At 39.2% G+C, this 1,097,681-nt stretch overlaps 15 protein-coding genes, 1 long non-coding RNA gene and 1 pseudogene across 58 annotated transcripts; 11 read left to right on the top strand and 6 right to left on the bottom strand.

Annotated features, from left to right (window-relative positions):
- Positions 1–37,575: 37,575 nt before the first annotated feature.
- Positions 37,576–40,815, bottom strand: LOC106039649 (uncharacterized). The gene is made up of 3 exons (XR_001209433.3): positions 40,175–40,815; positions 39,105–39,203; positions 37,576–38,518 (listed from the first exon to the last, which is right to left on the bottom strand). It is a non-coding gene; the product is annotated as an uncharacterized lncRNA (long non-coding RNA).
- Positions 40,816–110,416: 69,601 nt separating this feature from the next.
- On the top strand, positions 110,417–288,354 carry CALCR (calcitonin receptor). Of its 5 annotated transcripts, XM_048077525.2 has the most exons (15): positions 110,417–111,322; positions 170,715–171,110; positions 172,136–172,562; positions 211,305–211,392; positions 221,227–221,380; positions 224,180–224,290; positions 233,024–233,136; positions 237,124–237,215; positions 245,774–245,900; positions 260,667–260,820; positions 266,124–266,184; positions 266,287–266,353; positions 268,533–268,751; positions 276,787–276,828; positions 285,106–288,354. In XM_048077525.2, exons 4-15 carry the CDS (start codon positions 211,345–211,347, stop codon positions 285,325–285,327), a joined length of 1,410 nt encoding a protein of 469 aa, XP_047933482.1. In that variant the 5' UTR covers positions 110,417–111,322; positions 170,715–171,110; positions 172,136–172,562; positions 211,305–211,344; the 3' UTR covers positions 285,328–288,354. The 5 variants fall into 5 exon arrangements, with proteins under 5 accessions (XP_047933482.1, XP_047933483.1, XP_066847829.1 ...); XM_048077526.2 differs by lacking the exons at positions 170,715–171,110; positions 172,136–172,562 and adding an exon at positions 200,601–200,731; XM_066991728.1 differs by lacking the exons at positions 170,715–171,110; positions 172,136–172,562 and having other exon boundaries at positions 211,308–211,392.
- Positions 288,355–329,039: 40,685 nt separating this feature from the next.
- Positions 329,040–407,923, bottom strand: VPS50 (VPS50 subunit of EARP/GARPII complex). 2 transcript variants are annotated; one of them, XM_013187007.3, is made up of 28 exons: positions 407,769–407,923; positions 405,660–405,728; positions 397,560–397,682; positions 396,875–396,946; positions 393,535–393,588; positions 391,205–391,275; positions 390,105–390,222; positions 389,985–390,020; positions 387,305–387,387; positions 382,617–382,659; positions 379,666–379,764; positions 377,202–377,342; positions 376,215–376,350; positions 371,333–371,430; positions 370,087–370,181; positions 369,301–369,399; positions 365,806–365,896; positions 364,493–364,669; positions 357,051–357,169; positions 355,686–355,792; positions 349,682–349,803; positions 346,195–346,275; positions 339,592–339,740; positions 338,360–338,456; positions 338,051–338,209; positions 335,516–335,637; positions 332,321–332,510; positions 329,040–329,788 (listed from the first exon to the last, which is right to left on the bottom strand). In XM_013187007.3, exons 1-28 carry the CDS (start codon positions 407,799–407,801, stop codon positions 329,669–329,671), a joined length of 2,904 nt encoding a protein of 967 aa, XP_013042461.2. In that variant the 5' UTR covers positions 407,802–407,923; the 3' UTR covers positions 329,040–329,668. The 2 variants fall into 2 exon arrangements, with proteins under 2 accessions (XP_013042461.2, XP_013042463.3); XM_013187009.3 differs by lacking the exons at positions 405,660–405,728; positions 407,769–407,923 and adding an exon at positions 398,728–398,787.
- A 2,777-nt stretch (positions 407,924–410,700) lies between these two features.
- HEPACAM2 (HEPACAM family member 2) lies at positions 410,701–435,921 on the top strand. The gene is given in 11 exon segments (XM_013187011.3): positions 410,701–411,270; positions 411,272–411,308; positions 416,586–416,936; positions 417,827–418,111; positions 423,838–424,134; positions 428,844–428,969; positions 429,057–429,081; positions 429,206–429,243; positions 429,890–429,963; positions 431,835–431,953; positions 435,273–435,921. Coding segments are annotated over 11 exon segments (1,404 nt in total). The 5' UTR covers positions 410,701–411,228; the 3' UTR covers positions 435,283–435,921.
- Positions 435,922–444,434: 8,513 nt separating this feature from the next.
- SAMD9L (sterile alpha motif domain containing 9 like) lies at positions 444,435–453,836 on the top strand. 2 transcript variants are annotated; one of them, XM_013187038.3, is made up of 3 exons: positions 444,436–445,104; positions 445,298–445,403; positions 447,351–453,836. In XM_013187038.3, the coding sequence occupies exon 3, from the start codon at positions 447,352–447,354 to the stop codon at positions 452,116–452,118; it is 4,767 nt and encodes a 1,588-aa protein (XP_013042492.3). In that variant the 5' UTR covers positions 444,436–445,104; positions 445,298–445,403; position 447,351; the 3' UTR covers positions 452,119–453,836. The 2 variants fall into 2 exon arrangements, with proteins under 2 accessions (XP_066847827.1, XP_013042492.3); XM_066991726.1 differs by lacking the exon at positions 445,298–445,403 and having other exon boundaries at positions 444,435–445,104.
- Positions 453,837–535,930: 82,094 nt separating this feature from the next.
- Positions 535,931–678,107, top strand: CDK6 (cyclin dependent kinase 6). 3 transcript variants are annotated; one of them, XM_066991718.1, is made up of 8 exons: positions 535,933–536,463; positions 538,353–538,846; positions 565,710–565,845; positions 591,488–591,655; positions 633,434–633,543; positions 657,641–657,691; positions 661,624–661,759; positions 664,269–678,107. In XM_066991718.1, exons 2-8 carry the CDS (start codon positions 538,614–538,616, stop codon positions 664,413–664,415), a joined length of 981 nt encoding a protein of 326 aa, XP_066847819.1. In that variant the 5' UTR covers positions 535,933–536,463; positions 538,353–538,613; the 3' UTR covers positions 664,416–678,107. The 3 variants fall into 3 exon arrangements, with proteins under 3 accessions (XP_066847822.1, XP_066847819.1, XP_066847821.1); XM_066991720.1 differs by lacking the exon at positions 535,933–536,463 and adding an exon at positions 536,522–536,592; XM_066991721.1 differs by lacking the exon at positions 591,488–591,655 and having other exon boundaries at positions 535,931–536,463.
- Positions 678,108–683,372: 5,265 nt separating this feature from the next.
- Positions 683,373–699,215, top strand: FAM133B (family with sequence similarity 133 member B). Of its 2 annotated transcripts, none has more exons than XM_066991722.1 (11): positions 683,373–683,530; positions 687,008–687,105; positions 687,808–687,886; positions 690,775–690,849; positions 691,017–691,049; positions 691,463–691,531; positions 692,993–693,088; positions 693,716–693,763; positions 695,532–695,627; positions 696,382–696,429; positions 697,346–699,215. In XM_066991722.1, exons 1-11 carry the CDS (start codon positions 683,507–683,509, stop codon positions 697,430–697,432), a joined length of 753 nt encoding a protein of 250 aa, XP_066847823.1. In that variant the 5' UTR covers positions 683,373–683,506; the 3' UTR covers positions 697,433–699,215. The 2 variants fall into 2 exon arrangements, with proteins under 2 accessions (XP_066847823.1, XP_066847824.1); XM_066991723.1 differs by having other exon boundaries at positions 696,382–696,433.
- Positions 699,216–699,587: 372 nt separating this feature from the next.
- Positions 699,588–707,619, top strand: CLXN (calaxin). 5 transcript variants are annotated; one of them, XM_048077521.2, is made up of 7 exons: positions 699,588–700,563; positions 700,769–700,924; positions 702,402–702,506; positions 704,007–704,158; positions 705,346–705,392; positions 706,034–706,138; positions 707,483–707,619. In XM_048077521.2, exons 1-6 carry the CDS (start codon positions 700,431–700,433, stop codon positions 706,134–706,136), a joined length of 696 nt encoding a protein of 231 aa, XP_047933478.1. In that variant the 5' UTR covers positions 699,588–700,430; the 3' UTR covers positions 706,137–706,138; positions 707,483–707,619. The 5 variants fall into 5 exon arrangements, with proteins under 5 accessions (XP_047933478.1, XP_047933479.1, XP_013042401.2 ...); XM_048077522.2 differs by lacking the exon at positions 705,346–705,392 and having other exon boundaries at positions 699,588–700,488; XM_013186947.3 differs by lacking the exon at positions 705,346–705,392.
- Positions 707,618–710,959, bottom strand: RBM48 (RNA binding motif protein 48). Its single transcript, XM_066991717.1, has 5 exons — positions 710,650–710,959; positions 709,984–710,174; positions 709,723–709,868; positions 708,445–708,971; positions 707,618–707,976 (listed from the first exon to the last, which is right to left on the bottom strand). Exons 1-5 carry the CDS (start codon positions 710,824–710,826, stop codon positions 707,890–707,892), a joined length of 1,128 nt encoding a protein of 375 aa, XP_066847818.1. The 5' UTR covers positions 710,827–710,959; the 3' UTR covers positions 707,618–707,889.
- A 100-nt stretch (positions 710,960–711,059) lies between these two features.
- Positions 711,060–736,227, top strand: PEX1 (peroxisomal biogenesis factor 1). 3 transcript variants are annotated; one of them, XM_048077529.2, is made up of 24 exons: positions 711,060–711,267; positions 712,355–712,498; positions 714,333–714,416; positions 714,656–714,770; positions 714,860–715,632; positions 716,913–717,032; positions 718,489–718,612; positions 718,885–718,994; positions 720,011–720,111; positions 721,619–721,751; positions 722,460–722,556; positions 723,733–723,903; positions 724,395–724,549; positions 725,566–725,755; positions 725,907–726,076; positions 726,904–727,038; positions 727,555–727,619; positions 728,361–728,503; positions 728,582–728,685; positions 729,710–729,886; positions 731,594–731,824; positions 733,243–733,443; positions 733,735–733,865; positions 734,831–736,227. In XM_048077529.2, the coding sequence occupies exons 1-24, from the start codon at positions 711,139–711,141 to the stop codon at positions 734,913–734,915; spliced, it is 3,888 nt and encodes a 1,295-aa protein (XP_047933486.2). In that variant the 5' UTR covers positions 711,060–711,138; the 3' UTR covers positions 734,916–736,227. The 3 variants fall into 3 exon arrangements, with proteins under 3 accessions (XP_047933486.2, XP_047933487.2, XP_066847817.1); XM_048077530.2 differs by having other exon boundaries at positions 711,061–711,267; positions 725,910–726,076; XM_066991716.1 differs by lacking the exon at positions 711,060–711,267 and adding an exon at positions 711,487–711,758.
- A 3,830-nt stretch (positions 736,228–740,057) lies between these two features.
- LOC106039638 (1-aminocyclopropane-1-carboxylate synthase-like protein 1) lies at positions 740,058–757,910 on the top strand (annotated as a pseudogene).
- A 2,032-nt stretch (positions 757,911–759,942) lies between these two features.
- LOC106039698 (protein lifeguard 1-like) lies at positions 759,943–769,357 on the top strand. Its single transcript, XM_048077474.2, has 11 exons — positions 759,943–760,190; positions 760,483–760,706; positions 761,067–761,357; positions 762,905–762,971; positions 763,966–764,019; positions 765,087–765,165; positions 766,066–766,103; positions 766,187–766,274; positions 767,204–767,290; positions 767,879–767,926; positions 769,021–769,357. Exons 2-11 carry the CDS (start codon positions 760,520–760,522, stop codon positions 769,201–769,203), a joined length of 1,122 nt encoding a protein of 373 aa, XP_047933431.2. The 5' UTR covers positions 759,943–760,190; positions 760,483–760,519; the 3' UTR covers positions 769,204–769,357.
- Positions 769,358–771,973: 2,616 nt separating this feature from the next.
- On the bottom strand, positions 771,974–776,178 carry GATAD1 (GATA zinc finger domain containing 1). The gene is made up of 5 exons (XM_066991715.1): positions 775,826–776,178; positions 775,614–775,739; positions 775,176–775,235; positions 773,121–773,304; positions 771,974–772,401 (listed from the first exon to the last, which is right to left on the bottom strand). The coding sequence occupies exons 1-5, from the start codon at positions 776,054–776,056 to the stop codon at positions 772,211–772,213; spliced, it is 792 nt and encodes a 263-aa protein (XP_066847816.1). The 5' UTR covers positions 776,057–776,178; the 3' UTR covers positions 771,974–772,210.
- A 6,014-nt stretch (positions 776,179–782,192) lies between these two features.
- On the bottom strand, positions 782,193–878,400 carry ANKIB1 (ankyrin repeat and IBR domain containing 1). Of its 5 annotated transcripts, XM_048077508.2 has the most exons (21): positions 878,054–878,400; positions 877,571–877,767; positions 847,793–848,058; positions 829,378–829,678; positions 821,153–821,335; positions 813,770–813,887; positions 810,564–810,772; positions 808,210–808,298; positions 806,631–806,775; positions 804,696–804,862; positions 800,569–800,657; positions 799,450–799,580; positions 794,531–794,665; positions 793,872–793,958; positions 793,712–793,778; positions 793,171–793,316; positions 791,358–791,536; positions 790,055–790,106; positions 786,874–786,985; positions 785,726–785,859; positions 782,193–785,393 (listed from the first exon to the last, which is right to left on the bottom strand). In XM_048077508.2, the coding sequence occupies exons 3-21, from the start codon at positions 847,978–847,980 to the stop codon at positions 784,641–784,643; spliced, it is 3,285 nt and encodes a 1,094-aa protein (XP_047933465.1). In that variant the 5' UTR covers positions 847,981–848,058; positions 877,571–877,767; positions 878,054–878,400; the 3' UTR covers positions 782,193–784,640. The 5 variants fall into 5 exon arrangements, with proteins under 5 accessions (XP_047933465.1, XP_047933464.1, XP_047933467.1 ...); XM_048077507.2 differs by lacking the exon at positions 877,571–877,767; XM_048077510.2 differs by lacking the exon at positions 877,571–877,767 and having other exon boundaries at positions 785,816–785,859.
- Positions 878,401–878,497: 97 nt separating this feature from the next.
- Positions 878,498–900,509, top strand: KRIT1 (KRIT1 ankyrin repeat containing). Of its 4 annotated transcripts, none has more exons than XM_048077519.2 (18): positions 878,498–878,628; positions 880,125–880,196; positions 881,132–881,261; positions 881,720–881,879; positions 883,211–883,303; positions 884,184–884,313; positions 886,286–886,529; positions 886,828–886,943; positions 887,329–887,472; positions 888,519–888,675; positions 888,947–889,054; positions 890,729–890,885; positions 893,031–893,182; positions 893,834–894,000; positions 895,626–895,713; positions 897,429–897,635; positions 897,970–898,086; positions 898,759–900,509. In XM_048077519.2, exons 3-18 carry the CDS (start codon positions 881,160–881,162, stop codon positions 898,825–898,827), a joined length of 2,211 nt encoding a protein of 736 aa, XP_047933476.1. In that variant the 5' UTR covers positions 878,498–878,628; positions 880,125–880,196; positions 881,132–881,159; the 3' UTR covers positions 898,828–900,509. The 4 variants fall into 4 exon arrangements, with proteins under 4 accessions (XP_047933476.1, XP_013042427.1, XP_066847814.1 ...); XM_013186973.3 differs by lacking the exon at positions 878,498–878,628 and adding an exon at positions 878,682–878,940; XM_066991713.1 differs by lacking the exon at positions 878,498–878,628 and adding an exon at positions 878,971–879,093.
- A 559-nt stretch (positions 900,510–901,068) lies between these two features.
- On the top strand, positions 901,069–923,704 carry CYP51A1 (cytochrome P450 family 51 subfamily A member 1). Of its 10 annotated transcripts, XM_066991711.1 has the most exons (15): positions 902,513–902,667; positions 903,773–905,768; positions 907,160–907,358; positions 908,786–908,947; positions 910,910–911,030; positions 911,269–911,374; positions 913,924–914,022; positions 914,909–915,085; positions 917,534–917,660; positions 918,626–918,800; positions 918,942–919,061; positions 919,506–919,701; positions 920,261–920,356; positions 921,777–921,945; positions 922,616–923,704. In XM_066991711.1, the coding sequence occupies exons 2-15, from the start codon at positions 903,972–903,974 to the stop codon at positions 922,792–922,794; spliced, it is 3,723 nt and encodes a 1,240-aa protein (XP_066847812.1). In that variant the 5' UTR covers positions 902,513–902,667; positions 903,773–903,971; the 3' UTR covers positions 922,795–923,704. The 10 variants fall into 10 exon arrangements, with proteins under 10 accessions (XP_066847810.1, XP_047933473.2, XP_047933471.2 ...); XM_066991710.1 differs by lacking the exons at positions 902,513–902,667; positions 903,773–905,768; positions 907,160–907,358; ... (1 more) ...; positions 910,910–911,030; positions 911,269–911,374 and adding an exon at positions 913,433–913,701; XM_048077516.2 differs by lacking the exons at positions 913,924–914,022; positions 914,909–915,085; positions 917,534–917,660; ... (4 more) ...; positions 921,777–921,945; positions 922,616–923,704 and adding an exon at positions 901,928–902,132 and having other exon boundaries at positions 902,509–902,667; positions 911,269–911,665.
- A 427-nt stretch (positions 923,705–924,131) lies between these two features.
- AKAP9 (A-kinase anchoring protein 9) lies at positions 924,132–1,033,916 on the bottom strand. Of its 12 annotated transcripts, none has more exons than XM_066991700.1 (52): positions 1,033,898–1,033,916; positions 1,033,292–1,033,344; positions 1,010,501–1,010,755; positions 1,003,963–1,004,007; positions 996,924–996,977; positions 996,346–996,516; positions 993,704–993,859; positions 992,714–992,911; positions 989,519–991,951; positions 987,818–988,031; positions 986,905–986,984; positions 985,131–985,269; positions 984,622–984,719; positions 981,842–981,953; positions 981,163–981,361; positions 978,956–979,052; positions 978,200–978,292; positions 976,091–976,459; positions 974,851–975,075; positions 973,572–973,712; positions 972,910–973,013; positions 971,904–972,109; positions 964,833–965,044; positions 959,274–959,436; positions 956,303–956,515; positions 955,047–955,085; positions 953,615–953,847; positions 951,701–951,820; positions 948,578–948,754; positions 948,346–948,450; positions 947,758–947,910; positions 947,312–947,491; positions 943,829–944,917; positions 942,656–942,802; positions 941,768–942,268; positions 941,270–941,333; positions 940,380–940,498; positions 939,463–939,654; positions 938,365–938,556; positions 937,567–937,723; positions 936,596–936,815; positions 935,393–935,543; positions 933,813–934,481; positions 932,035–932,246; positions 931,025–931,133; positions 929,912–930,097; positions 929,171–929,371; positions 928,557–928,789; positions 927,442–927,527; positions 926,640–926,760; positions 925,348–925,487; positions 924,132–924,676 (listed from the first exon to the last, which is right to left on the bottom strand). In XM_066991700.1, the coding sequence occupies exons 2-52, from the start codon at positions 1,033,337–1,033,339 to the stop codon at positions 924,633–924,635; spliced, it is 11,865 nt and encodes a 3,954-aa protein (XP_066847801.1). In that variant the 5' UTR covers positions 1,033,340–1,033,344; positions 1,033,898–1,033,916; the 3' UTR covers positions 924,132–924,632. The 12 variants fall into 12 exon arrangements, with proteins under 12 accessions (XP_066847801.1, XP_066847803.1, XP_047933457.2 ...); XM_066991702.1 differs by lacking the exon at positions 1,033,898–1,033,916 and adding an exon at positions 1,033,714–1,033,730; XM_048077500.2 differs by lacking the exon at positions 1,033,898–1,033,916 and having other exon boundaries at positions 1,033,292–1,033,696.
- Between the last annotated feature and the right edge of the window lie 63,765 nt (positions 1,033,917–1,097,681).

The raw sequence follows: 1,097,681 nt of genomic DNA, 5'->3' as shown, positions 1-1,097,681 counted from the left end.
TGCCACATTGCTGCTTTGCTTAATGTTCTTAGGTTACTCTGATATCCCGCCAGACTTCTGAGGCTTTGACTAACCTAAATAATTCTCTATTATCTACGGCCTTTTATGTGACTCATGACTTACTTCCTTCTTCAGCTTGCTGATGAAACAACACTAGCCCAAGGTTGGGTCAACTGTTAGTATTTTGCCATGTTGAAAATTAATGCAGCCCACACCATCCTGCAAATTAACTTTTATTATAGTAGCCAGTGTCCAGCAGCTACAGTGTGTCACAACACAAATTTCTACTGCAGAGGAGGGAAGCAGTGATTATAATCAGTTGGGTTCGTCTTGTCTTGCATAGGCAAACTTCCACTGAAACTCATGACTAGTGATTTACATCATACTTGCCGCTCAGCAGCAGCTGCTGAAATAAGCAGATTTGACTAAATGCCATTGCAAATAAGGTCACTGATCTTTAACTTTCCATTGCAACCCAGGATTCCAGTTCTTCTCTTACTGATATTTTGCAAAGAACTATATCAGAAACTATAAAAATGAAAATTTGCACTGATTCTTTATCTTTACCCTTTTGCAACACTCAGGGCATTGCTTTGCATAGCATTCCAGGAGGAGGAGAGTGCCTTCCTCTTTGTATTTCACTGGAATTTCAAGTATCAAGAAGAGAAAAGAAAATAATCCATGTGGAAACATAATTCTTTTAATGATAGGTTAAATAACGGCAAGGAAGATTTCACCAAGTCTCATTTTGACAGTGACTAGCCCTAATAAATGACTTTCTCGCAATTACATGCTTCAGGAGCAAAATGACAATGAGTTTGGGTGGTACTCCCGGAGTCGCATTTCTGAGTGCCAGGAATGTCTCCATTTCTCTACTGGTCCTCATCAGCTTAGGAGGTGGAGGAAAGCATGTAATGTTTTAATGAACGATCATTCATTAGACATAATGGACCACATTAAAACAAACAAACAAAAACCCACAAAAAACAGTGAATTTGTGTCTCAATCACAGGTGATAAATTTAGTCCCTAAACCTAAAAGTCAGCTATATGCTGAGGGCAACTCTTCGTCATCTTGTACAACATAAATTTACTCCAGCTATGGTTGTGAACACCTGGAAGAACTGCAATGTGGATGTGCCAGAATTAATAAGCATTTACACTGGTATTATTGAAAGCAAAATCTACCTCATTATCTATCTAGAAAGTTTTATATTATTATGCATAACTATCACTGTTGATAATTAGCAAAGAGATACTTGCTTCTGTTGAAGCAAGCCTAAATTTTCAGTGTATGGTGGTCCTGTAAAGTAATGTCTATCATCTGATAAATTACTTAATTGTTGAGGAGAAGGAGTATTAATCATAATACATGAAGACTAATGAACAGCAATGATGTTCAAAAATCGATGTAAACAAGAAGTACAAAAGCATGTTGTCTGGGGTATTAGGCAACTGATGTGATCGTGAGCCGTGATTTCCACACTGATGCCAGAGAAGTGAGCATCCTCAGTTAAGTCTGAACTATATTTGAAGGAGGGAGGGGTGGTTCAGACAGGTTAAAGACCAGTTTTGAAATATAAAACATTGTGTCTATTGTGTGGGAACAAAATACATCCCTTCTAATGAAGATTCCCTTTGTACCGACAGGACTGGACGTAATTTCAGGTGACTGGATGCTCTTCCAGGCACAGCTGATTTGCTTTTGTATGCAGGGTTTCAAAGACAGTTTGAACTCAAAGCACATCAGATCATCTCACTTGGTGGGGCCCAGCTTCAGCCTGGTGAGCAATATTAAGCCTTATTTTTGCTCATGCTAGATCCTCAACAAAGGCTTTATTATATTAACTACAGGTTAAATTCTCTTACATATCAGCCAGCTGAATTACAACTTTTTTGCTCAGTGAACTTTCTTGGAGGTGAGTTAATACTTGCTTAGCAAACGTGCAGGATCTTTTCTAAGAGGGCAATGCAAGATTAAACTTTTTGAAGGTTATTATGAAATGCAGTACTAGAATTCACAGTAACTAATAAATGCATATGAACAATATTCTCTATGGAATATTTTTCTCTGTGGGTGGGAAGCCAGAAAAAATGGATAAATTATACTAATAAAAGCTACTTAAAGAGTCAAGAGAGTAAAGTGTGAAAAATATACCTCATTATCAAACAAGGATCAGGCATTCCATCATCAATGTAGTTTTCAACAAAGAGAAATCTTGATTTTTATTGATGTTAAAAAAGAATATTCTATAAAAATGCCTCCAGGAGAAAGGAGTAAGTCTAGCAAGGCTTTTTTTTTCTTTCTTTTTCTTTTTTTTTTTTTTTTTCTTTTTCTTTCTTTTTCTTTCTTTTTTTTTTCTTTTTTCTTTTTTTTTCTTTTTCTTTTTCTTTTTCTTTTTCTTTTTCTTTTTCTTTTTCTTTTTCTTTTTCTTTTTCTTTTTCTTTTTCTTTTTCTTTTTCTTTTTCTTTTTCTTTTTCTTTTTCTTTTTCTTTTTCTTTTTCTTTTTCTTTTTCTTTTTCTTTTTCTTTTTCTTTTTCTTTTTTTCTTTTTCTTTTTTTTTCTTTTTCTTTTTCTTTTTCTTTTTCTTTTTCTTTTTCTTTTTCTTTTTCTTTTTCTTTTTCTTTTTCTTTTTCTTTTTCTTTTTCTTTTTCTTTTTCTTTTTCTTTTTCTTTTTCTTTTTCTTTTTCTTTTTCTTTTTCTTTTTCTTTTTCTTTTTCTTTTTCTTTTTCTTTTTCTTTTTCTTTTTCTTTTTCTTTTTCTTTTTCTTCTTCTTCCTTTTTCTTTCTTTTTTTTTTTTTTTTTTTTCCCCGCAAGGCCAGCAAAACTTTTTTTCCTTGTTTTTGCTCTCTAAAAGTGGGAGGGAAGTTAGATGAGAAAAACAGTGATGACAAATGGTATTTACTGCTCTCCCAGGGACACGGGCTGCCACGCTGGAGTACAAGGAGTCAGTACAGCTCCCGCTGTGCCAGCCAGAGGGACTCTCCCATGATTTCAACAAAACCTGGAGCGAGTCCAAACACTCCAACAACTGCCTTCAAACACAGGAAAGTGTCTTGCACAGAGCAGTGTTCTTCTGCAGCAGCACGTGTATCTGCCTTAACTGTGCTGACAATTCCTATCCCTGGGTGCAAGCCGATGAACAAAAATCTCAGTGAAACTATTCCCTACTTTTATTTTATTGCCCACACAACCACTGCGTGTGCTCTGGTGAAACAATAGGTTCCTCTCAGCTGGGAAATAACCCACTAATTCATTTCTTTACACTGATATGTCTCCAGATAGGATCAGTACCAAAAATACTATGAAGCCTACTATAGAAAAACATTGGAAAATATCTGCCTTAGTATTAAAGGCATTTACTTGATGAGGTTTTATCAGGGATTGTTCTTTGCAACTTTAAAAAGAACTGTAGCTTTTACATCATTTTCAAGACACTCTTCTATTAAAATATAAAGTAATATTGAGATAAACTGATATGTATATATTAAAGGAGGAATTTTTAAATCTCCTTAGTTTAGTTTAAAGTCATTAGATAGCTTGGATGTTTTTCTTTCTGATATGTTAAATGTTATTGGACACCTCATCTAAGTGTCTTTTACTGCCAATTGAAATGGGTTCCTTAGCTGATCTCCTAACAGCATTTCTGCATCCTTTTACTGTGAATTAATCTAAGCTGTGATACAAGAAGACTGTACAGTATGAACCTTAATATATTCTGATATTCACAGAACTATTTGAAGCTGCAAACAGTCAAAAAAAGGTAAATGCATTGGTGAAGTAGAACTCTTTTTTTTTTTTTCAATTTTGTATTTTCTTTTTTAAACTGAGACTGAAAAAAGATTACAGACTGCACTCTGTAGTTATGCTGGTGGAAAGCTTCTCTTGATCTCCAGACATACAACAAAAGAGATCTATCCAAACCTGCTGAAATGGAGCTGGCAGACAATCATCAAACTTACTGCCTCAGTTTTGAACAGACACCTGTAGTTAATACTCCTATCTCCAGCAGACAGAATTACACCTTTGAATGTGATAGCAAGCGCTTAATGGCATTTAGGATTGAAGTTCTCTCTTTCAAGAAGCTCTTTTTGTTCTATTTTCCTCACTAAAGCATGTTGAAGGCTTTCTCATTTCACCTGCTGCCACTGCAGAGGTTGTCTCTGGACCCTGGGGCAGCAAAACACCCTGGGAGAGTGTGTCACTGAAACCTTTGGCCCTGTGAAGAAACTTCCATGAAATAGCTCAGAGGGTTCCAAAAATAGGAAAGGTGTGTTTTCAACACTTGCGAAAGGTAAATCAGTGGAAAATAAAAGTCACATCTGCAGGATGAAGAGGACACAAGAGGTATTTTTTCAAGCTGTGCGGTGATGCTTGTCCCTTTGCTAGGAAATCCTTGGCTGGAAGGAGGAGGGAGAGCCTGGGCTGACTCACCTGGCTTGCCCCTGCTTTGCCCACTGCCACAGTCTCTGCCCACACGGTGCTTGTGCAGCAGCCCTGAAACTCAATGCCTGGCTTCTTGCTCAGCGTGTGTTAGCCAGGGGTGGACCAGATGACATGTGAAGATACATTCCTCTCAGCCCACATTTTCCTAAGAGTATGAGTATATCTTCAGTGAAGAGCAACCCAGTCCTGGAAATGCAAATCAATTTTCTGAGGACACCACCGGAAAACAAAGGACCCGTGTGAGTCCACACTTCTGGGTACTCGGGGTGCTTTCCTTAACCATTTTTTGGGGAAATCCCTATTACTAGCATGAGGCACAGCCCTCAGGCTTGGTTTTGATGTCAGAGTCAGTGCTGTCTGCAGCTATGGGCAGCTCAAAGCTGGGCAGGGTGGCACAGGGGCACGCAGGTTGCGGAGCAGGAGAAGCAGGGCATGGGGAGGGAGGCAGTGCTGGTGCATCCGCTCCTGGCGGGGATGGGGACGTGGCTGTGGGGTGAGGGAGACTCCAAGCAACAAGATGGATTTACATCCTTTGAGCACTGCAATGAGAAACATGTTGGCCACGCGGCAATGTTACAGCACTACCGTACGCCAGCTAATGTACAAACAGCAAAAAGAAACAAGAAAGAGCTATCTGGGCTCTCAGGTGGAAGCACACACTATTAACAGACCTTTGAAATGCATCACTGTAGTCAGCAGCAGCTTGAAGGTAATATTTTTCAGAATATTTTTTCAGCAGACATCCAAATACATAAAATAAGGAATATATATTTTTTTTCCAGCTGATGAAATAAGTCTTAGCAGCACTGGAGCGAATGCCTCATAAAGCACACCAAAGCACGACTTCTATATTTTTGCAGCTGCTGAATGACTGTGGCAGCTTTTTCTCCATTATATTACATTCACACTAAGCAGATGTGAAGAGAAATTGCAATATGCAATTAAATACATACCATACCTAGCAATGGGATGCGTTATTACTAGAATCCATTCACTGCTGTAAGACCTATTCATATTTTCTTTCAGATACATGGATAGTCACACTCCTAAACGTGATTAGGACTCAGTCTTTCTCTGTGTTTTGTCTGCTAAGTTTCCATTTAGCAGTCATTCAATTTTCAGGAAAAAATGGTTATTTTCCTAATCAACAGGTATGGAAACTCTGCCTTGCCTCAGAGAGACCCTATGGGATATGCTTAGTCTCTACAACGTCCCCTTTACTAATAATAAAGATTTTGCAGGCTATAGTTTGGTCTCTGTCATTTCCTTGGTTTTAGTGACAAAGGAGAACCAAAAGAAGGTTTCTGCTGAAGGAACTGTATGTCCTGTATCTATCTGCACAGATTGTCTGCCACACTGAAGGTGGAACCAGAAGGGATTAGGAAACAAAGACCACATTTACAAAGGTGTTTGATTAGTGGTACCTAGCTACGTAACTCCTATTGATATAGTGGGAATTTCCCAGACACTTTTAAAAAAATGCCTAGGGCACCTTATCTCTGCCCCTAGACATTTATCTCTTTCTCTATTTCTTAAGGTAAATATCTTCAAAAATCTGGCTCCACCTTTCATTTTCAAAGTGACAGAAGACCAGGTTGTTCATTGTTCATGCCAATTGTCCTGCTAAGAACTGCATGCTTTGGTATTGCCCAACATCTAAATGCTTTCCCTACTTGTGTGCCAGCTGCCAGGACCCCATGATGTTGTGCTCGGTGGGTTAGGTGACCAAGAGAAGGACATGAACTGTTTGGCCCATTATGTGAGGAGCTGTCTAAAACTAGAAAGCTGAAAACCAGGAAAATAAGTGAAAATGACCATGCACACATAAGTGCCCGACTTGGTGCGGCTGCCAGTTGGCCAGAGTGGTCTCCTGCTCTACGCAGAGTCCAGGTCCAGGTCCCAGTCTCTGCTGGCTTCTGCTGTTGAGTCAGTGAGTTTGGGTCAGTACTAACAGGAGTTGCTCAAAACTCAGCTAATTTGAATAAGGGCAAAAATATGGCAGAATTTCCATAAATGCTGTACTATGAGAAGATATCAAGATGTGAACCACCTGTGGTTTCAGTTTTGCAAAACAAACCTGTCTGGCATTTTGCGCAATCAAACCACACCCTATTCCATTCAGCTCTGATTTATTAACTAGAAAGCTCTCATATCATTCCCCTTTCCATGGTTGCTGGTACTATCTACAATTCCAGATAACATGAAAGAAAACTTGCTGTGCCAAAGATGGCAATGGTTACCACGTTCATTTTCTAACACGGTTATCATTTTCACATTTCCACTTTCCATGTTTTCCAGTTCAGAGATGAATCATAAGTAGGAGAAAAAAAAAAAAAAAAGCCCTCATAAGCCCTCATATTAAATTAGTGTCAGAACATTAAGAAAAAACGTCCACCGCACCCTGTGATTAATTCATTAATCCGTCTTTCAAAACAAGTAATCTAATTAGCTTGCAAACAAGAACATGACGCACACGTGGATCTTCAAATAGTGTTGACATATTGAATTGTTCAGATTCCTAAGATACACAGCCTTTCACTTGCTGCTTCCAGTTCCAGTAAAACCCAGACCAGAATGCTTCTGCTCTCGAAGGTTCCTGGTTGCACAGAATGGAATGTGCTCACGGTCCAAGGCCAGGACTCAGAGAATAGGTCTCTTCCTTTGGAGAAAAAAGAAATTGCAAGCGCTTCTTACAGGCAGCCCTAAACGCAGCTGGCTAGGTAATATGCAGGTTTTAAAAGACCTGAGAGCTATCTTTTGGCCTCTTCGTAAGCACTAAAAGTCAATCAAAAGTTCAAAAGTTCATGCATATGCATATACTTGTATATGTGAAAGAGAAGAACTGAGGAAGCAGACTGACCAGTGAAGAGTGCAAAGAGAGGTCTGTCAGCTCAGTTAGGAGAGCTAGGCCATGGGAAGAGGCCACAAAGCAGTGTAAAGTAAGGGTGGTGGTTTTCGGTGGCCAGAGGCTGAATTTCATGTACACCTGTCATCCAATTGGAAAGCAATCCAGTAAAAGTGGACTACTGAAAACCCAACAGAAACATTTCTATTCTATTCATAATGATACAATTAGCTTTAAATATTTCAGGAAGATCAACCAGGATAAACAGGCTGGTTTTAATTTTTTATTTTAATATATATATATTTTTTTTCCTTTTTCTTCTATTTATGTCAGATTCTGTGCTGCCATGTCACATAATCACAAAAATGGGAATGAGATGAATATATAGCAACTGTCAAAGTCTCAGTCCTTTCAGCTAATGAAGATGTTGCACCAAATTCATCCTTGACATCATCCAAAAAGGAAGACTTTATTTTCTGGTAATGACTTCCTGATTTTTTGCTAACATTTTTTGGGACAAATTGCGATATTACTGTAAATTATTTCTCAATTCTCTTTCAAAGTTCAACCCAAAAGAGAATTAGATGCTAGCTATGCTGTTCATTACTGTCTTTACTTTGGAAATCTCTGGGCAATCCAGTCAGTTTCTGATAATTCAATTAATGGACTGCTGAAAAAAGGAGGAAGACATAAATGTTACGATGAATACAAGGAAGATGAAAGATCTATCGTATTCACCTGAGTCTGAAAACATGTCTACTATTTGGTTAGTGGCTGGGATGGGTGGAGATTGGCATGGGAAAATGCGTATAAACCTTATGTGTTGTGCAATGATTCTTGCACTGGTTTCCTTCACACGACCTGAATCAAAAAGCCCTTACGGGGTGGCCTGGTAGCAGGTCATGGGAAAGGCCAGAGATTTAGGTTCCTATGGATCCAGTCATGCATAAAAACAGCAGGGAGGTTCACGAGCATATTGACAGTTGACAATGACCAATGCAAGAGTAAACCACGAACTGATGGAAATCTTTCTACAGAAGACACCCTGTAAGGAAGTTCCTGAACTTCCAAGAACACAGTCTAGAAGCAATTAGAGCACTCAACAAATGTGAAATGTAGACCTTGTAAGCAACGCTCTTTGTCAAAAAAACGAAATTCCTGTCCTCTGGGTAACCCTGAAGTACCAAATATTTTCTTCTGTTGTTAGGCTGGGGAAAACAAAACAAAACAAAACAAAAGCAAAAACAACAAAAAATATTTTTTTAATGAAAGACTAGTTTTGTAAGATTGAATTACATTTCAAGTGCATCATTTTTACCAAGAGAAGTATCAGAGTAATCAAGTCTAACCAAAATATATTGAATGTAAGGAAGAAAAATGCTTTGTTCTTTTCTCTGCTGATGCTGTTGACAGAAACATGTTCTCATGAAACAGTCTGTCTCAATCAGACTGATATTTCTCAACAGAAAGGCTTTTCCTTTTGTAATTCTGTGACCAAGTCTACTCAGAGATTTCATGTATACCTGCTTCATATATAATTCTCATATCAGTGAGAAATATTGGAAGCCTGGCAGATGAAAAATCAGTATGGTCATTTGACTGAGGAGACGATGAAAAAATACAGACAAAAGCAGATGTTACCTCATTTGAAGATCTACAAAACCTATGAGTCCATTCAGAGTGCTTATATCACTACCATTAGTGCAGTAATTAGTGATGTTTAATCTACAGATGGGTTCCTGTTATCAGGGGATTAGGGGCTGAGGTTCAGTGGATAATGGAGCAGTGCAGACAAAAAAATAAAAAAAGTGTTACAGCCACATAAATTCCTGGAGAACCAGCTCAGGCGTCTCTGCGTCGTGCCCCCATACTTCCAGCCTGGAGGCAGCAGTTACTAGCTCAATCTCAGCCCTGCATGAACGCATGGAGGCTGCTTCTGTCCTGGACAGACTTTGAGAACAGATGTAAAGCTGGGTTTGCTTGACACTGCACATGAACTTAGAAGTTCTATTGACAAGAAAACTGGAGACATCTCTGCACCAAGCATATGGCTAGGCCTGAAGGCACAGTCTCCCAGGGGATGGGTTGTTGACTCTAATTGTGCTCCCTGACGAACAAGGGAGCTTCTTTCATGACCTTTTTGCAGGAAAGAGGACGCATCTTCCGAAGCCCAGTTGGACATGTAGCTCTCATGAAGTTAAGAAAAGTTACTTTCAAGTTACATCTTTGAGGACATAAGTGATTTGCCTGAAACAGCACAAAAAGACTGTTGTAACAGACAAACTTCACTTTGGGTGATTCAAATCCTGTGAAATCAACCTCTCCAGGCTCTGTCTGAAAGCTACAATGACCAAATCCCAGATACAGCAGTGGTTGGGAGAGGGTTCTTTCTAACGCGCTGACCACCATGTGACCTCATTCTGGAAGGGCTGAATTCCTGTTGATGTCATCTTCATGCCTCCAGGTGCATGAAACCATCTTACCCAGAGATCGTACTTCCTGATGGTATCAGGGACATGTGGGGATTGAGATAATACCATGGCTTAAGTTGGGGGCCTCAAAACCCAACTAGGAATGGGTTCCTCTCTTGCAAACAGAGGAAAGACCTACTACTACTTCATATATATATATATATGACATCTTCTGTCCACTGTGGTAGTTCCCTTTTAGCTTTGGTTAAGCAGCATCAGTTATATCTGCCTTCTCACTGGCAAATTCAGCTAGCCAAAGCTTTTGATTCTAAGCCCTCAGAGGATCTAGTAATATATATAAAGCTTTGTCTGCTTCTTCCACACAGTCCATGTCACTGTACCTCTACCTCAGATGTTTCCAACCAAGGGACTACTGAAAACAAAATAAAACAAACAAATGAACAGACCCCCCTATTTTTTTAGAGAGCCATATCATCCTCCAATAACTTATCAGTCGGATGGACAGATGCACCAAACGCCTCAAGTTACACACAGACAAGTTCCAGAATAGTTTCTTACAAACAAACAGACAAAACAACAACAACAAACCAATGCTTTTACTCTTTCAGTTACTCAGTAAAAATGAAGAATCACATCAGTTATAATTGGTAACTGCACAAGCCAGTTACCAACTTTGGTTTCTTAGCTGCTTAAGGGCACAACTCACGGTCTTGCTTATTGTTTTGAGCACACTCTTTCCATACTCTGAGCAAACAGAGCAAATGGCAGCCAATTTTATTTTATAAAAAAACAAAACAAACAAACAAACAAATTTATTTTATACTTAGTTTCTTTGCATGCATTTTCTGCTCTGTGTTGAATATTTGGATTCTTTTCCTTTGAACACAGGCTTAGAATCTGGCATAAAGGAAAGAGCAGGTATTGCAGCATTATATGACATAGGCAGTTACAGGTGGAAGTCTCCTCAGATATCTTTGACTCATTTCCAAACCTCAAAAATGTTTCAAAAAATAAAATCCTGCCACATTTTACAAGCTGCAGATGTAGCCACATTATTTTGCTGAAGTTGCTCAGCAGTATTTATTGCATGAGGTTATCTTCTTTATTTAGACTGACAATGTATGTGATATTTTGCAAAAGACTCGGTCCCTGAAGTTTTGTCATCTAAAAGATGGATGTATAAAACAAATTATGCAGAGAAATGTACACATATAATGAGCTCACTTAGATTCCTCTTTCTAATTATATAAAATGGGCCCAGAAAACAAAATGTAGGCAATAGGCTATTCTTGTAAAGTCATAATCTTAGGATCAGGCATTTATTTTTTTAAATTAAGGACTATTAATATGCTGAAGTGTGAAAGAAGCTATTGTCACCCATTTAGTTTCCAACATAAACTACTGGCTAGTTAGAGGCATTTGCAAGAAATATAGACTGTTCCTTCAATTCCTAAGTCCCATTTTCACCCAAAAGTTAAAATAGAAAGAGTGTTTGCAGTTTGCTTTTATTATAACCTCTGGTTTTATAGCCCACTATTATGTGATGTTCCATAAACCTAACCCAGAAGCATTCCACCATGTTCTTCTTATCCAAATACCTAACCCTCCAACCTTTTTCCAGCTAATAATCCTAGTGAAGTTTTTGGGGAATTTCAGTTGAGTAAAGATTAACTTCATACTATAGGATTTGGCTTTAAAACCTTCTTAGCTAACTTTGACTTTTCCATTTTCATCAGCAGTTTTAATTTCAGACATGCCCTACCACAACCAAGTATGACATCTTCCAGAAAAGCACACCAGTTTTGCTCCATTTGTTTCCTTCCCCTAAGTTCTTGCTTTACACTGTTGTACCCCCATGTAACTCAGCCCGTACTTTATTGCCTTTTACTGTTGATAAGCACTACTTAACAACTTTTCCCACATGTTCTTGGTAAAAAAAATGAAAACCAGCTAAGAACATCAATTAAACCAGAAAATGTTCTTAAAAAGTAGCAATCAGTAAAATACTAAAGTAATTCTTTTGGTATTGAGACAAGTTTTTTTGTTGGTTTTTTTTTTGTGTTTTTTTTTTTTTTTTCCAAGGTCAGAGTCCTTTAAACTGTCCTGAGGACTGTCCATTTTCTCTTTTTCTTTTCATTTTTATGGCTCAAAAACATTCAATGCATGGTCTTTGAAATACAACTTTTCCTTATGTAAAGTCATTCTCTTTCATTAATGTTTTTGAGAAACTATTTTTTATGGCTCAGAGGTGAAATAAATTCACTTTCAGAGAGATTTCAGTCAGATTTCCCAGGTCCTGCTGTCACAATGCTGTGAAGCCCAGCTCTTGTCGCGTTTTTTTCTTCCACTGGGGTTTGGCAGCAGAGTGTACTGAGGAAGTGCACTCCTTATGTGTTATTAGAAACCAGGTTTGAATAAGGCTGGACTGCATTTGGACAGGCTGGTCATATAATGCTGTGGGACAACCACACAATTTCAATTTCCGCTATGGAACAGAACTTATCCTGTCCCTGATATATTTCCTCTTATTATTTCATTCCAGCTCCAATGCCACACAGAGCTGACATATCCCACAACGAAATGAGGTACCGCTTCACCAGTTACTGGAAAACAGAACAGGAAATTATACTCAATGAGCTTGATAGGGAAGTTTATAAAAATGTAAAATTGGACCCAATTTGAAAAATTGTGAAAAAAGCAGATTTATCTCATTGCTCACTGCAATCAGAGATGATTTGAGGTAAAGGTTGAACTACTCCTGCAAAGCACAAGTTTTCTCATCTTCCAGTAACACCAATTTTTAGCTCCAGCCTGTACATTATAGCACCTCAGGAGTATTCAGCCCTCCAGTTCCCCGTGACATACACACAGCTTCATGCATTGCGCCTTCCTGTCGCTGTGACTGGGCTTGGAAACCTTCCAGTGCTGTGTTGGGCTGCGGTCTTCTCTTTTCCAGATGAGGAACTCTGTGAGACACGTTGCTCCTCAACAGCCCCGGTGAGCACTGGCCATGGCTGTTGCTGTTTCCCTCCCCACCCTGGCTCTGCTTTACCATCTCCAAAATCTGAGCAGAAGACACCTTCCTTACATGCCCTACAAGTGCTCACTGTTGCTTTCTTCTGTATTGGGGAGAGGATTCTCAGTCAGATGGATCATCAACTGTCAAGTTATTAAAACTGTGCTGATTATGCCAGCTCCAGAAAAAAAGAATCAATATAGCATATATGTGTGTGTGTTTCTGCTTCCTTGCATGCAGGCATATGTGCCATGCTACTGAAGCCCACATCTGGTGGACTCCTCAGATGGAGCAGCTTGAAAGAGGATTTAAAAACACAAAATTCAAGTTATACCACAGCAGAAATATTTTCTCTACTCTCCTTCCAGCCTGTTAAAAATACCAAGGAGTTTATATTCAGAGCTCTCAGAGACTTTGGGGCTATCTTTAAAAAGCAAATGAGATCACTCTTTTCATGTGAGGGATATTTAGCTCGTATATAGGTACTCTGGATAAATTACTATTTCATTAATTAATTAATTTCATTAATTAATATTTCTGTGATAATTTAGCATAAGCCTTGATTATGACCCACTAATGTTATACAGTTGCTGACTAATTGTGCCTACCTAACAATTACCAAGGTAGACCACTGTTAGACTGCGATGAGTGCACCCAACAAAGCTTAGCTGCTTATAGATTACAGCTAAGTGTTCATGACATCTCACATTGACTGCTGATGTTATTGCTGTGGAAAGACCCATACCTGCTATGAATTGGCACTTGCCAGCTGGACGAGTCAGCTGAAAACCTGTACAATGTCCTGGGTGAATTAGCAATACTGATCTACCTTTTAGCAAATTTTCTAAGTTTGTTGACACCTTTCATATAAGGGTTGTTTTCCAGCTAATGAGGAAATTAGTGACTTGTTGGCTTAGTAATGCAAGGAACTGTTCAACAAGGCAATGAACCCTTTTAAACCATTTTGATCTCCTTTGGATTGGATGGCTTAAATATTTGGAACAGCACCTGAGCTTCCATCTGAGCCTTTTCCCAGATATAAACAACATCTGCTTTTACTTCATGAATTGACAGTTTTCTGAGATGCAGATTTTCTGCATCTAATATCTCAAGAAATACCACAAGGATAGACAGGTAACAGGACTTCTCCTTGCTTGCCCTCAGCTTCAACTTCTTCCATGTTTGTTTCAGATGAATTACAAGGAAAGGGAGGAAAACACTTCAGCAAGCTAGGCTAGAATTACTCTTTTATCTAATGCCAACTGTTAGCAGCCCACTGGAAGAGATTCTGCCGGTGGTATGCTTGCACATTGAAAAGCCTCTGCCAAGCTGCAGAATCACTAACAGTAAGAATGAGAGGATGGGGAGGCTATCAGGTTAGAAAAGGACAGAGAGTGACTGGGAAGATGCAAGAGAAATGGCACTCTCATGGTTGATGCCATTTCACCCAGAGTCATGTGGGCATGGCATTTACTTAGAGGTGTTGGCTGCACTTCTGCAAGTTACTTCAAACTCCTTTTTATCTGTAGCATTTAGCCCCAGATCTCATTGTTGTACTGAACAAATAAATATTGAAAAGGATGTTCTTCCTGAACTGGTAGAAAACATAATTTCAAGATGCAAAAAGCCCGCATAAAGCCTTAAGGTTAACATTTAAGAAATATTTTTGGCTGAAAGGCCCTGTGGCAGTATCCCATGGGAGGCTTCCCTTTATAAGCCATCCTCAGATTTCTGTTCCCTGGGCAGAAGGATTTGGGAACATTTAGAAGATGATTTAGATCATTTGTAGAGAAATGACACCAAAAGCATTGCCAACACTGACCGGGTGAGTAACGGAGCACTCTGTGGTGCCTCTGGTGGGCTCTGCATGCCCCATCCTCGTGACTGGGTGGCAGCTCATCTGGGTGGCAGTAGAAACTTTAACATGTACAGAAAAGCTTCAGCTATGTTGAAAATCCTCATTATTAGTTACTAGGTGATTCACCAAACAAAAGGAGAAATAAATTCAGACTGAGATCCACTGAGGATAACAGTCTCATCGCAGACCAAATGTAGGAAGCCATAACCTCAGATGACACTCTTAAATGTCCTAAATTGCATGCTGAAAAGGTTAGCTGCCAGCAAATTGGAGGCAGGAAAGCTAATAATTCAGGTAGCCAACAGTGTGCTGCAAGTGGGCCCAAGGGACTCTAGTGAGTCTCATCAGAATGCTAACTAATCATTTCAGCTAGGAATCTCCACTCTGAACCCTTCCTTGGAGCGAAGTCTGTACTAAATAATATTACTCCTACCGCTTCATCCCTTAGCTCAATAGTTACAGCCCTTACCCAGACGTGAAGACCCATTGTCAGCGCCTTCCTCTGGTAAAAAATTATAAATCCACACATCCCTCATAAATACTCCAGTTTCACCATACAGATTAGTTTTAGTTGTTTTTTTCCCAGTCTCTACTGTTGAAAGTATTGTGTAATTCAGTATTACAAAATTACCCAGGGAGGTGGTGGTGTTACTGTCCCTGGGGTTGTTTAAGGAAAGGTTGGACATGGTACTTAGGGACATGGTTTAGTGGGTGATATTGGTGGTAGCTGTTCAGTTGGACCAGGTGATCTTGGGGGTCTTTTCCAATCTTAATGTTTCTACGATTCTATTCGTTGGAAGTGAAAGACATCAGTAACATAATTATATTCCAATGGAATACACAAAAAAGAGAGACCTGGATGACAGAAACCAGGAGAATTTCATATGAGAAACCTAAGTATTTTCCATCTCTCCATCTACCTCTCCAGAACAAAACGGCTTTACAGCTCCCACAACTAGAGAAAAATAAGTGTGTATCTACAGAAATTTAAATATCTGAAGTCGGCTGGAAATCTGAGGACCTAAATTTTGAATGCACACAGCTGAAGAGCAGCTACTGATAAATAGACAAAGTTTCATGTATGTGTGCTTTAATCTTGCCCTTATTAACAAATTTCCAGGCTGGTTCTCCATGCTACTACTCCCCTGAAGTCAGTGCTGTTACACTGATATATTCTGCTGGTGGGATTTGTCACACTGCTTGCATGTTTTGAATGGGCTTCTGCAGTGAATGCCTTTGGCATCAGCTTCTTTTTCAAATTTTCAGTCTTTATTCTACATTGCTAATCAAGTCAAATAAGCCTTAAAAGTGCTTTTGAAGCAAAGAGCAGTTACAGACCATGGACTAGATCATACAGATGCACCGTTCCCTGTGCCAGACAAATTACTTCACCCTAAATATTTCACATGTATTTCTAAGTAACTACATGTTCCCTCCAGAGAGTATCTGACTGATTGTAGTTCTCAAATGCCATAAATCTATTAGGTGAAATAATTGCAGCTGCTAAGCAATGCTGCTTTATCCGTTCCAACAAAACATTGCACAATACAGACAAATAGCCAGGGAAGTTGTACAGCTAATCAGTTCTTGGGGGTAAGAACACCTATGCTAGCTAGAGGACTCCTTATCAGACTTTAAAGATCTATTTTTACAGCAATATTTCCATATCAGTTGCTAGACCAATTCCCTGTCCCATGGAAAGTAAAGCATCATCCTGCAGCGTGATTCAAATTCCTTATGCTGTCACACCGACGCCCCCTCCAGCTGTGCGTCTGCCTGCTTTGGGAGGTGGCAAACGTTTAAATAAATTGGTTTAGAAGACAGTTAAGTTGGTTCAGCCCAGATTCTTGTATGGAGACACTTAGTTACTTATTTTAACTGTAGAACACAACGTCTTTGTTAAATTTTTTTTTTTTTTGGGGGGGGGTGCAAATAGAAATAATTTCATTGCATGTAAAATGCTGCTTTGTCAGTGGTTTCTTAGATTATACTTAAGTCACAGCTGTATTCCCTGGACAAATAATATTTGAGTTAGACAGAGAAATTACCTAAGAAACAAATTCTGGTGAAAAAAATACTGCCATGACGAATTCATTCCTGAGTACCTCCGTAAAAATAGCACACACAATGTCCTGGTTACAGTTTTTACTCAAATGACTTTTTAAATAAAGCTTAGTAAAGAAATTGGTATGTTTATTGCTACAGAAATAAGGTTATGAATGAAATCTTGTTCTTATGGAAATCAGTGGATGGATGTAATCTATCAGTCTGGGTCTTGTGTTTCACAGTATTTTGTGCTTCTAGAAAAGTTGACCACCTTATCTGCCCAAGTAGAAGAAATATCTTCTTCTAGACAAAACTAATTTTCACACCAAAATGATTAAAAGAACACAACATGAATTAAATCCCTGGGAATGATTGATCTAAATTAAAATACTGATTGGTTCCTACAGTTACTTTCAAAAACAGAATATTGTGCCGTAATGGCCACACTCCCTCAGAATATCATAAATGTACATGAAGTTGCTGTGACTTTGATGGACAACAGGGGGTACAGTTCTAATCTCAGAAGCTGAGGAGGGCTAGAAGCTGAAACATCTTGGTAATCACAGCCATAGTGACTTTTTTATATCTCCAGCTCCTGCTGTTTTGCTCCATACCTTAAGCACCACAAGATGCCGGAAGCAGGGTATGCACAACTCAGAATAACGCTCTTCCATTGCTGCGTAAGGTAGGGCAGGATTGTTACAAGAGGAAGGGACACAAGGGAACACAAGGGAAATAGTCTTCCTCTCCCTTTTCTTCTTCTTTTATATCCATTTCAGCTATTCTGCTTGTAGTACAGCTGGGAAACCTGTCAAAGATTGAGCAGATATAACTGGAAGAGGAAATGGCTTACTAACTCTAGATATGTGTCTGCCAACTGGACAGGCTTAAACAAGTTATCAGAGTTCACATGTGGATGCAAGTGTTTAGTGAAATTTGTTCCTTCAAGAAAACTTGCACTCAGCCACTAATGGACTTAGCCATGCAGAAAACCTTTCTCAACTTTTCTTTTTCACAGGAAAAAGAAAAGTGAAGTAGAGCATCCTTATTTATACAAGCAAGATAAACCAAACCAAAACAAAAACAGGATGAAAAAAGCTAAGAAAGATGCTGTTTCTACTGAAATTTTTCTCTATCTTAAAATGGACAGGAACTGCTCTCCTTTGCTGGACAAGAAAGCAAGCAGTTCTGGCTCTGTGTCTCAAGGAAATAAGTGGCACTCCATACCAAACCAGACTAAGCTATTTAAATATTTGGCACTGCACCTCACCTGGGACCCCTGATATTGTATGCAAAATATAATTGGAATTAATTTCCCACCCTTATTGCTGTGGAGATAGGAAACTGCAGCCTCGAACAGCAACTGTACAAATGCAAACAGAAGTGTTTGGATTTCAGGCTGGGATTCAAGGTGCCAGATATTTTGTCTAATGAGCTCATGCCCAGTGCCACAAGAAGACTTTGCCTCTCTGGTGTGGGACCTCTGTAACGGCTTTGTCTTTTGTTTTGAGTATGTGATAAGCAGGAACTCTCCACAAACAGACAAAACAGTGAGTATTGTTACCCCAGCAATTATATCTATGCACATTGCAAGTGGTTTAATGTGTGACTTAGCTTCTGTGGTTTTTTTTTTTTTTGTTTGTTTAGTTTTGCCTTTTGCTTGCACTGTGCCTCCCATGGTAGTGCCCTGCTCTCCCAGGCACACCAGAGTTTTGATAAACAAAAATGTTCACAGTAATATCAGATATTGAATTGATTCTCACTTGGTAGCAAATGGTACTGCATTCTTAGATTGTCCTTTTTTACACTTAGTAGACATGGGATGAATTTTCTACTTCACGTTTATAGGTCGTGAAAAAATTCTTCCAGCAAACTGAGTTAAATGTGAAAGATGTTCAGTGAGCTGTTTTATGATGTCCTAACAGTGCAAGGACTGAACTAAGAGGGAAACAGTGATATGAAATTGAATAACTTTGCAAAGAAAAAGAAAGAAATCATTAATCTCATTAGGGTGGACACAAGAAGTTTGTTTCCTTCTGCTTTAAAAAACTGAATAAACTTCATGGCTGCTGTTGAAAGAGTAGGGAATTACAACATTTTGCAGACCGGATGATAATACAGCAATACAGAGCATGGGAAGGAGAGTACAGAGAGGAGCTTTGGTAAGAGGCCAGCTGTTTCGCAGAACCATATTTATCAGCCAGATCACCTGGAGAGCATCCACAACAACCAGAAGAGCAACATGGCTTGCTAATGTCAGCAAGAATTATTATTTGTGGAGCACACCAGGAGCCAGTGACTGGGGGAGTTACAAGGGAGAATTACGTGCTTAGATGTGTGGAGAAGCTCATGGAGATAAGAGAAATGCCAGCTCTGCTTAGGAGTCCAAGACAGAAGAAAACAGCTGGAAAAAGAAGAAGGAGAGGCAGTGGGAGCTGCTGCTGCAAGGCTGACCCAGAGGATACTGACATTGTTCACAGAAAGGTTAAGAGTGAATATGACCATATTTTGACGCATTTGCTCAAAGGCAATCTCAGAACATTTTTATTTTTCTGTTTAAGTCTGGAAACACTGGAGTGTTTTCTGATATGCCAAATCTTAACTTTATTGCATAGTTTAAACTTTAATCACATGCTAATTTCAATGTCATATTTACTTCAAATAGTTAATATTGAGTTATACAAGAGGTTTGAAAATTTACGAAGATGAAGCTTGTCTTCCAGAAATGACATTTTATCTTTCAGAAGGACATTTCAGTCTCCAGTATCTTCAGATACCTTAAAAAGACTTGAACTGACACAAGTAACATAAAATCTAAACTGGAAATTTAATGCGAGGATTAGCTAGTTGATTCTCTATTACCACAGTCAGACTACTGAGACTGTGAATTATGTTAAATAGATTATTTTCCTCATTAAATAAGATTGAATGAGGCAGCAGTGAACCTTCAGGTGAGCTCTGAAAATAAGTGAGAGGGAAAGGAGAGCTGGAGAGTTCAGGCTGTCATTACACCTGCACCCAACAGGAAAGCCTTGGCAGCAGTTTCTCCTCTAGGCAGCCCTTAACCTTCCAGACCCATATTCTGCTTTCATCACCCCAGAGCAGGGAAAACTATACCCCTGCTTTAATGTCATAAAATTGAGGAGAATTTCACCAAGCAATCCAAGACAGAAGTGAAGGAAGTCAATTCTCAGCTTTCTCTTTGAGAGAATAAATAAATAAATAAATAAATAAACAAGACAAACAAACAAACAAAAATCTCTAAACCTTTAAGCTCACAGGATATAATCAGTCCTCATTGCTGTTTTATCTTTTTGGGACATTGACACAGTGCCCACACCCTACTGTATGCAAGGAGGCTAGTCTCTCTGTGTGCAGAGGAAGCGGTGTTGACCTACTGGAGGCACTACCAACAAACCGCTGAATAGATTTGCTGGTTGGGTTGGGTACTGTGCCTCTCATGCCTTAGGGAGCAGAAGATGCTGTGTTACGGACCATGTAAAAGTGGACCCGTGGTCCTGCTCCTGAACACATTTACCAGAGTTTCTTGGAGAGTAGGATCTGGATATTGCATTTCCCATGCTCTTTCCTTGGATCAGCAAGTGGAGGGTTGTGAGCAAGCATCGGTGGTGCAGGCAAACAGGCACTACGAGGCAAGAACCACAAGCTGTGCAACTTCAGATGTTGATCCCATTATAGGAAAGGGGTTGTATTCCGGAACACAGACTTTGCAGACTTACAGGAAGCCTGGGGAAAATACCACAAGTGAAATAACAGCAGATGCAAGGAAGATCTGGATGGACACACTTCCAAGTTCCTGAGTAAGAAAAAATAGGGCATTTTGAAAGCACCTGATATCTAGAAAGTTCTGAATTCTGGCCCTTTTGGAAATCAAGCCTTATTATTGTGCAGCACATTCTCAAAATCAAGCAAAACGGTTGTTTAACCTCAGCTGGTTTGGATGCTGCAGCAGAACTGAGCAAAAGTAGAGTTTATTAAGCAACTTCACTTTTTCTCCATAGTTGTAGGGGTAACATATTACCTGTCCATCTTTATAAATGTCTCATCAAGCTAAGATGGGGCTTATCAGTGATAATTTCAATTTGTTCTTGAAATGACAAACTAGAGATTAAAAATTCCTTTCCATTGCATAAATGCTGTTGTTAACAACCTTCTGCTGGGAAATGGTAGGTCAATGTTAGGTCGAGAAGCCTTACTAGTTTCAAAATGAAACAATAAAATAAGTAGTAGGACACAGTTGCCTGAACAGCTGGGATCTGCTCTCCAGGACATGGGTTACATCCTAACCTTGAGTTTTGACCCTCGGATGTAATGACGATATCACTGCCCCTCTCATGGTAACATTTTAGGTTTTCAAATAAGGTCTCAGAGTTAGAAGAATCTCATTTTTAAAATCAGTTGTGAGTCAATGTGGGGAATCACCTTCAAGAGAGAAAAATCCACTGACAGGGAAAAGTGCTGCTGCCACAAACCACGACTGCCCTGGGAGCCTCAAGTGCTGAGCTGGCTCCTCTGCAGGGGAGAGCTGGCAACAAGGGAAAGACAATTGTGACCTTGTTACAATGATTCATTATTTTTCTGTGTCTGACCCCTTCAGGGGCATCTCCTGTGATCCTTCCCACCTAAGACCTTCTGAAGTATCACATCAAGCAATTTACAGGGCCGATGCCAACACAGCTTTTCTGTTTGGTGGCTGGTCCAAGCATTACAGTATAGGTCCATTTTTTAAAGCATAGATATTTCAATAAGACCAAAAAAAATCTGGACCAAACCAGTAACATACCCTGGTACCGACCAGCAGTACCAGTGGGAGATGCTGCCAGGTGGGTGGACCAGGCATGGGCAGAGGCAGTGTGCATCTGTGCACCATGGGCAGTCAGCTTCACGTAGTGGAGAGCTTCTGAAGAGTGGCTGGATTCATGTGGCAGGGGGCAATCATGACTCTGAGAGTGGCAGGAAACAGGCCATCATCACACAGGGGTGTTTTAGTCTTTCTTCCCTGTGCCTGTGATGTTTACTTACCTAAGCTTAGCAGTTATCATTCAGCACCCGAGAATGCATAAATAAAACATAGCCTGCTCTTCATCCCCACCTTAAATCTTAATTTTCCATTCTGTGCACAGTATTATCCGTGCCCAACAGGTTTGCAGGGCTTTCTCTGCTTAGCAGATGACTGACAGCACATAGTTTTCTCTTTCTACGTATACTTGTCATGCCATTTCAGCTGTAGAAAAGTCACTTTCCACTGCAAACACAGAGGAATATGCTGTTAATTTGAAAGATTGTCCTAGATAGTTTTTCAACTGTACAATGGTAGGATAAAATGTTTTCAAGGATCCAATCAAACCTTTGCAGAAAACTAGCTCCAAATGTTATCCAAAAGAAGATCAAACATTTTATTTTAATTATAGCAGGAGCAGAAAGGAAATGAGAAATTCAGACCTGCTCCACTGGGCACACAGTGTTCATGTGAGCCAGTTTTTATTATGTTCGTGATTTCAGCAGAAGATGGGGGAAGGTCTATAAATGAATTTTGAGTTTGCTATCAAATGAAAGTAATTTTACTGGGCCAAGACCTTTACTGTACTATTTAAAAAATCAGGGTCAAGAACTCTGGGAAAGATCTGCTTCATTCAACCACAGCAATGCACTTAAACTGTGCCCACACACCAAGCGTAGCTGCTCCATGTCCCTGCAACGCCAACTGTCCTGGCCAGAGGCTGCCTGGGGTGCCCCACCTGTTCAGTACAGTTCGAGCTTCATGAAATCTGGGGATGGAGGAGAAAAGACGATCAATGTCAAGATGCAGCAAGGCTGTGTACCTGGACTCGGTGGATGAGAAATTGTTTCATAACCCATGGTTTGCATTTAGCATAAACCTGCAGCGTTAGTCATGTCCTGGCCAGTGCTGGGAATGGCATGAAGCCACCAAGTCTTGTTTTCTGATGTTGAATGCAAAGCTAAAAGTCTCCAAAGAGACTGTTTTTCAGTTTGTTTGTTTTGCTACAAGGACAGTGTGAGGACTGGCTTCGGTTTCTCCATCCTTCAGGAAAGCCTCAGTGGCATTAAGGTTCATAGGAGAAAGGAGTTCCCACCCTCACTGGAGTTTGCTTCTTGGCACGTGCTCTTACATTATCAGATGCACAAAAATACAGGAAACATTTACTCACCACACCAAGGCAACTGCCTGTGCTCCCTCCTGGAGACTGAACACTGGCAGTTTAAGTTAGACCCTACTGCTGAGAATTTCTCATGGATGAGGAAGAAGCAGATCAGAATGAGAAGTGGTTTATGATGAATCTGACCTGCCCTTCAGCTGGGAAAAGATCACATTCCCTTGCTCTTCTTTCTAGTCACAGTTCTTAGAAACAAGTCATTCTGGTTTGCCTTTTTTTTTTTTTTTTTTTTTTTTTTTGCATTTGTGTCGGTCTCACTGTTCATTGCTAACACTAAGTGGGTGTTAGAAATGCAGCGTCACCACCTACTCACTGATGCTGAACAGCTCTGGGGCAAAGCCTGGGAATGCTACTGTTCTTGAACCATGATCCTTAGCCACTGTGCCAGATTCACAAATGGGGATAAAGCAGTTTAATCCAGCGTGCATTTGCATCTCACACTGTAACCGGGTTAAAAGAAAAGAATCCAAAAATATTATAGCCACTCAGACTGTTACACACACAAACTGCCCTGGCACCTCTGTAAAGACCTCTAGAAATAATACATACAAAAGCAGGTATTCCACATTAAAAATGGGCTCTCAGGATGAGTGCAGCATGAAGACCCTGTTGGCTCTGCCTGCAGTGCTCTGAGAGCCTGAGAATTACTACGCGCACCGTGCACAAGGAAATGCACTTTAGAAGCCTGTTGCCTCAAAACGTACAGCACAGGCACGATGTGGTGCTGGGTACTACGAGGAGGGAGCTTGACTAGGTTATCTTGCAGACTTTTCACCTGAACATCTTTACTTGTTGAAGGATGGAAAGATTTTAAATTTTTCTTCCCATTGGGGTTCACTGCTTGGCCAATGTCCAGCCCTGTGGGCAAGAGTCCAGTTCAGATTGTATTTGCATCTAAGCAAGGCTGGCCTATGACTGAAATACAGATATATTCTTGCACTGACATGTCGAGATATTATCTGAATACGTAAGTGTTTCCTGGGAACATTATGGCACTCGACTGTGGCAACACGTTCTCCAACAGCCAGTCTTCAACCTGCATTTCAGAGGAGTTGCTTTACTCATATTTTATCCTGGAGGTATTATGAGATGTTACAGTTATATTAGGTCAGCCAAGTTCTCTCCTCTGCCTTTCCGTCTTTGCAAACAATTACATTAAAAACCAATTGTGCCAAACCTCCATTGAAAGATATATTTAGTGTTGGAATAAGTTCTGCAGCAATGGACATGTATTATTTCTTAAGAAATGGCAAAATGCTGTATTTCATTCTTTTTCACAGCACATAAGAGTACGGCTCTGTGTAACTCTGTTTAATTTGTGAATTGCTGAAGAATTAGTGTTCCCCTCCCGTTCATGAAGAACAGTAATCACACGGAAAGGGTAAGAGCAAACAATAAGGAAACAGAATTTGTGTTTGCCGACTTGCCATCTTGAACCTGGGCGACTTGCAGTCCCGGCCTTCAGGCCCTGGATGCGATCTGCGTGCACCCTGCCCACTGCAGGCATCGTGCAGGCTCAGTGTGTGGCAGTTCTTGAAGAATGAGATGACAAACGAGCCCAAGTGGATCGTACAAAGCTCAGAACGTTTCAAACAGACAGCTGCCAGTCTCTGCACTGTCTGCTGTTTGTCACTGGTGTCCTCTGCCACCTGGTTAAGACATCAAAAGTGATGGCTCTGCAAAGCTTGCAGATTTTTCTCTCTGTGTATGCACGTTGTATTCTTCTTTCCCTGAACTTTAAGTGAAAAGAGCAAAACCACAGATTCACTCCCCTTTTAAACAGTCAATATGAAAAATATTGTTAGGCACTCTGTCCAAACACACGTAGTCTTCTATTTTTAAGTTAAAGGTTAAGTTTCAGTTTGGAGAAAGGTTTCAGAAATCTGGGATTTGTAACATTTATTTTGAATCTTTTGAATAATACATTCACTGTATTAGCAATGGTCTTATTTCTACAGGGTAACATTTTCAGAGGTAGCTGCCTCAAGTCAGGCTATGCTATTATAGGCTCATAAAGTAAAAGTGTTTTTGGTTTCAGAGATATCAACACATTGCAGCCCCCTCTCTAGAAGCAAGAGCTCTGTGATTGAGCCTGCATTTATTTGGGTACCTATATCTAGATTTAGGAATGAATTTTTAACAGCCAAGTGTGAACATTTGTAAATGTAAAAAAATGCTGCTGGCAAGAGGAGGAGAAAATCCAAGTTTCATAGAAGTCATCAGAAAAATGTAATTGACAGACTGACCTTATTATTTCATGGAAAAACGTGTAGTAAGGGACTGATTCTGCCTAAATCTCATAGTGATGCAGATAGTGTGACAGGAATGCCCTATCTGCAGGATAAAGCCAAGGGTCAGTGGAGGACACAGTATTTCTTCCCTGATGATTTCTCCCCGTGTGTCACCTGTCTGAGGGGGACTGTGAAGCAGAGGTAGAGGCAGGGCAGAACAGCTTTTTTTCTCTGTCCTAATTTGTCTTTGTCAGTCACTGAGGGGGCAGCATGCTGCATCTTTCCTGAGAATTACAGAGACACTGCTCTGGATGTGCATATTGTATCAAATTCCTGCTAACCATATGCCCTGTCCTACTGACCACATCCTCTCCTGGTTCTCAGCTTCAGCACAGGGACTGCTGCTACTTCCCATCTATTCCATCTAGGAGATTCATTCCTAACTTGTTATTTATCTTGTAATATCCTCCAGGAAAGTCTGAGTGACCCCAGAAGTAATACCATTGCTCTACCGCTTAGCAAGGCTCCCCCTGACACGGCTGCATCCCCCCCTGTTTCTTCAAGCCAGCTTCTTTGGGCATTAGGATGGGGATCACTGCACCATGCATGGCTCCAAAACGACGGATACTTGCCTTCCTCAGACTAAGAGCAAAACAAAGCCCGAGACGGGATGTGGCTCCTCCCTGGCGATGGTAAGTTAAGGACAGTGTTGGCACAAGAAAAAGAAAGAATAAATAAATTGCAGACAGTTTAGGATAGAGATTCAGAAATAGTGTTGATCTTGAGGGCCAGGGAGGCTTTGGAACAGCTGCCCAGAAGGAAAAGGGGGGTAAAACGTCCATATGAGTTTTAAGACAGACTTCAGCCCTTTTATAAAATATATTTTAAGATATGGGAGTTTTTTTGTTTGTTTTGTTTTGTTTTTTTTTGAGTGGGCAAAAACTCGGTCTCTTCCAGTCAGCTGTGCCATGCTTGGAGATCTCCCTTCCATCTCAGTCCCCCCATTCACATGGCCTTCTTCCAGCTGCAGGTTTGCCTGGTGCTCCGGCACAGCCTGTGTTCGCATGCACAAATGTCACATTCTTCAGACAGCCAAGGCTGTCACAGACCTGGTAACCACACATATGTGCCTTGCTGCTGCTCACCTTTTGCTCAGCTTTGGCATCCCTTGGAGGAGTTCCACTGTTAAATTAGATGTAAATCCACAGGCAAGGCTTAACTATCATTTTGTGCCCGCGCCTCAGTTACTTCTTGTATCTGGGTCAGGGTAAACCCATTACCCTGCATGCTCTGTACATGGTAGGAATATTTGCCTAACAGAAACTGTAATTCTTTTAACGTTTTTTTTTTTTTTTTTTTTTTTTTTTTTTTTTTTTAGGCGATGTATTGATTTACCTAACCTTGGGGTCACTCTCATTTCTAGCAGTGTGGGTGAACCCATCAGCATCACATATAGAAATGTTTCAGGACCAAAAAAGGGACTGACAGGTGGTGACTCCATCATGCCAAATGAAGGGGGCTTCTCCTAAGCTCAAGGCTTGCACAGTGCGGGGCTGTCCTGCTTTCCTGAGGTAGGATGTGCAGGCGTTGTTTCTCTGACCCATGCATGCTCACCTCTATCCAGACCATTCCCAGTGGGTGCTTTACAACTCTCAGCTTTGCAAGCTCAAATCTAAGAGAGATTTGCTAAGAAACATCAACTCCCATTTAAAGCTGAGCAGCCACCGGCAGGGACGACCCATTGAAGCCGGTCTTGCCAACCAGGCCTGCACGGGACTCACGGCAAAGTTCACCGCTGGGAGGTGTGAAACCAAGGAAACTTCACTGTCTTCCTTGGGGACTTGCCAATTGCACTCCATTTTACAAATGACACTACTTAGATATATTTAACATTTGAAAGTTTGACCTAATATCTAAAATGTGTCTTCACTGCTTTGGTTTAAACTGATTTTTTTTTCCTTGCTCTACCCCCACAGGCAACCTAGAAAACCACCCAAAACTCTCTTCATATTACTCAATTATGGGCTCACTTAGATGTCTCTTTTCTATACTAAGTTAATCTAATTTTCCTTTTTTTTTTTTCCTTTTTTCCTTTTTTTTCCTTTTTTATTTTTTTTGGTTTATATTTTCTAAACTTCAAATAATTTATACTGTTCTTGGAATGAAATTTCCTCTGGAATCTTTCTGGGTAACAAAACTTAGTTGCCTAAGCTGTAATTCTCCAGACCACAGTTTCTTCCACTACTGAAAAGCTTATTTCCCTTAATGACATTTGTCCATTTGTCTTTCTCCAGTCATCTGGGACCTCACTATTTATGTAACTTCTTCTTCTTCTTCTTCTTCTTCTTTTTTTTGGTTAAAAATAATAATTATTCAAGCAGATACAGTTTGACCATTTCCATAAAGGAATGTTCACCTAAACAGTCTTTAAGCTACTCTTTCGCTCTCCTGGTGTGGCCTTGCTTCCTAAATATTCATCATCTCTTTAAACATCAATCACTATTAATATTTCTGTGAAAGCTACACCAAAGAGGTCCTTAAAGTTTATTCCTCTTCCTAGTGATTCTTTTCTCTCCCTTCCTTTCATAAGAGAGATATAGGTGCAAATTTAGCTTGTTACTTACAATCTTAGGCATTTAGCCAACATTATTTTCAGCAAATTTTGCTCCATTCTATTTTAGATTAATTTTACCCCTCTCTACTTGCATCAATCAACTGTAGATACCCATAGCTACCAGTTCTGCTTTCACTTTTTATTTCTCTTTGACTTTCTGGTTTTCCAGTATATGCCTTGTGCAGCCTGAGTAGCTACTATGGCATGATCCTAATTTTACCCCAAGGGAGGGCAGAATGGTGCTGCTTCTTTGATACTGCTTCATCTCTGCTGAACTGTTTTTCCAAAAGGGATGCTTCTCCTGGGCACCTCTCCTCCCAGCTTCTGCAGGCTGTTGAATTTGTCCTTTTAAATTAATTTGTCGTGTTAGCAGTCATTCCTCCATTCAGATTCATTCCTCTGTCTTAGAATCACAAGCAATACCAGAGGAAGATCATTTTCTCTCTGGCTGCTTTTTGTCCATTTTCAAAATAGTCTCGATCTGTCAAACTGAAAACCAAGCCAGCCATGGACACTTTTAGAGCCTTCAAGCTCTAAGACAGAGATTGTCCCCCAGGCAATCTAGGGGATCATTGCATTGTCTGTGTTGTGCCATATTGCTTTTACAACAAGCATCAGGAAGAGGGAGCTTGCCAAGAAAGCAACAACAGTTTCTCGTTTTTTTTGCAGCTGTAAGTGTGACAAAGGCAACGCATAGCTGCCTATGCAGAAAAAGTACACAAAATGTGAGTCTAGCTCTTGGAAGGGCTACAAAATGCAGGACATTTGTGCAGATGAAGGGAGGGGATGGCACAAAGATTTCAGCAGCAGCTGCTGACTCGGGAGCAGCATCCCTCTTGCAGCATGGACCTCCCTGACACATGACAAAGCCAGGCAGTTTTCCTATGGCAGCACACATGTAAATGAAAGGTGCTCAGCCTGGTTACCCTTTCTTTTCTCCCTCTTGCCCCTTTTCTATTCCTCGACACTCAAAGTAAGGAGTTGCTTGTTTCTCTATTGCCTTTAAGCATGCAGGGTGCACACAGCCCGGCTGTGGGACAGGAAATCTCCATCAGATGCATTTTTTTGCTCTGTTGTGCACATATCTGTTACTGAAAGAACCATCCTTCATTTGGCATGATGGAGTCACCACCTGTCAGCAATTGCGAGGACATAAGAAAAAAATATATTCAGAAAGTGTCACAAACAGCAATAAGATAAATTTGGAATATTTGAAATATTTTGTAACTTTCTTCTTTCCCAGATAGTCTTATCTTTCTACTCTTCCTCCTCCACTTCCACCACAATATCCTACTTCTTGGACAGGTGTTCCCTGTCCCCAGGTGGTAAGGCAGCCACTGCCAACATGACATGAACCCTCTCCTGTTCAAGTTCTTACACAGCTGTAAGCGTGTGGCATCTCAATACAGCCACGAACACTGAAACACAGTGCTGATGCCCCACAGGTTATATTTAGAGCATTTCCTAATTTACTACATTTCCTAGAATCTGTATGAAGGGAAAAAGTGTAGAAATTTTATATATATATAATATATAATATATATATATATTCTGTTTTCAATTGTAAAAACTGTCTCAGAAAACTAATGTTCTTGCAGCGTCCCCGTGCAGGACTATACCAGCAGGCCCTTATCACCTGCTGTCGAGACGCCAGCAAATCTCCTCTGACTGAACTATTTCAAAGGCTGCTTCTCTGACTTTGGCAGCAGTGTCAGCTACAGCTGATCAAGGAACGTAACAAAAACCACGGTCGTGCTGAGCCAACCCTGCTGTGTGCAGAGTGCCTGAGGTCAGTGCATGGTACAAGGCAGGGCTCCACCAAGTACCTCAGGTGGGTTTTCCTTCTGATGAGGGTTGCCTGGTGCAAGGCCAACAGCATGGGAAAGACCTTTCCCACCCACCCCAGGTCTGAAGCCTTCAAAACCCCTGCTCTTATCTCTATTGTTTCTACTGGCAATCGATATCAGATAATTTTATAATAATGCAGTCCTAGAAACCTGTGACTTTGCTCTTTTATACCATTTCCAGGGAGAGACCTGGTAGATGGAGACCCGCCATGCCTCGCCAAGACAAGGTGGTGCCCACACATTCCCTCTCTGCCTTTATTTTTGCAGTTCTCCCTGCTATTGCCACCGTGCTTCTCAATGTGAATGCAGCTCAGGTATTTTTGTTTGGTCCAATAAATAATTTGTATAACCACGCATGTGTGTATGCGCACAATGAACTTACTGGAGTGGTTGCTGCTGGTGTTTGTTCAGCTAAATATTATTTATGCTTTGGCATAAGAAAGCATTTTATGCCCATTATAGTCTTCAGCTCCAACCTTATTAGAATAAGCATCCTGACATTTAGAAAAAGAATAAGCATGCCTATGAATACAATATCATCATAGACATCAGAGGAAGTTGAAAATATTTAAAAGGAAGATGAGCAGCTGCTTTAAACTGGAAAGGTGGGAATTAGTTCTTTTTTATATGATTTTTAGACAATAATTTCTGACATTGTGTCTTCATTGTTTCTGCACTAGACTATCAATCTTAACACTCAATGATTAGATCCCAGCTGGGTCTTGAGCATTGCTTGTAATTCTTACGTGTAGAATAGTTCCACAACTTGAATGATTTTGCTTCTGTAAACTTCTTTAGGTGTATCTCACTCTCAATGTCTGTTTCTCCCTAGTAAGTCTAATCAAAAGCAGCAGCACAGACACATTACCCTGAAGAGCTGGAGTCAGAACTGTTTCAAGCTCTTTCAGGAGACACCCTAAAAGAAAGCCCAGAGTCTCTCTGACTCAGTACTCATCAATACTTCAGCCCTGTGAGCACTGGGTAGTAAATATCTTGCATTTACAGGAGTTTCTTCTGAGCTGCAGCATGCCGGGGGCAACTTTCCCACTGTGTCTGCAGGGAACATGACATTGGTGGCATCCCACAGCATAGCACGGGGAGCTCTCATGCCTGGGCTTCCTGCTCTGCTACAAACACAGCCATACGTAGCAATAACCCAACCTAATTCCTTTTTGTTACCAAGATCTCCCTCACAATAAAGGTAGAATGAAAGTGTAAAGGTTGGAGGACAAGAGGACATTGCAACAAGATCAAGGATGCCATAGAAAGTGGCTCCTTTATGGGAGGTGAGAAAGCTTAGCACCATTTTCACACCACAGAGATAACTATTTGAATGCTGGAATGCAAGTTTCAACCATGATAAAGTGAAACGTTTAAAAAAGAGGAAGTTTTAAAAAGTTTTTTTTTTTTTTGAATAAGAAAACAATAAAACCATACCCAACAAAGCATACCTTTTCCAGCGTATATGGTGTAGGAAGAGCCATGCCACCAAAGCGAACTCTCTTTCCTAGCCACCACAGCTGCATAAGCTCTTATTTATTTCAAAAAGACAAGATGAAGGGCTTAATCTTTTCCAGATGGATACAAATTGGCCTCAATAGCAAAACGTCAAAACTCTGTCAAGTTTCAAAAGCAAAACAGTGAATTTTAAAATCAAGTGTCCATTTGCACCTTACTGAGCCTTGAAGAGATCTTGGATCTTTAAGGTCATCTTCTTACTTAGGTGCTTACTACAGGCTTCTGCCTCCCAAGGGGCATCTGCATGGCGATGCTTTCAGAAGGACCATGTGGGCACAGATCTACACAGATCACTGAACTCTCCCACCAAGCCACACCATGCTCAGTGAGTCTATTTCCTTCCAACTTTCGATATTCCCATCACAAGAGCCTTGGTGTTTCCAGTGTCAATGTTTGCATAGTCCCTCCTGCATTTTACGCTTTTCCTATTCAGCAGCGCCACACACGTGCAATTTTTTTTCCTTTTCACATCCTCTACTAAATATCTGTGCTCTCATCTGTTTTACAAATGCAAATTTCTGGCACTGATATTAGTTTACATCTGAATGTATATTTTCCTTTGAATGTATAACATACATTGAATGTTGGGGAAAATAAGCAACTAATCTTTTATTTTTATCTGTCTACCTAAATTTTTGCAGAACACAGAACGCAGATAGCAGATATCCATGCATTTGGCAGGACAAACGACTCCTATTCTTTAAGAATGGGAGAGAGGGGAAAACATGCTATTTCCTCCATTTCATGAACTATGTGCTGGTAACACACTGTCTGCCACTTCCTCCCCACAACTCTGCAACTGCAGGGTCTGAAGCATTGACTCAGGATACCTCATGCCCTGCAGGTTATGGCTGAGCTTTTTGTCCTAGGAGACTGACTCAGTCATATGTGGGGGGGGAAATTAAAAAAAGCCAACCCAGAAATCAGCTACGATTCCTTCACGTCAAAAAATGAAAAGCCTGAAGCATTACTGTACATGATGTAGACTGAGATGAGACACTGAGCCTTCAGCACAGGTCCTTCATTCATTTATGTGACAACCTGTGACAGCAGAAAGTTGGTATCAGGAGTAAATCTGTTTCAGACCACACAAAAAGCAGACTTTAGGCCTGGTGTCAAAACAGCATTTTTACTTGACATGGAGCAGAGTCTAGGCTCCACATTCAGGATTTATTTTGATCTTTTCACATACAGCAGGTGATTGAAGTAACTTGTATGATTTATCAGATCGATGACTTCTGCAAGCTAGATTGATTTATAAGACATTACCTTAAAAATACATTATTATCTCTACAGATTATTCACTTTCTAAGCTGGTTGGAGTGGACCATAAAACAAGTGCAATTATTAATTCCCAGTGTCACACATATAAGAAAGGGATTTTTTTTTGGTCTATTTTTTTTCCTTTGAAATAACAGGAAAAAAAAAGAAAAAAAAAACCTGTACAAACCTCATCCACGTAAGGTTTTATAACAAATCTGGCACTTTACCCAATTACACTGCAATTTTTCCCCAGTCTTCAGAGCTCATCAACATGTTCATACCAAATATAAGAAGTTAAACCTGCCACCAGATGTGTGACCTATGCCTCAGTCTTCTCTTTCCCTACTATTATTTTCTACTACCCATAGCCTCACAAAACCTATGCGCTTCCACAGAGCTTTTAACTACCAGCCTGAGGCAAGCTGGAAGAAGCAGAGGAAGGAAGGCAGTAGACCAGGAAGGCAACAAGCCCATTTCCCATTGACCAAACGAGCAGAGTCTCATATATTTTCCACCTTATCTGAAGCCTCTTTGAGGTGGGGGAGACTGAGATGTGAAAGTTTTTTATTTATCTGGCCATACGTGTGGGTCCCTATAAGCCTGCCCTGTGTCCCATTAAATGCCTGGTGTTTACCAGAGCGTCCATCCATCTGCCCTAGGCACCATGACCTTAGCTGAGTTGTGGCCTGTGAGTTCCTTTAAATACCCATTCCTCCTCCAGCAGAAACATTGGACTTCTCCCTGAAAGCAATTCAAAGTTTTTCTTTCTAGCTGTATTAACTTGTATACATTATAGTGAATATACATATTCACGCTTTTATTTTTGAAATCCTGTGATTTCTTTCCCTTCCATTATTAAACCTTGTTTTTATGTCAGCCACATATAAACAGTCAATGTATATACACTATATCATCTGGTAAAATGAGCAAATTGCCTTTTTAAAAAGAAGATGATCCCCAGAATAAAATAACTAAAAACAGGGTTTATTGTTCAGGAAGAACAAAAAGGAGCTCTGTGAAACTCTGGGGCAGACAAAGAGTTTCTCTGCAGTTTCAAATCACACAATGTATGTATATATGTGTATGTGTTCACATACGTATGATTTATCCTGCCTTCCTAGAAAGATGAAATGACATAGTAAATCCATTTGGTGCATGAAAGATTACACTTTGTATTAGCATGTAGTGTAACCTCACAGCCAATTATCACCGTTAAAAGAAAGCAATTCTAAGAAAATCTACATAAAACACCGTTTTTCTTGGACAGAAAGCAACTATTCCTCACTAGCAGCTCTGGAAATCTTCCCAGAAAAAAAAAAAAAAAAAAAAAAAAAAAGTCACTTTATTCCCTCATCCTGAGCAAGACTTGCTTAAAATTAATGCAAAATTTCTTTCCTGGTCTCCTCCACGTCAGAAACATTTGACTGTGGGCTATACATCCTCTGTAGCTTAGCATTTCATTCATTATACAGGCAGCTCAAGGTTCTTACATTCCTGAAAGGAAGAACTAATTGTTCTCTGCTGATCCACACACAAAGCCCAGATCTTCCTCTTCGTCTTTTGTAACCAGTAGCAAAGCTAATTTAATTCAGAAGTTTTTGGCCCTGGGTGCTCCCATTGCTTCCCTGGGTGTTTCACTGCTGCCACCACGCTCCCCTGCCCCTTCACCCTCACCACTACTGCTGCTGGAGGGAGGTGTGCTGGCAGTCAACTCAGGCACTCAAGCTACGTTTTTAAAAATAAAACTCAATAGATATTTTAACCAATATCAGCCCTTGTTTCCCAGAAAGGCCACCGGTAAAAGCAACATTACAAGGGTCTTATCCTGCAATGAGGAGCTGATGTGGAGAGAAGGTAGCTGAGAGGCTGAAAGCCTGAGTGCTGGATGGTCCCTGGCAGTAGCTGGAAAGACATGTCAGGGAATGAAGACAGACGACAACTACATTTTAAAAAGTAGGCCCCCGGAGTAATGCTCAATGAACTGGATTTGTTAAGTGCTATCATTGTTTTTTGCTGTGCTTCATCTCTAATGGACTGTAGGAGCTATTCTTGACACCTGCCTTGTTAAAAGAACATACCTGTTAAACAGGAACATACCAAAATGCAGCATTCCTAAAATAATAGCATGATGTCATTTGTATCCCAGGGGCTACAAACTGTGGCTGAATTTCCCTTGTGATCTCTCCAGTTAAAGATTTCAAACTTACTTGCAATGCTAAGATTTCTGGTAAAACAGAATATTCTTCCTCCCATCCCCCAGGTACAGGGATGATCAACAGCTGTATAACAAGTTTCAGAGCTTTATAAGTGTTTCACTATGTGACCTGACTTTACTCGGGAGTCTGCTCAGCTGAATCTGCTGAGGATGCATTGGGAGATATCTGGGATTTGATTCAGGAGGCACAACAAAAAGCACTTGCTGAACAGCCTGACTCACTGGAGGGAGGTGAAAGAGACTATGAAGGGATGTAGGTAAATTAGACCTCACGTATTATCATAAATGCTCAGCACATAAAATGGACTTGATGGGAGAAATATTCCAAGTACAGCTTTACGTGAGTCATTATATTTTATCAGGTGACTGATCAGCACATCCCCGAGGCTTTTCTGTGCCTTCAGTACGTCCTGCCTGTGATTAGACATAGTGTCATTCAGATAGAGAATAATTGGGTTCTTATTCTCTTCCCACATACATCAGTGCACGCCAGGAGGCAACGGAGTTACAGGGGAGGAAGAGTATTAGCTCTAATTCCCAGGCTTTCATATGAGTAGACCGCTACTGAACCTTTTCAACAAAGTAGATTATTTTCAAGTTGTATCTGCAGGATTATTTCCTAAGCTGCCCTCCTATCTCTCGAAGAAATAGCACTACCCAGCATAGAGTCAAACAGGAAAAGGTACGCTTAAGCAGCCACCTGATGCTCTCTGAATAGATCACTGTCTGGGTAGATATAGAAAATCCATTGGTTTTTTGAAAGTGCAGTCAATATGCTTCTGCACTGAAGGTGGATCTCTAGGAGCTACTGATGGGCAAAGTCAAAGTGGAGGCGATTAGAGAGTGTGCTTACGAGCAGGAGTCAGAGGCTAATAACTTCCCTCATGCTGCGAAGGACTTTGTGCTGCAGGGATAGGATGAGCTCTGCCTGAAGACCCCATTTCACTTCAATGCTCCTATTCCTCATATTCCTCTTCATGTCTGTTGGGTGTGTCAAGTCACACAGCTGCCACCAGGTCGTAAGCTGTCTCCTCCTTTGCTCTGAATCAAACCCACCACATTTTAGGAGCTACACCCTCAGCAGAAGGGAGGGAGCAAAAGGAAGAGCTCTGAAAGGAAAATCAGTTAGAGAAGTGCTTGCAGTGATTCATGAGGGAAGAGAAGGTTGCAAGGCACACGGAGATGCCAGGAGGATGCGGATGTCTGGAGGAGGTCAGGCACTGTGGACTCACCCCAGGCACGGTGGGGATACTCAGTCCATGCAAATGGGCTCCAGAGCACTGTGTGCTGCACTGAGCACACAGCTCTCCTGGGCAACCCAATGCTCAGCAGGCAAATGTATTTCACCTAACTTCAAGGAAGCACCCTCAGTGTCCCAAGACCTCAGGGTTACAGGGTTTGCTGCCATGGGTCCCGGTCTGATGCTGCTCTGCCTGAGGGCAGTGAGTTCACATCTGGAGCATCTGGGTTTTGTGGGGAGGTGGGGAAGTGACTCGCCAGGTTTCAGCACTGCTTGCAAAGTTCAGCACTGCTCCAGGACCAGACCTGGCTTGCTTGTGCAGGACCCCCTGGCTGAGACACAGAAGTGCTTCTGGATAGAGAGGGACCTACACCCCATCCCCACTTCTGCCCAAAGGGGATATTAACCCTATTTTTCTGAGGAATCAGGAAACAAAAAAAAAAAAAAAAAAGAGAATTAGAAAGCCTTTTTTTTTTTTTTTTGGCCTGGGATTTCCTGACTCATCCACAGCTGGGGTATGTCAAAACACAGATTCTTTGAAGAAAAAGAGATTTCTGCAACCGATTCAACAGGAATTTTCCATCAGCAGCTCTGTCCTGGCAGAGCACAGCACTGACGGCCCTTTTCAGACACATTCTTGATATCAAGGGTCTCCTAGACTTTTGGGAACTTTGGGTTTATCCTCCAAGATACAGGTACAGTTCTCAGCTGGTCTCATCATTCCGATGCCAGTGTCAAAGTGGTAGCTGCTGAGCAATGCCTTTTTTCTCTCAGCTCATGCAATGCAGATACGTTGGTGTGGAATACAAGTCCACGAAAAAGGCTAACCAGTGCTGCTTTGGAGTCACGGATCTGATAAAAACGTTCTCTTCATGCCAAAGGAAGTCTGCCTGAACACAAAGCACATTCATTCTCAGCTTTAATAACTTATACGTGTTGTGATATTAGCCTAGCTTTGTTATAAAAAACACTGAAACACTAAAGCAGAGTATCGAAGATTGGAAGATTAGAAAAAAAAAATCTATTCTAGTTTTCTGAAAAATGTCTAGGGGTCTATTTTTTAAATGACCTTATGGATTTTTCTCTCAGCCTTTGTTACATTGCATTAATGTTTTGAGTATTTCTAGAGTTACAAAATGCAGGAAAAATCCCTCATTCTCTTATAAAAGCAGACATTTTCTCAACTATTACCAGTAACTAGGTGTCAATAGAAACACTGATGCTGCAGGTCTCTTGATTACAGCAGAAAAGCAAATTGAATTTTGTGTTCTTACAGACTCATGAAGAATATATATATGCACATACATATGCATATATTTATATATATGCAAATAACAGATGTTTCAAATAGAAAATGCTTTGAAATCTATGGCCACAGGTGTTGCTACTATCCATAATGAACAGAAATTTAAGGAGAGGAAAAGAAGATTCACACAGCTGTTCCAGAAGCTTAATGAAGGGCAGTGCTGTGATGGAATCTCCTCAAAGGGCACAATGCTGAAAGGTGTAGAGTGCAGGAAAGGAAAGGAGTTAAATGCACAGAGACTGTTTAAAGCCTTCTGTTTTAATAATCATGAAAAAAGAGCATAATCAGAGAAAACATTATTGTAATAATCTTTGCTGAATGAGTAAATGCAACCTAGTAAAGCACTGGTGCTTTAAAAAACGGTCAGAAAAGTTTGCTCTATTACGTGAATCAAAACCAGCCAAAAGTCCCCAGTCTTTTCTCTAATAAAACTTTGTAACTTGGTGTTTGACAAAACATTCTCGAAGGGTTAAAAGCCTGAACCTCATGGGTTCTGTCCGCATGAGATTTGTCTAGACAAACCAACCACTTCCTTTCCTGGAGGATGTTCATGCTCCAACAGGAAAAGCCACAAGGCCTTGGTCATCTCCTTCTGTGTAAAATCCCACAGCGGGAGGTGGGCTGGGGGTGGGGAGAGCCCCTGCATTGTCTCCCGCCAGCAGTACTGGTGCTGGAGCTTGCTCCTTCTCTATGTACAGCAGATCATCTGACCAAGCTCACCAATACTGCATTCAGTCCACTGTGATCCTTTCAAGACAATGTCAAAAAATACAGGAATTACATTAAACCAACATTTTCCATAGCATTTCCAGGGAAATCCACCCTCTTCACTTCTCAGTTGCTCCTTTCCTTACCTACTATGCATCATCTCTTCCTTTAAGTGAAGAGATAGGGCTGGAACTGTGAGTCTTCTGCACCCTTTTGCTCTCTCTTCTTCCATGCCCTGTCAAGAGTAAGGCTTTCTTTGGTGTATAAGAATTTAATATCCATAGTTTTGAGTGTTTCTACTATCCCCGATCAGCTATATTGCTTTATTGTCAATGGGGACCAGAACATGAACCTGCAGTAGCAGGTTAAGTTATAAGACATATAAGATACATCACATTGCAAGTGTGGAGTGTGACTTTTGCCCTGGAAAACGACACCATTAAATAGTGTTGTGGTTGTTACAAGTGTTTTTACTTCTTCTCATAAAAACACCTTTTCCTCACTGGGACACAGTAAAGTCCTGTGTCACAGTCAGTGCCTCTGTAGAGGCTCTCTGCACTGCAGGCAGTAAGGTGAACCCTCTCCACCACTGCAGCACTTCTTCTGAGGTTGCAGAGTCTCCATTTGCTTCCCCTTATCTGGGTAAGCAGGAGTCACAGAGTTAGCTGAAAACCACTGGGATGCACAGATGCAACTGAGGTTGTAACTGAGCTCGGTTGTTCCAGGAAACAGGATGCTGTATGGAGAAAAGACAGAATGTCAGAGCCTCAGGTAATCTGCTAAAAACAAAACAAAACAACAAAACAAAACCAAATGAAAACAAAAACAAACAAAAAAATGGGAAACAAAAGAGAGCAGATTCATCAACATGACCCCAATAGGACAGATCTGTCATCAGATGAGATTTCTACTTAACATATTCTTCTCATCCAAGAAATACATGGTCTCCTCCCTCGACTAATTCAAAGCCACTATGGCCTTAGCAGATGGAAGGTATCAGCACTTGTGCTTGGTGTTTCCCCAACAATTTCAGAGCAAAGGGTCTGTTCCCTGTTGCCTTTCTCTGCCACAATGATTCTCAGTAGACTGCTGAAGTATTAATATTTATGAAAAATTAAATCCATGGGGAAAATCAAGGATTAGAAGTCCAACAGTGACCAATTCAGCATCCTGGTGCTGCTTTATGTACACAACAGTACAAAATTCTATTATCACTTAATTGATAAACAATTTAATACACCAGGAAAAGTGCTGGGTAACAAATCCAGATAAATAATCTTCACTACCATGAATAAGTGAGGGGATGAAGTTATCTGGCTCACCAGATGAGTGGCTTCACTCTTTGTTTTTTTTGATCAACGCTTGTGCATGTTCCACCTCCGACTTGCTAGCTACTCCATACTTCAGTTTTGCAAACAGACCTAAGAGCCAAAGGGAGAGAGTTCAAAGATAGTCTAGTCATTGCATGAACACACACAGCTTTGAGCATGGCTCAGACCTCAGGACAATGCCTCTTATGAGTCTCTCCTTCCAAAATACTAGTTGATCTTGTTGCTGATTGCTGCAGCTTTCAGAAATGTAGGTGTGCATGCAAGGACACCTTTGTGAGCATGGCAAGTCCTGCTCGTCACCAAGCAGCAGAGGGAAACTTTTTACAGCAGTTCTGAGTTCTCCTAATGGTTATAAAAGCGTTTCTTATTGGTGCTGTACTGGTTACCTTCAGAGAACAGCTCTCATGAGCCTGCCCCTTATCTGAACAGCATAATTAACACCAGTTTGGGGGATGATTGAAGCTTTTGGAGTCAGTGAAGAAAGGGAGTTCTATCAGCTTTTGGGTATTTTCTCCAGTGTCCATGAGCTGACCAAACATGACCACTTAGAGTCACAAGTGGGACGAAAGCCTCTTATGGACTCTGGACAAACTCGCATTTCAGACTCATGAACGGGATCGAACAGGTCTGATTTGTTGCCTTTTCTTCTGTAGCTGCTTATAATCAGGACTACTCACAGAGAGAATAAATGTTATGATTATATATTCTTCTATTAATTAAAAATGAGAAACAGCAGTGAGTCATCTTCAGTCACAGGGAATAAAAAATAAATCAATAGTTATTAAAACCCAAACCACTGTTTGTCACACTAACGCCTTTTACATTTATCTCCTGCATTCCCTCTAAAGCACTTTTCTGGTTTCCTTGAGGACTTCCTCACAGCTCACAGCTGAGGAGGATTTCACGCTTCCAGGATTATAACCTCATTGAAAGCAGAGGAAGCAGCAAGAACCAATGAGCCCCTAGGCAGGAAAGATGACATTTTCATGAAAGAGGTCAAAGAAATAAAGGAGCTTCTGAGCTGGGAGATGTAAATGTTCAGCGGCACAGGGGAGCACCACCTCTAGGCTGGCCATCAGATGAGCCAGGCTCACACTCAGCATGTGGGTGCTGCCAGCTCCAAGCAGGAGTCACCCTCCATAGGTGAGAGCCAGAGGTTGCTGAACTCAGAGGTGTGTTGGGAGAGGCAGCACAGGCCCCTGCTGTCCTTTGGCTGGGCACTGGGTCACCACTCCATGCCCCGCCTGTGCTCCTGGTGACAACACATGGCCAACATCAAACAGAAGTTACCACAGAATCATAGAATCATAGAATATCCCGAGTTGGAAGGGACCCACAAGGATCATTGAGTCCAACTCCTGGCACCACACGGGTCTACCAAAAAATTCAGACCATGTGACTAAGTGCACAGTCCAAATGCTTCTTAAACTCCAACAGGTTTAGTGCAATGACTACTTCCCTGGGGAGCCTGTTCCAGTGTGCGACCCACCCTTCAGTGAAGAACCTCTTCTTGGTGTCTAGCCTAAACCTCCCCTGCCTCAGCTTGACACCATTCCCCCGGGTCCTATCACTGGTGACTGAAGAGAATAGATCGGCGCCTGCCCCTCCACTCCCCCTCGTGAGGAAGCTGTAGACTGCAATGAGGTCTCCCCTCAGCCTCCTCTTTTCCAGGCTCAAGAGGCCCAGTGACCTCAGCCGCTCCTCATAGGTATTCCCCTCTAGGCCCTTCACCATCTTTGTAGCCCTTCTCCGGACACTCTCCCTCAGTTTCATGTTCTTTTTGTACTATGGTGCCCAGAACTGTACACAGTACTTGAGGTGAGGCCGCACCAATGCAGAGTAGAGCGGGCAGCTGTGTGCAGATTTCACCTAGTGCTGGGCAATCAAGCCTTTGAGGCAGCCAGATTTTGGGCTGTGCTTACTATGGATGTCCCATCTTCCAGTAACGTGGAAGTCTACAATTTGGTGGGAGCACAGGGTGAAACCTGGCCTGCTCTCTGGCCTTGCCCCAGGGAGGGCTCAGGTGCCTCCATGTCTGGCCGCAGCTCAGGGAGAACGAAAGGAAGGGTCATCTCCTGCCTTGTTCAACACAGGAGTGAGAAACCATTCAAGCAAAACAGAATATATAAGATTCACAGTTATAGAAATGGGCATAATATTTTTAAACCACTAGCAGTTGTTGTTGAAAGGTATTAGCAAAGACAGGGACTAAGTCTAATCTGAACTGGAACTGGAAATTTCAGGAAGCTGTTGTGTTTTAGGTTGCATTGAAACAATTTTGAAAATTCTGTGAATGCTGTACATTTCATGCTGTATCTCTGAACAGGTGAATATATGATGGGGTGGAGAAGCTAGGAAAAAATTGTGTGTGGATTATTTGGTAATTATTGACATGAGAATTCTGTTCTCCTCAGAAAGGAGCTAGCCCTCTGCAGAGACAAGATAGGAGCATATACTGAATACTAAATTGTTCCTGTAGGTCAATTTTATTGCTCCTAAGCATTCCCAGTAATATAAAGGATAATAACAAAACTGAAATCTAGCAACAAAATTTCCCTCAAATCCTCTCAGTTTTCCACTTGAGTTTTTAATGCTTCTTTAATGCCTAAAATTGCCTGGAAGAGTAGACAGTATAAGTATTTTCTGGTGGCTATATGACTGTTTTTTCACATTAGTACAAAGTAGTTTAAAAGAAAACTGCCTGTTTTCCTACCTGGCACATTCTGTTGTTTGTTGTTGTTTTAAGGGCATGCTGCATTCTTTGTGTGCTGTGCTCCATCCACAGCAATAAAAATTCTTATGGTGAGTTTTGACCTCAGTGATATTCCTATAAATTGATTGCTCTCCTGAGCATCTTAACACCTCCAGAGTCTTAACACCCCCAGCAAAACCTGGGGAGTAGTCAGCCCTAAGCAGCAAGAAATAATAAACACATCTAGTTCTCATTGATTTCCACTGGTCACAGTGATTATATTTTCCCTCTAAACTGGCAGTCTCCATAATTTGATTTTGTTTCAATTACATGAACTAGAAGCTCCATATTATATGAGTGGAATTCACATTGGCTGTAACTAGGTGTTAGCCATGATCACTTTGAGGTATTGTGGTTATGCTTTTCCAAGTGTCTCCCTAGAGTAACATCAACTACCATTTGATATCATTTTGCACACCACTATTTGGATGGGCTAGATTGTCGGTCTTTAAAGCACAGTGGGCCCAGAAGCTTGTTTTTTAACAATATGGCAATAAGTCTACTGGGGACATCATCAGCACATGGTGAGACTAGAAAAGAAAATGTTGGTTTGTTACTGGAATTAATAATAGTAATAATAACTATACTGATAATAATGTAAGATTGTATAAGCTGTTTTTCCCTATCAGTCTCAAAATACTTTTACAAATGCAGGTGAGATGTTTCTGCTCCAGTGCAAGGTAAGAGTTCATAACTAGCAACTGAATATCTGCTTTTCCCTGCTTAGTCAGAATGACACCATCTCCCTCTCTCATTGTATTTGTTGCTTTTCTTTCTTTCTGTCTAAAGAAGGTAGCTGCACACTTCATGGTCTGAAAGTTCAAGCTCATAATGTGTTGGACTTAACTGGTAAAGCACAATCCAGTCCCACAAGATAGTCAGCATTAAAAAATAAATATGTGGTAGGGATGCTATATAAAATTTGCAGCTGCTTAAACCACAAAGTCATGGGTAAAAATATCTTGCAGCAGAGCTGAGCTGTATTAGCAGTTTTCCTATTATAATGCTGAGACTGCCCTAGAGCTAAGAGATGCTAGGTGCGCATATTATAAGCAAGGGCGAAATCTGTACTGGAGACATTTGGCCTACCTCATCTACTTAAGATTTAATGGCTGGTTTGTGTATCACACTCTGGTCTTCTGAGGTCACTACTCAGCATTCTTGCTGACACTACCAAGGAGAGAGACTCATGCAAAGCTACTGGAAATAACACTCTTTTCTTTTTTCTCCCTGAGACACTAAGTTCAAGGGTACTTGCAAAATTCCTGATACACTAATTTAAAAGGGGCATATATATCCGATGTTTCTGTTGGGTCAAGGCATTAGTCACCTGAAACATGGGCTGTAAGTCTTGGGACAGACAGACCCTCCTCATTGCCCTGGTATTAGCAATGGGAGCTGGTCACTTCAGTGAGATACAGCATGGGTTAGGTGCCAGTCCTGCAGAGTCAGAACCACAATTGACTATAAGTGTCACATTTCTGTCCATTTCTTTCAGAGGAGTCACAGACATCAGGGAGTCTTGGTATCCGGAAAATCCTTTAATATCTGGAAAAATAGTTGTAAGAACATTCATTATTATTGGTGTTATAGCAGCACCTAGAGACCCATCCCGGGACTGGGAATCCTCTGCCCTGGCAAAAGGCAAAGGGGATGAGCGAGGGTCCCCGTGGTGAAGTAGTTGCAGTCGTAATGGAAACGACAGGTAAAGACTGGAAGGGCAAGGAGGAGAGCAGCAAGACAGAGAATTTGCACCCCCTGGGAGGTAGCCTGGGCTACACCCAGATTTAATGTCACCTAAACACAAGGGGACCTGTGACCTCCTTGTGGGCTGTGTTTGTTGACATGCGTTTTTTTAACCCTGAGGTTTCATAATACAGGGTTATGTTGGGCTTAACTTGTCAGGCAAGGCATTTTTAGAATTTGCTCCTCCTCAGAATTATTGTTAGTAGAGGGGAAAAATCCAACATTACTACAAATCCTTTAATTTCTATTCCCCAAAACAACAAACTTGCAGTTCATTGAAATAATTTGGTCATTGGAAAAGCCACAGATGAGGCTTTATGGAAAGTAAGCATTAAGATATCAGTGTTTATTGAAATCAGCTGGACTTTCTGAGTGTTGGTAGAGCAAGCTGGAACCTTGCCATTCTGGATTTTATCCAAGCTACTGTAAGAATAAATCACTCTTTCTGCCTGTTTGCCTGGAAGGGACAAACATTCATCAGAATGTTTCAGTTTTGCTTAATTCAGGAGATAGACAGAAAACCCAAATAATACTAATTTTCTGATACTGGGGTATTTTGATTCATGATAAAGACACAGACTGTGTTTGTTTTATTTCCAATGTTGGGATACTAAATACTCATGTATGGAAAACTAAACAAGAAATTAGATGCTTAATTACAGACACCCATGAAAATATTGGCTTTGTTTCAATACTGATCTTATACTCAGTTCTTGAAAATTAAACTCTGTATCCTACCACTAACAATACGGCTTTGTGTGGATCTATAGATCAGAGATAAAAAGTATCTGGCTTAGAGTTTATCAACTTTCATTAGAAAGAATATTTTCCAGTTTTCATGAGTGTGGCTTTATTCAAGTTAGGAATGTAATGGGTCTTAGTGGAAAGTGAGTAAATCCTATATATGGCTGACTGCTTTTTCAGGAATCAGCATTTCTAGAGGAAATACTTACGTTGGGGGGGGGGGAGGGGCACTTTTAAAATTAGTACTACCAGGAATTATTATTTATTTTCCAAAGTATTACAAAATAATAAGAAAAATGCAGTGTCTTCTTTGATCCTGTGGGGTAACGGACATCCTCTGGTCTAGGGGGTTGGGGGAGTGGGGCACAAGACTCAGCTTCTCTGGTACAGTCCATTAAAAAAGCTATATTGGCACAAATTATCAAACTCTAATTTCCACATTTAGATGATTTAACTAGATGAGAAAAAGAAGAATACCTTGTAATTTTTCATTTCCTAAACACACACTTTCCAATCCTCGACTTGAAAGGTCACCCTCCAAATGCATTGGAATAAGAAAACTGTATAGCCTAACCACCCTAAACAGTTTCCCAAACAAACTGTGTTCCCAGGGTGTCCCATTTGCTAAACGTAATGCTCAAGTCACCGAGGAAAATCTGCTGCGAGGAAACTGGCTCAACTGACCCACAGCTGGTTTGTAGAGTGTATTCCTCTTTGTAAGCACTTTCCTCTGAGCGACATGAGCTGCTTCTGTTTGAAGAATAAGAAGGGCCTTCCGGAGGGTAGTAAGTGCTGTTTCAAAGTGTTTTGGGTGTTTGTTTTTTTTTTTTTTTTCCAGGAATTGCTCCCTGTCGTGGACACACTCTGCTGGCTGGAAGAGCCCCGCGGCCACCACCAGGTGTCCCCACAGAAGAAGGCTGAAGGCCCCCGGCCCGTTCCCTCACCACCCATCAGTCTGCTGGCCTTGCCCCTTCCTGAGATGAAGGCAGGTTTCGGGGACGTTTTGGGTATTTCAAGGCTCCTGGAGCCTTTATTTTTTTATTTCATTTACTTATTCTTGTGTTTTCACAGCTGCTGAGAAGAGCTCTCACAGCCAGCGTGCAGCCTCCCTCCCCATGGCATCCTACGGTCAGGAGACAAAATGGGGCAGGTGAGGAGGACACGTGCCTGTCTTTCTGTGGGTCTGGTTGGAGATGTGGAGGAATCAGCAGAGCCACTCAACTCCTGAAAGAGGACCAAGTGCTCTTAGGCACAGAGATCACCGCCCTCCCTCTGCTATGGCCCGCTGAAATGCGCTTCCTTGGGAGGGATCCGCTGAAGGTCCACTCCGGGCAACTGTGCAGGATACTTGCTTAGATCATCACTCTGTTAGTGTTAAGCAACACTTCTAATAAAGTCAGCACGGAAACTTACATTAACTTCATGACAGCTAAGCTCTAGGTTCAGTTTCCTAAGTGGGCATTGCTCTTTCAGTCAAAGGGAGGTACCTTAGTACATTGAGGTACCTCATACTCCTTATAACCAAATCCAACTTTATATGTGGTACCAACTGATGAAGTTGTGATTAAATTTGCTTTCATAGATTTAATAAATGTCAGGTTGTCTTATTATTTGTTTTAAATTTGCTTGTCCTTCCTCTTTTAGCTTAGTAGTTTGCCTATTTACATTTTGCTGAGTTGTGAATGTTTAGCATCTTTACACCTATTTATGTTAGAATGAATTAGTTCTTCAGTTAGTGAATAGCACAAAGAATTGTGCAAAAGCACATGCTGGTCTATGTTTGAAATAATCCTTAGATAACTGGTTATCAATTCCTATTCCTTATTCTTTGTATTGTAGCAGATTTTCCCTAAATTAGCCAGGTCAGACGTGTGGAAGGACAATGAAGGAACAAATTCCTGCAAACTGGCTGTTGTGGACATAGTTGAACCCTTCTGCAATAAAAACTGAAATTGAAAAAATGGAGGCTCTACATATCCACATTATCTTCTGTCCCAAATAACCTGGGGCATGGGAACATCTGGGGGCTTTAATTTACATAAACCAGGAATAAACCAGGAACCTTTTAAAGTTTTTGTCACAGGTGTGAATGACCAAGAGGCCTAAGAAACAGATGTCTGAAACTTAGGAGTCTGCCACTATTTTGTAATGGAGAAGTAACTGCAAAGTGAGAAACAGGACCTTTCTTGCTGGTGATCCTGCTGTCAGCAGGAACTGGGTTTGCAGCTGTCTCTGCACTCCTGTCTGTAGTTCAAAGGGCAATGCCAGGAAAAGACTTTTCTCATTCTGATGAAGCTCACTGCTAATAAAGTAAAAGGTGGCTTCTCTGAAGAACTGAAGGTAAAATGTTTTCGATTGCCAGTATTTCCCTGGGTGAGTGATATCCTCAGGATGGGAAGGAAGGTGCATGGGATCCAGATGCACAGAATGAGATCATTCAGGACAGAAATAACAGCACAGCAATGCCGTTTGCCAAGTGCAAAGATGTGCTTGTGAAGATTGCATCCTTTGATCATGGGAACATTCAAAAGCATATATGAGTACCTTGAAATAGGTTGGTATCAATCAGGTTGCATAATACCATAATACAGTGTTTTATTCAGGACATAGAAGTGACATTAGGATAGTGGAAAAAAAAGGAGAGCTAGCTGCAAGTGAGCTCACTCTATTGTAGGAATATGATTTGCTACAACAAAGAACTTTGCAAAATGAATTAAAGCACATGAGGCACAGACACAATACACAGTCTTTGTGAGATGCAGACTATGGACAGGAATACTGGGCACTAGTTAAAAGTGCTTGGAGTCTTCAAAAGATTGTGTGATGTTTATGAGAAAATTGGTACCAGGTGGGACACCTGTGGAGAGATCGTAAAGAAAGCATTAGAATAGGTTGTAGGAAAAAAATCCAAAAATAAAGGAAAAAGAATGGTTTGACAGATAGCAGGAAAAACATCTGTGATCAATACATAGCAAGACTGTATAGCCTTCAGAATCAGAATTGAACTCTGGATGAGAAATACTCTAAAGCCAAAGGGAAAGTTGTGAGGCCAGCCGCTTAAGAAGAAAGGCAATGCTTTCCTAGCTTGGGGAAAAGATGAAACAGGATAGCAAGATTAGTAAAATAACCACATCTTATAAGGATCTCGATGCATGGGGAGAGGATATTAACCAAATCTATGTGTGATAAAGAACAAATAAGGAAACCTTTTCATTATAAAAAACTCAATTACAGGAGAGCAAGGAGGAAAACTTTTATGTGCCCACTACAGGGAGATGGCTAAAGTGAATAAACAGATGTTTTCCAGACACAGTAGCTATTTGTGGTAGAATTAAATTTTGAAGTGATTCAAGAAGCAATCAGGAGCTCAGGAACAACAAAACACCAGGTGCTGATAATGTTGCCACTGAATTATCAGAAACAGAAAGAATATGCCAATTCCTTTTCATGATTTAGAGGTTTAGAAAAAGAATTCCAAGAGAGTGGAAGCAGGCAATCGGCTTGCTGTTTTGAAAACAGGGAAGAAATCAGAGAGGAAGAACATCCCCATCTTTCCACTCATCTGCCTGCAGTATCCTATTGCTGATTTTTTTTCATTATCACATTCATTTTACTGAGGAGTATCAATATGTGTTTTGGAAAAACATATGTTCCCTGAATCATCTGTTTTCATTTTGTCATCTACTGGAAAATAAAAAATGTGAAGATGATTAGAATGCCTGTATGATTTTCTTAGATTTTTAAGATGGTTTCTGGGCTGAAATGAAAGTATATGGAAAACATGGTGCAATTACTAGAATGATAGAAATGTGTATTTGGAGTGCAACATACAGTGTAGAATATATGGAATTTTATCCGTCTCATTTTGGAAATTTAGATGGGGCAATACAGTAATGCTGCTGCTGTTTTATGTGTTTCCTGAAGGTTTCTGGTAGTACAGTTACCAAACAACTCCTCAACTACCCAGCTTTTGCAAACATAGGTGCTGCAAAGGGAAAGTGAAGACTTAAAGAATATGATGAGAAAATTGGGACCAGAGTACCCAATAAAATAATAAAACCAAATGCACCATGGCATTTGGTTCAAACAAACAGGACAGGGGAAATATGCCTTTAACAAAAAAGAAAGCAAAAGTCTGTGGGAGATGGCAAGAATCCCTAGAGGCTTTAATTCTATGATTTCATGGTATAAGGTTTTTTTTGTTTTTTGTTTTGTTTCGTTTTGGTTTTAATTTAAATCATGGTGTATCTTTATATCTCCATATAAATCTTGCAGTTCACTGGACATACTCATAGATCCTGTGTATATATTAAAAGACTGTTACTTCAGAGATAATTTCATTTAACCCTATTAAAATGCTGCAAGCTGTCTATTTGTATGAAATTGCACTAGATTTCTAGCCATGTGTTGTGCCAAGAATAAACAACTTTCTGAACTATTAATCCTTGGGTTTGCAATGATTAAATGTGTAGTTTTCCTTATCCAGTGTTCAAGTAGCAGTAGAAAGTTTCTGTTATTTAAAACTCATCCATCGACCAGGCTTACAGTTAAATTTAAGGATATTATTTTTTTCATTTCTACTCAGATTCCTCCTGATAATCCAGAGTCCAAGTTTAATGTTGCTGTACAAGGTTGGTACTGGTTTAACTGAATAATCTAGTCAAGTTGGTATTATGAGGAGTACAAATACATTTATTTTTCCAGGCTACAGGACTAATCCCACAAACTGCATTGAAGATTATTATCCTGCCTTTTTTTTGTATGATTACAGTACATGCAGCATAAACCTATTAGCAAATGCAGTGTGTTGGAGCACTGAGCTCCCACCTGCACCTATAAAAAGGATTATCATTTGGATGTACTTAATATCCTCAGCCTGGCTGAGAGGTGAGAGCAGCTTTCCTTTAGAAGAAACAAGGGAAGAAAACAAGAGACACGGAGGAGACTCTTTGATGAGCAACTGCTTAGAAAAAACAGCCAGAAGGATGGAATATTATGAGCACCTTCTTTTACCCCAAAAATACAACTTAATTTCTCAAAAAGGCTGTGAAATTGGATGTTGTATGCTATATGTCTTTCTCCTTCCCAGCAAAGCAGATGCTTTATTCTCACCATATGCACCCAAGCAGATGGAAATAAAAAGACCAGAAGGGGCTTTTGAAATTATAAATCATTGAAATAATTATAACTATAAATAGTAAGAATTAAAATTGTAAATAATATTTCTGTAATGTGCTGGGAGGGAGAGTTGCATCTCCAGGAGGAATAAGTCCTGGCCAAGTGGGGCAAGGTGGGGTCCCGGGGATTGTGGCCGAAAGCCAAGCACTGGCGATCACCTCGCTGAGGATTTTTCCTTCCCAGTGGTAGTGAAGAGCAGCCGGTTGTATGGGTCTGAGACGTGTCTGAAGCAGGATGCTGCTCATACTCCTCTCTTGTGCGCTAATCGCAGTGATTACCATGGGGAGGGGTCCAGGGGGAAAGGAAAGGTTTTCTTTCCCGAGCTCACAACCCTCCCAGCACAGGCTGACAAGGTGAGGAATGGGAATGGGAAGGGAAAATAGCTACTGGTGAAAGTTACCCAGCAGAATTTAAATGCCATAGAAGGTCTGGATGCTGGAATGAATTTACATTATCAGCCTGGGGAGAAAGAGTTCCCATGCAGGGAGCAGACCTGGGGCAGCATCTCTGCCGGGGCTGGTGCAGGTACGAATTGCACTGAAAGGACAGTCTGGGCAAAGCACATAACCTGCTCTTGCTGTGTCAGAGAGGGAGTGTTAACCCCCAGTGTTTTCCCTGGTGTCTGTGTAGGACCTTTCTCTCCATCAAAGAGCTCTTTGTCAGCATATTTTGCTTGTGCTATGTTTGCGGTATTTTTAAATAATAACTTGAAAAACATTTTATTTATTTTATTTTAATCCTTTCCAGAATGCTATATCAGGAGCAGTGAGGGGTTTGCAGACTCCCTTCACCATCACATTTCTCTTTTCTCCAATGGTACAATTACAAAATACAGAAAACACCGTCAAGTGTCCCATAATGCTTTACAGCAGGTGGGAAGCCAGAGAAGGTAACTCTCTCCAGTTAGAAAGGCCAGTTCCTGCAGGCTTTTTCCACAAAGGCAATTCCAGGCTGAGATCAGAGATGCATCGTGTTTAAACTGAGGATGCTGGAACACGCAGTAGGAGCTTAGATTTTTGGGGTAGGGGTCTGGGGAGCACTTGGCTGGTGTTTGGTGGAGGAGGATCCCAGACTTGCACTGAAGGCTGGAAGGGTTCATCTGGCCCATCCTTTTCCCTGAATCAGTTTTGCACAGGTACTTTTCAGACTGACTTTTCAGGGGCCGCATTTCTGCCCTGCCTGAATGCTTGTGGTTAGGTGTTGTATTTCTGACTCATTTCCTATATTGAACAACAGAAAAACAAAAACTCCCTTGGCCACGTAACTGGGGACCTGCTGCTCCCCACACCCCTCAGTGGTGAGGGAGGGAGAGAAGAGTTTCCTAGGAGGTGATGATCTTTAAGGTCCCTTCATTTCATGATTCTAGGATTGTGTGAGGTGTGGGTGGGAGAGCAGAGCTACCAAAGGGTGGTGGTAGAGTGGGAGGGGGAAAGGCAAGGGCCTTGGCCTGCAGCATCTCTGTGCCTTGCTGCACATGTAATTCTGCTCCTGCTTTCTGCATGAAGGGCTTCAAGTCTCCTGGATTTCCTGATAGCAAAAAAGACAGAAATTAACAGTGTATATTTAGACAGTGAGAGAAAGCAGACCAGAATCGAAGGGATACATTTTCTATACATGGAAAACTTTAGGACGGAAAGCTGTAGTCATTCTACCCAGCAATGAAATAGCTTCTTCTGAAAAGAAAAGTGACAACATAATCCAGTTGTCAAAAGGTTAAGGGAAAATGTAAAGGGCAGTACCGAGAAAAGTGATCCAGCTCTTTAGTGGTAGCACGGTGGCTGGGAATACCACTGCATTTAACAGAATCAGAAGAGCTTTTCATTGCAGTATTACTGCCTTATTTGTAAGGCAAGCTCTATTGCTCCTATTTACGTTGATTTTAGTTTTGCTTCTAGTTATCTTGAAAAGCAAAAGTACTGATTTTCGTATATAAAACAGAATTCTAATAGAAGAAAAAAAAAAGTGTCTTTTTGTTTTCCCAGTGGAAAATTCATTTTTCAGCAAAAAAAAAAAAAAAAAAAAAAATCTAGAAAGTTAGATTCAAGTCATATTTTTGGCTGAAAACTGAAACATCTAGGATTTACTAGGGAATAAAGAAATCAAAGTTGCCTGCAGAACATGAGCAGTAGTTTTGAAAACACTATTTCTCTAAATACTTGGTTTCCCATCAAAATCAATTTTTAGAGAAGGCCTTTGATCCCCTGAAGTACATAACAGGCTGTCTTGTTTGGCCAAGTGCCGGGTCCTGCATCTGGGGCGTAAAAACCCCAAGCAGCGCTACAGGCTGGGAGATGAGTGGCTGGAAAGCTGCCTGGCGGAGAAGGATCTGGGAGTACTGGTTGATAGTCGGCTGAATATGAGCCAGCAGTGTGCTAAGGTGGCCAAGAAGGCCAACAGCATCCTGGCCTGCATAAGAAGCAGTGTGGCCAGCAGGTCTAGGGAAGTGATTGTGCCCCTGTACTCGGCTCTGGTGAGGCCGCACCTCGAGTACTGTGTTCAGTTTTGGGCCCCTCGCTACAAGAAGGACATCGAAGTGCTTGAGAGAGTCCAGAGAAGGGCAACGAAGCTGGTGAGGGGTCTGGAGAACAAGTCTTATGAGGAACGGCTGAGGGAGCTGGGATTGTTCAGCCTGGAGAAGAGGAGGCTCAGGGGCGACCTTATCGCTCTCTATAGGTACCTTAAAGGAGGCTGTAGCGAGGTGGGGATTGGTCTATTCTCCCACGTGCCTGGTGACAGGATGAGGGGGAATGGGCTAAAGTTGTGCCAGGGGAGGTTTAGGTTGGATGTTAGGAAGAACTTCTTTACCGAAAGGGTTGTTAGACATTGGAATGGGCTGCCCAGGGAGGTGGTTGAGTCGCCATCCCTGGAGGTCTTTAAAAGACATTTAGATGTAGCCCTTAGTGATATGGTTTAGTGGAGGACTTGTTACTGTTAGGGTAGAGGTTGGACTAGATGATCTTGGAGGTCTCTTCCAACCTAGACAATTCTGTGATTCTGTGATTCTCTCTGATGCCCCTGTCAAGTCTTGTAGTGCCCCTGTTGCTTCTCCTGCTTGAGAGACGTTTCCCAATGCTGAGGCTGTCTCATCTCCCTCCAAATGTTTTCAAATGCCCCATGTAGCTGCAGACCAACACTGAAGCTGTGGAGAACAGCTCTACCTTCAGACTATTTACTAACAGGGAATGGGAGTTGGGAAGAATGTTCTGGAGGTTGTCTTCTCAAGACAACTGTGGGTTCACAAGATAAATTACACCTCGCACTTCATCCTCTGCATAAAGATTACAGATGGTTGAGCATTGCACAGGAGATTTCAATCTGTTCACCAGTGGTGGCTTATGGCTTGATGGGCATGTTGGAGAATTGTTTCAGAAATGTGGGGCTGTGCCTTGGCAGAACAGTAAAAGTTTTGGTAAAGAATCAATGGTTTTCTAAAACTGACCTGTGAGACCATCTTTATTAAGAAACGACACACACACAAAAAAAAATCAAGTTGTTTTTAAGGTTCCAAAAGGCAGTGTACGTGGAAAGTACAGAGTATAGACCGAAGTGCACTGAAAGTAGGGCAAAACTTAGAAAAAAAAAATATTAACAGATGGTTAACAGAATATGGACGATCTTCTATAATTTCTTTTTCCCTTGACCTTTCTCACACTAATGCACGATCCAATTTTGCATTTCTTGCATCGACTTATTGAAGAGGATGAGTCCTGAAAGGTCTTGTTATTGATGCTCAAATGCCAGAGGTCAGCAATTTATTTAAAAATTCCTTCTGCAACATCAAAAACAAACCTTTTGGGTCTTAGATATAACAAGGGGATGAGATGGAAAATGCCCAAGTGAAACCACAGTCAAATGAACCTGAATTTTAGCCAGCATTTTGGGAGTGTATTCTTGGGGTTGTGTTGGAAACTCAGTTGTCAGCTCACTTCAGAGAAAACCAGAAACAAATTAATTGTTAAAGTTGGCAGGCTATGCTGACTAGAATAACCAGAGACTTCTCAAAACCCCCTCTTTTTTCATCTTACTGTTATGCCATGTACCTTAATTAAAAAAAAAAAAGTGAGAGAGATGAGCTGTTACTTCATTCTTACAGTTTACCTTTTCTCTTTCCCTACCAGACTTAGTCACTGCAACTGCAAACTCTTTGTGAAATGAATATAACTGCAATTTGACTGCAATTACATATAACATATGTATATATATATAACATACATATTGCATAATAACTGCAATTGCAACTGCAATTTGAATGAAGGTCAGCAGTGGAATAGGACCAGGAAGATACATCCCTGGGGACATCCAGAAGTTGACTCAAAACAGCCCTAACAACCTGCCCTAGATGTCCCTGATTGGGGGGGCAGTGGGTTTTGGAAGTCCCTTCCAGACTCAGTTATTCTGTGATTTTTTCTCTCAGAGCAATTGATGCTTAATTAAATCACAGGTTGTATGTGCCAGATGGCTTCTCTACCTACTGTAAAGTTTGAAATTAAAGAAAAAAATAGGTGTGATCAACAAAATTGTCAATTCTGTTGGTAGTGCAGATTAGCGCTGCTGAACAGATACACTGAATTTTGAGATTCAGACCTGCAGTTCCCAAAACAAATGATACCCATGCAGGTCAAAAATTTGAAAATGTTGCTGATGGAAAAGCAGAGCCCAAGTCTCTACTGAAGAGCCCCAGAGGTCCCCCAATGGACTCTCTGCTCTTGTGGTTCCCTCTTGAGCTTCCCTTTGCCAACACCCATGCCCTATGCAGGCTGTGGTATCTGCCCACCTACCTCCTGCTGCGGGACCTGGGCCTGAAAGATTTACTTTGTGCACTGTAACAGCACTACCGAACTCTAAAAATATGTTCATTTTGAAGAAAATGTATTTTTTTATTTCATAAAAAGCACTGAATTAGCTTCTCCTACCAGAGTTATTCCTAACAGCTACTCAAGCTTTGCATAACATTACAGTAATTTTAAAATAGATGCATCTGCCTGCCAGCAACAGAGTGAATTTTCATGCTGAGAGCCTGAGAAATGGACATGAATTAGTGTGACTGCCTTCAGAGAAGTGACGTGCTGCTTTGCCATCCCTGTTCATCCATTTGTGGTAATGGATGAAAAAAGTAGTCTTCAAGGTAATAATAACAAAAAATAATAATAATAATAATAAAAATCACTCAAAACTAAAAGTTTGATTTACTGGTTTGGTACCTGTTTCTGAATAAGAGAGAATCTATAAGAAGACTCTTGGTTTCCATTAATTTATGCAAGCTTGTGAAGTCTTCCAGATATTGATCTCTCTGATGTTGTACGTATAGAAAGACAGGACAAGTTTCTACTCCTGGGCAGTTTGCATTTTTAAGCTTTGCCTAATGAGGAACAAATAACATACATTACCAGTGAAGTGACAGCAACTTTTTTATTCAAAAATCTGTATATACAGTCTACATCGAGTCTCTACTGTTGCAAAACAATGATTAAAAACCTTTTCTGCATTTCACCTGTCCTTGTTCCCCCACTGCCTTCACACCCACCCCAACACAGGCAGCACAACCCTGATACATTTTCTTGACAGACCAGGAGGGTTTTCCCTGTGTCTGTGGTTTGAGGGCAGCAAGCAGCTGCATATTGACTATCGCTGCCTTGAAAGTTGTGTTTGAAGAATTTAGGGGCTCTGAAGGAAGACTTAAAAAATTCCATCCATCCAGTCCGTATGAAAAATTCATACCTGTGTTTCAAAAATACAGGACCTCTATTGCTTATAGTTGAGCTCCTCAAGCCTGTTGGGCAGTTCTTTCACACTAAGTATGTTGCTGTATACTTTCTACCACTGTCTTCAACTGTTTCTGAAACTTGTGCAGTTCTTGCCAGACTACTGGCCCTATAGGATGTGCTGGTAATTTGTCTTGCCGCAGGTGTGATATGACAGTGAAGTTAAGACAGAGGGTGGAGGAACATACATCAAGCAATTACTGGGAGTAGATGTATTCTCCTCTTGGTTGCATGTGCCAGAAATCTGTTCCAAATTAGATTTTTGTGGAATCCTAGGACAAATGAGACAGATGCAGATGAAAGTGGATTCTTCTGTATTATCTTGGGTACACTTAAGCCTAATTGGCAACTATCAAATTTACTGTCATGGAACATATACAACACATCTTTAAGATTTTGTTTTACATTTACAAATGTTCTTATCCTGTTAATGATTTTTTTTCCTAAATAAACTTGTATTTCATTTGAGGAAAACCCATACCCATGTAACAGAAATCTGGCAGTCAGAAACACCGTATGAGGAAGTAATATGACACAATCCCACTCCCTGTGTAAGGAGCCATTAACCTCTCATTGTAAGCTGTAATTTCTGCTAAGAATCCAGTGTATACTTAAACATAGTTTCTTATAAGAAACTATCACTTTAGTTGACCTCATTGATGAAGATTTTTTTGCAATACCATCAGAGGATCAGAGGTTATGACTGATCATCAGCTTAAGTACTCTCATTTATTAAATGACAGTAGAAAAGACCCAAGAACTGCTCCAGCTGAAGTACAGAATTCCCTTGCTAGAAATAAAGCTTCAGTGAAATTGCATGTGTTAAACATCATTGCCTTTATCTTACAGAAAAGTAGGCTGTGATTTTACCTTCGGGGACCTCAGACATTATGCAAAAAGTATGCAAACTGTAGCATGTCAGGATAGGGAGGGGAAAAGAACGAGGCAGCTTGGTGGCTCCAGGTGACCATTGCTTAGTGCTGCCAAAGCACATGGACATTTTCTTTCCTTTTGGAGGGAATGCTGGGGGCCTCTTGGTGCCCACCTGCATGCAGCTCTGGGGCTGTGTAGCGTGACTAAACCATGTCACGTGTTTGTGTGACAGCTGCATCTACACCTTTCAAGAAACTGTAGTTGTGCACCGATTTACATCCACAAGCATACAGGTTCACTTCCCCTCTTTTGAAGGCTCGGTATGCCCTAGAAGTGACAGCTCTAGGAGTACCATCACCGCTCTGGTGGGGAGTGCTTTATAAAAGACTCACAGGTGCAGCGCTGTTTCTACAAGCACCAGAACCAACTTAATGTATGAGCTGAGCCACCTCTGCTGGGATCCTCGCTCAGAGCATCCAGGGAAACCCAGGATATCTGAATCAGCAAGTAAGTACTGAAGAAATTAGGAGCGGTTGTAGACTGCAGGGTGACTGTACATAGCTCTTTACTGCAGCCTGCAAAACCTTCAGGAACATTTAGAAGCCTGGAGAACAGCATGCAGTGAATATAATAGGAAAAATGAAAACTATCAATGGTATTTTACTTGTCCATTAGTAAATGTTACTTACATAAAGTGAACAGCATTTTATAAGATTTGTAGGTTCATTTATAGCATCTTAGTTGTTACATGATTATCAGTACTAGAAGATTTCTGAATCTAGATTTTCCAGTGGAGTCAAAGGGAATTGATTGAAAGCAGAAAGTGTGAAGCAAGCTGAAAATTATGTATTGGCTCCACTTAACACCATGCTATACATCTGTGATAATTAGTGACAAGTTCTGTGCCCAACCACATGGAAAATGAGAATATATAAAGCATTAATCATAGCGTGGTGGTTTTGGTTTTCTGGACAGTTTAAACTCAGGTAGGCAATAGATTTTCAAATTTTACAGAGTGATTCAAATTAGATTTTTAAAATATATTTTTAATAAATGTGTATTTAATTAATCTTCATAAGTGAATCCCTTGTGAAAAGAGGTTAAAGTAGATCTGAGGGTAACAGTATTTCTGCTTCTCACACAGAAGGAAAAGCAATATGTGATATAAATTAACACCATAGCATTAACAGTCATAAATAGAAGAATATAAGAACTTCTCCATCAACATCACACAAAAGATCATCATACTCAACTTTCAGGTCTCCACCAGTGAGCAGCAGTGGAAGTTTACAGACATTTTGTAGAGAGGTAAGTCCAACCAGCCGCTCAGAAGTTTCTAAACTAGAAGCTGAATGTGATCTACTGGGTTTAGTAAGTGTCAAAGGAGTTATATATTTTAATACTCTTGGCCACTGAAATATCCTGGAAAAATGAGCCCCATAATTTGATTGTACATTTTATAGGAAAGTAATTCCTCCTGTTGGTTTTAAGTCTGCTGTTAATTTCACCGGGTACCTAACTCTCATAATGCAAGACAAAATGGATGGGCATTTCTTAATAACCTTCACTTTACTATTCATGATCTTATAGTTCATTATTGTAACTTTCATTGCATTCTCTTTTACAAACTGAAGAAATGCAATCTATTTTATCTTTTACTGCAAAACTAAAAGGAAAAGAAAGAGACAAAATGAGTACTCCAGGAAGCCTCTAAATTTATCTTTGGTTAAAACACTGTAGAAGAGGATGTGAACAGGAGCAAGAAACTCAGCAACCCAAAGCAACAAATAATTCTAAATTTTTAACAGTAGCAGTTTTAATTGCAAACAAGTCTTATGAAAACCGGCAGAAAAGGAGAAGCAGTTTCAGCATATATGCAAACTTCCTATGGCTGTCTTTCCTTTGACTTTGAGGAGCTTGCCAAAATTTATTCACAATCATCTTGCTATCTAGGTCATGATCTCTTAATCAACATTAAGGAGTAGAGATAAATGTCAAACAGGTCCCCTGCACACTCAGCACTCAGATGACAACTGAGAGGGGTTGCAAAATGCTTTCTTATGAACATAATAGATATTAAAACAGAAAGTAATTGCCTGAACCAACCAACTAACCCAGCACTAAACTTTGGGTCAGTAATAATGACATGACTTTAAAATGCCATGATGGCAGAAAAGGAAAATAAATAAAAGAATACTCTGAGACGTTCATTTCGATTTTATCCAAGGTCTTTTTCTAGGGGAAGAAGAGGCTTTGGAGCTCGGTGACTGTTGATTTCTAGACAGCAACAATCTGAAAGAAAGAATCATTTATTTAGAAGGCAGTAAGCTGTCATATAGGGATAATTTTGCTTTCGTGGGTACTGCAGGGTACCATAGGATTGCACCCACATAGACACTTAGGCTATGGATTGCACTAGGAGACTATTAAAACCTGTTTGTTTAAACAGGAAGACGAAACATTCTTTCATGTTTCAATAAAAAGAACATTATTTCATCATTCTTCAATGTTTATATTAATCCTAGAAAGCTGAATTCTTCTTTCCTTTTTCTAATTGGGTTATTTTAAATAGATGTATTTAATTTTTGGTTGGATTGAAAACTTATTTTGAAGACAAGTCCTCTCCTTTGCAGATGGAGAGGACTTCTTATTTTTCCTCCTTCTGAAAGTTCTGTTCAAATATAAAGACAATGATGAAGCTACAGACTTTGCTCTTAAAAGTTCTGCTCTGTCACTACCTGTTTGATGCATGAACATCATAAAACTCTTTGATGTAGCCTTGATGAGCTCCAAATGTTGTTGGGCTCATGCAAGCAAAATGGATATAACTTCAAAGCAGAAATTCTTCCAGCTCTGTTTGTCTATAAAAGATGAGGATCACTTAAAAAGAAAGAAAACAGAAGAATTTTACTCGGAAAAAAATATGGGGTTTGAAGATATATTTTGTTATGTTTACTTGTGTGCAGGTTCTACAATGATCTATTTGTAAGGAACAAAACTCTTCTATTCCAGCGGTGTTTGGTTGCAAAGGTATTTCTGTGTGAGTTTTATGTACATTTTTAAACTCAAATATATTTTTTTATCTCTCCATGGAAGTCCCCAGTTGGGAACATGCTTCTGTCTTTGCAGGAAGAGAAATATCTAGTGGTTTGAACATGAAAGTGCAAATCAGGATCTGCAGTTATATCGTCTGCTACTGTTTTGCTCTTGACCTATTTTGAAAACGAGTTCACACTCTTAAATACACATATCAAGAAAATGTGTGGCTGGACTTTCCACCTGCATTAATACCTGACAAGGGTAGTGACATCTACAGACAGTGGACAACTTCAGATAACATAGTTATCAAAACATATCACTAAAAATGAAGCAGTTGTGATTTTAGATTGTTTCTACAGCTGAAGCACTCCAATCAGTCATATGCCTTCTGAAGTCCTGAAAGATCAAAGATTCTGACATTACCTTTAATATGGGGAAAAAAAAATAATCACATTTTGTTTGACAAATTACTTCTATACGTTTGAAGGAAATCTGTTTGACAAAATTCAAGACAGAACAGTTTTTTAAATGAAAAACTAATCTGAAACAATCTTCTCTATGCAATGAGATGTTTAATAATGGACATACTTCAGTTAAAACAATCTATTCAATGGGAAGAGACTGTCGACACTATGGGAAAATGTCCTCTCAATCTACCACTACTTGGCTTAGCAGTAGCTATAAACCATTATTCACTATAATGAAATCAACAACTGATTATGCCATGAATCAAGCTTATCACTTTGCTTTCTCTACCTGCTAGCTGAAATACAACGCCTAGAGAAATTGTACATGCACTAAACTGACGTATCTCAGGATAGTTTTGTTTAGTGAGTGAATAGCTGGGTGGGTGCTTTAGGGATGGTCCCAATCAAGTGGGAAGGAGAAACAAAGTAGATGGAATTTTTTCAGTGGAATGTTTTTCCTACAGCTTACATTAATCTAGTGAAAATCAAACAGACATATTTCCAGCAACATGTTTTCAACACAAATTTATACAAAAAGAAAAGATGAGGAAGCACGGAACATTTTGAAATGGTGTGCTCCAGTCTCTCTCAATTATTTAATTCTGCATTATCCTTTTCAAACTGTTATTTGACCCAATAAGGGGGAAATACTGAGTATCTTTTACATTAACCTTTCATAATTTGGTACAACAGTACTTGTAAATATCTTGATTAATTCGACATCATGTTTGTTCTCCAAGACTTCTTTTAGAGGATGAAATAAAGTTTCCCTTGAAAGAAAAAAGTGTATCTTAACTGAAGTTTCATTAGAACGAGGCTCAGTTTTTCTGGCAGCTGGGGGGGGGGGATACAAAACATTAATGTATCACTAACATCATCAATGTAGCATCTTTGAGTGACCATTAAACAGTTCAGTTATGAGGAATTTTCAACATTGTGCCAGGCCAATGTCTTCCCACTTGCATGCAGTAGTCAGCGCTGCTACTCCTCTCTGCATGGTGGGTTAGAGGCTCCCAGAGAAAATACTTGCATGATTTTGTGCTCCGTAGACATGGTGTTCCTGTCTTGTCTTACTACATGAAACAAACAACCTAGGTAAAAAGGGTAAAATATGAACTGTTCTTATAAACTCATGATATTCAGGACAAAGTAAGTCAATGCAGAGCTTGACCTTTCTGATAACACAGCCAATAACTACCATTTTCAGAGGCACAAAGCTGAACTGCCATGTAACACACATAGAGATGAAAAGGAAAATGAGGGCTGTGGGAAACCTTGTCAACAGATGAATGCCTAAGAGGAATCTCCTCACAGCAAGGCAGCACACACCTCCCTCCTTGTCTACAGCCTTCATGTCAACAGCAGCATGCCAAATCGATTACCCTCGCTAAAAGGGCATGCAATAGTATTCAATTCTGCAAGAACTTACTCTAAATTGTAATGATCCACACATTTCAATTTCTAGAAAGCATTGTTGGCATCCTCCTCCATGCTGAACAAATAATTATGTAAAGAGGGACCTCCCACTGTCTCTCTCAAACTAAGAAAACTCAATAGTTTTATCTGAGGTCTACAGAGAGGTTTTAATGTGGTTTTATCTGGGGGCATAGGCCCACTCTCAGATAATGGAAATGAATGTGGAAAATGAAAAAGTAAGTGTGCCTAAGCCTCTAGAAAGTGAGCTATGCTGTTTTCTGTAACTGGTATGAGCTGGAGATGAATGCTTTCTTTCATAAATGTGACAGCAAATCCAAGACGCTAGAAGTTGATTTGCAATTCACCTTCCATGGCTGTTGCTGTGATTCAGACGTGTAATACTTGGTTCACTCTCAGAGCTGTATTGTGTGCTCCAGAGCTGGCTGATTTTGCAAGTTTTCTGCCTGTCTGTGGATGCCTGTAAAGTTACTTTCAGCCTGCAGCTGCTAAGGAGCAGAGCTCTGCTTGGGGCCATAAAAAGTAAGAGAAATCTTTCCTTTCAGCAAGAGAAGGAAATTGCTTGAACAGGTGCTAGTAGGCTACAACCTGCAGGAAAAACTGAGCCTGTTTCTGTCATATTTTTTTGTGTTTAGGGTCCTCTTAAAACATCCACAAATTTTTCAGAGCTCATTTATGGTTCTTTTGTGCAGCTGACATTCTGAGCCCTGCTGGCGAGTTTTCTCTGCTGATCTACGAAGAGTCGCAAGACCACCGATAGATTTCCTCGTTTGAAAGTGTCATTGTACACATTGTTAACAGTTGTTTTATACCTGGTGAAGAAAGCCAGGGGCTGATAAATGATTATTCTGTTACCTACTGTCTATGTTTGAATGCACTGTTGGAAGCAGATGTTGCAATAGCCTTAGCAAAAAAATGATCTTACTCAGCACTGAAGACTTTTCCAGATTACTTAGTCAAAATTCGTGAATGTCTTTTCACTCAACATCATGCCAGAGAACTGTTGCAGCTCCCCAGATCCCACCAGCATTGGTAGAGACCAGTGTTCACTGTGGTAATTTTTACAGCTTAGTGGATGACCTAAGCTGACTAAAGTCTTTCAGCCACATAGATTTCTGATTGCTGTTCCCACATTTGCACAGAGTTTCTCCGTGTCTTTGTGGGCTGGATAGATATGAGCTTAGGTCTGTCACTGCTATCCTAGGAGAATGGGGCACTTTAGTACTTCCTGTCTGCAGAGCCTTGTCTCCTGAGTTTAGCATCAGCAGGCAGTGCCCAGAGGCTATTATTTCTTGTGTTGTTACAGTGCCTAAAAATTCAAGTCAAGAATCAGGCTTGATTGCAATGGGAGTTGTACAAGCACAGCTGGAGAGTCTTGCTGTGGAGGATTTATGGACCCTTGTGGCAGTAATCCTGATTGTAATCATTTACAGACTAACACTAGCAGAGCCTGTGGCAATTTAGCCTGTGGAACATACAGGCATGGTGTGGAGCAACTTAAGAAAATGGCATAAAGGGATATTCACATGAAGCACTTAATCCATGTGCTAAGGTTGAAGAGACTAATCTCACTTTATAGCCACTGGATAGTGGAGAGGATCCAGGAGTCAATTCAGAGCACTTAAATTAGGTTCCTGCACTGAATCACAACCTGAAAAAGCTCCTTCCCTGGCTCTCAGTAAAGAAAGAGTACTTCCAAGCTGGACAAAAACATTAGGCACCAAGCTTGGGCAGATTAAACACCTCCAGAAACAGTTTCATTAACAGTAGATCCTAATAATGTCTGATCCAAAGCACATCAACACTAAATAATTCTGATTAAATGTGCACTTTTATCAAAACTGCAATGTGCTGTCAAGTAAGATGTAACAAAAAGATTTAAAAAAAGTTGAAGCTTTAATGTTTCTTTTGTATTTTTTTTACATTAACAGTATATTAAATGCTGATTTTAACTTGATACGTACTGTTATAGGCATACAATCTATTTCACATTTGAACGTCTAAGTCAAATTAATTGAAACTCTTTGAAATTAACAAAATAAAATGCTTCTGTGTTCCTACAGCATTTAAAAATATTTGTATTTACCCATATAGATGTTAATTACCTATAAAAGATAACCTCTATATAATATATATAGATTTATATAATAAATCATATTTCTTATTTTAGCTTTTATCATATCATTCTTTACCATACTGGAAGTTTTGCAATGCTGGCCTGTTCATCACAAGTTGGAATTAATAGAAGGTTGACAAGAATGAAAGGTTACAGCAGATCAGACTTAAGGTCTGTACAGCTCAATATCCTCTCTCGTATTGTGTCCCAGAGCAGGTGACTGAACGAGAATACAGACGTAGGCAAGCACATGACTGTGCTAAGCGCAGTTTGGGGGCTGAGGTCTTACAAGCCCAGTGGAATTTCCTGGATTTTTTGAACACATTTCTATTCTACAGAAATTTCTGCAGAGCAGACTTCCAATTCTAAATCATAATTTAAGAGAAGATTGTAATCAGCAATCACATCAACCCCTTTAACAGGTCATCCTTTAGTAGCTAGACTTTGGACACAAGAAAATGTTTGTGCATTTAAACGTTTGTCTTATGGGCAGTGTGTGAGGACATTTTGCTGTGTGTATCAGTCTTCTAGAATTGATTTTGTCTCATGTGACCTGCAGAAAAGTACAATGACAACAACAACAAAGAAAAAAAGAAAAGCCTGTTGTTTGATTTCTCTGTTAAAGAGAGACAGGCTTGAGAGGTTGGCCTGTGAGAACCTCATGAAGTTCAACAAGGCCAAGTGCAAGATCCTGCACCTGGGCCAGGTCAATCCCAAGCACAAATACAGGCTGGGTGGAGAATGGATTGAGAGTAGCCCTGAGAAGAAGGACCTGGGGGTGTTGGTGTATGAGAAACTCCACATGAGCCAGCAGTGTGCGCTTGCAGTCCCAAAAGCCAGCCATATCCTGGGCTGCATCAAAAGCAGCGTGGACAGCAGGGCAAAGGATGGGATTCTCCCCTTCTGCTCTGCTCCCTGAGATCCCACCTGGAGTGCTGCGTTCAGCTCTGGAGATCCAGCACAAGAAGGGCATGAATCTATTAGGACAAGTCCAGAGGAGAGCTATGAAGATGATCATAGCATTGGACCAACCCTCCTGTGGACACGCTGAGAGAGCTGGGGTTGTTCAGCCTGGAGAAGAGAAGGCTCCAGGGAGACCTTACAGCAGCCTTCCAGTACCTAAAGAGGGCTTACAGGAAAGCTGGGGAGGGACTCTTTGTCAGGGGGTGTGGTGATAGAACAAGGAGTAATGGTTTTCAAGTAAAAGAGGGGAGATTTAGATTAGATATTTGGAGAAAATTCTTGACTCAGAGGGTGGTGAGGCACTGGCACAGGCTGCCCAGAGAAGCTGTGGATGCCCCATCCCTGGAGGTGTTCAAGGCCAGGCTGGATGGGGCTTTGGGCAACCTGGTCTGGTGGGAGGTGTCCCTGCCCATGGCAGGGGGTTGGAACTAAATGGTGGTTAAAGGTCCCTTCCAATCCAAGCCATTCTATGATTCTGAAGTCCGCAGAGGGAAATCCAAGTCTTGGCAGTTTCATAGCATTCAGACAGTTCCTAAACATGATAGGGGGTTGTAAACTTTTTCACTAATTGCAGACAAAAAAGTCCTTTGTATGCCTTGGGTTTATAATACTACATTGTATCAGTGAAAGACAGAAGACCAGCAAGTTTTGGAGGTATTGTGGAGTCTAGACACTTAGTATTATAGAAAATAGAATAGGGGCTTTCTAGGGTTGAAAAAATGTGAAGCAGCTAACTCTAGTTTTAGGCACAGAACATAACGCATGTTACAGTGTGCACAGGCCATCTTTCAGCAAAATAATTTTTTATCTCAGATGGTTATTAAACCTTTGGGTTGCTATTATGAATCTCACACAGTCTGAATATACTTTGAAAATATTTTCAAATGTTTCTCTACAAGTCCCCAAAGTTGATGGCAACTCCAAAGGCTTGCTCATATCTTTGAAACTACCATGAGCAGTACTGAACTATCTGAACCAGCTGCTGGATAAAGCAGGTGGAATGAGATAAATGTCTCATCTGTAGAAATACAGTGTGGTTTTTCATACTTCTTAGGGATGTTGTCTCATATTGGCAAGGCTTCACATAAGTGCTGCATCATTATTTGCTTTTGTACCTATTCTGTGTGGGTCATCTACCAGGATTTTGTATTTCCATATTATTAATCAATAAATCTGGAATGCTATGTATAAGCAGCAGATTTCTGCTGATCAGAAGAGCTTCTCTTGATAAAGATGCTCAGTTTTTTTGGATAATCTATCCGGCAACAATAACTGTGTTGCTGTTGGCTGTAGCTGGAGTCAGGCAGGGAATAGACCTGGGGCTGAAGTGTTTGTGTGAGAGTCAATTCTGGTTTTCTTTGGCTCCCCAGAAGCCACAGACTGCTCTGTGTGAGCATCAAGACTGCTGAACCTGTGTGAAGTTTTAGCCAGACTAGCTTTGTCTCCTTTCATAAATCTGCAATGTACTGTGTTATTATTATTACTAATGGTAATGTGTGCTGCATCTGACACATTTATTACTGTTATTACTAACAATGGACACGATGAAAATACTAATGCAAAAGGAGAAATAAAGCAACAAGTTAAACGACTGTGAAACTGTTCATTGTGTCTTCAATACTCCATTAATCCCAAAGAAGTTCTAAAACTCGCTGCTGCATATTGGCTATGAACCAATATGACAGATGGTGAATAAAAATAAGAGTGTTTTAAAAGAACACTGACAGCAATATATTTCACCTCTACATTTTAGGCCTGCATCTCTGCTCCTAGCCATGGTAGCAGAGTGTAAATATATATCTCTGTGAATAACTGCAATCGAAGGAGGTCCAAACAGCACTGAAAATAAAAGTGGACATTGATTAGAAACAAACTCATTTCGGAATTTATTTTCCAAAGTGGTACGGAGCTTATTTTGCATGATAAGACTAATATGAAATTTAATTGTTACTGAAAATTTTAATGGAAATAAAGAACTGTCTTTGGGATACTGATTGTGATGTGATCCCCAAAGTGACCTCTTACAGGAGATGTACTGCCAATGAATGTTATAATGTTTATATGAAGGAAGAAACAGGCATTAAAGGCTAGTTCTTCTAACTACCCTGTGCCCCCTCTTCACTTCGGAACACATTCTGCAGTTCTTGTGTTACTGATGCTGCTACTGCCAAGTCCACTGTTGACATAAGAGTACTTTGGATTACTTTTGTCCTCTTCCAGTAATTTTTAACTTTTTCTAATTTTGTGGCATTATGAAATACTCTGCAGTTGATGTGCAAATCCTTTAAGAATTTTCACATTATTAGGCCTACTGATAATGTGTTTATTTTAGAAATAATAAAATTTTAAAAAGATCATTTTTCTAACTTCTACCAAAAATGTTCAGGAATCCAAGGAGAAAGGAGTTAAATATTTTTTAGTTAAAAAATGAACAAATTTCAAAATTTTGAAGTTCTGTTTAGATACTTTTTTGGAAAAGTATTCTGATTTCTCTTTCTAAATGATTTTTTTTTTTTTTTCACATTGCTAGGCTGCACAAAGAAATTGCCCCATGTCATGCTGTCAGGATTAGATGACAAAAACATATTTATGGAAGAAATTTCCTCTCTCTGATGAAACAGCTACTGACTGGTTTGCATCTAGCTTGCTCTTTTCAATTTTGCTATTTGACTCGGTGATACCGAGATCTCCACTTTTAAGTACTGAACTCCTCTAAGCATGTCCCTTATCTATTTCTCGAAGCATCTGTTGCTTTTCAAAGATACACTTATCTAATATGCCATTTAGGATGCTTATTTATCTGTCTCTACAGAGGGATCTGGATAGGCTGGACCAATGGGTTGAGGCCAACTTTATAAGGTTCAACAGGGCTTGATGATGGGTCCTGCACTTGGGCCACAACAACCCCATGAAACACTCCAGGCTGGGCAAAGAGAGGGGGCTGCCTGTTGGGGGTGGTCTGGGGGTTTTAGTCGATAGTTGCCTGGGTGTGGGCCAGCAGTGTGCTCAGGTGGCCAGGAAGGCCAACGGCATCCTGGCTGGAATCAGAAATAGTGTGGCCAACTGCACTAGGGAAGTGATTGTCCCTCTGTACTCGGCACTTGTGAGGCCACACCTCGAGTCCTGTGCTCAGCTTTGGGTCCCTCACCACAGGAGGGACATGGAGGTGCTGGAGTCTGTCCAGAGACGGGCTACAAAGCTGGTGAAGGGACTAGAAAACAAGACTTATGAGGAGTGGCTGAGGCGACTGGGGCTGTCTAGCCTAGAGAAAAGGAGACTCAGGGGGAGAACTTATTGCACTGTACAATCACCTTAAAGGAGGCTATAGAGAGTTGGGGACTGGGCTCTTCTCCCAACCTCCAAGTGATAAGATCAGGGGAAACGGTCTCAAGTTGCACCAGGGGAGGTTTAGGTTGGATATTAGGAGAAGTTTGTTTATTGAAAGGTTTGTGAGGCATTGGAATAAGCTGCCCAGGGAAGTGGTAGAGTCACCATCCCTGGAGGTCTTCAGGAAATGTCTAGGTTTAGAACTTAGTAGCATAGTATAATGGTGGGCTATACTAGGACTATAGTCCACTATAATGGTGGACTGTACTAGGTTAAAGGTTGGACTAGATGATCTTAAAGGCCTTTTCCCACCTGAACAATTCTATGATTCTATGATCTCTGAGTTAGATAGGGAATATTGGTGTGGTAACTTATGACAAAGATAAACCTTTTGCTAGGAAGATAATGGGCCTGGAGGAGGATGCATAACTCCATCACACCTTTCACTTTACAACCATATGGCCAGAAAATGAATAACCAGAAATAGCTTTTCAGATGGCTTACACATGCAGCTTAAAGCAGAAAGGTATGGAGATACCCAGAAAACAAGGCTTTACCTCTTGAAGGATAAACAACAGACATAGGACAAACACCAGGTTGCAACGAGCCCCAGCTGGCCACCCTGGCCATGGGGACAACCCTACAAGCTCAGTGTAAGGTCAGGCCAGTGTTGCTCTCAGGTGTGCTCTCTGTGCTCTGCAGATGGGGGACAGCACAGAGCCTGGTCTGAGATGTCAGTCCTCAGCGGTTTAAGAACACAGACATCATCTGGAGATCTACAGAAGGTGAAATCAAGATCTCTGGTCTTTTTTATTTTCTCTTTAATAGCTGAATAGATTAACAACTGGACAAAATCCTGGTGTCGGGTTTGATTGGCTGAGTGTAGTTAAGGGCACATAGCCCACACTGTCCTGCCAATCTCAGTTTTAGACACACTATGTCCACTGCTCGTTGTACTGCTGTATTATTATTATTATTATTATTATTATTATTATTATTATTATTATTATTATTATTATTATTATTATATGTTTAGGTTTATTATGTACCAGATACTTTATTGCTAATGACTTATTTTATGCTTTGTTTTTCTTCCTTTTTTTTTTTCTTTTCTTTTTTTTTCCCCTATACAACTTCCTTAGCAGTGCTCATTAAAGACTAACCCAGTAGCTGTACAGCAGTACTGATGAATCTTCCAGGGAAGCATCCAAAATTAAGGTTCGTTATTCCAGGTTGCTTTACAAGACAATAATTATTTTTTAAAATCCTATTACAAGTTAAGCACCAAAATGATAATTAAAAACAAATTAAATATCTCTACATGTTCAAAAGCTGTAAGAACTTTATATTGTGACTGAACTGTCAACAGTAACCTTTTATTAGCAGCTCTGTGCACTGTAAAACTGCCACTCACATTGGAAACAGAACAGATGCCGTACATCTTGAGCATATGGGAAACAGAGTGTCACAGATTGTAACAGCAGAAAATCTCAATATGCTTTCATTAAATGCCTTTCTAGTCATAAATTGATTGTAAACAAAACATTGACCTTCGGGATACAATTTATAGCCTATTAAATATACCAAAGGTAGTTTGTCCATGATACAAGGACCCACATCATAGTGGTAAAGACTTTTAAAATAAACACAGCATAAAGCAGCTGTTCTACTAACAGAATCCACAGATGTTCCCGGTCCAGAACAGTGGATCCAAACATGATATCTGGTCCAAAATTTAACATCAGCACTGTACTTATTTACAGTGGGCAACATGAGAAAAGCTGAGTGAAATTTCTGCATCCTGTGAAACCTCTGCAGATTTTGCAAATCTGCCCACTCTGTAATTGTTTGACCTTTTCAATGCATCCATCTAACTACCTGGATCAACAGCCTTGGGAAAGCAAGATGCCATAGGGAAGCAACCTACTACAGCTGAAGTCTTCTACTTCTCTGCATCTATTTACATCAGAAACGATCTTGGTACACATCACCACCTGGAAGACACATGGCAGCAGCCCACCCACCCTCTCTTCTCCAACCCCTCCTTCAGATCTGCAGTTATTCATAATTCAAGCTACATCGGCATGGGTTCTCGCTGCAGCACACACAACTCTTTGAGAAGATGCTCCAGTGTAACTGCTTGGGCTCTGGGCAAGAGAGGTCACAACACAGTGAGGGAGTAGGACACCAGGACCCCACCAGGGACCTGGAGAACAAGGAGCAAGCAACTCCATCCATATTGCAAGGATGATGAGAATTTGGTGTGCTTTTTTTTTTTTTTTTTTTTTTTTCCTCCACTCAAGAGCCCTTAGCAAAAGGAAGCTCTTAACTCATGTAAAAACAGATATAAAGTGAACACAGTCACATAGACAACATGGGCAGCTGGGGATTAAGAAACAAGCACAAAATGAGAGGCATGTAAATATCGGCGTACCGATACACCTGCATGTCTCTAATTTGTCAAACACCACTCACTCGTACTACAGCATCATGACATCCTTTCCACAAGCCGATAAATATTAGAGGGGTAGCACGCCACAGGTGAGTTAAATCCTTTCTGGATTGTGTAATTCAGGTAAAAATAGAACTCAGTTATCAAGTAAATCTGATCTTACAAAACTGGGCTTTTGTTTATTACAGAGTTAAGACAAAAATCCAGGCTTTTGGCCAGACAAAATTATCCAAGCTTTAATAATGCAGCTAAAATGATCCTAGGTCTGTACCTTTATTATCTGGGTTTTGCAAAAAGCCTACAGAGCTTTGCAAAGTTTTTGTGAGGATAAACCTAATATGCAGAGTCAACCATTCTGCCTCAGAGGAAGAGAAATTTTGCTTTTACATTCCTGATGCCTTTAACAAAACAGAGCACATCTTTTTCTCCCTTCTGCTTTCAGCTATATCTGTAATTCTTTCTTCTCTTCTTATGGTGGTTGGCAATAAAAGACTCTCTTTTTCCCCTCTGTGCTGACTGAAGTGGCATGGTGCCTTCCTTCTTTGCCCTCACCACTGCTTGAGCACTGCTGTGTATTAGTGGAGTGTAAGACAAGCCATTAGGTATTAACTGAACTTCACAGAGTGTATCAGTAGCAATATTATGGAGTAGAAGTATGGAAAGAATGAAGATGAATCATACAGTCTCTGACCTGCACGTAGTCCAAAGCAGAACTATCACGAAATGAAGCAGGCAACTTCAGTAAAACTTTAATCCTCTTCACTAGCTTCAGCTTTCTGGAGACACATGCTGCTCATTCATGTGGCTGTTACCCAAATGTCTGTTCTGTTGATTAACCAGTGATCTGGACCTCCAGCATAGTCGACATAATGTTTTAAACCTATCTTTGTAAAGAATGCTCATTAAACAAAATGGTCGTGCAATCGTTCTCCATCTAAAACAGACCGATTCTCTAGAGCCTTATTTGGTACCCTTTTTTGTTCTGAAAATAATTAGGTCCTCAGAGTGAAGTGCCACGCAACTTTGGTATGGACAGCAGGATGACTCTTTTTCTGGTCTGTTTTGTGACCTTTACAGCAGAATGTGCGTTCATAACAGAATGTAAGGAAACAACAGATTAGATCACAACTTCTCACGAGGCAGCTTAAGCCTTTTCCCTGCACCGTTGCATCCAGCTCCCACTAGATCATTCAGAATCAAACATTTGATTAAAAGGATGTATCCAACACGAATCTATTAAACTGTGTCAGTAAACAAAAATTCAGAATCTGGAGCCTGAGGAAGAAACTTTCCTTCTCTGTGCCCCAGCCTGCTTAAGTCAATAATTTGCGTTGATTTCAACGGACTTAAGTGGTCAAGTAATTTTCCTGCCAGGAAAATCACCTCTCGGCCCTGAAGAACTGAGCTTCTCTCCTTTAACTTCTCCGAACTGCTGTCCTGGACCACAGCTGCAATCTTATCTCTTTGGACAGGGAGGGCCAGGAGCTTCTTTACATGTGAAACAGATGTTTCACATCTTACAGATGGAATTTGACCCCTATTCTCACAACAGGATAATTCGTCTCCTCTGTGTGTGTGTTGGCAGGGTGGATAGGGACAGATGCTATTATTCCCAACATAAGAAGGGAGAATTTAGGCACAGAGAGATTAAAGATAAATATTTATCAATTTGAATATCCTGTTTGAAGCACTGCATTCTGAATTTGCATTGAGCTTTGTTCTATTTAGAAATATATATGTTCAAATTAAAAATTGCAGAGTCTCCATCTGCAGCTGTGATGTCTCTGTGCTCTTATAAGTCATAGCTCCCAAGTCAGACAGCTGGAGAATTAGTAACGTAGAGACTGCCTGAGAAAACTTTGGTCTACTGATTTATTCAGGGCCACACAAGACCTCAGTGGAAAAGTTAGAAATAGGCTCTAGTTCTTTGGGGCAAAATCCATTGACATACAGGGACATATTTTCCTTTAATAGTACCTCGATCCTCTGCTCAATATCCATTTTCTTGGACAAATTAAGCAAGATTCATTTGAACAGACCTTGCTTCACTCCCAAAACAGCTCTACACCAGGCAGGAGACCTGAAGTTCAAAACCACAATGACCATGTATGATGCAATTTCCAAAATTTTTGTTTTCTTCATCTTTCTATGCTTTTAAAAATATGTTTTCTCTCTCTCTCTCTCTAAATGTCAATAGCTGTTAAAGATAAAGGAGTTGCAGGACATGGGCCATCTTTTGCTTGTTTGTCAGAGAAAAATGTAGAAAATTCCCAAATTTACTTATATTGATGAATATTGGTCTCAGCAGGAGCTTTCTGATTCACTGCTGCTTGAGCTAATGAATCCTCAGAAACACATTGTCATCCTCCCTGAGGACCAGCCCTACAGAAAGAGATATTCTGCAAACAAGTTACATACATAAGTGCCAACAGGAAAAAAAATATGAATTTGGGAAACTCTGGGTTTTCTCCATGGAAAGGCAAACTAACTGTCACTAGAGAGCCATATCTCTTCCCTCTGCTGACCCTTTCCTAGGTCTGTCTCTTGCCCCTCTTTATTAGGCAGTTTTTCTGCATTAGGTGAGCTTTGGGTGCTGAGATTGACAGATCGACAAGAGTTGAAAGGCTCTTCTTATTTCTGCATCTGAATGAAGTACAACTGGTGGTGTGCTCCAGCAGGGAAAGTCTTTCTAAGCTTTATTTACTTATTCATTTTTTTTTCTTCAGGGAAATTTCTGTAGGAAACCTAGTATGTACCTAGTCTGTATGAAACATGAGCAGTGATAACAAAAGTTATATCCCAGGGTCTTCTTTTCCATGCTTCGATTCTTTGCTCTAAAACTAGCAAAGCAAACAGAAAACAACCCCAAAACACAATCTCAACCTTTTTTAGGTAACTGAGATAGTATACTTTCCACCAATGGACATATTTAAAAACAGCTAGAGTACCTTCCCAGAAATTATATTAAAATATTAAATCTGTGGTTGACGCTCAAAAACAGAATTTCAGTTAAAGTACTAAAATTCTAGGGAAGTTATATAACTGAAAATGAGGCCTAGTAGTGAGAAACATTCCGTAGATTTATAATAAAGCTGGATCTGGAATAAAAACTCTATTCAACTCTTTTTTTTTTTTCATAAACAAAGCTAATATGGGTTATGAAAATGATTTGTAAATTCATGTTATATTTCCTTTTTTTTCTCTTGAAGTGACATTTTGACAATAAATTTACCTAACTTTGAAATGTTAAAAAATGAAGCAAAAATGTTTAGGAGAAAGTTTACCTTTCCTTTTTTCGGAGTGAAAGATGAGAAGTTTATTTGCAGGCTGGATCTTCAGGAATTGTTCTTCTCCTGCTTACCAAATCAGAAAAAAATCACCCACATGATTCTACATAAGTGTCACGCCTGCTCACTCCCTCAATTCTCCTCTTTTATTTAAAATAAAATGGAACCAAGTAGATCCACTCTTTGGCCCAGATGCAATAAACATTTAAACTTGTATAGATACTCTTTTATTCAAAAGTACCTACACGGTTTTATCAGATGACTAAGTCTTCTTGGTGTTTGAACCTGAATGCTGATGAGACAGATTAAGTGCAACAAAACATTGTCTCAAAACGGTGGCCTCCTATTGTTATTTTTCATCAGACAGAAACACTTCATCAGACAGAGAAATGAACACTTAGTCAGAGTCCAGGATAGCTGATGAACCTGTGACAGTCTAGTATTGCAGTGATTTCATTTCTATTAAATCAAAAAGAAAAAGGCTGAGTCCGTGATGTTATTTGATAGATGTTTCTGCAATGAAGGCACAGCTGTTCTTGGAAAGGTTTCTGTCTCTCTGGAGCCTGACTTATAGGAGTGGCTTCATGTCATTTAATTCTACTAGAGAGGGAAAACAACAAAATAGAAATGCACTTTTATTAATAGATGAGCTTTGTACCTTTAGAAGGTCTTTGTGCTTTATCTGTTGACACAGGGTAGAGATCAAATATTTGGCAGCTATGTATTCCATTTGGTCAATGGGGCCAAGTAATCAAAACAGTACCACCAAAACAGAATCCATCGAAATCTTACCTTTCAGCCAAAATTCCAAGTTCCTTAGAAGCACACCACATGAGTGGTTTATTTTCCTCATTGTTTACAACAGCTGCATCAGGGGTTAGTAATATGTGGAGACGTGTAAGGTATAAAGAAGAAGGTACAAAATCATGAATGAGAAGAGGCAATTGACCTGTTGGGTCAATGGATTCATTAGACCAAGAGTCCTTGGAAAAGCTTCTTCTCCAAAGTGCTGGCTTCAGCTGCTGTGTGCTGCTTCGGGGAATTCTGGCAGCCTATTTCATTTTTATCAATTAGCAATTAATTAGCAGTTTCTTACAGAAAACATCTGATAAACAAACATAAAATAAGCTCATGCAAAATCCCCTGAAGATGGCCTCCTCTTCAAAATGCACTTGAAAAGAAAAGCTAGTGTAAGATCTTAAAAACAAAACAAAACAAACAAAACAAAATGAAACAACAACAAAAAAAAAAACATGAAGCCAAAGAAAACACTCCATGGTTTCAAATGATTTATATGGAGTGGAAGGCTGATGGACTTTCCACCTTTGTCAGTTATTGACCTATACCTGACAAATATAAGAACCTCAGAAAAAGCAAAGGCAATGCTGGAACGGACCACAGTTACTCCTTGGACAAATAGGAGCAAAAATCCTTTTGAACCTCAGGGACAGTGCCAGTGCTAAATGTAAAGCAGAGGAGAATTGGGTGTTTTAAGGGAAGCCTAATGGACTCTTTGCTATAAACTGTTTTAATGACTACCTGAAAGGTAGTCTACTGATTTCCTCTTCCCTGTGTACTCATACATGTGACTTGTAACCTTGTAAAGTCTTCTCATCCTGTCAGACACACATGAGCAACAAGAAACACAAAGCTTACACAAGAAATGTAAAGCTATTTTATCTCTTCAAAGCAAAATAGCCTATCCACTACCTCAGCTACATGGTCCTTCATTTCTGGTGCAACGATAACGTTACAGGATGTCAAATTTGTCTGAATGGCAAAGTGTAAATGTTGGGACCAAGTATGGTATTTTACCATATTTCATAGATAGGTAAGTGGAGCTACAAGGGGAGCTATAGGAACTGTGACCAGTCCTCACCTTTCTATTTTCTGAAGAGACACGTGGAAGTTCTCATTCTTTCTATTGGAAGCTCCCTTACTGCTGATAGGAGATAGAAGGACCTCATTCACTCATGGATTCATCACAGTTACCCAGCTGGAGCAAGAGCTGGGAGACCAGCCCCAAATGTATATTTAGAAGTGGAGGGTTGGACTGACACACCAGTGGCTTCTAGGTCAGATTTTAGAATGTCTCTGAGGGAATCCTTTCCTTCTTTTAGGTGTGTACATCCTTCTGTCTGCTGTCTGCATAGAGCAGCCATTGCCCACTTGGCTGCAGAGTAGGTTAAACAAGGCCTTGTCAACACTGATGCATGTCCGTGGCCTCGTAGAGGTTCAGCATATTCTTGGTGGTGTGATTTTATTGGTTTCTGCAGGCTCAGCAGCCTCTGGAGCCTAGCAGTTTGGGGACATTTTCACACACCGCTTTCTCAACATGCTCTTTTCAACTCTCTGGCCTGCTGTTTCTGGGGGCTCTTCCTTCATTCGGACTTACAGCCACACACAGAAAACGAGACCTTCAGGACATCCCTTTCTAGGTGCGTGGGCTTGCTGGAGATGTCTGTAGCCATTCACGAAGTTTGCCTCCCTATTAACACAGATGTACAATACCTGCAGGACTCAGCACTGCTGTTTGAGGAGCAATAAGCTGCAATTTCACCAGCGTGGTGTGCTGTGGGTGAGGTGAGCGAATACCAGTGAAGCACTAGGCTGCTACTGGAGACAGAGGGAGCTCCCAGCAAAGACAGAGGCAGACCACCAAGGACAGGGGAGAGCAGGATCCTGCTGGCCCTAGAACTCGATCTCTCTTACCCAGTGTCTATACTGATGATGCTGAAGTGCTCCTCTTCCTTAAAGCTCAGTGTCCCAGCTTAAGCAGCAGTGCTGGCTTGTGGCTGGAAGAGCAGGCCAAAGCCACAACTGTCAGAAATCTCATGCAGCCAAACCACCAGGCTTTATATCCTAAATTACAGCTCAGCTGCTGCTTTGAAGGATCCTTTTGGACTGCCATTTATGCCCGTGAATTTTATCAGCTTAGACTAATGTTGTTGAACTCATCATTTCTGCCTTTTAGAAGGAATGACTGTTAAAAGGCAGCGCAGCTGTGAGTACTCTGGAGGATCTAGCCATGCCAATACTGACAGAGGAGCTTCAAGCAGTAGCTTTCAAGTCCCCCTGCCACAGAAGAGGGAGGAAGGACACGCTTTACCCAGGTGGATGATCAGGCTGTACATGCAAAAGTCATTATCTGCATACCAGGTGTCTGGGGAGATTAGTAATTCACTCGAGTGTGTCTCTGGCGGCTGAAGAGCACATCTGAATCCCCTGCTATGCCTCATGACTGCACAGTCAGGGATGCAATCAGGAATTTTAAGCTAAAGCCTCTGGATGGTAGTGGCAGACACTTGTTAGTCTCAACTTACTATATGTGATGCTGAAACCTTAAGACATACAAGCCTTACATTTAGATTCCATACCACTGCCTGTAATAGAATATTAAGGGAATTTAAGGCACCTAAAATCTAAATTGTCATCACAAACACACACCCCTTGGTTAAGAAAGGAACTCCCTGGACACCTCCCTGACTAAAGGAATGCGAACTCCCTGACTTTCACACGTGAAAATGGAGATCCCTCATCTCAAACAGTTTATCTTATACAAGAACCCATCTCATATATTTCCTTTTCAATGTAAGCCTCCTGATTCTCTTCCTAATCATTAATCTCCAGTGCCAGGTTCCCTCTTGTGTGTTTTCACATTGGCCCAATGAACCTTACACCTTCTGCACTGCCGGTGCAATCCACTGGGAAGGGAAAGAGTGCCCTGCATGGACAGCCTGCTGATCCATCTGCAGGGTAAAAAGCTGTCTCTGAACTACCTCAGATAATTAAATCAAATGCCCATCGTCCATACAGTGGTTGTCTATTGCAAAGCAGAAGCAGCAGTGTTGTGAGACACATCCTCAATATGTATGGGTGGCTCTTTCATAGGGGGCTGGACGCTTTGCTTCCACCCTAAGACATCAGTGTTTCCCTGTGTATTTTATAGGGAGCCACACTGCTTCTTCCAGGACTCTGTATTTTATCTAAATCCTCCAGTGTATCTGTCCTATGCTTGTTGATGTTTGCCTAAAAACACAATCACAGCCCTGAAGTATGCTGATTGAAATGGTGGATAAATATCATTACTTTAAAGGTCATCCTGTTAGGAAAATTGCACTACATGAACAAAAGATGCCTGAAGACAAAGTGATCTTCAGTCAATTTTCAGGAACGAGAAGGACAAGTTAGCTGGGCTTTTTGATGACAGCAGTTGCACCTTGCTCTCCAATCTGTTTGACATCAATCCAGAGTACAGCGATCTCCCACGCTAGCTGAGGAACAGCATTTCTCCTCAGTGCCAATGTCTGTGTCAAAATACATAAATCTTTTCAAGATTCAAGCTTTAATTTCACAACTGCTTCATCAGAAAGAATATACAGTCAATCAACCTACCTCATATGGGAATCCCATGCAGCAGCTACATTGATTGTGATCTCTCTTGGCTTTGGGAAACTGTTCCATGTGATGAGGTGACACTGTAAAGATAACAAAAACAAGCTCCCTCTCTCCCTCTGGTTGCTCTCATCTCCTTGTCTGAGTGAATGCTTCTAGCACACCTGGAGCCTTTCAACTCAAGTGTCAGGTTAGCTTGATAGTTAGATGATGTCCTTAAAGCATTGTTAGTTCACTGTTCTAACCACTAGAAATTCGCTCTTAGGGAAGAAGCCCATCTGTTAAATAGACCAGGAATCAGATGTTTTCCTTCAAAGCACCACTCTTAGCATTGGAAACAGTGATCGTGTTGCTATCACCACTTGGGTTGCAGAGCTGAATTACATGCACTTGTGTCACAGCTCTTCTCTCCTCTCTGGACCCCATCCTGCCCCAAGTTCTTTATAAACTGTTGCTAACATCCCTGCTGAGTGTAGACATAGCATGATGGCATCTGAGGACTAGAAATGACCAAACTTTCTCATCTATTTTATTAACAAAAGTGTTATTGGATGGATATAAATGACTTTAATATTAATGAATGGATGAATATTATACTCTGATTTTATTTTATTTTTTAACTAGACCTAATAAAAAAGAAAAGTTTCAAGATTTTTTTAGCAAGAAGGAAAAAAAAAAAGAATCTATCAGGATTTTTCTTCTTCAAAACATGTCCAAATATGCCTAGAAAGATTAACATTAAAAAGAGTGACTTTATTTTTTTTCCTTTCAAGAAGATTCTCAAATCTGTGCTCAGAAATCTGAGTGTTTTCACAGATCCTGTTGCAGACTAAGCTGCTATGAAAAAGTTATGTTATACAATAGACTATACATATATCTATACATATATATATCTATATATCTATACATATGTATAACATGTATATAGCAGTTTACTTGTCTTGTCCTCACTTAAATAGGAGCAATAAAAGCAATAGGGGTAATAAAAGTGTCCCAAAGGTTCTAAGCTTCACCGTATTTCAAGCTGGATTTATAAATTAATGACATTTTATAAAGAATTCTGAACAGTGCTTATTTATTATTAACTTTTTGCCATCTAATAACTGCATGTGGATCTCAGTTTCAATTTTCTTTCTGTATAGGAATTTTTTCTTTCTGTATAGGAAAATCCATTTTTTTCCATCCTTTTACTATTACATTAGGGAAAATATTATTTTAAAATACAATATGCTCTCTTGGCTCCAACCATGAAAGGAACAAGAAGAATGCATATAAAACACACTGCTCTCTAAGAAGTCCAGATTCGTGTCTCCTTTTATTGAGGACTTATTTTAGATTTGCTATGGTTTTCAGAAAGGCAAAGCACCAGCATGTTCAACAAAAGCAGTTCCACAGAACTTTATTCTCATCCCATGATTTCTGACTGATGTGAGTACACACACCTACTACTCAGAGCTCTGTAGAAGGTCTTTGTATTGCTGTATTTTTTAGCCTGTTATATTATATCAGCCTGCAGGCAGTTGAAGTAATTAAAGAATGAAGCTGGTTTTGGAACTGTTCTGTTGGTGTCTAGAGACTGTTGGCAGCTTGGCAAAGATGGTGTTGCACCTTTATCATGGACTAAACAGCCATAACCAAAAAAGCCACACTTTTACTAGAGTAACAAGGAAAGAAAACGTAAATGGGGTTGTGAAGGTTAAAACAGCAAGAAACGGGTTTTCATTTATTGAAAAGAATGGATGAGGATGTGGATAAAGGGAACTTTGAGTGTAGTGATCACACAGTTTCACTCAAAGAAGCTCCAAACTCGGTATCACAAGAAATAAGAATCTAAGGAGACCCATAAATGAACACACAGCCCTTGTCTGTCAGAAACTGGGTACATATGGACCCATATCCAAACATATGTATGGATAACCTATCTGGGAAACCAGTGTCACTTAGATCTTTTCTTTTGAGGCCCTTTCCCACAGCCTTGTTTGTCTTTCTTTTCAGTCCTATTTATCCTCCATCATACCCACTCTCAGGTTTCTGTTCCCATTTTCTGATCAAGTCTATTTTTCTCTCTGTTCCCTTTCCTACTTAAGAGTCTTTCTTAAATGGAAAGTGCGTGGCTGTCTAAAATTTTTCTTCAAATCAGGTTACCTGTCTGCAAAATGAAACAGCAAATCTGTTGAGGTATAATTATATCTACTTTTGCTGAGTTAAAATGAATAAATGTGTTCCAATATGGTTAAAATGGTTGACAATGGGATATAAATCTCAAGAACAGAAAGTAAGAGTTTTAAATATCTGAAGAATGACAGAAGAGAGAAGTGGGCTCTGCCAACAGGTTGCAACGTAGGGCGAAGGATTTACATACAATTTATTCTCAAAAAACAGAAGGGGAAAGCTGACATAAGTAAAAGGCATTTGTTTGGTGCCCTCTAGAGATTTAAGAGACAATATTTGGTGATGATGATGATTTGGAAAAACTCTTCTAAACACAGTGTCATACTTGGTAAATAATGCTCCATTTTTATCCTGTGAAGGGACTATATGTGAAGGAACCTTCTGCCAGAACTTGACTGTTTTTGTAGACAATGCTACACAGAAGGTAAAATGGAGTTTCCAATCTCCAAATGACTTTTCTGTGAATGACAGCATTACTCCTCAAATGAAGTGGGACTACTCAGCACCTCTCAGGCTTGAGCTTAGAGAGCAGGGCTGAGGAGCTTTATCAGTTTTGCAAATTTAATCTTCTGTAATCCTTATGGGCTAAACCCTACAGAGGGTGTTCAGTGTGCTCCTGAGCAGAGATCAGGAAGACACAGATAACTGCATCTGATGGAGACTATGGCATTGTCAAAGCCTGTCAGCTAAAGCTGAGCAAGGAGGGTGACTTCTGTCTAACAAGAGAAAGCAGATTATCCCTCAGAAAGTATGATAATAATGATATCAGGAAAACACCATAGACTTGATTTGAAAAAAATCACATGTTGGTTAATGAAACTATCCATTTATTGCTGTCATGGTCTAGCCTAGCTGTAGCTTCACAAATGGGAGAACCACAAGATAACTCAGATCTAATGTTAATGGATTATTGCAGAAGTACTTACTGGCTTTGTATTTACAATACATATTGTTCACTTGAAATAATCTATGTTAAAAGCACAGAAGTGTAGCTAGTTTGCATGTTAGCTTGTTTGTGCAGAATATAGGCATGAATGTTTGCAAACTGATCCTATATCCTCTCCATGCTAGGAAATGGATTTTATATATTTACATATATGCTGCTGAAAAACAGTACTTGTTACAGCTAAGGAAGGAATCTTTCTGTCAGTGTCAGCATTAATGGCCAGCTATAACAGACTGTTGCCAGCAAGCTTCAGTGTTTTTTAAGTCCCAAACTTAGTGTCCAAAGCGTGTAGTGATTTGAATCAGCTCTTGTAGTGAACGCTACAGGAAATTTACTGGAGTCTTTAAACTGCAGTACTTGTCAAAGTATTCTCTTTAATTGTCTGCCAATTTTACAGCTAGTAACTCATGTAATGACCTGATAAAGAAAAAAGAAAAGGCATCCATTTTATTTGCATACATTTAAATGAAGAAGGAATTTTTCATGCACTGGTCCACAACTTCCTCTAAGAAGGAAAAAAAAATGTCTTGCTTCCACCTTACCCAGTATTTTCCTAGAACCTGGCTATAACTCGGTCATTGATTCTTAGGACCCTAATCAGAGATAATAAGAGATTATTGTTGCTTATTTGATAATAGGAGTAATTTTTATGGTAAATCTGTAAAGTCTCTTTTGCTGCCAAACCTAATAAAAGCTCAAAAAGAAAAATATTTCTTTTAGCTGTAGGCAACCAGCCATAAACATTTGAGATGAAGACGAAACGTGTCCAGATTAAAAATGCTTTATGCACTTCCAGTGAGCTCAGTCCCAATTTGATCATTGCTAATCAAATCTTTACTCAGGAATATAACTTAATGCCTTATAAGTGGGTACAGCAAAAGGTCAACCAATTAATACTAGACTGAGTTTCACTTCTTAGTCTAAAGTCATAAAGCATATAGGTGTTCAGTCACTATCGGGACATTGAATAAGAAGCTCCTGACTGTAAATGAAACAAGCAATGAACAGTAGGAAAATGGGCAAGGAAAAATGTGGTATTTGAAGATTAAGGATCTCCAAAAAACAATGAGACTGATAGTAATATTCTGTTACAGTGATAAGAAGTGGGTTTTTTAATCATCTGAACTCAAAATACAATTATATGTTCCTAGATATCTACTAATGCCTTTATACATTACAGCAATCAATAGGTATGATTATATAGTATCATGCATTAAAACATTTGGGTTGGAAAACCCAAACTGAATTCCCTGCCATCAGACCCAACAGGCAGAAGAACATGAGTGACACTTGGAAAAGAGCTTACAGCTCAAAAGAAAGTGTAAAGTTTTCAGAGGCTGAAGCTGACACCAAAAGTCTTAAAAGTTTGCCCTTGCTGATAACACTCTGTTCAGATGATAGTCATTCTCAGGAATTTCTTTAACTTAGGTAGAGATGAAATGGAATATAAAGCATGAAGTGGGATCTGCTAAACTGCTAGCGCTAAATTTAGTCCTTGCAATAAAGTTTTTGGTAGTATGTCTGGAAACTGTAGGTAGAGGCAGGAGGCTTTATCAAAATGGACCAATTCCCTTACTCCATTTGGCGAGGTTAACCTAACAAAAAACTATTGTATAATCTCATTAACTGTAAGCAAAATGGCTGACTCATTATGCTCATCCAGAGGAAGAAGCTTCTGATCAGCTATTTGCAACTTGGAAGTAGAAGCAGGGCAGACTTGCTTATCGGTAATCTCTTTTTTATTGAACTTCCATATTCGCTGTAATGCATGTGCACATCTCCATAACTCATTGAAAGCAAGGCTCAGACCTCACAACTTAACATTAACAACAGTGTAATCAGCAAGCGACGCAGAGCACACGACAGCGTGACAAACTGGAACACAACAAATGACATTCAGCATTTGAATATTTCTCACATATGTCTTGAGGATTGCCTTGGGCACAAACTGTAACTTTGCCAGATATACACCAATTACAATGGGAGCCTGCAGTTCACTTGTATTTTTTCCTCTGCTGTAAAAGTAGGAGACTGGAACACTTGCTGAGATATCAAAATCCTCAACTTGTAACAGAAGACCACGCATGCTCTACTCCCTCATTAAATGAAAGACTAAATACCTTAAAACACTCCTTCAAGCTGAGTCTGCCACAAAACATGCAAAGTAGAAGCAAGGCTGCATTGTGCTAAAATTAGAGCTACAGCAGAGAGCACCAACATAAATCACAGTTCTGCATTGCACGTACACCTGATGTGTTTCAAAGGTATATAACAATTACTCCCTTTCTTGATTGGGATACAGAGTTACTGTAGAATAGAAGCTTGAGAGATGAGGAAGTAAAGACCATTCAGAAATATGATGTTCAAAGACCGTATATTTCCAGATTTTGTCAGTATTTTCATTAACTTCTTGTCTGACTCTCCATGAATATCTAGATTATTTCTTTGAACAGAGACAACTGTCTGCCATAACAAATTCAGTCAACACAGGAAAGGATAACCCTCCACTCCCCCATTTTTTCTTATGTTCAGTGCCTTTCCTTCACACTCAGATAGTTACCATCAGGATACTGTTGAGGTAATTACAGGTATAAAACACATTATCTTGCCTTTACATAAGCAAAGAAATTTCACATTTAAACAACTTTCACATTTTAACAACTCCTTTCCCTGTGGCAATTTGAATTAATTTATTCCCTCATTAGTCAGAACTAGAGACTGCATTCCTGTGTATCCATTTCCTCCTACAGGACTTGTTTGCAAGTTCACATTGCCAAGGGATGCACTTCTGACTCTGACGGAGCCACAGCCAGCCTTGAAGCCTGGAGGAGCTGCACAGCAAATCCTTCTGTAAGGTGTCTTTTCTCAATAATTTCAGTGACTTTCCATTTATTTTCCATGTTGCTCAATTTCTTTATCTCTGGAAATCATAATAGCCCTGGCAATAATCCTGGTACTGACCCATAGCAGTACTGATACTATATATTCTGCTATCTTTTTTTTTTTTTTTTTTTTTCAAGTAGACTTTTTAAAATCAATAGCTGTTTGTGGAAGATGCTGGATTGCTAACATCAGAGAATATCTTTGATTTCTCCACTTAACACATATCGTATAATAAATAAATAAATACAATTTTCATATAGCCCGAGGTATCTAAATAGCAGTTAGGTACTCAAACACCCAAGTTGCTTTGCAATTACAGGATATACATGCATATAATAAATCTATACAATTGTGCATCTGCATGGCACATGCATGCCATGCAATTGCATGCCTGTCCCTTTTGAAAGCTGTCTGCAATTTCAGAAGAAAATGCTCTTTTGCTGTGGAATTCAGGCAATGATTTGGAATGCTTTTGAAAGTCTAGAGGAAAATGTGAACAAAATCTATCCCACATGGTCCCTAAGTAAAAAAGGACTCTTGCAGATACTAAAGAAATATACCTGAAACTGTTAAAAGTAGGTACAAATGCATCCAGAATCAATGGTGCTGAATCTAATTGAATAACAGAGAGCCTTAGCTGGTGTCTTACTATACTGTATATTCTGCTTCTTGCTCTATTTCCTCATTGTCACAATCTCTTTTAAAATGGCAGCATGAATGAACCAGCTGCTGTGTTATATCAGACCCTTCTTTGTAGCATTTTTAATAGTGTATATAAGGTCTCTCACTGAAATTGGCACTGCTGCTCTAAGACCTACTTGAAGTTTTGCAGAGTATCTTGATTATACAAGTATAGACTAAGCACACGTATTTCTGTGTGTCTAATCTCCATGTGCCTAATCACATCCTATACTCCTGGCATTCTTGATTGGTAATCAACTTCATTAAAGTAAAATTCAAGAAATTATAGGAAGCCCAGTTGTTGGATCAAGAAGAAGAGATGCAAAAACACTGAATACCTGATGAGTGGAAGAACCTGTGGGACAAGTAAGATACACAAAGGAGTAATTCACCCTCAATAGAAAATGTGAGGAGTGAAGTAATCTCATTGAAGCCAGAAATGAGATCAAGGAACTAGAAGGAATATATTTGTAAGACATCAAAGCAGGAGTTAAAATATCCATGGTTCATTATTAAGATTGGAGCCTAAAGTCCTTTGAAAGGTAAAGCAAAAATACTGGTTAAAATGTCTAATTTCTGCAGAACCTCCGGAGGCAGAATCCATACATTACTGTACAATATATGGTCCTTAACACAGCTGGTCTGTAACTGGTCAGTCTCAATTCTGAGCAGCAATAATCACATGAAATAATAACAATGATATACAGAAAATCAATCAAAGGGTGGGTTGTGGTGTGCTAAAGAGAGGCCAAGAAAAAATTAGTCTGTCTTTTCAAAGACTGCCAACACTGTGACAGGCAATGCATCAATGTTTGATTAGGAGCAATGTGATTCTAGATGATCTATGGTGAAAAACACCAATTTTGAAAGTATTACACAGCTTTACCATAAAAAATGCATTTTATGTTAACAGCTAAAGAAAAAGAAACAGTAAATGAAATTACTCAGTACCCCATGGAGATGCAAGTAGCAAATTCATCCATACTAAAGGCACACCAGGATACCTTAGGTATCTCTAGGGCTTTTAAAATGGGCAAGCAGTGCTCCTGCAGCATTACTGGCTCAGCAGGCAGACAGCACCAATAAAGCCTACAGCCCCCAGCCCAGCCCGCAGCCCCTCAGTGTACAACAAGCTGGGGGAGACTTGGAGCTTCCACAGTTCAGAGAGGCTCGTGCTTCTTGGGTATTGCAGTCCTTCCATGGAAACGCAATCAAAACCTGAGCAAACAGTAATGTGGCATCCTGGTCTAGCAGTACTGTGGTCTGCTGGTTTCTGTGGAATTTGCCTGTGGTCACCAAGCAGAAGCTGTGGGGAGATCAAGCCACATGGCATCTTAAAGAAGACAGTTTAAAAAGAATGCATAGCGGAGTGGCGTTCTTCCATGTATATCTGTCAGTGAGTCACAGCCTTTTATTTTCACCTCATCTTATTGATTTCTCCAAAGATAGAGCAGAGCAACTTGATGAGAAAATTTCTTCACTATATCTTTTATATTAAAACAGAGCAAGCACCCCTGATATATAAAATGAATTGGAAATGAATAAATCAATATGTGAGGAACAACCAGGTAATAAATAATTGGTTCTCAGTTAATGCGTATATAAACTCATGAATCAACAAAACACAATAATAAAATCCACTGACCCCTGAAATTAATTACTTCCTTCCTCTGCAATAAACGTTCAGGTATTTGCATACCATTAAACAAGTAGCTTAGAAAACTGCAACAGGAACAGGCAGGAAGAAAAACATGGTGTAGATACAGCTGTATCTGAGGAGAAGACGAGTCAGTCAGACAGTATTGTTATCCAACACCGTAATAGCTATTTGAAGATATGATAGCAACAAAAGCTGTTAGGTAAAAAGAAGCAAATCATTGTTTGCAGCAGTTCAAGGCTGGTGTCCTTTCCAATTTATATAATCTGAGATTAGTTCCTTTATGTTTAATGTTACTGTTTGCATTAGGGAGCAAGATTTGTCCCTTTATTGATTCAAGTATGTCAAGTGAATAAGCAGAGGGCAGAAGCTCTGAAAAGTTGCGTTGTTCGTTCTGATTTAAACAGGAGCATGAGAAATCAATCTTTTTTTCCTTTGCAGTTGATGAGGCTGTTCAGATTTACAGTTGTTTGATGATCTGATCCTGAAAGCCAAAAGGAAATAGTTGAATACTGAGAAGCAGAAGAAAGTAAGTAAATTTTGTGATGCCTTGCAGTATAGTTTCAGCCATTTCAACCTAAAAAATGTTGATAAAATATGACCTGATCTGCAGAAACAGAATCTATATGTATTCCTTTGGTCAATGCCGTCAAATCTGCACCTAGCTAATAGAATCAGCTGGCAGAAGGATGCTTACACAAGAGAGACATGAGAGATGTGGCACACAGTGAGTAAATATAGCAAATGGAAGCTAAAAGATGTTTGATTGTTAAAATTAATGTAACGTAAGAAATAAGGCTTTTCAAAGGCATACCTTTTTGTCAGTTCACCATCTTTTTTTCCCACATCAAACACAATAACATGAGCAGTATGATGCCATCACGGCATTAGATCTCACAACAAAGTGGGATTTAGAACATGGTGGTTCAGTCAGCTTTCAGAAAAGAAGCATAGATAACTAAAATGTACTGAAGCTCAATCTTACATGAAGTCAAATATTTTGTGCCTCTTCTAAATAGTCAGAAAGTTTTTGTTTGTTTGTTTTTTGTTTTTGAAGGATGACAGCAATATTCAAGTACAATTGAAATGTGAGATTTTACAACTGTCTAGGTAGTGTTGTCAGAAATACCAGAGTTAATTAAATTTAAAAAGGGAATCATAGAAAGTTGATAGTGACATTATTCTGGTGTTCCTTCTCAAAGTGGTCAGCTGCTTCCTGGCCTGTACTGAGTGGAAATCTGCACAAGGGGTTGCAGACTAGTCTGCATACTTGGAAAGGCACATTATAATTGAATCACATTGAATATGTGAAAACTGCTGTGTCTTATTAGTATGGAGCATAAATTAGATTCTCGGCATCTATGACTAGAGAGAAAATGTGAATGAGGGAAGTAGTCTATAACGGTCTGTTTCTCATACTATTTTGTTTACGAAATGCCTCTCTTAAAAAAGGATGAGGGATAAACAAAGCATTACTAATTGTCCAGTCATTTTAAAATTTATAAACATGTAGTGAAAATGACTTTCAGAAAAAAATAGTTTTGAAGCAGTTTTGAAATTGATAATTGTTATTTAAATGCTTGAATAAACCACCCTTGTAAGGCAACATTTGTTAGACTGTATTTTGTAGTAGATCAGATAATACAGGTGGAAAAAGGAGGAATGTTTTCCTATGTTCAAAGAGAACCACGTGCCTCCTTCAAGTCTGAAACAGAAACAACACATTTCAAGCAAAGTACAGATTGTTCTGAGTACAAGAAATGATGTTAATGACAGTAGACAGTTTGAGAGACAAGGATAACTAACATTTGTGAAGTAGATAAGGTTTACGGAAAAAAAATAAGCATGGCAGACCTAATTTGTAGCTTCTACATAGTAAGCTGTGTGGGACCACAGGATGTAATAGCATATATAATATCCATACAGAGCTGAGCTCATAAGATGTACATTGCCCAGATAAAATCACCTCTGCATAATTCTATTAGTACGTTATATATAATATAATTCTATTAGTACATGTTCCATAAAAGTATATGACAATAGTTATCATAACCTAAGCGTTACCATTAAACAAGATTATATGATCTCACTTATCTGAAGTCTGTGAAAACAGCCTTAACTTGGAGAAAAAGAAAAAGGGATTCCCATCTAATATTTTAATTTTAAAATACGATTATGCTTATTAATATATACATTTATTAATATATATTTAGTAATAATAAAATAAGCCCAACAAGATAGAACCCTCCTTTGCTATCTACCTGACTGACTGACTTTGCTATCTACCTGACCGAATGACATCAACAGTTTCCATATCTTTAACCCATATCCAACATTTCACTTTCAAAGTAATTATTAGTTGCTAGGGCAAGGACAGAGGCTGAGATCTGGATAGCATTAGTTGTTATTTATACATTGCTGATCTAGCAAAGCACTTTATTCCTGACTGAACATTTAAGACACATGATAAATCCCAAAACTGGTTGAGGGCCAAAGTCTTAAGCACCTTTTGGGATCAAGGTTCAGATGTACAAGACATTTTACTGACACAGCAAAGATGGGTCCTGGCCTCTCGAGGCACTCTGTAATAGAGGAAATGAAGAGAGAGCACCAGCTGTAGGCAAAATTTCCAAAGCAAAAGAAAATACAGTGACATTTACAGATTTGTATAGTTTTTTTTTTCTTAATATTTTCCTGATTATGTTATTTTTTCTATTACCCTGAGATAGCAGTGTGTCCTGAACTGAAAAATAAGTGATAAATGGGGTTTGATGACAGCATTTTGAAGGACAGAATGGAAACCATAATGGCAGAGGGCTCATTAGAGGACAATAGCATGGAGAAAATCTCAGAAGTACTTGTGGAAAAAGGATGTGAAAGCGTGTGAAATGAAATGATAAGGAATGAACAGAAGGTGACTGAGAGCACCTAGATAGAGCTCTGAATACAAAGCTATGCAGTCTGAATATTTCCCTCAGTACACAAGGGTCGAGAAGTCAGGCTCTGTGCCTTGTACTGCTGGCAGCAGGGAGTAATGGGATTTCTGTCCTGCATACCGCCACCAGATGTGTATTTTACTGCTTAGCTTCCTACAAATTCCTGTCCTGCACTAAAGAGAATTCTTTGCGCTGGGAGAAGGAGACTTGCTGCCAGAGCAGTTACATCCCTACTGATACATCTAGGTGTTTTAACAAAAAGCCAGGTCCTGTAAAAGCAACTGTGTTGCGCAATTCCACAGATGCTTGCAAGATTGGGCAACAGCTCAAGTGTTGCTGCTTCCTTGCTGAAGCTGAAATCAATCAAAATCTCTTAGTTAAGCCTTTGAGCCTGCTGTTCAGGCTGGAGATGCTAAGAGTTGAATCAACGCATTAAGCCAAAAATGAGAGAACACATACAATAAAGTGAGGAACACTGAACAACTGCTCAGTGTCTTAAACCAGCTTTGGAAAAAAAAAAAAAAAAAAAAGACCATAAACCAAAATAAGCCTGATGTCAAAGGGGCTCTGCAGTTCAGCAGAATTTATGCAAAGAGCACTGACTACCCACGTCTCGGTTCATTGGAGTGGGCCCCATTTATTGGCATGCAAGAGCTTGTCAGAGGGCTCTGGAGTGCAACTGATTTCATAGGAAGGTAGGCCTAAAGGAGGTCAGATCACAGCTTTGATGTACGTGTTTCACTTCATAAGTTGTAACAGAATCTGTACTAATTGGCTAGGATGCTTGTTTGGAACAAACTTTTAAAATCAGGAGAGAGGTGTCCTATCTGTGATGTTTTGACTTGGACAATCACTGTCAACTGCATTTGTTTGGAAAAATGCCTATAAACTTACACGTAGTTCAATCTGACAAGTCTGACTTGTGCAACCCTCATGAGAAACGAGATCCAGTCACTCTGAATTAACTTGAGCAATACCCAAAATAATCAATGTAATCCCGTGCTCTATCCTCAGTTTTGTTGTGTTCAGGGCTGAATTTTAAAACCTGCAGAAACATTCGGTTTACACAATGCCTTCTGTATGCTGTGCTCTGCCTCTCCATGCAGGTGCAAGCATTCCCCACAGCAGACCTACAGTGGGATGTTGCTGCAAAGGGGAACCAGCTCTCAGGAAAGCTTCTGCAGCCAGACAGAGCCACATTCACAGAAATACACCAAACAGTTCTTAGGAGATATGAGGGAATGCGTGTAACATAGTGGTGTTCTCATTAAGCCCCCTGGAGTGAGGTAGGTTACGATGAAATTGTTTGAAAGCCTCTGAGGTAAACACCGACTGGTTTTCTGGTCGCTTCATGTCCTGCCTAGAAACTACGGGGAGAGGATTTTGTCCGTAAACCAATACCTGTTTATTTAGTTGCTCTCCAATCTGTGGAACAACACCCTGAAAAGGATACATTTCGCTGCTTGTAGGATGCACCTGTGTTTCTGACACTTCAAAAAGAGTAAGTTTTGTTTGCCTTTAGTCTTGGTATATGTTTAAAAGTTAGGCTAAATTTGTGCCTGTTCATGAAAACAATTCCAAGAAATGTAAAATCTAAATATGTAAGAGCCTTAGAAAAAAAGAAAAAAAAAAAAAAAAAAAGAAGGCTTTAAACAGTAGGCAAAGGTAAGATATGGATTTAGACTTACCAACTCCTCATATTACCAATGCTGACAGTAATGTGCAGATTACCCCACATAGACCATACTTCTGTGAAGAGTGAGTTTATCCTCAAAATTTTTCATGGCACAAGGATGTTACAGTGGATCAAGCCATGAACTGGAATAATATATAAAATGCTGGAAGTGTTAGAGCTGCATTTGTTAGAACAACATCAACAACAAAACAAAACAAACAAACAAACAAAAAAAAACAACATCAACAAAACCCGTTTGATTTCTGTTGGGAACTGACCAGCTGATTTTGCCATTCTTTATGCATGCATTACTTATTTATTTATTTATTTAAATTTAAGCATGCTGTTGGGGCCCTGAAAATATGAGGCTAGATCCTGTCCAAATCTAGTGTAGTTCCAGTGAGAAAAGACAAATAACAGTCTGTCAGCCACAGTCACCAACAGTGGAAATGTGACTTGGAAGAGAAGAAGAGGAGCCATACTTTTATCTGATGAATGTAGGCCCTGATGTTTAAAAAAAGATGCACACTTCATTCATTAATACCAACTCGTAAATTCTGCAGTGTTATTTTCTGTTCATCTGCATTTCTGTATTGTTAAAAAAAGGCATTTCAATACAAATACTGCATATTAGACTCTGGAGAGCGTCAAGCTGATAGTGTGTGCCTGCTACTGAGGCTGGAGGAAAAAATTACAGGTTTCAAACAAAAATTTATAAATAAAAGATTACTTCTAACAGAGAAAGAGGTTGATCAACCTTAGTTTTAAAATAAATAGAAAAATGAAGTGAACAAGAAGGTGGGCAATACATTCAAAATTAGCCAAAAGTCAGAAAGAATTTATGAAAGATGGGTTAGTACTCCTGGAAGCATAACAAAATTAGACACCACAATACCATTTGATGCAGTGGCAAAAACGGAGAACAAAAATGAGCACACAGTTGTACTATTTAAGATTCAGAGTCTATGTGCTTCTTCCTTTTTTTTTTTTCTCCCAGAAGTGTGTACTTTCTGGGTTTATCCTAAATGTCCAGATCTAACAATTTTCATGCGATACAACAATGGATCTGTGGTAATTAAGTTCCTAGAATATCTGGTATTCTGTAATATTTAATACATATTCTTACTTCTTGTACAAAAGTAGAGAACTATGACCATGAAATCATTTCATATTTTCTACAGACATACCATTATTAACATTAATATTGGAAAACTTTAATACAGGGGCTGCCAAAGGTGTTTGAAAGACATACCCATTTTATAGCAAGAAATGGGCTGCTAACCACTGCTTTAGATTGTATGATTTGAAATGCTTAACTATTTCCATTTCTTTCAACTCAGCTACAAGAAATATAGTGTATTCAGGCTCACGCTCTGTCTGCCAGGCTTTATCACAGCATTGCAATGTAAAGGTTCCAAATACTTCAAGAAGCTGATTTAATCCAGTCAAAACATACAGTTGCTTTGATTTTTTTTTTTTTTTTTTCAATCTCTTTGGGAAGCACTACAATAGATCTTTTGGGGAGATGGAAGAGTCTCCATCATCAGAAATGTTTAAAAACATTTTAGACTAGACAAATACCATGGAACCATAGACTTGTGGAATAATTTAATTTGGAAGGGACATCATCTAGCTCAAGTCCTTCTTCACAGGAGGGGTAACTTCCACTTTAGACCTGATTGTTCAGGGTCTGTACTGGTTGAGTTCTGAAGATTTCCAAGGTCAAAGAACTTGCAGCCTCTCTGAACGATCTGTTCCAGGGCTTAACCACTTTCACTGTGAAAAATTCTTCCTTACAACCAGTGAGAATTTCTCTTTTTTTACAGCTTGTGACTGTTGCCTCTTGCCCTCCTGCTGTGTCAGTCTGAGAAAAGTCTGTGTTTGTCTGCTCAGTAATTCACTTTTAGGTTAGTTAGAATTAGTTGAAGACAGATATTAGGTCCATCTATATCCTTTTTTCTTTTCTCTTTTTTTTTCCATTTTCTTTTTTCTTTTTTTTTTTTTTTTTTTTTTTTTTTTTTTTTTTTTTGAGGAGTTGTAAAGCCAGCTCCCTCAGCTTGCCCTTGCAAATCATGTTCTCCAGCCCCTGGACCATGTCAGCAGTCCTCTGCTGGACTCCCCACTTTGTCAGTTCCTCCTTTGTGACACCCCCCCAGCCCACCAACAGGAGGCCAGTCTGGGCATGGCATGGCAGTCCCAAAGTGGCCTCCAAAGTGCCGCCTAGCACTTAGCCCTTCCTTTGGCATGCTGGTTATGTTTTTGCCCATGCAGCTCAGGACGTGCTTTCATTGCTGCAAGGAGTTACACTTGCTGTCCACCAAGCTGCTCAGGCCTGGCTGCTGTCTGTCCAGGTTGCACACAGATGCATTATTCTGCCTAGCATGAGATATTTTTGTATGTATATTCATTACGTATATCTATATATTTAAACACTGATTTTGACTTAATTTTTTTTTTTTTGGGTGGTGGTGGTGGTGCTTTTTTATTGCTTTGTTCAGTTTCCATTCTCACTTTACTCTTACGTGCAACAGAAAAGCAGATAAACTCTCCTGCTTTGTACACAGAAATGGGTAAGGCTTTTACATCCTCGAGTGAATAAATTCTTTTCATCCGTTTTTACCCTTGACTTGAGTGCTGCTTTGCTTTACAGGAGAATAAGTTAAACTATAGCCTATTTACTACATACATGAATCTAAGCCTCTTTAACTGTATTTCGAACTTTATCAATGTTTCCTTTAAAGCCGTTTTTTCCTATAACAGACCCCCTTCTTACCATTCACTTCTTACAAGTTCTCAGACCTTTGGAAGACCTCAGAACGTTTTGTGTTCAGTAATCAACGGTAAGCAACAAAATGACTTGCTCTCACGCAAGGCATAGCTGAGTCACAGCAAGTTTTTATCAGTGGCAGCTCTCTCTCTCTGTTGAAGGTCTTTAAAGTCATCAGCTTTTCTAAGCTGTGCTGGCAGATAGGGCTATTTTTTCCTTTGTTTAACATACAGTGCACAATAATCTGGGAGATGTTTTAAAAAAGATAGCTATGGGATGAGAATACCAGTCCGAGTCTTCTGAGTGTTTTTCTATGCCTCATTTCTAGCCAGTGGAGAAGTTTTGGAGAGGTCACCAACATCAGATACGGATACCCCAGGTACCAGTTCTGAAGACAGCATATCACTGCTGTGGTACAAGTTTTCAATTTAGTCTCTCAAGAGTAAGATAGGATTGGAGAGAACTCTTGAAGTAACCAGGACAATAAAAGACAAAGTCTTGAAGATATTTCCAAAGATCCTACAGGACTGAGGCCATTGCGGAAGTATCCAAACATCTCACATGATCCCTCCTCTAAGTTGGTGGGGAGCTTGGTAAGCTGAGTTTAACAAGGGAAAGAGAGGGAGCAGAGAAAGAAAGGGTTAAGAAACTTAATGCATCTCTTCCCATCTCCACTGGAACAGTCAAAATGAGTTCATTTCACACTTGAGAGGCAGAACTGTAACCGGAGAATGTTAAACACTTTTTACTGAGAGCCTCTTCAGATAGGCAAGCACCTGCGATAATTCACAGAGTTAAATGCCTTCTGTTCCTATTGCTGCATCCGTGGGGCTGTCACAGCCCCACAATAATTTTTTCCTTGACTGGTGGGTCAGAGTGATAGGCACTCCCCTTGGTACTGTGTCTCTAATCCTACAACTGACAATAAGCTTTCGCCTCTGAACAGTTACATTGTGGGGCATAAATGTTGTCCTAGTGTGGGGCAGTTTCCAGTCCTAGTCTGTATGAAAGAGTGACCAGGTAACTAACCAGCTCGGATGCCAGCTCAAAACCGTGTCCGTTTATTTTTTACAGCAGATCCCTCCACAAGAAAACTGAAAGGAATCTGAAGGAGTCCCCCTGCTCATCTTGCTGCCTAATCCATGACTGGCTGACAAACAGACACAGCCCATGATGAGCATTCTCACTCCTCCCCCCCAGATCATCCGGACCAAGGATCTGCTGGAAGTCATTTTGCCTCCTTTGTGGCCTGTATGCTTTGTTTTACTTTGCTTTGAAAACAGGACTGGAGAAGGAGGGAGATGATGATTATTTTGCTCTGAGATAGAGTTGGGGCCCAGCAAGGGCTCACACCCAGACCTAGGAGCTCAGTGTGTCCTGCAGTGCAGACCATTTTAGCCTGTATAACCAATTCTTCAGACCTTCCAGTGAGACAGATGTGACACCAACATGGGCAATCTATTCCTCTGCTTCACCTGCTTACCATCAGAAATCATTTCCATCCCTAAATCTTGGTTACTTAAATTTAAAATCATGATATCTTCTTTCCTGCAACAAGTAAGCAAGCGATCATAATCTGCTTTCCTTTTTACTGTTTTCCTAGGTCTTCTCTCAGTGTTTTTTAGGCTAAACAAATTTCCCTCGTGGCTCTTTGCTGGTCTGTTTGGATCTGACTGCTGTTTGATAGTTGCATAGAGTTCTTCAAAAAGAAGCAGCTGTCTCATTAAAGCTACAGCCATGGTCCTCCTTGCTTTCTGTTTAGTTTGAAAGCTAAATGACCATGGAAAGAAGATAATTCTTCACTACAGTTAGCTTCCTAAAGAGGACTAAGCTGGCTCTTCTCATTGTTTGCAGAAAGGTTTGACTCATTTTTTTCTCTTAATGAAACTTGCTTTGAGTTAAAACAGAAAATATTGCAAATTTAGTGGTCTCCTTTTGGTCAACACCCAAACCAAAATCCTTTCACCTAAGCTATAAAATCATTTGACTTATTGTCATTATAATGAAAAATCACAATATACCTCTGAATATTTTAATGGGAATTTTTAAAAAATCCAGGTATTTCCTAACATAACTGATTCTCAAACACATTTCAAATTTCATTCTTTAAAACTTGAATTCTCTAAACTTTCTAGAATATTATATTATTTTAAAGATTTATCATATCTCTGCTAATGACTTGGGAATTAATTTTCTTCTAAACACATCACACCTTATGGAAACAAACAAACAAAAAAAAAAAAACTATTGCCCCTAAATTTCTGGTCATTTTCCATTGAATCAGAAAATATATTTAGCAACAACATTTTCCCATTCTCCTGCATAATTATTCCTTAGCCAACCTCTCCTCAGGCCTGAGGTCCATCAGATACCAGTCAGCATAGAACAGCATTGCTGTACATTTGAGGTACTGTATGTTCCTGTTTTCCTCCAATTTTCACAAAAAGCTTTTGCTGTTAAGGTTGATTCTGTAGCTAACTGCCCTTTAAATTAATACTTCCACATTTTTTGTACTGCCCGGAGGCCTCTGGGGTCAGCTTGGTGTAAATAAGGGTGGCTATTTTCAGCTTTTATAGAGGGCGTTTCAGATCGTGGAGCGATTCCCCTCCCTTCCTGGGGGTAAGGTGCTGAGGGATGCTGGCTGCTGCCAGGCTGCTGGCCGCTGGCCAGGACCCGCTGCCTCTCCTCGGGGCACGACTGACAGCATCCCGCTGGTGCCGGAGGAAGCAATCCAAACCGGGCAGCTCCACAGCACCTGCAGGAAGCACCTGATTGCCTCTATCTCATGTCTGAGAGGCAGCAGCTCCCGCTGAGCTCCTGCTGGCAATCCTGAATGCAGCCGCTTTCTCCCCTCTGAGTGGCAAAATGGGTCTAAATGCAAATGGAGAAAGGTGTAGCATGTCACCCCCTTCTGCTTCAGTCTGCCTTGGATCAGGGTAACAGGAAAGTGTCAAACTGCACTGATTCAGCGAGTGAGTCTGCCTTCTCACTATACTGATGCAAAGTAGACAAAACTCCTGTGAAGTCACGACACCTCTACAGAACAATAGCATGAAGCAAGCTGACTAACCCCAGTAAAAAACCTCAATCCCATCCACAGAGCCTGGCACCCACCAGCACTGAGGAAGAGAGAAGCTTGGCAGAGATGTTTTTTCAGCTGGTACTTTCTGAGATGCCACAAGGAGCAGAGCAAGACCATTACACAAATGTTTGTTGGCATTTCTTTTTTTTTTCTTTTTCTTTTTTTTTTTTTTTTTTTTCTTCAGACAAGCATCATAAAAAAGACAGTTCAAATCCACTCAGTTTTTGTATGGTTTGCTTGTAAGTATGCTTATGGAGTACCTCAGTTAAATGTTTATTCCTAATCCCCAGATGTATCCATTGTGACACAAACTGGTTGCAGTGCCCAGTATTTTCTCCCAAAGTAGCTCCTGTAACAGCAAAATTTCCACTAAGAGCTGTATTAAGGTAAACTGACAGGTTCTGATGTTAGATGGAGACAAGAAAGAATTCTGTTTGTGAACCATAAAACAGAAATGCTACAGAGCTAATTTTGAGGTCTTGGGCATCAGGGGAGGAGAAGGAAGGGAGAGAGCACATGCTGAAGACAGAGGTACCAAGTGCTACATTTGGATTTTCAAATGCAAGAAGAGTTGGGAGACCTCTAGAGGCAAATACCTGCCAGGCTGATTGAAGCATCTCGGGTTCTCCTCAATTTATGCTCTCCCTCGTGGTTTCCAAGCTAACTTTGCCCACAGCAGGACACAGAGTAGTTGGGTAGTTGGGTCAGGAATCACAAGTCACCTTGGTGTCAGAAAATAAATAAATAAATAAATTGGGCCATGAACAAATACGATTTTCTCTCTTAATTCCTAACTTTCTCAAGAGCTTCTCCTACCTTGAAGGCAGAGTGTTTCTGATCTCAAGCAGCTCCAGAGGATGCTAAGGGGAGAAAACTGCATAAAGACAATTACAAACAGAAGATTTAAAGTACAATGACAAAGATTTTCTGGGGACATCATATATAAAAATGAAAGGTGATGTACTTTCAGTCTATGAATGCCAAATTAGAAAAAAATAAATTAAAAAAAAAAATTTAAACCTTACCAAAATCTGCAAAATATATGCAGTAAATAGAATCAGTAAAAGGCTTTTAGGTTCCTGGACTGCTCCAGGATCCCCTATTGCATGTCCAGACTAGGAACCTCAGAGTGGTGAGCTAAAGCAGGCAAGAAGATAAACAAGGAGCTGCTGTATTCTGCCTCTTCAGTATGAAGCTGCCTTTAACTGTCTGGTGAGGAAACAGAGAAGACAAGGATGATTTTTAAATCACTGCCTGTCAGGAATCTTTTTAAGCGTTACAGGGAAATGCACCCATGTAGTCAGCTTCCACAGTCCCAGGCCTTCTGCTGAAAGGAGAGGTGCCACCTTTACTTCCAAGAGCATGAAAATTTTTGGAGGAAGAAGCAGCTCCATGAAGTCAGGTTTCTAGATTAGCTCTGTACATCTTCCTGACTTTAAAATGTATATTTGGCATCACTTTTATTCTCCACTCAAAAATCATTAAATCAGGAAGCAACCTAATTCCTAGAGCACCAGGCAGTGGATGAGAAAATACACATTGTCGTCAGCGCTGTAAGGAGTAAGTGGTGCTTTTAAATATAGCAGTTATTTCTCTAATTTCCAAGCAATAATGAATACAGTAAACAGAACCTAGAAAGAACTGGATTTTTCAAGCAATTTGGTTTTTAAAGCATTTGATGCATTCAACATTCAGCTACAGCCTGCTGTAATTGCAGACGGCACTGCAGTTAATGCTCAGACTTTCTTCTATTCAGATCTCAGATGTTTCATGAAAACATGGAACAGACCATTAGTAGCCAATATGTACAATGCTGTTTAAGTAGATTGCTAAGCATTATCTAGAAATTCCCTGAGAGCAGCAAGGAGAATATATCATTCTCCAGAGGCAGCAAAGACATCTTTAGTAGCACCTTTAAGTGCTGCAGAAATTTGGTGGTGTGGAGTGAAATAAATTGGTCTTATAAACAGAAAATAGATGTTCTCCCAAAGCTGACAATAAATGAGGTAAAGCTCTTTTTAGGGAAAGGAAAAAAAGGAGATAAATAGTTGCAAGAAGTGAATTTATTTGTAAAAAGCACATCCTGCAGTCAACAGTTCAAGTTGTGTGGAGAATTATAGACATTTCTAAACTCTGAAATACATGAACATATGCAATAATGTTATAATATTTGACTCCGTTTTGCATTATTAATACTTGACATCTTATGTCCTGTTTAATCTGCCTCACCCAGAACATTAATATTTGCGCTACTTGAAGAGAAAAATTTTCCTACTTGTTCTGCTCAAGTCTTGTGACCTAGAAAACGTGGCGAGTCTCAGATATAGGTGAAAGCCATCCTCTTTTTTTTTTTTTTTTTTTTTTAATCAAGACACTAAATCAGAAACAACATTATCTGGAGCTGTGTAAGAAAATAACTAAGCAACATGGGAGGCAGACTCTCATCTCAATTTCAGCATCATTCTGGCCTTCAGTATTAGAAGATAAAGGGTGAGGAAGTGGTACAAAAAGGGACAGCAGAGAAAGGTTACATGTATGTTCAGTTTGGTTAGCACGTAGGCAGTGAAAAAAGGTAGAATGAACTTGCTTGAGATTATATCTTTAATGAATTTATTGTTAACTTTTTGAAATTCTCACTGTAGCAGGAGAAGGGAGATTCCTTCCAACCCTCCATGGAAGTTTACAATTTATTTGAATTTGATTCTTTTTTTTTCAGAAGGACAAGTATCTCTCTGACATCTGTGCAGAGTGCTTACTAACTTTCAACTCCTGTCTCCAAATCTGAAAGACAGCAAAGAGTGAAACAGTCACAAGAGCTGAACACTACCAAGACAAAATAATCTTCCCAGCTTCAAAGTTTCAACTAAAACTCTGCCACAAATCCCCACAAAACTCAACCTAAGGCACAGCTGAATAGTTATTCATCTAGCAAGGAAAGTTTTAAAACAAATAATTAAGGAATAGCAAAGGAGTTGGGATCTGAAAACATGGCCTGAATACAGAGTGAGCTCTATGTATAAAAACTTTTTAAATGGCATCTAAAACTTTTTAGATGCCATTAATATAAAAAACAAAACTGCACTCTTACTTGTGAGAGAACTACTCCAATAAGCAACTGGACAAACTGGCTTTTAAAAATCGATCAGGTAGCTTTGCCTGCAGGAAGAACATGCTAAAAATGAGGGGAATATTGTTCAGAATTTAACCCTGCTGCTCAGGAAGGAATTCAGAAGTATAACATCTGCCATCAAAGCAGAGAAAGGGAGGAAGAAAGTGAGACTGAACAGAAGGGAAAAATGCTAGAAAGAAGCAAAGAATAACAATATATAGCTAGAGAATTTCCTACCATTAAAATAAAATAAAATAAAATAAAATAAAATAAAATAAAATAAAATAATAAAATAAAATAAAATAAAATAAAATAAAATAAAATAAAATAAAATAAAATAAAATAAAATAAAATAAAATAAAATAAAATAAAATAAAATAAAATAAAATAAAATAAAATAAAATAAAATAAAATAAAATAAAGGAAAAAGAAAAAAGAAAGGAAGAAAGAAACTGCACAAAACCAAAAAAAAAGCCAACACCAAATAGTTTCTTAATTCTGAAGCAGTTCTGACTTACACAGCTTTTATACCAGCGTAGCTGGTGGTAATTTGCACACAAGCACTCAACATGTATGAAGTGCCCTGTCACTGAAGCCAACACCTACAAGAAGGTGTTGAAAGGAGGCTAAGGCAAAAAATTACCATGCAGTCACTCCTCCAAGCTGGTGTCTTAGTGACAGTTTTAGCGCATGCAGAGAATGCCTTTATGCCAGGTGAATTACAGGTCTTTGGAAACGGAGAGAACAATCTTGCTTTTTACATGGTCTAAATGAGTCTCAGAGGAAATCATTGCGTCTACAGTAAGAAGTGAATATTTGGCACAACAGCTACTTCAGATGAACTTCCCTGCATGACAAGCCCAAACAGCTGAGTTCCCGGCATCATCACACATCATCAAATCTCCTAGAAATAATGAGAAAGAGTGTTTTGATTCCATCTCAAAGTTAGGAAGCAACAAAATGTTGACTGATGAATTGGTTTTGTTTCCATGTTTTGAAGTCAGTATTAGACTGGGCACGGGCTTCAGGAGAACTGGGAGAGTAGACTCTCTGTATGACCTTAAATTGAGTTCTGGTGGTAAGTTACAAGGTCTGTCACTGACGCGAACTGTGGTCCTACTATTTTAAGACAAAAAGAAGTATCATTTGATTCAACAAAATGAATTTTCATCCTGCATTACTTCTATATCAAGTCTCGAAAATGCTCATTCATTTTGAAAGATACACTTCTAAAGCAATATTGTCATGGAAATAATATAATGGAAATGTTTGAATAATGTCAAAGGTGTCTGGCTGAGGCACTGGGAACAGTATTTGTATTGTTGGTCCAGACCCCCTCCCCCCTGACAGCTAAACCTGAAATACTTGATATGTTCCAAAAACTCAGAAAGAAAACAAGTCCTAGTGGATTTTCTACTAGGGAACAATAACTACAAAATGACTAAATTCCATCAACCTGGAGTTTGGGAGAACGTGAAGGGAATACGATTTCTCTTCTCCCCAGTCTTCCTTCTCAACATATTATTTTGTCCATTTCTGCATCTACCCTTTGTATTCTTCACAAACTGTGAATTTGGCAACTTCAGTGTTGGTTTGCTAGGACTCTTCTTTCAATAACGCTATACCTAATAAAGCACACGTACACAATTAGTTTGAAGCATTACCAACAAGCTGGTAAGATATGGCCAGTTTTGAATCAAAATCTTCAACCAATTTCATTTGCCACCTCATTGCTAGAGATAGAAAAATCAGTACTCAAAAGTATAGCAAATTTCTGCTCTGCAGTTCTGTATTTCTCAGTTCTTTCCTCTATACAGAAGTGAAGGGACTGCAGAAGTTATGCTCTTGTCCTGTTCTCTGTAAGGCACCCAAATGTACTTTTAGGCATCTAAATAAGTGTTGTGTTTTTCAGAGGTTATCTAGCACTGATCCACAAAGATTTCACTGTCATCTTCCACTAAGTCATCCCAGCTGGACATTTTTCATTTTGCTCCATTAGACTGATAGCTATATCCTGCTGGGGCACTTTCACCCTCTTTACAATGGCTGGTGAATCAAAAGATAATCTCCTGCCCTGAATGTTGTGAACACAGTAAAAAAAAACAAAATCCTTCCCAACAGAACATGGATGTGGTCGCACTATACAAACTTCCAATATTTGTGTCTTATATCATTTGAACTAAACACATTCTTGTGGTATGAAAATTCATCTTGATACAATGGCATTCCTCTGGGCACAAAGATCTCTAACAGTTTCATAATAACTACTGAAAAACAAAAGGTAAATTGAATAAATTGTGTAGCCCTCTCTCCTGTAGTTGTCTCTCCTAACCATTTCCTCATTCTAAATCTCACCCTCCAAGGAGATCAAAACCTGAGGCAAAAACAGCTAAAAGGGCAGAGTCCAGCACCTTACAGGAAAAAGCTTCCTTTAATCAGTGAGCAGCTGAAAGTATATCTCAGGAATGACTTAGGGGTAGTACTGTACAGTAGAAAGAACTTAAAACAGAAAGTTCAGCCCACTGAAAGTCATGCACATACTGTTACTAAATGATATACAAGGTACTGCTGATGTGTGATTAAAGTTATTTTGGGAAGAGGGGAATTATATTCTGTCTGACTTTCCTTGGAAAGGATTAGAAGCACCTTTGCATTCATTTGCTAGATCTTTAACAAGAATTGGGTCATCTGAAACACATTTCATACCACACACCATCTGATACTCTTGCAGAACTCTGTAAATAGCAACACTGTTGGAAAGAATGAAGATCACAGATGCTTCAGTTTTCATTATAGTTTAATAAATATGGAAATAATATTAGTGTTAAACACTTTATTTGGCTATTAAAAGTTCCTGTTCATCAGTTTCCAATTCAGCTTCTGAAGGCCAGATCCTGTAGAGACATGCAGTTAGCCCAATTCCATGCCTCAACAAGATTCATTAATGGTCACCCAATGCTGAAAGCTGGAGGAGTAAATTACTGGGAAAATAATCTCTGAGCTTTTGGTCAGATACAAGCAAATCAAATTAAGTGAGGTTACATTCAGATAGATGATGTTAACCTGCACAAAGGATCAGGGTTTGTATTGGATTGATACACTTTCAAACAGGTCCTATCTCATCCCCTCATCCCAAATGCTGTCCTTGGAATTCACCCTCTTTAGAAAGAGCGTATGAAAACTGTAACTGTTGAATTTGTACTCTATCCTCAAACTAGGACCAGAAATTTTAGGCACCTCTCTCACACATTTTCTCATGTGATTTGCAGCCTTCCTTGAATATGCTGCCATCACTGATCACATTTATTTTGTGTTCACAGTTCAGCTGGTAAGATTTAACTGAACGACAAATAGCAAATTATGGATCGATAATATTGCTCCAAAGAACAAAGATGCAGTGGTCTACATGTGTGTGCCTGAGTGGTGCAGAGAGAGGTGAGAGCCCCTGGTACACTCGCTATCTGAATTTGAATGATTTTCACACTCCTTTATAAAACTGCAAGTTAAGTGATGGAAATCAAGCTACGATGAATTTGAAAAAATGAACCTTGCTAGACCCCTATGAGGTGAAGCACAACTCAGAACATAACAGTACTGAAAACGAGGCCATATTTTTATTTTTAGTACATGGCTGCAAAAAAGTAACAGTTTAAAACAGATTTCAGTTTTTAAAGTGTATTAAAAACACATCCCACAGGAAGTTATGGCAGAAGATTTATTTTCCAATTGCAATTTATTGGCTGAGACATCTGTAATTTATGTAAAAAATTCATTTTTTTCACTTACTGGTCTCTGAGAAAAAAAAAAAAAAAGAATCATTTTGCCAATTTCTTCTAGAGCCAAGGTCCAGAACTCAAACAGAGAAGATATTGTGGGCCAAGATTGAAATGCATTGGCAAACCTCTGAATGAAAACTTCCAATACTCTTGCTTAGTATACAGCAATAGCTAAAATGATTGTTTTGGACCTACAAGGGTGACAACTCCTGCATCTCCTCCCTTTCCAACTTCCTGCATCTCCGCCCTCTCCAACACTTTTTTTTTCTTTTTGGAATAACAATGTGTTCAAAATCATGATATAAAGGATTATCCTAGACATGACTAACTGCAAGGACTTTAGGATGATAAGAGGAACTAAGGAGAGAACAGTAGTTTAAAGCCATAGAATATATCGAGAATGGGAATAGAAAAAGTGCCAAAGAAAATAAGTTTTCCTTTAGGAGACCTTGTTGCATTTTAATGTCTAGAGCCAGACACCTCTGTATGTACATCTGTACATCTCTCCGCCTAACTGGCTGAAGAAGCACCAACCTTAAAGTGCTTTTTCAGAATTACGATGCTGATGTAGGAGCTCTGTATATGACTTCACTTATGGATCAGGAGAAAGGGAGATGCAATTAATGCAGACCTCAGAGGCACAGCTAGGACTGCCATACAAAGTGAATCATTAGGTTCAGATGAAGGTGAGAAAGAATTTTACAGTCAGCCATTTTCCTCAAAACTTGGGTTCTGTAATTTGTGGCTCAATCTGAGCATCTGGCCCTCAGTGGCTATGTGTAGTTTCTGTGAACAGTTTGTCTGGTGAGGTTTAAATGGACAACTGTTACTGGAAAGCCAGTGCCAAAGATGGTGCATCAATAACATAGCTGGAATAAGTGTGTACTTGGTCTTGTGTCTATGTATGAAGAGAGGTGAGAAGAGAATAGCACTGAAGATGAGAAGGTGAAAGTGTAAGTTATGTGAACCAACATGATAAGCAGACACCTTGTTTCTAGTGCTTTCCTATTACTTCCTTTTTTCAGGCTAGCATTAGTCCACAACACGTGCAATCCCTTATTTGCCTGGTCATCAGAACCTAAATTTAAGTCAGTTGAGATGCAAATACTCTCATTTACTGCCTTTATGTGCTTTGTATTTACAGATCTGCTTAGAGTTAGGCTCCACATTCCTTACAGCAAGGTTAAATATAAATGTAATTACTGGTCTTCTCATGCTAATCAAACTCTCGAGATTAACATTGGTTATAATTCTGATATTGGATAAAAGGCAGAAATTTAATCCTTATTTCACAGTTTACTTGCAGATGGAAGAATCAAGAAAAAGCAAAGTCTATGAGGCAATACAGAGGTAACTGCTCTTAACCATCTGAACATTTGGCTCTTCAGCTCAGCTGCACTGTCTCTCATTATTGTATAAATATGTTTTTGGAATAGAAATAAAGAGCAGAAGCATGGAAATTATTTGGATTTCCATTGTAAAATGAAGTGCAAACCAAATCTAGAACCAATGCTTTGGAAATGGCTGCATCTGGTCAGTCTGTTGATTAGAGCTAAGTTCACAAACTGAGTAGCCCAGAAGATGTAAACTGTCCACCTGTGTATGGTGCAGTCAGCTCCAATGTAATTTACACTTATGTTCAAACAGCCCTGAATTGTAAAGCTATCTGTAAGTGATGTAACTTTGTTCCTACTTCTCATATTAAAATGCACAGCCAGAGAAACAAGTTACCAATTTGAAATGAATTATACCAATTTCATCTTTATTTAAAAGTTCCGGAAACAAACAAACAAACAAACAAAAAACTAAAAAAACTGAGTATTTCAGTGATACGATCAATAGCATCTGTAAGGGACGGAAACATAAAATAGTTAAAACTGCTGTCTGAAGTTAAGAAAAAATCCAGATTTCTTTTGTAACGTGTCTTTGACATTGAATAATAAACCATAAAGGTAGGTGAAACATCTTCCTGTACTATACAATATTAGGAGAAACCACGTGTAAGGCACCTGCCTTCACATCGCTCAAGTATATACATGCAAATATAGCCCTAAAACTCTGGTGGATATTTTTATTGATCAAAGACAGTAGCATTTCCCGCTAAGGACTATGGTTAATGCCTCCATCTTGCAGCTGTCTCTGTACATGAGTAACTCTATGTCAGCCACTCCTCCCACTGCTGCAAGAGAACTTTCTTGGAGCACACGAGGAGATGCAGTTGTCTGGAGGGGCAGGACTTCACTTTAGACATGTCAAACTGAGTGACAAACTAATGACGATAATGCGAATGATTAAGACTACACTTACTGTCAAGAGCTTGGGTTTAGTCAGGTATGTGCCCATTACAGTTATATTTTCCAGGTGATGTGATTTTTTAAAATACCATGCTGGTCAGACTTAACAGACATAATAAAAATTTCTGTCTATTAATAACAGCAGGCAGCAAAATAAAGATTTGAGGTAAAATTCACCTGTATTCATAGTACCAATATGAGCTTAAGCACTGCTTTACTTTTACTTAAAACGTAAGTAAATAAAGCCTAAATGATACTTATCCCTACAAAGATATGTTTTTTTTTTCTGTATAAAAGTACATAGATGAGTCTTGAGTATTAATAGATAGATCCTGACATTCTCTGCAATTCCAAATAATGAGGTTTCTCATATTAAAAACACATTAGTGAATCAACTAATGTAAAGGTTATGTTGATGGGACCTTGCAAATATGCTTGATTTATGAAATATGCCTGCCAGTGCTTTGCAGAAATATGGCAGGGCTCTTGAAATAGTTTCCAGAGAAGGCTTGTATAATCTTTAATGATTTATATACTTACTGTACATACACTAGGGAAGACATTTCTAGCAGCTGTTGGTGCAGTTTATTCTCCTGAAAAGCTCTTCTTTTTGATGCCTGGCTGAGATTCTCCCCAGGTTCATGTACACCTAGTCACTGGCTTAGGGAAGCCCAGAGCAGCAGCTTCTGAGCAAAGCTGGAGAACACCTGCTGAGTCCGAGGGAATCGGATGCTAAGGCTTTGGAAACCTTCCCATTGCCCATCATCCTGTTTGCTTTCCCTTTCCTTCCCCTGTACAGAGCAAGCAAAGCACACTGTGTTGCGGCCACCAACATTTATAATTACTAAGTACTCTGCTAATGAAAGCACATACAGCTGTCTCTTAAATTAAAAGTCTCCTCTATATAGAAAACTGAATACAGTATAATCGTAACTGAAATTTCTACATTAGGAAGTCTACTCATTTTTTTCCTTGTTGAAATGTGAATACAACTAATGTTCCTGCATTTTTCATTCCCCTCTTCTTTTTTTTTTAATCCTGTTTCCTAATTATTGATTGAAGAAATTATATAATAATAATAATAATAATATCTTTCTCTGTTAGAGGCACATGGCTCTTTTTTTCCTTATTCCAAAATATTTTGGAGATCCTCTAAGAATGTCCTGAGATCTGAACTGAATAATCAATACTTGGATAAATTAAGTAACAAATATTAAAACTAGAAATTTAAGCAAGGTGAGTGCAATTACCCATGTTCTATTGTATGTTAAGAAACTAATTGAAATAAACTTATTGTGATAGAAGAAAATTTGAGATGTTTGATGTTGAATAAACATGTACGTCTTGCTTTTCAGATTTTTAAAAAGAAAGCTAACAAAGTTAGACTTAATCCACTAATTTTAAAAAGGGCTGTCTTCAAACAAACAAACAAACCAATAACACTTCCTGGATGACTTGAGGGCTTCTGGGATTAGCAATAAAACTCACAGAAAATTCCCATCACTGAGCTGTTTGTGACCCAGATAAGGTGTCCTCCTGACACTTCACCAAGTCGTTTCCCAATCACACCATTTCTTCTCTCAGAATATTTCTAAAAATCATTTTTTGTGTCCATACCATTGTAGGAATTGTCCACATGTGTTCTTGTTCATTTCACACATCTCTTCTGGTCTTTTTAACATGAATTAACTCTATCACATATCCAATAAATAAATAAATAAATAAATAAAGCCATTCCTGCATTCCTGAAGTCTTCTTTCTCCATAATTATTAACTTATTTGGGAGAATTAGAGCTTCACATTGGAGGAGGTTTCAAAGAGACTAGAAATAAGTGTCTATACTGTAGTATAATCAGAATTAATGCTTACACAAGGACGGTGGTTCTTACGTTTCATGAGAATACACCTGGGTCAAAATGACAGTGTCAGGCACTATAAGTATTTTGTCCTGTGGGAAGTTGCTTCACCTACTACAGAATTTCAAATGCAGATTAGTGATGATTAGTATTGTCTATATTTGCTGAGAGAAGGAAAATAGGGGGAAATGTATTTTAAAGATGTCTTGCATTATGTGGCAGTACATTTCATGCCATGCTCACCCCGTAGAACTCAGACTCAAAGTGGTGCAGTGCATCCGAGCCTGATTCCTGAATAACTTGCACCTTGTGCCTCAGCTGGAACATCTCTGTTCTGCTCCTCTGGTTTTACACACCCACATTCACCAACTGTACATACATATCTTCCTATAACAACTTGCCTAACTTACATTTGCCTTTTATGGCATGGCACCCCTAATAATGTTCCCCTAATAACCCTAGTCTAAGTCATTCCTATGCCTTCCGGCCACTTGAGCATTTCTATACTTCTCTTGGTATCACCTTTCATGTTTGGAGCAGACCTCTTCAACTGGCAGTAGCTCCAGAAAGCTGTTTATTTGTCGTTCTTCAAATCCCTAATTCTGAATTGACCTCTTTTTTTTTTTTTTTTTTCCCTGAAAATTAGAAAGTATCTGGTCGGGGTTGCACAGCCTGAATGGCAGCTATACTGACTCCATGAATTTCATGCTCACAGAGCTGACATTTATAGGCAGGCACGGTTAGGAAGCCTGCACTGCTGCTGATAGTGCTGTAACTATTCTCAGAGTTTTCAATCAAGTCATTTCTAGGAGTGCAGAGTCGTAATTACACGATCATATGCAGAAGACTTAATATTCTCAAGAAGGCTTAACGGGCTGATCTAACTTGTGCTGAAGCTAATGGCAAATTCCTATTCTCTTCTTTCCAAACTAGATTAGGCCAAATTTACTAACGCTTTTGTTTAAATGTAGTCTTTCACTCTTTCCATTTTGTCATCCAAATTAAGTGTGTAGTGCTTACTGAAATGCATTGTTTATTATCTACTTATCAAAGGGTACAGCATGCCTACATGGTCATCTAGAGACAGCTCAGTGCTCACTTTTCCTATGCTTCAAACAAACCAGGTGTGAAGACACTGTGCTCCAGGCAGTCCCTATGGGGTGTGCCATGCCACTTAGGAAAGATACACAAACCGTGAGGAGAAAATGTTCATCTCCAAATAGTTTGCAATGCAGGCAGCCACAAAAGCTTGTGGGAATGTCTCTGTACAACTTGTGAAAAGCTTATAAATCCAGCTGGGAACTTGAATTTTCATTTCAAATTCAGCACCTGAGAAACAAAATTAGGACGGTGTATATTTCACAAGTGGCATCCTTACTTGTAGTACAATTAACTGTAGACAAAATATATTAAAAAAAAAAAGGTGCTGCAAACAGATGTAACAATATTCACCTTCTCTGAGCTGAAATACAGAAATGCACAACTTCCCAGACTACATGGAAAAATATATATATTTTTGATAACAGAATGAAATTACCGAAGTCTTAGAACCAAGTTTTGACTTTCATAACTGTTCCTGTATGAAGAAACTCCATCACCTCACAACATCAAACAGTAGCTCAGCCACCTCTTTTATACCTAAGCCAGTGTTGTAATGACTCCTGAGCACAAACAGAAATAAAAACATCAAGGCACCATTAATAGTAATTTTCCAGTGGTTATTTATGGGCCTGATCAGCACTGCACATGCATGCCAAATAGTAACTATTCATGCCTGCAGTCCCATGGGCACAATGGAATTGCTTAGAGCAGAACAAGAAGTGTTGCTTCTGTGTGCAAGGTAATGGTTAACAAAATGGGAGTTTGTCTAAAAAAAACCCCAACCCTAAAACAAAACAAAAAAAACCCAACACCTTAGAGAAGCTATTTCCAGATTATGGGATGACAGATTTATACTTCAGCAGATGAACACTGCTCAGTAAGAAAACAGAGCAACATAAAATCTGTTTTGAAATAAGTATAAAAACAGTCGCTGAGAATGTGACTTTTCCAATCATAGAACAAACGCTATTAGCCAGACAACACATAAAAAACTGAAACAGAGGGACTATGGCAGAAACCGCTGGAAAAGAGCCCATCACCTGCCTTCATGTTCAGCTGCTTTCCGTATCTTTTAAAGCAATCTGCACCTAATTGGTGACCCACCCTCTCAGCCTCCTCTAAAAACTTGGGAAAAGAAAATATTCCAAGCTATCATATATACATATATAAAAGCTACTTTTCCTCATTGAATTTGTTGTTAGTGAAAGGAAGAAGGATTCTCCTCCTCTGGCTGCTGGTTTTGCTTCTCAGCTCTTCTTCCACCTCCTGCACTGGAACCGTCCCGCCTGAGCTCCCCTAAGGGCACCTGGGGTGTGAGAGGGACGTGGCCGCTGCTGGCGAACAGTGGTGCTGTTTGGGGGATCTAGACCTGATGGAGCTAATGAAAATCTCCCCTAGCTTCATTGTCCCTGCCAGAGAAAGCTGTGAACAGTGAAGTAATCATGGCATTATGAGAGCTCATAAAAGCAGCTCTCACTGACTCTCCTTGCTGTCTTCACAAGGGAAAGGGTGAACCCCCCAGTGAAAGTTTAAACCTGAAAGGGATGACGATTTAGATCAGTATTCCTTGAGCATCCCATCTTTTATTAGTTTTCCCTGTCCCTCACCCGGGAACATACCCCGAGGAGGACAGATTTCCTTGATGGCAGCATCCAGAGCTACCCTTTAAAAGAACTTCTGAGAGCACTTCAATCGGAGCTAACTTTCCATGCAGCAGAAAGCTAGGCGACGACTTCAGGGCCGGTATCAAAGTCCCTTTCCTTCGGGAAAGCCTTCCAGCCGGGCGGTGGCACCTTCTCAGCCGGTTCGGTTTGCCTCCTGACTCCACCTGCCGGGAGGACGCCCTGCTACCTGCTGCCGGGGCTCGGCGGTGACCCCACAGCCACCCTCGCCCCCCATCACCGTGACTCCGGGATGTTTGAGCACCGGGGAGCTCGGGGCAGGTACAGCGGGGGACTCCTGCCCTGCCCTGCCCTCACACGATGCTCTCTCGCCAAGCGGGCTGGGGTGGGTTTGGTGGTTTTATATTTTTGGCTCGCTTTCCTCCGGAGCAGCGTGGGGAGGCTGCGGGCGGCCGGGCAAGGGTCTTTTCCCCGACCTCTCCTTTGGTTTAAAAGGCTTACATAACTTTTGGAGCCGAAACGAGCATTTAGATGACTTTGCCGGCCGGTGAACGCCGCGTCCCCCCGGCTCAGGGGACGAGAGGCAGACACCCCCCCCGCCTCAGACCCCAGCCCTCAGCCTGAGGGGCGCGGGGCTCCCTCAGGGCGGGCACACAACGCTTGGGGGTAGGGGAGAAGCCGCAGGGCTCCGGGCCGCCCCCACCTCCCCCCCGGGGCCCGGCCGCCATCTCACGCCCCCCTCCGCCTCTGCCCCGGCCTCGCCTCAGCGCCCCCGCCGGGGGGAGGTGGCGCGGGGGAGGCGCTGCCGCCGCCGCCACCGGGCGCTCTCCGGCCGCCCCGCTCCGCTCCGCCGCCGAGCCCCGGGGAAGGGGTGGGAGCGGTGCGAGGGGGTGTGGGCACGGCGCGGGCGAGAGGAGGCAGATGCTTGCCGAGGGACGGCCCCTCCGGAGGGGCTCGGCCCTGGGCAGCGCCTCCCGGGCGGCGGCTGGAGCGCTGCGGGGTGTCGGGGAGCCGGACGGCGCCATGCGCCCCTCCGAGGAGTGAGGGACCGAGGTGACCGGAGAAGGGACCGAGGTGACCGGAGGAGAAGGACCGAGGTGACGGGAGCGCTGCCACCGTAAGTCCCGGCAACTTCGCCGCGGGGAAGACCGGCAGCGGGGCGGGAGAGGGGATGGGGAGCCGAGCCCGGGCGGCGTGCGGCTGGGAGAAGGGAAAAATAAAAGGAAGAAAATAATAATTAAAAAAAAAAAAAAAAAGACGGGGTGTTGGAGGAGGTCGGAGCGGTGGTTGCCGGCAGGGAGCGGCGCTGCTGGGGCTCGGGGCAGCGGAGCGGCCCCGGGGGTCGGGGTCTGCCCCCGGTCTGCCGCCGGGGCTGCCGCTGTCACCGGGCGCTAGCGGTGTGCCAGCGGCGTTCGTCGGGCTGAGGGCTGCCGCTGGTGGCGGTGGATTGATGGATGAGGCTATTAGTTCGTGTCCAAGGACAATATAAACGCCGGCCAGGTTTGTCTGTAAATTGCTTGTATTGATTTCATTCTTGCGGGCTTTTTGACGAGGTGAAGGTGGTCGACGATTTGTAAAGGAAAGCGAAAAACTTCTGGTTTATTCTAGTTGCGGAATGTTATTTGTAGCTGAAATGATGAACGGAAGAAAAAATCATTCATAAAAAGAGCAAATAGATGTGTACCCTCAGATCTCTTAAAGGCAGCGTTGTCAGTATCTATCAGATGCCTCCCTGCCACGCTTCTGTGTACATTGGCTGCCACTGAACTTAGGGGTAATACAGTATTCCTCGCAGGACGGTGTGCTTCCCCGCTGGAACAGAGTTACGTAGTCTGACTAAAGGACTTTAGAATGAATTGAGGAAGTCATCGCATTAATACCCGTGTTGTCATTCCGTAGGCACTGAATCAAGTAAAGCTCTTCCTCCTGCTTCTCTCCCCCTGGGTGCCGGTAGGATGGTGTTCGGGTGCAGAACCCTCCTGTCTGGCCGCCCCAGGGCTGCCCAGGGTGACATCCTTTGTTACCAGCAACCCAAACTGCAGGTGGTGTCAGGCCAAAGGGGGATTCAAAGTCGCTGCTCAGAATCCTAAGCATAACTGTGAACTAGGCAAATTAATGCTAGTATTTCCTTTGAAAAAAATCAGACATTTGACAGACTTTACAAGTCGGTAACCTTTGCTAAGTTACCTCTGTGGTGCTTACTGTAGTTGTCATACAGTGGCAGACATAAAATTATTCTGGAAGTGCTAAAACGTTGTGTTTCAGTACCTACCTGAAAGTGTTAAAGTGTGCTAAGTTTGTAAATCTTGAGTAAACTGTGGCCCTGTTAAGACCAATGGCAAAATCCCAGTTAAAAAGAGTGGGTTTCACCATAGGTCTTGATTTTCATTTATAGTGAGCACCAGCCAACTTGGTTAGAAATTCAAGTGGCAGTGTTTAAATTTGGATGGTGATAGTACTTCTAGCTCTCTGTAGCAGTGCTTTAAAATCCTGAGTGATAGCCACACCAGGTCTTAATAATTTTTAAAATAATATATATATAATAAAATATATATAAAATATAATAAACTGTTCTGTGTTTTCAAGAGGAACAGTCAGTTCACACTTGTCTTATAGTCAGATTTTCATGAACAGTTTCATCAGAAAGGATCATAAGCAAGTTAGATTGCAGTTTGCATATATACCGCATTTCAGCAGAGGTATTCATGCAGTATATGTTGCTTATGGCAAAGACATTCACAAATAAACTGCTGAATAATTGACTTACTACAGAAACATCAAACAATAAAGTTATATGTTAGGGTTTTGTTCTCTACAGCTCACAAGCTTGAAGGGGAGATGAAGAAACAGAAGCATCTTTTCTAAAAACCTTGTTGAAATATTACTGCATAATCCTGTAAGAAGCTAAACGGGCACTTGCGTATATGCAAGTCCTGTCATATAACACTGGCACGACCAAAATAACTGCCAATAATTTCCATTAATCTTGTATAAGCAAAAATGGAAGAAGAAAAAGCATACAATAGCTTAGAGTTCCTGAAAAGTCTATACAGAAGAAGGGCTGTTCTGTAGTTATTTTAAAAATGATGCATACAGATACAGTTTTTGGAAAAAATGAGTAACTAATTGAGCTACGCTTGCCTGGAAGTTGTTATAGCAAGTACCATGAGTTTCAGTTCTGCAAATGCCCACCAGTTCTATATGTAAGTAAGCTGGTAAGCTCATTTTTGTCTTATTTCTGATAATTGGTGTTCAGGTCCTAGCTATTGCCACTGAAGTCAATGTTGAAGCTTGTGTTAATGCTAGCATAGGTCACACATGGGCCTTCTGGGGTGATCCTGTTATGTGCCGAGTACTTTCAATTCCCATTGCTTGTGTCAGAGTGGCATCTAGGCAGGTCGCTGCCCAGAACTACAAGCACAGAGTAAAATTCACTCCCTTGAAAAATTTGCACGGTAAACAGTAGAGACTGAGGCATCTTGCCGAAGGCCATGCAGTAGGCCAGCGGATGACCTATGTCTGAGCATGAGTGCTTGGTACTTAACAAGGGTACACTGAGCTCTTTTTAACAGGATTGAGCGTTAATTGATCCTTACATAAAGGTACCCAAAAGTGGATGACCAGTGCCTTAAGGTCCTATGTTATTTCCCTCTGATCTTGTTTACTTCAGTATTAACCTCAATGTTTACTAGCAATAGCCTGCCAAAGAACAGCACATAATTACATATTGTTTGTTCTGTGCTGTTTTTTGGTCATATACACCCACTTTCCATTTGACTTTACTTTTAGTCACTTCCCGACTTAGGAGGGAGTGGGTCTGGCTGCTGGTAGCCTCTGTATGCAAGCACCATCCCAGGCGTGACTCGTGCCCCAACAGCCCAGTCTCGAGAGGCAAAGCACTGGTGGCAAAGCACTGGGTGGCTGATGTGGCTGTGTCATTGCGCTGCTTCAGGTGGGATCTCGGCATGGTGCCATGCTGTAGATGTGGAGTTTTGTATGGGAAACGCTTGCTGCAATACAGGTGCTGTAAGGAGTAGTTCTGGTGCAGAGAAAGCCTCGATGTAAATTTCCATAAGGGGTAGTTCTCATTCTTCTGAAGTAGGTGAAGCAGCTGTGAAAGACCACATGGCTAAATAGCACTGTTAATTAAAAAAAAAAAATGCTTGAAGGTCAATAGCACGTGTTTTGTGCTGAAGCTTTTTGTTAATGTTTTTTAACAGTTATGGCTACAGGAATGCCTTTTGATGGTGGGATTTGGCAGGTGGAAAGAATGGAGAGCCTGTGTACAAGACAATGTTTGCAACTGTCCTTCGTGTTGGATAAAATTTGAGCTGGATTTACCTATGAGCTGGAAAGACACGCTGGATTGCTCACATGTAGCACTAGCTGATACAATATGCCGATAGCAGTGAGATTGGCCATATCTCAGTTCATCAGCAGCACTGGGCTTGGTGTTCATCCAGCAGTTACACCTAGGAAATCCATGCCTTATGCCAAAGGCTGTATTTATGGTCGTGTTTCAGCTGGACACCTTTCCAATTACAGCAATATCCATGGATGAGGGACAAGTCTTACTTCAGTTGATCTGCTGAGCAAACTGATGCCATGCTGCTGCCTCACCAGTGAGCCCATGAGCCATTCAGTTGGCTCCCTGCATTGGAGGTGATTCTTGGTCAAGGATATGGGTCCCCAGGGTGGGGAGGACTTGGGGTTACTGATTCCCCTCTGGTAGAGAGCTCCATTGGTCTGCCTGTGCTGACTTGTATGGGTATACACAGAGACTTACCATTAAATCAAGGAAGAACAAGAAGTTTTGGTATTCAGCCACAAGGCAAAAGTGGAGTGATTTGACATAGGTGATAGGAAATAGCGCTGTAGATATAAAACAGCTGAGAGCAATGCAGCCTTGGATTTTTTTTGTGGTTCCCCAAATGTCTTCTGGCTTAGCATCATGTTCTAGAGAGGCAAACTAACAATGGCTTTTAGCAAATTGCAGACTGAAGTGATGTAGTCCTGAAAGGCAGTTTCCTGAGAGGTGGATCAGCTTAAGCTGTGCACCACAGACCTGAGGAATCTACAGGGAGGAGCTCTCTTGGGTCAAGGAAATGGAGTGATGGTGCAGTACTGGTGTTCTTACCTCTACTTGCAGTACAAAAACAAACAACAACAACAAAAAAAACCCCTGAAAAATAAAATTCATGCAAATGCGTCTTATCCACTGTACCTTGAAATGATTGTAGTGCACCTGTTTTATCACAGTAGTCCTGTGTCATTCAGTAAAGGTAGTAGTGAATGGCATCTACTTTAGAATAAGCTTTTGGACCTTGGCTTTTCCATCATTTATTTCAGTTATGCTGGATAAAAGACTCGGCACAGATGTGGCAGAATTGACTGCTTATACTACGCTTCTGGTAGTCTTTTGAGAAATATACCTGTATTTCAGTTTCACGTGTCACAGTTTCGTGTAACACTGTTTAGCAAATAATTTTCTGCTTGGTCATATTCAACAACTTATAAAGGAACTGTGTCACTCTGTCCAAGGCTTTTGATGAATGTTACTTACTGTTACTAAAAGTTAGATGAATAATACATTTGATAAATTTTGCAGCATTTTTGAATCCATTGTTTAACTATATTTTATTTATAGTAGCTCTAGCAGCATGTACTTTAAAGGGGTATAAAGATACGACGTATGCTTGTTGGTGGCTTTGACACGCTAACTTTAGTTTGTGATGTCTTTATTAGCTTGGACAAAAGCACAGGTTAGAAAATTGCTGATATTTAAAAATGTGTGTTTGAAATGCCTTTTTCTTCCTGGATTGCTACTAAGTGCTGAACTACCCCTCTGCAATTGGAAAAGCAGATTTTTATTCTGTTGTTTTGTCCTAGAAATTGGACACTTCTGTAGGCAATGCCAAGTGAGTTCACAGACATATTTGGAGGTTGCTCGAGACAAGATGAATTGTGTCTTGTCTTCAGAGGTGTCGTCTCACAACTAAGTTGACAATAAAAAAGCCTTCTCTTTTAAATAATCTGAAGTGCTTCTGAAAGTGCAGCGTTGCTATTAGAAAGGTGTCAGTGCTCCCCGGTTAAGATTGTGCTGAGATCTACTTGTAAAAGAAAAAGAAACTGAACTTCTATTCTACTTTTTTTATTAGTGACTGGATTGAGACTCCCCATTTGGCACAGTATTCTTCAAAGGTCAACTGAATTTTCAGTACGTGTGTTTTTATGGAGAAATATTTACTTAGTTTTCAGTGCTCACATAACAAAAATTGCTGTAATCTGTGGCGCTGCTTAAGGCTTGATGGAAGAATGAGAAAGGTAATCAAAGACTGAATAAATTCGTAGGGTGAATTAGCCACCTCTGTTTCTCCCAGGCATGCTCCAGAGTGAGACAGCTCCTGTGACTGTAGCATTTCAGCTCTGGTGTGTGCAGATGGGTGACTCCATTTCTGGTAGTTTTGATTTCTCTCCAGCCGGTATCGGTAACGGGTGTTAACTGCTTAGACAAATCGCCCATAACTCTGCAGTTGTATTCTGTTGCTATTGTTTGTATCAGGATCCTCCCTGCAGGATGTGTGTACCGCAGCAGTTTCACGTAGCAAAGTGAGCTGTCTTGATTTAAGTGATCTGTGAAGAAGAAATGTGACCCCCAAAAGTGATGTTTCCATTTAACTTTACCTCTCTTATGAAGCAGTAGTAAATAGGTGATGTTCTACATAAGCTATATGCTTTTGTGCAGAGCTATCACCGTGTGACTTGTACCAGCTTGCTTTCTTGATCTTTTTCTTCATTCATGTGTCTGTTGGCTTCCTTATGTGTGGCTGAGTAAGTGCTTCTTCCCTGGGCTCTTCTCATACATTGTTCTCCCTTTTCATCATTGAAACATGATGGGGTAATTTGCTGTATATCAGCTAGCAAGCAGATGGTAGGCATCTTTGGACGACTGAATGCAGTTCCTCACAGAGGAGGAACAAATGATGTCCCTAAAGTTACAGCTCTTTATGTGTTAAGGGCTGTCATCTCTCATCCATTGGAGCATGGTGAACAAAGGATGCTCGATGCTCTTCAGGTTGTCATGACAGTCCTTCTTCAAACTATATACAAGGCCCGAAACACCCTGCGAGCGTGCATATTTCTGACTCTTAAACAAGATGTATGCAATCTCGTCCAACCATAAATATTCAAGGGCAGGGGAGAGGATGCTTTGACCTTCACAGCTTTGCCCAATTGCTTAGAGAAACTTTTTCTTTACTTTGGTAGTGAGAAAGGTATCCATGACGGCTGACTTTCGTCATGCACCTAAAACCTGGATCTCTGCAGGTAATAACACCTGGTGACACTACCCAGTCCAGCTCCTAATGAAATCCTCATTTTCTTTTGTCTTCAAGTCTGGACTCTCCAAACAATATGAAGGTATGAGTGAACGAGAAAGTTCTCTGCTGTTATCCTCAGCTGTGCTGCAGGCGTTTAAACACTGAACACTGGATGGTATGGGATGCAGAAAGAAGCAAGTGAAGTAGATTAGACAGAAAAAAAAATAGAGAGGTGAAATAGTGAAAAATATAATTAGATAACAGAAAATGTAGAGCAGGAAGTGTTCTGCAGAAAAGGGAAAACATTCAAGAAAGTGATGCTTTGAATGGTATATGCACCTGTGCATTTAGTGGTAGAGATGACTTTCTGGAAAGTTACATTACAAAGTATCTACTAAACTAATAGGAAGCATTGTCTTCTGTTTACTTACATAGTAGCAGGGGAAATTAAATTTGTTTTCCAGTGCTTAATTTTACGTATGCAATGTATTGATAATGACAGATCATTGATGCTGGTTTAGTTGCTTATACAAGCATCAGAGTAAATTATTGAATCTTAAGATTTTATATGGCAACTCTTCCAGGAATTGTATTTCTGGCAAAGGAAAATGGGAAACAGGATTAGTGTGAGGCTGACTCAAAGGGTAGTTTAGTCTCACCAGTTGAGAGTATCTCCAGTTAGTCCTGTGCTTTGCATCGGGCTGTTTAAGAACATTTGTTGAGAGTAACCCATAGACAACTGATCACGCGCTCCTGGCTGTGCTGAGTTGTGATGCTTGCAGTCTAGGAAATCCTTTAAGCCCTGGTCTTGAGAAAGGCTCAATGATGGGGAACAAATGGGTGCAAGCAGATTTCCTTTGGTGTTCTGAGGGCCACTTCCTTTACTACAGGCTGCTCAATGGCTTGACTCATTTGAGCCCTTGAGTTGTTCGTGTTACAATACAATATTTTCCTCTGTTTGAATGATGCCAAGTACATTTTGGGTTGAAGCAGCATCAAGTAATAAATAATAATCATTGTTACCATATGTTCACACAGATAATGCAGCCCCCGTGTTTTCTACTCTGCAGTTTATTTGTTGTTTCTATCATCTGATGGTATTTGATGGTATGTGCTTCCTAAAGACTGGAGTAATCTCGGCACTGAAAAGAAAACATGTATATTTGGGTTTATAAGTATTTAAATTCTTGCTAACTTTTTTGGCAGTCAGATCTGCAGTGTTTTGTTTGCAATGTGTTCACCCAGTGAAATGCCTAATGTAATCAGAAGTCGTCACTGAAAAACCTGTAGGTTGTCACTGCATAACTGTCTTTCACCTTGCTGTGCCTCACATAACTGTATTCTCTTTCACCTAGCATCCGTGATAACTCACTATGAGATCTATATCCAAACTAAAAACCCAAGATGTGCCCGCTTGTCATTTCTGTAGCTGTTTGAGTTATCTGCACAGCGATAGAACTGACACAAATCTTTGCATTTTAGACCAGTGCTGTGGCCTATCCAAGCAGGCAGCTCAGCACCACACGGCCACTTGCTCGCTCTCCCCAGGTGTGATGGGGGTGGGAATCAGGAAGGTAAAAGTGTGAGAACTGATGGGTTGAGATACTGACAATTTTTACCAGGTAAAGTGGAAGCCGTGTGCCCAAGCAAAGCAAAGCAAGGAATCTGTTCACTCCTCCCCACCAGCAGACAGGTGTCAGCCACGCAAGGAGAGTCCTTGGCTCTGGTTGAGCACTGCCAGCAACAACTACGCATCCGTGTGTTAGCAGCATCATTGTCATCCTACGTCCCAAACACAGCATCATACAAGCCTGTATGCAGAAAATTAACTCTGTTCCAGCCAAAACCATGACAACTTGTCCATGGTGAAATATAAAGCATTATTTCCCCTTTATGAAGAAAAGAAGTAGGGTGTAATGGCCTGCGCAGTGTGAGAAATTAGTATGATTAAGCCAGCAGGAGGTATGTATGTACTATGCACAGAAAGGATCCTGTAGAACCCCAGCTGTTAACTAAAGGTAACTTCATACTGTCGCAGAATATTGGGACTGTGTTTTATTAGTATGAACGCCTGTCATTTCTCTACTTAAATAACTGTCAACATGTGGTCATTATCTTATTTATTATAAGGCAGGTCATCAAATATGTTACAGCCATGCCACATGCTACATCAGAGAATACCATTGATAAGAGACTTCCTAAAGTGATGAATTGTGGTATCGCTCTCATATGTAATTCCACATTGAGAAATCAGATGGGTGTAATCATTAAAGGCAGTTAGTTATGCCAATTACTGTAGTGTGGCATTTTATGAAATATATTCAAAACTTTTTTTTTGTTAAAAATGATCTTTTCTTTTTCAATGAAAAAGGAAACTAATGAATTTTATGAAATGCAAATTTTTGCTTCTCACTGTAAAATATTTTTGTGGATGATGGGAATTTCAATGATCTCTCTATAGGTATTTATAGCAAAATACTTTTTTAAATCGAAGGAAACAAATGCACCACAATGTAATAAGCAACTTGCACTTTGGGATGGGCATAGTTTAGATGGACAAAGATGAAACAGCTTGAAAGAGATGCTGGGAGAGAAAACAGTCCTATTTGCAGGGTGTACTTACAAAAAAAGAAAAGTCAGCTGTCTTCGGAGATACCTCTGACCTAGTGTGCACTCCTTGCACTGTGTGACTATAGAAAGGCAGACTCTGGGCAGCACTGCATTTCCTATAGAAGCACAGTCCACCTGGGCAGTCCATATGCACGTGGTCATGCATATCTATGTATGTACATATACACATATGCATATATAATTATCCATATGCAGTGTATAAAATAATTTGTACAGATTCACACTTTTTGTCAGAAGCCTCTGGTTTCATCTACTTAGTGTTTTGTTGAGCTTTCATCTTTTGGGCTAAGAAATTTCACCAATCTGTTGGATTTATGTGGAGAATTTTAGCCAGATAATTATCATAATCTCTGAAAACCTCATCTAGCACAGGACTTGTTGTTTTGCTTTTGTCTACAACTTCTGGGTGCTCCATTTCTCTGAGAAGTTCTTGTGCTGCCATGTGGTGGGAAATGGACTTGCCAGTAGAAGGTTTCTGAGTCAGGATTGATCCTTGTGCCATTTGTCTAAGAACACCCACGCTTGTGCAGCCCAGATCTTCACAGAGCTTTGGTATGCAGTCAGATTTCTGAGGCAGTGTTAAGGCAGTCTACGCTGCCTAATTGAGGGCAGAAAGAACGAGATCAGCGCACAAAAGATGAGCAGAAAGTGGAATGTAGGGAAGTTTGAGGAGTGTGGGGAAAATGGGAATGATTTCAGAGGTGGTAGAAGGATGCTGAAATAGGGATTGGGTGTTAGTACTGAGAGCCAGAGTGGTTTGGGACAGGAAACATTTGAGAAGGACAAGCTTCTTTGACAAGAAGTTAGATGGTGAGGGACAAACTGATACGTGAAAAACACTGACATTCCCAGGAGGTGGCATTTAGGGGCCAGTAAGGATAGGTTCTGGCAGAACACCAGGACAATAGGAAGAAGATGTATTGGAAGAGACAGAATTCCCTCTCCGCCTCCCTTTCTTGCTTCTCTCTTCCCCTCCCCACTAAATATACTAGAGTCACGAAGCCAGGAAAGTGAAATAATTTAGAATGGGACAAACTGAAGGCCAGGGAAAGAAAGAGTCCTTCCATATAGTCTGCCACATGGAGTGGCAGAAACCTTGTAAGGAACAAGGTCTGCTTGGAAATGGTACTAAAAGAATGGAGAATGGAATTAATTGAGAGGAGCAGCTAATGTCTGGGAGAAGACAGGAGTAGAAGAAAAGAAAGTTCATAATGGAACAGATCAAGGTGAGGGAGGCAATACTCGTCACAACGCCCTGGTTGTGCACAACCTTACTGAGTCTTACCAGCCTTATGCTATCAGGAGATATCCGTGAAGATTTCTGGTGATGTTTTATTTTCCTTCTGGACTTTGACATGTACAGGATGTCAACCTGCCACTGCTGCAATTCAACCCTGCTGATATAGATCTTTGCGGTGGGCTTTAGAGTTTTTAGTGCCTTTCATGAAACATTTTCACCATGCATAATTAAAACACTGATGTACTGGTCTTAAGACGATTATATTTATTCCGTATATGTTTCTTATGCCCAGCTTTAGAGGGTTGGGTGCAGACATGGGAGCTATCTGAAAACCTAGCTAATTCGAGCAGTCCTAGTTTATCACATTGAGCGTGTGATCAAAACTCACTGGCTAAGTCCTGCTGTCTTTCTGGGAATAATTTAAACCAAATTCATGAACTGAATCTGGAGAAAAATTTATGTTCCTTTTACAAAGAAAGACAAGAAGTGTACATCTTCTGAATGTCCAGAATGCTTCTTTTAATGCATGGGCTTAGTTGGTGGAACTTTTTTTTTTTCTGAACTTCAGTCAAAGGAGGAGAAAAGTCCTTTGTTTCCCATATTCTTTTGTACAGACAGCTGAGAACATTTATAAGTGTCTATAAGGGCAAACTTACTGAAGCAAATGGAAGAAGTGTGGATGGACAGTTGGAATAATTTGAAATATCCTGTTTCAGAGAGAGGAGATCTGCATTCAGAGAAGAAATTGTAGGAAAGTTGAGGATCTACTGAGTCCTTTGATGTAAGCGAATCAGCCAGCTGGAACAGATTGTTAAAAAGACTGTTTCTGCAGAGGAAAATGAGATGCTGGAAACTTCTAATAGGATGAGGCAAAAAAAGAAAATGTGTGTGTTAATGGAGGACACTCAAATGTCCTATATTATCACTAGAATGGCTAGAGCATAGGAGATCCAGAGCAGGTGAGAGGGCACCTCAGTAATGGTGATTGTTGACCTCCCACATTTTATCATCTACATGCAATCACTCGTATGCAGTCTCAGAGAAACATCAAACACATTTGAAGAGAAACATACTATAGGGGCACAAACCGAGTAGATTGCCAGCAAACATGGGAGTGTTGTGCAAGGAAAAATGAAAAAAAGGGTTTTTGAGAAGATGTATGCAAAGAAAACTGAGGAGAGCAAAGCCTTCAATGCATGCAGCTGAAAAATATCTTCGGGGAAAGCAGTCATCGGCAATGCTCCTGTTTTTCTTGTTTGTTTGTTTGTTTTTTGTTTTTGTTTTTTAAAAAAAAAAAAGGAGGAAAGGAGGCTAATAATGGTGAGACATGCAACCTTTTAAATAAAATCAAAAGAAATAGTCATACAAATTACCATCAATAGTGCGGTACAGTTTTGGGGACTGACAACAGAAAAAAGTTGAACCCATGATACAAAACAAAACTATCAGGATACAAGAATATTCTATGTAGATAAAAGTATATGAATAAGGACCTAGGTATCTCCCAAGTAGATGCTCCTGCAGAATTAATTTTTTGATATGAAGCTTAGCTATTAGTTAAATCTGATTTAAAAACAAACAAACAAACAAAAACAAATAAACAAAAGCCCATCCAAAACATTAAGGGAAGTGAACTGGAAAAAATGTTCCCTGGCAGGCCTGCCTAATACTAAGTATCCATGTGGTTGAAGGCAGAGGAGGTCAACTGCTTGCTGCAGAATCTACCTACAAGGCAGCACCAGAAGTGCGTGCTGCAACCTGATAACTGTTATCTCTACTTTGAGCCTCTTGGTAATAAAGACATTAATTAGAAAAATAAGGAAGACATGGGAAAGGGTGTACTTGATGATGACAATAGAGAAGAAAAATGATAGGGTATTCCATGTATGCATACTTATTAAAGATCTTTAAGGCAGTGAATCAGGAACAAATCAACACAAGAACAATCACGCAACGATACAGGAACAAAACAACCCACTCATGCTAGATGACATCACTTCCAAGCCTTCTCTAACAAGCATATTCATTATGCTAGATGCACGATTTGGTAGTGGAAGGTCAGATAGGACAAGGAGGGCAGCTAATTAATGCCTTCCAACACACCATCCAGAAGGCAGCATTTCAAAAATGCCTGCTGACATATCATCTGCACAAGATACATCGAAGAAGAGAGGCCTCGAAATAGCAGAATATCTTACTCTTTTACCAGAGCAAATGGCACTAAAACTGATGGTGTTAATCACATGATGCTGGGGACATTTCTAAATCACAGTCAGATCCAAATCATTAGTGAGCAGATGGATGAGAATAGTTAAGCACTGGAACAGATTGCCCAGAGAGGCTGTGGAATTTCCATCCTTCAGAGTTTTGAAACTAGCCTGGATATGTCCCTGAATAAGCGGGTCTAACTTTCAAGTTAGGCCTGCTTTGAATAGGGGGGTTACTTGGTTATCTTCAGAGGTCCATTCCAGCCTAATTTTTTCTACAGCTCAGGGAATTACTTTGGTCTGCAAAGGAGGCATCCAAACATATCCAAAAAAAGGGGAAAGGGGAAAGGGCTGAAAGCACTTAGTCACCCCAAAAGAACTGGAACTGGCAGGTTTGCAGGGCTATCTGCTAAATAGAAACGATGGGATCTCTGTACGAACTTGAAGGGGGAACCCAATGAAGAAGGATTCCAATGGAAAAGGAAGTGTGAGGACAAGTAATTAAAAATAACAGTAACTGTCCCCAAGAAGGCTAAATTAAGGTTCCCCATACAGTTTCTAACTTCAGTTACCTATATAATCTGAAGAATCTTTAGTTGTCTGACTTTATTACAAGCATGTAGTTTGATTAGTGTAATTCCAAGAGACTCTGTATGAAATAAGGGTATTGGTAATTTACAAAGACAGGAAAATACTTTTTTTTTTGTTGTTTAAAAGATCTATTAACATCATTGAACACAGAGTTTTTGTTAAAACTTTCATCTATTCAAAGGGGGAAAGTAAAAACCATGTAGAAATGTGAAAGCCTTAGGCTTCATTTAAGCAAATAATAATTTTGGAGAGGCAAAGCTGATTTACATAAGATACTACTGAGAGCAAATTTTAAAGTGGTCTTTATAATGCTGAACAGCTAAAGCTTGTCAATCTTAAAGAAGGTGGCAGTATGACAGCCAGTCTATAAGCTTTCACATTTAATGCTAGTCCATGAAGAACTCTCATTTTCTCTGTAGAACATTAGCATTAGCCTGATACTTGAGGTACACCTCAGTTGTTCATCATCAGTGCCCTTTTAAGGCATTTTTTTAAAGAGTCGATTGCACAGACTGCAGCAGAAATGAAGTAGCGCTAGGGCATGAGTTAGCTTCCAGCCATCCTGTCAGTGTGCCAGGTGTGCCACCAGCTAGTCTTGCTGTGTCTGGAAATAATACAAGATGTGACCTATTATTTGAGTAGTTAGGATGTGGGATACTGTAAAATCAAAAAGATGTTTGTTTACCACACTTAAGACACCTCTAGCGTTACTTAGAGTTTGTCATATTTGCTGTAATGTATGCAGAACAAAGAGAGGAGGATCATGCAGGTGAAACCCTGTTTGGTACAGTGACTTCCTCAAATCCTGCTCAGTCCCAGACAATGGCTTGTTTTCATGCAGTTACATGAAAACCCTCAGTTAATGTTTGCACAGGGGATAGTAAAACTAGAAAGAGAAGGATAGTATTTTAGAAAGAGAGGGAAAATATTTCAGGAAAACCTCCACACATTCATTTGAGAGACAAATCTCATGGGAAACTGCCTTTCCTATTTCTCCTCCTTGCTTAACTTGCATACTTATTCCTGAGCAGGAGTCTCTTCAGTTTTGATGTTTCAACAAGGCATCATCTGAAGTCCCTTGGAAGGGTCAAAGCATGAGGACAAGAAGGGGGTGAATGTGGTGGTAAGTGTTCTTAAAAGATGATAGTTCAGCTGCATCTTACCATTTTATTAAAGTGGCACTTTCCAAACAATTTTGCACTATATCCTCATGCTAAGTGAGCATAACTCTTCAAGCAAACATAACAAGAAGCACTGGCACACAGGTAGGAGGAATGCAGTACTTCTAGAAGTATTGTACAAGCTAACTTGTGCCAAGAGTCTCTTTCCCGCACTACTGGAGGTAGGTCAAATTTGAGTTTTCTGCAGCTAGGAGATACTCTTTAAATCATGGCCTGCACGCATGCTGCACATTCTCCTCTCAGAAAGAAGTTTCATGTCTCATCCATTTACACATCTTGTTTTGCCACCCTGCTTAGAGCCAATCTACTTGGCTAGTAATTGAAAAGTATATGTTTTGCATTTTTCTTCCCATAATTTCTGCCACCCTTGGGCAGAACTTTTTCAGTGACTGGGAAACAATGACTGTATAATGGGCATTTCCATAAATTAGTCATACATTCATACATTTAAATCAATGATTATATCGACTGGAGTCAGACCATCTGTCCTTTTCTGCCTGGAAGTAGAATGGTAAAATACAATAAAAATGCATGACACAAAATTAATCTCAGTGTCTAATGAGGAGACTGGGCTGATCTGAGGTGCTGCCAGCACTGAAGCTGTGTGTGGTGACCTCAAAAGCTGTAATCAAGGGGAGCCTGATGCCAGCAACCCTTTCTGCATTTTTTTGGCTAGGCAGACATGTGAGATGGGCATGTGCCTCTGCCACCTAAGCTGCTCCAAGCCCACCAGCTCTGAACCAGGTTGCTTTGGTGCTGGTTGGGTCAGAAGCCATGTTCCCAGGCCAGAACAGCACTGAACCCAAAAGACTGCATCCTGCCTCTCCTTTTGCTATCGCAGGCTGGGTGCCATGCTCGGACACACGTGTTTACCTGCTCTCGAGTTCAGCACAAATGTGACTGCTCGTCCCTTTGCTGTGTTGCTGTGCTCCTCTGCTACCACTGTTGTGCTGGAGTAGTGGAAATGGCATGGTAAAAATAACAGAGTTCCCATGGAGTGGACACTTAGAACAATATCAATAGGCTCATCCCAATGTGGGTGAGAGGAAGAAACTGTATAGTGATGCATATATGCTGTTACTGCATCATTTTTTGCACCAATTAATTTTTCCAGTTACAAAAAAGAAGTATCACTATGCCTACTATGGATATCCTAGTTCTAAACTACATAAACCAAGTCTGTCACACACTGTACATCATGCTGCTATTATATTAAGGCCTGAATTCTTACATGAAAACAGTTGATTCATGTAAAGTCCTCTTTGTACTTACATATAATCATGGAGACTTTATAAACTTATGGCAGTTTTGGTATTTTGCACTTACACAGTTGCAAGGGGCATTAGGTAGAGCCCGAGTAGTTCCCTATGTACCTAACAGTTTCCTACTAAAGAACAGGGACGGAGCAATGCCAGGCCCAGGCTGGGCGACGAGTGGCTGGGGAGCAGCTCAGCAGAAAGGGACCTGGGGGTGCCGGTGACAGCAGGCGCAGCGTGAGCCAGCAGTGTGCCCTGGCAGCAAGGAGGGCAAAGCCCATTTTTGGTTTCCCGTGATGGCAGGGTGCAGAAGGGTTCAGAGCAGTGCCAGGGGAGGGCCAGGCTGGACGTGAGGAGAAATGTCAGTGCCATGAGGGTGGTCACGCACCGGGATGGGCTTCCTGGAGAGGCGGGTGGTGCCCTGTGCCTGTCAGTGCTCAAGGGACAGTTGGACAATGCCCTCGGTGACACGCTTCAGCTTGTGGTCAGCCCTGAAGGCTGACTCGATGGTCTCTGTGGGGCCCTTCCAACTGTGCTGTGCTGTGCTGTGCTGTGCTATTCTATTCTATTCTATTCTAATATTTGAAATAAAAAGCAAAACCAGCAATAGAAGAACAATGTAGTGGCAGAACCGCTAAGTAAGAGGGCTGAAATAATCTCACCAAAAGAAAACAAAGCAAAGCAAAACAAAACCCACGGGAAATTTAAACTCAAAGCCGAAACCATTTTAACTTTCCTTTTTGATCACAAAATATGAAGGACAGCCTAAAGCACAGTATGTTTTTTCCCTAAAGCATGATATTAATTCCATCATGTTTGCTTGTGCATCTCTGCATGTCTGCACATGTATTGCATCTTTTAATTATTTTCAGTGGGAAGCCTGGACAGTGCCTGTTAGCCCAAAGCAGAGAGGAGAATGGAAAAAAACTGGTGAGCAGATTGTTAAGAAACAACCTTGTCAGTAAGAGTACAGGCACCAGAAGGGGAAGAGTTAAGGGAAGAATATGAAGGATAAATGCTCATGAAACATGGCTATTGCTGCTCCTACTTCTACAAGAGGGGAGAAAGAAAAAAAAAAAAAAAGTAGACTGTCAGAAAAAGAAACCCAAGAAACCCAAAGCCCAGGCTTTGGGGAAACCCTGAGATTAAGGAGGACAGAGAGCTTTTATTTATTTATTTGTTTATTTTCAGTTTTAGAGAGCTTTTCTACAAAGCAGGCTTTCTCAGTATCCTCAGACCTACTGATTTACCTTTCCAGTCTTTTACTGGAGGTGGATGCGATGTCCAGTAGGTGGCATCCTTTTAACACAGTGCTAATCTCTCATAATAATTTTCATCTTAAAAGCATTTTTCTGTAGAACTTAAATTGATTATCACAGAATGAGCACATGCAGAAGTTATGTTGGTATGATGACTATAAGTCAAAACTCTCTGATTTGGAACCCTAAACTGAAAAAAATCTGTGTTTGGGGATCTGAATGAGAGAGAGAGAGGGAGAGAGAGTATTTTCCCCCATTGGTTCAGAGCAATTTTCTGAGGGAGTTTATAACAAGCTGCAGCTTCACAGCACCTACTGGAACCACTTCTGTGGTTTATAATTTGAGGACTCTGGTCTAACTTAAGGACTAATTTTTGGAATGTGGTGATTAGGACATCATGTTTAAATTTGAGCAATAGATGATAGAGATTGTGACATCTTACTGTTTGCATTTAATTTACCTCTGTTACATCTTGTTCATTTTTGAAATCTGTTCATTTTTTTCTTCCTAAGAAATAATCTTGACAATGCTAGCTGGGGAAGTGGATGATGTTACAGAACCACCTCTGCATATGTGTGTCTGCATATATTTCTACACAGAAATGATGTCGATGGATAGTTTGAATGGGCACGTGCTTCAATCTGCTAGCACTTGGCACTGACATCAGTGTCAGGTACCAGCTGTCCATTCAATTAGCCAGTACCCCGACTGAAACCACACAGATAATTCACAGACTGACTGCAAGTGGAAAACAAATTTGCTCAAAGTGTTTGGGAATGTGTAGTGAATCAGAATACTGAGTAGCCAGGGGTGTCTCTGCTCTGCTTGAGAAAGCATTTATGGACATCTGTTCTTCAAGTCAAACAGTCTTCTGGTTTGCCTCCAGGTTCACCTTCCCTAGAAAAGCAAAGTGTGAGAACCCTGCTCCAGTTCAATGTGACTGGAAACAATCCTCAAAAAATCACAGCCAGTTTCTAATAATACAGGGTCTGAAATAAATAACTTTGATAGCTGAGTGGGCATCACTAGGTCTAACTCCCTCTTTGCACAGAACAGGATTGACAGATCTGTATCCAACAGAGCATAGACTGTGGTTTTTGAAGCATTTTGACTGCTCTGAAGTTTGGGATTTGCCACAGGGATAAAGATAGTCTTGTGCTTATCTGCAGCAGGTCAAACCACACCCTAAATGCTAATAGGGTGACGAGTCAGTTATCCAGTTAATTTGCATCAGATTACCAGGTCAGTCAGAGGAGTTAAGTTTTAAAATGCGAGGCTGAGGTACTGGGCTGTTTTCATTCCTTCTGTTATTTCAGTGAAAAATTGTTCTGAATGTATAAATCGTCCCAAATTGTGTCAAGTTTGTTGTTTTAAAGGGCATACAACTCTTTTAATACTCTTTACATGTGCTTACTCAATACTGTGTTTCTTACATATAAATCCTCTAAAGAATCCATCTCCATAATTTCTTCCACCCTTGTCTATTCAGCCTGAGATGATTTGTCTTTACAGAGGCAAAACTCCCAAAAAGGCAAAAGTAAAAAATGATGATGGATTATTGCTGGTGAATATACAGAGCGAAAGAATATTTCCAGGGCTAGGAAAATCTCTTTTACAGCTAGAGTATGGGGAAAGGTTTTCAGATGGGAGTGCTGAAAAGCAGTACCACATTAAGTGAATGTGTCTGAGGATTGCAAGGATGATATTCTAACCAGGTGTGAGCTACAAAGTCATCCTCATTCCTGAGTCTGCAAACAGACCATCTCAGGTTATCTGCTACCAACCATAACTTTCCCTAGTTGCACCAGACTGAAACTCATGATAGCTTCATACCTGCCCTTCTGAGGCATGAGTGGCATGTGAGTAGCAATGTATGAACCATGCTGATTTATAAAACTTGTGCTACTGTTTGGAAAAAAATCTCAGAGGAGCTTTATGACTAGGGTCAGAGGAAAGAACCCAATAAACGAAGTCGGACTTGGATGCACTGATGAAGGCTCCTAAAATAAGCAAGATGCTGGAGGAAAGTGAAAGGGCAAAATTCCTTCTCCGCGCCAGCCTACAGCAGGGGTGGGGTTTCAGCATCTGAGATGCACGTTGGGGGTGCAGAGGGCAGCCAGGGCAGTGCTCCCATAGCTGTCGCAGCACGTGCTGTCACCGCAGTCAGAGGTGTCTGTCTCGGCACTTGCTGACTGATGCTTGGGGTTGCTTTAATGACTCATCTTCTCTGTTGATATTAAAGCAGTAGGTGTCTGGTAACAAGGGCTGCCTGCAGTCATAACCCAAGTTCTGCTGCAATCGTTTAACAAGTCGGCGGTCTGGTTGGCGTGTCTGTCACAGGTCGGAGTGTGAGCACGGCGCAGGAACCTCCATAGTTCCCCAGGGACGTCTCCAGTCTTCCTACGGTGGAGTTTGCTCTGGGGTGTAGCTGAGAGAGGTGCAGAACAAAGCACTGCCAAGCAAGTACCGAAGGAGGTCCATGTAGGGAAACTTCTTTTCTTTCCAATACAAGGTACCCTTTATTGCTGTGCTAATAAGGGGTGCGTAGGGCCGACACCCCATATACTGAGGCAAACTGAAGTCTGTTTTGAAGAAGGGAACAGTTTTTGAAGCACCTCAGTGCATTATTATCTCAAATTCTATAGGAAACCTTTATTCGTGTGCATTATTACAGTCTGCTTAAATGAGATTGTTACTGCTTTTCAGAGCTTTTCAAAGACCAAACCAAAATGGCGTTTCTCTCCCAGAAGATTTACCATCTGAGCCAGGAGAAAGATGTAGTCAACGTTGATCGAAACAGAGCTAGTTAGCATGATAGGCAGTAGTTAATAGCAACTTATTCAGTAATCCCACAAGTTTATTTGGAGTACTTCTTTCCTGCCAGATGTTTCAGAAAATGTGACAAAGTTTAATTATATAGTTACAGAGTTAATTAAGAAATTATAGCAGGCACTGAGTGAAATTAGGAACTGTAATCAGGAGGGAAAAGGTTTTTATAGAGCATCTTTGAAAACAGAACTGCGAGCAAAGCCAAGAGACAAGAGAGGAGGGGAGACAGTGGGATGACCTAAGTACGTTTTTGATACAAAGTAGGCCAGTCTGAATGGAGAAGACATGGCAGAAAAATAATACTAGATACTAGCCATCATGAGTGCTAAAGAAATCCTAATATTAAAAGAGAAAATATGGAAGAAATCCAGAAGATAGATTGGAGCTAGTACATGGAAAGTTTTGAAGTGAGAATAGTAGTTTTGAAAAGGATCCAAAAATGAATTATGAGTCAGTGAAGTTAAGGAAGGATAGGGTAGAAAGGGTATTGGGCTTTAAGATGTGTCACAGCAAAAAAAAAATCTCTCCAGACTGCTGAGCTGTGGAGAGTGAGCCTTGAGAGGGGTTGCAATAAATAGCTGTGCTGGATAAACTAATAGAAAATGAGGGAACTGTGCAGTCAGTAGTGACTTTATGGCTGTAATCCAGTGTTTATTTTCTCCCTTTTTTTTCTTTCTGTCCTTTCTGGTCTACTATAATACTTTAAAAACACATCTGTATTTAGTGACACCCTAAGTAGATTTGTGATCATTGGATTGTTGAACTGGCGTTTGGTTACACAGTAGATTACTGGTCTTGTTTCTAATTTTCTGTTTCTGTAAATGCCCCCCAAATTTGCCTCATGCTTTATATCCTTTAAAATACTTTTTTTTTTTAAAGAATGGATACTTCAAGAGTGTAGTGGTATCACTTCACAATCAACATTTGATCCTATATTTTGCTTTTGAACCTTATGACTTGAAGCACCTTTCAATTGCTTTTTCTTGTTACAGAAAATGGTGTGGTCTTGACTCACAAATATAGCAGCTATTGATGGCACAGCTGCAAAGCAACACATGGTTTAGAGATATTTACTTGAGCTAGCGCTTTTTTTTTTTTTTGGTAATATGAAGCACTCTGGGCATTTAATAATTAATACTGGCTAGACTAAATTAGGTATGTGATGATCTTTGTTTTAGACGTGGTCTATCTGGTTCTTGCTTACAGATCTGACTTGATACTTGGTCACTCCTTGAGTATCTAATGGTCTTCCAGCTGAACTCAGCACTAAGACCAACACAGAGTAGATGAGGCAAGTCTTTAATAACTCCTTTGCTCCAGAGTGTGTAATTCTGAATAGAAATGATTGATCTCATTATTGATTTATTGATAAGGAATTGCACAAGGTGTGGGTTAACTAAAGAACTGAATAGTTCAGAATGCAGCCTTCCATACTTTATACCATGTTTATCTATTAGCCACATTTTCTGCAACTATCCTTGACTACCAGGTTGGCAACAAACATGAAAACCCATTTAAAACTATTTCACCCCGAACAAGCAGAGGTAATGAGCTCATTTCTATGGAAATCTCTCCAATATTATTATTGTTGCCTGCCTACCAACTCATTTATGAAAATATTTGTACAAATTTAATAGCTTCTCATTTATGAAGATTAAAAAAATAACAGCATAAAACCACATAGGAGGTAATTGATTCACAAATAAAGTTGTCATTCTGCATGATAATTGATCCAACCTCAATTGAGAAGAAAAATTGGTGAAATCAGTTTTAGTGGGTGTAATGTGTAAGAAGGAGTTATCAACTATAAGACCAACAGCTACGTCTTATGTAGTGCAGTACTTCATCAGTGAGAATCTGTTAATCTTCCTGAATGTGATCCCACTCACTTTTGACAGAATGCATAAGTGATAATCTAATGCAAAGTACCTTTGCCTTGAATAGGACAATCTGCCTGAAACAAACAAACAAAACCTCCAAAAAAAAAAAGCAAAACCAACTCTAAATATATTCCTATTTGAATTTATACTCCTATTTTTTCTTTGGTTCTAATGGTAAAGATATGCAGTGGAAAATTGGTTTGGAAAACAAGACAGAGTGAAGCTCTAGACACTAAGAAAGTGTCATGAAACACACAGATGAAGGGGCTTGTGTATACACTATTTTTGTTTTCCTTTGGGCAATGTAGTGCCAAGTATTTCTTCAGCCTTTCCTCTTATAAGCAGAATTGCCTCTGCCATTAATGAAAGCTATGTCTCTGCTCAAGTCTGAAAAGGTAAAATGCTGAGCTGATTTGTCACGTGATGTGTCAGACAATGATTTTGTCGGTGTTTGTAGGTTTATTGGGTTCAAAGTAGTTGAAATCACTCTGGAAAATCAGCAAAGAATACAAAAGTGTATTATTTGGTTCATTAGATACTAGTTTTTATCCAGAATCAATACTGAACCAGTAGTGCAGGGACTGTTGATGGGTAAACACAGAGAGCAGTTAAAAATGAGATTCTGATCATTTGTTGATGGTAATTAGGACAATACTTATCTTTACTTAGGAGATTGGTAAATCTCCTGTTCAGGAATAATTCCCAGCATTGGAACTTGAAAAAGGTTTCAGTCCTCCAGTGCCATTCTCTGATACAGTCAACAGAAGGCAGGAAATTTTTGAAACTTTATCAGAAAAGATTTTATGAAAGAGTATAGAATCCATCTCCTGTAATTACATTGCACCTTTGTATGTTCTTTGTCCATGCAGTTTCAATAAATTGTGAATTGCAGTCTTCTTTCTCTGTTGCCCTAGATCCTGCCCTAGAACATGAAACATTTCATGTATTTGAATGCTTCTAACTGAAGCATGTGCAAAAAATATTGGCAACAGTGGTTTGTAAATTATAGTGTGACATCGTTGTGAAGTGTTAGAAGACCACACTTTATCTCAAAAACACTGGATAGAAATTAACATGATTTTGTTAATAAAAGGTGTAATTTATGACGTACATTATAACCCTTTGAAATTAAAAGTTCAATACCAACTTATACAAACAGCTGGGAAAGAAATTCCTCTATGTAGCAGCCGTAGTGCTTGCTCTATTTTGTCATGTGTGTTCATAATACAGAGCTAGTTTCAATACAACAGAATTAGAATATCAATTGCCTGTTTTTATCAGAGCACATTAAAGTGTTTAGCCAAAGTGAAATTGATTGCATTGAATTGCAAATTTCGGTTGAAAATAAACTCAGGATCACTAGAGAGAAGTTAATGTGCTCTTTAACTTTACTGTGCAATAATATGAGCTTGAAATATGACTGCATATTCTGCTAAAATGGGTTTAGATAGTTAGCTCTGTGTATTCAGGTTCGTATTGTCTTTAAGTTGCCACTTGAAACTTCTCTGGGTTCTGTTGTCACAGGTTTAGGCCATGCATGTTGTCGGAGGGCAGAAGCAGATCGTTCAGTTGTGTTGAGCCACTATCCCTGGAGGTCTTCCGAAAACATGTAGATGTAGAGCTTAGTGACATGGTTTAAAGGTGGACTTGGCAGCACTATGTTAACGTTTGGACAAGACAATCTTAGGGGTCTTTTCCAACCTAAATGATTCTATCATCATTTAGTTCATGCATACAAAATTCACCAATTAACTTTACTGCTCGTATAAAAATAAGCAAGTATAAGGAGGCAGCACGTTTTATTTTAATCTAGTGTACTGTTCAGAAATCTTCAAGACACCGTGCCCTTACAAGTTGCTGGCTCCTGCTCAGCTGTACAGAATACTTTGCACTCTCAAGGTGCCCCAGCCAGCTGAGGGAATGGAGTATGCTTATATGACGGAAAGACAAATCCCACTGAAGGTATATTTTGGGCCTAAAGTAGATTTTTCTCCAGGGTATGGAAAGGGAGTGTTGGCTGCCACTTGACTGACCTGTCTTAGAAGGAAAATGAATCATTTCAAGATGGTAATCAACCAGAATGACTTCTCTATTGTGTTCATTTGTAGCAGCCAGCAAGTAGTTTTACACTTAGACTATTAATAAAAATGAGCTGTGGAAAAACATGGAGGGTTAATGTCAATATTTTTAAGGTTTGGAACTGAAGAACTTGCCACTTCCAAACCATTAATAATGTGAAAAGTTCTCTGTAAAATAGAAGTACAGAAGAAACAGAAGTGATCCGTCCTTCCCTGTTGTTCGATGATGCTTTGGCTTTTTGTACGTCTCAACTTGGCATCAGGAGTCATCTAAAAATACATCTCTTGAACAGTTTAGCTAGCTTGAATCTTTAGGAGTTATTAGCATGTTGTATACTGCTGTAGGACATTATAAAAATAATTGTGTGGACTTTTAACTGTTTTTGTGTTTGTTAATTAAGTTGGCGTTTATAGGCCATTGTGTAAGACTATAAAAGGTGATGTGTGAAAGTGGCATTTTTTTTTTCAAAAACAAAAGAAAGCCATACCAGTGTCACAGAATCAAAGGATCATAGAATATCCTGTGTTGGGAGGGACCCACACGGATCAACAAGTCCAACTTCTGGCTCCACACAGGACAACCAAAAACCCAAACCAAATATTTGAGAGCGCTGTCCAAATGCTTCCTGTACTTCGACAGCCTTGGTGCCATGACCACTGTCCTGGGGAGCCTGTCCCAGTGCCCAACCACCCTCTGGGTGCAGAAACTTTTCCTAACACCCAGCCTGACCCTCCCCTGTCCCAGCTCCATGCCATTCCCTCGGGTCCTGTCGCTGTCCCCAGAGAGCAGAGCTCAGCGCCTGCCCCTCCGCTCCCCTTGTGAGGAAGTGGTAGGCTGCCATGGGACCATGAGTCCCACCCATGCAAAAGAAACCACCTGGGGAAAATGCATGAAAATGCAAAATTTGAGTGTTTTTACAGGAAAAATTAAAAGTATTTTTTTTCAAGATGGCTTACAGATATTTTTTTCAAAAAAATAAGGCGGTCCTTTGTTTGACGTAGGTTGACAAATGCTGACAAAAAACCCACAACACCAGCAAAGAATAAATGAATCTTCATCTTTTCTCAGGATAAGTGGAAAGCAGCCTGGAGGTTGGAGACTTAAAAAGTTATCATTAAGACGACTGAAAACTGAAAATACTAGATGTGGTTTTTATTTTACCTAGCACAAAGGTAAGGTGGAGCTTTATACAAATAGTAGCCAGAGGTCAATAACATTACACATACAGATTAGGCATAACAACAGAAAGGAGTGACAAAAGTGTGTCCTAAATGAATATGTATACATCAACATATTTACAATTTACATGAAATCTTACAATCAAATATTTGATAAGGCTGGAAAATTACGGCTTTTCTCCTTTGATGTCTTATGAGTTGTTCAACAGCTATATCAATTTGTGTGCGTATATGTATATATATACACATACATGTATGCATATGCGTATATATCCACTTATTATTGATCCGAATACATAACTTACAAAAACAGCATGATTTCTAATGATGTGTAAATTCAGGATTTGATGAGCCAAAGTTTGTATTATTTGCAGGCAAACTGCACCGTGGAGTGGTCTTGCTATCCCACAGCAGCTTTATATTTCAAAAGTAGTTGTCAGTATACAGTTTTAGATACTGTAAAACATTGTGCTTCTGTGGTTACTTGACCAATACAGTCAGCTTGCTTCAACTCAAAATATAGTACATACAACTTTAATACTGTTTTCTTCTATTTTTCCAGTTCAGTTAAAATGGAAAGAGCTATATTATTCATTGCTCATTCTGAGAAAAGCACAGTATTCAAAATTATTACCAGCATATTAAATTAGTTAACAGCCAGTTAAACAAAACCTAATTAATATATCTGACTTGCTGGAAAAGTTACTCTACAGACAAGATGAAAGCATTCCTTACAACAAGAAAGTCAATGGCAACCAAGTTGGCTGATTAAGTGATGACGATGGTACTTATACCTGTATTCAATTGATTTCAGGTTATTTGAATTCACGCTATTAAGCCCTAATATCATCCTTGGTTTCTTAAATCAGAGAGCCACATCCCTACTGTGGTTCCAGACTCAACACTCAGGTCTGTTCATCTTCAGAGTCCTGTTTTACACACAAGCCCTGCTTCATGGCCGTAATATGAGGTGACTCTTAACTACTGTTGATGAGGCAGTCAGATGCAAAATCCTAGCAAAAGTAAAAGCTCAGTTTAGTTTTCAATAATTTAAGGCAAAACACTTTTAAGAAAATCTATTTTAGAATGGAGGATCTGTGAATCAGAAAAAAATAGGAAACAGGTTGCAAATAAAGTGATGAATTTTAGACAGGGAATTTTTTAAAAGTGTTTTCAGTATGAATGTAAAGCATGGAGCTTTTTTGTTTAGTTTTCAGGTTTTCTCTGATGGGTGGCCATGGAACTCCTGTGACACTCAAAAAGTAGATAAAATTAGTTTTAATTCTTACATCCAGACAGCCTTATTGATGCATTTACTGCTGCTTTATGGCAGTTACAAAGAAGTATAAGGTATCCTGTATAAGTTTTAAAAACAGGTATGCAAGTCTCTGATTCTGTGCGTTTTCACTTTAATATTGTGAACAGTCTTCTTATTCTCTCTAGAACCTAATTAAGTGTGATTCCTGTTACATTTTTGTATTTTCTGCATCTCATTGCATCTATACTTATGATGTGGTCCATACCACCTGCGAATGGCCTGCACTACCTTCCACTGCTTCTGTAACAGGATGGCTCCCCATCTGATGTGGGATCTCTTTCTTGCTGACAGCTGTGTGTGAGGAAGCTGTTACAACTGAAATTACATGGCATGTGGAGCCTGGTTGGAGCTGTGGAGGTGGCAAAAGTTCCTGGAAAGCGCATTTGGCTGAAGAAAGTTATTTAAGGTTGCACCAATACTTTCCTAACCAGTGTCCACATGGAGTACAGTGTGGTGTTCTTGTGGAACAAGCTGTTCTTGTTTCCAGCTGCTAAGTCACATTGAAGTCGGCTAAAAATACTTTACTTTCCTGGTATTAGTTCTTTCCATGAGAGCAACTGATGTGGGGTGAAACAGGATTCTGAGAAGGCGCAGAACCGATTTTTGAGACTGCAACTGGGGCAGGAATGTGGCTCCCTGGTTTCAGAAACGAAGGAAGGTGAGGTCTGTGAAGTCCTGAATAGGAAGGAATTTCATATTTCAGATCACACATGGAAAGGAAAGATCTGTGCAGATTCTCTTTTTGTTCAGATTTGTTCTGGGAAAAACAATCCTTGGGAATTAATTGCGTGAAATCAAAAGCGCCTATGTAGTTTACATGCTGAAAGAAAGGCCTTGTTCAACCCTGAGCAGTTGCTGTTTTGGCTGGACTGCAGTCCAGGAGGAATGGTTCCCCTGCTCTGCTTCAGTTTTGAGTTATGTCAAGACATCTACTGCTTTACCACCATTTTACTGCACGTAGCTCTTGGTCGTTCGGTCCCTGCAGCACTAACAGCCAGTCCGGTTCACAATCAGAAGGGAAGTTGTGGTGTATTTCTGGTGTCTGTTTTGGGTGTTTGGTTGTAATTGAGTCTTAATTAATGACAAACTGTTCACATCAAAACTTCAATTAGAAACAACATGAGCATTACTATATCGCTTTGCAGTTGTGTTCAAATGATGCACAGCTGTACAAAAGTACCTTCTGAATTTCATTTTAGTAAAACTTGTAGGAATCATAATTAGCCTCTTGAAGTCAGCCTTTCTGAAGTACTCTGTTGGTATAATTTTGGAGCTTCCTGATTACGTGCATGGGGCTAAATTTTCTTATCTGCCAGAGGAAACCATTCTGTCTCTCGTGGTAAAGGTGTCCTCAGACCGATGTGGCTGTGAAGCCTTGAACTGTAGTGTTCCTTTGCTGGCCAAGAGACTAAGCCAGGATAGGTTTCACTGTTCCCTGTTCAGGTCTTGCATCACATTGTCTTGCCTAGGAACACTGGTGCAGCTCTAACAGAACTGACATTCTTTTGACTTAGAAAATCCTGTTTGCTATTCAGAACTGAAGAGATGTATGCAAACAGGGTGCCTTCCGTAAAAGCGTGTGACCAAAGTGTCCATAAATTGGAGTGTCTGTGTGTGTAACACTTTCCACGCTGTCAGGTCTGCCTATATGCTCTGCTCATGCATATCTCTGTATGAATTGTTCCTCTTCATTTGACAGACTCCTAATCTCCCCATGTGGGTTATATTTTCTTGACTCCAGTCTCTATTCTATTCTCTTTTCCTTTTATTCTCTTATTTGTTAGCCCCATTGTAAAGCATTATATCACATCAGTACTGCATTATACTCTTGTGGTATAAAACATGGCTAAACCCACAATATTTTTTGGTTCCAGCCATCTAATTACACAGCAGCTTCACATGGACCTCTTAGGATAAGTTTTAATCAAAATAACAAAAATATCCTTAGGACTTCTGCAGAACACTTCAGCAGCAGGGACATAACTTTAATGATAATTCTTCCCCACCCCACCCCACCCCCCCAAAAAAAAAAAACTTAGTTAATAATGTTTTTATTGTGACCATTAAGATATCTAGATTTCGATTGATTTTTTTTCTGGAAATGTTACTACAAAGTTACTTCATTAATCACATTTCTGTATCCCACATGGCATCATCAGCCTTAAAAAATATAATTTTGTTATTAATGCAATCTGGGAAATGGAAACTTGACCATATTCCAGTTTAGGATCAGTAAAATTACAATGAAAAAAAAAAATGTTATCCATAACTTTCTTTTTATTGTGTGTCAAAACTCAGTCTTGTAACAATTTATTAAGTTCTTAACAGATAAATATTATGTGGCAGAACAATTAAGAGAAAAATAGATTAGGATTTCAGATTAGGACTATATAAATTTGCTTAATGCTGGCATATTATATTGGCTACCAGTGTAATGGCTATATAGAAAATCTGACTTTTTTTTTTTCTCGACGTTGGTAATATACAGAGAAATGATGGTGTAGGCTAAACAGTTCTGCATACAACTGTCATCATATATATACATATGTCATATATACAGCAATCATTATATTAAGAATTGTAGTTAAACTTGCTGTTAGACTGAATTCTTTGTTTTCAGTTTGATAATAAGAAATATTTTTTCCTCTCTACAAACTGTGTAGATTAAATTTCTTTTGATTATAGTAGAGATTTTTCTGTAGTAGCATGTATGTTCAGGTTGGACCGGGTCATATAATACAGACTAATTTATTTGAAATGGCACAAATATTAAAAAATAAAAATAAAAAATGTGGCAATAGTCTCCTAAAATCTCATTGCAAGGAGGAAGTGATCGAAAGAAAAATTCATAAGGAGAAGATAAAAAGCAGGAAGTCAAAATTAATAGATGTAGAATGTCTAATACAGGTAGCCTAACTTTGAGAACAGTCTCTAGGGAATAGGTTATAAAATCTTTGACATTTTGTAGAGTATAGTATTAATGGAATAAAAAGAGACCCTTGGGCTCATACGTTTCTAATGAGTGTTCCTAGTGTAAAGTTTCTGTCACTCATCATAGTCATGCTTTTTACTGTGTAATTATAGATGTTGCTCTGATAAGAATACAAAAGGAGTCTGCAGGCTTTGTATATGGTGGTACCAGGGAAATGAGCATACCTGAATTACACAAAATGCCACTTGCTGAATTTATCATGGCGAGAGGTTTTTCTTCCTACTTTTTTATATAAGGATCATGGGCAGCATAGACAGGAAGGCTCCTGTTTGGGTTCACATTTGTGTGCTTGTAAAGCTATACAGAAGAAAAATGACTTTTCTAACTTATGTCATGGGGTCCAATAAAAGCCTAAAAGTTGTTGTTAATGACTAGCTAAATGTGCAGGGCTGGATAATTTGTCTAGGACCCCTGTGTGCTTACATGGACATAAGTGAATATATTGGATGCCATAATATCTGATTGGGATTAAGAATGATGCAATTTGTGTTGTCTTCTTGACCTGCTTTATCACTTTACACAAGTCATTTAATTATATTAAGCCTGTCAGTTATTTCTTGAACTGAAATGAGAGTCAAGAGATTGTGGAAAGTTCTGAGAGCAAAACTTGATCTCATTTGTCCATTCTGCTGCCTTCTTGTTTGTCCATCTAATGATCTGTGCCTTATAGGGGAAAATTTTGCAGGAGCTTCTGTACTAATTATAGGTGACATAATTTAATATTGGTATTGATTTTGTCATAAGAGAAAAATCACTTGTGCTGAAGGTAGACATCATTGAGTTTTCAAGTGTCATAGGTGTAACAGAAAACAGGATTTTAAACACTGTACAACATTATAATAGAATAATTTTTGAGAAGTCAATTTCCTTTTGTGGTTTCATCAGACATAAGAGAAATGAGGTCAGAAAGTTGCCGGACAGTTGAAATTATTATGGTGGAAAATGTTGTTAATTTTGAATATAAACAGAAGTTTATAGGGAACAAAAAGTTCTGAATGAGAAATGTCAGCAGTAGGCAAATGAAAAACATTTTGATATTCCAAAATAAATTTTTTCAATGGTTTGGTGAATGGAATCAGCTCATAGAGGAAAATGCAGGCATGGGGAAGCTGAGCTCAGCTGACATGAGACTACAGCACCTTAGGCAGCTGTAGAAAATTGTGAAAGGAATCAGACAAGAAATGTGTCATTTAACAACAGAAATATATACTTCTTTTTTTCCCCTGTGCACCCCACCCAGAAGTATTTAGATTTCCCTAAAGGAATCATGCTATCTCCCAATGAAAAATCAAAACACTTGGTGAAATAATGATTTTCCCTTGGAAAATTTGAAGATGCGTTCATGACCCTTTATCAATTTGAAGAGCACCTAGTATTTTTTTGGGTAATTGCCCCCACAGGGCTGAAAAAACTTGAAAGACTGGAATTAAGGTGCCTACACAGTATGCCATAGTTAAAACATGGCTTTGATTTGACTCATCATCATTAGTAAACCACCCAGGTTATGTATCCCACACTCCAGTTACTTCCTGATATGATAAAAAATTGCATGCTTGGTTAGTACTTATACAGTTCTGACAATTAAGTAACTCAGAGCTTTTAAGACTTGTTAAATGTGGATACATCTCAGATGATGCTCCTGGGCACTGCAGCAGCGTCGCACATCAAAGCAGGAGCACAGCCTCTGGCTCGCTTCTGGCCAACATAGACCTCTCCCAGGGATCACAGGGTGCAGGTTGGGAACTAGCGAGGGGCAAGGACATTCACAGTAGGCAATTGGGAAGTGGGCAACGTGTTTTTAAAGAGAATTCAATTTAATAGTATTCATGCTGGATGTTGCTCACCTTAGTACCAGGGAGCTGTTTTGAGCATTTTTAAATTGCAGGTATAAACATCGTCACGGTGTTTTGAATGTGCTACATTTTGCTTTGTGTGCATTCACAAGTTTCATTAATAATTTTCTCTTTCTGTAGGCTGTACTTTTGAAGAGAACAACTTTAGCATTGTTCTACAGCGTGCGTGTGTAAATCCATCTTTTTAAGTGCATCTCACAAATATTAATCAGAACTCAAAGCCTTAAAAGCACCCCATGAAATGTAGCATTCTACACTTCTAAATCAAGGACTACTCTGGCAGGAGTTTTATCGTAACCTATGAAAGGCAGAATGAATGGGCAGGTTATTTCAAGATGGAATAAATCTGACCCTGGAATCCTGCAAAGAAAATGTGTTGCCTTTAGTGGAAGTGTATTTCACCACTCAGGCAAAAATAGTGAGAAGGATCCATTTCTCTGCGCCATATCCATATGGATGTCTGCCTTCAGGAAAAATGAGATGATGGGGAGACAGAAAGGGTAAAAGGTGGAGAGATTGTGCAAGAAGTCTGCCTGCCACTGTGACTTCTCTTCTTGCTTCTTTTCCCTTGTATTCTCAGTAGGAATGATCTCTGCATGCCAGAGACCCGGGAACTGATGCTTTTTTTGCTGCATCAAAAATGCATCTCTGCAAGCATTTATGTTGAATGACCTTCCATTCAGGTGCAGTGGATAGCCTGACCCAGCAGTGGTTTTTCAGGGCTCCCAGGAGCTGAGGGGCTGAGAAAGCCACGTGCCTAAGGGCTCCCTGTCTTTCTCTTCTACTGCCAAGTTCAACTGGACATAGCCTGGGGCCTGAAAGCCCTGGGTGTACCTGTGAGAATCAGGGATATGGGATAACTGCTGTGAAATCGCGCACTGGGGTGTAGCTGCTAGCAGACTAAGCTCTGGGGGGTGGGGGAAGGTCCAGCTGGCCCAGGGGGCAACCTGAGCAGCTCCTGCAGCTGCTGAGGACAAGGAGGAGGATGAGCCAGTGTGAAATGAGTGTTGATTTCAGCCAGCAGCTGCTGGGTGCAACCAGATCGCTTCCTGTAGGAAGCGCCATGTGCTGGGGGTGTCAAAAGGGAATACACTCCGAGTTCCCAGTTCATAGGAAATTAAAAAGAAAAAAATATTTTTTTTTTCTGATTCAGACTAAAACTAAATAACCCCCCTGAACTTTTTCACAAGTCAGAAATCCTGCTGTACAGCCAGCTTCACTCCACAGATTGGAGCCTCCTGGGAGAACATGTATTACTCATTTTTGAACTGATATCCAATTTTGCAGGCCAAAGAAAGGTTGAAAATGGAAATCTGATTTTAGACAACTTATCCATTGTAATGCTGACCTTCTAAATCAGCTGATAATTTCTGCATTAGATCAGCTCTTTCATCTTCGCATCAGGTATTAAAACTCAGCTTGGAAAGAAATGCAGAAATGCTGATCAGAATTTGTCCTGATGCTCTTCAGAAAACCAAATTAACATTTGGATTAGGGAGCTTGATACCTATTCCCTGAATGTTCAGAATACTAAAACACACCTCATACTGTGGATGTTAAATGTCAGTTCTAAGAATAATATCTAAATCACACGAAACCTAAGCAAAGGAAACATCCAGATGATGGAGAGCTGCTTTCATCTTGTGACAGAAAGCTCAATGTTTTTTAGGCAGAAACTGTAGATGTGGAACAAGCTTCTTCAATCTGTATGGCATCTGAGTAGGACTGTCTTCAGAGCTTCTCAAATGCCTTTCTGGCAGGTGTGTTTGCAGAGCTCCCTCTGCGCCAGCTAAGAGAGGAGATTAATTTTTACACCACTTACTACTCAGGATTCATTTTCAAACTTAAACTGCAACATTTATATTCTTGGTTTTAGCCATCCCTGGTTCAATGCCTGAAGTATTGGCCAAGAAAACAACTATTCCCGTCAATAGGAGCTTGTCTGGTATTCATCTGTGTGCCATAGATGCTTATGACAGGGTTTCTTTGACCAGAGGATTTGTGTCACCATCTGCTGAATTTCTAATGTAGTTTACAGGGAGTGTGAATTTTCACAGTCCCCTGTAGTAGATGGGGGACTGGAGTATTCACCAAGTTCCTGAGGTCTCAGGTCAGTCCTCTTTTCTCAGCTGGGAGAGTATCGTCACGCCTGCAAGACAAGCAGCTCTAGGCAAGCGGCGTTTGCCACAACTTAATGTTAGCACAGAGTAACCAGCCAGCAAAATCCTGGCACTGTCAGGAACAGCATGGTAGAGGAAGTTAAGCTTACCACAAGGTACCAAACTCACCACTGGAAGTTCTCATTCGTTCATTCAGAAGTGTTGGGAGTTCTTGGCATCTATGGAGGAGGTGAACTCTGGTGTCCTCAGCGCTGTGGTTGACCCTCTGCCTATGCTCCCTGGTGATGTGGTTGGAGGCTGGGGACCTCTGGTTGCTGTAAGCACTTGGGTTGGCCTTGCAGAACTTCCTTGTTGTTTTCCTAGACCCCTGACTACTTGCTGACCAGCAGCCCTTTGTGCAAGTGCCTCTGGCTTCAGACAGAAGATGATACTGGTAATTTAACATGGAAAACTGTTAAAATGTGTCTTGAAGCTGTTATTTTAGGTGGCTTTTGCTCCTTGATAATCTTTTTTATTTGGGGGTAGTCTCTCATCAGCATAAAAAGAAATGTTTTCCTTCCAGAGGTAAAGAGACAGAGAAGAAATTTTTTTGTGCATGCATTACTGGCTGCAAGGTGGCAGTCAGGAACATCCAGATAATAAACAATAAAGGGTTCTTGCATATCTTCAGAGAGTGGGTGAAGTTATGGTGCTCCAAAAAATTTCTTGCAGAGAAAATTTGCAGATATTCCATCTTTTCATAAAATCCTTGAGATACTGTTATGAAATGTCAGTGCAAACCCTGTTACTCCCCCTGCAGAAAAAATCCTGTAAAAACTGTAATCTCTTAAAGCTTTGAAACTGAAACCAAAGTTGTGTGCAGTCTTTAGGGGTCATTCTTAGTCTGCTGAACCTCAGCTCTCACAGGACTCAGGCTTCATGGATGATTCAACACCCGCTGATGTCAACCGAGAAAAGTCCATTCAAATCCTTACATAGCAGCCTAATGACATCAGAAGATGACAGGTGCTATAATTCTTGTGCAGACAACAGCTGGTTCAAAATGGAAATGTACTAATATCTGATAAACTGCCTTTTAAAGTTGTTTTCATATCGGAGAGTTAAAACTGCAGCCACTTTCGTTAAGGGGCTTTTTTGTCGAAAATACTTGGAAGATTACTTTAAAAAACAATGTGGAATTATCGCAGCGAAATGGTTCTAAAACATTTTAATTTCTCAGAGACTTGCTTCTTGATAAATAACTCTATAAAGAAGATACTGAAAAGCCAGCACCTTGATTAAGAAATCAGATAAAAGCTGCAATTTAAGTCATCGTAAACACAGAACTGAATATTATTTAATGATATTATTGGAAAAAGTAGTATTTATCCATTTTCTCTATAAAATACAAATAGCTCATTTAATAATGGGAAGCAAGCAATTAAGAAAAAAAAAAAAAAAAAACAAAGCACTAGATTGGTGTGACTTTGGATCCCTTCCTATCCTTTCAAAGACAGTCAGCTTCCTAACCTTGATTGTGAGAGCTCATCCAGAAGTCACAAGAAAAAGACTAAGAGGAACAGGTATTCAGCAGCAGTATCTTTTGTCTTTATGGAGATAACTGAATTGCCTCCATATAGGGTATTCACAGTTTTTTTTGCGGAGAAGAGTTTAGGAGTATGCTGCCCACTTCCAACTCAAGTTTTCTGCCTTTATTTTGCTGGTCAAATATTTTATTAATGGAAAGACATAAAACTCTTGGGATAACTTCATGTACACATTACTCAGAAATTCTGCTGTGATTCTTAGGAAAATATATTTTTAGGATTATAGTTCTGAAGTGTTTATAATTGTAGTCCTAAGAGCTGCTCAAAAGCCAGAGCTAGTTATACCTTCTAAGTATTAAGAACAGATCCTTCAGTGCTTATTGAAGAAAATTGCTCAGTGGTTTCAATGGGAATTTAGCCTCATCAGTAAGCACTACAAAGTCAGGCCCCTAGAGAGTGCCACTTCATAAATCAATTACAATTAATTCATCAAAGAAAAAAAAAAAAAACACACCGCTAATTCTGATTCAGTTTAGAACATCCAATCTCATTTCAAATCATTGGTTACCTAATCATGAAGGAAATTAAAATATTGTTAGAATTAATCATGTGTGACTCAGCAGTCCGTAAGACCCTCAGCTAGCAGATCAAGTTAAAACTTTCCATTGATGCAATATGCCAAACAAATATGACGGGGGATTTTGCTAGATCAGATCATCTGTTGTGCACAAGCTGTTGTGAGGTAAGTCTAATGTGACATTATCGATAAGACATGAGGAGAAAGCATTTCTGATAAAGAATGTAGTTACCCGAGGAAAACAAATGCTGTTTAAGATTAAAATCCAGCATTTCCACTTGGGACCTGTGTTGACAGCAGAAGTGATGACAGCAGTTATCTGTCATACCAATGCCATTATAAAAGTGATGGAGAAGCTGTCTCTGCTTTGCAAATGAACTGTGCTTATTTTTTAAAAGAAGTACTAGGTGATTTTTAACACAGGAGCTGTATTATCCAGTATTGGTCATATTGCTTTGGGACTGGTCATAATGCTTTAGGACTATAAAGCAGTGGTTGGTGCAGCCTTGCTCAGATAGGAACCTGTTGGGCTGCTTGTCCTTAAAAAGCTTTGTTCACTTTCCAGAGTAACTAGACAAAAGCAGTAGTTTGAGTTTCTATCTGTAAACAGGAGAAGAAATCAAACATATTGAAACTTGTATCTGCTGGGTTGTTTTTTTTACAATAGTTTCCTATGAACTGTCAGAAAGTCAGTATCAGCCTGTTTATAAAAACACATCACAGCTGTGTAAATAAAATACCTTCCTCTGGTAATTGTATAGGCATTGGGACGAAATAGAGCACTGCTGAATTCTGATTGTACTATAGCAGACTCTGTTTGCTGGGGAGTGCATCTGCAGCCTAACTAATGCTAAGCTGTAAGTTTGACTGTAAACAAACAAATAAAATAACTAGTGTGCTGTGGAGCTGAACAAGGTTAGAAATGGTAACTTCTGCATTTCTCATCTAGTCCTATTTTAAGTGTGGAGCCATTCTACTGCACACAGAGTTTCTTGTGTCTAATGAATGACATTTCTTTTGAATGAATTCATCAGGTAATATTTCAATTATATCTTGATGTTCATGTCTCACTGAAGAGAATGGGATTTGTTCTCTCCTTTTCTGCTGCTGCTGTATCTATTAGTTTTCTGAAAAAGAAGCAAGAATGTGACATCATGCCTAAAACTTAAGTTTACTGCACAGTAGTTGGAATACTCAAAAGTAATAAGAAAGAAATGTGCCTAGAATTTGTATTTACTAAAAATGCTGCACTTGTTAGTTACTATGTTTTCTTGTACTGCTAGTGGGATGACAGCATTGTGGTTGTAGTTCCATTGAATACACATAATTGATTTCATAGGACAAACAAGATAATACAAGTCTTCCTATGAATGTATGCTTTCTTAATTAATTACAATTGGTTCTGACTAGCTGGCTTTATTTTCTTTGCTGTCAGTAACAACAGAACCTCAGAAAGTGTCCATGCAATAGAGGTGCAGTGGGTGTCTGTATGTCCTTTTCCATGTCAGAAGTCTCTGATTTGTTGTTTTGTTTTAGCATATAGCAAACAGTAATGAAAAATATTCCAGGAACAGTCCCATTCTTCAGTATTTCTGACTATGCTTAGCAAATGAGATGAGACCCTCACACAGATTTTTTTGAAAGTATGCTCAATGCATACTCTGCATAATATCTGTATTATTAGTTGTTCCTTACATTTTACCAAGGAGGTCAAAATTCAGTTGTTCATGGCAATGAATTACTTTGTTTGCTATCAGAAATAGCTTAACTCTGATGAACCTGATGCAACCCTGGCCAAAGGACACATCAACAGCTGCTGTCTGTACGTGCAAGTAGCAGGAACATGAGACAGACATTTTCAGTAGAGCTTTTCATCCCAAAATTCTGTTCCCGGAAAATAGACTGTACATTTATGGCACTATTATATTCAGAGATAACCTTCCCAGGAATCTCATGCATAAAACTTTTTTCAACTGAGAAATTTTTACAAGTATATTATGCAGGAGGTACACTACCTACAATCAAAGCTATCGTCTGCTCTTTCCCTCCTGGGGTAAGAATGGACCCACAAACCGCTGGATCTTTATCATACTCCTGGACAGCGTTAGTTGGACTCCAGTGGACTTTTTTTCGTTCTGCAAAAGCAGCCTGTGCTACTTGACGTAGCTCAGAACAAATTGGAGAGGGAATGAGAAACTGGACTGAAAGGTCTCTCTTCTCTCCCAGTCTTCTTTTGGAAATAGTAGAGGACCTCCTGCTGTCTACTCAACTGGAAAGTAAAATGCATTACTGAATGTCTGGATCTCTGTATCACAGGGGAACAGGATACACTCCTTCTCCTATTTGCTTTGTTTGGCAACTGAGAAGCCAAGTAGACAGGTTTTGTTCTATTTCTTGGGAGTTGTTGTTTTGTCAGTTTCTGTGGAACAAGAAGGAGCAGGATCTGCCTTCTCCCACTGCTGAAAACAGGAACTTCAATTCCTTTGTGCTTCTCTTTTAATTTTCTAAATGTATGTTTATGACATTGTAATTTTCATTGTAACTTTCCTTCTTTCTTATGATGCTCTAAGGAAAAAAAAGTTTTGAAATTATAAAACTCTACAGTTTTAAAGGATGTAACTGACTGAATGGCGCATACATCTCTAATCAAAGACTTGTGCCAATAAACAAGGATTTGGCAGTCCAGCTTTCAGCCATACCTGGGAAATGCAAGTCCACTGAAGTCTCTTTCTGCCAGCTGTGCTGGCTTTAATTAGCAGAATTTTATCACTGTCCAGAGCTATGGGCTTAATCCCACAATCAGTGAAGTCAACAAGAGTTTTCTCATTGCTTTTGGTGTTGGTTGGTCCCATTATTCCTGCAGAAATACTGGCTGGTCCAGATCCCTTGTAGGAGTAATCTGAAAGCTACTAAGTCAGAGAAAAGATTCCTGATGACAGCAGTGGGCTTCAAATAAGGTTTGAGCACTTCCAAATACTTATGCCAGGAAACTGCTTACAAAGTATAGAAACTCATTTAACAATGGTTAAAATATTGTTTGACTGAACACCCATGTTTTAGTGAACTTCCATTCTTTATGAGTTGAAAGGATATATTCTAATACTACAGCAAACACAGACTGCAAGCTAGCTATTTAGTTTAAAATGATACTTAAAGCTTTTCTATATAAAGTTTTTTTTAATATATTTTCTATATTGTTTTTTTTTCTATATTATTCGTGAACCTGTAAAGTCACTGAAACAAGTAATTTGTCCTTGATGAAGTAAGTGAAAAGTAGTGACTCCCTACCCCCCCACAAAAAAAAAGTATGTTTGGAAAAATAGATTGATTCCCTGCCACAACGTGCTTTTAGAAAGATTTATCATGAAACTTAAATTCCTCTAATACTTGTGTTGCACTCCAGCGAATGCTGTGGGGCTTCTTGTATGAGCAAATATTATTTCTGTGAGTAATGGCTGCAAAGACTGAGCCATCTGGCATTGCCTGACTTCCCTTTGCTTCTTACTGCTTCAGTTCCCTTATTGTGGTAGCTAAATGAGATATTATAATTAGAGACCCACCAACACTGTATTCATTATTAGAGGTCAAGTTCTGGTTGCACTTTTCTGACAAGTCTCCCAGTACTGTCTGTGGGAATGTTATTTATGCCAGGATTAGGGCCTGTATTTGACTGTTAATTTCATGGCACTGTTTTGCACAGCCTGATAATAGGAAAGCTCATAAAATGAAGATGCACACAGCTCTATGACTAAATTCTGAAATGCATGTGAAAATTGTTTTTCTTTTTATAATTACAGCTGGCATTTCAATGCTCTCTGCCAACCGTCAGTTTCCTTCATCCACATACTCATTTCCACATACACATTTCTTCCTGATACTGGCATGCAAATTGATTTGATCACTTCCCAGCAGGTCTGTAAAAAAGAAGATCTTTCATAATATATAGCTGGTCCTGATGGGACTGCTGAAATGAGACGACTGATGTATGTCCATGTAACTCTGTTGACTTTCATTCTGGCTGATGTTTGCAGAAGATACAGGTGTAGATCTGTGTTTTCCTTCCGTATAAACAAACAGGTAAGTATAGTGTGCTTTTAATGCCTTCTGAAGAAAAGCAGTTACAGCTGTTTTTCCTACCAGCTACACTTTGCAGCTGTAGGAATTATTCATTACTCCAAAAAGCCCCCATTTTTACCATTGCTTCTGACACATAACGAACCTATCCCTCCGTTTCCTGCATCTGCTGCAGTGAGAAACCTGCCAGTTCTCGTACTGATATCTTTGTCTTAGCAAGTAATTTGACACAACAGGAGCAAATGAGCAGATCAAAGCAGCAGTCGGTGCTTATGTTTGTCACATTTTCATGTTTTGGGATTCTTCATGTTTATGCATGTTTGGGGATTTTACTGTGGCCTAGAGTTATTCTAGTCCCCTGACCAAACTTGTTAGCATACAGGGTTCAAAGTTTTTCGCAGACCTTTGCTTGATTGATTGCAGGCACATCTCTGTGGTTTTGCACTCTCTCTTTTCATCTGTCTTGTACAGGCAGGTGATTGACAATGGGAGATGAATAATCCAGACACCACTTTTGCCCACAGAGACTTCACATGTTGAAACACACCTTTTTTATGTTCCTGCCCATTCCCTTTCCAAATAGCACCATGACGTCTTATGATGACCCCTTCCCTATTCCTGTTTGGAGCAAAATTTAAAGGCAGTACTGGGTTGGGGTGTTAGGGGAGATGACGGACGTAAACCTGCTGATGTAGCAGCTATACCTTGAGTGAACTGACTCCTAGCCTACTGAATCTTCTTTGGTGTGACACGCCAATGAGACTTGGTCTCTGAGACTTCTTTGCTTTTCACTGATTGGAGGTGTTGGGCCTTAGAGGGGTTTAAGATCTTACGGAGAGCATCCTCCATGAGACACTTGACAACAAGCAGTGGCTTCCAGACTTTGGAGGGCTCTGTGAAGGCCCTCATTGTGAGCTGAGATCGCGGCTTTGCTATCATCACACCCAAATTCTGGAGCCTGTATCTTTTTACAAGAGAGCTCTTTGGAGCCTGGCAGTGTCCTGCTCCCACCTGCCAGTGGCTTACCAGTTTGGGGAGGGCAGCTCTGCTGTGGGAAAAGTGATGACTGGAATCACAGTGACCATTTTCCAAACTTTATTCTGCCAAACAGTGCAAGAGGGACACAGAGTTATATTATGGCGTGCTACCTGCACATTTGAGCAGACAATGGGACAGAGCCAGGCACTTGTACAGGCTGGGACTACATGGGGAGCTTCTGATGTCAGATATCCCAGAACACAGAACTCTAAATGGGACACAGCACTGATGATGTTTCTTACCAGGAGACCTATTCAAGCTTCCCAGAACAGAGACACTCTTGCCATGCTGTCCCCAAAGAGTTGTTGTTGCCCATGCTCCCCAGGAACAATTTTCATCCCTTTGAATGCTCGTATATCCTCTCCCTGCATCAGTCAGGATGCAGCCTTCTGAGACTGCCAGTGCTTAGCCTGCTGCTGGAGACACGTTAAGTCTTCTCATGGCAAAGGATAGCTTGCAGCTTGCTGGATCTTCTGGAATTTTGCACCTCACCACTGCAAAAGAGATGAAGACCAACAGAAAAAGATGAATAAAGATGTGATTTTGTCATCAAAGGGGTCAGAAAGTGTGGATGAACAGCATCAGTAAGGTTGTAGGTATAGACCACCATCTATATTGACAGTAAGTGTAGTTGTAGGGAATTTAAATAAGGATTTCAAGCTAGGACTGTAGAAGTTGGAGGAAGAAGTAGAACCAGAGATTCAAAGAGTCAGAGTCTGACAGCTGATGACAAATATGACAGCAGATATACAGCACGTGGTTCATTTTGTAGCACCTGAATGACCCCAGAGTGTGGCAGAAACACTTGTTGGTGTAAGAACGTATTAATGGCACAGGTTCAGCATGTGTGGTAGGAGTTTGTGACAGGAGTTTGTGAGAGCCCACTGTTTGGATTGGGGGCATTAGATCCTCCTCAGGGACAGGTGTGCATTTCTTTTACACTTAGAGCACAATTTCTGGTTTAGTTTTCTTCTAAAGGAGAAACCCAAGCAGCTCTGACCACCAAACTGACATGCACTAAGTGTATATTCAGTGGATTTGTTTCAAAACTGTTTTACTGCTCTAAGTTGAGATACTAATGCAGATGTGGCCAGTGAGACCCTAAAGTGCCTTTTTTTTTTTTGAGTTCCCCTTCACAGCCTTCAGTGTATTATCCTTTTCCTAACTACTTTTATAGTCCTCCCCGCTGTTCTTGTACTCTCTTCTTTGTGCACACTAGCTCTTCCACCCCCTTGTCATGCATCTTCTGTTTGTTCCTTTTCCTTATCTTTGTCTTCTAGAGCAACAAAGCCATTCTGGAAGTTTTATTATTTTTCATGCCTTTCTCAATGCTTATCTCTTCATCCCCATGATAACGTTCAGCCATAGTCTTTAGGTACTTGTCTTTGCAGAGCCATTTTCCTCTCTTCATCCTGCCCTCAGACCATGCCTGAATTCCATTGTGATTTCCAGCTGCTTCTGTAGTGCTCAGGCACCTTTTTTTTTTTCCTGTGGGTTCTCTCAGGGAACACTTCATACATAAATAGCTCCTCTCAAGTACCCACTTGATGGTAAAGTACATCCTGCAGCTTCTGCATTCAGTCATCTGCAATTATTTGGTCTCATCTACTGCTACCTTAGCTGACATTTATCTTTTCTCCACTGCCTGTATTTCATAAAGAAAAGAACAAATGTGAAACACATCTCTTTACTGCCCTCTCTTCACGGGGTTCCTTTGTTCAACGTGTGCTTGCTGGTTTAAACGTTTTGCGTAGGGCATCCCAGTTCCTTCATTTAGACCTGACAATTAACTGCTTGCTTGCTGTGTTCAAACAGCACGATTGTTTTAATCCTTTACCTGTAAGGCCTTGATTCTGCCTGCAGCACACAACCCACAGAGCACCCTGCAGACTATATCCAGAGTATGTACCCTGCAGTCTGCAGCTGAAAAAAACATTAGGGCGATTCTTTTTTCACCACAAACAAGTACAGTGCAGACACTCCCATTGACACTTTGCATCTGATATTTTTATTGGTTACTGAATACTTGTGTACTTGTCATATTGGTTGAATGAACTGCCTCATGGCTGTTGTGGAGAAGCCCTTCTGTATTGCTGGACCTGCTGGACCTCTCATAGGCAAGTAATATAAGTAACAGCACAGTTAAGAAAGTGATAACCTTGGACAGTTCTGTTCCTGTGGCCAATAGTAGGTGTTCTTACTCTGGAACATTATTGGCCACTCTGGAATTCAGTAAAAAAAAAAAAAAAAAAAAAAAAAAGCTTAAACTATTTTTATTGCCTAAACGTTATGATGTCTGTTAGCTTTTAATTGGTAAAAGAGTTGCCTGTTTATGCCCTAGATGTAAATTGTACTACATGTGCTAATATTAGTGCATTTTACTACCTTTAAGGATCTGTGAAAATTCCTAAGAACACTTTCTTATGCTCTTTCTAACCACCCTTTAAGTATTTAAGTTTGATAAATTGGATTAGTGTTTTAAAATTCATGTTTGGTGGTATGGGAATATATCTCATTTTCTTTAGGCAAGTGAGAAAATTAAGTCTTCTCTTTGGAGACTTCATTAGTTATAACATGGGTGTGATGATATTCACCCTTTAATAATGCATATAATTTATTTTAACTTGACTGTGATGGCTGAGCTATCCAAACTGATGATTTATAATGCATCTACTTAATTAGCACTTCCAGTCATCTTTGTGAAAATGAACAATTCAGATGAGTCTTGAAAAAAATAAGGTGGTTCTAATTCAAACTTTGTGACCCAAAGGAAACCAGAAGAATGCTGTACTATTTCAGTAAAGCCCACACAATTATATGGTAGAACTTTACCTTTAATGCAATCAGGAGTCATACACCCACAGAATCAAAGGTTAGTTGAGGCTGGAGACCTCAGGAGATCTCTAGTCTAATATTGCTCCTAGTACAGAGCCATGTGGTAGTCCACTTGCTATAGGCATGCATGCAGTACATAACCCATTAGCTGCTAAACTCTGAGCCAGACCATCCAAACATCTAACTGTCCTCTCACCCAGTCCATAAAGTCGTAACCTGGGTACTAGAGACTGTGTGGAAAACCTTGATAATGAAATGATGCTCAAAATTTGGGCTAGGTTCCGTCAGTGCACAAAGAATGTGCAGGCAGGCACCACTTCCTGGTTGGGATCTGCAGCTGAGATGCTTTATTTATACATAGATGTCTGTTCGTTCTTTCCCCCCTTTTTTCTTCCTAACTAAAAATTGCTCACCCTATAAATTTTGAGAATTCCTCTATTTGTGTAATTAATTCACTGTAAATGGTCCAGCCTTCATGAATCTGATATTAGTATGTGCGGGAACACTAGAACTGAGTCTTGGATTTTAGTTTGTGCACATTTTCTGGTTTACTGTTTTGAGCAATAATATAAGCTGTAGGAATTGTCTAGGATTATGGAAGTGGTTCACCATCTCTTCTGAGTAGGTGACCTCACTACATATGCCTCACAGCAGCATACTCCCATGGGGAGAATACAGAATAACCCAGCCTACAGTCTACAAACTCAGAAAGTATGTGCTTAGGTTTCAAAGTCCACAGGATAAAAGGAGGAAATTAATTATGTTTTTCCTATTTCTTTTCCCCATTGAGCCACATAGCTATTCGTGAAGTGCCTACCACAAATGACTTTGGGCTGTATTAAGTATTCCCTATGATCTGTACCAAGAAAATCTCAAAGAGTGTTAGTTGATAAGGGTCAAATTCATACTAGGATACCTTCCATCAGACATGAGAAAAAATGATTGCAAGAGAAAGAATGCTTGTACCCGTACCCTGGCCCTATTTCCATTGCAAATACAGATATAAGCACAGTGGACTCTGACAGAGGATTTGATAATTTTTGAATGTTGATTGAGCTTTGACCTAAGACAGACACCAAGTAGTTCAGACATGTCAAGAATTATATAGTCAAGGGCAGGCACAGGCCAACAGTTCTAGGTATTGTGGGAACTGGTGAAGCATTTAAGAGTATGAAGTTTAGGTGCTTCTAGAAAGTACCTTTTTGGGGGGGGGGGGGGGGGATGTCTGTTATGAGGAAAACAAAAACAAAATACCTTCATTAGAACTGGATACTGAGTATCTAAATCTTTTTCTGACTCTTGCCTTATTGTCTGGTTCCTTTTTCCCCGATGTAAGTAGCAATGGAGAAAGAGTGTATGCTTGTAAACAACACCAGAGTCAGAATCAGAGAAAATTTTCCAGTTCTAGGTGAGGACACCGGTGCCTGACATCAGCTCATTGTTTTCTTTCCCTAGCTCTTTCAGTGTTTTTTCCTGTTAGTGCATCTCTATGAACTTGAGCATGGAAATGCATTTACAGGTCTCAGCAAATGACAGATGTATTTCTAAATTTCCAGTCTTCACTCATAGCACAGAAGATGACAAGATCCTATGTGTACAACAGCCCTGACTGGGAAAGAGATGAGTAGATAAGGATTCAGACCAACTCCCACAAAACAGAAGCCTCTGCCAGGCAGGACTCTGGAAACCATGAAATCCAACAAACGTTCACCTATCTTTGAAAATGCATCACGTTGTTATTATTATTATTATTATTATTATTTCATATTTAGTTTTACAACAGTGTGTCTTTCCATCAGTGTTGTAGGTTACGGACACACATAACTCAAGGGTCAAAGGATATGAATAGTGGCTAAAATTTGAAGATTGATTAAAGATGTAAAGTGCTGAGTCTCAAGCTAACACAAAACTTGTTTAGTGATAGTTTTGTGTGATTGCAAAGCTGAACATTTTGTCATTATGAAATTCCATAGAACATTGTTAGTAAAAATAATATACACAGAATGTTAGGACAGCAGGTTGGTTTTGTGTATTTCATCCTTTCAAAATGTTGTTGGATGAAATAATTGCTAGTAAATTTGTCACAGCTTCTGTTTTTAAGGACACAACTGGTAATTTAAGGTTGCTACAATTAATGACTTTTAAGCTTAGGACTGTAGCTGTGTGATACTGTTTAAAACTTTGCAGCTGCTGTGCAGCATCATAATTGTTTTCTTCCACCTGCCTGCCCCATACCTTTTAAAAAATCCACAGTTAAATATCTTGTGCCAGGAAGAATGATATTTTTCTTTCTTTATATTAATAGTAGAATGAAAAACATTGTATTGACTCCCTTTATATTCTTGCAGTGTAGACATTCCTTAATGCCTGATCACTGGGATTTTTTTTTAACGTGAAATAAAATCTGCTTTTATATACTAGCCAGTTGCAAACTCTGAATTATTCGCTTGGTTTATTTTAGCCTAGATATTTGTGTATAACCTGTGGACCTTTAAAGCATCAATACAATTGTTTAGCTTAATAGCTACTTGCTATCTCTGAAGACAGAAAATTATTTGCCATTTATTTTAGAATTGTGTAAGGTGTGATGGTCCAGTTCTTGTCAGCCATTTGAGCCCTTTTCTTGTTCACTCTTTCTTAGGGCTGAAGGTGTTTCACCATGAGGTTGGGATTCAAATTCTTTCAACTGTTAGGAACTGGCACAAAATCACTGAGTATTGTGAGACACTTGTGTCACTGGGAATTTTAAAGTTCGTATTTCAGATACTTTTAAGATGTAGTCCTATCTGCAAAGTAGATACTAAAAAAGTAGAATTAAACCTGTGACATGTATACACTTCATGATCCTAAGTACAATGGAGTTAGTTAATTGCATTCAAGTTAATAATTTTGAGAGATGGAAACTTGATATTTTGGTAGACTTTTAATGTCATTTATAAGCTGCTACTGCTGCTAAGGGACACTCTCACATTCTGTTGTATTCATCCATCGTTTATCAAGGGACAGCAAAGATAAACAAAATATGGTGTCATGGCTGTGCATTCAGCCATCACAAAGCTGCTCTGCTACAGTTGTCATCACAATATGGGATAGAAAGAAAAGCTACACTACCACCTCTTGTAGGCTAAACGCCTGTTGCTGATGGGGACTTGCACAGCATGCAGTCTTCTCCCACAACATGTGATATAGAGCTGACAGTGATGCTAATCAGGAAAGCCAGAGCCCCATCAATCCTCTGGGCCAGCTGTCCACAAAGACCTGTGCTTTCATGGATGTTCCATCCATAGTAGTATGAATCCTCTTGCTCTTTACCTTTTTCTTAGAACACTTTTAGAACTGAAACTTTAATTTATGGGTTTGTTTCTACACAGGGGTGGCCAGTGTTATCCTAATACATCATAGTAAGATATCTATTTCACTGCCAGACCCTTTGTAAAGCAGAGTGAATACTTCAGTAATTTTGTGAGGTGTTTTCTAATGGTAGTTGCATATTCTCTTCCTAGTGTTTTTGTCTCATATCAGATTTTGGGATCTGGTTTTCATTAAGCAAGAAGTCTCTCACAAGTTTTAAGATAAATATATGTTGGTGTCTCATCACCCTGTGTACTGAGCCAGTCATTTATCACATAAAGGCACCTTTTGTATAATCACAGAATAATACCAGAAGTGCTTACCAAAGTACTGAAAACATGTAGTGAAACTGAATGTAAAACTACAATGAAAACAGACGTGAACAGAATCAGATGAAATGCTCAGGGAATGCAGAGGACAAGTTCCCTGGCTGAACTGAACATACTGATGGGAGAGGGCTGTTGTCCACTTAGCTTCACTCCCATTATCAAGGTATAGTTCTGCACCTGGTTATAATACTGCAATGACCTTGTGCTAAGTGACCTTAGCAAAGCAACACAAATTACTATTTGTTATTTAAGAATATGATTCAACTGATGTTGTAAACATAAGGCCAAAAGCAAATGACTTTAAGTGCTCAGCCACAATGGTGATAGTATTGAAATGGATTATATGAACTGTTCCTCTGACATGAGAGTGCCAGACAATGGCAAAGATAAACAGAACCAACAGACAGATTAGCATTCATTGGCATTATGATTGTGGCTTTGGCAGCATTTCTGCTTGTTAGGTTTTACCTGAAATACAGAATGATATGGCAAATGTGGAAGCTGAACTGTCATTTAGCTTAGTGTATCTACAACATAGCATGTAATCTTTCCCGTAACTTTAAAAAGGGTAGGTTGTGTTCCTGTCTTTCCTGTCATTCAAATCTATTACCCAGCAGAAGGTAGTGTAATACCTAAATCAGGTGAAATAGCCACCATTTGAAGAAAAGCCTAAATGTTTGAAAAGTCTTCTGTTTGCAGAGGAGAAAGCATTGGGTAGATGTTCATGGTTTACAAAATCATGAAGGCAGTTAATAAGATGAATGCCAGACTCCTGGTCACCAAGTAGTCAGGGCAGAAGACTGTCTTGGTTAAACAGGGAACTCCTCCTGGAACTAGGGCAGGAAAAGAAATATATGATCTCTAGAAGCAAGGTCAGGCTTCACAGGGAGATTAAAAAGCTGCAGTTCATATTTGTTGGGAGAAATCAAGAAAAGGCAAAGCTCGACTTGAGTTGACATTGGTCAGCGTGGTGTCAGACAAGAAAAAGGCTTTTTTTAAGTACGTCAACAGCAAGAGGAAGTCTAAGGAGAACATTGGTGAAGATGGTCACCTAAAAAGAGGGGATGAGGAAAAGGTGGAGAAATTTAATGCCTTTCTTGGCTCGTTTTTTAATATTAATTATAGATCTTGGGCTGCCTGCTTCTTTGAGTTGGAGGACCTTGACTAGGGGAGCAGTGACTTTCCATTTGTGGTCATCAGAATTATAAGGGACCCTAGCTCAACGTTCATAAGTCCATAGGGCCTGACAGGATTCACCCCAGAGTACTGAATGAATTAGCAGACATTAAGCTGGACCTTATAAAGAATTTACCAAAGATCCCGGGAGTCTGGGGAGGTCCCTGCTGACTGGGAACTAGCCAACATTACACCCATCTTCAAGCAGGGCTCTAGAGAAGACCCAGGAAACTACGGACCTGTTAGTTTAACCTCAGTACCTGGAAGAGTTATGGAGGTTATCCTGGGGGATATTGAAAGGCATTTAATGAACAAAGTTCTTATCAGATATAGTCAACATGGGTTCATGAAGGGAAAGCCCTGTCTTAGTAATCTGATCTCCTTCTGTGACATAGTGGATGAGGGGAAAATGGCAGATGTAATATTTCTGAATCCTTGTAAGGCCTTTGGTACTATCTTTCACAGTATCCTTCTGGGCAGATTGTCCAACTGTGATGTGAAGAGGTACATACTACATAGGGTGATGAACTACATGGGCTCGATGGTGGAGCTCAAAGGGTTGTAAGGAATGGGGCTACATCTGGTTTACGGCTGGTCACTAGAGGTGTTCTACAGGCTCAGTTGTAGGGCCAGTCCTGTTCCACATTTCTATCAGTGACCTTGATGCAGGAGTGGAGTGCATCCTTAGCAAGTTTGTTGATGATGCTAAACTGGGAGGTGCTGTTGACTCCCTGGAGGGACAAGAGGCCTTGCAGAGGGATCTAGAGAGACTGGAGCACGGGGCAGTCATCAGTGGCATGGAATTCAACAAGGGTAAATGCCGGGTGCTGCAGCTGGGACAGAGCAATGCCAGGCCCAGGCTGGGCAACGAGTGGCTGGGGAGCAGCTCAGCAGAAAGGGACCTGGGGGTGCCAGTGACAGCAAGCACAGCGCGAGCCAGCAGCGTGCCCTGGCAGCCAGGAGGGCAAACCCCATTTTGGGGTGCCCTGAGCACAGCACAGCCAGCCGGCCAGAAGAGGTGATCCTCCCTCCTGCTGCACTGAGCGTGGTGCGGCCCCACCTCGACTGCTGTGTGTGGGTATGGGCTCCACCACAGAAAAGGATGTTCAGGGCCCTGACAGCGCCCAGAGCGGGGCACCAAGTCTGTAAGAGGGCTGGAAGGGCTGTGCTGTGAGGAGAGGCTGGGGACACCTGGGCTGTCTGGTGTGGAGAAGAGGAGGCTGAGAGGCGGCTTCATGGCTCTGGGCAGCCTCCTGAGGAGGGGAGCTGCAGAAGAAGGAGCCGGCCTCTGCTCCTTGGGGAGTGATGGTAGCCCATGCCCATCAGTGTTCAAGACGTATTTGGACAATGCCCTTGATAACATGCTTCAACTTTTGGTCAGCCCTGAAGTGGTGGGACAGTTGGACTAGATGGTCTTTGTGCATCCTTTCCAACTGAACTATTCTAATGCTAGTTCTAAGTCCCACAAGACTGGAAATAATGAGCAGTAGTTTAAAAGAGATGAAAGCAATCAGTGAACTTGTGGAAATTCACAATTGCCATAGGAGTTTGTGAAGAGCAGACAACGTTGGGAGGTTCAAAAATAGATCAGATGTGGACAGCAGGTTGATAGACAGTATGGGGAAAGGAGAGACAGGGAGGAGGAGATCTACTGTAAAGTTCCTTTCGCAAAACAACTGTGGATACTGGGAGGGAGGGAGAGAGGGAAAAAGAAATGAGGAACAGACTGCAGAGGTGAGCTAGATGGATCATCAGTGTGACCCCATAGGCCATTTCTTGTGGTCTAATGTCTACTTCCAGCCTGAATTCACTTCTAGGCTTTTGCCTAGGATGTGAAGATTCTTCCTTCATGGTATCTGTGAGCGATGACCTTTCCTGTGCAGCCACAAAGCAATACCTCTGCTGTAGTCTGCCACCAACTGACTTCTTGGATCCGAAGCCATTTGTGTCTTCTGTCAGATGCAAATGAACCCCTCTTACTTTTGCTGCAGAATAGCACATGATTTTCCATAAAGGCACCAGGGTACCCATTTGAGTACTTTCTAAATATACACCTGGAGTGCTCTTCCTGATGTGCGTCCACATTGCTGCTGTGGAATGCTAAGCAGATTGTCCCTCAGCCTATCATTGCTGGATAACAGAAAACTAATCTCATTTCGTTATTTTAAAATTCTGCTGAGTCTTTCCTTTCCTAAATCTACACATCTTATTCTTTCACTGCATCTCATGAGAGAACATTTTAAAACTCAGTTTTTATGTTGCTGTCCTCTGAACATTCATCTCCATCTTTCTTAAAAAAAAATCTGTGCTCAAAAGGAGGCATAGTACTCTGTGAAAAACCTCACACACTGGTGAGGAGGGAGTTTATAATGAAAAAAATGAGATGATAATAGGCTCTGGAGAGACTCCTGCAACAGTGATATGTCTTTCTGCGTTGACAGGAAACCCTTTGTACCAGCTCCTTGAATCTTATTTTTTGTGTATGTCTGCATCCATCTTACAGTGCTATCATCTAGACCATGTTTCTCAGCTTGGCCTATGAGAATGTTGTGGGGGACTGTTAGAAAAGTGATATTCAAATCATTTTATTTGACACCAGCTGCTGTCTTTACTGCTAGATAGCCAGTTAGGAAATTAGACTGGCTTGATATGATTTCTTCTTGACATACTTGCACTGACTGCTTCTTATCAGTGTATTTATTTTTTAGGTAGTTATAAATTGTTTTTATAGTGTCGTACTCCAGTATCATTGTGGATATTGAAGTTAGGCTGACTTGTATAATCTCTCCAATGTCATATTATTTCCTCTTTTTATGAACAGGTCTTCTATCCACTTCAGGGACATCAGCCCTGCTCCTGTATACCTTTAGGAGTTCAGCCTCCTCAGGCTCACAGTTTCTTTTCCTTCACTTCTGGGGCTTTTCTAGCCTGCCCTGTCTTAACAGTCTCACTATAGTCTCATTTCTCAGGCATTATCAGTTAGTCAGCCTCTCCTACTTCTAAATAATCCCAGTGTATTTGAACAATGCACTTAGTCACTGGTAGGGTGTTGGGAGAAAACCTTCATACTGCCCCTCCTCCTTGGGAGTGGTCCCTGGTGAATACCCACTTTGCTGATCTATGAAACCTCCTCTCCCGTGATTTTTATTGAGGTTGGCAGAGATTAGGGTGCTGAGACCTTCTTCCTTGTACTCCATGGTCCCTCTCTGTTGAACTGTTTCTCTTGTGACGTACTTGTTTGGCTGCACAGATCAGATGTTCCTTTGTATGTTTTTACTTTGCTGAACACAAGGGGTTAGTGGTTTATGACTAAGTCTCCTGGATATTACAATAATAAAAATAATGGTTAATAACAGAGTAGGAATCAAGGAATCAGTCTACAAGTTTAAAACAATATATGATTGTAACTTCCTTAGTATATTAGCTCTCATAGCTTCATAGTAAAAGAAAGAGCAAAATACCAACTGTGAATTCAAAACAGAAGTTGTTTTTTTAGTTATTTCAATGTGGGCTATAAGTATGCTGCTGACCATAATACATCTATCTTTATTTAAAAAATATATACTCTTGAGTTCTTTCAGAATTCTCATAGATCCCAGTAATACTTGGCTGATCTGGATAAATTCAACTGTCCTTCTAGCATATGACTTTAGCTCTGCAAACCAGTTAAATCAGTTATGAAGTGACATTTCAAAGCTTTTATAGAATTTAAAATAAAATCAACTCCTGAAAGTATTAAAATATTTCACTTAAATATGCTACTGCATTAATTTTCCTGGGAAAATATGTTTTCTTAGAGTTGGTCCCTCTCATAGCATTTCTTTTTAATCTCATTCCCTATCTGCACTTTTACTTTCAAGAATTATTGTGATAATATTTAAAGTAAACACTCCTTCTGAAATCTATCACTGTAGACATTTTTTTATATGTTTTTATGGAACTTCTCCCTGCTAGAAACACAAACTTTTCCATCCTTTGCTAAATTTTATAGATGGCATAAAAATACTGTGCTACACCATTCTAAGTAAAATAGTTTTTCTCCCTTTTTTTTAAAAAAGCACAAATCCACCTTCCCAGAAAAAGAGAAAGTTAATGATAGTTCCGTATCTTCTGAAGTGCTGCAAACATCAGAATACCATGTTGATAAGACATGCTTCCAACATAGCTGTATCTCCTCTAACAGTCAGCCAGCTATAGAATAATGTTTCAATTAAGTTGTTTACAATTGCAGATTACTCTAAATTAATTTATTCTGAGTTAAAAGCACAGCAAACCTATGATGGTAGCCTAACAATTTCTATTCTGCTGTGATAGTGTTTTCTCTTTCTTCAGCATCACTTGTGCTGTTTTTTAAACCTCATCTTCTGTTGAAAAAATAAACCTGTTGAAATTCCTCTTTTGTAATTCCCTAATAAGTTCTTTTAGAGATTAAATAGCCTATAATGAAACTACTTTGGTTTGGTTTAAGAAAAGATTGTTATTCTGTAATGCAATGAAACAGTTGGATAAAATGTCTTTGTAGGACTGTTTTAAACATTTTTGATGAAGTGTTTCTATGTTAGGAAAATTTTATTGCATTAATATCAAAATATTTCATGGAAATACATATTTTTGATAGACTTATTTGGGAATTGCCAAGCGTGCCCAAGGAGTCAGTCACTCTCATTCTGTAAATTTGTGCAGGTATGTGGACAATGGCTAATTTGGATTGGCCAATCCACCACAAGTTCCTGGATTTTCCTTTGTGAAATATAACCTCTCTCTGTATGGAAATTGTGAAGAATATTATTTGTGTAATTAAAAAATACTCGGCTGAAAATATCCTTGAACATTTGAATTTACTACCCATCCCACAGATTTACATTTCAAAATCCAATATATTCCTGAGGTTTTTTGTTTGCTCATTTTGTTTTTTATCTGAAAAATACGTGTTTTTTTTTTTTTCTTTTTCCCTGTGAGTAGAAAAACACAGATTAGAGTTTTAAAATTGCTATGTGTAGGACAACTACAAATAGCATGCAAATTTATTTCAGAATGAAAGTGTCATTGTTGACAACAAATTTAAATGCACTGTCATGGCAGTACTAGGAAGGCTTCTTTCAATTTCCCCAACAAATTAAAGAGAGAGAGAAAAAAATATCCGTGACTCCATAGTGGAGGGAATTTCTCAAAATTACTTGAGGCAGTTCTTTACTGGTTTTAGGGCAGTGCTTTAATCCAGAGTTCCATTTTCAATCCAATATGTGATTTACATACGTTAACTAACATTAGTCAGCTGCCCACGTTTGTTGTCCGAAGACTGAGTCACTCCAAATCAGAAGTCACTTTTGAGAAGCCCTGATTTAAGTTTTAATTCTTTGCAAAGAAAGACTTGGGGGTTTTCACTACTGCTTCCCCAGGGGTGCCTACCAGAAGGTGGCACTTCCAATTCCTGGTCAGCAGTCCAAGGAAGGCACTAAGAACGGCTGAAGTGAGTCACTCACCCCTGTGACTACCAGCAACAGCCGTGATGATTAATAGTTTAGGGTATGTTTGCATCACTGTTGTGCCATACCTAGTCTCTTGGTTCGTCTGGCTGGCTACAGGTTTCCTGGTGAAATGCTAGTCTAGTCTGAGTCTTCGTTTATGTTGTCTTTCCAACAGAGGTGTTAAAATACAGGACTTCAGAAAATTGCATGGTGTGTGCTGAAGTGCGCACCCCACTCCTGAAAGATGGGGCTTTTGGTAAAAGTGAAGACTGGAAATGTGGAAAGCATTTATTTTGTATCAGGTTGGCTGTATAGACCAGCTTTTTCCATAGCAGCACACTGAAATATGCTTCCCTACCTATTTATGCGCCATTTCCCCTGAACCCGTCCTTACCACAAACCCCTCCCTGCCAATGCATCCCGTCCAGGCAGTGATAAACCAGCTTGCCACTGCCAGACAGTTGTAAGGGAAGCTAGTCATGCCTGAGTCTCCCTTCATGAACTTTTCAGTCTTTCTTCTGAAACAGACTGCCAGCAATGAGGAAACTGTTAGGGAATGAGAACAACATCTCCAAGCAAGCTGAAAAAGGGCACCAGGCACAGGGTTCAGAAGTAGATCTTCCTCCAGGCTTTTTGTATTTATTCCTTGTTACAAAGGGATGGGATCTGGGTTCCAGTTTGCAGGACATTTCAACCAGACAGTAATACCTAGTATCTTTCCCTTAGCCATGAAATAGAGGCCAGACATTTTTACATTTATTTCTTTTATCACTGTACTAAAAATAGTGATGTGTGCAGCCATACTTCTTTTTTCTGCGTGTGTGGGAGGGGAGGGTGGGCAGAGGTAGGGGAGACTTCTTAAGCACCTTTAAGCAAATAGTGAAGAAAAAATACCATTTAAAAAAAAAAAGGTCAATATCCTACACTTACCCATTTTTTTCAGCCAAGACTATACAACTGAGTGAACTCAGTTTTGCAATAGTTTCACTGAACTAAAAATCATACTCTTGGTGAATTAGTGATTTGTCTGATGAATTTTATACAATTTTGATAAACTTATTTTCAGATACAATTGACTTTCTTTTCTCCATTTATGTCCTTTGGTTAAAAAAACTCAGTATTCATCTCAAGGCAAGTTGATGACTGTGCTTTCTGCTCATTATTAAAGAAGAATTTCTTAATCAGTGCTTAGTTTCAGAAAGGTAAAAGGTTCATGGTATTTTCTTTCAGCGGTTTCTTTGACCGTTCCATTCAGCAGCATTCTTCTGTTTTCACAAACATCCCACTGTTGAGCACCATTCTGGGCTCTGCTTACCAGGCTAAAATGGAAAGCTTGAAATTCTCTATTTTGTTCTATGTTCTGCTATTGAAAACAGAAAGAAAAAATGTTCTGGAAGTGTTTTGGATTGCCTGGAAAACAATGGCAAGGTGTCAGTGTCTTCAGTATTCTCTCAGAATAATCCTAAAATGGTGATTTTCTTTCTAGGAAGCAGTAAAATGTACAGGAATTATGCAACTTTTAAAAGAAGGTATCACAAAATACATAAAAAGCAAGCATGTGGGGGGAGTTTGCTGTCCTCATGACCTGTATGAGCAATCACAGGCTGCCCATTGCCGGAGCTGTCACACAGCTATGCCGCTGAACTGATGCAAGCACCACACGTGTGCTGCCGCTTGCCCAGTCCCATGTGGACATTCCTCCATTCCCACCACAGGGCTCTGGGTGAGCTCCTGGCCCCCATGGAGGTGCAAGTCCTGCAAGCATAGCATGTCCATGAGGAAGTCATTTGGCTGAATGGAGCTAGGAATGGGCACTGGGGTGCTCATCTGTCCTCCTCCTGGATCAAAGTGATGAAAATTGACACTTTTTCCTTAAGAATTTAGTCCCCCCTCAGATGTGCATGGTGACAATAAGTAGAAGATATCAAATCCATTTCCTTCACTTTTGTCCCTTCTCCCAAGTGGTCTCTCACTAGTGTCATATAGGATCAATATTAACTTCAGATGAAGTCAGTTTAAGTTTTTTAATAGACTTCATAGCTCTCCTTGCAGTTCGAATGCTCTCAGCTTTGACAAAATCATGCAAATCTGTGCAACTGCTTTGTCAACAACCTGCCTGAAATGTTTTAGCCATTTCTAAATTTATCATTTTTACAGCCCTGTGGGCACCGAGTATATCAAACTTTTAAGAAAACTGGTATCAGGAATGTAGTTAAAAGGAAGATTTCATCAGCTTTAGCACTGATAAATAGAAATACTCCTTTCTAGGCTTACCCAAGCTAAAGTGAACCTGAAATTGTGTTTATTGCTTTTCTAAAATATATTCATTTGGCTGTAAATATATATCTGCAAATTCAAGTCCCTCAGTCAGGCCTCTGTGCACCACTTTGCCTGGTGGTAGAAAAAGTAATAATAATAAAAAAAATGTCCTGTAGTACATGTCATTCACTGAACACTGTTCTTAGTTCACTGTCCGTCTCAGTAACCAACTCTCCATCAAATCTTGAGTAAGCATCTCGGGTGTGTAAATAGTCTGTAGAAGACCAAAACACTGGCTTTAGCAGGCTGATGAAAGGAATAGACCTGAGAAAAAAGTTGTCTGTTTTCCTGGAAAGAGGAGTACTGGATACTACTATTGAAATGAAATGCAGTACAAACTGAAACCCAGATCTTACCTCCACACAGTATGGGGATATGAAGAACTTGGACTGAGATCTACCCTTGAATCCTGTTCTTAAAGCTTTTTTATTTTTTATTTTATCACAATTTGGAAATGCAAATCTTTATTTAGAGACTTAACACATGGAAGAGAAAAGCGAAATGCCCATCAGATGCCATGAAGCAAATTAGACCCTAAATGCAATTGGTTGGTTTTATTTTCAGCAGAAACCTAAGCTTTGAGCACCAAATTCTGACCTTTTATTAATGCTCAGATCACAGTATCGCAGTATCACAGATTTCTAGGTTGGAAGAGACCTCAAGATCATCGAGTCCAACCTTCGACCTAACGCTAAGTACTCCACTAAACCATATCGCTAAGCTCTACATCTAAACATCTTTTAAAGACCTCCAGGGATGGTGACTCCACCACCTCCCTGGGCAGCCCGTTCCAATGCTTAATAACCCTTTTGGTAAAGAAGTACTTCCTAACATCCAACCTAAAACTCCCCTGTCGCAACTTTTGCCCATTCCCCCTCGTCCTGTCACCAGGCACGTAGGAGAACAGACCAACCCCCACCTCGCTACAGCCTCCTTTAAGGTAACTGTAGAGAGCGATAAGGTCGCCCCTGAGCCTCCTCTTCTCCAGGCTGAACAAGCCCAGCTCCCTCAGCCGCTCCTCGTAAGACTTGTTCTCCAGACCCCTCACCAGCTTGGTCGCCCTTCTCTGGACTCGCTCGAGCACGTCCATGTCCTTCCTGTAGCGAGGGGCCCAAAACTGAACACAGTACTCAAGGTGCGGCCTCACCAGAGCCGAGTACAGGGGCACAATCACTTCCCTAGACCTGCTGGCCACACTGCTTCTTATACAGGCCAGGATGCTGTTGGCCTTCTTGGCCACCTGGGCACACTGCTGGCTCATATTCAGCCGACTATCAACCAATACTCCCAGGTCCTTCTCGGCCAGGCAGCTTTCCAGCCACTCATCTCCCAGCCTGTAGCTCTGCTTGGGGTTGTTGCAGCCCAGGTGCAGGACCCGGCACTTGGCCTTGTTGAACTTCATACAGTTGACCTCAGCCCATCGCTCCAGCCTATCCAGATCCTCCTGCAGAGCCTTCCTGCCCTCGAGCAGATCGACACACGCACTTAGCTTGGTGTCATCTGCAAACTTACTGAGGGTGCACTGGACGCCCTCATCCAGATCATCGATAAAGATATTAAAGAGGACCGGCCCCAGTACCGAGCCCTGGGGGACTCCACTAGTGACCGGCCTCCAACTGGATTTGACTCCATTCACCACAACTCTCTGGGCCCGGCCATCCAGCCAATTTCTAACCCAGCGAAGCGTAGATGCTAGGTTTTGGACATTATTTATTTATTTATTTATTTATTTATTTATTTTAAATTTGGGCTTGTTTAGCTATTTTCCACAAATGCTTTCAGACACATTGTAAACTGTTCCTAATGACTAGGGGGAGGCATGCTGAGAAGAACTGTGCTTTGCCCGAGCACGTCTGAATTCCCAAAGCTTCACTGAGCATCTTCACAGGCTAACTGTTGCTTTGGTGCACAGAGTATTTCTATCTAGCAAATAAAGCTTCCCAGTGACATGAAATTGTGGGAGCAAAATGGTTGCCAGAATTCGTCTAGAGAAGCGATTAAGAATCGGTATAAAAATGGTATTTTGAAACTGTGCTTGCTGCTACTTCTCAGTCCTAGTTGATCTTGAGTTGATCTAACACAGGGAAATCGTGTCTTAAATTGCAGAGCTCTGACAGAGATCCAGGACTGTATGAGAGTGTGGTAACTTGATTTATTATTAGCATCCTGAGTTGCCAGTAGTTTAAAAGTTGGCTCAGGTTAAACAAATATGAATAATATGCACGTCTCCTAGTTAAGACAGGCAGGTGTATTTAACTATGAGACTTACCATGCATGCAGAAAGCAATGATGGTGAGGAGAGATAACTGAACAGAGCCTGAGTGCTGCTGTATGTGAATGTTAAATATTTCCATTTCTAAATTAAGCCATCTGTCATTTCCTCTACTTATCTATTAATTGGTGCTTACAAGCCCTCATGCTACATGTTCAAAGGAAGATCTCCAGAATAAATATGATGACAGAAGAACACGAAGTACACAGTAAACAATGCTGAGCTCAAAAATATAGAGTAATAGCCCAATTCATGGTCAATATAGTCCTATTAAATTTGGCTCCCATTGGTTTCAATTTAGGAAAGCATTAAAATGCAGTCCTATATCTGTGTCCCTTACATAATTTCTGGCTTTCTTAATTGCAGTGAGGCTTCTGTGCATGTTTACATTTAAATATGCATTTAGATTTTCTTATGAATAATGTTCTCCTGAATGGGGCTGCTAGTCAGAACATACAGAAACTGGCTTCATGGTACCAGAGTCCAAAATCCTGCTCTGTCCTTTACAACTTATACTGACTTAAAAAAGACTTAATCCTAAAGCAAGGGATGTCTGCATGTGGGTTTTCGTCTCTAACCAGTGATCTGTGAATCTTCAGGATGAAGAGAAGAGTTGAACTCTTTTTGTCTGTGAGGGTGGTTTGGCTGCTGGAACACGAATGAAATGACTTTCCGGATCTGCTTTTACATTAATCAGTGTTGTCAACAAGGGTTTATGTCTGTACTCATGGCCGTTGTCACACTGTGAAGACAAATCCATTTCCCTGGACTCATTTTTGTCTGTGGCACAGGCAGTTTGATCAGTGATGATGGGTAGATGCTAGCCTCAGAAGAAATATTCTCACTGAGTGTGAAACACAGGGTCTGCTGCCAGTGACTTCCCTGGATACTGGAAAATGACCACACATACAAAAAGCCTGGCTTTTTACTGCCTTCATGTTTTCTTGTTCTGATAATTAAAGGTGGGTGGATTGATGATGTGTGATTTCTCTACTCTACTCAGAAGGGAGATGAGTGGGGCTGTACCTATGCTAGTGATTTTCTTTGAAAAGTCAGGCATTTTTGAGGCTAATCCTCCCCCCTCACTGCCCCATAGTCCTGCCTGGTTTCGTTCTCAGTTGTAGTTTTGGTGTGCATGCACAAAGCATCCTACATAAGGATGTACACCTGCAATGTCCCCAAGGTCATACCTAATATCCATGTTTTCACTAAATGCTTATTAAGCATCAGCAGCTGCCAAGACATAACGACACACTTTTTGTCCTCCATAACAGGATAAAGCCATGTATGCCTTCCTGTTAGCCCTTGACATCAAGCTATCAATCCTTTGAGACTACTGCTTCAGCCTCCTCCACCTATCCTTTTGGTTGGAAATATCCCTTCTATGCTGAGCCACATACTGATCCCTTTATTCCTTTTACTGCCTTTTAAAATTGTCCCCCTTTTTCTATTCCCCTTTCCTGCACTGGTGACACATATGGTCCCTACAGTGTCTCAGAAAACTAATAAAATGTGACCTGGGTCCTCAGGGAAATGGTACTTCTGAGAAATCTGTGCAGTGAGAGAGCCAGAAGTTTCTCTAGAAGCTGTATAACTCTGTGGTAATTTCAGGAGGCTGCTCCTCATGAGCAATGGGAGATAAAAGAGGACTGGTGAGCAGTGCCACGTTACAGCCAAGGAAATTAAGGCTGCATTCCTGAAGATGGAACTTTGCACTGTCCCTTTGGGCTGAAACAGCAGACATGCCCCTTATGGAGAGATCAAAGATACTTTTGGACGGGAGCATTGCACAAAGCCTCCTGCTGGTCTGCACTCCTACAGCCTGGGTGCCAGAACCACCATGCAAGACAGCAAGGAGGAGAGCATGCCCTCCGGTGCCACCCCAGGATACCATCTCTTCCCAGCTCTTGCCCAGTATCTGCAGAGTACGTTTAGGGATGTTTGGCTCGCACCCACCACAGCCACTGGCAACAATGTGATGAACCAGGACTCCAGATCCCAAACTAGGTAAGTGAATTACTGTTTTATGCACGTCTGGGTTTAAAGAATAGGCAGTGCACAAGGCTTCAAATGGAGTTAGGGGTGGGCTGGGCTCAGAGCTGTGGCAAAGAAAGCTGTTTATAACCTGCATAACAGGGCTGCTGTGCTTTGTCACAGCATAGAAATACACACTTAGAACCATAAAATTCCTCTAGAAATGTAAGCTGTGAGAGAAGTCTGAGCTTGCAGTGCTGAGCAGATGGAGGGGTACAAGTATTACCCAGCTGTGGTAACATTCTTTTCTCTCTCCACAAACACATACTGTTGGAAAGTCCCAGGGTCACCTGCCTTCGGTCTGTGGCTGAGTGCAGGCAGAAATGGTGCAGCCCTGCTTCTTCACCCATTCCCAGTCGCCAGAGATTGCCTGGCACTGAATTGTTGCGGCAGTGGTGCTGGGGGTTTCGTGGGAGGACACTGCTCATCTGCCCACATGAGAGAGGAAAATGAAGGCAAACTTTTGTGTGGACAGGAATTGGCTGTGTGGCAGCCACAGAGGGCCACTGCAGTGTTGTGCACAGTATGTATAGCACATGAGCACATCAGGCTTCATCCTCTGTCCGCAGCTCGTGGAACATAAGGAGGCTCTTGGCTCACCTTCCATGCAGAGCAGGCTAAAAATCAAGGTGGGGAAGGGATGTCCTTATAGGACTGTCTTACGACTCTCACTGATTAGCACCGACTCTCCACCGTGCTGTTCACCACCACTGTAATGCCTGAGACCTCTCATTCCCCCTCCCCTGCTGCAGAGGACAGCAGGTCACGAGATACAGCGTCCTGGGGCACAGCAGGCTACCAGTTACCCACTCCTGTTGTGGGGGCTAAGGGAGAAAGGGTCACCCTAATCAGAGCCCAAATCCATTTGCCCCTCACATGAGCTGTTCAGGGCAGAAACAACTGACACCACCCTGCCCAAAATGGGTCCTTGAAAACCTGGGGGCTGTGCTGCAAAGGTCACTCAAGGATGGACAGACTTGTTTTTCTCTCCTTTTCAGGTTCCTCAGATGAAGAGGAGGGTTGTAGGAGCTGCACTTTTCCTTACCTCAGCACATTGTCTCCATGCTGCTGCAGGTAGTCAAGAGGGCATGCACCAGGAGGCCATGCTGGAGTCTCACAGCTGAGGATGCACTACAGAGGGAAGAGAGAAAAGTGGGAGAACATGGAAACTGTGCATGAAAGGTACCCAAACACAGCTGGTGGCAATCCTCAGTCTACTTCAATCCAGACTGGCAGAGCCTCAGGAGCAGCTGGATCTTCAGAGGCAGCAGCAATGGCAGCTTCCTGTGGACGCCTCTTTGGCCTTGTTGTTGGGACAGCGGCTGAAAAGTTATCACAGGAGCTTGTCCCAGTGCTGAGGGGAACCTCAGCAAGATTTGGTGGTGACTTTGTGAGCCCATGCCAAGCCTTTACATAAACTTACAGGTCAGTGTGGTGGGAAAGCAGAAGCCAGACAGTGGCTTTGGGGCTTCTGTTTTTTGCTGCAGACCTTCAGTTGTTGTGCCTTCTTCTTTAATTAAGCCATAATGGTCAGATTGTTTTAATGTTAGCATCCATTACGTCCTGTTGTTGGTACTGTTTGGCTACATTACTTCCAAGTCCCTTTTCCCCTGGACTTCTTCTTTAGTTCTCTTCTCCTTCTGATTTTTAAATCTCTAACACTCACTTCTTCCAGTTCTTAGGTAAGGGCATGTTCCCTTCCCCTTCCATCTGTCTCCTCCTCTTTGATAAAGTTTTTGTGTTCATTTGAACTGTTTTGCAGTACCTTCTCAGTTTAGGTACAGCATTCTTCCTGTTCAGATAAACCTTCACCTAAAGCCATGTGCTAAGATTTCTTTTCTGTTGCCAGACTGACACCACAATTCAGCTGAGGTTGTGGTAGGCAGACCCTCTTACTACCTATCGAAAGCAACAAGTCTATATGCAGTGTCCAAACAGAGGTCTGGTTCTTGTTCCCAAACTGCAATCAAAACAACCCAAAAGTAGAGGCCCATCCAGCACCCATCCTTAAAAAATTGTCCTCAGCCCTCTCCATAATCTCACAAATACTTTGTACCTCTCCACGTTGCTTTTGCAGCAGCTATCAAGAAGGTTAAATTCCTCCTTGAAGGCCTGTGACCATAAAGCTTCTTCCAGCTACTTATGGAAAGTCCATCCACTTCATCTCCTTGATCAGGCAGTCTGTAGCAGATGCCTACCTCTTCTTCTTGGCCTCCTGTGTGATGATGATACATAAGTTGACAGTTCTCACAGTGAACATCTACAGGTGGAGAGGGACATCCTAGCTGCCAAAAGTCACAAGCTTTCATCTCCAGTCATGCTAGAAGTCTCCATTCTCAGCCTCTGGCCATACCTTCTCCTGTGTAATGTGGCGTTGCATCTCTGGTCCTTGCAGAACCTGTTAATCTGTGCATCCTCGCTGGTGCTAGTCAGTCTGCTCACTGTCCTCACGTCCTTCCTCTAGCAGCTCAGCAACTCAAGCAGAGCACGCCTCCATCTGCTGAGGCCACCAGCCCACCGGCTGGTGGGTTCTCCCTGTAGGTTGGTGTGTGTGTGTGTGCGCGCACCTGCTTTGAGTATTGGCGTCCTGATCTAGGACTCTGACTTGCCAGAGGTGTCACTTCTGCCACTTGCGTCTCTTTAAATGGTGCGCACTTCATAGCTTCCTGTTACACTATGTCAGTAATGCGTGCATAACTGATGGAAAAAAGGTGTTCTGGGGCATGATATATCTTATTATTCTTTGGATTTGTTTATAGTAAATACCTCTTTCATTCCTAGAATTATTGCTGTCATATTTAGTACTAAAATTACATACTAAATGATAGAGTGATGTATTTTTACAACATTCAAAAATAACAGGGTACCAGACTTACAAGATATTGATCTAAGTATTCTGTGCTGAAATATACTCCAGTGATTCTATTCTTAAAATGTGCACTGGGTCTGATTGTGATGGTCCCAGGGGAAGGACGGAGTTTTCATGAGTGTGTGGTGAGAGCGAGTCTCGTAGATGAGGAGTTGGTTGGACCTATAAAGACATATTTCCCTGCTGTGCTAGAGATTACAAGTACAAACTGAGACAAATCATTGTAAAATAGCATTGACTTCAGTGGGCTAAGTTATTAGGGTTTGTTCTGGAAAAAGGATTTAGGCATTTTAAGAATGAGCAGCCAGATTTGTTGCTCTCATTTCACCTAGTTGTACCTATTCAGAGGGCTCTTAGCACTCCCTTTTCACCTGAAACCTCATCTTAACCTGCTGAGACACATTCTTTTCCTTTTGCAGGGGTGCTTAGGTGCAGGGAGAAAGGCCCTAAGAAGCAGGATGTTTACAACACAGAAACCTGTGGGCTGAACGACAAGGCACAGATCAATAGCTGTTGAAAACTTAGCTTACAGACATACTTTGCTAATATTATACCTCTCCACAGGTTCCCACAAAGTTCACAAAAGTGTCAAAAGGAGGGTAGTATCCTGAGCAGATCTAATTTTAGTCCTTTCACCTCATTCCCCTGTCTGCTCCAGTGCTCTTCTAGGAGTAGGCTAAGGGAAATTATCCTGGACTTTATTTGGAAACGAACCTCATAGAAGAGGATTGCAGGTCTGGCACAAGGAAATGTTTGTAATGCTGTTGGTGATTACATTTTATGAGATGGCTTTCTAAAGCAGGTGACTCACACCTTACATTGGCTCTGGTTCTGGGGCAAGACGTGAATTCTAATTTATGAAGTAACCTGAATTCGTGAAGTTGAGAACGCTTTGTCTGGCAGGGCGACACACCTGCACAGGGATGAACTCTTCCTGTGTTGGATGCAGGGGAGGTATATATGACTAAATTTATTTTGGGAGCATTTCTCACTGTGAAATCCTTTGTGAGGTCTATGGTTTCTTTTTCAAAGACCTGCCCTTTTCTGTGTACACGTTGATTACAAATTAGGGGAAGTTCAGCAAAATACTGTAAACAACTTTGTCACTTTTGTAGTTTGAAGCAACTCAATGCACAACACGACAGCTAAAAGTTGTGACTATGCATTTGATTTAATTCAATGTAGCCTCTGCATCCTTCAGGCCTCCTGAGGCAGCACAGTAAATATAAAGGCATTGTGGATAACACTGTTTCAAGCAAGTATGAAATGAGTCCACTGTGTGTAATACTAAACAACTTGAACAACCAGAACTGAATGTCACAGTTAAATAAGTTGTGTAGTTGCAAGCATGTGATGAGCTATGAGCTCTGTTTGTTTTATTGTACTCTTTTCCTGTATTTTTTCCACTTGTGTCTTCCTATGTGGTCTGTGTTCTGTGTGTGAATCAGCACTCTCTAAAACAGAGTTTTGTACCAGTTTGTGTCACAGATATCATGTTGGGGCTATGGTCCAGATTTTGAGACCTGTGTCATTACATTAATGGAAATTAATAGCCCACTAGCTACTAGATACCCTGATCCTGCTCACATCGCTTTCCTCCCTGAAGCAGAAGCAGTCATGAGCTAAATGTCTTTATCATTTGGACAGATAGCAAATTGGAAAATTAATAGAATGAAAAGCTATTTCCAGAAACAAACCGGTTCATTTAATTTATGCTCCAGGATTGTTTTTCAGATCTATGAGTACACTGAGCTGGTGAAATCAGAAAGTGATACTGAAATGTGGAGCCTTTTTGGGGGGATAAGGCAGACTTTTTGTTTCATTTTGCTTTATTTTCAAATATTCAGAAGTTCTCTAAGGATTATTGGCTCATATTCTTGCTGTGTATTCATCTGAGTGTAAAATAAGACCACTGGGGAAGCAAAGTAAGCCTTAGAGGTAGCATAGCTAAATGTTTGAACACATCCTTCCTTTCACTGATCTACCTTATCCCACTACCCAGCTCTTCCCCAGGGAGGAACCATGCCCCAGAGAACCCCCTGGGCAAGGCTGAGTGGGGCAGGCAGTCCTGCTGTTAATGGGCTTAAAGAGCAAGAGCACAGCAAAGAGCTGTTTGACTGGAGACAAGTTCAAACTAAATGATCTGCCCACATTATCAATTACAAATATTTCACTGGCTGGCTTTGTCCCTCAGGGCTGTACATGTAGGAACTAAACAACTCCTCGATTTTTCGAAGATGGATGTAGATGAGGACTTGACATCATGCACAAGTCCAGAATTTAGAGAATTTGGTGATTAGTAGCCAACAGTACATGGAGCACCCAAGTGTGTGTGATCATGCACAACAATATAACATCAGGTTTTCTGGAAATGCTTAGGTTGTTCCCTTCTTTTCAACTTTTCATGGGAATACTAGTGCTCATCAGCCTCATCATCGACAACAACAATGGATTAATAATTCTGCACCAAAAGAAGACAAAAATATTACATTGGTATTCATAAGGGTAATCTTGACATCAATTTGCAATATCTTTTACTTTTTGGGACCCCTTATTTCTTGTTTTCCATTTTTATAATTTGCTTATGGATTTGATTGTTGAAACTGGAACCAAAACACTCTCAGCAGATTAGTTTAGAATTAGCATATTTGAATAGCTTCATACAATGAAGATTCATTTACTAATTTTTGAATTAATTTTATTGAGTGCTTCCAGCCAATTGGAGAGGGTCCCTTATCACTAAGGATTTAGTCAGATACTATATTGCAAATGCCATATTTAAATAGCAAAGTAGGATTGGTAATAATATCAGGTAAACTTCTACAGTATTTCATTATGTTTACAAACCCACATATAGTGAAAAAAAAATTCTAGAAGGTCAGTAATCAGTATGATAGTGCAGCAATCTGTTGTATATCTGTTCTTACAAAAATGTATTTGGTTAAATTATAATTTGAGTCGATTTATGGTTTCAAGTTCTCAGCTGGCATAGATTAGTGAGAGGGTAGGGGAATTTGCACCAACAGAAAGTTTTTCTGATGACATACAGACAATGAAAATACTACCGTCTTGAAAATACTGTGGAAGGAGAAATGCAAACATAATTCTTTTAACTTAAGTTCATGAGTAGCTATTAAAAATGGCCACGTGATACTGACAAAGACTTAAACTAAACAATGTTATTAGCCATAGTTCAAAAGTAGTTGATATATGCGTTTATTAAGTGTAGTTAATCAAAAAGAAAGACCACTTGCCACGTCTTTTGGTCAAATTAAAGCCAACCAGTTCTTTCACAAAGTTAAAAAAAGAAAATCCAAGTTGTGATTGCTGCACCTGCTGCAGGAGGACTATTCTATTTCAGTGTTCCTGTAATCACTTCTCTTGTCTCTTTCAGGGAAATATGAATTAGTTTTGCTAAATTGATTTTTGTCTGGGAACTACGTGACGAATTGTTCAGATGAATCAGAAATCATAGTTCAAATGCTGTAACATTAGTAAGAATGAAATTAATTTCTGAATATAGTCCTTGTTTAACCACTCAGATAAACTTTTATAAATATGTGTAGGATCTGTGCTGTGCTTTAGGAATAATATGCAGAATATTTTTTCTACTATGCAGAACATTAGACTTTTGAAAATATTCCAGTTCTTTCATAACCAAGAAAAAGTCACCTTTTTGAAAACTTTCTGTAAAAAGGGAACATAGTCTGCATATTGTGTTTGAAAAGTCATCCAAAAAAGCCCTGTGTGCTGCTTCTGGCTTGTTCTGAATTGATATAATTATACTCTGCAGCTTTCTATTTTTCCCTCTTCTTAGCAGCTCAATGCTTTTTTTTTTTTTTTTTCCAGTTAAAATGGGCAGGTTAAATTTATAAGCAAGGCAAAAAGAAAAAAAGAAACACAACAACAACAACAAAACTAACTTTTGCAATCTTGACGGCTTCTCATGTTCATAATATTAAACAGATAGAGAAGTGCTTTCAGATTTGAGGCCTTAAAATGCTCTTGGCTAAATTCTCTTCAGGCTTTACAGATTTCTCTGAACTCCTGCTGAGATTTGCTTCAGTACTGAGTAAAGACATTAGGATTTGCTCCTTGTCATGCAGTCTTCTTTGTCAGAATATAAAATGGCATTAAGAAAAACTACAGGCAAGTAATCAGAATATGAAAAGCTAGAATAGGTCTTCATTATAGCATTTGTTCTCTTAAAAGGAGAAGCTGAGCATATTCCCACAGAACTGATATGAATGGAAGTGCTACCTTCCACGCTCACGGTTCTGGCACAGGTTAAGTCTATGGTTTTGAGGACTGAGAATAGAGATAGTGAGAATGAATCAAACTCATGGTGGCATTACTAACAAGAAATTCATTTTGCACTATTTTTATGTTTCTTGGGACTTGGTATTGTTCAGTCAAACCATAAATAAAATGAACTGACTTTTGTGTCTGATTTTTCAGTTTTTTCTAGTTATAGAACCAAGACCTGAGGCCACTTGTTCTTGGTCTCTGCTAATGTGAGTTCAAGGCAGCCTGGTCTTGCAGTTTCCCTAGCAGAAACGGCAGGATTCACACCACTGTTCAGCCCCATTGGCAAGTGCACTTAAAGTACAAGTTTTCTATTGCAGTCTGTTCAAGCAGCCACTGCTGCTATTTAATATAACAACATATGTTCCCTTGTTTACTTGAAATAAATATACCCAGAGCTTGACTGAACTGGTGGCTCCTAGGAGAACACTTGACTGATTCATGAAATGCAATGGCTGACTCCAGAATGGATGTTGCTTTTCTCTGGAGTAGAGCTGTCACTTAGCAGTGTTTGCCTTTCACTCGTTGCAACTTCTTGACATAAAGTACATTTCTGAAAGGCAGAGGTTGGCTTTGAAGAGAAAAATAAAGACTCAGAAATAGGAAAGAAGGTTAGGAAGGGTTTACTAATTCTTGGTATGGTGCTTCAGCTTAATACACGCTTATTAGCAAGCAGGAAAAGAATTGCTGTATCATATTTGGCTCCTGTAATTCTCCTGAGATGGAGCCAATTACAGATGAAACTGTGTTGCTGAGTTTATATGCTATAGAATTCTAATCTAATGTTTCACCTAATTAAATTCTAGAAGGATAAAAGAAAAGCACTGCTCCCTGGAGATAAGGGAGGGTGCATATTTCTAATATTCATGTATACTATGCACCACTGACTTCAAGACAAAGATTGAAGTAACTGGGTAGAAGTTCTGATAAAGCTGTCTCCTACCTGGATAATCAAGAAGCTTTTCCTATGCCTGTGATCAAACAATTGTCTCATCTTTCTTGCCATACCTCACCATAGTCGCTGTAAAAGGCAAAGGATGTGAACCCTGGTCCCAAGCTCAGTGAAGGGCAAGCACAAGTTCTGAGTGAAGGAGTTAGATAATTCTTTGAGGTTAAGTCAACAACCTGTATAGAACAAATATTCTACAGATAACACAAATTCCAACTAGCAAGAAAGGCATTAACTGGAAACCAGGTTTGGGGCAGTCTTTCTTGAGACATCTCTTGAGAGATTTACAGCTAGGATCTTCTAAAGCACGTAATGTCCTCCTGTCTCATGTATGGCTTCCCATGCATCTGGGGGGAGAACTGGGAATGCAGAACCAGGCTTCACTGAAGAATACTGAGGTGAGTTATGTGTCTAAGGAAAATTCCAAGTATTGGAGCCCGGGTCTCTGGTAACAGAGGACCTGGAATCGGTCTTGGAACACGTCTTTGCTAGTAGAGGCTCACATCAGCTCTGTCTTGCAAAATCCTGCTCTTCCAAGCCTTGCATGGCTTGCAGGTGACAGGTGACTCTCCCCGGGATTATGAGTAATATCCAGGTAAAGATGGCATCCTTGCAACCTGAACTTCTGCCACTCTTCAAGCATATTCGGCAGTGAAGACAAATATCAGTTACAAATGTAGAAACCCAGAATGAGAGGATTCCTATGCATTTGTGGTAGTTTGTGGCACACTGCTTATCTGTACATTTATGTATCAATAGAGTTGTGACTCAGATTTCATAGGTACATAAGTATAGATATATACATAAGTATAATACATAATTATGTATACATAATTATGTATACATAAGTATACATAAGTATAGATATGAGCAGTGTGTCACAAAATAATACAAATATGTAGGAAACAACACATAGATACTACAGGTTTATTCCAGTATTATTTTACCACAAGTTAGCAGCACAGTCTTTACCTCTGCTCTTGATTTGATCTGACAGAGTGAAAAGAGCTGTTCACAAACCATTCGAATATTCACAGATGTCTCACAAGTGTACTTGAAAGAACGTGCTATACTCAACACCATGCACTTGCACCTGTCAACCATGAGATGAAAGCAAAACTGAAAGCTGCCAATATCTTTATGTACAACTATTTGCCCAGTCACTGTGATATGTTGTTCTGCTTTCTCATGTCTTCTTCATCTGCAGCAAATAGAGCTTGAAAATGTTATTTTCATATAAACAAAGCATCCAGAAAAGGCTGCCTACTCATGCAGGCTGGCTGCAGCATGAGCTGCTTGTCCGCAGCATATTATAGAGCACAGAAAGGGACCATCTCAAGTAAAAATAGCACTAGTAAATGGTGATTTATGTCTTAAAATATTTTTCTTAAGGTTTTGTTTTCAAAATTTCATGAGATTTAAACAGACAGAAAAAGCTTGCTGTTTTTTTATGTTTCACCAAGAGAAATCTCAGTTGACTGACTGAAGTGAAGTTTAAAACCAACTGGAGGCAAAACTAATGTATTCGTTCAGATGTTTTCAGGCCATCTGTTTAAGTTCAGTGTTAAAGTTATCCTTTTCACTGGATCTATTCTAAGACAGGACCATTTGTTCAAGAAAGGAACAGCAACAACAAGAAACATAAGAAAGGAGATTTTTTTCTTTTCTTTTTGTTTCTTTTCTTTTTTTTAAAGAATGCTGACAGTCAAACTCTACTTTTCAGTCCTTCCAATCCAGACACTACCATGTTTCTAATATTCCAGTTCAATATTCTAGAAACAGAATCACTTCTGAAGCCCATAAGTAGACCTCTCTATAATAAACAGTGCCTTCAGAAATTGCTAGCAAACTTTTACAAACTCTACCTGCCCAGATAACAGATACCAAGAGAAGGGCTTGAATGTATGAGAGTCAAATGAGAATGAACTCATTTCATTTACATTTAGTAATGAACTGAAATGTGAACTGTGCCTAGACAGGTAGGACTAAATTTTCTCACAGGGATTACAGTACACACCTTAGGCATACGTCAGTGTAGCAGCTTCTGCATGCTCTGGAAAAGCTAGTACTATAATTTCAACCATAAGAAAGACTGATGAAACCCCAAGTGGCCCTGAAGAGCCTTGTAAATGGAAATTTGCAAGCTCTTTTCTGTACCAGTACAATATCCAACTCTATTTATCCCAGAGGAATGAAAAGATGCCTTTGAAGTTATCTTTGATCCTGTCTTCACCTCTTTGCACATTTTGACCTCTGAAAAATGTAATGCCATCATTGCCACTGCGCCCTAGTTTTCAGTGTTGCAAATCCCACTGTGGCCACTAATGCATTGTAGCTGAAAATAGATTCATGAAACACAAGGGTGAATACGTCAAAAATCATGTAACGTATAATCGCAGTACAATGACTTCATCACCATTAAGTATCAAAGCATAAATAAGAATGTTGCCAAGTCATGCATATCTTTGTATTTGTTTAAATTATTTGTAATATCATGGAATAATACAGCTTGAGAATTAATACTGAGAAATCTGGGCTGCTTATTAGAGCTTCCTTCCGGCAACACTCATAAAAATGTAATTATTATAGAAATAGTTTCCAATAGGAACATAATAGAACAGGTGAAATGAATGAATACAAACTGTGTTCAAATAGCTCAAAAGGGTATTGAAAATCCTTGATAGAAATCCGGCTTCTATCGTGCACAATCTTTTTTTTAAAATGAAATGGGCTGTTTTACTGTAACCAACAAACAAATTACTGATGGACCCTTTGACAATAGAGGTTGGTGGTGCAGTGCAATCATTTCTTCATGTGTGATCTACAGGTAGCTTATTTGAGGGATTTCATCTTATAAAACTGCATTACAGTAAATTGCTGTAATCTATGTGTTGTCTCCTAAATAACTGCATATATGGGAATGTAAATATATTTCTAGTCTGAATCAGACATAACTGATAATGGGTCATTCTGTTATTTCTAAAGTTGCTTGGGTATTTTTATCAAAATGTTTTTTTCTGCCTCGTTATTTTGGTGGCCAATGCCAATTTGTTGAAATAAAAAAACCTTCAGGAACATAAATATTTCTACAGCTTTCTTATGTGGAAAAGTCTATCAGGTTCAGAACGGACCATTTACAAGCAAACGGAAAAGACTTCATGTCTTTGCTTAGACTAGGATGTGTGAGATTGTAAGGGTGTACTCTGAGTCAGATACAACAAGATGTAGGAAATATATCACCTACATCTGATGCATATATGCTAAATACATAGGTTTTAGCTAATCCTCTTTGCTGAAACTCTCACTATTTGTATGAACAATAAATTATTAATTGAACCAATTGAGAGAGACTGATTTTCATGAATATAGGATGTAAAGTTGTGGCATTTCAGCATAGCAAAGCCCAATGGGAGACCTCAAGTGAGGGGAACGTGGCTTTATTTTCACATAAAATTATGTTTAACTCAGTCACATTCTAATACCACATATTCACAAGCAATACTATGTGTGTGCCCAACTTGTCTGTTCAGCATGCAGACACCACATGGTAGGCAGGTGGTCTGTCCAGGATTTCTTGCAATTGCTTGAAGGACAAGGGGTGGCAGCTGTTGAATCCTCCTCACTTCACCAGGGTGCTTCTTAGTGTAGAAACCCTTTCCAATAATAGGTCTGCCTGTTTGTACCCTTTAGGAGTGAACAGCAATTTTGACTTTTCATCACTGACTTGTCCCACCTCTGTAAATGATCCAGGTTTGTACACCAACATTCGTCACCTTATATGGGTTATCTTATGGCTCCCACTCTGTTCACTGTCATCTCCGAGTTTTTGCTTTACTCTGCATGTAGGCTGCCTTTGTGTTAGGATGTTCCTTCAGACTGTTCTTTGTTGCCTTGGTGCTGGTTGTCCTGAGAAGATGCATGTAGATGTGCATCTTGGTGACCTGCTAGTGTATGCGCCATCAGCACAATCCATTCCCATAGCCTTTTTTCTGTCAGTTGTTCTTTCCACTGCTTCCAATCCCAGATATTCCCATTCTCCATCAACTGATCTTAACATTTCTGTGATAATTCTCATAGAATCATAGAATTGTAAAATGGTTGGGTTGGAAGGGACCTTAAAGATCACCCAGTTCCAACCCCCTACCATGGACAGGGACACCTCCCACCAGACCAGGTTGCTTAAAGCCCCATCCAACGTGGCCTTGAGCACCTCCAGGGATGGGGCATCCACAGCTTCTCTGGGCGGCCTGTGCCAGTGCCTCACCACCCTCACAGTAAAGAATTTCTTCCCTGTACCAAGCAAGGGCAGTACTTGCATAGATGTTCCTGATGTTTCTGAGAAGATGCTCTTTTGCAGTTTCATCAGAGCTATGGGCTAGTGTTCATGTGATCAGTGTTGAAATTTGTAGATGATGTAGAAATAGACATATAAAGGTAACAATTTGTATCACCTAAAATAAACATTGAAAATAGAATGTGAATGAATCATGTTCTACAAGTACCTGTTTGTCTCAACTGATTGTGAATTGATCGATGGATGCATAGCTTAGATACAGCCATCTCCCTGTGAGGTTGTAGTGCTTCTAATATTCACCTTAAAAAAAAAGTAAAAAAATAAAAAATTTAATACCAAGCACCAAGTTTTAAGATTTTACAAACATCTTTCAGAGAAGACAATTTCATATTCCTGGGTCCATCTCTTCATTTCAGGCACCCTTTGAGAGTGCCTTCAGAGACAATGGAATAGGACATGCCAGGGGAAGGGGGATAAAATATGCTTTTATAAATAAGATATTCCTAAAAGATCAGGCCCAAACTTATTAGCATAATCATTTGAGCATATTCACTTTGTTCTCTAAATTTTAAATTGCTCAGAAATGTTACATACTGTAAAATAACAGCTACAGGAGGAGAAGTAGCATTTCTTTTTTGTATGATGCTCTACTTTCCCTCAGAGAGAAAGAGACATTTTCCCACCTGCAGTTTTGGTAAAGCATAAAGCAATACAGTACAGCTTTATCTATTTATTACTACTGTAATTTGTATCACTAATGATGTCAGTCTGGTTCTGGGAAGAAGTTTTGTTGAAGCTGATTGTGCTTCTTCTAATATCTGATTACTCTGGATAGGTCTGCAGTACCACCACAAAAGAAATGCTGGCCAGATCCCACTACCTTTGCTCATGCTGAGATGATCTTTATGCCTTGAATGTTGACATTGAAATTGATGTGTCTGCTTGGGAAGTAAAAGGCTATTTAACATGAATCATTGTGTCACAGTTCAGACTGCAGATAAGTTCTATTATGTTGATTAATCATCTTCATTAAGCATTAGATTAAGCCTGCACACTTATCTCTGGATAAAGACACTGTCATAGATGTCTCACAATAGAGAGGAGAAGCTTTGGGATGCAATGGTGATTTGGATTATCTGTTCCTGCCAGCCTCTTTTTTTTTTGTTCTTGAGAAGAAATTTCTTGCAACCCTGCATGCAAGTTTTTTTTTTTTCCTCTTCTTGGTCAGGACAGTGCTGCTGGTCCACTTAGCTGAAGCCAAGTCTCCAACTTCCACATTCATCTCCTAAAGAAGGAAGGGTTTTGTTTTTATCTTTTCTGCTTGTGTCTAAGAAGGATGTACCAGCATTACAAGCGTTACTAAAGTCAAAGATGTAGGACTTCAGAGGTAACATTAAAAATTTAAGCAAGAGAATCTGTATTTAAAAGAGGAAGGGATATCAAATCTTAGAAACATTAGGCCGTCACATTTCTGCCAAAATCAATTACTGTCACAGAGGTTTTCCTACCATTGAGATAACGGTGCCTGCTGTGATTGCCAACTTTTGACACTAATTTGCATGTCATTGGTATTATACATTTCTAGGCTATTCTGTTTGCCAAGATTTTCCTTGTTTTGAAACCAATGCACTGACTTCCTGTGCCAAGTATATCTGTCTCCTGTGTGACATAGTAAAAAGCAATAACATAAAGTCACACATATGTTACAATTAGGTGAATTCCAAGGGATTTTGAATTAAAAGGATTTAGGATAAGATACATACTGTGGCTAGGTTATAGTAACCAAGATGGTCGTCTAGCACACTTTATCACAGTATCACAGTATCACAGATTTCTAGGTTGGAAGAGACCTCAAGATCATCGAGTCCAACCTTCGACCTAACACTAAGTACTCCACTAAACCATATCGCTAAGCTCTACATCTAAACGTCTTTTAAAGACCTCCAGGGATGGTGACTCCACCACCTCCCTGGGCAGCCCGTTCCAATGCTTAATAACCCTTTCGGTAAAGAAGTACTTCCTAATATCCAACCTAAAACTCCCCTGTCGCAACTTTTGCCCATTCCCCCTCGTCCTGTCACCAGGCACGTAGGAGAACAGACCAACCCCCACCTCTTTACAGCCTCCTTTAAGGTAACTGTACAGAGCGATAAGGTCGCCCCTGAGCCTCCTCTTCTCCAGGCTGAACAAGCCCAGCTCCCTCAGCCGCTCCTCGTAAGACTTGTTCTCCAGACCCCTCACCAGCTTGGTTGCCCTTCTCTGGACTCGCTCGAGCACGTCCATGTCCTTCCTGTAGCGAGGGGCCCAAAACTGAACACAGTACTCAAGGTGTGGCCTCACCAGAGCCGAGTACAGGGGCACAATCACTTCCCTAGACCTGCTGGCCACACTGCTTCTTATACAGGCCAGGATGCTGTTGGCCTTCTTGGCCACCTGGGCACACTGCTGGCTCATATTCAGCCGACTATCAACCAATACTCCCAGGTCCTTCTCGGCCAGGCAGCTTTCCAGCCACTCATCTCCCAGCCTGTAGCTCTGCTTGGGGTTGTTGCGCCCCAGGTGCAGGACCCGGCACTTGGCCTTGTTGAACTTCATACAGTTGACCTCAGCCAACTCAGCCAAGACCTTTATATTTTATTCTGGGAAAAATACATATATATTTAAGCCACTTCCTTCTCTTGGCTGGGAAAATCCTCCAGTGTATAGTGAATGGATTAAAACATGCTCAACTTTTCAGTGGGAATGAAGAAATTAGGCTGTGGAACAGCAGTCCCCATGTACAGGGCCTTTCACACTTAAACTCCAAGGAAGGTATTTGAGAACTGTTCATCATGCTTTCACTAATCTGGACACGCATATTCTTAGATATAGCTAGGGTTTAATTAAGGGATCAAGCACTCCAGATTGTGTGCTTTAGCCTAGCTGTTTTTCTCTTCAGATTAAAAAGTGTATCTATACATGCAGTGATAGTACTGGCGTGGATGGGATTAACTCCCAATTATCTGAGATAACGGATGAGTGTCTGTCCCATTACATTTCAGATTGTTCACACCTATGTCTCCAAGGCAAAGGTTCTGTGTGGGACTGCAAGACTGGTACTTTTTTTAAAGCTTGTAGCATTGATTTCTTTTTTATTTTTTTTACAGGCTTTGGCATTCAACTGTGATCACTTCTGAACAGTGCAATTTGGTTGGACAGATATACTGGCAGGAAATTGAATAAAGCATGTCAGTGCATTTCATAAACCCACTGAAGCAAGATTTCTCTACTGGCGGTTCACTTTAGCCTGGATATACAGGAAAAAAATAGTTATCCAATTTATAACTGTATAACTACATTTATAAACAAACTGATCTTGAGACCTCAAACAGATGAATTAGAAAGAAATGTTAATGAAAAAGAGAGCAAATTTATTTAACAATCTAATAAGAAATGAATGCCTTGAGGGACTCTTTTCAGCTCTCTTTGATCTGTTGCCAGAAGGAAATCCTCTCTGTCTTGCTTCGGGTCACCTGCAGGTGGGAGGCTCTCCATCCTGCTGAAGCATGGTGGTGCCGTGCCAAATGGTGGGCAACCCAGGGTGGCCTCACTGTTGGCATTCACCTCCATGGCATGGGTTGTGCGCCTTCACCCCCCTTATGCATCTCTTTCCTGGGACTGCTTGGTATGGGATAGAGGACTGATCAGCTGCCTCCATATAGGCACGAACCTATACATACATAGATATGCATTCTTTAGATGATGGTCCTAGTCTTCTCTACTACACGGTTCAGGAAGAAACCAGGGCAGGAGGTAAATTTTCTAGACGATGAGAAGAGCTGGATCATCTTGTCACTGAGTCTCCTCATGATACACATCTCTTTCCCTCTGTATATAAAGCAAAATAGTTGATCTGGACTGTTATTTCTTTTGCCAGCAGTAGGACTGACTGCATCTTAGAAATTAAGTCCTTCTCATATATTCCACCCATTGGAGACAAAACAGTTTTTAGTCAAGATTCGTAATTCAGAATTTGTTGCTCTAGCTCAGCTCTATGTTTCCTTTAGTCTGGTGGCTTTTCTGAAACTTTTACTAGCAGTAGGTGTTTCAGTGCAAGCAGTGGTTGCTGTTCTGCAGGAAAACAGTTAAATGTGATTGAGAGATGTATAGAAGGAACTTGTACTGTTTTTATTCATGTCATGTCCAAAAGAGCAAGAGTCTTGCTGACATCTGTGCCTCACCCTGCAAGGGCAAGTTGTACTACAACTTCTGCATGCAGAATGGAGAATGGATCCCTTCCTTTCAAATTAGCCCCAAATCAGTCTCTTTCCAAAGTCTTTTCATGTGCCTTTTCCAGCTTCACCAAACAAAAATAAGGTTTTGCACAGTGTGAGAAATTACATCAGTCAAATGTGACCATGAGATTTGCCAGTCAGCTAACTAAAACCCACCTGAATCATCTGAGTAGCACATTTCTTTTAAAGGGTGCAAGTGGGGAGACTATCTGGAAACAAAGTAAGGAGTAGTTATGTCACTTGCACTTTTTATGTCATTCTTAGTAAAAATAAATAAAATATCCGAAGTAAAAAGAAAGATACTGATTCCAGATAGGTATGCCAAGTGTCACTGTACTTGAAAAGAAAAACAAAAACCATGAACAGGAAGAAGATTTAATTAGCTTCTTTAAGAGTATCCCTGTTACTTGCAAACAATTTTGTGTAGATACACCTCAACACATCTGTTAATTCAACAACGTTACAGACAAAATGCTAGCTAAAAGCATAGATAGGTATGTGTGTACAATTGTGAACATTATGTAGTTTGCAGATAGGCGTATAATCTCTTTTGACTGTACTTTTATAAGTCAGTTGAAAAATTGACCCAAAAAGTAAAAAGTACTCTGTACAAAATTAGAATAATAAATAGAGAATGCAATATTTGACTTCTTTCTTGGGAACCAAGGCTTCTCTGATGGTGTTGCCTGGCTGTACGTGTATGGACCTGTCTCTCTGCTGTTGATAACTTTTGAATCTATTTGTCCATTTATCTAAAACTGGATGTATCTCAAGGGTCAATAGATTTCCTCACAAGTTTCAGAGAAAACTGCCACATAAGTTCTTTGTTAGAATACAGGCTATCTGCATGGAACACAATAAATGTCTCTGCATAAAAAAAATCTGTGTACGCAGATTGTGATCAATCTTAGGACATGAATAAGAACCAAAACTTCATTAATTCTGGGACTTCAAGAAAATATTGTGTGCAGTTTGCTTATTTTTGGTATAATTTTGAGGGGTAGAATAAGGATTGTTTTTCTGTGAATTTTAAACAGCTTTAGTTAATTTGGCTAAATTAACAAACTAAAAATTTGCATATCAGCTGCTCTAAAAAAATAATAATTACATTTGATATTAAAAAAACAGTTTTTATTCCACTTTGTGCAAACAAAGTGAGCCTGTCTCTCAGTTGGCTTATACTTACTCGAACATTTAACTTTTTTTCTCTCAGCTGTCTCCCTGGTATATTTGTTAGCTAAATAAATGACTTCTAAAGATTATGCTGGAATATTTTTTTCCAGGGATGCATAAAAATCAGATTTTACAATAATTTCTTATATTGCATAAAACATAGCAATGCTATGTGTAGCAGATGTTAAGTTTAGTTAAATAAAAGCAGATTGTTTAATGACAATTTCGACATACTTTGGTCTTAGTTTTACATTTCTTGTTAAAACTCACAACTCTGTGTATCATGTCCTCTATTTTTCCCATTCTGAAGAGGTGTCTGTAAATGATAAAAAAAAGATCAGAACAATACCACCTTTCCCACCGTCCTTCCTTCCTCAGTCAAAGGCTCTAGTTAGCACCATGCCCCAATATCACTCTTGTCCTGAAGTAGCTTATTGCTTTCCTTGGACAAGGAGAAGAATTGTGCAAACCTCAAGGCTGTTGGAATATGAGGGTGACGCGTATTTTACATCCTCAATGCCAACTGTGCAAATTGCTTTCTTCTTTCCTCGTGGCTTTGAGTAATGAAGGAGATACTCATGTTTTTGTAAGAAAAATGAGTTAACACCTCTCTACATAACACAGAAAGCTGTGGTTCAGGTCTTCTGACTATACTGGGGAGGAGGGCATAGGGAGAGGAATTTTCAAAGTTTTATCTTGCTTCAGTTCCCTATACACTAAAAAGGGACTTTCCATTTCCCTGAACCATTTTCCTTCGTTCATAAAATAAATGGGAACCAAATATTGGACTGGTAATTCTGCTGTGGTACCGTTCAAAGACATTTGCTGTCCTTGAAGAGGCATACAGTTATCTAACATAGTTCTTTTCTGAGTGCCAAAAACAGCAAACCCAACTAGACTTTGGGCCCTTCTGTTGCCGTAGATGGAGAGCCATTGTGCCGCCAGCTTTCATAACTTCAAAGAACATGGTATACAAGTCCCGTAGGTGTTCTGCAAGAATGCATTTTTGATAATAATTACACAATCTGTCCAATGTGTTGGCATGCATCCCAAAGCAAATGTTTACTGCTGGAAGCCCATAAATAGAGTTAAAATGATGCTAATTCCCATGTTCTAATACCTCAAATGATTATAGTGACCAGAATCTTGGGGCAGCCTGCTGTACATAAGCAAGACATATTTCTGACCATCTCTGTCAGGTTGTTCTTGAAAGTGAAGTTGTTGTTAGGAATACTTCCAATAGTACAATAAACCTTTTGTTTTAGTTCCAAGGAAAGCAGGGATTTAACATGACTTTATTAAAAAACAAGTGTCAAGGCAGGAATGACAGTCTGCACATATGAATATAGAAAGCAGTCATGTAAATTCAGAAGAATGTAACTACCAGTATTGATAGAGTGTTTAACATTACTATCACAGTACTACCTCATCCCCATTTTAGACTTTGTTTTCAGTCTCTGAGCTCACTGGGGAGTTTTTCCATTATTTTTTACTGACTTATCTTGAAGTCAGGTGCAACATCCTGTCCAAGTCATAGATAGTAAACTGGAAAAAATCCTTTATTTGCACCCAGGCAAAAAGAAACAGCTTATCATCAGTGGTGGGATTAGAAATCATAACTGTTCTTTTTGATACTACACTGTAATAATCTACAAGCTTTCTCGTCCTATCTCTTCAGAATAAGAAAGATTATTTCCATGGCTGACATCAAACTTTGGCAAGCTGCCAATATAAAATTTTGGTTTCTGAAAGCCATTTTCTAGAAGAAAACTAGGATTCACGCAGACTCATCTGTCTGTATGAGAATCTTGTATCCCCAGAAATAGCTTATCCCCTGCTATTAGCAAACTGCAGGAACTAATCTCTGTTTTGGCTTTGCAGCCTCTGTTGGGCTTTGTTGGAGCTTTAGCTCATACAATGTGTGGAAAGAATTTGGAGGGGGAAAACAAAGTTCTTGCAGACCAACTTTTTGTAGAAAGTCAGTATGAAGATCTTGTTAAAATTTGTAAGACCTCAGTTAAACAGGATAGTTAGATTTCTCCCAAGCCCTCGTTATTAACTGTGGTTCAAGCAAGGCATAGTTGTGTGGGCAGTGTTGTGTGCCCCAGCTTAGAAATGCAATTATCAGGGAAAACATTTTCGGAAGAGTAAAAGTTTTTGTCTCTTTGTCAGCTTTGCTCACTGCGGGAGACCGGCCTTTCTTTGCAGCATTCTTCTTTTCCTCTGTCTGCTCCAAACTGCTTTTCGTTGAAATCAATACCAAATGTTGACTTTGTTTGAATGGCACCATTGGCCTAAAGTAAGGCCGAAGTTAAATCAGCAAAAAATCTTCTTACAACTTTAAAATTGATAGCAATTAAAAAGTTGTTTAATTTCATTTACATTTTTGGGCCAAAATTTTATTACTGTTTAATCAGCAGTATGTAATATAATTAAGGACTGAGACCTGGAATTAAGTCCTGAAACAGCATTCAGAAATGAATCTACTTCAAAATATTTTTCACTTAAAGATCAGTTCAATTAAGTGCACATATTCATCAATATGGAAATAAATAGAACATAATCTTATCCCAGAAAATTGGCCATATTTCAGATATTTTGCATGTCTTTCAATCTTTGTTCCACCTTCACAAATTCAGAAGTTCAGCAGACGGAGGTGGTGTTCAACCATTATGAATGCTGCTGGACAATGCTCATTCCCAAACTGAGATCAGCTTAAAGAATTTAATATTAAAAATGAAGTTGCCAAATAATTTCATCCTAAAATGTTATTTCTATAATTTAAATGCCATATGAGATATTTATTATAAATGTCTGCTTGAACCACTGCTACCTATAAAGGCAGAAAAACTCCTAGTAAGGCCCCAATGTACATTATGCTGCCAGTATCACTTATCTTGCAATGGTTAATACCTCCTGTTCAAACAGAAAGATGCAAACTTGCTGCCTGAAAAAAACACAGTCCTGCTCTTCCAGAAATGAGTCCTACCAGTTAAGCAGTTTTTCCAAAGAGCTGTCACTGCAACTACTGTAAAAGGGACTCAGTACAAAGATAAAAGGGACTCTTTATAAAGATAAAACACTCAGGAGTTCTGCTAAGATGGAGCTCTGTATTTCTGAGTATCCAGCATCAAGAGCAGCTCCAAAATAGCACCATCATGTGTGAGGGACTGGTAGTCATCATCTTTCCTTTGAAAATAAAAACTGAAAGAGCAACTTAATGGCAGTTAAAATCTCAGCACTGAGTATACATCACAGATTGTTAACAAATCCAAACGGAAGTTTCCTAGAAGAAAATCAAGACCCCTTAACATGCAAAAGGACTTTTTAAATCACTTTTGTCTATCTGCCAGTAACTCCTTAACTACCCCAGAGTAAATTTGATGGCTTTCCAATCAATATTTATGGAAAAAATAAAAATAAAAAAGATGCATCTTGTAAAAAGATACAATAAGCAGACCCATTAAGTAACCATATTCACAATGAAAATGAAAAGACTGATTTATATATATCTTAGGATAGGTAAGGTTAATAGAGACAAGAAAATAGAGCACAGATAATACCAACCTGTTTGTAATTCACTGTGTTAGATAGTCTAATATACGTTACTAAGATTCCAAAATACAATGATAGGAAAATAACACATTTGACATTGTTTACCTGGAAATGCTGCTGAATTCAGGTCTTATTACCGCAGGCCCTGCAGGAGTGCAGCAATTAGAGCATTCAGCTGACCCGTACAGCAGCATGCAGAAGTGACAAACATGCCATGAGATGACAGTGGTTCATGTGCAATCTGAGCATCAGTCTCTTACCGGTTTTAATGTCGTCCGTTTCAGAGAAATTACCTTAAATCGAGAAAGGAACACATAAAGTGCAAATAAGCCCAGTAATATTTAACTGAATAATTCAGTAAGTATTTGGTTTGAGTTGATCAACATAATCGTTTAAACAAGTCTGTTTATGAAACATCTTTCTCACATTGTTTCTGCTCAAGTGTATAATGCAGGACTGTTTGATCACGTGTAGCCTGATATTATATTCAATGCTACCTGTGTGCTAAAAGAATAAAAATAATGAATAGGCCTTGGTTTGCAGGAAGTCTGAGACCTGTGCTTACTGAAATCAAAGGGAAATATATTCCTCCAGTTTCAAAGGGAAGGAATTCAGCTACTTCTATCTGAAAAATAAGAAGGTTCAGATGTGTATTAGTTAAAAATTACTGAATAATGCACATGCTTCAATACAGGAACGAGAAAAAAATTAAAGCTGATCTTTAATAGTCTCTAAATTTTATTTCACATTTTTGTGTTTAGCATTTACTTACATTTGTAAGAATTTGGTATTTTCATGATGGGCATATATCTGAAAAATTGCACACAGTGATTTTTATCAACTCCTAGGGCCAAATGCCTAGGAATTGCAATGCCTGGAAGTTCAGAGTATAATAAGCTCAGCTGAACCAAGTGTTTGTCTTGTTCTATATTTCACAGAAAACGAAAATTTTTTTAAAAAAAAAGTATCATTACTCTGTTTCAAAAGAGATTGAAAACATCCTAATCTTCCAAGCTGAATCTTTGCTTTCATACAAGCTTTCCTTTATGTCTTTTGTTTTAATCAACAGAACTTGATCACATAAAAAGAAATTTTCTACTCTTTTAACTAGGAGGTATTATTCAAAATTTACTTGGTATATATGGTATTTATAACTTAAATGGTAGCTTAAATAAATAGCTTAAATAAGATGGAAATATAAAAATAATTAATTTTGTTATTAATCCAGGTTAGAGACTAATACTCCTCTGAGAAATCAGGGACAGAAAATGCAATTGCATAGGATTCATATTCAGAGCTTTGACACATGCTGTTTTAATGTACATGGGGTATCAGTAAGAGCTCTTTTGAAAAAACAGGACCACTAATTGCACCACTTTGCTTTCTACATCAAGACAAAACACAGATGATTTATTTCATATGCAATGGAGCACCTTCAATTAAACATCCTGATGGAAGTTCTACCGTCCTGGTATAGAGGCAGTTGGTCACTGTCCACCCAGCTCTGATCCCTTAGTGAGGAAAGAGTTTCAGTAGGGAAGTCTTCCCAACAATAGTAGTAAACATCACGCAACTTACCCACAGTCAGGCGGTATTCTTTAACCTCGAGGAGACTTCAGATGTCATCAGAAATCACAGCACCTTCGTGTGATGAAGCCTGCCTCACTGTTCAGGGTGTAGGTGGCTTTCAGCTGCCCTTCTGCTTCTGCTGTCCCTGCAAGGCTTATGGCTGCCTAGGCAGAAAGGGATACCACTTACAGTGTGGTGCTTGGTGGACTAGGAATCAGTCACTTCACTAACATACAATACAACAGCCACATGTGTAATGCTTACATCTCCTGAAATACGACCATAGCAAATAGGTGGGATGTACGTTAATGCTGTACATTCCTCTTAAAGACAGGAACATTGTCGGTAACAGGATACCAACCTGTTGGCCATTAGCCTAAGGAGTTAGTTCGGTGTTCGTTACTAGAAGCCCTGGTAGTGTCTGGGACCTATTGTGAGAGCTCCAAGCATCTGTCTTTCTATTGTCATCTTCCATGATTTATGCACCTGAATTTCCCTATGGAAGTCTGGTGTGATGTTATTTTGGTTTCAGCCCAATCTTCCTGATTATGCAAAAGCAGCTTTTGCTATGGATTCTCATTTATACATGGAAATCCTCTCCTGACTTTTGCATTTTGTCAGCCAGAATCCACTGCATGTGAGCGTACAGTACAAAGGTGACAGATGCATGGCTCAATGTCTCCCCATCAAATGTTTGTAGAGGGAAAAAAAACAAAACAAACAAAAAAAAAACCAATGTAATTCCATTGGCTAGTGTTTCATGATGTACATTGCAACAAACAGTCAGACACACTTAGCTTAATGGTGCACCTATATCTCATGGTCAAAGTTCAGAATTTTCCATCTAGATCCTTGCAGTGGCTCATTCCAAAAGGACAGCGTCTGTAGATCTCCCTTTCTTTCTTTATGCTCTGAAGATGAGGGCATGGGAGAACAGAAATGTGGTACAAGACAAATAGTGGAGAAGCTGGTCTGTCTGTGCTCTGTGACTACTACAGGTGTGTGTCTATGCTGTGCCAGAAATTACTATACACAGAGTGGGATACAGATTGCAATGCTGTCAGGGCTGGAGGCAATCATTTGCCAGGACTACATGGCTGGAGACCTATGAAGTATCTTTAACAACTGCTGTTACAGACAAACATATGGGTCAATAGCAATAAATAAAAAAACAATGACATCTTTTACTTCAACTTGTGTGTATTTTGATTTGTTGTTAGCTTACAGACCTTGTTCTAAATGGAGTGACATATGCTATTTATCTCATTCTATTAAAAGTCCAATTAGGACATGCTCTCCAGTTTTCCAGAGCACTCAAATTTCACCCATTACTGCTACCAAAGGAATCATGAAAGAGTGTTGTTGCATTTAATAGAGCTTTTTACATTTAAATAAGCTTCCAAATTTATGGCAGAAAAGGGAGCAGACATGGTTCAGTGATCTCTGTAGCAATATTGCCAGAAGACAGGTTAAAAGCTTGGTCCACTACAGTAGTTGTTTGTATCATATTTACATCATATTTATATGTGCAATTATATATTTCATTGATAATTCTTTGATGGTTGCATGTTCTGTACATACCCATTGATTTGAAAGCACGGTAAAACCCTGTAGTTACTAGTGAAAAACAATGAGTATTTGTGCTAATTGATGTTAGACTATAGGCATTGCCTGAAGTCTTGTAGGCAGTTGCCCACAGTTTTTGACCTCTGTTGAATTGCATTCTAAGCACAGAACATGTGTGTACATTCTCTCTTGTGGTATTGCAGAAAAGTTTTGTGGACATTTTCAGTTGTATTTCTGCCCTGTTCTGTAGTTGAGGAGAAAAAGTAGCTTGAAGAGAAAGTACGTTTGCTCAGGTGAAATCCAGTCATGCAAGGGGACAGCAAACAACACCTGAGTAGAGCACTAGCAAGAGCAATGTGCATTTTCTCTGCCTGTAATAAAACTATATTGGTAAAGAGCAATCCCAAATACCTCCAGTGGAGCTTTTCTAGTACTCGGTAAGACTTTTTTTTTTTTCTTTCAGTGACATGACTTAAATAAAAAGGCTCTGACAAATCTTTTCACTGCATTGGCCTTCTCTCGCAATTGTACTACATTGTTTTCCCTGAATGGAAGCTAATAGTCTAACCTAAATATTTTGTGGGCACATGAATTTATAATTGTCATTGGCTGGGTCTGAAAGTAGGTCATGGTGAACAATCTGCTCTATTCCTTGTATTTTTTACCAGATATCAACCCCCTAAAATCTGTATTATTATAATAAACCATATTAATGGCAGAAATATATTATCTTAATGTGTCTTACGCTGACTTTAAAGACAAAAGTGATGTCTGTGGTTCATTTCCTGTATAGGCTTTTTCCCATGTATTTTTGACTTTTTTCTTGCAGAATTCAGGTCATAAATTCTTTCATGAAAATAAAGTCTTGTTTGTGCTGCTCATTATCAAAAAGCAAGTTCATGAGACAGTCACAGGTATTACCACTTTTGAGCCAACATCTGTTTTCTGTTGCACAGTCTAACACTAATGAACTAAATAGAGCAGGATTACCGATCTTTTCATTAGTTAGACTGACATTGGTAGTACTATACCAAAAGATAGTTTTACTGAATGTAGACTAGATTATTCAAGAAAGACATGCTATGAAACCATGTTACGTTACTGGCAGAAGCAAAATGAGCAGATTATTTGATTTTGGACCATTGTTTCAACTCAAATGTCAAATAAGGAGCCTACTCTAGTAAAATTACTCAATATAGACAAATGGTTGGGCACCAGTTCTACTTAAAATTTCAAGAAGCAACCCTCATTTGTCACATCATAGGAACAGCAGGATTGTTCAGATACTCTGCCATTAGTATCGGCATTTTTGTTTTCAAAAAAAATGTGGGATTCCTCACTGACTGCAACTCAATCTGGATTATTGACTCCATTCATTAAGAGCAGAAGTAAAGTCAAATGATTTAAGCATGATGTGATTCCTGGAGTAGAAATCTATAACCAGAGCTCAATAAGCCTAGCCTAATTTTGTAGCAAAAGGCTGAGGAATTTGCAGACACACAATACAGCCATTTATATATGCTGTTAAACTTCTGAGATAAATTTCAGACAGGTGTTTTACTAAATAGATATGGAAAGCAATTAGCACAATATTCACTGACAACAAATTAAATCATTATAATGTTGCACAAGATTTTCCAGCCTCATATGTTATGGACCTCTGTGCTGTTAGTATGGGCTTGCAGTATGAATATATTTAAAAGAGGTGTGAATAGCATCTTCTGGAAAGGATCCAGCTGGAAAAGAAAATAAAGGGTAGGGAGAAAGTGCTAAATTTAAGGAAGGGTACTAAGACTACAAGGGCTGAAAGAAGAGGTTTTAGGACATAAAACCATGAAAAAACAAGTTCTACTGCTTGCTTCTTTGCTGTGAGCTGTGCTCTTAAATATGAATAGTTGAGATGTTTTTTCACAGCTGAAATATCAGCTTCTCGTGTAACTCATTCTACAAAGAGATTGCTTTTGTAGACCCTTTCATTCCTTGCTTCCCAAACAAGACCACCCATTCCCTGTCAGATCCAGGCAGCAGAGCTATTCAAACACAGAACTTCTTGAGTGCTAACTCTACTCCTGAGTTCATTCGTCATTTTAGTGACATCTTTGCCTTGTAGCTCTGTGAAACACCTGCTCAAATGGGATCAACATATGAGGCTACAAAAGTGGTATTATTCTGCTCATGCTGAAATCAATTGAGTTAAGCAAAAAACAATTAAACTGTGTGAAAAACTTTTCTCTCAGTAAAGGAATAAAGGAAGAAAACATCCAGATGCTGTTTGCAGTCCACAAATAGTAATATGTGGATTTTACATTGCTTTATTGCTTGTGCATATGTAATGTTTGAGCAATCAAACGCAGGACTAGATCTTACTCCAAGACACCAAAGAGAGTTGGGCCTCTCACTACCTTGGTGACTTGGATGACCCATCAAAAATAACCCTTTAGGTACTTTTCAAACTGGTGCTGTCTGAAAAACATACTGCATAGGAAGGTGAAGTGCCTCATCAGGATGAATGCATGGCAAGCTTTAGGCAAAAGCTACAAGCTGCTTATAAGCAAATAAATCCTGAACTCTGCATCACCAGCAGGCCAAATCAACACTGGAAGGAGGGCAAAAAGCCCCAAGACACAAACTCTGCAGAGCCCATAAAAGCTAAGCTGTCTTAAATTCCCTGTATCTTGAGTTTTTATACAGCCCTTCAGAAGTATACACACACACGTGGATTCAACGAGACAGTCGGGGTGTCAAGCAAGGTCAGCCCTAGCTGCTGTTGAATAGACTGTGCTGACTTCTTTCCAAAGCCATCAGAAATCTTTTCTGGATCTTAGTGCTCATCCAAATAAGCTTCCCTTTTGTCCTCTGTCTGCTATATAAAGTACTTTCCATACGAAGGCACTTTATCTGGCAATGTAATTTATGGAAGAGACCATCTATTATTTTTCCACATGAAGCTTTTGATCATGGATGGATATTTGAAGTTATTAACAGCACTGAGAGGCTAAAGTTTCAGGTCTTTTTACTCGTTGCCAGTGAAATAAATGCTAACATTGGCAACCCATGGTTTAACAGGAAAAATCTTGCTGAGAATTACAGACTACTTCCAGGTTTTTATTTTGAAAAGCTTTACAAATTGGCTGCTATATTGGAGTCATTTCTTTTCCTATTTGTCTCTATCATTTGTAGTCCAGATTATCTTTTATCTCAGCAGCTGGATTTGATAGGAATATTTGGGGCAACCCTATTCCTAGCTGTCCAAAAGTGTCCAAGTGCTCTATAGGCTAAACTGAAGAACAGCCCCATGGCACCTGCATGTGTCGAGGCTGTGCTCAGAAAAGCAAAATTGCCTCTGTATTTTCAGCTGACTCAAAACTTGGAAGCTAATCCTCATTAGTGACTTCAGCTGACATTTTGGATTTGCTTCTGAATTCCTTGCCTAATGGAGCCAGAAATTCAGTTTAACAGCCCCAGCAAAATAAATCCCTGCTAAACACAGGCATTAGCCAGTGTGTATCAAGATTTTACCAAAAGCAAACCTTGGCACAGGATAGCATTCAGAGTTAGTTTTGGCAGCCTTAAAAAATACATTAGGTTGGAAGTGATCATAAATGGGCCTTGTCTGATTTGCTTGAGAATTGCAATGGCCCCGCAGGCTTCCAGTCCTAACAGTGGAGCAGATACAAGCCAGACGAGATGCTGATTTACCCACCACCATGTGTCTCATTGGCTGTGGCTCACTAGACGCTTCAGAGCAGGCCTTGCTCCCCACCCATGCCCTAAGACAAAATTAGGCTATGCATTTTCTGTCTGACTAGAATCTCATGTACAGAACCGATGCATGAAAGGAAAGGAAAATCAGAAAATGAATTTGAAATAACCACAGTAAGTGGGACAGTGACAGTGCCAAGAGGCCAATGAAATGATCTGTATTACATGTAACAGGTTCTGAGGAGCCACTTTTGCCAATATTGACAATAACAAGTCATTTCCAAGTTCTGCCATGCCATTTTCCTTTTGAAACTGAGTGGGTTAGCTTCCCATAGCTGTCCCAGAGCTCCATTTAACAAGTATAACGGAAGAAGGAAAACCCTGGGCTCACAGAAAAGCAGTCCTGCTGGTTTGCATCTATGTTGCAGGTTTTGTTGAAGGTAGTGAAAACCTTTACATTCAGGAGGATCCAGCACTGAGACAGCCCCCGACATAGTGAGCAGCAAGAGCAAAATGTCTATCTGCAGTCTGAGAGGCTGCCCAAATTCTCATTGTAACTCTGAGTTCCTGTTGTCTTCAGATTGCAGGATAGAAAGAGTTCTTAAGTACAGTTTAAAGTAAGCAAAGCTTCACTAAATCCTCAAGAACTCATTTGTGGTAGCTCATCCTAGTAGAAAGGCGCAGTCAAACATCTACAAATCCAATGCCTGTAGTCTGCCCATCACAGGGTCCAGCATTGTCCCTATCTGTCCGGCTGTGAACGGGCTTATTTCTCTGTTGTACTGCGTTCCTCCTACTTCATGATGGTTTTTTTTTGTTGTTGTTGTTTTTTGGTGTTTTTTTTAGGAACATTACATCCACCTGTATTTTCTGGCACCTGGTGTGCCAGAAAATAAAGTAACTTCCAAAGACCTGAATACCTGGGGACCAGTAAAGCTTCTGTGAGAGGTGGTTGGCCATTGATAGTCCAGTGTGTGCAGATCTGTGCAAGGTCTTTGCTGAGACTCTGAACTCCACAGGTGGAGTTTATGAATATTTAAGAGCAGAAGAAGTTCAAGGTTTTTTTAAGAGGTTGCCAGAGCTGCTGTATCTATGCCTTGGTTACAGGTCTGGAAGGACGTTTGGGACAGAGAATCAAGTCTTTTTATAAAATTTTCCAGGAATATGTGAGTGATTTACGCAAATAATGGCTTCTCTCACTGTTCAGGTAATTCCCATTCCGTCATCTCTTTTCCGTGCTAATTTACAGAAGAAAAGATGAGCTGTAAAGAAAACACTAATCTCCTCCCTGCAAGTCGATGAAAAGACCCGTTCCTCCCCTTATTCTAACCCGAGCAGGTGTGTACACTATGAGACTTGCCTGCATATTTATCATGGAAATAAAGACTTTTTGTGTGTGTTAGTCTGGAATTCATCATAGGATTTTAATTTAAATGGCTAATAACTACCTCTTGGTAAAATAGCAGTTCATAGTAATTTATCATGTGTAAATTGCTCTGTTAAACTTTTGTAATGAATGCATAATGCCATAGTGAAAAATATGCAGGTTTTTTCAAAATCGAAACTAGGAATTTAGACTGCTAATATTCAATCTAAAGCTTTACAGTAACACTGCTGCGATTCCTGGCAAGGACAACATCGTAGTCAAGCAGTACTGCTGTGTTATTTAATTATTCCACAGCAATTGATGGAGATAATTTTGTTTTTACTGACTTGTAAAAGTCATGACCATGTTTTCTTATATGTGCATCATTACATCATCATATCTTCATCTGTCATTACATTGTTTGTAAAAATAGTGTAAAATGTAATGACAGCTTTGGGTCACATCTATTTATTGTAGTTTAGGTATGGTAACAGAAATATCAGTGCTGCAGTAGACTCAATAGTTTAAGAGTATAGGTAAGGTAAGATTTGCCACCAGAGGTAATATCTCACCAAGCAGACCAATTGGTGTATCTGTAAAAGTTGGCCAACGCCTCAAACATGCAAAGCTTTCTTCAGAGACTGTCACAAGATGACTTGCGTGCCCCGAAGTTTCTTTGTCTCAGTTAGGTCTTTTAAAACATCTTGTTAGAAACAGCCCTTCCAGATCAGTGGTAACATATTCTGACTTCAAATCACATTCAGGATTTCTAATCATTATTAGCAGAGTTGCTATAAAATTAGAACCAGACTTGAGAAAAAAGTGTTAGTGTTTCAACACAGGCTCATTTTTGTCAGGATAGAAATGAAACCTACATCCAACTGTTACAGGCTATGCCAAAATGGGAACAAAATGCTCTAAATGTGTGTCATGTGCATTTGATTTATAACAATCCACTCACATGATTTTTCACACTTCATATGATTTATATAAAAACAGTGACATAATAAGAAAGTATAATATTTTACTTGCTATTTTGCCCACCCCATAAAATATTCACTTACTTCAAATAATCTATAGGAATGTATGGTTATGAAAAAAAGGACCAGTGGGAGTTTGCCTGGGGAAGGATTGAATGGAAAACTGAAAAAGAATTGGCCACAAGTAAATATTAAATAGATGTTTTTCTTTCCAGTATATGCTGAAGCTGAAAGAAAACTTTTAACAAATTTTCAATGGATGGAATAATAATTAAAAAAAAATGTATCAATCCAAAAAAGTATTGATCCTAGAAGGAAGAATGTCACATGTTTAGTTGTACTCATCCACATAAATGAAGATTCTGTTAATGTGACGCAGAAAGAATCTGGGAACTGGAAAAAGTTCAACCCTTATTGTGCAGTTTTTCTTGCTTCTCTTAAATTTTTCACATGTACTTTCGAAATGCATCTAGGACTGCCTTTTCAAGATATTGTTATTCCACTGAACGTGTTAAAATATTTCCAAACGCATTGACTGGCATGGACTGTGCTGTACATACAGACTAGGTCTCATGTACAGTACAGTCATGATGCAGGTCTGGGAGAATCATAGGACAACCAAGCAGGTGTTTTTTCCTTAACTCACTCACAGAGTTTTGACTTAACCTGTTGTAATATACTTCAGTATATTTAACAATGCTCGTTTAGCTCTACCCCTCACAATTCTCTTTGAATTTTCTCTTTATACTAATATTATTAATGTTAGCCTCAAATGCTGTTTTGCAGATGATAAGTACTCTGAAAACTAAGAGAATGATATATATGGATTCATCCCAACGATCTGAGTTAATTTTTCAGGATATGCAAAAGATTATAATCTGACATAAATGTATGCAACTCCACTGAAGTCACTGCTCTGCTGCATGGTAATATTTGTCCCAAGCTTCTGGAGGTGTGCAAGCTGCAGTGTCACCAAGATTACATTATAGCATACCTGCTGTTTCTGCAAACACTGCTGTAGATATCTCCAAAAAAACTGCAAGCACTTTAGAAAACACCTCTTCTTACTGTGCTTAAAAGACTAAGATTGTTCTATGCTACTGTGTGCGACGATAAACCACAGCTTCACAGCATAGCGAAATGGCAAGGAAATATTGTGCTTTAAGGAATGTTTAGTGGTGAACTTGACATTTGTGCAGTATGGTTGCTTTCATCCATTGTGTGGCAGACCACTAGCCAAAGCTGCTTCATTTAATCCCATTATTTAAGCACTCATAAAGTAGCAGAAATGCTACTCTATAGACCTTGCTCATATGCTTTGTTTCACATCTTTTTCTCCTTCTTTGTTCTGTAGCTAGAAATTATTTGATTTTAACATGACAACATTTACTGGCACATAGTAGGGTTTCTTTAAAAATTTGATGATGTTGTTTGTTTGTTTAAAAAGTTTATTTAAAATGTTTTTATCTTATTATCCACTACTGAAAAAAGAGCTACTAAAATAAGTCATACTTGAGATATTTAAGGATTTTATTTAACATTAGCAACACAAATCTGATTGTAAAAAACAAACAAAGAAAAAGGCCTCAGCATCTGCTATGAACAAAGTTGCTGAGAATCTGAATTAATTCTTGCATGAACCGTCATGGCTTTGTTACAGTGAGATTATTTTAAGAGTGTATACTCTGAGTACAGACTAAAGAGGATGGGCTCATTTTCCAGAGACAGTGTGATCCACTGCCTGTACTCCATTATGGCTTGTGTACAAGTGTAATTGCACATGTTGCACACCGCAAAAGTACCAGATTCGTTTTTCTTTTAATTTCTATTTCACAAAAGCTTAAACTGACCTTTAGCAGGGCATCTGTTCTCCTCTTCCTCTCCCTCTCTTGCCAACAACATCTTTCTGCACCCTTCCTTTTACCAGTGCTTGTATCACTGGAGCCTGTGGGAAGTCCAGAGTGCTGCAGAGGCAGAAAACATCACTCACGCCAGGGCACTCCAGAGTTCAACTTCCGCTGGAGTAGCTGTGTGGGACATGTGTTCACAACACCAGCACGAGGAAGAACTAGGGACATGTGGCTGAGGCACAGTAACCCCCAAAGCAATAGGTTATGATATTTATTGCAGCTGTAAATGCCTATCATTTATATTTAAAGATCAATTCTACAATATCCTATTCTATTCTATTCTGTTCTGTTCTGTTCTGTTCTGTTCTGTTCTATTCTATTCTAATTCCATTCCATTCCATTCCATTCCATTCTATTCTTTTTTTTTTTTTTCTGTTTTAAAAAACAAGGAAACAAGGATGACTTTTACTTGGGATAGCTATAGCTTCATGTCCAGCCAAAACCGGAGATCCGTTACTATGATTACAAAATAGGATTTTATACATTGTTCCTACACCCATTCCTATGTAAAACAGAATGATTTTACCAACTTCAGAGAACTGAAAGTACAACAAGGGACAGGGAGTCCTGTGGAGGCTAACCTCCAGAAGTCCTTCAAATACTCCTGTTAATGGAGGGCTAAAATATGTCCTGGGCTAAAATATGTCATGTTTTACACCTTCCCAGAGTACATTTGAAAGAAACGACAGAATCCAGTCTTTGTAAGTACTGCAAACCTTGTGTACCAAGAAATCCGCCAAAGTACTTTACTAGTCCCTTTGTGAAATTTTCATTCCTTCCACTTTCTTTTAAGCCTCATAAAAGCTCTTGACCAACAGCCAGGAGGGGGATGAGGGATAGCTTCCTAAGTACTAAAAAAGTAGTAGTTTTCTTGGCTACTATTATGTGATACAAATCCTGTCCCTTTGCATCAGCCATTAGAGGATACAAAAGCACAGTATTTAATTCTCATTCAAAGCACATTTCTTGTATTTTTTGTTCTTTCAAAATACAGTTGTCTGTCATCTAGTCTAATAAGAGCCATCTTCCTCATTTTCTGTAGTGTGTATGATCACCTTGACCACCCAGATATGTAGTGTGTGGGCTTTTCAAAACTTGTGATTACCCCAAAAGTAAGTACAGCCAAGTTTGCAGCTACTTTCTCTTTCTTCCTCTGTTTGTTCAATTTATTGTCAAGGATTGGTTAAAGAGAAGCCTAGGGTAAAACAGACCCTTCCTGTTCACTGTGTTTCAATAGGAAAATGAAGCCTCAAACATTGCACCTCCCATGTAATCCAAATGAATCGATGAAGTAGATTTATTTGGTCACTTGATCTGTGCAGCTCTGAAATTGCCTATTTACCATAGCTAATAGTTTCCACTTGTTAACATAGCACTTGTTAACATAACACATAACACCCACTCAGCTCTACACGTGAAATTCACCCTCCCCAACAGGCAAGATAATGGAAATTAATGGCCTGAGTAACAACTGGATAATCATCAAACCAATCATCATTTGGCTCCCTGATAATGAAATTATCTTCAAGACTACCAAAGGAATGGGATAAGATCTAGCAAGTGACCTAGATGTCTGCAGTTTTCATGTAGCAATACCTTTAGGTGCCCAACACCAAAAATCGAGAATATGGAACCTATATTTCTAAGGTTTTCATATGAAAACTTCAGGAGGATTAGACAAAAATACTGATCAAAGAGCTGTGTAAAGGTAGCCAATACACCTTCAGCCTTGCCTCAGCTTCATAGATGCTTGACTAAACATTGTAAGGCGCCTCATTTCTCCACCTGGGACAGATGGTCACCAGCTTTCTGGCATGTTAGGAAGAACTGAGAGAAGCTTACCATTTCCTTCAGAAATATGGCCTGTCAGAAGATCATGGTGGCAGTTAAACCACTGGTAGATCATTGCAGGCTAATGGTTAGAGAATGTGCTTGGAAAAATAGGAGGGATTTTCTCTCTTTCTCACAGCTGGGATCACACTCATGGTATTTACTCTGCCTGAAGGGCCTGTAACTACTGTGCTGCAGTACTGGTCTGCACAGGACCTGGGATTATAGAAGTGTGATTGCACGGCTGACTCGTGGCCCAAAGCAATAGCCTAAATTAGGAAACTGTTGGTAAAATATCCAGTTGGAAATAAGAGGAGAATTTTAATACTTTTTACCCTAGACTGTGTGTTTGGCAAAACAAAAGCAAACTGGAAACTATGGTAAGGCACAGGGAAAATAAGCACGTGATTGTTGACAGCCAACATGACTTCACTAAGGGCAAATCCTGCCTGACAAATTTGGTGACCTTCTACAACAGGGTTACAGCATTAGAGCATAAGGGAAGAGCAACTGACATCAGCTACCTGGACTTGTGCAAAGCATTTGACAGTCCCACGTCATGCTTGTCTCTAAATTGAAAAGACATAGATTTGATGGATGAACCACTTAGTGGCTGTATGGTTGCATTCAAAGAGTTGCAGCCAATGGATCAATGTCCAGACAGAGACTAGTGGATGAGTGGTGCCCCTCAGAAGTCAGTATTATTTGCCATCTTTATCGGTGACATGGACAGTGGGATCAAGTGCACCCTCAGCAAGTTTGCTGATGACACCAGGCTGCGTGGTGCAGTTGACATGCTGGAGGGAAGGGATGCCATCCAGAGGGAGCTGGGCAGGCTGAGAGGTGGGCCTGTGCAAACCTCATCAAGTTGAAGAAGACTAAATGCAAGGTCCTGCACCTGAATTGTGACGATCCCAAACATGAATACAGGCTGGGCAATGAGTGGATCCAGAGCAACCCTGTGGAGAAGGAGTTGGGGGTATTGGTGGACAAAAAAAAATGAATATGAGCTGGAAGTGTGCACTTGCAGCCCAGAAAGCAAACCGTATCCTGGGCTGCATCAAAAGAAGTGTGGCCAGCAGGTAAAGGGAGTTGATCCCCCCCTCTACTTCACTCTCACTAGAACCCACCTGGAGTGCTGCATCCAGCTCTGGGGCCCCCAGCACAGGAAATACATGGGCTTGTTGGAGTGAGTCCAGAGGAGGGCCACAAAACTGATGAGAGTGCTGGAGCACCTCTCCTGTGAAGACAGGCTGATATACCTGGGGTTGTTCATCCAGGAGAAGAGAAGGCTCTGGGGAGACTTACAGCAGCCTTCCAGTACATTAAAAGGGTCTACAGAAAAGCTGGGGAGGGACATTTTACAAAGGCATGTCGTGACAGGACAAAGAGTAATGGTTTTAAACTACAAAAGGGTAGATTTAGCTTAGGTATAGAGAAGAAATTCTTCACTCAGAGGGTGGTGAGGCACTGGCACAGGCTGCCCAGAGAAGCTGTGGATGCCCCATCCCTGGAAGTGTTCAAGGCCAGGCTGGATGGGGCTTTGGGCAACCTGGTCCAGCGGGAGGTGTCCCTGCCCATGAAACTAGAATTTGGAACTAGATGAATTTAACGATCCATTCCAAGCCAATTCTATAATTCTATGAAATGGACCTGCAACCTCCTCCTAGGATCCAAATTCCCTAAATGTTCATCAACAGGGGCTGCTATCTTGCCCGTGTCTTCTTGAGTAGCTTCTCCCTTTTTTTTCCTGCTCCAGCATTGATGCAGGCAGAGCAGGCTGATGTCCTCCTGCGCTGGGTGGCAAGATTCTCCCCAAGAGGATCTACAAGCCTCTGTGCTAGTTTTGAAATCCTGGAGACCTTGGGGTTAGAGGTGGCTACACAGCTATTCGCCTTGAGAAAACTTCTCAGCAATGGTACGGAAGCCATCAAAAAACATGCAGGCCAAGAAAGGAAGTAGAAAGTGAATTTTCAGAGTCTTGAGGGGTAAGACAATCACAGAAAAAGTAATATTTTCACGTCATTCTTCTGTACTTTGTCACAAATCCTCCAAGTCCTGTTTTGTGCTATTAAAATCTTTTCTTCTTCCAAAGGTATTGTGAAATATGGCTTTGCAGAATTATCAGAGCAGAATAATTAAATGAGTTTTTTCCAGTTCATCCTTCAAAAAGCCTTTCTTTCTAACTATTTCTTCAGACCTCAGCAAATAAGTGTTGATCTGCTGCCCTCTCTTGAATCTTTCCTCTTACACCACTTTCTGACTAAATTTGACCCTCCTTATTGGCCATCTCAGGCCACTTGTGCAAATGACTGAGGTGGTAGTGTTGTAACCCTTTTGGGTAAACAGATTATAATTGTAATTAAAGCCCTTTTCAGTTTAATATTACAACTGAGAAACCAGGACAAAGCCAAAAAAGGTGCCATTACCAAATGGGATATTGTGCTGGTCCTTAGATGAGCTTCAGGACTAATCCCAAGGTGTCCATGTCCACTATAATAGCTGAAGCAGGAGGAATATCTTAGCACATAATGAGCTATGCTACATTAACAAAGAAATAGAGAACAATATTCTAGTTTAAAAAATAGACTGGGATTTCATACATTATTATAAGCAACAAAGGATGAAGAATTAATATAATCATGGAAATGTACTGGGCTTTAACAGTGTCCCTATGATTAATCACTACATATGGATGTTCTGAACCTTAAATGTATGAAGCACATTATATTATCTTAACTTCAAGCAAGGATATTGCTTGACTTGAGGAAAAAAGATAAACTGTAGAGAAACATGAACTGAGACAGCACCTAAAACCTGCTTGAAAACTTCAGCAAATGAAACAAAATTTGGGGTATTTGATCCACATAATAACCATTCTCATGTTAGCTCCAGTGATCCCAATAGCTATCAGTATATTCTCTAAAAATCAAGATGTTTATTGCAATAAGCATCGTCTCAGGGAATCCTCAGGAATACCTTGAAACATCTGCAGTGAAGAATCATCTAAAATACCTATGCATAAAACAGCTTAAAATTTTAGAATTTGTTTTTCCTCCCTCTCTATTGGTAAATAACAAAGAAACAAGCAAACACATGTTCTCTTTAAAGTGTAGTTTAAAAATAATTTCCTGACCTACTTCATTGCATGGTCCTATCAAGTGGCTGTGGGGGTAGCACAAGTCAGGTGGCAATAAGCAGCCAGAAGACAAAGGAAAGACATACCAAAGCCAGAATGTGGTAGAGTCATGACATGAATATGTGCTAAGAACCAGGCTCGTTTCTGATTTCTCCCTCTGTGTTCATGGTAGCACAGTTCCAGTGCAGCTATGCCCTGCTTAAGGCTGCTCTGGGCTTCCCAGCCTCCTTCAGCTGCAAGGAGGCTGCCCATAGCAGCAACAGGAATAGATGTAAATGAGCCATACTTTTTGCACAAGAGTCTCAAACTCAAGGCACTTAAGTGTGCCGCTTTGCACACCCGAGTTTACCTGTCTTGTCACCCCTGAGCCTGGATCTCTGGCAATGGGGCAGAGCTGTGGTGAAGGTGGTCCACCCTTCTGTCCAGAGTCTGACAGGGTCCATCTCGTGGGGCTCCCCTTTCTGTGAATCTTTCTGCCTCCATGCTGTTTCTGCCCTGCCTATATATCACCACTTTTTCCCCGTACCTGCCTTTTCATTTCAATGTGCTCATTATCCTTCATCCAATATTGATGCTAACCCAAGCGTGTGTAGTGCTATGGCCCATTCGTATGGTTGAGTAGAGAAAAGCTACTTCTCAGTCAGGAGCTTTATACTATCATTGTTAAAATCTAGCCTGTTGAAATTGTTGTCACTGGAAAAGACTCCTATGAAAAAGGGAAAAAAAAGAGGTACTGGATTTTAAGTAGCATGTCAGCCATTCTTGTGGTTAGAGCTGGCTCGAAGAAGAAAGACTAGAAATACCAAGACTATATAAGATTTTGTGTGGGAAATAATTCTTACTCATTTACTTGCATGTAGTATCATGTGGCACAGTCATCACGGTTGACAAAGGGGAAAAATAATGTGTTAAATATTTTACAGATTTTTTTTTTTTATAATTAGGAGGTATGGGAGCAAGAAGTATTTTAAATAGCTTCTTCAGTACGTAGCTACAAATGTTCACAGAATCTCACTAGGCTAAAATTTACATGTAGCTACAGCTGTAATCCAACATAGTGCTGCAAGCACTTCCAGCATTAAGAGCAGGAAAAGTAGATGTATCACAGGTTAACTTCAATTGATATTGATTTGGCTTATGCTTTCTAGATCACAACATTGTGTTCATCTCTGTGCCATTTATAGCAAGTGGTGTATGTTTTAAAAATGTCAACTGGTTGTAGGGCAAAGTCCTCCCTTTACCTACTGTTTAGTACATCCCTGTAGGCGCAGCAGAAGTAACAAGGCTAGCAAGAAGAATAGAAGCACCTGCAAGACTGGCTTTACACCACATTACAGAATGCTTTATACTACAGTGCGTAATTGTATGGATACACATATTTATGCATATGTGTCTGCTCATTGGGCAGCTGACCAAGGCCCACTGTTTATACGCCCATGATTTTTTTTGGCAGTTTTTAACCAATATACACTGCAGGAAACAGTATACAGAAGATGGCGTTTTCCAGGCGTTTTCCTCAGATCTAGCTGTCCAATTTTTGCTTCAGTTGAGTTGTCTGTCATTGCAGCTCAAATACGAATATATGGCTGACAGCATAATTATGTATTATTTCTGTGTCATTTGCCTGTCCCATTACCTCTGGCACACCAGAATGTTTCTGGCAAGGCTCAGACAGTAACAAGACCACTTCTTATCAGAGGCAAATCCTCTGAACCCTCTTTTCCATCATTTTGTGTTCATGTAATCTCAGTGACACATGACTGCAACACTCCCATTTGTAGGAGATCACATCCAGATGTATTAGAATGTAGTGGAAGTGACACACCTTTATTACATTTTGAGATTGCGTATTTCTTCTTTAGATGAGGACAGTTGTCTCATATTTTAATTCCCTCTGGAAATGGGTGACATTCCAGACCATTTCAAGATGAAAAAAGCTGTTACAGTTCTGTGGCAGAAACAAATGTTATACAAGTGATTGTGTTGCTCACTACATGTAAAGTAGACTAAGCATCCAAGTTGGTTTGCCTTTTTCCCATTAAATTTCTAGGGTTTGGATATGTAGGGTACTCTCTACATTGTTTGCTCAGGTGGAAAACACCTCACTCTTAATTTTTGAGATGCTTCAAGAGTAAGGGTGTGGTAGACAGATCCCTTTCTTACTGTGACAGAAAGTGACCTAAAGACATGTTTCTCACCTGTGGTCCACACACTTCGAGCAGTCTTTACAACATTAATAGGCACAGTGTCTTCACAAAAGCCGTGTTTCTCATTCTAATGCAGAAGTTCTGTTTTTATAAAACTGCAAAAGATGTGTTAGTGCAAAGAGTTCCGCTCACTTTAACTCACACAACTGCCATGCGGTATGATGATGTAAGGTGACCCATGGATAGTTTTCCTAGAAAGGAGAGATGGGTGTTGTTATATTAAAGAAAAAGAATAACAGAAAGTTGCTGATCAAGTTCCCTCCAAGCCTGTGGAGTCTTGGCCATGCTCTATTTCTCCAGTACTTTTTGTGGCTGAAGCAGTCATTTTTGATGTTGGAGGGTTACTCTGCCATGTGTCTGCCCACAGTTCAGCTGAGCTAGCTGCACTGGGTAGCGTGAAAACCCACTATTTACCTATAGGAATTTATTATAACAAATAAAGTCTAATGCTGGTTTTGTTTTTGCTCTTTAATTCCCAGAAGGGTCAGCTACAACGTGTCTCTCCAGGAAGACTCCACAATGAAAAAAACAACCCACAGTTGCTTCTTACTGATTATCCTTCTTATTGTAAGTACGAGAAAAATGAACTGCTTATGACACCTGCCAAATTTAAACTTGTGGTGATGTTCAGAAAACTAAGGAGTACTGGATTATATTTGTTATAGAGTACAGAAGGAATGAGTTCCTTTGCTGATAAATTTTGAAGTAAGGTTTATAAAGTTTCTAAACAAGATACCTCATAAAAGCTTGAAATTGAATCTACTGTTCCTTGGTGAAACAGAACTGCAAGTCTGAGAAGGTAATGCATGTGATTTTTCATTTTCTTATTTGTAAGAACTGTAGTACAGACCACAGCATATCATTGACTTGGAAACATAAGTGTTTGAAAACTTCCTTAACATTGTTGTGTGAGACTTTTACTGACTTAAGTAATTGTGGATTTTCACTGTTTATGGTTACTCTGCAAAAAAAGCAATGAAAGCAATAGAAATGGCAAATTACAATGTAAAGTTTAGTTATTTGGTTCAAACACTACTTTCAACTGTTTAATCTCAATATTTCTGTTACTCCAATATCTGCCATGTGACCAGGTAATTATCATTCTAAATATGTAGCAAATTAATTTCTACTTGACTAAATACGTCTCGTGTAAGTTGAATGGTTTCTCTGACCTCTGCTTATGAAACCTCAAATGGTTCACAGTTATGATAAAATCAAAGACATTGCAGGTAGTCAGAAATGAGGACACTACTCAGATCCTCGGCTGCAGTGCAGTCAGTATATGTCTGAATGATGTTACTGGGAATAAGCATCTCTCTGCCTCAGTGTTGTCTGAGTCACTTGCATGCCTGATGCCACCTTTTTCCCCAGTTGTTTCTTTGTTCCTGAAGAAAGGTTCATGTCTTATTCTTCTTGATTGTGTTTTGTTGGCTAGCTCCTCATGCCCCTCTGCTTCTCATCTTCTCTTCCAGCAGCTGAATGTAGAAGTCTCCCCATCAGCTCACACCCTTTCTGGGTATAAATTGTAGAAATGGGGCTATAAGACAGAGTGGGGAACAGCAGACTGCTCTCCCTGATTTGTTTGTTGGATTGTGTCCCTCCTTCTCTTTCAGACTAGCACAACTTGCCCACAGTGCTGTTCACCACTTGCATTTATGTGAACAAAAAGTAGGTTAGGGAAACAGAGAACAGTAAGAGAACAATGGAATAAAACAGTGAAATGAGATCATGGAGAAAACAGAACAGCAAAGAACACCTCACGTTGGTAAAATACTGAATTCATAGTTCAGGATTAGGACCTTCAACCAAAGAAGAACTAGAGAGCAGGAGGAAGAACAGAGGAGAGTTAACATATTTCTGTTAACTTGGTCTCAAAAGTAACTAACACAGAATTAGTTAATGATCTGAAGAATCATCCTTGTGATTGGCAAAAATCTTCTCCCTTGATGCATATCAGAGTATTCTGGTTTTTGTGGCATTTTGTGGCTGTTACATATAGCCCTGCAAGGGACGCACGTAGCAATGCTCTGGCTGGGACATCATGCATGTTCGGAGATCTCTCTAAGCCAAAGAGCCCAACAGACATCAGCTTCCTTCTGTATTTGAATAATCCTGGCTGGTCTACATAGCATAACAGGAGCCTTGGCAAAGAACTGCAATTCTTCCCATAACAAAGTGAAGCCAACTGAAGGAACAATTCCAGGTTATTTTTCTTCCTCAGACAAATGACAGGACTGTAAATATCCTGATAACTAGAATTGTCAACAGATCTTATTGAGTGAGGTGTTCTGACCTACAGCACGGATTTATAGGTCAGCCCTGAAGGACTGGGCTGATCCTTCCCCTGTTATCTACAATTTTTTAAATCTCTTACCCATGGTATCATGCATGTAGTATTGGTTCTGTGCTCCTTAACGCAATGTTCCGGGGCTAGGACTTCTTTAAGAAACTCTGCGGTGAGATCTGCATCCCCTTCCTTTTAGACATCTTTGCACCAGAGGTCCTGTCTGGATAACTTAAGCACAAATTTCTTTACATTTTCACTGTTCCAATCTCAATATTCCATCCTTTTCCATTGCAGTGGCCATACTGTGATCTAGTTAAACACCTCTTAGATCAATTTATCTTCTGGTAAGGGATAAGCTACAGTCATAGAAGGAGACCATGAGCAAACTCTGTTTTCTTGATAGCACTTGCCAGAACACTGCTGTTAAATCAAATACGAAAAATATTTGGCAGCAGCCATCCTTCCAAAAAATTTCTTCACCTGTAGCTCGTAGAAGGCATTCATTTTTTACATTTTATTTGTGGCCTGTAATAAGAAAAAGGTGTCTCTTTTTCTCTTCCAAAAAGACCGCTCCTGCTCTTTTGGATCTTCTAATCACTTTTTGGTTCCCAGAGCCACAAGCCCATGGGAGTTCCATGTCAGCCACTGTCTGAGGTTGAGGAAGATGGAGTAATCAGAGTGATTTGTGATATGGGTTATTGCCTCTTCCTCTACCCACCCCACAAACCATTCTCCAGATTCTCTTTTTTGGTGGCACTGATAGTTTACTGTCGTCCTATTGTCTGTGTCCTGCACTCCCAGTGCACTGATGAATGCAAATTCTTCCAAAGCAACACAGCCTAATGTGGTCCTAGCTTTCCCTCAGGGCTGCAAGCCCTCTGATTATGCTGTTTGTAAGTGCCAGTCCTGTATCTCTTCTTGCATGTTTTGTCCTAGACCCTAGTTACAAGGTGTCCATAGGGTCCCTTCCCCACAGTCTCCAGCGTTTAGACCAGTCCTCAAGTGGTTTTGGTACCTTATGATAGAAACCATCTCTCTTACCTATGTAATTTTTACATAGAATGGATAGCATTTTATCCTTCTATGAAGAGGTCAATAATAATTGTCCTTTGCCAAACAAAAACTATTTAAAGCACTAGCTGCTCCAAAACTCACCTGTTAAAAATGAAGATTTTTTTAATTGTCTCTCTGACGGCTCCCCTTGCTTTTGGATGTACAGTGATGGCAATGCTTCCACCATCACCAGATATTGCTCTGTAATTCAAAGTGAATTCCACTAGAAATGTTAACTGTTCTTCTCAAGGAGTATTTCTTAGTTCACTTTATCCCTGGTAGTATTTTTTCAGTAATTATTGAGAGCCACAGAATGTGACTGAGATACGTTTCATTAAGCCCCTGGGTGCTGGAGGAATTAGTGCATCTCCTAGGTGCACATTTCTCTCCACAAGAAAGACAGAACATCAGCACGGTGTGTCCAGAGGCATCAAACTGCAGAGAATGAGAGGGACGAGGAAACAAGCCTGGGTCTTTTTCCTATGTGACTGATCTATTTTGCAGGACATTGGGAAAAGGGAATTGTATTTTCTACCTCATTTTGTCAAGTAAGAATTCTCATCTAGTGAGAATTCCATCTCTACAGATGGTAGTTTAGTCTTGCCCTGTAAATGAGGATGGATGCAGTAATTTTTCTCACATATTGCAATTTTGTTGTCCTGAGCCAACCACAAAGTGCTCAGTAAGGACAAAATGAATGCTGTAGCTTAAGACCACACCATTATTCAATTAGATCAATTTGACCAAGATTGTATTTTAAAATAAAATCATTTTGAGTAAAAAACAAATTGTACAGCTTCATTAAGTCCAAACCTGTCAAATTGCTACCAAGCCTCGGTCACTAAACTATACACGGTCTAGTGCATTGTGTCAGATCCTGAAAGGCTTGCAAATAATTTCAATTCATAAAACATGGAACATTAATTACATGAAAGCCTAAATGTAATTTTAGGTAACTGCAAAAACTGGCTTATTTTGGAGCACGGCTTTAGTAGGTTGGAGTCTCCAGAAGCCAATTAGTAAAACATTTGCCACCGTGATGAGGGCATAGCTCATGGCGCACGCGTCTGATCCCTCACAGCTACCAGTCAGATATATTCACCAGTGAGGTGGCGTGTCCATGTCCTTCCCTGAGCTCCTGCTGCTGTCCAGCTTTCACCAGAGGTCTCTAAAAGCCGTGTCTGTGCAGATAATGTACGGATAAGACTCCTCCTGCTTAAACACTCTTCCAGCATCTGGTCCAGAGCAGGTCCCACCCTTCAGAGGGCAGAAGAGGTGCTGAAGAAGTGCATATTTTCCTATGTAGCTATGGGTTGCTTCAAGCTGTAAGAAAGTGGACTTGCAAATTCCAGAGCTCTTCTCATGCAAGGAAGATTTGGGAAAGTACTTTGCTGATGATATAAAGTTGATGAGAATTATTTTGAGAATTTCAGACACAGGCTGCCCACAGTTTTCCAGGAGAGAGAGGAGTGCCCTGCTCTGTTCTGTTCACCTGAGGTTCTGGGGTGAGCAGGACCTTTTTGTCTCTCTCTTTGCTTTTTAATAAAATAAGAATGTAGCTGATTGCCCTAAAGAGGTCTCTTGAAAGAACACAATTAGAGTTGAAGACAAAATCTGTGAAGCATTCTGCAGCCTGCCTTTAAGCCCACAGTTTGCATCAGGCTTTCCTGAGAGTAAAGCTTCCTCGTGTGAGCAGTACTGACTGCTGCAATGGAAAAGAACTGTCAGAGAGTCGTGAGCTGCTTTTCATTAAAAGTGCCTTGTCCTCATCTACTGCAGATGATAATCTCTTGCTTTACACGGCTGCCAAAATCGGCAATATAAATTGTATGGGATCTAACTGTGAGATGTTTCCATCTTGCTTCAACAGCAACTGAGGAGGGAAAAAATGTAAAATTCAGAGGTTAAGCAAAACATGTCATGTTGAGGTACTTCCCCAAAGAAATTGTCTGCTGTTTCTAGGCACATTTATAATGAATAAGAAATCATTGCTATGTTTACTCAGTACCTTCTGCTAATGACCTTCCTAAGGCATCACAGTGGTTTTCTTCTCTGTCCTGACACTCGTAGCTGTGAATAGTGTTTCAAACACAATCGAGGTACAATGGGGGCTCTGCAACTAGGCTGAGTCATGCTGAGCACTCACTCAAAGATGTGATATATTGAAGGATAGGGGTTTAGTGACCCACAAAGTGGTGACTAAACATAGCAGTTTTAAGAGAAATGTGCCAAGTGTGTTTTTGAGCTATCAAAATCGATAACAAACAGTTGTAGCATCCAGAATCTGAAATATATTTTGACTGAGCTCAACAGTAAATGTTGCAAAATTGCTGCATTTAAAGGAAGGGGGGGGAGGAGTAAAAAGGAAGGAAAACTACAAATACCTTCTTTTCCATCGTGTCATGTACAGTCAACAGTTCAAGCTCCTTGATGGTGGAAGAAAAATATTTGTGGATCGTATCCAATATTGTATGGCAAAAAAGTTAATTTTATGCTTGCTTTATCTGGATTCTCTCTTGCAGAAATGGACACAGTCTTGCATATGTTAATAGCAGGTGTCTGTCTTACAGCAACCGGGGCACTATTTACTATTTTCTGCATAGTTTAATAATGAATCCAAATTGCTTTTTTTCTACCAATTCTACGTATAAAGTGACCTTCAGCATTGCTATCAGCCTGTTATTTCTCTTTGTCATGATAATTCACTTCCTTATAACAGTCATTTGTCAGGTGGTGGCTTGGTGGTCGTATGTATGACGTCATTTACTTGGACTTCTAGGAGTGACATCATATGTACGGCTGCTAAACTGCTGCATGGGACATCACTTAAACAGTTTTCATCTGAAGAAATCACACCAATCATTTTCAGGCTCTGAACACCACATCCTGATTATTAAGTTGTGAATTATTTATTTCTCTTTAATAAAGAATATTTGTAAATGAGTGAGGAATTCTTTTATTGTATCAACACCATTTACACTTCCATCTGAAGTAACCAGTGGATGGATGGGAAAGGTTTTTAACTTGCAGTAATGAATGCTGAGTATTCAAGATTTATCTATACTGTAAGTACTAAGCAGGTGGAAATGATTTAGTCTTGGATTTTAATGGCAAAAATACATATTTTAAAACTTAAGTCCCAATGTAAGTATATATAATCAAAAAAAAATGTAATATGAGGTGTGATATATACACCTAGTCTCATGGGACATTCCCAGTCTTTCCCATTAGCATACTGCACACGAAGTTTTCCCCATATGTAGCCATGCCCAGGCTTCTTCTACCTCCAATAAGAGAATATTGACCCAGATATTTCTTTCTGCCCCATTTGCCCTTTTCTCACCCCTAAGGTAAGGAGTGCCAGAATAATAAAACAAATCAGGACTGTACTAACATCTTTGTCTGACTGAGCCCCAAGAAGGAGTACCTGGCTGGATCATCACCCCACTGAGCTGAGTGGGAAGACTGCCCCTGGCTTCAGGGAGGTCAGGTGCTAGGCCCCAAGCACCGGAGTGGTGGTGGACACGCGATTCTCTTGCACATGGTAGAAAACACTAATATTGCAAACAGAGGTATGATTGCTCACCCTCCAGCAAGCCAGCAGAATTATTTTTTGTTAGTCAGCTGAAACGGTCATCTTGTTTTAAGGTAGAATTAAATACTGTTCAAACTTCCACAGCCAGCTTTTCAATTCCAGGCAAACAGAAATGAGTAATAACAATCAAAGAGTATATTTGGAGGGCATATCACAGATGAACAATACCAGTAACACATCTATGTATAACCCTGTAATTTGATTTCACCCACAAGCTATACAATTACATCAAAGTTGTCTGGAAATGTGTGTGCAACTAACTTTGAAAATCTGATTCTTTGTGTTTGATAATAAGTAAAAAATGAGATAATAGACAGCTGTAATCTAACAGTAATATTTCATTCTTTATCTAAGTTGCTTTAGATTTACTGTAGGCCATTAAGTGATTCCCCTTGATGAAGTAATTTCCATTGAAATTTAGTGGCATATTCTCATCTATCTTTTTAATCTGAGTGAATTCCTGGCCCAAATGTGAGCAATAGGAATTTTGCTGGCAATTTAATCTGGGCCATGATTGCTTTGCTCAGAGGTAGTAGGATGGTTACGTGGTTGAGCACTTCAGATAATTTTGGCACACTCCAAAAGGTTCATCCTATCCACCACCACAGGAACTCTCTGCCTCCAAATATTAAAGTATTCTCATTAATCTATACCCAGTAAGAGCCGATTTCTTCAGGAATTGAATTAGTCCCTCACATACAGCAAGTTATGAAACTGACTTTGAAGAGTAAGGTGTCTTCATTCTGTATTGTATCGCACCCTACAGAATTATCACCCCTCATTACAAACTGTGTCATCTTCACCAGTTAAAAGATACAAATAGAACATTCCTTTTCTGATGACATTTTACTTTTGATTTAAATTTATGTTTCTGTACTGTGCAATCTTCTGGGAAAAGTCTGTCCTTTTAAAAATGGTGGGTAAAAGATGATCCAAAACAAGTTAAAGGGAGGGAAAGATGTTCCAAAGCACTTTGAAAGTACTTGCAATTTCTATCTGTAGCTGAAGTTTGCCAATTATTTCATAGCTATGTTGTGCTTTATTCTGTACAGATAAAACAAGAGAAGCTGCAATGGTATTTATGACCAGCAACCCCAGTCTTTCTGGTCACTTAATCAGTGTGAATTGATCTCGTTTGGTCCAACAGATCTGAAGAACAGATCATCTCCTTCCTAGAAGGAAACAAAAATCAAATAAAAATAATGCTTCAGGGGAAAGAAAATTGGCAATGTTTTCCAAGCATAATCATATGGTTATGCTTTCAAAAAAGAGGTGCCTTCCCAGACTGGCCCCCAATAGCAGAGGAATCATCAAGAACAGAGACAGTGACATGAAAGTCCCCCTAGTTATCTTTGACTATAGCATTATTCCTTTCTTAAATACAAACTGTTTGTAACTAAGGTATTATTCAAAATAAGAATGAAAAAAAAAAATAAGCGTGGGCTATCTATGAATCACTTCAGGGAAGCACCGAAGCCTGTGGCTATACATGGACACAAAGGCAGACCCAAGGAAGAATGTCATTTTTTCTTTCCTGCACTACTTGCTGGATTTGGGACATTGCTTGGTTGTTTTTTAAACAATCCACATGGACACCTACTAACCCCTTTAATCTTCCCATAAATGAGGGATCCCAGATATGTTTGGCTTTGCTTCTGTGTTTTCTGTTCTGGCTTTCTAGATTCTTAATATTTTCACTTGTATGGCCAGATGAAATACTTCACTGTTTAAATTTATCTATACATGCACATATACACACACAAGTACACATTAAATTGTTATAAAATTGTCTCTACCAGGAAATACCTTCTTTCTTCCACCCCATCCCACCCACTCCTCCACTCCCCCACCCCCCCTTTTATTTCAAGCTCCTATTTAAGAACAATGAGATAAGCTACCATCAGTGTCTTCCAGCCTTCACATAGTAGCTGTATACAGGTCAAAATTAAAATAACATTATCAAAAGAGATTGGGTTAAATTATGAAAAAATAATTGGTGAGATAAAAGAGCATAAAACGATTAAACTGAGATGGTTTGGCACAGAAATACCTGTATAACATAATGACTTTTTTTTTTTCACCTAAGTCAAACATACTGTGTTTTGCTATGTATTTTACAGAGGTGTTTTAGCTGTGCTAATGGAAAAGAAATCAATGAAATCAATGTATTAATGAGATACAGTTGCTTTGGATGTGCAATAAAAGAAGGGAAGCAACAATTTAAAAAGTAGGGTGATATTTGAACTTTAAAAACCTGTCATGTCTTTTTGTTTGAACTGTAAATGCCTACTTAAAGATTTCTGTAACAGCATTTGGTGTTAATATGAATCTCACAGACTCAAATATATATAATCAGTATAATCTGAAGCATGCCCCTAAAAGACCTCAACACATCCGTTCATATGAAGAAAATATCATTAAAAATATTTAGTTACATTATTTACATGACTTGTCTAGGGAAATCCAGGCTTTAAATAAGAAAGATTCACATGAACTTCAAGCCTGTGTGCTTACAGGAGTCCTAAGCTTTGAGGCAGGCTGTAAATGACTCTGTATCTGTTTGCAATGGCTTAAGTATAGCTTTGCAGTAAAAAAGTAAAGGGTCATACAAGAAAAGTGCCACAGAAGCATTGATTTTGCTTGGGAAAGCAGAGGAACTAATCCTTTCCAATCACCTTCATGCAGAGAAGTGTCCTTATACAGGATTAAGGCAGAAGAGCATTAACTGGAGCTCCACGCTCTCATTTCCAGCCTGGCTCACAGACCTGGGCTGTGCAACAGAGGGACAGATAGAGAAAAGATAACTGACCTCTCTACCTGAGATCTTTGCCTTAGAGGTCCTTCTCTATGCCCTCCAGGCAGCTCAGAGTGGAAACACCCAGAAGAGGCCACTTGATCAAAGAGGACTGTCATTCAGGCTCTCAAATTTAGGAACACTTTGATTAGGTGCTTAATTAAGAACCGAGCTCAGGCTGTGAGGGTTAAACTCTGCTTTGACCTTAACAGCTGAAGGAGCTCAAAGCAAATGACAGAAAATATGGAAAAAAAAAAAAAAAAAAAAACAGCTAGTTTCTAGACTGTGGCACTGAGGTATTTTTGTCTGAGTAGTCTAGAGAGAAATCAGCACCATTGAGAGGAAATACATGGGTGTAACTTTGGGCAGATTCATACAAAGATTTTTTGCAGATCACTAAACTAAATGAAAAGATTTTAAAGACTTTATCAAGAATTTAGTGGTCCTCCCTTTTGCCAGGAAAAAGGGCTTGGTTAAAATCCTGAGTTTACAGTGAGGTGAACTTAGTAAAAATTCAACATTTACTTTGCAAGCACTAGAAGGTCTAACATAATACTAAACACATGTGTAAATAGGTCTTTGAAGAATGCATAATAGATATTTCTGATTTTTTTTTTTTTTGTATCCTACTGGTTTATTCACTGGTACTAACTGTTTTTCCTTTCTGTACAGAGAATGGTTCCAAGTCTTACTGCTACTGTAAATTATACTGATCCTACATTAGAGCCTGTAGTAACTGAAAATTCAGTCATACGACAGAAGATAATAGATTCACAGTTCAAATGCTATGAGAGGATGAACAGAGCACCTCCATATAGGAAAAAAGGTAAAAAAGATTTAAAATTTCTGTTTGTATATTGCCATGTTTGCTTTTATCAATATAAAGAAGCCTTTTGTTATGTATATTAACCCATAGTTTTCCTTGGGGTTCAGTTGCCATCCAGCACGCAGCAGTCAAGTCCACACTAACTTTCCATCCTCTTAGATGCTAAGAAAGAAGAAAGATTAGAATGACCCCAGGGAATGAACAGCTTTTCCTTCCTCCCATGCAGACGATACCTCCATCAACTAGGGGAAGTGCATTTCTGTCTTAGGGCTTTGCTGCTTGAATTTCTGTGTTCCTGCTCAGGGAGTACCACTCTCCAGAATGGTCTGTGTGGTACCTTCCAGCACACTTACGTGAAGACCTGGCTGTGAACTTCTATGTGTTTTTCTCTGGGGCAGAGTTGTCCCAGGAGGTCAGCAATAGCAGACCAGCACCTATCTGAGACAGCCCAGCAGCTCCTGCACTCCTTTGACTGGCAGCTGGATTTAAGTGATGCCACTGGGGACTGCTGTGATCATAGGAACATGCACTTAATTCATATATAACTCAGAGTGAAGACAATAGGTGAATAGGGAACGATGCCAACACTACTGAAGTTGTGCTTTCATTGTAGACTTGCCTCTGTGAGTCATGACTGAATTACAGGGCTCTCAGCAGTCCTCCAACATCTATATCTCATAAAGGGTTGGAGGTGAGTAAGGGTCTAAATCTCTTGGCTGTAAATTTGAAAGGGAGCACGCTATGAAATGGGTAATTCCCTTAATGCAAGGGGCAACTGTAGGGGTGTCTCCTGAGAAGAAAAGCCCAACATATGAGTTGAAAGCATACACTGGGTATGCATTTTCGTCACAAGCAGTTGTGGAGTCTCATACTGAGATGTCCAGGAAAGCCCAGGATCTGGCACAACTTTACAGAGCCAGCCCAGACATGGCTAACTTTTCTCTGTCACGTCTGCAGTCCCCGATGTAGCCAATCTGTAGACCTTCACAAATGTAGTTTAAATGCTTCATAATCCTGGGGCTCAAAGTTGATGGCAATGAACTGCCAGGAGCTGCATGGTATCCCATCCCCAGGAGCCCAGGAGATGGTGTAATACAGGTAAGCTGCAGCAGCATTGCTGTGGCCTTGTGTCAGCAGAGCCAACGTCACAGATTTTGTGCACACATTTATCTTGTCCATTTCAAGGTAGAATTGATTACCTTAAACAACAATGAAGTAATGAAATGTGCAGCTCAAGCACACAGAATTGCCTAACCATCCCTCTGGGACAGCACAACATTCCCACGCTCCCTGTCCATCCAAAAATGCAATAGTTTCAGCCAGTGATTCAACAACATGATGTTCAACTCTACCTTTTCTGGTTTATGACTTAGACCATTTAATTTTCTGCAGGAGTTCAAAAGCACATATACGTTATGTATTTTTAATCCATATATTTGTGTGTGCCTATTTATGGATGGATGGATGCATATATATATATATATATATTGTTTCTGACCTTGAAAGAGAGATTCCACACTGTATAGATCAATGTCAGTGATTTTTTGTCTTTATAAGGCAAGCCAAAGGATTGAAAATTAAAGCTTGAAATCCCTACCAACCCCCTCCTGCACTGTCTTTCAGAAACAAGCTCAAGTTGCAAACATTTTCTACTCTTCTTTTTCTTTGATGTTATGAGTCCTAAAAGTCTTTCAAGTTTATCTCAAAGACAGAGAAGAACATGGGAGTGCCTGAAAGATAACAAATTGTTGATACAACAGCTTATTAATGAGGTGAACAAGTAGTGTTTAGCACATCTAACTTGACAATGGCAAAATATCTGTGCATAAAATCTTAGCTAATGTAGAAGTTCTCATAAAAATATGCTTTTTGCCATGCATCTAATCTGGAAAGAATTAATTTGGAATGATTTATGTTTTCCATTTTTAATCCACAGCTATTTTGACTTAAAACAGTAGTTACCAGTGCAAATTTCAAAAATCCAGACATCTTTTTACAGCTTTGTAAATCTCCTGTGAATATTATGTTTTCTAAGAAAGTCTAAATAAGAAGGACTGTCTGAGGATAATTCCAAGTGCAGCTAGAATTCGTTGACCGTATTTTACTAAATGTAAATGGCTATTGGGTACCTTCCATATGGATGTTTCAAAAACAACCTACATGGTCATAGCAGCAATTCTGAAATTCCCTTGGGACCAGTGCAAAAAAAGGCAAGATGTGTCTTCTCACTGTATTTCCATACCTTTTCTGCAACACAAACTGATTTTAAATGGAAAATAACCAAGATTTTTTTTAACGCATTACTTGAATAAACCCACAACAAGTGAGGAAGTCATATTACTGCAAGCAGTCTCATAGTGCAATTTCTGTGGACCACGTAACATTTACATAATGGGAATCAAGAGTGAGTAGTATTCTGCCTCCCTAGTTTGGCAGGAAATACTTTTTTTTTCTCATCCACTTTGCCTTTTCTGGGTCAATCCTTGTAGGGGATACAGCCCCAACAACGCTACTTTTACAGAGGGGAATTTACAGGTACCTGTCTGTTGCAAATGTTGAGAATCGAGAACAGGAACGTGTAGGATCAGATCCTACACTCAAAGTTCAGTTCAAACAGCTTTAGCAAAAAACAAGTACACTTTAGCACCTGAATGCCATTCAAAGCATAGCAATAGCAAGGGTTTTTACTGCAAAAGCCCTTTATTGTCTCCAGATGGCAATATTCCTTGGGAGGCTAGAACAGAATGGGATAAGGAACAAATCCGTTGAATTGACTACTGAATTCCTTTAAATGTCCAGGTCTGTTCTGCAACCGAACCTGGGATGGCTGGCTGTGCTGGGACGACACACCTGCTGGCAGAGTCACTGCTCAGAACTGTCCAGATTACTTTCCAGACTTTGATCCAACTGGTACAGTATTTCTTTTTATCATCTTATCTTTCAGAGGAACATTCATGCCATTGAGTGGAAGCATGTTTCCATAGGCATTTTTGCATCATTGTGAAATTTCAGAGAGTTTGACTGAGATGAAAATACATTACTTCTTTGGATTGCCTAATTTATATAGTTTTATTTTACAATATTTTGTATGCACTTCTATGTACGTAATTTTGACTGCTGTACATATGGAACCCATTGTATTAAATATGGAAGTATTAACTATAGCCCTGTCCCCCAGGGCTCAGTACTGGGGCCAGTCCTCTTCAATATCTTTATCGATGATCTGGATGAGGGGATCGAGTGCACCCTCAGTAAGTTTGCAGACGACACCAAGTTAGGTGCGTGTGTCGATCTGCTCGAGGGCAGGAAGGCTCTGCAGGAGGATCTGGATAGGCTGGACCGATGGGCTGAGGTCAACTGTATGAAGTTCAACAAGGCCAAGTGCCAGGTCCTGCATCTGGGGCGTAACAACCCCAAGCAGTGCTACAGGCTGGGAGATGAGTGGTTGGAAAGCTGCCTGGCAGAGAAGGATCTGGGAGCATTGGTTGATAGTCGGCTGAATATGAGCCAGCATTGTGCTCAGGTGGCCAAGAAGGCCAACAGCACCCTGGCTTGTATAAAAAGCAGTGTGGCCAGCAGGTCTAGGGAAGTGATTGTCCCCCTGTACTTGGCCCTGGTGAGGCCGCACCTTGAGTACTGTGTTCAGTTTTGGGCCCCTCGCTACAGGAAGGACGTTGAGGTGCTCGAGAGAGTCCAGAGAAGGGCGACGAGGCTAGTGAGGGGTCTGGAGAACAAGTCTTACGAGGAACGGCTGAGGGAGCTGGGATTGTTCAGCCTGGAGAAGGGGAGGCTCAGGGGCTACCTTATCGCTCTGTACAGTTACCTTAAAGGAGGCTGTAGCGAGGTAGGGGTTGGTCTATTCTCCCACGTGCCTAGTGACAGGACAAGGGGGAATGGGCTAAAGTTGTGCCAGGGGAGGTTTAGGTTGGATATTAGGAAGAACTTCTTTACTGAAAGGGTTGTTAGGCATTGGAATAGGCTGCCCAGGGAAGTGGTTGAGTCACCATCCCTGGAGGTCTTTAAGAGACGTTTAGATGTTGAGCTTAGTGATATGGTTTAGTGGAGGACTTGTTAGTGTTAGGTAAGAGGTTGAACTGGGTGATCTTGGAGGTCTCTTCTGTGATTCTGTGATTCTGTGAACTACTTATTTATGATTTCAAAACATTTTTAACACCTCATTCTGACTTTTTCTAATGAAGAGAAAATGCTGAAAGAAAGTACTCATAGGCATGAAACATCTATCAGAATCTTCTGTTTTTATTGCAAAATATCATTTTATGGAAGAAGATAAGCAGAAGTGATGTTCTTTCAGTCTCAAAGTTTCAGTTGTTCATTGAATTCTTCATACAAATACTAGCAGCCGTGTAGACTACGAAAAGAAGTAAATTAAGAATCTTTAAAAAGAAAAATGAAAGGATAAAAGACAAATATTGCTGAACAGATATGAGGAAATATTAGACAGAAGTAAAACTCCAGGGAGGGTATTGCTTGAGGAAAAACACAGTTGTGTGTTCCATTCTCAGGATATATTGCTTATGGGCAGTGGTTGATGCCACGATGTCCTCAATCATCTGGAAACACAGCACACCAACTGCAGTTAAAAAATATGAAACTAAATATTTTGAACAAGGTTGAAACAAAATTTATGTGCTGAATTGGAAAGTAAAGAACATACTATTGCATAGCTGTAAGTTACCAAGTACCATTAGCTAAAACTATTTTTGTTGAGATTACCTATTTAGAAACAGAGGCGTTTCCAGGTAGGATCAGTATGTATCTCACTAAATCCTATTTGCAATAACAAACAGATTTATCGATATTCCTGTTTTTTTCTAAATCAAGCTATCCACAGTTAGAGAATTCACCCTGGAAGTGGGAAACTTCCAGTATCAGCCCCAGATTGAGAGGATTCAAACCTGCATCCTAACTTGGATGAAGGAACCTCCCCCTTTCCAGTGGACAACTGCTTCAACCATTAGGTTATTTGTACCAAAGATACCAGAAGAGCACTGTAAAAGAACTGACCAAACTTGGTTCAGTTCTCAAAAAGAAGTGCCTGCATTCAGAGAGTTCAAGGCTCTGGATCCTGAGGTTACACATGCTTTTTCCTATGTTCATGGCAGGGGTGCCTCTTGGATGGGGTCAGTACTTTCTGTTTCAGCCCCCATTTTGTTCATGATACCGTCCCCAGGTGGCTACTAGCTTTGATGAATAGAACAACTTACAAATTTTCTGCTTTCCCTGCTTCCATGTTTTTCTTAGGGAAAAAAAAAAAGGCAATACCAACAGCACTGGTTTATGTATACTCCATACATTCCTGCAAAAGCAGGTGGTGGACAGCTCTGTAATCACAGAAGTCTCCTCACCACTCCCAGGTCCTCATCCCACAATGAGAGGGGGTGATTATGGAGCCACTCTCCAGCTGGTGCCCAAGCCACTTATTCCCGGCTTTTCTGGTTGCCCACTTGTCTCCAGCGACTTGTTCCGAACTAATCACTCCATTCCAACAGCACTCTTCAAAGTAACACTTAAGCCATCCATGGAGAAGCACCTCTCTCGATCATTAATGCTTATTTATGTTGAAATCTGTGACTTGTTGGGCTGATTGAAAATGGCTCCTTAGTGTACAAATGTGTGCTGCAGTCTTGCCTGTGACAATAGGTACATACTGTGTTTTTTCCTTCCGCTGTGCTTTAAAGTTTGCAGATTTTTTTTATTTTTAAGTGTTCCTGTTATCTGTATGAAGCCACAGGGGATAGAAAGCCTTGTCCAGCAATTTCCTCCTGTTCTCACTGCTGTCCTGCGTAGGAGCAATACCTGTGGTCTCCCACGCTCAGCGTTTCCCCCACACACACTTTCCTCTGATCCTTTGTGGCACCTCTGTCTGTCTCTTGGCTGGTGTTTCTGTGTCTCAGACACAGCTCCTGGTTCAGCCAGAGCTGCTTTCCTGGAATATCTTTTCAGTACCCCAGGAAACAGCTGCAGCATAAAACCAGCACGGAGCCTGCCTTTGCCATACAGGTGGCTGATTGTCACACCAGGGCTTAATAATGCAAGAGGGAGACGAGAAACTGTAGGGGTGAGGAGAAATCTTTCAGCTGCTAATGGAAGTGGCTGCCACTTGGAAGTGGCCAAAAGTGCAGGTTCAACTGTCCTGAGAAAAGTCTACCAAGTTTGTGTCACAAGTCATTATTTCGTTCAGTAACCTCTGCATGTTAAACATAATGCAGCCAGATTTTCTGCTGAGAAGCAGAAAATTCATCCTAAGGAACAAAGATTTTACAAGTTGAAAACCTCAGTGCCTGTCAGGCTTCCTTCTCATTAAGGCCCTACAATGTCAAACCACCTCAGCATATATTTTAGGTGTGCAAGGAAACTCATGGACTTCTGAAACAAGTACTTTACACCATGCTGCTTTGGGCTGCACTGAGACCTGCAGAACTGCTGCCTATCAGCTCCCTGATGTCTACTTCTCTTTGTGTCCAGGTATAGCTTCAAGTCCTGGAACAAAATATCACTCAGCTTTCTTTTTGTGCTTTGAATCTTAAGCCATTCATACTGGAAAAGTCAAACCTTATCTGGCAACACAGGGTCACATCTTCCTCCCATCTGCACCTGTGGGTGCTGCATAACATCTCGCTGTATGCGAACCCTCAACATTCAGTATCCAAGCCAAGAGTGTGTGTTAAAGTCTGTTAGAAAATAAATCAGATGAAATCATTTTCTGGAGAAAATGACTCAGAAGCACAATGAAAGGTGGAAAGAAAGAACCAACATGCTCAGTGCTCAGTTAGTTTTCTCTGACTTCACAACTAATTCAACCAAATGTAACTCTACTTATTTCATTGAATTTAAATCCGTTCATACTAGGCAGAAATCGGTGTGTTGAGGTAAGAAAGACCACCATGGTAACCTAGTCTTCTCCATTAGCTGGGGCTTCCTACATTTCTTTTCCCACCCAAAGAAGCTCTATCTTGTTAAAGTGAGTACCTTAAAGCTAACAAACAAAAATCTCTCTCTACATGCTGTGACAACTGTGTCCTTTTCGATAAACAACTTGCCTCTTGCAGCAACCTCTTTCTTACAACGAGCATTGTGTGCAATGTGGAAATGCATAAAAACAAATCAATTTTTTGGGAAAGCATACTGAGATCTACTGGTTTAACTCCAGTGACAGCAGGAAATTCATTGTCTCATCCGCTCCTGACTGAGGCTCTGAGAAGGGCTGAGCTTTGTACTCCCATATTCAGGCAACGTGCACAGTTTCCTTTGAATGGTATTTATATTCATGTTTTATTCAAGTGAATCTCTTGTGTAATCCATTTGAAATGGTTCCAGGTCATGCTGAAATTGATAGGAATTGAATTTGATCGAAATATATAGTATGTAATTCATGCTGGTAATACTCTTGCTAATAAAATAGAAGGGAAATAAGTTGCGGATGTAAATGGCCTTCCATCATAGCAGGTGGACTGGGGCCACTGCGAGGGGCAGGCCATTGTGCCGAGTACAGCCTGTGGGGCTTGTGGCAGGGCACTGACATGTTGTCACCGTCCTGTATTTGGTCAGGATGAATTTGGCACAGCCACATACAGCAGTGCAGCTGAATGTACAAGTTGTGTTGTGACAGCCTTACCCTATGACCACAGGGGACTGGACTTATGGGCACAGGCACATCGTGCTCACAGCGGGCAAAATGCACAAAGCATTCGGCTGAGTAGGCCGCCACGCCGACGGAAGAAGTCATTGCAGATGAGAAACCATGGCCATAAACCACAAAGCAGAGAGAGACAGAGACCTTCTGGGTCTCAGCAGCTGCTGCAGCTCCAAGCAGGCAGGGAGGCCACTGCTACGGGCATCCCGTAATTCAAGCAGCTTCCCAACCCATCTCCCCTCCTTAGTGCCCAATCCATCATTTGCCCCTTACCACCCGGCAGCATGCCTCAGTGTTGCGATGTCCCTGTGAGCAAGGAGCAGCAGCAGGAGTCCCCAGGAGCTGCCTGAGCACCCTGAGAGGCATAGGGAGGGGATAGCCCTTCTCTTGCTGCCACTAAATCTCATTTTGTCGACTCCGCCTAAAAAGCCAGCTCTAGATTTCTGCTGGCTCTGCTTTTTTTGTCTTGAATTAATATAGACAAGGATAGATAAAACAAATCTGAATTTTATGGCTGCTTCTTTTGCTTCCTACCCGTCCATGTATTTCTGTCATGCTCCATAGAAATCTCAACAGCTACATTTTAAACATCATTTCTTATCCCCCCAGTGCACAACTTGACTTTATTCTACTGACTCTAATTCTGCAGAATAAGGCATTTTGATGATAGTAAGAATTCTTTACTTACTAGGATGCTGGAACTGAACTTTTTTAAGGTCTCTGTTGTATTATATCAGATGATGTTTTCATTTCTGAAAAAAAATCTTCTAAAATATTTCACTGAGGAAGTAAATCAGATGTGTTATAGAAGTATCAGCTATTCTCCCATCTGCAAAACTAAGTACTGTACAGGTCAATCGAAACAATGGCAAATAATCCAGTGTCTGGTATGTGCTGAGCATGCACTGCAACAGAGGAAAACTTCTTTTTACTTCCAGCGTATAACTCAGCAATAAAAAAAATGGTGTTCACTCTTTTAACATCTGCTAGCCATAGGCTTTGGCTAATTGTAAAAAAAAAACAGACAAACAAACAAGCAAAATGATTGTGAGTGCTCATGTTTGTTCCAAAGTTATTGGTTAAGATATTTGTTACATATAATTGACCTATTTGTTTTTATGAAAATAAGATTCATAAAAGCACCATTGGTAGCACAAGCAATGACATATACAAGACAATTACTAGGGGTTAATATTTTTAGACACCTCACTACTCCAATGAAACTTCTATTGTGGATAAGGTTTCTCTCATACAGTTTTCCCAGACAACTCCTGAAGCGTCTGTCTTTCTCAGCTAACTACAGCAAGCCTGTATAACTTTATAACTAAAGTTAGGTGAAATGAATCCAACACAATGCCACCATTCTTCCACTCTGAATAATGTGATACCCTGGTGGTATGCTATCCAGGCTGACAGGGTACAGACAGAGCCCAAAAAATTATTTAAAAAGTATTTCAATAATTTTAAAGCACATACTTCCATTTTGCCTTACTAGTATTATCTTACCCATCCTTACGCTCTTGGCTGTTTCTTCAGAGCTTTTTACAGATGGTTCTGGTCAGCATAAAAAACATGTGCCCAAGTTCCTAATCACAAACCTGCCACCACAGAAGAACTTGCAATAGAACAGTGGTTGAGTTACATACTCACTGCTTCATTTCTCTATACTATAAAACCATAGAAATGTTCTACCAGTGTGAGTCACTGGATTGGACAGTACAGAGGCTTACAGTGCACAAGGTCAAGCATCTATTTTATCATAAGAGAAACACATATGAAGCTTCTTCAAAAGCCAGTCTGTTGACAGCCCATCGCACTTCAGGGACACCACAGTTGATGGACACCCAGGTACCTAAATGGATCCCCTTTATTTGTGATCTACCAAGAAGAGAGAACAGTAAAATGAAAAATTGTCCCTTGTATCATAAACTTTAGCCCACACCATTTTTCCAATCTAACTAGCATCTCATAATTAAATATTTCAAAAAGACACGTACCATATTTAGTGGGTATGTCACAATTGCATATTCTGACAACAGGACCCCATGATCTAGGATTCTGATCCCCCAGACCCTTTTTCTGACATTACAGCAAGAAATCAGTGGGCCATAGCAACTTCCAGACTAAGATTAGTTGTGTTTGTCTGGCTTCAAGGAAAGGCATGAGGCAACAGATTTGCCTCTGGCTTACAAAGGTCACATTATACTTAGGCAGAGTGCCTACCTAGGCATTAAAGTACAGAGATGATAGATGGTATTACCATTATGATTTATAGCATATTAACAAAAGCCACGTACTCTGCACAGTGTATGGGATAGTAGGCATGATGTTTGTACACTGTGTTCCATGGTAGAGTAATGATTAATCTTTTATCTATGACTGAAAACTTTTTCCAGCTTTAGATAATATCTGGCAAAGAGCACAATGGGAACATTGCTGCACAGGCAGTCTGAGATTATCTCCAAGCTGCAGTGATGGAAGGCTGAGATAGCATGTACTGTTCCTCTTTGTATTGTTGATGCACATATTGATTTTCAGCAGTTCCCCCAAAACAATGATTTGAAACTCACAGTAATTTCAAAAGTATGCTGTGTTCTGGAGGATTGTCTTCTTTTTGCAACGGTACTATGCAAAGTGTATTTCTAGTCAGAGGAAGATAGCTTGTTCTGTACGATCCTTACCTTACCAATATGATCAAATGCTCTTCTTAGCGTGTAAAGAGGGAATATGAATCTTCCAAATTACTAGAACCATTATTATCAAAACTGATTAAGAAAAATAAATGCAGATGTTCAACACAAACAGTGAAAATGTGTAAGTTCAAATGGTAGTAGGCTCTTTAAAAGTAAATTGACTGGAAATGCTGATAACCTATATATAGGGCCAATATCTATAAAACTACGGTAGACAAAGGGTTGTCAAGAGAGAATTTTTAGAATGTCAAAAAGTCAGACTTGAAACACTGTCCTTTTCATAAATAAACAGTTGTGTCACTATCTACGAGAGCATCAAATAATTTATGATCTTATCCATTTCCCACTTTTGTTACTCAAACAAGTTTTCCACTGACTCCCCTGTGGCCAGCGGTTGAGGGAAGGCCAGAGGAATTAGTCCAAGACTTGACAGGTGATTAGAAGTGACTGTTTGTGGCTCCACGTCCAGGATTTCCCAGACAGAAATGCAAATGTGGACAGGAGGATGCCTGCACGGCATACATCTGTGGTTCCAGACATCCCTCCAAGCTATCCTGATGGTGCTGCGATCACAAAAAAAGGACGCGTGCAAAGAAGCATGAAGCTGTTGCACGTTGGCGAGGATGTCAGAGCCACCTGTGGTGCAGAGACACACGTAGAGGAGCTAAATGCACATCAGATTATTTAAACAGAGAGCCTGTTTCTCTCTCTGCAGCCTCAAAGGGAAATAAGCAGTGTTCCTGCTCACCATTGGCATGGAGCTTGGGCAGCACACTTCCACCAGTCTGTGCAAACGCACCGCTGGTGTCGGGGCTATCACCATCTCCAGCACCTGGGCTCCAGTTCATGCACTGCTTGCTACTCTTTTACTAGACATTGTCTTTAACTAGTTATTCAATTATTCCCCTTAATATGTGAAACACTGCTGCAGGACTCAGTCTGTTAGTGTCTGTGTAGGGATACCAGCATCTTGTTGAGAGTGTCAGGTTTGAGCAGCTTTCAATAGCCTCTTTAAATGAATTATTAACACAGAAATAATTGCATCTGAATGAAAGTTGGATATATATACTCTAGTGCATTCATTCAAGACAACAGGAGACAGATAAATGACAAATTTTGTGTCAGATAAATCTCTGAGAGACAAAAATGAAACAGAAAAATGTATATTAATTACACAACTTGAAAACCCTTTGGATTTCGTTACGCAGGCATTTTATTTCTAAACATTAATTCTTTTTAATGTTTTTTTTAAATGTGTAACATGCTAAAATAATTCTAATTGTGCTTTATTATCAGAAAGAGCTTCAAAATATTGTGATGAAACTGGAAACTGGTTCCGCCATCCTGAGAGCAACCGCACTTGGTCCAACTACACCCTGTGCAACTCTTTCACCTCTGAAAAACTGAAGGTATTCTACAGTTAAAAACACAGTGATTGTCTGGGAATGGCTTTAGGCTGGGCTAGCAGCAAGGCACATATGAATAGGTCAGGATTGTCTTAATCGTTTACCTTTATTTGTTGCCCAAGAATTGAATAGCAATGTCCTCCTGATTTTAACCTATTAAAATTATCTGATGAATTCTCAAGCCTAAATATAGGTTTGCTACAGGCTGGATAATTTAATAGCAATTCATGTGATCTGTTTTGCTGTATTTTTCAAATGCATTTTTTCATTCCTGTGATTTTTTCTCCTGATTGTCCAACAGCTGTAAAATGATCCTTTAAAATTTCAGTTTTACTTTCTGTAAAAAGTATCTTCCAAGCTGTAGATATCATCTCTGCAGGGCTGGAAATCCTAAGATATGTTAAGATTATTTTTCATAACAAAAGAACATTGCTCTATATTCACTCCCTTTGAAAAGAAATATTTATGACGGTACCATCATGCCAGAAAATCCTACAAGTCTGAATACATTTTACTTTAATAGTTTGATTGAAGTCAATGTGACTATTTACACTAATAAACTAAGCATTTGCATCAATATTTCCAAAATTGAGTTGCTAAGCTGAAAAAGGAGAACAAAGTCTAAAAGCACCAAAAGAAACAAGGAGAGAGAAATCTGAGAAAGCTTTAAAAAAAGAAGTTAGAGAAGCTCATGAAAATAAACATATTTCTCAAATGTGAGTGGAGCTCCAGGAAAATCTGATTACAGATTTGTGACAGAATAATTTGTGACTATTTGGAATTGTGGAAGGAAAAGAGTCAGAAAGTGATTTGATTTGGGGTTTGTCTTGGAGAATCTTTTTTTACGCAGCCAAAAATCAGTATGTGGTTATATTTAGTAATGATCCAGCATAAAGGGCCTTGGAAAAGTCTACTGGACTAGGCAGGAGGTGAATTCTAAAAGTTTTTACAGCATGAGGAATCATCTTGGTAAAATGGGGCTCACCTATGTGTCAGACAGAGTATTAGTAAAAATCTCAGCTCACAGAAGCATTAAATGGAAGCACCATAAAAATATAATTTTTCCAGATGTTGGCCCATGTAAGGAGGCAAAAAATGTAGTTCTGTTGCCTATTATCCATGCCTTCCAGAAGAAGAATTTTGAATACCATTCAAGCGAAATGCAGATAGAGCACAAAGGAAAATTATATGTACCTTGAGATTCTTCTGAAACAAAAAAAAATAATAATAATGGAAAATACAGAAAGAATCTATCTTTACGGAAATGCCAAGTTGGATTATGACCTTTAGTCCAAGTCTTCAAAAACCAGGAGTATGCTTCATTTCTAGAGTATTTTCATGCACTTATAGATAGTTTAATTAACTGAGTATGAGGTATCTCTATCAGAGATTCTCTTTCCTCAAGACAAGAATTCTAGAGAGACAGGGGGAATATCAATTACGTGTTTCAGTTTCAAGTATTCTAAGCCCAGGATGAAAAAAACATGTATAAACTAAAAATTTGGTGAATCAATATAAGTCCTATATATGAGAAAGAACATCAAAGGTTGCCATTTCAAGGAGTGTACAGGTTAATAAAATAGTCGCTTGTTTGAAATTAACTGAAAATACCAACATGCTATACTTCTGAGATGGATTACAGAGGCAGAAATAAAACAAAACATTTATGAACAGTTCTGTAAATTGAATTCAGGCTTTAAAATTATATCAATCTAATATCATATTTCAACCACTTAGTATGCAGTGGAAGAAATGTCACATGCACTCTCCCACTACTCTGTATTCAGAAATCTGTCTCATCTCAGCTCTCCGATCTGCCTTCTCTGGGGTTTTGTGGACACTAGCAATGTTGTGGTTAGTCATTGTGGAGGGAAAGTAGGAGACCTAGAGCTTTTTCAGTTAATGTGCATGGATACCCATAAATCTTGGTGAGTGATACTTTGTTGTAAATAAGAACTAGGCCACAATATCACTTAGGTTAATGAAAGCAGGAGCTGATTCCAAAGTTGGGCAATGACGGAAGAATAAGCTAGATAAGAAGATGTGCACTTGTGCTAAGTAGAATAGCTTTGTTTTCTGAATTTTATTCGTATCTGTTTTCAACTGCAACTTTAAGCTGCCTTGGAAATTAAAAAAAAAAAAAAAAGCCATCAGCAAAACTCAGGACTACAGAAATCAATTAGAAGCTTGCCAGATATTAACTGAGTATGCCTGAAATAAGAGTTGTATGAAACATTCCTTATCCCTTTGTTCTTCTCCCTTTGCCAAAAACACACAAAAGATGCAAAGAGGGAGTAATAAAGAAACAATGTGCAAAATGCTGCACTGGTAATTGCAAACTGTTCGTGGAGGAGGGTGATCTTAAAAAATTCATCTAATCGTTGAAAAAGGAAAATCACTCTTGCATAACAAAAGAAAAATGAATGAAATAGAAGATAAATCCAAGAGAGGAACCTTCTATCTGGTCTTTTTTTCAGGACAGGCTGATAGTATATTAGTGCTTTCAGAAAGAAAAGGGACTGGTGGATCTTGGCATGCCATTAGCCTCCTGCAGTATTCTGACAGCTGGATGATGCTTAAGAGCTTGGCTGAGACCAAAGTATGACATTTAAATACCACAGCATTCTGCAGCCAAGGCGATGTCCTGTGATTTTGCTTCACTGTTGGCATACAAAATATGCATAGGCCTATCTTAGATTTCAGTGATATTAGTCAAAGTGAAAGCCTGATTACCTGTTTTTGTTTGTTTGTTTGTTTTGTTTTGTGTGTTGTTTTTTTTCCAGCAATGCAAGACTATTGAGTTGCCCAATGGTGAGGTTCACATTAGTGTCAAAACCAGAATTGTCACTGGATGTCTTGTTCTAATGTGGTTGGAGCTGCTGAACTGTTTTCAGCTCATCTACTGCTTTCATGACTTCACAGACCTTAGTCATAAGCTCCAGGAGTCACTGGAATTGTACTCTCCAATAGGGAGAATCTGACATTTGCACCCATTTGTCATAACACAGCTACTCTACCTCCTCAGTTACTTTAGTTGAGTTTTTTGCATGTTTTCCAGCTGTGACGTGTCCTTCTTAAAGTGAGGAGGCCAGAATCACACGTTTGAGATGTGGGATATGTTTTAAGTAGAGACAAAATGACATTCTATCCTCAGTGCCTTTCCTGATCATAGCTGACATTTTGTTTACTCTTTGGCTGTCACTACAGATTGAGTCAATGATTCAGAGAACTGGCTGGATGACTTCAAGATCTTGTTCCTGACTTTGGTTGCCAGTTCTGAGTTTAGCATTGTTTAAGCAGGGTTTAGATTGCTTATCCCTACTTTTATCTATGTTGAAGTTCACATAGTATCTTCTTGTCCCCTTGCTTAGTTATCTGAGGCCCTTCTGGGATCCATTACTATTATCTAGAAGAGCTAAGTATCGTTTGGGAACTTAGAGATTTCTCTGCATCCTCTCATCCCCAGGTCATCAATGAATCCATTGAACAAAAAGCCAGCCCCGATATCAGTCCTGAGGTCACCTAACTGACTCATCTCCATCCGAAAGTGACCATTAAACTTTTACTCCCTGCTGTTTAAGCAGCTTTCAGATGATAAAACCTTTCTTCCAATCCTGTGGCAACCTGTATTTTCCTTAATATTTTTTGGTGTGGAAACTTGTCATGGGCGTTTGAAAACCCAAGTGTATTATGTCTGCTGTGCTCCCCTAGAGCTCAGGAAAGTTAGTGACGCATAACGTGAGCAAGGATCTTGCCAGTGACTTCAGTGCAGCAGAAACACATCAACTTATGTAAGAAACACTTATCTCGTCTTTAGACCTTGAGTCATACTATTTAATGTATTGCTGCTATTAAAAGAATATTGCAAAAGAACTTTTTAAAGAAAAGAAGTACAAAATAGGATGTTGATTCTGTAGTTTCCTCCTCAATGAGAAAAAAATGAGTGCCTGCAAGTTGCTCATGTTTTACTTTTCTTTTTTTAAATTGCAGATGGCGTTCATACTTTATTATATGGCGATCGTTGGCCATGCTTTGTCTATAACATCCCTGTTGATTTCCCTGGCAATTTTCTTCTATTTCAAGTAAGTGTTTCTTACAAACACTCTCTCTTCTTTTCTTGAGGGATCTCATGTGGTAACCAAAGAAAAGCTTGGAAGGGGACATGGCCAGCTCTTCTGAGTGCCTTTTTATATAATCCTGACTATAAATAAATAAATAATTAAATGAACTCAGCGCAGTATTCTCTCACCACTGTGACATCTCCCAGTGATATGTAGCCAAAATCGTGATGTTAGATTTATCAAGAATTGTGTAGAAGTGCAACCCATAGGGAAATGGCATAACTGTGGATGTGGTAAGGCCCTTCATTTACCATTTGCCTATTGTTCCTTGGAGGGCATGTCCAGCCCAGCCCCTGGAAGTTGCAGTGACTGCACAGAGCAGTAGCTTGAAGCCCCCAGCTCCCAAAGGACAGGAATACCCTCATCTGTTGCTGAAGGACTGATCTGCTGATTTGGGCAGGTGCTTACAAAGACTTATTACTATGGATGAATCTGGCACTAGTATGTAGCCTCTCATTGTCATTCAAAGGAAAGATAGTAATTTGCTAAATCAGAATTTTAAAGAAAACTAAAATGATATTTGCTGAAAGTATTGCAACTACTGTGTGGGAACTCAAGCATTTCAGTCTTGTCATTTAGTGAACCTGTCCGCACACTATTTATTATAGCAGTGAAGGAGTAGAGGGAGCTCAGATTTGCCCTCAGACATGTAGTCACAGCTTCAGTCACTATCATTTATGAGGGGCAATCTGTTTTCAGCTCAGGGAGATGGTAAGCACACTGGAAGACACCAAAGGCACCACATTTGTAGCAGATGAAGGTCTCCAATTGTTTCTTTATTTTCAAATCACGTGAAACGTTGAAGTATCTAGACATAGCTAAACCACACTCTAGCTAAAGAGGATTTCTCAATGCCAGTCACTGTAAACGTGTATGTTAGATGGCACTGGGAGACTACTGTGGGGAGAATACTGGAGAATAAACACTGGACATGGCCATGAACTACTGTGCATTCAGAGCTATGGTGACGTGCATAAGGTATATTCTTCCCTAGCTTTTAAGCAAACTTTTTAAGATATGTCATTACCTTACTGTAACGTTACTGTGAACTCCAGACTTCCAAAAAATGGGATTGTGATGTCCATTCACAAATACTTTGGTGCAATAGAATGACATATCCAATAAAATGGCCCAGGTGGGATTGTATTATCTTACTGATTTCAGCCACGGTGCATCTGTTATTTGCAGTAAGAGTGAGATCATTACTTCATGACCAGACATAGGGAAGCACCCACCAGGTGCAGAATATATCTGGCGATAACTACAATGTAGTCTAAAAGGCCAGGTAAAGTTTTCCAAGTTGATAGCATACTGCACATTGGGAAACAAGGCAAGAGTAATGTAAGAAACAAATACAACTGCTTCTGAATAAATAAACAGACTTGTAAACTGCTGGAATTTTATTGCCAAAAAGATCATATCATTCAAGAACATAGAAAAATCCCAAACTCTCTGAAGAATGCAGTATTCCTTGAGCAGTTAGGAATACAAGGTAAAAGGACCACTTTTTTTTTTTTTTTTTAAATCCACGATCTTCTTTATAGGGATTAAAGAAGAATAGTTGCACAATAATGGCAGCCTATGGTAATTAAAGTCCATCACTGTTGTCATTATAAGAGTGTATTGTTAAGAGATTGCAATTTAGGCTGCAAGAAATTATTTAAAGTTAAGCTTGTTGATTATGCTGGCCTGTGTGACAGTAGCATTAAGCTTTTTTTACACGAGTGTCAACAGAGTTGAGACCTTGATGAGCATTCAAAATACAGTTTTTATTTATTTGTCATCATTCTTATAGAAAGATAAATGATATTGATTTGTTACCCATCAATCTATTTCAAAAGCTCAGAGACATATTTGTGATTCAAAAGTGTAGAATACTTCTAAAGATACTTTATTATCTTCCCAGCAGACATATAAAGAGCATGAGTTTTGTATACAGGCCATAATTTATTATTTGTTTTTATTTGGTTGATGTTTCTAGAAAAAATAAAAAAAAAAAGTCTCAAATCTGTCAACTTGGAACTCAAATATAATAAATACACCAAATACATTTTTTTCAGATCTTAGTGATGAAAATAGTAACTGTGAATTATGAGCAGGTTCTAAATTAACACCTTCCCACTCATGCCAAATCATGAATCTGTATATGCCTCGTTTTCAAAAAGAGAATACATTCTCCATAGAATCTTTATTTTCCAAAGCAGTTTTTCACATACTGAAATTTCCAAGTCTGTAAAGGGAAGAATTGGCATTTTTTTTTCTATTCCTTTATCTTGTAGCCTTAACCCTTACAAAATGTATTTTGGTAATCATTCAACTTCCTAACACCAGTAAAGCCAAGTAATCATTATGAAGTACATGTAGTACATATTCTTTTATGACCGTTTAGTTAAAAACATTTCCTATCACTCTTGTAGTGCAGAGTTTTTATATGTCTAGATGTGCAGACTTTTTATATGTCTAGATCAACTGGCATATGTTAAATGTCTTGGAATTGGTAGATCTAATGTGTTGCTGCATAAGTGAAATACAACATGACAAACTTTACATGCTGGATTGTGAGATATCATCAATTTCATTAGCTGAACTTCTGAGATGTGCTTTTGGCCACAAATACATATATGAAGATTTGTAGAATCATTATCACAGACCAAACACAAAATTCCAGCTTACATGTGCATAGTAATAGCAGAAATTTGGGGATAAAAAGTCCCCTTGCAGAACCCCTATATCTAGAGCACAAGGGATGGTTGTCTGGCTTTAAAAATCTGCAATGAAAGGCGCTCCACAAGATACCTGTTACAGTGCTTAAATTGTAATTTAATTGTAATTGCTTTCAATTGTAGCAAGATAGTTCCTGTATTATTTAACCTAAATCTTACATGAGGGACCTTAGCCTATTTCTGGTCCCAACTTTGATCTATATTTACCATGGCTGTCTTTTGAAATCTTCATTGCATTTGTATTATGATAGATCCAGGTGCAAATCTGGGAAATGTATCTCTAAACAGGCCAATAGTTAAAGCTTAATGGTGCCAAATACATCTGGATCTTTTGCATCTTTTTGCAGAGGACTTATTTCCTCTTTGAGATAGTAAAGAAATGGTACATACACATGAAAACGCAAAGAGGGAATAAGTGAAACAGAAAACAATGGCTTGAGACAGAAGAGAAAAAAAATTAATGAGAGAGGGTACAAAACCAACTAATACTGAAGGAGGATATTTTCAGAAGAGAGGTTGAGATGCCCTATTATTCAGTGAAAAGCCACAAATCAGGGGTCAAGGGGACCTGGATATTCTGAACAAATTCAATCAAACTCCAGGTAATTTTACTGGCTGGGTCACTGCAGAAGTGTGGTAGGATTGTTTTTTTATATCTTGGTTGGAGTCATAGATACATGGGTATGTTCAGGTTATGTGCTTTCTAATAGTCGTTGTCTTAGTAGTGTAATGCAAAGCCTCTACCTGGTTACTTCATCTGCTGCTGGTCCCTGAAAAGGTACACCATAGACGAGGGTGTCCATACATGCTGGAAAAGGGTATGCTTAGTAAATTGAGAGGCCTGTTAAAAATAGGAAAAAGCAATGGCTTGACTCTGCATAGGCTATAAGAAGAGTCTGTAAGACTACAAGCTCAAAGAGGTGAATCAAAAATACAGGTTATGAATTCTGCTGATTTCCAGAGGAGTACTTTGATGAGTGTCTGTGATAATGTGTGTTAATGGGATATAGAGATAGCTAGACACTGCCTAATGAATGGATGTATTCCCTTCCCATCTAAGATACGGAGCACAAACCACAGCCACAGTAATGCTTTGAGAAAACTGGGGATATAAATAAATAAATAAATAATAAAATTTAATCTGATTGAAAATCTTCTACCCAGGTTCTAGAGTTGTTTGGGGTAGTAAGGACAGGATCTGGTTTAAACGGCTGCCCAAAATGGTCCAGAAAGGTGATTCCATTCTTCTGAGACCTTGCAGTGAGCAAAGCAAGGTGAGGCTGACTCACTCCGAGCTCTGAGTCATGGACTCAATCCTGACCATTCCCAAGCCATGCTCAAAGACTCATCTTGCAACAGCCTTCCTGACAGCAGCACACCTCCTCTCTTCTCCTCCTCCTCCTACTTATCCTTTGCTTTTAATGACTAATCCATGACACAAAGATTACAGGAAGAAGTAGAAAAGGGAATTAAAACAAAGCACTGCAAAATGGGAGGACAAAGAGGAAACCAAACTAAGATCATAAGAAAGTTAGAGTAAAGCTGCACAGGAGTAGGCTTCTTGTTACCTTCACCTATTTTCTCTCATCTGGATATGGCAGTGATAGATTATTTGACCTTCAGTAGAAGGCAAGCTGCCAATCAGATGGTTGATCGAATAGCAAGAGATGGTTTCAGAGCTTTACAGTAGCCTTTGACTGTAGAAGCAGCAATGAATAGCTTGCAGAGGTTGCTGTTTCAAAATGTGAGAGAAAATTCTTCCCACATAGAAGTCTTTCCTGGCAGAAATTTATTTTTGTTTCAGTTTGGGGTATCTAGAGTTTTAATGATCTGGCACCACAGATGTTGCAGTAATTTTGGAAGGGAATACTGAATCAGTAGTGATGAGCATTGCTAAGCAATACTCAGTTATAACAGGGGACAGAGTATTCATGAAGTGGATTGCCTAACAGTCACATGCACCATAACAGTGTTGCAATATTTTTATAGTTGCAGACTGACACCCCATTATCTTATAAGATAAAATGCAAAAGCAAAAAGGGACTCTTGCTCCAAATAACTTCCAATTGAATTATTAAAACAAATGCATTTTTGTAAAGATAGTTTGGGAGTACAGTAAGTTTAGATTTGCCAGAACAATAGATGATGTGTTGTAAATGTACTTGCAGTTTTAATTGTTGGTGTGGCTTTTAAAGGAAGTTGAAGAAAAATAATGTATGGAAGAATAATTTGTAGTAGTTTGCTGGGAGTCTTCCCCAGGGAGAACATAGTAGAAAGCATGAAAATAATTGTTTGAAAACTAAACGTGTCTAGGAGATGGAAAATAACTGGCTGGGGGTGAAAATCAGTGTTCTCAATATTCATGAATGAGAACTGATGACAGATTCAAAGAGCAGATCTGTAAAGAAAATAATGTCAAAAGCCCTTGGTGGTTGATATCATAAATGCAATAGAGAAGTGGAGACAGGAACTCAAAATAAGAGTGTCTGTGTGTAGGTAGGAAAAATTGGACAAAAGTGAAACACAGGAGGAACATGAAAAACTGAAGGAGACACCAAAAATCTGAGCTAAGAGAGATCAGAGAAGTAGAACATTACAGATGATTGTCAAAACCAGCAGCGAGGATGAGCTTGGTTTTACTAGGAAGGTAGTATTACAAATATTACAAACTTAGCTGAGAATAGTTTCATGGGCAAGGCAAGATGGGTAAATGGGAAAGACTGGAACTGAAAAAGATGATTTACAGACAGGAATTGCTGTTTTTTGTTTGTTTGTTTGTTTGTTTTCAATGAGATAAGAGATGAATAGGAGAAAGGAGTTGGAATTATAGAGGGTAGTTACCCTCTACAACTGGTAAGACAAATTGGACCACAGGTGCAGCTGAAAATTAGAAAAGGCAAGCTTTCCTTTGTAAGGGGAGAAGCTGAGAAAGAGATGTTAAAGAGAAGATTGATGTTTTGAAGGGCACTGGATGAGATGGGCTTACAGAAGTATGGGAAGTATAGAAAATGAGAGTGGATGTAGGGTATTCCATATTTGCAACTGATTTCCAGTTTCCAGGGGGAGGGGGAAGTGCAGTCCTGTGCAGAGATAGAAAGGTAAAGGAAAAAGAGGGACTGAGAAGTAAAACTAAGTGAACAGATCATTTGGGCAGAAGATAAGAGATTAAAGAAGAATTTACCTGGGGGATGGCGAAGATGAGGGAAAAGAGAACGGTTTTGTAGGCAGAATTCAGGCTCACTGCAGACATTCCATGAGAAAATTGCATAAGCAGAGCAGAGGCAGAAGTATTGGGGCATGGTGGCATTGGGAGTTGGCAGGATGGACTTTGAAGGGAGGAAAAAGACAAGATCAAAATAAAGCAGGGAGAAAATCAGCAACCAAATATCTCAGGAAGATGAGACTGAGAGCAGCCGATGGACCGGGAAGGGCAAATGTGTGACAAGCATGATTCAGGAGGCAACGAGCCAGCTGGAGAGGGAAAACCCTGCAGCAGGCAGGACAGAGCAAAGGGAGTTCTCTTCTCAGTGCAGACCAAGTCAGGAGGGTTCTGTTGCCATTTCGATGGAGAACATTAAGAGTCAAATAAAAAAGTGAGGTTAGGGAAATATAAGCTTAATGACCCAGATGGATCATTAACATGAAAGCTGGAATCAAGGAAGAAAAGTGGGGGAGACTGTGAGGAAAGGATGAGGACAACTCAGGAGTAAAACTAGGAGAGGAAAGCAGGCAGGGAAAGGAGCTTGGACAACCGACGAAGACAACGTGCATGGAAGGACAGTCCAATTTCATAGAAGAGTAAGACTGGGAAAAGCCGAAAGAAGTAGTGAGGAATGACAAGAATGGGAGTGAAAGCCCATGTACATGGCAGAAATTACCACAAAAGACTGTCCCTCCACACCAGTGGCCACATAGAGAGGCATCTGGACAGACAAGGGCTGTCTTTGTGGCTAGGAGCTGAAGCTGCTCTAAATGATAGGGAAATATTATTTTACTGGGGACTGGTTGGGGGTTACCAGGAGTGCGAGAGAAAGAGAGAGGGTAAAGCGTACAAGGTAGTGTCTCAAGACAAGTGGCACCAGTAGTTTCAATAAAGGTGATGGAGAATGGGAAGAAAGGAAGAACCAGGACTAGACAAATACTACCAGAGCCAAGGAGCCGAAAAAGAATATTAGGCTAGATTTGTGGTAGGGACGAATACATGTGGAACAAGCACAATAACACACCGTAGGAAAGGTCAGTCCAAAGAACAGTGTTTTGCCCAACATCCTGTCCTACAGTTGGTCAAACTAAAGGAGCGCCTAGCCCCATATCTTGTGTGCAACAGTTCACAGTAGATGATGCTGAAAGAATACAAAATCAGGGCAAATGTAAAGAGATACTCTTCCTCTTAGTCCCAGGAGCCTCCATCTCCTGGACATTCTGAACCAAAGAGGTTCTTGGTGAATAAGGAAAATGACAACACTGATGAGCATTGCAGGATGATGATGACCATAACCAGGAAGAGAATCTCAGGCTAAAGGAAGAATTCCATCCCGTGACTCAGAAAAAAAGTGCAAAGAGAAGTAAGGATAAATGGCAGGTGACTGAGGAGGAGAAAAATAAAATAAAATAAAATAAAATAAAATAAAATAAAATAAAATAAAATTAAATTAAATTAAATTAAATTAAATTAAATTAAATTAAATTAAAAGAAAGAAAGAAAGAAAGAAAGAAACAGGCAAATAAGCAGAAAAAAAAGTTCAGTTGGTTAGATTAGCTCTCTGATTTTAGAAAAAGTGCATTCTGCATTAGCCTCCACAAACAGAGCAGCTGAAAGTCACAGCCAGCGTACAGCTCCAGACCGTAAAAGACTGACTTCTAGCGCCGAGGGTGAGGCTTGCCTCACTAAGAAGCGATATTTGCTCTTCTTAGCTGTTCTTTTACCTACAGGTTTTGCCTGCTTAGTCTCAGCGATCACTGAAGGCAGACATCACAGCATTATCTAACAACTCCACAGTTGCCTTTCTGCAATCACCTCCTGCCAGACCTGGGCTGAGCTCCCGGGTGTGGAGTGCTGCAGAGGCGTTGTTCTCTACTCAGGGGTAGCCAAGGAGCTGGCGTGAGGATTTGGGTAGGAATTAGAAAGGCAAGAGGGTTCAAATCTGAAAGTGCAGTCACGATTTGGTTGCACAAGAATTCTGTGAACTTGTGAAATTCTGCTACCCGCAATAGCAGGGATCCCTCCACCCCCGATTGCTGCTCCCTCTGAGCTGGAAAACAACCTCTTCTGGCTTTGGATCTCAGCTGCCATCGGAAACATGCAGGATACTATCCCAAATCCCCCTGAAATTTAAGGGGATTCAAGCACAATGTTCCCATCCTGCCTCGCCACTAATTCCTAAAGTAGCAAATAATTTTCATCTGAATATTTGGGAAATCAAGTCTCCAGGGAACAGTTACTTATCGAGCAGTATTCCTGATGTTCACTGCTTGCATCACGTGCATCTAATAATTCTCAGGGTTCTGCTTCAGCACTTAATATCTTGATTACCATGAAATAAAGAAAGTCATCAGGGGCTGAGAAAGTAGCTGGATGACTCTTTACACCATGGTCTAAAAAGCATGTGGTACTAAACAGGTGTAAAAACAAAAACAAAAGAAATTTGTCAGAGGTTATGGCTGCAATGCAAGGCATGTATTTTCCAATTACGACTTGCCAAAAGGCATTCCTGAGAAACTGTTGCCAGAAAGAGCTTGTTAAAGTGACTTCAGAGGAAAAATACTAATTTACATTGTGTGCTACATATTTTTCAGGAGCCTCAGCTGTCAAAGGATAACGCTGCATAAGAATTTGTTTTTTTCTTACGTGCTGAACTCCGTGTTTACAATTGCCCACCTCATCGCTGTTGTGCCTAACCCAGGCCTTGTAAAGAGGGATCCAGTAAGTACTGCATGACTCCTTCTTTTCCTCTTAACCCCCAAATAAAATTGCTATGGCCACAAAACCAAGCATACCCATTCACCAGTTAATGATAGCCATCTGGTGAAACAGGCACAGAGGGCACAGATTCTGAGAATCTCACTCGACCTTTCTCAGATCTTTCACCCAGCAATAAAAATCTTTAAATTTGGTACAAGAGGAAAAAGCCTCAGACTTGCTCCAGCCTGCCTGTTCATGCAATTTTGTGTCAGATCCCCACTGCTCTCATCAGCAGCTACCTGACATTTCCCAGCAAAGCCCCCCCAAGGATAGATGCTTGGGCTGGCCAACTGGCCTTTCTCACAGGCACACATGGCAGGGTTGGAGAGGGATATGGCTTTCTTCAACCCCCCCTCAAAATCTGTTCACGACATTTTTTCTTAAATCAGAGCGGTAGCTCGGTTCCTTCCTCTTAGGTAGCAGTACGAACAGAGCCAACCCTCAGCTGATAAATATTCATGGCAGATCTCAGTCACCCAGCTCTGATCTTGCTCTCTAACAGAGCCACTGCTTTGTGCTCACAGCCCTGGCTGATGAGAAATTAATGCGAGCCTGGGAATCTCTCAAGTTATGTCACAACACTGATCAGCTCGTCTTCTAATAAGATCGTTCAATTATGGCTCAACCATTTATCTGCTTCTAATTTTGTGAAAGCAATTAAAGATTGGCACCTGATATTATCTGATCGCGTGCGTGTCTCAGACGTGTGCTACCAGTTAAGTAAGCTAATTAAAGCAGGAAATATATAGACTAAAGAAAAGATCACCAGTTCCAGGGACCATATGGAGATTAAAAAAATAGAACAGCAAAAGAATAATTAAAATATCACACATTTTGTTTCCCCTTACTGCATAGCATCATCTGTGCATGTCCTCTGCAAGAGATGAAGTGAAAATACAGTTGATATTTGAAGATACAATGCTGGCACATAGTATCGGGCACCTAAATTGAAGATCTTTACCTCAGGGTTAAGAATGATACTTTCTGACAGCAGAAGTAAATAATCTGAAGTGGTTTCAATTAAAAGCTGAGGTCACAGCAAGGACTCCTGTCCTCTAAGATTTCATTAAAAATCTGTATCCAGTGCCTTGGGGCTAGATCCTTCTTTGGAGTGAATGCTGGTCCCCAGTTAAGTCAATGACAGAAAGCTCTCAGAGGCTTTGTTAAAGCCACGTAGGCACAGGACAGATGATGGGGCGCTGAGCGTCACCCGATGAAAACCCCCACCTCCATTGCTATGGCAGTGGGCACTATAGGATTACAGAAGTGATTACATTCGGAGCCAGAGCTGCCCCAGAGCAGTGCAGAGGTTGATGCGTGCAGTCACCTTTCAGGTCACGGGCCAGACTACAGAGAGGGCCCAGGCTGCTCAATGCACTCCAGATCCCAAAGAAATCAACAGATGGAAATCAGTCAAGTGAGTGCCTTTCACTGATGTTGGGTTAGCAAGCCTGGCCTTGGCTGTTCAGCTAGGCACATACTTAATTGCTTTGATGAACAAAGGCTTTATTTTGCACTTTCTTCTTCCAAACACAATTTGTATGTGTTTGGCTCAGCAGAGAATTGCTGTCTAGAGGTGAGATACAAAACTGGGGGAAAGAGGACCTGGAGTCTACTCTTTTCATTCTGATACGGGATGAGAGTACACTCACTGCTTGGTCTTACCTCGCTTGCTAATGTGTTCAAACCAACGTGCTCAAACTAGACCAATGTGTCTACCAGCATGACTAGAAAGTGTATTCTGTTATTTTAGTGGACTTGTAAACACATGGTTGGGAAAAGAAAATGAACTGCCATGGTGAAAACACATCTAGTCTCAATATGAGTATTTGAAGACTTAAATTTATGTTGAAAAAAAAAAAAAAAAGATTCCACCAGATAGATTCCCATAGCATTTTTATTTTAAAGCTGATTAACAGAGCAAATGAAGGCTTTATAGTTTGTATTTTTCCATGCCTGCTACATCCTCTGCTTTATTAAGTCCATTTTAAGACAATTACTTGTGACTTTCTGGAGTTTGCTGCATTTATCCACTTTCCTCCTGTGTGTCTTCTGAGCTTGACAGGCCTGTGTGTGTGTGGCTCCTACTTCAAATATACACAGAAATACTGAAGTCTGTAGAAGGAATTTCGAAGAGTCACAGATACCATTTATTTATGGCCATATACAAAGATGAAGTTGATAGTACTTACTCAGCAAAATAATAAATGTGATTCCACCCCAGTATCTCCTGCTTCTTTTTCCTGCCTAAAGTTTCACAATGGATTTTAAATATGCAATGTCATGGGAAAAAATTTACAATGAATACATACTTACAAGGATATCAACAAATCCATACCCTTTGCAAAGAAGAAAGAAGGTTCTGTTAAATAACCAAGAGAAAAGACAGGAAAAGAGGAAATTCATCTGCAACACCATTGTCCCTGGATCTAGATACAAAAGACATGACACAATCCAAAGAATCATTTACATGAGGAGAGCTCATATTGCATCCTTACATACTTTTTGCTGCAAAGATTGTTATGATTGTTCTACTCATGTAAAATGGTAAGTCAAACCACTTTCTCAATACATCTTAATTTTATTTTTTTCCTCATTTTTCCTGCTTTCTGGTTATGTAATTCTCTCTCTCTCAGATTTTTCTGGATCTGAAATTATGGAAGAGAATGAAGATGTGAGCCCAGATGGCTGTACAAGAAGCAAAGAAAAAGGTTCAGGGGCACTTGAACAAAAAGAAACAGGAACACGTACATGAACACTTGTATAAATATATTGAAAAGCATTGTGTGAGCTAATTTTTTGCATCTTGTATCTGAAGTAGCAACTGCATTAATTATAATGTTACTGGAACAGATTTTATAGGAAGGTGTATCTTCTTTTTTGGGAATGACATACTGAAGAAGGGTGATCTGTGAACAACACATTATGTTCTCTATTAAAAAGTCTGGAAATATAAATAAAAATCTTGCTGCCTAATCTTTTAATTTCAGCCTTGTATATCAGATCTGTACTTGTCATTTTTCTTATTCCACAGACTGGTAATTTTAATACTGAATACTGATGGAGATAAAGGAAGATACAGCTAAAGACTGGAGGGATAGCTCTGCTAATGAGAAACTGAATGATTGATCAGCTCCATGGGCACCAATATGTTTGTAGATGGGACTATGACCACAAGTCAGTATTTAGAAATGCTTAAGGAAGAGCTCTAAGAGATCTTATTGCATTTTTATCCCTCTGTTGTTCTAATGGAAAGAATACCCGTTCTTTCTCGAGGCAGTTCTGTAGCTGCTTCATCTTTTGTGTAGGAGTTTCCCCCTTGCTTCTGGAATTGTGAGGCGTGAAAGTTTCAAATTCAATTGGTTTTACAGAGTCAATATCAAGGAGCAGTGCTCCCCTGGGAGCTCCTGGGAGCCCTGTGTGGGATCAGTTCTTGCGGAGATGGAAAATGCCCCGGACATGGAGTATGAAACACTGATGCCTGTTCTTGCCTCCTTGTATACTGTAAAGATCCTGAGCTGGTTTACCACTCTACCTGATGAAGCAGTGTGTTCTTCCTCCCTCTAACAGGACCAGCAGCATGCAGTCCCTTCCCTTTCCCAAGCATTTCCCATTAGCATTTCTGTCTATAAAGCAAGGCCACGGTAGTAATAATTTTTAAAGAATTAGTATTCCCATGGACACTAAAGCACTGTCAATAATCTCACCAGTGACTAATTAAACTGAAAATTATGACTGCCCAATCATATTAGGCTTTCCTTCCTATCAGGGTAAAACGGTGGAAATAAAAAGCTGAGTTGTGTGGAAAGATGGAGTGTACAAAATGTAGTTACTGTGATTTGTGGGGTTTCAACACTGTTGACTTTCCCTATTCTCAAAGGAATAAGCAGGGAATGAGAGCCAAGAAGACAAAGGAGATTCACAGCATTTCAGGAACAGTGTTAATTTTAGGTCTTTGTACCACATAAGTGTTATCTTCCTCAGTATTACTGACACATTTTGTATCTTGTTTTCAATTCTTTCTGATGTAGACTGGCAGAGCCTTGGGGCTTTTAAAATGTGTGTTTCTTAAATGGGAAGTCCATGGCTGATACCAAGGAAGATAAACGGAAAAATGCTGGTCTGTGTGACTTGTGTTTGCCTCAGTAGTCCCAGCAGTGCCCAAGGGAGACATCAGGGTAGAGCTCCACAAAGGAGAAGGGCACTTTGATCCTCTGAGTTATTTCACGTGCTGTGCTTGGGGTAAAGCTTCAGGAGGCTCCATTCTTGTTAAATTAAATTGATTCTTCATTGCAGTAACTCTTTCCAGAGCTTTCCTGTCACTCTCAAAGCATCTCCAGAGGATTTCATCTTAGTACATCTTTTTCTTCATCCTATTGGTAGGTAGATTGCTTACAGGGACCTCTGCAGCCAGCGTAGCCCCAAAGAGGTTACTGAAAGCTCTTCTAGAGTATTGTATACATGCAAAAGGGAACAAAGACCAAACTGGTAGCAGGGAATTAATGACCAGCACCTAGCGGTCACGTCTCCTGAGTCTTCCAGTGTATCTTCTACAAAGGGTCAATGTTCTTGTGAAAACTGTGGTTGTCTTCCCTAGGAGCCTTTCATGAAGGCTATATGTGAAGATATATGTGAATTTGTACAAATTAGTACAGATTTTGTGCATTTGCAAATTATATTTGTGTATTAACTTCACTAGTACAAACTGGCTCAGCAAGGTTGGCCTGGGGAGAATAAAATGTATTACTTGCTTTTGTGTAAGTCAAAGAGGGGCACAGTTGGTCTCCAGTTATGCCAGTTGCAAGCTCTGTTGAACTCGAAGGGTTTCCACCAATTGTGTGTCTCACCAACCTGTATTCAGTGATGAAATTCTGGTACCTTTTGTTCTGCTCCCAAGTGAGCACAAGTGCCTATGTGGGCAAGTGAGCCAAATGCTTTAATCCATCGATTACAAGCAAAGGACTAAGGCTGTGCTTAGGACTCTACAGGTGCCCCAAAATAATAATTTTTGACATTTCAAATAAATAACCAAATCCTATCCCTTTTCCTTTCCCTGGGCTGGTACGTGAACACCAGCATTCAAGCTGAGACTGGTGCATTCAGAATTCAGGTATCCCACCCCTCCCAATTTCCCCAGTGACAGCTGCCTGTCTCGTAATTAGCATTTGCCAGGAAAGTAGAGAAAAGCAGGTATTTGACTGGCACAAGGTCTTTCCTGACACAGTAAATGCTATACCGTAGATAAGAGAGTCACAAACTGTCTTTTGAAACAGGAACCAGTGTAGTCCCTAACATCTTTATATATATATATACGCATATATATATATATACACACACACATTTATTTATTTATTTATTTATTTATTTATTTATTTAAGAAAAAAAAAGGATGTCACAGGTAATGACATGGGAAATCAGTAGAAAGAGAGGGAGATCAGGAGCTAAGAACCATTTCCAAATTGTAGCACAAAGCACTATGTCACATTTCTGAGGTTCATCAGTGCAGTGGCTGAGCCCGTGAGAGGTGCAGACAGGCACAGTCCCTGATGTGCATGTGTCTAGATAAGAGGGGCATCATTCACTATCACTGTCCCTCAGGAGGCAACCATCCTGCTACCGTTGCATTTCTCTAGCATCATCAGAATTGCATTTCTCAGGGTATAATTCACTTCTTTTCTCAGAATTGCATTTCTCAGGGTATAATTCACAGCATTCACTGTCTCTCCCTCACCAATCCTGCCCAGCCCTGCTAAGACACAGAGGTGAGGAAAATGGAGCAGTACTGTGCAGGATGTGCAGGGACAGGATCTCCTGCTCTCCAGCTCCTGCTGGAGATCTGCTGCTGCTCTCCTGTGCCTGTGAACAAAGGCAGGTTTCCTCCAGGGGAGAGTGACCCTCCTCAGAGGCAGAGAATGGTTGTGGCTTTGGTTCGGGAATGTATATTCACCTTCAAGAGGATGAGTATTAATGGCATAACACTGCGGTAATTCAAATGTAAATCCGAATTTCTTCTTCCATCCTCAGAAAGATCAAGTCTTCTCCCTTCCATGAAGTTCAATTAGATTAATGCAGAATAAGGAGCGTTGTGAATTCAGAAGCAGCCAATATTCAAAGAACTCCGACAAATTTTCAGGCTGGAATAATATCTGCATTCATTTTAAGACAGAGCTGTCAGGGTCTAAATGGCATGAAACAGAGCAGTAATTCCCATCATTTTTTCCCAAGGTCTTTATATTCTTGTTTATATGCTCAAAACTCCCAGAGTAATGGAGGAAACAAAGTACCGTGTAATCCTGGTGGTGTCAGATTCACTGATGGGATGTGCCATGCCATGCCCAGAATATGAAGTACGGATGATTAAAGGACATTCACAGCATTCAGAAATGACACTTCTGTGAAGAACACTTGTGGTTTGTATGGAACAACTATATCTGGACTGAAAAGAAGTCAGCCAGCCACCATCTCTGAGAAGGATCTGAGCTTTCTCAACAAAGTTATCATGATTGCTTTCTCAATGGGAAAGCACCATCAAATTAACAGCTGGCATCAGGAAGGGAAAAAAAAGAAAAGGTTTAAGAGATTAGGAATAAGTATTTATTTTGGGACAGATTTCCTCATCTTGCTTTCCTCAATAATTATTCTGTCTACACTGCAGTTGCTTTCCCTTCTTTTAAAGCAGTATCTTTTAGTAGGCTCAGGTATAAAAACTGTTACAGCATCATGAAGGAAGGGATGATAACTTTCATGTAGCCCAGCCCCAAGTTGTTTCTTGTCAAAATAACCCAGACTCCATCAGGCCCATTGGGTGGTATTTCTGCAGTGTTTTCCTTATATATGACCACTCATTTAGAAGGCTGAGTGATATTTCCTCAAGAAATGTGATTCCGGAAGGCCTCTTGTACTGCAAAATCCATCACAGTCCTGAAGCTGAAGGTATCAGATGCTGGGGCTTGTTCCCAGGTCTTTGGGCTGCATCTTTTCTGCTTAGGTAAGGAAGACCCACACACTCAGCATGGATCAAGACCAAACTGCAGATTTAAATGTCCCCGTGAAAAGTCTGATTTAACCTGTCGGTCTGCCAAGTCTTTACACATCTGCACTGTCTGTGGACCCTGGAGGTGCTTCCACTGTGGCAGTGAGAAGTGAGCACACCCAGAAAAACCATTGCCAATATCAGAAAAGTCTCTGCATCCCCAGTCTTGCTGTGTCACACCTTTTGTTAAATTTCCTGCTGTTGTTTCCCAGGAAATCCTTCCTAACGTGCTGCATGTTTAGCAGCTCCATTAAGCTCACAAGGCTAGTCTAGTATGCAGAAGAGGAAGCTACCTCTCCAGTTTGCTGTCCTCAGCTGACCCAGCAGTTCTCCTGTCTGGCCACAGTGGCCATGAGCAGCCACCAAGGTTTTCACATGAGCTTGTCATAGCAAAGCACTTTCTGGCTGTATGTGCAGGATGAGTGGATCTTCTATAGATTTGTGCTCAAATTCATGACGTTCACTCAGAACAGCTGTGCAAGAAAGGTGTGCGTATTTTACCCTGCGAAGTGAACAGCAGTAGTCTCTGGAAGGCTGTTGGTACTTTATGGTGTGGAGTTGTGCTTGACTGATTTCCAACACCAACCCCTGGCAGCAGGTCACCCCAGAAAATACACTGGAGCAGAGTCTGAATGTATCCAGAGAGTTAAACATCCATAAGTGTTTAAGCTCAGGTGTGGCTTACTTACACTCGGACACCTATAGTGAAGACGTGTACAGCTGAGCTACTCACCCCATGCTCCTTTTAGCCAAACGTAGACATAAGCACACTCAAGGCACAATCTATCTCGCTTATTTTGGATATCTCATTTAGGATGAGCTAATTTTTGCTTTAATCTCCATCAGCCGTACTGAGTCAGTATCTTTTGACTACAGGAGAGACCACCTAGGTATCTGTACTTCATCTCACAGATCCTAGTTGTAGCATTAGAAAATCCCTGGAGCATTTAATGGGATCATGGAGTGGTTATAGCCATGTCATCAAGCTTATATATGCATCTAGTCCCCAGGAAATGCAGGCCTACATCTTACACCTCAAACCTAAGCATAAGTATAATTATATAGGTTGCTAGAGGTACTCCATGCGACATTAAACTGGACTGGCTCAGGGCATGACAACAGCATGTCCAGAGCAGACAGAGCTTGGGTACGGCTGTAAAACTAGCTCAAGGCACTGCATGAGCATTTTTGGGTAGTAGCTTCTTCCATGTCCCAGCCCCCTTTGTCCAGTGACTTGTGCTCAGGGGTGACAGTGGAGGAGAGGTGCCTGAAATAATGCAAGCTCTTACCCCTTTCATTGAGGATGACCTCCCATCGCTGTGAGAAGATGGCAGTGGATCTTGTGAGTGCTTTGACTCCTTTCCAGTCCAAATGAACAGTAGGTCAAGTGTTTACTATTTTTTAGGTTACCCTGACTGCCTCTGTCAGTCCAGTTTCTTTTTGAGATTCCTTCCTGAAAAGCTGCCTGCCTCTGACAACCCCCGTGCCCGCTCAGAGACCAAGCTAATAAAACCAGCTGAGCACGAGGAGGCTGCCCTTTGCTCCACCTCGCACCCTGCTTGCTGCGGTACCAGTGTCCCTCGCACACCAGCAGTACTGGGTGCACCACATGGACCCCACGGGAGCTCAGCCCTGTCCTGAAGGATTCAAAGCTACAGCCCCAGGAGAGTAATCGCTATGGCAGGGTGCATGGATGAGGCTGGATTAATCACTGTCCAAGATGCCTAATTCTGGGCTGGCTGCTTCTCTGGAGTGTAGGCATGACAGGGATGCTGTTAAAAATACCTCTCATTGCTTAATTCCATATTTTGTTTTCTTGTAACACAAAACCTAGGATCCCTCTGAGCAATTGTGTACATTTTGTTCTGTAAATGGTTTAAAAGTATATTAAAACATTAATCTTAGCCTGAGCCCCTGTGTGCCAGGTTTCTGACTGGAACACAATTTAACAGATGACTCATAGTAGATAAATTGTATAATGGTATGACGTTCTGATAGTCGGTGATTTACAGCTACAATACTTAGCACTGTCTTGCTTTGGAAAGTCCTTTTATTGCTTATTTGTGTAACATATGGATACTGGGAATTAAAGAACATTTTCATAGAATAGTGTTCTAATAACCACAAAAATAATATGTAAGGCAGGTCAATAACCAAACTTCACATTACTCCTTCAACATGCTAAGTTAAGAATGTCTGAGAATGCATTTTATTGCCTTCAGACTGAATTGGAATAAATCATGTCTGGCCTCTGTGGCAAGCAGCATGAACTCTCCTTGAGAAGAGCTGCTGTGCACTGGGGTGTTTTGCAGAAGTGAAGAGGAACCTCACTAACTGATTTTCAGAGAGGGTGAATATGCTTATTTCCCTTTAAACAAAGAAATGCACGACTTTAGTGATGGCCCATGTAGCTGGCTTGGTTGAAAATTAATAACCTTATTTGGCCTATTCTTACCAATTTATTTCTTTCAAATGTCAGCCTGCGGCATTTCAATAGATGGAGAACAACTGAGAAGAGAGGCTTCATTATGCACACTATCAGGCTATCTTGCCCTTATTTTTCATAGGCCAGGCTCTGCAGAGCTGGCAAGGACTGGTGTGAAACACAGACCTCCCAACATGCCAGCCTCGGTCCCCTCACCCATTGCAGAAACATGGACATACAGGAATCTGTATGAGTTTCCTTTCTTATGCTAAATCTTAGCGGTTTTATTCTAACTGAATTACTAGGAAGACCTGCTCAAAACCAATTAGCAGTTAATTTTATGTTACATTTTGTTATTATTGTTGAAAGCAGTATTCTGTCCTTTATGTGGTCTGAGTGTTTTGGTTTGATTTGCCCTAATGGGTAGCGATGGTGATTAATGCTGATGCTTTCTGTCCATAAACCGTCAACCAATAACAAGGGAGAGTCCTAACATAGAAATGACATTTACCTGCATGTGTGTTGTGGTGAGGGGCTGTTAACTTAGCCAAGGAGAGTGTCATGCCAATTACACTGCAGTGCCATTGCAGGGTCCTGCACAGGCAGATGGAACTTTGGGATTCCCCTGACAGGTCTGCAATATTAACAGAATTTATAATACACTAATAAAACCTGAAAAACATCACAGGCATCAGTTCTATCTCCTTCTTGTAAAAGGAGAATGTTTTGGTTTTGGTTTTGGTTTTGGTTTTGGTTTTGGTTTTGGTTTTGGTTTTCATAGAATCATAGAATATCCTGAGTTGGAAGAGACCCTTAAGGATCATCAAGTCCAACTCTTGATACCGCACAGGTCTACCCAAAAGTTCAGACCATGTGACTAAGTGCACAGTCCAATCTCTTCTTAAATTCAGACAGGCTCGGTGCAGTGACTACTTCCCTGGGGAGCCTGTTCCAGTGTGCAACCACCCTCTCTGTGAAGAACCCCCTCCTGATGTCGAGCCTAAATTTCCCCTGCCTCAGCTTAACCCCGTTCCCGCGGGTCCTGTCACTGGTGTTAATAACTGGTGTTTTGGTTTCTTTCTTCCCCATGAAATTGTTCCAGCATCTTTTTGAAGCTCTTTCATTAGCTCATTCTGCAGCTGAGGTGTTCATAAGAGGTACAGAAATCTTAGCAATATTTGCAAGACAGGAAAATATGCCTGACCATATTCTTATTGGCCCCCTTTCCCACTGAGCAGTTAGCCAGAATTTATCATAGAACCACAGAATCACAGAATAGTTTGGGTTGGAAGGGACCTTAAAGAACACCCAGTTCCACCCCCCTGCCATGGGCAGGAACACCTCCCACCAGACCATGTTGCCCAAAGCCCCATCCAGCCTGGTCTTGAGCACTGCCAGGGATGGGGCATCCACTCTGGGCAACCTGTGCCAGTGCCTCACCACGCTCTGAGTCAAGAATTTCTTCCTATTACCTAATCTAAAACCTACCCTCTTTTAGTTTAAAGCTGTTATTCCTTGTCCTATCACCACACTCCCTGACAAAGTCCCTCCCCAGCTTTCCTGTAGGGGCCCTTTAGCTACTGGCAGGCCGCTGTAAGGTCTACTTGGAGCCTTCTCTTCTCCAGGCCGAACAACCCCCCCCTAAGCCAGTCTTCACAGGAGAGGTGCTCCAGCCCTCTTATCAGTTTTATGGCCCTCCTCTTGACTAATAACTTCCATGTTAACTTCTAAGACTTCCATGCCCTTCTCGTGCTAGGGGCTCCAGAGATGAACGCAGTGCTCCAGGTGGGGTCTCATGAGAGTAGAGGGGGAGAATCCCCTCCCTTGCCCTGCTGGCCACGCTGCTTTTGATGCAGCCCATGATATGGTTGGCTTTCAGGGCTGCAAGAGCACGTTGCCGGCTCAAGTCAAGCTTCTCATCAACCAACACCCCCAGCCTCTATTTGTGCTTGGGACTGCCAGCCCAGATGGCCAATTCAGACCTATTTAGGGCCACTGTAGGTTGTTTTCGTGAGGACAGAAAATAAATACTAAAGGAGATCTTGGGTGCTGTCCTGCAGATCTGTGAAGAACTTTCTTGAACATTTGTGTTCATCAGTGCCATGAGAACAAACAGCAGTAGGCCACTTCCCTGCTCATAGAGCCTGTCTCTTGCCAGGCAGCATTCTGCCAAAAATAATATCTCATTCTTGCCTGTCCTCTCAGAAACACAAAGGAGCTGCTTTCTGAGCCAGTTACCTGGTTTGGGGGATTTCCTGATAACTGTATCCCACTTTCCTTTGCTGCACAGCCACCATCTTGTGCAGCATAACTGACCACCACCTTGTGCAGCATAATGCTGTCTGTCTCCACTCTCTTTACAGGAGGAGCATTTATCTGTTCCTTTGCTGAGGGTGCAGGCACACCAGCCAAAGCAACAAATTTACAGAGCTGCAGGAGAAAGGACCAGCTATTTCCTTTCAGCCTGCCCTGCTCGTGAATTAAACACCAGTAGCTTAAGTCATTTGCACACCCACACACCAAGAGATGATGACATCTTACTCTCCATCATGAGTGCTAGTAGTAGCAGTAGTAGTAGAAGTAGTAGTATTGGTGTTGTGATAATTCTTTGAGTCCTGGATCTGACTGCTGCACATTGTATGAGACATAAGTGCAGAGCCTCTGCCTCAAAGAACTTACCAACAAAACATGTTTGATTTCAACAGAAGACAAAACACCTAGACCTTTTTTTATTAAAAAAAAAAAAAAAAAAAGTTATTGAGCATGGAGGTGATGGAAGATTTGCTCCTGTATCATCTTGCAGTTTCATTTTACTCGTTTCTGTAAGAATAAACAATTCATAAAACCTACTAGTTCTGCAATTTTCCTGGCTAAGGCTAATGTATGCTGAGATGTGCAATTACATTTGTCATGTTTTGTTCACACCATGTATGAATCCAGTTCTCATCAGTAACAGGTTCTTTTCATCTACATGCTCTGATCTAAGAATAACACTCTCTTTTCATTGTAGGAAAATATTTCTACTGCTGAACTTAGCCACAGCTGAGGCCTGCTGTGTTTCTTAGCTCATCCAAAGTGAAGATTAATTTTCACTGTAGTTTGATTAATAGAAATTTAACATAATTCATCTCAGTGCATTGCTGTGCTTAAACTATTTGTGTTAACTTTTTCAGATTCATTCTAAAATTAATGTGATGTGGATCCAAGTACTAATCATGCACATCCTTCATGTCTTGCCAACGGTAGTCTCTAACTTACTGCATAGCAAGTGATTACATTACTAAAAGAGTCATGAGCTGTCTGCATAGCCATTACTCTAAAAAATAGATACTTCATTTTATTTTTAAAGCCACAAGTGATAGTTCATGTGGAGGGCACAGGAAAGAAAGAAGTGCTCAGAGCAGCTCCTCCAAGGAGAAGCCCACAGGGGACCACGGGACCAGCCCTGGACGAACCTGAGACACGGCCGATCTTACCGGACCTGTCTGGGGAACAGCTGTCATTGCTCAGAAAGTTCACTAATTTTTTGCAGACTGATAGAGCTGGCTTATGTCAGGGAGAGGGCCACCTGAGCATGGCCAGGCTTTGGGAAGCTCCTGCCAGGCGGGGCAGTCCTTGCAAGGATTGGTGATCAATGTGGGAAATGGAGGGAGGCCAGAGGCCAGCTGAGGGGCTGCATCATGCCCGTGCAAGGGAGCCAGGCAAGAAACATTGACCCAGACGTGAAAAACAGTCCAAGCATGATTAAAGAACCGTAATGGACACATTTGCCATCAGAAAAGAGCAAATCCTTCTTCATCCTTTTTTTTTTAATTTTATTTTAACCTTCTTAGACCACTGTACAACCTTTTTTTCAGCATACTCTGTAGGAACTGTTCTGACACAGTGTGGGGAAAAAAAAAAAAAAAAACACAACTGCTTTGCCCTGTGTGATGAGCAGAAAAAAAATGAAATGGCAAAAACAAAACAAAACAAAACAAAAACAGTCCTTCAAGTTACTCCTGTCTGAGTCCTTTAACCTATCCTATCAATATTTCTGTATTTTCACGAGCACCAAACTGAACTGTAAAATTGAAACAGAACTACAGAACTAAAGGCCTATGTTCTGGCAATTGGTTCGGGAATGTTTTTCAGCAATAGAAGATGGTGCATCGTATGGCTCTCAAACACACTTCTCTGGTCCAGAGGGGCACCCTGAGTCCCTCAGACAAATACAGAGTGTACAGTCCTCTCCTTGCTGAATGGACGAAATGTCACTTCAGAGAGACAAGTCAGTCCTAAAAACTTTGCTTCCAGTCCAGGTAATTAGCTTGGGAAAATCTGCAGAAGTGAAGGGGAAGGAATATTTTCCTGTGGCCACAGATGACAACTGGCACTTTGCCATCACTGCAGTGACCTCAGATTTCTGCGTAGCTGCTGCTGGTCCCTGAGGAGCTCTCTGCAGGCACAGCATCACCCTCCTGCTCCTCCTGGGCTGCCTGGTTTCTGGGGACATGGTGGAAGTGGATGGACATCAGATCCTTTCGGAAGAGGAATGGTGTTGTCCCACACCAGCTGGCGAATGGACACGGCATGTTTCTCTCCACCAGCAACTCAAAGCCACAATCTCTCACTGTATGTCTGCAAGCTTATCTGAACCAAAAGTGGGAACCACTTGCCAGCTTCACCAACTCCATTTACCTCCATGTATATTTTCATGATGTGGACAAAATAAAGCTATATTATCACAAAGAGGCCAGGCCAGTATCCTGTGTACCCTACCAAAAATACCTCTGCTGCTCGCGGCACTTATCCTTCCCAAACGAGTGAGTTCAGAGCTGGGTGTCACTTAAAGAGTGAGCGATTGGGAGAGCTGAACAAGCCTTAGAAAAGTTTGATTAAAAGCAAAAGAAGTAATACAAACTGGAGCTCCAAGTTACTGTTTTTTCTTGTCCTTCTAGATCAAGTTGCCTGTTTCACTTCTTGAAATCATCAGACAGCTTTTGAAAGTTTTGTTGTTTTTTTTTTTTTGCATAGTAGTTTTTGGAGTGCTGTTACATTTTTTACAATTCTGTGAAGGTTGTTTGTTCCATTCATCTCATTTACAAAAGTTTAAAATCCCTGTCACTGAGATGTTGAACAAACCCAACAAGAGCTGGGCATTTTTGTTTCCCTTTGTTTTCTTATGTTAGCAATCTTAATTTTCAAATGTTAGCATTAACATTTATTGTTGCCTGCTTAGATGCAAAATGCTGGTCAAGTGTGTCACATTTTCTCATTCGTCTCACAGGTAAGCTGCAAAGTGCTGCAATTCTTTCACCAGTACATGCTGGGCTGCAACTACTTCTGGATGCTCTGCGAAGGGATTTACCTTCACACGTTAATTGTGGTGGCAGTGTTTGCTGAGGAGCAGCGTTTGCACTGGTATTACCTCTTGGGCTGGGGTATGTATGGCGTGATTTATAGCAAGCTAGTGAATTCTTTCAGATGTTTGAATTCTTCTAGCACTTACACACCTGAATTGTTCTATTTACACTAGTAGATCATAGCCTAGGGTTGAGTTCTTGGGTCCTAAATTTGAGTGCATTTATTTGGATCAGCCTAGAGACTCATGAAAATCAGCAGGAGTCTTTATCCATTATTTGCTGCATCTTGGGATTTTCTGAAAGAAATGCTGAAGTTTTGTTAAGCAAAGCTTTGGGAGAGAAATAGATTTTTATCGAAGCACATCTTTTGTCTGAACAAAACTTGTCTAGTTTTGTCACTTTACATGCAAAAATATTAAACTGCAACATTACCTATAAAAGTATTCTGGAAAAAGAGGAAAATCAATATCTGCGTCTCCCAAAGTGAAAAACAACAAGGTACATACAAAGAGGAACCAGAGCTTCTCTGGAACTGAATCCAATATTGGATATGCTTTGACAGATGATATTTTACCCACACAGGAGTAGATAATGTCTCTACTTTTATTTTGTCTTACAGCAGTGATCTCTAAAGCATTTCAGAGAACCGTACAGTCATCATTGAAGCAAATCTCAGTGATATTCTATGAGAGAGGTTACAAACCCACGCACTATGCAAACTATATGTAGTCGTGTGCATTCCACTCAAGAAACCATGACTAAGTCTGGTTCAACATCTCCAAGTATGCAGATCTCTTCTCCTTTCACTGAGGGAGTCCTTGCCTTTCAATTAGTAGCAACAACAGGTATCTACCCTTTGGACTGCCTGGCCCAGTAAAAAGCCATGTAAATACAACCAGTATATTAGAGTGGAGTGCAATCTCTTTTACAGTTAAGTCACTATTGTAAATCCAGTCCACACCAGTGCTGACAGAAAATCATTACTAATAGGTTTTTCCCAGTTTGGGAATTGTGAATTTCTGGCCTCATTCCGATTTCTGGTTAGCCAGGCCTCAGATCTCAAACCCCACTGGTGTGGCCAAGCAGCAGTGATGGATCTTTTTTCATTGTCCCACAGCACTTAGGGATGGTCACTGGCACTTATCTCTTGCAATTCCAGACTGAAGCATGTAGAACTTACTCTGTATTTTCCATCCTCTTTGCAAATGTTTTGCCTGTTCAACATTATTTCATTTCCAGCAAGAAAATAAAAAACAGCCCTTCTGCTTAGACAGAGGAAAATTAGGAATTAATTAGATGGGAGAAAAATGACCTGGTTCTGAATGTTCTGAAGAACTTTAAAACCCTGACATCAGCTGCTAGTTGGGCATCCAATACCAGGTCTTATATAGATGGTAACAGCAAAATAGAAAGTTGTTCCCCCTTTATTTGGATTTTTCATTTAAAAGACTGGTAACGTATTTTCCTCTTATAGCACAAGACAGTACTCCCTGGATACCTGCATTAAATACCTAGAAAATTAAGCACAATTTTCTAGTTTATGTGGAGTATAGTGCCAGAGAACAGTATCCAAGCATGTAAGAATTTATTTTATTTTTTTTTTTGAGAATGGCATCTTTTCTGAGAAGAGAGGGAGCTGTCATGGTCTTGGAATGAAAATTCTATGGAACATCACCAGCTGTTAAAAACCTTCCTGAAGAACCATAAATTGAGTTAAGGTTTCTGGACTTTTTCTGTCAATCCAAATAACTGAGCCCTTGTGGAGCAAGCAACTGTGCTATCGGAAAGTTTTCACAGTTCAGAATATTTGAATATACAAAGTCTGGTAGTGCTCTAGTTTTGAAATGGAAGCCCTACCTGAAGAGTAATTTCAAACACTTCCTTCCAGATAAAACTTTTGCTGTTTTCATGTCTTGTAGCATAAGCCTTCTGGAAGTACTGTCGTTCTGTATTGAATTATGCAGGAGAAAAATGGGCATTAACATATTTTTTTTAAAGTAACATTCACTTTAGGCAGTGCAATTTAATGCAACTGGGACAGATGGCCTGCCGTTAAAGTTTATGAGCTAGCGGAAATATTGTTGAGAGCATCATGGTGGGTAACTCAGTGAAGATAACTGGTAAGATGCTTATCACTATCTGCAGCACTGCCCTAAAAGTAAATAGGGTGGTCGCTGTGGGAATAGCATGATGATATCTTGAGAGAGAAAAGGTTAATAGAAAAGGACACAACTCTGTCTATGAAGTCTGCAGCCTTATTAATGAAACTAAATTGATACTGCCACACAAAAGTAATCATTAGCACCTTGTTTCTAAAGTAGAAGTCATTATTAGCAATATGATCTAATTAGGGCTATCTGGCCACCCCTTAAATTTGCATAAATCAGTGTAATTCCACTGTTTCCAGAAGCAGTGCTCACATTAGGTCTAACTTTAAGCATCTAGCTATGTTAATCAATGGATAGAGATACATTTCTCCAAAGGGCAATGCAGAGCAAACAGAGCAGGTTGTGCTCTGAATTATAATTCAAAAGATCAAGGTAAATGTACAACATGAGATGAATATACTCATTATTCATTGTTATAACTAATCCCTATGCGAGAAGATCTGTATTATTTTATTTGGAAAAATCACTAATGACATTTGTAAAATGGCTTTATAAAAAAAAAAAATCTGAGCAAATATAAAACACTTCCACAAAAGGTTGCAGATGATTGAATGGAATCTGACATGGACAGATGTATTTCAAGAATTATGCCTTCAGGTGACATCCTCTCTGGCAACTGCTGCTGCTGGGAATGTCCTTTTCATTTGTTATTGTTTCAGCAGGTCAGGAAATCACCCTTATGCAGTGCAAGAAAACAGCATCAGATGGGTGCATCCAGCTACAGTGTACTCTGGGTGCTTCAGGCAGCTTCATCCACATAAAAGTGAAGAGGGAATCATGTATTTGGACAGAGCTGAAGCAGATTGTCAGTTCAACTGGAAATACAATTAAGCATAATTGCCAGATTTTATTTATTTATTTATTCTATATAGAGGACTTGGCATGACCTCAAGGGACATGTCATAACTTTTCTTGTGGTGGCTGGGGTGGAACCTTTTCTACATTGCTCACTGTTCATGATATAGGTGGGACCCCTGGAGAGATACGGTACATGTTGGGCCACCAAGGCCCAACAGGCCTTCTTGGCGCTCCCCTTCTTACTGCTCATTGCTTTCTGACCCTTGAAAAGGGAAAAATGACATCTAGCTGTATGAGCTAGCCTGCAGCTGGAAATTTGAGCCATAGATGGTCAAGAGATTCTTACCCTGCAACTGATTAATGAAAACTTTCCGTCGCGTTCCTCAGATTTGCATGTGAATTTGTTGAGCCAAATATTCAGGGCTAATGCGTTTAACAGAAGAAGGAGGTCCCATGGCATCATGTCGTGCACTCTACTTACAATACTCCAGGCCAGAGCTTTCAGATGAAGGCTATTTGCTATTACAGATTGGTCCCTTAAAAATGCATTTCAGTCTATGTTGTCCATCAACAAAACTGGCTCAGACTTGATTCATTTCCAAAGCAAAAGGATTTTCTTAAACTGTCAATCCCATAAGGTCACCCTGAGTTTGGAAAATCCTTTCTTTTTGTTCTGAGCTTTTTGTTTTTCTACCATGCATCATCACTCTAAAAATTCATTCTGCAGCCAGCAGCCCAGTAATCATTTTCTAACAATATATAAAAGAGAAGGCAATCCGCTTTGTTCTCCCACAGCTGCATTGTCCTCTCAAGTACAACTGCAGTAAGAACTTATTTTGGAAGTAGAGCAACAAGTTGTTGCTTAGAGATACCTGGATACCACAGAGTGTCCTATTTATATACTTTTTTGACCTCAGTCTCTTTCCAGCATTGTCTGGCCTGTGCTCTGCAGTAAGAATACTCGAGAATTTGGCTAAGGATTCTCTGCCTCATCTAAAAGTGTTTATGAAATCACTAACACCTGAAGAAACAAGGAGCCATGTTCCTCCGTCTGTGACTAATCACTGTATCAGCAGGACATTTTCACATGTTTTTCTTATAACTACAGAATATCCACTGGTCGGAACAAACATGCATGGTTTATAGGGAGCAGGCAGCAGTAACACCAAAGGTGTCCACAAAGCCCTCTGCAAAGGACAGACAAGGCAGTAGGTGACTCCAGCTGTCTGCATATGTAGGATTATACAAGGTGGGGTCAGTATTTTAGCATGGGTTCCCCTATTACAGATTTCTAGCCTATTGGAGAGGGAGACTGCATACAAGCAAGCTGAAGGAAGATCGACAGGAGTGGACCACATTGCCACTCTTAAAATGTCGGGGTGGAAACAAGCATTTTACGGCATGAAGCTGTGACAGGGGAGGGTCAGGCTGGGTGTTAGGAAAAGGTTCTTCACTGAGAGGGTGGTCGGGCACTGGGACAGGCTGCCCAGGGCAGTGGTCACAGCACCAAGCCTGCCACAGTTCAAGAAGCATTAGGACAATGCTCTCAGATGTATGGTTTGTTTTTTTAGGTGGTCCTGTGTGGAGCCAGGAGTTGGACTTTATTACCCTTGTGGGTCCCTTCTAACTCAGGATGTTGTGATTCTACGGTTCTATGATTCCGTGATTCTATGATTTGAGGTGTCCAGTATAGCACGGCGTGTTCCCAAGCCTTTGGCCTCGTGCAAATTTGCCCTCCTCAGCTCCCTGTCAACACAGTGACTTCCCCTGAGGCATCAGCTGGGCTTCACAGATAAAGCGGGAGATGTGGAGTTACAGTATCCCCAGCTCCCCTCCTCGCCGATATAAACCTGCATGGGATGTGCTTGATGGCACAGGGGATGGGAATCTGCAGAAGCTATCCCAAATCCCCACTGCTGTGAATGTCCTGGCTCCACACATTTTCTCTTGCTGTGGGCCTCCAAAAAGCAGCCCCTCTCTCTGTTGTTTACTGCTCCATAATCTGGCATGCAAGTTAATGTGCCTCTGTCTTTCTCAATCCCGATTTACATGGTTATAACAAGTATCCCTGGTTTCCTGAGGGAATGCCGTACTGAGAACCAAATGATCTCTGCCTCCATCTCACACTGCTTGCTCACACTCCCTCCTGCACAAGCCACAGTAGCACAGGGGAGCCTGGCAGGAGCTTTGTGGAGCCCCAGGAGAGCCTATGGCCCATGGACTTGGTTTCTTCTGTTGGCCTGCCTGGAGCATCACACCATGCTAGAGTTCTGAGTGTAATAGGATTACGGTTCTTTGTGAAAGCTGGGATTTCACATATATGTGTTTTATGGACAAGAGATGTTGGTAGTGTGAGTGACACCTGAAATTCAAATCAAAAACACCAAGTCTGACCTATACCTTTAATCATTTCAGGGTTCCCTTTAGTGCCAGCATCTATTCATGCAGTTGCAAGAGCCAAATACTTCAATGACAAGTGAGTAGCATGTCTGATTTTGAAGGAATTTACCATTATTTTATTGTGTAACACATTTTATTTGAGTAAATAATAAACTCTAATGGTGTATTTCCCTTCCAGCTGCTGGATGAGTGTTGACACTTACTTGCTTTATATTGTTCATGGACCTGTAATGGCAGCTTTATTGGTAAGAATATTATTTGAAATCGACAGTTTAGTAATTATTTTAGAAATGCTGCTAATGTGTAGAGAATATAAATTTCTGAACTTTAAGTATTTTGGTCAAAATGTCAAAGTAGTTAGTGATTTCCTCTATTCAGGACAGGTTCTTAATACTTTTCATAAATGGGACCTGTAAAAAGACCTCCCAGAAAATAATCAGATTTTAAAGCAAACTGAACCATTAATTGCTTTTGAAAATCCGCGTGGTCACTCGACTCCATTGTAACATTTTTGTGACAAATGTACTGCATTTAAGTGACATCAGTGAAACATCAATGCCTTTGCTGGGCTGAGTGGAGTGCAAGCTGGTTATTCAGTGCTAGTTTTACTGGTTTCTGCACAGGTATGGTCCAGTGGTAGGGCCAGGAAAGGGACTGGAGTGGGCTGTCAGGAGCAACACAGGATGAGATTCAAGATGCAGCTCAGCAACGTGTACACATATAGCATGTTCTGTGCCAGTGGTGATGGTTGGCATTGTAACACTGACCTTTCTGAAAGGTTTTATTCAACCCAAGTCCCAAACTCATCTCAGTGTGTCACCCAGGTTGTTGGACCAGGTGATCTTGGAGGTCTTTTCCAACCTTAATGATTCTGTGATTCTGTGGTCACCAAGCTACAAGTATGCATCTTAGCTACAAAGAAGAGAGGAGAGGCTGCTTTTATGGAAGAAGAACAATCTTTAACTGCTTTAAAAATAAGTCATTATAATTTCTGGCTTGTTCTTATGCCATTTCCAGTTTTATTTTTCTTGTAAATATGTCAGTGTTCACAGAATGTCCTGCTTGATTGGGCACAAGAATCTCATAGTGACAGCCTGACTCAGAAGAGCTGAGGAATTTCACCTTTGCAGAGTCTTCTTTCCACCTTTCGCAGTTACTTCAAGAAATTCTAAAACTGAAGGTTAAGCAGAGTGAGTGAAGTCAGAGGAAGATGGAGAATAAGGTTTAGATTTAATGCTGAATGGGACCTCAGAAGTCATTCATTATTCCCTTTTTCCAGTAGAGTACAAATGTAAAATAGTTGAAAGGTCTCTCAGTAGCTAAGAAGTTATGAAATGCTTTACTGAAACTTACTGATTCATGGTTTATTGTTCTGAAAGATCCAAGTGAGATTTCTCATTTATTTATGGATTTGGGGCTATTAAAATATCTATGTTAGTTATGCAATAAGAGGATACTTATTTAAAAAATAATAATTTGGAGAAAACTCTCTTAATGTTCAGAAGGACAGGTGCCTGATAACATTGTAACAGATCGGGAAAAAGTGAACTGGTTACACTGGAGCAAAAGCCTGTGATACCTGTGGTATTTACTGGGCTCATGACTGGCCCGTGTCTGCCACCTCTCTTCCATCACAAGCTCTCAGCACATCCCACAAGGAGCTGTGAAGCCAGGGCCAAGAGCAGATGCACATGTGCTAAGCACCCACAGCTGGAATAACTCAGGAAATCAAATATTGAGCTACTCAGAATAGATGACCAAAATGGTCACAGGCAAAACTTTCTCAGTTATTTGGCATTTTTTCTGTGATCCAGCTCATTTTAAGTTTTACCTGTGGGCCTTGTACTGTGGGAACCCTACAGTCCCATGGAGGCAAGGATAAACCTAGATTTTTCTCAAGAACCAACTTGCCTGAAGTAGTGGCCCACGTAAGCCAGACCATGTTCCTCAGAGAGTGTGCATGACCCTGCAGGCTCCGTATGTCCAGGGATGCCCTGGGGATTTTGTCTCTCCTGGCTGTAGACATCTTCAGTGCAGACCAAAGCAAGATACCTTGGGGACCTCCCCAGTAAGAGAGAAGTGGTTACTCTGGGAACAATTCATCCACCCTACTGAACCTTGTGACATAGATATGAGGTGTTTTTTTTCTTAGAAATCCTGAATTTTACCACATCAACATTAAAACACCCTGCCTGTCCTAAACATCCATTCAGGCAGGTCTCCAGTAAAGCTTGTAGAGCAGCTTAACATCTGTTTTCTGAAGATATTCAGGTACTTTCCAAGGCCTGACTTCCAAGAGGTTGCCCATTATGAGCAATGATGAAGCTAGAAAGTTGCATTTTAAAGTCATTTATTTGTCCTGCATTTTCAGTTTGAATGCCTGTTTAATTGAATGCTTTCACCTATAACGGTTTTGCTTTACAGGTCAATTTTTTCTTTTTGCTTAACATTGTCCGAGTTTTGGTGACAAAGCTAAGAGACACCCACCGTGCTGAGTCCAACATGTATATGAAAGCTGTCAGAGCCACATTAATCCTGGTGCCCTTACTAGGAATTCAATTCGTTATTATTCCCTGGAGACCAGAAAACCGCCTTGCTGGAGAAATATATGACTACATCATGCATATATTAATGCATTACCAGGTATGTTATATAATAGCAACTTCAGCTGTGGTGAGGTGCTTGCTGTTAAGCTAATTTAGCCAAAGCTGCTGATGCCAGTTGTTTTGCACTGAAACTGAGAGTGACTGTGGTTTTGCATTTCTTTTCTAACCACTTTCACATTGCTGGATTATCTGCCTCAACACAAGTAGCATCACTGTATAAAGAAGAACCAGGAGATAGAGGAAACAATGAACAATGAAACAAAAATGATCAAATGGCACTATTTCTGAACAAAGTAGGGAGAACTGAGATCACAGAGGGCTTTTATGTTCAAAGCACTGTTTCTGCTGAAGTGTTGAAATTGACTGAAACTGGTGTTGTGAGATTAATATTAAAATTAGCTGTGTATGCAAACCATTGTACAGAGAGAATGCCAATACACAGAAGAAAAGATGGAGACAATGAAGCTTCATTCAGGAGTTAAAATTACATTATTAAATAGTTTAAATTAAAATGCAACACTGACTTTTTGAATTCATAAATGCTTTGAAAATATATCATCATTCAATAGGGCTGGCTTGTTTTTGTTTTTATTAAAAAAAAAAAACTACAACAACAAAACAAAAAAAAAACTAAATTACTTCAAATGCTTGGTTATCTGGTTACTCTCTGTAACATCCAGTCCTATATTGACCAGGAAAGACAGATTTGTAATACATTTGTGAGTAGTGGACAACATGGGTGATCACACTTACCCACTTCGTTTCCTTTCATGCACAAGCTAAATGCAGAAGTTATTTTACAGTTGTAGTAAGTAAACAACTCTAAAAATTCAGTGGTGTTTTTTCCTTAAAAGAGGTGATAAAAGATGCTACCAAAATCTATGCATCCTGTCATCTGAGACTATTTTCTGCATATCACCTGTATCCCTTCAAAATTGTGAGTGTGCATGATGCTGCATGTATAGAATAGTTGAAGCGATAGGTCTGTCTGTTTTTGCAGCATATGCCATCTTATTTTACAGTTCTGATTAACAGCAATAAGAAAATCTCTTTCTTGTTTTGTTACCTGTACTTTGCATTGTCACTTCAAGGACCTCAACAGCTACAACAGAATACCTCCAAAAAAGTTTTCTGGTGACAAGTTGCTAATACTTTTAGTACATTAAGATAAGACAGAGTGCAACAATAATTTCACTCTTAAAATATCTTCCAACTCCTGCAAGATTGCCAGAGAACTACAAAATAAATGTTAATTAATGATCCTAATGATGATCATTTTGCAATACAAAGTCACCAAACTTGGGTTAAAAGGCAACCAGCAACAAAAGCAAAATATCATGAAAAGCCAGGGCAACGATGCAGAGCCTTGGCTGGGGCATGCTGGTGCAGACGTAGTGCCTGACCCTGCAGAAGAGCTCTTGAAGCTCTATAGGATAATATCAGTGTGCATCCAGAAGCAGGTAAAATTTGGCATTTCAGGAGACTTATGAAGTTGGGCTGCCAACTGCAGCTAATGGTGGTGCTCCCTTCTCTACCTAGAGTGGATTTTTAATTGTATTCTGAAATAAACCTCCTTAATCCTTTCCCAGGCATTTCTTGCATGCATATTTAGGATAGCCACCTATATAATCTCTCCTCCGGTGCTCATTTTCTTCTAGGACTGATTATGTAATTAGCAGGCGTTGTATTAGCTTGTGTAATGGTTATATTTCCCTGCTAGCTATTGCACTCTCATAAACTACTGCCTGTCTCTCCATAAACTAGCAGCAGCCATTATTGTCTGCATCCAGTGGTATGTCAGTCATACACAAGCGGGCATCATGTCTGCATTTTTATTTTATTTTATTTTATGGAAAATATAATACATTCTCCATCTTTGCACTGGCTAAAGGATGATATTTTATGCTTTTTCTAGAACAGAGAGACAGATTTTCAACAGTGCATCACTGCCTTAAGTGACCACAATAGATTGGCATATAAGCTACATCTTCATGCACATAGAAATGGTGCAAGCTAGCACTGCAGTCTGTTTTACAATTCAGATAATTGAAGATGATGAATGAGTGAGAATTTACTCACATGAGAAACTATGTAATAGTATTTCTTTCAGCAAACATGTTTCCTAGGTGAAAAACAATACATTGAGGTGTTACATGCTAGGTTTCCTCTGCTAAAGTCGTTTTTGAATAACAGGAGCCTGTCTGGTTTTGAATTGTCCTGCCATTTTTGCAGGATTATCATTAATGCCATTTTCAGCCAAAGTGTTTTTTTTTCAAATAAGGCTATATGAGCAATTCACAGATGCTATATATCTAACCTACCTTGCTCAGTGTGTATTTTTCACTACACAGACCAGAATCCTCTTAGTAGATCTGTAGAGTAGATGCATAACAAGTGATAAAAATCAAAACCTGGCTGTTGTGCTGCAAATATAAATGTGTGTACTTTTACAGCACATCCAGCCAGCCCCTCATGGATGCTGTAAAAGTAACAATTATTAACTCCCCTCACCATCACCGATACTGGCTCTTTGGCCTCCAGGCTGTGCTGAAATGAAGATCACACCAGACAAAAGAAAGATATTTCAGCCATTAAGTGGAATAAATTATGCACAGAGAGGCAAGCTGTAGGTGCACACAGCAGCTAATTAAACACGGCTCCTAACGTAGGCACCACAAAGCAAACATTTGCACTCCAGAACAGCAAGTTGCAGACTTTCCCTAGAGGACCTGATTTTCAAAAGCCTGTTAGATGATGCAGAAAGCATATGAAAGATGCAATCTTCCTTGGGGTATAAAACCCCAAGGTTTTTTATGGTATGGGATGCGCTGGCTTCTTGCACACCTCTGATGTGAGAACACATTCATTGCTCAAAAGCCAGAAAAGTCCCATCATGCTGCCCAGCAAAGATGAAATGGTGCACCTGGGCAAGCAGGTGCCTCTTGTGAAGGGATGAAGCAGCAGCCCTGTTCCCTGTGTGTAACTGCTCACAGGTGTCTCCCCCAGCCTCAGGAACCACCGAGCAGGCCCACCAGGTTTGAGAGGCCCAGGTACAAAGAGATGGAGTGCTCAGCTTCTGCAAGTAGGCCTGCTACCATAACAGAGGCCTCACAAGAAAGAAGGAGCAGTGGGAAGATGATATATCAGTTAGTCCCATGTATGGCCCCCTCAGCCAAATGCTCTCAAACGAGGCCAGTATTTGACACATTCATGCCTATGGGCTCATTCCACCAACCATCCCCTCTTACTGAAGCCTCTCTCCAGCATCTTTTAGTTGGGTTTGTAGAGACTAACATGGCACTGTCGCTAGGCCACAGAAGACCTAGACATGGAGGTCTGCTTGATGTGATACTGAAACAGCCCACAAATCTACAGTGCTTAATCATAGAATCACGGAACTGCTCGGGTTGGGAGGGACCTTAAAGACCACCCAGTTCCAACCCCCCTGCCATGGGCAGGGACACCTCCCACCAGACCAGGTGGCTCAAAGCCCCATCCAGCCTGGCCTTGAACACGTCTAGGGATGAGATAAGGTTACTTATGTTCTCCATACCTTGCTGACTATGGCCATAAACATGCAATTCTGTCTCTAATGAGAAATGACAATGCTATTCGGTATAATGGCCTTGTTATTGGCAAACAAAAGATTTTTTTCTATTACACAGAGCATAATCAAAGTTTTCTTTCTCCTCAGGTGTTGCTCAGCAGCTTCCAAGCAGCACCCTCAGGACAGCACCTCCTGTCCTGCTAGGCCAGGAGGTCCAGTTCATGAGGGCCTCCTTTGTATCACAGTTATTTTGCATTTTTCAGGCATGGGTTTGAGACACATCTATACCCAAGTTGTAAATTTAATTCCAGCTGATAATCTTGATAACACCTTTATGAAGGACAAAAGTAACCCATTTAAAAGTAACCTCTAAAAAATACTAAGATATTTCAATCCATTTGAGAAGGAATTCATTTCATCTGTTTCTCCATATAAGGGGAAATAAATATCCTCTATAGTGCCAAACCAGACAGAAACATTCTCTCCTGTGCAAAGTTAAGGTAATAGGACTGCTTTTGAGAACATAAGTGTTTCTTTTATTTGTCTTTCTTCTTCTCTTTTTTTTTTCCTTTGTATTATTAGTAATTTCAAAATTTTCTAAAATTTTGAGCCAATAAAACTTTGGGACTTTTTTTTTTTTTGAAAGCTGAATGCTATTTTTTGTTGTTGTTGTTGTTAACCTAACATAAATGAACAATTCCTAAGGTAATCATTTACCTCAGAGGTGCTGTATGGATGTACTATGAATGAAAATGATGAAGAACACAGCATTGTTTTTCTCAAAGCTCTTTTCCGAAATGGGAGAGAGAGAGAATGGGAAACACTTCACTGAAGCACCTTGGCCATGTTTTGTTTTGTTGACTGTTGTTTTTTTTTATTTTTATTTTTACTTTTATTTTCTGTCCATTCAGATCCAGAAGTGGATGGACATGGACCAAAGCCCACAAAGAGAAACAGAAACTGATTTTTTATACAATAGCTATCTGTACCTTTACCTCTACCCTTATCTTCTACTATTGATAATAAATATATTATCTCACAAAAGCCTATAGGGTGTGTAATTAGAGCAGAGATTAAAGTCATGGAAACTCAGGAAAAACAAAAGTAAGCATACTTATATATGCTTTATTTTTTTTTTGGAGACATAAGCTAGAAGAAACACAAATGAGGTATCAGTAACCCACAGAAATTTGCAGTATCCACATAATGATTTTTTGTTTGTTTTTAACCTCAGCAAATGTAGGACAGTGAAATACAAGTCAAATACCTGTCAAGCAGAGAATGTCCTTGGACCAATACTGGGACTTAAACACGGGGAAAAACTCACTGAAAAACTCACATGAAGATCTGAGAGCTGCTGATTCTGAGCAGTCCCTTGGGTATGACTCGCTAGAAAGACATGTTCATTTGATCTTCACATGGTTCCAGAAATAAAATAGTTTCAGAAACAGTCTTTAAAGGCCTCAATCTCAAAATAAATGTAGTCCTTATCCCTGCTTTCAGTCCTACAACCATTGGTACCCTCCTGTCAGCGGGCAGTATGTCACAGGTCAGTTTATCAACCCCACACAGTGTCAGAGAGATGTAATTGACCTAGAGATCTTGTTCTTAGAAAGGATTGCACCCTGAGCAAAAAACAGCAGTGGATAGAGAGAATACAGAAGACATATGTCAAAGAAATAGAAGAATTAACCTGTGGGCCCTGCATGGCATGATCAACCTTCATCCAGTCTCTTACAGATTATAATATATCCCCTGTAAAATTATCAGCATCCCAAGCCTTCCTAGCTCTGAAGAGACAAAGCTGATATCTGCTACTGATGTCTCTGTAGCTTTGCAAGTGAAGATATACATAGTACTCTGAACTATGAGAAAAATATATGTAGAAATCAGAAGAAATAGAAATAGAAATAGAAATAGAAATAGAAATAGAAATAGAAATAGAAATAGAAATAGAAATAGAAATAGAAATAGAAATAGAAATAGAAATAGAAATAGAAATAGAAATAGAAATAGAAATAGAAATAGAAATAGAAATAGAAATAGAAATAGAAATAGAAATAGAAATAGAAATAGAAATAGAAATAAATAGAAATAGAAATAGATAGATAGAAATAATTGTTCATGTAACAGCATTTTTGGACTCTAGTGGAAAGCATGTTGGATGTTAGAATAAAGGCACGATAGAAATGAGTGGGCTTGAAGAATCTTAGTGCCAGAGCTTCATGTTGTAGCTGTGATATATGTATTTCATAAAACACAGTGAGGTGGCAACTCTTAGTGAGGCTAAGCATCCTACTGTCTTGAGATATTGCTTAAAATTCTGGAAAGGCACAGGACCATTTTAGTATTTACTCTAATTAAAAGCAACAAGCAGTTTACTTGCACTTTTAATCTTCCAGATCTTTGCTGCATGTTTTCTTTCGTTCTCATGTTAATAATTTTCACCAGTTGTGTGAACATCGCTTCTGTGTTTGCACAGAAGGCTGACTGATCCCATAGTTTGCTATCTGTAAATGGGCAGATGCCATATAGGTTATCCATTATTCTCCTTCAGAATCATTAGACTCCCATCTGCCATGAAACCTCATCCAACTTCAAGAAAGGTTATCTTACCAGCCCTGCATAGTGATCAGTCCATTTCTGTTCCTCACAATATTTATTTGGGTTTGGGGTTTTGATGGAGAATTCTTTGAATAAAGGGGCAACAATTTTGTTGAAGAACAGAAGTAGAAAATTTACTTCGCTTCTTTCTCTCATTCTGATGCCTTTCATATCTGCTGTGTGGATATGGGATATCCATCAAGCTTCTCTAATCCTAGAGGACATCAAAATCCATCTCATTCCCCATTGTGGCTGGTTGCTGTTCATATAGACACATTCTAGCAGAATGGTGGAACCCCTGATGTGACCATATAGCATGTAGTTGAACAGCAGATGTTTTGCAAGACAGTGCAAATTAATGTAGCACACACAGTGCAGGAGCATAATCACTACAGGAAAGTGCAAGGTTTGCTCCCCTTGCATAAATTTTGGATGTCGGCATCTGTGGTCTGCCAAAATTCTGCTTTAGAGGCATAAGGTTTGGCTGACTTTGTGGTGTTTCTCAAACCAGAGGTTAGGGAAAAACTATTAGGCTTTACACACTGTGTTCTGGTATTTGAGTTTTCTGAATATACCATTTTTCCAAAACATGAAGAGACTCTCTCTTTTTATCACTCCAACTATCCTTCCTCCTTCTCTGTCTTTACAGCCATTTGAAGTCATGCCAAATTACATGTTACGTACTAAAGAAAATTTATTAGAGTAAAATAATTGCAGAAATTCAGGTGATCAGCACCTCTTTGAACCAGCCTCTGTGTGTTCCTGATATATAAGCATTTTGTTACAACATTTATTTTACCCTAAGTTTGCGGTCCATAATATTCACTTGAGAGTCCAAGACATTTTACAAAGTGTTAGCTACAATTTAACTGATAATCAGTTAAATGAGGATTTATAAAAAAGGTCCAGCTGTAAAGCTCTTAAAAGCAGCCCCTGGGAAAACAAGCTATTGTACTGGATAGTTTTTTCCCTCAATTTCATGAACTGCTGTAAGTTTAGTTTATAATAACTGCTTTAAATAATCTAATATGAAAGCATTTGGCTCCCAGTTTTGCTATGTATTGCTATTTTAATAACAGCTAGTGCTGCTTAGAAAACTAAGTGTAATTGCGTGACTTTGAATGGCAGGCCCTATGCACAATAATTTTCTCTCTTACCTATTTTATACTTCTTCACCTCATGTTCTTGGCTTAGCCTTGTTTAATCTTATAGAGGTAATGAAATACCTGAATGACCGTGGCAATAATTAAATTAATTTAAAGCAGTTTAGGTCCAAGCTAGGATCTGCAACCTCTCTTTTGCTTTTTTTTTCCCCTCCCCCTTACTTTCTAATTCACCCAGTTTTGTGTTGTTTGTTTTATTGCTACTATTTTTTCCCCTTTTTTCTGACCACTAATACCTCTTTTCACATCCTCTCCATCCATACCGATGCTGCAAATATAAAAGTCCACTTATCCTAACATACACTTCAATTTAAAGCCTTCCTGGCACAGCTGGGTTTCCCTTGTCTTTTAACTGGGTAACTGCACTCTCACAAACAAGTGTCAGCATGTAGGAGAACTCCTCTGCCTTCTCTTCAGCAAAGCCAGTATCAGGGGATTACTCCATTGTAAGCAAGACGTCTATCTTACATATTACTTAGTTTTCCTTCTGCAGACCTCTCGTACAAAAATAACTTTATAGCTGGAATAGATCATCTAGCAATGTCAGTAATATGGAAGAAAATGGTAAAATGTGTTGATAAGAAAAGACAAAAATCAATGTAATAACATAACTAAGAGCTAGGAGCAGGTTAGGCGAAATGTCCACAATGCAGAAGAAGTAGACTAAAGATTTTTTCTTTCATCCCTCAAGTCCAAACTTCCAAACAAAGCAGAAGCATATATATGTAAGTTCTGATCTCTAAATTTTTTTCTTTTAGGGCTTACTTGTGGCGACTATATTCTGCTTCTTCAATGGTGAGGTAAGTAAAGTATGGAGAGTGTATTTCCCACAGAAATTTCACACATATTTCACACAGATATATGTGAAATTGAACAAAACTTGAAAAATAGTCACTTTGATGTTTATTGGTACCAAAATGAAGCATGTAGAGGTACAAATTTTGAAAGCATAGAAAGTCATTTTTCAGTCTGTATATACACGCAGCACTGCATTTTTCAAAGCTCTGTGTGGAGTGTGACCTGAATGTCTCTGAGTCAGGAGAGTTACCATTACAAACCCAATGGCACCAAATGCAGCACAGATAAGGAACTCTTCCCCTACCATCTGCAATATCACACAAGGTAGAGGTCAATGTGAAGGATTAAAACACTGCACTTCCCCTCCTATTCTATATTTAATGTTACAAAGGTACTGTCTCCGGTAGCACTGCAGAGCAGAGGAGCCTGCAGGGCTGCCAACTCCCTTTCCTCCTCTGAGGATTAGCACTGACCTTTTTAAGGTCAATGTTTCTCAAGTTGTGATTAAGAAATAAAAAGGCATAAGTCAAAGCTGTCTCCCCTTCTCCTCCAGCTGAATCAATGTTTTATATACTTACAAGTGGTTTTAGGTCCACTTCACTATGTTGTGTTTTTTGTTGTTGTTGTCATCATTTTTGTTGTTTTGTGTAAAAATAGTTGTTTAAAACATGTCAATAGCCATTTACCCACTGTAGGAGAAGATCAGATTCGAGACCAGCTAAGAAACATGAAGGTGCACAAGTCCAAGGGACATGATGAGATATATCCACAGGTACTGAGAGAAGTGGCAAATGTAGTTGCTAAGCCACCGTCCATCATAGCTGAGAAGTCGTAGCAGTCTGTTGAAGTTCCCACTGACTGGAAGAGGAGAAATATAATCCCCATTTTTGTAAAGAGAAAGAGGAAGACCCTGGCCAGTCAGGCCAGTCAGTCTCACCTCTGTGCCCAGCAAGACTGTGGAGCAGATCCTCCTGGAAACTATGCTAAGGCACATGGAAGATAAGGAGGTGATTGGTGACAGCCAACATGGCTTCACTCAGGGCAGATCGTGCCTGACAAATCTGGTGGCCTTCTACGATGGGCTTACAGCACTGGTGGGTAGGGGAAGAGCAATTGACGTCATATGCCCGGGCTTGTGCATTTGACACTGTTCCATGTGACATCCTTGTCTCTATAGTGGAGAGATGTGAATTTGATGGATGAACCACTCGGTGAGTAAGGAATTGGCTGGATGGTCGCACTCAAAGTGTTGTGGTCAATGGCTCGATGTCCAGGTGGAGATCAATGATGAGTGGTGTTCCTCAGGGGTCAGTATTGGTACCAGCACTGTTTAACATCTTTGTTGGTGACATGGACAGTGGGATCGAGTGCACCCTCAGCAAGTTTGCTGACTGACACCAAGCTGTGTGGTGCAGTCAGCATGCTGGAGGGAAGGGATGCCATCCAGAGGGACCTGGACAGGCCTGAGAGGTGGGCCTGTGAGAACCTCATGAAGTTGAAGAAGACCAAGTGCAAGGTCCTGCACCTGTGCTGGGACAATCCCAAGCACAAATACAGGCTGGGTGGAGAATGGATTGAGAGCAGCCCTGAGGAGAAGGACCTGGGGGTCTTGGTTGTTGAGAAGCTCAACATGAGCCAGCAATACGCGCTTGCAGCCCAGAAAGCCAACTGTATCCTGGGCTGCATTAAAAGAAATGTGGCCAGCAGGACAAAGGAGGTGATTCTCCCCCTCTGCTCTTGTGAGACCCCACCTGGAGCACTCTGGGGCCCCCAGCACAAAAAGACATGGAAGTATCAGAACAAGTCCAGAGGAGGGCCACAAAGCTGATCAGAGGGCTGAAGCACCTCTCCTGTGAAGACAGGGTGAGGGAGCTGGGGTTGTTCAGCCTGGAGAAGAGAAGGCTCCAGGGAGACTTTACAGCGGCCTTCCAGTACCTATAAGGGGGCCTACAGGAAAGCTGGGGAGGGACTCTGTGTCAGGGAGTGTAGGGATACCCTTTTTGAACTAAAAGAGGGTAGATCTAGATTAGATATAGGGAAGAAATTCTTCACTCTGCATGTGGTGAGGCAGTGGCACAGGTTGCCCAGAGAAGCTGTGGATGCTCCATCCCTGGAGGTGTTCAAGGCCAGGTCAGATGAGACTTTGAGCAACCTGATGTAGTGGGATGTGTACCTGTCCGTGACAATTAGATGGCCTTTAAAGTCCTTTCCAGTCAAAAGCACTCTATGATTCTATGGTTTAAATTCCTACAGTAAGCCATTTCCAAAACATATTGAACAGAAAAATGCTCTTTCACTACACCAGGAGCATTTAGCTATAGTGAAATAAGCTCCGACATTAGCTTAGAAAAGCTTTAAAGTCCTTTGAAAAGTAAATTTTGAATCCAAAGCAGATGAATTAGACACAGAGCAAGATCTGTGATGCTAACACTCAGTATGTTACCCTAAAGAGATACTTATGCTTCTGTTTATCCCTGTATGTTATTAGCAAGTAGCAAATTTCCAGCAATGATGTGACCGTGGTGATGTTTTGATAGTGACTTGAAGCAAGTTATCTTATTGATAAGGTGCTACCAGCTGGTTTGCTAACTTTTGGGATGGCAGTGAGTATTAAATTCTGCCATCTCTTGTTGACATCACTGCACATTGCTTCTGGCTGGCTTGCTGCATAAATATACAGAGAAATGAAACAGTAGAAACGATGAGCAGCGTCCTGCTGAAATTCTGTAGCATGGCTTCTCAGGCGACATGAAAAAGTATTAACAAAACATGAGTAGTTAAAGACATCAAAACGTAAAATGAATTGGTAGCTTTAAAGATCGTGTTACAAAAAGTTGCACTTTCATTTCAGAGATGGGTCCAATTAAGCAGAGTTGGAGATGTGCAACTCTTTTTCCATACCAAATATCTGTCCCCAGAATCTGCAGGCTGCCACCACCTTTCTCCTCCTTCCTCACTGTCATCACTTTCTGTCAAAGTCCAGTCTCTGTGCCCTGAAAATACAGAACGACTTTTGGTTCCCTCTGGTAGGGAGGAACTGGCATGAAGAAGCAAGGGAACAGCCAGGCAATTTTTGAAACATCGTCTCCCTGTAGGAATAGCTGCAGAGCTATGTACAGGCGGTGTTCCAGTATGTCCTCACTTGCCTCCAAACAATGTGTTACCCCCCCATCCTGGTCTTCGGCATTACTTTCTTTCTCCTTCATTCCCCCCAGGGTCACCTGCAACTTTTTCAGATCAGATTTTGCAAAACATACTTGCTTTATATTTTATAGCTTTAGGGTAAAAGGTCAATTACTCTGTAATTCTCCAACTCTAATGAAAACATATGCATTTGTGCCTAGATTAAAGGCTGTAGCAGTGCTAAAATGAAGAAAAGCAACAAGAAAAATGAACAGAAAACATAACATATCTTAAAGACTGTTTGTTTCTTAGATATTTTTAATCACATATCTAATTACAAAGTACTGTTGGCAAAGCCACAATGATAGAAAAACATATCCACCTTTACAACTTCAGTAATACAATCTTCAAGTTACCCAATAATTAACATAACTGGAGCATCTGCTTGCCAACATCATGGTAGACATGCATGTCAATTAATTCAAAATATGATTTCAGGGTACAAAGGAGTTTACCTGTCATATGAACTAACCTATAGAACATTAGGCAGAAAACTAAATGCTACATTCCAGGAATGAAGCAGTGTAAAATAAATGCATGGGTCTCCCCATTTATTAAGTAGTGGATTACATTTAATTTAGAATTCATAATATATTTATTTGGATTAAGTAAATACACCGTATTCATACATGATATTCAGTTATCCAACCTCAGAGACACTCTGCACTCTATGGACTTCTGCTTTGATTGAGCTGTTGTTAGGAAGCTGCAATAACAGCCAGTGGTCCTTACACAGACTGATGATGCACAGTCTGAATACAAATCCCAAATAACAGCAATAGGCACCAAACCCCTAGTCACCTCCAAAAGCCGTTTTTGACACATATGGTGGTCCATACACTCACACACATACACACACAGACAACAAAACTCTTCCTTGTGAAAGGCTGGACATCCACTTTTGATTGTCAGTGAGGCATCACTGAGGGGACACATCTGGAAAGGACAGAGCCCAAAATGAGAAGAAAAAAGAAATATCTGCAGACTGCATGGAGGATTAATGACTCCTCGATGGAGTGGCTGATCAGAAACGTTCATCAGGGTCAGGCAGTAAGAATGAACAGCCCTGGGGGTTCAGGTTTCCCAGACATACTGAGTGTGTTTTTTGTTGGTGCCTGAGTTCTTTTCACCGCTACTCCAATTTTCAAAGTTGTTGTATCTGCTGCAGACATGCAGGCTGTCTAACATGGCCATCAACAGAGATTTTGGGAAACCCTGACATTATTTTCTTATAGGAAATGTTATTCACCATTCAGGGGAAGCTTTTTTAGAATTTCCCATTAAGGTGGGCAGAGAGCCAACACTGACGCCTCTCTCATGTAGCTTCAGACAGTTTGGTGCTACTTGCATCACCACATTATCAATAAATATCAAGCAATCACATACTAGAGTAGCTGTGTTGGGCTGTGCCAGAAAGAGAATGAAAAGATTATGACCCCTTTCTTCCAAGTCCATTTATTCCTGCAGACAGATGAGCTGCAGATATAGAGAGCACTGGAACAGGCTGTGGAGTCTCCTTCCCTGGAGATATTCAAAAGCCATCTGGACACAATCCAGGGTAATGTGCTGTAGGGGACCGTGCTTGAACAGGGGGCTGGACCAGATGATCTCTGGAGATCCCTAACAACCTCAGCCATTCTGTGATGCTGTGATTAAATACAATACCACAGGAGACTGGATACTCAGGGATTTGCCTTTTTTTTAGTGGAATATTTAACTTCAAGGCTGAAATATACAAAATTTTCCAGGACAAACAGTGCTAAACTCAGTACCACCTGACAGTGTTTTATGTTGCATTTGTTGCATGCTACATCACCAGCTCCAATTTATTACCATAAGCCTATATATAGAAGGAAATGTAAAAATACTAAGAAGTTGTACCAATGCCTGCATGCATGTGGAAGAACACATAAACGATGGACTTCCCCAGGACTTAATAAATTATAGATTTCTCATATAAATTAATAATTATAATTATATATATGTATAATATATAATATATAATATATAATATATAATATATAATATATAATATATAATATATAATATATAATATATAATATATAATATATAATATATAATTATAATAAATTATAGATATTCTCATGCATTTTCATATAAAATCTCAGTGTCCAGCAGCACGGTAGTTTCTCTGTCCAATAACAACAGTGTTGTGCAGATGATACAGGGTCTCTTCAACAGTCTGCTCACCAGACCATATTTCCAGGCCTGAGACTACTTCTAGACTGCACGGCTGGCCAACAAAATGGAAAGTCTGTTTGGAAAAAAAACAGCCATGTGCCAAAGAGGCATGAATGGATAATAGCGAACAGGAAAACCTTTAAAGTACTGAAGAGCAGAGAAAAAGAAAATCAGACTCCTCATTTCTCTAGGGTTCTCTTCCCTTCATCTGCAATCACAGAGGAAAGCATGGCAGGAGCCTCTGTGGTTAACACATTATGGCTGTGCATGTGATTTTCAGTAATACTGCTTACACATTTTAAATCCATGCATGAACAGTTTTAGTTGGCGCTGAACTCTGATCATCTGAGATCCTTGGAACTGGGGCTGAAATCTAGATTAACACGTTGTTTTACTCAAGTGCAGCAGCTCTTACAGCCTGCTAGCCATTTTCAGCCAGACTCTGGTATGGGCCAGAACTGCAGTGGAGAATAAAAACACAGCTGCTTTGACCTGGTGCTCTCGCTGCTCCATGGAGCCTTTTTAATGCGAGCAGTTTGAGAGCTCAGCACGAGCTCATCACCCCACAGTGTCTCTTCTCCCCACGAAAAAGCAATCAAAGCCTTTTCCATTGACCCTGGGGTCTGTGCAGGGTGCAGGGGAAGGGGAACTGGGGGAAGGAAGTACAGGAGGGCTGTTAAGTGCATGGTGTTGCCACCTGCAACCAGCTCCTTTATGATACTAGGAAAATTCACTGACTTAATCTTTATGAAGATTTCTTCTGCCAGTCCCTCCCCATAGCTTCTAGGCTGACCAGTCCACAATATTTGTATGGAGCACTGCAATGTTAAAAAGACAATTTTGAAGAGTCTAAAATCTGTACAGGCTTTACCTCCTGTACTTCCTTATCATATGCTACAACTGCATTACTCTTTCATCCTGTTAATTCTTTCTCACTAATAAACTTTGGCATGGGTGTGATATGAAACATCCGTGCATGCATCCATTTTCTTAAATCTCGATATTAGCGTAATAATCATAGAATCATAAAGGTTGGAAAAGCCCTCCAAGATCATCTGGTCCAACCATCCCCCTACTACCAGCGTCGCCCACAAAGCCATGTCCCTAAGCACCACGTCCAGCCTTTCCTTGAACACCCTCAGGGACAGTGACTCCACCACCTCCCTGGGTAACCTATTTCAATGCCTAAATAAGCTCTCTTCACAGCCCTGGTAATTAAAGTTCCTTTGCAACTATATGCCTTTTCTGTGCTTGATATCTAATTAATCTGCATTGACCATTTGTTTTCTTTATGTGTTAGGAGAAGGTAAGCAGAAATATATTTCTTTAGATGATGAGAACTCCTAACTACTTTGCCTTGAGCTAAATGATAGCAAAAAAAGATCTAGTATTGGAAAATTGTCTTTGATATAATTTTCTGTTATTTTTAAAGGACTAGTCCACCAATGATTGTTTACTAATGAAAGTAATATTCCGAAGTCAATGCAACTACTTACATGCGTAAGGATTTATAACATCAATCCCCATGCCTTGGTTTGTGCCTTGGCTTAAAAACAAAAAGCCGAAGCAATTGAAATATCCATTCTTGGCATACTGCATAGTCACTCAGTAAGCATCTCAGATTCACAGCAATTCCTTATGAAGCCTTGTCCTTATGTGACATGAAGCAGCTTTCTGGCAGGCAGCTGTGGGTGGGGAGTAGATAGCATTTTACTATATACATATTAATGGAGTGATTAGGATTGTGAAGACGTAGGAAATATTAAAGTTGTTCAGACTCATCTACATGAATCAAAGGTGCTGTTCTGCACAGAGCCTAGGGAGGGACCTCTCACAACTCCCCGAGCAGGAATGACACACAGTGCCCACCACAGCAGGCGCACGGAGCTCTGGGACACTGCTGAGCCTCAGCACATCACCTGCATCCTCCTGCCTCCAGAGGGGTGGTAACTTACAGCACATTGTTACGGCAAACTGCTCCTGTTCTCACATTTGGCTGGCTGGAATAGCTGAACTGAATGAACAGAGCCAGGGTTTGCCCACTCTCTGCTCATGTCTCAGCACTTCCTTTGGGAAGGAGCTAGCCAGTGCCAGCACACCCGAATGTGCAACCGGAGAAGGGCTTCTTATTCCCTGGCAGAACTCAACAGTTTAAGTCATATCCTAGTGCAGTGTATAACATGACTCTGAACGTAAATGTTGAATCAAATGTTTTTCTCCTAGAAGATGAATGTCTAAAAGCTGAAATTCTCTGCTATGCAGAGGGCTATGACCAGTGCTATTTTTTTGCCAGTGCAGAACTTGTTCTTAAATTACCAAAACAAAAATCTCAGTTTATCTGTACTAATCTGCCAGCCGTTTCTCTAAAAAATTAGCCCTGGCAAGCTCTTGAAGTGTACTTATATTTTGCCATTCGTGGCCAGTTTTACTCCAGGTTAAGTTTCTTCAAGCAAGATGATCATTTGGCATTTGCCATTCCAAGGGCACAGATCCAGGTGCAGCATCAGATGGGTTGTAATATTCATCCCTTCCCCTTCTTCCCTCTTCTACCACAGCATCCTACTGTGTTCCCATGCAGCAGTCTGCACATTGACCTCATGGGAAGAGCTAGCACCTACCCTCTCATCACAATCAGTGACCATTGCAGAAACTGTAAAATTGCTGCCATAGGGTATGCAGGAAGGGACCTAAGGCCAGGACCTGAGCAACTGCTTCTGCTCCTGGAGCTGTGAAGAGAGGGAAGGAGAGAGGCAGACAACCTGATAGAATTAGACCTGGTGTTGTTTCCTATTTTTTTTTCTTTTTTTTCCCTATTTCCTGCAGCAAATTTTAAAATTGCTACAATTTTAGGAGTCTAGGTCATGCCTCACCCTAACTACACATATCTTTAACAGGTACAAGGAGCTTTGAAAAGGCAATGGACGCAGTACAAAACCCAGTGGGGCCAAAGGCGCCGAGAGCACTGTTCCACCCGATCTACCTCCTACACTGCAACGTCAATCACAGAGGTCCCCGTGTACCTGTACCATCATGACTCCAACAATGAACAGCTAAATGGAAGATACATAGATGACTCTGAACTTGTTGCATTGAAATCTGGCGAGACGTCTGCCTAGCTCAGCAGCAGCCACTGCAAACACACCATTTCACGTCCTGCTTGTGAACAAAGAGAGGGAAAGGGTGGAAGTGCAGAAGCCCAAGCCACTGTGGGAGAACGCAAGACCAGGTGAATGGACACGTCATATCCAAACCACATCAGCCTTTGACAGCGATGGCCTAGAGAGAGTCTGACGCAGAGGTGGGAATGGCATTTATTCCTATTGAGCATGGACCTGCCCGCCAGGCTACATAATTCCCACTCCTCCTGACACTGGCCATATGAAGTGACAATCTGGCAGAAGCAATGGTGCCAGGGAGCCCACAGCAAATAGGAAAGAAAGAACCAGCATGTGGCAATGGGAAACTTTCAGCACTTTTTGCTTTCAGTACTTTTCTTTAACACGAGATTTTAAATATCAATTTTCACATGATGTGACTGGCTTGGAGTCCTTTACTTTTCCCCTTTTAAGGAACTTGGTGACTTCCTAAAAGAGTTTGCACGTTGCAAGAAAAATCAAAGAGATGAACAGAAAAAAAGTAATTACAAAGTATTCAAATCTTGATGATCTCCAATGGATACCCCAAAATATTTCCGTCCCATTAAGCAGGTGCATAAAACAACTGAAGGTAAAACAGTAGTTGTATAACGAGATCTCAGACAACCTCAGAGGAACCAACCAGGTGTTTAGGCTGTCTCACACTCCTCCTGAAGGCATCTGAAAATAATTGCTGTTTAACTATACTGGTAGTTCAAGAGTATTTATTTATAGGAAAAAATTGTCACCCTATTACTCTACCCAGAAACTCATCATTAAGGCACAATTCTTTCATTTTGAATAAACTGTGAAACTTGTTTGGAAATAATGATTTTCTTTAATAGCCACTCTGAGATGAATGCTAAATGAATGCTTGCTTCTCTGATAAAATTATGATCATGGCAGTAAGGGGCACCAGGTAAGAAATGAGAAACTAACGTCATAGCACAGGAAACATCTATTTTTAGAATGTTTGCTGTTCTGAGTCCCTTACTGTTGAAGGTGACAATTTCATGTGTTAGTCTGTCACCGGGAAAACAAGATGAACATACAGTTTTGTGAGTAATAAGCACCTTTTATCACACATTCAAAGCATCATTAGAGTCTCTATGTGATTACTGAGGCAGAAATCAGGTCAGGTAGAAGCTGATTTGCAGTTGGAAGTTACAGCACTGTCACTGCAAAAGTTCTGTAAACCACAAAAGAAATAAAATAGGTGAATTTCCCACGTAAAGCTAAACAAAAATAATCAGCAAGCAGCAAAAACAGTGCCAAGAAAGTTTTGCAAGTATATGACTGCTTTGACATTTTGTGCATAAAATGTTTATAATGTCATTCCTTCTTGTATCTTTGAAAAACTGTCCTGCAGATCACTCTCTCCCCCCCACCTTTGCCTTCTGTTTAGATGTGCATGGGGTATTTCAAATGCTAACAACTTCAAGGTACTAATCAGAGTCTTTGGCTTCAGTGAAGTTGTAAAGTTATCAGTCCTCCTTTGTTTTCCTTGCTAATACACTTGCATATGATGCTTCAAACCCAGCCTACTCAGGAAGACATGGTCAGAGGAGGAGGCAGCTAAGAGTGCCAGTGGTGGTACTTGCTCAAATGTCTAAATGCCATCCCTGACATGGGAGCTGTAAAAATGCAGCCCGAAGTGGCAGATGAATAGGAAAAGTTGGGATGCCGTCTCTTAAACTGCAGCTGTATTCATGTGGGACTTCTTTCGCAGGTGTAAAATTTCTTTCTTTCCTTCACTTGCTTCCTGTGATTGCATCCATAATGATTTTTTCTCCTTAGTATTGCATAAGGTATTTAAAATATTATGGGTTAGAATAGTTTTTAATCCAGATCTTGTCAGATAGTAAAGGAGAAAAGAAAAAAACTGCAATAAAGTGCTTGAACTGAATGTCAATTAATTTGTAATTTTAGAGGTCACAGAGGCCCTAAACCTGCAGGTCATGCTGTGCCAAGGAAGGGCTGCAGGACAGTCTGCATGCCACAGAGTAAAGTGCATTCTAGAGAGTCCCATGGGAAGAGGTCATAGGTAAATCCTGACATAAACCTTCATAATCGAATTAAGATTCTATTGAGATTAGCAGGTAAATCCCTGCTGATTTAGATGAGTGGTGAACAACTCTATTTAGCGTTTAGGTGTGACTTACACAATGCAGTTTGGCGTAGATGTCAAAAAACAGAGAGAAATTCATTCCTAGTGATTTGGAACCATTTTAAAATATTATTCAGCTAGGCTGTTTTCCCTTCACTGACACACCTAGACTATGACAAGAAGCTTTACTATTGATTGAAAATTTTAAGTGGAGATATGCTGAACATGTCTACCTACATGAGATGCTGGAACAGTCCCTACCGGGAATGAGTTGGTGAGGGGTATTTGCAATCCCAGTGCTACGAGACAGGACCAATGCCTTGCAGGAGAGGCTTGTGCTCCATTTGTGCCACAGGCACGCACGCAGCCATTGCACACCACCAAAGCTTCCTCCCCGCAGTGAGGAGCTGCTGATGTTGCCACCACAGAATAGGAGAGGAGCAGGGGAACAAGAAGTAACTGCCCACCAACACTGCAATTCATTGCATCGTTTATCTAGTGGAACATCTACAAGAAAATACAAACCCGTGTGTTCATTCATTTTTTCTTCACAGTTCAAGGAATGCAAAGGCAGTTATTTTTTATAACAGTATTCCACATATTGATATTTCTGCGTTTACCAATGAACAATGAGAAGTGGAGGATTAAAAAGGCAAGGTGGCTCTACTATGAATGCTGTATTTCTAAATAGTTCTGAGGCGCACTGTGCTTCCCAGGAGAGCTCCAGAAAGTATTCTTTGTTTCTAAAGACACAGATGAGCTGATTGTAAAAGAAGCGTGCATACCACAGAGAGTTTAATGATGATCATGTACGCATAAGTACAAGTTGTTTTACAGCCTGTTATGTTTATGTGGATGTACAAAATTGAAATGCTTTACCATTATACTGATTGTTTTCTTTATTGTCTTTTTTTTTTTTTTTTTCTTGTTCTGTTCAGTACAATGCTCTGAAATGCCAAATTTGGGATCTTGGTTTTGGAATCTCGTTTTTAGCTTCAGGTGTAGGAAATGCTGCACAGATATGTCAGTCTTTGTGGCAGCTTTGGCTTCAGTGGAGTGGTAAAGACTCGTAGACACTGAAAATTTGGCGTAACATGCATACTGAGTTTAGTGTTGGCATCACCCTAGAGTTTGCAGGAAAGGCTTTGTTTTAAAGCTACTTAACAATTTCTAATTCAACATCTTTTTTTCCAATGGGAAGTGCTACCTTTCTTCATCTCAGAATGGCTTGAAATGTTGTCATTGTGCATATAAGGTGAATCTCACTTCTGTGCTTTATAAATAGCACCGTATACTAGTGACAGTAATATTGGGAATACTGGTATGACCCTAATAATTACAATGTCTTGGCAGTAAGGAGCTCTGTCTTTAATACATTTCACAGGAACAGCATAAATACATAGTTAATGTATCAGTGTATCAAAAAGAAGGAAAAGGATCCGATGCTTGGATCAGTGGATTCAAGGCGTATTTTCAGACGAAACCAGTCTTAAATTAAGAAACACTGCAGTATCTATTTCCTCTCAAACACCATATCCAGTGCATGAAAACTCAGTTTAGTGAACAATTGCTTTGGCAAAAAGCTTTGTGCAGTTGCTATGTTTGAACAACTGAATTTATGAGAGATGCTGGATGTTATCCTTTATTAGGTACAGAAACAGCACAAAGGAAAGACTTATTGTGGCATGGGATGCTGAAGGAAAGCCTTTTTTTATTATTTGATTTACTTAATAAATAAGTTTTAGTTGAAATAAAAGAGAAATAAAAGAAATAAAACAAAGGTAGAAAAGACAACTTTGTCTATATTAAAATTCTTAGCAACAATTCTACCTTAATTAAAAGTCTGCTGGTATTTCCATTACAAAGTGCTCATGTGTTTATAACACAACAACATAGCATTGTTTTGGGATGAAACCAACCACACAAATGGGGTGAATTTCTACCCTCTTTTTATGAATCCTGCTCCATCCTTTGCCAACCTTAATAAACAAAATCCGAGATATTTTTCAAGATGCAAATTCTAAACACTAACAATGTGGAGGGATCTGCATTCCAGGGCTTTGAATTTTAAAAGTCAGATGCATCTTCTTAAAGCTACATATGCATAGCTATTTGATTACTGCTCAAAAATATAAGCATATGTGACCTAAAACTCATTTGCATTGAAGCAGTAGTTGATCCCACGCCAAAGAGACTCCACGCAGGGTGTGAGCATACCCACTGTGCCCTCTGGCAGCAAGGAGATGTGCATGGAAGGCCTGAGCCTGAGCCCAGCCACATGCTCCTTGGACCCAGTCTTAACCAAATGAAAAAGAAAAAAAAAAAAAAAAAAAAAAAAAAGGAGATTTTGCAACTCACAGTAATGGCAAACTGGGAATTTTGTGTTCCCAGGGCAGCTGGGTTTCTGCCATTTTGTGTGTTCCAGGAGCACCCACTTCAGAGGGACTGAGGAATGGCCTTCAGAAGGACTTGGCAGAGGGAAGGCATGAATCCTCCACAGCAAATGTTGTTGGGCAGCAGTGAGGGAATGTCAGACCTCCAGCTCAAAGCACAGGCCTGGGAGGAAGCGCATGATTAGCTCCTTAGTCAACGAGTGAAATCTAAGTGCCTGGCCCACTCTGTGACTTAGGAAGGTGCCAGAGTTATGCTGCTTTGACAACTCCCATTCTTTGGCATCTGTGGCAATTATGGCACCTATAAGGTTTAATTTTAAATTATTGTTTTCGTGAGCTGTGTATCTTTCTGTGCAGCACAGTATTTTGCAGATACTTCCAGATGATTCACAAATCTATATTTAAGCACCCCTTTATTGAACACTCAGAGAATCACTGAGAAAAAAAAAAAAAGTATTTCTCAGAGTTTCCAACATAGATCACTATGTTCCTCTTAGCTCCGTTCCTCTCTGGACAGATGTTTTATCTGGTAAAATTACGTGGTGAGAAGGTTGTCATTACTGAGCATGTTACACTGCTGCAGAAAAAGAAAGCATCACAGCAAGATGACTAACTATGGTGTTGTATATGACTGTCGTGAAGCACAGATAGTGTTAGAGATGATTTAGGCCTTGATCATCCTGCCTTGGCAGAGGGATGACCTGCCAATATCCTGTCAAGATGTATTTTCCATGATTTCATAACAGCAGAGGTGGGCACTGTGCTCTTGTTGGGGCAGGAAGGTGCTTAACTCTCCGTATATGCTGAGATTTTCTTCACAGTCCAGTTTTAGGATCTTTAAAAGGATATTGAGTCTAAAGAGTATCAAATCTCTACACTGAGTTTAAGAATCTAATTCCTTTCCTGTCATTGCAAGTAAATGCAACTTTGAGAAGTGACTGCTGGAGGTTACTTCATGTGATGTGTGATGGGCAGCAGCGTGATTAGATGCAACCTCTCCTTTACCAAGTGCTGGTGATCTTAGTTTGCATAAATGTGTTCCCTCATCTGCATTTCTCACCACCACCACAAGAAGTGTTAACTCTCCAATCTGTGCATCCTACAAATTTTCAGGAGGAACGTTTTTCCTGTAATGTTTGCACGTTACGTTGACTTGCTGTTGATCCAGACTGACAGACTGGAAAGTGTGCATTTTGATCCAAACCAAGTTATAGCTTTCAGGTGCTTGTCCCACATTGCTTTTTTGTTTGTTTAATTGAAACAAAACAAACAAAAAAAACCAACTGAAATTATAGAAATGGGAAGTGCAGATTTGAAACTAAATTAGGGGCAAAATTCTGAACACATAGATCAAGTATCTTTAGAAGTACAATAAAATCAGCTTTCTCTTTTTAACAGAATGTAGTCGTGTAACCTGAAAAAGCAATATATAAAAGCTCTTGAGATGTTGAACATTAGATAAAAGGCACAAAAAAGCAAACAAATGGAAATTATAGGCAGCATACATACATATATATTAATATATATTAATTATATATATGAATATATGAATATATGATGTATATGAATATATGAATGTATATAAGAACCTCTGTCCACGTAGAGTATGACCCCCTAGTGGCCCCACAATGCACAAACCATACATGATGAATGGGAGACACTGTGGGGCCCGTAAGGTACATCGCCACCTTTAACTACCTTCATGCTTTCCAGGGACCCTGTACTGAGCACAGGCAACTGGGGTCACCCATCTGCCCGCTCCAGCACCAGACTGGTTGTTGATGGGGATGACTGGGCCAAGAGATGCTGGCCACACTTGTTAAAACAACACTGAGCTCATGACGGGCTGGTCAGGAGACAAGCAGAAATTATCTCTTTCCCAGTTGTATGTCTGCTGTCCAACAGGTAACCTCATTAGTGTCACCAGCATAAGACCCACTGTTGTGGAGAAGACTAACCTAAGATCAGGCACTTACCTGACACAGAAGACCTCTTATTTCACAGTACCCTGTGTAACACAGAAGAAATTCTCACTGACTTCAGCAGTGTAGCTCAGGACAGGCTTTCATCCTTTCTGATTTTAGAGGTTAAATATCTAGCAGACATTGAAAACACAGAGAAATACATTATCACCTTCGTATTTAACATGAAAGATCTTAATCATCACTGTTGTGCTACATACAGACTTCTTAATGTAACAAGACACTATTTTTATATTTCTGTGGTTTTTGGTAGTGAAATACCTGATCTCTATTTATGCCATGTTTATATCCTACATAAGAATTCACAAGTTACAAGACTATTAATATATATTTTCCAGTGTTGTATTTATAGATAGAGACAAGCAGTTGTTTTACATTGAAGGCTTAGCAAATAACAGCTTCTGGAAGACCAAAATAAAAAGAACAAAAAAAGGCCTTCCCCTGTCCATGCTGACCCCGTGGAAAACCCTATGAGGTGACAAACCCTTCTAGCCTACTGTCTGCCCTTAGCTCCTAGAGGTTTCTTTAGTCCTGAACAGACCAGGGCAGCATATCTCAACGCAGATGGAGGCATGGGGCTGATCACCAGGATGTAGCACTGATGGGAGCTCCTGATACGTGGCTGGTGCGGAGGAAGATGTACAGCCACGATCCCACTGCAAGGGGATGAACTTCTCCCAGGGTGTGTGTAATTTTAATATGTAAGCCCTTTATGAATACCACCATGATTAACGTCCCTTCTGAGAAGGACCTGAGCAAGTTCTGTGCAGTTGGTACAATCTGTGAAATATGACCTGTGAAGAAAGTGGCCATATCTCGGGATTTAGTGATTGCATTGTCAGCGTAGACTTCCACAGGGAAAAAATGTTGTTTAGAATAGCTATAGATTATCTGCCTGTGATGAATTTTGCTTTATGGTCAGAAACCATATTCTGCTTCTTTCAGATTGTATGGGCAGATTTATCAAGTTCAGGCCCACAATAAATGAAGAGGAAATAGCTGAAGAAAAGATTTTGCTTGTTCAGTTACAAGCTTTTTACAAATTACAATTTTTGCTTGTTGTACTACAAGCTTTTTTATTAATATTTTATTTTACAAGCTCTTTCATTGTCTTTGGGGATGTATAGCAAGTATTTAACTCCCAAGGACTTAGCCACCATGCTCACAGTTGGCTCTCCAGCAAGGAGGGAGGTGCCCCTCTGGCAGACTGTAGCTTTGAACGGGCAGCAATTCAAAGCATGCACAAGAATTATAGTATGAGTATGTCCTACACACACACACACAGAAGTAGAAATGATCCAAACTGTGGCCTTCACTTTCAAAGGGAAGGAGTGCAAGGATTTTTCATTTTATTCCTCTGCTGTACATTTTTTTCCCTGTTGAAAGATCCCTGGGAAATCAGAGTTAGTAAGGATGTGGAAGGATAGCAGTCCCCCCAGGTGTGCCATCACGTACACAGCCACTACCACACACACGATGAACTGTTTGTCGTGACTTGTCAGGTCTGGGAAAATGCCAGAAAAGAATCAGAGAATTCCCCGTTAGCTACAGGAGTTATATGGTAACAATTGCTCTTTCTATAAGGATATTGTAAACCAAGGTCTCTGTTCTTCATCCATAAAGTCCATTGGTATTATATTACACAAGTACTAAAATTCTTGAGTGCAGAAAGGTGCATCAGTTACTAACAATGTACTTCAGCAGAAGAAATGAAGGCACTCAGGACAAGGGAACATTGTACATACACTTTATTCTTAGCACACACAATCTTTGTAAATCAGTAATAGACCTTCAGGAATCAAAACATAAAATAAAATCTGGATATATTTTAAATGATTCCCTGTGTATATGAAAAACTTTCTGGATTTATTTTTTTTGTTTTGTTTTTCATCTAGATAAAATATCACTGTGTGACAGGGAAGTTTTCTGTAATCAAGATTTATTGGATTATGCTTGAAATGCATGGTTCACAAAACTGAAGAGGCTTGAAAATGTAGTAAGACCTTCTGTGTTGGCAAATCTGAGGAATGATCTAAAAGCCACAAATTCATTACTTACGTCTGATATGAATGAAAACAGCTCTAATTGAATTATTCTTTTGTTTTTATAAACACCAGGAATTTCATGTCTACCTTAGCATTTACTGCATAATGTGTTTTATGTCATAAAAATACACTGATGATTTTCTACACCATGACATGTGTATTTCTGATTATAAACCAAATGTTCTGCTGCGTCATGCACTGTACATAAGCTGAACCTGGCTGTAAATACTTCTCCATATGTCGAAAACCTTCTTACCAAGAAATACTGACTGAAGATGTGAATGAAATCTCAAACTTACTGAGATCAACAGCAACAGCTTATTTTGTTCTGTGGAAACCAGGATTTCACTCTTTCCAGCTCATGTTTGATAAAAATGATAACTGATTGATAAATGATAATGGCTACAGACAGACCAGAGAGGAGATGCTTGATGCTGCCTCCCACTTCACAGGCATGGGGGCTGCTGGCATCTTTTCATGCCATTTCCCTGAAGGACTGGGGAGCTTGCTCAGAAAGCAGCATTGGAGGAAACATCACAGAAGTTCAGCCTTGCTCGAACAACATCTCCTATCACAGCAGATACATGAGAACAGAGCCCTGGAGGGGTTTTGGGTGCCCTACAATGCCTGCTCTGCTCTAGCCCCAGGATCAGGTGGGGTCTGTCCTGAGCTGGGCATCAGTCCGCTGCCATCTCTCTCTTCATTTATTTCAAGTGTTGCATGACAGTGTTTTACTTGCAATTTCTTCGTTGTAGAACTGAGCATTCGCGATATTTTGGCTTTGTGAGAGGCTTATATTTTTTCAATAAAAGAAAAGTCAGACTCATTTTAAAACCCATGGAATCTCTTCTTCTCTTAAGGCTCCAGCAAGGGCAAGGTAATCAGATATAAATAAACAAATAAATAAGCTAGTAGCACAAAAGCATTAAAGGTCACAGAAGAATCTATTAAAAATCAAGCAAAAATCTGTGGTTAAGACACTGGACTCCACGGACTCAGCAGACCAACATTTGGCCCACGTCCCTGCCACAGTCTTACTGTGTGGCCCTGAGAAAATTATTGTAAACAAATGCTAGCCTCACTGAATCCACTGAAACTACCACTGAAAGATTTAGGTTCCTACGCTCAAAATTTAGACTTCACCCTAAGCATGTTTTCATTGGTAAAAACTCCAACCTGTCAAATCATTTCTTTGTAGAAACATCTAAAGCCGCCTCTAAGTTACACTGGAAAAATATATTTTTCAAATCTTCCAGAGTCAACAAATGTGCCAAGTATGTGATGGGTGGCTTAGGCCAAAGTTCCCACAAAAGCCAGTGGGAAAAAACTGTCCCTTTGTCCCCAATACCTTATATGTTCACAGTGCCTTATATAATACCTACTCATTATCCAGAGTGGCTGACTGGACCTTCTGCTATCTGATGGGAATTTTATACCAAGATCTACTTCCTTGCAATTGTCATTATCAGCCATGAGCTAATGCAATTCAAGGCTAACTGCCTCTTCGGGGCACCAAGGCAGCACTGAAAATCACTGTGGGTACTATCAGTGACAGAGTCACCAAGAATGTTAAAATCTCCTTAGTGTCCCAATAACTCAATGAACACACCTCTATTGGCAGAACAAAATAGACATAGGCAACATATCCCTACATAATGTGTGAATGTCAGCAGTCCTCAGAAAGGCAAAACTCAAAAGCCCTTTCCCAGATTGGTTCTCTAACATTTAAAGATACCAGTTCTGCAGAATTAATTTTGGCAAAGGTGTTTGTCAGCCCTCCAAAAATGATCTGCTTGTGAAGCAATCCAGCTGAGCTGCATAAGTCAGCTAGCGTAGGAAGACATTGGAAGAGAAAAATATGTCCTGGCCCAGAATAATTTCTGTTATTAAGAAATGTTTCACATTAAATGAACTATCACCCATAAGCAATATATACAAATAACATCAGGCAACTACACACGCATGTGACATAGTGGTGGTCAAATGTATCCTAAGATTATTTTCATCTAGTCAGGTGGCACCTCCTGAATATAGCTGCATTTGATATTCTGCTCAGGGAATTATGAAGCTGCTTGGGGGAGGCTGGAGCATTGCTACCCATCAGGTTCCGTGGGCTGGCAAATGTGCCTCAAAGATAAATGCTTTTTTTGGCATCAAATACATATTGCACTTATTTAATGAAGTCTTCTGCATCTAAACATATTTTTTTTCATATCCTCTGGAAAAATGACAAGATAACAGGCTTCAATTAAGAGTTACACATTATCAGTCTTGGAACTGGAAAGTCTTTTGTCATCTGGGGAACAGAGGGGCTCTAGAGGTTGCCGTATATCTTGGAGAGTTATGTTATGGGCAGGTTAGGCAAGCAAAATCTGAACTGATAGAAATGGACCTAACTGTTGTCTTTAGTAATACTGTGATAATAAATAATTACTCGCTACTAATATCCCATTTTCAATGGGGGAACTCCCTTCCAAGCCTCAAACATCTACTCAACTTTTGGAGTGTTGTTTTGTGTTTCTCCCAGTAGCAAAGCGTTCATAATTTTGCCCAACTCCACCAATATTTTTCATAATGCTCCTGGTAGCTCTGATTGTAAATACAGGATAATTGCTTGTGTGGACACAATTTGTAAACAACAGGCAAAGATGATTGCTCCATTTTCAAATTGAAATGCACTCTGCTCCACACAGAATTATTATTTTTTTATTGTTTTCAGGTATCTTTCTGAGATTCTTCTATCCCGTGAGACATTAGTGACTTTCAAAAAGGGCACTTGAGCATAAATGAATTTTGTAAAGCTATAGACCACCAAAAATTTTTACACATTTGGATTTGAAGGTAATATGTGAGGAATGGTTTGTGTTCAGTCTGTTTGGCAGAGACATGTAAAATTTGCATGAAATCTTTTGCATCATGCAACAACAGAGAAAGCCTAGCTCTTCCAAGGTGTTTTGGTACCATGAATTTCCAAATTTCAATTGAGGACTGGGTGTAGCTTAGAAAATAGTCCCACTGACCCTATTAGGTCAAATGTCAGTACTCTTATCCCTCCTGAAGACTACTGTATTTTCCTAATGACATGTGACACACCAAGAAAGAGGCTGTCAACATTATTGTAAAGCAATTATCTCCAAAGCAAGACCATGCTCCTCAATGGTGCAGAAACAAAGCACTGAATATTTTTTTCAGGCTAATTTTAAAGTAACCCACCAAATAACCTACTATAGCAAGATGGATTCATAACAAATCCACAGACTCTTTTGTGACTACAGCTTTTTCCTCCTTCCCCCAAATAGCTGCTTCACTTCTCTTCAAAGCCCAAACTCTTTCCTGTCATGAAAGTCTTCAAAAATTCCCACTGCTTCAAGCTGGAGATCCCCCATCCTTTTGCCTTTCTCAGGCTGATTTAACCAGGGACGTTCTACTTGACATTAAAAGTGCTGTTTTTCCTTCACTGGCAAGACATATGGCAGTAAAAGTCCTAGCTAATCTCCGTCATCTTTCTTTGGGTTTGCAGGCCATCTACACCATTGGTGCGTTAGCTGGTAGTTATCCAGAATAGGCAAGGACCTGCACATTTTTCCTGTACATTTCTATTTTCTCAAAACCAAGCTGTGTTGGATGTAGCACCTTGGAAAACATAACTGAAATCAACGGAGGTTTGCTATTTTTATTGTACTTCAAAAAGCACAACTCACTTGATTCCTTGGGAAATGTATTTGTCTTAGTAAATAGTAAAGCCAAGTTTCAGTGTGGTCAAATTAAAAGCAGCTGAAATATTAAACCCTGATTTCCAGGATGGAAACTACAATAAGCGAAATACTTTGTTATGATTGGTACTAAGAAACAACTGGGATTACAAAGAAGCCTAACCAAAAGTCAAAGCATGTTATTGAGGGCATTTTCCAAATGTCTCTTGAACACTGACAGGCATGGTGCATCAACCACCTTGCTAGGAAAGCTATGACTGGGACAATCATAGTCTCTATTATGATTATTTTTTTATTTAAATATTTCCATTGTCAAGAGATCCTACACAATGACTAGGAGTGCTGTTACCTGGGTGCAATAAGGCAAAAACAACAGGAGATCCTGCCCCCTGAAGATCTCACAGAGATTTAATTTTCAGGCAAAGTGAACTGGAGACAACTTAGGCCTCTGTGTAGCCAAGTACGATCTGAATGAACAGAAGGTTTGGGTTTGGGTTGACTAAAATTATAGTTTGATGTAATGAAGCTTTTTTCCATTAAAAATAAGTGTCTAGCCACTGCTAGTTGGGGTGTTTTTTCTTTTTGTTTGTTAGTTTAGTTTCATTTGGACTGTTCTTAATTGGCTCCCACCTTAATTTCAAGAGGCTCTCAGCCTCTGCAGCCTTGCTTGCAGCCACTCTCCACCCCACCCTGCAGCTTGGTGTTTTTCTGCCTGATGTGCTTTGTTTCATGAAAGTGCCAGCAGAGGTTAACACTTCATTAACAAATTTCACTTCTTCTTTAAAGAAACATTTTTATTTTCTAAGAGCTGTCACTTCCTAATTAATTCCTCTGACTTCTTTTTTTCAGTGCCTCAGCCAGGGAAGTATAATGTTTAATAAATTAAAACACACCATATTTTCATCTTAGAGCTACAGGTGTATTGACTATTTCTTTCTGATATATATTAATCTATGTCACCCCCCTCTTAGGCCAGACTGCTTATCTACGAAGAACAGCAATTGCTACCAACCTGACTAATGATAATTTATAAACATACTTCAAGAGTTTCCTCTCTTCGCTCTCACAGCTCAATAGCCATTTCCATGTGATCTGGTTGAATTGTAGCATCTTGATTCTTTTCTCTATAAATAAAAAATAGCTACAAATAGGCCCAAAAGTGTGTTTGGTGTTTTTTTTTGTTTGTTTGTTTTGTTTTTTTTTTCTTTCCTCTGTCTCAGCTACCTGACAGACTAGGTTGGGCACAACCCAGTGAACATTTATACCAGTGCAGTCAGGAAATGGTGAACTGCAGCGTATGAAGGGAGAGGAAAAGGAAAAGAACTGCCTTTGGCTCTTTTTCCAGAAAAAATGCAGTATGGATCCACTTCTTCAGTTGACTTTCCTTCATCCTGAAGGACGAACTTGTGAATATCCCTCCTCAGTTAATGTGTTGGAAGAGAAATATGCACTTCACACTTCTTTTGCTTGGCAGCAAGAGAAGGACTAATTATCACCCGTGGAAGTGAGATGGACTGGCAGAAGTTGAGAGTAGGGAAAAGTTCAGGGTGAACTGAAACCTCTCCTTCTGTTGAGGTCCTCTCTTGGTGCTTAATAGTCTAATCCTCAACCTCAGCTTTTGAAGATATTTAACAATCTAAGCATATGTGTTGCACTGTAAAGGGGGGATTTCACAGGTTCTCAGCATTACAATGCCATATAGCAAAGAGAATACGTGATATATAACCGCCTGGAAGCTACGGATAGAAATACAGCATCAGGGACTTGGAAACATGTTTTTTCTCCACAAAAATAAAGTGTGAACTTCCTGTCATTTCTCAAAGCCTCTTCTCTATTTATTGCTTCCCTCCCCTCCCCCAGTTGAAGACCCCAAGAAACCACTCATTCTTCATTTTCCATTAACACGAATTCTGGGAACTGTCTAGGTTCATTCATAACGTCTTCCACCATTCACTGCAAAAGGTGATCTCCAGAATTTCATTATGATATGGAAACTTCATCAGTTGTACTAATGACAGATCTTTTGTTTAGGTCTTTAGATCTATGGTTCAAAAGAATTACAACTGCCAGTCTGAAAAATAGGACTCATAAATGAAAAAAACATAACTATATAGCTTCTATAACACTGAGGCACAGGAGGGACTTTTACATCACTTGCAGCTGGTGATTGAAATAATCAGGATTTATCAGGACTGAGAGGTTGAGACTCTATCTGATAGATCGACCCTCTTAGTTATCTATTTCATTAATTAGCTATATAATGTTTGCTACTGTTTCCATTTTCAGAAGCTTCAATATTAAATTCTAGGTGGGTCTAAAACCCTCTCTGACGTTAACTGAAATGTGTTGCCCTGTAACAGGTGTCTTATAAATTCACCGAAGAGTCAGACAGATAAGACCAAAATTAGGTCAGCCCCCAAGCACTGAAATCAAGGATATTGCTGGAAGACCTCTAATAATTATTATTATTTCCATGTTGCATACCCCTCCTTCTGCCAGATGTTACTGCCCCCATAGCCAGTACAGCAATATATGTGTATATATATATATATATTGATTAATTAATTGATTGATCGATTGATTTTGTCAGCATTAAATCAAACCAATATCAATTTCAGGCCACAGACTAAGCTGCAAGCAATTCTACTGTTTCTGATGGGTGACAACATCCTTCAGCCCCCCAGACAATTATCATTGTTTTAAATGATACTGAGAATAAATGAGTATTTGATGAATATTCTGTCAAATGAGGTACAAGGAAACTGAAGCTACGTACACTAGTATGTTTCATTGAGTCATTTCACCATATGTACGAATAACATAGAACAAAATAAGCAAATTTAGAAGCAAAAATCACCCTACTTTGCTATATGATTACATTTTAAAATGGTAACAGAAGATGATATGTTGACATATTGTCAATCAATTTACCAAACTCAAAAACTCTTAATCCAACACAAAAAAGCTAATAAAAATATTTGGGGTATGTGTTCCAAAGCTCTCCAAAGTCATTGCAATGGGAAAAACTCTAATAATTCCATGAAAAAAAAAATACTGTCACCTACTTTTATTCAGAAATATTGCAATGGAAGCCAATAAATATTATTTTATGTCTGGTTCTAAGTCATACCATATCCACCATGAAAATGTGCTTAACATGAAAATAAACAACAAATGAAAATGTTTGTATGATTGCCTTGAGTGAATACAGAAAAATTATTTGTGTAGGTTATATAAAGAACAGGACTTTTTTTGCCCTTTTTTTTTTTTTTTTTTTCTTCCCCAGAAGTTATTAGTGACTTTGGATTACTGCAATTAGGATGCCCAGATCTGGATCTACTAGTTATGTTTTTCCTTGGTCAAATCCTGCAGAAAGTCTGGGTGGAGTATGTCTGCTCTGAGGGCTGTCTCAAGGAAGCCACCAGGACTGCCTGTCTCTTTTTAATAATTTTGGCCAAGTATCTTGCAAATGGAGTGGAAACAGCCCTCACCAGATTCCAGGAAGAATTTGGAGGAGGATACACAAAGAGGGAGCTAGGGTAAGTTAAATAAGAGAATGGCAGAGTGCTCACCGGCCGCACTACCCCGGGAGAGGAACCATGGCTGGAACTGTTCAAGCACCAGAATCTGCATCAGAAACCCGGGAACTCCTAAACCAGGCAAAACAGGGCTGAGCCTCATTCCTACAAGCCCCGCTGCCCATGCAGCCCACGAAACCAGCTGTCAACGGTGGCAGCAGCTGAATCCTTGCTTTGCCACATCTGGGGCATGGGTTTCTGCGCTGTTCCTGAGCAGGCTGGAAGAGGCAAGAGCACTGTGGTCTGGTTGCTGAACCCTGGAGGGCTTTGCCACCTTATGCAACACTTTTGGCCGCCCTCAGGGAAAAGCACCAGTAATACAACTGAGCTCGTGGGAGAAAAATCCATATTGCAGCTCTTGCAAGGAAATAAAAACACACATAAAAATTAACGTCTTTTATTTCATGGGCATAGCCTCAAAGCGGCAAGTCAGCAGAGCAGGAAGCAGACGTGTTCTAAAACAATCTGGGATAAATTGCTCATAGCAAAGAAATCCACTTCAAACACATGAACAGGAGCTTGCTTCCAAGCCTTCTTCCCTTTGCTCATACCTACCTGGGCCTTTGGAGATGAATTTCCTAATGAACCAACCAAGGACGTGGTAAGTGAATATTCTGCATGCTGGAGATGGTTAGATTAGGGTCCAAGCTCTACATCTGCACTGCAGTCTGCTGAGTACAGTTAGGAAAAAGAAAAAGAAGAAGAAAAAGAGAGAGAGAGAGAGAGAGAGAGAAAGAGAGAGAAAGAAAAAAAAAAGGCTTGGACAGCAGCACTGCTCTTGAGGTGAAAGTCATGTCTCACAGGAGCTCAAAGGTTCAGTAAAACAGAGCAGAGCAAGTAGATTCCTTTCTTCAAGGGGAAGATTCCCCTCTTTAGGGGGAATCTCAGACTTAGCTTGAACACATTAGAGCAGGGAGCAGCACTAGCTGGATGATGGCCAGGCTGGTTTGCACAGCCTCACACAATGTAAGGCAGACAGCCAGCAGGAAGTCATCCTGAGGGGGCAAAAGTGGGAACCTCTAAAAATCAGTGGGACAGATGAGAAGGGAAGGGAAAATCAAGGCAGGAGATCTTTGCTCAGATCCAGAGCCATGCCTCCTGCAGCAGAGCCACACCATGACACACAGGTCCATGAAGTAACCTGCAGTGGCCTTCAGCTCACTGCAGCCCTTGGCCGTTTGGCAGCTGCTGGTGGCTCAGCTGAGCCCTGTGGGGACAACAGTGAGCCTGGCAGCATCTGCCTGGCCCTGATACACAGCATGGGCTGCCAGGCCTCCTGCTCCAGAGCTGTGCTGGGAGAAACAGAAGAAACAGCTTAGCCCACTTCCCCGTGGGCTGTGAAGCCATCCAAAGCTTCCTGCTGGGCAGTTGGGGGGGGGGGGGGGGGGGGGTGTTTAGAAGGTGGGCAAGTGTGCTTAAAGCTAAATCTTGAAGAATTAGGTTATAAAAGCAATGAGTTCTCTGGATCAACTAAGCAGTGCTTAATACGTAAAATCTCATTCTGCTGCTGCAGCCTTTTTATTAAAAAAAATATGTAACATCTGTCATCTTACAGCAGATGTGAGAAGTCTGTGAGGTACAAGATCCGACGGGATCCTAGTGGTGTTTGCTGAAATCTCCAGGGATCTCTTGGGTCCACCCAGGACAAATACCTCCTCAGAAGCTTTGCAGCATTCTTGGAGCCAGTGACACAGAGTACATTTGATATAAAAGTGTGAGTAGAAAACCAGATGAATGAGGTGATCAAACTGTCAGCGCAGTTTTTTCTGTTTCAGACACGACAAGAACACCCACATTTGGATGCTGCTGCAGAGGATAAACTACCCTGTCTTCAGCAGAACAGGTTTACATCTGCTTTTATAATCATCTGATTTTCTTTTTATCAAAGGGAAGCAGCACCACTGCACCAGTATGTTTTTGTTGCGTTTTTTTTTTTTTTTTTTTGAGGTTATTTTAACATTACTTCAAGAGATCAATTATTCTTAAGAAACCCTTGACTATTTTATCCCTACCTCTAAGAAAGATGAACAGGTAATCCTTTGTGATGGATTTATGAAAATAGATGACTAGGCAAAGAGAAACATACACTGTTGAAGGTTTCATTTGGCCAGGCACTGAGAGGGCTTAAGAATGATGCTTTGCCATGTCCCTGCCCCTCTTTCCCAATACGAGTGACTGTAACTGCAACAGCCAGCACCACAGGGCTCACCACCAGAGAGACCCCACTTCCAGGGCTGTCCCCTGCTCATGCCAACACTTTCACGCCTTTGTTTTTTTTTTTCCAAGGAATCTTCAGGCAGCTTTGCAGGTTCATGAAGAGCATGGGGCAATTCTGCAGAATTTGTAACATTAGCAGTAGAATCAGAACATACAGCAGATGGTATTGCAACGGAGTTGACTGCAGGCAGTTTCTCACAGTTTCACTCAGTCTGGGTTTGAGGACACAGAATTTTTGTTTTGCTAATTAATTTACATTTGTATTTATTCAGAGGACTCCCATAAAGTTCCTTTTTTCTTCATCTTCATATTCAATGGCCCATTTCTTTCCTATTCTTTTATAGCTTACAGCATAGGATAACGTATCTTGCAGTGCCTATGCGAGGAGCACACCACACCAGGATAAAAACCTGAATAACCATTCTGTAACCAACAGGATAAACGAAAACCAAAGGGCGTTTTAAGGACAGTTAAAGTTTTCTTAAAACTTTGCAAATTTGATACACTCCACAAAAGTTACCAAGGCTAGGGAAAGTTTACTGTCTTTGGATCATTTATAGATAAACTCGATGACAAGGTGGAGGAAAACGGCTTCAGCTTTCTGACTCTGCAGTCAGCCACGTGGGCAGAACCTTAGGACTGAAATAACTCTGCAGATGCTTTTGGATCTAATATGTCCTTAGGCAACAATCAGCTCTCCATTTTTCCACTGTCTTCAAAGAATGTATTGACAGGCAATTTTAATTAATGGGGTGAGGGAAAAAGCTGTCGATTTCGCCTCTGAGAAATTTTCCCAAATGCCTATGTTACTCAGTCAGTGCAGGATATTATTGCAGACTGTGGTACAAAGGCCTGGCATATTTGCCAGCTGTGACTAGGACGAATGGCTTTAGCAACCAACAGCACCCTGGGCACTTTCCAGCTTCCCTGTAATGGCAGATCCCTTGGTGCAGTGAGACTCTTGCTGTAAGGCAAAAGGTCACAGATATGATCTTTAAATAACATGTAAGGAATTATAGCAGAAGACAACGAACAACTGACATAAATTGGGTATATTGTGTAACACTCAGTTTGCATGCTACAGATCTTACAGGTTGTTACCTGCATTCAACACCTAATTGCATACAAGTTCACAAATAATGTTAATGGACATTCTCATTATACTTTGCAATGATGAGGTGTAGGATTTCACCTCAGGGGAGCCACTCCAAGCAGTTGTGTTTCTGTCCTCCAAATCAGCTTAAGTCCCTCTGCTTCAGGGCTTTGTTAAACAGTGGAGGGTTGGCATCTCTGGAGGGCTGCTCAGAAACCACGCAAGGCTCTAAAGAGAAAGCCAATATACAATCCAGTGTTCAGAGACGTAGAGGTAATCTAGGATGTCCCAGTGCAGTGATATCCCTCTGTGTACCATATGCAGTGAATTCAGAACTGGGACCTTGCTGCTAAAGGAGATCTGAGGCTGAGATGTGAAACAGCATAAGGGAAGAAACAAATCTGTTTGCTGGCTGTTTTTATTTTATTTACCTAAAGAAAAAGTAACTAATGAAAAAGACTCCAACAATATGAATTTTTCCTTTCAGTACCCACCCCACTCAGTTCTTCATTCAGTATGCCTGAAGTCCCAGGTTTGAAATCTGATCTGGATATAAAAAAGAAGGTATTCATTTAAAAGGTATTAAAATAAAATAGTTTTGTTCAGGTAAACATTCTAGTGGTCACTAGATTTAAAATGGGCAGACGAAAAACCTCGGGGATTGTCCAAAGATTCTTCTGGGAAATCTTGAGAGACTCTTCTAGAAATACGTCTTACTTTGACAGACTCTTCTAGAAATACATCTTACTTAGAGCTTTTGATAGTGATCATAATGTTGTGAAGTACCGTTTTTTCATCATCATGTTGTCACAAGCTATTCCATGAAATGAGAGACAACTTTACTTTATCTACCTGACGTTTGCAGAGCAGAAATTCTGTATAGCAATAAGGAAAAATAAAACATGCAACAATCTTCCAGAACTGCTTACTCTAGCATGTATTTTTTTCTTATAAAAATAGGATGAAAGGTTGAAATTGATGTAAAAGACAATATTTACTAATTTCATTTTCTCACCATATTTTGAAATGCTTGGAAGGAATAAGGCATTTAAAAATATAGGGGGAAAGAAATTTCATGTGGCTTTAGTTTGTTGGAAGAAATTTTTCACACTCCCCTCCACCTCTGAGCCAATTAATGCATTTTCTATTTTTCATTAGTTCTGCCTTCCTCTCTTCAGTTCCATCAGTTAAACTGGGAACACCACAAAGATGAGAATTATTTGCTTGTAACTTCTTCCTCCTGAATGCAGCCGTTTGACAGGACACCCACTCTAGGCTGGACGTCTCTAACACAGCAAGCTCATTCGTGTGTTTGCACGTAAGAAGCTGTCTACATTATTCCCTACCTGTCAGTGCTGATACAAGATGCCCTACCCACACAACAGCCTTGGCTATAAAATTAAGTTTTGTGTCCTTTTTCACAGTGAGCCCCATGCTCCTCTCAGCAGCAGTCACATGACTGTGTATTTTATCAGTATTTTAATGCACAGTCAAATAAGAATGCTGGCTTGTAAATTCCCCGAAGCCAGACCCTGCTTTCACCAATATGCAATTCAGGCAAGTCTTTCATGGCAGCAAAAGTGCCAGTCAGGGCTCATAAATCATCCCACTCGCTCTGTACCCCACAGCTCCTAGGCGAGCACAACACTCACTTTTTTGTAGCTCTTACCACAGCTGTCAAAGCAGTGCAAACAGCAAATAGACAGCAACAAGTCATTGCCTAATTTTGTCCTTGTCATTTTACAGTATATACATTCTGATGGCCACCAACTCTTTAAAATTCATTTTCCTAAACATGTTTTCACAAATGTTGAAGACAGCCTGCTGATTTACTGTCATTGCTCATTTTTTACTCATTCTTTCCTCTCAGAAACCAAGCAAAGTGTGGCAATGCAGAGGAGGCAGTGTCTAGTCTGATGGATTTCTTTATATATATATTTACATCTCAAATGCATCAGTGAAACTTGGAAGAAAAAAAAAAATGTTCAAAGTGATCATCCTTTATGCAGAACAAGAATCCATCAGCCCTTGCTGCAGTGAATAAAACCGCTCCACTCAGAGGATCTTATTGATTTACATCACCTTGAAGATATGTGAGAGGCAGAGGTGAGATTTATCTTCACCTCACTTCAACTCCTTGTTCACTTTGTTTTGTATCTAGTCTAAGATAATCACCTAAATTTCATTCACAGTTAGTGATGAGAGAAAGTGAAAAGATGTTTCTAGAGGTTACTTATGGCCTCTGACTTCACATGGCTAAAGCTAGAGGATATCAACTTTGCTTTTACAACGTATTGTTATGTTAACAATTGGAGGAAAGGGGTTGGGAAGGAGAAGAAAGGCAGGACTCATTAAGGTGGCTTAAACCACTTCATGAAGGCTGTCCCTGAGTTACACCACGTTGACTAATGTATCTGAAGTAAAAATCTCTGCTTCCTTGGTTCACTGCAGTGAATTGGAAAAGGAACCCTATTCGGTGGCCTTACCAATCACAGGTTTTGAATCTGAAATACACCTGGACATACTCTGTCAGCACTGTAAATCATCAGCCTGATGATTCCTATGAACCTACAATGGAGACTTGTTGACTTAGTTCACTCTTTGTGCGCAGTGCTCTTGCTACAGACCTAATTTCTGTCTGTAGATCTCACATTTGAGCACCTCATACAAGCATTTTTGCAAGTAGACACTCCTAAAATTTAAATTCCACAGTTCCTTACGCTTTCCTTTCAGAGGCAAGTCTTCTTTCCAGCTGAATCTTAAGTTGTTGGCTCAGTATATTAAATTAAATGTAGTTTGCTACCTTCCATAAAGGTGAGGTTAGGTAGAGAGGTGATCTGGCAAGGCTGTTCTTTTATCATTGTGCATGCAATATCTAACACTAATGCCTCACCTCTGCATCATCAGCAGAATTATGCCCCATGTTCCCTTTACCGTGGGGGCAGAGAATAGGACAAAGCTTATGTGCTTTGTGTCAAGCAGCGCAGTAGAAGTCTGAGGTTGAGCTGTATTGTAAAATGGAAATTGCATGAAGAAAAAAAAAGACAAATGACTTAACGGCATTAACCAGATGTCTCATGAGCAGAATTTGTGTTACTTCAGAGGCCCAATGTGTCTGAAATGTCTGAGTGGGGCTGGTGGAGGGGACACAGGATCAACAGAGTATCCATGCCTTTCTGGAGGGGCAACAGTTGGCAAGGGTGTACCAGGGCATCTAACTTACCATTAAATATGTCTTCTGCAATGAGCAATAGACCTGCTCTCGTTTTCTAGACATCAGTTTGGGGCTTTAGGCAAACAGGAAGTTTTACAGGATATACAGCGCTTTCTGTGAAATTGTTTTGGCAGTGAGGTCTTTTAATCCATCAGTATCTGTAAATTATTGTCATCTTTGACAATTGCAGTTTTCACATGCCAACATTATAATACAGTTTTAGGATGTTGTGATTTTAACTGAACTAAATGCATATGATACCAAACATAGCAGCCTATAGATGTGCCATATGCTCAGTTAAAATGTAACATATGCTCACTATCACTTTTCAAATTCCTCTCTTTTTCTTCCATGTTGTTAAGATTTTTTTTTATATTTTATTTTTTAGTTTTAAATGATATATTACTATAGTATTGTAGGGTAATCTTTTAAATCACTTAACTAAAGTTGCTGGATGGGGCAAATGATTTCCAGAGCATACGATGGAACCATTATATTCTTCTTGTTCAGCAACAGCTGTAAAAAGGGGAGCCAACACCTGAAGCTTCATTTCATGAAGGTTTAAACACAGGCTCAGGAAGCTGATTGAACAGATTGCTTTAGGGACCTGTGTCTTCGGTTTACGTGGCAAGGTTTTGGTAGTGGGGAGTTGCAGGGGTGGCTTCTGTGAGAAGAGTCCAGAAGCTTCCCCATGTTAGATAAGGGCTGGTTTCAGCAGGCACCAAAGGGACCCACTGCTGGCCAGAGCTGAGCCAGGGAGTGATGTTATTTGTGCCTCTGGGAGAGCAGATTTAAAAAAGGGGAGGAAAAAAAAAAAAAGTAAAAGAGGGTAGATGGAGGGGAAGGTGTTACAATTTCTACTAAATAAATAAATAAATTCTAACAAGCAATATGTTAAAAGGAAATGAGAAGAGCTAGAAACGATTTTGCTGAGCAAACAATAGCAAATATGAACACTGAAGGAATGATGCATGTCTGCTGGATACAGGATGGAGGAATCAGCAGGGACATTTCATGGAATATTGCTGAGAAGACAAATTATTTTCTAGCACAGAGATATTCCCACTGGGTCTACTCCTCTTCTGTATATTCCTCAGAGAGATCAGTACAGCACCAAGAATTCTTAAGGAGCCAAAGTATTAAAGAGCTAGAATTAAAATGCCCACATTAGCCACTGAAGTTAGGAATCACCAGCGTTAAAAGAAGGCACAAAGTGCTTACAAAGTCATTCAGAGTGCCAATAACACCAGCAGAAGGAGGCATACAGGAAAATAACGTTGGGTATCAGGCAGCAGCAGGCACAGTCCTGACGGAGAAATCACAGGCACTTTAGCCCTTCATAGGACTAGAGGGAATGGCCTCAAGGTGCTCCAGGGGAGGTTTAGTTTGTAAATGAGGAGACATTTCTTCTCAGCAAGAGCAGTCAGGCACTGGGACGGGTTGCCCAGGGAGGTGGTGGAGTCACCGTCCCTGGGGGTCTTCAAGGAAAGTTTGGACGTGGTGCTTAGGGACATGGTTTAGTGGGTGACATTGGTAGTAGGGGGATGGTTGGACCAGATATCTGGGAGGTCTTTTCCAACCTTAATGATTCTATGATTCTATGTGGTGCTCTCCTTTTGGGATCTAGTCTGAACGTAGACCTGACCTAAGCAGGATGGCTGTCCTGAAGCTGGGCCTAGCTTTGCCTTTTGCAAGAAGAACCCTAAAGACCTGAGCTTTCTCACTGGAATTGAGAGAACGAGAATTAAGTCCCTCTTCTCAGAAAGACAGGCTAGAAATGCTTGTGTTGGAAAGGGGATCACTAAAAAGACACCTGATAAAAATATTTAAAATGTTGAGCAGCAGAATAAGTTAATCAGGCCTTCCATTCTTGTCTGAAGATTAGGAGCCAAGAAATCAAAAGGCAGCATGTTCAAACCTGTATAAGAGCATACTTTCTCACACTTATTTAATGAAAATGTTGGGACTTCTTGCTATAATGAGGGAAAAAAAAAAAAGTAAAGAAAGAGTTGTGGATTTATAGATATAATAGATTATCAGGGTTTTGGTAGCTATTGTTAAGTCACTTTCAAAGAAATATTAAATCCATTAACATTATCTCACATTCTCACATTCACATAGGGAAACCTATCTTCCCGCAGAGCTACTGGAACTCATTCTTCTCAGAAATAGAGTCTGTGTCAACTGTACCATAGAAGTATGTATGAATACCTTTATTCTGCATCAAGAAAACAATGCCTATATTTCATTTTTACTTCAGGTGGTGTGGCATTTTTTCTTGAGTTTTTTCTTTTAACAGCTCCCGGGCATGGAAAACAACTACAAAGTTTCTGTGGAAGTGTTCCAGAAAAAAACAGACACATCTTAGGTCAGCTCACCAAGAAATTTCATTTGTTTTCTCTGTTCTTCTCAGCTCCACGTTGAGAAAGATCAATGCCCACCAGTGCTCTCAAGGAGGTTTTGACACTGGTGTGACTCAAAATTTGACTGCATTGTCAAGATGCTTCATCTTCCATTACTCACTGGTTAATATTTCATAATCATGGCACTAGACAGGCTTCAAAGATACAGAAATCTTTATGCAGCGTTCATCCCAAGGAAAGCTTCAGCCCCAGTAGAACAAGCTCTGTTTCTAATTTTGTTAATCAGTCGCTAACATCTTCAGGACAGGGCCAAAATCATTTATGCCAACAAAGAATGGCCCCACAATGGCTGTCTTAGTGTTTGGAGCAGGATTTCTTCTGTGCTTCAATATTGCTAACATTTGCAAAAAATCGTGTTGAAACAGAGCAGACAAAATCTGTGGATCCATAAAAGTTTGAGTTTATAGTGAATACACAAATTAAGTTTGATGTTAGTTGTGACTATTATCACTCATGCAATTTCTTCACTCCAGTTTTTCATTAACATTTATAGCAACTATGAATGTTATGACTCATAAAAATTGTCAATTATTTTTATTACAGTATTTAAAATGTAATAGTCGATACACTGACAGAAGCATTTCTATTTACAACAGTATCTGCAAAATTGTGGGCAATGTAGTGTTATAGTTAAATACATCTTGTTTTTTCTTTAAATGACAATACATTAGAATTTCTTCAGGCATAATGAAATATGAAATAAGTAAGAACTATACCAACATTATTAGTATGAGTAGTAAAAACAAACATTGATTATAAAACATTCAAATATTCTTTGATCTTCACTTTAAGTATCTAAGTTCAAAGTACAGAACCTAAAAACCTGATGATACATCATGACTACGTGCTGTATTTTTGGCAGTAAATGACTTTAAGAGCTAAATTTCCTCCAGTATTTATGTGCACAGTAACCCAGTAGCTAGAACACCAAACTTTCTGCATGCCTTGGACTAGCTCTGGATATGTTATTCCAATTGAAATGACACAATTTTTGTGTCTAACTCTGAAATAGGACCTCTGCCACTAGCTGTTGTGTCACTGACATCAACCATTTCAGATGCTGATTTTAGCAGGTACAGAAGCAAACCAAGAACACCAGATTTGAAGCCCATCAAAGCCAAAGGAAAAACTTCTGTTGATTTATTCATGCTTTGGACCTGGTCCTTATTCATGTACCTTCAGCCATTCCAGAACATGGATTATGGGCTAACTGTCTGACTGTTTTAAGCAAGTTGGCTTTACTTTTGTGCTGAGTCTGCAATTCATACTGAAGAAGTAGATGGATTTTGCTATAGATAGTTCAGAATGATGTCATTTAGCTTTGGCTTTATGTTAAATGTATTTAATGTCTCTTTGTTTGGTCTGTAATCTGACTGCTGTTATTTGAGCAAAACTGAGTGAAAACATTCAACCTGATATTAGAGACACCTATAAATCAGCATTCCAAAATCTCCTTGGAAATAAGGACTTACAATGCATCACAAAGCAAAGCAAACTCCAGTTAGATAGACAACAGTAGGTCCTTTATTGAAATTACATCTCCTGATTTTCCTTCTCTTTTATGCATTTTTTCTACCCACGTGCAGAGCTATCTTTAAAAAGGCCATCAGACACCTTTTTTGCTTTCCTGTCCTCCTCTGTCAGCAGTGGGACACATCTCCATTCCACACAGGATGCATTTACATTTATGTTCCCCTTGGGATGGTGTTGCCCTGCACTTCCCAAATCAACAAGAGCCACAGCTCTACAAAACCAAGCTAATCCCTTTGTAACCTCCTAAAAAATGAACAACAACACCACCAACAACAAAGGTTCTGCTCCTTTTTTTGCTCACCTTCTACTGGAAATAAAGTCTGTGGATATTTGTTCAATTCACAGCTAAGGAAGATCAGGCAAAGGGGACAGAAAGAACCACAGTAAAATGACTGCAAATGCAAAGAAAGTGAGGAAACTTCTGGCAAATACAGGGTTTCAGAGTAAAGTGACAAATTGACTGCTAATATAATAACTGATGCAGAATAATAATAATTAAAAAAAAATCACAGAAATTACAATCCAAGTTGCCATACACCAGCAGTGCTTGTTTACAGACTGGGACAGGCAGGTGTTTCATTTGCTGGGCTAATCTCACACATAATTGCACCCTGAGACACCAGGGTCTCATTTTACTTGTTGCCTGAAAAAAATAGATGAGGAAAGTTTTAAGACTGCATCAGCTTCAGATGTGAAATGAAAAGCTTTTAACTGTGTCTGTGACTGGCAAGCTGTAAATGACAATGACCAGCATAAAGCAAAGGGGAAAGATGTATTTGTTATGCAGTATGAGATGAGAAATTGCCCTGTTTTGCAGAAATTAGCTCTCTGACTTCTAGCTAAATCGAAGAAGGTTACATTTCTACATCTGGGAAGTGACCTTAGAAAAATTGTTATCAAAATGCAGTGTGTGGGTCCATTTCCCATCATAAGCAATTTAATGAAAGCTACTATTAGAGGACAGTGGAAAGACTGTCAGAGTCAGAGGGCCTGACTCTGATGTTACTTGCTTTCATTTTGGCTTTATAAGGATCTCCACCTGATTTTTATCCACAATGACTTCGATCAGTCTTTGCCACCTGTCTACTACTTCTTCCTACTATATTAGGAACTCTCTTGCCATTTTTATCCATATAAAACAGTAACAGCCTACCTCCCTTAGTATTAGGCTTGCACATTTGTCTGTAAAATTGCTCTTCTCTAGCACAGCCCATTTTCATTGAAACATAGATCTTTGCACAGGTCCAGACTCCCAAGGGAACGGAAGGATGCACAAAATAAATCTGCCGTTTGTCACCACTGAAGTTCTTCAGACCATCTCTTATATGTTTCCTAACCCCATAGGCCCTTGTTGGCATCTTATGTAGATCACGGGCATTATCTTGCAGTTGATAAGCTTCAGCTTGCGGGGTTGTGTGTGTGTGTCTCACAGTACCTAACCCTTATTTCCACATCACTTGGCCTTTCTTCTCTGTTTTTTTCAGGACGTCTAATGGCCTCAGAGCAAGGCATCAGTAGCAGCACATGCACATTTGAATCCTTGGTTTGAAGAACGTTGAATGGGGACATGCTCTCACCTGCCCAAGGAGCTTCTGTCTCTTCTGCAGGGATGATCTCTGATAAATAACTCTATGCTTCCCTATACAATGCATATTTATATCCAAATACTCTAATACGTGCAACATTGCACTTGTTCATTATGAATGGAAAAACTGGGATTCAGTATGTCACTCCAGGAGAGGCCGACAAGAATAAGAAGGAGAAGGCAGAACAAGGTGTTCCCAGAGTTTAACTTCTTTTATGGGACATTTCACTCCTGACTGTTCTAGACCTGTGGGGCTTTGAGGGTTCCTGTAAGCACTATGGGACATTGCATGGATAAAACCCATAATACACAACCAGGGAAGCTGCTCTGCCCAGCAGTGCCTGAGATCTGGACCACTGCCTCTGCTTTTGCTCAGTTTTACCTCCTGACTCATGATACTTCACTGGTTTATCTGTGCTAAATGCAGTAGTGTCTTATATTGCCAACATATTTTGCAGTGAAGGGTTTTGAAGATCAATCATTAGATAGCATTTTCTCACTTCAACTACACCCTGATTCAGCAAAGTACCTAAATAAACATCTGAAGTTAATTGCTTGAACAGTTCCATTTCTTTCAGCACAAAGTCAAAAGATTTGAAGCATACACTTCAGCTCTTTGTGGTTAAGTGCAAATGAGTTTCACAAGTGCTCCTTCTCTGCTGGTGGACATTGGAGTTACTTCTTTTCACACTGAAGATTTTTTTATATGTAAAATGGTAATGGAGGGAAAATATAAACCTGTAGTGATATCTTATAATGAGAGAATTAGCATAATATTAAATATTCATTATTTTTTTACAAATGTATATGTTGGGAGCACTTTCACATACAGTGTCAAAAAATAGTTTGGAAATACTTTATACTTTTGGATGTTTGTCTTACAAGGGACCATATTTTTATTTGAGAAATAAGCAGATATATGAAGCTATAATAGACCTTAATAAAAGGAAGGTTTCTGGGGGATTTATATCCCCGCAAATCTGCTGCTTTGTTTTTTTCTGTTGGATGACTTTGCCATGCCTGGGCTCCCAGGGTTGGTGTCTCTCTGGGACTCCATGGGAGATTCCAATCTGAAATCCAGCAAGAGCTGCATCGCTAGCAGAAACATAAAACTTATTATGGACCATCTGCTCCCAACTTCTTTACTCTTGGTGAACATACATGAAACACCCAAACAACATGTCAGGGAAAGGGAAGCAAAAGATAAGCATCCCTTTAGGCGTAGAAAATGAATCAAACTGCTTTACAGCAGCAATTTAGATTGCAAAGAGGGAAATAAGAAACAATTACAAGACTGTGGTATTCACAAGAGCTTGATCTGGGGCTGTTGCTGTTTTAATAATTCATATTACTCCCATTAGTGAAGCAGTGAGTAGAACCTGGCTCTAGAGTCAAAGACAAAGACTTTAAGATTTAAGGATTTAAGATTTGATGTGGATCTCTCTGTTTACTCAGTGCATTTTGGACCAAACATTCAGCAAATGATTGTCTACAACACAGGAGACAGAAATTTTAATTATATTGCATACTTAAGGGATTAAACTTGTTGTTCCAACCTAGGGCTGGAACTAGATGATCTTTTAGGTCGCTTCCAACCCAAACTATTCTATTATTCTATGAAATAGTTAATATTCATCTTACACACATAAAAGCTCATTTGTGAAAGATTTGTCCATAAAAAAGACGGCCCATACCATACCTTTGCTGTGAAATCAGCAAAATATGTAAAAACTGAGATACTTGATACTCCTTCTTCACCCAGTCCTAATCAGTTCTACATTCAAAGCCAGTTCTTTATTAAAACTCGATGTTGGTGTGAAAAGAATAGCCTAAATACTAAAGAATTGCTATTTCACTCAGAACACACTGCAGATAGTGAACATAAGTAGAGGACATCATTCATCTATCTACCTGTTGATAAAGGTTAGCAAAAACAACACCATTTTTATGGTAATTTTGAAGGTAAAAGGAAAATCACAAGTTTCTTCAATTCATTTGCCTGGAACTCATTGCATTTCTCCGCTACAAGGGGCTTCTTGCCATGGCAGACAAATGAGCATGGAGATGTTTGCACAGAGACTCCAGTGCATGTAGTGCTCATCTAGCTGGCTGCTAATCATACTTCAATGTGACACGTACGATTAAAAAAGCTGTAAAAACTGGTCAGCCTATTTATTGTGGTCTGCCTCAAGGTCAGTGAACCTGAGGTCTCTGTGAACGCTGCAAGGAGCTGCATAACCCCTCCATCAGTGCACACGCTGAAACTGTTGGCCTGGCACTCAGGCAAGCATTGCAAGGCTGAGTGTAGCACCATATGCTCAATATGAGGAAGGGGGCTTTCTTTTATGACATTGTTAACTGTAGCATCAAGGATTTCCAGTATTAATTTGAATTAAATGTAGGAACTATGACTACACAGTATAGTAACTAGACTAATAATTTGTATTAATAATCCCCTCTAAAAACTTTTCGTTAATCCAAAACCAATGCTTGTTTACACATATAAGGTGTGTTTTCCTTTTCACCCACGAAAAGATTTTGAGTGCAAGACTATTGTCCTCCTGAGTGCTCCCCTCCTGGCCACCCAGCTGCCTGCCTGGCAGATCTTCCTTCCAGATCAGTTCTGTCGTATCCTTTATGAATAGTTACTCTGTCATTAGCTTGAATCAATTTTGTCTTGTCTCGGGCTCTCAGATGCCAATGCGTTGCAGAGAATGATTCATTGCCTTGCGTAGCAAATGCCTCATGAAAAGCCAAAGGTGTTTGTTGCCAGTCACAGGGCAAGTGGAGCCTTTGACATGCTGGAATAAAAGGCAGAGTTAAGAATTAGTCATTACACACATAGGACTGGAGTGCAATAGAAGTGCTTGGAAATTTCAGATTTTTTCCTGGTGAAGAAAGCTATGGAGAGCAAGGGAGAAAGAGGAGAGGAGCAGGAGCATGCAAGCAGATTCCAGAAAAGGGCATAAAACAAAGCAAAATAGAAAAGGAAGCTCTAGAACAGCTTGAAGAATTGTTTTGGATAACACATTTTGAGTAGACAGCTGTAAAACTGACTCATGCTTGTGTTATATATTCTCCTACAGTCTTTATGGATATGACAAGCATAAGTCTGTCAATAGTTACTAAGCAACTGAAAACTAAATAATATGAATTAATATTTATAAAAATGCAGAAGGTCTACCATAAAAGTTAGGTTTTTGAATTATAAACAGGAAGTACAGAAAAATGCATAGAAGTTTGTGGTGGTTTTTTGTTTTTTTTTTTTTCAAAAGTACAGAAGTTATTTTAAAAAAACCAAAAATTGACAGACTAATTTTACTCAGAACTGTTTGAACAGATTTTTAACAAAGATTACATGCTATGGCTCCTGCTGTAAGTATGGAATTATACAAGCTGCAATTCCATGAAATATCACGAGTAGAAATCCTTCCTCTCCCAGACGGAAGGACATTACAGGATCTAAGAAAGATGTGTTTCTGAGAAACGGCATTACAAGCTTCTAAATCAAATGTCAGATCCATTTTGGACGTTGTTTGGCATTAATATAAATCCATTTGGGAACAACTCCACACTCTTGGCTATCCAGAAGTTTCACTGGTTGTTTCAGAAAATGCATGTGCATGGATGACAGGTCTGAGCCAGACGTTTTTCATGCTCATGTCAGAGTAACTGAAGCTTAACATGTTACTTTGATTTATGCAGGATTGCAGGTGATCCTGTGCGGACACATGTATGTGTTAGAAAGCTTGTGCGTGCTAAGACCAACACCTGCAAGAAGCACCTCCAACTCCTGCTTGCAATAGTCCCTTTAGAAGCAGAAACAAGAGTGGCAACTTGCTAGATTGTTAGCACAGTACCTAACCTCTGCTTAAATCCTACCTCCCGCTGTGCTTTGGCAGTACAGAAAACCTCAGCGCATTGCAGAGGCACGCTCCAGCCCGGTGCCTGCTTGCATCTTGTGGTCTGCACTGGGATCCCGAAGCAGGGGGCTTAGGAGCCAGGAACCACGGTGAAGCAGGTATTGCAGTTCACTGAGTGGCAATATTCCTGGCACTAACACAGAAATCACCAGGACCTGGATGGGTTGGGGTGTTGCAGAGACTAACCCTGTGTGTGATGGGGTGTGCCGAACCTAAGGGTACACAGAGGTATGGCAAGGGCAAGGCCCTGCTGCAGCATAGCCAGCCCAGCCCCGCTCTAATCTGATGGTGTACAGGGGTCTTTGCTATCTCAAATACAACGTCCCTAAAGCAGAAGGAGCTCCCCCTCCAGGACACATCACTGTGGTATGTAGGAGCTATGATCAATGCCATCATCATTACTACAGAGTGTAAAGCACATATTATCACTGCAACTGTTGAAAAGGCCTGAAACACTGAGCAGAAATACTGTCTTTGGCTATGATCAACCATTTACATTGCATTTAGACTACATCTACATTAATTATCTTATTAAATAAATGATTGCAGGTGTCGACATGGAGCATATCAGATTCACATGAGTCCCTTTCGTCATGTAAAAGGAACTGGAGGGGACTCCAGCCACAGGAGACCTATTTTCTTTTCAAATATTTGTGTCTTTTCATTTCTGTTCCTCCACGCGATAATAATGAATTTTCCCCTTTCAAAAGACACCAAGATTTGGCCTACGGAGGCCTACATTAGGCCTACGTAGGCCTATTTGGCCTACGTTTGACCTTCCTCAGGGACTGCACAGTGTGAAGTTCCTCGTAGTGCAACTCATGTACACAACTGAACATCTCAGCTGGGTAAGTGTAGATGGGGACTAAAAGTAAAGGTGTAGAAATGTCTTCAGCAGCTCAAAGCATAGGGGTAATCTGAGCCCTGATATTGGTGCATTAAGGAAAGATTTTTTTGAAGGCCAAGGATTCAAGCAACTTTTTTATCATCCCCACAGTCCATCACACAAGTTGAAGGAAAGAAAAAAATCAAAGAAAAAATAAAGGGACTTGAGAGTGTATTCAAAATTAATGACCTGAAGTTAATTGTCCAGTACTTTACTGACTCAATTTTCGAATGGATTAGGGATCGAGAAACAATGTCCTTCAGACAGAGTTCACATATAGCACTGACCCTGAGTACGGGCAGGTCTCTATAGAGTGAAAGCTGCATTTGACTTTCTATGGAGGAAAAGATTTTTCTTTCTTTCTTTCTTTCTTTCTTTCTTTCTTTCTTTCTTTCTTTCTTTCTTTCTTTCTTTCTTTCTTTCTCTTTCTTTCTTTCTTTCTTTCTTTCTTTCTTTCTTTTTCTTTCTTTCTTTCTAGTAGTTTTCATCTTAAGGACTTGTTTCAGAGTCTCTTGTGTGTAATTGGAATTTAGTTGCTAGATTTATTATTTCAAGGCTTATTTTGAGGGAAGTCTGGAATCCAACATCTTGCTCAGTTTTTTTTCCTCCAAATCCTTCCTTTCAAAGCCTTTTTTTTTTTTTTTTCCCCTCACTGAAGGTTGGTTGAAGCTGGGCTCTGTCACCTTCCCACTCAGCCTTTGGTTTGTCAAAGTGGTTTGTCAAAACCACTCTGTCAGTGGTTTTGAAAAGCAGCTCTGGACCTTCACCTCTTCAGTCCTCTTTACCTCAGTCATGACTGTCTACTTTATACTTCGGGATTTATTTCTTCATACCTTCAAAGTTAACTTTGAGAAACTGTGAAAGTTTCAGTCATGTTCCTTTCTGGCCCAAAACAACACAGTGACAACATTGACGCTTTATCACAGCAGCAGTGTTATTACTTTTTAGTCCTTCATTGTATTACCCTATTCCCTGTTAACTGATGTTATCTTCACATTTCCTTCTCATCTCATTTGCCATAGATATTTTTAAACTTTCCATAGATTGCCAAAAATACCAGTATTTAAAAAAACTCTTCCACATAGTATTTCACAGTCATTGCCATCATTTAGTCTGGCATCCTGCATCATACAGGCCCCACCACTGCATCCATACAAGACTCTGCTGAGTTCTTCAACAGTTGGTTAAAGTTGCAAGAAGACTCTTTAAGGAAACCTGATAACTTTGTTTGTAAGATTTCAGGAAAGAGACCAGACCCTCACCACCTCCTCTGGTCTCCTCTCCATCTGTTGGCCATCCTGACCCTTACAATGGGAGTTTGTCTTCCAAGATGGCTGACTGGCTCCAGCTCCTAGCCAGTACTGTGCACTTCTGTATTAGATTAAACGCCCCACTATTCAGAACATCCCATTTTCCAGACCTGTTAGACCTTACCAAGGTTCCCTCTAACCTACTTCAGTTAAAGTCACAAGATCAAACCATGAGAGGATATTTGCAATGGCCTGATTGCTGCTGTTCGCAAGGGCAGTGACACCTGCCTGATCCTATCTCTTCTTCTGTACACACAAAACCATTTGGGACCTTGATTTTTCATGGGGAAACATAGGTGATGGTGCTGTAATGAACCTTGAGGCATAGAGCTGGTATGCATTTGCAGAGACTGGTGGTTGTATAGGTGTACAATCAGATTGCTGTGTCAGTTGCTGGGGGAGGGTGGCTGAGTCGAAGGAGAGAGTTATCTGACACAATGCATCAAAAAATGAACCTATCTTCTGTCCGTGAGTTATTGTAGGAAACAAAATAAAGGTGATTTGTCAAAGTAGTTTTTTTTCTTTTTCAGGTTATCTTGCTCTTAGAGACTGCAATTGGGGTAATGAAATCCAAAGTCCTCTTACAGAGCAAATTCAGCCTTTTCCACTTTGTGGTATTGATATACTTCCTCTCCATTAAACCTAATTATTTGGACAACTATAATTTTCTCGAAAAGAGGCATTATAAACAACAGACAATACACATAGACCCATTCTGCAAATGATTTTCAACTGATCACCAGATGAGTGGGTATATATGTACAGTGGAGAATGATAGCTTATATAAACGTAATGTTTTCTCTACCTTCCAGAAGAAACTACTCAAAGTATTCTTCATTTCCATTTATATAGATTTGAACAAGAAATAATGATTTGAGATGAATACCCCAAACCAGGAATTAGGCTGATTTACCAGAGTGAAAGAGAGGAATCAGCATTATTGTTCCCTCTCGTTTTACACATGAGCAAAAAGCCACTTTTCCCAAAGGGGCCTCCTGCTCTCCTTATATTGTGTCCTGGAGCCCATCAGTGCCTTCCATCAGCCTTGCTCCAAGGCTGTCATGAATATTTTTGCAGCCACAGCCCAAGCTCCAGCAAGTGCTAAAGAACAAGTCCCTGATGCCTCCTGGTAGCATTTCATTTGTGCCAAGTTTAGATGAACCATAATGGATTAATTTGCTCCTTTGATTACACTTGCATCCCCTCATCTATCACTAACAAGGAGACGCTCACATTTCAGAGCCTCATTTAAACTCCACTAATGCAAAAAACAAGCAGCAGAGACCGGCTGGTGGTCTTGTTTGGAGGGATGTCCCCCAGGACACTGTGGCAAAGAGTATGTGACCAAGAGCAAGGGGTAGGATGGCTGGCAGTACCCTCAGGATGCTCCCTGGCTTCAACAGCACAAGGAAGGAAGTAAAACAAACCAGGAGATGCCTTCCTCTTGGCAGGCAGTTCTCCTCTAAAATCCTAAAATACTGCAAGGCATTTCCATTTGATTTTCGAGCAGTTGGCACAATGCAGAGGGTCACAATGATACCCATGGAGGCAAGACTCATCAGCCCAGCAGCCCCTGGTCTGCATCCTGCTCCCCGCTCCAGGGGCTGATGCTTTCATCCTTACCGGCTCCAGTGCTGGAGCTGACAATTTTGACAGAAGGACATCACCCCAAGCGACAGCAGCTCGGGTGGTTGTCTCTTCAGACTCATTCAGTAAATGAGGAGTAAACGGGGCAACTCCACATACCCGAACCAGGCTCCTGAGTTGCCCTGGAAAGGGGGATGGGAGGGAGGAGTGAAGCCTTGCTCACTGCCTGCTGTGATTATGTACATGCCAAAGGAGATTAGCCAAGCACTGTCTGGCTTCTGTCTGTGTTACTTTTAGATTTAAGCCCTACTGAGACAACTTAAACCTCTTATTCCATATTTTTCACCAAGAGCCCTGCAAGGTGATGTTGTGGTCCATGGCAGGAGTACCCAAATGTTGTTGCAATACACACAAATCAGAAGCAATGCCAATGGATAAGATTCTCCTCATGAGCTGGCATTGATAGTTAAGTTGTTTTTTCTGCTTACACAGTGTGCTGTAGAATACAAAAGAGAAAAAATGACAAAAAAAAAAAAAATTAACCTGCCAGCTGTATGTAAAAGCTGCTAATGCATTAAAATCTATTCTGCTCCTTCTACTCCCCACTGTAAAAGTAAAGCAATTTGAACATACTAATAAAATATTTAGAGAAGCCCACTGTCTTCTGCAATTTTTACAATTTGCTTTTCCTAAGAAATCAAAGTTTGTAAGCATAACAAGTATGAACACAAGTCCGCTTTCAGGAAACCATGTGAGCGTACAACGTAGAGGACTCATCCTGAAACTCCTTCACTGACCTCATGGAATAGTGAGAGCAGATCGTGAATGAGATGAGATGAGCAGACTTATCACGAAGTTCCAGATAAGCCTAAGGAAGATTGCACTTGTACTTTTCAAGTTGTGATCCAGGCTCATATTGACCTCCAGAAAAATTCACTTCATCGAATTCAAGAATTTTTCTAATTCCTGCAGAGAGTAGGCTTTGTAAATTTCTGCATGCATGTCACTTAGTCTGATTCCCAGCTTTGCTGACCATTCATTAGAGGCTGAAAAATGGGGTTTAATTATTCATACAATTCACTCCTTTAAAATGCAGAAATCAGAAATTTAATACAGAAATTAGGCTAAACCTAAAGACATGAAATAAGAGCACGCAAGTTCATGGCAACTAATTGCCCAGAATGCTAAACAGAACCTGCCAGCCTGGAGTCTCAACACCCACCCAGGCAGCTAAAGCCAATCAAATAATTCAATGCCTAGAAAAAAAGAAATCACCCTTAGCTGGAGATATTATCCAATAATTTCCCACTGACATTTCCTGATTTTTTTCCAATACACTTGGCACTGCTTCCAATAAGATTAGACTGGATTATCACTGGATTGAGCTATAGGACAGTTCCTGCACACTTACCTAGGAGATCAACATCATTAGCTATTGTAGATTTTAAAAAGTATGGGTAGGCATTGGGCAGAAATCTTCCCTGATCGCTATTTTATTAGGAACGGTCTCAGATTTGTGTTTTAAAACAAAATGAAACAATACTATTTGCGAAGAAAACAAAATGCCAAAAAATGTTGTTTTCCTGTAAGTAAAAAAGGGCTTAATTCTCATCTGTATTGTCTTTGTCCCTCCTTGTCTAGTTCCTTTCTGTGTTGATTCTGGCTCTGTGCTTTATGAAAATAACTTGTGCTTCAAGGAAAAGAAAACCAAGGTGGTCCCAGGAGTTTCCCGTACTTCTTCCACAAGGTAAGAAGAGGCTCTGCTGGCAGGAGAGCAAATGTTTTGTTCACAAATTCAATGGATAACTATGACTGAGATGTCCCACATGGAGCCTGGTGCCTCCGAGGGAGCCATGGCCACTCTGCTGGTGAAACTGCTCTGGGAAGGGCTGCTGTGGGCTCCCCTGCATGGACTTTCCCTGGGATGACCTGCTCTGGAGAGGGTCCCTGCATGAATCTGTGTGTTTGGATGTGTAGGGAGGAAAACACAGACTCCAGGTTTTCACAAATGGGAACAGAGAAGTCCTCTTATTTGGAGGAGAGGAGAAGGGCTTGAACCCTATTTTTTTAATTTATTTTTTTAACCTAGAAATCATGTTGAACGTCACAATAAAGATGAGATCTTCTTTGTTAGTGTCTTGCTTCCTAACAGCTTGTGCCACTTTGAAGTGTCTCTCTCCCAATTAACCACCTCTCAGCCTGCACAGATACAGTATTTCTAGGGTACTTACCTCTTAGTGTTTTACTACTGTCACAATTCACATGGAGGGCATGAGCTTTTATTGATATTGTATAGAGTGGCAGCCATCAGGATGCATGTGTATGTATTTTTAATATTTTTTCTTTCATTAAAAAAAAAATTAATCTCACTTTAATTTTATCCACAGTCTAACAGTCTTGCTGTCTAATCTCCCCTGGCTGCCTGGTTGTTACCTCTGGCAGGAGCAGATTACTGTAATGCATAACTATGTCTTAGGAGAGCCCTGTCTGTAGCTCCATCAATGTTTTCCAGTTCATAGCAGGGTCACTCACTACCCAGAAGCCAAGTCAGAAGAAGGAACGTGCAGGAGCTATAAGGAAAACAGTACCTAAAAAGCCCGAGGCAGAGGGAAGGCACTTTTCTTCTCTGCGAAGACGTAATGGTTCAGCTTCCCTGGGGTTAAGTCACTGATCCCCGTTGGAGCGAACAGCTCTCACACACATAACCACGGCCTTATAGCACTTCATTAAAAGTGGTAGATAACAGCATTTGTTTCACAGCTAGAGGAATAAAGTACAGGAGGACAAAACAAACTTCCCTACGCCAGGCATCAAGATGGAGCAGAATGTGAATCAGAGCCCAGGTGGCTCCGTGACCTGGCCGTTGGAGCATGCAGCATCCCTAAACGTTACCAGTGTGCAACCCAGCAGGAGCTCTTTCTGCTGGGCCAGGGCTGCTCTGAACAGCAAAAGTTCCCTTAATGCAAACGGGCAAAAACACCCAGAGCCCTGCGTCCTGCTGCAGAGATTTTGAGCGATAGAAAGCGGCAGTGAATACCTCACTAAACCCAAGCAGGTCTCTCATTTCCAGGACGAAGGCTCTGCAAACTCTCTGAAGCGAGCACCCTGTCAAACAGCACAAACACACCAGCAGAACTCCAGATTGTGGAGCAAGGGGGGAAGAAAGGGCTAACGGCATCATAGCTATGAGGCATTACTATTCATGGCACCAATTTTGTCTAGTTGAAATGTAGTGCATTATACAACACCCCTGAACGCTCAGCTGGTCAGATCATTTGGCTGCTTAAATATTCTATCAGCTCCCGAGGAGACAGATGTTGGCAGTTCAGGGCCAGGAAGCTGCTCCTGGTCAAACTCATTTACATCAACGACATTCTCCTACACTGCAAGAAATAAATGCTCATGAAAAGTCACAGGTGCTTAGTTAGCACTGTGCTAACCACTGCACCAGGCAATTGCGGTTCCTGCGTTTATCGAGGTTTCACGTTTCAAGGGAACAGCGAGCTGTCCTGGAGCAAGCCCTGCGTTCATCACTCTGATGTGGTAGCCCTTCAGCCTGATATCGCCCATCCTCTGACCCACGAGTTTCATGCATTTGGGGCCGGTATGGCCCTGGGTAGCTAGGACAGCAAATGCAGCTATCCATCGGCTCCGCTTTAGGGCAGGCTCCATCATGCTCCGCCAGCAGTGCCTGGCCTGACGCTTATGGTATTTTTGGCAGGGTTGGAGCAAATCTTCAGCAGGCTCCCCCACCACGCTTCATAAGGCAGCACACAGCAGGAGCAGACAAACCCAGCAGCAGTGGGAGCAGCACAGTAACCCCAGGTATACTCGGTGCTCGTAACTCAGCCCCTGGGTATGACCCCGTCCCCGTGGACACCAGTTACACACACAGGAAGACACCTCTGCAGGGGCTTCAGTGACAGATATTAACGTAAGTGATAGCAGAGTAACCAATGGTTAGTTGCTTACTGCTGAATTTGGCCATTTTTGTCCCCAAATTCGTTGCTGAATTGCATTGCACACCAAGCTGCATGTGTGTACGTATTTGCACTATAATACACACCTGGGTTTCAAAGGGAACGTCTTTGTGGTGCAGAGTCTACATGAAATCCCTGCATCTGTCTGAAAGCAGCTGCAGGACAATCCCAATGATTTCTTTCCTGTACAAGTATTCATTTTATTTTAAGGCTGAGGTGATGTTTTTATTCTTTACTGAAATACAAGGAATGTATTTACTTTTTAGTTCTGAATAGTCACACTTCCAAATAAAGTCTATGGGAGATAAAATGCAGGAGGTACGTACAACTCCGAACCTTTGATTTACTTATAAAAAGCTGCCGAAATAGCTGCAGTCATTTTGCATATCCACTCATCTGTTAATTTTGTGCCTAGTTCAGAGGCATTTCACTGCACCTTTTCCCCTAGATCTTTAGCTTGCTCATACATTTTGCTTTCCAAAGATCAATACACGTTGTTTGACAGCTTTAAATCCAGCAATATTGAAATCTATGCAAATTAACCTAGACATAGACGCAGATCTGTACACCCCTGCTCTGAAAGTTGTTTTTCCTTTCACATATGTACCCAGACCGAAAGTTTCAGACCAATCAGGCAGAGCTGAGGGCTAATGGAGGTACGACATTTAACAGCACAACCGAACAGATTCAAATTCAGTTCACATCCAACTGGTTAAGCTTTAGCTTAAGCATCTGATTTTTTGGACAGGACAGAATATGCCAGAATAGCAATGGATGCACCACACTTACCTCCTTACGAGATTCTCAAATATGCACTTTATCATATAGCATATGATTGATTTAATGCCTATTAAAAACAAATGAAAAACCACACAGATCTGTCAGGCCTTTAGTGCAGTTTAAAGGTGCTGCCTCACATCATGCTCTGGGATCTCATGGAAGAGCAGGAGGAGATCCTTAAAAACTGACTCCCTGCTGTGATGAAAAACAGCTCTGGCTCTGCAAAAACAAGGCCTCCAGAAATCTCCTTAAATAGCCAGCAAGCATGGAAACTTTGCAGTTTGCAAACTATGTTATTTCCTTACTTGCACCATAACCGTGGTGTCTGGTGCAATGTTTAGTTTTTACGCGATGCTGTTTCAAGCAGTGGTTATAAATAAAATAGATACTATCACCCACACACAATAAATCCGCATTTTTTGTCCATCTATGTTTGCACCATTTATAATATAGCAGGTGCCTGCTCACATTCAGTCTTTCAAGGATTTTTGTAGGAGACAGCACTATTTATCAATCCTTTTTTTTTTTTTTTAACTGCCTTTATTTAAATTTCATGTTACCAAAGCACAGCTTGGGATACAGAAATTTCATAAACATTAACCACGAGCGAGTTCTCAAGCAGAAAGACCCCAATATAGCACTTTCATAGGAAAGTCTGTAATTGCGTGTGCTCCGCGGCAGCAGGACGACCCACGTCCAGAGCTTTGCATTAAATAAATCCACCTTTGGTACCATGAGAGATGCCTTGGCCATTCACATCTGTGAAAGCTGAAGGGGGAGGCCAACCTTTCACGGACAGCCTTGAGATAGCCACAGATCACTCTTCCCTTTTTCTCCCCTAAAGGGGAATGGAACACAGAAGGAAGAGTGTTTACAAGCTATAATCTACACCTCACATTTAGACGTCACTAAGCAAGGCAAGACTCTACACGTGGGAAGACTCTCACACAGGGAAAAGTGAGCCCAGAATAGTCAATCACCTGGAAATGTAGCTATTTGTCTAAAAGGTGGAGGGTTCAAGCCCCTGCTCACATCAGACACTGGACCTTACACGTGGCAGCGGGGTGCTCTTCACCCTATTCCATCAGCTGAAGCACTGCTGGTCCAAGCTGGTCTTTCCCGTCAATGCCATTCTGCTTTGAGTAATTAAACCTAATCTGTAGCACGGCATCTTGCACCAGGTCACACCAACCATCCAGTTTCCCCCTATTTTTGTCCCAGTTGCTGTTTCTTCTGAGACTATCGTAACTGTTAGTTGCAACAGAGAAGCCAACTGTAGGCAAGCCAGCGTAAGCGGATCAGGGCAGACACAGGCTTTGCCTAACCAAAGGCTTGAAAATTAGTCATCTGTGCTGCAGCTGAACTTGGAGGATATCAGAGCACTCAGTGAGGGACAGGATTTAAATTCTTCATTAGGCTAAAGGACTGACAGATGAATCATCCACCCCTGCAGTGCTGGTCATCCTCCTCGGGGATGACTGAAAGAAATCATCTTCTATTATTAAAGTATTCCAAACCCCTCTTCCAAAACACAAAGAACGTTTTAGACCATACTCTCCATTATAAAAAGCAGTAAAAACAGAGGCTTTTTATTCCATAGGAGAATGAAGAGTTAGAGAGATGCTCAAAAACAAATGGTTTGTGAGGAATTGTCATACCAGAGGGCAGAAGCTACTAAACAGTAAATTAATAATTCTACATTCAGCCAAAACTTGATTTATCACTCACTCAGGACTAAGCAACCTGTACACCATTAAGCTACATATAGCTTCTTCCTTAGAATCAATAATACGCAGTAAGTGGAGGCTTCCAAGGCATATACAAAAGATCAATATTGTTTCACAGGTTTAATACTACACCTTACACATTTTATTATTTGGGAGCTTAAAAATGAGCCAATCTACAGCTACCCTACACACACACACAAAGTTCCTTTCTATGATTCATGCAATTGCTCACCTCCTTCCTTGACCCTACACTCCTTTCAGTGCTTGCACTCCTACCTTTCGGTAAGCAATCAAATTACAGCAACCTAAAGAGTTCAGAACAAATTAACCATGTGCTCAGTTCACCAGAGCTATGGTAAAGTTATTTAAATTCCTTTTTTCAGCCACGAGAAGGAAATTGAAGCAGATTTTACACTAATTGTCTCTGACACATTTCTGTTTCTTCCAAGAGCTCTTGTTCAGGATCTGACTTCAGGGCAGATACAGTGACGCAAAAGTCTCCACTTTTAAAATGAACTACACTTTTTTTTTTTTTTTGAATGACCTTTTTAATGCAGGTAGAAGTGATTCAGCTTGAACACATACATTGACACTCTGCTAAACAAGTTTTCGACAGAACTCAGACTGACAGCATGGTGTGTACAGAACGGAGCTAAATCTTGTTTTAAATCTTATCTCCTTTAAAATACAGGTGAAAAAGGGAGTTGAATGCTACATGATCAAAATTTCAAATAGCAATTCTACTGTTCTGCTAAAACTGTATACAGGCTTTCCAGGAACTTGCACAACAATGCTCAGACCACTTCTGAAAATGAAATTAAACTACAGAAAAGGACAATTATCACAGTTCCACGAAACAGTTTTCTGTCACTAGGTACTGCTGTCTTTCAGTAAGTGCCGATTCTTATATTTGAATTAACAAGTAAAATGGCAAGTATGAAGCCCAAATTGAGAAGTTACCATGTCATATACATTAGTGGATTGCATCCTTTGTACATTATTTTACCTGTTAGCTCATTACTAGCATATTTCTTTTTAAAAGGCCTGAGAGGATTACAAACAAAATTATCATGTGATTAAAAAAAAAGTCTAAAACGTATACTGAAAAACAAAAAGATGGAACAGAATTTGAGTGCATTAGGAAAGTCTTAATGAATATCAAGGTCTTTATTTTAGTTAGTTCAAACTATTTCAGGAGTCCTTCTGGTTCTGCCACGACAGTATCTGAGCAGTCTCCAGGTATCTTGTGTACAAGCAATATTGCAAGAAAGTAAAAATATACTCAAAAATGCAGGTCCCTCTGCTGAAAGGAAAACTGAAAACCTCAGTAGTCGGTGATGCTTTAACAAGTTGACTTTTAGGACAAATACCCAGCCAAACAATTTTGATGTGCTCAGGATCACTCCAGCTCAGGTCTACAGCAGAACATAGTAAGATAATCCACCCAAAACAAGCCCGACGTTACTATTCCTACTCCCTGGCATTATTGTTTTGGGAACAGGAAAGACTGGCAGGGGCACAAAAGGGAAGTGACATGAGAGGAACAACACTAATTTCTATTCTAAGTGACATTTTGTGTTGTTGAATTAGGCAAATAAAGTCTCACAAATAACTCATATTAGTGTACAGTATTTATTACCTTCCATTAATCTGAAACCAATCATTTTGATATGGCTAAATTAATTCTGAAATAAACATTTTTAAATACATAAGTTGATGAGAGACTTCAACATGAGAGCGTTTAATTGATCTGTACTCTTAACCCACATGCAAGGTATGTCATTCAAAGATATCATACATTTCCTTTCATTTTACACTGGTCCATAATAAAGCACAAATTCTCAGGAGGGAAGCAGTGAGGGAAAAAAGCATATTTTCAAGTAGCCCTTTTATTAAAAAAGGAGCATCAACTATATATTAAGCCAATGTGTTTCTCTCTGATTTTGATTTTACTTACAGTATACAGTTTTGCAAAATATACAGCTTACCAATGATACACAAAGAGAAGCCCTTTCTTAGGGGCAAGTAACAAAAAAAAAAAAACAAAAAACAGAAAAGGATTCTACAGGTTAAAAAAGTCATATTTTAGAACATTATGCCAATTCAGAGAGTCTCCATTGCTGGTAAGAAAGGTCATGCACAATGTTTTTTTTAAGAGAATGTTGTCATTAGTCCATGAGAGATTTGTCTGCATGCTTCACATGAACAGAAAAAGGTACAAGTCGCAAGGGAAGTAACTCTCTCCAGTTATCTTTTAGGCCTGTCTATGTCATCAATAGCAGCCAGCAGCTTCTGTCTTGCCTTCTTGTTGATGTGGGATCCCAGACAAACATTCACCAGATTTGTCAAGTGCTTAGTGGAATATTCCTGGCAAATAAAAGCAGATTATGTTATGGCAAACAGAATAAAAACAGCGGATAAAGATAGAAAACTAAAAACCAGACGTACACACTGTGGACTTTTCAGCTGATAGTAGCAGTTGGTACACAAGGGAGACTTAAAGCAGTAGTTAAGTCGGGTTTGGAGAGTTTTCATAGCTGAGACAGAGAAGTACGAAATTGTATTTTGCTACATGGCAGATTACAACGGAAAATGCCTACAATTTTAGTAGTGTTGGACTAAGTTCACAGAAAGTAATACTTAAGTATTAAAATCATTTTTAATATATCTTCCATTCTTTGGGAGGTGTGGTCAGAAATAAAAATATGCAAATGATAAATTTTTAAACACAAAACCATTTTTTTAACAAGCTGTGACAAAACTTGATGATTTTTTATTTTGATGTCTCATTTCTGATAAGCTTCTAAATACTTCTCTCCAAAGGGTATTCAAACACCATTAATTTCAGTACATGATAAAGGAGGAAAAAATTGCAAAAATGTTAAGAGAAAAATTCTTAACACCTGTCAAAACACCACATTTGCCAATACTACCTTTACCCTTAAACACCATCCAAACTGTAGCTTCCACCAGTGTGTTTAAACAAGAGCTTTTCCATATGGATCACCAAATGACAGCTCATAGTCTCTCTCATAGCTTCAGGTTTAACAAGAAAAATGATATTACCAAAGTATTTATTTCATCCATTTGTAGCTAGATTTAAAGTAATTGCAAAATACTCTAAATTATCTCTAAATGCTCCATTTTAAAAGACTTTCCACTTTAACGGTGGACCAGCTCCAACAGCATGCAACTATTACCTACTATTAGTCCTGTTATGGTTAGGTTCTGCTACCATGAAAGAATGCTAAATGCTTTCAGAACACAAATGAAGACTTCTCTCAGACAGCAATGTTGATCCTGATTCAGTTTTATTAGTTGAAGGAAGAAAAAGCAATGATTTTTCTCCACTGTGCCTTAAAATTTAGTTGAAGCAATCCACTCCTAAAGGCCTAATTTCAAATTGTATTCTTAATGATCCATTTGTGCACTTTGGCATATTCAAAACAGAATACAAAAATTTTCAACTTCACTGAAGGTTAGAGGTTCATCACGGGAAATTTGGCTCAACTACTTCAGATCATTTTTGTAGCCCCATTTTTAGCAGCATTTAGCGTACTTATGCTCGTCCCATGCATACATGTTTAAATGCTTCCTGGTATATGAACTACAGCAAGAAACCAGAAGGCCCAGTTGGCAAGCGTCTTTACTGTAATACTGTAGGGTGGAGTTACGGAAAGATTTTTGATTATCTTATGAAAATTTGCTATTTCAAATCATGTTGTACTAGCTTTAGCTATGAGGCACTGATGGCTTCCAACTAAAATACAGTACACTTTTGCAGAGCTCAAACCAAAAATGGATTATGCATATGCACTGATGATTTCGCCTTGTTGATTCACTTGAATAAAAGAACAACTTTTATAGGGACGGTGTCTGAAGAACACATTGATAAATGACTTCAGTTAACTCTTAAGCTTGTAAATGGCAACTACCTACAGCAGAAGTATCTTCACAAGTGAAAATAAGCACTGAAAATACCAGATAGGGACATACTGAAGAAATCTTACATTCCCACTTTAAAAAAATAATAAAAATTTGTAATTTGGGGGATTGGACTAGATGATCTTTCAAGGTCCCTTCCAATCCCTAGCATTCTGTGATTCTGTAAGATTCATTGAGCTACCAAGTCTCTCCACCATCCAATGCAGCCTTGGTCTTTAATGAACCACTGTTAATAGATTGCCCAGATGCTCCACAGAGCACTGACTGGCCGTGATTTGCCAGATCTAAAATCCATTTTCAGCCTGTAAATTCCCTGACAATGAAGACTACCAAATAGCTTTCCTTAAGAGCTGCATACACCAATGCAGGTGTTTCCTCTTCCTTGTTGCTGTTCTAACCTCACAGTTGATTTAGATAAAAGTTTGGGTCATTGCTTAGGCTATGAAACAGAGTTCACAGTGTATATAGGCTTCAGGTGCCTGGGACCCAGCTGCTTCTTTTGCTGTAGCAGACCAGAGTTGCTACCTAAGGAGTGGAAAAAACTTTTCTTTGGATTCGATTCATCTCAGAACCCCGGGTAGATTACTGCTCATACATATAAATCATAGCACATCTTTCCAGGATGAACTCTTATCAACTAAAGAAATATGGCATTGACCTAGTAAAGGTAAATAGTAGTAATAGCAAATAAATTTGTATTTTCCTTTTGGTCAAAAGTATGACAATTATTATTAATGAACAGCTTGCAAAGTCTCTGTTCGTACTCCTTGCAAATATATATTAACTTCATATGATGATAAACATATACATACACACATCCATATTGCATCCCATACAATTTCATTATAACACATTAATATACACATGCATATGAGCATATTCATTTTTAACACACAGAAGAATTGGTCATTTAGAGTTGTTAGAGTTGTAAAAGAATACAAATTTTACTCTTACCCTGTGCTCTTTTATCCAGCGCTCCATGTCATTTTCTGTTAAGTAGTATGCTTTAATGTAGGTCTCCACAAATTCTTTATCTGGAATGGGCCTAATGTCTGTTAACTTTTCTAGTTTCATTAAGAACTGTTGAAAGTCCAGTTGCATCAAGGCACGTCCTTCATTGCTGCATTTCTTTACATTAGCATAACTGAAAAGAAGAACACAGTGGAAAGTAACAATTAGAAGGAAATAGAAATGAATCTTACTTCTCAAAGCTGTTTAACGTAGCCGTTCAAACCTTGAGGAGGAACATAATTAAGGTTTTAAGTTAAAAACAGACAAGAATGCCTCTCAGGATTTTTGATGCAGTTTTTATTTGCATTAGTATAATATGTTTTAGTTCCCCTCATAGAACAGAAACCCACAATATGCAGTAATACTAAAACAAACAAAAACAAAAACAAACAAAAAACACACACAAAAGCCACTAAAAATCCTACATTGAACAGAATAAAAGTGGGATAAAGGAAATGAAATCAGTATTGATCAGCATACTAGACAGTGGCTCTAGTCAAGTGATCATGATCATTGAAATCTGAAATGAAAGGTACCATGGCAGTTTTAGGAATGATCAACAGGAGCCTCCTGAACTAACTCTGGAAGCATCAGAGACAGGTACAAACCTGTCCAAAACCACATACAACAACCAAATGATAAAAGGTGGCAGCACTGGTTAATCTCTGTGAGAAGTTAATGGTTTGATGAGAACAAATTGACAGAAAACTAGTGATAGGTTTGAGCTCAAAGAAGAAGAAACAGTAGATGAGCTTAGGGCAGGGAAATACTAGGAGGGATTCCTGGGGGGTGATAGGCAACAAACTAAGGAAACAATCTTTTTAAACAGAAGAGAAACTGCATTTGTCAAGATCAAAGAAAATGACACCAATATCCTAAACACTGCCAACTTCAATTGTGCACAGGAAATAAAAGAAAAAAGCCTTCATTTAGGGCACGATGTCTTGATAGACTTAATCCAGCTTCCCCATAGGCTGCTGCCAGAAGTGACAATCCTGTCCCAGTGTTTTCACTCTTCCCTTGCAACAAATTTAAAGCAAGACGAGTATTCAATTAGGATCAACTTCATAAACCGATGATTATACAGTTCTAAAATTATTAGTTCTGATGCGCAGGAGGCAGCAGAAAGATCCAGGTGGAAACTGAATATACAGAAAGATCAAGTTAAGAATAAGAAGAAATTGCATCCTTACAGTTAGTACACAGAAAAAATGTGCAAAGGATACAAAGTAACAGACAATCTAATGGAGAAAAGTAGAAGGTAGAAGAATGACGAGTTGATATGTGAGCATTCTAAGAGAGGCTAAGAATAGGTTTCAAAGCTTTTAACCATGTTGATCCTAGATATGACAGCTAAAAATCCATTAGAATGTTGACCACACAAATTTTAGATATGCAAGTTATTCACAGTGAGGTGAATGCTGATTTTGCATTTGCAGAATGCAGAAGTGGCAAAAAGCAGAAACAGAGACAAAAAGAGAAGGGGACAAAGGCACTAGTCTTCTGAAACTCCACATAAGGTTGGAACGATGATTCCCAACAGGACATACCACAGAAGCACTTCAAGAAGCCAGATGGGAAACAGGAGAGAACGCAAAATCAGGAGAAAGGGCAGGGCAAAATGTCGAGAAGGCTATGCTGAAGATAAATCTTCACTCAGTGAAGAGCTTGATGAAAGCCAGTTGGCTGGCTGACTAGAGGAGAAACACCTTCCATTCCTTCATGCAATTTAGAGACAAAAGATGTTATGAAGGTATTCAGAAAGTCAATTGTTCAGAATCCCTTTCCCAGTTTCCAAAAGAAAGTAGAACATGTGTGAGGAAAAAAAAAGAAATGGGCAAAAATGAGAAATTACAGGCAGATAATTGGGAGACAGTAACGAGAGGTCTTTACACTCTAAGAAAGGGCATAGGGAATACTGATCATATCAGCAAGGTATTCCCAGTCCACTCTTACCAATCTGGGTGAAGGTAAAGCCACATGTTTCATGGTACACCACAAATGTGAACTAAAACTGCAGGCTGGAAAAAGACATATGAGTGATGAACCTCACAGCTAAGAATTACATAGTTTGTGACCACTGAATTCACAAAATATGAGTAAAATTGTGAAGTAAGGGAAAGAAACAAAGCCAAAACAGGCACAAGGACTGAGGCAGAATAGGTTGGTAGGAAATGGTGACGTTAGCCAGTTGAAAGGAAAGAAGGAGTAAGGGAGAAGACAGCTGTTTTTGTCTCATTTACTTTGATTTGAGGCATGATGTTAAAGTGGAAACTGAATGATCAAAAAGGAAGGATAGTTGTTTAGGACACGTCTTACGACGAAACTGCGAAGCTACAGGGAGGTCATAGCTGGATTTAGTCTCCCTGAAGATGAAATTGATCTCTCAGAGACTGCAAGAGGAGGAAAGGAAATAGGCGTGAATTTAAATGTGATGGCTTGACAGAAGCAGTGGAAGCTGGTGATTCATAATAGACAGCTAACACTTGGAGAACAAGGATGTTGTTGGGGCCCTAAATTAGAGAAAACAGCAGAAGAGTGGGATGGAAAGAAATGAAACAGGCAGTAGGAAGTGTAAAGTAGGAAGGTAAAGATATCCAAGAAAGATACATGTAAACAGAAGCTGGAAGAGTGAAAGACAGCACATATTTAACAATGCAGAAGATGACAACACAGACAGGTAGCAAGTGGACAAAACCACAAAAATAAATGCAGCAGATGAAAAGACTGCAATACTCAGGCTACAATATTGCTCCTGAGAAGACTGGGACACTGATGGTGAGGTAGGAATGAGCAAAGCATAGCAGTTCCTGGCTAAGGTGTTTGAGTCCACATTTACCAAGCCAACTAGGATACCTCTCTGTTTCTGATGAAACTGAAAGGCTCCTGCTCCACGGCTATCCTAAGGCAGGTATCCTAAGGTTGTAAGCAAGGGCTGACAGCTTTCTTCCTTGCAACTGGCTTTCTTCCCAGCAGCGATAAACAGCATCACCATAGAGATGCTGCAATCACGCTTTAGCCCCTTAAACTCAACTGCTTACCAGTGCATTGCAAAAATTAGAACCCTTAAAACCATGATATAAGCATTATAATAACAGACATATTTACCCAAGACCAAGACTTCTACAAACTACTTACCCTTCCACAAGAGTTCTATTAGCTAAGCGAATGCAGTGCTCCCAAAGGATATTTGAGACCGGCAGTGGAATACGAACTCTCTTAGATACTTCATTCAGCCTTCTGTTAAATTCTTCAAATTCCTGATGAAATATGAAAGGTCATTACTCCATCAGCATGAAAGAGACCATGCGTACATGCTTAGCAAAAAAAAAAAAAAAAAAAAGATATGCACATTAAAAAAAAAAACACTAAAAAATACGAGCAAAGCAAAGAAGCTTAATAGGCACAGACTATAGAGACAAGCCTGTGCAGAGAAGAAAGCATACCACATTCTAGTATACCATTCATAACATGACCTCAGTAATTTTATTTAAAAAATAAAAAACACTACTCTGGTTCTACAGAGGTGTAAGTAGTTCTCAGTGAAACTGAGACATCCAAAAATTAGCCAAGTATCTAATCCTTCAAATGCCATTCCATTGCCTCACTCTCTAAACTCATCTTTAACTTTCTGAAAGCCAATATACAGCCCCTGAAGAAAATCCAATGATAAGCTCTTTATCCCTCTAAATACCTGCCACATCAGCATTCAGAGAGAAGCTCAAAAATATAGTAACCATTTTTCATTCCTCAAACTTCTGCATTAGAAAGTTCTCAGGTGCTTTAGAAAGAACCAAGAGCACCCACTGAAAACAAACCATATCCAACAGTTTAGCTGGATACTGCATTTCTAGATAACAATTCAGACTGAAGGAAGGCACCTATTTCCACCTGAAACATCAATGGACTGGATGGACTTGAGCTGTTACTATGAGTGACAAACTAGTCATAACTGCAATTAATTACTGCTACAATGATTTTTGTGACTTACATAAAGTGAAATAGAAGTTGGCTGCAAGGAACTAATGCCTCTAACTTTTTAAAAAAATCAAATGACTTTAACATAAAGCAGATCTTGATAATGAACTAACTGCTCTGTATAACGAGCAAAACCAGTTTGTACTGCAGCCTATTAAGGCCATACTTGTTCAACAAAATGCTTTCGTTCCACAGCTGGAATCTCGCTTTTATCCTTTTCCCATCAAGAATTCAGCAAATGAACAAGAAAATAGCCACTCAGTTGGGAGTTTCAATGACTATTTTAAGTTAGTATCTGACCAAATAATTGGTGTTGAACACAAATTTTCTGAGAAATGTTGCAAGAGGAAGCAGGGTACCACCAATATCATGCCTTAACAGGCACAGAGATGACTCTTGTGAAGATGAACAGGCCTATCACTCAATGAAATGAAATGAGTCAATGAATAGCAATGAAATTCTTGAACAATGCTCTTTTCCCAATTTATCCACTTCCATACATACTATATGACTGAGTAAGGAATTCTGCATATGCGCACACATGGCTAAAAGCAGTTGGCTATTATGTTAAACGTTTTGTTTACATCTGACACTCCTGGAGTCACGCAACAAATCACTAATTGCTAAGTAGTAATCTAAAAGCCTCTGTAAAAACTATTATTAGCTATATAACATAGAGGCCAGAAATTCAAAAAGGTTTTAAATTGCATTAGCTCTGATTGCCCTGAAGCAAATTCATCAGCAGTTGCACACTCACAGAAGGGAAAGTTCTACTGTAGTGACCAAATACTGTAAGTACAAACTGATTTCAAAAAGCCACAGCAGCAAAAAGAAGGGTAGTCACAGAGATTAAGAGAAATTCACTGCAGTCTCCCTTCTTTTCTTTTTTTTTTGAAGCAGAGAATAGCTGTAAAGTACAAAAGTGTAATCAAATCTGTTATTCAATACAGATGCTTTCTCTGTGATACATACCTCATAGATCTTTAGATTAATTTTTTTTAGTTTCCCTGTGAGATTTACTATAATTCCAGAACTTCCTTCTAAAGACCTTTATAAATATAGTTTAGGCATAAATAAAAATCTAACAAAGGACTGTCACAAGAATTCGTTCCATATGCCATAAGATATGGCAATTGTATAACCACTTCTACTGAATGCAATTGAGAAGTTGGCTGAATAACTTCTCATTTAGCTTCCTTTTAAAATGCTAACTTCTAAAGACATCAACTTCAATTAGATAGCATGCTATTATTAGTAGTGCTGGTTTGTCTGATAGCACCTGTGATACTGCTCAAAGACAACTGAAATCATTATGCAGAACCACAAACAGCCTTTGTTAAAACAAAGAAACACATCACTTCCTCAGGCCACTGTATTTTCCTATTTTTCTCAATGTTACTTCCATCTAATGGACATTTACCTTCTGTTCAGGACTTAGACATGAAACTCATTAACCTTTTGTGGTCACTTTCATCCACAACATAGTCAAAAAATCAGCACTGTGAAAACAAACATTAATGTATTCTGCTAGTAGCAAGAATAATAAAAATTCTGGACAGACCTCCATATAACAACTTACTATTTGTCAGGATGCTGTATAGCTCTAGTCATGCTGCTTTAATAGCTTTAGTGAACTATTACAGCAGTTTAATGTTTAAATAAGCTCTAGCACACTGTTTCTCAGAAAGTATTCACCTTTAAAAGAGCATCTACATATACATTGTGTTGTGACATGATTTCCTTCACATCCCATTTTACATTCGTCATGAGAAGCAGCATCTGTTCATAATCAATGGCTTTAGCAGCAACAATCCAATAAACTGGTTTGCGTAGTTCACTGGCAGTTGACACTGTCTGAAATCGAATAAAAAGAAAATTCAATTCAGTAAATTTCTGGCTAATAAGAGCAATTTATAACTATGGTGTACAAATATGGGTACCACACAGTACAAGTTCCAAACCTTCTGTTTTAAAAAAATCACCTGTGAATTACACAATTCTGACCTGAGAATAGAACTGCTGAAGAAAAGGCTTCTTAGCAGCTGGCATCACCGCATCAAGGTGAGGTTGAAGAAACTCAAACTGCTCAGCCAGAAATACCCTTTGAAAACAAAGGAAATTCACCATGAACTAAATGCAACATTTGGAATGCCTCTATACTTCTTTTCTACCACAGTTAAGATATTTGGCAATGATATGTAACCTTGGAAAATGTAATCCTGATAAGAACTGTACCATTTTTACGCTAACATGTCAATGTGTATTCTCAGTTCTGACAATTTTTAAATGTGATTGTGAACAAGAAAATGCTTCAATAAAAACACTAAGGCTTGAATAGCAACAATTCAGATTTCTATTTTACTCAGGATGTACTGCTAAAGTCTGATCCAAAGCCTAGTAAAATCAGTGGACAAGTGTCCCAGGAATTTCATATGGCAGGACAGGCTACATTAAAAAAATCCATTTCAGAATTTCAAAATAACATTCCAAGTTACGTACTTACTAGTGAACTTTTAAAAGACAGAAAACGAGATCAAATTCTTCAGCATGGGTAGGATTATTTTTTTATATATATATAGTAATGTAACAAAGTACATTTCTAACTAAGCATAAATGAACATTTAAAAAAAAATACAAACAACCTAATTTGGAAAAACATTTTAAAAACTAATTACTAATCTTTAACAGTGTCCTCTTCTGTGTGGGGAAAAAAAAATAAATCCTATCTGATTCTTACTACTATTCTGACCAAATAAAGAACATTTTGTAAGAGTTTTGCATTCCTCGCTCATTTAATCTCCTTTTCACAGGTAAACTTCCACCTGTTGCCAAGAATATCAGAAACAAAGCCAAGCCAATATGAACTATGCAGTTCTGAGTCTTATATTAAGTACTCAAATACTGATAGCTATGGTTTAAATGACGCACATATATTAAATACTCCCATTAGTCTCTTTAAAATTATTATTTTTTCCTGTAAGATTTGGCTTTGTAATATCACAAATTACTGGACCAGCTGCAGTAAAATTTCATTGCTTGTGCTTGCAGGTGGTAAATCAAATGATCAGGTGCTGGTACCTTTAATTAAAAAATTACCTCTGTTGCTCATTATTAAAATCACATTCAGAAGTAGGAATTTTTGACCTCTGAAGAAGGTTTTGGCATGTAATCACAATCTCTTAAATGATCCTTAGCTTCCTGTGACCACAAAACACAGTGTACAGTAAATAACCTACAAGGATTCCGTGGCTACCACTCTTTCTGCCAAACCATACAGCGAGTTGCCAGATGTCAGAACTACTAGATGACTGAGATGTGGGCTTGGCACCTTCTCCTTTCTCTCTTCAGCAGCTGTGAGAGTTCCTGTGGGATCACCAGAGACCTCCTAAAATAAAGAATTAAACAACTGAAAAAAACACAATTGACTGTAAAACAGCAAGAATGGCGGCAAGTGAGTAGTTTCAGATGGCTTCTTATCTGATAAAGGAACGTTTCTAATTTTATGATATAACTTAAATCAAGCCTGAATCCAAGGTGACAACCATGTTTTCTATTTCAACAGTATGGTGTTCAAACAAGTGAAAAATCACATCATGCAGATCAATATCTGTCTCAGAAAAGGAAAAAAAAAAATAGAACAAACTAATGCCCATACAGGCTTTAGCCCAACTGCCTATAGAGGGATTAAGTTCTCACCCCTGGATATAGTTTCTTCAATATGACAGCAAACAAAGAGACAAATCAAAGGAATATTATTCATGTGTGGGCTTAACCACTCCTGTGATCTGTGGCTAACTTAGGTAAAATACATATTATGTTTCTTTAAACAACGCTAAGTTACCATTCCAGCACAAGTTATATCCTGCAGACCACTCATTTGTAAAGAGCATGGAAGTATTCACAGCACCAGAAAAAACACCTCTAGATTTGACAAGTATAAATATCAGTTACAGCTAGAAAAGGAATCACAGAAGGAACAAATTTCCGGAGCTACCACAGCGGTCTAACCAGGTGTATAAATGTACACCACCTGATACTTACCTATTTGCCAATATCAGATCAGGACATGAAAACCAAAAAGTAGTTATGGCTTTACATTTATTAGTCATACTATGCTTACTGCTTACACACACTCTATAAAATATGGAAAGTGCTACAAAAGAAAAATGATACAAAACACAAATCAGGTGATGAAGATTGGCATGATGCAGCACTGATTTCTTAACTAAGAGCCTTCCATGTCCCTAGGATAAACATTCTGTGGCCAACAGGTGGTACGACAAAGCAGCCTGGTTCTATGATTCTAAGACATTACCTAACTCATTCCAAGCATCAGGATTGAGACAAGGAAAAATATACACTATAGAACTTGAAAAGCCAAGAGAGAAGGTACTGCATACAACAGATGAACACGTTAAAAGGGAGAAAGCAAAGTGTAGGTTATTCTGGCAGAAAAACCTGACAGGCCCATTGTGGTTATATTGCACCAATTAAAGGCGGAGCAGGAAAAAGTAATTATGTCAAGTTGAGTAAGGAGTTTGTGAGAAATTAAGTGATTCAGAATGAGCAGAAAAATCAGAACTTAAAATTCCTATAGACAAAGCAGCTCTAAAATGTATTTACAGACTGGATGAAAGCCAAGTCAAAAATTACATTAAGAACATAAGACAACTAGGAAGATGTTGTCGTCCAAGCTGCTAAAAACGGTTTGAGGTGCAGAGGACCAATGTCATTACTAGTTTGCAATGAAATACCTATGAGTATTCTGTTCATCTACCCCAAGTATCTCCCTTTTGGAAGCCACAGTATCAGTTAAGGCAGCTATTTGCATACAGAGGATATTCACAAATACTATCTATCTAATGGCAGTACCACGACTAAGAAATATTTTGTGAAGATAAAGAAGTTGCTAAGAGACAGATAAAATATGGCATCAGTTTCCCTTCCAAAACACCAATAATTATAGATCATGAACTGATCGATGCCACGTACCGACTTGGGTGCTTACTGGTCTCAGTGGATTAATTAACATGATCAGTATGCATCATGACTATTGCAAAAACACATTTCTGGTAGAAATGACAAGTGCAAGGACAGAATGTGTGCAGATCTTTCTACACATCCTGCTTGGGGAACTGACAGTGAGGAGAGACAAGCTGCACAGAAACAGACACTTGTTTCAATGTATTTGGCCTAAAGAAAGCAGCAGCTTACCATTATATATTGCTCTTCTTTTTCCCTTTTCATACATCCTGCTGGTATGAATGAAACAACCTATAGACTGCTATTTCTGGAGAATCCAAATTATCATCTCTGCTGTTGCACAGCAGTAATCTGTACTGAAGCTGTCTTATACTTGTTACAGAAAGGGCTGAATATGGAGTTGAGATGTACATATGAAGTTCAATACAACGTACCCAAACAAATTTTTGAAAGCCATTTTGTTTGTTTCATTACCTCTCAGAAAATGAAACTGCACCCTAATTCGGTTTAACACAAACACTTAAAGAACTTGCATTTTTTTTATTCGAGTTTGCCAGCAAGTATTTCCTGGAAGCTACTTGGTTTTGCTTTGACACACCAAATTTGTTACTCCGTCAGTGAGATCCCAGCACTCTTATACATTACTTACTATAACAAAACAAATACAGTTCTGCTCAAAAGGCCCCTTTTGTTTGTTTTTCACTAAACCTATTTCATTTGTTTGGCATAAGAAGTTTCACACCATAATTAAAGCACTGTCAATATTAGCAGTGCAGAGATTAACGTAAGCCATAGCTGGACAAAAACTCATCACTGGTGTATTTACAATGCTTTGAATCAGCTAGTACATTTAAAGCAGCAGCACCCAAAGAACATACTTGCTCAATCCTGCAAAGAGCTAAGCAAACAACTCCAAGATTGTTAGACTGAAGCATCATATATGACTCCTTCCATCATAGTCGTTTTGACTACCTTATACAAAACATTCAAGATTAAAAACATATTCATGTATCATAAGTAAAAGGGGCAGGGACAGATTCACTTCCAAATGAAATGCAGAGTTCTGAGTGGAGAAGGAGGAGTTTTGTTTGTTTGTTATTGTTTGTAAAATGTGGGATTACTGTAATATTAGTTCTATCAGTGCAGGACCAGCATATGGACATTGAACGTTCTGGATCACGGCTGAGGTGTCAGATCATTGCCCTGTGGTAAAGTGAGCATAGCTGAACACGTGTTTGTATTTCATCTTTTTCCTGTTCACAGTCTAAAACAGGAATTTAAACTGCAGGTGGACTTGCTGCAGTTTATAAAGTACAGTATAAAGTGGTTTCGCTGTGAGGTATTGCACTGTGAAACAGAGGAAGAGTGATTCAGCTATAGTTGAGTACTTACAGGGGACAGGACCCCCCAGCAGAAGCAAGGGGTATGTGATGCATAAGAAGGGACACAGGGAAGAGGAGAAGAAATGCTTTAAATTGCTGCAGTCTTTTTGCTCAGAGATCATGAGTCAGAAATCCATCTCACTGTTTCTCGGTGGACCAAATGAAAACTGGGATAGTACTTCCTTCACAAGTAGGGTGACTATACTCTAACTACAGTATATATTAAAAGAATACAGATTTCTTGCACTGTAATAATAGGTAAGTAAAAACTTAGAACAGAGCAGCTCCATAAAAAGCTGTAGGGAATGCCTCCAATCAACCTCCATACTCTTCATACTGAAGATCTGGACCAAGGCAATCCCAAGCACAAACACAGGCTGGGCAGAGAATGGATTGAGAGCAGCTGTGAGGAGAAGGACCTGGGGGTGATGTTTGATGAGAAGCTCAGCATGAATTTGCAATGTATGCTGACAGCCCAGAAAGCCAACTGTATCCTGTGCTGCATCAAAAGCAACGTGGCCAGCAGGGAGAGGGAGGGGATTCTCCCCCTCTGCTCTGCTCTTGTGAGACCCCACCTGGAGTGCTGCATTCAGCTGTGAGGCACCCAGCACAGGAAGGACATTGACCTGTTAGGAAGAGTCCAGAGAAGGGCCATGAGGATTATCAGAGAGCTGGAGCACCTCTCCTATGAAGACAGGCTGAGGGAGTTGGGGTTGTTCAGCCTGGAGAAGAGAAGGCTCCAGGGAGACCTTAAAGCAGCTTTCCAGTACCTAAAGGGGGCCTACAGGAAAGCTGGGGAGGGACTCTGTATCAGGGGGTGGAGTGATAGGACAAGGGTTGATGACTTTAAACTCAAGGAGGGGAGTTTTAGATTAGAAAGAAGATAGAAGGAAGAAATTCTCCACAATGAGGGTGGTGAGGCGCTGGCACAGGCTGCCCAGAGAAGCTGTGGATGCCCCATCCCTGGAGGTGTTCAAGGCCAGGCTGGATGGGGCTTTGGGCAACCTGGTCTGGTGGGAGGTGTTCCTGCCCATGGCAGGGGGTTGGAGCTGGGTGATCTTTAAGGTCCCTTCCAACCCAAACCATTTTAGGATTTTATGATTCTATGAAGATTCTACAAAGATACAAAAGAGAAGGCAGCTTGCCTTTACCTTGCCAGAAGCGGAACCTCGCTTCCACTTTGCTTTCCACTTTCCTTCACAAAGCAGGAGTAAAATCCAGCTGAACAATAATAAAAGCAGTATCCTATGAAGGTATCTGATATAAACTAGATAGCATTAATTCAGTCCCAAAAAGGATACTGAAACCTATCACAACCATTTTATTTAAAAGAAATGGCCTGTAAACCCTCCAACTTTTCCTCCTTCTCTTGTCAATAAACATAAATAGACCTTCATTCACTTGCTATCTCTACCAAAAAAAAAAAAAGGATGAAGTCCAAGCTAGGAATGATCCAGTCTAAATTAATAAAGAGTCTTGACGTAGACAATAGAACTCAACCTTCACAAACACTAAGAGATGTGAGGAAATATCTTGATCTACATGAAGTTCTGACAAAGCCTTAGTAACAGAATCAGAATAAACACTTGTTGGGACCATCCTTATGAAAATAAAATATTGAAAGACACTGCCATTGGGAACCAAAATGTAGCAGAAATGATAGTCCTTAATAAAGTTATCATGAATAGGAAACAATGCCAAAAAAAAAAAATCCTAACAGGCCATGAGACTGAATCCCACAACACAAACATGCAAAATATTTTCAGAAAGCAATTTACAACAAGCTAAGAAAAGAGACAGGAATTCTGAGAGGAGCACAGACCAATCCATGCAGTCATGAGAAATAGCCATTTTATGACAGTAAAGTTTAGTCTTTTTAAATTATTATTTTTTTAAATTTAATTTTAAAGTTAGTAAAGTTTAGTCTTCATGTTCACAAATTCTTAATGATGATAACAATAAAAATACCCTGAAAACTTTCCTTCCTCACAAATCAAAAGGTAAAAAATTCCTACTGACAGCATAAAACCAGCATGTGTTCATGAGATATTAATAAGCTTCATTGAATGTCTTGAAGTTAGCAGTTACCTAAGATTTCTTCCTCCTTTCAAATCTTACCTAGAACACAGCTATTTATTCCAACTGACACTACTGTTACCTGTAGCAGCACTGTTAAGTGACTGAGGAAGAAAAAGAAATCCGGTTATTTTTCCCAATTTACTCCTAGAAATATATATATATATATATATATTTTATATTGACTGGAAAAAAGAATCAAAACAATGCAAAGCACTGCAGGAATAATGACTACAGAGTAAGTTTAAAAAAATTAATTCCAGAACTTTCTATTTTTCCATAACCTTTAATGGATTCATCTGCAAGATCTTCCTAGATTTTTCTTTTCTGAATACATTGCTTCTGAGATGAATATCATGATGAGTTTAGCTTTTTTTCTGTATTATAGAGGCCTAGGGTTAATAGTTCTCATGCTCCCTCTACTGACTTTGTAAGAAATGGCCCCAAAACCCTTTAAAATGTTTCTCAGAAAGAATGGTTTAGGATTCAACCGTTCTGAATGCTTCAAGGAATTGAAAGGGCACCTTAGTATGATTCTGTGGAATACCAAATCCCTGTAAAAGCCGTAGTAGAGCATTTGTCTCTCACTTTTGCCTTCGAAAATAAATTCTTCCTCCAGCATCCATGGAATTAATTACCGTACAACATATTTATGATACTCTTTAGAAATTTCTACATAGTGTTTCAAGTGTTTTATATTTAGGTCAAAAAAAAGAGTAGACAATTCCAATTCTGTGTAGTTTCTTCACAATATTTCTCCATAAACGCTGCTCCTCAGTTGAATCTACCAAACCTACCTGTTTACCCTTTGTAATGGGATGTGAGGGAACAACAATCTACTACCAGGGTGACGCAAGGATCATATTCACTCTTCAATTTCTGCAAATAACACGAAGTGACTGACAGGGTCTAGTTTGTAAAATATGGCAGGGAAAATTCCCTGATATTCAGAAGTGATTTAACAAAGGGCTTAACATACTAATTCTATTATTTTATAAGGTGAATGAGTTTCTTGATGGCTTAGTGTTTTACTATTCTTTCACTTAAGAAAAATGAGTTGTCTCTTGTACTTTAAAAAAAAAATAGTAAGGATAATATTGGAATGCCCCTCTCCTTTTATTACATAAGCCGTAACGCATTATAAGATTTAAATGTATCATTTTGTTGTTACATCTAGTAGAAGCTATTAAACTGATTTTGTTGCATGTTACGAACAAGGGATTTCACACAGTAATGATACTTACATCATGATATACCAACAAACAGTCTTTGTCATTACAGACATTGATTATGAGACAAGAGAAAAAAGAAAATCAGTAAGCCATGGTGAAATACAATTCCTGAATTTCTGACACAACCCTCTATCTCACTAAGCATTAACAAAATCCAGGTACTTACCAGATCAATGAGGCTCTCCTGGATTCTATTCAGCGTCGTGCGTAATCTGCTGCTACTGAGGCCCAATCCTGTTGATTCAAACTGGAAGAAATATTTAAGTTTGGAAAGGAACAATCCTTAGTTTAAGCTTTACAGGGTTACAGCAAAACTTCAGTACGTAAACACTGGATACAATTTACACATAAAAGTTTTAGTACATAACTGCAACTATAACTGTACAAAATGAGAAGAAGATCAACAGAGGTCACTGCACTCAACACTGCACTGCTATAAAGGATGACCTGAGTATATTTCGTGAAGATGACAACTTACCATTCAAATCAATCAGTACATATCCTTTACTGCTGAACACTTCAAGTGAGTACAGGACACTAGACTGCCTCCTCTGGGATACCAGCCCGAAATGGCACACAACCATGCCTAAACTGAGACTTGCATGCACACCGCACCCAAGCCAAATGGCCTTGACTTCTCTCTCAAACTGTAAATTTCTTCTAAACCCTTACTGAATATCTAACTTGCAAGTGTAGAGCTATACCACTGATCTTTATAAAACAGTCGTTATTACCTAGTGTTTTTAAAGATCCACCTGACAAATGTGCCATCTTCATGTTCACGGCTCAGTAGCATTATGGGGCAGGTGTTCAGCTGGGATAATTCAACACACTAATTCCCTGGTAAATGCAATGAATTATACCAGCTGAGGGGCTGATCTGATGTGTAATTAGTGTAGCTATTTATCTTCTACTTGCAATTACAAGGAAACAAGAACAAACTAACAAACCAAAGGCAGTGGAAATGGGATAACTACGCAACACACATCTAAGTCAAGAATCTGGAAGTATTTCAGTACAGTTCTGGTATGTGATTCACACCATAAAAAGCAATCTACTGAACAACATTTAGAGCAATGAAGTCTACTGTATTAGACTTCCTTTCAATGCACTAAATCAGGGAAAGAAGTGTTTGAGTCCTCTTCCTTCCATCTTTTAAATACAAAAAGGAATAATTTAGGTCCCCATCTACTACATTTAACCTTTCTGACTTAGATGTCCATCTGTCCTAATTTTCCCATATATTCAGTGAAAATTATATACATATACATATATATATATATATTTTTAAAGTGTACCTGCAAGTTTCAGCCATTAAATTTCATTTTAAGGGAGTTGTTTCTGCACCATCATAATGCAGACTACACAGTCTGCCATTATTCCTTTCTCTCCACCTTTCCATTACTAACTTTCAACAGCTATCAATAACTTTCAAGTACTTACTTTATAATAAAATTTATTTCTAAAAATGGTAATTTCACGTTACTGTGAAACATATAGGAGTAATAATAAGGAATGCAAAAACAAATCTTAAATTTCCGTAAAAAAGCTGTACATCTGTACGTATAAGAACAGAAGGAAAAAATAATAAATAAATAAGAGGGAAAAAAGAGATTATTGTTCAGCATCTCCTCCTGAAGGCCAGAACTTCATGACTTTAAGCAGAATATGTCACTCATCAGTATAACTCTTCTCTTTTGCTATTTCTATATGCAAAGTGGTAGATATTCAAATGCCACAAATGACCTAGTAAATTTAGCATTAGAGAATTTATCGAATAATTTCACTCATCACCAATTCAATGTGACTCTTTATCTTTACCAAAAAAAAAAAGTTTAAGCATTTTCTACAAAAATTGCCATTGGATTTACAAATTATTATAATGTGTTGTCAAAAAAAATTAGTACCTTAAATTTATTCTGCTAAGGAAAACTATTCTGTGGCATGTTCATCAATATTGTACACTCTCATGACTAGATATTAAATATATGTAATTTATTTTAATTTCAAATTAGGTTGTTCCATAATTTGGGATAAGTAGGAAAGACAGCCTTAATGTGGACTCCAGGAATTAAAAAGGTTTTGAAATAGTAATTTTGGTTACAATGGTGTGCAACTTTTAGCAGTGAAGAAAGCCAAATACTGACTACATAGGCTAATCATTCTAGAGTCCTCGAAAGAGCAGTGACCTAGCATCATGACCGGACATAGAAGTCAACATATGTATTTTAAATCCCTGATTTTCACTGAACTGGCAACTAACTACGTACAATTGATCATTCCTGTACTAACTCACATATATAACATAAGAACAGTATTTCAACCACTTAAGGAGGTTGTAATACTAGCATACTTTCAAGAAACCCATTTGATGCATGTTTAATAAATAACATTTCGAACAGAAACACTGACAATGGTCTAAATCACATACCATCGAGCATCTCTACTTTTTAAGGGTTTATAACACAATGGGAAGCGAGAACATTTAAGCAGCATTACAAGAGGGTTTATCTCATTCACAGACCCTTTGTAAGCATTATGTTCCCCACACAAAATCATCTGTCAAAACAAAAATTAGGCACGCTACGAAAACATCACAATTTTACCACCCATCTGCTATAATGTTTACCTGCCTAGCACTGTGCTGTTCTCTGATAGAAGTAGAAAGTAAGGAACTTGGTATGGGCTTTAAAAACACAAAACAAACAGAAGGTGCAAATATATATGTATAAAACACTGAATACCAGAGCAGCTGATTAAGCCAATGGAAATCAATTAGCTTAACAAAAACAAAACAAAACACACAAAACACACCCATCTTCTAAACACAAATTGCAAATGTATTTGTTCTGCCAAAGAGAACAGCTCAAAAACATTTAGAACCATATGTTGAGAGTCTGAAAATCCAATGCAATTTGCCAAAAGATGATGATGAATTTGGAACCCTATTATTGCTTGTGAAGTAATTTAGGGGCCAAGAGAGGAGAAAATTGTTTTTACATGCAGCTTTTCATAAATGCTTTAAGACCATCCTGTTGAAAGTTGATCTGTGTTATGTAAAGACATTGCCAAAAAGCATTTATTTTAACTACAAGATCACTCAAAAAAAAAACCTAAAATGTTTTTGTTATTGCAATTAGCTTGACAGAGTAGTAATAGATCTGAAAAATTGTATTTCAAACCTCTTAAACCTGAGCTGCTACTTAACCTTCATGGACCCCTTCTCCTCTTCCTTGAGCTATTATCTAAGCTAGAGAAATACATATAGGAAAATCAAATCGCCTTATCCTTTCTAGGCTCCAAGCCACCACGTGCTACTGCAGCCTGCTCCTTTGCTCCCCACTTTCTGCCACTACTTCCAGGTACTTCACATCATCTTTACTCTCTATTCAAAATACTGCTGGAAAAAAGAGCACAGAATGTATTCAAAACACAATTGGCTTTATGTCCTAGCGATAATGATGCTCCCTATACTTACTCCCCTTGTTGCTGATCTAATCAGCCTTTTCTAACTCCTGCATTCAGATCCATTCTGATAACGCTAATTCTCTGGGAAACCATATATTTGGTACCATCTCAAGTAAAGAGATCTCCTCTATATTCTCATTCTATGTACATACCAATACTGTGAAACAAATTAGGTTTCTACCTACCGTGTCATTTCGGCCAAAAAACGTATAAACTGCATACAGATAGTAGTCGAAGAGCTGGGACATGAAGTGGATCACATCAAACGCAATTGGTTTGAGAATATTCATCATCTGCATATATTTACCTTGAAAATTAAATACAGAAGATCAGTTTCCTCAGCACGAGTGCTACAAAGATAGTGGTGAGATTGACAAACTCAAACAAAAATTTACAAAGTTTATTATTTAGCTTTGAATATTGATTAAGAGCAACTTAGCAATATTTTAGAGATTAGCAAATTTAAAAATAAAGCTACATATTATGGTTAAGACACCATAAGCGACTCAAGACTTCTCCAAATGTGGATGTTAAACCATATCAAAATGGTAAGTAATGGTAAGTAATCTGTAGTGATATACAGAGCCACTGGAGATTTTATGCATTAGTGTGTGTTTATGTATGCACATATGGATATTTTTCAAGCATTAGAAATCTACAGTATAAAAATGATACGCCCATCCAACAACTCTAGGAATAATGTGCTTCACATCAACAACACATCATTTCCTGCTTGCCTTTCTTTCCTTTGTGAAAAGTAAAGGAAACGTAACACTATGAAGAACTGCTTAAAGATATTGTTTCCAAAAAAATGAGAGATTTCGACTGCAGGCATTACAAGAAAGTGCTGAATGACTGCTCTACCACCACCAAAGATAAAGAAAATATAAGCTCCAGATTGTGATGTTCCTAAGAGGGTAACCCCACAAAACCGAAAAGAAAACCAACACACACAGAAAAAAACCACCTCTCTAACTTTGGACTCTGTGATTCAGAAGAGCCTAGACAACTTCTGTACCAAGGTGGAATCAGATCGGGTCAGAAAAAGACAGTTGGGGTAGGAAACCCAAATCACTTTAAGATGTTTGTTAAATCATTTGAAATGTTTCTAAAGGGATAGACTGACATAACATGAGGATTACAGGCAAAAAGAAATCCAAAGGAATGGAAAGTTTTTAAGACTAGTCCAACCAGGACCTGAAGAAAATTAATCCACTATTTGTTTACTTGTTTTCACTGGATTAATTTTCCACTTTAGCATGTGTTACTGAATGTCCTAAAATAGGGACACCCAGGAAAAGGAATAATTCCTTCTCTTCCTTCCTGCTCTCTTTTGTTGTGCATTTGACTTTTGAAAATAGTAATAATTAAAAAAAAAAATTAAAATATCAGGTCCTTCATCTATACATTAGGTGAATCAAACAGATCACAGGACTTGGACTCAGAAAAGGATTTTTCCCTAAAGGTTTAATTCACAGGGCCTATGGGTATTTTGTTTTCTAGCATAGGGCACGTCTCTTTTCACTCGTAAAAAAAGTGTACTTAATGAAAACCCCTGATTTTGCAGAGACCCTGGACTTCCAGCTAGCTAGCTCAGAAACGACATACTACTTGCCTAATTAACATTTTAAAAGCATAGAGTATATTTATAGTAAGCTTTGGGTTATTATAGTAACAGACAGCAACTTTTGAACCAAAAAGTAAATGCAGTTCACCCAGCATGTAGGATATAGCACATCATTTAACAAAATTTCATATTCCAGACATGTTTTGACGTGACAGGTTGGAAAAAAAAAACTGCATGAAGGTGCCAGAATCATTTCTTTTTCCTGTAGTCTGCAACACCGTTTAATCAAAGTTAACACTGTGCCCAGCAAAGTAACTTACTAATTCGTATAGAAAATATGTTTTTACACAGAGAAACCAAATCAGCTGTTAGTATCAGAGGGAGTAACATGAATTTTTTAAGCAATTACTTGTGATCATTAAAGATCACATTCATTTGATAAATACACGACACAGCTATGGTGGATAAATACATGACACAGCAGTATGGTAAGAATCGAGCAAAAAAACGATATTGCTACTTCCCACGTTTCTATCTAGCTTAAAATCCCTGCTTGAACATCTGCGTCCCAGTTTGCTAACACACACAAGAATATATTTTGTTATTTTTGGAGATCTGACAAGGGTTGCAATATTTAATATTTTGCAGGTTACCCCACTTGTTAATTCTGCGCTTAATTATCAATGTTTTGACCTACGGTATTATGACCAAACTGAAAAGCAGACCTAAAAAGTTCCACTTGTCTTCCAACACGGAAAAACAAATGTAGCTAATTCCAGCACAGTTCTGTGTGGAAATTTATGGATGTTTGGAAAGGATGACACCCTATCAAAGCAGCTGCCACCTTCATGTGTGTTATCGGAATATTCCGTATTGCCACGGACTGATTTTTTCCACTTCGTGCTAAACACATTTTTCAAACTTGCCTGCAACCTATACACAATATAAGGGTGATGTGTCACATTCTGGACAGTTAGATTTCCAAATATCTGTACAACTGGCATAAATGTTCAAGGTAGTCTCTCGGGCAGTGTCGTATGCTTTTCCAAAGGGCTATACACTGCCCAAGCACTGTCCCTATAAAACTCTTCTGTGGCCAAGAACATTTCTCTATTACTATGTCACTCAGCATCTTGACACAACAAGTGTGCCAAGAACATTTCCTCCCAGTTTCTCTCTCTCAGAGGATGCCAAATTTTAACATCTATACGTTGTTACCTAGTTGCACTAAAGTTCACAGTTTGGGTGAAAAGGATGTACGAGAACATTTACAAACAACACTAATATCCCAAACGTGTGCCATGAATTTCCAGAAATACCACTTAAGAGTTTCAACAAGTCAAAGTAGCTACACTTTCTAAAAAAAATTCATAAAGGCCAAAACTGATGAACATTTGCCAGTTCTTTTTGTTGTTGTTTTGTTTTTAAGTATTTCCAGCACTTCTTTTGTCCTTAAAGAAAGCAACTAGACAGTACTTTCTATCAGACTAATCTATTTAAATATTATCACTACAACCAAAAAGGTAAATAAAATGTACTCATAAAATATTCCTGTTGATGCACAGACCCTAGGTCAAAATATTCCATAAAAATTTAACACACATTCATTCTTCCTTTATGTTTTAAGTCAACATGCAAGAGTTTGATAGGAAAAAAATAACTCAAAGTTAATCTAATGGTTCCTTTATGCTGGAAGCAAACAGAGAAATAACTACCTGGTTATGGAAAACCAAATAAATTGAACCATTCACTTGAAATTCAAATTAAAGAGTTAGAAAAGTTCCCACTTCAGTTATACATAGTAACTCATTTATGCTCTTTAAATATACTAAGACACACTTTGTTTTATTCATCTAGCCTCCATATACAGCACTCATGAATAGTTCAAAAATGATTACGAGTACTGTCATACTCTCTCAGCAAGTACTACTACTTGCATATCAGCTATTCCTAAAAAGTGATGCAACAAGTTCTTCTACTTGTTTGGGAAATTTAAAATCCCCTCTTAATCTCAACCCAGACTTTGTGTCGTAAACCTGGTTTCCTTTATGATTTATCTTTAACTAACATGGGGAAGCTGATCTAGATCTATTAAAAGTGATACTGATGCAATATACGGGAGGCAGGAGTGTCAGTGACAACATGTAGCACAGAAAAAAGCTGCTTAAGTACTTGCATCGCCACCAAAACAAATTTCTCTGAAATTACAACCTTGTTTTCAAGGACTGAAACAGTAAGAGAGTACAGGCTTTCTGACATATAGGGTCCTCTGTACTTCATTAGAACCCTGCTTTTTTTAAGGAATCAGATGACGGGTATTTAATTGCATATATCACTTTGTCAAGCAATCTAAAAATAAGACCCTTACCCCACATTGGTTGCTTATGTCTCCTGTACAGAAGTCACAGAATATCCCGAGTTGGAAGGGACCCACATGGATCATCGAGTCCAACTCCTGGCTAAGTCAAGCAGTCCCAGAAGACACCTGCCTGCATGTCATGTCATAGTGTAGCAAAGATACCCAGGGCAAGTACCATCTTCTGGAGCTACCAACTGTACTCCATTGATAATGAAGGGATCCTAGACACTCATCTCAGTTACGCTCCTTGGAACTGAACAGTGATTATGTACCATGGCATTTTCCTAGCCAAAATCCTGAGACAGCGTGAGACAAACCGAAACCCTCCACAGCATTAGCAGAAACCATTGTTAAAAGATGGGCACGTTCCATGGCATCCCTGCATGCTGGGGACAATCTCGGGGAATGAACCAAACCTGGATCTCTTACAACTTCACATCATGATGCCTGGCTAAATCAGGTGAGCAACAACACGCTTACCTTTTTGTTTTACAGGGATGATTCAAGAGACAAAAAGAGAAGAAATGCTAATAAAACTGATAGTCTGGCTAAATGGTGGTATCTTGTTTCTTGTTCCTGTAACCATTAACCATTAGTTAAAGAAATGTGTCTAATGCCTCCAGGGATACAGTCTGGAAGTACTGAATTAAATGTTTATATACTAAGACCAAAAGTCATCACAAAGGATGGACGCACTGTCAACATCTGTGGCAGAGGTGCAATATGCAGTTTACCGCTAACAGAAAAGTGGTACAAAACAACCTGTTTTGTTTATGATATCAAAGGGTAGGTATTCCTCAAAAAAAAGATATAAAAGTTAGGAGGCATCACAGTGTATTAGAAACATGAGAAAATGTAAAGAAACTAGAAAAAATGACTAGGACAAGGCCAAGTGGAAAAAAGAAACAAACTAATTCACTCAGAAAGTTATATTAAGAGCTAGAAGTATCAAAAGTCTTGCTGAAACTTAAGATGGTAAAATCAGGAGTTTTCTAATTACAGAAGATTAACAAAAGCAAAGCAAAATGAGGCAGGGAACACACACACAGACACAATACAGATAAGCAGGACAGTGTCCTAAAGCAAGAATGAATAGTTCGCCCAGGTTTTCACTGGGGACAATGATACTGACAGTGGGAAAAGGGAGGAGAAGGGGGATAGGATGACTAATGGAACTGAACTGGCAACTTGCAGACACACAAAGTGGGCTGGATAAAGCCTTAACACAGACAAGTTAAAGAAACAAAGGAATCAGGACCGTGAAAATGGCCATGAAATCAGCAGTCTGGTAGTCAGGGTAATAACCTGCACATACAACAAGCGGTCAAGGCACACGTTGCACCAGTATGAATGAAAAACAGAAAATAAAAACATATTCAAGAAGAGGGAAATAGTCATTCAAGCAATCTGTTGCTTTAATTTGTAGAATGCAGGGCTTTAGATCAAGTTTTGAAGATAATATGGAAATGACACAAGCAGAAGGAGGCAAATGGAGGTAAAATTAGGATAAAACAAGTCATGGGTCCACTACAAGTGAACTATACCAGACTAAGACATATATCCTTGTTAGGCAAGTTATTTGGTTTTCTATACACAGTAGATTTCACCTATCTAGGATTTAGTCAAAGCGTTTAGTAAAAGAGAAGGCAGAATGAAGAGTGTTGAAAAGGGAAGTATCTGGAAAAACTGCTAGTGGAGTTTCCAATAACTGGCCTCTTCTTTAATATTCTCATGCATGACTCTGGCACAAAAATAAGAGTGTGATAATGGAAAAAAAAAAAAAAAGAAGAAAAAAAGAGGTGGTACCAGAACAGAAAAGCATTGGCATAATGTACAAGAGGAACTGGAGGACCTTGATGACTGCTGCAATAAGAATCAGATGAAATTCAGTAGTACAAAATGTAAAGCCATGCATTTAGGGATCAATTAATTAAAAACATGCATCTTTCTGCATTAAACTAGAAGCTCATCCTTTGGAAAACAAATGGCAAAGTGAAGGACCTGCTGGCTGTACAAGCTCATTACAGAATGACTGAACTGCCTGTATAAGGAAGCTATGAGAAATTCCACTTGAGAGCAGGAAGCTGCAATACAACAGTTAAACAATCCAGTAAGATCTCATCCAAAGCACTGCACATTCAAAAAGACGAGATAGGGTCCAACTATTTTTTTTTAATGTCTTAAAATTCATTTAACATACATGCTAGAAACCAGAGGTTTGCATTAAAATAATAACATATATTCTGACAGTTGTTCTACGTACCAACAAGCCTTACTACATTCAGTGTAGTGTTTGTTAGGATAGGTGCATTCACTTTATTGAGGTTATAATCCGATCTCTTTCTGCTCCTCAGAGTTTCTCTAGAAACACTTAAAAAGAAAAAAAAAGAAACACAAAGTATACTAAACATGACTGCCTACTATATTCAGTGACATGCAAATAAAAATTCAGTAGAAAATACTCCCCTACCTTCTCTCCCTCTTTTAACAGGACAGTATGTCTTCCAGAGCAACATTTTATTTATGCCAAAGTGTAAGCAAGTTATGATTCAAACATTTAAAATTCCTAGCCTAATTTACTTAAAATAGTGCTAGAGAAAGGAATTTCTAAGGTATAGTCCAAGACTTGAGTTCTGCACGTCTATGTCTGGCCTCAGCAATCATTTTAACACCTCTGCCTCCGATTCACTGTTTATGAAGCAAAGAAAATGAAAATAATGCAGGCTGTGACAAAACAGGAGCAGATTAGTGAGCTATAGCTAAAAAAGGACTACCTAGAAATTGAAAAAAAAATTGAGGCAGATGAAGCTGAAAAACCATTAATGTTATCATACGATGAAACTCTCTGCTATACCTCAAAATAATACTCTTCCAAAAATTCAGAATATTACAATTTCACAGTACATAACTACACAGTGACAGTGTAGTTATGACAGGCTGGTTTTTTTTTTTTTTTTTACCATTATGTAATTTTTATCAATACCTCCATAACTTCCCTGAAATGAGGTAGCTTGTGATGTCTGATGAAACCAAGCTAACAATATTTTATCCTAGAGTGATTCTGTAAAGAACATTCCCCTCCTTTGAACCAAGTGGCACCTTTCTAGTCCTCCTGCAAGTCGCTACATACAAATAAGGTTAGCTTGCTTCAAAAAGGCTGAACGAATATCCGTTACAGTGCCCTAGAGAGATATTTGCTTGTTTCTTTTTTTATTTGTTTGAAATCTGTAAAAGGTGACTGTTCTGCAAAAGCAGAAGCCCAAGCCTCAAGTCATTTGTCTGCACACAATTCCGTTTAAAACAAAAGAAATTACACATATGCACAACAACAGTTGTAGAAGAACCTTCAGTTAACATCTAATGCTTGATAATCAGTTTTCCACTATGTGCTTTAGAGAGCCTTTATCCTCCTTCAAAAACTTGCTTTCCAAAGTTTCTTTCTGCAGTAACGATGAACAATTTATAGCTCTTCCCCATACGTGAAATCTATGTGCTGAGGCCTTTCTAACTGTGCAGGCAGCGTAAAGATTATTTGATCATTATTCCACTGTTGTAAAGTAGAGATTAAACAGAAGATGAACTAGAGTACTAAGATGAAAAGCACGTAAATGAGACTGAGTCTACTGACCTTTTCATAGGGGCATCTCCTGTCTGCTCATCTACATAGTCTCTTTTCAACTCCTCAGGAACATCACTGTCACTATCATACTCCTGATACGCACTTTTTTCTTGTTCATCCGATTCATACTGTAAAACAAACAAAAACATTTATATTGTTATATGCATGTATTTATACAAATAACTAACTTTACATTTGACAGGTGGCTGACAATATTCATTAAAAATGTATCAGACAAATTACACAAAACCAAGTGTATTTTAAACAAACTTCAGATATTAGCTAAGAGTAAATATTTATCATCCTACTTCTCCCAGCTGATTTTTTTTTTTTTTGGCTTTCTTATTGCTTTATCAAATACTCATCAGATACCTGAGCTTTTATTATTTGTTTCACAATCTGGGAAAAAAAAAAAAAAGAGTCAACATTGATCCAAGCAGTGGCAACAAAAGCTGGCACCACACCATTCTCAATTATTAACGCAAGGACTAAATTACTGCTTTACAAAAATACTTGCTTATACTATCACACTTTTTTTTTTTTAATATTGCAGTTGTTTGCAAAATTGATTTTAGTATGCTCCAAAAGACATTTCTACTAGATAGTCTTTCAACCACTGAGCCTGTTAGAGACCAATGCTATTTTGACTACGTACAAACACTTCAAAAACATAATTAGTCAAATGCTACAAAAATACAATTATTTCTCATGGCTCCTATACAGTAATCATGCATTTATTATTTTTTTTTATCACAGTTCTTTTTCAGTACATACTTTCTTCAGTTTTATGCAGTTCTATCTGTATTTACAGCAAGAAGAGTAACTTTGTATGTATCCCTCTGTTTTCTATATATAAGCTTTGCAATGTGCATGAAACAAAAAAAAAATACAGAGGAAGCAAGAAACAAGCTTCTGCAACCTGACTTGATATACCTTACCCTGCAGGCAAAAAACAAAAAAACAAAAACAAAAAAACACCCCACCCCACAATGGAGTGTATTATTCTAAGAAACACTCTAATGCTATAACTCAACTGTATCTGTGGAACAACTCAGTGGAGGTTACATCAAAAGCTTTTTCTTGCTCGTTTTCTTATAGAACTTGACCAGTGGGTATTTTGAGCATGCTTGTTTGTGCATGTGCTGGTTCTCAGTTTTGTTTTGAAACACACAGCATCTTTTATCTAGTTAAAGGCACAAGATCCTGATGCTTGAAATATAGGTCCAGTCATCAATGAAACAATTGTTTCCTCTTTGATGAAAGAAAGCCTCATGCATCATTTGTCACAGATCCCACAACACAGTCCAGAACAATCCTCTGAAAAATGTGAATGTGTAGCTAAATTAACCATATGTATGTGCCTTGAGATGTACTTCCTTAGACTGAGGGCCAGCATCTAATGTTAACTGCAACATTTGAAAAATAAGAAGCTTAAATAGTTACAGACATAACAATTGCTGCCTTCAAACACTCAGACACAATCTTAATTTTTTGAAACTGTTCCTCTTTTCAGTTGTTCCATTGCATTTCAAAGCTTACAAGAAATTTCTGTTCAATTTAAGAATGAAAGGTTAAACCTAACGAATGATGTGTGAAAAAAAATGAGCAACACAGGCTACAGTATATATAACACAGTGTATGGTTCCAACAGTAGACACGTGTTATCATTGCTTGAGTATGTGTAGAAATACTATTCAATCAATAGAGACAGTAAGTGCTTTTTATAGTTTATGAAACCACAAATACATAGTAGATGCGTACAACTGGGATTATTTTTTGTAAGAAACCTGACATTTGCAACTCAAGAGTAATATTTAACATCAATCTCTTTTTAAATTGTTCTTGGTGCTTTAGACAGTTTATAAATAAGGAGATAAAGTTTTTCGCAAGGATAATTTCTTAACCCAGAAAACATTAAAGGAAAACAAATCCCTGATGCTCTCTGGATATAAGTCATTTTCCTGAACTCCTACACAGCATTAATCCTATCCACCAGGATCCAGAACGCATTTTCACCTGAAGACAGACTACAATACTTTTCCTTTCAACTTTTCCTTAATTTGTACATTGGTCTGAAGCCATTTTGTCCACGGAGTCAAAGATGATACACATGACAAAGGCAGGCTGGTTCTGGAATCCTCACAAAACAGCAGGGATAGGATCACTCTCCAGAGGGAAAAAAACAGGGAGATACACTAAGGTAATGCCAGTCTCTCAATCACCCAAAATACACTAGAAAATATATTTTTCAGTAGTGCATGGCAATTTCTCCCCCAGTCCCAAAGTATGCATGTTTTTAAAGCCGCATACTGCACTATGAAAGCAGTATATTAAAAAAAAAAAAAAAAAGGAAGCCCACGTACAAATAAACTCAAAGCAAAAGTAGCTGAGATCAAAAAAAGCATGAAGTATGTGAAACAGGCTAAAAAAAATAATGTTGTGATCAGTAGTATTCACAGACAAAATTTCTGCCTCATGAACATTTCAGACAAATTAAAGCTATAATTAAAGCAGCTCAGTTGATTTCAAAACAGGGCCTGGTTCCAGGCTTGACAAAGAGTCATAGTGTAACTAACTTGGCTGAAACATCAGCCTGGAAAATTACAACCACTTATTATGCATTAATAAGTAATGTGTTCCAATTGAATTAAAATCCAGTGATAGTGAAATGATATATTGACTACAAGCTGCTAACTACATATTGACATATGGATATGACAGTTGACATATTAACTTTCTTAACATAATAGAACTACAACATTTTGAAAAACTGTTTTTTTTACATGTAAAAATACTTGATTAAGCCTCCTCAACCTAATGCTATTAGTAAGCCAGAAAACTTATTTACGACATAAAAATGCTGCATGATATAAAATTCAGAGAAGTAATTCACAACTAGTAAACAGTGAACTTGTATTTCTAACATGCACAGTCTGCAATAAAAGATCAAAGTGCTAACATGGTATCTTGTGGTTATTAGCAATAATCATTTCACAAGTGTTTAAGTAGTCAACCCAAAGAAGCACACAGGATAGTGATATTATTCATTGAAGATAAAGAGTGCTATGAAACTAAGTTAACTGTATCACAAGAAAAATACATTAGGGAACTACAGAAAACAGACATAAAATATCTCACTAAAGCTCAAGATAAAAAACAAACAGACAAAAAAAATGACGTGCAGCACCCTAAGGCCTTTTCAGTTGTCCAGAACTGCAATAGCTAAGCAGATGATAAAAGATTTTAAAATTCTCAAAACAGGCCCTGATAATTCTTACCATCCTTCAGATCATTTTACAAGTAAATCATTTGTTTACATCTAGAGAACTGGCGTTGCAAGGGGATCTAGAAACATGTCTGCATTATCTGGAAACAAAATTCTGCAACCTCCTGAAATAATTTTAAGTACTAAAATGCATTCCCCTTCTGTAACTGATCACTTAAACTGAAACATAAAGCCTTGTAGTTTTATCCTTCATTACCTAAGCAAGTTATTTTTTCTTCTATTTAAGAGAGAACCAAGCTCTTACAAAAAAGAATTATTTCTGTATGCTGACACTTCAGAACAGCTGGTAACAGAGAGAGAAACTGAGAAACGTGAAACAGGAACGAAGATGGTCACCAAGACAGTACTTGCCAGGGCCACAAGAAGCCTCGGTTCTAGTACCAGCTAGGTTATATGTCCCATACAACTACCGACAAATCATTTAGCCCATTCTGTGCCTCAATTCTCTATCTAAGCGTGCATAAACACTTACTTGGCTCACAAAGTTTTCTGAAAGGATTTTATCCTTCAATGACTGTGAGGTAACAGGCAAATACACTGATCAAAACCATGCAAATGCCTTCTTAGTATTGCTAAACACCCTTGTCTGCATTCTCAGCATAATTCTTCCGCTTTATTTAACATCTTATAGTATTAAAAGCAGTTAGTTAACCACTTTCCACTGCATTAAACTGGAGTTATCGTATGGAATAAGCCTGTTTATATGTAGAGTTGCTGAAGGCATGTCAAATGAAGGACATGTTCATCACAAAAGACTTGTACAAGACATGAGGAAAAATGAGAAGCATCCTTCTCCATAATCAATTATCATTTATATCAAGAAAATTAAATCTTAACGTTACATGTTGCTTCAAATAAAAAAGTTAGTTCTATACACTGTTTCAAAGTTCTCCCAGTAACATTACCTTTGAGGCTAATAAAACTATAATATGAATGACTACGAATCGAACCTACACTTCACAAGAAAAATAATAAATCATATAATTGTTGCTTCACTTTTTCCACACAGAACATCCTGTCCCTCTGCTGTCAACAGAAAGCCAAAATCCGTAATAGTTCTTCACCAGACACAAATTCAGATTTTATCGATTTAAAACATATTAAGGTTTCACTAATACAGAACACTAAATTGGCACACAGCGTTGAAAAAGAGGACACTGCAGCCAGCCTTGAAAGTCTCTGATAATGTGCAAGTCTACCAAATGGGACACTGTTCAAAATTAAAGGCAGGGAAACTACAACATGGAATTTGCTGCACATGTAACACGTTAGCCCACTGCTAATTCCTGGGATGACGACTCCCTCTAGCCTGTTTCCCCAAAAACCACAGCCTGATACACTACTGAACAGCTGAGGCAGCTGCTCGCAGCTCTGCCAGAGAAGGGATGCAACTGTCTCCTCCACGGTGTTTGAAGCAATAGCAGCACCTGTGTGCAAAGCAGCAGGCAGCCCTTTTGTAACGAGCTAACGATTATCGTCTTAAGTATCTTTAGCTCTGGCTAGGACTGAGCTTAAAAAATACCCTTAAAAAAATACAGTAGTGAACAAACAATGCGAAAATAGTAGCATTTAAATACTGAGATTTGTTCAATGGGGCAAGTTCAGAATAAAAACATGTTTTTACCCAGGATGATTAGACAGCAGAATTCATCTACTACCTGTGGTAATAAGGTAACAAAGATAATGGATACCTTACTGGACAATGATATTACTCATTTACAATTGTTCAGGGAGTGGGGGTGGCTTGTTTGTTTGTTTTTCTCCAAGAAAAATCTGTAACAAATACAGGAAAACCATTCCACACATTTAGGTTTTAAACTCATGCAGGTTATAAAGTGTCCCAGTAAGACTTACAGGACAGATTACCTCCCATGAGCCTGCAGTGTCTGTGCTAACCACTACCAGAAGCGGGATGCTGAAAGAGAAGAACCACTGGTCTCACATAACATGACAGTCCTTGTGCTAACAATAACAGCATGCAGAGTTGCTATTTGAAACACTGTATTCACTCAGAAAGCTAAAGATTTTTTTTTTTTGCTTTTAAGCCCTATTACTTCTCAAAACAGGTTCACCACTGGAGAAAAAGGGGACGGGGAGGAATATACAACTGAAGACAGAAGAAGGTATCACAGACTGGTCTGCTTGGCAGCAATACAACACTTGAGATTGGCAAAAGCCAACCAAAAAGAATGTTCAACGTGTTCATCAATCAGTATTTGCTACCTAATGTTTTCATCAGGTGATTTCACAATTATAGAAGCAAAAGCTATGAGCTAGAAGAAAGATTCTGAAGCATAAAATGTTACAACTGGAAAGAAAAAAAGCAGTTCTGTTTCAACTTGAGTGCAAAGCTTTCAGATTTCTCATGCAAGTCTGCAGATAAAAAGAAAAGTTCCTTAACATATCCACAGTGAATAAATAAAGACAATTCTAGCCTTCTAGAACTGCAAGTACTCTGCTTACAAGTCAATGCCCCAAAATACAAGGGCTGTCTGGACGTTGCATATACACTTATTTGCTAGAAGTGAATTGCATGGAATCAGGTTGTTGAAATCATTGTCCAAAAATTATTTTTTGTTGTTCTTGAGAAGTTCTTGATCCAGCCCCAGAAACTAAAATTAATACCATTTCACATCTTCCTGCATATTCTACATGCAAGTAGTAGCCAAAAAAAAAGAAAAAGTTCAGAAATATTTGAGTATTTTCTCACTGGCATTCACAGTACAGGTCATGATGTTTTTTTTTGATAGAGTTCAACCTTCACAAGTAAGCTGTCTTTAACATATCACCTTTTCCCAAAGATATATCTATATTTTTTTCCTTAGCCCTTTTTCTTCAAAAAAATCTTAAAATGCATATCTACTCACAAACATATACAGAAGTCTGAAATGAGGTCTTCAGCAGCAGGAGCTTTAATTTTGAAAACCTCAAAAGTACTGTGGGTTTTGCCATTAATATCTATTTCACTGTGGATCTTTTAGCAAATACCTATCAAATGGCTGTCCAAATTCTACAAAAGATTGGCTTTGGTGTTGGTTTCTATACAGTACTGTAGAAATTTGTGGTTTTTTAGCATGCCCTGGAATGCATCTTTGCTTAACACACTCATTGGGAATCTACATTTAAGTCTAACAGTGATAACTGTGTAACTCCTCCCAGTTTACTTACAGAAAAGGGCAGAACATACATTCTGTTATACTCCTTGATAGGAGAACAACTACTACCAGCTTCCTTTAAGCACAAAGCAACAATATTTCATGCCAATCAACCGCATAGTCTCTGCAAGTGACATAGTAGGAAAGTGGCAACAGCATTGTACTCAGGCACGCGAGACACAGATCGAGCTGCTTTGCAGGTGAAGTCCCACAGGGAAAACAAGAAAGGCAAAGCTGAAAACCACAAAGCGTGACAAATAAATTGAATAACTGAATAAACTAAGCTCGACTCAACCTTATCACAAAAAGTAACGATAATTAAAAAAATGTTATTTATCAAAGGGATAAACAAGAAGAAAAAGCTTTAACAAAAATATGTTAATACAGCATTTAAAGAATGGCATGAAGTTTAAAATTAAAATATATTCGACTACTGCTAGATTTGGTCAGAAATGTGATATACTGGAAGTTATTGTCCAGTTTCAAAACAGTAGATCCCATAGTAAAGTTAGTGTCCTAAGCATTTAAATTATAAATAAAAACCTGCTTAACAAACATCAAATAATCCTTGGGAAATCATGCATGTGTAAATAAATGCAACAGAAGGAGCAACCCATAAGGACTCTTTCCTAAGAAGCCAGAAAGACAGTCCTTCCAAAATGATAAAAATTACTTCCACAGCATCTAATCGTGTTGTAAAAGAACCCACAGAAAAATACTAATTTAAAGTGCAACACATTTTGCTAGCCTTCAGGAACACTTGTCTTCAGCAGAAAAAATACTGATCCACTGCAAAACAGCCTGAACTTTAAACAGGATTGCCTGGCTTTCTGGCACTGTTAAAAATAGAGCAACCTGCCAAATTAAAGGAGTAAAGTGGCTTGAGAATTTACATAGCACAAGGACTGGTAAACTGCAATACTAAGGTATTTTACCAACACTGACACATGAAATAAATAGCCATTTAATGAGAGGTAGATTTGTTTTTTATTCCCTGAAACACTCCATACCCCATTGGAAGCTAACACATCTTCTGTCTCATCATCTTTGCTGTCAGCCTGGATTTCAAACGGGTTTCCTCCATTACAGTACTGCTCAAATAAAGTTACTGCTGTTGAAATTGCTGAAGCAGGCTGCTTACTAGGTGACACAGATGGGGAACGTGACTGCTCCATGAACTTAAATTCCTATTAATAGAAATAAAGTACAATTTTAATCACCAGGAAAACAGTTTCACTATTATTATAACTACAGTTCTATAAAAACAGAGTATAACAACAAACTTGTGGGCAATTTAACTTGATATGAAATCTTTTAGCCAAACCTTGCTTCTTATTTAAATATATTATTTATACTGGCTCAAGGTAACCTTGAAATTGGTAATCCTATACTGCGCATATTTCTGACTTTAGCAGTTACTGGATATGATATGTAATACGCCTCCTTCAATCTGAAAGTATTCACTTACTAAAACTCATTGAAAACAGTTTTGGTTTTTTTAATTATTATTTTACAGAAATCAGGAAATAAAAAGACCTATAATTTTATCCAAGAATATAGGTTTGTTTATTTGTTTTTACACAAGTTACCTTGTAATTTACTAAAGCAGAAATATTTTATTTCATCCTTAAAAAGTTATTTTCAGAAAATTTGTACTGTCCAAATCCATTGCACATGAAGTTTCTGATGGTTATCTTTTGCTTGACATTGCTCAGCTATATCCCTTTCCCACTTCAGTGATAGCTCCAATCACAGGTACCCATGTTGGCAAAATGGGTGAAATTCACCCAATATATGATAAACTACACACACACACAAAAATCACTTTCAGATAGCAAATGAGGACATCTATTACTTGCTTTCAGTGGAACTTTACCACAGAAAAATTTACTTTTTTTTTTCCCCTCTCTCCAAATGAGCCAATATGACCTACTTTTTCAGGTGTCAAAATTGGTACCAATTAGCGAGCACTACTGAATGTAATTATTTTTAGGCATTCTTTTTTCAGCATCCTACTCTCAGAATAATAATTTAGAAATGGAAAACTGACATATTAATGACACGTTGAAACATGATAAATAACGGCAAATATTATGCTTACAACTCTAGCATCTTATGTAATTCCCTAACAGCCTAAAAGAGGAACATTACTGTTTTAAAAGCATCTGAATCTACAGTTTTCAAAATCCTGAAATTTACATTTTTTCAATACCTACTAAAATCATTTTCACAGTAGTTCACAAATCATGCTACTTCTCAGAACACCTAGACTCCTAGCTATTAAGGTATCAATACATTTGTATGTGTTATTCAAAGAACGTACATGAAGCTGCAAAATACTAAAGCTGGATTTAACAGGGCAAAGTTCCCAGGTCTCATTCTCCAAAAACATTCTTAATTCTTCAAGACGGGTTCTGAAATACAACAAATGAATATTCTTAATTGGCAGCAAGAACAAATCAGAAAGTAGACAACTTATGCAGTGAAAAATGCTTTCAAAAAACATACAAGTCACGCTTGAAAACCGATACTTAAATGAACTTACTTGTTCTTTCAACTGACAAACCACCTAAGAGCTGTGACTACTAACATGGTGTTTGTTGTATGGCACCTGTAAAGAAATTCTCAAAGAATGCCAACCTCCAAAATTTGCAAACAATTGTGGTTTTTGTCACAACCATTAGGAAGGATAAAGGAACTGATTGTACAGTAATACTGTACTGTTTTTTCTCTCTGTAGACGAAAGAAAGCAGCACAATACACACAAACACTCCATCAGCACAACAGCTTCTGTGAGCCATTGTAAGACAGATGTTTGTTTCGATAACCATACAAAAGCCAACAGATAACTAAGGGAAGTGGAAAGAGCTAGATGTTCTACAGACATAGAAGAAAAGACTTAAATGGCTGCTAACCACCTCTGCTATAGTTTGCTTCATATCTTAACCTTAGTAGTAATATGAAAAAATTATTAGGGAAATGTAATCAAGCCATTATGTCTCTGCATTGTTTTTATTGTGCTTTTAATCATCAGAAAAGTCTCCATTCAGGCATAAGCAGAAATACCTTTAATAAAGAAAATCTTTCTACCACATAAGCAGGAATTCACATAGAAATAAACAGCAAGGAGTGCTTACTGAGGTCACATTGCTGTATCTTTTCGTCCTAATATACAGCATACTGTTTTGCTTAATGAATAGCGGTTGGTAAAGTATGCACTGGGTTTCTAATTAGGCAGTAAAATATTCTAGAAATAACATTATTTGAATAAACTGTAATCACTGCTACAATTAGAACTTTCTTGCCTTGATATGTGCTGAATGATGACTGCAGTTTTCTGTGTCTATTTAAATTCACCAGTTAAATGCAAATAGACTTCATACTCCAATTTTAGAGGCACTAAGTGCTCATAGCTTGCAGTTCTTCTCACAGTAAAGATAAAAGAAACAACAGATAGACATTCTGAAAATCAGTTTCAGATTAAAATTCTTTCAGGGGAAGACTAAGGAGAAAGATTCACAGAAAAGCAAACGTTTGAAAGCTACATAGCACAAGATTTCATACCGTTTCAAAACTGAAATCAAGCCACTGAAAAAGTATTTTCAACAGATGCTGCTGATTTTCACCAGCACACAAGTCTAGAAAGTGACACAAGTGAAAGGTCTTATGCATGCTTTCTCTGAAAATCTTTGATGATCGGACACACCTTTTTACAATCGTATCAGAAAGAAAATTGAACTGCATTCTAAAATCCCCTTCCTGATGTTCTCTGCCAAAAGCCCCTTCTAATTTTTCCAAATAACAAACCTTTATCCAACAAAAGGTTTCATGTATGCTCTAGCACTACATGCTCTTCTACACCTTTTGAATGATGTGACCAGTTCCTCTGAATGCTTTCTCTACGCTGCTGGTCCTCTAAAACACCACAACACCGAGGAGGCCACATGTCAAATGACACAATCAAACAATTGATTACTCCTGGACTCAGAGCATTTCAGTCCTATGTAACTTTTATGTATTAATGAATTCTTAAAAGCACTAGCTTTTATCCTCAATTAAGTACACAGGAAGAGTAAAAAACACATTAGCTTGATCTGAAAATGTGAGACACAAGACACAAAGCTTTTATATAAATCAACGTGAGGGATATAGCTGGAACAGAGGTGGTTTTTTTCTGTTTTGTTTTCTGCTGTGTTTTTCCCCCAATTTTAAGGATGAAAACATAAGCCAATTAATCTCCACAATACCCACATGGCATACAACAGGTAAAAATATTAAAAAGTTAACATAATGTGCATCTCATTAATAACTATTTCTTTTATTTTCACATGAATGACCAAAAAAACCACTACCTTAGTAAGAAATGCTAGTGATTTCAAAAAATGATTATTTCGGTACATATTTTATTAATGTCCTTAATCTTTATTTTGTTTGAAGGTAATTCAGAAAATTAGTCTGATTCCCTAATTTCTTAGATAGGTCCATTAAACAATCAAAAACGTGATGGTCAAAACATTATTTATTTAACTAATAAACGTATTACGTGATAAATCAGAGGAATAAAAGAGGCTTAGGTAGGCCAACTCAGCTTTTCCCAGGAGACAACAGAGCTGCTGAGAAATGAAGCATGCAGCAAGGTAGGTGGAAAAGTTCAGGGAGCTTCACTTAGAGGTGTCATGAGCTCCTGTCAAAGTCTTCACCATAAGAATATATAACTGCAAACTTCGTTTCCAAATCAGTACAGTAAATTCAGTTCAGGGTTCAAAAATGTTTTTAGGAAACGGAAAGGTGGCATGGCATCTTAATCAACTGATCTCCTGACAAGACACTGCATGCATCTGATTAAGGCTCAAGCTTTTCAGACAGATGGAACTGAGGTCTTCATCCAGTGTCTGAAAAGAAATCATAGCTACAAACTAGCAAAGCCAGAAGGAAATCCAAAACATGTTCTCAGCTTCTGAAGTTAGACACTGTCTCATGTACTACTGTCACAATTTTCATATTTTATGGATTTTAGGCAGAAAGTCTCAGACCAAATGGGTTTGGATATATTGGTTGTATGACAGCTCCTAGACAAGGGAGGACAACAGAACAAGACTGGGGAAGTATAGAGCAAGGAACAATGTTGTATTTCTTCTCTACTCTTCTTCTTCGTTTAAACCCAGAAAGAAGATAAATGCTAGATAACCAAAATGAAAGAGCCAGCAATTATCTAAACCAAAACATTTTGGAAATCAAGACAATTTAAACTAACAGACAAGTCTTGAAGCTGTACTGTTACAGCCACGTACCATACACACAGCCAAAGATTAAGGCCAAAGTAGACTCAACTGAAACATAATTAGATACTGCCAATGGAAGAACACTGAAAACGTGACTCAAAAGGGCAGACACAATTCTAAGCATCTTGTTAAAAAACAAAATTGCTTATTTAAAAAATAATTTCATGGCCACACATGAACTGATCTTTCAAAGTAAATCAGAAACAAAAATTTTGCCAGGAAGTATGGATGTGAGAGGAATTCATCCTCAGAACCCCAGAAAAAAGTTTAGGAGATGACCTGTAAAACGACTAAAATGTTACACAAAGTGTTTTTCATCCTTATTGAGATAGCAGAAACAAAAGCTTCTCCACCTTCTTCCCTTTTCCAGGATTCAGAGACCTATTCTCATCACAAAATATATTCCACTATGAATGAAATCTGTCAACCTCAATGCAGGAACATTAAAGTTTTCCATAGGAATTCCACTGAATAAAAACTAAATGCAACAAGATAAACATCATTATTCTCATCTATTGCACATATTGTAGTCTCACCTGTGGTATGTTTTGAAATAGTTAACACTTTGTTTTCTGATAGATTCTTGCAAAACTTCAGACTTACTGCCACAAAATTCTTCTCCAACTTGCATCAGCCTGCAATAATAAAAGAAGGTTTAGAAATATTTATTGATTTATTCATACTGCTGTTCCAATCTGAATTATGAGCCTCATTCATTACCACAAGAGTACACTCAATTCCATAAAAACAGATCACTTAAGTTAGGTTGCAAATGCTTCACTATTTCCACAAAACTCCATGTCTCATTTCCCTCCAAATCCTATCACGACATCCCATATACAGAGTGAGAAAGAGCCATAAGCAAAAGAAAATGTCTGCTTGTGATCCCATTACACAAGGTAAGCTGGACAGCTCACAGCCTGAATCCATCCTTTTATGACCAGAACAGAAGGATCCAGTAATAGTGCAGTACTGCTAGACTGTACATTTTGCTGCTATTGATTGAGAAGCCCTTTAAAAGCTTTTAGAAAAATCAAAATTGTCAGATCTACACTACTGAAATCTTAAAGCTGGCCAACACTGAAATCATATTGCACACAAGCACTACTTGAGCAGAGAAGCAATTCACGCCTCATCCCAAGTACATCCTTGGTGCAGGCAGCAAAAGAGAGAGACTGGCACTCAGGCTCCCACATAAAGAGGAAGTGCTCTTCTCTCTATATGAACTCGGTTGACATATCAGCCTTAGTTTACCATGCTGTTTTATCAGAGTTCAAGTTTGTCTGGATGTAGTAACTGGCCTCATAACCACATCAGTATACCTGCTGATAACATCAAGTACAAATATGAAGTCGTCATATTTGAAGTTAGACAGATCCGTTCCCAGAAGATACGTTTTCACTTTCAGTTGAACATCCTACAAAAACAGAAACATTTCAGAATTATTTAATGAATCCTCAGTAAATTTATATGCAAAATATGAGGTTTTGTATGCTATATACACTAAAAAGACACTTAAAGACATTAAGATGAATGCTCAGATGCCAGGTTCATTAGCACTTCTCAATTTGTTTCCACTTATAGCTTTTTTCTGAGGTCCAGTGTACAATTCCAACATCTGTAACATTAATGACTTCTTGTTGACTTTCTTAAATAATAACATAATCAGTTTCTTTAATAGTTTATAACACAAGATCAATCCGAGACATTTTATCGTCCCTGCAAAAACGCAGTTTTGGATTACAATTCTAGTATGTAAAAAGTTTACAGCTTTTTCATCATATGTTTTGGGGTCTTGCTACATAAACTGATCCTGCAATCAATCTAGGAATATTATGAAACCAGGTAGACTAACAAGATTTCAGGTTCTCCATAGCTCTACTTACACCAGAATGGATACAGAAAAATCATTATTCAGCTCTGAATTTCAGTACTTCCAGTTTCAATTTTCTGTTTAATCCATTTTTTTTCATTCTTCCATTTCCATACCTCCCACAAGCTATCCCAAACTGTGAGTAGTTCAGAGATGCCATAAAATGTGTTGGAGAAGAGGCCCTATAAGCTCCTTATATCTCCTTGTAAACTATGCCCACGGAACTGAGGGCATATTCCACTCTGCCCACTTTTATTAAATGGTTTGCAGCACTCCCTGTCATCACCAGCTAGGCCCAATTTAAACTTCAGGCTGACACAGACTCATTTCAAGAGGCCTTAACCAAGAAGAGAAACATAAAGCAGTATGACTGTTCCAACAGAAAAAAAAAGCACGAGAAGTAAAAATAAATAAATAAATAAAAGTACAAGATTGTGCTATGGAGCAGCAGACAAGCTGGGAGAAGTGGGATCAGGCTGAGAGTCATGTCATTGTGCTTTGGTATCCTGGCTGAGTTTCTAAGCAAAGTGACCAAGTAGTTAGTGAGTCATGGAAATTTCATTTCCATGGTTTTGATACACACAGCTTACAGCAGGTCACTTGCAACAATCCTCAGAGAGAGCTCTAAAAAAAAAAAAAAAGATCAGTATAAATATAACTAATTTTTTAAATGTTTATACCACTGAAAAACGTACCTGCCATATTCGTGAAAGCCCATGTTCCAATTTCTTTTTTATGTAGCTGCGGTCAAAACTGTTCTCCTCAGTTCCAATCACATTGCTGCCATCTGAAACTGAAGGTGGAAGGTGTTACAGATATTTCCAAAAGCCTCAAAACATTTCCTAGTTTTTGACCGATAATGATTCTTCTGCCTTAGCTATTATTATGTCAGCCACTATGCAAACTCCAGGAGAGCTCCATTGCTCTAAACTTTTGAAAAGAAATAAATAGAGCACTTACAAATACTACATGCTATTACAGACCGAAAAGCTCCTGATTACCATTATGTAAGGAAGATACCCATTCAATAATACCAAAATAAGATGAGAGAGTAACTGATACTTCAAATACAAAAGACAAAGTTCTTAGATATTCTAGCTTTGTAGACAAGAACCATAAAATTATGCGTTTCAGGAGCATGTCCTTTACCTTTTTCCCTCAGTAAATTCTGGCTGCAATTCTGAGGAAAACTAATTAAACTTTTTCCATGAACTATGCAAACAATATAGCATGCCTTTTTTTTTTCTTTTTCTTTTTTAAAACTCTCACACTAATTTATGCTTATGTATGAAATAATCTGATAATCATCTAATGAGATGTCTTTCATTCTTTAATTCTAAAAACTTCATTTCTACAGCACGGGATCACCTTCTGGATCACCATTATAATGCAGATAAACTTCTCCCGTGCATGGTCATCTCTGTCTCCACAGAGGTTATATGTTTTTACTGATATTTTAAAAAGGAGAAAGTAATATTTGACATGTAATTTTTGCCCATACAGTTGTGGTTACGCTTGCATTCTGTGATGGCACAGTGTCACATAATTTGCTTCACAGTCCATGACTGGCCACAGGAATGCTCTTGTCTTTGTAAGACTATACATACAAATTCTCCGCATGATTAAAAAAAAAAAAAACCACCTGTGCTGCTCTCCAGGAGTCAGTAATTCTGACAAATGTATTTTCCAAGACTGATTTATCATGGAAGATCAAAAAACATATAAACAGAAAGAATAACCCAACTAGAGAAACACTAAGCAGATTTATCCTTTCCAATTTTTATGAGGAAACAGAAAGAGCTATCTTAGTCACAGCATACTGTAGTAGTTTCTTCAACTTCTGCAGAGTGAAGCCAAGCCTAAAACAACCCATATCTTTGACCTGTTCTCAAGACAAAGATTGTAGTCCTTGTCTTCACTGAACTGCCATTTACAAGGGAATGGCTGGAGAGAAAGTCATAAAGATACTATTGTTCAGCAACAATTCATGCAACCTCCTCTCCTAGTGCACCTGTGTTATGGCCAGTTATGCTAAGAGGTCCTGTTTCCAGTCTTTTAATGAACTGTGCTGCAGTTAATTTCACATATGCTAATACTTGAAGTTAGGATAACTTCCTTGAAAACCAAGGATATGACAAAGGTCTACAAGCATTTCCACTTTTTCCTTTGAGGAATTTGGAACAGGTGGCAGAATAATTTAATATTCATAATTTCAAGTAAAAAGAAGAATCTGAGGCTCGCAGGAGTTATTCTTCTAGATGTCTGATTTGAATACAGTAACTTTTCAGGTTTCTCAGCATCTCTTTAAAATTGGTAAAGATAGCCTTCAGTCATAACAAAAGGTTTTTGTTTGATTTTTGCTAGGCAGAAGAAAAAAAGAAAAAAAGACATTCAAATCACTGTCATCTGGATTTATTCTTTAAATACCAAGTGGGACTTGCACTGAATTTATGCAGTATTATAAATGGAATGCTTTGAAATTTAAAATGGTTGAAATTAAATATACATCTTACATCAGTTTCTTCTTGCATTTCTGTTGATCTTTTATAGCTATTAAATTTGCTACCAACTTTCACCTCCAGGTTTATATCTGTGAAATCACGAGTTTTAAATGCTATAGTGATCATTTTCTTGCTCTCTTACAACTCTTCCGTCAAATTATTGCCTCAGGAATACACATGAATTACATCACCATAACAATAAATTTCATGAAATGTGAAGACCCAGCCCAACAGTGCAAAAAAAAGCATTGCAACTTTTAAGTTTACTCCACTTTGAATGAAGACGACAAAATGATCTGCTGATGTCCCTTTCAAACTATTTTTCTCTCTGATACTGTACTACAAACACAGCACGTACTTTAAGCATGACCAACAGCGCAATGGAAATTTTTCCAGCAAGCAGGAATGAAAACCGATAAATTGTGTCAATTTGCTGTTCACTACATGAACAGGATAAAAAAAGAAAAACATAAGTAGCAATTTACTAAATACGACATGGAAGAAATTTCATGCTATAGAGTTTATACGTTCAGTTCACCAACTTTATCTTCAGTATGATTAAACAAATCCTACACATCAACAATTCATTCCACCTTTCCAACACCGTATTAAAGAAGTTAGGGAAGTGTTATTATTCAGGATTCATAGAACTATCAGTACTATACATTTATACAGCGTATATTAGCATTTCCTGTATTACAAGATATACTAAAATGCACCTCATGCTTTAAATATTTTCGTTTACAATTTAATTTATATCTAGAGATAATCATCAGTTTATACCATTAAACTTCAAAAAAATAATCCCCTGTGGAACAGGTTACACTATAAATTAAGGAAATGCAAATTCTGAACTCGTTTTCGGGGCATTTTGGACACACTGAAGAAATTCTTTACTCTGAGGGTGGTGAGGCACTGGCACAGGCTGCCCAGAGAAGCTGTGGATGCCCCATCCCTGAAGGTGTTCACGGCCAGTTAGATAAGGCCCTGAGCAACCTGATCTAGTGGGTGGCATCCCTGCCCATGCCAGGGGAGGTGGAACTGGGTGATCTTTAAGGTCCCTTCTGACCTGAGCCATTATATGATTCTTCTGAACTGCCTCCATGGTTCCTTCTGACATGCCATCACCTTCTATAGGAACTTTACTCTTTGGCTTGAGCGTGTATCATAGTTATTAAATTAATAAATATTGAATGAGACTATGTACAGGTTTAATGATCAATACACCATGAGCAATAGTTTTTAGAAAGAAAGCAGACATTGGTAGATATTCATATTTCCTCTGAAATTAAATTGTACTTGTCACACTCCCTGTTGTGTGTTTTATGATTGCTGAGGTTTTTGAAAAAGTAATTCAGTAGCTTAAATAAATTCTAGTTGGACAGCACATTACAGCTAAGCCACAAAGTCTCCAGCAACTTAAAAACTAAGCGACAGAAAATTTAGTAAATTTGTAGTAGACATACCAAAACACTCCACCACCTGTTTTAGAAGCAATACATTTAAAATGACTCATACGATGAAATATACCACTTTATTATGCTTAGTGTTTCCTTCAAATTGTTTTGCGGTGCAAACAATTTCCTTTCTTCAGGAGTATAGAAAGCAACTACACTAAGGGGAACTATTTTTAAAATTACATATGGAGCTGAGCAAGTAGTCTACTGCAATAATTTTTCTATGCAATAAACTCTTTATGATACCTGCCTTATTTTACACTTCAAAGACTACAACAAAATCAAAACAAGAGATGTTTACTTTTAAAATAGCTTCAGAAAGATGCATTATTAAGAATGAGAAATTGACTAAAAATTTCTGCATCTCAAAGTATTTCAATTCTGAATATTAACTCTGAAATACTTAGAAAACTTTCATCAGAAATAACAGTTTCAATAAATCCATATCAGATTCCACACAAAACAAGAAGGACTCTGAATGAAATACTTGCAATATTTTATCTCTAAATTTAAAGTAGGAAGACAATATTAATTAGTGTCAATTTCATTCTTTTTAAGACTTACAATCTGTAATTTATGAAAGAAACGCTGAATTTCAAATGCATTCTAGGAAGCACAGTCTTCCAACACCTCTTCTTTACTTCTATTTCCATTTTTTCCCCTTTTCCTGACAGTCTAATGTAAAAGATACAAGTTTTAGGCAAATCAGGCAAGGAAGAATAATTGCAGCAGCAATCCTACACTCCTTGCCCTTTGACAGAAGTCTTTTTCTATGTGCAGATCAGTAAGAAATGAGCAATCCTGCCTGAATCAAATAAATGGGTGTTTTGCATAAATCTCAATATTGTAAATTTCACACTATGCCCTCTGCCAAACAGAAGCATCTTGGATTGGTGGAGAAATAGATAAAGTCTGTTCTTAGACATTTTATATTAATGTAAAGTACGTCCAGCAAAATGTACTCAGAGGACTGAGACCAACAGATAGATGAAAGTTTATGGTTCTGCCCTCAAAACACAAACTGGAGCAACAGTAACACAAAACAGAATAATACTACAAGACAAAATGTTTGCCTTTTCCTGTAAGGGTGTCAAGGAAATTGTGATTATATCTTAACATGTAGATGGCATGCAATACTCAAAAAATTGGATTTCCTGAAAATCACGACAGCTACTTATGACAGATTTATTTCCTACTGTTTCTATCATGTTTCCTAGTACACAGTCCAGTATCCCAATCCACTGTTTAATATGCAGTAAAAATTTAAATATTGATGAAAAAATCAGAAATTTCACATTGTTCCCATATTAAAGGGTACACTGCTCATCTCCTCACATTTTTTACTCGTCTGCCACAGCTGACTTATTAAGCTATACTGTTTAAAATAAAACTGTTTATGACTGTAGTAATGGCAAATACATGTTTTCATTAACACACCAAAAAAAGATTACACTGAAAACCACAAAAAAATTGGTATTAAAGTCCTTATTGCACACTGTAAGTAATAATGCTGAAGGCAGCAAGCCAAGATTACAAAGGTACCTAAATAAGAATTAATGACTTGAGCACAAAAAAAGTTATTTCCAAATATCAGAAGTTTTCTTTCCAAAATAATTTACCGGAAGATACAGTTGCTGTCTCATCTTGATCATGATTCTCATGCCACTGCATTGTTCGGTAATAGCTGAGCATGACTTCCCAAAGGGCTTTACAGAGATCAGCAAGGCATGGAATGTAGCTGTCTGATGTAATATGCTATAGAAAAACAAAATAATATTGTGAAACTGTTATCAATCATGTTCATCTTTTGCAGAGGCAAAATAAAACAAAGAAAACCCTCCACATTCAAACAGCTCTGTTGCTGGATGCATATCAAAGTACCTGAGAGCTGACAAATGCCTGATATCAGTCAGCTGATCAAGCACTGTCTAAAAACGCAGAGTTTATTTCTTAGTGTCTTTTTTTGGAATTGACCAATCCAGAGGGATTGGCCATACCTCTTTTATTCACGGAACGGCAAAGTAAATACAGAAGTGAAGCTGTACAGTCAGCACATTTGACTAGGAAAGATGGGTGCAACCACCCCTGAGACATGCAGGCACCACTTCTGTTCAATAATATATTCGGACTTCAGTAATATATAGAAGCCATCCTGGCTGATGATCAAATGATGATCAAAGTGGTAAGTATGCAGTAATTTCTAAGATGAGATGTCAGGGAAAGTGATTAACTTGAGAAGGGCTCTTGCTGGGTAAAGAGAAGAGTATAAAATTGCTCATCTGAGTGGGAATGATAAGTCACCTTTGCCTCACTTGCTGTGAAGACACAGGAATTTGAAAGTGTTGGTCTCCTATTTGTATCCTATGATTTACTTCTTTAAATTTTAGATGATGTGTATGCTAACAATGAAGTGCTAAGATATAATTCCATCAAAATCAGTATTAAGTGGAAAATAACCAATCTTTCAATTAGCCTATGAGATGTATTAAGAAACTACTATAGCTGCAGGGTTATTTTAATAACTGAGTACTTCCTTACATAAAGGACACCTACAACAGAGGAAAAATTCTGATTAAAAAGTATACATTTATGCAAGAATCACATACTGTACAGAGGTCTTTGTACTGTAACTTCTGAAACTTGGTGTCTGTGTTTCCTGCGCACAGCTCCACATATCCAAGAACTACTTGAAACACTGTGTTGTGAATGGCTTGAGTGAAGTGCATATGTAATTGGTCCATTGCTGTCTGAAAGAAAAGGAAAAGCAAAAATCAAGTAGTAAAATTCAATTTGTCATATGGCAGAGATTTCAAACTTCAGCCTTTTTCAGTACTGAACATTGGAGATTGGAAGCATGAACTCCAATATCTGTTTTTCAAACATCTAACATAGGACTTACCTCACAATATTACTATATTGTAATGTAAAAGAGTTCATGTATTACCAGGAAAAACAGTTTCCCCTTCCATCCTCCCTGTATAACTCGCCAGTTTTCTGATGTTATCACTACTAAATTTTAATTTTATATAATACATTCATTTATTCATTCACCATCCCAGTCATTGACAGACATGCCAAAAAGCAATGGGTTGAGATCAGTACTATTTTTCCCAGTGGAAACACTTTCAACTAAAAGAAAAATAATGCCTTTGCAATTAATAAAAGTAAAACGACAAAGTCTTGAATACATCCTCTTGGTGCACTGAGTTCTTCCTTGCACAAAATAATGTAGGGAACAAGTAACAAGAAGTGTTGCAGAAAGCTTGCACATCATATCAATAAATTTCTCCTTACTAAACCCTAATTCAATAATATTTTTTTTTTGCAATAAAAGCAAAATGTGAAGTTTATTTAAGAAGAAAAAACAACAAAAGAATGCTTTTTCCAGAAAAAAAAAAAAAGAATCATAGAATGGCTTGGGTTGGAATGGACCTTAAAGTCTGTTTTATGAATTATCCCATTTATCATTTGTTCAGAAACTGTACGTAACATTAGTCTACTTTGGACACAGAATTTTCTTGCTGTTTCAAGATAAGCTAATAATCAATATATATGGTATAAATGATGAAAAATTATCTCATGTACTAGAAGGAAAATTATCAGATCCTGTAGATTTGAAAACACTGTTTTGCTGTCTCTGGCATTCTTCAGTACTGACCAAAGCTGAGAACTTCATTAGCACTGTAGGAAATGAATAAGCGACACTGACTTTATCCAGTCACAAATAGCCAATCTTTTGCAGCTAGTCTTAACTTGAATTAGTCAAAAAAAAATAAAATAAAATGGCAATTGAAAACATGAAAAGTATTGAAGATACTGAAGCTTCTTGCCATTTTGTTTAATGAAAAGGGGCCAAAATGGGAGGGATTTCAATGATGCAACTGAATTGGTTTCAGGACAATTTCAAAACTCATACTTCAACAATAATAAAAAAAGTAGAAAACAAGTTACTCTACCATAAAGCAAATAAAGCAAAATTGTGCAGTAACAAATAATAACTGTTCTTTTGTTTTGTTCAGAAACTTAATTCCTTTCCAACAAAAATCTGCCTTTCTCAACCTATCATGCACTAGACTGCAGCAGTGAATGTGCTATGCCTGCTTTTAAGTTTTCTCATTTTGTAAATAAAGAAATTGAATACAAAGAAATAACAAAGGAAAAGTCTAACAACTAATATTCTTCCCTAATGTTAAGTTGCAATCATTAGGTACTCCGATAATTCTGCACAATGTCATGCAGCAAAAAAGAAATCAATTTCTATTCTATTGCAAAGCTATACTGTTTTAACAGTCAAGCCAAGGAAAAAAGAACTCGACTTTGCTAGAAAGGTTCTAATTAGAAAGAAACAAAGAACAAACAAAAATTTAAGAACAAAACCAAAAAGGTATCCTAATGTCAGCCTCGCTATGGAACACTGGGAAACAATGTTTAAAAAAAAAAAAAAGAAAAAAAAAAACTTAGAATGAAGTTCTTCTCATCCTGTATTCAGCAGGAGACAGGCACTCTGATGTGACTGCCAGCAGCTAACGCCTTCTGGAAGAATCTCTTCTCTAAACCAGAATATTATTGCTACACTGGCACTGTCATGTTCAGCACCCCTATATTACGAAAACTGATCACTGATGAGAACTGCCTGCAGGACTATCTCCTCTCCTTTTGTCATGCCTTGTGTCACGTTTTGCTGCCAAAAAAATATCTCCTCGCATCTTCATTCCTGTCACATTCAAGTACTATAAAATGGGAATGCATATATACAAAGTGCAGGTTGTGCATAGCTCAGTATCATGGACATAGCTATAAAAAAAAATAGCACTCACATGTCAAGGTATAATTTGTAATGCATAAAACATTACATAAGGAGGTGAAATATGGAATTGCTAGTTATACCATGTCCCAAAACCTATGTGTTATGGCATTACATGGCTTACCTTTAGCAATTAGTGTTAAAATAATGGAGCCTTTGTAAGCGAGATTCATCAGCATTAGGATAATCGATTTCTGCCCCAGTACACAAAGCTCCACATCGTACACCACTGTTCTTCATGACTTACTCAGAACACAAATACTAACCTGTGTTTTTCCAAGCAGCCTGTAAGCTTGCTGAACCTTTGTGTAATGACTTATATCGAAGTTCTTGCATATCTTGGAGAGCGCTACATCCAATTGTTCCTGTATAAACGAAGGCACAAAAATGTGTTAAACATGTAATATAAGCAATATACTTGGTTTGTTTTAACAAGTGAGGAAAATAAGTGTATTTAAAGAATGCTGATAATTATGCTTGTAATACAGACAAGACTGGACTATTTCAGGTGGCATATCTTGCCACATGCAGCAGCACTTCAGTCTGAAATTTGTGCCAGACAACTGGCTTCACCATTTCCAAAAACAAGTACAGCAAAAAGTACTTTACGCCGCTGAAGTCAAGTTCAAAGTGATGTTTACTTTGTGAAGGCTTAGCACCCCAATATCAGAGAGCTTGGATTTCTAATTTGGTCTACTCCCACTCCTAAGAAAAACCCAGATCTGGGGAAAAAATGAAAGGGCTCCATAGGTGTTTCAGCTCAAGCAATTCAATTACAGACTATTTATCCTACGACTACAATCTATTAAATGAAATTCACATTTTCCGACATAAAGGTTCATTGTGAAATAAGTCATTTATGAAGCACTACACTGGCATAATGACCAGAAATAGAGAAGAAAGCACAAACACACATCAACACACAGTTACTAGTTCTGTCGTCAGAGCAATGTCTGGACAAAACGTAGTGAACAGCTTGACAATAAATGAAGCCCACTTTTTATGTGCACTGAATGAAAAGATGTAACAAGATCATATACTTAATAACTAACTAATAAGCTTCCCAAGATTTTGACTGTGAAACTTAATAACATAATTTTCACTTAGACTCTAATATATTCTGAGATACACAGCCTCTCTCTAATTATTTTCAATCAACAATGCAAGAAAACAGGTCCCAAATCAATAATTTATGCAGCTAACAGATAGCTTCTCTCCTTACTAGTCCCTTCAATTCTTATTAATTAAGAGCAATGCAACCTTACTCTTGCAAATCAAAATAAAAGGATTGTTTAGTCCCTATATACTTTTACTCATTCCACTGGAAAGTTTTCATGAAATATTTAATTAGCCACAAAATATTTATAGATTTTGATCCCAAGTATTTGTGTTGGTTTTGTTTTAATGGTGTTTCTTTCTTTTTTTTGAAAAAAAAAAATCAATATTTTCCTTAAGCACAAAAAAGGAGGATAGAGTAAAATCAAGAACTCTGCATTTTTTTTCCTATGCAAAATGGTAAAAGTACAAGCAACCTAAACAGTCAGATATTTCTCAAAGTGGAATTCCTCAATATGGAATTTCAACCATATACTGATATTAAAAAAAAAAAAGTTTTTTTTTCCTTTTCCTATTTCATGCAAAACAGCTTTACAGACAGAGAAACAGGGATATCAAATTGACCATGAACAGAACAAAAACACAGAGTACATTAATTTTTCAGCTAGATTTTTCCAGGGTCTTTTCCCATATAGCCACCTTGTATTTTTTGTAACATTGTCTTTGCTTTCATACTGTTAAAAACTAGTGGAGGAAAAAAAAAAAAAAAAAGAATGGAGATGAACAGAGTCATTTGACTATCGAGAAGAGTCATTATTAAAGTAGTAATTATTGGAATATGTTTTAAATAAAATAAATATATAAATAAATAGGAAACTTGAATACAATTCTTTATCTAGCTGTGAATCGCTTACACCAACCAACATGTCACATCTTTCCAGATTTTGCTGGATTTGTTCTGCAAAGCTGTTACTGGGAGGAAGTAAAGATGCGTGTCCCCTTTTAAGCAATTTCAGTGTTTGTTCACAGGGAATAAATGGTATCCTCTGAACATAACAGGAATTAAATCTGAGTGATCTTAAATAAAGATTAATGACTGGACTAAGTGAGAGTGAGATGAAAACAGTCATCTCATTAGCTCTTTAGGACCAGACATGCTCTGAATAGATGCATATAGCAGGGAAAGAGTAAAACAACAAAGAAAAGCTTTGCAAAAAAGTAAATTTAGAAAAGGCATAAATGAAGAAAAGGTAACAAAGTTCTAATTGTACATGGAATTAAATAACAAGGTACAATAATACATGCTCTAATCTTACTTTCCAAAGAGCAAATGATCAGAGAGGTGTAGAGAACTGCTGGAACAGCAAATTCAGTTTCCTGATATGCATTACGTACATAGAGATTACATGCACTACATATACGTTATACATACCTACACTGTTAGACTTCCGACAGAAGCTTGCCAAGCTCCAGCTCAAAATCACTTACTAATGAAGTTAAAAGAATTCCTTTTGTTCCTATTGTTCACAAAACCCTTTTTTTGAACCCTTTTTTGCCATCGATTTCCAGCTAGAAACCTACTATTTCGTATTTGCTTTTGTTATACTGTCTACCAACTTAAACTAATGTTAGTTGTATCTTTCTCGGCTATTCAAGTCTTACTTGCTATGCCTTAGCATTGGCCCTACCCAGCAGTTTCCAGTTTGCTGACCACTAAAGTTTCCAGTGAAACTGTCATCTCTCATGTATATTATCCAAACCTATTGGCATGCCACTCTTGGTTATTTTTCACAACTCTTTAGGACAAGTTAAAGAATTCACAGCAGTTCATGGACTGAAAACCACCGTGTATATTCATCACACAGGGAGCATAACTATGCTCCAGTACTTCTAGTATGATGTATCTATTTTATTGATTGCTTTACCACTTGAGTTGGCACAATTAGCAAGCTGGGATGATAGACTTGATACCATATTATAAAGCATTTAAGTAGATTTCAGCACCAAAGGCTACATGAATAGCAATGGCTACAGTATTCCAAAGATTAAATTTGAAAGAAACATGCACATTCAGTAATTACTAACAGCAGTGCATTTTAGAAAGCTCTAGTATCTAGAGGTTAACAACTAATATACACTAAACAAATATAATCATTCTTACCTCTATTTGTTCCAAAGTATCTTGCAGTTTTGAATTTAACTCGCTATAAATGAAAGGAAAAAAAAGTTTAAAATCAAACTACTGGTCATACTAACAGTGCTGTATTCTTAACACTTCAAATTAAAGTATCTGTTACAGAAGCATATTATCCCAGCTTTATAATGCAACAGTGTTAAGAGAGCCCAGACAAGACCTCATCCTGCTGGGATTTACCCAAGTATTCAGAGATACTCCCAACCCCACAGAAACTTGTGCTCTAAACATTTCGATTCAGCACTCTGCTCTACTACAGCAATACAGAAACAAAAAGGTCAGGGCAGTCACGTCTTTGCAAACTGTGGTATAGAACCTTTTACCCATTGCTCAGGAACCCCTTATAGAAACACTATTGGAAAAATGTTTAAATTTTTAAGAAAAGTCAGAACTTAAGCTTACATAACGCTCAGAAAATCTCTTTAAGACCATCACTTCACTTGTCTGAGCTGTACTTGGTATAGAAAGATTAACCAAAAAAAGCTACCATAAGAGAAACTATTTTGGACAAAGAAAGGCACAACTGCTGCTCTCTTAACAATTAGCTTTTAAAATTTTGGAATACCAACCAAAAAAAAAAAAAGTGGCTAATATGTTTTTGGTTTTGTTTGGGAGGGTCATGAAAACAAAGACATAGGCAGGATATTCTCTTCAGCACAGAAAGCACGCAGTTCTAATGGGATAATCACCTTACCTAATTTAAGACGACTTACATCTGTACTCCGAATCTTTTCCTAAGGGGCCTACATTAACTATCAAAAGATAGATTCTAGCTGCCTTATCTAGTTCTCTCCACTTAAATGACATGCTCATCACCCCTCCTTTTTTAGTTCTGTTAGATAACCTGGATAGAGCACCTTCCAAAGAAAGGTTTAAATAGAAAATAAAAATTAAGAGAAAGAGCTGGCATTGAACACTAAAATCAAGTAGCCACTAATTCTTTGTTGTTTATCCATATGTAACAAGCCTCCAGACAGAAAAGCCTTCTTAACAATTTCAGGCTACTTCATCGCCTGCTGGAGTTTAGGAGAATTTCCTATTACTCTAGTCCTTTTATCTAGCAAGAAGAGATTAGAACAAGAGTAAGAATCTTGCTCTATGCACAGAAACCCTCCTGTCCATCTTTAGAGCTAGGTACAGCACAGACCCCCAAGGTACAAAAATCTTTTTGGTTTATATGTTGAAATTAACCGGTCTAAAACACAGAAGCTGTTGACATCAGCAATAATGATTTAATGCACAGGCAGCCTTTGCACAGACTGAACAAATCAAGCAACCGTACTGATATAAGCCCTATTAAAAACTCACAAATCCCCTAATAGTAACAGATACTGCAGAAACACGAGGGATTCTTCTCAAATAAATGTCATGAACACGCTGCTGCTTGGTAGCACTTACCTTTTCTAATTAACTTAAAAATACACATGGATTTTTTTTAACCTCATCCAGGCAAATGACGTGCTCACACACATGAAGAACTTGCTCAACTACTGCAATGTAGGGCTGAAAAACTTCTTGGGCTCCTGAAACCAATTCCTGACTGTTGCAGTTGACCACATCTGACGTATGCAAGTGTTTGCAAGAATACATCCCACGTTTATACCAACCAATCTTGGAGAAGGAGGTGCAATCACAAGATTTCGTATGAAATGTAACTTTGATCAAGTATTGAACTGAAAATGTAGAAATGCAGCATCCAGCTAAAACTGCCTATGTTTTCTAGGCCACAATTACTAAGATAATGCTTGGACATAACGGCTACAAGATTATTATGAAAGCCCATCTACCATAATTGAGACTTTATGAATTAAATGAATGTCCTGAATTAAAAAACATATTAAAAGTATTTTTCACATCCTCATCCACAGAAATCTAAATTAGCATATTTTTAGAAGGTACATCTCCTGTGATATAATAGAAAGAACATTTAGACCCAAATGCAGTAGACAGAGTGGTCCTATTATCTGACACTAGAGTTTTCTAAGGGTTTTTGAAGGGAGTCTGTTCCCATCGTAAGTAATCAACAAGCAGAAGGCAGATGACTTTGATTTCTATTTATAAACAAAAATGAATCACATAATGCAAGCATGGAATGCAACATAAGCACTGACCTGCTTCCCTTGGAAGAAGATAATGGAGAACAAAGGTAAAAAATAGAAGTCCAGCCTACTATTTTAAAGGAGGATGAGCAGTCACTCTTAAAAGCAAAGAGGTCAGGAAAGCTGCAATGCTCGTCTCTTCAGACTACACACACAGCAAATCAAAATATATATATACATACACACACACACTCCATATAAAGGTTTAAATCCCCTGCTGATTAAGAAGAGCTACATCTAACTCCTACTACCACCTAGCAAGAAAAATCTGAAGGAATGCACTGATTCTTGTCATGTGGACAAATAAAAGTGATACTGTGAAAATTTCACGGTAAGGTACGAAGGTGATTACCTACAGATCTTTATGAGAGTTAAATAGGTTTTAAATGTCAGCGCTTGTCTGACTTCTTGATAAACTGTTTCTACTGTGGTCCCAAACAAAAATGCAAAAGATCTAGCCTAACCCCTGCTAGCAAGATGTTACTCCATACAATACATATTCTTTGGGATTTCAGGAAGTAAAACAGTGCACAATTATGAAAATATATGCTCTGAGGCTGAGATTTACTGTTAAAAATGTCCTACTCTCACAATCCAAACAAAAATAAGCTCAGAGAAAAAAAAAAAAAAAAAAAACAATCTCAGAATAAAGAAGCAGTCCTGATTTTTCTATCATCATTCTTTCTTTCAAGAAACTGTCTTCCTGGATGCAACTTCTTTTGAGTGCAACAACAAAGTAAATCCTCAAAACTATTTGTCACGTATGTTGTCAGTATGCTAACAGATTTAAAATAGTATGATTTTTGCAGTTAAATATTCCAAATGGCAAAAATATGAACTGTTAGTTTAAGTTTAAAATTTTGCTATAGTGAACTTAATGCAGTGGAAATTAAAATTGAAACTGCAATAAAAGCTTGAAGTGATTCAGAATTAAACTAAACTTTTTATATAATTTACATAAAACAAAATTTAACTTAAAGACACTAGGTAAATAACCTGAATCTCAAAAGCACATGTTTTTGCAGATGAGTACTCTGAAGAGCCAAAGAAATCAAGCTACCTTTTCAAGCTGAATAAATTTTATTTTCCAAAAGAAGAAAAATGCAGGAGATACACAGAATAGATTAGACGAGCCATAGAGCATCGAAAAGAACAATATACTAAGGAGAGCTTCCTGAACAACGAAGACACTATAGATGACACCCAGGTGTGGAAGACTCTATAGAATCCATCTCTCCATCTCTCTCTAGAATGTAGAGTCAAGCAGAGCAAAACTTGTTCAGGAGTCATCTTGCATCTCGACAACCTAATTGTGAAGTACTGAGGGAAACCATGAAGCCATTTCTCATTCAAATAAATAATGAATATTTTTCATTCACCACTATATATGGAAGGGATTCAAAATTTTAAAAGGTTGTGGGGTTTTGTTTTGTTTGTTTTTGTTGTTTTTTTTTTTGGGGGGGGGGGAGGTAAAAGAGGGGAGTTGTATCAAGTAATGTAGGCTAATTTTGGCTGTGTAGTTGATTTATATCCACGTACAAGTTTTATGGAACTAAAAAGAAAACAAAAACTAGCTTTTCAATGTGATACTTCCAAATAGAGAGAGGCTTATTTCCAGGCAGAATTTCTAACTTCATACACTTTTTAGTTGCATCTTCAGATCCTTAAACCTCAACCATACCTCAAAAGCAGACCTAAACTGAAATCAAGCATTATGGGTAATTGTTCTGAAGTTGCAACAAATTGCGCGTTTATAGGACAGAAGGAGGCAAAGTGTATATATTCAGAGATTTTGGTCCTGCTAAGTCAAGGAGCATTCTGGCAGGAGTTCAAACAATGTCAGAATTTTACCTATAAATTTAAAACTCTAAAAATAGCACAAAAAGAAAATCCAGGTAATCTAATGACCTTCTCCATAGATGAAATATCAAAAATCACCTTATTTTTCTCCTTTATTGTCCTATCTGTTATGACTTTGAACTTGACGTTCACCCAATTCTTCTTTTCTTGCATAAAAAGCAACGGAAAACATCAAGTCTTTTTAAGCAAGAAACTGCAGATATGTGAATTAGTTCTGGTTCTGAAAGCAATTTCTCCACAACAGCATGAAGCTCGGTACTTGCTACTTTCACCACCAAGAATCAGGGTAAGTCACCCTTCCAAAACTATCTCACTGAAGGCAAATAATTCCAGAATATAAGCTTCCCTATTAAAAATTAGCCCAAGCGTGTCTAGGCTGCAGGTTGTAGCACAGTCCTAACTCAGTCTTAGCTGAAACTTTACCTGCCAACTTTCTACCACAGTTCCAAAACAATGGCACAGACCAGGTGGAGATTATATCGTGTTAAGATTGTGAAAACCTAGTGGTAGGGCTGGGGACGGGGACACAACAATGCTGAAGATGTTTATGTTTTCATAAATGCCTCAACTTTACTTTTCTAAGCAGAAAATTAAATTTAAATCAAAATTGATCTAGAGAATCAGAATTAATCATCATTGTTTTGTACCATCTACAAATACTATCCGGAAGCTGAGATCAGCACAATGTCACCTCACCTTATACAACTGTAGTGTTTGAAAGTGCTGGCAGCTTTCTGGCATTCCAAGCACAGCTGAATAGCTCCTGGATAGTCCTCTTCCTTGGGATAAAACAGAATAGAAAGCTAATTTGACTTTTGAAGCAAAAACCACAACACCCATTTTTGTTTACACGCTTATGTATAAAGACAAAGAACAAAATACTTCACCTCTTACACCTGTACAGTATCAAGTTGGAGAAAACTATTGAGGGTCTATTGCAGAAATTAATTTGCAAGCAGTTTAGAGTTATAAACAGGCAACATGTTAGCAAGATCCAAAAACACTGCATGTATTACATTATCTTGTGCAAATGACTTGTTTGTTTACTCACAGATTCATACAAAACATAGCAGAAAGCTCTTATTACGAAACAAATAACATTTTCCCAGTTAATTTTCAAACCTTTGTTAATACAATACAATCTATTCGTGAGCAGGGGAAGAGGTAAGTTCAGGCACTAGTAAGCTGCAGCCATAACTTACAAAACCAACAAAGAGACAACAGAGACACACCAATATTAAGGACGAATAAACACATTCTATTTACTTTGACACATTTGATAACTAATTAGTAACGAATTTAAGACAAATGGTTCACAGAAGGCCCCAGGACAAAAAAAAAAATACTTTGGGGAGGAAAAAAAAAACATATATAATTTATAAGAAGAATTTCCAATAGACAGAAAAAAATCAGTCAGAAAGTATATGAAGACACCAGGACAAAAACAAAACAAAACCGCACACAAGAACATACAGCCCCAAGATCTCGTCAACAGTGTCTTGGCTATGATTATTAATTTTGTATCCTATTAGGTATGAGGCCATTAAATGAGTTCCTTTTTCTTGAAGAAAGGAAAATCCCTTTCAGTAGCCAAGAGCTTTCCTTTTTTTCCTAATTACATTCATTATATTACGTGCTTCAGAGGGCTCAAATGCAAAGCTGCTAATGAATTTTCATTGACTGAAGAGCAAAAATACATGGGCAATGTATATTTAGCTATTACCGTAAAGAAGTTTCTCAAATAAAACTGTTTTTAACAGCAGCATTCTAATGTAGATCAAGTTTGGCTATTAAAAAAAAAAAATGCTTTATCCACTAGATGATGATAAAACAATACACTGGCTTAAAATGATTGCTGCAATTACAGCTCTGCGTCTTTCTCCATTGGAAACCTGGCTCCATTAAGTCTACCAGGGCTGCAAAGCAGCAAGTTCCATGCTCTCATCTCTTCATCACAAATTGCAAAGCCTGCTTGGGTAACACATATTACTGATGTATTCCAGATGTGGCTCACCCCTTTCTGTTTCTGTCACTCCTGTTTTAGTTGGGAACCCTGCTTAAATGTTCATCTCTGTATGGCTACTATGTGTATTTTATATATGTGTGTATGTATGTGTGTATATACATACACATGTATAAAACTCATATATTCCAACCTACTAACTTCCTCTCAGAGTAAAGACAGTGAAATAGCTAATACCTGGGATACGGTATTTGGGAGAAGACAGTCAACACAGTTCTAAAACTCCAGTTAGCCAGAAAGGGCAGTTTTAGCAGGTAAATGTTTAAAGATCACTGACAAATCTGACATTAGGGTCTGCGTGCAGATGCAACACCCACACCTCTGTCTCAAGAGAACAACTACCAGCAGTGAAGATCTGATTTCCTGTGCAATACAACACAGCACAGAAATAAATAGCTAATAAAAAGCTAATAAAAACCTAAGCTTATTGAGCAGAAAATAACATTGGTGCAGCCTCAGGTGAATTAATACGTTCTTGCTTGACAAAGAATAACAAAGTGTGAGACAAGGTGTATTACCCAAAATGGAATTAAAGAATCTTAAGAGTTAAAATTAGTAAGATTCAATCTCCAAATTTAGTAACTAGGGATTATCATAATGACGTTCTATCCAACCTCAGCTAAAAATAATCAGCAAGCTACCAAGTCAAAATAGTTACACGACATGATCAAAATATATCTGTCAATAAACTCTTCAATGTGACTTTCACACAATTTAAACACCTGAAGACAAGATCTTATTTTTGCCCTGCACAGTACCTACTACATTTTAGGCAATATATATATACACACCTTAACAGCAGAATTTTCAGCGTCATGGCCTGCGTGCTACAACTTTTTCTACAACTGACTATTAAAAAGCCAAGCCACTAAATAAGGAGGGAAGCTCCACCACTTCAAAATAAAATACTAAGTAGGAAGGCCATATATAAATGTGTAAAATAATATACCAGTAGAAATACTTTATCCAGACCAGGTATATCAAGAACCAGCTAAACCTCACTTGCTTTTTTAATTCCAAGTATGAAGCTAAAGCCAGAAAAGGAGTATAAGCAGAGGTGTAAAGAGGAGAGTGAAGACAGAACTCTCACTGAACTAACTGAAGCCTAAGTTCTGAAACTAAGTTCTGAAGGATTGAGTCTTTGATAGAAAATACTGCCCTGTCCCCCTCCATAGGGGCTGTCTAATTTGGTATGAAGTATTTCTCACAACATTTAAAACAAGAACAAAAATACTATTTCACAACAAACACTCATCATAGCCTGCTCATAAAATGAAGGAAGGAAGGGACAAAATTAAGATGACTGACAGAAATACAATAGCTTCTAGATACAATAGTCTGGGAGGGACTTACCTCTAGCATCTCACTTAAGCGTACATCAGTTCTTTGCTAAAAAGAGAAAGAAAACAGTGATAACTACAAAGAAATGAAGAAAAATATTTTGCTATTGACTGAAAAAAAATCTTCACATACCAGTGTTTTTATTGTTCTCAGAGACTTTAGCAGTCCAATAAGCAATTGTCGTTTCCTTTGATTTGCAAGAAGTCCCAAACTAGCTTGTGTGAATCCCTCCTTTGCAATATTCAGGTGTCTGTAGAAGTTAACAATGAACACGACAATCTTCCATAATATATAACATAAGGCTCATTTCGAATAAACGCTAGCATGCACATCATCAGACATGCTAGAAAATAAAATTGCAAGCATTGTTAGGGAAACCCTGAAACTGAGATGACACCATATTTTAGTTTAAGCCGGCGGGCAGCTAAGCACCACACAGTCTATTCACTCTCCCCATCACTTCCCCTAGTGGCATGGGGGAAAGAATCAGGAGGATGAATGTAAAAGCTTGTGGGCTGAGATAAAGTTTAGTAAGACAGAAAAGAAGGAGAAATAGTAATAATAATAGTAATATATACAAAGCAAATGATGTACGGTACAATTGCTCACCACCCGCCAACCAATACCCAGCCCATCCCCAGGCAGTGGTGCCCCCACCCTGGCCAGCCACCCCCTATTAATTGTTCAGCACAACGCCACGTGGTGTGGGACATCCCTTTGGCCAGCCCGGGCCAGCTGTCCTGGCTGTGTCCCCTTCCAGCTTCTGGTGCAACCCCAGCCTCTTTTCTGGCAGGACAACATGAGAGGCTGAAAAGTCCTCGACTTAGTTTAAGCACTGCTCTGCAATAACTAAAACATCGGTGTGTTATCAGCATTATTCTCATCCTAAATCCAAAACACAGCACCGTACCAACTTCTAGGAGGAAAATTTACTCTTAGCCAAACCCAGGACACACACCAACAGACTATTTAGAAGGTATGTTATCCCTTCTGCAGAACTTGTCTGTGGATCAGTGGTATATCCCAAAAGGTATCTGTTTAAACAGAACTTGCAATTAACAGTGAAAGTTGGAAGAAAAAAAAAAGCAACTAGTACGTTTTAGTACATTTACTATTGCTAATTCCACTCAGCACATAAACAGAAAATATTATCAGCAAGTGACCTCCTTACAAATGTCTTTTTAAATCCCTTTTTCCCCTTTTCAGTTTCTACCATTATTTAAGCAAGATACCTTCTTCCGTTTGCACAAATAACAGCTGCTAATTGAAGACCAGTCTGTAATGATGTAACACGTTCAAGTTCCTACAGAGACAACAGGTTAAATAAACACACAAGTTAAAGTTCTGCTACCTACCAGCGAAGACTAGCAATTAGAAGGTTTTATCTTGAGATGTTATAACAACTTTTTAGAGTTCCTTTATATATTACTTGCTTCAGCTTTTTATATATGCTAAACACTGGTATGTAACATTAAAACAAGCTATCTCTTAAAACACAATTCTCCTTTGAAGAAAGATACATGAAATACATTTTCATTGCCTTGAGAGCCTCTTCATTTATATACTCCACATGCAGCCTAAGAGTCTGTATATGATTAACAGAATACCCCACAGCATAATAATCAGGGACAGAAATACAGATTAATTTGCATTAATATGCCAAAGGGTAACAAAAACAAAACAAAACAGAAAAAGAAAAACATGTTTCACATATCATTCACACATTTCACATCTTCTTAGAAACATTTGCATTCTAAAAATTTAATAAATGTCATTTCATAATGAACGTTAATTGTATCCGGTTGAATTTAAGCTGAAAACTCTTCAGCACAAGCAACCTGAACTTAGCTTGATTTTGACTTTGTGAAGTGCCTAGCACAATCACAACTTCGTCAAAAAAAAAAAAAAAATGTTTTTCATGTACATATTCCTTTTGTTAGGAACAGCACTGCAGAACAGTGAGCATTCTCTCCACTTTTAAATTATTTTTTTAAATACTCCTCATCATTTAAAAACATATTGAGTGCTTTCCATGGGAAGAAGGAAGATTTTCACTTTGAAAATTAAATTTATTTTGAAGACTTGGCAAGTGAAAATAAGTTTAAAATTCGGTTCAGTTTAAGATCATCTCTTGGTCAGTCAGTCAAGAAAGATGTATCACACTCTCTCCAGCTGCTTAACCAAAACAGAATTACAGTAATGGCTCATATGACAATGCTTTCTTCAGGATTCATAAAGTATGACCCATCTTAACCAGGAAGATGCAGAACAACCTCAAACAGATATTCTGAAAGTCTGGAAAACTTCTTAATCTTTTGTATCGTCACAGGTGCGTGGCTCTTGGCCCTGAATTATTTGGCTAACACCAGAATACTACAACCTATAAAGAAGGCCTGGGGCAGTCACTCCCCTCAGCGTGCGTGCAGACGTGCCAGTCCCCCAGACATCAAGATGAGACCAGAAGAAAATAGCTGAAGTGTCAGCAGCCAATGCACAAGACACTAAATTGTGAGTACTGGGAATGGTTAATTCTCCAAAGCTGCTAAGCCAATTTTTTTGGTCCTCTTCAGCAAGGTCCTAGTACGGTCTTTCCAAGTTGAGGGCCTCTCACATACCTTTGTGATGGCAGACTTCCTTTATTTTGCATATATTTGAGACAGTAAATAGAACTGGCCCAGCGTTTTGCCTTTGAGCTCAAGAAACAAGTACTGATGGACTATCAGGGGAGCACAATAAAAAGGTTCTGCTATGTGAGATGCTGTACACACACAGGATTATCCATCACAGGGTAATTCTCAGACTACTTTCAAAACAATCCTGAGTTTTCCTTCTGCAGTTTTCTCAGTGTCATTTCCTGATAAATCAGATTTAATTAAAAAAAAAAAAAAAGAAAATCAGATAAAACCAGGCTGAGCTGACCACATGTATAGGGACATTATTAAAAGCAAATGGGTAGAAAAAAAAACACCTCTTCAGAGAATCATTATGATAGCTGTTCTTCCAATTATGTTCTGGGAGGGAGGAGAGAGAAGCAGAACGTTGGCATGGCAGTAGTAAGAGCAATTCCACTTCATTTTGCTCTCGGAGGTCCTTGACATGTTAAGACTCCATTTCCAGCTCAGCATTCTGATGCTTTCCTCTCATGATTGACTGAGATCAGCAGAAGATTTCTGGTTAAGTTCTCTTAAAAAAGGTCATTACTGTTTGCTCTTGTGTATAAAAATCTGAAACCATTCCTAAACACAAGTGCTCAAAAAGCTCCTCTTCGAGTCCATTACAGGTACTGGTCAAGCATGTGAATTCATGTTTTCAGAAAACCATCATAATGAAGTCATATGTAGAAGCATTTAGCATCCTAAAGAGCCCCCAGGTTGAAACACCCTTCATTCACCCTTCAGAGATACAGGTTTAGCTGGATCCAGGTTTAGCTAGAACAACTACTTCCAGCCAAGCACTAGCATCTCTTCTAACCAATTACTGTATTTAATCCCAACTGAAACAAGCAGTATTATAAGGGGACAAATTTGAGTGGTTTACTGTTAAAAAATGACACTAGTCTTACCTCAACATATGCAGGCTGTTTTTCAAGAATCAAGTCTGCAACTTTCTTAGATACCTTAAAAACAAGAATACCAGAATTGATACACAGCAATCTCAATAAAGTAGCCAGTCTCTATACTGAAGTTCTACAGTGACTTTGTGATTCTGTCACTCCTGTAGTTTTCGAACTTATTAATAAATATGCCAGCCATAACAAGTTAAAAACCCTAGAAATCACATGGATCATGAAAGAAAAATGTTTATTTACAATTTCATCTAGGAATCAATGACCATTTTTAAATTAATCTTACTTCTCTGCCCGTTAAAGATGCTAGAATAAAAAACAGAATAAAATACGTAACTACAATGCTTACATTCTCTTTATGCTACCGCTAGAGCAGAAACTTAAGTTAACCATCTACCATGGGGATCTAAGAAAGTCATGATGACGCTTACCTTTCAGACAGATACCATATTAAATAAAATCCATGCCAAAAGGAATATTCACCCTGTGCACATTACACCATTTCTTTAGCTCTCAGAACATGCATATTTTAAAACTTTCTCCATTGTTCTGAACTAACAGTAAGTGGAACGCTCCTGAGGGCTCCTGCCTGTACTGAATTTAAGAACCAGCATTGTTGCTTTGATCAGGCTCTTGTGCACACACAAAATAAAAAAAAAAAAAAGAAAGAAAGAAATCCAACATTAACAGTCATATGAACGCAAGCTTGAAAACAGTTTGTAGGTTTTGGTTGCTTGTTTATTTTTCAGCAGGTACTACAGACATTTAAGAAGAAACAGTTTCAAACATGACAAAAACGTTACTGGTATTGCTCTATATTCTTCACAGGGACCAACACTTCCAGAAACAAAAATTAAGTAAAACTGGCTGTGACTGTCAGCCAGCCCCATTGTACTTGTGGGAAAGAGTGATGAGGGAGGTTTTTCGGTTTTCTTCGGTTGTTTTGTTTTACACACTGCAGGTTTGTAAACTGCTTATTCAAATGCAGTATGACACTGGGATCTTCAAAATACAGCATCCCTGTAACACTCACAACGGCTCCACCAGTTCAGTTCCCGTCCTTTGGAAGAGCACCTGCATGCAAATGGTCTTCAAAGGACTCTGATATTACAACTTTCTTTTGCAGGACAGCAAAAGAACTGCTCCTTGTGAGGTAGGAGCACAGGAAAGGATGTTACGAAGCCAAAAGCTACACAAGTCTACACGACGTTGGGGCTCTCAGGAAGCTTTGCTCTATACACAGTCTATATCCTACAAAAATTTTCACTTCTTTTTAATCTCTTCTTCCATTTAGCCTTGTATATGTGAAAACTTTACAAAAGGCATATACTTGTTAGCCATTCACGCCTCTAGCACAAATCTAACAGCTTGATTCTTCACTGTTAAAGGGATTCATTAAGCAGTACACATGAATAGGAGACAATGCATTTCATTTTCACTTTTCACTATTTTTGTTGTCGCTTTGCAAGTTCTTGAGTACCTAATACCAATAAAAATCTAAACACTGTCAACCATCTGCCACAGCCATTTTTGTTGTTTGCTTGAACTTCCTGATAGTACTTTTCTGAGCTTACAAGCAATTCTCTTCTCTTTCTTTTAAATGAACCATCATATAACGGGTTATTACATTCCTTTCCATATTGTCCCCCTGCTTTTGACAGCTTCTATACTGCTGTGCTGATGTACTTTTTAATTCTTAACCTTTGTAATCTAGAAATACAGCCACTAGCAATGAACGTGGCTGCTAAAAGCAGTTGCAATTATCAATGCATGCAAACTGCAGTGTTTTTTGAGGGGACCAGAAAACAATTTTCTTCTTCCTAGCCACATCAGGAAAAAGTATTTTGTCTCCTGAAGGAAAAAAAAAAAAAATACAGCTGTGTATATCAGGCTATTAATTAAAACAAAGCCAAACAGATGTACAGGAAAAAAGCCTCCTAATTCAAATTATTTGTACCCAGATGACTACTCAAACTAAAGCTGTCATGACTCACATATTAAATAAGTATTGAGTGGCTCAATGGAATTGAAAATTGTAATGGAATGGAGAAACTACAGAAAACATGGAGTCTATAGTGAAACAAAGACATCACCAAAATCAGTAGTGCAAAAGCAGACAGTAACAGCCAGTGAGAAGTGGAAGATCAGAGCTCTACTACAAATAATTCATTGTCATTTGAGTATTTTGTGCTATAGGAATTAAAAAGTTGGAATTCTCTCTAAATCACTGTTGTAAATTCCTATGTCAGCCATAGATTCAGCCACTGAACTGAAAAATACAGTATTTATTCTATTTCAAAAGCAGACTTCTTGAGTATTGTATCTAATAGTACAGAAAGACACAAATGGATCGTATTTCCTGGGAAATATGCTCAGTTCTCTACTCTATTATTTGTTAGCTACATGTACTTCCCAGTTCACATCTCAGAAGCAGCCATGCACTGAAACTACGCCCATGCTGTTTCCCACTGTGCATACAGAATGGCCAAGACATTGATAACAGGTATTGGGATTATTCAGCATATGCCTATGAAGTTGTCTCTCAGCATTGAGTGTATTTCCTTGCTAAAATAGGTCACCACCAGATGTCCTCTTAAGCTCATCACCTCTTGGTAAGGAACACAGAATTTTCATTTGCCCAACTTCTCACTAATAGCTCACAAAATTTCATAGGTTTATTCTGGGAAAAACCATGTTAGGCCAAAAGAACTTGTTCTTTGTGTATTGTTAGTGGTTCAATATTTTCTGATGTACATTTCATCCGTTTAAATATGTGAGTTAGGATTAATACTGTTATTTGCAGGTACTCTCCAAATGCCAGCTAATACATTCATTTCCTGTTCATCTTTCAGAGCAAAAAAAAAAAATCAATATTTACTGTATTCAAAAAAGCCTGAAAAGTAACAAATACCTTTCAGGAGCTGCAGCTCTCATTGCCCCATAAACTACAGTTATTACTCATTATTTCATTTCATAATAAGTATATAGCTCTCACTAGAAACACTTGGGGACAACTGAAAAAAATAAATCAGCAAATGAAAAATAAGGTAAAAATATGGTAAAAAATACGGACTCTAAAGAAAGAGGTTGGTTTTTCTTTAAACATTTTATGTTTTACATTGCCTAAAGTCTCTCAAAAAAGGGACTCTACAGCACTATTAAGTGCTGTGTTGAATATTTTATTTCTTCCAATATGTTGGAAAAACTGAACTAAAAATAAAGTTTATAAAGAAACAGCCCATTTGATCCTTATTACAATACTTCTGTATTTTCACTTCAACCTACAGTTATAGACAACATAAAAAACTCTGACAGTATACTAAACACCTTTACTTACAGCAGCTTGCTGTTGTTTCAATTTATCTCTGTACTCTTCCAGTTCTTGAAGACTAAGTACTGGAGGAAGCCTCTGAATGTGAACAACAAATAAAATTCAGTGAGAAAATACATAAAATACGTATGCAGTATTAACTAACCAATCAGTTTAATTAAAGAAACATTCTTACTGCTTCTGCAATCTAATTTGTATTCAAATAATGGATGCTGAAATTAATCAGTGTTAAAAAGCATAATATCATAATTTCCTCAAAGTTACCCCATTTTAAGACATACATGTAACATACACAAGCCCCTAGTCATTGAAACTACTCATTTCTCAGTCTATTAATTCCATCTGTTTAAAAAAATACCCAAAATACAGAATAGGCATTTTTTCCTCCAACTATTTGGACTTTCCCATAGTAGTTTAAAGTTCTAAGTACGTGTTAGCACATTAGGCCTGATATTAATTCTATCACATTAAAAGAAGAGACTCCATACTAATACCATAGGTTGGAAGCTCCATACAACTGCAAGAAGATTTGGGTATGGGGAGGGGCAACAAAAAACAAAACAAAATCCACACTGTTTTGCATTAATTCAGGATACAAGAAACAAACAAAAAATGGGTCGTTGAAAGAAGCTGACTTTTGACCTTCATGTTTGGTTACATTACTGCCTTTTCTTTTATAACAACAACTTACCTCTAATTCATACTTCACAATATCAAAGGAATCATTGGAAAAATAAACTTCTTCAATACTATTAATTATTTCTTGCTGAGCTTGAGGATCAGTTGGTTCTTCCCGTGATTCTCTGAGCTCCTCCTTCACAAAACAAAAAAGGTGGATTTCCATGACATAATATCACAGCCTAGAAGGAACAATGCTTACCAAAACAAGTATTTTTTGAAAGTCATTAAGAACTTCAGTACAAGAAGCAATAATTTCTTGAGAATAGAAAGATCTGTACACTCCAGCTTGTATTTCTCATTACAAACAAGACAGTCAAAACTTTTCAAAGAACAGTGCAAGCTTCATTGTCTCAGATTACCTAAACATTTCTTCCTCAACATTTGTTTGTGGCATAAACGCATGCTGAGTCCGCAGTTTTTCTCCTGAAGCTTAGCATACTGTAGAATTTTTCATAAAAAGAAAAGACTAAAATCTGATTTATTTTTTAATCTGAAGAACTATTTTTGTAAACCTAGGGTAGACAGTGTCACTACAAATGTGTAACCATTCAATTTAGCTCTCCGAATTCACTTTGGCAACTTTGATAAAAGACATGCCATTAAACACTTGACTTTTTTATAGGCAAAACCGTAACAGATCTGCTTTCTTTGCACAATATTAACACGTTACAGATTTTTCTCCAGCTAGTGGGGTGGTCTAAACAGACAGGCACCAACAGCTTTGTGACAGCTAATATTCAAGATGTGCATTCTCCTCCCTCCTGGCGCAATCTCATGTGGAAGGTCTTCTCAAGAACCCACCTGCGCCCACTCGTCACCACAAACTGAGGACTGAGTCTGAACCTCTCATCCTCCCATACTGGATTTTTCAACTAATATTTGAAGTTGAAGTGGGCTGTTCCCACTGAAAGAATGAAAAACCTTTATTAGAGATTCAAAAGGGAAAAATGCAGGGTAGAAGGAAGGGAGGGAAGGAAATTCAAGATATAGCTCTGATCATATTATTTGATATCAGAATTTAACCCTGGCAAAGTGGTCCAACAGACTGAAGTATCCCATCAAGACCCCAAGCCTCTGACACAAGTTGCTACAGTGGGACAAGGTGCCCATATTTTCATCACCAAAAACTCAAGAGCTTATTTCACCAGCCAAAGGCAGCAGATTTGAGATTAATTTACCGAACAATCACAAACTTCCTCATTTTGTACGTCACTCGGTAACATCAAAGCACGTACGTTACAAGGAAAAGCGAGATTTCACCCACACAGCAAGGTGCTGTTTTTCCTACACAAATAAATGCAACCAAGGTGCGACACGCGAACAATTTCCTAAAGCATCAAAAAGAGCCGCTGCTCCTCTAAAACTGCCTTCACGGGGGAAAAAAACGGCCCCAAAGCAGCTGCCACCGAGAAAACAGGCTGCCAAGGGGGGCCCCGGGCCGGCACGGCGGAGGCCAGGGCAGAGGCCGCCCCGCGATGCTCGGGCGCCACCCGCCGGGGGGCGGAGGCAGCGGCCTCCATCTTCTGGGGAGGCCGCGCCAGGGCGGGAAGGCCTGAGGGGGACGGGGCACCCCGACAGCTCCTGTTCACCTCACCCCCTTTCAGCCTCACTGAGGGCACGTGAAACAGAGACCGGGCTGTAAGGGCTGAGAAGGAATAGGTTCTTGAAAGAGGCTCCGGGGGGCATTTTTCATTTGTTTAATCTGTGATTTTGAAGCTTCCATCACATGAGGGCGCATGAATCAGCAGATGATGCTCGCATTCAGATTCAGTGGCAGGCTGCTCTTGCAACAGTTTCACTAACAAAACAACTATCTGTCATCTAACCATATGTGTTCCTGTCCTTTACAACAAACAAAGTGTGCTTCCTGCTGGGCTTCCTAACAAATGGCAGCTTTATGCTGAACACAGAGCCCCTCTTTAAATTAGCTTAACATTTTACAGTACACTGAGCTTTATCTGTAAGAAACTAAAAATAAAAAATATCCAAGACAGGGTCAGCTTAATTTGTCCAGTGAACCACCGCAAATGGAATCACCTAATTTATCACCCGCATGTTTGGCTATAAGTTCCTGGCATAGTCATTTGTTAAAAAAATAAAAATAAAAAGGAAAATAAAATAAATGCAAGAAAGATTTTGAACAATCTGAATTTCTTGATGATGTGTATCTTGTCATGCTGGTGAAATACGTCAATGCCTTAAGTCAGTGGTGACTGATATCCCCTAAACATACATTAAGAAGGCCACCACGGATACCTATTCTTCTAGATTTAGAGGCACTTATTAATAAATTAGGAGGACTGTTTTTAATATGAACGTTTTAATGAAGCCTAATCAATGACCTTTTAACTTTGTAGAATAACACATTTTTCAGCACAAAAATGACACTGAGGTTGGCATGGCTAGAAAAATTACTCAGAAACCATCTTCTGTGTTAGAAAAACCATTTATCTCAGTGTTTCTCACAAAAACAGTACCTGGGGAAATATTTATTAAATGGACAGGCTTTTTCTTTATCTTGTTCATTCTTTCTAGAAGAACAGTCAGTCCAGAGAGAATGACTCTCCAGAATAAACTTAAGCTCCCATATAAATTACACCAGACTTCATGCCATGGCAGCTTCCAGTCCATTATGCTCCACTAGTTTCAAACAACTAACAGGCTCATGGCCAGCCTTTTCACTCACCACTGAAGGAAGCAAAAATCCTTGCCTAGTTTGCAGATATTCAGTTTTCCTCATCCCTTCAGTGAGGGATACAAAAAAGCTTACAATATGAAGCCCATTGTTTCAAGGGCCTCAGTGAAGGCCAAATTTAGCACTGTGGAGGTAGTATTTGCGCACTGTGTACAGGCACAGAGAGCTTTATTAAATTCCTCAAGGCAGTTTTATAACTCAAATATTTTATAACTCAAAACTATTGCCACTGAAAAATCTGCCTTTAAAAAAATAGTTCAAAAAAAATCAACATTAAAAAATGTTTACCAGTAAGTTAATATGTAAATTCAGAAGTTCAAGAAGTATTCTGAATAGAAAAACCTATAGAAATTTGGGATGGGAAAATCATGTGATGATGACCGTGCAGAGAACTTCACCACCGCTAAACCAAATCAGATACAAAGGAGATCAGAAAGAGTGACACATCAGCAAGGTGAACCCCAAAGTACTCCACTTCAGTCCAACTGCCCAGATTAATACATACATTCAGCAGTAGGAACTCTCCAACCAATAACCAGCCAACATAACATCTAAGATGCCATTTCAAGTACTCATGTTTCCAAAGTTTTGCTCAGCAAGACACTTTACCTACTTAAAATTTGCATCATTTGTGGCGATGTGCAAATGTGACTTTTTTTTTTTTCTTTCCATGGTGTTTTGGACCATGCTTTCACTGAAAGACAATTTAACCTGTCTAACATGCTTCCTTGCAGGCCATGATTAGCGCTACCCTAAGGATCAGGTCTCTCTTACATAATGCCACCTAAACAGATCAGTGAAAGACAGTTTCTGGGCAGACAACACAAACAGAAACAAAGAACTGTCTGTCTAACAGCTTACAAATTTGAAGAAACCGTTGCTAAATAAAAGTATTTGCATCCACAAACTTCTCACATTGTTTTGCCTTCCTGGTGTATGGAAATAGAAGTTTATGGGTCCAGGAGCCTACAGCAATTACTTGAACTGTATTTCAAAAGAGTCACTTCATTGCAGACTCATCTGAAAGGCAGTTCAGGAAGTTTTAGATGACTTACCCAGCAATTTCCCTGTGTGTCATACTCCCACTCTCTCTTTTGTTCTACGCTGCCTGCAACACGAAAAACAACATTGCTACTGAAGCATTACTGGTACAAAGTTGAAGCAAAAACCTTCTGCATTCCACTAACAATCAACCAAAAGACTTGGGAAGCGGACACCGAGAAATGTTCATGATCAAGACAGTGTTAATAGAAACTGCTTAGAGACAGAAAAAATCTAAAAAGCTTCTAACCTAATCAGAAGCTGAAGGTCAGCAATAGCTGATACACCTCTATATGGAGAGCCAGGGGTCAAGTCTGCCTGGTACTCATTTGGACACAGCCTCCCTACTTCTGTCATGAGCCAAAAGAACACCAATGAACATGCTGTCAGTTTCCACCCCTCCGTTCTGAACTTGGATAACACCCGTGTTAAGAGGAAAGCTCATCCCAGACTCTAGGATGAGGGCGCTGCTTGACTTCTTATATATATTATATATATATATATAAAACTTATCTTATAAGTAGATATGTTTGCATACCTCCCTAATAATGTGTAATTATATATGTATATAAACCAACCTCAAGATAAAACATTTATTAGCTAATCCACAGCTACGGAATGAAGTCCCACAGGGAAGTCTGTGGTGGTCCCTTGTCCTTCACATGAAACGTCCAGAACATTCTTTTCATCCTTCATTCTTCAATATGCATACAGAGTACTTAATAAAAAAACCTTCTCTCTACCAAAACAAACATGACACTGTGGAAACAATTCTCCTGATAGGCAGAGAATAACAAAGCCTGACCAGACATTAGTCACACCACTTAATGCACGCAGCTATTGTTGGGGAAATGGAAACCCACAACAGACTAAGAAATTCACGCTTCTATATCTATAGGAAAAGCATTAAAAATAATCTTCCAGTATTTTTTTCCACCATAAGCCACAAAGCCAACTAATTTCTATGTATTGCATATGAGCTGATTATCATCAAGATAAAAATAACCTAATTCAAAATCATCTCATTATTAACCCTACACACTTGAATTGAAGTGTACAAAATACCTCTCTTAACCTTTTGTGACAGAATCTACTAAACAGAATTGTTATCAGCTTGGGGAAGAACAAAGCTGACAATCACAGAATGGTTCAAAAATCAGTACTGCAGTTCTATACGATCCTTAATACAAACCATTTTCAACAATCAAAAGACACTGATATGCCAAGAATTACAGTTCCCCAGGACAATCACAATCCAGATGAAGTAAGGTATCTCAACCCAAAGAAGACATGAAATCATTCTGCAGGCTACTCTTTCTTCTAGAAATTTTGCCTTTCAGTTCAGATTTACCTTACCTACAAACTCCATCGCTGACTTAAACTACTATACGTTTATTTCTCTGTGTTACCGAGTTGGTAGCATGATTCTGTATTATAACAGAAAGTAAAGCAAGTTAGCTGGTGATTTGTCTTCATATGATGCAAGCAGACTGGAATTTTTCAAGACAGTTGCAGAACCTATTGGGAGTAATGGGTAATGTGAGTGCATACACTCAGGGGTATTCAGTAAAATAAAGATGGTAAATCATTTCATTGTTTGGAAAAAAAAAAAAAAGGAACAAAAAAAAATACAAAACTGAGGAGCACAGTCTCCACTTTCACATGCTTACCAGCAAGCCACCGGTCAGCAAGTAACTTTCAGATATCAAAACCCATGAGAATTTTGCTGGCTTTTCCCCGAGGGGATGCAACATCAATGTACTCCTTTCCCCATTCTTTGTATTCTCCATTTGACTTTCAATTTAGTTTGACAGTTTCCATTTCAAAGACACACTTTTGTCCCTAGAGTTACCATTATCTATCAATGGTTTGTGCTCTTTTGAATAATTCATGCTGACTCTGCAGTCCTTTTTTCTGTACACCTTTCTACAATGTTAACTTAGCATTTGAAACTTTGAGCAACACTTGTCCTAAATCAGCCTGGGGATTGCACTTTGACTATGGAAGTGTGATGATGAAAGCGTAGCAACATAACCATTCTATAGTTCAAACAGTATTTGGCTTGCGAGCTTGAGACTTCTGTTATTCGAGATATGAACAAAAAACGTTATTAAAATGTGGCAGCAGAGAACAACATATGTTTTCAAAAAGCAGCCTGCAATATTATGGTTAATACTATGGTTTTACTCATTGCCTTTAAAAACCTGCACTTCTTTTCATTGCCTTTACTTTTGCATTCAAAAATGAATTCCCTTCACCAAACTTGTCCATTTCTATAAAATAATTATTGAGAGGGATTAGCTTATATCCAGCAAAGCTACTTGAACCTGTAATTATGTTATTCTGATTTGTGACATCAGTACATTGCTGTGACATTGAATATAGTTTCAGTTCAAAACACCTATATACAAGGGCTCAATGACTTTCAACTTCTGCTCAGTACTGAAACCTGATCTCCTTGATGGTTACTCATACCATAAACACAGACAAAATCTTTCCCTCCTCAGTACCCAGAATTCCTGTTTCAGGAAAGGGTATCAGGATCGATGCCCACAGTCCAGAAGACATATTACAGTGTCTCACCTGATGCCTTACCATTTGGAAAGTAAAATCATACAATAAAGGTTTTAGCGAAGTTAAGGAGGGATGTCAATATTAATCCTTCCTCTTAAAAGGAAAGGGATGGAAGTAAAGTTACCGTGATATATGGCCTTGGACCATAGCCAGGAGATAAACTGATGAAAACACAGTAATTTTACTCAATATTCACCTGATCTAATGTTTTTATCAGATAAATAGCTACCTGTACAAGAGATTCACTGAATATACCTTGTTGAGAAGGAAAAAGCCAACATAGCTAACATAAGCATCTAAGAATATTCAGATTCATAATCTGAATATTCAGAATATATATTCTTAATATAGCAGTTATTTTTAAAACCACCCACCTAAAACATTTTGAAAGGGAACGAGTGTTAGAAGAATGAAAAACTATAAAAGCTTCATACTATGGCACAGAAGAGAATAATACTCTAATTTTATCAGCTTTGAAAAAAAAATCAGGTGATGAGTTCTAATGTTGATGTAGTCTTGCCTTTTCAGCACAGAATTCCTAATTTTCAGGAGATTCTGCAGAACAGTTGCTGATAGTGTTCTCACGTTACAAAGGGTTGACAGCATACAACTGCCAGAACTCTTCCAAAAATTAACAAAAAAAATTGCAAATTGAGAGGTATTTGTTTTCCCATTGTTATTGATACAAAGTGTAGGCTTACCAGACACATAACATCAAACCACTATAGAGCAGAGAGCCAACCAAGATATCCTGCCTCTATTTTTACCTGGAGAGTCAACTTGGCAGAAAAGGCTGTTTGAAATTGGATGCCCAGTGGGTGGCAGGAATTTGCAGTTTTGAAATCTGAGCCATGGAGATGTGACAGTTCTTTCAACATCACTGCAACTGAATACTTTGAGTCTTTGAAATCAATATATTGGCCACTGTTTAACAGAATATTATGTACCAATTTAGAGATTGTTATTTGATTTTTTTAAACATGGAGTAACATTGATTTTCTTGTCTGCCTTAGCACAGGCATCATATTACAATGTACTTATGTAGAGACAGAAAGACACGGGATTTTTAAATGGTAAAATAAGGCATCAAAATTCAGTTGAAGTCAGTAACTTAAATAATTCATTGGTTAAAGGCAAGGTCCAAATTAGGGGAAGAGAATAAGTATCATCCACAGTAAGTCTTGCAAATCATTAGCAGTCAAATATTGTAACAATTTCTCCCTCATACACAGATTACTCAGCATGATCTGTGAGACGAGAGAGAGATGACATCATCTGAATAGTGAGACAAATAAAAATGATTATTATTCTAAAGCTATAACATTTAAAGTAGAATATGAATTACATATGCTGAAGATGAAAAATGTGAAATTCTGAAATACACTTATGGCAGCAAAAGCATGCAAAGACTGAATGTCAAGACTAGAACTATGCAGGCTACCCTTATATCACGTACTTTCCTAAGTGACAAAAAGCACTTCCTTCCCTTCTTCCCCCTCCACCCTGATTTCAGCAGGAAACCTAAAAATATTGAGATCAACATCCAGTGACAACTTCAAAGTTCCAAGAAAGAAATTTTAATGCGCCCTCATTTTGACTCGATGCACTGTTTTGCCTCAAAATTCTAATTCTTTCATAAAAATATTTCAGATAGGAAATATTTCAGGAGCAAATAAAGCCATCAAAAACAACAGCAGCAAATCCGTTGTCGGGACCAAAAAACACAAAAAAAGCTGTGTCATCTAAATATAAAATGAAAAATTAAAACTGAAGGGGGTGGGAAGAGGTCATGTATCATACCTTACTAGGAATCCGTAAGTTTTCAATAGGACTGAGGTCATGGACACTCTCCTGAGGACTTCTTAGACCCTTTAAAAGAATTTTAAGTCAGTTAAGGTTGATTATTTTACATATCTTGCAATCAAACTGCCCAAGTCTTACCTGTTGTTGAAGAAAAAAAAACCTACAAGTCCTTTAATACATTACACTGACATAAGTCTGGAAGGCTAAGCCCTTATTCTATAAAACCTTGAGGCCACTGGTATATAAATTATATTCCTCAAACATCTATGCACTTCCAGCTTTATGCTGCAGTAAGTACCTTTTTAGGAGAGTTCACTAATATCCTCTTAGCAAAGTCCACTTATATCCTCCTGCCAACTTCCAGATGTTTAAAAATGCAAATGTGTCCAAAAAACACAATGTTTTTTGTTCCACAAACTTAATGGTTTAATGCAATCAAATAATCAAATTCAAGGTAAGTGCTACCTACCCTACTCCGTAGCTGTAATATTTTTGGATGTTGGAAGATTTCTCAATTTACTATATAAAACTATTAGGACTCATTTTCCATACGCATAACTAAGCTGAAAAAAGATACATAACCGACATTAGCTCTTTTATATCATTATTATTATCTAACACCCACGAAGCCACATAAGTAGAATATGCTCTATTAGACAAGCTTCATACAGGAAGCATCAAGTAACCAGATGAGTATGTGTTTGTTCAATATGCAATGCATTTTATGAAGCAGTATCACAGAACACATTTCTTAGCACATTCTCTGCTATCTTTCTAAGCAGAAGTGAACTTAAAAATTCAAGCTTCAGATGTGGTTCTGACTCTACCCTTCCCTTGAGACCCCAGGCAGTTCACATGAGCCCCGAGTCACAGTCAGATTTCCCTCAAATTCTCCCCGTTTGACACCAGTGACACTGTTTCTAAGCCCCTTTCGCGCCCTGGGTACCAATGCTTTCTCTGAAACGAGAGGAGCTATGCAATTACTACATGAGCTTACAATGAAAAAAGTGCGCACTTATCCTCTGACACTGATACAGTGTTTTACAAGTTCATCACATGAATGGTCGCTACGTCACTTCACGGTTGTTTCATCTTCCCCATATGCAAAACCTCTTCATTCTGGTTTTGGTTCTCAGATTCTCTTGGGCACGGTTTGAAAACACCCTCCCTTCCCAGTTCCTACCCCCCAAAGGCTGTGAATCCGAAATTCGAGGTAACAAACAACCCAAAGCAACTGTCGCGGCTTCTCCTACTGGACATGAAATCTTCCACAACCACCTCAAAACTTTGCGTTGAAGGCAGCTTATTTCCATCAGCAGTAAAAAGTTGCACTTATTGAATGCTGAGTGGACCTTAATCCCTCCCAAAGGCTGAGAATTGCCTAAATTGTATTATTTTCAGACCACACCATTTCCACACCGGGTGGGTTTCCAACAGCTCCCGTTAAGTGGGCTGAGAGCTGCTCGCTCACTGCTGGGCTGACTCCTGACTATAGAGGACCTACAACGTAAAAGAAGACTCTAAACTGTATCCTAGCCAAAATCTCATTATCCATCTACGGCGATGTAATGGTACAGGGCCCAAAACGGTATTTGGGCAATTTGGCTTCCATGCCGATCTCCATTTTAAACCCTGCCTCCTGTCTATGCTCTGGGGACAGCGCTGAGAGCCAAAGTTCAGTTCCTGGCTCTCCCACCGCTTCCTACAACCAGCCGGGGCATGTGATGAGCCGGCGGGTGACACTGCAGCAGTTTTTAAGCTCTGAAATCCAGGCACACGGCAAAGAGGCTTCGCTTAACGACGCTCCGTGCACCTGAGGGACTCGGACACTCCCCTGTGCAAGGCTCGGCACCTCGGCAGGGCTGGCCCCGAGGCGAGCACCCCGACACAACCCTCGGGACGGCTGCTCGCAGGGCACAGCGGCCTGACAGAAACACGCTCAGGCTGTGCCTACACACGCGCACCCCGGCACCTTCCTTCCGACCAGGCACATTTAACGCCACCCAAGGCCACATTACAGTGCCACGGCCCGACGCCCCTACAACCACGCCTCAAGCAGGGCACTTCACCACACAGCCGCCCCCCGCCCGGCCCCGCTGCGCTCACCTGCCGGGCCATCAGCGACTTGATCTTCTGCATGGCGCCGCCCCGCAGGCGGCCGCAGCCCCGCACGGCCGCAGCCCCGCACCGCAGCGGGCTCACGGCGGAGCCATGTTGGGCGCCACCTGACCGCGCCCGCCCGCTGCTCCCTGGGACCTGCAGTCCTCGGGCGGCGGAGCCGGGCTCGGCCCTGGGCAGGGCGGGGGCCGTCAAACTACAAGTCCCGTCAGCGCCACGGCACGGCCGGGACGGGAGGGAGGGAGGGAGCGGAGCCAAGGGCGGAGCGCGGCTCTGAGGGAGCGGCCGCCGGGGTGGGGGCGCCTCAGCTGGGCGGGTGGGGTGCCCGAGGGGGCGGCTCTCGGCGGGCAGCCCCGATGTGGAGCTGCCCCTCGGTGTCAGGCGGCGCTGTGCCGGCGGGAGCCGCTCTGCCGAGCCCAGCTCGGGGGTTTGAGGCGGTGGCTGGGGGGAGCAGCGCGCAAGGGGCTGCGCGGAGGGTCGCCAAAATGCGCCGTGTGCCTGGAGCCCTTCTCCACCGCCGTGCCTTACTCACGCTATCCCTCGGAACCCCTGTGGGTTACCTGCCGGGCGAAATGCCCCTCGGGGGTTCGGAGGATACGCTGTAAACCTAACGTCGGCCTATTTAGGCCTTGAAATCAATTCTCTGAGAGGACAAAATGAGGCACTGTCTGAAAGGACAGGCTAGCAAACCCACTTACACAATTGCAGCTTTCTGTTTCCCTCAGATCGTCTCAGATGTTATGCAGAGACAAGTGCATCGGGCTTGCTCTGGCCATGATGCAGTTTTGCAGGGCCAAAACAGGCCTGTGCGTCTCTGTACTTAGTTGAGATATATAGAACAAATTAACTGAGATATACAGAACAAATTTTAAAAATTTACTTTTAAAATCTATTTTATATTGGTATTCAAAAAGGTAAAATTATAGTCCTTGCTTAACTGAAGATGACATACTCAATAATTATGCTACCAGTGTAAGCACAGTGACATACTAACAGCTGCAGAAAGCAGCTATATAGGCATAGCAGCTATATAGACATAGCTGCAGAAAAGACTGCTCTTCCTTTTGGGGGTACTGGAGTCTGCACACAGACCACCTCAACATACATTTCTAACTCCCTGTATTTACCCCCCCACCTGTCCCACTGCAGAGTTACGTCAGGTAAAAGCGGGTGTGCTGCTCTGCCAGAACTGACAGAGCCATGGAGTGAACTTTGCCACCCTTTCCAGCCTTGTCTGGCAAGAATTCTTTAGTTCTGGCTACCTTTCAGAATATCATCCCTAATTATTTTTGTAGAAGGTCCTTAAGAAGCTTAGCCCACAACAAAATTATTTCTTAGTAATAACTAAAATCAGCAGAAATACTCAAAGTATTCAGGATGTTACAGCTACAAATAAAGTTGCTTTCATGCAGTTTTAATGGTCTTTTATTAAAAAGAAATGAGTGAGGTTTGATTTACATTAAGTCTCAATGACATTTAACAACCAGCACAAACCAGAGTTTATGGGAAAAATTATGTATGGTTTTAGCTTCCATTTTATTAGTGTTCTATTAGTGTGAGTTATTTGGTGTAAAAAAGTGCAGCATATTAATGACATCAGGAGTATAAACAAATGAGATCAAGAGTATAAACAAATGCTGGAATAAGGGCAGACACTTACTTGAAAAATATAACTATGCTAATCTGTTGGGGGTTTTTGTTTGCTTGTTTTTAATGTTCAGTGCCCACGTAGGACCGTAGGACATTTAGAGCACTAACACAGATTTTATCCCAGTGAGAAAGCTCCCATTCACTTTGGTTAGAAATTAGCTGGAACATACGACCAATATTTTATTACCTGTTGAAATCGAGTAATCATTTCTAACTAGGGTTTTATAAAAGGTTGCAATTTGATATATCTAGACTACAGTTAAGTGGATTAAGCAGGTTTCAAACAACAGCATTCAGGAGGGGCAGGGCAATGGGCACTTGAAGCCCTTGGGAATATGCACAAGATTCTCTTAATCTACAGGCTTCTGTCAGGTGATGACGTTATTTCTGGTGGGACCACTCTACTTATGCTTTTGATAACCTGAAATAACCCTCGTGTCTCTTAAATTTGATTATATGGAGCTGCTAAAAATTCTGGAAGGATCTGGGTGTTTTCACCTCCCTTTAACAGAAGTACAAATTGAGTGTTCAGTCCTGTGGTTGGAGGCTTAGCAGCTTGCAGGCCCCCTGCTCCTAAGACCAGCACAGGCACGCACTGAAAAGGAGAAGCAATCCCTTGCTACGCGTCTCTCCTTCATAAGGCAGGGTACAGACAAGCCTAGTATTTATTAATCCATAACAGCCTAAGTACTGTATAGGGAAAACTTAAAGTGTGTTTTTCTATGGATAAACCACCTCTGTCGACGCAAATATTTGCTGTTGCAAACTATTACTGCTCATGCAACTGTGGGAGGGTTCCAGGTTTGCCGCTGATTAGATTTGTACAGTGAGTGACAGCCTTGGACGGAATCCAGGTCATACATTAGTATTAATATTAAACTGATGTAGGTTCATGCAGAATAAACAGTAATCAGCAGCTAACTCAACAACTCTAGTAAGTTGTCCACTCTGGCCGCAGGACTCTTTGTTAGAAGACTCCTGACAGGCACTTCACATTACATGTTGTTCAGAGAAAGGCAACAAAACCATCCCCCTATTACGCTTATGTTAAAGGGAAAAAAAAAAAAAGGAAAAAAAAAGCTATGGGCTAGAAAATGCTAGAAATTTATTTAGGCTTTGTAATAGTTCTTTTGCATTTTTTGTAACAGAAAAGAGGAGGCTGTCACTGGGAAAAAAAATCTTATCTGAAAAAAGAAAGAAAGAAAGAAAGAAAGAAAGAAAGAAAGAAAGAAAGAAAGAAAAGAAAAAGAGAAAAAAGAAAGAAAGAAAGGAAGGAAGGAAGGAAGAGAAAGAAAGGAAGGAAGGAAGAAAGAAAAAGAAAGAAATAGAAAAAGAAAGAAAGAAAGAAAGAAAGAAAGAAAGAAAGAAAGAAAGAAAGAAAGAAAGAAATACCTGTATGCTAATTCTAATTTGAAATAAGCAGAGCTATCTAGCAGCATAATATTTTTATGAAACAGTGTAGCTGAAGAATGCTAATACCTCTATAACCTGTACATTCATTGTGTTCACTTAATTTTATTAATTCAGCGTACTTTGTATTCTGCACCTCATTTATTACATTCTCTGTCATATTTACTGTGACTCCTGGGGAAGGGTTATGATAAAGTCAGAGGCAACGAAGATGGGTGCTCATCTAACAGGTGTTCCACTCCCTTTGTTCTTTGTATACACATATTCAAATCACACAGGGCTGGGGACAGGATAGGGCCTGTTAACTCATTGCTGATTTTCCTTGCAAATAAACTAGCAGCTGCTGGTCCAAGCTCTGAGTTAGCACTGAGAAGAAGGTGGTGTTTGTATGGGGCAGGATGCTTTCATGGAGCCCTTTAGCCAACTTATTTTGTGACTTACAGTGCAAAATATATTTTCTGCTTGTAGGTAAGAAACAGTATGAATTATATTTGATTTTCATTGGGGAAATGTGGCTTGCTTTTATACTCCTAAATTTGAAGATATTTCTGTTAAATTGTCAGATGTGTTCTTTTAAGAATGTAGCCTAAAAGTTTTTAATGATTGTGTTACTTTGTTTTATGAATTGAGCTAAAACTTTTAGAAACTGACAAAAAATAGTGCTAATCATAAGCTGTAAATAAAACATGGGCATTGATAAAAAATATATTGTCATGTTTTATTAAGTAAGATATACAAAGTGCATTCTTTTTAACAAGTAAGGCTTGACAGGTTCTGAACCAAAGCTTACAGAGAAGGTGTTACACATCTTTTTAAAAATGCATTATGTTCAGACAGTGCTAATACGTTATTTTTCCGTTTATTATGATGACTTGAAGTTAATACCTAAAATTTATATATAATATTTAAACACACTTAGTACTAAAACTAAATTAAGATTTCAGTCAACTGAAGAATGTCTTGCATTAATAGTACATTTATTCAATATTTGGGTGCAGTTTTCATAATGGTACATTTGCTATCTGTGCACTTGATAGGCGTTCTGTGCCCTTTTACGGGAAGATCCTGTGATCAAATGTTAGATAAAGTTGTATTTCTGCAAAATCTTGTAATTCAAATTTTCTGGATTTAATTGTTTTTGTAAATATCACCAGAGGGAATATATAGCATTACAAATGTAGTACGTCCTTTACTAATTCATGTATAAGGGCTTTTTTTTTTTTTTTTTCCACTAAGTTCATATACGGTCACCTAGTTTCCTTGATTTTGAGCTAAATACTTTGTCAAGAGCTTTGGCTTCATAACAACTGCAGTTTTTTATGAAGAGTATCAGACTTCTTTAAAAATGAAAAACCCTTTTGATAAGAATATGGTGAATATTCACTTCTTTACCTACATTACTACTTTGTTGGACATTTCTGATTAAAATCCTACAAGAGATACTGGCATGCAAACAGAATGCTTTGGAGTACATGGTTGTTCACTTGCAAGTTTCTTCTGATAGTCTTACTCAGATAGAAACCTTTCCTACTATGGGAAATGTGTGGCTTGTACTTTTTGTCATGACAAAAATCAGATGCATGGAGGCACGACACAAAGACCACCAAAGACATTGACCTCAGAGGGCAGAATCCAGTCAGCTAATGAAGCTTGGTAAAACTTGTTCTTGGGAAAAAATGCCAACCTTGGGAAGAGCATACCTGAGAAATAAGGGGTAGAGGAGTAGCAGATTTCCTGGTCCATTATCTCTCTCTTCTTTTTTTTTCCAAAAATGAACTTATTTGCAAAAAGTGTCAAAACTATTGCCACATACCTAATGACATCTTACACCAAGCTGAGGGTTTTTTGAGACCTTGGGAGCTAAATGAACACTTAAGTAAAACTTAGTTGAGAATCCAAACTCACTGTGACAAGGAGATGTGCATGTTAAATTCAGAGAATAATAAAACCTCGCTAAGCAGGTTTCAGTTTACGCAGTAAACTCAAAAGTTATGTCATAGTTTTTTATTTAAACTAAAGCTGCAGTCCTTGTTTTGTGTCAATAACGATCCTGTTGTGCTTGCTAATACTGATGACAGCAGAGTGAGATGGAAGCAAAACACTGCGCTCCAAATGGAGGTCATTTTTGTACAACCCACTTGGCTTACGGGCATTATACAAAACCCGTTTTGGGGAATTCCATCCTCTCTGAAAAAAGTGTATTGTATTATATGTAGAAAGCTATAGGAATAAGTCTGAGTTATATGGAATTTGTGCTTGATGAGAAATAAGTAAGAGCACATCAACTTGATTTCACTATTAAGATTAATTCAAGGTTTAGTTGTAAGTCTTCAGTTTTAATTTAGCAAAAAATGAAAACTTATGAAATTAGTCCAATATTCCAGATTGCAAAAGATTTGATCTCTGTTAAAGCAGGAGCCCCCAGCAGTGCTCCCGTAAAGCCCTTTTGGCAGAACGTCATTGCCCAGTGACACCTCCGAGCCCCAGGCTCAGCCTGCTAGCCGTGGGGAGCTCCTGCCTGCCGGTGGCTCCCTGTGAAGCCACCTCAGCCGAGTCGGAGGGGAAAGCCTGAAATCGCCCAAAGCTGCTCCCTGATGAACAACAGGATGGCTGGCAAGGGGGAAGCAGGGCTTCTTCCCTCACCTTCGCCCGTCTTTGCTAAAAGAATTTCCTAACTGAGCTCACAATGTTAAATGGAGCTGCTTTTCCCCATGAATTACGTGGATCCAGGCTGAACACGTTTTAAGGTTTCTATTCCCACATTTTTTAACCAAGAAGAAATGAAATTTTTCCAGCCACAGTTCTCTTTATCTTCTTCTGTGATGGTGATAGCTTTTGTACTGGTGTCCCTAGTTATCCTGCTCACTGGACCTGCTTGTTTCTTGCTCCTTTTCTGCACAGATCTGTGAGAAGTATCAATGGTAATACATATTTTATGATTACTACTGCAGCTGTTACTGGTTTCTTATCCTACAGCACGATCACTTACTGGCAGCTAGATAAACCCCAAAAGTGAGCAGTGTCATGCATTTAGCGAGGAAGGGTATGGCCAGATCTCTTAATTGATCATTTACAGATTTCCCAGTATTTGTGAGAGATGTCTTTTACTTCATTCAAGGAGATTTAAAAAATTGAAGTGTATTAGTTGGTTATATAAAATATGTTTTCAACATTAAATATTTTGTGAAGGATTTTATTGAGGAATTATTCTCTTAAATGGACAGCAGCAGTTTGATTTGCATCATAAGGTTTGCAGGGAGGGAATTCACCTCTGTTATGTGTTACAATAACCAGTAAAACTCATCTCCCATTAACTAGAATCTAGGCAGTCCTAAGAGCTGAGCAGCATTTAAAAAAAAAAAAAAGAACAACAGGCCACAGATATATTTAAAAGAAGTAGCACAGGAGGCTTCAATTCCTGTACTTCAGCTGTTTCAGGTTTTTGATCAGGAAAAAGTTAAGCATGTGCTTAACATACTCCTGTGCATCCTCCACTTAAGTCTCCCGGTATCTTTTCTGCAGTTTTCCTTCCTTTTTGTCCCATTCTCCTCCTGTCGCAGCTGACCCTCTAATGTACTTTCCACCTTGGTGTCTGTGCAACCTGAAATCCTCTGCCTGCTTCCTCTTTAGCCCCTGAGAAAGTAGGTTTGTGAGCCTTTCTGCTAAGGGATTTCAACATCTTCATATAGCTATATGCTTTCTACCCCATAGCTTTCTACCCTGTAGCGTTCTCCCCAGTAGCTGCACCAGGATGTTTTCCTTTGGGTTCCCTGCCATACCTTCAGAAGTGCTGTGAGCCATCATCTGAAGTTGAGTATAGTTGAGTATAGTGTTGTTCAGCTTTCTGAAAAGGGGAGACAGCTACAGAATGACTCCTTTTTTTTGTAGACTTTGTAGCCCTCTTTTTCATTGACTATAAAACTCATTAGCTGCTGAACAGACAGTATACGACAAGAGGTTCCTTAGCAAACGTGTATTTTTCCTGCAATACAGTCAGTATCTCAGAGGTGGGTTTTCTGCAGCACCTTCAGCCGCAGGGACAACATTGCCAGCTACCCCGAGCCAGTCCTCTCCCACACATCCCTGCTCCGCTGCTTGTCATGCCCTTCCAGAGGGTCTCTAGCATTAATTGCTGCCATTACACACTCCCCAGCTGCAGCTGTAGCCCCCAGCCTCTTTTCATGGCCCTGCCCTGATACACAGCTCCAGTTTTCTCTATTAGCTTGTCGTAAACAGCCGTGCAGTGAAATTTGGAGTTTCTAGCCCCCAAAAGATATACAAACGTCGTATTGGCCAACCGAGTTGATATTTTTGTATCCTCCTGTTATCTAACTGAGGAAATTATATAAATGATACCGTCCAGGTGGAGGGTGTATGTACTGCAGCAGGAGAGTTACCTGGTTACAGGTATTCAGAATAACTGGTGCACGGTGCGAGCACAGCATGTGTCCCTGGGAAGCCCATTCTTTCTCTTTCCAGCACATTCCTACACAGTGGTGGACAGATTACTTAAACCAGATTTATCAACATGTTATTACTAATAAGGGGTTGTTGTGTTTTGTTGTTTTTTTTTCTCCCAGCATTTTGACTTAGCACTTGCAGTGTGTACTTTTCAGAAATACGGAGCTCTCAAAGCTGAGCCCTCAAAGCTGCGACTGAAGTCAATAGGAGTTACATCTCAAACATATTAAAAGCTGTTTGTATATGCTTTGAAAAATACAGTCATTAATATTTCAAACTGATGATCTGAAATTAGTGGACATTTTTGCTGCTATTTTGCTCTGTGCTTCAATTCCTCATCTGCGAAGTCTTATCAGTTATAATGGTGTTGGGAAATCAATTCGTTAATGGCAATGCTTCACACCGTTGCTGTGCTTGAAAAGTACCGTGGAAAAGTTCACATGGAAATTGAGCACACAGTCCTAACGGTAGAGTTTTAATAATGTTCTGTAAATCTGCCTGAGGATGACATGATGAAAAATGGTTCTAAAATAAAGCCTGGGAAAGCTGGTGATTAACTGAAGTGTGGGTGGCTGTTTTGCACCCTGAAGGAGGCAGTGCTCTTGGAGGTCATCAGGGGACTGGAAGTTTTGCTTTTGTGCATATCAACAGAAAACCTTAATTCTTGCTTTTTCTTACAAGATTAGTAATCTTTCTTGAATTTAGTCTGAAGTGTACAGTGCAGACAATAGTAATGACTAATTGCTGTCACTTTAATCACACCAATCTGTGAAAGTGGGCCGCCTTAGATTTTTTCATTGATTTCCCAGAATAACTGGCAAAGTAACATTAACAAAGTTCTTCCTGAATAAACACACACCAAAAAAAAAAAATCCTTGATATTGAGTTTGTGGTTGAAGACTATTAGACAGTAGGGGCTCTGCAAATTGAAAATATATTTGAAGAAAATATTTTAAACATTAAGGTAAATTCACCTTTCTTCATTTTCATCAAACTTGCAAAAACTGGAAAAAAAAAAATCTAACCAGAAATCACAAATATCCTTCCAGCTTTGGCTTTTCCTGTATTTCAAAGCTGGAGCTCTGCAACTAGATCTTACTCCACTGAAGTGAAGGAGAGTCTTCCCATTTCTTACTTGAAATCTGAATCATTACCATAAAGAAAAAAAAAAAAAAGTTTTAACTCTGAGAATTTTTTCTCTGTGAGAATTTTTCATTTGTTTCTTCCAGTGTTCCCATTTGTGTTTTGGGTTTGTTTATTTGTTTGGTTTTCATTTTTATGCAGGTATTTGTTCTGCCTTGAAGCTGACAGTACCATCTCATACTATCCATGGTATTGAGGGGCAACCTCTCCAGCTTACTGTTGACTACAATTTCAACACTACAGCTTGTGAAATCCAAATAATTTGGCTGTTTGAGAGGCCTCAAAGTAATCCAAAATACTTGCTTGGCTCTGTAAACCAGACAGTAGTACCAGACTTGGAATATCAGCACAAGTTTACCCTCGTGCCACCTAATGCGTCTTTGATGATCAATCCATTACGTATCAGTGATGAAGGCAACTATATTGTAAAAGTCAATGTCCGTGGAAATGTAACAATAGCTGCCAGTGAAAAGATTCAAGTAGCTGTTGATGGTAAGTTAGTAAATTGTAACAACTTCATTTTGAAAGTAAAATTTCTGTAGTTTTCACGTACTGGTTCTTGGAATCCAGTTATGATAGTGCATTATTTATTCCAACTGTGCATGAATAAATGCCAATTATTGTTATGTTATTTTCCACTTCTGCTGGAGGGAATGCTGCAATAAGCCATCTTTAAACAAACTACTGTACCGACTAATATTTCTTGATCATAAGTAAAACATTTAAGGAATCTAGAAACCAATAAATAATATGACAAATATATGAAATATTGTTTCATAAGGCTCCATTATGCTATCAGTCATAAGGACGTATCGATTTTCAATGAACTGCAGTTTATGGATTATATGCAGGGAGCACTGTAGCTGTTTGGCTTGAAACAATTAAATGAATGAGACGTTAACGTGATAAAGTTGCAGCTGCCATTTCACTCCCACACCTGTGTCAGTTTGCAGTCATCCTCACGACCGGGTTGGCAGTGTGTTTCAGTGGGTCCCGGTGCCAGCCAAGCCACAGGCAGCACTGTTGGGGAAGTCACTCACTGTGGGCAATGTGATCCTTTGCACTCTTTTCATTGCTGTGGCCACAGGAATTTGGTTATGGGACCAGAGTTGGAGACACTGGTATACCCAACTGCAGCCTTTGTCTTATAACCAGTAATACAAACAGTCTGGTTTTGTTTAAATACTTGAACAATTCTTACAGTCACCAGCTGAGAGTATGATACTCTTTTTTCAACCTTTAACCATATTTAACAAATACAATTTGAAATATCAATACTTTCCGGAGAGGATGATGACTGGTGTTTGCATTCTCTTAGCAGTGAAGGCTGTAATGTACTGGCTAGTCACTTTTATAACTCTTCATATCTCTTTATTTTATAGTTCCTGTCACACAACCGATTGTGCAGACTGAGCCATCTTCTGGGGTAGTGGAGTACGTGGGGAATATCACATTAAAATGTACCGTGGGAAAAGGCACAAGGGTAGTTTACCAGTGGATGAAAAATGGCAAGCTTCTCCATGCTGGCCCTAACTATATCTTTTCATCAAACAATGCTACACTTCTAATTGTTCCTGTTGTAAAAGAGGACATTGGGAATTACAGCTGTTTGGTATCCAACCCTGTCAGTGCAATGGAAAGTGAGCAAATTGCACCAACCATATATTGTGAGTATATGAAATATTCATAATTACCTTTGTATAAAAGATCTGGCTGGAAAGAGTGCCTCTAACTATGGAAGAGAGGCAGAAAACTATTGAGTCAACATTGTATGTGAGCTGGCATTCAAAATAAGCTTGTTTGTAGCAGCCATAACTTATAATAGTGTAATAAAAAATAACTCTGATATGGAGTTGTGGAGATCAGCATGAACTGCAGAATCAACATATAAACTACAAGTGTCCCACCATATAGGCATCATCAAATCTGGAGGAAGTGTGACTCAAAGAAAACCAATCAGATAGGTATACATGAAAATATTGATCAAGATAAAAAGAGCAAACATTATCCGAAAGCTGAACACAGGAAGTACCAGGCTGAAGAACTGGTGGTGGTGGTATTCTGAGGCCCCCAGCACAAGAAGGACGAGGACCTATTAGAAAGAGTCCAGAGGAGGGCCACAAGGGTAATCAGGGGGCTGGAGCACCTCTGCGATGAAGACAGGCTGAGGGGATTGGGGATATTCAGCCTGGAGAAGAGAAGGCTTCAGAGAGACCTTATAGCAGTCTGCCAGTACCTAAAGGGGCCTACAGGAAAGCTGGGGAGGGACCCTTTGTCAGGGGGTGTAGGGATAGTACAAGTCAGAATGGCTTTAAACTAAAAGAGGGGAGATTTAGATTAGAAGTTAGAAAGAAATTCTCCACAATGAGGGTGGTGAGGTGCTGGCACAGGCTGCCCAGAGAAGCTGTGGATGCCCCAGGAGGTGTCCAGTGCCAGGCTGAATGAGGCCCTGGGCAACCTGGTCTGGTGGGAGGTGTCCCTGCCCATGGCAGGGGGTTGGAGCTGGGTGATCTTTAAGGTCCCTCCCAACCCAAGCCATTCTGTGATTCAGTGATTCCTCAAGATAATTTTGAGCCCAGTCCTGTTTAACGCTTTCATTAATGATGTCAGCATAAAGACTGGGAGTGTATCAATGAAGTTTACCTGTGTAAGTGTTACCTGTGTTTACCTCCTTGGAGTAAGGAGGTTCTGCAAGAGCTGTGCACGTTACTGTTGCCATGGATTGACAAATGTATGAATGGGATTCTGTACTGTGAGTTTACTGTAGTGGAAGGCTGACCTCAGTGGGACAAAACATCCCTTTCAGTCCTACAGTCCCAAGGTTTCCTTTGTGCCATTTAAGATCCCATACCGATCCTTGCAAAGTTCAGAGACACTTTAGGTTTTGGTTCAAATTCATTTATTATTTTGTTGCTGTTACTGTTGATTTGCATAGGTCCCCCAGGAAGCAGTGCTGTGGAAAGCGTAATGGTTTACTGTAAGTGAAATGAGATTTTTAGGCAGTCTCTACAATTACTCTACAATTAAGGAAAAGCTGAAGCCAAGAAAGAGTGCCCATCTTCTGCATATTTTGAAACTTTCTGTTTTACACAATGAGAGATTTCTGTACCCCAAACCCAGTTATATTTTTTCAGCTATATTAGCTTGATAAAAGAAAATAAGTCTCTTTGCAAATATACCTTGTTCTTCAATGCACCTCATCTTTGTGAAAGATAACTTTTCAACGAGCTAATTATATAGGTGTGATGTTAAGAACACTATCCACCTGGAGATTCCTGTTCTGAAGATCTGGTAACCCAATTTCATGATCCTGTCAATACTCAACATGTTAGTTAGGCATGTGAGTAAAAAGTTGTCATTTAAGTGTCTGTGGCTATAAATAACACCAGGATCTAAAATAGATGAGTAACATCTCCCAGAAAAAAAAATGGTTTTAATAGGCCATGAAGAGCAGGCTATGATGGCCTCACGTTTGGCCATCATTGTTTGCAGCACACTGCTATGAAATATTTGTAAGGGTTTGTGATGGTATTCTTTTAAGATGTTTACTTAAATGATCTCTAAGCCAGCTGCAAAGTTTGCAAAAAATCATTTTGCAAATCATGCAAAAATGATCTCTAAGCAAGCTGCAAATGCACTGTTGACGCCTTTCTGACTGCTGTGTTAATCTGTGGCACTGTCTGTTCGGTGTTGGGATTTCTGATTTGCTGTGTGCATGATTAGCTCCAGGGCATTTCTTGCACTGGTGGCTGTCTGGGACTCTTGCACTGACAAGGTGTGTGCCCCTTAGTCTCAGTTCTTGTACGGCTTCCTTCCTTCCCCCTCACCCAACCACATATATTTTCCTGCAAATTTGAAAACCCTTTCCAAGTTCTACATGAAAACCTATTTTCAACCGATTACTTAGCAGAATTTTAAAATTTCATTGTTACTTCCGTGTCCACATTTCTAGAACCCTTTTTTGCTTGGGTGATGCTGATATACTAAAATATCTGAGATTCCATTTTTTCTCCACAGATGGAGATATCACTATAAGTAGCTGTATTTTCAGAATATACTTTTTGTTTCATCAGAATCAAGGATTTGCTTTGTGTGTAACTTAAAATATATATAAAAAAATAGATATGAAAACAATGCAATCCTGAAAGACTGCAATGCTTGCACTACTATCTACATCCAAATTTGTGGTGGGAATGGGGGCCTTCCTTCCTGAGCTATACCAAGTCCCATAATCCCATCCAACCTCTGCCTGCAGAGGTGGTTTGTCTTCCACCCAGCAGTTGTCAATAACACTCCGGGATAGGCCCCAGGATCCCCATGTGCCATATGTCATTGCTGCGGGGGAGTTACTGTAAGTGATAAAAAAAAAAAAGGTCACTCACGGTAAATACCTGCCATCTGCTTAGAAACTACAACAGTCTCGTGGAGATAGGAGCAATTGGAAATATTCCCACAGAGCAGTAAATTGTTGCCCAGAACAGGTGATTTATTATTTTACAAGTCATTTAGTTAACTAGCTGCACTGAGATGAGAGGCTTGTTTCTGTTGAGAATGAAACAGGAAAGAAGTAGAACTGGGTGATCCATGAAGGCAGGCATTCTGGTTTTGTTCTGTTTTTTACTGAGAATCAAAAGATGTTTTTGTTCTTCATTAATATTGTCCCACTTCTCCATTATGATAATGCACCGTACAACATTGCTATTGCAGTAGCTTGATCCAGAAATTAGGTATTTCAAGAGAAGAAGAAGTTGTCATGGAGGCTGCAACAGAAACAGCTGTATTATGGTGATGGAGTTGAAGTTAATAGATTAAGTGGGATTTCATTCCTTTGGACTTTCAGAATCCAGAATATATTTAGTCTCAGAAAGGAAAATGCTGATTATTTGCTTATCAGAATCATACTTTAAGCTGCATATGCCCCTCAGCTACCTAGTGTTTAGGGATCACAGTGACGTATACGAAGTCCAGGAGAGGCAACGGTCTGATTCAAACTCTGAAGAATTATCTGATGGTAACTTCTTCAAGGGTGGACTTCACCGAGGTGAAGCTACTTTTCAGACCTCGACAATATTTGACTATTTCATTAATAAAAAAAAAAAGTTTTGGTGTTTTTTTGTTTGTTTGTTTTGCAACAGCAGTTGTCAGAGCTTTTAATTGTTTCTTCTGATTTGCAGCTTTCATACCAAAGCGTGGTCCTGCATTAGTGCCATCAGAACTCAATCCTGATTCTTTTGGAGACTGCAGCAATCTCCCACCATAGGGAGGGAGCAGAGAGGCCTGTCAGCTATTCTTACTATTAATCTCTGTTTACATATGCCAAAGGTTATATTATCAGTGAAAATAAAAGCTAATAGCAGAAAGAACAGTCAGATAGGAGGAATCACTGAATCACTCTGAAAGGTAAAAAAAAAAAAAAAAGCATGTTCCCTCCTATAAATAGTGTGAAGGGTTTTAGTTTCATTTATGAAAAAGTCAAAGTTCACTACATCCCTCTCCCTTCCCATACAAAAAAGCAAGGGGCAAGTCCCAGTGAGCGGCCGGTGTGGTGACTGGGCACCACGCACACAGAAATCTTTAGTTGGGGTGCACTCAGCCACACTAAAGCAGTGGTGACAGGTTTGCACTTTCCAGAAGTATTTATCATAGGGTGAAGTGGCACTTGGGTACAGTAAAGCAAATGACTCAGGAGTTATGGAGCCTGTGAACAAGGAGCATCTCAGCTGCTAGATTTTTAAAAATGCCTTGGTTCTTCTCAGTGGCACCTGTGATGTTGGTCAGAGCAGAGCTAATTCATTCTGATGTGGATCTGTATTGTGTTGCCCAACAAAATATCACACATGATGCTGGGTCTTCTTTAAAATGAGACTGCAAAAAGCTTATCACTAAGACATAAATAGAGGAAATAGAAATCTTGACAACTGCAAGTTGCAAAATAGGCATGTGTGGTTAAAAATGGACTACATTCAGGTCATGGTGTCATAGTCTCCATTCCCTTTCCTAAACCTTCACAAATTGGGAAAGAAAACCACAAAAGCACACATGAAACAGCCTGTGTGCAGCTTGCTATGTGCTGTTGAAGAAGAGGTCACTCTCATAAAGTGAGGCAGATAATAAATAGAAGCATACATGTTACCGGTAAATCTAATGTTAGCCTGAATTTCCTGATAAGAAATAGAGAATCTGAAAGAAGGCAGTGTTCCTCTTGATATGACAACATATTTCACATTCAAAACCAGCTACATTATTTTAATGCTTCCAGACAACCATAGGAACGTGGAAATATTACTTGATCACATTAAAATGGACACAATATTGACTTATCTGTCTTCTTGCTATGCTGTCCTGGGTGAACTTTTCTGTGACACTGCGTAGTGTCTTTTGGCTTCTTTTAGCATCTGTCGGTAGTAGGTCTGTACATTTTGATTGCACATGGAAGCCCTCAGGGAATTATCAGCATTAAAATGACTGGTTCTTTTGACTGGAAAAAGTCATTTAATAAGGCACATTTTTATTATTTTATTCTCTACATTATTTTCTATACTCAGATCCTTGTAAAAATAGATTTTAACACGTAAAAAACAGGATCCTAAATGATCTATTAAAATAGCATGGGAAATACACTTATTGTACTTAAATATATTGTTTACCTTCCCATTGTCTTATGAAGATTACCCTAAAAATACTTAGCTGCTCAATTATCTAAGTAATGAGCACATGTCAACTGGACAATATGTCTCTTCTAACTATATTCAGAAGTCTAGCTGTCTGGAGTAAGGGCTTGCTCTTGAAAGAAACCTAAATGTCAAAGAAGTAGAAACATACTAAAATAAGGGAAGGTTAAAATTTATTTTAGCAGTCATTTATTGAAAACATTTTATGAAGTTATCTAAGGCACACCCCACTCTAAAGTATACCTCTAGGATAGTTATGCAAATAATTATTATACTGCTGAGTATTACAGTGACTATTTATGTATTTCAAATCTAATTTATTCACCTTTAAATATGCAGAGAGATTACTTATACCAATAACTTTGGCATTTGAGTAGAAAAGGTCTAGTATGCACATGAAAAATTGCTCCTTTACTTCACAACTTTTCCAACTGTGATCAGTTTTCATTATTTTTATGGTACTGAACATAGACCTGTGCTGTTTCCCTGAACAGTGATTAGATCAGCATTAAGTTGGTGTAGTCTGAGATAAATCTGGTAAAGATCAAATTATTGAATTGAAAGTCTTTTAATTGAAATAATTCAATCTAATGACAGCCATTCTAAAGACTAGTCCAGTTTAAAGATTCCAAGTATAAAGCTATGTTTTTACCTAAAGTTTAAATGTGCACTGCTATTTTATTTTTTTTCCACAATGTTTTCTTTTTTCTTTTTCAATGCAGATGGACCTTATGGACTCAGAGTTAAGTCAGACAAAGGTCTGAATGTAGGGGCAGTGTTCACAGTTGACATAGGGGAAGCTATACTGTTTGACTGCTCAGCAGACTCAAATCCACCAAATACTTACTCATGGATTCAAAGGGATGACAACACTACTCAGGTAATCAAATACGGACCCCACCTGGAAGTGGTATCTGATAAAGTGTCCCAGAAGACAATAGATTATATGTGCCGTGCTTTCAACAATGTGACTGGAAAACGAGATGAAACTCACTTCACAGTGATCATTACTTCTGCAGGTAAGAAGATTGGTTCCTTGCTATAACTATAACATCTGACGAGAGGGTCAATACGAGGAGAAGAAATCTGTTCTTACAGAGAGAATATATGTGTGAAGTGAGGTCTATCTAACAATGTAGTTAAAGGGTTTGGGGCCATTCAATGGGATGAAGGTTTTACTCACAGTGTGTCACAGCTTGGGACAAGGCCCCCTGAGATATTGAAGTTTTGTGGCAGTTTGACACTAAAATACATTTGGCCGTTTGGAGCTTTATCCCATGAGTAGAAAAACTTCCTGAGTAGCCAAACCTCATCATGACCAACTACCATGGCAGAATTATATGTTTCTTGCTCTGTTTCTTACTTTGTGCTTTTAAAAATGATAACAATAAATGGAGAAAACATTGCAAAAATCTGCTGGATGCCAGGTTTGGCCTTTCCTGCCAAGGGCAGATTTTGTGCAAGGCTCACTGTCTCATTCTCTGCCTTTCAGGAGCTGTGAGCCCTGGGGCCCCACGGTGGTCAGTACATGGGAGAGTCTCAGTCATACATCACTGGCTAAAGTAACCAGTCACAGACTAACAGCAGTGAGGGTCTTTAATATCTTCCCAGTGTGAGAAGATAGGTATTATAAGAGCTTCAGTTTAGCATATGGTGATAATGCAAGCTGTGATGATGAATGAACTACAATCTGCTTGTAAAAATTATTTTGCTTTCACATTTAAGAAACTATGAACTGGCCACTATGTTCTGCTGAGCATGTCTCCTGTGTTTCCCATAATTTATAACCTCAATTCCTGCATCAGATTGTGTTAAAGAGCAAAAAAGCAATTTTTCAGGAAACCTGCAGAAGCACACAGCTAAGAATAAGATACTGAGGCACTCTGATATCTACTATTAATAAGGATTATTACAAGTATTTTCAGATAAGGACCATGTGCTGTTACTGTTCAAAAAAGATGTAATCGACTGCAGTTTAGAAAATTTAACAAAGCAATTTTGCTTGTGCAGAACAAAGAGCTCAGCCATTTGTTAGTAAGGTAAACAAGGTGAGCAGATGTCCATTATTCAAGCTGGTATGTAATCATCACAAATCCTTGGGGTTAAGTATGCTGAAAGGAAGACAGGTTGCAATTTTGCAATGAGAATGCTGCATTTTAAATGTTACAGTTAGTGGAGAAAGAAAATGCAAACAGAGCTATGTGTCATTAGAAATAAGAATGACATTTCCCCAGGAAGTTCATGGAAGCTGTATGGTATATTCATCAGTAAGAAATAAGAAATTCAGCTGAGATTTCCTTTTAAAGCCCCAAAAGGAGGGAAAAATCCAGAACTTCATGTTTAGTTGCACTTAAAAACATACATTTCCTAACTGACAAATATTTTACCTAAATAAAGCTTTCAAAAATATTTTATCCTGTGTATTTGGGGAAAAAGAAAAAAAAAGTCCCCACTCTCCAGCCATTTCTTCCTGAAGAATATTTATTCAGATAGTATTAAATCCAGATGTTGAGCCCACCTGTTGCAATGCAGCACTGATTGAACATAAAAGGTATGAATTCACCCACCAGGCTGAACCTTAGTGACCCTGCTCAGGCTAACCTGCTTAACAGAATTTACAGAATTAACAAAAATTTTATGGGATTAAACTAATTAAACAAAGGCTATGAATTCTCTTCCATATGCCTTTTCCCTCTTCCTGTAATCCTAGTTACAGAGCCTGGACTGTGCTTTCAAAACACTGGAAATGGAATTTAAGCAGCAATAGGAACATCAATGGCTTGGAAGAGCTTACAATCCAACCTTAGTTTCAGATTGAAACTCACCTCTATGGCAGTAGTAACAGCTACCTAATTAATGCAAAAAATCATCAACAATTTTATCAATAAATTACAATTATATCAAAAAGCGCACTAACCACAGTCTGGTTTTGGCCAAGACTAGTTAGATTTTAAAATAATAGGATCTATCTCATTATGTACACAAGTCATTTCTCAGTCCTCAAACTGAGTCAGTTTGAGTGTTAAATGCATGTAAAGACCACTTCTTTGTTTTCTGCACAAATGTGCTTGTGGAGATAAGATTTATTGAGTCTAAATTTAAAATTATTATTTTTAAAGAGGATTTTTAAGGTCTCAGATGTCTTTCCAAGTGTTTTTTTTTTTGTTTTGTTTCTTGATGAAAGAACTACATTGAAAGAATAAGAAAAAAAAGTATGGTGAAATTGCAGAGATTTGTTTTCCTAAATGTTTGGGATGCATCTTGTTTGAAATCCACACATTTAATCCACGCAATAGCCAAAACTTCTCACTGCACCCAAAGCCAGCACAATGGCACTGAGTTACATGATGTGAGTAGATGCTGGCTCTGTATAGGAGTCCATAGGTGTGCTGGAAATACATCCAGCTAAATAATGCACATTTGAATTGTGTTAATAAAACTGGCACTGGCAAATACACAGCGTTAATTTACATGTGTGGACTGTGACATGGCTTCTAATTAACGAATTCTACACCATTCAGAGCAAGAGGTGGGAATTAAGAGTGCACAAGCAACTGTGCTTGGCCTTTCCTAACTTTCAAATTCCTGTCTTTTCAAGTACTATGTAGGTGTTTTCAACATGTTTTTGTGTATATAATTGTATATGTTCTGCTCGCGTTGTATCAGTAAATCTTGCTGGAAAAGTGCTACTAATGTGTATCTCAGAAAAAGGAAATAAATCCCATGTATCTATATAGACATGAATACAAGCGAACATAAATTATTAGATTCTGATGGGATTTGATAAATAACCAGACTGCCAGTGACGTAAAAATCTTTAAAAAAACTACAGCAGTTCAGTTGTTCCCTCCTACTATGCAGCTCCTACAGCTGGGATGATTTCCCTCCCATCCAGTACAAACTACTTGAAAGAAGTATCAATATCAATGGGTTGTAAATGAAGAGTAAACACAGAGGGAAAGAGACATGTATGCAGCCCTATGACGGGAGGGTAGTTGTGTTAAGAGTTACAGGTATTGTCTTAACCTCTGGTCCCATGACAAGCCCCCTGGACAATTTTATCTTCTGCCTTCAGTGCTATGTTAGCAAAAAGTGTCCTGCAGTCTCCTGCATATTGAACAACCTGAAGTGTGGGATGGATGAAGCTATCAGTGTCTGGGCTACTCCAGCTATACATTATCTGCCCTGGTTTCTTTTTTCCCCAGGTATTCTGTATTTTCACCTAATAGTTTTCAGTCCAGGAATTGCTTGCTTGATCACTGTAATTATAATGCTTTATTCTATTAGCAAAGCCAATCAAACTTTGGCACTATCAAACATGGTTTCTGCAGCGTTGTTGCCTGCACGCCACTACCTTTGTGATATTTGCACTTTATGAGACATTTCATTTTATTTATTTATTTAAGGGCAGACAACCTGAGAGACAAATAGCAGTTGTGCTGGTGACCAGCATATCACCCTTTCATGCATGAAGTAGAAAATGTGCACAACACAAGGACTGCTAGGTAGATACAAGGTGCTGGCTCCAGCCATTCATGAAGACCTAATAACCTACAGGGAGAGGAAGAGCAACTTCATCTGTAGGCACTTTGACATGAATAGGAACCTGTGCTGATCCACGGAAAGCCAAACACTGAAGCGGAGGGGGAGATACTCATTGATGGTCCCCGTGAGAAGCTGCAGCACATCTGACACACCACATGCCATCTAGGTGGCTCTGACACAGATATCTGAGTGTTAACCCAAATGCTGTACAGCACACAATTACCTTACCAATTTCTGAGGTGTGCAAAATTGTATCATAGAGCTCCACTGCCCAAGAGCCATGCTCAGGCAGATACCTCACCCCTTAGCTCTAGAAATGAGGGAGCTTGTTGCCTTCTGTCTGCTGCAGTGCCAGGGGGGAGGATCTGCCCTACCATCTAGCTAAATGCAGGCTGCTCTATCAGGCGGTAAAATATACCAGGGAGGCATATAATTGTGTGTATGTGAAATTGTCACAGCCCTGCTGACTCTAAACACACCCCGCTGTCCCTGCAGGGCTCCCGTGTGGGGCAGGATAGCATTCGTTGCGTTTTGGAAGCTACCAAATTCCAGTCTTGGCTTGCAAATAGAGTGCTTTGAAAGCATGATAGTCTCCTGCTATTTCCTAACACAGTCTGACACAAACACAACCAGCTAAATACATTTTTATTAGAAGAAGAAAAAACTATATCACCTCATGATTTGTTTGACATGTCTGTTGTTCTGGCGGAGTGGAAATCCATATCCTATAACAACAACCTACAGAGGAGAGGGTTTGCTGTTAATCCGCGGTGATTCCATCACTGTGGAAACCTGATCCTTGCTCCTGGTTCACCCTTGATTTCCTGAGTACCTACAGGTTCTGTCACCTGTTTTCTTTGCACTTCAGAGTCTCTGTGACTAACACCAGAACACATTCATTTACTTTTTGTGGTGCTGTAATTCCTGGATTATGTTTACTGACCTTCATTTAGCTCTAGGTACCATTCTGTTCTGGACTCCTTTCTGGTATGCTTATCATTGCTTTCCCAACTTAGGTGATTTGTGGGGAATCATTACCAATTCACAGGAACCTAAAATTTATATCGATTTCATACCTATATACTAGCTTTGTATGAATTTAAAAAGATGCATTTTTCATTTTTGGAATATGACTTTGTACAGAACAGGAGACTAAATGCAGTACTCATCTTCTTTGACACAGGATTGGAAAAGCTGGCCCAGAAAGGAAAATCTTTGTCATCTCTTGCAGTAATAACTGGAATTTCATTATTTTTGATCCTAGTTATGGTCTTTCTGTTCATATGGAAAAGGTATCAGCCACATAAAGGTATGTAAAAGTTAAGCATGTTCTGGCTATTCTTCTGAAATATTAGAACATAAAGAATTATTTTTTCTTTTTTTCTCTTCTTTTCAGTGATACGACAGAAGCTGCAGAGCAGGTACAAAAAAAAATCATTCTTTTGGTTTTGAAATCCTCTCCATTACAAGAATTACACTTTGTCATATTAATTTTCTCTCCTTGGCTTGTGACATCAAATTAAAAAACGTGTTTCTGTTTTTTAGGCCAGAGGCTGATTACAGAAAGGCACAGACATTTTCAGGTAATGCTAATGAAAGAAGTGTGAGCATAAGGTCAAATCCATTCTTACTGAAAAATAGCATCTCTACATACAAAAAGAAAGAAGGAAAGGAAGGGAAGTGTGTTTTTAGCTTGGGTTGTACACCTCTATTCTAGCTTTCTTAGGATAAAACCAAAAGGAGAAAAGGTCAGCATGGGTTTAGCTCATGTGTAGAGTTCACATCAGTATGCATCCTGCTGGCTTGAACTCAAGCTGTTCATGTAAGTTAAAATTCAACTTCTGAATGTTAATGGTACCAAGCAATACCAAAATCCTGAGATCATAATAAAATATTATAATTGGGCTTGTAGCATAGTGCCCCACAGCCCAAGAGCCATGCTCATGGAAAAAAAATGAGCTCCGCTGGAGGCTCTGCTCTTGGTCCGAGGCCCTGGAGATCACCAAGCAGTGTGCACACCAGTGGTACAGCTGCCCTGCCTTGCTCCATGCCATCTTAGTGGTTGAAAGTGGTTTAAAGTAGACCAAGCATCCAATATTCAGGTGTTTGTTGGTTTGGTTTTGTTTTGAAATTAGGCCAAATGAGTTTTCCCATCTATATTTAAACTGTCTATTCCAGATTTGTATTACATCTTGACATGTTTTTCATGTTTGTTCATTTTAACTTTAGGACATGAAAGTGCGTTGGATGATTTTGGGATCTATGAATTTGTTGCTATTCCTGATCATGCCAGTGGTTCTAGGGTATGTGATTTTATGTTGCAAACTGATCGTTTTTTTCTATTTCTTAAGGAGTACCAAATGTCTGCACTAGAATCCTTTTGTCAGTTCCTTTCTGCTGCTTTTCATAGTTGCTTTTATGACACCCTGTTTATAACTATCATTTTCTCAGTGCTTTCTCTGTCTTTACTAAGTTACTAGTTCAGTACGTGTATCATCATGGTGCAGGAGGGAACTACCCAAACTCTACATGGAACAATCTCAGTTCAGTTACCCTATGTTAAAAGAACATCAGTAGTGTTGGGTAGATGAGTAATAGTGAACCATTCTCCCTTGTCTCTGTACTGTTGCTCACACAACATACAACTTTGACAGTGCAGAAAAGCCTCAAGAGATATTTAAAGTATTGTTTGTAAAAATATACAAAATAAATCTCAGTTATACGTCACAAGAATTCTTTTGGTAGTTTCATGTATTGCAAGGGAGGACTTAAGCACAGGCATTTTGCTGGCAGAAAAAAATCTCTACTACATATGCTATTTCTTTGCACTGTGACTGTACAGATGCTATTATTGGCCATTATTCTGCTGTGTTGTAAGATGGACAAGCTAGAAAAATAGGCCCACATGAACCTGATGAGGTTCAAGACCAAATACAAGGTGCTGCACCTGGGTTGAGGCAATCCCAAGTGAATGAGGAGACTGGGAGAAGAACTCATTGAGAGCAGCCCTACAGAGAAGGACTTGGGGGTTCTGGTGGACGAGAAGCTCAACATGAGCCAGCAGTGTGTGCTTGCAGCCCAGAAGGCCAACTGTGTCCTGGGCTGCATCAAGAGAGGAGCGGCCAGCAGGGGAGGGAGGTGATTGTCCCCCTCTGCTCTGCCCTTGTGAGGCCTCACTTGGAGTATTGCATCCAGATCTGGGGCCCCCAGCACAAGTAAGGTGTGGGGCTGTTAAGGTGGGACCAGAGAAGGGTCACGAAGATGATCAGAGGGCTGGAGCACCTCTCCTATGAAGACAGGCTGAGAGCGCTGGGGATGTTCAGCCCGAAGAAGAGAAAGCTCCAGGGTTACCTTATTTCAGCTTTTCTTTACTTAAAGCAGGCTTATAAAAAAGGTGGATTCTTGCAGAATCAGAGCCTTAGTAAGTCAGAAAGGAGAGGTGACCACAGCAAAGTGGATTTACAAGTACTTAAATCCATTCTAATCTCCAGCACAATTTCAAGAAACAGGAGAAACTCCACTGGTCTAGCTACTCAGATTTGTGACATTGCAGATATAGTCAGCATCTGATCCACTGATTCATTTTCCCTAGCAAAAAATGGAAAAATACGAAATTGGAGATAATGAAGAACTGGAGGTTGGATAGGGAAAGAAATCCTTATGGATTATGAGTCTAGGTGTGTTGGCATAAGAAGTGATTTGTATACATAACATATTGGACAATTTCGTTACTACTTTTTATGAAAATTTCTCACAGTTCTCTCACTTTGACATGCTGGTGGCAGTTCTATACTGAGCTTTTTCCCTAAATATTTTCTCATTTTTTACTATCTATTCTCCTACTTATATTTTCTGTTATTAAATGTTCCTTCCTTGACTTGTGGAATAGTAATATAAAGTACTTGCTATATTAAATGCAAAAGCTGCATCCTAAATCTTCTTAGATCCTAACTGAATTTTGCTTGCATTACTATAAACATGATGAAAATTTACCCAGAATGAAATGTGAACTAATAGAGATGAATTGTTAAATCCATGCCCAAAATGTTGATGAAGGGATATTCTGTTGTTAAAGTGTGTGAGAGAGAGAAAGAGAAGTTACATTACCAGTTTCATTTCTGTTGAACCTCTTCCCGTTTGTACTTACAGCAGAAACACTCTTTGCTATTTTTAGGTTTCAAGTCAATCTGTTCCTGGCTCTGCCACTGTCCCAGGCCAGGATATGCTTAGTACAGTTTATGAAGTTATTCAGCATATTCCCGAGCAGCAGCAGCAGCAGCATGACCATCAACAGTAAGTTAAAGCCTTTGTGCACTCGTGGTAGCTTAAAGACAAGGACTTCTGCATACGTTTGTGACAGAACAATTCACATGTTGGTGGCTGGTGTTTGATTCCAGCGAAAGGGGTAAGGAAGCAAAAAGATGTGAGCTACATCAGTTCTTCCACCGTTACCTATACAATCCTATACAATTCCTATACAACTTCCACTTTACCTCCAGACTCCAACCTTCCGTTTCATCATGCCACATTTGTCTAAGCGTGAAAAACAAAAGCTAAGACCTTTAAACACAATTTCAAGGGGAAATTCCAACATGCTTTAAGAGGGTAGCTACAGTTTGACAGCACTGAGATCTCAGCACTTCCCACTGAGCAGGTTACTTCTTTAATCAAAGCAGTTTAATTGGCAGCCCGGCTTCCAGATCGGCCAGCCATGTGCCAAGAAGAGTTAGGGGTCTTTTGCACTGTTGAAACTGCCCAGCTGATTAATGACCAAGGGTTGTTTGCAATGGTCACTGAAGTATTGACAGGCAATGCTCCATTATCTGAGTAATTGATGTCTTAACTAATTAACTGATTTTAACTAATGTTTTAGAGCAAAATAAGTATTGTTCTGCAGTACCCTGGCCTGGAAGTCTAAGAAAATGCCTTTGCTGAGTTATTACCACCTAGTGGATGCTAGTCCTGTTTTTATTCAAACCTGCTGCATCGTACCTCTTGGCATAAGAGTAGTGAATACTCTTAAAAAAGAGTAAAGTTTTTGTAATGGCAGTATAGCTACCATAAATCAGCTCTGAATATTGGCAGTCTTACAAATTAAGAACAGCTCACAAGACTTCATTCGGTAACAAGCCCATTTTATCACATTTTCCATGTTTTTACTGTGTGTTCCCTTTCTTTTATTATTGAAATGGAAAATGCTCATTCTTGCAAATATACTAATCAGTTGGCTGAATAATCATGCTTGTGTGACTGCATTACCATTCAGGACTTACACTACTAAAAATTTTGTGCGGGTTACAATTTCAACTGTGCATCCAAATTATGTATGCAAACATGCAAACATGCTTGTAAAAGCAAGCTGATTAGTGAGAAACTAATAATGAATTACTATGGCATTTTTCTTTTGCTTGGAGTTACTCACTTTGAATCAAGATGATTTTTTAAACCAGATGTAAAAAATAGCAATCACAAGGTACATTTTCTTCTTACTCTTATATGCCTCCCTTCTCAGCTTTCTCACTGATATATGACTCTTCTAAAATAATACATTCAAAGTAAAGGTAACTTGAACTTTGTGACAGTTCAGATTTCAACTCAAGCATCACAAAACGAATTCTGTAGTTGTAAAGGACTTGGTTGCATAGCCACATTTTGCTGCTCTCTTCATTTAGCAAGATTTTTAAAAAGAAACATAGGAGCAAAACTTCCACTACCAAAACCAGGATGGGTCCTGCTAAACATGATAAAGGGTGAATGACTCAGCTTAGAAAGACTGTCTTAGAAAGATGAATTTTCCAATTCCTGACCTGCAGTGAAGGAGCGCTCTTAGCAGTGAATAAATTGGGACAATTAATACTTGTATTTGCTGCAGGATGCTTCAGCACTGAGTATAATGAAATGTAAAACATCACAAAACTGGGAATGGAGCTGAGGAAGTAATTTCAGACTCCTGCAGTGCAAAGTAGTGATTGCTTATAGATGGACTCCATGAACCCAGTATGCAGGCTTCTGTACAGTAACCAGCAATGCTCATGGGAAGCGTGATACAGGATTTGCCTGCACTTTGCCTACAACAGGAATTTCTCTTTGTGCAAAACAAAAGAATAGATGTTAAGGCAGCCAAACTGGTTTGCTGGGAAAGTGATCATTTTGCTCATATTCCCTGTGGTCCTGACTGGAAATGCTGTAAAATTTATTAGAAATAAAATGCAAGGAAAAATAAGTAGAAAACACATTATTTCATAGCTTAATGCCCAGATTTACTGTCTGAGAATCTTTCAAATCCTCTCTTTGAACCTAAAATCTGCAGTGTCAGCTGATTTTCTGTCTCCTTTTATATAAATCCCAGTGACAGTACTGGCAAATTCTCGGACTAACCAATGCATAATGCTCTGAGAATAGCTTTTCCCTAACACTTTTTGTTATACTTTTATCAGCCTTTTCATTCAGTCACACACACATGCACCTATGCCTCTGAGCTCTAATGAGCTCTAAATAACTGCAAAAAGTTCAGCTATGCCCCAGCTGTTCAAAGGTAAGAATACTGCTGAGAAGTAATAAAACTCTCAAACTCCCCTGAGATTGAACTGCGGGACTGAAAATCTAATTGCAGTCAAAAGAATAGATGATAGATGGAATAGATGACAGTTGGATTGGCATTTTTATGTTCTTATGGTGATACTAGTTGTTGAGTGCAATAATCTTTTGCATATTTGCCTCGTTTCTCAAGGAATCCAAGTGGAAACATCAGATATGTTTCTGAGGAAATCCATGCCCCATCTCTGGGATAGACAGTCATAGGATGGTACATAGCTGTAGCACATTCAATCATTTCATTAAACACACTCCTCTAAGCTAATTTTTTTTTTTTATCATCCTTGCACATTTTTTAAACTAAATATAAATCCTTTGACAAAGAGGACAACTGACTTTTTTCCACATACGAAAAAAAAATCAGAAAATTGCTACAAAAGCTAATGAGCAAGAAGTTTAACTAGTCCTTGTTCAAGAGCATTGACAGCTCAAATCTCTTCTGACAGGGGAAATTGTAACTTAGATAGCATTTTCACTTCAAATGAAGATAAATCTGCATCATCTCCCTCTCCTCTCATATGCACTATTTCTCTCAGATCAAGCATTACCATGGCACAGATTTCCCATCTGCTGAAGAGCAACGAGGATGTAAACCTTGGCCAGGCATTTTGGCACGGGGTTTGTGCTGTGTACACCGACAGCCTGTCATTACTGCTACTCTTTAGCAGGTGCTCAATGCAAAATTGTTGATAACATATGAACAGCTTGAAATATTTGTACTGAAAAGGCAGCATTCTGGTGTGCCATATTAGCCAGGATGGCATCATTTATGTATGGCTCAGACCTGTCTTGCCACTAATTATATATTTCAAAACTGGAGATCTTATGCATACTAAAAATTCAGTCAAATATCAGTGTGTTAAAGATATGCCCTTGGAGCTGACTTTCATGTTAAAGAAGTGTTTTTTCTTTTGTGTTTAGAATTGCTGGTTTGTATATACGTTTGCAACAGTGTTCTAAAAAAAAAGAAAGAAAGGAAGCATTGTGGGCAACAATTATCATATCTGTTCTTTCCTAGATGTATATGAAGATGCAGGAACAGGAAACCAAAGCATCTGAAAATACAAAATGGACTTAAATTCCTTTGTTATACATAGAAAGGAAATGCCCTCAACTCTAAAAATGGCAAAGGCTTACACCAGCTTTACTTGAAATAGCAGCTTATCTTCAGACTTTGGGTGCTCTGAATTGCTTTTTTTGCTTTTTTCTTTTACTTCTGTTTAAGTCATAGTTTCTTGAAATGTATGTCTTTTTTCATTCTTTATATTTTTTTCCTTATTTGTGGATACAAAAAGTCAAACAGCTTAAAAATCATAGTATAAAGCCTGTACATTTTATTATAATAGTTGGTGGGAGAGACATAGAGGAATCAGGCCCACAATGCCTCCCATGCTTGTTTTATTAAAAAAAAAAAAATGTATGAAAGATTTTCATTGGGCTAGATTTTTACAAGAGAAGGTCTCCATGAAAAGTAATAGATGCAATATGTCAGATTGCAAAAGACATTTGAAGTTTAAAATAAAGTCATTCTTTTAACTCTTTCAATGTAACAGTATCTTTTAATTTACCAGCTTAGAAACTGATCTGTAAAGCAGTTACAGTATAAAAATGTACATATGTATATTATTCTAAATAATGTGTTCTTATTAAATTCTGTTTCATTTCCATTTGAAGTGGTTCTCTACTTGCTGCCAAAGAGCCTGGTTTTCATTGACTAGAGGAACAAGAAGCATTCGGATCACTTCTGCAAGCTACAGAATGTTTAGACTATTTATACATTAAAATTCTCCAGTGCAAATGAAACCAATTTTAAACAATGTGCTACAAGCCCCTTCGCAAATACAATAAGCCTCCTTCGGTAGATTCTGTTAGCAGGTGTCTGAGTCCTGCAGGAAAATTCACTATTATTTCCATAGGGTCAGCTATTATGTGGCTTCAGTTAGCTTCAGCCAGAGAAAAAGAAAATTATGAAATGAATTAGATAGTCTACAGAAAAGGGGAAAAAAAAAAAGAAAGAAAAAAAAGAAAGAAAAAAAAGTGCAGTTTAGTATCAGCTAATCCTGGAGCAAATCATCAGGCTGAGTAATAAGTAATGAGAAGCACACAATGTGCCCACCCTTGAAGAGAGGCTGTGTGGGGTTATTTAAATGATTTGGTATTATGAAAAATAATTTGCATTTTTATAAGCACCTCCCTAATCCATGTTTACCATTACCATTACCATTAATCCATTCTTCCTGTCTTGTTCTTTCAAAGAAGAGGAAAAAGAACCAGCTTTTCTGTAAATATTCTGATTTCGTGATGCCAAAGAAAAAAAAAAAGGGGGGGGAAAGGAGGAAGAGAGTAGTGAGCACTCCCCGGTGGCAGTGGTGCTTCCCAGATTTGAGGGAAGCACTGAGATGATCTGAAAGAAAATGTGCCTTCCAGATTAGCTCCCTAAGAAATAACCCTTTGACACAAAGGTGTCAGGCAGGGGCTGTAAGCAAAAATATTTGTGCAGAACTATTCAAAGTACTGGAGTTGTCCCGAATGAGTGGGGAGCTAAAGGCCATCCCCCCAGATTCCTCCATCATTCATTCAAAGCTGACTTCATTTGCATCCTTCAAATTAGGGCAGACATTTAGAGTGTGCAAACTCTAAATTTCGCCCTCTTTCCCGCTCCTCTTCTCACTGGAGAGGTTGGAATATTTTAATTGCTCTAAAATAAGCATGCAGATGTTTGAAGTGCTCATTACCATTCTGTTTTACCACATTTGATGTCAGTGCAGGGCCATGGGGCAAAAAAACGCAGATGTATTTACAGAAATAACTGTTTCTCCACCTCTGTAGCCTCTGTACTGCCAACGCTGTACATTGTTCGAAGTATTTTCTTGACAAACAAAGATAAATGGGTTCAATGTCAGTTTCATTCTTCATTTTTTTAAGCTGACTTCAGGCACTTTTGGCTCATGCCTAAGTGAACTATAAGGTTCCCTAAACATTTGATTTCAGAACCTGTGATAGTCTTTTGATAATAGATCAGCAATACATTTGAAATTAATCCATCCGTCAATAATATGAGATGGCTTTAATAATCTAACATAAAAGTCTACCCTAACAGTCTTTTAAATATTTGCAAAATACCTCTACAACATTTTTATAAAATGATTTCATCTGTTAAGTTCTGTGGGTACATATATGGATATACATTTTCACTGGAAAGGATATATATCATTACGTTTGTAAATATGGAACAAAAATGCACCTGTTGCCGTGGGGAAGGTCAAATAAAATCTCTCCCACCCATTTGCGCCATACCCTACAGCCCCACTGCTGTCTTGGAGTTTTTCTCTCTGGATCTAGCTTAAGCCTCTGAGTAAAAATGTGAGTGTGCTGGCAGGTCATTGCAGCCAAGTTCCAAGTTCCCATTCCCCACTTACAAGCAAAGTTTAAAAAAAAAAAAAAAGAAAAAAGAAAAAGTCATCATTTGGCTTAAATTATTCTACCTCTGAGAGCAAAACTAGCTCTGCAAATAAAGTATGTTATTCCAAGGGAGAGAGAGCAAACATAGGCAAGTTGTCTTCTGCTTATTATGTTGTTCTCAACTATTTTAGTTTTGCTGTGTTTTGTATATTAGTGGCCGTTAAACAAAAGCACACTAGTGGTTTAAATCCCTGTTCAAACGGCGCTTATTCTTTGCTATGCTTCCAAAATTTACATAGCCAATTTAACTAGTTTTGTGGGGAGATCCTTTCATTGGAGATATTAAAAAAAAAAAAAAAGGTGGAAAAAAAAAATAAAAGAGCTCTGAAATATCACAGGCTTTTCATGGATGGAAAAGAACGCTTTTTCATATTACATCTTCTTACTGGTACTATCACATTCAGAAGAGTGCTAAACTTTTATTTATTGCTGTAAGATCTATTCCAAATCCTACCCAAACCAGTGGAGTGTTTGTCCATTAAACAAGATGTACACATCTGTGAGTTCAAATGTAAGCTGAGGATTATGAGAATGCAGAATCTGTTCAAAACTTGAAATGTGGGGAAAAATAATAGAAGTTTTTTCCTCATTTATTTTGGTGGAGGCTTTTGCCATTTCATTTAACCACTGATAAGTGTGCATAATGGCTTTCTTTGACAAAGTAGGGTGATGGACTTGAGATCAAAGGTGAGGAAGATGAGCCATAACTGAAAGCAGAATATAGGAGCAGCAACGGCAGCCAGAGAAGCTCTAGGCTTTTATACCTATATAATTGCAAGGTACTGTGTAATACTTTGTCTTTTCTTACTAAGGTATTACATAGCTTCAAGGTGATTCATAAGAGTATTAAAGAATGTTACTTTTTTTTTTTTTTCTCAGATAAAATGCAAGCATTTTTCTATGGCCCTTCTTCGGTGTTAGCATAATTCCTTCGGAAATCTGTCACTCACCACACTGCTATGTATCTGCATCATACAGCTTTCTGGGAGCTAGATGGCAATGGTTTCCCACAGAAGATGGAAGGACGCTCTGGTTAACTGTGCTTGGGACAGAGAGCAGGAGAAAAGGAAGGGAGATAATACTAGCAAACACTAGCTTTTTTTCTTGACAGAAGTGGGAAATTAGAATGTCCAGGGTGACTTCAACACGAGAGGTAATACTGTGTGTAACTGGGGATTGATTCCTCTCTCCTGCCTCCCACAAGAGTCTTCCCGATTTATAACGGCTAATTTTTAGGTAACTAAATGGCTGTGTTGAGAATATTTTTGCAATAAACCAAACCTTTTTTAATGCCTTAGAAGGTCTTAGAATGCCCTTAAATGGTATGTCATGCTGTGGTTTTTGAGTATATTCTCTATTCACACATGAAAAACTGCAGAATGATGTTCATACATATCTCTTAAAAATATCAAAGTGCAGGGTAAAATTTTTATGACTGACTGACAACTTAAAAGCCCATGACAGTCTATAAAGAAAAGTTTGTTCAAAAAGTTGTTCTTCATAAGGCTCCTGAGTGTATGCAAGGAGCCCAGCTCCTACAGAGTAGATGCCCTGCTCCTTCACTGCCTTTCTGCAGAGGCTGCAAGACTTTTCTAGAGGGCAACAGAACTGCAACAAGGGCCTCCAAACACTTTGCAGATGGACATAAAGTGATCACATCATAAGCAACAAAACTGATGCAGCCTTGGGATGGAAAGGGGCAGTTTTGCTGTGCTAGTTATATGAGAATTTGAGAAGAAAAAAAAAAAAGAAAAAAAAAAACAAGGGATCATTTCTTCATTAGAATCTGTGGTATATAAACAATAGACAAGGAGTCTGGAAGACAAACAAAAGATTAAACATCTAAGGATCCCATTCAAGTCAAAGTTTACATCATGGTTCAGTTAGACTTGCAATGCAAACACCAGTGTGTTGATGGAAATCCTGCTCCACCTAAAAAGATAATATGCATACATCTCTTCAGGCTATGTGCTGTGTTCCAGGGCGAGGTACAAAGCTCTTGGTCACAGTGGGACGGATAACTCAGATGCATTTTAATATAGAGATAGTAGTGCATGCCTTCTGAACTAGCGCGCCTCATGCAACAGCACACCCTGACCAAAAATAAAGGCATGTTCTTCTTTAAAGATACATTTTCTATTAACTCAGATTTTCATCATGGTATATTTTCTGCATTTCCCACAGTTCTAAAAAGTACTTTCTATATTGCTTTTTTTTTTTTCCTTCTCAATAGGAAATGAATAAGGTTGTTTTCCTAACGCAAAACCTTATAAAATTAAAAAAGCTCAACTTATAAAATTAAAAAAAAAAAAGGTGTCGGGAATCATTCATTTATTTTCCTTAGAACTACACTTTCCTGCTTAAGTTCACCTTGCCTAGTTCTGATATTTTTCAAACCATATTCAATTCTAAATCTGTCTTTCAAGTCCTTTCCAAGTCCTTTAAGCCCGACATGCTTAGTGCCATCCACATGTTGTATATACAAGTATCAAATGTTACAATTATATTAAATTATTATGGGTCACTATTCCAAACAGCAAGCTAGGACAGTTAGAAGACTGTATTCCATTTTAAATTCCTAGTGTGTCTGAAAGATACAGTCAAATGAGGAAAGCCTTTGAGAAACAGCAGAAATAAGAATTCTAAACCTTTTGGTTTAGAAAATGTATCAAACAGGGAAACGTTTTCTCTTGGTGAAAAAAAAAAAAAAGATATGAACAGAAATAAGTCTTCCAGTATGTAGAAAAAGCTATTCAAAGAAAAGGGGGGGCTGTGATCAGTTTTTCTCCATATTCAATAAGAGGAGGAAGAGGAAAGACCTACTCAGAAAACTCAAGCCAGATGGCAGTAAATAGGCTCCCTAGGAAAATGCACACTATACCTTATCGGAGGTTTACAGAAAAAGTGGAGAAAGATGTCTAGTTCTGATAGATTGAATAGCTCAGATCCTACCTTGAAGAGTTCTGCAGGTTCATTCTTGAGACACCAGAAGAAATGAGTGCTCAATTCTATCTTTTCCCTATCTTCAGAAATCAGGATTGTGATATACATAGGATTTCCATCACAAGGAATGAGGGTCACAAGAGGATGCTCATCACAGGATGTGGTGGTTTTACTCGGGTGGGCGGCCGAGCTCCACCACAACCGCTCTCTCACTCCCCCTCCTCAAAGAGGAACGTGGAGAAAATACGATGAAAAGGGCTCAAGGGTTGAGATAAGGACGAAGAGATCGCACAGAAATTATTGTGACCAGCAAAACAGACTCAGCATAGGGAGATAGTAAGATTTGTTGCTTATTACTAACAAGCTAGAGAAGTGAGAAACAAAGGAAAGAAGCCAAAAGCACCTTCCCCCCCATCCACCCTCTTCCACCTCCTCCCCCCGAGCAGCGCAGGGGAACAGGGGAATGGGGGTTATGGTCAGTCTATAGCGCTGCTTCTCTGCCGCTCCTTCTCGGTCACTCTCGTCCCCTGTGCTGTGGGGTCCCTCCCACGGGATGCAGTCCTTGCTGAACTGATCCGGTGTGGGCTGCCCGCAGGCAGCAGCTCTTCAAGAACTGCTCCAGATATGGGTCCGTACCATGGGGTCCATCCCTCAGGAGCGAACTGCTCCAACCTGGATCCCCCATGGGCGGCAGCTCCTGCAAGGTCACCTGCTCCTGCGTGGTCTCCTTTCCATGGGCTGCAGGTCCGGCCCGGAATCTGCTCCGGCAGGGGTCTTCCACAGGCTGCAGTCTCCGTCGGTGCAAGTCCACCTGCTCCAACATGGTCTCCTCCATGGGCTGCAGGGTGGAACCCTGCTCCACCGTGGTACTCCATGGGCTGCAGGGGGACAGCCTGCTTCACCATGGGCCTCACCACAGGCCGCAGGGGACTTCTGCTCCGGCGCCTGGAGCACCTCTCCCCCTCCTTCTTCACTGACCTTGGTGCCTGCATGGCTGTTCCTCACTCCTCTCAGTCTCCCAGCTGCTGTGAGTAGTGCAGCGGGTTTTTTTTTTTTTCCCTGTCTTAAATATGCTGTCACAGAGGCGCAAAACAACATCACTTATTGGCTCAGCTCTGGTCAGCAGTGGGGCCCTTACCAAACATGGGGCAGCTTCTAGATTCTTCTCACAGAAGCCAGCCCTATGGCCCCCTGCTACCAAAACCTTGCCATGTAAACCCACTACACAAGAGGAGGGAACTTGTGAGGGTGGGAAAGGAGCTGTGAGCTGTGTGTTTCCTAGAGAGGCAGCTAACCAGGCAGCATTTCAGAACACAATGCCCAAGGCTTTTAAGCAGGCAGCTACCTTGTGAAAGATAACACAAAACCCAAAGCAAGCTACCAAGTTACTTGTCAGGGCCTTCCTGTACTAGGCCTGAGATGGCAGAACACAAAAGAATATGCACAATGATTTCAGCTGTTGCTTGTGTTGATTTTGATAACCTGCAAATGCAGAGGCCCATACAAGTATGTAGCTTTACAGCACCTTAGGCTGCTCCCACCAGTATGGTCTGCCTTATGCTGTAAGGAGGGCAAGCAAACTCAAAGAAAGCTGCCCGGACCTGATCTGTACATATACTAACATGTGAGAGAGTGATTCAGCTCCGTGGGCCAGCTCACTGCACAAGTACACAATGCAAGAGAAGAGGCCAGAACCTGGGGAAGCGTGATAGTTCTTCAAAGGCAACGCTGATCAACACAAGCTGCTGTGGAAGGCCAGTGTAAGATCATCCGTTAAATGTTCATGCAGGAGAAGAATGGTTGCAACATCATCCTGTACAAACACAGCTTAGGGAAACTCAGTCCAAAGCAATACAATCAGGAAATAGCCAGCGATTTGAGAAAACGAAACTAACACCCACAGAGCTTCTCAACAGATAACTGACCTGAAATAGTAGAAGCAGCATAGCTACTCTTTTCACAAGCACTAAGAGCATGCAGCCACAGGTTTATGCCTGCAGAGGTTCCCTCAGGCTGTGATCTGACCAGAGAGCACACCTGAGCGAGGGTGGGATGGGTGGCACTCTGAACATCAGTCCTGCTGCCTGACAAACCACGAACTACATGGAAACAGCCTATACCAACCTGCCTGCTCTTCCTAGAAGACTAGCAGGTCCTGCTGTCTCTGGTCTGGCTACTTAGCGTTACAGTGCTCATGAGACTTGTTCCCAGGGAAAAGGATCACTTGCAGTTCCCCACACTTTCCCTATTCAGCAACTGAGAATTTAAGGAAAAGACAAGGAACGTATCTTACTGTGGACCTGTGGCAGGGGGCAGAAAGTCTTCCTTTGCTGCCTTCTTTAAGAAACTGATAATGGTGACCGCTGAATGCAAATTTAAGCAAGAGAAGCAACTTCAGTAAGAGTGGGCTCCTCTTTTTTTTCAGCCTTTTGTAATTTTTTGAACAAATTGCTTTTGGGTTGGGGCATAGGAGCAGCTGCTGGCAAGAGATGGAGTTTCCATGGGATTGTCAAAGAAAGCAGTAATGCAAGAGAAATGCACTGAAAAAAAAACCTCAAGACTTTTTTGAAAATGGTCTCTTGGGTAAAGCATATCACTTTGAAGAAAAAAAAAAAAGCAAACAACACATTAGGCACAAGTAGCATGCTATATGCTTGCATAACAGTAGTTACAGAGCTCTCAAGAACTAATAAACTACCTCTATTGATGTCTATGTTATAATAGGTATGCAAGAAGAATGAAGATAAAATTCTTTAGCAAATGTCTGTGGCTGAGGATATTGCAGGAAGGAAAATGCTGAAAACCACATCCCATTTATTAAATCTTTGATCATATCTGACACAATTTTGAAACAAACAAACAAACAAAAAAACAACAACAAAACACGCTGTTTCCTATTTCTTGTTAGTGCAAAGCTACAAATGCATTTTGCAACTGGGCTGTTCCATATCATTGAGATGCAACACAGTGGTCTACAAGCTGTACTTTGGTCATTGTAAGATTTATAGAACTGATATAAATGGATAACTCACAGCATATTTTGGCAAGTTTTTTTATCAATAAAGTACTTCATATTGAGTCCTCATTTGGAAAAAATCAATAACAGCAAGTGTAAAGTCTGCGCAAAGAGCTATGAATCTGAGGCTCAAATGATTCACAGTGTTATTCAACATTTACAACAATCACATAGTACTTTATCAGATCACTTTATCACACATTACAGGTACCGATTGCACTGGATTTATGTAACAAGGTTTTGGTAGCAAGGGGGCTGCAGGGATTCCTTCTGTGAGGAATCCAGAAGCTGCCCCATGTCAGAAACATGTTGGAACCAGCTCCAGCTGGCTGCAAAAAGGACCCGTCCATGGTGAGCGATGCTGGTTGCACCTCTGTGAGAGCAAATTTAAGAAAGGTGAAAAAAAATGTTGTAACAGCAGCTGGGAGAGGAGTGAGAAAATGTGAGAGAACCAGCCGTGCAGCCCCCAAGGTCAGTGCAGCAGGAGGGCAGGAGGTGCTCCAGGCATGCAGCACAAGTTCCCCTGTGGCCTGTGGAGAGGCCCCTGGTGGAGCAGGCTGTCCCCCTGCAGCCCATGGGTCCCACATGGAGCAGATCTCCACGCTGCAGCCCGTGGAGGAGCCCCCGGTGGAGCAGGTGGATGTGGCCTGGAGGAGGCTGCGGCCCATGGAGAGCCCCCGCAGGAGCAGGCCCCGGGCCGGAGCTGCAGCCCGTGGAGAGGAGCCCACGCAGGAGCAGGGGGTCTGGGGGGAGCTGCCGCCCGTGGGGGACCCGTGCTGGAGCAGTTTGCTCCTGACGGATGGACCCTGTGGTACGGAGCCATGTGGGAGCAGTTCTTGAGGAGCTGCTGCCTGTGGGCAGCCCCCGCAGGCTCAGTTCAGGAAGGACGGCATCCCGTGGGAGGGACCCCACGTGGAACAGGGGCAGAGAGAGACCATGAAGGAGCGGCAGAGATGAAGCATCAGGGACTGACCGCAGCCCCCATTCCCCATTACCCTGAGATGCTCAGGGGGAGGACGTAGAAGAGGGTAAATAGGTGGAGGGTGTCTTTACTTCACTGTTAGTTCTCACTGCACTAGTCTGTTATTAGTGGGCAATAAATGACATTAATCTCCCTTACGCCGAGTCTGTCTCAGCTGTGAAGGTAACTGGTGAGTGATCTCCCTGTTCTTATCTCAAAGAAGCTCCATGAGCTTCTTTTCATTGCATTTCCCCCCAGTAAGGGAACCACAGTGTTTTCCCAGCTAGGAAGAGGCAGAGCAGAAGCAACTCTCCTTCGCAAAAGAGAAAGCAAAAGGGGAGGAGGGAACTAGAACCTCCTGTACCAACTTCCTCCAGCTTCTTTGCAACACCCAGCTTCAAAGCTGCACAGTCTAGAGCATCTTAGTCACAGATATGGAAGTGTAAACTAGAAGCACGCAAGAAGAAGGTAAGGAGAAATAAATATTCTGTAGCAGGCACTGTTATCTGTTTCCTCCAAAGATGTGTGTTTGCCGCTAGGAAAAAGTGACTGTATGTCTATCGATGCACTTTTCCTCCTACTATTTCTGATCCCAGACTTCTCTTCAAAGTTTATAAACTAATTTTAGGGTGGTTTGTTTTGTTTTGTTTTTTGTTAATAGCTTAGAAGAGTAATTCAGCTGAATTTTAGCTTTTGTGTATCCTGCTTGAACAAAATACACTTATCGGACAACTACAGGAAGAAAACTGCAGAACAGAACAGTTACAGTAAGTACACACATTTAATTCTAGTCTGGGATATTTTATGAAGATGTGATGTCTTCGTCTGATACCATTTCTTGTTTCTGAGACATTAATTTTATACATAAGATGATCTACAATCTACTAAGACAAACTCTTCCAAATCTTCTGTAAAATTTTTTGCACGTGAAAGGTGGCTGTTAGGAGATTACAGTGAATTAATCCCAAGGAACATGTCCTGAAAGAAATTAGTCTGCAGCAATAATATAGTAGAGTGATTCTCTGGTGGAAAAGAACTTCAGTGGGTCAGAATCATTAACTAGCCAGTAACATGAAACCTAGAAACACTACATCAAAACTAGGAAATGAAAGTATCCCATTCTAGAGCTTTGCCTCATTAGGGGGGGGTTTCCAAACTTTAAAACACAAAGTAACTGTTTTAAAGGTCATAAACATGTTTGCTTCTATGTTAGGAGTAAATTGTGCCTCTGTTGCAAACTGTAAATTTGGTGGGATTTAAAGTCATAATTTTACACTGCTGGCTTGAATAGTCTCCGAGCCAGAGAAGAGCTTTAGTTTCAGTTTCTTTTCTCGGCCTTCAGATACCCTGGGTGGAGTTAATGGTGAGGATGATAGCCAGATCAGTTTTGTCATAAAAACAGTGAGTCTATTTCCCTCTACACCCCCGATTTTTAATAATATGTGCTTACCAGAGTGTTATTCCAAAGAACTAGAAACTAGTTTTCCTTCTTTTTCTGTGACTAGAGGGAACAGTCTGCTGAGAGCAAAGCCAACGGCAGGCTTCCCCAGCCTGCTCTCCGCCTTTGCTCTGTGCCCTGGCAGTTCATTAGTCAAATCAGGAGGCAGCTTGACCGAAGCTAGGAAGAAAACAGTACTCCAGCACTAGCTATAAGAAATCCCTATTGTTGCTTCTTATTAAAGTTCATGTTTTAGGAAAACATGTAATAGATCGAGGAAAGCATGTTGCTAGGATGGGTTAGATAACAAAGTGTTCTTTCAAGAAACAAAATTTCCTCTATGGAAAAAAAAAATTCTATGAATTTATTTTGTCTCAAGAATAATCAGGTACCAACAAGAAAATAATATTACCACTAGTGTAATGACTGTAGCTGGGTGTAATTCCATAACAAAATACAAACTTCAGAGGAATAAATATAATTCTCCTAAAGGAATTGAGGGGATGAAGTAAAATTGGACACTACTAAGTGAATTTTTTTCCCTTCCCTTCCTTTCCCTTCCCTTCCTTTCCCTAATTTTCCCTGTGCTTCTTTATTGAAAGTTTATGCCAAAAGTCCAAATTCAATAGGATCAAGTGGATTGTAAGATGCCCTCCTCCCTGTCACTCATCTCCACAAATGCTGCTGAACTGCTTGATTTTATTTGAGAAACCTCAATGAATATAAAATGTACTGAAAAAGTAAAATGGTAAAGAATTTCCTTTCATTTGCAGTAGCAGCAGTTGAGTAATCACAGCAGTATATTTCCACCCGAAAGTCTCTTTGCAATGTTATTCAAACAAATTGAGTACCTAACCACATCTTAGGATGAAAAAAGCTTGGAATTTTTCCTTCTCCACTAAATTGTAGCCTTTATGAGAGCCATTTGTGACCATGGTTTGTATTTGATGGCCCATACACCTGCAAGTTGGTGTCCAAATGACGACAAATAGGTAGCAGCCACCATTTTTATGTAGCATCAGCTATGGAAGTGGTTTAAAAACAGGATTCACATAAAGCTGTTCTGTAAGAAAAAGTAATCTTTCTCTTAGAAGCAGATAATGTCTTATATATGATCTGACTTCACATTCCCATGATGTCCCCTAATTGAACTGTTATATTCCATGTGGCAGGATGAAATAAATGGTAGACAGCATCAAGAAAATATGCATTATTCAGTTAATAAGCTATTATAAATCACTTGTTTAGTAACATTGTAATTTTTTTTTCCTTAAAGAATGGAAAATGCAAACACTGAAAAAAAAGAGAAATTACATTTATATCAACATGCTGAAGAGTGGACAAAAGAAGAAGTCAAACAATTCTTAACTGAAATTCTTAAGATTGACCACAAATATGCAGAAATCTTGTATGACCAAGATGTAGCTGGTTCTACTTTGAAACTGTTGACTAAAGCAGATCTGGTGGATATGAGCATACCTCACGGGCCTGCTATTCAAATCATTCATTTCCTGAAAAAGCATGGCATTCTAACTGAAAGTTCAAACCAGGCTGAGGGACAAGAAGGCAGCGAACAGAGTCTTGATGGAGAAGATGATGAAGAAATTGTAAAGAACGAGTGGAAGAAGAAATACAGGTCATTTAATTCCAGTATACTGCAGGATTCTGAACTGGATCCTGTAGAAGATAAAACAGCGATAAAGTCAGCTGACAAGGAGAATGTATCGGAGAAGTCACTGTCAAGCAGCCAGCACCCAACCAGAAACATGTGTATGCCACATCCTTTTGATAATTTCAGTGATGGTACTCGATATATACAACATCATATGCTTAATGTCCCTGAAACAGGGCCACTCAACCTCATTGATCCAGCACATGAATTCAAATTACTTTCCAACACAGAGAATGCACTAGAAGAAGACATTAAAATGAAATTTAGCAATGAAGTCTTTAGGTTTGCTGCAGCCTGCATGAACTCTCGCACAAATGGCACTATTCATTTTGGAATACGTGACAATCCACACGGGGAAATCGAAGGAATAAAAGTTACCAAAAAAGAAGCCTACATCGAGCATTTTGATAGATACATTGAAAAGTACTTTGATGAGCAATACATTGGAGCTGCAAAAGCTTGCATTAGACAACCTAGATTTGTGGAAGTATTGTTACCAAATGGAACTCCATCAGATACGTTTGTCATTGAAATAGATGTGGTTCCCAGACACTCCATCTGTAATACAAAATATTTCTGTACCAACACATATGATTTTAAGAGCAAGTGTTGCAGAAAAGCTGTCTTCATCCGCGATGGAGCTAGTTCTAAAAATATTAAAAATACAAATGAATTTGAAAAGTTTAAAAGTAACTTGACGTTGTTAGCAGATTCTCGTAAAAGAGCAGAGGAAGAACATAACTTAAAGCAAAAGAAGACAATGAATGAAGGACTAAAGCTAGTTAGTCTGCTCACTGGCAACAGAGACATGCTAGATGACTCTTATTATGACTACTACATTTTGGTAACAAACAAATGCCATCCAAGTCAAACTTCACACTTAGACTTTTTACAGGAAATTAAATGGTTTGCTGTGCTTGATTTTGACTCTGAATCAGAAACAAATGGTGTATTTAAGACTTACCAAAAAACTCGAAATGCCAAACTTCACTTCCCATATCATTACGAAAACAAGGTGGGTTCAGTTTCTGAACAAGCTGAGAAGCTGAATTTGCATCAGGAGACAAACTGGATTTTCTGCAATGGTGGATCAGACTTCAAAGGCAATAAAGAACAACCATTAGATCCCGCTTTGTGGCAACGAGATAGGGCCGCTGAAGTCAGAAAGATGATTTCATTTCTTTCACACAAAGACGTAAAGCAGAGTGGGAAGTTTTTAATAGTGTTTCTTTTGCTTTCCCGAGTGGAAGATCCATTGGATCCCCTTGCTGAGACATTTGTTACATTTTACCAAGAATTAAAGGGACTAGAAGACATGGCCTGCATTTGCATTGGTGCAGGTACAGACCAGCGATGGAAAGATCTTCTTCATGCTAGAGGCATAAGAGAGGAAGCACTTTCAAATAAATGTGTTTCTAATTTAACCCTGCAAATGGTAAATGGTACCATCATAAAAGCGAAATCAGTGACCCAGTCATCTAAAAGACTTCTGCCCTCCATTGGCGGTTCTACCATTCTTCTAAAGAAGGAAGAAGATTTCATAGCAGCATTGGAAATCTTATGTGAAAATGAATGCAAGGACACAGAGATAGAGAAGGATGAAGAAAAATTTAAAAAATTCATGAAAGAGCGGGAAAAAGATTTTTATCGAGGTGGTAGAGTGACATGGTGGAATTTTTATTTTTCTTCTGAAAATTACACATCGGTTTTTGTCAAAAGGGATCGTTATGAAAACCTTGAACAACTAATTGTGTCTTCAGCTAACAGCGCTAATCAGTCACCTGTAAAAATTATCAACCTTTACCACCATCCTGGCTGTGGTGGGACAACATTAGCTATGCATATCCTCTGGAATCTCCGGAAGCAATTCAGATGTGCTGTTCTCAAAAACAAAACAAGTGATTTTGGAACACAAGTGGCAACTTTAATCACCTACGGAGCAAGCAAGGACAGTGGCTATTTACCAGTGTTACTTCTTGTGGATGATTTTGAAGAGCAAGAAAATGTCTATCTTCTGCACAAAGAAATTCAGGTAGCTATAACAGAAAAATGTATTCAGTATGTAAATCCTTTAGTGATCATTTTAAATTGTATGAGATCTCAGAATCCTGATGAAAATTCAACGATCAATTCCTTGAACAGTATTTCTTTAAAACAGTTTCTTTCTGTAAAAGAGCAAAGGGCCTTTGAACAGAAACTAAAAGATATTGAAAAGATGCATCCAAATCCCAATAATTTCTATTCTTTTATGATTATGAAGGAAAACTTTGATCCAAAGTACATAGAAAAAGTGGTTAAAAATACCTTGCGTAACTTGAATATAAAGTCTAAATCAGCACAACTTGTTTACTATCTCACACTCTTAAACGCTTATGTAAGAACATCTACACTTTCAATATCACTATGTGAAGAATTCTTGGGAATTAATTCTCGAGAGACAGGCAACAAAGATAAACTGATAGAAAAAATGGGAATTTGTTCCAATATTCTAATGTATGCTCAAGTACAAGAATACACGACATACCGAGGTCTACGCATCATTCACCCATTGATAGCACAGTGCTGCCTAACAGAATTTAAACTAACCTATAACTTGCCAAAAAGTGAAATTACATTGCGATTATTGAAGGAGGATTTACTTTATGAGAATTCATTAAAACACGACAAACTTACTCATGATATATTAACCCTACTGATTACTAGACAGCGCAAAGAACATGGCTATGAGTCAGACACATGGTTCTCCCCATTAATTGAAGCCATTCATAGGGAAGAAAAGTATTTTAATGTGGAATGTGTGTTACAACAAGCATCCACTAGATTTAAGAAAAATGGTCACATTTGCCAAGCCTTGGCAAGATACTTCTACATTAAAGAAAACAAATTTGACTTAGCATTACTCTGGGCCAAAGAAGCCAAAGAGCGAGCACCACACAGTTCATACATATCAGATACACTAGGTCAAGTCTTTAAACGCCAGCTAAGATACCAGGTAGAGCACAGAGGAAAGAGTGCAGTCCTAACAGCTGAGGAACTGTATTATTTGCTAGAACTTGCTCAAAATGCTTCATGGGCTTTCAGAGTATCTCAGCAGCAAGCTAAGAATGCAGTCATTGAACAGCATTTGCAGCGTCAAAAACTTAAAAGAAAGTTTCAAAATTACAATACTTTGGGTTATCAGGGAGAGATAGAAACTGGTCTTTATGTTATTGATGTCCTGCAGCACATTCCCTTTTTCAGCAAAGAAGACTCACAGTGTAGGAAAAGAATGATAAAGTATCTATCAGGAAATAGTGTTTTGAATTTAGACAGCCCTAACACAGAGAGTGAAATGTTCAAGGCTCTTACACATTATTCCAGCTTTTTAAATAATTTGCGATCACAATTAAAAAGGGCATTTGACTTCCTTGAAGACTACTTTGTGTTTTTCAAAACACAGACAAATGAAAGAGAAATTGTAGAGGCAAAAATGTCTGAGACAGTTCAAGAATGTTTTACAAAATACACAAAAATATTTTGTGATTCCAGTGTTGAGCAACTGAGAAGTCAACAGGTCTTAGGGTGGCCCTTGTCTCAGAAAATAGAAGCATACAGAAAGACTGTGGAGGCTTCCAAAGCAGACTCATTTTCTGGAGTTTTGGCATACCTTTACAAAAACCAGAGAAATGCTGACAGAGAAATAGAAGACATAGTATATGCATATGCATTTCTGTGTGAGGAGAATTCACAAGCAACTCTGAAGGAAAAACAGAATTTCATTTTGGCAAATGTTGTTCTGAACTGCGTTAAACCTGAATCCACTGAGTTACGTCATTTTGAGGAGCTGAGAAGTCAACTTGTAAGTATTCTAGAGAAAGTGGAACCGAATTCACACTGCGTAGAGCCTTTCTTCCTTGCCTCTTTGTTGTTCTGGCCTGAAAATAGAAAACAACTAAATGAAGATTCTAGGAAAATGGACAAGTATGTTAGACGCCTAAGTGAGTCTTTCAAAGAGCTCTATGGAACCGTGTGTTGTTCCAAGCAACCTGTGGCTCATTTCTATCTTGCAAAAGGCGGTGGCCTAAACAGATTTGTTCACAAAAGAAAGATAGATCAGCTTTTTAGCTCACTTTCAGAACAGGAACTGAATGTCTTCTGGCAGAATGGAAATATCTGGAAGGAAAAGGCTGTTCATGATCTTTTGCTTCCTTTGGATGGAAGAGCTGAGGGTACAGTTATCTACATAAACTACGGCAGCAATGAACCCTTTAGGATACCAGCGAAGCCTGTTCCTTCATGCCTACTGAAAAATGGCCCAAACATACAAAGAGTGTCTTTTTACCTTGGCTTTTCCGTTGCTGGTCTCCTGGCATACAACGTACGCAGTTTATAATTAAAACAATAGGGATTTCAGGTTCAGTTTTTCAGGCAAAATTATCATTAGCATTTTTTTGCCAATAATTGTAAATGAAAAGAAATGGCTGTCCATCATGCTTCCCTCCTCAGTATGCCAGTCTTTGTGCTTGGCTAATAAACAAGTTGTACATATTGTGAAAGGACAGAAGCACTTTTACTCTCTCATAGCATTTCTAAATATGTGATTGTTAAAGATACCACTACTTTCTGCTCTACTGTAAAAACACCCTAGTTGTCATTTGAAGCCAGTATCAAACAGATTTTCTTCTTTTGTGATGGGCCTACTTCTGCTTTATATAAAATTGATCCAGTTTGGTCTTTCTTTTCATTATAAATTCCATGAGTTCCTTCCAGTGATGGATGGATACATTTCTTATTAAGTTTGATCCTTGTATAGGATCCATGCAAATTAATCAAAGTATAAAACTGCCTGTAGTGTTCAGGCACAATGTTCCAAAAAAGTAAAATATACTGGTGTGAAACACCAGAAACTACAAGTTACTGCTACCTGGGTGGGAGGAGGGAGTGTGCAAAGCGTTGCATTTTACACTATGTGTATGCGATTCATGACAACTAGAGGAGTTCGATAAAATTAACAGCTTGAGAAATGTCTGAAGGACTGATCTTTTATCAGCCTATGAGTCCTCTTTGCTCTTAGTGGCAGGTAGGCAAAAATAAATGACTTCTCAGCAGAAGATTAATAAAAACAAATCAACGACAACAACAAAAGAATAAAGCAGCATGTCATTCCGGTGTAGTGCAGCTCTTCTTTCAGTTGCAAATATGCAAAAGTAGCTTTATTGTATAAAGCAGACTATAGCCAAAATATATTTCTGTTGGCAACTTCCTATTGCAGTGACCATCTCCCACTGATTGCATGCTTTGTTTTGTTTTGTTTTGTTTTGTTTTTAATAGTATACTTTTATTTCATGTAGGATACTACAGAATCAATTTTCATAGTAATTCATTATTTGCTCTAATTGGTTCTTAGAAGATCGCTGTACAATTTAACAATGACTATTTACCCTTCCAAATAAAGATTTACAGCAAATAATTTGCCATGTCTTCATGGCAACTGAAGACTTCATCTCAGTCAGTCATGTCTCAAAAACTGCAAGTTTACGACATGTCTAAGAAAGAGCAATAGCTGTGAGGGGCAGGAGAAATGGAGGTGATGTGGAGGAGACAATGTTGGAAATGCATCGAAGAGGACATTGTTGGGGATGTGGCTAGAGATGTGCTCCTGGAAAACAGCAACCCATGCTGAGCCTGGGACACCTTTGAGGGACTGACATTACCCACACTTGGGTAGAGGAAACAAGTTAGAAGGAAGGAGCCGCATCGCGTAGGAGGAGGAAAGTATAAGAAGCAAGAAGCAGCACAAAGAAGCCACTACACATCGATGCCAACCTTCTCTGCTGCCCTTCACCTTGCCAGAGGGATTGGAAAGGTCTGAGAATAATACCCGGTGAAAACAAAGTAGGACATGGAGAGGAGAGGTGTTGCACTGTTTGCCTGGGGAAAGGAGAAGAAAAGCATTTCCCTAATGATGGTTTTAAGGTCCCTTCCAACCCAAACCATTGTATGATTTGATGATTCTACATGTCTGCTTAGTTGTCTTTTTGGTTTCTCCATGGCCCAATTAATAATTAGAAGTTTTTGTTAACTGGCAATAAATTAAATTATATTTCTCAATATGAGGTTCTTTTTCTCATAACGTGCACATTTACTAATAACCCTTGTGATCTGGCATACTGATTACATGCTAGGCACCGCACTATATGTCTGTGTGAGTTTACAGAAATACAGATTTTATTATTTTTATGTATCGGTCTGTTTGTTATAAAATTGTATTTTTATCACCAGTAACTCATTAATACAGATATTTTATAATATATAATAACTGTGCAAGGTTGGACTGTATTTTATGATACATAACTTATACAGAGACTGACAGAAAAATATTTCCTACTTTAAAAGGATTTCCTATTTTCTATTACTTTGTAAGACCAACTTCTTTATGGCTCATAGCTTTTTTAATCTTTGAAAACTAAGCTCTCCCATACCAAATATCTGCCTCAGACTTACTTGTGTTAATTAAAGCCAACGGGCTCAGTAGCTTCCAAGAGTGAGGTCAAGAAAAAAAACATGTTGCGTTGCCCATGCTAAATAACTCTTCCAACTTTTTCCAGTATGCTCAGGAATTATTTGGAGTAGTTTATAAAACAGTTTTTAGCATGGTAGAGAAAAGGTAGAGGTGAGGGGAAATATGACTGAGTAAATACAATTTTACGAAGTTGCAAGGCCTGAAAAGACTGCCATTTCTATATGGGCACATGCAAACTTAGGTTTTAACAGCAGAGTCTTTATGCAGTCAACAGTCCCAGAAGTTGCAGGTCCGGGCTGTCATGGACCAGGACTAAGCTGTCAGTGCTGAGCCCAGAAACCTCGAGGAGGCAACCTGATTCAGACGGGTTGCACAGAGGCCAAAGCTAGGCCAGCAAGGAGAGGCAGGAGAAGCCGTTTGACTTTCACAGGCCGTGGCAATGTTATCTCAGCAGCTCCCTCTGGTGCGTGGCCCAGCTGTTGGAGCAGCCAAGGTCCTCGCTGCACCCAAGCATCTTTGTGGAGTGTGAACTCCTGTGGAGGATCAGGAGTTTAGGAATCCACTTCTGGAGGAGTGCAAGGCCTGCAAGCATCAGTTTAGGATGTGGAATTTATGGGCACAGAGGATTCTTCTCTAAAATCACAGCTAGAAGCACACGACATGGAAGGGGCTTCACAACTGGTGTCGGAAAGGAAAATTTCCATTAAGGTGAGCGTAAGGTAAACGGCCTGGAGCATGGCTGCAAGGACTGAGGATGAGAACAGTGGCAGGGACTAGAGTAGGTAAGAGGGAACAAGGGAAGGGAAGGCAAGGCAAGGCCAGGCAAGGCAAAATGGTAGGCAAGGCAAGGCCAAGGGAAAATGGAAGGCAAGCCTAGGGAACACGTACATGTACTGGTATGCACACTAGCAATAATATGAGCTGACTGAGCCAAAGAAAAAGGTATGTGCACAGGGTATTCAAAGTCCCTTGGCTGTAAGTCTGTAGAGGATTGTATTTCATACAGGAATACTTCCTGTGCTGAAGACTTCCAATTTACACGGCCAGAGCAGAGACTGTAGGACTTACGAGGTAAGACAGAACAAATGGAGGTTCTCTAGAAATGAGAAAGTGGAGGATGACACAGTGTCTTCTAATAATTAATAGGCAAAGAATGTAGCAAAAAGGAAGGTAGTAAAATGTTCTGAAAGCCCAAAGTGGGCATGTAGTAAAGGTAAAAATGTACTGTAAGAAAGATTCAAGCTATATCCCAGCAAATAAAATAAAATAAAAATAAATAATAATATATCAGTAAAAGTAATGAAGTACAGGGATAGACTGCTATGTCATGGAAATCTCTTTGTAGATCTTGAAAAATGAAAAGACAAACATTTGAGATAAATTTAATAGTTTTAAGTGAGCTTATATGCTGTAGAGCACTCTAGAAAATCTCTTAAGCTTTGTTTCAGACCTACTTTTCCATAACTTAGATAAGAAAGCCTTGATAGGATCAAATACCCCTCCATAGGACTGCCCTTCCTTAAATGTTTCATGCATCTACCCAATCTCACATAAATTTTCTGTAGCTCTGAAGACATGAGAGCAAAGGCCTGCATACCTCAAATCCTCCCCATTGCTAAGACACATGGATTGCATCTGAACTTAAGGAGACAAAATGTCTTGTTTCGTCCTGAAAAGCCCAACTGATGTAGACAGAGGAGTTGTGGGGGCACAGAGCAATCAGCTACAGACTGTAAGAATTAGCTAAATTCTGCACAGCTTGTATGTTTGATTACAGCTGAGATTATACCTGTGATGTGGTTTTATCATTACAAACACCTTTTGCTGAAAAAACAAACAAACAAAAAAAAACACAAATCAGATCTCCAAAATCATGAGATTTCCATCTAAAACCATGAGATTTCTAAATATGTGAGGATTTTTACACTGCCTTCTGGCTTGAAACTACTCTGTCTTCTTTTGTCAACATGTGAAAATTTCAGATTAAAGTCAACTAGAACAAAAAAGAATGTGCTTCCCTCTGTCCATATGAATGGAGATTCCACTTACTGTCTACACACATGTAAAAAAGGAGTACAACTGCATCTTCTCCTAAGAGAGTGTAAGCTTTACATTTCCTATTACTGTGTTAACCCTTTTCCCTTGCACTTTCACATCTGATTTCTTTATTTCCCTGCTGTGCTAAGGCTATAAAACACAAGTGGGAAGTAAGCATCCAAGAATAACAAAGCAACTCCTTTATGTATCAGATTTTCTTGTTATTTCTCAATAAAGATTCATGTGAGCTCCAGAGATCTTAAAACACAATACATGTACATATAATAATGATGTATAACATCAGAAAGTAAATGTAATCCAGATAGCCAAAAATTATTATTTTCTAAATTACATATCTTCACTGTTGCACCAGAGTATAATTTCTTCCTGGAAACCAGTCCATATTCTTTCTTCATCCTTTCCTTGCAACACTTTTTTTTTTTTTGGTCTGGACTCTTTTCTTCCACCTAGTTCCAAGCAGAAGTGAAGGCTTAGGCAGCACAGGTAGCAAAGATATACCACAGTGCTCAGGTAACTGCTCAAATCCCCACTGTATGGTCAAATGAAAAGGGCAAGTCCATTTCTTACAGTTTGAGCTATCCTTTCTCCGTACTGGAAACATGACCTTCATATAGCATTTCCTTTAAAATGGATGTAAGACTGCTCAAACAAATCAATTGGGTATAAAGTGCACAGCTGTTTTTTGTTTGTTTGTTTGTTTCTGAAATGTTTAAACTGAACTTTGCAGAAGAGCCAATATAATTTGCAGTGCTTATACTGGTATATATACATATACTGTACATATATATATAGTATACATACTGTGTTACACATCCCAAAGTTTCCCTTCCAGGTTTAGATTTCATTTGGAGACTGAGATTATCTTTGTCATTTTCCTCACCATGCTGGCAGCTCTGAATTAACTTTTCTCTTGCACAATCAAGAACCAGGAGTGTTGGGGAATATAGTGTGAAGATACTGAGCCACCTGTGACTGGGCAGCAGTTTAGCTGTATTCATATAATGTTGCATTCACATCTTTTCCAAAGGAGCTACCAACCAGGGACCAGCCCCCCACAAATGTACCTACCCTCCCCATGACTAAAGATGCAGCAAAATGGAGTGATCATACCCTGCATACTTGTACATAAGATGTGACATGGCTTCTGTACTGTTGGACAGGTACAGAAGAATCACACTCATTTGGGAGATTATGCCATGGAAGAGGTAGCTTGAGAAGCACACAAACTATCAAAGCTGGGCCACTGGTCCAGGTTCAGCAAGGACTCTCACCTCTTCTCCTTTATTCTCCTCTTCCTGGACTTTCTTCTGTGGCATCTCTGACAGTGAAATAACCAGGCTTTTTCTTCCCATTCGTGCCTCTAAAAACTTGGATCTATGCAAAACTCCTGCCTGCTTGCCACCTTTAGGTGGCCCATTATGAAGGAAAACGAGAGTTGGAGAACTGAGAGTGTCTAACCACCCATGCCAGGTTGCAGCCACAGAGATCCCGTGACAGTAACAAACATGCTTAACAGGTCAGGGAGCTTCCTTGATCCTCCAATCCCAGACCCAGAGCAAAGACAACTTTAGCATCAAGCCATCAAAACTGTATTCTTTGGGAAAAGCATCCACAGAGGACATCTCCTTGATGCTTGACATCAGAGGAGATTCCAGTCATCTCTTAGAGGAAGAGATCAAAATTATTTTGGTAATTCTGTCTCCTCTGCAGTTGTACCACCTCCCGCTGCTGTTATACTCCCATCCCTAGACAGTCAAAGACAAAGTTTAGCTAGCTTTATCACCACACTCACCTCCTTTACCTATGTAAAGAATGAGTCTGTCAAAACAAAAACACTTCCTCTTTTCACCATACACAAGATATAAGTAATTCAGCGACACCTGACAAATCTATTGGATTACTACTAAATGCAGTGATGAAATACATGGGAACAGCATATCTAAACCTAGAATGCTTTTCCTTCACACTACCCTTCTTCTGCACGTCTTGTAACTTATAGTGGTCCATTTACTCAACCAGCTGTCCATATTAAATCCACCTCTCTCGGTAACTGCTGCACTACCAGCACTGCAGCCCAGTAAGGCTCCAAGCGCCGGACTGTTATGTTCTCTTCTCAGACCCAACGGAGGAGTTGTGCTGCTGCTTGGAAGGAGTCATCTTCAGCCCTGCTCCCACCTGTGGCTGGTGAAAGGAGCAATATCTCTGCTATTCACACTTTATAGATTTCGTTCAAACCAAACCTCTATGGCCCAAGGACTTCTACAGAACAAATATGCTTTGGGTTATTTCTGTTTTTTGTTTGTTTGTTTGTTTTTTCTTTGTTTTCTCACATAGATGTGTATGAGACTTAAGAGTTTAAGGTTGTAATAAACTAAAATATCTGCAGGACAGGAAAATAAAGGAGGACAAATTTTATCACAAATGGGAGCTGGGCTGATCTAGTGTCGACGAGGCAGGCACTGATGCAGTCCTTGTGGCAGAAGCGACCAAGATGATTCAGATAAAAACACAGCAGTAGTGAAACTCTGTGGAGAGCCCCATGGCAGGTGGGAGCAGACCCCGGCCCGGGGAAGGCAGCGAGAGGAATCAGGTCCGAGGAAGAGGACTGCTCATATAACTACAGTTGCAGAAAAGAAAGAAAAAGAAAAAAAATACTAAAAATAAAAAAGGCCAAACATTGAATTCTTAGCACCTATCCGCCACAGAATATAAAAAGGGAACCGAAACCTCCCCTGGCGGCCTGCGTGAGGCGTGGACACAAAATGGCAGGCGGGGGGAGCCGCGGGCAGCGCGGCCTCGGGGCTCCGGGGCGGGCAGCAGGCGGCGCTCCGGCTCCGCGCACCCCGGGCCGCCAGCCGCTGCAGGGGCCTCGCTTCTCCATCGAGGCCACGGGTGGCCCGTGGGGCCCACGGAGACCGAGGGGAAGGGCTGCTGCCGCCAGCGGGGCGAGAGGAAAGGCGCTTTGGTCGCCGCGGTCACTCCGCAGACACCTCTCCTCCCGTGTGAGGGGAAAATGAGGAAAATGCCGTCCAGATGTGACTGTGGAGCAGCCTCAGGGGAACGTCCTTCAGCCGCAGGGAAGTCACTCCAGAAGCAAAGTCACTCCGACCAGCAAAGCCCAGCCTGAACGGGACAGGGCATTCCCCTGCCGTCACCTGACGTGGCCATACCCACCAGAGATGTCACGAGTGAAGGCTGGAGGGGAACCTGTCCAAGGGTATGGCAACACCTGTGCAGGCATCAGGTGCTCTCCCGTCACCGCTGCCACCTCGGCAGGTGATGACCAGAAGGAGCAGAGCCCAATGGGGTCTCCCCACACTGGGATATTTTACACAGGGCCTCAGGTTCCATGAGGCCATGATGGGAGAGTTAATGCATCCGAGTAAAAAAGCTGTGTTTCCTCTCCCAGCAATGGCAGGAGTGGGTCTGAGCTTGTCTTGAGGCCTTACCCTTGCTGAGGAGAGCCAGCAACATGGGGAGTTTCTCAGTTTGGGTTGATTCTAGCTAGAAGCACAGCCACCATCCAGTGAGGGGAATGTTGGTCATGACAAATTCTAATTACTTAAACTTAAGGGCTCTGTGCTGCAGAAAGCTATTTCTAGTTTCCCTTTGCCTGTTGGAACCACAGACCTTCACTTTGTGTAACCTGTCACAAGACAACTTCTGACTTCCTCTTCATTGGCATTTGCTTGTTCCTTGCTCTTTCTTAAGAGCTCAGGATGAAGGACATGCTCTTTCCTACTCAGCAGCTGTGTTCCCTAAGAGAAGTTTAGGGCTCTACCGTCTGTTGCAGACCCTATGCTTCAGATGCTATGTCTCAACAGAGACTGAGCCAAACAGCAGCACTAACTTCAGTGCAACTATGACTGCCTTTGAAAGGGTCTGGCTTCACAGCAGGTATGGGACTGAAAGCTAGCAAGCTACCACAGCAAGGAATACAGTAAGAGTTATGAATTAATAATGATAATAGGAGTGAGAAAGAAGGGAAGAAAAAAAAAAAAAGAAGAAGAAAAAAGAAAAACTTTAGTCTTGCTAGTTTCCTGCGTTCTTCAGTGGTGACTCCTGTATTTTAAGTCTTATAATGTCGGGAAATGAGAATAAGAGCACATACTGACTTTATAAATTCAGTCAAGATGGATTCAATTTATGCATATGATGGGAAGTGCGTGCTGCAAAGAAACAAAACATAGAAAGAGTTACAAAAAATACCGTAGAAATAGTCAACACTGTGAGTGCAATGTTGCATGAATTATCACCTCATGACAAACTGATCAGTGGAACATAAGAAACCAACAGCTGAGATCCTTGGTAAAACTCCTATAGGGATGAGCCTATAGGAATTTTCAAGATAATGATGGTCATTGTGGCCACACAGATCATTTGGGAGTTACATGTTGGTATATGGACATGCTCTCCCAAAAGACCAAGTAGAATACAAAGATAGGGCAGTAATGAGACTCTTGCTAAAAGGAGAAACAAAATGCAGTTTTAAAGTCCAGCCTAGTTAAACTATTTGTAACAAGTCTTGCAAGTACAGTTTCTGAAGAAGAACAAGAAAATACAACTAATGTTTATGGTTAAATTTCTTCAGTCTGCAGTCATCTTGAAAAGCAAGTATTACAAGAAACAAAATGAACACAATAGCAAAGAGCACCTTTCTTGAGAATGAGCTCAAATGTCAAGAAATTAGGGTCTACAGTGTGCTAATAAGACACACTGGTGTGTGAACTTTCTATTCTAGAGCCTTACATCTCAATTATCTTTGTCTGGAGATGGTCCTGTGTCAACTTTGCATCTGCATCAGTAACTCATTCTGTTCAGCCATCTGTTCCACAGACATCAAACTGTTAAGTAGCCCCAGTGCAAGACAATCTAGTCCAGTAACACAGAAATAAGAAAAGAAAAATAAAAGAGAAAAGAAAAGAAAAATAAAAAGGAAAAGAGAAAAAAGAAAGAAAAGAAAAGAAAAGAAAAGAAAAGAAAAGAAAAGAAAAGAAAAGAAAAGAAAAGAAAAGAAAAGAAAAGAAAAGAAAAGAAAAGAAAAGAAAAGAAAAGAAAAGAAAAGAAAAGAAAAGAAAAGAAAAGAAAAGAAAAGAAAAGAAAAGAAAAGAAAAGAAAAGAAAAGAAAAGAAAAGAAAAGAAAAGAAAAGAAGAGAAAAGAAGAGAAAAGAAGAGAAGAGAAGAGAAGAGAAGAGAAGAGAAAAGAAAAGAGAAAAGAGAAAAGAAAAGAAAAGAAAAGAAAAGAAAAGAAAAGAAAAGAAAAGAAAAGAAAAGAAAAGAAAAGAAAAGAAAAGAAAAGAAAAGAAAAGAAAAGAAAAGAAAAGAAAAGAAAAGAAAAGAAAAGAAAAGAAAAGAAAAGAAAAGAAAAGAAAAGAAAAGAAAAGAAAAGAAAAAAGAAGAAGAGAAGAGAAGAGAAGAGAAGAGAAGAGAAGAGAAGAGAAGAGAAGAGAAGAGAAGAGAAGAAAAGAGAAGAAAAGAAAAAAAAAGAAAAGAAAAGAAAAGAAAAGAAAAGAAAAGAAAAGAAAAGAAAAGAAAAGAAAAGAAAAGAAAAGAAAAGAAAAGAAAAAAAGAAAAGAAAAGAAAAGAAAAGAAAAGAAAAGAAAAGAAAAGAAAAGAAAAGAAAAGAAAAGAAAAGAAAAGAAAAGAAAAGAAAAGAAAAGAAAAGAAAAGAGAAAAGAAGAAAAGAAAAGAGAAGAAAAGAGAAGAAAAGAAAAAAAGAAAAGAAAAGAAAAGAAAAGAAAAGAAAAGAAAAGAAAAGAAAAGAAAAAAAGAAAAGAAAAGAAAAGAAAAGAAAAGAAAAGAAAAGAAAAGAAAAGGAAAAAAGAATAAGAAAAAAGAAAAGAAAGAAAAGGCGATCTCATTACCATTTGAATTCACAGGCCTTCCTGTAAAAAACACACAATATTTTTGATATTGACATGAACATGGTAATTTGGGGAGTAAATTCTTGTTTATAAGAAAGGAATTAAAATCAAACACTTAATATGCAACAGCCATGTTCAGAGGCAAAATAATTATTGAATTAAACTAGGATTTAAGGTACTTGCTTCTCGCTTTGCAGTCTTTAATGGGGTTAAGAAAACATTTCTAAGATGGCTATTATATCGCAATTTCAACTGCTGGAGAGATCACCACTAATTTATAGTCTTGAATGAGATAGACATTTAAAAACCAAGAACTTAGAAGAAAATTATGAGCTGATTGTTGACCCGTGTTCTGGTGCAATATGAGGTTTCTTGTTTTGTTTTGATTTAATTTCATATATGATACAAACAGAATTTTTTTATTTCAAATGATCATGTTTTCTTTCTCGATTATTATGTCCCAAGAGCTGGTAAAGTTATATCTGCTTAATTCAGTGGCTTTGCTAGCTTTCCTATGTTTTTTAGCACTATAGAACTAAGATAATTAATGGCCAGAGAACTAGATTCCATTCTAGCCTGTAAATCTTCAACAGAACTGGTGCTGAAGTTTCAATAACAAAATCATTATTGTGAATGATTACTGAGCCAGAGAAAACCCTTGATTGACATTCAGATTCTTAGCTGAATTTGCAGATGCTGTGAAGTGAGAAGATCTGGTGGGAGGTCTGTGAGAGGCATTGAGATAGGATCTTGCTATAACATTTTTAGAGAACTCTCCTTTAGGGAATCGCTGCAGTCCGTCATTGCTTGTGGGCTTTGGGAAACAGACTGCAGAGTTGTGCAGGAGCACAAACCCTGTTCAAAGCAAATGAATGCTGTGCTTAAAACAATAAATCCTTTGGCAAATTAACATGTAATACAATTGGTAAATTACCCTGTATTTTTTTTCATACCACAGCTCAGTACTTCAGGGCTTTTTATTTTTTAAGGTAACTCTGCCAGGAGTGAGGCAAAGATTCTGTATATAGATTGACCCCATGTACTCCTAACAGATTATTAAATGCAATTACCTGTTGTGACATAATCTGCAATGAAGAGAGATGGATATACAGTCTGATACAGTCTGTGACTGTGTGGCATGCATCCCTTTAGATACTCTAAGCGGTATGTTAAATTTTATTGTGTTCTAAAGGTTTAATACAACCTTTCTATTTTTACATGATGCTCTGACCTTCATATATATTAATAATGTACAAAGCATGCCCTTAGAGCTGAAACTCACTCAGCCTTGTTGCATATCTTTCATTTTACCTCTATCTTTGTTTTATATAACACTCCCTACACTGTCTTTTGGAAAGAAACACACCAGACTTGTGTCCCCCAACAAAGCTGTGGTCTCTAAGGAAACTCGTGCATTAATTAAGGAATAGTATAATGGGTATGGTTTTGTTTTGTTAACCAGTGCCCTAAGGAACATCGTTGCACTTATGTAAGTATTTTATCCCTCCCTCCACTAGCAAATATCAGCATATTTCTGTTAACTGTCATGTGGGTATGTTCAAAACAATACTTAGGAGATAAAATTTTGTCTTTTGAAATAGCAAGCACATTGGCACATGAATGTCATTTCTGTAGTAACTTGGCACTGTCTTCTCTGGTTACTGTTGTTGGCCTCCTCCTCAAAATGTTCTAGTATTGAAGCCAACACCCATGGCCACACACTGGGTGTGCTTGGCAGCTGCAGGGCCCAGATGCCAACCACTGGAATGTATTTTATGTACCAGTGTCTCTGCCTGTGGCTTGGCTTCCTGGCCAGCCTTTAGCAAAGTCTCTTCTCTGGACTCATCTGGCTCCAGTGCTTGCTGCTGTTGCAGCTGTGGGACTGAAGCAAAAGCAAATTACAGACAAGCTGTCTCACCGTTCCAGGAACTGCTTGCCTGCACCAGCTCCCAGCAAGATCATACACTGAGCCCTTTTAGCATGTGAAGAAGAGATGTCCCACTTGCCTGTATGCATTCTGTGGAGAACCGAGTGCATGGATTGAGAAGGGACCGAAATGGCAGTACATCATTGGTAACCTAACAGGTGCCACTGAAAGGTACTTGATGATGTCAGACATGGAAGCCACAGTCCACTAAACCCCTGAGAGAGGCAAACCTGCAAGAGAATCCAGTTTCTCTATCAGTTGCCTATTTCAAATTCCTTCTAGTTTAGACCTTAAGAGCACAATATCAGCTCAGCACTAGATATTCCACTTATGAATCTAATGAATCTTGCTTGCATCTTATGAATCTATGAATCTTGCTTGCATCACTCAGCATTTAGCGTGGTGAACTCAGTGTAGATTTATTTCTACTGTTCAATAGGATTAAAAAAATTTAAAAAAAAATAAAGAAAGCCACCTGCAAGCGAACTGTCTCATTTTTAACGTTTTTATATTTTGTAGGGTTCCCAATCTTAACTCTTTCATTGGAGCATTCCACTGTGGTTTCTCTGCTCCAGTACTCTCTAGACTTCTGTATTTGACTGGAGAGCTCACTAAAGACACGCCGCACAGAATACTGGAGGGTTTTGCTACACACCCATGATACAGTAATTGACATAGCTGCAGTTACACGCATCTAACTCTGCTAGGGAAACGTATCTAGCATCTGCTAAGAAGCTGCAATACGAAAATATTGATATATCAGATACTGAAACATGCACTAATTTGAAACTGAATTGCAACGATTGATTGAATTCCTTTTAAGTGTCCAGTATACTACAGCAATTAATTTTACACCCCTTGCTTGTACTTGCTTTGGTGCACACAAGGGTAAATTCATTGAAGGGTAATCTCTCAGCTTCCCGGGTTATATTTAAGAACGTCCATAATCTGAAAAAATACACACTTGGTTAAGCACCTCATCTTCTGAATTGTATTTGAGAACAACTATGTTGATAGTAAAGAGAACACATCTACTACGTGCACTTTTGGACAACGTATACACACACAAACAAAAAAGTGTGCAGGATAATACTACCTGCTCAATTTGAAGGTGTCCTTTAGGAAAAAAAAATTATATATATATACGAATTTATGCTATATTCCTTAAATAATACTTCACAAACTTATAGCAAAAGGTCATGGAATGGGTTCCTTTCTGTCATAGCACTGATATTGTTAAGTCTTGTGGCGATATTTACTTCAGTGCTGCCTTGGTGCCACTGGGAGTAGAATTACATCATATTATGGTCAGAAGCAGATGCAAAGGATTTATGCAAGAATGGGGGCCACACTGCCTCCATGTGCCATCTCTCAACTCCTCCAATAGCAGCTCTGCAACTACGCGTGAACAGAATTTATCAATTTAGCTACATGGTGAAGAAATTTCACTGTTTTGACTAGGAGTAACTGCTTCTTCCATCTTGAACTTCTCATGGAGACACCAAGGTTTGGCTGAAACACTGTAAATCTGTGGATCCTTACCCCAGTCTCCCATCTGTTCATCAGTCCTCCAGCGGTCTATTGTGTAGCAGGGCTCTGGCATGTCTTGCATGAGGTGTAGATGGATGTGAGGTTGCCCATTCAGAGGCTTGTTTTGGTCACAGCTTCATTCACTTTCTTTTGGCATTTCTAGCTTTCATTCTGAATCAGAACAGGCTCAGAACAGGAAATACAAACATATGACTGAGAAATACAATTAGCTCTCTCTGTCCATGTATTCCCATGTATGGTCAGTCGAATTCATTATCTCCTGGTGTTATAATGTTTGACCATTCCTAATCTTTGTGCAGATTTCTCACTGCACTTTTTTTTTTTTTTTTTATAGTTAGGCATTTTTGTACTAATATTAAAATACGAAGTATACAGTAGGGTAATATTTGGTTGGGACCCTCTGAAATCTTTTTTTCAGTTCCTATCCTAATATCTAAACTGTGGGAGGAAAAAAAAAAAAAGAGAGAGAGAGAGAGAGAAAGTAATTTAAATCCATAAAAGTGCAGTGTAAATAAGTTAAGGAAATCAAACTACTCATGCACGTTGAGGTGTTATAAAGTAACTGTGAGCACCTAGGTGTTATTATAAACTCAAAAAATCTGCTCCATTTTTATCACTGAAAAGCAAGCAACAAATTAAATCACTTTAAGAAAAGCATTGGGAACAATACTGTAAATGTTTTAATGCCCCATAGAAACAGTTATACCTCTCCAACCTGACAGTTAGGGTTACACAAAGTCAAAGACAATATGGCCAATATACTTTTACTATTCCCTGTCTAATTCTTAATAGGGCAGAGAGAATATTCAATGCAAAGTGGGACTAAAAATTTCAAGGCAGTTTAGTTTAGGGAGAGGGGATTTGAGAAGCGAAGGTAAAATGTAGAAAGTGATGGTGTAGAAAAAGCCATTTACTATCTGCATTTTGTTTCTTATATCCCAAAGTGAAATTAATCTTATATCCAGTGAAATTAATAATAAAGAATGAGTATCGGTAAGTGACATCTGCTGCACAATGAATGTCTGGAGCGTGCTATTGGAATACTCACTGAGACAGAAGGCTTTGCAGTGTTTTTTTATAAAATGAAACAGGCATTTGTTTGCATCATATACATCTTTTCTATGAGGCTAAGCAAGAAAAAGTCTATCAGTCAGCCATATTCACCTCCAGTTTGTAAGAACCACATAAGATCACCATGGGACACATTCATCCAAAAGGCCTGTTGTGACGCAGGTCTCAGTGATGAGTGTTCCCCTTCTATAGAATTTTCACTATAAATATACAGCCATCATTCTCAACCTGTTTTTCAAGACATTTTCATGTTTTCTTCTCATTCATTTAAATGTCTGAAAAGGAAAAATGTAGGTCTATATGAATAAAAGATCCTTTTCAAAAGGTAAAAGTGAATTCAACATAAAGAGACGCTTGGAGATATTAAGTCTGCTTGTAGTCCATGCCAATCATTTTCCTTTGATAGCAAACAAGAATAAAAATAATAATAATAAAAAAAGCCCAACAAAATACATAATGATCTTAAGAAACATTGTTGAAGTCCAACTTGAGGTTGGACTCGGTGATCTTGGAGGTCTCTTCCAACCTAGATGATTCTGTGATTCTGTGTTTGAATGCCCTCCCAGTGTCAGAAGTGTCAAGCTTTTCATTGTATAAGCTTATTGAGGTTTGACAACTACAGGTTCCTTCTTGCTTTGATATTTCAGCCATTTGTTGAGCCTACTTTCAACGTGGTGTGTGTAAAGGCAACTGATATATGGATTCAGTACTTCATGCAGCAGGTGGACAATGAGTTAGAAAAGTGAAGATCTAGGTGGAGAAGTGAATGAGCAGGGTTAAATCACAGGCATGTTCTCTTGGCTTCAGATCCTAAGAGAGCTCGTCTCATAAGCAGACCTAGTTAGTATTTAAAATATCTCTCTGAGGATGAACATTCTCATGTTTCGGTTAGAGGTACCTTGACATCCATGCCATCATGCCTTGAGTGACTTAGAAACCAGGTTCTTTGCTGCAGAGCAACTCCAGTGTTCATTGTGTCATTTTCTGACTGTCACGTAAAGTGGAGGTCTAGACTTCTAAAGCAATTTTAACGATACAGTGGTTCAACCAGTTTAAAATGTCTATTCTGCGTTTTCAGTAAACTTTTAATATTTTGTGGCTTGCAGTTTTGTTTCAATAACATGAAGTAGTCCTTCTATTCACACGTTTGAAAGAATAAAAAATAAATCACAACAGTAGAGAATGGTAGAATGGAGACTCCAGAGTCTCCTTGCACTAATTTTACCTCTGTGTAGTTGCATTAATTCGGTGGAAGTAAACCTGAATTCATGCCAGTTATCTTAATTTGAAATAGTAAGACTAGAAAAAACAGGCAGCACACTTCAAATGTATACAGCTGTTTTTCAAGTGTGGAAAAAAGGAGTTATTTTTATGTCCTATATACAACTAAAATCAAAGTAGGTGCATATCTATTTTTCACACAAATTGCAGGGGCATACACTGCTGGTCAAATCTGAAGGTGAAATGTTCATTCATGTTTATTCTGAATGAACATGAAGGATCCCAGGTCGTCTTCTATTAAATAAAATTTGCAGGAGATCCCTGGCCAAATTCTCTTTCCCTGCTAAACAGCACTGCTATCCATTAGTGGTTGTATATACATACAGTGTAGATGCATATGTTCATAGATATTGTATATATGAGAAACCTACATACACAATTTTACAGTATTACCTTCTTGGATGTGTGTACAATTACTTGATGCTATTAGTGACCAGGGGAAAAACATATTCTATAAACTGTGTAATGAAGAGGTAATATTGCATAGGGAACATGAAGTCTGTTCCAGCAAAGTCAGTTGCAGCGGGACAGCTTGCATCCGTCTCCTGTTTCTCAGAGGCAGCGACAAGAGTGGCAGTAAATCTTCTGACCGGTCTCAAAAGACTTTCTTCCAATTCTTCCTGCTTCAGCCCCACTCGTTTTTCTCCACACTACCTAGACAAATTATTTTCCTTTTACATTCTCACTTCATCCAATCCAGCCCCCAACCTTCACTGGTTCAGCATCATCTCCCACCATCTCACCCTGGAACTTTCTGCTGAGCATGCGTGTGTATGTGTACAACATGCAACACATACAACAGTCTGAAATGTTCCTTTATATTACATATATTTATATTTATATATTTACATTTACATTTATGTTATCAGACCTGTAAAGTAAAACAACTTAAAAAGAAGGGGCCTCATTTAAGTGCAGTCTTTTAGAGCCAACATGCATGTTTTTGGCCATGTTTTTCTTCTTTCATGGTAGAATTCTGCGTAGCAATTGATATTTGTGTTTACTGGAGTTCACGTCTCAGGAAGCAGTTCAAAACAGAACGCAAAGGAAGCTAACGTGTCTCCAGAGAGAAGAACATGGAGAAGTTAAATAGTTAATTTTTAGTAGGCACAAATCACATTTCCATCAAGTGCAAGCAGTCAGCTGTTATTGTAGGTCACTAAGATACAATGAATTATTTTCTGCAGTTCGTGGAAAACATTAGGCAGCTGTAATAAAGTCAATGGTATTTCCTTCCTTACTGAAACATTACTTCAGCAAATCCCCCTGTTTTGTTAAAACACCATTTCATGCTTGATAAAATTTCATAGACTTCTTTTTATACTTTTTCGTTTCTTTTATTGACTTATGCAGATAGAGAAAACACTGAATGAAAAATATCAGAACTGGCTTTTCATGTTTAGATGGATGACGATTGATGTAAACTTAAAGACGCTATAAATGGAAGGGGGAAGGGAACACTTCGGTGGCCTTTATGTAACATAGATATTCAGTCCAGGAAACATACCACAACATAAATGTCTTTTTAAGACATTAAAACCCAGCTTAAACAAAAGGTAGAGTATTTCATGACATAGTTCACCGCATTGATTTTTGCTTATGTGCTTATCTGTAGCTATATGTAGTAACGTAAAAAGCTACTGGTTTTAAAGTTTGTCTTGCTTTATAAACAGCTAAATTCTGCATAAAGTATCTCTAATAAATTCCTTTAGGTCAGATAGTAATACATCCTTTGCTATTGTTTTCTTTTAAGGTCCTATGAGAATGAAGAATCTGAGTTCCTGGGGATTCTGTATTGAGAGGTGGCAAGTTTTCCTTCAGGACAATAATCAGTGGTGAATCTCTCAGAGCAGTGCAAAATGAAGAACAATAGACATTGACTGTACATATGCAAAAACTGGTCGTTCATTATCAGGGTAACACATTTACTTTCTGTGGTGAAACAGCAGCCTCAGTGTTTCAAAAATATGCACAGTCCTATGGATTGGCTCACAAGCAGTAGCAGCTGGACCTCAAGTTAGGTACTCACGCTTTAGTAAGCAACCTAACATTGCAGCAGCGGAATGAGAAAAATGTAGAAATTAGTAAGGGTTAGAGGGACATGTTTGAATGGGAGGTTACAGCATTTTCACTAGTTGGATGAGGCTACAGCTTGGGTAAAACCTGCAAAGAGTTTTGTTAATTTTGCATTAACAATTGGCAGGCTCACTCATTTCAGCATTCTTAGCACTGTATTAATAAGATGGAGTCTCATATCCCCACCACCACCACCACCTTTCAAGATGCTTTAGCTACTCCAAATATATATATAACTGAATGTGGGTATGGAAATGACAGATATCACTGAAAATTCAGGAACAGTACCCCAGCCCTGGAGAGCTAGTGATGCTATGTACAGGTTTTTAAAACTAACAGTGCTAGAGCTGATAGATGTTGGCCCTATCACAAGAGGGAATATTGATATCTCTCTAGAGAAACAGATTGTGTTCATGCCTAGGAAATAAACTAGCTAGCCTGGAACCTAGCTCTTTGCCAGCTATTTACACCATCACAACTGGCCATGGTGACTTTTGAGAGATGGTTTCCCTGACAGAGGAGCTAGTGTTTTAAGGAGTCAATTCAGGTGGCATTACACTTATCTCTAGTTTATAATGTGTAGCACTGTTGTCCCCAATTTAGCTGAACAAAGCAGCTAGTAGAAACTGTGAGGAACCCATCTCCTCATACCGCCGCCTCAGAGACTTTCTGGGTTGCTTCTAATCAGAAGCTGTGGATTGGCAATTAGTGGATAAGAAACCCAGTTTCTAGAGTATCAGAAGACTTAAGTGCCTAGTCAGCTTCAGCATGTTTGAAACTCTTACAGCAAATCTACTTGAGACCCTGCAGTGTTTTTGAATATTAGCCCTCAGCTCCTTTCCTCACCCTAGTGAAGTAAGATCTTCCATATCACGTCATACCTCTTGTCCATCTCAGCTGTATTATTTATCATCAGCTCTTTGAAGAAAAGCTTCTCTTGCTTAGGGCATTTACACAGTGTCTAGCATCCACCCTACCTAGTGAGCTCTATAGTATCCACAATTGGGTCTCCGTTTGGCAACCTCTTAGCATTGAGAATGCTGAGTACAGCCGTGGTCATCCACATAAAGAAAAACTCTAAATGGCATAGCTGCAAAGGAGACTAGCACGGTCTGAAGGGGAACAGAATGAACCAAAAAAGTTGGCTTACTCAAACTAGTAAAATGCTGGTGGCTGAACACTGATGGCTAAGAAAAAAAGGTGAAAGAAAGAGGCCACTGTAACTTGCTTTGGAAATTTCTTTTCTTCATCAGCTGCATATTTTAGAAAAGGATTGATTAATTTGGAAGAATAAGAAAATCTGCAGTTCTCCTTCTGAAATAATAGTTTGGGTTAGTTGGTTTACTTTCCACCATTTGCAGATCTGTTCAAGAAGCAGGTGTGCCAGTGCTTATAGTATACTTTGCTGTGCTAAATAGAATATGAAAAAGTTACTGTTACCATTGCCATTCCACCTAATCAGTGTTTTTAAAAATTCCTAAAATGACTGACTGACTCATCTGTGAATTCTGTAATAGTTATGCACTAGGAGCTGCAATCCATTAAGAGTAAATTGATATATATGTCACATTCAGATGTTTTCTCCTGGTCTTTGTGCTTACTGCTGAAATATTAGTTCCCTATTACCAGAGCTCTGCTCAAGCTTCTAGGAAGTGATAGCGGTGAGTGGCTCACTCTGATGTTGATGATACTTTAGGCAGAATATAGGGAAGGGGTTACTAGTCATTGCTATTTAGTTAAGACAAATGAGTGTTGGAGTTATCTGCCTTTTATTATTACTTGTCTTCCATCTGCATTCTAAAAAATGCTCAAGGTCTTTTTTTTATTTTCTTCTATAAGGTACCTATCCCATAATAAACCCCTCTTTGTGTTTATAGCTTTATCAGAAAGCAGACCTGCAAAAAGCTGTGAAATTTATAGGGGGAAAAAAACAAACAAACATGCAAACACAACTGTTTATGTCAATTCATAGTTAATATGTAATAATCACTAAATCATATGTTAAAAGTCACCTTTTTGCAGCTTATTTTAACTAGCTTTATTTGCCAGTAAGCATGCCTCCATTCTTGTACTGAGTGCATTTCTATATGAAAACTTTATCTTTCCTGCAGTTAAATTGAGCAACTCATTGTCTCGTCAAGGTTAAGATCACAAGGGATCATTAGGTCGTCCAGTCTAATCCGTATATCACAGGCCATTGCTTTTCTTTCATTCACTGCTGTACTTTATCTTGTCTTCAGCTAAAGCACATCCTCTGAGAAGGTATCCTATTGTTCCTCAGACAACAAGAGATTTCCCCATTTTGCCTTGGTGGTTTGCTCCCTGTTTGGCTACCACCCATTTATACTTTAGTTATTCTGTTTCTTCATTGTTCTAAGCAAGTCATCTTTCAATCTTCTGATAACATGAACAAATGTGGATTCTTCTTGTGTATATGATTCTCAGACAGCCTGAAATAGCTTTGTTTATGTGCTCTCATATTGCTCAATATTTTTTAAAGTATCTGACACCACAGACAGAATTCATTTCACCTAAGAGGAAGCATCTACGGTGTGCTGCTGCCGACATCTTCAAGCTGTTTTAGTATCCCTCTTATAATGGAAAATGTGTCACCTTAAATGGGTTGATTTCCATTAACTATGAAAGCAAACTACAGACTAACACATGCAGAAGTCTGCACTGTGAGTGTTCATGATCAAGTGAGACAAATTTCATCACAGAACTGTGCACAGTATCATAATGTTAACCACCCTAACACAACTGACCAAGATACGGTCAACTCTCTTGTCCTGCTCAATACTCCAAATAAATGTATACCTGATGGTATATGTATCACACTAGGTGTTCATGTGAAGTGTTATCACCAGCATGACTTGTAACTTCTGAGTGTTTCTGTTTGAATAGATATTGTAGCTTTGCAGCCCTGATTTAGTTAAAGATATGAGCAAGACAAAATATACAGGGAGAATAATTTTATTTTTATTAGGCCAGCTAAAGCAATTTTTCCATATAAAATTAACTTTGCTCTTCCCCAGTCAGAAGTTGATGTCTTTGCTCCTTATTCTTCCATATATGTCCTCTCCTTCACTGTATCAAAAGGTCTTGTTGGGGTGGATTCAGGTTGTTGTTTGATCTGGTTCCTCTGCACTATTCCCATACCCGTTGCTTTGCCTGCTAGCTTTAGCACAAGTGGTTTCATACTTACTCTCTTTCCCTGAACTGAAGAAGCATAAAAATGTCAGAAAGAATCCCTGGGGAAAATGGTTCTGTTTTGTCGATTAGTTTTGAAAGCTCTTGTTAAACTTGTTCATAAACTGCTTTATTGTGTGCTACACTGGCCAGTGGCAATGCTCAGCAGAATGCCAGCGAAGACATAAACATCCTATGAATTACACAGCTTCACCTACCCAGTTACCTTCATCAAGAAGACTTGGAATCTTGTTAAAGAAGGCAACAGTTTAGTTTAAAATCCTTACTTTTAGAGAACATAGAGCTTTATTGAAAAGCGTGAATTCAATTCCCATGTATTCCCTCTTCTAACTGAATTCCTTGCCATGTTTCCAGTTACTCCACCTGGGCCTGATGTCACAGTAGCCTGATTGCTGAGGCCTTCCTTTATGTCCTTCTTTTTAATACTGAATCATTAGCTCATTTCTACTTTGCTAGAATTTTCTCACTGTTCCAGGATTTATTAAAATACAACATTAGCATATCAAACATTTTTTCAACCAACTCTTTAATTGACTTTTGGGTGCTAGTTATCTAGCTTGCTGATTTTAAAATTACCTTCTATTATTTCTATTAATTATTATTTCTATTATCTTCTATAATATATGGCTCTAAGAAATATTGGATCATTTGAGACAATTTTACAATTGATGTTTGTAGAAAGCAAGGCCGTTTTTTTCACATGAAGACAAATTCAAATACGATTAACTTTAAGGTGGTCTCATAACTCATTTCAAGTTGTGCATCACAGCCTTTGGCATATTTCAACAATTAATATGTAAAGGGACAGGATGAGAGTCATGTGTACCACCAAAATGGGAAAATACCCATCTGAGGGCAAGGGAGTATTCACAATAATGAATTATCCTTGGTGGTAGATGAGGTAGCTGACTGAAACCAGACAGTGAGTGTTTTATCAGTTCTTTTGTGTTGGTGTGTAAGATTCACCTCCCACCCCCCCTCACCAATTACACATTCATTCATCCCTTACCAATTGTATGCATCTTCTTCCAAGTAGATTTTATCCAGCAGCTTTAGTCCTCTGATCTCTTAGACGTTTTTCTCCATACAGAACGGGCTGTTTGTCAAAGGGAATTTGACATGCAGAGTGCTTATCAGGTCATGTTCTCAAGACTTTTGCCTTTCAGTTCATTTTTGGGTGAGGAATAACAAATCCTGGAGAGACAATTTGTTTTGAGTGTTCCCTTTCTTTCTGTAGCTGTGTGATTGCCCAGAAAAATAATATGCATGAAAAGAATGCATGTTTTTGCAATAAGGTTTTCAAATAATGGTTTTTGGATGACATGAAGCATGCATCCAAACAGCGTTGGGATAAAATGTGCTGTAGCATAGCATTAAGGCTATGTGATTCTTCAGGAACTGGTGAAGAATCACTTTGCGAACCTAGGTTCATACTGGCTTTTTCCAGATGTCATTCTAGTGTCTGGGAAAGATGCTGCCCTACATCTATAGTTATACGGAGTAAAAGACCAATGCCAACTGTGCACCATGAACTTTACACCAATTTTCAAATAGATAGTAGGTGTTGGACAGCATGAAATCAGTCTCAAGGTTATGTTTTCCTTACAGATTTTTCGTTCTTTGCTTTGACTTAATCAATTTTTAGTCAGCTTGAAGTAACATACACTCTTTTTTTCATGCCTAGGGAATTTCCTACAAACCCACAATTTTTCCAGGCCCTGGGGACTTTTAGGCTACCTTAACCTCCTACCCAAAGAAAATAAAGAACATCTGAAACTTGAAACAGATGTCTGCAGGACATATCTGCATAGACAAATACAGATATCTGTGTGGCCACTTGGTGCCCCGAGCTGCCCAAGGGCAGGCCAGCTCTGATCCAGAAGCCTTGTCATCACATTTCTCTTGCTGTGAACCAGAGCTCATTTAAGGGGATCTCAGCACCATAGTGATTGTTTCAGAATCAGAGTTTTTCATGTCTGATTGACCAAGAACAACTGCCCAGTTATCTGCTCTTGCCTGAATAGGTAATGAATTCACTGCACCATGCAACTATTAGTTAAAAATTAAGTTTACACATAACTCACAGAAACACCATCCTCAAATTTGAAGTTTCCTCAATGAGGATCCATCATTCTGTGTTGTGTCTGTTTAACAGCAGATGGGTCCTTCTCCCCCGTTGGGATCCCAGGTGTTGCTTTGATATATGGAAATAAATCCATCAGTCTTATTCTAAAAGTACAGGTGCCATCACCACCCACTTCTCTAAGCATATTGCAGATATGTTCAGTGACACCTGCTCATGTATGACCTTTTAAGATGCATCTTTCTCAGATGTTGCATATCTGCAACTAGTGCTGACTTCAGGAAAAGATGACCTGAGCACCTTGCAATATCTGACCTTGGCCACAGGCAATTCTGGGAAGCAGCCTGACCACGTCTGCAATTGGTGTGGTGCACAGGAAACTTCTCCAACTGAGTTTGGCATTCATTGTGCCCTCTGTACAGTATAGGGAACCATCATGACCAGCTATACATATTGATTATTATTCAATATTGAGGTAGATTCCAGTTGCCTGTTTTTCTAAATTGAAAGGTTAAACTGTCTTTATAGTCAATAGTGCCTTATGGGGCAACTAAGAGCAGACTCCTTAGGAGATTGTCTTCGCTCATCAGCCATAAAAGGCCCACACATTTTTCCTCTCTCAAGGACTATGTTTGTCATAACCAAAGAAGATGACACTAAAGTGAATTATGTTTTATTCCGATTCTTATTTCTCCGTTACAGCTGTATTTCCTGGTGCTTTTCAGATGTACAAGATGTGCTACAGCTAGTTTTTGTCATGCATGAGCAAGTGAAGCTCAAAAACAGAAGAAACTTATTTGAGATACTCAGAGAAAATATGGATATTCAAAATATTTGAAACTCTCCGGTCATACTGGTAATTTAGTTTTAGTTTAATTCAATGTGTCCTTTTCCTAGTATTACCAGCTTCTGGACTGTTTCCTTCAAATTTCTTTATTTCCCCAATTACTTTTTTTTTTTTAATTGCAGTACAAAAACATTAAAAGAAAATGAAACAGACCTTTTCTTATGAAGAACATTTCTTTGACAGTTGCAATCTGGGGAAAAAAAAAAAAGTTTTTGGAGTGTCCATAACTTACCTCTGGTACTCTTGTTTCAGTTCACAATTTCTACTTCAGGTTCTGTGATTCTGTGATTGTCCAGAAAATTTTTCAGATTTCATATTGTCTTTGTGAAGATACGTTTCTCCATTATGCTTCTAAATTTGACAATTATTTAATTGATACATTTTGTTTATTGTTTTTGCATATAAATCAATTTCTGCAAGATTTTAGTTGCCTTGAGATTGTACAATGCTAGAATGGATTTATGCTTAGAGAAAATTGATAAGCAGCTAATTTATATGTGTTTATGTGTTCAGACAGACTCTAAGCGATACATACTTAGCTCTCATTACAGATGCCACATTTTTGCTTCTAGTGAAGAGAATGTTTTCAGTGGCAGAAAATTCTGTGTTCTGCCTTTTTCTCACCAGTTAAACTGCCTTCATGAAGCCCTTTTTGCTCCTGTACATTTGGAATAGGCTAACACTAGTTTATATCACTAGATTTGCATTTGGGATCCAAGGACTGTGGATTTGCACGTACACAGCAACAGCACAGCTAAGATTTAAATAGATTTGGATTTTAAAGTGAGACTTCAGAGATTTAATTAAATGCAATTTTAAATTAAACAAATGCTATATGACATTCCATTCTGTTCCTTTCTCCTTTATTCCCTCTTCTCAGTATCCCCCTCTCTATTTGCTAATTAATTTTTTTGAAGCTTTATTTTCTCTTTCTCCTTTTATTGCTTTAATTCTCATATTTTTCCCTTAAATATTTGCTTTCTTTCCTCCCGTTCTTGACACTTTTTCTCTTTCCCTTTATTTGCTATTTTTATTTCAATTGGAGGATCAAAAAATTTTGCCCAGGTCAGAGCAGCAGCTGAAATAAAATAAAATGAAAAATAAATAGGCCAGATTTTCAGCTAAGGTACAGGTTGTGTAGAGACCTTACCAATTCCAGCCTGCACTCACCCTGTATTTCTGGCACAATTTTCTTCCTTTTGCAGAGGCTATGCAGTGACAGTTACAGTGGTTTTGTCTATACATATATCCAAGAAGTTCAAAGACGTGTAGCCAGGAGTGGTACAGGAACTACATCTGGAAAAGATTGGTGTAAATGTGCAGTGTTAGTCACCATGCTGCTCTACATTGATACACACTGCTGTCAAAGTACTTCCACTGGTGCATGCTAGAGGAACAGAAGTAGCAAGCTAGATCCACCACTGACAAACTAAGCTTCCCACTACTTCTGTCAATAGATGCTTGAGTTCTTGGAATCCCTTCTCTGCAGCAGTTCAGAGTGAGGCTAGCTCAAAGTGAAGTGAAAACCATACACCTATTTCAGCTTGCAGCTTGCATGTGGCTATAGCAACATATTTCCTTTTTTTTTTTTTTTTTTGGTCTCTGCCTTATGACAAACCTCTTGATTACTCATGCTGTGGCTATTCATGAGCCATATGTTGCATGGCATGTGTATGGACACATAACACGTGGATCTCACATTTTTAAACAGTATCTGAAGTGATGACTTTCATTGTATTCAGTTGTATAAATCGTCACTTGCTGCTGTACTGTGCATTATTACGAAGGGAAGAGATGGGTGAACAGCATGAAATAGCATTAAACAAGCTAATACTGCACTGAAGTGAGATCACAAGGGAAAAATACATTATTCCATGTATATCCCAGCTGAGATTTCAAAGTTTGGGGGATATTGTATATCTAGGTGATGAAATAGAAAGATCTCTTTCTGTTCCACTGTAGGCATGGGCATTTCAGCTACAGTAATGGTTTATTTCTGAAGTTTTCAGCCTTTTTCTTACTGGAACTTCATCGATTCCTCAGAACACTTCCCTCTTCTAATATTCTGGGAAGAGAGCAGCACATGGTACTTCTCCTAAGATTTGAGATTCATTATAAAATACTATACAGTTCTGCATTTCTGCCTCTTTTAAATGTCGGGTAGCCTCTGTGCACACTTTGCTTTCCATGTATCTTCAACAAGTTCCATCTGGACAAAGTCAAGGCAAAAGTTTTCATATAACATTGCTGTATCTCACTAGAAAAAATCTGGGTTTATGATGTCTTGCATCTGTATATGTTTCACTAGTAATACAATGATTAGACAACACATGCAGAGGTGATATTTTGGTATGACTTTTCATTACAGGTGTAACTCTACAAGAGTAGCATAGTACCGTTTTATTTGTACCTGAACAGTGTACAAGAACCAAGATTAAAAAAGGAACTGGTAGAAAGGAAACAGTAAAGGGAGACAGGTATGTGTGTGACAAAGTAGAACTAAATATGCACACCCTTTTCCTCTCATTTTTTTTCAAACCAGTATTTTAATAAAATATTAGGAAACTTAATCAGAGAGTCCTTACAACAAGTGTAGGTCCTTGGGTGGGTCCTTTACTGATAGGGATTCATCCTGACCTGCAAGTTCTCCACAATTCCCTTGAAAAACTCCATGCATCAAAAGCAGTACTTTGCATCAAGCACAGCCTCTTCTCCTCATCCTCTGTGACTTGTCTTTCCTAAAAAGCCTGCACCCATCCATTGCAGCCCTCTATGTTTGTGAGCTGTCCTACCTTGTCTCCATAATCCAAATGAGATCCTAACTGCAACTACACACAGACTTTGAGTTCCTCCTATTTCTTTCCCACACTGTAAGTGTTTGTGTGCAGGCACTTGGGGTGTTCACCATTCATGCTGCCTTCAGAAGAAAGTGTGAGAGCCTTTATCATGCTATCTCCTGGCCACTCCTCACCAATACCCATGCCTCCACTTCTCTTCGAGCTCTGGTCACCTTGCCCCATGAACTCAGCTGATGACAGCAGTGAGTTCACAGCAAGAGTGAGCAGCTTTTGTGCAGGCACTGCTCTTTCTCTAGTGTGACATCAGTGTATGCAACAATGAGAAGACAGAAGTGTCCTGCTTGAGCCAATACTATGATAATGGATAAAGATGTTTCCCAGATCATGAAAGATCCCAACCTTGTGGGGAAAAAAAAAAAAAAAAAAAAAGGTTGACTACAAAAATTATCAGTGGTCATTAAGACTGAGTATGCTCTACATGATCTTTTTTTCTTTTTTTTAATTGCTCTGATTTGTTGTACAAGGGGGTGCGTGATTGTGTGTGTGTTTGCTGTTACTTCTTTGTCTTTCTTCAAAGTAAAAGACAAAGGGCAAGAAGTATATTGAGACTAGTGTCTGGCCTCACAGTGAACTAACCAGTACATCTAAGTTTGCAGTTCACCTTGGCCAAGTCTACATTAGACACCTTTATCTGACCAAAAAAAAAAAAAAAAAAATTGTTTGGGAGGAATGGTGTTTTTAATGAGATTTTTTTCCTTAGCATAGATACAACTGAAAGTGCTTTTGTCAGTGTTACTGATTTCACCTGGGAAACTTCTGTAACCAGGTCAGTCAAAACACTACACCTCCATAAAAAGGCTTTGCTGTTATGCTCCGAACAGCAGAAGTAGCAGTGACATTTTCTCTAATATAAATTTGTTGTAGACTACTTCTCCTGTAGAAAAGGTAAGCCAACAGAGCCATTATTACTTGTTTCCAACACGTTTGAGGCATAGCAGTAAACCCATGTACTGAGCTACATTCTGGTGACAAAATCTAGTTTTTCTTGTTGAAGTAGTCTCAAGACAGTCTCAGGAGATAAACAGTAAATAAGTAAAATATGCTGATTGGTAGTGAGTTCAAGTGTTTTTGCATCCTCCTATTTAAAGCATGGATAATACTCCAGATATGTCTTGCCTGTTATATGTCGTTCTCTGCATGGGCACCAGCCACAGTAGGATGAATTATTTTTGATGACGATGATGATGATGCTTTTCTAATAACATGTTGAAGTATTGAGCAGACCTTTTGTAAAAGAGCAAGATTAGAACATCAGCTGCCAATGAAAGTGAACTAATGTAGCATGAACACCTCTGTTCAATAATATTGATATATTTACAGCTTTTAATACTGAACACTTGAGAACACTTGAGAAGGGTCAGGGTTTGCAAGGAGCTGAGGGCAAAGAGAAAGAGTGGCAAACAGAAGCTTGTTGAGAACAAAGTTAATCAGAATTGATACAATTTTAGGGATGCGTGGCTTAAAAAAACATGCTCCTTTTTTTTTTTTTTCTTAAATAGCCTCACTGTTTTGTTCAGTTGATATAAGTAGTTCGTGCTTTTATTTATGAAGTACAATGCACAAGTGTAACATTAAGCTAACAAATCTGTCTGGGGGGAAATCTGCATTGTCATTACTCATCTGAGTTGGGCCAAAGAAATGTCTTTAACTGTTCTTTTCACTTCTGATATTAGGTTTTGTTTTTGAATACAATGTGTTTGTTAGCTGGGGGAAGTCCAACAAACTGAAGACAATTTTGAAAGTACCATGCAAGAGCCAACTAGAGCTGAAGCAGTTTTCTATCTAATAATTGAAAATGAGGCAAATGGAAACTCTGTGTAGCAATCTTCATAACATTCTGTGAAACAAAGGAGCTAAGCCTTGCTTTTACACTCCTGTGGGTCACAATTAAATCCACTCCTATCAACAAAATAACAAATGCAAAGCCTGTATATGTAAAGAAGAATCGTGCCTAAGAGAAAGCATTTAGGCTTGAAAAGCTTTATTGGGATTTTATAGATTGCATTTAGTACAAAATATTGACCCTTGGGCACATATTTTGGCATAGTGTGGGAAGGTAAAGGAAATTTGTTGAAATTCCATGATGTCCAGAAAATCCATAGCCGGAGACTGATTCAGCACAGCTGGGGATTATGCAAGTTCTCAATCCAGTAACATACAACAGAAACCACCATATCACAGCAGAGCAACTAAGGAGAAATGATAGGACACTTTTACACTATTTTAAAAAAAATAAAATAAAAAAGAGAGAGAGAGAGAAAGAGAGAGAGAAGAAAATATATTGAGAATTACTTAACTGCAGAAAAAAAAAATAAAGAAAAAAAAAGTAAGGAGGAGGCAAAGAAGGAAGAGAAGAAAACACTGAAGAAGTGGTAATGGACGAAAAATGACCAGATTAGATGAGAAAATGTCGGTCAGAAAAATACTTCCAAACCTATCTAAAGCCAGTAAAATAAAAATAAAAAATAAAATAAAATTAAATTAAATTAAATAATAAAATAAAATAAAATAAAATAAAATAAAATAAAATAAAATAAAATAAAATAAAATAAAATAAAATAAAATAAAATAAAATAAAATAAAATAAAATAAAAAAAAAAGACAGATATGTGGGACTGATTTATGATGGTATAAATACAAGGCTCCAACTCAACATTTATAGGAAGCTGATCAATAACTGTTGAGAAGAGACAGTTTTAGGTATGTTAAGGGGAGAAAACCTGCAAAATATGAAATGATAACACTAAAGATAGGGGGAAAAGGGCAAATAATGTATATCTGAATATTTAAAATGAAATTATTAAGGAAGACTTGAACTTTTGACTATGGCAGGAAAATTGATGAAAGGGAACTGGCATGGAAATAAATGAAACCCTGAAATGGAAGTTATACAAATTCATTGGAATTAGGAAATGTTCTTGGAAGCTAGAGTATTTTTTATCACAGTGTATATTTCCAAAACTTGAAAAGATAAACCAGGAAGCAATCTATCAATAAACTTAACAACAAGCGTATGAGAGAACCTTGGAAACAATTGTAAAAGATATGGTATTGCATCAGATTGGAAGAATATTTTATTGCATTAGGCAGAAGCTTCACAATTCCACAGAATTCCAAAGACAGCTTCCTGCTATGAGTGGGTGCTCTGAACAAACATGCAAAAAGCATTTGACAGAGCCCAAAACGATACCAATACTGAATGAAAAAGGCATAAGCTGAAATAAATGACATGCTAAGATAAGAACCCATCAGGCAACAGGGCAAGAAGAAACAGGCCTGAAGAAACGGTACCAAGAGCAACTGGAAGTAGGATTGAAGCCTTACACAATGGCTGGGACACAATGCCATATCGTCATGATATAATGATGACTCGTTTGACATACTCGTTTGAAATATCTTCTAGTAAGATTAATTTAGATTATTTCAGTGATGCGTGCTTGGTTTTAAAGCGTCAGGTGAAGGTTCAGAAAAAACAGGTGACTCACATTTTTGTCAAGTCCAGAAATCAGTTTGTCTGTGTTCCTTGGAAAGTAAAATGTCTAAACCAATACATATCCATGTGCTCATAGCAATGGCTGAAGTTCTGTAACCCAGCTGATGAAACAAAATATATCCTCGATCTGACTGGCCTTGAATAACTTGCACACAGTAAAAGGATATCAAGTATTTCTCTGCTGTTGATGAGAAAGACATGTTTTCTGGTCTTGTTCTTTCTGGATGTGAGAACTGGATATTTTCCCATGCATTTCTGTCGTGTGTTATTCTAAACGGACAGTGGGGCAGAATAACACACATTTTACTTAGATATTACCCCCAAATAAATAAAAGAAATTTCCACTCTGATGGCCACTGAAGGCACTTTCCCCTTACTGTTTTCTTGTCTTTTTGATATTATTTTTTTTTTCTGTTAGGTGTCTCTGTGTTGGTGTGGAGAACTTCCACACAGCTGTGGTCAGTAGTGATACCTGCTTACGAAGTTGGGAAGCTAATTGTATTTTTAGCCTATTGACAGTCGTTCTGAACACATACTGCTGCTGAAGAAAGAATTGGGGATCGAAGCTTTGGTGCTCTTTCACCTGTACTACAGACCTACCCCAAATATGTGCCAATATATCTGGGGAGCAGAGAAACAAGTCTTGCATTTAATGACTGAGTGTCCCACACTTGCAGCACTGTCCTACTGCAAGGAGATGGTCTGTCTAGAGCAAAGGGTGTTTACTGAAAAACATTGATTACAAAGTACATACCCCTGTACAAACTATGCATTTCCCTTCCCTTTCTTCCTCTCTGTCCTAAGGGATGCTGCCTGTATTCTCACACTTTTTTGTCTTACTGTACCTACAAAGAGAAAGTAACACTTACATTGTTCTCATGCAAAATTTGGCTAATTCACCCAGAAGTGTCTGAGATGGTGTGTTCAGGAATCACCCAGAGCCAGGGAATTTGCCCAAAGCTGTGCTTGCATTCCTCACAGTCAGCACCAAGCAACAAAATCTTCCACCCAACCGAGTTGTGACTTCCAGTTTATTCCTGCAGAAATCAATTAAGCATTCAGATCCTCTCACAAGACGTTAGCAGAGCTGTAAACATAAAATGCAACAACTTAACACGAAGCTCTGCAGAGGTGGGTTACCACAACTTGTAACTTCTGTGGACTGGGGTCGAAAGGTTTTGATTTTGGCATTGCGCAAGAATTTAAGAAACAAGAAATAAAGGGCTTTTGCAAATACTGGCAATTGTGTACACTGCTGGGATTTTAGTTATGTACGGGAAATACATAGATTCTCAAATATGTAATGAAGAATGGAGGACTTGTGATTGTACAGAGACCACTGTTCCCAGTCATAGAGCAGTTTATGCCATCTGGTATAAAATATACACTAATCAGAGCATCTTATGTTCAGTGCTGACACCAAACAGTGATTCCTTTAACAGACTTGCCATGTTCTTTCACCATGGCAATTTAAAAGCTTCCTCATAAATATTTATCATCCTTCCAATCTGAATCTCTGAAATAACTGCTGCAAACAAATTTATTGGCCTTGCCTACCAAGGCCTCTGTGTTTGGACTGTTTTGCTTCTTCTTATGTCACCCCATCACTCCATATGGTGCATCGAAGATGCCAGCCTTTGTTTCCCATTTGTATATGCCTCTCTCAAATCTGTGTTCCGTGTTTTCTTTCCTGGTGATTCCTATGTGTAATCTTCATAATCTTTGTTCCTCAGCTAGGTTACCGGACCTTTATCTGTCTGCACTTTAATTTAGCAAGAACTGTTTTCAGAATAATTTTTATATCTGCAATAAACTGATAGATTGAACACAGCAAGCATGAGGAACAGTTTAAAAGTCTTTTCGCTTTTAGTTTTAGAAAAACTTTCTCAGAATAGACATTGTCACGATGCATTCAGTTGCTATATGGAAAGTTGTACTCTTTTTTTTCTCCTTTATTCTACACAGGCAGTCTTTAGGATAGGGCACTTTGTTTGTTGGTTCTATCGTATCTAGGAAAACAAATGATTATTTGTTTTAATAAATAGCTCTGATATATAACGTAATACTCAACTGTAATGACCCTAGAAAAATGCAAGCTCAGTCATTTACATGGAAGTCATAGAAAGAATAGTAATTTAAAGCTTTCAGTTCCAAATGTGGTTTCACATACTTCCTGTATTACAATTTGTTCTGGAAGAGCCCTTAGCACCACACAGCATCAGAACTTTACTTGAAATCAATGCGTCAAATCTATCTTTGGCCAAATTTTGTGAGTGGAGTTGGGCCAGGAGAGAATTTGGCTCTGTATCTATAGTGCTAGCCTGCCTGGAACAAAAGTTAGACACCATAACAATTTCTGTTAAAGGTCTTGGACTTGTCTTAGACATGTTCAAAAACATCAAGTGGCAGCTTTTCCTCTAAAATAACAAATAATTGAAGTAACCATTAACATTTCTTCCTTCTAAATATAGGCACAGTGTAAGGATTTTGTGGATTTCTTGGCAGTTGATTCTGTTGACTTCTATAAATAATGACTTTAAAAAACATTACACTAGCTATCACAATGAGTTTATAATAATCGCTCTCTTAAACTAACACTTCTTTGGGATGTGTATATTACCAGTTTACTTACTCCCTGTGCTATTTGTTGCCAATTGTTCAAAATTTTGCAGCATATTTGATTATTTCTGCATGTGATCATATTTGAAAACATGCACTCTCTCTATCTTTGTCCATGTCTACATTTCCTGTGTGGGACTTTGCACCTTTTCTGGGCCATTTTTATTCATGTTTGGTTTTTTTGTTTGTTTCTTTGTTTCTTTGTTTGTTTTGTTTTGTTTTTAATAGCAAATTGAACTTGAAGCGCACAATTGGACTGTGAGCTGAACAATAGAAGCCATGATATAACCTGTTGCTGTTTTTGGCTTCCAGTGTCAGCACAATTAGAGAGGATGAGGAAGTGTATGATCAAAATGGGATCACATGTATCAGTATTTTAAACAGCCATTCACAGGTCTCAAACACTGAGATGTTAAGCATGTCCATTCTGCTGCTGTGGATGATCTTCAGGGTCATTTGTGCCCACAGTCACCACTAGTGATAGCCAATACCTTCTACTGTTACAAAAGTACCATGACTTTGGTTTCTTGGTGCCATGCAGTAGGATGTAAACCCAAATTATTTACAAGTAAAAAAAAAAAAAATTAAATCTCTCAGCTTTGCATAACTTTGTACCACTCCTCTCATGCAAGTACCTCAAGGAATATCACATTGGTCCTCTACAAGTCACCACCACCTTAGAAAGAAACAAAACTTTTCAAACCAGAGAACGGACGTCTGGCACAGGAAACCATAGACTAATCAATGAAAGGAGCAAGTTGCCACCACGGTGTGGAGTAGATGGGATGTTACATGCACTTCTGCACTGAACTGTGCTGATATTTATAGATGGGAGAGAGACATTCAGCTCAGCTCCTGGTGCTGCAGGGAAGCATGGACACACACCAACATCCCTGTTTGCCAAAACTTTCCTGTTTCTGCCTGGTGTTACCTGTTCCATTTACAAGCCTGTTTCTCCTCATTTTGGTACTCATCCCCTTTTTTTTCCTCATTATTCCTGGTACAAGGGCCAGCTGCAGCCCCATATTTGCTCAGCTGGTCCCAGTGTTTCACTGCGCTTCCAACACTCCTGTCTCATAGTCTCAGTCTTATCATATTCTTCATAGGCTGCTCCCCCAACCCACACGCCTCATTTCTTCTGTTCTTTTCACCAAGGGTGTTGTTCCCTGTACTGTGTGGGCAGTACATTAGGAGGCTGCTTGCCTTGGTGCCTGGCTACAGCAACAAAAGCTTGTCTTTGGATAATGTCTTCAAATATGGCCTAATCAGCACCCAGGCAGAAGACCCTTCTGACCATTATTGTAGGCATGACTGTAAGCATGATCAGATGAGAAAAGTTATTTCAAGATTTAAAGAGCCAAATACCAGATTATTCAAATTCTTACAGTTTGGTGCAATTTGCTAAATTTCTCCTAGACTCATAAAAATGATGTCCCTCACACACATCCCTGGTGAAAAAAAATATGGTACTGAGACATATATATGAAAACACTTATAATAACTTACACTGCAAAAATAATGTATTCAGGGTGATCTATTTCTTGTAAAAGTCTGAAATGTTTCTGCTGCAACATAAAGACTAACCAGACCAAGGCAGAGGATATAGAATCATACAACCATTTAGGTTGGATATGGTTAATTTAATTCCAGAAATCATATTTTAATAAAATTATAGACCACAAGTAACAGCCTTGTAAAGTGTCAGAAAACTTCAGCTCTGTGTGATGTTGTTAGCTTTATCTATATGGCTGAGAGATCTCACTGTAGTTCTGTTCCCGTTAAATATCAGCTAGATCACATTCCCTATGTGGTGTCAGTAGAAATGAAAATATTACCTCAGAAATATGACATTTCAATGGCAATTAGTTGGTTGTAGAGATGATTACTTTTCATCTTTGGCAATTTTTAACTCACCATTATTAAGTTACAGCTGAATTGAAAATTATGTAAGCTCCTAATAAAGGATTTGAGGTTTATGGTGTGGCTTATAACAATATATAATACTTTTACTGTTATACCTAAACCAGGTGTACGACATACCATTCAGCTCTGCAACATATTTATAATAGTCATTAATCATTTGCTAGTCTTTATAATTCCTTTATGAATATTCCCTTTTATGCAATATGTGAACAAACTGAATCTGGATCATGAGAAAGTTTACATTGCCTCTCTGTCATGGGTTATGTTTGAAGAATTGGGTGTGACAGGCAATTTTTAAGATCTTTTAAAGAGAATTTTGTGGTTGTTTTCTCCACCTCTTTCTGCTGCTCACTACATTTATCTTCTTCTTTTCATTATACGTTTTACTTCCCATCCATTTCATTCCTGTCTCCATAACTTCATCCTACGCAATTCTAAATGATGCTAGACAGAAGGACCATAAAGAAGTGCAGAAAGATTTTTGTAAATAGACAACTGAGTTTCTTTTTAGACTTGTAATTCTTGAGCCATTCTCTACAAGTTGATCTTGCAGAACCTTAAGAGTTCCCATCCCAGATAGAGGTTGTTATGTAACTTTTTTTCTATATAAACTAGAGGACAACTGTTTGTTTTACTTAAATTAAAAAAGGGATTTGGTTGTGTTCTCTGCCAATGACATTCACCCTAGGGACAGGCAGATGGATGGAACTGAACCAGTGCCATCCCTGCCCCCTTTGCATTTGCTGCACCCTCTCTGTTCTCCTCCTAGACCTGTGTCTGCCCACATCACTTTCCCTAATCTGCCTTCAATCAGATCGGGTACAGCAAAATGGGCCAGAAATGGCAGCCTGACTTCCACCTGCTAGTTTCTCATCAGAAAGCTCTCACACAATGAAAAACATCAGAACACTCTCAGAACAGGTCCCTGATTCCCTGTAGAAGAAAAAGCCAAATTATATTCTCAGATCTCTGCATTCAGAGTAACGCAGGAGGGTCTCATTCAAGATTTCTACCAAGATGGCCCAGGTTCTAATTATTTGTTGTAATTATTGTCCGAGAATCTCAGTCACTTGCTGGTGGAAAGATCATTTCCTCTCCAAAAACAGTTCCTTCTGCAATGATCTGCTCAGCTGCAGAGGACGATCTGCCAGCTGAAGTTCAGATTTTATTCATATGTGACACTGAGTAATTCTGAGCCCAGTTAAGTGATTGAACCAGTGGTTTAAGATTACTAATAAACAAGTAATAGGACATGAGTCACTTAGCATTGAGATAGGGACTAGAGAGAAAAAAAACACTGGGCAATAACATGTAAATATAATTCCAAACCACAAAGTGGGGAGATGGCACCTTTCTACCCTCCCACAAAATCCAACATCTGTTTTTCAGACTCTGCCCTCTGAAACTGCTGGGTCTGATTCCCTGAGTTGTTTATTCTAGCAGATAAATAGAAAGAATACAAGTTTGTAATTAAAATTTAATTTATATTCAAATGCATATCTGCTATTTGTGTACAGGTTTTCAACCAAAAAGCCGAAATGTGCATTTACTGCCACCATATGCAGTCCTAGTCACTGGATTCTTCTTAAATCACGGAGCAAAAAATTAAGTGGTTATTGTTGGATTCTCTGCAGTACAATGTGTCCAAAACTGCACTGAGATGATGTCAGAAAATGCTACATTTTTTCCCAATTATGAAATGAATTATGGGGAGCTAGCTCACTACAGCCAATATTGTTAAAACAGCTATTTTGGCTGAGATGCTGTTGTCCAGCCAGAAAACACAGGTGCTTTGTTTTTAAGTATTTTTTTTCAAATGTTTCAAGGTTACATTGACCATCTCTTTCTCACTCTCTTCAGAATTTAAACAGTAAAAGTCCCATATGTTGAGAAATCTCTGAAGAATTCAAACTTCTGCTATTTCTCTTTTAAAAACAGATTAAAAGGAAATCTACAATGCTCAAACAACTGATAATATCCATGAGGACATGGGCGAATTTCCATCTGTTTAGAAAAATAGAACAGTGTTATTTAATCATTTTTGATTATTCCACTCTTTTTAGTGAGAAATTCGGGTCTATTTCACTCCGTTTTATTCACAAGCTCCTTAGGTGGGTGATACCAGTTTGTCAAAGCCTCCTTAGCTCTGTTCAGGCCACTGTCAAAGAGAAGGAGAGCAGAAGTTAGAGTTTTGACAGAGATGAACTCAATACTTACTCAAATGGTTTCAGGTCTGCAAACTCAACCAGGTTCCTAAAGTATCCTGTGCAGCCTTATTAAGTAAATTCAACTCAACAGAATTTCTTGTTATTTTTATTTTACATTATAAAAAAATCCTCAATTCACTTTCTGATAGCTTCAAATCATCCTTAAATGGCACGACTGACTTAGGCTGAGCAATTTGGGGAGTTTGGTTATCTCATCCAGTTATGTCATCCTGAATCATGTATTAGTAGAGTATTCAGGGAATAGAATTATTTTGTCTTCAACAGAGTCAAGTGCCCCCTGGTATCTCGCTAGGTAAGGAACACTGGGCCAAGTCCTCTGCTATTATTAAATCAGCACTGACCAGAATTTATTCTATGTCTCTGACCTGTCCCTGCTTATCATTAGCAATCACACCAACTATCAGAAGAAGAATGCAGGCAGAGATTTTCTTCTCTCTATTAGCAGATGGTGACAGCGGTAGATGTAGGCTACAGTCTGAGATAACATTCTCCTGCCTCACAGGGAACAAGAGACTAACACCTGCAGGGACAATAAAGGAAAAACAACTTCCAATTTCAGTGCTCTTCTGTCTTTTCTTTAATCCCTATTTAAAACATAAAGATTTCCAAAAAGTGCTCTATGACCCACAAGTGCTCCTCCAAAGAAAATGATGTCCTTGTTGCTGAATAATGCACAGCATTGAATTCCACTGCACCTGGCAAAAAGACTGTTCTGATCAATTAGGAGATACTGAACAGAAATGAGGCTGATTTTTGGTTGTCTTCTGCAGCCTTGCTTTAAAACAAATAAATAAATAAATAAATAAATTTAGTGAATTGTCTGGGTTTTCTTTCATAGCGTTGTTTTGCTTTGTTTTGTTTTGTTTCCCTTGATTCCAAGTTGTCTTTATATTTCCATAAAATTGTACTGTTAATAAAAATAACATTTAAAACTTCAGGTCATCCTCTCTCCATCTACCCATCCACCCAAACCTTACTGATTCCCATTTAATTCCTTGCAAGCAGCAACCCCCCCACTGTACTTACCACAGCTCATCCATCCCATTACAGTCACAAGTGAAGTCCAGCATCAGCCACGTAACCAACAAATATATGAAGGGAGGGGAACAACTTCTAATCTGAATTTTGCGCTAACAGTGAAATCCCAATCTTAGTAACATCTATGAGAGGTGGGGTCTAAAGCTGTGAATTTGCATAGTAAATGAATATATCAGATCTCAGTTTGTAGATAAATGCAGGACATTTTTCACATTTGCTCCAAACATGTAAACATGTTAAAAAAAAAAAAAAAATATTAAATCTCCTTTTAAAATAAGGACTTGGGTATCTGAATCCTACCCCCTGTATTTTTCCTGTTCTGAACATACCATATCTTGTTCTAACTGACTAATAATGCAGTCAGCGATGGAATGAATGAATATTGGAGAGCTTTCAGATCCCACCCTGAAAATATGATGGCTGAAATAGATAGTCACTGGCAATGTTCCTCAAGGGGGCATTCTAATACATTATTTATACTCTTCACACAGGGTAAGAAATCCACTAGGGTATCAGTTCAAATATTCAAAGATCTTGTTTAAATGCAGAGTAATTTTTTGTTTACAAACAAAGTAAATTAGTGGGGAAAGAAAAAAAAAAAAGAATAAACTGAAATTTTTAAATCCTTCAATAAAATACTTCTAAATACATACAACCCGTACAATCAAAGCCTTAATACAGAAATTGTATTACTAGAAATTCATTCTCTTCAGACTTTGACAAAAAGAAAAACTGTGTGTCTTACTGGAATATAGATGTATCTCTAATGAGACTGAGTTGATTACAGATAAGGAAACAAACTGATACTTAAGGCATTATCTCTGGAGTTATACGGAAGAATAATTCTAAGGTACAGAAGATTACAGTGTTTATTTAAATTTGGTAGAATTTTCATGTCTAAAAAGAGATTAAAAATAAATTCAGAATGAGAGCATACCATAGAAAATAAGGGATGAAATTAAATCCAAGACAATCAGGAAAACTTCAGATTATATAGGATCACAGAAAATTATTAGCTGTACAAACTGGTGCTAATGGTTGTTCTTAAACAAATAAACAAACCAATGTTTGATGATGCATGTTTACAAGCTAAAATAAGAGTAGTTCTTTTTGAAGTAATTCTAAATACTGAAGATATATATGAGATATTTGCTTAAGTGAATATCCAGTGCCATTAATAAATGCAGACTCTGAACTACGGGTAAATAATCTGACAGTTTTGAAATGGTCCTCTTGAGCTTTTTTCATCTCAACCAAGTAGAATTAAATAACAGTTCTGTGAAGTCGTGAAACAGATGTAAATATAATCGTTATAGGCAAAAATAAGGCACAACCCCTAACTGTTGGCTCTTTAGATCCTGAAGAGGCATTTTAATGAGTCAGCTAAAAGTTTGTCTTCTACATTTTGGAGTGGATACAGCATCTCATGGTGACTAGTTTCTCACAAGAGCTTCTTTCATAGGATCGGACTTCTATATAAACAGCATATTCATGTGTATCTATAAAGGGGATAACACTGAACCCTTTAGTCCATATAGAAGAACATGCCAAGAATATCACTTCCTCATTATCTTATTTTATATAACCATCTTTTACATATGCATAGAAATTAACTACAGGAAGTCAGCAATACACTTACAGCTGTAACCAAAAAGTGAACGTAGGATAAAAAGTGAATGGAGGCTAACAATCCTTGAGAAAGTAGACCAAACATTTCCCACAGAACTGGCTGGTTACAAATGAATTAGGCCGGACTGGACATTTTAGTAGTCTCCAGTACTTAAAGACATGAATTTCATCTGATCTTGAAGTAGTTTCTTGAAGGTATCTGGTTTTAAATTATTTTCTCAAAAATGATGAACAATTACTAAACTAAGTTGTCTTTACAGGAATGTAGTAAAAATAACAGGAACTGAGGAGGCAAAATATATAGAGAGGTATCACCCACTTCTTAGAGGGATGAGCTCTCTCTTTCCATTTTATGGGACTGATTCCATTTTGCAAGAGATCTGTGCCTGTCTGATTTATATTATCCCAATGAAGCTTGTACTCATTTCAGAGCCTCATCATTGATTATCCTAAATGGAGAAATAGCATAAAACAGTTGAGGAGTCTTCTTGGGTGTTTGCACTAGACAGTGTGAATTACAGTGATAGGTTGCGTGCAAGAGAGAACTTCACCCTCTCTGATGCAGTAACAGTCTTCCAGGTGTGAAATATCAATGATGACTTCATATCGCATGAGTTGGAGATGCCAATGGGATGAGGTTCAACATGGATAAGTGCTGGGTACTGCACTTTGGCCACAACAACCCCATGCAATGCTATAGGCCTGGGGCAGAGTGGCTCAAAAGCTGTGCAGTGGAAAAGGGGGTGTTGGCCAATGAACATAAGCCAGCAGTGTGCCCAGGTGGTCAAGAAGGCCAACAGCATCCTGGTTTGTACCAGGAACAGTGCAGCCAGCAGGACCAGGGAGCTGATTGTCCCCCTGTACTCAGCTCTGGTGAGGCCACACCTCGAGTCCTGTTTTCAGCTTTGGGCTCCTCACTACAAGAAGGACATCGAGGCCCTGGAGCATGTCCAGAGAAGGGCTACGAAGCTGGTGAAGGACCTGGAACACAAGTCCTGTGAGGAGTGGCTGAGAGAACTGGGGTTGTTAGTCTGGAGAAAAGGAGGCTCGGGGGAGACCTCATTGCTCTCTACAACTGCCTGAAAGGAAGATGTGGGGAGCTGGGGGTCGGCCTCTTCTCACAGGTATTTAGCGATATGACTAGAGGGAATGGCCTCAAGTTGCATCAGGGGAAGTTCAGTTTGAAAATTAGGAGACATTTCTTCTCAGAAAGAGCAGTCAGGCATTGGGATGGGTTGCCCAGGGAGGTGGTGGAGTCACCGTCCCTGGGGGTGTTCAAGGAAAGGTTGGATGTGGTGCTTAGGGACGTGGTTTAGTGGGTGACATTCGTGATAGGGGGATGGTTGGATCAGATGATCTTGGAGGCATTTTACAACCCTAATGATTCTATGATTTGATGCTTTTGCTTTATGTTTCTTTAACAAATTACCTTAGAGCGAAAATTTTCAGCAAAAGTAAAGTAGAATTTGTAAGACAGAAACCAAGTTCAGAAGCAGGCTTTTTAAGTTGAAACATGAGTCAGAACTGACCTAGTAACAAGACCCAAAGCTGTCATAGCCCCATCTACAGAGTAACGCATTTACAGCTATCAAGGCACTCTGGCTGCCGAGATGAAAAAGTGACACTGCTCTACTTGCAAAAGGCAGAAATAACAATGAGTTACTTCTCATCTCTATCTTGTATATCTCTGTCTAGCATACCTCAGCATTTGCAGTTCTTATAGAATGAAACAAATAAGTTTATCTCCTTGCCTGCACTTAGGAAATTGTTATGAAGACTGAAATAATGAAAAGAGAGCTTAAAAGAAATAAAGTCTGGGGAAAACAGAGCTGGCTTTAGTCAGGATTTTTTTTAGCTTGCCCCTGAATTTGTCACCACATATGTGGTTAAAGAACATGAGCAGAGCAAACTGTCACTTCCCTCCTACCCACGTGTTGATGTCCTTTGCCTAGAAAGGGAAGGCTGGTGCTTTTCTGTGTCTTGCCCTAAAACAGCTTTAGTGCACAATTACATCATACACTCATACACTCAAAATGAAGAATGCAGAAGAACTCTAAGATCCTCTGCTAGACATAGCCATAGTACTATTGGAGAAGCTTATTCCTTTTTTTTTTTTTTTGGAATGTGCCAGGGCATACAATTTAGGCTAAAGTTCATTTTATTTAATATTAACCCAACTAAAAACTCATCCAAACTAGTTATCAAGCATGATTGTTCCCACATGCTTGAGACATCATACTGAAGAGAGGAATTTCCTTGTGAAGGTGGTCACTTTTCTCCAGGGAGTCAAATGGTGCTTTGAATGCTCTCTTAAAACAGGCACATCACTTTAGATAGCCAAAATCAGATTAAATAAAACCTACCCACGATGCTTGAGACACAGACCAGTGAATCCAATAGAAACATTGAGGAAAACCAATAAAGTCAGCAGCACTGCTTAAATTTAAGCATCTGGCATAAGTTTCCATGGTTAATTTTAAAGGCAAGGCTGTTCAGCATCTTGCAGAACCATTCCTTGTTTTACACCTAAATCATATGTAAAAATGTAAGTACATGAATATTTATGTGCTGAAGAGAGATCAGGTCATAAAGACTTACGAGAATAAGTGCTGGAGCCCAGCTGTCAGAAACTCCTGCCGAGCAAACCATCTGTCTATAATCACATGTCTATCAGTTTTCTGTCTGTAATTGCATGTATCTGTCAGTGCCCCCCTCATCCTGAATGCAGACTTCAAAACATTCAGGTTTTTTCCTGAAAAAAAGTTATCTTTTTCACCTTCCTCATTCTCTTCTTTTCCCCTCCTCATGTAACTGTCTACCTACCTTGATTACACTGGTTATGCACATAAACGGAGAATCTGCATTTATTCTAAGGAAAGAGTCTTTTGAAGATGACAAGACAACATTTATTGGTAGTGTGACATTTTTATGAACCAAATTGGACTTTCCTTCTGCTTACAAGGAAACTACTGAATGTCAGGTTCTAAGTGATTCTCTAGTATTCTGTTATCATTTTAATACTGCTTTATGGGTTCTCGGATTTACTTAAGTAAAATTGGGAAGGTACTAAATTAGTGCAACATAAAGGTGATCTAGGACATCTACAGTTGGTAGTAATTCATGTAATATACACCATTCCACTGCTGATGGGGGGGGAGGGGGAGGGGGGTGGTTACCTTATATAATTAGTATTAAGAGAAAACATGAAATGTAATCAAGTAAAATCCAACATATGCTGATTTATTGTAACTTAAAATATGCAATATGGAAGCAGGATCTTCCAAAGCCTTTTTCTTTTCGATCTAGTGATCTCTACCTTCCTCAATGAGAGCAGGCTGCATGCCTCTCCAGTACATCATTAATACAGCTGCCAGGGCCACAGAAAAAGCTGAGCTTGCACTATCTAGCATGTTTTCTCATTTTCTTGCCCAGTAGTAAGAAAGTGAGCTCAGTACTCACTTTCAGATCTCCCATGAGACTCATGCTGGCTTGCCCAACATCTCCTGGCTCTTAAAAGAAACTGAATTAAGCTCAGTTTCCTAATGATTTGTACTGAATTCATGCAGAGAAATCCCAGTATCTGCCACTTTAATTGGTTGCACCTTCCAAGAAACACAAAAAATGCCCTTCCTTCCTCTGATATAGATCTATGGCCTTGACAAGCTTTTTTAGTGACCTCCATAAGCCCATGAATGAAATAGCTAAAAATATTATTCTGTCTTTCTCAAGTAATATCTTCAACTTGGGCTTTTCCTCCTTGTTAGGGTAATGTGTCAACACTTCTAAGAGACATATGCTGAGAAGCCCAAGAATTGTGAAATATGAAAAAAAAAAATTGAAGATAAATCTAGTTCATGGGTGGAATAGCATTTAGCAGTGAAGCATAAGAAGGCAGATGAAAACTATAGTTATAGAATATTTTGTTTACAATGAAAAGCTGGTGGAAGTAGAGATCGGAGTTTTGAAATGTGGTAGTATGCTGAAAAATAGTTCTGTTAAAATGTTATATAGGGTTCATTCACTCTTGGAGCTGCACAACTCTACAGTCCTCCATGGGAAATCTCGGGCATGAGTTTTTGTTTTGTGCAATTAGAAAAGATTCCTGTCTTTCTACTCATTTATTCTAGAGAGAGAAGGAGGAGAGAAGATATTGTTTCATTCTTTACTTGGAGCTAGTCTTCAACAATTTGAACAGGGAAGTGAGTGCACTTGTTCCAAGTGATTTGCACGTTTACCCCACTTAAGTATTAAAAATAACGTTTTTAGAGCTAAGCATTGAAATACCAATCTGTGTGTTGAAAATCTTACAACCTCATGTAGGAGGGACAATGTAGACTTTACAGCTGAGTAAAAATTTTGTTGTTTTGTGATGAAGCTACAAAACCTGTCCCTGATTCTCTTTAAAAAAGAAAAAGAAAAAAAAAAAAAAAAAAAAGGAAATGTCGATGAAAACACTTTATATGAGTTCCTGCAGCAGGAGCTTTTGGTTCCTGGAGCACACCTTCACCCTTGTAATGATAAAAATGTTAGGAATTAGAAAATGATAGACATGAATAAAATCTCAATTCTAAAAACTTTTGTTTGTCTGTTTGTTTTTTCCAAGAAGGCAATGGATGATGTCCTGAAGATCCTACGTATTAAACGTCTCAGAGAGCGGAATTGTGATGTAATTAACAACTTAGATAAAGAAGTCATTCATTTGTGTGTAAATGCATTCACAAATTGCCAAAAGATATGCTTGCTATCACTCCCCAGAGAACAGGGGATATTAATAAACCTATTCATGAATTTTCCATGTTGACTGTCTGAAAAATCATCTGTCAAAGTACCAAAATGGTCACATTGACCCCAGAGTATTACTTTAGCTTTGGGTTGCATCAAAGGTTTTTAGTCAGAAATATAGTAAGTGGAAGTTGCTCATTTGAGTACATTGGTCTGGGTTGGTAGGACTCATCCTATCTTCATTCTACCACTTAAAAGCTAAGTGTCTAGTCTAAGCTCATCCTCAACACTTTCTCTACAGTGAGTGGAGGGAAACAAGCTTTTTGAATTGACTATAGATGCATGGCTGAGGCTAGACATAGCTCTGAAATGACTGAAGTTAGATATGATAAATTTAATCAGCTTATGCATGAGTTTCTTTTTCATGAGAGTTTTTTTTATTACTGCTACTCAGTGAGAAGAGGATCGCTTCATGTTTAGCAGTTTTATCTTATGAAGATTAGCCATTTTCACCCCATTCCTCCTACCCAGAAGAAAAACAGACAAAACCCTCAAAAGTGCCTGAGTAGCAGTATGAATAAAGAAGTATTCAGAATGTAAGGGGCTGTGCACAAATACTCCTTGCAGTATTCACTAGGCTCTGCTAATGTCTATGTGTACATAAACTGACTACACTAGTCAGTAGACTTTTCCATATTATGTTGTTAAAGTCCCTCAAGCCTCAAAGGTTGGGCTATCTCTGAGAAGCAAAAACATAGCTAAATTTCCATGCCTGTTTTTCAAGTTGTAATGCAGAGAAGATTGCCAGTGAATGTGTGGTAGCTGTGGTTTTTGTGATGTGGACACCTGCCCACTAGACCCTGAGCTGACACCCATCTTTCATTTTGCTGTTGTGTACTCCTTAGATAGCTATCACTTTCAGTCAATGTTGCACTGTCCTATATACAAGTCTGTAACCTGGACCAGGAAGTCTTCACAGTCCTTTACATGTTCTCAGAGTGATAACTTCTTCCAGTCCATGGACAACACAAAGTGTTGTTCTGGGCGCTAAATGGATCTTAGGAAACTGAAAAACTGTATGTGCTTATTTGCAAAAGCATGTGTCTTAATTTAATTGTATTACTATTGCTTTGGCATTAAACCAAATTCTTAGTCTTTGTCTAGCCAGCAATCTGTATTTTTGTTACAAATAGATGGAAAATGCAAACCACATGAAATGAGATTCTGACAATCTTTATCTCTATTTTCAGATTAAACAGAGTAAATGTGCTTTGTCACTTACAAATTACATTGCAGTTCAGTTTAGGTTAGTGGAGAAACCATTATTTTCTGAAAGAGTGAAGGAAGATGACTAACACCCCACAAGCATGATATTTTTATTAATTGGACACTTTCTTCAAACAGTTTGTTTTTCTGAACCCTGGTGGTCCCAGATCTCCTTTGCATGTCCCCTTATTCCTTGCCCTCTCCATCCATGGAAAAACCTCAGAGTTTTTAAATGAGCTGCTTCAAATACTTCATGCTCAAACAGCTGGGTGGAAAAAAAATGAGCCACTCTGAAGTGCTCTGAGAGCTGTGCTGCTCTAGGAGCAGCTGATTTAATATCTGCAGTTGCCACTAACAAACTGAAAACCGGCCTCCTTTGTAACTTCATTTTACTGTATGTTAAACCTCAACTGCAAATATGTGCATTTTAAATAATGTAAGTGCAATCTGATATGGCTGAGCAGCAGCATTTTATTGCCACTTTATCAGCCACAGTTCCTTTGAAGAGATTCTGGTAACCAAGAATATTTGCCATGTGAAAATGGCTATAATTGTTCACTTATTTAATCAAATACCAAAACAATGCATGTAATTGTATTGCCAGCGATATATTATTAACAAAACATTTTGTTGCTATGCAGTTCTTCCTGCCTTATTGATGGTTCTTTTCTATCTCAGATTAGCAGGAAGCCACACAAGCATACCTTATGCGTAGGGATCAACAAATTTAAAACCATAAATCGCCTAATTGCTTTATTAGAAATAGTGAATCTACTAGACAGACACATCTTCCTTACTATTATGTATTCCTTATTGACAGTCTTTTTCAGGGTGGCCTCTCAGGCATCATATTATACTGCAGGTAGGTCATCATGGGCTTTTGCAAAAGGTTCCAGACAGGAATGGATATTGTGTTTTCACTTCCCCCCATGATTTGACCGTCATACTGAGGGGTTTCTATTGTAAACATTACAAGGGTAAAAGTGCATGTTTCTCTCAAATCTGGAACTATTGAGATAATTAAAAGAAAAATCCAGCCACACGGAGTATGGTCAGAAATCCCAAAGCCCAGTTTGAGCAGTCTCACCTCCAGCACAGCTGTCCAGTCTTATTCTCATAGAATCATAGAATTATAGAATATCCTGAGTTGGAAGGGACCCATAAGGATCATCAAGTTCAACTCCTGCCTCCACACAGGTCTACCCAAAAATTCAGACCATGTGACTAAGTGCACAGTCCAAACACTTCTTAAACTCCGACAGGCTTGGTGCAGTGACTATGTCCCTGGGGATCCTGTTCCAGTGTGCGACCACCTTCTCATTGAAGAACCTCTTCCTGATATCCAGCCTGAACCTCCCCTGCCTCAGCTTGACACCATTCCCGTGGGTCCTATCACTGGTGACTAAAGAGAATAGATTGGCGCCTGCTCCTCCACTCCCCCTCGTGAGGAAGCTGTAGACCATGATGAGGTCTCCCCTCAGCCTCCTCTTTTCCAGGCTGAACAGGCCAAGTGACCTCAGCCTCTCCTCATACGTCTTCTCCTCTAGGCCCTTCGCCATCTTCATAGCCCTCCTCTAGACACTCTCCAATGTCCTTTTTGTACTGTGGTGCCCAGAACTGCACACAGTACTCGAGATGAGGCCACACCAGTGCATAGCAGAGTGGGACAATCACTTCCCTCGACTGACTAGCAAACCCCAGGATACGGTTGGCCCTCCTGGCTGCCAGGGCACATATTCGCCACATTTTCAAATAACATTCCCTAGCACTTCAGGGAACGGAGAAGTAGCCCATAACCATATAAATGAAACATTTATTTTTCGTTACTCCTGTCACTGGAAAGTGACAACAATAATTGAGGGATTTACAGAGAAGGACCTTGTCCTGAGTAGACAGCAGACTGGAGTAGGTGTTCGTGTATGCTGGAGACTACATGCTAACAAGGCACATGAACATGGACTCGCCAGAAGAGGGAGAGTTGATTTTGTGGTCATTACCTTTCCGTTGTTACAGTTAACAGACAATTTCATCTCGTTTGTGGTAGTTTGTCATGAGAACATGTAGGCTGGCATGGGGAAGGCCTCTGCTCAGGCTAAGTTTTAGGGAAGGTTTAGGAATGAAGAACTGCTGGTACCCCATGGATTTTGAGAAGGAAGGTTGAATTCTATTCTAGATAAAACCAGGACAAAAGGACTGACAGAGATCTGACAAACTTTCTGACAACAAAGTAGGAAATCACTAGCATGGAGTGTGCTGGGAAGTGTGGAATTCCTCTTGGTGAAGGAAATAGCAGGTTAGACAACATCTTGCAGTGATGACACAAGTCTATCTGATACTGTTTTGAGGAATTTTTCTTTTTATAATTTCTTTTTATAATTAATTTATTTTTATAATTAATTAATAAATACTTTCCCAACAATAAAGAAAGCTGAATGTGAGGCTGTTTCCAGTCTGGATCCACCTCCGTCCTGTCTATGTAAGAAAAGAAGTTAGTGAAAGGGTGGGGTTTTTTGTACTTAATTCAAAGATATATCTTATTCTACAACAGTCAAGTGTTGATTGTAAGAAATCAAATATAAGGAAATAAGATTATTTTGGAGATTCATAAATGCATGTGATCCAAGAGACTGCCCACTCTTAAGCACAAATTTGAACTGTGTACAAATGTTTGGTTATATCCACTTCTGACTCTGTTATGACCTGCTTTCATATTACTTTGGAAGAGGCATACATTAGAAAGTAGGCAGAATATTTTTCTGACTTCTCTGTGGTATGGCTTTGTTTTTGGTCTGCCTAGAGAAGGACATACACATCATGAGTGTCTAGAACTCTGTACAGTGTTGGGAAAATGGGAAGAACCAGTTCACTGTTCAGATTTATTCTGAAAGTTCATTCTGTGTGCTCAGTTGGGCATGTTTATTACTGCCTAATATCTGCCTGTGATTTCAAGTCATTGCTTCTGAGTGATGCTCATCACTGAATTTTGAAGCCTGTACAAAGACAACAAAGTAGACTGTCAATTCTTATTATGATTCATGTCACTCTAACTGAATAATTCAGTGAAACATAGCATAATCACATGAGGCAAGACATATGTCAGCAGAATGACATTTGTGAAAAACACAGGACAGACCCAGCTTTACCCTATTTTGGAGCAGAGGGCTGGGGAAGCTTCCCTACTTCCCTTAGTTTCCTGGTCCTCTTTCCCCAAGATAGAAAGCAAATTTGATTCATCACTCTCACCTGAGAGATGAGTTTAACAAGAGCCTGCAAATTTGCTTTTAGTTGTCTTTACCATTTTCTTGAGGCAGGCATGCGGCACACCTTTTCTTAAAGCTAACTTTGAACAGTGATAAAAGCAAAGAGGTCTCAGCAGCTTTCTTCCCTGTTTGTCTTTCCTTCCTGCCCACGGGTCACTCAGGGAAGATGTCAAAGGTGACAGCTTATACCAGTTGCTACTGGAATTTTGCAATTAAATATTTATAACATAGGTGATCATCTCTTTCATTTCCAAAATAGAAAATTACCATTCTGTTCCAAATTTCAGGACTCGAAAACTGGTGGGAGAATACTGCTGCCTGATTATTTTTGAATTGTGCAAGGGAACATATTTATATTTTAAAACATTTGTTTTATTATGAGCTGATGGCCTCTGTCTATGGTAGACATCCATCACAACTAAACATGAGGGTTGAGTATTTGTTTCCTAAGAGAAAATATGACTAAAGTGCAGGGTTTACTGATAAGAAATATATTGAGTCATTTGGAGTTATTTTCAATCTTTCATCTACCTCCCCCTTAGATGTATTTTTGATTTTTAAAAGGAAAAAATAGTTGGTATGTTAACACTAACAGGAAGTACTTAGGAAAACAGAGACTACAAGGGAGAAATTTGTAACTGAGAAAAAGTAGAGAAGTAAGGGTATTTGAAGTAATATAAAAGGCACAGTACCAAAGTCAGTCAAATAATACCATGAAGCCTCATGCATTTTTTATCTTCAACAGAATAAAAGAGAAAGGTGGGTAGATTTTTTCTTCCGTATCTTCACTGATTGAAACACACTCAAAATACAGAGCTGTTTTGGATACAGAAAAAAAATAAATGTTAAATTATTAAATGTTTAAATTAAATGTTAAAAGTATCAAATGGGCATAAAATTGTAATGAGAATTTTTAAAATGTAAAGACAAAGCTCAAGTGACATATGGGGTGTAATTTCCACTAATGTTCAGTGGCTGACAGGTACCTACCTAGTATCTGTGCCTTCAGAAACATTCCATTAGTCCAATTTTTAATAGCGCAAAGGGCAAAGGCAAAAGTCCACTGGGACAGTGTGTTTGCACATTTATCTGCACAGTGTTCCCTGTTCATGGACACAACTATTTTCAATTTAAACTTCTTATGGGACTCTAGGTGAACTTGTAATTTAACTGCTCAGAATCTAGAAGCTTCCAACTAGACCTTTTGGTGACCTCTGCTTTCAAAATTTTATTCCCTAATTGAGGAAATTAATTAGACTACATTCAGTTTTGGAATTTAACAGCTTTTAAAAGCTACAAAAAGAAACTTGATTTCTTCACTTTAACCAGCCTTCAGAAGCATTTATGTTTTAACATGTAGTTTTAGGGAGAGATAGTAGCTCCATGTTTGGTCAGATTTTCATGTATGTAAGACTGTAGAGTTTAGTTTTGTGAAAGATGAATTCACTGTTTAAACTCTAGTCTATTAAGTTATAATATATTTTATAGCCTACCAGTTGAAAATTATAGCTGAAAAGAAATCCACATATTTCAAATATGGATCTCAGCTAATTTCAAGCCTTACAATATTAGAAAAGCAACTTGGGTGCTTCCTGCTGAGGTGCTGGGCTTTGTGGCAATAGATTAATCTCAACATCAATATAACAAGGAAAAGCAGAAAATAAAGTTTCAGTGCACAGCACTGCATAATTGTATGCAGTGGGAAAAGGAAAGAAGGGGTTGATTTATGAGGGAAAATTCCTGAATAAATAGAACAGGAAGGATGGACTTCATGTAAACCAAATGTAATCAGACTGCTGACACTAAAAGTAAAGAAGGTCAAATGGATTTTTTTTTAAGTTTAGATTGAAGGAAAGCTGGCAGGTGAGGAAGATCTTGGGATGCTGCATCCTCTAGATGTGAAGATATAAAACCCTGTATCCTTGAATAAAAGCTAGAACACAAGTTGATACAACGGAAGAAGGAAACAGTGAAGAACAAGTCTTGTTTAATCAGAGGATATAAAAACAGACAAGCAGGCTAACAAGAAATGTATGTTTGACATAAATGCTACAAGTCTAAAAATAACATAATTAACTGGAATAGCAAGTGATATGTGAGGATATTGAAATAACAGGTAATAGCCAGAAATGGGTGAAAATGATAAGATAGTGAAATATTGAGGGTGTAAGATAAGGTCTACCCCACCAGTCATCCAGCCCAGAGAGTGACAGTGGCTGTGACATGCCTTGTTAAAATGAAATTAAAATTGTAATCTAAAAGGGTACAATGTTTACATGTGTCATGGAGATTCTTTACTGGCCTCATATTGTAAGCTCAAGGTGAATGAATAATATCAATCCAAAGAGACTTTTAAACAGTCACATAAAAAACTCCACCCACACCCCAAAATGGTCCTATTTAAACAGACTATTAGAGATTTAAAGAGAGTAGTTGGTCCTTCAAAAAGTGTTCAGGTAAGAAAAATCTTCAAGTATGTAAGTTTCAACAAGTTAACTGCAAAGCTATAATAAGGCAGGCCAGATAATATTCTGAGGAATAACTTGAAGGTATAAGAACTACTAATATAAACTTTCTCAAACATATCAGAAAGAGGAAGCCTGTCAGATTTTGCCAATAGGTGATCACAATTTAAAAGAAATGCTTGAGAAAGATTCATTGAGAAAGAGTCATTGCAAAGTTGCTAAATGAGTTATTGCATCGATATTCATCACAAAGATCTGTAAAGAGACTACACACAGCCTTTCTTTAGAAGTGAGTGAAGAGTCTGAGGCACTGTATCAAACTGATGTGTCAGCAGAGGAGGTTTCAAAGAAGTCTATCCAATAAACAGGAAAAAGACACCAGAAGCAGATGTTCTAAAGGAACTCAGATTTGAAGCTGCCAAGCTATGAGGCTTGCTATCTAGCTATGTCGTCATTCAACCAATACCAAAGGAACTAAAGTTGATCAATACTTTAATTTCTTAAGGGGGGTTACTAAATATTTGAACAACTGTTACTTCTATACCAGAAAAATTGTAAAAAGCTATAAAAATATTGAATTAAAATATACTAGAAGAGATTAGAAAAGGTATTAACATACATTTTGCAGGAAACATCATGCTACTCCAGGCTTTTGAAGATTTTTGTGTAACTCCATTTTAGGGAAGCACTGATGATTTGTACAGCCTCAATTTCCAAAAAGTTTTTGACAATATACCTCAATAGAAATTATTATAAATAACACTGGGAGGTCATTCCATTGATAAAAATGTAGTTAACAACCAAGGGACAAAGGTATGAGTAAGTAATTGGTTCTCACTACTTACAGAGTCTCTAGGCAGCTTGTGCTATGAAGAAGAAAAAAAGACAGCTCTCATTATATCAGTTAGTAAAGTAACTATGCACTAAAAACGTTACTAAAAAAGAGAAATCTTAGTTAATTTTGGATAGTTCCCTGAAGATATTGTTTCCATGCCTAACATTGCCCAAAGAGAAAGAGAGAGGGGGGGGGGAGAGAGAGAGAGAGAGTGCATGTTGGGAAAGAAAGCAAAAATAAAGCAGAAAACAACATTATGCTACTATATTATCATTTTGTGCCAAAACTGAGTATTGTTTGCAGTTCTGGAAAGCCTTTCCTAAAAGCGTGTGAAAGAGCAGCTAGAAGAGGCACAGGGATACATAACTAATGATCAGAGGTACAGAGGATTTCTGTACATGGAAGAATTGAACAGGTAAATATTTCTAGACCCAGAAAAGAACAATTTATGGAAGACAGAGTAGAAATTCAGAGGGTTGTAAAAGGAGAGGATGACTAGAAGTAATTGCTCACTATTTTATACCTCTCTCAAGAATAAGAAAACACCATATAAAATTATCAGACTAAAGGTTTAAAACAAACATCACACAGTTGATTGTCCAAGGACCCTCTAAGTAACAAAACTCTAAATGGTTTCAAAAAAGATTTAAAGAAAATCTATAATGAAAAGACATTATGTGGCTCAGGAATTCCCCAAAACAGATTTCCAAAAGCAGTACTGCTGTGGATATTTTCCCATATTCGCTCATTTTTCTAATATTTCCCACATTTACCTTGGGCCATAGGATTAGTGAGAACCAAAGTCCATATGTTTTGCCTTCAGGTTCTCCACACACCAGACCTGAGGTGTATATCCTTCATTGCCTCATATCTTTTGGGTTCTTGCTAGTGTCATTCTACAAAATCTATAAATTTGCAATATATTATCTTGAGTGGAAAATGAAAAAATGTCTCCAAAGTTACTGGCTACATTTCCAAAAAGGATATTGAGGCTTCCATTGTAAACTTGGGTTATACATTCTTTGGAGCAGTAACCACTTTCTGTTGCTATATGTTTCTTCTAGGTAGGGCACTTAATCCTGAGAAACAAGAAGGCACCGCATAATTTCTCAGGGTTCAGAGACATGTCTCTGTTCCTCCTGCTCCCAGATAACTGTGCAGTTATGAGTGTAGATCTCCAGGTGTTGGATCAGAGCTGTCTGTCTTCTTGTGTCATGGCCATCCTGCACAGCAACTCCAGATGTTGCCACCAATGCAGAAATGTGTAGAGACAAACCTAAAATAAGACGCTGTTCAGCATTAGCTTTTGTAAATCTAACATGAGCTTTTCCTCTTTTAACCAATCTAAACTTCCTCCAAGGGAGTATATTGTTCTGTTTTACTTTTGGCCTTCTTTGGGCTGACCTCCCCTAATTAAGCCAACCTATTGGAGAGCCAGCATCTTACGGCCTCCTAAGACATGCACAGCCAGAAAGTCATGTGTCTTTTCTGCTTGATCTGACCTCAAAATGAGAAGAAAAGGATTAAAAACAAGCAAATGCCTCTCTTAAGAGAGAAGGGAGAAAATCCAGCTGCTGGCAGGCAGACAGCAGCAGCCGAGCAGGAGCACGCTCCCCCTTGCCTTCGTCCTGGGCCCCTGCGTGAGCGCTCAGGGTGGTCCCCAGGGAGCTTGCAGGGACACCTCAGTCCACCAGACACACAGCAAAAGCTTTGTGATGCCAGGTGAATAACTGTTATGAGACTTAATGGTCATTTTTTAATCACCATCTGTGTCAAGGAATAGCAGGGAGAGACAGTTTAAATAATTAAATTGAGCCATGCAGCACTGAGAGAAGCTTAAATTACAGGACACCAAGTCTTGTATTAGAACTTTACTGAAGTGCATTAAAGAGAGTGTATTTCTAGCCACCTCTATACCAAGAAAAATCCAAATATAGACACAGTTATGTTGACTTAAATATGTCTTCTTTGATTTACTTATTCAAGCTGAGGAAGTGATATTAAATTCCTGAGTCAAAGCACCATTTTTACTGGAAGATTTTGCCAGCATGATTGTATGGATGTAGCCATGTTGGAGAGCGGATCCAGCCTTTTTATTTATTTATCTATTTATTTTGAACTGTTAAATAGGCCTTTGGTATTGTACTTTCAATCACATCTTTCAGAAAAGACAGACACAGAAAAACAACCAAACAAAAAGCAAAACCAACCAAACAAAAAAGAACTCATTTCATGTAGATGCACCTGCTTCAGTGACTGATGAATTTCTTCCATCATTTTACCTCTACACATATTTTTATTGCAACAATGAATAATTCTTACAGAACAAAGTAAATTCTGGACTTGACAACGTATTTAAGAATATAAAGCCACTTAGAAGTTTACCTACTGATTATCCCACATACATATTTCAGTATTCCTTGAAATATGACAAGAAAAGATACAATATAGCTTTGCTTGAAATAAGACATCCAGTGTTTCAGACTGTTTCAAAACTATATTCCTTCTCCAGCAACAACGTGCTGTTGTGCCAACTCCTAAATAACCATAAATTTCTTTTTTATAAACCTTAATGAATACTTGGCCAAGATGCTGTAACTATTGGCTTCTACCTTTGAGCAGAAATGGAAAAAAAAGAAAAAAGCGCACACTGACTAAAATGGAAAAAAGATCACAGCAAAACCAATGTTGCATTTTGCATGTACTGTGAAGGAAACCTTGTTTTCGTGGTGTTGCAGTTTTCAGTGTTTTTAATCTTAAAGTGGCTGATCAATTTAAGGTAAGTGGCAGGCATTTGGCCTAGTTCCCAGGCTCTGCTTTCCTCCCAGAAAAGAAAGGATTCAGTCAGACACACAGACAAGGGGCATCATCGGTGGCTCTCACATTCCAAGCATTTTAACACAGATTAGGTTGGAATGGTTTTACTGTTTACTGAAATCTCCTAGGTGTTGCATTTTATCCCCCTCTGGCTGTGGTTATCCAGGTTGAGCTTCTCAGGTCAGGACCTCCATAAGAAAAATGGCTTGGAGAGCCTTGAAGGGAAATGCACAGCACAGGTCAAGACTCCTTATTAAAATGCAATTTCAGCAGCTTATTGGAAAATGTAAGTCCCCAGACAACAGGTAATTTAGCAGTGAACATTTTTCCTAAAGCTTGCAGCAAGGCAAGAGCTGTTTTACATGCATTCCAGAGGAAAAAGCGAAGATAATCTTCTTAACAAGGACAAAACCTCAGCACTTTTTGTGTCTGGATATAACCAGCAGATAATTAAGTGTTATTTTTAGCCTTTTTTTTTCCTTTTAGGTGCAATAAAGTATAGATTACAATGTCCAACAACTAATTCAAATTTGGCTTTACTATGTAATTGTAAAAATTTAATAGGTCTTTTTAAGAGACTATCTTCAAACAATAGCTTTTTATAAATATAAGCTGTATGTTTTAATATGCTTACCCATTTTGCAGACACTCGTGATGGATTTTCGGAGATACTAGGACAATAAATTAGCTCAGGCTTCCTGGAACTGAACACTCACACAAGTGAGAGTTCACGCTATTTGTTTTCAATGGAGTTATCAAATGTGCGAGTGTGCACACTACTGCCATCAGAGCAGTGAGTGTGAGGCTACGAGAGTGTTGGTTGTTTTCTTAATGATAGCTTCATAGTTTAAATAAGCCTTCCTCACCTCTCACCTCCCTCCCCATATTTTTTTCTGGTTAGTTATGCCTTTGAAATTAAATTGATCACCAGGTTGAAATGCCCAAAAGCAAACTGGTGGTTTGGAATATTTAAGCAGGATCAGAGCATAAAAAAATTGGGGGTGCACTTTTTGTTAACAAATTAAGACATTTTTTCAAATATACGTACTGCAGGCAATTTATAGAGAAGTTTCCCTTGAAAATGTCAGTCTTTCCACAGCTTGGCTTTTAATGACCCCTAATAACACATTTGAAGGCACTCTGTTCCTTGAATGATACATGGAAGAATAATGTTCCAGATGTATACATGAGCATGCATATGCACGTCAGTGATTTGACTGAACTGAGCTGACCCTGCCCGCTGCCTCTGGAGTCCTGGCCTCACAGAAGCACTCTGGGAGGTATCAACACATTGCATCCAGGTGCCAGCGCCTTTCTGGAAATCATCATTACATGGTCAAAGACTACGTCATTAATGCCATTTCTCCTCAGTTCACTCTTTAAAAAGCAATCAGTAAATTCAACAGGGAAAGCTGCTCATTTAATCAAGCAAGTTAAACGACAAGTGGATACACTTGTAGTCTTAACTAAGAGCTGGCGAAGTGGTGCTGCAGTGAGACTTTGTGAAGGCTCGGAAGGCATCATAAGGCAGGGTATTGCTGGGGGGTGAGGAGCTGTGCCTGGTCCATGTGCACCGAGAGGCAGGGAAGGAGTTAACTGCGGCCCCGAGGAGGGGCAGGAAGCAGACCAGCTGTATGCAATTGCAGCTGCTGCTATAAAAAGGCTTTGCCTTAGAGGATAGGGAGTCACACCAGAAGGGAAGGAAATTTTTCTTGTGAGCTTAGTTCAGTTTTGTAAGGGAAGGAAGTGGGTTCCTGATGGCTGGGTCTGGGGTCTCTGAAATTTGGAGGATCTTGCAAGTATCTGGCTGGTAAAGAGGATGTGACCCTCGTCGATGGCTCTTACTTGCTGCTACAGTTGTCCAGCCAGTATGCGTCTTAAACCTTCTTCAGAAAACTGTTTCTGTAAAGCTGCATGTGTGCATTTAGCAGGAAATTGTGGAATGAATGTTGTAAAAGATAATGTTGTATCTTATACTGATTTCTTTCTGTCTACCTCTCTGCAGAAGCCTGGCACTGGCTCTTCTGCAAGGGGAGCTCATTTTCTTATGGCACTGCTCTCATGAGGTCTGTGAAAGAGAACAAGGTGTAGGTAGGTCAGGAAGGGGTGTAAGATGCTGACTGGGTACATCTGTAGCAACAGCTCTCTCAGAACAAAGCTACCCTTGATAGAAGGGTTCAGCTGTAAAGGGAAGGAAGCATCTTCCTGACAGTCCTTGAGGAAATGACTTAACTCTTGAGGGGAAGAGAGCAGAAGGAAAAATCTGCTTTATACAGCCCAATAAATATTCTTGCACATACAGATATGGTTAAAAAACAGGTTTTACACTTGGCAATGATTTATTCCATGGGTTGCTGTTATCTTCCCCCTCACAACCTTTATATAAATTCTTCTATGATGGATAATCTCAGCTAAACGTGTCCTACTAGTACAAATACATTTCCTTGGGGTTTAAAAAAAAAAAAAAGGAATCTATTAAGATGTTATCAGAAACTAGATGAAAGGATTTCACCTATGTTTTTAAGGTGAAGGCATGCACGCAGGTTGAGCAAAAAGAATAGCAATAGATAAATAAAAGTCATTTCTAACCACAGCTTCTACAGCTGCCAGAAGTCTCCAGGTATAGCACATGGCACACAACACCCTTGGCCATTCTTGGCCTCTGGCTTTCTTCCGCTGCCTCTACAGAGTGGCTGGCTGTCTCCTGCTTTCCTTTGGCTAGTCTGTGGAAAACAGAGAGAGTTTTATTAACCAAGATTGCACTGCTCGGGAATGGCTCATAGCTTGCCAAGCTAATCATAGCAAAGTGTTGCAAGATTAGATTTGTCCTGGCTGGCTAAACCAGACTCCTATGAGACAGAAGGCAAAAAGAAATAGAAAATGAGTACGGTAAATAAGATTTCCTAGACAGGAACTAGGGAAAATTGTGCTGCAGAATACAAAAGAAGTAGCAAGGCTGATTATCATGAGTATTTGAGATCCTGTGACACAGGTAAATGAGAATATAATGGAGTTCAAAATGGATGAGCAATGGTATTTGCCTTTCACATTGCTTGGGTTGTAGGTGGTTGTCAGACACAACTTTCCCAGAGAGGTTTAAGGAAGTCTGAGCTTTCTCTTCCACCACGTATGACTGATCAGCAAGTAATTGTACCTGCTGTGTCTCATGAAATGGCAGTGGCTGAACCTGCTCAGACCAAGCCACATATTTTGGTAAACCTGGCTGGCTTTACAGAGTGCAGGGGAAGTCTCATTTTACAGGCATCATGAGTCCACGTGTCATAGTGACCATTGTTTAAAGAGATGGAAGTCAGCAGCTGACTGGCAATTTCGGTTCCTTCTTTCTTCTAGCCCAGAACTTCAGATAAGGACCATTCAAAAGAGGTTGTGGAAGGAGACTCCTCTGTTGGTTTGCTTAGGGTTTGTCTACACAAAGCTCTTGCTATGCCTGAGTGATTCTCTGTGATGACCCTTGTAGGGTACAAGCAGATAACTAAGATGCTATGGTTTAGCAAGACATCGTTAATTAGTGAGACTGCTATACATTCAACATCAGTAGTCCTCATCTATCCTATAAAGTAAAATATGACTTATATTCTCTTAATTCTATTGTGTGCAGTCATATAGTTTAATTCTGGGCATGCAAAGAAATGTTCTTATTAAACTTATTCCTGCCCAAATTGTAAGAGTATCAGGAAAAATAATTTTGCCCTCAATGCACATCCTACTTTCATCAAAATTAACATGAAAGTGTGGACACCCTTGAGAATCTTTGCCTGTATCAAGATATATTACGGTATATATGCTCTTAATAACTGAGGTAGGAGGAGGCCTAAACTCTTGAAATGGTTTATTTATGTTTGTTTGTTTGTTTGTTTACACAAGCAGGCTATCCTGAGGCATGCAGCTGTCTTTGTAGACTGCATCTGAAGTTATAGGCTTGGTGAATGATATCAACAAAACAAACATTAGGTCAGACAGATGCTTTAGTGGTTTGGTTGACAGAATTGCAAAAGAATAGTAGCCAAAAGACTTCAATTTACTCCCCAGTTAGGTCATTTATTATTATTTATTTCTTACAAGAACATCATGATTAAAGAGACTCATCATTCAGATTATACAGTTCAGTCATTCATTTGAAGAAAGCCAAAAAATGGGATTGTTGATTGCTAATAACTGAGCTAATCTCCCAAGCTGTTGGCATGACAGACAGTATTCTTTCGACTTCAGCCAAAATTTTCAACAGTGAAATCCTATGAAAGTTCTCTTTCTTCAGAGAGCTTGGTAAGAGCAAAGCTCTCTGGACATCTGGGTCTCAGTCATTAAAGCAGAAGGTCGCTCACATCTTTACCAAGTTCCTATATTATTTCAAATTAGTGTGCAGCATCCCCCTCTAAGGTAAACTGGAATATAATAAACTGTGTTTGAAATCTATACCCATGTACTTGTTTAATAACCTAAAAAAATATTTTAACAATTGCATTCACTCTCACAAAGTCTCTGTGATTGGTCACAAATAATTATATCCATATTTAAACTTACATTTTTGGAACATAGGTGCCTCTTACAGGCAGTTTTCCATTAACTTCGTTTTAAGGCTATAAAGCCTGACATTTCTCATGCTCCAGGTCACAATGCACACTTTCATAGGAATCTATAAAATGTATGAGTAAGGTAGCTCTTAGAAACATATGTTGCTTTTCTGTGTATATAATGGTAAATTTTGAAAAAGGAGAAACTTTTAGTTTTTTCTAGCAGGAAAAACTCCTTTCTACTAGAAGGAGACTGGGGGAAAATAACAGTAAGTTCTTCAAATGCTCAGATGCTACAAAATAAACAAAATAGGCCAGGATATTTGTTGGATGACTTCCCCGCCAAAAACCTAAGAGAGTAACTGTTGACTTCAGATATTAGCTCTGCTCCGCTATAACCATACCACATATTGCATCAACTTTTCCAGACAAAATTTAGAAGCCAAATTTTAAGACTCATGTCATTAGCTTATCCATTTAATAAAGAATTCCCAAAAAGAAAATTTTAATCTAGGAAAAAAAAAAAAAAAAGGAATAACAAGGAATTTCCTTAGAGAATTCACAAAATCTTCTGTAGATCCTGTCTTTGTTTGTAGATTCTATTCTCTTCTTTATTTTTTTTTCTTTTTTCTTTATTTTTTTTTCTTTTTACTGTTTTCAGGCCTCTAGTTTAATATATAACTGATAGAAAGAAAGAGTAAGAGGAGGGAGAGAAAGAAAAGGAGTGAAAGAAAGAAAAAGGAAAAGGAAAAAAGAAAAAGTAAGAAAAAAGAGAGAAGAAAAAAGAAAAGAAAGAAGGAAGAAAGGAAGAGAGAGAGAAGTACTGTGGCTTGTAATTATTAAGACAGCTGATCCCACTGTTTCAACAGTTTCATTTAGTGGGTTCAGTTCATCCTCTATCTCGTTCAGTTAACATTAGCTAGGAAATTCACAAAGAAGTAACTACTGAGTGCCAAAAAATGACCTTGCTGAAGTTATTTTACAGACCAGTTTGGTAATATTTCCCTGCTATTTGTAGAGCAAACAGAATAGTATCTCTATGTTCACAGTTATTGAAAGAGGACAGCTAGCTTATGTGTTCCCACATTTACCTCCAATAAATTACAGATGCAGCTGCTGGCATCTGGGTATCTGATTCAATAATAGGTGTCTGAATCTGGAAGTTAGTTTCTGCTTGTTTTTTTGTTCTTTTTTTTCTTTTTTTCCATTTTGGCCCTTCACTTATAACAGCAATAATCAGAAACCATTGACAAGTCTTTCCATTTTTTTTTGTGAGTCAGTTATTTTGTTAAGAAAGAAAGTTCTTCATAGTTTTTCCTACCGCAACGTATTGCAGATTTGTACAATGTACTTAACAGTCTGCTGGTGAACAAACTGATTTGTCAGTGAAAATTTCAGCATTGTCATGTGCTTTTTTTCTTGAAAGTTACAACCTATGGAATTTTTGAAAATGGATCATCTGTTGTGTGGTGTTGAGGTTTATCTAGCTGGCAACCCCTGGTCAGACTTTTTTGAAAACAATTGGAGAAAAAAAAAAGTTATGGGTAGCATAGATGAACAAAATCTTTTGTCCATGAATACAAGCATAAAGCTTTAGGACAGCATGTTAGTTTAAGGATTCCATTATATTATTCATAAGAGCGTGGTTTAGTCTTCTAGACTTGTATTATTATATTCTGCCTAAATCTCCCTGTCACATCAATTAAATACGCCATTCTTTTCTACTTCTCACGCTGAAACGTTTATGTAGTGTTGTTGGTATAACTGTCATTGTTGTGTACAGGTGATTGACTTTGCCTGGTGGATGTAGTGATACTTGTCTGCAGCAAGCTTATAAAGCATTCAAGAGTCCTAAGGAATGAAATACTATGTGCATGCCAAATGCAAAACCTAACAATAGATTTTCATATATATGTTTGTATTTTCAGTCATTTTGGCATTCTGATGTTTTGAAAGGAGAAAATAGGTTCTACATGTGACATAAGGTATGTTTAAAACAAGGTACACAGATGGAGCACATATCCAAAAGCAGTAATTGATTCTGCATCTCTTGATCTTTCTAAGTAGATACATCTAAATAGACGTTTTGCCCATAGAGCAAATTGCACGATAGTAAAACAAAAGGCATTACATTCAGCACAGCCTGAATGACATTTAATAGACTGTCATGTAGGTAGTGAGACTAAAAAAATGTGGCTTGTGCTGTCAGAGGTCAAACTAAATTGCTGTGCCTCATTCAGTCCCTGAAATCTGTAAAATATATTAAAGCCCAGCAGTGCACTAAGGGAAACAGAAAATGGTCAGAAGATAGGACAGTGACCCAATCTGAGCTTGGCTAAAAAGTCAGTATGTTGCAACTTCATTTTTACAATATGTCATGGCATTAAGGGTCAAGATATCTATTTACCTCTTCTTCTAAAGATGCAGCATTTCTTCCATAGTGTTCTCAGCAGTAACCACCAAAATATGTTTTTCCTTCAGCACCAGAGCTTGCAGTCTCACTTTCCAGTATTTTCCTATCTTACTTGCAGACCCAGAATTTGTCAGCAGATATAAATTAAACAAATTGAGAAGTCAGGCAAAATATTTTATACAAATATCAGAGCAGAACATTCTAGAATAGTACTATTGGAAAAGTATGTTGAACAATAGTCTGAGCACATTTCATCCTGGAAGAAATTCTAGAGCAACCTAAAACATTTAGGTGATGTTACTCACTGTGGTGGGTAAGAAAGTGTAGCCTTAAGAAATCAAGTTGTGAAAAAGCTGAAATTTAAACAATATAAGCAGTATACTCTTAAGAGTAGAAGTTATGTCTGGAATCTTAAATGCTGCTGCATCACTGTTGTTGTATTATTACGCATGTTAAAAAATTATCTAAGAAAGGTTTTGGAGCAACAAGACTACGCAGCCTCATCACAGTTCTATGGAAACAGCAAAGTGCAAGTAAATATAATATAACCTGACAGGATGTGGATAGGTTATACATTTGCAGATAAAGACAACCCGAAAGATGTAATTTACATGGATTTCAAAAAGTTTTGATAAGAAATTAATAAGGAAGTCGAAAAATCATGCATCACTGGGCAAACAACTTGCATGGATTAAAAATTTGTTAAATGATAAAATCAAAGTAATAACAGGTGCTCTTCAAAGTGATAAAAAAATAATAGTAAGATATGCCAGGTGTGGCTATGGGCAAAGGTGTTATTTGAAGCACTTAGAACTCACGCCATGGAAGAGGAAGTAAATTTTAGGTTGGAGAAAGTGATATATTCAAAGACAAACACCAACTGGAAGAATAAGAGATGTTCGCTATTTCAAAAGTGTATTGGCTTTCCAAAGGGTTTGATAAAATATAAAGAAGGAAATAAAATAGGTTTGGTTTTCCAAGCCTGCTTGTTTGTTTTTGTTAAAACAAGATAGGCACAGAGGCACGGAAAAGCAGTATGGAGAGTGAGAAATTTCAGCTGCAATTTCTCATTCAGTTCTTGTACCATGGCTGATTTTTTGGATCAACATATGATGTCAACAAACCATCCTGTGTCTGCTCATAAACTTTGATTCTTTGTGAAAAATGACATTGAATTACATTACAGTGTATTTCTATTTAATGTCAGCAACTAATGTTAGCAATTTTCCTTCGGGTGTGGAGAGATTTTAAAAACAGTACTGCCTTACCTACTTTTGCAAGTGAAATGTGTCCATTATACAAGACAGAAGAAAAAAATATATATATGTATATACGCTCAGTTCTGGTAAGGTGTCCTTTGTGTGTCAAGTTACCTTTGCAGTCCTATAGTACAGAGTGAAAATATGGATAACATGGAGGCCAAATGGTCTCTGTTACACACAGAGCTTGTAAAGATTAATATGATTTTAATCCTAAAGAAAACAAAAAGTTGAAAGGCAGCTGACCACAATATTGACAATTCTCAGGGATTTCTTGACTTGCCAGCCCATCTGCTGTCCCCAGCTGTGCAACAGTAGATCAAAAAATAAAAATGACAAACGCAAAGGCAGTGAATTTCTGACAAAGAAAAGGAAATATTTCCTTCAGCAGTGTGAAGTCAGACTAGAATTTAACACTGCAGGGGTTGTTGGAAAATGGCTGCAGTTGGATTTTAAGAAAGGCTTGTTCATTAGTTGTTTGTTCATTAACATTCGTAGCTATACAAGCCAACCCTGTGATAAGAGTGCTCAAACTTCCTGCCTCAGGGAATAGGAAATCAGGACTAAATCTCCCTGAATACATAGTTTTTGACAATGACAAACAATGCCTAGTTGGGAAGATGCTTAATTTAGTGCTTGCTGTCAAATCTAATGCTTTTCTGCCTTTAGTCCTGCCCTTGAGGCCAGCCCGCCTGTGTGAATCATTGCTGCACCAGCCCTCAGGGTTCCCCAGACTGGACTGGCTGTTACCCTGACCTGGGCCATGGACACCATCAGCTTGAAGTTCAGTTCTCAGAGTAATATCAAAGAGATGGGAATGTCTCTCTGAAAGGATGTAACAGAGTATGCAGGTGGGAGAGGAAGATCTAATAACCATCAAACAGTGCAATGTCTGCTTAATTTACTATCAGCTGTTTTAATATTCAAAGTCTCCTAAAACTATTATCATATAATTTTCTCCCTTCTCTCTCTTTCAGTTGTCCAGTCTGGATGGTTCTTCCACGTCATAACTGTAGTCCTCTTTCCCATTGCAAAAAACATCTCCAAAACACATCATCTCCTCTCTCCAGCTTCTAAAACTTTTGCCTGTGCCTACGATACACACATCCAATACCTTTTTTCATTGATTGTCAGCTGCTTTCTTTCAGTATTTTGTTTTCTCTTCAAATCTTCATTCTCCATACAAACTCTCTTCAGGATATTTTTTTATAGTCTAAAAGATCATTGCCAAAGGACTTCTTCCCACTTTCTCTGTTCAGCATGTCTCATCCCTGGACATGCATCTAGTTTCATTTTCCTCTGATGTTCAGTATCAGTAATAAATGTATACCTGCCTGCTGTGGGAAATTACAACTGAGACCTAGTCGTCTAATGCTAACATCAAGTTTGACAGTTCTTACATTCCATCATCTCATAATGACTCAGAGGAAGGCATGTCACTTGGTTTGCCTAGGTAGGAAAACGTCCAAGTGTCTTTCTTCCTTTTCATCAGTTCTTTATCTGTAGATTCACATTTCCTATTATGAAATTAATTACTTTTGTCTTGAAACTGTGACTACTGATAGGTAGTAACTCAAGGAGTGTTGCTGCCATGAATATTTACCCATTATAGTCTTCTGCCTCCTCTTTATTTTCAGCTTTTAAATCATGTTAAAGCAGATAAAAGACTTTTTTTTTTTTCATGGAAACGATACTGAGTGTTGAGCACAGAGCAAAACATTCATGTGTTAACCCTTTGTTTTGGAGATGCCCATGCAAAGAACTCCAACACCCACCAACAGAAAAAAATCAGTTTGTGCCTCTGAAAAACAGCTGAGAAGAAGTAAGTGAAAGTGGATCACTGAGTGACTGGGCAGCCCCCGCCACTTGCAAGTCTCTAAGGGGTTCAAGGCTAGATGAGTCAGAGCACACTGATATCTGTTCAGAGCATTCTTCTGTAATAACCAAACTGCCTCACAATTGTTCTGCAGAAAAAAAAATTACTTGTTTGTTCCTCATACATTTAAACTTTTCATAGCAGGATCTCTGTTGTGCAGCACTGTGCTAGCTTATGGCACTACATAAATGATTATGTCCCCTGATAATATCCAGAGATGGAAAAAGAACAGAGATTTAATGGGGACCGAGCTGGCAGAGTGCAGTAGCTCATGCCCAGATAGAAGTTGTCTCTAGGGTCTGTATTCATTAAATGCCTTTGAGCTTGCATGAAACTACAAGTTGGAGGAAGTGAATTTGTGGCAGAGTTAGATGTAAACAATGTCAGTATTGTTGATAGTTTATGTGTTCCATATGATTCCACATGTCTGCAAGTCCATAATATCACAGTTTCACCAGTTGTTCACTGTGAAAATACTACATTGCACGCAAGTTCCCCCTGCAACTAAGTAAAGATACAGCAAATAGCAGCAGAGAAAAAAAAAAGGCAAAAAAAAACACCTTTTCTTACTCCTACTCACTAGATGTTCTTTATTTGTTGAATGAATTTACTATAATGTGAAGTTCACAGAAATTTCTATGCATTGCTCAGGGACACATTGTGAAATTTGGGTGATTAGGTCAGATACAACCTTACAGATAAAATCCAGCTGTTGAACACAATTTTACTGGGTCATCATGGAGCTGTTTGTAGCAGCAGCAGCGTTCTGCGGGCTGCTCCACGACTTCACGGGAGAGAAAAAGTGACCACTGTATTCTCAACTGAAGCAACAAAGTGCAGTAAGACATAGCACTGACATGTATCAGCAAGGTGATTGTTAACTGACAGAAGCTCTGTCTCTAATACAGCCCACAGCAGGCTTTTCTGTAGGAGCAGCCCCTTGCACTACGTATGTCCATACAGGTTTCTCATATGTGTTCAGAGTCAGCAGCAAAGCCTCAAGATGGTATTGGCCATCCCAAGGAATGGGTTTATTTTTGCAGGTTCTGCAGTCTTAGGTTAAGAAGCAGTCAGCGTGAATACTTACTCACCACAGCCAGAATAGATCCAGAATGAATGGTCTCTCAGTTCCCCATGAAAACGGTGGCAGAAGTAGAAGGATCTGGTTAGCAGGTCCCAACCTGAGCATTGCTCTGTGTACCGACAGCAAGACTCGGGATTTGGTCATGTGCACATTCAGCATCTGGTACAGAGCCAAAAGCAAGCTTTGCCATGTAAAAGGCAGAATTGGTTAGGTTTCTGACATCTTAAAATTTGACCAATTTTGAACTAATCTACGTAGTCCCCACAAAAAGCATTTTCTTGACTCCAAGACTATACCACTGCCCGAACCCGTAACCTATTTGAAAGCCATGTAGATATGGAAACTTTTCAAACAAAATGAATGGTATTTTCACATGGTAGAAAATATTAAGCATCCTAAAGATAAGGGAAACTCAAGCTGTCCCATGCTGCTATTCATAAAACAGTTGTTCAAAAAACAACAAAGCAGAGATCTTTAGGTCATAAAGTTAGATTTCTCCTTCAGAGGCATTGTGTATCCTATATATATATATATATATATATAAAAAAGATACACAATATATATATAATATATATATTATATAATATATAATATATATAACACAATAATATATATATATTATTTCTTATTTTTTCAGAGCTTCTGTAATCCAGGAATAAACAATCAATTATTACAGCCCTGCTATATGTTATGATAGACATATTCTTGCATGGCTCTGTGCTGCAGTGGCAAATACAGGTTGAAGATGGTGAGTAAAAAGGTAGGTACTCATACTGTTTGAAGCTCAGGGATAAAACTCGTTTAAGTCAAGAACACGTTGCTCTCATACAGTTAATAGCAAGCAAATCAGGCAATGCAGAGGGAATTTGCAGTGAAAAGGATCCCTTTCAGTTTATATTTCATGGTTCTCTTTAAGGAGGGGTCCCCTCTCTTCTTTTATTTTTAAATCAATGTCTTTTACAGCAGTCATTGTGCTCCCAGTCCCCCCCACTGAAATGACAGGATGGGCTGCAGTTTATCCCAGTGGGAGAGCAGCAGCCGGGAAGCTGAGTGGTGGGATATCTTTGTAAGGGCTTGGCAAGTCCGACCGGGACAAAAGTTCTCCAGCAGGTTCGAAAGATGGATTCGGCCACTATGGGGCCAAAACAAACTAATAAACATTGGCCAAATTGTTCTCTGGGTGTAAGCTATCTTTACTACGATAGAAGCCAGGCTGAATCTGGTACCTGATGGCTGGAAGTTCTGTCTCAAAATAATTGTGACCGGGTTTTCTGAGGTAGCCACAGCTCCTGCCCACTCCTCTGAGAGAGGGAATCACTCAGCGCTCCTGAAAACCCAGCCAGTGGTTAACTTTACGTTTTCCCACAGTATAAGATGCCTTTTAAAATGCTTTCTAAGGCACTTTTTTGATCCCTGTAAGATTTCTTAAATCTGGAAAGAGTTTCTGGTGGGAAAAAAAATGCAAGCTTGATCATTTAGCTGCTGGGTTAACTGGAAAAAATGAACAGAAAAACAAAACGATATGTTATTACTGAAGTCTCTAACCCTCTTTCTGTACACATATCAAGTACTTTTATGAGAAAAAGAATGTGACACCCCAAACTTCAACTTTCCTCAAAAAAAAGCCTATTTTCTGGCTAATATGGCCAGAGGAAACAAAAAAAAAAAAAAATTTGCATGCCCTGGGCCAAATATGCACCTGTGCACTGTTGTGGTGCCTATGCAATTCCCTCCTTGATATGACTAGGTTTTCAGTTGTGATTACATTTTTCAAGGAAAATAAATTTATTTCTGAATTCAGAGACCGTGTTTGCATCTTTTAGTTTTCAAGATAGTTTTTTATGTTCTATTGAAGACACCATGAAAAAAAGACTTCTTTAAGCTAAAGAAATATTTCAGTCCCTGTACAGCTGTTACTGACAAATGAGTCACAGAAGCTGTAGAGGGATGCTGGGTTATTCATTCACTGCATCTAAATGAATTGAAATGCTTTACCACTAAAACATTCATCATATTTAATACATACCATACTGTACACTTACTAATAACTAGCAGAGCACTTTTTTGCTTTTTAAAATTTCTTTTGCCACCACACCTTAAAAATGCTAAACTTTCCTTGTCCTACTAATCCAGTTCTTTCCTCGGGCAAGAAAAGGGTTTCTCTTAGTTCTCCAATATCTCCTCTTTATTTCTTTGTGAACTGAAGTAATCACTGACCTAACAGGAATAAATATGATTCCAAGAACAGTGCTCATCAGAAAACTACTAGTCCGGAGCCAGAAGAGGGAGCCTAGAGAGCAAAATACTGTTCTTATTTGTTTGCCACCAACTTCAAGGATGCTTTTTTTTTTCTTCCTTTCTTTCTTTCCTCTTTTTTTCTTTTCTTTTCTTTTTTTTTTTTTTTTTAATAATTGTTCCACAATAGATCTGCATAAGGGCATAGAAATTAGAATAATAAGAATTGTCCTCCTCAAGTTTCACTGTTATGCAAAATATCATCAAAGAGCAGGATACATTGACCTTTGATCGTCAGACTTTGGAGAAGACACATACATGCCATAGTGCAAACCTCGGCTTTTTTTTTTTATTCTTATTTTTTGTGAATCTCAGCCATTCCATTCATTATACTCCCACTTTCTTTTGCATATGTTAGGAGGGAATAGATGGTATTTCTGGTCACAATCTTCATTTTCCCCAGTCTCACCTCCAAACCCTCATTATAGTAAGCTTTTGGTGCGTTTTTTTTCTCTCCTTCATTGTACTTTTCCTTATTTTGACCACTTTAAAAAATGGGAAAGGGTCCTCCCTGATGCTATCTGTTTGCTCATTTGTCCTGGTCCTGTTTTATTTGGATCATGGGAGCACTCTTGTAAGATGCACAGTTGTTCTACAGTCCCCAGCCATGAAGAGGAATTCTTTCAGCATCTCTGGATTCCATCAGAGCCACACAGGATGCCCTAAAGCTGTATTTGAGGCTTCAGAGCCACAGACTCAGTATTATTTTGTGTGCTGGGAGCCAATGTTCCCTCATAAGAAACAAGCATCTTTAGACAGACTCGATGTGAAGTTCACTAAAATCAGTTTTCCCTGTGGTTGGGACCATTAGGTCATCAATATCAATCAAACGTGAAGTAAAGGGAAAGAAGCAGCTGATGAAATCCACCCTGAATCCCTGATTCACAGCAATGAGAAGTACTTTTGTAAGTCCTGATAGGAACCAAAACCAAAGCGTTTCTTTTCATTCATTTATTTCCATGGACAACGGCTGAAGGTTGCCCGTAGAGGCTGTGGAGTCTCCATCCTCAGAGATATTCAAAAGCCTCCTGGACATGGCTCTGGGCAAGTGGCTCTGCGTGGCCCTACTTGAATGGGGGCTGGCCACGAGCTATAAAGGTACCTTCAAACCTCAACCACTCTGTGATTCTATGGATATAATAAGAACCAACTTCAGTTTTTAGATGTAATTTAGATTTAATTGAAACCAAAAGGTAATGAAAGTTTTTCTCTATTTATTTTGGTTTATGTTTTTTTACTATCTTGAAAAAAATGCTTTCAGCCTTGTTTTGATTTTTGTTTACTTTTAGTTTCTCTGTTTCTTAGTATTCTTAGATATCAGATCTCAGTATGGCACAAGAAAGATTCTCTGACAATATAACTTACTATCTGTCACGACATATGATACCAACTGCAACAGGCATTCAGGTGAGAGACTCACCTTATGATTTAACCAAAAAAAAAAAATGCATTTACGAAGCTTTGTGTTTCAAATTACTGCAAAATTTTGTGCTACCATCAGATTTTGCAAGACTGTGTCCCATCACCAACTGTTACTCTGTATGTTTTGCTGAAAAAAGTCTGACTGAAGGAATTGCTTTCAGAAAAGTTTGGTTTCTACACTACTGACAAAAGACATGACCTGGGGCCCTGTTGTTTAAAGGCCTGTTGTTTACCTGAGTTTGGTAAAGCATCTTCCAATCAAAGTTATCAACAAAAATTAAATGATGCTAAACCTAACCGACATACATTATTATAATTCACACTTCCTGTAGAAATAGGTACAAATAAAAAGTGGTTCCTTTCTTGTAATAGATGGAGCCAACGTTTGAGTTGTACTCATTCCAACTCTTCTTGCAGTCAGTGGCTCTGCCCAAAATGTAGTCAGTATAGAATTTTGCCCATAGAGTGCTGGTATTCAACTACCTTTTTTTGGCACGCTTTGAGGTGAAGTATTTTTTCCTGTTTTCTAACATTAATCTCCCACCACTGGATAAAACGAACAAACTCAAAAAGAACGGAGAGTCCTGGGATTCATTTCAAAAGTTAGTTAGTGGAACTGGGAGCTAAAAGCAAGCCTTTGATAAGAAACAAACTATGCTGATTTAAAAGAACATTTAATATAATAGTATATTTCCTGTAATTCATAATCCCTACTTCCTCGAGTCTGAAGTATTCCTTTACCTTTTATAATTCTCATTCTTCCTTCTGGGGTTTGTGAAAGAAGATACCTTGTATCATTATTTCTCTTTAATTAAAATCAGAAACAGTCCAGAATGAAGAGATGCCTGGCAGGGTAAGGGAACAACACACGACGGAAGACTTCAGGCACAGGATCCCCGAGGCTACTCTGAATAACCTAATTTCAGGCATTTAAAATAACATATTTCAGTATATGCTTGGGTTTTAGAGTTATGACCAGATACATATTTTTTTTAAAGTTGTGTATTGTCAGCTCTGAAAGATTTTCAAATCTTTTTCTCTGTTTCAGCTACTTCTGCGCACTTCCAAAGCCTACTTCAATTAATTAGTACAGCCATACTTTTCTGAGGTGACAAGAAGGGTCTAGCTTTTGGCTTTCAACAGCCCTGTTTACCTCATCTCAGTCTGGTTATCTGGTCCATTTTTTCCTCATACCTTTGCCATGGATCCAGCTTTAACAGTGACAGGCTTTTAGCTACTGTGGCACAGATCTTCAGTGATTCTATTTCCAAGTGGAAGACAGTAAGTTGCTCAACTTCCATAAACTCATACAAACTCTGTCTCGTTTAAGAACAACCTATATTATTCTTTCTGCTAAAGGACTGAACAACTAAGAAAAAAAAAATCCAAACTCCAGTGCATGGGAAGATAAATATACTTCGTGTCAGTAATTTTTGTTGACCTTTTAGTACCACAGCAAGCATTCAAAATAACCACTTTGTAGTTTCATTTTAAGTTCATACATTGGTTGTTACCTTGCCCCAAAAGGCAGTTGTGTGCCTAATCTGATGTGTGTGGCACTGACAGCTTACTTTGCTGAGTCAAATCTCTTGTTGTGTAGCTGATAGGCGATAACTACAGTTACTGGTTTCATTCCCATGTTTTTTGTTCTGTGCTGAATCATTAGGTTAAAGAGTTGATATGCCAGTGTGTGGTGAGTCTGTAACAGCAATCCTAAATTTCCATTTTTCTAATTTGATGTTGGTGGCTGGTTTTTTGGTTTTTCAGTGTGGGTGAGGTTTTTTGTTGTGTTTTTGTGCATGTGTTTTTTTTCGTTTTGTTTTGTTTTTCTGGATGATGAACACTAAATATTTCATTGATGGATAATAAGTTAAATAAGTAATATTTATCCTCAGATCTCTTTCTTTTGGTGCATGAATAAGTCCACAACCCATTATGGAGATATAAAACATGACTTTGGAAGCAAGAGCCTCAAGTTAGACATCTAAATAATAGACTCGTGGTTTTTTTTAAATCTTTAGAGTCCTGAAAAGCCTCTGAGTTCCCAGCAGCTCCCCTGGAAGGTCTTGCAATCTGCTGGATGGACTTTTGAAAACCAGGCCTCCCATTTGCATGCTTTTCTCCCTTGAACCTTAAATACTTTTTTTTAGAGGAGCTGTCACATCCCATACAAAAAGCTGTCGCTTTTGATGCATCCTGATGTCTGCAGATTTCTGCTGTTTCTTCCCTTATTATGTTAGTTCCTACTTAAAACCAAACCAAACAAATAAAATAAATAAAAAAAAACCAACTAAAACAATTTAGATATCATAACTATAAATGCAAATAACCCTACTAATTGACTGTTGTTTCATTCCTAAAGATTACTGAGCCTCTGTTGGTGGTTCAAGAGTTATCAACATTTTTTTACCTTCAGTGCATGGGAGTTCAGCTCCTCCTTGCAATGTGGGTCTCCCCAGAGCACAATTTTGTGGCAGGCTGAACCCAAACTCTTTAAGAATGAACTCTTTTACTCTAGCACATCAATGCTGGGCCCTGTGTAAAGTGAAAGAGTCTTTGACATGCTCAAGTAGCCTTTCCCTTTCTCTCTCCATGCCTCAGAAGGAGGTTTTACTTGTCATTATACTGCAGTTTCTGATAGCTGGGGATAATTTGTGTTTGGGGGATGAGAACACAACTCACATTCTGAAAAGCATGTGTATATGCTGGAGAAATGTTAAAACTGGAGCAAGAAGCAAGCACTAAGAAAATAAGGAAGAAGGGTAAGGCAATAAAATACTTTTATTCAACAAGCCTACCATACAGCAAAATGGCAAAATGAGGGGGTGAAGGATGCAGCTGAATGCCTGCAGCCTCGCTGCCTCCTCTGCCAATGCCAGAACTTGGGAAAGCCATGGGCAGGCAGCTTTGCTCTCAGGGTCCTGCCCTCAGCCCTTCTGCTCCCGCTCTGTGGCTGGAGCAGCTGACACCTAACTCAATGTGGCAAAATTCAGTTTTCCTTCCACCTTGTACCAGTCTCTATTTTCCTATCCATACATTTTATGCAGTGGCTGTACTGAGTTTAGTGGCTTTGTGGGGCTTTGCAGTGTCTTTATAGAGTACATAGCTATGAAAGTTCATTGCTTGACCCTCAAAACTCACTACTTCTCTACCTAGAACCCCAAATCTAATAGTTTTCAGGTGTTCTCTGTTTTTTCCCAGTCCAGGGATCTATCTCAAATTTTTATTAACAGCATAGGGGGAACATTTACTGCTTCCTCTATATATAGCCAAGAGAAGCCAAGAGAAGAGATCAGGGGATGCAATCTTTGATGATGTAAAGCACAGTAAGAAAAATCCAATTAGAAAAGCATCCGTCATCTGATCCCAACTATTTACACTGTTTTTAGAAGAGCAAAGAAAAAGATTCGTATTTTCCAAAGGAGAATGAACCTTGACAGAAGCAATATTTTCTGTGGTGCCACATGACATTTTTTTCCTTCAGGAATGGGTATAACAGAAAAGGCAGTCTTACGCAGCATGCCTGTATTTTAGCCGCTCCACTTTCATGCAATAAAAAAAAAAAGTGAGAATTGCAAGAAGGTTCTTATCTTGCAATAAAATCCTTTAGATAATTAGTCTCTGATAAACAGTGTTTCAAGTGTGGGGAATTGCCCTAACTATAAGATAAGTATAAGAACACCTTCAGTTTTTAACTGCAACAATCTGGCTTTCTCTGAATGGCAGGTGTTATGGCAAAGCTGTTACTCACAACCGTTAAGAGCTTTCAAGGGCCGTGGAAACAATATGTAAACTTATACTTGGAAAGAAACCAGTCTAACTTCTGCCTTCTGATAGACTTATGAGAAGCCTATTGTTCTTGGTAGATTTTTTAAATTACTATCTTAATGACTTCTGTGCTACATTACATAGAACATTTCTGGAAATATCTTGTACTCAGACTGCAGCCCCAAACAGAAACCCGAATTACTGAATTCAGTGCACTTCAGTTTCGGCAGTAGGAGTGGGAGTTTTCAGGACTCTGATTATAAATCTGGACATTTAAATTCCTTGCAAGCTACATTTTGATGCATTAGGCTTTCCTGGAATCTGGCCATATATAAGAATAAACTGAAATATTCAGTCATAGAGTTAACATGGAGAAGTTCGTTTCTGAACTGTGCCAAAGGGTAGATCTATTAGGTGTTTCCAGTTGTGACATAAAAGCAGATCAGGGAAGTTTAATCAGTGAAGTAGACAGAAAGATTTCAATAAGAGCTGCTCTTACACCAGTAATAGAAAGGCTAGATGAAGAGGTCTATGCACATGTATTTCTTCTATTGCTTTCTGCTCTTGTTTGTGGTTTGTTTTTTTTTCCCTAAATATTTATAAAATAAGTGCAGTAAATTTTGACATGGGCAAGATTTTAGAAAATCAAAAAAAAAGAAGAAAAAAAAAAAGGTATGTTTGCCTGGAATTTGAAATTTCAGAAGTATGTCTAAGCCAATCTGCAGTGAAACACTACAGCAAGTCCCCGGGTCCAAGTCCAAGTCTATCTGTCCTGGTGGGAACAAGCCGCAGGTCCTGTCCAGCCCAGGAATCTGGGTTTACGTTCTGTGGGAAGCGTGGCAGAGAGATCAGGCGAAGGAGGGGGAAGAGGGAGCGGTACACACCCTGGTCTTGCCCCGACATGGAGCACGGCAGCACTCCCAGGTCTCTCAACTTAGAAGGAACCCCAGCATTCAGCACAATCTTGTTCGTAATTTTGTCATTTATTAAATTTGATTTCAATATATTTATGTTATCGCAAAATACACAGATATGCAGTTCAACCCTCAGGTGATTTTTTTGCTTCTTAATGTCATCTCTTTTTCATACTTGGTGAGGTTTTGTCAGTGATGTTAGATCTTGTTCAGAGCAAAATATTTGAGCTGTGTGTGTACACGCATGTGCGCCTCTGTACACCCACGCTTGAAAGGTGATGCAATTTCTTATTAAAGTTTGGGATACTCTTAGCTAGGAAATGATAAGAAAGGATTTTACTTCGATATCATAAATTATGACAGTGCTCCTCTTGTAGGACCCTTCACCCTCTTCTTCCTGTGAAGCAGGAATAATGGACTCACAGTAGCAATGGTGAGGCTGGTGCATGCACCATTTCTTATTAGCTCAATCTAGTCTTGTGTATTGACAGGAGAGGCAAGGCTAGGAACTCAAACTTAAGATTTTTAATGCCTAGTTCTAGTCATCAGACAGCTTCCTTTATTTTGAAAAAGTTATAAAAGAGCAGGGAACCAATAGTACATTGCTTAAACTCTTCTCCAATGCATACATTATTAAACACTACCACAAACAGTGCTACAAAGATCTTCGCTCTGATCCAGTGCAGCTGTTCCTATGTTTTTTAAAAGTTGGGTTTTGCCATTATCTGGTACCTGAAATGCCATGTTTATCTCTTCTGCTTGGTATAGAAATTTAAAATGTGACATCCTGACATCAATGTTCGCTTTTAATAACTACTGCACGTTGCTTGCACCAGGCATGAAAAGAAAATATTAATTTTCTAAACCAGCTTAAGGAGTGTATCTCTTGACGAAGGCCAGACTGCATTCTCAGAACTGACCATCCTATAATAGTGGTCGTGCTAGTAGGGAATATTGGCAGTCATCCATTGTACATAATGTAGTGCATAATTATATTTGATAGAAACTTTCTGGTATGTGTGGATAATAAACAGTTCATGTATTTATGAATCTGGAATGTTCCTAAAATGAGTTAGTGCATGCTCAACGTTAGTTTCCCAAGTCTTTTTCATACTGTAGTATTACATTACACTTACTAAACAGATTAAAATGTATTGCAGCCTTAAGGGATACATTATTCCTGTGGACAAGCAAGGGCATTTATGCAAGTAACATCGATTGATTTTAATAGAAGTTAGTTATGCATGTAAATCCATGTGCAATGAGATCACATTGTACTCTACAGAATACTGGCAGAGGTGCTTTCATCCTGAAAACACAGCAACCCACTTCTTGCAGAGTCTTTCTCTTGAAAGAGTGGACAGCAAAATTTTATAGCTGCTGTTGTTTACATGACTTTAGCATGCATTGCATTTTATGCCTGCCATAGAAATAATGAGGTGAAATAATGAGGTCTGCACAAACATGTGGTATAATAAAATCTACAAAGTAATGGTTTGGATTCTCTAGTGCTGTATTTCTAAGCCTATGTCATGGGCAATAGTAAAGTGTTTGCCAGAAGCCACCAGCCCCTGCCCAATGACTCTAGAGAGAGATGAAAAATCTACAGCAGCCTCCATTCCACTCAAAATGGCAGCTATTCCCTCAACATTAAATAGTTATCTCCTCATGGAGATAAGACTCATGTAGTTGACTTTGTAGGCAGTGTAATACATACCACGACCTTATCTAATAAAGTTTCTAATTTAAAGTGCATGGGTATTTTAGATGGCATGGTGGTTGGGTATATGGACATCACTGACCAGCATTAGCAACACTGTGCTTGTTTATGGCAGTTTACACACGAATGCCATCAGTGGATCACACATAGAGGTAAATTACACAGGCTGGATTAATTTATTGTCATTCCAACTAAATGCTTGCTCTTAATTTTTCCCTTCTTTCTTATCCCAGCCTTCTAATCCATGGAGTTGTGTAAGGCAGATAGATTTCCTCTTTCCAAATTGTTGCTGTGTATTTACAAGCTAACTGTGATGACCCAGAGGTGGGTGTACTCATGTGACACACAGTGATCAGCATTAAACACTTGCTGTTAAATGCTAAAAAGCAATTAGCTACAGGCTTTCCATGTGCCCAGGCTCTTCCAGAATATATGAAGTTACTGCATTATCTGAAAAGTTCTGCCTTCTGTGACAGCTGTTGTTGATGCTTATAAAGTATCGTAGTCTGTACTCAGGAATGGTGTGTAATCATAAATGTATACTGCTAGATGGGAGATGATCCCAGAAAGACCTAGTCCATCCCAGTGCTCTGGAGCAGCATTAGATCATTCCCAGAAGATGTTTGCCTCTTGAAGTTGCCTGACCCGTGTGCTAGAATTCTTGTTCTTAACTCAATGCTTATCTTCAGAAAATGTATTCTGATTTCTAACATAGACCTGTAAATCAAGCCATTCAGTTCTTGATACAGATCAAGAAGCAGCACAGATCTGATGGAGCTGGATAGACTCAGATAAATCAGTCACTGACACAGCACCAACTCTCAGTTATTTCTACGTGATAAAACGCAGCTTCCTAACGGGGGCTGCTGGATTGCAGCTGCTCTGTGTGTCCCCATCAGCTGATTGATATGACATGATGCTTCATTGGGGCTTTAGGGCAGCAGTTTCTTACCAGGTCCCAGAAGTTTTATACTACTCATTTCTTCTGCAGTCAAGTGTTACATTATTTCAGTTTAATTCTTACTACATTTATTTTTTACTGACTGACACCAGAGGTTGTATGTGGCCCTGTTCCCATTCAATTTATTGGCTAAATGTTCATTAACTTATAGTGATATCATACCGGGCATGTTCCTCTCTTACACACTAATTTTTCTAGAACACTATGACAAATGTTGCTTCTTTTTATTAAGCAGGAATCAATATGCAATTTGTCTCTGCAATGTGACTGTACAGATGGCACACTAAGGTTCCCGGTGAACTGGTGATTTTCAGATCAAATTTACGGAATTCCCAAGTGAAACACATAAAAGGTTTACTGGCCACCCACCGAATAAGTGCCGTGTGGGCTTGGGGATAAGCTGGGCTCTTTCTGCATCACTGGAGGAAACATGCAATTGGAACATGTTTAAGAACTTGGTCCCTGCATTATCTGCATTCAAAGTCTGCTCCCTTTCTTTGTAACACTAACAGAATAAAAATGTATAAAATCTTTCATTAGTCACTGTTACCAACAGATAAGCTGTGTTTACTAGGGGCCAGATCAGCTGGGTAAAGTCATTTTTTCTGCGGCCAACTTTTCTGATCAGAGCTACCCTTTAAAATAAGTCATATTGTGAGTCATCTTTTAAGAGCTGAATGGCACAAGAAGTTCATGATTTTGGTGTGCAAATCAAACAGGGTTTTCTTTGGAAGCTTCTATGGACAACATCAGTTTTCACAGCTAAAGAGCTGGCTCTGTTTCTCTCCCATACCGAATGGCAAGCAGAGATTAAGAATAAGCATTCTAGAAAACATATGAAGAAAAAAAGATCTAACCATGCACCAAACATATATGCATAGGTATACACCTACTTATCTGAAGAAGATGTAAAAGCCAGTGAAACAAAGAGAACAGAAAGGAATAGGGAACTCTTACCCATGCCAAATATTACTCTAAAGAAGTGTAGAAGAGCGTAACGCCAGCAAGTGTTGACTGCAACTTTGGGAAAGCACATGGAAGAAGCACTGTGTCCCTCAGTCACTGGCTCTTGCCAGCTACTGGGTGGCCGATACTTCTGCCCCTTCAAGCCCCCTTCCAAAATCTTAATCTTGGGGCCAAGACAGCCAGCCCTGGGATCAGCCCTCAGAGCTGGAAGGAGAGGACTGGCAGCATGGGACCACAGATGGGAGATGGCAGCAGCTCCTGCAGTGTCCCACCTCGAGCCGCTTGCCACGGGGTCCTGGGATGAGCTGGCAGTGCCCGCCTCAGCAGCCCCCGCTGGCTTGCTTCCCTGCTCTCACTCCTGCTAGGGACCTGATCGCCCACCAGCTTCCACCGCAGCACAGCCCGGCTGCCAGTGCCTCAGCACCAAATCTGCCACCGTAGAGCTGGCATGCCATGGGTGATCCCTGCCCTAGATCATAGGATCAGGGCTCCAGAAACCTCCTTCTTCTTGCTCTGTTGTTTTTTTGTTTGTCTGTTTGTTTTTGATTTGGTTTGGGTTGTGTTGGTTTTTGTTGTTTGTTTGTTCGTTTGTTTTTTGCCTGCTGATCTGCAGTGTGATTTTGCAATTTTGGGGAAATCTTTCCACTTCTCCCTCCTTCCGTTTCCCTGGTCCAGACTGCAAGCTATATGGTACCAAGACTGCTTTGCAGTGTGATGCTGCACAGGGGGGAAGTGCAAAAGAGGGTGCAAAGCTAAAGCTTTAAGGGAACAATGGAAACACAGTGAGCTGTTTTCTGGGGAAAAAATAATATATAAAGTATACATTTTGCCCTTGATCTTCCATTGCATAATAATCCCAAAAGTCAGCTTTCTGAAGAAAGATGATGAAGTTCTCTAGCTCCTAAAGAGCTGGCCAAGAAAATCTGCCTGGTGGATGCATTCAGGTACTTCCTTGGAAGATGCAGACACAGTGAGAGCAAGCCCGCTGTATTTGGAGGCATGCTTTTCACATGGCACGTTTCTTGGCCACTCCTGCGACTGGTAATTACTAAAGCATACACAAACAAATATGGGGAAATATGTGTATGCTTACATGCCTAACATCATGTTATGGTTCTTTGTACTGAGAAACAATAGCCCCACAGAATAGTTTATTACTGTAATAACGGAAAGATACAATTTGTAAAACATAAAATTATCTGCTATAAACAAAGGCTCTGATTGAAAGAAAAATAAACTAAAAAATCATACAGTAATTGGCTTAGATACCTTAATCACTGCCAATTATACAGTGGTTGCATACATTTTACATGGATTAGATAGTATTTTCTCTCACCTGAATTAGTTAAAACTTTATGATAATATTAATTCATTACTGTTGATTAATTATTTTCTGTAAATATGATTTACATTTCCTCTGTGTTCTTTTTCAACTATCTAAGAAGGTACATATGGAAAATACTTTAATATTTAGTATTGGAATGAATTCTTGGTGTTCAATTTTATCACATTTCTTATTATGCCTATGCAGCATTAAAAGTAGCCTAGAAGTATTTAGTATACATTTATAGTCCCTTTTCACACACAAATAGCACAGCTAATGGTAGGTGAAAACCATTATTCCCCAAGTTGAGTATGAGATGTGATATCTGAAATATGTTTTCAGGAATAATTATCTATGCAGTGTAAGTACTAGTTGTTTTGTTTATAAAACCTCTTTCAGCTTGCTAAAGGGAACTTCTAAAAAGCCTTAATTTATGCTACTATTTTCAAACAAATTCTGGCTTTTTCTAAATATTTGTATTCTGAAGAGCCGACTTATGTCTCTCCTGCAGTAGTTGGGCTCTCATCTGTTTAGGTGTTTTCTTGAGGATAAATGCCTAAAAAAAATGTTAAAAATCATGTCAACCCAGACTGACTATGCAAGCGAACAAACAAAACCTGTTGATAACACCATAACCAAAGCAAACTATTTTCCAAAAGCTTTTTGAAAATATGTGCTTTGAACGGCAAGTTTCATGCTGGCTTGTAGAGAACACTTCTTGAAAGATCAAACTGTGAATCCCCAGCAGAACCTCAGCTGTTCCCGAAACACAGATAAAATACACAAAGCACAACAATGCAGTGTGTCTCATCCTTTTTGAAAGTCTTAGTGCATTCATCACACTTCTTGGTATTGCCTACTACCAGCTTCTTTTAATCAACTGCTTTATAGTCATTCTGGTAATTGCTCGTTACCCATTTCCATACCACTGGCTTATTCACTATTTCCAGCAAAACTTTACATACCTTGTTTTTATGCTTATGATTTATATACAGCATATAACACAATTTCATCTTTGTTTTTATGTGGTTTAATTGCAATTTATTTCCAATTCAAATAATACATTAGAATTTTCCTGGTTTAAGTGTAGTTTAGTGTGAGTTGTTTCTCTTTTTCAGTGTTATTCAAAAATATTAGAACTAAAAAGACTGGAATTGAAAAACAGTGAATAACATATTTTCACAAGTAAAACTGATGGATGTAGAGAGAGATTTTAGATATACATTTCACTATACTTTCTCTTTAGATATACATTCCCAATTTTTGTTATTTTTTCTAGTAAAAATAAAATAAAAAGAAAACTTTAGAATTAGGTAAGCTTAGAATTAGCAGCAAAGGTTATTCTGACTTCATTTCCTAACAATATTTAATGAACTTCTTAAAGCATTAGATTCTCAAAATATATGTAAATTGCTAAAAATGAAGATGTTTTAAATTATAAAGGAAATAAGGGATTTATTAATTTCTCTATGGAAAAGCCTCCGTTGTTGATAAAATACAAAATATATACTTACCTATTCTAAATCAAAAATGTTAGAAGTAGTGTTTCTTTCATGAAAGCAAGGCATGAAACATGTTTAAAATGTTGTTATGAAAAGGGAGAAAGCCTTTATTTAAAGTACATTGTTTTGATGATTTCTAATGTTTATAAAATGGGTATTATTTGAAACATTGTCTTGACCCTGAGCTTTAAAACAAATGTAATAGATTTTATATTTTCTAAGAATCCCGACAATTCATGTAAGTAATTTCAACCTCTGCAACAAATTATTTGCAACATCATCCATTTTATCCGATGTTCATATTTAATTGTGTCTGGAAGTTTCTTCCGAAAATCACTTAACTTTTTAATAAAGAAAATTGAGAAAATCGTTGTAGGTCAGTCTAGAGGGTTTTGTGGCTTCTTTGAACTCTATACTTGGGACACAAAGTGGGTGGGGGGAAAGGAAAAAAATAGTGACATCATTTTTTGAAAAAGTCCCCGAAAAATCTTAGCGTGGTGTCAAGACACATTAACTGTCTTGCACTTTTGTGCTTGAAATTCATTCCGTCTGGCAGAATGAGCATCATCGTCTCTCATGGCAGTCCTGTTGGCTTCACCACCCAGATCTGCAGATAAAGTATTTCTGAAGGAGAGGAGCATTGCAGATACTGCCCAGAAAAATACAGGGAGAATATGGGCTGGAAGGCTAAGTTTGTGTTCAACAGTCTTAATTAACAGGATGGTAAGCCAGCACTTTTGAATACAGAGGTAAGTGTCAGGGGACTGGAGAAATCTCTCCCCCATGTTTGCCCTGAAGTGTGGCTGTACGTTTACCTCCCCAAAGGACTCGGTGTGCCCTTGCTCCCTTCTCACGAAAGAAAGATACATCGAAGGAAAACATAAATATCACAATTCGAAGAAACAGCGAGGTAATGAAAGTGCTTGTGAACCTTTTCACATCTTTTAGGAAAAGACTTGACGTGTGTGTTTGAATCTTTGACACCTTTGCATCAAAAGGTTATGGGGTTTGCCATTAGCTTTGGCATCTTTTTCTGATAAGTCACGGACTTCGGAAGTCGTTGCGGAATTTCTGTGATTTTAAACAAAATACATTCTGAGCATAAATTAAGCTCTTGTGAAGTATGCCTGGTCTTCTGCAAGCCCCCACGTGGAACTGGCCTTTTCCTTGGAGGTGCCCATGGCTCCCGCTCTCCTTTTTCCCCAGGGGCACTCGGAGGAGGGTCCCCTCCTGCTCCCAGCCACCTGCCCCTCACCTCTCCCGGGTGCTCTTTCTGAACCTCCAGGGGCAGAAGGGTACCAGGAGCTGCTGGCAGCGGGTTTGGAGCCTGAGCAGCATGTTTCACGTAAGCTCTGTGATTTCATACGTGTTCGCCAGCACTGAGAATCCAGACTGAGTAATTACATGCTTCTTTCTGCTATGAATTCTTTTTGTTTGTACAGTACTAGATCTACTATTTTTTAGTTTCTCGATCTCTAAACTGTATGGTGTACGATACCAAGCCCTCAACACACACTTTCGAGTTATAAACCCACTTAGTGAAATTACAATTCCCATTGTAAGAGGAGATGTGGCTCACTCTTTCCCAGTTAAACCACCGTAAAGGCTGGCTCCGGAGCTGGGGGATGGCCACCCCTGAGGTCCCGAGAAGGATGTGCAGGGAGGTACCAGCCGGGAATTAGGCTCCCCACATGTGCGTTCAGCCCGAGACCCCCCCCCCATGCAGACGGAGTAGACTGGCATCTGTTTTGTGATTTAATTTTTTTATTTTTTTTATTTCCTGCGGTGAATTGCACTATTTGTAGGAAGCAGCTCCGCACAAAGCTCCCCGCAGCAGAGCCGGCGGCGTGCTCGGAGCCCCCCCCCCGCCGCCCCCTGCCCCGGCGTCTCCGGGGGCAAGGACCTCGCCTCGGCGGGCGGCGTTGGGGGGGGGGGGGAATCTTTCGTGGTGTTTCCCGAAACCATTCGTGGCTGCTGCTTTCCTTCCCTAGCCCCGTGGATAAAAAAATTAAAAAAATAAAAATATAAAAATATAAAAAGTCGGGTTTTCCCCAGGGCAAAAAAAAATAATAATAATAATAATACAGAGGTTATTCTCGGGAAGGGGTGGGGGCACAAAAAAAAAGCCACCGGGAAGGGTAATTCTGTCCCAGCGCCGCCGAGCCCGAGGAGCGAGAGGGAGGCACCGAGCGGTGCCGCGCAGCGCCGAGCACGGCGGGGCCGGGCCGGGACCCCCCGGGGCGCCTCGCTCGGGGCCGGGCCCGGCCGCGGCGCTCGCGGCGACCCTTGCGGTATGCGGCCGCCTTTGGCAGAGGCACATGAAGGATTTCATTGAGTGTGAAGACAGAGAGCAGAGACAGAAAGCAGAAGGAGGCGGCTGCAGCCTTTGTAGTCGGGGAGGAATGCGGAAATGTTGAAGCACTATGTCAAACTTTTTTTGAAACGGGGTCAAGTCACATTCAGCCAGCGTGGGAAAGCAAGGGAAAAAAAAAAAAAAAAAAAAAAAAGTTGAGGAGAGGGGAAAGGGAAAAAAAAAAAAAAAAAAAGCAAGCTGCCGCTATGCTCGCAGGCTGAGCGGAGGCCGGCAGAGCGAGCGGGGCGAGCAGCGCAGCCGGGGCACGGCAGCCCGAGGCCGGTGCCCGAGCCCCGCGGCGGGGCGGCTGCGGGCGCGTCGCAGCAGCGGCGGCGGCTCCCCGGGGGCCGCCGGCCGCGTTTATTTTTTAATTTTTTTTTTTTTTTTTTTCTTCGGCGTTTTCGTTTTCCCCGAGCAGCGTGGGGGCGGGAGGAGAGGGCTGGGGGACGAGTGGGAGCTGCCTTCTGCGCCAAGGTGCAGCCCGGCGGCGGCGGGAGGATGCGAGCCGAGGGCGGCCGGGCGGCGGAGCAGCAGCAGCAGCAGCAGCAGCAACACCAGCAGCAGCAGCAGCGGCAGGAGCAGCAGCAGCAGCAGCAGCAGCTACCTGTGTGGCCCGGGCGGCCGCTGCCGGGACCTGCCGGAGACATCGCCATGTGAAGGGGCAGACCCCGGGCCGGCTCTCCACCCCGCCTCGCTCAATGGGAGGTTTGTTTTAGGGAGGACTCACCCCCTCCCTTCCCAGCCACCCCCTTCCAACCCCCCCCCCCCCCCCCCCAAGGGCTGAGGATTATTTGGGGAGCTGGTGGCGGTGGAGGCGGCCGTGGCGCACAGCAGGTAACGCGGGGCGCCCATGTGCTCCGCACGGCCGGCCCGGCGCCCCGGCCCCCACGCCGCGCCCCCCCTCGCCCCCCCACGGACGCCTCCTTTCGGGGACCGTGGGTCGCCAAACCCCCCCTCTCCCCCCCAAGGGGGCCGGTGTGGGGGGCCGGCGGGGACGGGGGGCTGCCCACCCGGGGAGCCGGGGTGTGGGGGGGGTCCCCTTGTCCCCCCCCCGAGAAGCGCAGCCCTCTCCCCCGGGGGGGGGGGGGGGGGAAGCGTCGGGACGCGGCTCCCCCGCGTGTCCCCGCCGCGTGTGGGGCGGCCGCGGAGGGCGAGCTGCGTGTCGCGGCCGGGGGTGCGGAGCAGGGGAAGGGGACGGAGGTGAGGCGGGGGGCCCCTCCGTGGGGGGGGACACGAGCGGTAACTTTGCAGCGGGCTCCGCGGCCGCCCGGAGCCAGGCCCGCCACCCCCGCGGCCACGCACACGCGCGACGCGGTGCCCGCCGCCGGGGGGCGCCTCGTGGCGGCGGCGGGGCGCGGCCGGGCCGGGGCCGGGGGCCGGGGGTCGCGGGCAGGTGTCCCCTCGCCGGGGGGCAGCGCCCGGGGAGCGGGGGTGCTCCGGAGGCCGCGGGGCAGGGCACGCCGCAGGGTGCGGAGGAGGGCACGGGGGGCTGTCCTGGGTTAGTGCTCGGTGGCTTCTGAAATGTGCAAGATCGGCGTGAAGGTGAAAAAAATGAGCGAAAATAGCTGTAGGTTCAAGGTAGGGGATGGCCGGCTGAGGTGTCCGGGGGACTTTGATCCTAGCACGGTAAAATAGGGTGTAGGGGAGGGTTGCAGCCCTCAAAGTGCCGATATAAATATATTAAAAAGAGGCAAGGAATAAAGGAGAGCGCTGACATGGAGCTGCTGTGAGGGGAGAGGGTTTGCCCCCAGTCGTGGTGTAGATGCGTGGATGAATCTGGATGCAGAGGGAAGCGGTTCTGCCCTCCCGCCTCGTGCACTAGGCAGCAGACCATGAGACCATGCTGTTCCTGAAGACCATCTTCCATCACGCACCCAGCCCCACAGCGATCAGCAAGGAACTGCCACTTGTGTGTCCCATGGCAGCAGCATCCACAGCTAAATCCCTTGCGTGATCACAAGTTTCATGAATGTACCGTAGCATACAATGCTCGGAAACATGTTAGTATCGTGTTATATATGTACGTATTTCTCCTCCCACGAGGCAGGAACTTGTCTCTTGCAATGTCTTCATGCGGTGCTTAGCACAGCGGAGAGCAGATCAAGGCTGGAACCTCTCAGGGCTATCACTTACAATAAGTCACAGTAACATGGCACGGGATGTATTTCAAGGACTCCTCTATGCGATGTCCAAGAAACCTTGGAGTCCCACATTCCTGCCATACGCTGCTGGACATAGCTTGCTGTCACATGTGTGTAGGTAACTCCCCCATCCACCTCCTCGGTGTCCCCCAGGGCCGCATTCAACCCTTTGCTCAGGAAAATCCCAGAGCACGTGGTTGCTCTGTGGCTGTGCGTTGTAGCTTTCTGGGCAGAGCACGATAACTACCCAGCATAGTATCAGCCGTGCAGCGATGTCAGCCCCTTGGCAGCCTGGTGGTTCACATCTTCCTTTGCACCACGTTTTTTGCTGTGCATGTAGTTGTCTACTTCATTAGCTTAATTTTGTCTGTTTTTAAACCGTGTGAAGTGATGAGGTAAACTAAAGCACAACGGCAACACTAACTCCCCTTTGTTGCTTGGTTGCTCCTCCAGATCTAACTGGCCTCACCCAGACAATGCTCCCAAAGACTGTATGATAATTTCTGGCAGCCGCAAGAGGAGGCACGTCGGGGTCCGTGCAGCAGAGGAACAGGACCAGGGGGCCGAGACCTTCCTCCTGCCCACGTGGCAGGGCTACCAGGTGCGTGGCAGACCCGCAGCGCGAGCCAAGTGCTATAGCCTTCAGAAAGCCAGCAGGGACGGAGTGCCGCCCCGAGGCACCCTGGGCACGGGAGGAAGAGGAGCAGCGGCAGCATGGATAAGGACAGCACAAACCTGGCTGACCAGCAGTATGAGTGTGTGGCCGAGATCGGTGAAGGAGCCTACGGGAAGGTGTTCAAAGCCCGGGACTTGAAGAATGGAGGCCGCTTCGTGGCGCTGAAGCGGGTGCGGGTGCAGACCAGCGAGGAGGGGATGCCGCTGTCCACCATCCGAGAGGTGGCAGTTCTGAGGCACCTGGAGACGTTCGAGCACCCCAACGTGGTCAGGTGAGGGAGCGGGGCACGCGGCCTGCCCAGCGGGGTCCCCGTGTCGCTGTGTGCGTGAGGCGAGTTGGGGTACATACATGGACTGGGCACCAGTTTGGGTTTGTGGATGGAGCAAGCGCTCAGACGTGTACACAACGTGCGGTTTGAGGTTTCAGCAGGCCGTGGTGCTGCCTGCCAGACCTCACCTCATCCCTGTGCATTGCCTCCCACACACACAAACACCCATCTCCAGAGGCATAGGTGTGTGACTTAAGTGCTTGGGTGGATGGGCAAGGAGCCACACATACACTATTTCCTCAGGCGTGAGGGAGAATGAAAAAACCGACGACTCTTTTTGTCCCAGGTATTAGCTCTGCCAGCTGCAGCTGATCTTTAGCAGCCCTATTCATTATCAAAACGGCAATGATTATGAGAGTGTTAGTGGATTGTGCATTTCACCTTTTTAGATGCTTTTATGGAGGTTGTTGATTATTACATTAAAGAGACGCAAGGGCCTAAGACTTCAAGCTTTCAGGAGGTCTCACAACTGAATGCTGTCTGACTGTTAGTAACTTCACCAAGTGCTGCTGATGGTGCTACCAAGAGTGCGGAAGGACAAAAGGCAGGCCTTACTCTCTAAACGGTGACAATGACAGCAGGATTTCCCTCCTGCTGGTAGCATAACCCTGAATAAATGCCCCGTGTTCCTGGGCAGGTTCTCCCAGTGTTAAGGCTGGCCCTGCCACGAGCTCTCACCTTGCTGTAGCTGGAAACCTCCAGCAGCCAATTTGGTCAATAACCATTATTCTGGCTGGCACCTAGTGATGCCAGGGGCATAAATTTCAAAAGTGCGTGCATCCAAGTGTGGGCAACGTATCACATCTGGTCACTGAATCAGGTGACTTGGTTTACAGAGGAGCACACCCAATCTCCTTTCTTGGCAATAGAGATAATTGAGAGTTCCTAAAATCTCTGAAATCCAGTTCAATAATTTTGGTGAGTAAGTATGGGTTTAGGTGCCCAGGTTTAGACATTTACATACTTGAAAATCATAAGCCTTTGTTTGGGAATAATTGGCTTTTGCCCCAAGTCGCATTTCAGACACAAGGGCTCGGGATGTGATGTGTCGGGGTGTTTGGGACATTGGCTGCACACCTACTTCCACAAACAAGCAGGGGAATGTAAGAAGCAGTTTCAAACACTCTTCTGAAACAGGAGGAATGCTATTTTAAAAGTCACCTCTGTTGTGCATATTTTTAATCTGTAGAGCAGATGAAGCTCTGAGTAGCACTTTGGAGTGGTTGAAATCGTGTCCTTGTAATGAGAGATTATTTGAAAATACTTGAATGCCTCAGATCCATTACAGAAGATGGTAGAAGAGTTTGTAATCTACTGAGATTAAAGGTCTATTTTTATGTTATGTAAATATATTCAGAGAAGGAAATACTATAAATGAAGATCTGCAGTTTTATGCAGCTGACCTAGCGGTACTAAATGTCGGAACATATTTTGCTCACAAAAATGTTCATTGTTTGTGCATGCAGTCTGGAAACTGGTATCGTGGCCAGGTTAGTAAGTAAAAATAATGGCAAATGCATTGTCTGCATACTGGATTAGAAGGTACAACATTTTCAGAGCACTGGGATAGCCACGCAAATATTTGAGGTCAGATTTTTTGCGAAGGGGACATCTAGCTATCTTCTGAATTTTACAGGCAAGTAGCCCGAGACAAATGAGTGAGCAATGCAAATCTCATGTCAAATCTGTTATCTCTGAGTAAGGCGTGTGTGATCCATGAGTCGTTCAATGCAAACCAACAGTCATTCTGTGAGTCAAAATTTAGACACACTGCATGCAGTTGAGCCGCATATGACCTGTGCTGCTGAGCAAGCGTGGTTGTGGTGCTCTGGCATCAGCTGACAGCAGCAGCAGAAGCCACAGGCCACGTCTTGTCATGCCCAATGCAGATGGTAGGGTTGGGCTAGCCAGGGAAGACCATAAGGAGCTCAGCCCAGAGCTGTTCTGTCTGCGTGAAGTGGTGCTGAACGTGAAGAACAGTTTGGGAAGGAGAAGACCCAGCACTTGCTAGGTAAAGATGTAGCTCCATGGTTTTGTTGGTCACGGAGCCTCGACACAGGACCAGCTGAGCGACTGCAGCCTGGGATTGGCATGGCAGCCTTAGAGTCCCTTCCTTTAAAATCCTGAGAAGTGCTTAGTGTCAAAACTGGTTTCTAGTGCTTGGCACTGGGGATGGAAAGGAATTTTCTCCATAAAGTAGAAATGTCTAAATAGCATAGAATAATTTTAAACAGAAAAATTGTCATATTTTTCCATGCTACTTCTTGCTAATTATGAGAGGTTTTGTTCCTCGTCCCTTCTATCCAAGTCTCTTGTTTCCATATTCATACCATGCGGTGATGCATTTGTCACAGCACAGTTGCTTTTACAGGAATTAGATAATGAAGTTAGATAAGACCTGATGGCAGAATAAAGCAGAAAGAGGTGCGAGGTGAGAAGTGAAAGGAAGTCTAATCTTCAGCAGAAAAGTGATGGTAGTCTAAGTCTCTGGACTGTTAACTGTAAAGTGAATAAGGCCTGGTGGACTGACCAAAATTTTTGAAAGACTGTCAAAAATAGCATACAGAAAGGCATGGGAAAAATACAGTAAAAAGGATGATCGCTTTGCACTTAAAATATTCTCCTGTTCACATTTGCCCTTGTAGAAAGGTCAGGACACCTTAGGCTATTCCATTTACCTTCACAAAACAAAGCAAAAAATAGCCACTCTTCAAGAGTAAACGGTTGTGTGAATTGTTCTAAAATGAGGAATGTTGCATGAAATGTCCCTACTAACCAGGAGAATGATTAAGGTGCTCCTCTAGCTCACCTTTCAGATGGGAAGATGTAATGCTTTATTAAAACCTTACTGTATACAGTAGTTAAGTCTGGCAAAAATTGGTCTGGCGCTTATGTAGCTTAGTTCTGTTCTGTTTGGGAAGAAATGAAATATACGTAGACAAAGGACAGGCTTTGCCAGGAATAAATGACATATTAGATTCAGGAAATTCCTGTGTGTAAAACTGGGAGTATTCCCTGCTGTAATATATCTGTAGATTTTTTTCTTGTGATTATATTGCTAAATCCAGTAATATATTGTGTTCGTTTTATATCTCTCCTGCTGGTAATCAGATGAATAATTTTCCCCTAATGTTAATCATTCGTCAAACCATGAATTTGCACCCTAGGAAGGTGATATACAAGACAGAATACTGTAATTCTTGCAGTGCTCATTTTCTAACACACGCACACACATATATTTAACAGTTTTAATAGTTTTAAACCATAAGCAAATAGAGCAAACCTGCAAAGCTGTATGGTTTTTGCTTCTTGGTTATTTTATTCTGTTTTTTGATAAATCTAACTTGGTATTTCTGTGGGTTAGTAAGTCTTCTATTTCAAAACAACCAAAGCTATATTGAATATAGTCTATTAGAATATAATCTAATCTGGTCTGTTATGTCAAATGTAAGTGTCAGAAATCTTGCCATTCAGGATCGCAATTGCCGTATAATAAGGAAGGAATTCAAAATCTTATTTCTCTCCTTTCTGTTAACTTGCAGAATAGGTGGCCCAGATAATTGATTTATGTTCAACAGAATGATCCACCTAGCTGGGACTGTAACTTCATTCCTCAGACTTTTTAGTACATGGATAAGTGTGTGGGAAACCCGATAATTATGAGTAATTGGACAATTATCCCGTGTTCAAATTTTTATGTTGTTTTACATCCAATGAAATATAAATGACAGTGTAGACAGCACTCTGTGGTGCAGCAATACCATCACGTTGCTTTTTCTTGACGTTTGCAGTCCATGGTCCACGCCTCTTACCTCTTGGTTTGCACTTGAGTGCTTTATGGAGCCCATCGGCTGCTTCCCTTGGCAAGGACACATGAGCATGGAGGGACAAGGCTGGTGCATGCCTGACACCCCCATCCCTGTTTGCCCAGATGTAAAGACCATCACTTGACCTTGCTCAATGTTCCCAGAAGTGTGCAATGGCTTGGTGCTTAAAATTGCATTATACTAATATAGGAGGTGTCTTTTTCATAACAGTGTCTTAAAATTCCCCATCTAACCTGATGCAGAGAGCATTCAGAACGTACCTGAAAGAAGTCATCGATGCATAGCTAAGCTTTTGCAAGGCAATTTGAACTTGTAGTTGTTTGGCTTGTTTTTGTTTGTCAAACTGAAATCATACCGGAACATACAGTGGGAGAGGAATTTCAAAATTCAGTAGTTAATTTTGTTTCTTTTTGCAGTTTATGGTAATGCTGATATTGGCTGCTGGCTTTATTACCATGCTGTTAAGAAGTTGAAAGGATGATGTTCTCAAAATCATTGAGATGTTTCATCCCGTGAAGTGTAATACTTCTATTTTAGGGGATGTTTGTCTCCAGTGAATTCTGCTTCCTTCCTTACTTCCTTTTTCTGCCAAGCTAATGTTAAACTTTTAGTGTATGACATCATTCCTACAGATCAACAGCATGCAATACAATTTATTTTTGTGTAGTACCACTCCTATGGCATCTGACAGCCCCGAGGATAGAAAGAAGTGGATACTTTCACATTGCTAGGTACAGGGTTTATCTTGCATGCAGAAAGAGTAAAATAAGATGCAGAGATGGGGTGAAGCAAAAGAAACAGAACTGGAAACTTAGAAATTGCCAAGGTTAAAGGAATTAATGCAGCAGATTAGTCTCAACTGAGGTGGATGAGTAATGGGAAGGAAAAACTGAATGAGCCTCAGTTCAGTTTCAGACTAACACAAACAGGATGGTCTTCAAGGCAAGATGAGAAGACGGGAAATGCCTTGGCGAGAGAGAGACATTTCCAGGCTAGAGAGCAGCCAGAGATGTCCCTGCACTGTCCTGTCCCAGCGAGGAGGACACCGCGACAGTGCTGGAGACAGAGGGACGGTTCACCCGGGGAAAGGGCTTCTCCGATGGCAAGAGGGCAAGGGGAACAATGTGGCTGATAGTGAACAGGGTTTGACAGGAGGTAGGATTTGGAGAAGTTTCTTAAATTGGCAGAGGACATTGTGAAACGGCTGCACATGAATGCTGGCCTGTCATCATCTGTTTGCAGCCCTACAGTACACAGAATAAGGGAAAATCAGTGATATTCTTCCTGTCTATATGAATTGTTTATTAGTAATGGATGTGATGATTTAGTTTGAACACATGGCCTTCCAGAAACAGGACAAGATAAGAGCATGTCAGGAAGGAAGGGTTGAATATGGAAGAGCCTTTTAAGCCTTAGGAAATTCTCTGGAGTGAATACAAGCTTTCTTCAAAAAGTATTTTATCTTACTCTGAATCTAAGCTTTTTATAAAAAACATGTTTCCAGTCTTTGTGTGAGTAAATGTTAGTCATTTTAGATTATGTACAGCGCTCCCTTCCTTCTCTAAATCAGTGGAGGGTTGTATCTGTAATGTTCCTGGAGACCTAGTCTTGCTGGGTCCTGCCCAGGATGAAAAACCATCGCACCTCACCAAAACCGCTGCTGGTGCCAGCCTGCTATCGCCAGATAGAGGCATCCATCCCCTGGGTTCCTGGAGTGGGGTCCAGGAGTCAGTGCTGGCCACAACAGGGGCCAGGTAGATTGCCTGGGACTTTCAGGTTTGTGTCGTGATACCCTGGTGCCTGCTGAAATGTGGAAGAGGGTGCAAGTAGTGAGCCCTTTCCCGACGTTTGAAGGAGAGTAGGCTGTCGGCTGTGACTTAGCAAAGTACCAAGTGAGTCACTCAGGTACTCCCAGTGGGATTTAAGTAATTGTTCAAAGTTTAACAGATATGTAAGTACACTATCAAATAGAAAAAGATATGATATTAAATATGCACTGATTATTAAAATGCTTTTCTGGATAGAGTTCAGGCACAAAGCGGTGACTGGGACAGTATACATAAGAATACAAGTCATACCTATTGATTCTTCTTCATATACTGCATTATTTCTAGAGATTTTTTTTCTCTTGGAAGTTAAAAAAAGTCATGCAGAATAAATAACATAATTATCCTGAAACAGCAGAGATGTTTTGTACAGCAACATGAATTTGGCATCAAGTGCTTAAGTTATTTGTCTTTGAGTTGCTTAGTAATTCTTAGTTGACTTAATTCTGCTCTGAAGTTTTAAAATTGTTTTACAAAACTTCATAACTCAAAGTAACATAGAAGTTGCTGTACCTTCCAAAACATTGCAGCTGTATATTAGAGCATTTGGGTTTTACGCTGTGTATGAAATCTAGTTGTTTTCCAGTTTTGCTGAACAAGTGGATTCTTAATGATCTAACAAATGATCATAAGATAACTGTGCCTGTATACAAAAGTCACCAAGCTACATGTTTTCATTCAAAAGAGAGGAAAATTCTCTTCATATATCAGTTCTACATGTATTTTTCATATATTCTGAAAAAAATATTTTAAATTGCAAGTGCATTTAACAGCTCTATCTTTAAGCTCTAAAGCATGTTACTAATAAGCAAGCTGCTTTGGAATTTTCCAAGGGGTGTGACATAACGGACTTTGATGTTTTCCATTTGGGAAACCTCTCTCGGGAGGGTTTAGATGAGAAGGTCATCAAAGAGTGGAAATGTGACAGTAGACTTCCATAACTGTTTCAAAATACCAATTGCATGCAAACTTTTGTATTAATTTTCCTGTTTATTTATTTACCCATATCCTTGGAAAATTTGTTCCATCCTTAGAAAATGTTCACAAGGAAATATTCCTTTAAATAATCTTTTTAAAATCAGGCCTTAAAATTTTAACAAGTCAGCTATAGGCAGAATGAAGAAGGTACTATATGAGTAATAAGAAACTTCTATATTATGCTTCAGATGTATTTTTAGGGTTTTAGAACAAGATGGATCTCTACACTAAGAAGCATCTCACATAATTTTAGGACCAAGTGATGTTTTCAGATACGTAAATACAGAATGTACTGGAATATGTCAATTTGCTGGTATTGGTAGAGTTGCCTTGGGGTGGATTTCCCATGACACACCTAGAAAACAATTTGCAAACAGCAAAATGTCACATACTGTTTTAAAAGCATTCGTATGAACACTGATATCACTCTGGATGATCACTAACAGGTAACTGATCTTCTCTAAGCAAAACAAAATAAAAAATAATTCAGATATGAATTGATCTTTGCAGGAATTTCCCATATTTAGTGACTGAAAACTCAGTTTTAACAAAGATGAATCATACTGAGTTTAAATGAAACCTATCAAGTTTGGGCTTTTGCAACATTAGTCAGTACAAAATGTTACGTGTTGTGATAGAGACAGAGAAAGGAAGTGAGAAATAGGATGGAAAAGTCTATGTGGTGTTTTTTCTCTCTCATGTGAAGTTTTGGCTAGGCATTTAATATCTGTTTGAAGCATGGTCACTACAATAAATCACCCAAGGTGGCGGTTGCTGTTTAACAATTTCAGAGAATTCCCTTCTCTCTGAAATCATTTAATTATAAACTGGAAATTTCAGTACTTTGTTCATTGTTTCTCAAGTGAGCATATTTCTGGGAGCTTTCTGTGAATGTAATTCCTAGCTGCACTGATGCTTTTGTTTCTCTTCATCTGTGGAGCCAGCGCTCTACTGTAAGGATAGAATTCTATCACTATTTTTTTTTTCACATTTGATGTGGTATTTTGCATACAGCTGCAGAGTAGACAGTTACCTTTGAAAAGAACATTTGGCTGGTTTAATTTGATTAGAGCAAACCACCTCAATCATTTCTGAACTAAGACCGTTTTCATTTTAACTTGGCAGTAGGAGTTGGGAATGTACTGGCGGTACTTAGATGTTTGGGGGAGTACCAGTTTGGATACACAGCTAACACTGAAATGAAACAAACCTAGAGGGCTTTGCCCACTCTGCCCCTTCCTCATGAAAAAGGAGGGTTGTGCAGCCAGTGAATATTGCATTTAACATTTACTTATTATGACAAAGGACTTTGAATGTTTCTACAGAAATTGAAAATCTTTAGCTGGCTAGAATGCATAGTCATACATTTAAAAATAAAATAAAATAAAATAAACAACACGTGATATTAAAAACAGATATAGGATATGAAAGTCTTCTATTTACAGCAAACTTAAAAATCCCTAGCAACAGTATTCTGAGCTATAATAAAATCCAACATGCAAAATATGGTGGATTTCTCATAACTAAATTGTATCTCTTCTATTAAATCTTAACAAGATTCCTCCTGTCTGTCATTCTTCGGGCTTTGGGTTTTACTCATCTCATGATAAAAATACATTGTGATATTTTTTGTGTGTGTGCATGTTGCATGTTAAAGATTAAGTTAGATTATTCAGACTTACAGTATTCTGTATTATACATGATTTTTTGCTTTTCAGTTGCCCTCAGTGGTGATCAAATCATTTTCCTAGAAAAACCCTTGTGGCTGTCTAGGATATCAATGTGTCTCATAAGAAATGACAGCCCTTTAATAAATTATAGCTGGATGGCATTCTCCAGAAAAGAGGATTATGATCTTTAAGTGCTCTGACTAGCAGTAGTAGATCATCATATACAGAATATGTTAATCAGAAGCTTACAGTTAAAGGAACATTCTCAGGTTATTCTTGTGTTTATGTTCTGAAAAAAAAAAAAAAAGGTACATAGTTAAATGTTCATCCATATGAGCAGCCTAATGTTCAGCAGCAATGGGAGAATTGCATCCACATCTTACAGCCAACTCAAAAAGGCAGTTATAAATTTCAGGATTGAGTTTCTGCAGGTGAAGTTAATTTACACCAGCTCTGGTTGTTCAAATGATAAATTCCTAATGCTAAAATGAACAAATATATATTAGGACAGGAAGTCTGTGCAGAGGTGTCCCACCAAGTATGCACATTTGAGACTTTACTGATCAGATTTTAGAAGTCAGAACTATGGATTTTATCAAACTGTCCTGCGGTATAAAAAGAATTGTTTCATTAGGAGTTTTTTTCACTTATACAGGCTCAGAGAGTTTCTCTTGGTCTGTTTCACTCCTCCTAGTGACATTCCCTAGGAGGACCACAGACAATTTCCTCTGCCTTTGTATGTACATTCTGAAATACTTGATTCCTATCTCTGCGTGGTCACCTAAGCAATTTTTACAATGTTGCACTTAGACCAGAACTCCAGGTTACATTGCAGATACAGTCATTTAAATGCTATGTACATTTCCTTACTTCAAGAGGAAATGCTTCTCTATCTACAATTCTGTCTGCTTTCTGATTGCTGTACATTGCATTGAAAGTTTATGTCTAGCTTGTTACTAGCTAGCACAGCACCAGAGCCTTTAATATTGATTTTTGTGTTTCTTCCAGACAGTGAAAGTTAAAGCCCTGCATTATTTTTCTCAGCTATTTTCTCAGTAGGTCATAAAGTGAGTCTCGTTTTGCTAATTTTATCTAGCATCACACTTTGTTTACATTTGTCATCTTTATGACATAGCGATTGAACAGCATCTGCAATTTTAATTAGTGTGTTGTTTATCCTTAGATAACCTTCTAGATCAATAATGGAGATAGGCCTACCCACCAATCTTTGTGGTTTCCTCTTAGACATCTCTAATCAATTTGTTGCCTTACTGTTTGTCTCTGCCTTATGTAAACTGCTGAGCAACAAGTTTTGTTCAAAGTAATAATACCCGTAACTCGATGGGTTTGAATCAATGACTCGAGTCTGTAAATCAGCATTAAATGTCTCATTAGGCTCGGCATTCTTGGAAGGGCCTGGACAAGTCAGTACTTCTTGAGAAATGAATACCTGTATTTCTTCATTGCGCTGAGTCCCATTCATCACATTGCCTTTATGTTTGTAACTTCATTTAAAAAAAGATAGAGAGTTGACTGGCACTATTTACATCTGTGCTGCTTATTGTTTGTTTTTTCTCTCCTTGTTTTTTAATGCTTTTTAATTTTCTTAGGTCCAGTTAAAACATCTGTCAGGGACATCAGTTAACCAAAAGCAAAGCTTTATGCACTAGTGAAAAAATATGAATTCCAAGAACTTGGAATTGAACTGTAGGAGAGCCAACAGACCACAGCAGTACAATAGCAGGAGAGTTGCACAGGACAGTCAGGTAACCTATTTGATTGAAAATGAAAGTATTTGTGGCTAAAGATAAAACCCAGATAGGTGAATAACACTGATGAGGGAGTCTCTTTAAAAGACATTTTAAGTATAATAGAATGTCCCAAACCAATAGGGTACTGCTATGTTTTTAAGAAAATACATATCAAAGACTGTTTGGTTTCCAGTAACCCAAAGTTCAGAGTGGACAAGTTAGTTCTACAGAAACAAAACTTACGTCATAAGGAGCAAACGTAAATGTCCTCTAGATCAGTGAAAGAATGCTGAGCCCATAATTCTTCAAGAAGTTTAAGTTTATTAAAGCAGTAATAAAGGACAATTTCAATGACTGTTCATAATAAAATGAACAAACAGGACAAGGTTTAAAGACAAAACTCACAAACTCCTTCAATGAAGTAGCTGTTCCTGGAGTACAAGGAAGAGAACACTCACTGTGTAGTCTGAAGCAACTTACAATAATTGGTTTAAGAAATTCTTATAGTCAAGGCAGAAAGTCACAGGAGCAACAATAATTAAATCTGATATTCTGGGGACAGGAATGATTCCCAAACTTCTTATAGTACCAATAGACTTCAGAACAGAGAGATTAAGAAAAAGAAGGTAAGCAGAAATCCAACAGTTGAGAGAAAGGGTATGAAAATGCATGGATTTTGCATGGCAGGTACTTGAATAAAGATCTGTAGCTGCACATTTTGCCAGTTAGGACATTTACCTCTCCCTGGTGTGATGCTCCGTGCAGCTACTGGAAATCCTAGCTACTGCTTTGGATCTGTAGCCTCTTCTGGGTGCTACCGAGACACTTTAAACATAGATGTAACTCTTTGGTTCTGGTGGTTCTGCGAAGGGGTGGGTGGTATCGAAGGGAGGAACCAAACTTTCTCCTTCCTTTTCACGTCTCTGCTCCAGTATATCATGTTGGAAACACACAAGGTACACATAGCCACAAATTAAAAAAAAAAAAAAAATAGAACAGGAAAGCAAGGTAAGAATTGTGAGCGGACGTCTAACTTTAACCATCCAAATATTAAATGCATACTCCAACCTAGTCATGCATATTCTCTCCATGCTGAGTGCAGAGAGTGAATGTGCTTTCTGAGAGTAATTCGTCCTACTCAGCCTCTGTACCTACCCTGGAGCAGAATAAATTGCCGTCTGGAAACTCCTTGCTCTCTCATGTTGACCACAGAGTCCAGGTGACTCACGCAGAGTGGACACCAACTGGAGCCTGCTGAAGCTACATGAGATACGTGACAGTCAAAAGTTTGAAGGTGGAAAGTGGAAACACGGGTAGGGATTTTGTACAGCAAATAAGAGAATTTACAAAAACAAATAGGAAATTGTTTTGTGGGTGGGGGATCAAAAATCTAGCATTGAAATCAGAGGACACTTGAACTGTCCTCTGTTAATTTTTTACTGAAGTTTGGTATATGTATTGTTGATAACGGTTTGTACAGGATGCTTTTTTATCAGTTAACAAAAATGATGTACTTCTAATAATAGAGGTTAGGTTTCTGTGAAATGTACTGACTTCAGACAATCTGCTTCTAGTTTGATCTTGGCATCAAAGTACTAAAGGGAACAGGATGTAGCTGGAATGGGTCATCATTGCCTGGTTACCTTGTACACAACTTTAAGCTCCAACAGAAGCCATTTTGGTCAAAAGCTGTTAATCTCTTACAAGAGGAAGAGTAGCTGAAGATGTGTGTTGGAATAATCCAGCCCACAAGTGGCTTGTGGCATGTTTCAGAGTCTTCTCAAATACAATTTTTCTTTCTTGTTTTTCTCATTTTCTTCTTTCTCACTCTGCCGTATTGGTCTGGTATGGGATTTGCCACTAAGTGGGCTAATTACCTCATTATTAATAACGTTCTGATGCTACACATAATTTTCCTTCATAATTACTTCAAATTCCTTTTGAGCAAATTACGTGATTGTACAATTGCAAGTAGTTGAAAAATTCTGGTGTTTAACCTGTGTTACACTCTAAATTATCCAAGACCTTTCTTGGGTTCTTGGAAAGCAGTGATACTATACCTTTATCTCTTGGAATAGTTTTTTGGAATTTCAAGTTTTATTTTTCCATAAACCTAAAACACACCAGCCCACATTGCTAGGTAATAGCTTGCAAAATTAAGATCAGCCTATTACGCTAACAGATTCTGCTTCGATGTTTTTGACCAGGTAAAAATGTTTTCTGTCAAGTGCCTGTTGGAGCTAGTTCTTTTATGGCTTGAGTCTCAAAGCTTGAAAACAGATTTATTTATTTTTTATTATGGAACTGCTAAGACAAAGTAATTGTCCTTATTTATAAGCTGCTCTGTTAAGCTGTTTGGTTACGTGTAATCGCATATGTGTGTATATGTGGCAAAGAAATACCATGAAAGATTCTACTGCATTTTTACCAGGAAGTTCAGAATTATTATTTTGTAACATGGATGAGGATTGTTAGACATGTAGAACTGCAGTTAGTTTTAAATCTGTGCCTTAAAAATGTCTGAGAAGTTTTCTTTTTTGAAGTTAAAAGAAAAAATTGAAAGGGAATGATGGCAAGCCAGACAACAAATCATCCCAAAAGCTAATTGTTTTTAAAAAGTTACATGACATTGAAAATTGAAACTTGGAACTAAAGTGCTGTCTCGCTCCTAAGCATAATAAAATAGTAGATTTTATTAAATGTATTCTGGAAAGTGTAAATAAAAATTATAGAGCCTGATGTGAGTGGCAAAGAGCCCAGGCAATATCCAAAAGAGTAAACATGTAATGGCTTAACCTAACTGGGGCACAGTCCACTCCAGCAAGCAACTGAGCAGGGGATGTCAATATTTAAAAGCAGCAGAACTAATTTTTGAAACAGATGGCTTTTTTTTCCTCCTGTGTGCAGTACAAATATATTTCTTAGATTTTAGGTAGCATTTTGATGATGGGATTATGTGTCTCATTTGAATATTGACCCTTTTATTATTTTTTAAATTCTTATAAATATACATCCACTTTGATCGCTCATCTTTCAAGTATGAAAATGCCAGCTTTAAATGGCATTATTTACGCAGTTGCAGAACTCATTTATCCCAGAATACATCATTTATACCAAAATATTGCAGTATTATCTTTTCAGCTTTTTAATGGAGGTTCTCTTTAAAAAGACTGTTGAGCTTTTGAAATAGGTTAATTGCAATTTGCTGAATGGGCATGATTATGGCTTTTCTATCATACTGATCACCAACATTTTCACAAGCCTAAAAAAGTGTTCTTTTGCAAGGCTTTGGAAAACCTAAATTTACATCACCTTTCTGTCTTCTGGAGTGAAACAGGGAGAATGCACAGCGTGTAGATCAGTAGCCATATATCGTACAGGCATTCATAGAAATGGAGACTACCGTGTCTTCCTGGGTTTAGCAACAAAAATGGTCTACTGTGTATATTTCTTCCAAATGGCCTTCGGTGGCAGATATTTCTCAGTGAAATATTTTTGTAATACAGACAGAGATTTTTATTTCAGGATATATAGATACCAGTTGTGATGTTTTAAACCCAAGAAATGCCTATATGAAAAGTAGGTAAAACAGAGATTTTGACTTCTCTTCCCAGAAAGTCACATCAATTCTGTGATAACTCAGAAGGCAGCTGAATGGGCCTTTATAAAAAATATGAACTAAGTCACTTCTAAGTGGAGACAGCTGGGGTCTATTTAATATCCTGTGTAAAATGGTCGGGTCAACTTCCTGGAATAACTTAGGAGTTTTATTTCATGAATATCCCAGTGCTGCAGGAACCTGAGGTGGCAGTGAGGCTCTTGAACTGAAATGTACCTCAAGGAAAAGCTCTGTGGCCATATCTGTGTATTTTGTATGGGACGGCAAGAAGCGTTTGGGAACCTGTTGTATCTGTGCATAAGTGTCTGTCGTGGGTGCTCATTAATGCAGGCAACTGGTCTCAGGTTTTTCTTCCAATCCTATATTTTTATGATTTAGGCATTAGAATACTAGTTGAAAAGCATCATGAAGTGACACTGGACAGGAATTCCAGGGATTCACAAATATCCTGATGGCCCTAAGTACCTAGGTTATTCTGTAATTTGGGATGCTGGCTCCTAAATCATTTAAATTATCTTGACAGTTTCACAATGTCTTTTTTCCCCTTACAATTAATCCAGCCGTATCCTTGCTATCTAAGACTGTGCATTTCCTTAGTGTGTTCCCTGTATTTGTTCAATTTAACCACTCTGGACTCCTTAAGTTTCTAATCTAATATTATTTTGTAGCTCCTGCTATCCTATTGTATAAGGATGAAAAGATATTAGTCTTTGTAGACCAGTGCAGCTGGTAAGTGTTCACTCCCACCCTCCAAAAATGGCACAATATAGCAATTGATGTAACACAGCCCAGTGGCAACTTAATTATAAACCTCCAGTGCACTAAGTATGAAAATTCATGATAAAAACTGTACAAAAAGATAATACGTCCAGTATGGTTAGATACATCTCACAGCACGAAAATTTGGCCTTTCCTTGACTGCATATTTAAATAGAAGATAAATGGAAGCTTTAAATAAGAGATAAGAGAGAGATAGGAGCACACTATTGAAAGGGAGAGGATGAAGTCCTAACATGATGATTAGCTGATTTACTTCAGTTGGATAGAGATGGGAATTGTAATATATATACATATATATAGTCAGTGAAATAGGCCAGCTGACCAAGGCCAGAAAAGGCTTTTGTAGACTGTGCTGGGGGTGCCTGTGTGGTGTGTAATGGTGCCAGTTTGGTCACCTGTAGCAAGGCTCAGGACCATTGGTTATGGTGCAAGCTTCTGTGCTGGTTCAGAGAACAGAGGTAAATTTGATGGTCTAGGGCTTGGGCATGAGGTAGAGAAAATAATGAGGAGCAGGAGGTTCTTCCTTTAGCCTTCCTTGTCTCTCAATATCTGCTTACAGTCTCTTGACTTATTTTTGGACTAAAAATAATTATATGAATAAAACAATTTGTATAGGGGCTGGAAATGGTCACAACAGTTTCCATCTATCGCAGTATTTTTCTGAAGTGGAAAAGGACAGATCGTGTAGGGAACGGTGTAGAGCAGGACAGAGCCGAAGGGATAATTTTCAGCAAATTAAAGCTCGGCAGTTTTGACGGACTCGCTTTATGATCATAAGTAATCCATGTCCACTCGTTTTCGAGTCCACGCAGCATTTGCAGGCAGATGTGAGGCAGCCCTGCCTCCTTCCCCAGCAGATGCCTACTTGCTCTGCCTGCGTGTTGAGCCAGCTGGAAGCTGCGTAGCCATGTTAGCTCTGCCGAGCCTCAGCCATTACGCTCTGCTGTCCTCACGTCTTCCTCAGCTCAGCCCGAGCTGACACGGGCTGTGTGGACGATGCAGAGCACACTCTTGTTTGCTTGCAGAAGTTACGTAGATGTGCCTTGTTTTCAACTGCCGAGACGTAAAAATGTTTTAGCGCTCCGGGAACCAGACCTTGTTTTGCAAGATTTATTATAGCTTGCTCGTTCCTTTCAGAAATGTGAAAGACATGTTGTTGCAAAACAACCAAAATATAGTTTTGTCATGTATTTACATCTGACATACACCATCATTTACAAAATGCTGAATTTATTTCTAAACTCTCCATGCATTGAAGTGTAAACCCTAATCTCATGCTGCTAAAAGACGCCCCAAAAGAAATAGTTGCCTTTGCCCCGAAGTAATAAAACAGTCAAATAAAATTTATTGCCAGCTCAAAATGCTACTAACACCTCATTTTCATTGCCAAACTCTGCAAATAATCTTTAATTTGTTTTCTTTTACATATGTGTGCAAGAGCTTAAAGGAAATACTTAAAAAGCTGTATGGTCTGTAGAATACTTCATTCAGCGTGCACTAATCTTTAAATGACTGGCTCACAGGATCATGTAAACTGGATGCTAAAGGAGGAAACATGTTTACTAGACAACTACCTGGGGAACTGGAGGAGAAAAGCACCTGAGAATCTTACAATTATGGATATTTGTAGTTTTCTTTGCATGTGTTATGAATTAATTTTAGAATAAGACGGCTTATTAGAGGAAATGGCATGACAGCCAAGGAGCCTGTATAGCCACGTGCGTATAGACTGTGTGTAAGTGGGATGCAAACCTCTCTAAGGAACAGAGCAGCCATGAAGCCCACACTTTTAAAAACCTAGTAAGATGCAGCACCTCAAATCCTGATGAAATGTGTAAGGAATTTGCATGCTAATGGAAATGAGGATCCCTTTTTATGTATCAAGTGTTTAAGAGCAATTGCCTCCTGGCTAAATTTATTAAGCCAGAAAAATCTTGTAAAATTTCTATTGAAGATTTATTAGTCCCATTTGTTTCTTTTCTGTACAACATGAATATTAAACTCAATCCTGCAAGTTTGTCACAGGTGAAACTCCCTTTCAAATTAAAGGAAATTCTGGCCCTGAGCCAAAGCCAGTTAAATACACGTACTAACTTCATGAAGTTTAGGTAGAGGCTCTTGTGTGCAGAGCTTTTTAGGATGGATCCCGGTCTGTGGAGCTTGAGTGAATAGGTTGGAGATGTTTTCAGTGCTGTTTTTTGACATCTCTCATTTTCTTATAAGTTCCTTGTTAAAAGCAATGTTTATAAACATCTACATAATCAATTGAACATAATCTGGAATCCCACCAACTAAAATTGCTCAATTATAGTTTTCCTGGGAAAGAGTCATGTCTCCTAAATTCAGTTGAATTCAAGTGTCTGGTCTGAATTAGTCATCTCAATGTCTTCCCTGGCAAACAGGGAGAGACAGTACCTACTCCTCTCCCAATTTATTCAAGGGCTGATGTGGCCCTTTCAGACTAAACACCGAAGTCCTGAACAGCTCCGTTATATGCCTTGTATCTCTTCCAGGGGAGCTGAGGAGAGAGCTCAACGCTCCACAAGCTCTGCTGGGCTGCCCACGAAGATGGGCATCTGTCTGATGATGGGTAGCCAAAGACAGCTACGTTGGATGGAGTTAGCTAGCATGCCTTAAATCTGACTGCCTCCCAAAAGATGAGACCAAACCCTGTTTATTTTTCTTACCTATGTGAGCAATTGCCACTTGTGCTCCCCTTCAAGTATTGCTGAAGTGAATAGAGGAATTTGCTTTCTCTTTACCTAACAATTTGCTTTGCATCACAGCACACAGGCTTCTTGGGGACAGACCTGGCATCAAAGCCTGACCAAAGTCACCCCTGAAATCAAGTGTAGACAAAAAGCACCAAGAACTGGGTCTCTATTTTTGCGTCTTTTAACCTCGTGCAGGACAAGCATGTGTGGAAATTAACACACAGCATCAAAAACATCCCTTGAATTTTCACTTGGTGTATTGCTGTATGTAGCAAATGGGTTTGCCACCCAACCGCCATGCTTGCCTTGGAAGCGGGTGGATATATCTGGTCCATTTTCAGGAAATTCTGAGCAGTGCAGCACCATTAGTTCTAGTGAATCCATAAACAGATTCTTTCAACAGATTTAGACATTTTTAAAGTTGTTTTCATGCAGTTTGAGTAAATGGTGGTAATTTGCGGTTTCCATTTGTAAGATAACAAGATCTGTTCATATCCATTCGTGTTTCCTAGTCCCCTAGGTAAAGACTGAGAAAGCGATGTGGTTCACAGTTGTATTCATTTCAAAAGTTAAGGAAAAACAAATATTGTGATGAACTGTTTGCAATAAATCATGAACATCGTTTTCGGAGAAGTATAGCCATATGAAAAAATTGCCTTGAGTCATAAATCTAATAAAGAAATTAAGAAGGAGAGACATTGGTACGGATAAGGGCATTGAGGTATAAGAGGGGGGCTCACTTGCAGCACCCTAGACTGCAGAATTATCTCTGCATGAGTAAGAAAAGCAAGATCAGGAACCACAGATAGCAACCATCATAGTAGATATGGGTGTAAATGGCATACAGGGGGTTACATTGCTCTCTGTCCAGGTAATGACTGTCTGAGTATAGGGTTCTGTAAGAAGTCTGCACCTGATTTCCCAGACTGGTGATTGTTTCATTCTCTTAGAAAGGATTTTCTTTGCTATAATATTGTCTTGAGAGGTAAGGACATTGTACTTAAGAAAAGATGCATAATAATAAACCCAGAATATAAATACCAGACATTACAGTGACCATTAAGTATTTTAGTGTTTTACTCCTATATATACCAATTGCTTTCTTTTTAATACAAGGATATGCAGCATGTTGCATTAAAAAGATTATAGATTTCCTTAATAATTCATTGAATACATTAAAATACTATGATTCAAAAAACTGAAAAGAATTAATTTAGTTTTCAAAATAAGAGCTGTCATTACTAGTATTTACATGATTTATTTACTTTGCGTATATCAGTTTTGTCAACTTTAGCCAGTTTAGCCTTTTACTTTTCGTTAGGCTTTTTTCCCCTTCTATTTTACTACTCTTTTGCTTTTGCAATGGAATTCACAGTATTGTTGAAGCATGAAAGTTTTCACTTTCTAAAAGTCAGTTCTTGATCCTGCTTTGAGAAATACAAACCATTCGGTCCCATCTCTTCATATGAAACTCTGTACAAATGTATTATCTTGAGAAGTCTTAGTGTGTCAGTGTCTCACAAATCACTACAACAACACTTTCTGAGGGTCTTAATCAAAACTGTGGCTACTGCCAGCAGAAGAACCACAACAAGGCATTTCGCACTTAGTGCTCACTCTGTCCCCTGCATCCTCCCACCAGTGCTGGGCTCCTTTCAGCTGCTGCCCATGCTGGTCCTTCTTCCTGGGAAGTGGCAGCAGCAGGGCTCGGGAATATTTGCAGCAGTTAGCATGCCCCCTCACCTGCTTTGTGCAGCAGCTTTGACAAGTAGCTTTGTCCTTCTCAAGTACTACCAGTCAAGCTGTGGTTACTTGTATTCCAGAGGGCTTGGCATGCACCTGAACATTAATTCACTTTCAGACAGAATATGAGTTTTGAGTCTAGCAACTATCCCTGAGCAGAGTTATGTCTGTAGAGTAACCTGGAGGCTGTTCAGGAATAGCAGTCCCTGAATCAATGGTAAGCATTAAAAAAGCACTCACCTTCTGTCATCTTCTACAGCACCTGCTTCTTGTCGTTTAGGTTTCCCAACACATCTCTGAAAAAGAAGAGCTTGGAATCAAATTTGCATTAGATACACTTAAAGCTTAAAAAGCATTGGATAAAACACCTGTGATATTGCAAGGACATTGCTGTGATATTGCAAGGATTTAAAAAACTCTGTGAGACAGTACACGGCATCAAACAGGACACTGGGTTTCATGCTGTGACTACTTTTTGTATCAAGTGGAGGGTTATTATTTCCTATGTTATTTTTGATATGTTGGCATCACCATTTAGTTAACTGTCTCAAGTGTAGATAGATTAGATTATTAAGCTACTGAAGAATAAATGATAATTTATGCAGCCATAAAATCTTCTGAAGATGAGTCGTTGGTTTTATTAAAGCCTAGAAAAGAAACGATCAACTTAGATTTAGATTCTGCATGTTTGGCATGAGCACAAATTCAAAACATAAACTGAAATGTGGAATTTGTAACAAGCAATTTGATTGCGAGCTACACATGAACTGGATTTTGTTGTTGCCCGTCTTGCACCAGGTACTGCTGGCAGCCCAGGGTAATTTCTGTGCTCCTTGCATTTGAATTAAACAAATTCAGTACTCAGGCATCGGTTTTATTTACATGTTAAGCAATTTAGAGAATGCAAAAAGGAATGCAACTACCCCTGGGGAAGGTACTCTACAGAAAATCTGAAACATTTATGAGAAGATGCACATGCACTGCCTATGAATTAGAGCATCTTTAATTTGTGCTCGAAACTGGAAGTTGATGGGGAGCCCTCGGCAATGTGTAGCAGCGCTGTGCATGACTGAAGGGCAGTGTACATTCGCGTGCTCCAGGATCACATGAGAGCACCACGAATAGGTCAGACAGCAATTGCTGATCTTAAAGAATCTGCCAGTGGCCGTCTTTGCAACAGGCCATGCTGTTTTTCTGATGTGGGGGAGACGTGGCTGTCCCCACGCAGAGATCCAGCCGTCTGTTTGGTACAGCAGTGCACAGGGCAAGCACAGGCATCAACAGGCTGCTATTTTCCCCAGATAATGGTAGTTGCTCAGCGTGTGGCCAGCTTGGATTTAAAATCAATTGCAATGAGATGAAGCTGCTAATTGACTGGTGAGGAGTAAGTATTTTGAAAAACTGGTGAATTGCAGGGCGAGTCCTGAAACTGAAGTTTGCTGCTAAGAACACTGAATCGCTGACCTTCACCAGATTCATTTCTGTTCCTTGACTATTAAAAATAATCTCCCTTCCCGAAGAAGATGAACAAGAAATGGCAGTGTTAGGGCTAAAAAAGACAGCATTATACTATAAACAAAGAGAGGTGTAGAGAACATCTCGTCAAACACATTTTTCCCTGAAATAAAACTCTCAACAACTGAATATTTTAGTTACTTGGGTGGCATGGTGAGTAAACGTACTTGGCCCTTTCATCTTTTGGGCACAAATCTTGGCTTCTGTTGAAGACGAAAATGAGTTTTGGTGGTTTCATGGGAGCAGACATTTGTCTGCATCACAAAACCGTTCACGCTGGCACCACAACTCGCTGTAGCTCGAGTGGGGCCCAGCAAGGAGAGCAGGGGTGCTGCAGGTCAGGGCTGCAGGCAGCACGGAGCGTTGAAAGCTTGCCCAGGCAGCCCACACTATCGGACTTTAGCCAGTGCTATTTACTTCGCCTTCAAGAGCATCTATTTCTCTCTGTCACTTTCTCTGTCTCTCCTCCTCACACACACTTAAAGAACAAAAACATCTTTTATAGAGCTAAGCATTTTAAATAATTTTTCCAAGTCAGAAAGGCAAAGAGACTGGAAAAAATTACAGCACAAAGCTCAGCTTGCAGATGAACGATTGCCTTGTCATCCTAATATCCCCCTTCCTTCCCTTAAACCTCACTGCTGAGTGGGCTCTAAGCAGGGATGTTGGCTGGGCTCTGCTGGGGTAGGTCTCCAGGCGAGGATGTTCTGCTGCCCTGCTCTCATCATGGCATTCCTCCTTCGTGGCAGCTCTCTGCTCTGCGCGCAGCAGATAATGAATGAGTTGAAAACATTTATCTGCATGACATCTGTCTGTCCGAGATAAACTCGTTTATTTTATCTGATGTTATGTTCTGTCCTCTTCTGTTACGTGCCTGAAAGAGGTTTCTTCTGAGGAAAAGAAGAGATCCTGTTACTCTTTCCTGGGAGGGCAGCAGAGCAAGAAAAATGTTTGCTGCCTCCAAGAACTCACTAGAAATGCAGACAATAAGGATTTGAGACTCAGAGTTGCCATCAGCAGTGCCCAGATACCCGAGGTTGTTTTGATTAATCAAGATTGATGCGGAACATCTGCCTGCTGCTGGATGGAGCTCATGGTGGGCTAGCGCACCGCGCTGCAGGCAGTGCTGTGCTGTCCCACCACATGTCTCCAGCCCTGAGTTGGGTCAGCTGAGGGTGGTCTAAGTGTCCCTGCGTTGTTCTGCAGTCTGCTGTCGAGGCATACCCCGTATCCCACGTATCAGTGCACATCAGTGCAGTGCAGCTGGCATGGCAAGCGCACTGAGAGGCCTCCTAAAGACCCCATACGCTTATGAAACGGGAACTTACATCTTGCATTACTAAGTGTTTTTACAAATGTTATCACAGGAAAAAGCAAGAAAAAAAAATAAAACCCACACTTAAAATATTAGATACTTTGAGTTTAGAGGCCCATTCATCTGCCTGTGCTCTTTTTGTCATCTAAAATTGCTTCACTAAAACTCGTCAGAGCGAGAAAAACGTACATCTGAAATATCGGCTTGCAAAGGCATGGAGGAGCAGGTGACTGCTGATGAGGCTGAGACAAAGCAGTGTGTCCTGAACAAAGAGAAAGAGCTCTGTCATACGTTTTAGAGTGTGAAGCTCTATTTCCTGTTTTGCTACGTGGGACATGGTTCTTGTAACGCACATGTTCCAGTTCACTTGCCCAGCTATTGTGTTCTTCATCTGAAATACAGCCCCTTTGTTACAATACATTTGGTATATGTGATTTCAAGTGAGGACTGTTTTCTGTTAGCGGAGAGTTTTCTTCTTCAAAAACCAGGCAGAAGGTAGCTAAACTTAAAAGTATGGGGAGAACTGGCCTTTTCAAGGAATACTTAGTTTAAGAAGTTGGGCTGAATGAAGGGCTTTCAGCTGGTCAGGAGCCAGGTCTTACAGACTGAGTGGCTTCCAAAGAACAGAAGCGTCTTAAGGCTGTTGCTGAAATTTGGACTCAAAGGATGCCTGACTGTCGTTCTTCAATGCATTTAGGTATGAGAGGCTGAACATTTTTGTGCCCTTGAAAATTATGGATTTATAGGATTAAACTGAGCCAAAGCCAGTGAAAGCAGAAGCTATTCAGGTTCCCCCCAGATATTTGCCAAAAAACCTCAATCATGACCTGTAATAGTCTTGGTATTCCAATCTTGTGGTGTTTGCATTTACGCTGTCAATCGTACATAAATTTTGTGATGGTTTTCTGTCATGTGGTAAATACCTTGTGGAGTTAGGCGAGACCACCAAACCTTTCTGTCTGAATCTTTGTCCAGACTTCTGAAACCTGGAAATGTCTTAAACTTTTCTCCTTCTCATAAATCAACAGCTCCAGTTCTCTTTCGTTGTCACACATAAACTAGGAAGTAACTCTTCCTGGGAAGAGACTGCTCCTAGGAAAATTATGGTAAATCCATGTTACTGAAACACTGTTGAGGGCTGGGACTGTTTTTTTGTTCAATGCTGTGAGTGACCAGCAAAGTAACAGGATCTTTGTTCATGTTGGATTAGTCCTACTGCAATAAAAATAACAATAAGCTCTTGGATGCTTTGGCAGCAAGTATTCCCTCTGGCTAATTTTCCAGTTGTACTTACTCATCTGTTTGAAAGTAGCCAAGGGAACTGATCTCCTACAGTTTTTCAGGTCTTACAGTCAGATCTCTTTTTTGGTATGTCTTGCAGGTGGCAAGTTTGATGTACCGGTGGTTTTGAACTCTACCATTGCTGCCTTGCTGCCTCAGTTTGCTCAGGAAAAAATGTGTGAAAATGGGTACCTTTATAGCAGCTCTCAGAGAATCTCAAAAGCAAATCTAGTAACATTGAAGGACTTTCTAGAAACTGTTAGCACATTAGTGTGGGTCAGAATATATGCAGTGTTTTCAAAGAAACTGGAACACTACCTGTTCTCTGCTGAAAAAACTTGACATTCGGACTGCATATTGTAAAATAAAGATGAACTGAGATTGCATTTGTCAGGTTACATGTAAGAAACAACAGAGACTTCAAGACGCATCATCAAGTTTTCTAGAAGAGCCTTTTGTAGGAAGGAAGGTACTCTCATTATAGTAAGACCCTCTAGGCGCAAGGCATATGAAATAAAATAGACACAGATTTATAGCTGGTACGCTTTTTTACTTCAGTACAATTAACTTGAAAAAATGCATTAAAACACAGGTAGTCAGTAAGTGTCTGCTGAACAATGTGCTAGTTCAGATCGATGCATCAGGCAGTGTATGACTTCCAGCCAAACATCTTGTTAAATACTTGCAGGATTTCCCATAGCGGATCTTACTTTAATCAAATAATTCAATCGTTTCTTTTCTAAGTACAATAGAAGGGCTGGGCTTGTGTTTACAAAGTGTTCAGTATGGAAATCCTGTATTAATTGAGGTACATTTACTTCACTTAGGACAGTGTCCACATCGTAACTCTTTAAATAAAAGGCCTTTGGCTGTTGCCTGAGAGGCAGTGACATCCAAAACTGGCCCGTCACGTACAGAGAGTCATGAGGAAATGACCTGAAAGATGGATAGTGTAGACAGCAGGGGTATGCCTAGCTAGAGGATGCAACTCTGTGAATGATTTTCTACACTGGATGTAAAAGAATATAATTTATGAAAGGTAGTTTTATCCCTATGGACGCTATCAGGTGAAGAGGCTGTGTCTTTCTCAATCTATTTTCCAAATTGCACAGGCAATGCCAGATGTTGCCTTTTTGTAATACTGCAGATTCATATAAGCTGTGCTTTAAATTATTATCTTTCTAAGGCAGCAGCTGTGTTTTCTGTGAGTAAACATGATGTGCTTCCACCCAGCCCGGTGCAGGATCTGGAGTTTCTATTATTAACAGTAGAGCATTTAGAGTTTCACATAAAGGGTGTATAAAAGGGAAATATATTATTACTCAGTGATAGTATTATTACTCAGTAATAGCTGACTAAGACTGTACTCCTTAGACTTCCTAATTTTGCTATGCCAGTAAATGCCAGAATCAAAATAAGCCCGACACAGAAGAATTAAACACAGAATCAGCATTTCCTTCTGCAGTGAGTTGGAAGATACGTTTTGCTTCTATATTCTATACAGTGAAATCTTTTTTTTTCTTTTTTTACTGAATTATAATTCTGCTATAGTTGAAAGGTAATTTTGCCAGTATATTAAATACCTGGCAAAAGAGGTGTTTTAGAACATTTTTAGGTAAATGTAGGTCAACACAAAGGAATCATACAGTTGGAAATATTTTCCAGTGTTTATGTTCAGATGTTCAGACCTGTCTGGCTCCTCTCTATTTGCATGTGTTGGGGTTATAGGCAGTCCGGCTACATTCCACATTGATTTATATAAATATATTACAGATTATTAACCTCCAGCCAAATACCAACAAATTTAACTTTTCAGGAAGACTTGCGACATTTCACAAAACTGATTTACTGTGTACAGGGCATCTACCTTCCATACATGCCACATTGAGAGAATCACAAAGAAGATACTATTTCTGTTTATGAGAAATGTGCTGTTGCAGTCACTAGTTTCCCATAATCATTTAGTAAATATTTGTTCATACGATGATTACAGATTAAGTACAGATAACATTTTTTTTAAAAGACGTAGGGTGATGGTCTCTTCATATCCTGTAACTCTAGTTCCCAAATTATTACTCACTGAAAAGATTCTTTAAGCTAAAAGGAATGTACATGCATCCCTTTTCAAAACATTGTGTCTAATAAACAATTTTTAAGTGTCTGCCTAAAGGTTATTTAGGAAATGCTTTTAAAATGGGTCCAGAACTGTAACATGTTAAATCTGTACCATCTCAAGTGAAGCATAATGCTGTCTTAAATTTTGGTTACAGTCTTCACAGGTAGCTATGCCAGTTCTTATCTTCCCTTGCCTTGTGAAATATTTTGATATTTAAGGTAAGAAGTAAAAACTCATTACAAAACATTTACCTCGTCTGTTTTTCAGATGACCTATTTTAAATGCAGTAACCCCAAAGCTTTGTGTGTGATTTGTTTTGTCTCCAGATCCTGCATAGAAAGTCCTTAGTCCTAGGACAAAGAACAAAAATATTACTTGATAAAATTATCAGAAATCCTGCACTTTCCACAAAGTAAGCAAACATTTATTCTAAGAGAATAAAAGATGCACATAATAAAACAGTATTGCTGCTATGACGTCGACCAAAATAAGAGGCAGTGTTAACAGAGTAGTAACAAATCACTACCTTTGACTTACTATCAATGATAGGTTCTTCAGTTTAACTGTATCTACTTCTTTCTCAATAACTGTATGTATATATATTTAAATCTACTGTCACTTAATAAAAGTAACAATTGATTTTCTGCCTCACTTCAGAGGGAGAGGCAGTCTGATCTTTACAGTTTTAAAACTAACTGAATGCACACGTTAGTAAAGTATGTGAGCAGGGGACAGAGGATTTCCTGTTGTGATTTAGTGGAAGTGGGACTTCAAGGAGGGTAATGAAGATGATGGTCACTGGTATGACTATAGGTGAGAAGCACTGAAGGATGGGCAGGCATTTTTGCAAAAGATAAAAAAGAACAGTACGGTAGAAGAAGCGTAGAAGATGAGAGAAATCCTAATTAAAAAAAAAAAAAAGAAAACAATAGAAAATAAGCTAATGAGATAGGAATGTGACATTATGAAGAGCTTTGGAAATGAGCTTGAATTTGATGTTTTGCAACAAGGTAAAATGATAAAGAAATTCCAGTAAAAGGATGATGGAAAATGATGAAGGATTTCTTAGCTGTGGCATTTTGTACTTTGTACATAAAGCTTTTTTTTCCAAGCTGTATCCTGACTCAGAAGGTATTCCTTGCTTCTGGAAACTTGCAGTAGTTGACACAAAAATTGTGTTTCCACCAAAGAAGATTTAATTCTGAACATAGGTAAAAGTGAACATGATAGTTATGTGGGAAGAAAATGAAGGTGCATGTAAGCACCCTGTATCTTTTTTTCTTCTCCTCATAAATGTTATTCATATTGGTTTTTGAAAAGCCGTGTGGTTGGTGCAGCGTAGACTGTCAATAAATATCAAGTCATTTTCTGTGTTAAATTCAATTGCTCTGTCAACAAAATATTTTCTTTTCATGTAATTATTTTACTTTCATGAGCTGATGATTCTTACTACTTTATCCTATTTTAGAATCCCCACATGAAAGAGAGAGATGATATTATCAATGTATCAATAGTTATCTGATGAATCAAGAGCTCTTTGCTCTACCTTTGGAAAGTACTTTTTTTTTCATTCTCTATGCTATAAGAAATTTTAAAAGACCTGTGTGAGCTGCAAGGTATGTCTGTACTGGTTCCTTATACTCACCTCCTCTCTTCTTTGTCTTCTCTCAGATTGTTTGATGTGTGCACCGTGTCACGAACAGACAGAGAGACCAAGTTAACATTGGTGTTTGAACACGTGGACCAAGACTTGACTACTTACTTGGATAAAGTTCCAGAGCCTGGAGTGCCTACTGAAACTATAAAGGTATTTCAGAAGAAAGATGCTGGATACTCTTTCAGAAAGTATAAGATAGGAAGGACACAGAGATAAATCATAAAGCCCTTACTCAGGCAAACTGCATTTTAATGGTGTAGGACTTATCAAAAGTGTAGGATCATATCAAAAGTGAGTAAAACCCAGCTTGGGACATGAGTTGCAATGCAACAATCTGTATTCACTAACTGAAGTATTCTCTTTGTAGAAATGTTGTACTTGTTTTTTTCTCTTTTAGATTTTAAATCCCCTGACTCTCTCCCATTTTACTGCAGTCCTACCAAATGTAGCATCTCAAATCATTAAGAATGATCTTTGCTCACAGCTATGGGCAGATCATTGCATTACTGTTTAGTCCAAGACTGCTTTAACCTTCCCTAGAAGGTGGCTGATAGAGTGCTGGATATTGTTAGAATTGATAAGATAAATTCTATGTTTCTACTCCATTCTCTTTGCTTTCTGTTTCCCCAAGACAGTCCTTTCCTTGCATGTCCCTCTGACTAGAAAGGTATCTATACATCTCAAGAGCAGGAGATGTTCACCATGGACTTGTTGGGAGGGTGCTTGAGCTCATTCTCAGCAGAGGACAGAGGAAGTGCTCAAGGAAGGGGGTAGCATGACCAGTTGTAGAAAATGGAAAGTCTCTTAGGAACTGGAAGCATGCTCATGAAGTTTTCCATCATGTCATCTTATACTCTGCATCTGCAAGGGAGAACCTCTTCCCGAGATAGGAATTGCTTGTATTACTGATACTAAAACATGTATTCCAACTCCTCTTTTCTCCTGGGAATTTCACAGTGAAGTGCTACATCAAGGAACATAGTTTGAAATGTTTGACAATATGTTTAGGCCTGGAAAAAGATGCAGAGGGATTGATGTTCCTACATTTTGACTACCTACCTAACAATTCTTTTGATTTTTCTTTTTCATAATGAGAGCTAATTTATGCTTTCAGAGAAGGATTGCCTTGCATTTGTATAAGTACTTTCTGGAGGTATGTTGTGTCTTCTTAGTCTGGCAAAAGTCCTGAGGGAGGAAAAGATGAGAAAAGAAAACATAAAAACCTGTCTGAAATTTAGTTGTTTTAATATTTTTTGTTAACAGCTTCAAACTTAGGAGTTGTTTGATCTTTCTGTATAAAATGAGACATAACACTGATAAAGATCTTTTCACTTGTATCAAAGTCACAAATGTATAACATCAGCCAGTTCCAGCAACTGTATTTTTTAAGCCACCCTGAGTGGATAAAAAAAAAAAAAAATTGAAAAAAATGATACAACCTCAATTCAGTCCCAGCAGAAGACTGGAATGTACCTCTTGCATTTGAAGGGCCCTTTTATGTTAACACTTCTAGGGTTCTACAGCCTTCTAGGGCTTTGATGCTACCTAAGGAATCTGTATATCAAAGTACCTAACATGGTAACAGTAACATAAAAGGTAACTGACATCCTATCTTACTAAATGTATCAAAATAGATGGGAACTGAATGACCGAGCCTCTGAAATTTCTTTGAAATATCTTCCAAGCAATGTTTCACATGAAGCAAATGGAAGAGGTGAGCACTGGATTGAAATGCTTCCAATTTTCTAAAATCCTGTTTTAAATTCACACTAGTAGATTGTAGTACGTATGCACAAATATGCATTTCATGGCAGTTTTATGCTTGTGAAGGAAAATGTTGGTTTTACTTTTGAAAAGCAAGTGCTATTCTGCTGTTGTGTCATTTCTTGAATTCTGTTTAGGACAGGAATAAAAAAAGAGATCTAGTTAAATTAAATTGGACCTTGTTACTTTACTATTTACGTACCTTATCCTGAAAACACACAGTTTATGGAGGTACTTTTGCTGATAGTCTCTGAGGATTGATGACATAAGGAAGGTTCTCAGGGCTTATTCCTAATGCATTTCGATACCTTTCTAATGATAATGTATTTATGGATGTTTCTGGTGGACACTGAGGCAAAGCATAGTTCTCTTGGCTGCAGGGAAGTATTACCATTTTGCAGTAACTGAGCATTTAACCCAGAGAACATACATCGTTAAATGACTAATCTGACTTTTTATAGTTTGGCTTTTGAGGTTAATATGGATTTGTACTTCATTTATTTTCCAGAATTGCAGACAATTTGTGTAGAGTATTTCCCCTTACCACTAGCACAGTACAAAACAACTGCCAGTATTGTAAGACCATCTGTTAAAGTTCTGTGTGTGTCAGCAGCACAGAGGTACCAAATGAGCTGAGTAAGCTCTGGATAGCTTGAGTTGAAGGATCTAATATACTTCTTTGGCACCATGGTGTAAACTCAACAGTTATTAGTGGAACTTGAAAGACATAAAATTACTACGAGAGAAGTATCAGTCCCAGAAGATCCTTTCTCTGTGAATTAACTATTACTATTACGTACCATTTGAGGGTGGGAGACTCAGCTTTTGCTGGTTTGGGGCATTCTGGGGTTTTTAGTTACTAACTGTCAAGGAATATACGGGACAACAGTAACACTTTAAAAATTTCTGTTATGTTTAGAAGATAGTAGTCAGACTGTAGCAGTTCAAGGAAGGTAACCACATAGATCATTTAAACACAACTAACTCTTTTGTCCTAATGCTGCTCAGCAATGTCTTTCCAATGTCTGCATCCCTTCAGCAGGAGTCCTTCAGCAGGAGTCACCCCAGAGGATATCTTAGGAACATATCCATTGGTACCCATAAAATGATGGAAGAGGGGCAGTTCCATTTTGAGGCATTACGTAGTAGCGGGACTGCTTATAGAGGATGCAGGGCAGACCTGCTCAGCTCCCCTCCCTGTCTCCAGAAGCATGAATTCCTATTTCTGTGGCTGTAGCTCCGAGTTATACGTTATTCTAGAAGAAGGTATTTTAATTCTTTTCTAATGAGGTACTTCCATTTTTCTATAATGGAGTGTTCTAGAGAGAGGAACAATGTGATCCCAAATGCTTGTGGACATGGCACTCACCTTTGAAAGAGAACTATGTTCGAGCCTTTAAACTAATTAATATGTCTTTAAATCCTGGATTATAGTCCTGCTTCCCATATTAGACCTAATTAATATTTATTCTGTATGGGATGAATCAGAATCAGCAATGACAACACCTTCCTCCTGTCCTGTCCTGTCCTGTCCTGTCCTGTCCTGTCCTGTCATGTCCTGTCTCCTCTCCTCTCCTCTCCTCTCCTCTCCTCTCCTCTCCTCTCCTCTCCTCTCCTCTCCTCTCCCCTCCTCTCCTCTCCTCTCCTCTCCTCTCCTCTCCTCTCCTCTCCTCTCCTCTCCTCTCCTCTCCTCTCCTCTCCTCTCCTCTCCTCTCCTCTCCTCTCCTCTCTTCTGATCCTCTCCTCTTTCCTTCCTGGGATACTCTTTAACTTTAGGGCAGTTTCTTTGGAAATGGAAGGTATGAGTTCAGTTTCCTTAGGACACATCTGTTAGTCATGCATAGGTCTTTGGTAATGTTAATGCCATTAGCAGTTGAGAGAGATTTGGCTCATTAGGAAGTTTTGTTAGTTGACATAAGGCTTGTGAAAATGGGAATGACACATCTCTGCCACAGAATGGAGATCTTTTTATTTATTTTTTCAAAGGTTAACAGGCCACTAGAGCATTATGATGTGTTAGTCTTTGAGACTGAAGTGTGTTTAAGCTGGATGATCACATTTTGATACAATGCTTGCGACGCTGGTATGTGTTTTGGATCCCAAAGGATTTGGATATAGGTGTGGTTGTTATAACCCTAGTTATATTTTTAGTATGGAAATCACGGGCATGCAAATTAATTGAAGCATGTGCAGTTAAGCTTGGCATAGCTAACCTACTGCAATGTATATAACAATACAGAACTTTAAATTGCTATATCCATGTGATGATTTGGTATATAGAGTTAGGTGTTTTAGGCTTACTGGAGTTTTCTCCAGCCATCTGGCCAAGGAATCTGTACGAATGAGAGAGGATAACAAACTGTTAGCTAGTTTCTTTTTGATTTTAGTAGTGAACAAAGCTAACTTTGCTAGCTAATGTCATTGTAAGTAAACCAGTGGCTTGTAATAGTTTTCTTCATCAGAAAGATGAAGAAATTGTAATTCAGAAGAAAATTGAAGAAAATGTAATTCATCAGAATTACACATGCTAACTGGGCTGTGTATGCTTTCAATCTGACAGTCAGCAGATAAGGGAACAGAACAAAGGTCTTTGGTATAGCAAGTGCATACATTATGTATTGTGGGGTGCTAGAAGACCAGGGAATGATCTACCCTCCTCTGTGATCTAAGAATCACCATGGCATTCACCACAGCCTGGAACAGGGCAGCCTGTAACAGGGACAGAACAGGATTTAAGGTGTATCCTTTTCTCTGGTGTTTACTGATTCCTCACTCAGCTGAATGGCTTTTGTGGATATTGTTTTTCTGTTTCTCCTTTGCACAGGAAGCCTAGATCTCTATCTGATTCAGATATCCAGATTTTGCTATTTAGATGCTACTTAGACCGTACAGCAGTGAACCCCATTTCCTTTTGTGGATTTATCTGATAGTAGCCTATAAATCAAATTTTAAAATATTAACTCAGTCAGTTTTATGTCTTGGAACAAAAGTTGCTGTTACATCCCTGTGCTCTTCCTCTAACTTACGTTACCTGCTAGCAAACCAGGTGGGCTGGCCACGTCTTTGCAGGGCTCTTAGAATATTAATATGAAGATGTTACTTCTCAGAAAGCAAACCAGTGTTTGGTGTTGTGAGGTGAGTCATCAGCCATCTGCCACGGTTGTACCTCCTCAGTTGATCACGTATGAGATGTGCAGCAGATGTCACACAATCATGCAATTCTGAAAACAGCACAAGGTATTCCAGGAAAACAGATTCGCCAGCGCTGACACTCTTCAGAGTGAGGCTGTGTTTTACATCTAAATTAAAAGTCACTCCTTTACACGTAGCCGCACTAAAAAAGAGCTTACAACAATTAATAACAAAGATACTAAGGGAAGAGCTGTTCATAATTTTTTTTCCCAGCAGTATTTTTGTAGAAAAGAAAAAAAACAAAGCTTAGTGGGGAACTGAGAGCCCACAAATAATGGATCAGATCCCCAACTGATGCAGAGAGGTGTAAATCCATTAGCTTCAGTGAAACAATGGCAGTTTATGGCTGCTAAGGATCTTGTTCTTTGTGCAGTATTTTCCAGCAAATTTTGTTCTGAAACCATATTATGAATTAAAGAAGAATTGTGACCGTAAATAAATGGAAAACAAAATGACTGAGCTGTGTTGTTACCGTTGGTTAAATCTTTTTTTTTTTTTCTCTGTTATCCTACTGTCAGGGGTTGGACTGCTGCATGGAAGGGTAGCAAGAGAGAGAGCAGGTGCCCTGCACAAGTGGCAGCTCTGAAGGAACTACACCTTAAAAAGAGGATGTTCTCCAAATGGCGGTGGTGGTTCCCTCTCTTACAGGCGCTGTCATTTCTTTTCCATACTGCTGCTGCATGTCGAGACGCAGCCACGTCTCTGGTGCAGTTGTGGAGGGGGCAATGTACAGGCTGACCGAGGGGCTTGGTGGAGTCATGACTTGAATGAAGAGACTGCTCAGCGCAGGATGTTTTGAAATTTAATGTTGTGTCTGTCCAGTTACTTCCTTCACCTGGGCCATCTTACTGCCACATATTTTAATGATGGTGGAATTAAATATCCCCAAATCCCTACCACTTCCAAATTCAAATGCAAACACTTACAAACTGATGGTAGGGTATAGTTGTTTTTTTGTAATGCTGTAGCCCAAGACAGCCTAGACCTCCGTTGCTTGCAGACTGAGTGCTCACAAAAATGCGAGGCACTCCAATAATTCTAAATCACCCTGTCCTGAGCAGAGTGATTTAAAATCATTGGAGCGCTTCACATTTTTTCAGTTGTTCCAGTTTGGAAAGCAGTCAAGCAACATTGTAGCATAATGCATGAAAGCAACCTGCCTGAAGTAATAATTTTAGTCTCTCGAAACAATGACACAATTACAAATTCTGTCACTGAAAAGACGTCTATCAAGGACTCTCTAAATAGACATCTCAACCTACTTTTCTTTTATGGTCCCAACTCTCAAGGCAGCAGCATGGTCCATTGTGGCTCTAAGGGATGCATCCTCCTTTGAAGTCAGAAGGAAGCCGGGGGGGCTTCATTGTTTTCCATAGATGGAGGGCCAGAAATCATCTTTATTCAGGAAGTCAAAGGGAATTAAGACATTGTAGAGATTCTGAATTGTGGTAAGGGATGGAGAGTCAGTCTTTGGTAGAAGAGCATTTCTAATGTAGTCGTTGCAGAATTGCAGCATTACGGGCCCTGGAAATGAAATGTTGCAATCAGCTCATTTAATTCCTCTTAATTTTGCAGAGCTGCACATTGATGTGATGAAGAAAAAAAGAAAGAAAGAAAAAAAAAAAGCTTATGAGTCTACTGTTCTGGATTTCCTTGAGATGCTCTTGGATTATTAGTGACACTGGGTTTTTGCTATTGGAACATCAGTGTGGTAGCGACTGCTATGTGAAATGCTTTGATGACACTGAAAGAAAGAAAGGGAGCACGTGGTAGGAATAATGCTCAAGCAGATGTAAAAGTGGGGCTAGGCTGCCAGGCAGCGTGTCACAGACAGTGCCATTCTGTTCAGCAGCGAGCCAATGGCAGTTCCTAGGAGCGGGGAGGATTTTCAAGATGCTTTCCTTTGTCTCGTTGCGGTGTTGTGTGGTCGCAACTTGTTCTGCAAGTAAATTCTGCCTCGGTGATCAGCAGAAGTGTCACTCATGTTTTCAGAGTCTTCCTCTTCATCAAAGATGAGATGCTACAGTTAAAGTAATTAGGGGAAAGCTGTTGCAGCTCACAGTGTGCTTAAAGCAGCAGCAGAACAATAGACTGAAATGTTCAGATTTACCCATGTTCTAGAGTTTGCTTGCGAGCCATATGTTACTTTTGACAAGTAATTTGAAGGTCATACTGCAGCAGATGTGAGATAGACAGGAGACGTTCAAAGAGCTGTTATTGATTCATACGGGGTAGATAGGAATCACTTTCTTAATAGCAGTTTCTGCACTAGCAAGAGGTCAGGGCCTTATGTTCTACATATGCACAAAGCTATACCTCACCCCAAAACAAGCAGACAGCACTGGGGAAGAGGAGACAGAATGGCACAAATTGTGATGAGGTAGGTATTTGGGAAACCTGACTTACATTTTATTTACTTGTTGAACCCCAGAATCTAATTGTTGAACTCAGCTGATCTGGGACTAGAAGCATTACTACAGGGTACGTCTCCCTTCTTAGAGAACCCAAGTTATTACAGCTCAGATTCTCAGTACTAGATATTCACAAAGTATCTATATTTATTCATGGCAAATATACAGCTGTGGTGTAAAATAAATATTCAGAAGGTTGCCACAGACAATGCTTAGCTAGCAGAAGATAATACAGTAATCAAATAAATTGTTCCAAAACTCTCTTTTCCACCCAAGAGAAATTTAATACTCTTGCACTAACTGCGTGCACTGCTTTCATGCCAGTGAGTAGGCAGGTTATTGTATCAAACAGTAAAAATTAAGCATATTACTTTAGTGGCACACTGATTTACTCAAGATATGTCGTGTTCATTTGTCTTCCTCCATGACAGATGTATTTAGCTTATGCCAGAAAATAAAGTCCCATACTGGCAGGGATTTTTTTTTTTTTTTGACCTATTTTCCTATGTAGAACTTAAAATTAGCCTTAAGAATTTTTTAATTATTCATACACATAGGCATATATATATAGTTGCATAAATGCATATGTGCATATGTAATTATTGTACAAGCCCCCTAACATGTATGCAGCAAAAAATGTTGCTATTTCAGCAACTGGGAGAAGAGGAAAGGGAAACTCGGTGATTGTCACTACCATGTAGGAAGTTCATGATCCAAAAATAGCTGTGGGCCAGACAAGTCCAGAATGAGAAACCCAGGTGCTTAGAGAAGAGTCAAAAGTACAATAGAAGAACACAGAAGGGGTGGCCCCACTCCCGTGCTTGGGAAGTAGTTCGGAGTATACCATACTTGTATGTATATACAAAAAGGCATGCTGCACACACACATACACACACGTATACACACGCATGTATACGCACACATGTATACAGATACAGATATCCACGTACACCTGCCGATTCCCAGAGTCCATCCCATAGGCCTCTGTTCCAGCGCACCGTTGGGTACAGCTGAGCTGCATGAGGGCTGTTGCATTAGGTAGGGAATAAAATGGGTCCCAGCCGAGACTGCACCTCTCCCTCCTACTCGTGTGGGATCAGAGACCTATGGAGAGCCCCTGTCCCACTTGCCTCTGCAGGTCCTGGAACAGACACAGGTCCTCCCTCTGCTTTCCATCCTGTGGCCCTCAGGGACAAAACTGCAGAGAAGCACCAGCCGCTGCCGTCAGCCAGCAACATTCAGCTGCTGAAGCGACCAAAGCCAAAACTCCTGACACTCAAAGAACTTCTGGTGGTTTCAACTCAATGTTCTCTGCCCATGCTAATCCCATTTTCTAGTCCTTTCCTCCTTCCATCCTTCCCCTCCACCTGCGTTTTTTCACCTCATGTTCACTCTGTATTTACGCTGTATAACACTTGTTTGTTCTTTCCCTCCCTCCACATCTTTTATCTCCATCACTTTCCATTCCATTTCCCTTCTCCCCTCCTAACTGACTCTACTGCCATTAAGAAATAATACCATGGAACTGTCACACTGTTTCTCCACCTGGGGTCTGTCTTGTCCATTTTATTTGTGAGCTTTTAATGGAAGAGACTGTGTGAATACCCTTGACTGTACAGTGCCCACCATAATAGGTTGTCCTTTTTGGCTGGCCTTTACACAATACCATGTTAAACATGAGTCATGATAATCATACCCTACACCAGCATTATTCGACTAAAATTGTGCTTGTCCTCTGTTCTGCTCACCCCCCACCAAAGCCACACTTCACACATTTACACAACTGCTTCCTTTATGTATCAGTGCTCTGTAATCAGCGTGTGGTTCATGTTACAGTTTTCTCAGGTTTCAAAGTGAAATCAAATGAGCTTTCTTCCATTTTGAGAATATCCTTCTTTTTAAGAAGTCCAAACAAAGACACACATTATTAGTAAGTTCGCAAACAGCTGCCAAAAGACAGAAAATTAAGAATGGAAACACGAGTGAAATAACAGAAATACTGTTTGGTGTTTGCTCTTTGTGAGACAGCAAGGGAAAATATTTGGGGATTAAAATGATTAATTTATTTGTAGTTTTAATAAAGCAGATGTGGTTTTGTAATATTTGCCAATGTCAGTGCTCCAGAGCAGGACTATGGGGCAAATCCTTCTGTGGTATAGCTGTTGGCTTCTTAGGGTTACTCCAGGAGTGAGTGTGGTGCAATGCTATTAGCATCAGTTAGCAAGCAGCCTTTCATTTGTTTTCAAGTAAAGCATGAACAGTTTGCAATTAAGAAAGAGCAAATTACAAAGGCTTAAGCTCCTAGATCAAAATCTGTCCTTAATTTTTGGGCTGGAAGCCTTATCCAAAAACTCATAAACACTAGTATTTTAGGTTCTTTTTACTTCTCTGTTATTGTTACAGCCATATAGTACTACCACTTATGTCAGTATACACAAAACATCTAAAATCATGTTGGAATATATACCTGAGCCTTCTGGTTCAACTTCAGACCTTAAAAGAGAAACCCCAAAGGGAGCAGAGGCTCTGCTCCAGCAAAGCACTTAAGCTTCTGCTTAATTTTATGTAAACAGATTGCTCCAGCTTCGAAGAAGTGAGGTTGAAAGGCTGCAAATTGGAGGAGCTAACAGAGCAGGATCAGTTGTTATCCTTTTTTACTGACCTGATGAATTCCAAAGTTAGAGCAAAGAAGAAATGAAACTGTTGTTTCTGTAGTCTCAGATTAGTCATAAACATGTATTTTACTTGTATTTAAATGCTTTGTCAGATCAAGGAAGTTCCCTCAAAATGTACGTGTAAGCCAATAATCTTTGGAACCAGACTCCTGACTATTTACAAAAGTGTGTCATAGTTGGTCATCATAGTAAAATCACTCAGTAATGGAAAAGGGCTCTGCAGGATCATAGGTTTAACACAATGGCTTGCTTGTTTCTTGTTTTATTAATATCATAACTGTTCTGACCACAGAATTTACCCCATTTGCCTTTGCAAATCTTGACCCTTGAGAATACCCATTTAAAAGAAGCTGGTTTTTACCATTCTGACCAATGCCTAAACACCAGTGCACCATATCTTTATTAATGTTGAACAGTATCTTATACCATAAAGGGCCGATTGAAATGAGAGGATTGATTGCAAAGAAAGTTACTGCTCAACATTTTTCACTGTTGCTAAATATGTGACTTTACAAACAGCACCACTCAGTTTTTTAAATATTTGTAAGATGTCTAATTTCTTTGATCTATGCAATAGGAAGCATTGCATTGTAACTTTAAAATGCCAAAAATAATCAAGACATGTTATCCATCTTTTAAGAGCATTTCTTTTGCAAGCCAATAAATTCAGCTGCTGAATTTTTGTCCTTTGTTTTAGGATGTGACAGTTCTGTTGCATAACTACAATTAAGGAATCTCAGAAGGCTCCAAATGTTACAATATTCTGTGAATGCAAATGCAGAGTCAGTTTTCGTTCAGTTTTACAGCAGGGAAGGGGCACTGGAATGGCAGCATGTTGCCTTTTTTTAACATCTAATTTATGATTCATTCTAAAATATTCTTTCATTTGGAATTAACTTCAGATATTCCTGTTCTGACAAGTAGAGTAAATATTTTAGCAAGGACTTTTTAGAGAGAAATTTTGACAGTAACATACTCCTCCCTTAGTGTTACAAAGGAAATGCTTGCTATCCAAACCCCAACTCAGCATTTTAATGGAAATGGTTCCAAAAGAATACGTAGGATGTTACAAATGTAAAATGCATTTAATGAAAGAGTATACAGATGTCTTTCATGTATTTTAAATAAAAATGTCTAATTTGAGACTTGAGAAACTCAACAGTGATCTTTGAGCCATATGCTTGTTATTACAATAGTATGTTGTGTATAACTGTCATTCAGTGAGAAACAACACAGACCAAAAAGGAAAAGACATATAAAAACGTGAAGCTAAGGGAGGAGAGACCATCTTACAAAGCGTTTTTGATTACGTTTTTGCCTTGATCAGAATATATCCCTTTCTTGCTTTTTTGTTTGTTCACATAATTCCTACATATGTTTCTATAGGGTTTATTGAAGACATAGGAAAAGGAGAATAGAGGCCAAGCTGCGTGGGCTATAGTGAACCAAAACTGCAAAGAGATGCATACTTGACAGAGAGTTTAAAATAAAATTAAACCACAGTTTCTTTGCTTGGTTTCTGGAGCAGAAAGTCGCAAAACAAGCAGAAAACTTTTGGTTCTTGATGAAATGGTTAGTTTAGCTTCCTTACCTCAACTGCTCTGAGTATTTCAGACTTTAACCTTCATTTCAATGAAAAGAATTTAAACCTACTTCAAATTAGGCTTATGTCTGTAAAGCTGGGGCCTTGGAAAATGTTTCAGAAGTATCTTTAGCCTTATGTTTGCATTTCGTTCCCTTACAAATGTGGTGGAGGTAACCTTGATTTGCTAGTTAGTAGAGTCACGCTTTATTGTGACAGAAAACTAAGAACAGTCCTTCAGTGAAAATAACAAAGACCTACCCCATGGTGATTGATGAGAATGTTGTACAAGTGAAATGAGCTGGAAAGTCATCATCTTGTCTTTTCCTTTGCCACAGGAAAAGCATAACAGAGAGATTTCTTTTCTTCTGGTCCTGATAAGGAGTCTAACGAAGCATAAGGAGAGGTTACACAGCATGGAAATGTGTTACACCCAGCTGCTCACTAGCTTGCAAAGCTGCAGTAAATAATACAGTTGCTATTTAATAAACAAAAGAAAACAGAAGTCCTTTGATAGTGATCCCTAGCCTCTCTCATTTGTTCTTCTAAAGACACAGTTTGCTTCTTCTTAATTGACTGTCTTTTTGGAATAACATAGAGTTTGATATTGTGTTGTACGATTTGTAATGTTTTCTTTGTTGATAGGGAAAACAAAAGACATCTTTCTAGGGCCTGATTCAGCAAAGTACATGTGTATGTGCTCCAGGTTGTCTGGGTCGTAGCAAGCTTTATTCTCATAGCTTTTCTATGAATGGTTACAGTGAAGATACACAGGAAGACGTGTAGTTTTCTTTTCCAAAATAGCTTAGGTAATCAATAGCATACTTTTTTTTTGCTTGTCACAAGTTACTGTCTGGGGATGTATTTGTCACAAGCTGCATTTGTCACGTGCATCCTTTGTGACATTTTGCTTTTAAAAGATACTGCTTCATGGATGCAGTTTGTTCCACTGATAAGCTCTTTTTACAAGTTAACTTGTACCGTAACTTTAGCTCTTTATGAAAAATCTCTTTGCTTAGAGTTTATTCTGTTTAGCATTTGGAGAGGGTGTTGTGCCTGTGAAACATTGGACACAACCTTCTTCCCTCCCAAGAAGACTGCTGACTCATGTTGTACCTTTCTTCCCCTTCCTCAGTCATAGAGTGGCCGGGGTTGGAAGGGACCTCAAAGATCACCTAGTTCCAACCCCACTGCTGTGGGCAGGGATGCCACTCACTAGATCAGGTTGCTCAGGGCCTCAAGCTTCACCCTTACCCCTCAAAACAGAGCCAGTTTCTGTCTGTTGTGCTAACATTACGGAGTAGGCTCATTGCTCTTTGTGTCACCAGAGATGAAGATGCCTCTTTTTTTAAGAACCAGTCAAGTGTTCAAAAGAAAACAAGGCCAGGTTAACACTAATTTACGCTAATGTAAATCAGTGTCAGTCTTCTCAGAACTGGAGGGGCTATGGCCTGTGGCACTTTGGAGAGACTCAGCAGATGTGTGGGACCATAACCCACCACTGCAGCCACTCCTGGGAGCATCAGCCTACCTTTTAGAAACAAAGACACGCTTTGAGCAAACACCCCAGGCACATCACTGCCGTTTACCATTTGCTGTATCTGCAATCCAGCAATGAGCTGCAGAGGCATGCTAATAACTGGCATCTGCTGAAGTACCTTGCTTGCTAATCACCTGCCCATGGGAGGCAGCAACCCAAAGAGATGAAGTAGGACCACAGAGCCTGAAAGTGAGTCCAGGAGAGGAAATGGCTGAGTGAATATGGGGTGCAGTGAAGGCATGAAGAGAAGGGTCAGAACAGGGGATGGGGCAGGAAAGAGCAACAAGTTGCAATAAGGGAGGAAAGAATGAAGTAAAGAAAAAGGTAGGAAGTCATCAAAGAAAGGAGACAGTAATAGACCCTGTAAGTGGAAGGGAATGGGCAGCCATTCCCCTCTTCTGGTGCTATGGGAAGTTACGCATGCTTTTGGTGAAAACAAAAGGCTTTGTGCACTTGCTTGACTCCTCTTGCAAAATCTCTTCTCTGTACTTTGTCTGTAGAATAAAGTGCCTGCCTGTTCCCCTTGTAAAGCTGTTGGTTCAAGAGCTATTGATTTTTTAATTTAGCGTTAATACAATTGCAAATTAATTGCTTCTGTAAATAGGGAGAACAACTCAAGTGGCTGAGTGCTCCCAAGAAACAATTCTGTTTTTCACTATGTTTGACTTAGGTGTGGTAAGGCATCAGTAAGATTCTCATCCTGGAGAATATTTTGACAGTTCATAAAATGCTGTAACACTATTGCAACTCTGTATGTACAATTCTTGGGTTGAGGCTCCTCATTAAGCTGGTTCCACTGTCCCCTTTCAGCTCTTCCTTGAAGACCATTTCCACCCATAACTTAAATCCAAGAAATCTTTTATTTTCTGTACATCCTTGGTTTTCTTGAAGGTTATTACACCTTTATAACTGAAAGCAAACTCTAAATCTTTGGATTCTTTTTGGAGTACTTAACAAACATTAACCAGTTAATCTTTGCAACACTCATGAAGTAGTTAACCATTATCCCTGAATTTATAATATGGAGCAACAGAGGAAGCAAAGTTAAATGAACTGCTGGGACTAGCAGTCAGTAATTGACCCCAGTGTTGAGCCGTTGTACAGCACTGAAGAGCATCATGATACTTCAGCCATGCGAGTGCAACAGAAGCAGAAAAAAATTATTGAAAAGTGGGTTTTTTAAAATGCACAACTCACCCTTATTTATCATGTATGTTATGGATTGTCTTCTTGCTTTCTTCTCTGTTAACATCTTTAGTAAAAATCATTATCTGTTTATTATGAGAGCATCTAACTCTAGGTGATTTGCTGTATTGCAATGTCTGGCGTCATGTTGGGACTTCTGTCTTAAACATCATCTACAATTTTCTGAAGGTCCTATTGATTCTAATAGGTTTGGGAGAATGGAAATATGGAAATACTAAAAAGCAGTGGGGCCAGTACCGGTGTTTGAAAACTGATTGATGTATGTATGTGCCTTCACTGGGCTTTGGCCGAGTTTGATATGAGGCCATCTTCTTTGTCAGCTTTAAAGTACCGTGAATTAATATGCTGGATTTCTACACTTTTTGATGATGTTAGCAATCAAAATGAATTAGGCTCAAAGTCCAAACTCTGAAGTAACCCCATTTCCAAATTCACAAAATTTACTCAGCTATCCTGCCAGCCTGTTTTACAGTGCCTTGAGATCTTAAATATCTTTATATACCACAAAATACCTTTCTTTACATATGAGGAAATGGAGCAGACCTGTGTTATACTAAGTTTAAACAAGTTTTCTGTTAAACAGAAAAGGCAGGACTGGGTTTATATCATTGAAGGAGCCATGGGAATTAGATGCTCAAGGTCTTTGTATTTTAAATGTTTGGATTTTTAATCCTGTAGGATCTTATTAACCATTTTTTTTCCTTAGTTTTTAAAAAATATAACTTATTTTCTTGTCGTGCAGGTGTTTTGTAGAGAACGTGCATTTTTAGTGGATTTTTTTTTCTTTTTTTAAAGAGAGAGAGAAATTAAAGAAGCAGTCTTGAGCCTTTTGTGTCTAGCCAAGGATTTGTTGGTTTTCAAAAAAGTCTTGGCTGAAATGTTCAAAGTTGCCTTGGGTGTAGGAGATCTGGTCATCCAAATCCCCTGGGATACTTCTAAAGTCCCGGCCTTTGTTGTTATGTATCGGTGTATAAACAAATCTCAGCCTTCTTGATGGCACACGGCGGACAAATCCAATGAGAATTTCCGCAGAAATGTCAGCAATGTTGCCAAGGTGTTGATAGACCAGTAGGGAGAGTAGTCTGTCATAAATCTCTATGTATTTACATAATTTGAATGCTCCTCTGGACCTGAATCCATGTGATCTAAGCTGTTTGCACTTGATTTTAAGCATGCTTAGATGCTAGTCTTTGTTCTGAAGCTAGCCCTTGTTGTGCTCAGGTGATAATGTAGGACAGTCATCTCCCAGGGCCTTCCACATTACCTCCGGTGTTAGCTTAAGTTAGCAGTCCTCAGAAGATAGATTTACAGATTTACTCTTCTAGCAGACTTCACCTCCTGAGTCCGAAGCTGTTTGTAAAGCATTTTTCTTGATGTATATGCACAGCATTGTTTCAGCTTTCTAATCACTGACCAGCTGGCTTGTTAGTGAATAGAGCTGTGGGCCCCCTGCCATATTTCATGTGAGGTCTTGGCTGGGTGGCCAAGCAGGCAGCCTGCAGCCAGTGTCAAAGCAATTCAAGAGGTATTGGCACAGCAGTGTCCCCATTAATTTCTGCTTGTCACATGCTGTCATGCAAGTTACACCAGAGAGGAAATGACCGTTAAAAAAAAAAAAAAGTACGCTTGTGGCACTTGGTCCCCTCCAGACGTTATCCCCGAGGTTAAACAAGTGGATACAATTAGCTGCTATCCACAGACAGCTGCAGGGAAGGAGAAGCCGAGATCTGGGCCCCACAGCAACGTGTCTTTCCTGTTAGCGAGGAGTGTCAACTGTCAACATATGTCATATTTTTAACCCTTCCCAGAGTCTGAGTAGATTAAAAAGAGCTATTATGGCCAACAGCATCACGAAGGTGCTGGTAAATAGCTGCAGCGCTGACTGAGCAGCATGCTCCACCAAGGAAGGGGTCTTGCTTGTTGGTATATTCCTTGTGAGGACAGGTGTGGAGGAGAATCGGCTCATCCGTGGTTGATAATTTACTGTCTGTAGACTCTGGCAGGGAGTGAGACAGTGATTTCTGTGCAACTCCTCCCAGAAGCATAATGAAGTTGTTGAAGGGAGCCTCATCCAGCTTTCCGAATTTTCTGGGTAGACTAATTTCTCTGATTACATCAGGAGAGCTTTCAGAAAGATTGCCACAAGTGACAACACACTTAGGATGTCCCAAAATACAACTTGGGAATGCAGAAGCAAAGTCTGCAAAGAGGAAATGGCGATGTCCCAAGATGAGAGAAGTGTATACTAAGCATATTAGAAGCAATCAAAAATCTTGTTTAAAAACTGAAAGCATTAAATTCTACTGAGAGGTGATAAAGAGAGGAGAGTACGTACAGTGCTCCAGATAGATTGACTTCAGCCAACTGGAAGTCTGCTATTTAGCCCAAAAGGAATAGGCTCATAGCATCTGTTGCAAGAAAGCTGGCTTTTCTTGTTGCAAGTAGTTGAAATTATATGAAAGGTATTCTCCAAAATTCAAGCTGCAATTCTTCCTGAGCTATCCAGCTTGTTCTGGTGTAGCACTTAGATACTAAATTTTGACTGAGGTCAGTCCCCAGACATGTGCCAGAAGAGTCAGAACTAATGCACACAAACTGCAGATGCTATTTCAAGTCATTTGTATTGGGCTTACCAATCAGGTGAGCCAGTAAAGAGTTTGGGGAATTTCTCGGTTTATTTTAGTTCTCATCACTTTTTCAGATGTTCTGAGGAATAAAAGAACAGAGTGGGTAAGAACTGTCAGACCATGATGCACTATGAGATATTACTGTATCCAATATAGTGTTATGAAAAGCTTGTAATAAAGTAATGTTAAAAGAAATTTCCCAGAAAACATTTGGGGATGTACAAAACTGTGATGATATCACCCAGAGACATGGGGAAAACTTCTGTTTGTTTACTTATCTAGGCTCAGATCTATAAATTCTGTTGAGATGTGCCTTTTATTCATTTTTCTACTGGATGCAAAGAGTAGAAAGGTTTGAACAGTAAAAAAAGTTGTTAATCATAAAAATACATTCACCTGCTGTAAAAAAATTCATGTCCAAGACAGGTCTTGGTAATAGTGTCACATTTGCCAATTTCTATCAAATCAATAAAAGAAAATTCCTTTCTGTTCTCATATAATTTGGATGTATTTTCTCTTTAAAATACCAGTATCCAAGTAGGAAACATGTGTCTCATTTGCATGCCTGGTAGTTCCACCTTGATGGGAATTTTTGGTACACTGAATCACTGACAGTAAGTAGGCCAACAGTTATGTAGGTTTCCTTTCAGTCCTGCAAGTTCTTCTCATCAAATATGAATAATAGCAGCTGACACATTAAAACTTGAAAGATCTGTATTGCAAACTGACTTCTCAGGTGTTGAGCTATAAAATGAAAAAAATGAAGTGGAAAGGCTTATAGCCACTAAAATTAATTTTGTTCTGTCTGAAATGAAATGCATTCATATGTGTATATATATACATGAGTGTGTATATATATATATATATATATATGTATCCCACAGATGTTAAGTACAAATTCCATATTGAATGTGGTTTTTAGTTCACAACTACTGAGATCAGTATGAAAATCTGGCAGTATTAAAATACTGATAAAACAGACATGTATTAAAATTGACATTTTTAAAGTCCTGTAAAATAAAAATCCAGGCCTCCATTTTAAGGGAAGCCTCCAATGAGATTATACAAAACACTAAAACGTATACGTGCATGCATGTAGACAGACGTATACTTTTATGAGTAGGCATGTCTGCAGGGTTCTTCGTCATAAAAATTTTGTAATCCAGAAGTACTTGTTTGAACTGTGCTTTCTTTCTTATAGAAATGGTCTAAAATAGATTAGAAAGAGATATTATCAGAATATATTTTTAAATGTCTGTTAATCAACTCTGTTTTAAAGTATCTTTGATATGATTAAGATAATGTTACAATTGAAAAATAATTATGCAAATATTTACCTCATATTTTAAAATAAATTTAACTGGGATTTAATTTTCAACAAATTGTTTACTTTTAGGGTAGCAGTGTACTAAACACATTATTAGATCAATTCATTGCATGAACTTAGCAGGTATTAGTTCCCTTTTGCTATTCATACAGTAAATGAATTTGCTGTATTTTTCTTTCTGCACAGCATTTTATTCTGTGAACAGAAAATGAACATTTTATCTTGTAAAGTAGATGAATAAGACTAAGTGAACAGGTCATTTGGATTTATTTGTCTCTATCTGACAATGAACATACTAAAATTGAATATGCTTTGAAGTTCACAGTACTATCTAGTTAATTGGCAGGAATATCACAGTAGTCTTGTCTTCTGAGGGACGACCTTTCCTATGTGAGTACTTCCATGGAAAGCAATAGGACTTCTCCGAGATAAAGTGTAACCCAGTCTAAGGATAAGTAGGAGATCTATACCCTGGGTTGAATATATTCAGGTGGATCATGGATGACTCTTGAGAGTCTATAATGTGGTTAGGTGAAGGCAAAGAGCTTAGCCTCCTCCTTCCCTTTCTGAATGCCCAGCAGGGAGACTGATCAGACTAGTTTTCTCCTGAGAGGAGAGATAAGGGAAAGGGCGCAAAGGCAGGGATCTGTGTCCCAGCCACTGCACCAGCTGCATGGAGAAGAGCATCCTGCAGCCCCACAGGTCATGACAAATTGCTTCACTGCCCCCACCATTGCAGTCACAGCGTTCTAGGTAGGCTGGTGTGATGGGTTGCCACACCAGAGTAAGGACAAGATTTAAAAAAGAAAATCACTGCATTTAACAGGGAGTCACTAAATTATTACTAATGCCTTTGGGATTCAGTGTAACAACATTAATCATGTCTTTTGCTATTCATGTATCTGTACTGTGTAATTCCTCAGGAATGCCATTGTTTTTTTGGCATTAATTAATGTTGACTGTTTGTTACAAAGTATAACCATAGAAGTGCTGTAATTATTCAGCTTCAAAAATAGGCCCCAGAGAATGTGAGAACTCTTTAAACTTTCATTCCAGCGTGTTTAAAAAACATCCTTTAAAATGAAAGCAATTTGGTGGTTGGGGGTTCTGTATAATCCTGTACTATACAAAGGAGGCCTCATCCTGCTGCTCCTCTGCTCAGAGAAGGTTTTGCTGTTCAGTGAGAGGCATTGAGCCTTTTCATCAAACTAGCCTGGCTGATTCATTACACTTTGCTGTCTAAAACTCGTCCCCTTTGTTTACACTTGCAGTTGTATCTTATGCAAACACTCCTACAGGAAATGTTCAGGATGAGTATCCCAACACCTGCCGTCCAAAATGGGGACATTCCATTCTGCTCCGCAAAAATACAAAAATGAGATACAAATAAATAGAATCTCTGGGTGAAAGATGCAGGTTGTTGTGCAGGTGCGTGAGATACTCCGCAGAGGAGCAAGAGAACTGTTAGGAGATCCCAAAGGGTTGTGGTGTTTTACCAAATGTTAGCACAGAAATTGCACCGGAAAATGAAAATAGGCTGGGAAAAAAATTAAATAAGACTGTGCTTTAGGGTCTGTCTGTAGTTGACACGGATCTGTACCATGTTGCTCTTATTTGGTAGTATGACCAAATATATTTATGGGCTTTCACAGACTTACTTTCTCTGGTCTTGGGAACTCATGTTGCTATGACTAAGGTTAATCTGGATAAATGCTTTTTCTTTCTTTACATACTAGTCAACAAGGAGGAAATGTGATCTTCACATAATGAGTAGCCATTCATATCTGTACGTTACCTATGCATGTGTTCTCTGAAGACATACTATTCTTGACGTTTTCTGTCAGTTGCATAGCCCTGTGTCCCCCTTCACAAAGACAAAATCGAGCATCTATAGCTTCACCACTGTGGTGGGTTAGCCTTGGCCAGCAGCCCAAATCCCACCCAGCCACTCATTACTCCCCCCCAGCCTTAGTGGGATGGGAGCATAAAAGAAAAAGAGCAGGAATGAGAAAACTTGTGGGCTGAGACGAGACAGGTAGATTGCTTACCAGTTGCCATCATGGGCAAAACAGACTTGCTTTGGTCTTAGTTTGGTGCTGATTAAAGTATTTAACCACTAATTCAGATAAGTGGGAAACAAAAAGGCAAACATTAAAACAACACTGTAAAACAGAACCTTCCCCCACCTGTTTCCAGGCCCCATATCACTCCTGATCCCTCTCCTGCCCCGAGTGCTGCAGCAGGGTGGGGTGTAGGGGCTTGCGGTCAGTCCCTAACAGTTCCTTCTGCTGCTCCTTCCTCCTTTTCACCTCCTTTCACCTTCCTCCTCACACTTTTCACCTGCTCCAGCGTGGGCCCTCTCCGTGGGCTACGTTTCCTTGAGGAATATCCACCTGCTCCAACACGGGTCCTCCGAGGGCTGCTGCTGTGCCGTGGAGCACTTCCTCCTCTTCCTCTCACCTTGGTGTTCCCTCTGTTTTCTTCGCTATTTTGTTCCCTTCTCCTCTCTCCCCCCAGCCCTTTCTGCCCTTTTTTAAATAATTTTTCCCAGAGACACCCCCAGCGTGGCTGAGGGGCTCAGCGGAGCCCTGTGGTGAGGCCACTGGAGGCGGCTTTGTCCAGCATGAGGCAGCCCCTGGCCTCTCCTCACAGAGGCCAGCCCCTGCTACTTTGACACCTGCACCCAAAACAACTACGCACTTTTAGTTTCCTTTGAGTAGATACTTGAATTATTTGGTCAACAGCCATGCCATCGTCCTCTTTTGGTTTAGACAGGCAGAGCAAGGGCATCTCATGCAATTTAAGACAAAAGGTACTTAAGCTGAGAGCCGTCGGCTGTAAATTCTTGCACGTTAGACCCTTTTTTTCAGCAAAGAACCCATGAAGAGGTTTAAAATGTAGCAAGTCAAACTGCCCCAGCTTAAAAAAAAAGCTGCAAACCCAAAAAGTGATGAAGATCCAACCCAGCAAAAAGGCAAATAGCTTCTAAAAGACAGTCTTCTGGAGGACAATCTGCTACAGACTTAGGGGGTTATTTTCTTTTTTACCCCATACCAGTGCTCCAGATCTGTAGTTGCCACTATGCCTTTGACTGTGTGCTGTAGCCCAAACAGCATTTTGGGTGCTGCAGGTTGGGTGTTTTCAAGTTTGCCTGTGAGAGTTTCCTTACTACTCTCTGTGGTATATTTGGCCTAATAATGAAAAGAGGTAAAGATTATTTTGTTGTGTGAGTTCCCTGGAGACTCAATCTGGCCTTGGACAACAAGTTAACATGGGCAAGTGACACATATTATTACCTGGACGTCAAGGTGGTGTGATTCTTAAAGGATCAGAGTGGTTGGAAGGGACTTATGGATCAGAAGATGCAGAAAGCATAAGATCTAGAGAGGATAGGACAAGGAGGGGACAAAGTCTGTAGGAAATCAAGCCTTCCTGCTCCTCCAGCCAATGAGTCATGGGAAAGGAAAGCTGTGAAGTCCACCTCTGGCAGAGGGAGCAGCAGCAGCTGCTCAGCCTAACCCATGCCTGTCCCCACCCTCACTAGCACCAGGAGCTGACTGTGACCATAAATACACATATTTCTCTGTATTATTGAGACATGATATAATATGGCACTACTTGCAAAATTCATCGTAATTTAGTCCTAATATTCAATACATATCAAACTGAGGAATGCCATCACCAATGCCAAGTATGGTGGAACATGCAAAAGATGCTGTATTTCCATTGCAAATTTTGCTTCTGTTCCCATTATGAAGTTTTTACAAAATTGAAGCTACATTTTTGCCTTTAAGAAAAGTGTATTTGTTCATTGCATCCCAAAATAGCTCAGTTTTCTGCTGAGTTACGGATAAATGTTTTAGGTTTGTTCATAGACTGCGTTGAAAATGCAGCCTGAAATGGGAAAAAACATTTTAAGGCCGTAATTATCTGAAAGCAATCGCAGTGGAATAATGTATGTATCTTCAACTCAGGCAACAGCCATTGGAGGGTTTGTGATATTCTAATTATGGTAGAAATCTCTAATCTGAAATAACAGAAACTGATGTCTGTTTGCAAATGTACATTATCCAAAGAATGTCTGACAGAAGTTAGAGCATGACTAGAAGTTAGAGCTTGGTCCTCAAATCTGCTAAGGAATGAATCTTCTTGTTCGTCAAGTAGAATTTATCATTTTTCAATTAACATTTGAAATATGATTTGAACTGCAATTCCAAAGTATTATGGTATGCCTAGGTACCAGAGAAAGTTTTTCAGACATTCAGACATTCAACAGCAGACATTCAACAGACTAATCCTTGATGCATGTGAAGACTCTCTTGTTGTTTCTAGATTTTGGTAATTGGGATAATGCTGGATAATCATCACCAATAAAAAATGGATGTGTTTCCATCAAATTAGTGGAATTATCCTGATTTATTTAGGTAGTGATATGTCTCGTGCATGTTTACAGCCATTATCCAATAGGCTAGCAAAGGTTAGCATCTTGTGAAGTTAGTTACAGTATCAAAAAAAACCACATAGCCAAGACTGAGTTAGATATTTCTTGCAGGTAGTTGACTAAGAGTATGAAGTAATTTCCAAACCTGAGGCCTAATGGATTCTAGACGAAGCTTATGGACAGCACAAAGTTAATGATTCATTATGGATAAAAAAGTTTTTCCCTTTTGTTCATAATTTGTTAATACTCTTTTTAATAAATAATTTATGCAAACAAATGTCAAATTCTGAGATGCACAATTTGATAGTATGCTTTTAAAGCACATAATAATTAGACCTTCTCGTGTGATTTGTTTTTCTGCTCTTAGCTGAGAATTTAATAACAGGAGAATAATGAATCGCAAATAGCAAATGGTCTTTTTACATCAAAATGCCCTTCTTTGCACATGTGAATCTTTGGGCTGTTCCTCTATGATAGTTGTGAAATGAAATTTGTTCCTATGTATAATATTGAGTAACAAGGGATATCAAAAGAGCATAATCAACTATCCAGAATGAATAATAGAGAATAGCTTATATGGACTAAATCTGAATTTCCCAGAAGAGGAAATATAGCACTTTTTTCCCCAGTTTTTGTTCTTCGTTTTTATACCTTCTTAATTTCAACTTTCCTGATCCACTTTTCTGCTGCACATCCCCTTTGGTGTGTGTGAACAGAGCTTCAATAAATGATATTCATCTTTCGAGTCCTGTGGGAGAAGAGAAAGAGATATGAGTTTCCATTTTCAAATATTTTCTTTTTTTTTTTCCACATGCTTGGATGAAAACTCTGAATTTAGAAACTGAAGACATTGCTTGCAACTTGCAACTAGCAGAGCAGAACTGCATCCACTGAGCTTGAGGAGGAAATATGAAACAAAAACAGCATGAGTCGTAGGAAAAAAAAATCTTGATATGTTTGGTAACTGCAGGAATGAGTTTACATTCTTGACAAATGAATAAGATCAAGAAATGTCACCAAAAAAAAGGGACTTGCCAGGGTCTAATGACTAATCCTTAAGTTCTTTCTTTTTTTTTTTTTTTTTTCTGGTAATATGTCTACCTAGAATAAAATATTTAGACCCGAATTCATTATGTACATACTTAAGATAACCACATGCTTAAATATCCTTAGCATGTACTTAGGTACCTCTTCAAGACTGATCCAAAGTCTGTGGGATTTAATTAAAATTAAAATAGAACAGTATGACCTGATATAACATGTATTAATTCTACCGATGCCTAAAACCTGTATGGCTGTAGTCCTAGCTCTTCCACATATTTCTGAATTGCAAAGGGAAATCATATGAATTTGAGAGGATTCAATACCTTTTGTGCATTTGTTTTAGAGGAGCAAACCCTATTGTGCTAGTTATCAAAATGATCAGATCTCTGTTTTATCTGGGGAAGCCAAGGGAGCAAAAGGCATCAGACAGCAGGGAATGGAGAGCTCAGTTTACCACCATCCTTCAGAGGTGATTATAATTAATTAAATGTTGCTACAGCTTCCATAGTTTCATGGTAGTGTCTCCATCATCTGGATCTTCAAATCAAAACTCATCTCTGTATCAACAGTCCACTGTTACAATGTTTGGCAGAAAGAGGCTGTATATAGAAATGGTTGTGTTTTATCAGAGGTCAGATTAGAACTTTCAGCTTTAATATTTATGCGTTTTACAATACTTTCTGTAGAGATGATCGGGAGACATTACATGAAAGTAATAATTTTGTATTAAATTATATAGCAGTGCCAAATTGTATCTTAAAAATAAGTCTGGCTAAAGAAATATTATGAAGTTGAGTATTCTGAGTTCTTTTTAAATCCATTTGCAGATAGCATTCCTTTTAATAGTGTGCTTTGAGTATTTTCTTGAAAATGTGTAAGGTTTTTTCTGTTCCTATGATATGGTCATTAGAGGAGTCCATAGAAAGAACAAAAGTGCTGACTTCAGTTCATCCTTCTTCCCTTTTCTCATGTTTCATGCCACCCACCTTTTCAAGATAATTTTGATTGCTAGTAACAGGATTGGCAGACAGCCTACTGCGTGGCTTATGGAAAGCACATATGTCACCAGTAAACACAGGACTGAGTTTCACGAACTCAAGTCAAGTGCACAAGGAAAATAAACATTTTCTTTATCCCTTTTGATTTTTTACTTCTTGCAACATCCCCTTGTAACTGTCTGGCTTGCAAATACAATTTTCAAGTTGACAGTATCCTTCTAATTTGGAATTCTGGGGATTTCTAGTATTTAGCTTTGAGTCTGTTGGTTCATTCCTTTCACGTTACTAAGATTAATGTGAAATCATGAGTACAGAATAAATAGGTCCTTCAGCTGTGGAAATGTAATAAAAAATTGCATCACTATAATACAATAGAAAGCCAAATGAGAATAGTTACTTATGATTATTACACTGATTTAGTGCTAAACTTTGATCCAAAGGTAATTTCTGTCCTTTTCAGTACATTCTATAGAGCAGGTTTTACTAAGTGAACTTTTTCCCCCTCTATAACATTAAATTGTGACAAAACTGTCATTTAATTAGCTTTTCGGTTTGAAACAGATCCTGTGCCTATTGAAGTGAATGATAAGATTTCACTTCACCGGGGCAGGACAAAGCAGACACTTGTCAGATGCAAAAACCATAAGCTGCAATGTATTTTTCTTACTTGGACAGCATTCTTTCAAAGTTGTCCTGGGTTTTACAGACATGCTTTTGCTATTTAAGTGTGTTGACCAGCCTTTATACTTCTATCAATGAACCTCAACTAATTCAACTAGAAACAATACATTAACTTGATAAGTACACCTGTTCAAGTCAACTGGTTCTAGCAACATCCTGTGTGTTTTATATTAATAGGTGGTTTTATCTTCTGTGTACATATTCAGGTCAATACTTACTTAAATTAGTTTTGCAGATTATGGCAGGGAGTTTACTTGTTTGCCTTGTCTTGATAATTGCATATTGATTTCTTACTTATATTTAGGATATGATGCTTCAGCTGTTTCGGGGACTGGATTTTCTGCATTCACATCGTGTGGTGCATCGGGACCTGAAACCCCAAAATATCCTTGTAACCAGCAGCGGGCAGATAAAGTTAGCTGACTTTGGCCTTGCACGAATCTACAGTTTTCAGATGGCTCTTACCTCAGTGGTAAGTTTCTGGAGGCTTTTGTTTTTCTTTTAATGCAGCAGTATGCCTTAGTCTCTGTGGTCCTGTATTATAACTCTGCTTCTAAAACCATCTCTTCTAAGTTACTTGAGTCTGTAAAAACTATTGCTTTCCAACCCGGACTGACGTTGTTGTGGTTACTTTGTAAAAGTAATCGATTACTGATTACTAGTTCTAAATTAAATCATGACTGATTACTGAAGGATAGGTATGCACTAGTTTTCTGAAACCCCTAGTTCTCTGGGTCTTGCTTCTGTTGTGATGTTGGCTAGTTTTGCACACTAAACTGTAAACAGAGGGTGAAAAGTTAGCTATTTTATTTGCTGATGCTCATGTAGTCTTGCCTGAAAAAATATACAGATACTTTTGAAAATGCCACACTGACATGCCTCTGATTTTCCATCTCTGTGATTATGGATTCAATGCTTGGTCCCATATGCTAGCAAATGATTCCAAACAGAACTGTTCCTGGAGGCGGCTCAACTGGACCTGGCAGCCAAAATCACAGCCATTCCCCAAGCCAGCTGTTAAAGAGCACCTCCAGTATCTCTAGGTCCCCTGACACTGTTGCCTCTCTCCCAGGAGCTCTCCAGGTTGTCCTTGGCTCAGACCAGAGCTCAGTCCCAGAAGGTCTGGCCTTCTCCTGCATTAATGCTGGTAGGAAAGCTCTGCCAGCTCCTTGCTTTTTGACCCCATTTCCACACTTATTGGCCCTGCCTCCGGAACCAGCTGCCGTTAGCTTGGCACAGTACATCCGAGGTGTATTGAAGAGTAATGATGCTGCACACAGGTTGGGTGTCATTTGGTTTTGTTACTTGGTCATTATTATTTTTCTTTCCATTTTCTGAGTATCAAAACTGCCATGGCAGTATCGCTTGTGCTAAAGACAGGAAAGGAAGTACTGCTGAGAAAGGAAACTGAAAGGAGTCCACTTTGCATTTTACGTTGTACCGTAGAAATTAGCCTGGCTCACATTGGTAAAAAGCAATCCATTGTTATTATTAGTTACTGTAAGAGTCTCATCACTGCTCTGTGAAGTAACAATGACATCCTGGGTTCTGGCTTCAGCATGACCGAAGGAAGGAAGCAACAGAAAACAGTATCAACATCTTGCTAAACATAGGAAAGTATTCTCTTCACATAAAGCATATGTAAACCTGTGTTTTAGGGTTGGGTTTTTTCATTGCCTGTAAGATGTAGCCTAATCCAAAGCTGAAAGAATCTCTCAGCTGAGGTCAGTGAAGATTGATCATGTTGTAACTCAAAACAGACCTTTGAGGAAAAGGAGAGAAGGGTTGTTCATGAATTGCTGTAATTTTTCATTTCCTGGTAGTCAGTCAGAAGCAGTAACAGCTTCAATGATTATTTCTATTGATCCATAAAATTCTTTAATCTAAAACTGTGGAGTTCTCTAAGGCTGCCAGCAGGGTGTTTTGGAACAGGTCTGCATAACATGAGGAAAAAGCATCTACAAAACTGTGGAGACATTTGTCCATGATCATGTAGCCTGCATAGGGTCAAAGGTGTGTCAAAAGACTCAGAAATACAGTGCTGATACATACTGATATATTTACTAAGGCAAAACCAGACTAAGGCCAGCTTGTATGAGAACATTGCCAGAATTCCTATGTGAAAGATGCACATATGCTCAAGTACCTAACACTTGGGTGCTAGAAATGATGTTTCAAAACCCGCTCACTAGCACCCTTAGCACTGCTGTGAACAAGAGTTCTTTAGGCTGAGGTCGTCCACATGCAAGTTAGCACTGTGTTACCACAATCATGCAGTTATCATTGCAGATATGCTACAGAGTATTAAAATTGTTCAGCCACCAAGGCCAAATAAAGTGTATGGATGTAGGCCTGGATGCCTGGATAATGGCTTTCGCACCTAGAACTTACTCTACTATTATTTTCTTATTTAAAAATAAAGGCTATGAGCAAAATCAGTGTGCCGATACAATTTTCATGCTGACAGCAGGCCTAAGAAAAATAATGTCTTTTTAAGTTAAAAATGTATTATTTTTGAACACCTAGTGCTTAACACCTTCAAAATCAACTGTTGTATATGTGTGTAGTAACCAAAGGGGACCCGTACTTGCAACGTGATAATGTACTGTGGTTTGAAATGTCAGTCTTCATTGCTCTTACAGAATGAGTAGTGGTTAGAAACTTACTAAATGTGTAGTAGCTGACCCAGTTAGGCCATGAGTTTTCCTTTTCTTAATGCAACTTTTATCTTTGGCTAGCTGCTTTGGTGTGCTGATGCTTTTTTTTTCTTTCTTTCTTTCCTTTTTCCTCCCTTAAAATGCAATACAGATTTTTTTTAATAGTAATAATAATAAAGTCTTATGTTTTTGAAACATAAAGCAAAAGATATTCTTGACTTTATTGTTCCCCAAATGAAATCCAAATTGGAGCTCCTTGCCAGGCAGTGAGTAAATTTCAGCAGGATCAGATTTGTTTTGAAGTGTTTGCAGAAAAAACATTGCCTTATAAAAGAGAGCACATATCTAAACATATGTCAATTAATAAAAACTCCTAGCTTGCATGGATTTTCTGTGGAGTGTTATTGAAATACGATAGCGCAGACAGCCCAATGAGAAAAGGTGCATTGCATGTGCTATCACTGTGATCAATAGAAGGGTTCTGCAGCATTTCCTTCAGAAGAGAAGCTTACTGCAAGATAAACTACAAGAAACATCTTTTGAAGTATCAGATCATTCCCAAGATGCATCCTCATTCTTTGCTCACAAAGAAACTCTTCAGATGAGACAAAAAGAGCTTGCCATGAAAGTAATCCAGTAAAAACTGATCCAGCCCTGGTACTCTGGGTGCTGCAAGTGGTAACTTCAAAGCAGTCTCCCTCTGACAGCCAGTTATTTCTACAATACTGCCGAATCCTTCTGGCAGACCAGTCGTCTGGTCGTGCTGCTCTCATTTAAAGAGACCTCTTGGTACTTCCTTCAGTGAATGAATAAAAGACTCAAACTAATGTTACACATGCTTGGGGGGGGCAGGGTGGAGATCACTGCTCCCAGCTGTGGTCAGACTGAGAACTGATACAGGTCTGAAATAACAGCTTCTAGAGAAAGAATGAGGTCGGGGCAGGAGGGGGGGGCTCAGAGGGTGGATAACAGAGCACGCTTTCGGTTTCGTCCAAAGTTAGGCTCCTTTTCAAGCACTGGTCTTGGCCCTTGGGGAAATTTTGAAGAGGCTTTGTGATAACAGAGAAGCTTCACAGGAAAGAAGAAGTGGATTGATGTGACTGCGAAATGTTAGAGTCTGATAGCAAAAGCTAATGAACTATCACTTTTTTTACTGGTCCAGAAAAATGGGCGCTTGGTTTTAACTTTCTCTCAACAAAGGAACAAGTGGCTGTCTTGAAAATTTGAAGTTACATCATGAAGGAAAAATAAACCATTTCTCTATTCTGTGTTGACTTCTAACTGCCTTAAAGAAAGGAAATGAAGCTGACTTGAGGCACAGCAGAATGCGGAGATAAGTGCACGCAGTCATGATCACAGCATCTAGGTGGAGCTGAGGATGTCCAGCCTTGAAATCGTGATGTGCCTTAAAGGACCTGAGTGAAACTGGCAAAACGTTAGTAACACATTCATAATACTTTCTTTGAAAACATGTGTGCTTTACCTTAGATGGCAGCAATACTGATGGTTTTTTCCCATGAAATGCAAACAAAATTGCTTTATGTCTTCCTTTTAAAAAAACAACAACTTGTTTTCAGATTTACTGAACGTCAGAAGGGAATCACAACACTTTCTCTGCTGATGCCCTAAATTGTTGAATACTAAGCTCAGCTAAATTGACAATTAAAAAGAGAAAACACAAAAAATCCCGCAGTTACTGTCAGTGAATAATTTTAGATTACGCTAGCATTTTATTTGAGTGTTTCTTCAGGATAAAAACTTTCCATCCATTTCCTGGCAGTCACTTCAGCACAAATGGTTTACATGTCACATCATGCAGGAACTTGGATTTCATTTTGTTGGTATAGTAGCAAGGGAGCATAAAATAATATTCACTAACTGGGCTTACTTTGTAAAAATAAATGTATAAATTAGTTACAGCAACAAAAACAACAACAAAAAAGATAGAAAAAAAGCTCTTCCAAAAAGGAATGAGTGCTTTCCTGTTTTCTGCCCACTGTTGCATTGTAAGATACTAATAAATGCCACCTGTTAGTAAATAATGTGAATGTAAACTCTCATCTGAGCTAATATGATAGTTAAGAGCTTGAAAACAGCATGAAGAAGTTTCTTTTGCTCTGGTTCATTTTTTTCTTTTTTCTTTTTTTTTCCCAGCTACTTTTTTATGGTACTATGCTTCCCAAAACCCAAATATTTATGTGTATGTAATATAGCCTGCATAGTCCATTCATCTGCTGGCTATGTTCCAGCAAACCTGAAGTCTGTTTTGATACAACTTTAACCTGAGATGCATTGGGTTAATGCCTTCATTGGGCCTGATTCAGCAATCCCTTTAAAACTCACAGTTAGCATCAAACAGAGGAGTAGAGCTATGGGAATTAATTAAGGACCAGCTTCTGGTAAATCAGAGGCAAAATCTGGGATGTGTTAAAGAGTGCCCTAATGGAATCAGTACAGTGACATTAGGCTTCATCTCATACAGAATTTGTTAAGAATATAAGTCTTCCTCCCTCAGACAGGTGGAATTGACTGCTTTGGTATGCACTGGGCCTTCACTGGTATGAGGAAGCACATCACCTTAGATCTGAGCCCCAGTCTTTAGTTCTTTCCTCATGGCACATTGCTCCAGTCCACCCAAATGTCCCTGAAAAGGAAAATGAGTCACAGCCAGCCAGCCAGAGGATCAAAATATGTGTTGTTGAGCTTGTGAGTGCTGCTGAAAGGTTGTGGTTATTTAGGAATGCACTACGATCAAATTGGTTGGCTTATTTAAGGAAAATCTGTCTTCCCTACTAATACAGAGCACTGCATAAAATGTCCATGTATCTGGCTTTGTGAAGAAATGAGTGGATTTCTCTGATATTTTAACATCTGGATAACTGAAGGAAGCTTTATTGCATCCTCCCAAACACCCTATAGGAAAGTTATTTCCATCACATAAAATGAGTCATTTATCTCCGGAGCCATCTTAAGAACAAAAATCATTATCGGCACATTGACAATAAAGTCTGCAGCTGACTGAAAACGTTTCAGTACATACTTACGTTGACTTCACTCAGATCAGACGTTCACTTAGAGAGCTCAGATTTATGTGAAAATAACAATGAACAAACAGATTCCTTAATGTAACAATATTATCAAAGGCAAATACAGAAATATAGGTGGACAAAGTTAGGAGATTAGAATAGAACTTGCTTTTGTTCAATGGAATAATGATGATGTAGGATCGTTTTGAAAACTTACTAGTCTCACTTGTCTAGAAGAGCGCTCATAGTGAGACAGAGGATTTATGGTAAGGCTGTTATTTTTAGAAACACATCCTAGAGATACTATTCTAAGGATGCCATTTCACAGTCAGCATAAGTAGATGCAACAATTCTACAGCTGCAGAAAGAATAGTCCTGCTTTTGGCTATACGATTCCATCCCTTCCCTTGCATCTGCCTTTGTGGTCGTGCACTTGCAGTGTGACTGAAAATGAGCCCCATAAACAAGAGTTACTCATTTTCAGTTGGATTAGGGGATGCAAATCACTGCACGGCCACGTGAGTGAAAGCACTGACACAGGGCAGCGTGAGCAGAGGGACGGGGTCATCCACTCCATAGATACCACAGTCTTAGATTTGTTGGAGTCAGTTATGAAACCACATCTGAAGTCTTCAGCTGAGGACTCAAATAACTAAGCTAACTCAAAGGCGGAAATGTTTTTCAAAACCTCACAATTCACGCTGACTTACCCTGTTTTGAAGATGTTAGATGAACCAGTTACTGGTTCATTTAAGGCTCTTATGGTAACTGACTCTAAGAAAACTTCTAAGGGTATCTCTGTCAATGTTTGAAGTATTTTTTACCCCCAGGTGCCAAGGCCTGAGTTCAGGGCTCTATGCTGTTCCTCCACAGCTGATGCCACAGCTCACCCTTGAGACCTGCTAGGAATGCAGGGAATGCAATCCTCTGCTCTGATTCAGGCCCAGGTTTATCATGAACCATAAAAAGCCTATCTTTTAATCTTTCAAAGAAAGTAAATTATTTTACAGTAAACAATTAAATTGGCTCCACATGAGAATGCCTCTTGTGCCAAAAAGCTTCTTTACAGAGCTGCAACATTAGAATACATCTCGTGTGATTACAGAGTTTGTCCACACTGAGCTGAGCACGTTTTGTGGCCCAGCGGCTGCACCAGTGCAACCTTGCAGAATAAATGTGATGGCGGGAAAAAAAATAAATAATAATAATAAAAGTAATAAAAAATAAAAGGAGAAATGGTAGAATTCCTAGCACAATTCATATCAGAACAAAGGAGGTTTCTGCTGGGCTGCTGGAGCAAAGGTTTACTGTGCTCATTAACAAAGGATAATGTCCGACAGAGGATGCTTAGGAAGGAGAGTAAGAGTAAGTAACCAGCTTCCAGCAATCAGAAATGTAGCATTTTCCAGTGCTGGATATTCACTCTCAATGATTGTCTTTAATAATTGCTAAAGTACCCATCTTCTGTGATTTCATCTAATTCATTTTTGAACTTCTATTACTGGCTGCAGTTAACTTCTACACAGTAAGAAAAGCTGTTTATTTTGATATTTTATCATCTGATGCCTGATAATTTTACTTAGGTTCCTCTTAATTCTGCTTTTGTGAGGCATTCCCTTGCTACTTTGGGGTGAAATTTGGCTTTATTTTGCATCAGTGCAGTTCCCTTAGTGCAAGAAAACCAGTATTCATTGTGAATAGGCCTTCAGATGTTGATGTGAAGGTAAAATTAAATGCTTTTTTCTTTTCTTGTCTCTTTTTTTTTTTCTATTTTTTTTTCACTTAACAAGATTCTGTAGATATTGTTAGTAACAATGCTGACTTAAAGCATGCATTTTCTGCAGAGAAGGACCCGGGAGTCCTGGAGGACAGCAGGCTGACCACAAGTCAGCAATGTGCCCTTGTGGCCAAGAAGGCCACAGGTATCCTGGGCTGCATTGGGAAGTGCTGCCGGCAGGTCAAGGGAGGTGATCCTCCCCCTCTACTCAGCCCTGGTGAGGCCACACCTGGAGCATTGTGTCCAGTCCTGGGCTCCCCAGTACGAGAGGGACATCAAACTACTGGAGCGAGTCCAGAGGAGGGCTACGAAGATGATGAGAGGACTGGAGCACCTGTCATACGAGGACAGGCTGAGAGAGCTGGGCCTGTTTAGCCTGGAAAAGAGATCTTATCAATGTGTATAAATAACTTCAGGAAGGGTGTCAAGAGGAAGGGGTCAGACTCTTTTCAGTGGAGTCTGGCAGCAGGACAAGAGGCAACGGGCACAAACCGAAACACAGGAACTTCTGGCTGAATATGAGGGGGCACTTCTTTACTGTGAGGGTGACAGAGCACTGGCACAGGGTGCCCAAAGAAGCCGTGGGGTCTCCTTCTCTGGAGATACTCAAAACCCACCTGGATGCCATCCCATGGAACGTGTGCTAGGTGATCCTGCTTGGCAGGGCTTGGACCAGGTGACCTCCAGAGGTCCCTTCCAACCTCAGCCATTCTGCAATTCTGTGATTCTCTATATTATAAAAGAGCATCCTGCTATTGTCGAACTTGACTTCTGTTTTCAGACACAAAAATATGTGGTGCATTTCCCCCACCCAGTGATTTACATCTTCTTTGTACTATTTTTCTGTTGATTTAAGCGGGTCTGTTTTTACATCTACTCCCAGAGATAATTGAGTGGGTTGGATTGTAAAAACAATTTGATTGTTTGACAAGGTCTCTCCCTGTGTATTTACAAAACTGTTCCCACATAATTTCAAACCATCCTGAAACACTAAAACGCAGCCTCAGGTTATGCTCTTATCAGAGCACACAGGGTTAGCAGGCATGGGCCTGTCGGATACTTGAATGTGAGATGGCTGAAGGAAGAGGAGCAGAGAAAATAGCATACTCCCCTTCGAGCGTGTGCTATTCCAGAGTGAAGGCAGGCGTCTGTGCACTGCTGATGGAAATGCTCCTAGGGCTTTACATCTAATAAAAATGAGTCGCTGACATGTTTTGCAGGGAAATATCCATAAATTTTCTCTGTACACTGCCCAAAGTCCTGCTATAGAAGTTATTTCTAATTGAAAATTTCTTTGCACACGTACACCAGAGGAAATTTCCCTTAGCCTAACAGTATTTAGTACTTGTCCAGTGTCACTGGTGTGGAATTCTAGAGCTCAAAATCAGAAGAGACATGAAATCATCCAGTCTTTTTCTGAGTCAGGCAAGATTGTTCTCTGTTATGTCATTTCTAATGTTTTGCCCATGTTAACTTTAAATGTGCCAAGAAATAGGGATTCCATCACTTCCCATGGGAGCCTGTTCCAAAACCTCTATATAATCACTCTCAGAAAGTTTCCTTGATGTCCAGCCTTCAATTTCCCATTCTTAATTTAACTCCATTATATTCTTTGTTATTGTATGCTGAATGGTAGCAGATGTCCAAAGCCTTGTATTTGGCTTCCTGCATTAGAGAAATCAATTACATATTGCTGTATACATTATTCCCCACAAAAAGTGAAAAGATAACTCACTTGCTAAACTGTATAATAGTCCTAGCTTATCCAGATTTCAGTAGAGTATAGGGCACCAGTTAATTAATCTGAATTTTCTCTAGACTTACTGTCTTTTAGAATCAAGTGGATAAATGCAGAGGAAAATATGTTACACTAAAAGAATTGTGAGCTAGAAGGTGATCTACCCCTTCTAACTGAAGGTGGTCAGCTTTGGGATCTAACAATAGCTTAGTAAGGAGCAACAAGGATCACAGGCAGCCTGTGAGTCACTGGTCTGATGCATGAAAAGAGCAAATGGAAATTTAGACTGTTACATGTAGGGTGCTTTATTACAGATGAGAAAATACTGATGCTACAACACAAATTACTTGAACAGACCTCGTCAAGAATACTGTGTGCTGTTTGTTTTCTCTGTGCCTCAGAAAAATGATCTGGGACAAAAACAGGCACAGGGAAGGATGGATTGCTGTCTACTGACCAAAAAAGGGGAGACACTGTTTTCTGTGAGACAAGAAGTAACACTGACTTAATTTAATAAATTAGTTACGACAGTAGATACAATTGGTATCTAAAATATCAGGAAGGAGACAGAGAGGGAGAACATGAGTAAAAGAACGAAGTTGGCATGCAAACTAGTTAGTGCGAAGTAGCATTAAATTAATTTAGTCAGGAAGTTAGGAAACAAGTAGTAAGATTCTGAAGTAGTACCCTACAGTAGGACCAGCACAGGCAAGTAATGTAACTTATTCTGAGACAGAGCTTATTGAATTTCTGTGATGCAGTTGGTTGTTCTTGATGACTGATTCTTTGTATTTGCCTCTTCAAGACATTATATGCATTATATAGTCAAATTTAACAGAGATACCCTTTGTGAGCTCCACCCCAAATGGAAACAGCTTTAAGCAGGTCAGATGGATTGGCTTAAATGTTGGGGTGAAATCATTTTGCAAAGACAAAAATGGTGAGCAACTTAGCTGTATTGTGATGAGCTAGAACAAATCATGTTCTATTTCATAGAACATAACAGAAGGGGGCTACCATTAAAATAAAGCCTAGCATGAGAGCGCAAAGAACTAAAATGAGATATAAAACAGAGAGACACTTCACCAAAGAAGCGAAAAAGCGACGTGGAAGTTTCCCAAGTAGGGGTGAAAGATGATCTGAAGGCAAAAATGGAATCTTTGTCAGGACAGCAAGCTGAGAAAGTCCAGATGGATTGGGAAGTCTGGTTGCAACGTTCCCCATCTGGAAAAGGAATGGATCTGGCAAGTCATATCAATGAATGACAAGCAACCTGACTGCTAAAAACCTGATCAGAAAAGCCTGGATAAAAGCAGGATGCCAGAAAAGCTTGGATAAACTTGGAACTGGCTAACAGAAATAACCTGCAACAAGGACTTGAACTGAAAAATCATCATGTGAAAGTAAGCAGAAACAGGCTACTGTGGAAGTAAAGTGAACACCTGGATGTGAAAATGAAGCAGACAGGAGACGCTGCGTGTCCTTTTTTTTACTTAGTGTGCATCTTGCAAACTTACATTTTCCCAGCTCAAATAATACAAATGCCTACTGAATGAAAAGTAGGGGGAGCTGACTTTAGCATTGTGCCCTGTGTGGTGCAATGGTGAGAAAAAGGCACAGAAAGGAACATTTCTGGTAGCCTTTCTAGGTAGCCCAGCTCTGATGGTGCTCCAGAATTCATACTCAGCCTCAGCTATCTGCTATCAAGCCGTGATATACAAGTCAAGGACAGGTGTTTATCTGAGTGGGTTTGAATACTACCAAGAGCTAGAGGAAGAAGAGAGGGAGACCTGAGGACATTTTCATTCTTCTGACACAGAGACATGGAGACTGACAGGATACATTAGCAGTGATGGGAAATTAGTCAAGGTAAAACAAAGAAGCCAAATACATGGTGGGGATCTGTGAGATTTACCTTGGACCTTGAATATTTCCCTTCTGAAAGAAATCAGATGATACAGCTGCCACAGAAACTGTTTATCTGAAACTCTAGCAGAAGAGTTCTGTGTTTAATAGGCAGAATGAAATAGGAAATAGTGATCCAATAAATTGCATTTGGATGCAACATATATGCAATTTCAGTTCCTCCAGACTGAAAGTAAGACCTTGCAGGTGCACACAGCAGCTTCAGTTTTTGTTTAGGTCAGACAGATGAACAGCAGTAGTAGAAACTGGGCTATTAATTTGTATAATTTGCTCTACAAAAAGTGTAGAAAGGCCATAAATTAGTTACTGGATGAGACATGCTAAAAAGTAGGAGATATGAAATAAAAAATCTAATTGTTCTCAAGTGCACACGGAAGTTATTCATTGCAAAACTGGGAAAATTAAACTTGAAAACGGAGCATGTAGAATTCTAGTGCAAGACAGAACAGCTAAAGCAGTGGATGAGCTCATGATTGCTTTGGATTTTGCCATCTCTATTTCCTGTAGTGAATTCAAGGCAAAGTTGTTCTACATAGACAGTCAATGGAAATACCCTTCAAACTCGTGATTAACATGGAAGAAGTGATTTGTGGGCAATTGGTTTGCAGTCAGCAAGTTGTTCAGCTCTCCAGGGCAACTACGGAATGACACAGATGTCTTAAAGTAGCTTTCCAGTTAGGAAAATCAAAAAGAATGACTGCATACTGTTTGAAGACACAGTACATATGTGATGTTGAAATTCAGATTGATCTGAAACTGAAAATTCAGATTGATCAGGATCAGATCGTTTGCTGAGCCTGAGTGACAAATAGCAGAATATAAAAAGACAAACAAGCAAACAAGCAAAATCTAACTAGGCTTACAAAACATGAGCAGTGAAGCTAGTGATCATAGATATAGGAGAAAAAATCTCATGCAATAAAGGCAAACGTAAATTTGTGTTGATTGTGTTCTGAGGTCATGCTGTAGATTTAAAAGAGGAATAACAGGAGTGGGAACTTTCTGCTTAGGAAGCAGGAGGGTTTGGTTTGGTTTGGTTTGGTTTTTTGATTTAGCAAAGATATAAGTTGCACCATGAGGGCTCCATGCAAGACTGTAACCATGGAAAACTGCCATCTAAACAGCTACCTTATTGTTGATCAAGAAGAAAGAAGAAATAATTTTTGGAGAAATATATAGACAGAGATGTGCCTTCAGCTAGTTCTTGGGCTTTACTCTTAGCTCTGGTTCAGAAAAAAAAATGACAGTGCGTATTTAATATGGCTATTAACATCCAAAATTAATATCCTTACTTAAAAGTATTACTGTTTATTGCAATGAATAAATAGCACCCCTAATGTTGTTTCCACCTGGGCTGTTAGCAGTGGATCATGTCAAGCAGATCCAAAGGGCAGGTGAAAATGTACTAGCATACCCAAAAACATTTTGAGGCAGTTCAGAGCAAGAGGTCTCTGGCTGAGACAAATCGAGTGGCTAGTGGAAAAATCAGTCCACGGTCTTTCTTTCTCCTATGCTGCACTAGTTCATCTGCTGTGCTTAAGGTAAATGACCTCTTTTTGGAAGCAACTCAACATTTTTAACAGCCTTATTTTTAGCACAAATGATCTGAAAATACTTATGTTCTATTCTCCAGAACAGGAGGAAAAATGCCTAGTGGATAGTGAGTTGCTTCCAAAGGAGTTCTTTTACCTTGCACGCACAATCTGTGAATGCGGGGTTTTCCAATAATTACAAGAAAGTTGATGCTGTACAGATGTGTCAGCTCCACAGCCACTGTCACATGTATGCAGCATTCTGTTCCTGTTACTGAAAGTTTATTTATTCATTGATCAACATTGGAAAATGGTTTTGGGTGAAAAGCGCTGTCAGTGGACAAAAGACCATGATGTCTTCATTTTCTTTGAAGGAAGTGGTTCTTCCAAGTTCTTCTTCTGTCTGTCCGTGTTTCAAAACCCTGTTTGGCTCATATTGAGCACAAATTCCAAAGCTTAAAGTTCCGTAGCAATATTGACACAGAAACACCACAGACTTAGAAGACAATGGTCTAGTAGTATAGAAAGAACTGTTTGGTATAGTACCACTCAGAAGACAAAACAACATCCACCATTTAGAGGTGCTTAAAGGCCTGCAGTATTTTCACTGTCACTTGTATGAGAAAAATTTAGAGGATAGGACAGAGTGTGTGCTTTTGGTGAAGTGAGCACAGCATTGTCTGGACTCACGAGGAATTCATTTTCAAAGAAACATGCATCCTCAGAAGATTTTTATTTTCTTCTTTCATACAGTTTACAGAAAGACAAACGTGTATGGGTTATCCACTGAGACAGCTGCAATGATCCCCTGTTCTCTTACAAGCTTCCCAGATGAGAGGATAGTGATATGCAAATTGAAAAGGCATTTGGCAGGTGGGATTTACTGTCACCTTTGAATAACACAAAGATGGTAGCAGATGGTAGTACTCTGGAAGTTAAAGCTTAGATAGAGAATCAAAAATGAGTGGGGAGAAGCACTGGGTGATATCTATAAGTATCAGTGAAAGGAAGGGTCAGCTGTGCTTCCAAAACTGTTGCGCATATTGAGATTGGTAAAGCCCTGCTCAAACTAAATGAAAAATTCTGCTCAGTGGAAGGCATGGAGAAAATGGAAAGCAAGTGCAAGATATGCCATGGGTGCATGGGAAAGAAGTTTCTTCCCTTAAAAAAAAGATAGATCCAACTTGCTACAGTATTACTGGGAGTAGCAGCGAAGCACATGGCTTCTGTTGTGCTCAGACATCAGCACGGACTCGGGCCATCATACGGCATAGATCTGCAGGGATCGTGATACTCCTGACAGGAATCAGAGAGACTTGGAGTACTTGGTTGATGGATGAAACTATCCTAATTGGGAAGAGATCACATCTTTCAGAGGAAAAAATTATGATCATCTGTCATAAGTTAAAAATTCTCAGTGGCTTAAAGTGTTTGCAAAAGTTTTCAAAAAAGGGGGGTTGATACTTCCCCAGAGGGCTAGGAGAAAGTAGAGGGAAAAAATCAATACTGAGTAAATTCAGAGTTTAATAATGTCCAATGCTGACCTGAAAAAAATTGAGTGGTGAATAGGAAAAGTTCACCGATGTCCAGCCAGTCCCCTCTGAGCACCTAGCAGATATGTGTACATGCTGCCAAAAGAAAGTTGAAAGAAACAGTAGTGATGCATTCCTGGTTAGGATAAAATTATGAAAGTGTGTCCCAGTGTTCCTCAGACAATCTTTTGCTTTTAAATCAAGAACCATTTCTTTGGTATCTCAGAGGAATAGTTGAAAGAAAATTGGACAAAGAAAGAAAAACTGTAAGGGGATTTGGATGGCTGCATGAATATCTCCTGATATAAAAATTCTGTAAGTGGGATTTATCTGATCAAATGTAGATGTCTACCTCTAAGCTAGTCAATGGAGCCTCATGGTAATCAAAGGAGATCTAATCAGTAAAATCAGTAAAATGAAGTGTGAGTTATCTCAGCTTAAAGAAAACATTAAGCATAGGTCAGATGAATCAGTCTCTAAAAGTACCTACTTCTTTCCATTGACTGTCAAGAGTGACCAGCTGAGATGTGAACATCTACATTGTAGTCAGATCTGAAGTCAGATGAGATGAATCCAGCCCATGTCGGGCCTGATACTGTTGCCGTCTGGGCTTTTTGCTTTCTGTTTGGGATGAGTCATAAAGAACATCACTTATCAAGAATTCCATCAAGATATGGGCAGAGCTGAGACAGTTCCCAGTGAAATGAAGTCTAACTGAAGCATAAAAGCAGAGGTATGTTTTGGATAAATCTGTAAAAGCAATTAAACACTTTTCTGGAATATATAGCTGAAATAATAAGAACCACCACCCAAAATACAAAACATATGCAAGGCCAGTTAGGAATCTAAGTTATGTGGGTGAGCAGGTTTGACAGAACTCTAAGTGGAAGTGCAGAAGAGCCAGTGGTGAGATGTCTGTGAGAGAGAGAAGCAATGGGAAGAACTGCAGAAGTACATACTCACACAAGTCACACACAGACATCAGTACAAATATATACAGCAAAATGGTGAGAAAGCTGAGACCTTCTGGCTGGAGTATTTGGAGTAAGACCTAGAGGAAAACTATATCCTGCTGTTTTATTTCTTCAGAGACACGGGATTTTTACACCTTTTATAAAGGAAAACGAAGAAATACATGACTTCCATCATCCCTTCTTGTCAGTTTGCTCCTCCTCCCCTAGCCTCTAAGAAAAGTAATATGGGGGTTCCCTATACTAATTAAATTTTCAGGCAGAAGAGGCTATAAACTAGTGCAGCCTAAGGATGTTCCATCTTCAAATAACATAGAATGTTTTTTCTTCCACGTTATATGTTGTTATACGTTGTTACATACATAGAAGAAAGATTTTGAGTGTGAGAAAATACAAGACCTAAGTCTGTGGGAGTCTTACTAACCCCAAAAGTAAGCTTGAAAATGAAAGCTATCAGGAGCTGCCAATATGTATCTTTGGGGCTACCATGAATCAGTTATGACTTTACAGAGTGGTATGAACTTCTCGTAATACCACTTAGGATAATAGTTTTCAGAGAATAATAAAGTAATGTTTTTGAACCTGCTTGGAATACCAGTAACATTGAGATACAAACTAAGTGTGAGTTTGTATTAGCACTACTTCTACTGACTGGCTGTATGGAAAAGGCAAAGTAGCTGTTTAGTTCACTCTGGCATAAAGCCTGGCACTTTTTAGGGGACGGTGAGAAAAATTTTTAGCATTCTTACAGGGTTCACTGCAAAGTATAGAAAACAAGTAGTTTTTCCACAAAATGTTAAGATCATTCTTCATTAAAAAGAAAAATGGTTGTTCCACCATTTATTTTCAAGTGCTTTCTATTGGACGGTGTGACCGAGTTCTTCAAGGGCAAGAAAGGAGCAGGGCATAGATTTCATGCTAGAACTTAAAGAGTCATGTTAAAGGTTTTGCAATTACAGTGAAAAAGCGGATAGGAGAACCCGTGAATATTTTTTAATTTGGGGGGCTAGTTTTTAATGTGTTTCGTTTGAATCAAAGTATAATCAAACACACTTTTCCTTATTATTCTGTATTTTTAACCTGCTTCAGTGTGAGTACTTGAGTAAATTTGTTCTAATATTCACTAAGGGCAATATATATTTCTTCTCATGTTCATTAGGGGCAGTTCAGTTTTGACTACCTTGCAAATATATTACTGATCACTTCAAAGAAGATGCTTCCATCACTGGTACTGTAATTTCAATGACAGTATGTCTCAGAAAAATATTTAGCTGATGCTCTTCAACCCTGCTTTATTTGGAAATAGATTTGTCACGTTTTTCTTACATGTTCTGGCTCATGTTGCATTTGAAAGGACAGAACCAATCAAGTCATTCTTAAAATGAAGAAAATTGCTAGAAAATTTGAAAATCATTGGGTGCAGTTTAATATGCCGGGTTGATCTGGATGCCATATTACATTAAGAAAAAAATATATCTCAAAACATACTCTGTATAACATCTAAACTGAGAGGATCAGAAGTAGATGTGTATCTTCTTAATGTAATAGTATTTTCCTTAATTTTGTTTACATATTTATGTTCCGGCTCCATACAGCGAAAAACAGCTTGGAAACATAGCTTAAAAATTGGGAACGCTCTCCTAGGCTATGTATTCTTACGGCTATTGCAGTGCATGATAATGGCCATGCACTTCAGCTGGTATGAATCAGCATGGCTTCAGTGGCCTAAGCTAAATTATAAGGTGAATAAAAGGGACCGTCTAAATCAACGATGATTATTTTGCATTTGCTCTATTTTTATTTTCTATTTGAATGTTTTACTTGCCCTTTTGTTTCTCTTTCACTGTCTGATGCTGGTCACTTTTTAAAGAGACACTATTGCTTTGAAATGAATGGACCTATTTAAGTCCATAAAGACACAGCTGGCACTGTGTAGATTCAATGCTACTAAGCTATGGATAGATTTAAGTGATTTGTGACACTAAAGACATCCTGCACCTTATGTAATTTAAACACCAGAATAATTAAATAAGGAGGGGCCTGTGCATGGTATCAGTTCGTGTGGGAAAATATGCTTCAGTGACTTACTGGCACTGGTTTTGGAATGTGGCATTTAAAAGTACCTTTTTACAGTGGGAAAGAATTTGGTCAAGAATAAACAGTCTGACCTTGTTAAATGGACCAAAGTCTGTGCATAACCTAGTTCCAGAAAACTAGTTTTTACCAGTTTGTGGGGGGGAAAAAAAATCTGTCTATAAAAAATGCAACTAAATTTTCTAGAGACAAAATGATGTACATGGAACAGAGCCAAATAGATTGTCATTAAACTATGGACTTCTCTGGTTTGTGCAAAGTTGGCTATGAACTTAAAATATGGTTTGAAATGTATCAGAGGGCGTTAAAAGCAGACAGTGTCATACACTGCACGCAGATGAATTCAAGTTGTGTATAGAACTAGTCAATGATATTTGACGTACATCAAATCCACTTACAGATTATGATCAGTATCTGAAAATATAAAAACCATGAATTTGCAGTAAAAATGAATTTATAGTACAAGCTAAGTTTTATACATGAAGCCTGTTATCTGCAGGCAGTCACTTGACTAGCAAAGATCCCTTTGATACAAAATAAAGACAAAAAAAAATGCGGAGCAAGAAAATTACTTCATTTTGATTTTAGCTTCAGATTTTGCTGAAGGTGAACTGACACACTGCTGTTGAATCTCCAGGGTATGAAATCCTAGCTTCAATGCAGTCAATGGAAAACATCCCTTTAATTTCACTGTAGCCAGGTTCTCATTCCAGGTTTTCATATTCTATTTGAAAAATATAGGTACTTTCTCTGAACAAGTACTCAAGCTGCTTTGGACAAGTAGAGTATACAAAGAGCAGTAATGACCTACGGAAATTGTATTTGATGTAAGAGACTGTCCAGCTCAGGGGATTTTATGACAGAGTTCCCACAGGTACTTTGCAGAATACAGACCCCTTTTCTTTTTCTAGTGTTAGTGCAATGGTGTCAAAATAACAAATTAAACTTTTCGAGGCCTTGCAGGTGATTCATTTTCAATGCACGAGTGAATGAAAAATCCTACAACAGTTCAAGAATATGAAGAAGCATTGAAAAGCATTGTTAATACTTCGAGTACATCATTTAAAAATTATAGTAACCAGGTGAGGTCCACTAACCCAACAATCAATGCTACATAAAAACAAAAAATGTATCCATAACTGCGGTTATCGGCAAAACTACTGAAATGGTAACATTAAATTAATTTATTATTAAATTAAATTTAAGCTAGATGGTGAAAAGTGCAACATTAAAAAGTAACATTAGATAAAACATTTGAAATATAGAAAAAAGAATGTTTGTGTCAGGTAAATACAGGTTAAAAATTAGAAAGTGTGCACATTATGTTTTGACAAGTTTGGATAAAGACTATGTATTAAGCCAGAAAAGAAGAAAGCCTCTCTCAATGTAAACACTTTTCAGATTTTTATAGTCAATGTAAACATCTTCTGAACTTAGCCTGAGTTTCCTGAATTCTGTCTCGCTCTACTTTGTGTTTGCAACATCAGCTATATATTTACCCTGCGGAGAGCTCTGGAGGCCCTAAAAGGGGTGGAGTTCCCACCCTGCTGTGAGGAGGCTCTGTGCAGATTCCGTCTACAGTCGCCTTCGACACATCGACTGTTGCACTGCTCCCCTGTCAAACCGTCTGGTCCCCTAGCTAAAAATGGGACTCATACCCTGCTAACTCTGAAGCTCACATTTATCCCCTTCTGCAGCCTTTGGACATTACTACAAGCTCACAGAAAAGCAACAACAAAACCTTCAGCTGTTCTCAGAACGTTCAAGTGATGATTTTTTTTTTCCAAAACTTTGTTGTTTTTTTTTCCTTACTCCATGTGTATATGTTCTCATTTCCCTTATATTCAGAGTAGAATGTGCCATCCAGATTTGTCCAATAGCTTCAGCCCTCACCTTTTTAAAGGGATTTTTTTTATCAAGAGTGGATTCACCAGGAAGGGATTAAACGGCTGTTGTTTCCACTTCTCTACATCGTTAGTGTGCGGAATAGTGTGCATATACCAGGTTGTCTGATTTACATTAGGTTCGTTATGTGAATAACACAATAGACAATAGCTGTAATTAAGCCCAGAAGTCTGAAAAGACAACATGATATGGGACAGACAATCATCTATCTGTTGGATCTAATATTTTCTTCTGAAGATTTCCTACGCGTCCTTTCACGTGTGTGACCCATTTGGAGCTGTGAGCACAAACCTCTTGATAATTCCTGGTGAGACACATGCTAAAATGGAGAAGGGAAGCCCTTTCATCCTGATGGAGCATTCATTTCAGGACTAAAATATCCTGCTCTGAACATTGCTTTGAGGATTTCACAGAACTAATCTGTCTGTGTAAGCACGTTGTCCAACTGGGGAGCTCAATAGAACTGTTATATCCTGCACTCTTTCACTGTAGTGTTCAGGAAATTCTCCTTTGCATGGCTTGTATGTGTGTATATATGGAGCTGGGACAGTATTGACACTGCAAAGGATTCCCACATTTGGCCAGTGGAACTAAAGACAGTGGGCTGTAAAGATGAGGGAAGTTGTAGGACTATCCTATCAGGTGAAGCTCATTTAGAGAAAAGATGGATTTATGTTTTGACATCAGGAACGAACTTGCCTACAGCTAGGCTTTTGCTGTCATAATTCCCTCAGCAGAGATGATTCACTTTTAAGACCCCCTTGTCATGGACCAGAACATCACTGTGTTAAGGGCAAATTTCAAGCAAGATCTAGTTTTCTTTCATAGCCTTTTTTGAAGACATTTATAGCATTATATATTTATGGCCAAGCATTACATATTTCTACTGCCATGATATATTCCTAGTTAATACATTAATTTTTCTTATTAGTTCACAAAATGCTTCTAATCAAGCGTTTTAATTCTATCTCCTGTTCCTCAGAGGAAAGGAGATTTCTGGAAGATCTTATGTGAGTGTGTTACTCTCCTGAGACATTTGTAAGCATCCATGTGCAGTTATGTATATGGCTCTTCATTCTCGGGGTGTTATCCTATCAGGAATTCAATTTAAATACATGTAAATTAAACTACAGAGTTTTTACATTAGCATTCAAGCTTATTTGGTCAGGGAGTGAAAATGGGAAAGGAGTTTGGAATTGTAGGAGGAGCTTGACCTCTGTTGCATTGTGACTTGTCATAAGCATGCTGTAATAATTTTTAAAATTACACTATTCTGTCTAGCATAAAGCCCATCCTACCTCTTAGCATTTTGCTTAGCACACTTCCTAACATCTTTATTTCCTGCAAATACTGTATATTGGCACATCCATAGCATTATGTGTAGTGTAAATAGAGGGATCTAGGAGGAAAAGAAGCAAAAAGAAAGTGAGGAGGCATAAGACAGGGACAGTCAGTGCTTCAACAGGGAAAATGAGGCCAAACAAATACAATGACAAGGACTTTTTTGTTGTTGTTTTGTTTTGTTTTGTGGTGTTGTTTTTTTTTTTTTTCTATTATTATTATTTTGTGTTGCTTTGGGCCAAGGAGTGTTTGAGTTCACTTTTATTTCCAATTGCTGCTTTGCCTTCTGGACAGAAGATGCTACTTTTTTATAAGCAAACAGTTTAATTTGCCACATAGCTGAAATTCTTTCCTAGTGAATATGTGAAATATTATACCCTGAATTTGCAATTAATGTGACAAATGGCATCGGTTTTGTTCTATTCTTTGCTAAAGGTGCTTCACAGACAGAATCATTCCAACTCAATTATGTACTATTTTAAAACTAATTAAAAGACATTCCAGAAACTTTTTAAGTCCTGCCTTCATCTCGACTTGCTTCATTATCTTTGTGCCCATGTGGCCACAAAAAGAAAATCTTGTTGGTATTTTTCATTCCTCGGACGGGTTGATGCACGAACTAAGCAAAACCACTAATATCTACGTTGATCACTTGCAGACTCAACATGGCAGTTATACCTATTTAATAATAGAAAAATGAGTGAACTTCAGTAACATTTGTTCAGTTGCCACGGAAACCATAGGATACTTGACTGCCTTTGGACCCCCATCCTTTGATATGCCAAGTGATTTCTGTGAGTTTTTAATGTCCTCATCAGCTATTGAACCTGCAATCAAAATCAGACAACAAGAACTTAAATCCTGTGACTTGAAGACACGCAATTTCTATCTTAGTTTCATCTACTTGAATTACCACCTATTCCAGTGGGATTCCTTTGAATGGGCTGCGGCAACGAAGATGTAAACATGGAAATTTAGGCCCCAGCTCAGTGTGCTGCAATTAACTCTTATGGGGGAACCTTACCGCCGGCATCAACAGATGCTTTCCTTAGCAATCAAATGTACTTGTTGGGTTGTGGGAGGCAAACGTTTGTATCATGTTAAAAAGTTCAGCATTAGTCTAACCTCAGCTGAAAAAAACGGCACTGGTTTTTAAGAAAAGAGCAGAATTGGCAAACCTAAGCCTGCACAGCCAAAATCCCATATGACACAGTATTTTGAGTCATAAGGTGACCTTAGTATGAAAAGCAGCTTCAATTAGATGTCTATTGTGTTTTCAAATATAGAAGAATGGCTTTGTGTTCAATGGATTGCCCCACTGATTAAGACAAGGAAGCAGATGCTGCAGGGGCATATAGCTGGAAAGAATTTCATTTCTCCGTTTTATTATAATTCAGAATATATTCAATGTATCAGAGCAATTAATACGTAAAAACCCACACAAGTATTATGACCATGAGAATTTCCCAATATTCATAGGTGCCGGTACCTATGCATAATAAAACTCCCAGCACCTTCCATGTCCCAAAAAAACAAGCAGAAAGGATGGGGGAGGGAGGAGAATCATGAAGGAAAGTCTTTTTATTTTCTTCTTTTCACGTGAAGGTTTATAATTAAAGGGGAAAGTAAATTAATTACATGAATATTAAAAGGTTACTCTTCTATTCTAACATTTGGTCACAAGTTGTCTAATGAAAAGGAATGCAGGCTGGAGGGCTGCCATGCCTTTGCTTCTTTCTGCAGAGGGCCACAGGCTGAAGCAGTGATTGTGCGTGACAGATTCTGGGAACAATGAGCCTGCGCACAGATCATCCAGATGGAGCATGCTTTTCTAAATTACACCAACAACAGGGTGGCCCACAGGCAAACAAAATAGTTAAACAATACATAATAAAGTTTTTATTTGGTATTTCCTGTGAGCCTCTGCCAGTTGCCAGGGAGTGTACTGTATTTTTCTTTTGCTGTATTAATTGTTGACCACAACTGGCAAAGACCCAAACTAGCAGGGACAGATAAGGGGGGGAAAATGGCATCTGGACACTAAAGCCTCAAGTGTACTGGGAAAAAAAAGCACAAAAAATTACAGCATATATCTGGAATTTTCCAACTAACGATGTGCGGATGTGGTAGCGCTAGGGAAAAAGAGCCAAACTGAGCCTGCTTTGTTCACTAAGAGAGGCCCCCCTGTAACATTCCTTTTAGCTGTGCATATTTTGGCTTCAGTTGTGCAGTTTTAACTATATACTGTGTATGGAGCAGTTCAGTTGTTGCTGCATGAATCTAATGATTTTGTTACAAGAAATAAAATGCTCTCAATGCGTATGCATTTTTGTTGTTGTGAGATGTTTAAATAGAGGCTGTGTTTTAAATGTTAAATTATAGGTGTTGAGTTTTCAGAGGGAAGAGGGAGAAAAATTCATTAAGTATAAGCCATCACTGCAACAGCTGCAAGGAGGAGACCCTCAGTAGCAGTGAATGCTGCCTTTTAAAACTCATCAATGAAATCAGTACTTACAGTTATCTGGTTTAGGGAAAAGCCCACAATATAGCATTAACACTTGGATAAAAACAGGAGGTTGCATAAACATGCTAGTTTGATACTGTTTTTCTATTTTCTTTGTCATTATAAACAGTTAAAGTATTGGCATCTTTCTAAGGAAGTTTTATACTCCTGATTCACTGTACACAGTATAGTAAGTGATTTTGCCACTACTAGTACACAGCAAAGAAAATAAACAAGAACAGGTTGCTGTTATTCTCTTCTACAGTTAAAATAGCCTTGCAGATATTATTAGGCAGCCTCCCCAAGGAAGGTGAAAGTTGGTGTGAAGACTATCAATGTGTATACAGGTGAAAACCAACTGCATTAGGCAGTGACAGGGTTTGCAGCTACAGCAGGCCTGCAGTTCAATTGACAGGGAGCAAGTTCTTGATATGAGCTTAAATCGTCATATATTTATACTGCATTTTTGGATTTACTTGGACCATCTTCTAGTCACCAGCAGCCCTTGCTGCCACAGGCTTGTTTTCACTTCCCAACTCACATGCTCTTTCTGGCATTAAGTACTTTGTTTTTTTCTTTGTTTGTTTTTTTGGTTTTAGGGCAGAGATTTTTGTGATTGGTTTTAGCTGCAAAATATGGAAGTCATCTATTCCATTATTTCTTTTTATGTGTGCAGTTGTCTTCTGTAAAAAAAAAAAAAGGAAAAAAGAAAAAAAATATATAAAAAAGGAATTTATTCACTTGATACTATATTCTTTGCACAATGCTTATCAACAGGGCTGAACCTATGGATCACTAATGTAGGTTTCTTCAACTTGAGCTCACAGAGTATCTGGCTGTAGTGGATGACTGTCATAAATAGCTGATTAAACTAGGAGGCAGGACACATTGCCAGTGGATTTCCCAGATGTTTGTCCCCGTTCATCTTCCAACACACAACTACTGGTATGTTTTCCCCTTAAACCTGTTTTTCTACCTCTCCTCCAGCCCCACTGCCTTTCTCCACTAGATCTAACTCCCACCTCAAATCCTCTGTGGAGTCTGCTTTCCCTGGGCACCAGGGATGCCCCTCAGTCACCCCAGCTTTCAGCTTCAGGCCTTCCCCAGCAGTCCCTGTCTCCATGTGGAGTTTTTTTCCTGATCCCAGTCTCATATGCCTTGCTGGTCATTTTTCCTTCTTCTTCCCTCTGTAGCTCGTAGTCTTCTTTCTCAGTCAGTTTCGTTTACCCCATCTCTCCACACACACCCAGCCCTGATTGTTCTTAAACCCAACAAGGGGATGTCTTAGTCATCTCTTAATCTGGCTTTCATACGCTATTCCCCTAGTCTGTCCAGCTATTTTCATCTCTGTGGCTGAGTGCGATAGGTTCCCCTTCAAACACGGGATAGGGCATTTATAGCATAACAGGCTGTCTGCACAGTCAGAAGCTTGAGATGCCATGATGTCCCACTGAGCTCCCCGGAGCTGGCCTGAAGTGTGCTCATTCAAACCAAAACCTTCTGAAAGTGCAATAATTATGCACTAGTGCAAGTCCTTACTGAGCATGTGCTGTTTTTCAGATTTATGACATGGCCAAATTTGGAGGCAAGTTTTACAGGAGTGGCAGAGAGGCCAAGTTCTACAGCCTTTGTTCCAAAATGTGAGGGCACCAGAGCTTCTCAAAAACAAGGTCACCAGAATTTAAGATGTGAAAACCATGTATTTTGCCCTAGCCTCATTCACGGAAACCCCTGAACTACTTCAGCTGAAATATTCCAATAAAGCTGAGTATAAGCCAGAGAGATACAGCACGGAAAATATTATTGTAATCAGTGAAATTTTGATGAAGTTATAAGATGCTGAATAGAGTAATCTTCAGTAATACGCCATGCTAGCAGCTTGAAGGTGTATATACATGCTGCTCATGATTGTTTTGCCTTACCATAAGGAATCTGGAAAGTTTTGAGAAAGTCTCAAAGAGACTCTTTGTTTCCCTCAGTAGAAGCCAAGGTGCAAAATCACTTTTTTTTATTTATATATGTGCTATTCCCTATGCATGGACCCCTTCCACATACCCTTATAGCCAACTATTGTGTATTCTACCACATGTGTAAAATGATTCTTACTCACTTTAAAGACACTACACACTTCCAGTCCCTAATGGCATCTATAAATAAAACGAGTGCACAGTTGGGGATGTCAGCTGGTCACAAGCATTCACAGTAGTGTAAAAACACTGGTCATGAAAAAGATCAGATCTATGACAGAAATGAGTGTTGTTAAGTACTGATCACTGGCAGGCATGAGACTCCATTGAAGTCCCATTGAAGTCAGCGAAGTTCAAGAGCAGATCTATGCTTAGTACATAGCCATACCAATATCAAAATTGCTTTAGATATTGTCTTTTTCTCTCATTAAAATGAAAGTCCTAATTTTCATAAAATCATAGAATGGTTTTAGTTGGAAGGGACCTTAAAGACCATCCAGTTCCAACCCCCTGCTGTGGGCAGGGACACTTCCACCAGACCAGGTTGCCCAAAGCCCCATCCAGCCTGGCCTTGAACACTTCCAGGGATGGGGCACCCACAGCTTCTCTGGGCAGCCTGTGCCAGTGCCTCACCACTCTCATAGTGAAGAATTTCCTCCTTATACCTAATTTAAACCTACCCTCTTTTATTTTGTAACCATTACCCCTTGTCCTGTCACACATGCCCTTGTAAAAAGTCCCTCCCCAGCTTTCCTGTAGGCCCTGTTTATATACTGGAAGGCCACCCCAGAGCCTTCACTTCTCCAGGCTGAACAACCCCTACTCTCTCAGCCTGGTAATATTTTTATTTTTTTCCATTCTCCACTCAGTCTGCATTTGTGCTTGGGATTGCCCCGGCCCAGGTGCAGGACCTTGCACTTGGCCTTGTTGAACTTCATGAGGTGGTCACGGGCCCACCTCTCAGCCTGCCCAGGTCCCTCTGGATGGCATCCCTTCCCTCCTGTGTGTTGATCGCACCGCAGAGCCTGGTGTCATCAGCAAACTTTCTGAGGGTGTACTCAATCCCACTGTCCATGTCACCAACAAAGATGTTAAACAGTGCCAGTCCCAGTACTGACCCCTGAGGAACACCACTCATCACTGATCGCCACCTGGGCATTGGGCCGCTGACCGCAACTTTTTGAGTGCGACCATCCAGCCAATTCCTTACTCACCAAGTGGCCCATCTGTCAAATCCACATCTCTCTAATTTAGAGACAAGGATGTCATGTGGGACAGTGTCAACCACTGCACAAGTCTGGGTAGCTGATTTTTTTGCAACCTAATGAGCTATTATTCAGCATAAAATATGTAACACTTCACTGGAAGTCAGATTAATAAGAATTTCCCATAAATGTACTGTTTTCTTGTCCAGCCTAAAACAAGGCAAATCTTTTAAACTTTGAAAAAAAAAGCGTATTTATAGATTAGTTATTATGGGAGTGGTAAGTAGTCTACTTCCTTGAGATGTAATTGATTAAAACTACTTTTGTACCTTACATGTGAGCTACAACACGTACATGACATTCCTGTGTACAGCATTTCCTGGTGAACTGTCATTTATCCCAAGTCCTAGAGACAGAAATGGTAAGATAGTTAAGAGGTCATCTGCAGTACCCTGCATTATTTTTCAGGCTGAAGATTATACCCGGAATTGTTTTAAGAAGTACTGAGTCTCCACATAATTGCTTTCAAGGCATATTGCCAGACTAACACTTCAATTATTCAGAAGAAGAAATAAAGGCCTCTTTTATTGTTGCTGATAACACCTTTCCTGCATCTGAAAAGATGTAAAATCCATTCTGTTTTTTCAATAGTTGTGCTGTTCGCTTCTGTTTTCCTTTTGCTGGGTTATGATAATAGATTATTTTATCCTTCTTCCTACTTCATTTCAAACAGGTTTCATTTTCAGATTTTCTTGCAGTAGCCCAAAACAAAACTATGTTTATCTGGTGTTTAAAGATGCTTTGTAAATAAAAAAGCTTAAGAAGGGGTCATTTAGACCCATGTTTTGTAAAAGCTTCATATTACAAAAACTAACTTGGGTCTAAATTCAGCATGAGAGTATCCTTCTAATAACAATCATACTGTCTACTCTTGTAAACATTTAGTTTCTGATCCCACAATCATTAATGATTTTAAACAGCAGTAACATAACCTCATGATATTAACAACAACCAAAAAAGCTAAAATAAATGTTCTTTTTTTCCCATTATAAAAAAAAATCTTTTTCCCTGCAGACTGCCATTTTCCAAGAAAAATAGATAGTATTTGTTAAATGGAATTTTATATTCTCTAGAAAATATAGGGTATTTCTAATTTCTTGTCTCTAAACTACTTTTTTAAATAATAAAAATTAAAAACAAAGGCAGAAATGGATATACATGATTCCACTGTCTAATGATGTCTTCCTCTAACCACCCTAAGCTTCCTCTAAAATAAGTAGGAATTAAATATGTATTTGGAGTTAGGGTAGTGCTTTTATGGCCTGTCCAGTTGTGTGGGTTTTTTTTTGTTGTTTGAGTTTTTTGTTGTTGTTTCTTTAACACAGACTAATAACATTAGCTTTTTCGTGCATGACATTTTTGCCTCAGAGAAATAGGTGAGGTCCTATCTGCTTTTTGTGAACCTTCTGTGTACCTTTAAGTTTAACCCCTTGGACCATGCAGGATCATTAGGGACTTCTGATCTGCCCCTGTCCCAGAGCTGCATGCTCATGGGCCCGGTCTCTCTGCAGGAGCTCTAGCTTCTAGCTCTGCTTTTCTCTCCTTTCCTCCTCACCATCCATGGAGTCATACGATGAAGGATTTCCTGATGACTAGAGCATGTTATTTACATGAATTTCTCTGACAGTTCATTGAAGGGGGTATATACTGCCATCCCTATATGGCTGTTAATGCTGTGGAAGTTTTTTGGAGGTGACAGACACTCTTATTTCCTTGCAATGAATATGCAGGTAGATTTTTGCATGGAATGACTGCTTCTCAGTACAGATCTTTGCGAGGAAAAGGCACAGGCATCATCATGATGATGGGGAAACAGATATAGACTATGAAACTGATTTTTCCAAGGCAATCTAGTCAACTGGTGGCAAGGCTGATGTTCTCACAAGGGCTCTTGGCTCCCTCTCTCAGACCATTAGAATACTTACACTAGCTCTTAAGTATTAGTTTCTATTTGATTTATTCTTCCTATTCAAGGATGGGTTACATATTGAGATAAACAGTTTAGAAGACCTTTTTTTCATGTCTATTTTTATCATTTTTATAAGGACTCTTCCTGGAGAGTTAGGATCCATGAGTGATTCACAGAGCAGCAAAAGGGACATGACTCAGGAGGAGACCTCCTGCATGTATTTTTCATCCTCAGGCAAAACCTTTTAAAGCAGCAGATTTCCATTCCATACTGGGTGCTCCCTCATGGTGTGTCTCCACCACACCAGTGGCAGTTCAGCCTGTCTTCGAGCATCATTCCTCCCCAGGAGTCTCGAGGAGGAGGGATTGCCACTAGCAGCAAACAATGCTGCTACTGATTGGTTAGGGAGAGCTAAAGCATTTCTGTGTAAATCGGATGTTTCCTTCTCTCCTGGAGGCTCAGCATGCCCCTGTTTCATGATCCTTGTGCCTATAAACTGACGTCCATTGCCTGAAGCTGGGAATGTTCACTTTGTAACATGCAGAGCACAGCAAAATCCAATTCTGCAGTATTAAAAATACATCTCAGCGCAGCAGCTCAGACAGCAAATGCAGAGTATGTATATTAGTGCACACTCCCTTAACCAGCCCTGAAATCAGAGTCTGTCAAACAGATGCCTGGAAGTGGATTTGGACTCTTAGAGAAAGTGTTTCCTGTCTTAGACCTTTCTGCACACAGTGTACAAGGGGTTAACAAGGGAGCTACTTTGCAAACAGAGGCAGAAGGTCATTGGCGGCAACAGCAAAGACTCCTACAGCCTGCCATGGAGAGCCTTTCACCCGGCATTTCCCACCCAGGGGATTGTAAACATTGGCTCGCGGCCATGGAGTCCTACTGAACTTCTCTTTACTTTCAGCATATACATTTATGCGTCTTAATGGACACTGAAGCACGGCAAGTGAGTCCTGCATGTGCAGAAGGAGAGAGGGAGCTTCTGTTCAAATTTAAGAGAGGAGGGAAAGAGCCATTACTCACGCTGGAATTTGAAAACATAGAGATATGCTTGTTCAGTGGTACTTCACATGTAACATAGCTGCTGTTCTCAGGCAAACTTTCTCAACTCACTGGAATGTGTAGAATGCTGTCACTTCATCAGAACCCAGAAGAGCTCTTTTATCTGCCATTTGTTAGTAACTAGCAATATTGTTCTTATCTCATTGTCCTTTAGCCTGATGCAGTGCCCTCAGACATGAGAACTTGTAACATGAAAGCACTCATTACCTTGAGCATTCCTTTTTGTATTGTCTGAAGCTTTTATCTCTCCAGATTAAATAAGATGCTTTGTATCAATTTTGAGAGAGATGAGTCATCTGTAAAAGGCTGTTCTGCAACATCATTTTCACAGTAGAACATTTTACGTTTTTATAAGACTGTTACCACTCTGGAAGAGTCCTCAGCGATCCAGACTAAGTCAGATCTTTTTCACCCAACTGATCTATCCATAATTAATTTCCTAAAGGAATCTGGCTTCTTAAAAATAACAAAAAATAAGAATACAGACTTTAAGGTTAGAGCTGGGAAATGAAGCTTTGCATGTTCTAGTACTGGACCAACTGTAACATTCTGGTGTCCTGCTAAATCTTCATATTCTTAAGATCAGTTTAAGTCCTCTAGCACTTAGCAAGGGAAGAAAATTTCTTTGGGGTTCTTTAAAAAAATTGTGCTTCACTTTGTACTGCGAATCATAAGTTTTGGCCAATGGGTGGTGTATCAAGTAGCAAGGGAGGAGATGTTGCTTCTCTCTCCGCAGAACAAAACAGAGTGCCACCCTCTAGAGCTTTTCTGAGTACCATCTATTAGTCAGAGAGAGAGAATAAATTCTGCCTAGATCCAAGGTAGACTCCAGCCTGGTTAATGTAATTAATGCCTGACTTTATTTTTATCCAGCGTTGGTCTAATGTAAAATGCATACACATTCCAGAGAGCAGTATCCAGAAACTCGGCTCCTCGCCCCTTCCAGCTGATTGTCCTTAAGCACTCGGCTACTTTCAGACACAGTCTTGCCCCATGACTCATATACTCCTGGCAGAATAGTGACTTGGCTTCAGCAAAGGCAAGGAAAGAGCTGTCACCCAAAAAGCCCCTAGCCTAGTGGTCAAATTCTTTTCTTGGACATAGGAAGTGCCTGTTAAGTCCCCTTCAGGCTGTGTTTCCACTTTGAGATTAACATAATAACATCTGTAAAAGATGTTAATGTAGATGCAGACATATATCGCTTCCACTGCCGCTCCTAGTCGTGGGCTTCACTTAGATGGGACTCCATATGGACTTCTGTGGAGAACATCCAGGTATCTAGAATATCTGCCTAAACATACATCACACAGTAGAGCTTCAGCTGAAACACAGGTGCTTGTTTCTGCTGTGAAGGTCTTTATAAATATGTGTGACCATCTACACTGAATACTCACAGACACTTTCAGATTAAGAAATGAATTTAATGAGCAACGATGTGTACAAAACTCATAACCATGGAAAGTCAGTGGCTAGCGTCCAACATTTTGATGGGTCTGAAGCCTACAAAGATATTTAAATCTGATATTCTGACACCCTGAAGACTCCTCTTAGCCTTTCTGTCCTTTCTATCTAGTCCTTGACTTTGCCATGAAATTACAGGCCTACAGCTGGTCCTTGTCCTGCTGATATTTACTTCAAACCACAACTCATTTCTAATGATCTGTGACGCATTCATGTGTGTATAAACACATATACCTATCTGTCCGTTGCAGACAGTAAGTTCATCTTTTTTGTTTGTTTTTTTGTTTTTGAAACCTTTACGGTTCCAAGCCTCTGTTTTCATTTATCCTTCCGCATTCATGTCAGCTGTCATAATAGGACTGAAGTTTGCACCCTTGTGAAGTAGTGAGGGCAGATGCATCCCCAAGAGGAGCTTCTACTGCAGAGAAGCTGCCTTGTTTGCAACCCTGGGTTCCCTTTGGGTTTTGCTGTAATATAGGAGGTTTAACTGTAAACTATTGCTTCACATGAGTATCATTGGCAGATGTTGCTCCACCAAACCTTTAATATCCTATCAGTGACACTGGTACTTTGCCTCCAGGCCCCTCCTTAAGCCATGCTAGAGCCTGTATCACTAGCAGCACAAGCTTCTACTTCCAACAGGGACATCGCTTCACCAGTCTTCTTTGGAGAAGGAGAGCTGTGTGGCTGCGTAACACTGCACCAGGTGCTATACGAGCTCCCACCATACCACACCATGCTGCTTGGGAAAGGTTACAGCTCTTGGTGCCACGGGTAAATGAGTGTTTCTCCTAGGAGTTGATGGGACATATCAACAAAGAGAGCCCAAAGTGACAACAATAATTTTTAACAAGAGTTGCTAAAATGTAGCCTCATTATGGAAAAGTAATATGAGATTTCTCTTGTGTACCAGCTATGAAAATTACCCAGACCAATATCTTAATTGTAGATGTGCCAAAGACTACTCTTGTCCAAATCAGACTTTCAGTACAAAAGACATTTGGAGAAATATTTTCACAGTAATTGTGACTGAGTTTATTTTGCCCTTATTACACATTCTGGATGAAGGCTAGGTAAGCTCTTACTCAGCAGCTAACCTGCTGATGCACACGTCCTCTGCACACACTGCCAGATGCAAAGATAAAACTCTCTTACTTACATGCATGCACTGATTGTTATTTGCGTCTTTACTTTCCTATACAGGTCTTGCCATTAACTCAAAGCACAGCAGTAGCTCATAAGTTTCATTCTCAACTGAATGGAGACTGTATCCTGTAGAAGTTGCTTGCACCAAGTTTCCCCTTCTGTAAAGTCCCAAGCTGGAAAACTTTTTTTCATAAAAATCTATAACAATTCCAGTTCCTAGCAGAATTCTGTGTTAAGCTGTCACCCAGGGGTTACATGTGCCTGTAAATGGTTTGGATTCTTTCCGTCTTTTTGAAAGTGACTCATTTGTTCAGGCCATTTTTGGTGTTCATATTTCATTACAAATTTTAATGAGAAAAATGATTTTTTTAATTCTACCTTCTTTCCCATCTGGAAGTAGCCATAGAGTCTGCAGTAAAGCCTATCACCTAGATAACTGGCAGTATTTATTCTATTCTTTGAGACTGCATTTTGTTTGTGCATCATCTCCTTTTGTTAAAGATGGTTTGAAATAGAAGAGTACCCAAGCTCCATGGGAGAGAGGTCTGTGGTGGCCTTCATGGTTTTGCTTTATTTAGGTTTCTCTGTTGAGAACCAAAGCCTAACACAGTGCCGCAGGAAGTGGGGAGACTTTTTTCTATTAACCAGATTGGTTTTCTAGTAGCAGTGGAAAGCTGTTCTTCATTATAAAGCCAAACCCTAAGTGGCAAGGCTCGGATTCTCTAGTCTAGCCATGATGAACTCGGAAAGAGACCAGGCAGTCACAAGGGCATCTTCAGGAAATCTCAGCATCCCCTTTTCTTGGAGCCAACCATGGTTTGCTTCTTGATACAAGCTAGAGCTACATGGTCTCATTCTCCCAGAGACTAGGCATAAGTGAGGTGAGAGACCAAAGAAAAGATGGATGCTACCCAGCTCAGTGGGAATATGGATGGTACAAGGTGAGTTGGTTTTGTGGCTACCTAAACACGTAGAGCAGAGCAAAGCAACTGGAACAAGGTTCAAGATCAGATACTAGAAACTGCAACCATTTCCTCAGCTAGCTAATGTCAACAGGTGACTGACATGAGTGGCAATGGGCCAGATTGCTGTGGCCAGATCCAGAACAAGACGTGCATTCCAAGGCACCCATGCAGGCTGCCATCTTTTTAAGGCTTTTTTTTTTTCTTTTGGTATTGTGCAAGGAATTCTTTCTTCTAGTAGGTGTTTGACTTAACAACGTAAGAAATCAATGGTGTTTATTTCCTCCTGCCGTTGTGTTTTTTTTCAGCTCTGAGGTGGATTATTAGAATTTCCTCTTTCAGCCTACAAATTTCATTTGATTATTGGATCTTGAAGCAGGACTGAAGAGTGGCCACTTTTTTTAAAGCCCATCACTCTCAATGCCTTTAAGTATCTCTGTATAAACTGCAATATCAAGATAGGCCTCATTGCATGCAAAGCTGACCACTTCGGTAAAAACCTGAGCCATCCCATATTCCATGGAAGGCTGCTCTGCACCTCAGAGATAAAGGCATCATGGTTTTGGTTTTAGTACATAGCAAGCATTGGCAAGTCTTTCTTACACTTCTATGGGCTCTGAACCAGGTATTGTGATGATACTGATGTTATTTTTGCTTCGTTATTTTTATATAGAGATAAAACACTTTTCAAGTGAAGTGTTAGGTATTCTCTAAGAAATGTTCTCTGTATGGTATCAGTACAGAATTCTATGAAATATTGTGCTTAATGGAAATATATTTCCTTGTATTATCTTTGAGATAAGTTCTGTGTTCTAACTAATGGGTGAAAATATTACATCATCTTAAGAGCCTTTTCCTTTCTAGTAGCTGTTTCACGCAGCTGCTTAGTGCACAGAGACTCTTGAGGTAAAAGCCACTGAATGTAGGTAAAGTGTCTTCCGCAAGTATTTGTATATGCATGTATGATGTGCAAACGCACACACACATACACACACACAGACATACACATACACCTAACATGCAGTCATGCTCACAACGGATGTACCTAGAAATATTCTCCAGCACTGCCATCACACTTGGTTATGTGGTTCTTCCTAGAAATAAAAAAGCAAAATTCTGATCAGTTTTGTGTGTATAAACCATCAAAGAAATGAATGGTTTCTTTATATGTTAAGTTATCTCACAGTTGATGCTAAATCTTGCTTTCATCAAAGCACAAATGTTTTAACATAAAAAAGAAGAGCACGCATTCTAAAATAACAACTTGGTAGTGCGTGGTATGTGTGATCAGGATTTTTCTCTTCTATAAATAGATGTTTTTTTCCTTGATCATTTAACTAATGAAATAGTAAGAACCATCTTTCCACTTTTCACAAAGCAGGTAATTAAGCTTGCCTCTAAAACTGATACAAATGTGAATAAAGAGATAAAACTGTTATTACCATGTGCATTTCGTAAGACCCATACGACTCAAAAAGATGTCATTTATATACATATTAATATATATATACAACTTTTAGTCAAGGAATGAATTACTTTCTAAAAGCCACCAGGGTAGTTTGGTTCATTTTTCTGTAAAAGGGAAAGTATTTCAATGTGTCTATAAAAAGACAAAATACCATCTTTCTCTGAAAAAGAAACATTCTAACCAGCCATACCTGTATCTATATCTGCAATGAAACTGGAAACTGGTTATATAGGAGTGGAGGAACCACTATTCAATAATGATAGAAATAATATAATAATAATAAATAATAAATAATAATGATAATAACGATAATAACAATGATAATGATAATAATAATAATAAATAATAATTAATAATTAATAACAATAATGTTCAGACTGATACTATCCCTGCGAACTAAAGCACATTGTATGATGTAGTCGTTATTACCTGTCTCCATTGCAGTTAGCAATAACATTAGGTCTTCAGAGATAGATTAAAGAGTCACAGGCTCTTTACAAACACAGAATGCTCAGTGAATCTTATAGGCACATTTATGGGAAAATTCATTAAGACAGTCCCCAGCAAATAAAGCAGGCACGCTCCTCTTCCACGCCAGGGATGAAAAATATGTTGAAGTCATTGTTCCAAGGCTAAAAAGCCCATGCTACCACCGCTTATCTTGGCCTTATCGCACCTTTTGGACAGGTGTGCTTTGGTAGGTTGCTGTGTGAGGTGCTGTAGGGTGCAATGAGACATCAATCCTCTGTATTCCTCTTCCATCCCTCCCTGCTCGCCCCATCCACACACCCCAGGCTACCCCTTCCCTTGTCTTCCAGGACCCCCCCCACACAAACACACGGTTTACCTCTATGAGGTAGGTGTGCTCTGCTGCTGCAGGGTTTTGGGGTGCCCCTAGTGGACATGGAGGAAGAGGAGGTGGGGAGCAGCCCCACTCCTGGAGCAGAGCAGCCGAGGACAGGGACGTGTGGGTGCAGGAGGGATGGAGGCAGGCATGCCCAGGCTGAAGGCCTGCCTGTGGGATGCGGAGCAGGGCCCGCCTGGGCTGCCTGGGCAGGCACCGAGCAGCACGCAGGGCAGCTGTCAGAGCCTGCAGTCCTGCAAACGTGCCATCTCCTCCTTATATAGGGTCACCTACCTTCTGGATTGCCTCCTCTGCCCTGCCCCGTGCTGGTTGTCAATCACTATTCCAGACCGCAGGTGCTGAAACATGGTATTTTTTAATACTACAATGAATTCATATTAAATAATGCCACACTGTCAGACCAGCAAGGCATTTGTAAGCATTCTCATTTAAGACATTGCATTTCTTCTTCTGAGATTCTGTGGAGATTCAGCACATTTCTAGCAAGCAAGAGGGAAGTGCATTAGAGAGAGAGTCTGCAGTGGAGATTGAAGCCAGGCTTCAATCAATATGCAAGGCCCGATTTTAGCCATCTGTAATTCAGTTCTCTCCACTAGTCTGTGGTGAATGTGTCAGGCTTATTTACACAGCTGAGGAAAAATTTGCTACAAAGTTTGAAGAAAATTAGGCGAGTCATTTTAGACCCCCAGCCCTGGATAAGAAGCCATGCTGTACCAGCTCCATCATGAAATTTTAAAGATTCCACTTGAAACCCTCCTGAGCAGTTTGAAGCAATAGAGAGGTTTTTTGTGATTTTGGGGCACCATGAAGCAACACTACAGAATTATATTCTGCATGCTGCCCCATGTATGTTACAATTGCATTCACTTATTTTTACTCAAAAAAATAAAGGAGAAAAATAAATGAAAAAGTAAAAGATTCCCCAAAGGTAATGTGAAAGCCCTATTAATGAGTATTGAACAAAATAACTGAGTTTAAAAGTTTTTTTAAAAGTTACACATAATCTTTCATGAGGCTGAATTGCTTTAAACAACAAAATGAGCCAGTGTCTAATGGCAAATATCTTGAACAAAATCAGCACCAAAAACAGTACAGTAGAAACCACAATCACAAAAGCAAAAGATTTGGAAGAACTTTATTTGGATTAAAGGATACTTTGTAAGAATTTAAGCATCCTGTTAATTGCTTTTGTGGAGTGATGTCTATGAAAGCTAATATCTTAAGAGGTTTTACAGGCCTCTTCAAAGTCCCTTCAGAAATAATTGGAGTAGAATTAATCACAACCAGCTTTAGATGTCTACAATGAAGATGTCTACCTGCGGGCCAGTCAGCTAGATTCTCCTCACAGATAGCAAGCAGTTGCAGCATGTGTTCATTTGACCAGTACAACACACTCACTGTAAAATAAGTTGAATGGCACCCAGGGAATACCAGCTTCTTCCCTCTGACTGTAAAGGGAGTCTGTTTGACTGGCTCAGATGTAGATACCTAATGTTATGTGAGATGGATCCTCGTTCAGGCGCTACCTCGCTCTACTTTCTGAGGACTCTACAAGCACTAGGCTACCTTATGTATTGGGAGATGAAGCAGAAAATATCTGAATAAACCTTTCCATCTATGAAGCAATAGTTATGGATATGGGATACAAGCAAAAGAAACACTACTCTCTCTTTTCATGATGTCCAATGTCTTTCATTGGTTTCTACATGCAAACTTTTGTGACCTTTTAAACCCCATGTTTGATCTTAGATCTGGCTGCATCCAGTTTTAACGGCCCAATTTTCTTCTGCTCTGTAAATGGGAGGGGAAATCAGCTTCACTGTGAGGCTCGACGTTACCCCTTTGGAGCAAAGCTGGGTGGGATGAGGAGTGGGCCATGATCCCCCAGCCCGACACCCTCCCGGAGCCCCTCTGGTTCAGCGGAGATGAGGGAAGCATAGCAAAACGCCTTCTCTCTCGAGTGAAAGGAAGACCCGGGGCCACAGCGTGACTCACTGGCTGGTGGAATAAAGAGTGCCAGGAAACATTCGTGGGTACTGGAGCTCAATTGTCTATACTGTTAAATTATTAGAATGGTTCCTGGCACGGTTTTGAGTTATGCCAACTAGCCTTCCCCCAGACAGTTCCTAGGCAGTTAAGCATGGACCAGAGACCATTCCCAATAAGCAGTTTGCATGCGGTCACCTTTTTTTGGAGGCTTGAGAATTTAGTAACATGGACATAGGCCACTCTGTGCCTGTTGGTCTCCGTGCCAAAGGAACATTTCCTGTCCCATTTAATTTCCCAGCACAGACATAGCCACTGTGTTACAGTCTGATCCCTGCTTTGTTCCTGTAGCTGTGCAACTGGGCATTGGTCTGTACTTAAAGTCTGTGGCAAACCGAAATGTAGTCTTTTGTGTCTATGTTACTCAACCCCATCCCTGAACCTCTGTTTGTCTTTGTCTTTTTTGAACTGTATGCTATTCACACAGCAACTATATTTGGAATGGGCTGTGTAATGTGCAGATCCATTTAAATTAAGCAGTTATCCAGAAGTGAAAATCTGCTCTGTAAAGTAAATGGAAATTAAATGAGACAGACACGATGCCTAGATCCTGTGTTTGCACCACTAGTGAGCAGATATGTACCACTAATCTGATTTTACATCAGAAATAGGGATCATGAAGTGCAGGACTGAAACTCCTGGGGCTTAGGTGGTCCCAGATAGCAACGTCTGTCAGGTATAATAAGGCAGACAGCTTTATTTGAAAAAAAGCTATCTTTCTTCTTCAGACTCTAAATGCAGCTTTCCCCTGACTTCTCACTGAGCACGTTTCCTTCTTCAGGGAGTCTGACACAGTGTTGGCACAATTTGGCAGATGTTCTTTCCTTTCTAGTGTCTCTCAGATATATGCTTCATTTAATTTCATCCTGATGTGGTGCCTAAACCTAGTGACATTAAAATGCTAAGAAGCAGTGATCTGCAGCTACTGATATTGTTTTTTTATCTGCTATCATTCCATCTTATCTGGGTAGTAAAAATATAAAATGTGCACTGGAAAAGGAGTATATCTGCTCCCTTTGGTCCCAGTGTGCAAATTTTTCTCAGTTTTTCAGTTTTCTTGTACATAGATTAATCCTTAGAAAATACAAATGTCATGGTATCCCCAGAACTGACAGAGCAGGGTGGAAAGCTAAAGGCAGCCTAAAGAGGGAACGGGAGCTAATTTGGCTTGAGCATTTGGAGACATTCAGAAGAAGAGGGGACAGGGTGTGAAATTCTGGAGAGCTTGGGGGTGCACAGGAGCAGGCGGGGAGTGTGACGGAAGGTGGAGCACGTGGGACGCAGCGGGTGTCAGGCCGTGTTCACCCGGGCATTTGCACATGAGCAGCACAGGGTTAGGCATGTTCGGTGACATCAGGGGGCCGCTGGCATGTGGCAGAAAGGCTGAGATGGGAGAGGAGCCGGGAGGTTGGGGGAGAGCTGAGAGGAACGTGGCTGTTGCACGAGAGGAGCTAAAGAGGCCGGGCAGGGTGAGGGGAAGGGAGGAGGAGGCAACGGAGGGAGGTTTATTAGATGAGAGGGCTAAAATGCAACGTGGTCACTGAAGCCTACAACCTCAGAGGTAGCTAGAAGTCTTACGCCACATTTAGGATCTCCATCAGCATGTAAGCGTGAACCCCTTTTCCTACAGCTTGAACGTCAACAGTCACAGTGCGTGTGCGGCAGATTTTCAGGGCAGGCAGAATTTAAGTGAAATGTAACAAAGCAGAAGCATGGTTTTTTGATCCTAAAAGGGGGGCTTTGTCATGAGCAAGTCTTGCAGGGAGAGCCTGTCTCACTGGTGGTGTGGCTTACCTAAGCAAAGCATTTTTTCACTCTAAGTCAGAACTGTGCTAAAGAGGAAGCGATGATCTAGTTGTTCAGCCACCATATCCTGTGTTCAGAATAATTTTCATTTCTACTTATCTGCAAATGTTAATGGAATGTCCACAAATATTTTTTTTGGTTTCTATGGTAAGAGAAAGAGAGTGTGAAACTGTGTGTCAAAACCACTGCATCATTTGCCTCATCCTGTGCTTTTCAGGAGAAGACCCTGAGCACCAGACGAGTCATCTGTGGCATTACGTGTGTGCAAAATGACATTTAGTAAATTTTGATCCCTTTCAAGTTCATGTTTCAGAACACAGGCTTGTACATTACAAACCATATGGGTTGCTTGATCACTTTTATAATTACCGTAACGACAGAGTATATCAAAACAGCTCCACACAGATTACTTCCCCTCTGACTATAAAAAGCCGAAAGGCACTGGCTGGAATTTAGCTGCGAGACTTTGGAAATAACTCTTTTTAAGGTTTAAGGTTTCCAAATTACTCAGAGACAGAATCTCCCATTGCCCCGCGTACACATGCGTGGAGCTCGGCGGCAGGGTGCAGGCGCTGGGGGAGCCGTGCCAGCACGCTGTCACGTGGGGGAAGCAGCAGACGCGCTGCGCGCTTCCGCGGCCTTCTGGAAACAGCCCTGCTCCCCCGAGCCTGAGGCCGGGGGCCTGCCGTGAGCTGCGATGCTCCTCTCAGGAAGGGGAAGGAAAAGAGCAGCCCCTTCCCTCGGAGCATTTCCCTGGGAAAGGGGCTTCAGCTCGGGGCGCACCTCGTCAGAAGCGCTCACCAAAATGTCTCGTAACCGTGCATCCCCCAGTCCTCTGCCTATGAGAAGTGCAGGGGGCTAATGTGTGGTGGAACTGGGGAAAATAAAACGTCTCTTCACTTTATGAGAAGAGCTGTGAGGGTCTTAAATGAAGATTCACTGGGATTGGTGATATTTCCAGAGATCCAGCGATCGCGCAGCTCTTGCTCCTGACACAGCACCCAGACACTGACAAATAACAATGGGCCGAAATTGTTATACCCGACTCCTGAAAGCAATGTTTCTTCAATAAGCTTTCCATCAGATTTCCTGAGAAAGTGCAAATCAGAGTTTGAGAGAGATATCTGCACCACGAAAAATATGTGTATATTTTAGGAGGGATTCTCGCTGATTCAGATAGGCCAGTGCCTGTAAAAATCCCCTGACCTTAAGTTACATTTATCTTCTTTTCCCGAAGTGAATCTCTGAAGAAACTTTACTTTAATTTTATAGAGAGTTTATATAGAGAGAAGTATTTTGGGAAAAGATCAGTGATACGTTAACAAATTGGAAACAAGTCCAACAGAGTTAAATAATGCCCAGCTTCTACACAGGGATCTGTTTATGTGAACAGGTAGCTGGAAGTCAAGATTGCCAGTGCAGTACTTTGCACTGTGTTATTGAACTGTTTCAAAGACAAATTTTATGAATAGAGATCAAAGTGTTTAAGAGGACTGTTAGCAAATATGACCACTTGTGCAAATATCCATGAACCTCCCTTCAATAGCCTTTCAGTAGTTCCAAAGGCTGTCAGGGCATGTAATGATTGTAATAAATACTGTATTTGCTTTTGTTTCAGCTGGCTTTGACCAGCAAATTCGGCTGATTACTTCCATTGTTATTTTTGCTTAGAAGACAATTATATTGTTACCATTTAAAAATAAAACACTCTCCTTACACATTTCTGTGTATTGGTTTTCAAATCCAGAACTAGCTATCCTAGTTAACATACTTTTTAAAGTTATTTTCATGTTATCTTTGAACTTGTTTCTTTTCAGTAATATATATATTTTTTTGCTTTGTTTTATGCTTCTCATGAATTTTCATGGATTTCTCATTTCTTAATGCTTCGTGCTAGTTGGAGAAAGAAACCACTAATTTTTGAGAACCTCTCTACCTGTAGATTAATACTGACAGAAATTTAAATTATAGCACACGCTAAGAATATATTGCCATTTAGCTGACAATCTGTTATGTCTGGATTATAACCGCAGTCAGGAGCAGAATACTCCTGTAGCTCCAAGATTAAATTCGAGCAACATAATAGGTCACACAGGACTGTAAGGAAGCTCCTTGTGTTCTTCTGTAAATAGACTGAAGATACAATCCGCCTCATAGGTATTTGGTCTACTTGTGGGAAACAAATGGATAAATATAAGCTGTCCCATCTCCGTTGTGGGTCCAATGTGCAGGACTCATCAAAGTACATTGGTGGAGTAGTGCCAGTAAAATTCCGACTGTGTCTCTACAATACATTGCAACACGACCAGCTGCCTTAAAGCAGGCGCTTTACATGTCAGATGTCCCTGGGAAAAGCTGTAATCATTTGGAAACCGATTGTGAGAGAAGTTGGTGCTGGTGTAACCAGCGGCATGTGGGCAGGGACGGTCACAAACTGTGAAGGTCAGGAACCTGCCAAGGGTCCCAGCACTGTGTTGGTTGGTTAAAACAATGACAATTTAAGGTATCTCCCTGTGCAAGGACACCACGCTGGGCAGCACTGGGCCTTTTGTAACGGGCAGCTGTGGGGAGGTTTTAACTTAATCTGCATCCAAATGATAAAATAATGAATTTCTTCAGTTCAATGTGAACAAAACTTCTGAGACAGGTAGGACATTTTTACCCAGGTTAGCCAGTAAACTTCAGTTAACCCCATTTCTTTTGGAAAACAAACAAACAAAAACTATCCAAACTATGAAGAGCATAGGATAAAGATTAGCTACACATTCTATTTTGTCCTATAGGTAAACCCACAGTATTCCTTAACTTACTGGTTTCCAATTTTGGTGTCAACACCTAGGGGTCCATAAAAAGTGTTTAAGAAAAGCAGGCCTTGTTCAACAGACTAACTAATGTTTGTTCCAAGGGGAGTCTGTAACTCTACTGGAAAATGTTTGGGGTCTGTAATTTGCAAAAGCTTCAAAGAGTTGTTCTGATAGTGTGCTGTGATATTGTGATACCACACCAATGCTGTACAATGACACTGTATTTTTGTTATGCTGTGAAATGCACTGTTCTGGAGAAGTGATCTCACTTCCTGACTCATCATCACTGCGGCTATAGATATGGAGATTTTTCCATACAGGACCATTTTCTATGCACTTGCCAAATCAGTTTGCCATAATCTGTGAGGTTTTGCAATTTGGATGAAACTAAATGGGATCTGTGTACAACAACATTTATAAGGTTGCAATTCTGTAACTAAGCATGCTCTATCTTACCTTCCTTTTTGTTTTACAGGTTGTTACTTTGTGGTATAGAGCGCCTGAAGTTTTGCTTCAGTCCAGCTATGCAACACCGGTTGATCTTTGGAGTGTTGGCTGCATATTTGCAGAAATGTTCCGTCGAAAGTAAGAAATGCTGTCATATTTTCTTCACTTTTTAATTTGAATTTAAAAAATGTGCAATGATTTCTGTTACAATATCTTAGACCGTGTTTATATTGGAAAGGACTGATAGGATGTTTCATTCACAGCACAGAACATAAGCACACGTTGCAAATTCATACTTTTCTCTGCCTTGGAGTCTTTCTTTGGGAATGAGAGTCTCCGTTAGCTCTTGATAAAGCCCAGATGAGCATCGTTGTATTCCTGTTACACCTGAATCCAAATGTAGATAAATAAGGCCTAGAGGGGCTGGTGGTTGTTTTCAGTAAAGCTGCATTCTGGAAAGAATTTAGGCTGAGGAAGGCAGGTCCCCCTGTTCAGCAGAGTCTTCTTGCTCTGGAGTTGTTGCGTTAGCCCATCAGTTGTTTGCTTGCAGTCCTCCTCCTCTCTTGGCATATCTGAAATCTTCAAAGTCACCATAAAGAGTTGATTCCTGGAAACAGAGAAACAGAGGTAGGAATTTTTGTAGAATAAGTTATTTTTCCAGGATGCAGGGTAACAGAGACAGTTAAATGTAATAAAATAATAACAACAATAATAATAAAGACTTTTTTCTGATTCAGTTAACCATCAGAACTGTTTTTGCCGTAAAATGTTACAGCTAGATAGAGTTGATTTGTGAATGTGAGAGGAATACATGTGTGCTGTCCTTTCCTTGTGGAAGGACAGTAAAATGGAGGTTGTACTATGTAGGATGTGGAAAGGAGCAACCCCACAAGAACCTTAGCAAGATAGACCTGTTTCAATATTAACCCAATGATATACATTTTGGTTGAGCTTACTGGAAAAAAGTGTGATTGTCTAGATGATCTCTGCAGAGAAACTCTATATATTGTAACTCCTACACAGTGAGATCAAAGAACATACATAAAGAAAATAATACACTGTGTGGTCTAAAATCCAAAATCAATATAATTTACAAGAAGAAGCCATACTGCAATGATCTTGAGAGAGAACTACTTAAAAACAGCAGATTGAAATAAATTTCTGCAATGTGAAGCTCAAAATACTAATTGGAGTCTTGCAAAAGAACTTTGGGATTCCACTATTTATTAATGTTAGTATATGGAAAAATCATTTTTCTTGGGCTTCTTGCCTGGTCAAATGGCCTGGGTAGAATTAGTACACTCCACCCTCTATGTGTGTGACTCAGAAATGAGGTCAGAAAATGAGAGAAAAGAAGAATGTGGATTTTAGGAGGATCAATTAAGCCCTCCATTGCAATCTTTTAAAGATTTTTTAGTCTTATACCACATACTGCCAGGTTCACAATGGCATTAGGCCACTGATTTTTTTTTTTTCTGATTTAAGCATCAGAGTCAACAACTTCATTTTAGCATTTGTGAGAAGAATGATACAGGACAAACAGCTGAACATAGAACTTTATTATTTGTTCAAAACACCCATTTTTTTCTCATTTAATTTGTGGTATTCTGACAGATGAGAAATATTACCATATATTTATATATTACCATTACCAAATATTACCATATACTCAATATACTATACTATACATTACTAAATTATTTTCATTTTTATTTTTGTGATGTGTGAGCCTCCATGACTCTCCAAATCACAAACCCCAACATAGTAAATTAAATTAGGGACGGTTATATTTTCTATTTGTTTACAAATACAAATATTACATTAATGTTACAAAATCAGAGATTTTTTTTAATGGAAATAAGATCTGACTTGAAGCAGAGTTTGATAAAACCATGACTTCTACTATTCCTGCCAAATGCAGGGTCAGTCTGACATTCTCAGCCCTAAATCTGGGAGACTGTCAAAAATTGTAGAAGTCAGGAATCTGCCAAGTCTGTATGTACTATGTTGTTTCATTGGAAACAATATGACTTTCACGTACTTCAGTATACAAGTGTGATTTGGAAGACTAATCTAAAGCTTCATTGCCATAAACCTACAATGAACAGCACTGAGCGCTATTTCTATGGACTGTTATACTGGGTTAATGTGGCAATACTCTGTATGATGTATATTGTCTTTCTGATTTTCTTCATGGATTGCAAAAGAAAGCCCATGTTACTGTGACCTTGGTAGCAATAAACTGTAAAATTTTGCAAACTCCATGGATTATTTCCAAAAGATTGAATAAATGGAACAGTTATTTCTGCTGGAAAATGGTAGTGCCCTTGGGTAATCACCCGTCTACATTTCTATCAGTGTTGATAGGATAAGCATATGACAGCGTAGCTAAAGCTTAGAAGTATGTGTTGGTTTGACACTGAAACAACCTTTTCTTTTTACTGTCTTACTTGTTTCCTTCTTTCCCTACTCCATTTTGCTTTCTCTTTGAAAGTTTTTAAAGCTCAGTTGTTTTTAAGAAATGTACTGAGACTGCTCTCGGCCTTTTCGTATCACAGATATTTCGCTGGAACTGATTTGGAAATAAAACACTATACCGCATCACAAAATGTATCAGAATGCCATTTATGCCAGGCAAACATTCAAAAGTGCAAACACTTTTTAACTAGAATTTTTTACTGGAATTTACTAGAATACATTTTTGTAGGTAGTTGCAAATGCAGTCAGGGTTCTGTACTCTTGCACAAGTATGGGAGAGCATTGAGCTCTGCATGAATCGTCTGGTGTCCCTATGTTTCTGATTACTATGTCCCTAAGTGGAAGACACCTCATTTAATTTCAACCACACTTAATCCAAACCAGTTTAAAACAAATGTCAGAAAGATAACTTTTCATAAAAAATAGATACAAAATATACAAAAGCATATATATAGGAATGCATAGACATAAATAAATAGATAAATAAATAAATCTCTGTCTAGCTACACCCAGAGTAAATGTGAACATTTCTCTCATCTTGGCTTGTTCATCTAGCCAAACGACACTTCTCAGTTGAGAAGCAGGGTCCTGAAATCTGAGGTTTGTATAGTCGCAGCTATATTTAAAACTTGCACATTGTCATTATGGTGCAGATCTGTGGGCTTTTGTACTTTCATGTGTACATACTAGTGTCTTAGCCCATCAGGGTTTGTGGGCATGAAGAATGGGCACATGTGAATGCACAAAGACTATATCCTGAAACCCAGCTGCTGAGGAGAGCAGCCCCAAATAAAACCTTCCTTGCAAGTTTCTTTAAATGGTAGTTTCATTTTTTTTAATCTCACGTCTTGTCAAGTAGATTGCAGTCACTTATAGCCATATTTGGGTGGACTGTCCGTAGCTAACAAAAGTGTAAATGTATTAGTCACAGCAGCTCCTTTTTGATGATTTAAAAGCTAAGGTGCATTGATAACAATAACCAGTAAGGAAACCTGTGTGGTATGCCCTTGTGTGCTACAGTGCCACAGAATCCCTCACAGATACAGCTGGCAGCTGACAGAGGCCTGATGGCATCCTTTGGCACAATGGGAAGATAGGCAATTTTCATGTCTTGTCTCAGTCCAAACAGTACTGAGCCATTTGCAATAATCTCACATATATGTTTCTAGAAAGTAATATGCTTAGGTAAAAATAAGGGTTAATTATAAAAAGATTTCACTATGAAACTGAGCATTTTCCTGGCCAGTAGGAAAGGCCCTTGTACTTCCTACTCAGCGGACAACTCATTAATGAGTAAGGCAAACATGGGAGTAGGCATTCACTTCTGTGTGGACACACAAAACTATTCCAGCTGGCTCAGGGACCGTGGGCAGCTCCAAAGCAGGAAGCTACGACCAGTGTTTTAGGGGAGGGCAGGACTGTCCCTCTCCTTGCTTGGATTAGGTAGTACTTAATCAAGGTGGGAGAGGGAAAGGGAAGAAGACAGGAATCTGAATCTGGGTGAAACAACCTAGTTCTTAGTGCATCCATATATGCCCAGTCTTCAGAATGACAATCCTGTGTGATTTCAATCCCGCATAGACTAGGGTGTTAGTATGTGTGTATTTGGAGTAATGAGTCAAATATCTATCTAGTAATTCCAGCTAGGCAAATGTAACTATAACATTGCATGAGCAACCAAATTTGCCTTTGTTTGTAGTAAATATAGAGCTAAAAATAATCAGAATAAAAAAAATAGAAACAATAACAACAACAGCAAAAATAGGTTTCTGTAGTCAATGTAGTTATGTTCATAGCCAGTCAAGCTGAAGAAGTCTTACATTTGAGAGTGAACGGTGTTGTGAATGCATGTGCAGTAATATTACAGGTATCAATTTGAACCCAAAACTTGAAAAACAGTCCTGTCCCCAAAAAATGTTCCTCCCCCCCAAACCAAAATTAAAACAGTATTATCTCAGTTCCCCTTGCTTCATCCAGCTGAGGGGGAAATTGATTCCATGCACATGGACTTCTTACTGAAACCATTCATGCACCAGCTCCATGGTGTTTTAATGAGCCTGCTGTTGGAAAGTTCATCAGTCCCAGAATTTCATAAGCCACAAGATTGGCACAAATAGTATGAGGTTATTATTTATTCATTTTTAAATATTAAATCATGCTTTTAGCAGTTGTCTCATTTTTTCAGCTTACTCCACCAGCTCCTAATATATGTGAGACAGGCATTGCATTGCCAGCTATGTCCGAAAATTGTGGCAGTGGATAAAAGATGTGTGAGTCTACTAAAATACCTACAATGGTACAAGTTTCCTGGTGGGACCAAGCAGACATAGGAAAAGAAGCTATAAGCATAGAAGTCATCTTTTAATGGTGTAAATGTGCCCAATTAGAGGAGCTACATCATCGTATGCAGAAAAGCCATGAGTCCAGGACTTTGTTGCTCATGATAATGCATAGCAATGTGATACAGTCAAAGTCTACAGCCTCATCTTGTGATCGTGCTGTGATATGGGCACTGGATTTGGGACCTACGGGCTCCCTTTAATCATAAACAAAACATTTAACTGGTTTTAAAAAGCTAGCAATGCATTCATATTCATTCTTAGATACATTTTTTTTTTACTGTATGGAATAGTTATAAAGAATCTTTCAAACAAAATGTAGTAGGTCTTTATTCCACTTTCCAAACAAGCCATAGGTTATTAGTAGAATTTGAAATCAGATCCATCGCATGTACTTCTTCTGTTTTGAATCCAGAACCAAATGCTATGACAGGTCTGTGGAAGAAGGTGGGTCCCCAGCTGCCCCTAGCCTCCATATCTACTTGTGAGCAACCAAAAAGCAGTCAGCTCTGCAACTGTTTTAGAGCATTAAGCTTTGTGGAATAAATATGGTTAAGTGGTTTCAGGAAAAAAAAAAAACAAAAAACAGCTGAGTGTAACAAGAACACCTGTTTTTGAGCTGTCTCCAAAAACTGAAGCTGGAAAGGAAAGTTTGAGCTTCTATTACTGAGTGAAAAGAAAAACTCTTTTAGATGGATCATGTGGTAAAGTCTTGGCTTCAATGAAATCATTGTTGAAATGAACCCTGACTTCAAAGAGGATTGTAACCTCTCTAAAAACAATTCAGTAGGACAGAGTGGCACAAAGAGTGGCAGAACTAATCTCTGTTAATGTGTACAGTACAGCACTTAAGTACTTAGCCAGAGTGATCCCTCTGCAAGATGGTGTTGCAAACTGGCAAGGAGAGGGTATTGCATGGGTTGTCCTGGCTTCCATGCTTTGCACTTCTTGCAGTGCTCATGTACAAGCTTTCACTTGTCTTGCCTGTGAAATAAACCTTGATAGGTGACTCCCAGGGACTGTGAGACTTTCATTCTAAATAAGAGTTGCAACGTGGGAGATGTGAGGAACTGTCAGTTGAACAGCTGAGGTTGGAATTCACAGTGTCTCCGCTGTGGTCTTTGTGAGATTGCATAGCAGAAGCAAAAGAGTGCATTCAAGCTAAATTTGCAAGAATTTAAACTATTTTGTTAGTATAATTATTGATATCTGTCTGCCAAAAGATGACCAAGACAAAATGTAATTTCAGAAGAAATCAGGCCATCGATATGTGAGCTACTGTATGCATGTCCTTACCCATAAGAGGAGGTACGTGTTCCCACTTGTTTCCAGTGGATAACTAAGTGATAACACATAACAGAGCTTACAGGTTTTCTGGTGCTTTGAATGGAACAGGTAGCTTTTAACTCAGAAGAAATCTGCAGTCCAGTTCATCCTGTAGGCTGTTCTTCTAACTAGCATCAGTTTCATCATGCACTCATTTGGTCTGAATTAGCTGTTCCTACAGGTGCTAATCTCTCACAGACATAGCCCTTTAAGGTTGCATTTTGAAAAAATTAGGTATACATCTGGCAACAGATGTTCAACAGCAGAAGCACAGTTTCTGAACTGCTTAAGCATGTTCTTCATCTGGAGAAAGAAGAAGTAGGGAGGACAGTGGGCTTGAGGAAAGTGGTTCATAGAAATTCTGCTATTGTAGAGAACTGCTTTGAAACTTGCAGTGCAGGGTCATCTACTCTAAACATATTCCAATTTAGTCATTCCTTGTGATTAGCTGCTTTGCTGTTGGATGGTCTTGAGGAACAGACAATGAATCTGTAACTTTATAAATGCATGCCGGCTGGAGGATTTATGTATGTTATGACACCCTCACTTCAAATTAAGTAACAGCATGTCATCACTTAAAAATGTTTTTCATTAATATTGTTCAATTATTCAAAGCATTCAGGGACTAGAAAGATTTGTTTAAAGTCTGTGATCAACAGTAAACTTTCATATATTGGAACAGTAGAAACAAAATACAACGCCACTTAATATGGAGCTTGTATGTGGTCCAGATTCTTGCCATAGCCCAAGTGTATTAGCGTAGGCAAAGATGTAACTGAAGGTAAGGTGGTTTGGAAAGGACCCGAAGGGAAAGACAGCGTATTGATATAACACACCATAGAGGAAACTCTCTCTCAAACTGGAATCAATGGATAAACTTAGACTGATATATGTAGGGTAGAAAATCACAAGAAAAAATTTATCAGTTTATCTGACTGATAATAGTGAAGACTTCGGTGTTGTTTTACCTCTCTGCCTGTGCAACAATAACACTGTGAACAAAGCCTGAAAAGAGATATATTTATGTATCAATACTACCATGTCAGAATTTGTGACGGTCTATGACATGGTTTTGTCTCATTTCAGATGCCTTTTAATTTTTGTCAGTGATTTTCCTGTGCTTCAGCATATCTAATCACTTAGTCCTCACTGTTTTTAAGTAGACACTGTAGCTATGCAACAATAGGAATATTTCATTTTGCCTACTAGGTCCTGTATTTCTCCATGTCATAAAGCTCCTACTTTTTTCAGGTCATAGTTCAACCAGTCCTTTTTGTGCTCTGTTTTTGTTTTCAACACATTTCAGAAATGCTTTTCAAAACCAGAGCGAAAAAAAAGATCCGTAAGATATTTTCAAATCTTTATGTGGGAGAAGGAAGAGAGAAGTGGAGGGATCAGAAAATAAATCCATGAAAGAGAAGGAAAAAAAAAAAAAAGGAAAAACAGAATGAAAACACCTGGATATTTGGGAGGGAAGGAAAAACAAAACCAATACAGTAAGCAAAAAGCACCTGAGTAAATACAACTATGAATGCTGTTTACAACTCAGGGTTTGCCTAAAAACTGGCGAACATCTTAAATGTGACTTGAGAGAGAACTGTTCACTTTATCATGCAGCAATTTTAAACACAGACTCTGCAATCATATTATCAGGTGTTTTCCAGTAGACCTTAAACCAACGTATCTAGTGGACCAAGAGTTCAAAAGTGTAATCATCCACTTGTCTGCTTGCTCACAGTTAGATTTTGGTAGGAGCAAAATTCAAACAACTCTTTTTTTTTCTTTTTTCATTTTTGTCTTTATTTTAACAAGCAAAGGTGGATTTTGTAGCTTAGAACTGTAAAAGCTACAGAGCTTGATTTGCAGCCTTTGAACCAAGGTACTGTACAGTTCTGGCCTGAGTTTGTTTTTGCCATTTTTGGAAATTATCTTGTTTTGTTACAAGAATGATTTAAGTTGCAAGTGCCATTAAAGTTCACCACACTCCAGACCAACTGTACTGGGAGAAGGTTCATTCCTTGGAAAGATCTTGTCAGCATTCAAAATTCTGTGCTTTGCATTTTTCCTCCTTTATTCTTCTGCCATTCATGTACATATGGGTGTGTGGGAGGCTGATGGTTTTTCCAAACCAGACTTAATAAAATTGGATTTTTTCTTCCTCCCCAGATAGGTGGCCAGCCTATTACAGACATATTTTTCAAGCATTTCTTAAATTGAATGGACCCAAGCCACAATTTAGCTTAGTGACCTTAGTGATCTGGCGGAACAATGACATTTTGCTTCAGACTTTACTAACAAAGGAGGGCAGAAGACCGTACTTGTTCATGTTATTCCAGTTTTCTGATAAGCAGGATTGTTTTCTCTTTAATCCTAACTCCGCGGCAGAATTCCCCTTGGCTTTGGGCAGAGGACAAATGCACATTAATGGAGTGAAGGGCAAATAGAATAATACCTCTAATTATCAAGTACAAAATAGATACGAGTTTCCAAGACAGCATCACCCCATTAAAAATAAAATACCTCCTTGTTTTTCAGCTCACATTTTCCGTCAAGCCTTTTCTAGCTGATATCTTTCTAAGTGTCTACGGTTGGGCTGATTGATAGCCGTTAGTCAAATCCAGTAACTGTATGGGTCTGTGGTTGGAGATGAGTGGTAAGTGAGTGCGAGCCCATTCACTTGTGGTTTTCCTTCTAGTTTCCAGCCATGCCAGACTTTCAGTCAGAGGAATAGATCTGTTGGTGAGGGAAACGGTTGGTAAACCATAGAAACCAAAAACTGTCACTGCCCACGACAGAAAAACAGAAGGGTGCCCTGAGGAAGGGGTAAGAAGACCTGGGGGAGCTGTTAGCTGACGGAGCTTAATCTGACTGTTAAGCACAGGTGTGGGCCAGGCCCAGCCAGGCCCAGGCCAGGGCTGGGTGCTGCAAGGTGGCAGCCCGTGGCCACATGCAGCCCAGGCCCAGACGGAGCTCATGAGAGAGCTCCCCCCCTGCAAAGCCTCCATGTGCAGGTGGCACAGCACTCATTTGAAAGTCTTCTGAACGTATCATCCTTAAAAAAAATACATATTCCTTAGAGGGGTGGCATTCTGGTCTGTGACAATCTGAACTAGCCTGACCAGAGGTCAAGGGAAAAGAGCTTGTGGCTAGGAGAAAGACCACAACATGTCAGTCATGATGTAGATATTTGGAAGCCCTTGGTATTAACATTGTGGCATTTGTAATGGTATTTGTAATGTAGTTTGTATTTGGAAAAATGTAATTTGCATTTGGAAATAAGGCTGGCGGCAAAACCACCTGCCTCCCTCCTGGCATTGTGCTGGGCGGTCAGTGAGTAGGTGCACCACCTCGGTGCGCTCTGGAGTGTCGCAAAGATGAGTTCATTCCGGGAATAAGCCAGGACATCCCCAGCTGCAGGTGGCTTTCAGCAGTTCCTCCACCAGCCAAAGAAGAGGGTAGGCACAGAGCAATCTTACCAGTGCCCCTTCCTCTCGGCCCCAGAGAGGGACAGCCAGCTGTACGCAGCCCAAAGACTTTGCTTTTGAAAGGGTCTCCTGGCTCTTTCACACAGCTTCCCTCTTCAGGAACTTGGCTGCAAGAGGCTTTGCTTTTTGCCTAGAGTTTGGCTGGGGGAAGCTCTGTGTACTTCTGTTTGACTCGTAATAGAACTAAACATTGTTTTTATTTACTTTTCTCTTTCATAAGAAAATGGCTTCAAAAAGGTATTTAAACTCCAAGTGGGTGTACAGGATCCTTTCCTGGACACTGGTGCATGTGAGAGAGGGGGAGAGAAAGACTAGATGTTAACTGTGGGTCTTGTTGCTGAGCTCCCAAGCATGGATTTTTTCCAAATCGAGTGTCTAGTCAGAAATCCTGATCTGGCCAGCTTTACTGAATTTTCTATATTCGACTGTCCACAAAGGAAGTCTAATAATTAGCTACTATCGGTCAGTTGTAAAAACAGCATGTAATGATTGAGAGGTATGTAGGAGAAATCTGTCTTGAATTTGTGTCTTTTCATTTGAAAAGCTTTGCACTAGCACTTCTCCGTATGTAGGTGCTCACCAAAGCTGTTAGACATCTTAAAGAGAAAAAGATGGAGAAGTGGAAAGTACACATAAAGGAACTGACAACAGAAGGATTTTAAAAACACCTACCGACAATAGAGCAAAACATAACAGCTTTCTGAAACTTTGTACTATTCTGTACCAAGGAAATAATAGTCTGTGAGAGGAGAGCTCTAAACATCAGAAGAAAGCAAGAGGAAATGTGATATTCAGATTTCTGAAAGACCATGTCTCCAAGGTAATGGCAGTGCCCAGAGGCAGCTCCCTGCTGCTGCCTTTGTGGAGACTCTTACCTACGCCGCAAGGGTCAGACCACTGCAGAGGGCTTGCCAGCTGGTCTGGGAGTCTGCGCTTTGGCTGTGGTTGCAGATGTCAAAGACCTAGATAGAGGCCTAATCTGGGGAGGAAGGGAGGTGAACATGGCCTCTGCTGCATGTGCATGCTGAATGTCCCAGGGCAGCACACATGGCACCCACAGGTAGCTGGAGCCGCCTCCACCATCAGTCCTTGGGGCCCTGCTGTTGGCTGTGCGCTAAAAAACAGAGAAGGGGCATGGCAGGATGCAGCTCACACTTGTTCCTGTCCTGTCTTCCTCTGAAGCCAGAGTTTGCTTTGTGATATGAATACATGTTGTTGCCTTCCTTCTCAATTTTGTTTGCACAATGCCTGTGGCAGTGCCATCGCATTTGCTTGTGTACTACTCTGCTTGACCAGCTAACACGCTGTCCGTATACAAGTAAGTCCACGCAAGACTCAACCACCGTGGTGCACTGACTCTGCTAGAGACTGCCAGGATTCAACAAGTCAAGAGCTCTTGATGTCAACATGTGACATGCCTGGCTGCCCTTTTGTGCTGGCTGCATGCTTCATTTTGCAGTCTGAGGAAACAAACAGCAGTCTGGCTATGCATGGTCAAACCATATGACTTCTTCCAGAAACTGATGCATAATGTGCCCTGCTTTCCTTTTATAGATGTCCGGAATGCGTACTGTCCAGAAGCAACTCTAAGACAATCTCTGATGCAGTATTTCTTCTTTTACTCAAATATTCTCCATAGCTTCTCTCATAACGTATCCAGGTTTGTCAGTAATAAGTGCTTTTGGAATACAGTAATTTGTCAAATGGGAGTTTCATCCAAGGGATTACTTCATTTCCAGTGATTTATTCTACTGGGCTAGAATAAATTGGCAGAAAGATTCAGTTACTATTGATTGTGACTGAGTCTGAATCAGTTACCTGAAGATAAATGACCTATTCAGCTATATCATCCAGAATTTGACCAACTATTGTGAATTATCAGATCATTTTTATTAGATTACGTACACGAATCAGGTTTTCTTATCATGTCAGTACAGCATACACACCAGTCTATACAACTGAATGATTTTTAAAGTGCTCTTTATATCCAAATAATTGGAGTGCAAGCTTTCAGCATCTAAAGAAGTACACATAGCGTGGGAGATTTTTCAGTAATGTTGCTATCTGTAACTGTTAAATTAAGCCTAATTGGCAGCAATGAATCATACTCAGCTGCTGTAAGAATGAAGATACTTGGTTACAACTAGATCACATCAAACCATTAGAAATTGTAGAGTATATTTACAAAGTCTGATCTCTATCCTAGCTGCGTATCCTTCCCACTGAGGCAAAGAAACAGGCATGCTTGCTTCTTTTCTGCCTTAGCATCGGTTTTCCTTTTCTGGAAAGTAATTGCAAAAAGAGAGGTTCATGTTGCTGATTTCCTGGATCTTTTAAGTGTTTGATGGTGAGGACACTTCTCTGGAAAGTGAGAGTGGAGTTTAAAGAGGACCCAGACAATTTAGTAAACTCTATTTTTGGTAAACTCTCCAGCTAAGGCTGTATAAAAAGCAAGGCATAAAATGGTTTACTGTGGAAGGAGGCTTTTCCTCAGTTATTCACATACATCAGAAGAGGATTCTGGTTTTTGAATTCTGAGCAAATCAGCACTTAAAGACTTAAAATTCGTGTCTGAGCTTCTATTGCCTTTTTCCAGTGCTCTCAGCAGCTCCCGATATTTTTATAAATTCATTTTCAGAAATGATAGCCAACTCCATCTGGATCTTGGGGAACTCCTAGCAGAGGACATGAAAGTGGTGAATAACCTGCTGATATGTGGACTGAAAAGTTCAAGACATGGGGTGGCTCAAGTAGCTATGGGTGCTCAGTACCTCAGAGAATGAGGAAACATCAATTCTGTAAAGTTAGTTTTATGCTATTCCCATTAAAATAATGTCAAAAAACAATGGAGTTTTTCCAGTGGCAATACAGAAGCAAGGCTATGTCTCAGTAATGGCAAAGCTCAAGAGAAAACAGCATAAAAATTGTCCGAAGATTCATCTGGGATACTTTGAAACACACACAAACCTACAGTGTGATGTACTTGTGTCTCATTTACTTGTGTAAATGCTACAATTGCATAGGAGAGGGTGGCATCTAAACAGTGTTCTCACCAGGAAGTACTTTTTTTTTTCTCTTTTATATAAGAAATTATCTTACTCTTTCTTCTGGTTGGGATTCAAGTAAGAAATAAAGATTTCATTTGAAATCGCTAATAAATGAATAGTACAAATTACAGCAGAGGTCTCAACAGATGACCTCAGATTACCATGCACTGTCATGAGCCAGTAAATGTAAAGCTCACAGCTTCTCCAGCCTGATTAGGAGAATATATTTTATGGAACAAAGTATTACTTAGGGCAAAATTATACCTAGAGCTAGTTTAACTGGCCCTTGAAAATTGTACAAATTCTCCCTGTATGGTTGCTATACATTCTTTCTACCTTTAATGCTTATCTCAGGTTTTTCAGCAGGTGTTTATTAATTCACTGTAAGTCAGCACAGCTGCTAAAAATTAAAGTATTTTTCCACACCATCCTTCTAATCCACTTTCACGTCTTTTGATGCTCAGTCTCTGCAGCTGGAGGAAAAAATCTGAAGTTGAAATTTCACCTCTGCTCACACAGTAGTTTACTGCTCAGCGCTGAAAGTGTTTTCCCTGCCTTTCTTTTCTGAAGGATTGTAATCCCCTTTCAGAGATTCTTCTGGCCAAGAGTGTTTTATTACACTTGAAGGTGATGAGAGATATGGGGGTGGGGGGCAGTTCTTCTGATGTTTCAGGATTATCTGAAAAATTAGAGAGGCTTAGTGCAACAGGTGCCATTAACACCTAATACGGGGGCAACAAAAGTGATCATAGATCAAAACATGTACTCGCTGCCACACAGCAGCAGCTCCAGCCCAGCTGGAGAGAAAGCCCAAGGGTTTGCCTCTTAGCTTGTAATGCTTTCTCAAAGAAAAAATACCTATTTCTTGGATTTTATTGATTGCATAAAACATTAATGTTTCACTTCAAATATGGAAACCAGATATCTAATAGATCTCTTTTCTGAAGTCCCAAAGAGTGCCAATGCACAGCCTCCGTTACCTCATTGTATCACCTTTGCCACTGTGTTGCTACCAATGACAGCAAAGATTTGGTCTTCTAGGCTTTTTTCCTGGTGCTTTTCTAGTTTACTCTTCCCAGCTCTATAATAAATTATAAATAAATAAATAAATAAAAATTAGGCTAGTAATTTAGTCAAATAGATGTACCTTTTTATGTGTAACTCATAATGGTGGAACTAGAGCCTCACTTATACTGGTGTCCTTTTTCATGATTTTACGTTACATATTTAGAGTATCAGCTCTTCTATGTACAGGGTGTACTTTAGTCTATGAAGCTGTTTGCATAGCATCATTGAGAAAGAAATGAAAGCCTGGAGAACCTGGGAAGACATACTTGGATGATAATTCGCTAAGTATCTTAGGGTAGACTGAATGTGTATTATACCTGTTCCTTTTGCATTTACTTTCTTCTTTGATATAGAAAAATCAGGGGTAGGTAGGAGCTGACTTCCCTGTAGGAGTTGACTTTCCTCATGCAGTAATTGTGCAATGCTTTTCAGCTGATACAAGAATAACACTGTTAGACATTTGGGTACAAAGAGTTTATTGCGTGAGAAATTGACCTAATGGCACAAAATCTTTTAGTTTAAAGGTTTACTGGGAAAGCAATCTGATTGAAAATATTTTCAGATTGTGAAAGAGGAATTGTATTTTAATTAGGGCCTCAGACTTGAAAATCTATTACATAACCCCTTGATTAAAACTAATTCCAGCATTAGAGGCACTCTCAGAGCAAAGTCCATTTTAAAAGGTTTTTTTAGACCAGTGTATACAGTAAATGCTAACTGCCAAGCTTTGCAGAATCATCTGAACGTTCACAGAAAACTCGTGAAACTATAAAAAATTAATTCTATATCTCTGAAAATTCTGATTTGAGTGGATTTCCACAATGAAATTTCATACATGAATAAAGCAACAGATATTTCATGTAGGAGACTGCTTTTATTTCATTTGCATAACTGATGAAGACGAGGAACAGACTTAAACCCCTGTTGCTTACCTTGGGGTAGGTCCTTGGCTGTGATATAGATATTTAAAAAATACTTTTTTAAAATACAGCATTAAGGAGCACCTTCACACTCTGACTAAATTGTGTCACTTTGGAATGCTGTCTGCTAGATTTTTAAGTGAGAAGTAAGTTATGAGCTTAATGAAAGCAGTGGTGGAAAATAGCTCTGGCCTGCTCTGGAAGGAGGATTGAGATCTTTTCAAGGAAAATATGGGTAAATTTGTTCACAGGCGTAAACCTCTGGAAGTGAGGGTTGTCTAGAGCTCTGCAAACACATGCTGCCTGTTCACAGCATTCTGCACAGAGATTTGCACCGTTGCTTATGTGAGTGAAGTGGAGAGGAAAGAGCTCTCGGCTCCTATCCATCCACGCAGGATAGCCTTTATCTAACCCATGGTTCAACTACTGCCCTCCAACTCTAAAACTCAGTTGCACAAGAGCGAAGAGGCACGGCAGTTTTAGAGTGTGCAAGTTTGAAAAGGGGATATGAAATAGATTAAACAGAGAGAATACAAAAAAAACAAATAAGTGTTCATGGGAAGAGCATGAGCGGGTTGTATTTTTCATACCTCTAGTTCTTTCTGAAGGCTATAAAAATGCAGAAGCCTGCAGTTTGGTTGTACAATTAAACTTGAAACAGCTGAGTGACTAGAGAGATGTAATTTAACTGTGAATAGATGTAATTAATAGATATATAGATATTTGTATTGATAGATGTAATTAATAGATGTAATTTAACAGTGGTGGGGTGAGTGTTTAACACACAAATGGTTAATTCAGATTGCTGGTAGAAGTGTCAGTACAAACAAGACGAATGCTTCTTTTTGCTCTCTGAGCAAAGACCACACATTTTTTGCCTTTCCCTTTCTCCAAGGCCAGTTGTGTGCATATTTCTAGAGCTTGCTTCAAATGTTGGGACAGTTTTCAAAATGCCACTGTTATATCATGCTCACTGAGCTGAGCTAACTGCTCAGTTATAAACCCTGATGAAATAACCTACAAATCTTCTGGAGAAGCAAAATGTCCACAGATAAGAGAGTTGTGACGTATGTGCTTAGGGAATAAGTGAAGGACGTTCAACCTATCAAGGCTCTTCCATTAAAAAAAATAATAATAATAAAGGAGAAAAAAAAAGGCAGGGGGGAACGTGTTACAGGAGGAACGCTGAAGCAGTACTGAAGCAGTTCTTCCCAGGAACAAATGGGATCTGCCCATGTTAGAGCATATAATGACTGAAGATAATATCTACGCTAGCCTTTCTTATTTATTTATTTTAATCAGGCATGCTATATCCTTCTGTTGAAACTCCTTCTTTTTCTAACAAGATGCTGTGAAACCAGAGCATACTTACCCTGATCCTGGGGTCATTGATGGCTGTGGTAAAGCTCCCTTTTAAGCCAGTGATGGGGGACAAGGCCCTCCTTTCTGCTCCAAGGCCACTTGGGACTTTGTAAGGCAACGCTTACACGGAAAGCATCAAGCAAATGTTAAGCCCCCAGAGTAAGATTTTTCTCTGCCAATTCCTAAAGGAGCTTTGAAGATGCTCATATTTTCTCTTATTTAAGCTCTTTATCTTTCTCTTTGCTGTATTTTTAATCAACAACTGAATCTATGCAACAGGCTGGTTCTGCTTTGGTCATAAAGCTGTACACTGTGGCTCTGTTTGGTTTCCCTCTTACTAATGTTTTCCTTTCAGTTATGCATTCAAAGGGAACGGGTATGTCTGCCTGCAAATTTCTTGTGAATCAAACCCCTTTACAATCCTGGCTCTTACCAGGCTGCCAACCTGTATGTTAAAAATGCTCAGAAAATCCAACATCTCCGTGTAATGCAAACATTTGTAGCAAAACCATGCAAACTTCTAATAATGAAAACCCACACCACGGAATGGTGATCTGGTTAGCAATCTTAACCCAAAAATGCATTGACAAAATGATACCAGATCTTTTTGAGTGTGTTTTCTCTTACTAGCAACATTATTTTCTATTTTTCCTTTTTACCTCCTTTTGGACACCAATGGCTTGTAGCTTTGGACCTCTACATGGGTGGTGTCCTGGAGGCTCACTGAAATGAGTCTTTTCCTTGCTGGCTTGTATCTGCAAGTTCAGAAAGCAACTTGCTTTCTCAGCTTCTTAGGAAATAGACTGTATGTGCATTCGAGGGTCAGAATATTGTCTTTAGTTTTAGAATTCATTGCTTCATTTTAAATAGGAAAGGGGAGCACATTCAACACATTACAGCACTGGATGTTTGCAGCACCTTTTCAGAAACTGCCTGTTTTCCTTTTTCTGCCGTTGCCTATTGAGTAATACTCAAAAAGTTCATGAGAAACTTTAGAGAAAATAGTCATTATTGCAATTCTGTTGATGCATTAGATGTGATTCTAACAATAGTTTAATACTGATACAACCCAAATGATCGTAGAGATGTTATTCATGATTATGGTACTATCCTACTTGAAGAATGATAAATTTCAAGTAAAAAATGTTGGCTATTTAATTGAAAAACTTAAGATGTCTGATCCATTTTTTGTCAGATTCTACCTGAACAGTATTTTCTCAGTCCTAATGTGCATCCATGTCATCTTTCTTTTTATATGTAGGAGAAGTTTCTTAAGTTTCAAGTTTTAAGCAATTTGTGATCAAGTTCCACACAAAGTAACTTCTTCCTATGCAGTGTCTGGCACCCACCCACACAGATATATTATTAAAGGGAAAGAAGAGGGAGAAGTACAAAAAAATGTTACATTTAAAATGAGAACTCTGAATTGCACAACAGCTGAGGCAAGTCACTTGCGACTGGAAGTGGGTAACTGTCCAGAGCATGCAATGTTGTCAGCTGTGCCCTGTCTTCAGAATAAAGTTTTGTACCTTACCATATTCATGAAACCTATTGGAAAGGTCATCTTTAAATAGGGATATATGTATTTTCCTTATATCTTGCTTTAGTTTTTCTTTTCATGCCTGTACACACTTGTCCAGGGGATCTATCAAAGAGAACCAGTGGTGGGAATAAGAGTGAGGAATCATCTCAGCAATAATCCCTCTGAATAAAGGTTTCCACAGGACAGTCCAGATCATGTTATTTCTAGTCATCTCATCATTCAAGTTTTAGGTCTTACTTGTTTTTAATTCTAAAAATGAAAAATATTTTCTTCATAACAAGTAACTACAAATCTGACAAAATTATTTGTCAAGCTATTCACATTTTGAAATAAAAATGAAAAAGGAAAAGGAAAAGAAAAGAAGAAGAAAAAGAAGAAAAAGGAAAAAAAGAAAAAGAAGAGAAAGAAAACAGCAACAACAACAACAACAAAAGAGGATGAAGCAAAAGAAGAAAAAGAAAAAAGAAAAGGAAAGAAAAGAAAAAAAAACATTTAAATATATCTCTGAGTCACAGACTATGTAGCTTGGCAGGTTTCCCATGGCATGATCCAGGATTCCTTGGCACATGTTTCTTGGCTTTAGCTTTTTTAGTTTCTTCACCGTCACCTTGTTGCTCTTATTATACACACAGGCATACAAACTCCTAAACTTAATTACTCCAACTTTTCCAACTTCAAAAATTCCCTGTGCCACTTTCATGCACTGCTGGTATAATCTTTCCCCTTGTATTTTTCTTTCCACTATGTCAAATTACCATGGTCTTTCTTTTACCAGCTTCCACAGCTTGTCTCTCTAATGCCTTCAAAGCAGCAGCTACCTGTTCTGAAATTGCTGCTCTTCTTCCCAGCACTTGTTGCTGCCTTTTCAGCCTTACTTGCTCAAAAAGCAAGTTGTATCTCTCCCATCCATGATGCTCTTTTGATTTTAGGGAGTTCTTTTATGACTTCATTTGGTATATCTGGATTGTCAATATACAGACTTTTCACCATGAATATTATACATGTTCAAGTCACTAATCAAGAGATTATCCTTCTTGTTTTTCCATGGTTGCAAGGATGGTGATCGGATTCCCAGCTGCTGTTTTCACCACACCAAGCTAATGGACTAGCAGACAGAATCCAGATAGATATTTTGGAAGTTATTTCTTACATATCTCGTTCTTACATATCTAGCCTTGGAGGCAATTGTACTGGCAAGAGTAGAATTGCCATAATAGCTCTGTAATGTTTTGGTTAGAAAAATAATTTCTTGACTGCTCTTTTCCCCTCCTCAATGCTGTTTTTCTTTACCTGAGCTTTCTCCCACATATCCATTTTATTGCATTTTAATCACTCAGTATCAGAATTTGAAAAAGTTTCCAATCAGAATTTCACTAATTGACTCAAAACGTCAGCCACTGACAAGAAACCTGCAGAACTATTTTCCTGTGCTTCGATGCATGTATTCTTATAGCTAGATTTTTATATTTTTTCGCTTGTGGCTGCACTACAGAGTAGGCTAGAGCAGCATTTATCAACACCTTTAGTTCCAATCCCTATGAAAATTCTAACTTTTCTTACACTAAGTTATGGACTGTCTTTGTTTTGTGGACCACAGGCTGAAAATAAAGCCTAGAAGTAATGTGGTCAGTTTACAGTTAAACCTCATTTATCTCTGGGGTGTCATTGCATTGTCATTGTATACAATACTTTTAGAATTGCTTTGGCATGTTAGCAGAGTTGCACCAGGGAGAATTTTTTCACAGAGACTTGCTTAGCAAATGTTTATATCTCAGTTTTTACTGAGTAGCACAGACATGAAACACAGTGTCTATGAAATAAAGTACTCAACCTTTCAGGCACCCATCTCCAGTTCAGATAGATAGAATAATCAGTGAAGGGGAAAATCAGCATGAAACAACATGAACTGAGTATATTCCTTTGGAAGAGAGAAAAGAGCATAAAGTTGGTGAATGGTGAAATCTAATTTGTTCAGCTAAATGTAAGTATGAGAGCCTTTCAGCCAAAGGATTAGTGGTGTAAGTCTTTCTAAACTATAAGCAGATGCTAACATGTTGAGGATTTGTGGGGTTTTACATTGCAACCTTATGTCGTGATCCGTACTTTTATTTTTGAGTTATCACAGAATCACAGAATAGTTGAGGTTGGAAGGGACCTCTTGGAGGCCATCTGGCCCAAACCCCTGCTCAAGCAGAGACAACTGGAGCAGGGTACCCAGGCCCATGTCCAGGTGGCTTTTGAAGATCTCCAATGAGGAAGACTCCACAGCCTCTCTGAGCAACCCATGCCAGGGTTTCGTATTCTGCACAGTAAAGAAGTGCTTCCTGATGTTCAGCGGGAACCTCTTGTGTTTCAGCTTGTGCCCATTCCCTCTTGTCCTGTTGCTGGACACCATGAAAAAAGCCTGGCTCTGTCCTCTTTAAACCCTCCCTTCAGGTATTTGTATACATTGGTGAGATCCCCCTGAGCCTCCTCCTCTCCAGGCTGAACAGTCCCAGCTCTCCCAGCCTTTCCTCGTAAGAGAGGTGCTCCAGCCTCTTCATCATCTTTGTGGTCCTTCACTGGACTCTCTCCAGTACTTCCTTGTCTCTCTTGTACTGGGGAGTCCAGAACTGGACCAAGCACTCCAGCATCTCGTCAGTGCTGAACAGAAGGCAAGGATCTCCTCCCCTGACCTGCTTGCAACAGTCCTCCTAGTGCAGCCCAGGAGTTACATCCTTCTTTGTGTTGGACTGTGATATAAAAAGGTAGATAGATTTATCCTCTGAAAACAGTCACAATGCAGACTCATAGCTAGTATCAATTTCATTGTGTAGGTGCACGTCCATTCTGTACCTCGGGATCTTGTTCCACTATAGCTCCTAGCTTCCAAAAGGACATGCTCATTAACTCATTTATTTTATCAGGATAGGATAATATGATGTCTCCAGCTCGTCTTCACAACTGTAGGCTAAGGGCACTCTGGTCCCAGATTAGAAATGAAAGGTTTTTGCCTCCAGTCAGTGGACAGCTTCTTTTCAGAGGCACTGGATAAAGGTCTAGCTCCAAGGAACTAGAGAAGGACTGGTCAAATAAGATAGACACCTGTAGAGTCCCTGAAACATTTCCCTCCTCCCTTCTCCTTCTCCCCCTCCCTCTCCCCCCCCCCCCCAAAAAAAAATCAAAACCAGCAACCAACAAAAATAGGAACGTATGGGATCATGACAGCATTTGAGACTTTTTTGAACTAATAGGGAAATTAAATCTGCTTTTTGGTGCAGCGTAATTTTTTCTATCCCATATTCTTCCTTGTTCAGTTGTGGTTTTTTGTAATAGCAATGGTGTTGGAGCCCTCAGAGCATGGATTTTGAAGTAAGCAAAGTCAGGGAAAAGTCAGAGTCAGTCAAAGTCAGTTGAGAGGATCAAGGAACCACACAGAAGCTAAGTGTATTCTCGTGTATAGCCCTTTCCTCCACTGGAATATCTCCTCTTTCCTGAGACACACATACACAGGTTTTAGGAGTTTGTTGAAGTCAGAGGACAAACACAGTTTCTGTCACAGGAGACAGAGCCAGGTCCATGCCTTTCTCTAGTAATAAAGAAGGAATTCAACAAAATCAATCTTTCAAAGTGTAACCAGTCCTACACAGATTATCATCACAGAGAGGAGAATATATCCCCAAGTAAGGACTTCTGGATTCAGCTTGCATAAATAAACCTCAGGGAGTGAGTGGGTGAGTGAGTCAAGTGAAAGACACAAAGAACAAAGGTGAGATTTTCCATTTCTGTGGCTGCTGGGTATGCTCCCAGTTCAGTGGTACTGGGAGAGCTACCATCATCTACCTTTAAGAATAGCATTAAAAAATTATCAGCTTGAGGTGGAACTTGCCATACATGGTGTACTGGACTTGCAGTGCTGGCAACTCATTAGTAAAGACTAACTAGCACCAAAATGTGAGATGAACTCTTCATACAGCTGCTGATTAAGTGGATCTACTTCCCCAATCATCCGTCCAATATTCCAATTGAACTGCCAGCCAAAATTCATGAGGCAAATTTCATTACATTAGTGGTGCCTAGCCTAGAGTTGGCATTCTGCTGTAGTCATGATGGTGGGATGGATAGGAGTTTGAAAGATGAATTAATAATGCTTCATTATGATGAAATATCAAAGTATGTTGGAAGGTCACCTTGTGTTGTATAATTATATATTCAAAAGAACTTAAATTCCTTCTTCAGCCCTCAGTGAATCTGAGACAGCAGCAGCGATGGGAAAAACCTCTCTTAAAAATCCCAAGAATCATACTTGTTTTGGCATGACACTGCCTAAGGTGATTTGCGAACAAAGCTGACTTTGCCAAGCTTTCACATTAACACAAGGTTCAGCATACATTTTAGAACATTAAATCTGCTTTCCATTTGCATGGATAGGATTGTTTGATTGTGTACGTTTTGTTAGTTTAAAAGGCCCCAATATTCTAATGCTACAGCCAAAATGAATTTCTCAGTAACTTTTCTTCTGAGTAACAAAGACTGTATATTCATAATTTTAAGAAGTCATTCAGAAAACTTCTCAGGTTGTCATATTGTCTGACTTTGGAAGATATGGAGTGTACCTGCTGCCACAAACAATACCTGGATTATAGCTACTGACCATCCTGAAAATCAGGCTCAAAACTGACAACAGAAGTAGATGCTCATATCTGAATGAAGTTTCTTTTTTTCTTTTTTCTTTTTTTTTCTTTTTTTCTTTTTTTTTTGTAGAAGTCAGTATTGCCAAGTACCTCGAGGCTTATAAAGTACAGAGGCCTCTGAGTTGAAACAGTCTTGTCAAAGAGGCTGCTGTTAGTAAATATCCTGTATATCTGAGAAGCAGTGTCTGCCATTATTTATCATTTATTCAGTCATAATAAATAAAGCCCTTGAACAGGCTACCACATTTTAGCCCATCAATTTAAAGCTGATGTCATATGGTTTCAAATTGGTCTTGATGAAATTGTCCTCTCAGTGTCCCTACCCGAAGCAGCTTGCAGTATAAATTGATAGGACATGACCTGGATGGCAACAAACATGGACGGACGCAAAATGCATGTTTAGTTCATCAACATGTGTTCCAGTTATTGCTTTGCTCTTTTTCTTGGTGGCACAGATTTCTGCAGACATTATTATGTCTAACTGAGACCTGTCACTGTTCACTGGATCTGCCTGGTATATTTGGTGTTGACCCACAGATAAGCAGTGACATGGAGCTCTACTGTCCGTGTGAGAGTTGCAAGACGTATGACGACCATTTCTCATAATTAACACATGGTTGGCAGCAGGAGACCCAAATCATACAGCTGTTCCTGCATGTGGGCAGTGAGAGGGGAAGGACCATATCCAGGTACTTCTTGGTGTCCCAGTGTAGATGGGAGAAGTCTTCTTTTGTAAAGTGTAAGATCTCTGGTTATCACAGCCTTTAAGGACCTTTTTCAGAAAGAAGAAAAGGAGTATGCAGAGAGAGGCAGCAGAATTGACCTTTCTTCAGAATCAAAGCCTGAGAGTGAAAACATGGGCGTGTGCATTGTCTGTCAAGTCCTCATGGCTCCATTGACTAGTTTGGGAAGCTGTAACCGTAATTTACAGCTTGCGCTGTACTCCAAAAGAGAGGTATAGCCAGACTAGCAGTTGACCCAAGTTAATATTTCAGTTTGCAGCACGTCTGGACTGCATTTCTTGGAGTAATCTACTGTGTCTGACCACATCTTGTTGAATGAAAACGGTACACAGCATCTGGGGCCTGTTCTTCACAGGTGTCCTTAGTCTTGACTGGATCCTTAATCAGCCACCAGTAATCTGCTGGAATCTCATGGGAGTTTAGACATAAAATTGCACTGTTCATTACATCTTACTGTACTCCAGGTAAACAAAGCAATACAACCATACAAATCTGAATTTCCTATTTTAGGCACTATGGGGTGATCGTATTTTGTAAATTAGAAGAGTAAAGATATTTTAAATTGCACTTTGAGAAGAAGACGTGTGTACCACTCTCTGAAAGCATTTTTAGTCACTGTGTTTTCTGAAAACTTTTGGAGATTCCACCTATTAATTTGTGTCTTTCCTGAATATATCTTTATTTATGCAGCAGAAGTATTCCTCTCCTTCAAGGTAAATTCTGTATCGCTTCACACTCCATTCTTTACAGACCTTCATAATTGCATTGTCATTTATTTGACCCTTTAAACTTAGGAGTGCATTTCTGATATACAGAGAATTTAATTTTGAATTTATACCATAATAACACATCCTTAATTTTATTATACTTTAATGAATTGCATGACATTCACTGTGTTTTTGTCTCTTGAAATAGCTGTTTAAGTATGTTCTTTATTATAATCAAAAATATTTTGTTAATGATATAATTCAAAGGATAGTATTAGGTGAGAAAAGTTATTTCATTCACATTAAAGGACACAAATTCTCAAAAGTAGCATATTCAAAGATATGTTTCATCTGCCCTGTTTTTTATCAATTTTAGTAGGAACTTGAAAGGTACACTTACAGACTGGATAAAACATGAAGGCAAAAGAAGTGAGATCTCAGAAAAATAACGTTTTCACCCTACGTTGGCACCTGTCAATGGCAAATATAAATTTACATTAATTAAAGCAAGTCGTATCCTAAAAATATTTCTTTTTTCTTTCAGACCACTCTTCCGTGGAAATTCAGATGTTGATCAGCTAGGAAAAATCTTTGAGTAAGTAATATCTAGTTGCATTATGTCAATATCTGTTTAATATTGAAACACTGTGAGGTTTTTGACATGTTTTTAATGCAATAATGTGTCTAGAACAAAGTATTCCTAGAACATATTTCCTATTGCTACCCTATGCAACCTGATATTTCCGTGCATTCTGTGTTAGAGTGGGAGGAGGAAGCAACATGGAATATAGTTCTGCAGAACTAACAGCCATCAGCAGGAAGTTACAAGAAACTTCTGTTTTGGGCTTTTTAAATCTCTTAAACATATTGTGCATATACTATTCATGAATTTTCCCAAAGTTAGATTCAAGAGATTCTCTTCACTTATAACCAAAAAATATAGAGTTTTCATTTTTCAGTAATTTCTTTGTAGATTTCAGAAAACATTAGAAACCTATAAGACTGTAATTAAACTGAAATGCTGAAGATGTTTACCAACAGCTTCTTCATGGAAAAGCCTTCTGTGCATAAGAAATAAGAAAGTAGCTATTAAAAATATTGCATAGCCTGTTAAAATGTTTACCAGTCCAGATAACTGTGAGAACAGAAGGAATGTCAGCATACAATATGTTTTGTTGGAATTAACTAATTGGCTTTATTTTAAAACCATTTTAAAATTCTAGGAGTTTGTGTTTTTCTTCTTCATATACATAGAATATGTTGAGGAGTTGGAGAGGCTATGAAGTCTCTGATGTTTAAGAGAGATTAATTCTCTTCAAAAATATGTTCTTATTAAAAAATAATAAAATGATTGATATTACCAATATGATAATTAAGTAGGAATATATCTTTCTTTTTCCTCATAAAAGCTCTTCAGAGCAAGGAATGGCTCTGAATTTATAAGAACTGTATAAATTTAAGATCCGATGTACATGGCACGTCATTAGGAAATCAGACCCATCTACAGCTGGTCCCATGCTACAGCATGAGTGCTCATTTGCCTGAGTACCTCTGTCTTCCCTTTTATATGGAGGGGCTGCAGGGATCTAGGGATCTGCATGAAAGCAGAAACAGGGGGAGAGAGAAAAAAGGTTGAAACATTACTCTTTTAAACATATTTCAGAGACAAGATAGTAAAATTTCTAGGGAAAAGAGCTTAATTGGAATAAATAATGAATTTCTTTGTTTAGCCATGTTTCCAGTTCGCAAATCATAACAGATTTGTTTCTAAGGATTTTCATTATTTAATATGAGGTTCCTAAATTGCAGGTCTTGATTTCACACAGTTGACTTCCTTTTCCTGCATACCATACCAGTGTATGTGACTCACTTGCGTGGTTAATTTGTCATGCGCTGAATAGCTCTTCCTGCACAATCCAGAAAAATCGGTCCTTAAAGTTTACTTTTTCTTCTTCTGCCAAAGCTACTCTTTTAGTCCTACAAAGTTCTGCTTTATTAAATGAAGACAGTTTTGATACATGCGACATATTTTTAATAATAATAACAATAATAATAAAGACATAGCTGTGGTTTATTTGAAGGATTTTGATTTGTTTATTACATATAAGGGGAAAAATCCAAATTAATTGGGATAGGATTAAATGCATAGCTGGTAGCAGCAACCTCCGATGGGATCTTTTCATCCCTAGGGGGCGAGATTACCTGTGCAGAAAAGAATTCATCAAGAAAAGAAAATGCTGTGCTAATTTTAGAATAAATTCCTTATTACACGTTTACTTAAAGAGAAAGTTTGCTTTTGTTTCTTTTTGTGCAGTTCTCCTTAAATAGTTCAAAAGTCTCTTGCTTGGGTTTGGGGGCGAGGGGGGGTATGCTAAATAGTGTTTATTTTGTGTTTTCACAGCTGGAGAACCCCCTACAGTTAGGCATAGTTCTTCTTGTAGGAGGATTGTTTCTTTCTACAGTAGTGAGTCATTCTCCAGACTAATTTGGACAGAAAGTAGTTTCAGGATTTTCATGCATGCTGGACTGATGTATTCTTTCAGATAATCGGGCTGTGGTCTACCTTTGTTTTACATGTGCGTTCTGATCTGCGTCAGGTAAAATTCCACTGCGTTTGAGGGTAAATCCCTAGGAGGTGGCCCAAAACAATTTCCTGCTTTTCCAGGACACCGTCAGCGTGTGGGATGTCCTCACAGATTTCAGGGTAAATGCCGCAATGGTGTGAGCAGACTTGTCTCTCATTGTGATCAATGGGAGTGGAAAGTACTCAGCATTTCTCAAGACCAGGCCTGAACCTTTGGCAGGAGGTGAAACTCATCCAAGATACTCCCAAACTTAGTCACTGAAATGGTAGTGCTACCAGACCAGAGTGAGGGCATCTACTCAGACATTCATTATTAAGAGTTTTGAATACTACGTGAGTGTGTAACTAAAAATATCTTTCCTTTCCACTCTTGGTCTTCTCCACCCTACCTGTCTGACAGGCTGCCTCCTCGTTTCTTTTTGTTAGTTTTGCCTGTGCCTGTGCTTATTCTGCCCTCTTCATGCTCTCTCATGCAAACATTAAAAAAATGGGACTAACCAAACACATTTGAATGGCAGGCTAAATGTCACGGTTATTCAAAATATTTAACTCTCCCATCCTCTTATGGTGCTATTTGTGTTACATTTAATACAGGTTCAGATCCTTGAACAGCTAATCACATAACTTTAACCACTGTGGCCAAGGGCATTGCCCCATACTCCTGACACACCTGTGGTTATAAAAAATAAAATAAAAAAATTAAGTTTTCATACAGTTTTAACTCATGTTTTCCCAAGAGCTGTGATGTTTTCTGATGTAGTAAAATGAAATTGTCCTGAGATTTTAATTGCTTTGCCCTTCTAGTCATGCTGTGTTGTTTTGTTTTTTTTTTAGCTGAGCCAAATTACAATCTAAAACCCATGTAGATAGAGGTGTAGTAATTCCACCAAGTTCATTGAGGTAACCTACGACTTACATCAAAGTTTTTGACCCTAGGCTTCACCCAGTCTTACCAACCTCAGTAAGAGAAAGGTCAATGCTGCTCCCTAGTGGCGTTGGGCTTAGTGCAGACCCAAGTATTTATGTTCCTTCTCCTCTTACCCTGTCAGCATTTCAATTAAAAATCTCAGCTTTACAGGCTGCAAAAATTGATTTTCCATAAAATCTGACAAGTATTGTGTGGTCTTTTCTAGAATTTCCATCAGAAATTGGCATCTCACCACTGCAAACATTAACATCAAACTAAAACATGAAATGTATGTGACATGATCCAACATTAGAGGTTTACCTACTATTTCATTTATTTGGGTTTTGAAATCTTAGCATACTTATTTAATGAGTTTAAATACCTTCTATAATTTAAATTAATAAAGACAGAAATGATAAAAATAAATTCAAATATTTTATTCAAGGGTAAAAAACAACTAAAATACAATGGAAAGTAAAGATATAAAGAACTAGAGTCCTGTGCCACTTCTGAACTGAGACTTTAAAACCTGTATTGTGAAGCAAATAAATTGTTTAACTTTAGGCAACAATTCCTGCACATAGCTTTGAAGCATTATGAAACATCCCTTTTATTGCCTTACCCTCATCTTGACCCATACTCTTCTCTCAGTCCCTATTCTTGTGAATAAAGGTCCTTGCATGCAATTCCCCTTTGAAACGTACTGCTTTTAATCATCCTGGAGTGACATATGTTGCACCATCGAGTCAAGAGCTGAGCAACTTTCTTCCAAAGCACTCAGCCTTTTTTCAACAAAAAGGCTCATAAAATTGAGACCTAGGCCAGAAAACTGTGCTGGTGCTGGCCACAGAATGATTTCTACATTGAAGGCCTACACTCGTCACCCTCTATTCACAGTGATCAGTGCCTTACTGTACAACTAATCTCATTTAAACCAAAAGACTTACTCATAAAGTAAACTGCTACTCAGTATATTCAATACAAAGGGAAGACTGTGTAAATGTCCAGAGCTGACATTATGTTTTGCCTTTCACAGTGTAATTGGACTCCCAGAAGAAGAGGACTGGCCTAATGATGTTGCCCTTCCAAGAAATGCTTTCGCTTCCAGACCCGCACAACCTATTGAAAAATTTGTACCAGATATTGATGAACTGGGCAAAGACTTGCTTCTCGTGAGTTTCCATTTGTTGTTCTCCAAACCACGTGATTGATAGCTATATGCCAAGAAACATTTATATTTCCATTTAATGAGGTTATTAAAGAAAAACTCAAAAGCAAATAGGCAAATTCATGTAAATCTATGAAACATCAGTACAAAGACACCACCTTTGACTCATGAGGTGTCAAAAGTGAGAATAGTTGGAGGCTAGGAAACTCTGTCAGGCAAGTACATGTTCAACATGTCTTTATACCATATGCTTTGATCCTCCTTGCTGACTGCTGTTGTGTCACTGATTCAGCCATTCTTGTGGTATAAGCCTGACCTGAGTACAGAAACTGATCTGCCATTTTTCGTGGTATAGTGGGCCCAGTGCAAAGCAGAAAATAGGCTGTAGAAGCAGATTACATCTGCATGCCTTCTACGGAATGCTGAAAACTTGCGATTTGGAATTCACCAATTAATCATTGCCTCTTAAACATGGCAGGATTTAAAAGAAGCAAACAAATTGTGCTGGTAAAGCTGGTAAGATTGAATTTAATTAGATTATTTCCAACATTTCTATAGATATTTTAGAAACCTTGGCCCTCAAGTTCAGTCTTGGAATTGAATATTGAGAATGGCCTTGCCTCAGAGTTTGCCTTTTGCTGTGCTTGTTGAAATCTAGCTATATTTGTTCTCTGGAAGCCTTTGAAGGAACTTGGTTCACTTGAGCTCAGTAGAGTGGGGTCAGTGCAAATCTTGAAAGATTTGCTGCATGCCTTCAGCTGTTCCTAGCTCCAGCCAAAGTTATCTCTATATAACAGCAGATCATTCTCCACTGTCCTTATAACTACAGCTGTGGTAAAGTGGACTACATCTGGACACTTGAAATGATGGGAGAAATGCATCTTTTGTGCTTGAAGGCAGCTTGGGAATGAAAGCTAGACATGGGAAAATAACAAGATTTTGAGAACAACAAGGACTAAAGCATGTCAGTGAGCTCAGTGAGCTTGACACATGATGGGAGAGAAGAAGAGAAAAATACCTGTGCCTAGATGGTGAGGTGGGAAGTTGTTACTGTTAGGCAAAAAGATGAGAAGTGGGATCCACAAATAAAAGGGGACAGGAAGTCACTGAGTTAAATTTCAAGAATTAAATTATATAAATTCTGATACAAGAACAGAAAGTGAGAGCTGGATCTGTTAGACAAGGTTACTAGGAGGAAAACTATTTGGAGGTGAATCAAGGAAAGGAGAAGAACAAGATATAAAACATAAGACTATGGGGAGATTTCTGAGCTGGCTGGACAAAGGCAGGGATACGGATCTTGAAAGACGGCAAGCAAAGTACAGCTAGGATGGAAAGGGAGAATTTCCAGTGGGAGGATATGAAAGCTTTTAGGAGGGGACCTTAGAATGGGAGTCTACCATCACCTGAACATAAACAGTGGAATTAGAATGAAAAGCAGGGAACAAAAATGTATCTGGAACAAGCAGGCAGGGGTTGGAACAAGGCAGAAAACATTTAATTTTAAGATCTGTCATCACTTTAGCACAGCTCTGAAATGACTGAATGAAATGCAGTTTAAGGTTGTCATTGCTCCTGTTACCTACAAAAAGTGAAATCCCCTAATTCCTTCCCAAAGGATGTATCTCTCTGGGAGTGTTTGACACACTGACCAGACCTGCTGATGTCATTACTGTGGCAGAAAGCCATGATCTAAAAGTTTCACCTCAGTGATAAGTCATGTGGATATTTAGTTATTAAAAGTCACTGCAAGAGTCCAAGACTGCAATATGCCAGATCCTAAACAGACACAGAATAAACAAACAGTTAAAGCTCAGATAACTAAATTACAAAACAACAATACTGTAACATGAAGTCAGTGAAAAATATAAGGAGACAATAGTACTGACCAGCATGAGGAGCAGAGCTTTCAGCACACTTACAGACTGGCATTGAAGAATTTTGAATGTTTCTTGAATTTTTCTTTTATTTCAGCATAATGGAAATGTTCTGGTTTTGTTTTTGTTTTTCCAAAAGATCTAGGAAAGCAAACACAAAACATTAACATACAAAGGGTATGAAGTCAAAGACCCAACACCTATAGAAACGTTGAGCTTAGGAATGAACATAAACCTTATAACACAGTCTGTGGGTTATACCCACAAAAGGTGAGTATGTTGAATACTGGGGGGGTTCAAAAGCCATTCATGAATAGTTGCTCCCTGCAGTCTGTGAGACACATATCCTGTGCATCTGAATTCAAGAAAACCTGAATTCCGGGATTGCATAAACTATGAATATCTTAATTTTCTAACTTGGTATTTTCTATTAGCTTTGAGGATGCTATACTGTAACCCGACCGCTTGTTTTGATATGCATGACCATCTTATCATGCAGCAACCACTGTGACCCTGTTGTCTCTCATACTGATCATAAATTGACAGTGACATGCATAAGTAATTGACAGTGACTTGCAATGTTTGCAATTATAACTTTACATTGTAGTTAAAATCAACTTCTTTTCATACTTACAGAAATGCTTAGCGTTCAATCCAGCCAAGAGAATATCTGCCTATGTTGCCCTGTCTCACCCATATTTCCATGATCTGGAGAAATGCAAGGAGAATCTGGACTCCCACATGTCATCCAGCCAAAACTCCAGTGAGGTGAATGCATCATAATGCTGACTGAAGATGAATCTATAAATGAACAAGACATGTAGCTGACAAGGCCACTGACCCATATAAACCACATAGCTGTTCGAGTGAAGATCATTATTTGGAGGTTTTAAACACCTATCTTTTATTTCGGGATTGTGATGTGCTTATCCAAGGAAACCAATCTAGTTTACTTTCATCAGAGCGATGCAAGGAACAGGGTTTTGACCTGCTCCCATTGCAGCTTTATGTTTGTTTTGTTTTTGTTTTGTTTATCTACCTGGGAAAACTCCAGACGAAGAGAAGCTGCTGACCAGTTTTGCTGCCATTTTATCATTTTAATATTGAATGCTGCCAGTGTGGAGTAGGATGATCAAGTCACTGCCAAAACATGATGCAATCTCTCTCTCTAGCTGCTGAAGCATGATTTGGTACTTTTATTATTATTATTATGTGATCTCTTAAAGTGATATTTAAAGAATGGCATTGAAATATCAGATCTCTGCAACCTGCAGTTAACTGATACCTACATTAATACATCCAGTTACTGTGCATCGTAGAATATATGCAGGTGCTTCCCCAGTTGAAAACTTGGATGGATTATTTTATCATTTAATTGCTCTATAAAAATAATAGTGATGATGGTGATCATAATAAATGTCTCAACTTTTAGTTTTTTTCATACACAAACAAGTTACTATCCAGTTAAGTTTGTGTGCATGTTTCAAAAGCAAGTCTTTTAAAGAAACTTACAGGATCCCATTCTTAAAGATCCATTCAATTTCCACATAGTTTATGTTGGAATACATGCACATTCTAGCCGATCATCTAACCCATCATTCCTTCCTGGAAACAGCTGCAGGCACATTTTCTCTATCTCTTTCTGAATTTTCTGATATGCAGCTCAAAGACATGAGCAGAGCCAATGAAAATGAATACAGGTTTGTGCCTTGAACTTGTTCTCATTATCAGCTGAAAAGGAACACAGACAAAATATTTCCAGATTAGAAGCAGAGAATCCTATACCTGTAAAGAAGTACAGGTGTTTATTTGTGCTGAATTGCATGCTGTGTACTGCGCTGCCTTACCTGCAACACCCCCCATGCATCACAAGTGCATGAACGTTACTGTCACAAAATCTCTCAGATGTCATTTATTAAGAAGACTTGTTTTCTATGCAGAAATGCATGAGCTTCTCTCCTAAACCACCATGTGGGTATACTGGCACATGCTTCTCCGCTAGGGCTAATGTGCCATTATTGAATGTCAAAATAACTGAGCAATTCACGTGTCTTTATAGCACAGTTATATTAAATATTACATTAATTTTTTTTTATATTTAGTACTTTTACCTTAACTAAAATATATTTTCAGTATTTTAAAAAGAAACTTTTATTTTTTTAATACTGTACTGGGAAAAAAAAAGAAGTATTTTGAATCCATAAAAGCTGTTCCCTAGCATGAATTCAGTGCATTTACCTGGATATGACTTGGGGGGAAAATTGGTCCGAGTTAGCCCTTACCATGAATATATAAATACACACTATTGCAGTATAACTGATGATAAGTGAGGCAGCTAACTTTGCTTACTCCTATGATAGTCCGTTAGGCTACTCTCTTCTTCATCTCTACTTCATCTTGTCTAGCTACTGAGCCAGCGTCATACCCTTCCTCACAGCATGCTTGGCAGAAGCAGGTCCTGAGCACTGAGTTGAGCAATGTGTTTTTTCCGGATCTGGCAAGGGAACCTGTAGCTGTCTCCCTGGCAGGCTTCTCAGACCTGTGACATACTGGCTGTTGTGGTGGACTTCACTGTTAACTCTGTTTCAGGTATCTGCACTGTCTGGGACATGGTCCATTGCTAAGAGAGTGAGTAGATCTTACCGGTCTCTTGGATAAAGCTTTTCTTTACTGTTAGACGCTTAACCATGCGACTTATGGTTAAATTATTCAAATAGAAGAGGTTTTAAATGGACCACTTGCATGCATGCATGCATGCATTGGCCTGTGCTTTCCTTCATGCCCAGAATGATACATACTCGAAACCTACCGGCATGAACAGGCAAGTTGCAAATTAGGCCTGGCAAGAGTGTGTACGAGGCATCCACACACAGAGATAATACAGATGCATAGCACAAGAATTTTGGAAGCTCTGCAAGTGGCAAGCTGAAGGCCAGGGAGCAGTCACAGCAGCTAACTCCTCTAATCTTGGCCTCGTTTCTGTCGTTCTCTCCTCTCCTACACCCGAAGAGAACGGCAAACCCACTGCACTGGTGTTGAACCAGCCCTATTCCTACATGGTTTGATGGACCCGAGTGTGAATAGGTTTTTGACATTCATGGGAAAAGATAGGCCAGAATGAATTTTTTATAACAATTTTAAAACACTAATTAGAACAAACAGAGCCAACGTTTAGGAGATTCTTGCCAGAGCAACAAATAGAAAAGTTTTCTACATGGTTTAGCACTTTTTAAAATATTCTGGATTTTACCTGCCACCAAGCTATCGTACATGTTATATCAGGGCATTCAGCTGGTGTGGCTTTCCAGCAGCTGTCAGGGAACTTTCCCAGAGCTCTCCAAGAGCTAACATAGGGTAAAAATGTGTGTGTTTGTGTGTGCGTGTGTGTGTGAGAGAGAGAGAGAGAGAGAGAGAGATTTCTGATTGTAAGCAAATTATTAGGGTGAAACAAAAAGAGGGAAGTGAACACTTTAAGCCAAAGGTTGCTTAGTGTGGGCCCAAGAACTAACGAGAATATGGAAATTGCAAGAAAGTAAACTACTGGAGCAGAATTTACCAATGCATGGTATCGGAAGTAGAGCTCAAGAGAGCAGCAGAGAAAAGCAGGAGCTGGCCTATGGAATCAGAAGTAGAGCCTCTGCAACGTGGTGCTGTATGTTGTCTAATATAGGATCAGGTTATAAGTGGGAGTATTCAGGAGAAAGATTGGAAGAGGTTGCATTAATTTTTGGTTCTGCGACATCCTTCCAGTGGGAATGGCAGCAAGAAAAAAGGAAATCTGTCTCGACAGGGTTTTTCCCTTGTGGTAGCAAGGGACTGGATTCAAAGGCATAAGGACTTTTCAAATGACCTCCTTTTCAAAATCTTTTCAGGAAGAAATTCCAGTAGTCCTCTCTGACATGCCTTAGGCTTCATCTGATTCCCATTTTCCCTGCCAAGCCATGAGGCTTCACTTACACTAGTAAACTGAGGAGTCCTGTTCCCTGGCTGGGCAAAGTGCTGGCACTGGCTGAAAGCATGCTGGGAATCATGCTAATAATGAGACAGTACAGAGACAGCTGTGGGACTACTCAAGCCATGCCCTTGCTCTTTTTATTTCACTGGTATAGCTGTAGTCTTGAAGTTTCTGTACTCATTACTGCTGTATGTGTAGGATGTAGGAATTATACATGTGAAAAAATTGCTCCTTTTCACAGATATTCCAGACTGAGATGACAACTCTTCGTACACCCTTTAAATAACACTTTTGAGTGCAGTTCTTCACAATAACTATGCCCGTACGTATATGTTCTAGAGGACTGGTTCAACAGCAGCTGAAAAACACTGGCAAAAAATATATTAAAAGTAGGGTTAGTTGCTTAGCTCCTAAAACACCCACAAGCAGACTCTGTGCTCTACTCACTAGACAACAGGATGTTCTGAGTAACAGAAGGAGCAATTTCCATCTCCAACAAACGTTTTTTTTTTTGTCACTGCTACATAATTCTGCAGGAAAAGCAGACCCAATAGCCAAGGAAAAACATCACCAAAGCCAGGTAGTGAAGTGCTAAGTGCTGAGCCATAGCAATATGCCTGGAGCAGCCGCTTTCTCTCTTCACCCAGTCCCCACACTCAGTCTAGCTCTCCAGTTCCTCTCTCTCAGCACCCATATGGAAACCAGATTTCAGTGACACTTGAAGGTGCTATTTCCAACAAGATTCTTACAAATTTTCAATAGCTACACAGTGCCAGTGTCCCTATGCCCCTGTTACTGAGTGTTGCTTATTTTAGTCCGTCAGCCCAGAAGGGATGATTTAAAAAGAATCTCTTTGTGCACCTCCTTGCTTAACCTTAGTTTTGTGTACACCTGTGTTGTCTTCTGTGTGACAAGTAAAATTCTAAAAATAGGCTTTGTGCATATTTCTGTGTAGGCTGTGCCCACACTCCATTGTTTTTTCAGCACATTAGTCTACTGTGGGAGACGTTAAGAGTACCTTTCCCTCTTGTTTCTCTGTTAAAACAGACCAAAAAATTAGGATATCATGTTTGCAAAACTTTGAAATTTGGTGCTACATGTATAGAGCCTTTCACATGCAAGAAAACAGCAAGTTATGGTATTTGAGCATGTCCTGCATGAGGGATGGTATCCAGCAATGTAACTTTTACATGGTTTTCATACTTGAAGGTCATTTTGGAGAATAAGACGGAAATACTGTGCCATGCTACTTTTCACAAGTTCACTCACTGTCTTTGAGAAGCACGTTTTATCATACAAAGTGATAATTCTCTCTGATATTAGAATCATAGAATCATTAAGGTTGGAAAAGACCTTCAAGATCATCTGGTCCAACCCTACCACCGATACCACCCACTAAACCATGTCCCTAAGCACCACATCCAACCTTTCCTTGAACACCCGTTCCAATGCCTGACTGCTCTTTCTGAGAAGAAATGTCTCCTAATTTCCAACTGCAACCTCCCCTGGCGCAACTTGCAGCCATTCCCTCTGGTCCTATCACTAGTTACCTGTGAGAAGAGGCCGACCCCCCAGCTCCCCACACTTTCCTTTCAGGCAGTTGTAGAGACCAAGAAGGTCTCCCCTGGGCCTCCTTTTCTCCAGACTAACAACCCCAGTGCCCTCAGCTGCCCCTTACAGGACTTGTGCTCCAGGCCCTTCACCAGCTTCGTAGCCCTTCTCTGGACATGCTCCAGGGCCTCGATGTCCTTCTTGTAGTGAGGGGCCCAAAACTGAACACAGTACTCGAGGTGCGGCCTCACCAGAGCTGAGTGCAGGGGGACGATCACCTCCCTGGTCCTGCTGGCTACGCTATTCCTGGCACAAGCCAGGATGCCGTTGGCCTTCTTGGCCACCCGGCCAATTTTATTATGGAAAATACAGAGAAAACATGCTGGTTTGGTCCTTCAGCCAACAAACTTGAGCACTTATCTGACTCACAACTGAAAACACATCAGTTGTTAAATATGTTTATGAATCATAAACCACACGGTTTGGTTTAAAAGTCAACATAAATTAATTATGTGCCATGTATAATACACAGCTGAATAATGAGGAAGTTTCTTCTAAGAACTCTGTTTTATAGAACCACTTTGTTAGTATTTTTTTCTTATGCAATAGTTTCAGGAATAGATGGATTTTTATGTACAATGTGAATTAGAAGATACTAGACTATTAGAGTGATCTGTTGTTTTATGCTTGAAGCTTGAACTGATCAGAAGCTTAGGAAACTAATGTATTTATTGTATTGCCTCAAAACTGCTTCTAAATAAGAAGAGCTTTCTTGATGTTAACAGGATTTCACTCTTCTCTTAATGTGTGATTTTGTTGACATTAGCATATTAGGAAAAAAAATGTTTTTCCAAACTGCAATTGTGGGAGAAAAATTAAGAAATTTATTTTTAAATTCACAGAAAATAGCACGTTATATACTGAAATCTTCAGTAACTGACTGTTCATAAGCTATCACTTCTTTTTGATTGCTAAGTATTAGAGTTACACAGATCATTTCCATGAGGAAAAAATTCAGAAACAATCTCTAGAAAAGTAAGTGGGATTTTATACACCTAATGATACCTACCAGGTTTCATTATCATATCCATTTTTTTAATGTTTGCAAATACAGTTGAGGTGTGCAAAAGTATGACTACAATTTGAACAATTTAACAAGCTGTGCAACTCAAATAGGAATTCTATCTGTGAGCTATTTATTTTATCTCTTTGTTTTGTGAATTGTTAAATAATGCCTGTAATATAATTCCAGTTTCTGGACCAAATCAGTAGCCATCAAATCCCAGTAACTTCTGTAAAACAATAAGCTTTTTCATTGATTTAAATGAACTAAGCCATTGAAATGAGAAAGATGTGGACATATGAACTGACAATTATACTTTTGGCAAGTGTTATTTATTCCCTTTAGTCTGAAGCTTCACATATATTGCATACAGATATGCAGTATATACATGACAGAAGAACCATAAAATACACTTAGGAATAGTGTGCACAAAAATGGCTCATTAAGTGCTTGCAGAAACTAGCTAAATATCATTCTTTTAGGTATAGCAAATGTTGTGTGTTTATCTTGCATGGGTACAGAAAGCAAGAGATTCTGATATGGCTATTTTTATACTTGGTGATCACGGTAGAGTAGATTGTTTCCAGAGAAGATCAGACAAAAGATACTGCCTTTAAAAAAACTGACATTAGTAAAGATGAAACAAAAAAAAAAAGATTTCAAGGAACTATTGGGAAGGTACTTCTGGGATAAGGGAAAAGGGGAGTATTTATAAAGTGAGAAATGTAAATACAAACAATGTGTATTAAATATGCATTGAAACTGATACTCTTTCACTGACTTCTCAAAGTTGATAGGGTTTTAAGGAAGGATCCAGGTATGAACTTATTCTAATTAGCATTTTAATGTTCATTTGCACTAAAGCTACCTATACTATTTGAAAGGAGAAGGGAAAGCAGGTAATGTTTACTTTGGTGATGTATACACGGATATGCTGTAAAGCTCTCAAGCTCACTGTCCATTTTTGAGCGTGCTATATTTGCATCCACACTATTTAGCTTTCTGCACCTTAAACCCAACCAGATGCCAGGCAAATTTTCTAATGTTTACACTGATACTTGCTCCCATTGACATGCTCATGTTAAGCCCAGCCAAGCAGCACTGTCTTTGCCACTAAATGGAAAATGAATTTTCACAAATATTTGATTGTCAGCTTCCTTCATGCAATTGCTTCTGAAGAGATTGTAATTAACAGGCTGTAATATGCAACCTTTCCTCTTATTCCATGCTTCATACATTTGACATGTTATTAAATCGTCAGCCCTACCCTAATCATATATAATGTTATTAATCTTCCCAACACTTGTTACTGCTGCTGGCTATGCCCAGCACTCTGAGCTGCACAGTGTGCTGTTCCTGTAGATGCAGAATTAAGCTGTGTTCTGCTGTATGTTCCTGCCATGCATTAATGGTAGGAGGCAGCTACCATTTTCTAGTGACCTTTCTTCCTTTTATAAACCTTTGTGGGACTATTTGTTTGTTTATGTTCTTGAATGTTAGGATCTATTTTGAGTATCTAGACGAGAGAGGAAAATTGCAAAGTGCTGCAAAGATAGGAAAAATGGGTAGAGATAGGAGAATTCAGGACAATTTGGGAAAGTGAATTTGAATATGTGGAAAAGTTATGTATAAGTGTAGGGGGACGACTTTTTTCCATGTTTTTTTGTTTTCTCCTGTCATTCACTTTCAGAGGCCTAAGATGATAAAGCAATGCTCTTGCACAGGATTTTAGCTCCAGATCCTTAATGTGCTAACTCAAGTCATGAGTGCTGGTACAGTTTTTCAAGACAGCAACAGCTGTATTTTTTAAATCAGATTTTGTGTTAGTGAGAGATTTTTCTATGTAGATATATTAAAAAAAAAAAAAAAAAAAAGGCTGTTGAGACAGCTTGAGAGCAGACTAATCTGGCCATACAGACACAGCCTGTAGTTCAGCTGCAGACATGAAGAATGTATCACTAAGGGCACCCAGTAGCGTGAAGTATCATTGTGCATTACAAGCTGACTCCTGCAGCAAATTGAAAATTCTTTGCCAATCCAAAATGGCATGTGTTTGAGCACTTGGATTTTAATGAGATTATCCACACGCAGATTTGGCTGGATCAGTCCAGGTGGTTCACTGCCTTGCAGGAGCAAGTCTGAGAGCCTGTTAGACACCCAGTGTAAGTGATGCTGCAGAACCGTCTGCCAGGGAAAAGGGAGTCTTTTCATCGGTTGTACAGCAGGAATGGAGCTTTCCAAGCTGCTGTGCCAGCCTCAGAGCTACCGTTAACTATTGTTGTGCCGCCTCCAGAAATAGGCAGCGCAGAAATAGGGAGTACAAGGTCTGTGTAGGTTCAGTTCATGTGTATGGGTGACATGGCAAGTGATAGCACAGAGCGGCTTATTTTGGTCCTTCCATTAAATATGAGCAACTAGGCTTGGCACAGAGACAAATTTTGCAGTTCTAGGAATAGGAAGCCTTTAATTCTACACTGTACTTCTCTGGCATTGGTGATATATATATATATAGTGGTAGATCACCCAGCAGCTTATCGACTCCTTTCCTTATTCCAGATCATCCTACTGTAACACCAAAAGTATACCTGGAGATCCTAGTCCTCAACAGCCTTTCAACACCCTGCTTCCTCTTACTGTGGCAACACTTGGTCACCTATCACTTGTAGCTGACCTTGCTCAGCCACTCAAAAACTGTGAGCTAAATTACTACCTTGTGATTATGCAGCCCCCAAGTTTGCAGGCAGAGAGTGATGTCTTCTCTCATTTTCCCTTGCTTCTTATTAGGAGTTCAGAGTTGATACAGAAGAGTATGGCAAAGTGTTTGTTATTTTGACACTCTTTGGCTCAAGCAAAGACATGAGCAGGTGTAGATTAGATTGAACATAATGTGTTTGATCAGCCAAAACTATTTTGGATTCATAAGATTATTTAGTAAGTATAGAAGATCGCTGGACAACTGTCTGTGTATGTTTACAAGAGCAGCCAGTGATTCTTCTGTTATATGAAGTTTTTAAAGGATACATACAAGACTAACAATGCCAGCCTCCTTCTGCTCACCCCTTTCCCCTTCTTCTTCCCAGAGATCACTGTTCCCAGGGAGATGTCTTCTCCCAGCATGAGTCACAGCACCTAGGAGAAAGACCTTCCCTGTATGAGGGTCCACAACTTTCAAGACGGCATGGGCGCATGCAGGCAATCAAGATCATTCTTTTGCTCATGCTATGGCAGATATGAGTACAGAGCCTTGCCACAAGTACTAGGCACAGTCAGACCATGACCCCAATATATTCTCCTGAGAAAAAGTGTTTACAGGATCTGGAGGGGATAGTATGCTTACTGTTTCTATAACAGTGGACATTTTTGCATTTTAAACAGTGGTAGAGTTAAGAACTCCCCTAGGAGACCTCTCTCACCTTCCTAAAGGATGACTGTGAACTCTGGGCATATGGTGGGAAAGGACAAAGTGCTTTACTCCAGGTGGATGATGACGTATCTCCAACAGCCACCCTTCAGAGTTCAAAATAAAGCCTGGGTCTACAGCCTGCTAGTTAAAGTGCTTTGCAATCCTTTTGCAGCAAGACCCAAAATCCATCAGGATTTTTTGCAGGGACTTTATCTTGGAGCCCCTTGCAACAAAAGGTGGGTGTAACTATGGGTTGGGACTACAATGAAAAGTACATCAGACTTTGGATGCTGGCAGGAAGTTTGCAGATGCATTGCTCTACAAGGTGGTTTATACAAGCTCAGTGGCAATGGGCTTATTCAAAGTACTGATTGCCATGCACATTTTGAACTGAAGATACCTATTGTAACATAATAGAAGAGCTGCAGCGTCATGAGATTAGAGGCTGAATGGATAGAACTGTGAGCAGCAGGGACTGCAGAGGTTGCTCCGTCCTTTCCTTTTTCGCCCTATATGTCTGTCAACCCAGTGGTTTTCCAGCTGTTTTCTTTTGTTGTGATTCACCTCCACCACCTCCATTGCCCTTCCTGTAGTGCATAATAAGTTGAATAGAAAAGCATTACTCTAGATTACTAGATCAAAACCAGAGTAGGTCAGCACTGTCTAAAAATCTGGATCATTCTCTGGTGGTTGGTATTAAATGTATCAATTGTCTCAGTTTAGATTCCAGCAAATAAAACCCAGTATCTGTGACACCTTCCTTATATTCAGCACCACTTAATAACCTTGCTGTCATTCTCTGCAGTGTTCAAAATCTCTTTTCCTAGAGATCGAACTTCCCTCCCACAACCCACATATAGTCACGACAATGTGGGCTAAAGAAGTTTACCTTACAGCGGTGCTTTTTGGTAAGGAATGAGAGCCAGTTCCCATGGAAAAGGGTCTAAACAAGTCTCGAGGAATCTTAGCCGTGCAGTCTTTTACAGGCAAAGCAGCCACTTCTGTTATAGCAAGAAGCTCATTTTAAAATACTTAAGAAAGAGAAAATATAAAGTCGCCTTTTATTTTTCTGATAGAATCTGTTTTCTACACAAAGCTGTATGTTTTTGGCACTGAAAGCAAGCCCACAGGCACCCATTTATTCTTTCCTTTCCAGTATTTAAGTCCTCTGTAAATTCTTTTCAAGCATTCAGATTAATGTATTTATGCTCCATTTCATTCCAACTCATTTAAGTGGTCTACTTCTGCCATTGAATCTTGTATGGGTTTTATTTTTCATGTAATATTTAGCTGCATTACTTTGAACAGCTTTAAAAGTATCATGTCTTTGAATGCTCTAGTTAAAGAGAAATTATACCTTCAAAATGATGTCTTAGGAGTTGAACGGTAAACTTTGGAAATGTTTATATTATAACTCCTGAAAGCACCACAGAGAGCTTTCGTCTGTATGTCTGTCTTCTACTTTCTGTGTAAGAGTGTATGTTCCTCACCAGCTTGATACTCTTCAGTCCGAAAGCCTGAGTATGCAAAGACGTGAATATGGTGCCTCACCCGAGCAGTCCCACAGAGCTGAGAGGGGCTACTCATATGACTAGAGTTGCTCACAAAAGTATTTGCAGAAAAAGGCTTTCGTTTAGTGATCGGTTGTAGTTGTGGGGACACATGGTTAATAACAGCACCAAGACACCCAGAAATGGGGTCAGTGTTTATTGAAGATGTGGACGCATTTATCTGTGAGTTATTTGACATTAACCTAAATTATTGCTATTATAATTCAGTATATTATTTCTTATGAAAACACACTAGTCCTGTGAAAAGGTTAGTTGCCAAAAAATGTGTCGAGTCTTGCTGCTTAATTGTTTATTTGCATTTAGTATACATTTTGGCTGTTGAAGTGAAGCTAGTTTCATAGAGAGGCAGAAAGCTAGATCAGTCAAAAAAAAATTTAAATAAGCTTCATACTGTACCTTGAGTTCTGCAACTAGAATAGTATGTGTGTTCAGATGTAGTATTTTTTATGCTTTAGGGTATTTTTTGTTTGTTTAAATATGTAAAAGATTAAGCAGATTACTTTGAAATGCTATTGTAGAGCTAATTTTACAAATAGTGGGGGAATGTTGTCTGAAAAATTAAAATTAGAAAATATTACATAGGCTGCCTTTGGCTTTATTTTGTTTGTAGCAGTTCCAGCAGGTATCTGTCAATTCCAGACACTTAAACCAGGGGCCATGTTTGAGTAGCATCTTGTAACTGAAGTACATTTTGTGCAGCAATAAAATTGCCCATCTGGGCTTTAAAAAAGATGGTTGGCTATACAAAAGCACAAAGGCAGCAAATTTAGATATTCTTTTGTGCATGGACAATTGCATGAAATAGGATTGGGGTGTCAAACTATTTTAAATCATTTAGTATAATTTACTCTCATTGTAACTCCACTGACTACAGTTAAATTAAACCAAGTATTTGACCCTTCAAGTCTACAAATTTCAGCATCAGGCAGCTCAGGTCTATATAAAGATATTTAAGCTTAGTAAATCAGCAAGAGTACTATATAAATGGTAATGCGTGACAAAAAATCTTAACTCTAGTAACATTATTTCTCTCAAAATTCCTATTCATTACTTTTGTATACAGAAGTTCGGAAGTGCACTTCTTAGTGGCATTGGGATATGTGGAGAAAAGCACGATGCTGGTACAGAAATGTATCAGAAATAAGATTCACTTCTCACTGCTCCAGACACTCCATGTGTGCCTTACTTACATGTTACAAATTCCACTGAAGTTAACAGAACTGTATAAAGTTAAGCCTGTTTGTAACCCTTACGGGATTCTTGTTTCAGAATCTGCAAGATATGTTACAGTCGCAAAAGGCATTATTAAAACTTGTGCTTTCAGGTTTACGGAATACTATGAACAGTAAGGACAGTTTCTGAGACACTTCCAGAGTAACTTTATTAACTGATATTACATCAGGCCAACATCCATTAGGAAATCAAAATACACCTTGGTGCCTTTACTTCTTGACTTCTCAGTATGATTTTACAAAAAAAAAAAAAAAAATCAAAAAGTTAAAACAGTATCTAATGCTGTTTGGCTTCTTCTTTTTTGCTCTTTTGATTTTGCTTTTTGTAATATCATTTGCTCTGGAGATGTCTAGGACTTGATTATTCAAGGGAAACATGCAAAGCAGTTTCAAATATTTTTTTCTTAATTCACCTTAGATCACATACTTTGCTGGTGAAAATCAGCATAGTCCTGTTGACTTCTACAGCATTGTATCAGCTTACACCAGCGAACCAGCTGGCACCTAGAGTTTTAGCATTTCAAGTCACTTTACCTACATATGCAGTAGGATTTTATTTTGCAAGGTGGCAAGTTACCTAACAGTGCAAACTGTACTACCTAGACTACCATTGATACCTATTCACGGGACATGATTTCACTGTATCACTTCATACTTGAAATTCAAGATGTTCTTTTAATCAGGGTACAAACATGAAAAGGTGCGTGTGTTACTGTTTCTTTTAAAGGTGCATCATTATTTTTATTCTGTGTGCTTAATAATTACTATTCAGTGTTCTTTACATTCTTTTTGTTCAGCATTAAAATCACCTCTGTGTGAAATATAGTGTGACCTACAGAGATACATAAAAGTGCAACAGTGATTTCTTGAATTGTTACTTAAATATGCTGGTTTACCTTTTGCTCATACATATTACATCAAGGGGCTACAACATGCAAACTGTGGTATATAAAAATATTGCACCATTGCTGTACATGAAATCTTGCAGCCTCTCTCCTCTTCTTGCACAGCTGCTGATTACCGTATACGCATTGGGAAAACTATGTTTCTGCTGTACAGAATGGCTGGGAAATAATGCAAACACTTTGGAAACTCTAGAGCTCTCTTTGCAAGCTTTCAGACAAAGCCCTTTGATCTAACTGCATGCCTGCTCTGTGTCCCAAATTTCACCCTATGAGGCTTTCTGCTTTAGGAACACCCTCAGCTGGGGCTACTTTACATCGACTGCATTGAAGTTCATCGGAGCATACTCTTTCAAGCATGCACCTTACCATATAACATATTCTTTAGCTTTTACAAGTTTGTAAAGATGGTGGACTGCAGAACTACTCATGTGTCAATACAGCAAAATTAAATTAAGGCACACAGAAGGTTATCAATGTTGTATTATATCAGAATTACAGTCCTTTGGAACTGAACGTTTTGCTGCTGGCAGTGCAAGAGAAGCAAAGTTGTGTATTTATTGTTGGGTGCTGAGGGTTCAGTATGAAAATCGATATAATAAAAATGTTCACGGTGTCAGGTTCTTTTTAGTTGTTCCCAAATTATTGGAAAGTAAAAAGGCAAGAAATTTGTTTTGTATTTAAAACTGCTTTCCTGAAGTTTACTTCACTTTTCGAGCTATATTTTTCTTTTATCTAAAAATGTAAAATGAATACAGATGCAGTAAGTATTGTATATTAAAGACAGAAAAATAGCAACACTGTTTTATAGTTTTTCTGTTTACAAGTGTTTTTCTCAACACCCTGGGTATTACAGAAAATAAACAAACATACACACAAAACCAGACACACAAACATAAGCACATTCACACCCTTTCAAGCATCCCACAATACACCTTTAGTTTTATAAAAAATGTTATCTCGTTTGTCCTCATTTCTGAATTCTTTTCTTGCTTCCCTAGGATGAATTCCATAAAAAAAATTAAGTGTTCACTTTTTCTGTCAAAGGTGTTAAATTGTTGCAATTGCTGTGAAGGCTATTCAGTTCAGCACTGTCTGTCTTTACTGAAATCTTCTTTTTTTAGACTAACTTTGCTAGGAAAATTGTGCTTTAATTAAGCAACGGTGGCTCTCAGTCATTCATGAAATGCTTTATTTTCCCCGAATGTTACTCAGTCCAACTGTTGCCCTAACGCGTGTGCTATTTGTGTCTTCCTAAAGATTCTGATATTTTCATCCATCTTTAGAGAACCCAAGCACACTTCCCTGGCTGAATGCTTTTTTTTTTTTGGTTGGCTACAAATATGACCGGTAACATTTCTGAGTACATAGAAATGGTAAAAGTACGTGTTTTGAGTCGAACACAAAAACAACACATCATCAAATTCTAAAACCAGAGGCATGTTTTCTGCCTTCACTCCTAACCAATCAAAAAAACCACCTCGGCAAAACAGCTCAAATAAAGCCTCAGTTTATTGCAAAGACCATTAGGCGCTCTTTAGAGCAGGATAAAAGCAGTTTCGACCAACGAGGCCTCAAATGACCCACCAGAATCTAAAAACCATTAGCTGAGGCATCCAAACAGATTTCCACTTCTGGATGAAAGCTCGAGACAGAAATGACTGCAAAGCTAACCAGACCCCCAAACAACAAAGGATTTTTTAACTTAAAACCAAAATGTTGTACTGCCCCTAGAAACTGCAAGGAGCCGTGAAAGTCCCTAACACCTCTATACACTTCAGATACGATGCAACACTTAATAAAAACACCTTTACATCATGTGACATTCCAAATTAGCCTTTAAACACTTCATAAGAGGATGCAGAAGTAGTCCACCCAGAGACAGACACATCATGAGCCGCAGGGAGGCCTGTTGTCCCAGAGCAGTCACCGTCATGACCCCTGTCAGCCATGGCTAGTACACGCTGAAAAAAAGGGGAAAATCGCAGAAATTTTTGGCAGATTAAACAAGAGATGTACAGATCTGGATACTGTTCAATGTCTTATCTCACTGATAGCGCTCAGCTAGCCCAGGAGAAACCTTAGCAGTCTGTGGATAGCTGAGGAACACTCTTCCTACACGAATTTTCTTCCTAGCCCTCATCTGTGAGAGAGTGAACTATGTGAGACTCATAAAACTCAATTATGGAAAAGAAACAAAATTATAAGAAATCCATTAAGAAAAATACTACAGAGAAATAAGCACAAGCGTTACTCTTCTCATCGGTCACATAAATGGTCTGATCTCTTCGCCTCACAATTATCTAATGACACTAGGTACCACACGCTTGTTAGCACCACAGAAGCAAGCGTTCATTTTGAATTGCTTAAATGTGTTCTTTGTCTATCATGTCTGCCAACTACTGATGTGCAGCAAGATTTACAGTATCTGTATCCATCATTTTACACCTATCTGTTGTGTTGTTTTGAGTTGTGGGTTTGTTTGTTTGTTTGTGGTGTGTTGTTTTTTTTCTCCCTTCTGTATACAAAGGCCTCTTTCATGTATACATTTTGCTGGAGTTTGTTGCTCATGTCTTTGATGTATTTCCCGGGCATTGCAGACAGCTCACTGAGAACTTCTGCCTGATGTGTTTCTGAAGCAATCCTTACATTAGGATATACCGATTGCGCTCTGAGGAGCTGAAGCTCTCCCTTCCCTGCTGCATAATGCTGCAATTTTCCACAGTAAATTTTCTTCGCAACTGAGAAAATTTTCCTTGCAATTCTGGTGTATTCAGCTCCTCAGCTTTCTTCTAGCTCCTCAGAGCCTGCTTGTGGTAAATGGCTTCAAGTCACCAGTTCCCATGGGCTCAACATTTTTTCCAGTTATTGCCAGATAAATCAACCCAATCCGATCTGATCAACCGCAACGCTGTTTCAGAAACGAAACTCATTCGTGCTTTGTATGATTAAAGTACCAAGATGTGGTTACTTCTCTTCATTTTTACAACGCTGTATCTAACATGCAGTAATTCTTAATGGTAACCTTTAAAAAAAAGGACATTTGAAGTTCTGAGCGAGGAGGTGCCAGTAACTCTCAGTCTCCAAGCCCATGCATTAACCTAACATCAGTACTATGACATTCCTTTGCTTGCTAGACACGCAGGTAGCTAATAAATGACGATTAAGTACTTTTCCCCCACTTTTTTTTCCTTTTTTTTTTTTTGGCAAACAGAGCCCATTTCATTGAATCCTGTGCCAGGACAGGCTGCCATTTCATGACACCTTAGTGTATGCATCCACAGAAGAGAAAACAGAGAAGAGGTCACACCTGTAAGTGACCACCAGGTAGGTCAAGGGAAGGAGAAAAAAAAATAAAATAGACTCATATAGAATCATGGAATCATTAAGGTTGGAAAAGCCCTCCAAGATCATATGGTCCAACCATCCCCCTACCACCAATGTCACCCACTAAGCCGTGTCCCTAAGCACCACGTCCAACCTTTCCTTGAACACCCCCAGGGACGGTGACTCCACCACCTCCCTGGGCAACCCATCCCAATGCCTGACTGCTCTTTCTGAGAAGAAATGTCTCCTAATTGTTTTAATTGTTGAAGAGTAGTGGTCTTTGTTCCATTCTTTGTTTTAACTGTTGAAGAATAGGGGCATGATGTTTCCATTTTTCCACTCACTCGCACAAGGGCTGGGGGATGGGAAAGAAGCACTCATGCAACCCCTGAGAATCGGCAAGAGTTCTTTATTGCCGGGACATCTTGCAGGTAAGCCTGCAGGATGTCCATGGTGTTTGGTGGCTCCAAGCTAATGCTTGGGGTGGAGCCTGAGTGACAAGTAGGGAGCTTGCCAGGCACTCCTGCGACGCTGTTTGTGCTCTCTGATGGCAGAGAGCGAAGACATGCCAGGGTAGTCCCAGGTCTGATCTGGTGGAGGTGGACCCACTTCCATTGGTTCCTCCACCTCTTCTGGTGGATCCAGCTCCATGGGCTCCACAGTGTTTGGCAGAAGGACAAGCCAGTCCTTGCCCAGGACTCTCCAAATGGGATGCCTTCCATCAGGAATATTTTCAGGCCAGGGTGCCGAACCAGGACGTCATCCAGTTCCATGCCTAGGTCCCATGCCACAGTCCAGTTCGTTTCCATGAATGGTTTTGGCACTGCCATCTGTTTTACAGCCATGGCTGGGTCCCATGCTGTATTCTGGACGATAGGCACGCCTCTGCTCCACGCAGCTGTGTGGCTGATGCTCCTGCCTTTGCTCCACGTCACCACTGCACCAATGGTTAGGCCCAGGCCCCCTGTAGCTGTATGGCTGAGGGGGCGGCCTGTTCCCTGCATTGCTGTGGTGCCAATGGTACAGCTTGTATGTGTCTGTGGGCTGTGCGCCAGAGGTCCTTCGAGCACTGGTGTCTCTTGTGCTGCTGGCACTATCTCTCTGCCCATGACACATCTCCTTCTTGTTAGCTGCATTCCTTCTTGGTGCTTCTTTGGACCGCATTGCTGTCCTCGCACACCAAGGAGGGCTGCCTCTCGCCTTGCTGCTTCTAGTCTCCTTCCTGCCACACAAGCTGGCTGTCAGAGGACCTAGTAGCTGAGCGAGTGGTGGGCCAGCAGAAGGGGTCCTGTTTTGTATGGTCCGGAGCAAAGGTCGGGCAGTGGTGGCCACTGTGACCTCAGCAAGCCTCTGTGGTGGAGTGGCCCATGCATGGCCAAAGATGGCTGTGTTTGGAGCGGCCTGGAAAATGCCCTCATGTGGAAGAAGGAGGAGGGTTGGAGGGGCTGAGGTCCCCTTTTCTGGGGCTGGCTGCCCCGGGCCATTTGGCTTGCCAGAGAGAAAGGCTGCCCATTGGCCACAGTGACTGCCCTCCACCTCCCATCCTGTGCCCTGGGTTTATTTTTAACACTGGTTTTTATGTAATTTCATTCTATTATTTACGGAAAAGAACAGAAGCAAGGTGCATCTTCAGCCCTAATTCCCATGTGTGCTTTGTGCTCTGAGTGAAGAATTTCTTCCTCAAATCACATCTAATCTAAATCTCCCCTCCAGTTGTTCAAAGCCATAATTCCTTGTTCCATCACTACACTCCCTGATAAAGTCCCTCTCCAGCTTTCTTTTAAGCTACTTTTATGGGTTAGGTTAGGTGGCAAAACTGCAGGACCTTGCAAATTGCAGCCTTATCTACGTTGTTCCACATGTTCCACATGACGTTTTCCAGCTCAGGCTCTAACCTCTCATCAATGTAACACAGAATCATAGAAACATTAAGGTTGGAAAAGCCCTCCAAGACCACCTGGTCCAACCATCCCCCTACCACCAATGTCACCCACTGAACCATGTCCCTAAGCACCACATCCAGCCTTTCCTTGAACGCCCCCAGGGACGGTGACTCCACCACAGAATCAGAGAATTGTAGGCGTTGGAAGGGACCTCAAGAGATCATCGGGTCCAACCCCCCTGCCAAAGCAGGTTCCCTAGAGCAGGCTGCCCAGGTAGGCGTCCAGACGGGCCTTGAGTATTTCTAGAGAAGGAGACTCCACAACCTCCCTGGGCAGCCTGTCCCAGTGCTCCGTCACCCTCACTGTGCAGAAGTTCTTTCGCATGTTGGTGCAGAACTTCCTGTGCTCCATTTTGTGACCGTAGCCTCTTGTCCTGTCCCCACAAACCACTGAAAAGAGGTTGGCCAAATCCCTCTGTCTCCCACACTGAAGGCTGCCCACCTCCCTGGGCAATCCAATGCCTGACCGCTCTTTCTGAGAAGAAACGTCTCCTCATTTCCAACCTGAACCTCCCCTGAGACAACCTGAGGCCATTCCCTCTAGTCCCAACACCTCACGACGGCACCCTTTCCCCTCCTGGGACGTTTACTCCTGGCAGGAGGCGCAGCTCCCGCATCCTCCCGTTTCCCCTCGCTTTAACCCTCAGCCCCCTCTCGAGAAGGTGCGGCAGCCGCCACCGCCGCTCCCCCCCCGCCTCGCCGCCCTCCCTCCGCGGCTGTCCCCGTCCCCGCCCGCCTCCGGGCGGCTCCGGCCTCGGTTAGCGCCCCGTGCCCGGCAGGGGGCGCTGCGCGGGCGCCGCCATCGCCGCCGCCCGGCGTTGGGTGGCTGCGCGGGGCCGAGCAGGGCCGGCTGCGGCGCGGCCTCCGTGGCACGGGGCAGGGGCCCGGGGCTGGGCTGGGCTGGGGCTGGGCGGCTGCCGGCGGCGCCATGGGGAAGCGGGACAACCGCGTGGTGAGTGCGAGCGGCGGGGGGCGGCGGCCGGCGGGCCGCGGGGCTCGGGCGGGGCCGCAGCGCTGCGGCGGGGCCCGCTCCGGGGGGGTACCGGCGGCACCGGGCGGCACCCGAGGGCTCGCCGGGAGCCGGGGAGGCCCCGGGACGCCCCCGGGCCGGGGGGCGGGCGCGGGGCCGCGGCCGGCGTGGCAGAGCCCGGTGCGATCCAGCGGGCGCCGTGCTGCGGGCGTGTTGTCAGCTGGGTCCCCGGGCGGCGGAGGGGCAGGCCTGGCCCCGATAAAAGCGCGGTGTCCCCGGGGGGACGGACTGCACCTGGTGTGCTCATCGCCCCGCGGTGTGCCCGCACGCTCGGCGCGTATGCAGCCGAGCGAGTGAAATTAGGTTTACGCGGCACGCTGCTAACCCCGAGCCTGTGGTCAGAAGGCCGAAAATAGCCCCGGTTGCAGCGCCTAATTCCACGTTACTGCACTCTTGTCCGTCCCTTTCCTTTAAACTTGTTCCTGCCAGGTAGCCGTTCACCTTAGGCTCGTCTTTTACTTAGGCGTTACAAGGCCCAAATGTACAATTAATGAGTTTTGTGATGAAAAATAAGTCACGAGACTTTTGTTTCTCCCCTTTCTTTGTTTCTAGTACGTGCTGTGAGTTTGTAGGCAGCTCTGTTCAGGCAGACGTCTGCTTATGTTGCAGGAACACCGTGTAGTAGGCGAGATGGACGTAAACACCACCCGGATGGCTAACGGAGTGCCTTTGGTTACCTTACTGAGGTGCCAAAATAATGGGGTCTGCAGGGAAAGAGCTGACAGTGTTAGACTGCGAGGCCTGGCCTGTGCCTAAAAGGCATTGCCCTCTTGTAACGTTTAGGGGTGTATTTGGGTGTCTACTTATTCTTAATTTTTTCAGTAGTACAATGGGGATGCACCTACCAATGCCAGCAAATCTCTACATTCCTATGAAACATGGCATAATAAAGGTTCATTAACCATGATGGCTGATAGGCAAATTATGATATAGGGCCCCTTGCTTCTCTTGTGTGATTGTAGAGCTTTCCACCTATTACTTCATTCCCATGGCCCTTCCTAAAGCTGCTGTCATTTTGACTGTCTGGAGAAGGAAAATAAGATATTTTTTTCCCACCTGCAGGATACTTGCAAGGCAATAATAGATTGTATTGCTTGCCCATAGAGTCCCAGCCAACTGTAGGTGCCCTGTGCTTTTCATGAGCATGAAAGCTATAAAACATCTTTTAATAACTGCTTGAGCAAACTGCCAGAAGAAGAAAATGGATGTGCAGACAAGCACTTTTCTTTGTGGAGGGTGTATTTCTGTACACTCTCTGGCTAGTGAAATTCAGTTTGGCAAGGTAGTATGAATACTTCTAAGAAATGTTTATTGGCAAAGTAATTATTCATAAATAAACTTGCTTGAACTCATAGGAACGTTTTAAGACCTACATTTCCAAATTGTGGAATATAGAGCAGTATTCAGTCATTATGCTGCTGGAAAGTTAAAAGAAAGAGTGCAACTGAATGGAGGAAGCTTGCTAGCTATCTATCAGGAATCAATTTGAGGCAGTAGAAAAGCAGAATTTGTCAGTTGTAGCCTCTTCTGCAGGTAGAGAGGTTTGTTTTCATTTCAGGTTAGTTCAGGCAAGAAACCAACTAATTTTTATTTAAGAACAGCAAGAAAATCTTTTTAGGAGTAATAATTATGTAAGAAGCTAGAGCTTTCAGATACAAATGCCTGAATGGTAACCAAACAGAGTTGACTCAGTTTGCTCATTGTAGTAAGCCAAGTCATAAATTAAATTTGTCGTCTTTTCTACTGTTTCTAGTGCACTGAAATTATCGTTGTTTAATGAAAACAGTGTTGAAACACCACTTTCCTGCATTGCTGAAGGAACTCCTTTTCAACTCAGAAGAAGCTTAATTCAAGTGCAAGATTTCTACTCATTTGTCGATTTGCAATACAATAAAACTCTTGAGTTAAAAATGTGAATACACATCTTCAAGTGCTCTAACTACTTGAGTGCACACATCCACCTGGCTGCAAAAGAAGGTGCCGAGCTGAGATTAAACCAATCTAAATGGGCAAATGTTAGCATTTATTGGCCCGTGGTAGTTAACCTTCTTGTGTGAATTTAAAAAAAAAAAAAAAAAAAAAAAGAACAGCCCCCCAAGAAGTGGCAGCAAATGTCATCCTTAGAGTTGTGAACTTGAGTAAAACAGGGCCCGCTTGAAAGGATCCTTCTGGTTGCTTCAGCGCGGGCCACCCGAAGGACCTGACCCACACCAGCGTGGGCTGAGCTGCCCTCCAGCTCCCTCCCTGTCCTGGGACCAAACGTAGCCTGAACGCCCACAGGCCACCAGCCTGCTCGCCGTCCAGTCCCAAAATCCAGCGCTGCTGGGTCCACTGCTGCTGGTGTGGGGAGAATAAAAGGGGAGGCAGTGGCCACACCATGCTTCGGGGATGGGCAGAGAGCCTCGTCTGCAGGGTCCCTGTCTCATGTTGGGAGTGCGGAGTGAGGCTGGAGGCTGTATAATGCTAAGATCTCTTAAAAAGATGTATATACGCCTTTGATCTCAGATTGGGCAACTAAAGCTGGTCATTATTTTGACTATTTATTTTATCATCTCCAAACTGTGGACAGTAAGAGCAGTTTGTCTTGGGTTTTGCAAAAGTAGTTGTGAAACACTGGGATGCCATAGTGATAAAAGCCCAGGAGACAAGGGAAGATAGGTACTTTCACTTCACATGAACAAACTATTTTCAGCATAATAAAAAATGAGTAATTGTCAGTTAGCTTAGATTTCTTTCATTTATGGCTGAGATGGTGTATGGATTTTAAAAGGTTGTAGAAGGCGAACCTAGAAAATAAGGTTTTAAGAGTGAATGTGAAGAAAATGTGTGGGTCTGAAGGATGGAATGCCTCATAAAATTGATATTTTTGCTGAAGTTGAAATAGCCCTAAGTCTCAGAAGTTTCATATATGCATAATTGTAGCTGAGCACCACCACTCACTTGTTTTGGTGTTACAGCAAGGGTCTTGTGGGGTGTCGTCATTTTATCCAGAATGTATTGAATCTTTTGTCATCAGTTTTGAACAGAACTTCAAAGGCCTAAGTATCATCTGTTCCGTGGAGTAAGAGCTGAAATAAAATCACACTTTCCGTATCCCAAGGAAGAATATTTCAGCAATCATGATGCTGTACTCAGTTTGCAAAATGATTGCTCAGGGAGGGGAATTACAGTAAAGAACATGGTCTTTTTGTGGATGAGTTCGTTTTATCACAGCATAACTCAAACTGAAAGCTCTTTCCAGGGTCTTTCTGTCAGGCTGAATCAGCCTGATTTAGTTAAATAACGTATTTTTAGAAACAAGTCAGAATTGTTTTTCAGCGAGTGAGAAAAAGGTTGTGCGGAGATTTTGGTAACAGTGCAGCTGATGAATTCTGTATTTCTTCTTGTTTCATATTCAAGGCTTATATGAATCCCATAGCTATGGCCAGAGCACGAGGTCCTGCCCAAAATTCAGGACCAACAATACAAGACTACTTGAACAGGCCAAGACCAACATGGTAAGTGGCAATATTTGTCTGCCTGTTTGACCTTCTGAGTGCAAGATTTGTTCTCTGTTTTTGAGGTGACACAGTTAGCCTACCTCCTCCCCAGAATACAGAGTAACACATTTTGAAAGGTTCCTTGGCTCTGGCCAAAATGTTCTTTTCTAAATATGTATCCAGTCTCCTCTTTTAAAAATATGATTCCATTTTGAAATACATATTTCTCATTTGTCTTTAAATGTTTTGGCTACAGTTTCTCAGAAGAGGAAAATATTGGTTATCTTACCTCTTTCATGAATACTAATCCCTAAAGCCTGCAGATATATTCAATCTTAAAACAAAGTAATCTCCAGAAAAAGATTTCACTAGTATATTCTTAGAACGTAGTCTACCATACCCAACAAAATTACTTTCAGGTATTATCAACAACTTGTTTTACGTTCAGTCCATTTTACCTCCTCTCATAATAAATTAGAGCACAATTTACCTAATTGCAAAGTTAGCTTTAGATCCTTCAGAGGGATTTAGCTACCATACTTAAATTATTACGATTAGGTTACCATACTCATAATATCTAAGGTGCTTTCATTCTTTTTTTCTGTTGGAAGTTCAGCCAAAGCTAAACTTAAAAAAAAAACTTCAAAAAGTTAGACACTTTAGAAGGTATTTTTAATTGTGAAAATACAACAACTGTGATCTACTATCCTTTTTATGTAGGGAAGAAGTGAAAGAACAACTAGAAAAGAAAAAGAAAGGATCCAGGGCTTTGGCTGAGTTTGAAGAAAAGATGAACGAGGTTGGTAATGTTATTAGGATGTTAATATTCAATCCGTCTTACATGCTGGTTTTCCTCCCTTATCATTAACACCACCGAGTACACATAACATTTCACTTCACACAACCTTGTAATGAGTGAATGTTTTATTTTGTTTGTATTGAGTATTAAGATTACCCCTTAACCAAGGAAGAGCTACTTGTGATTTAGAGAAACACTATTTTAAAAGTTTTGAGAGATATTGCTGAAGAAAATATGAACTTTATAAATGTTAATATAGCCAGACAAATGCGTATGTTTACATTAGTAAATAAGACTCATGCATTTCCTAGTATGATAAACTAAAGTCTGTTGTGCTAATCTTCAGTTGTTTAAGGTCACACAATCCAAACACATTGGAAAGAGGTGTATTACTGGAAACAGGCTCCTTTCTTTGACAAGGAATGTACGTGTGGTACTGATATGGGAGAAGGCACAAAGAATGGCCTTGAATACCCAAATAGGCCTATATAACGCTTCTTTCTCATCCTGAGTTGATTACATGCTGTGCTGGTTCCCTTCTTTGGAGCTATTGTCATACTTGAGTTTAGTATACAACTGGAGATCAGCATGCTGTGAGAAAGTTTCGTGTATAACTCTCGTTGTATACATCGGAAGAAATTGGTATATATCAGTTAAACACTTCTCTTCCCTTCTTGAATTCTGTTGTTTTGGGATAAGCTTCAAGCAGTAGTCGTCATCGTTGCGTGAGAGTTTCTGGTTGAAGTAGATAGTGCTCCTCCTCTGTTACTGAAAGGGCATGATACTTGTGCTCATTACACCTTTTTGCCTAAGAAGTTATGCCGATATTTGGAGGGCCGTAGAATCATCCAGGTTGGAAAAGACCTCTCAGATCATCTGGTCCGACTTTTAACCTAGCACTGCCAAGTTCACCATTAAACCATGTCACTAAGCACCACATCTACATGTTTTTTGAAGACTTCTAGGGATGGTGACTCGACTGCTTCCCTGGGCAGCCTGTTCCAGTACTTCACAACCCTTTCAGTGAAGAAATCTTTCCTAATATCCAACTTAAACCGCCCCTGGGGCAACTTAAGGCCATTTCCTCTCGTCTCTCTCCCCCTGATCAAGCCTGCACACTTTCAGCCTTATTTCCTCCTTCTCTTCTTTGCCAAGATCTGAATTCAAATTTAGAGTTTTCCTCAAATCTGGTATTGCTAGACACAAAGCGGTGTCAAAGATGACTTGTCCTGCTTTATTCCCTGGGTCAGCAGGATCAGCTACACCAACAGACTCACAAGCACTCGCCTTTGCAGCTAACCACTTCCTCAGGTGAAACTGTACAGGTCATTTAATACATGTAAAGGAAGATGCTTCACTTGTCATACCATGATCATTATGTCAGGATAGATCCTTCCGATCAATATAGAGGTCACGGTCTGTATCCAGCTCCCAAAATTTGCAATAGATAATGTAGAAATGTTCGTATGATAAGTACTCTGTCAGCTGGTGAATATAGTTTCAGAGGAGACTACTTGTTTTGTGCTCTGTGAGTTTTAGCTTGGTGAGTTTAATTTAGTATTTTATCATGTCCTTTTCCTGCTTTTTCCTTTCCCTTATTATAAAATAATTGACAGTGGCATGGTTAGAAGGTAGCAGCCTTTCAGCATGGCAGAAGGGTAGGAAGAGTTGCAGGGAATCACGAAGTGGCCATGAGTTCTTCCTAAAGCTCTTAAGCACAAATTTCTCAATGACAGAAAGGGTTACAAGTCTGTGAATGAGGTGCCATTTACTGACAGATGTTGTTCTTTTATGTACTTTAAAAAAAAGCACAATCTGTTTATACTTAAGAGAGAGTGTCTGCCGAAGAAAGTACAGGCTGTTGTCAGAGACTCTTCAGGTGGCTCCAGGTAGCTGTTAAGTCAAAGTACACAACCTGCTGCAATACCCTGTAGATTCTGCCTTGGATCATGGAAACGCATTATGTGCAGCACTGTATCCTGGCTAATCTGCCACGTCCTTCAGCAGCACCGTTTAGCTAACTCACAGGATGCTGACTTAAGGGTTCTGTGTATCATATAGCATTGCACATGTATAATCCTACTTAATACCTAGTATTTTTTTCCCTTCTTCACAATATGTGGGTTATCATTGCTTTGCCAATACAGTACCAGTACAGCTTAATTGGAAGGAAAGGAAGAATCAGAATAATAATAATAAAGAAGAGAACACATCTCTGACACAGGAAGCAGGAGTAGCAGATTGAAGCTAGCAGACTTGATATGATGGGGTGTTAGATGTTTCAGAGCTCTTAAAAGAGGGATTTCAGGTAGACCTAGAGAGTTTGTGAGAGGTTGAAAAGAAGGAATCAAAGGAGACACTTATCCAGGCAGTGTGCTTGGCCTAACAAAAGTAAGAGCATTTCTATGAAGATGTACATAATAATTCAATATTCTAATCATTGTTGACACTGACAAGGCCCAGAACAGACACTAGATAGAGACGTCCATGCATTGAATAGTGGCCAGCAGAATTTTTCTGGAAATTTTATTTCTGCTGATTTTAAAACTTAGACAAAACACACATATTTCTTGTAGGTTGTCCTACCTTGCTGAAGTGCTCTAACAAGAACTGTGATACAAAGCCACAAATAGCAAAATTGATGACCTTCTCTTAAACCCAAGTAACTTGACCATAAATGTGAGAACTATGGTGATAATTGGATGAATATTAATCTTCTCTAACATCAAATGCATGATAACCTTGGTTAATACTATACGTTGTTTATTTTCTGTGGGTTTTATGAAAACTATAACTTAAGGTAAAGGACAAGATTTTGAAAAAGGTTTTTGAAAAAAGCTGTTGGAAATAATGGTCATGTGACTGTTTTTGTTTGGGTTTGTTTTCAGAATTGGAAGAAAGAACTGGAAAAACACAGGGAGAAATTACTGGGTGGAAATGAGAGTTCCTCCAAAAAGAAGGAGGTAAGTTATTTTCAGTTTAATACAGTTTGGAACTGGTTTTGTCATCAGTGCTGGCAATACAAAATGCCATAAATAGCTTATGAAAGTCAGCATTAAATTACATAAACCTAAATGCGCAACAAAAGAATGTGATGCCAAAATAACATTCATTCTGTTCTATTTTTAAGAAAAAGAAAAAGGAAAAGAAGAAATCTAGTAGGGTGAGCAAAATTTTCAGTTTTCTGAGCTTTTTTGCTTTGGGATTGTTCCTATTTGTCACTTAAGTTGTCTTGGAAAGAGGGGATATAGCTTTAACTTTGAATTTGGATGTTAAATTGCCTGTTTTTTCTTTGAGAGAGGTAGATTATTCTGTACAAGGAGAACTTTATTTCTGCTTAAAGAAATGTGGTTGGGGAGGGAAAGCATCAAATATATATTATAACATGAAAAATATTAGAAGTTACTTTTTACAATTTAAGAAAATCTATGTGAAGACCATGTTCTTGGAAGTAAAATTTTATTGGTAATACTTTGCAAATGAAGAGATTTTAGAGGTGTTTGGACGGACTATTACTTACTTACTGGACAAAATGCTGCATCTCACAAGCTTCACTTTTTGTTGTGTTTGGTCAAGTTGTCTTCATCTTCCTCTTCTTCATCAAGTTCTGATTCTTCCAGCAGTGAATCTGATTCAGAAGATGAGGTAAGAACTAAATTACCAGGATCTAACATGTTTTGTATTTTGCATTTGTATTGTTCTCAGCATGCTGGGGGGTTCATTGAAGAGTTTAATTGAGGAGTTGTGTTTTTTCTCGGCTGTTAAGAGAATTCCTCCATCATTCGTGGAGGAGGTACATGGCATTTCTGTTTTGAACGTGGAAGATGTGACTGAAAATGAGTAAACATTTTACCAAATAGATCACTGAAATGGTGGCCAATATTTGTTTAACGTTGAATATTGTTTACCGACTTGAACAGTCAGTAAAGTTACACTTACAAGAGTGGTACTATAATTCATTATAGAATGAAGGTAAGTAGTCATTTACTGCATGCATTAATCTGTTTTATCTTTTGAACCTGAGATTTATTGCATAACGATTAATTGGAAACCAGACTAATTCATGGCAATACTCTGAAGTGACTGTAGATTAAAACTGAGTAGGTCTACATACTTTTTGGAAGAGACACTTCTTGTCTGGAGATATTCTTTGCATCTAGTACAGTGTCAGCAGTTCTGAATTATGAAATCGTTGTTAACAGAACTAAGTTCTTCAATCAAGAAATGGAACATTAGCATTGACGTCTTTCTGTGAAAGCTTGCAAAGTATCACAAACGCTGCAGATGCTGAAAGAACTTCCATATGCAGTCTTTTTTGACATATGTGAACCAGTATTACCAGATGAAAAGCAAACAAAATGACTAACGTGGGATTAGACAGCAATCAGAATGAGGCTTTCAGGCTATCCTTTCTAGAAAAAGAGAAAAAAAAAAAAAAAAAGTAATGTATCAAACGGATAGGAAATTAATTGCACTGTGGAATATATTTTTTATGTCAAAGAATATTTCGTAAGAAAAAATGGATTAAATACCAGCTCACTCTTTTTCATGAGATTTACTTAACACAGGTTTTGGCAATATATTTTAGCATATTGATGGGTAGCTTGGCTTGCATAAAACTATTCAGTTTTGATGCATTTGGAACATATAATAAAGTTGTCAATTTTTGTTACATATCTGTTCAAGAAATTATTCATTAACACTATAAATTTTGACCGGCTGGCTTGTAATCTGGATCCGTTCCTGTGTTAACATTGAATTGTATCCTTTTTCAGTAGAATCCCCCCATCTAATCACAACAGTGCAAACATGCCATTTTCACTAGTTTAGAAAAAATCTTGTTACAGCTAGTCTGGATCTATAGCACACATCTAAATGATAAATGGAATCTGGAGAACCTGAATTTTACAGCAGTTTGCTTTTTTTTCAATGCAGAAGAATGATGAAGGAATCATTGGTAGCATACTTTATTCCTCAATAGAATGTGATAATATGTAGGAATTTGATGTTCCCTATTCTTTACATTTAATGTAAGTCTTTAATAACTAGTGAAAATAAATTCAGGGTTGTCTTTTTTTTTTTTTCCCCTAAAATATTCATGGATAGGATAAGAAGCAAGGGAAGAAAAAAAGGAAAAAGAAGTATCGCTCCTCACGGAAATCTTCAACAAGCTCAACTTCTGAATCTGAGTCAGACAGCAAGGTAAATAGCACATGTTACCCTCAGGAAGCTTTCCTGATCTGTATTATAAAGACAAATGTTTCTGACTTTTGCATTTCCTGATTTTTATCTTCTGTATTCAAAGTTGCGCATTCTTACTGTAGCTGAGCTGTGCTTGTATCTTCCAGATGTGATCAGGAATGTATCTCTACTGTCCGCAATGTCTGGCAGAAAATACTTGATCTTTAGGAAATAAACATGTTATACCATCAATTTTTATCTATTTTTCTGAATTCAAACATATGCAGCTTTCGTGCTGCTCAAATGCTTACTTTTAATACTACATTAACACTTCAAAAAATTAAAATGTTCTCTGATGTTCTTGTCAGTATGCTATTTAATTGAACACCATCTGTGAAAATACAGATACTGCAGGGAATCAGTGGCCAGAATACTGCATTTCTAGTAAGTATCTGTGGGCTGAGTAGTTATTATAAAACATTAATATTAAATTAAAAGGTTTTTTTATACTTACTTGAAAGAAAGTAGACCAATGTACAAGCACAGGCTTACTGAATGAACAAAAAGGTGGAGAAGATATGCAAGGCAGTCTGTTTTTTTAGCATTTTTCTGTGTAAGTGGACAGTAATTGTTTTTCTTTCTATTTAGGACAGCACAAAAAAGAAGAGGTCAAAAGAAGATCATGAAAAAGAGAAGGTATAGTTTTACTTTTGAAATACTTGCATTGGAACATCATTTTATGTACATAATAGATTTCTCTTTTTTTTTCCCCTTTCCATTTTTTTTAATTGAATGCTTCAATTTACACCTATTGAAATCTGTTGTCCAAAACTAGATAATCAGAAGGTATTCAGTGCCCCAAATTTGAGATAGACTTTTAGGTGGGTTCAACTCCTGCTTTAGTAATTGATGTCAGTGGAAACTGTTGGATCTGTTTTTGTCATGAAGCTAAATGAAGAAAGTATCTAATCTGCTGTAGTAGATTGTGGCATTGTAGTATTTGGGATTTATCTTTAACAGTCATATTGAGCTAAAAATACATATGATATTTCCATGGCATGCCTGGTAGGATACTGGTTTGATATTGCCAATCAAGTAACAAAAAGCAGAAGGTATTTAACATAAATGTAGTCATAATTATATATTTACTTATGTCGGCTTTGAAAAATTACAGAGAATTTTTTACTAGCTTAAGCAAAAATATTATTTCTGTTCTCTGAGCATGAAATCACTCCCTTCTTCCTCATACCTCACCCATTTTGTACACACATCTGAGGACTTTCCTTTTTCAATTATGTTGAATGCAAATAATCTCAGTAACTTAAATTTTAGTTATTCCTGTGTGTAAACCAGTAGCTTTCAGTGTCTATCCTAGTCTTTCTTTCCAGTAATCTTTATTACCATGTTGCTCTCTGCTACTACAGATAACCATATTGGGTTTGATGTATAAAATCTCCTTTGCATAAGGGAAATGTGTTGATTTTTTTTTTCCCTTGCTCTGCTTCTATTTCACCACCAACTCCTTTTGAGTATCTTCTCTTCAAAGAGCAAGTGCCTGCTATAGCCCCTTAATCTTGGTTAAGGTGTATTGCTACTTACACACCTCTTCTGAAAGTAGAGTGCTTTGGGGGGCTAGAGATCTTACTGATCAGAAGATGCCCTCTCAGATGGGCTACATGATGTGTATTTTTCATGAGTACTTCTAGGAAAGGATTATGGTACCTATAATAGACTAAACAGGATTGTTGAGATGTGTGATTTCACCATTGAAAAAGATGATTAAGAAGAATTTTTACAGTTTCTGGCCTTAGAAATGGAATGGAAGAAAGTAGCTTCAGTGAATGGAATGGGAGAAAGTAGCCTGGTCCAGAGCAAAGCTGGACTAAGAAAGGGGAAGAAAATAAAAAAAGGTTTGTTGGAGCAAGCTCATGCAGCATCTAAATTATGAGCATTTGATTTATTATTTTGTTTGAGACTGCTCTTTAAATATGCTGAAATTATCTATGTAAAATGTTGAAGGTATAGTTGGCAGGGACGTGTTAGACACATGTAGGATGGAGCTTCTTTTATCAACATAAGCAAGAGTCTGAAGCTGCAGGGTTTGCACATATTGTGACATCTTCATTTAACTCGGTACTATTTTAAAATGATGAAACGTTTTATTTTAAAATTCTTGCTCCTTCATGTGTTTTTATTTAAAATAAGAGACCATATTATACTATTTCTGTCACTGCTAAAAAGTTGCTCTATTTTGGTAACAAAAGAAAGCAATGCACGCAAAATGATTTTATTTCCACTAAAAGCATTTTAACAGTAGGGTAATTTGCTGATGACGAGTAATTAGTTTAAAGCATACAACATCTGAAAATATTTTAAAACTTAGAAATACTATTTCAATATAATTTTAAGTGAAAGTTTTATGAAATCTGAAGGGCCTAACTTTACTCACCAATACTTTATGTAGGATGGCAAAAATCACCACAGAAAAAGGAAGAAGGCAGATCGTGGTGACGGACCTTTATCATCAGAATCCTTATCAGAATCAGATCAGACAGAGGAGGTCAGTATGAAAGCTCAATTTGAGCTTACTGATTCACATGAGTAAATAAGTAGCTTAGATTTAATATGTTATTGAAACTGTTCTGCTCTGTACAGTTGACTTTAAGTGTGCAGCATGTTCAAAGTTATATTTTTCTCTATAATAAAAACTTACAGTAAGATTTGTTTAGTGCAGCTCCGACCACCTACAGGTTATTCTGAATTAATTTTCTTGAAACTTTTCAAGTTGTCATGGATACTTTAGAGTTTAATAAATTGAGCCTAAGTGGTGGGATATGCTTCACAAGATTTCTGTATAATATTAGGGTACAGACAAGAAAGATTCCAGGATTGCTACCTTTTCCATTGAAATAAAAAAATGTTGGACATAATAATTGTACTCTCAACCTTGTGTGTATCTACTTTCAGGATTTGTATTCCTGTAGAATTATAAAATGTTGAAAGGTTCCAATGTGATGTTGTCTTTCATTTGGAATTTCTACCAGGTTTTTAGCTTAATAATTTTAACTGTACATCTCCGCTGGCTTCTTATTCTGCTATATTTTAATAGCAGAATGTTCCCACATCAGATGTTTATGCTTATTCTAGAATCTAACATAGTCACTGTTTCTTCAGTGGTTACTGTTCATCATGTTCTACCACTGTTGTGCCATCACTCATTTATATGCAACAAAAGCTCAAACTTTCATATAAAACGGCATTTCCAAAGCTGTTGTCCCCTTACATCTGATTTTATTTATTTATGTGTTTTTTAGGTGCAAGCAAAAAAGAAGAAAAGCAATGAGGAAAAAGAGAAAGCAACAGCAAGTATCCTTCCTACTCATACTGTAGTTTTAGGATATAAATATTCTGTACCTGGTTAATTTACAATTTCACATTTTTCAGGAACACAAATGTTTTATAGAAAAAGTCATGTGAATCTAAATTCATCATTTCTCTCTTTATCTGCCGAAGTCACTTTTTCATCTGTGTAGTTAAGGGAAAAAAATGTCACTATTTTACCTTTTTAGACATGTATGACTTGAGATTTATTTAACATTTATTGCATCAAGTCAAAATATGTTTTACTCTGTACCACCCTAAAAGAAACACAAATTTCTGTACAATAAGAGGTGGTGTGGCAGTTTGCCATGTAGACATCAATGCTGTTCCTTTGTCGGAGTATTGTGTACAATTATTCCTTGGTAAACTTCTACCAGGCCATGAAAAGAGCCTTAGGACCCAATCTCTGCATCATCATAATACTAATATTTACTACACTGTAAATATTACAATTTATTATAATAAGCTATATATATATGAGTTATATGTGTTATATATATGAGTTAATAATATATATGAGTTATATATATGTGAGTTACTGTTACATATAAGATGTCAAACGCTTTATTATCTCAGAAATCTATAAAGCATTGAAAAATCATTTAAAATTTGAGGAAATATAATAGCATTGGTGCTGAGAGGTATGAAATAGCCAGACCATGATGGAGATAAATTGAAAACAGCTCATAATAGTACAAATTATTGGATAAAATAGGAACTTTTCTTTTTATGGTTTCTCAATAGCCTTTTATATAAATCTCCTCTGAAATGTCATAGGTTTTTACAGAAACATCTTCTGAAACATCTTTGTAGAACTGTGCTTTCTGTGCTGTCGTTTTTCATTAGTGGAACTTAATAGATGGCAATTTTCTCATAACTTCCATTTTATTTTTTTAGGATAAAGCAAAAAAGAGAAAGAAGCACAAGAAGCATGGTAAAAAGAAGAAAAAGAAGGTTGCTGGTTCAAATTCAGATTCAGAGTAGTATTTAAAAAGCAAGACTATCAACAGAAGTGCAATGACTAAAGGAAACTTAAACTGTGAAATGATGACAAACTTTACCAAACTGCATGAGTTTTCCTGTGTTCTAGAAATATTCCTAATCTTTCAGTAGCCAGCCAGATGCAGCTGTGCTGGGGAAGACCATTGTTATTGCCTGCTGCTTAATACATGAGGTACAACTTTTATAAAATTCCAATAAGCAGTATTAGATGTTTGAAACAATATGAGGTGGTAGTCCAGCTGAGATGTAAAATATTGGAAAGTAAGAGTTAAACTTTTTAGATGCTGAAAGTAGTGTTTTAAAGCATTAGTAATAGTCTTTATTTGTAAATCAGGACAAATAAAATCCCAAGTTCATCTTGCAGGTTTATATTATACATAAACAATTACAAGCTGGTGTCTGCGAATGGCATTTACAAAATGGAAAATTAATGATAACATTTAAAATGCTGCCTTTGTAGTAATGTTTATCATCTGCCCCATTACCATCATTATGCTTTTGAGAAAGGGAATGCTACCGTTTTGGCTAACTGAATAGGGTGCCTTTGCCTTTGATCCTTGCAAATCTCTGCTATTTTTAATCCATGCAGCATCTCTGATCCTAGGGAGAGCAGAACTATTGTCAGCAGTTCTGGGCTTCTGAGCATGTGCTTCTGCATTAAGCAAGAGCAATGACATTTTGCAGTATAACTGACATTCAAAGCCAGAAGAACTTTACCTCTGCTTCTTTGCAATAGCGATAGATCTGTGCTAGTAAATATGCATATTTCATTTAATGTAGTTTTGGTTTAGTTGAACACTTCTTGCAAACACTGGTAGCTTTTTTCCTTTGCATTATCTTTAGAGTTGTTTTGCATGATTTGTACCTTTTTTTAAATTAATGAAAATGCAGGTAATCATTTGTTGTAACCAGTTTATGAATTATGTTCCACAAGCAGAGTTTCATGTATGTATTTAGTTATAGTTAAGTTCATTGCTGTGTTTAAGTGCACACTTGCTGAAGATATTTAGCATGTAAAAAGCAGGGTTTTGATACCATAACAGCTTCATATTGAAGCTGATTTTACTCTAAGCAAGTTCAGTGGCAGACCTGTTATGTGATGCATCTTGTTAAGATTAAAAACAAAAAATACTGCCAGAATCTCATTAAAGATACTGTTTAAACAGTTTGTATTTATATTTTTGTACTTGAGGGCTACAGAACGTTGACCTAAATCATAAAGCTGTTTTACTTTAAATTAGTTGCTTTAGAAATTGAAAACACGCTTTTATAAATTAAATGTGCACGCATGAAAACACAAGCAACCATTTGATTTTAGTTTTCACATGAAATTCTCATTATTAGCTTCCACAAGTACCCATTGCTGGGCCTGCTCTTAGTCTTTAACAACTGCCCACCTATCCTGAATGGTCAACTAGAGATTATTTTAATGGTCCACTGCACAGGTGCTAACTTCTAACTTACCTCTGTTGCATACAATGTTTCAAATATTTTATTGCCAAGAATTTCAAGACCTTTGTTAATGGATAATTAGTCTGCAAATCGTAACTAAAAACTGGGGGAGAAAGATGATTTAGCATTGTCATTCAACAGTGAAATTGACTTTTCTAGTAAGTTCTTAGAAAAATACAAGTCTTGAATTGCAGCAGTGTCCTTCTAAAATATGCTAAATATTTTGATCAAGTATTTTATACTGCTGGGTTTGATGCTACTGATTCTAGACCCTGTTTTGTCAGTGAGGTTAAAATAAAGGCAGTGAATAGTAGGGGGTTGGTTTGCAGTTTTTATTTTGTTTTTGTTTTAAGTTGTGATGTTGCAGTTTTGGTAAAAGAACTTGTAATGAACCATATCATAAATGCTCTGCTCTGCGTGATACCTTATTTGACTTTTACACAACTACCTGCAACAGAAAGAAATAAAAAATGGGAATGAGGGCCCCAGCCTTCCAAATACATAAGCCGGTATGTCATTTTAATTGTCTGAATATAACTACTTGTTCTTGTCAACTGTGTACTTCAAATACTGTTGCAAAGCTTTGGTAGTGGTGTAGCTACTTAAGGAGCTACAGGCTTTGTCAGTTCCCAGCAAAGCTGCTTTCATGTCAACAATGAAATGTTTCAGTTTTCAATACATTAGACAACCACGTTGAGACTCCTCTTGCATCTTCTTTTTCTTGAAGAGTAAAGTCTGGTCGCAACATCTCAGCTTTCTAGATTTGTATACACTGAATATATCTGAGAAGGTAATGTTGGTTTCTAGTGGAGGCAGAGCACTTCGCTTGTTAGTTCTCCATTTAACTTGTAGTCACCAGCGCTGTGCAGAGACCTGCACTGGTGCAGCGGGGATGTTGAGGAGGAAGACTCGGAACGGGCCAGCATACGACACAGCCCAAAATCTAAACCTTTTCAGTAGAGAGTAAAGAAACGAAGCTTAAATGGCATGGCACCAGCCAACGTGAATGAATATTTTAAGTTTGAGCAGTGGGGAAAAAGTAGGGGGGGGAGGTTGTCCTGTATTGAAAGGGGTCAGCCGCTGCAGCTTTATGAGAAGGCGGCCCAGGCTATGATACCAGCGTGCAGCATTAAAGCGTTGCAGCTGCAGCAGCCGGGCCGCCCTCCTGTACAAAACACACGTATTCAGAAAGTCGATAGCAGCTTCGTTTTGGTGTCACTCGTCCCGTACCATCGCTGGGGGGCTGGTGGCTGGAGGCGATGGGGGGAACACGGCCACCTCCTGCCTCCCCCCCCTCCTGTGCGCGCCCCCTACCCCGCCGACCCCGCGGTGGCGGTGCTAAGGGCTGGACGCCCCCGGGCCCTGCCGACCCCGGCCGGCTACAGGCGGCACAGCCGGCCTTCATCGTCACCCTGCCCTACGGAGACAGGCGCTGAGGCGCTCCTGCAGCCATGCGCCGAAGCCCGGCCCCCAGCCATGTCGGGGCAAGGGCCGCCCCGCCCGGGTTGCCAGGGGAGCGCCCGCCGCCATGAGCGCCAAGCGGCTGCAGCAGCTGGTGGAGGCGCTGAGCCGCTCTGCCAGGCACTGTGAGTGTGCGGCCCGCGGCCGACCGCCGCCTCAGGGGCGTTTGCTGCCCCTCGGCGGCCCCCCCGTCGTCCCCCGTTAGTTTCTGGTCCCCCGCGGCTCTTTTGGTGGCCCTACGCGCTCCCATCCCTTAGGAGCAGCAAATGGCGGGGAGGGGGGCGGTTTGAGCATCGCTAGGACCAGGTGGATGCCTGAGGTGGCTGGGAGCTGTGACTTTCCTGGACACGCCGCCGTTTAACAGCTTAGGGTATAAAATAATGCTTTCTTGTTTCGGCTCGGCAGTTAATAAAAGTGAGGTGGAATGCCTCATCAAGCTCTTCGACACGTTGGTGACCGCGTCCGGCGACCGGTTTGGTGCAGTCGGCTTCGATCGCAACATGTTCAGAGATACCCTGCACAGGGCGTTCGGCATGACGGATGACATGGTTATGGACAGAGGTGAGATCAGTAGGCTTAAAAAGGTTGTAAAACTTTCGTTTTTAGTCTTTGGGCAGCTGTTTTTGAATAGTGATCTCTAAAACAGTGCCCTTGAAGACTTTTCAGGTTATATTAAACTAATTCCCAACTGTTTTTTGATTCCTACAAGAATAGTGGATCCCTATGGCCAAGAAAACATCTTTGATCACTGTCAAAGTTGACAGAACATAAAAGTTTCATGTAGGCTGTTGCTACAGTAGTTCTAAGTGGTTGCCCAGTTGTGTGGGTTTAGTTGGCAGGGAGATAGAAGGGCCCATACAGGAGGGGAAAAAATACATGGTAGACCCTATGAGCATGCCTGGACAAAATAGTGCCACATCACCCATGTAAGGATGGCAAAGGAAAAGTCATCATGCACAAGTGCTGCTGAGTAAAGGATACCTTTACTTCTGTACATAGAGTAGTTTTCCTGTAGTTTAGGATAGTTCACGCTCTCATACAAGGGAGATCTGTCAGAGAGGCAGCAGGGGTGCTAGCATTTGAATGCTTATAGCCCAGTCACCATTAGTGTTGTGACAGAAGAGGGCAGCATGGTGTCATTCTCCTCTTTCCTGCTGTGATTCACCAAGGAGTTAGTCATTGCAACTGGTGGCTGGATGGCTCTGTCTTAGAATTGAAGTCCCAGAAAAGTACTCTGCTAGAGTGGGTAACTTCTGAAGTAGAGGTGCTGTGAACGACACTGAAGGTACTAGTCAGACAGTAGAGGGAGATGAGGGTGATGAGCCAGCATAAATACTTGAAAATACAGAGATTAATGAAATGAGGGCCATATTCGCAGTTGATGAATGATCTCTGATGTATAGGTGTCTAGAAGATAATGTGAAGGAGGCACGAGTCTGCCATCCTTTTCAATCTCAGGTCTCCAAAAGAGACTCCTTGGTTCAACTTTCTCCAGCTCTCTAACAGGGGAGTATTTAAATGAAAATGCCATTTTATGCAAAAAGTCGTGTTTCGTGGAAAATGCACTACATGGACACATTCTTAATATTTTAATGCTTACAAAGAAAAGGTTGATTTCAGTTTGCAAAAGGAAGACTTTTTTTTTCCAGTTCCATTGGCTTTCCATGTAAAGGAGTAATTTATATCCTCTTCTGTATGCAAATAAGCCTTAATGTAAGGCATATTGGTTTATTTGGGTTTTATCTGCATGGAAGCATGCTTCCTGTAGTTATTAAAGTCCATAAAGTAACAGATCAAAGAAAATACATTATCCCAGCAGGATTCTGGGGTGAAAGATCAGTAGACAGAGTAGTGAAATCCTTTTTATTGTTATGGCTTAGACAGATTCAAGAAGGGTATTTGTACCTTGTTGAAAGCAGAAAAACATTTCCAGAAAAAAAAAAAAAAAGGTTTTATGTATTTTAACTCAATTTAAGAAAATACTCCTTTGTGTTTTCCTATTATTATAAATTTTAAATGTATCTAATACACTTCCCAGTGTTCCGCACTTTTGATAGAGACAATGATAGCTGCATCAGTGTGGAGGAATGGGTGGAAGGCTTATCAGTATTTCTTCGGGGGACATTGGAAGAAAGGATTAAATGTAAGGTTTATCTGCATAATAATATTTCGTAGTAATCATAGAATTTATGACTATTAAATTACACATCACTTCCACTATAATTTGTTAGTTACTCATAAAGAACTTAGTAATTGATGAGTTGTCTTCTGTCAAGCTCAATAAAAACTGAGTTCTGAAATAGTTTCTCTGAGACAGAGATTATTCTGTGTAAACAGCCACCTTATTTTGTTGCTGACAAAGAAAAGCTTGTTCTATTATATAGTTTTGAGAGAATACATGTTTTTGTATTCACACACAAAATCAGAAGTAAACAGATGTAGCACGAGGGTGGTGTTGGCTGAATAACAGTCTCCTCAAGCCAGCCAATATCTATGCCAGCATTCATTTACTTGCCCAATGGGGGGCACAGCAGCAGTTGCATTAATTCTAGCAGTTCTTCAGCTTGGAAACACAGATGGAAAAACTGTGAATCTGTTTGCAAGATGGTCTTGAGGACCTCCAGAGTAATGACGGAGAAAGAAGATAAGAGAAAAAAATAATGCAAGAACTCTAGATTTTAAGATTTAAAAAAAAAAAAAAAAAAGGACTGGAGGTGGGAGGGAAGTATAATAGAAAAAGAAGATGACAGCATTTATTTCCATAGTTTTCTGGCTGCAGCATCAGCCATCCATAATAGGCTATATAATGTCATCATAAGGCATTGCTCTGGAAGGTGGCCTGGGATGTCACCCCGCTAGGAACAACCACAGGCTATAAAATATGCAGCCCTGCTGTAAGCACTCTAGGATACACTGCTGTGTGGTGGTACACAGTTTGTTGTTTGTCCTAAGTGTATGCCAGTACAATTTTTGACCACAACAAAGTCTTTGCCTGGAAAAGAAAATAATCTGTGTCTCAAAACTGAAAAGCTTTTGTTTTTTAAGTAAGTTTTGTGAACAACAGTAAAATTTATTATGGTCCTAGATTTCTGATTTTAGGGAGGCAGAAGCAATTAAAATAGAAATTAGGCAGATACTCATACGGAAAATATTCCATTGTAGAGATTTTCTCTTTGCATTTAGAGATGCTTCAGTTGTCTTTTCTATGCCCGTACAACTCATTTTTTCCCTCTACTTTTCCAAACCAGTTTCTGAAATAACTAGGGTATGTTTCATAGGTTGAAAGCCCTTCCGATATAGACAGCTGGTCCTAGCCACTGGAAGACAGGCTTCTAAACCAAAACTTCATTTATATTCTAAAAAAACTACTCTTAGAGAAGTTAAGATCTGTACATTAGTATGGTTTCTACAAACTGAAGGTTATTTATTATATATCTGAGCAGAAATAGATTTCAACTATAATGGGTAAGTAGGCAGTAACTGACCAGCATCACATGTGATACGTATATTTCATATAGAAATTGTGTATGCTCAACACATATGCTGTACAACATACAGTTCATGTTTTCTGTCTTTAGGGAACAGCTTTAGTGATGTGTGATATAGTTTGTATGAACTTTAAATTGATTTATCTTTTGAAAAGACTGTTTTGAGGTTTATGACCTGAATGGTGACGGATACATTTCAAGAGAGGAGATGTTTCAAATGCTGAAAAACAGCCTTCTCAAGCAACCATCAGAAGAAGATCCTGATGAGGGAATTAAGGACTTGGTAGACATAGCACTGAAGAAAATGGCAAGTACTTTCTCATTGTGATACTTGAGCATCTTCAAACATTCAGACCGTAAGAGCATTCTTACGAGGTAACAAACACTATCTGCTTTACAGTGGGATTCTGAGCCACAGAGTAAGTTACGTACCTATGATAAACGAGTCTACTAAGGAAAGCTAGAAGTATAATCCAGATCTAATGAGTCCCAGTCCAGTATCCTCACACAAAACTATTAGTTTATGTGAACAATTTATAAATTATATGTAAAAACTTGCACGTGTAACTGCACATGCACATGTGCATGGTCAAAAGAAAAGCCCAATCAAAAGCAGAAAATTCAGAGGCACAATCTGTATTTATTCCTGCGTTAGGCATCTCCAGTAGCATTATTATTAATTACATTTGTATTTTATCAGTTGAGTATGAAATGTCTTTGCTCAGTTGATATGCTCTATTAGAATAGTAACATCAAGGGTAATTCATGTAACAGCTGTCTTCCAGTGATTAATCTAGGATATCTGAATCAGCCAGGGGCTGTGTTTTACCATTTTCTTCAAATCAGATAAAACTTCCCTTCCAATGGTGTTGTTCAAAAAATCTTGCTTAAAACCAGATCTCCAATCCCAAATCCTTTTAATTTAACCCCATCTTTTCATTTCCCAAACTCACCCCTGTGAGGCACAGCCTCAGCTGAAGGGTCCCTCTTAGCTTTAGTTCTTGACAGTGCTGAGTCTGTCTCATGCAGAATACAAGATGACAGCAATTACTCATCTTTGGAGCACCTACATGCTCAGCTTCCTACAGGTTGCATCCCAAATGAATGTCATCACATTCTGGGTAGTTGGTAAGTAGATTACAAGAAGTCCAAGCCCAAGCAATACCCTCTAGACCTAATGAAATTCATACATGTAGAAAAATACCATAAACTAATCATGTACATATTCCTAATTCAGCTTTTCCATGAGAACTTCAGAAAGCTCCGATACATGCTAGAAGGTCCAGATCTGATCTGGCTGCTAGGCAGTTACCTGAGTAGGATATTACTGCCTACCTCACGTAACTAAACAAGTAATTATTAGATAACCAGAAAGGCATTTGTGGAATCCATCACTCAAAGAACAAAAAACTTCTCTTTGACCTGTGCCTGTAGGTACAACTGCATTGTGATTAAGCATATATCCAGTCCCCTGACATATTTTCATGCTTAAAGGTATTTGTAGCGGACATGTTCATGGCCTGTGCTGAGGAAAGTAAAAGGTAAGAGTGTAGGCAATTTTCCAGGATATTACCCTAGTAACTAAACAAGTAATTATTAGATAACAAAAGGCATTTGTGGAATCCATCACTCAAAGAACAAAAAACTTCTCTTTGACAGGTACAACTGCATTGTGATTAAGCATATATCCAGTTGACATATTTTCATGCTTAAAGGTATTTGTAGCGGACATGTTCATGGCCTGTGCTGAGGGTAAAAGGTAAGAGTGTACCCAGGCAATTTTCCAGGCAATTCTCCATTTCTTTTAAGCAGACAGGGGCAGGCTGTCAGGACTTTTTCTCCTACTGTTACCTCTTTTTAAATCTCCCACTTTTATTTTATCCCAGTGCATCTGTGGTTGAGATTTGACTGTGAGATTCTCAGTTAAAGCTCTTCCCATGTTGGAAGTTTTGCCTTCTCTGGAATTCCGTTAGCAAAGCCGTAAAAGATGGTTGAACTTTCTCCATCTTTTATGGCTTAGGTAGAGGCTGATTACACAGATCTTGTCTGAGCAGAGATTGATGTCCCAGTGAAAATGATTTTTGCATACACTCAGAAAAATCCATGTGAATAAAACATTAGTTAAACAAAAAGAAAATTACTACAAGTAATCATCCTTTGCTAAAGAGTTCTCCTTTTGTAGGACTATGATCATGATGGCAAGCTTTCTTTTGCGGACTTTGAAAAAGCTGTCAGAGATGATAATCTTCTCTTGGAAGCCTTTGGACCATGTCTGCCAGACATAAAGGTACACCAGCCTTGGGTTTAAAAATATGTGCAAATAACTTCTATATAATTGTTAACCATATGTACGTATCATGGTATTCACTGTCGTTACATGGGGCCTGCTGAATTCAACTGATAAATGCTTCAGCTGCGAGATGCACATGTGCTGAGTTCACATCTGCCTTTCACAGGACAGATGTTTCCTTATACAGTCAGACTTTGGCACCAGAGAATGTAAAAAAAAAAAAATACTGTTACTTGGCACTTGTGTCTTCTGGGACAGCAATATAACGAATGATTCTTAGTAAGCATTCTCCCAGGCTAAGAAAATGAGACTATTCTCTTGGAAGAGTTTATCTGAAACCTCTTCAGGAATGCAGGTTTTATTTTTCTTTCTTCAGTGCTACTGACACTACTGCCATCAATATTTTGGGAGAGACTGGTAGCTTTCTGAAAAAAACTACCTTGGGAGTGTCATCTCAGACTGCAGCACTGGTATTCTTACATAAAGCCCAGGTGGATGGAGTTTATTAGCAATACATCTAATTCACTTCAGGGATTTTTTTCCCCCCATAAGATGGTAGTTTAGGACATGCTCGTTTACTCAGTAAGCCAAACTGAAGAGACCATTTCTAATCTACAGTAGTATTTTTTTCACTAATCTATCATTACCCTATTTAACTGCATTACATTTTTAAATACCAACAGTCACACCTTCATTAAGATGGAAAAACAGGATTTTGAAATACGTGCAATAATTCACAGAAACAGAAAAGTTCTGTAAAACTGTTGAAAACAAGGCAAGCTTTTATCTGCTGGAAACCTGTGTTTCCTTTCCTGCCAGCGTACCTACCAGGTAGGCTGGCCAGGAGAAAGGCATCTCATAGCCATGGTTGCAGGCTGAATTATCTCAGGTCAACCTGCAAAGCAGCTGTTTTCAAAGTGCCAGATTCCTTCTGGCAGGCTGTCAGAAGACTTTCAATGACCCAATACTTTGATTTCTTTTTTACACCAATGAAAAGCTTTAGAAAAAGCTTCTGAATCAAATTTACGTTCACTAATTAGAATAGAAAAATAACTTGCTTTTTGTCGAAGTTGGTGATAAATCAGGTATACAGTTCAGGCCAGTCATGACAACAGGTGGAAGACAGCCTGATTCTTGCTTGCACTCTTTGCATCTTCTGTTCTACACCCTACCCAACTGTTACCTTTTTACTAGGTCTCTAGTTTTGTTGTTAAAAAGGCAACTTACACATTCTTCTAAGCCCCCAAACCAATCAACAGAAGCATTACGTGAAGAAAGCTTGGAATTTTAGTCAACTGAAAACATTTTTTAAATTCTTTTTCTTTTTTAATTAAAAAACAGGGCAGTTTGGCATTTGAAAAGAAAACCTTCAAGGAAAATCGTAAACTGTAACACCATGTGGAATACTGTTGCAAAAATTCTCTTCTTCACCATTCTTCATGGTAGTATAGTAAAAATAAAAAGAACGCAAAACTATTGATTTCAATATTGCTTTATTGTAAAAAAAAATTGAATAAATAGAATTTGCTTATATTAAACTGCCTAACCACATTTATTTTATTATGAGGTGCACAGGACAAGATTGCTACAGTATCATACTGCTTTGTTCATTCCAGAAAACAAACTGATACAGTTTTTAAGAGGGAATTGCTTGGAAATGCAATGTAAGTTCATTTTTTAATGTAAAAAAAAAGTATTTTAAGTTATATCCTTTATAAAAGGCTGTAGAAAGATGCTGCTAGCAGTATCTATATTCTTCTTCTCTGCTTTACAAGTGGCTTGGTGGAACTGTTGTCTGGGTTTTCCACAGGTGTTCTTGAAACAGACTCTGCTACCTAAATTGAAAAAAAAAGATTTCTAGTAAACTGTAACCATTCTTTTCTTTTAATGCTAGTTTTAGAGTAAGTCTGTGTCTTTAATATTGGAGTACGGGGAGGCATGTGTTATTAGAATCACACTTGTATTGACTTTTCTTGTAGAAAAGGGGGAAGAGTAACACCAAAGGCAGTATTAAACACAGCAGAGCTGAAACTCTTAGAAGTGTTGGCAATACCTTTAAAAAACAAACAAAAAACCACCTTTAACCACACACAAACTGATTTCAGATGCTCAGTGATAGTTATTTTATCATCCCTCTCGATACCAGAGGTGTTTCAAAGTAAGGTTTGCTACACTTTTTGGACTTGGGTATTTGGGAAGAAAAGGGAAAGGACAGGGAAAATGTGTTTTGGCAAACATTTTAGAAATAGACTTCTTAAAGTCTGTGCTTGAAAATTTAATATCAGAACTTTAAGAATCCATACCTCTTTCAATTTATTTCGAATTAACGTAGCTGAAGTATTCAGTGAATCATCATCCATATCCACCTTAGGTATTTCTGGTAGCTGCGGGCCAATAACGACTTCAGTATTATCCCTGTTTGTTTCAATGAGGGCAAATTTGTTACCTTCTTCTCTCTTCCTCTTACGTTCCTGCAGGTGGGTTGTACGAGGCATAAACCTACCAATCCCACTGTCAGTTGCAGCTGTTCTTTGCTGAATTAAAGACGCAGGAGGACCATGCCCTCCTGGATGTATGTTTCGAGTTAGTGATGTGCTTTGACCAAAGCACCCAGAAGTTTCAGTACTATCGCTGTCATATCGGGGAAACATCAACAGGCTCTGATTCTGACTCCCAGAAGGATATCCCATGCTTTGGGATACCCCATGAGAACCTGGAAAGCAGGATGGATCCCAGTCACTAGTTGCACGTGATCCTGAGGTACTCCACTGATGGCAGTATGCAGAGTCGGTCTTCTTAGGCCCCTCTATTTTCTTTAACACAAAGCAATCTTTAAAACAAAGAAAAAAAGCGGCTTCACTATTTTATGTCACCATTAGTTCCAACACATAAAAAGCAGCATTTAGCACAACGACAGAAGCAATAGCAGTGGTACTTCATTCCCTGACAACAATCTGTGATTCTTCTTTCTTAAGTGGCAGCTTAAGAAATATCCTCTTGCAATGATATCAAAGTACATATGCACAAGAAAGAAGAAGCCCATGCCTGGCACTTGACTTATTTTACAGCTTTCCCAGCCTTCAGTGCTGCTTGGGAACTCCACAGCACAATAGTCTAACCCATTCTTCTCATTCTTCCAGTGCCAAAATGCAAGCTAGAAAAGTTTGTGGTTTTTGTTTTTTGCCTTTTTTAAAGCTTCCATTATAGTCACCTTCCTTAGGAAACTATTTCTGGATATGCATGCCTGAAAAAGTTGGAACAAGGGTAGAAAAGTGATCCTAAGTTTTCCAGCACTGCCTGGAATTTCTGATAACATTTTGAAAAGAAAAGGAAACAATGAGGTTTTAAGCTTACGCATTTTTTATTTTTTGTATCAACTAAAACATAAAAGTTGCTTTCACAAAGATGGATACCTGGAAATAATTCAAAGATGTCTCCGTTCTGCTGCAGGCATACTTTAAATGCATCTTTTAAAACAGCTAAAGACAAAGCATTTGCTTTAATGGGCACTTTTGTTTTTACCAAACCTACCCACCACTGAAAGGAGACATTAAGATTCTATATGAAACTTAAATACAAACCTCTTTGATTTGTTGCTTTTGCTATGTACTTTCTTCTGTCCTGCAACTTCTCCCTAGTTTCTTGGACTGTTTCAAATTCTGGAGCGTAGCACACATGCAGCAAACTACCAAAGAAACTTCGTTCATCCATTTTTTTCTTGGCCACCCTGAAGAGAATTAAATCATATCGGCAAAACTGAGAATTTTACTTCAACTCTCTAGAATCTCAATGAAGAGGGGGTAAAAAAATTAACAAAAGGCAGATATTGCTCCGTACCATACCTCGCACACTGGAGTTTTTGGAATTTTATAAGATAAACTTCAGTAAATTGCTCTGCTGGATATTCATCTAGAGTGTGATACTCTTCAATGGCACCATATAACGCAAATTGTTCCACTAATTCCCTCATAACACCTAACGCCGGAACTCCTTGTATTAGCAAATAACGAGATTCCAAGTTGATAGTATAAACCTGAAAGAAAGAAGTAGAGTATTCTGAAGTGTCCACATTTTTGCTTTACTGTAAAAGTAACGACTCAATGGATTTATGTTGGCCGGTGCTCCTCAAATCCTGTCAGGAGGCTGAAAAGCCCTTTGTATTTTACTCTGCTCCTTGTACAAAGTCAGTCAGGAGCAGTAGGTTGGGACTTCGGCAGAAAAATAGGCGAGTGCCCAGCTACCTGGGACCACTTCCTCACTGACAGGGCACAGAACTCGAGCTGCTTGCTCCGAATAAAAGTCAGAGCTGACACTTCTCTGCCAGGCCAGAGTGCTGCCGTTCGGTAAGTAACAATTCATGAAGTCTCCGGCTGATTTCCTTTATTACGGCCTACACCGACCACAGGAGGCAGGCGCGGACTGCAGGCACGCCAGAACCCCGGCGGCGCTGCAGGAGGCCCACGGTACCACCTCACCACCCCCTCGGCTACCCCCGGCCCGGGTCCCACCTTCACGGCCCGCGGCCGCCGCCCCTCGCGGTACTTGGCGCGGGAGCCGCAGGCCGCCAGCTGCTCGTGGTGCCGGCACGCGCCGCCCGGGCCGTTACCGGTGCCGGTGCCGCCCCCCGCCGCCATCTTCTCGCCGCCCGGGCCGGTCCCGGTACCGGCGCCGCCGCCCGCCGCCATCTTCTCGCCCCAGCCGCCCGCGCAGCCAATCAGGCGGCGTGCACAGCGGGCGCTCCCCTCTCATTGGCTCTCCCCGGGGCGGGACCTGCAGCGTCCATAAGGCGGAGGGAACGAGGCGAGGCGCTCGATGGAGGAGCCAATCAGATGAAGGCAACGAGCGCACGCCGCGCCCCGATTGGCCGGCGGCTGGCCGTACCATTGTCCCGGGGGCGGGGGGGGGGGAGGGGAGGGTCCTGCCCGCCGCAGTAGGCAGCCCCGCGCAGTGCGCCGGGTGGCGAGGCCCGGCCCGGCCCGGCCCGGCCGGCCGCCGCCATGTGGTGCAGCGGGAACCCCGCCGGGGGGGCGGCCGGAGCCGCCGCCGTGACGCTCGTCCTCAGCGGGACCCGGGACTGCTTCCTGCGCCTGCCGCCCGCGCTGGCCTCGCACCTCCGCCTGCAGCAGGTACGGGCCCGGCCGAGGGCAGAGCGCGGAGGATTCTGGGAGAACGTTCCCCCACCCCCCCGCGCTGCCGGCGAGGTCGCCATGGCGACGGGGCGGTGGCTGCTCCGTGGCCATGGCAACGGGGAGCCCCGCCCACCCCACCCCCAAGGCGCCCCTTGCGACGGGGCTCGGGCGACCCCGTAGCGGCAGCGCCCCAGGGTCGGGGCCCTGCGGCCGTCATGGCGGCCTCGGGGGGTGTGGGGGCCAGGTGGCGGCTTGTGGGGCGCAGCGGGGGCCGAGCCGTGCCGCTTTTCGGCCCTGCTTTAGTGAGGCGCGGTCCTGGGGCATCTCGCCGAGGGTTCTGCATCTTGGGCCGCGCGTTCTCCTTAATAAAATGATTGGAGTTTGCCTGTGAGCGCCGTCTTACGCTGTGTGGTGTCGTTTGTGTCCCTCAGTGCTGTGATTCTTACACCCATAACACATTCCTCAGCATTCACATGGGAACTGGGACGGTAAATGCAGGCAGAATCATAATTCTTGGCATGCATGGGTATTCCACTATATGTTCATTGGGGCTCTTGTCACTCAGAGTCCCAGTTGCAGGAAGGGGATCTTACTGTTTAAGTAACTTTTCACATGAAAACACAAGCAAAGCCTGTGTGCATCCATTACGCAACGAGCAGAAGTTAGGGATTAAGGGCTTGCTAGCAGGATAGACAGTCTGGAGAAAAAAAATCCCTAAGAACAGTGTTAAAGAGGAGAAATCCGGGATGAATGTGGGGAGGGTGGGAGCAGCTCTGGTATAACATCCCCTGCAAGGTCACGCTAACCCTTCAGGGCTGAAAAGACATGGCACAGAGGCAAAATTGCCAAGATTGGGAAAATCCTGCCCTTTGGCATAGTAAAAGAGAGTCAGGGAAGGGCAGGTACGTGTCGCAAGAAATCCAGTACACATGTTCGCTTCCCTCCTGCTGCGGTTTCTGGATGTCTGACAAATTCTCCATCAATAGAGGGGGGGAAAGGATGTAACTGCTTTAAAGTCTCGTAGCTTCATTCTGTACATAGTCAGTTATGGCATTAATTTACCTTATTTCTCTAAAACTGATAGGGCCAAGCTGTGAAAATATCCTGCGGTCATCAGCCTATATTTTTGAGCTGGATGGAAATGAGGCATCGAGGTCACCAGAGTGAAAACACTGCAGAGATTAACAGACATTTAGCAGAGAAACTTGGCATTGCAGCTGGAGATCAGGTTTGAAATGCAATCTTTTTCTTTTTTTTTCTTTTTTTTTTTAATAATACGTATCGTGCAAGATACCTGAAAAGGTAATAAGTTACAATTTAGCTATGACCTTCTTTACATGTATTTAGACAATTACTGCATTTAAATCTTCTCAGGAGAAAAGATAACCATCCGGAAACATCTCCACTGTGAAAAGATTTGCTTGTTAAATTGGTAACAACTACCTAAATTAAAGTAGGATAGGCCGATGGATAGGTCCTCACAGACTTGCAGGCACTGTTTGCAGTGCCATTAATTTTAGGAAAACATAAAGTAATTAAACAGGTTATGAATTATAAGAATATTTTGCCTGGAGTTCCTGTCATTTTTAAGTAATTATTGATAACATATTTCTTCTTGTCTGACTTATTTGGGCTTTTATTTTCATCCCTGTTTTCCCTTTCACCATGTATCCTTGTGTCTTTTCTCTTTGAATGTGTATTTAAATTTGCTTCCTATTTCTTGTGTGTTGAATTTCTTGCTCTGATTTATTCTTTCATCAGAGAGAAGCTGGAGAGATGCCCAGGAAGCAGGCAAAGGTTTTTGTCATGGGACTGTTAATATTTCAATATCCCAAGATTTTTTTATATTAATAGGGAGAAAGTTAAACATGAGTAGAAGAGTATTACTCTACACGGTGGTACTGTTTGGTATATTCATATATGCCAGTTCTCCTGTTGTAAATTTTATTCAGCGTAATAAAACAGTGGCTCAAAAGCAGTGTATTGTCTTACCTTGTTTATGTTTTTTTAGCATATTCTGTCTAGAAATGATGCAACTATTTGCAGAACTGTAAGACTAACTAGTTCAGTGGCAAAGTAACTTTTGTTCTAATAATTAATAGTCTTCAACAGGAAAAGAAAATTGGCAACGGAAACCTAAGAACACTCAACTCTTGCCTGGAAATAATTGTCTGTACAATTGATAGAATAATTGGAAACTTTTGCAATCTTTTTGGACTCGGAAAGTGTACATTTGCTGTGTTTCATAATAATATGCTCTTCTGCTTACCACATTGGAGAAAAGGAATGCCTGACAACTTTTGCCTCAAACTTGAGGATCTGCAGGAGTTTAAAATAGATTGCTACTTTTATAAAAGCTGATCTGAAATAAATAAATATCAGAGGACAGAAGTAGTTTTATCTCAAGGAAAAAAATATTTTAAAATGCATGACATGATACTGTTTGAAAATTGTTACTTTCAGTCAAATGGAACCTTTGGTAAAAACTAACTTTTGAAACGTGTTTTGAGAAAGCATTAAACATATCTGTTTTCACTAAGCCATGGTAGCTTTTACTGTTTTTCCTGATACACAGGACCTTAAAATTGTTCTGTGGAAATGGAGCTGCTTTCCGTGAAACCTTTCATAAAGAAGCTAGGTTTGGTTTTGTTTTGTATTTTTTTTCCTCAGTTCTTCAGCTGTTTCTTGCCTTACTTGAATTTATGCACAACTCAATGAATTTTTCATCAGTCTAGCTTCCAGGACATTAAAAAAAGTATATAAATGGTTCTGTGATCAGTATACGTTGAAAATTTGTTATCAGCTGATAAAGCTCTTGATGCTTTGCACATTCACTTCCATTCACAGCATGTTGATGTCCCCAGGCATGCCCAATGTAATGCCTCCAAATCTTTGAACTTCCATCTTCTGCTTATGAATTACCTCATATCATTAAGGTGTAAGTTCAAGGCAGTGAAAACATGTAATGAAAGAGATGTCCGTTTTCTAGCTAAGTTAAAGGTGGAGTCTTTATGTCTTTAAAAATAGAAGTTCCGTATTTCAAATGTTGTTACTTTTGCCAGGTATTCCTTGAACCCTGTTCCCATGTCTCCTCCTGTCAGCAAGTAGAAGTGGAACCACTCACAGCAGATGATTGGGAGATACTGGTAATAAAACCTTCCCTATTGTTCATGTCTTTTTCTTACAGATAACAGAGACTGTAGACATTAGCAGTTTTTTCGTAATTCCCTACTCTTTTTCTGCCCCTAAGGAAATACGAAATGTGGTACATTTTCATTGTACTTTATATTTCTAATGTTGTATTAGAAAGAGACATGTAGTTTTTATCTTCAAACGTTCAAAATATATGTAGTATTTAATTTATAATTATATCACGTTTTCCCAGGAACTGCACGCTTCCTCTCTTGAAAGACATCTTCTTGACCAAATTCGAGTAGTATTTCCGAAAGCCATCTTTCCTATATGGGTTGAACAGCACACTCACATTTACATCAAAATTGGTAAGCAGCACTGAATGCTGATGTGGTACATTGAGAGAGCCGTTCTGCAAGAGTGGATGCATTCATTCATCTGTTCTGTTCATACTCAGGTACACTTATGCCAGCAGCCCCCTATGGGAGATTAGAACCCTGCACGGAACTTCTGATACGCCCCAAAACACGTGAACTTGAAGAGAACATCACCAGCATGCCTTTCACGGAAAGTGACGTCTTGCTCAAAAGCTTTGTGAAAAATAACATGGAGCACGAAGAAACAGTAAAGGAGCCTTTAGCCAACCAACCTCACTTAAATCCAGGAGTCCCTGAACAGAGTAAGGCCGATGCAAATGTGACATTTGGCTCAAATGTTCTCCCAGATATGTGGAATTACATAGGGAGCATTTTCTCTCGTACACCTGAGCAGAAACAAAAGACTTTGTGTGATAAAGATGAAATCGGCACCTTCAAAGACAAGCTGCTGAACTTAATTCACATGGATTCCATTTTTAGAGTATGTCAGTCCCAGCCTCCCAGCGTACAGAATGCATCAGCCACTCATGCATTTCTGAAATACAATGCCATTCATATTTTTCCATGGAATTTAGAATTTATTGATTTGGAGCCAAATGCCGTAGTATCTTATGGGAAAATTAATGAGCTGCTTTCCCCAAGACAGCGTCATCAAGAAGCAAAGCAAAATCTGCCAGTTGAAAAGCAAAAACATTTGACTAGTCCGCAAGACAAAAATAATTCCATTTCTAATAGCAGTCAAGCATCCAGTGAGGGATCTGTTGTGCAGATCGTTTGGAACGGATTTGAAGACCTAAAGAGTGTCATAGAGTATGGCAACAGTGGGGAAACCCTACATGTTGGAAGAGTTTGGGTCAGTTTGAGCACACTATCTTCTGGGCTTTTTATTGGATATCTTCTACTGGATAACTGTGGAACTGGCTAGTTAGTATATAGTTTGGGGATATAGGCTTTGCGTTAAGCTCTCAAATATAGTACACTAGAATCAAATAATATCTCGTAGACCTATGCTTTGCTAAGACATCTAATTCTGTGTTACGCTACCATTATCTTCTGAGATATACAGCGTACTCTGGGTTTCTGCATCCTTAGCATTTTTGCACCAAATGGGGAAAATACTTTAGTGTTGCTAGAGGTGCATATTTTCTTCAAATTCTGTTGGCAGCCACTGTATTCATGAGAACATGAAAGTATTTATTTACGTACATTCAGTAATGCATAACGAGGTGGGTGTTGGTTTTGTTTCTTTGTTTTCCATTAGATATCACTTTAGAATATGCTTTGGACTCGTGTCATCAAACTATAAAGTAATGGTAAAAGTAAAAAAAAAGTAAAGTATAAATCATATATCCTATTGGTAAATGATGTTAAGAAATGCTTTTATATACTGTTAAAGCTTTTATTAAAATCTTAAATTACTATCAAATAATTAGCTTTCATATCATTTAAACTATCTTAGTCTTTATACTATATTTTGTAAGGTGGCCCAGTCCCAGTGCGTAGACACTGACATTTTGGCTTGTTCTGACAGAACTACAGCCTGCTTATATTCTTTTCTGGAAGCACGTACAGGATCAACAAAAACAGATCAAATGCACTCCAAATAACCGTTTGACTATTCCGGCATATTATACTCCTTAACATTTGCTTATTTTCATTGAGGCTGAGAAAAAAGTCTGCAGTGGTATTTACCACTAAAACTTTTGAGACGCACAGCAAATTTCCAAATGCCAGCAACTGTTAAGTCTTTCAGGTTTAATAAACATTTATGAGATGTTTTTGATTTGGAAATATGTTTAAAATAACACAGAATGTTTGAAAAGCAGTTTCCTTTTTAAAGGGCAAACAAACTAGTACAACTTAAAGAAATTGGATTTCTCTGTACTGCAGATGTGCTTAGCTCTGATCTGTATAATGGATTATTTATATCTACCTGCCCATGTAAAATTAATTGTAATCAGCAAATGAAAGGGTTTTGTGTTTGGTTTTGGTTGTTTTTTTTTTTTTTTTTTCCATTACTAAAACATTCTTGCCACACTTTAAGAATACTGATACCATACTATGTATGTAATGTTATAACTGTTCTATTGTCTGATATTTCCTTTTTCTTTGCTTTTATTTCAAATGTTTTAGATTCCAGATGCACTGAGAAAAAAGCTACGTATCAATATACATTCAACAGTCCGAATTAAGTCAGTTGAATCTGTTCCTAAAATTCCTGTATCTCTTAGACTGCAACCCAGACAGAACTTAGTGAGTTGATATTCTTGGTCATGTATTTGTTCACATACTGGAAAAAAACTAATATTGCTCTGGTCAAGGCTGGTTTGGTTTGGTTTGGTTTGGTTTTGTAATGTTTATTTGTTTTTATTTGTTATAACAACAATAATCAATAATAATTTGCATCAGACTGCGTTTGCAGTACATGGTTCCAACCTAGCAAGTTTAAGTGTATTCATTTAAGCCCGTAAAAACAATAACAAAGAATCATAAATTAAAAGTGGAAATACCCATTTTTAATTTTTGTGGGAGAAGGCATGCATTTGCTCTTCAAATCTTGCAGCGGCCAGTGGATTTCCTAAGAAAGAATTGCAGTAAAATGATTGTAATTTTTAATGTGCTGCTTAGATTTTGATCTCCTTCTAATGCTAATTATTTTCCTAATGCTAAAGATTTAATTTTTTGGGGTTACATACTTAAATCTCCCTCGTGTGTCTACTGAGTGAGCATCTGTGACAGCAAAAACATACTTAGCACCATTTTCATGGTCTGTCAGATGTAGATCTGGAATGAAAAATATTTCAAAACGTACCACATGCTTGTTTCTCTGTGATACTGGCCTGATTATCTGTCACGTTAGCTGCTCCTCAAAACCTTAAATATGGCATTTCCCATCATAGCAGACCTTATGCGTGGTTTATTCTTCATTCCCGATAGTCTTTTTTGTTTCTTACCTACAGAGGAATAGTTGAAATAAGTTTTTTTAAGATATACACCGGAGTTAAAATAAGCATTCTTTCAGTAATTTGCTAAAATCACACAAAGTATTTGTGTGTGCCTTTATATGTTTCCAATACAGTGCCCTCCCGTCCCCTTTTTAGACAGGAGTTATGCTTCTGTGATTAGGAACTCAGCTGAGATTCATATTCAATTTCTTTTCCTCTTCCATTTACCTAGGTGATCTGGGGTCAGTCGTGTGGTCTCTTTGCTTGCTTTTTGAAATTTGTTGTTGGTGCCCCCATCAAGATGAGCCCAGGGTAGTCTGCATAGGAAGCAGGGTATACAAGAAAGAGAGGGGTGCAGTGAGCACCCAAAATAAGTCACAGGTCAATATTGGTGCATAACTTAGGTGCCCTTTCAATCCTGGGAACTGAGTAGTGCTTTTTGATCTTGCAATACAAGACAAGTAAAACAAGACTATAAAACTCCTCCTTGCCTCACATCAGTGTTCCAAAGATAAAATCTTTAAAGGTGGCTGAAGAGTCAGCTGTTGCTCTAGCAGGGACTAGGCAGGTGCTTTCTGTAGAGCAGGTGATAGACATGGTGGTTGTTGGCAAAATGTTATTTTCCAAATAAATGAACTTCATCTTCTTCCATATCTCTACTACCATAAGCAAAACAAACACTCCATGCATAGGAAGAAAAGAGTCTTACTTACTAACACCTTGTTTTGTTTTATTTTTCTTTTTCTCTACATATTCTTATGTAGCATAAAGATATACACGAAGATGATGTTAAATATGCTTTCAGTTCTTGGCTACAGGATTCTGCTACTGATGATCTTCCCTGGATAATGACTAGCACAGAGTGTATACATCTGCATGTTAAGGAAGGTAAGGATAATACTGTCTCCAGCTGTAGCTGTCTTAACCGTCTCTTATGGATTTTACTTGGGCAATGCCTTTAATCTCTATATACAACATTTAATGTAACAGTTATCTCTTTACACTGAAAGTGTAAGCATGAATTACACTTTAATAATGATTATCCTTTTTTTTCATTTTGGATTGTACTGTAGTATTTCAAAATATGTTAATGTTTTCTCTTGTGAGGAATAAAAGCTAAATTTGTCTGGAATTTTAGTAGCTGTTCCTTGTTTTTACAGGAATGGAGGAGTTTGTCCTTAGTGTAGTGCATCCTGCTCACATGGAAGAAAATAAGTCTGAGAATATTTTTATGCTGAGTCCCAGTTTGCTGCAAAAGACTACTATACAAGTAAATATCACATAGTATCAGGTACCAAGTAATTTAAATTGTTACATTTGGTTACAAATAAATTATATGTATCATATATTTTTTTCCTTTTTAAATAAATAATGTCAGTCTGTTCATTAAATTGTATCTGCATTCTTTGTATGTTTCTTTTTAGCCTGAGGCATTGGTGAGACTTTTTTTAGTCTTTCTCAGAAAATTAAATATTTACTTAACATTAGGATTACTGTGTCCGTTGGTAATTCTGGTTGAGCAAATGCCCACGACTTCAGGATTATGTGTATAGTAGTGGGAAAATATTTTTTTCATTTTTAAGCTGATAAAGTTAAATTTTAGAAGAAACTTAAGGGGTCCCATTTGGCTGTTCAGAATATATTTTTTCTGCAAAACGTAGAACTCCTGTTCAACAGAAGTGTAATGGGCTTTATTTATATTTGTGGTAGAGAAGTAGAAGACTTCCACAAATCATGCTGGTGACTGGTATTAAGATGAAAGGACAATGTATATTCCTTAGTAGCACTGTGAGCTTTAAGCATCTACCAGCCTGTTCCTATCTGTGAACTTCTCTGTTAGCCCTGTTTGCCAGTTCAGCTTCTCATACTAGGTCCCTGGTAAACCAGGTTGAAAAATACGTTTGGATTAATAAAAAAAAATTAAAAATAAAAAGCCAAGTGTTTTGTCAGGCTACTTTTCACCTAGATCAATTTCCTTGTGTGATTTACTGTCTTGCCTCACAAGGCTTGTGCCAGCATAACAAGGAAGGTACAGCAGAAGAATCAACGCTGCAGCTAGGGAAATTCGATGATGAGCTGCACAGTCTGGGATAAAGTGCACTTAGCCAAATATCTAATTGCAGTTTGTTACATCATTGTAAACACTGAACTGTATTTTGGAAATAGTTATATGTATGCCATTTTGCCAATGCGTCTTTCTTTCAGGCAAAATTACACCGAATCCAAAAAAGGCTAGTCAATTGTATACCCTTCTGTGTAAAGTACTAACATTTTCCTTTATTGTAGGTTCTTTTACATCCTCTAACTAGAAAAGCTGATGATGACAGCCAGCCACCTATGCGCGATACAGACAGGAGCCTTCCGTACCACAAACTAGACCATTTAGGGTGAGTTGTTTTCATAGTAGAAAACATGTGATTGAATGGAAATTAAAGAAAAAAGAATATTGGTGAAAATGCACTTTTTTTTTTTAAAGTAAGCCAGATCTTAAAAAAACACCACTGCATCTTTTGGTATTTTGGCTTGTGTCAGGCTCAGCCCATATTCTTGTTTGTATAGATGTTTAGTTCTGTCCTCTGAGCAGTCTTACTGAAGTGAATACAAAACTTCAGACGACTTAAACTTACGTGCTGAATAGGTCACCATGTCTGGCAATTGGATGGGAAGTCTCAGAACTCTGTAAATTTCAAAAGAAATACTGATAGTTCAGTGGCTCTTGGTGTGCTTCTAAGTGGTATGAAGTAGACCTCTGTGTAGCATTAAGGAATACTGGAGCTGTTGGAGATTACTTTTTAATCTGGGGTTTCCAAAGGCAGCCAAACTTACGTGTTGCAGTCTGTCTGTCAATCTGCTTCCCACAGTAACTTCAACCTATTTACATGTTTAACCAAAGTTAAGAAATGGGTATGGGTCTCAAAGAATTTTGTTCCTACAATTTTTATCAGAATTGACAGCTGTGGAGAAGAACTCAAAGCAGTAGTTGCACTGGTAAAAAGTGTAGTGTGAGCTCAACAGCTAGTCGGTTAACCTGCTTGGGGGCCTGGGTGCAGTTTGGAACTAGCCCTTGGACACACTGGCTCTTTCACAGCCAGTAACTAAGTGATGTATAAAGCTGTTTTAATTAGTACGAGGGAAGACGGTGGTACTGTGTAGCAAGCGAGGTAGGAATGGGGCAGAGGGGACATGAGAGACTTGGAGTATTGTGGTAGTATGCTATTGGCATTGTAAAAGGCAACTGAGGGCTGGCAGAAAGGGGCCAGTGTGGCAGGGATATGATGTGGTAGGGTAGGGATGTTAGAAACCAGGCTTCATTTGTTCATTTCATTTTTCATGGTGCAACATTTCGGTTGAAGTTGAAATACAAAACTTAGAGCCTCGCTGTTTGTGGACCTGAAAGGTGTGTCAAAAGTCACAAAGATTTAGGACAGGTAAGGGGCAAAGATCTCTTCCAATGAGCTAAGTGCTGCTTTATTTCTGAGAAGGTGGAGTTCTTTGCCTCAGGTGTGCTCCATGTTTTACTATTTTGTTACATTCCTTAGTAAATTGTTACTCGGACTCTAAAATAGATGAAGCCCCAGAAGCTGAAGTCAGCTCTGTTGTCTGAGACCTACCTCCTGCTGGAGTGGCATAGCATGAGCAGATAACAGTTGCACAACAGGGATGTTCTGCAATGTGTGTTTGTGCCCTCTATGTTGCCCCTGCAGAATAAATGTTTTTACTGATGTAAAAAGAATTAAAAAATTCTTCACACTGGATTCTCTTTATCTTTTTGTTGAAAATGTGAACTGCTTCACATTGCTAACATTGTAACCTCACTGTACTGCTAGCTATTAATATTTACATCATGAGCACTGATGCTACCCTAGGCCATTTAATTGTTTCTTTGCCGTGCAGGGGAGTGGACAAATTAGGAACATCTTCCTTTGAACACATAAGCCACAGCCTTTTGGGTCGTCCTTTATCTCAAAAACTGGCTGGTATTGCTGTGGGACTGCGAAGTGGAGGGGTACTAATCACAGGAGGAAAGGTATGCACTTTACTACTCTCTACTTGCAAACCCTCCCAGAAAGTTTTCCATAGATACAAAACTTTTCATTAGTTTTCTTTGATACCATGCAAACTCAAAGAATTAAAGAATAAGCTGAAAAATGAGCAGTCAGCTGAACAGAGCTAACATAGTAAAACATTTTATATATATATAAAATACATTCATGAAATATAAATGTATATATAATATAATAAAGTAAAACTTTAAAGATTGCTAGCAATGCAATTTCAGTCTATTCCCATAGGTCATTAATATGCTTTGTGTTTATGGTATAACAGACACTTTCTGTCTCTTAAATATTTGAATGAAGGTAAGAACACAGTATTTGCTCTTATGTTCTAACATAAAATGACAGTGTAGTTGATACTCTTAAGTTTCCTGTTGCCTCTTGCAGTGATCCATTTAACACAATACCCCATAACAATAGATGCTTTAATGCTCAGCTCAGTGGAATCAGAATGTTAGCGGAGATATCCACCCTAAATTTGGCTTATACTTGTTTCAGTCCATGGCTTTGGTCTCTACCAAGTGATGCAGAGACAGAATAGCGATATACTTCTGGTGAGGATTAAAACTAAGGTGTGCCTAGCCTTCCCAGCTTCACTTGTGTATGCTCTGATAAAAACTCCACAAAAACAGGAGAAAATAGTTGTGTAACTTTATGTTAGCTCACATTTATTTTTGCAGGGAAGTGGAAAGTCAACACTAGCGAAGGCCATCTGCAAAGAAGCATTTGATAGACTGGATGCTCATGTAGAAGTGATTGATTGCAAAGCTTTAAGAGGTATGATAATAAGTGTTTCATTCTCAAATGTGCTGTGTGATGAAGAACCATAATAATTGAAATTACCATATTTAGTCTGTCTTATCTTTCAATTTTTATTGTTAATACTTTTGGAAGGAAATGAGATTCTTGAAGTTAAACAGTCTAATGAAAGTGTAACTGTCTTAAGCTTATTTTGCACTTAGCAGTTTCTGTCCCTCATACCACCACCAAATTGAAGCAATGATTCCTTCTTTATTTCTAATTGTTCTAACAGAGGAAGAAGTTGCAAGTTGAACTGTGTGTTTTTTCAGCTGTGCTAGCTGGAACAAATATTATGTTAAACATCCTAAATGTTAAGGAATTCCTGTGTTACTCAGTGAAAGAAATGACATGAGCACCAAAGAAGAACTAAACAAACAAGCAGCTGAAGCCAGATTTATGCTGGCACGTGTACTACTCTAATGGTTGTTAGCAGTAGTCATCTAATAGTTATGACTATAGGTGATGATGAATACTTGGTGATAAGGTGAATACATGGGTTTTTAGTGTTTAAAATAAGTGTATTGCCAAAGATGGAAAAGGACAAAAAAGGCTTTTTTAATCTTTCATTAATAGGCTTTCACCAATAGTCTTGGTGTTATGGACACAGAGGATAATGAACTGTATTGTTACAGAGGTTTTTTTTGTGTTTTTTGGTTTTGATTATTTCTTTTACAGAGCCCTTATATTGCATGCCTATATTCTTTCTGCTTAAGTCCCTACTAAGATCCTTTCTCCAGAGAAAAAGGGAAAGATCAGTAAAGAGTTAGGTCCTTCATGCTGAAAAATTCTTCAAATTGCAGGACTCTTCAGTAGCTAATTTAGGGTGCTGTTGACACTGCTCTGTATTTTAACTGTCTAGAAATTATACCTGTAGGTTCCTCTAGCGGTTGCTGAAAGATGATTAATCACATTTTAGGACAGAGTGATCCTTCTAGTACTTTTTTGATGGAACGTGTCGCCTACTTTCCTTACTGACTGCAGACTCTGGCTTAAACTAGATATCTGATTTGTAGGAGTGCAGTTAAGTTAGCTGAATCCAAACCATTGGAGTATTACCTGAGCAAGCTGTAAGTCAATCTGTTTTTTTTTGTTTGTTTGTTTGTTTTTTTTTCCCTGGTATGTTTTGTCATTAAAACTGTATTTCTGTTTTAGGAAAAAGATTAGGAAACATAAGGAAAAATGTGGAAGAAGCTTTTTTAGAAGCATCATGGAGACAACCATCCATCCTTTTAATGGATGATCTTGATCAGATTGTTGGAGTACCTTCCACACCAGAGCATGAGAACAGCCCTGAAACAATTCAAAGCAATAGACTTGCTTATGGTAAGATTGTACTACCTGTTTCTGGATGAAAATGTAATGCAGCTTAGAATTTCTGGCACCTGAATTGTACTGTCCTAGCTAGACACTTGTCTGGATCATTATTGCCTCTGGACCATGAGGTATGTTTGTAGAGCAGAGTTCATAGCACAGAAAAATCATGTTTAATATCCTGTGATAGATAGCATCAGTTACTTTGCAAATATAGCTTTTAAACAGCAATTCCAGTGAAGTTTTAGTTATGGAATGTACTGTCCTAGAAAAAATAATTATATTGTCCGGCTGTTTTGTTGTTGTTATTTTAGTTTTTGTTGTTGGTGGTTTTTATTTGTTTTTATTATTATTAAAGAAAAGCCTTTATAAATGGCGATAAAGCAAATATTCATTTGTTACGTTTTGTATGTGTTAATGCTACTACAGTAGAAATGTGTATTATCAAATACAGAGTCTTCCTGTTATTTTGCAATTCATGGAGCAATATGTTATCTGTTTAGTTTTGAAAGATCTGATAAAAGAAGTTATTTCCATGGGGAGTTTGATTGCATTCATTGCTACAAGTCAGTCTGAACATGCCCTACATCCTTCCCTGGTTTCAGCTCAAGGCACACACATATTTCAGTGCTTCCAATGTATCCAGTCTCCAGATCAGGTAAATTCAGGTATTTATTAATTTGGTTAATTTGCTCCCTCTAAATGTATGTCCCCTTGTTACCTGTAAAGGGATTTTAGAGGAACAGCTTTAAAAAACATGTGGATCAGTACAGTTAGGTAAATGAGATTAAACCGAAGTGTGTTTTTTACACTGCTCAGAGGAGTAAGTATATCCCTAAATGTTAATCAATTGAATTAAATGTTAAAATGTTATTAAAACGAAATATTAATTTTATGGGAAGGTTTGGGGTTATTTTTCTATGTGAATTATGTCCCTCCACTTTTAAATGTAGTCTTTTTTGGAAAAGTGAAAAGGAAAGAATAAACAGTATAACTTAATTGCAGGAGAAAGTAGACTGTTTGTACCTATGCGTATATATCCTAATGATATGAAATAGTCATGGCAACTCATTGGTATTTAGCACAAGTAGTTCCTGCCTGCTTGTCTTCTCTCATAGACAAGCAAATAAAAACTATCAAGGAAGCAGTTCTGCATTAGATACAATGTAGGTTTCTCCCACTTCTTGCAAGTCTGCATTTTTTTAATACTAATACATGAATAAGGAGGAAGTGTCAGTGGAAAAGTCAAGATCTTAAAAGATACCAAATTATCAGATGTATTTTATCTAATGCAGTAGTTTTCACATTCAGTATAACCTGCATGTATCAGCACAAAGGGAAAGATTTTTGTTTTCCTGTGAAACAGAAACAATGGGTGTAGTAAAACAGTAGAATCTGAGGAGCAGGGGGTTGTTTCATTATTGTTGTTAGATTTAAGATAACTGCCAGGGTAAACATTTGAAGTCATAAAACCGGTGATTTTGTTGAAGTTCAGCTGAAGAACTGACTTTTGTTCATATTCATGTCTGCTCAGATTTTGTTATTTGAAGATTTGGTGATATCTAAAATGGTGAAGGAAATTTTAGTAACTCATATGTAATTGTTTTCTGAACTTCTAAAATCCACATAAACAGAAAAGTGAAAATGCACTTGTTGTACAATTCTATTTTTCAGAAGCAAAGATGTGAGATGCTGTGTTCCATAATAAAAAATAAACTGAATTCTGATATCAAGAAGTTCTCTGATCTTGACCTCCAATATGTTGCAAAGGAAACAGAAGGTTTTGTTGCTAGAGATTTTACTGTGTTGGTTGACCGTGCCATTCATGCCTGTATTTCTAACCCGAATGCATTTCAAAATGATGGTATGTTCACAACAAAATCTAGATTTCATAGTCTAACTTCTGTTATCCACAACCTTTGAATAACACCCAAATAAAACACCAGATTTTGTTTCGTGTTTAAAATGTATTTGTTACTTATAGTGAGGATTTTTTTTTTCATTTTTCTGTAAAGCAGAAGTGAATCTCTCAACTGTGGATTTTCAGAAAGCTTTAAAAGATTTTACTCCATTAGCTCTGAGAAATGTCAACCTTCATAAGCCTAAAGACATTGGCTGGGACAGGATTGGTGGCTTAAAAGATGTGAAGCAAATACTTGTGGATACCATCATGTTACCTGCAAAGGTATGCAGTTCTTTTAAATACGTTACTTGAATTTTATATATACTGTTAGTAGAATAAGAATTATTTTTAAGGTGCAACACAGTATTTGACAGAAAGAAGGCAGGTATGATTTTAAGCTACTTTTGTAGCTTCCCACTCTTCAGCTACTGGAAAACTTTTTCACCTTCCCCTTCCCTCTCCCAAAAACAATAGGCAATGGCTTGTGCTTTTCTCCAAATGAACTGTTGTTCTGGAGTATTGCAGTATTACATCCCCTGCCTGACATATTCCTAGCATCTTCTTTTGTTACACACTTCTTTACAGGGACTTGTGGTTAGGTTCTCTGAAGATAACATTTCCAACTGTCGTCTTCTGTGCTTTTGCTAGAGGAGTGCCGTCTTCTGGGTGAATGCCAGTCCATCAATTTTCCCTTTTAATTTGGCCAACATTGTGATGAGCCATTCATTTCAGTCTTCAGAAAAATGACTGAACGTTTTTTCTTACAGTGGACAGAATCTTTTTGTCGTATACTTTATATAATTTGATCATACCAGTCAGTGATCAAAATACAAATTTAGAAGTGCTAGCATGGATGTTTTAAAACTCTGATACATCCCTATTCTGTCCTGTTTCTTCTTGTTAGAAGATGCCACTACTTGTAATTAAGAAGTCTAGGAACCCACTTCAGCCCCAAGTAAACTACAGCAGTCCAAATGAGCTCTTTTGATAATAAAGTGGATAAAAGAAATTGAAATTCTTTTTGAACAAAACTCCCCACTCATGAGATTTCAGTACACTACAGAATAATCACATATTTTAGAACATGTCTTGTTGACATTCTTTTCTAGTATCCAGAATTATTTGCAAACCTACCTATACGACAGAGATCAGGAGTCTTGCTATATGGAGCACCTGGAACAGGAAAAACACTGTTAGCAGGAGTAGTTGCTCGAGAGAGTGGAATGAATTTCATAAGTGTCAAGGTAACAAGATTTTTAAGATCGGTATTTTGCCTTCACAACTGCATACTCATAATTATGTTGAGCTACTTCATTCAGTTAATAAAATTAAAGTAAGAAGCTTATTTAAAATACTGAATGCCTCTGGATATCCAAGCATCTGTCTGACTTTCTGGAGCTTCACAGTTCTATGACTGAGATTTTTTTGGTATAATTTTTCTTTAGGAAGACTAATAAAATTTAACTAGATATTCTTAATTTATTTACTTTTTTTTTAAACAAAAAGATCCCGGATTCCACTAGACAATGAAGTTTGGCAATGCATTTTAATTATTTTCAAAATGCAATGTAAACTGTTACCTTGTGATACTCTAACGCGTTTTGTTATAGTAGAAAAATTGAAATAACTGCTTAAGAACAAATTGGAGTGCTGCCATTCTCTTGGTTAAAATAAAATTCACTCCAATATATTAAACTTATGCTGATGTTAAATTACACATTAAAAGAAACACATCATGAATATTCTTTTCTGTTTTTTAGGGACCAGAGCTACTCAGCAAATACATTGGAGCAAGTGAGCAAGCAGTTCGAGATATTTTTAACAGGTTGGCTTTGTAAAGATTTGTGATATTATCAGTAGATTTTATTGGTTGAAGCTCCACGAAATAATTTTGTTCTTGGAGAGCTATGGTGTCAAATCACAAAAGTATCTGAAATAAACAATTGTGTCAACCAAGATGGTCATGTTGAGTTTGCCAAGACCATTTTTAAGAACTTTTTTAGGAACAGTTTGGATCAAGAGTGCAGTTTTGAAGCTGATTTCCCATTTCTCTACAGTGCTTTGGTTCACATCACAGATTTGTTGTGGAAAATAGGTGCTGAATTCCTTTCAGATAAGTCCAGGACATAGACTAGTGTACTCCAGCTAGTAATGAACATTCAGTAAACAGAATCAGACTTGACTTGGTATTGAGATTCTTAGTGCCGGTAGTTTTGTTTTTACAAATCTGTCCTTATTAAGCCTCACTGCTTACTAATGTAAAAATGAAGAAGGGAAGAAAAGAAAAGATATCCTTCATGTCCTTTGCTTCTTGTGTAGTTTACAATGTAGAGGCAGATATGTTTAAGCCAAGATGTCATCTGAAGTGATTGGATTTTAAAGCTTTCATGAGCTTTCATTAACACAGTTGAGTACTTAAGAAAGGAAAAAGTGAGTACAAGGTATGTCATAAAAATGAGCCACAATTGCATAGAAATCCGATTCTTAAGAATCTCTAACTTCTGTGGGAAACCGGTTTTCTGTTCTCTGGCTACATTTAACTGGCTTTTGTTTGTTTGTTTTTAAGAGCTCAGGCAGCCAAGCCTTGCATTGTTTTCTTCGATGAGTTTGATTCTATTGCTCCTCGCCGAGGTCATGACAACACTGGAGTTACAGACCGGGTGGTTAACCAACTGTTGACTCAGTTAGACGGTGTGGAAGGCTTACAAGGTAATAATTCATCTGTGTGCCCCTTCATACACATAAGTTTAGCAAGTGTTAATGATATTTTTCTACACTTTCCTAAAGGAGTTTACGTCCTAGCTGCTACTAGTCGCCCAGATTTGATCGACCCTGCTTTGTTAAGGCCAGGTCGACTGGATAAGTGCCTGTACTGTCCACCTCCTGATCAGGTGAGAAAACAAAATGTTTTACATGACAGGCAGGGGAAAAAAAATCAAACTACTGGTCTTTATTCTCCATTTCTTTATATTTTGTAGCATTTCATATCTGGCCAAAGTGGAGTTGCTTGCACAGCTCAAGTTATATATACAAATTCACTGTTTTTTAGTGCCAGTAAGTTAGTATAAAACTGGGAAAAGACTGTTTACCACTGTCTTAAGGATCAAATCGTATTCCAGTGGATTTAACTGATTCAAAAAAATAATGATTAAAAAATATCTTTAACAGGAAACTAGTCTACAGAAAGGAATTGGCAGTAGGGTAGTGTTTATCATCTTCTGCATCATGCTATGAATTACAAATCCAATGGATCTGCTGTTTGCTTGAAGTGATGAACCATAGGCATTCACAACCCAACCCTTGATTATCTGATGTTTTCAGAGCAGTTTTGTTCTGAATCCAGACAATTCTACCATTCTTTACCCACAGTTAATTTAAATGTTCAAGTTCTTTTGAAGACAGATATGTCACTGGCCAGGAAGGGAATGATTCTCACTGGTTATAGTGGGTTTTGGATCAGGCCCTTAAGGCTGTACAACGTGTATCTTTGATTCCCCATGTTATCTTAAAAATTAGTGCTGTTCATTTTCAGATTAGTTGGAAAGTTTAACAAATGCCACATCATTTCATTCTATAAAGGTACACGAAGAAGATGTTCCTGTGCACTAAGATCCTAGATATTAGCTGGGTATTTAGAGAAATGTATTTCTCTACACACTGTGTGTTTGGTACAGTTTCTTTTAGACTTGTCAGGGAAAAGTAGCAAAATTTATGCCTATATTTTAAAGATTGTTTACTACACAGTATGTCCAATATGTATTATCATGAGGGTAGTATTATCTGTTAAAAAAGGTAATTCCTTCCACAGATAGGAATGTGTTTGTAACAGGGGCAAAGCACTATTTAGAAGTCAGGAGAAAGAAAATATCAGGTTGCTTTATTGACAGTATTTTTTTTTTCCCTCTCTTCTTACAGAGTTCACGCTATGAAATCTTAAAAGCTCTCAGTCATTCTCTGTCCTTGGCAAGCGATGTGGACTTTGAGTATCTGGCAGCAAAAACAGATCAGTTCACAGGAGCTGACCTAAAAGCTTTATTATACAATGCCCAGTTAGAGGCAATACATAAAAGTTTAGGCTCAGGTTTAACACAGGTAAATAATACTGATATAAAAGACGTCTCTTTTTATTTTGATGTTGATATGTTTGAAAGAGTTAATTCTTTTCCTTTTTTTTTCTAAGCAAATTTGTTTAATAATATTTAGTTTTCCTGTATAGAGGATTAAAATCTTAATGTTTACTGTATCATGTGAGAATAATGTAACAAATTAGTATAAATGCTTCTTAAAGACGTCTTTTGATTTTATGAGAAATGTTTAATATTAAAATTTATTTTAGCAATTTTTAGCAAAATTATTTAGCATTGTTATGAGGAATTGACTGACAAATCAAGGGCGGGGGGCTCTCATAGTTTTGGGGCATCTGGCAAATTCCGTTTTGAGCTGGCATATTTTGGGTGGTGGAGGAAGCAAGGAATTGGTAGGTTTTATGAAGTTGTTCTGACAAATTGAGTGTGATCTGAGTTTAGGGAGAAGTGGCGAGAGGGTAGTGATATCTGAAGGGGCCTCCTCTGTCTTACATTCCAGGCACCAGCTAACACCCATGTTTCCGAGGCACAGGATCCCACCCTTAGTTTTTATCCCTCATGTTACTGACAGGCCTCTTTCCTCTTTTAGCTTCCACTCAGCCACCTCCCCTCACATTTTTAATTCCTGTCTTGTGGTTCTGGCTGGGAAGGGCCAGGCATGGCTTCTCCTACTTGGAAGTCAAAAGGAGGTGTTGGGTCAGGGTCATAAAAGCAAGGAGAGCTCTCAGGTTCTTTTTGCACCAGATTTACCAGGCGATGGGGCTCTGAGTATCCAACTGTTAGCATTGGGAGGGATCTCCAGCATACCTTCCATAACAGTCCCTTCACTGTAGCATCAGCATGAGGAGAATATGAAATTAAGAGAAGAGGATAGAACACTAAAAGTAGGACAGCCCCCCACAGGCAGTGTCCTTATGCTGCTCTCAGTTTTGCTGTTCCTTCGTATGGCTATTTCTAAACACTGTGCTGCTGACCTAAGTAGTTGTAGGCATACCTGATGATGATCCCCATCATTAAAAGGAGGCTGTTGTCTAAAGTAATAGTCTCCAGAGTAGCATGTGCAAGAAAATCCATTGATGGGGGGGGGGGGGGGGGAATATTAGAACTTAAATAGTACATGTGTATGATTTACAAATAAATATGCATATATTGGGTGAGGTGCTCTGACGTTTTTTTATTGATAGGGGTGCACGATCAAAGAGTTTTTGCAGACACCAGTGTAAAGCACCAATTGCAATTTCTGTATCATTTAAAATGTGTTACCATGACTGAAGATGAGCAGAGTGATTAGGCGCTGTAAAAGTAGACTCACGGCAGTCTCCCAGACCACTTTGCACAAGATACTAAGTTGCTTTGCAGGGAAGGGTCAAGCCGGAAATGATAGTTCTACGACAGAAAATGTACATGAAGTTTCCTAACACTTGCTGTTACTGAGTAGGCAAGACAGATCATAGCAAATAAATAAAACCTTAAGATTATTTCCTCTAAATACTGTTCTGCCATAAAGATGGAAAGTTCTGCTTAAAGGCATTGGATTTTCTTAGCAAAACATTTGGAATTCTACTTCTAGAGAAAGACGGATTGCTAGAAACAAATGCAAATCAATACTTTCATTTGGACTATACATTAAATATTTTAATGTATTTCAGCTTGCAATTAGCTGTGAGTTAATACTTCTAAATGTTCTGTTTTGTTTTGTTTTGTTTTCTCACAGGATTTTGGTTCTAGTTCTGATAGTGACTTCAGCCTGTCTTCCATGGTCTTTCTAAACCACAGCAGTGGCTCAGATGACTCAGCAGTAGATGGAGAAGCAGTGCTAGAGCAATCTCTTATTTCTTTAGACATGTCCGAGTTGCTTCCTGAAGATCCAAGGTCCAACATGTATCGTCTTTATTTTGGAAGCTCTTATGAATCAGAACTAGGAAATGGAACTCCTTCAGAACTGGTAAATTACTCTCAATATTTTGAATTCTCTAAATATTATTGGTTGTGAAGCAGAAAAACTGAACCAGGCAAATGGTAGGGTTTTATAAACACAGTTATGTCTGCTTTGTCCTTGAAACTGTCTTCATCTAATACCTTGTGGTCCAGAGTATAAACCAAGACGGATGCCATCTAACAAAATACAGTATGGACTTCTCTACAACTTTTAAGCACTTTTGAATTGAAACCCCAAAATACTACTTAATGCTTTATAATCAGGCAAACTGTTTTCATACTAGGTCTTACTGTCTGATCTAAGGGCTTGTTGCCTTCCAAAGTTTATTACTAAAATAGTTTTTTAATTTTTTAAACTAAAAAAAAAAAAGGTTTTATCACTAAAAAATCACCATCTAGCTCTCATGATCATAAAAATCAACAACTTTTCAGTTTCTGGTAGACCATTCATTAATGGAATAATCTGACCACAAGATTGTGTAAATAACAGGAGAAAATCTTAGCTTCCATTGTTGCTCTTAAGAATGGAATTCTTACTGCAGTGGAGAAACCGGCACATTCTGTGGCTAACTTGGAGGTAGGGTTCTGCTTAGGGGCAGAAGGCTGGCTGGTCTCACTTGGCTGCCAGGTAAGCAAAACAGAATATGCTCTCTCCAATCTCCTTATATTGAAGAGATGACTTCAGAGTTTGCATGTGATCCATTCATTTTGAGAATCTGTTGTAGAAATGTAATTACAGGTAGTTATCAAAGGTGTTAGAATCTTGTTTTCAAAACTGTTTTGCATTGATTCTTAAAGCCAAAAATAGCTTCTTCTGACATTGGAGAAGTAATTACTGACTGCTAAGCCTTGTAGGTTGCTTTTGTATTTGTTGTCTTCCGGTATAGATGACAGTGTTCCAGTAATGTATCGTTAGAGACTTAAATTTTCCTTTAACTGTGGAAACTCTTCAGTGGGGCTACAAAGACTTCAAGCTCTTAAAACAGTTGAACTTGAAAGTTGCATGTTTTATCCAGTGCACAGAAAATGTGGAGGTGATAAATATTTAAATTGTGAGTTATTCCAAAGCTAACTACAGAAACTTGCCCAGATTTCAGAACCACTGATTTTCATACATAAGTAAAACAATGGGTTTAGTAGACCTTTATTCTTTTTGACATAGGCCATTGCAAAACAGTATAGATGTTTTCCAAAGATGAAGCAGTTTATTTTCAAACTTGTACTTTCCCCAAATATCTTGGCAAATTAACCTGAAACTTTCTGTGCAAAAAGTTGTGTGTGATACATTTTTAAGAGAAAGTTTTTGCTGGTGGAAGCAAGGTTATACTGAATTAAATTGGCTGGAAAATGAGCTAAATCTTAATGGCTGAGTTGCTCTTTTGGGTCCGTAATGAGTTAATGTATTTCTCCTTGTGATCAATTTAGAGCTCTTTGTGTTTGTCTGGACCAAACTCCATAAGTCACGATTTTACCAGCATGTCTCAAAGAGACACAGCATCATCGCAACTTTCAATGCTTAGAACAACCTCTCAAGAAGACTCCCTGGAAAATAATCAGGAGCAGCAAACAGAGCACCTGAGGACAGAAATCAGTGCTATCAAAGCCAGTTACAGAAGCAAGAACGGAGTATGGCAGTTTTGTTTATTATTTAGTCTTACATTTTTTCTCCCAACATTTCTTGGTATTCTAAAAAATAATTTCTGCAATAGTATTAAATATAATGTAACAAAAATAGCAAAGATAAATGATACCTAGCTTGAGGAAAACAAGCCAGATTTGTGTTATTAATATAGGGGGGAAATAAGTGATTTTATTTATAATATGTATTGAGGAGGTTCCAGAGTTACTGATATTCATGGCACTAGGTATTTGATCTTTGGTAATTTCTCATTGTTTATTCCTGGCTCTGTTTTCAAGGAGGACAGCACCTTTAATCAGTCCATGCTTGCCAAGAACACTTTGATTATTACTCAGTCCCATTTGATGACTGCACTTGAGGGTTTAAGACCATCCATTAGCCAAGATGACTGGAAGAATTTTACTGAACTGTAAGTATTTTTTTTTGTGTGTGTGAATTTATTTTTTTAATTGTGAATTCAGTGGAGATTTGGTGTTCTCATATTTCTTATTCATCAGAAACACAATAGTTATTTAATGTGGGGAATGGCAGAAGAGTGGAGTGGTTTCTGACAGCATTTTTTTTTTCAGAAATTCAGAAGTTACACATTGGGAAGGGGAAATTCTTTTACCAGTGCACTGTATTTTTGTTTGTTTGTTTTCATTAATGTAGGACCTAGAAATTCAATCACAAATCAGAAAAACCTTGTATTATGTTAAGAGCTATACCAGTACAAGAAGATTCTGATTCTGTAAGACTTAAAGCCAGGTCACCTCAAGTAGCAGTCCAGCATATTTTCAAATTGCTGGCGTTTGACTCAGTTGTGGCCTCTGTTAGCTCCAGTATTCAGGAAGAGGTATGTTGGTTTTGAGTCCTTGGCACGTGTATTCCCAAAGAAAAAATAATAATATGCAGAGGAGTAGATATAGTGAGAATGAAAATGTATCATCTCAGACTAGAAAATGACTGGAGTGAATAAGCTGGACGCTGGCATCAGGATGTTCGGTGATGGATGTGGAAATTGTTAAGGCACATTCTACCTCAGCTGATACATAGATAAGCAGATCTTACAGCACAGGAAAGAGAGAAGGAAAGAAGGAGAATGAGGGATGCTCCCTAGGATCCAGTCCACTTCTGTTCCCCACCCCTGTGAGTCCTACACCCCCATATCCCTCAAAAAAAAAAGAAAAAAAAAAAGCTGAGGAGAAAGCTTTCCGAGTCAGATTAGTGGTTGAAAATTCTAGTCTTGTAGGTCTGAGGAGATGTTCATTTGTCACATCAGTGAAAATATAAACAAACATCTGTAGTTCTGTGTTGCATTAATGTGCATCTGAAGAGGCATATGCAAACAAAATCGTTTCAAACTAATATGCTAATATCTTTTTCTGTTTTAAGGTACGAGGATTTTCAGAATCCCAAGAAGAAGAAAGGACAAGTTGGCTCAACATACAGACCAGGACAAAAAATGACTCTAGCTTAGTAACTTTTAATATGCTTGTAATTACTAAACTGTAAATGGAAATGACAAATGTGAGCCTGATATTTAAATGATTACATCAGATTATTTATATTCATATGGATTTATTAATGCAGCAATTGAAGAAAAAATTATTTTCAGTTTACATGCTGTAAAATTATTTCACATTTTATTTTGAAGAAAATTGTCTTCCTGCAGATTAATATTAAATTTTTGAGAGAGCATTTGTTACGTTATGTCCAGTTGTTTATCACATAAAATTTTTAGTATTGCTTTTTATGAATATATGATTACCAAAAAAACTAATAATGATTTCCCTGTTTATTTCCTCATAACAATTACATCCTGTTTGAATAAACTATAATATCTAATGCAGGAAACATTTTGAAAACATTCTGTAAATGTTGTTCTGTAAATACCAGCTGTTGGACGGCTTAGAGAAGGGTGATAGTTCACATGTTTATTGGTAGACAACTACTCTAATACTTCCAGAACAATTGTAGCCATAAAAGAAAAATAGTAAGACAAACCAGTATAATTTTATCTTTGTCTTTTGCCACTGTTAATTATTCAGAGGAATATCAAGTTGCATTTTGCAACTATATCTTCCTAACCCCATCTTTTATTCTTGGAGACTTCAGAAAAATCTCTGATGTTTGGAAGCTGTCTAATGTTACATCCTGAAGTTATTCACCACTGCTTTCTTACAATCAGGTTGTTTAAGAGTTGTCATTCTCAGCTGATAAGGAGGTGGACAGCAGGGGAAGGAAGCGTTCTTCCAGGAAAGGAAGAGAATTAGAGATGTTTCCCATAAGTCACTACATGTAACAGTTTATTTAATTCATTTATGTGTGTAATGCTCTGTCAGTAATGGTAAGAACACATAATATTGACCATATGATTATCCTTGTGACTGCTATATTTGTTACTGCCACTATTTGTAGTTCCAGTGTTCAGTGCCAGCAAATAACCCAGCAAATATATTACTTGTATGCTTATTCTTACATCCTGCTGCAGATAAGTCATAGCCTTGATATACTACAAGTCTTAGCTTGTAGCAGGTAATACCCCTGATCTTCTCATCTAGCTAAGCTATTGCTTCTTACTCATGCTCAACTCTTGCTTCAGTGGGTTTTGAAACTGAAAATCCTTATTGCATTACTACAAAGTAGTAATTTCTTTTCAATACCACTGTGTCATTAACACCATACTTACTTTTAAAAGCTGGCTATATATTTGCTTAATATTAGAGCCATATTCTAGATTACCTCAGTCTTGAGTTCATCTTTCCAATATAATGGTGTCATTCTTTTTTTTTCTGTTGTTTTGTTTTGTTTTTGTGTGTGTTTGTGTGTGTGTTAAAGTTTGTTTTAAATGGCCGTAGAGGTTAATACGAATACGAGTTGAACAACCTGCTGCAAAGGAGCATGTCAGATGCTCCATGCTGACTCACATTTGTACTGTGGTAAATGTAAGGTACTTGGAAGTAATTTATCTTGTAATGAAGGAGGGGCAAAAAAACATGGATATTGTTAATGAAGTACAGCAGCTGGAAAGCTGTAACTAGTTTCTCTGCTTGAGTTCTGTGTCAAAACTCGATCTTCATATATATATTTTTTTTAATTTCCTTTTTGAGGTCCAATAGTTCATTTAGGGTATTTGTGGCCTTCGGGATGTAGTTTCTGTGTGCATCATCATCTTGTTATTCACCCAGTGTTATTCTGAGCTTATTCAAAATATATATTTTTTTCTTCCTTGAGCTGCAAATTCCAAATAGTTTTTCATCTGTGACCTAAGGAAACACTGTATTATCTTCTGTTCAAATATGTGAATTTCAAAACTTCAGCCCAGTCAATTTTATTGACTAGTTCCTGTACAGTTGGGTACTAGTTCAGTACAGTACAATAATCTGTGGAATTATCTTCACACTTGGAATCACTTAAATAGTATACTATATTTCAGTGTCGAGTATTACATTGTAAAGTTAAAAAGGAAAGCATGCTTGGATTAAGCCATACGCTGAGCTCCTATCAGACCTCAGCCAAAATTAAATACCACGTTGCTGTGGAAAATGTTCTTAAAAAACAGGAAGCCACATTTCCAAATCTGCTTTCCAAATTTGCTCTCTTCTTTTCAAAGGAAGTAATTTCACCAGTGAGCTGAACTAACTCAGGTGTGTGTGTATATGTTTGTGTGTATATACACGTGTGTATATGTGTATATACGTATGTGTATATATATATATATGAGATATTACCCACAGCATGAGTCAAGGTTTTCTTTATATATTTCATATGTATATATTACATTAATATATTTGAGTGTATTTATGATTATTGTGTTAAATATATTGTATTCTATTATATTTATAATAGCATTTATAAATATTTAGAATATAAATAAAACCTTGACTGATGCTGTGGGTTTGATTCAGGAAAGCAGGTTGCTATTAATAGCTAGTTACGGTTGGTTAATTGTTGATTATATTCTGAAAAATATGAACATTTCTTCTTAAAAGATAGTGAAGGACCTAAATGAATGATCTGTTATAGAGGCATGTAAATCCGTACAAACATTGTCTATGAAATATCGACTGGCCTGTGGAGGCCCTTTTCCCAAGTTCTGATACTAAGAAGTATCCCTAGAGTGAAAAGGGACACTGAGTGAAAGTAGGACAGCTGGGATTCAGCTGCAATGGATCATCAAGGTACATACCATGGGCAGGGCAGCCAAGCAGTCCATGTCCTGTACAAGCCTCTTGACCTGTTTTCCATAAAATCTCCTCCATTAAGTCACAAAACAAAACAGAACAAAAAAGGCAAAAAAAAAAAAAAGCACCCAAGCAGGGAGTAGTGCAGTGGTGGCAGTCACACTGTCATAAAATAATTTAACCAGTTATATGATCAACGGAGATGTATGTGATAATGGAAACCGGTTGGTGGGTTGGTTTTTATGAGCTCAGTAAAACTGGACTGAGACCAATAAGAAACAAATCACGTGGGGTCATTGCTTTTCTGTGACAATCCAAGTCAACGCTGTGTTAACCAGCAACCTAAAGCCAAACAGGTTCTCTGCCTCCCAGCTGGCGTCCTTCATCCTGACCTCCTCTAAGCGATACAGATTCCAGTTTTTCTGGGCATGTATTACAGGCAGTATAAATGGTTGATAACTCAGGGTAGCTTTTTCCTTTCACTCCGGTTACTGCTGACATTGTCAGCTGTCACTGACCTTTCCTCGATTGCCAGCCTGTATTCCCTCGTAGTAAAAGGGACTTCTGAAGAAACAAGTGATAAATATAGATATGAACACTTACCTCGTTTCTAACACACGAGGGACTATTTCACTTTGCTGATAGGACCTCCATGCCCACTAATCTCCCATGATTTTTCTCAAAAAGTGCTTAGGCAGCTTTGACTCTGAAAGAAATTTATGTTTGGAGCTATGTAGCTGATAATTTTTTCAGATACTGCCTTGGAAAAATGTACCTGTTTTGAAGTGATTCATAATTCCAGGCTGAGTCTGAGGAGAACTGACAAAAAGTCTGAAACAAACAGATTCAATGGGTGCTAACAGGTGTCTGTTTTGAAAGCAAGGTGTTGAAAGCAAGTTACTGGAAAAAGATGATCTACACGGGTCAGTTGAGCTAAATGCTGGTTTAGTCAGTGCAATTAACTCTACTGAAAAGCTCAGATGTCTGAATATTGAGGGAATTTGGTAATCCCCAACGCTCAAAATCCACCAGACTTGCTTTTCCACCAACCTGGGACATTGAATAGCATCCGATGTGTTACTTTTTATTTACTTATTGTTACGCTCTTCTACCCTGAATCATATCTGTTTTTTGCTGTACAACTTCTGTTGTACAATGAAAAATTCACAAGCTATTTATGATATAACTTCTGGTTCTTAAGGAATCAGATTTTGTTCCATTTCCAAAGGAAAAAAAAAAAAAAGAAAAAGTTTCCAAGTCCATTTGAAATGAATCTAAAAGATAAGCATTATCTACTGAGACTTAGATTACATTAGTGCCAGTGTTTCATAATAGGCAGCACCAGCTAGAACTCTGTTTGTCAGTGTTTTAAGCATGACAATTAACAGCTTGGATACAACACTATTTATTTATTTATTTATTTATTAACTTACATGAGATGTGAAAAGCACTCTGGATTTTAGTTTGGCCAAACAAGCTTTCGTGTGGAACAATCCATATTTAATGTTATACAGGGAGTTCCTCCCTTCCCCTCTTCTGGCATCAAGCAAGGAAACAAAGTAAATTCCTTCAGTCCAAATGTAAATCTTTTAGAACATAATTTCAAAACAAAAGACTTGCATGAATTTCATTTTTTCACAGGATATCTTACTCAAATTAACAGATAAGTGAGTAATATAATGCATATAATATGAAACGATATATAGTTCATCCTTTTAATCTATAATCTATCATTTGTTACCTAACATTTCATAACTTCTAGTTATTACAAAAATAGAAAATGCTGTATATTGCATAAGGATCTGACTGTTTGTGTAGTACTTAATACCTCCTAATCTCCTATGGCATTTATATAGGAGGGCAGGACCCTTTTCAGGAAGTTAAGCTAGCAACCGTATGATCATGAGCAATGTAGAAACCTGGAGGAGATCAGAATAAGGAAATTTCTTGCATGAATTAGGCTGGTATTTGCAGCATTAATCCTATGGAATGAAGGGTGGAGACGCGACTATACATTGCCAAAGTGACACCTAGGAATTCACTCTTGCACAAATCATTGGGAATAGCCCTTTTATAGCTGCCGCTTGAGAAGCTCAGCCAGCAGGACTAAGGCCTTTCACATCAGCAGACCTTCAATACATTTTGTTACAGGGTTTTGTACAGTCCCTATTGCATTTGTATGCCCTTTCTTAAAACAGGCTGTCTCTTAGCGTGATCGTGGCTTCAGCTGTAAGTGTGGGTTAAGTCACGTATTTGGCACTGGGAGCAGAAGGGAGATGGCAGCTTGGTCACAGTGATAATGTCTGACTTCAGTGCACGCTTGTAATATACAATATATTTAACGTTAATTAACTAATGCCCAGTTTTGCCTCAGGTGCAAAATTTTGAAACATCACTTTTATAATAAGAAATATTTTTCTGTTGTATTAACAAGCACTTCAGTTCTCCCATCCTAAAGCAGACCAAAGGGCAACAATCTGTATAGGTATACCAGAGTGAAAATCTATGGGCTGATGGTTAGCAGTACTCTCTCAGTAATGCATGCCAGAGGTCTAGGATAAAATACTTTCCGATCCTCAGATAGTAGCTGGCAAAGAAATGGTAAATCAGTTTACTGGTATTTAGGTCACAAGTGCAAGTCAGCCTAATGGAAATGAAGTGTGAAAAATTCCTCCTCCAAATCCCCTAGCAGCTGGTGGAGCTTTTGTGAGACTCCCAGGTATGTGCCTCCCAGTAACGTGGTACAGCAGCTCTGGGTATCGACTGCAGTTAGATAACCAGGGCAGATTTTGTAGCTCTTAAGAGCGCTGTCTCACACTAGCGCCCCAAAATATTTGGTTTTAATAACTTGAATTAGTTGAAATGATTTAGTGAAGAATGGTACTTCAGGAAAAAGGTCGTTTTGGAACTGCTCTGTGCGAAAAGACGACCTCCTCTTCGTAGCTCACCTAACACCAGCTCGTAAGGTTCTGCAGCAATGACAACTGCTGGACTTAGGCAAAGGTACAGCACCATGGAGCTGCTGGAGGAGTGGATGCTGACATGAGGTACATGAAAGATTATTAAGGTCATACAGCTGTTGAGTGATTTCCTTTACTTTCAGAGAGTGGCAGCTTTTGGAATAAAAAGCAAAATATTTGAACTCTACCCCCACCCCCCATCTGTGTCACATTATACAATTCCAGCATAAGGATACCTAGGATCAGGACCATCCCTACGGTTTTGTGGCATTTTCTATTAGGAAGATATTCGGACCCTTCAGATGAACCTTATGAGCTTCAGAGCTTTTCCCCATTTCTGTAATTACTGCCAAGTTTCAGGAAACTAAGTAAGTTATTTCTCAATATACATTGCCTTGACAATATGCAAGCATTGCGTTAAAGCACTGCTTGAAAAAGTTCCTGAGAGAACAACGTGACCTTGTTGAGCTACTACACAGGTACAGCAGGAGCTTTTTGGTGCGTTACGTTTTACTCTGTGCCAGCAGCTGACTCTTAGCCCGTTTTCTGAGGCCGATTTCTCCAGGCGTTGAAACCCCGCCGATTTCCTACACGTCTGAAAGCCCCCTTTTAGTTTTGAAGTAAAATATCCCTAATTTTAAAAGCGCATTACACACGGACAGGGGAAAGCAGCACTCCGCCGTCCCCGCGGCGGGCTTCCTCTCCTTCCTACGGCTCCTGGGCCGAAGGGAACCTCGCTTTCCCCGCACCGGCACCGCTCTGCCCCTTCCCAGCTGAGCCTTCCCCCGGGCGGCCCGGCTCCACAGGCCCCGGCCCAGGCCCGGCCGGCACCGCGGGGCTGGGGGCGGCTCCCGGCGGGGCGGGCGCGGGGCCGGGGCCGGGGCCGGGGGCCCGGGGCGGGCGGAGGGCGGCGGCTCCCGGCCCGGCGGCGGCGAGCGCAGGAGCCCCTCGCCGGAGGATGAGCGGCGGCGGCTCCCCGGCGGCCCCGAGCCCGGCCCTGTCGGGCCGCGGCGCCCGCATCGCCGGGGCCGCCCCGGGGCTGCTGGACGAGGGCTTCGCCCTCTACCTCGCCGACCCCTTCGACCGGGAGCGCAACCCTGAGGTGCGGGGAGCGGCCGCTGCGCCGCGGGCGGGCTCGTCCCCGGCGTCCCTCAACGGCTTCGTCTCTTCCAGGGCGTGCTGAACCCGGGGACCAGCGGGAACGCGCTTTGCTTTGATCTGATAGAGGAGAGAGTAAGTGCTGCTGCTGCTGCCTGCCGAGCTGCCTGCCGGCCCCTCTCGGGCCCTGTCCGGGTAACAGCCGAGCATGGAAGTCACCTGCAGGGCAGGACGCCAGAGTCACCCCAGATTTGTTAATTCCAGTTTATCTGCTGGAAAGCGAGATGTTCTGGCTCACGTGCTAGCAAAGCTAAGCCCTAGTCGCCAGACCACCTTCTGCAGAGAGCTATTTACCTCCTGCTTCTCCTCGCTTGCAGGTGGCAGAGCCTTCGCACTAGTGCAGCTGGCGGCACCCCTGCACTGCTGGCGGTGGAGGACTGTGCATAGACTCAGTGTCCGGCTTGGCTGGCCGATGAGTGGGCAGGGCTGGCAGCTGGAGAGGAGCATTTTCTCAGGAATAAACCAAAATCGGTGCCACAATGAGTGTAAGACAGAGCCAGTTTTCAGGAGAGATACCTGCTCTGAGAGCAAGGAAGACACTGCTGATAATACAGCTGCTTTTCTTCTTAACGCGTAGGGTTACTGCCACTGTTTTCTGCTTGTTGAGAAGCTAACCAAAGCCATGTGCATTAAAGGCTGATGTCATAAATACTGAAAGAATTGTCCGGGCTTTGATATACCTTAGACGTGGTTGCATAATCACTGAAATGCAGCTAGTATGCTTCTCCTCAGTGTGGTATTCAAGACTTGATTTAATATATGACAGAACAAACTGATAAATAATGCCTTCGTTATTTTTTTCCTTTGTTTTGATGAGGATTTAATGTTGTTTTGCGATATCTTAAAAAAGAGAAATTCAAAGAATGAACATAATTTTACATCACTATTTTTTATATTCTCCATTTCCTTATTGTTATTGAACAATTGGGGGAAAAAAAAAAAATGGTACAGCAGAACAGAAAATCCCAAGAACACCATGTTCTGCAGTGTCTCTCTTTCATGTAACTAGCTCACAAGACCTGACATGAATTATCTGGAGCCTGATCTCTTCCAGTATTCTGATGCACAAGGTATTAGAAGGTGAGAAGTTCATTTTCGCATTTTTGACACTGCTTGTGCTCAGCACTGGTCATGGCTCATGTGCAGTAAGGTGTGGTTTCATTCTTTGGGCAAGCCCAAAGGAGAGGTGTGTTAATTTTAGCTGCGTGCTGACAAGCTTTTTGTTTGCCTGGCTTTTTGTTCTGTTTTCCTCCCCATCCTTACCGTGCCAAAAAACACTCGGATCTCCAAAAGTCAATGATCTGGTGTCTCACTGGAGTGCAAGAGAGCGTGTATTGACATTTTTTCCAGAGCTAGTGATGGGTTGCGCCTGGAAGGATGTGTTCTAGGCATAGTGAGGGGGAAACTGGAGCTCTGTGGGCTGTAAAGAGTAGAGGTGAGGTATCAGCTCCCTGAGGATCATCAGGAGCTCCACCATGGTCCTTGCTAGGGCTGAAAGCCTGTCTTGATCTAAAGATTCTCGTTTACTCAGGTTCCACTGCTTCTGGTGCCCAAACCCCTGGTCTTTCTCCAAAAACATATTCCACTTAGGCTCAAATATACTTCTTGATTTTCTTGTTTTTTCCAGTGTGCAGAAATAGTAGTTGAGTCACAGTCACTTTACTCAAGGTAGCAGATGGCTCCTGTGTGCTTCTGTCTCATGAAATGTGGCACGCTGGATAGCTGAGGAAGTTATATTATTTGATCTGTAGGAAATACAAAATATTGAAGGCTTTTATAACAGAATGAATTATGCATTTGCTCTTTTTTTTTTTTTTTTTTGGTAAACTTCATTTTTCCGTGCATATTTTGTGCTTTTTTTCTGAGAAATATGTAATTACATAATTGACTTTAATTTTGTGTTTTAGCTTCAGAGAAGAAATTGCCAAATTTCTAACTGACTATGCCAGAGCTGCAAAAGAACTTAATCCAGCAAACGTAAGACAACTGCTTTATCTTTGCATCTTATTTTTCTGAAACTGGTAAAGATGAGTTAATCTGAACACAAATGTCTGCAACATACTACAGGAGAGATAAATGCCAGATTTGCAAAAGTCTTGGTAGTGTTAATTTTCCATTTGAAAAAGTGGTCACTGCCTAACAATCAAGCACTTCATATGATAAGTGTAGTATTGTTGCTTTTTCACTCTATTATTTTGAATTTAGGCTAAACAGGTGCAGATATTTTTGCTAAGGAAAGCTTGATGTACTTTTTTTCAGATAACTGTTATGAATGGCTGTTGCGCTGTTTTTGCTATTTTGTCAACAGTATTATGTGACCCCGGTGGTGAGTACAAACCTGATTATTTTTGTTTGAAAGCATTTAAAAGTGAATATTAAGAGTATTGTGACTTAGGACAGCCTGCTTTTATTATACTTGCCTGAATGAAGCAAGGTGTGACATTTGTTTGTCCCTAGCAGGGTGTCTTTGAATTAATGCTTTGGTTATTTCTAGAAGGGTGAAAAATGTTTGAGGTATCAGCAGACTTTCCGGAATACATTGCTTTCTGGAATACAATCTGTATTTTTTTGAGAAAAGCGTTACAGGAAGAGAAGGGGATGAAGAAAATGCAAAGTGTACTTTGAGAAGTTACGAGAAGAAGAGGTGGGAACCATGATGAAGCCGGAGGGAGCAGGCACACAGGGAGGGAGGTGGACTGGGGTGAAATCAGGGACCCCGAGAAAATTTGGGTGACTGGGTAAAGAAAGCACACGGAAGGAATTTGGGAAAGGGGAATGGAGCTGCAGCAAGAGAGGGCTTCCCAGTCAGGAGCAGCGGTGAAGGGAAGCAGAGGTGGGGACGGAAGGCAGGAGCAGAGGCACGGGCTGCAGCCTGCGGGCAGCAAGCAGACAGCAGGAGGACAGAGCCCTGCAGTGGAAAATTATTTCCTCTGTGGTCCGAAGTGAGGAAAGCTGAGTAGGTGTGTGGCACAGCAGGGAACAGGGAACATCCACAAAGACCTGCCAGAAAAGAAGGGTGACCAGGATGAGTAACTCCCGTGCTGTGCCCCCTTATAGCACCCTACTGTTGGACACCAGGAGCCCTTGACGAGATTGGGGAGCAATGTGATGCGGTTCAATGACTTCAGCGTAGGTGGTAAAATCGCATTAATACAGGCAGCACGCTCTGTCCTCTCTGAAACCCTCTTACCTGGGGCCTTTGCAATATTTTCAGGAGAACACCAGGCTGGGGCTACTCACGAACATATAAAATGAGGAGGGGAATGAGCTCTGCAGAGCTGTAGGCTTCCTTGGTGCAAGATGGCACTCTGGCAACCAGGAAGTAGTTCAGGTTTGCAGCAGTTCCCGATGAAAAATTGACAGAACATTAACAAAATACCTAGAGTAAGATCATTATTTGTCTTTATTAATAAAATAAATAAATAAATGCATAAGTAGCACAGCTAGTTGACTAGGTCCATTCCCTTTTACTTATACAACTTACATGACCAAATTTGTATCTGCTATTAAAATTGCTAAGGAAGAAGACTGTGAAACAATTCGGGTTGACTGACAAGTACTAGATTTTCCATTTTGTTTAAATATTATATATATTTTCCGCTTTGTTTAAATATTGCTTTAGGCCACAGTGCTTTGAGATTAAATGCTATGTCAAATTCCTAGACTGTCAATTTAGTCTACTAGAGTGTAACAACATTTCTCATGAGAAATGTTAATTTCATTTTTTAACTTTTTTTAGATGGATATCTTATTCCAGCTCCTTACCATGGTGGTATAAATTCAAAAATGTGGCTATATAGTGAACTACAGCCTGTTCAGTGAGGTAACGTTTTGGCTATTTGTATACTTTAACAGACATTTCACAAGGAGCAGTCCAAAAAAAAAAAAAAATGCAAGGGAATACAAGGGAAAAAACAGGCCCAGTCTATCACTTTTAGAGAGTGTCTGCCTTTTTTTTCAGACTGCAGCATGACAGGCTGGTGTGATCAGATGTGTAGGATTACATTTCTTCTGTATAAGGCAACTCTTATGTGTTGACATGCTGAATTATAATTTGTGAGCTCTAAATCTGTCATTCCTACTAAGAGTAAATTTGTTCAAAGGATTTTTTTCCCCCTTTTCCCCTTATTGAAACATGTATCTCCTGCAGAAGGTGTGTGACACTGGTTCCCCTTTTGAAAGCTTAGTAACCCACGAGGCAAGTCAAAGAGGGGCAGTATGGTTTATAGGCCCAAATGATGCATTCAGAGAAAAAACAAACAAACAAATAAAAACATGAGATTTCAAGTATGCAGGTTCTGTAAGTTGCTGATGGTGTAGTCTTGGGTATGTGCAACATTTAAAAACATAATAGTTGAGCTATATAGAAAAGACTGCTCTTAGTTTAATATTCTGAGCTGTTGTTTGAGCTGATGTTTTCCTCCTTGAACCAGTGCCATCAAAAACTTTTGTTTGTTTAACATTTTTGTTTTATGAAAGCCAGTATCAAGTATATTTTCACTAGGTGGGAGTGTTTCTTCAGTCTTCTTTTTTTTGTTCTTGCCGATTTTTTTTCTCCTGTAGGTGACTGATGAAGAAAGTCACCCTTTCCAGTTAACAGTTGAAAAATTGGAAGCTGCGTTACAGAGAGCTAAAAAGCAGGTAACAATAACAGAGATTTCTGATTTTTCGTATTTTCCTTATTTTGTAAGCAGCGTATGTTCTCAGTATCGAACCATTTGTACGTTTTCATCTGTGCAGATTTTCTGTCATGTGACTGGGGTGGGTCCAGCTCTAGCAACAGGAATTGAATTTATTTTTATAATCTGGGCAAAACGCAATAGCAAAATGCAGAGACACTCTTTGCTCTGTTTTATGAAGAACAGATCTTAATATATCTTTCAAGACCACGTCTCCTACTCAGCAGATTTCAGTGGAACTCCAAGTGTTGTAAAGAAGTTATTGTTCTGATCATAAGAAGAGAGAATATGCTACTGTAATGACCCATGCAGCTAATTAAAGAAAGATGTTGAATGTTCTTTTGAAGGAGGCTCTTCTGAGTTCCAGCTAGCAAAGAGGACTGAATACACTGTGCCACAGCATTGCGGGAAACTTGGTGGGGCCAGGGGGGCCGCCGCAGGACTTTTCTGCCACTAGAAAGGCTCCTTGGAAAATGTAGTTTTTCCAAAATTTAGGAAATATCATTAGTTCAAAATTCTTAGCATTTTTAGTCATTTTATTCTGACTGGGATTGCATAAATGAGGGTATTATTCATCATATTGCTTGTCATGTACATTTTTATTTTTTTAACTTTCTGTCTTTGAAACTGCTTTTCTTCTCTACAGAAATGGTTGGGGTTTTTGAGTGGCCACAAAACAGCGTTCACCAATATTTCAAGTTAAAATTTGTCCTGTTCTTAGTGTCTTGATATTCATAATCCACGAACTTCATGGAAAATTATAAATGTGCTTAACTATTGTGCTCTTCCTTGAAAAGATCCTGCGGAGGAAGCACAGGATGAATAGTAACACATTTTATCAAAGATGTGGTGACGGTGGTAGTGATGTTTAAAAAAGAGTAAGTGGGACAGACTTGTTATGTTCTCTTCCAAGATAGAAAATGAGGTTTAACAATAGATAAAGCATACAGGTACAGGTAGGGACACTTATAAAGGTCAATTAGAAATAAGGTCACGTATAGAAAAGTGGACATTTTGGATACACAGGAATGTATGCATAGCTTTTTTTTTCTTTTTTTTTTTTTTAAGATCTCTCAAAGCTCTCCTAGTTAGCTAACTGCTTCATCAGCATGGTGCCTATGTTTAGACACCATCTGTATGTCTATGTCATCTGTCTGTGCCTTTGCCAGCCTGTGTGAGACTGAGCATGCAGATGCCTACCACTCGATCCTCGCCAGGGCGGTGAGCTAGCATCCATACTCTCCTACTGTGGCATGAGCTGTCTGGACGAGGTGCTGAATCGCAAAGCAGGTTCACTCTTCTGAGATTTGCACGTTTGTCATCCTTCTAGAGCTGAAACTGTCCTCACAAATGTTCTCTCAAACATCTGTTTGGATACACGTAAAGTGACAAACAGCTGGGTGAACTAGACTGGAACAGCACTTGAGAATCTGCCATCCCACAGCAGCTGTTCCCAGGAACACTGATGCCTCACTCAGCATCTTCTGCTTAATACATGTCAGATGTCAAATATGCTAAACAGGCTATCTATGCAAGGAGTACTGGTGGAAAAGTGGTTTGTGCGTAGTATTTTCATCTTACTTTGTTTCCAATGAATTTCTTCCTGTAGCTGGAATCAAAGACAATAAACTGTAAGCTCATTTCTTGTTCGGTTCTTGTTCACAGTAACCATTCATGTTCAGACAAATTGCATGCAGGGGGGAAAACAAGTATCAGTGCTTCCGCCTAATTTAATTTTATCTCCTGGAGTTCTTCTGAAGCTGCTTAATGCAAATAATCTCCTTCAGAGAGACTTAGGATGGACTGAGAATTTGCAGTGTGTCAGGTTTTCTAAAAATCAAATAAGCTGAAACAAAAAATATTAACTTAACTATGAATTTGTTCCGTGTTGATACATTTGAAGTCTTGAAAGTTCCCACTGCAGCCATTACACTAGTTTGACTGCTTACAATAAAAATATATTTGCCATGTACAGCTTGTGTTAATATACGTTCCAGATACTTTAGCAAATAGGAAATAGATGATTTTCTGAAAATACCAGTAGGGTTAAAAACAATTCTTTATGTTTGTATTTGTAGTCTAATTTTCAATCAAGTGGGACTCTTCTTATTACACAGTAGAATATTTACAATCTCTAAGAATAGTTGAATAAAAAAGTTAACTTCTGTGGAGAGAGAATTTCCATTACAGAAATTCTACACAGTTGATAAATATAACTTAAAAAGTAGCTGTTTGCCCAAGACCCCCTTTGGTTGCTCTGAACATAGAACATCATGTAATTCAATTCTCAGTCTCTGATTTCTGCAGATTCTGTTACTTGTTTAAAGAAAAAAGCAACATTGAAAAGTTAATTACTTGGCAGGTTATTAGATGCCAAAGTCCAATTCTGTTCAGCTTCCCTAATGTTTATCTATAGTAACTTTGCTCAGTCTTGGTGAATTATTTTGGAAGTGTATCTATAGAACCAGTGTTAATTCCTGCAACATCATAATCTTGCCTGTTGGTATCAATGGGTGTTGCAAATGATCATTGATCTGATTTTCATTTACTAATAAACTATTTAGTATGGTCTCGGGGTTGTATTTGATAAATCACCAAATAAGGTCTGCAGCTGAAAGCTTAGTCTGTATGTTAATTATAACATGTAATTAAATAATTTTCCAACTGAAATAACTTTCCACTGAAGGATTGGAACACACTTACTCACTACATCCTCCCTAGCCTTCGGTTTGGTGTCTCTGGTGTCCCCAGCTACTGGTTTTTCTTTTTTCAGGGCATCCGGGTCAGAGCATTAATCCTGATCAACCCTCACAATCCCTTAGGGGACATTTACCCAGCACAGTTACTGAAGGAATGTCTAGAGTTTGCACACAGGTTTGAACCCCAGTGCTATTTGTTTGGTATTTAATTTTCCATTATGCAATATAGCAGTGATGCAAAATCACTTTGATGATCTCCTGTTCTTTGTACGCGTTCTGAAGAGGTGGTGTGCAAGGTTCTGAGCGTGGCTTTTGTGTAACTATCCTTTTTGCTTGGCTTTTTTGGGAACACTAGGATAAATTGCTTAGGATGGAGTCCAACTGTTTGCTTCGGAATGAAATACTGTTGTATCTTTTCTCAGCATGACCCATGGATTTCAGGATGCAATCAGCATCACCTCCACTATTTGGGTGTTTAAAAGTGTTCTGCAATTTATTCAGTATTTCTAAACACATGCATGGCTTGTTAGTGTCGAGTATGACAACATGGCTTACCATTTACTGCTGCTTTCACATCAAAAGTGTATTAGAGAGTTATCTTAAGTGGATGAGAAGTCTTATTTTTTAATCTAACATCTGCATTTGGGCTCAAGTCTCACTAAACAAATTTTGCAGGGCAAAGGGATTTTATAATATATTGTTGTGTTCACTTGAAAATGTAAATAAGAGTTGGATGAGACCACAATATGCCTGAGAACCTTTGGATTGAATGTGCTGTTGGATTTTGTTTCAGATGTAGGGAATGTCATTGCTGCTGAGAAATATAGAATATCTATAGATAGATGTTGGTAACGAGCAAGTGCTCACAAAATGTCTTGTGACCGTAAAACCTTGTGACCTCTCTGTGTAAAATTAGTATGGTGGATATAATAGCAAATAGGCATGCTTATGGTACTACATGGCAGTAGTTAAGTTTATATATTTTTATATATATATATATATATATATGCAAATAGATTTCCTTTGCATATGTTAACGTGCCTGTGTTTTTCTCTGTATAGATACGAATTGCATGTAATAATGGATGAAATATACATGCTGTCTGTTTATGGTGATGTCACCTTTACCAGTGTTCTTAGCTTAGAAAGGTAAGTGTGGTTTCTTAGCAGGGGTTAGAAGATATTTCATCCTGGATGGAACCTATGCCATTTTTTTCAAATTTCTGGTTAGCTAGTATAACTATTGTAGTTCTAACTCATATCCAAGTCTCTGTGACTTGATGAGACTAGTTAATCTAGGATCTTCATCCTAGACTGACAGAAGGCAGATCTCCTGCTTCCAGCTAATCTCCGTGGTATGGTAATAGTAATCAAAAAATATCAGAGCCCTTAATTATCTTGCCACTGCTTTTTTATTGTTGTTGTTGCCTGGCCTGAGTACAAGGTTCTCATTGCAATGCTCAAGAAGTTGCCTAAGGTTGTGCAAGTCACCTGCTATGATGAGCCTCCTTCCTGACAAGTATGCTGTTGGGCTCTTAGTTTCCTCTGACAGCTTATGAAAAGAGTAAAGATTTCAAGAATATTTAAACCGATTGGTATCCGATCAATGAAACTTCTTTCCCTGAAAGTATGTGATCGTCTTTGTATAACTGCATAAATCTCACACTGAGGGGAAATTTCCAAGTCCATCCAAATACAACCAAGCACAGGGAGCCACTGGGTATTGTCATCCACACAAGATCATGAACCATAAATAAAGCTTTAAAAACTATTGTTTTTGTGAAAGTTCACCCAGCTTCCTTAGCCTGAAGAAGGGAGTTTCCAGCCTCAGGCCTATTTACACAAAGTTAAACAAAGCACAAAAAATATCTATTTCAGTAATCCACTAAAGTGTATTTGTTTAGTTGTAAACACATGATCTAAAATGTTCACTTGTCATGATCTAAAATGTTCACGTTTTTCCCTAGCCCGAAGTGCAGCAGAGTTGAGCAAAGAATTCCTCTCCAGCAAGAGCCACTTTGCATCCCCTATCGAAATACTGCTTTTGTTTTAATATCGGTGTGACTGTTGACTATGCAGTGGGATTTTGGGAATTGTAACTGGACTGTTATATCTTAGTGGAAATCCTTTTCTGTTATAAGAAGTCAATGCCTGAGCACTTAGGAGATCAGTGTCATAGGATAACGTTTTGTAACAAGGACGCTGAAAAAAGCCATGTCACGTGAAAAGGTTATATACTAATTTTACTAAAAATGAATTATATTTTTACAAATTTAAACATTTTGCAAAGATCACATAACTTGTTCTTCTGTAACAAGTCCTCTTTTGTCATTCAGTTTACCAGATCCAGAACGTACTCATTTTATGTGGGGTTTTAGCAAGGTAGGTCAAAATATTATCTCTGTGTTTTAATTTAAGATATTTCAGCACAAAAATCAGTTGGCCTGTTTGAACATAAATTGTATTATAGATACAAATCTGAGCTTTTCTTTGTTTATTAATTTGTTTTCTCCTTTGGTGTTCTAAAATTTGTTATAATTCAGAGTTTCTTATGAGCAAAAATTTCCATAGCCAGTCATTTGTTCTGCAGTCCTTTCAGGCTGGCATAGATGACGCCTCCAATTTTGTGTGGAGAATATTTTCAAGGATTTCATGTTGGAGGTGAACATTTGATGTACTACGTATAATCTGACATCTCCTACTACAGACAGGGATTCATTTGATACTTCAGTGGTTAGGCAGTGTTCTGGCTGTTTGTTTGTTTTGCTGTCATTTTTGGATGGAGCAGACTCCTGCACTGTACATTAAAATGATCATTTCTAGAAACGGCACAGTATGTCAGCATTTTTAACTTTAATCTTACCGCATATCCTATATTTCTTGGGCTTGATCTTTCATTCTCTGTGTGGCTAACAACTTTCTTGTCTTTAATGGGAATTCTGCTCAATGAGAAGCTAAATGCTAGATTCATAAATATTAAGCATCTTTCATCAGCGTTAATGCAGAGATACAGTAAGAGCTGCATTTTATAGATACTGTTTTCTACCAAGCTGGTAGTGCAGGCTAAGCAACTTGCAATAAGAGAATTTGGGATTTCATGCCTTGCACACTGAACCATATGGCTTCCTACTTAGGGACTCACTGAAAGTTTATATTAGTAACTATATGCTATTGCATCCTTACGTAGCTTTTGGAAACACTTCTGAACAGTGACTGTTGCAGAACACAGACTTCCATAGGCACTATTGACAAAACTTATCCCAAATGTATTCCAAATTTATTCGCTGTATTTGCTTGTCTGTTCTCAGTAGTTTTTGGATTCTTACTGTGTTATCAAATATTATTGCAGGATAGGAAAGCTATTTGGCCAAACTGCTGATGGGCTAATATACTTTTTTGAGATCTTTTTTCCTCTGTATCACAATGACTTTAAACATGGTGGCTTGATAAAGCACAAGCATAAAGTAAAAAATATAACTCTGTCTTCTTTTTGTCCTCAAAGGATTTTGGTATGAGTGGTATCAGAGTTGGAATACTGTACACCAGAAATCATGAAATTCAGAAAGCTGTTAATCAGCTGGCTGTCTTCCATAGCTGTCCTGGACCTGTTCAGCATGTTCTCAGTCAATTCCTTAAAGACAGAGGTTAGCCACCCTAGAAATGTTTCCATTGAGCTGTTTTCATTTTGTTTTTCCGTTACAGAAGGAAGTAAAATAGGATTATATTTTTCTTGTTTTGATAGATTGGATGGATAATGTGTTTTTTCCCACCAATAAAAAGCGACTTAAGGAAGCACAGAATCTCCTAGTGGATGGACTTGCAGATATTGGAGTACCCGTGCTCAAAAGTTCAGGAGGACTCTATGTGTGGGCAGACTTCAGAAAAGTATGTGAGAAGCTTAGAAAGTGGTGGGGATGTGGAAGTTGGAAATGTGAAAATTACTTGTGTATGTTGTTACATGCTTTAATACCAGGTCCTGAAAAATCCTTTCAAATAATTTGTATACTTGTTCAATCTTTAATAGTATTTTTTTTTCTTCTTGTAGTTCTTAAAATCACAGACATTTGAAGCTGAACTCGAACTATGGCAGAAGCTCCTTGATAAAAAACTCCTGATTAGTCCTGGAAAAGCTTTTTGTTGTTATGAGCCTGGATGGTTTAGATTGGTTTTCTCCAATTCTGTAGATAAGATTTACTTATGTAAGTTGCTTTACTTCTAACATGTCATGTGATAGCATGCAAGTTCTGGGAGATGATAATATTACAATAATGAATTCAAATCTACTTGTCCCTTCTCAGGTTGTAAGGGTCATTTTATTATAGTTTGTAGGAAATGGGAAATACTATGTTGGCTCAGAGCATAGATTACAAAGCACTTCTGTTGGGTTATGTGAAACCTTTAAAATTCGCAAAATTTCATTTTAAGTTGTTTTTCCTATATCAGGAGTCAGGCAGTCAAATTCTTTGTCAAAGGCTCACTCCTCTTGAAGATTACCCTTTATATCAAGTGGGAATTCCCCAGCACCACAAATATTTATGTGACTCGTGGGATATGTAAAAAGTTATCCATCCTTTATGCTGTAAAATACTTTTTGAATGAATGCTGTATGTTTTTGGTAAAAGAGATGACTGGGAGGTAATTGGGAGCATTTAGAGTAATAGAAAAATGAAGGTTGAAAGAGAAATTGCAAGGAAAAGGGAAATCATCTACACCTTCCCCGTCAAAGCAGGGCTGGATGCCAAGATTTACTGGGGCCTTCTCCAGTCAAATTTTGGGACTGTCCAAAGGTGGAGAATAGAGAGCCACACTGAGCAACCTGTTCCTGTATTAATTTAGCCATTCTCATGGTGAATTTTCTTTCCCGTGTGTTTTTAGAGAACAAAAGAAAACATTTATTTAAGAGAAAAAAAGCTTGAACTGAGATGTTTTTTGGTTTCGCAGGTATTAAGAGACTTGAAGAAATGCTACACACAAATGATGCTGAACCAGTTGCAAACAACGCATCCTCATTAACAAAATACTTAGAGCAAGATCATTATTTGTCATTATTATTAAAATAAATACATAAATGCATAAATAGCACAGCTAGTTGACTAGGTCCATTCCCTTTTACTTATACAATTTCTATGACTACAGTAGGCCTTAGGATCCCAAGTGAACATGATAGTTGTGCTCTTGATAGTAATATGGCCTTTGTCCTCTTCTTCATGGCATTTAAGCTTGGCAAGCTTACACTGTTCATGCTGAGAACATCAAGGTAAATAATCAGCAATAAAGTTTATAGAATCATAAAATAGCGGAGGTTGGAAGGCACTCTGGGCACCGTCCGGTCCAGAACCCCTGCATGGAGCAGGGTCAGCCTCCAGCAGGATGACCAGGACTGTGTCCACTTGGGTTCTGAATATCTCCTAGGACGAAGGCTTCGCAGCCTCCCTGAGCAGCCTTTCCCAGTGTGTGATCACCCTGAGAGTAAACAGGGTTTTTCTTATGTCTACAGAGAGTTTTCTTGTCTCCTTTTCTGCCCGTTGCCTCTTGGCACTGGATACCCTTAGAAGAGCCTGGCTCCATCTTCCCTATGCCCTCTTGTTGGGTATTTACAGAGAGTGGTGTTAGCCCCCCAAACCTTGTCTTCTCCAGGCAGGCTGAAGAGCCCCAGCCCGCGGCCTTTCCTCCTATGGCAGATGCTCCTGCCCCTTTGGCATCCCTGCGGCCCCCTGCTGGAATTATTCCAGTAGGCCCGTGTCTCCTTGTACTGGGAAACCCAGAGAACCATTCAGCCCGGAGAAGAGAAGGGTTGGGGGGGGGGACTCATAAATGTATAAATACTGCAGAGAGGATGGAGCCAGGCTAGATAAGAAGATAAAAAAGATTTGTCAGAAAACTTGTTCTTCATCAGCAGTGAGGAAAAATCCCACCACATATCTCAGCCACTATAAGGATGCACTAGACCATACCCTTTGACTTCTGAGCTGTGTGCAAGTGATCCTGCTGGACTACTCAGGCATGTGCGTCTCGTTGCTTCTCAGTAGGTGTGTGTGAGTGCGTACAGTCTAGGAGAGAATTAGTGGGGGGTGGGTAAAACCAATCTCTTCAGAGATTTGTTAAATAGATTCCCCCCCGATGTCACACTGGCCTTTGTTACACTGTTTTCTAGAAGAGCACAAGACACTGTATTGTTACTTCTAGTTCCAAACCAGCACTTGATCAGACAGAAATGTTGTTCGCTAAATACCAAGGTGAACTTGCCACGTCCTCATATCAAGGTCTCCACTTACCTATGGCTCATCTTGAGTCATTGCAAATAGACTAAGCTTGCCTTTACAGCCTATAGAGGAAGGGCATCACAATATAAATTCCCGTAATTATCCCATGGCACTTGTCACTACCAAGAGCCTGATATGGATACATTAATTTTTCAACATACCATTTCTGCTTATCTCAGCAAGGGAGTGAACAAGTCACAGCTGGGATCTGCAAACTTTGCAGGTAGGCAAGAAGCAGTTGCTTTTGGTTTTGTTTTGGCCAACATATCTGTGGCATCTATTTGCATTTCCTCCACAGTGTGCGATCGGTTTCATCAGAGTCAGTGATCGTAGAGAAGAGAAGGGCAGAAAACCTCAGGGCTTACCTAGCAGTGATCCCTTGCTTAGCAGCTTAGAAACAAAGTCTAGGAACAAAGATCTAAGAAGGCAGCAAGTGTGAAACAGGAGGTGTTGGACTCGGCATCGTGGAAGGCTGCTTGCCTTGCTGCAGACACCGCACTGCCACCCCACCCTTGGCTGTAAGCAAGACATTAATAAAGGTAAGTTTTCAAGAAGCTTTACTACCTGATATAGTTGCTTACCGCCTCTTCTGATGTACTCCTGAATGTGTATTTAATTCTTAAACACGTATGCCACAACTACTGTGTGCAGTCAGACTTCACAGCTAGCTCGTACATCCAGTACAGAAGGGAGAGGTGCACGGAGATCACCCAGGTCTCCAAGCTAAAGGACTTGTCTTTGAGAAAGGCTGGCAAAGCATTCCCTTTGCCCCATTCGCTATGCTGTCTGCAGCTGATTGTCATTTTGAAGTTAATACCCACAAATTGTTTTGTCATATTTTGGAAGGTGTGAAATAGAGGGAAAAAACAGCACAGACAATGCAGTGTGAGAACTGTAAGAATGAAAGGCCTGAGTATCGGAAAAGAACTTGGACGGAGGAAGCCCCTAGGAAGCGAAATAATGAAGACCTCCTGACGTACTACCTACGTCTTCAGTATGCAAAAAAGAGATGTTTACGTGCAAACCAGAACACCAACTATTTCCCTCTGCTTTGTTCTGACTCCATAATTAGAGGTAGGTGGAAAATGCTTATGTATGCAGAGTCTCGCAGTTTCAGAAATAAAAATTCTATGACTAACAGGACAGGGTAGTTTTGCTTTAATTCTTAGTGGCTTGCAGAAATCTTGGCTTGGAAGATGGAAGATAGAGGTTCCCAAATCCCGCCGACATATTTCAGATCCATTGCCACAAGCTGCCTTAAAGCATGATTTTATCAAAGTGTGATCTTAGTAGAAAGAAAGGGATCATCAACTGTAGAAGACACTACGCAGATTGAAAAGGATTATCGGGGCTTTACCTCCTGAAGACAAAAATATGAATTCCTATTGATGTCACTTAGGGAAAGACTTGTGTTAAGAAAAAAGAAAAAAAAGTGTGTATTTTGAACCTGGGTCAGTTCTCAGAGCCAGCTTAAAACAAGGAACAATGATACTGATACAGAGAGAGGTGATGTTCTTCAGCAAAGATGTGGTCACAAGGACTATGAAGGCAGGTTGTGTGGGGGCAAGGCAGCAGGAACCTCTGCAAGCAGTTGTGCCCCTAAAGAAAACCTGAACAGCTTCCTGAGAAAAGAGGAATACTCCTTCTGTGCTCTCCCTGAATGGAAGAGTTCAGATGATTCTGAAGGAGCCCATGTTGCCATACAGAAGCAAACAGATGCTTAGGTTCACTGCTGTGAGTCAGAGAGAGGGCCAGCGCCCAGCATTGCAAAATTTTGTAGTTTTCATATAAAAACAGACTCTCTGTCCACTGCTGGGTTCCAATTATATTTATTTTTCCATTCAACAGACATGGAAGTACTTCAGGAGTTCATCAAGAAGTATGAACCACGTGGAGCCCGTTTTATCAAAGAAGAAGTTGTTATCATCAGTGAAGACTAAATAAAGTTCGCAAACCAAGATCATCAATGTACCCTTACTGCGATGGAGACTCAAACGAAGTGGATGTGCTTCCAGACGGTGGAGATGACCAATTTTAGTTACTTACATAAATTTGGAGAGACATACTTAAGTAGATAAGAGATGTACTAATTCCATCTGTGTGATAATTGATTAAAACTGTAATTTGGTTGTATAATCTTTCTAATCCAACAACTGTGGAGAGCAGGTAAAACTACAGTACTACAGCTACACATATTTTTGTTCCCACTACTGTAAGACGAGGAAGGACTTTGTTAATCAGTATATACAAAATACCAGTAACCGCAATAAATGCGTCCAGTCTGCATTTCCCTTCTCTTTCCAGCATTTCTTTTGGAGAAGAAAAGCTTGAACCGAGATGTGTTTTGCTTTCTCAGGTATTAAGAGACTTTAAGAAATGCTGCACACCGATGATGCCGAGCCAGTTGCAAACAACACATCCTTTCATGCCAACACTTCATGCAATCCAAAAAGCATGCACTTCTTCTGGCAACCCTTCAAACACACCACGCGATGATGTCTCCCAGCTAAAAAATACACTTGTTTATTAAAATCATACATGCATTTAATGATTTGATGAAATTAATCACGTTTATGTTTACTAAAGGAGTGTGTGACTTCAGTATCTTCCTCTGTAACCTTGCGTAACAGTCTCGTTTTGCTGTGACTTGGCATTACTAAACTTGCAAGTGGACCTGCTAAAATGGACTTGAAGGAAACTGAGCCTCCTGGGTGTTCTGAAATTCGCCCCTGCTAAGTACAGTCCTCAGTTTTATTCCATTTCAAGTATGCTAATCGTCAGTGAAATCAGTAAGTCTTACATATATATTTGCACATTGTTGGATTATGGAATTTGGAACACACTGGCAAAAATTGGTATGCAGATTACTATATTCTAGGGACTCTATACGTTAATCAGGAGACTGAACATACTGATCAGGTGATATTTAAATTTTGTTAATTTTTTGTTGTAGCTGGCAAAATGTCTTTGTATATTCTTGGGATCATATGCATCTTACGACATCATATACATCTTTCTGTATATGCCTGCTAGTGAGGACTGTTTGAGAAAGCCTTCAGATTTTTGCCTTCCAGGCTCCCCTTCAGATTACATCTGTGTGCCTGTATTCACTGCAAACTATCAGCCTCTTCAATCATATTTTCATACATTAAATGCAATAAAACCTTGTTGATCTGTAACATATGCTCATTTGACAGAGTCAAAGGGAAATTATTTTTTCTTCTTCTTTTTCACTTTCTTTCACTTTCATTTCATTTTCTTTCTTTCTGTATTTCATTGAATAATTTGCAGAATTATTTTACAGTTTGCTGCATGATTTAGGTTTGGTGGGCAAAATCAGGAACTGCAGAATTAAGACACTGCTTCATTGGAGTGTGAGCGGGAGGATCCCAAGTGAACGTGATAGTTGTGCTCTTGATAGTAATATGGCCTTTGTCCTCTTCTTCATGGCATTTAAGCTTGGCAAGCTTACACTGTTCATGCTGAGAACATCAAGGTAAATAATCAGCAATAAAGTTTATAGAATCATAAAATAGCGGAGGTTGGAAGGCGCCTCTGGGCACCGTCCGGTCCAGAACCCCTGCATGGAGCAGGGTCAGCCTCCAGCAGGATGACCAGGACTGTGTCCACTTGGGTTCTGAATATCTCCTAGGACGAAGGCTTCGCAGCCTCCCTGAGCAGCCTTTCCCAGTGTGTGATCACCCTGAGAGTAAACAGGGTTTTTCTTATGTCTACAGAGAGTTTTCTTGTCTCCTTTTCTGCCCGTTGCCTCTTGGCACTGGATACCCTGAGAAGAGCCTGGCTCCATCTTCCCTATGCCCTCTTGTTGGGTATTTACAGAGAGTGGTGTTAGCCCCCCAAACCTTGTCTTCTCCAGGCAGGCTGAAGAGCCCCAGCCCGCGGCCTTTCCTCCTATGGCAGATGCTCCTGCCCCTTTGGCATCCCTGCGGCCCCCTGCTGGAATTATTCCAGTAGGCCCGTGTCTCCTTGTACTGGGAAACCCAGAGAACCATTCAGCCTGGAGAAGAGGAGGGGTGCTGGGGTGGTGGGAACTCCTAAATGCATAAATACTGCAAAGGTGGCTGCAGAGAGGATGGAGCCAGAATCCCTCCCAGTGTCACGCTGGCCTTTGTTACACTATTTTATAGAAGAACACAAGACACTGCATTGTTGCTTCTGCATCAAAGTATTGCAAGGAATTTCCGAACCAGCCCTTGATCAGACAGAAATGTTCTTCACTAAATACTGAAGTGACCTTCCCACGTCCTCATATCAAGGTCTCCACTTATTCAAGGTGAGCCATAGGTCATTGCAAATGGACTAAGCTTAACTTTACAACCTACAGAGGAAGGACATCACAATATAAATTCCCGTAATTATCCCATGGCACTTGTCACTAGCAAGAGCCTGATATGGATACGTTAATTTTCAACATACCATTTCTGCTTACCTCAGCAAGGGAGTGAACAAGTCACAGCTGGGATCTGCAAACTTTGCAGGTAGGCAAGAAGCAGTTGCTTTTGGTTTTGTTTCTGTCTATGTACCTGCGTATTTCCATTTCCTCCACAGTGTGCGATCGGTTTCATCAGAGTCAGTGATCGTAGAGAAGAGAAGGGCAGAAAACCTCAGGGCTTACCTAGCAGTGATCCCTTGCTTAGCAGCTTAGAAACAAAGTCTAGGAACAAAGATCTAAGAAGGCAGCAAGTGTGAAACAGGAGGTGTTGGACTCGGCATCGTGGAAGGCTGCTTGCCTTGCTGCAGACACCGCACTGCCACCCCACCCTTGGCTGTAAGCAAGACATTAATAAAGGTAAGTTTTTCAAGAAGTTTTGCTTACTGCTTCTGCTGATGTCCTACTGAATGTGTATTTAATTCTTAAACACGTATGCCACAACTACTGTGTGCAGTCAGACTTCACAGCTAGCTCGTACATCCAGTGCAGAAGGGAGAGGTGCACGGAGATCACCCAGGTCTCCAAGCTAAAGGACTTGTCTTTGAGACAGGCTGGCAAAGCTTTCCCTTTGCCCCATTCGCTATGCTGTCTGCAGCTGATTGTCATTTTGAAGTTAATACCCACAAATTGTTTTGTCATATTTTGGAAGGTGGGAAATACAGGGGAAAAACAACCCAGCACAGACAATGGATAGTTGGGATGAAAGGCATGAGTCAAGGAGAACTGGCTGGATGGAGCAAGCCCCTAAGAAACGAAATAATGAAGACCTCCTGACGTACTACTCACATCATCTTGATGCAAAAAAGAGATGTTTATGTGCAAACCAGAACACCAACTATTTCCCTCTGCCTCGTTTTGGCTTCGTGATTAGAGGTAGGTGGAAAATGCTTAGTATGCAGAGTCTCATAATTTTGGAAATAAAAATTCTGTGACTAACAGGAGAGGGTATTTTTGCTTTAATTCGTAGTGGCATGCGGAAATCTCGGCTTGGAAGATGGAAGATAGAGGTTCCCAAATCCTGCCGACATATTTCAGATCTATTGCCACAAGTTGCCTTAAAGCATGATTTTATCAAAGTGTGATCTTAGTAGAAAGAAAGGGATCATCAACTGTAGAAGACACTATGCAGAGAGTGGGCCAGCGCTCAGCATTGCAAAATTTTGTAGTTTTCATATAAAAACAGACTCTCTGTCCACAGCTGGGTTCATAATACTTTTATCTTTCTTTTAACAGACATCCAGGTATCTAAGGAGATCACCAGGAAACATGAATCAAATGGACGTTTTACTTGCAAAGAAGTTATTTTCATCGATGAACACACTGAATATTGCAGACCACTGTCACCAGAGAACCGTAACCTCACCGATGCCACAAGCCTAGTGCAAGAACAGGGGAGACAAGCAGCAAGCAGAGGTACCATACAGTCCCAAAGCATAGACTTTAGTGTGCGTTCTGGAGACAGACCAACATCAAAATCTCCAGCTAGACGGGCTGAACCAACAGATTTGTGTCATCTCGCCGAAGGTAAGTGCCTCTGCCTGGGCAAGACAGAGGGAATTGCCAAGTACAAAATTCTGTTGTCAAGAGTTGCTTGATTCTGTGCTGAGCATACACAAAGAACTATTAGTGGTATAATTGCAGAAGTAATTTTTGGCACGTCACGTCCATCGTTCCTAGAAGCGTTTGTCTATAGGTGCGACACCTTCCACATGCGCTGCTTGGGCTCCTGCTGGCAGAGCTGTGGTCAGTGCCATGCAGTCAGCATGTGCACTTTTAGTCTTTTTTGCTTAGCCTTTGGTGGAAGGGGAGGCATACACCAAACAGCGAATCATTGCTGGTTAATGTTAAATCACTGCTAGTTAATGTTTCAGCTGGACTAGCCCCTTCCCCCTTATCATTATAGTATGAGTATATTCCAGACATATCCTTGGGCTGTGCTTCTCACCTAAAGTTTCCTAAGATCTTTAAATCCAACCCTCTTGTACCACTCTACTTTAGCTTGGATTTGCACACCCCTGCCTATGAAAATGAATGCCTCACATTTAAGGGCACTGAAGAAAATATAACTCATAAACTCAGTATCACTTATTTTCACATGTGGATTATTAGACCATGGGTCTTACTCAGGACAAAAGCACAGAAATATGTTTGTGAAATGGGTTTGCGCTCAGAAATCCTGTAACGTCTCCCCCATGAGGAGTCAAATAGATGTCCTGTTTGAGTTACTGCCATAAGTTTGGAGAGAGAAACTCTGGTAGCTAAGAGATGTACCAATTCCATTTGTGTGATAATTGATTAAAACCGTAATTTGGTTGTATAATCTTTCTAATCCAATACCTGTGGAGAGCAGGTAAAACTACAGAACTACAGATACACATATTTTTGTTCTCTCTACTGTAAGATGAGGAAGGACTTTGTTAATCAGTATATACAAGATATCAGCAACCGCAATAAATGCGATCTTTATTCTGTGTAGAATATGCCTTGTAAAGTTTAAGACCAAAGTCTGCATTAACTCCAAGCAAGATTAGGAATGGATACCTGAGGCTGTTTCTAAAGTGCTGGGCCCTGCTCCTGATCTATGTGTGCATCGATGTTTTGATAGCATGGGACTGCCATGAACCATGGCAAGGTAGCTCGTGTTCAGCAGCAATAGGGGTAACCAGCCACCGTTCAGTATTAGCCCAAGCTGCCAATTTCTGAGTGACTAGTCAGCACTGAGCATATAATGAAAGTAAATAAAGGGCCTATAGCACCATTCTAAAGTTGCTGGCGAATCATCAGCCTTGTTAGGGACATACTGAAATGGGACGTGTGCCTTACAGCCACAGCTCTGTGTGGTGCTTGTACACCTGTGGGGAGGAATACCCACCCAGAGGTCCTGCACCTTGGCATCTCCCCCAGTGTGCCTGATGGCTTTTTCATGGGGAAATCACAACAACAAAAAAAAAGAAAGGCAGAAACATTTCACTCTTTCTCCATGCATTCTTGGCATAGCATGGTTGTTTTACTCATGACTTTTATTGCATTGATGAAATACTGAAATGACATTGTCTACCTTGTCTCTCTAGATTTCAGCAAGAAAGTCTACTGGCTTGCAGCAGTTTGTCTCCTTGTAACTGTGGGAGTTCTGTGCTGGTAAGTCCGGGAGCTGTTCAATCCCTCATGCACCAGCATCTCTTGGCAGCATGTGTCATGGTTAAGCTAAGCTCTTGGCTGTCTGGGGGCCAGACAACAGCTGCTGCTTGGGTGCTCATAAGGGAAATAACAGGTAATGAGAGCTTCATGACAGCTGTGTCACAGCGAGTTACAGCATTATGTAATTTGTGCATTTGAGCAGTTTGGTGATCCCTCGGCCTCCTCCCAGCTCACTTCTCACAGGAACATGGGCTTGGATTGACTCCTTTTTTTTGCAGTTAAAAGATGGAGATCCAGAAGTCGTCCAAGTCTTTGGCAGATTAAGCTAAGTAGTTAAAAAAGGAAAATAAGAGGGGCTGCTTTACACCCCAAATGCAATTGCAGTCAGCCTGATTTGCATGAATTGAGCAATACAGGCTGTTGCAGTGACTACCTCACCTCCTGTGTAGCAGGTAAGCAGCTCCTGGGGAAGTCCCTGGTGTTTTTTTGCAGGCTTCTGTAACATGAACTGTCACAGAACTAGTGTATTTACTGGTGAAGGTGGCATACAAGCAGAGAATGTAGCAACACAGGGGAAACAAGACTATCCACCACGTCTATTAAAGGGGCGTTTTCAATGTGAAGGGAAGGGAGGATCACTCTGTCTGCATAAACATTCTCATCTTCAGCGCATCGCCTCCAGACAGCACCAGAGATGATCACAGGCACAGACTTCTGAATCTGTTACTGCTTATTGCCGTTATTTGTCTGTTACTGCTCATCAACCACCTTTGCCATTTAAATTCCTTTCTCCGAGCTGTCCAAGAATTGTGGATGTGGAGACCTTGGTCTGAGGAGCATGCAAAGCAGGGTGAAGGAAGCAGCACTAAGCATAAATGACAGGGCTGTACTTATCCATTGACACTCTGACAATCGGTAGTGCTCCATGGACATGCTGAAATGCACGTTTTGAGGCCTTGTAGGATGCTGTAACTACTGCTTTGTCTTTGCCCAGGATGAGGCTACGGCATCAGCTGGGGAATTACTACTGGCTTTCCCTCGTACTTATGTAAGTACCCAGCAATGAGGCACCGAGCTGCTGGTTCAGGTAAACACTATGAACTCTGAGAGATTATCATCAGTACCCCCTGGTATCCTGCTGCTTCTCTTCCTGCAGCATTTGGCTCTCTTTGTTGGTAGCGTTAAGGTATGAGGAGGAAATGAATCTCATTTCTTAACACTTCCTCTTCACATCTTCCACAAACTTTTTTCTTCACTGAAGGCTGGAAGTGCAATGTGGATTGTAAATAGATATCTACCTAGCGCTGTGTGCCGAAAACAACCGGCTGCTGTAGCTTCTCTGCAAGCTCTGGGCCCCGCGCAGCCAGGCAGCTCCCACGGCTGCGCTTGGCCAGGTGCTGAGTGGAAGAGGAAGAAAACCTCACAGCTGCCTGGGGGCTGTCGGGTGGGGAGGGAAAAGCGGGGGTGCTCTTCCTGAGGCAGGATCCATGAACTGGGGCTCACGTCTGGCTTTTACACTGTAATGGGCTCAGGTCATGTCCAGCCATGGCTGTCTGCAATGGGTGAGCTCTGCTCGTTGCACTCAGGTGTGTAGAGAGACACAAAAAGCAGAATAACATAAAGCCACTGGTTATGCTGATGTACTGCTTATCAAAAAGCTCATGGACGTACATCAAATCCTCTTCTGCAAAAGCATGGCCCTTGTGTTTCCCCTGATGCAGCCTTCTAATAAAAATCTTCAATGGTAATCACTTGGGCAAGTTAGGGGTAAATAATTGTTAAAGATGCACCCACAGTATTTTTCTGATGTGCCTACAGATATATGACAAATACCTGAGTGTTTGTTTATTTACTTGAATTGCAAGTATATAAGTAATGAGTCATTTCTCCATTTCAGTCAGTATGGCTTCCATAACTAAGACTTCATTTCAATAATATAAAAATATATCGAAGAAACAACTGAATATTTAGTGGATGAATTACTACGTATGAAATCCAAATGTTTTGCTTTCTGTAATTAAAGCTGTTACTTGTGCTTGTGCTTATTTGAACTATCAGTCACTAAAAATGTGTTCTTTGCTGCTTTTATTTATTTATTTATTTATTTTTATCCAGGATGTCTATTGCTACTGTTATCCTGAGTTCAGTTGTCAGCCTAATTATTTCAAAAAATGCCTTTTGCACTTGGACAGTGGTAAGTATATTGCTGAAGTCCATGATTTTTCCTTTTCAAGTTCTTTTATTTCTCATAATCAGACATGGAAGTGAAAATTCTCCTCAGGGAAAAAAAAAATAGTTAAAATGTCTGCATAATTTCCATCATGGAATTTTTTTCCCATTCTGCAAGGCAATTGTTCTGAACAATACTCATTTCAAACAATTGGGAAAAAGATTATTTTCTTCCTGAAGGCAGGTGGAACTGCACCAAGGGCATACTCTAGATGTTCCATGCATTACTCAGTGTATTCTATATATATATATATGGTGTATTTTAGCACTTGGCTAGATCTTTAGAACTAAAATTGCTTACAGATATGTCTGTTGGCTGGTCACAAAGCCCTGCAGCTTATCACAGGGCTGTAAACTCAGCAGTAGTGTATCCATTCACTGAAACAAGAATGAAACTTAACTAAATTTTGTCATGGATGTACAAAGTACAAGGGAGAGAATAATGAGTGAATAAGTCTTCTCTGAGCCAGTTTTGCAGGTCTTCCTTTTGTCCTTCATTTTCCTGATACGAGAAATTCTCGGAGAGTGACGTGGCTCTCAGAGGTCCCATCCTCTCAGCTATGTCTATAAGAAACTGACTGGGGAATGAGCCCCTCTTTCTGTGCTGCTGGTTGGTGTCCTGAACACAGAAAATCAGGACAGTGCCACTGTTCCAACACTCAGACATACAGTTATAATACCTTAATGACAGGCATTGCCTGAAGATCCAGCCTCCTTAGGGACCTTACCATCAGAATCCTGACCATTTAGGTTAGTTTTAGCACTTCGCACTTTAATCAAAAACTAAAATAAAAATATTTAGTATTTACTAAGTGGGGTTGTTCTTTTTCTCTTTAAAAAAAAAATCTCCTTTTTATCTTTTTAGACAGTAACTGGAAGTGTAATAATTGGAATAATTTCAAAGTAAGTCCTTTAAGAATTTTTCTTTCACTATCATACATTCTACTTGGGCATTTTGAGGTAACAGATTGCTTCTTTTGTCTTAGTTTCTATGAAACAGTGACTATAATGCAAGTTGGAGGAATGACTGCATTTGCAACCCTGTTACTGTTTTTATTTGCTCTGAAGACAAATGTAAGTACTTTTAATGGATTAGGTAACAACAAATAATCTAAATTGTCATTATTTTAATGACCCTTTTATATCTGTTTTGGCTTTTTTGAGTCACTCAATTCCTAAAAGTTTTGTTTGCAATTCAAAAAAAGTAGCAGCAGGACAAGAGGGAATGGCCTCAAGTTGCGCCAGGGAAGGTTCAGGTTGGAAATGGGGAGACATTTCTTCTCAGCAAGAGCAGTCAGGCATTGGGACGGGTTGCCCAGGGAGGTGGTGGAGTCACCGTCCCTGGGGGTCTTCAAGGAAAGTTTGGACGTGGTGCTTAGGGACATGGTTTAGTGGGTGACATTGGTGGTAGGGGGGTGGTTGGACCAGATGATCTTGGAGGGCTTTTCCAACCTTAATGGTTCTGTGATTCTATGAAAGTAAAAAAGAAAGAAAGCGGAGCAGTCTGTGCTGAAAACTGTGGCACTAATAGCACCAATCCTGCTCTCCCTGTCCCATCCTCATTCTTCAGTCTACAGGTTCCCTACTGTAAAGGCAAGAGAATTCAAAATTTAAACATGGAATGTATGTTATTTCAAAATAGCTTTTACCCATGAACGTATCACCATTTATCTGTTCCTTAGAGCCTCTCTCAGAAATGCTGATCATTATCAATAGGAAGGCAGTAGGAGCTGGAAGTCAGCTTAAGAGGTTAACAGGAACAGAATTAGAAATAAATTAAATCCATTTTATAGAATTGTTTAGTTTACTAACAGACCAGAAAAGGGAGCAAAAGCTTAAGTCAGCTGCAGTAATCTCAGGATTTGTCTTTATGCATGTCACTGGTGTTAGTTTATTAGTCACCCTCCTTGAAAAATATGTAATATTTGTTGGTTTTTTTTTGGTTCAAAAATGTGTTGATTAATTGCAACTAAAGACAGTTTTACTGTGCTTGGTGTCCTCAGAAACCCCTGACAAACATGGCCATATCAACCACTACAAGCACCCTGGGCACTGCTGGGGCAATCGTTTGTGTCCTTAGAAATTCATACGTAAGTAGTTTACTGGATGTGCACTTAGTGGATATATGGGCATGGGTTAGCCCATATTGTGCAGTACCTGTAATCACTCTGTCTGACTAGGGTAGTATCAGTAGCTTTACATTGCAGCAAATAATATAAAACTGTTTCAATGCAGAGCTCCTTTTCTGTATTAGGGTAAGTCTGGCAAAAAAAAAAAAAAAATAGAAGGCAAGTTTAATGTTTAATCAGCTGATGAGTAGATTCTTTTTTATATATCTATGATGTGCTTTTTTTCCTGTTTTATTCCATAATGAATGGCAAGAGCAGCTGGCTAAAAAGGTACTAAAGTGCCTGTGGATTATCCAATAAAATAAACTGATGAGTTTTGTTTCTTCCCAAACCAAACAATTATGGATCACAGTTATGTAAATAACAGAAGTGGATTTACATCTGTTTCAGGTTAACTGCTACATCACTTATTGTTTTGTTTTTATTGTGTGGTCTGTTTTAGATTCCGTGCTGCTGTGGGTTCAAAAGCAGTAAGGGATGTCACTTTTACAGGTTTCTGGCTTTCACTTCATAGAGGCAATGCTCACAGGTCTTTACTCTTCCTTACAGGTGTTCCAGGCTATATACGCTCTATTTGGAATGCTGCTCTTTGCTACGGTAAGTAAATTTATAAGACCCACAAGTAAATCATTATCTCACTACAAACTCTTTTCTTCTGCTTAAGCAAAAACTTCATGTCCAGAGCAAGGTTTCCTAACCCTGCAGCCCATCCCCTCTCTGTGTGCCCTGCTATGTGATGTGAGGAGGTGCTGAGACCTGCATATTTGCAAAACTGGCTGCTTTTTAGGCCTATTCTATAGAAAGACAAACCCCTTCTCCAACAAATTTGCACAAGCTGCACTTCTTACTTGTCAAAATCTGGAAATATTTTGTTTTGCTGCTAAAGCACACAAGAGATTTCCAAACTACTTGCATCTCTCTGATGGCAGTAAAATGGCAAAAAGCTTTTCTATATACAAGGGCTGGTGATGTGGTCTGTTTCTTGGCTGTGGGTGAGAGGAGGGTGTGCGTCCTCTGTACGTGTGAGTATTTGAGAAAACCAAGGGGTCTCCAGACAGACTGCAGTTTTAGAGCACCCCTGGCCTCCAATGAGAGGAGTGGTGTGGCGTGGTTTGCCCTCCAGCTTCACAGACACCTCCGTGGGCTGGAAGTTCATTATAGCACCGTTGTCACTCATGGGCAAGGAGCTGCATGGGAAAAGCCCAGAAACCAGGGAACCCGAGTGAAACTGAGGCAAGAAAAAGACTCATCCTTCAGACATGAGAAGGAAACACAACTTTCTTGCAAACTTGCTGCTGCCCTTGCTATGCTCAGGTTTCCTCTCCGAGTTTGTTTGGATTCTCCCCCAGTAACATCTTCTTTTACTCCTGAGACTCTTTCTCCACCTTGGGTTCTGAGTGGTCATTGTCTAAAAATAATTTTGTAGTCCTGAGGGTTCGACAACCAACTGTTGTCCCTGCTGGAGAAGGTTTAGGACCTCTTCATCATTAATGGGGAATTTCAGTCATTCTCTGAAACAAACTTCATACTCTAAATCAGACACTGACAGTTCTGCATATTGTCCCTTTATACAGAAATTTCTTGCCAAATAAGGCAGATGGCAAGGAAGTACTTTTCATTTGGTGTAATTTGTAGAAATTCCCAAAAGCAAAACCGATTGTAAGCATTGTTTTCTTCCCTTTTCTAACAAGGATCTGACGAGGACAGTAGCTGAGCTCGAAAGTCAACGGACAACCAACAAAAAAGTCAAAAAGTCAAAGCTTGAAAGTCAACCAACAAAAATGCAACGCTCCATGGACTATGCTGAGGCAGCACAAAGACTTGTCATATCTATTGCTATGATCTTCTTCTTCACTTTGCTATTAGTTGGTTGAACGCACAACAAAGCCGAGTATTTTGGCAAACTTCAGTTTCAGCGCAAGTCCTGTGTTACCCAAAGGAAGGTGCGTGACAGCTCATTCAGGCGTTCTGGCGAGGTGATTACGGGATGGATTTCCATATAATAAACTTCCTATAGATGAAAAAGTATCTTAATGTTACGGGATGTATTTTCATATAGTAATCTCCCTACAAATGAAAAATTATCTTAGGGTATTGTGTGAAAAAGTATTAACGAGGGGGTGGGCAGCTGAGTGTGGTATAATGTACTGTATATTTTGCTTTGCTCATGGGATGGTCTCACCGCAAGGCTTAGGGTCAGACTTATTAATTAATGAGTTATGTTGCATGTATTGCCAAAATTGCACCCAAATGAAAAGCTTTTGGGGGCTGCAGAGAAAGGAGGATGGAAAATATTTGAGGGGGTCACAATGGTTACTGTGAATATCTTTTAAGAGTTGTTATTTTTACTTTCTGATGCTAGGTAAGTTGAAAAACCAGCAAAACAGAAATCCAGACAAAGTGAGAGAAAGGAGAGGAAAAGTCAGGAGTGAGGGCACTTTAGGATTAATTACTGCACCATCCTGAACATGGGCACACATCTGAAATGTATGTAACAAGTTATATAAAAATTTGAGATTTAACTCTGTATTAGCATAATACTGCTAGTTTTGGAAAACTTGGAGCTATTGACAACATCCCCTAAATTCAGTGCCTATTCCCTTAAGGCTGACTATTCAGAGGCTACAAGCTGAAACAAATATATCTCATTCCTGTTGTCACAGGTACCACTGTATTAAAAGCGTTCAGTATCTGAGACTTTCAAAACATATTTCATCGCAAATCAAACCTTTTAATGAAGTTAAAACAACTGTAATGCAGCTTTTATAGACTTTCACACAATATGCTAAAGTTGATTTGGGGCTTCTGAGTGCTGTAGTGTCCCGGTTTCAGCTGGGATAGAGTTAATTGTCTTGCTAGTAGCTGGTGTGGTGCTGCTCTGGATTTAGGATGAGAATAACGCTGGTAACACCCTGATGTTTTAGTTGTTGCAGAGCAGTGCTTCTCACACCGTCCTGCCAGCGAGGAGGCTGGGGATGCACCAGGAGCTGGGAGGGGACAGAACGAGGACAGCTGCCCCAGGCTGGCCAAAGGGGTGTCCCACACCAGGTGGCATCATGCTGAATAATACAGCTGTGGGGCTGGCCAGGGGAGCTGCTGTTGCTTGGGGACTGGCTGGGCATAGCTTGGCTGGTGGTGAGCAATTGCATCATGCATCACTTGTTTTGTATGTTCTTTTTGCTGCTGTTATTTTTTATTGTTTTTTCTTTCTTACTAAGCTCTCCTTATTCAACCCATGAGTTCTTGCACTTTTCCGTTCTCTCCCCCCATCCCGCTGTGGGGTGGGGAGAGAATGAACAAACAGCTGTGGGGTGCTTAGCTGCCTCCTGGATTAAATCACAGCGTAAGGTAACATCATATATTTAAATATATAAATAAATGTGAAAAGATTTATACATCTAAATTTAAGGGCAGTTATGTCTCCTATCCCTCACAGGCAGCAGGAACCAGTGACCACAGGGAATTCAGGCTACCTAAGCACACGTCATAGTGTTTCGAGCTGACTGGTTTGTAAAATGATTAGTACAGAAAATTTTGATGTTGGTATTTCAGTATTTGGTATTTTTCTGGTTCTACTATTTAAATATTTTCATTGGCGTACTCAGACTATCAATATATAGAAGTAGTCTTCACTTCCCTTTCCTTAGTAAATGTTTAATTTGAATTCAGATTTTTTTTTTTCTTACTTATCATTCATTGCAAAGATAGGAAAAAAAAAAAAACAGAAATAATAATGATGTGAAACTCAAATCATACATAATGTTAGCTTACTCAGGAAATGAAGATATATTTCTGCCATGAGGCCACCAGGATGGCACATCCAAGTAACAGTTTTTAAATCTGCATCCAGCTCTCCAAGAAATGCATCCCCCATAAAGTTTGTGTTAAGCTTATTGTTAAGCTACATAGGCCCATGTGTTTTAGATTCAGCTGAACAAAATTCCTTTAAGAGGTGACTTTGTTAAGAGTACAGCCATGTGGCTGATAGGTTTCAGTCTGAAGAAAAATCAAAGTGGATCTCTCTAGTGCAATAGAAAATTGTTTCTGCATCACTCATCAAGTTTACATTTTCTAGTGTTCATTTGAATCTACCCTTGTTTTATTTAAGGAATAACCAAAAATTGCAGAGTTAACTGAATGAACTTGGATGATGACAAGGCTGAGGGGAGGCCTCATGGCGGCCTGCAGCTCCCTCACGAGGGGAGCGGAGGGGCAGGCGCTGAGCTCTGCTCTCTGGGGACAGCGACAGGACCCGAGGGAACGGCATGGGGCTGGGACAGGGCAGGGTCAGGCTGGGGGTTAGGGAAAGGTTCTGCACCCAGAGGGTGGTCGGGCATGGGGACAGGCTCCCCAGGGCCCTGGTCACCGCACCGAGCCTGTAGGAGTTCAAGAAGCGTTTGGACAACGCTCTCAGACATATGGTTTAGTTTGGGGTGGTCCTGTGTGGAGCCAGGAGTTGGACTCGATGATCCTTGTGGGGCCCTTCCGACTCAGGATAGTCTGTGATTACATGAAACAAGTGTGTAAAGTACTGGATGACTGAGAGTAGGTCTTGTAACTTATCTTCTGGGAAATCAGAAAGTAAGAACAGTGAAGGCATCATTCAGAAGTCAATTAATATGCTCACCCAAGTAGCAGGTAAGAAACTGGTTTTGTCCTAAAATGTGCAGTAATGACTAAAGAATAGAGCATGGAAATTACACACTGAATGGGGAAAAAAAAAAACTTACACTCTAAAGATGAGATGTATTTTAAAATAAATAAATACCATAATCCATAAAGTAAACAGAACACTTTATAATTTTTTAAACTTCTCATACGGTGTTTGCAGACCTGAGAATATACTGAAAATAACTGGTCCAAAATATTCCTTTAAAAAAGTTATAAATTATTTGTAACAGTTTCTTTAATGGAGATTGCAGGAGTAGGTCCCACATGAGTCCATATATATCCCTTCTCTGGTCTTGTAGGAACTGTAGGGAAGGGAGATGATCGAGATTTGAAGTATTCTGAAGGTGCATGACAAACAAATTCCAAATATTCCATCTTCCTTGGGAGATCTTCTTCTGGTCCTAGGAAAAAAATAATTTCCGAAGATAAAATTTAGAGGTACAGAATTGGAGAATTCTCAATGACATAATATGTAACAACAGTCAACACCACTTACAGGACGTGCCATTTCAAAAAGTGACTGTGTAGTACCTGAGGCTACACTGCCAGCAAGAAGCCTCTCTACTTTTGCTTGATTTTTTTCCCCGTTTGAAGAATTCAGTTAGTTGAGTGAAATGCGTTAGTTATTATATTCTAAAAGGATGCTACTTGTTGTCTGCCCATCAAAAGGGCTGCACTCAATTTATTAATATTTCACAGATAGTTGCAGAATGCCCTCTAGGCCAGTGCTTGCACACCATGTACTTCACATATCCAAGATGAAGATCAGCTAATTCTGGTCACTTCAAAGGAAACAGCTTGGACTAGCATACTAAGTTTGTGCTGTAATAACTTCGATTCTATCTGTGGAGTAATAATTTGATCCTTAAAGTTGCAAGACTCTAATTGTGCCTGTGAGCACAAATGATCCAATAATCCCGCTTACTGTAGTAGCGCTACTCGCATACATAAGATAAATAAAAAAGGTCTTTCAAGTAGAGTAAATGCTTACAGGATTAGGGTCAAAATGTGAGAATTGCACAAATGACCGTGACAAACTAAAATTTCACTTCAAAATTACAACTCTGCATTAGTCTAGACACTTTTAAGTAGTTGTATAAAGTGAAAACTTAGAGCTTACCTATGATATAGGATGCAGGGTCGAAACAGTCTTTGGGGCTGGCTTGCGTAGGAATGAGCCAGGTTAGCGCAGCGCTCTTCTCACAGTATTGGTCCTGAATAAACCCACGGATCTGAGCATAGTATGTTTTTCCATCCTGCTCATCAACCACTGAAATAACATCTCCGATTTGATAGTACACACCCTAGAAGACACACAAATGATAATCAAATAAATCTGACTTCAGAAGCTTCACTCTGATCCTTGAGTATCTTCAGTATCAAGACCTCACACTGCCTCAAATTAACCCAGCTCTCGAGAGACAGCCTTAATTCAGCCACATGCAAAAGACGGGGGGCATGAGCCGCAGTGCTCTCTCTCCTAAGCATTCATCAGCACCACTTGTGCCCAATCACACAGCATTTAGGAGTCTGAGTTCAGTCCCGGAATTGCTGTGAGACTACACAGGCAATTCCACATGGTCTCTGTCCGCCAAATGTTGCGGAAACCACCTGGCCTCACCTGTCCCCAAATAAACAGCTCTCAGCTGCTCTACATCCCCCTTCCCACCACTGCTATGCCTCCTCTCTGCTGAGCAGCCATGGTCTCATTCCGTCAGAAGGAGGAGAGTGTGATGCCACCTTCCAGAAAAATTGCAGTGATTTCCCTGGGTGTGCAGGGAAAGCAGCTTTCCACATATGAAGTTCACCCACCCGCATGCAAAGGAGTCCCAAAACATTGATACACCTCATGCTACTGTTAAGGCCAGACCTTTACATGGTGCTCTTTAATGTGCATGATGCTGCACAGCAAAGGCAACATCCCTTCATGCCATAACGGTGTCAACACAATGCACTATCGAGACTAGAATAATGCACTATCGAGACTAGAATAGACCACCTCTGACTTGGAAGGGCCCCACAAGGATCAGAGTCCACCTCCTGGCTCCACACAGAACCACCCAAAAACCAAACCAAACTCTGAGAATATTGACCAAACACTTCTTGAACTCAGTCACACTTGGTGCCGTGACCGCTTCCCTGGAGAGCCTGTTGCAGTGCCCAACCGCCCTCTTAGTGAAGAACCTTTTCCTAACATCCAACCCGAGATTGCCAAGAATCATCCAGGAGGGCTATCTTTTTAAAATAAACAAAAAATAAACAAAGAAACCACAATCTCCTTCTCAACAATGCAACAAAGTATCAAAACAGAAATATTTAGGATAAAGATATCAGGTTAAATAAAAACTTTTGACATAACTGTAAGGAATTTCTGACAAAAACAAAACTACACAAAGACATCAATTCTCTTCTGAAGTAGTCAACAGCAAACAGAGATTCATCTGGGATGCAAGACATCAGGTCCCTTGAGAGTATAACCAAACTCAGTCCACCACTTCTCCTCCGGCTACGCAGGCTCCCACTGGCTATCCTGACCTTTTCTTTTGGGCAAAACACATTTCAGTTTGTTTGTTCCACTGGGAAACAAAAACAAATTTCAGAGCTTCAAAACTCTAACACCTTGGCCTCTCAAGCATGAACGTGAGAAGAAAGCTAGCTTCTGTTTTCACTGGATTAGTCCACACATCTCATTCCCTGGGTGTCTGAGACTGCTCAGACACAGCTCTGAAGCGGGAGCCGGTTCAGATGCCAGGCCAGTGCCACCCATCTCCTTTCTGTGCAATATTCTACAGGCCTGAGGTAGGGAACATCACACAAACTTAATCTTATATATATATGTATACATATACGCGCACACACACACACAGAGCTCATGCTCATGATCTCAGCATGGTGAAAGTTAAAAGTTTAAAAGCCTTGACTGCAATAATGACTAAGGAAATCAGATGCATCTTTTTGTCTGGTGAAGATACTGAGCCAATGATGGCTATGTAAGCTCTTGGGGTAAACTGCCTTACAGGTCTCAGTGGCAGAGCACAAAACTACACACGCTGCTGGGCAAGAAAGCGCAGTTCTGTGACTATTTCCTTACAGCTTTCATTATTTGTGGTAACTTCTGAAACCAGAAATAGAAACAGCAAGACCCTTTTTGCAAACAAACCTGCACAAACCATACCTTGTAGAAGATTGACTCGGCTGTAATTATAGTGGATACGGACTCGGGAGCCTTGATGGGCTGGGGAAACAACACACAGGCGTTAGACGAAGAGCGCTGAAACAAAGCAGCCACCTCAGGTAACTCCAGCGTGGGTTTTGAGAAGGCAACATACTGATGGTATCTTAGAAGATTTGAAGATAGGGGAAATCAGCTGCAGACGTTTTGGAGCGTTTGTACTTTGCAAATGGAAACAAGTCTGGCAATTTTTAGGGAAGAAGCGAGGGTTAAAGGCCCTCACCCGTGGCCACCGGCTCCTGCCCACAGAGGGGCCTCCCCTCCAGCAGCCACCCAAACGGGACGGCCCTTTGGGGCCAACCCGCGACCCCAACCAAACCCCAACCGCGTCCTGCCCGGGAGAAGCGGATCACACCCCCCGCCCCCCGCACCAACCCTTACGTTTTTTAACTTAAAAATGTGCCTCCTCCCCTTGCCTTTCGTGGAAACCTTCTTCTCGGCGGCGGGCGCGGACTTGTACTTGGTGTTCCTCAGCCGGGCGGAGCGCCGGTGGATCTCCTGCTTGCTCTGCGGGGAGGGACACCGCCGGCTGAAGGCACCCGAGGGCCGCCGCCGCCCCCCCCATCGCAGCGGCCCCCCCCGGCCGCCCTCACCTGCTTCCCCCCGCCGCCCCCGCCGCCACCCCCGCCCCCGCCGCCGCCTCCCCCCCCGCCGCCGTTGCTGTGCTGGGCGGCGGCCGAGGTGGTGGCGAAGGCGGCGGGCCCCGGCGGGGCGGAGCGCGCCGTGCAGTTGTTGCACAGGATCTCGCCCTGGCCGCCCTTCTTCCACATGGAGGAGGACGTGCTGCGGCACACGCTGCACGTGGGCTTCAGCCCCAGCGGCATCCTGCGGCCCAGCGGCGGGGCCCGCGGCCCCTCGCAGCGCTGGTGAAGGGAACTGGGGAGCGCCGCAGCACCGCCGGGCCCGGCGCCGGCCCCTTCCCGCTGCCGGCGGATGTCGCTGCGGAGAGGCGGGGGGCGGCGGCAGGAGCCGGGCACCGGGCCCGGGGCCTGCCCTCTGCTGGCGGCCGGGCCCCGACACCCGCCCGCTGCCGCCGGGGGGCGGCCTGGCACGGCACGGCCCCGCCGCGGGGCCGGGGCCTCGGCGTGACCGGGCGGGAGGCGGGGGAAGCGGCTCCCTGCGTGCGTGTTTTGAAAGCCGTTTTCCTCAGAATCACAGAATCATTAAATTTCGAATAGACTTTCAAGATCATCTGGTCCAACCATCCCCCTACCACCAATATTACCACTAAGCCGTGTCCCTAAGCACCACGTCCAACCCTTCCTTGAACACCCCCAGGGACGGTGACTCCACCACCTCCCTGGGCAACCCGTCCCAACGCCTGACCGCTCTTTCTGAGAAGAAATGTCTCCTCATTTCCAACCGGAACCTCCCCTGACACAACTTGAGGCCATTCCCTCTAGTCCTATCACTAGTTACCTGTGAGAAGAGGCCGACCCCCAGCTCCCCACACCTTCCTTTCAGGCAGTTGTAGAGAGCAATGAGGCTCTCTCCCCTGAGCCTCCTCTTCTCCAGACCAACCCCAGTTCCCTCAGCTGCTCCTCATAAGAAACGTCAAGGCTTTCTAGGGAAAGAGCGACTGCAGAGCTGATCCTCTGTGTATGCCGGCTTCCATCTGTGTTCAGCCCACTGCCACACGGACCCTCAGACACGCACCAGATAATTTCCAAAGGGAACAAGTTGGTGTCTTCATGAAGCTGTGGCAGCTACATGCGGGAAGCCTGTTCCTCGATGGTTCCTCACTGAGGCAACTCACCTGGCCCAAACCATCCGGTACAGGTGATAAACCTGATAAGAACAAAAAATGCTACACACAATTGAAGATTTGCAGGCTCTTGGTGTCCATGCCTAGCCTTCACGCTTCATAGTTAGGTTTCATTTAAAGCTTTTTTGGTGCAAATTCAGTTTTTTTCTTTTCTCTCATTCTCAGTGGACATGAATAAATCTTCTCTAACTTTTATACATAGAGGAAAATCATCCTGTTAAAATCAAATCATTCTTTTATGTAAAATAGAGGCTATTTCACCCAATGGTATTGTAGAAACAATTGCATAATTAATAGACATAATTTACAGGGATCATCTTGCCGATGCCCTGTGTGCATGCAGTGAGCGTGGGGTGGCTGGGGCACTCGGTTCCCCTTGTCACTGTCCCTGGGGCCTGCCTGGGCTGGCTCTGGCTCCGCAGCAGCTCTGCTTAACCACTTGCACTCCTCTCTTGCACACCAGTTTTGACTTTCTTGTCTCCAGGGCCTAAATCTGTTCCCTGTCTTGATTTAAATTCTATTTCACCGTCATCTCTTTTCAAGCCACCCACAGTCCTTGGGGTTGTTGTTTTTTTAAAGCTGCTTCTGTACTCCATCCCTTTGTAGTTTTATGTGATCTCACAGAGACCTTTGAACTGTTCCCCTCACTTTTCTTGCAGCTCCTGTCTGCCTGCCTTCCCAGCTGCCTGCCTCAGAAGCCCTCCAGCACTGGGGCTCTCTATCCCACAGCTGTTACCTTGCCAGAGCATCACCTGGCTGTGTAGGAACGGGGTAGAATGATGTCCATTTCCATTTTCTGTCCTAGGTAAACACCTAATCCTTTGCAAAGGATATTATTCTGTGCATTTGGTAAGTTACAGTTGTCTTTTATGTATGTATTTATTTATTTTTAATGCAGGCAGTAGCTGAAATGTTCTGATTTGAGATTTGCTGCATACCCAGCAGGTGCAGGGCTCTAGGGGGAAGGGGACCCAGGACTTCTTAAAAGTACCCGTCCCTAGGTTTCTCTCACTAGGATTTCAAGTTTGACAGTTCTGAGTATCCTCATTTGTTTCCAGATTCCCAGTAGAACTAGAATAGAACTAGATTCTCTTTGAAGCAGAAGCAGGTTCTAAGGCAATCGTTAGGTTGTGGCCTGTAAGTTGTAAGTGCCTGATTTAGTTGAAGGATCTTGCAGCATGTAAACTCAGCTAAAGTTGCGGATTAAAACAATTTTCTTCTAATTAATGAATATTTCCACTTTATTTTAGCCTCAGTGAAAGAAAGGAGCGCTCCTGGCTAAGCTCTTTGGAGTCATCAGGACCCATCCTTGCCCTCAAGGACTTCCTATGTAAATAGCCAGGACAAAGAATTGGAGAAAACAAAACGTCGGCTCCACCTGGGGAAAGGGAGTGTCAACATTAGCAACGCACTGACAGCCACTGCAGGATCATTTCTTCTTGGGAGCTTTCAGGCAGGGTGATTATTAGAAGGAACGCATATCCACACATGCTCTGTGCATCTCCTGCTTAAGTAGTTTAATTGTTCTGCTGTAATTTGACGGCATTGCTTCCTCTTCGGTTCCTACTGCTATCCTGTGTCTGCTGGCTCATATCTGAAGAGTCCTTTATTACAGTTTTCCGTGTCATTCTTCCATAGCCAGCTGCAGAGGATGCACCTGGAGGGCTTCTCTAGAAAGTTTTGTGCTGCAGCTGCGTGTAATTTGTTATGAATCTGACTGACTGGTGTAGTTTGCATCTCTACCTGGTCCTGTACTCAGGTTCTGTGCTTGTTAGCTCTCTTGTGAGAAGAGCACGGTTTATTCTCATAGTTCCCATAGCTAAAAAGGATGCTATTCTTGGAATGTGTTGGACGATTAATACTCACATGAATAGCATGCATATATGTTTGCAACTTCTAGGTCTTAATTCTTCATTCAACTGTGTGGTAAAGCCAAGAACCCCAAATTTTCTGAGGTCTTTGGACTTTTGTCCCGTAGGACATGGCGAGGTGAAGCGATGGCAGAGATAACACAATCACAGGGACTTTGCTCTTGAAAGGCATCTTAAATCTGTCTCTCAAACTACTTTATTTCTTTTCTAAAATGCTGCAGTGACACAAGAACAGCAAAAACACTAACAAAAGTTTCTGTTTCTGTGCAGGTAGGTACTGCTGATACCCGTGACTAGGGAAGTTCATTTTCTTAATGCATGTTTTTGTTACATGAATATTTTCATGTCTCCATTTTAAGCCAGTATGACAGCTGCAGGTCAACACTGACTTCTAAAGGCACAAATGCACATTCCCACTGTGCTTGTAAATCATCTTAGCTATGTAAACTTTCTCTTTATTTGATTAGTGAAAATACATAAAGGCGACCTACCGGTTGGACAATACACTCATACCAAGTGTAAAGCAAATTCAGTTGTTTACCATTGCCAGTATATTACTGCTTTATACTTAGATTCCAAAAATAAGATAGCTGTTTGTCCTGTTCAGTCAGCTGCGCTGAACGGGTTACTTGGGTTTATCATTGTATGTGTTTTTTGATGAGCTTCTCTGGGGCAGGCAACCCCTCTACCTACCTCCTGGCATACCCTCAGCACTTTTTTGTCACTCTGTTACACTGACCAGGGCTGCAGTTTTGAATCCTGCCCTTGCAATTTCCCCATGAAAAGTTTTCAGAGTATGGACAGAATAAAAGCCAATTCCAGAGCTAAATCAAAGGTTGCAAATGCCCGGTCTTTCAGTGTTCTGCCACCTAAGCTGCCAATGTGAATGTCCAAAATCGCTTGATGCAGCTGTGCACTATCTCTAATTTAAACCTCCATATATCTGTACAACACAGAATACAAAGAGAAACTCATGTTACAATCCAAACTAGTCTCCTGATAAAGGCCGTGTTCTAGATGGGGAAAACCTGGATTTGAGACCCTATGTGAAATACCTTCTGATTGAGAACTCAGGGTCCCAAATACGAGTTTCCAGCTTCTTGATGGGTGCCTTAATTAGCAGGCTGTTGGAGTGACGTGCATGCATGCCTTGCAGTCGCACACTGCGTGCTGCTTGCTGTGTTAGCCCTGCCAGAAAGCACAGCCGTTCTGGAATCCAGAACATGGCAGGCCCACAGCGTAGTGTTGTGGCTTTTCGTCTCACACTAGTCAAAGGATCTGCTGCAGCAGCCAACAAACAGAGCCTGAGCTTCACTGAAGTCCTGTGGGACTTCACTGTAGTACCTGGTTCTGATCTTGGTACCTGTGGCCCTTGGCATTCTTTGTGCCATCTTGCAATGACAAATGTGAGTACATGGGACAATTGTGAGTGCACTTCATTTTCCATCAAGCGTTACAGCACATTGCACAATTTGTTTGATTCTGCACCTAGTTCAGACTTGCCTTGGGTATTTTTCCAGAGTTTAGTCTGGGAGTTTTTCCTACAGTCTCTGTTTTGTTCCTTTTCTGCCTCTGTTAGCAAACTTAAACCTTTCTCTACGTTGCTATTACAATGGACTGTAGAACTATACTCATCCTTACTTGAGTCCAATCAAGTTTCTTCAGAGGTGAAATGGGACTTCTGTGCTGTGTTGGCACAGCAGAAGCTCAGTATTCAAGCAAAACTTAGAAGGGCTGGCAAGTATGAAAACAGCAGTGTAATAGGAAATTATATGATGACATTTTCTTTACATAACAAATTGCTATTTGTTTCAGTGTAAAGATGTTTAATGTGAGACTACAGAGCAGAGTCAGACCATTTATGAAAAACGTTTTGTCCTTAGCTTTTTTTCAGCAGTAGCTACAAATAGTTTGTGCCCTATCTGGAACAGTGGTCTTGAGTAAGTCTATTCAAAGTGCACTCTGGTGTTACCTCACCCATTTATCTAACTTAAAGCTCTAACACTGTTTTAGAGATCTATGTGGCAGAAAGTGCAAAAATCCATTAAGACTGGCAGTGTATCAAGGGGAAGTTACTTCATCTAAATATCGTACACATATCATTGCATAATGCATGGACATTATATACACCATAAAGGTCTGCATCCTAAGTTTATTTCTGCACCATGTACATTGTGCTCTCTTTGTACACATTGAGTAAGTGTGGTTTTTACTTAGACCGTCACAGAATCTGTCAATTTCTTCTGCCTTCCAGGACAGAAATCATCTGAAATAATGGAGAATGGAGTAAACGGTAGCCAGGACTGCAGTGCTCAGTAACACTGTCTCTGTATGCTGAAAAAAACAGAACAGGGATTTTAAATGGCTGTCTGCTGCTGTGCATTACGCATTCTGTGTATAGATATCATAGAAAGATGGCCTCTAACTCCAGATGCCTGAACAGAAAATAAAGAAGGGGGTTAACTAGACTAATTTCCAAATAAGTCTATTTTTATTTTATTTTATTTTTTAAATTGCAGAGTGCAAGCATTTCTGCTATGGCATTCATCTAGTATTCTTTGCAATGGCATTAGTGAATTTTGGCTGGCTAATTAATATGACATTGCAGTTTGTATGTACCCCTAAAAATGACGCTGTTGCCCACGTGGACTGCCATGATAAAAAATGTAAACAGTAGGGTAGACAGCAAGACTGACTGTGGCATTTGCAGAAGTAAAAATGCTAACAGCAGAGTAAGACTTTTTTTTTTTTTCACATAAAGTATTTTATAAATAAAATTGATCTGATAATATGAGCAGAAGGTGCAGTGGCCAAAATATAACTGATGAATAATTCGAATAATTATATTCAGTGTTGCTCATAGAAAAACACCTGGGTTCATAAATTGATAAATACTCCTTAAAGCCACTTTTATAAAGGTATATCATTCTTGTGTCATTAACAGTTCTTACGTAAAAAATAAAACTAAACAAAAACCACGACAAAATCCCCTGTCTTTCTCCAGTATCTTTCGGTGGATATGAAGTTTATACTGAACCTCTATCTGGTTATGTTAAATATTTTCTTGTTTGTATTCTATTTATCTGTATATTCATGCAAATGACTTAAAAGGAAAAAAATAAAAACACGCAAAAATCTTCTGCGTTTTGTATTTCACAGCAGAAAGGAGTTCTGTAAAGATCAAGACCTGCATAATTTTAAAATGACACCGTCCTGTCAACAACTACATTTAAGAGTTTCTTGGTGAGACGTAACCTTAGGTTATCTATGAAAAGTTGAGGGAAAAAGGTTTTGCAGTCTAAGATGAGATAAGACAGAACGGAATTAGTTTAAGTAATAAATGTTTAATCAAAGAATTTTACATATTATTAACAGCATTCATTTGGCCAAACATCTACATGGTTGTAGTATCCTACTTGTATATAAAGTGGGAATGTATCAAGTATAGACTATGAAAGTGCAAATAACAATTCAAGGTTAGAGTAATTTTTTACATTATAAAATTAACAGGTTTACAAAATAGTCTTGCCAAACTTTATTTTTGAATTGTAAAGTCAATGACTATGGTGTTAAAATAAGTACCAAGAAAATACAAATTTAATAGGCTAATTTCATGCTCATAAGAGTAACACAGAAACAATGGATATACTGCACAACCTAACCAAATTACAAAAACCAGAACCCACAAACTTCACTATCTTCACAGAGAGCACTCTTACATATCTTACTGTAGCTTTGCAAGACATCTCAATGCAATACACACAATCTTTGTGAGAATCTTTCTATCCAGAGATCACAATTCAAGGAAGCTATGTGAGTTAAACAACTTTCAGACCAATTCATGTTGATAGTTCATGAAGAACTGTTTTAGTTGAAGGACCTTATACCATAGAACGATTTAAAGTAGGTATTTTTCAAAGATGTCCAAGGGTTCATGATTATGCCAGAACAGGGCAGCTAGAAGAAAAGCTGGAAAATGATTCGAGACTACTCTATTCCTTTCTCTCTAGCAATGCTTGCAAAATGAACTAGGTTTTTATGGGGTAAGGGTAAAATATTCTTATTTCATTTTTTACTAATATGAACCATGTGACTGCAAGGTTCAAAAGCAGGATTCGCATGAATTCAATACACTCACTTGAACTCACAGTTATCAATACATAAACTTTGCTATCATGACACTTGCCTATACACACTCAGTAGTAATAAACTTTTATATCATATCAACAAATCTCTGGTAACAGTTAATCAGAACTTAAAATGGAGTGTATGTAATTTGCTCGTGTTATGAGAAGTTTTGATTATATGTAATTAAAACAGCCATTTCGACAACTTAATCTAGTTGTAATTACATACTGTACCATTGTATCTCACTAACTGTAGATCGATGCTTTTAAGCAAATCTAAAACCAGTATTTTTTTTTTCCACGGTACAACAACTAGGAAGAGGGGTTTTAAGGTGTGTTTTTTGTTTTTAACACTAAACAGTAATCACACAGCAAATGAATATTGTGCAATTGAACAAATACCTAGCAGTGTTTTGTTTATGCAAAAACACTGATTGAACATTTAGTTATTTACTGTAAAGGCAAGGCCATGGGTGGTTGTATGGAGGTCTTTGCAATTAATAGCATAGTTACTCCAGAACAGACACGGAATTTGAATTACTTGTTTAACTGTGGCAACTATCCAGTTGGGTTAGGCAAAGGCACCGTAACATGTTGAGCAGAATCTGTTATCTGAACTTTAATTGTGGGACTGGCTAATATATGAAAATTCTGTATTCCTATATTTTTATAAAACGTTATCATTAAAAGTAATTGCACTATTAGTGCATAGAATGCTTTGTAGAATTATGAAAACAAAGAACTATGATTGCACTTCCATTAAAGTGTCTCTTAAAATACAGCATAGCTGTTGCTAACTGACTGTATTTTAATATTTAAAATAACTGTTTAACAGCAGCATTAGGTTTTATTAACTTAAGATACAGGCTACATTTAATTAAATGCAGTCACCATGGCAACACATGCCAGTTAAATTTAGAGAAGCAATGCTACCCAGTGGTTTCTTTCACTGCTAAGAATTGTGGGATTAGTTTGATAGAGTAACACTGCAGTGTTTTGTTAGGCTACCGCCAGCTCACTATTCACAGTTTGGCACGTTTGGACTGTAAATAGACATGAAAAAATCTTTGATTTTAATGTGAAAGAATATCCCCTAAAACTTGTTCCTGGAGCAGTACTAAAGAGAAGCATTAAATACCTCAGTTCACACTGCTAACAAAAAAATGAAAAATGAGTAAGAAAAAGTTATGGAAAACAAAACAAGCAAGCAAGCAAACAAACAAACAAGAATTGCTAAATGTTATTTTGGTGAAAGAATGAATTCTAAAAAAATGGAATAAACTATTTCTTAGGAAAACCAACCAAAATAATCAGTGTAAGCCTTTAATCTGTACTTTCAAGTTAAGGATCATCAACCTAAGGCTAAACAGATGCTGCATTGTATTAGGAATGTGGAATACAACCTACTTATTCCTTTTTCTTGAGAGCAAAAAGGCAAGTACTACCTAATTAAATGCAAAGGATATTCCTTGAAAGGTTCACATAATTACAAAGAACTACAATTCAAGAGAACCCCTAAATATCCGTCGTTACGTCAGTGGTTACAACTGAGCTGTAATTATGTGGATCAAAGCCTCCATAATGCTTACTCCACATACTGTACCATCTGTCTCCGCCATTCGGTTACTCCAGATTTCGGTTTTGTTCATACCAGATGCACATGTTCAATCCACTCACTTGAGGTTTGAGGAGTCTGACTTGAAGTGTCTCCCGAACCATCCAGGGTGCTTGCTCCTTCCCTGGCATTATCACCACTCGGTGAAACCGTTTCACCTGGAATAACATTTTCTTCAGAAGTGCTTTCTTCTGTTTGGGTTCCTCTGCCTTCGTTTTTGAGTGCATCCTCAAACAGTGCATGCTCTTCCTGAGGCTCCAACCCTATGTCTATAACATTTGGCTGCCCTCCTGACCTATCTTCAGTACTAGGTTGCTGTGAGTCCTCATCCACTTCTGTACTTGTTGAGGGGATCAGAGCAATACTCTGCGGGTTCATGTCGTGAAACCAGGCCATAATATTTCCAAGAAGATTTTCACTGGTATTGGGATCTTGGCTGCTGGAATCAGCATCGCTAGATGTCGAGTATAATCCACTTCTCGTATCACTGCAGGGGTGTGAATGAAGACGATCAGCTGAAAAGGGATCACTGCCTGCGCCTAGTCTCATCAGGCTGTCACCAAGTTCTAACAGCTCAGAGCTGCTCAGCGCGGCTCTTGGGTTATCTATACTTATGGGAGCGGAGTCCAGTCTTGTAGGCAAAGAGGTACCTATTGCTCCTAAAGATGCCTCGTTATTTAGAAAGTCTCTGGTTTCTTCATCAATGGCCAAGCCTGATTCTTGTAATGATAACTGAATAGCTAGCAGGATGTTTGGGTCGTCCTCATCCAAAGAACTCAGAGCCTGTGGAAATACGTAAGGTTGCTTTCAGAATAAAACTTTCATCTTGTAACATATTTTGGATTAAAAGTAATTTGGCCTCAAATCTTAAATTCACAGTTGATTGACACATGTAATTTATCAGAATATTTTTTTTACTGATACAGTTGCCAACAATTTAAAAGCTGATGATTGTTTAGCAATTCTTACTGGTGTGAATATGTAATTTGTTGCCCTGGACTCTCCCTCTCTTGTTGAAGAATTAAGAAATTTTGCAGAGACAACGTGACACGGAAAAGCAGAGAAGAGGAAGGCAAGTAAAACAGAGAGAATGGAGAAGAGGTTAGTGGAGATACCTGAAGAGAATCCTGGTTTTCAGAGCGACTGACAGGGGTATAGTCATGAAGCGAAGAGCTGTGCAGAATACCCATAGAAGCTGAACTCACCATGGAAGTGCCATGTCTTCTGCTACTGCCACCTTCCTGAGTGTCTGTTTGGGCAATTGAAATAAATACATTTGAGGAACAAGTCAGAAAGCCCTCTCCACTACATTTACTGACAGAACCTCTTGCCTTACGTTAACATACGTTAACAGTATGCACTGTTGGTCACTAAAATATCGAAGTGTTTAATCAAATTCTAGTCCTCAAACTAACCAGACAGTTTTCCATTTTACTTGCAATAGGGAAGGATCAAAGTTCACCAATATTCTTTTTACTGTTTCTAAAATAAAGCATGTGTTTGTTTACTTCTCCTCTGAAAAAGACTTATTTTGTTTTTAAAGGACAAGCCACTGGGCTTAAGTTCATGAGACATGGAGAAGAGAATTTTTGCTGCATGGCTGAGCACACAAATGGAAGCTCTGAAGAAGCAGAGTCAGATTATGATTCGGATTTGAGCTATTTTGGTACTTTTGCAGAAGCTCCTGGCAGCTCGGAGAGACCCAGAGAGCCAAGTTACAGTGACCTTAGTGCACAACTAGCCATGGCACCGCTTGGAAGAGCAGCATGCTGGAAGTCATAGCCCGTGCCAACTTGTCTCCAGGCTGTCTTGGCCAGTACAGCAGTTTGTGAGCAGGGTTTTGTGATACAGCCTTATGGCTACCTTCCAGCAGTCCTGTAGCAGGGGAAATCTCATCTAGGCTCACAGCAGCAACTGGTCCTTTTAATTTGCATTGAAAGGCTGGTATATAGCTAAGACTGGCATATGAAATACGTGTTTTTCAAAGTTTCTTCAGAAAAAACAAGCCTGTTGTAAATAGCTAAGGAATTGCTAGTGGGAAGATCAATGTATTTCCCTTTAAAAAGAGGAGCAGCCACAATGAAGTCAGCAACGCTTCTAAAATCACATAAAACAGTGCAACAATGAGTCTTAATGTTGTATTCTGGCAAGTATAACAATATATTTGAAACTTGTTTAAAATGCATCCATAGGAGAACACTGTGGTTGCTACTAAAAATTTCTGAAGTAGCAAGAGAATGAGCAGCCCCAGGCAGGACCATACCTAAGGTACTCTCACTGGGGTCATCAGGATCTGGAGTATTACTTAGCAGACTGTGCATGTCTCCACGTCGACGCTGCCTGTGCCTCCTCCGATACTGAAATTCAGCATATTCCTGCATAAACCAAAGGTTACAAAATACAGGGCAGCATGCAGTAATATTTTTCTGATGCGACGAGCACCACATTTTTATAAAAAATGTGTGATTTTATAGTTTTATTATAAAATCACCTGTTTTCAGAAAAATAAATTGCAAGTTATATCATGCAATGCTTAAAACAAAAACAAAAAAACAACAAACAATCACCAGGTAATCCTAAATCTATAAAATAACGAATTAGCAACTAAAAATACTTGACGTTCCACCAATGTTTTAATACTTGCAATCTCCCTTTTTAAAGAATTCCAAGTACCCTTCTTTTTGTTTAAAAACTTTGATGCCAAACGTTACACACACATACACACACACGCTTTTTTGTAAAAGTGTACCCACTGATTTTAGAACATAAAAGCAATTAATGTGAGTTAGACCAGTAGGTCATGTCAGGGTCCTGTTGCTAGCAGTGGCTAGTAGAATATAACTTCGGAAAAATACCAAAAACCAGCAGATATATACGGGCACTTGTTACACTTTTCCCAGGCTCCAGGACACTATAGCTCAGGAACTTTTTAGGCCATAGCTGACACTCTTCTACTGAGCAGTCTTCGATGGATTTTTATTCCATGAATTACAAATCTCCTATCTTTGCCTAACCTGAGCCGTTAATAAGTCACACCATACAGATTTGAACTGCCACAGACTGTATTTTCTCACGGTGTATGTATTTACCAAAGACAGTTTATATAACATTTATGGGAAAGACTAAGATCCCAAGGGTTAATTATCTTTATTCCTGGAAATAAATGTTTCCATGTCCATATCTTCACTAACATTAAGAGACTGATTTTATGCTTGAAGGCAAATTTCTAGATACGTTTTTTGGCTAGTACCTGACTGTGTAGGTAAGGTCTTTCACTAATCTCAGTAATTGATTTACCCAAGGGAAAAAAAAATATACGCACAGGTACTTCCCTTCAGAGAAGAATACTGCTAATTTCCTCCCTAAAACCCAGCTTGACAAATCTTGAATCCAAAGGCTTCCTTTGGCCAAATGACTTGAGAACAATAGCATTACCATTAATGTTCCTTTCTTACATTAAGTCTACATTCCAGAATATCTCAATGTCTAAAATATCTAAAATTTAAATCAAGAAATGTCATTGCTCTTACACAATGACCTTATTAATTTTAATGATATTGTGATGGTATGTTGTCTTTCCATGAAGTGTTTCAGATCAAATTCTTATTCATAATGACACATACAAGCCAAAAAGATTTGTCACAAAATGATCAGTGTGGGAAGATTTTTGTCTATGTAAGAAGAAGATCCATGAAAATTGTAAGATCACAAAAATAACTGTACTGGATCAGATGAAAGGCCCATTTAGCCCAATATCCTGTCTTCAGCAGTGGTTAGTAGTAGGTGCTTGTTAGCCTATGGGACTTCCTAAATGGAAGGCAGACGTTGTTTCCCAAACAACAGAAAATGAAATCTTGATATGAAACAATGTAAGTGAATTATTTAAAAGTATATATAATTGTATCACTATGAATCAGATAAGGAATAATGAGAAGTGGTCACTGAACATTAAGATTTTTTAGTCATACCAGATCTTATCTTTCATCCGTTCGAGATGAATTCGTGATGGATTGTACCAACAGCCCCTTAACTATACTTTTGGTTGCTTTTTAACGTGTTATATAGAGATCTTGATACCACTGCTAACATTTTATTTCTGATTACTTGTAACAATTTTGTACATGTGATCAAAGGACCTTTTATTTTGTTGTGTTGGAACTTCATGGTTTCACACAACGGCGTACAACACCCCACAATCTTCGCTAAAACCAGTAAGGTTATATTTTCTGTGATAACATGGTATGCACAGATGTTCTACTACTTGCCAGTAAAAGTACAGCTCTACATCAAAAATTTTGTATCGAAAATCACTAAAATAAACAAAGATGACCATTATTAATTCTACAAAATTCATTTAGCATAGGTGGTTGCAAGTATCTTTGATAGCTACGTAGCAAAGAAGCCAAATTGCATAATACAGTGCCACATTTAGGCAAATCATAAAAACTTGTAAGCAATCATCTAAGCATGACTGCCATGGCACCTGCTGCTAAACAGATTATCAACATACTGCTGATCAGCTTCTTCTCATAACCAGTTCCACTGATGATAATGGAATTATTTCAAAAGAAAGGAATAAAGGAACTAGGCAGGAGAAGCAAGTTGATCTTTTGTAGAGAAACAAGCTATTTTCTCACCAGCATGATGCTCACCAACAATAGCAAAGGAAATATACAGAAAAAGTACGTGGAGTTTTCCAGGATGCTTTAAAATCACTAGCTGAAAAGAAAACAGCAGCAAGGAAATGTTGAGATGAAGCTTCCTTCCTAACTGAATGCTTTAATCTTTAATCTAATGTTCTCAAAATATTAAATAAAAATTAAGATGATGAAGAAAAGCTTTATAGGAAGCTTCTCACATTTTAGTGCAGAGTCTTGAACATTATATACTCTTTCCCATATATAGATGGTGAAATATTCATTTAAAAATTTTTAGTTTTCATTCTTGTTTTAAGTACCAGAAGTTTACCTAATTTGACTATGCAATTTCCATCCTACTTTAATACATAAAAGTAAAAAGAAACATTTCAAATGTTAAAATATTTGGGTGTATACCTGTATGTTTTTTGTAGGATTGTTACGGAAGGATGGAAATTTCTTAGACTTTCTCAAATTCTGCTGAAATAATATTGCATTGAAACATAACCTACACAATTTCATATATTTATTAAGGTTTTCCAGCACATAGAAACCAGTTTATATATAATTCTAAAGCTGGTTATGTCCTTGAAAAATGATGATGCCATCTTAAGTAACTATATCCATATTAATGTTACTGCACAGTTAGCTATGCATATATTTCCTTCTATTGTGAAATAAGGTAAGCTTAAACCAATTTGAAAAGCTTTAAATCAAAATAAGGAAGCTCTTCATGCAGACCACAGTCATACCTGTGTTTCTAGAAAATGCAGAAGTAACTTAAAGATTTAAAAAGAAATAGTTTACCTCAGGGGATGCAAATCCTAAATACTCCCAATCCCACGTTCCACCAGCAAAACTATAAAATTAAGAGATATACCATAAAACTCAGAGTTGGAACAAAGTAAGAACAGTATACATAGCTTCAAAACCTATCAACATATAAAACTGAGTGCAACTGTAACTCTCTTAAGTTAACAAGTCTTCTGCTCTAATTCTTACCTTAAAACTCATTTAGGAAGCTACAAAATTACAATAGAAGTGTTGACTATTCCAGAACTGCTTGATATTTCTATCAAATATTTATAGAATTTTGGAGCATTTCAAGTATTTAGTGACAATTTGGAAGGAAAAAAAAAAAGTGAGATGGAAGCTATGACATTTAATCATTAATGTATCACAAATGGGGAAGCAATTTAGGCTGCAAAGTACAGAGCAGTAATTCTCAAACACATTTTTCACAAAGGTTATTGTTTGGATAGCTGAAGTCAAAATACTGAGGGTGAAAATACATTTTCAAACTGTGTACTGTCCTCAGGGTATCCTGCGTAACTGCTGCTATGGGAGAGGTGGGTGGGGAGGATAATCCTTACAAGTAATTATGCCATGTAAATTCTTTGTCATGAAGTAGTAATTGAGTTTTCAAATTGATGCACATGTTAATGTATTTTTTTTAAATAAAACTTAGTTTTACATTTTTAATTTGACACCATGAAAGACAGAAGTGCATGGTTTAAAAAATAATTCCCACAAAACAGTAGTGAAACAATACTACCCAATTTGGTACATAACCTCTTTAAGGTTTTGTGTCTTTTTGTTGTTGTTCTTGTTTTTTGGTCTTTGTTTTCTTTTCATTTTGTGTTTTACTTAAATATTGATTTCAAATCACACTACTTATTTGCTAACCAGCTAACTATGCTGACTTACACCATGAACTTGGTTCTTCTGTAAGTGCTAATGAAGAAGTGAAAAAAAACCAAACAAACAACAATCCTCACCACCCCAGCGCTCAAAGACATTTCTTGCACTTGGCTTTTGACACAATTTTAAAAGCCAGGACAGGTTTCTCATTTGCAATTTCATCAACAAAGGGAAGGTGATTAACAGCACGTGAGTCTGTAGGGTTTTACAGACCTTACAAATTAGGGTTTGTAAAAAAGCTGTAATTCCTTAAGGATCAAATGACCAAGAAAATGTAACTATCTGATGATTTATGACCAAGTTTATCAGCTCCACTTTACCTTGCTGTCAAAGAATGACAAGGGATTGACCCACTCTGACAGCTACCAAATTAACTTTTTTTAGTTGCAAAGTATTTTGTTTGGATTACCTGCGCCTGGGTGCTTCTGGTGAGTCTGCAGGAGCAACACCACGGGCTACAGAGGCCAAGAATTCTTGCCGCTTCTGCTGCACAAGACAAGCTGCACGGATGATTTTATGGCGAGGAGTCCGAAGGTAAGGCCTGTTCACTTTCTGTGCAAGGTCTTCAGTGACCATTTCTAGGTCTGTCTGCAGTAGTTAATAAATACAGAATAGAATACTTTTACAGTGAAACAAAAATCAGGCAGAACTCTACACCATAAATACTGAATGGAATGATTTCCATTTTCGTGAAAATACCATCCAGACAGAAGGTCCATCAGTTCTCTGAAACACTAACTCTCAAATAATTGTTAAAACTGAAGAAATGATAGAGATCCCCCTTAGCAAGATCACCTCTAATTGTTTGTTCTCTGCCTATCCATCTCTTCTTTCTTCTTTGATGCAGTTAACAGAGACAGGAATCATTTTTTTATTTGGTGTTCATTATGTTGTCTGGAACAACGACCTTGATTCATCAGTAAAGACTTTGAGGTGGATGATGACTAAGCCAGACCAAACTTGTCAGTGCATCCTTGGAAGCCTGCTCTATCAGGCCCGAAACTTTATCAGTTGCCCCAACTTCTCCATTGTGATTTGGGCCTGGCTCGAATACTACTCCGTATCATAGAATCATTAAGGTTGGAAAAGATTTCCAAGATCATCTGTTCCAACAAACCATGTCCCTAAGCACCACGTCCAACCTTTCCTTGAACACCCCCAGGGACGGTGATGCCACCACCTTCCTGGGCAACCCGTTCCAGTGCCTGACTGCTCTTTCTGAGAAGAAATGTCTCCTCATTTCCAACCTGAACCTCCCTTGGTGCAACTTGAGACCATTCCCTCTAGTCCTATCACTAGTTATCTATCTGTGAGAAGAGGATGATCCCCAGCGCCCCACACCTTCCTTTCAGGTAGCTGTAGAAAGCAATGAAGTCTCCCCTGCGCCTCCTCTTCTCCAGACCAAACAACCCCAGTTCCCTCAGCCACTCCTCAAAGACCACTGTGGGCAGATACTTGAGCTTGTTACTCACTGGAGTTTGAGCATGTACCCCAGTTACTCCATGTGTAACAAGCCATTTGGGGTCTCCACCCCAAAATATCTGCCCTTCTAGCCTACCCCTTTATTGACCTGAATGTGCTCCTCCAGCTTGCAGTAGGGCTTCCCTGCACACATTCGTGCACTGAACATCTATTGGGGCCCTAAAGGAAAGAAAAGTAGGCAGCAGCCCCTGCAGCTGAAGCACCCCCACCCTCACCCCCCGGTTCTCTCACAGCTCTGCCCCTCACCCCCTCATCTGACACATTAGTAGGGAAAAACAGGAAACGGGAGCTACAGAAGAAGAAGACAAGTTGATGGAAGATCCTTCCTACCCCAGAATAACACCTGCCCTGATCCAGGCCTCCTCTGATGTAACTGTCTACTTGCTGCTTTCTGGGGAGGGCTTCTTCTGGATTTGGGCTATGAAGCTTGCTCAAAGTGAGAATTCAGCTAAAATGTTATTTCAAAAGGAGGTTAACAGAAATGATTTTCCTTTTTTTCCCCTTCCACCCGTCCTTGCCCTTTTTATTCTACAGCCATGTGTTGTTTTTCATTCATCCTAAAATTGAACTAAAAGCTACTGTGTCATAGAGTATTAATTTTCCCTCTGCATTAATTTTCCAGACTTGTTTACAAATACTAAGTAAGTATATCAGTTTTACACTACAAAAATGGAAACAAGACACTGATAACTAACACTACCAATAAAAGAACAGAAAAGCAAACGATATGCATGTATTACCTGCATAAGTTCAAATATTTCTTTCTTTGTGCTTTTAGGCTCCAAAAAGAATCCATATGGATAAGAACACTTGAGAATGCGGCGAGTTTTTAGAAGCTCCTGTACTGCATCTTCGATGAATGTGGTATCAGGACAGCCTCCCTCAGCTGTAAGACGATACAACATTGTGAAAATATTTTCCTGCTGATGTCAGCATTTATTTTATTATAAGAGATTTCCACCAAAAATGTGCACATCAGCTGAATATTTTGCAGATAAACAGCAGCAGGTTCACCACAAGTATACCATGTTCTTACTATAAGAACTCAGCAGAGAATATTAACTTCTCTCTTACTAATGCTGCTTTCCCTGTGTCTTTGAAAGAAATATGATTTACTGAACATTTAGCTTTCATCCACTGCTTAGGAATTGTACTACTGGAGGGATCACATCACACAGCAGACTGATGTGAGCTCTATTCAAGAGGCTTAGCCGTAACACATTTGATTTGATTTCAGATCAAATTCGCAGTTCACAGCTATAACTGACAAATTCTACTTACTTCCGCTGAGAGCTCTACTCAACTGCTCCATCTTTTCTTTGGCTGTTTTTAGAAGGCGCTGTTCTAACTAGAACAAGAAAACAAATAAAATACAATAAGCTCATTATTTTGTGATGAATAAAATGGAAAAAAGAATGAGTAAAAATGATTTGAGCCATACCTGGTAGCTAAGTTCATGGTTCTTAAACCTTGTGTAATAGTGCATAAACCTATCCAGTTCTTGAAATCTTCTATGCTTCTTTTCGGCCTGGAAAATAATGGGAAAGGAAAACAAATCAAGACAAGTCTTATGGCTTAATTTAATAATCATCATTAGATATACTTACATAACTGTTTATACTTCCTCTACATGTAAAGCATTATATACATTGCTGACAAGTGATATGTATGAGAAGAGAGAAATGTAGTTTTTGGAATTCCCAAGCCTGCAAATACTGTAAGTGAGAGTCAACGCACTGTGTGTGTGCATACTATTTTTAAGCAGACTTTCCAAATGCCAAGATTCAAACGTGTCTTCTGTAATGCACAGTAGCTAATTACAGTACCAGCACACCCATTTCACAAAAGGAAACCATGGCACAGAGAAGTATATTGACTTGTCTAAAGTCAACCAGTGGTTGTTACCAAAGCCAAAAGAAGAACCAAATCTTATGCTTCTATCCACAAATAAGCAGTGTTTTCTTTCTGTCTTTTTGTTATATTTAAAATTATATTTTCCCAGTTAAAATTCTGGTTGGGAAGAATTTTGATTGAATTTACCCTAAACAGAAAGCTGCAGCCTTTGTGCTATTTTTTTAAACAAACACTTTTATTTGTTACCTCTACTGTCATCTCCTTGGACTGTTCCTCGACATGTTGAATAACTTCATAGCGAGTACATCTGTAATAGCCTCCAGTAGAAGAGCTGTGCTTCTTCCATTCTTCTAAGCATATCCAGCAAAAGTCATATTTGCACTTCAGAAAAACATGGGGAAAAAAGAAAGAAGCTGATACATTGTAGGTCCAGAGTTATGCATCATTATTCTCTCCCATGAAAAAATGAATTAACATTATTCTGAGTGTACTTATAGTTTAAATAGAATTTCTGAGGAGCCTCCTTCCTATTTTATGTACTGCAGAAGATCTTGGTTATAAAACCGTGGAAGTCGTAATTTTTATTCCTTGAATCCCAAGATTATGTTGGACCTACAAGTTAAGTTTTAAGTGGATGAAATAAAGCAAGCGATAAATAGATATGATTAGGCCTGTGGTTTTTTGTTGTTGTTCGTTTTTAAAAGTCCAATTTTTAAAATGACACAGGAACAGTTGATGAGAAAGGGTGAATTTTAACAAATTTCCTGTCTCTAAGAGAGATGTGAAATTATCAGTAAGTTTAATTTCTAAATCATTAAAATGAAACAAATGATTTATACATGAATATGACTTTACCTGTAAAATGCTCAAAAAACCCTAATTACTTCGGTTACCAAAATGCAGTTCTTCAACTGATCTTATCTGCATTTTCTTCAGTTGTTGGTTAATGAAAAATGTTCATGATTTTGCCTTTTCTTCCAAATTGGAAAGCAGTATTTTTTAGAATCCTGAATATTCTCCATACAGAGAAGAACAGTTTTTCACTCAATCCTAGTCTGCCTGTACAGTGATAAATATCAACAGTTCAAGAGGGATGCTTTTGAAATTTACTATTCTCATCTGCAGTCCTGCTGGTATCTTTATAGTGCAGTGAATGTGAAAGAAGTGTTATGATTTAGTATCTGCTGTAAGGTAGAAAGGGCACTTAAAACCTTAGAAGTGCATAACTAACTTTATTTAAGAAATTACAAGAAACATAAGCCTAAAGAAAACAGAAAGCTTAGGTGAAAAATGACTTTACCAATATTTTTTTTCACTTGTTTACTGAAAGAAATTCAAAATATGTGATTACTGGTATTTTAATCATGTGCTGTTCATGATGTAAAATATTAATAGCAACTACTAAAGCAAGAGAGAAAAAAACACAACACAGAACACAAACTTTGAAGAGTGATTACTTCAAGTTAAGCCTTTTCTGCGTTTACTGAGTAGAAGGTTTTCAAAACAGGTAACACAAGAAGATCTGCCTTATCCAGGCTGCTCTGCATTAAAGAAGGTCAAACTGTATTATTTTCAACTCAGCACTGAATTCTCAGCTAGTTTATTTCAAAATAATTGGAAGCTGTTTATGGATGGATGTGCAAAAGACTTTATGTCTTGTTATCCCTGTTCATTTTATCTGTTTAACAAATGAGCAAAGAAAAATTCTGAAAAATGGAAGCAAAAATGTACATTAATTAATAAATAAGAAGCCATTAACATTATTATTGGAATTCAGTAAATTAAGCCACATTTTCCCCTTCCAACTCAGATATCCTATGATTCTGTGAAATACTCCATACCTTATGTGTTCATAAGAAGTTGTTCAGTTAATTATATTACATGATGAAATTAAATCCAATTCCTGCATTGTACTTTTGCTAATTTTGTCTCACCAGTGATGTTGATTTTCTTCTAAAAAGCAATGCAAACTACAGTATTTCTTCTTGCTATTGTGCTGTACCTTTTCTTTAATATTTTTTTGAAGATGTTTGCTTATACAAACTGGTAAGATGAGTGCTGAGAATGAAGTTTGAAAATAGTTGTATATAAAAGTCTTAACCGTATATCACAGCATTATCTGCCTATCTTTCAGAGACATTCATAAGAAGAAAAAAATTGTAGCAAAATTTTTAAAAAAACAGCATGAAGCAAGTTGTTCCACAACAAACAGAACTATTAAAGCTTCATTTCCTATTCATTTATATGTGTATACGCTCCTACTGCAATAATGCCACCTCTCTCAAATTATCTCCCTCCATGACCACTCCACCATATGTATCCTCTAATCTCTCACCACATCACCGAAAGCCTCCTCAGTCACCCGAGGTTCACTCTCATTAAACATTCAAAAACGCGTCCATCTGTTCTGACTCATCTCCCAAAACCCTGAGCTCTGTTTTATTCGCCTTTATGATCAGCTAACCAGGCGGCAGCACTGGCTAGGCTTAACAACTGACACGTGCTGCCTGGCCACCGTCTGAGCCAAGCAGAAGAGGTAATTGCTGAGCAGGTAACTGCTGAGTAGGTATTTCAGCCTCTCTCTTGGGGGCAGTACAAATTAAGTCTCTGCACCACAGAGCTACCAAGTTTCATGAAATTTGCAGTGATTTAGCATCTGCAACTCCCCCTCCTCTGTCTGGTTCAAAGTACCCAGAAGGTTAAAAACTACTAGAGTTAGGGGAGTGAGAGACAGCAGGACTGCATGAGCCTTGTTACCTTAGAAACCAGGCTCATAAAACAGCACGGTGCCTGCTTAAATACAGAAATGGATTCTGTGACGAAACAGTACCGTCTCTACACCAAGGTACATGCTAGCTGGTAAGAGGCAGTCGCAGCTCTCTACTCATCACGTAGTAAGTAGGCTCGAGCAGAACTTACTGCAGGAAAGGCAGAGGCTTTGTAACAGGCCCTTCCTTCAGCGGAGGAAGAGACAAGCGAGGTGTCCGCAATATCTTGCATCTGAGCCCTGCAGTGATCCCGAGGATCCCCTTCCTTTACTTCCTCACCAGGCTGAGGGGAGGCTGCTTCTGTTTGCAGAGATTTCTCCACCACAAAGGGAAGCTGACTGATTTAAGGACACTTCAAGCTGTTCATAAGGAACGACATCAAAGGGGAATAGAATTGTGGTTGTCAGCCAGTGCCTCAGGATGGTACTAAATTAAATTATCTATATTCACCAGTGCTTAGCGGTCGAAGTCCTCTCAAGCCTTAAGCCATGCTTTCATTCTATTGAGAGGAGCTCAGTGACAACAACTGCTGTCAAATAACTGAAGAGGCTCTGTCACATCCTGAACATTTTGTTACACTGACTGAACATGAGCCTGCAATGTGCCCAGGTGGCAAAGAAGGCCAACAGCAGCCTGGCCTCTGTGAGGAACAGCATGGCCAGCAGGACTAGGGAAGGGATTTTCGCTCAGTACCCAGCGCTGGTGAGACCACACCTCGAGGACTGTGTTCAGCTCTGGGCCCCTCACTGCAAAAACGACATTGAGTTGCTAAAGCCAGAGCAACAAGGCTGGTGAAGGGACTAGAAAACCAGACATATGAGGAATGTGGAAAGAAATGGGGCTGTTCAGTCTGAAGAAAAGGGGGCTGAGGGGAGACCTCATCGCTCTCTACAACTGCCTGAAAGGAGGTTGCAGCAAGGAGGGTCTCAGTCTCTTTTTCAGTTAAAAAGCGACAGGACATGAGGAAATGGCCTCAAGTTGCTCCAGGAGAGTTTAGCTTGGATATTAGGATGAATTTGTTAACAGAAAGAGTGGTTAGGCATTGGAATGGGCTGCCCAGTGTGGTGGTGGAGTCCTCATCCCTGGAGGTATCTAAGAGACGTGTGGATGTGGCACTTAGGGACGTGGTTTAGAGATGGACGTGGGAGTGTTAGGGGATGATTGGACTTGTTGATTTTAAGGGTCTTTTTCAACCTAAATGTTTCCATGATTCTACATCTCATAAATGAATTGTTTAAATCTTGACACCAATACAATCCTTCTGCAAATAACTATTTCAAGCACTCTTATCTCTGTTTACAGTCTGGAAGATTTCAAATTGAGCTGAACAACATACCTTATTACACTTTTTAGTGCTATGGAATTTATGACCTCTTTTAAAAATTATTTAAGAAGAAAAAAAAGAACAGCAAACTTGGCATAAACTGAAGTAGAACAGAATCTGTTCTCTGCTGCTGCAGACAAACTACACCAAAAAAAAAAAAAAAACCAAACCCAATCCTCAGCTTGTATCACAGACAGAATACGTGATGATAATATAAAGAAAATAAGACCTGGATAGCAATGGAAAGTAACACATTTCCAGAAAAATGAAGAGAATTACTTTCTAAACCTCTTAGCTTTTTATTGGAAGCTAACTATGTCAAATATGTGCAACTTTCACATTTTCAATGATCATCCTCAAACAGGTATTAGCTATGGTTATATAAGATATTTCTGACATAGAGAAACAGTATGCTAAATATGCTGTTTTTAACTAATTTGATAGAAAAAGTGTTTTCAAATTACACTGTATTCATGGCAAAAATATTTTTTCTATTTCAGTAGCACTGTGCAAACTCATGACTAATTTTTTGGCTGCTGTCACCAATAAGTTTCTTTTGGTATTACTCTTTCCTGTCTTTTCATTCCTACTGATTAATTTGTGTTTACAGATTTCATTTAAACTTCTCTGTTTTGTTGCTATGTAGAGAAATAGTGCAAAAGAAAAATGCATGAAGGCAAAACATTCATTAGACCTTACCATTTCTTAAAATATATCATCTTCTGCCAACTGAAAGTGTTCATTCTCTTCTACATTATTAATGATGATTAAACTATCAATGATTTCTGTTCCCTTAAGTTTCATACTGTACTGCCAGTAATTGTCAGGTGTTTATGAAATCTTGATAATTACAGTCCTCACCTGCCAGCCAAAGAAATTTCACTAAATATGAAACATCTTCTAAATACATGTAACTCACAATTTGCAAATTATGTAATTCTTGCAACAGGTTCCATTAGATCTTAGACATGACATTTCAGAAGTTTTGGACTTCTGTGCTCCTGAAATGTATCTATGACACACACAACCTGAATTATGGTTTCAAAACAAATTATATGAAAGGTCGTTCTTACCTTTGCACATTGCATGTGGTTGCAGCCCTCATTCTTTTGAATTGGAGATTTGCAGTTGGCGCATGGTTTGGAGTTAGTTAGTAACCACAGACAGTTGGCAGCATCTTCATATGCCTCACTAACTCCCACAACTTTATGAGGGTGACAGGAGGATGTGAAGCATGCAAAAACAGACAAGTTGAAATTGTAGTTGTTTAATAACTTGTGAAAATCAGATTAGGAAAGATATGTGTTTACCTTTTTCTTGATAGAGTATTGTAATTCCTCACTATATATATTTCTCACATATATATAAATATACACATCTACTCATTTGTACATAATAATCTTATACATATTATTTATGTATACTGTAGTATGTGTTATATATAGCATATATAATATATAAATGAGAAAAACATATATGAAAAAATGGCATTGTTTGACTAAGCATGGTGTAATCTGCGTCTATAACATTTTATATGCATTTCAGAATAATCTATGACATACTGTGGAAAGGCTCAACTGTGGTAACCAAGTTAAGATACTGTTTATTCAAGTTACTGTTATTTTTTTGTATGTTTGTTTCTGTTGACTGAGAAAACATCTATCCTGTGTAAACACAATCTTTGCTAGCTGTTTCACTAACAGTTATTTAACATTAAGCCATTTCCCACAATTCCCTTGCAATACACCCTCAACCTTACCATTATCATCACTTGTTGCCTTTAAATAGTTTTAAAGCACACAAACAACTGCATGGAACACAATTCTAACAGAAGTGCAGACTGGGATAAGGATTTTAAATTGTCCAGCAAAAATAAAGTTATATTCAGTAAAAAATGAAAAAATGAAAAAATAATGAAGGAGGCTGTAAGAGGAAGGGAAAAAAAAATCTATCTGAACCCCATGCAGATTTATGAAGAGAGAATAGGGAGGAATGGCTTAAGTCTGCCATTACTGCGTCCTCATATGCAGATAAAGCGTGAAGCTGCTCCTCATTCAGCAGTTTGCTTTTCTTTCTCTTCTTTATCCTATTTTTCAACCAATGTAAAGCTTTTACTTAATGCAACTAAAAAATCCCTCTAAAAATAGAAGAAACAACAAAATAATAAGAAGAATAAAAAAGGCACGACTTACGTTCTTCTGGTTTCATTTCAGATATTTTCTGTAGCCAATCCTTCCAGGTTTGGCAGTCACAAGGTTCATGTGCTTCACCAAGACATTCCCTGAAAATTAAGATGTATACACAATAACTATTCATTTAGAGATTTAGAATTAAAGTTGAAATTGGTTCAAGCTAAAAGGCCATGGAAACTTATCAAGGCACACTCAAACTTTAATTAAGTCAGGAAGATAAAAAGTCATCCAATTAACATTATTTTAAAATATTCTTAGACCACTTACTCACAAGCATAGATGACCATCATTAAAATTAATAAAGAATTTAAATGAGACAGGAAAGGGAAAGAGCTTTTTAAAATTACAACCTGAATTAAATCATCAGGTTTGCACTTTAAGTTATGACAAAGTACTACTTTAGAGCCACAAAAAATGGTAGTACAGTTTCTATGATAAAGCTAAATTTCAACTCATAATAAAGAGATTATCCAAAACTAGGTAGTTTGCTATTGCTGAAATTCATTTTATGTAGTATTATTTGTACCTATGCAGTAGTAATAATTAATCTTTAACTAGATTCATGCTTTCAGTCTGGAACAAGATCCAAGCCCTTCAATCAGCTTTAAATGTTTATGGATTTTTGCTCTTTCCATCAGAGTCTCCAAATGAAATGGACAAAGTAGAGAAATGAGTCCCTTGAGCTTCTCTTGAGGTTAGCACTAGCTTTAAGGATGGCAATCACTACCATACAGCAGCAGATAAATGGCTTCCAGATGGTGCTTGGGTGTAGGTAGATACGTCAATATGGACTCTGGATTTGTAATGACTCCCTATTTTACTGGAGAGGTGGCACATAGCCTCAGACATCTGCCACATCAAACAAAAAAAAAATCAGATGGAGTAAATATCTGATGGGCGCCAGCTGCATCAGAACATATGCAAGTTTTCTGCAGATCAAATGGTGAACTGCTTTTTGCAGTGCAGATTCAGAAGCTAAATTAGTATCTCTCCGATTGCTCTTGTCCACATTTTAAGCAGGAATATCTGAACAAAGAAAGGATTAGGAGCACAGTTTTTAACCTTTTTTCCACTAGATAGTCTGCTATTTAACAAGCTTAAATTCACGACACAAGGAGCTCCATTTTGGAGATGCTTAAGATTCCGTAATTGGGAAAGATCTGTACAAGCATGAATAGCTAGTCTATAATAAGATAACCTCAGCACAGTTCAAAAACTGACACCTTTCACACCTGTGGGACAGTAGTACTCTTAAATCATTGATATCAAAAGAGTCCAGACCTCTCACACAGTATTTGTTCCCAGGAAGTACTGAAATTAGCAAAAAATAACTTTAACAAACTCAGTTTTAAGTCAAAAGCTGATCAGTCAATCTACTACTGTGTGGGAAGGGAGAAGGAAGGGACTTTGATTTTCAAATATGTGAACTTTTAGACAGACTGATTTTTAGTCCTGTAGTCTGAAATATTTTCAGAACATGGAAAATGGAAAATGAAACACCCTTTAGAGAATTTTAGAGAACATTTGGGAAATAGAACTGACATTTTCAACAATCCTACCATAAGGAATAAGCAAATATTTCAAGAATTGCACTGAGCCCCTTAGAAATCTTGAAAAATCTCAGTATAAATGAGAAATCCACACTTTTTACATTGTAAGACGGGAGCTCCCTAGTCTAACTTTGTTTCTATGAAAATATTTTATGGAATATTTTATCTCCTGAGAAGGTAAGACAGTCTTGAGTCTTTGAGAGACAGGAGTGAGGACTGATGGTGCAAAACTAAGTGTGCAGTGCCTGCTAAGACGATTTTCCAGAAGTGTCTGCTTGCTACAATTCCTTATGCTTCTGATACAGCATGAAGGGGTTCTAATATACAGAATCTCTCTGATAGATACAGATGTAGGATTCGTGCACCGTTTTCATTTGCACTACATTTAAGAGGCTCAGTGATTTTTCTGAAAGGGAATGGAATTTTATATTTGTCACAACAGATTAGGTTCTGTTGAAGGTGTTGTTAGTGGCAGCTAATGAAAAATGAGTAAATTCTAAGGAACTCCATTTTAAGAAGAACATTCCTACTTCTACGTTTTCTTGGCTTTATGAGCAGAAAGGCTATAGATCCCACAAATGGACATACCACACTGATATATCCTCACAGATTGTTCCTTACTACTTTACAGCAAGTGATTTATCTATGGGTTGGTTGGGGTTTTCTAATGTATAGATTCTGAAGAATCTCTTACTAACTGCAGTATAAATTGATACTGTAATGTCTAAGCTGTAGATTATTTGGGAAATCGTGCAGAACTGACAGAAGTACGGAAATGTGGGATGTGTTGATTGAACTTTAAAGATATAAAGCAAGCTCCCTTCAAGCATACAGTGATGATGAAGACCCTCTGAACTGAGAACACGCTTTCTTTTTCTCCAGAAGAGCTAATTTTATCATGCACAGTGTTTTGTACTATGAGACTAACACGACTGTCCTCAGCAAAACATTCTGTTTTATAGTACTGCAGAATGCTTCAGTTGCTAGCAGAACTTTCTTGCCATTGCTGAAAGTCTTCTTTCGTGGGGAGGAAAAAAAGGCCTTGGAAATACCTTCTTGAACATTTTGCTGATAGAATTGGGTCTTTTTTCAAGACCTTAAGTCATATTCACTTGTGCAGTATCTCAAAGCATTAACATAAAAAGAACATAAAGAAATATTATCAGGAAGCATAAAAAAGAAATTTCTCATAAAAATCAGGATCTCGGAGAACGTATTCATACTTAGAGGACATTGCAGGGAGCTAGTGTATTCAGCCGATGTTAAGGAAGGCTGCCAATGTCTGAAAGACCGTGTCAGTATTACACTGAAGTGATCTCAAACTCTGTCCTTCAGGTCAACAGAAGGTTGATTCTGTTAGGACACCAGTATACAGAAGCAAGGATGAGAGGCTGATACCTTCTTGCGGAATGGCACTAAGGTTTGTTATACGTTCATTGTTAAATCATTTTCTGGTTTGTTTTCACAGGATTTACTTCCTTCTGAGTTCTCCATCCGTTGTGAACAACTTGTTCCCAAGAAGTTCTGTTTTCCAGCTTTCCTGGTTGCTTCATTATGTCTACTTTCCTCTTGTTCCTTCTTCACTTCCATTCATATAAGGAAAGAACTAAAATCAGAATTATCTTTCATTAAGAGTCTTATGATATTTGGAATCAAGCACATTACTCAGGATCTCTTCTTCTTCTTGTATCATGGTTTCAATTGAAAAATGAAAAGAAGGATTACATAGCTTGTCTAAATGTTTATACTTAAGTTGACCTTTTTTGATTTTCCAAAGCAAAAAGGACGTCCCACTACAACAGTCTTAAATCAGTCAACAGTCCTAAATTGCCAGTTTGATAATCTCAAGGAGCTAGGACAGGGCTTGCGCCAGATTTCAGAAAAATATCCCACCACTTTTTTGCTTTTGTTGATATTGTTCTTGCCCTTTCCCTGGAACTGCTGAAGACAGACGGCTCAGGCAATCTGAGGGATGTTTAAAATATATATATTTTAATGGCTTTTCTCTCCTTCTTGAGCTTGTATTCATCTTAAGACTTAATAAGAAAAAGTGCTGAAAAATGAAACAATGACCGTAGCGTTTCCAGCAAACAACTAGCTATGTAAGGAGCAAAAGATCCTTCACAGCTCTATTTAAGCTCCAGCTTTTCTGATGTGATTCCACCAAAATTCTGAAAGAGCCAAACTTTGCTCATTTTCTATGCTATAATTCAGAATGTGCCCTGTATCAGATATACTACAACTATCCAGAAGAGACACAAAAAATCTCTGTACCTATACTCCCACTCCCTAAAAAGAGAAAATCACAGCACTTCATGCCACTGCTTTGTATCAGTTAGAACCAATAATTAACAAGACAATATTATAAACCTTTGCTCAAAGTTTGGTGCCCCAAAATACTGAAATGTTTGTGCACATGAGTTTATTTACTGCATGAATACAGAATACTACAGTCATATACCATCTCATATTATTTTTTGTTGCGTGCTTCATACTAAGTGGGTCTTTTAACTTTGTATTAATCCTTGGAATAGCAGTGGCAATGAGTTTATGTAGAGATAAGTTTCTAGTACTAACCAGCAGAAAAGATGTCCTTTTCCACAATCTACAGCAGGGGCTTTTAGCATAGGGAAGCTAAGTGTATCTGATCCTGTTGAATTTGACCCTTGTCTTGTTAGCCTTACTGCTCTTTCACAGCCTGGTATAGGACACCATTTAATAGCAGGATTATTTTCAACAAAGGCCTGAAAAAAGAGGAAAAAAGGAAAATATTTTAACATAAAAGATCAGATTTTATCATTGATATATCTGTCATCATAATCTTCCCTTGAAGGACCAAAGCCAAAAAGCATAGACAACCATAGCTACTTTGACAGGCTTTTTAAAATCGTTGTTAAAAGAGAATAATTTAATCTCCATTGAAAAAATAGTATTTCTTTGGGAAATAACAACAATACTCCAGACTTAGTATTATGCCAAGATCCAAATTTATATCCCCCACAAAATGTTCAATGTGTGCAGGTCAAATTCTTTGTGATATGGCTAAGTGTAAACTTCCACTGTGTATGCCCTGGCAATACATGTTAACAGAACTGACTCTTGTAGTTGAAACAATTAAAACCTTACTGATTAAAACAAAACCCACAACATAATCACCTGCAGTAAACTTGAAATCAGAACTAGACTAACTCAGAAAATTATTTCCAAACGTTTTATTAATGTACCAGGTCTTCTTTTGTAAAACTTATCAAGTAAATGAGGTAATAAAGGAACTTTCACTACTTCCCTTCAGAACTATGCTGATCACCAGCCACTTGAAATACGAAATCATGAAAAATAAATCAGAAAGGGTTGCAGTGAATCTATATCTGGCTGGTGGCTGGTCACTAGAGGTGTTCCAAAGGGTCAGTTGTAGGGCCAGTCCTGTTCCACATTTTTATCAGAGATCTGGATGCAAGAGTGGAATGCATCCTCAGCAAGTTTGCTGATGACACTAAACTGGGAGCTGAGCTACTGTTGACTCCCTGAAGGATGAGAGGCCTTGCAGAAGGGTCTGGACAGATTGGAGCACTGGGCAATCATCAGTGGCATGGAACTCAACAAGGGTAAATGCCGGGTGCTGCAGCTGGGACGGAGCGATGCCAGGGCCAGGCCCAGGCTGGGCAGCGAGTGGCTGGGGAGCAGCTCAGCAGAAAGGGACCTGGGGGTGCCGGTGACAGCAGGCGCAGCGTGAGCCAGCAGCGTGCCCTGGCAGCAAGGAGGGCAAACCCCATTTTGGGGTGCCCTGAGCACAGCACAGCCAGCCGGCCAGAGGAGGTGATCCTCCCTCCTGCTGCACTGAGCGTGGTGCGGCCCCACCTTGAGTATTGTGTGCAGCTCACAACATAAAAGATGTTCAGGGCCTTGACAGCACCCAGAGCGAGGGCACCAAACTATAAGAGGGCTGGAAGGGCTGTGTCTGTGAGGAGAGGCTGGGGACGCCTGGGCTGTCTGGTGTGGAGAAGAGGAGGCCGAGAGGCAGCCCCGTGGCTCTGGGCAGCCTCCCAAGGAGGGGAGGCACAGAGGGAGGTGCCGGCCTCTGCTCCCTGGGGAGCGATGGCAGGGTGCAGAAGGGCACAGAGCTGTGCCAGGGGAGGGCCAGGCTGGGCGTGAGGAGAAATGTCAGTGCCATGAGGGTGGTCACACACCGGGACGGGCTTCCTGGAGAGGCGGGTGGTGCCCCGTGCCTGTCAGTGCTCAAGGGACAGTTGGACAATGCCCTCGGTGACACGCTTCAGCTTGTGGTCAGCCCTGAAGGCTGACTCAATGGTCTCTGAATGGTCTTCTTCCAACTGAACTGAACTGAACCAAACTGCTCTGTTCTGTTCCTTTCTGTTCGCATCGTACTGTGTAAGACTTCAAGGTTTGTATTTTAAACAACAGATATGTTGCAGCATTTCACATAGAAATTGTATGGTGTTTTTAATAAAATGAAACACATGTCAACAGTAGAAGAACAGTTTGATAATTTACCTTAATGTCAAATTGAAGGTATCTTTTGTCCATCTCCTTGGAAACCACACTTTCTATGATGTCTACAGGCACAAGCTGGAAACAATCATATGCTGGGCAAAAAATGTTGTGAGCTTCACCCTCCTGAATTTTCAGATTCAAAAATCTGCCAGAATTTTGTCAGTCAGTATTTGTGAATAAAAAGTAAAAATTAAAAGGCTGCTGAATACATTATACTAGGTTCATAATATATACAAGTTAATATTTTTTTAAACAAAGAACAGAAAGTATCCATTTCAGCTCAGAAGAACTGTAGATTTGATGAACAGCATAATTAAAAAAAATAACACTGTCACAGTTCAGAAGTGAGCACCATCATAGCCTTGTGTGTTTGCAGTTTCCATCCTTGCCATTTATCAGATACTGCTATGCAATGTTTAATTAAACTGAGCATTACTTCTAACTTAAACAGAACATAGAAATGTAATTAATCCAGGAAATAATTAATTTTATGTGCAATTAATTTTTACAACTGTACTAGTCAAAATAGCTCTGCTCTTGGAAACAAGTTTCTAAACAGAGAACATTATAGTCCCTAACTACTAGAATGCAAGACAGAAAGAGCTCAGAAATCTGATGAAAACTGGACTTCAGCTCACAGTGCACAAGGATGCTTAGTTTAAAAGCTAGTACTTCTTTATTAATCTGATATCAAGGATGGTATCTATCTCATCTAGCTTTATTTATCTGAAGGATACGCATGTCTAAGTTAGTCATCTGGGATCCTTCAATAGTTAATGTAGAGAGACTTGCCATTTCAATCCATCTTAGATTCAGCTTAAAATGGGATAACTCAGACCTACCTATACCCTGCGTAACAGAAAGTGCTCATCTTTAACATAGGAGGAATGTGTTCATATAAATTAGTATAATCTGCAGTAGGACTAGCTGTGCTGATATGACAGTATAACAAGACACCGCAGTGGGACGGTTCAAGTACTACAGTCTCCTGACTGGGGAGATGAATAAAAGTGCACTGCATACAGATATAATTATTCCTGGGAAATATGATTAATATTTATACTAACATAATTGTCCATGCCTGAATTTTTTTTAATAGCATGACTATCTAGACTTAAAAAAAATTATGTAGTAATGAGAACATTACACCAACAGAGCATTTCAGCTAAAGCTACCCAGTTGTTAACATTCAATGTAAAAAAGCATTTTAATTGCTTTTCTGACTGAAAATGGATTTACAATGCCTAACTTCAGTGTGCTGAACTAAGAGATGGAATTAAGCATGTGCTTAACTCAGAAAGCGTGAACCCCAATGCCACCACCACGAACACACCGAGCAGATCAAAAGTAGGCTCATCTATGCACACGCATGCTTGAAACATCTTAGCTGCACTACAGCAAGCATTACAAAAGCCTAAATCAGTAGATGGTCACTTTGAATGACAACTTAAATATTTAATAGGATCAACACAGTAACTCTCTGATACTCAGGCAGTGCCTGTTTAATATCTCTGTCCTTCCCTCTTAAAAATAGGAAATACGAAACTTTCTCAAAATATATAAAAGTACATATACTCACGCCTCCCAGCATGCTCTGCAGAAGTCATGTCCGCAAGGCATATCCACTGGGTCTTCAAACACAGAAATATTACACATACAAATGTCACACTGTAGATGAAAAAATACTGATTAAGAAAAATCGTAAAGCTTTTCATATTGTTAGCAGGACACACTAATCTGGAAAATCTTCACAAAAATGAAAAGTACTCAATAGGGAGAAAAATCTAACTGTAGACAGAAAAAAAAAAAAGGTAATTTAAGCTACAGAAATAGCTTAGAAATAGAAATGGGAAAGATTATGTATCTCTTTTTCTATACCTCCCTATCCAAACACCACATTTTGTGGTGCCTTCCGTCATGTCCTCCAGCTCAGCAAGTGCTTCATTGTGCAGAGCACTGAGACCTCAGTTCTGAGGGAAAATGGGACCTGATGTTTGCATCAGATTCACAGGCTGCCTGAAATGGAGTTTGGAAATCACAGAGGCTTCAGGAAACATTCAGCGTATCAAACAGTCAGGCCCAAATCAAGTAGGAACAATTTGGTTGTGCAACAGCAGCAACTATTTTAAGTAATAATCTACATAAATACTATTTTTAATACATTGAGGCTTTCAATCAAAATAAAGAATGAGTTAATCTACAAATGTTCCAACAGAAGACACCTCTGCTTAATTTTATCCTACTAGGTACTGTAGAAAAAATAACATTGAATACTGAGGCCCTTGCTATGAAAATATTTAACAGGGATGACATTACTCATTGCTTATGGTTAGGCATGAAGGTAAATGTTTCACATTCGCCAAAGAACATAAGTAGATTTTTATTTCCATTGGAACTAAGATTCCATGAAAACTTACTTCAACTTTCAATACATTAGATATTTTACACACACAGGACAATATTTCCAAAATATTAATTTGTTATGTCACTTTTAAGAAGCACTTGTGTTACAGCCAAAACCAAACCAAACCAAAAATGTCTGCCTTTAAATGAAGGAATTTATTGCTGTTTCAGACATTTTAGCTAATTGTCTTGCTAAAATTAAGTATTTTAAAAGTTGACAATCCATCAAAACTGTTCCTTATTAAATTTGTATGTGTTTTCATTTTTTTTTTTAAAACATAGCTGTGAAATAAGTAAGTTAATGAAGACTAGAGTTCAGAATATCAAGTATAGAATGGGTACCGGAACAGTTTTAATTATAAGATAGGATGCAAATGCAAAAACTGAAAGGAGCTTTACAGCTTGTGGTTTTATCTTATCTACTTTTATTTTTAATTTGCCTGCCAATATGAGTGGTTTTAGAAAAATATGTATTATTTCATAAACAACACTTTGAAAATATTATTTTGAAAGATTTTTGCAAAATTTTTAAACAAACAGAAATACTAAATGTGTAAATCTGGATCTGGATTTAGACATATAAAAACCTAGAACAGCAATCACTATCCACCCTGCATTGCCAGCTTAAGGACCATAAAAAAAAAAAAAAAAAAAAGCACAATGTAAAACCAAACACATCTTTCATTACACATTTTAATTAGGAAATATTCCTGGACAATATTTCACTGCTAATATAAGTAAATGTACAACAACAATATTCCATATAGCTTCTTTTTCAACATTTTGCAATTAAAGACATAAAAGGTTTCTATGCAGGAACACAAAATTTTTTATTTTTTATGTGATCTAGGGATGATCCATTTGCAAGACTGCATATAATATTCTAGAAAAAATGCTTAGGTCATGGAGCAAAACTTTTATAATGTTGCAGCTGTGGATTATTAAAAAGAGAACTCTGTCTTCTAAAAGAACCACACTGATTTTAATGAAAGGCGCTTTCATATTTCAAATTTGCAATAGCCTTGTAAACTGCTTGAAGCAGCCCACACATAGTAAAAGTAATTATAAGCTTACAGTACACTAGTGGGCTGACATTTCAAAATGCAGACAAAGAGAATTTTGTTTTCCAAAGAAAAAATTTTCAAAAGGCAGGGTTCACAGCACTGAGTATATTCAGGGAAATGGATACAATGAAAGTGAACATCTTGAGAAGTATGAGACGAGAAGAGAAGCTCAAAAGAGCCAAATGTACTGATGCTATTGTGTTTGGATAAAATTCTGCTTTGTGAGTGACAGCCAAGGTGAAAACAGAGCCCCTTGTATCAGCCACATGCTCAATCATGTTATTATACAGAATGCGTAAGGTGTAAACTTCTTTGTTCCCCACTTTCGGGAAGAGAAACACCTTATATCTTTGCAAACGTATTTTCCGAATGAGATGACAATGCAGCTTTCCTGTCCACGGAGGTGTGCTATGTTTAGGTACACGCGCTTCTACCCTGTGAGTTTCAGATCTATTTATAAACTTACCACAGCTGTCTCGATGTCTCCCGGTGATGGGCTGATTTCATCAGGGGAAGTCACAGAAGAGCGAGTAGTGCGGGGAGTTCGAGGAGAAGGCAGCGTATCCCACGCGTTGTAGCCGCTTGGAGGGGGAGTCGGCATCTGAACCCCTGAACGCTGGCAGCAGTTCTCCGGATTAGACATCCACGCTTCAAGCAACTTCTCCCTGTCCCAGTCTTCAATAATAAATATAAGCAAATATAAGCAAATGTATATGGAAAACTTTCAATTTAAATAAAAAAAACACCTAATGAAATTAGCTTTATTGTCTATCTTAAAGCAAATACAGATCTTGCTTAATCATCGTTTGAAATGTTTTTGGTCACTGATCCCTAATATTAATACTAAAGACATCTTACAAATAGAATTTTTCCTATTAAAAATGATTTAAAGTTCTCATTTAAATACAAATCTATCAATTTCCTATATTGATTTGAATCTAAAGCCATCAACAGTACTCACAGATCAGATGAAGTACAATTTCAAGAGGAAAGAGAAATTTCCAAAATTGTTCCTATCACTTAAATATTTTTTTTGAAGTTTTTATTTGTTTGGTTGGTTTTAATCTTAGCTACTCACACTGGAAACTCATTTTTATAAACCAAAAGATCTGCATTGTTTTTATTGAATTTTATAATCTGTACAGGAAAAGATAAATAATATTCCTTTATCGTATAAATATTAAAAAAAAAGATGTATGTGTTCTAAGCACTGAACTTAGTAAGAATATCACCACTGTCAAATAATGATTGCTGCCTCAACTAAAATCTGCTCCCTCCTTCCTAATTTAAAAAGAAAACTGATCTGGACATGCTTTACTTATCTAAGCTAAACCATAGCTTGGGTTATTTTCATTTCATTTGTTCGCAGCCATGGAGCCTGAACATGTATACACTTCAGTAATTATAAATGTTATTAGCATTTTGCAAATTATCCTGACCTTATAACCTCTCAGAGGGATGCTTGCTGATGCTAAGATAGAGATAAAATTTGCCACACGTTTTCTTGAGCTCCTTTGCAGGGCACCTTTAAAATTAATCAGGGTAAATGCAGGGTACTAAATGGATTCCATTGTGTTTTCTTTACTAAATTATGAGTTTAATTAAAATATGAAATAGTTATATTTGCTGAATTGCCTCTCTTACATCCTGAAAACAATTGCTTTAGCATGAAATAGAAGAGAAACAGGAACAATGTTCAAAAAACATTTGTAGAAGAACTGAAAAGTTTTATTTATGACTGCCACAATAGCATTTTTTTTATCTTGGCGCTTACTCCACATACTTCTGTCTCTTAATTAAAAAAAGGCAAAAAAGCCCAACCCACGCTTAATTCTTGCAGCTTGGGTCAGTAAATTGATACAGTTCTATGACAAAAGAAAGCAAATCAGTTGGATTAAATATTACATCTGTAAACTACTAAAAGTAATACATAAGAACGATCTTTCCAAAAATTCAAGACATGCTTTTCACACATTAGGTGTGAATTAAGTCGAGATTTCACATTATTCTTTTATGAATTTCAAGACCAAATGCAAAAACATTGTGATTTGGTATTTGGCGTTTCCCAATTGCCTCAAGCCTTGTAAATAGCTCAATTATTCCTTTTACTAGGCTAAACCAATTCTCTGCCTTCATTTCAAATAAAAAAGAAAAAAATCTGTTTGAATAATTTCCAGTGTATGACCACAGCTACAGGCAAAATAGCTGACTTTCTCATGACTGCAAATCGTCTGTGATTTTTTCTCTACACTGGCCAGTGGCATTAAGTTACAGCTACCTCTCTAAAGCAACATCAGTAGCATGACCTTTGCAATGCAGACTGATTCCTTCTCAACTTTCAATTACTGCTCACTGGATGCTGGCAGACATTTCTGCACACTTTACAGCAACCTCACTGCTTTTGGACTTACTACGTACTGTGCTGCCAGTTTGAACAGTACTGCCATCATTTTCTTCTCCAGAGGTCTGCACAGGGTACAAAACATGCCTACCTCGTTAGTAAAATATTTAGTAATGTCTAGCCATAACGAAGTTTTCAGAGAATCCAAAATAGCATTCAAATATTGTGCATATTATAAATACCCTATAAGAATTAAACAAATAATCAACATTAAAAAACATATTAGACTGGCACTGAAATTCACTGGCATAAGTTCACGTTGGCCAAATTCTATGTTAAAGGGAACATTGCCTATCGAAAACAATTTAAAGGAGACACGTTTAAAGTACCATACCTACTCATGAAAATCTGCCAAGTTTTGTGGGTTTAAAATAATATTTTCATGTTTCACTTTTCCCATTCTTTTTTATTTTTACAGGGGATCCACAAAACTATCAGGCCACAAAAGCTTAATCCAGCAATACAGTGATGAGCATGGAAACCATTAACTGCCTGAGTAGTCCCTTTGGCATACAGCAACAATGCAGATGCTTCAGTAAGCATAAATTTGGAATTGCTGAATGAAAGCCTAAAGCTTCCACTGAGCTTCAGAGAGATACTGCTGTCTGGAGCAAACCCACTGAATTCAGTATCTGCCTATTCCGACAAACCCAGTTTAAATTACACAGCAAGGGCACAGACTGATTTCAGTGAAATTAAACTAGTTACAGATATACAAAGGGAAAAGTATACTGGGCATTAAACTAGTAACTGTAAAAATCCTTAAAAGGACACACGCTCATATGCTTTAAACCCTGAGGCAGTTTCCAAACATCTACTACAACGGTCAGACTGCTTTTGTTATGACAAAAAGTAAAAATAAAAATAATTTCTGATCTAGTTTTATACACAAATATGTAATGGCAGAAAATCATGACCTGACAAAAATGGGAAAAATGAACTTTGACTTTTTTGGTACATAAAACCATGGAAGTTCTGCTTCTGTGTCTCTCACTAAAGTAGGAAAGCTCTATTTCTCCATTTCGCTTAAGTTCAAACATATTCTACTGTAATTCCTAGTTTGAGTCACTTCCCTATCAACTTGCCTGCCTGCCTCAGTGTTTTTTGACGTACTGCAGATGAACTTCTTTCTGAAGCACTGTGAACTATGTCCTGGTATCTGATTAACCATTACTTCTCTTTTCTTTGGGAATAAAAAGCGAACACACTCACAACTGAAATTTTGATTTTACTGAAAAGAAGTTTTTTTAGTCTTTAGGGTTTTGGATTACCATGTGCACGAAGAAGAGCTTCTGCAGTAAACAGTGGGGCTTGGAGCATGTCAGCAGATTCCACTATCAGCATATCCTTGAGCCTTCGCAGATCCTGAAGTCTTAGCCCTTCGTATGGCTTTGAGGAGAAGGAGAAAGATAATTTACGTCTGGTGGTACTTACCAGTTAGTCTCTAATTCCGTATTAAAATGAAAACATTCAAAGCACTGTTACAGACAATTATCTCAACTGTGAGGTAAGATGTGACAGAATTTATTTATCATGCAAACCGATGACCATGCAAAGCTATATGGAAACACTGTCATTCTGCAATATTTACAGAATTATCTTTGTACATTTCCAAATACAGAAGACAGTATTTCTAGAGTTATAATTGGAGGCCACGCTCCAATGCTGGACTAGCTTAACACAACTCTCTCTCTCAATCTCTCCCCTTCTCTCCCCACTCCTCTCAAAAAAGCTGGATTTTCACAGAATACAATTAAATTTTGAAGTGATTAAAACTCAGATATTGAGGCATTCATATGAGAATTCATGAGTAGATTTGAACTAAGTATCAGGATAACGTATGTGGCATACAGATCCTCTGACGTTATGCATGAATTGAGACGCATTAACTTTGAATTCATCTGGAGGAGGATACATTGAGACATTAAAAAGTAAGAAGTTTATGAAAGGCTCAGGTACAGATCTTTTGAGGCAATACCCACTTTCACATAAGTAGAGAAATCAGTATAAGATAGACCAGAAATGCAGTTAAGAGGCTGGGGATGAAGATATCAAAACTCTCTGAGAAATCGAGGCCATTCCCTTTTTATAGCATTAAAAAAGGTCAAATTCAAAAGACAAAAAGACAATAATTTTAGGATACTGAATTATTCCAGTCAAGATACGGGAGATGCATACACATGTTTTGCAGACTCATTTTTAAAAATAACAAAGGAAGAACATGACAGCAAGTCATATACCTGTTAGTTTTGATCAGGGAAAATGCCCAGAAGGTAGAAAAAGAAAAACAAGTGGGAGGACATGTAAAGAGAATGGATACAGAAGGGATTGTAAAAAACTTATATGGACTGGTTTAATTTAGATAAATGAAAGCAAACAAAAGATTTAAAGCATTTGATGTAACACTGATTTGTTACAGGACTAATTAGGAATTTGGCCACCAAATACCAACTGACTTCACCAATTTAGGGAGAAAGGACACAGAGCAGCAGTGATAGCTGATAACCACGGTTCAGACCATGCATCGTTATTATTTACTATTTCTATATTGATTCTAGGTAGAGAAGAGTCAAGGACCCTCCAGTGCTACATAATATGCACACACATGCATGTGTGCATACACACACAGAAGAAGCAGAAGACTGGTTCTGTCCTTGGAAGTTGACAGCCTAAGTAAAAGTCTACTGTGCACATAACCTTTTGAGGATAACAAGCAGAAGGCATAAAAGATGGGGAGAAATGGATACCCTGGACTTCTAAATGAATTTCTTCTTTTGAGACGTCTACTCTAAAAACGTAACATCCTTCCTACATTCTGGATATCATAATAAACTCTATAAAATGCACCTAAATGCATAACTGCATCTGTCTGTGACCAAGAAGTAGTCAGTAACATAAACTAGAACTTCTCGATGTTAGAGACTGGCAAGAGTAATGCTGCCACAAACCTACATTGGGTCCTTATCCTTTTTGAGAAAGCAAGAAGAGCTTAAGAGAAATGGACTGTGAGTGTCCTGACCTTTATCTTGATTGCCCAAGTCCAGGGAGTTTCTCTATGTCCTCCCATTGCTGATCATGCATGACACAGTAAAGGGCAATCTGAACGCTAATGGCTTGAATTGAAATAAATCCGGGCCACTTGATTCATAGCATGCTGGAATTTGACTGACCTACTTAATTTCTTACAAAAGAGATCATTTATAAAAACATGTCAGAGAGACAGGGATACAAACAGCTGGGTGCCTGAATGATTACAATTGCACGAATATGCTGCAAAAAAATGGAGCAATGAGTAAATTGTCTTGACAGTCTGAACTGCAATTTGAATTACAATTGTGAAATAAGTAGCTTTGTCAGCCCAACAGTCCTCACTTCTTGAAGAACACATATATCATAAAAAGACTTATCTTTTCTGTTAAACCTGCAACACAAATGCGTATTTTACGACCTTGTATTTTACCCTGAACTGCAGATATGTTCAAAATTATATTTAACTGATTGGTTCTAGGTCAAACATTGGCAATTATCTTCCTTGAGTAACAGACTATTATATTATCTCAGCTGGAGCATTCCACACAACCCAGCAGGGATTTTTGGATCCTGAAGTTTTTAAGAATCCTAATTTTATCTTTTTAAGCAATGAGAGAAAGATTTCTTAAGAATGTGTTTGAAACTTTAGATTTTTTTTTTTAATAAAATAACTCATGAGCTCACAGAAGCCAAAAGAAAGGAAATTTTAGGCCGGCACTATTAAGTAGCTTATTCTGGAAATTCCAGAGTGAAGGCTTCATACAATCAGAACCCTTAAAAATGTTCTTGTCTACAAGACATAGTCTTGTGGAGACTTGTGAAGACATAGTCCTTAGTTATAAGGATGTATATTCTTTATATAATACCATAAAGATGTTTTTTTTTAGCTACTTAATTTATTTAGCTACTTCTACATTTATGACTTCTTTCTGCATTGCCATAAAGAATTTGGATTCCAGATCATGATGCTCAGAGACCTCCTTTAATATTTGTTTACGAGGCAGTTCTTTATTGATAATTGCTGTGAAAAATGCATTGCTCAGTATTAGCCTTATTTAACAGTGTAATGATTTTGGTATGTACTGTTTGGGTACTACTTTAACCCATTGTGAGCTTCTCATTACAGACTTCAACACTCATGTTCTCTCTAAGCCTTCTTTTTAACTACCTTCCTCTCAAAAATTTTATTTAGACATCATAAATTATATCATTTTTCCTACCAAAACAATTTTTAAGCAGAAGATCATTTTATCAGTTCATTTCAAAGTATTACTATTTCTTTCATCTTTAAAGTACCGTTAAAGTAGACAAGGGCAAAGCCGCTCTTTGCTACAGCATTGACTGTATAATTAAATGGTGTCAAATACACTTCATGTAAATATCCTCTTTTATGGGTGGATGGGATTCTATAGTTAATGGAGTAATACATTTAAAAATTTATCTATAGTTCATTTCATGCATTCAAGTAGACGTATATGTACTATATATGTATGTTTATATCTTAACTACCTACAGCCATATTCTCTCCTTTCACTTAATAAAACATTCTGTGTCTGTAAAGTACATTTTAATTGTTTTAAGGTAACTCTTGGTATTTATCATACTTGCATTATATATATATGGCATTAATTCTGGAAATGAGTAAACCATTCCAATTACCATAGGCTCAATAAATCTGTGATACACCACTACCAGTGTATTGCTACAGTATTCAGTGACAAGTAAGTAAAATGAACAAAGAAATTATATACTTTGCTATTACACAGTGTATTTTTCTGAGGCTGACAGAGAGCCAAAATTGTTCCGGATGACCTCCTCTGATCTGCTGCTCATTCCCAGGTGTTTCTTATATAAGTTTTAAACACTGCATGATGTGATTGGAACGAAGGTGCTTGTTGTCTTCCAGGCATACATCATAAACACAATTATGCTTCTGTGCTAGAATAAACAGAAAACTAGAAGACTGTGCAAATAAAACAACCAAAATCTATGAAAGCAGTTTAAAAAATGATCAGTCTTGGTTTGTATTATTTAGTGTAACTCCAATGAAATTTAAAAGATAAACTTACATTTTCTACAGAAGTTAATTGTCTCTCACAGTTCATATGAGAATGTTCATTAACAAAACAGGAGAAAAGATTCAAGACAAAAAGTCATCTGACATATACTCCTGGCTTGTTTTCTACTAACCTTTCCACTGCCCACACAACATCATTGATGGATCTTTTTTTTCCTACAACTAACTACAGTGATGGAAGTCACTCTTTATAGTCTGTACTTAAAATACTTAGCACTTCCATTTTGTATAGGGAAATACAGATTATGCGTGTACATTGCTTTTCTTCTATATTGCACTTTGTGGAAACATACCTAACAGAGTCATGTTTGTGTTTCTAAACGATTAGCACATGCTTGTTTAAACGGCTTTCTCCAATTTACTCATAAAAAATGCTTATCGTGTGCTAAAAATGAAGCAAACTGGACACGTTGCTTAAAAAAATGTTTCAGGTATCACCATAGCGAAATGAGATTTTAAAAGGCTGGGTAATCGTATGACAGAAATGGATTTTATTCAGAAACCCCACTGGATGGAGTAAACTGAAGTGCTGGAAGATGGATAGTTCTTTGCTGTCAGGCTATGAAACTTGAAATGTGAAAACTTGATCTGCTCAGTGATCTGTATTTCTTACAAGCTTGAGAACCTCTGTAATCTTAAAGAAAGGCATGTGCAAGTTATTTTTTCCACTGTTGCAAGTGTTTCAATTCTAAACATGAACACTCACATAATTCCTTAGTAATATTTCAATGCGAAGAACAACATGAGCTGTCTTAACATCAGAGACAACGCTTTTTTACTACTCTGAATGTACACACTTAATTCAATGACACTACACAGAGCACTACAAAAGTCTTTTGGTCTGTATGAAAAAGAGTGATTATTTTCTGCTGTAAACATGGCAGGTCTGGCAGGGAAGGTATTAGGTACTATCACTCCAGATTCTACTGTGTACATCATAAACACTGGAGCTAAGCTTCTTTGGCTGTTTTGCCTGGGAAGAAGTCCTGTTTGTCGTTTCCAAATGTTATATTTTTTCCTCTAACCTTCAATCAAGAGATGAATGACTTTGAAAATGCATTTTTTGGTGTTACAAATATTTGCTCTTTAAAAATTCAGTTTTCATGTTTCAGAAGGATGTTAAAGGACATCACTGAACAACTGTGACCTTGATGCTACGTTAAGAAAGCATTTTGCATACTCCCTTCCCTCAGTGTGTATTTTTTATTTTTAAAAATGAAATCAAGAGAAAGAAGTACAGGACCATCTCTGAGGGACAAATTTGGGTAAGCATTCTGTGGAAGGATTTCAGACTACTCCTCATGCGCCATCAAGGTGACAGCTGCAGGCATCACTATAGCCAGCGAGAGCAACTTTCACTGCCTATCCCAGGCATTTCTCCCCATGCCTGGAGGATCCAGATGTATTCTCATTTGGATTGCAGTTCAGTGCCAGTCTTTCTAAGGCTGTTTTTTTTTTAATAATTATTTTTGGTGACTCCAAAGGATAAGACTGAAAGATGAACTTCCTCTGGCTGCACGATCCTGGCATGTTTCTTGTGCTAGCACTTCTGCTGTTACAGCTGCACAAGAAGACTGAGAACCTTTTGCACTGCAAAGTCACAAGTAAAGGAAAAAAGAGAGACTATGAAGGCTGAATTACTCTATACAAAACCCCAAGACCATCAATCGGTGTAACAAATTCCCTGCTGACATTTTTTGGCTTGCGAATCTTTAGGATACTTGGGAAGGCTGCCCTGGTATGTCAGATGGACCTAGGTCTGCAGGCCTGCCTTCACTTCAGTTCTCACGCTCAGCAACTTTGCTAGAGACAAGTCAAACAAGGAACAGAACTGTGTCTTTTAATTGTCTCAGTGAAGTGAACCCAAGTCAACATAATTACCTTTGTACTTTAGTCCCTTGTAACTAGAAGTCTTTAAGTTGATTTGGCTCTGAGTACCTGCCTTGAACAATCACGAGGCATTATTCTCTCTAGCTGAAAAGCTTGTTCAAGTGGTTCCTGATTTGCTCCACCCCTATCTGTAAGTTTACTATTCTCTTAGCTGTGTTACAGACCCAAGGTATACGTATAATGATAAAAATGATTCAGGTTAAATAAAACAATTACATATTACCACTCTCAAAGACTTTTTCTTCTTTTAAGCCAAATCATTGCTATGATGCAGCCAATAGCAAAACCATCCAAATTGTCCTATATATACAGTCAAAGGAGTGCTAAACTGCAATTGTGGCAGGAAACAGCAGCAGTCTTTTAAAGTGGCTTTTCCAACAAAGAAAATATAATTTCAAACTAGTTTCATATAATAAAAATAATTTCAAATGTAACTTCAACACTTTGGGTGTCTCTATAGGGGAGTGTTCAGAGAAACTAATGTCAGTTAATTACATTTGTTATTTCAATGCACAATTAAAGCATATTAAACCTCATCTCAAAACTTCTCATCTAGGAGTAAACAACTTAATTAAGCTTGTTTATATTTAAATTTATTCAAGAAAATTAGTCAGAAAATTAACTGAACAGTACAAAGACTCTTACTTTCACATAGAATTGACCTTGCCTGGCATTCTTCAGGAAAAGAGCTGATGTGATCTGAACCTACTCCTATCCAAACCTGAATGATTTTTTTTTTTTTTAATTATCAGGCCATAAGTAGACTGAGCTAGTAAAATATACGTGCTACTTATGAAGGGAGGAGCCATACAGAAATCTATTGTCCTTAAATTTATGTAGATTTACTTCAAAATATTTAATGAATTGTGTAATTTATCTACATATTCTTATTTAGACTTTTAGTTAATTAAAATCTGATAGTGGATGGGGGAGGCAACTTTTGGTCAGAATCTTTTGGGTTAAGTTATCTTTAGTTACACTAGAAAATTTAGCAAATCACAGTCTGCTATAAGGCATAGCAGAATTCAAGCAAATTTGTGTGAGTTTTATATCTCCTCCAAAAACTGACTTCAAAATAACATATCCTGTTATTATCTATTTTCCTTACAAGTTCTGGTATGCAGTAGCTTCAGACATCGTGTTATAAAACAAGAAAGCAAATGCACTGTTTTGAAATCCTGTGCTACTCAGCTGTTTTTTGGTAACATTGAACCCAACATCAGTCTAGGAAGATCCATCAGAATGTTTTTCCTATTCTGTCCCACAGATTTTCTCCTTTTCAGAATTTCTCCTGTTCTCACTTTTTGACAGAAAGAGATCTTAAGAAATAAAAATCTGTAAAAACTTTGTTTTAGAGAGACTGTTTCCCAGCTTACTGGCCTCACTGCATTTCCTCTAGCCTCACAGCTTGCAACACATCCAAGCAAGTCCACGTAAATAAGCACAGGAGTAAAACTTCTCTTTAGATTTGACAATAGATTTGTTACTTTCTCTGAGCTTAACTTGAAACGTATAAAGAGCTGTGTTAAAATCAAATGCTTTCCATATATACAGTACAAAGTAGAGTACCTGCTGAGTATTTCACAGAATTTTGTCACAGTGTAACTGCTACAAATATAAATGTGTAAAATACCACAAACTTAAAGTATTCTCTAACCTCTTTTTTGTCTAAAGCAGCATATTCAGCTTCAATGCTTTCAGCTTCGGGATCACGTGAAAATACCATTCGAGATTCCAGGTTAAGAGCCAGCTCTTTGTGGTGCTGTTTCTCTGCACAGTCACATGGGGTATCTTTATTTTCGTTTTCTGCAAACAAATCTCCACCGTGTTTTACTAGAAGCTGAAAAATAAAAAGTCAAGGTAAATAGTTATTAATCACCAGCTCTAATAGCACCCTGAAGAAATGGCATGTCATTCAAGAAGAGAATAAAAAAATATGAACAAGAAAACAGAAAAAAAGGGACAAATATAATAGCAATTGCCTTTGAGAAACAAAGATTCTGTCATGAAATAATTATTATATAATCATTGGATAAAACATTAATTAACCATTGGATTATTAATAAATTAAATTATTATAACTGTTATTAAATAAATTACTGCTTGATTTCACATATAATTATACTGCAATTCCATGGAACCACAACAGCTCAGACATACATTACAAGGCCATGTTGTACAATACATCTCTGTTAGGGTTTGAATACTGAAGTTCTGCTGCTGGTAAGGTCAATGCTCCACAGAAAATGAGGGGCCTGAGTTCATCAAACACGTGGCAAAATGAAGCTGCAGCCACCGTTAAATATTCGTTATACGTGGGTATAACTCCACCATTCTTCACAACACTGGCCCGGTACAAAAAAGTCAGGGATCTCCTGGAAAGAGTCCAGCGGAGGGCCACAAAGATGATAGGGGGCCTGGAGCATCTCCCCTATGAGGAAAGGCTGAGAGACCTGGGTCTGTTCAGCCTTGAGAAGAGAAGACAGAGAGGGGATCTTATCAATGTTTAAAAATACCTTAAGTGTGGGAGACGGGGGTTTGGCCAACCTCTTTTCAGTGGTTTGTGGGGACAGGACAAGAGGCAATGGCCACAAAATGGAGCACAGGAAGTTCTGCACCAACATGCGAAAGAACTTCTTCACAATGAGGGTGACGGAGCACTGGGACAGGCTGCCCAGGGAGGTTGTGGAGTCTCCTTCTCTAGAGATATTCAAGTCGTGTCTGGACGCCTACCTGGGCAGCCTGCTCTAGGGAACCTGCTTTGGCAGGGGGGTTGGACCCGATGATCTCTTGAGGTCCCTTCCAACGCCTACAATTCTCTGATTCTGTGACCCACTGGCGGTGACAGAACATGGGAGGATCCTTAGGTAAGAGGGAAGATGGGGCACCTGTTCACAGGTAGCTCTACCTGATTTTTGGGTACATGAGAAAAGGGAAATGAGGTAATGCTACCAAAAGGTAGAGCAACTGACCGCAAAACCAGCAGTGATTTTTCTACTGACATGTAAATGGTACTGTAAGCACACATGTTGGGTCACACTAAGCTTATCAGTGCTCAATACAGAACACAGCCTTATATAGCGCCCTTTCACCGGCCTTGACTGTCACCAGTAACCACCTAGAAATGGAGTTTCTAGCTAATAAACACTACTTGTGCTGCTCTCAGTATCTTGGCAAACTCATCTCCTGATATGCTGATCTAAGAAAGGACAGCAAACACCACAGATTTTAAAGGCCAAGAGTGGATCGTTTAGCTGATTTATTATGACATCTTTATAACAAATGCTAAACTTTTAATGATGGAGCGCTCAAGACAATCATTCGCTACTAAAATGATTCATCCTATGTCTAAATAAAACTAAAATCTATAAACATTATCTTGCTTTCAGACCATGATGGCTATAACAACTCTATTCTGTACTGCAAGGATATTTCAAAGCACAGGTTCTAATTTTTATACTTTTAGAAAATAAAAGGTCCACAAATGGATCTGTTCTCCACAAAACCTTTTGATTGTGATCAGTTACTTCTTACTTTTCAACATACTGTATTTCCTTATCTGTCACAGTAAAATACCTGGAATCATTCAGAGAATCACAGACACCTCCCACCAGACCAGGTTGCCCAAAGCCCCATCCAGCCTGGCCTTGAACACCTCCAGGGATGGGCATCCACAGCTTCTCTGGGCAGCCTGTGCTAGTGCCTCACCACCCTCTCAGTAAAGAATTTCTTTCTTATACCTAAAGCTACCCTTTTTCGGTGTAAAACCATTACCCCTTGTCCTGTCACTACACTCCTTGACATAATGTCTCTCCCCATCTTGTAGATCCTCTGAAAAAAAATCATATGCTCTCCAAAATAAACAGTGAAACCAAAAATACTGAAAACTAGCACACTAACAAGATTTTGCTGAGTAGATATTAGCGTCATCAAGAATGACACCATGTTTTCTCTTCATAGCAGAGTATCGGGTAGAAATAAAGATAATATTGGGACAATTATCAAGATATCCAGCGTACAGGTACCTTGCAGTTTTTTTTGAACTTAACATTGCAAAAGCTTTAACTTCAGTTTCACATTCTATCTATACATTTTAAACTTTAACAGAAATTTACCTGAAGGAACTAAGACACCTTCTGAGGAAGAAAAATAACAAATAATCTTGAAAGAACACGCCACAGACCTATGCAGTTCAAGATCTAATTTGCAAAGTGAGGAACATGCGAATTGACAAGACGTTAAAAATGATACCATATTTCTTTGGTACCACTGTTAGAAAGGCTGGTGTCTGTTAAGAAATGAAAAGGAGACTAATAATTTAAATGATCCCATTAAGAATTTAGATAATAAAAAATGCCATTTAACACGCCAAATATGCTGTGATAGAGTGGAATATATCTGCATGAAATAAAATCTGTTCAGCATGAAGGTCAAGCCTTTTTTTTTTTTTTGTTCAGTATTTGGAGGTAAGCACATTAACTTTGCCCAACTTATCTTTAGCAATGTGTTCTGAGCAGCTGTTCTGCTCTGAGAAGAAATGTAATGCATTTGAATGGAGAAGTATCAAGACTGCACATTTGATCATCACCTCTGAACAACTCAACTAGTAGGTGGTTCACCCACAAGGCAGTATGTGCGTTTTTTTTTCCCTCTCCTTATGTGGGTATAGTGGAGATAGAAGTTACAAGGCTGGTGTTTTCCTGGAAAGTTATGGAAAAACAAGGAAACAATTAAAAATGAATGTTGATTTGAAGTGACAGTAACCATGCAAAACCAGGCAAGCAGTGGAGAAAAAAGGCAAAATGCACTCCTGGGATTCTAAGTTACCTTCAATTTATTGGAGAGAGGGAAAAAACATGTGGATTAGGCAATTCAGTTTTCCATCTCTCTCTCTCTCTTTTTTTTTTGGTTAAGATTTTTAATTCTCAAATACTCTCAGGAATAAAGGGATCACTGTTAAATTCCTTCACTAAGCTCTGTTTCCTGCTTTTCATAATGTAGTGTTCCTGCTCATAATCCTGTTCCTGCTGAAGAAGTTAAAAGGACTACGGACAACACTGGAGGACTTAAAATATCTCATACACTAATCTTAGGATACAAGTTCCTCTACGCTATGGAAGGGCACCTAACGAAGTTTAAACCTGGGGGTCGAGTAGGATACTCGTTTCAGAAAACATGTTTCTGAAGTAGAAAACATGTAGTCCATGTATTGGGGCTACATAACTGAATCCAAATTCTGGCAAATAGCAGTCCATGTGGATTAGACTGTAAATTGTTCTTCCAAGACAAACTGAAAGCAAATCAGACTCACGATGGTTTAGTCAACTTAACACTACATATTGTAATAATAACATAAACCAGTTCATATGGTTAAATGTGGAACTAACAGTCTAATAACTGGCTTGATCTAATGAACAGACAGTTCAACAGACAGTGAGAAATAAAATGATAATTTGTGAAGAAACACAAAGCATGAACTTTTGTGATGAGGTTAAAACCAATTGATTTTACAGGCTAGAGTTAAAAGTTGCAGCCCAGCTCCAGAACCCCAATTTACTCCACAGTGAGTGTGATTCCTTCCAAAATCATCGTCTATGTGGCTCTTAACTGTGTGAGCACAATTGCTTCATGCTCTTGAAATTTAATCTTTTGGATAACTGTGTCTACTTCTAATACCACTGTATAGCCCCATCTGGAGCCATAAAGGCAGAATGATTGAGGCAGACGATTCCTTGCTCCTTGTAAATCCCTTGTAAATCTGAAGTCTAAGTTACCTGGGGATCTCAAGTGTAAGTGTACTGGTAATAGCTACAAAAGACCAAGGAATAAGAGCTGCTCTAGAAAATGCAACTATTCTTTTTGAAGGATTTAACAGTATGGGTCCAACTGCTGGCAGTTTACAAATCAGTGTAATAGACAAAATATTTCACGAATATGAGTAAGCAAGCTCCTAAGTGCCAGAAATTAAACTATGTTGGAAACTGTTTGCTGAACGTTTCTTCTGTTTATCTCTTCATCACCAGATGCAACCATCCTTATGTCAAACCATTTCATGTGAGCTTTATTTTGTTTTCACTGACTTTGGCTTGAAGAGGTTGATGGGTGATAAATCCTGATATATCTCATTGTCTGATAGGACACACACATTCATCTTCTAAACAATAATGTTTAAAAACAAATGGATCTTCTTGGGGAAGGCTAGATAGAACAACTGTGATTGAAAATCTCTGTAGCTAGAATTTATCAGGCAGCTAGATTGAACAAGTGGTATTAAAAAATAGAATGAGAGAAAAGTACATGATCTTCTGCAATCCATAATTTTCTCTGTTTGTCCAATCTAAAAAAGAATTAAAAGTTGACAGTCAACTTAAAAGCAGTATTAACTTAGACCAAGGACACAACCTGATGCTTGTTTACAAATCAATTGCATCAAGAGGCACTATCACAGAATCATGGTTTGGGTTGGAAGAGACCTTAAAGACCACCCAGTTCCAACCCCCTGCCGTGGGCAGGAGCACCTCCCGCCAGACCAGGTTGCCCAAAGCCCCATCCAGCCTGGCCTTGAACACCTCCAGGGATGGGGCATCCACAGCTTCTCTGGGCAGCCTGTGCCAGGGTCTCACCACCCTCTGAGTAAAGAATTTCCTCCTAATGTCTAATCTAAACCTATCCTCTTTTAGTTTAAGGCCATTTCCCCTTGTCCTATCATTATCTACCCAAGTAAAGAGAGGAGACTTCTCCAGGCTGAACATCCCCAGCTCTCTCAGCCTTTCTTCATCGGAAGTCGGTCAAATAACCATACAAAGGAGGACTCAGTGTAGTTGACAGGAAGAGTCAGGCAATACCATTGTGTAATTCAGTTACTGTGTACATAATTAGCTGGATTTGAGTATAATTTAGCTAGAAAAGACTGTGACCTGCCTCCCTGGTGAAACTCGGGACATGTGTAAGTAGGGAAGTGCTAGGGAAGTGCTGAAGACAAACTGCTAGCATGGAGCTTGCAGAGCAGTAACAACATGGAGCAGAGAAGAGAGAGGCCACAGGGGCAAGATTTATGCTGTGATACTGGAGGTTAAATAAAATAATCTAATAGCAGCACCCTCTTAACTCGTCTCATAACTAAGGGACCAGACAGCCAGAGGCTTACATTATAGCAAAGAAAACATCACAGGGAAGCAGTTTCCATTCATTAGAAGTTCAGAAAACTACATAGGAAAGATGATCTTTATACTAACAAAATGAAAAGCATGTTGGCTATATAAATAAAAAGACAGCCGGCTGAGCTTTTAAAGAAGGGACTAATGAAAAAACAGAAGATAAAGAACAACATACAGTTCAAGGTTGTGACAAATTTTAAATATTCAGATAGAATCTGGAAAACGTGATGGAATACAATCAATATAACAAAGTGATACCACTGGACAAATCATATGAGAATCACAGAGAAGTTCGCAGTGTTGGAATAGTGGTGCTATTTTTTTTTTTTTAAAGCTCACAGATAAATAAACTAGCTCTACCAACAAATACCAGAGAATTCCAATGGAATACAGTGCTGGACTTAAACAGAAAAAGCATTAATGATCACCTGACCAAAACTGCAACAAAAGTGGGATGCTAACAAAGAACAGGAATGCTACAAGGCCAGAGCACACAAAGGGAAACTTCAGACACCGAGTCTCCCAAGTATACTGAGAAAATGCTGTGCTAATATATGATGTGTAAATTAATTTTTCAGACTCCATAAATGACTGAATCATCGACAAACTAGTTAGTCAACACGAGAGGAGAAGCAACTCCTGACTTTGTCCAGAGTAATGTGCAAGACCTGATTCAAAATGTTACTGTCAAAGAACCACTCAATAACAATTCCCAAAATGTACTTAGAGCCAATGTCCTTGCCAAAGCAAAAAAAAAAAAGACAAATGATCCACTGTCTAATTTCAAAAAGTGGTACTGAATAAAAGTGCAGAAAATTTCTAGAGACATTAGAAGAATCTGTCAAGGTAGATTAGCAGGACAGATTCATACAGGAAATAGGAAGCTGAAGTTGTTTCCAGATGAAGAAAATGTAAAGAACAGTCTGGAAAAGGTGAATGTAAAAACACAATGAATAAGGCTAATAATGGTTTTGAACAATGTGCCAAGTGCCGAACAATTCGGAATAAATCATTTCAAAACCATACAGTGAATGTGTCTGTAAAGTCGATCGCTGCACAAAGTGCAAAAGGAATCTCAAATAACGCAAAGCAGAAACGTGATAAGAATTGCTGGAATCCTGCTTCTCTGTGGACGTACCACGTAGGTCCCTATGCTTTATGAAGGACACCAATCAAAGTCTGTTTCCAACTGAAGTCCCAGCACAAGTGGTTCTAGAACAAATCAATAAACCAAATACTAATGAATCTTCAGGACCAGATGGTATTTATTCCTGAATCATAATGGAACTTAAATAGGAAATTTCTGAACTATTTATTATAATATGCAACCTATTGCTTACAGCTGTCATGGTACAAGATTAGAAGGTGGTAAAAGTAACACTAATACTAATAATAGCACCACAGAAAATCAGGAAAGTACAGAACAGTACATCTGTGGCAGCTTGATAAAGTAAACTGACAGAAAATTCAATCACAAGCATTACTGATAGATATCTGGACAAATACGAAATAATGAGGAAAACACAGCTTTCTTTGAAGGAAGTTATGTACAACTAATTTATTAGATGTCTCTGAAGGAGTCAAAAACATGCGGGTAAGAAAAAGCTGTTTGATGCAGTCTATGTACAGACCTCCAGATAGTTCACCAAAAACATTTAAGAAAAGTAGACAAGCATGGAAAGCTGTTTGACCAAAGAAATAACTTGTTAAAAGGCAAGAAAACAGGGAAAATGTCACTTTTTACTGCAGAGAGAGATGACCAGTGAAGTCCCACCAGTGCTGAGACCTGCCTGTTTAAGATGCGCAGAAGTATCTAGAAAAGCAGGCGAATGAAGTGATAAACTCTGCTGATGATGCTAAGTTAACAAATGAAGAGCAGTTCCAGTAAACATGAAGTTATGTACAGCAGGAAAATAACCTACATTTTGCATACAAATGCTGAGCTCTAAACTAATCATTACCATTCCAAATACGAACCTTGATGTTATAATAGACAGTCCTATGAAAATGTTAGCTGTTTTTGAAAATGTTAGATGTCTGTTCTTGTGTTCTTTAAATTAAATTACCAGCATAATTAAATACTAGTTCTCATTATTTGGTATAGTTTAAAAATAAATTTGATGGGAGTCCTTCAAAGTTGTTATGATTCCCAATTACTCATTGCTACCCACTACTTTCACAAACATTAAAGTAATTTTTAATTTATAAAAAGGTAATTATATTGGAGTATGTTTAATTATATTGAAGTATGCTAGCACAGTTGTATGGCATCCTATAAAAAAGCTGGGCACTGTAAATTAAAGACATCAAACCTGTTCTAGAAACATGGACAGCCAGCATTAAAACTCTAATTTTCTTTCAGGAAGTTATTTCACTTCTCTTTACACATACAGGTATGCCTCTGTTTAATTTTAAAGCTATGTCTCCAATGTTAGTGTCTTGTAATTATTTCCAACTTTTATAAACCTATGTGAGTCTATATTGTGCTGAAGAGTTTATGTCATAAACTTAACACGTATATAATTCATTTTTTCCATTGTCTTCTACGCAGTGTATGTTCTGGGCTGCTTATCTTTGTCATTTTTTCAATTAAAGAAAAATAGAATTAAAAAGTTAATTCAGCATACATTTCAGTTTTTTTTTCTTGAAATAGCTTTGTGAAACACTCTGCAAGTAATTTACTAATAGCAGTTATACAAACTCATGATTATATATCAATTTTTACCTCGACGCAGGTTTTCATCCCTGAGGCAGCAGCATAGTGCAAAGGTGTATTTTTTTTGTTATCAACAGCATCAATAGCTGCTCGTTCATATTGTCCTTCATCCAGCTTTGCTCCCTTCCATTTCAAGATCATTTGCAGACAATCTGCTCTCCTGCAGTCATCTTCTGAGGGTCTGGTCAGGCGAGGATGAAGAGCTCCTTCCGAGATCATGATCTGAGGTCCCATACACAGTAAGTGCATAGATGTCTCATTGTGCACGTTCCGTTTATTTGGGTTGCCATCTCTCACAAAAAGGAAAGTTCTGCAAGAAGGGGGAAATAAAGAGAAGTAATTAGCACACAATTCCACACATTTTCGTGAAGTGGGAAGTGTCTACTATGACAGCTCTTTTTAATTCTTGACAATGTTTTGATTAGCTGTGTGAGAGATTAACATTAATATATAATTACTACTGGATATGTCTACTGCTAACATGTAGAAGTACAAAAAAAAGGTCATTCATTACTCTACGTGGTGTTCACAAGTTGCTTTATTTACCCATTTAATTCTTCCCAAAGACTACAAGCTGTTTTTATTTTCATTTTTGGGAAAGCTCTGGTTAGAACACCGGTCCATGTGCACTTAAGAAAAGTTGGGGGAGTGTTTCACATCCACAGGCGTGAGTACTTTCTGCTCTCCTTCAATTCTCTTAGGAGTCAATAGCCAAGATTAGGATGAATTAGCGAAATATCAAAAGCGCATTTGATTACTTTGTCCATTTGTGACAAATTTTAGTTGGCCAGGTTTATTCTAAAACTCTGTGTTGTATTGCAATAAATGTTATTAAGTCACAAGACTGATGAAACAGATCATTTCTTTTTCTACTCTGTGTCCTTAATAGCAGTGCATTTGGTAATAAACTAATTGAGAATGCTAGAGTACCTTCTTAAAAATTCATTCTTCTTCCCCGTAGTCAGATATAAAGGCAATATTTACTATTTCTTGAAAATATAAAATACTTTTTCTGCCAGCACTGCATGCATTGAGTAAAGACACTATTTGCTTTCTCATTCTAGAGTATATGAAAGTGCAATATAATGCAAATATGCCCACCTACGCAGATGACAGAGGCTGGCAAGAATTAAAGTCTTTTCTTGGAATGTTTTAGAGGCAGTTCAAAGTGGACAATTAACTATAGCAGCAAAAAGGGTCAGCTGAGGAATGAAAGGGAAAGAACAGACTGATTCCTGGAATTGCAGATCTAATTCCTGACAGCTCCTGTGGCCACGCAGCTTTCTGCTGCATCTTGCCAGCAACGAACTATAGAAGTCACAATCCAGTTCTGAAATGGAAGAACTAAGACATGCTGTACATGGCCCATGAAACCAAACTTGCTTTAGCCTTTTGAAGTATATGCTATTAATATAATAAACGTTAAAATAATAATATATTAAGATAGTAACATTTTCCTTAAAGGAGGGTGTGTGGTAGGAAATGTCAGGGAAGAAAGACTGTCTCTTTATAAGTGGCAACGGGAATCCTGTAGGAGGTACAAAAAGAAAGCAAGGTACTAGGTAGGACTGGGGCTGGGGAGAAAGCTACGATGAAGGAGGTTCACATGAAGATAGGAAGGATGGCTCACGAGAGGTAAGTTCACGCTAGATCAGAAGCATGGCATGTACGTTCAAGAAGTCACTGCAGAAACACGTGTGCTGCTCCCACACGGCCCCTCACACATAAAGCCTGCAGAACTCCCTATTCATCCCTCTTCAGGCTCTGCCCTGCCTCCTAGCATTTTTCAAGAATGAAAAAAAAAGTCATTCTGGAATCCGTAAGTCAATACAGGGCACCAGTTTCTACCGTCCCTGCCCTCACCCCTCAGACTAATTGAAAATAGTTCCGATCACTTTCTGTTCAAAACAGGCAGCTCAGCCAGCCAAAGGCAGGCACTGCCTAAATACAAAATCAGACTATCGATCTTGGTGAACAGCAGAGCTCAGAAGAACTTGATAACCAAATTGACAAAAGAAAACAGAGGCAGTTTAACATTTTCATAGCTTTTTTCAAAGATTCTCCCAACCAGTTTATGATGACTGACATCACTGCTAACCACCGAAGCCTAAAAAATAATTCCTTAGTTCCTATAACAACTTAAAAGTAATCTTTATACTGATCTTAAACAATTTATTGCAATTATTAGTCTATTTAAACTTCTGAATCCACAAATAAACTATTTCAGGCAGAGACAAAAATGGAAAATCGAAGCACATATAACAGCAAAAACCTTTTGGCCCACAGACTGCATGTATTAATTAATTATAACTGTGGGTCCATATGGAAAAATGCACAAAAGCAATACAGCAACAATTAAATTGGATCTAACTGTAAGATTTGCATGTGAAGTCATTTACAACTAATAAAACAAGATGACAACGTTCACATGTCCCACACAATAGTTAAGTTTTACTATCTTCTGTTCAGTATGGAGTTCTCCAACAATAAATGTACCTCACCATCTTTTCACCCCAGCAGGCATTACGTGGCATGCCTTTCTCTCTTCAGGAGCTCTCCCATGCTTTGGGAGGACAAAGGATAATCCTGAAATTATTTTATTAATAAAGGAAGAGGCTATATAGGATGGGTGTGGGACTTCCCTCTCACAAATTACTGAAAACAGACTGGATTTAGTATTTCACTGTAAAAACGTAGGTACTGTTTATCTGGTCTTACAGGGGAAGGATGTCCTGACAATAGCCCTGTGGTCTGCTGATTTTCTCTCCTTTCTTCCCTTTGAAAATCTCTGAACATTCTGAGTTCAAAAAGAAATTTGCTACTAAAATACTTTTCTTTTAAAGAAGCAGTAACAAAGTATTCAGATGAAAAGAACTTCAGAAATACAGAGCCCTCTCCTCTATAAACTTACAATTCCTCACCACAGCCCTGCCACACACCACTTGGCAGAAATCCTAGGAGGTCTTCAACATCAGGACGTCTCTGACAATCCTTCTTTAATTTCTCCTTTTCAACTTACATTTTCTGATTCCTAAGCCTAAATTCTGTTCACCAAACCAGTGTCAGAAATGGGCCACATGTCTATGTAGACCACTCTGTGCAGATAGCCTACAAGATAAACCAATGGGGGCTGGCCCACATGTGGCTAACCTTGAATGATTTTTCCCCTTCTTGTTTGATTTTCCTTCCGTTCCAATTACTGTAATTGCAGAATAAAATAAACATCCAAACAAGAAACACACACACACAAAACCATTGTATTTGTTTATTATAAGAACAGCTTCAATCTCATCAAACTTCAGGTAAGCCTGAAGAAAGAGCTATAAATTTGTATTTCTATATCACAGATTTGCATGTGTTCTCTAAAACTGATGATGCATTGTGGTTTTACCAAATCTTTGTGATAAAACAAGGTCATGCTCTTCTGGAAGTCCTTGAGAAGTAAAAGCTGTGCTATCACCCCAGTCATCACTGGACTTTGTATGCCATCCATCGCATCCCATTTTCTTGAAGATGCTGACATACATGTTCACCACTTCACTTGCCTGTTTCATTATATGCTTTTTAGCTATATGGCTGTATGTTAAAGGATGTGTACCTGGTCACACTATGGGGGAAAAACACAGAGCGCCCAAGAGACTAAGCACTACAGAGTAATAACAGCTTTTGTGCATCTTCACTTACTGTTTTTGAGTCTGTATCATTGAAATATATTTTATTTAAATTAGCAATGCAAGTTACAAAAAATTCACGGAGTTCAGAAATATTAGCCATCAGTATTAAAGAAATTGGGTTAGTCTCCTCAACCTAATCACCTAAAATATATACTGTGTTCAAAACCATAATCTAATTTTTGAGCTAACCACTGAAATGGTTCCAATTAGCTCACAATACTTTGAAATAAAAAGTAGATTTAGAGATGAGGTTTTGCAGAACACTTAAAAATTTCAAAATAACTAAAATGAAAGGTTTTTCAAATCCCTCTAGAACACACTGAAATTTGCTTTGTGTGCTTTGAAATCCATTTTTCACTTTTTTTAGTGTATTATATAGAAAATAAGACATTATTCTGAAGGAATACTTTGTAAGAATACGTAACACTGCCAAGTAACGTCTCAGAACTAAATTTCCACGAAACATTATGATATTATGAAAAGTTTTGATATAGAATGGTTCCCTTGTTGTTTTCCAATAAAACATATCAAGAGAGACTAGTCTTACAATAACCAGCAAAACATGTACTGATGTTTTTTATTTTCAGGTCAGGATACTTATGCTGGCATTGTAAATTTCAGTATTAAAACTTCTTAATGTTTCCCTTTCTGCAGCTAGACTCATTCAGCTGTTCTCCATCTCACAGTTTACAGCTGTCTTAAATAAGCCACATCAATGTTAAAACTACTTGTACCTTTTCTCTAGGAGTTTGTGCTGAAATAGCTAATAGATCGTTTTAAAAAGCCTTACTTTGGCAGCAAAAATGATCCTTAGAGAAATCTCTCTCATTACATTATAGCAGACATGGTAGATGCATTTGTTATGAAATATGAATATGGTGAATTTAAGATTAAAGATCTTAGTGAGAGAGAGACAGACTATTTTGTGTGCTTGCTTGTTTTCAGATGAAAGGGATTTAGCAATACAGGCAAAATACTTCACAACAAATTACATGAAATGACAAGACTAACTGGTATCAAATGGTATCCAAAATAAAGTATAACATTTCCTTGTCTGAATAAGCTTTGTGTAGTTTGAAATAAGAAGTGGAAAGAATGAAATGACAGAAGGAGAGAGAGATTAGAAAGATGGGAGCAGGGAAAGAAATGAATGAAGGAAAAGGAAAAAAGAACTCAGTGATGAATGATGAGATGAATTGTATGGAAGGCAATTAGATATGAGAATGGCAGATGTTTCAGATATGAGGATTTGCAGGTACCCATTGTAAAACCTGCTTACAGAAAACACAAGGCTAAATCTAAGTCCTCTTGGTCTCTGTGAGATGTAACTTTGGAGACTCACTAAACTGAATTTTTCTAGTTCTTTTGCAATAAAATCTGTTTTACAGTATTACAATACACTAGTATATTTTCTTCTGTTAACTTCCTTCTACAATTCATTTTTATTTTTACTTCAAGTAAAGATCACCTCAACTTAGCCTTCAATGTATTTTTAAACTGCTGTATGAACAAAGAAGTATAAAGTTGTTCATTTTTTAGTTCATACTCCTTAAGTCCTGGCTGGGGCATTGTCAAATAAAGATTAAATAAAGTTGTTTTTCTTTTAACATTACTGTTCCCTTCTACTACTACCCATGCAAGTTATTAACCGCAGGTCTCCTAACGGTCCATCCCCAAACCCCTGCATCTTCCTTATGAAACAAACAAACAAACAAAAACAACAAAGATCACTGCCCTAGGAAAAAACAAACAGCAGCTACAGATGGTAAAAACTTCCTGTCTGCCTCCGTTTTCACTGGTTTTAAAAATTAGATAACTCTTTCACATTCAAGTCAGTAGCCCTAGCTATTTTTACCTGGAGTCCAGATCTAACAAACAATTTCTAAGCCTCTATGTAACACAAGGTTTGTAAAGGTAGCAGGCACCTTCGAATTAGAAGCATGAGGAGTGACGATTAGATATACAGGAATGAGCAGATAAGAAAGCTTTATAAAGATGGGGTCAGATCCCCTCTGCAACCACTACGGTGGGCTGCGGTAGGGTGCGAGGATACCCAAATGGCAGCTGCTCTGCAGAAGCCCTCAGCAGGATTTCCTGAGGACAAGCACCCGAGGCAGTGTTTAGGCTAAAGGCTTTACCTGGTACAAAGGCCTCATGGCCTGCTAGCGACACGAAGCCAACAGAAACAATTCAGTACTGCATGGCGGGTGGACTTTCCCTTTCCCATCAAGTGAAACTCTATTTTATTTCAAAGTTTGAACTCAGTCTGCCTAACATGCTAGACGGCTGCAATTAGACCCACCTAGTTCAAATGTCAGGAGCGTCTTCTGGGTATTCGTTAACCACATCTCCTCCTCCCAGTTCAAGGTGCTTTATAACCAACAAGCTGACTCTGCTACTTCTTTAATTCAAAGCAAAATGTCACTTTAAAATTCAGTGAAGAACTGTCTGTGATTTCTGTATTGCACTGAGCCAGGCCTTTAGCTTTTCTAATTACCAGGCGGCCTTCATTGTCACCTCCCAAGCCAGACGAAGTTTCTCAAGGATCTTTAGCTATCTAATCATTACCGTTTAGAGTTGACAACACTACAATGTACATTGCTGTTTTCTGTTTTTATTTAGCGCTTTATCATCACTTACATTCCATGCTGTGATATTTTAAAGCATGTGATTCACTCCTGAATCAGGTTACAATGCATTGATTTCAGAATAGCACAATGTTTCTGTGGTGACCTGCAAAAGCTGTAAAGAACACTCTTTTTCTTACAAAACACACTTAAGACTTATTAAAAACTTACAATATTTCTCTCAACAACTCTACCAAAGTTCTATATAATAATCCCAAGCTATGGGGATTTTTAGAATGACTATATGCTGCAAGCTATTAGTTTTCCATTACTAAGATTTATGTGGGTAACCTTTGTAGAAGACTCAAATGCTGCATGGATTCAAATTCTCTCTCATAACTTGAGGTAGGTGTTTCACCTTATACGTATTCTCTGAAAATTGTCTTACACTGAATTTCTGCATAAAAACAGAACTTCAAGGCTGTCAAACCAGTGCCCCTTTTTAAAACTAAAACTTCTGACTAAAGAGTTAATTTAAAAGGCAGCTTTACTAGTGAGTAACTATTGCTATAAATTTCTTCCACCATAAAATTAAGCTTCAGGGAGAAGCACAATAAAACTCTTGTTTTAAGAAGTTATTGAATAGAATCATACAATCATTCAGGTTAAAAAAGACCTTAAGATCATCAAGTCCAACCATCGCCCTAAAACAAGAAGTGTCTAAGTCCTGCCTGCTTGCAGATTCTCTGTTCTTAAATAAATAGAAAGGTACCTTTCTGTATTAAACAAATGATAAAAAGACCTAGGATGGATTTAAATCTTTTAAACTGTCATTGCATTGTTTTACTATCACTTCATAGCACAAAGAACATTCCGACTCAAGTAAGTCTTTAATCAAGGTAGACTTTCAAACCCTGCAGCAAGAAATATTAGCATTTTTTCTTCCAAATCTATAAAACCTCCCTAGAAAGCCATTCCCTTGCCTAAGATCAACATCTGCCCTTCTGTCAAAGCTATCTGGTAAAAAAACTGTCCAATCATCTCTAAACATGTTGAAATCTTCAGTAAGAATCATCCACTGCAGGCAGCTCTCAAATGCTCACTTAAAATATACAATAAAACTTCTAGAACAAATTTGTGTTTTTTTGTAAACAACACTGGTGTAGGGAAAAAAATAGTTTTGATTACTGTTCTCCTTGTTTGTTGTTTACCTTCTGTGTCTCATGAATGGGTGTGACAAACACCAGAGCTAGCAAAGGCAACCAGTACCTCACTCTGGATATACAAATAGGCTTCAATAGGCCCCAGCATCCCCCTTTTCCTCATCTTAATTTCGTCCAAAAATCAAAGGGACAACTCTTCAGTCTAAGGGGGATTCAAACCAAAGCTGAATACAGGGCTTACAGTTCAGAGAAGACGACTAACATCCCCAAACGGGTGAATTAATACATTTTGTATCAACAAGTTCATTATTTGGCAGGGTCCCATTTTTACCGATGGTATTTGGTGTGTAAGACTTTCAAAGAGCAGTGCTGTAGACCCTTGTGATTTGGCTCATAACTTCAGAGGTATAAAGAACTACATTTTGCCTGGAAATGTACTGGTAGAGTGAAAAAATGTATTGCTTATGGGAAATACCACTTAACCACAAGGCAGTCAGACTTTACTCTAGTTACAGCTTCCAGATTTTGCTTCAAGCTGTAGCTCTTTGCAGAATCCAAACTTGAGGTGACAGAAGCATGAAAAAAGTGTTGAAAAAAGTGGCAAAAAAGAAATGGCTGTAACATTTACACCTACTACTATCCGTATTTGCAGAAAAGCAACAACAGACTCAAGATCTTCGGGCTGTGAACTTGAATAATAAACAACTGACACATTCCCTCATTCTGGGAAACATCAACACGACCATTTCTTCAGGTTTTACTAAAAGGGTGATGAAAACAGCTACATTTATGATCTGTTTCTCTACACAATGCTACATATTTATACCTATTAATAGCTATATATGTATGTATACACACATATATACAAATATGCATATAAAAACATATGAAAATGTATCTATGTGCAGAAAAACAAAACCAAAATAAAAACCAAAAAAGTAAAATGAAATTATACAGGTAGTTCTGATAGCTGGAGACCAAAACAAGCCTGAATCTGTGACAGTGAAACTTGCTGATTTTGATGCAAGGTACTTACGTATACTATATAAACTACGCAGCAAATTGCACTACTTTATGCAATACAAGGAAACTTTATGGAACCTTTATGCAAGGTATTAGAAGAGGTACAGCAACAACGAAAACTAATCTGCATAGGATTCCTTTTCACAACATACCCTCTAGTCCTTGAGTTAACTAGTCCACCTTCCTATTAAAAAAGTTACACTGCAAACTCCAGTGAAAGCATAAACTTACAGCTAACAGCTTTTTGAGCATTAACAGAAGTATGCCTAAGCCATATACTGAAAAGCCAAGCCCTTTTACTCAGTAATTTAAGAATCTCATGTAATGAATTAAATCATAGTTATTGAATCATTCAGCTTCCAACACAATAGGTCGATACTGATGCATTAAAACCTTGAATAATCACCGTTATTTCATTAACTTGAAGTACTTCCCCCCTAAAATGTACTATAACAAACAACTGTAGTGTTCTAGGAAGCACTTGATTATTATTTTTTTTAATCATGACTGACAGCTGTGTAGAAGCATGGGTTAGTTTAAATAGTGTTGTGAAAAATATTAATATTTGCCTACGCAGCCTCAACTAGTACAATAATTATTTCTTTTTATTAATTATTTTTTATTCATTCTGTGGTAGTAGAAAATTCTTTATTACTTGCAGGTACTTCTCTGTTTCATCAACTCTTAAGCTTCTCCTACAGCCCAAGAATCTGCAAGCAGTAAAAAAAAAAAAAATTAAAAAAAATGGGTAGGAGACAGTGCCTATTTCTATTCTAAGATAAAGAATCTGCTGACAGATCATTAAAGTCTGCCTATTTATCAAACAAAACCAAAACCAAAATACTGTGGGACTACTACCCTGACTTTTTATAAGCCATAAATTCAACTGGCCCCTTGCCTAAGAACTGTTATGAGCATTGCCAGAATTCCTGTAAACATTAGTAATATCCTGCTAAAAAAGGAGCAAGGTTAAACCAGGAGCAATCTGGGCTAATGACAAAACATAGGAAGCAGTGGAGAGGCTGTCAAGGACACTGTTCTCCCCTGCTGATGGAGGTCTGTGAAGAGCTAATTCTTCATTCTGAAATTTGAAGTCTTCACAAACATTTTAAGATCTCTTATGTCAAGGACTCCACTCTGGCCCCAGATTCTGTATTTTTCCTAAACAGAAATGCCTTCCATTTTTTCCCGTTCCTATGACTCTTATCAAGTACAGTACATCTGGCAAAATGAATTAAATCCACTTCCTGAGTACTCAAACAATTTCTGCAGATTTTCATAGATAAATGTTAATTTGAGGATCAAGTCCAGACTATGGTGCATATGAATCATATCTTAGAGCAATCTAAGGTTCAAATGGAAATCTTTGCCAACATTTGCTCCTCTGGGCCAGTTTCACTTATGGGCTTAATGTAATGTTCAATGCAAAAATACTGCCTAGAACTCAAGCACAGTGTTCAATCTCTCTTAAACTGGCTCAAAAAAGCCTCACAATCTTTTTCACAGCATTGCTGCAATTTCACCTATTGCCTCCCCAGACAGCTTGTTTCCAACAGACTATTAAAGTGATTAAAGGTAGGTCAGCACCTGGACCTGAGTCCAGCTTGGGATTGACTCACGTTGACATAGCAACCCATCACCTAAAGACCTCTAAGAAAGGTCTTACGCAGATATGCATCATCAAAGAACTTGCTATTTTATTTACTAAAAAGATGCAAGTATCTTGAAAAGTTTGTTTCGGTGGTTTTGTGTCAGCTATTAGGACTGTGTATGAACTTCTGTAAGTAGCAACCTTTGGCTTGGTAGAACACAGAAGACATAGAGGGACAACGTGCAGGAGTGTCCAAGGGACGCAATGGAATTGTAGAGCACAGATCCAAAGATACTCTACACTAAAAGCAAGAAACACAAAACTTGGTTAATCCTTATAGTTGTTATGCTGTGGGACAAAAAAAATCATGCTTTATGTATGGTTCTACAGCCTGTCAGAAGGAACAGCAGCACCAAAACAGAATTAAACCATTCCTGATGCAAAAAGGTGTCAACAACATCCTTAAGTTACCCTTAACTGGAGAATGATTGGATTTTGTTTTGGAGTGCTTTGAGCTTGTTCTGTTGTTGGGCAATTAGGAATGCTGCTTCCATGACCCACTGAAAAGCACTTCTGGCTTTTATTTCAATAATCTAAGTGAGATTTCAAAAGAAAAAGAGCTGCATGCCAAATTAGAAGCGGCTTCCACTGGAACTGGCTGCTTACCAGCAACTTTTGTGACTAACTGTCTTCTGTGATGTAAAAGCTGTATGATTTTCATCTTCCTCTGGCCCTTAATGCTATACGTTTCTTCAGAGTTAGAATCAATTCCCTAACTTAGGTGTGATCCTCTCAGCCTTCCTTCCAAATGCCTCCTTTGACCCCATTTTTCCAAAAAGACTATCCACACAGAATGATCTTCCCAGGTGATTGTGAGATTCTTTTTATATTGGTTTTAAACAAATGCCAGATGAAATAATAAGCATGAAACTACGGAGGATTGGGTTCATCTTCACCATTTAAACATGCAACTTCGTATTTCTGCACACAGACTGTTATCTTCATATCAGCTTGTAAATCACCTTGCAGTGTATGACATCTAGTGTCGACATTATTTATGTGGCAAAAATGATGACATTACACAATTACTAATGGGCCTTCTAGCAGTTCTATTCTTTTTCTTTCTTAAAGACTATGAATGTAAGACAGAGATTGTCTCATCTTCCTCTCTCGCTTCCTCCCTCCAGAAAAACCCCTTCAATCTGTACATTGCTTGATCTTTAATGATACCAACAGAAGACACTTTTTATTCTTCTTAAATGTCTCAATGAAATAATTTTATTTAAATTGAAAAATATATAATTTTTAAAAATTGATTCATCTACAGTTTTTATATATAATGTCACTGAATATGTTAGCTGGATATTGCATTTAGCTGTAAGAGCTAATTATTTCTGACAGATTTCAGTTTATCGGAAACTGCAAGTCTCCCGGCCACTATTCCTGTACCTACTGAGTCAGTAGATCTCTCTGCTGAGGAAGCCACTTGTGCCTCCAGCTCCAGGGTGAGGTTAAGCCATTTGACACAATGAATGATTCAGCAGGTACCAATCAACACGACAGTCACAAACTCTACCTGGTAACAAAGTCAGTTGAAATAAAGATTCAGTCCTCCTGACTGATAAGGACCAAAGCTATGCTTTATTCCTTTACAACTCAAATATAATTTTACTTTGCCTGTGGTCAAATAGTCACAGGGTTCTGCTAAGGAGAACAGACAACACAGAATAAAAAATCTTTAACAGCATACTGCATTGATGTATCTCATCTTTCCAATCACAAACATTGAGATCTGATTTTTGCAGTATCTGATTTTCAAGGAAAGGAAAAGGACAATGCAGGAAATAGATGGCAATTTTAATAACAACATTTGAACAGTCTTTAAACATGTGCAGGAAACAGCACCGCAACCTAAGGTTTCTGGTATTATAAAGGCTGCAGAAAAACCTAGTAGCAAGGAGAAACAACAACTAAGCACACTCAACAGTAGAACCTGTAACAAGCACCACACGTATTCAACATACTAAGATTAAAATAATCAGAAATCAGACAGGAAAAGGTCTTTTTTTAAGAGCCAGAAACATAGCAGCTGACTAGCATTTGAGCTTTACTTGTAGGCCAGACTACTATTAATATAAAGTCTGCCTGCTGTTGTGTATGGATTTTTGTGTTTTGGATGCAGGATGGGAACAATGCTGGTAACACACTGATGTAGTTGTTGCTGGCAGTGCTCACCCAGAGCCAAGGCCTCTCCTACTCCAAGCGCCGCCTGGCCAGTGAGGGGCTGGGGGTGCACCGGGAGCTGGGAGGGGACACAGCCGGGACAGCTGGCCCAGGCTGCCCAAAGGGGTGTCCCACCCACCCCACGGGGCGTCAGGCTCGGCAGTAACAGCTGGGGAGAGGAGGAGGAGTTGGGGGGACGTTTGGAGCAATGGCACTTGTCTTCCCAAGAAACCGTTGTGCGTGATGGGCCCTGCTTTCCTGGGAGCGACTGACACCTGCCTGCCGATAGGAGGGAGCAAGCAAACTCCTTGCTTTGCTTTGCTTGCACACGCAGCTTCTGCTTTACCTCATAAATTGTATCTCAGCCCATGATTTCTTGCACTTTTACCTTCCCCGTTCTCTCCCCCATCCCACCCGGGGAGAGCAAGTGAGCGGCCATGTGGTGCTGAGCTGCCTGCCGGGTTAGGCCACAGCACCTCTCCATTTGAGAAGTCGTGCTCTGAAATACAGGCTGCACAGACCTCCCTCCAACGTATCCAAAACTAGTTTTCAACATGACTGCAAAAGGAATAACAACCAACAAAAACTGGCATGGGAAGTCCCGAATGTGCTGTAAACAATGCAATGCTCCCTCCGATGTCAACAGATTTTCTGTCAACTTTATCCTATGCAGCATATTGGTGGTCTCAACAGACTTTCTCTGATGACATTATAATTGCCTAGAACAGTCCTTATTGAAATCTCTTAAGTAGCTATAAAAGCTAGATTAGTTAAGACAAGGCTGTAGCATGCATTGACCTGAAATACCCAAAGCTGCACATTTATTTAACATATCAGGAAATTGCAGCTGAGAATCCACTGCTATTTGATCTGCTCTAATTCTACTGCAGTGAAAAATACTTCCCAAATCCTAGCACTGAAACAAGAAATACTTCCTATAGCCAGGTCCTGGACACATCTACCAATGTTTCTCTCCAGCTTGTTTAGTTAAGCATTAAATGTAAGAGTTCCTTTACCATTATCACTCTTAGGCAGGCGTCAAGTGTTAAAAAAAAAAGTGACTTCTTTCCAGTTTCAGGATTCACCCCAATTTCCACACTCTTTTGTAACGGGAAATCTTTACTTTTGCTGTTCTAGAAAAAATCAGCTTCACAAGCCCTTTCTGTCCCCCCCACAGCCTCATGTTTCTGCCACCTTCTCTCCCCTCCATCTTCAGCCCAGGACCAGCAGTAACTGCTACAAACAAGCCGCTTTGGGCTTGGATACTCACAAAGTGCTCAGATGTAGCAGTATGGAGGGTATGTTGAAAAAACATCTGTCATGGATTCAAAAAGCTTCCAAGTAAAACTACAACACTGAAAGTCACACCACAACATACCTTGCAGAATTACAGGTTGTCTAAGAAGGTTTTTCCTTTCAACCATGAGTAGTTTCCTCATGATTTCTAGGCATCTGTCTCAGCCACCCCGTGGAAAAACCTATGCTGATGTCTTATTTCAGGACTGGTTCACCACCAGCCAGACACTGGTGGATACCTTTCCAAACTGATAGCAGTTCTTTGAAGCTGAGCAGTCAGGTGATCCCAAATGTACCTTGGGTTTAGGGGAAAAAAGCCTGAGGGCATCTGAGGTACTTGATCATCCAAAGACTGAATTTTCTAAAGAAAATAAATCCCCTGTGTGCTCTTGCTCTGTAATATTTTTATACCCATTTACTAAATGAAATTTAAACTATCCTCTCGAACAGGAATCTTCTGTCAAGACTTTCATTCATAGGGGATTGTGATAAATGTTAATGTAGAATAGGATCAATTTGTCTGTCGTACAAAGCTCTCAAAATCAATCTGAGTACTACGCATCTTTTATTACTTCTTGACGTTTCTGATGGTTATGTAACCTTTTATTTTACTTCCCCAAGTCTTACCTATCATTCATGGAAGACTACCTGTTTATTAGCTTGCAATGAACACAATCTGAATAGTGAGATCAATACAATTTTGTAACACAGATGACATTTCTGATCCAGATCTATTAACAGCCAAGGCAAACTTCTCTGAAAGTCAATGCTGAATTCAAGTACCGACAGCTGATGTCCATAGACTGTAACAGAAAATCACTTAGTAAATGACACTCGAATTGTTCCCATGATATTTACAATACAGTCCAAGAAAGTAAACTTGAAACTTTTAGTTCTTTGCTTCCAAAATGGAAAGCAACCTTTTTTTTTTTTTTTTTTTTTTCTGGAGAGACTTTCTGGCAGCTCAAGAGAGGCAAGGTGCTGTGGCTCCATGTCCCTGGGTCCAGCCAGTGGAGAGGCTGAGTGTATACCCCCAGCAGGCACACACACAACCTTACATGTGCAATATGGTACACGGCGGTCCACATGGACAGGAACACTCAGCATGCACATGACCACAAGTGCCAACTGTTGGCCCTCGTTCTGTTCCGCTCTCTAGGTGAGCAGGCTGAAAGGTCCAAAAGTGGGAAAAATATACATCTAAAGTCAGGACAGACAGCAGCGATCAGGCACAGGGCATAGCCAAATACACGGACCAGCCACCTGTTTACACATCCTGACTGGGCAGAGAAAGTGCGACAGCTCTCGGCCACCGGGAACTGCTGAACTACACAGCTTCTGGCAACTTCAAGCAGCACTTCGAACGTTCTCGTTCGTGCTAATTAGCCACGAGCAGCAGATTTTGGTTTTTAAACATTAAAAGCTTGGTAAAACAAAGTGATCTGTGAGGTAAACATTATATCGGGCTGCAGACTGAACAAAAGTTACATATTAACTGAATGCCTTACTATTTTCCATCTTTTATTTCAACATTTCTAATATATCAGAGCTTTCTGTGATACTCATGAGAAATTATCACAGATACAGTCTGAGTATTTTAATACATTCTTGCTGAATCTTGGAAAGAGAAAAGAAATTGGTGGCAAATTTTCAAAGTTATATCAATATGTGTGAGGCTACAGTTTGATTATACACTAAATACAGTTTCTGGACTGTAAAAGCTGGATGAAAAGCACAACAGCTGGATGACTCAGATTGCTGACCTGGTGTAAAACAACTACGTGGTTCAAAATGGTTGAGAAATTTTTGTCTGCGTAAGTTTCTGCCTGGAGAGTTCATAATGGATTATATAAGGTGTCCTGGTTCCAGTTAGGACAGAGTTAAGTAGCTCATAGTAGCTGGTAGGGTGCTATGTTTTGGATTAGGATGAGAAGAGCGCTGATAACATGCTGATGTTTTAATTGTTGCAGAGCAGTGTTTACACCAGGCCAAGGACTTTTCGGCTTCTCGCTCTGTCCTGCCAGCGAGCAGGCTGGGGGTGCAGCAGGAGCTGGGAGGGGACAGACCCAGGACAGCTGACCCAAACTGGCCAAAGGGGTATTCCATACCATCGGACGTCATGCTAAACAATATATAGGGGTGGCTGGCCGGGGTGGGGGGACCGGCTGCTCGGGGATAGGCTGGGCATCAGTCAGCGGGTGGTGAGCAATTGCATTGTGCATCACTTGTTTTCTTACACATTATTATTGTTAATACTATTACCATTATCACTATTATTATTATTATTGTTATTATTATTTTCCTGTCTTAATAAACTGTCTTTATCTCAACTCACAGGCTTCACTTTCCCGTTTCTGTCCCCCATCCCAGAGAGGGAGGGGGGAGGGTGAGCGAACGGCTGTGTGGTGTTTAGCTGCCAGCCGGGTTAAACCACAACATAAGGTTTGATCAGATCAGGAGTTTTGCTTCATGACCCTTTAACATCTTCTCCAGTTTCTTTGTCTTCTCCTCCGAGATGACTATACCAGGTTGTCCTCAGCTCCCTTTCATTGCAAACTCAGTGCCCGTGCTTTCACTGAGTCTTTGGGCAGTCGCCAATAGCCATACAACAGGGATTTTGTCCCTTTGTTTTAGTATTGGGAAACAGACCTGTCAGGTTATTGCTGAACATCCCAGAACATCTCTCTTAATATATTGTGTTATTCAAAAGGTGTACTGACAACTGCATCGCGTTACTCTATTTTGAGAAATTTTCACCTAATGAATGTGGACATGTTTGTTCATATCTACCTACAATAATACAAATATCAGCCTATGAAGAAAAACTGAACGGTATGGTACACAAAATACTGTCTAGAGTTTGAACTACAGGTCACTGTCGCTACAGGTTCCCAAATATTTAAAACATTCCATAAAGAAATATATATACAACATTACAGTATTATGGGCATCCCATAATTGCAAATCTCTGTCAAAACACATACAGACTAAAGTTTAATTATTTTTAGATACTGTACCTCACCTGTAAATCAAAGCATTCATTTCAATATTCAATTTATTTAATCTCTACCATATCCAGGACTTTCTGTATCAAAGGGAGGAGGCTTAACTGGGAATCACTTGTGGCCTTTCTACTATCAACTTTGCAAACAGGTACAGTATAAGTATGATATTTATTCACCCTTACTATTTCTTTCAGATAGAAAGGCAAAATTGTTCTCTAGTACGCATCACTAATGGGTTTTGAACAAAGCCATTACAAAGACAGATGAAAAGTGGTAAAAAAAAAAAAAATCAACGAATTACTCAGCAAAAGTGACAATTCCAAAAGTCCAGGTTTTCATTAGCAGATTCTAGCAAATACGGTTACTTTCACCATTTACTAGCAAAAAACGTTTTGCAAATCATGGTCACAAACTACAAAAAGGAATGATTCTTTTGATTATTTGTTTGTAACATGCACAAAATAAAACTGCATTGTCCTGTGAGACTTAGATTCTAAAGGTCCCATGTAGCTAGTAGTAAATGTCATTTCTAAATTACTAATTATTTTTAATGTAAAGCAGTTATTCTAGATCTCATCATAATGGCGAAATATGAATTAACTAATGGACTGCTCAGCAGACAGTAATTATGACTCCATATCTTTCCATTTATGCAAACAATTTCATGTTTCCTTTCAAAGAGACTGTCTTTTCTTAAACTGAGAGAAACAACCTGTAAATTGCAGAGAAAGAAAATCACAGAAAATGTAAATAAAATCTGAATGCTATTTTAAATTAGGTTTTTTTAAAAAACTGGGGGAAAAGGAACATTTTGGCATGTTAGGAAATAAAAAAATGATTCAGTGGTGAAACAAAAACATCGGTTAAATGGGGGAGAAGAGAAAAACGTAGCAAAAAATCAAGGTAGATGAGAAGTTATAAAGTATAACAAATTATTAGATGAATCTAAAACACTGAGGAAAAAAATATGGTGTCAGGCCTGGTTAGTAGCTAGCCGAGTTCCTCAGCATATGAGAGACAACACAAACTGGAATACCACAGGCCCAGTAGTAGATATAAACACAGAAATAAAAAGAATATTGACAGTAGTACAGTTCAGTATATACTTATATTCTATTTCCTAATATAAATAAGAGGCTATTTATGAAATTCTCTCTAACTCATTACCTACTGAAGAAGAGGTTTAGCAATGTCTACTTGGAATTAGATTCATGAAACACTAGACCGGAACAGCTTGTACCTGTGATCTCTGGACATGGATAAGATGTCTAACTCTTTGATGTTAATCTTTAATTGATCTTAGAGCACTGGCAAAAATACAGAAGAATGGAAGTAGCTAACATTAGGGATTGCTGTATGTGTGAACTGCAACAGTAATAAATTTATTCATTATCATGATATTCATGTTTGTTGCTATTATCCAAAATGGAAGAATAAAAGCTGCCTGTTTATTCTTTAACACGAGAATAAACATACTGTCCCATCTGGAAGTCTATCCAATCAGTACGGTATCAATTAGGTATGATACAAACAGATCATTTTAAAACAGGAAAACACATCAAGAACGGTGGAATAGTCATTATTTTTTTAAAAAAAAAACCAACAACCGTGGTGTTCAGGAAGCAAACTAAAACTGTCCAAGATTAATGAAGAAGGAACAAATACACCAAAAATAAAATTAACACCTGTTATAGCAGCCTGGGATTATAGACTAACGTGCATGTTTTCTATTACTATTTGAAAATGTTACAAATTCTGTCTGCAACACACATACATATGTACATATATATACACACACGTAAGATATTTATAACTCGGCTAAATCTCTTGTATTTCTTAGATCAGTTATTAATACAAAAATAAAACACTGAATTATACTCACCCCAGGATACGGTTCATTCCATGCCTAGCAGCATAATGTAGTGGAGTATTGTGCTGGTAAGTTTCTCCATAAGAAGTATTTGGGTCAAGAGTTTCTTTTAGTTGAGGGTTGCTCTCATATATTTGGCAGGCCAGATTTTCATCTCCGTTTATAAGAGCTTTGCGGAATTTGGTAGTTGTATTTCCCATGTTGCTATTCTAGCTATCAATGGCACTTTTTCCTTTCCCCTTCATCCACTTGCGAGGTTCTGTAACATGCTTCACAGCCTAAAAAGACAAGCAGTATTTCAGTTATTCTGTAAAGCACCCTTTGCTAGATGAATTCACCTGAAACTACAGCACTGTAAGCGTGCACATGAAGATTACTTAGGGCCTGTAAATTCTGCTCGTTAATTGATGAAGTCCTTATAGATAGACATACACGAATTCCCAATTCTTCATGGATTATTTCCCTGTTAAATATTTTAACTACATAGACTCTTGAAACATACAGAAAATAAAAAGATGGTCAATATCCATCTGTATTAGCAGACAAGGATGAATTTCCATGAAAGAGAAGTCAATTAGAGATTAGAACAGATTTCAAATCATAGCAGAAACAAAGTCAAATCCTTAAACAAGGAGGTAAAATTCTTCAAAAGTATGCATGAAATCAGACCTGAGTTAACTGTTACTTAAAGAACATCAAGTAAAAATGTGCTTGAAGTACCTACGCACATGTTGGTGGGTGTAAGCAGCAGGTTTTTGCGCCAGCAAGACCGGTACACACAAGCACAGGATTTATTATCATAAAATCATTATGGCCCCATCTTAACAGTACTGCTAAGCAGATTCTTAAACATGTTAACCCTGTTTGAAAAATGACGCTTACAGACCAACAGTGGATGGGTCCATACAACGCCAGACATTATAATGGCACCAGCCAACTGCACCTTACAAGAACTTCAGAGAACTGCCAGCTGCCCTGTTCCCCTGCCTCTCACCTTTATCTGATGTAGGGGACCAGGGGATAGTTATAGGAAGCCTGGGCAGCCAGAGCATCCCAGCTCAGCTCAGCTCATGAGATGGGACAACAGAGGCACACCAGGTCGTGCAGTCTGAAAGAGCACACTGTGTTTTGTGTCAGAGGGACAGAGGGGGGACTCAGCACCAGGCTGCAGCTGGTAGCACAGTGAACCTTCCAGGAGGTCTCTTTTGTGCACGAGTCACCCCATGCACGCTGCTCCGTGCCAGATCCTTCCCCCCACAACACGCCCTCTGGGATCCAAATATGCCAGGCACAGCAGGTTAGGAAACTGAAATTGATTGTGTTTGGTACCTACAATCAGGCAGGGCAGGAGCCTCTATGTGCCCAGTACCTTACGTTCTGCTGGTTGGGACCATCTCAGACTTCCCTATTTGCTCTCCAGCACAGTTACTGGTGCCCAGACCACCTTGTAGACATAACAAATAGAGGAATGCAAGGAGTCTGCTGTTGCAGAAAGTCTCAGAGAATCAGGATGTATATATCATCCACATGAAAAAGATTTGGGGAAACTCTGGGGAACGGCTTCAATGCACTTTTGTTCCCACAGAGCAATCCTTTCATGAGCTGCTTCGGCTTACTGTGAACCTACAAGTCACATTAATTGCAAGAGTAACAACGTGCAGGACTGAGCATGCTTGCACACTTTTACTTTTCATCCCAGTCTTCCTACAGCTTTGCTCAGGCCCCATTCTGCATGGGATGCTGCTGGCTGGACCCTGCGCCATCCCCTCTCTGCAGCCCCACTCACAGGTCATTTGGTGAAGAGGAGGGAAAACTTTTCATCCTGGTATCACCAGTGCACGTCCCTCAGTTTGAGCCACTCTAGAAGGAGCACAGTGCCCTTGGCGGCCTCCACTTTCATCCCCTTTTCCTTCAAAACTGTGGCGAAGCAATCCTTTTTTTGGAGTTATGTCCTACTGCTTGATGCCACTGTGGGACGAGAGATCTGCTAAGCCAGCTAACTCAGCACGCTGAGCGCAGCGCCTCTGTCCTCCCCTGCCAGAGCCAAGCAACTGCGTTAATCAGCTGCACGCTTCTCGTAATAACAGAGAAGTAGGTACCCCAAAAGCAGATGCACACCCTGTTATAAACACAAACCAAAGCCCAGATTCTTGAATTCTGCAGCATTTTGTGTCTTTTTGTTGTCCCTGTATTTTAAGATATAAGCATGCCCCGATACTATGTTCATACTCTTTAAGAAGGCTCCTGCATGTTCACATTACCACGTCACAGCCTTCAGCGCTTTAGATTAATGTGCTTCCAGACATACCAATAGCTGCATTAGTGTAAATATTCAATAGCTGTAGGCTTTAATGAAATAGTGTGCAAAACCATGAAAACATCTTTACCCTTTTCAATAAACCAGCAGTTCATATTTCTCTCTACATAAAACAAAATAAATAATGTCTAATACCTTCAGCAGCTGGGATCTCAAAAATAACTTGAAAGAATGACTTTCAGTCAAGCAGTCAAGTTTGTTAATAAGAAAAGTTTACACTATTATATTATCCATTAATCCCTATCCACCACCAATAGCTCTTGAGGCCATAAACAAAATTAGACAAGAACAAATGCCTGAAAGATATCACATTACTCAAATCTTCATGAAAATCAATAACGCAGATCCCACTAGTGCCCTCAATGACCAAAAAAGCACAAAAACTTCTCCCATCATCTGAAATTAGAAGGTAAGAGCATCAATTGCTGCGCACTTATTTCTGGCAATTAGCACACGGCCAGCTTGCGTCAGCTGCAGCACACCTCCTGCCCCACACATTAAACAAACCTGGCAATGGCTGAGAGGGGGTGCTAGGAGCCTAAGGAGATCAGATGGTGCCCTCGGGGAACCTGAGAAGAAGATGGGGCAGGGGGATTCTGCTGAGAAGCTGAAGCAGAATTCTGTGTATTTAGGCAGAGGTCTGTGAGTGCATGGGAGAACTGAGGGTCTGTGGAGGGTGGCTCTAGAGAAATTAAGAGCTCAAGTTAGTGCAGTGCAGAACCTGTAAATTTCATTAGTTCCACTGCACGCTGAATGACCTATTTATTTTTTGATAGAGTATGGATATATTAGATGGTAGCACAGTGTTCAGGAATGAATAATAAAAGAAGTAAGCGCATTGCCCAAAATATTATGTACATTACCATAACATCTGGGAGTTTTAGGAACATGCAGCATGTACTGCAAAACAGTGACATCTGCTTCCCTAAAAAAAAACCCTACATACAGCCTATGTGCACAATAAAGGGCTATACACGATACAGACATGATACAGCAAGGTGAATGAAGAAAAACAGTAAAATACTGCTCTACATAACACTCTCCAAATCTTTAGATTCTCAGAGTCAAAGGAAAGGAAGAATTTTAAGTAGGATTATAAAGCAGAGCAACGATGTGGCTTTGAACAGACGCAAGTGCAACTTCTTCTATAAGTAAGAATCAGCATAGAGGTATTGAAAATTTAGCAAATGGCTAATTAACTATAATCATCACGTTATCAAAAGAAAATGAAGGATGATAGAATGGGGATAGTCCAGGAAAGCACTTCAGGTGAAGGCAAACAGCTTGTATTTGATGTGATAGCAAGAAATCAATCTCTGGAAGAAAGCAAGGAGAGAAGTGACGGGGTCAAAACTAATCTAGGAAACAATTTCCTATTTAAAATACAGGATGCTATAAATTGTGCTAACGCCTTTCACCTTCACACAGCATCCATAAGGCGATTCATCTTTCTCACTCTTAGCCTATTATGCCTCAGTAATTCGGTGGGTCACACTGCAGTTTTCTTTTCTGGATTAGCCATTGCCCGTGCCAGGAGAAATGCAGAAAGACGGGTGAAGCTGCCTCTGCACATTGCCCTAACAGCGGGCTCCCAGCACCTTGGGAAGTCCAGAAGAAACCAAGACCCGACAGCTGCTGCCTCCCTCAAGCTGCCGGGGCTGCCGAGTGCCCTGCTGTAAAACGTCCAAGGCCTGCCGGTTGTGTCGTCTGACAGGTCTACCAGAGACTAAAGAAGCCTACTTCAGCTGAAGGAGAAAAAGGACGAAATGTGAGCTGTTGCAACAAACTTCTGGATCTGACAATGGCTGAGAGGGGCCCAGGCTGCCTTCTTTGTGTTTTTCTTCTTCTTCTTTTTTTTTTTTTTTTCATTCCATTAAGGGCTTCCCATCCATTAGGTGCTCTCGGAGGACAGTGAGCTAACAAGGCCGGTGCTGGAACCAGGCAGTGATTCATCAGAGAGGAGACTTGGTTTGCTCTTTCAACCCTCCGTTTCGTGCGTCTGAAGGTGACGGGCATATGACACACACATTTCCTCTTTAAAGAGAAAGAGAAGATGGGCCTGGAAGGTCCAGCCAGGCCACAGCCGCAGGGACTTGGGGGCTCCCACGGGCTGAATACTGGGGTGGCTGACGCTGCCTCAGCAGCTGCCAGGCTGCTATTGCTGGAGTCTGCTGTCAGTGTCACTGTTCTTGCTTTGGTGCTTACATAAACTTTTAGGCTATTTTCTTAATGTGACATGTTATAAAAACACTGCAGAATAACAAAAAGGACAACAGGAAAATGGCAGTCTTCAAATATTTCATCTGAATAAAATGGGACTCGAAGAGAATTTTACAAGACAAAGACGAGATATTTGTTTGGTAGGCAGACCTATTTGCAAATTTTCAAGTTCTGTGATAACAAAAGGGCTGTATCATAGCCATTATTGTAACCTTGTAATATTTACTACAACAACAAATATCACTACGACCTTTTATACCAAAGAATACAGGAAAAACAGTTAGCAAACACAGCATTTAGTATCCCCCTACTATTTCAGAATTTCAAACATCAGCAATCACACTCATTCAAACTTAGCAACTGTCTTTACTACTCTACCATTCCCCAATAAAAGTTCCAGGTTAACCATAAAGCCAAAATACTGTTTGCACAAACTGCCTTAAAGTCAAAGGAAAGATTCCCATAAACTCCGTCAGGAGCATCACAGTTCTCTGCTTTGGCAATAAGCAGTAAAACTTCTACGGACTTATTAGCAACACCGCTAAAAGCAGCACTTTGATATCACAGCTCTATAAATATTTAACAAAGAGATGGATACTCCCACAGGAGCCTGAAGACGAAGCACAAGATGAAAAAAGAGTGAATACCGAAAGACTTGGGTAGATCAAGGTACAAATGAGATTTTGAGAGCAGTCGCACCAGCTTCCCAATTGCTATTGATTTTTTCATGGGTATCATCATAGATGTGAGTTTGAAGAAGGACGACTGTAATGGCTTAAAAGGATTTTAGAAATAGTCCTCCCTTGAAGTAGTGCCACGGTGCTTGCTAGAAATTTGTAACGAATGGTAAAATATCGTACAAGAGGGACCAGACAACTATTTTTGAAGCCTCCTATTTCTAACACTCATTTTGGAATCATGTATTCAGCACGAGTCTTTCATGAGATGACATACCTCCCTACATTTACATTTGAATTGCTTTAATACTGAAGCAAAATTTCTTGCTGAATGTAGCACTAGCATGTGATCGTACAGCAGCCGTTTCCTATCTTGGGAGATAGGAAAAGGAAAGGGAGACATACTGTACTACACAGTACTGCTCGGTAAATCTAAAGAAAACGTTATATATTTCTTGCACAAAAAAAAATCTTTTATCTATATGATGAGCAAAGATCATCAATAGAACCAATCATCATTTGCAACTGTTACTTTGCAGTGTAACACTTCTTAATTCCAAAAAGTTTGAATACAATTTGTTGATTCAAAAAAGAGTATTTCTTACTCAAAAAAAGTATTTTTTCATGTAAACTGTAAGAAAATTATTGTGGAATGAATAGTAAGCCAAGCTGAAAGAAAAAAGACATTACGTAGCCTCTAACAATTATATCTTAACACTATCAAAATGAAGTTTTGATATTGGTATATAATGTGGTTTTTATACCCTTGCAAAGACAACTGCTAACAAATTGCCTACACAAAAAGGAGAAAGAAAAAAGATATCAAAACAACCTTTTTTCCAAAAGTACCTTGCTTTTGTTGAAAATATAAAATATTTTACTGCATTCTAAATGCATCTTCTGTTCTAAGCACAGTTAGCTCAAAAGGTAACTATTTTATTTGCTTTGGATACTGCAGTTAAACAGTTCATTTTTATAAGGTGAGTTTATAAAATATTTACTGCAGGATATACATTTACATTATAATGTTAGTATTATATATAATATATATTATATATATATATTATATTATATATTATATATTATATATTATATATATTATATATATATTATATATAATACTATATTATATAATACTATATAATATATACTATATAATATATATAATAGTATAATACATTCACTTTATCAAGAGGACAGAATTTAAAAAAAAGCACGCAAACATGGATACTTACTTTAGTATAGCTGGCAGATATGTCTATAATTAAGATATAGTAGAAAATGTTAGATTAAAGCTAATTTTTACTAGTTTCTAGTAAAGATGTAAGATTTACCAAACTTGAATTACTAAGCAAAAATTTCTCTTGCTGGACATCTGCTTCTGGAGGAATATTTCTGCACAATTAAGTAACAAGTATGCTAGCAAAGCCTGAGAATCAAGTTATGGAAAAGGGGTAGTTTTTTGAATCTTTTTAAGCTAATACAACTTACTTTCTTGTTGTTGTGGTGGTGTTTTTTTTTAATTGCTTTTGTTTGTTTTGTTATTCTTGTCATTTTTTAAATTGAAATAAGATATATTCTAAGGTTTGTGCCAAAAGATCTGAAGTCATCACCATGAAATAATGAAAGCATCTCATCCACTTTAAGCCTTCTGAATGGAGCTTGACATTGTCAAATTCAGTGTTATGTTTTACATGTCCAAGTATAGACCAAAAAATGAAACTAAAATACCAATGTAGAGAATTATACACAAATATAGCATTGGTTAGCCTTAGTAGAAAAATAACCAATATACATTCTTTTTGTTTCAAACACTAAGGTTGAAAAGTGGCATTAATGTTCATTAAAATTCTCAAATTTACTTGGATAAAATATAGTGCAGGGTCGTGGAGGAATTATTTCCTCATTATATGTTTGTAGGATAGAGAGTCTACCAACCCATGTTACAATCTTCTGCTGGCTAACGTGCCCACAACTAGAAGGCTTAAAGCTATTGCTAAACTCAGTAATTTGAGACTTTGGCTTACTGACTCAGGCACAAAGACTTTGATCCAGGTGGAGGATTTCCTTTCTTACACACTTCTTTTGACTGCCTCCAACTCCAGTTTGCAGAGAAAACAGACTTTTAAGCATGGCTCTGGTTTCCTCTGCCTTGATACACTGACAGTGATGCCATAGGGACAGATGCAGCAGACTAGAAGCAGTCATCAGTTCATGATAAAAAAATAAAAATAAAAACGACAATCTAGTGGCATAACTTAAAATGTGCAGCTGTTTCTATACAACCTTTTCTTTTCTTTTCTTTTTTTTTTAAGGGAGCAGCAATTCAGTATAATGGAACAAAAGACTTAACCATTCTATAGCTGTGCACTGAAGTACGCAATAGTCTAACGTGCAATTGCAGATTATTTCATATTCATTTCAGGGCACTATGTCTTTAGAAAGTTATTTAAAAAACAACAATAAAATCTGCAAAGTTCCCTGAAGTCCAGATAAAATTTTGGAGTCGTTCCCAGTGCAACGTTCTGTCAAGGCCTTAATAATCTGATTTAATTTGCTGTAGCTTTAGTTACTGATACAAGAGATATGTTCTCCTTTATGGCCTTTTCAGGCTCCAGTCATAAAACACAGCAGAACTCTTTTCAGGGTAGCTTTTCACTTCTCAGATTAAACAGACTAACCAAACCTTAAATAATATAAAATACCTGCTTCTCAAATAATACTGACACTACTGCCCTAACTCCTCCTCTGTCTGCATCAGAAGGTGAAGAAGCATAGCAAGAAAGGCTTGACTTCTTTTTTTTAAGAGTAAGACAAGCTGCATGCAGACGTGCTTGATAGCTGTGGCATTGTAATCTCGAGCACACTTTAGTATAAAAAACTAACTACAGACTGCCCAACCTACTAAAATATCTGAAAACACGTCTGCCACAGCACGTAAGATACTGTTAGCTGAATAAATGTCTACAGAAGTGACTTCTCTGCCACAGGTCAGTGCAGGTAACACCACTTTCGCATCAAGCACTGGACCCAAGCACTAGATGCCAAAGTGAACAAATATCACCCAGCCTCCTGTGTAAAGAAGCACGGGCAGCCGTGACTCACCCAACAGTCAGCATCGGTGATAAACTGAAGAATAAGAACCGGAGACTGGCAGCTTCCTTTAGCAGTGCCATTTCTTTCACATTGGCAGCACGAGAACCCCATCCTGGGTCATGCTTTGCTGCTGCATTTCTCCTTAATCACATACGCTGTGGCTGCTGCGCCAGCTGGGATTTGCAAAAAGGACTCAAATACATTTTATTTAACTGTAAGGTAAGCAATGACCCAGCTCGGTTCAGTTAGAGATGAATGTCTGTCACCTCCAACAGACAAAAAGTACAGGGTAAAACGACCGCTGAGAGTGACAAGGTAAAGGTTTACAGGGGAATGGACGGGTGGAACGGACACGGTGGCATTGTCAGCAGCAAAAAGCCCAAAGAAACGCGTGGATTCCTATCAGGCTGACCTGCTTAGAAAAACTGAGGATAAAGAAAACCAGTTCTGGGCAATTGTGCCAGGAAAAGGAGCAGGAACGAAGACAGCAACACAAAATTGGCTATAGAAAAACCTACAGGGAACTTGATTAACCAGCCTAAATGGGGTGCAATGTGCCTTGACCCTGCCTTGACGGAGTTCAGGATGTATTTTTCAACTATGCTTGCTCAGCTTAACACAATTTAAAAGCCTTGTTAAGATTCAGGTGAACAGGTTTGAAACTGCACTGTAACCTAAAGAGAACCCTCTGGAGAGCCTTTGTTATAAACCGCCCAGCTAAAAGCTTTAATGTTAACACAGTTTTCAGTCACATTAAACTGATACAATTGAAATCCAAACTTTTTGGCATAAAATGTCCAGGCATATCTACGGAGAGCAAAAATAAAGAGCCTGGCTACACAGGGCTGCTCAGGATCAGAATCATCCACAGCAAAATCTGAAAAAAGTCTCATACATTGAAAAACCTTAACATGTTCCTGAAGCACAAACCTCTCAGTTCGATGAAGCTTTCTCATAGTTAAGAGCATCAGCTGGGAGGGTCGTGCTGCAGCTCTACCTCGTAAACAGGCAACAGGCCTGGATGGTGGATCTCAAAAAGTAAGAAGTTAGTATATGAGGTAAGTCAACTGCAATCAGGCTGTACATAGTTGGCATTGTTCCACTACTTTCTAAAAACACACAGTTGCATTTTGCAGGAATAATAAATATCTGAAGTCAGTGCATTTCAACCCCAAAATTACTGCTTTTATGAACAGCGATAAATCACTTTATTAAAGTAAAAAGTTAAAAAGGTGAGCAAACAAGTAAAACTAGATTTTCAACGTAGAGACTCCCAAAATACCATCCTGTATCTTAAGTTGTTCGAGTAAAGCAATAAGCACAGAATCCTACCGCTGACTCCGGACTCATAACTTAGATCCAGCATTTGGTCTGTAGGCTGCTGATAGTCAGCAGCTCACAAGTTTTGAATAACCTAACCAACCCTTACCTTAGTTTGTCTATTCTTACAGCCCCAGTAACTGAAAGCACTGAAAAGAATATTATGCAGCATTTCAAGGAATATGCAAGGCATGAAAAGTTCCCTGTTGTCACATAAGTAACATGACAGAGTGACAGAGCACATCTCTACTTGGTGCGTTATGATTATTTCATAAAGATCTACAGGTTGAAACTTTTTAAAACACACTCTGCATTAAGGAAATATCTCTTCCTATGCTATTCAAGTGGGCGGTGAGGAAAGCATGTTAAGCTGTTGGAGGAAGATGACAAACAACATTCACAAAATTACTGGACTAGAAACAAACGTGCACACACTTTTATTGTTTCCTGGAAGCATTCTTACGTGCTGGCTTTGTTCTCTATAAAGCTAAGAGACAATGTGACCTCGCTGATCTCCCAAAGATATCGTGATTTTTTTCAGATGAATGAACAAATCAATTTCCTTTTAACAAAGAGGTAATTTAACTGGTCAGCACTCCTTCAAAGCAACACATTCATTTAAGGTCTAAACACAGAGTCCGGGAGATCATTGTGTGTCTAGAATGAGACAGACTCCCACAGCAAAACACAGTTTCTATACAATATTTCAGAAGTGTTTTACGACATTTCTGAGATGCAACTTTAGGAACTATTTAACTGTTTTGAGTCCAAGAAGCACACATCCCGTTTGCCAAGGCTGCGAGATCCCAGGATCTCACAAGAGCATCACTGCCACGAACTCGTCACTCAGGTAACCACAGAGACAAGAACCATCACCTGCACCTTACGCATGCCCCCAAATTAGCAGACTTGCAACTGCTGCAGTTCTGATAAAATATTTAATATACCCACGGGCAAAATTCTGACTCTGGCAAGGAAATGGCAAAAGATGTATTGGATCTAATCTAACATTAATTTACACTATTCTGTGATTAAACACGTATTTTTCACTTTTGCCAGAAAACCTATGCTGAAATATTGGGTTGTTTATTCCACTGCATACAAATAGTTTGAACATTTATATAAAGGCTATGGATAACAAATGTAATTATGGTATGTCACTTACAGTTTATGAAGATTATTCTTGACTCGAGTATAATTGCAATGAAACACAACGTTGTTGCACGACAAAGATTTTTGGTTTCAAGATTAATATCGAACCAAAGAAAACAGTGAGAAAGAAAGAGAATAAAGTTATTTAAAAAAAAAAAAAAAAAAGACAACCCTGAGTTTGAATCAGCTCTGCTGTTAACAAAATCAACATACCTAGTGACTGGCCTAGACACTGATGCAATACTAACGACTGCTGTTCTTAGTAGAATACTATAGTGACTTTCACAGTGTAAGGCAAGGAGTGGAGGAAAGAGAAATACAAGTTGCCAGAGTCCCTCATTGTGCAAAATCATTGTGCATTTGTCACCAAAACTGCATGAAATGGATTGGAGTTACAGTGACTTAATGCTACAAAGATTTTCAAGAACCAGTCTAAAAAATGTATTTTGTTTTAGCCAAGTCGTAAAATCTGTACGACTTTACTTGAAAAGATCTGCAGCTATTTACTTGGAGCTTCCAAATGAAGTAACTGTACAGACAGCGGGATGACAAAAAAGCTAACTGTGTTTGGTGGTTAGGAGAACTTTCTCTGTGACTGCTTCCCAGAGTCACACCAAAGCTAGGCAGAGAGGACAGGAGCAGCTCTGCCATTTCTCCTGTGCTCTCGCTGGCACCCAAAGAAAGGGGTGGGAAAAGAGGCAGGAGTAACAAGCCTGGCTGTATTGCCAGGAGGAAGAAAAATGAAGGAAATGAGGGAAAATAGTCTGCAGACTTGGAGGGTGGAAAGAAAAACAGAAAGGAGAAAGGACGCTAGGACATCTTTATCATCCATGGACCACTGCAATGGATGCTAAGTGAGGAAAAACAAATAGGTGTTCATTTAAACTGATGGACATAGGGGCACACAAGAGTAGGTGAATTACGGTTGTTCTGTAAAAACATTCCTTATTCTGGCATTTTTCATTTCTAAGAAATGACTGAGACCACGTAAGTCTCTTGAAATGATTTCTACTTTGTTGAAACTTTCTCAAGCAGTATGTGCCTACGCGACTTGCCAATAGAGTACTGCAGCCAGGACAATGAGGTTTCCTTCAGGAACAAAAAGAGAGCACGGAAGGAACTCAAGCTGACAGTAATCCTGCTGTAACCCTACTCAGTATTGTCGTGAGGGTTTTTGCTTATTTATCCTTTATAATTCAGCCAGAGCATGATTCTCAGTCATCTTTTTGAACACAACAAGTCAAAAAAGCGTCATCTAATTGTGAACTGTACTCTTGTATCTGCATCTGTTGTGTAAATGTACTCAATAACTACACACACTTTACATCTTTTGTAAGTTGTCCAAACTCAAACAGAGCATACTCTTACCATTATTCAGTTTTTCTGAAGCATACTGTTGTTTTTATGCCTCTGAAATGATTTAGAGCCATAGAAACTGCAGGACACTGTCTAAACAACTGAACGGAGTTGCCTCTTTCCACAGTTTATGACATTTGCGTTGTCCAGAACACTGAAGCACCATCACTTATTCACAGACTTCAAGCTTCTTCCAGTGAATTATTTTTCATAATTTCATTGCCAGAATATACATCCCAAACCCAGTGACGCAGAGAAGTGAGCTTTGCCCTTCGAATTAGCAAACTAGTTGCTCAAACTACTCTCCTTGAAGCATAAACAAACCATTAATATTATTACTTCTCTTGACAACTAAGCTTAAGAAAAATGCATGTTACACTGTGCTTTAAAATTAGTATTTATTTTAAATATTTGAGCCATAAGCAAAAAAAAACCCAGATGTTCTATGGCAGAAATAAAATAATTTTAATTTCACTTTCTCTATATTCTTCTCGTAGCCAAGATTGCCGAAGCTTGGATTGTTGGACGTTGAGTTTTCTTCTCCTTCCTTCCTGGCACACACTTTAGTTCACATGCACAGAGAACCTTAGTGAATGCAGACCCCACTTTTTTCTTAGCATTCTTTTAAAAGTCCTGATAGATTTGTCCTACAAAACTGTGTTACAATCTTTCTTAAACAGCAAAACTTTGACATAGAATCTGTTTTTTTTTTTATTCTAAACCACAACATTCAAGTTACCAGGTCCTTACATCTTGTTCCTACTGGAACATTTCACTACTGCATCCACTGTTTCAATTTCTTATTGCTCCTGAAAACAAAAACCTCTCTGTTTGTGCAGAAATGTGTCATAACACTAAAAGAGCATCTGTGCACCCATAAATCCAACTGCATTTATACTGATTAATGCTAACTGGTTTGCAGTAGGTTTTCATCTTAAATTATTGCAATAGAAAGTAGATACTGTAGAAAGGCAGGAAAGGTTTTGTTTTATTGGTTTAGCACGCCGGCAACATCATACCATGCTTCACTAAGCAGCCTATATAATCAAATTGTTCTTCCTTCAGCCAAAGTCTTTTAAAAAAATCACTTCCTCCCCAGTGCAGTAATTTAACAGCAACTTCCATGAGTTTGGATTAAAGGACATCAAGGCATCTCTTTAGACACCATCCTACAGTTGCTGTAAAAGCCAAGAGAAGGCAGAAGGCAGGCACGAAGGCTGCTCAAAGGTACCCAGGGCAGCATGAAGATACAATCTTGACCAAATGTAATGATCTGAAAAAGTATCAAATCAATTGAATGTTTGACCAAGGTAAAAGGCTACACAGCACAGCAACAGATAAGATGTACAGCAACAATTTCTGGAAGAAAACTACTGCCCACGAATTACATGAAAGAATCCAAGATTTTTCACAGAAGAAAGAACCAGCTCTCAGATACTGATAAACGAAGGCTCCTTGAGTACAGAAAGGTCTCCTGTCACTGTGCTTGCCAAGATCAAGATTTACGTACCGAGAAAGGATCAGGATGGTGCTGATCTTCCAGTGGAATCCCAGATATCTTCTCCAGGGGGATTCTCTGGATCTAACACCAGAATGAGTTAAAAAGATGCTGCAGACCTGCAGGAATTGTGTTCCTCAGTTTCAGGTACTTTCTTCTAAATACTAAATTGAAACCATTTTCCTGGATCAACATCTCAGAAGTTGATACAACTCAGTATCTTCCTGACAGCACTCAGTCCTACATGTCACAGAAGAAGTTGTAAAAAGCTTAATTAGCTTTTTTTGTTAGCAATCTGCTAAGAGAAGAAATGTCTTTAGTCCAACAATTAAGAGATGGACCATGTCCTGAAATGAGGATTCTTCATCATACAGATTTACTCATGAATGTTCTTATTGTCTGCATCACAATGTCCAATGCTGCAGAAATTATAATAGATTCTTGGAGCCAATGTGTTCTTGAGATAATGAGTTCAATTGATATTCAATGTGGAAACCTGATTACCTGATTTTTACAGCCAACTAAGAAATTAAAAACTTTAATGAGCTTTTTGTAGCTACATTACTAAGTTTAAAAAAAATATGATTTACAAAATTATTAGACGAGCCATTAAAAAAATAAAAGATTTGAAGGTACTATAACAGAAATTAAAAATTACCGTAGGTCTGACAAAGACTGGTAAGAGTCCTTTGCAGTTTTGGAACTTGTTTCACACTGTTTGAAAAAAAATCCTCAAAAATAAAAGCAAACTTTGCTAAGGAATAAATATCCAGAATTCTAAATAGAAGAAAAACTAGTTTATTCCTACCTTAAAATAATCCTATCTCTAACAGCAATACTATTTCAAGACATTAGCTTAAAGCAAGCTGAAGATGATTTTATTTATGAATACTATTAATGACAACTAGACTAATCCTTCAATTCCAACAATCTCATTTATTTTCTACTGCTTAGATGTCAACATTTTATTGACCAACACATTTTATTGCATGGCTTTCATGAAACAGCATTATGTTTGCATTGCAGCAAAATTTCTATTGGTTTTCCATATGAATATTCTTCAAAAATATGAAACCAAACAGAAGATGTATAACATTAGTTAAGAGTTTTCCGTTACCAACGTATGCGTTTTTCTTTCCAAATATTAAAAACATAGTTGTAATAATGGCTGTACCGGATCAGACACTTCTCATCTAGTATCTTGTCCCAGAAAGTTGCCAGCAGAATACACTACCGAAAAGTATAAAAACTGGGCAAGCATGAACTGGTATTTTTTTTCTGCAATACTCTCCCAGTCTTCTGCAATTTAGCACTCGATGAATGCATAAGCCAGATGTGCTGTGTCTATATTAATAAGCTGCAGTGCATTTTTCTTCCATTAATTTGTTGAAAAAGTCCCTGAAACCATGGAAATTTTTACCAGTCACTGCATCCTGAAATTTCACAGCTTAACCATTCATTGTGAAGAAACGTCTTTCTGTTTTTAACCTGACACTTGTTAAATTTCATCTTCACTGTCTACAAGAACTGAGAGGTAGACAGCAAAAAAATCTTCCCGTACTTACTCTCTCCACTTGTGATTTTAGAGCTTGCTATTACATTGCCTGCTACAAGTGATCAACCTGTCATATCAACCTTTTTAGAGGTTACTCTTACAGATCGATTAATCCAATTCTTATGGAATGGATTTCGTGCGACTTTTACGGTCTTTTCTGCTGTTTCTGATCTTTTCTCAATGCAACTAAAATGTTTTTGAGTTAGGAGACCAGAAGCTGTATACAACATGCAAAACACATGGACTTACACAGTGGTGGCATGATCTGTACTCTTTCAGCATGTGATTTCCTTTTTGGGCTGGTACTAAGCACTGAGCTGATTTTCCTCAGAGATATTTATTACAACTTCAAGATCTGGTTCTTGAGTGGTAATCTTTAAGATAACCACTTTGTATATAAATTTAGATTTTTTTTTCCAACCGTGTGAATCTTTCACATTTGCCTTTTTACTATTCCGACTAATGAGATTATTTTACGGTTGTCATTGTTTGTACCATTGTCTAGAAAATAGAGTCTTACCACTTCCCATCTTTTCCAGATCACTTATCCGTACATTAAACAGCATACCACTGATCTATTTGGGACTCAGTCAATAACCTTCAGCCACTACGAAGACTGCCTATTTATTCCTATCTTTTAACCAGCTACTTCTCCATGGAAAGGACCCTCCTTCTTTCATAGAATCACAGAACGGTTTGGGTTGGAAGGGACCTTACAGACCACCCAGTCTCCAACCCCCTGCCATGGGCAGGGACACCTCCCACTAGAGGCGGGTTGCTCCAAGCCCCATCCAGCCTTGCCTGGAACACTTCCTCACAGCTATTTGAATTCTTTAAGACTTTTAAGCAAGGAACCATGTCAAATGTCTTTCGGAAATCCAACTGGAGAATAACAACCACATTGTTAACTTTTTCAAAGGATTTTGCGAAGTTTGTGGGACCTGACTTTCCTTTACGATGATTGCCGGCTGTTCCTCAGGATGTCGTACTTGTCCATGTGTCTGTTAATTTGGTCAACTATCACATCATTTCTACTAATACCCCAGGTACAGATGTCAGGCTTACACATCTGCTGCTCCGCGCCTGCCTTGGAATCTTTTAAAATTGCCATCACTTTAACTAACCTCCAGTAATCCAGCACTGAGGTAGCTTTTAGGAGAGAGTTTAAATGTGACAAAATGTAGTTTTTTGCACAATTTTAATTACATCAAGTATACCAAAGAAAACCGTATTCATATTGAGAAAAATAACCCGAAACGGAGTCTACACAGCTTCTCCACAAGAGCTAAGACAGATTGACAGTTCTGAGATCAGACCTACAAAATTAGACCCTAGCTCTTATCATCACATAAGTACATCGCACTTTGGCAAACGACACGTTATGAAGAGAGGGTGTCTATGCCAATCTCCTTTTACCTTGCTTGATTCAGCCAGAACGCAGGAAATCTGTAAAGCCTATCTTTGAGGCTTATTTCTTAAGATGAAAGAGTGGCAGTCTGTCTTTTAACAATGTTGAATTTCTTTAGACTTCCCTCCCCACCTGCTCATGAAAGACTTATCTCATTGAGAGATGCTGAATTATCAAGGAAATATTGTAGCCAGACGTACGACAAACAATGCAAACTGCTAAGAGAGGAAATTTAGCAGACTGTGTTTGTTGTAAAGCAGGTGTATGAAGAAGGATATCAGACAGTAACAAGATGTCCCAGGAGTCCTCAGAGAGGAAGCTACCTACTGGGGAACAACCAGGAATACAGTAATGTCCCACACAGGCAGAGGAAGCCGACAGATACAAGGCGGTACAGTATTACTGAGGAAAATCTTACTCTGGGAAGGTGGTATAAGCCACCTCAACGCCCTTCTACATACACCATACCTCCTACATACAGTGACCACAGAGCACTAAGCAATGGATTTCAGATACTCTCACTGGGGCACCAGATGAAAGAGGAAAGCACAAGCTGCCTAGCGTGTTTTTTCTCCTCCTCTCATGTTTATGGTATCACATACTCAGGCCTTGCTTCTCCTTACTACTCTACTCCACAGCAACAACAAATACAAGGAAACTTGCCAAAAAACTGCCCCTCTCTCCAGAACTTCCTGCTCTCCTGTCGCCTGTAAACCTTGCCACTCCTCTTACCACTCTTCTCCACATCTTGTTTGCTGGAGAAGAACAAGGAGGCACCTCCTCATCGGGCCAAAGCAAATCTGAAATATTTTACTGGAGGCTTCCCAATACAGAGGAGAATATTCCTCTCTGCAGAAACAGATTTAAGCATTCAACAGTAATTATACAGCCTAATATACCAGCCAGGAAATACTTTACTTTTTATCCTTTAAACCAGAACACTACAATCTAAAAAGGGAATCATTATAAAAAGATTTAGATTGTAATGTGACTGTTATGCTGAACCTCCGTATAAGTAGATCACCTGAGGTAACCGATGTAAGCCTGTCTGGGATCAGATTGCTAACGGTCATACAGTACTCAGTACTGCCTTTTTTTTGTCCCCAGCACTAGCCTTTGGCTTGCTACCCTGTAGCCAAGATCATCACATGCTCACCCACTAATTTGTCTTTGTGGACTGCCTCTTTTTGCAGCCAGGTGCTGTGCCAGGAAGCACATATTCTGAAAAGCAGCATTCACTGGATTCATATACCCTTTGCTTCTAATACTGCTTGCCCTCGAGCCCATCTATTATCAGAATATACTACGTGGAGTTAACACAGCGCAGGCTCTGTTCATTACTGACTCTGCTGGTTGCACATCTCCTCCACGCGCTTCCCAGGGCCGCGAGGAATGGACGATCGACCATGCAGGCACAGCTAGCTTGACGGTGGATTTGTACTTCTGGTCAGCGGAAGTGACTTCTAGGACCTCCAGGTCACTTATTTGCTGCTACGTTCAACACAGAGGTCCCACAGCAGAGAAAGATCCAGGTCACCCTCCTGATCTGGGAGGTGTCAGTGATACTGCGCAGGAGGTTCCTCGCCAAGGCTATTTCTGAACGCCGCTCACCGAGAAAGTCACAGAGGACATCTGCACGTGGGTTCCCCCAACGTGCTGGTGCTGCGGGCAGGACAGACGTCCCATGCTGCCACCCTCACAGCCAGGCACAGCCTCATGCAAGGGAAGCCCTCGATGTCTGCCAAACGTGGCTGCAGAGCAGACCCCACAGCCAAAGGAGGCGCGCGGCCTCCCCTCCGAGCTACCTGAGGTGATGCGACCGGGCCTGCTCCTGTGAAAGAGCAGCTTCCCAACATCAGTCACGTCACCCTGCCGCTCTTTTGGCTTGACCAGCCTATTCGCCTTCCTCTAAAGGCTGGCAAAGCTGTCCCTAAGCAACCTGATCTGGTGCTAGGAAAAATTCAGTTATCGATCCAGCATTTGCTAGGTTCAGGTAGAACTGGTATTTGGCTGTGTGAAAGTGAGACAGAAACGCACTGTGGTAAGGCTCAAGAATGTAGAGCTTGTTAGAAGAAGAATCCTACTGCCAGTTTTATTCCCCACATCTGTGGGAGCAAAAGCAAGCAGGGGGAGATGAGGCGTTGGCCAAGGGGAACCAGCTGTGCTAGCTTCAGCAGCTCTTAGAGTTGCGATGCTCAGGAATCCCTCGGTGATTACTGTAAGAAAAACCTGCTACAGTGCTAAAGTAACACACAGACTTATTTAAGAATGGTTCTCCCTGCTCCTGAAGTAAAAGGGACCACACGAGACAAAAAAAAATCAAATAAAATCATATTTCTTTTCCCCTACACTTCGTGTTCCTGTCTTGGGTAGTTCTTCTCTCCCCCGTCCAATTCCCTGTTACAGCTGCCCAGATCGATGTACGACCTCTCCCAGGCTTCCCTGAAAGCTTCAGAAATTATAAAGTCATTTTTATTGTCATTATGAAGCCTGCATTTAGCAAGCTGGAAATCTGCCTCCATTATCTTTTTATGATGCTAATGTCGCTTGAGAAACTTAGACTGTAGTTTCTAAAGTGGTTTTAATTGACACCAGAGCTGATCTTGCCCTTTCTGTTTCTGGTCCAGCCTTTCTATTCACCCATATTCCCACACTTTCCCTAGTTTTGTACTGGCATTTGCCTCTGGAACCGCACAGAGAAGCAGAACAGTAACTCAGAGCAGTTCTCTGGTTTTGATTTTCTTCCTAGATGCTGATGGCCCAAAGGGCCAGACCACGGCAGCAGTTATAGGGCGGCAGGGTTACTTATACCAGTGCGTACTGCAAAAAAATGGAGTGCTTTCAAAACAGTGTTGATTCAAACTGAAGCGCGGACAGAAGCAGAAACACCAGTGGAGTGCGAACTGTGCAAAACCAACAGTAGGTCTGAGTGCTGGACGCAAGGCAGGAATACAACAGCCCCGCTGTAGCGATCAAAGCAAATTTTCAGGAAATTTCTCTCGCAGCCCAGCATTATTTTATCAGCTGTGAGACCCAGACAGCAGCAGTGCCTTCAGAAGGGACGGTGCGTGGAGCACGAACTGAAGGATGTGGCTGTTGGAGTGGGAAACTGCAGACAGGGAGCAGGCGTCACGGCACCAGAGGCAGCACTTGCTGCTGTGCCCAAGCTTGGCAGCAGCCACACTGAGCCAGGAACAAAGCATTATTGGGGTACAGGCTCCCACAGAACCACTGACACAGCAGCCACTCCAGACCTTTCCAATACCTCAGCAGAACTGGTACCTGCCTCTGGGGCCAGCTGTAATCTCACTGTGCAAAACAAGGGATGACGGTCAATAGCAGCAGCAGATGCTGTTCCATCGCCTGGCCCTAGGCAAGCGAAACCTAGGTGGAAATACAACTAAAATAAGCGTCCAACAGGCAGGGAAGGCATGCAGCTAAGCATGCAGTTACTGGAGGGCAAACACATCCAAGTCAGAAAGCAGGAATGGGGCAAGAAGGCCCTGGGGAGAAGTGTTTGCTGCAGCTGCCAGAGGCCCAGCAGGGGCCCAGCAGGGCTCTGGTGAGAACAAGCTCTACCAACCTGGCTGAACAAACACAACCTTAAAGAGAGAGAAGAAAAGAAAGTCTAACATAGCCCCTGTCCACTTGCGTTAGGAACGGGTAATGTTTAACACCAGACAGCAATCCCTTCTGTCCCTCGCATACTGCATACACTGTCAGACCATATTTTGTTAGAGATTTACAACATGCTTGGGCACAACCCATGGATATGATTTTCAAATGCTGGTGGAGGTGCAGAAACAGAGGTATCTATCAATAGGGTCTACATATTTACTAGAGGATTTTAGTCTTAAGGTCTTCTGAAAATTCCAGACACAAATAGCTTTAAAAATCCAGCCTAGTGTCACCCTAGATGCAACACCCTGCATAGCAAGAAGCATGTTCCAGTTGTGTTAAACTGCTCTCAAGAAGATTCAGAAGGGGGAAAATAGCAATAGACAAGAAGTGAAAGAAGTAGAACACCATTTGTATTATAGTAAAAGCAAATGGGTCCTCTGAAACAAAAAGCCTAACAGCTTGAGGAACAGCCACGATGAACAATATCCGGTAACAAAAATACCCATCTAAAAAGAGGTGAAATAGTTAAAAAAAAAAAAAAAAAGACTGCCTTTTCACATGGTGGTTTGTACGAAAACTTCTTTAATACTGGGTAGTCTACAGCCTGTTGGAGGATGCGTTGTGTTGCAGCAGAATGGAGTGAGGCTTCAATTTTAAGAATGCAACATATTTTAATACAAAGAGAAACAATTCTTCATTAGAGGTATCCTTGGCTGCAGGGAATCAGGGCCACACCACTTCCTGTGTGCCCCTAGTTACAGATGCTTGGATACGATGTTTGGCTGCTGGGTGAGCAGTTTGCAAAGGACAGGAGGAATCAAACAACTCCAGTAAGCAGACAGGCAGTCCTGGGGAAAGTAAAGCATACAACAGCTAAAGCAAGGCGTGATTTGGGGTAGGCTTTCTGTCTTCAGGAATGCGACAAGATTTATTTTCACAGTAAGCCATGGGTAATGTGGAATATTTTTTTGTCCAAAGTTCATACTGAGGTTTTAAAGTTTCAGAAAGAAGCTTTTTCCCAACTCCATTTAGCACTGATCCAGTCTGCTTTTATCTGAACGTCATTATTACTCTGAAGAAGCTAAAAGACATCCAGAAAATAGTGTCTTGTTTTCTTAGAAACCATGTAATTCATACAGAAGTTACAACCAGGAAATCCATGATTTGGGGATTCTGAATTTCCTCCCTAACAAAGATAAATTATTTTGATACTCATGAATAGCTGCTACAATTGGGATCCTATGTATATCTGCAAAAAAATAAAGGACATGGTTGTTAGTAACTCTTTAAGGCTACCCTAACACCACAAGCTGCAAAACTGAAGTGAACGCAATACACTTTTAAGGCTTGTGACTAATTTAAGGAAAACCTTTACTCATTCTCTTCCTAGAGACCCATATGACTAGGTAAACCAGAACTGGTGGGTGGGGGGAGTTAACCAGTCACCTCCTTAAAGATTCATTTTAAAAACTCGTTTTCCTTACTGATTCCTCACTCATACATAGAATAGACATACATACAGAAAAGTCAATGTGATTTCTGAATTGAGCTCAGCTAAACTGAACTTAAAGGGTATTCCTACGAAACAAAGGCCAAATCAGCAGGCACTACATAGTGCCTTTACAATAAAATTATGTGGCAGTTTTACTCAGGTTTAGTTTACATTTTAATAACATGCAGGGTAACAGAGTCCAAGACTTTCATGTTATCTTCTTTTATTTAAACATCACAACAAATAATTCTAGATTAGAACATGCTGTCTAACTCCCATTCCAGCCAAATGAATTTAACTTTCTATTCTGTTATTAAGCAAATGGGTATAAACCTCAGGCTGCTTTGCTTATGAGAGGGCATATTTCATTAGTGACATGTGATATCCAAAGCTATAAACTAATAACTTCAAACCTTTGACTATACAGAATTCAGGTTTCCTTAAAGGACACATTTTGAACTTTATAGTCAAATTTACTTGAGTTAATCATATTGTTCTCTCCTACAAAGCTCCACAGCCCTCTGGGTCACGCATGTCAGCTGGGCTAGGACCAGTTGCAAGCAGAGAAAACAGTCGGTTGTGCAACCACACCATCTGATACGAGCAGGCACTTATATTAATTGGTGCCAGTGGGCAGTCAGAACACCAGAGCCAATAATCCATGCTACCTTGCACAACAGCATGCGCCAGAAGCTATATCTTTTTATACAGGAATGCACAGAAATCCATAAGACAGTCAACAACGTGTATATATACATGCACTGTTTGCAGTAGATGCCTCAAAACTATGAGCGACACCTTCAGAAAACTGACTATATTCCCCTTAGCCTTCTCTGAGCACTGAAGACAGCCAGCTCTCCCCCCTTCTCTTTTACATTATGTGCTCCTGTTGCCTAATCACGTCGGTCATCTTCCTATGGACCTGCTCTCCTATACGGGGGAGCCCCAAAGCAGACACTGTTTCGGATGCAGTCACACTAACGCCAAGCAGACAGAAATAATCTCTTCACTCAGCTCCCAACTTCGTTCTCCCCAAGTAAAGGCACTCTGCTGACTCATGCTCAACTTGGTGTCCACCAGGAAAGCAACGTTATTTGCTGCAAAGTTGCTTCCCAGCCATGGGTTCCCAGCCTCTGCTATTTCACAGGGTTATTCTGTTTTAATTTTCAGACTCTGTTGAACTTCACGAGGCTTTTGCCCGGCCATTTCCTCACCCGCCCTGCAGCACACGCAACTCTGTGTCACCCAGCAGCCTGCTGAGGGTGCGTTCCATCGCATCATCCAGGCCATTAACAACGATTACAAATGCAAAACTGTACTATTTCATCTGACAAATACTAATTATTCTGTCCTGAACAAGGTAAAGGACTTCCAAGTAGTTACATTTTAACTAATGAACAGGTTGGTAACTATGAGATTACAAAGAACTCCAATTCACTAACCACCAAACAAAGCCTCTTTCATTGTCCACAGCTTGGTTTTGTTGTTGTTTTTGTTTTAAAACATACAGTTCGCTTGGGATTTTTTGCTTTTTAAACATACAGTTTGCACTTCGTGGCTCACTGAAATGGCTCCGATTGCAGATATCCTCTCCAACATCCTTCTAAACTAAGTACCTAAAGTATCTGTGACAATGACTTTCCAGAAGTCAGGGAAAAGGCCCTAAATTGAGAGCCACCGTACAGTTGTACTGCAACGGGTAATGCCTCAGCGCACATGCCTCCATGCACAAGCTTTTACAGAACCAAGTAACTCCAGTTCGTTCACAAAGGACGCTTTATCTTAGAGCTGTATACAACTTACAGTGCTGCACAGACCTGCACTGCTTGATAATTCTGTAGTGTATAATTCTGGTAATTCTGTAGTTGTAACTACTTCTGGAGAATAGATGTGCCTTCCTTTCTGAAGGACCACACGTTCTGCTGTCACGAGACCTGCTATATAACCCTCTCAAGAGCTGAGCTTTAAAACATCAAAACTCTAACCTTACGGTTAGAGATAATGGTTCCATCAGTCCGTAAGTTCCTAAAACTGTTCAAGCATATAATCTGCATTATTAGCACAGCTGGAACTTTGGAAACAGTTTAATAGCTGTACACTTCTGCAGTTTCTCCAAGATACTGATAAAATTCGCCATTTTGATAGAGCAACACCACATCTTCTGGGCTCTACTCTGCCAGGACATTTCTACATACCTATCTGGAGTCCTTTCACCTAATAGAGAGTTAACTGGAGATTAATATTTCCTTGTCTCCCAGCTGCTTAGTGAAATAAAACTGCAGAGCCACCTGGATTTAACAACAACAAAAAAATCCTGAAAAAGTAACAATTCTGCAAATCTACACACAGGCAAGGAAAAGGAATTAAGAAAAATGAATCCTCCAAAGGAAAATTATATTGCCATAGAATTTTGAGGTTGCTACTGTTGAAACTAAGTCCCAATGTACATACAGCCTTACATATATCAAATTTTATATTTTACTCATACAATACCTAATAAAAATATAACAAAAACACACAATGGGATACTTCAGCAATACAGCACAAATACCAAACTGAGTATCAGTACAGAGAAGAGTTCACTAATAAATTACAACTGCCCTAAAATCCCTGTTCTTCAGTCTATGATTTTTTTTGACAATCACTTAAGACAGAACCAGTATTTAATATAATGGCAGTGCAAAAAAAAAAAGTATACACCATGATTATTTTTCACCATTTTTTCAGCAATTTCTGCACAAGAAATATTACAATATTTGTCATTATCTGTGTTTCATCTGTACATTCTAAAAAATATACAACTGCTTTTTAACACAGTAAGATTGAGTTTCTACACAACAGCTTTGATATAAATGTACCATTTCAAGCTTTGCCTTCAAAATTCCTTTTGGAAGTCCATTTAGCAGTGAGTGAATGGTAAACACAGCTCAAACTAACAAGTGTAACAAACACAATTTTCTCCACTAAGTTATTTCATTTCTAGTAATTCCAGATCGGGATCAAAACCAGCTGCACACGAACAGGACATGGTGTTCCTACAGCCACTTAATGTATCCACTATACGGATGAGCAGGGCCTGATTTTACAGCAAAACTATACTTACAAGCTAGAAAAATCTAATTCTTTTCTATGCTGAATTCCAATAAATATGTCATTAGTATATGCACAGTTAACATTATACGTTAACTTTAAGTGTATTTTCCCAGTAACAGATCTGAAACCTCTAAAGTTGTATCTTCCTCAAAGCGTCTTTCACTTCAAAAAAGGTCACCAAAACTCCTATAGGATAGGACTTTTTTTTTCAAGTCAGGACATTACGATAATTATCACAGAATTAAACCGAAAAAAGAATTTTCACTCTTAGCCATAATCATTCTTTTACCGCTTTTGAACTGAGTTATCTCACAGGTTACCTCTAGCTGACATCACCTATCAGAGAGGGATTTAGAATCAAACCAAGTCCAAACAAAATGGTGTTTTGCTTTACACAACCTTGAATTCTATGTGAATTACAGATGCACCTTAATTCAGGTTGGTAGTCACATACACTAATAAAATGAAGTCAAGTGGGTAAGTTTGTATGTTACAGCTTTGCTTCACAGTCTAAGACTACGTGCCTCCCTTTACATTTGCATCTACCATGAACCGTTTATAATTTCTCTTTGTGCAGAAGCGGCAGTTCACTGATACTACTCAAAAAAAAACCCTCAACACAACAGAATGAAGGTGCCATACATAAAAAGGTGTCACCCACCCAATTAGCTTCACGAGAGAGAGGCATCAGGTGAGAACAACAGCACGCACCAGCCCCTACCACAGCAGATGATGCTGGAGACAATCACGGCTCCATAAAAACACTCTGCAGGAGCACGACAGAGCCATGCACCACATCAGAAGCCATTCACACTGTCAACAGAAGAAACTGACCTTTGCTTCGAGAGGTCTAGGACAATAAAGAACAACGCAATAATAGGAAAAATAATGTGAAAAGATGGACAGAAGAAAATCAAGGAAAATAAGGAAAAATAGTCAAAAGAAACCACACAAATAAATACAGGGGATACACCAACACAACACGAAGGTAGAGCAGCTACTACAAGATGCGGCAGAAACATTGCATGGAAAAGAAATAACACAAACTTCAACAGCAGCAGCTATTATGTTCAAGGATATAAACAAACTTCTTACTACAAATTATACTTCTGTTAACTTGCCATAGGCAGAAAATGATTTAAATGTAAGTTTCAAGAGCATTATCTTAAGAAAAAAATTGCCTCCATGAAATGTGTTTTAGGACTTTTAGTTAATCCTGAATTTGAAAATAAGCAATGGACTTTTTCTTTAGGATTTATCATCTTCCTCTCTCTGATATTGGCTCCTGGAAAAACAAACAAACAAAAAGCCAGCAACAAAACACTTGTATTTTAGAACCTAGTCCACATTTCACAAAATTAGCCCCAAATTACAAAGATTTCTTAAAGTAGGGGGTATCCAAGCCGTGGCTTACTTGGTTGCTTAATTCAGAAAGTAAGGCACAACCAACTGGTCTGAGAGCAAAACAACTCTCTTCTGGTTACTTTGGTTTTCAAAGCTTACTGTCTAGTTACTAAAAAATTGAGATATATAAACTGACTTGTATTGCATACAGTCTTGCAGATGGTCCAGAAATCAATTATTCTTGATCTTTTCCTCTAACTAAAGCTATGTGTTTTTTTCAGAACACTAAAACGTCAAAGGGTTATGTCTTTGCATTTGACCATCAACTGTAAATACAAATTCAGATCATTCCAAACCTGCAACTTACTCCAAATACCACAGTGACTTGGAAATGCCTAGACTGTATTTTTCACTGCAGCCTTTATTATAAAGCAAGGACTAAGTGGTTCACAGCAGTTTAAAAATACTCCCTTAAAATGAATATACACCATTTGGCCACCATCTGACAGCCCTTATTCCACTGACTTTTTGGTGAGTGCTGTACTTCTGAAAGTCTTTTTGCTTTATTTACTCATATGTTTCTAGAGTGCTATTTTCACAATGAAAGTCCACGTCAAAATTGAAAACCTCTTTCTGTTGTTATTAAAGAAGGGAAAATCCCCAAGAAATTTAATAAAGTTTTTTTTTTTGCCAGTACAGAAGCCTGTACGTAAGAACTGTTTTATACCTAACCTTACTCCTAGAGAATTTGCTTCAGTTTGAAACAAAGCCTCTCAGCTTTCTTGTCAGGAAAGGGCTGGACAAGAAAAGTTACCGAGGAACTTGACAGGCGCTGTTGTGCAGCTGCTCCGGAAAGCCTCCCCAGCTGGGAAGGATCTCAGGCATTCAGCACAGAGGTCCTCCTATTTCACTGTAGTAATCCATTTACAACCTGTTATTGTATTTTTACTCCAATTATCCTTTAACATTCAAAGTCCAGCATTAATGTGCTTTAAAATACAAACCAAAGCAAAACCACTATATCAAAATCTCTCTTGAGCAACATCAACAAAATATGTTAGAGAAAATTCAAGGATAATAGCATTACTAAAAATTTGTTCTAGGTCAAAAGAAGCATTTGTCTTAGCTAAAAATACTTATATGGCAATTCTCTTGTTTGCAAAACAGGAGAGCTAAGGGTATAAATATACATGAATTTGAAATTTTAATCTTTATACTGCATGTTCGCAAGTTCTGATAATTATTTTTCATTACTGAAAACAAGAGCACCAGAATAGAGTTTGAAATAGCAAAGGACTCCCTCAGACCACCTCTGGACACCAGTAGGAGAAAACCCCAGCTGCCTGTACATAGTCACTTGTTTCTCGTTGCTTTCATAGTTCGTTTTAAAGTACAGGAGTCTAAAAACAAAGAAGCAGAAAGCAAGGACTGTATTGTTAAAAGTGCATGAATGGTAAAGGAAATTTGGAAAACCTTAAAAAAAGAATAACTATTATCTATTCTTCCCCACTTTGACTCTGGACTAATTAACTGAAGATACTCAGCTACCACTGTACTTACTTGTATAGCACTCCGCCCTGACTACTCTTTGGAATAAGACATAAATAGACACACACACACACAAACACAAATTAAGACAGGTTGGAATGCAAAACATACTGTTTTACTGATACTGAAGAACACAACGTAATAATCCTCCGAGGAAAATGGCAAACAGACTATTTTTACTAGTTTCACTTTAAATCTGGAAGATGTTTAGAGGTTCTGAAGAAAACTAGTAGTTTAAGCATTAGGTAGACTGCTTGGGCTTAAACTGTTAATGCGATGTAATCTTGCATGAAATATTCTGTGCCCCCCAAAATTACATGTATATGTAATTCACTTGCAGTGTATTTGGGAGGGAGAAGGGAAGCAGTAAAAATCTTGTCCGATGATGACAGCTTTCAGAACATAACCTTCTCTGTCATTTTGAACGTTTCACAATTTCTACAGGTCTGCTCTTCAAGCAGAACAGAAGATCTCTCTTTGCTATCTATCATCAATTACTGTACAGTAGCAGCATTAGAAACATAACTGGTTCAGCACACACATGTGTAAACTCCAGACTTCCAGTCTGTCTGTTCACTGGTAAGGAGTCACCTTAGCAAAGGTGACAAAATTCCAACAATCACAACACCAGAAAGCAACTTTGAGAATTCAGATTTCAAGATGAAGTTAATTTACCACTCAGGTAACGGAGACTACGTGAAATGTAAACAGCAAATTTGGAAAAGAAAACCAACCAAACAAAAAACAAACAGAAAAAATCACATACATACAAAACCACAAAACAAACAAAATAATTTAAAAGAAAAAAATCACCACAAACCCTGCTAGCCAAACTAGTCAACAACCGATAAACAAAGCTCTATAACTGAAACAACAACAACAAAAATTAATTCAGTGCTAATCAATCACAGCAGAGGTGTCATGGCCTAACGGGTGAGAAACTGCTCAGGACACATTCAATCAGCCGTAGTGTTAACAAGCTGTCACGTAAGTGAGACTTGACAACATTGTCTAAAACCATTTTAAAAAGTTGTTCCACTGAACCAAAGCTGACTGGTGCAGCAGGCATGGTAGTTGTTTCCTTTAACTTTCGGGAGCAGGTAATCCTGACAGAAATATCTGACAAACAGAAGTAAACTTGCACGCAATACATACGTGCATCTTGGAAGCTCCACGTTCTTCCAGTAAGCCTCACCAGACAATTATATAAGTACATACCTCGTCCTGGCTAGATGTATGCGGCAAACCACATGTAAGAATGAGAAAAAGGGCTGTGTAGATCTTACTTATATCTTGCTTAATTTTTCTCTTTTGGCTACTGATTAAACTCACTATAAATCATTCCACTTTTTTTTCTCTTTTTCAAATTATTTTCATTCCTAATATTCTACTGATGCATATACAAAGAGAGAGCATCACCAACATTATTTAGCTTATTACTTGCTTTCTAGTAGTATTTTTACTCAGGAATAATACAACAAAGACAGAAGTATTTTATTAAAGGCTAAACTAAATTTGTTGAAGTGCGAATTGCTTGAGCATAAGATCACCAAGTCCTGGAATTAAAGTTTCCAGAAGCCTCTTCGGTAATTTGGTCTCTTATTCGCAAGAACAGCCGCTCACACTTTCTACATCCATTAAAAAAAAAGACTTTTTTTTAAAATCCTGTAACAAATTCTACAATTTCACTTCTGTGCATACCTCAAGTACACAAGCCACATGTTAGAAGTTGAAAAACGCTGTCACTTTCTGTATGAATAACCCCTTTTTCTTTTAGGGGAAGAAGAGTACTTTCCTGCGTACCGAAAAGAAATTGAAGAGAAATGAACACGCTACGCTTCACATTTTAGAATTACAGAGATGGAAGTAAGGATAAAGCAGACATACGGGCAGGAAAGACTTCAGCCTTTCAGCCTCTCGTTACTGCTAGGCGCTGCAGCTAATGACTCCCTCGGAAGCCGTCTCTCTCTCTACAAAGCGAAAGAAGTTAGGGCACGTCTACGGATGCTGCGTCCACAACCGAAACTCAGCACCGCTCAGTAACGAAGGCAGGGGCCGTGCAAACTGCCGAAGAGGCAGCACGAGTGCCTCACCTCGCAGAGCCCGGCTCCGCGACGCCTCAGCGCGCCGCTCAGCCTCCAGCCCCGCGCCGGGCTGAGCTGTCACCCATCACCCAGGTTCCTCACGTTTCACAGCCACCGGATCGCCAGCACGCGCTCAGACGCGCCTCACAGAGCGACCCTGCTACTCGCATAAAGCAGCTACCGTATCAACGCTTAGGTTTCTTTTTCTGGAAATAAAACAAAGTGAAATTAAGACACGAGACCTCGAGCTTTCGCTGAGGGGAGGCTGCTCGCGGCCGGTCCCGGCGGCTGGCAGCGGGGCAGCGCCCACCGCGGGGCCGGGGCCACCTCGGGCGGCCCCCGCCCGGCCCCCGGCCGCCCGTTCCCCTCCGCACGCCGGCGCTGCCTCCCCGCCGGACCCCGAGGGACCCCCCCCGGGTTGCGGGGGGGGGGAGCTCCGGGCTGTGCCTCGCCTCGCCCCCCGAGCCCTGCCGGGCGCCGCGGGGCACTCACCGGCTGCTCGCGGCGGCTCCCCCCGGCCCTTCCCGGCGGCCGCCGCCCAGCGCCTCCATTTGCTCGGCGGCCGCCGCTCTCTCGCCCTCGTCGCCCCCTTTCCGCGCTCCGGTCTACGGCGCCCTCCGGGGCTCCGGGAGCGGCCGGGCTCCCTCGGCGCGGGCAGGGCGCTGCGGGTGCGGGTGCCGCCGCCTCGCTCCCCTTTGTTCGGCGGCGCTACCGGGGCCTCCGGCTCAGCGGCTCCCCGCCCGGCGGCAGCAGCACCTCATGCTCCCGGCCGCCCTCCTCCTCCTCCTCCTCCTACTCCTCCTCCCCTCCTTCTCTCTCCGCCCGCGGCCGACGCCCGGCGGCGGCAGCAGCAGCAGCAGCCCTTCAGGCCGCCGACCCGGAAACTCATGGGCGGCCGGGGCCCGCGGGGCTCCGACGGGAAGCGGATCCACCGGGCCGGGGAAGGGAAGGGAGGGAAGGAAGGGAAGGAGGAGCGGGGAGGAGCCGGGGCGGAGCGCGGCGGGGCGCGTCTGCGGCACCCAGCGAGGATGCGCCGGGGGAGGCGGCCGCCGGCGGCACCGAGGAAGGCAAGGGAGGGAGCGAGCGGGGCCCAGGGGTCCCCCCGAGGGATACCCGCTTCGGGGTGGTCTCTGGAGGGGCCCGGGGCTCGGCCGGGGAGGAGCTGGGAAGTTTGGGGCGGCCCCGGCCGTGGGGCGCTGCCCGGGAGCCGGGCGGAGGAGGCCGAGGGCGGGAGCGGGGCGCGGGGCTGCCGGCCCGGAGGAAGGCGGGGGCACAGCCCTGCCACAGAGCCCGGGGTGCTGAGGGGAGGGGAGGGAAAGGGAGGGTGCTGCCCGGAGCAGGAGCGGTCATGTCGTGTGCTGCTTCGTGCCCAACTGCTGGTGAGGGGCCTGGGACACAAGTCCTGTGAGGAGCGGCTGAGGGAACTTGGGTTGCTTAGTCTGGAGAAGAGGAGGCTCGGGGGAGACCTCATTGCTCTCTACAACTGCCTGAAAGGAAGGTGTGGGGAGCTGGGGGTCGGCCTCTTCTCACAGGTAACTAGTGATAGGACTAGAGGGAATGGCCTCAAGTTGTGTCAGGGGAGGTTGAGGTTGGAAGTTAGGAGACGTTTCTTCTCAGCAAGAGCAGTCAGGCATTGGGACGGGTTGCCCAGGGAGGTGGTGGAGTCACCGTCCCTGGGGGTGTTCAAGGAAAGCTTGGATGTGGTGCTTAGGGACGTGGTTTAGTGGGTGACACTGGTGGTAGGGGGATGGTTGGACCAGATGATCTTGGAGGTCTTTGCCAATCTTAATGATTCTGTGATTCATGTGGGAGAGGAAGTGCAGCTTCAGTCACCTCTCTGCAGCTTGGTAGAAACCACCTCAGGGGTGCACATCGGGCCTCTTCCTTTGGGAGGTCAGATGAGTGAAGCACACTTCAGCGGGGGTGTGAGGGAGTGGGGAAGGGCCAGCAGCCCTGGAGGGGTCTGGTTGGAGCATGTTCTTCAGAGCCCACATCTGCTGGGACGCGTATACATTACAGCCGTCAGGGTCTGGTTAGGATCGAGTCACTGGTGGTGTCTTCTGAAAGTTTCTGTTGTCATATCCTCCATCTTCACCCTCTGTTTTTGTTTTCTGAAGTCACGTGGCAGCTCTCAGAGCTATTTGTTTCCCAAAATCATCGTCCTCACTCTGGATTGAGCTCAGAGCAGCCTCCTTGCGAGCAAATCCGCCTGTTGCCCACACACCAGCCCACCCGGGTGGCCCAGCCAGGGCCACACAGGTTCCCTCTCCCCACGCTTATGACCCAAACCCAACGTACTCCAGTGCATGTAAGGACACCCAGACACCATGCCTTGCCCAGCTGCCTGCAAGGGATGGGTGTTTCTTGTTCCTTTAAATCTCATGGGTTAGTGCATTGCTTATTTGATGTTTCTGGAAGCTACTGCAATGCCAATCCGTATTTAGGTACTTCTTTCCCGATAAACTCAAGTGCCACCGTAACATCAGCAAACTAATGCAGTTGTCTTAACTGAAGGTGAAAGTGTGTGTGCTGTTGTTTATGTATGTTTTCAATATATTTTCAGGTAGTCTGATCCCAGCAGAAATATTGGACTAAAGGCATGGGAATCTGAAGACCTCTGTTTCTCCTAGAAAAGGTGAAGAAGATATAAACAGTAATGTTAAAAATCTTTGTGAAAAGATTAATCTGCAAATAGCATGTGGACTGAAAGGAGGTTCACATGCAAATTAAGAAAATGATCATCTGAAAAGTGCTCATGGCCAGACATGACAGGCTCTCTTGAATCTAATCTATGAAGTGATTTTGTTAGCCCTAAGAGGCTTTCCCAGTCATTTTTGTAAGATTTTGTAATTACAGGAGTTGTCACTTTAGGTTGAATTGATGCGTAAGCAAAATTTTGTATTAAATCAAATTTGAGACCTCTGTTCACTTTTTGCTAAAACTGAAGACGTATTGCTTCAAGAAGCTGTGTTTGAATGGATTGTGGCTCAGTTTACAATCCTGCTAAAGGAAAAAAAATCCATATTATAGCTTATTTTTATCAGCTCTGTTACTTGGACTGTAGTCAAGACTATTTTACTTCATATTGGGAGAAATAAAAGGAAGGGGTTCAAGGGTTTTTCCTGAAATCCCTGTGTAACTGATAGAAATACAGTACTTTGTGACAGCATCTTTTGTGAATTACCACGCTTGTAACTTTAAAATGTTTTTTGTTTTCAGTGTCCTAAAATTCTTTGGCCTTATGTCTGGCTTGCAAAATGTGAAGAGTTATTTACAAATTGGAAAAATGTTTACTGTAAATGTGGTTTAGAGAACAAGATTATTCATATCAAATCTATGTAATGTAAGATTTTCCCCATTCTCTTATTTTTGTCTTTGATATTATTTCATGAACAGTAAGCAGAAGTATAGTAACCATTGGTATTTCTCCAGCTAAAGAGAAAACGAATAATAAATTAATAACACAAAGAATCAGTGGACATAATCGTTGCATACTGGTGTTTAGTGTGCTGTTGGATTTGTTTTTAATATCAACTGAATCTTTACTTCCTGTTTATTCATTATTTCCAGGGATAAGATTAAAAAAGCGGGAGGAGAGATGGGAAACCCAGAAAACATTGGAGATGCATATGTTGCTGTGATTCGTCCAAAAAATACTGCTAGCCTGAACTCTCGGGAATATCGAGCTAAATCCTATGAAGTAAAACTTTAAGATTTTTTCTTTATTAACATTTAAAAATAATGTGTAATAATAAATACTTAATAATACAGCAGGAAAGAAAATCTGACAGTAAGATTGCTTAAATAACATACGTGCATGTCACATACCTACTGTGTGTCGCACCGTCATTAGACGATTTGAGCACTTTACGGTTGTGTAATTTCCTTGTCTTTCATTTCACATCAGGGCCTTTTACCCTGTGGGCTGCTTAGTACAAGGGAGCAGCCTTGTCTTTTTATCTTTAACCTTATTGTTTTGGAGGTCATTCTGACTTCACTATCCTGCTCCACCAGATTCAATATTAATGAATTTGGTTAGTGCTTTTACTGTGATGTGATAAATCTAAAACAAACAAACAAACAAACAAAAAACACCCAGTTGTTGTATACTTGTGTAAGTTGTGCTTAAACCCCTTTTGTTTCATTACTGTTTGAAAGATTTTGCTGCTCGAAGTTCCCATTGAAGGTCAAAAGAAAAAAAGAAAGAAAGTTTTGCTGGAAACTAAACTGCAGGGAAGCACTGAGATAACCCAGAGCATCTTGGATTACGTATTAGAAGCCACCAAACCAATATCACCAGCCAATCAGGGTATTAAAGGTAAAAATATTTTACTCTGATATATTGTTGATAGCTCTATAAAATAGTTTAAAATTTAAATGGACGCAGGGAGGTCATACAAGAGCGTGAAATTAAAAAAAAAAAAAGAAGGTACGTTTTGAGTTACGTCAAAAACCACTGCACAGCTAAAACCTTTCATTTACCATTGTCTCCCGTTACCTTCCAAGTCCATAAAATGCTTACTAAAAGATTCTTAAGTGAAACTTTGCCTGTTTGTTCTACTACTTCACCTCAAATTGAGATTTATGGCTAAACTTCTGGCAAAGCAGATTGAAGTAGCTTTTTTAACCTTGGTCTGATCTGATGCCAGCATTGTATAAGAGATCCAATATCTACGTGAAAAAACGTGGCATAACCGTATCAGTTACGATTATAATTTGATTGGTACGTTTTCGTTTTTATTACTGTGACATAGCTGGTCCAGCAAGTGACCTTGCATTTGTGCTGACAAAAATTGGTTTAGTCAGCTTATTTAATTTCCAGGTTGGTATAAACTATACTGACTAAAGCACTTTTTTTTTTTTTCGCTGTGTACCTCATCTCTGTTTTGTAAGTAAGGTTACACTGGGAAGGTTGTCAGTGCAGACAAGACAATAAATATAGTGCTAACAGTTTGGAAAAACTGGTTGCACGGTGAAATGGTGTAGGTGGCAATAGGTGGAGTTGGATGGACTTAACAAAGGTAGTGAAGCAGGAAACATGAAATAACTTAAGAGCATTAATACACATTGAGGGATGCCTAGCAAAAGCAAAAACTCTCCATTTTTTACATAGTTTGGAGAGTTTTTAATTGATTCAGGAACCATGCATTAATATGCACAGTTCAGTGTAGCCTCTGCTAAAATATGCAACTGCGGTCAGAAAAGCAAACAAAATGCTAGATTCTGTAAGGGCGGAAGGGAGGATAACACAAAAAATACTGTCCTACCACTACATGAATCATGCTAACCTGAAATATTGCATGCAGCTGCGCTTTCCCATTTCAGAAGGAATCTTATTTAACTTAAAGATAAGTGGTTAAGGGGCTGAATGCTACCTGAATAATTAAAGGCATAGAAAAGTTACTGTGAAACAAGGTGTACAGTCTGTCATTTTTCAGGCTAATGAGTATATACATATCTATGTTCTTTGTTTTGTGTATTTATTTAGATTTTCTAACCTTGCTTTAGATTATAGCTAATAATAAGTGATTTTTTCTTCCTAGAAATTAGGAAGGATGGGTCTGGTAAGCATGCTGTTGGCCAACTCTGGATTGTTTTGTTTTCTTGATCAATTAATTGGGTTTTGTTTGTTTTTTAATACTGTACTAGGGAAGCGTGTAGTGTTAATGAAGAAGTTTCCTCTTGATGGAGAGAAGACAGGCCAGGAGGCATCACTTTACATCGTTCCAACCGTCGTGAAAGGTAACGCTAAACATAATTTCTGAAGTTGCATTTGTTTTAGTAGAAGTTCAGCTGAGGATTTAAGAATTCTTATGAATACACTGTATGTCTGTTTTGTATTTAAACATTAAAAAGCTAGGTTTGCATGGAAACCTCTGTCTGAACACTTTAAAGCTTGAAAATGTTGCATGAAGGCATGGGAAGAACGTGTTTTTAATGGATTGCATTTATTTCTGTAACTATAGCACACTTTCACTTATGGATTTAAGCTGTATTTGTTCACTTAATGCATATGTTTTGAACTGTAATCATCTCCTTTAAACTTGCTGAATGCAATTGCAAATAAGACATCCAGACTATTCAGTTCAGTGGTGTTTACTCAGAGAAGAATGCTTAGTGAATTCTGTAAGCAGTCTTGTTTGATGTGGAATGGTGAAGAAGTTCTTTAGAAGGCTAAGTAAACTGCTTGTCGGGAAAGTTTTTAAAAACAAGCCTGAAATAAGTGTCTGTGTGCCTTTGGTGAAACTCCTTTTTTGTTTTTGTGATAGGCCTTAAGGAAAAAAACTATCAAATAAATAAATACCATTATGGAGTTACCAATAGCATCAAATACTTCTTCAGTTCCTAAGGCCTATTCTTTTTTTCTGGCAACAGCATACATTTAATATTAATGTAATGAAGATGATCACAGTGATGGTGTAGTAACTGAACACGTTAAGGTTTTTAAGGCTAGTCTGTTGAGTTGTAAATTGTTATGTAAGGATTGTATGTAATTTCTATCGATTATTGTATGGGAAAAGTTCAGCTACTCTCAGTTGGTTGGGAACATGTAACTACAAAGGGTGCAGAAGGGAAAACAAGATTGTTTTCTTTGAGTCTTCAGAGTATGTTTCCTTTTCAGATAATACAAAATATGCATACAGTCCGGGATGTCCCGTGTTCTACTGTTTACAAGACATCATGAGGGTCTGCAGTGAATCCAGCACCCACTTTGCTACACTTACTGCAAGAATGTTAATTGCCTTGGACAAGTAAGAAATGCCATAATTAAAAGTACAGTAAAATAGAAGAGAAGAAAATTTGGAGACGTCGCAAATAATTTTTACATCATTCTTGTGAATAAAAAGAAAATCATAGTTATATCAGGTTGCTTTCTTCATGTTTATCAGAATCCAAAACCATGACAACAGATTTCTAGATCTTTTTCAAAATGTTTTTGTAAACTGAGAAACAGTGTGCTTGTTTAAATCAAGTGGCTTCTTGGAAGTCCTTGCTTACAATGAATGTTTTATAAAATCGCATAAAATACTAATATTTAATCTTCTATAAATGACATAAATGTTATCAATAAGTATTTGCAAGACTGCAGTGGAAATATCTTATTAATTTTATATCATTTAGATTTGCCTTTAGAAACACTGAAGTGCATCTCTCCCAGCTATACAAGTTTATTTGCAGTAGTGAATTAAGTCTCAGAAAGGTGATTAGTCGTTTAGCCAGATTTATAGGAGTTTGAAACTTGAACATGTGAGCAGTTTTTTTTACATTTAATGTACCCGTAACAAAGAAATACCAGACATACTTATGTATGAACTTATTTGCAGAAGTAAGTCTTTTGAGCTGTAGGTTAATGAGGCCTTTAATAGGAAATAGGAAAACATCATGTCTATGAGCACCTTTTTGTGCCACACATAAATAAAGTTAGGTGAAGCTCTTGGCTGATGCAAAAAAATAATAATAATAATAATAATAATTACAGGCTACTGCCTGGCAAGGTTCTGTGTGTAGTTTTTGTGCAGTTCATTAGTATTTCTGTGTATACCATTATGCCAGATTTTATATTTATTTGTTAATTTATGCCTTCAGATTCTAAGCTCTGCTTAAAATGTGTCACCAGCCTTACAGCTGTTAGAGGAACTTCAGAAGTATAATAGAAAAGAGTTTATATTGATTATTCTCTATGGAGGTAGTCTGAAATAACACTTTAATATGGTAGTTTGAACCTTTCAAATTAATCTATCAACTGAAATTACCTGAAAATACCCTCAGATAGTCAGGAGGGTGTTTAGAGTCCAATGACCACAATTTATAAGTCCTTCCTTGCAGCAGGACTGTGAGTAAGTGAAAGGAACATAGCTTTTGCAGCACATGATAGATTGGATCTGGGACTTAAAAATCCAGGCTTAAGAGTGTGCCCTGAAATGCAAGCCACATTCTTAGACATGGTTCTGGGACAGGCAAGACCAAATGATCCTGTCAGTGGATCTTTCATTCCAAAGCGTGTATTTCTTCTACATTTCTGGGATAAGTCATTAGAAAGAATTTGTTGTATTATAGCGAAGTATGAGTTTATTTCAAGATTTTGAGAAAGAATGTGTGGAAACGTAAATGCAAACCTGACTTTAGACCTTTATTTAAAATGTGTCCTGTTCCACATGGCCCCAAAGCACTTCTATATTGTCAGAAGGAGTCCACTTAAAACAGAATAATCTTCAGCAAAGCTATGTGAAAAAGCAGGTGGTACCCTACATGAAGGAGAATTAGCAGTTTCTAAGCTACCAAAGGAAGCTTAAGTCTGCGTACATAGTGAAACTTCAGCTCACACTTTAAACAAATTGCTTTAAGTTTCAAAATGAGTATGCTGAGAGTAGTAACACTGGTGAACTGAAAGTAAATGAAACGATAACTTGTTGGTGTGGTTAAGTGTTTTGGCTATAACCTTTGCTACCTTTACTGTAGATCTTAATTTCCTTTTCTTTGAGAGGTTGCATCTGCCGGAAACGTGTTTGAGCAAACACGTTTGCTTAACTATATTCTGTTAAAAAAATAATTTGGGGGGAGTAATTTAGTGCGATAAAATTCTGTGCACATTATAATTATTTTTTTTTTTTAATATGTGGTTATCATACATACAACCCCTAATCAAACAAGATAATGGGCAGGCATGACCAAAATATTTCTTTTCTACCTGAAAATGAATTACTTGCTCATTCTCTTCTGCAGGTGGCTGGATGAACGGCATACCCAGTCTCATTCCATCCCAGCTTTATTCAGACCATCTCCTCTTGAGAGAATTAAAACAAACGTAATAAACCCTGCCTATGCTATAGAACCTGGTCAAACAGAGAGCTCATTACACATGGGTTATACTGCCTTGGAAATAAAGAGTAAAATGTTGGCATTGGAGAAAGCGGATATGTGTATCTATAATCCCTTGTTTGGGTCTGACCTTCAATATACCAATAGGGTAAGTATGGTATTTTCATTTTATATTTGTGAAACATATGTACATTTTCATTTTCAGCTCATTCAATTATTTTATATGAGCATGCGTTATGTTTTAAGATGATCAGATTTCTTTGTTGCACGCTTACTGCCAAATAGGTTTTAAAATCCACACGCTTGAACATGAGTCTCTTTAGTTATAAAATGTCACTATCATAAATTTGGTTCCAGGAGAATACTTGGGTTGGATGGGGGATTGTTTAACCAAATTTCAGTAAGACTTTTTTTTTTTCAGTTGTGTTTAAATTATGTCTTCACAGGTCGACAAAGTGGTAATAAATCCATACTTTGGCCTTGGAGCCCCAGACTATTCAAAAATTCAGATTCCTAAAAGAGAAAAGTGGCAACGTAGCATGAGCAGTGTCACAGAGGACAAGTATTACCTTACATTTCTTTTTCTTTAATAGATAATTTTGCTTTATTAAATTACAGTAGTACTTGGTAGACTCAGTCAGAATGATGTTCTCTTTAAGGCTTCACTGTACAAACGCCAATTTAAAAAAATCTATTTGAAGTCTCTAAGTACTGAAACACAACAATTAAAGGATGGGTCAAGGAAGTTTTAAATTGCAAACATTAGGGAAGCATTTCTTAGCATAATGAATACAGCTGCGGCTTGTCTACTGCATGACTAAAATACTAGTTGTACAAATACTGACACATTTTAGCTGCATGAGCTGTAGGTCTGAAGTTTGTCCTGAGTTAGTCATTGAAATATTACTGAACTGTGTTTTCCTTCTGCTTTCCCTTTAATTTAATAGGGAACACCAGTGGGTAGATGATTTCCCTCTTCATCGCAGTGCTTGTGAAGGCGATTCTGATTTACTAAGCCACCTTCTGGATAAAAAGTTTTCTGTTAATCAGTTAGACAGTGACCACTGGGCACCTATCCACTATGCATGCTGGTGAGTCAGTTCAATGTATTTTTGCAAATGAAGTGCATTCTTGCTGTAACAATTCTTCAGCACTAAGTATCCATGTAATTCATCATGCAGACTCAAAAATGAGAAAAAAAACACCTAGATTTTTATAGTTGACTCTAATAAATATTAGTGTTAACCTTTTGAAGAGAAATACTGCTTCAGGTTTGGAGATAATTGCTATCTGAATGGTTTCAGAGACCAGGTATGGATACCATATCATCAAACACTCATCTATTGTTCCTATATCTGTCCTGAAGCACCTGTTTTAATTGCTGGGTCTGGTTTAGTGTGGTAACTTTTGCAGTCTTTACTGGTTAAAGGCTGCAAGTAGTTTTATACAGCAATAGCAAGTGTTGGTGATGGTCATGCTTTGAGCAGGAAGCTGACTTAGGTGATCTCCAGATGCCAGCTTGTCTGATTCTGTAATTCTGTGATGATTTTAGTCTATAATTCCTTCAAAGCTTTTGTCAGTTGTTGTACAAATGCTTTTGTTTTGTCTTTAGGCAAGTTAGTGTTCTGTATTTATAATAGTGTCTGATGACCTGAAGAACATGAATATCAAGCTTGGTTGTTTGAAAACAAACAAAAACCTTATTTGACTTTTAGTGTTTCTCAGAAAATTTACATGAACAGCATACACCAGATTTACCAATTACCAGTGTGAGGTTTAGGTGTTCTCAGGAGACATCTGCATGACAGTCAGAAGCTTTAATGTGATTCTCACAAAGATTTTTTTGCGGGCAAGGCTGAGCCCTGTTTTTGGCGTGACTGCATTGCTACAGCTACCCAAATTTCATTTAAAGCAAGGTTGGGTGTGTCTGTAATGAATCCAATAAACAGTTACTAGACTGTACCAAATAAGTGTAGAACTGATGCTAGTTTCCACAAATTTATTAATGTTCCCCTGTCTTTGGTGTCATTGCAGAGTTAAACTCCTGAGCACAGCAATGTACTTTTTCATATTTAGGAGTATCCGAAAAAGATTGTTGTTTACACTTGTGTCTGTTCTGTTTTTAATCTGTCTGCAGGTATGGAAAAGTTGAAGCCACTCGGATGCTGTTGGAGAAAGGGAAATGCAATCCAAACCTTTTGAATGGCCAGCTTAGCTCTCCTCTGCATTTTGCTGCTGGAGGTGGACATGCGGAAATAGTACAAATTTTACTGAATCATCCAGAAATTGACAGAGTAAGTTCTGTTTGTGTACAGAAATAGCAGTTTAACATCCCCTTTCTAGGTTGTGCATGTGAAATACTTTGTGTCCAGATCACAATGTGTGATCCCACTGAGAGATTGCAAAAAAAAAAAATGGTTAAATATTTTTCATCAGTTCTGCTTTTCCCATTCTATATCAATTAAATGTTAAACCCTAGGATCGAGGATCTTGATAATCTTGAAAATATGTGTTTACTCATCTCCAGTCAAAACAAAGTATTTTCATGTTTCTGTTTGTTTGTAGCACATTACTGATCAACAAGGAAGGTCTCCACTGAACGTCTGTGAAGAGAACAAACAAAATGAATGGGAAGAAACTGCAAAACTGCTGAAGGAAGCCATAAATAAACCTGTATGCATTTATTTTCTAAATAGTTTAAAGTTTATATTTAATTTACACATAGGCTTGTGGAAGAGCTAGGCCCACTTGTAGCCGTTACTGGAAACGTGCAGTATACTTAGATTGTTAGCGTAAATATTGACAAACTAGCATTTTGTCTCTTTAATTTCTTCTGTGAATATTTATGGCTTGTAAGACTTTAAATGTGATTATTTCATTTATTTGTAGGAGCATCACATCAACTATTGATCCCATGTCTACTTTTGATGATACAACCATTATTTTCCTTTATGCCTTATCAACTTATGTGCTGATAAACAGGGACACTCAGCTGCTTAAATGTAGACTTCTACAAAATAGGCTTTACATTGCTTAGTCAGTGCAGGCTTCCTCAGCAGTCAATGGAGTTCTAGCTGGGAGAGTAAATAAAATTTACAATGCAATTCCTGTCATCCTAAAGTAGATTTAGAGTTAGCCAAATGATTTAACAGCACTTGTTTCTTTCCTTTGACTTGAGATTTAATTTTTATCTCTGTAAGTAGGTGACAGTAAACCTCTTGAAAATTTTTGAAGATGTTTTAAGGTAACTTCATTTCACTCTAGATGAGTGAAAGTTTACGTCCAAAATAATTAATGAATTGACCACCTTTATTCTAAGGGTGTTATTATATAGTTGATCAAGTGGGAACTGTGTGTCTAATGACTCTGAAAGACTAATGCACACATTTTTAGTAGATTTCGGGATTTCAGAGCATAGTAGGTGATACTGTGTCATCCCTTACTGCTATTGAATTAATACATTACAATTAAAACACAAAAATTACTGCAATAGGATTCATAGTATCTATTGCAGTCAGAATAGACTGATGCTTTACATTCTGGCCTCGTTTTCAGTCATTTGTCATTTTCAAAGGCATTAATCTTCTTGAGTAAGTTTTTAGGATTTATGTCTCAGTTCTTGAGGACTGAATAGATTCGAGGAGGGGAAATAGCAAAATCTTGCAACATTTTATCCAAGAAGCTGAAACACTGAACTTGTTGGAGAGATGAATACAAGATGTTTCATTACTTGGTATGACTTGTGTGTGTATATATATCAATATGCTTTAAGCACCTGATATAAGTTTAAGTCTCTCAGAAAGCACACTGCGCCCACACATAAATCATTGAAAGCTATAGGAATTCTGAAAGGGGAAAATGATTTATTTTTAGTAAAATTATTGAAGGGCTAAAAGATCTTAGTGAGATTGTATTCTTATTGTGCTGGGGTCTGTGTAAAGGATAGTGCTTTCCTCCTGAAAAATTAATGTTTTTTGGATTAGACAATTGGTGAGAATAATTCATATCCTGCTGGTAATAATGAGGTAGTCATCTCAAGATATGCTTAGGCGGTTGAGCTCAAATCCCTTTTCCTGTAAGAGTTCGAGCCCAAACTTGAAGTTCTTGCTTGCCTTCGAGTTAAACAGAAGCGAACTCCTCAAAATATCAGTAGAACCTATCTTGTAGTTACTGTGGTAAAAAAAACACATTATAAGAAGTTTCATGGGACATGAAACACAGTTTTCTTAAACAAAAATATGAAGAAGTTGTGTAGTGTGATTTTTCTCAACAGTGTCAAGCACCGACAGAAGTAATTTTTACAAGTTTATGTTAAAGAATTAAACATAATGTTGTTTGTTTGTGTAGTATGAAAAGGCGCGGATTTATCGTATGGATGGGTCATACCGCTCTGTTGAGCTGAAACACGGAAACAATACCACTGTACAGCAGATAATGGAAGGGATGCGTTTGTCTCAAGAAACTCAGCAATACTTCACTATCTGGATCTGTTCTGAGAACCTCAGTAAGTGACAAGGAAGTTAGTTATACTTGAGAGTTTATCATAGGTTTTTTGTTTGCCTTTAAAAAAAAATGAGTATTTTCTTAAGAAAATAGGAAACATGGTCTCTGACAGTTTTGTAATACTCTGTATCAGTTTCTTAAAAAACGTGTTTAGGGATTAATTTATATCTAGGCTGTCTGTTAACATGCTTTGCCCCTGCTGGAGACTCTGTGATCCTTACAGGTGTCATTCTTTATATATTTTGCTTAAGGAGTGAGACAAAATTTTCTGTTTCCTCTGCTTAAGCTTTCCTGCAGTAGATCAGCTCCTAGCCTTTACAGCCCGATGTCTCCAAACCATGCTTTCAGAGCTACAGAGAACTTCTTCATTTTACCCACCATTTTGGCTATCTCCAGTAGGTCTGACTCTGTCACTGTGGCACCTAAAATGTATTTCATCTCAGAAGATGAGCCCATTCCAGACTGCCTTTCTCTTATATGGCACCTTTGCTGTTGTAGTCCATGCTGCTAACTTATCCCTGTGTTAGCGGTATTTTTCTTCCTAGAGTTTATGAAATTGGATGCATGTAGTTCTTTCTACCAATCTAATAAAAAACATATTATAGTTGTAGTTTGAGATACATGGCCAAAGATGAATAGAACTACAAAAAAAGTCAATGACTGTGATTGTATTTTATTAGAAAACATGGAAAACCGTACTGCTGCAACAATATAGCTGTGAGACACGTTATAACGGTATTTACAAAACACAGTTCAGGTCCAGTGGGATCCTGTGTTGACGGTACTGTTAATACAGAAGCCTTGTGTTCAAACTTATATTTATTGATGTCATTATTCTACTGCTTTAGCACTGTTGCATTGTTACTTTTTTACAAATCTATAAGCCTTGTAGTTGTATGCAGTCTGGCTACTGTAACCCGCATTTGAATGTAATACCTGGAACAGAAAGGATCATAGAATCAGAGAATGGTTTGGGTTGGAAGGGACCGTTAAAGATCATCTAGTCCAGTCCCTCTGCTGTAGACAGGGAAGAAGTGTTTGAGTATTTAAGTCTTGCTGCCTTTTCTAAGCATGTATATCATGTTTTACTTAAATCATAGAAGTACTACCCTTGCATTTGAGGGGAAATGTTTGCTGATACATTGTTTGTTTACAAAGAAGTAATTCTGTAGGTATTTAGCCTAAGTTTGAAAATGAATCAGCTTCTGATATATAATCCTTTAAACAACTAATGACAAGTTTTAAAAATATATTTCTTGCAGTTTGTTGCATGCAATTGTAAAGACCACATAGTCTCTTTCTATATAGGAAGGATAATGTTTTTCTGTGTTTGAATGTAGGGGGGATAAGTTGAGTGAATAGATTATCCTCAGTGAAAACATGTTCCACTATCATAGGTCCTTTGAATTTTTACATATAATGTAAAATGTCACAACGTAGAAGTTAGGGCAGTGACGATAAAACAAATACAGTTCTGGTTCCTCGCTACTAGAAAACAGCCAAACAGTAATCACAAAGACAGGCAGGACAAGTGAATGAGCACAGCTGAAGGTATGGACTCCTGTATATAGAAGGACTGTAGCTGGAAGCTCTGCATTTATTTCTCATATCTGATACAGATGAGAGAACATGTAAATTTGAATTATTGTAGCCTGATATTTCACAGATTTAAAAAAAGAATGTCTGTAGTGAAAGGTTTATGGATTATATCTCTGAAAATAGCAAGTATGTTTGAAAGATAAACTGTATCTGTATGTTTCCGTCAAAATCAGACTTTTGGACTTTGTCCCATAATAATTATTGTGATTTATTTAATACGTCTGCTTGCTTTCTGGATTCCCTTTACTTGTGGTTTTATGGTCCATCTTGGTATTCCATTAGGTTTTTAAATACAAGTTCACTCTTGGGAAGCTGAACAACAAAGGTTCATCATTAGTGCTTTTATTAAGTATACGCCAAGAGTTTTGTCAATAAATCTGTATTTTCAAAGCCTTTTATATATAGCAGTTTAGAAAGCATGGAAAAACTGTTATTGAGTCCTCAGTTTCAGATACTCTGTTTTTGGCACAGCATTTAATCATCCATATATGTATATGCTGAGTTATTGGTTTTGTTTATTTATAAACAAAAACCTGGTATTTTCTAGGCCTCCAACTGAAGCCATATCACAAGCCTTTGCAGCATATTCGAGACTGGCCTGAAATATTCACTGAACTGACAAATCTGGATCCTCAGAGGGAAACTTCACAGCTTTTCCTGAGAAGGGATGTGAGACTTCCACTGGAAATAGAAAAAAAGGTCTGCACATAGAAGTGATAGCATGATACCATGGCCTGAATCAGGACACCTCGAACATCAACACTCAGTGTGTTCAGTGACTGTAGTAATTTCCATACTTACTTAAACCAGATCTCTCCTCTCCTTCCGTTTTCTGTAAGAGTTTGTCTTCAAGTTCTGTCCTATGCCTGCTCAACATTCACTCAGACTGTCTCTGAATTTCTCACCTTCTTAACTGTTTGGTTTATTGTAAGTCCATGTGCCCCAGTCTCTGTTTGTCATGCACATAATAATAACCTGCCCTGTTTTCTTTCTTTTCCTCATATTGTGTTCTATCCAATATTTAATTGGTCAATTTCAGTGGGATTATTCAAATATATTCAAAATGGATTGGGGGAGGGCAGGGGAGGAGGATACGTATCAGTATTTCTGTGAACCTTTTGATTGGGCATGGTATGCGAGTCACCTTTAATTTGTAAATGCGTTAGATCAGTGAAGTCTTGAATTAAGTCAATGAAAATAATTGCCATTTTTACCATTACAAAGCATTACTAAAAGGCACATTTCAAGCAGGATCACACCTTTGTGTTCTATTTCTGAATCAGTGAGAAATTTATTTATTGTTTCTAAGCTCATTTTGTTTTACCAAGAAACCACTTTTTTTTTAAACAGATTGAGGATCCATTGGCTATTCTTATTCTTTTTGATGAAGCCAGATACAATTTACTGAAAGGTTTCTATACATCACCTGATGCCAAGCTGATCACACTGGCAAGTCTGCTCCTACAAATAGTCTATGGAAATTATGAGAGCAAGAAACATAAACAGGGCTTTCTGAAGTAAGTATGTGCATTTAAAACTTCAAATTTTGTTTTTCAATGACATATTTTAGATAGTTCCACTTATTATGAAACTCTCAAATTTTAGGTATAGCATTATTTATTATTCTTCTCCATCACTGAGCTCTAGTTCAGAGTGACCACATAACCCTCGTAGCATTAACAGAAGTTAGACGTGGTGTCTGAAAAACACGCTAATTTTACTTATTGCAGTCCCAGGCAGAAGGATGGAGGTTCTGTATTCTGCAAGTCTGAGCTGAGATACAGTAATATGAAAATGTATAGCAGTACTCATGTGAGTGGAGGGTTTTGACAGGATGGAGACTGGACTGTGCGGAAGGAATTCCTTACTATGTCCAGATCGACCAAGTTCTGGGACTGGCTTTCCTCCCTCTTTTGGAGAGGGGGTGGAGAGACCATGGAGAGAGTTATTTCTGCTCACATTTGCATGTGAAATGCTACACCAAATTGGTCAGCAAGGCTCTGCCAGATGGTGCTTTTCTCTCCCCTTCTTTTCACTTGACTGTGGAGCTGTGGCTGAGCTCTTCTGGGATGTTTTTTTTTTCCTCCCACGTACATTCCTCCAGTGGTACCTGAGCACATCAGGATTTCGCTCCTCTGCTGTGTGAACCTTCACTCCACCCCCCACCATCTCCACCCCAGCTCATTCATATAACAGCAGCTGTGCTGTCCTGGGAGGTTACTATACTTCTTGTCTCTTCTCATTCACAGCAGCAGCTGAGCTGTGTTGGCTTGCTTTTCTTGGTTATGTACTCCACCATCAGTAAATCAGGTGCATTTTTTTGCTGCAGTTATACTGATGCAAGTGTGAGCTGCCTCTGAAAGGGCCGGCTGTACTGCCTCACTTGCACGTTCCTTTCTCTGCCTTCTGTTAGGTATAGGGGCTGTACCTGTACAGAGTAAGGAGCTCACTGAGCAGAAAACCAGCAGTGACCTGGATACATTGTCCTGTGCGGAGTTTCTGTTTGGTGGTGCAGTTATGGACAAATATAATGTAAAAGGGATGCAACCTATATTAATAGTGCATGAAAGCCAACTAGGCTTTTACGCCTTCCTTTTAGTGTTTGTTGCCTCTCTTTAAAACAGAACTTTCTATAGATAGCTCATAATACGAGAGTGAAGCTATTTAATTTTCATGTGGAGATGAACAGGCCTAGCTACTGTTGGTACTGACCGCAGCACTGAAGGGAAGAGTGCCTATAAGCTGTCATCCTTACCAAGTTATGTGATTTTTCTGGTTTAAGTGACTGTCCCTATATAATTTTGGCTACCAAACTGGAAACCACCAAACTGGTCTGTAATCAAGTAAGAGTCGTGTTCTGCTGCTAGCATTTCCTGCCCCTGCCATGTCCATAATGCGTGACACAGAGCGGCTAACACAAAGCTCTGTCAGCTGCATTGCCATTAACTGAGAATTGCACTTCATTTTAGGAAGCCCTAGCTTCGATTTCAGGATAGCTTCCAGCCTGATGAGGCAAGGTAGAGTGGGAGCTGACTGTCTAGCTCTGTGTATGTGGCTTGAAGATGCAAGCTGGCAGACGTTGTTCTGAATCCTTACTTTGTTTAGTGAAGGAAAACTTTTTTCTGCTTTGTTTTTCTTGTAGTGAAGAAAATCTTAAATCCATAGTGCCAATCACTAAACTGAAGAGTAAAGCTCCTCATTGGACAAACAGGATACTTCATGAATACAAGGTAGGTCAAATAGCAAAATTCTTGAAAATCCTGTCTTAAACATATATTTGACTGATTGTCAGTTAATGGACAAAAATTCTTGTATATAAAGCTGGAAACGTGTATGTTCTGAATTTTTAGTATGGGTTGTTGGAAAACTATTTCTTGTACAGTTACAGCTGTGTTGTTTCTTAAAAGTAAATATAATTTTGTCATCTGTTCATTTCCCCTCAGTGTTATCTTTCCATTGGGGGATGTTGCCAATTGCGGTGGACATGTAGAAAATCTACGCTGATTTGTATTTTCACATCTTCTTGCAGTGACAGATCCATAAACTCCTTTGTGCCAATGTAACTTGTATGTTAGGGACGTTAGTGGTACTGGTTCACAAACTGCACCAACTAGGGTAGTTCATTTAGCAAAACTTTTAAATGTGGACTTGGGCTACTTCTGTAGAAGACATCTAACTTCGGGCTGTGAATTCCAAACTGGGTCAGACACACCTGAAAATTAAGTTAGCGAACTTCATAACAAATTGTGGAAGTGAGGTGTGACAGGGAGAATTGTACCAGCTGACATGCATCACTTCCAGTAGCTGACAGGAAACTGCAGAGGCACACAGGGAATGTTTTCAGGGCTTGCCACGCTTCCTTTGAGATGAGGTTACTCAATCATAAACTTTCTCCTGGTGCCGACACCTTTTCTGTCAGAAACCAGCAGATCATTCCTTGTCTTTATAATACAGATGAAGAAGGGGGTGATGATGGTTTTTCTAAGCCTGTGGTATAGAAGAGGGCACAGCAGAGTATTCTCTACTCTTTCTTTTATCAGATAATACGTAGTGTGAGCACAGCTTTCTAGGCTTCTGTTCTTTGGCCATTATTTTTGGGTGCAAGAGAAGGGGAAAGGAGCTGCAATCTTTGCTCCAAAGATATTCAGGTATTTTACATTTTAAAAATAGCTGTGTAGAATTCAGATAAACAGTAATGCAGGGTGTGGAACCAAAGAGGTTGGTGCCACCCACCACACCCACAATTATGGCCCCCTAGTTGCTAAAGACTTGTGTTCCGTCTTGGCCCTGTGCCTTCTCATGTGTGGCCCAGACAAATTTTTGTTTCAGAAATGTTTTTTAGTTTCAGAACTCACAAAGCTATTTCCCCTTTTTCTATTTAGGGTGCTTTACACCAGTATATTCTGAGGTGGGAGCGCATTCTAGCAACCCTTTGTTGTAACTGTTTCACATTTCTGAAGAGGAAGGAAACAGCAGGAGCATGTCTCACTCTGAGTGAGGGCTCTGCTGAAGAAAACAAAGCTGTGCCTTCTTTTGTTTAAAAAACAGAAAATCCACACTGTGTTGGGGGAGGTACTTGCTCATCTGAACGTGCCTTGGAACCCTCAAATGAGGAATGCTTAGGGTTTTTTGGATTTTACGTATTTAGCGCCTGACAAGTCCAATGTACTTCTGAAAGAGGGAAAATTGTGGGGACCTGCAGTGCTCAGGCGTCTGTGGTTAAGATTTTTTGATGCTCATACAGGCACCTGCTTTCTGCCTCAGTCTGTTTTGGCATCTGAGCCTTTCTGTGACTCCAGGGTTTAATTTAGGTGCAGGAGAATGGTTGCTGGGAAAGCACTTTGGGAATACTAGTTTAGTGGGAATTCCACTAAACTGGATTTTCTTCAAATAATCACAATTATTTGGGAAGACTTGTTGATTGCCATTGTTCTTCTATTTCTAGAACCTCAGCACCAGTGAAGGTGTAAGCAAAGAGATGCATCACCTTCAGCGCATGTTTTTGCAGAATTGCTGGGAAATTCCTACTTACGGAGCAGCTTTCTTCACAGGGCAGATATTCACCAAAGCAAGTTCAAGTAGCCATAAAGTCATCAAAGTGTACGTAGGAGTCAATGTGAAAGGGCTGCATCTCCTCAACATGGAAACAAAGGTCAGCTTAAGTGATCTGCCAATAAAAGCTGCTAAGTTTAATTCTGTTCTCTTAAATTCTCTGTGCTACTTGCTACTTTCTACTATTTTTTACTAGTCTCTTTTCACATCTGACTTGACTGTGAACGTTTCCAAGATTCTGAAGTCTTCAAAAGGCACTACTAATAGAAAGCCTCGTATTTTTCCACTTGACTACTTTATAAGCTACAACTAGATAATGGAACATACTGTTTCACTAGGTAGAATCCTATCTCAAGTAAGGAAAAGTAAGGAAAATTCAGTTTGTAAGTATGGAGGGTATTTTCTGAGTGACGGTTTACTGCATTTCATTGTAGGCTTTACTCCTCAGCCTAAAGTATGGTTGCTTTATGTGGCAGTTAGGAGATGGAGATACATGTTTTCAAATACACAGTCTGGAAAACAAAATGAGCTTTATTGTGCATACCAAACAGGTAAGCATTGTCATTTTTCATCCTCTATGTATGTTAAATTATTTTTCCTAGACTTCTCTTTTGAGATTGCCTACGCTCATCCTGTATAAAAGAAGCTCCAACCAAGTCCCCACAAAAATGATTTTCAAATGAGAACTCTTGTTAACATTTCAGAATATTTGCTTGTTTTCCTAGCATATGAAACCTTTAGGGTTCAAAATATGTAAAAATACATCTGCAGTTATTAGGGACTAGAATTTTTATAATGGAAAGTGTTTGTTGCATGCACCCACAATCTCTTAGACTCCAAGGCCAATTTCAAATATGACAAGAATCACGGACTTAGAGCTGGTAACTTTTCTATCAAAACTAGTGGAGTTTGGGATTGGATAGTATTAGTGATAATATGTCATGTTAAAATGTGTTGCAACAGAACTACAGCTTTGAGTGTCTTGTGTACTTTGACAGTAGTTGCCTTTTGATTCTTAAGAATGGATAGAGGAGATGAAGTGATTTAATGTTTTGAAAAATACTTTCCGATTTATGAGGAAAACTTAGTTCTTGTTTTTCATTTTTTTTCTAAAATGATGTAATTTCTAACATTTTTATATACTTACATTTGCCATATATTTGTATTGTTTGTGTCATTGATCTGAAATGCTGATTAGAATTTAATTGTATGCCCTTGTACAGGCAGGTCTCGTCGTAAAACTTCTGATGAAATTAAATGGCCAGTTAATGCCAAGTGAAAGAAATGAATGATGGAAAAATTATGAAACAGCATCTTATGGCTAAGCAAAAAAACAATTCTCATCCTAACAGAAGACTTCCATGTACATGAGTTTTACACAATAGAAAAGTCAATTTGTACAGTTGTTTTTTTAACTTTGTACAGAAGCTGCATGGTTTATTTTTTTAAAAAACTATACAACATATCTATTATTTTTATAAATATTTTTGTTTTGCATATAAGCTATTGTAGAGCTTGAGGTAAACCAATAAAGCTAGTAAAATGTGAATTTTGGTCAGACGAGAGTGAATAAAGAATCATTCTTGATTCTTGATTGTTGGACGAGAATGAATCTGGGAACTTTTGTTCCCAGAGGATTATGGGACTGCTGGTGCCATTAAGCAAGTCTCAGTTAACCTATTTACCTTTCCTGTCTTTCTGTGGAACATCAAGGAGGTTGTATATGTTTTAGTATTTGTAGACAAACTTTATTTTTAAAATACTGTTGATAAGTATGCCTAGAATCCTTTGACCAACTACTTTTGATAAACTCTTTATTTTTTATTTGGTTTCTGACAAATGTTATAGCTGGCTTTATTTTTACTCTTTCTCATACTTTGTAGTCAAATTTATTCTAAAATACTGCATGAGGATGTCAAAAGGGAAATACTTTGAATCTACAAAAGCCATATTAAATGTTTAGCATGCTTGTTATAGGAAAACTGGATTTTTACTTTTGCTGTGCAATATAAAATTTTGTATGTGAAGGAGAGGGAGATACAGATTTATAAATCTTATTCAGAAGTCTTCAGAAAGTTTAATAAATCTTACCCTGGATTGCAATACATATGCAGTAACAAAAGCTCATATAGGATGTACTGAGTTATTTCTGTTAAACTCATTCTCCTACTCATTACTTATTTCAGTTTCTTGAAACCACAAGGAGTGCAGGATGCAGGAATGAATATACTTTATGTAACAGTTACAGTTTTATAATGCAACAATACAGTTTATAAGCATTCTTGCTCTTTGCAGAGTTAGGACTGGGTCTTAACATGTTGGGTCCTAAGTGTAAGGTTGAACGCTATGGAGTCTGAAACATGTCGTTGTACCTTAAAATAGTATTCATTACACATCTTTAAAAATCCTAGTTGCATTTTGGGGTTTTAAGTGCACTTGACTATTTCTTCCATGTAAACTGCATGCTAAAACAGTGTGCAATATTTTGTAAAGTAACTTACAGACAAGTGGCTTTTTTTGTTGTTTTTTAAAGTGAAGATTAAAACAAGTGTTAGGAACTGTGTTGTTTTATAATGCCTTTACTAGTACCTTACTACTAGTAAGTACATTTTAAGAAATTAACATCTTAAAAAAAAGTGAACAGGAGACTTCATTTGTTATCTTCTTAGAAAGCTATGCTTTAAAACTGAAACTTCACTGTCATACAGAACAGTAAATCTTCATGGATGGTTATCTTTTATTTAAGGTAAATAATGCAACAGTTAGGTCCGTCATAGTGCGTCCTTGCTATCACGGGGCACTGGTATCAGAAGTACTTTTCCATACACAGCACTTTGTTACAAAACTAGAGGAAGAATGTTAAGATGTGTGTTACAGTCACATATTTAACAACAGTATTAATATGCCTTAATGCTGTATAGTTCTTTCTGCTAAGATTCTTATTTATTACTACTTAATAAATTGTTTACAACAAGTCAGCTTTGTTGGTTTTATATTATTGCTACCAGCATGGAAGTACCATCAAATGTCTCACCAAGCAAGTCCTATTACTTTACAAAACATTTTTTTTTTTAAACAGGCTTACCTTTGCAAGTTTTGTAGGGTGATCATGAGATAGGATCACAGGAAGGGTTCCATGGTGACTACAAATTAAGGCACACAAAGCACCTTGCTGTGCACCTTGGATACAACTTGGGCATTGATTGGAAAAACTGGAAACTCTTAGTCCTGGCAAACCCAAACGCTGCAGATGCTACATACTGAGGAAGTTTTTGAGGACTGAGACCACAGCCATGCTGTCCAGGTAGGCTTCTGGCAGCTGGGTACAGAGCAGTTGTCACCGGGTTGCTGTGACAAGGAAGGCAAGTGCTGTCCTTTTGTCTAGAACTGGGAAATGTGAAACAGGAGTGGAGAGAAATCTGATGTTGTAGAGACAGACTGCTAGTAACGGTCCTTGGATCATACCAAACAAAAAATGGAAAAAGAGCTGCAAGAACGGTGAGTCTAAAAATTAAATAACTCCTGCTTACAAAGGTTTAGGTTATCTATGACAGTTTCTCTAACAAGCATTTTTAAATCAATAACCATATAGTCAATAAAGCAAAGACTTGATGGAATATTCCAGCGAGGCTGAGTAAGATGCAATTGTAGTTGAAAATCTGAACCATGAAAAACAGGCACATTTTTACCAAGTGGGATAATTAATCGTTAGACTACCCCGCTGCCACGTTGGGTTTTTCCCCCCTTTCAGTGTGGGCCTCACTGCAAGATAGGACTGGCCCAGGTCTAGCCAAGGATGCCTTTTGCTGTGCAGAAGCCTTACGTGTATGACTGGATGTTGGCTGAATCGCTGCGAACCTCAAATTACCCATGGAATGGTTCCCGGCCTTAAATTAAAGGCCTGTCTTAATGGGTCAAGCCCCTGTTTTGTCCTGAGACCATGTGAGGAGGGACATGGGGCTGCGAGCAGCACCCTGTGGTCTCCCAGTGCAGCGGCCGCCATTTCCAGCCTTTCTTACAGAACACAAGTCCTGTGAGGGGCGGCTGAGGGAACTGGGGTTGTTGTGTCTGGAGAAGAGGAGGCTCAGGGGAGACCTCATTGCTCTCTACAACTGCCTGAAAGGAAGGTGTGGGGAGCTGGGGGTCGGCCTCTTCTCACAGGTAACTAGAGATAGGACTAGAGGGAATGGCCTCAAGTTGTGCCAGGGGAGGTTGAGGTTGGAAGTTAGGAGACGTTTCTTCTCAGCAAGAGCAGTCAGGCATTGGGACGGGTTGCCCAGGGAGGTGGTGGAGTCACCGTCCCTGGCGGTGTTCAAGGAAAGGCTGGACGTGGTGCTTAGGGACGTGGTTTAGTGGGTGACATTGGTGGTAGGGGGACGGTTGGACCAGATGATCTGGGAGGTCTCCTCCAACCGCACAGACCCCACGACTCCAGCATTCCCTCAGCGCCCTCCCGCGGCCCGCCTGCACAAGGCTCCTCGGAGCGCGGCGCGGGGCGCGGTTGTTGCTGCGGCAACCGCCGGGCGCCCTGAGGGGAGCGGCGGCGGCCGGGACCGGCACCGGGACCGGGGCTGGACCCAGTGCGGCGGTGGCTGAGGTGGGCTGGGACGAGGAGGGCCGGGCCGGGCCGAGGAGCCGCTCGGGTTCAAGGGCTGCTCCTGCCCCTGCGGGGAAGGCAGCGCTCGGGCGGGAGGAGGCCTCGGTGCTGAGGGGAGCCCCTCAGGCAGCCCCCGCGTCCTCCTCTTGCTGCTTTGGTGACGGGGAAAAGTCACGCTAAAAAGACAGGGGATTCCCTCCTGTCACTTACAGCCAGGTATGCTTTAGAAAATGGGCTGTTGCTTGAAAAAAAATAATAAATACAGGCTCGGCCGTGGTGATGTACATGGTTTGCAAAGGTTCCTCTTGACCTTAAAACTTCTTAGTAACACGGAGTAAGGCTATTATAATTTTGTACAACTGTACCCCCTCAGCAGAAAGACCCATGTTAAAGGAACGAGGGAAGAATGTAAATCTGTTGGAGGAACTCATGTCTGAAGGCTTCCAAAGCAGGATGGTGCAGATCTACCTGTGAGGGGGGAGGAGACTGACTGATGATGATGATGAGCGCCTTTGGTTTGCCAGGCGGCAGTCAGGTGAGGGGGGGAAATGCTGCTTGTGGTGGTGCATCACCAACAGGAGAATGAAGGCCGAAAGCAGTAATTAGCAGTCTGAGGCAGGACAAACATGCAAGGAGAGCCCTAGAGAGCTGTGGAGTGGACACAGCTGAGCCGTGTCTGAGCCTCTGCTGTCAGGGGACATCCTGTGCTGTGCAGGTGAACCACAAGGACCCTGTGTGGAAAGCAGAGTATTGCATCTCTTACCCTTGTCGAAGGTTTCTCAAAATACACTTTAGGGTTAATGTGTGTCCCTACAGACTGAAATAACCCAATCTCATCCACTGTTGTTTATCATGAAAAACGAAGAACTGTTCAGAACTATGTCTAACATAGCAGTAAGTATCTGTGGTAGTGACGACTGCCTTATGAAACAGAATCAAAACAATTTCAGTAACAGCTTTTTTATTTAATGAGGTAGGTGTGGATTTCAAGACTTATATATCACACATCCATTAAATCCACATCCATATTTAGGTAAGCAATTCTTTCTGCTCGAGGCCTATTATGTTTCTTATTTGTTCGTGATGTCAAGGAGCTTAAAAGTAAAAGTTACATTTACAATGTAAGCATTTTAATAAAGTAATGGTATTATTGCATATTCATCATTTTAAAACCATTTTGATTTTAAAACCAGTTTGATGTTTAAGTGTAGACTTAGCCTAAATTATGGGTCCTGTTTCTTAAAAGATGTATTATATATATTTTAACCATGAGATGCTACTAACCTAAATATTGTATATAGGCAAAGAAACATCTCAAAGATTCTTAAATTAAAAACTGCATTTAATGAGTCTGTTGATTCCATGAAATCTCTAGCAACAAACGACACAGTTGTGACGTACATTTTATGATCTGTAGTGTTGTATAGAAAAACAAGGTATTATATTAAAGTAACAAGCAGTGCAGTAAAATAATTTCCTATTTTGGGTAAACAAAGAAGTGGGAAAGTTCACAAATATGTAAAAAAAGAATCTATATTTTTATTAAGTTCTTATACAATTGCTAGCTCAATCTGCCAATGTCAAAACATTTATTATTCCTTATAGACTTCATGCTTACACTTTGGTTTCTTAAAAAATAGCAGTAAGAATCAATTGCCGATCCAGAAGAAGAACCAATGTCTCGGGAGAAGGAAGAAGATTAAATTCCACATAGTCTAAATACAGAAGGATTAAACAAAAACTTCCATGCAATTCCTGACAATGATAGACAGGAAGACCTGTTGAATTCAGCAGAGAGTCCTGAAGTAGCTGCCCCAACCGTGAAAAGTTAGAGTTGAAATGTCACATGAAGTTCCTAAAGCAGATCAGGAAAGCCGTAAAATGACGGAAAATGAATCAAAAAGTGATATACCTGGAAAAAAGCATGAATATGAATCCTCAGCTGAGAGAAATGCTTCCACAGTGCCTCAGGGTGTCCCTGAAGCAGGTGTGAGGAAGCTCACGTTTGCATCAGATACAAATGACACCGGGGAACTGAACCAAGAGCTTTCAGAAGCTGTCAATGCAGATGCCAGACCAGACACATTATCGTCAGCAGAGAATCCTGAAAGTGCTGAAAAAGGATCAACATTTTTGATGCCTGAAGAAAAAGATGAGAATTTTACACTTAGACTAAATGATAAAGGACTCCAGGATACGCCTCTGCTCACTTTTGAAAGCCAAAATTTGAAACGCTTGTTCTTACACAACAATGAACTAAAAACACTACATTTAAATGTAGGAAATCTAACTAATCTGGAGATCCTGTTACTTGAAAGAAATAGACTGACGTGTTTGCCACCAGAAATATCATTTCTTCATAAATTAACAGTATTGAATGTCAGTCACAACCAGTTACTGTATCTCCCTAAAGAATTTTCAAAGCTTGTAAATCTTAAGGAACTTTTTCTCAATCACAACAACATGGACGAATTTCCTTTTGCACTGAGAAGCCTTGAAACATTAGAGCTTGCTGGGAACAAGCTGAAAACTTTGCCAGATGCCATGGCTGACATGGAAAAATTGAAGGTATTCAACATTGATTCCAATCACTTCTCAATATTTCCAAGGGTTCTCTGCTACCTTCCTAATCTAGTAAAACTCAGCATATGTCAGAACTCGATTCAGAGTTTACCAAAGGATATTAAAGAGCTCAAGAAACTAGAAGAATTTTCAATTAGTAACAATAAGCTTATATTTTTGCCTGTGCAGTTTTTCCAGTTAACAAAACTGAAAGAACTCAGAGCTGATGATAACAAACTGGAGTTTCTTTCAGATAAAGTGGAGAATTTAAGAGAACTTAGGTTTCTGAACCTTGCAAAAAATTTGTTCAAAAGCCTTACAGATAATCTTTGCAACTGTACCATGTTGAAACATCTCATTATACACGATAATCAGTTAACCCAGCTCCCTGCTAATATCCACAGACTTAGAAATCTAAAGGAGTTTTCTGTAAGTAGGAATCAGCTGGACTCACTGGATGAGCAAGTATCCTATTTAAAAGACCTCTCCAAGATAGAGCTTTCAGGAAATGCATTGACACACATTCCTGTTGAATTAAAAGATTGCATACAGATAACCAAAGCTGACCTCAGCTATAATAAGCTCTCTCAGTTTCCAAATGCATTGTGCGCGCTATTTGATCTTAAATACTTAAATCTTAGTGGCAACTCTATTTCAGAAATAATACCTGGGATTTCCGACATTAAAGATTTGGAGCATCTAGAATTAAACAAAAATAAACTGTCCTCATTTTCTGCGTGCTTGTGCAGCCTTACAAAACTAGTTTACTTGGATTTAAGTGAGAATGAAATCAGTAACATACCAGCAGTGGTATCTGAGATGAAGGCTCTCCGGGTGCTGCTTTTACACCATAACAAGTTTGACTCATTTCCTGAAGAGCTGTGTACTTTAAAGTTTTTAAAAGCACTTGACATTTCAAATAATCAGATAAAGACTATTCCTTTAAAAATTAGCAATCTGGAAGCGATCAAAGACTTAAATGTATCAGACAACCAGTTTGCATCTTTTCCTTCTGAAATATGTCATCTGTCCTCACTGGAGAAATTGACCCTGTCTCAAATGCATGGGTTGAAGGTAAGAGGTCATTTCCTTTAGGTAAGAAAACTCACAGATTGTCATGCTGCAGAATTATTATAAAGACACTTTCTCCTAACACAGGCTAAAGCTCCTGTGTTTGAAGACACCTAGAGTAAACATAGAGGGAAATGTATTTATCTATTTTTAATATCAGAACTGGACAGAAATCTATTAGGATGCACGTTTATTTAGAATTATTAGATAGGAACCTTACTTTATATGGTGTTATTTAGGTATATCTTGAAGTGATATTTTGATAATCAAGACAGACCTGAAGTAAACCGTATATTCCTTATTCTTCCAGTACTGGTACAAATTGCTCTATTTGCCAGTGGATGCTAAGAGACAAAATGACTAGCTAGAGTTTCGTAGATAAGCCTGCCTCCAGGATTCCTCTCTGTAAAATGAACAAATCCTTCCAACTTGTATCAAATGTCTTAACATTAGAAGTGCATTGAAGTTTGACTAATTGAAACAAGAAAAACTATATTGCTTCTCTGATTGCTTATAGCACAGATAATTGCTTCACATTTCTAAAATCCAAAGTTATTTTTTTTTATACTAAGGAATGAGGCAGGAAAAAAAAACCCCTCCTGAGGAAATCTAAACCTGTCTGACCTGTCTTCTGATTAAAAAAGCAGATAGCGGTTGTCATAAATAAAATGGCACTGTGCTAGCATTGCCAGTTGAAAGTAAACATCTTTCTAAAGCAAATACTGATACACACAGTCCTTGGCTCACTCATTTCAAAAGTTAAGCATTTTAATCTCTCCTTTCACCAGAATTTGCAAAATCAGCATTTCAGAAAAGACTCAGATTTCTTTGTATGATTTCAAGTGTGGTTATGATGTCTACCAAGGGCTTACCTTCTTCAGAGACGAGAGCAAAAGGTCTGTGAGCTTACGTTCATTTCTCAGGGAGCTGTAGGTCTAGTTTCGACAGTATCTGGAGAACAGTTAAAGTTCCTAGGAGGAAAATAAAAATTAGGAAAGACCAAGGTAAGAACCAAATGGAAGAAAAATATGCTTCATACCCAAGAGGCTGAAAAAACCATTTGTGTGTTCTGAGAGGGTAAAAGTTTTCATTAATGAGTTATTAATGATAACAATGCCCAAAAGAATTTCTCCTGAAGCTCCTGCTATGGAGGCATGTTTTTTTATTGCCATCTATTATTGTGTCTAGAAGTTTTGCTGCAAAATTTTGTGCTCAGCATCCGTATTCTTCTTGGAAAATACTAAATTAGCTTCCACTAGAATTGAAGTTTAGAAGCTTTTATTGTTGGAATTAAATTATGGGATGTAATTTTGCCTGCAGGAAAGTTACCTTTCTAACTTTTCACATAAGAGAAATCATATCAAAATAAATGAATTGTCTTCTTTCTCTATCAGTTAACTCAAATTCCAGAGGAGCTATCTAAACTGGTTTGCCTCCGGGAGCTTGACATATCCCATAATGCATTAAAGGAAATGCCAGACAGCATAGGGGAACTGGAATATTTGGTCCATTTAATTGCAAATAATAATGATATCAGCCAGCTCCCCAAGTCTATTACATCGCTAAGAAATCTCCAGCACCTTGATCTGAGTGGTAAGTAGCAGGCATTCGATCCATTAGTGGCATTTAAGCACTGAACTGTGCCCCTGATGAGTATAAACATATCACGAGATGAGAAGGTGATGAAACAACTGAGAGAAATACAGCTTTCTATTTTTTTTATGTATGCTGCTGTTACCTGCCATGGCTTCTAACCAAGTATCTTTTAACACAGCTGTGAACCTTCCGTAACCCCCCTCTGAAACCTTCTTAAGGGGCATGATTTTTGCAGGTGCGATCATCAGGCAGATAAAGGCCTGACATACACAGAGCACCAATCACTACAAAATTTATTCTGCAGGGACCTACCATTTTTAGGACTGACATTATTCTGTTGCAAAGAACGTTTATCTTTGTGTTCAGATTTCTAACTGGTAGTGCTGGTATAATACAGTCTGTTGTCCTTTTCCTGTGTGGAGGATTTACTGGGTTGTCAAGTGACTGTTAAAAATGCTAGGACAAAAAGATGGGCATGAAGCAGAGCCCTGCGCAGCGTGTTATCTCAGGTATATCTCAGCTGCATCAACACAGCTTCCATGTTCCACCCTGTGTTTGCTCACTGCAAGCTGAAACTCATGGCTCAGCACACTGTCACGTAGAGACAGGAGCTCCTGCCTTGTTAGCCTGGGAAGCTGCATGGTCAGCATTAGCTGAAATATCCCTGGAAATGATCCCTTCCTGCCTAGCTGCTGTGCTTTACAGGCAGCTGGGGTGCTTTGGGAATTTATTCAGATGTTTTCTGACTGATACCATTTAAAATCCTATGGACCGAGGACACGTTTTATACACTGCTATAAGCCAGGCTTGCAGTTTTGAATTCATCTTTTATTGCTATGATATATTGTCCTTCCTCCATGTCTCTTCACTTACTTTTCTACTGCATTATGCTGATAGTGACTCCTTTTTGTAACATTTTGCTTAACCCCATTTCTGCTTGCCTCTTTGCTTGTTTCCATCCGTCTCTGCCTTTGTTGCCCAGATTTCTCATTACTGAACTTTCTAGCTCTCCCTTCATTTTCTTCCCCTGTATTTGTCACTCTCATTTTTACAGCTACTTGTAACTTTTTACTTTCTGTGCATCAGCTGATTTCCTTTCTTTCCTTCATTTCTCCCCGAAGAATAATTTTCATAATGCCAGCGTTAACTTCTACAAGATTCTCTCTCAGTTTCACAGTGTAGTAGGCCATCAGGCCAGTATAGTAGACCATGAAATCAGAGAAGGAAATCCTTAATTTTATTGCTATTTCAGTCAAATCCCCAAACTGTAAATTCTCTGAGGCAAAATTTGTCTTCCCTTATGTTTATGCAATGCTGAGTTCATAATTAAAACTAAAAAAAAAAATCTCTTCCCTGACGTGTCCCAAGCTTCTTTAGATGAATGCACTGCAGATGTAATTAAGTATGCCTGTGTACTTCAACAGAAAATCGACTGAAATCTTTGCCTGCTGGTCTTCATCACCTTCATTTGCTGAAAGATATAAACTTTGATGGAAATTTTCTGTTTGAGCCACTGAAAGACCTGTGTAGAGGAAAGCAACTGCATCCCATTCTGTGCTATCTGGAAAGTGCCAATGAAAGAGATGGTATGTTAAGAAGAAATAGAGGTACCTCTGTGCGTTAAAGGTAACTGCTGTAGGAGCTGTCGAAACTCCACTTAGCTGTTTTCAGAAGGCAGTATTGTTACTGGTTCTGGTTCTGTTCCTTGCTGATTTTTGTTAGTATCAGCAATATTGGAATTATGATTAATGTTCGTGTGCTTCCTTTGCAGGCATCATTTAGACAGAGAAATCACCAAGAATTTATTTGTTATTATTGTATGGGGGGTTGCATGAGGTCACTGATAAGAAACCTGTAGTTTAAGAGCAAGGATTCTATTATTGCATTAGGACTCTTCAGAAATGGAAGCTGACAGCCAAAAACAGAAATTGGGGTCTTGGCCTTTGTATTCAGACCAGAAAGCCAAACACAGCTAAATGAAATACGCAAGCTTGAAGTTACATCAGTTCTGTGCATCCAGAGGGCTGATTTGTATTGAGAGTAGAATAGCATCTTACTCCTTTCTTACCTTCTCTAGCTCTTTTTCTGCTCTTGAGAATGCAAAATCTCAGTATCTATCTATATCCTGACTTCCCTATGGCCTGCCCACACGTCATTAACTATAAAACACCGAAGGCGTACCAGATGTTATCCCAGTGCTACTAAGGATTTTGACATCAAAATATAATTTTAGTGGTTAAGATTTACCAAAACAGAAAATGTTGGCTAACACGGTTGCTCAAATGTTTTTAAAAAAGAGGACATGCCAGGGGACATGGCATCACCTCTAATGACCTGTGTATTTCTGTAGTCTCCTGTAACCGAGAGGTAGAAGGGAACCATGCAAGCACAGGCAAAAGAAAACTTGGACATTTTATAACGTGCGTAAGGAAGTAGGGTACAATAGTAATAGGGAAGTAGGAATAGTAATAGGGCTTCCCTCCTGTGCCCTTGTAGCCACCTCTAAGTGGTCAGTTCACTGAGAATGTTCCTCTGTTCCATGTGCTACCCAAGAAGCTGGTTGTGAGTTTGGAGATCAGCAGTGAAGCGTCAGTGGCTGTGCACTATGTGGCCAACGACAGTGGTCCAGATCTACTTTGTATCTGGAATCACCCAGTGCGGCATGACACAGACTTTACTGACCGTGGTGGGTTGCCCGGTCCATCTTCACCTACTGAGAGTTCCTGCTGCAGGAGAAGCTTTCATGCATTCCTCCCATCCAAGGAACGGCAGCCTTTATGCTGCATTCTATGGATAGGCCATTCCAAAAGAAATTATCTGGGTATTACTGCCCTGCTATTATCCCTGGCTCTGGAGGTTGCCCACAGGAAGGATGGAGTGCTGCCTGTTCCCTTATTCCTCACTGATTTTGCTGAGCTGCGTGGTCCTTTCATAACTTGATGAAGATCAAAGAGAAAAGAATATTGCAAACTACTGCCTCCTCACTTTATGCAGTGTAAATGCAATGAACTCTAATCCTGTCAGGTGTAACACTTGTTTTCAGTCACATAAGGGAGAGAAAATTTTTTACTCTTAGCATATATGAGCTGTTCAGATACACACAGTTGCTTTGACAATCTGGTTCGCTCTTGACTGGTGCTGAGCTGAGCTGTGAGGCAGATGAGTACTGTAAAAAGTGTTCTCGGTGCTGTACCTCCCCACCCTGCTATTCTCATAACTCAGGCTGCTTCAAACTGAAGAAAATGAAAAGCACCCATAACGTGGCAGTGACCAAAACCAGTGTGCTGGAGCCTTACAACCCTTCTGGCTGAAGGCAGGGCCTCCCTGAGATGAGGAGTATTCAATTTCCCCGCCCCCAGCAGGGTTATGAGGGAGAGATGATGATGATGATGATGATGATACATCCTCCAGGATGGTGACATCACCTTGGAAAATGATGTTTGGTATTAAAAAAACCCCGAAGCAGGTAAACAGCATTTACAGAACATGTTAGACAAGATATGCAATTTTATTTAATTAGCAATACTGCTTTATATGTTTCTATTTAGAGAAGATACTGCGTAAGATGATAGAAGTGATTGCTGACAACGTTGCTTCTGAAGATTTTGAATTTTTCTGTCAGAAACTGCAACTTCGTCAGGCTGACATCAAGTCTCTGGAAAATACCAGGTTAGTTACAGGTAGTTGTAACAGTATCTTGTTGGTTTTCCTTCCCATTTCCCTTGTCATTGCTATTTTATGAAGTTAATACACAGTATTTTGATTAAAGAATTCGTGGTACATTTTCTGTTAAATACAGAGTAGATATATCTATGTAAAATTTAGTAAATATCTACAAATCTCTTTTTTTTTCTTTTTTTTTTTTTTTTCTCTCAGACATTTACTTCATAACTTCTTTTCCTAACAGGACTCTTAATTTGAAGGAGAAAATCATCAAGGCACTGGACATTTGGATCAGTGAAAACCAAGACCTAACTTATGCTGAAATGGTAGATAAACTGATCAGAATACTAGTAATGACAGGCATGTGTGATCTAACCAACAAAGTGAAAGCTTTAAAACTCTATTCACAAATGGTGAAATTCTAAACAAGGAACGTACAAAGAGTACTTATGAACAGAACAAAGACACGTCTTGCCACTCTTTTTATCCCTGAAATTATTTTCACTTTGATCGTACCATATCATGAGAACTCAGCCTGTTTTTAGAAAGTCATTCATGATTTTGTATTAGCTTGTCTAATCTTTTAAAGATTGCTTGTGCAAAAAAATAAAAATCAAAAATGCACCTCTTTGATTTCCAAAGTGAAGTCATTTTGTTAAAAAATGTAAACTTATGAAAACGTTAGTAGATCTCGAATCTATTACATCAAGTCGTTTTATTCAGTGCTGTGAAATTCCCATCTTAAATTATCAAATAATGTTTATAAACAGAAAAAAAATGTTCATGGTTTTAGCATGTTGCTTGCAACAAATTTTAGTGTTCTCCAAGGCTGTATGAAAATACAGTGAGCATTCTGAGCATCTTTCTAGCTTACTTTTTAGAGCAGGAAGAAGTAGGCTGTTTCCCAGTAATTGCAGCATACAGGAGGTTTGTGTTTGGAAACAGGGAATTGGGAGTCCAGAAGGATAACATGTTGCCTTAATGGATATAATGGAAAGGCTGCTATAGGTACATCAGTGATAAAAAGAACAGGGAAATTGTGGGCCCTCTCCAGAAGGAAACAGGAGACCTGGTCACCCAATGACTTTTTTTGCCTCAGTCTTCACAGGCAAGAGCTCAGCCACATAGCCCAACCTGCAGAAGGCCAAGGCAGGGACTGGGAGAATGAAGAACCGCCCATGTAGGAGACCAGGTTTGAGACCTCATAAGGAACCTAAAGGCGCACAAGTCCATGGGACGTGACGAGATACATCCACGGATCCATGAGGGAACTGGCAGATGTAGTTGCTACTGTCCATCATATTTGAGAAGCTGTGGCAGTCTGGTGAAGTTCCGACTGAGTGGAAGAGGGAAAACGTAACCCCCTTTTTTGAAAAGGGAAAATGGAAGACCCAGGGAACTACAGGCCAGTCAGTCTCACCTCTGTGCCCAGCAAGATCATGGAGCAGATCCTCCTGGAAACTTTGCTAAGGCATGTAGAAAAATATACTCAAAATATCAGCCTGACCTCACCTCAGGCTGTGTAAGGCCAGATGCCCTGCCTTCCTATCATTTGGTAATGACCGCTAGCCCTCAGGTTGTTCTTGTGACTTTCCAGTGCCCTTTCATCTTGTGCTGAAACTTCTGGCTCACAGTCCTCCGTATCCTTACCTGTCCTACCTTCTGCTTCTGGTCACCTTTCTGGACTTTTTTTTTCCCTACATTTTAAAAATTACACCCTTTTCCTGCTGCTCTGCTCTGGAGAGGTGATGTTTACCCCTTCATCCTCAAGTGGCAGGATCAGCCGGTGGCAGCGCCACGAGGGTGCAGGGAAGCCTTCTGAGCACAGGCCCGCAGAGAAAGCACCTCTTCGGGACCCAGCACACGAAGCGCGCTTCCCTCGTCCCGTGGCTTGTCCCTTTTTCAGGGCCGATGGTCAGACCTCGGTGCGGGGGGCGCCTCTAGTGCTGCCCTCGGGCCGTGCCGGTGCCCCTCCTTGGTGAGCCGCCCTCTGGGCCGCCCGTCTCCCCTACTGCTGCTGCTTCAGGCGCAGCTCCCGCGGAGAGGCACCAAGGCACAACCCCGCAGAGCTGCTGCCCGAGCTCCCCGCCGTCCGACCGCCCACGCGGGGCCCGAAATTAACCGCTGGTGCCGTGGGGCAGCGGCCCGGCCCCTCAGCACGGCGGGGCTCCCCTCAGGCAACGCCCGCCCCCACAGACAAGGCCACCCTCCCCCCCGGCGCCATTTCGCGCACCGCCCCCTCCTCCCTGCCCCCGTCCCCGCCTCCCCGCCAGCCGCCCAATGGCGCCCGCGGCAGCCCTGCAGACGCCGTCACCCCGTGCCGCGCGGGCCGCCATTGGCCCGGCCGGCGGCAGGCGTCACATGGGCAGAGATCAGCCCAGCGCGGGGGGGGCGGGCCCCAACACCTCCCCCCCGCCCCACCCGCGGCGCGCGGGCGGCCGTTGGCCGTGAGGCGGCGGCGGTTACCGGTGGGGCGCCGGTTATCCGTGAGGCGCCCGGCCGGCCGGCCGTTACCCGTGAGGCGATGCTGAGCCTGCTGGAGGTCGGCGGCTCGCTGCTGGAGCGGGTGGCCGTCGGCAACCCCCTGTCCCTGGCGCTGGCCGCCTCCGCCTTCGCCCTCAGCCTGGGCTACCTGCTGCAGCTGGGCTACCGGCGGCACGTCGGCTCCGAGCAGCGGGTGCGAGCCGGGAGGGGGACCGGGGAAGGAGGTGGTGGAGGCCGGCCGGGAGAGGGCTCAACGCAGCCGGGGGGGGCCTGGGGAGGCTGCCCGGGGACGGCTGCGGAGGGGGGCGGCGGCGCCGGGTGCTTTGGGCCAGCTGCGGGCGCCCCGCCTGTCTTCAGAGACATCTCGTCAGTCTCTGAAGAAAATTCAGTATTTACTTTTCTCTTTCTTCCTCAGAAATACCCGCCCTATATTTCATCAAACATCCCTTTCCTTGGGCATGCGATAGCATTTGGAAAAAGTCCCATTGAGTTTCTGGAAAACGCTTACGACAAGGTAGGTTTTCTTACATGAATGGCTCAGTGTGTGCTGAAATGCTTTTGTGTATTTATTAAGTTCTGTTTAAAAACTGTTCAGTCTCTCTTACTGCCTTGAAGATGGAATGGAGCATGCACAGTAGGCTGTGGTTTCTTCAGACTGTTGAATTAAATTGTAGTTGAATCACAAATTAATTGAAAATCCATTTTCATGATGTTATTTTTTGCATTAACAGGGAACTTCTAAGCTCACTCTTTCCTAATATGCTGACTGCCTCTGTAGGTGATTTTATGACTCTTAAGGTGCTCAGCAATGTTAAAAGGGCTGGTGCATAAAACCTTGGTGATTTAAACAGCCCAAAAGAAAGGGTCTAAGGCAGTAGAGCCTTTATTCCAATAAAGTCAGATGTATTGATATGTTTCATATTGTCTAAAACTTTCTGGAGTCATAAGCTTAAATCTTAGCTTGGTTAGCTTGGAGAAAGACAAGTTTAGTATGTGAGCATCTGTTAGAGTTGACATTTAATGTTTAAAATCTTATTTGCTCTTAATTATCAGTGCATAACTCCAAATCCGGATTTTTTCCAAGACAGCATTTGTAGGTTACTGGAGGCTGCTGCATGTCTTGTAGTCTCTCTGCCAGTTCTCATGGTATCACTTTTTTCCCTGATTTTTTTTTTAAACGTAATGGTTTTACAGTTTGCAAGGTGACACGTTAGTTATATCACTAATAAGTCTATTGAGAGAAGAATTTAAATATGGTTTAAAATATTTCTATCTTTATTAGATCTCTAACTGTTTCTTAGAGGAATAATGATTTGTAGAAGCTTGTACATAAAGAGAAAATGATTGCATGATTCATGTTCCTACTTTTTTAAAATAAACTGTTACTTCTTTCCTCCTAGTATGGACCTGTGTTCAGTTTCACGATGGTTGGCAAGACATTTACCTACTTGCTGGGTAGTGATGCAGCTGCACTGCTCTTCAATAGCAAAAATGAAGACCTGAATGCAGAGGATGTATACTCTCGGTTGACGACACCTGTTTTTGGAAAGGGAGTTGCTTATGATGTCCCTAATGCGGTATGTATTTTACGTATAAAACGAGAAGAAAGCTAGGAGAATTAAATTCTGACTAGACGGCTGTGAATGCTTGGCTCGGTGTGCTGGGGTTTGCTGTGCCTGTGCAATCCTGGCAGAAGGCAGGGTGCAGTTGTACTTTCACTTGGATGATCGAGCCTGAGCACGTTATTTACTACCTGACCGTTCGTTAGTCTGGAAGTATTTTTAGTTTTAGAAACCACCGAATCCCACCATAGAGGAAAACTGGTAGATGGTCTTTATTCTTTTCCTTCCCTTAGACACGTCACTGACCACAGTTTCCTTTGTGAGCAATTGGGTCTTCCTTCCGAGAGAGCTTTGAGTGCTAGTTTCTCATTCATGTCAAATTATTACTCCTGCATATAGATTTGGCATGGCAATTGGCACCACGAGGTTTGTCTTGCTAGGACCAAAATCAGGCTGTGTGTGTTTGCAGAGGGCAGTCTGCCCGGGTCTGGCAGGAAGGTCGCCGTGTCATGTGCCGTGGTTTCCGAGCTAAGTGCTGGCTGTTGCCTTGCCTCTGTGTGTGGCTGGTAGTGCTGGACAGATGTAAGCTGCAGAATCTGCTTCTCATGGGAGAGACTTGCTCCGCTGGCAGTCTGTTCGGCGTGTGGTGACATCGTGGTCTGTTGTGCAACTGGGCAGGCTGGTAGCAGAGGCAGCCCTGTGTCCACCACCTACTGCTCTGTTCTGAGATAAGGTCCCTAGGCTTACACAAAGGGTGTGCTCAAGCTCTGCTTTAGTCAGGAGACTTATCTTAGCACCCAGTAAGCCTTGCGAGCCTGTTATAAGTCTCCTTCATTCATACCTTTGGTAGTGGAAGGACTTCTCCTTTTATATTTCTGACAATTAAGTTTTTTCAGAAAATCACCTGGGCTACTTTTTTTTCCATGGCTGGGCGATGCAGGGATTTTGCTGTTGGCACGCACTGATTAACCCTAGAGACACGTTCCCCTGTATGAAGCTAACAAGGTAGCATGGCTGGTTGTGCCCGGAGTGCATTTTGCTACAGCTGAACAATTTTTTTTGTGTAGTGCTACTGCTGTGGCTCGATGTCAGACATCTGGGAAGGTGTTTGGAGGGCTGTTCAGACCTTCGTTGGGCATCCTGCCAATGGTGGGTCATCCAGGACTTTCTTTTAGGGCCCCCTTCTCTCTGCTGAAGCTGCTTAGTCTCCTCTTCCTCAGTCTGACAGGGGCTTCCAGTCCTGCTTTAGAAGAACCACCCCTTACAGTTGACTGCTTGTTTGAATGTAATTAGGACTCTTTGAAAGGAAGTTCATTGTTTACCAGTAATTCTGGTAATTAGGTTTGTCAGTCTGCGTTATCAGTTCACGTTCCCTCTGTCTCCTCCCTCCAGGCCTTGTGCTGGTGGTTTCTCTTGGAGCGGCACTGCGATGACACAGGGTGTGCTCCCTGACTAGTGCCATCCATCGTGTGGGACAGTGCCACCTCGCTGTGGGGCAAAATGCGCCTGTCCCCTGCTCTGCTGCGCGTGTGCCCCTGGCAGAGTGCTTCCAGCAGCCCAACTGCCTTCTGGAAACGGAAGTTCCTAGGAAGTGACCTTTCTTTTTATGCCTTCTTTTTCGTAAATAACTTTAGAGTGCATGGAGAGCCCTTTGTGGGACGGCAGTCTTTGGTCAGTTGTCCCCGGTGTAGTGCAGCTCTGTAGGACAGATGCTCTAATCCATACTTGGGGCGTCAAAATTATTTGAATAACTTTGAGTCCCATTGACCCACTGAATGGTTTCCACGTAGCAGTGAGCTTTTTACCGGTAGGTTTATTAGCTGTGAGTCCATATACAGAAAAAAGAGAAGGTGAGAGGGACGTGAAGGTTACCGTGTCCCGAGGAAATGGCTTGTTTCGTGCTTCTGGGTCAGCCTTTGTGGGCAGTGACATCCTGGGGCCTTGTAAAGGAGCGGCGTGTCCCTGGAGCAGAGGTGCGGTGGTTCTGCACGAGGGAAGGGGAAGTGAGGAGGCTGCACACCAAGGAACACAGACTGAACCCAAACGCTGCAGGCATGGGTCTGATCAGCTACGTGTCTGTGTATGTTGGTGATAATCAGGTACATGAAGCGCATTCCATATTTCTCTCTTGAGTGCTTCAGCACTAATGCTTAACAAAGAAAATGTTTTATTTTCTGTTTTGGCACTGTACAAGAGAGAATTGTTGATCCAGCTAGTACTTTAGTACTAGTACTTTACTTGGTACTTTACAGCTAGTACTTTACTTGGATGTTACTAAACTTTTGCTTGAAAAACAAAAAAAAAGGTGAAAAATGGAATATTACCTGTTGCTTCAAATTTGGGTATCTGTTGTACCATACAAACCTAATCTCTTTTTTACTCTTTTATGTTGTAATGCAAATAATATGAAGCTGTTAATGATGATCCTTGTTCTGATTGCTTCTTCTGTTTTGATTCCCCTAGGTATTTTTGGAACAGAAGAAGATGCTCAAAACTGGGCTAAATATCGCCCAGTTTAAGCAGCATGTATCTGTGATCGAAGAAGAAACAAGGGAGTATTTCAAAGCATGGGGAGAGAGTGGAGAAAAAAGTAAGCAAGATCAGATGCATTTTTACTTGGATTTTCTGGGAAGGAATGAAGGTCGATGCAGGGTATAACAGTATGTTTTGGGGAATGATTTACTGCAATATTAAATTACAAATGATGTAGACAAAACTGTACTGAACATCAGAAGAAATAAGGAAAATGCAGTTCTTGTTTAATCAAATCTAAGGCTATTGGAGAGTGAAGCTGCTCAGAAAAATCGTTGACGGGCCTTAGGGACTGTTCTACTCATGCTTTCTTGGTCTGTCAATAGTGAGCGTACCTGTCGCTGGCTGCATCATGCTGGATTTGCATGGTACCAGTCACTTCAGTGTGACTGTTTCTTAGCCCTTTTGAAAAGATACTGTGTGACCTCCCGTAGTGTCTGTAAGAGATCTTAGCTTCTGATCACCTGCGCTGCAGCTGTGGAAGTGACACTGTTAGGTTGGGAGCTGAGTGGAATTCTTCTAATTCCCAGCTGTCTTTCCATGTCTGCTAGACATAGCCCATCAGTACTCTCGCAAGCCCACTGTGGCACACTGGTGTCAGAAATAGGTAACAATGATTCAATGAGCAGCAAAACTAGCTGTGTGCCCATGGATTTGGATATCAAGTATAAGTTCTTGTGTGGCTTCTTTTGTTAAGGATTAGACTTGTGCTGTATTGTTTACTTGGGAAGCATTGATAGCTTTCCTAGAAAAAAAATCTAGAAAAATACCTCTAGAAAAAAGTTGTTGAAATCAAGTGATCTAATTTAAAAGTTATTAGATGAGAGAGACCTGATGAAAATCACAGAAATTTAAAATCACATACTTCATTCCAGGGAAAGCAAGCTAAAACTATTTAAAAATATTAATATGTATTCAGTTATTTATTGTCTTCTCCAAAATACAAATAAGTAGTAGCCTGTAAACCATAACATCTTGCCTAAAATACATCTTCAGTAACTCTTCTTTCAAATCTTTCCTCAGATCTGTTTGAAGCCCTTTCGGAACTTATCATTTTGACAGCAAGTCATTGCCTACATGGCAAGGAAATAAGAAGCTTGCTGAACGAGAAGGTGGCGCAGCTCTATGCCGATTTGGATGGGGGCTTCACGCACGCTGCCTGGCTGCTGCCCGGCTGGCTGCCTCTGCCGAGCTTCAGGTACCAGAAATGAGACTGAAGCAACTGAAGCATTTTATCCAAACCCCTTTGTTCCCATCTTCCAGACATCCCGGTAAATCCTTACTAAGGATTTAGTGTTACTTCTTACAAAGTTGCTAACAGATGTGTTTTGAATCGCAGACGTCGAGATCGAGCACACAAAGAGATAAAGAATATTTTCTACAAGGTTATCCAGAAACGTCGGAATTCTGAGGAAAAGGAGGATGACATGCTCCAAACGCTACTGGATGCTTCATACAAGTAAGCAAAGGGGTTGAAGACTTGTCATTTAAGAAAAGTGTATATATAGAGAGAAGCAAATACAGATATTTTACTTCAGGTTTGAGCTGTTTAGTTTAAAACTGTCTACCAAACAATGAGAAAGACGTTTTTTGTAGTTGCCAGCAATTGATCCTAGCTGTCTTCCTAAAAAGTTTACTTAGAGATGCTGACTTAGACTTCTCAGACTTTCAGCAACATCTGGCTGTGCAGGCATGATTTTCTTCAGGGCTCCCAGGGAGTCTGCCTCCCCTGTTCTCCCTTCTCCCTCCTGCTAGATCTTCAGCTGCTGCGTTTAGGGTGGACAACACAGGAGGAGGAGGACGAAGTAGATTAGAAGAAATTGTAAACACTGCTGTAACTGGAAACCTGATGAAGTGAAGCTTTAACTTGACACCCTTTAACCCCTTAACGCCCCTCTAACAGGGATGGCCGCCCGCTGACAGATGACGAGATAGCTGGGATGCTTATTGGGTTGCTTCTGGCAGGGCAGCACACATCCTCCACCACCAGTGCCTGGCTTGGCTTCTTCATAGCCAGAGACAAATCGATACAGGAGCAGTGCTATGCAGAACAGAAAGCAGTTTGTGGAGATGACTTGCCACCATTGACTTATGACCAGGTCTGTATGTTACGTTATTCCTGAGGGATATTGTTAAACTTCTAGATTTTCATTTTAAAAAAAAAAAGTCAAATATAGTCATGTACTTTGTGTTAGAATCGTGATCAGTGACAAGCAGTCAGTGATAACGCTGTTTCCCAATATGTCTCCTGTGTCTCTTTGAGTAACTTTTCAGTCTGCTGCTATTTTTTATCAGCAATGACTAAGGAAACTGCACTTACTACAAGCGCTATTCAAAACATTTGCTGCATAGAGGAGGAAGATCCTCATATCCCTGCTGAGGAACTGGATGTGTTGTGATCTCTTTTAGTCAGGCATCAGAAAGCACTCGTGAGACAAATCGGCCAGATAAGACAGGAACTGATGGCACTGGTCAGAGAGCTTTAATTCCTTGCCTTAATTGAATCAAAGGAATAATTGTCAGGGTAGCAAATGAAGTACATGTAAATATGAGCTGCTTGTTCTTTGATTTGGTTATTTATTTGTTCTGAAATGGTGTAAAATACCCTTTTTGTGCAAGTGGGTATATCTTGATGCATCGTTTACTTTATCTTTGCAGCTCAAAGATCTCTCTTTGCTGGATCGCTGTCTGAAAGAAACTTTAAGGCTCAGACCTCCTATAATGACCATGATGAGGATGGCCAAAACTCCCCAGGTGAGCTCGCCTGTTGGCTCTCGCTTTGCTTTGGGAGAACAGGGCTGGAAGAGGCCGGGTGGGAGGTGTCTCACTGGACAGAAGGAAAAATGGGAGCGTGTATTGCGGGCTGTAAGGGTCTGATGGCTTCTGGGTTGTACCCGTGGGAGTGTAGCCGGAGCTGATTGTGGGAAGAGAGTGCTGCTTGGTGCCTGTGAACTTCACAGGAATACTGGTGTCCAGGTTTCTGGGCAGTCGAGGTGTTGATGACCTGTAGGGATTAGGGGGCCACCGAGGTGGTCTGGGGCTGGATGGGTTTTGTTCAGCCTGGAGGAGGGAGGGCTCTGAGGGGCCCTGCAACAGCCACCCAGTACCTGCGAGGAGGTGGCTGACAGGTTGGAGCTGGGCACCTCACTGACATGTGCAGTGGGACAAAATAGGTGAGGTCCCACAGGGATGGAAGGAAACGTTGTTAGGATGAGTAAGGGGTGGAGTAGAGGCTGTGGCACCTCCCTCCTTAGTGGGTTTCCCGACCGGCTGGGCAAAGCCCTGTACAGCCTGCTCTGCGCCGGTCCCTCCCCGCTCCAAGGACAAGGGCAGCGAGCCAGCAGTGACCACAGGACGCCGTGCAGTGAGGTAAATGCCTGCTGCAAGTCTGGCACTTAACGGCCCCAGTCTCACAGGAGTCTCAGCTTGAGTGAGGAGAAGTCACAGACCCTGGTGCTCTGCTGGTTGTCTTCAGTTTGTTGCTTTGTTTGTATCCTTCAGATAGACCCCAGGATGCCACTGGCCTTCTTGGCTGCAAGGGCACAGTGCTGGCTCATGGTCTTGCATCTGTAGAGCCCACAAGAGCTGTAGGCTGTCTCTAGGTTTTAAGCTTTAAAAAAAATCTGGAAAGGTACACTTCAGGATAATGCGAGCTAAAATCTAGATAAACTGAAATCAAAACAAGCAAACAAAACCCTACTAAGGCATAGTTGTTATCTCTGAAGACAGGCAGAAGTGAGCTGAGTACACTACTAAGTTGCAGGATACCTAATAACCTAGACTCAGGTGTACAGTAAGTCAGTCCTGGTCCCACACCTCACTGAGCTGGAGGAAGGTGTAGCCCCTCCTTCCCCTCTTACTCAGCAGAACTGATCCTTTCTTTTCACTGTCGTTCTTGCTTGGGATCTTAATCTATAAATGGCAGCCCCAAGCCTTGTGGTTTGCCAGGTATTTTAAATAGCTATCTTGGAAAAATTTGGCTTGCTCTTACATAACAATACAAGCTAGGCAAATCTGAAATAAAATTTGCTGTGCTGCATTGATTTCAAACTGACTTAGCCAAAATCTCTTCCGAGATTTGAGTCCCGTGATTACAGAACTTCAGGTAATGCTCTCAAAAGAAAAAAAAGAGAGAAATGTGGTGATGTGTGGGGTCTTGTCTCTTCCCTCCTAGACTGTTGCTGGCTACAGTATTCCCCCCGGCCACCAGGTCTGTGTATCTCCCACTGTCAACCACCGCCTGAGGGACTCGTGGAAAGACGCGCTGGACTTCAAGCCTGACCGCTACCTTCAGGATAACCCAGCAGCGGGGGAGAAGTTCGCGTACGTTCCCTTTGGCGCTGGTGAGTAACTGCGTGTGGTGAGGAAACAATGTGCTTCCTGGAGTGAGTACGTACACCTTGTGCTCACTGTCCCACAGCATCTCCCAGTGCTGTGGTAGCTGAGGAGATTTTTTTTCTTTCCTTTGCTGCCTGGAAGTTTTCTTACTGTGAAAGTGCTGCTAACAGAATGAAGGCAATAGTTCTCCATTAGTCATAGTTGCATAAGTGACTCAGAGGAGCAATTGAAAAAAGAAACCTTTGTTACTATGTTGCATTTGAGTTTATTCAAGTCTTTTAAAGTCAAGGTAAAAAATTCATAATATGAAGTCATTTTAAGGCAGAGAGAAGTCTATGTAGAGATGCATAACTGCCCAAACAGCTTGCAGATAAGACCACAGTATGGGTATAGTCAATGCTCTTTTTTTGAATTTTACAAACTCTTCCTCAGCGTTGCATAAATTAATGCATTTTGGTGAAAACAGAGCACAATCTCTTTGCATAAACCACAGTATTTTGAGTGAAAGCTTAAGAAAACAAGGCTTTCATAAATGACATAAGTACATTTGCAGGCTCAGAGCCTCAGATTGCTTCTTTTTAAACAATTACAGTCCACAGAAAACTTCTGAAGTTAATTTGTCAAAGGTGGTGTAATAAGTACACATTCTAATTGCTTTTGTGGCTTTCCTCCTAGGCCGTCATCGCTGTATCGGAGAAAACTTTGCTTATGTCCAGATTAAGACGATTTGGTCTACCTTGCTTCGTTTGTATGAATTTGACCTCATCAATGACTATTTTCCAACTATCAATTACACAACAATGATACATACACCCAATAACCCCATTATCAGATACAAGAGGAGGTCTCTGTAAAGCCTGGAGCTCAAACCGTAAGTTGTGTAAACTAACAGACTTGTGAGTAAAATTGTAACAAAGTGAAGGCAAATGGAAACTGTTCCTTCTACTGTAGGAGAGCAACAGTAATCTGCCACCTGCAGTGCCTCTACAGCTGTTTCATTTGTTTTCCCACACAAGTTAATGCTGCTGTGTATGACTGCTTGTTCTATCACCTTCTTGCTGCATTTTTTGAAAGAGAAACTGTCTTCTATGTGTGTTACACAAGGTGCATGCGACTCCCTTTAAGGTGAAGAAATGAGTTACTTCTACCAACCAAAATCTTTGCTTCTGAAAAATAATTGAAAATAATTTTTACCCAGCTACTGAGGGGTGAAACTCTGTACCGTGCCCTGTATCCCATTACTGTGACTAGTGGGTACAAGGTACCAAGGGGGCAGGCACTTGCTTGGTGTCCTACTGCAAACAGAATCACGTCAAAGTCTGCCTGGGGGCTTGGCTGATTTGTGAAAGTGCCCACGTAATTATTTAAAAAAAAAATGTGACTAGACAGCTGAGTGGGAGGCAGACCACAACCATATTGGTAGAAAAGTCTTCTGTAAATCAACACGCTAAGTTAAATGTCTAACTTGAATGGGTTGTAAAAGAGGTTTGGAAAGCAACAACTAATTTGCTTAAAACAAATAATTCTGAGAGATAATCATCTCTGAAAGCATGATGTAAATATGAAAGTAACAATAGGCTGGCCACCTTCCCTTTGTAAATAACATGCTCATGTGTAAAAGGGCCGTTAATTAAGTTAAATGTCTGACTGTTTCCCTTTGTACTGCATTATGCAGGATTCTTACGTAGTGTTTGGTTCATGAGTGGTGATAAATGGTCATGAGCTCCAGCTCGGGAGTTTTGAATTAAATTTATAAAGAAACTGCTTGTGGAAGTTTTTTCTCTGCTCAACCTTGTCTCTTTTGGAAAAGTTTTCTAAGTGAATCTATTCTTACAAGAAAGAAATGAGTGCATTAACGTTAATCATACAGACCTTTGCTCCCCCAGTCCCACCTCCCTCCCCTGCCCCTTTCATCCCTGCTCCCTGCAGCAAGGGCTTGCCCAGTCCCCTGTTCCTAACGCAGGTGTAATTATTACAAAGCCTCTGATGGAGGAGCGCATCTTCCCTTCCAGCCCTGTCTCAGAAGCCAAGCTTACCCTTGTCCTCTCTTCTAGCAAGCAGCAGCGCTTTTGGAGTCTGAGAAAAGTAATGATGCAGCTGCCAAAACAGGAGCACAGGTGGCAGCAAGGTGTTCTACATGAAGCAGGGAGCGGTTCTTCAACGATAAGAACTTTCACAGAGTAGAACACAGTTAAAAGCATGAAGTCATCTTTATTTCAGTACTTTGACAAAATACCCATAAAATTCAAAACTTCTACCATTACAAAAATAGGTCTCTACAAGTGATATTCTGTCTGCACTGCCAGTAGCAAATATTACGGGAGTCGTGTAACTTCAGTAGCCTTGCCAGAAAAAGTGCAAGTGAACTTCTCCGAATGTAGCTCAATTTCCTTAGTACACCAGTTTCATCTTCGCACCCTTTTGATAAATACACACTTCATAAGTTAATCATTTAAATTAGCATTCCACAATATACATGTAATTTAATGATTTTTTTTTGCATGACCACAAAGTGCCTATATACATAAATCCCAGTCTGCAGGGGTGTGCTGGGATGGAGCTGCGTCCAGGCGCAGCGCTGTGTTCTGTTGGTCCCACACTATACATGTTGTACAGAAGCACAGAAAGAGCACGGGTTTGCAGAAGGCAGCCCACTGCCATCACTGTGAGCAATGGAGGTGGTGGAAAGGTATTATCTTCTCATACCAGTGTGCAGCTGAGTGTACGAAGTCGAACCTGCAAGGCAGAACATGATTTTAATCGCAGTACTTGGAATAAGTAGGTGAGGTGACACGTTACTCAGATAAGCAAGCTTGAGAGATTTTTATGCAGGCAATCACTTAAGAACAAAACTTCCTCAAATGATGGATTTTATGCTGAAGTAAGGCTAGTGCAGTAACTGCCCCAGCTCACCAAGTTTCATAAATTATGCCCCAGTGATCTGGCAATTTCCTTGATGCATTCCTTTTACAGCACCCAAAATTATCATCTATGGAACAAGATGGCTGTAACCTCTCTAATCAAAGTGGTACAGAGAAGTTTCCCTTGCATGCCGACTCCCAGTCTTTTGGGTATATTTTTCTCCATCCAGCTTAAACTCTTAAAAAGATGCCAACTGAATCCTTGGTGCGTATTTCTTAGACACCAGGGAAACTGAACATGTTAACGATAAACTCCAAATCTGTAATTAAAGCACACTTTCAGACCTCCCTTCCAAGAATTTAATAATTTTCTTTTTACTGTGCTGCTTTCCCTAATACAGAATAACCTCCGGTTTAAGGCAGAAAAAGCCTGAAATTGAAGCCGTTTATAACACATCCCACAGAAGCAGCACACACTTGTTGTTCTACCTTGCAACTGTGCCGTGCGCTCCGCAGGAGCCCCATGAGGAGCACCTGAGCCCTCACCTGACTGCACGCTTCCCAGTCGCCTCTGCAGTGCCTCCAGCCGGTTGATATAGTCTGTTAGCGCTCTTTCGGGATCATAGTTCTGCAGCTGAGAACAGGCGAATGAGACTGGGTTCAAATCGGCATGCATACTGTGGAACCTAGGGCCAGAAGGACACACGTGTTTTTAAAAACCAGAACGTCAAATAATAAAGTGTCAGCAGACATAGCAGAATGCTGTAAGCAGAGATACCTACCGGCTGCACGTCTGCTACCTTACCCACAGAGTACTACCTCCCTACCATTTACTGCCCGAGCCCTCAGACTGCCTCCCCCACTGAAACTGCCTTTCCCGGCTGCCTTTTCTTTCTACTGCACCTGATTTGTTCCTGCACTTCTCTGGGACAAAGACTGCAAAATCCTACTGAGACTGCAGCAGAAGCTGTAGGAGATTTTCTATTAAGAAGCTTGCGTGAAGGAGGACACGGCCATCTTTACAGGACTCTGGCTTTCTTCAGTACTTTCTATAAGTAAAAGTCCAGAATAGCTAAAATATACATAAATATACATATAGATGTAATGTATATAGATGTAAATCATTATGGTTGCCACAAACTAAGATTACAAACATTGAGGCGGTTTATATAAAAAATGAAGGACCAAAATGGCTCGAATCCAATCTGCTTTACTAGTTTTACTAGCTCAGAGCCCACAGCTCCACAAGAAGTTATCCAATGCTGATGATACTCTTAAAAAACTCACCTCTGGTGAAAAATAACTCATTTCACTGGCACCAGAATCACTGATACCTCTGGTATCACAGCTCTGGTTTAAACCAAAAGGGTTTAAACAAGAACAAGCAGCAGAGCTAACGAGCAGCTTCCAACCACGGTCTGGCCATGAGGCCACAGTAATTCGTCCCAGCCCACAGCGCCCAGCGCCACGGTGAGCTGCCCGGCCTGGCCCTGCTTCTCCCCCCTCCTCTGGCTGAGTGTGCCTGCGGCGGCGCCTCCCCACGCCACCACCCGCTGCCACCCTTGGTCGCAGAGGCGAGGCTGCGCAGGTGCAGATCTGCAACAGTTCCACCCAGGGAACGGGACAGAAATCAGGCAGCAGAAGTCTGCGAGCTTTGGCTTTGATCAGGTGACAAGTAAAAAAGCAAATCAAAGGCCTGAGGTGCAACTTGCTATGTTTCCTGAGGAAAAAAAATAAGATCTGTCATCAAAGTTTACAAACCTTATCAGTCAGCACTGAGACATTCATTTAGTTAAATGGTGTTCTGGCAGAGAATAAGAATCTGAAAGAAAACTTACTTATGCTGGAAGTTTATAGGAGATCTGGGAGGCTCCATGTCTGATCGAGACCTACAGGAATGTCTTTGCTCTCCATAAAGATCCATGCCGCCAGAGAATGAATCGGGCTGTAATTCATTACCTAAACACATAAAAAACATCGTCTTGAAACCTGAAAAAAACAAACCCCCAAAGCAATACGTTTTGCACTTCACTGGGGATTTTAAATGCAAGTTTTCTTTTTGCGTATCACACACTAAAAAAGGTGTTTAACAAAATGTAGACATTTGTTAAAACTAGCTAAAACTAGAAAACCAGAGGTGAAATCCTAGCCTGATATTAATGACAGAACTCTCACAGACTGAGCAGAACAGGAAAAAATAACACTGCTGCTACCAAAAAAGACAAACAGAAAATCTTATTTCCCAAACTTTAAGCTATAACGAGAAAACAGACTTTTGTTCTCGGGAAAAGGCCACGGAGGACAGTTCCAGAGGCTCTGCTGGCTCTGACTGTGGCTCTGCCAGGGACTTGCAGCCGCTTCCTCATCTGTCCCTTTCCTCAGCACTCCCTCTCAGAGCTGGGGGTGCAGATCTCTTGAGAGAAACTCCCTGATGCATTATACAGACTAGTGGTTGTTCTAGGTGTGGAAACTATCAGAAACCTGAGAAACAGGTTAGTCCAAGCAACTATAGCAAAAGGAAGGGGGCACAGCAGCCCATTCATTCCAGATGAGGAAAAGGCAAATTAAAAACCATCTTCATTAAGCAGCAGCATAACTTATTAATAGCATTTTTTCAATCTTTACTGGACTACAATTTACCTGTGTTCTGGCTAAAGACATCCCTATTGATACTCAGTATACCAGAACCCGTAACTCTGTGCCATCGACGAACCAAGAACTTCATTCTGGAATTGAAAAACAAAATAAAAAAAGAAAAACTCAAAACTTCAGGCTAAATGAAACAGTCGTTAAAAAAAGTCTACTTGTTATATTCTACAAGACAGACAGAAGAATTCCTTGAATAGCAAGCAAAATTAACACATAGGCATTTAAAACCTGACAATTAAGTAGAAAGCTTCCTTTTAACACATTCCCAGAGCCTCAGCAAATGATCTGTTGCTAAAATCTGCTTTCAGTTTCACCTCTGCCATTCCAGTGATTCCAGACGTACTACATAAGTCAAAGTGGACACGAAATGGGTCAAGCAACTGAAGAGCAGGGCATCGGCATTTTAAAATTGTACTAAATAAACTTTTTGCCCTGTCACATCCCCAAAATTGTACCAGCAGAGTGTTATGAGCAAAAGTCCCACTTACAGTAGGCATATGAATAGTTCCTAGAATTTATACTACGTACAGACTTCAGATCAATAGCAAGCAGAAGTACTTGGGAGTTCAAACCTTTGTGAAGGAGGTTTATTAGCAGCACAGCAGTGCCATGACAGTAATAGCCTTCACTTGTTCCTCCTCATCTATTCCTGTTCCTCCTCAGCCTGAGGCCTCAAAGGACAACACAGCTGGATAAAATTAGTTCATCAATCTGTATTATGCTTACGTGTAAGAATTTAACTGTTAAAGGAAATTAAGCTGCAGAAAATACCTTTGTAAATGAGTGCACACTCTAGAATTGCAACTAATTATCTTTCTAAAATTATGACCGTATCCAATATGTTCTGTCTTTGATTATCAGATACAGAGCCATGAGTATTTCAACTAGAATCAGACTGCTCAGTACCTCAGACAGCTTATTTCTGTTACAGAATTTACCCCTGCTCTGCTCAACTTGTCATCCTACAGAGTACCTACTACATTCGTGACTACCAAAAATGTACAGCTGACACAGGGTGGAACACGAGAAGTTATAGATTCTGTATATATGAAAATGATGAAAATGCACAGCCACAACTGCTCAGAACTTCCCTTCCTCCAGTTTACCTTGAAATCGCAATGGACACTCTGACCGCAGAACGAAACCTTGTAAAACCCTTTGAATGATGAGTGATGATTTCCAGGTCTGTGTAGCAAGGCTGTCCGCCCATTCGTGCAATGAGGGCCAGCGTGGCTTCTTCACACTCCTGGAATCCACCTAGTAACAGCAGCAAGTATTTTTTCTGATATATGAGAGCCTTCCGAAAGCTCTCTGCTCGTAGGTATTTGCCATAAATTCTCTGAAAGATGAAACACAGAAGAAGAACCATCAGTCTTAGGACTTTTAACGTTGTTACTCCTACAGCATTGCTGGGATTATGCATTTCTTGCTATCATGGAGAAGACCACACTACAGCTCATGCACGCTGAATATAGCTTCATAATTTGAGGACCACTTGAGCAGCAAGGAATGGAGCATGCACAAAATGACAACACAGGTGCTTGCTTAGCATTCTTGGGGAGAAAAGCTAACAGAGTTATGTATGTGAGGATAAGAACTTAAAATCTGAATTTAATCTGTTCACTTAGAATAAACAGAGTGAACTAAGTTACAATTAGGCCCAAACCAAAAAGAAAAATACCCAGTCAGAGTTATTATGCAAGCAACAAAGTTTTCCTACCCTTAAAATAACATTTTCAGAATCTGATCCCAGTTCTCTGAGGAAAGCTTCGCTCCTGATTTCTGCTCTCAGCTTGGACAGCTCTGCATCTGCTTGTTTCAAAGACCTCTGCAGTGATAGCTTTTCTCTGTTCCAATTTTCCTTCTCAGAGGCAACAAGGGTATCGATATTAACTCCAAGATCTGATGAGTGTCTAGAAGACTGAAGGGGAAAGAAATTGAATTTGAGCCACACAGTTTGGAAAAGCCTGAGCTATGTCATTCTAGTCATTGGTTTAGTTGAGAGTTCATTAAATTACTGAGAAAAAACTACTGACTGAAGGGATCTGAGGTCATACTGGCATCCTAACACCTCAGATACAGTGAATTTTGGAGCCTGTTCAACATCCTAGAAAAATATAGCCACTCCAAAAAATGTTAAAAAATAATCCCTCTTGTTGAACCATACCAGCCTCATGATCTTGAAGCTACCAGGATCTATTTGCTGCTCGTCTGGGTGAATAAATACAAACCAAAGAAAGAAGCATTTTGAATTCAGCAAGACAAAGGTGGTTAAAATCACAAAGTGTACATTAAACAGTGAGTCAGGATGTCTAGACCATAGGGCAAGAATATCTCACAGCCATTTACTCTGCAGGAAGAAAGTCAAGAAAGACAGATAGCTTGAGCATTAGGGTAATCTCACAGCATGTCACTTTCATGCCTATATATACTTCATGAATTAGTGCCACTAAAGACATACATAGTCTCCAGAAGTTTGTCTGTGCTGATATCTCCTCAGTTCTTCCTCCAGTTTCATAACAGCATTCCTCAAATTATTCTTTTCCTCACTCAGCCTGCTGACAAAGCCTGTCAGCTCAGCATTTTGTCGCAGCAGCCGTTCAGTCAATGAGCTAGACGGAGTTCCTGGTGGCAGCGTGAGCTTTAGCTAGAAGGAAAAAAGAAAACCAAACAATTTTCATTACATTTGTGTTGCCAACTTGGAAATAACTTTCGCTTGCAGTAAAAATCCTTTTGTGGATAATGGCAATAACTTTGTCATAACTTATACAGAGAAAACAGAAGTGTACATGAAATCGAGAGGTTAATGTGACTTTTTCTTCTATGCTCACCCTGTATGTAACAGCAGGATGTTTTCATGCAAGTTCAACTATTCCAACTGTAACAACATGCAAAGCTTTTTTTTTTCCCTTTTCTTTTTTTTTCTTTTTTTTTTTTTTTTAATTTTGCTTAGATTTATTTAACTTAAAGGAAGGAAAGACCCAAAGCTTTTTACAAATCGTGTTGAATACACTTGCTTAAAATGCAGGTAAGGACCCAGCCAAGCTGAGTTAATATCAAATATTGCTGAAATCTTTGTAACAGGTTACCTTGGTTCATGTTTTATACAAGTGCACACTGCTCAGTTTCTGACTGCCTTTCCTTTGGTAATTACAGGGCAATTAAAGTAAATGTGTTGTACCAACACAATATTGTAAATGTTGACGTTAATTTCAGAAAGTACTGAGAATAGCTTCCTCAGCAAAAGAAATATTGCTGAAAACGTATTTTAATAAAGAAAAGCTAGGAGATTCAAAAGAAAATTAGGAGATTCAAAAATTAGTAATTATAAAGGGAAAGTCTTAATTTGAAGTTTGAAGATTTGGTTTTAAGATAATTAAAATTAAAGAAAATAATAATAAAAGGAATAGGGGGAGGTTTACACTTCACCAGCTCCAAAGCAGCATACAGACTAGAGGAGATTTTCCGCCATGAATTACAGAGCTGGATAGCCACAGATTTAATTACTTGCTGCTTTCCACTCACATCTCATCATCCAAAATCTCCCACCGAAGTTGTAACATTGCACTCTCACCTCTTCCAGATAGGACAATCCAGGTAGTTTCTGCAGCTCTGAAATAACTTCTTCAATAGCATTCTGTATTGCAACGAAGTCTTGATCATCTGCTGTTTCAAACTGCAATCTGAAATTACATCGAGAGTTTCAGCAGCACGCATGGTCTAACAGCACAAAGCCGGACTAACGCAGCAGCCACACCGTGTGTCAGTAAGCACACACTGGACCTTTAGCAAATCCTGTCAGCAGAGTTACCAGAGAGATGTCAGCGTAATCAAATCATTCAGGGACCCTCAGGTATTTAAATTAAATTGGCTCAAATGCATAATGAATTTGCATTGCAGAATTTTACTAATTCTGAGAAGAGAATATTCTACATGAAGAACATTTAGAGATACAACTTATCTGTTGTATCCATTCGAGATAAATCTTAGGGTATTTTTAAGACATAATCCATTTCATTTTACCCAAATGTTTCAGAATAAATGTTTAATATTAAATCACCATCACAGCTACTGAAAAAAAAATAAAAATCTCCTACACTATTTTTTTTTCCGTAAGGAGACAGTATCCCAAGCAAATAAGAATTAAGATCCACTTCACTTGACTACAAAATATAACTGGGGGGGTGGGGGTGTGTGTGTGACATGACAACTAGGGAGATATATCCATAGCAGTGATTCCCATATTCTTCCCCTTACACAGTGATTTTTTAGTTACTGAATTGTTTTGAAACGATCTTTTGCCTACACCATAACCACATAAATCTCATCATTTTGCAGAGAAAGAAGACAATTTTGTTGGAACTTATAAAGGACCATGTTAAACATGAAAGAGTTAACAAAGCACTTGGCAATCTGATCCTGTCTTACATCAGCACATCAAGTAAAAATAAGCATATGCTATAAACATAGAAAAACAGAAAAATTAGTTAGGCTTATAGTATGTGAACTATGATTAAAACCTGATATATCAGCTTGCTGGCTGCTGTTAACAAACAAAAACAAATAGCTGAAGACTGGTCTAACCTGCTAGCAGCTTTTCGAGCCAACTTCTTCAGCTTTGGAGATGCATTTTGCAGCTTTTGTCTGACATTTTCCAGAATTTCGGTAGCTGCAGACAGGTCTCCTCCTCCTCCTCCTGTCAGCGTGGGGTAGGTTGATCCATTTGTCTCAGCTCCTTCCATTTTTTGCTGGAGAACCCAATTTCTCGTTCTCTCATTGGGTGTATCCCAAGTAGTCTGTACATAGATAAATACACATTTCAAATGCGTGTACAGTGCTTTAAAATAGAAATATTAAATCTGAAACACACTTATAATTAAAGAACACAAAATTCTGAGACTGAAAGGAGTGCAGTGTGACTACACTACTGCAGTGTATCTTTACAACTGTTTGTTGTGAAAGGTACAGTGTGATGCCTTTCCTGATTAAGATCTAGCAGTCACTGATCTAGAGTGTGAAGCCATTCAGTACACTCAGCTGGTAAGAAGCCACACAGCCTTTCATTTTTTTCCATCATCATTTCCTTTACCAATTGGGCCTGGAACTTGGGCAATGGTGCCCAGATGTTTTTGGGACCAATTCACAGTCAGAGAAATAGGACTGGAAATGCCCACTATGGTCACGAGTCACAGATATTTTACTACAGTGTGGTACCAATGAGAAAAACCAACAAACAAAACCCAGTCAGGGTTCTGCAGATGTCCCAGGAAGCAGCAGGAGATTCACTGTTTGATACTCCAGGCAGATCCTGGAAAGCAGATCACACTGAGGCAGGAAAAAGCCCCAGGAGCCACCGCCAACTTGATCCAAGGGAAAGTTGTTCCTTGACCACCCTGCTGGCAGTTACCTCTGAGCGGGACACAGCAACGTGTACGAACTGAGAGCGGCAGGAAGCCCGATGCTATCAGGGGTGTCAACACATTCAACATCCTGCCTCTAGCTGTGATAGTTTCCAGTGCTTCAGAAGAGTAAACGCAGTAGCCAAATGAGGTGAAGACAAAAACATCCTCCTTTCTCCGCAGAGAAACAGCTGCTTAAGGGGAAGCAGTGATTCCAGGGTGGGCAAACAACATGCTCAGCAAAGAGGCAAGTCTCCAGTCAACCACCTCCTTTGGGACTATCCACAGATCACTTACTGACCGTCACTTATCTCTTACAGGGAAGTTTCTTAAGTTTTAAAAGTCATTAAAAAACCATTATAGAACCGCCCAAACCTATTATGAGGAAGAAAATCTTACAGCCAGCAGTGGTTCCAACTTTCAGTCAACTAAAAATTAGGCTAAATTCTGAAAGTAGTTTTTCACCTTGATTTCTTGTTTCTGTTTTACTTGCTGACATATACATATTCATGCATAGGCTTGTTTGACTACATGCTCATTTAATTATTGCAATTGTTGGGAGATCACTTTTTGCTGTTTCAAAGACCACTTGTGGTTTATGAACTAAGGATTAAGAACACTGATCTGGTGCATTCCTGAGCTCATCCATGAGACTGGGTGGGGGAAATATTAGTCTTCTACTACACTAAAATACAAAGCATGTGTATACAGTCAGATGCGTTTCTCCTGCTCACCCTCCTCCTTACACATCTCTAGAGCTTCGTTCTCAGAGGACATGCGTGAACAGATTTACTATTCCAAACTAGACTGCTTTCCCTTTCTCTGATGCCTCTACTTTGGCATATGCAATCTGCAGGCTACTTTATAGATCAAAGGCACAGATAAACAAAACTAATTGAACAACAGAATTAAAAGCAAAATAGCACAGTTTGGTACCACACATCGCTCTCAGTGCTACTGTACCTCATTTTGATTGTGGCTTGGTGTTCTTTCAGTTTCCTTTTTTCCTTCACTCTCCTGCTTTTTGATCTGCAATTCTTGGATTACTTCCTGTAACTTCTTTGTCTCATTCTCTAATTTATAAATCTCTTGCTCCTTCTGTCCAAGTTGCCACTGAAGGTCTTCTACTTTGGACTCCAGTTCATGAAGTTTTTTCTGTGCTGCTATGTTAGCATCTTGTTCTGCTTGCAATGCTTTCCTCTGGATTTGCCTTTCTTTTTCCATTTGCTGACTCACTTGCACAGATTCTAGTTTGTACTTCTCCATCTCACTTACTAACTCCACTATACGGTCGTGCTTTTCATCCATTTGTTTTTGTAGTTCTTTAAGTAATTCCTCAGATGGATTAGGTGTTCCAGCTTGCCCCTTATCTTCAGCACTTTGAAGCTGAGCACATAGCTCTTTTTCCCTTTCCAGGGCACTGCTTATTTCAAGAGCTCGAACCTTCTCTGATTCAAGAAGCACCTGCAACTCAGAATTACGGCCTCGTTCACGTGACAGCTGGGCAGCACTGAGTGCTTCTTGGGATTCAATTTTCTGTTGCAGCTCACTTGACAGTTGTTTCTCTTGTTCCAAAAGTTTATTTAACTGCAAGTTCTTTTGTTTTTGATCTTCAAGTGAAAATTTTAAGTCCTTCCATAAGAAACAGAAGAAAAAAATATTAAATCAGTGTGTGAACCTTGCATTACCTTCTGCAAATTGCAAATATGCTAGCTCTGCACACTTTGTTTTTAATGGGTTTTGCAGTTCACAAATTAATGTCAATACTCTGAATATGCTTGATGTTAAAGATGTATTACAGGTGCCTTTACTCTAAAACCAGATCATCCTATAAAACAAGAAAATTTGTAATGCACCTTTTTATAAGATACAAGCAGCTATAGTTTAAGAAAGCTACAGTTTAAGCAGCTGAAGTTTAAGAAAACTAACTCATTTTACCTTCTAAAACTGTGACAGTGAATTTCCAAGTTAAGATTTCAAGATGCAAATAAATCTACGCTGTTGAAGTGACTGCTTTTTTGTCTTAATAATGTGTTAGGATACTTGCTCTCTCCCTCACTACATCAGATACTGCAGAAGTACCAAGGAACTTATCAGTGTATTTTCTCCTAAAGTAAACTCCCTAGTGTGGTTTTTATGAGGTGAGACTGCAGGCTTTTAAAACGGAGACAAACGACTGATTTCCTCAAATGACATTCTAAAATAACACTACTTATGCATTAGGTTGTGGGGGGTGCTACTTGTAGCCATGTGAGCAGTGTCCTGTCCCCTGGAATAGCTGAGGGCTATTATCAAGAGTAGAATATTTACAGATATAAAAGTCCTATTGATTTAAATGGCCTTTTACTTTCCTTTTTTTTTTTTTTTTTGCCACACGGCTTCTATACATCTTTCTTCAACTCTAAATGATACAATACTGTTGTTCAAGACCAGAACATGGAGTACACATTGGACTGAAATTTAAGTCAAGATTAAATGTTGACCAAAATAATATTTGTATGCTCCTTTTCCTTCCATAATCCCAAATGACCTGGAACATTTACCTCAAGCTCTTCTCTTCGTCTTTCCTCGCTGCGTTCCATTTTAGCTTTTTCTTTTTCCAAAGCCCACTGTAGCTCTCTTGATTTCTTCTGTTCGCCAGCCATTGTATCCTTGAGAATATCTAGCTCAGCTGCTTTTTCTTTAACTTCAGTCCTAAGAAAGAAATGGGCAATCTTTACATTAGACCATGGCTTTCATGCTACCACAGTAATAGCAGTTACTTGATACTTCATTTTATGAACTGAGAACACTGCTCATGTAGTAGTGTAAAAATGAAAAGCCTATTTAGAAAAACAAGCTAATTCAAACATCAAAAAGAGCTGCATGGCTCAAAAATGACAGAAAAAGTGTGTCCGTACTCCTAACTTTGTAGCTGCTGTTCTCCATGAATTGGTGGCTCAGAGGTAGCTAGTGTTCAACTTAATCCAACCATTGGCCAAAATTTGAAAGGATGCAAACCAACATCTTGCTGCCACATATCTCAAAGGATTTTTCTTTTTGGGGGTTGGGTGAATCTATGCCCCGAATTTGCACTTTTCTGCAAATTAGCAATTTTTTATTTTCAAAACAATAAAAAAAGGCAAAAGAACCTTGCTCCTGATGGCCAGTAAAGGTTAGAAGGCAATCTATAAGGCAACATAAATTTGAACTTTCTCTTAATTGGTTATTACTGACCTGAATGTTAAAATACTGTATACAGGCACACCAATGTACTGAAGACTTTAATAGTAATAGCTTTCCTGGGTGCCAAATATTTTGCCTGGTACCTCTGCTGTTGGCCATAACAAAGCAACATTTCAAGTCGTATGAATTTCATATTAAAGTACTTGCTAAGTCATCTCGACTCTGCAATTTTGTCTCCATGTTCCATTTTAGAAGCAAAAAAAAAACTTTAATAAATATGGTGCTATGGTGCACTTATTAGTTTGTATACAGCAGTCTAACGTGTCAAAATAATAAAAAAAATATTAAGAAGTCATTGAATCAAACTATGAATCAGATCATGTTAATCTATAGAATTTTTCTTCTTTGTCCAATGGAACAGAAGTCTATTTTCTGTTAGGCATGCTCTACAGAAAAACTGAGATGCAGTTACATTACATGAGATCAACTTCCTTAATAAAATCATTATTATGACTTGGGGTGACAACAGACAAATATCATCTTCACTGTCAGCACTGAAAGGCTGACACTGAAAGCCATACCTGATGGTTTCTAGGTCCTTGAAGTGCTTGTGCTGTGCTTTCAGGGTTGTTTCAAGCTCTAGTTTGGCTTGTGCAAGTTCATTCTTCAGCTCAGCACCCATCATTCTCTCTGAATTCAGCTGTTCCTGAAGCTCAGCTGCTCTGTCCTTCACACTCCGCAGCTCCACTTGCATTTCAAGTATTTGTGACTGCTTCTGCTGCATGTTATACTCCAGCATTTCTAATGGGAGCATCATTAACAAGGAAATCAGTCTAGTATCAAACACCACCACTCATTTGGGTCAAGATTCCCTTAGCACAAAGAACGACCACAAAGCTATCACTAGCAGTGATATTAAAAAAAATAAAATTCTTCAAATAGTGGGGTGAAAGGGGTGAATAGTGGGGTGAAAAAAACGTATCATTTCACTGGAATACATTTCATACTTTCCAAGAAATCACTTCAACTGTTAAACTTATTTAAAAACTGCATGCACAACCATATCACTATTTATTGTTTTGATTATGACCAACACAAAGTTAGGTATGTATGTATATTTTTGACCAAATATTTGTGACAGAACACTGAAAGCATTTTCAGACTAAGTTTAAAATATATTTGTTCTCTGAACATTTTGTTGCCCATTCTAACTGCTTCTGAATTTACTCATTATCATTGACTATCCGACTTTCATAATTTCTAAGCTGTTGAACCTAAACACTGAAGCACAGAAAATAACTTTAAAATACAAACTCGATTTTTATAGCAATTGAAATTACTTCATGTCACTTTTAATTTGATACAAGTCCTAACAACACACACTATATTTTATTTTTTGAAGATTACTCCGATTAGACTGAAAAAGATGAGAAGTAAGCATACTCAGAATATAAGTTGAGCATCAAAATCAGAGAGCAAAAATGTCAACAGTTCTCCACCTTAAACTATATGAGCACTGGCAAGGAAACATGTAGAAATCGACATAAATTACCATATAAATCACCTTGGCTTTTTGAATCAATTTCTTGTTCTCTCTTAGGATTACTTTTCATAGTGTTCATCTGAGCATGCAATACTTGAATCTCCATTAGCAAACTTCTTCTGTCGGCATGCTGAAGACAGTCCATTGCTGCTCTCTGATTAGTAGCCTAGGAGGATTGAAAACATACTTGAAAGTAGAACTCCAGATTTTGTTAGAATATCTATGGTGTGGGTATAAAATTTAATGATATATTCACAGTGCATATATATTCAAAACATTTTCAATTAAGTCATGATTAACACAGTATTACAACACTAGAAAGAATTATCTTTTGAAAATTATTTATTTATTTATTACTCTTCTAGGCATCAAAATAATAGAATCAGAAGAGCTATCAGTTTTTTGGCAAATTATGATTTTCCTCACTAATCCTTCCATGTCCCAAAGAAGGTAAACGACCTCTCTCCGCCCCACAGCAACCTTATATCTTACTCTTCTTATAACTTTCCTCATATATATAAGCTACCTTTTCTCTCACACAGTATAACATAATTAATTTAATGAAATCACGTTCAGGACAACTATTTTTAATTCAAATTTATCTGTGAAGGTTGTACTTTTTTCTATAGCTTGTGTATCCAAAAACTTTTCTTTGTAAAGAATTCTCTTCTTTCTACAAGACATACTTTTTTTCACCCATTTGATGTCACAGCTACTATTATACATATATTTTTCAGTGATATATACATTAAAAATTCAAGAACTAACAGACATAAACAAATCTTAACATAAAAATACTTTAGTCACCTGCTCTTGTAGTCTGTGCTCTAACTGATTCATCAATATCACTGTATCTCTTGTGCCCGCAAGTTCCGCAAGTTCAGTTTGAAACACAGCAAGAAGAACATTCTGTTCCCTCACAAAAACCTGTTGAATGGCACGCAGGAGTTCTCCTCGCCAGTCTGAGTCGCCTTCAGGAGATTCTAAACTTGCATAAATCTACAACAGAATATAATGCCAATTTAAGCATTTAGCAGAACTGAAAGATTACACCAGGAACAGATGTTATCATTTATGCAAAGTGTGCATTTTCAGTGGAATATTGAGCATCTCTTACATATCTTTCATTCATACAAATGGATACATTTATTGCTCACATTGATTTCTTCTGCATGCACAAATGCTCAACTTCATGAAAATTGTACCTGCATTTTAGGTGGGAATACTTTAGTTTTTATAAATGAAAACTTAGCCCCATATATTTATTATACATGTTATTGTATCACACTATCCCACTATCATTTTAATTTTCGTAATGTTGCATGTATGTACCTTCTGTTTCTAGACTCTTACAGAGCTATATGGTAGTGGGCAGATACTGTGTATGAATATTTAATTTTATAATAATTTCAAGTTAACCTCTGCAGTGCAATCCCTCCCCCCCCCCCATTTGCATGTTGAAGAAAATGCAGAAGAGATGCAAGCTACCAACATATAACCAAAAGTCTACAGGTTTGCAAGTCCCAATAAGTCTTAACTGATTACTGATTACTGATTAATATTAAATTTTGGTTTATATTTTAAGCAATTACCTTTTTTTTCCTCTTTTCTCTCACTACAGTATCGTTTTAATAGTTACTGGAAACATGCTTTCAAAATAGAATTATTTTTAAAAGGTAGTTCTATACAGTCAAAAGCGATCAATGCACAGAAGAACAAATGCAAACTGTAATTAAAGGTGTATCTTATTAACAGAAAGTGCAACATGCAGTTTCACTGCATATTTCTGAAATCTTGCCTTGTAGTAATGTATTTACAGTGTTTAAAGCTGAATTATCAATGTGCTTTACATAAGGTTCCTATAAATTATTTTTGATTTAGAAAGCCTCATGATATTGTTTGTACCTCAGTGTCTCTATGAAGTTGCATTTTTGAAATCAGGTCTTTCAAAGATGAAATTGTGCTTAGAAAAGCTTTCCTTTCTTCAAGCCAAGAATCTGGTCCTTGCTTAAGAGGTGACATCTCTCTTTCACCATATGGAAATTCAGTGAGAGACAGCACCTGTACACCTTCATGATGGACTGCTCTCAGCAAACCCTACAATAAATACGAAAAGAAATAGGTGGTGTCAATTTTAACAATAATGGTATTTCATACGTATTGGAATACCAGTACTTTCTGTATTGATCTGTATAAGGAAACTACTTATGTTTCCTCATATCAATAACAGAAATCTCACTCAGTTCTACATTAGTCAAGCAGTGGAACAAAGTTCTGTATAGCTTCCAGGCAACTTTCCAATTCATTTTTTGACATTACCATTAAGCTAGGTATTTGTTGAAAAAGGATCACCTTTTTGTCTCCCCCCAATATAATTAAAAGCACGATATCCTTATTGTTTATAATACACAAATTAATTTTCTTTCGTAATATAGATATTATTCTACACCTATAATTATAGAACCTATATAATTGTGTAATAGATTATCACGGCGTTATTGTTAATACATAAGAAATACAACAAATTATAATAAGAGTTAAATTTTTCATATCTTCATAACTGAGAACAAGTCTACAGCTACCGCTCATGTTTAACAATCTAACATGAAATTCTGAGAAAGATTCCATGTTAAATGAAATGGTATATCACTGTGTATCAAATGAAATGTGTATTACTTCTAAACATTTTTAAATGTATTTAAATAGCAAACACTTTACAAATCATCTAAAAGGCTCGCTACTCAATAATCAAGCAGTAACTAAGCTTAGCTTTTTGTACTATCACTCTTGTTCCACAGTGAAAATGATCAGCTCTATTTTACCTGAATTTTTTGAGGAAGTAAATCTGCTGAAGTTTCACCTTCATCTATTCCTTCTGATATTGTGTCAGATCCCTGGGTCTGAGCAAGATACATTCCTTGACTCCAGTCTGAACTGGAGTCTAAAATAAAAGGAGAGAAAAACATTAAAGCAGGACTACTGTGAAACTTTGAAGAACAGACATCAAAAAAATATTTTTTTTCATTTTGTTATAACAGGAGGTTGCATGTCACCACAGTCAATTCTAAGCCTGAAGACTACCTGTTTCATAGTTTTTCTTTTTCAGTTTCAAAGCAGTGACAGCAAAAAAAAAACACAAAACAACAAACCAAACAACAAACAAAAGCCTAAAAACCCCTCCAAAACATGAAACTTTAAAATCCTAGTTTACTTTTAAAAGAAAACAACTTATTTGCACAAATGCATCTGCTATATGACCCTTCTTAATATGCTTAGTCTTTGCCTATTAAAAGGATCGTATTAATAATTTCTACTGTTGACTGACAGCCAGTACTTGTCATCATCTCTCATTGCCAGGGAGTTGTAGCTTTGAATTCATCAAGACACGATGAAGCTATGCTGAAGAGATGCTGCAAAACGTAAGAATATAGAAACTCCAACTGGAAGAAAAAAATTAGCATCTGATACCTTGACTCAACACATCTCCAATCGGGTCAATTGTGTCACTTTTGTTCTGTAACAGTTGAATAAGAAATGGTATGCTCTGATTTTTTTTTTTTTTTTTAAGTGTGATAGTGTTCTGCTTTGATATGGAGAGTAGTTTCTTTTGTTCCTTACAACACAAACTCTTCAACAGTAAACTTACTACTAAAAAAGAAAATTTAATTTACAGTAGTGACCATCTGAAATCTAAAAAAAACGAGCTTCTTACCACTAGAACCTCCATCTCTAGCTTGATATGGTGGAGAATGCACTAATCCAGAAATTGGGATACCCTATATTTAGAAAAGAGAACAGTCAAATCTTGAATCACCCTACACCCACTCCCAGTAAGGGTGCTAATTCTCAGGAGCATGGAATTACATGAGTGTTTCTTTTTAGTTTCCCGTGCAACAAAAGTAATCAATATGGAGACTAGAAAGATGGTGTTCAATAGTGTGACCTACACTTGTCCCTGATTCACAGAGCAGGCCACGTTCAAGACAGTAGCACACAGAATCATCTGATAGTCAAGCAGATTCCCAAACTTAAGTTGTTGAGGAAGTGGTTCAAAATCTCTCCCTAAGCTGTGGAAACATCAGAACACTTAAAGCCTTTATATTAATGAGGATTAATGGTGGTTCACACTTAGACTTAAAATGGGAATTTCTGTAGCAGGAGCAAAAGCAGAAAACAAGGTAGTTCAATGAACATAAAATAGGATACACACCTCTTTAGCGCGCAGAGTCTCTATGACTTCCTTTAAAGCATTACATTCATCAGTTAATACTTGGACTGCAACAAACTTGTCTCTTTTTAATGCTTCAGATTCAGAGATATGCCTTGTCTCCATGTCCATGATTTCAGCAGCATGGAGTTCTTGCATTTGGTCAATTTTTTCATTAAATTCTCTTATGATCTCTGCAATCTCTTCTGAAGAGCATCCACTTTGCAAGTCAATTTGAATTTCTGCATTTTTAACAAGCGTTGGTGAAGTTTCAATATAGCTGTTCATCTCCACGTTCTTGTCTGTCTGTGAAGATGCGCTTTTGCTAATCTGAGTAGACCCACTCAACAAATCACACATTATTTCTGCATCTTTTTTGCTTTCAGTTTTTGCCATTTCCTTGTCCTTTCTCACATAATTTGCAAGCTTCTCTTCTACTTGAACTAGCTTCTCTTTGACTTTGCACAGATCTTCCTGAAGATGTACCAGACTTGCTTCTTTTACCTGTAAATATGGAGAATCTGAATTGCAGTCATGAAATACCCAGAAATATGCAAAATCTAAACAATTGTGAAATCTATACAAATTGCAACTCAGTTTAGTACTATTTTGAAGTGGCTATGACACACGGTAACAAATCTCATCTCTGAGAAATACAGCTCTAGGTCCTCTGTTGCATTATAGTGGCCTGTAAAACTCTCTACCTTGGCATTAAATGTTGCTTAGGTCTACAGCATCAGCTCTATTCCACTGACAGGAGGTACTGAGTAATCATTTTTCTTAGTGGCATGCTCAGCTAAAGATTTAAGAAAATCCAGCAAGCATAAACGCTATTATAAATCCTGTATAATCATTTGCTTTAAATACATTATAGAACAATCTGGTTCTTACAGATAGTTGTTGTTGAAGTTTTTCTGCCTCTTCTCTGTAACTGCTCAGTTCTTCCTTAGCAGCAGCTGCCTCTTCTTTAACTTTCTCTAGTTCAAGTTCATTACTAAGTACATTTTCTTTCTGACTTTCCATGAGGTTTTCTCCTATCTACATGGTAGGACAAGATATGGAAAATGGTTAAAAAAGAAATATCTTACAAAGAAGCACTGATCACTTTCACATTGATTTACTAAAGCCACAAATGAAAACACCCTTAGGGAAAACAAATGTATGTTACTTAGCTTAACACATCCTCTAAAAATTAATACCGAAAGATCATTTTCCTAGTTTAACTCCCACAAACTGGTTATATGTGGGAGAAAAAAAACCATCTTCTTACAGCTTACTGCAAGCAGAAATGGGCTAGACCATCCAGAAAGCATGGGGAGGAAGGTCAACAGCCATGGGAAATGATGTCTGATAATATTATTGAATTGAGAAGTACGACATTCATTCAATCTGCATTTTGATGAAAGGTCTTTGAACCCTTCCTGGTCCAGCACTGGCTTTCATGATCTCTTTGAACTTAGGAGTTTCATCAACCAAGCCCATGTTTTTTTTAATTAAAAGCTGCTATCAGGCACAGACAACTGTGAAAGTTTTAAATTCAGAAGCAACATAACCTGTAGTGAACGGAAATCAGGACGAATGTACATTGGTAAAACCTACCAATGGGAAATATATTTGGAATCAAGGCAGGAAAGCAAGCAAAAGTAAACCAGAATTAAAGTGTACATAAACAAAAATGTTCAGACAAATTGCCATCACTCCCTTATCCATTCTGAACCTTCTCCTAGAAGGTTTTTATCATTTTGATTTTTGTCTCTCTACCTCCTTACCATAATTCATTCCATTATATGTCAATTGAAAGTAAGAATACAAAAACACATGATCAAAATTCAAAATCAATTAATGAAAAATGGAAATTGATAATAGAGTTCACTTAAAATAGCATCTTTTTCTTCTTTGCAACCCCTTTGCAACCCCTTCTTTGCAATAACAGAGAAATGAAGATCTACCCCACATAGCAGAAAACTATTGCTAGTTTCATTAAGATGTTTTTCATTCATTATAGTTCATACAGAAAAACTGATTTTAGTGAAAACAAGACAAAAGAAAATTGCTTATAATTACCAGATTTATCTGTGTTCCTTCTTGCTTAATGTATTTCTGAATCTCTCTTCTGTGTTTCTCTTGAACCTCTTCTAGTAATTGCTGAAGCTCTAATAGTCTTTCTTCTTTCAATTTAGCTTCCTTTTGTGAAATTTTTACATTTTCTTTTTCTAGCTCCAAGTTATGATTTACCTTTGCCAGCTGGTCCTCCATCTCACTAAGCTTCTGTGTTAATAGTGATAATTTTGATTCCATCTCATTTTCAGTTATACTACTCAAACCCTCCGTTCGGGGATTCTTGCTTGCTTCCTTGACATGTTTTGAAGCTTCCTGAATTTCCTGCATGAATTTCCCTTGCTCTTGAACTGCATTTAGCTGAACCTGACTCACAAGAGCAGCTGCAACTTTTTCCACTAGTGTTTTCTCTAGTTCTACTATCTTATCTTTAAGTGCTTCTCTTTCAGCTCTGCCTTGCTCTTTCAGGTCTTTTATTTTACTGTAGGATTGGCACAGTTCTGAATCTTTTTCCTTAATGCATGCCTGAAGCTGCTGCAGTTGTACCTCCATCTTGCTAATGGTGACCCTTGTATTTTCATCTGAAGACCTGAGCTGGGTTTGATCTGGCAATTCTATCATCTCACTTGAGCCTTCATCCACTTTCTCAGTTTTCCCATTGCTCCTGTCTTCTGTTTTTTCCTTGTCACTTTTCATCAGTGCACATTTATACTTCTCTGTTACTCCTTCATGTTCTTTTTTTAACATGTTTATTTCTTGCTTTAGCTGGTTCATTTCTAACTTAGTTTCCTCAAGCTCATTCTTTGTTCGAGATGCCTCTACAGTAATATTTTCTACTTGCTTCTCCAAAGCTTCTTTTTCTGCTATAACTGTTTCAAGTGTATGTTTCAGACTGTCAGCATCCTCATGAAAAGCAGCACTGTCTGCAGGTATTTTTTGTTCAATGTTTGCCAGTTCCTGCTGAAGCTTGTCAATTACATCGTTCAGCTGCTCTATTTCCTCATCATTTTTTTTCTTTACACGTTCTTGATCACTTTTCAGACATTCTACCTGGGCTTCAAGCTCCCGTATATGCTCATTTTGCTCTTCAAGAACCTGAAAAAATAAAGAATAAAAATATTAGTAATGGGTAATTATTAAACTTTCTGTAAAATCCAGTTCCAGAACTTCACGGCAACAGTTTAATCACAATTTGCAATGTCTTGTAAAAGAAAGTATGTCACCACTGAACTTCGTGACGAGATGTCTCTTGTAAAGCTCTATGAGAATCAAGATATCTTCACACAGGATTAATAAAGTAGCCTGTGAACTCTATATGTAGGTGTGAAAGTATCAAATGAAGTGAAAGCATTCATAATACTCAGAGGTATGCTGAATACAACTGGTTATCAGATTCCAATAGAATAAGTTTTGCAAAATTCGTTAAAAAATCTGCTTATTAAATTGCAGTGGGAGTAACATCTCATTAGAGCGTAGAAGAATACTGAAAAATCATTTAGAATGTCATAATAAAGACAGACCAGATTACAAGTAGCAAGAATCTAAGAAATTAAGTGGATATATTAAGAGAATGTCTAGGTATCTGAAATGAACAGTGCTTATACACTGGAAAGGAAAAAAGCAGAAGGAACAGTGTCAAGAATATTCTGAAAGGGAGAGTATAGAATGAAATCACTTATGATACCTCATGGTACCTAAAATAGCTAAGAACAGTGAAAGGTTTTTTTTTTTTTTTTACAGATATTATGAAGGAAAAAAAAAGATGACAACTAAATTTATTACTAAAATAGCTGTGCTTTTCCCTTTATCTCTCAGCATTTCATTAGGTTTAGTTAGTTATGTAATAAAGTGACTTTGTAATAGTTATAATGTGTTTAAGAATAAATGAAAAAAACAACCACATAAAACAGAAGGACTAATTTGCAAACCAAGAATGTATTTTTAAAAATCCAGAGACTGAAGGAAGCTCAAAACCACTAAAGAAAATGTGAACAAGGCATTGGTTTTCAGAAGAAAAGAGCAGTGATCCTGCTGACTGCAATCCAGTGAGTGTAACAGTTTCTGTTCTTCATAACATAATGGTGTAAAGGGCCACATAAGGCAAATACAGCAATTAAAAGAAAAGCACTTTGTGGCATGAAGATATATACAGGATTAGGAAAGGGATTAATTAAGGATGATCTAGTCCTTTTTTAATGCTGATATCATAATCAAGCCAACAGTAATTATTTAATGTCCTGGAAAATAGGACTGAGTAAGAAGATGAAATTAAGAAAATGGAACTTCACACTACAGGAAGAGAACCAATCATTAAAATGAATTATAGCTAAATCCTGGGCATTTTCCTCTAGACAAGGAACGTAATGGTCATTGTATAAAGCAGAATCATTCTAGATTCTTGAAACATGATCTTTCCTAAATTCAATTCAAAGTTTTGTCATTATTCACTGAGGTTCATTACAAGTAAAAATAGCACAGGAAAAACGTGGTGAAATTATCCAGCTCAGTCAGAGCTCTATTCACTAAGACACATTGAATTCCCTGAAAATGTTCTGGTAAACATTCAGCTACTGAGGGGTAGCAGAACTTTGATTCTTATCTTACTTTATAATATGGGCATTGGAAAAAAAGCCTGGGGACTAAAAAAAATTAATGTTTAAAATGGTAAGAATGCAAAATTTTTCCACTGAAGAGAGCCAATATTTTTTCTACAAAACTTGAGATTGGAGGCCTGTTTCTGCTATCACTTATATCAACACAAAATATGCAGTATATCCATTAAAATCAAATGCATTAAATCTGTATAAAATAGAAGCAAGCCATTAGAAGATGAAGCTTATTTTTATAAAAATATATAATTGAAAAAGTAAGAAAAATACAGGTGTTAAGCCTTAGTAAATAAGCTAAGAATGAATCTGTTTCTTTCTTGCTCTTATTTATTTATTTATTTATTTTAAATAGAGCACAGCACACTGTTTGCACATCCACCACATTTCAAACTGGATTGGATGTATGTCATCATACATTGGTATGACATCAAAGTATTTACATAAACTTACAAAAATAAACTGCTAAAAACATCTGTAAGTACAGGTCCAGCAGGTGTCACTGAAACATAACACTGTGAGTAAGTCATTGCAGGGAAGATGATACAATGAATGATGAAATTCAGTTCAGCTACCTACATATTACTATGTTCAGAAGTATTAGAAGAATAAAGAATGAAGAATTTAAGACAGAAATTGAAGGAGAAATAAGGGAGAAAAATAAAGAGAAAGCAAGTAAAAAGTATCCATAGTAAAAAAAATGAGACAGAAGAGGAAAAAGAGAATAGCATTAAAGCACTTTTGGATACTGAAGCATTCTCATTTTTATATTAAAGCAGCAACAGAAGATACTGTGATTGATGGAGGGGAGGGAGATTTATTGTTAATATTAAAGCTAGCAACGTAACATGGGACTCTGAAAAAAGATTTCAAAAGTATGTACTTTGTTGTCAGTTGTGCCTTCAAGTTGCTGTTGCAGTTTTGCAATTTGTTCATGAAGATGATCTATTTCCTGCTCCTTTTCTTGCATGATGTGAGTGAGTCTCCCAGCCACTAAATGATGGTCCTTTATGGTGGCATCCTCAGATTTCTGCATAGCTAGTCCCAGTATTTCCATTTCATCCTACCAAAAACCAAACCAAAATAAAACAAAAACAACCCCAAACCATTTATAGCTGTACATAACATTTTCTGCATATTCTAGTATGAGTAAGGTACAGGACGAACAAACTGCATGGAATGAGAATTAATTATGAGTTTTTTAGTATTTTGCAAGCTGAACTGCAAAATGCTCAAGAACAAGAAAATACAGTATCTTTGCATTTTCTAATAATTTGTTTCTGGGGAGAAAAGAATATAAAGCCGTAGGCTTCCCTGTTACACTATTACCTTAAACAATTTGTTTTCTTGTTCAAGTTCTTGCAAGTGTGTAGTGGATTCCTTTCGCTGAATTTCTAGTTGCATGTGCAATTGCTGAACTTCTTCATTTTTATTTTCTAGCTCCTCTCGAAACTGCTCCAGTTGTTCTTCAAGGTTTGTGACCTGTTTCCAAAACAAATGGTAAAAAAGGAATAGACAGCCATACCAAAAATTAAATGCCATAATTTTCACGTGTAATGTTAACTGTAAACCAGTGTGGTAGGGAGAAACAATAGAATGTGTACTCAGTGACATTCTGAGTCTTTAAACTGAATGAAATTTTAAACCCATTAAAAATCAGCTGAAATTACTATGAACTCTTTCTTCACTGGGCCGCATTTTGATTCCAGAAACACCCTCTGCTTAGATAACTCATAAGCATTAACAGAGATGATAACAATTATCATGGCTCAGAAGAGGAATTTTGAAGAGGCGTTTTATCTGTTTAAAAATTTATCTGTATAGTTCTCTATACTCAACAGAAAGCAAAAACTATCAGTCAAAAATATCAGACTGATATTATCACAGGAAACGTGGAACATTGCACAGATATCTTACCTCCTTTTCCTTTCTGTCCACAGCTTCTCGTTCAGCTTGTAGTTGTATTTCAAGAGGTAATTCTCCCTTTACTATGATGGTGCCAAATTGTTTCCTTTCCTCCACCTTTAAAAATAAATCAAATTTAGTAACGTTACTTGCTTAATAATAAACAAATCAAAAGGATTTGTTTATTATTGTTCTTGAAAAAAAAAAAGGAGTAAACACATGGTAATTTTAGACCAAGAAATACCTTTTGCAAGTTGTCTGCACTGATAATTAAGGCTTGTTCCAGTTCTCTTATTCTGCATTCTAATTTCTCAATTTCTTCATTTCGTTCTTGCACATCTCGCTGAAGTTGCTCTTTAGAAAGCAAAAGCTCACTGCATTTGTCTGTTTTTTCTTTTAGATGGTTGGTTAACTGTTCAACCTAATGACAATATGGCAAGAAGATAAATATATTGTAGTAGATTAGGAGGGTTTGCTAGCAATACTAACAGCACTCATTTTTTATCGAGGAAAAAAAATCCTTTTTTTTAATGTAATGAAAATCCTCCTGTTTAGGTGAAACAGAATGCACAATCAGGATATTGTAGTGCTATATCCAACAAATACATTTTCAAAGAAGTCACATGTTCTGCGCTATACCACCTGCTCTCTAGATCTGTGTCTTTCCAATGCCTTCATGCCATCTAGTCATTACAAGACAAAATAGTATGGCATCCTTATGCAGTGCACTATCAAGATATTTCTAACATCTAACATCTTATGCACATAAGTCTATAGGGCCCAATGTGATTCATCCCAGGGTACTCGAAGAGCTGGCTGATGTCATTGCAAGACATTTCTCAATTATTTTTCTGTGGTCTTGGGAATCTGGAGAAGTCCCAGTCAACTAGAAGCTGGCAAATATGTTGTCCCACTTTTCAAGCAGGGTAAGAAAGAAGACCCTAGTAACTACAGGTCAGTCAGTCTCGCTTCAATGCCTAGTAAAATTATGGAGATTATTCTGGGAGTTACTGAAAAACACTCGAAAGACAATGCAGTCACTGATCATAACCTATGTGGGTTCATGAGGGCAAACTCCTGTTTAACTAACTTAATTTGCTTTTGTGACAAGGTTACCCACCTAGTTGACCAAGAAAACCAGCAGGCATGATCTTTTTGGATTTCAGCACAGCTTTTGATACTATTTCTCACAGTATCCTTCTGGACAAAATGTCCAGCATACAGCTATATAAATACCTAATATGATGGGTGAACAATATGCTGATGGGTTGGGCTCAAAGGGTTATAGTAAATGGGGTTACATCATGCTGGCAGCCAATCATTAGTAGGGTTCCCCAGGGCTCCGTTTTAGGGACAGTTCTCTTTTATGTTTTTATAAATGGTCTGGATGCAAGACTCAAATGCACGCTAATTAAGTTTGCAGATGATACTAAATAAGGAGATGTCATCAAATCTCTCAAGGGCAGAGAGAGGCCTTGCAGAGAGAGCTTGACAAATTAAAGGGCTGGGCAATCACCAATTGTATGAAATTTAAAAAAAGCAAGTGCCAGATTCCATAGGTGGGCCTGGGTAATCCTAAATGCACAGACTGGAGGAGGAGAGGCTGGAGAAGCAGCCCCATGGAAAGGGATCTGGGGGTTCTGTTTGATGGGAAGTTGAATATGAGGCAGCAGTGTGCCCTGGCAGCAAAGACGGCCAACTGTACCCTGGGTGCATCAGGCACAGCACGGCTAGCTGGTCGAGGGAGGGGACTGTCCTGCTCTGTTCTGTGCTGGTGCAGCCTCACCATGAGCACTGTGTGCAGTCTTGGGCACCACAATATGAGAAGGACATAAAACTATTAGAGAGTGTCCAAAGGAGGGCTGCAGAGATGGTGAAGGGTCTGGAGGGGAAGATGTATGAGCAGCGGCTGAGGTCCCTTGGTTTGTTCAGCCCAGCGCAGAGCAGGCTGAGGGGAGGCCTCATGGCGGCCTGCAGCTCCCTCACGAGGGGAGCGGAGGGGCAGGCGCTGAGCTCTGCTCTCTGGGGACAGCGACAGGACCCGAGGGGACGGCATGGAGCTGGGACAGGGGAGGGTCAGGCTGGGTGTGAGGGAAAGATTCTGCACCCAGAGGGTGGTCGGGCACGGGGACAGGCTCCCTAGGGAAGCAGTTACAGCACCGAGCCTGCAAGAGTTCAAGAAGCGTTTGGACAGCGCTCTCAGCTATTTGGTTTGGTTTTGGGTGGTCCTGTGTGGAACCAGGAGTTGGACTTAATGATCCTTGTGGATCCTTTCTAATTCAGGATATTCTGTGATTTTATGATTCTATGATCTAAGGATGGAATATCCTGAACCCTAAGGTGAAGATGTTGTTTACTACTTCGAGGAGTATCATAGTATTAAAAAATCCATGACAAAATGATTTGAAATAAGGAGTTGGTTAGTGACATAGATACATGTTACAGCTCACTGGGTCCTTAATATTGAAGAGGATTGCTATACTTTAGTCTGAAGGAAAAAGACATTTTGTTTTCCTGCTGGGTTTGTTAAATAGGACCGAACAGATGTGATGGATTATATCATTTCACTTTATACAGGAGACAAAGCATCCAAAGAACGCACCCTAAATCTCAGTAGATCATGCTTGTGGCTCAGAAACAATGTATTTAAGTGTAACTGAAGTTGCAGAGATAGGAACTTGCAGCATAGCTGGGGAGTTTCAAGTGTGCACAGAGAGCACTACTACATCTCATGTGCTTCAACCTTGGTAATTCAATTCCTTCAGCCATGCACCTGTGCTATGAAAAATGTTGTCACAAAACAATTTAAGAACATGTTAAATTGCTAAAGTAGTCCTGACTGTTTCTGCAGGCTTTTGAAAACAGAATAAACTTTCTAAATTAAGATATATAAAAGATATGAAGTCTCCATATGTCTATTATTAAAAACAAACAATCCCAATAAATCCCAAAACAGGTTCAGCCCTGTCCTCCAGCACTTTCATCTTTACGGATATACTTTCCTGACTTATAAATGGATGCAGATTAGGTACACCATAAAATAGGTTACAGTCATAGAATCATAAAGTCATTTAGGTTGGAAAAGACCCTCAAGATCATCAAGTGCAACCGGTAACCTAGCACTGCCAAATCCACCCCTAAGCACCACATCCACACATCTTTTGAATACCTCTGGAAATGGTGACCCAACCACCTCCCCAGATAGCCTGCTCCAATGCCCCACATCCCCTTCAGCAGAGAATTCCTTCCTAATATTCAACTTAAACCTCACCTGGTGCAACTTGACGCCATTTCCTCTTGTCCTACAAACAGCCAGTTGTCATTTTGTCATATACATTCACTGAGTATAAGTCATAAAGTGTCTTACCTCCCTACTTTGATGTTCATTGACAGGCTGACTCCTTTGTGGAACCTTCAGCTGTTGTTCCAGCTTCTGTATCTCTTGCTGGAACACATCTCTCTCATGTTCTCTGTCAACAGCTTGCTCCTGAAAGTTAAGGAATCATGTGGACACACCATTTGATTTTAAAATCTATCTAAACTAAGTATATTATTACTTCTTACTTCTGTTAAGATGAGGCTGGAAACAGTATGCCAATGTTTTTGATGTAGCAGAACCTCATGCAACTATGATTTTAAAAAGTTCTTTAAGACTTCATAATTCATACCTCAAAAATGAAGACAGCATAGGTACAGCCAGTATTATTTCACAAAAGCGACAGTCTTTGTTTCTTCTGTGCCAGGTACACCACACAAATAAGCCATTATTTAATGATTTTTCTGACTTAATGTTTGTCTTTGATACATGTAGCATAAATGTAAATTACGAATAGGAATTAATTCTATATTAATATTGATGAAAAGCCAACAGGAAAAAAAAACAACAAACACTGAAACAAACAAAACAAAAACGCTAAGATTATAAATATTTATAAATTGTTTGAATTTTGCATTTCAGTTTCTCTTCTGACCAATTTCGGTTGCTATATCCTACTCTGACATTTGTGGAATATTTTTATTTAGGAAATAATACACAAGTGGTAGCATCCAGTGAAGGATCCCCTTAGAAGTCTGTCTGGTTTTACAAAGTGACATTATCAGATGCATTAAAGTAAACTGGCTGAAGTATCTGATAAAAAGAGGAATGCTTCTGCCAAGCAACAAAACATTTTGCAGAAATCCAGCAAACTGGAATAAAACATCAGCCTTGACAAGTTGCAGATTTTAAGTTAAAAAATAATTAAAATCATCTGCTGTTTCAGGGTAAACAGAAGAATTCTAATTCTGCTATTAAAAAAATGACTACTCCTCTTAGTAGTTCCTAATTCTCCAGTTCATGTTATTGATAATCCTCCAAAATACTGAGTTTATGAATATGATGCTTGTAGTAAGAATTTTAAATTCTGAATCTTGTCTTATTATGAAACACTTGTTTCAGTGTAAAAAAAAGCCTTGTACCTGAAGAAAATGAAATAAGGCAAACACAATTGTACTAAGAAGTATCTGGAGAAGATCTTTTCTTTAATACTGCTTAGTAATAGTGCAGAGGTAGTGTTACAGTGTTTATTGAGTATGAAATTATTCCACCTTACTAGTTACTAAAGAGTTGACTGAGAAGGCACAGAAATAATAGTATAAGACACTTAGTAGGAAAAAATGGGAAAAGGAGGAGGCAGGATGATGTGGTTTGCTGAAAAATAGGTAGTGTTTAGAACAGAATTGCTGAGACAGGCTGTAGGCAAGAAGAAACACTGTACATTAAAGAGGCAATTGCCACTGTAAATATGGACTGGCTGGGAGGTGTAGCTTAATAACTACAGAGAGATTCTTAGAAAAGAAATGAAAGTAGTCTATAAAAGAAATTTGGAAAAATTACACTTTCATTTTCCAAGCACAACTGAAGCTGACTACTTAATTCCAAAAGACCTCACCGAAATTCCCAACTGTTATAAAACATGGAAATTCCACAAAGATTGTTACAAATGAAATCACAAAAATGTATTTTTCCTCATTAATTCCAGAAGTTTCTCATTATTTTAAACAAAATTTAGGAAGCCTGCTACTTTTTACTTAAAAATGCAGAACAGTCCTAAGCAAACATCTCAGTCAAACTTTTAGCTTTTAAACCATGTTACATTCTTGGACTGCAACCTATAGTTCTGTTACCATCACGTGTTTCTAGGTGTTTGCTCAAAGTCTGAAAATATGAGCATTTGCTGCTGAAGCAAACCTCAGCATGTGCCCACCCACCTTCAAGAAACAAGCCTTCTACCATACTTACATCAAGAAATTTTCTTGTTTTCTCAAGTTGCTTCTCCAAAGCCTGGTTTTGCTGCCTTAAGTCCATTAGTTCTGCATTTTTTTCTTGCTCTAGCTCGATAAAACGGTTCACTTGCTCTTCCAAGTCTATTTCCAAGACTTTCACTTGCTTCTGAAGGTCATCGTACTCTTTTTCAGCTTGACGCTGTACTTCGATTTTTTCTTTCATTAGCTTTTCTGTTTCCTCCAGTAATTCTGGTTATAATAAAATCATCATACACTACCTTTAGACACGAATAGTTAAAGTTATGAAGAAAAACCACTCCCCAAGGTTGTATGTATCCATGCTGTAGTCTGCAGAAGGACATGAACTGGTTTGGGTTTTTACTATTTTTTTTTTTTTATTATTTTTTAAGAAAATGTATTTTCTTCTGAGAAATAATCAAGAGAATCACTACAGCAAATTCATACCAGAAGTACTATCCTTTAGATAGTCTTCAGAGAACCGCTAGTGAAGTGGTATCAGATCATTCCCCCATTCAAGTTCCATATAAATTAAAAAGTCCTTGCATAAGTGGCACAGAAAATAAAAATGCATTGATTTAAACTACAGCTAATCAGCAAAAGGGTTAACAATAATGTACAGGAAACCCAATCCTCTTCTCTTCATTATCATGATTAAAATCAATCCCCTCCCACTCCTTGTCATTTAATGTGGTGCATATAAATAATTTGAAGAAAATTCTGAAACACTTAGCAAGGTTGCCAGGCAGAGGGGGAAATTACTGACCCATAACTGGACCTTTGTAAAGTCAATGACTGCATGCACAATTTTGATTCCTCATGAAAGTGCCGGCACATATATAGTAAAGCCCCAAACCACTCTATTAAGATTCTTAAGCCACAGCCCATTGAATACATGTTAACTAACCGTTAAGGCATCCCTTGAGGTAAAATCCAAACTGTAAAGTGCAATTACATTTGGAGAATCTTTAAACCACGATTGATAATTAGACAGAATACAATTTACTTTCACTAGAAGAAAACCCTTTAGACACCATCATCTTACATCATATTTAACCAATTCTCTTTTTTGGGTAACTATTATATGTCAATATAACACAGCGTTTAGTTATCATAATGAATGACTTCACTATATTTGGAAATAAAAAAAAAAACATACAAAAATATCCCTGCAATACCACCTAAGTATATGTAATTCATAGGTGAATAAGATGATGGTTATTCATGAATTTGCTTATTATGCTTAGAAATTGTAGAAATGTTGTTAGCGAAACATAAAATTGAGTATGAAATACAACATCAAAGCTGCAGGCCAGTAAGAATTACAAGTAATGTCAGTAAGCCAAAAGCCCAATAATCCTGATTAACAATGTCAGTACGTTTAAATCTTCCACCCAGTTACAGATTGGCCATGCAACATACAAACACACCTGCTTGGGAAGCTGCATCGACTGCAGCATCTACTAGGCCTAGGAGAATAGAGAGAGAGAGAGAGAAAACAAAAAAAGAAGCAAAGTAATTCACATGCCAGCTATAGTTTTCTTGTGGTGCAACAACGTAAGAGAAAATGAAGCCAAAGAAAGTGTGGCATTTAATGACAAAGTTGTTGAGATAACTTAGGGAATGTGGTAGGTTATTCTGGTATGCATGATATAAGTACCTAAACATACATTTATAGACTTGTTTACAGTTGTTATACATTATAGTAACTTTAAAATACTTAGAAATATAAAGCATAAAACTTAACTGGAGTTATATGCAAGGATCATCTTTCCTATAAAGTAGCAATCAACTGGCTGTTCTTAAAATTGCACTATTACACAAAATGCATACAGTTGCAAAAACAATTTACCAAACCAGCAACATTATAAATCACCACAAACTTTTAAACATAAAATAAAATGCTAACTTAATGTAAGCACTGCAATCCTCAAAAGAGCAGTACTTAAACACCATTGTCCTAATTTTCTTCCTCTCTCAAATATTAACTTATTAGTTTAAGGAAGAATTAAAGGACACATTTACTTCATCAAAGCAAATACTTTTATTCCTGAGTAAGCAGTTAGTTAGGTGAAACTGACATAATACTTATCTGAAACTCCCACCATCACTTTTTTTTTTTTTTTAATTTCTGTATTTTACTTTCTGGAGAATTGAGTAAGCAACTTTCATTAGTGGTAACAGCCTTTCCTTATTATGCAACTCCTATGCCACTCTTATTCAACAGAGAAATTTGTTAAAAAAGCACATCTACAGTGCCTAAAGTAAGTATGGACATCACGTTCAATCATATTCAAGTAGGTAAACTTGCTTGTGTCTCTAGAAGTCTGTTTGGAAACTATTTAGATGAGTATTTTTGTACACAGGTGTCAGCTTTGAGATACTGCATCTCCAGCAATAATATAAATAAAAGCAAATTTTCATAGGTATCAAGTTTTTGCTGACTTCAAGAGCAACTGTGATTGCTCAGCCCTTCTGAAAATTCAGTCTTTTTTTGTTCAAATATCAAGAAAAAGTTATCTTGCTAGTGTTCGGCACCAGGTATGAAAATATCATATTTTGTCACTTCGCATTTTTATTAATGATTAAACAGAGAAAAGAAATCTAAACAATTTCACCAAGATTACTTATTGTCTTATTTCAAAATATAAGAAAATCTCATAGAAAGACTGTGAGAAATACGTACGCTGCTCTACTGGCCCCGCATCTGCTCTCATGGCATCCTTCTGTCTGGCAAGTAATTCCTTTTCTTCCTGGATCTGCTGCTGCTCAGCCTCTAACTCCTGCAATTTGTTACCTGTACGGAGTAGTTCTTGCTCAAGATGGTCAATTACATCTATTTTTTCCTGGAGCTGTTTTTCCAGAAATGCTTTTTCATCTGCATAACCATCAATGAGGCCTGTAGAACATCAATTTTTGGGTAGATTTAATAAGAATTTGAACTTTTTGCACGGTCAAGTCACGACAGTAATCTCATGTGAATGCACATACACATTGGATACTCAGCACTTGAGAAATTCTGCTCCTGTTTTCTTAGCTGATGAACAAACAATAAAAATAATAGCACATGGCAAAATATAAAAATTGGAAAATAGTGAAAGAGTGTACATAGGAATCTGAAGAGGAGCTCTGGTTTAGCTTGATGAATGATATTAAGGCAGTAAGAAATGGCACCACATTGGAATGATACAGAGTGAGCACAAAGCTAAATTCTTAGGAAAAAAAACAAGCAAACAAACAAAAACCAACAAACCAAAACAAAACTAAATTTCCTTGAGGGCTGTATAAACTAACCTAAGATACTATAATGGTATAGGCCTCTGCATGAATGAGAAGTTTCACACCAGTACTTTCAGAAACATCTAACCATAGAACACAAGAGACGTTATTAATGTGCAACAGAAAGCACTAAATATATAGCGCACTCTAGAGAGGTGTGTTCTGTCTTGTCTGATGCTGATGGTTCTAGAGGACATACAGGACATCAGTCTTACAAAGCCAAAACTTTCTCAGCTAGAGACACAACCCTATCTTAGAGGTTTCTTAGTACTAAACACGAAGAATCTATGTAGTATTTTTTCCAATACTAAAGTAAGCTTTGTCAGTATGAAGCTAGTCTCGAAATAGTATTAACATGGATTTAACCCTGGCTTGAGAATATAGGAAAACTAAAGATGCTTCCATTGGTTGTCTGTGCAGACGATGTAAAACCTCTGTGTGCACTTACATCCACATCAGATGAAAGCTGTCAAGAAGGAAATTAAGTAATAGTGGACTTTGCACATACTGGCTGCGAAGCATAGGCCTGGTCCCATGCATATCTATCATGCACTGTGGGCCAGTCTGTTTTTTCAGACTCGGATTCAAAGTGCAGAGGCGCATAGGTGGACTAACTGTTGAAAAAAAGATAGTAAACTAGAACCACAGAATCATCTAGGTCGGAAAAGATCTTCAAGAATATCAAGTCTTACGGTAAACCTGACCTACTGAATCCCATCAATAAATACGTCCTAGGATGGGGACTCTGCCACTTCCCTCAGCAGCCCAATACAAAGGCTGAGAAACAACATTAAAAGCATTTCAAAAATTGAGACAATACCAATTCTAGTAGTTACTTCCACTGTAACAGCTGACGTTCACAATGAGTACTTAGCAGACTGGAAGCTGAGAGGGCATTCCCAGGTTAAACGGAGTGCCCACATCCAACAAAAAGGTAGGAACAAAGAAAAAAGTCTAGTAGGATCACCTGTGTTACAGTATTTGCTCCTGCTTTTTTTTCTCTCTTTCAAAGACATGTAATGAAAGTTGTCAGTGTTCAGTGAACAAATTGGCATTAGCTTTTCTATCACATTCCTTAGATATGTCATATCTGATGCCACTAACACACCAGAGGTTTGAAAATGTCTCAGCTGCAGCAGTTTTTGTGATAAGAAAGAAATGATCACAAATGACACGTTTTATCTCAAGAGAAGACAGAGTACCATCAGATGTATAATGAACTAAGACGTTGTTTTGCATGCTTATCTAAGGAATTTGATAATGGAATGTAGTTTGGCTTTGTAAGAGTATGCTCACAGCTCGGTTCAATGAGCAGGAAAAATTAAATCGGGAGTTCTACAGCATTTTTGTTTTGTTATATCAACATATAAAAAGGCGCCTGTCATTTAGAAGTGAGTTAATTTCAGAAGTTCTCTGAAAAAAATGTTGAAAAAAGATTTAATGAATTCAGGAGTTATAGAGCATTAAAGCAATCAGAGGGAAAAATTAGCTGACTTTCTGCAAAAGACTGAACTGTATTAAGTCTCTGCACGTGATATAAATCTTAAAAGTAACAAGTTTAAATGTACAATATATCTACTGAGGCCTGAAACTAAAATCAAGTTCTGTCTCTTATAATTCAGAACTCATGATGAACTATCAACACAGCCAGTAAGTCAAGTCTTATAACTTTGCTAGACATTGCTATTGCTATCATTAAATTTAAATACCAGTTAAAACTTCTTGAAGATTTCCACTTTGTACACTTCCAAGATTTTTTTCCAAATAAAATGTTATCAGATCAAAATCGGATAAAAAAAACAGATTGCAAGGCATAGCTTCATAGTTCTCACTAGATCTTTGCCTTTAATATACTTTCTTTCCTAGCAAAAATATATACTTGCCCTACATTGCATTACATCTGTAAACCCAAAATACCATAACAGGCTGCCCAGAGAGGTTATGGACATTCAAAACTTGACTGGACATAGTTTTGGGAAGCCAACTCTAGCAGACTCTGCTCTGACAAGGGGGTTGGACTAGATGACGTGGCTTCCCAACTCAACCATGATTCTATGATTCTAAGTTGTTAATATTTAAGTTTGTCTGCACGTAACAAAATAAATCAAAATTGAGGATAACAACATATCCAAGCTATTATTTTTAATAATAAGTGGTTTTAATAATAAGTGATAAAAAAAATAGTGAGATAAAGTTGGGGAAACAGAATCACAGAGTGGTTGAGGCTGAAAGGGACCTCTAGAGAACATCTTGTCCATAACTACCCAGAAAGTTAGTAAGTTTGCTAAGAAAAAGCTTGCTAAGAAATTGTTCCAGTTTGCGTTTTCTTTACCTAATTAATAGGTTAGTGAGTTCAACAGCTCAAAGAAGTTACTCACCTTCAGCTTTACTAAGCTCCAAAGCCAACTGCTCTCTGGCTTTGGTTTCTTCATTAAGATGCTCTTGCAGTTCCTCCTGATACCTGATAAACTCTGTGGCCTCTTGTTGCTTTTTGAAGGATTCTCGCATGAGTTCTGTCTGGGTAATTTTAGCATGTTCAAGCTACCACAGGAGAAAATTACACAAATTTAGACAGATTAAAGATTTTATGATAAATAGCCATTCTATTGCTCACATTTAACTGTTAACTAACAGTGGCTAACATACAGAGTAATGAGATTCTGCATAACTTCACTGGACATTTGATAAGATCTTTACTGAACACATATTTACAGACTGCAATAGGAAGACAGATTCAGTACAAAAGCCTAAGCAAATAGACAGCTCTCAGAACAGTGAACTGAATGAGCCACCTGGCTAACTCTGAGTCTTTGTTCCGGTGACTCCTGCTTTATGAGTTTACACTAGATTCACCTTTATTTACGCGAGTTTCTTACTAAATATGCATATGAGTGAGCTGCCATGCACCATATGCTTGGAATGGCTAAATATATTGCATAAAACTGGCAGAAGTTTTGATATAAATTGACATGTGTTTCGTCTCTTTCTTTCCTACACACGAAGATAAATGAGGACATCAAGAAAATGTGAATATTGAATACATTGCACCTTTCAACCAAAAAGGCAGTAAAGCAATGCTTCTTCCAACTGTGTTCACCTAGCAGAATCATTCAGGATTTTCTTTTTTTCCTTCTCTGCTCATGTGATTAGCACATAATGTCTACTACCACAGATGTAGTGTAATCTCACTGAGTCAGTCACCTAGACAACTGGAAAACCAGGACTAAAATACACAAAAGTGTATACTTAGGGCCCAGTTTAGACACACCCAACGTGATAGTTTCAAAAAAGAATTAAAATAAAAACTACAAAAGCAAAATAGTTAATTAATAATTAATGCTATAATTATTGATTACACAAGGTGTTCACCTAACACAACACCAAACTGGAGTCAATTACCAAGAAGACTCACACTTCTCAACTGCCAGCATTTACAGCCTACATCCATGTCTTGGAGAGACACAAATACAAACTGACAGAGCTGAATGGGGTATGAGTTCTTAGTTTGAATACCAGACGCACCAAGAGAACATTTCAACTTCAGAAAATGAAGTAACATTTCCCACTCCCCTCTCTTTTTTTTTTTCTCCTCTTTAATATCATAGTTATTGGCAAATATTTGTAAGAGTTAACTTCTGTGGCTTTGCTACAGTTTCTATTGAACATATTGTATCTCTCAATTTCTTTTAAAAATTATGGCTTTGTCACCATCTCCAGCTAAGTTCATGAGTACAATTCACATGCTTTAAAATCCCTGAAAAAGGTGTTCGGAATGCTTTATAGAAAATTACACATAAAATTACCCATTTATAAATAAAAATTAATTCAAATAAAATGGAAAAGAACATCTGAATAATCAATACATTCTCTTTTATAGTACACTGTATTTAATGACTTGATTTGTTTTCTAGAGCATTCCTTTTCAGATGGACATCATCACCTTGAACAAGAGTATTCTGACAAGAATTAAAAAACAGTATAAATACTTCAGGTGAATATCTGCACTGAATGAAAATATTTTTAAGAACAGAGTAAGAAGACTGTAATTGTAGATTTTGAAATTCTGTATGAAAGCCCCATCTCAGTTAAAGGAGAACATATGATAGATTTACCATCCATAGACAACCATAAAAATGGCTTACTCAAATGCATTAAATGCACTCAAAGGCAACTCCAGCCAAAACTCAAATAAAAACTGTTCACCAGCTCTTTTCAGTAATAAAATCTCAAGGTATTATTCAAAATTTCAGAGGACAAAATAAAAAAGAAAAGCAAATGAACATAATCTTTTAGGTATAAACATTTCTTTATGACCACTGGAAGCATTAGCAAGCTTGTGCCAGGTAACGTTACTAGTTAGTGCATGAAAGCTACAAAGGAAAAAAATGTGACTGCAGTGCCCTCCCTTTCTTCTTGAATTGTTTTTACAGAGAAAAAAAATGTAATGTAATAAGTATAATTGAAGTACCTTAAAAATAAATCTCAAATCTATATAAATCAATATACTTCTGTCTGCTAAATTTATTTTGTTAGTAAAGAACGTGGAGAATTGTATAACTAAAGATGTTTCAGTGCCCATTAAAATTGCCTAGGAGAAATGCCTGTCAGTAGTACACAGTTTAACAATAAGGAGACAAGTTTACACCATTTCCACTGCATTCTCTTCTATTTAAGCAAGTTAAAATATTTTTTTAAAAACAACTTTTATACTTACTGAGTAGGGAGGTGTAGGCAAGGAGATTTTAGACACGACTTTTAAAATGTGCCCGTTTTTTTTGTGTCTGAAGTGAAAAACTGAAGTATTTACAACTACAGAATTATTCTCATCCAAGTGTTCAGTGAAAGGAAAAGGATATGGTAAAGGCACACGAGATTCAACCTCATACGCATCTTCTTCTTGGCCTTCTGTCCACAAGCTACTAAAGAGATTAGATGTCCAGTAGGTGCGGTAAGAATCCATTCCCAAAAATACTGCTGTTACTGTCTTCTCAACCGTCACGTAGGTATTTTGCACTATCTAAGCTGGCTTTAGAAGTTTCTAAGAGCAATTTGTAACAGAACACACACGTTTGACAATCTGACGTATCAGTACTGTCAGTGACAAACCTACTCAGGATCGCCAGGAAGCCTCAGATCTCACACTCAGGCAGAATAATTCAGGAGCACAGTAATCCAAAAGAGAGACAGGTGCACGATAACTTCATATGGTCACTCCTAAAAATCCTTCTTAGAGAAGTTTCACGTGAAAAAGCACCACAAGTCTTCCAACAGCAGCTGGCAGGTAATATCCAAGGCACGGAAGTGTAATTTTGTTTTACCTGAATGGGTGTACTGCAGTAGACATACAAGCTAGCACAGAACAAAAAATAAGATTTTCCACCTCCACCACAGCAAGTGAAAGAGAAATACAGAGATGTCACTGCTTGCCTTCATTCTCGTTCTTTGCGTTAATTCAACAGGAAGAGCTTTCTCAAACTCACCTGGTTTAAAGGTTTCCTGTTAGTATCTCCCAACAGAAAGCGAGCATGGGAGGGGCGTGATTTATTTACCTACACGTAACACCAGCAGGTGGAATTTGAATTAGTGCACCCACTGAATGCCCTGCCTGAAAGGAGCCACACTGTGCTTCAGGTCTGAAAGTGTGTGTTCAGACAGGTCTCAAATAGTTCTTTGAAGATTTTGCCAAGTTTCTCTCACTCTTTTAAGTCGATTTTAAGAAATATGTACGTGCCCGTACGCACAATACAGCTGATTAAGAGGACAGGTTAAAAATCTTTTCTGTCTGTGATTTTAGGTTATTTTCTCCATTCTGCACTATTTTATGAAGTATTCATTTTCTGTATGTTTAAAACTAATTGTAGTCACCTTTGGAATATACAGGAACTGTATATAATTTAGTAACCCCAGAACAGACATTGCAAAGCAATGAATTCTTGCAGAGTACCTCTATAGGACAGCTAGAAATTATGTCCAGATTTATACTAAATACTGTAAGAAAACGTGCAAAGAGATCAACAATTTATTTACTTAAAAAAACAAATACAACCTTCAGGGATAAATCCGTATTTGTCTACTTCATTCTCATAGTAAAAAAAGTGCGTGTATGTGTTTGAGCGAAAACGTAACTGTTGCTGGTATTAGTAAAGTCTGCTACAAAGCTACGAAGAGAAAATTAATTTTCCTGATCAACTGACAAATACAAATAAGCTGCTTAGAATATACTGATTACTTTTGCTGCTACTGTGAGACATAAGTACTTAATATAGAAACATCACTCATGAAAATAAAATAAATTAGGTTTATGTATAAAACTACTGCTTTTAAACATCAGAAGCAAAATATTCTGAAGAAAGAAGCACCAATTGGAATAAATGTCAGTACTTCTGTAAGTTGCAGCATGAATTCTTAATTGCTGCAACACTTTGAAGTTGTTTTTGTCTGCATCATCTGCTCTTTAAATGCAAGATGATGCAAGATTTCCCAGTGATGTCTAACAGTATTTTTAAGGACTACATATATTAGAGTTTCTGTATCCTTTTTCAGTATTATGTAATGCTGGGACTTAAGCTAAAAAACAAACAACCCAACAAGAAAACCACCTCAAAACACCAAAAATCTCTATTTAACTGAACTTATGCTTAAACAGAAGAGATCTACTATTGAAGAAGAAATCAGTTTGAAAACGAATGCACTGCAGAAACTGATTTACAAGATCCATCAGACTCCTTGCTTTAGTAAACTGTAGTGCGGGGGGGGGGGGGGGGGCAGAGTGAAACTTGCATTTAAATTATTTCAACTTCATTAAGTCACAAGTTAGCCTTTTATCTTTTTTCCTTAAAAAAAAAAAGAGTACCAACTTAATTTTGAAGCATTTTTCAAAAGCAACAAATACTTAAATGCCCTTAACTTTTAAAGTATTAGACAGCTGAATTTTCATATTACTTTCATCACTACAGCTTTTTTCTCCTTCATTTCCAGTAGTCATGATTTACATATTTTACACCCTGAGACAAGAAAGCAACAACTTTTAAATAATATCACTATTAGGTTAACTAACAAACGGGTCTGTAGCATAAAACACAGTTGCCTTTGAATTCTAGTCTGAAGTAAATTAAAGAGCTGACTTTGAAGACTGAGTTCTTCAAGAGACAGTGACTTAAAAATAATAGTGAAATACCAAAATTTACTTAGGGTACATTCAAATTGAGATATACATCATCTGAAAGTTAAGCACCTGGTATAAGCAGTGTGATTCAAAGTATCTGAGCTAGGTACATAACTCCCAATTCAACTAATAGAGAAGTACTCCAGAGAAAAATTAAAATCCCACTATGCAAATTCCCCCTACAGCAAAGAGGGAGTACCCATACACTGCCTCATCTTTGGAGGCTATTCATGAACCACGTACCTCCCTGTACACACCAGAAGGCTAGAGTGCAGACTCCTCTTCTGATAGCAAGGCAGGTATGTGCTTAACTTGCCACGTTTAAATCATAGTTGGAAGAAATAGTAGGAGAGCTCCATCTTTTTGCTGAGCCAATTGATTAAAATGTCTGTCAAGAGAACTGGGCCCAATTCCCTTCAAACCTCCCTCTTCACACGGGCCTGCTCAGTGTGTTCTGACACCTCCCGTCTCATCTCTGGATCACGGTAGAATGCAGATGACAAGTATGAGGAATGAAAGAGTGCCCTAGATTGATATACTCGTCTAAATTCAGGCATCCTTTGTAGTTCTAGTCCAATTCACAGTGTGAATCTACATTCATCAGTATGGTAATGCTGGAGCAGACTTTTTTTGGTTTAGGCACCTGAAGCCTAAACTGTTTCAGCTTTCAAAAGGAGCCTATAGTTTTTAGGCTTATAAGAATACATTTATGAGGAAAATGAAGAAAAAAAAAGACACAAAATCAAAACACATTATTATTAGATCATGCTACCTGATTCGAAGTTTCATTGATAGCTTCCAGAAGCTTTTCAACAGCCGCCTGTAGTCGAGAACTGATATTCATCACTAGTTCTTCATTTTCAGGGTCTAATTCCATTCCACTTTCTGCAAGATGTTGGCTCAGCAGTCCTTCATCTGTTGCTCGTGACCACAGGTTAATATCATCGTCTCCCATGCTGCTACCATGATATGAGGAACAGGACTCTGGAAAAATGATAGTTATGTTTTCCATAGACTCTTAGAACCTCAATACATGAAAAACTATGTTGGAGTTACGATTAGAAAGACAAGTCATAGTGATAAAAATATCTGTATTGATCACAAAGACTGAATGGGAAATATTACATACTAAAATTTTCACAAACAAGCTACACAATATGTTAAACAAAAACAAGCAGAAGGCAGAAAGAAAATGAGATATTAACAGAATATTTTAGACATCCTCTCAGTATGCTTTTGGGCTCAAAAAAAGTTCTCTCTTTTTGCTCTCACCTTGCAAACCTTTGTTCCTCTCAGTAACCCTTAATCTTTGGAGTAACTTGCAGTAATGACTTGCCTGGTCTTTAAAAGTAAGACCAGGTAAAGAAAACCCAGACCAGTCACTGTTGGTTAGTGTGCTATAACAGACAATTCGTTCAAGTTAGTAATTCAAAAACACAGGCTCAAGTGAATAAATGGAATGACACACATGTAATTCAACTTCTCAGGACAAAGACCAGATACAGAACATCAACAATCAGCATTATCATTAGTGGCCTGAAAACTAATTAAAATGGGTAGCTGAACAAAGCAAGTACAATGCAGGGGAACAGTTGCTGTCCCAACTAATTGGCAACATGGCATCTTCCTACTCTCAGTCTTCTAAGCTCTGATTCACTTTAAGGGCATTTATCTATTTTGTTTGAAAAGCAGGAAGCACAAAATTTGCCAATGGTATGGAACTGACAGCAATTCATCTAGAAAACAGTAGATTTGCTAAATTTAGAATTCAGGGTTGCATTTAAGCCAGACAAGTGAAAGCACACTCCTGTTTTAAAATCACACTTTCAGTGTGAAATCATATAGTAACAAATCACAACAGTAGATGGCTATTGGTGATGCAATGTTTTAAAAATGAAGAAGTGCTGTGTCGTAAGACTGTTATATTTGAAATGCCATAAATAAATGTTACTGTGGAAAATTTTGTAAATGTTTATTTTCACAAAGTATTTTTAAAATATCTTTTATATATATATATATTCATATATATACTTACACAGTTGGGTGTTTATTCTCAAGTTTTTCTCCCCCCAAAATACTTTTTTTCTTTTTTGGAAACAGTGGTATGCCTACATGAGTTAAGATCAGTCAATGCCTGTTAAGCAATGAAGTTACAATACTAGGTTATCTTTGAATTTAAGTTCCTGGTTACTCCATGAATTGTGACAGCTGAACTGGAACAGTTTGTTTAGCTACAGAAATTCAGATGAAATTATAATAGGTCAATTTTATAAATTGCCTTTAAAAACGTAGATAGCACTTTTGTGTGACACAATTACCTTATAATGCTCGTCTTAAACAGGCATGCAAATAACATCAGAAATGCAAGTTCTCTTGTTGATGTTGTTTGAACCCACCATGAAAGTTCTAGTTTTCTTTTTTTTTTTTTCTCTTTTAACAAGTTGCAACATGATTGACCATCTGGTTGACTTACTGTTAGGCAGCTGCATACATCCTGATAATAACACATTTATGCATTTATTTCATTATGGATGCAGATGATACATGACCCACATACAACAAACTAATCTACACCAAATTTAATTTAGAAAGGTTTAGTTTTGTTTACTTTTATCTTATAATTGAGAAGACTTTTTAAATGCAGACGTATTTAATATTTTTTTTCTTCAAGCTATATCATTACTGTTTCATACCTCCTTTTAGATATGTGGGATATAACTTTACAAAATCTTTTCACACTCCAAATTAAAAAAAGAAACAACAACAACAAAAAAAAAAACCAGAAAACTCACTATAAACATTATTGGAATTAAGAATCATGGCACCTTTCATCTATGCAGGATTTAAAAGCACTTTTGAGTACTGCACTTTGGAACTTCAGTCCTAAACTACTGTAGTGGAGTCACCCCAGCAGAGGCTGGCCGTCATTTTCTGCCAGCACACTAATCAACCTTTGTAGTGGGTTTGAGGAGAATAAAGTCTTTCTCATAACACTGTAATATTCCAAGACCCTGCAATGTAAGGATGGCTGCAAAATGAACAATTTCATATTTTTCATTGAACAGCATTCTGATTTCTCAGCACCCAAACTTAGAGGACTCTGGGTGTCTCAATCCATCAATGCCAATGCAGAAGCTTTAATATCCTCAGAGTAGAAACGACCATCATTTCAGATGGACATCTGGTAGCATAAGTATTTCCAAATGCGGTGTCAAAGTATTTGTTATAGTCTGAGTTGAGGGAAAACGTTCCCTACTGAGCTACCAACACACTACACTTACTGTAAGACCCTGATGCTCTTGGGAGGTCACTCATCTTAAGTACTGACCACGTAAGACCCTGCTTAGCTCCAGAGATCTCACAACATAAAAGTATGGACGCAGCACAGTAGCACAGCTATGAATAAGATAAATAAAACAACAACATATTAGAAAATGCACAATCTAGTTCTATCCTAATGGAGCACAAATTATCTGTGTAACATACCTGCATTACATTTCAGCTTCTATTTCTTAGGTAAATTTAAAAAATTCCTTTAAAATTTCAATTTCCCTACCTAAAAAACGTACTGGCTTTAAAGACAGGCAAACTTTGAATACATTTACAAATGTGGGCAAAGTTTGGCACTGAAAAGTGAATCTTAATGTACACAACTTTAACCCAGTCTAAAATTCATGTTCTATAACCCTTATATTTCTCTGAATTATTTGGTTGATAGGTATATCTAAATTGTGCAATGATGAGTGTAACTCAAATACAAAAATAAACATTATACAAAATAACTGCAGAAATTTGCAGTCTGTTGCAAGATCATCTGAACTTCTGGCTGCCTGGAAATCTGTAGAGAAAAATCTAAAAACATCAATGACTGCTCAGAATGTCATTCAAAGCCAGGTTTGGAATATGTCTAGTACACTAATAGCATCACTAATATTATTATTTCTTCGGAAGAGTGCAATTCAGCCTCCAACAAGTAACAATATTTTAAACTCTTCTCTTACTTATATCAATTCATTTGTAATTTGCTACCATTTCTTCTAGATATATATAAAATGAACCTATGTTAAAGTCTAAAGTTGTTCTATGAAAAATCCTACAATGGAACATCATAATTTCCCTGAAATAGCTATAAAAAAAATAAGAGGAAGGAAAAGGAGAGTTGTCATCTGAAGTATAATTTGGTATGTGGAAACTTCACACCTTTCAAAAAAGGAAAGAATATCAAATACACTCAAAACTGCAATAATTTTGTTTATACTGTGGGGTTGGCAACTCAAGTAGAAAGAAATCAATGACGTGATAAATGTAGACACCTGTAATGTAATTTCTATTAAGTGGCACTCTAAGAACAGGAAGTTCAGCATCTCGTAACTGCAAAGTGAAAGTCTCTGCATTTTTTCTCACTGAAAATGGTCTTAGTACACCAAAGTGTTATGGCACAGCATATTTCCAGAAAAGTTTCAGTGGCGGAAGCAGGAAAAAGAAAGGTTAAATCTGATTAACCCCCATGGCAGTTGAATACCTAACCCCCATTTATACTAACCCTTACAATGACAGTCAGCACCATCACTGCTCCAAGCATTACAACCAAATTCTCCTTCCCCAAATTCTTTTTTTCCATTGACACAAAATAATAATTAGAACGTAACCAGCACAAATAAAAGTGCCATTTGCTACTGAAAAGTGTTAATTGTAACGAAAAATAAAAGGTTTACAGTTTTTCCTTTGCCACAAAGTTTGCACTTCAGCATGTCAGATGTCATAGCCAATAGATCTTACGAACATACAGTGCTCACTCAGAAGTTTCAGATACAGATGTTGTTTATAAGCTGCCAACTGACATTTATAGAGCAATACCTATTTCATTTGAGACATATTTTGTGTCACTTTAAGCTAATGCCTCAATTTATTTCCGTGATTCCACCAAGGAACTGTGCTCAGGGGTTACAAGTTGAACACAAACAGAAACTTGGTATTGTGACAGTTCAATGAATGTAACTAGTCATTACCTTGTTCCTGGTGCAAGGGAACAAGGAGCCCAGGAAGTAGGTGAGAGGGTTTCATGTTCAAGGGATGCCATAACCACACAGGCAACGTGCATTACTGCAGCCCCTCTACCCGAGGTAATCCATCTAAAGGGCTCTATCATGGTGATTCCTGGCCCAAATCTCCCTCTGCAATTAACTCACTGGATTTTTTTGCACAAGTGCTGTTCACTTCAAGTTATATGTTTTATGACTGAAATTTGAACTTTGCTCTTTGTGCTACAAATAAAATCTTGTGTTAGCCCATACCCTAGACAAGGTCTCAGATAAACCTCTATATGCTCTGTAAATGAGGTTATGGTTATAAGCATGTGACCTTAATGATTCAGCTTTGTAAAATGTAGAAACAACTCAGCAGAAATACTAGTCTGAGCTTTGCCTGTCAATAAATATGGATTAAGTTCGGAAGGTCAGAGAGAATACACTTCATTGAACACATTTTTTCTATTCTGTTACCAGATTTTTATTGGTACAAATTTATTCCTACAAATTACCTAAGTGAGTAAAAAGAAAGTTCTGTTTTGTCAGACACTGGAAAATACAGTAACAAGCACAGATTACAATATAGAAGAAGTATATATCTATTTCTTTCTTCCTTAAAACAATGGTAAAATATCTTAGAAGATTATGTTCTTTCAGACCATTCTATGGGAGTATAAGAAATGAGTAGCAACAGTCCTGTTGCTGAAAACACTAGGAGAATTTGTCTTCTATTTCTATTTGAAGCAGGTTTGAATACTTCAGCTGATGAAACAGTACAATCACTACTAGGGCTGCCTGACCCTAGTGGCAGAACTATGCGCACAGCAAGGATGCTGTTGTATTTTGAAAGAAATTAAAAACAAACAAACAAAAAACAACCACCCACCAACCAACCAACCAAAACTGTCAATCCTACATCTGAAATCAATGACAAACTATGAATTCACCCATTATAACCACTGCAACTTTGGATCTTCATTAATCCTTCATTAATCCTTACTCTCTCCTTTGTTTTTTCATTTTTATATGATTATTTCCGAACTAGATTCAGTGAACACACTAGGCAATAACAGAATAAATATAACTGTGATGGCCTGTAATCACTTGCCTCATAATGGGAACACGTTTTTATTTCTTAGAGCAATGTATGTTTTGAAAATCTCAACGCTTTTTACACTATATAGTGACAACATACAGAATACGAAGAATATTTATAAATTACTGTTTTCAATATAGAAAACTGATTTAAAATGCAATTTACACAAAGACTACCTCATAACGCAAAGGGAGATGATAAACTTTGAGGCCAGTTATTGCTATTTTTACCACTTGGCTAAGGGACAGTGTGGAAGATAGCTAGTAGTGTTTCAAGACACTTACTCTGAACTGCTTCAACGTATGCAAACTCTACCCCCTTCATTTCCCACCCCAAAGTAAAATGCAAAAATATTTCATTTTGAATGAAGTGATTCCTTCAATTCTAGTACCTGGACAAGTACCAAAAATTTAGGCCAGAACCTTAGTTACCAAAGCTAAAATGTGGAGAAAAAATGTAAAGCCTCAAAAGTTATCAAAAAAGTATGCTAATTTTCCCTCACAATTAAATACAGTCAAACACGCAGAAAATAGAAGTTATGAGGCTTTGGGGTGAAACACCAGTACCATAAAACCATGAAGGTGCTGTTAACTGAAAAACTTCAAGAGTCCTTAGACTGCAGCTGTATACATTCCACTGCAGATAACCTGCGGAGAAATTGACCGGTAGAGCTGCCACTGTGGTACAAGTCATACATCCTTTTTTAACTTGCCCCATGTCTTAAAGGTATAAGGAATCAGCGGTATTTAATGATCTATGTTTTGAATGAAAGAGTTTAGTAAAGTTCATCTTTGTTTACTATTTGTATGATTACTCTGTAGTATATATTTTCTTAATACTGAAAAGTAGTACTTAGTTCTTTTTTGCATTCGCAATAGTTAAAATTCCAGACTAAAACAGATGCATGATGTGTTTTAGTCTGAACTGATCTGTTGCATGTTGCCTGCCCTTAAGACCCAGGACAAACATACACATCTTTGCACTAGCTTCTTGTACCATGGGTACCTAAATGGCAATATGACAGAGCTCCTATTCTTGCCCAAAAGAGAAATGAACAGACGCTACCTTAGCATAATCATAGCAAATTAAGCAATGCCTGGGAAAGTTCTTAGGCACCAGTAAGCAATTACCTACACCGTTAAAATGCTCCTTTAGGCTCATGCCAACTAGCACTCCTCCAAACAGTTGATGGGCACGGCTTGGGAGTTAGAAAGTTCCTGAAACTGTTTCCAAAAGTCTGTTTGCATGCAACCACCCTCTTTGGGAGGTTAAGAAAGGCCGCAAGCATAAATACAGGCTGTCCCATGCCAGCTGGTCTCAGTGACCAGCAACATCCCTATGTACGCTACGGGTACTAGTAGAGGTACATGCTTTGACACTAGCTTCCATTCCCTGTGTATACGGAGTGTTAAGTTGATGTAAGATTCCATGGAACTATATTTCATTCTCTTTTCCCCCTTTGACAGGAACGTATTTTTATATTTCTCCCTTTCCCATTCTGTTGCAGGCTTTGCAAAAGTCATGTCTGGGTCATATCCAAAACCAACTCCTGAAATGCTGTCTCTTAGGAAGAGATATCATATGTATTCAAATGACTGATAGTAAAAAACAAATAAATATTATTTTTAATTAAAAACTTCAAAATCAAGGGTAGTTAAATATCAGAAAGAAAGCATGCAAATGCTACTTGTTATGAAACAGAAAACCATACAATAAGTACCTTTTTCATATCCCACACGGACACAAGGTTTTACTGACTCCTCTGGGTCTGCGTCCCACCCAGCTGGTTTGGAAGGCTGGACTTTCCCAGACCTATCCAGTAACCCAACTATATGGCGACCAATTGTCTCCTCCGTGGCCACAGTCGTCTTCACAACTTCTAAAAGAATCTTCATGAGTTTCTGATTAGCCTTCTGAAAACCATGCCTGCAGGACAGAAATTAATCAGACCTTTGATTTTCCCCTGCTTTCAAAGTGTGTTTTATCCCTTACACACCACTGCAACCAGGAAAAAATTGCAACTGAATTGGTAAAGTCAAGATTTCTTTTTTAAGACTAAAAAACACATAACATACATAAATATCAAAAAGCACATTTGTGCTAAAACTCTTTTTTTTTATTTTTTTACAAAATATGTGTAAAAAGAAACTATTTATCCTTTTATCAAGATTTTACATTATCTTGGTATTTTTTCTTGTTTTTCTTTTAAAATAGCCAGAGGTCCACCTTTGCCCGGTATTCATTAAATATCCTCAAATATTATAAATATAAATATTTCTCAAATTGGTATTTACCCATTAAATACCCACTCTTACTCTTTTCTCAGTGTGACAATTAGATTGTTCATCTACATAGATCACAAAAGTTACAGAATATTCAAAATGTATTATCAAATACAATTATATTCATATAAGTTTAGTTCATATATGTACAATATGTTACTTTACACATCTGTATAAATGACATAATTCTATGTACTTATGTCATATGAAAGAGTAAAACAGACTAAAATTTGGTTCATCCTCTATGCCATTATAAAATTACGTTTTATAAAACATAAGATTTGATTTCATCTTAAGTATGTGAACTTAGAAATATGGTTACCTAGAATCAAAAATTATCATGAAGTTCTGTCAGAATAAAGCTTATAAATATTATTAACTTAACAGCAAGAATATCACAATTTTTCTTTAAATAATATTTTTTTAACTAACAGTTCTAAGCACCTTTCTTTAGAAAGAAGATCTGGAGATGTTTCGTCGGGCTTTCTTCCTCCATCTTTATCCACCGAGATTTGCTCTCTCACGTCATTTTGGTTTTCATTTTCATTCTGAGCAAGTTTTTGCAGAGGGAGAGAAGACAAAATAGAGAGAAATCCTGTCATGCCAGGAACAACATATTCTTCCGATAAGCAGTAAAATATGAAATTTAAAACTAAAATCAGTTGTGTTTTGTTAATAATACTTTTGCGTGAAATCACAAATCAAGAAATACTTTTCCTACGTGGAAAAATTAAACTAAACCAAACAAAAACCAAAACAGGAAGTCCAAGGCAGGGCTTATTAGAAAGAACTTTGTTATGCTGATTAAACAGTCTGTGCTTGCTGTTGCTATAGCAATATGAATATGTGAGTCTACCTGAGCAAACAGCTATATTAATAATCCCCACCTACAAGTTGTTAAACTTGCTTCCGACTACCTGAAGTAAAAAAAAAAACACACTATGTTTACCAGTACCTTAAACTCTACAAGTTCTTAAACCTGCTCAAACCAAGAAGTACCCAACATCTTTTAGGAAAGTATATTACATGAAAAACATTTTCAGCAAAACCAGATCTTACCAGTTTTATATGCCACAGATGCCAAGACAGTCAAAGTCCACACTTACCTCAGTTTGTGTGCTGTTGTTTTGTAGCTCACGGAATTGCCTCTCTTTTCCAGGTAAGGAATGTTGCTTTAATGATTCCAGTTCTTCTAAAAGAATTCTCTCTCTCTCTGCAGCCAGGCTGTCATTCTCCATTGAGACACGCTAAGAAAGAAGTGTTACAGAGGCACACACTGGGTTTTTAGGCTTCTGAGTATTAGTGAGTCCTGTCACTTCTAATTTTTTTACGTATTTTGCACAATGAAAATTCAGTCCACTTCTTTAAATGGGTATAAAGACATTGCAAGCTTTCTAAAACTGAAATACGGCTAGTAAATTCTTTTGGTATTTTATAGCTTGTTTAAGGTTTTCATAGAGTTTGGACCCTCATCATGAAATATGGTGAATATGGTGGTCATAATGTAAACTGAAAGTTTAACTTCCAAAGGTTACATGCCATAGTACATACATTTTGCACAACAGAGAGTAAAAGATGAAAAGTTATTTTTTTAAAAAGCCTACACACATTCTTTCAGAATTGCTAGAAGAGTCGATGGCTTAAACATGATGCACAAATTTCTATGCAGTTCTTATGCATAAACATCCTTGACATGAAAAAAGTAATCAGAACTTATGCTGCTGGCATTTCTCTAACTGATTTTTCACCAGTTTCAGGAATTTGCTAGCCTGGACAAAAGATGCAGTTGCAATTGGCAAAGGGATAAAGGAGAAACAATGTATAAATCAAAAGAAAGGATTGTCAGGATAAATGATAGAAAGATGCTACAAAGCACCTAAGAGAAACAGACACCTGACACTGCCGGAGGAGAACCAGACAACTAGAAAGCAAGTGACTTGCTCTCTAGATTCCCAAGCTCTTTTAGCCCAAACTTAAGCAGAACAGTTTGGGTAAGGTCTGAAGGAACCCAAGTTCCACTCCACAGTGAAATCAAAGAATTTTAGAATTCATTGATTACTATTTCCATATGCAAATATACATTGTTGAAATTAAATCAGAGCAAGGCAAATTTTTCTGAATTCTGTTTACTCTGCCTTTCAATTTGTCTTCAAGGGTTTGAAGAGAAGCCTGTAAGTGACTTTATTTTGAAGACTTAATTACTAAGATAAATTGAGTTCCAGTACACACAAACATATATGTGAGTATGTGCACACATGCACATGCATGCATATATTAAATGTGTGTGTCTCTTAATAGATACACAAGTATAAATAAACATAAATCTGAGTGGTGAAGTTTCTTCATTAAATCATTGTTAACTCACTGTGCCAGGCACCATATTACCTCAGCTAATTGCACTTTTAGACTCTCAAGCTCTGCTAAGAGTTGCTCTTGATTTTCTTTTTGACGTTCCATTTGCTGCATATGCCCTTGCCTCAGTAATTCCGTTGCCTGCTGATGTTCCTGATACTGCCGTACTAGCTCCTGTCGCATGTCTTCCAAACGCTCCTCATACAACAACAGCTGACTCGATGTTTCTGTGGCTGATGCTGTTACCACATTGTCGCCCTGAAATATTGGAACTATTTTAGCATTTCATGTTCAAAGACAGTTTCTAGAAAATATTTCAATACATTTTAAAAATACTTTCACAAATTAAAATAGCTATTACTAAAGCATTATCGTGGTGCCTGTTTCTTGAAAGGTCCAGGTTCTCCACTTAAAAAGACAAGCTTTTCAAAATAACTCTAATGCCTCTTAGCTCACAGGGGTCTCAACAAAAAAACATAGTGGCAGATATACATGCTTGTGAGTGAGTGAGTGAGTGAGTGAGTGAGTATGTGTGTATACTGCAACAGAAGTTTGAGAGAACAGTATCATACAAAACAGGAACATTACAATTCCTGATACAGTCACTATCAAGATATAGTCACTATCAATACAAGACTAGAATATTCAGCTGTTTCACAAATTTGAAGGTGTAATTTTTGCTTTAGTTAGTTCCAAATTCAATAAAAAATTTAACTAGGATTAAATCGTAGAGTCAAAATTTATGACTGCTTTTTACCATATTTATCCAAGACCTTACCCCTCCCCCCATGTTTCTGAAGTGCTAAACATTAGATATATGCTTTACGTATTACTTTTACAACTTTTTTCTTCAGCTGATATCCTTTATTACAAGGGAATCAAACTTTTTAAACAAAACTTTTAATCTGTCCCATGCATAAGTACTAGAAAATAACTTAGTTTAAAAAGTCTTTATATAACTTATTGCTTGCAATACAGTTTCACCACAAAATAGAATAATGTTTTCCTTTAACCACGGTTATATTCCTTTCCTCATGGCATAGCGTAATGCTATTATAATGAAGTAGAACATCGGAAAGAAGGTAGATAATTGAGACCTAAAGTTACCATCCCTTTTAAAGGGAAAGGGAAACTTTTCAATTGAATTTTGAATTTTCATCTTAATTTCTTTTTTTGATGTCTTCCCATTGAAATGGAACTACAAATCCATTTGAATGATAATTCAAATACTTTGTTACATTTTTTAAAAAACAAACAAACAAAAAACACTTACCAATATTTCTTCTGACATATGCCCTTTGACATGGGAGAAAAGTTCTTCAGAAATCACTGATTCTTGAGTGGTCTGTCCTAACACATAACCAGACTTGTTATTAGAACAAAGATGTTTTCCAAGTAAGTTCATCTCACCAGATTCTTCAGTGAGCTCTTTGCAAAGTGATTTCAATTCTTCTTCAGGCTTACTACCCCTTTCTGTTGCTTTAAGGGGACTGTCAACCTCTTCTTCATTACACTCCTTTTTAATTTCAAAATGCTTTCCCTGTTGATGTGCAATTTGCGCTTGTGTTTCTTCTTTCTTCTGCCTAGCAATTCTTGATAATTCACTCTGTTTGGCAAATGCTACGCTCATTGACACAATTACCTGAATAAATACAAGAAATATGTATTAATTTATACTCTGCAGTGTACTAATTTATACTTTGTAGTATTTCCTATTGATGAAGAAATCTCACTGCTTACCATCAATAATATAAATAGAATACTAAAAGTTCCGAACTATGATTTTACCATTTTTTTAAAACAGAATTTAGAAAGGTAAGGGAATATAGATACCTTGTCAATATCATGAACAGTCACATCTTAAAATACAGACATGCTGTGTTTAAAGTGGTCTACCAAACTGTGATGCTATTTTCAATTAAAATATAATATATAGCAGGAAATTATGTAGTTCCCTTAAAAAAAATAGCCTAGATTCTACAAGGTGACTCCGAAAAGTCCTGGTATATTGTTCTAAGATATTAAGTCCAGCCATGCTTAGCTTCCTCTATCTATCCAAGTATCATCCATAAATATTTCACTGACATTGAACTTTGGGGAAGCAGTGCCATGTGCTTGATATTCAGTGCAGATATTTAATTCCTTAGAAAGAAACTTCTACAGGCATTAAATAGCTGCAGTTGCAGTTACAACAGGTTGGTAACTTTTGCATTGCTAAGCATCTCCTTCTAATCAAATAAACCCCTTTTCTAATCAAGTGAGTAGTTGTTTGCTAGATTTAGAACAGAGACAGTAAAAATGTGTAATAAATACAGAAGTGTTACACTTGAAAACAAAAACACACACACGCATACAAAAAACAACACAAAACAACAAAACTAACTCTTCCTTCCCAATCTTGTCTTTTGACCTTGAAACCCTCCATAACAAAATACAAGCCAATCATGCACTTTATTTCCCCATTTCCCATAAAGATGGATTTTCTTGGCAGCAGATGAGACCGATGGAACATTTACTCCAGCAATTTCGATTACTTACATTAATGTCATCCTCATTAATAACTGGCTATAACATCTTTCTTAACTCTGATAACAAACCTTTTGACAAAGTATTCCTTTTTTTTTCTTCCAATTTTTAACTTATGTTAATTTGATTCACCTGTTTTGTGACCTGCCATGTTAACGTCATAAACACATAAAAAGCAGAGAGAATTCTTCATTCCACAAAGAAATGAAAATGTTTTTGGAAGTCAATTAATAAGTAAATCCACTAATGGTTTAGTATACTCTTATAAATAAAGCCTAAAAGTTAATTCTCATGTTTCAGAGAAAGTCACCAGATCCAATAAAAAAATACACATTTTACACAGCACATGAAAATACACAATGAAATATGATCAGAAAATAATGTGAAACTGTTAACTGTAACTCCTTTTGAACCTGAGCATTTGTTAATCCTAAAGCAGCAAGAAATCCACCCTCTACGTCTCTAGGTTCACTAAATAAGTTCTGGTAGTGAGTATGGTTCCACGTTGTCTTATTTCATTGAAGTTTTAAAAGAGAATAAATACCACCACCACTTTGCCTATGAATGGACATTCTAACAGAATTATGAATAGTACATTAATTGAAGGACCATATGGTTACAAAAGAAAAGGTATGAAACTAGGCACTACAGGAATGAACTTATATCCCACCATGAAAAAAAAAAACAACAAAATGTTTCAGCAAGTTTGTTAACAAGACTTTCATATTCAAAATCAGAACAAAACAATTCTTTGCTAAAAAAATAAACTGTATACAATATGGTAATTGTCAGGAACAGCAAATGAAAGTGACAGCATTTTTAAACATATTTTAAAGTAACAGAATAAAAGTAATACCTTTGCTATTTCTTCTTCTAATCTTTCTTGGTACTGCTTTTCTAGCAATTGAACAACATCCAGATCATTTTTCATTTCAATTTCACTAGCAAGCTGTAAGAAAAAAAAGAAATCTCAGATCATGTATTTGTACTTTCATTTCATAGATTTTAAAGGTTTGAAGAGATTTTTTTCCCTCAATTAGGTCACATTTATTTCTTTTAAATCACGTACTTTTGAATTATAACATACAAGAACTGGGTAAAGGACTTTGCCTCATTTCTGCACCAAAATTAATTTTTAAAGTTGAGTTTGAAACAACTGATCTTCCAGCACTATTTGAATTGTCAAAATGCAAAGAAAACAAGGGAGAAACTATAGGACCACAATAGAAAATAGTGTCGCTGCTTTTCAAATGCAGAATTTTGGAGTCAGCCTCCTAGAGCAGGAATGGAGTCTTTTCCATTTGCGTTTGGCTTCTACGATCTTTGGAAACATTTTTCCCCAAAAAATATAATGCATCTATACTTAAAAAGTACTAGCATTTCACTTAAATCACTCTTCTTCTGTAACTAGTCTTTAAAGGAAAGTCAGAATATTATATATTATTCTATTTTCTCTAACGTGGTCTGTAGAGCACAGTATTAAGACAATTATTTTATTGCTAACAAATACTAGCCTGTATTTCAATTTCATCTGAGAACCCAAAGCATCTAAATTATATTGGCAGTATAATGTCTGGCAGTTATAGAATAAGTATTGACAGTTATATGATACCTCCATTGCTACATCTGCTCTTTGCTGATGAAGATTTCCAGTGCACTTCACTTTTCTGAAGACCTCTTTTAGCTTCATTTGTGAATCTGTGGATATACTAAAAAGGTAAAAGAAACAGGGAGCCAGGGTTAAAATAAATTCAGTCTTTCAATATACATTATTTTTTCCTCTATTCAAATATGTACACATACAAATATACTATGCATCATACATATTCAAAGACTGAATATTCAATAACTGCAAATACTTTTTTCACAACACACCTTTCCCCATGTCATTAATTTCATATACTTGACTTTATAATTCATCTGCCTTCCATACACTAGCTCTTTCAAACTAACGCTTAGCATCAGTTTTGCCAACCACCACACAAACAAGTCTTTCACAGCTTCTTGAGAATATTTTGTGCTTGGTGACTTGCCATGATTAAGATGAATACTACAGTGCCTGTTTGAATCATTAGGATATGATTCCTCACTAATATGACTAAGTAAGAAAAGGCATACACATGAAAGTAGTATGAAATACAATGATTCATTTTACATTTAGATATCAACATGCTGAAATATATTCAGAGACTTTTTCCCCCTAACAAGACTGCCCTATATATTGCCTGCTGCAAATGAGTAAAAACAAAACAAAACACAACCACACACCACTGTTCCCCTTTCACTACATTTTGAAAGACTTAACAGAAATACACTGCCAAAATGATAAGATACAGTACCAAACTACCTAGAAAACCCCCTGCTCTAGTCTTTGTGATCTGCCACCGCAAAGAAAAAATACCTTGCTAAAAGACAGGGAGCAAAACAGATCCTTAGAAAGTAACTGTTATCTGTGAGACTTACAGTCTTTACCAACACTAGGATTTTAGAGAAACTATCAAGGTTTTCTTTCGCTCAAATCTGAGAGCTGGTTTAGATTATCCTGAAATGGGAGTCCAGAAAAAAAATTATAAACCTTGTGACATTTTAGCTACCAAAAAAAAAAAAAGTAATCCATTATTTTTAGCATTCATATTTAATTTGATGAATGAAGACCAAAAATATATTTTAAGGAATGAAAGGAATACTGTTTAAAAGATAGAAAAACACAGATGGCTGAGAAAATGCTGTGATTAAATAATAAGGGTGAAACAGCTGTTTGGGTTATGATGGGTCACAGTTGAAGAAAAATAATTTTATCTCAATTTCTTTCAACCTCTAAGGATTTATCTCACCACAGTCCTTTTTGCTTTTTGAAAGAGTACTGTTGTAAGTGTATCAAACACTACACAATTTCTAGAAACATATAAACAATTCCTCCCCTCCGCCCCTCCCAGGTAACATCTCTCATTGCTACTGTGTCTATTCATTTCCCCTCTACAGTTGGGCACCAGTCTGCCTACTAAACCCTGACAGTTCTCCCTCAAGTAAGGGAGAGTAAGGGAAATTAAAAACACAAACACTGAATGGATTTGGAGTGTAGCAAATGAAACTAAATGAAGAACAGGAATCCAGCGAGGACACTGAATAGACAACAATGAAAAGCACCCACCACACCTTGAACACATCCAATGAGTCAGTGAAAGAATCAGCAACCAACCAAAAACAGGCTTCACAGTTGTCAGGATTCCCCCAAGAAACTCCCACCTCTTTCAGGCTTGCGTGGCCATACTGGCCAGGGCCAGGAAGAGCTTGATGTGCAATGTCCCATGCCTCATGACTTAGTGAAAGACAAAATCCACTAAGTGCACTGCAATTTTGTCACAAATATTAGCTACGCATTCTAAAAAATCATTGATTCCATGGAACTACCCTACGTGAGGCATCCCTCAATGTCAAGTTTGTTGTCTGGAGTTTCAAGGTGGGTGGCGGTCGGTTGAGTTGGATGGTTTGAAATCATGTCTGAAAAGCTCATATACATGAAGGGACATTTATACATTATTCTAACTAACAGATCTTCCTTTATTACCTATAAAAATGTAATACTACATGTTTAACAAGATTTCATAATTCTAAATGCTGCACTACCTTGTTTGTAATGTTTGTCGTTTCTTGGTAGTATTCAACATCTCTTGAAAGAATAAAAGAATGAGAGCAATGTGTTTATAAAGAATTTCACAAATTTTAAAGTAAAACACACAGCTTTACATGAACGGTTACTTGGAACACTTCTAGTTGAATGTTGTACAAAGTTATAAGCATTAAAGGACTGATTAATACCTCGTGTAGTCAGAGGATACCCCAGTACTCCGAAGCTTATCCTGCAAATGAGCAATTTCTGTCATGTACCTCTCTTCACTTTCTTTCAGCTGTTGTTGGAAATAGGACCTGAGGTACTCCACTTCTTGAGCATGTTGTTCTTCAAGTTGTGTTTTAATGTTCTCTATCTCCTTCCAACAGTACTCATGAATTTTAGGATCTACATGTAGGTTATTTGAATAGGGAAAGGGAGGGAAAATAATTAAATTACAATAATATAAATTCATCTCCCTCCCAAACTATTACAAGTGATGGAACTGAAAAATTGCAGCAGTTAAAAGTTTTTCCTCGTACCATATCAATTACTTTGTCACAATCAATAACTTAGTCTTCCATTTTGCAAAATTAAATAAAACCTTCATCTTCCATTATTTGATAAGGGTAAAAGAAACTCTTACCAGTGAAAAACTGGTAAAGACCAAACCAAAGCTGCTTAATAGAACATTTTAGAGATTAAAGATTTTAGAGATTAAAGAAAATCATACTTATGTAAAATCTGCAAAAATCTCTTAAGCTTCAAGATGCTGTAAACTATGAGTCAGTTAAATTTTAAAGTTGTTCTCTCTCTGACACTCTCTGCCCCTGCCCTGCCCCCCTTTTGAATATACATACATTAAAACCAGTATATGCATCTTTTTACCCATTAGACCCTGTGAAGGGGCCTGAAGACATTCCTTTCTTGTTTCCAGATGGTTAGGTTCCTCTTCTTTCCTTCTCTCAGGTTCCAAAGATGATAACCATGGTTCTTTGACCTAAGAAATAAATAAATAAAAAGGACAGCTTGCATAGAGATAATGCAAAAATATTAACCTTATTTATAAACATATAAGAAAGGTTGGTGGCCAATACATGAAAGAATGTAACTGGCCTAACAAATACATTTCGTTTTACAGCCTGAATAATCAAGAACCCATTTATAACTAGTTGATCAGCCTGTCTAGAATGTCCACTATTAATCTCAAACTCTTCTCCCTGCATATAAACTGTTAGGCCATAATTCTTCTGGTTCCAGACACACGCACACACGCACACTGTTGTGCACTTGGGGCACAACAACCCCATGCAACGCTACAGGCTGGGGGAAGAGTGGCTGGAAAGCTGCCCAGTGGAAAAGGACCTGGGGTTATCGGTTGTCAGCTGGCTGAATATGAGCCAGCAGTGTGCCCAGGGGGCCAAGAAGGCCAACGGCGTCCTGCCTTGTATCAGGAATAGGGTAGCCAGCAGCACCAAGGAGGTGAGCTCTGGTGAGGCCGCACCTCGAGCACTGTGTTCAGTTTTGGGCCCCCCACTACAAGAAGGACATCGAGGCCCTGGGGCACGTCCAGAGAAGGGCTACGAAGCTGGTGAAGGGCCTGGAACACAAGTCCTGTGAGAAGCGCCTGAGGGAACTGGGGTTGTTAGTCTGGAGAAGAGAAGGCTCAGGGGAGACCTTAGCAAGTTGACAGTTATCTCAAATGAGGTGAGGTAGAGATCGGTCTCTTCTCCCAGGCACCAAGAGATAAGACAAAGGGAAAAAGGCCTCAAGTTGCAACAGGGGAGGTTTAGGTTGGATGTTTGGAGAAATTTATTTGCTGAAAGGTTTGTGTGGCATTGGAAGAGGCTGCCCAGGAAGTGGTTGAGTCACCATCCCCAGAGGTCTTCAAGGAACGTGTAGATTTAGAACTTAATAGCACAGTTAGTCCATAGTGGTGGACTTTGGTACTCTGTTAAAGGTTGGACTAGATGATCTTAGAGGTCTTTTCCAACCTGAATGATTCTGGGATTCTATAATATATATTTTAACATGTATGTCCATCAATACACATTACCTACAACAATCTTTAGATATAACTAGAGTACCTTATTTAATACATCAAAGTACCTAACTCCAAATTTACTGATAAGATTTGTCTTCCGGATTCCCAGCCCCCTGAGAGCAGTGTAAAAGTTTGAAGCAAGACAGGCTTACCTGGAGGAGGATGAGGTTAGGGAACGTTTAAACAAATTGGATGTGAGCAATTTGATTGGGACTAATGGAATGCACCATTGAGTGCTGAGGGAACTGATCTATGTCACTGCAAGGTCATTTTTGATTATCTTTCAGCAGCCACAGTGACTGGGGGAGGTTTCTGAAGACTTAAAAGCAAATGTCACTCCTACATTCAAGAGGAGAAAGAAGGAAGATGAGGAACTACAGGCCAGTCAGGCTCATTTTGATCTCCGGAAAGGTGATGAAGCAAATCATTCTGGAAACCACTTCTAAACACACAAAGCCAGAAAGATACTCCACTTGGGAGCATGGATTTATGAAAGGGAAATCATGCTTGACCAACCTGTCTACACTGCCTCCCATTAAATGCCCACAGACAAATCAATGAGGAATGGGGATGGTCAGACAGACTGAACACAGGCTGAACTACTGGGCTTAAAAGGTTGTGACTGGTGGCATGAAGTCCAGTTGGAAGGCAGTCACTAGTGTACCTAATGGGTCGCTACTGGGGCTAATACTGTTTAAACTTTTCAGTAACATCCTTGATGATGGGACAGAGCACACCCTCAGCAGGTTTGCAGACTATACAAAATTGTGAGGATTGGTTGATACACCGTATGGTTGTGCTACCATTCAGTGAGACCTCAACAGGCTAGACAGAGACATTGGCTGAAAGGAGCCTCATAAATTTCAGCAGAGAGAAATGCAAGGTCCTGTGCCTGGAGAGGAATAACCCCTCTGCACCAGGAACATGCAGGGGACTGACCAGCTAGAAAGTGGCTTTGGAACAAGGGACCTGGGGGCCTTGGTGTATAGCAAGTCGGACATAAGCCAGAAATGTTCCATTACAACAAGAGTCCAACAGCCCCTTGGACTGCATTAGAGAGTTGCCATCAGGATGAGGGAGGTGATCCTTTCTCTTTACTCAGCTTGTGAAACACATCTGGAAAGCTGGGTCCAGTGCTGTGCTATCTAGTATGAGAGAAAGGGGTGAGTCCAGATACAAACTAGGTGAGTAGAAGCAAAAAAAATAATTAAAAAAAAAAATCTCATGAGGAGATGGGGCTTGACGTAACGGTCTTACAAGGAAAGTCTGAGAGAGCTGGGTAGCCTGGAGAAGAGAAGGTTGTCCAATGAGGCTGCGTAGCCTCCAGCCTTGGAGACACTCAAAACCCCAAAACTTAAGTCTTAGGCAGCCTAGTCTAGCTAAGTCTGCTTTGTGCAGGGATCGGAATAGACAATCTCCAGAGGTGCCTTCCAACCTCAGCCAATCCACACTTCTGTCACATAGGCAGCAGCCTACTCCAATTTATCTAACCATGGCACTGCTATGCCACTCAACCAGGATGCATAAACGCAATTTCAAATACATTCTTTCCCTGATCCAGGAGGAATTCATGCAAGAGAGACAACTCAAAGGCCTATACACTCCAACATCATAAAAAGTGTACCTGTTTACAATCCTTCATCAACTGTGTTTGAAGTGCTGTCAGCCTACTATATTCTTCCATTATCTTGTGCAGAAGTGCTTCCATATGTTCTTGCAAAGCTAAATTACATAGATGATCAGGAAATTAACAAAAGTTGAAATTGAACATTCAAGCATAAATTTTAATACAATGTATTGTTCACAAGTTCTTCACTGAAGACTTATCCAATAAGCATTACATAGTGATAGCACCTCCAAGTTTTAGAATACACTTTTATATAATGTTGATTTTTTTTTGTATGTCTGCCTGCTTCTTCTACAGAAGAAGAAAAAAATAATCACTTTTTTCAACAATTTCCACTATAATGAAAACAGCACAAGAAAATACAAGAAAAGTTGTTCAGAATAGTGAGGAAATCTATAAAGCAGCTATTTAGGCACATGAAATAGCACCTGAACAACTAATGGTATAATTGTCAGTCTTGAATTTTAATTTTTTTTTAAACCAATATGATAGTAGAATGACATTACCGTGAGCCTGACCTCTGTGTCTTGGTGATTCTACATTCAGTTTTTCTTTCTCATCAGCAGGTCTATGGAAAATATCTTGTTCCCTATGATCAGATTCTATAACAGTTGAAGATTGTTCATTCCAGTTATCACACAAATCCTGCAAAATGAATGAAACAAAGAAAAAAAATGAAGAATTGTTTATTAATGTAGCAGTGATAATTCACAGAGAAAAATGGTGACAAGAAATTATTATTTTATATTATCTTCTGTAAAAATGATGGCATAAGATGTTCCTAGACAACCTTTAAAACTCCTGGTAAAAGAAACATGTATGAAAAGACTTTCCAGCTAAAACATAAATATGTATATTTTGGCACAGCCATTTAAGTTCATGCTTTTAAGTATTAAAATTTTGCATAGTAAGGTTTCCTTTATCAATGCTGAAAGAAAATTTACATTGTAAATGCTTCTTGCTTGTAAATTTTGTAATTGTAAATTGTTTCTTTCTCATTGTAAATGTTTCTTTCTGGTTAACTGCAGTTTTACTTGGAAAAAGGATTCCCTATGGCAGAAATTTATATCTTCTCAGAGCTTACCATTCATCTTGTTGTTAAATATTCAGTAAATGTAATGGCAGCAGAAAAATGCAAGCAAATCATAAAAAGAATGCCTCACATTTGTTGGTTCTATGTGGCCAGCAAAATAGCCACCATATTTACAAAGAGTAGGTGAACAGAAAATTTATGTATTTGCTTTCAGAAGATATATGATACTTGAAGAGAAACTTAGCCTGCCCAAGGCAAATGATGGGATTCCTTATATAAACATTTTGGAATCAAAAGACACTAAATTCAATTTACAAAAATAAAATCGTAATTTTTCCAAAAGTTCAACGTGGAATCGTATAGTTTGACAGTGTTCTTCCTAGCTCTGAAATAATGCCAAAGAATTTCATCCACCTGCTACTTTCTGTGAGCTGTCATGAAGTCCTGCTTAATCCCCACCATGGTGGCTCTCAAGTAGAATAATTCCACTAACTCTGATATCCACTTTTCAAAAAAGGTGTTGAAAATATGCCAGCAAAGAAAGAAAAGAAATCCCACCAAACACAACAACTGAATGTATTAATGATTAGAAAATTGTGGCATATAGTGTTTATGAATATAGCTTAATTTATCCAGAAATAAGTAGTCTTCAAAAAATATATGGCAAAATAGCGTCATTAGTGGCTGATACTAGAATACAGACTAAAAACAATCCTGAATTTTTGATCATAATATTTAGCTACTGAAAACAATATAGACAGCAATTCTGATGTACTTCTAAAACACTTGAAGTCTTTGAAAGATATTCTGCAGCTAAGAAATGACTTATTGTTGATATGAGAGGGTGATGTCCTTTGTGTTAACATGTGTGATGTCTGACAGCTATTTAGTCAAAAAACTTACAGTCTAAAACTTTTTTCCAAAGGCAAATATACTTGGCAAATATAATTAGCAGATAAAAAAAAAAAAAAAAAAAAAAAACAAAAAAAAGGAAGATTAAGAGACAAGGACATGAAATAGTTTAGAAAAAAAAGCAAAAACCCTTGCAACCTTATTTTAGAAGATCAGTCTGTATCTAGAGATCAAGGCAAAGAGAAGAGCTGCAAAGAAAACCTGTTGAAGATGATGCAAAAAGCAGGGTCAGCTAGAGCAGGCTAAAGATGCAGAAAAACATGGTGACTCACTGTACACATAATTCTTCATTTACAAAAGTTCCATTTAAAAAAAGGCTTTTTGTTAAGTCTTACCTGTGTGAGCCTAGAACATTCCACAGTTACAGCTTCATTCAGCTTTTCTATAAGTTTCTGAGTAGACGTGACTTCATCATCTATGAACACAAATTATTGATATTATTTTTAAATACTTGATACACAACAATTTTTCAAAGGCCTAATTCCCTGCGTCAGTGAGACTACCTCCTCTTAGAAATGCACAGTTTTTTGTTCCCTCTTTCTTGTTCCATCACAGAGATAGATTCAATTATTAGAGTAAAACTGCATGTTCAACAGGAATAAGGGATAAGAAATGGCTTCATGTGTCAGTGAGCTCTAGAAAGATCAAACTTTACTTAAATATACTGGGGGGCAAAGAAGTTATTATGCCAAAAATATCACAAAAGGGCATATCATGGAGTGACAGAAAATGTAGTGATGGAAAAGCAACGAGATAACATAAAAGCTGACTGAGGCAGAAATGCAAAGAACAATATTCCTGAAAGTTGTATCAAAGAAGCTTACTTAATGGGGGCAGGAAGCCAAAGCAGAAATTGAATGAAAGAAGCTAAAAAATATTTTGTTAATGCATTTGTTTAATATTGTAGTAAGGAATTCAAACTGATAGATGAATCTATCATATAGTTCTTTGGAATTAATTGACCTAATACGAATTATGAGCTATACAGCAAAACATGAGCTGCAATACTTTCCATTCCTTTTCTCTCTCCCTCTCTTGCTATGTATACACACACATTTTATTTTTTAAGTAAGCAACAGACTAATTATAATGGGGAAATAATTTGGCACAAAACCACTTCAAAATGTTCTATAAAAATAATTTGTTGTACAGCTACATACACTTCCCCCCAGATTCCTGTGCTTTTTTTTCTATTAAAGATACTATTTTTCATTCCAAGAGCTTTTCTCCTGTAATTTTGGTCGTTACCTGCTTGCTGAATTTTCAAGGTCTGGAGCTCCAGCTGATGCATTTTTTTAAGATCATTCATCTCTTGTAGATGACTATGTGCAAGCTCCTCTTTAAGACTGCAAAGTGCACTCTCTTTTTCTGCTTTCAGGTACTCACGAACCTGATCTACATGAGCTGAATAAACCAGGGACAGGCAAATGCGCTGTGCTTCCATCTGTAGCTGTAAATCAGTCTTTGAATAAAAACAGACATTTTACAAAGAGTAAGAAACAAGAAAACAAGAAATGTCCAGTCTTTGTGAATTTCAGGAATTAATATGTTGAATGGAATGTTGCATATATGTTACACATTAAATAAAAGTTTAAATATACACATTTTAAAAACTTAAATCATAACAAAATAGTAAGACACTTCTTTAACTTAAAATAAAATAAACAAACTAAATGACAAAACACAATATTCTTCAGTTTCTGCCTTTGGAAAAACAGCTGCAAGCACAATGACCTTTAAACATTGCACTTAATATTGAGAACACATATCCTTACAGTTACCATATGGTTGGGAATTTGAATGCTTCAGATCATCTCAGTGCAGACTATGTTCTATGGAGTCATTACAGCAAATTACATTTGCAAACTGTATTTTTGTCTTTTGAGGCACTTTATTTTCAGGGGTGGATAGGTGCCAAAGAGGACACTGTCTGCTTACTGATTTCCAATGAAACTTCCCTGAAGAGAGGCATCTTAAATAGCACACACATCAACCAGATGAGAATTTGCTCAATCTATCTGTGGACATGGGCAAATTTAAAATAAATAAATAAATAAATAACTGAACTAAGTAGGCCCTGCCTTGAGTAGGGTTTGGACCAGATAACCTCCAGATGTCTCTTCCAAATTACATTATTCTGTGACTCAAAAAAAGCCTTGAGTGTCTGAAAAATAGCTTCTGCTACTATGGATATTGGTGATGTTAATTGCCTTGGGAAACAAATTTCCAAATAACTTCAACTGCTTCAGCAAGACTGACTACCAGTGCTTGAAGATTAAAAACAGGTATCACACAGAAAACATTGCCTTTACATTTGTTGAATTCTCAGATGACTGAGGACCAGAGTACTTTGACTTAACTGAATACCAAACTTCGGATCAGTTAAGACCATCTTCCCATGTCCTTTAGAAATCCGCATCTCTTCTTACACTCACATCCAAGAAGTGATAACCACACATACACAAAAATTTTGATAGTGGAATATTAGTATTTCATAAGTTTGGTAAAAGATGACTGTAGAAGTAAAGAGTCTCATTCTCTCCTTATACTGTTTACCTGAGAATTTACAGTACTGAAAATCTAATCCCAGAGGAAACAATGTGTCCTGCATAAATTTTCATCTCAAGTAATTAAGGTAAATGCTATATCAAAAGATGAAGTGCTCTAGATGTCTTCTCCTCCTTACTTTTTTGTTGTTGATGATTTAATTAAATGCAAACAAAGGGTATTTCTTTCACTGAAAAATAGCATCCTTATACACGTTGACTATGGCTACAAGGTCTGGTCATTCATGCAATCACTTTCAACCATTGGCCACTTTCTGCCACTCACCCATCACAATGCAAATGCACTTTAAAGCAGCTAAAAGGAAAAATATGATACAAATATCCAAGGGCAAGCTCCTAGAAATTTTTGTAGGTAGGTTCTTTACAGTTTTATGTAACATACCTGTTCTGATTTTAATGTATTCACTTGCTGCTGAAGATTAGTATTTTCACTCTGTGTACTGGCTATTAGCGATGTTTCATCTGGCAGCCTGTCTGTCATCTCATGCAAATGTTCTACAAGAGATGGCTGCTCTGGTTTCAACATTTGCTGAATTTCCTTTCCTTTTGTTACCTGATGACTGGTATCTTTACCTGAACCCAGATTTTCTCTTACATTGACTTCATTGCTAGGCCCAGATGTTTTAGTTCTATTCTCAGATGCTGGAGTAGCAGTCTTTACGGCTTTTCCTTTAAAGCATTTTGTCTTAGGTCCAGTACTACTAATACTTCCTCTCTGAGCATGGCTAATTATATCTTCTAGTTCTTTACATTTTGCTAGAACTTGTTCTTTCTCATCTTTTAAGGATTTAACTTCTTCATTTAAACAACAAATTTCACTGTGCTTTGACTTTAACTGTTCAGAAAGATCAGAAAGTCTAAGGGATAATTCCAGGTTCTCACGTTGGGTAACCTCAAGCTTTTCCATAAGTTCTGTCGCATCTTTCTCAACAACTTCTCCAGTCTCAAGTGTGTCTGCCCTGGACATCTTTTCTTTACTCCCTTCAAAACCAGCAGTTCTAGTTTTAAATACAACTGGTCTATTGCTTTGCAAGTGCTGAAGTTCTTCGCTCAAAGCTTTGAGTTTGACTTTATATTCAGCTTCCTGCTTAGTGTTGTTCTCTTCTAACTCAATTTTTGCCTTCAGAAGGCTTGCACACTCTTTCTGCAGCTTTTTATAATTAGCTTCAAGTTCTTTCTCAGTAGACAAAAATGCACTCTTCTGCCTTTCAGTATCCTCTTGGAGTTGATTGTTTTGTTTTTTGAGTTGCTCATTTTCAGCAATCAGATTTTCTATTCTTTTTTGCACATCCACATTTTCTGACTTAGAACTAATACTGTCATTAACAATGTCACTTGCTTCAGAGACTACCAACATGTTTTTTAGTTTCTCTTCCAGAGTTTTGTTTTCCCCCTGAAGAAGGTTATTTTGTGTTTCAAGTTCTGAACATTTGTTTTGAAGGCTATCTTCTGTCTCCCTCATTTGTTTCTGCATCAATTCAGTTTTAAGCTGCAGCTCTTGAATTTCTTGTTCAAGAGTACCTTTTTCTTTTTCTTCTTGCCTAAGCACTTCAATTTCCTTCTGCAGCTCATGAATTTGAAGGGTCATTTCTTCAGATTTAGAATTTACAATAGACTGCTGTAAATCTTTTAATTTTGAAATCTCTAATATCAACTGATTTTGCTTTGTGATTAAGTTGTCCTTTTCAAGCTGCATGACTTCTATCTTTTGACTCATTTCTTTTTGTATACCATCTACCTGCTGTTTATGGTGCATATTCAAGTTATCTTTAAGGCTTTCCATGTTCACCATGTGCTCTTTTTGCAAGTCTTCTTTAAGTTTGGAAAGTTCCTCTTCATGACTAAACAGAAGCTTTGTCCTCAGTCTCTCTAATTCTGCTTCTTGAGACTCTGCCATCCTGTCTAAAACTGCATCCTTCTCCCGTTCAAGCATTTCAAGTTTTATTTTGTAATTTGTAACTTCTGCGTCATGTTTTAATTCCAATTCCTTCCTAAATTCAGAGGCAGAAGCCAGCTGAGTTTTTAGATCTTCAATCACAAACTGGTATTTTTCAGCTTCATTCAACCTACATTCCATATCCATTATAGTTTGTTTGGCTCTTTGAACCTGCTCTCTTGAAAAGTTCAGTTCTTGGAAAAGATCTTCAATTTTAGTTTGTTGAAGAGACTTCTCTGCTGAAATTACTTCCATCTGTTGTGACAATTCTTGCTTTATTTTTTCCCTTTCATTATCAGCATCTTGCAACTTCACATTCAATTCATTAATTTTAATATTCATTAAATGCATTTGATCTTTATTAACATTATCATTCAAACACAGACTTGAAGTTTTCTCCAATTCTACTTTTTGTTGTGAAAGACGCTGTTCAATTTCCATTGCATGTTGCTTAATTAATTCTTGCTTCATTTGGACAATCTGTTGGCCATGCATTTCGTCTAATTCAGCCTGAAGTTGTGCCAGTCTCCTTTGTGTTTCCAATTCCATTCTTTGCACAATGTCAGCCTCGGTCTGGCTGTCTTTATAACATCGTTTCTGCAGTTCTTCCACAGTCCCCATTAATTGTTTTATTTCATCAGAACATTGTCTTTCTTTCTGTTTGTAGGTGGTAAGTTCAACTCTCATGTTACTTATCTCCTGGTTCTTTAGTGAAATCTGTTCTTTTAATTCTTCGTGTAATTTACTGACATCTGATAATTTTTCCTTAAGCTGAAATGAATTTTTTTCTTCTTCTCCAAGTTTTGCTTCCAGCTCTTCAACTAATGCTTCTTTTTCTTGTAGTCTACTCATATCTTCACCCTCGTTTTTGTGCTTTTCCTTAAAAATGAGCAAAAACATTTTTATTTTTAGTTCATTTCCTAAACACATTAGAACATTTATACATTTAGCTATTTAAACACAATGCCTTTCTTGAGAATATCATAGAATAATGATCATTTATAAAAACTAAATAAGTTATTTCTTGCCCTCTTTTGGAGGTTTTCTGTACATTTGGGATATGTGACTTCTCCCCTTTGCTCTCCAAAGGAGAGAAAAAATCACAACAAAAATCATTTCCTTTTTTTTTCTAGTTGTTCTCTGATATTTCAGAAGATATTTGGCACAATCTACTGAAAACTTTGTATTTTCTCACTTTTAATGACCTTTTTTTTTTTATTTTAAGTACTTCTAAGAAGTCTACCATTATGGACAATATAAAATGTACGTGAAGAAATTCTTTCCTCAAGACAGAAAAGGTTGTTCAGGCAGGTTCTTATTTTTTATCTAACAAAATGATATCACTTTATAAAGACATTCTAATTTTCAGGATAGTTTCATCAATTGAAAATATTTCTGCAATTTTAAAAAAAATGATGAATAATATTGACATAAGCACCTCAGCTCTAAATTATATGCATATTATGCATTTAATATCAACAGATAAGTCAACACGTGGTCTTACACAGATTTAAAAACTGTGTATGCATTACATGCAGCACACTCATAATCCGTGCTCTGAGCCTTACATTTCAAAGGAACTACAAAATCATAAAAAGAAACATGAATAACAAAAGAGATATTTTCTAATAAGGAACATACCACTTCATATGTTTTGATTTTATCATGAAGATGTGCAATCTGCACTTGAAATTCTTCATTCTTCTTCTGGTAATTCTTCAGCAGACATTCTTGTTCTTCTAGCTGTTGTTGATGTGAGAGTATCTGTTGCTTGGCTTGTAATAAATCAGCAGCTGTGCAACTATGGCTGGTGTTCCTTAGGGCTTCACTTGCCTGTAACTTACATGTTAAAAACAAACAAACAAACAAACAAACAAATGTATGAAATGTTTCAGAAACAGCTTGCACTACAGAAAGAGACAGCTATGGTCTTCAATTTTATGTTCCACTTCACAAGCACAGACAATCACAAAATTCTATAACTTCTCCTAGGAGGAACTGAAATACTGCTATTTTGTTGGAAGACTGATAAATAAAAAATATTTTAAATTAAATTGTTTTATGGTGAGCTAATACAGTACAGCAGTGTCTCAGAAAAATCTCTAAATAGTAAGATGAACTAGTTGTAATTACTGGTTCACGAATCCAATTTTAATTAATTAGCTAGGTAATTAAGAACACCACAAGAGGCAGATTTTATCCAAAAATACAGGGCTGAAGCATGAAATGGTGGCCCACCAAACTGATGGCTTGCTGTTTTGATTGGAAAGGTAACTCTTTGGATTTCAGCCCAAATCTTTGAGAACAGTAATTACATGAGTGTTTTTCTCCCTAAGATAATTGCCATCATACAGTATTTATCAGCAGCTATCACTACACATTAGGAAAGAAAACAGACTAATCTCTATTGTTTTATAGTGAATTAGTACAATAAACCAGCTACTATAATGATAACTGTAGGACTGTTAAATTGACTGCAGATAATATACAGGTCCCTATACCAAGGGACCAAATCTTCAAAAATGCAAAAGCATAAAATTCTGCATTTCTGCAGGAAGCAGCTATTTACAGATCCTCCAAAGTGACATGAGTTTTCAAACCCAAATAAGCATTGTTAGTGCTGTAACTTACGTGCTGAAACTGAATTTGCAGTTTTTGGCTTTGTTCTGTAAGCTCCAAAAACTCCCTCATAGTTTCATCCTTTTCTTTCCGTGCTTGCTGTAGGTTAGTAGTGAGCTGAGTGATAATATCATCTCTTTTTTTGATAGCAGCTTCAAATTCTTGCAGCTACAAAAAAATAAAATTTAAACAATTAATACACATCAAAGCCACAGACAGAAAAAATACTAACTTGTTCTAGTTAAACAGGAATACGTGCTCCCTAACATCTCTTAAAAAGATGTCACGCAGACATACTGGAAAATTGTTTTCACAAACTCTTATTTGTAAGCATTTCAGTGACATTTTTTGTCTTCATACAACAGTGTACAAGTTCTCCATAAATATACTTATCAAAAAAACAAAATCGGAACTTTTAAGAAGATTAAATATAGAATTTGCTTTTAAACTAAAGAGTGTGGCCATGTAAACCATACCATCATGATAGAAGTCAGGATACCCAATTATAAAGCATCAGCAATTTTGTCCAACTATTCTTGTCCACACATTTTTCACACAATAAATGCAAGTTACGTCACCTGTCACAAAGTGCAATAAATTGCATTGATTATATTAAAGGTATATAATAGACACTGTGTGGTAACTTACATTGCAGACCTTATTCATAACAACATAAAAAATCAGCTCAGGTTGCAAAACTGATGCAGTGTATTTCACAGGTTCACCTTCTATAATTTGTGATGATAAAAAAAAAATGAGAAAAGGACAGAAAAAAATTCCTTTGCAGTGGTGTTTTTTTTTTTTTTTTGGTAAGATAACATTAGCCAGAAGTCCTATAATACTAATTGGGACTATATTCATGTGCAAATACATAAAATCAATATGCTATTCACTTTAAAGTCACTTTGTTGGTTTGAACTCATTCAAAGCTAGTACATGCTTCATCTCTACATATTGGACATTTCTAAAACCATCAGTCACCTTCTGTAACTGTTTTGTTTACTATGCTCTCAAAAAGAAGTTTCTCCAGGTTACATGCTGATTACTGAAGTAAAATGCTAATGCTTTCAGAAAAAGATTACTGATTTAGAGGATAGGGATATTATTCAGTGGGACATAAAAACCAAGAGGCCCTTAAACATGCCAACCTGTGCAAAGAATTTGAGGAAATTCTTTTAAAGTTCTTTTCAGAACACTACAGTGAGCTCCTACTTTAAAAATATGGACCTAGTAGAAATACTAGATGCTTGTTATAATAAAGAAAATTAGGAACAGATCAGACACTTAAGTGTGTCATATCTTTCCTTTTGCATTTGTTCAATGAAATTGAGTAAGTAAATTTATCTATTCAAATCCACACACTTTTGTGTGTTCCTTTTCAACTTTTTTGCTCAAGCGTTTTCTTTAACAAACAGGCAGAACTACCACACACAACACATCTGCTGTATCCTCCATTTTTACAATTCTTTCCTCTTTTGAAAAATAAACCATATGCATTCCTCAGCTGAGATATTATGCACTGTACCATTATCATAAAGAATATGCTGCACCTAAAAAATATTTTAAGTATTATTGTACTGCAGCATGTTTTAATAGATTTTGATTTATTTTTAAAATAGTAATCATAGTCATTTAGAAACGCAAATATTTTCACTTTAAACAGTAGTCACAACTGCTTGAAAATAAAACTATATTATGTTCTTTATTATGCTATGATTATTATGTTTAGCACAATGGATGTAAGACACCGTAATTAGAAGGTAAACTTGTCTTAAAGTGCAACACCAGAGATTCACCAACAGACAAAGCAATGATAAACCATCTCCCTCCAAGGCAACCAATCCAAGATCACTGGTAATGGAAAACATAACATCCATTTTCACAGATAAAGTACAAATGGAAAAAGCAAAGAATTATAACTGTGCAGTAACAATGAAGGTGAAAATGACTGAATTTTAAAACAATTTTCATATTCTATAGCTCTTTGCAAAACAAAGAAAAGCATACAGTGACATGGCCTGTACCCAAATGAAAAGAAAGAGACAAGTAAGACGTAGCGCTTGTTCTAACTGGAAGTATTTAATATTCTTTACAACCTAACTTTATATTTGAATGGTATTTCTAAATTAAGAAATACTTTGCTGTAATCCCAAATTACTGTAAACCCAAATTATAATCCTGGCACAGTTGCCTTGTATTTCAGACTGTGAAATATCAGTGAATTTCAGATATACAAATACCTTTCTGGTTTGAGGCCCAACTTAGTAATATCATTCCTTAAGACATAAAACCTGATTTTTTTTTTTGATATTTTAGAAACAAGAAGGTATAAAAGAAATGCAGTCTTTGCACAACTAAAGAAGAATTAGGACTTTTCTCGAAGAAAATCATCTCTCCATTCCTGATTTGAAGAAAGTCACTGCAAAGAACATTGAAACTTTACTCACAAAATAGAGAAAAAGGACACACGATGGAAATGCCATTCAAATAAATAGAGCGCGTGGTATGTGATTAAAAGAAATTATACATAATTCCATATAACATGCTGACTGCATTCTGAACAACTGTAATTAAGTGTGAACTCTTTCAGGTGATATTCTGCATTTCTGCATGTAACCAAGTAGTAAGTAGAAAGCAACATAAGGTAATTATACCTGTTGCAATCCTTCTGTACCATATGCTGCCCTCATTTCTTCTAGCTCTCTGTTTAGTTCTTCAATCTCTTGTTGTTTCCCAGCCAATTCATTCACCATCACCTCTAGTTGCATCTCAGAGTGCTGCATTCCATGTTCTGAACAAATCTCTCCAACTCCAAATTCTTCTTCCTAAATCAATCCAAGTTCCTTAACATGCCATGTTTATGCTTTATCAAGATAAGCAAACTCAAATATCAAATTCTGTATCAAATGCCACCTTAGAACATTAACATATAATACAGCATTGAGGATCTTATTACCTTGGTAACCTCTTTTGTTAGTATAATTCACACCTCAAAAACACTGACATAAAGCATTTCTGCAAGTCTTGCCTTATATTAGCCTTAATACAAGCAGTAAGATGTTTTTTATTTTAAGTTTAAAGATAAACTGTATTTATATATCAAGCAATGCAGATACAGAGCACAGCATGCAAAACAAAGTATTAGTCAACAGCACAACTTTTGTTTGAAACAAATTGTTTGAGGTTTTTAGTATTCATTATTAGTATTACAATTCAATTTGCAATACTGTACCCTGATTAAGTCTGCAGGTATAGCTGTTCTTGTCACAAAACTGCAACCATTTACCTGTATAAAGACAATTTCTAAATACATTATTTGAAATAAACCTTGATTTCTGTTTTTGATTTGTTTGAAATCTTTGATTCCTGCAGACCCACATAAATTCTTATGCCACAAAAAATTATTTCATTTGAAATACAAAATAGCTTTTTAGAAAATAAATTGCATCAAAGTCTGCACAGGTAACAGATAAACCCCACAAATTACAAAAATAGATATTGTCTAAAACCAAAAAAGGTATTAGAAATGTAAACATCCGGAGAAAACAAAGGAATTCAGATCTAAAGGTCAATGCAAAGCTTTACACAGTAAATGATTAAAATGCAGCAATACTCCATTTTAAATTATGTTTAATATTTCTATATATTACTAAACATAGTCGTTTCCAAAAGATATTTATACACCCCAAGATCTACTATTTCTAGAAGTATTCAGTATCTCTATAGCAGATGAAAGACAGTATCATAGACTGATGTTCACAATCCAGAGGAATTTCTTAAGATTAAAAAGGAGCAGAAATTATCCATTTAACATAAGACATTTGAAAACTTCCTCTTTCACTCACCTAACACTGCAACCCCTGTCAGCTTCCACGAGAATTTTGGTTCTACAGACCACACAAACCAATAATAATGAATTTCCAAAAGGTAAGCACAAGCCAAAGTTATAGGTTAAAAATAAAATAAAATAATAATAATAATAATAAAAAAAATTGAGATAAAAAGAACACACTATGTATTTGTGAGAAATCACAAGACAGACATGCAGGCTTTTAAACCAGCAGACGAATGTTTTATAATGAGAAAGCAAGACGAGCTGTATTTCCTCTCAGAGCTCTTTATCACGTCAGAGCCTGAAACAAAAATAATAGTACTAGAGATGGAAAGGTATCATATCAGATCCAAATACTGTGTTTACATCAAAAAAGCAGCTATATAGTTCTGAGATCTGCTATAGTTAAGATCAGGCCTTCTTTACCAAAAACTATCATGTCTGAGCAAATCAGTAAGTTACTCGACATGGAAGCATACTGTTATAAATGGGATCAATATAGTTATCAAGTTCTGAATAACCTTGCATCAGACATGAATTTGCAGAGCTGACATACTGCCACTTCAATTCCTGACTTCCTCAGTGAAAAGGAAGACACCACAGAAGGATTACTACCTTAGTTCAGAAAGAATAAATAAAATTGCAGCAAACATCAGTCCAGTAAGCTCACAGAGGCACTGCACATCATTTGTGTATTGCCAGATGTTTGCTCTGCATTCAGCCATACAAGTGTCTACACAGTGCCTAGCACCAGTGTCTTTATTTGGACTCTGGCTCATGTCCCAGATTAATAACCCTACTAGTTTAATAGAAGCTATTATGAAATAATGATTTTCCTTCTGTTTAACTGTTATTTTATTTAGGCTTAATTGCTAAGGATGTAGTGTATGATTCTTGCAAACTGCCACACAGGGCACCCTTCTCTTCCTATGGATCCTTTCAGTGTGGAACAATCAGTGACTCTTTGATGCTTTATAACAAGAGCTGCTAGGACAGACATAAAAGCCTCATCTCTTTAGATGTTCCAGATGCTTTAGCAGCTGAGATTTCTACAAACAGATCTTATAAAAGGGATTTTGGCACACACATTCCAAACAACTGTCTGGAACTTCGGAAATCCCCCTTCATTAAACAGAAGCCTAGCTCTTAGATACCACATACTAACACCTCCGTCCATTCTGTTTCTCATCCCGTACCTCCTCTTTTCAAATGTCTTATGCCTTCTTGCAAAGTGCAAGTTGAAACACGACAACAATCTGCACCGTAATCTATCAGAAAATCACCATGCCAGAACGCTCTCCCGGCAGCAGCCATGTGAACAACCTGGCAACATGAGGCAGGACAGAAATCCTGCTGCATCAGACCAGACTGATTGCTGTGGCTGGATATTAGTTTCAAGAATCTCAAACCAAAATTATTTTTTCACTCATCTGCAGACTGTAGTCCAGATACCAACTTCAGTGTTAAAGACACCTACATGAGGCCTATCGGACTCGTGTGTGTCGTCTCCTGGGCCCAGTGGTTTACTTGTACAGAGCTCTTCTGCAGGCCCATACTATTGATGTAGACTATTATTATTTCTTCTTTTAAAGCTTTGCAATTCACCTTTAACACTGAAATTGCCTTATGCCTTACTGTTTTATGATGTGCTTAGTTATATACCCCAGCATACAATTAAACATTTAAAGAAGCAATCAAACTACATAAGATAAGACAATGGAAGATAATGGGAGCAAGGAGTAACAAACACTCTGAATATAACTGCATAAACAATTAACCACAAAGCAAGAAAAAATGCAATTTTACAGCACATTAGCTACTCAGGAGCAACTGTTTGGGTGAATATAAGACATGAAACCAGGGTTACGGAAGTTCATCAAAGTATGCTCTAACTCTCTTGAGTTTTCTTCCTTGCTTGTATTATCAAAATAATTCACATAATATTTACTATTATAATAATATATAAAATGCAATTTGTAATGTATTGGCTAAAAACAAAGGTATAATTTATACCGCATCAGTAATACATATGCTTAGACAAGTGAAGGCAAGATTCTCCCCCAAAAATACAAGAGAAAACCAACCTTCATGACTAAGTAAGGTAGCAATTTATCATAACTGCCACCAGAGGTCAGGATTAAATTTATGAAAACACTGCATTTTACTACAGGTTCATCACCCTCTCCCCCTCCGTGCTCCTTAGACCTAGGAATACTTGAAACTGTACCTCAGAAACACTGGGCAGTTACACATAGCATACTGTTACTGCTAACATTAATGTCAGTACTACAGAGACTTCCCTTTATATATTGCAAACTCGTGCTCAACATGAATCAATGCTTACTGTTCAGTCATTGATAAATGTAAAAATACTCTAATACAGGAAAACAAAATAACCTATTATAGGCTGGCAAACAGAATTATAGTTTTAAAAAAAGTGCACTGATTTGGTAGTAGAAACATGCAGAAGTGTCTGGAATAGATTAACATTTTTACCTCATAGTTTTAGTGTTTTCTTTTTCTTGTGCGTTTTGGACACCCAATTCACTTACAGACATTAACACTTTGGCTTTCAACACTGCTTGACTGTGCTCTTAGGAACATTTAGCCTTTTCTCGGTTTTCTAGTTATGTCACAATTGACTATATGGAACTTAGCTAATATTAGCAATTAGGACAATTGGGGAAAATCATCTTTTTTTAAACTCCATGAATGAAAACCATTTTCAGTTTCTGATGAAAATAATTACAATCATATGGTATAACTAAGTCTAATAACTTCTGAAGAATAACAATTGTCAGCCTTTAAAAATACTACAGTTTAAGATGTTTTACAAAAAGAATCTTCTAAGACAAGAATACTGATATAAACATTTACTGATTCCTTCAATTTTTATTAGAAAACTCCTTATGACCCTGTGTCTAATTAGTCTATCAAAGAATGAAATACTTATTACTGAATTTCATCCAAAACCCCAAGAAAAGTGGATGATGAATTAAAAATATATAGCTTATTTTACCAACTATAAAAAGTAAATGATTTAAAACCTATTTCACTTTGAAGTGTGACAGTCTCCACTTCAATGTAATTTCTGACAAAAACCACTAAAGAGAATACAGATGTGCTAAAAAAAATAGGAGAAAGATGGATGAACAATCCTATATTTGTACAAATGTGTGGTTTCTTAGAATTCCAAAAAGGAGGTCACGTATCTGAAACAAAAGTAAGCTCACAATTTGTCACAACTTCGTAATTATGCTATTATATATAAAATTTAACTTATTCTCATGTATCTCACCTGAAAAGTGCTCTGATTGTTTTATTTAAAGGATGGTCATGAACGTAAACAAAGCTTTTCATAATAGAAGTAATGTAACAGCTGATATGAAACACACTGAAAATTCAGTGTAATTCCTAAATATAGGTATTCTTAAATATGTTATTTCCTCATTGCAGATACCAACCAATTGCATTAAATTAAATTAAAAACAGCTTATTAAGGTAGTAACTCTCACCACTTCAATTTGCTCTTCACCAGACCCAGTACTACTTCACTACTCACAAGTTTTGTGTTGCCTACTTCTGTTTTAGAAAAGAAGTCTCACAGAGGAAAAAAAAGTTGTTTTGGAGGGATGAGAATACAAAGTGCCTGGAAAAGCATTTTGCAGGAAATCTTTTTTTGTTTGTTTGTTTGTTTTTAAAGGCACATTCAGAAAGCAGTCTGGTTGTAATTCTATTGTCTTTAGTATCTAAGAATTTGATCCCTAATATACTCTGTAGGCACCTATGGAAATCTTTGAAGAATGAAGCTGGGTAAAAATTATGTCATATTAAAGTGTTTAGATGTGATAAGTCAACTAATACTAATAATAAAACACTAAAAACATTTCCGCATGCTAGAACATATCTGCAATTATCATAAGGCATTATGCCATATCTTTTCTGTCTCCTTCTGCAAAGATATGTTTGCTTGAGCTTTCGCCATCAATTTCCAACACTGCTTCTACAACCTCAGCAGCGATCAAATTTTCTTAGTCATGTTCCATTTTATATATATATATATATATTTATAATACCTCACCTGTAAAGATATATAAGCATCAATGCCATTGTCAACTTTTTTCAAAGGTTCATTCTGCACATATTGCATATTCCATTTTACAGTAATCACATACCATGGTGATGCATATATTCTAAAACACTGCAGTAAGGTCACAGCAGTTGTTCAATTGTAGAGTTATTTCACTCTCAATGGCAAACAGTATGCACATGCTGCCCTATCTTCTTACCATACATAATACAAACTCAAAAATTCTTTTTGTTCTTTCTTTAATTCCTTGGAAACTATGCAAAAATAATGCATATTTTATCTGTGAGAAATATTACATCTTTAATCTGACTTTTTCCCCATGTGGAGTTTGCACATCTGCACCTATCCCTCTCCATTTTTTTTTTCTTTCTTTCATTTACAGCACTTTGAAGCTGCTGGCCTGGAATCTTCAATTCTAGAGGTGCCTGACTTGGATATATATATATATATATATATATATTTTAAATGTGCATTACAACAAACATAGCATAAGAATGATTACAATTGATCAGACCAAGGGTCCATTTGGTTCAATATTCTGTATATGAAAGTAACCAATAATGAATGTGAAGGAATGTTTTCACTGCACTCCCAAGTGTCTTCTCCTAACACACCAGAAGAAAGTGAGGGTGCTTATAAACAAGGACAGGAAGAAGAAATGGGAGAGAAAGATTCAAACTGGGGAAGAGAGGGACAGTAAAAGGACTCCAACTAAAAAGACAAAATCTGTGGGGGAAACTGTAACTGGGATTTGATGAGAGGCTGGAAAGAAACTACTGCTTTCATCTAGGACAAGTTGAGCTGAACATTAGGAAGACACAGACATAAGAGGAGGAAGTAAAGAATAGTTTTTCAAGGGAGAGAGAATAAAAAACAACAACAAAAAAAGCTTAGATGAAGTTGAAAAGGCTGGAAAAAGAATCTGGGCTTAGGAATGACTAAGGAAAAGGAAGACCAGAAAGGTGCTATAAGAATGAGCTAAGAAACCAAGCAAGTGGAAAATGGGGAAGGACAAGGAGAAGGGAAAAGATTAATAGAAACTGTTACAGGGAAAGTAAGAAACTCTTCATGAAAAAGCTCAGGAACAGAAAACATACAGGAGTTGGTCAAAAGAACAGACTGGGAGAAGAAGTGATGAAGACAAAGCCTTAAAGCTGAGAAGGAGAAACAGAGGTCCTCCCAGTTTTCAGGGCATGCCTAGACTGTCCATTGTGGCAATGATTTTACTTTTAGGCCATACAGTGTGCCAGGTCAGGGACGCATTGTCTGGTGTGTGCGTTCCCTTAGAGCTCACAATAAGTGTTTATAATACTAGTATGGAACAAATAGTTATTCTAAGGTGTGGTAGCCTTCTCTTAGAAAGGCTGAATTAAAGGAGGCACAGTAAATATTCTAAACCAAATTTACTTCAGCAATGGAGGCATGTTTGATTACTTGATCTCCTCTTACTTAGCCAAGCTTAAGATTCTGGGGTGTGTTTTACAAAAGTGCTTAGCACAGAGAGCTGCAAACCAAAACAGCTACCGTTTGAGATGTGAAGAACTTGTTTTTTTAAACTACTAACTATTTTTACAACAGATCCTCCATGGCTATTTTGTGCACTCATGTTCTTGTCCCTCAGCTAAACATGAGGTAGCTCACTCATTACGAACATAGTTAACTGTTTCATTTGTCGAGACCAAATTTCCACATAGCCTACTTCCCTCTTAAGCGACAGATATGAGTAGTGGATGCCAATGTGTGGTGGGCAACTCTGTCCAGCAGCTAAGGCCCAACGCAGTCACTTGCTCACTCCCCCACCAGCAGGACGGGGTTAGGATCAGAAAGGCAAAAGCAAGAAAAAATCATGGGTTGAGATAAGAATAGTTCAGTAAGTATAGGAAAAACAAACAAACACACACCAACCAAGTGATGCAAAGGCAATCACTCACCACCTACCAGCAGCAGAGTGATGACCAGCCAGTGCCTGAGCAACAGCTACTTTGGAACTCATTAAAACATAATCAACTCATTAAATAATTTTCAAAAGAAAATGTGTAGGAATTATGCACAACCATAACTCCAATAGTAACACAAATCAGTACTATGACCAGAATGGTGACATTGTTACAACAGTTCATAAATCTATCATATTATCAATTACAGCAGCCATCCCATTACGTAGTTGACACAATGCTTGCTTTAATGGTACATGAATCATACCAGTAATGACAAGCAACAGCTTTGTCTATAACATCACGTGTTATTTCCTTCTTCCTCTTTTTGGAAAACAGTGCACACCATTTCAATAAACGTGTAAAAGAAAAAGTTAAAAGAAAAGTTAGAAAGGAAGTGTTTCTTCAGTCTTACCTCAGAACTGTAATCTTCTACAGTAGTGGAAATTTCACTTTCCGGCTAAAACAAAATATTAAAATATTTACAATGATGGAATTCTAAAAATATTAAACAAGACATATGCCATCTCTCTCTGAGAATGTAGACAGTATTAAAAAATGTAACAGGTATCCATGAATGTGATTAGAATATATACAGCAAAGGCTACCTTCACTTCCTTGAAATTCCAGCTTTAAATAAAAACAAATACTTTGCTTAAAATCAGGAAAAACCACATTGTTACTTATTTTCCTAATGCAGATAACAAGCATGTGGCCATATCATCCTATACTTTTTAGTGGGAACCATATAGTTCTTCATCATACTTTAGTTGTGCGTTATCTAATAGCATAAATAATCTTTTAAAACTATTTGCTTCAATCTTCAAAACAATCAAGATTTGTTTTTTGTCTGTTAATACCAAGTATTTTTGCCAAGAAATTTATTTGAAGGTCACTACAGAAAGATGGCCAAATGAACTCAAGTTCAATGGATATGTCTTCTGTACTAAGGGGTTAATCCACACTCGGCTAAAAATCCATTAAAAACACTTAAATCCTATGAGCTCACACATCAGCCTCTGCCACTGTAAGACTTTTGTGTTATTCTTTTGCTGTCACAATCAATTACGAGTAGTCAACATTTTAGAGGCACACATCTTGCCCTCCAAGCAACTATGCTCTCTCCCAAGACCTGATCAACCGTAATTTAAAATCCAGCTCCTTCCATTATTAAGCCATCCACCCTCTATGCTTCAATTATTCTTTGGTCAACAGAAGTAATTAGATTTTACATAGCTCATCAGTCTGAACCACACGGGTCCAGTTTAAAAGGAAATAATTCAAAAAATTTCATGTATACACATATTGTTAGCAACACATCATTTGATAGGACAATGCCAATGAAGCTATTCATCAGTTCTCCCATTAATTTATGAGATTTGAAATAGGGGTCTGTTTCACTACGACTTCAGGTTGTTAATTTGCACTTATTCTACCACTTATGCCACACAGCATTTTCTTGGTACAAACAGCTAAACTCTTCTGGCAAGATGTTTTTTATTTTTATTTATTAGTTTCTTCACTGATAACATGGTTGATGGTTAAAATACACTGAAGAGACATTACAAAGGCCCTTTATAGCCAACTATCTCTATCATCTATGCAGCTAGTACCTTAATGATAACACACAAGACCTAAGTACTTTTCAGAAAATCAGAAATACTTTCATCTATGAACGTTATTCAGAGGAACTTACTGCAAGATAATACAAAAAAGGAGGTAATCTGCCTACAAAAAACAGGATGTCCATTTTCTTGTTTCTATATGCTGTTTGTTAAGCATTGTTCAGAAGATATGTTCTTTCGTACTGGCTGTCCAACATTATCACAGGACTCAGAAAAGAACTCAAATACTAAATTGGTCACAAGAAAGAGAAGTGGTTATGTTCCTTTGAAAACTTTCATGGATGATAGTAAAAGTTTTTTTTCTTTAAAAAAAGAACGGCTATCCAGTACTAACATATTGCAATTGCAATGGATGAGTACTAAGGGGAGAGAACCAAGACTATCCATGGAACAAAATTCTACCTAAATTATTGACTTTATAAAATGACTTCATTGTAAACTGTTATACAAACATAACTACAAAATTCTAGATTCGTTTTTGAACATGGATTAATTAGCGCGCAGAAGAGAAAACAAGTTTATTTTAGCTTTGTCAGTTTGCAAGAAAATTATAATTAACAGTAAAGTAGCAATCAAAATTTTGCTGCATTTTCTGATTTATAAGCTTCTGGCAGTCTATAATAATGTAGCTTCCAGTTTTTACAGAGTACGATAAATTTATAGGAGCATTATTAATTAAATATGGCCTTAGTCGTGTAGGAAGAAAAGCAACAACTTCTGTATGAAGACAAAAATTTGTCGGTGGAACTATTAATCTCTCCTTTGTTCTCCCTGTGTAAGGTTGTTGTTATATACAAAAGTATATGGTTGAGCTAACAGTTTCCAGTAGTGATAACTGAGGATCAAGCCTAACTACTATTGCTCTCCCAAAACTGATTCAACTGCATACTTTAACTTTCCATTGAGTTAACTCTACATAGTCTAACATTTTTTTTTCCTCAAATGAGAATGTATATTGAACATTCAGCTATTGCTAAAAAAAATGCATTATTAAATATGACTACCCTGTTTCTCATAGAATCATACAATGGTTTGGGTTGGAAGGGATGTTAAAGATCACCCAGTTCCAACCCCCTGCCATGGGCAGGGACACCTCCCACCAGACCAGGTTGCTCAAAGCCCCATCCAGCCTGGCCTTGAACACCTCCAGGGATGGGGCATCCACAGCTTCTCTGGGCAACTTGTGCCAATGCCAGGTTTACCCCTCCCCTAGTAAATAATTTCTTTCAAATATCTAATCTAAAGCTCCCCTCTTTTACTTTAAAATCCCTTGTCCTATCACTCACTCCAACAGCTCCATGTCCTTGTGCTGGGGGCCCCAGAGCTGAACGCAGTGCTCCAGGTGGGGTCTCACAAGAGCAGAGCAGAGGGGTAGAATCACCTCTCTCAACCTGCTGGCCGCACTTCTTTAGATCCTGTATTTGTGCCTGGGATTGCCCTGTCCCAGGTGCAGGACCTGGCACTTGGATGCCCTGTTCTAAGATTTCAAAGCACTGAAACAAGAACATGAATAATTCCTAAGTACTTAAATAGTTTCTAGGTATTCAAGTAATAATTCACAACAGTTCTGTTTCATTTATTTCTCTCTCAGAAGACCATCTCCTTGCCCGTCAAAGCTGAGGGACTAACTAACAATTGGAGTAAGTTATGGAAACGAAACAATGAACCTGGAGCTCTAGCCTTTACCATCTACTTGAATAAACAGTTATGCTATTCTAGAACTACTACCCAACAGATTTGTCCTGTGAAAAACAAAAGACGAGTTAGTAATCCAACTGTAATCAATTAGCAGGTATTCTTCATCACAGAACTTTGAACTTTTCTTTTTTAAGAAGCTTTGTTTAATAGCTTTTACTACTCAGGTGACTCAAGGACAATTTTACTGTGCCACAGGTTAATTTCTTTTGCTCTCCTGGCACTGGTACGTTCTTGCAAATCAGTCTGGTCTGCTACATCATTTAAAGAAGTTGATATAATCAATTATTTACCCTAGAACTGGCTTTTCTTTTTTTCCATTTTATTTGCAAAAATGAGTAATCCTAAAACCAAGAGTTTCACTGATCCCGTTTATTTCCTGAATTGTCTCTTTATTTTCTTATTTTATTATCTTTATTTCTATATATAAAAGGACACTATAAATCTCAAGACCAAAAGATTCTTGCAACAGAATAAAGACAAAAAAAAAAAAGGCAATTAGAAACTCAATATAAAAGCATTTAACGTGCTGCAAGTTCAGACCCAGAGACTTAACTGAGAAGTACCAACTGGGATTTCTCCAACAAATCTAGTAAATAAACTATTCCTCAGACATAGGATGGAAAACCTTACAGAAATTACAGGTAAATTAAGACAGATGGTAAAATGGAATGGACAAGAAGGATACAACAAAAAGAGTTTTTCCCCAGAGTTCTTTAATTAGTTCCTGTAGTTTTTGTGATTGCAGGCAGATGGAGGAACTGACGCTTAAGTGAGAAAAAAAGGAAAAGGAAAGAACTTAGTTGATGAAAAGGGATGACTGCAAAAAATAACTTTTATTCTCTAAACAGACTTTTGCCCTCTGTGAAAAGAAGTCATCTAACTTTGGATGAGGAATAACCTCCAATAAGGAGTACCTCTATTTCACTTTCCGTTATTGATAGCAAGTAAGAGAGCTCTTGGTGATTTACATTTGGGCATACTAATTCCACTGGGGACTACAAATTCATAGGAGAAAAGTTGCAGGAAGATAAACTTCTTCCCACGTAACTACCAGAACAGAGCCCAGCCTTGACTTCTAGACAGATACGCAGTGTGGTCAGATGTTTGGAGTCTATTTTGTGGCACAAAAAGAACAATTCCAAATATGAATTCTAGTAAAAGGTGAAGTAAGTAAATTGAATTGAAATTTACCTAGAAAGTAATCCTACATAATGCCTCCAGTAATCTTGCCTTACTGTCCTGACACAGCAGCCTATAAAGATTTAACATTGGGTGAAAAAGCAAACAGCTCAAAGAAGCTGTCTTTAATTCTCCACTGCAGGGATTAGCCTGAAACTGCCTGTTACATTGGCTGCCATTTCAACTAAGCAAGCTCTAATCCAATTACTGTAATACAAGCTCACTGTCCAAAGCATTGCACTTATAAGACTAAAAACAGTAAATTATCAGATTCACTAAGTCTATTTCAGATTTTTTCCTCTTCTATTAATACTGCACAGATAGAGACTTTAGCAACTATCTTTCAATTCCAAAATAACAATTACTTATTTAAATGAATAAGCAGGCCATAAACAACATGTAGCAAAGAAAAATGTTCTCCCAGTTGGGAGCAACTTATTTTACTGGAAGTGAATACTGTTTCAGAAATCAGTAAGTCATGAGCAATTCAGCACAGACAAGTTACAAGTGAAAAGTAATCACCATGCTTATTCTTTTAAAGCTACATTTATAAACAAACCAAACCAAGCTAAGCATCTTCATATTTAGCTATTTTAACATAATAGAAGTTGATTTGGGCTTTTTTCATTCAAGCCAAAATAAGCCAGACATCAGAAAAATAATGCCCGATCTTAAGAACGTGTCTGTGCATGTAATCTTTTGCAACTGCAGCATCATTTCTTCAAATGTAAAACCATAACCATCTCGTACTGTTAATATTCAGAAGCCAACATAGGCTACTAGGAGCAACCTGATCTAACTAGACCTGCTTTGAGCATAGGATTGGACTATATGACCACGTAGGTCCCTTGGAGCCTGAACTATTCTATGATTTTGTACTTTACCCCATTTCTCCAGCTGCAGTAGAAATATGTATGATGACTGAGGGTGTGTATGCATGTTCCCAGACACTACTGGTAATCGTGAGGTACTTCAAAGTATATTTGGTTAAGAAGTTTTCTTCAGACAGTTCTCATACGTACGTAGACTATAGTACTGGCAAAACAATGGTTGAAGCGTTTCCCTCTCGATAGCTCTCTGCCCTCACAGTCCTCTCTCCTTAGCTGTAGATAAGCTGCCCCATTTCATTTCTTCCATCCTCACGAAGTACATACACCTTTCTCTTTTTCTTAAAAGACAAAGAAGTCTCCCCTTTACCAATGCAAACAGTCATTCTGGTAATAAATGCTCTTTTAAAATTTTATTACCTCCTCAAGGAGAAGCCATGAATGGAACAGACGGTTTCACTAAATTACTACAGATAGTTCTGAAGCCCTGACATGAACTTTCTAAGAATGAAAGCCTTCATTTTAAAAGGCAGATATCTATGAAGTTCAATATATCTAGTGTACTGCTATCCTGTAGGCTTAAAATCATAAAATAAATTCATCAATTACTTCACAAGTTTTTATTCACATGTGGTTTAGTCTACCGCTTTCTCCCCTATGGTAACCTTTTCTTTTCCTTTTCCTTTTTTGTTTTTAATTGATGAACGTAAGAAAATTTTTTAAAGTGTCTATTACTTCTTGGCTAATGGAAAGGAGATAATGGAGCCAAAATAGTTAGAAATGGTCCAACCTAGCAAAGGGGTGATAAATCAAAACGCAGAGCTATCATCTGTACTGCCTATCTCAGAAAAGACTGCACTCACATGTAGAAAACTGGGGATCTGAACTGAGCTGATTTCAAAGTGACACTCGTGTCCTTTCAGAGTCACTGCTTTCAAGAATGCAATAACCTATTTTGTAAATAGCATCAGCATCTCTTGGCCCTAGATACATATTGGGAACAATATATTATGTTATGTGAATTCACGTCCCCTCAGAGCTGACCTGGGCTGTCAGTGTGTATCACACAGGGCATCTTACTACCTTCCCAGAGCATGTACTTTCAACCACTAGCAAGCAGGATTATATTTCATCAAGCAGTAAAAGTAGAGTATCTGTTTATTAGTCTCTTAAGCCATCCAGCTCTAAGTAGTGTTTTCTAAATTCGTTTATCCTCCTCATTAACCAGAAAGCCTCAAATTACATTATGAATACAAGAAAGATGCTTAGCTTTGCATTTTGTTGTAGCCATGGCTGCAGCGATCAAAAATCCACAGCAATTTGAAAACTTTTAATAAAACAAAATGCATAAAATGAAGCGATAATATAAAACCATTTTTTGCCCATTTAGGGAGCACAGCAGTACCAACAAACTTTCTGTAATCTACAGGACATTGAGTACCACACAAAACATGATGACAGCAGGCAATCAGAAAATACCTTCTCTGGACATTAAGGACAGAAAGCAGAGGGAAGGAAATAATATCTACAGCCTCATATAACTCCTTTATTTCCATTCTCAAATTTAATAAATTATTTTAAGCCCAAATTTTAATTTACAGTTTACAACCTGAGACAAACTTACCTCAGTGGTGTAAGTCTGGCTGTGTGTGATAATTTCTCCACTATGCAAAGTCCTCATAACAGCAAACTCAGCAGTTGCAGCTGCTCCCCTTCGGCTGCTGCACGTGAATGTTTCATCACCTCGAGATCGATCAATATCAATCCCATCTTGTATTGATTCTTCATCTTTGATGCTTGCTGTTTTCCTTTTCTTTTTCTGCTTCTTTGACGCATTCTGACCATCAGTTTGTGCTTTCCGCTGCCTAAATTGGGCAAGCTGTACAGAAGACAAAATCTTGTTAAAGGTGAAAGTTTTCCACTTTATTACTAATGATATCCTCTATAAAGGCTCACCAGCTGCTCTACATAAAGCTTCAAACTAATCACTAACAAAATGTTTGAAGTTAATGCTGCATATCTCAAGCTACATTCCGATTAGTTTTTGTTTACATTGTTTTATTTCTCTGAAGTTTTTTCTTTTCTATTTTTTAAAGCAATCTATCTATTACTCTTATTCCTTTTAGGATTCATATCAGCCAGTTACCGTTTCACAGACGGAAACCTAGAAATCAAAACATCCAAAGGTAAACGTACCAATGTGATGAAATTACTATAATCATTATAGTAGCAAATATCTCAAAATTTATAGGAATTACTTCTGTTTTTTAGACCAGAAGCAGATAAAAGCAAACCTTTCTTCCACCAGGTATCAAATAAAGTTGTTTTTTTTTTTTTAATTTTATGTTAGAACTTAAAAAAGCACCTCAAAGTACTGGAAACATCACAAAGAAATAGCAAAATACATAATAAGGGAACAGTCTGAAAACAGACAGCGAGCAAATTACAAGGTACACTACCTTGTAGCAAAACATGCTGATGAACAAAAAGTCACAGGTGAGCCAGACACACGGTTGAAAAACCAATTAGTATATAAGCTATTCAAATACTGTAAGACACTGCCTTTTGAAGAGCTTATTACTTTTAATCACTTCATAGTGGTTTACACAAGAAAATCCATTTAAAATATCTTTTTTTCTTAAGAAGAACAGAGTTTCTGTTCAAATAAGAAAAACAAGCATGGCAGGTTTTACCAATTAAAATTCAAAATTAAATAGATCCTACCAATAAAATCTGGTAACAGACACGAGTATTTTCCAAATAAAAAGTCCAACGATTATTTAGTGCTAGAGTATGTTTTGTAAATGTAACTCCATAGTACATGCAGAGCATGCAAAGAAAGACCTTAAAGCTTAAACTACTTTTTACATCAACTAATACCCAACTATAATGTATTTTGACAAATCTGCTGGAATTTAAAGAAGAATCTACAGTATAGATGTTTGCTCATGATATTCACCACTCGAGAAAGCCAGGTTTCCATTCAGCCTCTTCAGCACCACTCGGGCCAAGCCGGACACAAGGAGCGCCTTCCCCAGACACCGCTCTGCTACCACGTCAGCTTGCACTGCTCTGGAGCTCCCGTTTGGCCTCAGGAGAGCCGGGAGGCCACAATCGAAATAAACGGGTCGCTTGCAGATCAGGTCTGACTTCTGGCTAGTTTATGCTTTTACTTGCTTACTCCGTGGGTTTCTTCAGCCTCCTCTCCAGCCTTAGGACAACTGACAGCTCAGCATATGGCTCCTGCTCTGTTTACAGAGGACCTGAAGATTTGCTGAGCCAAATATGCTCACCTACGTATTTAATACTCACTTCCTCTCTAATTAGTTCAACTTCATGAGGGTTTTTTTTTCTATTTTTAAAATCTGTACCTTTCATTATTCCACAGGAACTTATTCAAGTTTAGAAACTTCACAAATTCTAAACAGAAAAAGGGAAAGTTTCCTCCTGACTTCAAAGCTTAAGGACAAAAAGATGCATAGATGTAGCTTCTCAAAAGTAGGACTGGTGAATGTTACAGATCTACCTCCTGAAAACATTACTATGTTCTCCTAAAAGACTAAATTTACCTCAAAAAAAAAAAAGTTTTTGATTTATAACCCCCGACAAGGTTGCCCAAATACCACACAGAAATAAAACAGAATCTGAATTTAATCTGATTGCTTTTATTTATTTATAAATAAACAATAAAAGACACGTTGTGCCAGTAATCAAGAACTCTCTTTCTCAACTTGATTAACTTTCCACCACAGAAGGTTTCAAGTTAAAGCAGCCTTACAGTCTTTATTTGTCTACAAAACCGGATGTGTATCTCAAGGACAATTGAATTACTCCACGTCTCCCCTCACTTTGAATATTTCAGCTGAAGCACCTGGGGTACACCATCACTTTAGCTTTTAAATGCTGATGTCCTCCAAGTGGCAGGAAAGCAGAGGAGAATCAACTGCTGCTAGGAACTAAATGCTCTTGGGAAAGAAGGGCACTAACCTGCAGAGTGGTGGGGATTAGTTGTTTAAACCATGCCAATTACGATAGCTGAATAAATAAATAATGCTGTTCTTTTAATTATAGCAGTAAAATGACTATCTTCAGCACATGCTGACCCTTGGTAAGTGTGCCAGGAATCTACATTGTTGGGATGTGCTGTACTTGTTTGATTTTGAATATGGTCTGACTGAACTAGTTTGAGTGGAGAAATGAATGTTAAAATAAAATTTGTCTCAGTGTGCAAAATTTAATGTTTCTCCTTAAACACTAAATATATAAAATATCTGAACAAAAGCAGCAACACGCAATCACTGCCCACATATCAGCACAAGAAAATACTGAATAAAATTCAGGAAATTATAAAATATTACATCTATAAAACATAAATAGCTACATTTTTATTTGATATAGATGGAAGTCTTTAAAACAGAAACACTTCAAGTCCCATTTACAACTGCTTGTTGCCTTATGATTGCTTGTGACTCCTTAATGTTCTCATACCATGCACCAGATCCAGGTCATCACATTTGCAGAGCTGCTGCAGTTAACAAGAACTGAAATTGCACATTGCCTCTGAAGAAGGCTGCTATGAAGAAAGGTAAATAATATTTGCTGTATTTATTGTTTAAAAAACAACTGGCAATTGCTAAATAAGTTTATAGATAGCACATCCTGTACAAGCATTGTTATATGGTTATACCTCGTGTACCTGCAAACAACCATTACTGCTTTGAATTGTAATTTACCAACATCAAACGCTTGTCTTAGATTCAGTGCTGCATACACACCTTTCACACCTTTAACAGAAGGAGCAGGGTCTGCTCATCTGTCACAAGTCTTAAGTACAAAACCTCTACTTTTTTTTAAACAAACAAACAAACTTATTTATAAAGAAGTATAGAAGGATGAGCTATGAACTTACAGACTGGAATCAAAAAAGCACCTCAAAAAAGCTGCTATGGGCAAGTAATTTTCCTGTTTTCCTTTTTACACTGTACAGTAGAAGCATGAGGAGAGAGCTACATCGTGGCCTTGCATATCTACTATCATTTTGAAAGATGTTCCAGATACCACTTAAACCTCAGCTGAATGTGATAAACTCACAGAAGGGGACTTGCCCTTGGTCAGAAGTTCTCAGTCTGGTATCCTGAGAAACGTATCGTGTTGGACTACATCTCCTTTGGACCACTCGGTGTAAGAAGACAAGAACTTCTGAATCTTGCTGTCTACAGCTCAGAGTAGTGGTTAATGGCTCAAAGTCAAATTGGCAGCCAGGCACAAGTGGAGTTTCCCGGGGTTCAATACTTGGTCTTATGTTGGTCATTACCTTTATAGATAATCTGGATGATGAAATTGAATGCACCTTAAGCGAGTTCATGGATGACATAAAACTGGAGGAAAGACAGATACCCCAGAAGGAAGTGCCACCAAACAGAGAGACCTCAACAGGATGAAAGACAAAGCCAACAAGAACTGTAGGAGGTTTAAGAAAGATAAACATCAAGTCCTGCACCTGGGATGTAATTATGGCAATAAGAGTCTGGGAACTGACTGGTCTGGCACGTAGCTCTCCTAAAGACAACCTGGGAGTCCCTGTGGAGAGCAAGTTAAACATAAGCCACCAAAACACCCTTGCAACAATGCAGAGAAACCCCTTTGAAATGGCTACTGCCAGTAGCAAATGACAAAGACAAGAATACAACTGTCTGTACACTAATTTCAGGACTAAAGTTGCTGTGTGGCCCCACAAAATCCTGTTTCGTAAAACAGAATTTGATGTCAATACCACCATTTGTTATTATAGAACACGATCTCACAATAAAAAGGAAAAATGCCAAGAGAAACCAACAAACAACTCCTAGACATGAACTTTTGATGTAAACGTTGCACTTAGCAGAGAGGGTATCTTAAGCCTTCTATCTAGCAGCCTGAAATTCTCCAGCAGAGCAGTATCTGCAACTAAGCGCGTGGAGGGCAGGCAAATCTGAAACAGCATTCTTTGGCAGGTGTTGCCTGGGACTTTGTTGCCTGGGACTCGCCAAAAGAAAAGAGCCACAAATTTGACTGAGAAAGTGGCATTTATTCTGTGTATGGGGTGAACACTGAAGAGTCTGTTCTGCACTGCATCCGAACATATAACATGCATTGCAGCAAGCTGTGTCATACAAATGATAACCACCGTATGTCCCAGAATCAAGATGACTCTCACTGCGAGTGCAAGACGACAGCCAGGCACACTGTGAGACCCACTGGAGATCACAAATGGACCTTTGGTTGAAAGGCTCTGGCCTTTCCAGTTGTGATGCTCTGAATCCTCATCACCAAATGCTAATGAGATAAAACTTCTGAATGATTACTGAAAAAGTGAAGCCAAAATATTTGGAATATGACTGACTGCTGTTTCATCTTAAAACATGAAGAAATAATTTAAGGTTCATCTGCCCTCATAATAGGTCACAACTTCCCTTCACCACAGGTAAGCAATTAGTGCTACAAAGACAATGCCACAGAAAGGTCAAAAAGCAGAGAGCTGGGTTGGGATTATGAAGTGTAGATAAATCCAATGAAGTCTTAGATGTCTTGCAAGCCAAGGACAAACCAGAAAGGCCAATCTGAATTTGAATTTCAGGTATCATTCAGAAGCTGGAGATCTGCTCTGGTTCAAGTCTCAAGTTATTCTTTTATTCAGGGAACAGTGGAATAGATAAACGCCTACTTTGAGAGAGCCCTCTCACCTGTGAGCTGACTTTACTATTCCAATATACAGTAACATGTTTATGGCAGCTAACAAGAGGCCCTAAAAAGGGATAAGGAAGACAGTCTGGGAGATGACAACAAGGAGATGTAGGCAGTAGGGCCTCACCTAGGCTGTTAAAAACTCATTGCCTATTCGGCCACATTTGTAAAAGCATGACAGTCTGCCCCTGAAGGCGTTGAATGGGATAACCGGTAACTGTATCAGAGAAGAAAGTGGTACTTTATTATTTTTTGGTCATATTTGCAACAGACCTAAGCACTGAAGGTTGCATTGCAAAAGCACTTGCTCATGAAGGATAGGCAAGTTTACAGTGCTGCCTACAGACTCCCGGTTCCTGATGCCTATACTAAGGAAAGAATGATTGAGCATGAGATGAATGGAAAATAAGCAAATACAGAGGATGAATAAACTTCTTTCTAGTGGTTGATTTAAAGTCACCCAAAAAATCTTTGACTTATTCTATTCTTCTGATCAACTAGCAGGAGAGTATCATAACTCTTTCCAATTCCTGAGATAAAAACCTACAGAAAGAAGGTAACTGAGCAAGCAACTTAAAATTATGTTAAAGATTTATATCACATAGCTGGAATTCAGATAATTGTACTGTTAGTATAGAATTAATGCTCTTTGTAAGTTTCAATCTGGTAATCTTCTGAGGCAAATGAAGCTTTAGTTTATTTGTTCCTTTCAACAGATGCTGAATTTACTAAATGGGAAAGGTTAGGCTGAATGAAGAAGAAAATAATCACCCAGGAATGAGGTATTTCCATTCATTTCCATTTGTATGCTGCATTCAGTCAGATTTACCCAACTAACAAGTGCAAGACCTTAAAATGTCTTCTTACAGACTTAAGTGGTTCACGAGCATTAGAGGATGCCAGTAAGACTCTGAAAATTTACAAAAGAAGTGTCACAGCCTGTACCTAAATATAAGCTTGAGTCTTTCAGCTCCAGAGACAGCTGTTCATTTGCAGTACCCTGCACAAAGCCAGCGGGACCACCACAACTTACAGTTATAGCCAAAGTACCACGGAGGACAACTCACAATAGTGAGAGGAACAGCAGGTAGAGTAATTCTCTCCATCTTTTTAGCAGTCTGTATTGAGTCAGACAGTACTGTTGCCAGTGCTAATAATCAAGGGCACTGAACTCAAATGAACCCCTCCAGATGGCTCCATGAGCTGGAAAGCCTCCGAATTAGTGTGGTTCTGATCTGGTCTGGTCTCCTCTGTCCCAAGAATCTAAATAGGAACAGACCGAGGAGCAGCTAAGTTAATTACTGCTGGGTTATTTTCTGGGCAAGCAATGAAAGTTAAGTGTATGAAAATGCTCTCAAGGCAGGTTACAATGGCAGAGACCCATGTGCACCAAGCACGTTTCAGTGCTGGATTGCTACGGAAAAAGTCCAATTAAAAGAAATTGCCCACTTGGTCTCTTTACTAACCTACTACTACATACATGTTGGTTTTTATATTGCTCCTATCAGCTTTTTATTGTTCTTGTACTGAGTGCTATATAACTGCCTTGACTTGAAACAGAGGGTGAAAAAACCTCCGACCTGCTTGGGTCCTGTACTTCCCAAAGTGAAGAGGAAATAAGATCAGGCCAAGCTGTCACTGACAAAATGAGAGGGAAATAGAAAGCTTGTTTCGTGCTGCTCTAAAACGCACATATCATGTGTGCAAGAGGCCTGAAACACACAGGATGTCTTTGCAGGCACTGGGAGTTGAGATAAAGCAGAGCCCCTCTCACTCCAGAGAGGGAGATGACCAGTCGGGTGCCCTCTCAAAAGGCACGCTGTGTCCTATGCTTCTGACCAGTTTCAAAGGGTCAGTAATAATGGGCAGGGAAAGGGAACCACAGAGGAGGTTACACACCGACAGCAACACACTCCTTTTGTTCCACAAGGTTGACGCATAACACCAGCTTTAATAAAAAACTGGATTCTGAAGCTTTCTTCAGCCAGGCTGAAATAACAATGGCATAGGGACAAACTCAGTCCTCAATGTCCTACAATCTTTGAAACAATCTCTGGAGGGAAGGTGGGGAAAGAGAAGGAATTATCACATTGTTAACACAGAAAATTTCTCTGCCCTCAGCAAGGAAATTTTTTTCTACCTCCTCCCTTAAGACTTTTTAAAAGTTATCCAGCTTGCCCAAGCCAAGAAATCCCGGGTCAGAGCTAAAATCTGGTAAAATAAATTTTAACAAAGGAGACTCAAATGTTTCAGTCACATTTTATTCTTACAAAAGAACAAGAAAAAAAAAGTTTTATTGCTTACTTTGTTACACTGCTTGTCTCCAACATGAGTCATATAATTTTCTCACAAACTTTTTGAAGTCAAACTTAAAAACTTCACTGTCTTGCCATACCATGTGTTCAGCATGCATTCACACCTCATGACAGTGTTTTGAAAATCTTCACCCATCAGATAGGTTTGGATATCAACTCTTGAAAATGAATTTTAATATGAAGATTTTGGATACTCTAAAAGCATGAGTTGCTTTCCATAGAGTTACTCTACTGTTCTTTGGACTGTGTGAAGTTGGTATTTCAGAGCCCTGCAGAAACAAAACCATCAATATAAATTCTAAGGCCCTAACCAACCTTAGGTGTTATTGCAGTCTTCAGACGAGTCGCAGAACCTAGTCACTGGCTGTACCATTGCAAAGATTTTCTATATGTCACCACGTTTATGACCACACACAAACCCAGTGTACTTCAGCAATGTAATAAATAATATGTGCTAGCTGCTAGCAAGCCACAGCCCGACTGGCCCCAGCTCCCCGGGGTGTGCTGGTATCCACATACAGCTCCAGTCAGCTACGGCAGCCATTCAAGGACAGTAAGTGCGCTACAGCATAGGGCCCTAAACGAGATGTAAATCTAGATGAGGGTCAATTAGCTAAAACAGTTGCTGATTTAAAAGTGTAGGTGACAGCCTCCTGAACAGAAGGCAAATGAGAATGTCTACGTGCTACAAAAGTATTAAAATTATGCACTAGCTTCCAATTTTATGACCTTTTTTTTCCTGTTTTCTTTTTTACTGTGTTTGATTCAACAAAATTACAATGTCAGGCTTTACGCTTATTGCAGTTAACTTCTATAAGCCCAGTGCAGTCAATTGAATGATAACCAGGATTAATTCAACTTGCTCTCAACTACAGAGCAGTACTTTGTGTTCACAATAAATTATTTAATCAGGGTGTACAAGTGAATACCATATGGCACAGGAACGGGAAATAAAGAACAAAGCAATGGACATTCACAGGTAACAAGTTTCAACTGGGCTTCCAAAGAAAACTTGTGTTACTGCACAGTAGCAACGGAAGGAACAAATATAGGCATCAAATAATTAATTCATTCAGAACTTGAATTTTTGGAAAGCAGCACAGTCAGACACATCAGTAAGCACATTGCCTCTAACACTAAAAAAATAATTATCAACAATCTGAGCATTGCTTATGTAGTTACTTCTTAGAACAACTGGTTTAGCACCTGTTCGTTAACAAGCATATACTTACATCAACTATTTAACTATATATAGTTAAATCAGCTGCTGGAGACTCATTTGATTAATCCCTTGGAATTCCTTCAGGATAACAATTTATTTTCAGAAAACAATTGCTGTGCTGTAACAGGTTAGGCATTTACGCCTGTTCATTCAGGTCAAGAGAAAAGTCTTACAGAATAGGAATAGTCTAAAAAGCATCCAGGACAATCTCGTTACTAAATACTACAAGCTGGTAGTATCTTTTTGGCTTACTGGCTTTACTTTTGGCTAGTAGTAGCCAAAAAGATAGTAAATCTCTTTCTCAGTAATTTTCTTCGCATGCTGCCCATCCACAAAAAATAAGCTTAGGAAAACATTCTTAGACCACTACGTGGTAAAAAACTGAGTCTACTCCCTGAGCCCTAAGTAAGGCTAAACAGAAATGTACGTTTCTATGATGATAGATGGAAAGAGAGGTTTCCTCCAGGTAAGAATGTACTGCACAGAATGTACCATTTCACAAAGTACCACTGAAACACTCCTGACTTAGTGGAAGAACATCCTTCATTAACAGCAAGAGAAAGACTTGATACTGTCCAACCTGATGAACAGGACACAACAACTTTAAAAAGTTACTAATATGACAAAATAACATTGATAACTTAAAGAAATTACTTGAAAGCAAATATTCAACTATGCAAAAGCTGGGCACAGAAGCCTTTTATATTGTATTAACAAAGTATTTAAATGGTTGGCTCCAAAATCCCATGCTATAAGCTTAGGGATTAAAATAAAAAAACATATAGAGAGTAGTTAACATATGATATTTACATAATGCAATTTAAAAAGAACTGTACAAATGTTTTCTCAAATTCAGAAACATACAAAAAAAATCACAATCTATGGCCATCTGTGCTTGCCAGTTAGAAGCCAGCTATAAAAATACAAAAGTATGCGAAAGCGACAGTTGCCAGTATCGCCACACAGTGCTTGTCCATCAAATTACTGGCAACCGCAAGTTATATTTGTGACACAGACACTGCTTACTAATTGTCTAATGCATTTAAGAGTTAAGGCTGACATTTTACATTTTTGTAAAGATTGGTCTTTAATAGTACAAAAACAGCAGACGTAGAGCTTCATGAAGTAGTGATTCTCATGTTTCTATGTATAGGATCCTAAATACGAACTACTTACATGGGATTTGACTTCAGACCAGTACTGTGAAATGCATGAAATATGTGATATGCTTAGCAGTAACAAACATGCTTAGAAAGACTGAGCATGGTGTTGGCAAGAGTCAGAACTTCTTCAGATTTGAATAGTAACACAGGCAGATTCACAGGTGTGTAACAACAGAAGACAAATTTCCTCAAAGTATTCTTTCTTTTTAAAGAATAACAAAATGATTGACTCTTCTCTATAGACAAATGGCATCTATAATGCTAGCAATAAGCATCCTATAAAAGACTGTAAGGAACAGAAAAATGACAAGCATTGATTTACCAAGCATTAGATACACAAGTTCCTCTAGATAACGGGGAGATAAATATGGCCAGCTGCATTGCTCCCTGAGCACTGCCCGTTTTGCACACACGGACAGGTTCTGTTGGAAAGAACTGTTGGAAAAATAAGCTAAATCAATATCACCTCTACATCCACATAAACTTCAGGCTGGTAGTTCTTTACATTAGAATACTTGACTTAGTAACTTTGTTTTAATTTCATTCTTAATGTAATAGATTAAATATTTTAAAAGAAATCAGTGCATATACTACTAGATCACCTTTATTTCCTAAGAGATGATATTACTCTAACCACTACAAGTCCCTATTTTAGGAAGTATTACCCTATTATAACCAATTGTAACTGACCAGTTTACTTAAATGTGTCACACTGCTGAGGTTTAAACACACTCTCCCCTGCCAGATGTGCAAACCAGATGAGCTACAATCCTGAGCAATCCACCCCAACCGTGAAGCTGGCTCTGCTGTGAGCAGGGTTAGACCAGACTACCTCCAGCAGTCTCACCCAACCCCAAATATTCTATCATTCCACGAATCTAAGGCAGGTCAAATAATGTATTTTAACGTTGATTTATTCTTACCATTGAATACAATTATTACTTCAGAAAGTTAAGAAGAATCTAATTGTAGGCTATACAAAATTGCACAAGTGACAGTCATTAAATATGCTGGTGTTTGTTAAAAAAAAAAAAAGCACACATTTCTACAAAAGAAGAACTTCAATGTAGATGCGGAAGCAGGGTGCTGGTGGAAATCTTTTCACAAAGGACTTGACCTTTAGCCATCAAACATACAGAGCCTATCTGCATGAGGGAATCATGCTAGCCTCCTGGAAAACTCATCGCCGGCACAGAATATGGACAGCCTGTCTTTGCAGATATAGCACATACTGTAGTATTCTGTATTTCTAGCTCCAGTTTCTGGAAAACAGTAACATTGTCTCTCCCTTCCCTGACTTCAAATCAGATCACACAATATCACATTTGTTTTAAAGCCATGAAGGATCCCATAAACTACTGTTACATCCTAGTATCAACATGGAAACTTGAAATTCTTCCTTCTTCCCACTGGGAAAGCATGCGAGCTTTCCTCTACCATCTTCCACCCCGCTTCAGTTTGATGTCAGCCCACTTCTCCACACTGTCCAGGTCTCTCTGAAAACACGTCCTGTGCTTCAGTTCATTAACTGCTCTCTGTAACTTGGCACCATTCCTGAACTTGCTGAAGGCACACTCCTTCCTGTTCTCCAGTTATTAATAAGAACATCAATCAGGACTGGCCTCAGATTCAGCAGGCGAGGAACACTACTGGCCACCAGCTGGACCTTGTCTTAGCCCTCTGAGCACAGCAGTCCCAACAATTTTCTACCCACCTTGCAGTCCACCTACTCAAGCCACCTATCAACAGGTTGGTTACAAAAACCTTGTAAATGATCATATCAGATGCTTTCCTAAAGTCAAGATAAACAACATCCACCGTTCCCTCCCTGTCCATTTAGCCACTGCAGAACTCCTTGCTGAGAATCAATGTGTTCATTGTAGAAGACAATTAATTTGCCCTTGATAAACTCCCATCACTTTCTTGTCCTTCATGTGCCTGAACATGGCTTCCAGAGGGATCTGCTCCATAATCATCCCAAAGACCACAGCTAGGCTGATATCCCTACAGCTCCCCACATCCTCCTTCTTGCAGATGGGTTTGATTTTTCCCCCCTTTCCTCCTGCTTATTTAGATTCTCATAATCACCATGATGTTTCAAAGACAGCAGGGAATAGCTTTGCAACAACAGCAGACAGCTCCTGTCAGTATGCTTGTATACACCACATTCAATCCCATAAATTTTTGTAGATCAGATTTGCTTAAGCAGTCCCTTCTGTATCACACATAATGCCTCATCCCCTCCAATTCTGCCATTAGACTCAGAGAGCCAGAAAGCCCAAGGACAGTCCTCATCATTAGAGATGAGGAAGACCTTGAATATTGCTTACACGTCCCTTTGTAACCAGATTTGTCAAGATTATTTTGAATTCTAAGCTTTTCAGTGTGTGCCACCCACTTCGGTTTAGCGCTGTATACACACAGCCCTGCATTCTTTCCACAGCCAATAATGAAGACAGAGTGACACAGCCCCCTGAAAGATTCTGCTTGAAAGACCACCCACCTTGAGATAAAGACATTAAAACAAAAATAATCCTAAGAGCAATTTTTCATTTAGCTGTAACCACCAAATGATGACCTTATCTACATCAAGTCTTCAGTTAGTTTATAAGATCAGATCAGTGTCAAAAAGTCTTAACACCACATTGACTCTCAGCAAGGAGTTCTGTCTGAATCAGCCCCAGAGAGGCACTCTCTTATCAACAATTGCACAGATCCCCAAGGACGGTAATATTGAATTTGGACTAAATATCAAATCATTTACACCAGCCTGTTTCCTTTAAGAAACAATCTTTTCCAGTGCTTTGAGACCTTCTGATGAGTAGAACCAGAGTCTTGCTGATGACTACAGCCTTGGTTATGGTTTATCAAACCTCATTGTAGTTTCCAGGGAGTCAGGGAAGGAGGGAATCAGCTGTTTCTCACAAATCATGAATACTGTTTAGAAATCTACAAGAAACAAACAAAACACACCTGACTGTTTTGAAGAAAAATACAGTCAGGCAATTGCTCCTTCTTGTGGGATATCCCAATCAATACACCATTCCTTCAGCTCACACAATTCATTCTTCCAAAATGTATTCTACATAGTCAACTGCATATTCTAACTAATTAACTTAAAAGACAACCATACCTTGAGTGTAGTGCTTTAAAGATGCAGAGACTGAGGCACCTAAGGACATGCACAGAAAGAATCTGTTTCTAAAGAGGCTTTGTCCAGACTTCTCAATGAGCTAATGCAAGAAAACTTAAATCACAGAAGCATTTGTCATTTCTTGTTTGTGTTGATGCTGCAAGAAAGGGGCTGTAGCACGCTGCATATTTTTCCTGACCTGCAGGACTCCTGCACCTCACAGCAGTGCACGTTCTTCTTTTCTCCTGCACTCTAACATTTAGTCTACACACTAAAGGAGGAAGAAGAGTTTATTAGAGCTTGGCTGAAAAGGACGGGAGGGAACACTTATTGCAAAAAACATCAATTATTGATTTACTTTGAGTAAATATCTACTGCTTATATTACCCCGAATCTTGTAAATTCAGCTTTTTTCCTCCTAAGAGAAATATATATATATAATAGCAAAAAACTTTTTGCATTAATGTAGAATGCATCTAGCTTTTTTTCCCCCTCTACTTCACATGTTTAATTATCTCTCTGATATAGATAATTTTTTTTAAAGATCAAAAGCCAAGCAAACTAATTTAAAGGTAGAGTATATAAAAGAATAGAATAAAGCACAGTAAGACCTGCATAATTTTGCTCACATTTACTTTCTCATTAAGAAATCTGAAAGAAAAAGGCACCTTTAGCACAAACAGACAATGTCTAAGTATGTCTTTATTGATAACCAACACAAGCTTATCAGCTTTTTCAAGCTGACCAGCAACATGAAATTGATACCGAATTTGAGAGGTTACATCCTTGGCAACAAGACAATCAGCTTCACAGCTACAGAGCAGCAGTTTAAATTCTGTTCAAGCTAACCAAGTAGTAACAGAGACTTCTTACTAATAAACATAGGTGATGCGACAACATCCATCCAGTTACAGAAGGCAATCTTTTCACCAAGATAAGGGTTGAGATTTTCAAAACAGTCTGGAGAATTTAGATAAATTTTTTAGAAAGATATTGGAAGAAGTTCTGGCCACCTGTGCGCTCTAACTCTGGGTAGAAACTAAATAAAGTTTCAATTCTTCATTTTAAAATAAATTAAGGTTCTGTTTCTTCTTTTTTAACAAATTGTAAAATACTTAGAACAAGTCCCACTCAGCTGCACTTCATCATTTCCCCCCCTTGTTTATATTAGTTTTATATGAATTCATACCATGTGGCACGTCTGGTACTGAATGGACAGAGTGAGAATAAAGCCCCCAAACACAGTAGGTTTGTGAGAGACAGCTCTGCGAGGAGCCGAGCAGATGTAAGGGAGGAACCAACTGCATGAATTTCATGCTCAGTATGCAAGACTTGACAGGCTTGTATTATTTTGACAGGCTTGTATTATTATTCATTTATTTATTTATTTTACACACACACTGTTGAATCGTGAGAGAAAACGTGGGCTCACAAAGGCATTGATATTGCTCACAAGATTCCAGACTATTTGTCTATGGACTTGGCTTTTTTTTTTTTTTTTTTTTTTTTTAAGTGAAATTGAGTTCTTAGAATATATTCCAAGTAACAAAGAAAATCTAGGAAACTCACCCCCCTTTGAAGAGTCTTGTATCAAGTTTTCCATTCTCTCTTAAAACACACCAAACTACACTAGCTGTCACAATATACTAACAAATATATGAAGACAAGGTTTTCTTAAAAGACAAATATCTACCATTACCTTTTAAAGGAAAATATACTTTCTCAATGTATGGTACTAACGTTAAGTCAGTTGCCTCACTTAGACAACATAAACGGGTTTAGGAACATTTATATATTTTTCTGCTGTTTTGTGGCTGGACACAGGAGACTTCCTCACAGTGAAGTAAAAGTTCAAGGATGAGTAAAAGCTTCAGAAAACAAAACTAGCATAAAGAGATAACCATTTCTGTTATTTCACAGCTTACCAGTAAAATCAGCTCTTTTGCAACTTACTCTGCTCATTCTCTGTAATACTCATTTTATAAATATTTGCACAGAAACATACTCAGTCCCAGAATCCCATCTCCTCTGCCTCTTCAGCTCTGCGAATCTCCTTGGTTCTTTAGCTCAGGATCGTAGTTTTAGAGATATGCTGTAATTTTGCCCTTGCAGTACAGTTTTCATCAAGTGCATGTTCTCCCCTGGAAATATCACCAAATGGTATACAACCTCTTTAAAATTATTATTTCTTATTGTGGAGAGTCTTAAAATTTCACCAAGTTTTGAGGTTTAGGAGCATGGTCCACAAGACTATCACCTCTTTGTTTTGTGATGAGGCAACATCTTCGGGTTATTACAATTGTGGCTTGCTTGCTTCCCCCCACGTTCCTGAGCTTGGTGTTTGGTTTCCAGACTCTCACGCTCTTCTGCCCAGCTGACAACTACTGAATGTGTTCTACCTGCAAGCTTCTGGGGGTCTCTTTATGGAAGAGGGGAAAGCAGAAAGGCTGACTCCATACTTCTAAAAAAAAAAGAATTTTAAGGAAACTTACAATTTTTATGCATACTTCCCTCCTTTTTCTACTGGCTGTAGGAAAGAGTTTACAACATCATGTGTTGGCCTCTCAAAAAAAATGTGGAAAATGCAGATTAAAAATTCTTTTAAGAAACAGGAAAAGAAGAGCCATCAACACAATATGACATGCCAGCACTTTGCAGTCAACATGCAAGCACTTCATCATGATAGATTTTAAGATCTATTTGCTTTGTTTCAATAGCAAAAGACTGCAATTATCAGATGGGTTTTACTGAACTGTGATCCCGTGTCTTTGCAAATTTGAAGTGTCACATCAACTGGTACTAGTAACTAAATGATTTCCAAACCAAATACATAAAAAAATACATTGAAATCTCTAGCTGTGGGGCAGAGATTTAAGACAGCCCCTTCAGCGCATAAAGTAGGATTCCCAAAGATTACGTTGCTAGTACATAACCTTATATTGCAAATAAGGCAAATTAACAAAGTCGAACCTACTTCAGACGCCTTTTTTCTTTTGTCCTCATTTTTATCATATTTTTCACTATTATGAAGAGTAGGATGTTATAGTAACCATATGTTAATCTGTAATTAATATCTCTGTAAACGAATATTTAAAAGCACCTACCTGTTAGGGTATTTCCTGTTGGGGAAAAAAAAAAAACCAACAAAAAACCCAACCAACACCACACAGGGGTTTTTGGTAAAATCTACATATGTCAAAAGGCCTTACTTCCCTTGAAATATCAGATGTACTTTATAGAAAGCACTTTAGGAAGAATTTGTGGTCCTGACGATCATGCTTATTTCCAAACCAGTATAAACAAACAAACTTGTCTAGACACTGTTCTACCAAGAGAAACAAATGTTGCAGTCAACTCTGTTTTGCTTTTGCAACACCCCTACTAAGAAAATAAGCAATTGGAAAGCAGACCATAACAACAAGGGAGAGACTAGTACCAAAATGAAGAAAGTCTTGATTAGAAGAAAAAAGCAAGCTTGTGCATTTTTTTTTTCCTGTAATTCCTTCTTTTTACACATGAAGCAGCAAGAAAATACTTGAAATTGCCTTTTTACAATGTAATTTCTTGTTTCATAGTGCTTCTAACAATACTGTGCTGTCTATTTCTCAATTTTTGTGAAATTCACTGGGCATCCTGAATTAATGACCAATTTTCTCTAAACTAGGTATAGAACAAAGGTTATTTTGAAGAGCTATTTATTTGTATCCTCAGAACAAAGCAAATAATACTTCAAACTTACTCTACCTTGCATCACTACTACAAGGAGACAGCTAGTTTAGAGCTCTGAATAAAAGGTATAGTGACAATAACATTTAAAATAAACAACCAAGCCCTGTATCAAAAGCTAGGATAGATCTCTGGAGTGAGTGAAATGGGGCTCAAACCTGGGAAATAAAAGAAAAATTGAGAATATGCCTAGGAAAAGGAAGAATCCTAGTAATGCCAACTAAAAAAAGGAGCTCTAGTCCAAGATTTCAATTCAAGTCCTATTTTTATGAGGACCCAATAAAGTCCAGAAGAAACTTGAACACAATGGAGAAAAATTAAACTTATTTTTTCTTCTTAAAAAAAAAAAAAAAGAAAAAAGATCACTGAGAAGACTGCAGAGAGCAGGTAGCTCTATTATCCAAGTGAACAATTAAGTTCTATTAAAAAACCTAGTCATACCATTTTTTTTCTGCTAGTAGAAGTAAAATTCACATCTTGAAGACAGTTTCACAGATTACCTTTCAGCTTGATATCTCATTCAAGCTTATTCATCATCCCAGCAGCAATAAATTATCCAAAATGCATTTACATCTCAGATGTACACAAATCTTTTCCATGATAAAACGCAGAGATATCATCCACCGTGACAAACAAAAAAATGAAGTCACACACAGCAAAGTAACACCTTGGTTTTTGTTCCTCTCTCACCTCTTGGCAATTTCTGCCCTCTCTGCTTTTACTCAAGAGCTTTAAAACAAGACATTTTCTCTCCAGGTAACATTCAGTCCTTGTATCTGTGGTTCTCTGCGACGCAAAAATCAGTCCTTAAGCTTACCCACGTTCATAATCAAAATACACAGAGGCAATTCTCCTGCTATACCACCTCCTACTATTTGCATTTACAATTGACAGAGATGCAAAGGTGAGAAGCAGATTAAAGTAAAAGATTAAGAGGAATGAGGAAGTGCAAATTCAGAAGGACCTCGGAGGAAAATTATCTTTGCAACATAAAAGAGGAATGCCTAGGAATTCGGCAGGATCCTCGTAGGTTTGTGAGGACCTTCATGTGTAAGAAAAAGGTTGCCCTCAACTAAAGCATCTTAAAGCCCTTGTCTTTGCTATAGCACTTTTTCACAGCTTCTCTGCACCCTCCTGCTTCTTTACAGATCCACCCACATCTGTTGAGCCAAAGCTCACCCACAACTTTCCAGGTGGCTCCAGAGATAGCCTAGGCTCTCCTACAGTTTCTTCCCCTCTTGTCCGATAATAAGTACACAGCTCCTTCACGTACAGATCTAGCCCAGCACCATTCCCATTCAGCCCATAAAGCTGCTCTCCTCCACAGTTTATAAAAAGGGAGAGTAATGCCAACGGCTTTTTGGTGAAATTAGCACCTTAAGATATGGTTGAATATGATTTCTTATTTTAAGAGAAAAGCAGAATAAAGAAACGTGGACTGAAAAGGAAATTCTTCCTTCCAGGATTCTGCTTAATTGCTTTTGGTTCAAGTTATTAGAAGCAGACAGACCATAAACAAAATGAATAGTCTGCACCTGAAAGCAAAAGGCAGCATGTTAGGAGGCCAGCTCTTTATTGAAATGTAAGGTTTAAATGTATTTAATTTGTCTTCCGTGATGGAAAGCTCACGGTAACCAGTAAAACACTGCCTTTTTTCCCTCCTCCTGTAAATGACAGGGAATTTTAAAGGGCTGTGTTTTACAAACACAATCTGTATGTTAAGTTCTTCTGGTAAATTAGACCTTTAATCACTGTGGTGCGTAATCATTCCATGTTTTGCTTAAGTCTTAATTAAAATAAAAAATTAATAATAATAATGAACAGCTTCTCTGAGAAATCCAAAATTTCTCCATCTGAAGAGCTCAGAAATGAGGATGTAAAATCTTTTTTTGCCCTCAAGAGAGTAATGTATAAAAAAGCAAACAGCAAACATTTTCAGACACTTAAGCAATGCTGTTTTAATTATGCACATCATTCTCATCTTCAGCCACCTGAAATATTCACACGCATGACCAGAAGACAAAATATGCAATTATTTCCTTTTACTATTCAATTTGTGAAGATAACTTGTCAAATTAGTTACACAACCTGTATTACTTGTCCACTGAGTGCCACCAGCACTTCCCAAACAAACTTCACCGTTCCGTCTGCTCAGTGATTCACTGGCATAGATCAAAAGCAGTCACACTGCTTATTCTGCACTCAAATATTTAACTGCACCAGACAGTTCCTTATTTCTTAGGGTTCTTCAACAATTACATGGTTTATTCAAACACCGCAGCAAGAACGTATTATAAATATATACGGAACTCTTGAAAATAAAAGCATTAAATAATGTATTTCTAACATTAGAAGCGAAATCCTAGACAAACTCAGAGAATTTACAAAGTAAATGAGTGTCTTTCCCTCACCCACCCCTTCCTACACTGAAAAAACATACAGCTGGGGAGCATATTGTTTCTACTCCCCCTTCAGTATTGTAAAATGGACCCTTCTCCAAAACTTGCTGTTGATAGCTTCGCATCTCTTAGTTTTACCAGTTGTAATCGCTGTGCGTTTCATTGCGCTGCAGAAGTATGTAGTGAGAATGCTTCTGTCAAATTGCAAGACAGTCTGCCTTCATATATAATTATATATTAAATATAAAATAAAACCATAATATTAAAAACAAATGATTGCCCAAATAGCTACTTTCTCACAAGGGAACCTGAGTCCCTGACATGTTCATTCCAAAGCTGGCAAACTACTGCTTATTGATTTGGAACTTGATCAATATAGTGCAACATCCCAACAAGAAAGACAGATACTAAGCTGCTAAATAAGTACATAAAATCAACAAACTCAGCTACCATAAGCAGTATCCTCTTCAATGTTACATGAGATTTCCAAGCAAACTGATACACACAGGCATGCACACACAAACACCACACTGACCACCATCCTCTCTTGTCCTTTGCAAAATCAGGTGTATCTACACTATTTCAGGCCATCAACAATATTCCAGAATCTCTTAAGCAAGGCACATAACGTTATCTAATCGATTTCTAACTTCACTGTATTTTGGGGCACCAATCAACTTGACAGCACGCATCTGTATCTCTGTTGCTGGCACATCTTCGCTCTTCCACCTTCTACCACAGTCAGCCCTGTTTCCCTCAACCAGCCAGTCTGACAAACACCTTTCCTGGATTCAGGCAAACGCTTTTCTTCCTCCAACATAATCAGTTCAGGATCCAAGGCAAAGAAATCCACTGAGAGACCATTTTAATGGGTAAGGGAAACAGACATTTATTGAGACCGGGTTAATATCCACTGCATTTATCTTGTGGCAAAGGACAATGGATGACTACAGATCTGGAAAAGGCAGCATGTAATTTCCTAGGTTTGACTCCACGTCTCCCTTGCTTTTGTGGGTTTGTAAAAGACAGAATAGCAATGCATGCTGCAACCATTTCATAACAAAGGATTGGTGTAGTCTCAAAAAGTCAGAAGGTACACACGGATGTTGGTGAGCCTATCAAGAGCTTACTCCATTTTCCAGGTGATGTACTGGGGAAGTTGAGCCCTGTTCTGACAGCCTGGAGTACACTTAGCACCATTCGGTCAAGGTAAGATTCACAACGCAGCTTCTTATTTCCAAAAATACTACAAGAGGACTGAAAAGAAACTGCCATTGCAGAAAACGTATTTGTAATAAGCTTCTCTGTAGATTTGTGTAGGGAGACAGCATCTTAAGAAGACATCAAGAAAAACAAAGTTCACACAGAACCAAATTTTACAGCTGCTACCCAACACCATGATCAGAAAATAACCACACTATTGCTTTACTGGAAGCTCATATTGCTTAAAACACACATAGTGAGACCTGGCACTACATTTAGAGGAAAAAAGGCCTAAGAATCCAAGTATCTTTTTAGAATAACAACTTCACTGTTAGCAGTGTACCTACCACCTTCACTGCACCTACTAGACTCTTACTGGCATCCCTATTAACAACTTTCATTCCACAGTTTATGTAGTGTCTTATTTAAAATTTATACTGTCATGGAAGAAGCATCAAGGTATCTGAAGTATAGCAATGCCTGTGCTTTTAGCACAGCAACAACACATACTTTATTATGTTTTTCCAGCTATTTAAACAACATTCAGTGGTTAGGCTCTAAAGTTTTTTGGACGCTTGTTGCTGTGGTTTGCAGAAAAATATTCAATGGAGCCAAGCAATTTTGGGAGGCATACTGATCATGCTGCTGTGAATGTGCTTGTATCCTTGAAAAAGAGAAAGGCAGCTGCAGGAGCAACTCCTACTTCCATTCTCTGCTAACACAATTTCTTCTTTTCTGCCTTTAGCAGTGACACTTGTCACTGGAAGACTGAGACCTAGTCTCCACAGTACAACACATTTAATTACACTATTCATGTGGGGGAAAAAAAGAAAGAAAAGAGGGAGAAGGGTATAGAGAATGCCAGTGAAATCTGAAATACTAACACTGCTTTTACAGTCCCTTGTCATGTAAAACACATATAGCTTTAAAGAGTTACAACGACTTTAACCACAAGGGAAGTTTAAAAGCACAGAACATTAAAGTCTTCAGGGATATATTTATAAGAACATCCACACATTTCAGTCAGAAAAGGCTAGAAGAAGTGCAACAGCATTGATGGTGTTCCTACTTAACAGTAAGTTAGTAAAACGTGCACATGTCTTTTCTGAAAGCTAGCAGGAATGCAACAGCTTCCTTCTTGAGCCCCAACTTCTGGTTCGCTTTTTAGAAATTGCCACTAATTTTCTGTGTTCATACCAAGCCAACAGGAACAGAAAAATGTAAGTTCTCTTGATAAATTATTCACTGTGGTTTGTAGTATTAGTAAATTTACTCCATCCATTTTCTTTGTGAACTACTTTCAAGTATTCTGCAGCAGAATTAATTTGTCAACCCGGGTGCAGCCAAACACAAGGCTGCCAGCACTACCAACCTGTCCCGGTACCTTTCAGTAGCGCCACGGTACGTTTCCTGCCCATGGCTGGGAGGTTGGAATTAGATGATCTTTGAGGTGCCTTCCAAATCATTCCGTGATTGCATGACTTTAATGATGCATAAACACCATTCTTGCTATAAGCATGTAAGAACGCCCTATATAAACCATCTACAAGAGTTTGCCACTGTACCTTTTGAACAGTGTTTCAAAAGAAACAGACACAAACCAAGAGTTACAAAGTTTTTATGTAACACAGCCTAACACTTCCCTGCCCAACTACGTTCTCTCTTCGATGGACTACATAAGCACGACGATGATGCTATTTCATGGTTTTATCTTTAGCTTGCCTTTTTGTTGCTTTTACCGCTGGTGACCACTGCCAAGCTGCGCGTGTCTCCTCAGTGCGGATTACAGGCTTACAGCGCTGCGAACCCTGCCACTGAGCAGCGACTGCTGGAAGGAACCAGACAATAGCTGGCATCAAAACGCCCCCTCTAACCTCACCTTACCACGGATGCCGTTAATTCCCTCGTCTCCCTGACCTCACCAAGGCTCTCTCTGAGGGCAAGAGGAGGTTCCTGCAGTGTGGGGTGGCCCCATGTGCGGCCCATGAGGCCAGCACCTGTGGAGCCAAGCCAAACCGAACCAGGACAAGCCAAGCCGAGTTGGTGCAAGGCTGTGGGCTGGCCTCGGACCCCGACAGCCAGCGGGCAGTGACAGCTGCCTGGTGCTGGTGTTATACCCCTCATAATTCAATAACCACTGGGAGCCCGTAATCCCCCCTCCTCCTAAGAGGCATTAGTAGCACGCTGAGACGCAGCTGCCGGCTCCGCAAACCTCCGGGAAGGTTCACAGGGAGTCTCCTCGGCTTTAAAGGCTCGGGGGCGAGGCGGCGAGGAGCCGGGCTCTCCTCCCGCCCCGCCGCGGCCACCTGTGGCGCTCCCCGCGACGTGGCCGTCCCCGGCCGCCGGCTGGCACGGAGAGAGGGAGGGAGGGGGGCCCGGGGCAGCACAAAGCGCACCCCGCCCCCGAGGCTTTGTTCGCCGCGCGTCCCCGCCGAGCCGAGCCGAGCCGAGCCGGGCCGGGTCCCCCGCCACAGCCACCGGCCCCGTCCCCTCCGCCTCCCCGCCCCCGCCCCGCCGCAGCCGCCCCCTACCTTGGCTTTCCCAGCCTCCAGCTTCTTCAGCCGCTCCTCGTCCTCCATGGCGCCTGTGCGGGGAGAGCGGAGCGTTACCGGCGGCGGGAGGCGGGCCCGCTCCGCCCTCAGCCGGGGCGCACAGCCTGCCTGGGCTGTCCCGTCCCGTGTCGTCCCTTCCCAAACCCGCCTCACGGCGACGGCAGCGGCCGCGCAGAGGCCACCGGCGCCGCCATCTTCATCTCCACGTAAACACGCGGCCGGGGAAAGTGACGTGGGGACCGCCCGCTCCTCCTCCCGCCGCCATCCCTCCTTCTTCCCTTCCCTTCCCTTCCCTTCCCTTCCCTTCCCTTCCCTTCCCTTCCCTTCCCTTCCCTTCCCTTCCCTTCCCTTCCCGGCCGGGTTTCGCCTCCCTGGCAGCCAGTCCCGGGCCCTGCGGGGACCTGACAGCCGCCTCTGCCCCGCACAGCCGCGGGCACCGCTGAGGGAGGTGGCGGAGGCACCGGCCCAGCCCCTCCTCGGAGGGGGGAAAGGCGGGGGGCTTCCTCGTCTCACACCTCAGAACACCGTTGGAAAGGCGCCTGTTATTTGGCGTCGCTTTAATACAAAATTTTGAGTTAACAATACCCGAGTTCTGCGGGTCTGCTGCCCTCCGCTGCCTCGCAGCCCAACCCCTGCGGCTGCGATGCTCATTTTGGCAGTTTCGATTGTCTAAGTGTTGAGCCTACACCTGGCTCCAGCCTCGTGCAGCGCGGATCTAACCCTTGGAAATACAAGAACAAGCTTTTTGAGTGCGTGTCACATTGTGTAGGGATGACAACAAAGGATGTGTAGTCCCCTGTTTAAATTAATAACGCGCTCGTCGTGTCAGCGAAGTTGCAATAGTTGTGCTTTAATCACAATGGGAATTTGGCACACAGCAATTAAATGCAAATACAATTCTATACCTCATCCTTCGATACAAAGCAATATTCTTTGTATTACTTAATTATTACTGGTTATTGTCTACTAAATGTGTGACTTGCATGGCTGATAGCAAATTTGCACTGGGTGTTCATGGTGCGCTTTTCTTTTCAGTTACCCACGAAGTCGGTTCCATTTCTGGTGGTGTGATGAATGGCACCGGTTTACACATTCCTGTCAAGCCTTTTTTGGTTGGTGTCTAGCAGCTGCATGTGAACAAACACGTGCTTTATTCTGCATTTGGAATCAGACTGCTTTAATAAATGCAAAATCCAAAATCTTTCTGAATATATTTAGATCTCAGCCCTGCTGATCTTTTTAACACAATTCACCTTTTCCACTTTCCACTGAATATATATGTATTTAAGAATAAAGTGTATGTGTTCATTTAGTACATGTTCTTTCTTTACTTGAGCTTTCCAGCAAAGACCAGACACACTCCAAAAAATGCCGAAAGAAAATAATATTTGCACAATGTTACCAAGCGCGACCAAGATGAAAAAATATTAGGGCTCCTAGCAGCAAATTACTGTGCCCATATTACTGCCCAAGTAAACTAAACCTACAATCAGAAATGTTTAAGAATTACCCTCCTAAAATATATAGTGTTTCATGGAAAAAATGAAATAATCTGTCAACAGATCAGTAGATGTACTGCGTGTTGGTGCATTTAAAAAATGATGTCCCCAACCTTCAGTTGAAAAGGAAATGAATACCATTAATGTCATAAAAGGAAAACACCAGCCATGGCAGGGAATTACAAACATCTGCACTATCCTTTGTTCCATATTTGAAATAAGCATCTGTTTCAGTTAAAGTTCTCAGACTGCTGTTTCACTACAGGAAAAGCATGTTAAAGAAAAAAGAAAAAAAAACCAGCACATGAAAATGAAATTAAGAATTAATTAAAGGGGAAACATTTTCATAGAAATACAAATTTGAGTTCTTCCCTTAAATAGTGTTCTGAAGTTAGTAAAATAAAGCACTGTATGCAAAGTCCCTACAAATGTAATTTTTATTTTTCCAAGCAATTCCAAAGGCCCAGAGACCCCTGAGGGAAAATTAGATCACCTTTTCGATATAAATGACATTCCTCTTGGGAGATGGAGGCCACCATCACAGAACTACCTGTTAGGTGTCAGTGAAATTTCACACATGCATGACACTATGATACTAATTTCTTTATCAGTAAACATCCCATTTATAAGATAATTACAAACTCCCTAAATCCCATAATTAAATGGGTTACGTTAATGCTAAGGATTGATGGGCCTAATTTTCCTCTCACAGGCTTATATCCATGTAATTCTAATGGATTTTAGTAAAATGCTTAATTCATGACAATGAAAGGCATGAAATGCAGACTGACGAACTATAATAGAGTACTGTGGAAATTACTACTGGGTAAAATATCCCAGGGAATAATATTTCCAGATTCTCTCAACATTAAAAGAACTGTTTTTTCTCTTTTAGGACAAAAAAACAAAAACAAAAACAAAAAAACCCACAACCATGCTGTGTAATTTCCTATTTCAGCTGTGTTAAAATTCCTATTTTACTATTAATAATAGGCTCGCAATTCTGGAATGCACAACTTTCTAATAAGTGCTTTAAAATACTGAATAACTTTCTAACACTTATTGAATTTACACAAGCTGAACTTGTAAACTGCTTTTAGCATTAGCATTTGTGAAGTGAACCAGAGTAATGAAGTAAAAATATAGATCAGATATTCTCCAAAATAGGCATGACTGGTATTTTGGCCCAGGCTTATTTTTATATACAAATATATAGATTATTGGAAATGTTTTTTAAAAAACTGCTCTGAACTAACTTTGAATATGTGACCTAATTTTTAGTTATGTTGCTCTGTAAACAATGACAAAGGTCATTTACCTATAGCATTTTCCTCTAACAATGAAACTCTTCCTCCTTCCTGTCCATTCTGTTTGTTTTATTCACTGTTCCGTGAAGATATGCCTGGTGATGCTCATAGGATCACTTCAGTGGACTGCAAAGCCAAAAGATGAAGCCTATGGACGATGTCTGATAAAAATCACACAGTTCTAGTTAGGAAATTCCAATTTTGTCATTGTTCCTTGAAGCTAAAATCAGAGAGGGCTATCAGATTAGTATGTGCTGCTAATAGATCACATGTGTAAATAAGATGTAAAAATTACAAAATATCACACACCTAAATGGATAACACAAGCTCTAACAACAATTAAGAAGCTCAGATATTGTGTATTTTCAAGCATCAAAATTATCAGCAATTACCACTTAATAACAAGACTGCCCAAATCTAATTTATTTCATTCAACAACAAAAAAACCCACAGAAGTCTCCTACCTGAACTATCTAAGATTCCCCAAACCAGCTTGTAAAAACATCAGTCAAATATTTTCCTAACACCAACACAATAACCATCTCACTTTACATTTCTGAAGAGAGCTACAAATCGCTACTTATAAATGCCTACATTTGGTTGTCATAATGTGGTAAAGGAGTAGTTCTCCTAGTAGTGGATATGCAGCCTCTGATACACAGCCCAACAGTTCTGCTGTGACACCAGATCTGCTGTGCAAAACCTACCTGACAGGATAATGCTTTCAATTATAGAGAACATTAAATGGATTGAGTGATGTGAAAATAAGAGACACCTCCTTCTGAAAGATGACCCTGCCAAAGGTTTTATTTGCTCAGGACATGCATCTGCTTTCACTGAATGTAATTAAGAGTTCTATGGCTGATTTTACGGGTACTGAGACAGAGCCTCAGTGCTCGCCTGTCACAGTGCTTACAAACCAAAATGATTTGGCTCCACCTCACCGTAAGCTTGAACAAAGAATGTGAGGTTGAGTTAATGACTATCTTACCTCTGCCTTTGCCACAGTCGGCTGTGCCACCTCTGTCCCCTACCTCTGCAGCTGCACCGCGCTTCATTTGCGCTGCAGTTTCCTGTAGCGCTGGGGCTGCTTTGTTGTCATGGCTGCCGCAGGCAGGTGATTTAGGTGGAATGTTGAACTTCATGATTTCAGGGACCCACTGTAGGTACTGCTGAGGGAGGTTTACAAAATTAATTTGCTGTTATCAAGTGCAAGTCAACTCAGATTTCAGGTCAAACTTGGCCTATTGTCTGTCTGCATGTTACATAAACATTTTGTAAGAACTTGGTCACTGTCACCTCAGGGGTGTTTGAGGTATGTTATTTGTTAGAAATACCTTGAACTGTCTTAGGAACAGACAAGTATTCTCTCCCTCAAAGCAGAGCACAAAAAATGCCATTATAAACAAAATAGTGAAGCTTGGTGGTTAACAAAGAGAAGAGACAGATATGCAAGGAAAACATCTTAAAGAGTATTTTTTGTTGTTGTTTGTTTTTGTTTTGCTTTGCTTTTTCTTTCCTTTTGAGAATCATTGCAGAAGCATGGCTATATAAAAATAATCAAACAGGGCGACTGATGAATGTACATAGAATAAAGGTCTCATGTAACAGACCAAATTTCTATTCTTTTGCATATATATTTTTAATGAAAAAGTGAAAATGAAAGCCTATGAAAATGCATGGGCACTGAGGTGCCCAAGTTCCAATATATGGAGAAACAGTTACTAAAAAAATGCAATTTAAAAATCATATCAGCAGTTAAGTTGGACAAATTTATATTAACCATTGCAACCAATGCCACACCAGAAGTCTGGGTTTAGTCACTTCTCAGCATGTGATTGTTTGTTTGTTTGTTGTAAATTAAAGGAAGTTTTATAGACTTTTATTATAACAAGTGACAGAAGACATCAGATACTAGAAACTTCCCCACAGATACGTGATCCAGGCAGTCATTCAATACATGCATAAAGTCGGCTTGCTAACATGCTTCCGTCACACAGAGTCAAGTCCAACACACAAATGTGCTTTTCTTGTTTCCAAGCAAACATTTTTCTTCTGCTGAAAAGAGAGTAAAATAACTCATACAAAAGTTATCAAGCACAGGCCTCTTGTGATATTACAATAATACATACCTCCTGGAGATGCGTGTCCTTGTTTTCTGAATCCTGGAGTAGTACAGCTTATAGTTTGACATATTGTAAGCTCCACATATCTTTTTTAGGCATATCTGAGCCTATTCCTTAACATATAATGAATTAAGAAAACTACTTCCACATTTGGTTCCTGTTCTCATGCAAATAGTGTAGCTAAAAAGAGACAAGACTCTAGCTAAGAAGTTTTGTGAGATGAATAATTTATTCTGCATAATATACCAAGGAAGGTAATTTAAGTAAACTTGTAACTAATACAACTAATTAATTAAGTGACCCAAAAGCATCACATTGACATTTGAGATATGCATGAAAGGTTAACTTTTTGCCACAAATCAGTTATTTGTATCGGATATAATGTAGAGCTGCTATTACAGAATCATGGAATGGTTGAGGTTGGAAGGACCTCTGGAAGTCACCTGGTCCAACCCCCCCACCCCTGCACAAGCAGGGCCACCCAGAGATGGCTATTCAGGACCATGTCCAGGTGGTTTCTGAATATATCCAAGGATGGAGACTCTACCACCTCTCTGGGCAACCTGTGCCAGTGTTTGGTCACCTGCACATTAAATAAGAGCTTTCTGATGTTCATATGGAACCTGGGCCCCCCTAAATGATTAGAAGACAGGAACGCCTCTCCTATGAAGTGAGGCTGAGAGGTGTGGTATTGTTTAGCCTGGAGAAGGGCAGGCTCCATGGAGGCCTTAGTGTGGCTAGCCTTTCAATACTTAGAGGGGGCTTGTAAGATAGATGGATAGAAACTTTTTATCAGGGACAAGGGGTAATGGTTTTAAACTAAGAAAGGGTAGGATTACATTAGACATTAGGAAGAAATTCTTTACTATGTGGGTGGTGAGGCACTGGAACAGGTTGCCCAGAGAAGCTGGGCCCTGTCCCTAGAAATGCTCAAGGTCAGGTTGGATGGGGCTTTGAGCAACTTAATCTAATAGAATGTTTCCCTGCCCACACCTGGGGAAGGAGGGTGGATGATCTTTAAGGTCCTTTCCAACACCAAACATGCTGTGATTCTATGGTTCTAAGATTCTATAACCTCATGTTTCTGTTTGTTCTCATAGCCTCTTGTCCTGTTACTGGGCACCACTGAAAAGAGCCTGGCTCCATCTTCCTTTCACTCTTTCGTCAGGCTTTTATACGCATTGATGAGTTCCACCTGAGCCTTCCCTTCTCCTGGCTAGTCAGCTCCAGTTCTCAGCCTTTCCTTGTAGGAGAGGTGCTCTAGTCATTTCTTCATCTTTGTGGCCCTTTGTTAGACTCTCTTCAGAAGCTCTATGTGTCTCTTGTACTGAGAGCCCAGAACTGGACACAGTACTCCAAAGTGTGTCCTCTCCTGTGCTGAATAGAGGGGAAGGATCACTTGCTTAGATCTGGCAGTACTCAGCCTATTGCAGCGTAGGATACCATTAGCATGTGTTACTACAGTACACATATTTCTTTAAAACTGAAGTCACAATTGTCCAAATTTGCATAAAAGTACAGAATATGGTTCTCTTATACCTATTACATACAAAAATATAAAATGTTATTTTCTTCCTCCGTCTGTATTTTGTATGCTCAACTATTATTCACGAAACCCCATTTAAAATGTGGAGGATTTTACAAATTTAACACAATGTCTATGAGTTTCAAAACAAGAGAAACTACCAATTTACCAGTGCAAATACTAGCTTACTTTTCAAACATATTTGGACTGTTCATCTGACAGATAAGCATTCTTTGTTCTTTGCAGAAATTCAAGAAATTCCAGCAGTATCTGAGGTGAAGTACTCCATGCACCAGAACTTGCACCATGATTACAAAGTCTGAATAAGCTATAGCTTCTTAACTATTTTAATAAAATATTTGGGTACTAAAATGGAGTTGTGTCACTCGTATTTTAGCAAGTCTCAGATACATTAAAAGTGTAATTACTTTCATAATGAGAATTAGTGCCAAATCATTGTATCATGCCGGGGGCCATGCCTTTTTTTTTTTTTTTCCATATTATTTATGGGGAAAAGAGCTGGCATGCTAGGTAATCCCATAATAACTGGTAAGTACAGTGAATTTCCTGAGGCTTAATGTTGATACTTGTGAGGAAATCTTGTTCCACTGCCTTAAGTAAAGAGTGTCCCAGACTCAGCAGAGCCAGGAGAAATGTGCAGCACTTCCAATGGCTGTGTCTACCTCACTGACAGCCCGGCAGAAAGATTTATTATTGAACTGCTGTGAAAACATGCTGGGTGCCCTGCAAATATCGACAGACCTAATGCACCAGGCCAGTGCGCCATTAGGTGTGTCGGTGTGTCTGTGTATGTGATTCTCTGTGTGTGGGTGTCTCCGTGTGTGGGTGTTTAAGATACACAAAATTCGGGGATGTTTTATCTTATACTGCCATCTCCTGGCAAACGTCTCAGCTACAAGTAAAGAAGTTTACAAAACGGGCCTGCCAGGGGGCAGCACTGCGAATGGGCGCTTCATCGCGTGATGGCGGCTTCTGCCCGTCGGCCTCTACCTGTCGTGGCGGCCCGTGGAGGAAGACAGGTTTCCCCAACGGGCCTGTCACACTGGGGGTGTCGGGCATCCGCATTTTATCTTAAATTTAGGGGCTGTGGAGAGTTAGGTGAAAACCCTGGCCCGTGGTTTCTGGTTAGTGCATGTGGCTTGTACAGAGTGAGGTGAGAGCAGGTCCTTGGAGGGCTTTGATACAAGCTTGTAAAAAGGTGTGTGCTACGTATACCCACACACACTCCTCATGTAGGGTACATCTTGTGTGCAGGCACAAGGAACAAGGAGAAATGGGAAAAATCTATTATTCTGTACCTTTTATGAGAATGGCAGCAGGCATGAGTACCTTCCTATGGCCAGCCCATATGTTGGTGAGGTGAAGAGGGCCGCACTGAAGTGGCCACTCCACATCTGCAATCATCCAGATCTAGTCTGTATCATTTTTCTTCATGTTTAGAGTATAACTTAGTGTGAGCAGAGTAAAGCACTTAGTAGACCTCTGTCACAGATAAGGGTAAGGCTTGCGAAGCTTGTTTTAGGGGAGGAAGAAGCTAGTGCAGGATCCTGCTTCTTTCAGCTGGCCACAATGAATCACAGAATCATGGAATCATCTAGGTTGGAAGAGACTTCCAAGATCACCTAATCCAACCTCTGACCTAACACTAACAAGTCCTCCACTAAACCATATCACTAAGCTCTAGATCTAAATGTCTTTTAAAGACCTCCAGGGATGGTGACTCAACCACTTCCCTGGGCAGCCCATTCCAATGCCTAACAAACCTTTCAGTAAAGACATTCTTCCTAATATCCAACCTAAACCTCCCCTGGTGCAACTTTAGCCCATTCCCCCCTTGTCCTGTCACCAGGCACGTGGGAGAATAGACCAACCCCCACCTCGCTACAGCCTCCTTTAAGGTACTTATAGAGCGCAATAGGGTCACCCCTGAGCCTCCTCTTCTCCAGACTGAACAACCCCAGCTCCCTCAGCCGTTCCTCTTAAGACTTGTTCTCCAGATCCCTCACCAGCTTCGTTGCCCTTCTCTGGACTCGCTGGAGCCCCTCGATATCCTTCTTGTAGTGAGGGGCCCAAAACTGAACACAGTATTCGAGGTGCGGCCTCAGTAGAGCCAAATACAGGGGGACAATCACTTCCCTAGTCCTGCTGGCCACACTGTTTCTTATACAAGCCAGGATGCTGTTGGCCTCTTTGGCCACCTGAGCACACTGCTGGCTCATATTCAGCCAACTATCAACCAATAATCCCAGGTCCTTCTCTGCCAGGCAACTTTCCAACCACTCATCTCCCAGCCTGTAGCTCTGCTTGGGGTTGTTGTGCCCCAAGTGCAGGACCCAGCACTTAGCCTTGTTGAATTTCATGCAGTTGGCCTGAGCTCATCGGTCCAGCCTAACCAGATCCTCCTGCAGAGCCTTCCTACCCTTGAGCAGATCAACACATGCACCTAACTTGGTGTCGTCTGCAAACTTACTGAGGGTGCACTCTATCCCTCATCCAGATCATCGATAAAAATATTGAAGAGAACTGGCCCTAGTACTGAGCCATGGGGGACTCCACTAGTGACCGGTCTCCAACTGGATTTAACTCCATTAACCACGACTCCTTGGGCCCAGCTATCCAGTCAGTTTTTAACCCAACAAAGCGTATGCCAGTCCAAGCCATGAGCAGCCAGTTTCTTGAGGAGAATGCTGTATTTTTCTACAAATACACAATGAAAGAACCTTGAGTGCTTTTCCATTTATTTTACTCAGCGTTTGGAGGAACAGACTGCAACAATTCTGAAGATGTAAGGATGATTTTTAGCTGGGCTGTCGTGAGCAGGGTTTACACTTCTGACAACTACGTATTAAAAAAATTCCTGATGTAGAGAGCTATGCAGTACTGGTTAGCTAGCAAAAGTGTAGAGTAAGCAGTGCAGAACTTCAGGAGTGAAGGGAGAGAACAATGCCTAATCAGTGCCAGAACTTGAATTATATTTGCTAAAGGAGTAGTCTCAATCAGGCTTTTCCAGGATATTGCATCACCTTGCATTCTTTGTTGCCTGTTTCAGGAAATGTCAGAAGCTTCTGAGGTCTGAAGAGGCTCCTTACAAGCCCTTGGGTGCCTGTGGAGCTAGAGGTGGTGTGTGGTACTTTGTGATCAAGCAAAGCCACAGGTTTAGTGCTGCCAATGGTGGGGAAATTCACTGAAATGTACTGAGAGCTTACTAACTTGAGTAGCCCTGACACTGCTTTCATTAGCGAGTTAAGTAACCTGTTCTGGGTGTTCTGATTTTTTTTTTTCTTCAGTAGTGGCTAGACAGGGATTGATGCATGCATGATTCTACTACCGGAAGAAAATGAATGTGTTGTTTTCATGCACTCAAGCGGTCACAGAGGACTGTTAATTCTTTTCAGTCTGAATTCACTTACGTGGCTTAACTATGTGAATGTTCAGTGCCATAAGTATTACTTAGCAGTGTTTGAATTGTACCCAACTTGATATGGTTTTGAATGAAAAGGCTTGTGGAGAATTAAAGAATTCTTCGTTGTTGTTATTGTTTATAACTGGCCTCGTATTACTTTGCTGGGAGCACAAGCTCCTGTCCTCTCTGTCTCATGAGCAAAAGGTTACTTTCAATACAGTAGAAGAAAACTGGAAAGTGAATCAGCTTGCTCTAAAGTAAACGCCTACTGGATAGTCACCTAGACTTGACCCTAAATTTGATCTCCACCAACTCTAATCATACATAGCTAGCTAGCTACACTTAGATTTCTGTACTGAGGTGTGTTTATCATGAACTGAAGTCTTTGCTAAATTGTTGATATGACACTTGTGGGAAACAAGTAGCTTCTCAGTTTTCTGTTACTGTTACTGCAGTGCCTGGTTTGTGGTTCACAGTCTCTGTGTTTGCTGCCAATTATTTCAAAACATGGGATTAGATTTTATTTTATTTATTTTTTTAACTAAAAATCACTGCTTTTTGAAACACAGGAGTATTGCCAGCTCTTAATTCTGAGAGGTCCAAATCCATTCTCTTACTCAGAAGCCTATTCTGTAGCTTTTGAGATTTTTATCATTTGTAGCTTGCCTTACGGACATATTCAGCAAGTATATTTTGTAGAGTTCTTAAAAAAGCATGAAAAAGCCCACTTTCAGTAAATAGGACAAAGGTTCTATTAACTTCAGCAGGCTTTTCTGTCACTGGCTGAGAGAGTGTGCTGAGATTTAAGACTTCCAACCTGATTTGTGGCACTAGGAGAGTGATGTCGTTTCCTGAGTTGTGTAACCATGCTGGAAAATTCAAAAAAAGGAGATTTTTAAATAACCAACTTTATTTGAAAGTCTGAGAAATGACACGTTATGCTGAAACATACAGTAAATTCTAAATTAAAAAATACTTTTAAACAGTGACAAGAAACTCTGAAAAGGTGTGCTTTTTACATCACAGGTAATTTCTAACTTATTGCCATAACAAGATTTTGTAAAGTGATTAATCCTTATAAAATAAAATATATCTTTCTTGTAACCGTGAAACAAAGGTGTTGTGAACCAGAAACAGGTGTTGTGATATCCCACTCTTACTGAAAAAAAACACCTCCTTTGGAATAAGATTTTTGGATATACAACAGCCAGATACTGTCATTCCAGGACAGCCTCTCAAACATTTGTTTAGAAAGTGTATATAAGGCATATCTGGCAAGTATTGCAGGGACAACTTTTATGGGAAATTCTGGATGACATTTTAGTGGTCATAACTTATACTGGTTCTCAGGACTATCTGCATGAAGCTGGGTACACTGAGACTCTCAGGTCATCCAGAGTTGGAAAAGTGTAAGACTCAGTTCATGTTGAACAATTCCTTCTCTGAGGGCTGGAGATTCTATTTTACTTTTCCTACAAGCTCTGAGTCTTTACTGTAACTTAATTTGGCTGCATGACAATATCAAACATCCATATATTTTCTTTTCAATTTTGAAGTACAAATGGTCTTTTCAATAGTTTGTGTTACTAATAATTTACAAGATTTAGTTTAAGCCATTTGTTTAAAATAATTGCTTGCCTTTTCTTATTTTGGTTAGATTTTTTTTTCTCTTTATAGCTAATTTAAACGAGCAAGCAAGACCAGAACTCTTAGGAGATTCTTAGTTTTGTTTTTAATTTGTGTGTATAATGGTTTTTATATATTATTTTTCTTTTTCCTCACCTTCAGATGAGGAACTGTGCAAGAAGAGCATTATAAGGGTGTGTATAGATTTTAATTCCAATGGCAATCAGAGGACTGGCTGATATACATGAAGAATACATTGCTTATATAATATGAATGATTTTTAACTGTTAGATTTTCTTTGGGGGCTGCATTCAGACTAGTGCCTTCTGTGTCTTCAGAAAGAAGAATAGTGGTGGTGCATAATCACATGAAGAGCAAGGTGGCATGCGCTAGAGTGGTCCAAGTGGTAAGACAACAGCCATCTGGCGTTCTTAGGAAGCTGATCACAATAAGAGCCCTGAAGACCAGTAATACACTCATTACCATCATAACCTAAATTAACCATAGGTCATCCTATAAGTCTCTTGAAAACACTGGGAAAAAGTTTAATGTGGGTAATATGAAAATTAAAAAGGCTATGTAAGGTTTCCTAGAATTCTTTCTTCAGTTTGGTATTTACAACAATGTAGAAGAAAAAGAATACTGGTTTTTGCTTCCTTGGGTTGATACCTGAAAATCTTTGTGACAAGTTGAACAAATATTTAGAAGCAGAGTAGAACTGAATAGGTAGATGCCATGCCTTCTTCATGAGGTTGCCTGTATGCAGTGAAAACCAAATGGCTTTTTGAAGACCATTTCTAGAAAAGCCTTAGTCCTCTTATGGAGCAGAAAGTAAGTAATAGCTAGCATTGACTTTCTCGAGACATCTTTCAAAGAGAACAACTGAGAACTGTTGACTCTTCTCCCTGGCTGTATGGCTGACATTTTAAACATACATAATGAGCACAATGAAAGAACTTTTAACAGATGTCAGGTGGAAACTACCTTCGCTTGGTTGTATTGAAAGAGATCTGGAAAACCTATTCTTGACTATCTGCAAGTTCTTTTTCTTTCATCTAGAAATGTCAGTAATAAAGTATGTTGTTTCTTACAGTTAAAAATCTACATTAAACTTACAACAGTAAACTCTCATATTCGGTGTACAAGTGCAATGCAAGCTGGATGAATGAACTGGAAAATCTTGTTTATAACTGAAATTTCTGTAAATGGCAATCCTGTTTTAATTAAAAGGAGTTTTGAATCTAAACTAAAAATGTTACATTTTGATTAATCAGATATAGCTATTACTCAAGGGTAGAGAACCTATTGTGTGAGATTTCCTTCAACATATTTTGTAATTAAAAAAATAAAAGTTTTTTTTTATATATATATTGGTTTGAACTGTAAGCAAATCTTCTGACATTGGTGACTACAAGAAGCTTCCAATACTTGATCTGTCAAATGTGAAGGTAGCAGATCCCAAGAGATGTACTGATGTGCTTCTGGTGAGGTTTTGAATGTAATCAGTGATGATACAGCATGTAACGAATGACTGGAAGAAGTGTAAGAAAAATCCTGGAGGGTACATTTTGATTGCAAGGGGAGTAAAACGGAGTGTAAGTATAGATCATTTGATGATTCCAGTTATGTGAACCAGAGGGGGAAATGGGAATGAGGAAGGAGAAGAGTGTTAATTTATTAGATCCTGTGGAACTGGAGAAACGTACTAAGTAGGGAAAGGGCTTCTTGTAAATGACACAAGCTTGCTGGCATCATGAGTTTTATGAAAATTGTGTAAATTAACTTCAGTTAAGCTAATTGCTAAGGTGTATTCAGGCAAAGTGAACTATTTGTCATTATAACTTTTCTGTTAGGAATTTGGTTGAAAGCATTTCTGATGCCAGTTTACAAATTGGGTCATTTCACTGGAGTAATATTTTTGATCTTATCATAGATGACCAAGATACAGAAACTAGTGTTTCTGAGATATACTTTTAAAAATCTGTTTATGTGAATGAAGTCCTGGCACTGGTGTTCAAACCAGACTGTGGAAACCTCTGCTTTAAACTCCCTATTAAACCTTATCTAAGTAACATAATCCTAACAGGATGGGCAGCTTTCCATGCAGTAGGCAATGAGGGAGCTGAGAACTGTATTGCCTGTAACCCCAGTGTCTTGCAGACAGTTTCATTAAATGCTACAGAAGAGTCTTGGTGGGAGGTTTGTTAAATACTTCAAGGAGGTCCCATTTATAAACAAACAAACAAAAAAGTGATGTGGTGCCCCTAAAATATAAAAAGGGGTAAATTTGTTTTTCAGTTGCATTTTTTTCCTACCGTAAAATTACATGGGCTTTAGATACATACATATACCTGTGTGTCTTCAGATCATACAACCAGTCTTTTGTCTTTTTTCTGGGTAACAGTGAGTTTCCATTACTTTGTTTCCTTATTTTTGGGAACAGTGCGTAGTCTAAAAACACTTATCCTGGGTCAGAAATGTAGGCACAATGTAATTCAATACTGAAGTTGTGTGAATGCAGGTTTTTCAGTTTACCTTTGTTACTGAATATTTAGTATTTCTAAATATAATTTTAATTTCAAATTAACAAGAAAGACATTGTCCTTTTTTAACTTTCTTCCATGGTTATGTTTTTGTAACTGTTTCAGTTTGTTCGGAATGTCTATGGAGATTGCCTGGAAGGCTTGATCCTGACGCCTGTAAAAAAGAAAGGCTGAGTCGGGTTGTCTTTGTCTTTTTGCACAAATCTTAGCTTCATTTTTGTCTTTACGTTGGTTGAAAAGCTGCTACAGTTGGAAGGTTGGCTCTTCTTTACAGCAGGAAATGAGAGTGCAATATATATATGTATATATGTATTTGTCTAGCTATTAGTGTTTAAAAGGATGGATGATAGAAGAGAAAATCAATGCACATCCCTCAAAATGAATAGAATTAACCTGCTTTTAAAATCCAAGGTAAGTGGTTTTTACAGTTGGTGTATTATTAAAACGGCCTTCCAGTACTTTGAAGAGATTAGTTTTATTTCTCTTAGTGTTGTCCAGTAACTAAAAAAAGTGGAGATCCTAGGGATCTGCAGTGAAACGTGCAAATGCGGTGAATACTTTATGTATGTGTGTGAATACTTTATGTCCATTTGTACAATGCATTTGATTTTCTTTATGGTGAGCACAGAAGTTATCAAGAAAAGTTAGTATAAGCAGCACTTTTAAGATAGTGTAAAATAGTAAGAGGAATAGCTCTAATAACTACTGTAGATTAATGGTTGAAAACCGATACTCCAAAATGTCAAGCTGCATATGTATTCCTTGGCTCTGAGAGAAACTACAGTAAATGTTGCTTTTAAAGAGAGTTTCTCTGACTGCCAACGGAAGAACTGTAACACATTTATAGGGAGTAAAAATTGGAATGAAACATGCCGGAGTAGAACAGCAATTACTTCCTTTTTACCAGTGGGAGAGAATGAATACAATAAATCATTAGGACAATAATGGGAGGTATGTTTGAAAGATGGGATAGTTATTAGAAGTTATAATTTAATTAAATGATAAATTACAAATAATGAGAAGTTTGTGTGTAATACACTCCAACCCAGAATTTCCATTAAGGAGTACGTATTTAGTTCCTATTTAAGAAATAGAGAGGGTAAAACAAAAACTCCTAATTTCTTTTTTATTAATGTGTATGTGAAAGCAGACATTTTATGAAGGCAAACTATAGCAGTAGTAGCTGTTCAAAGGAAAAATGACTGACCGTTGGTTACTAGGGTTACTATAAAGAGTAAAGCTCACTTGAATTTGAACATTAGTAGTAGAGTAGAAGGTAGAATCCTTCAGGAAATAATTTATACGATATTATATTTCAGCTAATTACTGTACCTATGAGATAGGAAGTTCAAAGCAGTCATGACCTGTCTTGGTAAGAAAAGATAACTGATTAGATGCTTCTGATTATAAATTCAGAACACATATCTCTGTAAATGCTCATACATCCTGCCTTATTTTGTCATCTGAATGCAATTTAAGCCATCCTCGTAATACTGCGGTGTTTTGAGACAGCCTGTGAACGAAGTTGAGATGTTGATAAAATGGAGAGTTCAGTGTAGGACCACTGAGGCAATCAGGGAGCTGGAGTACCTGACAGATGAGGAGACACTAAGGGAATTGGGTTTGTTTAGCCTGGAGAAGGAAAGGCGGAGGGGTGGGAACCTAACTAATAGCCGTCTTCTACTCCCTAAACAGGGGTTACAGAAGGTGGATCCAGACTCTTCCTCTGAGGTACCCAGTGAAAGAATAGGAAGCAACAAGAGAATTTCTGGTTAGATACAAAGACTGAGAGTGGTTAAACATCACAACAGACTGCCCAGGGAGGCTGTTTAATCGTCATCTTTGCAGATTATCAATATCTGACCAGGCAGGGCCCTGGGCAACCTGATCTAACTTGGAAACTTGTGAGCAGGAGATTGGATAAGATGATCTCTAAAGATCCCTTCCAAACAAAATTATTCTTTGATTGTAATGTCTTTTATTTGGACTTTGCAAGATACAGAAAAAATGTGTGTCTTGCCAATGTGACCATCAATGTCAGCTTAATAGTGAATATAAAAAACTTTGCAATTTTATGTCAAATAACAAAAGAAACATTGATTGTTTTGTCACTGTACAGCCTTTTAAAAATATTTTCTGGATGTGGTGTGTTTCTTAAGGTATCTTCAGAAAAGCAGAATTCTCTCTTCAGTTTTCCTGTTCTTGATTCTTATCTGGCGAAACTGTTAGGAATCTTACCAGTAAAGTTGTTTAGCTTCTTTACTAGTAACATTTTCTCAGTTACTGTCAGAAGTAGTGAATGGTGGATGCTAGCTCCCAGATGTTTTCTCCTCTTCTACCGTATTTTATCATCATTGAACTTTCTCAACAATTTACTAGATGTGGAAAAACAAAAATGGTTTTGAAATGCAGCTATCTTTCCTTACTTTATACCCTGTGTGACCATAGGCAGCACAGGTACGAACTCTTCAATACTACTAAGATGGTAGCTGTTTTAAGGACTGGAACAAACTGTGGCAATATGTTGCTGGCACATCCAAGGAAAAAGTGGTGTGATATCGGGAGAGGTGGTGAGGGAGTAAGAATTGCATTGTTGTTAAAGAATTTGCAACATGAATAATGAGAAGGATCTATATAGGCCCAGCTTGTTAAGCTCACTCTGCCTCAGAATTGTCAAGGATAAAATAAAAAAACCCTATAAAACCCCTTTTATTTTATTGAAGAATAATTTTCCCATATTACAACCAGCCAGATCTGGTAAGTGGAAGTGTTCCCTTTCAACTGAGAAGAAATTTCTGGAGGAAAATAATTTCCTATCATGGTTCCTAAAGCAACGGGGTTTGAAGGAAACATCTGGACTCTGAGGTAAATCAGAGCAAAAGGTACACATGACAAGAAAGTGCTATGTTTCATCTATAGTTTATATATATTTTTAAATAATTCCTTGCTTATAGAAAACAGCTTGAAAAAGAGTTGGATATAGCATGGATTTTTTTTTCTGTACTAGTAAAGGAAGTTCATTGGCCAAACTTGTGGGCTCTGCCTGTTATTTGACAGATTTTTTTTTTGTCACTGTGAAAGATAAGTAACCAACCACTTCTAAATATAGAAAAACACGTTATTAGTTACTGGTAAAAGGTGCTGTTGCAGAAAAAGATATTTCTATGTCTTATAGAACAGCTGAGGTATGGCAAATTACCCAAGTCATATAGAATGTAAGTTATGTAGTGTGTGTTTTTTTTCAAAGACTATATACAGCATATACAATTGTTGGGCCAAGGCCAATGGGATGAGGTTCAACAAGGCCAAGTGCCGGGTCCTGCACTTGGGGCACAACAACCCCATGCAACACTACAGGCAGGGGGAAGAGTGGCTGGAAAGCTGCCTGGCAGAAAGGGACCTGGGGGTTTTGGTTGATAGCTGGCAGAATATTAGCCAGCAGTGTGCTCAGGTAGCCAAGAAGGCCAACAGCATCCTGGCTTGTATCAGAAGTATCATGGCCAGCTGGACAAGGGCAGTGATTTTCCCTCTGTACTTGGCTCTGGTGAGGTTGTGTGTTGTGTACGGTGTCCAGTACTGAGTTTCTGTGCATTCTGTGGGAGGTTACTGAAGACAGAAATGCTTGTTATAGTTTGGTTGCTTCTGTAAACTAGATATACTAGCTTTCAGTATAGTTTACATGCTGACCTGGGCTAGTCTTTGGACTTGCTCCTATTTGTTGAAGTTTCAGTATCTACTAAGCCTCTTACATTCCTGATGCTCTGGTAATGCGGTAACAGGGGTAATTAAAGAGAGATCTGTCTTATGACTGTGCCAGGACAGTACCCTTGGCCTTATTGCACTGCATAGTGGGAGGTCATGTCTGAATTAATCACAAGTAGGTGCTACACAATTTTATTAATGCTGTAGAGACTGCCAGTAGAGAGCACGTTCTTCGTATAATTTTTTTTCTAATGGATGTCAATTTTTGTTTATTTCTTTAAAGTTGCATGATGCCAATAAATTATGCTAGAGATGCTGTTGACAAGCGAGTGTGCTTAGTGAACTGTAAAATCAGACAAATCCATTAACTGAAAGCCTGCCCTTTATGAACCTAGAGAGAAGGTACTGAACAGGCCCCATTCTAGTCAATCTCATACTGGAGTTTGAAATTTTTGAACCGACTGAAACGAGGCAGTTGGATTAGAGATGCTGAGAGCAGAGCGATTCAGTCCCTGTGCCCATTTAGGCCTTCCGTAGTGTGTTCATATATGGAAAGAGTGCGGTTATGAGCAACTGGAGTACAAAAGCCCTCTGGTATCAATAGGCTTAGGTCAGTCAGAAGGCTCCAATGTACCATACAGAGAGGCATAAGTAGTGAGAACCTTTTGCTTAAATAATTCCCTCAGAAGGGAAATGATCATTTCACTTCACTTTCTTTTTCTTCCCTCTCCCCACACTAGAAACAATAATAATAATAATAAAAATAAATAAAAAGAAACAAATAATCTCCATTTCACTAAATAACAGATGTGCTAAGCAGACAGTGATTGCTGTAAGAAGTTGAGAGTAGAATCCATGTAAAAAGGAAAGTCCAAATTTCCTCAGTCAAATAAATGCACGGTTGGCTTCCCCCAGCCACAGTATGAAATAAGAAAAGGAAACGTTGAGAAGAGCCCCAGGTAGAGTGGGCCAACTGAAAGGATATTATTTGCAAATACATCTTGGAAAGGAACGAGAGCCTAGTTTAAGACATCACTGGGATAGGATTTCGTTATCTGAGAGAGGACCTCGAAAAAGAAGTTGCAGCAGTAGTAGAGATACAGATCTAGCTTCCCTTAAGAAGCCTGCATACAAGTTGACATCCAGAGGAACAGGCAAAAAAGGTTCTAGATTAGCTGAGATACTGGCAGCCAGGACAAATTGAGCAGAAGCCTCTATTAAATGGCTCCTGCCACAGATGACTAAAAGTCTGAGGGATAAAGGAATTCCAAATATTTTATGTTGTAAAGCTGAAACCTGGCACGCAAATCCTATGTTTATGGTATCTTTGTAAAGACTTCTAATCATTAATGCTAGTTTTCTGAGATGAAGGAGGCAGAGAAAGAACTGCTAAAAGCCTCCCACAATGGCTCTTTTGTATGCAAAGCCAAGATGACATTTAAAAACTTTCTTTGGCAGTCAAAATAAAAATTGCTTTAGGCTTTTGATGCCATATTTATTTTTGTGCATGCCATTTGCTCCCTTGAAAATTATTTGTTTTAAAAGTTGTTTCACTTGGAAGAAGCCTGGGACAGGAGAGGAATTGCCACCAGCTGGAGTTTTTCTATAGCTGTACAAGAAGCTGCAAAGTACTATTTTGCCTTCTGGAACTCGCTGCTGACAAATTTAATGAAGTTGTGTTAGTCTGCATGACTTCCAAGGGAAGGATGGCATCTTCAGCTGAGAGGATTGGATGTGCACTTTTAGATAGACTCATGCTGTTTCTATCATTAAGTTTAGCTTCCTGGAACAGGGCAAATATTTCACAAAAATGAGACCACTGTCCCAAAGAATTTACAACCTGAGGTCCTTTGATAAGATGTAGTACGTTACGGCAACAAGCAAGAAGGAGAGAATGGGGTGAGGAAGGAATACGTGATAAAAGGTGGGATTCCTATTGAGCTCCATTTTTCTGTTAAGCTGCTGAAATGCACGTTTAAGAGAAAATACAGGGCACACTTTTGATTCATTTAGCACAGGTATTGTAGGAGAAAGAATTTTCATGACTGGTTTGAAGCAGAAATCACCAGTGTTGAGAGAGTATGGCACTGTGAGTTTCTCACACATAAGGAGAAATGAGGCACTTAATGACCCTCACTCATTAAATATAAATGGTGCAAATTCATTCCTGATACAGATTGGAGCAACTCAGCTGGCTTTCATGGCACAGTATGCATAAGTAAGCTGATGTGGCTCAGTGTTGCAACTGTCATTATTAAAAAAGAAACTAACTACAGATTTTTTGAACGATAATGGTAAAATTATTGGCTCTTTAATCTCCTTGTAGGTGAAACTTTCTTGAAGCTATGAGAACAGCAGTGCATGTTTTGTTCACTTGCTGCGTGGAACTCATTGCAGGTTCTTGGTTTATAGTCTTAATCTTCTTTCCTGATTTCCTACTTCTCTGCTCTGCCTCATTTGTGCAGACCACCAGACTACACCCACTGTCATGTTTAAGGGAATTTCTTGCGATGTGAGTCCTACAATTTGGCTTTGCTTTTCCTCACTGTCAGAAGCCTCTTTTTCTGCCATTTTGTTTTATAAATGGATTCCCTACATTCAGCTTCCTTCTTGATTGTTTAGTTGTTTTCTTGAAAATAAGACAGCAAAAACTCATGGTTAACAGCTGAGTCCATCTTAAATTTAGGCCACTTTTTCATTTATAAGAAGAAGTTGAAAAAAAATCTCAGTGGTTTCTGGCAACAGAGCAGCACATGAAGTTCCCTCTGTTCTTTTGCAAAGGGAAACCTCTAAGTACAAAAAAACCTTTATTGATCATTACTCACTTAATTGTAATTTGAAATGACATATTTACAGCTTCTTGACTGAAATCCTTCTCTAGAAACCAGGTATTTGAAGTTTCTTCTGCTAATTTGAATGATGCTGATGCGACAAGCAGGTCACAACCTAGTTGCCTTATTTTGAGCTGTCTGAGGCCGAGGACTAAAGAGCAAGAGAGAGACTTCAGAACTGTAGGTATTAAAAAAGTTATGAAAGTAGACTCCTTAGACATCCCTTGTGGATCCTAAGAAATCTTTCCACTGTCAGGACACAAAATAACTTGCAAAGATGAAAAATGAAAAGGCACCTTATTCTCTTTACTTTGTTTTAATTTCTGTATCTTGTGATGTGCACAGCTCAGTGAAGCTCTGGGTCCTGGTTCCAGTACGTAAGTGTGTGACAAAACTTGGATTCCTGTCAAATTTAAGAGTGTAGGTTTTTCTATAATAGAGCCAACCCACATCCTGTCTTTTACAGTAGCTGGTACCCTGTATGATTGTGTTAGATGGTTATGAAAGAACTTGGCTAAAGCTGGTCACACACTTTGTAGTTTGCTCAATAGATGGTCAAACTATTATTGATTGGTTTATGCCCTTTATGACTGGCCAGGATAATTTCTAAAATATTAGTTCTTTCTAGCGTTAATGGTACATCTCATACGCCTCTCACAATTTTGATTTAAACAAGAGTACCTCTGCTAAAGGAATGTCAACACACTTGCAAGTCCTTTTTTTCCTAGTATTTTGTTTCACCAGTAACGATTTCTTCTTTATGCCATCTACTAATTGCTGATAATATACTAAAAATCACAGCAAACATTTATAGTTTTTACTAAGCAAAAAATAAATATCTACCCAGTTTGTTTTGTACCTCAGCTCAGTGTCAGCCTACCCATTACTCCTGAGCCCCTTGGACATGTCAAGGCCTATTCCTGCAGGCATCCTAACTATGCTCATTCTCAAGTCTTCTGCTGTGCTCTCTGTCTCTTTCTGCCCTGCTCTGTATTAATTCATTCCCTTTGCACAGCTGTGAGAACAAACAGGAGAACGGAAAGAAAAGGGCAACTCTGCTGAATTCTTTTTTAGCAAAAAGCATTATCTTCACATGAAAGTCTTGCCAAAATGGGCAGAGGGACCTTCCTCCTTGTGCTAGGGGCAAGGACTACGTGCTTCTCAAGGAGACTGAGATAGAGGACATGGGGTGTGCTGCTGTGTAAGCAGATGAGAATCAAGATGAACACGCTGTTGATCTGTATTTGGTTTGCTTTTCCGTGGGGGAAGGCAGTGTATGATTATACTGATAAAAGTTTGAATCATAGTGCATGCATATTAAAGGGCTGAATTAAGTTCCCTGGAGAATTTTAGTTTCTACATTTCTCAGTGTCTCAGTGCTTGACTGTGCACCTTTACGTGTGGTTTCCTGGCAGCTTTTTGTGTAAACTTCAGAAGTAAATGCCACAAATGTACTAGTGAAATGCAGTAGAATTTACTCTCTGTGGATTAATACTGAAAAATCACAACTTAAAGTGTCTTAAATTTTATTTCTGTAAAAAAATGTATCTCAGTTAAATCAAATTTATGTTCATTTTCATAAGGTCTTTGTCTAACTGGCCTTTCTGCTCTTCGCAGCTAGATGGGGTAAGTGCAACACTAAAATTCAGTCTGAAGAGCAGCTCTGAATTACAAAACCAGCGAGAAGCTAATGAAAAGTTCAATGGTATATATCATATATGACTACACAGAGATGTTCAGTCATCTTTAGGTAAAAACATGCTGTGCTGTAATTTCTGGCAATTAGTTAAACAAGATGCAACTTAAAATTTGTTTTTATTAATATTAAATGATTTTACAACTTCACTGCAGCCTTCATATCCATCATGGGTTATACCTAAACTATCCAGCATGTTTCCTAGGCATTGTGTGTGCCTGTATAATTGATGTGTAGGGTTATATATGAAATTTGAAGGGTTGGAGAGCATTGTTATTTCATAAAACAAATGAATCAATTGAGGGAAAAGAGATTTTTTTTTCTTTTTTTTTTTTTTTTCCTGAAATATTTATCCTTCAAGACCAGTTCATGAAAGTAACCACTAGATAATCATCTGTCTTGCTGGTTTCCTGCCCAATTGTTAGGAATTTTTTTTAACTGCATTTTTTTTTTTCTTAAACCATGGACGGCTGAGCCCTCATCTATCTCTTCTGCCACTTAGTTCATAAAAACATTGCAATGAAAGCATGGCAAGGTTTTTGAGAATAAAATGCTTTTTAATCACAAAACCTTGGCAGCTAAGGAAGCGCAAAAGTTGGATGCTTAAAAAATGTTAAATAGATCCAGCTGAAATTTTTAACTTTGCGAAGTTGAAAATATCCATAGATTTTATATCTAGAAGATACAGAGCCATACATTTTCTATCACTTAGGCCATGATAATCACATATAATCTATAATAATTACCATAGAATTTCATCCAGTAATTCCTTTGTTAATCTCAGCAGTTTTGCTGCTGAACTAGCTACACATGGGGAGCTGGGGAATGGAAAGAGCCCTCAACTAACTCGAGCTCCTCTGGGAATCTATGGCAGAGCTGGCAGTTAAAGCTAGATCTCATGAATCACAGGTCAATTTTGTACAAAAAAATCAATTTTCTGTAGTTAGCACAATAAGGCACCGCCTTTTGTCAGTGAACATTTTACCTGCATAAAGATTATTGCCAAACCATGGTAAATGTCTTCAGTGGAGTCCAGTTCAGAAAAGCTACGGATTTGCAGAGTGCCACAGAACTGCTTCGTCATATTGTCTACACTGAGCTGAGCTGGGCTTTGGAGGACTTCTGTGGTCCTGCCTCTGTGGAAGGTGGCTCTAGCAGTTTTGCTTCATTTTTGTTCTTGCTAGATAACTGGGCAGTAAACTATTAATGATTTTTCTGCTTTATTATATAGTAAATTACATTTTCAAAGTGTGATATGAAGGTTCATATACCATATCAGCACTCCTGTTATGTCAGTATAGTGGATGAAAGTGTATTATAGAATATTCTTAAAGACCTCTGAATTTCTGATTGCCTGTGTCATGGCTTTGGTGGACTTTGGAGCAGTAGTTAAATGTCAGTTGGGGTTTGCTGAAGTGAAGAATAGCCTGACCACATATTTCTCTTCCTTTTCAGATAAATCTGACAATAGACAAAGGTAAAGGGCACATTAGTCTAGGTGAAAATTGATGATGGGAGAGTTAGGACTGTTGATTTGACTCTAGTTCATACTTTCTTCACAACAGTATGGTTCTGTTCTGGCCACATTGACCTGCTTTCAAGTCTTTTGCTTCCCTAACAAGAAAAAGGCCCACACTCCCCAGAGAATCTGGAGCATTGTGTTTATCGTGTTTAAACATGGGATATATTGTGTTCTGGTGTTTTCAGATATTAGGCTGGAACATTTGGATTCATTAACAAAACATGGCTCTTTCTCCTCTACATGCTGCTGTAGCAGGGCACTAATTTCATTGAAAACTGGTAAGGGCACCTTTCCTGTCACAGAAATGGTCTGACGGTTCCTGAGGTTATCCTAGCTTGTTGTATGCACAGTGCTGGAGAGAGTGCCAGGCAGAGCTCAGTGACTGCCCTCTTCTGTACACCCGCAGTTATACATAACCCATTACATCTTGGTCATAAACGAGGTCTAATAAACACTAATTATATCCCTTTTTGGCACTAACAGTGTTTTATCACCCCTCTTGAATCTGAGCAATGAAAGATGGACTAAGCCTCCAAGCAACAAGAAGTAGCAAAGATTTAATTTATTTATTTTTATTTTTTATTTTTATTTTTTTTTAACTAAATCTGTCACTTATTAGGTCTTATATGCCTCGTACTAAACTTGGCAAGACATTTCCTGCATCTCAGGTGGAGAACTTGCAGAGAGGGAGGATTGCTTATGCCAGTAGCTATTCCTAATGAAAAATGGGAAGCAATGATTATCTTCAAAAGTCCATGAAGGTTCAGTTAAGGTAAAATATGAGGCATATGATCAAAGGACTAAAAACTACGTAAATCCCAAGTGAAGGTCTGATTCCATGACAAATGCTCTGTTCAGCCTTTACCAAGAGACGTAAGGGCACCAGAGAAACCGTCCTGGGTGATTGAGGATACCCGTCCCACAGTTCACTTTAGAAGGATTAAGAGCACATCTGCTTCCTTTTGTCAAGGCACATATTTCCTGGGCTGCTGATGGATTAGGTTAGCATCAGCAAGATGCAGACTGCATGACATGTATCTTTTCATCGTCTTGAATCTTCTTTTTTCTTTAAGACTGGGAAGAACCCTGAAATAAAAACAGTTGAATGAAGTACTTATCCCCCTAAAGATATGCTTAGTTTTTCCTGAAAAAATCAAGAAAGCCTTATTCTGATTTAGCTTTAAACAATTTTTCCAGTCTATTTTACATTATTGACTGTGAACTGGAAAGTTCACATTGCTGAACTTAAGTGATTTTATCTCCTAATTTGTAGTCCAAGGACCTATATCCTTATCTGGTATAGATTCCCATTAGAGCTTTTAGTTTAAATGAAGCTCTGAAGTAACTCTGTGTCTAAATGAGAAATAAAGGGTTTCAGACAGAACTAGGAGCCAGGAAATCTTGAGTTTTTCTCTGGTTTTAATTCAGTGTATTTTTCATTACATCCCATGTGCTTCTGTGCAGGAAAAAAAATGAGACTATTTTCTATCATTCCTCTTCCAACCATTTGTTTTAGGACAGCCACAGGGCTGCTCTAAACTTAACTGCTTCCTAATTATCCTTAAAAGACAATTTCACTTGTGGTGATGAAGATAATGGATGAAACAGAGGGAGATAAAAGAGTAACTAAAGTTCACTATGCTTTGACCATCTACCCTGTCTCATAACCCCCATCCTTCTTAGGCCTGGCAGAATGAGGCAGAATCTGGCTCTTAACCTTTTTGTGGCCTGGGGCAAGACAAATCTGTAATCTTGACTTTTTTTTTTTTTTTTCCCCATTAGCAAAGTAGGAGATAATCTCAAAGTAGCGAGTTTATCTCTGAATGGAAATGAAAAATATGACTATGACTAGAAACTACTATTGTTAGCTAATTTGGTTTAGCTATAAAGCAATATTTCATTTAGTAACTTAATTAAAACAGGATATTCATTTATCAGGTAGATACTGAAAAATCTTTTTTTATGCATCACCATGAGAAGGACAAACATTGCTATAAATGTTTTTGTAACATACTTGGATTTGCCTTTCTCAGAACCTTTTGTTTTTTATTTGTCTCTCATTTTTTGGCCTGGCTATGGCTGCTAGCCTAGAAGAAAAAAGAATATGCTTTAACTGATTAGCAGTGTTCGGTGCTTAGCTTTCTTTTATTTTTAGGAGGAAAATATATTTCTTAGAGAGTATCCACTGAATTTATAGTGCATCACCATGGCGATCACCATGGAAAACCCAACAGTTATAAGTGATGATCTTGCACAAGTAGTAAAGAAAACACAAAATTTCTTACTATGGATACAACTTAAATATCGGCCTGTCATTTTGTTTTGTTCTTACAGGACGATTCTGCTTGGGACTCTGTGTGGGGAAGAGACAGCGATGTGGGGCTGCAGCTGCGGAGCTCCTGCCTACCTGCAGGGCTCGGGTGGTGGGACCTTGCGAGGCGCCAACCCAACCGTTCCTATGCAGTGCCTGCTCCACCCTCTCTCCCCTTCCAGAACCCCATCTGCCAAACACAATTTGTCGTCAGTCTAAACACATGTATCTGATGTTGGATCCTGGAGCTGGCGGGAAGCTGAGGAGCTGTTGTGTGGTCGCCTGAGACTGAAGCACAGCACTGAGGAGAGAGAGAGGGAGCCAGATGGATGTCTTGTGCGTGAAGTATGAGGCTCGACAAGTCTGGCATTACACACTCTGATACTACATTTGACTGAGTCAGCTTTTGATCTGAGTTACACCATGATAAATCTATGTAACTCCACTGAAGTTTACTTAACAAAATTAAATATTAAGGTTTATGTTAGTAGAGTTACTCTCTGTTTTACTGGATGCAACTAAAATCAAAATCCTCTCTGAATTATATTGGTTTTAATTTTAAGCAATTGAAATTTAAACAACAAATTCAGCAAGTTTGTGGAATGTTGAGAAGACAAACTCTCTTCTTACTTATATCTATCTAAGTTGAGCATTTAGGATTTGATACAGGTTCAGTCAAGACTGAATGTGGCTGTGGATGTGTATTTTAAACAAGACTCAAACTGTGGTTTGGTGAGGCTCACCTTAGACTATAGCTTAACAAAAACTTTTCCTCTCTTTTAGTAATCACTTTTCACCTCCTATTGCTGTCCACTTTTTTCCATATAAATGATTAATTACTTATGTTCCTGCTTTCTGACTAAAATGCTGAGTCTTCCACCTACTGTTTCCTTGTGTTTTACTTCTTTATAGCTGTTCCAGCTATGCACCATCTATATGCAAAGCATCTAACTGTTTATATGAAACATGTGGTTCTTATTTTGCTCTGCTCCAGACATGACGTATATGTGCATAGGAAGGAAGATGAAGTAGTTAACAGTGCTAACAGAAAACTAGATGTTTTAGAAGAAAACTGCTTGCTTAAGTGAATTAAAAATATATAATCTTTCCAATTAAAATATTCTTAAATCAAGAAAAAAAAGTAAGTTCTGGATTAGTACCCCAAAAGGAAATATCTTTAGCATTGCAGATTGTTGCTTCACAGTCTGCAACTATAGCAAGGTTTCCAAAGTCTGGTTTAAATAAGCAGTATTCTTAAAGCAAAATTTGAAGCTTAGAATGTGGTGTTCCTTTTTTTTTTTTTTATAAGTTCATAGAAAACTTTCCAGATATTTTTGAAAATCGCCCTTCAAGGCATGGAAGGTTTTGTCTCATTTTGCATATATTCAGGAGGTCGTAGTACATTAAATCTTGTTTAACAAGGAAATAACCCATAGAGACTCTAGTCCTTTTTACAAGCTGACTCTGGGAAACCTTTTTCTGCACTCTATATAGAAAATCAATTATGAGGAATCCTTGAGCAACAGGGGACTATTCTTAGCTTGACTTTGCTATGGTTTACAGTGAGGATTTAGATGCTTGAGGGCTAGATATTCAAGATCTTGCACAATTTTGCACCTAGAAAATGGCATTTCAGCACATAATTGTGTTTCTGAACTCCCATGAAAGTCTTTAGACATACTAAGCAAAATTCACCCTGCCTGGCAGAAAGACCATCATTTAAAAGTCAGGAAGGGCTATCTGTGTGTGTGAGAGTTTAACACCTGCACAGAGCTGGAGTGAACTGGATTTTGAGAGGAATGAGTTTGCAGGTAGGACACAGTCCTCTTGAGGTGTCTGTGTTGGAGTGGTGCCTCCATTGTCATTATTTAAAAATTTCTCAGGCAGTAAGACTTTGCGTGAAGACTCTTGGGCCTCTCTGGTTGTGTTTCTAGAGCATGAAGCCTTTGAGTTGCAGCGTGTTTTAGGAGCTGTTTTTTGCTGGGTGAGCAGTTAAGATTGCACCTATTGTCACAGCAATTACCATTCCTTTCCAAGCAGATGTAGCTTATGGTTTCCATGGGACAGAAAAATGTGTCTTGTTAACCAGAGAACATGGGTGCAAATTCAATCTATAGTGCATATTAATTGCAACGCCAAGTTACTTTGCATCCCTCTCAATGTGTTGCAGGGAATGGAGAGCAGAAGTTAGACAACACTTGAAGTAGATTTGCTGATTTAATTCTCTTATCTAGTGAAGAAATAGCTTCTCACTGTTCCCCTTTGCTCTGACAGTGTGTTTGTTCCTTTTTTTTTTTTTTTTTTTTTTGCTTTGCTAAATCCTTTGGGACAACAACTGTCTATTCAGTGTTTGTACGGTATCTAGCATAGTGGGTCCTGATCCTTAGCTGAAGTAGTGATGGGTATGATGAAAATTAAGAACAAAGAATGGCTGGTCTGGAACAAAGACCAGACCCTGCTAGCGCAGAATCCTCCTTTTGATGGTGGAAAATGCTGACTATGTAGGGTAAGTGTATAAGATACTGGGTAAAAGTAGCATGATGTTTATTCTGATTTACCTCCCTGGATTCTGGTGCTCAGCAGTGTAGGGACTTGTTTAGCCAGAGGGTACATCTAGACCATTGTATGTAACAGCCACTAATGGACCTATCCTCCTGCATAGGGCCAGTTGTTTCTCTAAAACAAACCATAAAGTAAAGTTAGGTAAATACCACAGATGATATAAAGATTAGTGTGGGTGAAAGTTAATATTATAGGGAGTTGAATAATGTGGCCTAGGTGCTAATGCTGTTGGAGATTTTAGAGAGCAGTACAGCACAGCTCAGAAACCATTAGCTAACTCCTTCCAAACACATTTTTATTCCATGAGTAGGTTGGGGAACCACACCTAAATTCTACTGTTTAAAATATATATGTATATACATATATTATTTTAATTCTTTTAAGCTTTATGGGCTTTGAGCACAGCAGTAATTTATAGGTATTATTTCTGAGAAAATTCTATTTGAAAGAACTGTATAATCTATCTTTTGCTTTAGAAAGCCCAGCATACATCACGTCTCATTTTTTCTGTGCATAAAAAAATGCAGTTTTAGTCCAGAATTAACATCATTGTGTCATATTCCTTATTGGTCAATAATGTAACTTTCTCCAAAGAGAACATTATCCTGTGATTGTAAGACTATTATAAGACTATTGATTGTACATACATCAGTGAAATTTCCTGTTAATAATAATGCTAATGGTGTTTCACACGGACATGGAAAGTTATCTTCTGACAAGCTGCTAGACCAAGACCTTATATACTTCAGAAGATAGAGTATGTCTTATAGGTGTCTCATTCTTTTTTTTTCACAACCTTTCTATCACAAATTTTTCTCATTTTCCTCACTGGGAGCTGCACAGATGCTACATCTGATATTTTAAAGCCAAATAGTTTCTGCATAAGCCAGTCCAAAATTATCTTAACAGATCTTCAGCTAAATAAATACCCTTACACTGTTTTATGTCTTGTATATCTAAAGGAATAGCTGGATATTCTTCAAACATGAAGAGTATAAAAGATGGGAAACATCAGTGGGGATAGAAACAAAGGCAAAATATTTCAGGACAAAGGTAATAGCTGAGGAAGGTGCTGAAAACAGGGACTTGGAAAGAAAACTCTGGAGTGACTGAGGCAAAGCTATAGTACCCTTCAGTGCTCTCCGCCTAAGAATTGGCAGGCTAAAATAGAATTCAATTTGCACCTCTATCCCGAGATGATAAGAAATTCATTCCAGGAATTACATTTATTCCTGAAGCTTTTCCTCAAGGCTTGTCAAAGAAATTTCCCTTTGACTTGAAATGACCATTTGCCTGAAAAAAAGATGGCATGATACAGCTCATTAAGAAGGTCTTGTATATCAGGTGAGTAAGAGGGAGAGATGTGAGTGAAGGTTACCTTTCAAATTATGTGGAAGATTAAACCTATCTTGAGAAGAAGCAAAAAAAAATCAAAATAGTCAAGAACACTTAAACACCCTGTTTTTCAAGCAGAAATTCGATCTGAACATTGTGCACAACAAGTTCTGTTTTCACTTTTAAAATCATGGTACTTGTACATCAACTGGTTAGAAACAAATGTTTATTTTCTGTCTGAAAACCACACATTTTGCAGCTTAATTGCCTAACAGCTCTTTATTTGTCTTGGATGTAAATTCATAAATTTCTTTTCAGGAATAAACTTGCCTGCAGATGGCCACTATATGTTTCTGGAAATCTTTTTAAAAATGTGTCTATTTAAACTACCTTCAGTGGAAATCTTATAAATAAACAAAGGTTTCAGCTAATTCTTGCAAATATTCTGGAAAGAAAGCCATGTCAGGCCAATAGCATGGAGCTCTGCTATCATAGATTATGTTCTTACTGGAACTTTGTCACTGCAAATACTGGATGTTATCTTTGATTTTGATTATGACTTTTCATGCATCCCATACTTCACTATTTCTGGTAATATAAATAGTTCCTTAGTTGGTATTTTTTCAAAGCACTCCTTGAAAAATCTTTGAACTTTGCTTGGTTTCACTTGGACGTGTTACTTTACATCACGTATTAAGCAATTCTCTCCATTACTTCAAAGTATTCAAATACAGCTGTCCCCACTTTCATAGCTGTAAAATCAAATGTCCAATATACTATACTGAAGCAGAAAAGAACCCTTCTTAATTGATTTTAATTTTCTCAGTGTTAGAGGAAGAACCTAAATCTTTGCAGCCAAATTAAAATTCACCCATAGTGCACAGTCCCACAGTGCACAAACACATCATGATTTTCAGAGCAGATGGGTCAGGTCACTTGAGATCCAAAAGCACAAGCATGTTCTATTTGAATTACAGATTGCTTCTTGGGTGGTTGATCATGTGTCCTTTACACAACCTTTCCTACATCCTTCTCAACCCTTTAGAGTCACACCTCATTTCTTAGGTAATTTACACTAAGGATTCTCTGCCCGTCACTGTAGCATGTGGGTCCTTGGATGGGGAGTGGCTGTATTTGCTGTTTGCAGTTTCTCACAGGTAAAACATACTTTGGGGATTGAGAAGTACTATTTTAGACAGAGTCAATCATTTCACACAGATGAGAGAGAAGAGGTTATTGCAATTCATAACCTTCTCTTAAGCAACTGCAGGAGAGCTGTCTGCTCTGCTGGAAAAGCAAAGAATTCACAATATAAAATGTCTGTTAGGTCCATGTACGGGAGAGAGTAGTTACTCAAGGCCAACTTTACTACCAATTGCTCAAATCCCGGCTTTGAGGCACTTAATACACTGATAGATGTGCTTAGGTGAGCAGAATATAGTCCACTCCATGGCACCACCCCATCTATATGCAGTTCATTGTTAATATATAGCTAAAACAGGAAACTTCTACAATCAGATAAAGAAAACTCTACAGTATGTGATTATGGCTTGGTCAGATGTGAGCGCCTGTATGAAAAATAATACCTCAGGTTGAATAACAAAGAACAGCTTGTATTTGAACTTGGCTGTGGTGAATTAAAATGAATTCCCCAAGTCCCTTCGCTCATGGTAGCTTTCAATTTTGTAGCATTTTTCAACCCTTTTGCTCTTTCAGGGTCACGAGTGATTAATTTTATTGACTTAATCTCAACCTGATATTTTTCCTGCAAATCCTTCCAATGTTCAGAGTATAATTATTGTTTAATGATTTAAATTCATAGATTTTCTTCCCCAGAAATAAAGGGCTACATTTCACATCTACATCTTTAAAGCTATTTTTCTGTTTCTCTTACAAAATGAGCAAAGAACACACATGGGGAAGTTGGGAAAGATTGTTTGTTAGTGACGTACGAACCACTACAGGTCTGTATTATTGATTTTTTGGCCCTCAATTTATAATTTTATAATGAAGTCTGCGAGTAATTTAGTCTTATCCTTGAGGAGGGTGGTAGCAAAAGAATCAATAAAAGAGCCGAAATTTAACCCAGGAAGCACAGTAGTGTTTCATGAGCTTCAGTATAGATCTGCATTGTGCATTCTATGCACCAAACTGGTATTAATATTAATGAAAGCTCACTGTGTATAATGAGGGGAGAATATTCATCCGAGATTTCCAGTACAGCTGAAGGACCCACAGCACTGACTTTGTCCTGAATGTAGAGTTCTGAAAGATATAGATACCTAAAGTAACGGAGACATTTAACATTAAATCTAGCTATTTACAATGAAACAGTTATAACCCTGTTCAGATAGTGTAAGAAAGAAGTATTGCAAGTTTAGTGAAGGTCAAATTTTCAGAGACCTAGTTTCATCTCCATTCATCTCAGAGATACCTGTCACTTGCTTGCGCTCTTTCTGTCAGCTCTTATGTTAAAAGTTAATAACTTTTAAAGTTACTAACTTTTAACCTCAGTACTCCTGTGCTCTGATTGTGCTTACTCTTTTATTTTTATTTTTATTTTATTTTTTTTTATTTTTATTTTTATTTTTATTTTTATTTTTATTTTTATTTTTATTTTTATTTTTATTTTTATTTTATTTTTATTTTTATTTTTATTTTATTTTTATTTTTATTTATTTATTTATTTTTATTTCTATTTTTATTTTTATTTTTATTTTATTTTTATTTTATTATTTTTATTTTTATTTATTTTTTTTTTTATATATAGGCTGATTGGTGTTAATGCCGTTCCTATCACTTTTTCTCTCAACTGCTAATATGAAACAGGGTACAAGAGATTTTGCTTCGCCTAAGTGGACACTGAGTAGAGGCACATTTTGAAAATCTGGCCTCCAGAGGTGTTATATTCCATAGGCAGAATAACAACTGATTTATATAAAAACAGTTAAGGCTAATCATGTTGATTAAAATAAATATTATTTTAGTGACTGATTTTTTTTACCTTCTCCATGTCATTGCTTTTGCTCTGCCTCAGATGTACAAAATAAAATATGAAGCTGAGAAAACATGGCAAGAAACCAAGAAGTATTTTCCCCCGTCTTTTTACCCGGCTAATTACTTTCCAAACATCAAGCTGCCTCCTTAGCAAGTTAGTTCTGCGAAGTCTAGGAAGCTGGATATCCAAAGTGCTATCAAGTTTTCTCTTATGTTCCAGTTACAATTGTTCTAATCAAGCAGTACTGCTGCTTCAATTTACTGCATTCAAAATGGCACTGGAATTTTGTATCCTTTTGTAGAATACCGCTTCTGCCCCCAGATTTACATTTTGGGCTACATGTGGCTGTGGACATGCTCTGTAGCAAAACAGTCAGTAGAAACCTTGACATGAGGCTAAAAGCAGCCTAATCAGCCCCTCTCTGAAGACGGAAAATTGTTCCCTTCTTCACTGCAGCATGGTTGGTGCTTGGCAGATACTTGGCTCATTCTCCTTTCTGGTGGAATCCTTCCGCTGTCATTCCTCAGGAGCCTGGGAAACTCAAATGCTTTTGCCAGTATAACGTGTGTAATGGAGTCACAGTTAATATTGGCAGATGTTTTCTTTTGCCAGTACTCCTTAGGCAGATGCCCTGAATTAAACGAGTTCCTCTAGCAGAGGGATTTTTCTATTGTAGAACTACTCCTGCCCTGGGACTTCATGCTGATACAAAAGTGGGGCAGAGTCCCACTCTTACAGGAATGCTGTTTCTAATGTGTAAAAGTATTTTGAATAAAGGGGAATGAAGTTTTTGTAAACCTCAAAGTATGTGCAAGACTTCATTCTAGAACTTTCTTTAAAATCTTTCTGATCCCCAATGCTAGGTCTTCCTAGCTAGCTATGCACAGTCAGTTTGTAAATAGGTTAACGTAACTATTCCACTTAACTCACTATCCTGTCCCCAAATCATTGTAGCAATATTTTTCATCCTTTCTTTTTCAAGAGGGTGGTATTCACAATTAAAAAGAAAGCAGGGGGCAACCTGTGATTCCTGGATTACACAGGCAGTATATGAGACAGAACGTGGACACCGGCTTCTAATCACAGCAAGCAAACTTTGCATGTTTTGTGCATAAGTTAACTTCTCTGAAAGTGAGAATCAGAGCTTAAATTTCTCAAGTCACATAAAATTCTTACGTCTGAAGAAAAATCCTTCAGTTGGATAAAATCAATCCAAACGTTTGGGTTTTAGCAGGCCTTGTTAAAAGTTTGGCCTCAGTCCTGTGTTCCACGGTACCATCACATGCGTTTTGAAGATCTGTAGAGAAACAATTAGTTTGTAACTATCTGTCTATTTATCTATAGAAAAAGCTCATCAGATTCCAGCAAGCTGGATGCATGCGTTGCTGGATGAACTTGTAAGGTCACGTCCTGAATTCACTGCAATTTCCTGGGCAGAATTGAGGCTTTGGTGAAATGGGGATTCAGAGAGACCCTGGTTAGCAGGGCTATTGGCTTTAAATCTGTGTGAGCTGTAGCCTGTAGATCATTCATTTATGATGGTGGTCATTCATAACTGAGAAGGGGGCACATTTTTCAAGTTAGTTTCATCTATGGATCAAAGGGAGAGTGAGAAAGCTGACACTGAGAGAAGAAAAAATTAAAAAAAAAAAAGAATAGTTTCAGAATTTGGAAAAATTGAAGAGCAATGTTTAAACTGGACCAAAGGCAATAAGTTGTGAGTGTTGCTGGTAGAGAGGAAGAACACATTCTGAACTTTTCAGTTAATGGAGATAAAACTGAGATTTCCAAGCCAAAATTCAGGGACTGGGTCTAAGACCACTCCAATCAAGGGAATGTGTAAACACTGGGAGGAGTGGAGAAGGCCTGTTTATACTCTGGTCAGGGATTCACACATTCAGATGGTAAGCTCCTGATTAAAAGGTAAGTCCTTCTGTTGCTTCTGGTTTTTGGAAGGAGGCTCAGTCCTATAGTAGACTTGTACAAATTTTTACTTGGAAAATTGCAGCAGTTTCTTATTAGTACAGAATGTGTTTTTTCTTCTGAAAATCAAACCCTCTCTCAAGATTATGATTTTAAATTTAGTAAAACATAGCATTTGTTTGCAGATAAAAAGATTTTCACATTTTGAATACTCATTATATATGCTTGTGGAATGTCAAGTTTGGTGCTTTTCACTGTCTTTATATCACTACAGAGATGGATAATAACTTTTAAAAATGCACAGAGGGACCACATGTTCAAAGAAATGAAGTCAACTACCCATAAAGATAAGGAGAAATGCTATCAATTTTAAGGGCATTGTTTAGAACCACTGACCTCCCTCATACACTCACAGAGGTTCAAGTCAGCAAGCATTTCACAGATTCTATGTTTGGCAGGTACAATTTCAAACCACATTTTAGTCCTTGCATGTCCCCTAACTCACCTCAAATCTGTCCTGCACTGCCTCCTCCCTCCCTGCCGTGTTACCCTTATGCAAATACTTGGGCTTGTTAGGAGTTCTAATTTTTCCATTTTCACATATAATTGCTGTCTTGTGCTTGCAAAATTGAACAGCCAAACACTTAAAAACTGGAGCTGGATGATGGATTGAAAGTGTTTCAACCTTTAACCCCACACGTCTGTAAGTCCTGTCCACTTGCATAAAACTGACAAAACCACATTTTTATGGTTTGTTTTCTGTGCAGCAGATCCAAAACAGCTTTTCAGAGGAAAAGGAAAGTAGCTCATATTCTGCTTCAATCATTGTTTAAATAATGAGAGAATTTAAAATTAAAGAAGCATTGTTATTGAAGAAAGTATAAGAAAGGTAAAATGCCTAGCTTTTTTTGCAAACCCAAGCTGAGCAGAGAGAGCTGGCAACTTTGGAAAAATAATATTCTCCTTTCCATTATTTATGTGGGCCTGTATGAATTGGTTAGAAGGTCCTTCAGCATAGGAATTACCACTCACTAAATTCTGCTCTCAGCTTTACAACTTCAATTACTAAATCACAACTGAGAGATTAATCACATACACAAATGAATCCAGCCAGCTCTGACAAAAGTTTCATTTTTCTTAAATCTAAGTTTCACATCAGTTCTTTGCTATATGATCATTTCTGGAGGTCTTTTTGTTACCTGCCACTTTGGCCCTTTATTGTGCTAGATAGACTGACATTTGAACCGCTTAAGTAAAGATAGATCAGAAAAGGTGTCCTGATGCATATTAGATAGATAACTTCTAGCATGAGTGTATACAGCTTACAATAATCCACAACACAGACTGTCATCTGTGATCTGTTTCTTTTCACATTTGCGAGACCCAGTCTTTCTGCTTTTCGTACTGTCAGCAATTCTGTTCATCTTTGATAAAAATAGCTAACTAAATTTGGAAAAATCTTAACATGGGAGAAATACTGCATATACCAGCCACTTTCAAAGAAGGTTGAGAAACCTCTTTGAAATTAATGTGCAAGTGATGTTTTGTAGCTATTTATTACAAAGAGGTTAAACTGCACCAGGGAGAAAGGAAAAAAAAAAAGGGGGGAAACTGTAATGGGAAGAAATAATTATTCCTATGAAAATAAAGAAGACTAGATATGTATAAATTACTTTCTGTGCCAGAGCTAAACAGGCCCCTTAGGAAGATAATAAAGGCCTCTTGAACCTCAAAGGCTTCTTGCTGCTTTCATAGGCAGCTTCTTCTATAATACCTGTTTTGTTCAAATTAAAACTCACACTCCTGTTGCCGATATAGAGATCTTTTTAAACCCATTGAAGACATAGCTCTTGGGACCAGAAGTGGAGTAAAACACTCTGAAGAAATATATTTTCTTTCAGAGTGAATTTGTCATTTCTTTAACCTCATCCCACAAACACAAACCATACTGGGAACATTGATAAACATGTTTATCTTCAGAAGAATGTATGATCTGAATAAAATGCTTCTTGCTTTACTGCTCAGAATGAATAGACTTGTAGTGTAATTGCAAATGATAGACAATATCTGTGCTGAAATACTTTAGCTTATTTAAAAGACTGCAATAAAATATATGTCTACACTGGAAAATCTATTTGAATAATGATGAAATCTCTGAAACTAATCACAGCCAGAATGAACAAATGAGTCTGGCAATAAATTGTCTACCAGTATAGCAGTGTAAAGTAAATGGAGACCAACTCTTTAAATAATTGTGTGCCAGCTGATGCTTTTGTTATAAGAGTTACAAATAGATCTCAGATGTCATTATGTTTTTTTCTGTGGTAGTATTAATTTTAAAATCTGTATCAGACTATATGATAATAATTGAAAGACAGCTGTTTGGTTTGAAGAGCACTTACGAAAATGAAGGATGGCATAGTTCCCTGAGGAGAGGGTCTTGATCCCATAAAAAGAGAAATGAAAATCTGAACAATGTCTCTGAAAACTGCACTGCAGGATTATATCTGGAGGAGGAAAAAGAGGTTGCTGCTGATATCAAACCAACGAAAAACCTGATGGTGCAATGAGCACTGGAAGTCCCATGGGATCACACCTTCAGTCTAGACTGGAGTGCTTTCTGGTACCAAATTTATGTTAAAGGACATTGTATTTTATAAGATCTTTGTATTGAGATATTGTGCTATACATGAGAAATAAGAAAGAAAAAGCAACCGTAGAACTGAAAATGATACCGACCTAAGGAGACTGACTTAGAATGAGAGAGTATAACATTTCTGAGATGATTCTCAGAAGTGGAATGTCAGCAAAAGTGAGGATGTATCTGGAAGTGGTAGGAAGGACGAAAAGAAGAGATGATCCTGCATTCCAGTGTGTATAATTCCTCTATGGTGCAATTTGACAGTGCAAATATGTGGTGGTGAAATACTTTGAGTAAAGATAAAAGGAATAGAAACCAAAAAGAGAAATAATAATGGCCATCTGTTACACATAAGAAGGTTTGGAAAAGAGTGGGGAAAAAAGAATTCCTGGAGCTGTTCTTCATGCTGTGGGACATTGTGCTCCTGAGGAATGTTTACAATTCATATATATGCTGGTTAGCAAGCCCAACAAGATGGCATCACTGATGAGGACTATAAAGTATGCAGAAATCAAATTTTGGAAGTGGTGTTTAATTGTGCCTATAAAGTAAAAACCTACTGAGAGGGATTGATGGAGGTTCATTCTTTTCATTCAAAACCTCCATGTTCTGAATTCCACCCATTTCGATTCCTACTCATTTTTGATGACATGGCAGTCAGTTTAGGAGGGAAGTGTGGTATGAAGAGATAAACATTTATAAAGTCTTTGTTCTTGCCAAGGCAGGGCTTGACTGAGCGGTTTTTTGAAAGGCCCAGATCACCTGAGCCTGTGAGACTTTGCAAATTGATAAAGTTCAATGCAGATTTGGGCTTTGTTGTACCACTATGGACGTTTGACTGCCCTGAAATGGTACACAGAAGTCAGGGCACTGCACAGCTGGAAAGATGAACTGTAAATGGAATGAAAGAGTGCTGATTTTCCAAATATGCCCTTGAAAGCACTATTTCGCTTGGGTTCCAGAAACTGCTGAAATAGAGGTTTGTATTCTGTTTTTGCAAAACAGAGATTACTATTTCTGTTGGTTACTTTATATTAATTTCAGAGTTACCAGAAATCTGAAAGTAAGAGGTAAAGTTTTCTCTGTGTACTGCTAGACTTCCAAAGTTGATTTATATGATGACAAGCTGGCATCAGGTGAGAAGTGTTCGCTGACAGAAAGAGAAACACGCTGCTATTTCTAAGAGAAGGTAAGGTCAGAGCACAAATATATTCTTTTTTTGTTGTTTTTATAAAACCCAAAGCCACTTTGGTCAGGTTCTTCAGCCACACCAGGGTCTTCATTTCCTGCCCAAAGAATATTTTGCCCCACAAGTTATATGCTTCATTCCTGACTGAGATAAGAAACTTCTTTCTTTGGAGTTTGGTCAAAAATAAAGAAAACTGCACACTTTGGTAAGGGCAGGAATAGCATATTCAAGGTACAACTCGAATTTGGCTCAGATTATTTTTTAAGTCTTGGTTTAACAAAATGAATAAAGAAGACAAGTTAGTCTTGTCTTCTTTGGGAAGGCATCATTTAAAATTTAGTGCTCACCATGCTGGAGCCCTGGTTCAAGAATTTGCTGTAATGCGAACAATTATTTACAGTAAGAAATAGCTTTTAAAAGGCCTAAAAGGCCTGCCATTGTAATTCTTATGCTTGACTGCTGTGAATAAGTGTTGTGGTCATAAAAATGAGGATGAAACCAACCTAGAACAGTAATGAAAAAATGACAAAATGTAAGAAAAATATAAGAGAACGTTTTTTCCGCTCATAGTTTGAGAAACCTATAAGCAGTGCAGCTGTTTCCAGGGTATTCTAAAATACAAAACTATATAATTAAAAAAAGGATGTTTTTCCAAGTTAAATTAATACAGTGTCTAAACTATCATTTTTCCAGTTTATTCACATTTGTCTCAAAAACAAGGCATGGTCTTTTAAAAGACCACGTGTTCATCGAGGAATTAATTCTTAAATGTACATGAGGTGTCTTCAAGGTTATTTATGTGGGAAGAAAACTCTCAGTAGAGGAACGTGGTAGATCTAGACTGTGACAACAGCTGCATAACAGGATACAAATACTTTTAAGAAAAACAAGAGGACAGGCCCTGCATGTCCAATATTGTACACAATCCTCACAAACTTTATGATGAAGAGCACAGCAGAAAGGAATTTTTTCCTATTAAGAATTTGTTTAAAATTCTTCCGTATTGCACAAAGCTGAAATATTGGCTTGTATCACTAATCCCTCTCAGTCACTGCCTTATCACAGATTCCTCCAAAGCAGTAACCTACATAACCTTTATGTGAGTCTCAGATGACTCCAATTACTCTGCTGAGAGTGCTGATTCTTTTACACAGCCTACCCTTAACTTTAAAAAATTGAAGGGGGAGAAGGGGTCTTGTGAGAATGAAAGCCATGTCGCATATTGCGTGGCCTGACCACACTTTGTACCCTATGAGACAGGCCATCGAAATCTTGGAGAGAGAGAGGGAGGGAATTTGTCTCCCAAATCTGTAGATATCAAGAGGAACTGAGTTGCACCACAACGAGGCCAGCTGTGCAGAAGCACTGTATTTTGACACGGTCAACTTGAAAAGTGATGGGAGAGCAAAGATAAATGAGAAGCAGAAAGTAGGTTACAAAAGGGAACATAAATGTGGACCAGGTTATGCAAGAACAGAGGGGTCAAGGCTTGAAGAACCTTGAAAGTTATTGGTAAAATTCTACTCTCAAATCTCAATTTCATAGAAAACCAATATAGTGGAATGAACAAGGAGGGTGACACAGTAACAACAGGGGCAGCAGCAGTAGGGTGAAGGTGGAATAGGCTACTTTGATAAAAAAAATGTGTAGCTGATATAAACCCCCAAATCAATGCTACTTCCCTGTCAAAATTTGAGGCCAAATCTAGGTCCCACTGAAATCTTCCACCAAAAATTAAATCCTCTTCAGCAGGATCAGGTTTGGGCTCCTAAATTTAAAATTAGATAGCAGATTGTTTTAAATCTTGCACTTTTGTGTACATCAGTAGAAGATCTAGCCTCAGGATTTCTTCAGGGTTTCTGCACTTTCACAGAAATCTCAAAATGTTGCAAATCCAAAAATGTCATCCCCTTGACATCATGGGTTAACCTGTGGCTGAAGACACCACAGGGGAATGAGCAATCCTGAACTAAGGTTTTAGGTGAAGTGAGGAGGAGAATTCAATTTACCTGTTTTGTGAGAATTCTCAGTATCTCAGAAAGTCTTCCTCTCTAAAATCAGAATGGAAAATCAAAACGCTTTTTTTTTTTCAAACAGAAATAATAGTTCAATGAGTTATCTAGTGCTAGAGTGCACCAGCTGAAATGTTTCAATATGTTCATCATGATTTCTTTCTTTTTTTTTTGTATTTTGACTAGAAATGAACTCAAATTTTGAAATTAAAAAACACATTAAAAAAAAAAAGATGTTTCAGCACTTTCAAAACATTCTTCTGAGGTTTTCTTTAGAAAGGAAAATCATTGAAACTTACTCTGCTATAGATAAATATACATTTCCCATTGAAAAGCTTTATGCTAAAAATATTTTCTCTGTCTCTTGAGTATTAGCCAAAACTCAGACCTTAAAGCAAACAACAGAATTTGGGATTGGCTTTGACATACAATGGAAAACACTTACCTCCACACTTAAGCTGTTATTCTCTTACAGAAGAGCTACTCATTTTTTTGTGTGAATGGAAGGTAAGTTGCACAGCCGTGTGCCACATGTTGACAATTCTCCTTTTCCTAAAACAGCATATGTTTGTCTTGATTTTGATGGAAAGCGTAGTTAGTCATTTCTATGGCTAAGCTACATAGAAGCTACAGCTGTCAGACATAATACCAGTACCTGTCACTGTCTGGCCACTGTACGGCAAGTGGGCTCTAACCACCTTAGACTTGGTCCCCAAAATATTTAGATTAGGAAGTGCATCATTCTGGCTTGCACGGTCAGGCTTCTTTCCAGTGAAAACCTCGGAGAGGAGGGAATGCCTTTGAATCTGAGTGTTGGGAAGCACTCTGGTCTAAGCAAATGTGTGTAGACATCACATATTTGAATCTGCTTTTTGTTATTTCTCGTAGCTTTATTTATCAATCCTTACTTCAAACAAAGGATCCTGATTTCACTAATGTTTAACTTAAATACAGCAACTTCAAAGTTAGGTTTGACAGTATCTAATCTGTATTTTTACCCCATTTGAAATCATAAACGGAGCTTGCTTGAGACAGGGAATGTTTATTCTGGCTTGTCATATTTTATAAATAAAACAAATGGGACCAGATTGTGGTTCAGAGTTCATAGATGCTTTGGGGAAGGTGAAGAAGATAAAAAGAAGAGTTTTCCCTGACTAGCAAAGCAGTCATTGTCAGTAAACTCCCCGAAGGAGGAAGAGAGGAAGGGTAATGAGGGGAGTGCACTGGGTGTGCGCTCCACAAATCCTCCCTGGATATTGCACTGCAGGTTAGCCTGTCTGCACAGCAATAGCTCTGAGGTGATAGAAATAAATACTGTGAAGGCAAGATTTCTGTCATCACAATCATCATTAGACATTAAGAAATAATTAATTATTTTTGAGCAATATCTTATTACATTTTTTCCCCCTCTACATTAATTTAAAACAGCAGTAAAGATGGGACATGATTAATGGGGTGTACCATCCTTGCATTTTATGCTAAAGAGTTTAAAAATTATTTTTCAAACATATGTGTCCTGGTTTCATCTGAGATAGAGTTAATTTTCTTCAGAGTGGCTGGTATGGTGCTGTGTTTTAGATTTAGGAGAAAGATAATGTTGATAACACACCGATGTTGTAGTTGTTGCAGAGCAGTGCTCACACTGAGTCAGGGACTTTTGAGCTTCTCATGCTGTCCTGCCAGCAAGGAGGTTCTCAGATAGGGACACCTAGAGTAGGTTGCCCATGACCATGTCCAGAAGTTATTAAGGGAGAGATAGAAAACAAAATAGAAACATTCATCATAGAACTGCTTAGATTTGTGAGGTGAATACATCCTGAAGACTGCACGCAGTCCTTTCTCCCACATATCAAAAGGATAAAACAGAACCAGGAAAGGGTAACAGGATGTTCAAACTTATGAAATAGCTTCCAGATGAGGTTCGACTAAATAGACTTGGAATCCTAACTAGGAAAAGAGATGTCTGAGGAAGGAGGTAGTAGAAAGCCATAAATTATAAGTGGTGGCAGAAGCAATGTAGGACAAACAGGGACATGGAATAGCAGGTTTGACAAACAAAAGCAGAGTTTTTTTGCAAAATGGGTAGATAAAATGTCAATGGCATTAGCACAGGATTCTGAGGGTGCCCAAAGTTTGCATGGCTGAAAAGGAAGTAGACAAATCCACAGAAGGAAAAAATCATTACAGTCTGTAAGACACAAAGATGCCATTTCTGGCTCAGGAAATCTTGGAACTTGTAAAGTGCTAGAAACCAGTGGAGCACAATTCCATTTAACTTTGTATGCCTCCTGAGCTTCTGCTGGCTCCTCCAGTATCCTTCTAGAGGAAGGATACTGAAACAAAAGGTCCTCTGACCTAACATGATCATCCTGGTATCACTATGCCTACTTTCCCTCTGCCACAGCTTGGAAATTCATGTTCGCTTCTGTTGAGGTATGTGGAGCAGTTGTTAGTGCTGGGGAGGGAGAGGAGATGTCCATTCCCTGTAGCAGTCTCTCCTGTTTCCCTACTCTACCTGCAGGCACAAAGGCTGACTTTTCCTCAGGTCATCCTTAGTAAGTGTAGCCAAGCTCTGATTCCTGAAATTTGGGATGGTAAATTTCAGTCTGTGCTGTGAGAAGTTCTGAAGGAGCTTGTCCTTTATTTCAGGCCTTTCAGAGGCATCAGACCTGACCTGTAGAATCACTTTCATGTGCATTTTAGCACTCGGCATGAAAACCATCAGAAAGGCACTCAGAAGTTTCCAGCCAAACATATGTCACTACAGGATTTACTAGAATTTGGCCTGGTTTTACTCAATGAAGTAAAGTCAAGGCAAGCCAAGCAAATAGCAGTTATGTTCAAAATATCACCTGAGTCATCAGGTGCAAAATCAAACTCCAAAAAAAAGCTAAGTAGCTCTTTTTATTTTAAACTCATATTGTGTGAAATCTTTTGAGTGAATCATATGAAACAGAAACATTTAGGGGACTGAAACTGTCTGCAAATATGAATCATCTGCAATTAAATTCAGCTGAATAAACAGTAAAGCAGATATTATATAAAAAGAAGCATTTAATTCCTTGAATTTTCTGAAGAAAAAAAGTATTTCACTTCAGAAATGCTAGAATGTTTACTTTTGACATTTTCAAAATGTCTTCTTAGTGTCTAAGAGTGGCCCACTACAGAGATAAAAAATTTTAAAATAAAAGCAAAAAAAAAGATGGATTAGCTCAATCCCTAAAAAAAATCTGTTACTTTTCTCCTAAACCAGAAAATATCTCTTCTGTTTAAAACTCAGCTTATTACATTTTCTTTTCCTTTTTTTTTTCTTTAGTGACTAAATGAAAAAAAAAAATCCTTGTTTGTCCATCTCTGTTCTGGGTTATGTTACAGAAGTTTTTCAAAGTTGTCCACACTAAATTGAATGCATTCATAACAAATTATAGCTGTGCTTTCCAGCAACAGTAAATATTGTTTTTATCTTTGTTTGCGAATAATGGTAACTGCCCCATGAATAACAATGAGGAAGGATGGAAAGGAGAAGTTCAAAAATTCAAATTTGCACAGTTATTGAAGCTTCTTGTTTTAAGTGCTTAATGCCGATTAATGCAGATGCCACATTTTCCCTTTCTTCTTCATGATCATTTTGACTTCCTCAGCTTAAGAAAAGCATTCAGAAGAAATGAGTTTCTCTTTTCTTTCCCCTCTCTTCTTTTTTTCTTCTTTTTGACTGGCTATGGATTCCCTAATTCTCTTTCTCTGAGTCTTTCAGTGCTGATAAATTCTTTTAAACTAAAATTTGTTTAATGACTTCTTGCATGGAAAATTTGCTTTGTTGATTCCTTCTCAAAACAGACAGTTTATTTTAACAGAAGAATAAGTGACTTTTGGTGTAATCATTCACTTCAGTGGGTGCTTGCCAAAAGGACAGCACAAATGAAATGCTGTCTGTAATCTCACTCGGCCATGCAGAGGAGCGAGCTCCCCACATGCTTATTTGCAAGTTGATTTGAGGGAGAGCTGTGAGGGAAGACAGCAGTGACTGTTGCTCCCCCATGAGAAAGTGAATCCCCCTGAGCTGGAGCTGTCATCCTTTTTCTCCTAGCCAGACACCTGGGATGTACATGAGATGGCGTAAGGCTAAGGAACATGTCAGGCCCTATAGACATTGTTAGCAGGGGCTTTCTCTCCTGTGCAGTATATGGTCCCTTTGGCTGAGCTGAGTTCCCTTTCCTGCCCTCTTCTGGAGCAGCAGATGTCAGTCATTGCTGTAGGCTGGGTACTCCGCTGGTTTACTACTGTTATGTTGCCAATGCTAATTAGAGATGGTTTTCACTCACAGAAACCTCCTTGCCCCAGAAATGAAATAGGCCAAGACCCATCCTTTCACCCTGAGACCAAATGGCATTGCACACACTGCACCCACTCTCTTGCCCAAACTAAACTCTCTTCCCACTCAAAACAGGGTGGCTTCACTCCTGCCGCCCATGCTGTTGTCCCTGGGGGATGCCCAGGCCAGCAGGTTTGCACCCTCTTGGCGGCAGGGCAGTGCAGCCTGCTTGTTTACTTGCATAGATGCAGTCATTGTGCACTGGAAGACAGCAGCATGTGTTTTCCTTGAAGTAAAAGCTAGGGGTACTTGCCTAGATCACAAATACCTAAGGATATTTCTGTTACTAATTGCCATTTTGTTGTACTTGTGGAGTGACAGTTTCCTCCCAAAGGAAAGAAAACCCAAGCTATGCTGTTTCTGTCTTAAACAATTCATAATTTAAAGACCCCAATCCTGTACAGATTTCTGAGGTGTGTATAATCCATATTTGCATTAAATCTTCACCCAGATTTCACTTTAGAGTTTATCAACCCTTTTCAGGTTGAGTGTTGAGTGTCCCTGCAAAGGCAGTACAGCTTCTAGAGAGAGTTTGGTTTCAGGTAAAATTTCTGAATCATCATTAGATTTTACACCAGTAAGTTTTAGATTCATTCATAACTGCTCCAAAATAGACAATCATAGAATCATTTAGGTTGGAAAAGATCTCTAAGATTATCTGGTCCTACCTTTAGCCTAGCACTGTTAAGTCTAACATTAAACCATGTCGCTAAGCACCACATATGAATGTCTTTTGAATATCTCCAGAGATGGTGATGCAACTGCTTCCCTGGGCAGCCTGTCCCAGTACTTCACGACCCTTTCAGTGAAGAAAATTTTCCTCATATTTCCTTCCCTGGTGCAATTTGAGACCATTTCCTCTTGTCTTAGTGCTTGGTGCTTGGGAGAAGAAATCCCACCCCACTACAAGCACCTTTGAGGTAATTGCAGAGAGTGATGAGGTCTCCCCTGAGCCCTATTTTCTCTAGGCAAAACAACCCCAGTTCCCTCAGCTGCTCCTCATAAGACTGAAATCATTAGCACCTCGATGTCCTTCTTGTAGTGAGGGGCCCAAAACTGAAAACATTCAAGGTTTGGCCTCACCAGAGCCAAGTACAGAGGGACAATCACTGCCCTTGTCCTGCTGGCGATGGTATTTCTGATACTAGCCAGGGTGCTGTTGGCCTTCTTGGCTACCTCAGCACATGGCTGGCTCACATTCAGCCAGCTATTAACCAATACCCCCAGATCCCTTTCTGCCAGGCAACTTTCCAGCCACTCTTCCCTCAGCCTGTAGCACTGCATGCGGTTGTTGTGCCCCAAGTGCAAGACCCGGCACTTGGCCTTGTTGAACCTCATTCAGTTGGCCTTGGCCAATCAGTCCAGCCTACCCAGATTCCTCTGCAGAGCCTTCCTGCCCTCGAGCAGATCAATACTCGCGCCCAGCTTGGTGTCATCTGCAAACTTACTGAGAGTACACTCGATCCCTTCATCCAGATCATCGATAAAGATATTAAAGAGAACTGGCCCCAGTAATGAGCCCTGGGGCACACCACAATTACCAGCCTCCAACTGGATTTAACTCCATTCACCACTACTCTTTGGGCCCAGCCAGCCAGCCAGCTTTTAACCCAAAGAAGCATATATTTATCCAAACCATGAGCAGCCATATTTAATTGTCGTCTATTTTGTCACTTTTTGCTCTTCATAGTCTTTTTATTTTTAATGGCTTCACTGTAGGTCAGTGCAATTTCCCTTTTGGCCCTTACCAAAGTTCAGAACTTCCATTTTTCTTTTACTCCTCTTTTCAATGGCAACGATTCTTTTCAACCAAACATCCATACCTATTTTAATTCACGATGCTTCCCTGATATTATTATTATTATTATTATTAATTATTATTATTATTATTATTATTATTATTATTATTATTATTATTTTAAAAAGCATGTCCTACTGCTGGAGTGGAAAAATCTTGCAGGTTTTGTCCCCTTCACTGTTTTTACCCAGTTATCTGACTGGTATCAGTGGTAGTGACTTGAATGAGGAAGAGCCATTCACATGAAATGTCTGTGCCATCAAGGCTTTAGTTTCCATGACAAAGAGATATTAAAGTCTGCAATATGAAAAGCACTTTTCTTTCAGAAGACATTTCCAGCTTAAAAGTGTCTGATAAAAAGTAGTCATTTTCTCTGTTGCTGTGCTATATTAATTTCTGGTGTAATCATAAAAAATAGTAGAATTGCACCAAGAAGGAATTTAGATCCCCAACATGAAATTTCAGTTCAGCTTCACAGAGCTATAGATTGCAGTGGTCTGGCATAAGCATCTAAGGAAAAATTAATTGCTTAAAATTAAATGTGTATTATTGTATTCAAGGAGGTTACACAGATCTACTTACTTTTTGTGATTGTTTATCTTAAACACCCAAGCAGAAAAAATAGACCATGCTATATGCATAGAAATACTTAAACAACCCCAGCAATGAATGATTTAGTACAGCTTACCTGAAAGATATTTTCACATTTTTTGTTTTAAACACTGCCATGTTGTCTGAAAATACTGGGACGTTTTTGGGAACAACCGCAGAGCAGTCAGTGTCAGAAGCATAGGAAAGTAATGGTAATCTGGAATTACAAATCCTAATTTTCAGTTTGTGAAGAATGGTTTCTGTGCATTATGGGTTATTATGTTATCATGTATAGTATAGTTAAGCTCAGAGGCTTCAGTGAATTTGGCACCTTGTTAAGCAAGGCATGGTAGAAGCCCATAGTAAGATACAATCTTTTCCGCAAACATTACTTACAATCTACAAGACAAGAGTGGAAGAAAAATGAAATGTACAGAAAAATTAAGACTGTGAAGACTGTGGTGTCTTCAGGATTAGTGGCTTAGTCAAGAATATAAGCTGAGTTTCCAAACTCCTAATTGACTGTCTTATTCGGATGCCAATGCCATTGTAATGAGGTTACATCTAAGCGTCGGGAACCAAAAGCTTAATTTTTCTGGAATCATAACAATCAATAACATGTGATGGCTATAAACGCAAATAAATTAGTCTAACCTTGGAATGTTCTGTATAAAATTGATTAATTTTGCCACTTTTAATCTCAACATAAGCATTCCTTGTGCATTACACACAACGTTGCTGCCAACTACATGGAGAGCACAGGGAAACTTATACATGCATAGCTGAAGGAATTTCCACAACTGTTCCACTATGGTGCTGGCATTGTCATTTTTTTCCTGGGTTTGGTGGCATACTGAGGGATTCAGCCACAACATAAGGTAATTTAAAACATTCCCTGGACATCTGAAAAAAAAGCGCTCATGCTCTCATCTAGCTAAAATACCATTCCCCTGCAAGGAGTAGTGCAGTAAAAGCAGTGTCATATTACTTTAACAGAAGCATTTAAGATTTTTACTGACAGAATCTAAAGCATGATTATGGAGTGTGAAATCCTCATTAAAATTCCTTGAGGAAATTCAGTTGAATAAATATCCAGTAATTGTCACAGTGCCTTCATTGCTGTAGTTTTACAATACAATAATTGTCTCCATTGATCAAATTTATTCTCATATCATATAAAAAGTTCAGATTCTTGTTCAGGAATTTACTACCTATCAGGGGCAATTATGGCTTACAAATGTAAATCTAAAGCTCTAGAAATATATTTCAATAACTGTGGGCTGGGTCATACTTGTGTGTTTCACGGAGCTTCTTTGAGCTATGCCTCCCTGGCACACCTCTTCCCCTTTCTCCTTCACGTGGTTTGTACAGAGAATATGGATGAGGCAAGTGGGAAGCCTGAATGAGCTGGTGAATTGGAACTGGGAAACACCATCAATCCCACCCTCTGTGCTCAATCCCCCTTTGGGATTCTCCCTTTGCTTGGCTCCTTAGCAAGGTTTTCTGGAAATCCCAAAATGGGACCATGACGTCTGGGATTGAAAGGATGGGACACTAAACGGATACACAAGGAATGGGCACTCTTTATAAGTGATCCTGGAACAGCTGAAGGCTTTAAGGAGAATTTCAATGTCTTGAAGTTAGTCCTAGACAGAAGTGCAGTTAGTCCTTCAGAAGTGGCAGGGAATAGCCAAATTCTGCCCATGCATTGAAGGGTATTGACTACATCTGATAAGAGTGTGTCCAGGATACCTTCCAACTCTTGACTTGGATAATCAGTAGTGCTATCTTTGCCCTCTTTGTGTTGCTTTAAAGCACCTAGCAATTCTAAAGGAGTGAGGTATTGAATGTATCTTAAAAGACCTGATGGCTTTCCTGGTGGCAAATCGTTCCTATTTTTTTTTTAAGCTGAAAAATATTTAAATCTATTTAAATCTTTCTTATCTCCAAGCTGTTATAAAAATGTCTCTATGTGTTGCAGAGTTAAGAGTTTGTAGCTATATGATTCCAATAACACGAGGCTCTCAAGAGAAAATTCAAAAAGGCCTAATTTTAAAATATTTTGCTGCCAAACTTATTACATTTTTGAACAAGAAAACATTACAAAAAATCAGATTGCTTATGAAAAGTGAGTGTGTTAAAATTGGAGGCCAAAACCAAAATCGTTAGTGTGCGAACTAGAGAGATTCTTGTCTTAAGATGCAAACCTGCACTGAGCTTCAGCTATTGAGTTGCAAAACTGTGCCTTCAATCTGGCTGGACTGTTCCAGAAAGATCAGTAGTTGAGATACTGTGATCTGTCAAAGAAACCAGCCCAAGCAATTAGCTGTATGGTATTGTGAAATCACCCACAAAATGATTTTGTAAGCCAATGCGAGAATAGATAAAAGTGTTCTATACCAAGCCAGTATACTTTTCATCACATTTTTACCAGAAGGTGGCATTATATCATGCCTTTTGCAGATGAACCATCCTTTATTTATTTATTTATTTAACTATTTATTCATTTATCTATTTATTTATTCATATGACTAGGGCTTTACAAACAACACTAGGTCAACTTTTTTTTTTTTTAATGGACACAAGTCAGCATTCATACATGGTTTCATCCACACTGAAAAAGCATTTTCTCTGTCTCCTCTAACTTTGCTGTCAGACTGATACTTGTATTCTTGTTTTATTATCCAGATATATTTCTGGTCAAAACAATTTGAAGAATTTTATCTAGAATACTATCTGTATTCATTCTGTTGTGAAATGCTATTTCAGTTCCCAGCTATGTTCAAAAATGTTTATAATAATGCCAAAAAAAATTATATGATAACATTTCACAACAAGGGCAATTGCATATCACTAAGTGTACAAATCTCTTATTTACGGTTACTGAGTAGAACTGTTTTCTTAGAACAGAAACAGGGCCTGCTTGAAATCCAGAAACAAAAGCAGTGTGTGAGAGAAATTTATATTTTACAAACTACTGAAACTTGTATACCATTTTTCTTTTATGCAAGGTTAGAGAAAGTTGCATGATCAGCTGAGTCCTCAGAGGTTTGGGCAGGCATGTTAAAACTGGTAGAAATGTCAGCTGTTTTTAAAAATGTGTGTGTGCATGTGTATGATTTTTGAAAGGCCCAGGATTGTCTGTCAGATGTCAGATTGGCAATCGGATATCATGCTCTTGTAGTCCATGGACCCACACAGATTCTGGGAAAAGATCTCTAATGTGGATGACTGTCTCAAGGATTGGGTCAGTCTCTTCAGCCACACATCATGTGGACTTTGCAATGGCTTCTCATGTTGGCCTGTGCCCTTTCAGCCATGGCTTATGCCGTATGAGCAACAGGCCATTGAAAACCACACAGCCACCAGCAACCAACCATAAGAGGGTGACGGTTGTTAATCATCTGAACTAGTTCATCGTCCTAAATGCTCAAGATCTACTACCTCTCCTAATCTGAAACGCTACTGCACTAACCCTGCAGAGGTCAACATGGTCAACGTGGCTGCCAGGGCTTCAGACTTTCAAAAGCAGCAGCATGACTCACCGCAACGGGCTTGGATAAACACTTCTACAAACAGGCGTGATAATCAGCTCCTTAACAAATGGTTAGCAAACCACATCGACTGTTTGACACAGAAACATCCCCACAGCACCAAGTAACACAGATCATATCATAAAATTGACAGGTTCAATGTAGCCCTATGCTGTACGTGGTTGCAAGCCATATATATCCTTTACAATGTGCAATCCACTAAAGATATTACACCAAAACAGTTAACAGATCTACTGATACTACACTTCATCAGCCTGAAAGTACTGTCATTATCTATATTTCCTATTTTGAGGACCACATACTGGCACTGCCATATCACAGAATCTGCGGATTGTGTGCTTTCACTGTATCAGCACAGAGCCAAACCTCATATCTGTATGCTGGGGCATACTGCATGCGTGCAGTGAAGACCTTTCCATTTCTAATTATATATGATGGAAAAGGTCACGAAACAGATGAGAAACTATATTCAATCAATACTGAACTGATTTTTTTCCCCTTCTGATTTTGGAAATTGTTTCCATGGTTAGTAACACCAGGACAGACAGAGAAAGAACAGTTAACTCATGTGCCGGTAAACATATTTATTTGTCATTTTGCTTCACTGAGCATAGAAGTCATCTGGCCAATCTTAATTTTTTTCTAAGGGACCATCACAAAAAGACCCTGTAACACAAAGGAAAAACAATCTGGAAATGCTCCCTTGAAATGTGGCCTTTCTTGCCTAGTTACAGAATGAAATCGATACACAGCTGCAGATTTGTTGACCTGCACACGAGATTGAAACTATAATATGAAAAAATGAAATTCTTCCCTGATGATAGATTTTTCTCCCTTTAGATACCACTAGTGGGAACAATATAATGACTGGAAGGATCTGCAGACCCCTGTATAATGTTAGAGAATGTCATGTTGAGAAAGGGCATATGTTCTCTACATCACTGCTCCTTAATCTTCTCCGATTTTCACAAAGAAATCATATTAATCAAATCTGCTTTCAGCTATATGAAAAGTGCAGTTTGAATGGTTCACAGCTTAGGAAGAAATTGAATGTAGAAGAAAACCTTGGATAGAAATAAGCCCAGAACTTAAAATAACTTGCTGTTGTCAGTATCTCACTTTATAATTCTGAATAGCTGTGACAATTATGCATCAGAAAGCTCTGAAACTGCCCCATACTGTGGCTATAGAGAGGTCCATGAAGGCAATACAGGAGCAGAGGAATTGCCAGATGAAATCAGACTGATGAGCCATCTGCCACTGGCTTGAAAATAAAAAAGCAAACCCAACAAAAAAACCCTACCCAGAAATACACCAGCAAGGGGCAAAACTCTGCCTGGCACTGAACAGATACACTGTTCTCTCACCTTGTTTGAAAATCTGCTTGGAAACTTGAGGAAGATTAGGCTATATATGAACGAGGTGCAGGGTTTTTTGAGTCTCTTTGCCTTTCCATTGCCATGTTGGGGACAAATTAAGAGGACAGAGAGTGGGAACATCACTTTGGTTCCATGCAGTAGAGAGATGGGTATGGAGGGGAAAGGGGCTGTGCTTTGTTATGGCTGGGAGAGGTCAGCATACTCCTCTGTATACAGAGGCTCTCCAGGAGTCACCAAGGTTTCTTAAGCAGAGGAACCTTCTGGTGCTCCGTCTGAGGTGGAGCTGCCTCCTTGTTTCGGGTTGTTTTCGAGACAGCCTTAGGTCTGAGGAAATATATTGTTTTATTAAATGTACTAAATAAAAGCCACAACACTTGTGTGTGGTTTCCTTATTGCTATGTTAGTGTTTAGTGTTCGTTTGGCATGACTATTGTGTTTGGCACAGGACTATGGGGAAAGATCTGTTCCCTCTGCCCAAAAGCTGATGGTCTGAGGACCCAGTCTTGCTGTCATTGAAATCACAGAGATCTTTTCTGCTGACTTTTGATATGAAGAATAGGATGGGCATGTAGCTGCTCCAGGAGCAGGACTCATTTCCTCTCTGTCGAATATGAATATCATACTGGTAGGTTGGTGACTGTATCACAAGGTAAACTGTGAGATATGAATGACAGCATGTTGGTTTTGGCAATAGGATCTAAAAGGTAATTCTGTGCCATTCTGTGCTAAAGTAACACACTTGATTTGAACAGTGTATTTAATTCTGGAAAAAAATAACAACAACAATAACAAAACAACAAAGAATGAAAAAGAAGCACCAACCTAATGAGAATTATATTTTAAATTAGTGCCAGAAAAACAGGATATTCCTGAGGTCTTTCTGAACACGTCTACTGCTGTCTGGACTCTGGAGAAAATCTACTAATAGCAAAGGCATGACATTAGATTACAACCACAAAATTGCAGTCTTAAGACTGTAATGAAAATGGGTTAAGTCTATACCATTTCCTATTCCTATTATAATCCCTGCCATAAGAATAGCCTTTCCTGGAATTATTGAGGAGGAAATTCTCCCTTGCTTGTAAATGTCATTTCATTTTTACTCTCACTATATTTGTAAAGATAGATGAAAATGTTTAGCTCACCATTTTTCAGAATGCTATCCAAATCCGAGGGTGGTTACTATAAAGGGAGTCTAGCATGGGCTAAGGGTTATTATACTGTGGTATTTGAAATCAGTAGTGTTTAATTATGTATAGACACATGGTAAGTGAAACTTCTGAGGAAGAATGAGCACAGTGATTTGTAGTCTTTGGGGCTTGCAGATGCTCAGGATCCAGGTGTAAGACTTCTGTCTGCTCTGGTTGTTTTTGTTATTGACTGCAGTGCATATCCCAAGGCATTCCTAGCTTGTGACAGGAAGACAGCCTTCAGATTTGCAGGTCTTTCACTAGGTGGGATATGTTGGATCTCTGTAAAGTGGGGGAATATATCTGTGCTTGAAAAGCTAATTCTACAAGAACATGGTCTTTTTTTCTTTCAGTAACTCCCTGTTCTCATGTTGGAGATACCTACTGTCGTTAAGCTGAAAGGTGTCCAACATGCAGTCTGTAGATGGGTGTTGAGTGACATGGCTGGGGAGCAGGAGAGGCAGTGGGCCTCAGAGTGGTGGTGGTGAGGAGCAGCAGCTCAGTGCTACTCATCGGGTACACAGTGATTCCCTGCTCATACGGAGGTGCCTCCACAACACCGTCAGTCAGGAGTGAGCCATGGCAAGACGAAATGCTCCACTTATGGCCGGCAGAAGACTCATATTGCGTGTGGCCAATGTGGTTGACTGGGCTATGCGCAGTTAAAATGACTCTTTTGAGGCAGGCGGGATATGTGTGCATGCACTCCATGGCCTGCAGAAGCAGCACGTTAGGTCCTGTGGCCTGCCTTAGCAGGAAGCCTTGGCACCACTCACTTACAGCACGGTTTGCTTTGAAGGAATCACTCAGACATAAATAGCTCACTATGAGGTGTTGAAGTCATGCTGGTTGGTGTAGCATTCGGAGGTCTAACAGCCTCAAGCTCAAAAAAAAAAAAAAAGACAAATTTCTCACTCGAGTGGTAAAAAAAGTAAAGAAAGAAGCATGCTGCTTTGATTGCTTTTTTTGATGCTATAGGAAATCACTCTATCTAGAAATTGCAATAGACTGTCTGAGGTGAGCTATGATATATTAAAAGCACTGATCGAAGGAGATGATGAAGTTTACTTGTATAAAATCAGGCTTCTGGCATGTTAAAAAGGATGCCTAAACATACAGAAAAAACAAAAAACGTGAATTGTGAGAAAATGTATGGTTTTAGAATTATTTCCATTATTTTTATATTATTATTTTTATTTTTTGCTAGCTCTTCGATCATTGACTGAATGGCCAGCTAATGTGCAAAGGTCTCTGGTGTCTTGCAGCTGAATAGAAGTGGTAATTTAGTAGAAGCCATGAATAACTTGGTGCTTGTGATTCAATTCTACCTGACTCTTCACTTTGCATTTACCCAGACATGTGGTTGGGAGTCAAAGCTGACTTTTAGAGCTGTATAGAACACGTGCTCTGCTGGCACCAGTGAGGCTGAACTCAGCCAGGTTCAGAGGGTGGTGGTGAAGAGCGAAGGGCTTGGGACATTCTAATTCTGGGTATACCACAGTGAAGTGTAGTATGTATATATAGGTTCACCAGTTAAACTGACTGTTCTCCCAGGAGAATAAGAAGCATAAGAGATCGTTTTCTCTCTGCATGCTCCCATTCTCATGAGAGCTATTTCTATAGTAGGGATGACTTGATTAAGAGGTAAGTTCATTTCCTTCCTTGAGGCAGCACATGACTCTTCATAGGTTAGCATAAACTTCCAGTTACTGGCATGTTCTATGTCATGGATGGACAGAAGAAGGAGTTGTCTTGTGTGGGCAGGCTTCAGAAGATGTTGAGCTCATTCACTGGGGTGTAGAAGTGAACTAGACATAAATTCAGAAAAGGAGAAGGTAACATGGCCAGGCTTGAAGTCCTGTGTCATTTTGTACAGGAAGGGTACAAAATTCAACCCTTCTTACACTGGGAGTGCTCTGGAAGTCTTCCCTCATTTGAGCTGTGATTTGTGATAAGTCTGCTCTTTATTGTCATATGGACAAAAATGTTGATCTTTGTAAAAATTAGAGGCTGCTCCTCCTGATATTCTCAGACAGAAATTTTAAAGTGTATCTTCTTTTGCAATTCAGAACAAAAATACTTTTTTTTTTTTTTGTTATGGATAGCAAAATACAGTGTATTTAACAGGTGAATTAGATACAGATCCTTTCATGACTCTTAACTTTCCTCTCTTCTCAGGAAGACCTTTCTACAAAGCAACTCTTTGCAGAAAGTACACAGTAGGTAGAGGTCACTTTATGCTTGCTGTCTTTCTTCTGCTTTTTCTCTAAGGAACTGCTATTAATCACTGTCAGATGCAGGTTGCTGTGCTGATACGGTCTTCAGTCTCACTCAGTGATGTTCTGAAGTTATGCTCTTATGTATCCCAGTTTCCATACCAACTACTTGACTTTGCAGGCTCTTGGGAACTGTTTGCTGCAGATACAGTTTTCTAGAAACTGAAACCTGAGAATCACTTACATAAACTTTATAGATCTGCAATTTTATAAATTTCTACCTGTCTCCTCATCCAAGTCATCCTTCCTGCCTACTTTGTTTTATTCCCATCATTGCATCCACCAAGATGCCAGGTGTCTTGCTCCTTCTCCAAATACATTAATAATGTTGATAATGTTTTCTTGTCTCTCCCTTTCCTTCACAATAAAGAATTCATTTGTATCTCTTGATCCCGTAGACCACCTACTTTGGCTAATACTACATCAGACTGTTTTTTTTTTTCCTGATATTCTTGGACATCATTAGAACTAACATTAGTTCTGGTTCTTTCCTGTACCCACTAAACCACAGTACAGTTAGAACATTTTTTCTGTATTTGGGAGCTTATAAAAAGGGCAGCTCATTACCCTAACCAAAATGCTAAAACATGTTATATTTTGAATGTCTCCTTACACTCCCTTTCTGTCACAGGTGGTCAGTTTTGTAAAAGAAGAGGTGAAAGACTTGTAAGCCTATTAAAATTATTGAACATTGAAAAGACCAGCTAGTATAATTGCTGTCTGCCTGTTACGGAATGGTTATGGAATATCAAAAATGGGACTAGGTCTGGCTAGAAAATACTGAGAACTGGGTAACAAAAACACAAAACACAAAACACTGGGTAAAAACAAACACAAAAATTTGTGAAAATATGGAGGTAGGAACTTGATACCATTTCTAGTTGGCTTTCTTGTTGGTCTATCATTCTCTGTTGCTCAGTTTATTTAATGATAAACCATCTCTTGCTGATCCATCAAGCAGGACATGTAGTCCATCTTGAAAACCAGGCTTAAAAGGCCTGCTAGGGGACAACGATGAAAAGCTGAGAGTCTTCATTGACAACTAGGTATTCAAAATAATTTATTTGAAAACTATGGGAAAATAAATGGATGTCTATGTCGTAATTGAGTCTAGTCTTCTACAATCTTAATAAACATTGTCATTTTTGTTTTCTCCAGTTGTGCCATAGCATGCTAAAGTAAATTACTGGAGGGAGTATACATATGGAGAAGAAAAATGTTTTGGTTATGATGCCATCTGTCCAATGCTAGCTGACTGCTGAGGCAGTGGAAATGGAAATTAATATAATTCAGTTTATGTAATCTTCTTAAATCTCAAATTAAATTAACATCAGGATTGGCACTTTTTATACTGACTTGATGGCTGTGATTATAGTTCCTTCTTGCCTTCTCTAGTTTCATTTATTGTTAGTTGTTATTATATGTTCATTAAAAAGTAATTTAATAAATCATGGGATTTCCTGCCTATAAAACAATTATCAGAATGAAGAGTGACGGCAATGGTTGGGGAATATGCTGAAATTTGGTAGGTCTTTGTGAAGGTGAAGCAGGACACAGAATCCTTTCCATGTAATTAAAAAAAAAAACACTATTTAGTATAAAAAGTATATACTGCTTTCCTGTACTCTCCATAAATAAGTGAAGCAGGACTTGAGACATCTTCTGGGTTCTAATTCTGTCTCTACCATGGGTGAATGTAAAAAGGTCACTTGTGTCAATGTTTTTGGGAGCCAATGTTGAATTAATTTGTTGGTTATTCAAATGGAATGATAACTTGGCAATATCACGATGCTGGGGAAGGTAATTCACAATTCTCTTACACAGGTAAGTACTGAGGACTGTACTGAAATGATTTTAAGGAATCACCAACCAATTAATTAAAAAAAATCAGAGATCCTCTGGGTACCCAAATACACATTCTGAACTTCATTATGACATGGATGTTTGTGAAACCATTCAGGACCAGGTGCTTTTTAGTGGCCTTTCTGTACTGTTTGAATACGTCTATTCAAGTTGTTTAAAAGGTCTCCAATCAGAGAGTGAGAGTGAGGAACGGTGGAGGAAGCAATGAAAGGTTGGTGAGGGGGAGTAGGGGGAGCCTGAGAGAGAAAGAGAGAGATTGTTCATGCAGGCAGAGAGCATAGGAGCAATAACTGGGACTGTGTTTATACTGTCATGTTAGCTTAGGATTCAAGGTCACACTCAATGGTTTCCTCATTGCTTACACATTAACATTCACCCTGGCTGTCAGACAGAGCTTGGATCTGACCATGAACACAGCTGCATACACAATCTGCAAAAGCCTAACAATTTTGAGGTCTAGGAAGGAGTCAAAGTGTATATGGAGAGAACTGAAAGAGGCAGGACAGCTGAGGGATGCAGCGAGATAAATGATGGAGTGCTGGGCAAGGAAGGGTTAAGCTCAGGGGGCTTCAGGAGAAAGCAGGATGGTGGCCAGGCAGGCTGCGTTCAGAGACAGAGGAGGCAGTTGTCTTCTGCAAGCAGACTGTGTCAAGAGGCTTTTCCTTAACTTCACGGAGGTGCAGATCACCAGGAGCCACCCTTCTCATGTTGAAAGTGTGGAGAGAGCTACTGACAGAAGCCGTCTTCTCCAACAGCTCCTCCAGACAGCACACAGCCCGGGACACTACCCGCCCAAGAAGACTTGTGCTTCCCATCAGCAGTGGAGAGAACTTCTAAACAAGAAGATGCAACAACAGCAACAGCTGTCTTTGCAAGAGACAAAAATAAATAATTCCAGTTCATACAATATCTCTTTAAAACAGACAAATATTTCCTAGTAACAGCCATAGTGTGTGGAATTAACATAAATGAGCACTCTCTGAGGACAATGCAGCCTTCAGAGCCAGAGAACACACCTACATTGTGTATGATGTGTGCCTATATGACTCAAAGATAATATTTACAGCTGTGGTGGTTTGATTCCTCAGAGCATGCCATGAGCCTTCCTTTCACACTATATTATCCCAGGCTGCATTGTTCTGTAAGGGAGACACTGAGTCTGGCTCCCTTCGGAGTATGCTGGGAATCCAGAAATCGTGCATGCTGCACTGACTCCTACAGGATCACTCACATTCATCTCAGAGGTGGCAGGCTCATTACAGCCAGTAATTTCTCTTTCAAAACCTGGCTCCTCACCATCTTCATAAACCCTGAAGCAAATATAATAGTACCCTCAGGCCCTCAAGAATGCTCATATGGCAGGAATTTGGCATCTTCCAAATGTGATTCATAGGCTTATTCATTATGTTGTGCCCCTTAAAAAATCAAGAAGAGAGACCAGGTATACTGAATACATGAGTTCATTCCCATTTGATGAGGAAATACCTTTATTTGAGAGAACTTAACATTTCTGATAAATTTAGGATTGAAGGAGCTGGTGAATAAGTTGTTGAGCATAAACACGGGGAAAAAGAATTAGGGAAAATCAAAGACTGGAGAGAGGTGGACCAACTAGAAGACAGACTGAGATAAATAATGGAATAATAATTATAAATAAGAAGATTTAGAAGGAATAAAAAAGTGAACAAGGAACAGCAACCAGATAACTTCTGCAGTTAGGGGCAAACACCATGGCTCCCTATTGAAGTTACACAGTGGGAGGAGAGAAAATATCCTTGTGGCAGTTAGTTAGCACCGAGTGGCCACAGTTATGGTACCTAAACTTCATGTGTTAGATGATTACTCAGATTTACAGTGGCTGAGACACTCTTACAGACAAGTAAGAGCATCCAGGCACTTGTATATCAGGAGCAGAGGACAAATTCCTGTTAACAGTTTAGATTGTTCTTATGTTGCAATACTATCTAAGCCTAGCACTTATTTTTAAATGTTGCAGCTTTAGTCACTTACAAATATGGGACATGTCCACTAAAATATGATGTTTTGCAGCGACTTTAGACTTTTACTGTTCTGCATCTATTTCAATGGAAGGTATACTTCCATTGAAGATGTGTTATCTTCAAACAAAAGCCACAGTAAAAAGTTATGTTTACTTCCTGGAAATCAAAATGCCTTCAACACAAAGACAAGTGGTTACTCAGCATTCGATGATTTACTTTATCCAGATACTGCCTTTCTGCCTACCTGAAGGGGTAGCACAATAGACAGTTGTTGTTTAAAAAAAGGGCTTCAAATGAGAGACGGGGAAAAAGAAATACATGTAATGGCAAAAGTCTTTTACAGTGTGCAGTACTGGACAAATGTGTGGCATGAAAAGAAGAAAATAGGGTCAGAAAAAGAAAGGGACTCTTGGAAGGGAGACCTTAAAGGTGTTACTGAAGAAAATTGGAAACTTTGGAGGTCATTTGAGGTAAACAAAGATGTCATGATACTTGTAACAGAGAAAGTTTTACGTCCAGCAAATACAATTCACAGCCTTTTTAAAGACTTGCATAAAATTTGCTGGTGAGAGAGAAATATTTCTTCTCACCATGTGGTCATTCAAACCATGCTAACACACTGGCACCCTGTGCATGTTATGGGATTGCTTCTTGGTGAATACCAAATAATTACTCTTACCACTGAAGAGATTAATAGCATGAAAATTAAGCTTTTCTAAATGCAATCTTTATTATTAGAGCTCTGAGTGTGTTGCTGGGAATCCATAGCTCAGTGTTCAAAAAGTGCACAGTATGTACTGTGTTATCAGTATTTTAAAAGTTAAGAGTATGATGGGAATTTCAGCATTAAATGTAATCCCATATGAAACACTCTCCAGGAGCTAATCTATTGCCACTTCCGGTTTATATAACTAGATCAACCATAATGAATTAATAAAAATACATGGCAACTCCTCATGCACTTAGCAAAGCACGTAGCACTGACACATCCTTTAAAGGCTTATACAACACGTTTCTTTCGCCTACTGCCTAGGCTTTTTGAACATAGTGTCTTATTTTGGTGCCTGGAGTTTTCAGGTTTCCAGACTTGAGATGGTGTCTGATTTTCAGGAAGTCTCACCTTCAGAGAGGAATAAAGAGCCACAGTCAGTGGAAGTTAAAATTGCTCAGCCTTTGGAGATAAAAGGTCTGATGAACTGATTGTATTTTTGGAGTTATTTTCACTCAGTACAAGAGGACTGCAGGGAGTAGCACGGTCTCCCCACAACAGAACTGCTCAAGGTCCTGCTGTGTTTTCACCCTTGACAGAGGAAAATCCCCTTATCCTCAAGGTGGTGTGTATACTGGCAGTGAAAGGCAAAGGAGATATTGGTTCCTTTCATTTACTGAAAGCTATACTATTCCTTGAGAAAAGAGATGGGGGTGAGGTAGGGATGAGAATAATTGCCCAAACAACCTGTTCACAGTTCATGCAATAAGCCCTGCTCTATCCTTCTATCCTCTTCCCCATGTCATAAAGAGTCATTCCCCTTCTTATTTGCACATCCTTACACAGCGGTACATCAAAAAACTTCTGCTCCTCAGTGCCTTTATTTCTCCTCCTTCTGGTATATTCTTCTTGATATCTCAGTACCCATGTGAAAGACCTCTTCTTGTGTTTGTTAAGGTCCTTATCTGTATTTTTGATAGTATCCACTGTTTACATCAATTCATCTCCTTAAATAAAAAGAGAACTGGATTATGCTGGATAGAAGAGGCAACAGAATAACCTCCTGACCTTTCTCTAGTCGTTTGTGGTGACTGTTCATGAGTATAAGCTCCACATACTGCAAAATCTTTGAAAAAATAACATTGCTTCGAAGTGAGTTTCAGTATTAGCAGATGTCTTCCAGAGAAGGCAGTTCTAAAGCAGTTTCAAGGTTAACATTAAACCTTCCATTTCTGCAGACAGCTTATCTGGGTTGTGATTTTGTAACATCACATTTATGGCAAGAAGCCAAAGTTGCCCATGGTGGTAAGCTATGGACGAGTAATTAGCTCAGGCACAGAGCTACTTGGAGGAGGGTGTACCTCTTCCAAGACCAGCTTAGGTCCTGGGACAGTACCGTTGCTTTTGCACCCACTAGAGACAGGACTTTTAGTCCCAGTAGACCTTGGTTGGCTTTGTGCAGAATCAAGGATCTGGAAACACCAAGAAGAGACAATAGCTCCACAGGGAATCAGTGAGGGACGGGCCAGTTTAGTACTTTCCCATTCAGACCTTCTGAACCTCATATTGGACGTTACTGATGGGCTCGCGCAGTTTCCCATACCGTAAAAGGGATTTATAGCTTCCTACACAGTGGTGAGTGAGAACACAGTGCCAGTGCTGATCCAGCTGTGTGCCCCAGACCCATGATCCCTCAGAGACCATGTGCATATTCAACAGGAATCTCAGATTTCCAGTTCTTGGGAGACTTCATGTTTACCTTGTCAGCACATGCTTCTCTTATCATTCACCTGATGCTTACTGATAAGTATTTCTCCACCCAAACCTACAGATACTGTAAGGATCTTGTCCCAGCAGTACACACAGCAGGGACATTTATGACATGGGCTGTATGAGCTCTCAGCTTGCTCACGACAAGCTTATTAGCTCTGTGTCAGCACTGGCCAAGTTACACTTGAGCTGGATCTGTGGTTAACGAGCACTTACATTTCCTTGATTTTTCCATTACCTATAGTATCCTGGATCTCTTTCAGTTCAGATAATAGAGTGTTAATAAAAGTCCTTTTGCCATAATTTACATTAAAAATGAGACAAAAATGTTAAGGAGAATACATATTTTTTTCCTCTTGCATTTGTAAAACAGATAAAGACACACATTTAAAAATAATGATGAATAGGAAAATAATAACTATGGAAAAATCATGTCTAAAGTCATTTGGAAGGAAGAAAGAACAGGGTAGAAATATCTTGATGTAACTGTTCCATGGCACCATAAGCCTGGAAAAAAGGGTCCTTTAGTTAACATTTATTGTTAATATTCAGTTACCCAATGTTTAACTAAGTCTTTCAGCAAAGTTTTGCAGCCACAAACTCTCTTTTTTTTTTTTTTTTTTTTTTTTTTTTTAAGGGCAAACCTCTAAAGAACTACATGAAGAACAAACTCCTAAGACAAAGTCAGTCACTGGAAGGAGAGACACTATTCCTGCTCTGTGCATTTAGTCTGATAGTGGATTAGTCCTAGAAAGAAGACCAGAAACACCCATAACTCTCTCACAAGTGGCCTCATCAGAAATTTACTGTAAAAAATAATTATAAAAATAAATTCCTAATTAATAATGAAAAGGTAGAACTAAAATGAATTCACTTTCATGTGGTAGTTACAAAACAACCTCTTAGCCTGTTAATTACAAGTCAAAAAAGAAATTTTCAGACTTGAATGTTTCAAACAACGTCAAAACTTTTTGAGAAATGGGAGACTGCTATGAGACACAAATTGCAGGAGATGAAGTGATCATACAAGAATAATTGACATCCCTATGTGAGGGATCTGCTTGTTAGAAAAGCAATTTGTTATTTGTCCGAAATGGTAGTCATCTGTCAGTTAAATAACAAGGATTATAGCGTAACTTCTGGTTTCATTCCAGATTTAAACAAAAACAAAAACAAATTTAAAAAAAGCCAGGTTTTGTTTAATGTACAAAATTTTGTACAATTACATGAAATGATCTGCAAATAGAAAATCGTGATGATGTGGTAAAGGGTTACAAACACCGGAGGTTTGATTGGTGAGGCCTTGTGTGCTTCTCCCTTCTTTTCTTTTCATCCTATGCAACTCAGTTACAATTTCCAGGTAAGTTTAAGTTCTGAATCCAGTGCTCTATCCTCCCTGCTCTATGCAGTTTCTGCAGACTGTTCTGCAATGGGATATCTATTGCACACAACATGGTGAATAAGTACATGAAACCAATTTTACTTTTTGGATATCTGGAGTTACAATCCTCCAGTTCCTGATCTGGGGCTGCCACACAAGAAATCTCTGCTCCTTAGATCATTCCTAATTGTGATATAAACAGAAGGCAGGTAGAGGGGAAGGCAGAGACTGGAGGGCTGTAATACTGATCACACAAAAATTTGAAGAAAAAAAACACACCACAGATATAAACCATATAATTTTCCTTGAAAGCTGAGTCTGGCAGTGAGATTATAAAAGGCTGTTTTTATAACCCTAACAAGGATGAGCACTGCTTTGTTCTGTTTGTTCTGTCCCCTGTCTGTCATGATTCTTACTTCTTCCTATTTTTCTCAAAATCCTGTGATGGATTGTATGTCTCCCCAGTTTTTATAACTATATTTATTACTATCAGCCTCAATATTTTTAGATAACAAATTATTACAATGGAGTTATTTCTCCATTCCATGGCTTTTTCAATAATTTTGGTTTGCTCTTTACTGCAGCTGTTTTCCAGTTCTCTGAACATCCCTGCATTTGATAGCACTTTGTTTAGATAACTACATAATCATTCCACATCTCACTGTGATGGCAAGTCTTTGGAAAGTCTGAGTTAGGACTGCCTCCGGGATTAAT

The sequence above is a fragment of the Anser cygnoides genome, chromosome 2 (genome assembly GCF_040182565.1).
Source record: "Anser cygnoides isolate HZ-2024a breed goose chromosome 2, Taihu_goose_T2T_genome, whole genome shotgun sequence".
Lineage (NCBI taxonomy): Eukaryota > Metazoa > Chordata > Aves > Anseriformes > Anatidae > Anser > Anser cygnoides.
The sequence above is the reverse complement of the archived record's forward strand: the minus strand, read 5'-3'. Positions and strand labels throughout refer to the sequence as shown.

Bases quoted from the DNA above. Each gene is read 5' to 3' on its own strand.
- LOC106039698 (XM_048077474.2), top strand. From the start codon at position 760,520: ATGGATAGTTGGGATGAAAGGCATGAGTCAAGGAGAACTGGCTGGATG. The intron at 761,358-762,904 runs GTAAGTGCCTCT...TTGTCTCTCTAG, and splicing joins TTTGTGTCATCTCGCCGAAG to ATTTCAGCAAGAAAGTCTAC. The intron at 767,927-769,020 runs GTAAGTAAATTT...TTTTCTAACAAG, and splicing joins GAATGCTGCTCTTTGCTACG to GATCTGACGAGGACAGTAGC.
- VPS50 (XM_013187007.3), bottom strand. From the start codon at position 407,801: ATGCAGAAGATCAAGTCGCTGATGGCCCGGCAG. The intron at 397,683-405,659 runs GTATGATACATG...TGTTTTGTGAAG, and splicing joins ACTTACGGATTCCTAGTAAG to GAGGAGCTCAGAGAATCACG. The intron at 332,511-335,515 runs GTAAGTAGTTTG...TCTTCTTTTCAG, and splicing joins AATAGAACTCTTGTGGAAGG to TTATGCTAATGTAAAGAAAT.
- RBM48 (XM_066991717.1), bottom strand. From the start codon at position 710,826: ATGGCGGCGGGCGGCGGCGCCGGTACCGGGACCGGCCCGGGCGGCGAG. The intron at 709,869-709,983 runs GTATGGTACGGA...AATTCTCTTCAG, and splicing joins CAAAAACTCCAGTGTGCGAG to GGTGGCCAAGAAAAAAATGG. The intron at 707,977-708,444 runs GTATGGATTCTT...TTTTCAATTTAG, and splicing joins TTCGAAATAAATTGAAAGAG to GTAGCAGAGTCTGTTTCAAG.
- AKAP9 (XM_066991700.1), bottom strand. From the start codon at position 1,033,339: ATGGAGGACGAGGAGCGGCTGAAGAAGCTGGAGGCTGGGAAAGCCAAG. The intron at 1,004,008-1,010,500 runs GTAAGTTTGTCT...ATTTTGTTTTAG, and splicing joins GCCAGACTTACACCACTGAG to CCGGAAAGTGAAATTTCCAC. The intron at 959,437-964,832 runs GTAGCATGATCT...CTCCTGTGGTAG, and splicing joins TCAATGAAACTTCGAATCAG to CTTGAACATGCTAAAATTAC.
- KRIT1 (XM_048077519.2), top strand. From the start codon at position 881,160: ATGGGAAACCCAGAAAACATTGGAGATGCATATGTTGCTGTGATTCGT. The intron at 881,880-883,210 runs GTAAAAATATTT...ATACTGTACTAG, and splicing joins AGCCAATCAGGGTATTAAAG to GGAAGCGTGTAGTGTTAATG. The intron at 895,714-897,428 runs GTAGGTCAAATA...TTCTATTTCTAG, and splicing joins GGATACTTCATGAATACAAG to AACCTCAGCACCAGTGAAGG.
- FAM133B (XM_066991722.1), top strand. From the start codon at position 683,507: ATGGGGAAGCGGGACAACCGCGTG. The intron at 687,106-687,807 runs GTAAGTGGCAAT...CTTTTTATGTAG, and splicing joins AACAGGCCAAGACCAACATG to GGAAGAAGTGAAAGAACAAC. The intron at 693,764-695,531 runs GTATAGTTTTAC...TACTTTATGTAG, and splicing joins AAGATCATGAAAAAGAGAAG to GATGGCAAAAATCACCACAG.
- ANKIB1 (XM_048077508.2), bottom strand. From the start codon at position 847,980: ATGGGAAATACAACTACCAAATTCCGCAAAGCTCTTATAAACGGAGAT. The intron at 790,107-791,357 runs GTAATCCAAACA...TTAATTTTATAG, and splicing joins CCAGAAGCACCCAGGCGCAG to TTTTGCTGGTGGAACGTGGG. The intron at 786,986-790,054 runs GTAAACTATTTC...TGGTTTATGCAG, and splicing joins TAGGATTTGCATCCCCTGAG to GAATATGCTGAATTTCAGTA.
- CDK6 (XM_066991718.1), top strand. From the start codon at position 538,614: ATGGATAAGGACAGCACAAACCTGGCTGACCAGCAGTATGAGTGTGTG. The intron at 565,846-591,487 runs GTATTTCAGAAG...ACTTATATTTAG, and splicing joins TGCCTACTGAAACTATAAAG to GATATGATGCTTCAGCTGTT. The intron at 591,656-633,433 runs GTAAGTTTCTGG...TTTGTTTTACAG, and splicing joins AGATGGCTCTTACCTCAGTG to GTTGTTACTTTGTGGTATAG.
- CLXN (XM_013186947.3), top strand. From the start codon at position 700,431: ATGAGCGCCAAGCGGCTGCAGCAGCTGGTGGAGGCGCTGAGCCGCTCT. The intron at 700,925-702,401 runs GTGAGATCAGTA...TACACTTCCCAG, and splicing joins TGACATGGTTATGGACAGAG to TGTTCCGCACTTTTGATAGA. The intron at 704,159-706,033 runs GCAAGTACTTTC...CTCCTTTTGTAG, and splicing joins ACATAGCACTGAAGAAAATG to GACTATGATCATGATGGCAA.
- SAMD9L (XM_066991726.1), top strand. From the start codon at position 447,352: ATGGAAAATGCAAACACTGAAAAAAAAGAGAAATTACATTTATATCAA.
- PEX1 (XM_048077529.2), top strand. From the start codon at position 711,139: ATGTGGTGCAGCGGGAACCCCGCCGGGGGGGCGGCCGGAGCCGCCGCC. The intron at 729,887-731,593 runs GTAAATAATACT...GTTTTCTCACAG, and splicing joins TAGGCTCAGGTTTAACACAG to GATTTTGGTTCTAGTTCTGA. The intron at 733,866-734,830 runs GTAAGTATTTTT...TTCTGTTTTAAG, and splicing joins TGGAAGAATTTTACTGAACT to GTACGAGGATTTTCAGAATC.
- CYP51A1 (XM_066991711.1), top strand. From the start codon at position 903,972: ATGTCACATGAAGTTCCTAAAGCAGATCAGGAAAGCCGTAAAATGACG. The intron at 907,359-908,785 runs GTAAGTAGCAGG...GTACTTCAACAG, and splicing joins CCAGCACCTTGATCTGAGTG to AAAATCGACTGAAATCTTTG. The intron at 915,086-917,533 runs GTATGTATTTTA...TGATTCCCCTAG, and splicing joins CTTATGATGTCCCTAATGCG to GTATTTTTGGAACAGAAGAA.
- CALCR (XM_066991728.1), top strand. From the start codon at position 211,345: ATGAAAAAAACAACCCACAGTTGCTTCTTACTGATTATCCTTCTTATT. The intron at 211,393-221,226 runs GTAAGTACGAGA...CTTTCTGTACAG, and splicing joins TACTGATTATCCTTCTTATT to AGAATGGTTCCAAGTCTTAC. The intron at 224,291-233,023 runs GTACAGTATTTC...CTTTATTATCAG, and splicing joins TCCAGACTTTGATCCAACTG to AAAGAGCTTCAAAATATTGT.
- GATAD1 (XM_066991715.1), bottom strand. From the start codon at position 776,056: ATGCCGCTGGGGCTGAAGCCCACGTGCAGCGTGTGCCGCAGCACGTCC. The intron at 775,740-775,825 runs GTGAGGGCGGCC...CCCTCCCCGCAG, and splicing joins GGGGCGGCGGGGGGAAGCAG to AGCAAGCAGGAGATCCACCG. The intron at 775,236-775,613 runs GTAAGGGTTGGT...TTGTTTCCCCAG, and splicing joins ACATTTTTAAGTTAAAAAAC to CCCATCAAGGCTCCCGAGTC.